This window comes from Schistocerca nitens, chromosome 6 (assembly GCF_023898315.1).
Source record: "Schistocerca nitens isolate TAMUIC-IGC-003100 chromosome 6, iqSchNite1.1, whole genome shotgun sequence".
Classification (NCBI taxonomy): Eukaryota; Metazoa; Arthropoda; class Insecta; order Orthoptera; family Acrididae; genus Schistocerca; species Schistocerca nitens.
In genome coordinates, this window is record NC_064619.1 from 301,233,754 (window position 1) to 302,364,687 (window position 1,130,934).

General features: G+C 41.8%; 2 protein-coding genes and 2 non-coding genes across 8 annotated transcripts; 2 read left to right on the forward strand and 2 right to left on the reverse strand.

The window, feature by feature from the left end:
• Positions 1-181,337: 181,337 nt before the first annotated feature.
• On the reverse strand, positions 181,338-801,730 carry LOC126262573 (S phase cyclin A-associated protein in the endoplasmic reticulum). 5 transcript variants are annotated; one of them, XM_049959285.1, is made up of 30 exons: positions 801,658-801,730; positions 801,270-801,377; positions 781,360-781,512; positions 781,075-781,178; positions 753,251-753,397; positions 752,739-753,095; positions 752,197-752,638; positions 736,970-737,562; positions 734,854-734,925; positions 723,544-723,727; positions 706,694-706,872; positions 691,356-691,693; positions 681,189-681,351; positions 670,013-670,148; positions 661,186-661,412; positions 658,773-658,985; positions 655,215-655,331; positions 654,998-655,107; positions 645,599-645,833; positions 640,671-640,903; positions 631,704-631,893; positions 623,701-623,813; positions 623,467-623,590; positions 551,865-551,946; positions 503,597-503,696; positions 320,924-321,058; positions 291,057-291,273; positions 241,570-241,719; positions 209,093-209,263; positions 181,338-183,080 (listed from the first exon to the last, which is right to left on the reverse strand). In XM_049959285.1, the coding sequence occupies exons 2-30, from the start codon at positions 801,364-801,366 to the stop codon at positions 183,000-183,002; spliced, it is 5,463 nt and encodes a 1,820-aa protein (XP_049815242.1). In that variant the 5' UTR covers positions 801,367-801,377; positions 801,658-801,730; the 3' UTR covers positions 181,338-182,999. The 5 variants fall into 5 exon arrangements, with proteins under 5 accessions (XP_049815242.1, XP_049815243.1, XP_049815241.1 ...); XM_049959286.1 differs by having other exon boundaries at positions 801,669-801,712; XM_049959284.1 differs by lacking the exon at positions 801,658-801,730 and having other exon boundaries at positions 801,270-801,614.
• On the reverse strand, positions 346,929-347,003 carry Trnal-caa (transfer RNA leucine (anticodon CAA)). Its single transcript has one exon. It is a non-coding gene; the product is annotated as a tRNA-Leu (tRNA).
• Positions 801,731-846,249: 44,519 nt separating the features above from the next.
• Positions 846,250-1,118,452, forward strand: LOC126262497 (nuclear pore membrane glycoprotein 210). The gene is made up of 15 exons (XM_049959163.1): positions 846,250-846,469; positions 866,011-866,282; positions 881,739-881,959; positions 901,401-901,541; positions 923,921-924,219; positions 942,214-942,504; positions 961,629-964,449; positions 989,449-989,787; positions 993,829-994,047; positions 1,022,003-1,022,258; positions 1,046,060-1,046,289; positions 1,056,840-1,057,007; positions 1,073,914-1,074,076; positions 1,112,431-1,112,493; positions 1,118,074-1,118,452. The coding sequence occupies exons 1-15, from the start codon at positions 846,294-846,296 to the stop codon at positions 1,118,247-1,118,249; spliced, it is 5,835 nt and encodes a 1,944-aa protein (XP_049815120.1). The 5' UTR covers positions 846,250-846,293; the 3' UTR covers positions 1,118,250-1,118,452.
• Trnat-agu (transfer RNA threonine (anticodon AGU)) lies at positions 1,001,946-1,002,018 on the forward strand. The gene has a single exon. It is a non-coding gene; the product is annotated as a tRNA-Thr (tRNA).
• Positions 1,118,453-1,130,934: the final 12,482 nt, after the last annotated feature.

A 1,130,934-nucleotide genomic window follows, 5' to 3' on the forward strand; every position in this document is an offset into this window, starting at 1 on the left:
GGACAACCAGACCAGGATAATTAGTTTCGGGCTATACTCGCGACATTATCATCACCACGACGGGACGTCGAAGCAACCAGCCATCGCCTCCAGTACGCCAGATCGTGTCCTTGCAGTTAAGAAGACAGTTTGGTAATGTATGTCCGCAGCACCGGCAGATAGGGATTTTCCTAGGTGATAATCAGAGCTAAGCAGAGCGCGCTTGTTCATCTATCTCTAACTTTGTTCTGTCTTGGGTGTTCATTGTCTGAATTCTCACTACTGTAGCAGCAATTAATGTTGGGTTGGCTGTGTGTCTCTCTTAAGACTTGAGTTGCAAGGAATTGGCTCCACATACCACTTCGTCATAAATGTCACAATCTAGTTTAGGGACAACTTCACCTTCACAGCATTTATTTGAGTATCCAATTTGAGCCAATTTGATGTATTGTAAATGTTTCATGTGTTATTGTTTATTATTTTGAGTTATAATAAATCATATTGTTATTTTGGACAGAACTTTCATTCTGTTAATCAGTAGAGCAACCCTATCATTTCTCACTCCGTTAATGAAACTTTCCTTTATTTAACTTATTTATCAAATGAAATTATTGCCGGTGCCAAACTCTTTTCTACTCCACTTGCAGGGTCGATTACAGTCAGTTCGCATTTCATTTTAACCCATGTGCAACAGCAAAACTCGGAGTTACAATAGGGGGGGCTTAGAGCATCATTTACATATGTAGATTCTAGAAGAATTTAATATTAAATACACTGCCAGCCCCGGCACCTCGCAAGTTACGTTGAAGTCGAAACTTCAGCAACTTCGTCAAACAGTTACAATTAAATAAAAGTATATTAGACAGCCTACGGAAGGCAGGCTGTCCAGAGCAGCTGAGCTCAGTCTTGTAACCTACCCCGACCGAAAGGCGAGAGCCGACTCCTCAAGAGCACCCGTACAGGCCGAACACAGAACATTCCCGCCCCCACGACAGTGGCCGTGGTTAAACGTTCCAATCAGCAACTCGAAAACCGGCGGAAAATTCCACTCTAATGCTGGAGCACTACCATTCCACCAATGGAGATTCTTGGCGCCAATTTCTGCGCCAATTTTGCTACGTCACGGAGCTATGCCCTGAGCAAGCCAATCACAGTTACAATTTTGCGGAAAGCGCGGGAATTTGCCCGCCAAAACTGCCCGGGTACACAAGTCATTCCCACGCCTCGCTGGTAGCCCGCCAGAAAGTGTTTTCGCTAAGTTTCTGCGAAGTAACGGAACCTCTAGCCCAGCCGCTACTTCAGGACCCTGCGGGCGTGTCTTTTGACCATGTCGGCGTCAGGAAAGCATTCACTCGACTCCCTCACACCCGTCGGCTTACCCTTTGAAGATCAGCATCGCCCGCCTGTCACCGGACCACCTGGGTGACGAGAGACGCTGCGTGGGAAGTCCGCGTGTGAAGGAATAACGACTTTTCACAGCATGCAATTAGAGAGGAAAATCGTAAGATAGAAATATGAGAGGGGGCTCATGCCACCTCTCATCTTGTTATTATTGCTTACTGATTTACTTAACCTTACTAACTATCTATTTCTGACCAACTTCGATATGGAATAAAATACAAACGAAAAAACCGCGCAGTGCCTTTGGGAATCGATCACAGGTTCTCAGTTCCTAAGCCAGATGCCTTGTCGCTACATAGCGGCACTTTTGATGAACTTCGTTTACCTTATGGTTACATAAGCGGCAGTCGCAACGGTTTCTTTCCTCAATTTTTAGAAAAAATATGCATTTGCGGACTCCATACATGTGCCACTCAGAAGTCAAACCGATTAACTCCACTTTTTTATAGTTTTTCTACTTTTGTTTGCAAAAACCTTACAAACATGTATATTCTCAATGGCCAAAATATTTAAGTTCATTTATTAATTCTTGCACCAGCAGGTGTCAGTACTTTCTACGGCAGCTGAACATTTCATTACAGTTCTGGTAGCCAAAGTCACTAACTCTGTTTTTCTTATCTGTGTTTTCACAGCGTTTGCGCCTTCATATTTAATCTAAGTATTACATTCGCCCTCCTTAATACTGATTTTACTTGATCGTCTCACTTCATATCGCCACCGTTGGGTGTCTTGCGGAGTATAAATGTAGATGTAGATGTAGATGTAGACTCCTAAATACCCATACATAAAGTTAACAACATCAAATGCGTATTATAAACAAATCTTGTACATAGACAGCTCTGGTTGTCAGGATTTCAACAACATCAAAGGGTTTTGTATGTATGGCCGGAAGCAGGAAGTTCTCGGGGTCACAAAAAAGTAACTATTGGCCTGAAACAGCGAATAACAAACAACGAAAAAGACCAAAAGCATATGCTGATTTTTTCATGCAAGGTTCATAACAAACATAACAACTGCATCAGCGACATGAAGGTTCTACAACTCTCTGCAGTCAAGGCAGATATTATTGATTTACAATTTTAATACGTGGACATAGCTATTTGGCAGATGACTATCTTAAGGGTTGAATCTACAGCAAGACTTTAAGTGTAATGAGTACAAAAAACAAATAGTAGGAAAAGTAGATGCCAGACAGATTCATAGGAAGAATCTTAAGAAAATGTAACTCATCGACAGAGGAAATTACTTACAAGACACTTGTTAGACCGAATCTAGAGTATTGTTTGTCAATATGGGATCCTGACCAGGTATGACTGTTGGAGGAGATAGAGAAGATACAACGAAGAGCGGCGCGTTTCGTCATGGGACCATTTAGTCGGCGCGATAGCGTTGCCAGGATTATCAACAAACTTCCGTGACAGACGTTACGAGAGAGGCGTTGTGCATCACAGAGATGTTTACTATTTGTATTTGGAGATATTACTTCCAGGGTTGAGTCGGACAACGTGTTACTTCCTCCCACATACATCTCGCGAAATGGCCACAACAAGATAATTCTATGGATTGGAGTGATAGAGTGGTTTATCGATAATTATTCTTCCCACGTACTATTCTGAAGTGTAACAGGGAAGCGGGATCAGTTAATGATATCAGAAGAACCCTCTGCCATACACCGTTAAATAGCTTGCAGAATATGGTGTAGATGTAGAAGGAACGAAACATTTTCTCAGCAGAAGAGTGGTACATTGTAATTCGTTAATGCAATACAAAGAACCCCTTTGTAGTAGCTGAAATGAATCATAATGGTTTTCGTCTAGAAAGACTCTTGAAGACACCGTTAAAAACTCCAAGAAGACAGTCGATGTTACACCAGTAAATTGGCTTGACATATTATGGAATCAGCTGGAGAGGTTACTATCTTACACTGTACAGTACAAGGCAACTTTTTGTGAAGATTTCCACTCCTTATGGTGAATTTGAAGAAAACTACAGCAGTGGCCAACCTAAACTTGCGAATATAAATCAGGTTTCCCTACACTAAAGTATTCATCGCAACTGCAAGAAAAAGAGGGCAGATCTCAGGTCCCCCCGAAAGTCTATGCCTCCTGTGAACCATGACTGCTACAAGAAGCTAGTGTCCACTCGTGAGAAACCCCAACGATCAAGCATCAGAGAACTGTGATATTTTTTATTGTGATGATTGGCTACATTGGAAGTTAATCTGAAATAAATAGTGAACATTTTCAGTTGACAATGTGATTAACCCCTCAAAAAAATACAAATGTTAATGTTCTCTGTTTCGGTGATTATTTGTGCTATGTTTTCATCAAACTTTTACATTGATCACAGTTATAGATCTTCCCCCCCCCCCCTCCATGAACCATGAACCTTGCTGCTGGTGGGGAGGCTTGCGTGCCTCAGCGATACAATGGCCGTACCGTAGGTGCAACCACAACGGAGGGGTATCTGTTGAGAGGCCAGACAAATGTGTGGTTCCTGAAGAGGGGCAGCAGCCTTTTCAGTAGTTGCAGGGGCAACAGTCTGGATGATTGACTGATCTGCCCTTGTAACACTAACCAAAACAGCCTTGCTGTGCTCGTACTGCGAACGGCTGAAAGCTAGGGGAAACTACAACCGTAATTTTTACTGAGGGCATGCAGCTTTACTGTATGATTAAATGATGATGGCGTCTTCTTGGGTAAAATATTCCTGAGGTAAAATTGTCCCCCATTCCGATCTCCGAGCGGGGACTACTCAAGAGGACGTCGGTATCAGGAGAACAAAAACTGGCGTTCTACGGATCGGAGCGTGGAATGTCAGATCCCTTAATCGGGTAGGTAGGTTAGAAAATTTAAAAAGGGAAATGGATACGTTAAAGTCAGATATAGTGGGAATTAGTGAAGTTCGGTGGCAGGAGGAACAAGACTTTTGGTCAGGTGAATACAGGGTTATAAATACAAAATCAGATAGGGGTAATGCAGGAGTAGGTTTAATAATAAATAAAAAAATAGGAGTGCGGGTTAGCTACTACAAACAGCATAGTGAATGCATTATTGTGGCCAAGATAGACACAAAGCCCACACCAACTACAGTAGTACAAGTTTATATGCCAAGTAGCTCTGCAGATGATGAAGAAATTGATGAAATGTATGATGAGATAAAAGAAATTATTCAGATAGTGAAGGGAGACGAAAATTTAATAGTCATGGGTGAATGGAATTCGACAGTAGGAAAAGGAAGAGAAGGAAACGTAGTAGGTGAATATGGATTGGGGCTAAGAAATGAAAGAGGAAGCCGGCTGGTAGAATTTTGCACAGAGCATAACTTAATCATAGCTAACACTTGATTCAAGGATAATGAAAGAAGGTTGTATATATGGGAGAAACCTGGAGATACTAGAAGGTAAGACAGAGATTTAGGAACCAGATTTTTAATTGTAAGACATTTCCAGGGGCAGATGTGGATTCTGACTACAATCTATTGCTTATGAACTGTAGATTAAACCTGAAGAAACTGCAAAAAGATGGGAATTTAAGGATATGGGACCTGGATAAACTGAAAGAACCAGAGGTTGTACAGAAAAGCTTCGGGGAGAGCATAAGGTAACAATTGACAGGAATGGGGGAAATAAATACAGTAGAAGAAGAATGGGTAGCTCTGAGCGAAGAAGTAGTGAAGGCAGCAGGGTATGAAGTAGGTAAAAAGACGAGGGCTAATAGAAATCCTTGGGTAACAGAAAAAATATTGAATTTAATTGATGAAAGGAGAAAATATAAAAATGCAGTAAATGAAGCAGGCAAAAGGAATACAAACGTCTCAAAAATGATATCGACAGGAAGTGCAAAATGGCTAAGCAGGGATGACTAGGGGACAAATGTAAGGATGTAGAGGCTTATTTCACTTGGGGTAAGATATATACTGCCTACAGGAAAATTAAAGAGACCTTTGGAGGGAAGAGAGCCACTTGTATGAATAGCAAGAGCTCAGATGGAAATCCAGTTCTAAGCAAAGAAGGGAAAGGAGAAAGGTGGAAGCAGTATATAGAGGGTCTACACAAGGGCGATGTACTTGAGGACAATATTATGGAAATGGAAGAGGATGTAGATGAAGATGAAATGGAAGATACGATCCTGCGTGAAGAGTTTGACAGAGCACTGAAAGACCTGAGTCAAAACAAGGCCCCGGGAGTAGACAACATTCCTTTGGAACTACTGACGGCCTTGGGAGAGCCAGTCCTGACAAAACTCTACCACTTGGTGAACAAGATATATGAGACAGGTGAAATACCATCAGACTTCAAGAAGAAAATAATAATTCCAATCCCAAAGAAAGCAGGCGTTGACAGATGTGAAAATTACCGAACCATCAGTTTAATGAGTCACAGTTGCAAAATACTAACACGAATTGTTTACTGACGAATGGAAATACTAATAGAAGCCGACCTCGGGGAACATCAGTTTGGATTCCGTAGAAATGTTGGAACACGTGAGGCAATACTGACTTTACGACTTATCTTAGAAGAAAGATTAATAAGGAAAGGCAAACCTACGTTTCTAGGATTTGTAGACTTAGAGAAAACGTTTGACAATGTTGACTGGAATACTCTTTTTCAAATTCTAAAGGTGGCAGGGGTAAAATACAGGGAGTGAAAGGCTATTTAAAATTTGTACAGAAACCATATGGCAGATATAAGAGTCGAGGGGCATGAGAGGGAAGCAGTGGTTGGGAAGGGAGTGAGACAGGGTTGTGGCCTCTCCCCGATGTTATTCAATCTGTATATTGAGCAAGCAGTAAAGGAAACAAAAGAAAAATTCGGAGTAGGTATTAAAATCCGTGGAGAAGAAATAAAAACTTTGAGGTTCGCCGATGACATTGTAATTCTGTCAGAGACTGCAAAGGACATGGAAGAGCAGTTGAACGGAATGGACAGTGTCTTGAAGGGAGGATATAAGATGAACATCAACAAAAGCAAAATGAGGATAATGGAAGGTAGTCGAATGAAGTCGGGTGATGCTGAGGGAATTAGATTAGGAAATGAGACACTTAAAGTAATAAAGGAGTTTTGCTATCTGGGGAGCAAAATAACTGATGATGGTCGATGTAGAGAGGATATAAAATGTAGACTGGCAATGGCAAGGAAAGCGTTTCTGAAGAAGAGAAATTCGTTAACATCGAGTATAGATTTAAGTGTCAGGAAGTCGTTTCTGAAAGTATTTGTATGGAGTGTAGCCATGTATGGAAGTGAAACATGGACGATTAATAGTTTGGACAAGAAGAGAATAGAAGCTTTCGAAATGTGGTGCTACAGAAGAATGCTGAATATTAGATGGGTAGATCACATAACTAATGAGGAGGTATTGAATAGAATTGGGGAGAAGAGAAGTTTGTGGCACAACTTGACAAGAAGAAAGGACCGGTTGGTAGGACATGTTCTGAGGCATCAAGGGATCACCAATTTAGCATTGGAGGGCAGCGTGGAGGGTAAAAATCCTAGAGGGAGACCAAGAGATGAATACACTAAGCAGATTCAGAAGGATGTATGTTGCAGTAAGTACTGGGAGATGAAGAAGCTTGCACAGGATAGAGTAGCATGGATAGCTGCATCAAACAAGTCTCAGGACTGAAGACCACAACAACAACAACAACAACAGTAACAGTATAATGAATATAAATTTGAGTTGCTATTTAAGCCGAGTTTTCAATATGAGTTTAACTTTAATCTCAGTTTTCTCAGTTTCTGTTGCATTGGAATTTGTCGGTTTGTCCTTTGAATGGCATATACGATCAAAAATGCTCAATTTTCAGCTATTTATGGGTCTCGTCTTTTTTGAGTCGACCGTGCGTCAAGAACTTTTAGAGCCGATTTTCTAAAAGACAAGATTGTGTTAAGCCGAAGAACTTAGTTTCTCATTTTAGGTTGTACACAATCGACGTGACAAATAAAAGTCGAATGGGTCTGAGGTCTCCCGTTTGTGAGTGGTGTAGGCTGCCTTCCTGTTGGCGACCATTGCTCCTTTCTTATTGGTTGTGTATGCCTCTGTACTTAGTCCTCGCGCCGTAATGGTACTGTCAGTGACAGCACTTACAAGAATCGTTGTAATGTTATTTTTACTTGCTTCATAAGTCATAAAATTGTTTAAAGAAAACCAGACTTTATTTTGATGTGTTTAAAATCCGTGATCTGTTGCTCTGAAAACGCTCAGATGTCATTTTTCATCAACTTATATATATTCGACGTGGTCCATCAGTTTAGAGCGGCATCCAAATATACGCATGTCATAGGGAAGTGAGTATTACACTATCATTAATTACGTCAAAAAGTACTAAATTACAGTTCAATCGTAAAACAGATATCGGAGTACTTGTTAATGAAATACGCTCTAAAAAGACAGCCTTTGAAGCATACGAAATTGGTGAAGACTTGTAAAATATAAAAAGAAAAATGGAGCAAGGTGCGATGAAATTTCATCAGGCCCAAAATGAATGTAGGCCTAAAAAATATTGATAACCTCTGCTCTGCCAAAGTACGTAGATGAATCGACGGCCGTTTCGAGTAGCTCGTCCACAGCACATTCGATTTGTCAATGATACAGTTCTTACTAGTTCCCTGGACGTGGGAAATCAATAATGTTCCGATGACTTTCTTCAAAACACTGTATCTGCACTAACTAGAGCTGCTACTTCGACCCATAGCAAGCACTCCCGTTATTCTCGTCAGAACTTCATTTGAGGTTAGTTCCTGTAGCCAGTAAAAAACTAGACATCATTGCTCTTCACAGCTGAGCAATAGTAACAAAGATGCTTTATTTGCACACAATTCATGCTTCTACATATGAAACCTATAACGACCGAACTAAAGTGCGAACTTTAAAATACATGTCTGCAAATTTAAACATTTATATTAATTCCATAGCACAGAGTTTTGTGGTGTTCATTAATAGACCTTACAAGATCTCTTAGTTTTCCTTACAGAGTCTGACAACAAGTATATTCAGTTTTTACTTCCTAATATTCCATGTCCTATAAAATTCTATTTTGTTTTTCTTACACTGGAGTTTTTCTCCATCTGAATCCAAATTTTCATTCGTTCTGTCTAAAATACATTCGTTCTCATTCCGCTAAGTCAGAAATTTTCTCCACTACGTATGTAAACTGAGGTAGTTCTACTTTACATTTTGTATTGAGGTATTGTCTGGGACACAGTTTCTTGCATATCAATTTTTAATGATATGTCTTCAACAGTTAAAACTTTGTCTACAAGAAATTTGATGCACTGAAGACCCAGTAACCTGTTACAAGCTCAGTGACTGACAGCGCTTTTCCAGTTACGAATGGTGTTATATCTTTTCTAAACATGCTGTGGTTGAGAAATCGATGGAAGAGGAGGAAGTGTGGGTTACCGAAATGTCGAGGGCGTGGAAGAGCATTCAGGGGACGGGCTTGCGGGAAAGCAGCTCTGCTCTGAGCTCACTTAATGGGATCGGCGACAAGTGAGGATTAAGCGTGTTTGTTCAATCTTCTGCGGGGACCTTCTTAATTACAGCTGTCGTGCAGGGACGGAGGGTTAACTGACCACAGCCTGAAGTGGAGATTGTGTGGGGAGCCGTCTTTGACACATTCGCAAGCCAATGAATACATCCGGAACTTGTTTTAAGTTCCATAAAAATAAAATAAGTGAAGTGTGTAATTACATTCGTCATAAGCCGTGACGCGCTAAATTAATTTACACACTTCTGAGATAAAAAAGTACGCACCACGAACGAATTATCCGAATGCGGAGGGAATCGGTAAATTTAACGTACATGTACAGATAAAAGAAAACGATTACAATCTCAGAGACATTGGATGATTTATTCAAGAGAAATAATTTCAAAGACTCAGCAAGTGAATAACGCATCGGTCTACCTCTGGCCCTTACGTAAGCTGCTATTCGGCGTGGTGTTGATGGGAAGAGTTGTTAGATGTCCTCCTGAGGGCTATCGAACCAAATTCAGTCCTACCTGGGTGCTTGTTGGAGGGCCCTGCCCATAATGCTCCAAGCGTTCTCAACTGGGGAGAGATCTTGCCATCTTGCTGGTCAAGGTAGGGTTTGGCAAGCACGAAAACAAGCGCTAGAAACTCGCTGTATGCGGCTAGGCTTTATGTTGCCGAAATGTGAGTCCAGGACGGCTTTCCATAAAGGGCAACAAAACTGGGCGTAGAATATCGTTGATGTAATGCTGTGTTGCGCGGGCTTTCTGATAATGATGAAATATGGTGGTGGCCCTCAACTATGTACCCTCTGACACAGAGGTGAAATATTAAAAGTTTTGGCTGATTTCGTTGACTAAGGGCTCGGATATGTAGTTGCCGCATTACAAGCCAAATACTGCTGAGTCTACAGTATACAATATGGATATACACATGAATAGAATAGTCGAAGGTTCCTATCACTCGGCAATTGCGAATTTCTAATGTAACATAGTAGTTTATTAATCAAAGTTTGCAATTAAGTAAGATCTGCAGGTACTATCTTAACGACTTTGAATGATGAGTACGATAGTAGAAGTACTTTTGAGAATGCGATATATTTCTGCAAAACAGTTATTGGTGTCATGGTCCTGCAGTTAAATGAAATACGAGGCCTGTTCAGAAAGTAAGCTCCGATTGATTGCCAAATTGAAACCACAGTGAACATCAAAAATGTTTTACTTGTAACAATTAGCTACACCTTTCAGCTACTTCTCTACGTAGTCGCCGTTCTGACTTAGACTTTTGTCATAGCGTTGTACCAACTTTTCAATAGCCTCATCATAGAAGTCAGCCGCCAGTGCTTTCCGCCAATTCTCCACGCTGGCCTACACCTCGTTGTCTGTGTCAAAATGTTGTCTTCAAAGACAGCGGTTCATGTGACCAGAGATGAAACTCAGGGGGAGACAATTGCGGACTGTATTGTGGGTAATCTCACATTTCCATTTGAAAACGATGCAGGAGCATCTTCATTGCCCCTGCAGAATGCGGCTGAGAATTGTCTTGAAGAAGAAACAGCACGACAGTTATGTAATGTTAGCTGCATAGCTTCAGGCGAAATTTCTCACCAGGCCCTCGTACTTGGCGGCAGACACTATTTTCTAGACATCTTTACGCACTCACTGCGAGTTCAGAAATGAGAAGAGCGACGTGATGCTAACTGGGGTTATACTAGAGACACTACCCAACACATCTGTGCAAAGCTTTATCGGATTTTCATAGTCGTTTCCATTTCGCGACCGATCGGAGCTTACTTTCTGAACGCCCCTCGTATAAGTCGAATAACAGGGAAACAATAGATTCCTACTACACGTAATTAGTTATGAACAACTACATAGCTCGCGAGATATTCACTTCTAAACACATACTACCTCCTCACCGTAGAAACCACGGAAATCTCACACGTTCACAAGTCGGTACTCTGACGTATTTCTATCTCCCTCGATCACGCGCAAACCACTCCACACTCTCCAAGTCTTTCCTGCGACCGTACGTCCATCGCGCCGTCGCATCCAGCATCTCTCGTGTCCTCTCCCGTACTGTCCACAACTCTTCTCTCCCTTTCATCCAGTCTCCCCATTCAAGAGCGGTGTGATTGGCTAGAGCGCTCGCGCCATATCTTCAAGCCAACGCAACCACACAAACATAATGAAACACATTCGAAATACTAGATTTACATTTATATAACTTGAAATTAAATAAATATTCCTATGGCTGGACCGTAAACACGCTCTAACACACATTATTAAATACATAAACAAATTAAATATACATATATCGAAGGAATAGCTAGCAAAGGTAGGCCAGTAGCCTAATGGCTTTGTGCTTTCTAAAACACGGTAAATATTTAACCAATTTCTTCATGAATAGGATATATCGGATATAAACAATGACTTTTCCAGTTAAGGTTTACACTAATAGCTTTCTAAAGTCACGTCGATCGACGTAATCAGATGAACCGTTTAGATTGTGGAAATTCGTTGCTGGGTGTTACTTGTATAATTTACCATCAGATACTAAACTTTAAACGAATAAAGATACTGAAAATCTGATTACACCATCAGAATCGTCGTGCAAATAATAGTAATTTACATGTTTCATTTTGAGATATCTACTATTAATTTCTATACAAACTGTGAAATGTCTGCCACGATGATTTCACAGAGTCCGCCCTCTTTGGCACTCTCGGCATACAAGTCTCTTTCAGCGACACAGCATCACCATGGAATTCCCAGCCGCACGCTCGGGCTGGACCCCTGTTGCTTCGGCCAACGTCCGGCACCACGTGGTCGGCCTGCCGAGCTGCCCACGCCCGTCGAGCAGTCCATACGGCCACGCCAACTCCAAACTTAGAATATTTTCGGGGCGCCACAATTCGCCTGTTACCTCACAGCTGTAAGGGTGCCTTGGATCAAACCAAGGGGGTCCTGCTGTGGAATGGAATGGTGCCCCAGACCATCACTCCTCGTTTCGGGCCGTATGACGGGTGACAGTCAGATTGGTATCCCACTGCTGTCCGGGGTGACTCTAGACATATCCTCGCTGGTCATCTGTGCTCAGTTCGAAGTGGGACTTATCACTGAAGACAATCCTGTTCTAAGCGATGAGATTCCATGCCGAATGTGCCTGAGCTTCTTGGTGTACAGAGAACAACGGTAGTCGGCGCAAGTGGCACTGTGGCCTCAGCCCTCCTTCTGTGGACCTTGTGGTCACTGAAGCACCAGTAGCAAGTCCTACCGATAATAACGATGAATCAGGGACTCTTGGTGCGTCTCTAACGACCGCTGTGCTTCCTTATTGACACATTTTCGGCCACGGTTCACCCACTCCTGCCAACATCGTCGAATAGTGGCATAGCTCCCAGTAAAATGTCGAGCGATTCGCCGATTAATCCAACCGAATTCCTTGCGCCCAAATATTCGTCCTCTCTCAAATGTTGATATCTGCGTTGTTCACACACCTGTTTCGAGACATAGTTACTGTCCAATGAGTAGTCCAGTTGAGTACACGGAACGAAATTCGCACTTTTTTATTGCCGGCCGCTGTGGCCGAGCAGTTCTAGGCGCTTCAGTCCGGAACCGCCCTGCCGCTACGGTCGCAGGTTCGAATCCTGCCTCGGGCATGGATGCGTGTGATGTCCTTAGGTTAGTTAAGTTTAAGCAGTTCTAAGTCTAGGGCACTGATGACCTCAGATGTTAATTTCCATAGTGCTTAGACCTTTTTTTTTTATTATTTCAGTTTATTGGCTTTCGGGTCGTGCCAATTCAGCCATCTCAGTAATGGAAAGACGTTCGATAACGTATTGGCGACGATTTTCTTGTCAGTTTTGACAGTACGAACGTAAGGGACCAAACTGCTGAGGTCATCGGTTCCTAGACTTACACACTACTTAAACTAACTTATGCTAAGAACAAAACACACACCCATGCTTGAGTGAAGACTCTAACCTCCGGCGGGAGTGGCCACGTAATCCGTGACATGGCGCCTGCAACCACGCGGCCGTTCCGCGCGGCGCAGCCGTTTTCCATTGCCCGGCTTTCGGTTTGTCGGTGACAAGGCCAGTATTATGGAATTTCGTTGTAAGTTGCACCACCTCACTGTGGTAAGTCCGCCCCCGGTAGCGGAGTGGTCAGCGCGACAGACTGTCAATCCAAAGGGTCCGGGTTCGATTCCCGGCTGGGTCGGAGATTTTCTCCGCTCAGGGACTGGGTGTTGTTTGTCCTAATCGTCATCATTTCATCCCCATCGACGCGCAAGTCGCCGAAGTGACGTCAAATCGAAAGACTTGCACCAGGCGAACGGTCTACCAGACGGGAGGCCCTCGTCACACGACGTTTCATTTCATTTACTGTGGTAATGCACAGTCTATCTCGGTGACCTAGGTTGAAATCATCTGCTACAACACGGGTATTTCTCTCTCTTGATACAAAGACGATGTAGATGCGTTCGACTTGTAAGCTCGCCGTCTGCTTTCACGGTAAGTGTGAGAATGGAACATTGGTCATAAATCGACAATTAATAAACCGATATTCAAATGAAAGGTACCATAGGCTACGAACACTTGATGGTAAAGAAGCTCCTTCCATCATTGGTTATTTTGCTGCCTTAACTTCATCTACTTTGTGAGCATCAATCCTGATAAGCTTCTCGCTGTTCTCATTTCTACTACTTATTACTTTTCTCTTTCTTCTCTATTCTGTACTCATTAGACTGTTCATGCCATTCAGCAGATCACGTAATTCTCAAAAAAAAATGGTTCAAATGGCTCTGAAAACTATGGGACTTAACAGCTATGGTCATCAGTCCCCTAGAACTTAGAACTACTTAAACCTAACTAACCTAAGGACATCACACAACACCCAGTCATCACGAGGCAGAGAAAATCCCTGACCCCGCCGGGTATCGAACCCGGAAACCCGGGCGTGGGAAGCGAGAACGCTACCGCACGACCACGAGCTGCGGACACGTAATTCTTCTTCACTTCCATTCAGGATAACCATGTAGTGCCCGCATCTCGTGGTCGTGCGGTAGCGTTCTCGCTTCCCACGCCCGGGTTCCCGGGTTCGATTCCCGGCGGGGTCAGGAATTTTCTCTGCCTCGTGATGGCTGGGTGTTGTGTGCTGTCCTTAGGTTAGTTAGGTTTAACTAGTTCTAAGTTCTAGGGGACTTATGACCACGGCAGTTGAGTCCCATAGTGCTCAGAGCCATAACCATGTAGTCAGCGAATCTTATAATTGATATCCTTTCACCTTGCTTTTTTATACCAGTTCCGAACCATTCTTTTATTTCCATTATTGCTTCTCTGATGTACAGATGGAACAGTATGGGTGAAAGACTACATCCCCGCCTCACACCCTTATTAACACGAGAGCTTCGTTCTTGGTCGTCCACTCTTATTATTCCCTCTTCGCTCTTGTACATATTGTATATTAGCTATCTCTCGCTGTAGCTTACCCCTGTTTTTCTCAAAATTTCGAACATCTTGTACCATTTTACGTTAGCAAACGTTTTTTCCAGGTCAACAAATACTATGAACGTGTCGTTAGTTTTCTTTAGTCTTGCCTCCATTATCAACTGTTGTTTTGTTGTTGTGGTCTTCAGTCCTGAGACTGGTTTGCTGCAGCTATCCATGCTACTCTATCCTGTGCAAGCTTCTTCATCTCCCAGTACCTACTGCAACCTATTCTGAATCTGCTTAGTATATTGATCTCTTGGTCTCCCTCTACGATTTTTACCCTCCACGCTGCCCTCCAATGCTAAATTTGTGATCCCTTGATGCCTCAAAACATGTCCTACCAACCGATCCCTTCTTCTAGTCAAGTTGTGCCACAAACTTCTCTTCTCCCCAATCCTATTCAATACCTCCTCATTAGTTACATGATCTACCCACCTTATCTTCAGCATTCTTCTGTAGCACCACATTTCAAAAGCTTCTATTCTCTTCTTGTCCAAACTGGTTATCGTCCATGTTTCACTTCCATACATGGCTACACTCCATACAAATACTTTCAGAAACGACTTCCTGACACTTAAATCTATACTCGATGTTAACAAATTTCTCTTCTTTAGAAACGATTTCCTTGCCATTGCCAGTCTACATTTTATATCCTCTCTACTTCGACCATCATCAGTTATTTTGCTCCCTAAATAGCAAAACTCCTTTACTACTTTAAGTGTCTCATTTCCTAATCTAATCCCCTCAGCATCACTCGATTTAATTTGACTACATTCCATTATCCTCGTTTTGCTTTTGTTGATGTTCATCTTATATCCTCCTTTCAAGACACTGTCCATTCCGTTCAACTGCTCTTCCAAGTCTTTTGCTGTCTCTGACAGAATTACAATGTCATCGGCGAACCTCAAAGTTTTTACTTCTTCTCCATGAATTTTAATACCTACTCCGAATTTTTCTTTTGTTTCCTTTACTGCTTGCTCAATATACAGATTGAATAACATCGGGGAGAGGCTACAACCCTGTCTCACTCCTTTCCCAACCACTGCTTCCCTTTCATGCCCCTCGACTCTTATAACTACCATCTGGTTTCTGTACAAGTTGTAAATAGCCTTTCGCTCCCTGTATTTTACCCCTGCCACCTTCAGAATTTGAAAGAGAGTATTCCAGTTAACATTGTCAAAAGTTTTCTCTAAGTCTACAAATGCTAGAAACGTAGGTTTGCCGTTTCTTAATCTTTCTTCTAAGATAAGTCGTAAGGTTAGTATTGCCTCACGTGTTCCAACATTTCTACGGAATCCAAACTGATCTTCCCCGAGGTCCGCTTCTACCAGTTTTTCCATTCGTCTGTAAAGAATTCGCGTTAGTATTTTGCAGTCGTGACTTATTAAACTGATAGTTCGGTAATTTTCACATCTGTCAACACCTGCTTTCTTTGGGATTGGAATTATTATATTCTTCTTGAAGTCTGTGGGTATTTCGCCTGTCTCATACATCTTGCTCACCAGATGGTACAGTTTTGTCATGACTGGCTCTCCCAAGGCCATCAGTAGTTCTAATGGAATGTTGTCTACTCCCGGGGCCTTGTTTCGACTCAGGTCTTTCAGTGCTCTGTCAAACTCTTCACGCAGTATCTTATCTCCCATTTCATCTTCATCTACATCCTCTTCCATTTCCATAATATTGTCCTCAAGTACATCGCCCTTGTATAAACCCTCTATATACTCCTTCCACCTTTCTGCCTTCCGTTCTTTGCTTAGAACTGGGTTGCCATCTGAGCTCTTGATATTCATACAAGTGGTTCTCTTCTCTCCAAAGGTCTCTTTAATTTTCCTGTAGGCAGTATCTATCTTACCCCTAGTGAGACAAGCCTCTACATCCTTACATTTGTCCTCTAGCCATCCCTGCTTAGCCATTTTGCACTTCCTGTCGATCTCATTTTTGAGACGTTTGTATTCCTTTTTGCCTGCTTCATTTACTGCATTTTTATATTTTCTCCTTTCATCAATTAAATTCAATATTTCTTCTGTTACCCAAGGATTTCTATTAGCCCTCGTCTTTTTACCTACTTGATCCTCTGCTGCCTTCACTACTTCATCCCTCAGAGCTACCCATTCTTCTTCTACTGTATTTCTTTCCCCCATTCCTGTCAATTGTTCCCTTATGCTCTCCCTGAAACTCTCTACAACATCTGGTTCTTTCAGTTTATCCAGGTCCCATCTCCTTAAATTCCCACCTTTTTGCAGTTTCTTCAGTTTCAATCTGCAGTTCATAACCAATAGATTGTGGTCAGAATCCACATCTGCCCCTGGAAATGTCTTACAATTTAAAACCTGGTTCCTAAATCTCTGTCTTACCATTATATAATCTATCTGATACCTTTTAGTATCTCCAGGATTCTTCCTGTCAGAATTGCCACTATGGTGCCTTTACCTTCCCTAAAGCCAAACTGCTCGTCGCCTAACACAGTCTCAATCTTCTTTTCCATTCTTCTGTATGTTATTCTTGTCAGCAACTCGGATGCATGAGCTACTAAGCTCATTGTGCGATAATTCTTGCACTTATCAGTCCTTGCAGTCATCGGAATTGTGTGGACGATATTTTTACGAAAGTCAGATGGTATGTCGCCAGACTCATACATTCCACAGACCGACGTGAATAGTCGTTTTGTTGCCACTTTCTCAATGATTTTAGAAAGTCTGATGGAATGTTACCTATCCCTTCTGCCTTATTTGATCTTCTATCACATCAGACAAATCTTCCCCTTCATACAGGCCTTCTGTGTAGTCTTCCCATCTATCCGCTCTCTCTTCTGCATTTAACAGCGGAGTTCCTCTTGCAGTCTTAATTTTACAACCCTTGACTTTCCTAGAAGCTGAGTCAGTCAAAACAACAGTCATTTCTTTTCCGATTTCTTCACGTTTTCCTGCAGCCATTTCGTCTTATCTTCCCTGCACTTCCTATTTATTCCACTCCTCAGCGACTTGTATTTCTGTATTCCTCAGCTTCCCGGAACATTTCTGTACTTACTCTTTCATCCATCAACTGAAATATTTCTTCTGTTACCCATGGTTTCTTCGCAGTTACCTTCTTTGTACCTACGTTTTTCTTTCCGACTTCTGTGATGGCCCTGCTGTATCGACAGCCTTATAGAGAACTTCAATCGTATCTCGTTATTCCTTAGTACTTCCGTATCCCACTTCTTTCCGTATCGATTCTTCTTGACTAATCTCTTAAACTTCAGTCTGCTCTTCATCGCTACTAAATTGTGATCTGAATCTACACTCCTGGAAATGGAAAAAAGAACACATTGACACCGGTGTGTCAGACCCACCATACTTGCTCCGGACACTGCGAGAGGGCTGTACAAGCAATGATCACACGCACGGCACAGTGGACACACCAGGAACCGCGGTGTTGGCCGTCGAATGGCGCTAGCTGCGCAGCATTTGTGCACCGCCGCCGTCAGTGTCAGCCAGTTTGCCGTGGCATACGGAGCTCCATCGCAGTCATGAACACTGGTAGCATGCCGCGACAGCGTGGACGTGAACCGCATGTGCAGTTGACGGACTTTGAGCGAGGGCGTATAGTGGGCATGCGGGAGGCCGGGTGGACGTACCGCCGAATTGCTCAACACGTGGGGCGTGAGGTCTCCACAGCACATCGATGTTGTCGCCAGTGGTCGGCGGAAGGTGCACGTGCCCGTCGACCTGGGACCGGACCGCAGCGACGCACGGATGCACGCCAAGACCGTAGGATCCTACGCAGTGCCGTAGGGGACCGCACCGCCACTTCCCAGCAAATTAGGGACACTGTTGCTCCTGGGGTATCGGCGAGGACCATTCGCAACCGTCTCCATGAAGCTGGGCTACGGTCCCGCACACCGTTAGGCCGTCTTCCGCTCACGCCCCAACTTCGTGCAGCCCGCCTCCAGTGGTGTCGCGACAGGCGTGAATGGAGGGACGAATGGAGACGTGTCGTCTTCAGCGATGAGAGTCGCTTCTGCCTTGGTGCCAATGATGGTCGTATGCGTGTTTGGCGCCGTGCAGGTGAGCGCCAGAATCAAGACTGCATACGACCGAGGCACACAGGGCCAACACCCGGCATCATGGTGTGGGGAGCGATCTCCTACGCTGGCCGTACACCACTGGTGATCGTCGAGGGGACACTGAATAGTGCACGGTACATCCAAACCGTCATCGAACCCATCGTTCTACCATTCCTAGACCGGCAAGGGAACTTGCTGTTCCAACAGGACAATGCACGTCCGCATGTATCCCGTGCCACCCAACGTGCTCTAGAAGGTGTAAGTCAACTACCCTGGCCAGCACGATCCTCGGATCTGTCCCCCATTGAGCACGTTTGGGACTGGATGAAGCGTCGTCTCACGCGGTCTGCACGTCCAGCACGAACGCTGGTCCAACTGAGGCGCCAGGTGGAAATGGCATGGCAAGCCGTTCCACAGGACTACATCCAGCATCTCTACGATCGTCTCCATGGGAGAATAGCAGCCTGCATTGCTGCGAAAGGTGGATATACACTGTACTAGTGCCGACATTGCGCATGCTCTGTTGCCTGTGTCTATGTGCCTGTGGTTCTGTCAGTGTGATCATGTGATGTATCTGACCCCAGGAATGTGTCAATAAAGTTTCCCCTTCCTGGGACAATGAATTCACGGTGTTCTTATTTCAATTTCCAGGAGTGTATATCTGCTTCTGGGTACGCCTTACAATCCAGTATCTGATTTCGGAATCTCTGCCTGACCATGATGTTACCTAACAAATCTTCCCGCATCGTCCGGTGTTTTTCAAGTATACCTCCTCCTCTTGTGATTCTTGAACTGAGTATTCACTATTACTAGCTGAAATTTAACACAGAATTCAGTTGGTCTTTCTATGACTTGTAGAGCATGAGAAGTGCGAATAATGTGCTGCCTTCGGAGGAATGACCATAATTAGGATCGGCGTACCCTTAGATATGAACATATGATAAATATGGCGAAGTACTTAAGGAGATACTTCACCTAAACATGTGACTTTTCTTGTACTTTGCCGATAGCAAACAAATTTTAAAATCGCGTCTATTATATAAAGATGAACCAATACCCAAGGTGTGAAGTCCATAACCTCTCTGGTTTTCGAGTTTTGAATTTTTAATGTGATTTTAATGGTATTGTTGAAAACCAACTTTTGGTAGTCATAGCATAATTTTCACATGCCAGATTTTGCAGATACATTCACAAGATATAGTTAAACGATTATGTGCATTCATTCTATGTAAAAACTACTAATTTGATTTCACTGTTTATTTGAAATTTTAGCCTTAAATTTTGTTTAATTATTAGTACATAAATCTGATGATAAAGTAAATTATTTACATTTTCGTTAATATTAATGTATCGAAGTACGCGAACATATCAAGACTATTTCCTGCAAAAACTACATTCAGATTAATTAATAGTTACGATAAAAAGTTGGCACTGAGTTTAGAAAAGCAAATTTATGGTAAAATGGATTTCAATATTTTATCAAAAAATCATTGTCGCTACAAGACACATACTCATTAAAATTCGCCAGCACCATAACGTTTTCCCTTCCTGCTTATGTGAGACTGCTTTTTGTAATTTCAGAATCAAGACAGCCTTTTTCTTGAATTTTCTGAATAAAACTTTAATCTTAGTTTTCTTAAGGAGGTGCAGTGATAGGAATATCTGATTGTAACCGAGTACCTGTTTCCTTGGAGCTTGTTGATTATAATGAACAAGATATCAGTGTATTCCTTAAATTGATATTTACAGTCAACAGGCAAAGCAATTTATTTCCAAGGACTGGCTGTCAAGTGTTTCGCTTCAGTTTTCCTGGAAATTTAGCATCTTGTTTTTCCCAGTTTGAGTTTATACCAAGGTCGGAGTAAAGTTAGCTCTGTTTGAAGGTGACAGAAATCAGAAATTATCTTTGGCATCTTTCGGTGTGCCACAGCCCCTTACGCAGTCCGTATTTCAAACATTTCTCAAGAAGTACTTGTAATTCAAACACCGCCAGACCGTTTTGGGGTCTATGAGTAAATACTCCAGAGATGAGAAATAGCCAAAAAAAATTATTGAAAAACTTGAAGTTCCAGGGGAGAGCCTCCCTTTCAAACGGCGAGTAACTGTGTTTAAAGTGGTGGAAAGAGCATGATGGATTAGGAAATTCAAAGCGGTCAGACAAATCAACAATAACGTATCGGTGCAGGACGCCTACTTTATATGTTTATTGTTTGCAATGGTGTCTTGATACGCTTAGTGTCCTATTAGTGTGATTCAAAACTTTGAACAAAACAAAGAAAACTCAGTTTGCAATAACATTAAAATAGATTCCATGCAAAAGATTACGGAAATTTTGAAGGCGAACAGCGAGAAGCCGATATGCAAAAGTTAAAAAAAAATTTTAAAAAGCTTTTAAGCGATGTGACTGAAGAAAGTATCTTCATATTTCAGCAGAGAAATAAACCTCTCAATTTTCGCGACATTTTCATTATAAAAATCATTTTTGTTTTCAGGAGGAACACTCAAAGAATGAATCTGCAGTTAGATCAAGTTACCATACTGGTTTTCAGCTTGCAAAGGGTTGCCCTGTTTCACTGATTTTCGGGTTATGTTCACAGAGTAGAAACTCGGCTACAAATAGAACTAATGCGCCTACAGTGTGAGGTTTGCGTGTTTAGTTTCATAGCAAAATTAATCTCGTAGACTGTTTCCTCAATGTAAATGTTCACGACTTTACAAGTCTGCAGCTATGATAATGTCGATGTTTAGACTTACGTATCCATGCTGCTTTTTTTACGCGATGATGAGAGTGAAATCCACAAGCTCACTGGCAGGCTTCAACTTCAGAGCTTGTCTTCGAATTAGCATTACTCAAAAGGTCGTACCAGACATTGATCCCTTTTCTTTCTGGAAGTTTTTCGTAAGATCCTATGGGACCAAACTGCTGAGATCATCGGTCCCTAATCTTACACACTACTTAATCTAACTTAAACTAACTTACACTGAGGACAACACACACACACACACACACACACACACACACACACACACATGCCCGAGGGAGGACTCGAACCTCCGACAGGGCCAGCCACGCGGATTGTGACAAGGCGGGCCTTTGATCCTTTAGTGAAAAGCAAAATAAGGCATATTCATTGTTGATATTCTGTATTTTTATTTGTAATATTTAAATAAAACGGCAAGGAAATAGAAATTTATGAAGATGGTGACCGTGCAGCCCTCTAGAATGAAATTAATTAAATCAAGACCTTAAGCTGTCGACAGGCGTTGAAATACATCAACGGGGACACTTGGAAATGTGTGCCCTGACTGGAACTCGAACCCGGGATCTCCTGCTTACATGGCAGACGCTATATCCTTTTCTTTTTTTTTTTTGTTCGTTGATTTGTTTGTTGCAGACGTCCGATGACAGCCGTTCACTCAGTTTTTTTTATTACAGAGGGTAGCTTACCCTCTGACCGAACACGCTGAGCTACCGTGCCGGCAAACCGTCTGAGCCACCGAGGGCACAGAAGATAGAGCGACTGCAGGGACTTATCCCTTGCTCGCTCCCCGAGAGACCCAAATCCCCAACTTCATGTCCACACACTACATTCATAGTGCCCCTGCCCTTTACACTCATTATTCGCGGCAGACAATCTTACCGAGTCCGAAAGAACAGATACCATCTTCATATAGTTAAGGCTAACCGGCCATTGACCATCTTCTGTGCGGATGCACACGCATTGCCCAACTCTTACGGGACTCTGTGCCCGCGGTGGCTCAGATGGATAGAGTGTCTGCCACGATAGCAGGAGATCCAGGGTTCGAGTCCTGGTCGGGGCACATTTCCAACTGTCCCCGTTCATGTATATCATCGCCTGTCGACAGCTTAAGGTGTAACACCCCACCCGTCACTTATCTGGTTTTGGCGTGTGTTCACCCCAACTAATTGACTAACAGATCAACAGAGAGTGCAAAACTGCCGCAATATCGGATAACGCAAAAAAGTAATATGGCCCTGTGACTCCTGATTGAACTGCGGTGGCAGTGTTGACATTAATTTATTCAGAATTGATCACTTTTAATTAAAAAGGGGTGCACATTGATGTTATATTCAGCTATTGAACACAGATGCAAATGTAATGTTGAACATAAAATTAATTAAGAAAGTGACTTGGGATTTCAACTACTTGATTGAAAACAGATGCAGTCGATTAGCACAGATTTATTTTTACTCACAACCTTCAATCATCACATTACATGACTCTCCTATCAGGCAGTGGTAATAAATTGCGTTTGCGTGGAGTAAAGCGCGATAACTCAAAAGTAATTCCTATCGACTGACCCAGGCGTAATGCGAAGTGCAAGAAGAATTCTACAATACACGGCCCATGAAACCCTCGTGGAAACTTTGCCGACGTGATCCAACAAATTAATCAGTGGCTGGAGCGGGCGCAATATCACCAAATACAGCGTGGCGGAGCGGCGGCGTTGTGTGGACGTCAGCCGACCTCGTGGTGCTGCAAGGCTGCGCTCGTTTATTCACTCCTAGCTATCTTGCTCAGTACATAGCTGAACCAAAACTTTCTATCTCCAAGCTCAATCGTCCCGTTTGCTAAGTCCTAAACTGCAGAGATGCTCACTCTTTCTCAGGAAAGCTGAGTAAAGAACGCCACGTCCGCACTCTAGGCAAGCTGGGAACGGAAGACCTCTACTGAGACTTCTGCCAGTCCGCTCTTCGCTTCGGTTTCCCCTCCAGAAAAATCACTTACGCCAATTGCAGCGCAAGTCGCGTTAATTATGCGTCGCTTACCAGCGCCGACCAATGCCTGCTCTGGGAAGTGAACAAATTCCCACAAAATTTCCCTTCCTCTCAACTTCTTCTATTTAGCTCCCCCCAGGCCACCCATCAAGGTTAGCGTCTGCACAAACACCAAGTTTTCCAGAATTCTGACTCCCAAGAGAGTACTTCAAATTCCTTGGTCCTACGTTCCCATTTATCAACAGGCGTACAAGTTCTCCGTCTGCTTCCCGGTACATCAGCATGGAGTCGGGGTCAACCATCCATTCACTGTCACTCATCTTAAGGCGGCTGGAGGCCACACACCGTTACCGCTTTCTCAGAGCTTGAGCCGCCCTAAGCTGCCTATTGTCGCTTCCCTTAGCCGCTCCCCCGGTGGCCATGGTCAATTCTGAGTACTTCCCTGAGGTAAACTGGCCTCCAGTAAATCGATGCGTTTCCACAAAGTTTCATGTCGTGTGAATTACTTTAAAACCATCACCCGACATTAATTATTCCAATACGTCCATACTGTTCTAACATTCTGCGTGGAGTCTGTTTGTTCTATATCGTGTCTCCCTACCACTTTTGCGCAACGACACTCTGAGTGTGTTTTTTAGGGAATTGACTAGTTTGAACCTGGGACCTGTTGCTGGTAAGAAGACGCCAGACCACACATGACATGTAGAATTCAGTAGAGTTCAGTGAGACTGGCGATGATATAACCAAAGCAGCTCCACTGCACTCCCTGTAAAAGAATCTTAATACTAACTTAATTTAGTGGAAGGGGTTCAAGGCTTTCCTATTTTTAGTTAGCTGGTAAAATAACGTCGAAAAAGCAGTTAAATTTACCATTGGAAATTTTATTCTACTCACAAAACATTGTTTATAAATTGCACTATTGATAAAAGGAAATGTTTTAATACAGGATGGTAAAAACCAACTGCGTTCAACAAAAATGTGAACATATATACCCTGAGTGGGTTTCCAAGTTCTACAGTGGATCGAAGGATGACCTATGCCAAATCACATCTATAATCTAGGTTTAAATTAAGTTTCACAAGAGAGAAAACTATCAAAATGGTCTACAGTGACCCTCAATTATCTTTAATTACTTATCTAACTTGTCGTAAATTACAGTGGCTGATGTGGCTTCTCAATAACTATATAACAGAAAAATCATCGCGTTTCAGATTTTTACTTCAAGTGGCAAATGTGAACACCATTTTTCGTCGATTTCTTTATCAACTTCTAACATGAGTTGAGGCGATTCCCCCTTTTGTGCATACCATTCTAAATCCTCATCCTCTTTATCTCGCGTCATTCTTAATTGTTTGTTTATAACTGGTATTTCTCCTAATTTTAGCTTTTGCTCAAAGAGAAGTGTAACATTCCCGAATGTTACGCTACCTTTCCTCATATCTATTATCGCTCGTCTCTCATTTAAAAAATCTGCACCTATAATCAAATCTACAGTTAGTTTAGGTATAATTACGAAGTTGGCTTCGATCTTTTGACCTTGACACGAAAGAGTTAACCTTGTTTGTCTCGTAACTTCCACAGCATTGTTTCTAATAGGACTTCTTACTTTAATCTTACGTGTTTTCAGAACTGGTGATTCCTCATTGGCATTACACTGCATGAATAAATTTTCTGAGATCGCAGTAAGTTCACTTCCGCTATCAATTACAATATTGACTGGGATATGCTTTACCATGGCTTTCACAATTGGTTGAATTTGTAACGGTTGGTTCTGTTCTTCTTCTTCTTGCATCAACGAATCCTCCACTGAATCATACATGAGTCTTTTTAGGAATTTCCCTTGTGAATTCGAACTTTCTGTAGGATAAGCTTCGACTGCTACTTCTCTCTCTTTTATTTCCTCTTCTCTATTTCTTCCTTCATTTACGCTTTCTTCAACGTCCTCTACTTTTTCCTCATCCTCGTCTATCTTCTCCTTCTTCGTCGCTACTTCCACATAATCGCATCTAAATGCTCTAATTATCGCTTCATAACTTCCTTCATTATATACGTTGGGTTGTGTGCCCACTCGTAACTTATTTTCAACTTCTGTCGACTGCACATTATCCTCATTGAATTCGCTTTCCCTAGTGTCCATCTCAAATAGCTCTGCAATACTCATTACTTCGTCCTTTCCTCCTACATTCGTTGTGCATGCCTCTGGTAATTCATCTTCCTCGTCAGTATTCTCCAAATTAATTTCGTCCCAACACGATATTGTTATTTTCTTGTCTTCGTTTTCATCTGGTCCCTGCGGATTTGTTTCTTCCTTCTTCTCTTCTCGTGATAAGATTTTTACTTCTCTGTTCAAGGTGCTGCAATTGTCCTGGGTCGGTGCGTCATTCTCTTTGGCATGGGCGCTTATATGTCAATTCGAACGTTTATCGGGGTTTGGTGGTCTTACCTCCACCTCTTCTCTCTGTATTCTCTTTTCTTGTTCAGCCTGTTGATAGTGGTTTCTTTGTTGATAATTTGTCGGTCTATTGGTTCTCCAGTACCCGTTCCGGTTGTCGTTATTCCCTCTGTAATAGTTGTTGCCGTTCCTGGGTGAATTATAGTTATTGACATATTCTCTTCTAAATCCATAACCGGTTCTTTGTTGAAATCTATTGTCGTTTCTTGATGCGAAGTTATCACATGGTTCGTAATTATTGTTTCTTCGTACTGTGTCTTGTGGATTCCACTGCTTTTTGCTTTCGTTTTCACGTGCGCTTCGTCTTTTTCTTGCGTCATCTTCCGAAAATATGAACTCTAGTTCCCTTAGAATACCTTTAAATGCTTCGACGTCATTGCCTCCGCGACCTACTAATGATTGCTGGTATTTCAATGGTAGCTTCATCGCGCGTAATTTAATCGACTCTCCGTCACTGTATGGTACATCTAAGCATTGATTTTTCTTTGCCATTAATCCGAAAAATTTCACGGGACTCTTCTCTCCTGAATTTTCAAAATATGGGTTCTGTAATAATTCGTACTTCACTCTGTTCTATGCTTCGCTGGACCAATATCGTGAGAGAAACTTCTCTCTGAAATCTTCGTACGATCGGCATGTCGCTACAACATTCTGCATGGTTTCTGCGACTGTTCCTGACATGTGTGCATATATAAAGTCTAATTTGTGTGCTAGCGTCCAGTGTTCTGGTAATCCTACTCGGAATTGATCAATAAAAGATCGTGGATGTAATGAGTCTCCTTCTTGAAAGTCTTGAAATTTTCTGGCTGTGAGGAAATGATCGTTGTCGTACTTCGTCATAGTTCCATATGAAATTCGCGATTCTTCGCCACTTTTGTTTCTGATCATTTCTCCCGTCGTTCTTTCCGGTTGTGGTAGATCCATTGGATATTGTCCACTGTAACTTTCGCCTACCCTTGCGCAGTATCGTTGGAGTGGTACGCAATAATTTTCTTCCATCGGTTGTGAACGTGTAGCTGAATGCATTGCACTGTACTCTTCGCGACCTGGCTTTCCATTGTCACGTATGTTACTTTCCGCCTGTGATTGGAATCGCAAATGCATGATATCTTCGTTAATTGCTTGTTTTTTCCGGTGCTGTTACAGATACGGATGTGGTTGCAGACTCTGTGCTTGTTCGATCCTGTTCACTAGGCTCTTCAATAGTTTGCAACAACTCTATTCGCAATTTCTGAAATTGTCGCTTCGTTTGCGCTTCTATTATGACTATGCGGTTATCATATCTTTTCAGCGCTGCTTTTGTGATACGTTTGTGTAACACACTGTTTTCAACAACTTCACGCGCTGTACCTGCTGCTTGTCTAGTAATTTCGTTTCTCTGTTACTCTAGTTTCTTGACTTCTCCCTGGGTGTTGTTACGTAATGTTTTGATCTCGTCCTGAGTGTCATTACGCATTGTTTGTACGTCCGCTTGTACCTTGTCAATGTCTGTTCTCAATTGATTGTGACCTGTTATTAAGTTTCCTATCATTTCTCCAGATTCTTTTGCCTCGTCTTCAATATGACTTAGGTGTAACAGAATTTTTTTGTTTTGTTCTTTAATCTCACGCATTTGTCTCGTGGTTTATGCATTCTGAATTTGAATTTGTTTCGCTATGTCTTTATTTTGCCTTGTCATGGTTTCCGTAATTTGTTGTAATAATTCTGCCAGATTGGTGGGTCCTATTGCGTTTTCTTCCGACGTCCTACGCTCTGTGTTTTCGCCCAACTGTTGGTTCGCAGCCGATTGCATTGAACTGTGCTGTGACACGTTTCTGCTCGCGTTCCTTGTACTCTGTGGTGAGGGAGCTGTGATTACTTGTACTATGGGTTCTACGCATTCAAGACGCAAGTTAGAATCCTCTCTACTTTCCTGCTCCTCTGTCGTATGCTGACTTATGTTTTCTATGCCTTGGCGTACATTATCCTCGTTATGGTGCGTTATATGTCATATTTCTCGCGATACTGCATCGTCTGTTGTACTGTCCTCTATTCTCTGTCCATTTTCATGCTGGGTCTCTACCTCAATTCCGTCAAGGTCTCGATCTGCCATTCCTAATCTTTCCGAATCCCTTATTTTCTGTTTTAAAAGCAATTCACGCGCCCTACTTCGAGTCAACATGCGCTCATACGATCTCACGCGTTTCATAAACTTTTTGCACACACGACTTGACAATCAATTCACTTACTTGTTGGGTCAGAACCAACTTGTCAACGATGTATCCGCCACCTGTGTGCTTGCATTGGAGAGAAAACTTAATTCTAACAATATTAAAAATCATAACTTAATTATGCTATTGTCTCTGCCAGAATGTCTCACTTTTATTCAATACTTTCTTACTATCTATCGCAGCAGCTACTGTTTTCGACTATTTATAACGTCCAAAAAAAATTTTTTTTTTACGAAAATTTTTAAATAGGATGTTTTTCTGACCTAGTTAGGCATGTGGTCGACCTTCAATCATGGTATTTTACCTTCCTGGCAGGGTCGCCATTTTCTAACATTCTGCATGGTGTCTGTTTGTTCTATATCGTGTCTCCCTACCGCTTTCGCGCAACGACGCTCTGAGCGTGTTTTTTAGGGAATTGACTACTCTGAACCTGGGACCTGTTGCTGGTAAGGAGACGCCAGACCACACATGACATGTAGAATTCAGAAAAGTTCAGTGAGACTAGCGATGATATAACCAAATACTTAATGATTTCAGCGTCAGCTCCACTGCACTCCCTGTAAAAGAATCTTAATACTAACTAAATTTAGTGGAAGGGTTTAGTTAGCTGGTAAAATAACGTCGAAAAAGCAGTTAAGTTTACCATTGGAAATTTTATTCTACTCACAAAACATTGTTTATAAATTGCACTATTGATAAAAGGAAATGTTTTAATACAGGATGGTAAAAACCAACTGCGTTCAACAAAAATGTGAACATATATACCCTGAGTGGGTTTCCAAGTTCTACAATGGATCGAAGGATGACCTATGCCATATCACATCTATAATCTAGGTTTAAATTAGGTTTCACAAGAGAGAAAACTATCAAAATGGTCTACAGTGACCCTCAATTATCTTTAATTACTTATCTAACTTGTCGTAAATTACAGTGGCTGATGTGGCTTCTCAATAACTATATAACAGAAAAATCATCACATTTCAGATTTTTACTTCAAGTGGCAAATGTGAACACCATGAGCTTTAATTGACGATCGACACTAGTATTACGCAAAAAGGGGGTGTAACAGATGAGACTTCTGCGGCTCTGATTGAAGCTTTATGCACTGTTATGCGGCATCGCGTGCGTTCATTACCTTGTCGGTGTTCGTCAGGGGGCGGCGGGCAGCACAGCTCCGCTCACCTCGCCGTCTCGGAAGCAACTCTCTCCTAACTTCTCCTTACTACAATTTACCGAAGTTGGTTTAAAAAAACTATCTGGCTTTTTCATCTGACCAATCAGGGTCTCAATGTTAACCTTAAGCTCCGCCTACGAAAATTCTGTCCATCCAATGAGAAACATTATACTTTTCGTGGTGGGGCAATGCTTTTAAAGTTTGCAAAGTAACAGAGACGCGAAAAAGTCTCATGCTAAAACTTGCAGCTGGTGTGGTCCTTTTAGTGTAATCGTAAGATCTATATTGTTCTTCTGGAGGGCTCTATCTTTTAACATGGGCTGGGGGGTGGTCCTGACGTAACAGAGACGCGAAAAAGTCTCACGCTAAAACTTGCAGCTGGTGTGGTCCTTTTAGTGTAATCGTAAGATCTATACTGTTCTTCTGGAGGGCTCTAGCTTTTAACATGGGCTGGGGGGTGGTCCTAGCGGTTAGCTGGCGACGTGGGTGTCCGTCCCTTATCGTAGGGCCTTCCAACTTAACACGGTTTTGCTCTCGGCTTCTGTTCTCGTTTCTCCCCTCGGAACTGCGTCTGTTTCACGGTGGGAAGGTATGACATGCATTTAGGCATTCTTTTGTTAGTCTGTGGTATTCCATTTGCTCATTCGTTACTCGTATTACTTTGGTTAATTTAATGTCACGATTTATTCGGAGCTATGTGACATACTACTGGATTTGCTTATCATGTTAGGGTTTTCATGGAAGGTGTTGGATTTGCCTGACACCTTACTCTGTACCCTCTACAAGATGCATTGTGCCTTGTCAGTCATTTTTGTTCAGCCCTACTGTTCGCTCAACGTGAGTTAGGTGATGTTGAATGACTTCATGTAAGGAGCATAGTTATTGCGATCTTACAAAGGTCTTGATTTAATTATCATTCAAAGATAAATTTGTCGATTTCAATTTCGTCTTAAAATGCCATTCAGTATAAGGCTCCAACAGTCGTAAGAAATACCATGTTTCTTTTCCTACTCAGTTGCTCCCATTCTTCGCATCATTAAAATATTAAGAGACATACTGAATTCGGCTGTCAGTTCTCATTATGTTGTATTTCATTGTCAGTTCTCATTAATACAACTGTCTAAAATTAAGTTGCCACGAAACGCAATAATGAGCCATTCTGAAGTGATACACAGTTGATCACTACTATGGTGCGAGCGCGAGCCAGCTCGCACGAGCAGCAGTGCTGAACTGCTAGACTTCTCAGTGTGCCTGCACCTGTGAGAACGCCGGCCGGGGTGGCCGTGCGGTTCTAGGTGCTACTGTCTGGAACCGCGTGACCGCTACGGTCGCAGATTCGGGTGTAGATGTGTGTGATGTCCTTAGGTTAGTTACGGTTAAGTAGGGGGACTGATGACCTCAGAAGGTAAGTCCCATAGTGCTCAGAGCCATTTGAACCATTTTTGAACCTGTGAGAAGCTGGTTAGCCAGGCGAGAGCCCAGGCTCCGTGGAAGTGTACCAACCCCGGTACACCGTCTGTCGTCGTTAATCCTCGAGGTGGACTCGATGCGGGGAAGATTCACCAGCCCGAGTTCTGGACGTGGCGCATTAACGCGCGCGGCTAATTGGTTGCATTGGTGATGAAATAAGAAAAATCGCACCGTGGGGTTTATTCAAAAGCGAAGATAAATCAGTATAAAAAGGAAAAGGGCAGTTACAACGAGAAAGCAGCCTAGTCGCTACAGACGAGCCTCTCCGTACCACTTTGTATGGAACGTATTTGACTCTGCTCGTCGGCGCTGCACCTCTTGCTGATGTTGCGACTACGCACTGTAGTGGCTCAGCTCTGGCGCAACAGCCGGCGATGACGAGGGAAATGTGCGCGCTTTGGTTGACTCACAGCGGGGCCGCCACGTCAGCGCGCCCTGATTAGCGACCGGCGCGTCCCGACGCCCGGCGCCGGCGAGTGCGGAGCGGCGGCGGCGCTACGCAGCGGCGCCGCCGTGCGTGTCTGTGCGTACGCCGCGAGGAGGAGGGAACGCGGCTCCTGAGCCGGCAATTACTTTCGCGCTATCATCTCGGGACTTTAGCGTCCGAATTAATTCAGCCGCTGCCGCCGTCGCCGCCGCCGCACTCCGCCCCTCCGCCCTCGGACCGCGAAGGCCCGCCCCGGCAAACAAGTAATCCGACAGCTGTAGGGCGGGACGATTGTCGCCCTCCAGAATAAACTACACGTAAAGACTCGGTCGGGAAGGCTCATGAATACACAGATTTAATCTGCGCGTTCACGGCGCGCGGTTCACCGGCACGGAAAACGAGCGCCGCGATTGCTCGGCGCCGGGTGACGCTCTGGCGGGGGAGCGGAGGCGGGGCCGGCTCGTTTCGGTGCTAGAGGGGTCCAGATGTCGCCAGGTGGCAGTCGGCGGGTCGCCGGTCGCGGGTCACCTACTGAGCCGCTTGTCCCTGTCCTCTGTACAGGTGAGTGAGGTAGCTGTGGCCCATAAATAGGTGACATGAGTCAGGCACTGTTTCACTGAAGGCCTACATACACACCCCAGCCCGACAGTCCGACCGTGCGGGCTATCGCAGTGGTTAGCACATTGGACCCGCCTTTGGGAGGACGATGGTGCAACCCCGCGTCCGGCCATCCAGATTTAGGTTTGCCTTGATTTCCCTAAATCGCTTAAGGCATCTACATCTACATCTACATTTATACTCCGCAAACCACCCAACGGTGTGTGGCGGAGGGCACTTTACGTGTCACTGTCATTACCTCCTTTTTCTGTTCCAGTCGCGTATGGTTCGCGGGAAGAACGACTGTCTGAAAGCCTCCGTGCGCGCTCGAATCTCTCTAATTTTACATTCGTGATCTGCTCGGGAGGTATAAGTAGGGGGAAGCAATATATTCGATACCTCATCCAGAAACGCACCCTCTCGAAACCTGGACAGCAAGCTACAACGCGATGCACAGCGCCTCTCTTGCAGAGTCTGCCACATGAGTTTGCTAAACACCTCAGTAACGCTATCACGGTTACCAAATAACCCTCTGACGAAACGCGCCGCTCTTCTTTGGATCTTCTCTATCTCCTCCGTCAACCCGATCTGGTACGGATCCCACACTGATGAGCAATACTCAAGTATAAGTCGAACGAGTGCTTTGTAAGCCACCTCCTTTATTGATGGACTACATTTTCTAAGGACTCTCCCAATGAATCTCAACCTGGTACCCGCCTTACCAACAATTAATTTTATATGATCATTCCACTTCAAATCGTTCCGCACGCATACTCCCAGATATTTTACAGAAGGAACTGCTACCAGTGTTTGTTCCGCTATCATATAATCATACAATAAGGTATGCCGGGACGGTTCCCTTGAAAGGACACGGCTCCTTCTCTAATGACCTCGTTGTGTATGGGACGTTAAACACCATTCTCGTTCTCCGAACAGCCCCCAGGGAGACCGGCAGCCAGACCATGTGTGTGGTTCGGCTGGCCTGTACAATCTGGTGGCCAGAAAATGAACGCAATCTCGTTGGTCTTCAGGTCGGATTGATAAATGTACGGAAGCTGTTAAGTATGCACTATCTTTTTGGTGTCACCGCCAGACACCACACTTTCTAGGTGGTAGCCTTTTAAATCGGCCGCGGTCCGTTAGTATACGTCGGAGCCGCGTGTCGCCGCTATTAGTGATTGCAGACCGAGCGCCGCCACACGGCAGATCGTCTAGAGAGACTCCCTAGCACTCACCCCAGTTGTACAGCCGACTTTGCTAGCGATGGTTCACTGTCTACATACGCTCTCATTTGCAGAGACGACAGTTTAGCATAGCCTTCAGCTACGTCATTTGCTACGACCTAGCAAGGCGCCCTACTCAGTTACTATAATTACTATCTTCAAGAATGTATTCTGAACAGATAATATTGTGAATCATGTACAGTCAAAAGCGACGTTCATCATTAATGGAAGTATCAAACTAATTACGTCCGCTTTCTGAATTCTCATTCCTTGTCATGTTCCAGACCTCACGTCTGTATAGTTCTTCCCTCCTCACGCCAGCCTGCGTGAGCTAAAACGCGTGCATTTCAGCCCCCACTCGTAACACGGTGTTGGCTCTTCTGCTAAGACAAAAATCTGATGAAAGATATCGGGACACTCATTTCTGTTCATTAAGATGGGGCCGGCCGCGGTGGCCGAGAGGTTCTAGGCACGCACTGGACCTGACGGGATACCAATTCGATTCTACACAGAGTACGCGAAAGAACTTGCCCCCATTCTAACAGGGCTGCAGATTCCTCGACTTGCGCCATAGGGCGGTGGGGTTTCGGGTTCCGCGGATAGGTCAGGAGTCCACTACACACAGCAAGCAGCTACACGGGTAGCAGGGGTTGTGTGGCGTGGACTGGGCGGTTTTTCAGGTTAGATGGCCTCGGGCAAGTACAGAAAGGGCAACAGCCTCAAAGGGTGCGGAGCAAAGTCAGGACATGCGGGGACCAAGCAGCAATCGGTATTGTAATTGTAAACTGTCGAAGCTGCATTGGTAAAGTACCATAACTTCAAGCTTTGATAGAAAGCACCGAAGCTGAAATCGTTATAGGTACAGAAAGCTGGCTGAAGCCAGAGATAAATTCTGCCGAAATTTTTACAAAGTCACAGACGGTGCTTAGAAAGGATAGACTGCATGCAACCGGTGGCGGCGTGTTTGTCGCTGTTAGTAGTAGTTTATCCTGTAGTGAAGTAGAAGTGGATAATTCCTGTGAATTATTACGGGTGGAGGTTACACTCAACAACCGAGCTAGGTTAATAATTGGCTCCTTTTACCGACCTCCCGACTCAGCAGCATTAATGGCAGAACAACTGAGAGAAAATTTTGAATACATTTCACATAAATTTTCTCAGCATGTTATAGTCTTAGGTGGAGATTTCAATTTACCAGATATAGAATGGGACACTCAGATGTTGAGGACGGGTGGTAGGGACTGAGCAATCGAGTGACATTATACTGAGTGCACTATCCGAAAATTACCTCGAGCAATTAAACAGAGAACCGACTCGTGGAGATAACATCTTGGACCTACTGATAACAAACAGAACCGAACTTTTCGATTCTGTAAGTGCAGAACAGAGAATCAGTGATCATAAGGCCGTTGCAGCATCCCTGAATATGGAAGTTAATAGGAATATAAAAAAAGGGAGGAAGGTTTATCTGTTTAGCAAGAGTAATAGAAGTCAGATTTCAGACTACCTAACAGATCAAAACGAAAATTTCTCTCCCGACACTGACAATGTTGAGTGTTATGGAAAAAGTTCAAGGCAATCGTAAAATGCGTTTTAAACAGGTACGTGCCGAGTAAAACCGTGAGGGACGGGAAAAACCCACCGTGGTTCAACAACAAAGTTAGGAAACTACTGCGAAAGCAAAGAGAGCTTCACTCCAAGTTTAAACGCAGCCAAAACCTCTCAGAAAAACAGAAGTTAAACGATGTCAAAGTTAGCGTAAGGATGGCTATGCGTGAAGCGTTCAGTGAATTCGAAAGTAAAATTCTATGTACCGACTTGACAGAAAATCCTAGGAAGTTCTGGTCTTATGTTAAATCAGTAAGTGGCTCGAGACAGCATATCCAGACACTCCAGGATGATGATGGCATTGAAACAGAGGATGACACGCGTAAAGCTGAATTACTAAACACCTTTTTCCAAAGCTGTTTGACAGAGGAAGACCGCACTGCAGTTCCTTCTCTAAATCCTCGCACAAACGAAAAAACGGCTGACATCGAAATAAGTGTCAAAGGAATAGAAAAGCAACTGGAATCACTCAACAGAGGAAAGTCCACTGGACCTGACGGGATACCAATTCGATTCTACAAAGAGTACGCGAAAGAACTTGCCCCCCTTCTAACAGCCGTGTACCGCAAGTCTCTAGAGGAACGGAAGGTTCCAAATGATTGGAAAAGAGCACAGGTAGTACCAGTCTTCAAGAAGGGTCGTCGAGCAGATGCGCAAAACTATAGACCTATATCTCTGACGTCGATCTGTTGTAAAATTTTAGAACATGTTTTTTGCACGCGTATCATGTCGTTTTTGGAAACCCAGAATCTACTCTGTAGGAGTCAACATGGATTCCGGAAACAGCGATCGTGTGAGACTCAACTCGCTTTATTTGTTCATGAGACCCAGAAAATATTAGGTACAGGCTCCCAGGTAGATGCTATTTTCTTTGAGTTCCGGAAGGCGTTCGATACAGTTCCGCACTGTCGCCTGATAAACAAAGGAAGAGCCTACGGAATATCAGACCAGCTGTGTGGCTGGATTGAAGAGTTTTTAGCAAACAGAACACAGCATGCTGTTATCAATGGAGAGACGTCTACAGACGTTAAAGTAACCTGTGGCGTGCCACAGGGGAGTGTTATGGGACCATTGCTTTTCACAATATATATAAATGACCTAGTAGATAGTGTCGTAAGTTCCATGCGGCTTTTCGCGGATGATGCTGTAGTATACAGAGAAGTTGCAGCATTAGAAAATTGTAGCGAAATGCAGGAAGATCTGCAGCGGATAGGCACTTGGTGCAGGGAGTGGCAACTGACCCTTAACATAGACAAATGTAATGTATTGCGAATACATAGAAAGAAGGATCCTTTATTGTATGATTATATGATAGCGGAACAAACACTGGTAGCAGTTATGCGGAACGATTTGAAGTGGAATGATCATATAAAATTAATTGTTGGTAAGGCGGGTGCCTGGTTGAGATTCATTGGGAGAGTCCTTCGAAAATGTAGTCCATCAACAAAGGAGGTGGCTTACAAAACACTCGTTCGACCTATACTTGAGTATTGCTCATCAGTGTGGGATCCGTACCAGATCGGGTTGACGGAGGAGATAGAGAAGAGCGGCGCGTTTCGTCACAGGGTTATTTGGTAACTGTGTAAGAGGTATGCGCTGCCTGCGATATGCAAGGTATAAGAGAATCGCTGACCGGAGAGCAGTGTTGACAGTAGGAACTGTGTAGCTGTAGCAGTTAGTTGTTGCTAGTCACTAGTCTGCGCTTGTCTGCAGTCTGCTCTGGTCGGGAATTTGGAGGCGGACTATTATTGTATAAGGTAAAAAGCAGCCTCGCGCATATCTAGTAATGTATGTGAACTGTCATCCAAATGTTTTAAAAATACCCTAATAATAATTTTTGTAATATAAAGTAATTTTTTTTAAAGCATCCATTTCGATTTAAAGAATTTATCCAATCCATGATCATTCCTTTCACGAATCACAAATGTATAGGCCAGCATTGCACGGAGCGGTGCCGAAATTTTTTTAGGTAAGAGCAGATATATTCGCCGTTTTTATTGAGGTAAGAATTTTTGCTTTTTTATTCAGAATGATCTTACAGGGCCATGACGCAGCACTGCTGTCGTCCTAAAATTTACCAGGTTACTGAATTTATTTATTTTTTTATTTCGGGGTTTAGGAATTTTTCTGTTTCGAGCTTACATTAAATGAGAAAAGATTTTTCGTGTGTACATTAAATGTGAATGCATTTCTGCACGGAGATTATAAATGGGAACCAATTTTGTTCTGAGGTTACACTAAATTAGAATCACATTCATTATTAATATTAAATTCATTTAATTATTTCGTGTGGGAAGGTTACACTTGGCGACCCTGCCAGGATCGTATTTCTTTGTGAATCTCTGAGAAGTAGTCATATATCTGCTCTTATTTACTTAAACGTAGTTTGCATCTGCGCAACGCATTTACTAATTTGTCACTCTTGCTTTCACAGATCATCGGCAATTTATTGCTCTTTGTTGTAATTGTGTTTGTTCCATTTTTTGCTTCGTCTTTGTTTCATTTTGTGCTTAATTTTGATTTGTGTAAAAATGCCGCAAAAAACTGTTAACAGTACTTCGCGTTGTGCAATGAGTGAAATAGCTGACTCGAATAATTTGACCGATAACACTTGCGACACTCAGTGTCTTAATGATAGTCCTCCATTTACAGACAATCAGTGCGTACCGACCACTAATAATGATTTTAATGCTAATTATGAGCAAACAAATTCAATTGTGTCCTCTGTTAATTTAACGACAATCGATGACGCAGCACGTTCTGATACAATGAATGCTGCCCAGTTTGACATGCCTAATTTGCGAAATTTACGTAGTGAACAGATAATTGTTTCTAACGAAGGTGAACAATATTCACAAAACACGTCAGATTTATTTGATTCCGGTGTAGTGACCAACAGTGCACATCCGATTGGCAAACCTTTTTGTGAATTGGAGAATGACCTAATGGTTACTCAAAGCGTGACAAGTGCACATACACCATCACACAGTACAGAGAATAGAGTCCGTAATTTTAACTTGGATCAAGTTGTAGCATTATTGCTACAATTGTATGAAAAACAGGACAACAATCACAAACAACTTAGTGAAAATCTGAAACAGCAAATTAATGAATCGAACAAACTACTTAGTGAACAGATTGCAGACGTTGCCGTGCAATGTCATGATACTAAAGAACAATTACGTGAGGAAATTAAGGCTTGTGCTAGGAACAGTAGTGAAGAAATTAGATCTGTGGCTCAAGAATTAAGGAATACACATGCAGCCACAACGAAATTACTTAGAGATGAAATTAGTGCAGTCGCTAAACAATGCTCTGAAAACGCAACACAGTTACGTGACAAGTTTAAATTAATGTCAGCAGAACTTTCACGCACGCTGGATGCGAAAGTAGACGCGAAGTTTGACCAACAGAACAGCCAAATTGACGAACGTTTTAATCACCACCTACAAAACAGTGAAACGCGTTACCGTAAATTTATACAGGAACAGAATAAAGTAAAGCGACAAGTCATGGAAACAATTACTGCACAGAGACAGGAAGATAAGCGTAAATTGTTTACGAAAGCAAAAACATACGTAGACAACAATATTGCTACAGTATCAGACGAAATTAATACTATCAAACAGTTGAACACCGAATTGCATGATGAAATCTCCGATCTTAAAGCAAAAACAGACACACACACAGTAGACTTTCAGACAGTGACCGACAGACTTGAACAATTAGAACTAATTCAGGATCCCGATGCCATCAAAGCAGACGTTAAAAAGTTGAACGAAACCACACGTAAAATACAAAAACAAATTAATGCTTGTAATAATAAAAACGATGATCAGGTAAAAATACTGACTGAAAAATATGATGAATTGGCCAGTCGTATTGACGTTATCGAAAGTAATAATGACACCATATCAGACGATACGTCACCAGTTTCGTTTAATCAAACACCCGAATTTCAAAATTTACAGCAGACGATCAGTGAGATAGATTCGTCCAATAATACATTACGTAGAAAATTGTCAACTTTACAGCAAGAAGTGACAGAGATGAAAAATGTTTCAGTCACTAACACGTCACAGCATACGCCACTTTGTGAACATTTGTCAGACTCACACAGCCAGCATCATTTAGGTAATTTAGAGAGAATACGTGAGTTAGATTCCGAACAGTCACAGACAAATAGATTCTCTTACAATCCTGAACCTGTTCAGACATACAGAGACGATAATTTTGATTACAAGCACTTTCTATCAGTGAGAAAATTTAAAGTATTTAAAAATGACAGAACACAAATTTACCCATTGGATTGGATACAACAATTTAGCTTTGCTTTTCCACCGACTTGGCCTGTAACACACAAACTTGAATTTATTTGCAGTTTTTTGGAAGGCGAACCGGCAACTCGTATGAGACCGATCGCGAGACATGCTATTCGGTAGAAGAATTTCAGAATGCTTTTCTGTCAGCGTATTGGTCGAAGACGACACAGCGCGGAATCAAGGATCAATTAATTAGTTTACCGAATTATGAGAACTGTTATACAATTTTTTGAACACATGGTCCAACAAAACCAATACTTAAGTGAACCATACAAGGAATCTGCACTTATCCAATTATGTATTTCTAAATTACCACGATCATTAAGAGTATCACTTTTAACAGGACAGCAGAAAGAAAATATTTCGGCATTCAGAGATCTGTTACAGCTTTTGGAAGTTCAGCAATCAGATTATTCCTTTATAAACAAAAATTTTTCACATAATAACCAGGGTCAACAAGCATACAGCAATTACGATCAGCCACGCTATTTCAATAGCAAAGGTAATAAACGCTTCAGGAACGACAACCACCAGAACTTTAATAACAGACAAAATTTTAATTATCAGTATCGTCAAAATTATCAGCAACAGCAAACGCATTTTGGTAACAATAGAGGTTTTTCCCCACAACAGCATCAAAGCCAGCCGGTTAGCATACCTAACCAACAATGTAATGTGCAAGGTCAACCAAGCTTTAATGTTTCGCCGCCTACACGTATAGCGTCAGCTCCAACAAATAGTAACGCACAGCAACAAGGAAATCAGTACGTACAGAAAACACACCATTTCCATTCATATCGCAATGCACCGTATAGAAATGACTATCATGACAGACGTAAAAGTAATGAGCACAATTTTCAGCGTACGTTTAATAACAGTCGGTTTACCAACAACAAAATCATCCGCAACAACAAATTATCATGAATCAACCAGACAGTAGATATCATCCCGAACGTAATACGTCAGGACGAAATAACAACAGTACGAATAGTGGAAATGCCACAGCATCCTCCCGAAAATAATAGCACATCAGATAGAATTTGACAAGATAAAGTACAGGTTGAATCTTCCAGTAACGCAAGCAATACTTTTGACACGCAGAATCATGTTCACGAAAATGTTATTACTTTTGACGACATCCGAGACACTCTTTTGCAGGAAAAACCAGTTATTCAAAACACCATTTTACACCCTGTCATTGAAGTAAAGATTGGATCATCCAAATTTTCAGCAGTAATCGATTCTGGATCATCTATGTCAGTTATAAATGAGGGAACTTTCAACGAATGTAATAAAGGGAATACCTATCCTACGTTACCATTAGGCAAAACTAAAGTAAAAGGAGCAGTATCTGGTAAAGGAGTAGATGTAAAATTACAGACACATTTATCATTTTGTATTGCAGGTCATACATTTCACTCAAAATTTTGGGTTGTTCCCTTATTGACAACAGACATTATTTTAGGTACGAATTTTCTGGTACAACATGACGCAATTATTGACTTTCAAAACTCCTATTTCATGTTAAAGGATGAAAATGTACAACTGGCTTTAGAATTTCAGCGCTCTTTATCTGCAGAAGAACAAACAATTAATCGTACAGAGGTCATTTCCGCATCACGTGACATAGACTGTCATTCCACATTGTTCACAGATACGTACGTACACAATTATAATACGCCAGACGAAGCCGACTATGACGTTATACAGATGATTTCTGATAAAGTTAAACAGAGCAGTGCAAATACAGACGACGAACGCACGCAACTACGCAGAATTCTTTTACAGCAAGCTCCAGTTTTTGACAACGTTCCTGGTACTACGTCCGGGTTTTATGTATGAATTTCAAGTTAAACAGCACGACACATTTAAAGCCAAACATTATCCCATTCCGTATATTCACAGAGAATAAGTTAAGAAAGAATTGCAAGCTATGCTTGACCAAGGAAATATTGAACCGGCAGTTAGTCCGTACATAAATCCGCTCCATATTGTTAAGAAAAAGGATGGTTCACTTCGCCTCGTACTTGATTCGCGTCACATCAACGACATTATTATTAATGAAACAGATCGCCCACAGACACTAGAAGAACTTCTACAGAAATGTCATGGTATTGCTATTTATTCTACATTAGATTTGAAATCGGGATTTTGGCAAATTCAACTCCATCCGGACTGCAGAAAGTACACGGCTTTTCTCTGTTTTGGTGACTGTTATCAATTTTGTAAATTACCGTTCGGTTTAACTGTTTCTTCAGCAGCATTTATTCGCGGTTTGAATACTATACTTCCGACAAAACTTAAAGACAGAATCACAACGTATGTCGACGACATTCTTATTGCAGAAGCTAACTGGTCTGAACACAATCTGATTCTTGAACAACTGTTACGAACTTTTCGTGCACAAGGACTCACAGTTAATCTTAGTAAATCGCACTTTGGCAAAACTTCTATAAAATTTCTTGGACATGTAATTTCAGCAGAAGGCATTGCGCCTGACCCGGAAAAACTTCAAGCTTTACGTCACATTACTGTTCCTACGACGAAGAAACAACTACGCAGCTTTTTGGGTTTAATTAACTTTTTTCGTAAATTTATTCATTACTCTGCTTTAGACACCCCTAGATTATGTCAATTGACAGGTAAAAACACTATTTGGTCCTGGGATAGGCAAGCACATTCTGAATTTGTGATCCTGAAACAAGCTTTGTTGAATGCACCACTTTTATCACATCCAGATCTTACTAGAAATTTTTCCATTGCCACCGACAGTTCTAACACCGCTTTAGGCGTACACATTTTTCAGGAAATTGAGCAAGATGGCACTACAGTAATTAAAAACATCGCCTTTGCGAGTCGCATTGTCACCTGCTGAACGCAATTATTCTGTTACAGAACTTGAAACATTATGTGTTGTATGGGCATTTACGAGATTTAGGCATTTTCTTTATGGAAGACATACGACCGTTTACACAGATCATAGAGCTATACAGTTTTTACTTTCCACTAAATTTACACACGACAGGTTAAGCAGATGGAAACTTTATTTACAGGAATTTAATTTTACAATTGTTCATATTCCCGGTACACAAAATATTGTAGCAGACGCACTATCTCGTTCTCTCAGCGACAATCAGCAAGACATCGCAACCAACTTCTGCCAAGCAAATTTCAGCGTCATGTACATTCAACAAGTTGCATTTGAAATTTTCATTTCGTCGTCATTACGAGACATAACACAAGAGCAGAGTAAAGACAACGTATGGAAAGAAATTAAACACCTTTGGCAAGATAGGAATAATGTTACCATTAGAAACCATTACACTGTACGGAATAATATTCTGTTTCGCCAGTCTCAACCTGACAGCAAGAATTGGTTATTATGTATTCCTGACGAGCTTGTTAACAAATTAATTTGGTATACTCATTTAAGTTACGCACATTATGGAGCCAGAAAATGTTTTCTTATACTGAGACAGAACTGTTATTTTGCCAACATGGAGAAACGTATTCGACGAGTTTTAGCGTCATGTAAAATCTGCCAGAAAGCTAAGTCAGACACGATTTCACATATTCCTCCATTACATCCCATTGTACCTGTTAAATTGAGACACATGGCCGCTGTAGACATTTTTGGTCTGATTCCCAGAACTAATAGAGGTTTTTGCTACATCTTTGTCGCTGTTGAACTCACTTCAAAATTTGTTACCTTCACTCCGTTACGCAAAGCTACTGCTAAAACTGTTTCGAAAGCATTTGTAAAACATTTTCTATTCCGTGTAGGGCATATATTGAAAGTAATTTCCGACAATGGACCACAATTTCGATCTGCTATATGGACACGTATGTTACGAACAAGAAACATTTCTCCGATCTATATATCCAAGTATCATGCTTCTTCGAACCATTGTGATGAAAGAAATTGGTAAACTATGTAGAATATACTGCCATAAAAACATATTGATTGGGACACACACATACTCTCATTCCAAGATGTAATTAATTCCATACCAAATGAATCTACTATGCTACCTCCGACTGTTATACTGAAAAATGTTGAACCACCTAACAAAATTAAAGAATTAGTAACCTTTCCTACATCTCGTCGACTACGACACCATGAAATAATTGACATTGCGCTGAACAACATCAAACGTGCCGCAGAGCGCCGGAGAAGACAGCAAAAGCAGGTTCGTACACGCCGTGACTTTCACATTGGACAGAAGATATTAGTACGCACACATTATTTATCTAACAGAAGAAAGAGTAGATGCAGTAAATTTGAGCTTCTATACGCAGGTACATATCGAATTCGCAGCATTCCTCACTCCAATGTAGTACACGTCGAAACTCTGAGAACCAGAAAAAGTAAGGGCAATCACCATGTCTCCAATATTAAACCCTTTATTGAATGAACATACTTCATGATTTATCACACTGTAATGCTATTTTCTGATTTTTATATGACCAATGATGCAATTATATTTATGTGACTACTTACTGATGATTATCATATTTTTTCCTGGCAAGTGCCCGGCAAGGTAAGGCTAGCAGGTCGCTTTCCTAGTCGTTACACATCAGACCGTGCACATTTTTCCAGATAAACTTACATATTTTATGACCACTTATGCAATTATATTTATATGAACACTTACTGATGATTATCGTATTTTTTCTTGGCAAGTGCCCAGCAAGGTAAGGTTAGTAGGTCGCTTTTCTTGTCGTTACACATCAGACCGCGCACATTTTTCCAGATAAACTTACATATTTTATGACCACTTATGTAATTATATTTATATGAACACTTACTGATGATTATCGTATTTTTTCTTGGCAAGTGCCCGGCAAGGTAAGGTTAGCAGGTCGCTTTTCTTGTCGTTATATATCAGACTGTGCACATTTTCCATTTTTCATGTATGTATGATTGTTTTCCTGTTTTGTTTGTATGCACTATGAAATGTTTAAGATGTAACAAACACCAGTTGATTTTGACATTTTGCCTTATGATATCTCAACATCGTGACTATTTTACATTTTTTTTTTTTTTGCTACTACATTATGATATTTTGTGTACATTTTTGCACCTGAACACTGTCTATGTTTTTGACATAATATGTTTTCTGTCATGCTATGCTGTATGCTCAATTATATCACTAGAAACCAGTTTTTATTTAATGGGTATATGATTTAAATGCAAGACATTAATCATTGTTCATCATTTTCAGAAAGTAATAACGTGTAAAAGAAATAAATTAAACAAACCACAGTGGATTACTATGAAATGGGAATTTCACGTTCGGAATGAACGAAAGAAGATGCAATACCTCGTCACGAAGAGTAAATGGATCAGAATTAACAAGCATTAACAAGAATATACTATACACATCATATGATAGCGGTCTTAACTAATTTTTTCTTTCAGAATACGAGGCGACTGATGCAGGCTGTCAGAACTACACATCTTAGTTTTAGTGATGAAATATGCTAGAAATAAGAAACTCTATACTATGAATAGTTGTATGAAGTAAATGGTACTTTGAATAATGAATACTGAAGTGTCTTTTTTTCAGATGATAATGAATGATGATGAATAGTGATGAAGAATATGGTACTATGAATAATGACGTTTTTCTTTGCAGGTGATGATAGTGATGAATTTTATATGGCCACTTAACGCACCACTTTTAAGTTTTTCTTTGCAGATGAGAATAATGATGAACTTTATATATTTACTGTTATTTAAGAAATGCTATGTAGTTAGTTAAGTATTTGTTGCAGTTCGTTTTGGCAGTATGTCTTATGTCGCATGGTATAATGACTGAATGTTTTGGAAAGGACAGGTACAGTACATAGATATTGAATACACATTACATTACCTGTTAATTCGAAGTTCACTACTTTTCAGCATAATATGCGCTCCTTCTTTCAGCTTAATAGTCCATTTTGTATTTTTTCCAGGAGAAGCTATTCATGAAATTAATGTGCTATAAGCAGTTGGTCATTAAATCTGTTCTAGTACTTGCATTTTTTACCCATTTGTGTGTGTCATTCGTGAATGTGATCACATATACTCTACTTGTTTCATAACCTTGCTACAGCTGACTCATGACGACTGACGTTACCTATCCTCATTTTCAGCAATAAGTCAAAAGCAAATATTGTTATCCCCCAGCAATTAACTATCGATCCCAACGCAATGCATTGCTAGCACAAAAAAAATGTATTACCAGTCCCAAATAATGCTACCAGTTTAAGATAGTTCTGAGTAATACTGAATGATGTTTTCTAATCACAGACCTTGAGAAATAGTTACAGAGTGTTACATTTTATATATGTCAAATGTCACTTGAATGATGAGTTCTGAGTAATAGTGAATGATATTTTGTAATAATGCATACATGCTATGCCAATAATTTCTGTAAATAATATTTTTGTTATACTCTATAAATGCTATGCTAATAATTAACTCTCTTTTTGAATGATGACTTCTGATGGTTTGTAACTGGCCAATGAGTGCCAATAATTATTTTTAAATATGTCGTATGTCACTTGAATGATGAAAAATGTTTTGTAATATTCAATACTTGCTATATGTTTAGTAACTGGCCAATGAATGCCACTGTTTCTTATATTTTAAATTTGTATTATGTCATTTACATGCTATTATATATGAATACCAGTAGCTTGTTGCTACACTCATTGGCCTCCCGTTTGAATGATTACTTCTGATGATTTGGAACTGGCCAATGAATGCCAATAATTATTTTAAATATGTTGTATGTCACTTGAATGATGAAAAATGTTTTGTAATATTCAATACTTGCTATATGTTTAGTAATTGGCCAATGAATGCCACTGTTTCTTATATTTTAAATTTGTATTATGTCACTTACATGCTATTATATATGAATACCAGTAGCTTGATGCTATACTCATTAGCTCCCGTTTGAATGGTAACTTCTGATGATTTGTAACTGGCCAATGAGTGCCAATAATTATTTTAAATATGTCGTATGTCACGTGAATGATGAAAAATGTTTTGTAATATTCAATACTTGCTATATGTTTGGTAACTGGCCAATGCATGCCACTGTTTCTTATATTTGTATTATGTCACTTAAATGCTATATATATAAATACTAGTAGCTTCATGCTACACACATTAGCTCCTGTTTTGAAGGATGACTTCTAATGGTTTGTAACTGGCCAATGAGTGCCAATGATTACTATAACTAGCTGAATTATGTAAATAGTATGCCATTAATTAACTCTTGTTTTGAATGATCACTTTTGAATAATGCATAAAAATGGTTTGTAACTGGCCAATGAGTGCCAATGTTCACTATAATCAGATGACTTACGAACATTATTCTGTAATACTTCATACATAGTACAGAAATGTTCAGTGACTAGGCGATGAGTGCCACCAATTACTCAAACCAGTTGATAGACTAGTGTAATTCTCAATGATGACTGGCATAAGACTTAATATCCTTCACCTTCTGACCTAATTACCAGAAATTACTGCAATATCCGTTTTTCCTGTCTATCCTCACGATCATGGAGCACTATATTTGGTTTTTGCACTAATTCTACGTTGATGTACCTTACAAGAACGTGGTGTTGACACGACATGCTGTCCATCACCTTGAACGATGGAGATGTTATTATGGTCCCACTGTTTGGTGTACCTAATTTACTACAAACATGATAACATTGAATATTAATACGACATTTCAGTGTGTTGGCTACACTGATAAATACTTCAGGAAGAGAACTTCAGATTGTCTCACTAGGTGTTGTGCTTCTGTAAAAAGATATGGACTTTCAGTGCAGCTATGTGCAACCTACTGTGCTACAACCATGATGCAATCCTTCCCTTTCCTATCCTAGTTCTTGTAAAATGGTAAATATATATATATATATATATATATATATATATATATAGTGCGTGTGCACTTTATGTCATTTGTTAATATGATTTGTACTCATTGCGTATACATTTTGTCATTGCTTGATATGTTCTGTACTACAGTGCATGTGCACTATATTTCATTCCATGTTCTGCACTTATATATATGTATATATTCTGTGACTGTAAACTTAGTTAATTAAGAAAAATTTGTTGCTCATGGCAAGTCCAATTGACTCACCATCGCTGCCAAATTTTTCCCCCCCAGTGGAGGGTTATGTAAGAGGTATGCGCTGCCTGCGATATACAAGGTATAAGAGAATCGCTGACCAGAGAGCAGTGTTGACAGTAGGAACTGTGTAGCTGTAGCAGTTAGTTGTTGCTAGTCACTAGTCTGCGCTTGTCTGCAGTCTGCTCTGGTCGGGAATCTGGAGGCGGACTATTATTGTATAAGGTAAAAAGCAGCCTCGCGCATATCTAGTAATGTATATGAACTGTCATCCAAATGTTTTAAAAATACCCTAATAATAATTTTTGTAATATAAAGTAATTTTTTTAAAGCATCCATTTCAGTTTAAAGAATTTATCCAATCCATGATCATTCCTTTCACGAATCACAAACGTATAGGCCAGCATTGCACGGAGCGGTGCCGAAAATCTTTTAGGTAAGAGCAGATATATTCGCCGTTTTTATTGAGGTAAGAATTTTTGCTTTTTTATTCAGAATAATGTTACAGGGCCATGACGCAGCACTGCTGTCGTCCTAAAATTTACCAGGTTACTGAATTTATTTTTTTTTTTTATTTCGGGGTTTAGGAATTTTTCTGTTTCGAGCTTACATTAAATGAGAAAAGAATTTTTGTGGGTACATTAAATGTGAATGCATTTCTGCACGGAGATTATAAATGGGAACCAATTTTGTTCTGAGGTTACACTAAATTAGAATCACATTCATTATTAATATTAAATTCATTTAATTATTTCGTGTGGGGAGGTTACAACCGTGATAGCGTTACGGAGATGTTTAGCAAACCCAAGTGGCAGACTCTGCAAGAGAGGCGCTCTGCATCGCGGTGTAGCTTGCTCGCCAGGTGTCGAGAGGGTGTGTTTCTGGATGAGGTATCGAATATATTGCTTCCCCCTACTTATACCTCCCGAGGAGATCACGAATGTAAAATTAGAGAGATTCGAGCGCGCACGGAGGCTTTCAGACAGTCGTTCTTCCCGCGAACCATACGCGACTGGAACAGAAAAGGGAGGTAATGACAGTGGCACGTAAAGTGCCCTCCGCCACACACCGTTGGGTGGCTTGTGGAGTATAAATGTAGATGTAGACTGCTACGGTCGCAGGTTCGAATCCTGACTCGGGCATTGATGTGTGTGATGTCCTTAGATTAGTTAGGTTTAAGTAGTTCTAAGTTCTAGGGGACTGATGAGCTCAGATCTTAAGTCCCATAGTGCTCAGAGCCATTTGAACCATTAAGATGGGGTGTGCACATTTTCCGCCTTTATGACAGGCTTGAACTCTACTACGAACAGTTTCAGTGAAGAGTTTCAATGACTGTAGAGGAAGGGCAGTCCATTCTTCATCAAGACCAGGAACCAAAGAACGTAGTGATGTTGGACAGTGGGGTGTAGAGCGAAGTCGACGTTCTAAGCCATCCCAAAAGGTTCCACTGAGTTCAGATCGGGACTATGGGATGACAGTCCATTTCACGAACGCTTCTTTCCACAAACCATTGCCTCAAACCTAGTATTTTATGACTGGGTGCGCTGTTATCCTCATACAAACAACCATAGACCCCATACTGTGCCTCCACAGTAAACAGTACACATTGCAGCAAAATGTTTTCGTAGCCTTACGATTTCCCTTTTTATTAAGCGCAGTAAATGGACCAGCTGTAATTACAGTAAACACTCCCATAAAGTAACATTACTTCCTCTGTACGTTCCTGTTGGCACTACACATGACGGCAGCTAACATTCTCCAGGTATTTGCCATGCCCAAACCCTTCCACCGGATTGCAACAGGGTACAACGTGATTCATCTCTCCAAATTCATCGTTTCTAGTCATCCACTATCCAGTGGCGTCGCTCTTCTATCATCTGAAGCCTCGCTTACCACTCAATACAACCATGTGTGGCCTATATGGAGTTGGCAGAGCGAGAGCGGAATAACATATATTGGTGAGACTGTCGTCCAATTACCACGTACCTAAAGGAAAGTTGAAGGTCCCGGTAGGTTATAATTAGTGGGAAGCTCCTCACGGAGGCCCAGCGTGGGCTGTAATCATATGGCAGAGAAACTTGGTAGATATTCTAATGCGCTAATGCCAAACCAATTTACGCTGGAAAAAAATTGTTACAGTTTTGGCCTCCAGGTGCAAAATTGGCGCTGTAAATGCAATAAAGATGTATAGAAATATTTCCATATGTAAAGCATTAGGAGCGGGACATGGGCAGACAAGTGAGTAAAGCATAATGTTGATTTTATTATTAACCGTCGCTTACACTTTGTTCAATATGAACACCGGAGACGTCGAGGAGATGCTGTACAGTGACAGATTTGCTCCTGGTGGCTAAAACTGACATACTTTTTTTTTTCAGCGTAATCAGTTCTGTGTTAATGCTTTAGCATTTCTACCGAGATTCATTGCCATATGATGATTACAGCTCGCACAGGACCGCGTGAGTAGCTGCACTTTAGTTATATCCATACGGTGCGTACGACTTAGACCACACAGCAAATTAGCGGTGACGGAAATATAAAAACAAGTGTGGCGAAACAATGCAGTTGCTGGAAGTCCGCGTAATAGCTACAAGATATTTACCTTCAAAAGGAAGAAACGCAAGGAGATTAAAATTGTGAACAGCCTGTCAAGATGAACTGCGATGGCTGATACAAACGCTCAATGTCTTGGCAGCCAGGAGTAGCCGTCCTAAGGGCCCACAGCGATCTTCAGGCTGCTTCATCTGGCGCGGAAGTAAATACAGAGCGTTGATAAGAACTCTAACTCTTGTTTCACGTAAACGGCGGCTCTGTCGTGGCCTCATGGTACTGATAAGAACTGTCCCATACTCCTGCTAGGGGTACTATTGCTCAAAATTAGAAGACAAATTCCTATAATCATATGTCCGGAAAACAATATCTGTTGAGATACGGTTCAGAGTGTCCTCTTATTCCCAGCTGTCTTGCATGGGCACAATAGACAGTGCTGAATGTGGTTACCACGCATCCTGATACACCCTTCAACCCCTCTTCGCGGAGAATCGAGTACTGTTTCAAACACACCTGTCTCCATTCGGACTGTGTCGAATGCTTTTGTCACAAACTCCTGATACACACATTGTCGATGGACAGGTGCAGTGTATTACCGATATTTGCACGATGAATTACCATGATCATTGGAGAATGCTATCCTTGCAGACAGACACCGGCTGTGGTTTATGTACTACGGGACAGCACGCCATTGTTTACTGATCGTGCGGCGGTACCTCACAGCAACGAGTCAGGGGTGGTGAGTTGGTCGAGAAGGTCTGTGCCCGTTCACCGGCCCTGAATCCTTTCCGTTGAGGGTGCCATAGAGGATGCACCGACTACGTTACGCTTATGTGTTATGTTACGCAAATACACTCCTGGAAATTGAAATAAGAACACCGTGAACTCATTGTCCCAGGAAGGGGAAACTTTATTGACACATTCCTGGGGTCAGATACATCACATGATCACACTGACAGAACCACAGGCACATAGACACAGGCAACAGAGCATGCACAATGTCGGCACTAGTACAGTGTATATCCACCTTTCGCAGCAATGCAGGCTGCTATTCTCCCATGGAGACGATCGTAGAGATGCTGGATGTAGTCCTGTGGAACGGCTTGCCATGCCATTTCCACCTGGCGCCTCAGTTGGACCAGCGTTCGTGCTGGACGTGCAGACCGCGTGAGACGACGCTTCATCCAGTCCCAAACATGCTCAATGGGGGACATATCCGGAGATCTTGCTGGCCCGGGTAGTTGACTTACACCTTCTAGAGCACGTTGGGTGGCACGGGATACATGCGGACGTGCATTGTCCTGTTGGAACAGCAAGTTCCCTTGCCGGTCTAGGAATGGTAGAACGATGGGTTCGATGACGGTTTGGATGTACCGTGCACTATTCAGTGTCCCCTCGACGATCACCAGTGGTGTACGGCCAGTGTAGGAGATCGCTCCCCACACCATGATGCCGGGTGTTGGCCCTGTGTGCCTCGGTCGTATGCAGTCCTGATTGTGGCGCTCACCTGCACGGCGCCAAACACGCATACGACCATCATTGGCACCAAGGCAGAAGCGACTCTCATCGCTGAAGACGACACGTCTCCATTCGTCCCTCCATTCACGCCTGTCGCGACACCACTGGAGGCGGGCTGCACGATGTTGGGGCGTGAGCGGAAGACGGCCTAACGGTGTGCGGGACCGTAGCCCAGCTTCATGGAGACGTTTGCGAATGGTCCTCGCCGATACCCCAGGAGCAACAGTGTCCCTAATTTGCTGGGAAGTGGCGGTGCAGTCCCCTACGGCACTGCGTAGGATCCTACGGTCTTGGCGTGCATCCGTGCGTCGCTGCGGTCCGGTCCCAGGTCGACGGGCACGTGCACCTTCCGCCGACCACTGGCGGCAACATCGATGTACTGTGGAGATCTCACGCCCCACGTGTTGAGCAATTCGGCGGTACGTCCACCCGGCCTCCCGCATGCCCACTATACGCCCTCGCTCAATGTCCGTCAACTGCACATACGGTTCACGTCCACGCTGTCGCGGCATGCTACCAGTGTTAAAGACTGCGATGGAGCTCCGTATGCCACGGCAAACTGGCTGACACTGACGGCGGCGGTGCACAAATGCTGCGCAGCTAGCGCCATTCGACGGCCAACACCGCGGTTCCTGGTGTGTCCGCTGTGCCGCGCGTGTGATCATTGCTTGTACAGCCCTCTCGCAGTGTCCGGAGCAAGTATGGTGGGTCTGACACACCGGTGTCAATGTGTTCTTTTTTCCATTTCCAGGAGTGTAGTTCCCAAGTGAACATCTATCCGCGAAACCCGGATGTAAGCGACCGCACTGCTGCTGTCACATACGGCCGCGCCTACTCGTCAGTTCATGGTATATGTAGGGCTTGACCAAAAACGAAACCGACAGGAGTGGGAACTCCAGATGGCCTAGCGTCTACAAAAAATAGAATTTGAAGAGCTGCTTGAGCGAGGCATGAGCTGTTTACGAGGGCTGTTCATAAAGTAAAGTCCGATCGGGCGCAAAAGGAAACCACAGTGAAAACCCGATAAAGCTTTGCACGGATGTGTCTTTAGTATGCTCGTCGATCGCATCACGTCGCTCTTTTCAGTTCTGAGAGCACAGTGAGCACATAAAGATGCCTGGCTAAACTATGTCTTCCGCGAAGTATGAGGGCCGAGTGAGAGATTTAGCCTGGTGTCATGCAGCCCACGAAACAGCTGTCATGGTGTTCCTCCTTCATGACAATTCTCGGCCGCACTCTGCAGGGGGAATGAAGACACTCCTGTAGCGTTTTCGATGGGAAGTGTTTGATCACCCACAATACAGCTTGTAACTAGATGCTCCTGTTTCATTTCTGCTCATATGAACCGCTGGCTTTCAAGACAAATTTCTGGCGCACTCAACGAGCTATGGACAAGCGTACAGTATTGGCGTAAAGCACAGGCGGCTGCTTTCTATGACGAGGGTATTGGAAATGTGGCACAATGCTAGGACTGATGTTCAAAAATGGCTCTGAGCACTATGGGACTTAACTTCTGAGGTCATCAGTCCCCTAGAACCTAGAACTACTTAAAACTAACTAACCTAAAGACATTACACACATCCATACCCGAGGCAGGATTCGAACCTGCGACCGTAGCGGTCGCGCGGTTCCAGACTGTAGCGCCTAGAACCGCTCGGCCACTCCGGCCAGCTAGGACTGATGTGTAAGTCGGATCGGCGACTCTGTAGAGATTTAGCTGGAAGGTGTAGGTAGATGTAGCAAATAAAACATTTTTGATTCTTGCAGTGGCCTCCAGTTCGCGTCAGATCGAACCTTACTTTCAAAATAGTCCTCTATGTTAGCGTGGCTTCCAGGCTGCGGTCAGCACAGCGTAAAATGTATATCGGAGGGTCGTGAAGTCCAGGAACTTCTTTTTGAAAATTTTTCTTTATGTACACTGCAAGTAAAACTAAATAATTGTCGATATATTATGTTCATTAATTTTTTCATACAAGGCATGAAAACGGAGGCACAGGAAAATTTGAGTCTGCAGATAACTTTTCAAGAAGGGATTAATTAAAGCGTACACGACTTTATTTTCAATTAGTTTCAAGTTCATCTCCTAGCAGCCATCGTTTATTGGCTTTCGGTACGCGTCCATACAGTCACATCAACAGTGGATAAACGACGATTCAGACTATTCATTGGGGTCAAGTCGTACCCTGGTACGAAGGTGCATACGGTTAGACATGACATGTGAGGCCATGCGGGCGATTTTTGTGTCAGCTATGCCGATACGAAGATAAGGACAACACACCATACAGTCACAGAGCAGACAAAATCTCCGATCCGGCGCATCGGTCGTTGGGGACAACGCTAGCTACGAGAGCGGAATTCATTTGCTTGCTAGCTCTATACGTAACAACGTGAATTTTTCAAGAATATTGTGAGAAACAGCGACAGTATCATGAAAAATAAAGAATCAACCGAAAATGACTAATAGCCCAAGAGAAAATAGTGATATATCTGGAGCCACACCATGATAGCATCGTCAGTGAAGTGTCTAAGCAACAACTGAAAACGGTGCTGGATTACAGTTCGCATCTTTTGCCCGAAATCCATCTGATGACATCAGAATGTTCTATGGGAATAACCGAAGAACACATTTAAATTGGAAGTAAAATATATGAGAAAATACGGAAGTTTTATCGGAGTATACATTTGTGGGCGGTAATCAATTGATTTGGTACGAAGAAGTTGACGTGCGCGGTTAATGTGAGGCAGCAGGGACTGACTCTTCGTCAAACGATGACTACGAACCAGATGAAAGAAAAAAATCAACCAATATCCAGAAACACATCCACAGCGGAATTTGAAGAGTCTGTAAACGAAAGGAGCATCTCGTTTGAAACATATACGAGATTTGAAAATTAGGGATTACACACAAAAATCTGTGGAAGCCGGAAGCATAAATACAACACATACATGGACATGCGATCGTTTCGTACAAGCGTGGACTTGTAACCAATAAGTTACTACAAGCAACTTGGAAAAACGGGTACTTGGTAATATTAATCAGTTCCAGAATTTGGAATTCAGGTCCTCGCAACATGCGTCAGAGAAGAAAGACAAACTGCCACTAATCATTGCTCTGCCAGAGAAGTTTCGAGTCAACATTCGGGCTCTTATCGCCAATTACGACAAGTATTTTGTTGTCACTCTTTTTAAAGTCACATATAGTAAAATATTTACAATTGTATATTCTCTTTCCAAGTTGCCAGAATCGAACCCAGGAACATCATGAGGCAAAACTAGTTCTCGTGAAACAAAAGGATATGAACAAAGTATCCCGCTCGTATACAGCGCAGTAAGCTATAATCCTTCCTCGAAAATTATTTTCAGTAGTCTACGTAATAAGCGAGCGCCTGCTCTTTCAGACCGAGGATTCAAAAAACGGTGGAATTTCGTCATTCTTCATTAAAATCTCGGAAACTTCCAACAGTCTTGCACAAAAAATTTTGACCGATGTGATGAGACCCTACGAGCTGGAGAACAAATATTTTCGTTAATTGACTCATGAGGAAGATAAACTAATCCACAATTATACGATGATATTTCTCCAGATGAAGGATTGCTACCGTGCAGTATTAAGGTAGTTCCCCCGACTATACTCTGCTAGTGTAATCCTGCGATGTCTATTTTTATCACCAGGTAAGGAATTTGATCAGAAATGCTATCATCAATGGCAATATTTGGCGAAATGATTCGTTATGCGTAGTTTGTTGCCAAACTGTCCGATCGGAGATAGCCTTTTATGACCCTTACATTACCTTTCTATATACTCTGTCCGCTGCATCAACCGATGTCTTGAAACTACGCTAGCATAAATGAAATGGCTCGCACCTTGCCCGACACACCGAAAGTGCTATTTTTCTCTAACAGCTTGGCAGTCTGGAGCTTCCATTTTTCTCTCTTTCGTTTCTGGCCAAGTCCCGCATATATCATAAATTTGGACGAAATTGGTGATGCCGAATAGGTGCTGTCGTCTTGTTAGAGAGTATCAGTGAGTTAGTTCAATAGTATAAACACCGTGCCTAAAGACCTCATCAGGACTTAGCCACTGTAGCCGCTCAGGAGAGACCACTAGTTATATGTCATCATTCACTGGATTCACGACTAGATCAGTATTCAATTACTGACCAGTGCAAATGAACATTTCAGTGCATCGCCACGAATCCTGTTCACACTCGCGACAGGTAATGTATAATTTCTTTTGATAAACTATCGTTAATTGTTGCTAATCTGTGTTGCTTTCAGTTTTTCCGTAGTTTGCTTGGCCCTATGGTGAGCCAATAAGGCTTCTGCATGCATGCAGTCCACCACAATAACATTATGTAGTAACGGTGTTAAGGGGTTCTCTTTCTACCAAATTTAAGTTTGACCCTAAAGATATTTGGTGCATACAACATTACCAAAATCAGAATTCAGTGAAGTTGTTGACAAACTACCTCCACACCAGAATGAAATTACACTATATAACACTTGAGTGCCCTGACCCAATACTAAATACACTATCTGACGAGGGACACTTGAAAAATTTGCCGAACAAACACAAAGGGCCGGTCACATGTTCAGGTAAGTCTTATCAAAGATAACATGGGCCATCAAAGCCGATTCTCTAACTAAGAGATACTTGTGGCTTAGACCGAGAAAATCAGTTACCAATGCTTTATACAACTTCTCTGGTTTCTTTTGTAAGTGTTGGATACGCAATCAAGAAGCCACTGGATATGATGTTTAAGAAGGTACGTCGTAAGTTAGTTAGATGTTCCATGGATTATTTGAACGATTCTTTTACAAAAGGTTGTGGTGCTAGTCAGGTTACAGGCTATATACACGTGATTGGTGTTCACATTACTGAACATATTACTTTTTAGTCCTATTCATACTAGTACACTTAAAAACAATTTTTTACAGGCTGTTAGTGTTTAAATAAAAATTCATACATGAAATAGGAGTTGTCCAGAAGAAATGGTTTTAGGTTAGATTTAAAACTTGCTTTGCTATCTGTCACACACTTTGGGGGTTACCGGACAAATGATCTCCTTCCTGAGTCGATGTCAGTTTAAATAATGGGTAATTAACGCTGTTTTTTCCTCTAGTGTTGTGGTTTTGGACATCAGTATTCTCAAATCGTGAAGCTTTATTTATGACTTACTTCATTAGCGAATATATATATACAGGGTGGTCCATTGATCGTGACCGGGCCAAATATCTCACGAAATAAGTGTCAAACGAAAAAACTACAAAAAACGAAACTTATACAGCTTGAAGGGGGAAACCAGATGGCTCTATGGTCGGACCGCTTGATGGCGCTGCCATAGGTCAAACGGACATCAACTGCGTTTTTTTAAATAGGAACCCCCATTTTTATTACATATTCGTATAGTACGTAAAGAAATATGAATGTTATAGTTGGACCACGTTTTTCGCTTTGTGATAGGTGGCGCTGTAATAGTCACAAACATATGGCTCACAATTTTATACTAACAGTTGGTAACAGGTAGGATTTTTAAATTAAAATACAGTACGTAGGTACGTTTGAACATTTTATTTCGGTTGTTCCAATGTGATAAATGTACCTTTGTGACCGTATCATTTCTGAGAACGCATGCTGTTACAGCGTGATTGCCTGTAAATACCACATTAATGCAATAAATGCTCAAAATGTTGTCCGCCAACCTCAATGCATTTGGCTATACGTATAACGACATTTCTCTCAACAGCGAGTAGCTCGCCTTCCGCAATGTTCGCACATGCATTGACAATACGCTGACACATGTTGTCAGGCGTTGTCGGTGGATCACGATAGCAAATATCCTTCAACTTTCCCCACAGAAAGAAATCCGGGGACGTCAGATCCGGTGAACGTGCGGGCCATGCTATGGTCCTTCGACGACCAATCCACCTGTCATGAAATATGCTACTCAATACCGCTACAACCGCACGCGAGCTATGTGCCGGACATCCATCATGTTGGAAGTACATCGCCATTCTGTCATGCAGTGAAACATCTGGTAATAACATCGGTAGAGCATTACGTAGGAAATCAGCATACATTGCACCATTTAGATTGCCATCGATAAAATGGGGGCCAATTATCCTTCCTCCAATAATGCCGCAACATACATTAATCGGCCAAGTTCGCTGATGTTCCACTTGTCGCAGCCATCGTGGATTTTCCGTTGACCAATAGTGCATATTATGCCGGTTCACGTTGCCGCTTTTGGTGAATGACGCTTCCTCGCTAAACAGAACGCGTGCAAAAAATCTGTCATCGTCCCGTAATTTCTCTGTACACGACGATCAATGTCGTCGCCATGCAATTCCTGGTGCATAGAAATATGGTACGGGTGCAATCGATGTTGATGTAGCATTCTCAACACCGACGAGTTTTGAGATTCCCGATTCTCGCGCAATTTGTCTGCTACTGATGTGCGGATTAGCAGCGACAACAGCTAAAATATCTACTTGGGCATCATCATTTGTTGCAGGTCGTGGTTGACGTTTCACATGTGGCTGAACACTTCCTGTTTCCTTAAATAACGTAACTATCCGGCGAACAGTCCGGACACTTGGATGATGTCGTCCAGGATACCGAGCAGCATACATGGCACAAGCCCTTTGGGAATTTTGATCACAATAGCCATACATCAACACGATATCGACATTTCTGCAATTGGTAAACGATCCATTTTAACACGGGTAATGTATCACGAAGCAAATACCGTCCGTACTGGCGGAACGTTATGTGATACCACGTACTTATACGTTTGTGACTATTACAGCGCCATCTATCACAAAGCGAAAAACGTGGTCCAACTAAAACATTCATATTTCCTTACGTACTACACGAATATGTAATAAAAGTGGGGGTTCCTATTTTAAAAAAACGCAGTTGATACCGTTTGACCTATGGCAGCGCCATCTAGCGGGGAACCATAGTGCCATCTGGTTTCCCCCTTCAGGCTAGACAAGTTTCGTTCTTTGTAGTTTTTTCGTTTGATGCTTATTTCGTGAGACATTTGGCCCAGTCACTATCAATGGACCACCATGTATACTGTGAACGTGGCCACATGACGACCGCCGGTGAACCCCCATACTTTTCTTATCGGTCGCTTTTGTGTAATCAGTGCTTTCCTTCTAAATAATGAGCTACCCCAGAAAATTATTCCATAAGACATTACTGAGTGGGAATACGCAGAATTTGTCACCTGGTTGATTCGTTTGTTTGCAATACTAACAGTTATGCGAAGAGCAAAAGTAGCTGGACTTGTCTGAGCAGCTCAGTAATATGTTTCTTCCACTTCAAGTTTTTGTCAGGACCTACACGCAAAATTGTGGAGCATTCTACCCCGCTTACTGACTTCTGCTTATGTACTACATAAGTTGTTGGAATGATCCCATTTGTTGCACAGAACTGAATTTAATGTGTTTTCTCTATATTAAAGGTGAGTACATTTTCAGAAACCCACTTAATAATTCTGTAAATAACATAATTAACACACTCTTTTTGTCGCTTTCTCTAATGGGATTTATTATGTATCGTCTGCATAGGTACCAATTCTGCTGGATGGAAGTTAAATATAAGATCATTCATTTATACAGTATAGAAGTGGACCCAAAACTGAATCTTGTGGGACTCCCCGATTTCTCTCTAGTCACTAATGCATGTCACATATTTCTGGGAAAGTGAAAGTCAGTGCCTGCTCACGAGCAAGGTTTCGTGACAAAATAAAAACCCCACATGTGACTTCCTAATTAGGAATCGCAATTACCTTTCTGGTGATCCGACTACCCGAGAGCATGTTACTTGTCATTATATTCACGTTGCCGATCCGCTAACTTATGACACCGAATAACCATTAAAGAATTTAATTTTACAATATGACCGTTGCTTAATTAAATGGGGCCGGCCGCTGGTGGCCGAGCGGTTCTGGCGCTACAGTCTGGAACCGCGCGACCGCTACGGTCGCAGGTTCGAATCCTGCCTCGGGCATGGATGTGTGTGTTGTCCTTAGGTTAGTTAGGTTTAGGTAGTTCTAAGTTCTAGGGGACTTATGACCTCAGCAGTTGAGTCCCATAGTACTCAGAGCCATTTGAACCATTTTAATTAAATGGGAAAAGTGAAGTACTAATTTTATGAGAGATAGTGAAATACACTCCTGGAAATTGAAATAAGAACACCGTGAATTCATTGTCCCAGGAAGGGGAAACTTTATTGACACATTCCTGGGGTCAGATACATCACATGATCACACTGACAGAACCACAGGCACATAGACACAGGCAACAGAGCATGCACAATGTCGGCACTAGTACAGTGTATATCCACCTTTCGCAGCAATGCAGGCTGCTATTCTCCCATGGAGACGATCGTAGAGATGCTGGATGTAGTCCTGTGGAACGGCTTGCCATGCCATTTCCACCTGGCGCCTCAGTTGGACCAGCGTTCGTGCTGGACGTGCAGACCGCGTGAGACGACGCTTCATCCAGTCCCAAACATGCTCAATGGGGGACAGATCCGGAGATCTTGCTGGCCAGGGTAGTTGACTTACACCTTCTAGAGCACGTTGGGTGGCACGGGATACATGCGCACGTGCATTGTCCTGTTGGAACAGCAAGTTCCCTTGCCGGTCTAGGAATGGTAGAACGATGGGTTCGATGACGGTTTGGATGTACCGTGCACTATTCAGTGTCCCCTCGACGATCACCAGTGGTGTACGGCCAGTGTAGGAGATCGCTCCCCACACCATGATGCCGGGTGTTGGCCCTGTGTGCCTCGGTCGTATGCAGTCCTGATTGTGGCGCTCACCTGCACGGCGCCAAACACGCATACGACCATCATTGGCACCAAGGCAGAAGCGACTCTCATCGCTGAAGACGACACGTCTCCATTCGTCCCTCCATTCACGCCTGTCGCGACACCACTGGAGGCGGGCTGCACGATGTTGGGGCGTGAGCGGAAGACGGCCTAACGGTGTGCGGGACTGTAGCCCAGCTTCATGGAGACGGTTGCGAATGGTCCTCGCCGATACCCCAGGAGCAACAGTGTCCCTAATTTGCTGGGAAGTGGCGGTGCGGTCCCCTACAGCACTGCGTAGGATCCTACGGTCTTGGCGTGCATCCGTGCGTCGCTGCGGTCCGGTCCCAGGTCGACGGGCACGTGCACCTTCCGCCGACCACTGGCGACAACATCGATGTACTGTGGAGACCTCACGCCCAACGTGTTGAGCAATTCGGCGGTACGTCCACCCGGCCTCCCGCATGCCCACTATACGCCCTCGCTCAACGTCCGTCAACTGCACATACGGTTCACGTCCACGCTGTCGCGGCATGCTACCAGTGTTAAAGACTGCGATGGAGCTCCGTATGCCACGGCAAACTGGCTGACACTGACGGCGGCGGTGCACAAATGCTGCGCAGCTAGCGCCATTCGATGGCCAACACCGCGGTTCCTGGTGTGTCCGCTGTGCCGTGCGTGTGATCATTGCTTGTACAGCCCTCTCGCAGTGTCCGGAGCAAGTATGGTGGGTCTGACACACCGGTGTCAATGTGTTCTTTTTTCCATTTCCAGGAGTGTATATTGAGGAAGTGTCTTTACGACAAAGGAGTGTAGTGGTAATGGATTGAGGACATTTGCAATAACGTTGGCACACTCAGTACATTACTCTAAATATAATAAACAGAAGAAATAATAGCACAAAACTCTTACGAAATAATGATTTCATATAAGTCCTGTCGTAGCCTATAAGTGACGTGTGCTTAAGCGCTGTTTCTGTAATGAGTGGAGCCTTGAGCTATATCCAGATGGCTAAAAGAGACACACTCAACTGGAAATGCTATCTGACATTAAAATCAAAGTAAAAGACTGGGTCGCCACCAACTGTAATCACACGACAAACAAGAGGTTCGACTGAGTTGGAAAATTAATTAATTTAGTAATAAGAAAAAACTCATAAAAGAACATTCATTGAAATGTCACTCATATAACATGGGATGTAATTACTAATATCATCCAGGGATTGTACACACGAATCAAACGTTAAAATAAAGTAAAGATTGTGTGAACACTGAATAAAAGTAGCTTGCAGTAACATTCCTGAAAACAACGTCTATTCTAAAGAATTTGTTTTAAATAAAAAGGGGACACTAATTATTGGACCTGTGAGCATGGAAACGCTATGGATGGGCTAACAAGGAAACTATAAGGTAAATGGCGTAGGTAAAGGAGACGTAACATCGGTGCACTGGATAAGACTTGAAACAAAATTATTTATTTCTTAAGACATTGATATAAGACATCTATGTAACTTCTGTAGCCTGGTAACTACGTACGATTGCTTGTGAGACGATTCACAACAGAATCTCTTAATTTAGAATCGCTGTCGTAATTAGAGGGGGACGAGAAAGTTTTAATACGCGCATTCAGACCCACATTCACTCAGAGAACACCAAGGATGGCCCCAACACCAAAATGCAACGAAGGTAGGAGGTCTGTTCCGCTGTGTTGAGAAATGATTAAATAATAGAGTAAATCTGAATATCACGGTTGCATTTAAAGTTGAGCCTCGGTTTGGAGAAACTGCCTCAACGAGGGCCACACATACACGCTTACGCGCTTAACATGGAATCACAAACCACACATACAATTGAATAATCCGGACAGGATACATTTAATATTCCAAAATCAGACCATCAAGTAAACTCTAGGACAGAGACAGGGGGCCACAGGAAAGTTAGGTTCACAGTTAGCTCGTGTTGCAACGTGGTTCGCGGAGACACAATTTCTACGTACCATGGCCAAATGTTAGCAACATTAAACCACGCAACCCCGAACAATTAACATTTTACATAGGACACATTTGAATAGACAAAGGGTAACGGCAGAGGGCCAACAAACTCTAATATTAACCCACGTGGATGGTTTCCAACGGACGTACAGGAATGAAACAAAGAAAATTCGCAAAGAAGCAAAATTTACCAAGATTCGGAAAAGATTAAAATGTATACACACGCAGTGGCAGGCACGCAAACATTCACACTGAACCGAGGGCGCACTTCCTACGTATGATCGCTTCAACGTATGCAACACCTTTGTGCTAAGTTCTTCTTACGGACCAAAGTCGGCTTTAGGAATCAAACTGAAAGTCTGCAAAAGTCTTGCATTCCTTGATGCGACCCAGCAAAATAACCTTCAAAAGACAAAGCGCGAGGCCGAAAGCTGCACAAAGTGCAAGTTTAGTGATACTGAATTACAAAAAGCTCCCCTCTCACTAAAAGTGCCACGCGGTTAAATCAACTCACCCTTCTCCGAAAAGACCTCGGCTGCAGACCATCGGAGAGCTGGAAGCAGACTGCCCATCTTACACTAAAACTTCTCCCACACAATCCCGTGGTCAGGAAAACCCACAGATAAGGCTTTCGCCACCAGACTAACACCGGTAACTTTCACACAAAGGGAACAAACCTCTTTGCCTACCTGAAAACTACAAGGGTAAGACTACCGCTGATTCTCTGCAGCAGACTAAACCACCGTACAGCAAGATGAAACACACCCACATTCATTCACTCACGCATGCCAGAGAGTTTTGGGATAGGAGAACAAGGGATAAATATTTTATGGAATCATAGTCGTGAGTTGGGTTGCACATACAAACATGGAAGACTTATAATGGCTTTACAGGCGCATTTGCAAGTCTGAAAACCAACATAACAGCCATATGATGGTTGAAAATCGTAGAAAGAAATAGACTACAGCTAGATTCAATCATAGCTCCGTCATCTCTGGTACGAAATTTAGCAACGTAAACACCCGAGTGTTTCTGTAGTAAGCAAAGTGCACTGGAAAGCAAATAAAGTGATAATGAAAGGGGACTATAGGACCCTTTCAAGCTTTAGGGAATGTATATGCCTATTTTTTTCGAAAAGACTTCATTTGAAATATTCATTCAATAGAAATTTATTGTGCATTAGCAGTCAATGAGAAAAATAATTACTGCCTGGCAACAGACTGTTCATTAAGCATAGTACGGACACAGGATAAAATCTTTGATGGTTTTAAAAATAATCACGTAACTGACAATTTGAAAGCCTATCAGTTTGAATCGCATCACATCAAATGCAAGTATATTCAGTTACTGCTGCTAATACTGCTCGAAGAGCAGCATTTTCAGAAAAGGATTACTTAACCTTGCTGTCCAATAACACAGCACTTTTTAGTTTTCTGATCCGGAATTGTACTTTGACAGGACATATTTCAGTAAGCATTTTAACTAGAGCGAAATTACAATGAAATCCAGACCATTAGTCGCTTATAGGAGTTGATGAATATCAACGGGGATAGTTGAAAATGTGTGCACCGACCGGGACACGAACCCGGGATCTCCTTTTTACATGGCAGACGCACTATCTGACTGACCCTTCGAGGTCACAGAGGATAGTGCGACTACAGGGACTTATCTCTGGCACGCTCCCTGTGAGACCCACATTTCCAACTTAACTGTCCACACACTACATTTGTAGTGCCCCTGCCCACTATACTCATTGATGTGTCAGCACAGCATGGAATTCAACCTTTTACACAACGACACAGGCTCAGCACAATAGGCTGTGGGGTGGTAGAGCTGCACCAAGTGACACATCAGGCAATCACCATCGACAGTTGCACTGAACATTTATTTGGCACATTTAAACAAGACAAATAACAAATAAAACCATCAACACATTTTTAAAATTGCCACACATCCTTAAATTTACCATTTAGATGAGAGCAAGTTACTTCAAAATTTAAACATTCATAAACCACGGCACTTATGGCCTATTACACATTTAGTGAAATGAGTTAAAAATTTTTTACTCAAAACTATGGTCAACCTGAAGAAAATTCACTAAAATTTAAAGAGAAAATGTAGTCTTTCGTTAGTGCAGTGATTGGTATTACCAATGTAATTCAGAGTACAGGCAACAACAAATCGGATACCATGGCATTCAACGACTGTTACTTAAATGGCAGGCACCCTACAGTGTAGGATATAAAACATAAAATTTCATGTGACCAAGCACCCTCGTGGGATTCAACAAACTACGCCCGCTCACTCAGCTGTTTCCAATACACGCTGGGCATTGACCCCACAACGGGAGCAGGAACGGTCACGAATAGGCACGAAAAATCCCAGAAGTAGTTGGTGCCTACAACAGACTGACATCTCCCTTAAGTAACTAGAAACAATAATTCATTGCAGCACATCGTCTGTAGAATTAATCAACCTATTAATGAACATCAGCTAAGCAGTACAAATCTATCTTATGCGCGTAAGGCCAACTATAGATGAAGCCGCCGGCGAACTAGATACACGCCCAGGCGGCACGCGCGGACAAAGGGGGCGGAAAATACACAACAGCACAAGAAGGACACAACCCAGGACCCCGCACCCGCTACCAAGACAAACAGCAGAAGATAAGACGAAATCAAAATGCAAGTAACTAGCGTGCAGGCTAACGGTATATCGGTTGCCCCCCTCCCCGACGCAAAACACAAAGCGACTTACAGCAAATAGCCACACTTCAAATGGCTCTAAGCACTATGGCACTTAACATCTGAGGTCATCAGTCCCCCAGACGTAGAACTACTTAAACCTAACCAACCCAAGGACATCACACACATCCATGCCCGAAGCAGGATTCGAACCTGCGACCGCAGCAGCAACGCGGTTCCCGACTGAAGCGCCTAGAACCGCTCTGTCACAGCGGCCGGCTACAGCCACACTTAAATTTGTGATTAAATCAGAATTAAGGCGGCACTTAGACAAGGACCAGCCACTCTGTTTTCAATGACGGTTAAATACTGACAGTAGCAAACTACAAACAGAATGTATCAGCACTCCAGGCCCTCGTAAATGTTAATCATCATATCACATACAGCTCTCACTATAACATTGCGTACTAAGCAAGTTGAAATTAACTCATTCGAGGACAGACTCAGTAGGAGTAGCAACGGCCGGTCAAGAAAATGAAGTCAACAGCACTGCACCCAGTAGTCGATTCCAACCACAAATTAGAGCACAGGCAAGGCCCTTACCCTCTTGCTTGTTCGACGAAGCCAGATCCCGATGCCAGGAGATATATAGCAAGCGAAATACACGAACGGCTTCCCAGTAACGTGACTGCTTAGACGCCGGCGATATTTGCCACGGCGCCGTCACCCGGGAAACAGCCCCTTTTAGATGTGCGCTTCCTGCTGCCTCGCTCCGCACCTGTACTGTCTGCCAGACTTGGCAAACGACGTTACTGCTAGGTGTCCCAAAGCAAAATTTTCCCTGCTTCCTAGAGCTTACCCTTCGCTCCCCGATCGGCCCGGTAGGTACGATCTGATCAGTATATGTTTCTTTACGAAAAATATTGAATGAGATATTATTATCTTCTAATGTATGCGTCAAGTCAAGAAAGTTTAATTGGCGGGCCTCGTTTTCAAGTACGATGGTGAAAGATATTTTCTCATGAAGATCAAACTGTAATTCTAAACTCTGATGGAGACAAAATGTTACTTTATTTGACGCTGTTAAGCAAAATATTGCTTTTGACATTATGCACTGAACAATATTCATTATAATTTTCGTCTGTGTACACTTGAATGTTAAGTAGCAAAGTTCAACTTGGGACTACTAGATGTTTCAAAATGGTTCAAATGGCTCTGAGCACTATGGGACTTAACATCTGAGGTCATCAGTCCCCTAGAACTTAGAACTACTTAAACCTAACTAACCTAAGGACATCACACACCGTAGCGGTCGCGCGGTTCCAGACTGAAGCGCCTAGAACCGCACGGCCACAACGGCCGGTTCTACTAGATGGCACTCTCGATGCAATGTCATGTTCACCTGCCCGCGCTCGGTAACGCGGGCGCCTCTGTCCGTTGCAACCTGTGGATGTGCAGGTGCGAGCATTCCATAGCGGCTCTCCTTCACGCATTCCTTTTTATATATTTCGTGACTAAAGCCCTTCTGGCCTGTTAATTATTTTATATGTGACATGTAAGTACTGCCTCTGTCTTTTATTGTTAGTCAATAATTACACTTTTTTATAAAACTGTCTTTTCCTATAAATTTGTAACTACACTCCTGGAAATTGAAATAAGAACACCGTGAATTCATTGTCCCAGGAAGGGGAAACTTTATTGACACATTCCTGGGGTCAGATACATCACATGATCACACTGTCAGAACCACAGGCACATAGACACAGGCAACAGAGCATGCACAATGTCGGCACTAGTACAGTGTATATCCACCTTTCGCAGCAATGCAGGCTGCTATTCTCCCATGGAGACGATCGTAGAGATGCTGGATGTAGTCCTGTGGAACGGCTTGCCATGCCTTTTCCACCTGGCGCCTCGGTTGGACCAGCGTTCGTGCTGGATGCTGGACGTGCAGACCGCGTGAGACGACGCTTCATCCAGTCCCAAACATGCTCAATGGGGGACAGATCCGGAGATCGTGCTGGCCAGGGTAGTTGACTTACACCTTCTAGAGCACGTTGGGTGGCACGGGATACATGCGGACGTGCATTGTCCTGTTGGAACAGCAAGTTCCCTTGCCGGTCTAGGAATGGTAGAACGATGGGTTCGATGACGGTTTGGATGTACCGTGCACTATTCAGTGTCCCCTCGACGATCACCAGTGGTGTACGGCCAGCGTAGGAGATCGCTCCCCACACCATGATGCCGGTTGTTGGCCCTGTGTGCCTCGGTCGTATGCAGTCCTGATTGTGGCGCTCACCTGCACGGCGCCAAACACGCATACGACCATCATTGGCACCAAGGCAGAAGCGACTCTCATCGCTGAAGACGACACGTCTCCATTCGTCCCTCCATTCACGCCTGTCGCGACACCACTGGAGGCGGGCTGCACGATGTTGGGGCGTGAGCGGAAGACGGCCTAACGGTGTGCGGGACCGTAGCCCAGCTTCATGGAGACGGTTGCGAATGGTCCTCGCCGATACCCCAGGAGCAACAGTGTCCCTAATTTGCTGGGAAGTGGCGGTGCGGTCCCCTACGGCACTGCGTAGGATCCTACGGTCTTGGCGTGCATCCGTGCGTCGCTGCGGTCCGGTCCCAGGTCGACGGGCACGTGCACCTTCCGCCGACCACTGGCGACAACATCGATGTACTGTGGAGACCTCACGCCCCACGTGTTGAGCAATTCGGCGGTACGTCCACTCGGCCTCCCGCATGCCCACTATACGCCCTCGCTCAAAGTCCGTCAACTGCACATACGGTTCACGTCCACGCTGTCGCGGCATGCTACCAGTGTTAAAGACTGCGATGGAGCTCCGTATGCCACGGCAAACTGGCTGACACTGACGGCGGCGGTGCACAAATGCTGCGCAGCTAGCGCCATTCGACGGCCAACACCGCGGTTCCTGGTGTGTCCGCTGTGCCGTGCGTGTGATCATTGCTTGTACAGCCCTCTCGCAGTGTCCGGAGCAAGTATGGTGGGTCTGACACACCGGTGTCAATGTGTTCTTTTTTCCATTTCCAGGAGTGTATGTTATAGGCCACTTACATTGTTTTAATTCTGATGAAGGCACACTTAGAAGTGTTGAAACCTGGCCAATAAGACTAAAAATAATAGTGACCGAGGGCTCATTTCTTTCCATTTTAAATAATTTACATAATTTATAAATGTCATGAACTGCCCTGTAGCACTTCAGTTTGATTTCACTAGACTAATTCCCGTCAAGTACTACAACTGTGACCTTTATGACAGCAAATCACGAATCTAGTCGCACAACTGAGAGTTCGTAAGCACACAATCTGAGTAGGAGCCACGGTGTCAAGATCCGGATGGAATCTAGGCATATGGAATCAACACGAGCTCTCCTGCTGCTAGCACTCATTACTTCGTGTGAATAAATAGCCAGCTGTATTTCACAAGAAGGATATTTTCTGAATCCGTGCTGGTTATGTGGCAATAAATCGTTTTCTCCTCGCTATTCCACAATTTTGGAATAGAGCACATGTTCCAAAGTCCTACTATAAATCGATGTCAGTGGTATGGGTCCCCAATTCAGTGAGTTACTTCTACTACCTTTTTTATGTACTGATGTGATCTGTGCAGCTTCCGGCTCTTTACGTACAGGTCTTTTGTCGAGCGAGCGGTTGCATGTAGTTGCTGAGTACCGAGCTATTGTATCGGCGTACTCTGAAAGGGACCTTATTGGTATACAATCTGGACTGACAGACATGCCTTCTTAGGCTTCTTCGCAATTCAAGGAGCATCTAGATGTGGGCAAAAAAAAGTGACCTGGAAATATTTCACGCACCTTCAGGTAGCCAACCCAACTGACATCATCTTTAACCAGTACTGGTGATGTAAGCCGAGTTGCCTACCTTTACATTCATGAAACATTTTGCAGGTCAGTTTTCTTTTGCCCATCCGCCACTTCCAAATAACTTGAGAATGCAGGTGTTCTTAATTCAGAATCTGCAATGTTAACTGCATCTTCTTTGGTGAGGGAGCTCGGACACAATAACTATCACTGTCACACCTTAGCAAAAGATCTGGCAGAGAACCCGAGAAAATTATGGTTGTATGTAAAATCGTTTAGCGGGTCTAAGGCTTCCATTCAGTCCTTTGTTGGTCCCAGTCTGATATATCGGTTGAAAACAGCAAAACGAAAGCTGAAGTATTAAATTTCACATTCAAGAAATCGTTCACACACGAGAACCATACAAACATACCGTCATTTGACCATCGGGCAGAGTCCCGTATGGACGATATAGAAATAAGAATACCTGGCGCAGAGAAACGACTGAAAGATTTGAAAACAAATAAATCACCAGGTCCGGATGGAATTCCAATTCGGATTTACAAAGGATGCTTTACGGTATTGACCACTTACCCAACTTGAATTTATTGTGAATCTCTAGCCCAGCACATAGTCCCAAACCACTGGAAAAAAAAAAAAACGCAGATGACTCCAGTATATAAGAAGGGTAAAAGAACAGACGAGCAAAATTACAGATCAATATCCCTAACTCCTGTTGGCTGCAGAATCTTTGAACATATTCACAGTTCGAACATAATAGATTTTCTTGATGCTAAGAAGCTTATGACCATGAAAGCATCGCTCATGCGAAACTCGGCTTGCCCTATTCTCATATGATATACTGAGAACCATGGATGAAGGGCAACAGACAGATTCCATATTTCTAAATTTCCGGAAAGCATTTAACGTGGTGCCCCACTGCAGTATATTAACGAAGGTACGAGTACAAGGAATAAGTTCACAGATATGATAGTGGCTCGAAGACTTCTTAAATAATACAACCCAGCATGTTGTCGTCGACGGTGAGTGTTCATCAGAGACGAGGATATCATGAGGAGTGCCCCAGGTAAGTGTGGTAGGACCGCTGTTGTTCTCTATATCCATAAATGATTTGGCTGACAGGAAGGCCAGCAATCTGCGGTTGTCTGCTGATGATGCCGTGGTGTTCGGTGAGGTGTCGAAGTTGAGTGACTGTAGGAAGATACAAGACGACTCAGACAAAATTTCAAGTTGGTGCGATGAATGGCACCTAGCTCTAGATGTGGAAAAACGTAAGTTAATGCGGATGAGAAGGAAGAACAAACCTATAATGTTCGGATACATATCACTTGTGTCCTGCTTGACAGAAAATGGTTCAAATGTCTTTGAGCACTATGGGACTTAACTTCTGAGGTCATCAGTCCCCTAGAACTTAGAACTACTTAAACCTAACTAACCTAAGGACATCACTCACATCCATGCCCGAGGCAGGATTCGAACCTGCAACCGTCGTTCCGGACTGAAGCGCCTAGAACCGCTCGGCCACCGCAGCCGGCTGCTTGACACAGTCAAGTCGTTTAAATATCTGGGCGGAACGCTGCAACGAGATAAGATTCAGAACAAGGATGTGAGAAGTGTGGTACGGAAGGCGAATGTTCGACTCAGGTTTATTGAGAGAATTTTAGGAAAGAGTGGTTCAATGTAAAGGAGACCGCATACAGGACGCTGGTGCGACCTATTCTTGAGCACTACTCGAGTGTTTGGGATCCGTACCAGGTCGGACGAAGCAATCCAGAGGTGGGCTGCTAGCTTTGTTACTGGTAGATTCAAACAACATGGAGGTTTTACGGAGATGGTTCGGGAACTCAAACGGGAATCCCTGGAAGGAGAAACACTATTGAGAAAATTTAGAGAACCGGCATTTGAAGCTGACTGCCGAAAGATTCTACTGCCACCAACATACAACGTGCGTAGGGACCACGAAGACGAGAAATTAGGGTTTAAACGGAGGCGTAAAGGCAGTGGTTTTTCCCTCCTCTATTTCTGTCTGGAACAGGAGGAGAAATGACAAGCAGTGGGTACCCTCCGTCACGCACCGTACGGTGGTTTGCGGAGTATCTGTGTAGATGAAGATCAGTTGTAGTGCCGCTTATGGAAGTCGTTAGATCCACAGGGTTTTCACATTATCGTCAGTGAGTATAGCATTGCGTTGTGTTTGCATGCACCTGTGCCTGCCTTTCCCACGGCCACCAGCAGTCGGTGGACTTGGGAGAAACGTACGACGCCCGCATGCGGCCAGGTGCGTCGCCGCAGGTGCTGGCGCGGTCGCTGCCAAGAACAACTCCTGTGCACGTCCCGTACTTCCTCGGCGACGTGACCGAGTTCCGTATTACGCCGTGGGAACCGAAAGACACGCGTCGAGTTGTAGAAGCAATTTATGGCTGGTTGTTCCTTATTACGGTTCACTTTCTTTAAAAAGTTCAACACCCGTGACAGCTACCTCTCAAGAAAAGTGTGATGGACGCCTGAGGGACGCGTGTGCAGCAAACAGTTTTAGGACTTTCTAAGTAAGGTCCTATGTTTCGTACGGTCATTCAGCTCAGAACTTTTATTCTATTTTTCCCCAAAGTAGTGCTTTTCCTTTACTTAATCTTTTATTTAACTGTCTTGATTGCAAAGTTTTTTGAACAGAATTACCGGTTTAGGCTACGCGATAGCCATCAACAGAATCTCATTGTTCTACACTGCAACGAGTCACAGGCCGGCCGTTGTGGCCGAGTGGTTCTAGGCACTTCAGTCCGGAACCATACTGCTGCTATGGTCGCAGGTTCGAATCCTGCCGCGCCAGTGACTGTTAAACGTTTTATATCCACTATTGCATTTTCGGCCTGAGTCCATTATCAAGTGCAGATGTTTTGCCTTTAAGCCATGTCAACGTTATACACGCTGACACATTTATATGTCGTTGTCATTTGCTGTTGTATACATTCGTAACGCTGCTAAGTGGTGCGAGCACACTTGTCCATATATCGTAAAACAGCACAGTAACTTAGCAGCGTTACGAAAGTATATAACAGCAAATGACAACGACATATAAATATGTCAACGTGTATAAAGTTGAGAAGGCTTAAAGGCAAAACATCTGCACTTGATAATGGCCTAAGGCCGAAATTTAGTGGAAATAAAAACTTTAACAGTCACTGGCGTAAACACGATGTCTTTCAAAATGTTACGTGACTGTGAATCCCAGGTATGAAAAGTTAAATAATATCGTTTGATTTTAATGTCAGTGATTCATAAGTAGAATAAATGAAATCATACATATGCCTGACTGTAAGAATTCGTGAGTATATTAAAAGGGAACTATCGCAAGGTCAGTCGTAGGTAAGGCAGGTGGCAGACTTCGGATCATTAGTAGCATTCTGGGAAAATGCTGTCAAGCTACAAAGGAGACGACTTACAAACTACTTATGTGCCCCATGTTATAATATTGGTCAAGTGTGTGAGATATTTACCAGGTAGCACTGACAGGGGATATTGAACGTACATATAGAAGGGCAGCACGAATGGTCGTAGGTTTGACCCACGGGATAGTGGCGTGGGAATGCTCAAAAACCTGAATTGGTAGACTCTATAAGACAGACTCAAGTTACCCCGCGAATGTTAGTACACTTGACCGTCATCTGCTGGAATATTGCTGCGCGGTGTGGGATCTTTACTATGTAGGATTGACGGAGGACATCGAGAAAGTGCAAAGAAGGGCAGCTCGTTTCGTGTTACCGCGCAGTAAGGGTGAAAGTGTGAATGATATGATACGCGAGTTGGGGTGGCAGTCACTAAAACAAAAGCGGTTTTCTTTGCGGCGAAATCTATTTACGAAATTTCAGTCACCATCTTTCTCTTCCGAATGCGAAAATATTTTGTTGACACCCACCTACGTAGGGAGAAATGATCATCATAATAAAATAAGAGAAATCAGTGCTCGAACGGAAAGATTTAGGTGTTTCCTTTTTCCCACGCGCCATTCGAGAGTGTAATGGTAGAGAAGTAGTGTAAAAATGGTTCTATGAACCCTCTGCCAGGCAATTAAGTGTGAATTGCAGAGTAACCATGTAGATGTAGATGTAGAATGTCTACTTGGAAAACTTCGAGAACCAATATCAAGTGAAAATCTACAGGTATCCTCCATACCTCTACTTAACGCTCTCTTAGATACCGTCAAGGCAAAATTATACTACACTGGTGTGCAATACATAAGGACGAAAGTACGTTGCACATGATGTGTGACTGCCAAGTAACGCAGCTCGATGAAATTCAGGCCGTACTACAGCGATATAGCACAGAAGGAAGCTGAAATACATACTCAATGAGACGAACAGATATGACACTTTTATTCAAAGATAATAATTACACTGAAGTCATCGCGATTTTTGATGGGCCAGTGGACATTACAAAAGGCGAGACATGTTTCTTAATAAAATGTGTGATCACCAAGGACGGCAGCGCATGCTCTGCAAAGAGCTGCCACGCTGGCCACAATGTTGGTACGGAGTTTTTGCGATAGGGCGTTCCGTTCCTCCACCACCGTGGTTGACAATTGCAAGATGGTCGCTGGTGCATGTTCACGCCCTGCAATGCGTCTCCCCAACGCATCCCACAAGTGCTCTACGGGATTTCACGTATAACCAATCCTAGAGTGTAGAGACGGTGTTTGTGACGAGAAGAACCAAGACAACCTTGGACTACTGGAGAAATATTAGACCTCATACAACAAGGAAATCAGTATAAGAAGGTAAATACAGAGGAAAGCCAAAACAATACAGAATAAAAGAGAACGTCATTGTGAAAAATGTACAGATCCCAAAGAAGAAAGGATGAAGGAAGTTACGGGAAGTACAGAGAATGATATAGTACGAGAAAGCACAGATAAATCATATAGAACGATGACATTACTATAATACAAACCTAAAACAAGAATTGTATTGTATTGTATTGTATGTTAACCGGAGACCTAGAAACGACGGAGAAGCTCCGTCCCCGCCGCAGCCGTAGTGGTCCACAACCCCACGACGACTACCGCAGTCCCCTTCACCCTTCCGCCGTCCCACATCGAACCCAGGGGTATTGTGCGGTTCGGTCCCCGGTGGAACCCCCAGGGAACGTCTCACACCAGACGAGTGTAACCCCTATGTTTGCGTGGTAGAGTAATGGTGGTGTACGCGTACGTGGAGAACTTGTTTGGGCAGCAGTCGCCGACATAGCGTAACTGAGGCTGAATAAGGGGAAACAGCCCGCATTCGCCGAGGCAGATGGAAAACCGCCTAAAAACAATCCACATACTGGCCGGTTACTGTGATAAAAGGTAAGAATGGACAACTGCTTATTGAGAATGAAGATATCATATAACCCTGGAAGGAGGATCTTGAAGACTTGTACTATAATGAGACTGTCTTCAACCTGAGCAGGTGCGGGAAGAAGATAATAAACGGCTAATAATCAAACGAGAAGAATTTTTCTAGCACTTCAGTAGCTGACGGAGGAGAAGGTGGCAGGTGCAGACAACATACTAGTAACACATCTGAAGCGAATAAGAGAGAAATTGAAATAAGAACTGTACAGTATGATTGCAGAAACCTTTTACAATGATGAGATTCCGGAATACTTTACTAAAAGCAGGGTAGTCACTTTACCAAAGAAAGGAAATGTCAGTGAGTGTCGTAACTATAGAATAATAACAGTGCAGTCGCATACATCGACAGTATTGCCCAATGTAATTAAGAACAGGATTAAAAAGATGACTAAATAACATATGTCTCAGGATCAGTTTGGCTTCACATCAGGAATAGAAAGTATGGTAGAGAAGCTTTCCTGATAGTAAGAAGTATTCTGGAAGGAAGACCGAATGTGAACAAGAAGACATATCGGGAATAAAACGTTCTCGGTTTTCAAACCACGTCAATCCGAATAAAATCCTCGAGCTTTCGATGACCATCTCCGCCATCGTTGTCAGGAGTTGTCTGGCTGCCGGGGTTGCTACGGTTTGTCGCTTATATAGGCATGATGACACCATCAGCAGCCAATCAGATCGATCCAATGTGGCGCGCGCGCGCGCGCGCGTAAAGTCAACCCGGGCAGCTACCGGAGCTATTGCCCGTGGCGGCACCGGTGACGTCAGGTGGCAGGCCCCACGTTTGAAACTGCCGCTCCCGCGTCGCGCATCTGTCTTTGCTTTCTTTCGATGTCCAATGCCCACCCCCACGCCCTGATGAGTCTGTACCCGTGGTCTCTGTTGAAACTGTTGTTGTTTAAACGAATCTCGGCCGCTTTCTTTATAACGGAGTCCCAATATGTAGATGCATCAGCCAACAGTTTTGTATTTTCGAACTGTATTTTATGTCCATTTTCTAGGCAATGCTCCCCTATGGCCGACTTGTCAAGCTCCCTTTGTTTAATATGGCGCTTGTGCTCAGTAAAACGCTCCGCAACCGTGCGAATTGTTTGTCGGATGTACACTTGACAGCAAAAAAAGTGGGTCACCCCTGAATTCCAACGTGTAGGCTGCACCTGAATGTATGCAACCAACATAGCATATTTGTGTTGCACATAGTCGCAACCCTCCACAGTACAGTCGTTGTAAGATACACAATGGGTACCGCTAGAGACTACTAGAGAACACCAGTCCTTATGACAGTCCGTCCAGATGTAAAGTAACACCACGATAGTACAGAAGAGATCAGACAGTCCTTAACGTTTGTAAACTAAACTTAATTACAATAAGTGACATTTCAAATGTTATGGGACAACTAGTTTTGTCACATAAATCGTTCAGTAATCCTTAGGCACAATTAAATATTTGAGACAGTATATGGAAAACAAGTTCTTTGCTGTCTAAAAGGTTTACCCAACACATGCGGAACGTCGTTCAACGTTCAACGGGGAGTGGTATCGCATCAACTTTATGTAATATTAAGCAGTTAAAAGATAACGTGATTAACGGCAGCAACCACTCTACAGAAATCCCAACATTAACAGCGAATCACAAGTAATATCATTGCTCACATTACCCATCAACAGTTACTTGTACACGAAGTTGTACTTTAAATGACATGACCAACGTCTTCGTTCTGGATCCGGATGCAAACCCAGAACGTAAAGCCATTGTTAACCAAGCAAAGCTTTGTGCCTTATCGAGACTCGATCACTAAGCAGAAAGAGACGTCAAATATTGACGTTTGCACCAGTATCAGATATCAGTTCTCAACTTGAACGTAAATGACGATAATGTTTGTACGAAAGCAGGAACCCTAACATGACAATTACCTTCTTGGTAATTAACCTCGAAAGACGTTGTATAGTGTTGCACTGTCAAGGAATAAAGGATGCACATGTTTAAAATTGAAATGCCATCATGTAATGCTGGGGACAAGGATGCGAACCCAGCACCAAATCGGATTGTTGAATAAGTACGTAAAATCAGAATGTAGATATCACAGTTTGTCACCAGTAGTGGGGTTGGAACCTTAAATGACGACTGAAGTTGCATTGCCTGACTGGGATTCGAACCCGGCGCCTACCACCGTCGTTGTCTAACCAGGAACAGACGAGAAATGTCCAATGTTGGTCCACCATCAGCGAGATGTGCACACGTTTAACTAGAAGTAAGGTGACGAAAACGTCTATGCTGACTGAGAGTCGAACGCCGCACACATGGTTATGAAGACACGTTAATAATCAACTTCATATTGAGTAGTAGCTAGGAGTAACATGTTTAGTTGCAAACCTTAAGGCCTTACTCATCCCTAGTAACGTGTTCCCTAATTTCTGCGATATCATGATGTTAATTTACAAGTGGACTGACTACCGTAAAGAGCAATGTTCTCTAGTAGTCGTGTGTCATTGAGATGTAAATGAAGTGCCTCAGCAGAAAGTAATTTCCGTCATGCAGCACGTATTGTTTCAAAGACACTCAGTACATGTTATAAGTGCACAAAACGTGTTTTATATACTACGTACATACTATTATTTGGAGAAGCTGCCGCCAAACCTGTTTACTTTTACATTCCGCTTAGTTGTCGTGGTTGAATACAGGTTTTCTTAAGAAACTTCCTGGCGGATTAAAACTGTGTGCCTGACCGAGACTCGAACTCGGGACCCTGGCCTTTCGCGGGCAAGTGCTCTACCATCTGAGCGACCGAAGCACGACTCACGCCCGGTACTCAAAGCTTTACTTCTGCCAGTTGGTAGAGCACTTGCCCGCGAAAGACAAAGGTCCCGAGTCCGAGTCTCGGTCGGGCACACAGTTTTAATCTGCCAGGAAGTTTCATATCAGCGCACACTCCGCTGCAGAGTGAAAATCTCATTCTGGAAACATCCCCCAGGCTGTGGCTAAGCCATGTCTCCGCTATATCCTTTCTTTCAGGAGTGCTAGTTCTGCAGGGTCGCAGAAGAGCTTCTGTAAAGTTTGGAAGGTAGGAGACGAGATACTGGCAGGAGTAAAGCTGTGAGGACCGGGCGTGAGTCGTGCTTCGGTAGCTCAGATGGTAGAGCACTTGCCCGCGAAAGGCAAAGGTACCGAGTTCGAGTCTCGGTCGGGCACGCAGTTTTAATCTGCCAGGAAGTTTCATATCAGCGCACACTCCGCTGCAGAGTGAAAATCTCATTCAGGTTTTCTTAAGGCTACATCTAATGCACAGCGCTTACAAGAAAGTATAGTTTCCTGCGTCATGCTATTGCTAGCTACATGAAATATTTTGTGGTAGCTATGTTTAAAATGAATGTATTTTTGAAAGTATTGTTCGTCAAATATTTGAATAAATCGTCAACTGTAGGTGTGCCTGCACATGTTATAGCATAATAGCTGTAGCTGCGTTAGTTTGAACTACAGACTTGGGTAGGTTAGGTGTAACTTTTGATCCTTCATGGGGTGATCGTGGCCTTGAGGCCCCGGTCTGTACTAGCCGCGGCTCGCGAGCTACTGGCCAGCCAGGTCGGCCGAGGCGAGACGCAAGTGAGCGAGCTGGCGGTGGTGTTGGTGGGCCAAAAGCCCGGGACGAGCCAGCACGGCTGCGCCGCATGCCTCTGCCTCTGCCGCTCAGTTTGACGTAAATATGTTTACCTCCTCTCCTGGAATCAGTATAAGAGCGGCAAGCAGAAATACACATCAGGCTGTCTGCCGTAATGGTTCATTGGGAGAGGTCTATTCGAGGTAGACTCAAAAATGGTTCAAATGGCTCTATGGGACTTAACATCTGAGGTAATCAGTCCCCTAGAACTTAGAACTACTTAAACCTAACTAACCTAAGGACATCACACACATCCATGCAGGAGGTATGATTCGAACCAGCGACCGTAGCGGTCGCGCGGTTCCAGACTGAAGCTCCTAGAACCGCTCGGCCACTCCGGCCGGCCGAGGTAGAGTCGTCGCTCTCATTGAGGAAGGAGGATGTTCCATCAGAGAAGCTGGCGTACCACATACCACTGCAACGAGATGATCTGCCTTTAAAGAGGCACCACCAACAGGGCTCCTGGCTCAAGCAGGAAGAGAGTGATCTCACAGCAGGAAGACAGGGACCTAGTGTCTAGGAGCAGAGAAAATCCCTTTCTGAACGCGAAGCAGTTGCGGCGGGAGACCAACTTCCCCGGCTCGAGTGACACGATTCGCCGAAGGCTGAGGGACGCTGGACTGCATGCACGACGATCCGCCGTGAAACAAGAGCTCAGCGAAGACAACGTTTTATACCGGCTAGCATTTGCGGAGCTCCATCTGAGGGCGTCGTGGGACAACGTCATTTTCACTGATGAGAGGGTGTTTTCCACCAATAACGACGGTCCACGAATCGTTTACAGGCCGCAAGGGACTCGCCATCGACGTGAATATGTAACCACGACGAGAAGAAGTGGCCGGCTATCTGTTACCTGCTGGGGTTGGAATTCTGCGAGAGGGGCGGGAATTCTTCACAGGATAGAAGGAACTCTGGACAGCGCAGTATGCCCACTTATTGGAAAATGTGATGCTTCTGTCAGTGCGAATGCTGTACGCAGAAGGGGACGTCACATTGGAAGAGGACCGTTCTCCCAATCACAAGTCTGCATTTGTACAGCAGCGGCTCTCCACGATTGGCGTCAACGTCATTGACTGGCCGCCACGGGCGGCTGATATGAACTCCATGGAAAACATGTGGGCTGAGGTCGCCAGAACATTAACAGAGAACTGGCCACGAAACCAACCAACTACTGCGGACGCTCTTTGCGTCCTGGAAGCCTGTGAGGAAGTTGCTTCTTCAGGCTGTTACGTCCGACGGCTTATACATTCTATGCCAAGACGCGTGATAGAAGTAAAAAATAATGAACGATTCTGGATAAAATGTTAGAGTTCTTAAAATGTTTTGTTATCTCTTCGTTTTCGTCATTTTTCCTCATTGGGAGCTAGTGGAAGATCGCGTGGCAGCAGAAAAGATACAATATGGGTTAGCTTTCCTTTGAGTTGCCCTTTTAATTCAAGTGGGTTTCTTTTGAATATACAGTTTGTGAAGTATTCTATTTTGATTTCATTTATACCCTGTCTACATACTTACAAACCAATCAGCGTAGATGGACTCTGTCACAATAGTTTTTGTTATTTCAAATACGTCTCTCTCTTCCCCTCCATCCATGAATACACCCTCCGTCCTCCACACAATACGCCAACGATTTGAAATTATGTTTACTCGCCGCCCGGGATTAGCCGAGCGGTCTTGGGCGCTGCAGTCATGGACTGTGAGGCTGGTCCCGGCGGAGGTTCGAGACCTCCCTCGGACATGGGTGTGTATGTTTGTCCTTAGGATAATTTAGGTTAAGTAGTGTGTAAGATTATGGACTGATGACCTTAGCAGTTAAGTCCCATAAGATTTCACACACATTTGAACATTTATGTTTACTCGTTGTTAATATCTCTTCTATTCTCTCTCTCTCTCTCTCTCTCTCTCTCTCTCTCTCTCTCTGACACTATCGCCGCAAGTGCCCTTCTATTACACTCCCCCAAAACTTTGTAAACAAATCTAGCGGTTTCCAATGACGCTACATTTTCTCTTTTAATTGCTGCTGTCTTTACTCTCTATCATTCCTCTCACCACCTATGAAACCGTATTCTTAGATCTCCCCTTCCCTATAACCCATTCTTCGTTCTGAGAACAGTCCTTCCTTATCACTCGGTCCTAAGATAAAACGAACTGTGGCACACATCTACGTAAGCAATACTTTGCAAGCATTTCACGCTTATAGTTGGCAGTTCTGCACTTCTATCCATTCCCAGATGCCGCCCTCCTTCCTGTTACGCGTCCCTTGACATCTACATCTAAATGAATACTCTGCAAATCATAATTATGTGCTTGGCAGGGGGTTCTGTGGTCTGGTGGATTAATCTTGTATTGATGTGTAAGACGTGTAGGTTCACATCTCACGTCAGGCGTAGATTTTTAACACACACAAGTAGCTCTCCTTCACTCCTAGTAACGCCAAGTGCAGAACGCCAGTAAGCTCCGTAGTTCAATATTCGCAGTAAATATAACATTCCTTCGCTGCCGACTGGGCATTCGTTTGAGCTGTGACAGATGGAGAAACCCCGTAAGGCAAAGACTCTGTCACCAGCAAACCGTCGTAAACTAGAAAACGTATTTCATTTAATGAACCAATGACCATGTAAGTTCACAAGGCTCTTACTTTATTTGAAACTGAGACGTTGAAAATTGTGGTGCTGGACTGGGATTAGAATTCGATATCACTGTGTTCCCGAAGACTGCAAACTCTTCTAGGCGTCCTCGGAAGGCACCTATCTGGTTTCGAAACCTGATCAACACGAAATATTCAAATTTCATTTCAAGCCCTAGCATGTGCACTCCGAACTACTGGTGAAAAATAGTTGCATTTTCAACGTCTCTTCGTGCGTTGTCAGCTATAACGTGTTCGTTTCAACTCACAGCCACATGATGAGCTTTTTATCACAACATTACAAGATCAAACGTTTCCTTACATCTTTTGAAGTTCAAACACCCCTCTCCATCCTACTGGTGGAAACGGATTTGGGTTTGACGTTGTTTTCGTTGTGATCACCAACGACGACATGTTGTGGATTCAACTTCTAGCCAACAGAGTATTTTCCATCACATCATTGAAAGTACAAACATGTCAATCCTAGCTATTATTGGAAAAGAATTTGATAGTTACAGTTTCTTCACGACCACGTGTGAGGGGTATGAATTCCATTCAGCACAGACCGTTTCGTCGCCTGATGTCTAGCTAAAAATGTGCCCAACTCGCTACTGGTGACCAAACAATAGCTATTTATCGTCTGTTCCTGGCTAGGAAACGACGGTGCTAGATGCTGGGTTCGAATCCCAGTCAGGCAAAAACAATTATATCGTCAATTAAGGATCCAGCATTTCGCTATTGGTGAAAACATTTGATATTTAACTTCTGATTTTATGTACAGTCGTGCTCAAAAGTATCCGAACAACCTTAATTGCATTTCACCTGATTCCCATGCGACCTACATAACGCAGCAGTCTAGCAGGTCCTCTAATCGCTCCCTGGTACAGTCGTTTGACTATTGAAAATAGTTCCAACAAATCACCACTAGAAAACACTGCTCTGTATCGCAATAACTCAAGATGTAAAGTAATACCACGATACTACAAATATCAGGGAACACCTCAGCACAGATAAGACTGTACTTAAGGCTTGTAAGTTCAAATTTATTGCAATAAATGACATACCTGAAATGTTAGCACTCTCATTATTACGTCAGATAGGTAATGCACGTAGTTCGTCGTATTTCCTCTTCAAAGTAGCATACCATACTTGTTATTTAACGCAAAATGTCATTAAAAATGTACGTCAATCACGAGTAGCTAGTTGAGAATATGTATGAACTTCAAATGACACGACGAACCGCCTCGTTCTGCATATGGATTCAAACACCAGTCATGCAGGCTAGGCCGCGGTGGCCGTGCGGTTCTAGGCACTTCAGTCCGGAACCGCGTGACTGCTACGGTCGCAGGTTCGAATCCTGCATCGGGCATGGATGTGTGTGATGTCCTTAGGTTAGTTAGGTTTAAGTAGTTCTTGGTTCTACGGGAACTGATGACCTCAGATGTTGAGTTCCATAGTGCTAAGAGCCATTTGAACCAATCATGCAGGCTAAGATTTCGTGGATGACGGAAATTAACAGTCATTCCTGACTAGGCATAAAGAGTGATATACCTAAATTTTGGACAGTATCAGTTAGCAAATATCAACTTTAAATTACATACCGTAACAATTTTAACGGACGCGAATTTCTACCCAGCATCTATTGTCCCTGTTAACGAACTACGAGAGATGTTAAATACTACTTCTTCACAAGTAACTTACTTGAAATGCAGTGAGGTAAAGCTTTGTGTTGGACAGGGATTCGAACCCAGAACCTAATCGGATTGTTATCGAAGCACAATCAACTTTGACATATCGGATTTTCTCGGCAGTAACTAGATGTATTAAATGAAATGACGGGACGAAAATTAATTTTTCCTTCCCAGGACACCAACCCGGCACGTATTGCTGTTATATTCTAGAGAAAAGTAACGTTAAGTATGGATTTGTTACACCAACAGCGACATGTGAGCATGTTTGAACTAGAAATAATATGACGAAGTGTTCATTGCTGACTGAGAATCGAACCCCAAACATATCGTTATTGACTACACACAAAGAGACGACACTTACGAATTTTTCTCCACCAGCAGCTCGGAATAACATCCTTGAAAATACAGTGATCTCGCAAATAGTTCTGTGTCTCACTGGGAGTCAAAAACGTCAGATATCGTTAGTGTTGACAACGAATGAAAATGCATTAAAAATAAAAATTATTATCCACCAGCAATTAGATGTTCTCATGCTACAGCTTGATAATACATAGTGAAAAGTTTAGTGCTTGGCCAGGATTCCAACCCATTTATGCGCAATATGTGGAGATGTTGAGGAATCTGCAGTTTTGAACAAACAACAAGGTGTAGTCGAGCTGTATTGTCACGAAGGGATCAAATTCCGCGTTAAGGGCGGTCTGAGTTGCATTCCCAGTTCAGAACCAATGTTATCGACATACAGAAGCTCAAATGAAAGACGGAATAAGTGTCCTGTGACCATACACAGGGTTTGTTTCGTCACCAGAAATAAATAACTAGTATAAGAAAGGTTACTGGTGACAGAGTTTCTACATGTCGCCACTCCTTACTGTTGTGTCTAGACCATACAGCCTAGACACAATGCTGTAGCCGATAGGGCACGCAAGGCTAACGCAGACGGGCGTGAAGTCTGGAACATGAGACTTATAAATGCACTAAAGAAAAATACGTAGCTTTTTTAATACTTAACTTTATTCTCTTGTTGGAATACATCTCTCCTGCATACTCGTAAGCTATTGGCACTGATACAAATGGCGCCTTGCTAGGTGGTCGCCATTTAACTTAGCAGAGGGCTATTCTACTGTCTATCTCTCGGCAAATGAGAGCAAGGCTTAGCACGTCCAATCGCTAGCTATGTTGTCCGTACAACTGGGGGCGAGGTCTCCTCGGTCTCTCGAGACCTGCCTTGTGGTGGCGCTAGGTTTGCGATCCCACAGTGGCGACACGCGGGTCCGACATGTACTACAGGACCGCGGTCGATTTAAGTTACCACCTAGCAAGTGTGGTGTCTAGCGGTGACACCACACTTACTTTATTGTGGTTCCACCTAACGTCTACTTAGTAGAGAAGGAATATCATGTTTAATGTGATCTTCAGACCAAAATGCCATTACACCTTCTTCCCTTGGCGTAGCCAAAAAACAACGGCAGAAGTTGGAATCGAACCAAGACCATCATCATATGAAACTATCATCAGTCCAACAGACCACCAAACCTTCTTCTCTGCGACTCATTTCTCTATCATAAGACCGTTGCGGCACACAAGATGAGAATTCTGACACACAGGCTCCCTGTAGTGGTTTATAGGATGTTCAGTACTTTCATTTACTTGGTTGACCGAATCGACATGAACTAGCTGCCTTGGCTACCCAATGCATACATTCGACTCTACTTTGTAATCACCGAAATAAAATAACGTAACTGCCACCTACGCAGAACTGCCAACAGTGTAGGATGCAGAAATTTAAATAGGAAGTGTTCCTTTCCATTTGAGCTACTCTATTGCGCTATCTGTTTGTTGAAACCATCGTGCAGGGCAAAAGAAATGCTGTAACTGTCTGTCTCTCAGAAGTCTAGATCCGGCCATATGCATTATCTCACAGCACTGTGGAATGCCGATGTTCTGGAGGAACTGTTGTTTACCTCCAGATGTGTTGTAGCTACGTCACAGCTAGTAGCGTAACGGTAAGCGTCGCGTGTTGTATTACATTCGCCTCTACATTTTTTTTAACGCAATTCTGCTGTCTGCTGAAGTTATCAATTTAATGGAAATTTGAACATAATTCTCTTCACTTCTCAACCCAAACTAGTCGCATGTGGAAAAAAGGCTAACTTCTGCGTCATTTTGTTCTTTTCAGGTTTAATAGACGGCTAGGCAGCAGATGCGCTCGAAGCTTTTGTATTATGTATGAGGAGAGCGCATCGTGCCAAAATAGAAATTTAGCTACCTTGACAGCTTTAACTCAGAACAAGTTTTCTACATGCATATAATCAATAAACTGCATGTGCATTGTCAGGCTGTTAATGATAACATCAGACAATTCGCATATATCGTTGATGATTAATTTCTCTCTCATGTTTAGTATTGTTTTAACAACACTAAAAGAAACCTTACGACAACTGTGCACTGTATTGTAAGAAATGAAATAAAACTACCCACGATAACCTTACGACGGAAGTACGTCTGTTTTAACAAAACAGAGTATCTGTACACAGGCGTGCCTCTATCTGAACGAATTATCAAAGCACTATTCACTTAGATTGGGTCTGTGTTTAAATGGTATGCTGTGTCACACTCTACAGGTATGCCAACGTGGCATTTCATAAATAAAGTTACGTATTCCTAGAAATCCAAAATTTGCTTGTCAGCAGTGGAAAGAGGCCTTACCTGTTGTGCAGCATTGTAAGTTTTTCACCATTGCACGTTGAGCTGAAAGTATTTTCTTGCTATTTGCTAATCCATTTATTTCCTTCATACTTATCACCCTGGCATGGGAGTCTTAAGTTAAGAACATTATGGAATTTTGTATCGTTGGCGGTCGATTCGAATTTCTTCAGAGACGCTTGTATTGTATAGCAGCTTGGCAGTCAGAAAGCCGAGATCTACGACCATTAACACAACTTACTGAGTCGAGCTACCAAGAGAATTTGATGTGTAAAAGTTTTCTTCTGATTTTGTTGCAGAATTTTTTCTGGGAATTCGCAGCACCATGAAATAATACACAAAAAAAGCTCCCACGCGCTGCCCCTACCACAGGTAGAACTGACGATTTCCTAACCGTTGGAACACGAGAAACGTGCAGTACCACGGGGCTACGGACACACTGCTGACAGCACGCCACTCTCGTCATGGTATTGGTCGCTCAGCCTCATAACGCATCGTGAAAGATATTAAAAGTTGTCACTTATGTGAAGAATAGCATTTCTTTAGCCAAAAAATTGAAATTTCTGTCTCAGTGTCTTAGTTTACGTGAGGATTATATACCACGAGTCATTCAAATGGAAAGGGAATATCAAGTGAATTTAGCGAGTCAGTTCAGTACCATCGCGGAAGTGATTGCACTGTCACAGTGTTGCCAAATGTTTGTGACGATGTTGCCAAATGTTTGTGACGATGTTGCCAATTCTCAGCTGTGCTAGGAGCAGCTCTGTAGCGTTATAGGAGGAGAATCCTGTGCTCGTGTCACAGGAGGGTACGGAGAGGAGGCGCGGGGTTTGGTTAATATGCAGCGTTTTCTCCTACCAGCTGTGTCAAACATTCAGGTGTGTAATCTTCCATCACGATTACAGTTTCCCACAAAATACATACGAATAAAGCACTTACCTGGTTACTTTCTTACAAAAGATTATTTCAGTACAATAAAAAGTCATTGGAAATCAACTTTGCCAACCTGTCACGAAAAGTAAGATACCAAACACTTTGCACCTCGAAATCGATTGCATCCATGTGCAGTCTTGTGATCATACAGGTAGAATTTCATGAATTGCACGAGAATGTAGAAAAATGTTGGTGCGAATGGAAGCTGTAAGAAACACAGTTACCTAATTATTCCGTACCACGTCATAATCAATTCATTTGATAATTCAGAAGAGCAGAAACTAAAAATTTCTACATTTACATCTACATCCATACTCCGCAAGCCACCTGACGGTATGTGGCGGAGGGTACCCTGAGTACCTCTATGGGTTCTCCCTTCTATTCCAGTCTCGTATTGTTCGTGGAAAGAAGGATTGTCGGTATGCTTCTGTGTGGGCTGTAATCTCTCTGATTTTATCCTCATGCTCTCTTCGCGAGATATACGTAGGAGGGAGCAATATACTGCTTGACTCTTCGGTGAAGGTATGTTCTCGAAACTTTAACAAAAGCCCATACCGAGCTACTGAGCGTCTCTCCTGCAGAGTCTTCCACTGGAGTTTATCTATCATCTCCGTAACGCTTTCGCGATTACTAAATGATCCTGTAACGAAGCGCGCTGCTCTCCGTTGGATCATCTCTATCTCTTCTATCAACCCTATCTGGTACGGATCCCACACTTCTGAGCAGTATTCAAGCAGTGGGCGAACAAGTGTACTGTAACCTACTTCCTTTGTTTTCGGATTGCATTTCCTTAGGGTTCTTCCAATGAATCTCAGTCTGGCATCTGCTTTACCGACGATCAACTTTATATGATCATTCCATTTTAAATCAGTCCTAATGCGTACTCCCAGATAATTTATGGAATTAACTGCTTCCAGTTGCTGACCTGCTATTTTGTAGCTAAATGATAAGGGATCTATCTTTCTATGTATTCGCAGCACATTACACTTGTCTACATTGAGATTGAATTGCCATTCCCTGCACCATGCGTCAATCGCTGCAGATCTTCCTGCATTTCAGTACAATTTTCCATTGTTACAACCTCTCGATACACCACAGCATCATCTGCAAAAAGCCTCAGTGAACTTCCGATGTTATCCACAAGGTTATTTATGTATACTGTGAATAGCAGCGGTCCTACGACACTCCCCTGCGGCACACCTGAAGTCACTCTTACTTCGGAAGACTTCTCTCCATTGAGAATGACATGCTGTGTTCTGTCATCTAGGAGCTCTTCAATCCAATCACACAATTGGTCTGATAGTCCATGTGCTCTTACTTTGTTCATTAAACGACTGTGGGGAACTGTATAGAACGCCTTGCCCATTAAGACAGAAACAAAAGTGCAGATGCGGGTACTGTGCAGATCTGCGCTTTTTCATCTTCAGATCTATACAGAGAATGTATACTAACCAGCGTATTCATTGCTTTCGTAATGTTTCCCTCTTGTTTTGTCTTCTTATGATTAACTGGATCCACACCCATGAGTCTGATTTTTTCTTTGTATCCTTCCATCTATTATCTTTGTGTGTTATTGTTCGGTGTTCAAAAAGCAAAATATGATGCCTGCTCACACGGGGTATTAAAATGAGGTCGCAAAAAGGCTAACGAATTATAATCAAAATAGAGTGAGACGCCAATTTGTCTGTCGTTATGGTGTTAAGTGGACAGAAATAGTTGGGTGTTACTGCCGTCTTTTCTTATTGAGATTTTCATGGTTCAAATGGCTCTGAGCACTATGCGACTTAACTTCTGAGGTCATCAGTCGCCTAGAACTTAGAACTAATTAAACCTAACTAATCTAAGGACATCACACACATCCATGCCCGAGGCAGGATTCGAACCTGCGACCGTAGAGGTCGCTCGGTTCCAGACTGTAGCGCCTAGAACCGCAGGGCCACTCGAGCCGGCTGAGATTTTCATATTACCCTGACACAAGACGCCGATATAAATGTGTATAGTCTCCGTGACGAAACATTCCATTCATCGTGATCCATTCGTTACAATAACAATGGTAGTAATTACAAATCAATAATCAAGGATGTTTACTGCATTACAGACGATTAACAAAATAACCAAGAATGGCTGAGTGTTTAATTGGCGCACTGAAACTGGCGCACTGAATAGGTGTTCTTACCACTTTGTTACTGAATTCTGTTCTAGTTGTTTGCAGAGAGAAAACAAAGAACCCTGTAGCCATACATATCGCTAGTACAACGAGATATTAGCTATCAACTATCCTTGCTTTACATCATGAGACGAACAAGGCGTCACTGAGCTGATATTTGAAATACATTTCTGTTTTCTCTCTCTGTCTCTCTCTCTCTCTTTTTATTTTTATTTTTATTTTTTGAGGAAAAGCATTGAGAAGCGCGATAATAAGCAAGTAGGCATATAACCTGTTTACAGTTATTTTCATCGGGATACATAATGCAAAAATACAACTTTTAAGTGTGTTATTGCGTAATTCCAGTTATTGACAGTCTATTCGTGAGCTTGCTCGCATTCAGTGGGGTGAAACCTATCACAGAAGCAAGCAAAACACAAATATTTCTTGCACCATGCGCAACACATAAACGAAATCTCGCTGCACTGACGTGTTGTCCGCTATATTGCACGGAAAACATATCTGATTCATGTTGCTAAATTCAGCTCTATCAGATATCAATTTGGAAGCGTACCAAGTGTAGAAAAGTATATCTTGAAATAAGCAGAAAGGCCCATAGAGGTATTCGACTGAAACATAGCTGTAGTAGCCACCAGAAAGATCGCGGGAGGCGCACATTGGCACGGCGCGTCACGGTCGGTAGTTGCCGCAAGTAGAGTCCCGTCCACCAGAGGGCACGCGAGAATTCGGACGCGACCTCTGCCGGCGTAACAACAAGAACAACAACAACAACTCCAGCAGCACGGGCCGTGCCCAGTCAGTCAACATCGGGCATGCCTAGGACACAGTCCCGGTCTACGCTAAGTGAAGTGCGACGTAAGCGTGAACAGTGTTACTACAATAGCCATGACCAAAATTGTAACTGGGGTCGACACCATCGTCGTCTACCACCTTGACAACTCGAACGGTGACAGTGCTCGGCCGGTTACTTACGTTTACTAGTATCAAAGCTACAGCATGAAAACACAAAAATGTTAATAACCCGAAGATCGTTAGTTTTGGAACCCATAGAAAGTAAAGCGTCATCAGTCGCAGGAGTGGTTTGAACACCACAGTGCTTTAATAGACACGGACTTGTTGGAGGTGGTATGCTGTTGCTTTCATCCGACCTTTGAGTTGACTTACTTAGTTAATAGGGGAACCTACAGTTTTACGTGGCTTTCGGACCACAGTGCAACTCGGCATTTTTCACATCAACAAACACTGCCCCAAGGGAAATATGTGTAAAACGGCACATGAAAATCGTGGGACTGGTGAGGAATCGAACCTGAGACCTTCGTATCCATAGTCTTGCTCTTTATCACCTTGCCACCATGCAGCCAACACTGTGCTTGCCATTAAAATTAAGGATCTTTCGTTTGTGCCTGCGTTGGCACTTGCGTGTCCCTTAGGAGACCTTACCTTTGGGATTACCCTCGTATAGGTGTGTGTAAACGCCTTCCAATGCCCACTCAAGGAAGACAAGGATACCTAGTCTAGCTTCAATATTACAAATACGCCTCTGTTTGTGGATGAACGCAGACTTAGGTTGATAATCATTTTGAATATTTATCAGTACTGTACCCATTGGTGTGAAACTCGTTTTCTACCAATGATTCCCACAGCTACAGGAACACTACTTTAATACCTCTTGCACAAAATACTTACGCAGTGCTATCAGACGAAAAGATCAACCTGACACAAACTGTGGGAAGTTTGTTTTACAACCTTCGTACCTGGATAAACAGCTTTTCCTATTTAAGATATCTGTGAATGTTGTTGCATAAGACGATTTAAGAAGAAACTAAATTCCTTCAGCTACGAAAATGTTTAAAGAAATCATGTTAACGGCACTAAATCATGGTTTGTAAATCGTTTACCAGCCGTACTCTGCCGCATTCCGCTGGTTCGAAGGCAAAAAGCTTACCGACAAATTTCACCGAAGGAAAAGGGGGACGAAATGTCTCCCACTCGAAGGTCATGTTGTTTTACTTAAATGATTACAAAATCGGGAAAAACGAACAATGAGGTTGTCAGTGTAAGCACATTACTGTTGTCAATATGATGCTGCACCGCCCAGGGCCTGTAATGATAAAGGGCCTGTTTAGGTGAGGCATATTGCGCACAAGTGGAAGAGCGAGCACCACTAAATTCTACAATCCGTATGCATTGCATACACACAGAAATTACTGTTACAGTGTACTTATGGAGCCCAATGAGTGAATTGCATATTTTCCGGTGAGAAAGAGCACTGGCAAACTGTCTTCGCTACATTAGGTTACTTAAACTGGCGTCACTTTGAGCTAGAATTTATGGCCAGCGACTAAGTGTAAGGACAGTGAGTCGGATGCGGGTTTTGCAACTGTGAAATACTTTCCTTACATTATGGAAGCGAATATTAAATTTGAACAAATATTTCGAAAATTTTGGACTTGGATAGCTTAGAATGAAAATTTTTCTGTTTATTGCAAAGGAAAACAATTGATTTTCTAAAACATTCTGTGTCATACAGAACTTGGAACTGGTCACGTCGACCAAATCATATGGAAGAATCGACAGCGACGTATATTGGAAGGCAGTAAGATCCCTTGGCTTTTGGTTTGGCAGTATTCGACAGCCATTTCTAGGCCCAAGTAAATGAAGAAAGGCAGCGCGTTTTCGTTATCAAGTAACGTCTTCATCAATTACTTTAGTTTTAATGTGATCTACGAGTAATTACTGATGATTGATATTAACATGAAAAGGATTCCGTAGACAGGGAAAGAACTTTTTCTTGGGCAACTACTTCTATAATGACCAAAAGGACTTAAATGATGTTCAAGCACATGTGTTCCAGCAGCGGTATGAAGAAAATGATAATAATGACGGTGATAATCGAATTATCCGGTAACTTCACACTTCACAGTGGATTTTCTGGAACTAAGAAATTTCCTGAATTAGTGAAAATTTCAAAATGGCTTCAAATCGAGGCTATGACGCCTATACAGTCTTTACATCCTGTTGACATGAGAATAGCATAATCTCCACGTCAGAAGCTTGCTTCTACTTAACCATTTAATAGACTCGCATTTTTTTCCACCGTGACTAGTTTAGTAAGCTAAGCACATCATCCGTTACAGCACACTCCTGGGGCTGGGAAATGTGGCCTCAGTGGTCTGGTGGAACGAACTATCACAAGTGCAATGCGTGGGTACAGGCATTTACTTTTAAGGGGCACAAACACATTTACTTTACCTCTGGTAACCTCAAGAGAAAGATGTTATAATCCAGAATCCGCATTAAACGTCACGTTCCTTCATTCCAAACTGGGCAGAGCCGGTTTGCGTTGGAAAATGACATAGGTGGAGGTCAGGGTAAACAGAAATACTGTCGGCAGTAAACTTACTTACATTAGAAAATTTTATTTTATTTGATGAACTGATAGCCGTCTAGAGGAACAGGGCTCTTATTTTACTTGTACTTGATTGAACTAGAGACGTTGAAAAATTTGGTGCTGGACTGTGATTCGAATTCGTATCTCCTCTTTCGAGTATCTGAATCTCTCGGAACAGTATAGTACAATCATTTTATTCCTTTTCCCAAGACTGCAGTCTTCTCTAGGTCTCCTCCAAAGGTAAATATGTGGGTCCGAATCCTGATCCAGTACAAAAATATTCATAATTTCATTTCAAACCCTATCACGTGCACTCCGGCCTGCTAGTGAAAATTAACGTGCATTTTTAATGTCTGCTCATGTTGCCAACAATTTCTAGACAAACACGCACACATCTTACTGTTGGTGAGTAAGCAATTGATACTTAAGCAATATTCGTGGACAATAAAGAAGAACGATAGGAGTGTGGTTCGATTGCCGCTCAGGCACAAAAATTTGTGTCCTTATTTTAGATTAAACACCTAGCAGCTGGCAAGAAAAACCGATACGTAACATTTGATTTTACTGTTAACAATCCGATTACGTCTTGGGTTCGTATCTCCATCGTAGAACTTCACATCATGCGCTTCATCTTTAAATTCATACACACTTCGTTACTTTTGAATTGAGGTATATCAGACATTTTTCATGATTCGTTAACAGGGATGAAAGGGTCTTGATAGGAGTCCCGGTTTATTACAAAAACTGTCGTCTTTTATTTTCAAGTTTAGATTTGGTTACTGATATAGGCGGAAAATTTCGGTACGTCATGACTCTTCATGGATAGTCAGCAATATGATATGATTACATTAGATTAGATTAATACTTGTTCCATAGATCATGAATACGACATTTCGTAATGATGTGGAACGAGTCATTGTAATGAAAGATTTCTGTACATACCAGTATTCAATTTCTTTACAACAGTTTTTTACCCTCTCTTTCTCTTTCTCTCTCTCTCTCTCTCTCTCTCTCTCACACACACACACACACACACACACACACATACACACACACACACACACATTCTCTTTTTATTTTTATTTGTTTGTTGTGCTCGACTATCGGCGAGGCACGAAAACGTCCGTGAATGAATTTCTTAGTTTTGAGTACAGTTACGAAAGAAATATAAAAACAACTATGAGAGTTACTGATTTATGATGCTTAGTAGCAGTACGTTCTGAGTATTATTAGCAACTAAGCTCCAGTCCCTAAACCTAGTTACAGAAATGCGAATCAGACGCATTACGTATTCCAGGCCGTAGCAGCCGCGACTTGGAGACACCAGCTATGGTCACTTCCCAGCCCGCTGTAGGATCACATCGGTTCGTCTTCTTCCTGCTGGTAATGTAACTGAGATTTGGCAACAACGCAAGGTATGTTTGGCAACTCGTGATCTACGACTTACTTCCTGTTGTGCACGGGGTTAAGCCTCAAAGTTCACTTGATTTCTCGTGTCGTTTCCATTGAATAACCTGAGTTGTTATCGATTGAGGTGTAACAGAAGATTGTAGATTTACGGTTTTCAGCCCAGCAAAGACATTGAACGAGGCAATCTCAACTATTCTCGTCCTGTAAATAGCGGTTTACGCGTTCTAGCCACTATTGGCCTCGTAAGAGGAAGGCGCAAGCCATATCTATCCGCTAGCTCTGTGTTGACGTGCTGACGTGTGGAAACGCGACTGTTATGGTTGGCGGTTCCAGCCTCGCCGAATGTAACGTTTTCATCCCTTCTGTGTAAGAGCTGCAAGCAGTCATATCAAACATCGATAAGCAAATCGTAAGAAAATACTTTCAGCTCATAGTGCAATGGTGAAAAACTTACAATGCTGCACAACAGGTAACGCTTCTTTCCGCTGCTGACAAGCAAATTTTGGGTTACTAGGAATACGTAACTTTATTTATGAAATGCCACGTTTGCATACCTGTTGAGTATGATACAGCATACCATTTAAACACAGACCCAATCTAAGTGAATAGTGCTTTACTAATTCGTGCAGATAGACGCACGCTTGTGTACAGATACTCAGTTTTGTTAAAACAGACTTACTTCCGTCGTAAGGTTATCGTGGGTAGTTTTATTTCATTTCTTACAATACAGTGCACAGTTGTCGTAAGGTTTCTTTTAGTGTTGTTAAAACAATACTAAACATGAGAGAGAAATTAATCATCAACGATATATGCGATTTGTCTGATGTTATCTTTAACAGTCTGACAATGCACATGCAGTTTATGGATTACATGCACGTAGAAAACTTGTTCTGAGTTAAAGCTGTCAAGCAAGGTTTGAAGAAGAATAAAACGCCACTACCAGACGACAGCTAATGTAGAAAATACTTTTCTGACTATTTTGGCACGATGCGCTCTCCTCATACATAATACAAAAGTTTCGCGCGCATCTGCTGCCTAGCCGTCTATTAAACCTGAAAAGAACAAAATGACGCAGAAGTTAGCCTTTTTTCCACATGCGACTAGTTTGGGTTGAGAAGTGAAGAGAATTATGTTCAAAGTTCCATTAAATTGATAACTTCAGCAGACAGCAGAATTGCGTTAAAAAAAATGTAGAGGCGAATGTAATACAACACGCGACGCTTACCGTTACGCTACTAGCTGTGACGTAGCTACAACACATCTGGAGGTAAACAACAGTTCCTCCAGAACATCGGCATTCCACAGTGCTGTGAGATAATGCATATGGCCGGATCTAGACTTCTGAGAGACAGACAGTTACAGCATTTCTTTCGCCCTGCACGATGGTTTCAACAAACAGATAGCGCAATGGAGTAGCTCAAATGGAAAGGAACACTTCCTATTTAAATTTCTGCATCCTACACTGTTGGCAGTTCTGCGTAGGTGGCAGTTACGTTATTTTATTTCGGTGATTACAAAATAGAGTCGAATGTATGCACGGGGTAGCCAAGGCAGCTAGTTCATATCGATTCGGTCAATCAAGTAAATGAATGTACTGAACATCCTGCAAACCACTACAGGGAGCCCGTGTGTCAGAATTCTCATCTTGTGTGCCGCAACGGTGTTATGGTAGAGAAATGAGTCGCAGAGAAGAAGGTTTGGTGGTCTGTTGGACTGATGATAGTTTCATATGATGATGGTCTCGGTTCGATTCCAACTTCTGCCGATGTTTCTTGATAGGGAGACGCAGATTCTATTCTCTTCTGGCTACGGTAGAAGGTGTAATGGCATTTTGGTCTGAAAATCACATTAAACACGATATTCCTTCTCTACCAAGTAGACGTTAGGTGGAACCACAATAAAGTAAGGAGTGGCGACATGTAGAAACTCTATCACCAGTAACCTTTCTTATACTAGTTATTTATTTCTGGTGACGAAACAAACCCTGTGTATGGTCACAGGACACTTATTCCGTCTTTTATTTTAGCTTCTGTGTGTCGATAACATTGGTTCTGAACTGGGAATGCAACTCAGACCGCCCTTAACGCGGAATTTGATCCCTTCGTGACAATACAGCTCGACTACACCTTGTTGTTTGTTCAAAAATGCAGATTCCTCAACATCTCCATATATTGCGCGTGAATGGGTTGGAATCCTGGCCAAGCACTAAACTTTTCACTATGTATTATCAAGCTGTACCATGAGAACACCTAATAGCTGGTGTATAATAATTTTTATTTTTAATGCATTTTCATTCGTTGTCAACACTAACGATATCTGACGTTTTTGACTCCCAGTGAGACACAGAGCAATTTGCGAGATCACTGGATCAAGGATGTTATTCCGAGCTGCTGGTGGAGAAAAATTCGGTAAGTGTCGTCTCTTTGTGTGTAGTCAACAACGATATGTTTGGGGTTCGATTCTCAGTCAGCACTGAACACTTCGTCATATTATTTCTAGTTCAAACATGCTCACATGTCGCTGCTGGTGTAACAAACACATACTTAACGTTCCTTTTCTCTAGAATATAACAGCGATACGTGCCGGGTTGGTGTCCTGGGAAGGAAAAATTAATGTTTCGTCTCGTCATTTCATTTTTACATCTAGCTACTGCCAAGAAAATCCGATATGTCAAAGTTGATTGTGCTTCGATAACAATCCGATTAGGTTCTGGGTTCGAATCCCTGTCCAACACAAAGCTTTACCTCACTGCATTTCAAGTAAGTTACTTGTGAAGAAGTAGTATTTAACATCTCTCGTAGTTCGTTAACAGGGACAATAGATGCTGGGTAGGAATTCGCGACCATTAAAAATGTTTACGTTATGTAATTTAAAGCTGATATTTGTTAACTGACACTGTCTAAAATCGAGGGATATCACTCTCTTTATGCCTAGTCAGGAATGACTGTTAATTTCCCTCAGTCACGAAATCTTAGTTTGCATGACCTGGGTTTGAATCCATATGCAGAACGAGTCGGTTCGTCGTGTCATTTGAGGTTCATACATGTTCTCAACTAGCTGCTCGTGAATAACATAAATTTTTAATGACATTTTGTGTTAAATAATAATTATGGTATGTTACTTTGGAGAGGAAATCATGAATACGACGAACTTACTACGTGCATTATCTATCTGACGTAATAATGAGAGTGCTAACATTTCAGGTATGTCAGTTATTGCAATAAATGCGAGCTTACCTGCCTTAAGGACAATCTGTGATGAGGTGTTTCCTGATATTTTTAGTATCGTAGTATTACTTTACATCCTGAGTTATTGCGATACAGAGAAGTGTTTTCTAGTGGAGACATGTTGGAACCATTTTCAGTATTCAAACGACTGTATCAAAGAGCGATTAGAGGACCTGCTAGACAGCTGCGTTATGTGGGTTGCATGGGAATCAGGCGAAATGCAATCCAGGTCGTTCGGATACTTTTGAGCATGATTGTACTTCGTTAACAATCCGATTAGGTGCTGGGTTCGCATCCCTGTCACAAGCTTTATATGATTGCATTTCAATTTTAAACATGAGCATACCTTGTTCCTTGTGAATGACACCATATTAAACGTCGTTGGCGGTAGTTCCCAGGACGGTAAATGTTATGACAGGATTCCCAGTTCAGCACAAACATTTTCGTCATTTATTTTCAGGATCTGAATTGATAACTGATACTGGTGCAAACGTCTATACTTCATGTCTCCTTATGCCTAGCGATCCGGTCTCAGTAAATCACAAACAAAGCTTAGCTTAGTTAGCAATGGCTATAGGTGCTGGGTTTGAATCCAGGTCCAGAACAACGGCATTGGTCATGTCATTTAAAGTTCAAATTTGTATACACGTAGCAGTTGATGTGTTACGAGAACAATGATATTACTGGTGATTCGCTGTTAATGTTGAGATTTCCTTAGAGTGCTTGTTGCCGTTAATCGAGTTTTTCTACTGGTTCGTCCAATATCCAGTTTCCAGAGCCACTCCCCATTGAGCGACCTGCAGCACGTGGATGGAAAACCTTTCAGAGAGCGAAAAACTTTTTTCCAATTGCTGTACAGCTTTGTAACTCCATATATTGTCTCAAGTATTTAATTTTGACTAAGGATTACTGTACGATATATGTAAAATAATCCGTTTTCTCAGAACTTTTGAATGTCACTTGTTGTAATTAAGGTTAGTTTATGAGTGTTATGGGGTGTCTCAGCGCTAAGAACGTGTTTTCTAATATGTTTTGTATGACGATATTAGTTGACGCTTAGACCGACTGCCATAAAGACCTTTGGTCTCTTAGTACTCTCTTGCGGTACCCATTGTGTGTAGCCAACGACTGTACCGTACGGGGTTTTGGTGTTTAGAGGACCTGCAACACAGCTACGATATGTTGGTTGTATTCGGCAGTGACCCACTTTTTGTGCTGTCAAGTGTACATACTGCCGAATTCACAGGGTACACCATACACGCCGGACACTTGAAGAACAATATCGTCTTTAACAGGGGGGCAACATGTCTCGTATCGACTTAGGCGCGCGTGCCACATTGGGTCTATCTGATTGGCTACTGATGATGTCATCGTGCCTGTATAAGCGAGAAACCGTAGCAGCCCCGGCAGTCAGTGAACTCCTGACGACGATGGCGGAGATGGTCATCGAAAGCTCGAGGATTTTATTCGAATTGACGCGGCTTGAAAACCGAGAACGTTTTATTCATGTATGCCGTCGCGAAAGACTCCGAGGACACAAGACATATAAGGGCAGCCAAATGAAAACGAAATAGACGAAAACAAGGAAGTAAACTGTTTATTGTATCAAAAGTAATCTCCATGGCTGTAATACATTGATCCCATTGTCAGACAAGGAGGTCATTGCCTTTGTGAAAAAACGTTAGCAGTTGCCTACGGAACCTTAATTGTAGTCAGGCGTGCACCAGTACGTCCGAAGTAAATCTACCGCCACGAATGTCTTTCTTGAGGGCTCCAAAAGTATGGAAATCGTATGGGGAGAGATCGGGACTGTTTGGAAGATGTGTAAGGACTTCTCAGCGAAGCTTTTGCAGCGTGGTAGAAACAACCTTGGCAACATGTGGGCGCGCCCATGAAGAAGTGCATGCCTGGGTTGAGTCATGGCACCATAGGCAACCGGAAACAAATTTCCATGGACGCATTGATCGTTTTGTTTCAGAGAGGGTTAAATGTATTAGCAGTTATGGTGATTACTTTTGCGATAATAAATTTTTCCATGTCTCTTTCTCATTTGACTGCCCCTTACACATTGCATTCGTAGATAAAGAGAAAGACTTCGATAATGTAAACTGGAAGCAGCTCTTTCAGATCTGAAGAACGTGGGATTGGACTGGAAGGACAGAAGACTCATTTTACCCTTGTACAAAGGTCAAAGCATGGAGATGGACGTCACCTGAAATGTGAAGACAGCGTCCATTAGAAGAAGAGTGAGAAATGTTTTCGAAGTATCGCCGAGAAGGCTGTATCCAAATTTAAGCATACAACCAAAGGCACCAAAATCAACGGACAAGAAATTCACTGTGTAATGTTTGAAGATGACATTGCATTAATGCTAATTCGGAGAAGCAACTAAGTAAAATTCTGCAAGTTGGATCATCAACATTAAAGTAAGCAAAATTGAAAATGAACACTTCGGAAAACATTAATTATTGTCAAACCATCCAATGAAGAAACACAAGCAAACAGCAAGACAGATGATAAAAACATACAATAACGATTTCAGTTCTGCTACTTGGGAAGTAGTGTCACTCATGACAATAGCTGCACATCGGAAATCGGAAAAAGAATTGCTCTCACTAAGCAGGCCTCCAGCAACAACAAACAACTTCTGACAAGCAGAAGTGTAAGTATTAAAAGTAAGAAACAATTCATCAAAACATTTCTCTGGAGTGCTTTATTATATGGCATGAAACGTGGTTCAAATGGCTCTGAGCACTATGGGACTCAACTGCTGTGGTCATAAGTCCCCTAGAACTTAGAACTACTTAAACCTAACTAACCTAAGGACAGCACACAACACCCAGCCATCACGAGGCAGAGAAAATCCCTGACCCCGCCGGGAATCGAACCCGGGAACCCGGGCGTGGGAAGCGAGAACGCTACCGCACGACCACGAGATGCGGGCCATGAAACGTGGGTCCCAAAGAACCGAATATACAACTCCTGGAAGCACTGGATAATGAGGATGTGGAGAAGACTGATGAGCATAAGCTAGTAAGATATAAAGTCCAACGAGAGGGTCCTCAATGAAGTAGATAAAACAAGGGAGGTGATCACCAACATAGAGAAGAGTAAAACACAATTCACTGGTGACACAATACTTCATAACAAATTCTTGACCACCAGAATGGAAGGCATGGTCTTAGGGAATAGAGGAAGAGGAAGACTGCAGAGGAATCACCTGAATTCTTTGATGAATGGATCTAAATTCAAACTGTACGCTGTCTTGAAACGCTCAGCAGAGGAGAGATAAATATGGCTGTAGCGCCAAGACCTTGCCTTCAGAAGATGATGATGGTGATCATCGGTGCCCGCAGAAAATTTTCCAGTTTGCCAACTTTTATACAACTGGTTCGGTGACTTTGAAAACGTGTCGTACCACAAGTACTAAATTTGACAAGAAGTTTAATTAAAGTATTGTATGTCATACGACTGATAGTTTCAAATTGGTAATATTTTTTGAACGGAGATTACTTTGATACACAAAAGGTATGCATACTTCGTTAATACCTGCAATTTTTCGTGTCGTCAGTACGAATATAGGTTCACCTTTTCGATTTAACGGTATGAAACTACACGCCACTTATGATTAAATTCAGCCCATCTAACGAGATAGAAAATGCACTGGGAAATATACACAAATGGGAATTTTATTTATACAGGATGGTCCATTGATCGTGACCGGGCCAAATATCTCACGAAATAAGCATCAAACGAAAAACTACAAAGAACGAAACTCGTCTAGCTTGAAGGGGTAAACCAGATGGCGCTATGGTTGGCCCGCTAGATGGCGCTGCCATAGGTCAAACGGATATCAACTGGGTTTTTTTGAAATAGGAACCCCCATTTTTATTACATATTCGTGTAGTACGTAAGGAAATATGAAAGTTTTAGTTGGACCACTTTTTTCGCTTTGTGATAGATGGCGCTGTAATAGTCACAAACATATGGCTCACAATTTTATACTAACAGTTGGTAACACGTAGGTTTTTTAAATTAAAATACAACACGTAGGTACGTTTGAACATTTTATTTCAGTTGCTCCAATGTGATACATATGCCTTTGTGAACGTATAATTTCTGAGAATACATGCTGTTACAGCGTGATTACCTGTAAATACCATGTTAATGCAATAAATGCTCAAAATGATGTCCGTCAACCTGAATGCATTTGGCAATACGTGTAACGACATTCCGCTCAACAGCGGGTAGTTCGCCTTCCGTAATGTTCGCACATGCATTGACAATGCTCTGACGCATGTTTTCAGGTGTTGTCGGTGGATGACGATAGTAAATATCCTTCAACTTTCCCCACAGAAAGAAATCCGGGGACGTCAGATCCGGTGAACGTGCGGGCCATGGTATGGTGCTTCGACGACCAATCCATCTGTCATGAAATATGCTATTCAGTACCGCTTCAACCGCACGCGAGCTATGTGCCGGACATCCATCATGTTGGAAGTACATCGCCATTCTGTCATGCAGTGAAACGTCTTGTAGTAACATAGGTAGAACATTACCTAGGAAATCAGCATACATTGCACCGTTTAGATTGCCATCGATAAAATGGTGCCAGTTATCCTTCCTCCCATAATGCCGCACCGTACATTAATCCGCCAAGGTCGTTGATGTTCCACTTGTCGCAGCCATCGTGGATTTTCCGTTGACCAATAGTGCATATTATGCCGGTTTACGTTACCGCTTTTGGTGAATGACGCTTCTTCGCTAAATACAACGCGTGCAAAAAATCTGCCATCGTCCCGTAATTTCTCTTGTGTCCAGTCGCAGAACTGTACACGACATTCAAAGTCGACCCCATGCAGTACCTGATGCATAGAAATATGGTACGGGTGCAATCAATATTGATGTAGCATTCTCAACACCGACGTTTTTGAGATTCCCGATTCTCGCGCAATTTATCTGCTACTGATGTACGGATTAGCCACGACAGCAGCTAAAACATCTGCTTGGGCATCATCATTTGTTGCAGGTCGTGGTTGACATTTCACATATGGCTGAACACTTCCTGTTTCCTTAAATAACGTAACTATCCGGACGGTCCGGACACTTGGATGATGCCGTCCAGGATACCGAGCAGCATACATAGCATACGCCCGTTGGGCATTTTGATCACAATAGCCATACATCAACGCGATCGACCTTTTCCGCAATTGGTAAACGGTCCATTTTAACACGGGTAATGTATCACGAAGCAAATACCGTCCGCAATGGTGGAATGTAACGTGATACCACGTACTTATACGTTTGTGACTATTACAGCGCCATCTATCACAAAGCAAAAAAAAGTGGTCCAACTAAAACATTCATATTTGTTTACGTACTACACGAATATGTAATAGATATGGGGGTTCCTATTTTAAAAAAACGCAGTTGATATCCGTTTGACCTATAGCAGCGCCATCTAGCGGGCCAACCATAGCGCCATCTGGTTTACCCCTTCAAGCTAGACGAGTTTCGTTCTTTGTAGTTTTTTCGTTTGATGCTTATTTCGTGAGATATTTGGCCCGGTCACGATCAATGGACCATCCTGTATAAATAAAATTCCCATTTGTGTATATTTCCCACAGCATTTTCTATCTCGTTAGATGGGCTGAATTTAATCATAAGTGGCGTGTAGTTTCATACCGTTAAATCGAAAAGGTGAATACTGAAAGTGTTGGAGTTAAAAAAGGTTTGTGCCAGATGGGTTCCCAGGATGCTGACAGTGGCTCACAAACAAACAAGAAAACCGGTATGCAGCGAACTTTTGGAACAGTACGAGAATGGTGGAGATGAATTCCTTGGAAGAATTGTGACAGGTGATGAAACATGGCTCCATCATTTTTCATCAGAGACGAAGAGGCCATCAATGGAGTGGCATCATGCAAATTTACCCAAGAAAAAAAAATTCAAAACCACACCTTCTGCTGGAAAAGTTATGGCTCCGGTGTTTTTCGATTCCGAAGGACTCTTGCTTGTGGACATCATGCCAAGTAGAACCACCATAAATTCTGATGCATATGTGACGACACTGAAGAAACTTCAAGCCGACTGAGTAGTGTTTGACCACACCGGCAAAAGCAGGATGTTTTGCTGTTGCACGACAATGCACGGCCATATGTCAGTCAAAAAACCATTGGAGCGATCACAAAACTCGGATGGACAACACACTATCATCGCTTTGGGAAACTGAAAGACACTCTCCGTGGAACAAAGTTTGAAGATGATGACTCTCTTGTGAACGCTGCCAAACAGTGGCTACAACAAGCTAGTCCAGAATTTTACCGTTCGGGTATACAGGCGCTGGTTCCGAGATAGCGTAAGGCAGTTGAGAGGGATGGAAATTCCATAATGAGATTTTCACCCTGCAGCGGAGTGTGCGCTGATATGAAACTTCCTGGCAGATTAAAACTGTGTGCCGGACCGAGACTCGATCTCGGGACCTTTGCCTTTCGCGGGAAAGTGCTCTACCAACTGAGCTACCCCAGCACGACTCACGCCGCGTCCTCACAACATTACTTCTGCCACTACCTCGTCTCCTACCTTCCAAACTTTACAGAAGCTGTCCTGCGAACCTTGCAGAAATAGCACTGCTGAAAGAAAGGATATTTACTTCTGCCAGTACCTCGTCTCCTACCTTCCAAACTTAACAGAAGCTCTCCTGCGAACCTTGCAGAACTAGCACTCCTGAAAGAAAGGATATTGCTGAGACATGGCTTAGCCACAGCCTGGGGGATGTTTCCAGAATGAGATTTTCACTCTGCAGCGGAGTGTGCGCTGATATGAAACTTCCTGGCAGATTAAAACTGTGTGCCTGACCGAGACTCGAACTCGGGTCCTTTGCCTTTCGCATGCAAATGCTCCACAGTTTTAATCTGCCAGTAAGTTTCATATCAGCGCACACTCCGCTGCAGAGTGAAAGTCTCATTCTGGAAACATCCCCCAGGCTGTGGCTAAGCCATGTCTGCGCAATATCCTTTCTTTCAGGAGTGCTGCGCCGGCACGGCGGCTCAGCGTGTTCGGTCAGAGGGTTAGCAGCCCTCTGTAAAAAAAAAAAAAAACTGGGCTAATCGATCAACAACGAACTTAAACGAATGTCTTACGCCCCGAGCAGATGCAACGATCAAAAGCGAACAAAATAAGATTAAAAAAATGAAAAAACGTATGTTTGCCGGCACGGTAGCTCAGCGTGTTCGGTCAGAGAGCCGGTTGGCCTCTGTAATAAAAAACTGAGTGGAACGATCAACCACCGAACTTGAACAGGCTGTCTTGCGACGTCCGCAACGACCAAACACAACGATTAATAACGAACAAAATGAAAAAAAAAGTTGGTAGAACACTTGCCCGCGAAAGGGAAAGGTCCCGAGTTCGAGTCTCGGTCCGGCACATAGTTTTAATCTGCCAGGAAGTTTCAGGATGGAAATTATGTGGAGAAATGAAAATATTGTTATCAAAGTATCTATCTACACACTGTAAAACTTTCAAACATATAGAATAGAAGTTGGCTTTTTTAAAAAAAATAGTGTGCATTTCTTTTGGAGTGACCCTCGTAAATGAAAAATGATTACCCCCCCTTGCGGACGCCTAAGTTGATGATTAAAGTGTTACAGATTCAAATGACAAAACTTCAGTGTCGACAGAACAGTGCGAAAGCACGGGGAAGCGGAGTGAAGCTCTGAACGCCAGCTGCGGAACTGGAATCTGTGCAGGGAGGCCGAGCCGGCGGATGTGACCGGAGGCGGCGTGCAGCAGGCGCGTGCGTTCCCACACACAGTGCCGGCGCCCGGCGCCACCTCCGCGTCGATCCATCAGCCCCCGCTGGCCCGCCGGCTTCCCCTCCATTAGACACACTCGCATTAAAACCGGGGGTGCCAACCCCGCACTCAGCACCGCCGCCCGAGGGGGAAAATTTACGAATCGTTCCGTCCCCCCTCCCCCTTTTTTCCCAATTTTTTTTTTTCTCTTTCGGTCCTTTCTTCCCTCGCCCCCTTTTTGCATCTCCTACCCCGTCCTCTCTCCCTGTCCGCTTGCGCTCCGTTTCTTTCCCTTTCTTCACAGTGAAAATTCTTTAGAACGCTCGCGCCGGCAGGAAGAATCGCGGCCTCCGTACGACGCCCCTCGCAATCACGCCGACGCCGCCCCCGCAGCAGCAGCAGTGGTCCGCCGCTCCCGCGTAATGACAAATTAGCGCCTCGCTCTGCATGCGCTGGCCGCGTGCGCGCGCTCGCTCGGTCTGTGTTCGGTGACTGACGTCCTGAAAGCGACTTGCTAGGGCTGAGGGGAGGGGGTTGCGAGGGTTGCTAGCGTGGCCAGAGACCGTGGAGCTGCGAGGGCGCGCACCCCCACCGACCGTGGACGCGGATACGGGAAATCTCCGCAGCCCCCCGCACTGTGCCACTTCGCGTTGCCGCTTGCCAGCGTCATCGGTACAGAACTAATAGCAAATCACACCCAGCATTTTCGGCTTCTCTTCGACTGAGAGCTGCATTGCGTCTAATATCAAATAAAGACGCGTTCGAATAACTGTTTCTTCAATATCTTTATAAACCTTGTAAGTAGGCTGTTTAGGTTTTTATGTTGGTAACGCCATGTAGAGCTATATATGAAAATCACTGACTGTGCTGTGAGCAGTCTGTGGCTGGTTTGCATTGTTGGAATTTGCTGTTGTAGTGTTGGGCAGTTAGCTGTTAACCCTAGGACACCCAAGCCTTTTTTTCTAACTTGGATGCCTAAGAGGGGGAGGGGGGGGAGGGGTTCGGCGAGCCCACAGGTATTAAATCTACATGACTACTCTGCAATTCACATTTAAGTGCTTGGCAGAGGGTTCATCGAACCACAATCATACTATCTCTCTACCATTCCACTCCCGAACAGCGCGCGGGAAAAACGAACACCTAAACCTTTCTGTTTGAGCTCTGATTTCTCTAATTTTATTTTGATGATCATTCCTACCTATGTAGGTTGGGCTCAACAAAATATTTTCGCATTCGGAAGAGAAAGTTGGTAACTGAAATTTCGTAAGTAGATCTCGCCGCGACGAAAAATGTCTTTGCCTTAATGACTTCCATCCAAAATCGCGTATCATATCTGCCACACTCTCTCCCCTATTACGTGATAATACAAAACGAGCTGCCCTTTTTTGCACCCTTTCGATGTCCTCCGTCAATCCCACCTGGTAAGGATCCCACACCACCCAGCAATATTCTAACAGAGGACGAACGACTGTAGTGTAAGCTGTCTCTTTAGTGGACTTGTTGCATCTTCTAAGTGTCCTGCCAATGAAACGCAACCTTTGGCTCGCCTTCCCCACAATATTATCTATGTGGTCTTTCCAACTGAAGTTGTTCGTAATTTTAACACCCAGGTACTTAGCTGAATTGACGGCCTTGAGAATTGTACTATTTATCGAGTAATCGAATTCCAACGGATTTCTTTTGGAACTCATGTGGATCACCTCACACTTCTCGTTATTTAGCGTCAACTGCCACCTGCCACACCATACAGCAATCTTTTCTAAATCGCTTTGCAACTGATACTGGTCTTCGGATGACCTTACTAGACGGTAAATTACAGCATCATCTGCGAACAACCTAAGAGAACTGCTCAGATTGTCACCCAGGTCATTTATATAGATCAGGAACAGCAGAGGTCCCAGGACGCTTCCCTGGGGAACACCTGATATCACTTCAGTTTTACTCGATGATTTGCCGTCTATTACTACGAACTGCGACCTTCCTGACAGGAAATCACGAATCCAGTCGCACAACTGAGACGATATCCCATAGGCCCGCAGCTTGATTAGAAGTCGCTTGTGAGGAACGGTGTCAAAAGCTTTCCGGAAATCTATAAAATAAGTTTACTGACGAAAAATTGCAACTTTCAAAATGGCTTACGTATTTTAACTAAGGCATCGGTTTATAAATTTTGTTAATTGTTATAAATATTGGATTGAGTGAATAAAAAATTGACATATTACAATACAAAATACAGATGTGTTCATATACAATAGACGACTCTGAGTCCTCAACTTCAAGGCAAGAGACACACTTCACAATTTTTTCTGAATGTGTGTTACACACATGTTTATGACACTGTCCACAATACTGTTTTGGTTTATTTAGATTGTTGTACTTCTGCTTCTCTGTTTTAGCGTGTCTTACACAAACATGGCAACGACCTTTCCCTGCAGGAGGCTGACGTGCTTCTGTTGTCACTTCTATGATTTTCTTTTGTAGAATAGTCTCCATTGATTGAACAATTTGGTTAGATAACCCTCTTGCATTGGCACTTCTTTCTTCTACCTCTAATTTCACTAGTTTCATCCCAGCTTGCAGAAGATAAAGTTTCCGTTTGTTGTGTCTCTCTTCATTCCATCTTGGATGTTGCTGGATGAATGCGGTGGTTCCATTGATAGCATAAATGTCGATGAGAGAGTAAAATACAGATAGAGGCCATCTATTTGTTCCCCTCTTGTAGGTGTACATACGCGCCATTTGATCAATGGTATCAATTCCACAAATCATAAACACAAAATCAAATAGGGGTAATGCAGGAGTAGGTTTAATAATGAATAAAAAAATAGGAGTGCGGGTTACCTACTACAAGCAGCATAGTGAACGCATTATTGTGGCCAAGATAGACACAAAGCCCATGCCTACTACAGTAGTACAAGTTTATATGCCAACTAGCTCTGCAGATGGTGAAGAAATTGAAGAAATGTATGACGAGATAAAAGAAATTATTCAGGTGGTGAAGGGAGACGAAAATTTAATAGTCATGGGTGACTGGAATTCGTCAGTAGGAAAAGGGAGAGAAGGAAACATAGTAGGTGAATATGGATTGGGGGGAAGAAATGGAAGAGGAAGCCGCCTTGTAGAATTTTGCACAGAGCATAACTTAATCATAGCTAACACTTGGTTCAAGAATCATAAAAGAAGTTTGTATACCTGGAAGAATCCTGGAGATACTAAAAGGTATCAAATAGATTATATAATGGTAAGACAGAGACATAGGAACCAGGTTTTAAATTGGAAGACATTTCCAGGGGCAGATGTGGATTCTGACCACAATCTATTGGTTATGAACTGCAGATTGAAACTGAAGAAACCGCAAAAAGGTGGGAATTTAAGGAGATGGGACCTGGATAAACTGAAAGAACCAGAGGTTGTAGAGAGTTTCAGGGAGAGCATAAGGGAACAATTGACGGGAATGGGGGAAAGAAATACAGTAGAAGAAGAATGGGTAGCTCTGAGGGATGAAGTAGTGAAGGCAGCAGACGATCAAGTAGGTAAAAAGGCGAGGGCTAATAGAAATCCTTGGGTAACAGAAGAAATATTGAATTTAATTGATGAAAGGAGAAAATATAAAAATGCAGTGAATGAAGCAGGCAAAAAGGAATACAAACGTCTCAAAAATGAGATCGACAGGAAGTGCAAAATGGCTAAGCAGGGATGGCTAGAGGACAAATGTAAGGATATAGAGGCTTGTCTCACTAGGGGTAAGATAGATACTGCCTACAGGAAAATTAAAGAGACCTTTGGAGAGAAGAGAACCACTTGTATGAATATCAAGAGCTCAGATGGCAACCCAGTTCTAAGCAAAGAAGGGAAGGCAGAAAGGTGGAAGGAGTATATAGAGGGTTTATACAAGGGCGATATACTTGAGGACAATATTATGGAAATGGAAGAGGATGTAGACGAAGACGAAATGGGAGATAAGATACTGCGTGAAGAGACTGGCAATGGCAAGGAACTCGTCTGAAGAAGAGAAATTTGTTAACATCGGGTATAGATTTAAGTGTCAGGAAGTCGTTTCTGAAAGTATTTGTATGCAGTGTAGCCTTGTATGGAAGTGAAACATGGACGATAACTAGTTTGGACAAGAAGAGAATAGAAGCTTTCGAAATGTGGTGCTACAGAAGAATGCTGAAGATAAGGTGGGTAGATCACGTAACTAATGAGGAGGTATTGAATAGGATTGGGGAGAAGAGAAGTTTGTGGCACAACTTGACTAGAAGAAGGGATCGGTTGGTAGGACATGTTTTGAGGCATCAAGGGATCACAAATTTAGGATTGGAGGGCAGTGTGGAGGGTAAAAATCGTAGAGGTAGACCAAGAGATGAATACACTAAGCGGATTCAGAAGGATGTAGGCTGCAGTAGGTACTGGGAGATGAAGAAGATTGCACAGGATAGAGTAACATGGAGAGCTGCATCAAACCAGTCTCAGCACTGAAGACCACAACAACATCAATTCCACCTTTAGTGGAATTATAATATGTATTTATCTCGGTTTTATTCTTCTCTCCTCCAACATTGCCTTTATCTTGGTGCACTGTTGACAACATCAGTAAGTTCTTACTTAGTTTCGTTTTTGCTGTGTAGGACACCAAAGTTACTGGAGGCCTACGTGTTGGGAACTGCACTAACTCACTACAAGTTAACAAGATAAATAACAGCTGACTTGACACCAATAATCACTTCCTCTGAAAGTAAACCGATTGTTGTGAATATCAAAAATACCAACCAACAAGAAACGAACTTGCATTGTTGTGGAGATGAGAAATACGAAATCCTACTAAGGGAAATTTTCTATAGCATGGAAGCCTAATGGGGGGGGGGTTGTGGGACCCATAATCAGTTTATTTATTTTCTCTCTCAAAGCAGGAATTTTCTATAAAATATATTGACACTACCATTTCATAAAATAGCCAACAAACAATAACTCAAAGGGAATATGTAGTATGAAAGTTACTTGGGCAAAAGCAGGGGACATGAAAAAATTGTGGGTTCAACGGACCCCCCCCCCCCCCCCCCTTAGGCGTCCTAGGGTCAGCGCGTAGGGTTGCGCAGTTGGAGGTGAGCCTCCAGCAGTGGTGGATGTGGGGAGTGAGATGACGGAGTTTTGAGAGCGGATGATCTGGACGTGTGTCCATCAGAGAGAGTAAATTTGTAAGACTGGATGTCATTGACTGATATATATATATATATATATATATATATATATATATATATATATATATATATATATATTATGACTTTTGAACACTATTAAGGTGAATACATTGTTTGTTCTCTATCAAAATCGTTTATTTGCTAACTATGCCTGTCAGTAGTTAGTGCCTTCAGTAGTTAGAATCTTTTATTTAGCTGGGAGTATTGGCGCTAGCTGTATTGCAGTAGTTCGTATAACGAAGATTTTTGTGAGGTAAGTGATTCATGAAAGGTATAGGTTATTGTTAGTCAGGGCCATTCTTTTGTAGGGATTTTTGAAAGTCACACGGCGTTGCGCTAAAAATATTGTGTGTCAGTTTAGTGTTGATCAGAATAGGTAAAGAGCGAAATGTCTGAGTACGTTCAGTTCTGCTCAGCTGTTTGAAAATCAAATAATGTAACAGGTTTATCAGCACAGTCATTCATAAATCTTTCCAATGGGACGTTAATTTTTCTAAGGGGACGTTTCATAACCTTTAGAACTCAGCTGCATTCCTTTATACGTGCAGAAAACGATGCAGGATTTGTATCTCATATCTTTTCTTCTCTTCATAGGAGGGTGAGTAAGTAAGTAAGTTGCAAACTTGGATAGAGAGACCAGAACCGCGTGTACCAGCCTGAATTTCCTTTTTCGAAATACTCCTCTTACAAACCTAAATACTTACTCCATCGTTCGACAAAGTGTTAAAAGCCTGCACATAGGATTATTGTGGCAGCATTCGCCTCTAACGAGTGACCCCTCGTGATAAACAAGGTCTTTGGTTTCCTTAAATTGCTGCAGCCTATAGGACTGACGTGTTCTGTAGGTAACGAAATACAATGTGCCATCACTGGATAATCAAAGAGGCTAGCACGCTTCTTGTTCTGCATCTACATCTATATCCATACTCCGCAAGCCACCTGACGGTGTGTGGCGGAGGGTACCTTGAGTACCTCTATCGGTTCTCCCTTCTATTCCAGTCTCGTATTGTTCTTGGAAAGAAAGATTTTCGGTATGCCTCTGTGTGGCTCTAATCTCTCTGATTTTATCCTCATGGTCTCTTCGCGAGATATACGTAGCAGGGAGCAATTTGCTGCTTGACTCATCGGTGAAGGTATGTTCTCGAAACTTCAACAAAAGCCCGTACCGAGCTACTGAGCGTCTCTCTTGCAGAGCCTTCCACTGGAGTTTATCTATCCGTAACGCTCCCGTGATTACTAAATGATCCTGTAACGAAGCGCGCTGCTCTCCGTTGGATCATCTCCATCTCTTCTATCAACGCTATCTGGTACGGATCCCACACTGGTGAGAAATATTCAAGCAGTGGGCGAACAAGTGTACTTAACCTACTTCCTTTGTTTTCGGATTGCATTTCCTTAGGATTCTTCCAATGAATCTCAGTCTGGCATCTGCTTTACCGACGATCAACTTTATATGATCATTCCATTCTAAATCACTCCTAACGCCTATTGCCAGATAATTTATAGAATTAACTGCTTCCGGCTGCTGACCTGCTATATTGTAGCTAAATGATAAAGGATCTTTCTTTCTATGTATTCGCAGCACATTACACTTGTCTACATTGAGATTCAGTTGCCATTCCCTGCACCATGCGTCAATTCGTTGCAGATCCTCCTGCATTTCCGTACAATTTTCCATTGTTACAACCCTACGATATACTACAGCATCATCCGCAAAAAGCCTCAGTGAACTTCCGATGTTATCCACAAGGTCATTTATGTACATTGTGAATAGCAACGGTCCTACGACACTCCTCTGCGGCACACCTGAAATCATTCTTACTTCGGAAGACTTCTCTCCATTGAGAATGACATGCTGCGTTGTGTTATCTAGGAACCCTTCAATCCAGTCACACAATTGGTCCGATAGTCCATATGCTCTTATTTTGCTCATTAAACGACTGTGGGGAACTGTATAAAACGCTTTGCGGAAGTCCAGAAACACGGCATCTACCTGGGAACCCTTGTCTATGGCCCTCTGAGTCTCGTAGACGAATTGCGCGAGCTGGGTTTCACACTTTCTTATCCTTCGCTGAATTCCTTTATCCTGTTGAACACGAATTCCGATGAAATAAAGTTCTAACCATATCTGGGACGAATTTCGCTATGGACGTGCTCTGCGGAAAGTTCGTCGGCTCATAAAAATCGCGTTGTTCTACTCGGGTACACACTTATAGTACATATGCCACCTTCGTCTGATTGCATTGACCATCGAATTCTGCGTATCAGCTACCTTCCAAGCGACGTGTGCTGCCATCTTCTAGATACGTATAGGCGCTAAATTTGAAACGACAAGTGTATTCTGGCGTTTGCGACTTATTTATTCACTCACCCTAGTATACAATCTGACGCCGCCAGCTCGCTTCTACTTGTATGTACACGTTAATCTCAGGAACTGGCTGGTTCAAATGGCTCTGAGCACTACGGGACTTAACATCTCAGGTCATCAGTCCCCTAGAACTTAGAACTACTTAAACCTAACTAACGTAAGGACATCACACACATCCATGCCCGAGGCAAGATTCGAACCTGCGACCATAGCGGTCGCGCGGTTCCAGGCTGAAGCGCCTAGAACCGCTCGGCCAGCAGCGGCCGGCTTAATCTCAGGAACTATTTGTGGGATTTTGATACGGTTTTTACTAATATAATTATTCACGATGAAGGTTAGAGTATACAACTTACAAATATTCTATGGACATTGACTGAACTATGATGAATTAAAGTCTTCCTCCGCTGCGGAAACGGCATTTCCATCTAGCGATACAGCTGCCGCAACTCCTGAGAGCAGTGAAACTGAAGTGGAATCCGAGTCGAATGTGGTGCTCGACCGCTAAAAAGTGTTTCTTGAAACCGAGAGGCCACAGGGTCGAATCCCGGCCGGACACGGATTTTCAATCTCCCTGGAATTCACCTTTCACTGAAGCGAAACATGATTCGGATTCGACTATTAAAATTCTCCTGAGTGTTGTACCGTGTCATTGTGTAAAATGACTTATTTATAAGGTATAAAACCAACGATCTGACCGTATTACAACGGCCTTCCTCAGAGCAACTGTCTTGTCCTGAGACCGGCCGCGGAAGCCGACATAGATATGAGGTTCGAATTCCACGTAAGCTAGAGGGCTCCTTTTCCCAGAGATGAATCCCAGTCAAGCCTGGTACTCTAGCTGGCAGAGCTCAGCGGTAGCTGGCTGCCCTCTGTAATAAAAAAGACTGAGTGAAATATTCAAAGATCAACTAGAACAGGTGTCATATGACGTCCGCCACGACTACCTGCAAAGAAAAAAAAAAGGCTTGGAAGTTCGTGTGATCGAATGTCCGTAGATGTCTCGATTTTTATCTGTGTCTCCCAACACAGCATTCACCTCGCTATGATGGGTGGACATTCGCCAGATGAAACGTCGTTCGGATTCCACTTTTCGCTGTTTAAAACTGGCTAGACCCAAGTCGCCGAAGTGACATCCAATTCAAAGACTCGTACCAGGTCACTGAGCCACACAAAATTATTATTATTATTGTTACCAGAGTCTATACATACCAGGTGGTTATAATTAATGAGCAGCCACTCATGGAGGTCCAATGTGGCCTACAACCGACGTATGGCAGCGAAATTTGGTACATTTGTCAGTTTTAGTTTAGTTTTAGTTATGTCATGTTCCGTAGATCATTTTCCCGATAATTTTATCGTAATGATGTGGAACAAGTCAGATTACAAGATATATATATATATATATATATATATATATATATATATATATATATATATATGAATAGTGCTAATATTAATATTACTGAAAATTTTAGTTCTACACATGCAACTACATTTATAGGTACAATTTTTTTTTACCAGTTCTGAAACAGAAACTCGTCCACGGAATAGAAGGAGTTGTCCAAAATAATTGATTTTAAGCTAGATTTAAAACTTGATCTGCTACCTGCCAGACACTTTATGTTGTTGGGCAAATGATCAAAGATTTTTGTTCCTGAATAATGTACTCCTTTTTGAGCAACTGACAGCTTCAATAACGGATAGGAAAGGTCATTTTTCCCTCTAGTGTTGTACGTACGAACATCACTGTTCTCGAATTGAGATGGATTATTTGTATTTCATTAGAGAATATATGTACTCTGATGATGCAGTTAAAGTACCTAACTCCTTGAAAAGGTGCCTACATGACGTCCTTGGGTGAACGCCACTAATTATTCTCACTTCTCTTTTTTATACAATCAATACTTTATGTCTCAGTGGTGAGTTACCCCAGAAAACTATTCCATAAGACATTATTGAGCGGAATTATGCAAAATATGTTAGGAGGCTGATCTGTTTATTACCAGGACTAGCGATAATAGCAAAGAGCGATCAATGAGAACATCCAAAAATTTGAAGAAATCTACCCTGTTAACTGAGCCCTGTTCATATGCTGCATCAATTGTCGGTATGACTCTGTTCGGTGTACAGAACTGGATATAGTGAGTTTTTTTCAAAATTAAGGGATAGTAAATTTTCTGAGAACCACTTAATAATTTTTTGAAAGACATCCTTGACAATATCTTCTGCTGCTTTAATGCGTTAACCGATTAACGCTGGAACAAAACTAGTTCTAATTTTGGCCATCAGGTGTAAATCTGACGCTGTACACTGTCTGTATGACGATATGCCATGCACGCTGTCATTTAACAAGCCATAATGTCAGTGAACAGTATGGCTACCAAGAAAAGAGGCCGTGTGATGTTAATGAAACTGTTTTATGTGAACTACAACAATTACAGTGCTACATTGAGTGAGTGTCGCTGACTGAAAGGGCTGAGGAGAGGTCCGATGTCATTAAATGGTTTGATGAAGATGATAATGAACTTGGAAAACTGAGGTGAGCTTGGTGGGGCACCTGGAAGGGGAAGGCGTCCTATCGCGTTGGAAATTATTGACGACCTTGCTGTTGGTGTAGCTGAGCATGCAACACGAGACCCGGATAGCGCTAGAATATTCTAACCCCTGGTCAACAGTACGGAAACTTTTGCGGTCTATTTTACACTGATATCAGTACAAGATCCAGACGGTGCTGCAACTAAAACCTCATGATATGCAGAAATCTTCTGAATTTGCTCTTCGGTCTCTGGCACGATTCGAAGTTGATGACGTGGCAGGGCATTTTACACTAAATAGTGCAATGAATAGACAGACCCACCATTAAATCATGTGTCGTGCAAGAAGAGCCATTGCAGTCGCCGTATGTGACTGTGTGGTGTGGATTCTCAAGCAACTTCATTCTCGGTCCGTTCTGGCTCTGAGCACTGTGGGACTTGACTTCTGAGGTCATCAGTCCCCTAGAACTTAGAACTACTTAAACCTAACTAACCTAAGGACATGACACACATCCATGCCCGAGGCAGCGCGGTTCCAGACTGTAGCGCCGAGAACCGCTCGGCCACTTCGGCCGGCTCGATCCGTTCTTCGTGGAAGAGAGTCCACCCAGTGAGCATCGTAGGTGAACCGCGATGTCTGCACTTTATCGAGACCTCCTTGTACAGCACGTGATTCCTGCTTTTGAAGAGCGCAACTGTATGGAAACAACTGTTTTCGAGCAAGATGGGAAACACATCATGTCGCTCGCTCAGGGAAAGATTTTCTTAATGCAACCTTCGAAGAACGTGTTATCTCCAGGAGTTTTCCAGATGCATGGCCTGCAGGATCATCTCATCTGAAACCATGTCACTTTTGGCTCATGAAATATCAGAAAGAACGTCTTTACCAGTGACACTTTGGGTCTCTATCTGATCTGAAGGTCAGTATGCAGGAGCACGTTGCTCAGATTCCACCAGAACTGCTGCGAGCAACGGTTGATCATGTCGTTTTACGGATGCAGCATCTCGTCGATGTCTCCGATGCTCATACTGAACATATTGTGTAAGCAGCGGTTGATAATAAAATCAACAATATGCCTTTCTCACTTGTTTGACCTTTTATGGCCACATCCCGTCCCTAATCCGGAAATCTTTCTATTTCTGCGTTCATAGCGCCTGATTTGCACCTAGTGGCTAAAAATGGAACTAATTTTTTTTCCAGTGTAAATCTGTTCTGCATTAACGTACTAGCACATCTGCCAAGTTTCGCTGCTATACGATAATTACAGTCCACAACGGATCTCCGTGAGAAGCTGCACTTTAAGCATAATCACCTACTAAATACAGCCTCACCGAGCGAGGTGGCGCAGCGGTTAGCATGCTGGACTCGCATTCGGGAGGACGAAGTTTCAAATCCGCGTCCGGCCATCCTGATTTAGGTTTTCTGTGATTTCCCTAAATCATTTCAGGCAAATGCCGGGATGGTTCCTTTTAAAGGGCATGGCCGATTTCCTTCCATCCTTCCGTAATCCGATGGGGACCGATAACCTCGCTGTTTGGTCCCCTTCCTCCAAATCAACGAACCAACCAATATATCCGCCTTTTATACAAGTTACAAATTAAAGTCCCTCGCCACCTTTTTCTGGCTGTATTTGAAAGTTAATGCCAGTAACTGCTGTAGGGATTTTGATACGCTTTTCACTAATTGATACACTAATTCATGAGAAATGTTCGCTTGTATAATTAGTAAATATTTGGTGCAAATTGGATGAATTACGATGAATTACAGTTCCCCGCCGCGTCTTTCTGTCTGTATGTGAAAGACACTGCCGCGACGGCTCCGCCGTGACTAGCCGCTTTGCTGCACGACTCGCATCGTTTACGGTCTGCTGGGCGCTGCAGTATGCCGACAAGTGGCGCCGGCAGCTCAAATTGTTTAATTTATATGAAATTGATGATACGCAGGGGCCCGTAAATATATTATCCCTGCGCCAGACAATTAGTCCGGCCACAGGTACATCTGCGCTTTCGAAGCCGAGACGGCTCGCTAGTAATTGCTAAAGTAAAAGAAATACTGGATGAATACAACGAAATTAGAACTGTAAACACTAAAAAAACATTAGAAACTGCTGTTCGTAATCAAAGCTGGCCTCTTCCGGCTGACAGAGGCTTTCTTAAATAAAAGGAATAACAGGAGGCAGTACTTGAGAGAGGCATTCATTGACAGGTGTAAAACTGAATAAGGAACAGGATCAGTCATAGCAGTAAACCTTCCTGACGAACTGTAAGCTGGGAAATGAAAGCTTAAACAATCAAGCAGAGCGCCTCATCTTTGTAAAGGCTCTCGAATAGCTAAACACGTTAGACTGCTTAAAAGACGCCAGTAATACACACCGACGATAAAACAGCATTACGTTCTTTAAGGCATCCAAACCATCACAACAGCGTAATTGAAGAAACAAGAAGTAACATAAGAATGTTGCAAGAAAAGAACTAAATTATAGATACTGCACGGGTTAAAGTTCACACAGCCATAGCCCTACACGGAAATGAACTTGCAGGCTAAACGGCAAAAGAGCCATCCAGATCACAGGAGGAAATTTTAGCTGTTCTTGACACAAATGTCACGAAATGTGGTTCTGGAAGAATTGGAGAAAAAAAAGTTCAAATGTGTGTGAAATCTTATGGGACTTAACTGCTAAGGTCATCAGTCGCTAAGCTTACACACTACTTAACCTAAATTGTCCTGAGGACAAACACACACACCTATGCCCGAGGGAGGACTCGAACCTCCGCCGGCACCAGCCACACAGTCCATGACTGCAGCGCCTCACACCGCTCGGCTAATCCCGCGCGGTAATTGGATAAAGAATGGAAACAGACTACCAAAGAAATTTTCCAACGGGGACCAAAGACCTGGCCGGACGGTGTGGCCGAGCTGTTCTAGGCGCTTCAGTCTAGAACCGCGCGACCGCTACGGTCGCAGATTCTAATCCTGCCTCGGGCATGGATGTGTGTGATGTCCTTAGGTTAGTTAGGTTTAAGTAGTTATAAGTTCTAGGGGACTGATGACCTCAGATGTTAAGTCCCATAGTGCTCAGAGCCATTTGAACCAAAGACCAGCGATCAGGTTATCGAGCTCTGCTCTAATTTTACAGCGACGTTAACTGGACACACAAAACTGAAACCTTACTACAATCAACTTAGAATTACTAACAAAGCCATGCGTCCACGGAACAACCCAGAAGGCCGAAACTGGCCAACTGTCGGGAATGAACTGGCAAAATACTTTCTAAAAGACTTCTGTAATTTACGTAATTCAAAACAAATTCAAATTTTTAAATTTCAGTCCCTCCCTCAAAACAAACTCTGTAGCAATTTTAAGGCAGCAACTATTCGTCTAGAGGCAGTATCTTTGATTAATAATCAAAACGTTCTCGGTCCCGTGTTCGAACTCTGCCGTTGCTTAAATTATGAATAAAATTCATCAGCAAAGGCGGCCGAATATTTCCTACATAAGAAGGCACCCTCATTCACCCAACGGCCTTGCCAAAGAGGGCGGATGAGGAGCGAAGGGCTCAAGGCACCCCCATGGCCTTGGGGTGCGAAACTGCCCCTAAGGGAGGCAGACTCAGCAACGAACAACGGCACGACGATGTAAAAGGCAATGGAAACCACTGCATTAAAGACAGATAATGTGAATCCACAGGACATGTGGCCTGAAACTGAAAAAGTGTCATGTTGATATCTCCAATGGCAAAAGATTCGCACTTTCGGGAAGTGACTGTCAAGGGGGAGTTGACCATAAGGAAAAGACTGAATAACCAGCGAAAAGATAACATTCTGGGAGTCGGGGCATGGAATGTCAGAAGTTTAAATGATGCGGGAAGCTAGAAAATCTTAAAAGGGAAATACTAAGGTTCAGTATAACCTGGATATGGTGAGGGTGAGTGAAGTGAAATGAAAAGAAGACAAGAGTTTCTGGTCAGATGAGTATAAGGTAACAGCAGCAGAAAATAGTACACCAAGAGTAAGATTCGTTTTTAGTAGGAAGGTAAGACAGAGAATGAGTTACTGGAACAGTTCAGCGATAGGATCGTTCTCATAAAAATCGACAGTAAACCGACACCGGCAATGATACTTCAGGTATACATTTTGACGCCGCAAGCAGAAGATGAAGAGCTAAAGAAAGTATATGGGGATACTGAACGGGTAATTCAGTAAAGGGGGATGAAAAGTCTGATAGTTGTGGCGGGATTGGAATGCGGTTGTAGGGGAAGCAGCAGAAGAAAAGATTAGAGGAGAATATGAACTTCGTAGTAGTAATGAGAGAGGAGAAAGACTAATTGAATTCTGCAATACATTCCAGATAGTAATAGCGAATACTCTATTCAAGAATCACAAGAGGAGGAGGAGGTATACTTGGACAAAGCCGGGAATACGGAAAGATTTCAGTTAGATTACATCATGACAGAGCAGAAATTCCGAAATCAGATACTGGAATGTAAGGCGTACCCAGAAGCGGATATAGACTCAGATCACAATTTAGCAGTGATGAAGAGTAGGCTGAAATTTAAGACACTCGTCAGGGAGAAACAGTACTCAAAGAAGTGTTATACGGAAGTACTTAAAAATGAAGAAGTATGCTTGAAGTCCTCTGAGGCTATACATGCAACAATAAGGAATTTGCTGAGTAGGCACTTCAGGTAAAGACAAATGGGCATCTATAAAAAAGGGAAGTCACAGAAGTTGGAAAAAAACAGAGGTACAAATAAGGTAATTGCGAAGAAACCATGGGTGACAGAAGAAATACTTCAGTTGATCGGTGGAAGACGGAAGTACAAAAATGTTCAGAGGAATTCAGAAACAGAGAAATACAAGTTACTTAAGGGCATAAATAGGAACTGCAGGGAAGTTAAGACGAAATGGCTACATGAGAAACGCGAAGAAATCGAAAAAGAAACGACTGATCCAGCATATAGGAAAGACAAAACAACTTACGAAGAAATTATAAGCAAGTATGGTATCATCCAGAGTGCAATGAGAATCACACTGATAAATTCAGAGGAGAGAGTGGATACGTGGAGAGAATACACTAAAGGCCTCTATGAGGGGTAAGACTGATGATGTGATACAAGAAGAAACAGTAGTCGGTACAGAAGAGATAGCGGAACCAGTATTAGAATCAGAATTTAAATGTGCTTTGGAAAAGATCGAACAAGGCAGAAGGCATGGATAACATTCCACCAGACTTCTTAAAATGAAAAAGTGGCAACAAAACAACTATTCACGTTGGTGTGTCGTATATATGAATCTGGCGGATTACCATCTGACGTTCGGAAAAAGTCATCCACAGAATTCTGAAGATTACAAAAGCCGACAACTGCGAGAATTATCGCACAATCAGCTTAACAGCTCATGTATCCAAATAGCTGACAATAGTAATATAGACAAGAATGGAAAGGAAAATTGAAGATGTGTTACATAACGATCAGTTTGGCTATAGGCAAGGTATAAGCACCAGAGAGGCAATTCTGACGTTGCAATTGATAACGGAAGCAAGAGTAAAGAAATATCAAGGCACATTCATAGGGTTTGCCGACCTAGAAAAAGCTTTCAACAATTTAAAAAATTGTGCAAGATGTTCGAAGTTTTGAGAAAAGTAGGGGTATGCTATAGGGGAAGACGGGTAATATAGTCGGCCGCTGTAGCTGAGCGGTTCTAGGCGCTTCAGTCTGGAACCACGCGACCGCTACGGTCGCAGGTTCGAATCCTGCCTCGGGCATGGATGTGCGTGATGTACTTAGGTTAGTTAGGTTTAAGTAGTTCTACGTTCTAGGGGACTCATGACCTAAGATGTTAAGTCCCATAGAGCTCAGAGCCATTTGAACCATTTGAACGGGTAATATATAAAAATACAAGAGCTAAGAAGAAAGAATAAGACTGGAAGAACAAGAATGAAGTGCCCAGGTTAAAAAGGGAGTAAGACAGGGATGTAGTGTTCTGCCCCTACTGTTCAGTTTATACGTCGAGGCAGCAATGACGGAAATAAAAGAAAGATTCAACAATGGAATTAAAATTCAAGCTGAAAGGATAGCAATGATGACATTTCTATTCGCAAGGAAAGTGAAGAAGAATTACAGGAGCCTCCAAGTGGAATGAACAGACTAATGAGTACAGAATATGAACTGAGAGTAAATCGACGAAAGATGAAAGTAATCAGAAGTATCATAAATGAGAACAGTGACAAACTTGACATCAAGGATGGTGATCAGACACTAGATTAAGTTAAGGAATTCTGCTACCTAGGCTACAAAATAACCCTTAACGGAAGAAGCAAGGAGGACACAAAAAGCAGACTGGCACTGGCAAAATGGGCATTTCTAAACAAGAGAAGTCTGTTAGTATCAAACATAGGCCTCAATATATGGGAGAAATTTCTAAGAACGTACATTTGGAGCACAGCGATGTATGGTAGTGAAACATGGACTGTGGGAAAAGCGGAACAGAAGGGAACCGAAGGATTTGAGATGTGGTGTTACAGAAGAATATCGAAAATTAGGTGAACTGATAAGGTAAGGAATGAAGAGGTTCCCTAGAGAATCGGCAAGGAAAGAAATATATGGAAAACATTGAAAGGAAGAAGGGATAGGAAGGTAGGAAATCTGTTAAGACATCACGGAATAGCTTCCGTGGTACTAGAGGGAGCTGTAAATGGTAAAAACTGTAGAGGAAAACAAAGGTTGAAATACACCCAGCAAATAATTGAGGACGTAGGTTGCAAGTGCTACTCTTAAATGAAGAGGCTGGCACACGAGAGGAACTCGTCTTGGGCCGCATCAAACCAGTCAGAAGACTGATGACTCTAAAAAAAGACTGTAAAAAAATTATGCGTTATTTAAATTTCTTTTGCACGTCTGCAACAAAAGTTGGAGTTAAGTAAACCAATACGTGTACTGTTAGTCTACGTAAAGGAGTATGTAAATAATAGTAATAAATTGTCGTCCTCCATGCAATACACTGACTGACTCTGTTTCCTAGCATCCATCCTCTCGTGCGGGTTTCACTGTTATCGGCAAATTTATTTTTAATTTTACGAGCCGAGGCCTTTCCTACCGCCACAATAATCAGTTAACCTAGAGCGATCCATTCTACCTGAAACTTCAGTTTTGAACCACAACTGTGATGTGCCCGTCTGATTGTGCTAGAAAATTGCAGAGCGGAAAGTATTTAGAAAGGGAAGGCCTTGTAATGGTAATATTGCTACAAAATGAGAGAGTTTATTATGCAAACGCCTACAGGTTTTATAGGCCATGAAAAAATTTCAACCAGGTTAGTCGACATATTTTGTCGAGGATTTTAGAAAGACGTTGCGCCATTTCGCAGCTAGCGCTGCACATTGGTGTGTCGGTAACGTCGGATCTGCTTACAGCGGCGTGCAGAAAATGAGACTGCAACCTTACAAAGTAGCGACTGTGCATCGACTGACCAATTGAGATGCACTGCTCGACGTGAGTACTGCGACTGGAAATGGCGGTCTGTGCTTGATGGGGGCTGCACGTGCGCATTACATGCAATGCGCAATCTGCAACATGATGTTAAAGATCGCCGTCCTTTCAGAAGTTTGCGAGTCGGATGGCTTAATTAGCGTAATTTCTTTTTGTACTGAACGGAATTTGGCCAGTGTGCGAACATTGCAGAATCCTATTTTTGCTGTTCATGATGAGGCGAGGAGCGGGGATGAAGGTTGAAACGTGCTGTCGGCGGCTCGCGTACTGCACTCTAAATCACGTCACTACGACCACCGAGCATAAAGGTGGGGTTCCTATGCAGCGCCTGACGCACTTGTCTGCCGTTATGCGTCTGCCGCGCTGTACTGCTGCTGATGATATTACATTGAAGAGCCAAAGAAACTGGTTCAAAATGGTTCAAATGGCTCTGAGCACTATGGGACTTAACTTCTCAGGTCATCAGTCAAATGGCTCTGAGCACTATGCGACTTAACTTCTAAGGTCATCAGTCGCCTAGAACTTAGAACTAATTAAACCTAAGGACATCACACACATCCATGCCCGAGGCAGGATTCGAACCTGCGACCGTAGCGGTCGCTCGGCTCCAGACTGTAGCGCCTAGAACCGCACGGCCACTACGGCCGGCAGGTCATCAGTCCCCTAGAACTTAGAACTACTTCAACCTAACTAACCTAGGGACATCACACACATCCATGCCCGAGGCAGGATTCGAACCTGCGACCGTAGCGGTCGCGCGGTTCCAGACTGTAGCGCCTAGAACCGCTCGGTCACTCCGGCCGGCAAAAAGAAACTGGTACACATGCCTAGTATTGTGTACGGCCCCTGCGAGCATGCTTAAGTGTTGCAACACGACCTGGCATGGACTCGAGTAATGTCAGAAGTAGTGCTGGAGGCAACTGACACCATGAATCCTACAGGGCTGTCCATAAATCTGTGAGAATACGATGGGCTGGAGACCTCTTTTGAACAGCATGTTACAAGGCATCCCAGATATGCTCATAATATTCACGCCTGGAGAGTTTGGTGGCCAGCGGTAGTGTTTAAACTCAGAAGGGTATTCATGGAGCTACTCTGCAGTAATGGCCAGAATATTTACGTACGTGTCACCTGTCAGAGTCTTTTCTAGACGTATCAGGGACCCCATATCATACCAACTGCACACGGCCCACACTATTACAGATCCTCCACAACAGCTTGAACAGTCCCCTGCTGACATGCAGGGCCCATGGATCCATGAGATTGTCTCGATACCCGTATACGCCCATCCGCTCGATAGAAATTGAAACTAGACTCGTCCGACCAGGCAACATGTTTCCAGTAATCGACAGTCCAATGTCGGTGTTTACGGGCCCAAGCGAGGCGTAAAGCTTTGTACGTGAAGTCATCAAGGGTACAAGAGAGTTTCTTCCGTTCCGAAAGCCCATATCGATGACGTTTCTTTGAATGGTTCGCACGCTGAGACTTGTTGACGGCCCAGCATTGAAATCTGCAGCAATTTGTGGAAGGGTTGCACTTCTGTCACGTTGAACGATTCTCATCAGTCGTCGTTGGTCCCGTTCTTGCAGGATCTCTTTCTGGCTGCAGCTATGTCGGAGATTTGATGTTTTACCGGATTCCTGATATTCACGGTACATTCGTGAAATGGTCGTACGCGAATGTCCCGACTTCATCGCTACCTAGGTGATGCTGTGTCCCATCGCTCGTGCGCCGACTATTACACTACGTTCAAACTCATTTAAATCTTGATAACCTGCGATTGTAGCAGCAGTAATCGATCTAACAACTGTGCCAGACACGTGTTGTGTTATATAGACGCTGCCAATCGCAACGCCGTATTCTGCATGTTTACACATCTCTGTATTTGAATACGCATGCCTATACCAGTTTCTTTGGCGCTTCAGTGTATATAGGACTCTGTCCCATGGTGGGTCAGCTGCCTACGGCTGACTCTAGGGCAGCGTGGTGCTGCGGCCGATTCGATTGGAGAACGGTACAGACGCAGCCGCAAAGGAGAACGACTGAGCATGTCCGAGAGAAAAGTACTCTTTATGATGGTGGAAGGTGAGAAACTGGTGGAATTTCCTTGCATCTGCAATGTATTGTTAGCACTATTCACCGTGTTATCCCTACACCTTCACGAGTGCTGAAGTATCCTATAAGTGAATCTCGCACAGAAAATCCATCAGCATGTGCGTAACTGACACTCCTTGCTACATTCCTGCGTAATTCAAAATGAGATTCGTTATTTTTCCCTAAGCATGCATCTCTAAGTAAACAGTGTAAACAGAAAGCAGCAATAGCAAAATTATCAGTCGTTTCTTGCTTTAGACTTTTCGATGAATAAAATATCCGAAATATTTGACTTAACAGAGCGAGGTCATTTTCAGAAACTCTACGAGCTTTTGAAGGCGGTATTTGAATATATCTTTTTCTTTTTGTTTGTTTGTGCGAGCAGTTCGGCGAGAGAAAGGTTTCACCATCTTTGGATGTAATCAAAATGCCTAGTCGCCTACAAAAACATGTGGGACTATGGAATGCTCCAAACGCCTTCAGATCGAAAAAGGGCATCACTTGTTAATATCCCGTCATCTTCTTATCGACTTTAACGTTCTAGGAGAATGAAGTGTTTGCTAAGTTTTATGTATAGTTTACTTATATTTTTGAGTTAAAAATATTTTAGATATGTGACGCTTGATGGGCGAGAAAACCTGTGTCCTGTAAAGGCAGCGAGTTTGCTACACCGAGCCGACTGCTAAATCGCGGCGTGCGGCATTGATAATAAATACGATGCAGCTGGCCACTACGAACATTTTCCGGTGTCTGCTAAGAAGAATGATATGTTTGTTCGCAGAGAATGGTTCTTGGTTTGTCGCTTTAGAATTTCAGTAGGGTTACCCGAGTATTGTTCGAGTAGCGAGCCTCGAGAAAGATAGTTTCACACGTACGATGCGTGAATTAGTCTGTAACGGGGGAAATCAAATGTGTTCAAAGCAGTTCTAAGTCGTTTAGAAAGATATTTTGAGAAGATTATCGTCTTGTGTAGAAAGTGATTACATCACCGATTTTGGTGAAGTGTAGACTCGGCAGGTATAGTAAAAGCTCCGACTTATTGAAGTGTGACATTAGTTTCTCCTAGTTGTGATTACTGTTGCGTTGTGCTGTTTAATAGCTAAGCGATGTTAGGCAAACCGTATTTCAATATTTTTGTGAGATTTTCCGTTGGATGGTGAATGTGAAGCGACTGGTTCGCGCGAAGTCGTTTAGATATTTTGTGATCGAGGACTAAAGCACGCACTGTGGGATAGTAGCGTTTCATTGCATTATTGTGGTTGCATAGGTGTACGCAAGCACTGAGAAATAGTGACTTAGCGTGATTTGGTTAGAGTTTATTGTGTAACTTCGACGTGAGCGTCATGATATGGTAAATTCCGGAAATCTTGTTGAATGCCCTGAATGTGTAGTCTACGGGGTGAGTCACTATTTCCTCCAAGAATAACTCCGAAAGTATGATAGGAGCTGAAAAGTTTGTGGTACAAAAGTTGCATGGGACAAAGGGGGCCGTAATATGACGTAGGTTTTTTGTTGCTAGGTTGGGTCGCTTCAGAGATATGAAGGTCAACTTTGTTTTTTTAAATCGGATGCTACAATTTGGTACTTATTTTCTGATAACGGCTATTGAGACGAATCCAGTGATGTGTAACAGTAAGGTCTTCGAAGATCAACGAAGGTCAAAAAGGTGGCATGATAGTCCATTTACATAAGATGTTCGAAGTGATGACCATTGGTCATTTGTGCCACAAACTTTTCAGCTCCTATCATACTTTCGGAGTTATTCTAGGTGGTAATAGTTAGTGACTCATCTGTATATTAAAGAGAACGGTCGTCCTAGGTAGTAGTTATTTACTGAGAAACAATGGGAAGTTTATTGAGGATTTGATAGCTTTCCCCCACGTCCCAAAACGACAAATCAAGAACTATTTATTAGACAACAAGCTAATTCTCTCTAAAAGAGATTAGCGAGTGCTGTGTTCTGAGTTTTAAATATTAATGGTTCGCGGAAGTCAATACCTGAAGCGGTTAACCTTTGTTTGATTATCTGAAGTTCATATAGCTGAAAATTGGCGGTGACACTAGGGATTTTTGTTTTAGTTTTATTATTACATTTCCGCTTAGTGGGGGTTTTATTAGAGAACCAGCACTCTTAAAGTAATACGCTGACTTGTACCTGCAAACAAATTAATTGCATGAAATAAGGAATCAGCTGATTTTAAACTGAAAAAGTCAGTACCCGACTTGTCCTTTACCCCCAAACCATTACACAAAATATTCAGGAGCTTATCTCAAAGCAGACTAATATCTCGAATATATCTTTTCATATCAAAGTAAATCCAAAGCCTATTTTGGTAAAAGGAAAGTTCAAAGAAATTAAAACCCTAGAGAGAAGAAATAGTATTTTTCAGCGAATAACCTGCAACGAAAAGAAAGATAACTAATCTTTATTTAGAAAGGGAAAACAAGTTTACTTTTTATTGAAAAGAAATTAATTATAAATGAAAAGTTATACCATGTCATTCTGAAAGATTGAGATTGACGAAATAGTTCATAAAATTTCTACAGAGTCAAGGATATTGTAGCAAGGCGCTACTTATAGAGATTATCTTTGATGACAACGAAAGATAAACAATATTAAATTATATTTTTGCCTTGTGAACGTATTCCACAATTTACCTAAAATTTTGTAGCGTTCATACTGATTGCTTGTATGGTCGATTATCGGATCCATATGAATTATTCATCATTTATACACGAAAACTGTCTACCTACGTTGTTGAGAAAGTGCTTAGTTGTGTTGTCAGAATACACAGAGGAAGCTGCGCTATTGGCTGCTGTTATGGCTAAAGTAAATACATCATTTCTACTTCCCGTAGACTTTCTCATTTAGTGTTTTTCTGGTGACTGACACTAGCTTTGGTGATAGTTTATCTTTTGAACCTAGTGAAACTTGCCAGTGAGATGCATTGTTGTAACTAATATCCAGATAGCTACCAATGGCCCCATTATTGTGTCCATTCTTTTGTACATAGTGATGTCGTAGATAGCTATAGTGTAATTTATAGCGTGAGAAACTGAATATCAGATCTTACGTGACGTCGTCGTGTTAGTACAGACGATTGTTTCAAGTCTCACAGACTACGTTGTCGAGTGTAAGCAAGGTCTTGTCAGTGCAAATGGCTCTGAGCACTATGGGACTTAACATCTGTGGTCATCAGTCCGCTAGAACTTAGAACTACTTAAACCTAACTAACCTAAGGACATCACACACATCCATGCCCGAGGCAGGATTCGAACCTGCGACCGTAGCGGTCGCGCGGTTCCAGACTGAAGCGCCTAGAACCGCTCGGTCACAGCGGCCGGCGTTATGGTCTTACTGGTTCAAATGGCTCTGAGCACTATGGGACTCAACTGCTGAGGTCATTAGTCCCCTAGAACTTAGAACTAGTTAAACCTAACTAACCTAAGGACATCACAAACATCCATGCCCGAGGCAGGATTCGAACCTGCGACCGTAGCGGTCTCGCGGTCCCAGACTGCAGCGCCTTTAACCGCACGGCCACTTCGGCCGGCTATGGTCTTACTGTACCTCTTGTAGTTTCCTTGAAAATGAATGGGAGGTATTCATTTCGGGAAACGCTGCAAGCCACGTGGAATTCCAGGAGAAGGACCTGCGCGCAAAGACAATGGAACGCAGAGGGCGGACGCTGAAGAACGCCGCGAGTGCGGCAAGGGCGCGTGGCAAAAGCGCCGGTGCGTTGCGTTACGCAGCGCTGCTCGGCTGTGCGCGGCGCGGCGCTGGGTAGAGGGTAGCCCCACGCTCTAATCGATATCTCATCGGTGTAAGAGGCGGCGCGGAGCGGCGACCGCCAGACGCCAATATGTGTAATGGACGCTACAGCAGGCCGTAGCGCGGGGCTGCTGCTGCTGTCCCCGTGACCAACACGCAACACTCGCAGCCGGCGGTGGGCATTCCGCGCGTGTAACGCACGGCACCGCGCCTTCTCTCATTATCGATTTTTCATTCAACCTGTGTCTTTCAGTCTATGCAGGAACAATCCCAAATATTGATTACTGTTTCGTGGCTGCGGTTCACGAACATGTAAGGCATCATTATCAACTTTGAGTGTAAAGTTTGTTTATTCATAAAATCCTCTACTCCAGTTTGGGCTGCGTAACATTTTTCAAGAGAAGAACTGCGGAAATTGATATCGAGCACGTTAAACTTGGGAAAAAAATTTTGATTCTTGTATACAGGATGTTTCAAAAGGAATAGTAAATACACTGCCTGACAAAAATAGTGAAGCACCCGGAAACTATGAAGAAAATTAAACTTCGTGGTTGAGAAGGTATGTGATGTTATGTCGGTGATTACAAAACCGAGTTAAATTTACAAAGAACTTGGCAGTATGTGACCAGTTTAACGTTACATTCCGTCTATCGTGCATGCACTGATTCGATTGGGAAGGGTATCGTAAAGCCGCTGTGACCCCTTCTAAGGCAACTGGTCGTTGATATACTGGATACTGACACTTCGACAGAGCTGATTTCCGAGGTGGTTACACGTGTGTTCTATTGCATACAGCGCTGTAGATCTTGCTGGCCATGGGCTTACCCAACATCATGCAGGTAGTTCATAGAGACGTGTATCATGTGTGGACGAGCATTGTCCTGTTGAAAAATGGCGCCACGATACTGTCGCATGAGAGAAAACACATGAGGATGCAGGATGTTCGGGACATACCGTCGTATTTGTCAGAATTCCCTTCATTACTACCAGCCTTGACCTAATGTCTCCCTAATAGGTTCTCACATCCTGTTGCCAGGGGTACAACACCGTGCTTCTCGCAAACATTGTAAGAATGATACCTACATCTACAACTACATCCAGTTACACACCGCGAAAACCACGGCATGGTGCGAACCGAGAGTATGTTGTACCATTACTAGTCATTTCCTTTCCTCTTCCATTCGCAAATAAAGCGTGGCGAAAACCACTATCGCTGGCCAGAGTGTCCGAGTGGTTCTAGGCGCTACAGTCTGGAACCGAGCGATCGCTACTGTCGCAGGTGCGAATCCTGCCTCGGGCATGTATGTGTGTAATGTCCTTAGGTTAGTTAGGTTTGAGTAGTTCTAAGTTCTACGGGAATAATGAAATCAGCACTTAAGTCCCATAGTGCTCAGAGTCATTTAAACCATTTTGAAACCACTATCCACAAGTCTCCATACAAACCTTAACTTTCCTTATCTTATTTTCGTGGTCCTTTGGCGGCAGTATAATTATTCTGCAGTCAGCTTCAAATGCCGATTCTTTGAATTTTCTCAATAATGTTCCACGAAAAGAAGGTCGCCATCCTTCCAGGGATTCCCGTTTCAGTTCCCGAAGCTTCTCTGCAATACTCATGTGTTATTCGAACCTACCGGTAATAATGTAGCAGCTCACTTCTGAATTGTTTCGATGCCTTCCTTCGGTCCGACCTGATGGGAATCACAAACACTCTATCAGTATTCAAGAGTGGGTCACACCAGAGTGCTATACGCACTCTCCATAATAGATGAACCATACTTTCCTAAAATTCTTCCAAAAAACCGAAGCCGATCATTCGCCTTCCCTACTACCGTCCTTATGTGCACGTTCCATTTCTTATTTATTTACAATGTTATGCTTAGATATATAGTGAGTAACGGGTACAATTGCAGGTATTTGTTATATGTGGTATCATAAAATGTACACTCTTTGACATAAAACTCGACCGGCGGCCGGCCGCTTCAGAGGCTAAGTCCGCGCCGATCGCGACATGGGACAAAAAAACTGGCCAACTCGCTAATTTTCTAAGTCCGGTTATCTGCACAATCTGGCAACACTGTAAACTGCGGCACTTCCTGGAGGAAAACTTGTCCCAATATAGAGAAACTCTAGGCTGATTACGATTGTGGTCTAGCGGTAGCATGCGTTGTTTCTGTTCATAATGTCAGTGGATCGAGAGCAGCTGGCATAAAATATTTTTATAGCCTCTTCTGTCTGAATGCTGAAGACGTGAATGTAATGGTAGCGCAGATTCAATCTATTTCGCTTTGTGACACACCGATATCAAAATTTTATCCAGTAACGATTTTGCGGCAGATTTCCTGCAGACTGTCCTACTCTGGACGCCGTATGCGGCAAAGCTCCGGGATCCATTTGCTGGCTACTGGCAGCGGCCGTGGCGACAGCAGCGGCACTGCACTCCCCCGTTCTTTATCGAAAGCGCCTGCTACCGCTCATCGCTTTTGATGATTTAAAACGCTTTATTATTAAATGTTGCTCCACAGAAAATTTCTACAATTTCCATTCACGCTCAAAAGCAACGGAGACAGACGCCCTGATTAGCAGGCGGGTAATCGGCAAGAGCTGAGTATGGCCCGAAATTAATTTTATAGACTGGGACGAAATTAAACCACCTCACTACATTCGATGAATTTATAAATGCTTCATACCTCGTTTCTTTTCCTTTCAAACTTAATTATTTGTGCAACTTTTGGTCAATGTTTGGATGTTTTCGTCAAGCCAGAGTGAGCGTTTGTGGTGTAAAGTGTATTACAGTTCTTGTTTCATTCCTTATGGTAAGTCTATGCGATAAACTGTGTGAATACCTTGCAATGCATGCTCTGTAGCAGTGCAGGCACACTGCACATTTGGAGTTCCATGTATGGGTTCATGAAGTATTTATTGTTGATCGGAAGTGATAGTTAAGGTCATCAGATTTAAACCAGAAAAAATTGTCGTTTTGAAGGTTTCAGAGAACGGAAAGGAATTGCTAACGCCGGTGTTAGAAAACGTCTACAGTTAAATGGTATTGCAAAAATTTAGAAGAAGGGAACTATATTAATGAACATGTGCACTTCATAAACAACCTTCTGACATGTTAGACCTATATGACGAACAAAGCTCAAATTTATATCGTTGACAGTCGTTTGAATCTTTTCAGGACCTATTTTACAGTGAAGCACCTTGGAATTTGCAAAGCAGAAATCCATGATATTAACTTAATTTACTAAGTCGAAATCGGACGAAGATTGATGTTTAAAGGCATTCTTCAGATTTTGCATAAGAAATTTTTACTAGCAGTTTGCAACTCCATTAATTAAAATGGAAAATAAAAGGTTGTAGTCAGCGGCTTCTACCGTGATTCGAACTTACAGTACAAGCACTGCAACGCACAAGGGAACCTCTGAGCTAACGACACACTGGCGGCCAGAGGCGGACTATAGTCACTGCGATGTTGCCTGAGCCTCAAAACGCAACCTTAAACACACAAACAGAGGAGGTGGAGATTACTGTTTTAACGTCCCGTCGACAACGATGTCATTAGAGACGGAGCACAAGCTCGGATTAGGGAAGGATGGGGAAGGAAATCGGCCGTGCCCTTCCTAAGGAACCATCCCGGCATTTGCCTGAAGCGATTTAGGGAAATCATTGAAAACCTAAATCAGGATGGCCGGGCGCGGGATTGCACCGTCGTCCTCCCGAATGCACACACAAACAGGTGTTACTTATGTGAAGAACGCCGTTCTTGGAGTCCAGAAATTAAATATACTTTCTAATTGTGTCATCTTGCAGTGGATTATATCGTACGAGTCTTCGATGTGGAAAACGAATGTCAAGTGAATTTAGCGAGGTAACGCCGACCTACAACCGGAAGTAAATGCACTATCAGAGTGTTGACAAATACTTGCTACGACGCTGCCACTTCTCGGCTCTCTGACGAGGCAGCTCTTCAGCGAAATGCTTGCCGTGATTCTCCGATACGGTTCTTCAGAGTGGAGACGCGCGCGCGCGCACGTTTGGTTTTTATGCGGCGTTCTCCCCTGATGGTTTCTGACGTCGCCTTGTGGGCTATGTATACATATGAGACATTCAATTATCATTAATCCAGAATGATACAAGTTTCAGCTTCCGGCGTGGAAGAAGGCTGTTGACGCCGACATTATATCATTTCAACGTAGGGAAAGCAAAACGGATCATTCAATGTTTCTCATTCAACATAAATCATGTGAGATAAATTTCCGTAACGTTCATAATCATCTAAAAATACAAACGAAGTAAAAATACACCGGAAGCTTATTCGAATTGAATATAATGTAAGATACCAAATGCTTTGCACCTCGATGTCGAATTTGTCCACTTGCAATCGTTTGCAGCATGCACATACACTCCTGGAAATTGAAATAAGAACACCGTGAATTCATTGTCCCAGGAAGGGGAAACTTTATTGACACATTCCTGGGGTCAGATACATCACATGATCACACTGACAGAACCACAGGCACATAGACACAGGCAACAGAGCATGCACAATGTCGGCACTAGTACAGTGTATATCAACCTTTCGCAGCAATGCAGGCTGCTATTCTCCCATGGAGACGATCGTAGAGATGCTGGATGTAGTCCTGTGGAACGGCTTGCCATGCCTTTTCCACCTGGCGCCTCGGTTGGACCAGCGTTCGTGCTGGATGCTGGACGTGCAGACCGCGTGAGACGACGCTTCATCCAGTCCCAAACATGCTCAATGGGGGACAGATCCGGAGATCTTGCTGGCCAGGGTAGTTGACTTACACCTTCTAGAGCACGTTGGGTGGCACGGGATACATGCGGACGTGCATTGTCCTGTTGGAACAGCAAGTTCCCTTGCCCGTCTAGGAATGGTAGAACGATGGGTTCGATGACGGTTTGGATGTACCGTGCACTATTCAGTGTCCCCTCGACGATCACCAGTGGTGTACGGCCAGTGTAGGAGATCGCTCCCCACACCATGATGCCGGGTGTTGGCCCTGTGTGCCTCGGTCGTATGCAGTCCTGATTGTGGCGCTCACCTGCACGGCGCCAAACACGCATACGACCATCATTGGCACCAAGGCAGAAGCGACTCTCATCGCTGAAGACGACACGTCTCCATTCGTCCCTCCATTCACGCCTGTCGCGACACCACTGGAGGCGGGCTGCACGATGTTGGGGCGTGAGCGGAAGACGGCCTAACGGTGTGCGGGACCGTAGCCCAGCTTCATGGAGACGGTTGCGAATGGTCCTCGCCGATACCCCAGGAGCAACAGTGTCCCTAATTTGCTGGGAAGTGGCGGTGCGGTCCCCTACGGCACTGCGTAGGATCCTACGGTCTTGGCGTGCATCCGTGCGTCGCTGCGGTCCGGTCCCAGGTCGACGGGCACGTGCACCTTCAGCCGACCACTGGCGACAACATCGATGTACTGTGGAGACCTCACGCCCCACGTGTTGAGCAATTCGGCGGTACGTCCACCCGGCCTCCCGCATGCCCACTATACGCCCTCGCTCAAAGTCCGTCAACTGCACATACGGTTCACGTCCACGCTGTCGCGGCATGCTACCAGTGTTAAAGACTGCGATGGAGCTCCGTATGCCACGGCAAACTGGCTGACACTGACGGCGGCGGTGCACAAATGCTGCGCAGCTAGCGCCATTCGACGGCCAACACCGCGGTTCCTGGTGTGTCCGCTGTGCCGTGCGTGTGATCATTGCTTGTACAGCCCTCTCGCAGTGTCCGGAGCAAGTATGGTGGGTCTGACACACCGGTGTCAATGTGTTCTTTTTTCCATTTCCAGTAGTGTAGAATGTCATGATTACCACGAGAATGAAGAAATATGTTGGTAAGGATGGAAGCAAGAAGAGACGCAGTCAACAAATATTCTATTCCTCATGGCATTCATTTCATTTGACACGTAAGAAGAGGTAAAACGGGAATTTACTTTCGTTAACACGAAAGATATGCCGCACATATTGATAACGAGGAAGTCTGCGTCTTCATACGTTTCCTCCTTGAAATCTGTATGCTCTATTATATACTAAGTAGCCCGATCATTGTTTCAGTAATGTTACCCTCTTGTTTGACCCCGTAACGATGAACAGATTCCAAATGCATGTCTCTGCGTGAAAGTAGCTGTTCGAACCCTTCCTGGGTTGTTTTTTGTGTCTTATTGCTTGGAATTCCTGAAGCAGACCACTGTGCCTTCCCCCCTCGTGGGTTAGGTCTCAAAACTAAACCGCTTTGTATCCAATGGCATAATTTATTCATACAGCATCAGCATAAGACTCTTGCGAGTGAGAGAATGACAATAACAATCGTAACAAGACCAAGCAAATAATGAATGATGTTTATTCCAACGCAGAACGAGAATGGCTTTAAATATAAAAATCTATATCCATATCTATTGATCTTTGAGTTGGCACAATGCAAATATATTCTTCGCATTTAGTTACTGAATTTAGTTCTGGATGTTTGCAGAGAAAAGGAAAAGTCGGTACTTCTCGCTAGTGTAATATAATGTGAACCAGCAACTACCCTTTCCTTAGAACACGACTCAAGCAGGTCCTCAAGTAGGCACTGCTGCATTCTGTTCCCTGACATTGCTCTGATGACGGTTAATGCAGATAGTTCCGATTATGAAATACAAAACGTATTGCAGGTTAGTTCCTAGGATAGTAACATTAAATTTGCGTTGTAGACGGCACATGAACGTGACGACTATCCATATTACTCATCAATATAAAAAGACAATATTTTGGGAATTTAGCAGGATTACTCAAAATGAATTCTGAAATTGGGTGACTGACCGCACAGGTGCTAAACGTCGTCAAGAGTATACGATGTCCTAATCGCATTAGGAATATGAAGATCGTCTTCGACAGCTCGCAACTTTCACATTGCTATCTCCACCCTACTCCAGACAGCTCTCGATGGAGTTGCACTACGTTGCCGATGTTATGGAAGGCCTTCAAACCGACAACAGACCACATATTGAAAAATACAAGCGAATTCTCTTGCATACAGATTTCAAGGAGGAAACGTATGAAGACGCAGACTTCCTCGTTATCAATATGTGCGGCATATCTTTCGTGTTAACGAAAGTAAATTCCCGTTTTACCTCTTCTTACGTGTCAAATGAAATGAATGCCATGAGGAATAGAATATTTGTTGACTGCGTCTCTTCTTGCTTCCATCCTTACCAACATATTTCTTCATTCTCGTGGTAATCATGACATTCTACACTCCTGGAAATGGAAAAAAGAACACATTGACACCGGTGTGTCAGACCCACCATACTTGCTCCGGACACTGCGAGAGGGCTGTACAAGCAATGATCACACGCACGGCACAGCGGACACACCAGGAACCGCGGTGTTGGCCGTCGAATGGCGCTAGCTGCGCAGCATTTGTGCACCGCCGCCGTCAGTGTCAGCCAGTTTGCCGTGGCATACGGAGCTCCATCGCAGTCTTTAACACTGGTAGCATGCCGCGACAGCGTGGACGTGAACCGTATGTGCAGTTGACGGACTTTGAGCGAGGGCGTATAGTGGGCATGCGGGAGGCCGGGTGGACGTACCGCCGAATTGCTCAACACGTGGGGCGTGAGGTCTCCACAGTACATCGATGTTGTCGCCAGTGGTCGGCGGAAGGTGCACGTGCCCGTCGACCTGGGACCGGACCGCAGCGACGCACGGATGCACGCCAAGACCGTAGGATCCTACGCAGTGCCGTAGGGGACCGCACCGCCACTTCCCAGCAAATTAGGGACACTGTTGCTCCTGGGGTATCGGCGAGGACCATTCGCAACCGTCTCCATGAAGCTGGGCTACGGTCCCGCACACCGTTAGGCCGTCTTCCGCTCACGCCCCAACATCGTGCAGCCCGCCTCCAGTGGTGTCGCGACAGACGTGAATGGAGGGACGAATGGAGACGTGTCGTCTTCAGCGATGAGAGTCGCTTCTGCCTTGGTGCCAATGATGGTCGTATGCGTGTTTGGCGCCGTGCAGGTGAGCGCCACAATCAGGACTGCATACGACCGAGGCACACAGGGCCAACATCCGGCATCATGGTGTGGGGAGCGATCTCCTTCACTGGCCGTACACCACTGGTGATCGTCGAGGGGACACTGAATAGTGCACGGTACATCCAAACCGTCATCGAACCCATCGTTCTACCCCATTCCTAGACCGGCAAGGGAACTTGCTGTTCCAACAGGACAATGCACGTCCGCATGTATCCCGTTCCACCCAACGTGCTCTAGAAGGTGTAAGTCAACTACCCTGGCCAGCAAGATCTCCGGATCTGTCCCCCATTGAGCATGTTTGGGACTGGATGAAGCGTCGTCTCACGCGGTCTGCACGTCCAGCATCCAGCACGAACGCTGGTCCAACTGAGGCGCCAGGTGGAAAAGGCATGGCAAGCCGTTCCACAGGACTACATCCAGCATCTCTACGATCGTCTCCATGGGAGAATAGCAGCCTGCATTGCTGCGAAAGGTTGATATACACTGTACTAGTGCCGACATTGTGCATGCTCTGTTGCCTGTGTCTATGTGCCTGTGGTTCTGTCAGTGTGATCATGTGATGTATCTGACCCCAGGAATGTGTAAATAAAGTTTCCCCTTCCTGGGACAATGAATTCACGGTGTTCTTATTTCAATTTCCAGGAGTGTATGTGCATGCTGCAAACGATTGCAAGTGGACAAATTCGACATCGAGGTGCAAAGCATTTGGTATCTTACATTATATTCAATTCGAATAAGCTTCCGGTGTATTTTTACTTCGTTTGTATTTTTAGATGATTATGAACGTTACGGAAATTTATCTCACATGCTTTATGTTGAATGAGAAACATTGAATGATCCGTTTTGCTTTCCCTTCGTTGAAATGATATAATGTCGGCGTCAACAGCCTTCTTCCACGCCGGAAGCTGAAACTTGTATCATTCTGGATTAATGATAATTGAATGTCTCATATGTATACATAGCCCACAAGGCGACGTCAGAAACCATCAGGGGAGAACGCCGCATAAAAACCAAACGTGCGCGCGCGCGCGTCTCCACTCTGAAGAACCGTATCGGAGAATCACGGCAAGCATTTCGCTGAAGAGCTGCCTCGTCAGAGAGCCGAGAAGTGGCAGCGTCGTAGCAAGTATTTGTCAACACTCTGATAGTGCATTTACTTCCGGTTGTAGGTCGGCGTTACCTCGCTAAATTCACTTGACATTCGTTTTCCACATCGAAGACTCGTACGATATAATCCACTGCAAGATGACACAATTAGAAAGTATATTTAATTTCTGGACTCCAAGAACGGCGTTCTTCACATAAGTAACACCTGTTTGTGTGTGCATTCGGGAGGACGACGGTGCAATCCCGCGCCCGGCCATCCTGATTTAGGTTTTCAATGATTTCCCTAAATCGCTTCAGGCAAATGCCGGGATGGTTCCTTAGGAAGGGCACGGCCGATTTCCTTCCCCATCCTTCCCTAATCCGAGCTTGTGCTCCGTCTCTAATGACATCGTTGTCGACGGGACGTTAAAACAGTAATCTCCACCTCCTCTGTTTGTGTGTTTAAGGTTGCGTTTTGAGGCTCAGGCAACATCGCAGTGACTATAGTCCGCCTCTGGCCGCCAGTGTGTCGTTAGCTCAGAGGTTCCCTTGTGCGTTGCAGTGCTTGTACTGTAAGTTCGAATCACGGTAGAAGCCGCTGACTACAACCTTTTATTTTCCATTTTAATTAATGGAGTTTCAAACTGCTAGTAAAAATTTCTTATGCAAAATCTGAAGAATGCCTTTAAACATCAATCTTCGTCCGATTTCGACTTAGTAAATTAAGTTAATATCATGGATTTCTGCTTTGCAAATTCCAAGGTGCTTCACTGTAAAATAGGTCCTGAAAAGATTCAAACCGACTGTCAACGATATAAATTTGAGCTTTGTTCGTCATATAGGTCTAACATGTCAGAAGGTTGTTTATGAAGTGCACATGTTCATTAATATAGTTCCCTTCTTCTAAATTTTTGCAATAGCATTTAACTGTAGACGTTTTCTAACACCGGCGTTAGCAATTCCTTTCCGTTCTCTGAAACCTTCAAAACGACAATTTTTTCTGGTTTAAATCTGATGACCTTAACTATCACTTCCGATCAACAATAAATACTTCATGAATTCATACATGGAACTCCAAATGTGCAGTGTGCCTGCACTGCTACAGAGCATGCATTGCAAGGTATTCACACAGTTTATCGCATAGACTTACCATAAGGAATGAAACAAGAACTGTAATACACTTTACACCACAAACGCTCACTCTGGCTTGACGAAAACATCCAAACATTGACCAAAAGTTGCACAAATAATTAAGTTTGAAAGGAAAAGAAACGAGGTATGAAGCATTTATAAATTCATCGAATGTAGTGAGGTGGTTTAATTTCGTCCCAGTCTATAAAATTAATTTCGGGCCACACTCAGCTCTTGCCGATTACCCGCCTACTAATCAGGGCGTCTGTCTCCGTTGCTTTTGAGCGTGAATGGAAATTGTAGAAATTTTCTGTGGAGCAACATTTAATAATAAAGCGTTTTAAATCATCAAAAGCGATGAGCGGTAGCAGGCGCTTTCGATAAAGAACGGGGGAGTGCAGTGCCGCTGCTGTCGCCACGGCCGCTGCCAGTAGCCAGCAAATGGATCCCGGAGCTTTGCCGCATACGGCGTCCAGAGGAGGACAGTCTGCAGGAAATCTGCCGCAAAATCGTTACTGGATAAAATTTTGATATCGGTGTGTCACAAAGCGAAATAGATTGAATCTGCGCTACCATTACATTCACGTCTTCAGCATTCAGACAGAAGAGGCTATAAAAATATTTTATGCCAGCTGCTCTCGATCCACTGACATTATGAACAGAAACAACGCATGCTGCCGCTAGACCACAATCGTAATCAGCCTAGAGTTTCTCTATCTTGGGACAAGTTTTCCTCCAGGAAGTGCCGCAGTCTACAGTGTTGCCAGATTGTGCAGATAACCGGACTTAGAGAATTAGCGAGTTGGCCAGTTTTTTTGTCCCATGTCGCGATCGGCGCGGACTTAGCCTCTGAAGCGGCCGGCCGCCGGTCGAGTTTTATGTCAAAGAGTGTACATACATCAGTGTGTTAGTTGTTTTTCGTATATATCTAACAGTTTTCCCACAAACTTTACGACAAGACGTTTTCTCCATGGCCTAATGTACCACTAAGTGGACTACGCCTGACAGTATAAGCTAACGGTTTTGCGTGCACGCGTCCAAACTTCATCACATGACTTGCTGCCAGGGGAAAATAAGCATTAATGGTTTGCTATTGCCAAAAGTACTTGGAGGTACAACCTAATCTAGAAACATACGACTTCTAATAGGTGCCGGCCGATGTGTCCGAGCGGTTCTAGGCGCTTCAGTCCGGAACCGCGCGACCACTACGGTCGCAGGTTCGAATCTTGCCTCGGGCATGGATGTTTGTGATGTCCTTAGGTTAGTTAGGTTTAAGTAGTTCTAAGTTCTAGGGGACTGATGACCTCAGATGTTAAGTCCCATAGTGCTCAGAGACATTTGAACCAATTTCTAATAGGTATAATTATTAGTCTGCAGATGACGTAAATACTGGTGTAATGTTGTTAGTACACTGTCCTCAGTCATCAACAGATATATCCCCACTTATTCCCATTACATCCTGCATAATCGACGTGACTGTGTCAAACAGCGCATTACTAATGCTGTATTCGAACATTAGGATATTTTTTCCCTACTCTTCTACATTAACTACATTTTTCTACTAGCTGCCATTCATAACGCCACTACAAACTTTGTCTAAGTCATTTTGTGGTTAAAGTTTTAAAGTTCTGTGACTTGTCCAATGTTTTTACCAAGATATTAGGGAGAGAGTCTTAATTTGTTCACAGGATGACAGGCTCGCCCATATTTTACGCAAATGGCCAGCCAGTGACAATTTCCTGTGGCATCCTTGACGCTCCTTTCTCGTTTTCCTTACGTTTCATTTCCTTATACAGCATTCTGCATCTTTTCCCTCTTTCTTTGCATGTATTCTTCCATTTTACTAAATTTGTCCACATTCGTTTCTTTTAATGTGTGTCAGGGTGCTGATGACCTTGACGTTGAGCGCCCGTAAGCCTCAAAACACACACACACACACACACACACACACACACACACACACACACACACACACACACACACCCTCTTTGTAGTTAGTCCCACGTCACCGATATACTCAATGGCGAGGCCATCCAGAGTAGTGAAGAACAGCGATTCATTGCTGAACACAGTGCAACGCCATTTACCATTTTACAGCACCACTCCAAATGCAGCCGATTACGTTGTAGTGTTAACGGCAACCTACGCCTATTATGGTAATTCCCCAGTCCGGCAACTCGATTAATGATTCGGGATGACACAGAATGTTGCACAGAAGTCCATTACTTGTTCTCAGATGGCAGGCGCAGATATGAAGCAGCTATGGTGTGTTGCTACGCAATACGGCGACCGTCCCTTGTAGTGATCAGACATCGTCGACTGGGCCAGTGTCGCATTAGAATGCCCTGCCAGTCTGGATATTGCACGATTCGACCAACTGGCCAAATGGAGACCCGCAGGAAGGCCCGTTTCAAACTCTATCAGATCTTGATAAAGCTGTCATAGTGATCACTCATTATCTGACGCTGTTCACGCCCCTTATGTTCTATACCATTGCTTGTAACGACACTAAACATGGACAACACTAATGCACTCTGGTCGCCGTTCTATCTGTCACAGAGAACTGCTGTTCTAATCATTTACATACCCGCCGATGGTGTGAACGAGTTCGAAGTTACACTGGCATCCGGCCCTGTCTTCTGAGTGATTCAGTTTTTTTTGTCAGGCAACGTCTTCAAAGAGGTACTAGCATAGACTTATAAAAGTAAAATATTCTACACAACTTGAGTCCAACTTTTTCTGGTAACTGTGCCACATCTGTTAGGTTGCAACCCAGATAAATTCTCATAGAAGGTGTGAAGCTGAGACAAATGCGTAAGTTTAAAGTCGATTTTAAGAAATTCCGCTCCCGACGTCAATGTACTTTTGAATTATGTTAACAACGCCATGTGTAACTCTTGTGAAGACGTTTTGGCCTTCTTTTATAAAAGCAGCACTAATCACAAACTGAACTCTCGCGCTTTTTTAAAAAAAAAAACTTTCAACCATCACCACAGGCAAAAACCAAAAGGAATAATGTATGGGATCATGGTGGACAAGAAACCTGATCATTTCTGCCGATGCATCTTCCAAAGAACATTAAGTACAGACGACATGTTACTTGACAACTAGAACGTGCAGGGGCGCCGTCAGTTTGAATGAGCACACCCATCCTGACAGCCTGAGGAACATCTACCAATAACGCTGGAACCTTGTTTTCATGAAAGTCTAGATAACGGTGTCCTATAAGACGATGCGTTAACACAACCGTCGCAGTCAACTGATCATCTAGCCTATCGCAGTACTCGTTTATAGGGCACCATTCTTGAAAACGTGTCTCCACAAAGACATGTGGATTTTGTAGGACCTCACATTTTATTTACAAGTGAGAGTGGTTTCATAACTGAACAGTATTACTGGGATTATTCGGCGATTTGCTACAAACCAGCGACAAAATTCCAATCCTCCTCCTCCATATCCACCTTGAAGGTGTTGATTCCGGCTGAAATGATTATTCAGAGTCCATAAATACCTAAAGTCCGCCATATTATTGTACGTAGAAAATAGTACATGTAGAAATTCTGTGTGTGTAGTTGAACAGGCTAGCAAATCATAATCGCGATCACAGTTGAAACGTTCAGTTGCATAAACTCTAGCACAACTTGAAAACTTGAAAATAAAAATGACAGTTGGTAAATAAACCCATGGAATCTCTAGTACCAACACGCTAAATGAAAACTCTCTGCGTCGAGTTGTATCTCTATAATAATCAACAAAAATTGGACAAATCATACATAAAACGATCTATTGGAATGAACTTCTATTACCAACTAATAAAATATTTACTATTTGTTCCGTATATGTCATCGCTGTGTCCATAGAAAGGGCCCGCATCTCGTGGTCGTGCGGTAGCGTTCTCGCTTCCCACGCCCGGATTCCCGGGTTCGATTCCCGGCGGGGTCAGGGATTTTCTCTGCCTCGTGATGGCTGGGTGTTGTGTGATGTCCTTAGGTTAGTTAGGTTTAAGTAGTTCTAAGTTCTAGGGGACTGATGACCATAGATGTTAAGTCCCATAGTGCTCAGAGCCATTTGAACCATTTTCCATAGAAAGGGGAGAACGGAACTGTTCTAGCACGTTCCCATTCAATGTAGGCACAATCTTTCAATTAAGTACTCAGCCTATGGACTGGATGGTCGTATACAGGGTGAACTTTTTATATTGAGGTAACGAAACATCTCGAAAACTACATATCGGATTAAAAAATGGAAATATACATCATATTCAGTATTTTTAAAAATGCTGTCTGGTGATACCAAAGTGTGCCCCCCCCCCCCCCCCCTGCTCACGGCCAGAGGCAGAGGCTGGGGTGGGGGCCAACTTTGGAATCTCAAATAATAACATCCTATTTTTCTTATAGAATCGGATTCTACAGGATAAAATATGTAACTTTTGTATGTAACAAGGCGCTGTAATCCACAAAAATAGAAAATTGAGTTCCATGACGGCATCATCTCGAGAAAAATGTTCTGGATCAAAAAAGAAAATCATACTTTTCAAGTTATCGTGAAAAAAAACTTGTTAGTCGTGTGTCCCCTCTCGTCTCTCACCAACGGGGTACCCTTTTGAGGTGTGACCTTTCACCAGCTGAGTGCTTGTTTGTAAGAATTATTTCACAGTCAGTGCTCAAAAGCGTCACCGCCTACTCCTATGCACTTATTTATCTGAACGTGGAATGATTCGACACAACTGAAAGGTATTTCCAGTTGAAAGGTCTCTGTTGGATTCCTTTCATGTTAATTTCTTAAAACTGTTGTCATTTGCGGCATAAATTCCACTTCTAAATTTACTGTGGTGTTTCTAACTCTATCTGGGAAGAGATTGAGCAGTGGAACGTGTTACTTTTACACATAAACAACAAAGATCTGTCACACTACTACACTTTAAAACACAGTTTATATGTAATTCATGTCACACAGTCTCATATGGAATCTACATGCGCTTTCTTTTATATAGTGTATATGATAAGATACTGTCATCCCCCTTCCCTTCTGTGTGAAAGGATGAATGAGCAAATGTATTTCTAGTTGCATGCTTGATGGTAGCAGACAAGCCTGTCTGCTAGACAACAGTAGGACCAACGTCGGAACACGTAGCTACGCTTTCTAAAAGCAAAGAAGTTTCTATTCTTGGTATGGTCCTGTCCATCCCTTGTCATGTTGGTATAGGAAGCTGCCTCTCTGGTCACTTCCGTTTGTATCTGTGAAGCACCCTCGGTAGGGGCCCACGGCAGTCTGTCTGCGGCGAGCGTCTGAAGTGGTAAGATCTCCGGCTAAGCGCGTCTCTGCTAACTCCGTAGGACAATGAATTTCTTAAGTTCAGCCTAACTGAAAATTTAATCACCTTTATTTCAGGTTTAGATCTAAAATATCTTATGTTATCTTAAATTGCAACGCAGTGTAATTCGAGTGTGAAGTTCAGAATATCTTCCAGTAGTTGCTTTGTCACTACTTTGTGAGTAAAGTGGAATCACGTGTTGAAGATCAGGAACTCTAACTAAGATCATCAATCGTAAATGCGAATGTGCGTGAGATTATAACGTCTCGTCTTGACAATAATTTTCAATATAGCAACTTTTCCTTACGTTCAACCCACGTGGGGTGTCCTTTGTGAGACCAATACCACGTGCTTATACAATTCTTTGACCCATCAGGTTAATAGTAAGACAATAATAACCAGTTCGAGGTTTTTCTTTTGTAAATTGCGTTTCGATGTAATTTATTTTAATTATCAAAATTATTGTGGAGTTACGCTCTTTGTGTAAACCAAGTTGACCACGTGAAGCATGTGGTGTAATCATCAAAGTAGCCCTCAGCTATTCTTTTCAGGAAGATTTCACAGATAGTTAGTATGAATTTAGTATACCACTGTGTGGTAATTTCATGACGGACAGGATTGCGCTACGAACGTAACTTCTTTGGGTGAAAATTGAATCGGTTGGTTGTGGTTAATTTCCTCTTCCATATGTTTCAACGTTCTTCGTGTGTTATTTTATGAATGCAGTTTTGTATGTAGTCTCCCAATCTTGGCTCCCTATTTGATGTGTTCCGTAAGATTACAAACTCACATTTTCACAGTCCTAAATAAGGCACCAGTTTAGTTATGAATCAAGTTTAATATGCTGAAATTTTAAACGGAACAATGATCAAAATGGTTCAAATGGCTCTGAGCACTATGGGACTCAACTTCTGAGGTCATTAGTCCCCTAGAACTTAGAACTAGTTAAACCTAACTAACCTAAGGACATCACACACATCCATGCCCGAGGCAGGATTCGAACCTGCGACCGTAGCGGTCTCGCGGTTCCAGACTGCAGCTCCTAGAACCGCACGGCCACTTCGGCCGGCAACAATGATCAATGTTAAAATAAATGTCCAAATATAAACTGATTTATTTCTTTTTATTTAAATTCTCTTTTTATATATATATCACCGGTTGTCGTAAGATTGCTATTAAAAGATTATGATTAATGTTAGTCTGGTTGGGAATTTGGTAAGCTAGACTGGATAGCTGGTGAAACAGTTGCTCAGTAATGCAAGGTTAACTTCCCCAGATAGTTCACAGCTTTTAACCCGCTTTTATTGTCTTGAATATCAGCACCACTTTCAGAACAACTTAATGCATCAACATTACACAGTGTAATCTTCTAACATGTTCTGGTGATACGCTGAATCATGTTGTCCCTCATTGTTGGCACTTCAGTTTAAATTTCGCTCTTCACGTGACAATACAAACGAAAGTCAGGTGAAGTAAGATCTGGTGATCTCGCAGGTCAAGACACTGGACCACCTCTTCCAATCCACCGACCATTATAGAAGCAACCTAATTCTTCCCGTCCTGCTACAGAATAATGTGCTGGATAACCATCATGTTGAAACCATATTGTTTGTCGCAAGTCCAAGGGGAGATCTGCAAGCAGTATTGGAAAATCTTCCGCCAAGAATGATCCACATTTATCACCATTTAGGGTGCCATCGATAAAGAATTAACCAATAAGTTTGTCACCAATTATTGCACACCAAACATTCACATTCCACTGATGCGGACGTTCAACTTTGCATAACAAATGTGGTTTCCACATTCCTGTAATCTATGTAGTGTCGTTTAATCGTACCACGGTTTGTGAAGGTCGACTCGTCAGAGAAAAATACTCGAGCAAAGAAGTTTGGGTGTCTCTGTATTTGCTGAAGCGACCACCGCCAAAACGTTACTCGGTTCATTAGCCAACATAACATTATCAGCTTGAGCTCAGCCCACGCATCTCACAGCTGCTTGATTCAGCTCAGACTCTAAAACACACACAGTATGTACATTAAAATCATATAACAGAAATAAATTACTGATTGCACACGGGTCTCTGACTTAAGCATAGTAAACTTAAAGCAAATTATTTAACGCATAAGTGTTTTAAAGTAAACAGAGAACTGTAAACACAAATGCTTCAAAACAAATTCACCATCTACGCATGCAGGATCTAAGACGCACAGAATTTTACAGAATCAATATTTACACATAATAACGTAATGATGGAATTAGAACTGGGTAAAATACACCGAAGGAAGAAAAAATAGCAACAACAGTTGTGCGAATAAACGAAAGCCAGTAGGCGTGTTTCTACATCTGAAACATGATGTCTATTCAAATTTCGCAGCAGTTGCATAAGAACAGCACTAGTAGCGCCACTATGAGGATGCAGACCAAGTCTGCTTTAAGTACACGCAGTAATGGTCGTTAGCGTTGGTTAGTTTTGAAACTGGAGTGGTGAGTTGGTGTTAGTCAAGAATGCCTTTAAGGTGACAAAGACACTACTACCAACGCCTCAAAGAGTTTGAGCGAGGTCGTGTAGTAAGGCTACGAGAAGCTGGATGTTTCTTCTGCGATACTGCAGAAAGACTTGGTGGGATGTAGCCACTGTAATCATTTCTGGCAGCGCTGATCACGGGGATGTACGGCCGCAAGAAGGCCGGGCTCCCGATGGCTACGTGGCACTACCGCCGTGTTCGACGTGTGGCTAAGGCGCATCGTACTGGATCCTCAGCAGCAATTTGAGCAGCACTTGGAACCAGAGTCACACAACGAACTGCTGCAAATGGGTTACTTCAAGAACAGCTTCGAGTCAGGAGCCCTGTAGCGTGCATTTCACTGACACCAAACCACCACCAAACCACCGCCATTTGCGACTTCAGTGGTGTCAATCGAGAGCTCATTGGATGGCAGGATGTAGATCTGTTGAGTTTTCTGATGAAAGCTGGTTCTGCCTCGGTGTAAGGTATGTTTGTGTGTTGGTTAGAAAAAGACCATTTACGGGGCCTGCAACCAACCAGTATGTGCGCTAGAAATACTTGACCTACACCTGGAGGTATCGTCTGGGGTGCAATTTCGTACGACACCATGTGTACTCTCATACCTATCCCACGCACCCTGGCTGCAAATTTGTACGTCAGTCTCGTGATTCGACCTGTTCTGCTGCCATTCATGAACAGCATTCAGGAGGTGTTTTCCAATTGGATAACGATCGCTCACATTCCGCTGTTGTAACCCAGGAAGCTCTACAGCGTTTCGAGATGTTGCCTTTGCCTGTCCGATCAACAAAAAATGGCTCTGAGCACTATGGGACTTAACATCTATGATCATCAGTCCCCTAGAACTTAGAACTTAACTAACCTAAGGACATCACACAACACCCATCCATCACGAGGCAGAGAAAATCCCTGACCCCGCCGGGAATCGAACCCGGGAACGCGGGCGTGGGAAGCGAGAACGCTACCGCACGACCACGAGCTGCGGGCTTCCGATCAACAGATCCGTCTCCAATCGAGCACTTATGGACATCATCGGACGAAAACTACAGCGTCATCCACAACCAGCATTTACCATCGCTGTATTGTCCGACCAAGTGCAACACGCATGGAACTCTATGTCATAAGGTGACGCCCGGCAGCAGTACGGCACAATTCGCGCATGTTTGCATGCTTGCATTCAACACTCTTGGTTATGTTATGTTATGTTAACCGGGGACCTAGAAACGACGGAGAGACTCCGTCCCCGCCGCATCCGCAGTGGTCCGCAACTCCACGACGACTACTGCAGTCCACTTCACACCTCCGCCGTCCCACACCGAACTCAGGGTTATTGTGCGGTTCGGCCCCCGGTGGACCCCCCAGGGAACGTCTCACACCAGACGAGGGTAACCCCTATGTTTGCGTGGTAGAGTAATGATGGTGTACACGTACGCGAAGAACTTGTTTGCGCAGCAATCGCCGACATCTTGTAGCTGAGGCGAAATAAGGGGAACCAGCCCGCATTTGCCGAGGCAGATGGAAAACCGCCTAAAGACTATCCACAGACTGGCCGGCTCACCGGGCATCGACACAAATCCGCCGGGCGGATTCGTGGCGGGGACCAGGCGCTCCTTCCCGCCCGGAAAGCCGTGCGTTAGACCGCACGGCCAACCGGGCGGGCACACTCTTGGTTATTAATGTACCGGTATTTCACATTTGCAGCGGCGTATCTCGCGCCTATGTTAACCTATGATCTTGCGTCGTCAATCACTTACATATGTTACCTAGACAAACATGTTCCCGAAATTTCATTCCTCTACACTAATTATTTTTTGGTGGCGCAATTTTTTTGTCAGTGTATGAGTCCTATTACAACAATCCTAAGAATAAATCGGGCATGTACTGATTACCAGGAAATGCTGATCCAATTAAGATCACAGGTCAAAATAACGGCCACTAGCGGAAGCTACTGGCGAGAAGCCAACACCGATTTCAATGACGAGAGTCCAGTACAGGAAAAGGGGTTTTTCACAAATCGCATCAAACACTTATTAACACATAAGGCAAGGATCTCACCACTTATTCCCGCGCTAAACCTTGGTGAAATAATGAATGCTGTCAGGAACACATTCACCAACTAAGACAGCAGAAAAGGGAACTGTATCGAATTAGATGCAACCTGTCACCACGACGGGAGATTGTGATTCTTCAAAAGGCGTTGCCACACTCATCACAATAAACCATCTCTAACCACAACACGGCGACCAGGCCTCATACTTGGCGAGCAACCCTTGTTAGCATCCGGAACAGCCAACAAAGCAAGACCCCGCAGAGAGCTGCGCGTGCGTTTAAATCCCCTGAAAGAGTTGCAAGACTCCCACATCACTGAACACCAGGGAAGAAACGAAGACCAGAGAATTTCTCCGAGCAGCCGTAATCGATATGAGTGCAGGCTCGAAAATAATGCCAGTTACAATATTATGCTGTTTCACTGCTGGAACTGGAATCTTTCAAATTCGATTCAGCAGCTGCCTCGTGATGACTGGGTGTTGTGTGATGTCCTTAGGTTAGTTAGGTTTAAGTAGTTCTAAGTTGTAGGGGACTGATGACCATAGATTTAAAGTCCCATAGTGCTCAGAGCCATTTGAACCATTTGAACGATTCAGCAGGGTCACTTAATCTCACTTATGTCGATTTTCGGGAGTAGCTAAAATGTAGACATCATAGTAGACACGATGTAGCAGAAAGTCTTGTACTGTATGGTGTGCTTATTCTTAACAGACCGATGTCCATCTGCATTACGAAAATATAACCATTGTGAGTGCTTGTCATTGTTTTTTGCAGAATGCCAGCATAATCTATGGTTCCGCACTTCTACCATTTCATAAAATTTCACACAGTGATTTGTATTCTTGGCAGATAAACCTGGAGATGCACCTATGCTTACGTGAAACCGGTAGTCGCGAATAAAGCATCTTCATACACCTATGAGGTTTTAGGAAATACCACGTCATTCTTGACTTTTTTAATTGTTATACTTTTATGTCAATTTTAATGGAGTTGAGTGTTTTTATTATTTTTTATTGTTATTCACAATATCTCTGAGCTGTGGTTGCCGTCCCCAAAAAGTTGTTGTTGTTGTGGTCTTCAGTCCTGAGACTGGTTTGATGCAGCTTTCCATGCTACTCTATCCTGTGCAAGCTTCTTCATCTCCCAGTACCTACTGCAACCTACATCCTTCTGAATCTGCTTAGTGTATTCATCTCTTGGTCTCCCTCTACGATTTTTACCCTCCACGCTGCCCTCCAATGCTAAATTTGTGATCCCTTGATGCCTCAAAACATGTCCTACCAATCGATCCCTTCTTCTACTCAAGTTGTGCCACAAACTTCTCTTCTCCCCAATCCTATTCAGTACCTCCTCATTAGTTACATGATCTACCCACCTTATCTTCAGCATTCTTCTGTAGCACCACATTTAGAAAGCTTCTATTCTCTTCTTGTCAAAACTAGTTATCGTCCATGTCTCACTTCCATACATGGCTACACTCCATACAAATACTTTCAGAAACGACTTCCTGACACCTAAATCTATACTCGATGTTAACAAATTTCTCTTCTTCAGAAACGCTTTCCTTGCCATTGCCAGTCTACATTTTATATCCTCTCTACTTCGACCATCATCGGTTATTTTACTCCCTAAATAGCAAAACTCCTTTACTACTTTAAGTGTCTCATTTCCTAATCTAATTCCCTCAGCATCACCTGACTTAATTCGACCACATTCCATTATTCTTGTCTTGCTTTTGTTGATGTTCATCTTATATCCTCCTTTCAAGACACTGTCCATTCCGTTCAACTGCTCTTCCAAGTCCTTTGCTGTCTCTGACAGAATTACAATGTCATCGGCGAACCTTAAAGTTTTTACTTCTTCTCCATGAATTTTAATACCTACTCCAAATTTGTCTTTTGTTTCCTTTACTGCTTGCTCAATATACAGATTGAATAACATCGGGGAGAGGCTACAACCCTGTCTCACTCCTTTCCCAACCACTGCTTCCCTTTCATGCCCCTCGACTCTTATAACTGCCATCTGGTTTCTGTACAAATTGTAAATAGCCTTTCGCTCCCTGTATTTTACCCCTGTCACCTTCAGAATTTGAAAGAGTGTATTCCAGTCAACATTGTCAAAAGCTTTCTCTAAGTCTACAAATGCTAGAAACGTAGGTTTGCCTTTTCTTAATCTTTCTTCCAAGATAAGTCGTAAGGTCAGTATTGCCTCACGTGTTCCAACATTTCTACGGAATCCAAACTGATCTTCCCCGAGGTCGGCTTCTACCAGTTTTTCCATTCGTCTGTAAAGAATTCGCGTTAGTATTTTGCAGCAGTGACTTATTAAACTGATAGTTCGGTAATTTTCACATCTGTCAACACCTGCTTTCTTTGGGATTGGAATTATTATATTCTTCTTGAAGTCTGAGGGTATTTCGCCTGTCTCATACATCGCGCTCACCAGATGGTAGAGTTTTGATATGACTGGCTCTCCCGAGGCCATCAGTAGTTCTAATGGAATGTTGTCTACTCCCGGGGCCTTGTTTCGACTCAGGTCTTTCAGTGCTCTGTCAAACTCTTCACGCAGTATCTTATCTCCCATTTCGTCTTCATCTACATCCTCTTCCATTTCCATAATATTGTCCTCAAGTACATCGCCCTTGTATAAACCCTCTATATACTCCTTCCACCTTTCTGCCTTCCCTTCTTTGCTTAGAACTGGGTTGTCATCTGAGCTCTTGATATTCATACAAGTGGTTCTCTTCTCTGCAAAGGTCTCTTTAATTTTCCTGTAGGCAGTATCTATCTTACCCCTAGTGAGACAAGCCTCTACATCCTTACATTTGTCCTCTAGCCATCCCTGCTTAGCCCTTTTGCACTTCCTGTCGATTTCATTTTTGAGACGTTTGTATTCCTTTTTGCCTGCTTCATTTACTGCATTTTTATATTTTCTCCTTTCATCAATTAAATTCAATATTTCTCCTGTTACCCAAGGATTTCTATTAGCCCTCGTCTTTTTACCTACTTGATCGTCTGCTGCCTTCACCACTTCATCCCTCAGAGCTACCCATTCTTCTTCTACTGTGTTTCTTTCCCCCATTCCTGTCAATTGTTCCCTTATGCTCTCCCTGAAACTCTCTACAACCTCTGGTTCTTTCAATTTATCCAGGTCCCATCTCCTTAAATTCCCACCTTTTTGCAGTTTCTTCAGTTTCAATCTGCAGTTCATAACCAATAGATTGTGGTCAGAATCCACATCTGCCCCAGGAAATGTCTTACAATTTAAAACCTGGTTCCTAAACTCTGTCTTACCATTACATAATCTATCTGAATCCTGTCAGTATCTCCAGGCTTCTTCCATGTATACAGCCTCCTTTCATGATTCTTGAACCAAGTGTTAGCTATGATTAAGTTATGCTCTGTGCAAAATTCTACAAGGCGGCTTCCTCTTTCATTCCTTCCCCCCAATCCATATTCACCTACTATGTTTCCTTCTCTTCCTTTTCCTACTGACGAATTCCAGTCACCCATGACTATTAAATTTTCGTCTCCCTTCACTACCTGAATAATTTCTTTTATCTCGTCATACATTTCATCTATTTCTTCATCATCTGCAGAGCTAGTTGGCATATAAACTTGTACTACTGTAGTAGGCATGGGCTTTGTGTCTATCTTGGCCACAATAATGCGTTCACTATGCTGTTTGTAGTAGCTAACCCGCACTCCTATTTTTTTATTCATTATTAAACCTACTCCTGCATTACTCCTATTTGATTTTGTATTTATAACCCTGTAATCACCTGACCAAAAGTCTTGTTCCTCCTGCCACCGAACTTCACTAATTCCCACTATATCTAACTTTAACCTATCCATTTCCCTTTTCAAATTTTCTAACCTACCTGCCCGATTAAGTGATCTGACATTCCACGCTCCGATCCGTAGAACGCCAGTTTTCTTTCTCCTGATAACGACGTCCTCTTAAGTAGTCCCCGCCCGGAGATCCGAATGGGGGACTATTTTACCTCCGGAATATTTTACCCAAGAGGACGCCATCATCATTTAATCATACAGTAGAGCTGCATGTCCTTGGGAAAAATTACTGCTGTAGTTTCCCCTTGCTTTCAGCCGTTAGCAGTACCAGCACAGCAAGGCCGTTTTGGTTAATGTTACAAGGCCAGATCAGTCAATCATCCAGACTGTTGCCCCTGCAACTACTGAAAAGGCTGCTGCCCCTCTTCAGGAACCACATGTTTGTCTGGCCTCTCAACAGATACCACTCCGTTGTGGTTGCACCTACGGTACGGCCATCTGTATCGCTGAGGCACGCAAGCCTTCCCACCAACGGCAAGGTCCATGGTTCATGGGGGGGAAAAAGTTGTTTGTAGGTTAATAAGTCGTATTCCCAAGTTATTGCCGTCTCTACCCAACTGTTCGTTTCTAAATCTCAAAAATATTCATTTCACAGCATTTTTGGTAGAGTGTCGTCTTTGTTAACTGTTTAACTTCATGGTCAATATTAGGGCAATCATTCCATGTCATTTTATTTCGAAATACTTGTTGTCTTAAGTAAATGTAAATTTGTGGTGCACGTTACGTGTAATTGTCGAGTCATATTTTGAATTTTAATGTTATCATGGTAGTCTTCCTGTCCTTCGTTTTCGCCGACATCCCCAAGATAAAGCCGGCCGTTGTGGCCGAGCGGTTCTAGGAGCATCAGCCCGGAGCCGCTGCTGCTACGCTCGCAGGTTCGAATCCTGCCTTGGGCATGGATGTGTGATGCCCTTAGGTTAGTTAGGTTTAAGTAGTTCTAAGTCTAGGGATCTGATGACCTCAGATGTTAAGTCCCGTAGTGCTTGGAGCCATTTGAACCCAAGATAAACCTATATTAATCAGTGCGACAACTTACTGCTTGATCTAGGCTTGTGTAGAACCGAATACAATGTGCCGAAAGCTACGTGGAACGGAGTATCCTCCGTGTTACACTTTTTAGTGAAGCCGTAGGAAACAGATGTACCGTTAACCAGTATTCAGTTCCGTACCCAAGACAAAGTGCACTCTGCCGAAAGACAGATAAAATTAAGTGATCAGGAAGATTGCTGCATCAAAAATGTAACGTATTACGATTCCTAGGTATTCCAAACTGATTTTGTTCATTTCAAACGGAATTTACCTACAACCCGTTTCAACTTAGCTATTGTATTAAACAGTGCACCTTCGTACGAATTAGGTACAAGCACAGCGTAAGAATTGAGGAAAACTTAATTCCCTTTCGTAATCCAGCTTGTCGGACGACAGACAGAGCCCCTCAAGTGGCTAACACATTATGTGGCCATCAGTGTCATGTTACAGAGTCAGCCCGATAGGGCAGCAATCATAATAATGGAAAACGGCGCCCGGCATTATCGGATTGCATTTCCTCCGCTTCCTTCAGAGTGTTTATAGAGATAGCTTACTACATCCAGTGTCTAAAAACGAGGTAGGTTCGATAAATATCCGGAACTAGCCTGATATTTCGTATCTAGACGTAAGTACAGACTACATAGAAATATCGTGCACTAGTGCCATTTATAACAAGAGTTCACAAATTCTTTAACTTCGTTGTCCAATTGATAGAAACATAACTTATCTTATACCGACTGCTGCGACATCACAGCCAGTAACTGACCGCCAGGAGGCAGATCGTTTGTCATACATGAAACATTTGTGGGTATGCAACATTACATAATATGCAATGCCCCAGATCAGTTATTAACGCAAGAAAAAAATTCCATGGGGCGTTAAGTTAACTGCTCTCGGAATTCTACACTACTGGCCATTAAAATTGCTACACCAAGAAGAAATGCAGATGATAAACGGGTATTCATTGGACAAATATATTATACTAGAACTGACATGTGATTACATTTTCACGCAATTTGGGTGCATAGATCCTGAGAAATCAGTACCCAGAACAACCACCTCTGGCCGTAATAACGGCCTTGATACGTCTGGACATTGAGTCAAACAGAGCTTGGATGGCGTGTACAGGTACAGCTGCCCATGCAGCTTCAACACGATACCACAGTTCATCAAGAGTAGTGACTGGCGTATTGTGGTGAGCCAGTTGCTCGGCCACCATTGACCAGGCGTTTTCAGTTGGTGAGATATCTGGAAAACGTGCTGGCCAGGGCAGCAGTCGAACATTTTCTGTATCCAGAAGGCCCGTACAGGACCTGTAACATGCGGTCGTGCATTATCCTGCTGAAATGAAGGGTTTCGCAGGGATCGAATGAAGGGTAGAGCCACGGGTCGTAACACATCTGTAACGTAACGTCCACTGTTCAAAGTGCCGTCAATGCGAACAAGAGGTGACCGAGACGTGTAACCAATGGCACCCCATACCATCACGCCGGGTGATACGCCAGTATGGCGATGACGAATACACGCTTCAATGTGCGTTCACCGCGATGTCGCCAAACACGGATGCGACCATCACGATGCTCTAAACAGAACCTGGATTCATCCGAAAATACGACGTTTTGCCATTCGGGCACCCAGGTTCGTCGTTGAGTACACCATGGCACGCGCTCCTGTCTGTGATGCAGCGTCAGGGGTAACCACAGCCATGGTCTCCGAGCTGATAGTTCATGCTGCTGCAAACGTCGTCGAACTGTTTTTGCAGATGGTTGTTGTCTTGCAAACGTCCCCATCTGTTGACTCAGGGACCGAGACGTGGCTGCACGATCCCTTACAGACATGCGGATAAGATGCCTGTCATCTTGACTGCTAGTGATACGAGGCCATTGGGATCCAGCTCGGCGTTCCGTATTACCCTCCTGAACCCACCGATTCCATATTCTGCTAACAGTCATTGGATCTCGACCAAGGCGAGTGGCAATGTGGCAATACGATAAACCGCAATCGTGATAGGCTACAATCCGACCTTTATCAAAGACGGAAATGTGATGGTACGCGTTTCTCCTCCTTACACGAGGCATCACAACAACGTTTCACCAGGCAACGCCGGTCAACTGCTACTCTGTATGAGAAATCAGTTGGAAATTTTCCTCATGTCAGCACGTTGCAGGTGTCACCACTGGCGCCAAGCTTGTGTGAATGCTCTGAAAAGCTAATCATTTGCATATCACAGCATCTTCTTCATTTCGGTTAAATTTTGCGTCTGTAGCACTTCATCTTCGTGGTGTAGCAATTTTAATGGCCAGTAGTGTATTTCTTGAGGCTTGTCGATAGTATGGTGTACATGACTAAAATTGTACATGGTGCTAAGCAATAGCTCAAATCAATACTGCGATTCACCATACAGCATAGAATCGTGGCAAAGGTACCGTGATCGACACACATTGGTGAGCCAAAACATTGTGACCAATGGCCACCGTTGTGGTATTGCGGGCACGTGACGCTGTAAGGAAAGAATGTAAGCACAAGAGAAACTGATTGGCAGTAATTATAGAGGAGATTTGGGCCGCAAATGCGGAAATCCACTGTTGTTAGTGGGTATGACAGAGACCACATTTTTGTGGCGCTGTGGTTGGAAACGAGAATCTCTGAAACGGCGCAGCTGAGCTGGTCACCTGTTGATGCACTACTGTCGTGAGCAACTATGGAAAGTGGTTGAAGGCTGGTGAAATAACGAGTAGGCGGTATGGTATTGGACGACCACGTCTCATCACAAAACGGAGAAGTTGGGGAATCCCCCACTGTGTAATTTAGGATAGGCAGCGATCTGTGGCAGATCTGACGACAGAGTACAACGATGGTGCAATCGCAGTTGTTTCGTAGCACACCGTTCTAAGGCCAACGTTGAGCATGGAGCTCAACATTACACGACCCATATGTGTTCCTGTGTTGACCCAACTAAATCGTCGTTATGATTCCAGTGGGCACAGCATTACTGAGTCTTCACCGTGGATCAATAGAAACATGTGGCCTGTCGAATGAATTGCATTTCTTGTTACACCATGGACATAGCCGTCCAGGCGAATGGCTGTCCGAAACACGTATCGCGCCTTAGATGCAGGCCAGTAAGGGCAGAATTATGCTATAGGGTACATTGACTTGGACTTCAAAAAAAAGGGGATGTATGGTGGTCATCGAAAGCATCATGACAACAGTAATCTATGTGAATATTATTGCGGACCACCTGCATCCCTTCATGGTTTAAGTCTTCTCTCATGGCGATGATATCTTCGAGCAGGATAACTCTCCGCTACACAAGGCCAGAATCGTGCTACAGTGGTTTGAGAGGTATTTAGTGACCTCACATTGATGTCTTGGTCTTCAAACGTGCCTGATCTGTATCCACTGGAACACATATCGGGCACCACTTGCTTGCCCGTAAACCACAACCTCGTAATTTATGGGAATTGCTTGACCTGTGCGTAGACATCTGGTACCACATTCTTCTGGAATCTTGTTAAGGACTTGTAGCACCACCCAAGCAGATTCTCTGTTGTTCTATGTTTGAAAAGTGGAACAACACGCTATTAACACAGACGGCCATAATGTTTTTGTATTCAAATGGCTCTGAGCACTATGGGACTTAACATCTGTGGTCATCAGTCCCCTAGAACTTAGAACTACGTAAACCTAACTAACCTAAGGACATCACACACATCCATGCCCGAGGCAGGATTCGAACCTGCGACCGTAGCAGTCGCGCGGTTCCGGACTGAGCGCCTAGAACCGCTAGACCACCGCGGCCGGCAATGTTTTTGTATCATCGGTGTAGTTTGACGTTCACTGGTTGCAAGGGCTGAAGCAGTTGTGAGGTTGAGGAAAGACAGCCTTGCACGCCTGTTCTAAATTTATTCGTACATACCCTTAATGAAATATAATTTGCGTACAACTCGTTCTCAAAATGTTAATGAGTCACAAAAATGACGGGTTAAAAAGAATATATTTCTTAAAAAATATTACCCTCTGCGTCAGCCCAATATCGAGCTGATCCAATTCATAACAGTGAAAGACGTATTCGGGGTGTTTCGTGGTGGCATGCATTCTAACGACGATCGTCTAGATCCTGGATTTCAGCACTTAAAACGCGTATTCAGAGAAAATGTTTACAGCAAGGGAGAAATTACTGAAGTTTTCAAGTACCACCGACGAAAGACGTCTCGTGAATAGGCGGAAGGGGCCAAGCCTGTTGTATTCCTACCATAGTGTGGAGCAACTACTAGCAACATGGGACACATGTTCAAGCGTTATGAGCTGATTGATATCAGTGTTCCGGCCCGCTTCCAGGATAAGAAATATGTTACGCCCCGTTAAAGACAACATAGGTCTTAGAGTTCCTGGTGTGTGTGAGGTCCTCTGTGAATGTGGTAGCATTTAGATAGGTCAAACGATTCGCACTGTTGCTGAGAGTTGTGCGCCAGCCCCTGGCGCCGTGTGATGTCATTCCCGAGCAAGGCCCACGAGAAAGACAGGTTGTGGCGCGCACAACACAGCACGTGACACTGCAGGTATCAAGTGTGCAAGTAGCCGTCTCCGGCGGGGAGTGGGTCGCTATTTCGGACGAGTTTAATAATTCTTGACTGTATGTTTGAATGCACGCGAGTTCTCAAAGCACACGACAAAATTAAGACCTTTAGTGGGTACATTTTCATTTACATATTGATTTCTCGTGCATCTACTCGGAGCCGAGCGCTCGCGGAGTGCGGTGAACAAGTCGACGAAAGTGACGTCACAAGTTCGTTGCATGGCCGTATATCCCCTTCGTCCCGGTCTCACAGCGAGACGTAGCCTCTACGTGCTGCCCTAAATGCTTTCCGCGACTGGAAGATTCCAGACGCTGCCATTACATCTATATAACCAGAACTCTGTGGCAGCCCCGATAGTCAGTGATTTTAACTCTTGATGACGATGGCGGGGACAGCTATCGAAAGCTCGAGTGAATTGTAAACCGCAGGGCAGTGTCGGAACACGACGCGAACTATTGGAACAGTTTGCGTCACAGTTCCGGAGATCTCAAGTTCCGTTCGATCTTTTGAATGGCCTCCGACCTAGTGACGTTTGTTGGTACTACCACAATGACCAGTCTTAGCCTGGACTACGGATTTTAATAATAAAAACAACAGTGAAACGCGGATTGAAATATCTTCTAAGGTGCAAGTCATGCTTGAAAATGGCAACTAATGAATAAATAAAAGATTTCAAGTTTTAAACTAATTAAAATATGGTGTCTTTTGATGTTATTCTAGACTGAAGAGCAAAACAAACTGGTACACCTGCCTAATATCGTGTAGGGCCCCCGCGAACACGCAGAAATGCCGCAAAACGACGTGGCATGGGCTAGACTAATGTCTGAAGTAGCGCTGGAGGGAATGGACGCCATGAATCCTGCAGGGCTGTGCATTAATCCGTAAGAGTACGAGGGGGTGCAAATCCCTTCTGAACAGCACGTTGCAAGGCATCCTAGAGATGCTCAATAAAATTCATGTCTGGGGAGTTTGATGACCAGCGGAAGTGTTTAAACTCAGAAGAGTGTTCCTGGAGCCACTCTGTAGCAATTATGGACGTGCGGGCTGCCGCGTAGTTCTGATGGAATTGCCAAAGTCCGTCGAAATGCACAATGGACATGAATGGGTGCAGGTGATCAGACAGCATGCTTAAGAACGTGTCCCCTGCAGGAGTCGTATCTAGACGTATGAGGAGTTCAATATCACTCCAACTGCACACGTTCCACACCATTACAGAGCCTCCACAAGCTTGAACAGTCCCCTGCTGACATGCTGGGTCCATGGACTCATGAGGTTGTCTCCATACCCGAACGCTTCCATCCGCTCGATATAATGCGAAACGAGACTCGTCGCACCAAGCAAAATGTTTCTAGTCATCCAATGTCGGTACTGACAGGCCCAGGCGGGGCGTAAATCTTTGTGTCGTGAAGTCAACAAGGGTACACGAGTGGGCCTTCGGCTCCGAAAGCCCATGTCGATGATGTTTCGTTGAATGGTTCGTACGCTAGTTGATGGCCCAGCACTGAAATCAGCAGAAATTTGCGGAAGGGATGCACTTCTGTCGCGTTGAACGATTCTCTTCAATCATCGTTGGTTCCGTTCTTGCAGGACCATTTTCCGGTCGCAGCGATGTCGGAGATTTGATGTTTTACCGTATTCCTGATATTCACGGTACAATCGTGAAACGGTCTTACGGGAAAATCCCCACTTCACCGCTATCTCGGAGATGCTGTGTCCCATTGCTTGTGCACCGACTGTAACGTTCAGACTCACTTAAATCTTGATAACCTACCGTTCTAGCAGCAGTAACCGATCTAACAATTGCGCCAGACACTTTTTGTCTTATCAGGATGAGTCACCTAACGTTACCGCTGGATATATTTAGTAAGCCACATCAAATACTGACGAACCGATTCCACAGACCGAACATGAGGAGAGGGGCTAGTGTAATTGTTTAATACAAACCATACAAAAATGCACGGCAGTATGTTTTTTAACACAAACCTAGGTTTTTTTAAATGGAACAAAGTTTTGTTAGCACATATGAACATTTAAACAAATACGTAATCAGTGCCGTTTGTTGCATTGTAAAATGTTAATTACATCCGCAGATATTGTAACCTAAAGTTGACGCTTGAAACCTCCGACGTTCAGTTGCGTGTTGTAACAAACACGGGCCACGGTCGGCAAGCAGCATCTGCAGGGACATGTTTACGATGACGACCGTGTTTACGAGTGTGGGTGTAGTGCACTGTTGTGGTTTGGTCTAGCTGTCGCAGTGTCCGCATGTAGCGCTTGCTGCTATTGTTATTCTGCATTCGTCTCCGCACGCAGACCAACTGTAGTACACCGTGTTACCAGACGTCTGTGATAGTGTAGTGTTGTAGGAACTGTGACCATGGTGTATTCGAACTCTGAAAAGGCGGAGATGACACTCATCTATGGCGAGTGTCGACGAAATGCAGCTGAAGCCTGCAGGGTGTATGCAGAACGGTACCCGGACAGAGAGCATCCAACGTGCCGCAGATTGCAAAACATCTACCGCCAACTGTATGCAACAGGTATGGTCGTAGCACGCAAACGGGTCCGTCACAGGAGAAGCGGGTGCAGTTGGTGTGTTAGCTGCTGTTGCCATCAACGCACACATGAGTACACGGGACATTGCGAGAGCCGGTGGACTGAGTCAAAGTAGTGTCATGCGCATACTGCATCGTCACCGCTTTCACCCGTTTCATGTGTCGCTACAGCAGCAATTACATGGTGATGACTTTAATCATCGAGTGCAATTCTGTCAATGGGCATTAACAGAGAACGCGTTGCAGTTCTACCTGTTTACCGATGAAGCGGGTTTCACAAACCACTGGGCAGTGAATCTACGGAACATGCATTACTGGTCCGTGGACAATCCTCGCTGACTCAGACGGGTAGAGCGACAGCGACCGTGGACTGTAAATGTATGGTGCGGAATCATTGGCGACCACCTCATTGGTCCTCACTTCATTGCAGGGGCCCAAACAGCTGCAACATACATCGCGTTTCTACAGAATGATCTGCCAACGTTGCTCGAAAATGTCCCACTGGAAACACGTCGACTTATGTGGTATCAGCATGATGGTGCACTTGCACATTCCGCAATTAACACTAGGCTGACCCTTGACAGGATGTTCGACGGGCGTTTCATAGGACGTGGAGGACGCATAAATTGGCCAGCCCGTTCTCCTGATCTTACACCTCTGGACTTCTTTCTGTGGGGTACGTTAAAGGAGAATGTGTACCGTGATGCCGGCCGCGGTGGTCTAGCGGTTCTAGGCGCTCAGTCCGGAGCCGCGCGACTCCTACGGTCGCAGGTTCGAATCCTGCCTCGGGCATGGATGTGTGTGATGTCCTTAGGTTAGTTAGGTTTAAGTAGTTCTAAGTTCTAGGGGACTTATGACCTCAGCAGTTGAGTCCCATAGTGCTCAGAGCCATTTGAACCATTTTTTTTTGTACCGTGATGTGCCTACAACCCCAGAGGATATGAAACAACGTATTGTGGCAGCCTGCGGCGACATTACACCAGATGTACTGCGGCGTGTACGACATTCATTACGCCAGAGATTGCAATTGTGTGCAGCAAATGATGGCCACCACATTGAACATCTATTGGCCTGACATGTCGGGACACACTCTATTCCACTCCGTAATTGAAAACGGAAACCACGTGTGTACGTGTACCTCAACCCTCATGGTAATGTACATGTGCGTCAGTGAAAAAGACCAATAAAAAAGTATTAGCATGTGGACGTAATGTGCTGTTCCAGTCTCTTCTGTACCTAAGGTCCATCACCGTTCCCTTTGGACCCCTACGTAATTCGGTGCTCTCCGATACACACGATCGAACAGCGGAGGAGTGGTACTCAAGCGTCAACTTTAGGTTACAATATCTCCGGATGTAATTAACATTTTACAATGCAACAAACGGCACTGATTACGTTTTTGTTTATATGTTCAGATGTGCTAACAAAACTAACGGGGTTCCACTTAAAAAAACGTAGGTTTGTGTTAAAAAACATACTTCCGTGCATTTTTTTATGGTTTGTATTAACCAATTACACTAGCCCCTCTCCTCACGTTCGGTCTGTCGAATCGATTCGTCAGTATTTGATGTGGTTTACGAAATATATCCAGCGGTAATGTTAGGTGACTCACCCTGTATAGTCGATGCCGAGCGCAGCACCGTATTCTGCCCGTTTACATACCTCTGTATTTGAATACGCATGCCTACACCAGTTTCTTTGGCGCTTCAGTGTAATACGTGAACTGGGATGGAATTGCCCATTGGGAGCCTACTAGGTAAATCATTACCTCATTACCCCTTCTCATAAACAAATAAAATATAGTATTGTACTCAGTGAAGTAATATTTTTGGAAAGACAACATTTTAGTTTCTGTCTGTTACCTTTACTTAAAAATGAATATAAATGTTTACACTTACATGTCCATACATTTTCATGAATTTGCGAAATTGTAAGGATAGCCATAGCTTATTGTTCGGCTAGTTCGTAGTTTCTCGTGTCTTCCTTGCAATCGCGCAACACCCACGCGATGTGTTCCTTCAGACCCATGCGAGAGAGATGCGTTTGTTCAAATTTTCAATATAGAACAGATGCAAAATTTTGAGGCCGACGAAACAGATGTCGTCTCTCCTGTCTTATGACTGCAGGAGGTGTCTGGCACCAATGAAAGATTCGTCTTGTTGATTGGTCCTTTCGCCCCCTTCAAGTTCTTCCGGTCTCTGGGCGCGGAGGCGATGCAGGTTGGATTTCGTACAGAGTTAGTCAGTCGTAGAAGAGTTGCTGAGCTGGTGTGCACTGAGTATGACGTGTCTCTTCTGGGCGGACTTAGACGGCGATTTTGGACGGAATTAGTTCAGATTTCTCGATTTAACTTTCGGTAATTTCAAAGTCAACTATCAGAAGTATTACACGGTTCTCCCGATCGATAATTTTGCTAGAATTTAACTAGATTCACATAGGGTATAACTTGTTCCTCAACCGGTCACCGCCGGCCGCGGTGGTCTAGCGGTTCTGGCGCTGCAGTCCGGAACCGCGGGACTGCTACGGTCGCAGGTTCGAATCCTGCCTCGGGCATGGGTGTGTGTGATGTCCTTAGGTTGGTTAGGTTTAAGTAGTTCTAAGTTCTAGGGGACTTATGACCTAAGATGTTGAGTCGCATAGTGCTCAGAGCCATTTTTTGAACCGGTCACGATTCACGTCATGCATCGAGATCGTGACTGAGTTTCGTATCTTTTTTTGCTGTGAGACTTAGGTCAGCTTTGACGACTCTTGACAGATAATAGCGTCCATTATCTTTGATTATTCTGTAACTGTGAGTCATTGCATTCAACACACGAGGGTCCATCTTGCGTCCCTGAGTCAACCCACTAATGTGCTGCGCTCCTTGGATCGCCTTAGTTCCTCTATTCGTACTACCTTTGTGTCCAGGAATTCCACGTCCCACCATGGCCCTGGGAATCTTCTTAGCACAACTACAGCATTCCCTCTTCCTCAAGGAGCTTTCAGAAGTTAACTGGAAGTAGTTATCGTCAGTGAAACAGAGCTCGACTCCATTTGTTTTAGTGGGAACCCTCATTTCCATCTCCATACTCGAGTTATACGAGAAAAAGATTAATTACTTTGTGCTCAAACATTTTTTTCGACTCACACTCAGAGCTGAAGTTACAAAGCTGATCGCACGTACAGATGCTAAGTGATACATTGTTTAATTTCGTAAGGTAAAGCGAAGAGCTTGGAAATTCAAAGAAGCGCAAGGGGGTCGCAACCTGTTGATCAGGAACGATACGCCGCTACATCTCTTGCACATCCCGATCAAGTTCCAACATAAAAATGTTATGCGACAAGAGATATCGAGTCCATTCCTCTAGGGAGAGAACCGCCGCTGCCATTTATCGTCCTCGGATAGAGGAATACGTTGAGGCGTATTAATCGTTTTTGTTTTCCTGCCTGTTTCACTTTATTAACATCAGGGATTTAATGTACGAACATTTATCTCCAGTTCCTCTTATTTCAGAAATTGCGTTCTGCAGTGTTTTATTAGCCAATGGAACTCATCTACAGAGGATCATAATTAATCTGCTTTTAGTCTGTACTATGGGGACTGTACAATAAATTTCTATTCAAATAACGTTCATCAGCGTTACGTTCCGAAAAAAAAAAAAAACATATTGGAAGCAGTGACGAAAAGGAAGTCATGTAGAGGAAAAGAGAAATAGTAGCTTTCTCCCATGTTCCAGTCGTAGTTAATTTCAATTTACTGCCTACCGCCACAGTCGATTCGGGAAACAAGCGAATTTACGACTGTAATTCCAAACCAGACGCCAGACTGCAAAAAATTCCTGTACTGTCCTCAAATGCTTTGCTTCAAAACAAATACGCAGCAGAAAGAGAGAGAAACAATAAATTTTAAATACAGAATAATCACACAGTATTAATATTTAAGTCTCATTTCACTGACATTAAACTAAACAATGTCCGCTTTGAGATGAGTTTCTAAATCAAAGCGGTACACTAAATTGTACAACAAATATTAAGTAGGCTTCATCGAAACTATCGAACAAAGCATTTGACAGACTTCAGTTCCCGTACTTCCTCACAACTTTGGAACGTTCAAGTCCAATTTTCATTCTAAATCTTTCTTCAGCAAAAGTTGTGTGCATGTTAAATAGACCACATTCCACAGAATGTTGATAGATATGCGATTTTCAACACCTTTTTCTTGCAATTACTTCAAGAAATATGATTAATGGCAAAACTCCTTGCTAGATTTAATTTGCTGCTATAAAAAAATCTATGCACACGTTAAAAAATCTGAACTGTCTCGAAAAATTTATAATAGTTTGTTTATTCAGAGATGTGGAAATAATTGGAAGCACCTTTTGCGAAACTGATGATGAAATACTTACCACACCTTCGACTTGAGGATGTAAGAGACAGTATACGATCGCGTTAAGAACTGATACATTAGAATGCAAGAATTAAGATGTGCGTGCATATTACTACCCATTGTTTGGTTCGTTTGATTTAAAAGTCATAAGACTACCGGTAGAAATACGAGGTGCATTCAAGTTCTAAGGCCGATTTTTTTTCTAATTAACTACTCACCCGAAATCGATGAAACTGGCGTTACTTCTAGACGTAATCGCCCTGCAGACGTACACATTTTTCACAACGCTGACGCCATGATTCCATAGCAGCGGCGAAGGCTTCTTTAGGAGTCTGTTTAGACCACTGGAAAATCGCTGAGGCAATAGCAGCACGGCTGGTTAATGTGCGGCCACGGAGAGTGTCTTTCATTGTTGGAAAAAGCCAAAAGTCACTAGGAGCCAGGTCAGGTGAGTAGGGAGCATGAGGAATCACTTCAAAGTTGTTATCACGAAGAAACTGTTGCGTAACGCTAGCTCCATGTGTGGGTGCGTGATCTTGGTGAAACAGCACACGCGCAGCCCTTCCCGGACGTTTTTGTTGCAGTGCAGGAAGGAATTTGTTCTTCAAAACATTTTCGTAGGATGCACCTGTTACCGTAGTGCCCTTTGGAACGCAATTGGTAAGGAATACGCCCTCGCTGCACCAGAACATGGGCACCACCATTTTTTCATCACTGGCGGTTACCCGAAATTTTTTTGGTGGCGGTGAATCTGTGTGCTTCCAATGAGCTGATTGGCGCTTTGTTTCTGGATTGAAAAATGGCATCCATGTCTCATCCATTGTCACAACCGACGAAAAGAAAGTCCCATTCATGCTGTCGTTGCGCGTCAACATTGCTTGGCAACATGCCACACGGCAGCCATGTGGTCGTCCGTCAGCATTCGTGGCACCCAGCTGGATGACACTTTTCGCATTTTCAGGTCGTCATGCAGGATTGTGTGCACAGAACCCACAGAAATGCCAACTCTGGAGGCGATCTGTTCAACAGTCATTCGGCGATCCCCCAAAACAATTCTCTCCACTTTCTCGATCATATCGTCAGACCGGCTTGTGCGAGCCCGAGGTTGTTTCGGTTTGTTGTCACACAATGTTCTGCCTTCATTAAACTGCCGCACCCACGAACGCACTTTCGACACATCCATAACTCCATCACCACATGTCTCCTTCAACTGTCGATGAATGTCAATTGGTTTCACACCACGAAAATTCAGAAAACGAATGATTGCACGCTGTTCAAGTAAGGAAAACGTCGCCATTTTAAGTATTTAAAATAGTTCTCATTCTCGCCGCTGGCGGTAAAATTCCATCTGCCGTAAGGTGCTGCCATCTCTGGGACGTATTGACAATGAACGCGGCCTCATTTTAAAACAATGCGCATGTTTCTATCTCTTTCCAGTCCGGAGAAAAACAATCGGAGGCCTTAGAACTTGAATGCACCTCGTACATACATACCTTACTACATCCAAGCTGTGATCATTTCGTCATCTACGAGGAAACTGTGTCATGGCAGCTCAGTACAGACTAAACTATGGCGGAAGAATGTGTAAACACAACACCTACGTGACACTTGTCTATGAAACTGCTTATAGCACCTTTGGTTGTTCACACACAGCCGGCATGGATTCAGAAAATACCGTTCTTGTGAAATATAAATATCTCTCTATTTATGCGAATTAATGAGTGCTGTCCGCAGGGGATCTCAAGCTGATTCCATATTTCTGGATTTCTAGAAGGCGTTCAACATCATTCCATGTTGTTGGAGGAAAAAACAGGCAATGCAAACAACACCAAATGTAATATAAACGTGAAAAGCTGCCGAAAGATGGATGCGTCGGTTCTGAACCGTTATCTGAGTAAATGACTATCATTAGTAACAGTAGCTGGTTTCTCTTTTCTTCTTTGCAAGATTGAAAGTGTAAAAACTTTATTGGCACTCAGAGAATAAATACTCTACTGCCCTAATTAGCCTCTTTTTGTGGTGACGCAGTGAGCAGCATAATTCAGTGGATATCAGAATACCTTCTCATTTTTGGATACATCAGTTACGTGCACACAGAGGTAACTTGCTTTTTCTTTCGTCTGGAACGTGTCAGGTTTGGCACTTAGAATGTTGCCAGTTCCACTCTTCCGTTGATTTTAATGAAAGTGAAACGTAGGTGGATGGGCCACATGAATGAATGGTAGATGAACCTACCAACTTTGCTGCTAGATTCCAAGAGACAAGTTAGAACCGAAATGCCAATCGAATAGGAAGAGGGTACATGACACTTCAAAACTTACAGTAGCAACATCGACGCATACAGCTCACTTCTAGAATGGGTGTAAAAGTCTTGAGGTGGACCTTACCCAGTTGCGGATGGCAAACTGCTGATAATGGCGAACGGTAGACCACGATGGGATTATTTAATGTAGCATCCATGAAGTATTGTGTTTGGTTTTTAATCTGTCCATTACGCCACATCTGTCTTCTTCTCTTTTAGTACTTACATGTAAGTTTCGTACTTTCCTGAAGACGTTAGTCTATTATGTAGTAAACAGATAGTGTGATTTAATATCAGCTGTTTTGGTAGTCAAACAATAATGATAAATAATATTAGGTAGTAGTTAATCTCAATTCGTGTGTAAACATTAAGCTTACATGTACCTATTCTAGCCATGGAGACGAATGCATTGTGAATGCGTCTGAATAATTATTTTTCTGCTCACCTATATCCCTCAAAACCCTGGTACTTTCTATTTATCTTCTTTGATGGTCTCACTGTAGCAGTCTCTACGTGCTTTCTTTTCTGCCGCTGTCACACTTCTGTTGCAGGCAACTCTAATGTAGCCTAATTTAAAGAACAGATTTTACGTAAGTTCATTACATCCAAAATTAGTATTGCTTTCTGTTGATTTCTCCCCTTTTTTGGTAAATTTTCTCCATTTCTTCTCGTATGTTATTTGTTGTTGACTTCTCCTTGTTCTATGGTTATTCTCCTTCTGTTCTTCTCACATATCATTAACTGATTAACTGTGTTAAGTCTTTGTTATACTGTAGTTAACCACTTCTGCTACTAGTTAACTACTCTAATTTCAAGAGGGTTAAGTAATTTTTCCCCAATATTGCTTAGCCTCAAGTCAAATCAAATAAAACCATCGGTTTCGTGACTGCAGAAGGTAACAGTACCAACAATCTTAACGAGCAAAGTAAAAATACCGGACGAAAGCAGATATGCCCGACTCGTTGAACATGACGGATATGGTTTAATTGAGCGATGAGCTGTCACGTTCTCCCTTACGATCTATAATGACATTTGCATGACATGAACACTGGTGTGTGACAGCCTACAGTGATCGAACAGGTGAACTTTGCGTTGCAATCACTGTTTTGCAGATCATAACCAGATGACAGGAATCTACCTTTGAGCAATTTTTCCCAAAGCTTAATTTTCGCTGCAGGTGAAGATGAAGTGTAATTTGGACCGTCTCGAAATTTATTCTTTGCTAATGTGGGAAAATTTTGGCAGAGTGTAAAGAAGAAATACACTTGGTTCTCACAGATTTTGTGGATGCGTTTAATGAATTTAAGAAAAGCTTTGGAACATGATCAAACACAGGTAATAATTAATGTGATAGATATTAATGGAATATTAACAAGTTTACCATCAGTAAATAAAGGCATCGTAGCCCTTCTATCATTTTTCAATGATAATATTCACGATGCTCTTTCTTCCTCTGATTTTTCCAATGATAATATTCACGATGCTATGTACAGATGTTACTTTATAATTTTCACAGGATTTCAAGAACTTAATAACTCATTACTCTTTAACCCACACTACGCTGAAAACCTCTTACTGTGTTTTAGAAGATAAAAGTACCGTATGTTTAGGGTTTAACATCCTGACAAGAATGTGTTCATTAAAGACGGGGAAAACACTCACCATCGACAAGGATGGTGATCAAAGTCAACAGTGTCCTTTTCAAAGGAACTATCCCAGCATTTGCTTTGTGCGATGAACGGAAACTACGGACCATATATTCAGGTACTCAAACGGGGATCTGAACCGCGGTCCTCCAGATTGTCAGTCAACTGTCTTATTTCAAAGCACTCGGGAAAGGGCTCCATCTATCTATCTAATTATGACCCTAGTGACGCGGGCCCCATGTAGTATACATGCGGTAGCATAGTGAAATCGGTTATCTAACTGAGATCAGTATGAGCCCAATGTTTACCATATGTAAAATGCGCTTGAAAAAAATGGTTCAGATGGCTCTGTGCACTATGGGACTTAACATCTGAGGTCATCAGTCCCCTAGGACTTAGAACTATTTAAACCTAACTAACCTAAGGACATCACACACATCCACGTCCGCGGCAGGATTCGAACCTGCGACCGTAGTGGTCGCGCGGTGCCACACTGAAGCGCCTAGAACCGCTCGGCCACAATGGCCGGCATAAAAATGTGGTTGCATGTCAAGCATACCTGTAGGTGCAGAGTGTGAGCATATCATACTCGCAACAGCATGTCTCACTATTTATTTCTTGAACAATGTACGTCTCTTAATGTTGCACATATATAATGTTGCATAACGGCATTGCACCAGCGAAATCTATCACCGCTGACAACTGTACAAATTAAAGTAACTGATGACCCTAAATATGCAATGGACTACTGTGAAGCGAGAATATTGACACTATAAGGCTTCAGCAAAGCTTTTGATACTGTCCACTTTGACATATTGCTGAGAAGAATGCTACCACAAAGTTTTTCGCGTAGTAAACTGGAGTGGTTTGAAAGCTTGCTATTTGAAAAACAGTCAGCAGAGTGTTTTCTGCAGGAATACAAAGACCTCGTTGGAGCATTTTCTCTCAGGAGTTCCAGAGGGGTCACTCTTAGGTCCACTTTTCTTTTCCTTGTATTTCAACGATATTTCGTCGGTTCGCTCCTCCTCTAAATATAATTTCCATGCCGACAATCCTTAGCTCTACGGAAACGTCACACCTGAAGATATCAATACTGCGATCTTCCGGATGAATGATGATCTGTCTTCAATGATAACACGGGCTCAAAACCTGAGACTTAAACTAAACGCAAAAAAGTCACAGGTAAGGTTAGCAAACCATCAGAAATTATAGAGTTCAGAAGTTCGCAAACAACTGTTCCCATTCTGACTGACATCAGAAAACAGTGAAGAACTTGGTTGTAATTTTGGATGAACATCTAAACTGGGCAGACTTTCACTTACCACTACGCCCCCAGAAAGATTCGGGAGATATTTCAACTGGATGCGAAGCGTAAACTCGTGCAATCACTCGTTCTACAGAGCCTCCACTATTATGAGGTGATTCGGCACGTCACGAAAGCACCTCACTATATCGCATCAGAGTTTACATACGTTTCATCCGATTACAATCGAAATATGACGTCCAATTTATTTAGTGTCCCAGCTGATCCCATTCACAAAACAACAATGTTCGCAAACTTCTTCGCTGTTGCTGCTGTCCGCCTGTGGATCAAGCTGTCCTGTACTTTGTTAATTCGATACCTTCTTGCATTTAAGAAGGAGACGCTCTTTCTTCTCTCACCCTCATATCGTTTCCCCAAAAATTAACGTACATGGTCAACTGTTCCTCCGCTAAATAGTGAAGCCAATGCTCTTACCTTCTTCCAGTTAAGCTTCTTTCTCCTTTTCTTTCTCTATGAGTCTCGCCAATTTATCTTCTCTTATACTAATTAACTGTGTTATCAGACACCTCTTTTTCTCCGCTTTCCACCCATTTCTCTCATGCCGAATGCTACAAGCGCTCTTAATTGAAATCTACCTTCCCGCAATTTTAATTAATGTTGTACTTATCATGTACGAACATAAACAGTGTTCTGTGATTTTTTTCAATTTTTAATTTCTAAATGTATTACATGCTTTTCTTAATATATGTAACGTAATGGAGATGCTTTGTTAGATGTAAGATATGGCCTGATGGCCCAAATTACGACAGGTTAAATAAATCAAATATAAAAAATATGAATTATCTTTACAGCTTGTGTGTGTTATTGTCCAGTGTCCCTCTTCTCCGCGGATTAATTATTCGTTCTTTGGTAAGTACCGTATCATTCAGTATTGACAATCATCAAATATTTACCAATAACAGTAAAAACTATCAGTTAGCGGCATTTTCTCTGACATTTAGCAGCTTTTGTCAACTTCTTATATTGTCGACATTGCACTTAATTGTAAACTTTGATGGCCATTCAGTACGTGGAATTATTGATATGATGCGTGGATGTTCTTGTATGGTTGTGCTGATGTGAAACTGTCTGTCGTTGCCGAATTTACTGGAGCAACCTTGTTCTGTGGTGTTCATTTGCCTCGTTTCTAGTTGCATTACAAGACATAGTGTTGGTATGACCTATGTATGACCTGTTAATTTATTTATTTTCAAACTTTTATTCAACAGTACGCAGATTCATTAAATCATAAGACAACAAAAATACAAATAATACAAATGGAGGGTTATTACATTGTTAACACAAAAAAAATGTTGTTGTGACAGTCTTTCCACGACAAAGATACATAATTTCTGTTAAATTATCCTGACGGGGAAGTTGTTGCACCACTTCCCGTATTTTCGTTTATTGCTTAATATTCTGCGTTGTTCAGTGACGCAATACTTATATTCTTGGTGTGTAGTAGGCACATTTGCCGATGAGCCAAATGTAACTTGTTTCTCGCCTCTGCGAATAGTCTCCAATTCGGTTTTCTAATTTGTTGCACAGTTATGGCGTTCTCACTAGTTCTATCAATGATCGCAAATGTTTGTCTAGTCCACGTCCAAATCCTCGTCTGATCCCGGCAACTAAAGGTACGTGGTAGTGTTTCGATTAGTTGGCGTTTCATGTGCTGCCCCAAAGTCGTAAGTTTTACTTCGTGTGGCCTTTCTCCTGTAGATACGACCTCATTTACTGAGTCATACCACACTGCTCTAACACCGATATTTAGATTTTCATTATTTATTCTGTGCCAGACATTCTTCCAATTTATGTATGGATACTTGCGATCAATTGGGTTCCGTGTGAATTCCAGTGTGAGCATAGTGTATAGTTCGGCCGTAGTGATAGGACATGGTGGGAGTTCATCGCTTGCACATAACTTAATTGTTAGTAGTATTCGCTTACATGGTGCAGTTCTGAAAAGATAGTGGCAAGATTTATTGGAATGATGTAGCGGCTCAAGAAAGGTAAACATTTGGCTCATCAATGCCGTTGGATTGCTGTGCATAATTTTGGGAGTCAAAGGAATTATTACATATCGATTTGTCGTTAAGCGTACACCACTGGTCATTAAAATTGCTACATCAAGAAGAAATGCAGATGATAAACGGGTATTCATTGGACAAATATATTATACTAAAACTGACATGTGATTACATTTTCACACAATTTGGGTTCATAGATCCTGAGAAATCAGTACCCAGAACAACCACCTCTGGCCGTAATAGCCGGCCGCGGTGGCCGAGCGGTTCTAGGCGCTCCAGTCCGGAGCCGCGCTGCTGCTACGGTTGCAGGTTCGAATCCTGCCTCGGGCATGGGTGTGTGTGATGTCCTTAGGTTAGTTAGGTTTAAGTAGTTCTAAGTTCTAGGGGACTGACGACCACAGCCGTTAAGTCCCATAGTGCTCAGAGCCATTTTGGCCGTAATAACGGCCTTGATACGCCTGGGCATTGAATCAAACAGAGCTTGGGTGGCGTGTACAGGTCCAGCTGCCCATGCAGCTTCAACACGATACCACAGTTCATCAAGAGTAGTGACTGGCATATTGTGACGAGCCAGTTGCTCGGCCACCATTGACCAGACGTTTTCAGTTGGTGAGATATCTGGGGAATGTGCTGGTCAGGGCAGCAGTCGAACCCAGAAAGACCCGTACAGGATGTGCAACATGCGGTCGTGCATTATCCTGCTGAAATGTAGGGTTTCGCAGGGATCGAATGAAGGGTAGAGCCATGGGTTGTAACACATCTGTCCGATGGCCGATATTAACTAAGCCTTTAACCGTGGCGGGATTAAATATTACGCGTCTCAGGATATTTGATAAAATTTTAAACTGACATGTAATGAGACTTCGGCGCTTCATAAGTGACACAGTGAAGAGACACTTCGCACTGGCAGCCACACTGTATAGAGTGTCGAAAAGAAAAGCCTGTTTACAGGGGCAGATGAAGCCGGCGGATAAACTGCCGGCAGGGGTACTTGTCCCGGCGACCCGGCCGCCGCCCTGTGCAACGCGCCGTCCCGCTGGATAATGGCGCAGCCATTAACGGCGCATTAGTCAGAGCGCCACCTGCGCCACACTAATCCAATCCCCATGGGCACTATGGCGCAGCCAGCGGCCGCCTGATGGATTGCCGCCTCACTACTAACACACTTAGGCCCGCTGAACTGCGCCTACTTAAATATTCACGCGCCGTGGCGGCCACCGCCGGCTGCGTCTTGACGCCCAGCGCCCCGAGCTCTTGCGCATGCGCAGGTGCTGCCTGCTGGAGCCGCAGGTGCGCTCCCAACTATTTAACGCACGACGCTGTGCCCTGTCACTGCAGCAGTGTAGTGTCTTGTGACTGGTTCACTCCACGCCAGTGATTGAGAAAACTACGGTTTCGCCTTCGGTTCCCTGAGAAATCGGTGGTGGCAGAGCATGCTCCAGTAAATGCAGCGCAGCTACACGGTGTTAATCACATAAAACTTGCACCGTAAAATACTGCAGAAACAGAAAGTGTTATTGATATGCGGGTTTCACAGAATCGATTGACAGTCAGGGCGTCGTATCGTTAGCCCATCAACAGATGGTAATAATACTCAAAGTGTATTTTTTTGTGGAAACATACACTGTTTTAAGTGGAACAAGGCTTATTGACATTACTAAACTAAAAGTAGGGTAAATCAGAATGTCAGTTGTGTTTGTTACAGGATTCTAGTGCGAGTCGTTTACGAGTTATCGTATTTTGAAAGGTTCCCCCGCCGACAGTTGTACAATATCTGTGGTAGCACAGACTAAACAACAACACAAGTACATACACTAGCTACCTGGATTCTGACCAGTAACGAGACAACTGAACGATCGCAGGTTGTGTCCGAAATGATCATCGGCAGCGGCAATATGCTCTTCCAGTCTGGTGTGGAACGACTGCTGCACAAGTGCCAGCATTTCAGCGGAGATGTCCGAGCACGCTGTAGTAATATGTCGTTGCACATCATCGGGTGTAGCTGGTATGTCCTTCTAGGCGGCGTCCTTCATCTTTCCCCACAGAAAAAAGTATACAGGTGACAAATCCGGGGAATGGGCCGGCCGAGGTACTGGTCCTCTGCGTCCAAACCAACGATTTGAAAAAAATTCGTGAAGACATGCTGCATTACTTCGTGCACTATGGGCTGGACGGCCATAATTTTCCCACATTCCTTCTAGTCTGCAGAGGAACGTCTTTAATAATCCGTGGAAGATGGTCCATTAGGAGGCTGCGATACTTGTGCGCGTTCAGCGTTCCGTCTATGAAAAATGGACCTACGAGTTGATGGCTTACTGCACCGTAACACACGTTTACATTCCATGGACGCAGACCTTCCACCTGACGAAGCCAACGGGGATCGTCGACAGACCAATTGTGCATGTTTCGGCGGTTTACCTGGTCATGATTGGTAAACGTGACTTCACCACTAAACAACAAACATCATGCATCCCTAGTGTTCTATCTTAATGCCCCCGCACCCAAGTTAAAACGATTCCCAGAATCGTTTCCAAGCAGCTCTTCATGGAGAGAGATGTGATTTGAGTGGAACCTACGTCGATGGAAAATGTGTAGGACTCTTACCTGACTCGTGTCGCTTCCTCATGTGATTCTAGGGGATCTAGCGTGCCGATCAACTGCAACAATAGCAAGAACATTAATTTCTCCCTCTTCTGTCGTCACTTGTTTCCTTCTGTTACGTTGTCTAGGTGTTACACTACCATTTTCACGTAACTGGTTAGAGAGGCTTATAAATACACTCCTGGAAATGGAAAAAAGAACACATTGACACCAGTGTGTCAGACCCACCATACTTGCTCCGGACACTGCGAGAGGGCTGTACAAGCAATGATCACACGCACGGCACAGCGGACACACCAGGAACCGCGGTGTTGGCCGTCGAATGGCGCTAGCTGCGCAGCATTTGTGCACCGCCGCCGTCAGTGTCAGCCAGTTTGCCGTGGCATACGGAGCTCCATCGCAGTCTTTAACACTGGTAGCATGCCGCGACAGCGTGGACGTGAACCGTATGTGCAGCTGACGGACTTTGAGCGAGGGCGTATAGTGGGCATGCGGGAGGCCGGGTGGACGTACCGCCGAATTGCTCAACACGTGGGGCGTGAGGTCTCCACAGTACATCGATGTTGTCGCCAGTGGTCGGCGGAAGGTGCACGTGCCCATCGACCTGGGACCGGACCGCAGCGACGCACGGATGCACGCCAAGACCGTAGGATCCTACGCAGTGCCGTAGGGGACCGCACCGCCACTTCCCAGCAAATTAGGGACACTGTTGCTCCTGGGGTATCGGCGAGGACCATTCGCAACCGTCTCCATGAAGCTGGGCTACGGTCCCGCACACCGTTAGGCCGTCTTCCGCTCACGCCCCAACATCGTGCAGCCCGCCTCCAGTGGTGTCGCGACAGGCGTGAATGGAGGGACGAATGGAGACGTGTCGTCTTCAGCGATGAGAGTCGCTTCTGCCTTGGTGCCAATGATGGTCGTATGCGTGTTTGGCGCCGTGCAGGTGAGCGCCACAATCAGGACTGCATACGACCGAGGCACACAGGGCCAACACCCGGCATCATGGTGTGGGGAGCAATCTCCTACACTGGCCGTACACCACTGGTGATCGTCGAGGGGACACTGAATAGTGCACGGTACATCCAAACCGCCATCGAACCCATCGTTCTTTCCTAGACCGGCAAGGGAACTTGCTGTTCCAACAGGACAATGCACGTCCGCATGTATCCCGTGCCACCCAACGTGCTCTAGAAGGTGTAAGTCAACTACCCTGGCCAGCAAGATCTCCGGATCTGTCCCCCATTGAGCATGTTTGGGACTGGATGAAGCGTCGTCTCACGCGGTCTGCACGTCCAGCACGAACGCTGGTCCAACTGAGGCGCCAGGTGGAAATGGCATGGCAAGCCGTTCCACAGGACTACATCCAGCATCTCTACGATCGTCTCCATGGGAGAATAGCAGCCTGCATTGCTGCGAAAGGTGGATATACACTGTACTAGTGCCGACATTGTGCATGCTCTGTTGCCTGTGTCTATGTGCCTGTGGTTCTGTCAGTGTGATCATGTGATGTATCTGGCCCCAGGAATGTGTCAATAAAGTTTCCCCTTCCTGGGACAATGAATTCACGGTGTTCTTATTTCAATTTCCAGGAGTGTAATTGCCCAAATGGTCGGGATTTATTGGGATATCTTGCCACATACACAGTAGAAGAACGAACGGCATTCTTCATACACTCTTCATCACCACTAGCATGTCGGCTTCTTCTGCATTGGTATATCCCACCGTCCACTCACGACCTACCGCTTGGTCTCTCGCACATTAACTGACTAGCAAGTCGCGATGCACTCGAAGGAACACACAAGCACACTCTAAGCAAACTCAACAACATCGTACCTAGCAACTGTGAAGGTTGAATGGCACAAACAAGTGTCGGTGTGGAAACATCACAAAACACGGTATCTCTTAAACGATTCGCACTAGAGTCCTCCAAGAAACACCTTACTTCTAGTTTGTTGATGTCAATAGGATTGTTCCATTTAAGGACGTGTATGCTTGCACATAAAATACACTTTCTGGGTATTATTACAACCTATTTGTTGGCTACCGATTGAGCCCCTAATTACCAGTCCATACTGTTAAAATTATACATCAATAGTACTTTCCATTTCCGCAGTATTTTCGGTGCAAGTTTTGGGTGACACAGTATAATGACGGTAGCAGCAACCAAAAGATAGTCACCACTTGACAATAGTTGAGAAGTAGTCGGCTGAATGCTCGTGAAGATAAACCACCTGACGCGGATGGAAGCTCGAGAGAATTTTATCAAGAGAAAATGCTATGTTGTGCTAATAAAATAATAGTTTTTGTACATCCAGAATGCGACTAGTATTTAATCACTGTCGAACGTTTTATTTATTCCCTTTTAGCTTATGAAAAATTTGGAACAGAAGTGAGAAGAAAAAACTCCCAGCTAGTGAAGTCGGGGTTTATGACGAAACCAGTTTAGCGCCAGCTCACTTCGCAACAAACAATGCAGACGAGTCTCCGCATTCAAGCGTCAGAAAGTAAAATTATGAATACATGGTACTTAAAAATGGTGGAAAAATCGAAATTTTTATGACTATTAAATTCTATAGTCATTCCTGATAACATTGATATATACATTACAGGGTTTCAAGTGAAAAATGACCTATATATACCAAATTTTAAAGTTATGGTCATGTATGCCGCCACGCCCCCTTTATTTCTGTTACAGAATTTAGCATTATTTAGAAAAGAACTGTGAACTTTCTGTTTACAGCGATTATGCGTATGATATATTGTATATGTTGGTAACAGCGGATGTTTCTAGTGTCTGTAAATTATTATCTTTGATAGTATTTACTTTTGTTTTATTGAAGCAGTTTGTTCACGTGTTACTGAATGTTTGTTGCCCCGGGTGCTACATACACTCCTGGAAATTGAAATAAGAACACCATGAATTCATTGTCCCAGGAAGGGGAAACTTTATTGACACATTCCTGGGGCCAGATACATCACATGATCACACTGACAGAACCACAGGCACATAGACACAGGCAACAGAGCATGCACAATGTCGGCACTAGTACAGTGTATATCCACCTTTCGCAGCAATGCAGGCTGCTATTCTCCCATGGAGACGATCGTAGAGATGCTGGATGTAGTCCTGTGGAACGGCTTGCCATGCCATTTCCACCTGGCGCCTCAGTTGGACCAGCGTTCGTGCTGGACGTGCAGACCGCGTGAGACGACGCTTCATCCAGTCCCAAACATGCTCAATGGGGGACAGATCCGGAGATCTTGCTGGCCAGGGTAGTTGACTTACACCTTCTAGAGCACGTTGGGTGGCACGGGATACATGCGGACGTGCATTGTCCTCTTGGAACAGCAAGTTCCCATGCCCGTCTAGGAATGGTAGAACGATGGGTTCGATGACGGTTTGGATGTACCGTGCACTATTCAGTGTCCCCTCGACGATCACCAGTGGTGTACGGCCAGTGTAGGAGATTGCTCCCCACACCATGATGCCGGGTGTTGGCCCTGTGTGCCTCGGTCGTATGCAGTCCTGATTGTGGCGCTCACCTGCACGGCGCCAAACACGCATACGACCATCATTGGCACCAAGGCAGAAGCGACTCTCATCGCTGAAGACGACACGTCTCCATTCGTCCCTCCATTCACGCCTGTCGCGACACCACTGGAGGCGGGCTGCACGATGTTGGGGCGTGAGCGGAAGACGGCCTAACGGTGTGCGGGACCGTAGCCCAGCTTCATGGAGACGGTTGCGAATGGTCCTCGCCGATACCCCAGGAGCAACAGTGTCCCTAATTTGCTGGGAAGTGGCGGTGCGGTCCCCTACGGCACTGCGTAGGATCCTACGGTCTTGGCGTGCATCCGTGCGTCGCTGCGGTCCGGTACCAGATCGACGGGCACGTGCACCTTCCGCCGACCACTGGCGACAACATCGATGTACTGTGGAGACCTCACGCCCCACGTGTTGAGCAATTCGGCGGTACGTCCACCCGGCCTCCCGCATGCCCACTATACGCCCTCGCTCAAAGTCCGTCAACTGCACATACGGTTCACGTCCACGCTGTCGCGGCATGCTACCTGTGTTAAAGACTGCGATGGAGCTCCGTATGCCACGGCAAACTGGCTGACACTGACGGCGGCGGTGCACAAATGCTGCGCAGCTAGCGCCATTCGACGGCCAACACCGCGGTTCCTGGTGTGTCCGCTGTGCCGTGCGTGTGATCATTGCTTGTACAGCCCTCTCGCAGTGTCCGGAGCAAGTATGGTGGGTCTGACACACCGGTGTCAATGTGTTCTTTTTTCCATTTCCAGGAGCGTATATTTGTCGAAGTAGCCTTCAGTGTGCAATAAATACGAACTATGCCACGCATCAAGACACTCAATAAAAGAAAATTCCGTGGAAAACAGTTAACAAACAAAGCAAGCCACACTGTTGAAAGTAACGTATGTATCAGTTCTTCAGGGAAGAAACTCGCATATGGCACACCTCCTGGTGATTCAAATTTTTGTGTTAACAATGACGCTGTTTGTAGTGGATTTGCTGTTGATGATGTGGGCATCTTATCTTCTTTGATAAAGGAAGTGACGAAATGTAAACAATGTGATGGTGTAGGCTGTCTGGAAGTAACTGAACAACAAAGTAGCAGAAAGGGTTTAGCGTCAAAATTAGTTGTTTTGTGTAGATCCTGCAATAAATCCACCTCGAAAATGACTTCGAACATTGTGCATAATTCATATGAGGTGAATTTGAAGTTAGTGTATGCAATGCGTACAACAGGAAAAGGAAAAGGAAAATAGTCTGCTCAAACGTTTTGTGATTTGATGGACTGTCCTCCTCCACCTCCTCCCAGTAGGTTCAGCAAGTACATAAAAATATTTTTAGGTGCCTTGACAGTTGTGTCTAAAGCAGCTACGAAACGTGCAGAAGAAGAAACTGTAAATATTAGTGGAACGAGGGACATTGCTGTTGCACTTGATGGGACATGGCAACGTCTAGGACATTGTTCCTTGAATAGTGTTGTAAGTGCTACTTCTCTGGAGATCTCTGGAGAATGGAAAAGCTGTTGATGTTGAGTGCTTATCTGAGTACTGCCACACCTGCCATGGTAACACTGAAGGACATAATGAACATCAGTGTTCTAAGAATTATGACGGTTACAACAGTGAAAGTATGGAGTGTGATGGAGCTCTACAAACATTTCAGAGGTCAGTGCCCGTTTATGACGGTAGATATATGAAGTACCTACGTCATGGGGACTCTAAAGCTTTCAATAAAATTAATGAGTTGAATGTTCATGGTGATACCTTGGTAACATAACTGGAGTGTTGTGGACATGTGCAAAAAGAGGATAGGTGCTATATTTAGGAAGCTATGACGAGAAATGAAAGGAAAATCTGGCCAAGGCAGATTGACAGAAACTGAAATAGACCCGCTTTAGAGTTATTATGGACTGGCTATTAGACGAACTGCATCTCTGAATGATGTTACAGCAATGAGAAAAGCCGTATGGGTGCCCTACTTTCATAAGTTGTCCACAGATGACCAGCCAGTTAACGGTCTTTGCCCTAAAGGAGCAGATTCTTCATGTGGTTACCAAAAAGCAAACGAAAGTGGTCAAACATACCATCATAAACATTCTCTTCCTGAGCCTGTTATCAATGAAATAAAACCAATTTTTAGAGACCTGAGTGACCCTGTTTTGCTTAGTAAATGTCTTCATGGGGGCACTCAGAATACTAATGAAAGTTTCAACCATTGCATATGGGAAAGATTACCCAAGAATGTTTTTGTAGGACTAAATACATTGAAAGTTGGTGTACTAGATGCAGTGATATGTTTCAGTGATGGAGAGATAGGAAGGTTGGAAGTCCTGAGAAATTTAGGTATAAAATGTGGCTCCAAGATGAAAGATCAATTGCTCGCATGTGACAAACAACGGGTGCATGAAGCTGAAAGATTCGCTCTTCAAGTTACCAAAGATGCAAAAAGCGCTAAAATGACTGCCAATAGGAAGCTTGAAGATGAAGAAATGCTGCAGAATGAACACTATGCTTCAGGAATGTTCTGAGGCACAGTTTAATTGGACTCATATCTTCATTCCTAATTTCCCACAAGTTGTATTTTTCAGAATTCAGGTACAAATATTTCCTAAAGTTTATGAAGTATTGCTCTAATTTTTTTTTCTGTAGCTTGCAATAGTCCATACTTATGCAGCAGACCTAAGTTTTATTGCAGAATCAACTAAATTATAGAAAAATATTATTAGGAAAAAAATTATAAAAATTAAAATGCAACATGTGATACTTTTTACCCTTGTAATATACAGAATAGGTGGAATTAAATAGGTCTAGAACCTCAGCGATCATGTCATGCGTATCTAGCAAAATTTAGGTCTCCTTCCACAGTGCCTGGCGTCCTGAAAATCGGTCGCCAAATTGTCATATTTCGCGGAATAGAGTTGAAGTTGCTTCAACGTTGAAGGCTTGGCTGACAGTAGCGACTGAAGGATGGTACAATAATCCTCATTTAAATCTGTTTACCATAACTTAATTTCTTATCACTTCATGCAGATACGTAAACATGTACTACCAGGATGTTTCACTACATAACATACTTTTACTACGCGTTTATGCTTCCAACCGGCCTAGTCTGAGGTCTATGTAGGAGTGGTGGCTCCAGCTCGCAACAATAGTCACAAGTTCATTTTTGAAACTCTTAATGAGAATCACTACTGAGAATGTAACATTAACAACATAAATTAAAATTAAAAGCACAAAAGTCACGTGAAGTGGGTGTTACGCGAACTGCACGTCATTTCGTCGTAATTAAGCCTGTGAGACAGAAGATCAAATGGCGTATCCTGTGCCTGGAGAGCCACTAGAGCGGGAAGCTCTGAGGATACAATCCAAGAGACGGCACTGCGTACACTGTCCTCAGTTATTGCTCTTAGCGAAAGAATTTGTTAATATTGTTAGGATTGGTTTGTTTTTCTGTATCAACTATTGGACGGAATGAGTTCAAAAAAATCATGTCAAATTTCACAAACGTCTTGCGAATATGTATGTGACAAGTTCATTATGGCTGGAAAAGTAAAAAGTATTGTTTAACGTCCCGTAGTTCTTCAGAGGTGGAGCAAAGCACAGACAAGAAAGAAAATTCAACTTTTGATCAAGTCGATAGTAATAAAAATATGTGAACATAAGACTGTTAATTAATAAATGGTAATATCTAGATAATCTAATTCTTATGCACTGCGAACGACGCTAAAAATGACATAACCGTAGAAAAGCCCTTTTTTATTTCCTCAATCCAAGGACTAGTTTGCTGTTCATCTCCTTTTCTTTCCGCCCTAAGTTCCGTTTCATCATCTCATTAGTCTGAACAGAAACCACATTCTTTATGATCTCTACACAATTTTCCCCATCTACGGATGCCGAGTAAGTAAACAAGAAATACTGCTGTATTATCTTGTAGTAACGATTTCGGCAAGACTTCTTTCCCCAGTTACTTTATCTTGCAACTGTTAATGTTTTAATATATTCCAACGAATGAGTTCCACTATCAGGTAGGATATCTTTGTGCATACAACCCAGTTCTTCTCTGCATTATTTCCGAATTTTTCTTAAAGAAGTAATGTATGAAATTTATTTCGGTTCTTATGGGACTTTTTCTTAACCCTAGACAGTATTCGGAACAGAAGCACTACACAGATAAATTACAAACATAAATTTTCTCTGCGCCCTTTTAAAATAGTATAAACACTGTCGCAACATTCCACACTAGCATTACACAGATACATGACGGAACTACGTTTTCTTTGTCACTTTTACGTCAGTGTACCACTACTCCAACATTCCTTTAATTAGTAATGGAATGCAAGCGACTTCCATATCAGAACATTCACATGATGCTGGAAACTGTCTCAGATTCAAAACCGACCTGTATACTGCAGTTTCTCCGAAACTACCAAATACATTTCGAAGAGCGATAAGGCATTAAATTACTCTGCTTAAGAACGATCTAAATTATTGTACCTTTACTTGCAAATAAGCGACGCTAAAAATGAACATTATTATGACAAGCAACGATTTGTCGTTTAATGAAAACTATTTATGTACATGAAAACCAAATTATTATTCTTTTCACTGGCACTTAATGTTACTCACCTTTCGGTTGCTTCACAGCAAATATATTTAAGGTAGATGAAGCTGTCACTTGACCTACAAGTCAAACAACATTTTTTAAAAAAAAAATCATCAGAATTAAATAATTATATCTGGGTATCAGACGTTAGAAAAACTATTCTGTTTTATATGAGTGCTGTTACAATTTTATTAGGAGTATATATACGCTAAACAAGGTTACATTTCACTTTTGAGAAATGCTAAAATATATAATACTGAAAACATTCTTGTGCTTCTCAAGCTAACTAAATACTTGCTAAATGTGTCAATAATTAATTGATACTATTATTTTCCACACATTAGGTAAGGACACTACGAGGATGAAATAAAAGGTTACATGTGATTAGAAACTTATTACTTGCTGGCAACACAATACTCATAACACAAATTCTTATTTTACTGAATTCTTGTATAACAGTATACTGTCTACCTTCATGATTCTTTGCATCGTTTTCACATACCCTATGTTACGCCAAAATCTGTGGTAAGTAATGAAGACAATCTTATGCTTCGTAACAGTTTTCTGTTACACTAATTGACCTTTACCGATTTCAACTATGATGCTCACAGCAAATTTCTACAAGACGGACTGACAAGATTGCCACATGTGGGGGACCGGAAGGATTATAATACTTACAAAACATTTCAAAAATACAAATATGCTACATAAAGCTCTGAAGTTTCGATGTAAAAAGAGGTCATTAGTTGCATGTAAATTACGCTAAATCTGCTTCATTCGAGAAATACTTGAGGACCATCTGTGAATGCGAAGTCCCTCGTAGATTCATGATTAACAGAGACTGATTATTTCATCTCAGTATGCAAAAATCTGCAATTAAGCGACCATTAAATTCTTTCCTGGATGGTAATAGTTATAGAGATGCAAGCAAAGTGAAATTACGTAAATTTAGTACATCGCTCACTTATATTACACCTGAAAGTCACATTACACTTTCATACCTCCAGCCTTAGTTGTATTGCTTATTTCAACATACCGCTGCGAGTTATTTTATCCAGGCACTTCATGTATGCTTTTAAGTGTAGGTTACTGTTACAGGTACTACTTCGGAACCTAAAGAAAAATACTGCTCCATAGAATAGGAAGCACATATGTTGCCATTAATCACATACTTTGAGTGGTTAAACCACATAAAATTCCTATGTCTCAGGGGGAAAAAATGCTTAGTGTGGTTATATCATCACGCGAAAATATTAATGAGGGTGAATTATAAAGTAAATTAATATACATATATTTACACATACTACATAGTTTTTTAGATATACTTTATATACCGAATAGTATTAATGACTTTCATTAAATTCTTATAATGTTCCTAACAACTAAGTACAGTTTTTGGCGTTACTGATCTAGAATCGTTCCATCAGAGCACTTCAAGGAATGAAAATTAGTCACAAAACCGAGTAGGAAGAAGTACCGTAGACAAATTCCAGAACAGGATACTCCTAAAAGGACGCAGCATCAATGCGTCACAAACAGGTCTATTGCTTATAAACTGTTGTTGGTAAGGAAACAATTTTCACATCAGCGAAAAGTTCAGTCTTTGTATTCAACGTTCGACAGCTGAAAAAAAGCCCTCAGTATGTAAGTAGACAATTAAAGCCCAATTAAAGCCCACACACAGATTATCTAGCTTTAACAATGGTTACTACGTTTCGGCGAAATGGAGGAGTAATGAGAAAATATGAGCCGACTGAGGAAATGCATCCCCACTTAGTGTTGAGCTGCCTTAGCCAGTACAGAAGTAATCAATCCGTCGGTCGTCTGCAGGCTGCACCCAGGTTCAGGCGTCGCTGTTGGCATCCAGTAGTGCTACCAGGCGGCTCTTCTTGGCGGCCTCCGACTGCCGGAACTCCTCCAGCAGCTGCGAGCACCAGACAGACAACACGTGCAATTAGAGGTACCAAACACACATACATCATACACACAAATTACAAACAGGAGTGTCCCTGAACTGTTTCCAGTCGGCTAGAACCATGGAAAACTTTACGATATTTCGATAGCGCACCTTGGCGATACCAAAAGATAGCAAACTAAAACGTGGCGCTTCTCTGAGGTCGAGAAGGACATCAGTTGAGATGAGAGTTTACAGATCATTAAGGAGGCAAAATATTTTACACCGATATGCTCTGTTTACAGACGAATGGAAAAACTGGTAGAAGCCGACCTCGGGGAAGATCAGTTTGGATTCCGTAGAAATGTTGGAACACGTGAGGCAATACTGACCCTACGACTCATCTTAGAAGCTAGATTAAGAAAAGGCAAACCTATGTTTCTAGCATTTGTAGACTTAGAGAAAGCTTTTGACAATGTTAACTGGAATACTCTCTTTCAAATTCTGAAGGCGCCAAGGGTAAAATACAGGGAGCGAAAGGCTATTTACAATTAGTACAGAAACCAGATTGCAGTTATAAGAATCGAGAGGCATGAAAGGGAAGCAGTGGTTGGGAAAGGAGTGAGACAGGGTTGTAGCCTCTCCCCGATGTTATTCAATCTGTATATTGAGCAAGCAGTAAAGGAAACAAAAGAAAAATTCGGAGTAGGTATTAAAATTCATGGAGAAGAAATAAAAACTTTGAGGTTTGCCGATGACATTGTAATTCTGTCAGAGACAGCAAACGACTTGGAAGAGCAGTTGAACGGAATGGACAGTGTCTTGAAAGGAGGATATAAGATGAACATCAACAAAAGCAAAACGAGGATAATGGAATGTAGTCAAATTAAATAGGGTGATGCTGAGGGGATTAGATTAGGAAATGAGACACTTAAAGTAGTAAAGGGGTTTTTCTACTTGGGGAGCATAATAACTGATGATGGTCGAAGTAGAGAGGATATAAAATGTAGACTGGCAATGGCAAGGAAATCGTTTCTGAAGAAGAGAAATTTGTTAACATCTAGTATAGATTTAAGTGTCAGGAAGTCGTTTCTGAAAGTATTTGTATGGAGTGTAGCCATGTATGGAAGTGCAACATGGACGATTACCAGTTTGGACAAGAAGAGAATAGAAGCTTTCCAAATGTGGTGCTACAGAAGAATGCTGAAGATTAGATGGGTAGATCACATAACTAATGAGGAGGTATTGAATAGGATTGGGGAGAAGAGGAGTTCGTGGCACAACTTGACCAGAAGAAGGGATCGATTGGTAGGACATGTTCTGAGGCATCAAGGGATGACCAATTTAGTACTGGAGGGCAGCGTGGAGGGTATAAATCGTAGACGGAGACCAAGAGATGAATACACTAAGCAGATTCAGAAGGATGTAGGCATGAAAAGTATGTGGGAAGAAATAGTGTGTGGTGCAACTCTTGCTAGTAATTGCTCTCTCTGTGTTGAAATAGTAAACCACTCAGTGATGCACATCTATCTTGTAACGTCTGCCATTGCAGTTTAAGCAATTCTGTAACGCTCTCGCGCCAACTAATCAATCCCGTGGCGAAACGCGCCGCTCTTCGTGGGATCTTCTCTACCTATTGTGTTAGTCCTACATGGTAAATACCCCAGACTGATGAACAATAGTCAAGAATCTGCCGAACAAGCGTCTTGTAAGCCACTTCCTTCGTGGATGTGTTACATTTCCTAAATATTCTTCCTACGAATCTCAGTCTCCCATCAGCTTTTCCTACTATTTGTTTTATGTGGTCATTCCACTTAAAGTCGCTCTGGATAGTTGCTTCTCGATATTTTACGCTGAATACTGGTTCCAGAAATTTGTAATCAATAGTGGAGTGAAATTTTCTGGTAGAGCACTTGCCCACGCAAGGCAAAAGTTCGGGGTTCGAGTCTCGGTCCGGCACACAGTTTTAATCTGCCAGGAAGTTTCATATCAGCGCACATTCCGCTGCGGAGTGAAAATTTCATTCTGGAATAGTGTAGTTGTACAATAGTGGATTTCTTTTACTACGTATGCGTAATATTTTACATTTTTATTTACATTTAGGATCAACCGCTAGTGTCTGCAGTATTCATCTATCTTCTGTAGGTCATTCTACAAATCGATACTGTCTGTTGGCGTTGCTACTTTCTTATGAACAAGCGCATCATCTGCGAACAGACTTAAATGACTTCAGAAGCTTTCTACTACGTCATTTGTAGACGAGTACATTGTTAACAGTAAAGGTCCAATCCTACTTTCTTGGGATACTTCGGAAATTACCTTTACATCGGTCGATTTTGTTCCGTTAAGAGTCACGTGTTAAGTTCTGTCTGCAACCAAGTCTTGAATACAGTCGCAAGTCGGGCCCGATACTCGGGAACTTCGTACTTTTTTTACCACGCGACAGTTAGGGATGCTGCCAAATGCCTTCCTGAAGTCGAGGAACACCCTACCAACCTGAGGGCCATTGTCTACAGTTCCCTGGATCTCATGGAGGAACGGAGCAAGCTGAGTTTCGCAAGATTTCTGTTCGCGAGATCCATTTTGGTACCTTTCCACTTCTAAGCGATTTGGTTTACTAATCCATCATTGGTTCTCTCAATATCTGCCATTTCGACGTTCGTAAGATGGTCGACAGGAGGGACCATGTTACGATCTTCCACGGTTCTAGATCTACATCTGCATCTATGTGATTACTCTGCTACTCACAATTAAGTGCATGGCAGAGCGTTCAACGAACCACCTTCAAGCTGTCTCTCTACCGTTCCACTCTCGAACGGCGAGCGGGAGAAACGAGCACTTAAATTTTTCTGTGCGAGCCCTGATTTCTCTTATTTTATCGTGATGATCATTTCTCCCTATGTAGGTGGGTGCCAACAGAATGGTTTTGCAATTGGAGGAGAAAACTGGTGATTGAATGTTCATGAGAAGATCCCGGCGAACCGAAAAACGCCTTTGTTTTAATGATTGTCACTCCAATTCACGTATCATGTCTGTGGCACTATCTCCCCCATTTCGCGATAAACCATTTCGGAAGACCGAATTCAGTATTTCGCCCATTTCTCTGCAATCTTCCGTTTCGGTGGCAGTTGTAGCTCTTGTAAAAAGGACACAGTACATTATAATCTCTGTGCAATGCCACAGGCAATAAAATGGTGGAGGAAGGTCGGTAGTCTGGGTGGTTGTGCAACCGCCAGACTGTGACTGATTCAACACAATGGACAGAGATCATACAATTCTGTCCCACTGGTCATATGCACACACTCCATTCTCTTGTCAGCGCACTGCTGGTAAGTGTTTCACCACGAACACCTCGTCCGAACGCTATCGAACTGTTACTCCAGTCCTCATCCTTAAACGAGCTTATTTTCAGGAACTTCAGTACAGAAAACAGCCATTCCCACAGAGGAAGGATGGTGTGCCAATATTCGATGGCTAGTGAGTGTGTCTCAAGTTACTGGAACATTCACGACATAGGACGCCCAGAGGACGTACACATACCAACATTCGGACTTTGAGAAACGTAGAATCATTGGCATGAGGGACATTGGAGCATCTTACCAACAGACAGCGCAGACATATAATGTCTGCAGAACAGTGAAGACGAGATGGAGTCAAGATAGTGCGGCAAGAAGAGTAGAAACTTGTAGACGACATGCTGAAAGGTCACAGGAAGCAGCGGTTCTCGAGAACCGTGCCCCATACCTCTCCAGCTCCTGGAATCATAGTATGAGGAATTATTGGATATGACAAAAGAACTGATTTGTAATTATTGAAGGAATGTTGTATTCTCGCAAGTTATGTGGCAAGAATGGTAAATCCTTAACGACCCGGGTACCAAATGGTGATTCCAGTAGGAAGTTGCAAGATCTCTCTGTACAATTCACACCCCAGACGCCTTGAGGAATTTACGGGTCCTTCATTGGCCTGCCTGGTCTTCTACTCTGTCACACGTAGAGCGTGTCTGGTATGTGATAGGAAGACATATATTTTCATAACAGTATCTTCACATACTTAGACAGCCTGTGTTTAGTGTATGGGAAGAAATTCATCAAGATGACATTCGCAGGCTCTTTGCTCCCATCTCACAACTGAGATAAAAGTGTAACCGTGTCCGTGAGTGTCAAACCGCATACTGATGCAGGTTTGTCACAGTGACATTTCTTCGTATGAAACGTCGTCAACACTGTTGACGATTTCACGCGTTGGCAATAATTTCGCCGCAGACCATGCAAAGCGGATCACTTTTCGAAAACTGGCGCTTGCAACTAACTGATCACTGTTCGACATGGGTTCTATTTCTGATATTAAAGTATGTGCTTCTAGACCATTTTACCGTGGGAAATTCAAATATGTAAACAAAATATCTTTGTCAGGGATACTTTTTATGTAATACGTATATATATGTATATTCACAATTCATGGCAAACACAGAGACGTTATAGAGAAATACGGTTATGTTGCTGCATCCAGTAGTGATAGAACGTGATAATTTCTTGTGCAACAGCAGGTGGGAAGAATCAGACATCATTAGGTTACCGCTGCCACACCTATGTCATTAAGACCACCTGAAACATCTTATTAACTCGAACGGCGACAGCCGGTCGCTGCCTCGGCAGTAAAGCTTCACGCCTCCTAGGGGCAGTTGCATCGAGTTTACAACAGTGGTGTTAGCCGCAATTTGTGTCAGTCTTAACAAGTGGGTGTTTTGGCTGACAAGTGACTGTCTGTCATATTTCTGAGCACGTTGAATTTTTTAGTTCCTGTGTGTAAACTGATTGAGCCTGGTGCTGAAGGTAAAACGACTGCTTGTTTTTACACATCAGCGTTCCTCTAGTTCCCTACTATTAATTTAATACTGGTGTATTACCAAAGTGGTATTTTTAAATTTGCAGAAATGCCACGTCATCGTGGATGTCGATATAAGCCGGAAAACTTCTGCCACATCTGTGGGAAGTTCACTTTTGCCAGAAATAGGAAGAAAATTTCTTCAGTCATAAAGAAAGCATACAAACATTACTTTGGAGTAGAAGTAGGAGACCACGATAAAGAATGGGCACCACATTTCTGTTGTGCTACATGTTACTGCAAACTAATTCAGTGGTGGAAAGGTAAAGAGAATGTGGCGTTGTTTGCTGTTCCCATGGTGTGGAGGGAGCCTAAGGACCATGTTACTGATTGTTATTTCTGTCTAACAAAAATTTAGGGTTTTACAAGCAAAAAGTCGACAACCTTCCAGTACCTTCAAGAGCTCGAGGTCAAATTCTGAGTGACGGTGAAATAAGTAGTATTGAAAAAAACACAGATGATGATTCTTTATATCACTGCACAAATGAGTCATCGCCACATTTGTTAACACAGGCAGATTTAAATGATTTAGTACGTGATCTAGGACTAAGTAAACAAAAGGCGCAGCTGCTTAGTTCAAGATTACAAGAGTATAATCTACTGCACCAAAGTACTAAAATCAGTGTGTTCAGGCACAGAGAACGTGCCTTTATTTCTTATTTTTCAACTGACGAATCACTGACATTTTGCAACGACGTTGCTGGCCTGATGAAAGTGCTGAACTTCACTTATATTTCACAGGAGAGGAGACTTTTCATAGATCCATCGAAAACAAGTCTGAAGGGTGTTTTGCTCCATAACGGAAATAAAATACCATCTGTTCCAGTATCTTACGCTAGTTTGACAAAAGAGAATTACGAATTCGTACAAAGGATGCTAAATTCATTAAAATACAATGAACACAAATGGAAAATATGTGCAGATTTCAAGGTAATTGCTATGGAACTGGGAATGCAACAAGGCTACACAAAGTATGCCTGTTTTCTTTGCGAGTGGGATAGTCGAGACCAAAATTCTCACTACGTGAAAAAGAAATGGCCTAGGCGAAGAGGGAAAGTTGGCGAAAAGAATGTACAACGTGAAAGTCTGGTAGCTCCTGAATATATACTACTTCCACCGCTTCACATCAAACTTGGCCTGATGAAACAATTCGTTAAGGCCATGGATCCAACAGGCTGTGGGTTTGTATATCTAGCTACCAAATTACCCCGTCTTTCAGCTGCAAAAATAAAGGAAGGTGTATTTGTGGACCCACAAATCAGAGAGACGCAGAAAGATGCAAATTTTGAAGCATGTTTAACTGATAAAAAACCCCATGGGACTGTTTCAAGATGATGTCGGAAAACTTCCTCGGAAGAAGAGGAGCTACTAACTACAAAGCAGTGGTGAAGGATATGATCAAAGCATATCAGGATTTGGGGTGCAATATGTCTTTGAAAGGTACATATGATGGACTCTCATCTGGACTACTTCACAGAGAGTTGTAGTGACGTATCGGATGAACATGCGGAAAGATTCCATAAAGACATTTCTATCATAGAAAGGCACTATGAAGGGAAGTGGGTACCTTCTATGTTAGCAGATTATTGCTGGAATATCATTCGAGAGAAGAAAGATTCACAATACAAGAGAAAAAAGTGATGTGCATTACAAGGCAGTGGCTCATTGTTTGTCAATTTTCTGTAATTTCTCATGTCAAATAAATGCTTCAAAGTGTATACACAAAGGTTACTGTGTTATATGTTAGATCCCACCCTCCATTAATGTGATGAACTTATAACATCATAAAGATGTGCATTTGTTTGTCGAATTTCACCTCACGTTTGCTGCACTATATCAGAAACTGAAAAGAGAAATAAAATTGCGATTACTCATAAACTATCCCTGACAGAAAAAAACCAAAAACAGTTTTCAATTCAGCACTCAAATTACAACTAGGATCACAGTACTTTTCATCAGAAATAGAAAAAAAGGTTTTTTTTTGTAGAACAGTGTTATGAATCAAAATATGCTACAGTTATTTCTCCGAAAACAATTTCAAATAATTTCTCATTTTTTAAATTCATTCATCTGGCATACAATTAGTAGACGAATAAGGAAAACGTTGTATCAATATCCACTGGGAAACATTCGTGTGCAATCTTGTACAGACATGGGTACATAAATGAAAAACAAAATTACAAGTAATAATCGGTTTCCTGAAGTGAGCATACAGACGACATAAAAAATTACAGGGCATTCAAATCATGACTTGGGATATAAATGCCATTGAATCCTTCAAGACTTTCAGAAACTTTATAACATAAGTCACGTCTTTTTACGTTGGAAACGAATTCACCTCTAATGAAGCTGAAGCAACCCAAATTTAATCTTCGAGTGGCTGCAGTTCTTGAACTACGATTAGCAGTAGGTGAGAGCACTAGTGATAAATTTTACGGAGACGATACATACATCTATGCGCTCGGTGTTGTCTATCGATTTAAAAAGAAAAACTCACTGGTTGTCAAAACCAACATATTATCTTTTTTTTTTGTTTCTTTTCTATTTTTTTATCCAAGCGGGTAAGGCGGCTCTTTGTGAAATTCTAGGTTCTTTTCAGCCGTGAGCCAAAGATATTTGCTTGGAGTAAGATGGGTTCCCAATTGTGGATAGCGAGGAAGGGATTTCGAATACTGGTATTTGCCTTTCAACCGAAAGTTACCTTACTTGCAGAAAGTCTGTAACAGTTCACCTGTTGTAGCTTAATACTGAGCCGTAATTTTTGCAGTTAAAAATGCATGCCTAGTGTGTGTATTGTTGTTTACGAAAAGAGGAAACTCGGGAACTTGCTCGAACTGTCCTGTAGTATACCAGTGCGCGAGGTATAGTGTGATGCTAATGCAGAATACGATATATTTGTTCGCGCACAGGTAGGAAGCCTTAAAAAAGTTTCTTCCTGGGAAAATACAACACGAATATGAATTCCTCTTTTACATTAGCGATTTTATTAATGTGAATATACTAATGTGGAGATGCGTGTAATTTTTAATTTGTGTACTGTGGACCTGTCAGCACGTGTCATCCAGTAAATAGTAGATGCAATGACCGATACTTTCGCATAGTATTCATATCTCTCCCGGATGCAGTGTAACATTTTTTAACTTCATCTCGTATTAACTAGTAATAAACGATGCACATTTCAAACATGCAGCGCAAATTGCTCGCCGATAGGAACTGAATTAAAAAGTGCTCCTCATAAATGCGACAAATGTGGGCATCAGCCGGTAATGACTGTAATATTAAGTGAATAACACCACGTGATGGACGACACCCAGTGCAGTAAATGCACTGTGTAGTATGCTGTAGTAAATACGTAACTGAAAGTGAAAATCAAGTGCATCCCACTGGCTATGGAACCTGCAATTCCGCTGGCAAGTTTAACGCTAACAACGACGCTACATATGGGCACTGAAGTCTGTTATGTGATCGTTTCCTCGCACCTTTAGCCCGTTCAGTCTCGGCCACTCACTAGCCTTCCTCGCCCTGGTCAGTATAATAGTTGTACGCCTGAGAAAAATGCTCGGAATAAAAATGCGCATTCTCGGCACAACAGCTGCTATAAACCTGTAAATATACTCTGGTGTCATGACTGATTATAACAATAATGTTGGGCACTTTTTGGGGACAACTGGAAGAACTGTGTCGACCCGGAGTGCACAACCCTCTTTCAACGACCAAACTGGTCTCTAGGAGACCATTACGAACAACAGAACAACCCCCCAGTGAGGCGCAAAGACAATGATCAAGAAAACATCTGCAGTAGTTCTCTTCACCTACAAGAATAGGATTTGCCTCATCCCCGATGGTCGTCCAAGAAGATTGTAGAGGCGTCTAGACATGGTAATCCCACTGGTTCAGCAGGATTTTGGTCCGGCATCACGTGCGCCTGTCGGATGCCTCTAAGTGCTATCTAGCGTAATTTGAAGGACACGCAGTATCGGAAGAAGATCCTCCAACTCACTGCCCATCTCTACAGTCAGTTAGTCAGTCAGTCAGTCAGTCAGTACTTTGGCGTTGTGCTCGTTTTGCAAGGCGGTAATGCACATGCGCCCATCTCGTGCACATCTTCATCCAGGAAGAAGGAGTCAATGGAACAGCCTGCGTTAACTGCTGACGTGACATGACAGAGAATGCTTGGCATCATTTGAAACTTGCAGTACGTCGTCGAACACTGGTTGACCTCGAAAAGGCCGCCGTCATAGGGTGTAACAAGCGTTAACAGCAATATCTACACCACATCGTGGATATCAAGCATAAAACGATCCAAGGAGCATACAATGGACGAGGTACAACGGCGTGGTGTTTATTATTGCCCACCTCCAGATTTTGTGTTCAGAGATCAACAAAGATGTGTCCTTTCCAAAAGACTGTCATTTTGTTTGGTAACTATTTCGCACGCGCCGTGAACTGAAGTCATAGCCGATGGTTCCCCACATCATGATGCCAGGAGTAACACCATGCCTCTCCAAAACAATGGAAAAATGCGACCTCTGCCCAGGCCGGCGCTGGACTCGCCAACGATGGTCATCTCAGGAAATGCTGAACCGTGATTCATCGCTGAACACTGACGCCACACATCAGTAGCCCAGGCTTCCCGATCACGGCACCAACACAAACGTAAGCGCTTGTATTGCAGTGATAACGGCAGCCTGTGCATCGGATAGTAATACGACTGCTGCTAGTCTTCAAGCACTGGTGCAGGACAGTACAGAATGTTGCAGGGGGTTAATTACTTGTTCTCAAATAGCAGGCGCAGATATGAAGGAGTCAGAATGTGCTTGGTGCATAATACGACGATTATCCGTTGTGGTGGTCAGACGTAGTCCAATGGAAGCCTCACGAATATGCCTGACCGCACGTTCCGAAGCAGTCCAACATCGAGCCACTATCACATCCGAATGACCCGCAAAACTGGGTATTCCACGAATCGAACTGCCAGACAAATGAGACCCACAACGAGGCCCCTTTCAAATTCTGTCAGGTGCTGATAACGCTGTCTCACACTGGTAAGCACTATCTCCACAACGCTCGCAGCGATCACTCAACATCCCCTTAAATACAGTACCAGGTCTGGTAACAACAACAAACAGGAGCAACACAAATCCACTTTGGTAGCTTCTGTCACAAAGAAATGGACAGAGCGAGGTGGTGCAGTGGTTAGCACACTGGACTCTCTTTCGGGAGGACGACGGTTCAAACCCTCGTCCGATCATCCTGATTTAGGTCTTCCGCAATTTCCTTAAATCGCTTCAGGCAAATGCCGGGATAGTTCCTTTGAAAGGCGCACGGCAGACTTCTTTCCCATCCTTCGCTGATGCGATGGGACCGATGACCTCGCTGTTTGGTCCACAGCCCCGAATCAACCAAACCCCAAAAATTGGAACTATAATCATTTACATACCCACTGATGGTGTATACATGTACGAAGCTGCACTGACATCCGTCCATGTCTTCTGTGTGTTTCTGGGCGCAATATATTTTAAGAGCTTAGCACACTTTTATTCGGATATTTTACAATTACGAGCGTGTTTCTCAAATTGCGCCCATTACATACGACTGCTACTACCCAGTGTGGACTGTAATTATCGTACGGGAGCGAAACGTGGTACATATTCTAATGTGTTAATGCAGAAACGATGTATGTTGTGAAAAAAAATTCAATTTTGTCCACTAGGCACAAATTTGGCGCTGTAAATGCGAGAAAGACGTCTGGAAATGTTTCCATACATTACGAACTAGGAAAGGTCGAACAAGTGAGAAAGGCATAATTCTGTTAGTACGAGGTTTGCCCAGAATGTAATGCACCACATTTTTTTTTCTCAGCCGAAAACAATACTACGAATGCGAAACGTTGCGTATGTATTTTCTGAAGTCTCCTATGTGAGCGCACCAAGTTCCGACAGATAGCGTAGCTGCAGGACAGTTTCAAAATGTCGCCTGTAGGTGATGTACGTTACAAGCAACGTGCTATCGTTGAATTTCTCACTGCTGATAAAGAAACCGGCGAATATTCACAAACGCTTGTGTAAAGTCTATGGAGCATCTGCTGACGACAGAAGTACACTTAGTCGCTGGGCACGGAGGGTGAGGTCATCAGAAGGCGGTTCGGCGGAGCTCCACGATTTGCAGCGGTCAGGGGGACCATCCACGGGTGTCACACCTGACCTACCCTCCTCGGACTTTCACTTGTATGGACCATTAAAGGATGGATGGAGATTAAGTGGAAAAATAGGCTGTGCAGATAAAACACCACACTTTCGTATGTGAAATTCTCATTATGTTCAATAAAGAATTGTTGAAAAAAATAAATGCGGTGCATGTCTTTATGGACAACCGTCGTATTAACTCCAATTTACGCAATTTGTTCAAGATCAGCACCGGAGACATCGACGGAATGCTATACAGTACAAGATTTGAACCTGGTTGCCAAAATTGCAACAAATTTTTTTTCACCATAAATCGGTTCTGCATTAATGAATTAGAGTATCTAGCAAATTTCACTACCACAGGATAATTACAGCCCACACTTGACCTCTGTAAGTAGCTGCACTTTAATATAACCACGCGGTATGAACTGACGGAGGATTTTTTTTAAGACAACGAAACTAAATGGACTGCGTTATGTCGCAGCCGAAGGTGGTGTGATATTTCAGAGCAAAAATCATTTACTCATAACGCTTGTTCGATGTACAGTGAATACGTCCAAGCACTACAGACGGGAAAATGTCCCGTAATGAACCACGTTGCTAGGCCCACCCTGGAAACTGTTAACCTCGGCAGACGACAGGTGGCGGAGCTAAGCCTCCCTCCTCCTCCCCTCCTCGGTGGGTCGGTCATATTTCTCGCCCCTCGGCCGTCACGCCACGACGTCGCAGCTTCTGGCGGCGCGGCGCGACACCTCCTAACGAAATTACGACGCATGACGCGCGACGCTAAATAACGACCGTGACTCAGAGGCGCATCTGCGGGACCTGCCAGGGGCGGCGCGCGGCCGGCGACATTTTTGCGTTAGGCGGGCCGGGCCGGGGCCTGACCACGGCGCTGCTGCCACTGCTGCCGTCCTGATGCAATTACCCCGCGCCGAGCTATTACGGGCTTTTAGGGCGGCGGCGCGCAGAAAGGGGTTAGGCCGTAGAGTGACCCGCGTGCCGGCACGCCGGAGAGGCGAGCTTCTGCAGGCACCGAAAGCGTCACAACTAACGCCATGTGCGGCCGCCCCACCTGCACGCCTCTACGCTCTTAATGGGCGTTTCGCCGTGAGGTTTCCGTGGGTCTAGTTTCTAGCCTACAGGGTAGCGCACGAACAACCGGCACCGAAAACAGACTGCTCGCCATTACGCACGAACTGTTCCCCGCCATGAGCAAATACAACAACAAATAGATAAACATGTAGTAATTACATAATTGTCGCACAGATGACAAAATGGTAGATATCGAAATAGACGACAGAGGGATAAAAAAAAACAATTAAAATCGCTCAAAAGAGGAAAGGCCGCTGGACCTGATGGGATACCAGTTCGATTCTACACAGAGTACGCGAAGGAACTTGCCCCCCTTCTTGCAGCGGTGTACCGTAAGTCTCTAGAAGAGCGTAGCGTTCCAAAGGATTGGAAAAGGGAGCACAGATCATCCGCATTTTCAAGAAGGGACGTCGAACAGATGTGTAGAACTATAGACCTATATCTCTAACGTCGATCAGTTGTAGAGTTTTGGAACACGTATTATGTTCGAGTATAATGACTTTTCTGGAAACTAGAAATCTACTCTGTAGGAATCAGCATGGGTTTCGAAAAAGACGATCGTGTGCAACCCAGCTCGCGCTATTCGTCCACGAGACTCAGAGGGCCATAGACACGGGTTCCCAGGTAGATGGCGTGTTTCTTGACTTCCGCAAGGCGTTCGATACAGTTCCCCTCAGTCATTTAATGACAAAAGTAAGTGCATGTGGACTATCAGACAAATTGTGTGATTGGATTGAAGAGTTCCTAGATATGATGTCGTTGTTGTTGTTGTTATTATAGGTGGTCTTCAGTCCTCAGACAGGTTTGATGCAGCTCTCCATGCTACTATATCCTGTGCAAGCTTCATCATCTCCCAGTACTTACTGCAACCTACATCCTTCTGAATCTGTTTAGTGTATTCATCTCTAGGTCTCCCCCTACGATTTTTACCCTCTACGCTGCCCTCCAATGCTAAATTTGTGATCCCTTGATGCCTTAGAACATGTCCTACCAACCGATCCCTTCTTCTTGTCAAGTCGTGCCACAAACTCCTCCCCAATTCTATTCAATACCTCCTCATTACTTATGTGATCTACCCATCTAATCTTCAGCATTCTTCTATAGCACCACATTTCGAAAGCTTCTTTTCTCTTCTTGTCCAAAATATTTATCGTCCATGTTTCACTTCCATACATGGCTACACTCCATACATATACTTTCAGAAACGACTTCCTGACAAATCTATACTCGATGTTAACAAATTTCTCTTCTTCAGAAACGCATCCCCTGCCATTGCCAGTCTACATTTTATATCCTCTCTACTTCGACCATCATCAGTTATTTTGCTCCCCAAATAGCAAAACTCCTTTACTACTTTAAGTCTCTCATTTCCTAATCTAATTCCCTCAGCATCACCTGACTTAATTCGACTACATTCCATTATCCTCGTTTTGATTTTGTTGTTGTTCATCTTATACCCTTCTTTCAAGACACTGTCCATTCCGTTCAATTGCTCTTCCAAGTCCTTTGCTGTCTCTGACAGAATTACAATGTCATCGGCGAACCTCAAAGTTTTTATTTCTTCTCCTTGGATTTTAATACCTACTCCGAACTTTTCTTTTGTTTCCTTTACTGCTTGCTCAATATACAGATTGAAAAACATCGGGGAGATAACAGAACGTCATTCTCAATGGAGAGAAGTCTTCCGAAGTAAGAGTGATTTCAGGTGTGCCGCAGGTGAGTGTAGTAGGACCGTTGCTATTCACAATGTACATAAATGACCTTGTGGATAACATCGGAAGTTCACTGAGGCTTTTTGCGGACGATGCTGTAGTATATCGAGAGGTTGTAACAATGGAAAATGGTACTGAAATGCAGGAGGATCTGAAACGAATTGACGCATGGTACAGGGATTGGCAAATGAATCTCAATGTAGAATGTGCTGAGAATACATAGAAAGAAAGATCCTTTATCATTTAACCAAAATATAGCAAGTAAGCAACTGGAAGCAGTTAATTCCATAAATTATCTGGGAGTAGACAGTAGGAGCGATTTAAAATGGAATGGCTCAAAAATGGTTCAAATGGCTCTGAGCACTATGGGACACAACGTCTGAGGTCATTAGTCCCCTAGAACTTAGAACTAGTTAAACCTAACCAACCTAAGGACATCACAAACATCCATGCCCGAGGCAGGATTCGAACCTGCGACCGTAGCGGTCTTGCGGTTCGAGACTGCAGCGCCTTTAACCGCACGGCCACTTCGGCCGGCAAAATGGAATGATCATATAAAGTTGATCGTCGGTAAAGCAGATGCCACACTGAGATTCACTGAAAGAATCCTAAGGAAATGCAATCCGAAAACAAAGGGTGTAGGTTACAGTACACTTGTTCGCCCACTGCTTGAATATTGCTCACCTGTGTGGGATCCGTACCAGATAGGGTTGATAGAAGAGATAGAGAAGCTCCAACGGAGAGCAGTGCGCTTCGTTATAGGATCATTTAGAAATCGCGAAAGCGTTACGGAGATGACATAAACTCCAGTGGAAGACTCTGCAGGAGAGACGCTCAGTAGCTCGGTACGGGCTTTTGTTGAAGTTTCGAGAACATACCTTCACCGAGGAGTCAAGCAGCATATTCCTCCCTCCTACATATATCTCGTGAAGAGACCATGAGGATAAAATCAGAGAGATTAGAGCCCACACAGAGGCATACCGCCAAATTTCTTTCCACGAACAATACAAGACTGGAATAGAAGGGAGAACCAACAGAGGTACTCGAAGTACCCTTCGCCACACACCGTCAGGTGGCTTGCGGAGTATGGATGTAGTTGTAGATGTATATAAAGAAATAACAAATAAGCTAATGCAACGGTCTATATTTACTGAATTGATCTTGTGTTTTAGATTACATTACGTCACGTGCTGAAAATGACGTTGTGCTTCAAGGCACTTTTTGCGTGCGCCCTAACACGATAATATCATTTTGCGCAACTCTGCCGCATAGATTCTCAAAATTTGAAGACGAATATAGTCCTTCAATCTTCTAATGCTGTTGGGTTATTTGCGTACACTTTTCCCTTTAGAATGCCCCACTGATAAAAGTCGCTAGTGGTTAGGTCCGGTGAACGCGGCGGCCACAATCCTATGCTGACAGTCTCTTCTTCTGTGAATATTTTGTGAATTCGTCAGACTGATTTGCCTGAAGTGTGACAGATGGCCAATTCTATTGAAAGACAGCAAACGTACCTTCATAAGGGTCGGTTGTGCGCAAAATTCCTCAAAAATTCGCATATACACAGCAGTGTTCACTGTTGTTTAAAAAAATATCGGGCCCACAATCCGGCTTCCTGACACGGCATACCACACTCCAATTTTTTCATCGTGAAGAGGTTCTTCATTCATCGTACAGAGATTTAGAAAATTGGACACCTTTTTTATTTCGTCCATCTCAGCTGCACTGATATAAAATTCAGCTGTAGTGATTAACGCTTTCGGGCTGACACGCCCATTATCAAACCAGACACCTTGCTATTTACAGTAATTATTCATACAATATGGTGCCAAAAGGCACGAACAGCAAAGTGTGTGGTATGAGAAATGGGCGTGTCAGCCCGAAACCAGTAACCATTACAGTGAATCTGTGCAACTGAGACGGAAGAAATAAAAATTTATCCAATTTCCTCAGTACTGAACAGTTGCGGACCTATCATCCCGTGGCAGCATGCATCGAATAAGCAAAATACACAGATTGTTTGTAAACCAGTGTGTGGTGTTCTCGGAGTTCACATATCCTGTGCATCCAGGCTTCATCACTTATGAAATACAGCACTGGATCCAACATACCAGTCTCAAATGTTTTACATAGACACGTACTGTAATTCACACGTTTCGCCGTATCTTCCTCCTTCAGTTCTTGGACACATTTCGCTTTGTAGGGCTTCCCTCCATGGTTCACGAGATCTACGCGAAAGGTTCACTTGTTGCGACAACTTACGTGTCGAATTCTTTGAACTCTGGATAATTCGTGCTCGAATTTCAACGATCTCAGCAGATGTACGAACAGACGGGGCTCAACTCTTTCTTGCGTTTGCGACTGACTGTGTAGTACGTCACTTTGTCACCAAATTTTCGATACTGCTCTTTGCTAGTATGGAAACGCCAGGAAACGTCTTTGCAAAAATGTCCCATGATTTCCTAAATGGACAGGTAGACTCGTACACTCCACTACTGGTATTCTTTCTTGAAGAGGATCATCTCCCTTACATATTTACTTCACATGTCGTAACCAAGTCGCAACGGCTTTCGTACTGATAATACAGAAAGTAGTCGCAACAGTTTCGAAACAACAGATGACAACTGGCTTGTGACAATGAGCAGTCTAACACTGCCGGCCGGTGTGGCCGAGCGGTTCTAGGGGCTTCAGTCTGGAACCGCGCGACCGCTACGATCGCAGATTCGAATCCTGCCTCATGTATGGATGTGTGTGATGTCCTTAGGATAGTTAGGTTTAAGTAGTTCTAAGTTGTAGGGGACTGATGACCTCAGATGTTAAGTCCCATAGAGCTCAGAGCCATTTGAACCATTTGAAGTCTAACACACGGGTACGGTTTTTCGACCGCCATCCGGTAGTAATACTCCGTCTTTGGTCAGAAAATTTATTTTCTTATTTAACAACAGGGACCTTACGGACTGGCCCTCTTCTATCTGAAGCTCACTGCTCGGACGTCAATTTCCCACTTAATACAAAGCAATTCTCTAAAATAAAATTTAAAAAAATAATTAAAAATTTAAAAATCACCACTGAGGATCAGATGTCTGAGCACGGTTCAATAAAAAACATTTGCAACTTATAACGAGGTTTGTCGGAAGCTGAGCGTGGAAGTCTGGCAATTCTACAGCTGCTGATTCATAACCGGCTAAAAGGAACATTCTTGTACTTCCATTTGAACTTTGCACATATTTAAAATATAAATGTTAATTAACAAATATCGAATCATAATTTTCAACATAAATAACATTTTTATATTTGATTACTATTTATGTAAAATGCTAGCATCCATAATAAATTAAAATTTGGTTCAATGATACGAAACGTAAGACAGAAAATATTATCGATGATGTATATGCAGACTGAAGCGAAAAATAATAATTTGTACCAAGGCCGGGATTCCAGCCTGGGTCTCGTGCTAACTAGGCAGATGCGCTGACCGCTAGGCCACCCTGGCACAGTGGCTTCACACAACTGTACCGACTACACTAGCATGTCTCCCTCCTCAATCCAAATTCCCATTCACCCCCCCAGCCAATTTTGCATTCAGCCTAAACTGTAACAGCATTGCAGGGGCCCTCCAACTGCACTGGAATAAAACCCTAGCTTCGAACGAAACAAGAGATCCTGCCTGAAACCCATGCGTAGGTACTTCAATCAAATGAGACTATATAGTTCCAGAGATTTTTGAAGTATCAGAAATATATGATGTATATATGCAGACTGAAACGACGAATGAAAGTTTGTACAAAGACCGGGATTTGAACCTGGGTCTCATACAGTCTCATTTGATTGAAGTACCTACGCATAGACAGGCTCTCCTATTTCGTTCAATGCTAATGTGCTATTCCAACACAGTTGGAGAGCACCTGCAGTGTTGTTCGAGTTTAGGGGGAATACCAAGTGGACTGAGACGTGAATTGGTATTCGGATTGTGGAGGGAGGCGAGCTAGGATAGATAGTTCGTGCAGTTGTGCAGTGTCACTGTGCAAGAGTTGCGTAGTGGTTAGCATAGCTGCCTAGCGAGCAAGAGGCCCGGGTTCAAATCTGGGCCTTGGTACAAATTTTCAATGGTCACTTCAGTCCGCAAAAACACATCACAGAAGTTTGAGACTTAACAAGGTCTCTGGAACGATATAGTTTCATCTGACATTTTTTCTCTCTTGGTCTGAACAGTACTATTGATGTGTATACAAAGGTTGGCCAAAGAGAAAGTGGCTTGGAAAATATTTACAAGGCTGACACAAAACTGACCCTTATTAACGAACAGCAGAACTGTCCATCACAGAGTTTGCCGGGAACCGTGTTTTCGGTGCGCTTATCTCTCATATGATCTGTCGCGAGTACTTTCCTGTGGCATTAGGTATGAGTGAGCGGAGTGGACGTGTTTAGCGACAACTTGGATGCAACAGAAGTTGGTGATCATGATAAAAAACACATGTTCATTGTCGAGAGTTATGCGAAGCACAATTCTTTGAAAACTGTTTGTACACAAGTTTAGCACAGGAAGCGTTTTGGCAAAAAGTTCAGTAAAATCAGCAATACAAAACTTGGTGACTAAATGGCGCGAAAATGGCTCTATTGTAAATAAAATACCTAACTATCCGGAAAGAGTTCGAACACGAGGAAACTGATCCACTGAAGGAAAGCCTGAAAAAAAAAAGTCCGGCGAAATCTTAACGGTGTTTATCTTTGCTAGTAGGAATTAAGAAAGCGTCGTATCGAAATATTATGAAACAGAAAGTGTCCAGACGAATTTTAGCGTGTCGACTTCTGCCGGTGGTTTATGAGTGATCGTCAGTTTTTTTTATTTCTTCAGATGAGCCCCGATTTGGACTAGGGAATTTGTAGGTAAAAGAACATACGCTACTGTGCATCATAAAAACGCGACCAGTACCTTTAACCGTTGCATAATCTCAAGATTGGTGTTTGGTGCGTATTATTTGGTGCCCGATTACCAAACTGTTAATGCAAACCGGCACAAACTGTTATATCCGTATGTGGACCAACCCACAGAAGATGAAAGACTATATGAATATTTTCAGCGACGCGGAGCTTCAGCAAACACCATCTCGACAACGTTGTCACGAGAACATGAAGTTTTCAGTTATGAGGAGTATCAGCACAGTCAGTGCACATCTCCCGACCTTTTCTACTGCCTCATCACTCTCCTTCAAACTGTAGAGTCAGGTATACTCAAATAATCTTCGCATACTGGAAGATCTACAGCATAACACTGGAAACCCTACTGCTGAAGCTGTCTCTCAGGCAGAGGTGTTACGCGTGTCTCACAGTTTGATAAATCGAGCACAGCGCTGCATCGACGTCAACGATAGCCCTTTCCATCATCTTCTGCGATTAACTTGCTCATACTGAGTAATAAGGGTCGATCTGTAACTATTAGATAAGCCTGCATTCGTTAGTAAAAAGGGAATTTAAGTAAGAGTAAAAATAATGCAATTAACAAGATTTGAATCATCGACTGATGTTTACAAGATCTTTACGCTAGACACCCAGCTATTGCAGCGCGTCGCTTTAGGAAATTGATGTCGGGGCACTGACCTTCAAATTCCCTAAGTATGAAGAAAATCAGAGACGTCCAGACCGCAAAGTCAATTTGTAAGTCCATCGGATTCCGAAGACACAACTCCATTTCCAACAGTTACATTATCATCATCGTCATCGTCATGATCATTTAACAGTCGCTGTTTCTCAGATGACGTGAGCAAACGTCTTCCATATTTTCCTATCAGCATCAATCCTGCTGTTCACTACACGGTCCACCATTGTATCGTCCATCCTGAATGTTCCTGGTCTGTCCACCTGCCGGCTTCCTTTAACTTTTCTATCCTAGATTTAATCCAGCTGTCCTCGATTCCAAAGACTACAGAGACGTTGTTCGGGCGTTATATCTGCATCAAATCATCCCCAAGTAGTAAATGAACGACACAGTCATTACATTTACGAGAAAAGCGTCACAGACTAAATTAACAGATGACGTATTATTATTAGTGGTTACCTTTATTTGGCAAAAAATGTCTGTTTTCTATATGCGTAACTGCCACTACTTTCGGTAATTTAATTTTATTTGGACTTTTATGGTTCAAAAAATGGCTCTGAGCACTATGGGACTCAACTACTGAGGTCATTAGTCCCCTAGAACTTAGAACTAGTTAAACCTAACTAACCTAAGGACATCACAAACATCCATGCCCGAGGCAGGATTCGAACCTGCGACCGTAACGGTCTTGCGGTTCCAGACTGCAGCGCCTTTAACCGCACGGCCACTTCGGCCGGCTGGACTTTTATGTATGTGAAGGAAAACAATAGCACTGTCTTCTTTTTTTTTTTGCCTCTTTTTCCGCAGTTTCAGATATACAAGTAGCACAGATAACTGCCGTCTTCAGCAACTGTAATAAAAGTCTTATTCCGACCAGACGCATTTCGCTTTATTTTAAAACATCATTGTGACAATATGATTTTTTTCTTACACTATATTCTTTTCGTAACGAACAGTTTAACGTTTCGCATGCTTTACTTATAACCATAAACAGTTTCTATTCATTTCGTCACAAAAAGAATAAAAACTTTTTATAGTGATAAGTAAAGCATGCTAACTGTTAATGATCATAACAAACAAAATTATAAGAAAGAAACTATTGTTACAGTGACCACTGAAGAAGCTTTAAAATAAAGCGAAGCGCGTGTCTGGTCTGAATAAGACTTATTAGTTTCTAAAGACGACAATTAACCTATACAACTTGAAAACAATACTAATTTCACTACTTTAGCACCCTTGAACCACGATGTAGGTTCATTTGAGTCCTGTAGTACAGACATGAACATGTTAAATCATTTGAAGTGCGCACGGATGTGAAAGTTTATCATCAATGCACAAACAATTTTGGTCTTATGAAGGCAAACATTACTAATACTTTATTTGATCGTTTATATCGTGCAGGACGCTACTATCGCATAACTAGCAGGTGTGTCATTCATTCACCAAAAAATGGAAGCATATGTAACGCAAAAGGTCAATGTCGTCCTTGTAACTGAAGCTGTAGTTCCGAAACGCGTTGGCAGTAATCGTACACAGAACATTGAGATACTGTGGGAACGAAGACGTATTGATTGTAAAAATATCTTCAAGCCACACACCTCTTTTTTTTTAATTCTTCTAATCCGTTGATAACCGTAGGGAAAACATGGGCAATTGCAAATAAAAGGGTGGAGGGGGAACAGTAGGCGGCAGTATACGCAATGACGCAAACCGCCGTGCTTCGACAAACTAAGAATCAAATAATGAGGATGACAAATGAAGCCCTTGTTTCGAGGTTCGTACCGAGTTCGTAGCCATTGCTGTCATGTGAAGGCACATCGACGAACACGATTCGTGGTAATAGTTCAGTTTCAGTTAGGTCCTACCGTGGCTCTCCGAGAGATTGAATGGCTCTTCTGAAGAATTGGTTAAACCACAAACAAGTGTCAGTTGTACATTAACGCTGCAGCCGGAAGTCCATGGGCGATCCACACCCTGTCGTCCTGGTTCAAGAATAAGCAGAATACGCTTCGACAGACGAGTACCCTTTACTGACTGCCTCGCGATCTGATTAGAAATTAAACCGATTGTGCACGGAATGTACGAGCCAAAAGTGTAAGGAACCATTTGCTCTAAGCTGTGTAACGAGTAACAGTGCCGCCACTCGCACCTCACCAACGAGAAGACTGCCTACAATGGCATAGCGAATGACTGGAATGATGAATGGTGCAAAGTTATGTTTACTGAAGAGATGTAATACAGCCTTGGCATCAGTGCCGGTCACTGGCAGATGCGCTGGCTATGACAGGAGTGGCAGCTACTAGAGGGCATCAGATAGTCATATAGAGTTACGGGCTGCCATGGTGCGGAAAGCCGTAAAATGTAACGGCTGCACATTTGTGGTTTTTGTTGAGCCAGGGTAACCTAAGGATTCATCCAGCCCATTCGGTTGCCGTTAAAACCCCGTATGAGGGCTGTAACATTTCAATAAGTGAATCATCACGAAGCTGTTCTCGGCCCATATATAAATAAACTACACTGATGAGCCGAAACATTATGACCTAATGTTTAGCAATATGTTGGTCCACATTTGCAACGAAATACAGCAGCGACTCGACACAGCACCGATTCGACAAGATCTGGTACGTTTTCGGAGGCATGTAGCGTCAGATATCTATGCACATGTCACTATTTCCGTACGTTACGGGCCGGTGGTTTGCAGACGTGGAGCTGGCGCCCCATAACTCACAGATGTGCTCCACCGAGTTCAGATTACGGGAATTTGGTGGACATGACATCAACGTGAGTTCACTATCAAGTTTCTTAAACCACTGTAGAACGATTTTGCCCTTGTGTCACGGACAGTTGTTCTGCGAGAACATGCCATCGCCGTAGGAAAGAGAGAAAACAAAAGTATGATTAGAGAACGTCCCGTTGACATCTACATTGTTAGAGGTGGAATCGAAATTGGAGAAGACATCAAGCATGAAGGGATGCAGATGGTTGACAATGTCCACGTAGCCAAAGCTATCTTATTTGACTAGCATACTACCACAAGTACCGTGGAAGCCCAGGTTAATTTCCTTTATAGCGTAATACTGCTTCCACCAGCCTGGGTGCGTAGCTCAGTGAATCTTTCGAGCAGCTGTCCGCCTGGATGGTAGCGTATTTGAACACGACTGCCGACCTGATGTAAAACGTGATTCATCTGACCCGAACTGACAAAGGCTTTGGGTAAACATAAAAACACGCAAGGGTCGTCTGCTGCGGTGTCCAATGTTCAACGATTTGCTCTGAACGGAAATGCTCTGAGACATTTGTGCCCGACCCCGCGATCTGTGGTGAGACGCCTACTCGTGGTTTCGCCGTCATTCAACCATTTTCTACAGACGCTGATGATAGTAAGAACAGTTGACCACGTTCGCTGTTTCCGAGATGCCCATTTCCAGGTGCCGAACCATAACAATCTGCCATTTATCAAAGTCGCCTATGTTAGTGGACTTGCGCATTTGTGGGCCACAACGTCGCTAGAATGATTCGCCATTCGTCTCTGCTCCGCTTGTATACTTATCGCGTCGCGTGTCCACAACGCCACCTAATGGCTTTCAGTATAGCGGTTGGCAGTGGTCATAATGTTCTGGTTCTTTTATGTATTTACGAATGTAAACAATATCTACACGGGGCAATCAAATGAAAACGAGACAGATGGAAAAATTAAGTAAGCTATTTGTTATTTCAAACGTAATCGACCTATCATTACACTTACCCCACTTTGGCCCCGCCTACATGTTATCAAGGCTGTTTCGACTGCGCTGTGGAAGATTCCCTGGAAAGCCTTAACACATATTCCATACAGTCCCAATCTCTCCCCATGCAATTTTCACATATTTGGAGCCCTAAATAAAGACATTCGTTGTCGTCGATTTGCTTCGGACGAAGACTTGCACGCCTGGGAACAATCAAGGTTCCACCAGCAACCGCAAACATTTTTTCATGAAGGCATTGACCATCTTGTCTCACCTTGGGTTAACAGTATTTACTGTAATGACAACTACTTTTGAAATAATAACTAATTTTGCCGGCCGCGGTGGCCGAGCGGTTCTAGGCGCTCAGACCGGAACCGCGGAACTGCTACGGTCACAGGTTCGAATCCTGCCTCGGGCATGGATATGTGTGCTGTCCTTAGGTTAGTTAGGTTTAAGTTGTTGTAAGTTCTAGGGGACTGATGACCTCAGATGGTAAGTCCCATAGTGCTCAGAGCCATGTGAACCAATAACCAGTTTACTTACTATTTTTCCGTCTGTCCCGTTTTCATTTGACTGCTACTTGTGCATAATGGAAACCTAGTCAACACACAGATCAGGCCTGAAGTGTTTTATAAGAAGAGCTACTGCTAGATAACATCGATCAGCTAGATACCAAGATTAAACAATTCTAAAATAGATACACAGGATCAACATCAACTTACATAGTCTGCGGTGCACTACAGAGTGACGCGCGGAGTACACTTTACCCCAATTTTAGCAATTCTCAGTCGTTTTCTATTCAATTATGCAGTTAGGGAAGAATACAGCCCATATATTCTATCAGGTTAAAAACATCCGTCCACCTATTAGCGGACAGTAGTATGGGGTGTGTACAACATATTTTGGCCGCTTGAACTCTGCTGGCGACACTTCCAACGACGTGTCTGAATGTCTGTGCAGGAATGACAGCCCATTCTATTTCAAAGGCCGAAACCGGGGAAGATAGTAATGATGGACGCTGGGACCTGGAGCGAAAGCCTCTGGCAGGTCAGTCCAATGCAAGAATGTTATTTTCCACAAACTAGCCTCACAGATACTGCTTCATTACAGGCTGAATTGCCCTGCTGAGATAGTCATCACCTCCGAAATGTTCCTCTCCCGTACGCAGTGAACATTCCTTCAAAACGCGTTCATCCTGTTTCCCAACTTGCGTTTTTTTATGCGCTATAAGTGGACCAAACGATAAGCACGGAAACATGCGATCACCGTAACACAACCTCCTCCGTACTTCACTGCTGGCACTGAACATTATGACACGTAACGTTCTCCAGGTATTTACCAAACCAAGATCCTTCCATCGGATTGCCACAGGATATAGCGTGATTCTTTACTCCAAATCACCACTGTCAATTTGCTTCGCTCTTTACGTCACCCCAAGCGTCGCTTAGCAATGACTGCAGAAACATGTGGCTTATAAGGAACTGTTCGACCAGTGCGTTAGATCAGGCTAGTCTTTCTTTAGCTGTGGCTGTTCTTCGTGTTTACACTTCGCAATCACATCCCCAACAGCCGACATGGGCAGCTTTAGAAGGGCTGAAAAGTCTTTCATGCATTTTTTTACGCAGGTGACGTCCAATGGCTCGCCCACGCTCAAAGTCATTGAGGTCTCTCGGATCGACCCATTTTTCTCTTTACTGACAACGCAATACTCCCTGACTCTTAAATAGCAGGTCTTCCTCTCGTGGCTTCAGTGGTCAATTCCTGATTACTTAGGGGTGTCCGGATATTTTTGGTCACATAGTGTATCTCCGTATGCAACAAGATTTCTGTTAATGAGATTTTCACTCTGCAGCGGAGTGTGCGCTGATATGAAACTTCCTGGCAGATTAACACTGTGTGCCGGACCGAGACTCGAACTCGGGACCTTTGACTTTCGCGGGCAAGTGCTCTACCAACTGAGCTACCCAAGCACGACTCACGCCGCGTCCTCACAGCTTTACTTCTGCCAGTACCTCGTCTCCTACCTTCCAAACTTTACGGAAGCTCTCCTGCGAACCTTGCAGAACTAGCACTCCGGAAAGGCAGAGGTCCCGAGTTCGAGTCTCGGTCCGGCACGCAGTTTTAATCTGCCAGGAAGTTTCAAGATTTCTGTTGGCTTAATCATGATCTCTAAACAAGTTATACACTGGATGCAGCAGAACTATCACCCGTCTTCCTCGAGTGGTGGTTTCCTAAATTTAACTACCAGGGTTTCGTGATAAAACCATCGTCTTCCTTCAAAAGATTCTCATTTATGTTTCCTGAGCCCCCCTGTTACACTTTCTTATGGTTCACACTATCTTGTTAGGATCGTAGCAGTGCGTGCGTCATTTCGTTCGACATCTGCTGCCTTTTGAATTCGAAAACAATTCCATGCGCACAGTGGCGGTACTCTCGATGTGGTCGCACTAGCGCCTTGCATGCGGTTAACAAATGCACTTTAACGTAATGAGTTCCATCTGCAAGGAAGTCCTGAATCCAATCACGAATCTAGTTCAATACTCGGTAGGCGAGAGTGCGGAACTGTAACTAATGCCTCTTTGAAGTCAAGAAACGCGACATGAACCATGGCGCCGTTGTCTAAGGCGATATGGATCTCGTCAACGAACAGAGAGCGAGTTGAGTTTTGCAACACTCTATTTGCGGAATAGATTTTAGTAGGCTGTTAGTGACTGTCTATCGGTATACTACAACTTATTGCATGAGGGCGCCGAAGAAATCTGACTTCGGGCCAGCTATTAACTGCCTAGTGGTGATGAGACGTAGAGAGTAGGTGAACAGAGCGGCGAGAGGCGGTGCTCACCTGGTAGCTGACCTCCTGCTCGAGGATGGCCCTGTTCTGCTGGTTGCCGGAGCAGCAGGCGAGCAGCGTGGGGAAGAGCAGCGCAGACAGCTCCGGCCTGCTGAAGTAGGCGAGCGGCAGCCCGCACAGCTGCTGCAGCACCGTCGGCGTATTGCCCGACTGCAACATCATCTGCAGCACCACACGCCGGGTCAGCGATTATTTAAAAATTAAAAACAGATCTAAAGGCATGGGTTTCTATGGCCAGTGTCAATTTGAATAAAATCCTTTGAGTGCTCGGCAAGGTCATTATGAAACACCAAAGTAAACCGCTCTTGAGACGCCCGGGATAGGACCGCAGGAAAAATGGCAGAAACGTCAGCTTTCTAGTTACTTCAGTATATCATATGAAGCGGCCAAACACTAAAAAGGATTTCACTCATAATAAAAGCACTTACCGCACAGCCACACGGCCACCTCAGCGGCTGTGGTGTGGACATACACAGGGTGTCCATAATTAAAGTTGCAGTTTCAAACGGAAAGAGAACCACTGCTCTGTGTGATTTCAGATTGAAACAGCATATTATTGACGTGGGGGGGGGGGGGGAGGGGAGACGTCAGAACATGCACACTAAAAGACGAGCGGCACACGGCTGTTCCTCAGTTTGCGTCCGAGATGCCCAAATGACTGCCACCATGACGGATCGCGCTCTGTTCGTAAAAGCTCTTTTACAAGAAAGTTGACTGTGTGGCAATAGCTATGCAAAAGTTCCGGAGACTCAAGATGTGAAAAACGGTGTTAATTCGATATCTGCTAAGGGTCTCGAGAAAATGATTACAAAATTCGAACAACACGGTTTTATTTATTTATTTAGTCTATTTTAAGTGAAATGTGGCAGAGGGAGGAAAACACCTGGTCCGGTATCTGTCGAAGGTGGACCACAGCATTGCAGGAGAGGTCGAGCGGTGGTATGCAAACATGCAGTACATGGGGAACTGCCCGAACACTGGACATACCTGACAGCACGGTGCATTAAATCCTACGAAACATCCTGCATTGCTATCCATAAAAAATCACCTATTGTCAGGAGCTGCTTCCTGCTCACCTGCCAGCAAGACAAATGTTCGCTCTAGAATTTCCTTCTCGCAAGGAAGTGGACAATGAAAAACCATGGAGCATTCTGTCGACAGACGAAGCCCATTTCCATCTCCAAGAACGTGTAAATACGCCGAATTGTAGAATACGGGCATAGAAAAATCCGCACGTACATCAACTGACAAAATTTCATTCTGTAAAAGTGACTGTGTGCTGCAGGTTGAAGGTTTCATTTATCGTAAGGCCGCATTTGTTCGACGTGGTTAGTCCTGGGGGTCGTATTACCTGCACCGTCAGTGATAAACGCAATGAGAGTCTTGGGCGCAACAACGTCATTCCAACACTTCAACAGCGATGTATGTGTCGGTAGGATAATTTTTATTATGCAAGATGGAGCTACTCCGCACATGGAACAGCTGGTGAAGCGGCTGCTGCAGAGGCATTTCGGAAATGCTAGAATTATCAGCCGTTATTTCCCTACAGACTGGAGGAGGAGACCAAACTGCGAAGGTCATCGGTCTGTTCGGATTAGGGAAGGATGGGGAAGGAAGTCGGCCGTGCCCTTTCAAAGGGACCACCCCGGCATTTGCCTGAAGCCATTTAGGAAAACCATGGAAAACCTAAATTAGGATGGCCGGACGCGGGATTGAACCGTCGACCTCCCGAATGCGAGTCCAGTGTGCTAACCACTGCGCCACCTCGCTCGGTCCTACAGCCTGGCTGTCCAGATCGCGTGATCTTAATCCGTGTGACTTCTGGCTGTGGGGTTACCTGAAAGAAGCTGTATTTAGTGCCCAAATTACAACGGTAGCTGAACTGAAGGCACGCATTGTGCAACGCATTCTAAAAGTGATCACTGAGACACTTCGATCTGTTGTGGAACATGCTGTTTCTCATGTAACTTGTTGCAGAAAACGGTAGACAGCATGTTGAACGTATCTTGCACCCGTCCCCCGATAATTAGAAACGATGTCATTTTCCTTTTTCTAATGTTTTTCGTCCCAGGATAATTAAAAACCGCGGTCATTTTTCTTTTTATGTGTTTTTTGACCTCAGGACAATTAAATCCGATTTACCCATCCGATGTAGTACGACTTTACCGTGGTGGATGGGCTCACTTAATTAAAAGTGAGACAACTGTTCACTGCCGAACTTGTGCAGTAATGCGCTTTGAACAGTACGGATAATGTAACAAGTAAATCAAACCGTAGGCGCCGTACTGTGATTCATCTGCCATTTGTAGTCGACCCAATTTACGTTAAGACGTTTACAGCGCCAAGTATCTGTAATTATTTTATGACATTTCCCCCGCGTCAATATATGCTGTTCAAATTTTACGTCACACGGAGCAGTGGTATTGTTTCTACAGCGTTTCTAAACTGGAACTTCAGTTATGGACACACTGTATATTTCAGAACCTCACTACACCGGTTTATAATCGTCACAAGCCGACAACAGCGCAGTGAGAAAAAAACAAAAAACAGAAATAAGTGTCAACATTAAATTTATCACATATTTCGTCGATACCTGGAGGAACACATACATCCTAAAAACTGAAATACACAGTGTAATAAATGTTACACATAAATATTTACACTGACCCAAAACAAAATAATCGCACCATTAAGAAGGAGTTGTGCGACATAAAAGAAGGTTGGTAGACGTCTTTCTACATAGGAGAGGTGAAATCTATTCAGATTTCACACCAGTCGCGAAAGAATCGCGATAGTAGCACCACTATGAGAACGCAAATCACGTTTTCTTTAAATACACGCTGCAACGGTCGTGAGTGTTAGTTGCCTTTGAGACTGGACGTGCTGAGTTGATGTTAGTTAAGACTACCTATAAGGCGACAAAGACGCCATTATCAACAACTCACTGAGTCTGAACGAAGCGGTGTAATAGAGCTATGAGATGCTGGATTTTCCTTCTGCAATACTTCAGAAACACTTGGCAGGAATCTAGCCACTACAATGGCGCATCGTACTGCATCTGCAGCAGAAATCTGAGCAACAGTTGGCACCAAAGTGACAGGATGAACTATCACAATTCGGATACTTCAAGGACAGCTCCACTGACTCCAAATCATCACCATTTGCGACTACTTCACTGGTGTCAAGAGAGACCTCGTTGGAGGGCGAAGTGAAGGCCTGTTGTGTTTTCTGATGAAAGCTGGTTCTGTCTCGGTGCCAGTGATGGTCATATGTTGGTTGAGAGGAGGCAAATTAAGAGCCTGCAACCAACCTGTCTGCGAGCTAGGCACCCTGGACCCACACCTGGTGTTATGGTCTCGGGTGCTCTCGTAGTTATCCCACGCACACTGAATGCAAATTTGTACCTCAGTCCGGTGGTTCGACCTGCTGTGCTGCCATTCATGAACAGCATTCCAGGCTGTGTTTTCCAACAAAATAACGCTGTTGTAACCCAGGATGCCTTGGCTGCCCGATCAACAGATCTATCTCCAGTCGACCACGTATGCGATATCATCGAACGACAATTTCAGTGTCATCCACAACCAGCAAAAACCATCCCACTATTGTCCGACCTAGTGCAACGGGCATGGAATTCCATACCACAAGCTGACACCCGGCACCAGCACGATACAATTCATGCATGTTTGCATGCCTGTATTCAACATTCTGGCTGTTACACCAGTTATGAATGTACCATAAGTGCATATCTCCAATCGCTTTTCTCGCGATTACATTAACCTGTGATCTTGCTACGTTCATGACTTGAATATGTTACCTAGACAAATGCATTCCCTTAATTTCTTTATTCTTCATTAATTATTTTTTGGTGTCGTGATTTTTTTCCGTCAGATTATGCATCTACAAGAAAAACACAAAATTGTAATGCTTCAATTTGACGTAGGTACCAAACAAGAAATATTATTCGTTGAGTTTCGGGATTGCATACATCTGACGTCGATATCTTACCTCCGTATTTCGGCTGGCCACTACTATAACATCTTTACGTTAGTTTTCTAAAATTCGTATGCATAAACAATGAAGACACATTTAATTCATGGTTTTCTTGTTTAGGACTGTTGAAGACAGGAAAAGGAATTAACAGAAGGGTAAATATGGCCTGCTGCACTTTTTGTAAACTGAAGAAACTGCATATTATAAGTTTTAACATAAAGGCGGCATCACAAGGACTTCTAATGCGAAAAGCATTAAAAAACTAAGGATTTCACAGGGAAAAATTGGGTAATGCTTGTTTGGTGTTACTAGGAGAGACATAAAAACAACCAAAAGGATCATAAAACTGGAGATGAAGACATGATTATGATTCCAATACCAATGAAATTGAAGTGGGTGACACATATAGCCAATGGAATGAATGTTACATGGACAAAATTAGTGCTTTGCCCGATTCCGATAGATAAGATGCAGCGGCTCTATGGAACGTGGATAGCAAATAGAAAATATGCAGTAATATCGTGGATGGCTACAGGTAATAACTGTAATGCAGAAAGTGCTTTGAAGGCGGCTTTTATTCACAAATGCATGCCCTAAGACATAACGATTATATTTCTGATAATCACATGCTCTCAGAATTTTTAAAAGTTACACAGTTTATAAATCTGCTGCTATATGTGGATAACGATGCAGACGTGTGTTTCCATGCGAGCCACTAACATTCATGCAACACTATTTTCGGGTTCAGTTTATCATATCTTGATAAACAAGCCTTTTTTATATCATACAAGCTTGTATAAATATCATTTAATGAAAATTCAGAAATGCTGATATACCGTAACCCTTAAAAGACAACCAGGAATGAATAAAACACACATCAGAAAAAGTTTTCCATCACCTCGGTACCGAGAGATCCGTAACCTGGAGAGAAAATTGGAACTGAGATCAACATAAACACCATTTCCGCCCTTTTTATTGCTCATGAAAACCACACATTGCATGTTGTACCACCACACAGCGAGACCTTCAGTGGTGGTGATACAGACTGCTGTACACGCCGTTACCTCTAATACCCAGCAGCACGTCCTCTTGCATTGATGCATGCCTGTATTCGTCGTGGCATACTATCCACAAGTCCATCAAGGCACTGTTAGTCCAGATTGTCCCACTCCTCAACGGCGGTTCGGCGTAGATCCCTCAGAGTGGTCGGTGGGTCACGTCGTCCATAAACAGCCCTTTTCAGTCTATCCCAGGCATGTTCGATAGGGTTCATGTCTGGAGAACATTTTAGCCACTCTAGTCGAGCGACATCGTTATCCTGAAGGAAGTTATTCACAAGATGTGCACGATGGGGCCACGAATTGTCGTCCATGAAGACGAATGCCACGCCAATATGCTGCCGATCTGGTTGCACTCTCGGTCGAAGAGTGGCATTCACGTATCGTACAGCCGTTACGGCGCCTTCCATGACCACCAGCGGCGTACGTCGCCCCACATAATGCCATCCAAAACAGCAGGGAACCTCCACCTTGCTGCACTCACTGGACATTGTGTCTAAGGCGTTCAGCCTGATCGGGTTGCCTGTAAACATGTCTCTGACGATTGTCCGGTTGAAAGCATTAGGCTACTCTCATGGGTGAAAAGAACGTGATGCTAATCCGGAGGGGTCCATTCGGCATGTTTTTGGGCCCGTCTGGTGTCGTGGTTGCAAAGATGGACCTCGCCATGGACGTCGGAAGTGAAGTGTCACATCATGCAGCCTATTGCGCACAGTTTGATTCGTAACACGACGTTCCTGTGGCTGTACGAAACACTTTATTCAACATGGTGGCGTTGCTGTCAGGGTTCCTCAGAGCCATAATCCGTAGGTAGCGGTCATCCACTGCCCTTGGGCGGCATGGGCGAGGCATATCATCTATAGTTCCTGTCTCTCTTTATCTCCTCCATGTCCTAACAATATCGGCTGTCGGACTCCCTCCGTCTAATAGGCGCTGCTCATGCATAGTTGTTTACATCTTAGGGCAGGTTTTGTGACATCTCTGAACAGTCAAAGGGACTGTGTCTGTGATACAATATCCACAGGCAAATTATATTTTCTGGAGTTCTGTGAACCGGGTTGATGCAAAACCTTTTTTGATGTGTGTATATTAATAACAAAAACACTAAGAATAAAATCATACTACACATCGAAGATTTCACGCCTACGCCTGTCTTCCGGTGGGACTGTGCGAAATGTACGAAATGTATAGCACAATTTGACAACCAGTTCAGTCTAAAACGAGTTTTTGTTAATTGGAATAGTCCTTCGATAAAACTACAGCTCATTGTAGCGTTTCTTTTGAGTGTTATCTAAAATTTTGTGACAAAAGCATCAACTTTAAGGACTCAGGCTTTTGTTAGCGATAATGCAGACAATATTTCACGGAGCTGCTATAGCGATGTGACATTTTTTATAGTTAGATGTTGAAAACTACAAACCGTGTGATTGATTAGACATTTAATTCTTGAAACTGGAGAATACATGCCTCAACATGAACATGCACTACCATTTTGAAAATTACAACATCCAGACGTAATGGTCTGAATCAGTCCAAAATCGGAAGATGTACAGAACAGTAGAACCATTGTAAGTGATAAAGAGTGCAGAGATGGCGTGCACGTACGTCCAGCAGTGCCTTTTTTGTTTGTCTGGAGAGGTAAACTTCATGCAGAGCCCAGTTGGTGCATAGCTCTCAAAGTGGTAACGTGCAAGCAACTGCCAATACGCCTTATCGATGTCAATGGGGTTTAATATCGGCGTATTAGTAAGTTCGAAAGGGGCCTAATGATTGGTCTCTGAGGAACGAATTTATCGTACTGAGACTCGTTTAGGGCCTGCTACGACGACAAAGGTGTGTGTGTGTGTGTGTGTGTGTGTGTGTGTGAGAGAGAGAGAGAGAGAGAGAGAGAGAGAGAGAGGGAGAGAGAGAGAAGAGAGAATGGGTGAGACCAGTTGACAGAAGACGTTCGTTCACAGTGACGAGGGGCTACTGAACTGCACAATTTGACTACAACGCGAGATGACCGCCATCTTGTCCAAATGGCTCTAACCGACGGAACAGGTTTGTCAGCAGTGCTTGCTCAATGGTGGAGTACTGCAACGTGTGTAGACATGCCTGCGTCGACGGATCGATGTCGTCTGCTGAGGGTTGGACTGGTGGCATGCAAGCCATTGCATAGGGTTCCAGTGATTAGAAACCATCATTGCCCCAGGCTGCGACGAACACGTGAATGCCGTCACTGGCATACTGAGAAACAGAATGTAGAGTTTCTGGAAGACTCCCCCTTCAACTTTTACTACAATGATGGCCGCGCACGTGTGGCATGCTACCGTGGTGAACACAGTGGGGGAAACTGCAATGTTAAGCGGCATAGCGGCCAATCGCATCATGTGACGATTTTGGGGCGCCTTTAGCTATAACATGCAGTCTTGCCTCAGTCGTACTGATGGCAATCTGAACAGCAACCACTAGAGAAGTTTCAGACGCTAGGGCATTGCCCCCTTGCAGGAAGCTCCACATATCATATTCCAACAGGACAAAGCCTGGCCACATGTCGCGAGAATGTGCAAGACTTCTTCGAAGAATGCCGTGTACGACCGTTTCCCTGGACTGAACGACAACCTGACAATTTGGCCATCAGATATGTGAGGGATACAGTCGTTCGGCAACTTTTCCATTCCGGTTCTACTGCAATCATTGTCGAAGCTTAGTAGACGCGCCTACAAACCACGTGGCAGTCCGTTCCCCAGCAGTGTATCCAGGACCTCTTTGATTTCATGCCACGACATCCAGAGGCTATGATTGCAGCACGTGACAGCTTCACACCATACTGAAATCTGACAGTCAAACTGCATATCTGGTGCCGTAATTTCAGTCATCTGTGTATTGTCATGTCCCTAAACTATGAAATAAATGTAACTGTAATAACATCTCCCCTTCTTGGTGTAGCACTTTACACAAACAGTAGCGTTGATGTTCAAAGGAGCGTAAAAATGGGTCACATGATATCTCAACAACATTAAGATGTGTGGTTTATAAATACTGACTATTAAAACGGAAGCTATTTGTAAAAAGAAAATATCACCGACTAACTGCCAGTGCACTTTACGGTGAAAAAACGGAATCTGTGTGTGGTGCGTTCTCGCTGGTTATCGTATCACAGACATCTCTCTCAGGCTCCCTTAAGTGTTGCTCATACGATTTGAAAATTTCTACAAACCAATAGCTGATTGCAGGCTTTCTCGACGTCTTTCAGCTATGAAATCTTCTCGGGTTATCAGACAACATTTCATGGAGTTGCAATAGCATATGAAATTTGTTATAACTTCGCCTGGAGATGACGGATATGGAATCCACTGAAACACTGCGGCAAGACGACGACGTCTCTCGGCTGATAACCCGAGAAGATTTGATAAATCAATAGCTGTTCACGAAGACGTACAACCACAACCAACCAGTACTAGTACTACCACAACTAGGCAACAGATGACGTGACACGGACCTTAGTTTAGTACCTACAAATAGAAAAAATTACGTGGGAGAGTGGTATATAAACAGATTTGTGTATCTACTTATCTTACTGCAAGAGGGACAAATTTGATTTTAAAAAAATCAGCTCTGCTTACGATCTGTCTCATTCCGTCTCTAACAATCTCCGGTTCAACAAGATTTTGAACTATAATCTTTATAGCGGGGCTCGAAATGTAATTGCGCAGAAGACATTCCTTGTAAGAAAGAGCGCGCGTTTAGAGAGGTAAAATATTGATTATGCAATTTGTCTTTGTTTGATTAATGTTAGGTTTTGCAGTTTCACTACAATATGTAGTGAAAATCGACAGTTTTACCGTGTTGACACAGTATCAGTTGGAGAGATGATATAGCTCAGTTGTAATGTTCCCGCGTATGGATTTAGATGTACAGTTAGCAATAATGACGGGCGTAATATCGAAAGCCAGTAGTCTGACGTACACTATGTGACCAAAAGCATCCGGACACCCCAAGAAACCTACAAGTGCATTTTTCTGCCACCTACTGCCAGGCAATCCATACCAGCGATCTCAGTAGTAATTAGACATCGTGAGAGAGCAGAATGGAGCGCTCCGCGGAACTCACCGACTACGAACGTGGTCAGTTGAATGGGTGTCACTTGTGTCATAGGTCGGTATGCGAGATTTCCACACTCCTAAAAATCCCTAGGTCCACAGTCTCCGATGTGATAGTAAAGGGGAAAATGAAGGGACACGTAAAGCAACAAAAGCGTACAGGCCGACCTCGTCTGTTGACTGACAGGGATCGCCGAGTGTTGAAGAGGGTCGTAATGTGTAATAGGCAGACATCCATCCAGACCATCACACAGGAATTCCAAACTGCATCAGGATCCACTGCAAGTACTATGACAGTTAGGCGGGAGGTAAGAAAACTTGGATTTCACGGTCGATTGACTGCTCATAAGCCACACATCACTCCGGTAAATGCCAAATGACTCCTCGCTTCGATTAAGGAGCGTAAACATTGGACGACTGAACAGTGGAAAAACGTTGTGTGGAGTGACTAATCACGGTGCAAAATGTGGCGATCCGGTGGCAGGGTGTGGGTGAGGCGAATGCCCGATGAACGTCGTCTGCCAACTTCTGTAGTGCCAATAAAAAATGCGTAGGCGGTGGTGGTATGGTGTGGTCGTGTTTTTCATGGTGGGGGCTTGCACCCCTTGTTGTTTTGCGTGGCACTAACACAGCACAGGCTCACACTGATGTTTTAAGCACCTTCTTGTTTCTGGCTCTTAAAGAGCAATTCGGGGATGGCGACTGCATCTTTCGACACGATCGTGCACCTGTTCACAACGCACGGCCTGTGGCGGTGTGGTTACACGACAGTAACATCTCTGTAATTGACTGGCCAGCACAGAGTCCTGACCTGAATCCTACAGAAAACCTTTGGGACGTTTTCACACTCCGTGAAGTATGGGCTGCTATTCCCCAAGAAACCTTCCAGCTCCAGATTGAACGTATGCCTGCGAGAGTGGAAGCTGCCATCAAGGCTAAGGGGAGCTGTCATCAAGGCTAAGGGTGGGCAATACCACATTGAATTTCAGCATTACCAATGACTTGTCAGTCATTTTCAGCCAGGTGTCCGGACACTTTTGATCACATAGTGTACATATGCTTTCGGCGTCAAAAAATACAATCTAGTTCCAAATTACTACAGAAACTAAAACTGTCATTTTACTCGTAGCGCTAAGTGTATATGATGATTTTTAAGCTCTGGTAGTGAAAGAAATATACAAAGAGTAAGTATATGGCTTTCATTCTAACCAGAGATGCCTGTTTCCTCCATACCTTTTCGTAAAAGGCTATTTTGTACAGAAATGCTTACACAGGGAACACTGGGCTAATGCCTGAAGTGGCGGTAGTAGAATTATTGTTTCAAATAATATTACGATTCCTTTTTTTGAAACACTGGGAGTTAATCATCCAAATTTGCATTATGGTGAGTGCTGTAGTGAATTTCAGCCTTCCCAAAAAATCACATTACTCAGCATTAAAAATGCGTGACCAGAAGGCTGCACCTCTCATTTTACTGAAATGAGATTAACGGCTAATTATGGGAGTTAATAACGGCGCGCTGGAGATTCGGGTCCATTGTAAACTCATATAATACATTTTGTACCGTTCATGATGTTACAGGAAAAGCATGATATAATTGTATGCGCATAATAATTCGCCAAAAATTGGCATTATTATCCAGATTTATTATTTCTGGTAGCGAAGAGAATATCGCACGCGCGTGTTACACGTACAGGAGCGATAGCTGTCTAAGAAGGGCCTCTTCACGCAACGTGACTCTATTTTGAGTAAGAACATGTTACATGTTCACAACAACAACAAAAAGAATAGTATCGCGTGCAGAGAAATTTAAGTTTTCATAGTTCGTGCGCACAGCCGGCATACCTCTGCATAATTGTAACTAAAGGTACGAAGAAAGACGCTGATGTGGAAAATGGTTCAAATGGCTCTGAGCACTATGGGACTCAACTGCTGAGGTCATTAGTCCCCTAGAACTTAGAACTAGTTAAACCTAACTAACCTAAGGGCATCACAAACATCCATGCCCGAGGCAGGATTCGAACCTGCGACCGTAGCGGTCTGATGTGGAAAAGGAGCAACCTGTTTTAGCTAAATCTCAACATCAATTCTGCTACTGAACGACTTGGGTTCAGTATGGTCTTGCAGTAGCTATTACGTTCTGTCTGAGAAACCTCGTACGTGAACGTTCGTCATCGACTAATAACTATCGTTCGTCACGAGACCGTAGAGAACGACTGTTTGCTATATTTGGAAGGCACAGCAGAGCCTTAAAATCAGCAGTAGACAACAATTTGTACGAAAGACGCCATCCCTTCAAGGGAAGAAAAGACGATTTAGAAATCTTACAAGTGGAAAAGACAGGAAGAAAGCTACACTTGCTGCAAAATTTCGAAAGACCCGTTTACGAACAGAAATACTACAGTGCTCTTAATGTGCAAATGAAAGACAACAAAACAAGATTCCTTTAACCGCTTTTCGGATTTAATTTAATGCATATGTTTAGTTTTTAAGTATTTAGTACATTGTTGGTGTAATAGCTAGAGACTGACGACCGTATAAGATAGCACGAGTTCATTAACTTTGGAGAAGTGCGAAGAGTAGATGAGCAATGAAATGGCATTGTGATGCACTCAGAAGCTACGCATACATCGTGGTATCTCGGGCTCAGCAGCTCACAGATACGTCAGAAGCCAGAGGAAGCAGTTGTTCCCCGTATGTCTCAGAAAGACCATGTTAACTTATGCAAAAGTAATGAAGTTTCGTAAATGTAATAACTAAGACCGGAAGCAGCTACTAGGGTAGCAGAGTACGTGTGGCGTGCGCACGGGGGTTTTTTAGGTTAGAGGGACCCCCCATTGGGCGAAACGATAAAATACCTGACGGCTTACCAGAGAGAACATTATCATCGTTGATAAAGAACGTCCGTCCTCAGAGACCAAAAACAGGAAAAGTTAACGTAATATTGGTAAACTGCAGGAGTATCCAGGGCAAGGTTCCTGAATTAGTATCTCTTATTGAAGGAAATAGTGCGCATATAGTATTAGGAACGGAAAGTTGGTTAAAACCGGAAGTGAACAGTAACGAAATCCTAGACACAGAATGGAATATATACCGCAAGGATAGGATAAACGCCAATGGTGGAGGAGTATTTATAGCAGTAAAGAATTCAATAATATCCAGTGAAGTTATTAGCGAATGCGAATGTGAAATAATCTGGGTTAAGTTAAGTATCAAAGGTGGGTCAGATATGATAGTCGGATGCTTCTATAGACCACCTGCATCAGCAACCGTAGTAGTTGAGCGCCTCAGAGAGAACCTGCAGAACGTCGTGAAGAAGTTTCGTGATCATACTATTGTAATAGGGGGAGACTTCAATCTACCAGGTATAGAATGGGATAGTCACACAATCAGAACTGGAGCCAGGGACAGAGACTCTTGTGACATTATCCTGACTGCCTTGTCCGAGAATTACTTCGAGCAGATAGTTAGAGAACCAACTCGTGAAGCTAACGTTTTAGACCTCATAGCAACAAATAGACCGGGACTTTTCGACTCCGTGAATGTAGAAGAGGGTATCAGTGATCATAAGTCAGTGGTTGCATCAATGACTACAAGTGTAATAAGAAATGCCAAGAAAGGAAGGAAAATATATTTGCTTAACAAGAGTGATAGGGCACAAATCGCAGAATATCTGAGTGACCACCATCAAACGTTCATTTCTGAGGAAGAGGATGTGGAACAAAAATGGAAAAAATTCAGAAACATCGTCCAGTACGCCTTAGATAAGTTCGTACCGACTAAGGTCCAAAGCGAGGGGAAAGATCCACCGTGGTATAACAATCATGTACGAAAGGTACTACGGAAACAAAGAAAGCTTCATCATAGGTTTAAGAGTAGTCGAATCATAGCTGATAAGGAAAAGCTGAACGAAGCGAAAAAGAGCGTAAAAAGAGCAATGAGAAAAGCATTCAACGAATTCGAACATAAAACATTGGCAAACAATCTAAACAAGAACCCTAAAAAGTTTTGGTCATATGTAAAATCGGTAAGCGGATCTAAATCCCCTATTCAGTCACTCGTTGACCACAATGGCACCGAAACAGAGGACGACCGAAGAAAGGCAGAAATACTGAATTCAGTGTTCCGAAACTGTTTCACTGCGGAAAATCGTAACACGGTCCCTGACTTCAGCAATCGCACGGACGCCAAAATGGAAAATATTGAAATAAACGATATCGGAATTGAAAAACAACTGCTATCACTTAGTAGCGGAAAAGCATCCGGACCAGACGAGATACCCATAAGATTCTACAGTGATTATGCTAAAGAACTTGCCCCCTTTCTATCAGCAATTTATCGTAGATCTCTGGAAGAACGTAAAGTACCTAGCGACTGGAAGAAAGCGCAGGTCGTTCCCATTTTCAAGAAGGGTCATAAATCAGATGCGAATAATTATAGGCCTATTTCGCTTACGTCAATCTGTTGTAGAATAATGGAACATGTTTTGTGTTCTCGTATTATGACGTTCTTAGATAATACAAATCTCCTTCATCATAACCAACATGGATTCCGCAAACAGAGATCGTGTGAAACTCAGCTCGCCCTATTTGCCCAAGAAATTCACAGTGCCGTAGACACTGGCGAGCAGATTGATGCCGTATTCCTGGACTTCAGGAAGGCATTTGATACGGTTCCGCACTTACGTTTAGTGAAAAAAATACGAGCTTACGGAATATCGGACCAGGTTTGTGATTGGATTCAGGATTTCCTAGAAGAAAGAACACAACATGTCATTCTTAACGGTTCAAAATCTGCAGATGTAGAGGTAATTTCGGGAGTACCGCAAGGAAGCGTGATAGGACCTTTATTGTTTACAATATACATAAATGACTTAGTTGAAAACATCGGTAGCTCCGTGAGGCTATTTGCAGATGACACGGTTGTCTACAAGAAAGTAGCAACATCAGAAGACTCGTACGTACTCCAGGAAGACCTGCAGAGGATTAATGAATGGTGCGACAGCTGGCAGCTTTCCCTAAACGTAGATAAATGTAATATAATGCGCATACATAGGGGCAGAAATCCATTCCAGTACGATTATGCCATAGGTGGTAAATCATTGGAAGCGGTAACGACCGTAAAATACTTAAGAGTTACTATCCGGAGCGATCTGAAGTGGAATGATCACATAAAACAAATAGTGGGAAAAGCAGGCGCCAGGTTGAGATTCATAGGAAGAATTCTAAGAAAATGTGACTCATCGACGAAAGAAGTAGCTTACAAAACGCTTGTTCGTGCGATTCTTGAGTATTGCTCATCAGTATGGGACCCTTACCAGGTTGGATTAATAGAAGAGATAGACATGATCCAGCGAAAAGCAGCGCGATTCGTCATGGGGACATTTAGTCAGAGCGAGAGCGTTACGGAGATGCTGAACAAGCTCCAGTGGCGGACACTTCAAGAAAGGCGTTACGCAATACGGAGAGGTTTATTATCGAAATTACGAGAGAGCACATTCCGGGAAGAGATGGGCAACATATTACTACCGCCCACATATATCTCGCGTAATGATCACAACGAAAAGATCCGAGAAATTAGAGCAAATACGGAGACTTACAAGCAGTCGTTCTTCCCACGCACAATTCGTGAATGGAACAGGGAAGGGGGGATCAGATAGTGGTACAATAAGTACCCTCCGCCACACACCGTAAGGTGGCTCGCGGAGTATAGATGTAGATGTAGATATCTCAGCATTTTTTTACAATAATAGCTGCTTATATAAAATTATAAAATAAAAAAGACGAATGCAAATACAAATCGCAATGTGTCATATGTTACACAAATTTCTTCAAGTCAGTTACTTTGAATGCGTCGTGTGTTCTTTGTCCGAGTAGTTCTTTCAGAAAGCGTTTTTAACCCACAAATGAAGCTTGGAGTTGCACTGAGGTGGTGAGGCAGACAGGAAAGGCGAAAGTCAGAAGAGAGGTTTATTCCATTTGAAGATGGGACGCGCCGGCCGCGGTGGTCTCGCGGTTCTAGGCGCGCAGTCCGGAACCGTGCAACTGCTACGGTCGCAGGTTCGAATCCTGCCTCGGGCATGGATGTGTGTGATGTCCTTAGGTTAGTTAGGTTTAATTAGTTCTAAGTTCTAGGGGACTTATGACCACAGCAGTTGAGTCCCATAGTGCTCAGAGCCATTTTGAAGATGGGACGCCTATGACGCCCGAATGCTGCAGCTACATGCGGCGTGTGGCGTGAGTGTAGACACGACGTATGAACAGTCTGTTAACAGCTATGGTCACGCTCAAATATTGTCACCGATTTGTTCGTACAGTGTTTGCACAGTCGAACTGTTGCGTGTGAATGTATCTCCGACTGATCAATTTGTCTGTGTTACTCTCTGTCTTCAATCTGAGCGAAGTCTGGCGCCGCTTGAATTGAGGCAAACCAGATGAAGTACCTTAGTACTTCGTATATGGCACGACGATACTTCGGAATGATGATGTTCAGTGATAAAGGTGATAAAACGTCAGAAAATTTCATATCAACATAGTTTCCGCCAGTTGCAACGTACCTCAATGTTCCTATAAGTCCTTCATAAGCTCTTACCGATTTGGTGTTTACGGTGTGATTTCTTCTTGTATACGGTGTAATACACTGCAGGAACACAAAGAATGTCATTTCATCCTATGTAGTTCAATCAGTCCTACTTTTCGAAATTTAACTCCTTCAAAATATTAACATGCGAAAGCTTTACACATTTCAGTAGCTACTCTTTTGTCCATCTTCTCCGTAATGATATTTTTCCCTTTTACAACCCCCGAAATTATAGTATTAGAGAGAATTGTTATCTTATAAGCAAATTTAATAAATTTTCCTACGGCCAGGAAATATTCTGCACTCTCGAACTACTGATTCAGAATTGTGCATAAGCTACAGTGGTTGGAAGATGTAAACGGTAACTGAATACCGCACACCAGTTGTGTGCAGACGGTAGTTGCAAATACGGTCATCTCGAACAAACCTTGAGCGTGTAAACCGCCTTTTACATGGCTGCACGTCACGATTTTGAACTTGCGGTGATAATCGGTGGAGTACGCATGGGCCACATCAATATGAGATTATACAAGAATTCCATGGTCAGCTGTGTCTAGTGCGACGCATCATCATCGCAGAGACTATGTTTCCACATAAGCAAACCGCCGCACAGGATGGCCTCGGCCTCCGCAGTCACACGGAGCGACCGACGGAGCACTGTAACAGAAATGCACTGGATAGACTTCAGCAGCCGACGACTGACGTCACATCCAGTGCCTTTCCATGACTTCTTGCAAATCAGTGTATTACAAAGAGGTTAGAAACTTGCCACTGACATGATCATGTGAGTTATTTGCAAAGTAAGCGACTCTTTCACACACTTAAAACTCGCTATTTCAGTTGAAATTGGAGTTTGTGGAGTATTTTACGCACAGTGGTAGTTTGTGCAGTGCAATGTTCGCCACTGAAAAACTGCACTGCAACTGTGGAAAGGAAATCCGCTTAGAGTAAAACAATGCTTTGCGACTAGCTTCTACTTTCCACGCGCTTCATTTATGCCAGCCGACCGTAGCGGTCATGCAATCGGTGCCGCAGACGGAAGGGCAAAGCCTCTTGCAGTGGGACCCGGTAAATGAAGGTTGGCGAGCAGACACAGGTGTAGCGATGGGGGCTTCCGGAGAACTGCCCGCAGGTGCTTGAGGCGCCTCTCTCTGTCTTGCAACGGTCGCAAACACCTGCTACCGCCCGCTCCGTGACACCGAGGCGACCTTCAGCAAGTGCAACCGGGCCGCAGCAGCGAGTTACGGTTGCTCCACATTACACCTACGACGCGCAATGTAATTAACTACCGTATCCTTTGGGTATTTCTGATAATTTTAAAAAGGTGTGTCAGACCAGGATTCTACATTTACATCAATGCTCCGCAAGTATTCTTATGGTGTGTGGCCTGCGGTACTTTATCATGAACAAGTCGTCGAAGTCACATCAAATAAAACGGCTAGGCGGCCGAACAATCCCCAGTGCCGTCTCTCGGTCAAAACTGCCATACGTTAATTTTCTGATCCAGTTGCGAACCCGAGCGGTTCTAGGCGCTTCAGTCCGGAACAGAGCGACTACTACGGTCGCAGGTTCGAATCCTGCCTCAGGTATGCATGTGTGTGATGTCCTTAGGTTAGTTAGGTTTAATTAGTTCAAAGTTCTAGGCGACTGATGACCTCAGATGTTAAGTCGCATAGTGCTCAGAGGCATTTGAACCATTTGAATGCACTGGTTGAGTCTAGGGCTGTTGATGAAACAATAATATAGCGATGTTTTTTCTACAAAATATCGGTATACAACGGATGTGTATTGTTCCTCGATGCACCAACGTATTAATATCGAAATGGCAATATCGGGGGTCGATATTTTAATTTTATATAATATTTCTTTCGCTATTTTTGGTATATAATTGAAATTTTTCTTTTGAAACTGTATTTTTCAGCTTTCATCACGTTCAGTCTTTCTCTTTGACTGTGTGAATCAAGTGTCGATACTGTAAAGAACTAGTCCGACTGCACTGGGGCGTGGCGCTGTGAATGGAATAATATATTTTCCGGTATGAAGAAATAGCACAGCAATGACGTTAAAAAAACAATTTTTAATGCCACTAGTGTGCTATTTCTTCACTTCGGCATTCTTAAAAAACAACGGCTGGAAATGGTGAACGAAAACCTCAATGACACGATCGGTCTTTGCGGTGGGCGGAGGCGTGTCGGGGGAAATGCTGGCGTAATCGGCGCTCGGCGCTGTCGACATAAACTATAACGTTTAACCTCAACTCGCAATTTTTACACTACAACTGCTAAGTCGCTGGAGTTGTCGGAAATGAAAAAACGGGGAAGTTGACGTGAACTGTTTCTGACAAATCCGATATATGACGAAACCGCGCGACGGACCCAACGGACACCTGCTATCGTGCCATTTACATGCAGTTAGCATGGTTAGCTAAGTGGTTACCGCCACGCCTGAACGTGCATCGTTTTCGTTTTAATTCTTGCTCTAAGGCTGGCTGCTAGCTTGTTGAAGTACAGAATATCTAATAATAAATCAATACTTAAATATACAGCTCTAAAACTGGCAGTATGTTTACTATGTGCAGCCTATATGTTTATAGACCGGTACGTCGACATTTTCTCCGTCGATATATAGATATAACGATACGTTTCCTTGATATATCATCGGTCGATAATGATTTTTTTTTAAATATCGCTATATCGGATTTCCGATATTTTTAAAAATATCAACAGTCCTAGGTGACTCTTCTACGAAGGTACGCCCTCGGAGTTTTAACAGTAAACCAAAGCGCACAACGCCTCTCTTGTAACGTCTGCAACTGCTGTGCGCTGAGTATCTCCTTGTCGCTTGTGACTAAGTATCGGTCTAAGGAGGTCTCTGTAAGGTATGTCCCCCCCGATAGCTGAGTGGTCAGCGTGACTGATTGCCGTCCTACGGGCCCGGGTTCGATTCCAGGCTGGGTCGGGGATTTTCTCCGCTCAGAACTGGGTGTTGTGCTGTCTTCATCATCATTTCATCCCCATCCGGCGTGCAGATCGCCCGATGTGGCGTCGAATGTGATAAGACCTGCACCAAGGCGGCCAGCCCTGCCCCGCAAGGGGCCTCCCGGCCAATGACGCCAAACGCTCATTTCCATATTTTGTAAGGCATTTCTTACGGGGGTGGACTACATTTCCTGGGGATTCTTCCAATGAATCTCAGGTTCACGCCTGCCTTTCTTGCTATCAGGTTTTGTGGTCTTTTCCACTTTAATTATCATTCTGTACGCTTAAACCCACCCCCCCCCCCCCCCCCGTACGTGCGTACTTACGAGTATGTGAATGTTCAGCAATCGTGTAAACATACAATAACGGATCTTTCTGCGTACGTATGCCCAACATGTTACGGTTTATGTTGAGTGTCAACTGCCAGTCCCTTCACGAGGCTTCGATCCTCTGTAGGTCTTCCAGCATTTCCGGACAACTCTCTAGCGTTTCTCCTTCTCTGTATACAATAGCATTACCTCTGAACAACCTCTTGGAGCCTCCTACGTTACCCTCTAGTTTATCTATACATGTAGTGAATAGTGATGGTTCAATACTCCCTAGAGTGTACGCCCAAAGTTACTTTTACATCTAAAGGTCCTCTCCGTTAAGAATAAACATTTGAATCGCGACTCGAACCCAACAGCGGTACTGACTCAAGGCGTCAACATGTAATTAGCTCGTGTCCATTTTAAATCCCATTTTAATCTGACAAACTGACAAACACATATACTCTCCACTAAAAAGTAAACAAATAAGAGTTGTGTGGCTCCAGCCTGGGCAGCCTTTCTATTTGACCCTGCTCTGATGGTTTTCGAGTTAGTTTCGCTGCTTACTTGATCAAGCCGCTTCTCAAAACATATTTTACGAGGTGACTTCAAAAAGTAAGTCACACATGACAGGCCAAGTAATTTTTATTGAATGTTGCACTGCACTTCAAAGTGATATATCTATATGACTTCTCAGCATGTCGCCAACTCTCTGTAAAAAACGATCACATTGTTCAACCAATCGTTCAATTCCTCGACGACAGAAATCCACTCCATGGTCACGAAGCCATACGAGAAGCACTGTGTCAACGTCCTAATCGATAATGTGTGACTGCTGCCAATCAGTTCTTCGATTGCCTGGACATAGTCGTCTGTTGTCGATATCGATTGTCTTCCTTCCCGATCAGCATCACATGCGTCTCTGCGATCTTGGTCGATTTTATTGGTACCATTTCACTACATAGCATTTGGCCCACATATTGTTAGAATTTCTGTGTGAATCTGTACGCAGTTTAGACGTTTCTCCCACAAGAATTATATTTTGCCCACAAGAATTATACTAGCCCCCGTACTTCAACGTTGGAATAAGTTTTCGTTTGCCGCAACATTCCAATCACACACTGCGATGCAGCTGTTGTCCTTGCAGCAGCGGATGTCTCTGTAGGAAGCCCGTACATGTACTCACTTCCGTCAATGTGCCCATCTTGCTGCGCAATTGTCTTACTGTGAGACGACATGTGTAACTTACTTTCTCATATCCCTACCTAATTTTTAAGTCAAAGTGCTTTTTTTTTTCATAGAGCTCCTGCCCCTGCACTTTCAACTACTTTACACTGCTCTCGAACATCACTCTCTTTTACAATAGTTTTCGCGCACAGGATATATCAGATATTGTTCAAATGGCTCTGAGCACTATGGGACTCAACATCTGTGGTCGTAAGTCCCCTACAACTTAGAACTACTTAAACCTAACTAACCTAAGGACATCACTCACATCCATGCCCGAAACAGGATTCGAACCTGCGACCGTAGGGTTCGCGCGTGGTTCCAGACTGTAGCGCCTAGAGTCGCTCGGCCACTCCGGCCGGCCAATATATCAGATATAAATGGAATTCGCCCGATGCGAGACCTAACCTGTACGAAAGATGCAGAAAATGTACGTGGATAATTCCAGATAAACACGGTCAGCTACGCATGCGCGTCTGGTAGTGTAACCCGCCGTTTGTTTAGGATAGCACATTGCGGTTTTTGTTAGATCTTTGAGTACGTGCTTTACTTCCTCATGGCAGAAGTTAGACGAGAGTCAGTATCGCTTAGTCTCAAAGAATGCCTCCCTGATCCTTCTGAGCGAAGTTTGTGTTTATTTGATAGTGTAATTTCTTGTGGAGACATGTAATTACGTAAGTGATTTATTCTTGTTTGAGTGTCGGGGGGGGGGGGGGGGCAGCGGGTGGTTGGATGGGGGTGGGCGTGGCGGGGTTGAGGCGGACATCCAAAATTTATGTTCGAAAGGCGAAACAACTTATGAGAAACAGTTCTTTACATTCCTGAGCACTGTTCACGAAGTTCTCCGGTGGTCAAACGCTTACCGGTTAAATATGGCTTTTAAAAAAATGGTTCAAATGGCTCTGAGCACTATGGGACTAAACATCTATGGTCATCAGTCCCCTAGAACTTAGAACTACTTAAACCTAACTAACCTAAGGACATCACACAACACCCAGCCATCACGAGGCAGAGAAAATCCCTGACCCCGCCGGGAATCGAACCCGGGAACCCGAGCGTGGGAAGCGAGAACGCTACCGCACGACCACGAGATGCGGGCAAATATGGCTTTTACATTTACATCATACACATCATATTTTCCCTTCTCATCACCATTTTTTTGCATTTTGCCTAATACTAATCTTAACACAGTAATCAGAAATAAGCCAGAGATCAGTTATATTACTTGTTATTGTCTTGGTAGGAAATAAAGTCCATGGACTTCGCTTCTAATAGAATGGTAACTGACATCCTCATTCATAAGTAACTTCATGAGAACAAAACGGCACATAGTACAGGCAACAATTAAGAGGGCAGTGTCGTTTACTGGAAAAATGTAGCTATTCTTTACATAATTAATAAGTTTGGGTCTTTGCGTTATTCAGTTTCATTTCGATTAAGGAAATCAGCCTGGTGCAAAAACTTGCTACTTCCTCTTAATGCAGAGGAAGGAAAGTTTCTGCACGAAACGTGAAATCGTGGTACCCTTTGGCTAGTAATACATAGCCATCTATTGGATGTTGTTGCTCCTTTTACTCTGCGTGCTTGGTTTTGTTTTATACAGTGTTTTAAATCGTCTTAACGAGGGAGGCAAGGTCACAGCAACATAATAAGGAAATCATGACAAACTGTAGAACGCATGGTAGATATAGAACTACCAATATACACTATAGCGTTATGCAATAAAGAAAACCCTGTTGAAGGTAACACAGAAATTGCTGAAACATGTTCAGGTAAACTAATTAAATGAAGTTTCACGTAAGATGGAATTTGGTTTTTTTTTTTTTTTAGATGAGCTATAACATCCAAAAAATTATTGTTTCATCGCCACGCTAGAAAGAAAATAAATAAAATTCCAGTGAACATAACAGTCAAAGTGCTGAAACATATTTGCATAAAACAAAACTAATCAAACGGTGACTTGCATTACGCGGACATTCTCCCATTTTACTGCTGAATCCATGAATCACAACCGGAGACAGTCTTAATAAATAAATGTTTAGGAGTAACAATTGTAGTAATATGAAGTGTAACGAGCACTTACGCTCAGCTGGAAGTAAAGCAAACGGCAAGCTTCACCCCGTCAGGATGCTGGGATACTGAAAGTCTGGCTACAAGAGAGACTGCATACAGAACACTTTAACTCCTAACACACGAATACTGCTACAAGTCGTGGGACCCATATCAGGTTCGGCTAACATGGGACAACGACACCAAAAACAAATAAAATAAAATAAGAGCGTTGTGAATGGTCATATTTTTGTTTGTCTGGCGAGAGATAGTAAGAGAAATGTTGAAATACAGTAATTGCAGCCTTTCGAAGAAAGTCTCCGTTGTCCCTTGCAAGTGGAAACACCCTTAGAAAAAATCCAAGAACCCGCTTGCAGGGAAGGAACTACGAATATTCTTCAGGCCCACGCGTATCGACCCTACAGAGACGTGAAGATGAAATACAGCTCGCATAGAGGAGTACACGTTCCATTGGTGGTCTGGGAAGAAACCATGATGTATGGCACAATAAAACGTATCCTCAGCCATGCGCTTCACTGTGAATCCCAGAGTACAGATGCAGATATACCTTCCCGATGCCACTCATATTAGCACTGTGGTAACTCCGAATCTTACGAACCATCTATTAGCACTTAACAGACTGCTACTTATTTACCTCCTTAATTTAGTCTCATATTAGTTAATAACGAAATGAGAGTAAAATTAGTACTGAATCGGCAGGGGCGTGTCCTACAATTACTGACAAGATGAAGTGACGTAAGGAGCCTCCAGTTTATAGTGGTGTATTTCTGAGTAATTCGTTATGTTTGTCACGTTACTGCCATCATAGTTTTTGCCTTGAAACAACTAGAAACCTCATCTGTGACACTATTTCTAAAGCGGACGCATCTCCCCTGAAGTTTCGCTGTCTAAAGCTACGTTTGCAAAGACAACGGAAACCTGCATCTGCTTCTCCCATCATCGCACTGGTTAATCAGCTAGCCTATGAAAACCTCTTGTTGACTCGTCATCATGCAATATGGCCTTGGCCTGAAAGTAAGAAAATTTAAAAACAGCCTAACTTACTGGCCACATGAACCTCGTCCCCCACCCCCACCACCACCACCACCACCACCATCGTTCAAGATATTCAGCGATTGCTGCCAAGTGGATCTGCTCTGATTCTCCTTTCTTTGATTCGACATTATAAGTCCTGAATCGCTTATTTGTGTACGTGAATAGTTAGTGTCACATAAGAATGAGCTTCGCCTTCAACCAAGTAAACAAATATTTTTATAAAATTGGAAAATGTTCTTAAATCTTTTGATAGGAATCTAATTCTAGTATTGAGGAACTTCTTACGAGTATTTATTTATATCGAAGTAACGTAGCATGATTTGAATGAAGGTGAAGTGTTCCGAAAGTATTTTAACTGAGTCATGTTACTGGAGAACAGTTTGTAGTGTAAATGCTTATAATTTAACTGGTCTGTAGAAACACCCTACTGACTAATTATTGCTTTAATCAGTAGTGTAAATATCAGAATGAAGTGGAATAAAAGAAATTTATTTCTGCCTTCCTTGTGTTTTTATTGGCTCAATCACTGAATGATGGCTGTTCTGCACAGTAATACAAAGTCTGGTTTCAAAATTAATTAAAGAAATATTATATAAGCTGTTTATAATTTAGTTATAAAAAAGTAGTCTTTAACTGTGAAAAAGATAAATAACTTACAGAAATATTCGGTATAACACTGAATACAGTATATCTTCAAGTTTTATTTACAAATGTTAAATGTGGCTGCCTTTTGTAACACGATAAATGTCCCGTCTGAAATCAATTTTCTGCCAAATCCTATGAAGCAAGTCTTCATGTTGCGGTGATCGTAGTGGCAAGGATATTGTTCTATCAAGTTCAATCCAAGGCGTCACATTCCTACGGAGGTACTCGACTTCATGATGGCGGGTATCTTGCTGGAAAATAAATTGTGTGTCCAAATCCTGTTGTAACTAAGGCATTACACAATGATCAAGCATGTCCAGTTACGATAGGCCAATTGCAGTTGACTCGGTAAAGGAGAAGGGACCATAAATGTCGTTACATCTGACTCGCTGTCCTATGAGGTACACAGCCAGTTTCGGTTAAACGATTGTGCCAATTAGTAACTGTTTTTCCCTGATGTGGTAGCTTGCGATATTTAGTCCTGAATTGTCTCTGGACTGTGGTAGCGAATTTCGATTCATGAAACCGTGAACAACACTGAGCACGCTTTTCACCGTAATACGCCTACATGAAAAATGTTTGAATAACTCAGCCAGCCGCGGTGCCCAAGCGGTTCTTCTAGGCGCTTCAGTCCGGAACAGCGCGACTGCTACGGTCGCAGGTTCGAATCCTGCCTCGGGCATGGATGTGTGTGATGTCCTTAGGTTAGTTAGGTTTAAGTAGTTCTAAGTTCTAGGGGTCTGATGACCTCAGATGTTAAGTCCCATAGTGCTCAGAGCCATTTGAACCATTTTCTGAATAACTCATTCGTGTCTGCCGACTAGCGGGAACGTCGGGGATGGTAGAGTGTTAAGCGGGAATATAACTCGAAGATATACTGCATTCAGTGCTGTACCAAACATTTCTTTAAGTTACTCACCCTTTTCAAATGGTTCAAATGGCTCTGAGCACTATGGGACTTAACATCTTAGGTCATCAGTCCCCTAGAACTTAGAACTACTTAAACCTAACTAACCTAAGGACATCACGCACATCCATGCCCGAGGCAGGATTCGAACCTGCGACCGTAGCAGTCCCGCGGTTCCGGACTGCAGCGCCTAGAACCGCACGGCCACCGCGACCGGCGTCACCCTTTTCAAAATTAAATGTTATCTATGTGTAACTAATTTATAAACACCCTGTATTCGCTGCATCTGTGACCCACTATAATCCTGATTTACTGTATAAATAAAAATCAATCAGAACTGCTGAGATAAATGCCTTATTTTCGGATTTAACTTCGCTGTATCGTAAATAGCTGCAATGATTTGACATGAAAATTTAGAAGTTATGAGTTTAGCAATGCAGTACGCATACTACAGCGATACTGAAGAGTTCTTCAGTTGCCAGTTATCTCGGACTTACAAGTAATTTAAATCGAGCTGCCACACTTTGTATACTTGTATTCTGACTTCTGCAGAGAACAAGAAATGCAGCTCAAAAGGAATTCAAACGTAGTTTTACTCTTACATTTATTTTTTAGACCGCCTTCAACAACACTTTTATTAGTGCATTTGAGGCCCCCTAAACGATTACTGCGAGTTACAAATCTTAGAGTGCATATTTTATGATACCGGGAACCCTTTAGTTAACGTTTCTGTGAGCTCTTGAGCTACAATTTGCACAATTACATTTACGCCTGCGCGACTTATTTCAGTTGGCTCCCAGAGCACACAGTGCCAGCTTAGAGTCATGTTGCGCGTGTCGGGACACACTGGGCGCGCGTGCGAGCTTTCGTTGTCCCCAGCCTCTTGGCATCCCCGCCGCGCCGCCGCCGCCGCCGCCTCCCAGCCGGGCCGTTGCCGCTTCCGCCGCGGCGGCGCCAGCGCTATCGGCCTGCATTCCCGGCAAACCACCTGCCGTCAGGCGTATCGGCTTTTATACGAGCCAGCCCTCGCGACTTTCCCCGATATGATTAGCCCTACTCGGAGTATCTCGGACACAATACGTCAAGTCCCTTATCTTTACCCCCACCCTTACTGCCCTCCTCCCTTCGCCTAACCCTCTCTTATCTGGTCACCCTGCCAGTTGGTGTCCCAGTCGGAATGTCTGGAATTCGTACGATGTCTACTACGGCTCCTGCGACCCCGAGACGGCGTAATGCCAATTACAGATTCTTTTACTATCAGCATAGTTGGATAGGCCAGTAACCCAGGTTGTCACATCCTTTAACAGAGTTACATCGGGCAGGGTTGTGTAGAGGTAAAGCACATGCCCAAAAACTGGAGGTCACGGGATCGAATTCCGGTCGGACAACGAAATTTTTAGTCCACCTTTAACTTAACTTTTACCTCCCGACTATGTGACGACTCGCCAGAAAAAAACACGTAATTCGGTTTCCACGTTAAATGTTCAAATGCGTGTGAAATCTTATGGGACTTACCTGCTAAGGTCATCAGTCCCTAAGCTTACACACTACTTAACCTAAATTATCCTAAGGACAAACACACACACACACACACACACCCATGCCCGAGGGAGGACTCGAACCTCCGCCGGGACCAGCCGCACAGTCCACGACTGCAGCGCCTGAGACCGCTCGGCTAATCCTGCGCGACTCCACGTTAAATAATAGGTCCCCTTCGCAGCAGGATTGCTGGAGGATGTTTACGGACATGCAAAACGACGAAGTATCGTTCAATTGAAAGGCTTGAAGCAGTCCGTTATTACTATAACAGAATTATGATTTGCGGTATATTTTCACGTGTTTGGCTGGACGTTCGTCAAGCGGACTGGAGACAAGAAAACATTTCGTCCATCAACGAGGTTTGTAAAATCTCGTAAATCACAGTAGTGGAATATCTCCTTATAATCAATTATTGCAACATTCTCGCACATTACTATTTGCTAAAACTGCAACATCATGGCGAAAGTATACAAATAACATTAAACTTTATACTGTACTACATTACAGCGCAGCAACTAAGGATCCACTGCATACGAAGGAAATCAGTTTATATCCGATGTCTAGCGAGATGTGTCACTTCAAGGATTCCGTAGTGCTTATTTGCACGTTCCTTAAAGCGTGCGACAAGCACGTGCTGCAGCGCACGAGGAAAAGTCCTGTGTGGTCAAGCGCAGCAACAAGCGCACTTCAGTACTGCACACACAGATATCAAGCTACCATGGTGTCCACTGCTACAAGGCAACCAGCAGTGCTTGCCTTTTCAGCGGACGCTACATTATACGCTGTCGAAGTGGGCAACTCGAAAAGAAGAATACGGTCTTATTGGTGAGAAACTTGGTTAGCAGATAGAAGGAGAGGGGGAGCTTGACATTTCTTCGAAAATAACTTGTTTTAGAGGACGATTTTTTTTCTACGTTCATTCAGGATAACTGTGACTGGACTTTATGTAGCAAAAAGTAAGGAAGCACAGCACTGTTGTGACAAAAACAATTAATTATTTCTAGATTTACATAAACATTCTCACTGCGAACACCATTTCTATTTTGGCACACTGTGAACGAAGAGTTTTCTTTTCCATTTCTACTGTTCCCTCCGGCCTATACTCTTATTATGCAGCACATTTCGTTTAATGCTGTATCACGTTTGTTCCTATTGCGATAACCTTTATTCTGAAGTCCAAAAGACACTGTTTCAGTTCATACTGTTCAATTAAAACAGTTTCGTGTTCTTTGGACCAACTTGACACATTAAATTTTCTTTCTTCTCGAAGTCAGTTTCTAAAAGCGCAGCAGGAACTGAAGTGCACAGCCTTAGGGATCTTCACAGTGTCAAAGCGCACTCTTGAGTTAACATCTCGGCATAAATCAGCAGCATTCCTTGTAACAAACAGATACATAGACTTACAGCAGTAAGTTGGAAGTAGCGAGGGTAGGCAGTCTGCGCAGCTTTGCGGACTCTTATTATGCGCTAAAAGGAACGTGTCAACAGGCACTTACAGGTAGAACCCCAATGTTTGATAGAAGCGACTTTTTTTTTCTTTTATGGTCCTATGGACTACTACCACGTTGCTGTCACATCTTTGATAAATGACAATACACTGTCACCAACACGATTTACTTGCACAAATTGGCTATTTTCTAAAGGTAAAGCTGTCATCAAACCGCAGATTGCTTTAACAACCACAGTGATTTACTACGTCAAGGCCTTCCTCCGACCTATGAAATGACTCAGGCAGTTATAAAGGAGCATACAATTTAACGCGGACTCGAGCCACGGTGCAACTCGGCTTTTTTCCCCCGCCAACAAACATTGCCATATGTGAAAGAAGTGGCAAGTGAGAGAGAAAAGTCCGCAGCTCGTGGTCGTGCGGTAGCGTTCTCGCTTCTAGCGCCCGGGTTCCCGGGTACGATTCCCGGCGGGGTCAGGGATTTTCTCTGCCTCGTGATGACTGGGTGTTGTGTGATGCCCTTAGGTTAGTTAGGTTTAACTAGTTCTAAGTTCTAGGGGACTGATGACCATAGATGTTAAGTCCCATAGTGCTCAGAGCCATTTGAACCATTTTTGAGAGAGAAAAATTCTACTACTGACTGGATATTGAGTCCAAGACCTTTTAGTGAATAGATTTTGTATGTAAACTTTCCGAACTTCACCAGGAAGCTTATCGGCACGCGAGCATGACATTTCGCATTACCCAGTATCCATGATTATTTCTGTAATCTCCATTCATCACGGCATCAACCGGCGCACTTTAACAGAAAGTGTTCCCGCGTATCCCACTGAGCACCATAGTTGCAATAAGACCTTTGCCTTTTCGCAATCCCATTTAAATAAAGCGGACAAGAGTCATGACGCATAATGAAATGTACGAATTTTTCGGTTGGACTAAAATGTACCACTACGGTCGCAGGTTCGAATCCTGCCTCGGGCATGGATGTGTGTGATGTCCTTAGGTTAGTTAGGTTTAACTAGTTCTAAGTTCTAGGGGACTAATGACCTCAGCAGTTGAGTCCCATAGTGCTCAGAGCCATTTGAACCATTTGACTAAAATGTTGCATCGACATTGTGTTTTCAGAGTTGGCTGGAGTAATATTGGTAGTTCTGTGGAAAAGGTATCCCACTGATTTTGACATATTTACATACCATAATTCTCGTTTCCAAATATATTTCCTAAGTGCTGTCCCACAATTTGGTGGACTTTGTCCAGTCTGTGCTTTCTAAACATGCTAAGTCTTCAGTACGTAGGAGTGTTACCGATGAGGCAACGGTTGTGGAGGTACGAAAGCAAATGCACCAACGTATCTCCATATAACATTTCTTTTGTTTCTTCCTCACAGCCATGCCTATTGTGACTGAACAAACAACGTTTAAACTCTATCCATATAGTTCAACTGACATTAATAAGGAATTATGGTACACGTGGATTGTGTGAGGAAGAATATTACATTTCTCTGCAGGTTCCAATTAAATAGCAGATACTTAGATTTTTTTCATACTAATTTTTAAATTTTTCCTACAGCTCTAACTCATTGGCTATGCTCGTCTTACTCATTACCATGACACCACTTTCACCGCGAACTAATTCAGAGGCAATAGCAGACGTGACAACGTTAAGTGTCACAGGATCATTAATCTAGACTTAGCTATACTAATGCCTTAAGGGATAAGGCCCAGAAGATTGTACAGGACTGAATACTTTCCTCTTCGTTTCTTACAAAAATACCTTTGTCGTCATAATTTGTCCAACATGAATCGGTTTTTATTACTCAAGTTTGTCAAAAGAAAATCGCAGCAAAAATTAAGTGCCATAAATTTCAATAATAGTTTTAAAACTGTTGACAAGAATAACGATTCAATCTATTCTGGAACAACACAGAGTCAATCTATAGAACATTAAAAGTGAAGGAAATCAGTTGACTTTGAAGATATGGTTTTCGACACAGAACACCGAACAAGAGAAGTAATGAATGTAACATTAACTTAACAAGGCCAGTCCATTCGTACTTTCAAGGCATTTACGGCTAATCAGTAAATTTCACGCTCGTTATTGCAGATGAAACGCTGTATATAAAACAAGAAAATATGTATAATTTATCAAGTTGGAATAATGGAAGGGAGCAAATATTCAAGGAATATCTGTTCGTTCGTCACGGTTTTGTTAAGGCGGCGATACTCAATACACTGCAGCATGAGACGCAATAATAAAGGCGTTGTGCATTGCGGAGGCTGCTATTCACGAGATTCCTAGAGCCCACTTTACAAAATGAATTAGGAAATATATAATTTTCTTCAGCGTGGATCTCGCGTAACGATCACATCGCTGGAAATGAGAGAAATGCACTAGCATCCACACGTATATCCTGCGTATCATCTGAGAACAGAACAGGAAAGGGGGGATTACTGCACTATTCAATACTGACCCATGCAATGCACAGTGGCACGCGAAACACAAATGTATATTCATCCACCGTGTACTTCATTCACAAAATTTCAAACATAAAGCCTAATTAACGATGGAAAACGTGCCAAAACATGTCTGAATAATAATCAAACGCAGCAGTTGCGTTAAAGTGAAATCAAAATTGAATATAATCGGCGAAAGTGTTGGACAATGGCAGCTGGTTGTATGCGGTATCTTCTATTTCAGTTGGTCCAAGGGATGCCCTTCCTCAGTCGTTCACTTGTAAAGTATCTTCTTGATTTCCTTCCTTAGACGTTGTCCACATAGACATTCGAGGGGATTTCGTCTCTTCCTAACTACATCCGCGGTAACTTTTTATATTGCAACCGATGCTAGCTAACAAATCAACGGCAACGAGTGAGCAGTAAGGCACAGTTGGTTTCGGAGCATTTAGTAATGGACGATTATAAAAAGGTAATTTGTTATGAATATACATTCGCACGTGCCTTGCACGAGTTGACGCGTCCCATACTGGAGCGGCATAGTGCTAATATTCTGCGACATCAAAAGGAATTCCCAGTTTTCCTACTTAACATTTCGACGAGGAACTCCAATTATTTAACTTGCTTTTTATGTCACAATAGTGTTGCATGAATCGCAGAGATCTACTCATCGCCGGCCGAAGTGGCCGTGCGGTTAAAGGCGCTGCAGTCTGGAACCGCAAGACCGCTACGGTCGCAGGTTCGAATCCTGCCTCGGGCATGGATGTTTGTGATGTCCTTAGGTTAGTTAGGTTTAACTAGTTCTAAGTTCTAGGGGACTAATGACCTCAGCAGTTGAGTCCCATAGTGCTCAGAGCCATTTGAACCATCTACTCATCGGACCCTCAAAACGTTACTGATATAATCAACGATGTTTGTTTTGTTTCTAAGGTCATATGCGCCCACGTCAGAACCTTAGAACACTAATACGAAAGAGAAGTTGAAAACGACTACACGTTAAGCCCAACGGATGGCAGGGAAGAGAGCTATCAATAAGGTCTTCGTCTTGGAGAAAGGTACATAAAACACGCCTTAGAAACAACTGAGGTTCCGAAGTAAAAATTAAATGCCCTTCGCCATATTGCTACGACGGATAAAGAATAAAACGCGGTAGACAGCCCGCGCGTCGATCGTTAAAACGGCCGATACAGGAAAAACTTTCCTCTTTTAAATGACATTTTCGCACCGACTACACCGCTTATTATGATTTTCAAAATTGCCAGTTCCACTTCTGAATCATTTTAAGTGGTTCATCTGCAGAAAAGTTACTGAACTTAAACAACCCAGAATAAGTGTGCATGAATCTGGATTGATAACCGACAACAATTACACACGTGCTCAAAACACAGCATTTTTCAACATTAGCAAAATAACTAAAACGGATGTGAGGTTATATGGCTCATGTCAGCATTCGTCATACACACCATCTGTACAAAGTATCACAATACACCATCTCGTCATGAAAATGTGTAATAAAACAGCCAGATAAATAAAGCACTCCTAAGTAACTTTACCGGTGTGCGCTGGAAAGACATAGATCTTGTAAAACTGTTGTTTCTATACGTACCAGGAACATACACCACACTGGTCAAAAACAAACGGGAGACAGCTTAGACGTATTTACTCGTACATCATTCCCAAGGACTTTATTTTATGTGCATGCACGCGTTTTGATACAAAACCTTCGGCAGCACGAACTGTACTCTTAGGTGTGAAGCTTCAAGGTAATGAAAACAATTAGTGATGTAACATTTTATTAAGTGCGGTAAAAAACACAAATCAATACATCAGAAAATAAGTTATAACGCTACGTAGTCATAAGGATATGTGTAATATCATGGTATAACTGCAAAGTACCCACTATTGGTTTCAGCTTAACCATTTGAAAACGGTTTAAAAGTCGAAACTGGAATCGTGGAAACTGTAAAAAATAATGCACTCCAGGGCGAAAATGTTGTCAAAAAAAAAATTCAACGAGACTGCGAACCGAAGACAAGCGCAATTATGTGAAGTCATCTCTTTGGTGGATATGCAAGTGCCATGAGCACACTTGGGTCTTCAACAGAGACAAAGTAAAACGAAGCAGACAGCAGAGAACGTTCTCTTACCTGGTTGTCCGGATTGCGAACTGCGAAAAAGCCGACGACTCTTACAACCTCGTGCAGCAGGTCGTTCTCGCTCGCGTGCGAGCAGTACCATAGCAGGTAGGACGCTATGTGCCGGAACTGCAGCGAGATTCCCTCAGCGCCGAGCACGCTCTGTGAAAGAACGGGGAAATAGTTACAGCATCGCTTCACAACAATGAAATCAAGTCATCAGCAATTACGATGGTTTGTGAAGCTCTCTCAAAGTAAGTACCGATACTGCACGAAAGACGATCTCAACGAGAACCTTTGAGTAAACAGCACAGCATATTTCCGGGCGCAAAAGGCAGTAACTGTCAACTGCGTAATTCATGATCCTGGTACAGTACGAACGAATGTCAATAACAATGAAAAAAATCATCCCACATCCTTTTATAATATTTTTAACATGTGTTGTTATTAATTGTACGCGCTACTGGATTTAGATTTATCACTAACTAATGCTAGATCATTCATCAAAGAATTTGTATTACAAATTACTAAGTAGATTCAGAAGTATGTAGGTTGCAGTAGGTACTGGGAGATGAAGAAGCTTGCACAGGATAGAGTAGCATGGAGAGCTGCATCAAACCAGTCTCAGGACTGAAGACCACAACAACAACAACAACAACAACAACAACAACAACAACATTTTTTTTATTTACGAGTAAGTGCACAGCCCATGGAAATAATGACTTCACTATGTAAGTGTGTGTATCTATTGTATTCAATCTAGCGTTTCTCCTTCATCAGTCCCCGAGCCAATGGAACCAGTAGTCCAACATACATATCATCATGCAACAGACAATCCTCTACGCTCTAAAATTCCACAGCAATGGAGTAAATATACACTAATAACCAAAAATTTTAAAAAATTAAACGGAAAGTGTAATTTAGTACTGAAAGCTAACATTGTCATCGTTGTTTGATTAATAAATACACTATGGCGAAATCGGCGCAGATTAAATACATCAAGAAAGCAGTTACACGCTTGCAAGTATTTACAACCCTTAGAACGTATTTGACTTCAGTGACGTTCCCAACACGTTCGTTGCTGTGGCCATTTAACGCAGGAAGTGTATAAATACTATCTTATAAGTTTAAACGTCTTTCTCTTGCTGGAGTCTAATATTTATTAATGTTCAAGACGTTTTTCGCTCTTTATATGAAATGAATTTTCAGTTAACTTAATCTGGAGTAACACAGTTTTGTTTTTACGCGTACTACTTATAAATTTTGTCGTGAACTGTTTCGAAATTTATAAGTACCCCACGTAAAAACGAAACTGCTTCACTCCAGATTAAATCCACTGAAGATGCCTTTAATACAAACACAGAAACGCAATACTGATGTGGCTGTATGGAAGATTATACTTCCAGGCGGCACATATAGTATATTAGGAAATAACACAACATCAATGGAGAAAGACACTATTGGCACAGATAATAAATATTTTTACACGTAGTGTAAAGTGGGCAACACGTTTTTAAAATGCTTTTAAGTAACAAAGCTCTTCTTTCACCCCGTAATACGCAGACGAATTTTCAATCAACTGTTGATCAGAACACGATATATTCGTAGTGAGCTTCGTAGTGAACCCTCGATCAACAGCAAAATATAATATTATGTTGCTACTTTAACCATAAGTTAACTATGATCTGAGAACCAGAAAATCCCGAATCAACTGCCGTCAATGGCTGCTCTCGCTTTGGCGCGAAAGGGGTGCAGTAATAATTCGCCGACAGCTTAACAACTGCAATATTTAATTGCATGCTTTTAATACACGGAAGAACTGAAAGACTGCTCACAGTTTTGTTGCTTTTGGCTCATTAGGCACTATGAATTTTTTAAATGACAACCACTGGCTGAAATTTGTAATCTTTGTGTTATTCCAGCTACGGCTGTTACTTCACTTTCATACACCTGGACTTGCACACAAGAATCACGAGTAGTTCAAAAGTTACAAGGTTAAAATAAAAAATAAGAAATTAGAAACTTAAGACGAACTAATGTTAAATGATAATTGTCACAGTATGGGCAAACTTGTTAGCTTACCATATAGTTTTGAGAACCCATGGCTAGTCAGAAGAAATATCAAATACACAAAAACTTCTCCGACATACAGTCGTGTACCGACATAGATTTATGAAATGACCCATAATACTACGTAAGGGAAATTAACTGATTTGCATTGGCGCATGTTAGTCAATTATTGAACGTATGGATAACCCCAGAGTGGTCACCGTGGTGATAATTTAAGCAACGATTTGACGATATAATATACCATAACATCTCAGAAGATTAATATGGTTAAATTGAACTGTGAAACTAAGTCATCTGGGAAGCTGCAGTTTATATCACATCATACATTTGGTAATAAAATTACCATGCACTAAAACAATCACAAATTCAAATTCCACAGTGAAACAAAAAAGCACGAGACAGAAGCGTTTATACTGAGTTAGCTGGAAACCACGACGTTGTCCGGGTCAGAGCGTACGGCATGGGAGAAGGCACGAGTACCGTTCCAGATACGAGATGCATACAGCCGTATATCCCATTAAGGCTATTACGAATGCAGTTGTCCTGTTACTGAGATAGTTTTGTCGCGGTGCGTGACAGTGGAGATCGTTTTGTCGCGGTGCGTGGCAGTGGGTGAGTGTCGTGAGCGAAAATCCGCGACATATGGAGCAATAAATACTCTTAGGTAAATATACACTACCGCTCGTGGAAATTGCAAAAGCGAGAAGGAAACGCATGAATTCAATTTATTTAATACCACAGACTACGTACATAACAAGTAACAAATGATTACCTTTTCAAATCTATACATGTCTTTTGAGCCCTACTATTGAGTATGCCGTGTGGCCACCATGCCCTGCAGTTAGAGCTGCTATACGCTGTGGCACTGAATCAATAAGGTTCTGAATACGTTCCTGAGAAATTTCCCTCCACGCAGTTTGTATCCGAACCCACAAATCCGAGACACCAGTTACTGTAGGACCGAGACGCACCAGGTGCCGACCAACCACATCCCAGACATGATCGATGGGCGACATGTCTGGCGAACGTGCAGGACAGGGAAGCGATGCTACCCGTCGCTCTTCGAAGAAGGCCTGTACATTCCTCGCAATATGTGGATAGGCATTGTGCTATTGAAATGTGGCCTGTGGAGATGCCTGAAGCACGAGGAGTACCTCTGGCTCCACAACCTCCGTTAGGTACCGGTTGCTGTTCACAGAGCCCGCAATACGTACGAGGCGAGATCGGCTGTTGTAACCAATGACGCCACAAACTATTACACCCGGTGTTTGTCCGCTATGCCGCTCCACAATGCAGCCCTCAAGGTTGCGCTCACCATGGTAACGCCGGATACGTACGCGGCCATCACTGTAGGACACGTTGAAGCGGGACTCATCCGAAAAGTTTCCATGTTGCCACTCAGCATCCCACTGACGGTGTTCACGCGCCCATTTCAGTCGGAGGAGCTTGGGGTTTCTGCACAATGGAAGCCGACTTAATGGCATGAGTGCCACCAGTCCAACCTGTAGCAGACGCCGACGAACCGTTGATGCAGACAAGTTCACAACTGTTGCAGTGCTCCAGCGACGAGTCAACACTGTGGATGACGCTGTACGGTCCGTACTGGCCATGCAGACAAGACGACGGTCATCCCGTGCTGTGGTCATGTTCCGTGGTCCAGTTCCTGGTCGTCGCTGCGTACGACCTTCCTCTATCCACTGCTTCCACACGCGCATCACTGTCAAAGCATCATGCCCTGTGCGAGCCGAAATGTCATGGTATGACAACCCCGTTTCCCGGAGACCAATCATTCTGCCACGTTCGAACTCTCTCACACGCCGATATGTCCCCCTTTGACGTCGACGAGGCATACTGGCACTCACTGTATTGTTTCCACCTTGTGTGACAGCTCTGCACGATTACACTAGGCACAACACCGATCCTGTCGGACCTACACGAGAGCGCTCGGCCTACGTGTACCCCATCTCGCTGCAAAACGTATCACGTATTGTTTGCACATCCATCGCCACTTCCACCGAGTTTGGCGCTATTCGGGTAATTCCTTCTCGGTGTTGCACTTTTCAAGCCGGCCGTTGTCGCCGAGCGGTTCTAAGCGCTTCAGTCCGGAAAAGCGCTACAGTCGCAGGTTCGAATCCTGCCTCGGGAATGGATGTGTGTGATGTCCTTAGGTTAGTTAGGTTTAAGTAGTTCTAAGTTCTAGGGGACTGATGACCTCAGACCTCGAGTCTTCAGAGCCATTTGAACCATTTTGCACTTTTCAGAAACGGCAGTGCGTGACTTACAAACTTTACTGTATATGTAAACATGTTTTTATTGTTTCAGTCCCAATACACGATAGAGTCCTCGACGTGTTTAATCCATACTGTGGTCGGTGGAAGTGGTTAATCGTGATTGGCAGAGATCTCAATAAAATGCGCGATGTGGATCACTTAGTTCTCTTAGAAAAAGCTATATTCTCTACGACTTTTGATTATTTCCGTATTAGAGAAGATTCTCGCCTACACAATCCTTACTCTGTTCCATCCAAACTGGCGTTAACATTACATTACGAAGACACATTTCAGCGCGGGTAACACCACGGGGCGTGTGCTATGTTAGTGACAAAATCTTGACATAATAGAATTTAAATGAGGATGGAAAGAAATGGAAAGTACGTTATTTAATTAGGCATTTACTTTCCTTTGCATGTACATAAGCATAATATCTTGTTTCCACAATACTTGCTTAAGACTATATTTGCAGTTTCCTTGTTAGGACTGTGAAGGAACTGTGATAGGACATCCGACTCGTGAGCACGCTACATAGGCTACAAATGTCCGTGAGAGAAACATGATTCAACTACATTAGCGCCGCAGTATATGAATGTTTGCCCCCGGAGCTTTGTTGATCGTCATGCTGTATGCTAATGTAACTGTAAATTGCAGCCGTCTTAAAGTGAAGGGCAACCCAGATCATAAGAAGGTGCTTGTTGTTGTTGTTGTTGTTGTTGTTGTTGTTGTTGTTTTATTCAGTCCAGAGACTGGTTTGATGCACCTCTCCATGCTACTCTATCCTATGCAAGCTTCTTCATCTACTGCAACCTACAACCTTCTGAATCTGCTTAGTGTATTCATCTCTTGATCTCCCTCTACGATTTTTACCCACCACGCTGCCCTCCAATGCTAAATTGCTGATCCCTTGATGCCTCAGAACATGTCCTACAAACCAGACCCTTCTTCTAGTCAAGTTGGGCCACAAATTTCTCTTCTCCCCAATTCTATTCAATACCTCCTCATTAATTATGTGATCTAACCATCCAATCTTCAGCATTCTTCTATAGCACCATATTTAGAAAGCTTCTATTCTCTTCTTGACCAAACTATTTATCGTCCATGTTTCACTTCCATACATGGCTCCACTCCACACAAATACTTTCAGAAACAACTTCGTGACACTTAAATCTATACTCGATGTTAGCAAATTTCTCTTCCTCAGAAACGTTTTCCTTCCCATTGCCACTCTGGCTTTTATATCCTCTCTACTTCGACCATCATCAGTTATTTTGCTCCCCAAATATCAAAACTCCTTTATTACTTTAAGTGTCTCATTTCCTAATCTAATTCCCGCAGCATCACCCGATTTAATTCGACTACATTCCATTATCCTCGTTTTGCTTTTGTTGATATTCATCTTTTACCTTCCTTTCAAGACACTGTCCATTCCGTTCAACTGCTCTTCCAGGTCCTTTGCTGTTTCTGACAGAATTACAATGTCATAAGCGAACCTCAAAGTTTTTATTTCTTCTCCATGGATTTCAATTCCTACTCAGAATTTTTCTTGTGCTTCCTTTACTGCTTACTCAATATACAGATTGAACAACACCGAGGATAGGCTGCAACCCTTCCTAACCACTGCTTCTCTTTCATGCCCCTCGACTCTTATACCTACCATCTTGTCTCTGTACAAATTGTACACTACTGGCCATTAAAATTGCTACACCAAGAAGAAATGCAGATGATAAACGGGTATTCATTGGACAAATGTATTATATTAGAACTAACATGTGGTTACATTTTCACGCAATTTGGGTGCATAGATCCTGAGAAATCAGTACCCAGAATAACCACCTCTGGCCGTATTAACGGCCTTGATACGCCTGGGCATTGAGTCAAACAGAGCTTGGATGGCGAATACATGTACAGCTGCCCATGCAGCTTCAACACGATACCACAGTTCATCAAGAGTAGTGACTGGCGTATTGTGACGAGCCAGTTGTTCGGCCACCATTGACCAGACGTTTTCAATTGGTGAGAGATCTGGAGAATGTGCTGTCCAGGGCAGCAGTCGAACATTTTCTATATCCAGAAAGGCCCGTACAGTACCTGCAACATGCGGTCGTGCATTATCCTGCTGAAATGTAGGGTTTCGCAGGGATCGAATGATGGGTAGAGCCACGGGTCGTAACACATCTGAAATGTAACGTCCACTGTTCAAAGTGCCGTCAATGCGAACAAGAGGTGACCGAGACGTGTAACCAAATGCACCCCATACCATCAAGCCGGGTGATACGCCAGTACGGCGATGACGAATACACGCGTCCAATGTGCGTTCACCGCGATGTCGCCAAACACGGATGCGACCATCATGATGCTGTAAACAGAACCTGGATTCATCCGAAAAAAATGACGTTTTGCCATTCGTACACCAAGGTTCGTCGTTGAGTACACCATCGCAGGCGCTCCTGTCTGAGATGCGGCGTCAAGGGTAACCGCAGCCATGGTCTCCGAGCTGATAGTCCATGCTACTGCAAACGTCGTCGAACTGCTCGTGCAGATGGTTGTCATCTTGCAAACGTCCCCATCTGCTGACTCAGGGATCGAAACGTGGCTGCACGATCTGTTACAGCCATGCGGATAAGATGCCTGTCATCTCGACTGCTAGTGATACGAGGCCGTTGGGATCCAGCGCGGCATTCCGTATTACCCTCCAGAACCCACCGATTCCATATACTGCTAACAATCATTGGATCTCGACCAAACGCGAGCAGCAGTGTCGCCATACGATAAACCGCAATCACGATAGGCTACAATCCGACCTTTACCAAAGTCGGAAACGTAATGGTACGCATTTCTCCTCCTCATACGAGGCATCACAACAGCGTTTCACCAGGCAACGCCGGTCAACTGCTGTTTGTGTATGAGAAATCGGTTGGAAACTTTCGTCATGTCAGAACGTTGTAGGTGTCGCCACCGGTACCAACCTTGTGTGAATGCTCTGAAAAGCTAATCATTTGCATATCACAGCCTCTTCTTCCTGTCGGTTAAATTTTGCGTCTGTAGCACGTCATCTTCGTGGTGTATCAATTTTAATGGCCAGTAGTGTAAATAGCCTTTCCCTCCGTGTATTTTACCCCTGCCACCTTCAGAATTTGAAAGAGAGTATTCCAGTGAACATTGTCAAAAGCTTTCTCTAAGTCTACAAATGCTAAGGTTTCTACTTGCCCTCATCCTTTTACCTACTTGATCCTCTGCCGCCCTCACTATTTCATCCCTCAAAGCTACCCATTCTCCTTCTACTGTATTTCTTTTCCCCATTCCTGTCAATCGTTCCCTAATGCTCTCCCTGAAACACTCTACAACCTCTGGTTCTGTTGGTTTATCCAGATCCCATCTCCTTAAATTCCAATCTTTTTGCAGTTTCTTCAGTTTTAATCTACAGTTCATAACCAATAGATTGTGGTCGGAGACCACATCTGCACCTGGAAATGTCTTACAATTTAAAACCTGGTTCCTAAATCTCTGTCTTACCATTATATAACCTATCTGAAACATTCCTGTATCTCCAGGCCTCTTCCATGTATACAACCTTCTTTCATGATTCAAACCAAGTGACTAAGTTCTGCTCTGTGCAAAATTCTACCAGGCGGTTTCCTCTTTCATTTCTTTCCTCATTCCACATTCACCTTCTCTTCGTTTTCCTAATACCGAATTCCCGTCACCCATGACTATTAAATTTTCGTCTCCCTTCACTATCTGAATAATTTCTTTTATCTCATCATACGTTTCATCAATCTCTTCGTCATCTCCGGGGCTAGTTGGCATATAAACTAGTACTACTGGGCTTCCTATCTTTCTTGGCCACAATAATGCGTTCACTATGCTGTTTGTAGCAGCTTACCCGCACTCCTATTTTTTTTATTCATTATTAAACCTATTCCTGCATTACGCCTATCTGATTTTGTATTTATAACAATGTATTCACCTGACCAGAAGTCTTGTTCCTCCTGCCACCGAACATCACTAATTCTCCCTATATCTAACTTTAACCTATCCAATCCCCTTTTTAAATTTTCTAACCTACCTGCCCGATTAACCGATCTGACATTCCACGCTACGATTCGTAGAAAGCCAGTTTTCTTTCTCCTGATAACGACGTTCTCCTGAGTAGTTCCCGCCCGGAGTTCCGAATGGGGGACTATTTTACCTCTGGAATAAAACCTGCATGCCCTCGGGAAAAAATTACGGCTGTAGTTTCCCCTTGCTTTCAGCCGTTCGCAGTACCAGCACAGCAAGGCCGTTTTGGTTAGTGTTACAAGGCCAGATCAGTCAATCATCCAGACTGTTGCCCCTGCAACTACTGAAGAGGCTGCTGCACCTCTTCAGGAACCACACGTTTGTCTGGCTTCTAAACAGATACCCTTCGTTGTGGTTGTATCTACGGCATACGGCACGGCTATCTGTATCGCTGAGGCACGCAAGCCCCACCAACGGCAAGGTCCATGGTTCATGGGGGGGGGGGGGGGGGGATAATAAGGGTATTCGTGATATAATAACCGTTTGCCTCTTTTGTTTGCCAGTCATTATACTCGCTCCGATTACGGTGTGTAATGCAGAGTCTTGTCGCATTCCATAGTTTTGGCGAATTTAGATTACGCAGTAAAATGACTGAAGAATGGAAAAAGAAGAGGAAGTGATCAATATGCAGAAGAAGAATAAGCGGAGTGATCGACGAAAACGCGCAAAGTTATTAAAAGGATTATACTCAAGAAGAATAAGCAAAATGTTTATCAGAAATCAATGTAGTGTACCGTTTGATTATTCATTTGTTCTGTGTGTGTGTGTGTGTGTGTGTGTGTGTGTGTGTGTGTGTGTCGATCGCCGGTAAAGTATGATTGACGAAAACGCGCTGAGAGATCAATAACCGATCGATTTAATATTACCCACAGTTATTTAAATCTGAATGGCGAAACCGAGCAATCTTCGTATTATGTCGTGCGAATGAAACAACATACGCTTTTTCAGACGTAAAGTAAAGATCGTCACAGAGTATATAAATTTTCCTAAGAGTATTTATTGGTCCACAGTTGGCGGATTTTTGCTCGCCACACTCACCCATAATCACGCACCGCAATCTAACTCCCTTACTAACAGCATGAGACCAAGGGCTATCTACTACCACAACCACGAGTGGATGGCAGTGGGTGGTCATGGAGAAAAATCTAGAGGCCTTTTATATATCTATGGATATGGAAGACTGTTGGAATTACACACAAATCGGGTGGCGTTCTGTCTAAGTATGATGCCATAAATCCAAAAATATAAGAAATAAGTGAAAGTAATATAAATAACGGGATCCTAAACACTATAGGAATCAATATTACCGCCGCCCATTATTAATAGCCAGTGACACCAGCACCCCCGATTCTTTCAGGAATCGATACACCATGTACGAACAGCTTCAGACGTCTGATTACTTTACAAATAAACTAATGTGTTAACAATTTGACGTAAAAGGATGTAAACCATTTATGGTTGAAGACACAAACAACTAATTATATTGGTTTTATTAGTTTCTGACAATTCACTCATAGATAAGGTCAATTTTTTGTTGCCCCTGGAAGCCGTTAGTTAGGCAACATGCAATAGAATGTGATACCGTTCTACCCGATTAGTAATACAGATGATGATAGTTCACTGGAGCGAATCATATATTTATTTATACAAGGGTTGGAACTTAAATAGTGGCAACTATTTATTCACATCCGATACGAAAGAGTTACATTTTTGCACCTGTTACTGTCCTTCAAAGTAGTCACCAGCGTTGTGTAGAACCCGTTGCCAGCGATGTGGAAGGCGTAGTATACCGTTATCAGAGCCTGTTCTGTTGATGGTGCGAATGGAGCGGTCTACTGCCTGTCGAACCTCTCTGGAACAGTTCTCCAAAATGGTTCAAATGGCTCTGAGCACTATGGGACTTAACATCTGATGTCATCAGTGCCCTAGAACTTAGAACTACTTAAACTTAACTAACCTAAGGACATCACACACATCCATGCCCGAGACAGGATTCGAACCTGCGACAGTAGCGGTCGCGCGGTTCCAGACTGTAGCGCCTAGAACCGCACGGCCACATAGGCCGGCGAACAGTTCTGAAGGTAATACCACGATGTGGTTCCTTCATCTTCGGAATCAAATCAAAGTCACTAGGACTTAAATCCTCGGAGTACGGTGGATGGTACAGTATACCCCAGTCCCATCGACCGAACAGAGAAGCAACAACTTGCGCTGTACGCGCCCGCGCTTTGTTGTGCATAATGATGTGTGGGTTGCGCAGAAAGTGTCGCTGCTTCTTTCGCAAAGTTAGTCGCAGGTGATGCTCCAAAAACGAACAGTAATACTGTGCATTGACGGTCTGCCGTGGCGGAACGTAATGAGTTAGGATAACACCATCACAATCGTACACGAGATTCACCGTAACTTTAGACCGCTCCATTCGCACCATCAACAGAACAGGCTCTGATAACGGTATACTACGCCTTCCACGTCGCTGGCAACGGGTTCTACACAACGCTTGTGACAACTTTGAAGAACAGTAACAGATGCAAACATTAAGACATTATGTAAACAGTCACAGATAGAAAGAAACACAGATCATTCGCAGTAAGCAACATTACGTAAACGTTGTGTAAAGTCGCTAAAATGACTGTTTCCAGGATGAAATTTTCTCTCTGCGGCGGAGTGTGCGTTGACATGAAATTTCCTGACAGATTAAAACTGTGTGCCGGATCGAGACTCGAACTCGGGATCTTTGCCTTTCGCGGACAAGTGCAACTGAGCTACCCAAGCACGACTCACGACCTGTCCTCACAGCCTTAGTTCTGCCAGTACCTGGTCTTAACTTCCAAATTTCACAGAATACGTATATTTTGACGTGTACATATGAACCTAATTGTTAATAATAAGTGAGTATCTCAACTGTCGTCAATCTTTACAATCCGAATGGATTCGGACCATTACACGGTCTTCCTAACATTGGGGAATATTATGGTGTAACGGAATCCTGGATAAAATCAACTTCTTTTCAGAAAAAAAGTGTTGCCGCTCTTCTATCCGTTAAGTCAACAATACAGAACATACGTAGCAACGGCGCTATTACACACTACTGGGGCACATCAGTTGTTACATAAATGCCTGTAGATGGGTCTTCATCCAGGACAACATGCTGGATCCTCTCAGTCAATCTGGTCAGATATCATATAAGATCGTATTTTTATTAGCAGATTATCTATGACGTACTACATCAATAATAGTTATTAGACACTCAGCGACAGTGTTATTTTTCAAACGGTTTCTTGTTTCCAGAATGAGATTTTCACTCTGCAGCGGGGTGTGCACTGATATGAAACTTCCTGGCAGATTAAAACTGTGTGCCTGACCGAGACACGAACTCGGGACCATTGCCTTTCGCGGGCAAGTCCGCTACCAATTGAGCTACCCAAGCACAGCTTCACAGAAGTTAGGGGACGAGGTACGGGCGGAACCGAAGCTGTGACGGCGGGTCGTGAGTCGTGCTTGGGCAGCTCAGTGGTAGAGGACTTCCCCACGAAAGGCAAAGGTCCCGAGTTCGCGTCTTGGTCCGGCACACAGTTTAAATCTGCCAGGAAGTTTCATATTACCGCACATTCCGCTGCAGACTGAAAATTTCATTCTGGAAACATCCGCCAGACTGTGACAAAGCCATGTCTCTGCAATATCCTTTCTTCCAGGAGCGCTAGTTCTGCAAGTTTCGCAGGAGAGCCTCTGCGAAGCTTGGAAGGTAGGAGACGAGGAGTTCATTCTGAAGTGCTACTGGAAGACTGGGAACGCAAGTGAAGTGCAAAGGCGATTTACTGTGAAGTTTCAACGAGACGCACCAGCGCGACTCACTATTCTGTGGGGCAAAAAGCTCGTGAGACAAGAATTCTAAAAACGAAGAGTTCCAAACACGAGCGTCCATCGTATTTTGAAACGTGTCCTTGGAGAAGGATTATTTCTAGATTGCTCCACGCTCTGAATGAGGATGATCATGACCGGAGAATTGAATTTTGTGAGTGAAAAAAAAAAAAAAAAAGAAAGAAAGAAAGCGCACAGCACATACAGCTCCCATACACGATTGTTTGGAGTGATGCATGAAACCACTTTTAAGTTAAATGGTTCAATTAATCGTCACAATTGTACCAACTGGGCAACTGAGAATCTCCACATGACAGTTGAACACCATGTGAACCTATGAACCTACCATGAGTTACAGTGTGGGGTGGTTTATCAGCATTTGGTTCTCTTCCTTTTTTTGAGCAGAGTGATTGGTGAAAATTACCTAAACTTCTTACAGGAATACGCCATGCCATGCATCGAAGAGATATTTCGGGATGGAGAATGGTACTTCCTGCAGGGTGAAGCACCTCCCCAATAGCCGGCCTGGGTGGCCGAGCGGTTCTAGGCGCTACAGTCTGGAACCGCGCGACCGCTACGGTCGCAGGTTCGAATCCTGCCTCGAGCATGGATGTGTGTGATGTCCTTAGGTTAGTTAGGTTTAAGTAGTTCTAAGTTCTAGGGGACTGATGACCTCAGCAGTTGAGTCCCATAGTGCTCAGAGCCATTTGAACAATTTTGAACCTCCCCAATACCGTCGCGATGTAAGGACCTACCTTGACGAACACCTACCGGACAGATGGATAAGATGAAGAGCACAGGACATACAGCTTCCCTACACGATTGTTTGGAGTGATGCATAAGACCACTTTTAATTAAATGGTTCAATTAAGAAATGGACAAGATGAAGAGGCAGTGCCGATTACCCTCCACGCTCACCAGATATGAACCCCATGGACTTTTTTTTAGGGAGGCATGTGAAACACAATGTTTATAGCACAAGATTAGCTACATGCAATGAGTTGAAACCAGCCACCACGACGAGGAACATGTTGGATTCTATCGGTAAGCGTTACCAGCTCTGTCTGGGCCTCAACGTCCAGCAATTTGAACACTTTCGATAACTGCCTGGTTTCAACATTTGTGCACATTATTTCGAAATTCTGAAATTTTTCCATATGTTACAATGATAAAAAGTGTGTACACATTTTTGTGATTACCATGTACATATGAAACCATACTGTTGATCACACTCATAAGCTTTTCCTTGTCTGTTGGCGAATACTTTTTCAGTTCACGTTTTTTTAGGTTTGGTAGCTACTCCCCCGCCCCCTTCCCACCCCAAATCCGATTCCATTTTATGTAAATATGATCTGTGTGAAATCTGGGCTGAGTAGGTTAATGGGGAAGGGTGCCCTAGGAGCACAAAAATAGGAAAATCCAGAGGAAACAGAGAACCATCAACTGCATTAAAGTCTCAGGATAAATTTATTGATTACCTAATGTAGTCATTTTGTTTCCCCTCAGCCTCCTTAAACGAACGCGTTTTCATGTCACACATGATACAAGACAGGTAGAGAACAGAGTGACCTCATCCCTGCAGACTTTCACTTTCAAGGGAAGGTAGCAGTCGTGGCGTCTACCATGTTTTCTTCTATGGTTCATTTACAGAACAGAATTGAATGAAATAAGTGAAAGTCAGCTGCTGTTCTGCACAAAATCGTTAATGGTTTCATTTTACAAAGTGCAGGTATGAAAATTAACTTTACATCAAATTTCCCTACAAGATGTGCGAGAAATGATAATTTACTGGGCAAAAGCATGCATTGGGACACAGGAGCTGAGAAACTGCATACAAAAACTGAAGATTCGTATCGACAATGAAGGCAATTAAAACAAAAAGAAGTTACTGTAATGGTATCATACAGTGTTTGGATATATTTATCGCACCTGTCTCTTATTCTGTCACCGTTGCCACCTTTCGTCCCAATTCGCCTTCTGAATGCAAAATGAAAATGCTCAATGTGAAACAGAACCTTGCGACGAAAATGTTAAAAAGAGTCAAGCGAGATTCGATGAATCCCAGAAACGATAAATAATGGTTACACGTTCCGTTCGTCCGTCATCTAAGCTCCGCTCGGACCACAATCGCGTTCGCGGCCAGAATCTACGCAGTCTTGGCGACTTGCGGCGCGTGAAACAAATCACGCGACATACTGCCCCGTGGATTTACTTGGAAACATTGAGAGGTGGCATGAGCCCCCTCTCATATTTCTATCTTACGATTCTCCTCTTTAGTTGCATGCGGTGGAGGGTTGCTTTTCCTTAACACGCGTACTTCCCACGCAGCGTCTCTCGTCACCCGGGTGGGCCGGTGACAGGCGGGCTCGGTGGAACTGGAGAGAGTTAAGCCGACGTGTGTGAGGCAGTCGAGTGAATGCTTTTCAGACGCCGACATTGTCAAGAGACACGCCCGCTGGGGTGTGAAGTAGCGGCTGGGCTAGAGGTTCCGTTACTTCAGAGAAACTTTGCGAAAACACTTTCTGGCGGGCTACCAGCGAGGCGTGGGAATGACTTGTGTACCCACGCAGTTGTGGCGGGAAAATTCCCGCACTTTCTGCAAAATCAGCACAGAAATTGGCGCCAAGAATCTCCATTGGTGGAATGGTAGTGCTCCGGCAATGGAGTGGAATTTCCGCCGGTTTTCGAGTTGCTGATTGGAACGTAACCACGGCCACTGTCGTGGGGGCGGGAATGTTCGGTGTTCGGCCTGTGCGGGTGCTCTGGGTAGTCGGGAGTCGCCTTTCGGTCGAGGACGTCTGAGCAACCAGCCCTCGCCTGCGGTACGCCAGATCGTGTTCTGGGAGATAAGAAGACTGTTGGTAATGTACGTCCGCAGCACCGGCAGATAGGGATTTTCCTAGGTGATAATCAGAGCTCAGCAGAGCGCGCCTGTTCATCCTTTTCTAACTTTGTTCAGTTTCGAGTGGCAGCAATTACTATTGGGTTAGCTGTGTGTCTCTCTTGAGATTTGAGTGGAAAGGAATTGGCTCCACATACCACTTCGTCCTAAACCTCACGATCTAAGTTAGGGACAACTTCACCTTTACTGTGTTTGTATGAATCTCCAATTTTAGCCGATTTGATGTTTTATATTTCCTGTGTCTCTTTTACTATTCTGCGTTTAATCTTAATAAATCATATTGTTATTTTGGACAGAACTTTCTTTCTGTTAATCAATAGAGCAACCCTATCATTCCTCACTATGCTAATGAAACCTTTGTTTATTTAACTTATTTATCAAATTAAATTATTGCAGGTGCCAAACTCTCTTCTACTCCACTAGCAGGGTTGATTAGAGTCAGTTCGCGTATTTGTTTTATCCTTGTGCAACAGCAAAAGTCGGAGTTAGAATAGGGGGGGCTTAGAGCATGATTTACACATGTGGATTCTAGTAGAATTTAGTGATAAATACACTACTAGCCCCGGCACCTCGCATAATATGGCGACCCTTGGCCTCGGATCTTTCCTGTGAATCTCTGATAAACAAACAGGATTCTTAGTAGGAACATTCAATTTTTTTTCTCTCTATTTTTTTTAATGATTAATACCCAAGTTTTTTTTGGTAGTTCCGCGTTTAGTTTTAAGTAGCGGCGCATGACTACAGTTTTTGTTTTCAGTGTATATATTTTTTGTTCATTGTTTTTTTTGTGTTTCGCTGATGTGGTGTCTGTACCGCATCGCACTTTGTCGGATTTGTGTGCGGTTTCTGTACCACATCAAATTGTGTTTGTGATTACAGCGTTGGAACAGCGTTGTTGAAATTTTATGTTTATGTGAAAAAATATATGGAGTAGATTAATTTTATTGTGCATTTTAGATGAATTTGTTTTTATGAAAGATAACGAGAAGTAAGGCACGACTATTATCGGGCGAAGCTAAAACAAAAGAGGATAGCATAATGGATAAGGGGCAGTTTACTGACGGGAATAGGTTCGGAGATGAGATGGGCACATTTTTAGCAGGACAGGACGCCAGGGTCATTGATGAGGAAGGTGATTTGGACGCGATCTTAGAGCAACGTCGCCGCCGTGATTATGAGAGTGAGGTAGAGAATGAAACAGAGACGGGCACACAGGTCGAGACGGTAGCAGAAGTTTATAGTCAAACGAACGAGTGCAGACAGAGGCCAGCTCGGTCACGTCAGAGCTCTAGCGCCCAGGTGTCCAGAGTTACATCGCCCATGTTTGAAGAGGATCAAGAAGATGACGTAAACCCAATACTGAGCTTCCTACGATCAATGAAAGAAGAAGCTGACGAACAGCGTAAGAGGGAGAAGGAAGAAGAGGAGAAACAACGTAAGAAGGAGAAGGAAGAAGCTGACGAACAGCGTAAGAGGGACACTGAGGCAATAATCTCGCATATAGGGGCAATTCGTGGGGAATTATTAACAATAAAGAAAGAATGTGGAGAAGCAAAACAAATGTCAATGGTAGCACAAAAAGTAGCAGGCCTAGCCAAAACTGCAGCAACAGGGGCAATGAAAATCGCAAGAGTAACTCTTAAACTCGCAGGGCGCTTGCGACGTGCGACACAAGTCCACTCGAAATCCCTAGCGGCCTTAAAGACTCAAGGTAATATTGCGGTTACGAACATCACGAAACGAATGAAAGAAGTAGAGAGTCGGATAGCAAAACTAGAGCGAAATGGGCACACGAGCACTGCGCGTTCGGATACCAATGATGGAGCACACAGGATTGTGTCTCCGAGGAAAAGCCCGCCGTGCTCTAGCCCAGTGACAGCGTGCGGAACAAACAATGCACACGCAGAAACAGCGAGTAATAGCCCCAATAATTGCAGCCCACTTAGAAGAGTGAATGCTGAATGCCACTTCCACTGTGATACAGACGTAGCACATCACAGTTATCAGCAAGATAGATCAGGACACTCCGCAGACGTGCAAGTATCGGAAACGTCTGACAACACCAGTGCGAGGATCGGACAGAATTTTGATCACAATCACTTCCTGTCGATACTCAAATTCCAGAAGTTCAAAGATAATGGAGGGTCGATGCATCCGAAGAGCTGGGTGATGCAATTTACTAATTCATTACCGTCGTCATGGCCAACCCAGGCCAAATTAGAATTCATGTGTGGACACATCGAAGGCCAAGCCGCGGAAAAGATGCGGGGCGTGGCAGCGACGTGTCGGACTTATCAGGAATTTGTTGGTGCATTCCTGCGGACCTACTGGTCAAAGGAAACGCAAGACAGGATTAAAGAGGAAATAATATTTTGTCCTGAACTGGAAGTGTCCGGGCATAAGAGCGCAACCAAATTTTTTGATGACTTACTCAAGAAGAATCAGTTTTTAGATAGTCCATACAGCAACGGAGAAATTATTAAATTTTGCTTTTCGAAATTGCCAGTTAGGTATCAACAGACACTTGTCGGGAAGTGTGGATCTGACATAGATGCATTCAAGAGTCTACTGCGCGAACTCGAAGTAGTCTTCGATAAACAAGACGCAAAGGACAGGAAGAAGGCGCAAAATAACAAATACCACGGGCCAGCAAGGGAAGACGACAACAGATCGCATAATCGCACTGGTCAGTTAGGAAACCAGGGTTACCGAGATCAAGGTTACGCTATTCAAGGTTATGGAAACCAGAGACACGGAAACCAGAACGTCAGGGAACAGGGTCAATCCAGACAAGCAATCTGGGACAGGAGGAATGACGAACGGCAAAGCGACCGTAATTGGAGGGAGCGAAATCAAGGACAACAGGAGAACCAGGAGATTGAAATTAGACCTCCAAATCCTAATGCACGTCAGAGGAGGGGGAGTCTAAGAAGGGATTGACGCTAGTCCATAGGACTCCACCACTTCTCTCACATAAAGGAGTTCGTAGAATAGTAGTAGTGTAAGAAATGTACATAGTAGAATAGGCAAATATATGAACCTTTGTTCGGGGAACAATAATCGTTACATTAATAGATTAAGATTGCTAAAGTATTAACACGCTGCGTTGTCTTGCATAAGAATTTACTGCTGCTATCCTCTTTTTGTTTATGTTGGCGATCTCCAATGTCGATGGAGTAGGAGACACTACCTTTTCATGAGCAATGTTTTTGTCCTTTCCTATCTGGTGTCCATGTTAAGGGATAAGGATGAGTGACGAGACGTCGCACAAACGGGCGCATACAAGAACGTGCTCTTAGAGGCGTTCTGAGAGGTCGTGATACGCTCCATAGCGGCCACAACCAGTTCGTGAGACGTTCATACCAATGCTTGCAGGCACGCGTCAGTGCACTGCACGATTGTGGTATATTGCGCGATTTCGAGGGTGAATATGGGCAGTATAGTTTTTGCAGAGCTGCGCCGGTATCGTTGTCTTGCAAGTCGGGGTGAACCTGTGAGCATTTGACTCTAATGGTGCCCTAGACGAGAGAAATGAGGGCATAAAAGCCTACCATGCTAATGTGCTGGTTGGGGATTTAGCGTGCTGCTCGTTTTTGTCACAGATGAATCACCAAGGAATTGTACTTGGATATTCGTGACATACTGTGTAGCTGGCGTGTGTTGGGTGTCTGAATCCTCAACAGGAACCAGTCCTGGCTTGGTCATATTACATTGCTTCTGGAAAGGTGTACTTCGATCGCGAAAACCGCTTCACATAGAGAAGGAAGTGCAACTATAAATTTATTGTCGTGTATAGCCATGGCTAACCCAGTCTCTGGAGTTTCAGTGAGGCGTAATGAAAACTCGGAGGTCATGTCGTACGGCGCGCACATCACTGTCGTCAATAGCGGCGAGCAGCAAGACATCTCAGCGTAACAGGAACTATGTAAGGGTATTGTATAAGGTAAATAAAAAAAAATAAATAAATAAATAAATAAATAAATAAATAAATAAATAAATAAAATAAATAAATAAATAAAAGGGAAAGTACGATACTAGGATAAGTTAAACTGTAGGATTTAACAATAACTAGATTAGTATTGTGGGGGTTTGCTACCACAAGTGTGGCGCGCGCCTGTTGAGTTGCTATTTTTCAGGTCACCAAACCACAGACCCGAGATGGAGGGACGACGGGCGAGCGAAAGTAGCGTAGTTGCATGTTCTTTATAGCACAGTAAAACTTAGACCTGCATAACAACATAATTTAATTAAAAGACGTAGAATGTAGATCGTTGGGATATGGTAGTTAATTCTTGAAGCATGTCTACTGTCGATCTATATAATTAATAGTAATATTAGTGCGGGCCCGCACATTTAGTTGTTCATCCATTACAAAGCATCAGTTATCACACACCATGTACTTACTGAGATCGGTCTCTACACGTATATCAAAATAAATTATTTCCATGTCTAGATTAGATGTTATAATGATTGCCATAGATTAATAACTATAAAAGTAAAATAAGAGTGTCTGAAATGACAGACCATCAATGTTTCATTAGGTAAATTTATTATAACATAGAAGGTCATGGGAAAAAGTTAGGCATAAGACTTTTGTAAGAATTGTACAGATGACGAGGAACGTGGCAATGCAGAGGCCAGCCAGCGCAAGAACAAGAGGTCTTCGGCTACCTGCTAGAGGGCGAGCGTCCCGTCCTACACGCTGACAGTCACCCGGCTGCTTACCTGAGGGATTACACGGGACCCTCGCCCCGCCACAAGCGAAAGTGGGGCTGGCCGTTGACCCTGACACGCGACAGCCTGCTAGCTCTCCGGACGCGGCAGCCGCTTGGAGGGATTCCCTGCGGCAGACCACGTTGTCGTGAGTACACGAAGAACATCACATATCGTGTCAGAACCTGCGCCTCATGTGCCTCAGGACAGAAAGGGACGCTCTATACTCACCTGTTTGGGTTTTTACAACTCACTAGCATTGGCCGATCTGCATACACAAAGCAGTATCGTGCCACACTAACAAATGTATGGTCTCATGTCTTACTTCTCCTCTCTATTAGAGAGCAGTTTTTAACAATAGTCGCTCCTAGTTCGATCCTGTATGGATGACCTCACACACTTGTGGAGTCACTCCACGTGCCATCATCCCTCGTCGAACTGCAATATTGGGAAACATAAAGTTCTGTCCAGCGAGAGAAGAGACCTAGACTAGTGATGTATCCCAACGAGTAGACCTCAGAGACAATTAATCGACGTGAGGAGAGCCTATCACTGTGTCTTCCTACCATACGGCCGTGATCATATGCGTGGGTCTGACTACAATCTCAACAGCGTACTGCAGACACTCCAGAACTCCCTATTGCTGTTGCCACAACGTAGCAACTACAACCGACGTTTAGCCTTATGTGATGTCAGTACAGTGGAATCAGTGAAGTGCCACGGATATTTCTAACAATGTGATTTAGTGCCTCATTCTCAGCACAGTCGTGAACTTTGTGCAATGTGCACGCACAATTTGATGCCCCATGAACCTTGTTTTTTTTTGTTTTTCTTAAATTTCTTTCTCTTATGTTGTTTCTGTAATGTATGTTATACCTTGTATGCGTTTGTGTTTTACACTGTAATTCTTATTACAGATTACTGTATTGTTCTCCACATCATGTTTTTTTTTGTATTTTGTGTTTATTGTTGTGTGTATGCTAACAGTGTGCCTGAAGTCCCCATAAACTGAAGCAGATACCACCACTGTCATTGTGAATGGACCATCAGTTCAGGGAACATTTTGTAAAGGTTATTCTTGCTGCAGGGAGACAGAATGAATCGGAGGTTGTAACTAGATTCTGAAAACTCACAAAGAGATTGTTAACTTAAATATTATCATGTGTGAGTGAGGTCAGGTTAGTTTAATGATTAAAATTGTTGTAACATCTTGGGCATTTAATTGCGGAGCACTCCAACTCTGATTGTAAAGAATAAACTGCTCCATATTTGGCTCAGATGCCCGGGCCATATTTAGAGAGTGAATGTCTGCGTGAATCGGTGTTTGGAAGGGGCTCCCTGGGTATGGATGTGTGATGCGAGTGTTAGTGTTCCATATTAAGAAGGTGAAGTTGGCTACATCATAAATAATCCTCCCTCTATGAGTTGCATTTTTCAGTTGCAATGATCTTTTTTATAGAGTGCGGTATGTGGAGTCACTTTGTAAGATTGTTCTTGGGCGATTGACTCACTACCTTGCTCCTAAGTGAGCCAACCGCTCACCAATTACAATCTAAAATGGCGTAGGGGCAATGAGAGGTGGCATGAGCCCCCTCTCATATTTCTATCTTACGATTCTCCTCTTTAGTTGCATGCGGTGGAGGGTTGCTTTTCCTTAACACGCGTACTTCCCACGCAGCGTCTCTCGTCACCCGGGTGGGCCGGTGACAGGCGGGCTCGGTGGAACTGGAGAGAGTTAAGCCGACGTGTGTGAGGCAGTCGAGTGAATGCTTTTCAGACGCCGACATTGTCAAGAGACACGCCCGCTGGGGTGTGAAGTAGCGGCTGGGCTAGAGGTTCTGTTACTTCAGAGAAACTTTGCGAAAACACTTTCTGGCGGGCTACCAGCGAGGCGTGGGAATGACTTGTGTACCCACGCAGTTGTGGCGGGAAAATTCCCGCACTTTCTGCAAAATCAGCACAGAAATTGGCGCCAAGAATCTCCATTGGTGGAATGGTAGTGCTCCGGCAATGGAGTGGAATTTCCGCCGGTTTTCGAGTTGCTGATTGGAACGTAACCACGGCCACTGTCGTGGGGGCGGGAATGTTCGGTGTTCGGCCTGTGCGGGTGCTCTGGGTAGTCGGGAGTCGCCTTTCGGTCGAGGACGTCTGAGCAACCAGCCCTCGCCTGCGGTACGCCAGATCGTGTTCTGGGAGATAAGAAGACTGTTGGTAATGTACGTCCGCAGCACCGGCAGATAGGGATTTTCCTAGGTGATAATCAGAGCTCAGCAGAGCGCGCCTGTTCATCCTTTTCTAACTTTGTTCAGTTTCGAGTGGCAGCAATTACTATTGGGTTAGCTGTGTGTCTCTCTTGAGATTTGAGTGGAAAGGAATTGGCTCCACATACCACTTCGTCCTAAACCTCACGATCTAAGTTAGGGACAACTTCACCTTTACTGTGTTTGTATGAATCTCCAATTTTAGCCGATTTGATGTTTTATATTTCCTGTGTCTCTTTTACTATTCTGCGTTTAATCTTAATAAATCATATTGTTATTTTGGACAGAACTTTCTTTCTGTTAATCAATAGAGCAACCCTATCATTCCTCACTATGCTAATGAAACCTTTGTTTATTTAACTTATTTATCAAATTAAATTATTGCAGGTGCCAAACTCTCTTCTACTCCACTAGCAGGGTTGATTAGAGTCAGTTCGCGTATTTGTTTTATCCTTGTGCAACAGCAAAAGTCGGAGTTAGAATAGGGGGGGCTTAGAGCATGATTTACACATGTGGATTCTAGTAGAATTTAGTGATAAATACACTACTAGCCCCGGCACCTCGCAACATTTATCGGTAGCCCCAGATAAATTATCAGCTCTGCTATACTACCATTCAGTTTAAAAAAGGAAAGCCGGAGTCGCTTTGATTGCGGGACACAGTTAAGCTTTTCACATCTTCAAAGTCAATAATTCTTAATATTCCTGTAACTACCTGAGTGCTTTCAGGTAAGATTCCGACCATTGTAGTGGAAAATGTCCACTGTTGACACTTCAACACATCGCATCCAACTAGTTAATTCCAACTCCCGCCGATAACCACAACAATAAAAAACAATATAAAGCTAAAAGTCAATAGGGAAAGAAGCACATGAAACCTATGCGTAGAAATCTTGTGCCACATACGGCTACATGGGCTTTCCGACCGTCGTGTTTCCGACCCTTTTGTAAGTGACGCAGTTACGGTGAGTTTTCCGACCAGTCCTTTTCACTTTTCCGACCAGAGCCTCCCCCACTCCTCATTTACGCGTCATTCACCAGTCAGGCAGTGTCCTCGCCGACAGATTTTCTGTATAGTTACGTAGGCTAAAGCTACTTGAACTCAGTACACTGTGAGTAATGGCAATAATTACAACGAAATGGAAGCCGTGTCTTCTCAAGGAATGTTATTGGTACCGGGTGCACACAAAATGTATGCCTGATTTCCACCTGGAGTAAGTGCCGAGGCCTTTCAAAAACTGCAAATGGATAAATCATGTCTGAACAGGAACATCCTTGCTCAGCTGACGAAGCTAAGCGGATCAAGAAACGAATGCATAGTTGCAAGACGAGAGTCCACAAAGAAAAGGCAGTGCCTGTTTTCCAAACATTTAAAGTGAAATATCAAGATGTGAAAGATGAAGGTTTACATTCCGTCGCAAATATTGTGTAACGCGAGTTGGAAGCTATTGGGGCGACCCAGAACACTGGTGCTAGTTCGGAGATTCAGCTGAGCGAAGACATTTTGACATTAACAGAAGGCAATGGTTTTTTTGAAAACTGACGATGCGTCTATTCGTGATAAGAGAAACCTGGTGTTCAGTTGTGAAGAAGCGGAGAAAATCCTGAGAGAAAATGGAACTGTTATTGTGGACAACACATTTGACAGTTATTCGAAACCATGAATAACTATGCACATACACGTTTACATCAGAAGTACGGTAAACAGACAAAGGTATTTCCTGTTTTATTTGTTTTGCTACGAGATAAAAGTCAAAATACATATGAAAGGATTTTTTCTGGAGTGAAAAATATGATGCCTCTTTGGTCACAGAAATCTGCAATGCTAGACTTCCAAATAGCTGCAATTAAAGATGTGAAAACAGTGTTGCACTAGACATTCCTTTCCGGCTGCAATTTTCACTTCAACCAATGATTGTGGAAGAAAAAACAAGGACTGGGACTAACGGAGGAATAGAAGGATAAAGAAGAGGTCCGACTGTTTTGCCGCATGTGTGGCGCAGTGGAAGATATTCAAGCGTGGATGCCTAGTGTAGAAAAGGTCACGAAATTCCCAGAGTATATTGTCAATCAATAGATGGAAAATCACGGTATATCGACTAAAATATGGAATGTTTTCAACATGGACACCGGACCACAAACGCTATCGAATGCTGGCATAGGGAACTACATTTACATGGACACTCTGCAAATCACATTTAAGTGCCTGGCAGAGGGTTCATCGAACCACCTTCACATTTCTCTATTATTCATATCTCGTATAGCGTGCAGAAAGAATGAACACTTGTATCTTTCGGTACGAGCTCTGATTTCCTTATTTTATCTTGGTGGTCGTTCCTCCCTATGTATGTCGGTGTCAACAAAATATTTTCGCATTCGGAGGAGAAAGTTGGTGATTGGAATTTCGTGAGAAGATTCCGTCGCAACTAAAAACGCCTTTCTTTTAATGATGTCCAGCCGAAATCCTGTATCATTTCTGTGACACTCTCTCCCATATTTCGCGATAGCTCCTTAATAAAAGATGACGGACAAGCGTAGTGTAGGCAGTCTCCTTAGTAGGTCTGTAACATTTTATAAGTGTCCTGCTAACAAAACGCAGTCTTTGGAAAGCCTTCCTCACAACATTTTCTCCTTCCAATTTAAGTTGTTCGTAATTGTAACACCTTGTTATTTAGTTGAATTTACGGCTTTTAGATTAGACGGATTTATCGTGTAACCGAAGTTTAACGAGTTCCTTTTAGCACTCATGTGGATGACCTCACACTTTTCGTTATTCAGGGTCAACTGCCACTTTTCGCACCATTCAGATATCTTTTCTAAATCGTTTTGCAGTTTGGTTTGGTCTTCTGATGACTTTATTAGTCGATAAACGACAGCGTCATCTGCAAACAACCAAAGACGGCTGCTCAGATCGTCTCCATAATCGTTTATATAGATAAGGAACAGCAAAGGTCCTATAACACTACCTTGGGGAACGCCAGAAATCACTTCCGTTTTACTCGATGACTTTCCGTCAGTTACTACGAACTGTGACGCCTCTGACAGGAATTCACAAATCCAGTCACATAACTGAGACGATATTCCATAAGCACGCAATTTCGCAACGAGCCGCTTATGTGGTACAATGTCCTAAGCCTTCCGGAAATCCAGAAATACGGAATCGATCTGAAATCCCTTGTCAATAGCACTCAACACTTCATGTGTTTCACAGGAACGATGTTTTCTAAACCCATGTTGACTGTGTGTTAATAGACCGTTTTCTCCGAGGTAATTCATAATGTTCGAACACAATACATGTTCTAAAATCCTGCTGCATATCGACGTTAATGATATTGGCCTGTAATTTAATGAATAACTCCTACTTCCTTTCTTGAATATTGGTGTGACCTGTGCAACTTTCCAGTCTTTGAGTACGGATCTTTCGTCGAGCGAACGATTGTATATGATTGTTAAGTATGGAGCTAACGCATCAGCATACTCCAAAAGGAACCTAATTGGTATACAGTTTGGACCAGAAGACTTGCTTTTATTAAGTGATTTGAGTTGCTTCACTACTCCGAGGGTATTTACTTCTATGTTACTCGTGTTGGCAGCTGTTTTGATGCTTGTTATAACTCAGGATTGTTTGTTGCTACGAGGTCAAGTGTGTTTTCACAACCGTTTACTATTCGCGTGGGCTCATGAACTAACTACTCGAAATAATTTTCAGAGAATGCGTTTAGCACAATTTCGGATGATTTTTATGCGTACCTCCGGAATTAAACATGTATTTTCGTCAACATATCGAGGGTAAATTAAAGTCACCACCAACTATTATCGTATGAGTCGGGTACGTGTTTGAAATCAAACTCAAGTTTTCTTTTAACCTTTCAGCAACTGTATGATCTGTATTGGGAGGTTGGTAAAAGGATCCAATTATTATTTTATTCCGGTTTCCAACAATGACCTCTGCTCATACTAACTCACAGAAAGTATCTACTTCAATTTCGCGACAAGTTGAACTACTGTTAACAGCAACTAACACGCCACCGTCAACCGTGTTTAGCCTATCCTTTTGGAACACCGTTAGGTTCTTCGCAAAAATTTCGGCTGAGCTTGTATCCGGCTTTAGACAGCTTTCAGTGCCTATAACGATTTGAGGATCAGTGCTTTCTATTAGCGCTTGGAGCTCTGGTACTTTCCCAACACAGCTACGACAATTTACAACTGTTATACCGCTGGTTCCTGTATCTACGTTCTTCCTGTGTTCGGCCCGCACCCTTTGTGACTGAAGCCCTTCTTGTGTTCTCCCGAGACCCTCTAACCTGAAAAAAACCGCTCAGTCCACGCCACACAGCCCCTGCTACCGGTGTAGCCGCCTCCTGCGTGTAGTGGACACCTGACCTATTCAGCGGAACCCGAAACCCAACCACCTTAGCTCCTTAATAAACCAAAATCATCCGAACGTATACTTTCTGGTAAAATACCTGAAGGAGGAAGCAGTAAATGTTATATTTGAAATAAAGATGTCACTGGCCTGCCTCATCGAAGAAGAAGAGCAGAGTTCATTGATCCTTACAAAGCGTTTAAAGACGTAATAAGAATGCATAACAAATCGGAGGATTTACGATGTTTAAAACCTCACCTTTTCTTACGAAAAATTGAGTGAGAAAATACGGAGTTTAATAATTTGCTGCAGTAAGGTTATAGAGACAAAGGATGGTACAAATAAATGGAAAAAAAATTTTAAAAATATCTATGTACTATATGCATAGCCAGTCTTAAGCATGAATAAAATGTGACGGTCGGCAATGCCTGCCACACTGTTGCGGCCTCATCTGACGGTCGCAAAACCCACGGTTAAAATATCTGTGGTCGAAAACACTACTTTGAAGTCACGCTCCGCAGAGCTCATGGTCGGAAGCCCATGATACCTGGTGAAGATGGCTAGTACACATTGGCGACCTGGAAATGGTATGTTACACAGAACTGATCAGTTTGTTTCTAGTACAAGGTAACCATTTTTATCACTTGTCATTTGAGTGACAGTATCCTTAAAAATAGATTCACAAAAGTGTGAAGCTTTCGTCAGCGCTAGTAATTAAATTGAAAGTAGTAAGTGATGCATCTGAGACGGCAGTCAATCTCATAGAAGACTACAACAAATAATCTACAAAGAGCGAAGACAGGAATCAGTATGCTGGGATACTAGCTAACAAGGGAACCTCCCCATCGCACCCCCCTCAGATTTAGTTATAAGTTGGCACAGTGGATAGGCCTTGAAAAACTGAACACAGATCAATCGAGAAAACCGGAAGAAGTTGTGTGGAACTATGAAAAAAAAGCAAAATGTACAAACTGAGTAGTTCATGAGCAATATAAGCAACATCAAGGATACTTTTAGCTCAGGAGCGCAGTGGTCATGTGGTTAGCGTGAGCACCTGCGGAACGAGAGGTCTTTGGTTCATGTCTTCCCTCAAGTGAAAATTTTAATTTCTCTATTTTAGCAAACTTATGATCTGTCCGTTCGTTCATTGACATCTCTGTTCACAGTAATAAGTTTAGTGTCTGTGTTTTGCGACCACACCGCAAAACCGTGCGATTAGTAGACGAAAGGACGTGCCTCTCCAATGGGAACCGAAAACATTTGATCGCAAGGTCATAGGTCAACCGATTCCTCCACAGGAAAACACGTCTGATATATTCTATACGACACTGGTGACGGCATGTGCTTCACATGACAGGAATATGTTGTCGACCCACCTAACTTGCACACTTAGCGAATGGGTAAAAAGATTCTTCTACCTTGCCCGATTTAGGTTTTCTTGTGGATGAGATAATAACTCCCAAAAAAGTGATGAAAACATAAGAGTTTGTCACATAAACTGCAACAAATGAATGCAACAGTTTCACAGTCGCACAGTCTTCCCTGTGCTCTGTCAAAACATATGTTTTTAACGTTTTCAAATTTTTCCGTGTGTAGACCGTCAAATCCTGCATATGTCCAAGCAAATCTGAACATGTCCTGGAATTTTGGAGAGCGCAGTTGATTATGTGTGAGTGCATGAACTTTGATAATCGTCTGAAAACAAAAAATTAAAATTTTCACTCGAAGGTAGACTTGAACCCAGGACATTTCGTTCCACAGGTGCTCACGCTAACCACGGGACCACGGCGCTCCTAAGCTTGTATTTTCCTAGATGTTGCCTATCCTGCGCATGGACTACTGAGTTTGTATATTTTGCTTATTTGTTTCATAGTTCCACACAACTTCTTCCTGTTTTCTCGATTGATCTGTGTTCAGTTTTTCAAAGTCTATCCACTTTGCCAACTTATAACTAAATCTGAGGGGGGTGCGATGGGGAGGTTCCCTTGTAAGTATTGAACTGATGCGTAAGTTCGTAGAGTTTAATAAACACAACAGCTACACATAACAGAGTCTTTAGTCATTAATAATATATTATCCTTCACTATTTACAACGGGCCGCAACGCTGGAGTAACTTTCCGATTCCGCGATTGTAGAGATCCGGAAAAGATGTTCGATAGAGAGTCGAAAATCTGAGGTTGCAGGATCAGGTAAATAGGGTGTGTACGGAATGACTTCCGAACCCAACTCCTTTACAGTGTTCCTTGTCAGAATGCAGGTGGGTATTATGTTGGAGTAGCATCCCTTCACGCAGTCTTCCTGACCGTTGTTCTTGAACTGTGTCTGCAAGACGTCTCAGTTGTTAACAATAAACGTCGACAGTGATGGATACACCTCGGGGAAGCAATTCGCAGTACACCACACCGTCGCTGTTCCGGCAGATGCATAACGTTATCTATTGTGGATGCACGCAGGTCTTTGCATGGAGAGTTCCTGCTTCGTTTGGGCTCAACAATTCCTTTCTTTTCCTTACGTTAACACAAAGATAGAATGCTCTGAACCTTCCCCATTGCACGCAAATGTCACACTACGGTGGAGAGATCACAGTTCATCACATCAGGCAGTTCTCGAGCATACTGACGTGACTCATCGTGGATTAATGCGTTTCAACGATCCTCATCAAACACCGAAGGTCTTCCTGAACGTGGAGGGTCACTAATGTCAAAACGATCCTTCTTAAAACGAGAAAATAATTTTCTTGCCAGGCACTGGACAGTGGCATTATCCCCATGCATGACACAAATGTTTCTGACTGCCTCCGCTACTGTCACCCCTCTGCTAAACTCAAACAGAAAAATTTTTTCTAACACGTTTTGATTTCTCCAATTGGCATTCCATTTTCTAGCGTTCACAGCTCCACTCACTATCTGCAAATGACGAAATGAGAAAATGTAAACTCAAATAGCAACAATGAACCACGAATGAAAAATGACGATCGACAAATCACCCCATAGCAATCGGAATACCAACATTCAAAATAAAAACGCTACGAACCTACGCACCAACCTTACATTTCCACAGCACAAAAAGAGATGTTATTAAAGGCTAAGTTGTTTTTTATTTTATTTTTAAGAAAATGTGATTTTCTCGTCATAATTGCCTTAGATACGTTGTACATAATAGCTTTACACAAGGTAAAAAGTATTTAAACCGACAAAATCTGGGAGGTTGTAGGGGACATCAAAACAAATATTTTTCCCAAATGTCATTTTTTCCCTATGAGGATTATTTAAACCGGTGGAGGCCGTCTTACGCTCTTGAGTTGTTAGAGGCCTTATTACGGTCCTCAGTTGTTAGAGAGCGTATTACGATCTTCAGTTGTAGGCAACTGCTGTCCACCAGTGTAGTAGTGCATTGTCTCTGTTTACTAATGGAGCGATACACCTGGAGTGAGTACACTGGGTTGGTGCGTACTACGTAGCGCACCACAACGGACGAGCTGTACAGCCGGTTTATCAACAACAATATCCTAGTCGCCGTATCCCGCATCATACTACCGTTGCAGCTGTGTACCAACGTCTGCCTGAGACCGGGTCATTTAGCAGATTACCTAGACAGGGACGCCGCCGCACGGTAAGAACGGTGCAATTTGAGGAAGCTGACTTGCAGCATGTGGAGCGGGATCCTTCAATCAGCACTCGTGCAACTGCACGTAACATGGGGACGAATAAGACGAATGTAAGAACAGTCCTTAGAGAGCAACTGTTACGTCCATTTCACTTACAGCGTGTCCGCAACCTGGAACCAGTTGATTATCCATCCAGAGCACAGTTTTCGCAGTGGTACCTGGAACAGCGTGAAATGCATCCTACATTTCCATCCTCTGTGTTGTTTACCGATGAAGCAACGTTCGGGCGTGATGGAGTATTCAACATGCACAATTCGCATGTTTGGAGTGAGGATAACCCACATTCCACAGTTACTAACGCTCATCAAGTGCGTTTCTTCGTTAATGTGTTGGTCGGTGTTTCTGGGGACTGTTTAATTGGGCCGTATCTGCTACCTAGACCATTAAATGGCAAGCACTATTACAATTTTCTCGCCAGAGCATTCCCAGAATTGCTGGAAGACGTCCAACTCCTTACAAGACAACGCATGTGATTCCAACACGACGGGGCGCCGGCACATTTCAGTCGTCGTGTGCGTCGATTCCTGGACCGACGGTTCGCAGAAACGTGGATTGGCAGAGGTGGTCCTGTACCATGGCCTTCTCGATCCCCAGATATGTCCCCTCTGGACTTTTTTGTGTGGGGAAAGATGCGTAACCTTGTTCACGCAACTCCTGTTGCATCAGAAGAGGATCTGGTTGCCCGGATAGTAGCAGCTGCACGAACAGTTCAGCATACTCCTGGGGTTTTTGCCTGTGTCAGATAGAACATGATCCGACGGTGTAACTTTTGTTTACGAGTCAATGGAGGCATTTTTGAAAATCTACTGTAATTGAAATTGGGTTGTGATAATGTGTTGTCTCTTGGTCATAAAAAATGGAAAAGTGTTTGTTGGTTTAAATAATTTTCCGCCAGAGAAATCTTCCTCTAAGGTTTAAATATTCCTCATAGGAAAAAATGACATCAGGGAAAAATATTTGTTTTGATGTCCCCTACAACCTCCAAGAGTTTGTCGGTTTAAATACTTTTCACCCTGTAGATTGTATTATTAAATTTAATATAGCAATATTAATAATAAAATTTTAAACTAAGGAAGTTATTATTTAACTGCCTGGTTCTAAACAAATGTTTTAAATAAAACGTAAATATGATTAATTACGCAGTTTTTCGTTTTTGTTTCTGATGTAATGGACGAGAGGCAGCCTTGCCCTTTCTATATGGACGACAAGTTACACACAAATGGTTTCAAAGCTTGGGGGACGGGGAGGAACACAGACTTGAAAAACAAGAGCCAACCGAATGGAGACTACTTCATGCCAGTTTGAGGAGTGTTGCGTGCCGCCTTCGTGAAGTCGCAGTTTTAATGTCTAGCAGTGTATCTGGCTTACGAGACTCACGCTAAGCTGCAGCAATGAGCAACCGCGGCGGCGGGGCGTCATCAGTGATAACGAGGGGGGCGGGGCCGGACAAGGAGGCCGGAGAGCGGCTTGCGGTCTCCTCTGGGCAAACAGCATCAGCGGCGAATCAGTGCCCGCCGATATGGACACAGGGGCTAATTCAGGCGGCTGTGGGGTCGTTCAATTACGGCCGTCCAAACAGGCGGCAAGGGGCAGGAGGCAGCGGCGCAGCAGCCAGCGCAAACACGCCGGCTAGAGCAGCCCAGTCCGGCCCTGTCCCTGTTTGCAGAGGTCCTGCCTGCCTGCTCCTCCGCGGGGGCGAACCGCCGCCGCTGCCAACGCGACACGCCGTCCGCCCTGAAACGCCGATGCAGGTGTTTCGCAGCACCGCGTGAACATCGCAGGGTACGCCACAGAACGGCACAAGGAACCCGTGCATGGGCTGCAGTTCAGCCAGCAGGACCTTGCAACATCGCTCGGCGTACCGACAACACGTAGATCAATAGAACGGTAACAACTTTTCGTAGCCACTTGTTTACGGTGGAACCGTGCCACGGCGAATTCGGTAGAGTATGTTTCATATCTTACATTAGGATCATGTTGTGTCTTGAGTAACAGAACCCAGTAAGTACTCCTGGCGGCGACTGCTCTTCCGCAAGTGCTCTTGTTCTCTAAACAGATAAATGATTCGGCTAAAACGATGAATAGCAATCTGCTACTGTTGAAGCTGTAGTGTACGGGAAAATGTCGTCGTTGAGTGATTTTTGGAGAATAGAGGACAACTCAGACAAAATTTCTAGTTGTGATGAATGGTAGCTTGCTCTACACGTAGTGCCACTTGACACAGTCACTTCGATTAAATTTCAAGGCGTAACGTTACAGAGCCAAGTTAAATAGAACGAACATGTAAGATCGGTTCTAAAGAAGGGGAATCATCGACTTCGCTTTATTAGAAGACTTTTAGGAAAGTGTGGTTCATCTACAAAGCAGACCACGTATAGAACACTAGGTGATCCATTCTTGAGTACTGCTCGAGTGCCTGTGATTTCCGTCAGGTCGGATTAACATCGAAATAATTTAGAGACGTCCTGCTACAAACGGAGATGCTCTGCGAACTCAAACAGCAATCCCTGGAGGGAAGACGAGGTTCGTTTCGTGAAATACTATTGATGAAATTTAGAGAACCGGCAACTGAAGTTGATTACAGAACGATTATACTGTCAACAACGTCAATTTCCAGCAAGAACGACGAAGAAAAGATAACACGAATTCTCACACCCAATCGTCTGCCCCTCGTTTCATTTGCGATAGAAACACGAAATGGAATAAGTACTACGTCTACAAGGTACCCTCCGCCATGCACCATACGGTAACTTGCGCAGTACGACTAAAGCAACTCGAATGACATTAGATATGCTCACAAATATAGTCTTAACCGCGAGACTCGATGTAGAGTAACCGCGAGCGACCAGAAAGCGAGCAGAACCGTATCGCTCAGGCGTATAGAGAGAATATAATTTTCCATGCGACAGGTGTAGAAAGAAGTTTAGAAACATGATATCTGCGCGCAACTCGATGTTCCAAAGTGCCAAGAGCCACCGCGCGCGAGCCCATTGTATGCTGAGTTTCGTCAGATTTGAAGTCTTGCGTTCCGCGTGCGCGGCGATTTCGTTATCTGCAGACATTTTCAGCGGGAGAAGAATCTAAAAGCTATTATTATTGCTACTACAGGACTACCTATGACAGCTATCAACGTCACCATAAATTAAGGAAAACGTGGTACTATGTTTAAGGAGTACACGTACCATCACAATCACACTACTTTGATTACACAGAGTGAAACTATTAAACATACGAAGCAATTTTGTCAGTAGTTGACAGCGTTAGGGATTCGTAGTTGTGCTGTAAGATACCTTGTTAAAACAGCTACCATGTAACTATCGAAACTATACCCTAGACAGAAAAATCGACAAACCATGCAGGAATTATCCGAATGGGATGGAAATTGGTCTTCGCTGGTTATCAGTGCTCAATTCGAAGCAAGGCATTCATCATTCAAGGCATTTCTATTCCAGTCAATGAGATTCCAGGCTGAAGACGTGCCTGCAGACGTCCGGACGGCGATGGGATACCAACTTTACCTGTCGCCCGCCATACGGCTCGACAACCAGGAGGCCATTTCATTGCATAGCATGAACTCTTTGACTGTCATCCGCGGCACCCTTGTAGCACAGCGGTATATCAACGACATTCATTCAACGCCCCCTTTTGTTGTCCTTCATGGTAACCCGAATTTTCGAATAATTCGTGGTATTTTCTTGTCACCCAGATTTAGAACCCTTTTTTGTGTACCCATATTTACGAACTCTGAGATAATTATTTTTTCGTCGTAAGTATTTCAGATGAGTACATGTCTTTGTTAAATTCAGATGTTCGCTCTTTCTTTGTTTCACAATTTAATCCACAGGATAGGTGATTTATATAAGTATCTTCATTTTGGTACTATAACTATTTCGCTGGTTTGAATTACAACATGCTGGGGCCAAGGATATATCGTGAAGATCTTTCAAAGTATTGTTTTTTTTTTCCACTGCAGTTTGGGAAGTTTTTCAGTTGGATCGCTGCTTGTCTGTTGTTATGAGAGATTGATAAATCTTCTGTGAAGCCAAAACACGAACAGGAGTTTCGTTGCACACAACTTGCTAATGGTTATTCTTCTTACTTCTTATTCGTCGCTTGGGAATTTTACTGTTGAAGTGGTGAATAGTTGGTTGAGGAATTTCTCTTATTTTTCTGGGTAATCCGATTTACAGGTTAATCCTTAAAATAAAGCAAAAACAGCAACAAGCCACTATTAATAACGCTATTTACTTACAATTATCCTTGTGTCCGTAATATTTAAGTTTTTGTGTGGTGCTCTATACTATCTCTTGTCTTCGAAGATAGAGTAAGCGTCGAATATTGCCTACCTATCAGCGAAACATGCACTTCTTCAAAAGCAATCAATGGTTCAATAAAACAATGCAGGATTTTCGATGGCACCCCCACTCCAAAGAACTTTAACCCTAATCAAAATAAGCAAACTGCCAATGTAAGCATATGTTACAAGGCATTTTAAAAGTGAATAGCAGTCTGATGACAAACATGTCGGTTCGAAATCGGTAACGGCGGCATTTGTTCTGAATGAGTAGTACTGTTAGTAAGGGCTGGTTTCTGCTTTTACTTTCTTAAAACAATGTAACCTTTACTTTCTCAAAGCCTCGGTCTCACCACGCCGATTTTCTATAAAACGCTAAACGGCACCACCACTCATGGATTAGGCCTAAAGACTGTTAAGTGTGGTTGCGTGCTGCCTGCTAGATAGTAGCCTACAAGGAGTGGAGTATGATTATGGGGCCTGTGATCAGCATATCGCCAATACTTCCAGCCGTTATTACCAGTCGATGATCCAGATGCTGCCGCTACTCCTTTATTTGTTATTTTTTAGTGTTCCGTGCCTCATTCGGTAAAAACGGAACCTTTATAGGATCACTTCGTTATCCGTCCGTCCGTCTGTCCCCAGGAACGGGTAGAGGTATAAAGTTGAAATTTACGAGGATGAGCCAAATGAAAATCTTAATTTTTTTTAAATATTATTTATTGTGCATAAGTGGTACAAAGCTGTATCACTTTTTCATGATAATCTCCCCACGCTCAATGCAAGTTCTCCAGCGCTGACTGATGACCATAGATGTTAAGTCCCATAGTGCTCAGAGCCATTTGAATCTCCAGCGCTTACAAAGTGCATAAATTCCTTTAGAAAAAAATTCTTTTGGTAGTCCGCGCAAACACTCATGCACCGCGTGGCGTACCTCTTCATCAGAACGGAACTTCTTTGCTCCCATTGCGTCTTTGAGTGGTCCAAATATATGGGAATCACTTGGGGCACGGTCTGGTGAGTATGGTGGATGAGGAAGACACTCAAAATGCAGGTCTGTGATTGTTGCAACTGTTGTACGGGCAGTGTGGGGCCTTGCACTGTCATGCTACAAAAGGACACCTGCTGAAAGCAATCCACGTCGCTTTGATTTGATTGCAGGCCGCAGATGATTTTTTAGGAGATCTGTGGTCCCTCTAGGCATGTAATGCTCCAAAATGACGCCTTTTTCGTCCCAAAAGAGAGTCAGCATAATCTTCCCTGCTGATGGTTCTTTTCGAAACGTCTCTGGTTTTAGTGATGAGGAATGGCGCCATTCCTTGCTCGCTCTCTTCGTTTCCGGTTGGCGGAAGTGAACCCAGGTTTCGTCCCCAGTAATGATTCTTGCAAGAAAGCCATCACCTTCTCGTTCAAAGCGCCGAAGAAGTTCTTCACAAGCATCAACACGTCGTTCTTTCATTTCAGGAGTCAGCTGCCGTGGCACCCATCTTGCAGACACTTTGTGAAACTGGAGCACATCATGCACAATGTGGTGTGCTGATCCACGACTAATCTGTAAACATGCTACAATGTCATTCAGTGTCACTCGGTGGTTTTCCTTCACTATGGCTTCAACTGCTGCAATGTTCTGTAGAATCACAACTCGTTGTGCCTGACCTGGACGAGGAGCATTTTCCACTGAAGTCACACCATTTGCGAACTTCCTACTCCATTCGTAGACTTGCTGCTGTGCCAAACATGCATCACCGTACAGAACCTTCATCCGTCGATGAATTTTAATAGGTTTCACACCTTCATTACGCAAAAACAGAATAACAGAACGCTGTTCTTCCCTGGTGCAAGTTGCAAGTGGGGCGGCCATCTTTATACTGATACTGCGACGGTATGTGTGCATCTGCACTATGCCTCCACCTACAGGCCATTCTGCACGCTGTTTGTAGCACGCTTACCAAATTACAGGATAACGACGCCAAGTTTCGATCTGTTATTACAAATTTAAGGTTTTCATTTGACTCACCCTCGTATGTCGCATACCGAGGTCTATGGTGCGTTGGCTGTGTAAAACGCTGAAGCTTCTAAGTCAGTGCAATCAGAAGATATGGTCATTTATGCCACGTATTTTGATACTCGCAAACTCAATCATCACAACGTACAGAGTACCTCCAATTGACCGAGAAGCATCAAATTTGGAAAACAGCAAGGTTTCAAAGTACAACCAAAGGAGAAGATACGGAAAGTGTACATTTGTATTTATATCACACACAAAAAATTGTCATTCCTTATCTGACACTTGCTAGTTCGTCCGTCTGTTACGACCCCTTGGCGGTTTGATAAACGTTAGTTTCTAAAATGCAGTCAAAAGCTACAGCCATTTATGTCACATATTTTGATACTCGCAAAGTCACTCATCAAAACTTATAGGGTACTTCCGGTTGACCTAGAATCATGAAATGTGGCAAGAAGGAGAGTTTCACAGTAGACGGAAAGAAGAAAATCGAAAATTGTTAATTTGTAATTACAACACGTGAAAATAATTTCTTTTGTCCTTCGTTATGCGAGCTCAAACTTGAAATTAAAACAATCTGGAGTTCTACATTGGGATGACTGGGTCGCAATGGTAAACGTAAAATATCAGGCAAGGAATGACTTTCAGAATTTATGTATAATCGGATATCCAGGAGCGATTTGCACGTAGATTTGTAGTTTCAAGGTGTAGGTCACACAAAAATTCGCAGACTCGATTACAGCCTATCTCCTGCATGACTTTATATCACATTTGTATTATTGACATAAAAACATTCTAGAAAATCTTGCACTTCCTGGGACCGATATCTTGCCAGTACTAATAACAGGCAAAAATAGTCGGGATTCTCGATTCCTATAATGGGTGAACTATCTATGCACATAATTAAGTTTGTACCGAACACTCAGTGCGAGAATCCTACTCGCACCTGGCCAATTTTTTTTTTAATTTTTAGAATTTTTACCAGCGAAATTTTATTTTGGCTTTCTATTATTGAACCTGCTCGCCATTTGGTCTAACAAGGCTGAGTTCATCCCGTTCCATGCCTCCCCAACTCAGAAAAAACGTAAGGAGGTACCGGAAATCGAACCCGGATCCTTCCGCACCGAATGCACGATGCAAACAATTTTGTTAAAGAGATGGTTTTGAGAAAATAGTATTCTGATTTATTCCAATGCATCATCATAACCGAAACACTTCCTTTCATACTTATAAACTGCGCAGACGTAACCGCTGTGTAAACAGCGTGTTTTCAATGGCTAATTTTTATTCTAATCGCTTTTAAATCATCGTATCACATGTTTCGACAATTACCTGAAGATCTGTCCATCACAGAAATGGTAAGATTTTGATTTGACGACTTTAATGGCGGAGATCAGAGAAGAGGATACGCTTGCATCTTGCAAGCCACGTTGTTCACTAGGGACGGCCTGTCGGAGGTACCGTGGCAAAAAGCGACAAGAGAGCTGATACAAATCAGCTCGTCAGGTAGCACTCCGGCGAGTGCCGGAAGCGGCGAGCGCGATTTGAGTCGTGATCACCCGTCGTGAAGACGCGCAGCAGAGAAAGATAGGCGGAGTCACGACCGCTGCCCGAAAAAGAAACGAGCGTGCGGGGACACGAGGGCCGGCCAGCGTTTTAAGGAGCAAACAGCACTCACAAGAGAAACGGTGTTTTAAAAGGCCGATTCATCACGGGCGCGGATGATAAATCGCGGCGCGGCGGGAAAAGAATCGCCGCTGCCGGGTGTCGAACGCGGCGTGACAAATGCGGCGTCGGCGGAGGCGGCGCGCCGCATGGCTCATCCTTTGAGAGGAGAGCGGCTGAGCACACTGCCTGCACGTGGTCGCTCCCACAGGCTCTCCAGCGAGCGGCCGCGGGGGAGGGTGAGGGGGAGGGAAGCGCCGCGCCGGCCGAGGGTGCGAGCGGCCGCCTCCGCCCCACACCGTCTTGCCAGCGACTCACAAAATTTCACCAACCTGAAAATCTTCTGCAGTCCGTCCACTCGTTCTACAGTGCCCTCCGCTGATTCGTCTCTCGTGTTAATGCCTTCACTTTAAGTCTGAATGTTTTAGGTTAGGATAACCGTAACTTATTATGTCGATTCAAATTACAAATTCACTGTAAGCAGCTACAGTTTATTTTATTTCCTCATCGTCATGTATGTGTTGTGAGTAAGACTTCCGGGTTACCTGTAGCACTGTCTGAAAGTAGTAACAGAACACTATTTTTGTACATGTCTCCATGTGTTATAGAGATCTGTGACTGAAAAGGTGGACAAAAATATAAATGTAAACATATCTCCAGTGGTTACAAGCTCTTTTATAGAGTTCCGTGCCTCAAACGGTAATAACGGTACTCCTTTTTGTTTATCTGTCTGTCTGTCTGCCAAGACCCCTTTTCTCAGGAACGGGTAGAGGTATAAAATTGAAATTTCTGTCGAATACCAAGGTCTACGGTCTCTTGGAAGAGTACAACCCCTACGTCAATGCAGTCACTCGATACAGCAAATTATGTCATATATTTTGATACTCGCAAACTCACTTATCAGACTGGATGGAGCAGTGGTAGTCAACTTGGTCCCTACCTCCCACTAGTGGGCGTTCAAGCTCACATGGTGGGCACCAGGGGATGGGGGGTTTTAAAAACCCTCTCTTTAGATTTTAATAAAATTCTGAATTTGGCAAGTAATTATTAGTATTGGCTTTAACTTCTTTTAACTTTACTTTCTCTTACGTACATAATAAATGCGGAAGTGTGTGTGTGTGTGTGTGTGTGTGTGTGTGTGTGTGTTATTCCTTAAAGCTGAATATGAAATTTGGAATGGAGGTAGCTTATATGCTGAATTAACGCATAGGTTACCTCACATATACCTACCTACCAAAGGGGCGGGGGTGAAAAAGAACTGTAGCCCACAAACTGCTTATACCTATATTTGATTTATTCAATGTTTGAGAATGAGAGTATTTACCAACTTCCAACAAATTTTACATGTAACTAAATATGCCTCTGAATGTACCACCAAAATTGTGTATACGTCCGACACATAGTTCAGGAGGTTTGACTCATAAACACTGAGATGCGTGAAAAATTGCCGCATTATGGATCACGTTTTAATTTATTACTTTTTTTGCTACGCACTCTATTCACGACACATTTTACAGACAGTAAGCACACATACCACGGGACGTATCTGCAGAATTATAACGTTATACCAACACAGATCAGGTAGTTCAGGAGATACGGCGTCAATAACATTGAGCTGCGTGAAAATAAAACTGTAAGACCACATTAGCTAGAGATACAGGTGAAATGTGTGTACGAATACGTGGGAAATATGTTAAATATATGTGGCATGTGCGAATGTTGGCAAAGCCAATGGCAAATAGCTCATTCTAAACCCCAGGAACGATTTCGACCAATCTGGATACACACACAAGTTGGGGGGGGGGGGGGGGGGGGGAGGACGAGGAGATGGACAGGGAGAAGGAAGAGACGGAGGTCGACAGAGCGTGGGGGTTGGAGGAAGTTGATAGAGAGAGGTGGGAGGCTGGAGGAGATAGAGAGGGTGGAAGGTGGGAATGGAGACGGACTAATAGAAGACTGGAACAAATACATACCTCGGAATTTGGTTTAGAAATAACTGTTTACCTCGGGTAACACAGTGTGTCGCAGCTAGCAAATTTTATAGTTACCTCCCTACTTTATAAATGACCATTAATATGGAACCGTTGGGTCGTTAGACAGATTTTACTTCTAACAGAGATACAAAAGTGTGTGGTAGGTGAAAAAGGTTGACTTCCCCTGCTATAGATGAATATCTATAGACGTAATTACGTTTGTACGGAACCCTCAGAGCGCGAGACCTACACACACTTGTCCCATTTCCTTTTTTTTTGCCTATTGTGTTTACATCACACATACTTTGCAAACACTGAAGTAACCAGAAATCGCGCCTACAATTTAATAAGTATTTGCATATTATGACGCTTCTCGATACCGAGAACTTCCACTGTATGAATCGAAACGGCTTCGGAAAACAACCATCGTGTGAAACGCATCTCGCTCTGTTCACCCGCGAGAAACAAAAGGCGGTAGATATAGGCGCCCAGGTAGCTACAGTCTTCCTTGATTTCTGGAACCTATCTGATACAGTTCCGCACAGCCACCTCATCAACCATTCGACACAGTTCCGCACTGCCCGCTAATGAACAAAATACGAGCGTACGGAATATCAGACTAGCTGTGTGATTGGACAGAAACGTTTCTAGCAAAGAGAACGCAGGATGGTATTCTCAACGCCGAGAAATCTTCAGACCTAAAAGCAGCTGCGGCTATATTCCAAGGGAGTGTCATAGGACCATGACTTTTCACAGTATATGTAAATGATAGCGTCGGGAGTTCCGCGAGACTTTTCGCGGACGATTCTGTTGTATACGGAAAAGTCGCAACGCTGGAATATTGTAGTGAAATGCAGGGAGACCTGCAGAGGATCGACACTTCGTGCAGCGCTTGGCATCAAACCCTCACCGTAAACAAATGTTACGAATTACGCATAAATAGGCAGAAATATCCATTACGCATGAGAATGTGATCGCTGAACAAACACCGAAAGTAATCTCATCCACAGAATATGTAAGTTTAGGTGTACGAAGCGCGTTAAGAGTGGAAAGACCACATAAAACTAAACAAAGATAAGGTAGATGCGAGAATCCCCACGAAATAGAATCCACTCACAAAGAGGGTAGCTAACAAAACCCTCATTCGATCAATATTTGAGTAGTGCTCGTCAATCTGGATCTGTTCCCGAGAGGACTGATAGAGCAAGTAGAGAAGATACATAGAAGAGTAGCCCGTTTCCTTGCAGGATCATTTAGTAAAAGCGACAGCGACACGGAGATGCTCAGCCAACTCCAGTCGCACACACTGCAAAAGACGTGTTCTCTATCCCGGTGAGGTTTACTGCCGAAGTTTCAAGACCGCAACTTCCTAGAAGGGTCAACCAACACAGTGGGATCCAGCAGGAATGGACAGTATTCAGGGACAGGTCTGCAACGATAATTCGAAGTAAAAAACGCCAAATAAACATGGGCTCTAAGATGCATACCTTAAAAGATCTGAGTACTGCTTCATCGTTGGTAATATGAAACTAATCCCTTCTACTGCAAGGTATGACCACTTATTCATCTTCAATACTGTGAAGCAAATCTCTTCAAGTTCTTTGCGTTCCATATTCTGAAAGATGGTAGTATGTCATACGATACCACTAACTGACGTGATGGTATGTCGTGCCATTGGGTATACATCACGATGATCTCTTGTTCCCATAGGCAGTAACTGAAAAGCAAGCGTTCCATTTCCAATGTCATAATGTCGGTGGTCGGTGGCTGAGCCCTGTCTTCGTGGTCTCTGTGATGTTACTTTTCAAGAAGACAACGCAAGACAGCATGCTGCATTTGCTGCCCTGACATATCTCGACAGAAAGTGTGTTCGCCTGTTGCCATAGCCAGCATGTTTTTCAGAACCATCTCCCACTTTAGGTTTGGGGTACACGGAAGGAGCATCCCCGAAAAATAGTGATGACTTGTGATCAGGACGGTAAAAGTAAACGTTTGTACCCTGGAAAGTGACAGAGAATGACGGATAATCCTTTTACACCAAGAAGATTCACATCTGAACCCTTCTCAGGGTCAAAGTTAACTTTTAATCTATAAATATAGACGGTGTAGCACCAGCCAAAGAAAAACAGCTGCAAGAATTATGCAGTCAACACCAGTGCCATATACTGTGTACACAACTGTCACATACAAGTTGTGATATGCGCAGACCAAAAATAAATGGAATGCGTTTCCCCATTGAATGACGACATGATATATATGGAAGTGCTATCTCTGTTCACACAGATATCCAGATTGTATCCACAGCTGTGCCGGAGGGAAACAACATTGAAATCTTCATTGCAGAAACAGCTAATGGCATCATTTCCTCTCTTTATAAAACACCTGATGCTGAATTCACTGTTAACAAATCATCCAGTTTTCAAAATAAACACTTACAGATTGTGATCGACAATTTCAACAGACGTATTACTGTCTGCGGCTATGACCATGACGACGAGACTAGGATAGTTTTTAACAGCGGCAGATGGAGGCGAGCCTACAATTATTGAACTACATGAAATAAAATCGCCATACCATCTGAACGGTTTGCGTTAGGACGTTCAAACTGCACGGTTGGCAGCGGGGCATAATGGGAAATAGTATGGACATCCATCATTTGCTTTAGCGACGAATACCGCTTTCATTTGGATGGGTTCGTCAATAAGCAAAATTGGCGCGTTTGGGGGACTGAGAATCCACATCTCGTGATCGAGAAGTCTCTTCACCGTCAATAGGTGACTGTATGGTGTGCAATGTACAGTCATGGAAAAATCAGTGCGATATTCCTTGATGGCACAGTGACTACCGAACGGTACGTGAAGGTTTTGTGAGATGATTTCATCCCTACTATCCAAAGTGACTCTGATTTCGACCAGATGTGGTCCATACAAGACGGAACACGACGATATCGAAGCAGGACAGTGTTTTATCTCCTGGAGGAGCACTTTGGTGACCGCATTCTGCCTCTGGGATATCCACAGGCCACTGGCATGGACCTCGATTGGCCGCCATATTCTCCGGATCTGAACACATGCGACTCCTTTTTGTGGGGCTATATTAAAGACAAGGTGTACAGCAATAACGCTAAAACAATTGCTGAGCTGAAAACCGCCATTCAGGAGGTCATCGACAGCATCGATGTTTCGACGCTTCAGCGGGCCATGCAGAACTCCGCTATCCCTCTGCGCCACGTCATCGCTAACGATGTCAGGCATATCGAACATGTCATAACCTAAACCCGAAAATCTGTAGTTACGATTACATCTTGAATAACGTGTGTGCACGCCGTAGTTTGTAGCTAATTTACTTTTTTTTATATAGTTCAATAATTGTTACCCTGTATTTGGCAGCAGCAATATCAGACAACAATGTGCAAAACCTTTATGTTCCCCAATACCCAACTCACAGCACAGACGAATAACGTGCCAATTATCCGCTGCCATAAGACCTCAAAAGGTATCTTTTCGGAGGTGGTTTAATTCTAAGAAGCCATACTGGCCTAGATTTCCAGAACTGCTCGACGCCGAAGTATCTTCTGCAGAACGAATGCCCGGATGCTATGACACCTTTACGACCTCTTTAAAGAGACGCTCGAGAATGTCTATCCCCAGCGGCTGTCGAACATCTTATATTCCTGGGCTTTCATTTGACCAAGCGACCCTACTCGCTGTGTACAGTAATTTATTTGAAGAAAATCATTTCAGTGAAGCAACAGTGGAAGACGGAAACACTCTCCTTTTCTTATAAGGGTGATATCAAGGGATAAAAACTACAGAAAACATGGATTCGAAGGCAGACAGTCCTAAAGCTTGGAGACTTCTGAGACGCCTAAACAATGATCCGACTAAGACCACTGTACATCACTGTTCCATTGCCAACAAAACAGCACATCAGTTACTACTGAACGAGAAGGCAATCCACAAATCACAAATACAGGAACTGCAAAGGGAAGAACAAGAGGTGAGCAGAGGCCTTACATCATCATTCAGGATGGAAGAATTAGAGAAAAACCAGCTGGTTTGGACAGGATACGAATTGAGCAAATAAAACACTTTAGCTTAACAACAAAGAAATGGATTCTCCAATTTTTCAACAGCTGTGTGAGCAGAGGCCATATCCCAAATATATGGTGCAAGAGCCAAGTGATTGCTCTCCTGAAACACGGAAAGAAGGAAATAATTCAAAGACTTTTAGATCAGTTGCACTACTAAGTCACCTTTACAAATTGCTGGAAAGACTCATTTTAAATTGCCTGTCACCTGTAGTTGACCCCTTACTTATATCTCCGCAATCTGGACCTCGACCTGACAAAAACTGTAACGGGCAGCTGCGAAATCTTACACAGTTTAAAGAAGATGAGTCTGAAGCTTGTAAGGTGACAGGAGTGGTATTTATCGACTTAGCATCGTATGACACCGTCAATCACTAGCTACTGCTAGCCAAAATCTACAACATGACAATGGATTTTAGCCTTAACAAGGGTCATCGCCACTCTTTTGCAGAATCTCAGGTTTTTCGTCGACTTCAAAGGACAGCGTAGGCGATGGAGGCTACAGAAAAGCACGGAAATAAGCTGGCTCCAATTCTGTTCAATATATACACGAATGACGAACCCATATCACTCAACAGCAGGAGCTTCTTGTATGCCGATTACCTTGTTCTAGCCACCCAGAGCACTGATTTTGAACAGAACAGCCTTATGAATGTCGTTAAAGGACTTTTCAGATACTAAAACACAAACCAACTTAAACCAAATCCCATAAAGACACAAGTGTGTGTTTTTCATTTCAGAAACAGGGAAGCTAGTCGTAAATTAAAGATAGTATGGTCAGGTGTCCAACTGGAACACTGTGAGACCCCAAGTATCGAGGAGTTACACTTGACAGAAATCTTACTTTCAAGAAACACTGCATGATCTGCAAGTAAAAAGTTACCGCCGCGGAAACTGACGAGACACAGTGGGACAGTCTAACTGCACAAACCTCTGCAATCACGCGACGCTATTCTGCAGCAGGTGGACATATGTCTCAATGGCACCTGCAGAATCAACAGGCTACTTAAAATACTCCAAGCGGATGGCTTTGCACCTTGCAGGAATAGCACCACCTCCTGTTCGAAGATAAACAGCTTTGAATAAGGAAAGAAAGTGGAGCAGGAGATAACGTATCCTCTGTATGGACAAGAACCGCACCAGCAACGACTGAGGAGTTCCCTTAGAACATCGACGGCACTTAGAAACACTTCTAAAAAATGTAGGTTGCAACTATGGAGGACTACGACCTACGTTCCCCCTGGCCGAAAAAGAGTTTCAGAAACTCTATCTTCTGGTTGTAATGAGAAATGGGCGGTTTGGAAGTCCCAGAATAGAATGAGATCTGGAGTTGGTGGATCAATGGTTAATTTGACAACTAGGGCTACACTGATTAAAATTATATTCAATGTGACTGCGAGAAGACCCGACAGTTCATCATATGCTTCAATGCCGACTGTATCCAACCTCCTACACGGAAGATCAGCTTCATCAAGGAACAGAAAATGCATTGGAGGTGGCCACGTTATGGGAAAAATTAATATAGTCGTAATTGTGCACAATGTGTGTGTGTTTCAGATACGAGAATAAGCAAATAAAATTTCAGTTTTAATGGCCATCAAGTGTATGTTATGTACGAAGTACGTGAAATGTATATACTTTTTTTTCTACCCCTAAATTTAAATCGGAGCGAAAGATCCATCACCAGGATTTACAAGACTTACTTGAGGCTTTGTGTCATTACCTCGTCAAGCAGTCGTGCCTGAGCCACATTATGTTGATATATAAACGGAAAAACACGTGAGCTCTAGTAAAAAAGACAGTATTGCGCTATAAAACAGCTGCAAATTGCGAAAATCAGTATCACTGTTGGCCAACAGTGAAAAACGTCAAAAACAATGAAAATATAACAACATGTGTGTGGGGGGGGATGGGGGGGAGGGGAGGGTTATCTACACCACCTCCTAAACCACTGGACCGATTTCTATCGAATTTGGTGCAAATATATCTTACTGTCAGGCAATTATCGCTGTGGGGAGTAAGAACCACCTACTTATCAAAGATGTGGGGCTGAAAGCGAAGCGTACCCCGCTAGCATGAATTCCCAGACTTCATTCATCCAGTATTTGAGAATGAGAGCACTTTGCGACTTGCAACGAACTTTATACGTAATTTCAAACCTTTACGATTTTTTTGTCTCGCTGAGAACCCGCACAAAACCATCGAACGAAAAACTTTTATCGGTTACTGCTATTCCGCTGTTCATGTAGTAGAAGTACCGCATGAGGCATCACGTTATAATTTATAGTTTTCTACTAATAACTGTACTTGCGAAGCATTTTAGAAACACATGCCAGACATATGCCACAGAGTGTAAGTGCACAATTACATCATTGCACGACAAATAGTTTAGGGGATGTGACGTCATAAACATTAAGCACAAGGCCAGACGCTGCGTGGTACAAGCGTGGACGCACGGATATAAAGGAATATGTGGACAACGCCGGGTTTCTCCGTGTGTGTGTGTGTGTGTGTGTGTGTGTGTGTGTGTGTCTGTCTGTCAAGACGCGTTTTCGTTGACATGTCGTGTTATTTGATTCACAATAATTACAGCAAAAAGTTACAGTACCAGCCTTTTTAAAATTAAGCAGAAAATGTGTTTCTTTGAACCAAAGTAACTTACTTTTTAGTTGGATAGGAAAATTTTCAACTTGTACTCATGACGCATAAATGGGTGAGTACTTCTAAACTAAGTGAACCAGTGTTGGTATAACCAATTAGTCATGCAGTGGCATTGTCCATAGTACTTTGGCAATCGACAATAATGTTCTGTAGTATATATTCTTGTTTTACTGATTTTTGGCAAACTGAGCAGTTCTGTCGTTTCTGACGCATGGTGAATTGCTCTTCATACTATCAAAATTTGCACGTATTGTTTTTATTTGTTGCTACTAGAGGAGATACCCAATTTTGCGATAGATTTATGTTACATTAAGATTTCCTATATGAGCCCGCGATCACTGCGAATAATTTTGTGAATGTAGCCTTCTAGATTGCTTGATATATTCCTGTAGTACGCTGTTTGGGCTACTGCTGTGATCATATAAAAATACTTATTACTAGCCAAACAAAGTTCAGCGCCATTATTAAAAACTTATACCTGTTCGGGGCGTCAAGTCCAACTGAGCTGGCGCCGTGAGTTGGTGTAGGTTTTTAATACTGACACTGAACCGAAGCTGACGCCCCAAGCAGGTGTAGGTTTCTAACACTGACATCGAACCTTATTTCCTACGTGCTAAGGTTTCTTATCTGATGATGAGAGTAGCGGACACGGCAAAATGAAAAAAATTATTAAGCTATCTAGACTGTTTCATTCACTAAAAATGAAATTTCCCCATATCGTTTCGGCTGTGTCAATTACCTCATTTCCAAACAATTACGCTTAAGATCGTACGGTCACTGCAGTTTAAGCTGTTAGGCGTGGGGGTGTTGCCTTATCACGTGCTACATTTCTGATCAACGATGTCAGACCCAGTCGGTCCCAAATTATGCCAGATATAAATATTTTGATAGGCAATTGCGAACATCTGTAATATATTTTAGGAAGTCCCAGACGCGCAGCTTTCTATATGTATTTGATTACTACAATCGGTTTTCGTTATTAACCATCTGTATGGCATCAAATATAAATTTGTCGCGTACGAACTGCCAGTTGGACACCTAGCTCACCCCCCCCCCCTTCTCACTCCATCATCCTCTCTCTCTCTCTCTCTCTCTCTCTCTCTCTCTCTCTCTCTCTCTCTCCCCCTTTCTTTATTAATCGAATTTGGTATGTCGAGGGTTGACATAAGGCATAGTTAATATATGTTTTTTTGTAATATCTTGAATGTTGTTATTGACCGAAGGTGGTTGTAATAAAAAATAAATATAGATGGTTGAGTGTCACAGATTTTCTAAAAAATATTCAGATTTGTTTGTGGAATATTATACGTATATGAAGTTGGCTGTGTGGTATCCAGGTCAACTTATATCAGTCCAGGTGTCTCTTCTTTTCATTTGCTCATGAGAGGTGGAACCTTTTTGTTCTAATTCGTCTCATCGCACGAACCATTCTGAATTACAAAGTTTCTCGTGTTTTGGTATGCGGTGCAGGATATCTGTATTAAGTCCTGTGGTACAAAGTTGTGCGTAGTGAGTTATTGTGCCCGGCAGAGGCATTTTCCACAAACTTACACCCCCGTGTCTGTTGCTTTTTACGAGAGTAATCCCAAAAGTAAGGTCTCCTATTTTTTATAAGTACATAGGCCTGTTTATTTCTACAATGGTTTACACCAGTTTACAGCTTGAACATTTAGCTATTCATCGACATAATCACGATTTCTGTCAATGCATTTTTGTAGACGCTGTGGCACTTTTTGTATGCCCATGTCATACCAGCTCGCCACCATGCTGTTCAGAAAGTTACGAACCTCTTCCTTCACCTTGTCGTCGGAGCTGAATCGCTTCCAAATGCGTGTGTGAAATCTTATGGGACTTAACTGCTAAGGTTATCAGTCCCTAAGCTTACACAGTACTTAACCTAAATTATCATAAGGACAAACACAAACACCCATGCCCGAGGGAGGACTCGAACCTCCGCCGGGACCAGCCGCACAGTCCATGACTGCAGCGCCTGAGACCGCTCTGCTAATCCCGCGCGGCTGTCCAAATGTTCTTTTCACCTAGGGAACAGTGATAGTCACTGGGCGCCAAGTCAGGACTATAGGATGGGTGAGTGATTGTGTTCCACTGAAACTGTTGCAGGAGAGCAACGGTTTGCCGAGCGATGTGCGGGCGAGCGCTGTCATGGAGAATGTGTACGCCCTTGCTCAACATTACTCTTCTCCTGTTCTGAATTGCCCGTTTGAGTTTTTTCAGTCTCACAGTACCTGTCAGCGTTAACTGTGGTCCCAGCGATTCAGCTCTGACGACGAGGTGAAAGAAGAGGTTCATAACTTTCTGAACAGCATGGCGGCGAGCTGGTATGACATGGGCATACAAAAACTGCAACAGCGTTTACAAAAATGCATTGACAGAAATCGTGATTATGTCGAAAAATAGCTAAATGTTCAAGCTGTAAACTGATGTAAACAATTGTAGATATAAGCAGGTCTATGTACTTGTAATAAAATTGGAGACCTTACTTTTGGGATTACCGTCGTAAATGTATGTAAATGAGTAGGATATGGGACGTGTCCCGATAACAGGCGACGCGTTTAACACTTACAGGCCGCTGCGCTTACAGTACAGCAGAGTACAGTAGCGTGTCAGTGGGCCACACGTACCTGGAACATGGGCAGGTGCAGCTCGGCGACGTGACCGAGCAGGCGGAAGGTGGCGAGCGCGACGCTGACGGTGTGGGGCGGCAGCGGCGGGGGCGGCTTGGCGGCGGGCGCGCCCTGGCGCAGCAGCGCGCCGTACAGCATCGACACGGCGCCCACCAGCTCCGTCACCTGCAGCGCGCCAGACAGCTGCGTGCCGCCGTCCGCCGCGCCGCTGCACCTGCCGCACACACACAGCACGCGCTGCAGTCCTCGCGACGTCGCCGCTCTCGTCCGCGCTTCCAGGGGAGGTACCGGCCACATTTCAACCCGATTGAAAAAAACAGAGTCGCAGGGGGCTGAAAATTTGTCTCGTAACTCCTCTGGCATGCTGAATTCAGCGGATAAATACAATTTATTACAAAATATATTTTTCATCACTTCTGAATTTTTGAGTTTTGGAAAAAAACTTTTCTTTTTTTTCAATCATCATTTTTTAAAACCCATACGTCGAGTTGTTGGGTATCACGGAACGTATTCATTAAAAAATCGAGCCAAAAATGTTTAAAACTGCCAGAATAGTAGCACTTTTTACTGTAGTCATATTGATTTTTTTTTTTTTTAATGTTGAAGTGTAGTTAGTATTCCAGCACTAGATAGATACACTGTGGCCATTAAAATTGCTATACCAAAAACAAATGCAGATGATAAACGGATATTCATTGGACAAATATATTACACTAGAACTGACATGTGATTACATTTTCACGCAATTTCGGTGCACAGATCCTGAGAAATCAGTACCCAGAACAACCACCTCTGGCCGTAATAACGGCCTTGATACGCCTGGGCATTGAGTCAAACAGAGCTTGGATGGCGTGTACAGGTTCAGCTGCCCATGCAGCTTCAACACGATACCATAGTTGATCAAGAGTAGTAACTGGCGTATTGTGACGAGCCAGTTGCTCGGCCACCATTGACCAGACGTTTTCAATTGGTGAGAGATCAGGAGAATGCGCTGCCCAGGGCAGCAGTCGAACATTCTCTGCATCCAGAAAGGCCCGTACACGACCTGCAACATGCGGTCGTGCATTGTCCTGCTGAAATGCAGGGTTTCGCAGGGATCGAATGAAGGGTAGAGCCACGGGTCAAATGGTTCAAATGGGTCTGAGCACTATGGGACTCAACTTCTGAAGTCATTAGTCCCCTAGAACTTATAACTAGTTAAACTTAACTAACCTAAGGACATCACACACATCCATGCCCGAGGCAGGATTCGAACCTGCGACCGTAGCGGTCTCGCGGTTCCAGACTGCTGCGCCTAGAACCACACGGCCACTTCGGCCGGCAGCCACGGGTCGTAACACATCTGAAATGTAACGTCCACTGTTCAAAGTGCCGTCAATGCGAACAAGAGGTGACCAATGGCACCCCATACCATCACGCCGGGTGATACGCCAGTATGGCGATGACGAATACACGCTTCCAATGTGCGTTCACCGCGATGTCGCCAAACACGGATGCGACCATCATGAGCCTGTAAACAGAACCTGGATTCACCCGAAAAAAATGACGTTTTTCCATTCGTGCACCTGTCTGTGATGCAGCGTCAAGGGTAACCGCAGCCATGGTCTCCGAGCAGATAGTCCATGCTCATGCAAACGTCGTCCAACTGTTCGTGCAGATGGTTGTTGTCTTGCAAACGTCCCCTTCTGTTGACTCAGGGATCGAGACGTGGCTGCACGATCCGTTACAGCCATGCGGATAAGATGCCTATCATCTCGACTGCCAGTGATACGAGGCCGTTGGGATCCAGCACGGCGTTCCATATTACCCTCCTGAACCCACCGACTCCATATTCTGCTAACAGTCATTGGATCTCGACCAACGCGAACAGCAATATCGCGAAACGATAAACCGCAATCGCGATAGGCTACAATCCGACCTTTATCAAAGTCGGAAACGTGATGGTACGCATTTCTCCTCTTTACACGAGGCATCACAACAACGTTTCACCAGGCAGCGCTAGTCAACTGCTGTTTGTGTATGAGAAATCGGTTGGAAACTTTCCTCATGTCACCACGTTGTAGGTGTCGCCACCGGCGCCAACGTTGTGTGAATCCTCTGAAAAGCTAATCATTTGCATATCACAGCATCTTCTTCCTGTCGGTTAAATTTCGCGTCTGCAGCATGTCATTTTCGTGGCGTTGCAATTTTAATGGCCAGTAGTGTATGTACATCGCAGAAACTTAATTGAAACATTAATTGCGTCTGTATATGTGCATAAACTGTACGTACATCTGAAATCGTGTATGTATGTGTGTCTACTATGTTCATCCGAAATTAACGTAAATAAATAAGCGTAACTATAGTTTACGTTCTTTTATTTTTGCAAATTTCCTAACATGCGGATTTACATTCGCGGCTGACTCAGTTGTGAACTGGAAAGTGAATATTTATGAAGGTTTCCGGTCCAGGATGGGTGGCCGCGCTCGAGCGGGTAATCAATATTCGAACACATTCATACCACAGGATATACATGCACTCTAGCGGTAACGCCCCTGCAGTCTACGAACTCTAACGTAACGCCGAAGACGGGTGACTGATCAGGACGAAGACTGGCGACCTCTTACTTTCATTCCGCGTGGCCAGCGACACACGCAACCGGCGTCTGGCCCATGCCGACGCAGCGAATACGGGAATGAGTGATGTAATACGTAAAACTAAAAGCAAAGAATACAGGTTTAAAATTATGAAGTCGTCTTTAATTTATTTTTCTTTTATACTAGGCCAAACATTGTATAATGTCATAGTAACTCCATTTTATATAAATTCTTGTCACATTTTATAAATACAAAGTTTTTGTAACCGATTTACACTTTACTATTAAACAGGTAACTGTATTTCAATTTCTTTGAAAAAATCAAAACGGTCGAAACGAAAATTTGCTACTGCTTGTCAATTTTAAAAATTTTTGGCCCAAACATTTTTGTGAATATATTCCGTGACCATCAACAACTCCACGTATGGGTCTGAAAAAATAATAATTTTTAAAAACTCAAAAATGATGAAAAAGATGAAAAATTTTGTTTGGCAAATTGTATTTACCCACTGAACTCAGCACGTCAGTATATGTTATGAAACAAATTTTCAGCCCCCTGCTATTTTTTTGAAACCGGGATGAAATGTCACCGGTACCTCCCCTTAAAGCTCGCGTCCACATTCTATATAAACTGCCTGCTATACAGGGATCGCTGCGAGCATCAGAAACAGCAGGTTTATATAAATCGGTCATTAGAGTAACAGAGATCTTACTAAATATACTACCCGATATGAAGCACCAGAAGACAAGGGCGAGTGCCAATGTAGCTCGTACACGTACGCACAATCGGCAGATATTTACATGGTTAGACTTCTAATTACATGGGACAGGCAGAAAGGCCACAAGGCTGCGTTAGTGTTATACCACATCTGATAGGGTACATAAGCGGCGCACAAAGCGTAAGATATTGAGTGATCGCTGAAAGGACACGAAGCTGCCGCATGCTCTTATGAGACGGCGTTATCAGCACCTCACAGAGTTTTGCAGCGGGCCTCACTGCGAGTCTCCAGTACACCAACAGGCTGAATCGTGCAACATCCAGATATCTGGGGCACTCGGATAGGACAGTTTCTCCGTATTAGACTGCATGGGAACGCGAGGGCAGGCAGAGTCGCTGCCAAGTTGCCGTCCACCCTGACCACCACAAGGGGGCATTGCCGTATTGCGCACCAACCACACTGCAAGCCCTGCACATTTGCTCCTGCCATCAGAGAGCAAGTTATGGGACTCCATGCAATATTCTGTGTCATCCTGTACCACTGCTCGGAGACTACCAGCAGCCAGACTAGAGAATTATCGTCCCATGCTTTGGTTGCCGTTAACGTAACACAAGCGGTTGCGTTTGGAGTGGTGCTGCGACCCACCGAGAAGCGTGGATCGCTGCAGAATGGCGTCGCACTGCGTTCCGCGACGATCATCGTCGGAGAGTATGACGAGAGGTCCCATTCTTCCACAGACTTCATGTCACGGCTCGTAGTGACGGAGACAGCTTTGCTGCCACAACGGTACGTCACGAAAATACTGTATCTTCGTGTGTTAACTCTCCTAATACAGTATCGTCGTGTTATTCCTCAACATGACATGCTCGTCCACAAATGGAACATGTCCCTATCAACGTGTGCAGAATGTTGAGGTACTAAATGTGCTCAGGAAGAACCACAGCTCTGTCCTCGATAGATGTGTTGGTGCAGCTCGGATATCATCCCAGTTTTATTTATTTATCGCATGTCAAAACATACACAAAGATTACAAAACTACTACATGTCAACAAAATGACACAAATGACAACAACTGTATGCAGGTATCAGGATCTTTTATGAATTTAACTACACCACGCGTTGCTGTCAGGAAATCTTCGAAAGGGGACTTGCAGAGATGTGCGAAACAAGTTCATACAACATGAGCAACTGACTCTCGTTCCGCACCACATTCACACGACGGTGAAGAAGATTCGACCCACTTGTGGAGAGCGTCTGCAGATCTTCCAGGGCCCGTTCGGATGTGGTTCAGGGTAGACCAAATTACCCGAGGCTTGTCAAATCCAGAGAGTTTCTTCTGGATTCAGGACAGTTTCTAGCATTGTGGAGGACAGATTTGTTGCCATCAGCCGGCCGAAGTGGCCGCGCGGTTCTGGCGCTGCAGTCTGGAGCCGCGAGACCGCTACGGTCGCAGGTTCGAATCCTGCCTCGGGCATGGATGTGTGTGATGTCCTTAGGTTAGTTAGGTTTAACTAGTTCTAAGTTATAGGGGACTAATGACCTCAGCAGTTGAGTCCCATAGTGCTCAGAGCCATTTTTTTGTTGCCATCAGCGTTTCCGTTCATCGATGGAACTGGATTCAATTTCCGTGAGAGTCCTGCATGTGATAAGAGCGTGATGTCTTGATCTTGGTCTTTTTCGCTCCGCAGGAAATACATCGCTTAATACTGGACGGTCGGTGTTATCAGCAATGTTCTCGTATTCACATAGAGCAGAGGGCAATGACTGTCCCTGTCCGTGACGTTCATTAAGTCACGCGTGTCCTCTGGGTGATGGTAAAGAACGGTCACTTCAAGGCAAATATCCCAAGCTAAGATGAACAGATAGCTAGGAAATCTCCAAAATCATCCAGAAGTTCAACGATGGGGCACAACAGCTGCGGACCAGCTTTCCTCAGAAGAAGACACAACAGTTTTATGACACCATTCGCAACCGAATTAGTGCATGCATCCAGTATAGAGGGGGTGCAACGTCATACTCATAAGCAGGCTCATACAGCCAAGTTGTTTATAAATGTGAGTCGATTTTATAATCACTACAATAGCATCACTTATCCTCTTCATCCGTGAAGTTTCATTTCTCCTTCTGCTCCCTCTTTCCTTGAAAGAATCCTGCTCCGTCTTTAATGAACATGTTCTCGGCAAGAGTTAAAACCTAATCTACCTTCCCATTTGCTTTTATTTTTGTCAGGAAGTGTCTACTCAGCTTCATTAATCACTCACACTCTCGTTCAACACTGAAGCGCCAAAGAAACTCGTATATGCATGCGTATTCAAATACAGAGAGTTGTAAACAGGCATAACAGCGCGCTGCTGTCGACAACGCCTTTATAAGACAACAAGTGTCTCGCGCAGTTGTCAGATTGGTTACTGCTGCTACAATGGCAGGTTATCAAGATTTAAATGAGTTTGAACGTGGTGTTATAGTCGGCGCACGAGCGATGGGACACAGCATCTCCGAGGTAGCGATGCAATGGGGATTTTCCGGTACGACCATTTAACAAGTGTACAGTGAATATCAGGAATCCGGTAAAACATCAAAACTCCGACATCACTCCGGCCGGGAAAAGGTACTGCAAGAACGGGACCAAAGACGACTGAAGAGAATCGCTCAACGTGGTAGAAGTGCAATCCTTCCGCAAATTGCTGCAGATTTCAATGCTGGGCCATCAACAAGTGTCAGCTTGCGAACCATTCAACGAAACATCATCGATATCGGCCTTCGGAGCCGAAGGCCCGATCGTGTACGCTTGATGACTGCACGACACTCCTCGCCTCGGCCCGTAAACAATGACACTGGACTGTTGATGGCTGGAAACATCTTGCCTGGTCAGACGAATCTTGTTTCAAATTGTATCGAGCGAATGGACGTGTACAGCTATGAAGACAACCTCACTAATCCATGGACCCTGCATATCGGCAGGGGACTGTTCAAGCCGGTGGAGGCTCTGTAATGGTGTGGGGCGTGTGCAGTAGGAATGATATGGGACCCCTGGTACGTCTAGATACGACTCTGACAGATGACACGTACGTAAGCATCCTGTCTGATCATCTGGAACCATTCATGTCCGTTGTGCATTCCGACGGATTTGGGCAATTGCAGCAGGACAATGCGGTGCCCCAAACGTTCAGAATTGCCCCAGAGTGGCTCTTCTGAGTTTAAATACTGCCACTGGCCACCAAACTCCCCAGACATTATCATTTTTGAGACTAACTGGAATGCCTTGCAACGTGCTGTTCAGAAGAGATCTCCACCCCCTCTTAATGTTATCTATTTATGGACAGCTCTGCAGGATTCATGGTGTCATTTCCCTCCAGAACTACTTCAGACATTAGTCGAGTCCATATCACGTCGTGTTGTGGCACTTCTGCGTCCTCGCGGGGGCCCTATAAGAAATAGTTCCTTTGGCTCTACGGCGTATATTAACACTGCCACTTACGGTTTAGACATTTACTCACCAACAGATGTTCTACAACAAGAATAATAATAAGTAGATTTGAAACGTTCCTTTTGCCCACGCCCCGAGTCGCACTCACGGCCTCCCCCCCCCCCCCCCCCCCCCCCCAGTAGCCACGCTCTCTTCGGGCGCGCAAGACAAATTACGCGACTTACTGCTCCCCAGAATTATGAGGAAGTGTATACTAGCTGACCGGAATTAATTCTGTGAAGTACCACACCCACTAAACCAGTTTATATAAGAGCCGTCAGCATCACTTTGACCCGCCAGAAAGGGTTACACTTTTTACAGCTCTGATATCAATAATTAAAAGTACTGTAGCTCCCTAATTACTATCAGCCCGACTGGAATGTAGACACTGTGAAATAGTTCATCCACCGTCGCCAACTACTTACTAGCAATAAAAATTTACAAGTAAATCTGCAATCTTTGTGATAACTTCACCCCGGCAAATTCTTTTTGGTGTGTGTGTGTGTGTGTGTGTGTGTGTGTGTGTGTGGTGCTTTGCACAATATGGTGATGGATATATTTTGGAATATTCGAAAAAATACAATCCTGCAACTTCGCAACAAAATCGCGCGGAATTTTCGACGGCAACAACACACCCCAAAAATACTTCGCCACAGTGGAAGAATAAAAATCGAAAACGGACGCTAATGTAAAGTGTATCTTGAAAATCATGTGAACAGCCGTCCGATGATGAACTTGCCAGTTCGAAACCGGTAACGGCGCAATTTACCTAAATAAACAGCAGTATTAATAGTGGCTCGTTGCTGTTCTTCTTTGTAAGAATTAACCTACATTACAAATTCAGGAGGTACGACGTCATCAACAATGAGCTGCGTGAAAATGAAAATGCAGGGAGAAATTCACCAGAGACACAGGTGGACTATGTGTACAAATACGGGTGAAATATGTTAAATATACGTGACATCTGCGTACACGGCTGATACCGCGCATAAGAAGCTCCTCCGAAATACCTGGACCGATTTCAACCAATCTGCGTACATATTACTCACTGTTTGCAAAGAAATATTGAGAGGGTGAAAACCAGCAAACTTCTGTTGGGGTGGGGGTGATGCACAGAGAAGGGTGGGGAAGGAGGGTGTGGGCAGAGGGGGCAGAGGGGGGGGGGGGAGGAGGAGGAGGAGGAGGAGGAGGAAGCAGATGGGAAGAGGGAAGAGACAGGCAGGACACGACGAGGAGGAGATGGATTAAAAGAAGATTGGAATAAATACATACTCGAGCAACGCTGGGTATTGAGTTACTATTCTATAAAGAAGAACAGGATGTATGCGGCTACACTCCAAATCACACCTAAGTGCCCGGCAGTGTTCATCGAACCACCTCCACAATAATTCTCTATTATTACACTCGCGAACAGCGCGGAAAACGAACTCCTATATCCTACCGTGCAAGCTCTGACTGCCCTTATTTGATTATTATGATCGTTTCGCTCTGTGTAGGGTCGCGTCAACAAAGTATTTTCTCATTCGGAGGAGAAAGTTGGTGATGGAAATTTCGTGAGCAGATCCCACCGCAACGAAAAACGTCTTTGTTTAAATGATGCCCAACCCAAATCCTGTTATCATGTCCGTTACATTCTCCCGAACTTTCTCGAGGTACTCCGTTAATCCTATCCGGTAAGGATCCCACACCGCGCAGGATTTTTCCAAAACAGGACGGACAAGCGTACTGTATGCAGCCTCTTTAGTAGACCTGTTGCATCTTCTAAGTGTTCTGCTAATAAAATGCAGGCTTTGGATCGCCTTCCCCATAACATTTTCTACCTGTTCTTTCCCATTTCAGTTGTTCGTAATTGTAATTCCTAGGTATTTAGCTGAATTTATAATCTTTAGATTTGATTGACTTACAGTGTAAGTGACGTTTAAAGGAGTACTTTTAGCACTCATGTAGATGATCTCACACTTTCCATTATTTAGGGTCAGCCGTCAATTTTCGCACCATATAGATATCTTTTCTTCAACGATTTGCAATTTGTTTTGAAATTCTGATGATTTTACTTCACGATAAAAGACAGCATCATCTGCTAACAATGCAAGACGGCTGCTCAGATTGTCTCCTAAATCGTTAATATAAATAAAGGAATAGCATATGGCTTATAACACTACTCTGGGCAACGTTTGAAATCACTTCTGTTTTAACTCGATAACTTTCCGTCAGTTACTAAGAACTGCGACCTCTCTGACAGGAAATCACGAATCCAGTTGCATAACTGAGGCGATATTTCATAGGCACCCAGTATGATTACAAGCCATTGTGAGGTACAGCGTCAAATGCCTTCTGGAAATCTACGAATGCAATTTGAAATCCCTTGTCGATAGCACTCAACACTTCATAAATCCGTGTTGACTGTCTGTTAATAGACTGTTCTCTTCAAGGTAATTCATAGTGTTCGAACTCCACTGACCTATGCAATTTCCAGTCTCTGGGTATGGATCTTTCGTCGAGCGAGCAGTTGTATATGATTGTTAATGGTTGGTTGGTTGGTTTTGGGGAAGGAGACCAGACAGCGTGGTCATCGGTCTCATCGGATTAGGGAAGGATGGGGAAGGAAGTCGGCCGTGCCCTTTCAGAGGAACCATCCCGGCATTTACCTGGAGTGATTTAGGGAAATCACGGAAAACCCAAATCAGGATGGCCGGACGCGGGATTGAACCGTCGTCCTCCCGAATGCGAGTCCAGTGTGATAACCACTGCGCCACTATGATTGTTAAGTATGGAGCTATTGCGTCAACATATTCTGAATGGAACCTAATTGTTATTCAGTCTGGACCGGAAGACTTGCTTTTATTAAATGATTTGAGTTGCTTCACTGTTCCGAGGATATCTGCTCCTTAGTTATTCATGTTGGCAGCTGTTCCTGTTTCGAACGCTGGAATATTTACTTCATCTTCTTTGCTGAAGGTATTTTGGACGGCTATGTTTAGTAACTCTGCTTTAGCAGAGGTGTCATCGATAATCTTCCCATTGATATCGCGTATAGAAGCCATTGATAGTGTCTCGCCGCTAGCGTACTTTACAAAAGACCAGACTCCTGACTTATTTAGCGGGTCCAGAAACCCCACTACCCCATTGCGCAAGTCGAGGAATCTACAGCCTACACGGTTGCACAGCCGTCTGAGCTTCTGATTCAGATCTTCCATTTGGCTCTCTACCACAGGTCCGCAATCAGTCCTGTCGATTACGTAGCAAATGGTGAGTTCAGCTTCCATCTCGCAAGCAAGATTAGCTGCATTTACCACGTCAGACAGTCGCTCGAAACCAGAGAGATCCAAAGAGACACACACCATTGGTCCCGACGTGAGCCACGACCTGAAGCTGGCTGCACCATGCGGTCTTCATGGCACCCGGATGGTCCTGTTCCACGTCTGGAAGGACTCCACGCGGTGTGCACACGGAGTGCACACTGCTTTCTTCCCCTCCTTGGCAGCCATGTCCCTAATGGGCCCCAAAACGAGCTTAATGTTTCAGCTCCCAACTACCAATAACTCTACCCCATTTGACTGCCCAGATCTTGCAGAATGACACGTTTCCTCTGTAACAGGAAAAGCGACTGCATCCAGCTGAGGGACAGTGTCAGCCACAGACAGCACCTGGAGCCTGTTTGTAAGATTAACCAGGGAGACATTACGTTCGGCCCTCTGGGAAGTCTTTCGCAGCTTGCCATGCCCCTAGGTGACACCCCATTTGACGATGGGTCAGGACTGAACCTCAATGCAAGCAGTAACTGGGCTGGCCACTGGTGCAGACCGACTGGTGGACGCCCACTGGATCTCCACAGCCGGCCCACAACAGTGATGCCCATCCACTGCAGACTCAACCTGTGTAACCGATGTCAATACACGCTGGAGATGAGCGCGAAGTGTCACCAATTCAGCCCGCATCTGCACACAGAAATCACAGTCGCTATCCATACTGAAAGCGGTGGAAAACTACGCTACACAAAGAAACAAACGGCTACCAACACGAGCTGCGGAACTGTACTGTAAACACTGACGAAAACGCAATCACCGTGTCTATTAAATATTAAACTAACACGGAGAAATTCAAAAATTAAACAACCAAAGCACACAGATGAAACTCTGTAATTCAGTTCCTGTTAGGAACTCGTAAAATGTCACAAAAACGGGTTCTTCCCTATTGCTGATGTTTCTCGGCCGGCGGCTGCTGCCTGCCTGACTCACTGACTAATGCCAACGAGCGACCTCTAGCTTTCAAAACAAACGAACAAACGGCCATCGACACACGGAACGAAACTCTACTGTAGACACTGACGAAAACGCAAGAGCTGTCTAATAAAATAGATTAGCATGCAGAGATTCAAAAGCTTAACTACCAAAGCACACGTGTGAAACTAGATTATTCGCTCTTGGTTAGGAACTTGCAAAATGTCACGGTTTATTTTCCGACACAAACGGAAACGCGAGCACTGTGTCCATTAAATTAACACGCAGGAATTCAACTACCGAACCAAAGCACACAGATGAAACAATATAGCTAGCTGCAGGTTAGGAACTGGTAAGGTGTTACATGCTGCTTCTTCTTGCCCTGCGGCTGCTGCTTATAGCTATGACCGAAAGTAACGGTTTTAAAGAAAAAAAAATTCTGAATGCTTTACACATCCAATTTTCAATTTTTTTTATATTGTTGGCACACATATTCCTGATTTATGTTTCAATTTTCAGCTGTTGCGAATGCTTAGTATACTCTTGACAGTCGAAAAGGTCGTGTTTGTTTTCGAGTGCTCGGCGACTTTTACTTTCGAAAATATGGAACAGAATTTGCTTTAAATTTTGCTTCAAAAATTGAATGAAGTGCAGCACCGATTTCGAAAAGTAGACTTCAGCTTTTGGCGACTCTACTATGAGTAAGAAAAGAGCTTAAGGGTGATATATAGGTTTCAAAGAGGGTAGAGAAGAAGTACAAGACGACGACCGTACTGGACGCCCTAGCACGTCCATTACCGACGACAATGTGGAAGAAGTAAAGAAAATGGCTCTGGAAAATCACCGAATCACCATCAGAGAGGTTCCTGATGATGGTGGAATGTCCTTTGGCGCAAGCCAAGCCCTTTTTTTCGGACGTTTTGATCACGAAATGTGTAGCAGAAAAGTTTATTCCGAAATTGTTGAATTTCGATCAGAAACGACGTCGCGTAGACATCGCTCAAGAATTGCTGAATGAAGTCGACAACGATCCAGAATATAATTACGTAGGCTTCCGCGGTCAGAGACAGTTGAAATAAAAGTTTTCTGTACATCGTACCGCGTCATAACGTAAAAAAAAAAAAAAAATTCGACTGGAGAAACCAGAGTTTCGGAAATGGTTACAGTGGCTCTCTTCCGGCTTCTCAGTAGACGCAGAAAAAGGCCACTGCAACCGTGGCCGAAACGCTGGTTTCTCCAGTAAAGTTCCTTACGTTATGACGCGGTACGATACTCATAAAACTTTTATATCAACGACCCAGAACAGATGACGAAACATGTATCTACGGATATGACGTCTATACCAAAACCCAACTGTCCCACTGAAAACTGGCTGAACAGCCAAGTCCGAAAAAAGTTCGACAAGGTCGATCACAGGTGAATGTTCGTCAAAACAAAGCCGTTATGTTGCCTCAGCCAACGTATTCGCCGGACGTGGCTCCCTGCGACTTCTTTCTATTTTTGAGGCTGAAGCGAAGCATGAAAGAACGACGTTTTGCCACCATTCATGAGACAAAAAAGAGTCGCTGAAGGAGCTGCAAGCCTTAGCAAAAGTGAGCTCCACAAGTGCTTCCGAGACCGAAAAAAAAAAAAAAAAAAAAAAAAAAAAAAAAAAAAAAACGCTGGCACAAGTGCACTAGATTTGAGGGGGATTACTTTGAATGGGAGAAAGCAAAAAACGGAATGAATGCCCAACATCAAGGACAATATAATATAGTTAAACACCGGAAATAGAACAATGAACCGCATGTACAGCTTTAAATATCTTGGGGAGTAGATCACAATCAATGGGCCAGATAAAAAAGCTATGAAAGCAAGAGCTAGGAAAATCAAAATATCTTTCCAAACCATAAGAAATGTTTACAACAGAGAGTATGTTTTTCGGCAGTACAAAACTTTATGATAACATCCCAAAACCTGTATGTATGAAGGGCTTTCAATAAGCAATGCAACACATTTATTTTCTCAAAGTACGTTCACTTCATTCAGGATTCCAACAACGGTATTATTCCCCAGTCTTTTGGCTACGAAACCCTATTTTTCAACATAATTTCCGTTCAATGTGACGGCCTTTCGCCACCTTAATGGGAGGCCCTGTGGACCCGCATGGTGCCCTCTACTGGTCAACCTCGGAGCCAAAGTCTTGCTGCATCAATAATCTCACCGTCATCCACGTACTGGTGTAAATCCTTCATTGGGCCAAACAGACGGAATTCAGGAAGGTGCGACATCCTGCAACATACGTTCGAGTGCCCCAACTGGTGGATGAATGTGTCAGCGCTACCAAGAGAGACGTCCAGTTCAACAGCGAGGTCTTTGACTGTGATCCGTCGACAACTTCGAATAAGAGTGTCCGCACGTTCCAACACTGCAGGAGTCATAGCTGTGTGCAGCCAGCACGCGGGAGATCAGACAGGTTTGCGTGACATTGTTGCGATGACGAAAGACGCCTCGCCCGATGACTTACCGTGCTTTTGTTCATTTCCGAGTCTCAGTTGAGATTCTACAAAGGCCTATGAATATCTGCGAAGCTCTTATTTTACGCCAAAAGAAACTCTACGACAGCTCTCTGTTTGGAACACACCTCCTTTACAGACGCCATTTTGAAGGGTACGCACAGCGCCGCCAGCAATCGGAAATTCATGAGACTGTAGGGGCTGAAGCGGCAAGATTCCACGAAGTCCCACATCCGCATTTTTTCAACCGAAATTGGCTGAGAAAAAAAAATGTTGCGTTACTTACCGAACGCTTCTCGTATATGCATCTGAGTGCGTGTTTACTAATGGAATTAGAATGAAGAGAAAGAAAGATCTTACATAAAATAGTTATTCCAAATTATAAAAACTGGATTACATTATGTATAGGTCTATACGGGCGCGCCTGGTAAGCGAGTCTGAGATGGTGAGTCCTGCAGACAACCAGTGACAGAGTTGTCATTGAGGTTGACGCAGGTAACAGCTTTGTGGCCACCGCCGAGGAGGAGAGCGAATCTGAATGGAGGTCGCCAGAATTCCAATCTACCTGCCACAGTGCGGATTCACACTGGCCGATTAGAGTGAACGGCCAAAGACGGAGAAATATCGTCACGAATATGTATGAATATGACTGATACACACATAGCAAATAGCCTAGTACAAAATTCAGACTCACCTTTCCACAGAGAATCTCACGGCGGAATTACGAATAATACGACCTCAACTTTTTATACAGTACTTCACACTTAAAGCAAGTTCAAGTTGTATAAATACGATAGTTATATGAAAATTAGAAACTGCGATACCAAAATAGATATAAGACCTAGGGAGGTGTCGTTCGACAGCTCATACCATTAGCTACCGGAAGTCACCATGATCAGTAGTGTACACAAATTTATTTAGCTGACAGGCACGAAGGCGTGCTGATGAATTTAATTACTTAACTGATTATAGAAAACAATCAATTGCTCAGACAGATACAACAATGTATCTTCGGATAAGACAGTAACTTAAGAAATTGGCTTAGATACAGACATTTCATTACATAAGGACCAATTAATTAACATGATTAAATGGAGGAAGTAATATTCTTGATAGCGGAGAACTGTATAGAACGGAGTAATTTTGTGAGCAACAACAAAAAAAGGAGGAGAAATTCTGTAAGACAGATATCATAAACGTAATCTCATCATTATAAATAAGCAGTATCCTATGTTTTGTTTCCAAAGATCGCAACGTGCGATTCAGTCAATGAACTATATCTCCAATAATATTAGTCATAGAAATAAGATCGAGGCATGAAAATCAATTTTAGATTGAAGTTAGTTTCCACTAAATTTCCATTATTCCCGAGCAGTATCCAGTGCGGAACGAGACGGCGCTATGTATGAGCGTTTGCAAGAACAGTTCGAACGTTGAACAACGCTGAACCACTAACGGTTTGGGGTGTGTATTTCCAGGTTGCATCAAGGTCGTTTCAATTTTCGAGTAGCTACCGTTTTTGAACTTCTTTTCGCTGTATAGAGTACTTGGAACTTAGAAGTATTCCGTGAGTATTTGGAAGACTCTTTACTTTAAACGACAAGAGCAGCTGTAATCAATAATTTTCGTATTTAATAGCTGCTGAATGCTCTATCATTTTATCATTAGAATGAGGCTCGAGCTAATGTTATAAATTATTTGCAAGTGCGAAGATTGTTACGAAAGACTATTGAATTCCAATGAACTTACGCGAATTCATAACTCTGAATAATTTTGAATTTAGTGAACTGACTGATATGAATAGCTGCTTGGTTTGCTCCCTCCTTCAGCACTTGTTGTGGAGGCCTATCGTCTACACAGTGACCAAACAGATATTAGTGGTAATCTGAAGTTGCATCTCATATGAATAAACTTTGTTTTAAAACCGTTGTGTGTCGCCAATCTCCACTTAGATTTCGACTCTACAGCCCTGTATTCGTAAGTTTCAGACAGTAGCAGGTCAACGCTCACTGAATCACAAGGACGTAATATGGCCGTGTATAGTCACCCCCTAAGACAGACCGCGACAAGAATTTTAAGTCACATTGTCCCGCCATACGAACAGCACAGAAATCTGATTACAGAGGCAGCGCGCAGGCTCTACAGAAAAAAAATTCATGGAAGAAATATATTCTAAAATAGAAAAAGTTACGGACACAATACGGAAACGCAATTTTCGGTATTGTGGGCACGTGCAAGAATAAATGATTCCAAGTGGACGACACTCATTTTCAACATTTTATACTTGAAACCGAAAACAAGACTACCATTACACGTAAAAAAAAGAAAGAAAAACAAAGATGAAATCAATGTATTCCCGGAAGACGCGCTAAACAGATTTATCTTCATAACAGCTGTAGTGACCTAAACGACTTTCCGAGCTTAGAAATTAACGACTTGTGGCTAATGGTCCTATAAACGCCGTACTACACACAGAGAATCCAGATAAAATGGAAAAGAAAAACTGAAATCAAATACCATAATGTCTGTGAGCGTATCGTGATCCTCAGATGGCGGATTAAAGGAAAAATAGTTCAATAAAAATAATGAAAACTGCTACTACTGAGGTTTCGCAATACATGAATTAACACACAATGTTTTTTTTTTCTTTTTGAAACAATAAAAATAAAACCCGGAATATACCAGTACTGAAGAAAAAACTCAATGACGTGTGCATTACAATATAAGACAACTGAAATGTCTTTTGTGAAAGACTTTCCTACGGTACTACTTTTTATGGCACCTTTTACAAATACTGGAGCGCGGTCCAAGCTTTTATATAATATCTGTCAAAGAGCTTTGGCATCGTATACGGGCCTCACCTCTTCTCCGCCACGGTTATCCTATAATTAATCCAGAGACGTTGAGATTCATATGTGAAACACAAAGAAGAATAACAGTTGCTGCTCATGAACTGATCCCGTGGAAATGCATACCCTCTTACGAAGTTGGACTCGTTCAAGCGAGTGAAACGTACACTTATTTATTATTGGTATAATACATTACTGTGACGATTTAATAGTCAATTAACACTTTGAACCAATGAAACTGGTGATGAAAAAAGTGCAGTTCGTGTACGAGGGCTATCCACAAAGTACATTACGTTTTAGAATTAAAAATAAATAAAGAATTGGAAATTTTTTTAATTATATACAGATGAAAGCCACACTTAAATACTACTTTTCTACATAGTTGCCATTTAAATTAAGGCACTTATCGTAGCGATGGACGAGCTTGGAAATTCCTTCGTCGTAAAATTCGGCCGCCTGCGCCCTCAACCACGTGGCGTAGTCATCAAAACGCTTCGTTGCTGGGAATAAGTGGAAGTCGCTCGGTGCAAGGTCGGGGCTGTACGGCGGATGAGGAAACAACTCCCACTTAAAAGATTCGAGAACTTCACGAGTGGCATTTGCCGTGTGGACCCGGGCGTTGTCGTGAATCAGCAAGATCTTTGAGCCCAACTTTACCCTGCGCTTGTTTTGTATTGCTCTTCTGAGGTTGTGCAGAGTTTGGCAATACCTTTGAGAGTTTATTGTAGTGCCTCTTTCCAGGAAATCCACAAAAATCACACCTTTTCTGTCCCAAAAGACAGTCGCCATCACCTTCCTTGCCGACATTTTCTGTATGCATTTCTTGGGTTTTGGGGGGGGGGGGAATTTGTGTGCCCCCACTGCATGGACTGCAATTTTGTCTCGCAGTTCACATGCTTAACCCATGTTCCGTCACCAGTAATGATGCGATCGAGTAATGAGCCGCCATCTTTCTCGTAAGCGTCCAAAAACGTTAACGCTGCAGCTATTCGCTGATTTTTGTGAATCTCTGTCAAAATTTTTGGTATCCATCTTGCACAAAACTTGTGGTAACCAAGCTTTTTCGGTAATGATTTCATGCAACAAACTTCGTGAAATTTGTGGAAAACTCATAGAGAGTTCCGTTATTGTGAAATTACGGTTTTCACGGACCGCGGCATCGACTTTTTCGACAAGTTCGGCAGTCACTATGCTGGGTCTTCCACTTCGCTCTTCGTCGTGAACGTTAGTTCGGCCATTTTTAAATTTTATGACCCATTGACGCACTCCACCTTCAGTAATTACGTTGTCCCCATACACTTCAGAAAGCTGCCGATAGATTTCTATCGGTGTACAGTTTTTTGCAGTCAGAAACATTATTTCAGCACGCACTTCACACTTCGCGGCATTTTCAATTAACGCTGACATTTCAAACTGTCACAGTAACTCAACGGAGTACAGCACGAACCTCTCACTAGCACGGCAGGATGCCGTCTGAGCCGCGGAATGCCATGACACCAAGATGGCCCCTAACGGACACAAACGAAAACGTAATGTACTTTGTGGATAGCCCTCGTATTTAAAATACACCTACAGGCTGCTTATGGTGTCGTATTGCATGGCAATATGCGTTCGATACCGACAAGCTACCCGGCGTTACCTGGTTATTTATCCAGTCCAATCTGACAGTAGGCAGGAAAAGTAATGAAATCTGTCTACAGGATTAAAGTTGTGCCGCACATTCCACAGTTACACGTAGCAAATCCGGACGCTACGAATTCGACACTAATGTCAGTTGTATTCGATTATCTGCAAATTACACTTCCTTCCCACCCTATCAACCCTCCTAGCGGCGCTTGGAATTTATTTCCTCCACAGTATTTTTACCTAGATACCAACCAATATGTGTTACATATATCCAATCCAATCCCTAAGTGCTTCGGGGAGCTCTGTGTCACGGCATATTTTTTTTTTTTTTTTTTTTTTTTTTTTACCAAATGGTTCAAATGGCTCTGAGCACTATGGGACTTAACATCTGTGGTCATCAGTCCCCTAGAACATAGAATTACTTAAAACTAACTAACCTAAATACATCACACACATCCATGCCCGGGGCAGGATTCGAACCTGTGACCGTAGCGGTCACGCGGTTCCAGACTGAAGCGCCTAGAACCGCATGGCCACACCGGCCGGTTTTTTTTACCAGATAGTATGTCATACTTGTAGGAAATTTGGTTTAAATTGCTACAAGCATTATACAGTTATAATTTAGATGTCACCCCTTCTTAATGCGACTTCACCCTCAGAGAATAAAATTCATCAGAACTCTTACAATTTAGAAGGCCCCGAAAACTATAGAACTGACACGTTTTCTACACGTCTTTCCCTTCACTAACTCATTCTCTTCTCTAAGAGTGCTAGGAGTGTCTCATTTAAACAGTATATGTTTCCGAATAGTAACTCATACATGTACCAAGTTGGGATGAAATTGCTGCAGCGGTTTCAGATTTTTAATTAGGTATCTCTACTTCCCTACCCCAAAAATAGGCGTAACTAAATCATCAGAGTATCAGTTTTGGTTGAAACTGCTCGTTAATACTTGGAGTGAGTTATTTGGGGGAAAAAACGGGATCCAGCTTCATTTTTGTACATGGTTTCGGCATTACATTTTTCAGACTTCAAATTAGTCAGTAACAGTCTAACTGTGCATCTCAAATGTATTTTCGTGTAGCAAAGTACAAAAGAAGTTGTGCTTCTTTGCATACTTATTGTTTTGTTCGAGAGCTACGCCTGGAACTTCTATACGAAAGAAAGTCAGAAGCTACCTCTAACGACAGATGGAGCACACGCCGACTGGTTCAGTCAGTATCATAATGTAAGAACCGACAAAGGTCAAAGAGAATAAGTGGCAAATACACAACTGTGGTTTCTGATTTTCCTTTTTACTTGATATTCAGTTCATACACTCCAACTAAATTCCAAGCTTGTACTACTATAGACAGACTTTCGAGTACAATTAGGCATCCATGTGCTCTAACAGTCTAGGCTGTGACGATATAACTCTATGCATCCGCATTTTGCAAGCCACTTTACGGTGTGCCGTGGAAGTGACTTCTTGCGCCAAAATAATTTCCATCCTTTTTCTCGTCCATTCGCGTATGATGGCGTGGGAAAAACAGCTGTCGGTATACCTCTCTGAGATCACGTATCCTCTCGAAATTTTAGTAATAATCCTCCACACGATGCGTAATGTCGGTTTTTTAAGCACCTGTCATTGGAATTTGATAAGAATATCAGGAAGACTCTCGTGCTTTCTAAAAGAACCCAAGACTAAATGCTTCACTCTTCACTGGATCATCTTTGTATCATCTATTCATTCCACCAGATGTAAATAGGAGACTTTTCTATCACCAACGCGCATCCACGTGGAGAGATGCAAACGACCGTTTCATTCAGCCTTACAATGAAAGGGATAGAGAATATTTAATTAATTTAAAATCCAAATCTGGATCGGTCCTGGAGACGTGCACAAATTTCCAATTACCACCAAGTAGTACACAATCCTTATGCTTGCACATTTTATGATTCCTTCACAGGAGAGAGAAATATCATATCACCATTTTAGCCCGTCGAGGCATGGAAGTATCATTTACGGTTACAAGTGTCTGTGTCTATACAGTGTGTGTATGTTCACGCTGTGGACTCCGCGATAATTAGAACTTCGGGTCGTACCTGTAACGTGTCGGATACCGAAGGGGATCACACGCGATAAGCGAGAAATCCGGGTTCGGGTGCAGGTCTGGCACAAATTTTCACCTGTCGCTAACAGCTGACGTCAATACAGATTCGAAAATGCGAATCAAAATCGTAATATTTCTTCAAGCCGTTAATAATGCGTGAGCTTAAAACGTGTTCCACAATTGTGTAACAGATTGACTTCAGCTATACAGGCCTGTAATCAGGCTCATTGTACTCAGTGGTAAAGTACTAGAATACCCATACAAATGTCTTGGGTCCGATCACCTAACAGCCCTAGGATTTAGTTACAACTACGCACATAAAAAAATATTTTTATTACATGCCCTTTTTCGGTGTTATCTTCTGACAGTTTATTTTCCATGTGCTGCATGTTCTTTCCTTTTGTCTTATTTCATGTTTTTTCAGTGTTCTGTTGAATGTAAGAACATATCTATGAATTTCATTACATTTATCGACGTCACATATCCTGTAGTGTGATTGGCTGTTAGAAGCAAACCAAAGAAGCGCCATGGTATTTACGAGCTTGCAAAGGTAACACGCTATACTTGTTGGTTGTCGTATTTATATTTGCGCACTACAAAAAGATCCAGTTTAATGCTTACACCGTATTTAAGATTATTAAGAACGCGTCCCTTTTTTTACGATTTGCTGCGCGAAAGTTTCGGAAAATGTGACGTCAACGAATAAAACAGTTACCGGAATAGACTTCCTTCGAAGTAAGGTATTTTCGTTTCACGTCGCATCTAGAGCATCAGGTGTTTACGAGGGAAATGGTTATACGCGAACCTCAGCCTTGAGAAATAAGTCAAGATCCAATTTCAACATGTAATCAATATCAGTTAATGAACTAGTGGCCGTAGATTTACATTTTCTCTCGGAAATAAGGAAGAAGCCAAATTACGTGTTGTTTCGAAGAAACCACCGATTTCGCGTTATCGTTAATGGCGAATTTTCCTGTCGCTACTTACAACTTCTTTCACTTCTGGCTATGTTTTTTAATGTGAAAAACGCAGGGTTTAGCCGTGTTTCGGAGCCCATATTCAACTAGGTTCTCCTATAACTGGCCGTGCAAGTCAGTTCAAAAGCCGAAGAATCACTAACAGGACCATTCCTAGTGCAGCACAGAGGAGTTGAAACCAAACTTGGCGTTGATGACGGCATTACTGGACTTCTCCAGCGCACAAGTACCGACAGAAGAAAGAGGAAAATTCTCGATGGGCTCTGTAAGCACTGACACACACCAGCTGAGAACGACCGCACGCCGTGTTATCGGTGCGGGGCGCCAGGACGGGCCGTCGCCATCCGCGTGCCTCCCCTACCATTAGCCCGCGCAGCATGCGCCACTATCTGGGATTATACATTTCGGGAGAAAGCCGGGGGTGGTGCATGCAGGGGGCGACTCGAGGGGGCGGCGAAAGGGACAGTCCGTCCACACTGCAACCGGCGGAGATTGCGCGTTACTTCGTGAACAATGCAGGCCCGCTCTCTGAACAGCATTGTAATCTATGGTTTGGCTGTCAGACACTCAAGAGGGGTGACTGCTGCAACCTCGGCGGGATGTTCTTTCCACAACTCCACACTGCGGAGGCATTTAAGACTGTGCATATAGCCGTATACAACACGAAAGTCAATTAATCACGCATCAGTGTCGGCGAAAAGCGGACCCATGAAGCCAGTCAACCCAGTGACTATACAGCAATTTCACATCAGCCGGCCAGCAGTCAAGTAGCCATGACAATAGAAGTTTCGAATCGTCATAGCTATGAAATCCGTGGCTTTACAAACAACGTGTCTGAACCAAACTAAACAAACACAGACAAAAAAGTTGTGCTGAATAATTCAAACAATGTTGGAGGGGGAGACAATTTAAATGACTGGGGAGTAATAGCGAAGTGAGTCCGACAGGTTTCAATTTTGGGTCCATTCCTACTTTTTATATGCGTGAATGACAGTCCGTTTAAAAGTTGTCAAGCAGCATTGAGATTTTGCAGACGAAACACTGTTATAACAAATCCCACTGGAGAGAAAGAAACAGAATGGCGTTTTTCATAAAATTACTAAGTGGTTTTCTGAAAATGGACTCTCCCCAAACTTTGTAAAACACACTCTACTCATGAAACTTCCTGGCAGATTAAAACTGTGTGCCGGACCGAGACTCGAACTCGGGACATTTTCCTTTCGCGGGAAAGTGCTCTTGCCCGCGAATGGCAAAGGTCCCAAGTTCCAGTCGCGGTCCGGCACACAGTTTTAATCTGCCAGGAAGTTTCATATCAGCGCACACTCCGCTGCAGAGTCAAAATCTCATTCTGGACACTATACTCAGTTCTGCGCAACAGAGTTGTAGCAATAACTGACGTAGCACACGGACAGAAATCAGTAAGAAGGGTAAAATGTTCCACCGTGTTGGATGTACATATAGCTTAAAACTTGGAATGACAGAAGCATACTACTGAGTCTCCTCACATATTTTGCATACCTCCACTCAATAATGTCTTATGGAATAATTTTCTGAAAACTGAGTAGTAAGAACAATATGAAGTGTGTCACCGTTAGAAAGAAAATAATGATTGCTAAAAACAGAGTATTGTTGTGGTCTTCAGTCCTGAGAATGGTTTGATGCAGCTCTCCATGCTACTCTATCCTGTGCAAGCTTCTTCATCTCCCAGTACCTACTGCAACCTACATCCTCCTGAATCTGTTTAATGTATTGATCTCTTGGTCTCCCTCTACGATTTTTACCCTCCACGCTGCCCTCCAATGCTAAATTTGTGATCCCTTGATGCCTCAAAACATTTCCTACCAACCGATCGCTTCTTCTAGTCAAGTTGTGCCACAAACTTCTATTCTCCCCAATCCTATTCAATACCTCCTCATTAGTTACGTGATCTACCCACCTTATCTTCAGCATTCTTCTGTAGCACCACATTTCGAAAGCTTCTATTCTCTTCTTGTCCAAACTGGTTATCGCCCATGTTTCACTTCCATACATGGCTACACTCCATACAAATACTTTCAGAAATGACTTCCTGACACTTAAATCTATACTCGATGTTAACAAATTTCTCTTCTTCAGAAACGATTTCCTTGCCATTGCCAGTCTACATTTTATATCCTCTCTACTTCGACCATCATCAGATATTTTACTCCCTAAATAGCAAAACTCCTTTACTACTTTAAGGGTCTCATTTCCTAATCTAATCCCCTCAGCATCACCCGATTTAATTTGACTACATTCCATTATCCTCGTTTTGCTTTTGTTGATGTTCATCTTATATCCTCCTTTCAAGACACTGTCCATTCCATTCAACTGCTCTTCCAAGTCCTTTGCTGTCTCTGACAGAATTACAATGTCATCGGCGAACCTCAAAGTTTTTACTTCTTCTCCATGATTTTGAATACCTACTCCGAATTTTTCTTTTGTTTCCTTTACTGCTTGCTCAATATACAGATTGAATAACATCGGGGAGAGGCTACAACCCTGTCTCACTCCTTTCCCAACCACTGCTTCCCTTTCATGCCCCTCGACTCTTATAACTGCCATCTGGTTTCTGTACAAATTGTAAATAGCCTTTCGCTCCCTGTATTTTACCCCTGCCACCTTCAGAATTTGAAAGAGAGTATTCCAGTTAACGTTGTCAAAAGCTTTCTCTAAGTCTACAAATGCTAGAAACGTAGGTTTGCCTTTTCTTAATCTTTCTTCTAAGGTAAGTCGTAAGGTTAGTATTGCCTCACGTGTTCCAACATTTCTACGGAATCCAAACTGATCTTCCCCGAGGTCCGCTTCTACCAGTTTTTCCATTCGTCTGTAAAGAATTCGCGTTAGTATTTTGCAGCTGTGACTTATTAAACTGATAGTTCGGTAATTTTCACATCTGTCAACACCTGATTTCTTTGGGATTGGAATTATTATATTCTTCTTGAAGTCTGTGGGTATTTCGCCTGTCTCATACATCTTGCTCACCAGATGGTAGAGTTTGGTCATGACTGGTTCTCCCAAGGCCATCAGTAGTTCTAATGGAATGTTGTCCACTCCCGGGGCCTTGTTTCGACTCAGGTCTTTCAGTGCTCTGTCAAAATCTTCACGCAGTATCTTATCTCCCATTTCATTTTCATCTACATCCTCTTCCATTTCCATAATATTGTCCTCAAGTACACCGCCCTTGTATAAACTCTCTATATACTCCTTCCACCTTTCTGCCTTCCCTTCTTTGCTTAGAACTGGGTTGCCATCTGAGCTCTTGATATTCATACAAGTGGTTCTCTTCTCTCCAAAGGTCTCTTTAATTTTCCTGTAGGCAGCATCTATCTTACCCCTAGTGAGACAAACCTCTACATCCTTACATTTGTCCTCTAGTCATCCCTGCTTAGCCATTTTGCACATTCTGTCGATCTCATTTTTGAGACGTTTGTATTCCCTTTTGCCTGCTTCATTTACTGCATTTTTATATTTTCTCCTTTCATCAATTAAATCCAATATTTCTTCTGTTACCCAAGGATTTCTATTAGACCTCGTCTTTTTACCTACTTGATCCTCTGCTGCCTTCACTACTTCATCCCTCAGAGCTACCCATTCTTCTTCTACTGTATTTCTTTCCCCCATTCCTGTCAATTGTTCCCTTATGCTCTCCCTGAAACTCTCTACAACCTCTCGTTCTTTCAGTTTATCCAGGTCCCATCTCCTTAAATTCCCACCTTTTTGCAGTTTCTTCAGTTTCAATCTGCAGTTCATAACCAATAGATTGTGGTCAGAATCCACATCTGCCCCTGGAAATGTCTTACAATTTAAAACCTGGTTCCTAAATCTCTGTCTTACCATTATATAATCTATCTGATACCTATTAGTATCTCCAGGATTCTTCCAGGTACACAACCTTCTTTTATGATTCTTGAACCAAGTGTTAGCGATGATTAAGTTATGCTCTGTGCAAAATTCTACAAGGCGGCTTCCTCTTTCATTTCTTCCCCCCAATCCATATTCACCTACTATGTTTCCTTCTCTCCCTTTTCCTACTGACGAATTCCAGTCACCCATGACTATTAAATTTTCGTCTCCCTTCACTACCTGAATAATTTCTTTTATCTCGTCATACATTTCATCAATTTCTTCGTCATCTGCAGAGCTAGTTGGCATATAAACTTGTACTACTGTAGTAGGCATGGGCTTTGTGTCTATCTTGGCCACAATAATGCGTTCACTATGCTGTCTGTAGTAGCTAACCCGCACTCCTATTTTTTTATTCATTATTAAACCTACTCCTACATTACCCCTATTTGATTTTGTATTTATAACCCTGTAATCACCCGACCAAAAGTCTTGTTCCTCCTGCCACCGAACTTCACTAATTCCCACTATATCTAACTTTAACCTATCCATTTCCCTTTTTAAATTTTCTAACCTACCTGCCCGATTAAGGGATCTGATATTCCACGCTCCGATCCGTAGAATGCCAGTTTTCTTTCTCCTGATAACGACGTCCTCTTGAGTAGTCCCCGCCCGGAGATCCGAATGGGGGACTATTTTACCTCCGGAATATTTTACCCTAGAGGACGCCATCATCATTTAATCATACAGTAAAGCTGCATGCCCTCGGGTAAAATTACGGCTGTAGTTTCCCCTTGCTTTCAGCCGTTCGCAGTACCAGCACAGCAAGGCCGTTTTGGTTAATGTTACAAGGCCAGACCAGTTAATCATCCAGACTGTTGCCCCTGCAACTACTGAAAAGGCTGCAGCCCCTCTTCAGGAACCACATGTTTGTCTGGCCTCTCAACAGATACCCCTCCGTTGTAGTTGCACCTACGGTACGGCCATCTGTATCGCTGAGGCACGCAAGCCTCCCCACCAACGGCAAGGTCCATGGTTCATGGGGGAAGAAAAACAGAGTAATAAGAACAATAAAACGTGTTTAATGCAATCATCTTGTAAGTATCTCTTCAAGAGCTTACGCTATTAAGTTTCACCATAAAGAACCCATCGCAATTTGAGAAAAGTAATGGGGTCCACTCTAAAACACTAAAAGGAAACTGACATTCATCACACATAACTAAAGATGCACTGCCTCAGAACTGAGTTCAATATGCAGTAACAAAAATTTTGCATCATTTTCTCAATAACAAAACGCTTTATACATAGTAAATCAAGTTTTAAGTCTAACCAAAATTAATATCTTGTGGATGAATCCTTCTATTCCATAGAGGAATCTTTAGTTGTAAACTGGCGGCCTGTAGAAGATTTGCATGAATGTGACAAAAATATTGTGTTCATGAATGTTAACACTAATCATGTACATAGAGCGTCTAAGATGATTCGTTCCACATCATTCGCTTAAAGGGATTACTTACCATGCAACATTTACGTGATTTTCTTTTTTCCTTCTTTTATTTCGCTTCACAAATTTCAGTCACGGCTAGCTTTGGATTACGCCTTCACCACAACATTTCAAAATTAACAAGTTCAGTGTTTGAGTTGGCGATTGTTAGCTTCATTCACTCTACCTCTTGAACGGTCCCTCCTCTTTTGAGCGACTGGTTCATCTCCGGGGATGGCGCAAAAGCGATACGATGAAACTACATGGGTTGGGAAAAAATATGGAAGCCCCAAAGACAATACATTACCATGCCTAATACGGTGCACCGAAGCAGTTGGACTAAAAACAACTTCCAGTCGTCTCGGAATGTATAAATTCAGATTCTGTATGGTTTTCAGGGGAATCACATACCATTCTTCCTGCAAAATAGTGGCAGGTTCAGGTAACAATGATGGAGGTGCTTAGCAATAACGCACCCTTCAAAGCAGACCACAAATGCTCAATAATATTGAGATCTGGTAATAATTATGGTTACCAGTAGAGATGCAACAATTTATCCTTGCGCTCACAAAAGCAGTCCTGCACGATGCGACCTGTGTGAACAGGCGTCCTGCCGACTTGAACACATTATCACCACTGGGGAGTGAACACTGCATCACCGGGTGGACCTGATCAGCCAAAATATTTACATAATCCTTGGAAGTAATGCAACCTTCAGGAGTAACCATGAGGCCTGTGGAATACCACAATATGGCTGCCCAAATTACCACCGAACCCCCGCCATGTTTCACTCTTGGCACCTAAACTCCGCCAGAAGATGGAAACCGGGTTAAACATGACACATCCGACCAAATGACATTCTTCCATTGCTCCATAGTCCACGTTTTACAGCTTTGGTACCATGTCTTCCTGTTACAGACATTTGCAGACTGAGGAGCGTTTTGGAATTCCAGCTCCCCCTGCAATTCCCTGCCTATGGAGCTCCCTTCACGTAGTTTTGATCCTGACAGGGTTCGCGATTACGATTCAGCTCTACAGTGACTTTTGGAGCAGTCGTCCTATTATTTTTCGTCACCATCCCGTTCAATGAGCGTCTGTCATGATCACTCAGCACAAATTGCCGAATGCGATGCGACTTTGCAGATGTTGTTTTTCCACTTTACCTGTATGCGGTATAAATCTTGGATACGGGGCCTCTTGACACACCGAACACTTCGGCTGTCTTGGTTATAAAAGCATCCACCATACGAGCAGAAACAGTTTGCCCACTTTCGGGTTCATTTAGCTCCGACATATGGCAACCGTGACTACAAAGAACACTGGCACTTGCAATGTAATGACGATACTGCATATGGGTCGTTGTGGTCAAATGCAACAGCGCAACTTGCAAGCACGGTTAGCATCAGCATTTACACTGAGGTGACAGAAGTCCTACGATACCTCTTAATATCATGTCGGACCAATTTTTACCCGGCGTACTGCAGCAACTCGATGTGACATTAACTCAACAAGTCGTTGGAAGCCCTTGCAGAAATGCTGAGCCATGCTGCCTCTATAGCTGTTCATAACTGCGAAAGTGTCGGCGGTGCAGGATTCTGTGCACGGTCTGACCTCTCGATTACGTCTCATGAATGTTCGATGGGATTCATGTCAGGCGATCTGGATGGCGAAATCATTCGCTCGAACTGTCCAGAATGTTCTTCAAACCAATCGCGAACGATTATGGCCTAGTGACATGGTCCATTTTCATTCGTACAAACTCCATCGTTGTTTAGGAACATGAACTCCATGAATAGCTGCAAATGGTGTAAAAGTAGTCGAGCATAACCAATTCCAGTCAATGACCGGTTCAGTTGGACCAGAGGACCCAGTCCATTCCCTATAAACACAGCCCATACCATAATGGTGCCACCACCAAAGCTTGTTGACAACTTGGGTCAACGGTTTCGCGGGATCTGTGCCACACTTGAACCCTACTATCAGCCCTTACCAACTGAAATTGGGACTCATATGACGAGGCCACGATTTTCCAGTCGTCTAGGGTCCTACCGATACGGTCACGAGCCAATGAGAGGCGCCGCAAGCGATGTCGAGTTGTTAACAAAGGTACTCGCGTCGGTCCTCTGCTGCTGCCAAATTTCATAACACTGTCCTAACGGATACTTTCGTCGTATTCCCACATTGATCTCTGCGGTTGTTTCACCCAGTGTTGCTTCTCCGTTATCTCTGACAGCTCTACGCAAACCTCGCTGCTCTCTTTCGTTAAGTGAAGGCCGTCCGCCACTGCCTTGTCCGTGGTGAGAGATAATGCCTGAAATTTTGTATTCTCGGCGCACTCTTGGCTCTGTGGATCTCGGAATAATGAATTCCCTACCAGTTTCCGAAATGAAATTCCCAGGCGTCTAGCTCCAACTACCTTTTCGCTTCAATGTCTGTGAATTCCCGCCGTGCGGCCATAATCACGTCGGAAACCTTTTCGCGTCAATCTCTTGAGTACAAACGACAGCTCCGACAATGCACTGCCCTTTTATACCTTGTGCACGCGATCCTGCGACCATATTTATATGTGCATATCGCTATACCACAACTTTTATCACCTCACTGTAGATTCAAGCATGCACTTCTCGCCGTGTTTCCTTGTTTCTGTTCAACCCTTGTAAATGTTTTTCCTACATCTCATTAACCATGGTAATGTGTTGTACTTCTGGCGTTTCCATTATTTCTGTTCACCTCCTGTACGTATTATACGAATACAATACGGTGTTGAAAGATGATGATAAATTCATTAATTTATATCCATATTCGATAACATACTAATATGAGTAAAAATAAGAATGAAAATAAAATGGCAAATAAAATGCAGCGCATCACACAGAAAGGGAAATACTGCAAATTATGTGTCCAATTATAGTTCATTTTCTGTATTATTTACTAATTAATTAATTTCCATTATTATTGATTTTATTGAACATCTGAAGATGACTTAAGTTGGTGAAACCGGTTTTTTGCTAAATATTATAAAAAACTGCGATTGTGATAAAGATTTCCTTATAAATAAACCTCTCGATCACGTGATATTGATTAACGACAGAAATAGGACTTCAGAATTTACCATATCTTTTGGTTAACTTACAGACATAAAAAAGGAATAATCAACAAGTCTAGCGAAACTAACTTTCTGAAGCACGTCGTGTACAATGTTTTCAAAGTGATATGTTTTGGATACCTCAGCTCCCCTCGATATTAACCAATGAATTAAATATCAAGGAATGGTATAACGTGCGCTTGCAAATAACTGCGAAACGTACAACGATTAAAATATTTCCAATGTTGAGATCCGTAGCCGGGGACACAATAAGTAAACCTCAGGTGTCGACAGGACTACGAAGCATATACTTACAATGGAAAGTATTTCTACAACATTTTATGATACAGTAATGTTCCACCTCCGTTGCACACCGCGTCAGAAATGCCATGCGATTAATAAATTTACTTACCTAGCCGCAAGCGTCGACAGAAGCTCGAGACCAGCTAGTAGGAAGTTGGCTCCGTTGGGGTCGTTGTCGATAGGGTCCCTGACGCCCCCGCAGTAGGCTGCCAGACGGTCCACAACGCCCAAGCTCACAGTGTAGCTGCAACAAGCGGAACACCATCGACGATAGTAAATACGGTTCGAAAAGCACCAACACAAACACAGTTAATTCCCTTTTCATCTACTACGGCCGTAAGTTAATCACATTGCTTCCATGCTGACTTGAAAATAAGCAGTTTCGTAAAATATCGACAGACTCATTTAATAAAAGTACGTCACTGGCGGGTGAGCGACAACGGTGTACTGTTTTAACGTTCTGAGGAATTTTAAAACTGCGTTAGTCATCGTCTTAAAATCAAGAGTTATATTTTTAATCACATCGTGGGATTTTTTATTACAATGACTCAGAGATAGCGTTGGTACATGTACCTATACAACATCAAACAGCGACAAAATTTCTGCTGTGTGTAGCCCGAGTGGTTAGCGTGCAGAAACAAAGAAGAGCAGTGCGTTCCATGAATAAATACTTACATAACTACATTCTTCCAGATGATGATGTTGCTCCTCTCATATCTCAAGTATAAGACGTACTATTATACTCTTACATAGCTGCCGCGATAAGCCGCTTCTCCTGAATGGACCTAGAGTAACCCTTCCCTCATTCCAAAATTAGAAAACGAGCAAAACACAAAATACAACAAAGTGGAGTTCACATAGCATTCGGTAATGACAACGAGGTTGACAGTGCCATAAAAGAGATAGAACTCATCCGACTACTGCCGGTATCGTCCATAGTGCAAACGAGCATTCTCGCTGCACTTCGTAACGTTTATCTTTACATCGCTATCCCAGTGCTCTCACTGCACACAACTACGCCGTCCACGATCAGTCTGCCGGCCACTGTGGCTGAGCGGTTGTAGGCGCTAAAGTCCGGAAAGGCGCGATTGCTACGGTCGCAGGTTCGAATCCTGCCTCGGGCATAGATGTGTGTGATTTCCTTAGGTTAGTTAGGTTTAAGTAGTTCTAAGTTATAGGGCACTGATGGCCTCAGATGTTAAGTCCCATAGTGGTCAGAGCCATTTTTTTGGAAATGCAAAAACATATCGTTAACATTGACTGCCGAGTCTACACAGGTTTAGGGTATCGTGAACGAACAGATCTAGCTGTGTGTTACACGATCGTTGCCTTTGAAAATACAGTTAATCTGATGTGCTGCTCTAAGGTGGAAAAAAAAATGTTCAAATGTGTGTGTTATCTTATTGGACTTGACTGCTAAGGTCATCAGTCCCTAAGCTTAAACACTACTTAACCTTAATTATCCTAATGACAAACACACACCCATACCCGAGGGAGGACTCGAACCTCCACCGGTACCAGCCGCACAGCTCTAAGATGAGACACAACATACTGTATCTGAATGCAAGCTACTGCTCTCTGGTATTGAATGACGAGAATGTTGACACAAAAACTACATTTTATACGAAAGAGTACGGTGGAACCACCGTACGACAAAAAAAAAAGACAGGAGAGGGAAAAAAAACATCGTGCCGGTCCGAACATCCCCCAGTTTTCCGGTCTCCCCCTTTTAGGTTGCATCCCCCGCGTCCCTCGGTGCGCGGGCAGTAACCGGGAAGTTTCCGGGCGACCAGCTGTCGCGAGAGGGGTTGAGGGACGGGCTCCTAAAAAGCTTCTTTAGCCAATATGGTTATTAATGGGCGGGGCACGCGGGCCGGTCTCCGGAATCACTTTGCGCCGGCCGCGCCGCCAGCGCCCCCGCCCCCGCTACGCCCCCACAGCTCCCACGTCAGCGAGTGCGCGACCCGCACCCCCAGCCACCCCAATTTGCGCCGGCTGCGCGCGCGGCTCCGAGCTAGCGGCCCGCCTATGAATTTTAATGAAGTCTCCCAGAATGATATTCATAATAACGACGCGGCTGCGTTACACAGCCGCCCCACGGGCCGCCCGCCGCTGTGTACATTCAATTACACGCGACCGCCGCGCCGAGACGGCGAAGGCTCACGTATGTGCACAAGCTCGGGATGACGAGACACGTGCTAGAGAGGATCCCGCGACTTACAGTTACTCAACCGAGGAATACCACGACTTCCCTCCAGTAGAAACTAACTTCCAGCTATCCTAAAGCGACCGAAGATAAAAATAAACTAATATCAAGAACAGGCGATGATTACAAAATATGGTTGACTGTTGCTTGCCATCTCTTCTATATATGTCATTTACAGCTCATTATACACAACGTAGTTAAGAGTGCTGCATCACCATCAACGATTAGGCGTTTTGTCCAGTGCCGCTTGAGAATTGTTCCCGCCGTCTCTTTAACCCTAGAGTGGGCGCGCCGGTATATTTTATACACCAGAGTCACCTTTTACCCTCTACAGGAGAAATGGCAAGTTTTACAGCCACCTAATTGTGGATAGCCTGCTAGTCACTGTTTACCTTATGTTTAGTTCTGTCAGAATGGTTTCAGCATCAAAAGTTAACAGCAGCAGCGCTGTACTTTATACACCACGCGCCTTGTCGTGTGAGTACTATTTCGTATTTTCAGCGTTATCTCTTGTGCTACAAACTGGTAGGCGTATATTTTAGAGCCTTCCGTTATTATAGATAATTCTGAAACCGGGGCAACCACAGCTAAAATAGATATACATCACTAACTGACATTTCAAACAGTAAACAGTTTTTTTTTAATACAGGTGTTAAAATTATAAAACATAAAACTGTATTAAAGTCCAATAGTCCGCCGTAGCTGTATTTACTCAAGCCAGTTATAGACCCACAAAACCGATTTCACAACTTTTAACTTGCATCTTCTTGTGTATACAAATGCTATGTCACAGGGTGTGGGGTGTAGTTACAGAATGCCGCATAGTAACTGTTGGAGTGGCTATGCAAAGTTCTAAGCCCTCCTCAATTGATAAAAAAACCGTCATCAATTTATAAAAAAACATCATCCATGATTAATGTCATGTCTGTGTTAAAAATCACGAACAGTCATCAACTTACTGATTAAAATATATTCTTGTTGGCCAATGTCAAGCAACAAAGCCCCTATAGATGTTATCCAGGGAAGTACTGGGCCCTACAGTGGCAAAAGCCGATAAGCTCATGTGTGTTTGTCACCGAAATAGCAGCTGACAAAAAAAAATGGTTCAAATGGCTCTGAGCACTATGGGACTTAACATCTGTGGTCATCAGTCCCCTAGAACTTAGAACTACTTAAACCAAACTAATCTAAGGACATCAGACACATCCATGCCCGGGGCAGGATTCGAACCTGCGACCGTAGCAGTCGCGCGGTTCCGGACTGAGCGCCTAGAACCGCTAGACCACCGCGAGCAGCTGACAACATAAGCTACGACCGCCCCGTGTGTTGTCGAAGCGTGTGCTATGGCTGCTGTCTGGCATTTCAATAATTCTGAGCGAATATCGTCTATTCCAGGGTTCTCGCTTCGGATTACTTCTTTCAGTGTTCTATCAAATTCTCTTTCCAGTATCATATCTGCCTACCGTTCTTCATTTACTTTCTCTACCCTTTCTATAATATTACCCTGAAGGTCTTTTCTCTTCAAAATATTCTCTACACCTTTCAGTTTTCACTTTTCAGCTTGGTACTTGGCCTTGCCATCTGAGCTCTTGATAGACTTACAGATGCTTCTCTTTTCTCCACAGGTCTCTTTAATTTCCCTGTGGGAGATATCTATCTTCCACCTTGTTACGCTTCCTTCTATAACCTTGCATTTCACATCTAATCATATCAGCTTTGCAATTTTGCCCTTCCTGTTTCTCATTTTTTAGCGTCTGTATTCTCTTTTGACTGCTTCATATGCAACAGTTTTATGTTTTCCCCTTTCGTCGATTATACTTAATGTCTCGTGGTTCATCACAGGATTTCTGCTGGCCTTTGTTACGTATTTCGTCCTCTGTTACCTTCACCATTTCATCTTTCAAGACTACCCCTATCCGTCTTCTATTGTGATATTAATCCTTGTTTCAGTCAGTTGTTGTCTAATGCTACCTTTCAAACTCTCAGCAACCTCTGGTTCTGTCTACCTATTCAAGTCCCATCTCTACAATTTTCTATCTTTCTGTAATTTTCAGTTTTAACCTGAAGCTCATAAATTACGGACAGAGTCCATATATCCCCCTGGAAATGTCTCGCATTATCTATCTTATCATTACATAATAAATCTGAAACCTTCCAGTGTCTCCAGCTCTCTTCCATGTACACAACTATCATGATACTTCAACCGAGTGTTGAATTATGACTGTTGTTGTATGATGATTAACTAAAATGAATGACGATTAAACTATGTTGTGTGTGAAAATTCTACGAGTCGGCGTACTTTTTATTCCTTTCCCTCAGTGTATATTCTCCTACCAATTTTCCATCTCTTCCTTTTCCTACTACCGAATTCCAGTCGCCCATGACAAAGTTTCGTCTCTCTTAACTATGTCAATAATTTCTTGTATCTCATCAAACATTCTTTCAATCTCATCATCATCTGCAGAGATAGTTGGCATTTAAACTTTTACTACAGTAGTAGGTGTTGGCTTCGTGTCTGTCTATCTTAGCTGCGATAAAGCGTTCATCATCATGCTGGTAACAGAAGCTTACCGTATTTTTGTTTTCTTATTCATTATTAGGCCCACTCCTGCACTGTAATTATATTAGTCTTTATTTATAATTGAAGATAATTTGATTAGTAATAGCGTTTTTTAGCATAACAGCTATTGGCTGGGATAGGATGGTTCAAATGCAAACATCTACATGTGCTCATCGCTTATTGGCTGTCGTTTTGTGGCCGTAGCTCCACAACAATTCATTTAGGACCTATTTTTATTTCGAAAATTTGGTTGGATTCGACGTACGCTAACCTTCTCTGACTCCGTAATATCAGGATGTTTCTCTGCACACCGTATATTAAAGTCTTTTCTTTTTCCTTCAGTTCACGTAGTGGCAGGATTATGACTGGCTTATGCTTCTGTGGAACTATTATTTATTCTTACTTTTTGGAACCTAACAAAGTAATATGAAGAAGCCTGAAAAATATTCCTACAGTTCGGCATTAAAAAATGTTCTTAAATATTTATACGTGCATTTTCGCGAAATATTGTGCCTCTATCAACTGAATGACACGTTACAGGTCTTACAGATGCGCGGAAGACAAGCAACTCTGCTATTATTGGCGTGTCCTTTCTTTGTACACGCAAGATCTGCCCAGGATCTTCACCCTAATATGGATTCAAGCACCTAAGCGGTATTACGGAAAAGATCGTACAACTATTTAATAAACAAGAACTGGAACCTGCCCCTTTATTTACGTGCGGCTGAGCCCCCTCTCAGATCTTTACGCCATATTCCCACGAACTATTTTAAGGTAAAATAAGAGACTGCTCGTATTACACACCGCGCTGGACTCGCATTCAGGAGAACCAGGCTTCACTTCCCCGCCCAGGGTTACGTTTTCCGTGGTTTCCTCATACCGCACAAGCAATGTCAGGAATAGTGAACAGCACAATTACATCAGCATGGCTAAGTGCAGTGACCAGAAATGCAATTCACTGAAAATCTATCAAAGATATTTCGGTCCGGAAGTATAGCCAATGGACACACAAGTGTAGAAAGCATAAAAAGTATTGAAGATGACCAGCAATTAGGAGAAACATTTATGACTAAAAACAATAATAAGAATTCAGTTGCAAAAAAACAAGGAACAGTTATTCTTTTCCACACAATAAACACTATAAATGTGGCAGCTAGTTATGCATGGCTGCAATTACTAGCAATGCATCATTCTTAAAGTATACAGCTCGACCGCTGCCCAAAAGTTGATCGATTTTTATGAAACTTCTCGCAACGTAAGAACACAGCTTCAGGTCGAAATTCTTAGGAACCGTAAATCTAGGGTCCAATTTCTGAAAAATTATATTAGTATCTGCACACAGAAAAAAATGTATTTGTGTTTGAATATCGAAAAGTTATTTGTTGCTATCGAAGTATTTACGTTAGCTGGTAATTGTTGTCCATCATTCACTAGACACAATCCATTTCACACCACTTTATCTTCTAAGCTCCTTGCCGTTTCTGACAGAATTACAATATCATCGACAAACCGAAAAAATCTTTTTTTTTAATATTAATTCGAACTTATTCTTTAGTTCCCTTCGCAGCAAACTCTATATACAGATTGAAGAACGTCCCTTCTCTAAGAGATGTTATCAATTACCTATGATATTAGTTTCACCGAGAAACAATATAAACAAAACTTAAAATTTCTACTGTGAGGCGCAGTGCCCAATCGTGTCGCGCACAAAACGATCTAAAAAGTCTACAGTTTTTTCCTAACAACATAGCAAGTGACAGAAGACTGTTGTTTTGTGGAACAGGACTACGATATTACAAGTCTTTATCCGCAAGATGGACAATTGGTGGTGATGACATAAAACGAGAAAAATCCACGCCCTTTCTTCGTATGGAACGTTTAGTTGTTGTACACTGTAATGTCAGACGGGAAATGAATACGACAATACCTGGAATGTCTAGTTATTTTAAGTGGTACGGTAGTAAAAGTAACGGCGATTTATACAGGTTAAAAGATATCTAAATAACAGTTCAATTACATTATGCGGTGAATTCTAAAATTCATGTTTATTTTCGTTCCTTTCGTATAATCAGCTTATCCACCAGTGTAAGGCACCAGGTGAGGTAGTTTCCACTTTTTTAGATGAGTCGTCGGCGTACGCCCATGTGTCCAACAGGTGATAGTCGCATGACAATAAATGCTCACATATTGCACAGAAAACTGTTCAAATTCTCCGCCGACTCTAGTATAAAATTTTGCCCGTCCAGATAATTCTCTAGCCTTATCTCCCACAGATTATCTTATATTCCACCAAGATGACAGAGTCCTTCCTTTTTTTTTCTGTGACACAGGCTTTGTGCATACGCTGAACTATTTTTTCAATTCCTCGATTACCTTATTCCACTATTGAAGACATTCACATTTTAACTGTAGATCTAGAAAAAAGTGTAACTCACGACAAAACACTGCTAACGTCGTTGCAAATAACGGAGAAATACAACAATGTTTAATAAATGCGTACACTGAAGAATGGCGCGTATTTTATCCACAACGTGGTACGTAGTTGCCGGTTGTGTGACAACGCACGGGAGTAAGCTAGGGATGTGTATTGTGGTTTCTGATGAAGAGCAGTGGATATACAACCTGTATATCGTGCAATCCGGCGAACGGGAAACACGGATTACAATCACAAATCTTCCTTCATTAGCATGGCGAACGTAGTTCTGCTAATAGTGGTACACTCAGGAGAATGGAATCATCCCACGTCCCGTTTTTCCTTCCCCTTCCCCCCCCCCCCTCTCTCTCTCTCTCTCTCTCTCTCTCTCTCTCTCACACACACACACACACACACACACACACACAAGCGCGCGCGCGCATTCTTTCTCTTTGTCTTTCTCTCTCTACAGTGAACTGTGCTTCACGAACCAATGCGTATATACAATCTCCTCCTTGTAGCTGCGACGTCATATCCGGCTATGTACTCGAAAAGTACTGCCGAGGTGTCAGCGGCGAGCGTTCCCGAGAGGGGATGAGGTGGGTTGGGGTTGCGTGGGAGGCAGCAGGGTTTCGACACGGAATTTTATTCATGGAATCTTTATATCAGTGGGGCGCGGCGGCCAAACAAACTGCTCATTCGTAATACAATCTCGCTAATGCAGGCGGCCGCTTGCAGGTAGTTTTGCCGGGAGGGCAGGATATTGAAAAACCTCAGCGCCCGCTATTGCCACTTGTGCAGCACAGAGTCACTCTCAGCCTCGACTATTGGTTTTAATTTCGCCCACAGCCGACCAACTCTGTCCTTCCGCCTCTTCCAGCAAACGTAGTTTCGCACGAATGTAATAACGGAGGCTCTTACAGCCCCAGCATGCTCCAGGAAAACAGTTACTGTCGCAGTGAGACATAACGTATTGCGTACGCATTCATCTTTCTTTTGCTACTTGGTAAAAATATTACAACTAGCGATATCTTTAAAATAACCAACTAACGTGAACCTGGCAATGAACATACTTGGAAAATCCAGGCTGTCTAATGAGCATCACAAATATTTGTTTGTCACGAATTTAATATTCTATGCTTTTGGTTTTGTAACTTTTTTAATGTAAGTCTCAGCTACGCAATATTCGCAAGAGTTTTCTGAATGGTATAATTTGCTTTCCATAAGTCAAACACATAACTCTTTCTTTTAAATTAATCATATGTGTTGTTTCCTACAAGCAAGCCGTTATTATTTGTTCACTGAGGATGTTCTGCTGTGTCTGCGCCAGACCCGATACACAATGATACTCTTGAGAGGGCGCCACACCACAGGCAGTCTCAGAAGGGAAAGGCCTCAGACACGGCCGCCCGATACGGCTCATATTTGGCAGGTAGCTTGTGTACAACATAAAGCGAAGGACTAAGATAATTCAGCTCAACAGCCCTTTGTTTTTGAGAGAACCACCCCTAAATTCAACACGCACAATCGTCTCAAAATTGACTGGATCGATAGATAACTGAAAATTGAGCATTCTTCATCATCATACAGGGAGTCAGAAAATGCAGATTTTTCCTATAAGTCGAGGAAAAAAATTATTGCGATTGTCCCTTACGTTTCAGCCGGCTGGAGTGGCCGTGCGGTTCTGGGCGCTACAGTCTGGAACCGAGCGACCGCTACGGTCGCAGGTTCGAATCCTGCCTCGGGCATGGATGTGTGTGATGTCCTTAGGTTAGTTAGGTTTAATTAGTTCTAAGTTCTAGGCGACTGATGACCTCAGATGTTAAGTCCCATAGTGCTCAGAGCCATTTGAACCATTTGAACCTTACGTTTCCATAAGGTACACCCTGGTGAATGAAAGCACCGCTGGCATCGAGACCAAGGCATTCTACATCTAAATCTACATCCATACTCCGCAAGCCACCTGAGGGTGTGTGGCGGAAGGTACCTTGAGTACCTCTATCGGTTCTCCCTTCTATTCCAGTCTCGTATTCTTCGTGGAAAGAAGGATTGTCGGTATGCCTCTGTGTGGGCTCTAATCTCTCATATTTTATAATGGGGGCTGGGGGAGTGGAAAAACGTCACCGATTCCCAAACTAATTCTGCAGTTTTGTTTATTTGCACTTTTTTGCATATCGAAATTGGTGGGAATAGGACGGTTAATAATGTAAGTAGACCAATACGGAATAATAACAAGGTAGGCAAATAAATATCTCACAGGGCTATGATTAGTACAGAATTAAGATTTTATCGTTGTATGGAAAAAATTCCTGGGAGTTTGTCACAATGGACCATAGACAGTCAACCTAGGCGATGCTTGTTTACAGTCAGGCGCGGAATGGAATTTCATTTTGGGGCTTTAAATTGGAAAAACCCAGAGAGAATTGCACAACTGCGGGGTGCAATAACGATTTACAGCATAATTCATGATAAACTGTTATCACCGATTTTAAACGATGTTGTCTTATGTCTGGTACGCACAAAAATTAATTTAAAAAAATATTCTGAACATAAACCAAGTCTGTTTTTCGCCGAAGCTTCGCAAGGAAGCAATGTGCACTAATGGGGAAAAAATCGCAACGTCAAGAAGGAGTTGTGCGACAGAAAAGTTGGTAGGCGTACTTCTACATCTGAAAGATGATGTCTATTCAAATTTCGCGCCAGCTGCATAAGATCGTGCTAGTAGCGCCAATAAGAGGACGCAAATCAGGTTTGCTTTAAATACACGATGTAGCGGTCGTGAGCTTTTTAAGTTGGACGTGGTGAGTTCATGTTAGTCAAGAATGTCATTAAGGTGACCAACACGCCGTTATCAATAGCACACTGAGTTAGAACGATATTGTGCGGTAACGCTTCGATAAACTGGATGTTCCTTCTTCGATATTGCAGAAAGACTTAGCACGAACGTAGCCACTGTACATGATTGCTGGCACGGTCGTCACGAGAATGTGTGGTCGGAAGAAAAACATGTTCCAGACGGCCACGTGGCACCACCGCGAGGGAAGACCATCGTGTTCGGCGTATGGCTCTGGCGCGTCGTACTGCATATGCAGCAGCAACCTGAGCAGCAGTTGGAACCGCAGTGACACAACGAACTGTTACAAATCGGTTACTTCACGGTCAGCTCTGAGCCAGACGCCCTGTCGCGTCCATTCCACTGACACGCTCACTCCAGTGACCCCAAACCACCGCCATTTGCGACTTCAGTCGTGTCCCTGGTTCTTTCTAGGTGCCACTGATGGCAGTGAGTTGGGTAGGAGGAGGCCAGTTGAGGGCTTGCACCCAACCTGTCTGCGTGCTAGACACACTGAATCTACAGCTGCAGTTATGGTCTGGGGTGCGATTTCGTACGACAGTAGGAGCACTCTTGTGGTTATACCATGCACCCTGACTGCAAATCTGTACGTCAATCTGGTGACTGGACCCGTTGTGCTGCCGTTCATGAAAAGAATTTCTGGAGGTATTTTCCAATATGATAACGCTCGCCAACATGCCATTGTTGTAACCCAACATGCTCTACAGTGTCTACTTGTTGCCTTAGCCTGCTCGATCACGAGAACTGTCGCCAATTGAGCACATATGGGGCATCACTGGACAACTCCAGCGTCACCCCCGACCAGTATTATCCAACCGACCAAGCGCAATTGGCATGGGACTTCATCCAACAAACTGTCATCCGGCACCTGTACAATACAATACATGCAAATCTGCGTGCTTCAACTCAACCTTCTGGCGTTTACATCTGTTATTGATGTACCAGCACCTCACATCTGTAATGCGTATCTCGCGCTTACATTAACCTGTGACCTTGCAACGTTAATCACATTAAGGTTCTTCCTGCAGAGCTACTCGCTGTCTTGGAAGTGGATGCTAATGTGATTCAACCCTTCCCCTAGTGCGCCCCAGATATGCTCTAAGGGATTCAAATCGGGAGAGCGACCAGGCCATGTCATGCCATACCATGCGTACAATATCTTCCGTGTCCAAGAAAACATCAACCACCCGTGCTCTATAAGGTCGAGCATCATCGTCCATCAATACGACGTTTGGGCCCGTAGCACATCGCAACAACCGCAGATGAGAGCCCAAGATCTCGTCACGATGCCTGACAGCAGTTAAACATTCCCGATTCACCCGCACAATTTCATGAAGAGGGGTTCGAGTGGTAATTATAATCCCTGCCCACACCATTAGGGATCCCCCTCGATATCGGTCTCTTTCAACAGTGTTTGGTTCCAGATATCTTGTTCCCCGTTCCCTCCAGATGCGAACCTATCGAGAATCACTCTCTAGACTAAATGGGGACTCATCTGTGAAAACAATATTGGCCCACTGTTCGACTGTCCAGGTGGTATGTTGATGACTCCACTACAGACGTTCCCTTCTGTCAAGAGTGTGCTGTGTAAAATGGCACGGGTTACGTTCGCCCTTACCAGTGCTGAGCATCCTACCCGATAACTTAATAATAACACCTGATGAAAAATGGTTCAAATGGCTCTGAGCACTATGGGACTTAACATCTGTGGTCATCAGTCCCCTAGAACTTAGAACTACTTAAACCAAACTAATCTAAGGACATCAGACACATCCATGCCCGAAGCAGGATTCGAACCTGCAACCGTAGCGGTCGCACGGTTCCGGACTGAGCGCCTAGAACCGCTAGACCACCGCGGCCAGCAACACCTGGTGATTACTGTAAATACACGTGTACGATGTATTAAGAAGAAAAAATATGTTGTAGATGAGCCGCGAACGTCGACGAAAAAAACAGGTGGTGAGCCCACGCGACAACTCGCCTTCGCTGGGTCCAGAGATGCGCAACAGCCGGCCGCTGTCGTAGAGAACCGACAGCAGCAACTAATAATTAATTAATTGTCAAAGGTTGGTGTGGCGCTGCGTGTTTGTTCGTTTTAAACGGTTCCTATGGTATGACAAAGAGTTAGTTAGTTCCCATGTAGACCTCTCACCGACTAAGTGGATATATCGTTGTGCGTACAGGTCCGATAGTAGAGCGACCCACTGCGTGGAGCAGTGAGGCACCGCAGCTGGCTGTTAAGGCTTGGGAGAGGGAAAGGAGTTTTGATTGGTAGTACCAGTATTTTAATTTCGGTTCAGTTCGCGGAGTCAGCGTGGCTATTTAGTCTGTTAGGCCCCTGCTCATATACGTGGCTGTGACGGTTGTTTCCTCCCAACGCTGAGCAACGGAATATATAGTGATTCTGAGGGATTTTCTGAACAGCCGCTGGCGATACATTGGTTTTGGTGAGTTTACGTGCACGCGCTATGAATTGATTATCGTCTTGTGGACAGTTTCTGTCGTAAAGTTTGCTGTGGTAAATCCAGCGTGAGCCTGGTTAGAGAGAGTAGTAGATTTGTAGGTGCTGAGTTTTTGGGAATCGGTGGAACCGATATCCTGCCCGTGTTGTACGATTAGAGGTCGCGGCTCGCCCAGAGGTAATTGGGTTGTTAGCCGTAGTGTTGAAGTGGTTTGGTAGTGGTGTGTGTGTGTGTGTGTGTGTGTGTGTGTGTGTGTGTGTGTGTGTGTGTGTGTATGTGTGTGTTTTACGAGAAAAGAAAAGGGTGAATTCCAGAGATCTTAATACCGCGTTGCAGGACACAAGTATACACTGGTATTTGTAAGTTTGCCTAATCAAAAGTTCATTGATTGAGTGGAACCACGATAAACCTACAGAGGGTAGATATTCTAAAAAGTTAAAACGATTTCATTGATGGAAAGATTGTCTAAGTAAATGCAAGTAGAATTGAAGTTGTAATTTATTACAGAAAGGTCAACGATTACACCAACGACAAAGATTATTAAATCTGTGAAGTACGTGACTTCGTATTATTTACATTGTAGCGCTGGGCTAAGTGAAAAGAGATTTAGTGGTAGCATGAACTATTTCAATTCTTATCGGTATTGGTGGAAGCGTCTTAATACAAACTGGTCATAACACGACGGTATATGGAATAGAAATTTTGTAGGTAATTAAAAAGTTACGAGTCTTTTCCAGACATAATGTACTGCGTTGTGAGAACTTCGTTGTGTGGAGAACAATTGCAAGCTAGATGGGGCATTTATCTCGACATAATATAAACAGGTACTGTATTTAAAGAGATTTGATGTTTGGATTCGACCAGTAGCTTAGATAACAAGAGTTGTTATCTAAATCGACCTATCTCGTAATTACTGCTTGATATTGGTGATCATTGTCATTAGAATGTTTGGATATGTCTATTCATAGTGTAATTGTGTCATTGTTCGATCTCGACGTTGTGTAAAGTAAGTATGCTGTCTTTCATTATTCGATATTCGAGCCGGCTGCATATTCAGTGGTTGAGGTTGCCGCATTAGTAATTATCTTCAATTTGTTCCTTGAGAGTGCGATTACGGTACGAGTTAGACATCGAGCAGTCGCCAGGCGCTCCACTACGACTTGAATCTTCTAAAATCATATAGCGATCCACAGTCATAACATCTACTGTGAAATTAAAAACTTTACCTAATTACAGCTGTAGTGGTAGATTGGTTTGCCCAAGTATTTTGGGCGGCAGGAAGTCATACATTAACGGCATAGCGACGCTGGTACAGTACGATCCATTGTCGTTGTAAGTTCGACCTTGGGTACCGCCAGGCGGCGCGTTACAAGAGGGGGCGTAAAGCATGTCTCCGACAATAAAGGCCACTCTGCCGAAGCATTCTGTACACCTCTTGCCTCGCTACAAAACGTCCAGTTTATGCTGCGAAGTTACATGCCAGTTGCAGTGCAGTATTAGGGAGGTACCATCGTGCCCTTCACGCGGGTTCAATTTACGATATCTACAGAATATTTACACACAACATAATTTTAGAAACAATAAAGCACTGAAGTACGAGGGGCAGGGTGAGAGGCCCGCATCTCGTGGTCGTGCGGTAGCGTTCTCGCTTCCCACGCCAGGGTTCCCGGGTTCGATTCCCGGCGGGGTCAGGGATTTTCTCTGCCTCGTGATGGCTGGGTGTTGTGTGCTGTCCTTAGGTTAGTTAGGTTTAAGTAGTTCTAAGTTCTAGGGGACTGATGACCATAGATGTTAAGTCCCATAGTGCTCAGAGCCAGCCAGGGTGAGAGACAGGCTGCGTGTACCATGCACACTGACAAACAGGAACTTAGAGTGCACAGTTTCAGTACACACCATCCATCTACAAAGTATGTATAAACCGCCCATTACAGAATATTAAAGCATTGAGATATATTCACAACAGCAATACAATGAAGATATTATATAGCACACTGGTGAAAGTAAAAATAAGTGCAATTCAACATGACAAGTGTAAGTCTACCTTTTCCATGGACAGACTTGAATTCATAAAAAACTGCAGTAGTTAGTTACAAGTCATTCTCTGCTGTCCGTACAAAGATTTGAACCAAGCTGTACCTCATCATACAAAAATATATAGGTATGCACATGAGAGTTGCTGCCAAATAAGAAGGACTATGCGACCTACAACAAAACATGGAGTACATATTATTGTGTAATGTAGGTGGCGACAGTGCTGCTTTCTAAAATAAGGTCATACAGGAGAAAAAAATTTAAGAATAAGGTTCTCAGCAAAGTGACAACTTCGAGTGCATATTACTTTTGCAACAGGTAACTGTAAGTGTGCAATTAAAATTACAACATACAAGTGTCATCATTTAAGAGAAAAAAAGTCTCAAGAAATTAAAATTTCCTGTATCGAGAGCTGCTGCCTGCTTGTTTCATAGCCTTGCAATTGGTATCCGCGACTGTCCACGTGGAAACTGGAGCGTTGGCTACGCGAAAAGACCTAGCAAGTCGATGAGACTAAAGGAAACTAATTCAGGTCATTCCCGTTTGTTGGAAATAATTACTGTAACAAAATTCTTCATTCAAGTCTTCCTGTAAATTTTTCAGATGACAGTTTATCCAAATCAGCAAAGAGTACTGGAAGAAACGATGAATGTGCATACAAAATAATTTCAGCTACATCCCTCCAGATGTAATAAACGTACGAACCGCATGTGATCTTGTTTAAATTATCGCTCACCATTCAATGACAAAACCCGTGTGAAGTTTGGTAATCTATACTTTAATATTCTTGAAAATCCCCGCTAGTGGGTTGGTGGTTTTTTTTTTTTTCTTTTTCTAAAAAAAAAATCTTGTGGGACTTAACTGCTAAGGTCATCAGTCCCTAAGCTTGCACACTACTTAATCTAAATCACCCTAAGGATAAACACACACACACACACACACACACACACACACACACACACACACACATTACCCATGCCCGAGGGAGGACTCGAATCTCCGCCGGGACCAGCCGCTCAGTCCACGACTGTAGCGCCCTAGACCACTCGGCTAATCCCGCGCGGCGGTTGGTCTTTCATTTTCATAAATATGTGAGCACAGTAAAAGAAAATCGAATAACACTAAGACCTTTAATCACTGTATCTTTGTATTTTGATAGTAACTCTCCGACTCCTCGTGATGTTTGAATGATGGTTTCTGTTGAAGGTGCGTCATTTCAAAGATATCTTCCAGAGTACTCATCCGATCGTCAGCTGTCTCGTGAAGCCATCAACTTTAATTTAAATTAGGAAGCGTATGTAAGTGAAAACAAACTGCTAACCGCCGACAAGCTCCGCAACATCGGGAAATACACTTATGGCGTATGACAAACATGGGTCATACACGAAATAAGTTTTAGCCACTTCTTACGCAGGTTGTTTAGTGTGCAACTGCACATGATCATGGTCACAAGGTCATAAGGGGAAAAACTGGTCTGTACACGTTCTATACTTCGCATAGCATCCGGTAAGATCTATAAGTAAATACAATCATATATACAGGCTATCATAGAGGAGTGAGACATTATCTTGGGTGTCAGTGTTCCACGTAGCTACAGTATGGCGGAATAAATCTGACTGCGCGCATTTCTCTATTGAAAAAGCACATGTGCCTTACGTCGTTTTAACGGCAACAGAATGGGCTGCATGACGTTCTGGATGTGTTCTGCTCTGTTAAATATTCCCTCAACAGGGGAACAGAGGGGCACGGTCCTAGTTTACGTGTCCGCACATCATGATTTCGCAAGTGGGCCCTGAATTCGGCTGCCTGGTGTACTCCCGTAAATGCTACTCTCCTGATCCACGTTGTACTCCCGAGCGACCGAAACTGCTCCCAATATTTAATACAACTTCACCTATCAGTCCTAGAGAGGTGACGCAGCGCCAATACACTGGTCTCATATTCGGGAGAACGGCAGTTCAGATCCGCATCCAGCTATTCCTATTTTAGGTATTCCATGATTTCGCTAGATCCCTGAGACAAATGCCAGAATGGTTTATTTGAAAAGGAGATGAACGATTTCTTTCCCCATCGTTTCCCAATCAGAGTTTGTATTCTACCTATGAAACTCAGATTAATGTACGAGTAGTGCTCAAGGACGGTGTCTCGACATCATGACTACAACGTTCACTAAAGCAGTACGCAGTTCGAAACAGCAGAACACTCAAACAGCAAATTAGATGCGAGGACGCAGTTCATCAAGTTTACACTCGAGGAACAGCGCAGTGCTTCAAATAATCGCCTTTACTGCTTGCAATCATAGTTAATTGAATTTTTTTACGTGAAGTGCTTCAGTGCCAACCAAACATTAGACAATATAATGCCCACATAGAAATCTAAAAAATTAGACAAAATTATATGAGTTTAAGAGATGTTAGATGTTCGTCAAAACCTGTACAGTTTAGTCAGTTTTCCCAATTATGAGACCTGTTTGCCCTGACACAGTGAAATTTAAATTCTTATGCAGAATACTTTCTTCTCTGCTTAGAAAAGGGTTTCGGTGACATTGTAATGAAATGAACTGAACACCAGCTCATTAGCATTTAGTGTAGTGTACGGGGAGGGGGGTTACACTCTTATTGCTTCGAATGTACTTTACTGTTTAACCGTCTCCTGAATTCTCATCGCATGTCACAAACTATTTTCAAAAAGGCAGTTCGTGCGAATTAATTCTTTTCTGCCACCGACTATCAAGACTCGCATCACACTTTCAGTGTGGTCGATTTTCATCTGCGACTATGTCAATACTGTGAGCGATATTAATCAGCTGCCGTCTTGCTTGGCGTGTGATCTCCATAGCGCCTCCCCCCCCCCCCCCACATCCCCACTCATCCCACTTCATAGACAGAGATACATTCGTTTGAACTGGAGCGTTCACAATGGAACACTACACTGCCTCACCGAGCCACTGTGACCCAGCAGTGACTCACCCTCGCCACATATAACGGACAAGATCACTGCGTTCACAGCAGTCACCGCCGCACATTGATTACTTTGAATTGGAGTGTTCACACTGGAACACTGATCACAGATACAGTGCTGCAGATTTGCCAACCGACAGGTAGTCATTTCTGAGAAAGTGACGCGAAATATTCATTGTACACTACAGGCCATTAAAATTGCTACACCACGAAGATGACGTGTTACAGACGCGAGATTTAACCGGCAGGAAGAAGATGCTGTGACATGCAAATGATTAGCTTTTCAGAGCATTCACACAAGGTTGGCGCCGGTGGCGACACCTACAACGTGCTGACATGAGGAAAGTTTCCAACCGATTTCTCGTACACAAACAGCAGTTGACCGGCGTTGCCTGGTGAAACATTGTTGTGATGCCTCGTGTAAGGAGGAGAAATGCGTACCATCACGTTTCCGACTTTGATAAAGGTCGGATTGTAGCCTATCGCGATTGCGGTTTATCGTATCGCGACATTGCTGCTCGCGTTGGTCGAGATCCAATGACTGTTAGCAAAATATGGAATTGGTGGGATCAGGAGGGTAATACGGAACGCCGTGCTGGATCCCAACAGCCTCGTATCACTAGCAGTCGAGATGACAGGCACCTTATCCGCATGGCTGTAACAGATCGTGCAGCCACGTCTCCATCTCTGAGTCAACAGATAGGGACATTAGCAAGACAACAACCATCTGCACGAACACTTCGACGACGTTTGCAGCAGCATGGACTATCAGCTCGGAGACCATGGCTGCGGTTACCCTTGACGCTGCATCACAGACAGGAGCGCCTGCGATTGTGTACTCAACGACGAACCTGGGTGCACGAATGGCAAAACTTCATTTTTTTCGGATGAATCCAGTTTCTGCTTACAGCATCATGATGGTCGCATCCGTGTTTGGAGACACAGCGGTGAACGCACATTGGAAGCGCGTATTCGTCATCGCCATACTGCCGTATCACCTGGCGTGATGGTATGGGGTGCCACTGGTTACACGTCTCAGTCACCTCTTGTTCGCACTGACGGCACTTTGAACAGTGGACGTTACATTTCAGATGCATCACGACCCGTGGCTCTACCCTTCATTCGATCCCTGCGAAACCCTACATTTCAGCAGGATAATTCACGACCGCATGTTGCACGTCTTGTATGGGCCTTTCTGGATACAGAAAATGTTCGACTGCTCCCCTGGCCAGCACATTCTCCAGATCTCTCACCAACTGCAAACGTCTGGTCAATGGTGGCCGAGCAACTGGTTCGTCACAATACGCCAGTCACAACTCTTGATGAACTGTGGTATCGCGTTGAAGCTGCATGGGCAGATGTACCTGTACACGCCATCCAAGCTCTGTTTGACTCAATGTTCAGGCCTATCAAGGCCGTTATTACGGCCAGAGGTGGTTGTTATGGGTACTGATTTCTCAGGATCTATGCACCCAAATTACGTGAAAATGTAACCACATGTCAGTTCTAGTATAATATATCTGTCCAATGAATACCCGTTTATTATCTGCATTTCTTCTTGGTGCAGCAATTTCAACGGCCAGTAGTGTACATTATGCTGTACACATTGTACCCTTGAGTTTAGATTTTATTAACACGGACCGGCCGCTGTGGCCGAGCAGTTCTAGTCGCTTCAGTACGGAACCACGCTGCTGCTACGGTCGCAGGTTCGAATCCTTCCTTAGCATGGGTGTGTGTGATGTTCTTAGATTAGTTAGGTTTAAGTAGTTCTAAGTCTAGGGGACTGATGACCTCAGATATTAAGTCCCATAATGCTTAGAGCCATTTGAACCATTTTGATTAACACGGAAAATTTTGTAAGTGAAGTAGAAAGCCGTCCTGCTATTTGGGACGTGAAAAGCGATGACTATAGCAACAAACTGATGAAAACGAATGTGTGGCAAGAAATTATAACGAAGTTTGTGACTGATTTCAATGAGAAGAGCATGGATAGGAAAAACAAAAGTGCTAAGTTGTATGTTCTTTTTTCAAATTTAATACCTCATTTTTCAAACCATTAAAGGTTAGCGAAATTTAGTTGCTACCCCTGTACGAGTCCATTTCACTAACTAATTAGTTGGCAATACCTGCGGTGTTGGACACCAGTGATCCGAGAGTGTTCACCACAGTCACCAGTGACCATCACTGGCGACCGTCACCAGTGTCCCAGTGTGAAACTGGGCTGACATGTTTTCTTATGACACGTATTGTTTTTATCATCATCAAGTATTTACTTCGCAGCTTATCCATCGCCCGCCCCTTCCCCTCAAGGACTTTCATGTTGTCAACTCAATTTGCGAACTTCTTATTCTAGTTCTCTTTCGTGCAATAGCAGATATTGTATTCTGTGAAGAAAATAATACAAATAGCATTTCACGTAATGAAGACACACCTTCTTTCAAAGTCTAACTTTTTTACAAAATATTACGGGTAGTGAAGTTACCCAGACTGACGATGGCACTTGGGGCGCACCACTATACTTTACACAAACGAAACAGTAACGGATTTTAGAGAATCTTCTTCTCTGGGCAGTTTATACGTCTGTTAGGTTCCTATTCCTTCTATGCTAACGTGCAATCCTTTTCTTCACTGGTACTTTAAGGGTTATTTCACACTTGTTCGACAGCCATCTAAGTAACACCGTGTACAAGGATTGCCGCCACGGCAGTTTCACACTTATCCGGTTGTCGTTGTGCACGGCACGACATGGTAACTCCATTTTTCTCTCAGCACAGTCCTAGGCAAATGGAACGTGAACAGACGACAGCATGGGTTTTAGTGCAGAAAGTTCATCAAATAATGTGAGGGACATAGTGATGGATTACTTTTTGATTTCAGCTAGGTCTGTAAACTGGCAGTTTTCTCAAATATAATTTCTGGAAAGATTGTTTTTATTCCGTTCAGTACAAAACACATTTCTGAAAGTGGTATAACAAAACTTCTTAAAGTGACTGAATCATTACATATCGTATGCATTTCTTTCATCGTCCTCATGTTTTGAAATGATCCACTCAATTCCTCGAGTAAATGATCGATCGAACACTCTCTCTCTCTCTCTCTCTCTCTCTCTCTCTCTCTCTCTCTCGTGTGTGTGTGTGTGTGTGTGTGTGTGTGTGTGTGTGTGTGTCCTGTCTTTCCATTTTTCTATAGTTCTGTCCCACAAAACTGACTGTACTTCCACTACAGACATCAATCGCTCGGTGCCTATATCCCGAGTCATGTGTAGGGCTTGGAGAAGAATTTACGAAAATAAAAAGAAAGGCAAATAACGGTAGAACCAGTAACCTAATCTACGCGCTGTTGTTGCTGTGGTTTGAAAGATGTGAATACGCCAATTTCACTACCGCACAGTTCATCCTGTCAATCGCTCGACAGCTGTCCTCTTCTGTAGCAGTGCCCGGCAGCTCAGTAGCTGCTGTGTGGCATATGGACGGCACTGGTCCGTGCTGCGAACATGTCAAAGTCGCCGTGTGATTTTCCATATCACAACCGTCTACACGGTGCCGTGTGTACGGCGGTCGCACAAATGTGACACGCGCCTTACTCTTGATGCATTACGTCAGTGCTTAAGTTTGTAGCGTTTTCCCATAAGTTCAATAAACACAACAGATGTACATAATAGACACTTTACTCATCAATAATATAGTCTCCAACACTGTTTAGAACGGTCTGCCAACGCTGGGGTGACTTTTCGATTCTGCGACTGTATAAATCACGTGCTTTTGAAGCAAAGAACTCGTAGGGCCAATTCCGGAGAGCATTTTCATCAGAAAAGGAAGATCCTTGAAGGTTATTCAGTAGAGAGTGGAGAAGGTGAAAATCTGAGGGCGCAAGACCTGTTGAGTAAGGTAGGTGCGGAATGACTTCCCAATCGAACTCCTATACAGTGTTTTTCGTCAGTCTATCTCTTTGCGGGCGGGAGTTACCGTACAGGAGCATCACTCCACGCAGTCCTTCTGGTCGTTGTTCTCGGACTGCATCTGCAAGACGTCTCAGTTGTTGACTATAATTGTCAGCATTGATGGTTAGACCTCGGGGAAGTAACTCTTCATTGTTCCACCAGATGCATAACACTATCTTTCGTTATGTGCACAGGTCTTTTTAGGAGAGTTGCTGCTTTATTTGGGCTCAAACATTCCTATCTTTTCCTTATGTTAGCATAACGAACCATCTCTGGCTCTGAGCACTATGGGACTTAACATCTGTGGTCATCAGTCCCCCAGCACTTAGAACTACTTAACCTAACTAACCTAAGGACATCACACACATCCATGCCCGAGGCAGGATTCGAACTTGCGACCGTAGCGGTCACGCGGTTCCAGACTGAAGCGCCTAGAACCGCACGGCCACAACGGCCGGCCGAACCATCTCTCGTCACCAGTAACGATAGAGGGCAGGAATGATCGGTGTTGTTCAGGAGCCAATCGATGAGTAAATAGAGATGCCCATACGACCATCCGCTGATTTTTACGATTTTGGCTTAGAGCATGCGGCGCTCATACACTCGATTTTTGAACCTTCCGGATTGTATGCAAATGTCGCACGAAGGTGGAACGCTCACAGGTCGTCGCATCTGCCAGTTCTCTAGTACACTGGCGTGGATCATTGAGATCTAATGCGTTCACACGCTCTTCATCAAATCTCGAAGGTGGCATGGAGGGTCATTAATATCAAAACAATCCTCCTTAAAACGACGAGATCATTTTCTTGCCGTGCTCTGTGCCATGGAATTATCCCTATACAGGGCGCAAATGTTTCTGTCTCCGCTGCTGTCGGACCTCTACTGATGAACTCAAACAGAAGAATATGTCGGAAGTGTTCCGATATCTCCACTTCGCACTCCATTTTCTAGCGCCCACAGTGCCACTCACTATCTCCAAATGACAAAATTACAATATGTTAACTCATACAGCAACAGTGAATACAAATAAAAGATGACAATCGATAAATAAACCCACAGCAACCGATCTATCGACAGGCATGACAAAAACGCTAGCAACTTATGCACCAACCTAATAATACGGGCTTGTCTATTTCCTTAAGAACCGCAAATCCGTTTCTCCGAAATTAACCCTGGTACACGGCCTGCAGCATACAGTTTATTACGTATTTCCTGGCGTGAAAAGAAAACAAGAACGTTCGAGAGCATAACGAGAACCGAAAGCCAAGTCCCACTGCACGGTGTCAGCGTTCCAAGCACAGCGATGTCGCCGTCTTCCCCCGAAGTGCAGGCGTCAAGTCACTTTTCTGAGTCGCTGCGGGAAGCACTCGATCGTCCCCCTGCTCTTTGTCTACAGCAGGAACGTCGAGCGACACAGCCAATTTGCAGCCGCGCCGTCTCCAAGAGGACGCGAATCGAGCCTGCAAGATTTTTCTCTGTTCCACAAAAACCAATTTATGCCCTTTTGAGTCACTACGTAGTATAGAGGTTGGTGTGTGTGTGTGTGTGTGTGTGTGTGTGTGTGTGTGTGTGTGTGTGTGTGTGTGGTAGATACGTGCTCGTCCCTTTGTGAGCCGCTTCCCGGCTCGCTTACATGTGTCTTCTTGGGTCGCCGCAGGCGGCCACGGCATAATATCCGTGATCACACGGCCCGTCCATGCCGGCTGTTTGCATTCGGCAAACTAATTCTGCTGATTAAGAAGGTCAGCGCTGTGTGTTGACTCAATTACCGCGGAGCCGACCGAGCCGGCCGGATCCGATTGTTTGCAGAGGGCCCTGCCGCTGCCCGCCAATACCCGTAATGTGTCTGCTGCTGTCTGCCGCTGCCGCTGCCGCCGGCCAACGCAGCAGAGCATCCCGCTGCCGCGCTCCGGCCACTGCGCTTCTGGCTCTCTCAGCGACAATACCACAGCTGCGATAGTATAATATACCTCGAAAGTCACTATACGGTGGTTTATTAGCTTTCCCCTCCCTTTCATTCACAGAAAAATTATTATAGCTGGTAGGCTCTCATATGACTACTAACCAAATTTTTTTCACTCACTCACATCGCTGAGGACATTAACAGCTTTTAAACAGCGGATGATCAATGTGGATATTCCGGCCAATCCGTTCATAATTTTTTAAAAACATTACATATAGCCAGCTTCCTGCTCGTGGCAGAGACACGGTGGATATTCACGTGAAAATAGCTGCTGGTAAACCTTTCGGGATGTGAGCTCGTGGTCCAAGAAACTCTTCTGTTCCTGACGTTCCATCCAGGACTGCGCTGGACATCCTCAGAGGCTGAGTCTTCCGTCAAAGTAACACAGGTTGAGCCAGAGATAAAGGATTATCTCTGCTCATCATGTATTATTTTGACCACGCCCCCTTTCCCACAGTATTTATGTCGCTCTCGGACGTCCGACCAGCCAGTCGCAAGACTCAGCGGAGGAGAGCCTCTGAGGAAGCCCAGCGCAGTTCTGGAAGAATCGTCAGGAACAGAAGAGTTTCTTGGACCACGACCTCACATCCTGAAAGGGTTACCAGCAAGTACGTCATCCGGTTGTGAAAGCCTTCATTCTACGATCACAGGAAAATGTTGTGTACAATGAGCGGCTAGTAGTTTGGACTGTCGTGACGTATAATCCAGAAGGTTGGCACTTTAAAAGGATCCATTATACACCAGCTTGGAAACACTGCACTTAGACGCTAGTCATTTAACATTCAGCTTAAAAAGAAAATGGTTCAAATGGCTTTGAGCACTATGGGACTTAACATCTTAGTTCATCAGTCCCCTAGAACTTAGAACTACTTAAACCTAACTAACCTAAAGACATCACACACATCCATGCCCGAGGCAGGATTCGAACCTGCGACCGTAGCGGTCCCGCGGTCGGCTAAACTGACAAAACCAGAGCATTAGGGAACGATGGACAGGAATGGGGAAAAGAAATACAGCTTTCAAACATTCAGGCAAATAACCAAAATTTGAAGAGTTTTACGTAGCCTGAAATCTGGCTAATGGGTTAGTAAAAAGTTTTATAAAGTTACAGTCTGCAGTTTTGTCAATCGTGCCTGTTGTTGTTATTGCGGTCTTCAGTCCCAGTCCTGGTTTGATGCAGCTCTCCACCCATTTTCTATTCCGTGCAATCCTGTTCATCTCCATATAGCTACGGCAACCTACATCCATTTGAAGCTGCTTACTATACTCAAGTTTAGATCTTCCTACATAATTTTAGTCTCTTCCCCCCACGCTTCCTTCCATTATCAAATTGACGATTTCTTAATCTCTTAAGATGTGCTCTCTGAACCGATCCGTATTTTAGTCAAGTTGCACCATAAATTTCTTTTTGCCCAATTCAGTTCAATACCTATTTGTAACTATCACGATTTACCCATCTAATATTCAGCATTTTTCTACAGCATCACATTTCAAAAGCCGCCCGGGGTGACCGAGAGGTTCTAGGCGTTACAGTCTGGAACCGCGCGACCCTTACGATCGCAGGTTCGAATCCTGTCTCGGGCATGGATGTGTGTGATGTCCTTAGGTTAGTTAGGTTTAAGTAGTTCTAAGTTCTAGGGACTGATGACCTTAGAAGTTAAGTCCCATAGTGCTCAGAGCCATTTTCGAAAATTTCAAAAGTTTCTATTCTCTTCTTGCAGAACTGCTTATAAACAAACAATGCGGTCCGTTTCCCCTTTGCAGGCGACTTTCAAATTATTTTCCAGTGTTCTGCCAGCACGATCGACTGGTATTCTGAAACAACCCTCCTCCAAATATATTTGAAGTCAACTAGGACGACACTTCATACAAAGGTCAATGGCAACTAGTAATCGCATTTTCACAATCGGACTGTAAGCGAACGCTTGTTTACTGCTGACACGTCTTCAATCGTATGCTTCACTCGTGTCATTTTTCACTATTATCTCTGAGCACCATGGGACTTAACATCTGAGGTTATCAGTCCCCTAGAATTTAGAGCTACTCAAACCTAACTAACCTGAGAACATCACATACATCCATGCCCGAGGCAGAATTCGAACCTGCGACTGTTGCGATCGCACTGTTCCAGACTGAAGCGCCTAGAACCGCTCGGCCACAATGGCCGGTTTTTCGCAATTAATTAGGCAATTAATTACGATAAATCTTACACAGGGTTTCCACAGGGGAATGATCAATATTCAGGGATATGACAGGAACAACCATTCTTAGCAAAAATGTCTAGTAAACATGGGCTCTAAGATTTATACCTTAAGAACAATGGGCTCTTGTTCATTAGAACAGAAGTTTTTAACAGTAGCGAAGATGAACAAATAATCATAGCTGTTAAGGTACGTATTTTAAGAGCCCAAATTTACCAGACGTTTTTGCTTCGAATCGTTGTTCATGTCATATCCGTGAATACTCACCATTTCTCCGAAGACACCCTGTATATTCCGAAAGTCACCATACACTGAGCGGCAATAGGTATTTCAAACCGTTATTAGCTGTCCCATCCTTAAGACCTCATTAACAAAACACTTCGTAGGCTTCATTGATATTATTTACTAAATTTGTCTTATTTTCTGAACGGTGAACACTGCTAACGTCGTTAAACAACTTAGATTTTGTATAGGAATTGTAAACAGTCTCCTTATAATGAAACTTCCTGACAGATTAAAACTGTATGCCGGACCGAGACTCGAACTCGGGACCTTTGCCTTTTGCGGGCAAGTGCTCTACCAACTGAGCTACCCAAGCACAACTCACGATCCGTCCTCATAGCTTCAGTTCTGCCAGTACCTCGTCTCCTACCTTCCAAACTTAAAAGAAGCCCTTCTGCGAAACTTGCAGAACTAGCACTCGTGAAAGAAAGGATATTGCGGAGACTTTGCTTAGCCACAACCTAGGGGATGTTTCCAGAACGAGATTTTTCACTCTGCAGCGTAGGGTGCGCTGATATGCAAGGTTCGCAGGAGAGCTTCTGTAAAGTTTGGAAGGCAGGAGACGAGGTACTGGCAGAAGTAAAGCTGTGAGGACGGGCCGTGAGTCGTACTGGGGTAGTTCAGATGGCAGAACACTTGCCCGCGAAAGGCAAAGGCCCCGAGTTCGAGTCTCGGTCCGGCACACAGTTTTAATCTGTCAGGAAGTCTCATAGCAGCGCACACTCCACTGCAGAGCGAAAATCTCATTCTGGGGTCTCCTTATAATGTTTAAAGTCATTTGTTGTTACGTTACTCACTTTTCGCCCCTGTACAGGTTCATAATCAGATGGTGGATACCTACACGAACTTTACATTGTGCATTACAGGCAGGTAGTCGCAAGAACTGCAGTAACGTGAGATAATTCGGTAGGGTCTGAGTACAGTCTGAAAACAGAATACACTATGAAGTGCGTAGTGTATCATACAGCGTTCAGACATTCCTGTAAATATCCACCATCTCATGAGGAGTCTGAAGTGGCTCAAAAGATCGCTAATGAGGCGACAGAAACATTTGGGAATTATTAAAGCAACTGGTAGTAATTTCCACACAAATCGTATGTGATCACCAACTTCTTTCAAATTTTCCTTATCGTTCTTGATAACACGCGTGTAAAGCCACTAGTTGTAAGTTGACGTTTGTGTGGCCGACAGTTGTTTAGATGATTTTGTAACGGATTGGGCGGTATTCTAAAATAGCTGTTACCGTTTTATCAAATGTTCACTGCTGATAGCACGAAAACTTTTGAACAGTTCATAGAGCCAGTAGGCGTGCTTGGATAGGCTACTGCTTAGGCGACTGTTGGCGAAGACCAAGCAATTAACTTTCGAGTACTGGTCGTGTCACAAATTTTCAGTTGTCACTTCTGAGGCTTAACAAAATCATTACTGCGAAAGCAATGATTGTCACGTAAATCATTACTTTCGTATTTCACACAGGTATGATAGCTGTAGCTACAAATAAAAACGACAATTTCTTCACGGAATTTAAGTTATATACAGCTGCTGTGTCCCCTGTAACAGAATATATTAAGTGCCGTCCGTTAATTCATCGCAACTCCCGCGAATTCTCGATATGTTGCATGATCCAGCTTTCACCGGAGTATTTCGCTTTCACCAGCTTTCGGCTAAGCCACAATATCAAGTGAAAGTATATTTGCATGTATAATGGCTCTGAAGTCCTACTCCAACCTTCCAGTCACAATCAACTGCAGAAAGCGGAGTTCACCAATAGTTCGAGTCGTCAGCCAACTGACGGAGCAGTGTAGTGGATACAGTAAAGGACATGTAGCTAAATGAATGTTCTTGTTTTTTTCCCTAAATATCGTAAACAGTTACAATAATTTTAATCTGATCTACAATAAGTAACAGTAAACAATAAGCAAAACATTGCAATAAATAATCTGTACACGTAGAGCGAATTAAGACAGAGGGGGGGATACGATGCCGTAACACATACTTGTGTCGGTGATTATATTTCTGTGATAATCAGATTTACTGACAAAATCCTTTCTTCTTGGGGGGGGGGGGGGGGGGGACACAAACGATCTGCTATCACTACGCCATTAATAGTGCTTTAATTCGGAATTGTGGTAAGTAAATACGTAGCACAGACAATATGTGTCCGCCAAAATCCCAAATGATTGCACAGTAGACTCAAGCAACCAAGAAGGCATTCCATTTCGGCAAAATAACCTCCATGTGACCATTTCCGACACCGTTGTCCGTCAGCACAGGGAACAACTATTAAATGATGAACATGAGAACATCTAGCAGAACCTAGCAAACTGACAGATGACCGGCACATCTCATCTATTTATCACATATACATCATGTATACACTGATGAACCAAAACATTGTAATCACCTGCTTAGTAAAACCTTTGGAACGCAATACAGGAGCGATTCCGCGTCGCTGGAAGTCGTTAGGTTTCTGGAGATAGGTGCCACCACGTGTCAATGCACAAGTCACGTAATTCCCGCAAATTATGAGCCAGTAGATTGTGGGTGCGATTCTGACAGCCCGAGAGCATTTCATCAGGCTCATACCAAATAATTCTTACTGTGATGTAGTGCAAACGAATCCATTTCTGCTATGTGAATGGGAGCGAAACGCAAAACATTGAGAAGGTGCTCCGGAAGTACTATCAGGTAATGCACTTTCTAATAGACACGGAACCGTTGCCTGAGTCTACAGTGTGTCCCAGGAGGAATGGTAAATATTCAGGGATCTGACAGGAACCTTCATTCGAAGCAAAGAAGTCAAGTAAACAAGTGGTCCAATACATGTACGGTACCTTAAGGTATAGCCTGTGGCTTACCTGCCACTGCTCTGTAAAGCAGAATAGGTGGCGACCTGTAGCAGATGGTAGATATGACGACAGAGTAGAATGATGGGTTTCGGAGTACACCGTTCATGAACATGGTTGAACATAGATCTCTGCAGCAGATAACTACTACTGTTCTCATACTGACCCGATGACATCATCAATTACAACTGCAAAGAGCAAGGGATCTTCTATATAGGAATGTGGATCCGTGGAACTGTGACACCTGGTCAGATGAATCATGTTTATTGTTACACATGTCTGGATATACCATCACCCAGGCAAAATGCTGTTCAAAACATGCACCATACCATGGAGGGAAACGTAAGGCTAGTATAGTGTTATGGATGCATTCACTGGGCTTCCATGGGGGCTGTGGTAGTAGTCAAACTACCATGTCACAAGGCCAGAATTTTGGTAGAGTGATTTTAGGAGCGTGAGAGTGAACTCTTGGCCAATTTATTTCCCTAACCTGAAGTATTTTGTATGTACAGGTCCATACATACAAGGTGTTCACAAGGAATGGTCATTATTCAGGTGTATGACGGTATAACCTCACTGCCAAATGTAGATGTTGGGATGCAGTGGAGGAATGTTGGACGTGGATGGAAACTGTCAGGATGCGCCGTACTGAAACTCGGCCGTGATCTTCAAGTGTTTTATTATCCCCAGCTACAGTGCAGCGCTGCTCTGCTCTGTCTGCGTCACAGAGTCCCGCGATGCCGAGGACGTCACTTCGCTGTCTGCAAAACAGCTTGGTGCGGAAGGGCTACCTCAGCAACCCATGCAAAGTACTGCGGCGAGCTGGCCGAGTACAGCCGCGGTGTTTTGACGACATCAGGATGCGCCAGTGGCTGACTCAGTGGCCTTGACCTCGTGATGTCTCCGACGTGTGTTGGGAGCCAACAAGACTGCCCGCGTTAGGTAGCCGTCGAGTGGCCCGCCGCTGGCTGGCTACGGACTCCGCGTTGGCCTCAGAGGGTAGAACCAGCGACCCACCTTGGACTGGAATGCTGGCACCCCATCTGCTGCTGCATGTAGCTGGTTGTGTGACACAGCCCGCCGTCTAGGAGAGCTGCCACACTTGACTCCGCCTCGTTAGGAAACTGGCAACTATTTATACACGGCTGCGTGCCTCTGTTTTGCTAACGCAATGCTCCGTGTCACATACTCATAACACCTAGGTTGCGCCAATGGGCCCCTTCTACCTGTAACCTGCACCATGCAAACTGCTGTGTTTACTCTTTTCAGCGGTTGGACAGGCCTGTGGCCTCCATTCTATTTCGCAACCGCTGGTAAGCGTAACTGTCAACAGGCCCGCGCCTGGCTGTAACTTGTGTGCTCAGAAATATTGCACCGAATATAACTTTCCTATCTTAAACAGTGGTGCCGCTGCAACGGGAACGATCGTTCAAAGCAAATAAGTGTAGTAAAACTGGCTCACCTGCATACCCAAAAAGCTATGAGCACTTGTTCAGTAGAAGAGATGTGTTTCACAATAGTGAAGATGGAGTGCCCGTAGTCCTTAGGGCATGCATTTTACACCCAATGTTTACCGGATTTCTTTTTCTTGTTTTGGTCCACATTACCACCTCTCAAAATGTGGACAGTAAAGAGCTTGCAGTAGAAGAGAATTATTTCAGAGTATCAAAGCTGAAGATATGTGTCACGTGTATATTTTGGCGTATCTTGATTCCCGAGACTTTTCTATTCAACCATATACCTTTTTTATTCCTTGTTATCTTGGATTCCGATACGAGAGAAGGGCACCTTCATCCTTATAAAAATACCGGCAAAAGTAGCATGGCATTTACAACAAAGATACGAACTGCCTAAAAGAAGTAGTCCGAGAAAAGTTTCATGACATTGCAATGGTTCTTTCATGATATCTAATCTTTTTGTAAATATGTGGAACGCCGAAGCATAATTACGAAGGTGAATGATTCTGTATTATCACCAGAAATTTGCAACAGTACGCAGATTTTTGCGCGTATTGGCACATTCATGCTGGTTGGAAGTACAGCATGCCTTCTCGTCGATAGGCAAAAGTCGCAGGGAATACGCTACCAACACTTGTCGGATTATCGGCGGCCAAACCCGCACAATACAAGCCTGAATGTATGAAAAGCAAACGGATACGATTCCGAAATGGTCTGTTTGCATTCGCCCTGCCGCGGCAATACCCGTCGCACAAGCGTACCCTCCCCGTCCTCCGACCACCACACAATACTTGAAGCGTTTTACGACCGCCTTATTGTCTTCCTCTCCCTAGCTGCTCGCAGGAGCAGCGCGGATAGCGTTTCTGTAACAAGAGCCCGCGCTCGCGGTGCTGGCACAGGAGCAGCGGGCATTGGGGGAGCTGCTGCTCAAATCCCCCGCCGAAGCCGGTGATGTATGTTTCCAGGCCCCAAGACGGAGGACGGAGGGCGGGACCGGCCCGGCAGGGGTGAACGGACGCCGACTTGGGAATTGGGTTGTCATAGCGGCGGGGCCGCGCCGCAGACGGCTGGTTATGGCTTTTATTAGCATCCACTCTGGCGTATTGTGCGGACAATGGATTAGACCGCAGTTAGTCATGCGTTCGTGTGTGAGCGAGCGAGCGAACGCGCAAACGCCCGCGCCACGCCGCCGCTCTGTGCTGTGCTGTGCAGCTGATCGGCCGGCGAGGCCGTAATGAGGAGCGGCCCGGCCGCCCTATGGCGTCTCCTTGGGATCAATAACACTTAGGCAGGAGGGCGGCTAAGGCCATTGTACGTGCCGGAGCGAGGCGGGCGCGGTTTACGGCCGTCGGCGGCGGCGGCGGCGGCGGCGGCGGCGGCGGCGGCGGCGGCTGGGTGACGCCAGCCACCGAAACACTTCTGCCGATCCGCCCAGCGCTTGAAGCCAACCATTCCGTACGCCCAGGTCTTGAACCGCGGTTGTTCAACGATTACTGTCCCCCAACCAGCGGAGCAAACAAAATCTTTTGTTTATACAAGAAGGTAACTGAAAAAACTTCCACAAGCCAAGATCGCTAAGAAAGCAATTCATCGGACTTCCAGTTTCGACAGAGCTTTGCTGTCATCGTCGGAGCTTTAAAATTTTTACAACATATTCTTCATCAGCGTTGTAAGTCCCTTCACACTGCATATGGACTTCCCGCTACCACGACCATTACCACACATCGACATGTCAAATATCAAAGTACTAACAGAGAAGTCAGGCGTTGCTCAGACATTTTATTTACAGCTGCGCGTCCACGACCGTACCATGCCGCGTCCGCCATTGTGCTTAATGTTTATGAAGGCATTTTGAATGTATTCCAGCACGTGTCTCGGACTTTCTATGTATGATGAATGTAAGATTAACATTGTTCCATTGTCGTTAATATTTCCGTCGTTTCTGTTTGCGTCTCGAGGGCGGATGTATCTTCCCTGCGTAGTTTCTTCTGATCCAGTCTTACGTAAATCATCCGTTCCGCTTCTATTTTTGCATACATATCTACCACGAATTGTTGGAATAAACGACGAGTGTTGAGAATGTGACCGTATGTTTCTTTGGCTCTGGTCATTATGCGCTAAGCATATAACTCCCTGGAAGTGACTTTTTTGTTTTTTTCTACGCCTGTTTCCTGGTTGGATTTGTTTCACATTAAAATGAATCCGTCCTCTCCGTGCAGAAGTATTAGTGGATATTGGAGGGCATCAAAAAATGGTTCAAAAAAAAAATGGTTCAAATGGCTCTGAGCACTATGGGACTTAACAGCTATGGTCATCAGTCCCCTAGAACTTAGAACTACTTAAACCTAACTAACCTAAGGACATCACACAACACCCAGCCATCACGAGGCAGAGAAAATCCCTGACCCCGCCGGGAATCGAACCCGGGAACCCGGGCGTGGGAAGCGAGAACGCTACCACGACCACGAGATGCGGGCTCAAAAAATGGTTCAAATGGCTCTGATCACAATGGGACTTAACATCTGAGGTCATCAGTCCCCTAGACTAAGAACTACTTACACCTAGCTAACCTAAGGACATAACACACATCCATGCCCGAGGCAGGATCCGAACCTGCGACCGTAGTGGTCGCGCGGTTCCAGACTATAGCGCCTAGAACCGCTCGGCCATCCCGGCCGGCTTGGAGGGCATCACATGAACGGTGTGTCTCTGCAATGTGGCGAAGCCGCCACTCACTTTGTGGCATCCAATCAAACTGGCTTTGAATGTGTCGCGCAGCGATGGAATGCCAGGTAGACTGATGATGATTTGTGGGTAGTTGAACTACGCGGTCATCAGTGCCCGTGCAAAGTCCCAATTTTTACACTCCAGTTTCTTAAACACTCCAGTTTCTTAAACACTCCAGTTTCTTAAACACTCCAGTTTCTTAAACACTCCAGTTTCTTAAACACTCCAGTTTCTTAAACACTCCAGTTTCTTAAACACTCCAGTTTCTTAAACACTCCAGTTTCTTAAACACTCCAGTTTCTTAAACACTCCAGTTTCTTAAACAGTCCAATTTTTTAAAACAGTCCAATTTTTTAAAACTGGACAGTCTAGACACTGTCACGAATGATGATGATGTCCTCGGGCAGAGAAAATCCCCAACCCGACCGGGAATCGGGGATCCCGGGATTCAGAGGCAGCAACGCTAGCCACCAGACCACGAGCTACGGACAGGTAGACTGAAACTGTATTATACTGGCTAATGGAGCAGTGTCACACGAGCAACCAATGAAATTTGATTGGCGACATGTTACGTGAATGCGTGTCAGGAAAGGCGGGATGTATGACATTCATAAAAGTAGTCTCCAAAATTCTAAAAATAGGCGGCAGGCGATTCTATTGTTGAGATACTTCTCTAGTAATGCAAATAAGGAAGTGTTTACTGCGCGCTATACAACTTCCACAACGGAATGTCAGCTGTTGTGAATTGTTGCAGTCTGAAGCAGGTTGGATCGCCCCTGATATCCAGCGACGCCCCAGACCATCACTCGGCGCTGTCATCGGATATGACACTGTTATAATGCACTCTCGAAAATAGTGTTATCCCTGAAGTATACGACATGCACACGCCGTCACTGCAGTCAAAACTTAAAACACATATAGGAAAACACGATTAGTTGCCCATCAGCATTCCACACAATGCGCCGGCCGTTGTGGACGAGCGGTTCTAGGCGCTTCAGTCTGGAACCGCGCGACCGCTACGGTCGCAGGTTTGAATCCTGCCTCGGGCATGGATGTGTGTTATGTCCTTAGGTTAGTTAGGTTTAAGTAGTTCTAAGTCTAGGGGACTGACGACCTCAGATGTTAAGTCCCATAGTGTTTAGAGCCATTTGAACCACGCACTGCATTTGCCAGTCTGTTATACAGGTTATCTTGTTCTAAGGATTATTTACGCGCAGCCCATGGATCAACATGCACCTGCGATCTCTGAAGTCAGAATATCACACATCTGTAAAAGTACTCCAACGAAGTTCCAACATCGGATATGTTACGTGGATTCCCTGAGAACTGTATGTTTCATTCCATGCTGAAGTAAAGCCTTACCTTACATTTTCTTCTTTGGGCCACTACAATTACTTCAAGATTTGAAAAAAAATCAGTCATCACGCAATTCGTAGCCATCTGACACCCACGGTACAGTTAGTTAACTCATTCATTGTACTGGGGCCGCATTTCTTTTAAATGTGTATAACATCTAGTCGGATGAAAGCTAATACCAGACGTAGAAAAATCTTTGAATAAAACACGTAGCTTCTGTCTTACTGCATTCCTCTGGCATAATTTTATGAATACTAAGAAGACTGCTCGGATAATTATTCCGTGAACATAAACATTTCTGCTGGAGGTTGTAGAGTACATCGGAAGCGTATTCTGATAGTCATTTCTCCGCTGTTTTGTAAAATATTCGAGATAATAATTTAACTTATTTTACTGATAATTTACTTCTTTGTAAAGAAGGGAAAAAAAGAAATCAAATTCTTTGCAAGTGAGGAGGGACGTTGCAAAACAACCTGTCTCGTCGATACACGAAAGTCGTGAGCTGTATGCTACCATCACTTACCGTATTATCGGTGGTCACACCCTCGCACCATAAAACTGAATGTATCGAACAAAAACGGATATGATACTTCCTGGCAGATTAAAACTGTGTGCCAGACCGAGACTCGAACTCGGGACCTTTGCCTTTCGCTCAAGTGCTCCACAGATTTAATCTGCCAGGTAGTATCATATCAGCGCACACTCCGCTGCAGAGTGAAAATCTCATTCTAAAAACGGATATGACGCCGAAATAATTTGTTTCCCCTCCAATAATCGGTGTCTGAAGTGAGAAATTCAAACGTAATCCTCAAATGGTTCAAATGGCTCTGAGCACTATGGGACTCAACTGCTGAGGTCATTAGTCCCCTAGAACTTAGAACTAGTTAAACCTAACTAACCTAAGGACATCACAAACATCCATGCCCGAGGCAGGATTCGAACCTGCGACCGTAGCGGTCTTGCGGTTCCAGACTGCAGCGCCTTTAACCGCACGGCCACTTCGGCCGGCCGTAATCCTCATACGCACACCTTACATTTGGCAAATGCTTTGGATACCCGTTGAATAACGAAAGGTTTTACTCAAAAGGACACATTCAGTGATCGAGTAAGAAATGTTAGCAAAAAAATACCTAAGATGAAGCAAGTTAAGTGACTCATTGGGCTCAGTCGATAAAGTAGCTCAGAGCACGCCAAAGAAGCAGCAAAATTTATTTCCGTTGATGAGATCTGTTTGCAAGGTAGAATTTTCTAGTTAGGATCATTATCTACAGAACGAAACCAAACTAGAACTCATGGAAATGAAAAGCTACACTGTCAAGTATGTTTCAAGTGCTGCCTTTCTGAAGAAACCCTCAATATCCATCAACACCTTCGTTGCGTTAGGAAACTAGAAATTAATGATGTGGAACGATTCATAGTATAATAATTACTGGTACTCCAAGATCTTATGAAATATCAGTGAAGAATGAGAATAGCAGTTGACATTCGGTGCGAGGGCGCTGAACAGTAGACGCCATTGCGGAATATCTTATAAAAAGTGCTACGATTTTTACGCCACTGAATGGTGTAACTGAGATTTTAGTTCATTCACAAAATACAGCAGAAGTTAGGAAGCATCTCGTTATTCACAAAGAAACAAACACAGAGGGTCCTTTAGGCATTCCGAAGCATTACACCTTGATTAGCAGTGTATTACAAGAATGTGTGAAGCGGCATAACGTCAACTGCCCCTAAAATTTTCTGTATCTGGTCTACAGATAAACAGGAAGTGTGTCGGTGCTATATCTCTCCTGTCTTCCACACATCACCTTCTTCTGCACATCTTGAGGGTCTAGCATCCCTGTAGGAAAGCATATGGGGGAGAAATGGCTTGGTGGGAATATAAGAGAGGTACTGACAGAAGTAATGTCATGGCCTGTATTTTATGATGTGACATGACCATGACATTATTGTTGTCGTGATCTTCAGTCCGAAGACTGGTTTGATTCGGCTCTCCACGCTAATCTATCCTGTGCAAGCCCCTTCATATTCGAATAACTACTCCAAGCTACATCCTTCTGAATTTGCTTACTGTATTCATCTCTTGGCCTCCCTCTACGATTTTTACCCCCACCCCGAATACTAAACTGGTGATCCCTTGACGTCCCGTAATGTTTCCTACCAACCGATCCCTTCTTCTAGTCAGGTTTTGCCACAAATTTCTCTTCTTCCCAATTCTATTCAGCACTTGCTCCTTAGTTACGTGATCTACCAATGAATCTTTAGAATTCTTCCACAGCAACATACTTCAAAATCTTCTGTTCCCTTCTTGTCGAAACTGCTAAGCGTCCACGTTTCACTTCCGTACATGGCTACACTCCAGACAATTACCTTCAGAAAAGACTTCCTAACACTGAAGTCTATTTTGAGGTTAACAAATTTCTCTTCTTCAGAAACGCTTTTCTTGCCATTGCCAGTCTACATTTTACACCCTCTCTACTCTGGCCGCCATCACGTATTTTGCTGCCCAAATAGCAAAACTCATCTACTGCAAGTGTCCCGTTCCCTAATCTAATTCTCTCAGCATCATTTGATTTAATGCGACTACATTCCATTACCTTTGTTTCGCTTTTGTCGATGTTTATTTTATTTTGTCGTTTCAAGACAGTGTCCATTCCATTTAACTGCTCTTCCACGTCGTTTGTTGTCTCTGTCGGAATTAGCATGTCTACGGCAAACTTACAAGTCTTTATTTCTTCTCCCTGAATTTTACCGTATTTTACAGACGATATGGGCTTAATTTTTAAGCAATTTTTTAAATAACATTTTTACCATTTTTATTATTAGAGTGCAAAGCCAGACTAAAACAATTCTTAGTTTATAAAACCGAACTGGTCTTTAAAATCCTTAAAAATTGTCATCTGAACTACTTCTTCTTTTTCCTCTTTATCGTCATTGTTGTCCTCTTCATGAGTAAGACGGTCTTCACTGTCATCGAGAGCGTTACTTACGCCGCACTTCTTGAATCATTTAACAATAATGTCTTTTCTCAGTCTAGACCAAGAATCTTTTACTCAGTGACACACCTGTTTGATTGCAGGTCGTTTTAAAGCTCCCTTCGGCGTGAATACATACATCCATCATCCATTTGTTCAATTCCTCCCTCATACACACTTTAAATGGTTTATTTATCGAGACATCAAGAGGCTGCAATTGTGAAGGAAGTCCGCCTGGAATAACAGCAAGCTCTGTGTTTCCCTGCCTCAGTTCCTCTGTCACAGAATTGTTCAAATGACTATTAAACAGATCTACCACAAGAAGAGAAATCTTCTTCAATAAAGCGCCTTTACTTCTCTCCCACACTCTGATAATCCATAATTTCATACCAGCCTCGTCCATCCAACCCTTGTCGTGTTCGTGAACAACACCATCTGGCATATTTCAGAAGGTTCTAGCATTGTTTTGCACTTGAAAATGATCACTAGATAAAGTTTAGTACCGTCAGCACAACATGAAAGGACAACACTGTAGTGGACTTTTTCATGTCCACTTGTTTTTATAATTACATTTCTAGCACCTTTCATGACAGCAGTTCTGTTACTCGATACATCAAATGACAGAGGAGTTTCGTTCATATTCGCTATTTCGCTTAGTTCCACACGGATTTTCTTTCCTTGTTGAATAATAAAGCGATGGACATACAATTTTTCTCTTCAAACTCTTGTGGCACTTTTTGAGATATTTTGGTTTTGGTTCGCATGCTTAGTCCATTACGCTTTATAAAACTGTAGCGCCAATCAAATCCATCCTTAAAGTCTGTTAAGCTGCACTGTAGCGGTAGCTTACGAGCGTGTATTTAATTGATTTTTGTATTGATTCCAGTGGCATTCTGACGGTGTCCTTGAATCCATTTCAGTACGCCATCTTCTAGTTTTGGCCATTCTGCATTCTGTCCTCTATTTGCACTTTTAGTCTTCCTCTTTTTTTCGGTACTTCTTTAGTAGCTCGCCAATCGTGAACGGTTCTTTCTGTTGGCGGAGAGCCGAAATGACGCTCACCTGCTCTGTTCCCATACTCTTATGCATATGCTATTACTTACAATTTATAGCCAGGATTATATCAACACCTTTAATGTTTGTTCCATTACGAAACTAGCTACTAACAAATATATAGTACTGCTACCGATAACACAAATCACTTCAGCTCAAGTTCATTGGCACCGTAGACTGCAATGACGCATCATAGGCTAGATAATGTTCTGGGTTTGTGATGGCGGGGCGAGAGGAATACAGTGTCAGCAAGCTTGTGAATCCCCGCAACTCACATTCGTTACATCGGTGCACTGCTGCTGCCAGTTGAGCCCAATGTTGCCAGACAGATGTAGGTTTCCGGCGGCATCGAATATAAGGACCGTCTTAAGACTGGTGGAAATTTTATATCAGGCCCTAAACATTTTTATATCAATTTCGAGTATAAGAATGACCGGGATTTGGAGGCAAAAAAGTGTATCTTATAGTTCTTAAAATACGATAATTTCTACTCCAAATGTTTGTTTGGCTTTCTTTACTGCTTGCTCAATGTACAGATTGAATAACATCGGGGACAGACTACAATCCTGCTTCCCTTTTATGCCCCTCAACTCTTTTGATTGCTGTCTGGTTGCTGTACAGGTTGTAAATAGCCTTTCGCTCCCTGTATTTTACGCCAGCTACCGTCAGAATTTCAACGAGAGTATTCCCCTCAACATGTCAAAAGCTTTCTTTAAGTCTGCTAATGCTATAAATGTAAGTTTGCCTTTCCCTAACCTATTTTCTACGATAAGGCGTAGGGTCAAGTACTGCCTCGTTTGTTCCTACATTTCTCCGAAATCCAAACTGATCTTCACTTCATATATTTTAATTCTGGTGTGACCTGCGTAACATCTATTTTAATTTTTTTATACTTACCTAAGTTGTAGATCTGGATACGTCCGAAGTAGCCAAAATCGATTATTGCGCTAGAAATAAATGTGGTTGTGCCAGGTGGTTAAAATAATCTAAAAATAATAAATCACTGTGGTCTCCTTTCGATACAAATGTAGTTCTTTCCAAATTGGACGTAAAGATCTGAGGAGAGATTGTGAGTCGTACTTGAGTAGCTTGGTTGGTTGCGCAAACTGACAGCGCAAGGCAATGGTACGGAGCTCGAGTCCCGGTCCGCCACATATTTTTACTCTGTCATAAGTTTCAAATCGACACACTCTCTGCTGCAAAGTGACAATTCATTCTATACACACGCAAATAGTTACATGAGTTAACACACTGTTGCACACATGAACACTGCATTTTGTCACCAGCCTTAATAAGAATGACTGCAAGTAAATGTACTCAAACTATGAAACTGCTATTATCCACACAGCAAAGTATGCAATAACTTTATACAGTAACGTTTGAGATTAATATTTCGATACCACATAAACCGTTACAACGTAACCCAGTGAAGGAAGATTTTGTAAACCTGCGTGATTTGTAAGTGCAGTGAGCTTGATCATAAATGGCGCCTAGCTGACCAGTTCGACGGATCTTTCGTGGTCAGCCCACGTTCGGCGTTTCCCCCCTGCAGACAGCCGGGGGTGACATGCGGCGCGACCTCATCTGTGTCCACACGCGCTATCTGCACTCCGGCTCCATCGAGCGTCACCTGTCGCGCCTGATAACACTGGCTTCGACCATGAGTACTTCCACTACAGTCCCATGAGCGAGAGAGTCTGGGCAACACAGTACCAGGTTGTGTTTTCGGGGAATCAGAAGGCGTTATTTGTGTTACTGAAAATCAAAAATGATATTACTTTCGTTTGGATTCGTTCCACAGTCGTACTAAATTTACGGAAAGACAACAGTTTTCTGTCATTACTGTATTTCACGTTTGTTCACTATGGTAAAATTTAAGCACTGGAGCCATTATCAACTGGGAGCTAAAGTTCGTGGACACAAATACAAAAGTTCCGGCCACGAATATGGCAAACAAATGTAAAAAAATTCAAATTGCTCTGAGCACTATGGGACTTAATTTCTGAGGTCATCAGTCCCCTAGAACTTAGAACTACTTAAACCTAACTAACCTAAGGACATCACACACATCCATGCCCGAGGCAGGATTCGAACCTGCGACCGTAGCAGTCGGGCGGTTCCGGACTGCGCGCCTAGAACCGCTAGACCACCGCGGCCGGCTAAACAAATGTAAACATCGATTGCACCTGTATCCTCGTGTCCTGGTAGTTCTTTACTTCTGCTCGCGCACTACACCTTTTACTTGATTATGGCCACAGGACAGAAATTTACCAACAATGGACTAAAAAATACTATTTACAGTTGGGGACGGAACGATGTTATCATTTCGGAAAATAATTTAATACATTACACGGAAAAATGAAAGAAATGTAAAGATTTCAGGTCCCGTCGACGATGCGGTCGTTAGATGCGGAGCACAGGCATGGCTAGGGCGTCTACTGGAAAGGAAATCCGCCGTGTTTTTTTTCACACTAACCGTTCCAGTATTCGCTCTGAACGATTTAGGAACTAGCGTAAAACGTCTTTCTGGAGGGCAAGACGTATATTTGAGACCTATTGTTCTGCCTAAGAACCTTGTGCCTTTAACCACATCAGCAGCAAAATTCAAAAATGCTTTGTGAGATGTTGTGGCCATTTTTAACGCACTCAGAAACTAAAATTAGGCTTGACCACCGTGTTTATTAATCCTGCACTGCCTTACTCGTTTCGCCCGTAAGCCATTATCAATTGTTCTACAAGAGAAACACAAGAAAGAGTATCAGTGAAAATATGTTGGCACATAGAACGTTCTTCGTAAAAACGGAAGAATCAAGCATTCATTGGAAAACATTGATAAAATATACGAAATTCACACAGATAAAATGGAGAGGTAGAACTCACCAAAATATTCCATAACGCGTAAGTGGAACTTCGTTCCACAAGATCGCCAGATTTTTAATGGTACGCTCATAGTGCACTACAGCTCACAACCTCTGAATACTAGGTTGCACATTGTACAAGATCACAGCAATTGGAAGAAGCTCATTTTACTATTTACCTTGAGCTGTACATTAAGAACACACTCATCCGGTGTATTCCTATGCGTGGATATATCAAAGTTTGTGCTAAATTTTATACACTGATGCTTATGTCCGCAAAATTTTTAGGTACCACATATACTTCCTATCATTTTGCGTGTAACTTCGTAAATTTTTTTATCTTATGGGTGGAGTATCAATAGACCGTTTTAATTTTTTATGTATGCATTAATGGATACTAAATAACGCATTTGTTGTAATATATTATTTTAGAGCTAGATGTCCACTTACTTTAATAAAAATTTTATACATCGACGCCATCTTCCGGTGTTAATTTTCGCCAGTCTCCTTCAAATGGCAAATGGCTCTGAGCACTATGGGACTTAACATCTATGGTCATCAGTCCCCTAGACTTAGAACTACTTAAACCTAGCTAACCTAAGGACATCACACACACCATGCCCGAGGCAGGATTCGAACCTGCGACCGTAGCGGTCGCGCGGTTCCAGATTGAAGCGCCTAGAACCACTCGGCCACAACGGCCGGCCACACTCGTGAAATGGTCGTACAGGAAAAACCCCACTTCATCGATACCTCGGAGATGCTGTGACCCATCACTCGTGCGCCGAAATTTACAGAACAAGCTGACTAAAAGAAGGGATCGGTTGATAGGAAGCATCAAGGAATAGTGTATTTGGTAATGGAGGAAATTATGGGGAAGGAGAGTACAATAATTGCAGATGGGGTCCTAGGCATGACTACAGTAAGCAGATTCAAATGGATGTAGTTTGCAGTAGTTATGTAGATATGTGAAGCGTCCCGGCTGATTTCGCCGCGGGTGCAATCGACTCTAGCGACATAGCTGGTGGGATTCTGGAAGGAGCATGCTCCGTGGCGAGGAAAAGGCTCTTAGGCTGCACGCTGGATGAAAAGCGGTAGGGGACAGAGCATAAGGTTGGCAAGCGTGCCGCAAGGTGGCGTGGAAGGCTCTGGTGCGGCAGTAACTCCGTGTGGCAGACAGGGGAGACAGTACGGAGGACGGGAGTGAGCGAGTACCGCGGGCTGCGTTAGACACCTTGTTTTGATGAGATGCAATGTGCGACCGTCCTTTGACATGTGAGGCGTTCGGTAGCGAAGTTGAACGCCTGTTTCTATGTGTGAGCTGTAACTTTGAGCTTTGGGAGGCTGTGTTGGTGTCACGGCTATTTAGACATGTTGTACAGTGCCTTCGCTGTAGTCGCTGGATTCTGAATTTATGCACTTGTGGGTATTCCAAAGCTTTAATTCCTAGTGTGAATCTCACTTCACGCTCTTTTAAAGTGGCGCTTTGCACATTTCTTCTGCGAAATAAGCTACTTGAGGAGGGTTGACATATTTCGCCGCCAACTGTGACTGTTGGGAAAGAACCGTTTTGGATTGCTGTGTTTTGTCTGTTGTCCACGTTGATACTGCTAATTAGGCGCAAGTTTTGAAGTGTATGTTATATGACTTAAATAATTTGATTTCTCTCTTTGTTGTAGAAGCCTGATAATACTTTGTGCATTAGTTTTCCGTGCGACCACGAGAGTGTTTTACGAGGGTAATCCCAAAAGTAAGGTCTCCTTTTTTTTGTAAGTACAGAACTCTGTTTGTGTGGCAGTTGGTCACACTGTTATGAAGAGTGCATCCCTCGCTGCATGTGAACATGCGCACGCCGCGCTGAGGCGCTCAGTCTTGGCTTGGCATCCGTTGAGAATGGGGCTCCCGTTGGATGTTACAGCCAAGTGCGAATTGCGCGCAGTTATTCGGTTTTTGAACGCAAAGGGCACTGCGCCGATTGAAATCCATCGCCAATTGACGGAAGTGTAGTGGTGAGTCGTACATGGATGTCAAAAATCTTTGTAAGTGGTGTAGAGAGTTTGTAGCTGGTCGGATCGAAATTCACGACGAACAAAGGAGCGGGAGGCCATCAATTTCTGAGGAGACAGTGTTGAAGGTTCAGCAATGACGATAGGCGGGTCACCCTGGATGGTCTCTGCACGTTGGTTCATGAGGTTTCCCGAAGCACCGCTCACACAATGTTAACGGAAACATTGAACTACCGGAAGGTGTGCGCAAGGTGGGTGCCACGCATGCTGACTGAGGACCACATGCGGCAACGAGTTGATGCTTCCCGCGCATTTCTTCGCCGTCTTGCAGCCGAACAGGACAATTTTCTGGACTCAATTGTCACGGATGACGAAATCTGGACATACCACTTTACACCTGAGACCAAGCAACAATCACGCCAGTGGCGGCATCCTTCTTCGCCAAAGCAGCGGAGCTGGCGGCGAGCTGGTATGACATGGGCATACAAAAACTTCCACAGCGTCTAAAAAAATGCATCGACACAAATGGTGATCATGTCGCAAAACAGCTAAATGTTCATGTTGTAAACTGATGTAAACCATTGTAGAAATAAACAGGTCTATGTACTTATAAAAAATAGGAGACCTTACTTTTGGGATTACCCTCATATAATTGCAAGCAGCCTGCAGCGGGTGTCCGCTCATGACCAGCCAACGAGATGGCGCATATTGTGGCTCTGGTCCTGTGAAGTTTCACTGGTGGTACACGAATTTTCCGAGCTTCAGTTTCGAGGGTAATTTACTGTTCTTACTTAGTATCACTGTAATTAATTTCCCATAATCAGTAGTTGTTTGTTGAGAACAGTATATTATTCTACGATTTGAGGTTATGTGACGTTGTTACCCACTGTAAGGTACTACTAAATAGATGATTAAAGCGAACCTTACGCGGTCACCTATCGGTATTTGTTCAAAAAATTTCTGGTGAACTTTAGAATTTTCTTTCGTAACTACATATTATGGACAACGACCCGTCGAGATTTGTTTTAGTGTTTTAATGTCTTATACTGTTTGATGTACAATGAGTTGAAAGAAATTGTTCTCTCTTAAAACATAACTGTGGGTTAAGAGTTCCTGTTTGACTGTATCATTCAGTTTTACACTAATGTTAACTCTGCTGCGACATGGTCCTGTGTGTTCTGATTTTTAAAGCAGCTATACACCGATCAGCCGGAACATTATGACCACCGCCCTACTGTCCATAGCAGCGACGCCTGGCGAGGAATGACTGCTAGTCAGAGACAGGCATTGTGCTTGTATTATCAGTGAGCGTGCTGTCCGTATGTAGAATAAGGAAGGCGCGCGATTTATCTGAGTCTGACAGAGGGTACATTGTGATGTCCCGCAGGCTCTGTGCGAGCATTTCGGAAACTACACGACTTGCCGCGTGTTCAAGGAGTGCTGTGGTGAATTTCTCCTGCATATGGCGAAACCAAAGTGAGGCCACGTCCAGACGTCATGGGGCTGCGCGGCCACGCATCATTACAGATGTCGGACGTCGTAGTATGGGTAGACTGGTAAAACAGGCCAGGCGGCGAGGTGTTTGGGAACAAACATCACACTTTCACGTTGGGCAGAGCACAAGTGTGTCTGAACACACAGTGCACCGAAAACTAACGATGGGCCATGTATGTGCCAATGATAACACCACGACATCACCAACTACGACTGAAATGGGCAAGGAGTAATGTACAGTGGTTGCAGACCACGTAACCCCTTCATGACAATCATGTTTCCTGGCGGCAGTAGCATTTTTCTATAAGATAATGTGCCATGTCACAAGGCCATGAGTGTGGTGGTATGTTTCGAGTAACACAGCGGCGAGTGATTGGACATAACGTCAGAGGTCATAGCCCACAGACCCCCTTCCCTCCCCGGAATTTATGGGAAGTAGGTGACATGAGTGTGCAGATGTGGTGCCAACTCGCTTCAGCGACCTACCAACGTGTCATTGCTCCCATTCACGATGCTTCGCTGCTGTTATCCATGCCAAAGGTGGACATACAGGCTACTACGTAGGTAGTCATAATGTTATGGCTGATCAGTATATTTACCGATTAACTGAGGCCGGCCGCTGTGGTCGAGCGGTCAGTCCGGCACCGTGCGGCTGCTAAGGTCGCAGGTGCGAATCCTGCCTCGGGTCACGGATGTGTGTGCTGTCCGTAAGTTAGTTAGGATTACGTAGTTCTAATTCTAAGGGACTGATGAACTCAGATGTTAAGTCCCATAGTGCTTAGAGCCATTTGAATCATTTTTTGATTAACTAAGTTGAAATTTTACCGCCGGCCGGTGTGACGGAGCGGTTCTAGGCGCTTCAGTCTGGAACCGCGCGACCGCTACGGTCGCAGGTTCGAATCCTGCCACTGGCATGGATGTGTGTGATGTCCTTAGGTTAGGTGATCCACATGAGTTAAAAAAGAAATCCGTTGGAATTCGATTACTCGATAAATAGTACAATTCTCAAGGCTGTCAATTCAACTAAGTACCAGGGTGTTAAAATTACGAACAACTTCAGTTGGAAAGACCACATAGATAATATTGTGGGGAAGGCGAAAGAAAGGTTGCGTTTGATTGGCAGGACACTTAGAAGATGCAACAAGTCCACTAAAGAGACAGCTTACACTACACTCGTTCGTCCTCTGTTAGAATATTGCTGCGTGGTGTGGGATCCTTACCAGGTGGGATTGACGGCGGACATCGAAAGGGAGCAAAAAAGGGCAGCTCGTTTTGTATTATCACGTAATAGGGGAGAGAGTGTGGCAGATATGATACGCGAGTTGGGATGGAAGTCATTAAAGCAAAAACGTTTTTCGTCGCGGCGAGATCTATTTACGATATTTCAGTCACCAACTTTCTCTTCCGAATGCGAAAATATTTTGTTGAGCCCAACCTACATAGGTAGGAATGACCATCAAAATAAAATAAGAGAAATCAGAGCTCGAACAGAACGGTTTAGGTGTTCGTTTTTCCCGCGCGCTGTTCGGGAGTGGAATCGTAGAGAGATAGTATGATTGTGGTTCGATGAACTCTCTGCCAAGCACTTGAATGTGAATTGCAGAGTAATCATGTAGACGTGGATGTAGTTACGTTTAAGTAGTTCTAAGTTCTAGGGGACTGATGACCTCAGATGTTAAGTCCCATAGTGCTCAGAGCTATTTGAACCATTTTGAAGTTTCACCAATGTATATCTTTTAAGTACCAAGGCATCAAAGCTTTTACTTTCATGAGTTTGCGTTAATAAATCCAAATTCTTGAGTGAAGATTCAAGCAGCTTTCCACTGAAGGAACCCTGTTTCCTAGCCAACCTGCTGAAGTGATTAAAATCTTAATAGAGAGAGCAATTGCAGAACGAAGAGACTTGCACCAGAGACAGTGGCGTGGAGCGACATCAAACTAGTCTTCGGACCGAGGACCGGAGCAGCTTTAACAACAGAACTTTGAAATTCCTCGTTGGCTCCGGCGGTTCGTGGCGTGTTCGTGGCGCGGCTGCGAGTGTCCTCCGTAGTGAGGCGACACAGACACAGGACGGGACGGGCCGCGCGCGCTGCGTTCCGCCGCAGCTGGGACGCGCGGCCGGGCGGCTGCGGCCGTATCAGATCGCATCATGTGCATCGCCTGCCGCAATTCCCAGGCGGCGCTAGTGGCTGCACGGGGAGGCGGCGCGGCCCGCATGAGCGCCAATGATTGAATTAGGCCCCGTCCCTCTGCACAAACATCGGCTGACAACCGAATAATGCGCACGCACACGCAGGACGCTCCCTGCGCCCGCCCCTGCGCGAAGTATGTTTTATTTAAGAGGATTCCGCCCGCTCCGTCCCCCTGCGGAGCGCCGGGCCGGGCCTCGGTGCACTTGCTGTATTATTCAGAGGGTGGAGGATGCCGCGCTCTCCTTCCCCGGTTGCGCCACTGCATCTTGTCCGGGGCAGGGCAGGGCCGAGCGTTGCAGCTGCGTGGGGACCGTAGCCGGCCTCGGCTTCGGAAGCAGTGTCAACAACACTATGCGGCCAGTGGACGATAACACCCGGGTTCAGCCGCCTTCTCGAGACACATCCCGGCCCGCTTAGAGTGACGCCAAAAATATTGAGCCTGTTTTTCACTCCATACGGTTCACTTAGGGCATCGCCGAAGTGTCTCAAAGACATAACATTTCGGTACGCAGATTCCTGGTAAGACCTATACAGCATAACGAGGGAACGTAACATTTGAAGTGCCACAAACATCGCTACTGGATCCACTCCTGCTTCTAGTCTACGTAAATGATCTTTCGGTTACCGTGTGAATCAAAAAGAAGGAAGAGATTTTAATTGTTTATTAAAGACAAATATAAAAGATAGAAACGCATAGCGCATGTCACTTGATAGAACTTTGAGTATTGCTCATCCGTGTGGGATCCGTACCAGTTGGGTTGGCAGAGGAAACAGAGAAGATCCAAAGAAGAGCGGCGCCTTTCGTCAGAGGGTTATTTGGTAACTGTGATAGCGTTACGGAGGTGTTTAGCAAACTCAAGTGGCAGACTCTGCAAGAGAGGCGCTCTGCATCGCGGTGTAGCTTGCTGTCCAGGTTTCGAGAGGGTGCGTTTCTGGATGAGGTATCGAATATATTGCTTCTCCCTACTTATACCTCCCGAGGAGATCCCGAATGTAAAATCAGAGAGATTCGAGCGCGCACGGAGGCTTTCCGGCAGTCGTTCTTCCCGCGAGCCATACGCGACTGGAACAGGAAAGGGAGGTAATGACAGTGGCACGTAAAGTGCCCTCCGCCACACACCGTTGGGTGGCTTGTGGAGTATAAATGTAGATGTCGATGTAGAACAAGGTTCAAATTTTGAACACAGCTGCGCTGTTATTTGTTTGCAGAAAATTGGCGGTTGCACAAGAGAAATCATTTTGCGTGTTGGAATTTGCGCAAAGCCAATCCATTGTTCCAGTGCAACGTACTTTCCTCCTGCTACTGAGCAAAATGCCGCCTCTGCACAGCCGGTCGGTGTGGCCGAGCGGTTCAAGGCGCTTCACAGTCTGGAACCGCGAACCGCTACGGTCGCAGGTTCGAATCCTGCCTCGGGCATGGATGTTTGTGATGTCCTTGAGTTAGTTAGGTTTAAGTAGTTCTAAGTCCTAGGGGACTTACGACCTCAGATGCTGAGTCCCATAGTGGTCAGAGCCATTTGAACCGCCTCTGCACAAGCTGATTTATGAGTGGCACGAAAAAGTTCTTGGAGATTGGTTGCATATGGAAAGGGAAGAGCTCTGTTCGGCCACGCGCGTCTAATGAAGTTGTCGAGCGTATCCGGGATGCGTTCACACGGAGTCCCCGGAAGTCCACAAGACTGGAAGGCCAGGCACTTTCAACTTCCTCAAACAACGGTGTGGCGAGTTCTGAAGCGACCCCTGTATATGCAGCCTTACAAGTTGAAGTTACTGCGGCAATTGCGTCCCGGCGACCATAAGAGAAGGTAGGAATTTTGCATTTCAGTTCTCCAGGAAATGGCAGAGTAAACTTTTTTCCGAACGACTCATATTTTCGGATGAATCGACGTATCATTCATCGGGTAAAGTAAACCGCCACAATGTAATAATTTAAACGTCACAAAATCTGGCGTCGTCGTGGAAGATGACAGAAATTCACGGAAACCGAACGTGTTTCGTGCCGTTTCTGTTCATGAACTTTATGGACCTTTCTTTTGCGGAGCGAACTGTAACAGAAGTGTCGTGGCTGGACATGCTGCAAAATTGGTTGGCTCCTCAGCTTCACGAAGACTCCAACGATTTCATTTTTATGCGTGACACCGCCCAGCCTCATTTTCACCTTGAGGTGCGGCGTTATGTTAACACCACCATCCCACAACGTTGCACTGGAAGAGGTGAACAACAAGATCTTGTTCATTGCTTCTAGCCTCCCAGGTCACCAGACCTCGCACGCTCCTATTTTTTTCTGTGGGGGCAAGACAGCGTCTTTGTCCCGGCAGTTACCCATCAAGACCTGAGAAATCTAATTGTTGAAGCTGTCGATTCAGTAAACAAGGACCTGTTGATACTGGACTGGAATGGTTCAAATGGCTCTGAGAACTATGGGACTTAACATCTGAGGTCATCAGTCCCCTAGACCTTAGAACTACTTAAACCTAACTGCCCGAGGCAGGATTCGAACCTGCGACCGTAGCAGTAGCGCGGTTCCGGACTGAAGCGCCTAGAACCGCTCGGCCACTGCGGCCGGCTGGAGTGGAATGAAATGGACTACCGTTTCGATGTCTCTCAGTAACGCAGGTGCTCATGTTGAGTGTACGGTATAGTGTCTGTGCGAATATAAAATTTCGACTCTTCCTCTCTGCAGTGACATGCGCAATGTGTTTCTTGTATATCTCATAGTTTTTCTCTAATAAACAACTGACATCTGTTCGTTTCTTTTGAATCACCATGTACTTTCAAGGGCACTGTAAAAGGTGTAATGGTTGTTGATGATACAAGCACATTAATCAAGGATTCCAACAGTCGTAGCAAGACACGGATCAGATCACAGATGAATACATCTACAAGAGGTTAACAGCCAACAGGGTAAGCCATAATCTCACATGGGTTCATATTAGCCTATTTAACAGAAGCAATAATTATCTGTTAGCACCAGATGTTGACAACGGTCGTATGTTAAAAGAAACAAACTGTGTAAAATTCAATGGGGTCTAGTTGGACAGTCAACACATAGATAAAGCATTAAAACAGACGAGGAAGAAAGGCATATTCAGGCGGCTATACCTACCAAATGAATGAAGACAGAAACTTGGAATATATTTCAGCTTTTGCATAGGGTCGTTTATTTCCAAAAGAACCATCACATTTCACAGGATTGTATCTTTTACAAGAATGAGTTGCAACGGAGGGGATATTTTACAATTACTTTATGATCAAGGGTTTCATTTACTTTTCACAAATGGCCTACGTGCCATCCACTGGGCGCACGTCAAACCTCCAGCCGACTGTCAAATTAGTTCCATGCATTTGCATCCACTGGTGTTGATTTCGGGGCGACGCAGTTCAGCCAGAGTTGTTGATAGGGAGACATACAGAGATCAAGCGACCTTGGAAGCCATGAGCGCAATGCAGTATCTAAACGGCCCCATAGGGACGATGAGTCGTTGCGGCAGCTACTTGTTAATAAGTGCTCTTGCATGCCGGCGGCAGTTCGGTGGTGCTTCGTGCCCTTGAAAAACGAAATTTTTCGGCATATTCACGCCACTGTGCAAAACCACGTCTTCAATGTATCCACGTACTACACTCCTCTAACTGCCTTTTCTGCAATAACTAGCAGTCCCTGAATCTTTTCACGGGAAACAGCGAAGAACACACGAAGTTTGCATAGCATGTCTCGTGTCGACTATGGCATGTGGCTGTTAACTTTCCCCATATTTTTTGCCGTTACGATTCGTTTGCGTTCTACAAGACCCTGTCGAACTGCATTATACACAGAATTTAGCTCTTGGCAGTAAGGTATTCGGCCTACGCGACGGTCAGCTGTAGATCACATCTTCGTTCTCCGCCAGCTCACTGAAAAGTTGAGAGAACACACTAAAGAACTGCACATTTTGTTTATTGATTTCAAGGAGGCCTACGACTTCTTACACATCAAGATCGTGTTTAATAGTCGAAGAAAGTTCTGGATGCCACAGAAACTCCACAGCCAGGTAAAGATCGGCCAGAGTAAAATGCGTGATAAAATGGAGATGGAAAACCGAGTAACAGACGACTTTGAAAAGATCGTACGTGACACTTTTAAAGCCGGCCGAAGTGGCCGTGCGGTTAAAGGCGCTGCAGTCTGGAACCGCAAGACCGCTACGGTCGCAGGTTCGAATCCTGCCTCGGGCATGGATGTTTGTGATGTCCTTAGGTTAGTTAGGTTTAACTAGTTCTAAGTCCTAGGGGACTTACGACCTCAGATGCTGAGTCCCATAGTGGTCAGAGCCATTTGAACCGCCTCTGCACAAGCTGATTTATGAGTGGCACGAAAAAGTTCTTGGAGATTGGTTGCATATGGAAAGGGAAGAGCTCTGTTCGGCCACGCGCGTCTAATGAAGTTGTCGAGCGTATCCGGGATGCGTTCACACGGAGTCCCCGGAAGTCCACAAGACTGGAAGGCCAGGCACTTTCAACTTCCTCAAACAACGGTGTGGCGAGTTCTGAAGCGACCCCTGTATATGCAGCCTTACAAGTTGAAGTTACTGCGGCAATTGCGTCCCGGCGACCATAAGAGAAGGTAGGAATTTTGCATTTCAGTTCTCCAGGAAATGGCAGAGTAAACTTTTTTCCGAACGACTCATATTTTCGGATGAATCGACGTATCATTCATCGGGTAAAGTAAACCGCCACAATGTAATAATTTAAACGTCACAAAATCTGGCGTCGTCGTGGAAGATGACAGAAATTCACGGAAACCGAACGTGTTTCGTGCCGTTTCTGTTCATGAACTTTATGGACCTTTCTTTTGCGGAGCGAACTGTAACAGAAGTGTCGTGGCTGGACATGCTGCAAAATTGGTTGGCTCCTCAGCTTCACGAAGACTCCAACGATTTCATTTTTATGCGTGACACCGCCCAGCCTCATTTTCACCTTGAGGTGCGGCGTTATGTTAACACCACCATCCCACAACGTTGCACTGGAAGAGGTGAACAACAAGATCTTGTTCATTGCTTCTAGCCTCCCAGGTCACCAGACCTCGCACGCTCCTATTTTTTTCTGTGGGGGCAAGACAGCGTCTTTGTCCCGGCAGTTACCCATCAAGACCTGAGAAATCTAATTGTTGAAGCTGTCGATTCAGTAAACAAGGACCTGTTGATACTGGACTGGAATGGTTCAAATGGCTCTGAGAACTATGGGACTTAACATCTGAGGTCATCAGTCCCCTAGACCTTAGAACTACTTAAACCTAACTGCCCGAGGCAGGATTCGAACCTGCGACCGTAGCAGTAGCGCGGTTCCGGACTGAAGCGCCTAGAACCGCTCGGCCACTGCGGCCGGCTGGAGTGGAATGAAATGGACTACCGTTTCGATGTCTCTCAGTAACGCAGGTGCTCATGTTGAGTGTACGGTATAGTGTCTGTGCGAATATAAAATTTCGACTCTTCCTCTCTGCAGTGACATGCGCAATGTGTTTCTTGTATATCTCATAGTTTTTCTCTAATAAACAACTGACATCTGTTCGTTTCTTTTGAATCACCATGTACTTTCAAGGGCACTGTAAAAGGTGTAATGGTTGTTGATGATACAAGCACATTAATCAAGGATTCCAACAGTCGTAGCAAGACACGGATCAGATCACAGATGAATACATCTACAAGAGGTTAACAGCCAACAGGGTAAGCCATAATCTCACATGGGTTCATATTAGCCTATTTAACAGAAGCAATAATTATCTGTTAGCACCAGATGTTGACAACGGTCGTATGTTAAAAGAAACAAACTGTGTAAAATTCAATGGGGTCTAGTTGGACAGTCAACACATAGATAAAGCATTAAAACAGACGAGGAAGAAAGGCATATTCAGGCGGCTATACCTACCAAATGAATGAAGACAGAAACTTGGAATATATTTCAGCTTTTGCATAGGGTCGTTTATTTCCAAAAGAACCATCACATTTCACAGGATTGTATCTTTTACAAGAATGAGTTGCAACGGAGGGGATATTTTACAATTACTTTATGATCAAGGGTTTCATTTACTTTTCACAAATGGCCTACGTGCCATCCACTGGGCGCACGTCAAACCTCCAGCCGACTGTCAAATTAGTTCCATGCATTTGCATCCACTGGTGTTGATTTCGGGGCGACGCAGTTCAGCCAGAGTTGTTGATAGGGAGACATACAGAGATCAAGCGACCTTGGAAGCCATGAGCGCAATGCAGTATCTAAACGGCCCCATAGGGACGATGAGTCGTTGCGGCAGCTACTTGTTAATAAGTGCTCTTGCATGCCGGCGGCAGTTCGGTGGTGCTTCGTGCCCTTGAAAAACGAAATTTTTCGGCATATTCACGCCACTGTGCAAAACCACGTCTTCAATGTATCCACGTACTACACTCCTCTAACTGCCTTTTCTGCAATAACTAGCAGTCCCTGAATCTTTTCACGGGAAACAGCGAAGAACACACGAAGTTTGCATAGCATGTCTCGTGTCGACTATGGCATGTGGCTGTTAACTTTCCCCATATTTTTTGCCGTTACGATTCGTTTGCGTTCTACAAGACCCTGTCGAACTGCATTATACACAGAATTTAGCTCTTGGCAGTAAGGTATTCGGCCTACGCGACGGTCAGCTGTAGATCACATCTTCGTTCTCCGCCAGCTCACTGAAAAGTTGAGAGAACACACTAAAGAACTGCACATTTTGTTTATTGATTTCAAGGAGGCCTACGACTTCTTACACATCAAGATCGTGTTTAATAGTCGAAGAAAGTTCTGGATGCCACAGAAACTCCACAGCCAGGTAAAGATCGGCCAGAGTAAAATGCGTGATAAAATGGAGATGGAAAACCGAGTAACAGACGACTTTGAAAAGATCGTACGTGACACTTTTAAAGAGAACATCGAAGTAATTCCAGTCAAAGAGAAAGAATCTGACTTATCTACACAGATGGTATCTGCTTACTTAGCAGCTCTACAGAGAAATTGAAACAAATGACTAGCGCATTAGAGGTGGCCGCCAACGTATTCGGGCTACTCATAAACGAAGCCAAGACGGATTACCTCGTTATCGTTGTCCGAAAGGTCAAGACACTGGACATCTAACGACACTGTGGACGGGAGACCGGTCCTGTAAGAGAGTCTGTGAATTCAAATACCAGGTAGCGCTTTTTATGGAGAACTCGGCATGCGAAGTAAAGATCAACGCCAAGATCCAGAGAGGAAACCGATCTTTCTATAGCCTAACACAACTGCTTAGATTCAGGTGTGTCTCGGTATGATTCAAGATTCAGCTATATAAAACCCAGTTCCAGCCCGTGGTACTATATGGTTGTGAGACGTGCAGTATCCGGAAGCAGACTTTCATAAACTTCTCGTAATTGAGGGATAAGTGCTGCAGAAAATCTTTGGTCAGATGTTGGACTAAAACACTGGTTAATGGAGAATCAGATACAATCATCAGATAGATGAACTGTGCCGAGATGCCAATATGTCAGGAATCATCAAAAGCATGCGACTGAAGTACTCTGGACTTGTGGCCAAGAGGATGAAGACGTGTGGCCAAGGCAGCTCATGAATTTCATCGCCATAGGTAGGAGACCCCCCACGAATGCCAACGAAGAGATGGAGAGACGGCCTGCATGAAGATCTCCAACAGCCAGCGATAGATGTGGACGGATGGCATTCGGCATCAAGGATACTTGCTGATGTAAGCGGTCCGTTGGACGTGATCGCGTGGAAGGAAAGGACGGTTCACTTTTCCACTTAAATCGAACATCAATAACACTAACGCGAAAGAAAATTGTTGTCTTCTATCTTCACGGCCAGAATGAATGAACAAAATACTACATGTTGTTTTTCACCACCACTGAGGGCTCGTCGCAACTGAATCGTCTTCTGTTTGAAACACAAACATGACTTTTGTTACTGTGTTACCGCCATCTCGACTCGACGAGCGAGATGTAATGCGTAGTGTTTTAATCTGGAATAATTAAATGGAAACAGGGACGTAAACTTTTGTGATTTTTTCCACTTCCGAAGAACACTACAGTTAACGGCTGCTGGGAAGTTCCTCAGGTGTTCGTAACAGATATTGTATTTCCTTTTATGAAATATGGACGTACATTCCCAAGATATAGCAGCCTTGTGGACTATTTTTACAATACTGTACCATCAAAACTTACGCGTCTGTAGCGCCATCGACCAACTGCGCACCGGGTGAGTGATGGAAATACACAGGTGGCGCCAAAGTCTGTGGCCTTTTTGCCTTATGCAGGGAGCATTTCTAACAGTACTGTCAATATTTCGTAACTATGATGTGAAATGTGCTTGTTTTTCGACCACCACCTAAGATCGGGGTCCTTTTTTTATGTTTCGTAAAGGATGAGCTTGGTTTGCTTAAGGAACATGAATATAACAACATAGAGATTCTGACATGCACTTCCAGCTACTGGGATAGTGTTATTAAGGACGCAGTTGCAATTAAATTAGCAACAAAACTTATAAATAGAGATTGTGTTTTTTGTTTAATTTCTGCTTGGAATCCTGCTCTCTCCCATGTCAAAAAACAGATTGGCAGTGCTAATGCTAACTCGCGTGTTGGTTACTGCAAAACCAAGGATTTAAACTCCCCCGCAGAGCGCTTACTTGCTGCCCTTTTGCTTCGAAATGACAGGGTGTACACCTGCTGAAATATCGACGGTTGTCGCCATCACCCGGTTGCATCTCCGTAAATTATCTTAACATTGTATACGCCGAGAGGAACTCAGATCTCATAAAAGTGACATTTTAAATCCCCTTTCCTGAATCAAGTCTTTAGTAATGACAAATGGTCGCCCACTCCGTATTTCATCATCTTTAAACGTTGTACGTAATTGCTTTTACCGTTCCATTGCTTATATAGTTTTCTTTACAAGATACCCTAATTTGCAGACGAATTTCTATTGTTCTCAGGTATTTTGCGTACTGAGAACGAATCACAGCACATATTTCACACTCGTCATTATTTTGAATTTACTGAGGCAGTTCAAATAAGCACAAACAATTAATATACATATGGACGTATGCTTCTGTTGTGGCGTCTATGTGTACCGAACAGAAGCCTGTACTCAGCGCGCGTGGGCGGTACGCCAATTTCAGTGGCCATAATTACGAACGTTATTTTAAAAACACGTCTCATATTATTTTGCAAAGTTATTCATTAAAACGTTCCGTCGGCGACGAGATCACTGGAGACGTAGCACAGGGACGCATCGGGGAAGGACATCGGCCACGTCCTCTACCCTGGCATTTGCCTTAAACGATTAAGAGGAAAGAAAACTTTAGTCTTGATAGCTGGACGCGAATTTCCTGCCGAACGTGAGTCCAGTGCGTCACACACCTACCCCTCCCCCTGTACCTTACGAATCATTTTTAAATCTTGATGCGTTATACGATATTTTTATCATTTTCGATAAGCTAATTTTAACTTTTGTTCTGCCCTGAGTCAAACAACTGTGCATCAGGTGTGATACTGTCCAAATCTTCGCTGTATCACTTCTCCCAAAGACGGTAGTACCTCAGTACGGTAGGAAACCCTGTACGGCGTCCGAAAGGAGTGAAAAAAAGCCAAAATTCAGGCGACGATTAGAATCGCTCCGTGACTTGTCTCAGATTCGCTCTGTTAGCACAGTTATTCCTCGCGAAAGGTTGGTATCGTCGTTCGAGTTCCTGCCTGGCATCCATTATTAACTGGTCGCACAAATTTACAAGAAATTTGTTTCAATTTTCTCTACCAAAGGTAATGTGTTAGCTTACTGCTAAACATCACTCGTAACAACATTCAATACCCACTGAAAATTGCCGCACGTAAGAATCCCTGCTGGCGTTAAGAGGGCACCTTGGCCAGCAGCTACCAGAAGAAACGTTATCGCAACCCACCGGCCCGGCTGTCCGCGGCCACGTCGTCACAGCTGGTGCCGCGGCCCTCCCGCTCTATGCGTGTTTGGTCACCCGCGATAAGCTTTATGGCCACACCGCAAAGGAGCGGATGTCAGCTACAGATAATATTTATGCGCCACATGTCAAATTTCAAGAGCAAAGCAGATGAGCTAGAGGGCGAGTGCCTTCCCGCGGTCGCGCCACGCGCGGTACGGCGTGGACAGGCCATCAAAAATAAATCCACCGTCCGAAACACGAGCTCACTTAGTGCTGTGACAATCAGTCCCCTTTATTACTTGGTGTTTTTTCATTTCAATTCATTTTCTCTTTCATGTATGAAATTGCGCAATTCGGCTGACAAAGCAACTGGTTCAAACCTCCCAACGGACCCAAAATTATGGTTGCTCTGTCCAACCACGAACAATTGTTAAAAAAAAAAGAAACGTAGAATATAACATATAATTATGAAAACATGGTTCTAAATTACTTCTTTAACACCCGTATATGTTTCGGTGAAGTTTCACCATCATCGGAGGGTTCATTTTACTTCCTGTCGAATAAAAAGTATAAATATTTACAAGGTAATAGGTACAGTATTGGGATTTTCGCAACTCTATTCATAATGCAGGAGTAGGTTTAATAATGAATAGGAAAATAGGAATGCGGGTAAGCTACTACAAACAGCATAGTGAACGCATTATTGTGGCCAAGATAGATACGAAGCCCATGCCTACTACAGTAGTACAAGTTTATATGCCAACTAGCTCTGCAGATGACGAAGAAATTGAAGAAATGTATGACGAAATAAAAGAAATTATTCAGATAGTGAAGGGAGACGAGAATTTAATAGTCATGGGTGACTGGAATTCGAGTGTAGGAAAAGGGAGAGAAGGAAACGTAGTAGGTGAATATGGATCGGGGCTAAGAAATGAAAGAGGAAGCCGCTTGGTAGAATTTTGCACAGAGCACAACTTAATTATAGCTAACACTTGGTTCAAGAATCATGAAAGAAGGTTGTATACCTGGAAGAATCCTGGAGATACTAAAAGGTATCAGATAGATTATATAATGGTAAGACAGAGATTTAGGAACCAGGTTTTAAATTGTAAGACATTTCCAGGGGCAGATGTGGATTCTGACCACAATCTATTGGTTATGAACTGCAGATTGAAACTGAAGAAACTGCAAAAAGGTGTGAATTTAAGGAGATGGGACCTGGATAAACTGAAAGAACCAGAGGTTGTAGAGAGTTTCAGGGAGAGCATAAGGGAACAATTGACAGGAATGGGGGAAAGAAATACAGTAGAAGAAGAATGGGTAGCTCTGAGGGATGAAGTAGTGAAGGCAGCAGACGATCAAGTAGGTAAAAAGGCGAGGGCTAATAGAAATCCTTGGGTAACAGAAGAAATATTGAATTTAATTGATGAAAGGAGAACATATAAAAATGCAGTGAATGAAGCAGGCAAAAAGGAATACAAACGTCTCAAAAATGAGATCGACAGGAAGTGCAAAATGGCTAAGCAGGGATGGCTAGAGGACAAATGTAAGGATGTAGAGGCTTGTCTCACTAGGGGTAAGATAGATACTGCCTACAGGAAAATTAAAGAGACCTTTGGAGATAAGAGAACCACTTGTATGAACATCAAGAGCTCAGATGGAAACCCAGTTCTAAGCAAAGAAGGGAAAGAAGAAAGGTGGAAGGAGTATATAGAGGGTCTATACAAGGGCGATGTACTTCAGAACAATATTATGGAAATGGAAGAGGATGTAGATGAAGATGAAATGGGAGATACGATACTGCGTGAAGAGTTTGACAGAGCATTGAAAGACCTGAGTCGAAACAAGGCCCCGGGAGTAGACAACATTCCATTAGAACTACTGATGGCCTTGGGAGAGCCAGTCATGACAAAACTCTACCATCTGGTGAGCAAGATGTATGAGACAGGCGAAATACCCTCAGACTTCAAGAAGAATATAATAATTCCAATCCCAAAGAAAGCAGGTGTTGACAGATGTGAAAATTACCGAACAATCAGTTTAATAAGCCACAGCTGCAAAATACTAACACGAATTCTTTACAGACGAATGGAAAAACTAGTAGAAGCCGACCTCGGGGAAGATCAGTTTGGATTCCGTAGAAATACTGGAACACGTGAGGCAATACTGACCTTACGACTTATCTTAGAAGAAAGATTAAGGAAAGGCAAACCTACGTTTCTAGCATTTGTAGACTTAGAGAAAGCCTTTGACAATGTTGACTGGAATACTCTCTTTCAAATTCTAAAGGTGGCAGGGGTAAAATACAGGGAGCGAAAGGCTATTTACAATTTGTACAGAAACCAGATGGTAGTTATAAGAGTCGAGGGACATGAAAGGGAAGCAGTGGTTGGGAAGGGAGTAAGACAGGGTTGTAGCCTGTCCACGATGTTATTCAATCTGTATATTGAGCAAGCACTAAAGGAAACAAAAGAAAAATTTGGAGTAGGTATTAAAATTCATGGAGAAGAAGTAAAAACTTTGAGGTTCGCCGATGACATTGTAATTCTGTCAGAGACAGCAAAGGACTTAGAAGAGCAGTTGAACGGAATGGATGGTGTCTTGAAGAGAGGATATAAGATGAACATCAACAAAAGCAAAACGAGGATAATGGAATGTAGTCGAATTAAGTCGGGTGATGTTGAGGGTATTAGATTAGGAAATGAGACACTTAAAGTAGTAAAGGAGTTTTGCTATTTAGGGAGTAAAATAACTGATGATGGTGGAAGTAGAGAGGATATAAAATGTAGACTGGCAATGGCAAGGAAAGCGTTTCTGAAGAAGAGAAATTTGTTAACATCGAGTATAGGTTTAAATATCAGGAAGTTGTTTCTGAAAGTATTTGTGTGGAGTGTAGCCATGTATGGAAGTGAAACATGGACGGTAAATAATTTGGACAGGAGGAGAATAGAAGCTTTTGAAATGTGGTGCTACAGAAGAATGCTGAAGATTAGATGGGTAGATCACATAACTAATGAGGAGGTACTGAATAGGATTGGGGAGAAGAGGAGTTTGTGGCACAACTTGACCAGAAGAAGGGATCGGTTGGTAGGACATGTTCTGAGGCATCAAGGGATCACCAATTTAGTATTGGAGGGCAGCGTGGACGGTAAAAATCGTAGGGGGAGACCAAGAGATGAATACACTAAGCAGGTTCAGAAGGATGTAGGTTGCAGTGGGTACTGGGAGATGAAGAAGCTTGCACAGGATAGAGTAGCATGGAGAGCTGCATCAAACCAGTCTCAGGACTGAAGACCACAACAACAACAACATATTCATAACGTTATTGACAATCGCATACTGATGTTCATGCAGCTGTATGTCGTCTACAACTAATCTGCATTTCTAAATACTGTGTTACATATCTTTATTTTAGGTATAAAAAAGAACTAACATTTTTCTTGCGATTTGTTAATGTTACGTTATATTACTGCAGTTATTTACGTTATATTCTGCTATCAATACTGATATGTTAATTATCTTTTTACTGTAAGTTGCTGCTTTAATGCAATATTATTCGAGAATGTTGAGAGGACATGTTTCTTGTGATGGGCTTTGTCAATTGATGAGCGCGTGCGCATTTGTGTGTGTGTGTGTGTGTGTGTGTGTGTGTGTGTGTGTGTGTGGACTGTATTTGCTGGCACGCACTGCGTCTCCCAAATCCGCCATACTGTTTTGCGTGTCCTGGGCGCTGGACCGATGCAACAGCGCACAGTATGTGTTAAAGTACACAGCTTGAACAAAACAACAAAAAGTAAGTAGAAACAAATCACATACACCCTTCCCCCCCCCCACCCCCTTCCCACACTCAGCAATTTAGAAAACCCATAAAGAGACATGTCCTCACAACATTTTCGAAACCTACGTAGTACATTAACATAGTAAACAATAGTAAAAACTTAACTAACAAATCAGTGTTGACAGCAGAATGCAGTTAAATAACTGGAGTCATATAATCTAACATTAACAAATGGCTAAAACACTAGTTTCATTTTGGGTCTCTCACGTGGGTTAATATATGTAATATACTACTGAGAAATCGTGATTAGTTGTAGATGGCAAACCAGATCAAAATATCAGCTGAACTGCAGACGACAGACAGCTACAACGACATTAGAATGTGATATTAACATATACATTTGCTTACTAATGCTATGAATACAAATACCACAAACCAAAATCTGTAAGTATGTATCATCACGCAAAAATAAAAATTGCTCTGAGCACTATGGGACTCAACTACTGAGGTCATTAGTCCCCTAGAACTTAGAACTAGTTAAACCTAACTAACCTAAGGACATCACAAACATCCACGCCCGAGGCAGGATTCGAACCTGCGACCGTAGCGGTCTTGCGGTTTCAGACTGCAGCACCTTTAACCGCACGGCCACTTCGGCCGGCTATCATCACGCAAATATTTTTCTGTTATTCGACATAAAACAAAATGTACCCACTGGCGATAGTGAAACTTCACCGAAACACGTATGGTTGTTAAATATGAAAACTGTATTTGATCAAGGACAACCTAATTTCCATAATCACAAATCTGAAAGCCAACGCAGATAAAAAGTGAGCCTTACCACAAGATGACGTATTATATAATCATAACTACTTTCATTATTTTAAAAATGGTGAACGAACGGCGCAAGTTCATCAAAATTTATGAAGTGAAGGAACATAAATATGAAATTTATGCCGAATGTAAATTCCCAAATTTCACGCAGGATTTAGTAGTGTGGCATCCGAGAAGGAAAGTTTCCACCTGTTGTCTTGATATCATCCATGAACATGCGAAATACAATCATGGGCGCACTTGACATTTACCACATAAGCGTGGAAAACACCGTTCTCCTCGCGATACGATTGCCGATTCACTGGTCGGTCGCCACTATAATCACCGACGAACGTGTACTCAATGACCATACGCAACAAAAGCCAAGAACGCGAAACATCCATGAGGTTAATGATGATGCAAATGACAAAAACAAAAGCAAAAGTAGCTCTTCCCCCTATAAAGAATATTCGGTGCCTCTCAACTACTGCGAACGATCTCTGAAATTTTACATCAGAATAGCGAATACAGAGTGGCTAGAATAATTATGCATTCTATATGACTGCAGATTAGCTAGAATTAAAAACATGCAGCAATTCAAAAGTTTCCACATTATTTCAGAAAGGAGTAATTCTTATTCTGTCGCTACTGAAGCCGCTCACCCTCTCTAGTAATGACTGGTGAAGGACACTTTTAGTTATGGTGGCTGAGATACTTTGTCTCGTCATCTCTATTCGCCACATTTGGAATATTAGCTTCACTATTCACGCCAATAGTTTCACACTTCTCTAACTTTATTTGTTTTATACGCGGAATATTAACATCTACATAGCATGAAACTGTCTATTTATAAACTTTATATGTTTTAAGGAGGTAGTTAATGCGAATCGTAAAAGTTGGCAAGAAATCAACATAAAACTGGTTAGTATAAATTTTACATCTAAATCAACTCTGTGTTACGCTATACAAGCAGAACCATTAAATTTACGGGAAAATAGTACTTCTTCTGGCTAATGGAAGATTAATTTGTGATGGGAAACTCAGAATTGAAGGAGATCCCTCATCACCAAAGCTATTCTCAGCAGCCGCAGAGGAAGTTATCAGATTATTGAGTTGTGTTAATGAAGAGGAAACAAGCAGCATATCTACAACACCTATGTTTTGATGTAATAACATTTTATTAGTTTCCTCTAGTGCAACTCAACTTGTAAGAGCACAGCCTCTCTGACATCGTTTGACTTAGTATGCGATGGTCGGTGAGCTTTACTGTCTAGTTATTTTACTCCATCTTTCTTGAAGGCTGGGACATTATAGTGTCGTGCCAACAATGCTTGCAACGTGAAATGAAATAATCATATGGCACTATTAGCAGGGAGACCCCGTTCGGGTTCTTTGGTCACCATGTGCAACTATGTAGGTTCAAAGCAGCTGCAAGCGGGCTCAGGCGCATGTGCAGAGATGGAATAGCGCGCTAACTGCGCCTTCTCCCGCTTCTTGCTACTTAGAGTGTGACTGTTTGCTGTATAAGCAGAGAACAACCAGCCTGACTACCCGGAAGAATTTTTCTGGCGATCCCGAGCTGCCAGACTGGCTGTCTGAGTTTGAGTGGTGTAGACTCCACGTGACTCGTGTTTTGTTTGTGGTGGAGTCTTCAATCTTTTGGAAGCTGTTGGCATTCCCGTGTTCGACTAATTCTTATTTACGTTTCATCATTAACTGTAAGGTAAGCATTTTACTTATTCCTATAAATTCACCTTTACTTGTACAAGTGCAAAAGAATTGCAATTGGTTGAAACATAAAACTTCCAACTGACATTTATTCCACATGTCTAGCGAATCGGTTATTCTGTCGACTGACGAGTAGGTGGAAGTGTTATAATTTACCAAACACAAAAAAATTCGAGAATGTATTGCCACAGTAAACACCACTGAATTTATGGAACTTTTTCGTATGCGGTGTCATGTGGCAGAGGAGTTAAGTGAAAAATTCAGGAACTCTAGCCATTATAAGAATCATGCAGGGGGAATTGGAAGCTGCTTGCACCAAAGCGTAGTCTGGTGTTTTTGTGGTTCACTGGCCACGAAGAGTCAAGCAGAAAAGGGACAAACAGATTTAATCTGTATTGGTTCTCTGCACCATGTCACTGAAAGAGTGACTTACATTGTTAGGGCTTTAGGAGTCGGCCGTCTGCCGAAGAAAGATCACAAATTGACGCCTACTTCCGGGAAATAGGATGGCTGGTGCGACTGGGGGCAAACGAAGGAACACACTTCAGAATAGACAGTCCTCCAAAGTATCCACAGTCGTATTTGAATCGGAAAAACTGTTTTTCCATACAACTGCAAATACTCTGTGATCACATGCGACGGATTCGGGAGTTACTCGTCGATTATCCGCGTTCTGTCCATGCGTTCAGAACGTCAACATTTTACCTAACCATCCAAAAAAAGGTGTGAGCATTTTTGGTAACAGTGCCTACCTTTGCATTAGGAATTTATTAACCCCGTTTAAAAACACAGAGCATTTATCTAAAATTGAAATTACTTTAACACGACACACTCGAAAGCAGGTGTGCTGTAGAGCACGGCTCATAGGTATACACGCTTGGTGTTCACAAATTTTTAACTTCAGATAAATATGAGAGTGAGAAATTTATAGCATCTGCTGCATAACAGTTATGCTCATCAACATATTTACACAATTTCAGCCGCTGTCAATAATAATACGCATAACTTGTCTGAAAAAAGAAGAATTGTTCTTGTGGAATTTTGTTGTTTTCTACATAATTAAGCACAGTTTCTGGCAAGAACGAAATAATGTTTAAGCGGAAGTCTCTTTTTTTTTTTTTTGTCACATGTACAAGATCCCTAATTCATGTATTGGCTGAAGATTAACTTAAGGGCTGAAAATCTGGCATTCTTACGTTGTATCCACAGCAAAAACTTACGCTTATTATACTCTTCCTTTTTAAACGTTCGCTTGTAGTCACGCTTATTTGATTTCCTCATTTCCTCAGACAACGGATCTGGTCTGGAATGCCCTAGTTTCTTTGCCGCTAACTTTTCCTGGTATCGTCTTTTCTGTTAGCGTTTAGTACAGGTTCAAAAGAGTTCATGTTGACACTCCACAGGAGAGCCGATTCGTGCACAGTAGACAACCAACTCCAAACACAAACTGCCGTTTGCGGAAATGATTAAATTCAAATATTAGTATCTACCAATAAGGTCACTTGAGTAGAATACAAATGAGGTGCTGAGAACCATAAAGGCCAAAAGGACACCGTCTTCGACCCCCATATTTAAATGAGTATCAGAGAAACAAGTGACACAGCTTTTCGTGAATGTTCAGATATACATACAATGTGGGGCTGGTACAGATAAACCGACCCAACATAAAATCAACTGATCTCAGAAGCATGAGTAAACGTTACAGTCTCGCAAACGACGATGATGTGCTTTATGGCTCTCACCGCCTCAAATGGATTACTCTAGGATAAAACGCAAAACTTAGTGTACTATATCTCATTCAGAATCCAACAAAATAGGTTTTTTTATCAATATAAATACAACATATACTGATGTCCGATCTAATTTGACAATACAGTGAGTGAATTCGCATATCTATTGAGTCTGCTACCACCTAGCGAGATTTATGTAAGCGAACGTAGATAAAAGTCTGCTGCAGTGTGCTACCATCTACTGACGTAAATTTGTAGGTGATTGGTATGGGCTAGCAGTGCACGCAGCGAACCGTGCACGTTGTGTATCAAATTCCTATGTCTTTGGCCGGTAAGGCAATTACGGCATGCCAGTTGCGCATGCGCAGAAGCTCCTTAAAACATGCACAAGCGAAGGTGTGCTCGCGAACCTGATGCCAAATTTCACCGAATCTAGAGGAGCAACATGGAGCACAGCGCGGTAGATTTAGTGCCACGTATTTCAGATTACTACATCTACCTTCAACAGCATTCAAAGAAAAATAACCAATAAATCCTCAATGTGTCAAAAGTTAGGGTGTTCACATGCCCTTGTGCTCTTTCTCAGCAGCCGCCACTGTTGTAGATCACTGTTTTGGATTATTAAGGCAGCGTTTAGAAAGCTGTACCATCTGAAATTGAGGAAAGCTGAAGACACTTCATTGCAGCCAGCTGTGTTCTGCACAATTTCGCCGTGAAATTTAACTCAGTATTCGAAGAAAACGTAAGTATACGTATCAATACCTATATTACTATTTCGCAGATTGTTTTACAACATTTAAGAGTTGCTGCAACACATATCAGCTGCTGATTCATCACTAAGCGCAGGAACCCATCCAGAAATGGGACGACAGGTGTTTAAGCAGAGCAAACGGCAAACACGGATTTCTACGTCGTCGTAGCTGCGCATGCGTAGTAACGCCTGCTTTTTAACGCTTGAAAGTATCCCTTTGGTAGCTGCTTGAACTAACCTTTTGACGCCACTGCGACGACTTGCGCGTCGTTAAGGATGTTATGAAATCGTGAGGCTATCACAAACATCCATTTTCCCAAGCTAAGACAATCTCCAACCCGGGCGGGAATCGAAACCGGGCCCCGTGATCTATAGGCTGCGATGCTAACCAATCTTTTTTTTTTTTCTTTTTCTTTTGGTTGATGTCATTTCGTTCGTCATTTTTCGTTGCATTTCTTCGGCACGGACGTCCCAAGACATCTGTTCAAGTTCATCAGTGATCTATTCACTCAGGTTTTTTTCTTTTTTTATTACAGAAGGCAATTATCCCTCTGACCGAACACGCTGAGGTACCGTGCTGGCTACCACTAGGCCATGAGCTGCGAGTAATGGTTGCAGTAGCGAGCACGCCGTCAATACTGGTTTTAGAGTTAGAAACAGAGGTGAATATCTGGGGATAGAGTCGCGGGAAATGGGCACGTGAATGTTAAGATGGGGAGTGTTTTAAGCAGTTATATAGAAGAGTATATTATTCGATATATAAAGGTTGAATACAAAATGTGGATTGGAGAAACTTCCGTGTTGAGTAGAAACAGATTTATGGAACCAGACGGCAACTTAGTCGATTCGTTTGAACACCCATTGTTAACTTTGACACCGGCATGCAGAACAATATATGGGCGACCTTACCACACTTACAAAAAAACCTTACTGAACTAAAGTGAACGAAATGTGGTTTGTCTGGAATAAATGGATTTTGATTTGTGAATCATATGAGAGTGGACATGCCATTTCTCTCGTTTTTATCAGCACTTAAACACTGCAGCACAAAGTACATTTGTGTGCTTATATGTAGTGCAATAAATTAATAACAAAGGTCTGTTTACCTATGTTTCATTTATTATTTATGCATATGTGTACGTGTGGATCTATTGTAGAATATTTAACTGCTCAAATTGTAATTTACAACGTGGCTGTAAGTATTAATTCATGTATACTATATAGCTTTAAACAATGTTCAAAAGAGGCATGAATGAATGAATAAATACATAAAGTTTTCCACGTCGTCTGAAACTAGAATTATTGGCAATAAGGGAGGACATTTGACTATGGGTAACACGTGAAAATTATCAACAGTAATTTTCTTATGTTACTGTTAATACTGCATTATGCGACAAATGAAGCTATTAAAAGCTGTGATGAAAGGAAGAGAAAATAGGACGAGGCACTGCGAAATAGGGAGCATCCATTCATTTTCAAGAATTCTGTTTTGCAGGATGGTACACCACAATGTAATGCATCCGCAGATGACAGGTGCTATATCTGGGTGGTCACGTAGTCAGAAAAAGAAGAAAGTGTCTTACATGCTAATATCGGCAATTGATGTGCAATGATACTAGTTGCTGTATCGCCCGCTTTACAAATGAATTTACAGTGATTCTGAAAGCCCAAGATCGTCACAATACCAAGAAGCATATTTTCGAAGAAGATGAGAAGATGAATAAATTAGAAATGATAATGGAACTACGCAGCAGACTACGTAGCATCTTGCATGCTGAAGCACTTGCACATAAAGAAAGTGAAGACGCAAAATTTCTACGGTTAGGAAGCAAAGAATGACAAGGGGCAGCGAACGACGTGAGTCGAGCTATCGATTGCGCTAATGGGTGTCCACGCAGACTACACACGCTCGCCGCTGGACTCACAATGTCGACTGTCAGGCCAGGCCGGAATTAATGACTCCGGGGGCCGATGAAGGAAAGAGGGCGGTGCGCCCATCCGCGATTAAAGGGCGCGGGGACACTTGTCAATCACCGACCCGAGCGCCATCTGCCGCGCGCTGCCGTCAGGGCTGCCACCCTCCATCACCCAAAAACAGAGCATGAATAAGCAAACAACGGAGTCGCCAGTGCCGCTCCGTCCGCGTCTCGTCTCTATGAACACCAGCCTGCGGAACATCAAATAACCTGTTACGCCGTCCTTGTTCCCTTTCAGCGGCTGTCACTGCCCGAAAGTGAAAGGGGTGCTGTGGCGTTGCATACGGTTTCATAGTCACAAGTTTTGTGTACGGACATTTGTAGCGTAAGACGCGATCAGAAAATAAAAGAAACTGTTAGAACGCGAATGAGACGCAAAAGAAAGGCAATACACATCTGCAGACAACACTGTGATCTTGTCAAAGTCGTTAGAAGAGACGACTAACCGAACAAGCCACTTCCAAGACATGGAGGAAGGACTGAAGATTTTTAGCTAAAGGAGGCAGTATATCAAGACAGCTCCTACTTGGACGACATTAAAAGGAAGAAACATTTAAAGAGTCGGCAGAAGAATGTGCTAAACCACGAGAGCGTCATTTTGACATACTGCATTTTATGCAGTGTGAATCAGGTACGTCATTTACGGGGTGATATTATTGGTAATTATGAACAAAACACTTCGTAAAGACATATGTCCTATTTAGAATGGTTCCAGAGACGGAAAAAAATTTGTATTGTACGTTTTTCTAGAATAACTAGAAAACCACAGGCAGAGTGAAAACTTGTTGCAGTATAAAATTCAACTACATTAAATTTCCTACAAAAAGATTCTATTCATTTTTTTCTCTAAGGATAATAGTTTGCGTGAAGAAAGCAAAAGAGTACTGAAAATCTAGAACGACGCACATGCGCTGTAGTTCAGGCAGTTCATGTAGGTCAATTTGAGTTACTTTCCCAACTTGATAGACCACACGTGCTCAGTACCAAATTGCGCGTCTCTACACTACTGTGGTACGTTGTAAACAATGACAATATGTTGAAGAATACAGAGAATAGATAAGAACCTACCCTAAATGTGGTCTCTCTCGAAATAGGGCATATGCCCATATGAAGTTTTTTTGTTCAAATTTACCGATACTATCACCCCTCAAAGCATGTACCTTCCCTCTTGACTCATACTGTATGTTGGTTAATTTCAAGGTCAGGAAGAATATGCAATGAGACAAACAATTTATATGGTAGACATTTCTTCCTAGAGGTAAAAACGCAACTACTCGTTAGAAAAATGAATTGCTTTTGAAAATACGATAGATAATGTATTACAGTAAGACTTGCAAAATTGAGAGTTACATATCTAGGAAAATGGACAGAAACTGGTCTTGCAGAAAAACAAACTCACTACGAACATCTACAAAATGAATATTTCGTTAAATGTGATCCGATCTGAAGCCTTGTACACAGTAGAAAGAGTGAACCTTGAAATCAACTGCATTACTTAGGAGCTACAACCTTCGACATGGCAGATTCGTAGACAAACATTGGAATCACGAAGAACAGAATTCAGTAAATTGTGAGAGTAACAGAATACAGGACAAGAATAAACACTAAAGGAAAATACGATGATCCGATTTAATGTCGTCCACAGGTAGTCAAAACGGAAAGAAAGAGTACAAGGAGGTTATAGGGAGCTCTGGAATGGAGAAGGATGCTTGTAAATCTAAACACCAGAATTAACTATATCAAAAAATAGCAGATTGAAGCTTCAGTGGCTGCTAAATTATTAACGTTGCAAACAGAAATAAACATAGCTACTTGAAAAACTACGTGTAATGCGAATATGATACAGAGATAGCACCTAAATTTTAGTGCAGTATGTCTTAGTACAATAATTATTTAATTTTTCGTGTGAATAAAAAGTCTGCTATGGTGACGTTAATTTCGGAGGCACTCCAATAACCATAGGATTGTGAGGAGTGGAGCTGTAAATGCGGTCGTTAGTCGTGCTTCAATTGCTAGGGTCAGGCAAACAGTTTTAATCTGTCGAGACGCTTCACAACAGCGCACACCCCACTGCAGCGTGAAACGTTCATTTTGGAAACATTGGGTCGGTAAAGTTAATAGAAATTGTACATCCTAACACATTCCCCAATAAAGCAAGTTCCAATATAGAAGTCATTTGCTTGGGCTTGGAACTTATGGTACCGCAATTTAGAACACAAATTAATACAATTTTCTTTGTTAATCGCTTTTATTTTCTTCCAAGGGCTTACACTCTCAACTACAAGTGGATCCCTTGGCCCCTTACTTAGCTTGCATTTATCGCGAATCTCCCGCCCAGCGCAAAGTCACAAGCGACTGCAAACAAGCGCAGGTGACTCATGTATAAAAGAAGAGTAAAAGAACGGACCCGGAAAATTACAGTCCACTATTCTTAATACTGGTTTGCTGCAGATTTCTAGAACACATTCTGAGTAATAAATTTCCTTGAGACTAAAAAGTTATGTCCACGAATCAGCTTGGTTTGAAGAGGAGGAGGAGGAGGAGGAGGAGGAGGAGAGTTTAACGTCCCGTCGACAATGGTGTCATTAGAGACGGACGTGGTTTTAGAAAGCATCGTTCGTGTGAAACTCAGCTTGCCCTTTTCTCACATGATGCACTGTGAACTATGCATGAAGGGCAACAGGCAGATTCCCTAGTTCTGGATTTGCTAAAAAACATTTGAAATCACCGCAGACTATTAACAAAGGTACAAGGATACGGAATAGGCTCCCAGCTATGTGAGTAGCTCGAAGACTTCTTAAGTAACAGAACCCTGTACATCCTCCTCCATGGCGAGTGTTAGACACATCAATATTGTGATGAGTCCCCTAGGAGGAGATAGGACCACCGTTATTCTCTATATACGTAAATGATCTAACGGACAGGGTGAATAGAAATTTACGCTTATTTGCTGATGATGCTATGGCGCACGCTGGTTGGGGAAGGTGTCTAAGATGGGTGACTGTAGGATGATACACGGTAAGTGAGACGTTAATTTCTAGTTCGTGTGATGACTGGGAGCTACCTCTACATGTAGAAAAATGTAAGCTAATGCCGATGAGTAGGAAAGACAAAAGCGACATGTTCGGATACAACATAAGTAGCGTTCTGCTTGACACAGTCAGATCGTTTAAATATATGGACGTAACGTTGCAAAGCTATCTGAAACGCAACGACCATCTAAGTATCGTGGTAGGGGAAGCGAATTGTCGACTTCGGTTTATTGGGAGAATTTTAGGAAAGTGTAGTTGTTCATCTGTAAAGGAGACCGCATATACGATCATCATCATCATCATCATCGTCATTTAAGACTGATTATGCCTTTCAGCGTTCAGTCTGAAGCATAGCCCCTTATAAAATTCCTCCATGATCCCCTATTCAGTGCTAACATTGGTGCCTCTTCTGATGTTAAACCTATTACTTCAAAATCATTCTTAACCGGATCCAGGTACCTTCTCCTTGGTCTGCCCCGGCTCCTCCTACCCTCTACTGCTGAACCCATGAGTCTCTTGGGTAACCTTGCTTCTCCCATGCGTTTAACATGACCCCACCATCTAAGCCTGTTCGCCCTGACTGCTACATCTATAGAGTTCATTCCCAGTTTTTCTTTGATTTCCTCATTGTGGACACCCTCCTGCCATTGTTCCCATCTACTAGTACCAGCAATCATCCTAGCTACTTTCATATCCGTAACCTCAACCTTGTTGATAAGGTAACCTGAATCCACCCAGCTTTCGCTCCCATACAACAAAGTTGGTCGAAAGATTGAACGGTGCACAGATAACTTAGTCTTGGTACTGACTTCCTTCTTGCAGAAGAGAGTAGATCGTAGCTGAGCGCTCACTGCATTAGTTTTGCTGCACCTCGCTTCCAGTTCTTTCACCATGTTGCCATCCTGTGAGAATATGCATCCTAAGTACTTGAAACCGTCCACCTGTTCTAACTTTGTTCCTCCTATTTGGCACTCAATCCGTTTATATTTCTTTCCCACTGACATTACTTTCGTTTTGGAGATGCTAATCTTCATACCATAGTCCTTACATTTCTGATCTAGCTCTGAAATATTACTTTGCAAACTTTCAATCGAATCTGCCTTCACAAGTAAGTCATCCGCATATGCAAGACTGCTTATTTTGTGTTCACATATCTTAATCTCACCCAGCCAGTCTATTGTTTTCAACATATGATCCATAAATAATATTAACAACAGTGGAGACAGGTTGCAGCCTTGTCTTACCCCTGAAACTGCTCTGAACCATGAACTCAATTTACCGTCAACTCTAACTGCTGTAAAGACCTTTAATTGCTTGCAAAAGTTTGCCTCCTATTCCATAATCTCGTAGAACAGACAATAACTTCCTCCTAGGAACCCGGTCATATGCCTTTTCTAGATCTATAAAGCATAGATACAATTCCCTGTTCCACTCGTAACACTTCTCCATTATTTGCCGTAAGCTAAAGATCTGGTCCTGACAACCTCTAAGAGGCCTAAACCCACACTGATTTTCATCCAATTTGTCCTCAACTAATACTCGCACTTTCCTTTCAACAATACCTGAGAAGATTTTACCCACAACGCTGATTAAAGAGATACCTCTGTAGTTGTTACAATCTTTTCTGTTTCCATGTTTAAAGATTGGTGTGATTACTGCTTTTGTCCAGTCTGATGGAACCTGTCCCGACTCCCAGGCCATTTCAATTATCCTGTGTAGCCATTTAACACCTGACATTCCACTGTATTTGATGAGTTCCGACTTAATTTCATCCACCCCAGCTGCTTTATTGCACTGCAATCTATTGACCATTTTCTCCACTTCCTCAAATGTGATCCTATTTCCATCATCATTCCTATCCCATTCTACCTCGAAATCTGAAACATTACTGATCGTATTTTCACCTACATTGAGCAACTCTTCAAAATATTCCCTCCACCTGCCCAAGGCATCGACAGGATTCACCAGCAGTTTTCCTGACCTGTCCAAAATACTTGTCATTTCCTTCTTACCTCCCTTTCGAAGACTGCTAATTACACTCTTGAGTACTGCTGGAGTCTCTGGTATACCCACCAGGTCGGATTAAAGAAAGAAATCGAAGCAATTTAGTGACGGGCTACTAGATTTGTTACCAGTATGTTCGAACAACACGTAATGAGAACTCAAATGTGAGTCTTTGGAGAAAGGGGACATTTTTCTCGAGGAAAACTATTGAGAAAATTTAGAAACCCAGAATCTGAAGCCGACTGCAGAACGATCCCGCTGCCGCCAACACACATTTCGCACATGGACCAAGAAGATATACGAGAGATTATGGCTCATACAGAGGCATACAGACACTCATTTTTCCCTCGCTCTATCTACGAGTGTAACAGGAAAGATGACGACCTATAGTGGTACAGTGTACCCTTCGTTACACTCCGTACGATGGCTTGCAGAGTATATCTGTAGATGTAGATCTGTGAACTACGCCAGTACGATCTCTGGACTATTTTGTTTTGTGTTTGTATGCTATTCAGCGATACAAATGTCTATGTACAGTCCTCAGTGTCCTTTTGCTGGAACATCTTCGAGATGCAGCGTAAGGTAGGCAGCTGGCTGTATCCAGGAATAAAAATTATGGAATATGTTCAAGAGATTCTAAAAAAAATACAATGTTCTTTTTTAAAAAGGATACTTTCTAATTGATTTCCAAAGGTCTATTCCATGAGTGGCAGAAGAAAACATTCCAGTCAGCAAAATGTTTTACTCACAGGCTGGCCTTACCTACTGCCAACAAGAATTCAGATATGGCTCGTGGGTCTACAGGCAGAATCCGCAAAACGACAGGAAGTTGATTAAGGGGCTCCGGAACGCCCTATACTTGCAATGTTAAAATAACGCTTATAAATGGCTCTGAGCACTATGGGACTCAACTGCTGAGGTCATTAGTCCCCTAGAACTTAGAACTAGTTAAACCTAACTAACCTAAGGACATCACAAACATCCATGCCCGAGGCAGGATTCGAACCTGCGACCGTAGCGGTCTTGCGGTTCCAGACTGTAGCGCCTTTAACCGCACGGCCACTTCGGCCGGCTAACGCTTATAAATTACATCTTTCCTCACAAAGTATTTGAGGTAGGAAGTTGAACTTTTTACAGATTATTTATTGGAATATGGGCTACAACTTAACACAGGGATTTTACAAAATTTTAGTTCAGTTATTAAAGATGATTTTTTTTCAATTGTAATGAAAATTCAAAACATTTTTTTGCAATTTTTTATTTATATATTCCAAAATATACAGTTTTTTGGAAAAAGGCTGTGTTAAACTATGCAGAAGGTACTGTGTAACATTTACTGAAAGTTTGATACAAATATGTTTGGACGATCCTTAGAAAACATGTAATTAGAACCTATCTTCATTCCCATATTTCTAAATACCTTGCACCTTACAATGTTGCCATCATTGAAAGTCACAACAGCATCATACACACCAAAGTGAAGTGTTTCTATTCCAACAAATACAGTCTTGCGGATTCTCGACCATATAACACTATTTACACTTTCATTGGGGTTTTGAGTTTTTCCGTGAATACACTTTTTCAACAGTTCAGGTGCTGCTAAGTCTCTGAAAATAGGTTTTATCACCTCCATTATTGCATGAGGCAGACTATGCTTATGATGGTACACTTCACCAGTTAGCAATCCTTTGTTATATTTACACCAACTGTCTTCTTCTTTGGGACACAAGCTATGTTGGGGATTTTCATCGGTTGAAGAAGTATGAAAAAAAAAAGAGCCCAAACAGCCTTCTTCATTTCGTCGACACTTTGTGTATTTTGCCTAATAGCCATTCCATAATAGTTCTGTATTTTGTCAATTACACTGTCAGTTAACCTTCCCTTCCCATCCAACCCTTTACCATCACTGAGTTTTTGTTTTTTGTACGAAGCTTTCAGTCGCCGAAGTCTTGTTCCCATTCGTTTCTGTACGTGTCCAATACACTCACATTTCTGCACTACTACATCATCACCATAGGGCTTCAGTCCTTGAACATGTTTGAAACTTTTAGAATCACCGTCACCAAGGTAATTAACATATCGCACTTTATCACACGCCTCAGAACGCTGGAATATACTGGCAAAACCAGCCACTTCCATTCCTCCACTACTGCCACTATAGTTAGCTTTGCAATTATTTTCATGTGTACCTTTATATTTTTGTGGACATCTACAATACTTTGATATTACTGCTACATCTAAAACTTTCCCTGTATACATACTGGTGGCAGATACTACACCATGAAGAGATGTGTGTCCCCGTTTATGCCAGGTACCATCGAACGCTGCAGTCAAATCTCTGTTACCATTATTTTCCATTACTGCCTCTTCCACAGCGTTCTTCATAGATTCTATACAGACATCTTCTACTTTAGACCCTATTGATTTATTATAGGTCGTAAACTTGGTTGGGGGATTTGGAAGATTCATGATGCCACAGAAAATTGCACCTGCAGTAGCACCCTTACCAACTGAACGCAAGGAATAAACAAATCTAATGTTGTGTTCGTAGATTTTGCTACCATTTTCTTCAGTTGCAGTTACTGCAACACTGTTCCAAAAGGTGGTCATGTATGAACACTTATCACATTTCAGTTGTATTTCACTAGCAAGTCCTACGTGCTTTATTATGGAGAGTTCCAGACCAACTTCACTACAATGAATACATCTTACACAGTTTGAGAAAATTCCTTTGAGAACCGACATATCAAATATTTCATTCACATCAGATTCGGCCATAAAACATTCATAGTTTTCACTCATTGAACCAAGCTTCTTCTGTGAAGTATTTTCTTTCCCACTTTGACTGCTATGGGCAGGTGTGCTTGAGAGGTTAGGTTCACTCACTTGGTTATCGTCTTCATTGTTTACAGTAATAACACATACCTTTGGCTTTCCAACATTTCTCCTTTTCTTAAAAGCCTTCAGAGGATTTCTAATAACTTTACTTTTACTCATTATTATACTTCAACAAAACAGAGACTCAAGAAACAGAATTAATTACGAATATTTTCGAGATAACGACAGAGTAAATAAACATGAAACAATCGACAATCACACCAGCGATATACAGGGTGATTCAAAAAGAATACCACAACTTTAGGAATTTAAAACTCTGCAACGACAAAAGGCAGAGCTAAGCACTATCTGTCGGCGAATTAAGAGAGCTATAAAGTTTCATTTAGTTGTACATTTGTTCGCTTGAGGCGCTGTTGACTAGGCTCAAATGGAAACAGATGAATCTTTCTTTTCAAAGATTGTGTTTAGTGATGAAGCAACTTTCCACACTAACGAGAAAGTCAACCGTCACAATGTCTGTATATGGGGCACTGAGAATCCGCGGGAAACAACTCAGTATGAACGTGCCATTTCAGCCAATAAAGTTTTTGGTCCCTTTTTCTTCGAAGGTGCTACTGTAACTGGACTACAGTATCTGGAGATGTTAGAGAATTGGCTGTTCCCTCAGCTCGAACAAGAAGCACAACAATTCATATTTCAGCAGGATGGAGCGCCACCACATTGGCACTTATCTGTCCGTAACTACCTGAACGTCAACTACCCGAGGCGATGGATCGGCAGCCAGGCAGCCCGTGACAGAGCACTTCATCACTGGCCTCCAAGAAGCCCTGATCTTAACCCATGCGATTTTTTCTTATTGGGGTATGTTAAGGCTATGGTGTTTCGGCCACCTCTCCCGGCCACCATTGATGATTTGAAACGGGAAATAACAGCAGCTATCCAAACTGTTACGCCTGATATGCTACAGAGAGTGTGGAACGAGTTGGAGTATCGGGTTGATATTGCTCGAGTGTCTGGAGGGGGCCATATTGAACATTTCTGAACTTGTTTTTGAGTGAAAAAAAACCTTTTTAAATACTCTTTGTAATGATGTATAACAGAAGGTTATATTATGTTTCTTTCATTAAATACACATTTTTAAAATTGTGGTATTCTTTTTGAATCACCCTGTATATTGAACCATCACAGGTTAGCCACAACACATACTTTATCTCACATCACTAAAACGTACCTGATGAACACGGACGTTAATAATAACACCATTTGACAGCAGTTTAACAGCGCCACAGTGGGTCACGCCCATGTAGAACACATTTCAAAAAAAATTTAAAAATAGTTGTAGTCTTCGGAATTGAATAAATTATATATGTATTAAAAGGTAATAGTCTGCAGATTCAGAAAACGCAAAAAAGTAAAAATTGAACTTTTCATGATTTTGAGCCTTTCCGGAGCCCCTTAAGGCGAGACGAAACGGTGAAAGATGCTGAACAAGAAAAAAAGAAGAATGACCTTACTTAATGGCGGCGAAAATGACTGAACGAGTGCAGCACTCGACACATCCTCACCCATTACATGCTCACACATTGTCTTCAGCCATATGTCCTCGATCTTAGTATTATGTGAAATATTATTATTATCATCATCATCATCATCATCATCATCATCATCATTATATTATTTGGGCCCTACCAGACCATCAATGTACAACAAAGGGCATTTCCAGTGTTCTGTTCAGCTTTCCTTTGTGGCCCTATTACTTCCTTTCTCTCAGAAAGATCTCTTTTCCGCTCGACAGACCACGCTGTTACGGTCTTCTTGGGCTTTTTCCGCCACCCCAACTGTTCAATCGCGAATTTTCGGATCGCATATTTTCTATCCGGTATATCTTGTTCTGTCATCCTCGCTTGGTTGCTTGCTTGCTTCACGTCGTCTTTTACTGTACCAATCCACTTTATTTTAAATTTCAGATCGACAACGGGTTTCGTCGGATTCCACAACCTGCCTAGTTAATGTGGCAGGCTCCTTTCTTGTAATCCGTCAGAAAAATTTTAGCGTGCATTTTTCATATCCGAATAAATATTGGAATATTTTTCAATTTCTTCATTTGCTATTCGTATACGTTCCTTCATCAGTAGAATTTTGACCTAAAATCTCCCTAATTACTTTTCATTCTCTCTTTTGGATTTCTCTGGTGCCTTTTTTTCTTTTTAAAATGAGAGGTTGAGTCCCATGAAGATATATTGGTTTGATGACTACGTTTTAATGTGTCAGTTTAGGGTATTTTTACATTTTTTGTTGTAGATATCTTTTGCAAGTCTGAAGGTTGTTCACATTTTCTGGCAATGAATTTCTAACTAGTCTTTTGCAGGCGATTCTCTTCTATGGTTTCGTCTGAATACCTGAACTAAGAAACTTCCGTAATTAGTGTTTAGAATGTTTGGTGCCACATCGGTGCTACACATGCACTTTTTTTCCAAGTGGTACTTGAATAGCCACTATTTCTGTTGTTCGTCTAAAAATTTCCGTATGTTTTTGTGCTGACTGGACGTCATGACATAGAACCGGCAGATCGTCCTCAAAAGCTAAGCAGTCTAGCATAACACTGGTTCTTTCTAATTTGATTGGTTCGTCAATTTTGAGATCTGACTTCAGTTTTCGCTGTTCTTGGATGATTTTTTCCTAAGACGCAGCTGAAAAGCAATAGAGATAGTACATCATTGTCACACTCCTATCCGAAATTTGTCTCCCAAATTTGACCTTGGATTTTATATTAATTAGTGTTTCACTACTAATTTCCGTGATAATACATTTGATTGTTACTGAAATGTTAGGCGCCTGTGGCTCATTAAATGTGGGGCTGCCCCACCCTAACAGAAATGAACACTCGATCTACGTCTGTTCCAACATGGACGACCTAAGGTTACGGAGAAATCTGATTGACACTGGAATATCGCACGAGGGCAATTGCCAAACGGTAGAGTAGAAGATGCTATTCGCAGCGACAAGAAAAAGAACGTGAAGCAGCAGCGGTGGCAGTAGGCAAGAAGAAGAGTAGAGCCTGGAGCAGACGGCAGTGGGTGGGTTTAGGGGCGGGGGGGGGGGGGGGGGGAGGGAGGGAGGGGGGCGTCGACTGGCCCGTAGCGCACGGCCCGGGGCCATCGCGCCGCCATGAATGCCAGATGAGCACGTAATACGGCGTCCGCGTGTTCCAGTCAATCATCCAATCAATCGCCGGATTAATGAAGCAAACACGCACAAGCTCCGGCGCAGGATGCCACGGTGTGCTCCACGGCTCTGTACCGGACCGGCGTATTGTCAGCTCCCGTGCAGCTTCCGATGAGCATAAACAGAAAACACGTGTTTCCTATTAATGGCTTCTCGTCCTCCTTGTACCACACAGCAACACAGCGGACAGCTACCGCTACTCTGTGATTCTCGTTGTAATGTCGTCCTCGAGGAGCACTCATCTAGCGACAAGTATTCATTTGGCACTCACAACACAACAAGTATATTGAATTCTATTCACTTTGATTTGTTATTTTACTTTTCTGTAGGTTTCCGCGTCCCGTTGTTGTCGATAATTATAAACAGTAGTTTGATCCGACTATATTCTATAAATTTCTGAATAAATTTGGAAGTTAATAAGGACGTCGCATAGATTTCAGGAGTGAACTGTTTTTCAGCTTTAGTAGACGTTCTTAAATATTTTAATCATGTAGTTACTGGTTTGACGAATGATTTCTGTATAATAATAAGCTTCCACCCACAATTTCCATCTTATAAAATTCAATTACAATTGTCGTGGCACCTGCCGGGCTACATGTCCACCATCTGGAGTTAATTCAAAATCTAGCGCTTATTATTAAACGCTGGATGTGTTCATATTTTTGTAGTAATTACTTTTCATAGGAAAAATAAATTACAGATCGTGGTATTTGGTTATGAACATTTTTAGTATCGAATCCAAAGCCAACGTTTTTTTCAATAAGTCATCAGTAATGAAGTTAGCCATTCGAGTACCCAGCTGAGCATGGGCCTCCCAAACGTGTATCTAGATTTTCCTGCAAGACATTTTCAGTTAATCGTATTGAGATGTACATCTATCCCGTCTGTGGTCTTACTGACTTCAGCTCATCTTACCACGGTCGCCGTACTCGTACCTCACTTTCATCCATACATGCAAAATGTATACCGATAGAGTCCGTACACAATAACGCTCTTTATGAAGTTATACATTCGCACTTCTGACGTAACAGTTTGTTTCCAAGTCTCTCTCTCTCTCTCTCTCTCTCTCTCTCTCTCTCTCTCTCTCTCTCTCTCTCACACACACACACACACACACCGTCCCATATTCTCTCACCATTTCACAACAGACTAAAAGGCGATTAGAAGTTCACAACAGCATTTTTGAAGAATCCATCATTTTGATTTGCAGCTTCTTATACTGGCCGTGTTTGCAGTTAAAATTGTTGGATCTGAGGTCCGCCAGTTATGCAAAACATCGTTTTTCTCAGTACCCAAAAAGTAAAAACGAATATAGGCGGGAAAACATCGCGAAAAACTAAATTACATTCTAGAAGATAGCTTAATTCCCAGCAAAATTTCTCATCAACATCGTGTGGTTGCAGATGACAAGCTACCTGTCGTAATTAACACACAAGTGATCCAGAAAATTCATGCACACTAAATGTAAAGGTATTTACAAAAAGAAACGATCTGTTGTTTGAACTAAAATGCACATAATTTTATAATCATTTAACAAAAATGTTCACATTGCAGAATAAACAAAAACGAAAACCCACTGATGATGTGCACAGTGGTGCTGAAACATGTTTGGGTACTGAGAAAAACGGTGTTTTGCATAACTGGCGGACCTCACATCCAACAATTTTTAAAGAAATATGTTTGCCTACTCCGTTCTTTGACAACTCTGTTTTTCCGAGACTACGATGTACGAGAGTCGATAGATCACTGACTTGCTTAAAGTCGTAAGATTATCTATCTTTCAAGAGTGTTCTAAATTTTGGCACAGTTTCCTTCACTTTTCACAGTATTACATGACAAGTACTTATTTACAATGCGAGATGCTGCTCAATATTCATATGATTGTACCACGCTGAATGTGCTAGGACTACTTATAAGTATTTACTATTAACTGGTATTCATTTTTCAATTAAGAAAGAGACATATAAAGTAATGTAGAAGAATTACCTAGTCATTAACATGGCTCCTATATTAACGATTAATTAGATAAAACAGAGTAGGTGTTGGTAAAAAAAAGTTATACAGTTAAATAATAATAATGATTATCAAACATCCAACATTCCACATAACACCTTCACACTATGTTTTTCCCCTTCTTTTTCCATTTCCAGAAAAACTTAGCCCCATAGCACAATACTAGCACCTCTTCCTCTTTCTGAGTTCAACATCTCACTCATTAGAGAGGGATGCTGACTCAGTTTTTCAGGATAGCAAATGGGAAGTTGCGGTACAGAAAATGGCACAGAGATCACTAGTGTGTGTGTGTGTGTGTGTGTGTGTGTGTGTGTGTGTGTGTGTGTGGTGAGTAAAGTGTTATGGAACAATGTGCGTATAGTGTGTGCAGTGACTGACAGTGAGATATGAGTGAACATTGTGGCATCACATTATTTAATGCGTTATTTGTAAGAGAAGTATTGTATACCAGGAGTAAATATAATGATTGTCTCTAACTAGAAGTCTGTAAATGTATGTGCATACAAATTGGTCGAAACTTGTAAATACTTTGACGTGTCCTATATCCTTGTAAAAAGAGATCTACGGATGAATAAAGCTACTAACACTACAACTACTTCATTTGTTTTATCACAATGAAACGTGCGTAGATAATTCTCGAGTATGACGAATGTGTCAGCATTCGGTAAACCACCGCGGGTTTCCTTCCGTGGAACATAAACTTGAAATAACTGTGCCAAGACAAAAATTTACAGCATAAACAGCGGTCGTGTCCCGTCACGCACGACTTTTCAGCGGTTTTCGCACTCGATAGCTATCACACGCTACAAGAACGATTAAGAAGTCACGCTGCGCTGCGCCGTGTCGCTGCAGAAGTCCATATCAGAGAACGCTCCAGCGCTGAATATTCCGCTGCACTGATAAATATTTACAGTACAGTCCGCTGACGAATCAAAAGATACAGCGCAGAAACATGACTGTTACCACGAAAGAGAACAAAAAGCTCATGCACCTTCAATTTCCTTTAGAGCAAGTGTGACCTTAAGGTACGTCCTGCGTGGATTATATCGAGAAAGAATTGGCTCCTACTATACGAAAATGACGCATGCAACGTTTCCTCGCCAGCTCGTGGTAGTTCTCATGTAAGGCAACAACTCTGAGACACGCAAATTTCACCTCACAAATACAAAGGCAGTTGGTTAGTGCTGCATGCTGACGATAAAAACTTTTTTGGAGAATAACACAAAACACGAAATTTAACAAAGGGTGTACTCATATGTTACTAACATTCCCCCGTACTCTACGCGGCATGCGATTTATTGAGTGAAATAATATACAAACTACCTAAATAAGAATTTGCATCTTTTGTGATCCTCAAAGCAGCTAACTGCCATTCGTACGACATTATGTCATAATTATAACGATAATGAGAAATAAAATTTCCACCTGTGATGTGCCACATAACAAAACTTACAAATGAAAATACAATATGCAGACATTTGCCTGCAGCCAGGCTTTATGGTGGAGAGCATAACTTCGAAATCTTTTGTAACCGCTGTTAAGAATTTAGGTCACTGTAAGAAGGCAGAGGGCTTTAAAGACTTTACAAGAGCCGCGTGACGAATTTGGTCGCCTCTGTACTTGCGACAGGGAGGGCATTGTTCGTGTTGGGGGTCGCTGTCTCCCGTGATAGTATGAATTATCTCCTTGATATAAACAAGAATTTTCGCAGCATTGCGAGCTTCAGACACTTCCTGTTGATTGTCCTGTTGTACTACCTAGATGCGAGAAACAGTGAAGAGCAGAATACTGGGTGGTTTCATGGAGTTCACAAGGGAAATGGAGGGGGGAGGCACTTCCCCCTCCTGGTACCTGGGATTTAACATTGCCCACCGCGATGGGAAATACTGCAGTTTCAGTAACGACTATGCATTTTGGGTTTTCTTAGTTACCACACTGTTCACGATAAGTTATGCCGATTCCTTGCCGTGGCTACGGTTTCTGCGCTTTTCTGCAATTAAGATGGATGCGAACCTTTACGGAACAGTGCTGAAATAACATCGATCTTTCTCTATCGCTTCCTCGTTCACCCCTTGCAGAAAGCAGCAGGTCCAGCAGCCTGGCACGTGGCACGCGGATTCCGTCGCCAGTTGGAGACACATCACAAACATGTGAGCTGCATACGTGCCACTCACGCATCCCCTTCTAAAGATATTCTGGCTGCACAAAGGAACCACGACAGTGGTTTGCCACTTGTTTGTGGACAAGGAAAACACAGGGTGGCCTGCTGATTCTACATGGTTTTATATGACACAGCTACACTCTGCAGTACAATCTCAAGAACACAGTTTTGCTATACTGTAGGCGTGTGCATCAATAATTAATGTATACACCATAACGCATCAGACGAAAGACATAAATACCATTTTCTGAACTCAGCGCCACGTACCATCAAAGAGCTCCGAAATATGCAGTCCGGCTGACAAGCTGGAGAATTATGTGACAAACTGGAGATGCGAGGATTGCCTTACTGCAGTACTAGGCTGCTGTTTGAGTGTGATTTTGGAAGAGTTCCTGCAATGATGAGCCAGTAGTTGTACATTGGCCCTGGGTTACACTTTACCTAACCAGCAAAAAAAAAAGTAGCTTTCAAAACACTTGTTCAACTTCATCTATGCCAATCGACACTAAAAACAGAAATCGTGAAAGTAATGCAGTACATCCATTAGAGTGAACAGCTGTGAAGTCATAATCAACAGCAAACACAAAGCAGGCATCAAAGTTGAAATCTTTAAGTTTATTCCCTGTTTCTCCACTACGAGTGGTGTTAATGTGGCATTTCTGTTCATGCCCAGCAGGATCATCTTAGTCATTCTGATTATTTTTCCTATTTCACATTTTTAATTTCAGTTTGAACTTAATATTATGAGAGTATGAATACGTTATTTTTGTGATTATTTTCTAAATTTACTTCGTAGCTAATTGCGTGCCCTTGAGAAAAATAGAAGGATATAATTTCAGAGTGCTGAATGAAAAAGATACCGTCCATATTCGAATTAAAACATAAAAAGACTTACTTTGCATATATTATTGAAAGATGCTTACAGTTATTTATCAAAGGATTCTACATTAAAAATACTATATTACTATTTCGAGATACAATAAGTTTTGCGAAATTCTTGAAAATTTAATTCTCGAGGCACCACATGTCTTCAAATTTGCCGAATTAGTTATACCAAAATTGGCAGTTTTGAATCTTGCCGTTTCTTGGTAAAATTTCTGTGGACGCCATTGATGGATTTGAAAATATTTATTTTCCTGTTACTATTGTAGCATATTATAAAACAATGTGTAACGTAGAATGTAAACTATTTATAATGTGAAAGCCTCTGCTACTGGTGAGTACTCCATAGCGTTGTCGTGAAAATCATTTTCTGTTAGTTGATTGCTGAATTCTGCCCTGCACTTGACGAGAAAGATACACATTGTTACTATTATTCAGCCTATTTGAGATTAAAACACATCCCGTGTTAACCAAGGATCAATTAATTATTTCGGCCATAACCTAATATTTTTATTTTCTTATTATTTTCAAAAAAGGAAACAATTCATTCGAGCACGGGAAACTAAAATCCTCACGGTCCGACGATCTACAGAGAAAATAGTGTCGCCGCTGTCATGTAAATTACATCTAATTCTCTCACTGAATGCTACTGCAAAATTGTGCTTAGGCATTATTTAATATGAGGCTATGTAGTAGTTTAGATAGCAAACAGAGATACGTAGAGAAGGAGAAATTGCTGTGCTACATAGTTTGGGCTCAACGAGCTGCGTGTTTAACATTTAGTACAAGTATCGGTGTTTGTATTTTCAATGCGTGTGTACTTTAATATGCTTCTTGTGAGTCCTGAGCACGTTGTTCAATCAATACCTCCTACGCCGGTGTCCACCTCACTCCGGATTCTCGTTCCATTCTGAAACTTTAGTATCTTCCGTAATCTTCTCTGCATGGTTTCTTGTCACTGATTGCATACGAATTTGTCTGAGAACTTTTTTCCTTTCTTACACCCAAACCCGCAGATGTCAGACACTCAGATCGGTACCAAACGTTGTGTATCGATAGAGTATAAGCCAAACACCGATTTAGTTCGTTCTATGTACTGTCATCCAGTAGACCAAGCGGAAACGGTAATTAAATGTAACACCAGAACTACGGAGCACAGGAAAAGCGTATCTGTGAATTAATCTTTTGTAGATCTCGCGTGGGTAAGTTGGTAGAGCGTCAGGTCGTCGTACCGAAGGTCCCTCGTTCAAACCCCACAGATGATTTTTTTTTTAGCTACTTACGCGTGAAACTGTTAGATGAGAGAACATTTTCCTGCAATGTAAATGGAATTTTCAGAGCTTCTACCAATGTTCCTTTGGCCGTCTGCTTTCGCTTCTTTAGTTGAAAGTAGCAAACCCATTTGCATATATAGGTGTGGTGTTCTGTCGGACATGTGCAACAGAAAAGGCACCACTCGTGATTAAGCAGCTAGTGGATTTGTAGTTTCAAAGAATAAACATAAACAACCAGAACAGTAGAATAAAGAAACAATTGCATCACACTTGCGGAAGTATTAATAGTAATAATAATATTAATAGACTGCAGATGGGAGCGCTGCCGTACATCAGATGTGCGTGTTGTGGTTAGAGTATCGTGTTTGTGCACACAAAGGCATATGGGTCTGCAGCTGCTATCCACTCATCACGTCATAGGTACTGCTGTTGTGCAACATCGATCCGTGGAAAGTTACTGACATTCTCTTCGAACTGTTGGATAGTGACTGTGTTCGTATAACAACGGAAATAACCGAGGATGAGAAAATATGTGTAGCATTCCTACTGAACATAGCTGAGCAGTGGAATGCATCGAACGTCACCAAACAGGAAACGACGAGCGCACGCCAGATGGAGCGGAATCGTTCGTGACCAACTGAATGGACTAGAGTCGACGTATTCGATATCGTCACCAGAAGGGTCCTCAAGTGATGGTAACGATGAAGTACCACAGAAGGAGAAAAGGGTAGTGCCTTACTCATAAAATGAGAAAATCTAAATGCTCAAATATTGGCTTAGCGTCAAACAGAAGCCAAAACTGACCCAAACATTTGCACATCACACGATGTCTGCAGTGAAAAACAGATTTCGCACTAGATGTCCTGCACGGTGTATGTTGTATGAAAGGAAACGGTAGTGGAAGAGTGGAGAGTTAATGTGAGAGAAGGATAAGTACAAACATATTACAATGCATGTGATGGAGATCTTCGCCTGTGTTCACGATGAAGACACAAAATTGTGGGCGAAAACAGAAACATGACAGTTAAATTTTCCAACATTTGACGCCAGTGAAAGTTGGGTCCTGCGCTGAAAACGTAAGAACAATATTGTAAGCCTTGAAGTCAAATCTTTTGTTACAGTGAAAATGTACCGCAACAGAAACGACATTCAGAAAACGGTAGAGGATTGGCAACAAGCTCATGGCAGCCTACACAGACGCAAACACCTACAACGCCGACGAAAGTGGATTCAACAAGGAGATGACTGTGGGCCGCACTCTTGCAACTAGAGGTTCTAGAGATAGAGGGGCTGTACAGTCCGTTCACGTGACAACCCATACATGCACAATTATTCCCCTGATGTCATAGACGGGCAGACTAGCTCCAGAGCTATTTGTTGTCCTTCAAGAGCCTCGTTCGTTGAGTATTCATACACGTCAGTCCACGATTCCAACACCAAATTTGATCGTTCACCCTGACTTCTCCGGCAAATGACCAAAGAACTGTTCAGGGCATTTCTACAGAAAGAGGTAATGGAACAAATCAGTGGAGGCAAACGTCTGTTAATTGTGGATTCTTACCGTTCCCACAAAGACGCTACTGTTCTTCGTTACATGCACCTACCGTAGGACAAAATCACAGTTCATATAATTCCAGCAAAACAAACCTCCATTTCTCAACCGGTTTTTCGTTTGTTCAGAATGTACAAGCATATTATTCGTAAAATGTCCGATGTTGCTCGAGATTCTTCGGAAAAGATTAGTCTGCAACAACGGAATAATCTTCTCAATCTGCAGTCCCTCACATAGAATAAACTGTGTTCTCCACGTTTCTACAGATCTCACAGTCACGGGTAGGTAATGGCTAAATTGGTGAAATTTCAACGAAGTTCTGTTTCAGACAAAAGCTTTTATTCTGAAATCTACAATGTGGATGCGCTTATGTGGGACTAATCAAATGTGCTTTGTGTACGAAAGTAATTTGGTTCACACACTTCTTCGTATGCAACCATTATTGTGAATTCATGGTCCCTGAATGAATGAAGGTGTGTGTGTGTGTGTGTGTGTGTGTGTGTGTGTGTGTGTGTGTGTGTGTGTGTGTGTGTGTGTGTGTGTGTGTGTGTTTGCATTGATTTTTGAACGCTATGTACTTGTTACTGATATTATTTTATTATTTACTACTATTACTTTGTTATGTGTGTTATTTTTATTACTACTACTAGTTCCGCACGTGTGCTGTAATTGTTTCTTTATTTTTCTGTTCTGATTGCATATTCTGTTAAACTACAAATGTACTCCATAGCTGTACTACTTTCAAAGAAACGAAGAGAAATGAGACTGCCAAGAGAACATTGCTGTAAACTCCAAATAGCCCCTTTACATGTCATAAACATATAGTCCCATATAACATTTTCACGCATAATACAGTAAACAATATTGACATCAAAGGGATTTGCACTCAGGACCCTTGGTGCGATGATCTAACGCTCTACCAACTTCCCCACGGAATCTATACGTATTAGTTACGGTTCTATTTCTCCTGTGCTCCATAGTTCTGGTGTTACTTTTAATTAACATTTACGCCCGTTCTGCTGGACGACAACACGTAGTACGAACTAAATGGGAGTTCTGGTTGATACCTCTACCGACGTACAGCGTTTGGTGCTGATATGAATTCCTGACATCTGGAGGTTTGGGTGTTAGAACCATCTCGACTGAGAGCTTTAAATTATAAAATTCTGAGACTCCAATTCTTATGTTACACACCGAACTGATAGAGCCGAACATTCATTCGGGAGGGCCAAATGTTCATATACCTGTCAGTCCATCCGGTTTCATATTTTCCGTAATTTCGCTAAATAGATCAAAGAAAATATCAAGACGGTTCTTCCAGAATAAGGGAAAAAATACACATTAGATTTAGGTTATCCGTGATTTCCCCGAATCTATCAAGGTAAATATTGGGCTGGTTGTTTTGAAAAGAAAACGAAAGATTTCCTTCCTATTTTGTGATGCACCTCTAATACCCTATTAACCGACGGGAACTGAAACCCTAAGCTCCCTTCTGCTTGTACTGTTTGAACCTACTTAAAACGTTCTCAGGCGTTGCGATGGATGGTATTATCAATATTGCCCAACCTTTCCACGAGACAGTTGCTCGTCATTTTCAGGTGCGACTGTGGCTACTTGCTGTGGCTTGCCACTCTATACGGTGCTTCGCCAGAAAACTGCTGGCGCCAATATGCGGGACTGTAACGTTATCGCAGGGGACGTTGACGTCCAGAGCCCCCTGCAGGAGAAAGGAGGCGCAGACTCCGCATGCGCGACACGGAAATGCCCGGCCCGATGTCGTTGATTCCAGGTAATGCGTGCGGGTAAGGTTTTGGGCCCGGCTTGGCTGCCCCTGCTTCGATTTTCCTACCGTTGTTATCTTGCGGATTCGTTTGCCTGCAGCTAACGATTCCTTAGTGCCGCCAAAAGTGGTTCCCAAGCTCTGCTGAGCTGAAACTCTGTGTTTCTATTAATTAACCGTAAACTACACGTATTTCATCTGCTTCTTCGATGATGTGATGTTTGGTTTGTGGGGCGCTCAACTGTGCGGTTATCAGCGCCCGTACAAATTCCCAAACTTTGCTCAGTCCATACTCGCCACTTTCATAAATGATGATGAAATAAAGAGGACAACACAAACACCCAGTCATCTCGAGGCAGGTGATGCTTCTTCGATGACAGGCGATCCAGTACCTGGAGGCGGAAAAGAGGATACTGGTCTCTCCTAGTTCATGACGTATCCTTGTTCAGCAACAGCATATTTTCCCAGATGACCTAGTCCGATGAGACAGCTTTGTTCGTAGCACCTGTCTTTAGCAGTGCGACATTTCTGGCCAATTTATCTGATCTAGTAGGGCGGCCTCCTAAGGGCCCCAACATCGTATACACACGCATACAAAACGCACTTTCTTGGGTATTTTAAGACTGCCGGTCTTGAAAAACACGCCGCCACCATAAGGCAGGAATACCATTCTACCTGATATTTCCGATTCTTCTGGCTGCTCCTGAGGTTTAATGCGTGCTGGGTGAAAGCCTTAGCGGATGCGCTTGTCGGAGTACTCGTTCTGCACAAACACAGAGAGAAGACGGCTAACCTCTACTGACAAGCAGACCTGAGATAGCTCGAGTAATACAGCACTGCGTTGGGATGAGCGATGACAGCTCGTAGCTGCCGGCCGCGGTGCCCGAGCGGTTCTAGGCGCTTCAGTCAGGAACCGCGCGACATCTACGGTCACAGGTTCGAATCCTGCCTCGGGCATGGATGTGTGTGATGCCCTTAGGTTAGTTAGGTTTCAGTAGTTCTAAGTTCTAGGGGACTGATATCCTCAGATGTTAAGTCCCATAGTGCTCAGAACCATTTCAACCATTTGTAAGCTCGTAGCTCGTATATACAACTCGATGCGTGTTGTTTTACGAACATACTGTGACCCAATGAGTGGTCTTCTTTTCTACGAACCACGACACTCAAAAACGGGCGGTCTCCATTTCTCCCCGATTCCTGTGCAACACAGTGAATACACGGTTGAGATCGAGTAGTCTCTCTCAGTGCATTTCTAATTCCTTCTTTCCTCTACCTCGCCCCTGTTCAGCAGGAGACAGTCTACCATCGACTGGTCGCTGTGAGCGCAGCGAGAGCGCGCCTGCTCTCACACAATTAACGGCACCCCGCCCAGACGCGCAGCAGCCCGGTAGCCGGCGCGTTATTACGTTATTACGATTCAAAGGCGCTCTGTCGCGGCACGTAACAAGGGGCGATGCGCCGCTAACAGCACTCGACAGCAGGCCATTTGGCGGACGCGCGGGCTGAGAGGGACGCCGGCCGGCCTCCAACAAAGCTCCCGCCCCGGGCGCAAACAACGCCGCCGACCGCGAACCGACGCCCCCCGACAAAGGGCGAGATACGCAACAGATGTGCCTGTCAACCGATACACCGACGTCTGCGCGATGCTCTGCTCCTGTTCGCGACGGGTGCAGCCAGTCTGACGGGCAGGCCTGCGTTTGAAACCCATTCTCAATAACTCCTTTGGCAGCCCTCCACTTCAACCAAACCGTGAACAACGCAGTGTCCATAGAAAGACATTTTACTGCACTCTTGAGTCGAATCACTGACGGCAGCAGAATACAGGACGCTATAAAACTACACGGTCCAGTCACATTACTGTGACCGCTGTCTATGTTCGACGTCAACGTTCAGTAACCACTCACAGACGGCAGCTGGCAGAACTAGCAGTGGATGCTATATAAAGAGTGTCGGCGGAGAGCGGAAAACAGTGCAGTCGTTGACGTAATGGGAAAACTGACCGGTATATCTGATGTCCAGAAGGGCATGATCATTCGCTTTCAGACCAAAGATGGACGCATTTCAGAAATTCTTTGCGTGCGGCAGTGGTTAAGGTGTAAGCTTATTTGTCCGTCGCTGACAAAGAAGACTGCAAACCTTCTTTCCTTCCCGTCTGGGCAAGCCGTGCAGTGACTAGAGTACATGTAAAGCTTACTGGGACAGGATAAGTGCTAACTACAATGAAGTCGATAATTCGATTGTAATATTGGAATTTTAATTTCATATTCTCCACAACTGACAAAGTTTACAAAAAAATGTGAATTTCTTTGTCCACCCACACACTTCTGAGAACAGCACATTAACAGTTTGCAATTACGCGCCCCTATTACCGGCAGCTGCGTTGATAGATACTCGGCACCTCGCAAGGATAACTACCAGATCAAGAATATTAGGTAAGTTGTTGGAAGTGGTTAAGCGTTGGTAAAAATCTCACTTTTGAGCACACAAAGAGCTCTAACCGCAGAACTCTGCACGGAACACGCGTTGGTGCAGTGCTGCTATACAGACCGTATATCTCCCTTCGAAGACGATGGCCAAGACACCGTCTGCAAGTCCGTACCGCTCGATGGCTGAAGGCGAAGTCCTCTCTCTCCACAATTCTCCCGTCTCACGCGCGTACGAAACGCGGCGGAAGAATACTCAGTTTCGGCCAATGTCGAACGCTCTATCATCGCCGAAATCCCGCCAACGGCATTTCTGAGATCTACCCAGTGATCGAGTAGGTCATAACGCCCTAGACACACGAAATTCCCGTCTTCTCCATGTGTGGCCCAGCACAGGTGGCTCCGGATGCCGGGCTATCCCCAAAAGCGCCGTATTGTCCCGCGTTTCCGGTGACCGCTACCTGCCGCCCACGGCGGCCCGGCGAGCTACGGCCAGCTGCAAACTTTATATTCCACGATTCTCAGCTTCCGACACTTTTCACCAGCGCTTTAAGTTAGTGACTTAATCATGCAGACATGCATGGAATACTGCTCGAGAGTGCCTCATATTTATCATAATTCAATAGAGTCATGATCTGATGCCCCCACCCCATGAACCATGGACCTTGCCGTTGGTGGGGAGGCTTGCGTGCCTCAGCGATACAGATGGCCGTACCGTAGGTGCAACCACAACGGAGGGGTATCTGTTGAGAGGCCAGACAAACATGTGGTTCCTGAAGAGGGGCAGCAGCCTTTTCAGTAGTTGCAGGGGCAACAGTCTGGATGATTGACTGATCTGGCCTTGTAACATTAACCAAAACGGCCTTGCTGTGCTGGTACTGCGAACGGCTGAAAGCAAGGGGAAACTACAGCCGTAATTTTTCCCGAGGACATGCAGCTCTACTGTATGATTAAATGATGATGGCGTCCTCTAGGGTAAAATATTCCGGAGGTAAAATAGTCCCCCATTCGGATCTCCGGGCGGGGACTACTCAAGAGGACGTCGTTATCAGGAGAAAGAAAACTGGCGTTCTACGGATCGGAGCGTGGAATGTCAGATCACTTAATCGGGCAGGTAGGTTAGAAAATTTGAAAAGAGAAATGGATAGGTTAAAGTTAGATATAGTGGGAATTAGTGAAGTTCGGTGGCAGGAGGAACAAGACTTTTGGTCAGGTGATTACAGGGTAATAAATACAAAATCAAATAGGGGTACTGCAGGAGTAGGTTTAATAATGAATAAAAAAATAGGAGTGCGGGTTAGCTACTACAAACAGCATAGTGAACGCATTATTGTGGCCAAGATAGACACAAAGCCCATGCCTACTACAGTAGTACAAGTTTATATGCCAACTAGCTCTGCAGATGATGAAGAAATAGATGAAATGTATGACGAGATAAAAGAAATTATTCAGGTAGTGAAAGGAGACGAAAATTTAATAGTCATGGGTGACTGGAATTCGTCAGTAGGAAAAGGGAGAGAAGGAAACATAGTAGGTGAATATGGATTGGGGGGAAGGAATGAAAGAGGAAGCCGCCTTGTAGAATTTTGCACAGAGCATAACTTAATCATAGCTAACACTTGGTTCAAGAATCATGAAAGGAGGCTGTATACATGGAAGAAGCCAGGAGATACTGACAGGTTTCAGATAGATTATATAATGGTAAGACAGAGATTTAGGAACCAGGTTTTAAATTGTAAGACATTTCCTGGGGCAGATGTGGATTCTGACCACAATCTATTGGTTATGAACTGCAGATTGAAACTGAAGAAACTGCAAAAAGGTGGGAATTTAAGGAGATGGGACCTGGATAAACTGAAAGAACCAGAGGTTGTAGAGAGTTTCAGGGAGAGCATAAGGGGACAATTGACAGGAATGGGGGAAAGAAATACAGTAGAAGAAGAATGGGTAGCTCTGAGGGATGAAGTGGTGAAGGCAGCAGACGATCAAGTAGGTAAAAAGACGAGGGCTAATAGAAATCCTTGGGTAACAGAAGAAATATTGAATTTAATTGATGAAAGGAGAAAATATAAAAATGCAGTAAATGAAGCAGGCAAAAAGGAATACAAACGTCTCAAAAATGAAATCGACAGGAAGTGCAAAATGGCTAAGCAGGGATGGCTAGAGGACAAATGTAAGGATGTAGAGACTTGTCTCACTAGGGGTAAGATAGATACTGCCTACAGGAAAATTAAAGAGACCTTTGGAGAGAAGAGAACCACTTGTATGAATATCAAGAGCGCAGATGGAAACCCAGTTCTAAGCAAAGAAGGGAAGGCAGAAAGGTGGAAGGAGTATATAGAGGGTTTATACAAGGGAGATGTACTCGAGGACAATATTATGGAAATGGAAGAGGATGTAGATGAAGACGAAATGGGAGATAAGATACTGCGTGAAGAGTTTGACAGAGCACTGAAAGACCTGAGTCGAAACAAGGCCCCGGGAGTAGACAACATTCCACTAGAACTACTGATGGCCTCGGGAGAGCCAGTCATGACAAAACTCTACCATCTAGTGAGCACGATGTATGAGACAGGCGAAATACCCTCAGACTTCAAGAAGAATATAATAATTCCAATCCCAAAGAAAGCAGGTGTTGACAGATGTGAAAATTACCGAACTATCAGTTTAATAAGTCACAGCTGCAAAATACTAACGCGAATTCTTTACAGACGAATGGAAAAACTGGTAGAAGTCGACCTCGGGGAAGATCAGTTTGGATTCCGTAGAAATGTTGGAACACGTGAGGCAATACTGACCTTACGACTTATCTTGGAAGAAAGATTAAGAAAAGGCAAACCTACGTTTCTAGCATTTGTAGACTTAGAGAAAGCTTTTGACAATGTTGACTGGAATACTCTCTTTCAAATTCTGAAGGTGGCAGGGGTAAAATACAGGGAGCGAAAGGCTATTTACAATTTGTACAGAAACCAGATGGCAGTTATAAGAGTCGAGGGGCATGAAAGGGAAGCAGTGGTTGGGAAAGGAGTGAGACAGGGCTGTAGCCTCTCCCCGATGTTATTCAATCTGTATATTGAGCAAGCAGTAAAGGAAACAAAAGAAAAATTCGGAGTAGGTATTAAAATTCATGGAGAAGAAGTAAAAACTTTGAGGTTCGCCGATGACATTGTAATTCTGTCAGAGACAGCAAAGGACTTGGAAGAGCAGTTGAACGGAATGGACAGTGTCTTGAAAGGAGGATATAAGATGAACATCAACAAAAGCAAAACGAGGATAATGGAATGTAGTCAAATTAAGTCGGGTGATGCTGAGGGAATTAGATTAGGAAATGAGACACTTAAAGTAGTAAAGGAGTTTTGCTATTTAGGGAGTAAAATAACCGATGATGGTCGAAGTAGAGAGGATATAAAATGTAGACTGGCAATGGCAAGGAAAGCGTTTCTCAAGAAGAGAAATTTGTTAACATCGAGTATAGATTTAGGTGTCAGGAAGTCGTTTCTGAAAGTATTTGTATGGAGTGTAGCCATGTATGGAAGTGAGACATGGACGATAACTAGTTTGGACAAGAAGAGAATAGAAGCTTTCGAAATGTGGTGCTACAGAAGAATGCTGAAGATAAGGTGGGTAGATCACGTAACTAATGAGGAGGTATTGAATAGGATTGGGGAGAAGAGAAGTTTGTGGCCCAACTTGACTAAAAGAAGGGATCGGTTGGTAGGACATGTTTTGAGGCATCAAGGGATCACAAATTTAGCATTGGAGGGCAGCGTGGAGGGTAAAAATCGTAGAGGGAGACCAAGAGATCAATACACTAAGCAGATTCAGAAGGATGTAGGTTGCAGTAGGTACTGGGAGATGAAGAAGCTTGCACAGGATAGAGTAGCATGGAGAGCTGCATCAAACCAGTCTCAGGACTGAAGACCACAACAACAACAACAACATGATCTGATGCACTTGCCAGTCCCTTTATTATTAATACTAAAGTTGGTAAGCTAACGTGTAAGTGCCTATGCCCTGGCACCTTACGAAGGTATACCATGTGTGACAAAATGGCGCTCTCCAAACCGGCGCCGAAGCAGCTGTGGTGTATCACGGGCCACAGATGACAGGCGTTAACGACGGCTGCGGAAATGGGTATGGGCGAACAGACGTGCAACTGTTCAGCATCTGACCGCGCAGATGAACGAAGGGGGCTACCAACAGTGTCTCCTCAACGACCGTTCAGCGAACGTTGCTGCTGTATGGGCCTCCGCAGAAGGCGCATGGTTCATGCGCCCATGTTGACTGCTGTTCTTCGGTGAACAACGCTGGAATTTGCACGCCAGTACCGCAGCTGGGCGTGCACCGAGTGGCGTCAATAGCCTTTTCAGATGAATCACGTTTAATGCTCCATCGGGCAGATGGCCGGTGGCGCCCACGGTGTGAAACGTCTGAAAGCAAACAGCCTGCAAATCGGCGGGAGCGGTACGGTCTGGAGATGTTTTCGTGGCATTCCTTGGGTGACCTCGTGGTTCTAGAAGTTTGAATCTATGCTTGGGGACCAGGTCTACCCATACATGTACACTACTGGCCATTAAAATTGCTACACCACGAAGATGACGTGCTACAGACGCGAAATTTAACCGACAGGAAGAAGATGCTGTGACATGCAAATGATTAGCTTTTCAGAGCATTCACACAAGGTTGGCTCCGCTGGCGACACCTATAACGTCCTGACATGAAGAAAGTTTCAAACCGATTTCTCATACACAAACAGCAGTTGACCGGCGTTGCCTGATGAAAAGTTGTTGTGATGCCTCGTGTAAGGAGGAGAAATGCGTACCATCTCGTTTCCGATTTTGATAAAGGTCGGATTGTAGCCTATCGCGATTGCGGTTTATCGTATCGCGACATTGCTGCTCTCCTTGGTCGAGATCCAATGACTGTTAGCAGAATGTGGAATCGGTGGGTTCTGGAGTGTAATACAGAACGCCGTGCAAGGTCCCAGCGGCCTCGTATCACTAGCAGTCGAGATGACAGGCATCTTATCCGCATGGCTGTAACGGATCGTGCAGCCACGTCTCGATCCCTGAGTCAACAGATGGGGACGTTTGCAAGACAACAACCATCTGCACGAACAGTTTGACGACGTTTGCAGCAGCATGGACTATCAGCTCGGAGACCATGGCTGCGGTTACCGTTGACGCTGCATCACAAACAGGAGCGCGTGCGATGGTGTACTCAACGACGAACCTGGGTGCACGAATGGCAAAAGTCATTTTTTCGGATGAATCCAGGTTCTGTTTACAGCATCATGATGGTCGCATCCGTGTTTGACGACATCGCGGTGAATGCACATTGGCAGCGTGTATTCGTCATCGCCATACTGGCGTATCACCCGGAGTGATGGTATGGGGTGCCATTGGTTACACGTCTCGGTCACCTCTTGTTCGCATTGACGGCACTTTGAACACTGGACGTTACATTTCAGATGTGTTACGACTCGTGGCTCTACCCTTCATTCCATCTCTGCGAAACCCTACATTTCAGCACCACAGTGCACGGCCGCATGTTGCCGGTCCTGTACGGGCCTTTCTGGATACAGAAAATGTTCGACTGCTGCCCTGGCCAGCACATTCTCCAGATCTCTCACCAATTGAAAACGTCAGGTTAATGGTGGCCGAGCAACTGGCTCGTCACAATACGCCAGTCACTACTGTTGATGAACTGTGGTATCGTGTTGAAGCTGCATGGACAGCTGCACCTGTACACGCCATCCGAGCTCTGTTTGACTCAATTCCCAGGCGTATCAAGGCCGTTGATACGGCCAGAGGTGGTTGTTCTGGGTACTGATTTCTCAGGATGTATGCATCCAAATTGAGTGAAAATGTAATCACTTGTCAGTTCTAGTATAATATATTTGTCCAATGAACACCCGTTTTTCATCTGCATTTCTTCTTGGTGTAGCAATTTTAATAGCCAGTAGTGTAGTTTGTTTCCCTTCGGCACGATGGCATCTACCAGCAAGACAATGCAACGTGTCACACAGCACGCACTGTACGTGCATAATAATTCTAACAGCACCAGGATGAGTGCTATCGAACTTCCTGATTTAAACCCAATCGAGAATATGTAAGACCATCTCGATCGGGCTCGCGAAATGGTTTCTCAACTAAGAAATCTAAAAGCTGCTTGCATGACAATAGAACCGGCATGGCTCCACATCCTGTCTGTACATTTCAGAGCCTCACTGACTGTCTTCTTGCACGTCTCGCAGCAGTACGCACTGCACAAGGTGTTTATTCAGGCTTCTGACATGTGGTAACATTAACGTGACTAGACAGTGTAGCCGCAGCATTTCTACGTGGAATGGTGAACGAGGTCGTGACGTTTCCTTCAGAATCGACAGGTTCCTCTGCGATCATTTCCTTTAAGTTGTTATACTGGGCCAAGTCACCGTCTGCGCAAGAAAGCAGGTCGTCTAGAAATCGGGTGTAGGGCTAGCTACCGTTTCTCGTGTATACGTGGGCAGCAGTGGCTCGGGTAACACATGACCAGTCATGGAATGTAAGTTTACAGATCCAAGCTCTAATGGTAATTTATGCAGTAGTATCATACGTCATACTTCGAGCACCTAATATAATCATATTTAAAAACGTCAACAATTTAGAAACACAAAATGGACGGAAGAACTCAATATGGTAAAAAGACGCCACAATGAAACAGAAATTCATAATAAATAAAGTGCAGTGATAGTAAACTTAGTTTCTTAAAATCCTACTGTAGGGGCAACTGTGGTCGAGCACTCTGTGGCTGGAACGATCCTGTTCCTCGGAAGTCGTATCCAAGGCGATAATTTTTGGTTCCAGGTACGATAACATCTACTGTGACTTTTCACTGTACTTCAGTTCGGCTCTGTCATTTGCTGTTGCAACATTACATTAAAATGCAAGTGTTCAAAATCATGCAAAGAGTACTGTGTCTTCTACGAGGTGTAGTCAAAATTTTGATCATTATCTCGAAAAAATAAAGTTATATAATTAATTTTTTGTTTGTTTGCAGGTACATGTCTACAGTGTTGGTCCACACTGGAATCTCTGCGCCTCAGCTCTGTAGCACGTCGCTACAGAAGTTAAAACAAAATGGCGAAGCACATCGATAATCTGTAGCAACCTACGGAAATTAGTTTTTAGTATCTGAAAGGGAACAACGCTGCAGTAATCTGTGCTGAGTTAGCGGAGGCTACGGGAACAGTGATAGGTGGTGCAGACGCTTCCAGAGCGGTCAAACATATCTCACAAGGAGAGGTCCCCAGCAGTGGGATAGACATTCTGGAATCTTTTCTATGGTGATGTAGGTTAAGGTTACAGATATCATACCCTGCTGCCACTCACTGTGGTGGTTCCTCACTTCTGAGTAAATGACGAAAAATAATTTCGGACTTTCGCGTGATGCTCTACGGTTTTTTAAGGAATGGCTAAGAGAGGGGCTGTGCTGCGTAACGGTTAGTTGTGGATTCGAATCTCGTCATATTTTAAAATTTTTTCATTTTAAATATTTATCAAAATGACTTTGGTTATTATTTTTATTCAATCAATTGGGTTAAACGTAAATATTTTATTTCTGTTCCTTTGCACGTCATTTCAACCCCTGCGTAACTACTCTCATTTTTTCTTGCCGTCATTCTTCTTCCACTTGAAATCTTTGTGTATGTGAATTTTTGTCTTTTTATTTATCTGTCATAATATTCAAACAACTAAAACTGCCAATGTAACGGTTACAAAACAAAAGATTAAATAATCTATTTGTATTCACTGTGGAATGGTGTCAAAAATGTATTTTTGTTACAAGATGTACATTTTCTTTATAGTAACCGTCATACAAACATTTAAGACATATTATTATTCCACTCTGGACAAAGTAACGCAAATGAATATTTAAACGAAAGAAGAAATTACAAATAAAACGAAATTCAAGGAAAATGTGGAATGGAAATAATGAATTCAATAACGTGGACCAAAATATAGGATGATAAAACGGAAGAAATTAATTCAAAGTTACTAAATAAAAATAATTAAAATCACGTGAAAAAAAATCCCAACTGGGAACAGAAAGAACGAAGAAAAATGAGAGCAAAAAAAAAGTTAATAACATAATTCAAATGACATGACAAAGCAATAGAATTAAAAACTCACATTTAAGACAATTCAATAAAAATGACCAAAGTCATTTTGATAAAGATTCAAAAATAAAGAATGTCAAAGCACATGACGAGATTCGAAACCACTATCTTCTCGAAGTGGGGCCTGTATCTTAACCATCATGCTGAACAATCTTTCAGTTAAACACCGCTTTTTAAACAAGGCACCCGAAAATCCGAAAATTATTTCCGTCGATAACTCATTAATGAGGGCCCACCAAGGTGAATGGTTTCCGGGTGTGAGACCCGTGACCTTAACATAGAACACCGTATACATGACTTCAAAAAGTTGATCCAACCACTGGGAACCTATCGTTGCCAATGATGACGAACGAAGTGAAAGACGACCTCTCTGTGACGAACTGGAAGTCGCATGAGAAGTGGTAGCCCTGTTGCTCGAACGCCGGCATATCAAATTCAAAGCGACAGTGGAAAAAGTGGAAATCTGTTATGGATCAGTTTTCATCATACACGACATTTTGAACATGACAAAGGTCGCGACTCGTTGGGTTCCGTGACTGCTGATATTCATTCAAAAAGCCCGTCGAGCCGAGATGGCTCAAATGGCTCTGAGCACTATGGGACTCAACTGCTGAGGTCATAAGTCCCCTAGAACTTAGAACTACTTAAACCTAACTAACCTAAGGACAACACTCACATCCATGCCCGAGGCAGGATTCGAACCTGCGACCGTAGCGGTCGCGCGGTTCCAGACTGTAGCGCCAGAAACGCTCGGCCACCAGCGGCCGGCCGAGCCGAGATGGCATAAGAAAAGTTGCACGTATATCAGGACAACCCAATGACTTCTTTCGCTGCATTATCACCGTGCACGAGTTTTGGGTGTAGCACTATGGCCTAAGACAGCATCCCCGAGAAAGGCAGAGATGCAATAACCATTGGGCTAAGTGATGCTGAGTGTTTCTTGGCACTGCTGTGATATCTTGAGCTGGTGCGTAAGTTCATAACGTTTTTCCTAAGTTTAATAAACACAACAGACACAACTCATCAATAATATATTCTCCTTCACTATTTACTACAGCCTGCCAACGGTGAGGTAACTTTTAGATTCCGCGACTGTAGAAATCAAGCGGGTTTGAGACGAAGAAACCGTCGAGCCATGTTCGGACGGCATTTTCATCCGGAAAGTGTGTTCCTTGAAGGTTGCTCGACAGAGAGCGGAAAAGGTGAAAATCTGAGGGCACAAGAAAATGTGAATAAAGTGGGTGCGGAATGACTTCCCAACCCAGCTCCCGTACAGCGTTTTCTGTCAGTCTAGCACAGGGGTGAACACGATTTTGGCTCGCGGGCCATGCCCAGACCCGAGTGCCACCCCCCCCCCCCCCAAAGCACTGTCTGAGTGCAGGCGTGGGAAGAGAGAAAAACAGTGAACGAAATGGCCGTACAGTCGTACTAAATTTGACTTGGGCTTGAATTTAATATTTCTCAACTATAACATACAAAACAAGTTTTCAGTATTAATTGTTTTTGCCGTGCTGAACACGTAATATAATACAAACTGAAGACATAATATAATAAAAACTCTTGGCATACGACAGACACAGACGATTTCACAGTTTTGCACTCAAACTGACACGTAACTGTGACTTACTTACTTTCATTACCGAAAGCAAGGCCAGAATGAATTCTTTGAACCTCGCACTTTCTGTAACGCCAGTGAGCCGAGGGAACTGCATTGCCTTCCTCAGAATGCGTCCTTTCTACAATGTGATTTCCTTTTTAAATGCATCCCCTTCACATCAGAAAGAAGTTACCTTGCAATGTCTTACTGTGAGCAGTGTGCACCCAATTCCACTTAAAATATGAAGTTGCAGTCCATTTTGGATGTTCTAATTTTCGTTCCTACACTCCTTTTTCCTTCATAAATTCAACAATAACGAGATTTAAATTGAAAAATCATTCCAGACATGGACCTTGACTTAACCAACGCATTTTGCGATAGTATATAGCGTCCCCATACTCTTCGTTCATTTCCACTGAAAAATGTTGTAACTAACGATGGAACAATGGGGGCGACTTCAGAAATTTTCCTATTCATACGACGAATTTCTTCAAGTGCGTCATGCCTGCAAATTTAGCATAAAGTGCTTCTTGATGTACAGAATAATAAATCCCTACTGTCGATCGTTACAATTGTTTGCTCTTTTATTGTCATCTAAAAGTTTAAATTCTTTCTGCATGGTAATGTAGTGTCGTTTTGTAGCAAATAAGCTCTACTCATCGCTTATGCGAATTGAGAGTTCTCAGGCCTCTCCTCTGTCATTCCCACTCATTTTCAAGGATTGTGACGATAGATTGTTACACTGCCTCATTTTGTCCAAACAGCCACTGGATCTGTGAACGTCCTTTATACAACGAACGAACAGTGGAAGGTCAACAGCGCTGACACCACGATTCTGCCGAACTCAGAGAGTTGTGTAGGCCGCAAAATGCTATACAGCAATGTTAAATGAAATTTCGCGTTGTTCCGGTACTTCCGAGAAGGAGCGAGCAAAGCCGAGTAACAACCCGAGCCGCGGCCCGCTCACGAAAGTGTTGTCGGTGCATGATTTTGTGCACGAACTGACCTCTCCATTACATCGTATAAATAATCGGCGGGGTTCACGACGTGCGATCTGGATGGCCAAATCACTCACTCGGATTGTACAGAATGTTCTGACATGACGCAGTCTCATCCACAAAATGTCCATCGTTGTTTGGGAACGTGAAGTACAAGAATGGCTGAAAATGGTCTCCAAGTAGCCGAACATAACCACTTCCAGTCAATGATCGATTCAGTTGGACCAGAGGACCCAGTCCATTCCATGTTAATACAGCCCACTCCATTATGGTGCAGCTACCAGTTTGCACAGTGCCTTGTTGTCAACTAGGGTCCATGGCTTCGTGCAGTCTGGGCCACACTCGAACCTTACCATCAGCTCTGACCAAGTGACACAAGGACGCATTTCACCGGGCCCCGGTTTTACAGTCGTCTCAGGTCCAACCGATCGGTCACGAGCACATAGGAGAGGCGCTGCATACGAGGTCGAGCTGTTAGCAGATACACTCTCATCGGTCGTCTGCTGCAGTAGTCCATTAACGCCAGATTTCGCCGCACTGTGCTGACGGTTACGTTCATCGTACGTTCCACATTGATTTCTGCGGTTATTTCATGCACCGTTGCTTGTCTGTTAACACTGACAACTCTACGCAACCGCCGCTGCTCTCGGTCGTTAAGTGAAAGCCATCGGCCCTGCGTTATCCATTGTGAGAGTTAATGTCTGAAATCTGGTATTCTACTCGCACTCTCCGAACTCTTCACACTGTGGATCTCGGAATGCTGAATTTCCCCAGGATTTCCGAAATGGAATGTTCCATGGGTCTCGCTCCAACTACTATTCCGCGTTCAAAAATCTCTTAATTCCCGTTGTGCGGCCGGAAACCTTTTGACACGAATCTCTTGAGTACAAATGACAGTTGCGCCAATGCACTGCCCTTTTATACCCTGTGTACGCGATACTACCGCCATCTGTATATGTGTACATCGCTATCCCACGGCTTCTGTCACCTCAGTGTAATTACCCTATACCTTTGGGACAAGCTGTACATTAAGACGTGTCAGAGTTTTCTTAACGACTTTGCGAGTAATCCTTGGAAGTGGCACGTTTTTGGGGTTGAATGCTGTCTGCGCTCTACGGCAGAGGGAGGCAGCGAGTCACTTGAGCGTTCTCGGGGCGGTGTTTAGGTGCGCCTGGCGGCCCGCCCCCACGTGTCGTGCCAAGCAGGTGGCGGCCCGTGGCGGCGCTGCTGGGTGTGGCCACGGCAGCCGAGAGCAGCAGCAGCGGTCGATACGCTACGCCACGCTACACCACGCCGCCCGCCATGTCCGACAGCTACGCCTGGCCATCGCCGCCGCCGCCGCTAGAACACGCGCCAACGTCCGCCACCAGTTCGCGACCCACACTTGCATCTACATAAATACCCCGCAAGTCTCAGTGCACGGAGGGTGGTACTTCGCACCATTGTTATCAGCTACTGACCATGGGAAAAATAACTGTGTATACAAATCTATACGTGTCGTAATCTCTCTTATCTATTTCTCATGATCGCCACTGGGGATATATGGGACTTACTGACCTGTTGCGATCCTAGCAGCACATCTCTCAATTCGTTCGATGTCTGTTTTGTCTATGAGGGCTGTTCCAGAAGTGCCACACCCGCCGCGCAGATAGCGGTTGTTGTTTCGAACAAATGCCTTTGGTAGAAAGTATCAGTCTTATAAAGCTTAAGTTTGAAGTTCGACGATGCTACATTTGTTTGTTTGGTTCAAATGGTTCAAATGGCTCTGAGCACTATGGGACTTAACATCTGAGGTCATCAGTCCCCTAGAACTTAGAACTACTTAAACCTAACTAACGTAACGACATCACACACATCCATGCCCGAGGCAGGATTCGAACCTGCGACCGTAGCGGCCGCGCGATTCCAGACTGTAGCGCCTAGAACCGCTCGGCCACTCCGTTGTTGGCAGCCAACAACAGAGAACGCCGTCAGTTAATTTGTAAAGATGGATAAAACTGGTCATCCTTAGGTAATAGAATACTTTCAGTTAAAAACTCTTAGAACAACGAATATTAAAGTTGAACAAGATTATATTCTGGGGGAGTAGGAGACGTCTGCTCCTTCGTCTACAACAGTAAAATATTGCGTAGCACAATTTAAGCGAGGCTGTGCCGAGATGAACACAGCGGTGGTCGACCAAATGAGGTGACCACATCAGAAATTGTGCGGAAAATCCACGAAATTTTGCTGGATGACCGTCGACAAAGTGAGCGAGCTAGTAAACATAGCACGCCTAGAGTAGCAGAAGTATTCAGCAACCAGATTGCAGCCAAAGACGTGAGAATACAGTGCTTGCAAGACTCTCTCGTAACAGCATATGGGTTTACGTATTGGATGATAAAATCTGGCAGTTGTAAAGTTTACATTTACATTGCAGTCACAGTTCTTTGCTTCATCAAAAGCACCATCGGTACTATTTGAAGCAGAATGAAGACACAGGGAATAGACGACAAGGGGCCGCAAAATCACACGCGACTTTGCACCAGTACCGTAAAGCTAATTCTTCTGGTGCCACCGTCATCCCATCATAACACGTAGATTCTGAGCCATTTATTGTGCAGCTTGAGGCTGCATCGTATAGTTGCCTGTGTGTCGACCGGCACGCAGGAGCGAAGCAAGTTGGAATCGCTGGGACAAAGCGCGGTGGCAGCTCTACTTGCCAACTCCGGCCCACAAAGTGCTTAACACGAGGAGGCAGTAGGCCGCGGGCTACCGCTCGGCGACAGAGTATGGCGGGATACTAATCACAGCTCCGCGCCGACGGCTGGGGGAGCGAGCCCAGTGGACGGCCAGCGCCGGGGCGGCTGGCGGCGGCGTCGGCGTCGGAGCGCCCGCGTCCATTAGCAAATTACTGGAGGGGCCGGGCGCGCAGCTCACACAACTCCACGCCTTTCATCCGGCAAGCGGACGGCGCGGCGGCACTCCGCCCGCGCACAGCACGCCGTCTAGCGCTGCCGGAGCCACGCTCACAAATCAGTAGCCAACTCCGTCAGTTAGGCTCCCCACGGCAGTCATTTCTGCCTATCATCATCACCTGTCGTTACTGTGCACGTGATGGGGCAAACACCCATCCCTATTCGACATCCACCACGAACAAAGCAGCTATACGTGAGGTTCACGAAATCTGAGCTTCCTAAACTCACACTTTGAAAACATTAAGAACTATAGTTCAATTCTTTTATCTTGGCGGCTCTCGCATGCCCGCACAGACGCGGGAGACTGCTGCGTTGCCAGCTGTACGCGCCAAGAGAACCAGCGCCATAGTATAGTATAGTTGGCAAACTTAACGTTTCGGGGGGAGCGCGCAGTTTATGAAGTAAAGCCACCTCGGTCGCATTAACCCTTTCGCTGCTACAGAGACGTGCTCTCCGCATTCCGCGCTGTGCGCGATTTTGTCATTGCTGCACCGTTCGCCTGTGCAGACACATGGTGTTCAGACTGCTTTGACACACTTATCATTCGATTTCACAAAAACGATTTGGCCCAAAAATTTGATTTTTATATCATGCTTGACAGATACCTAACCCCCATAAATGACTTAATTTTGTTTCGATGTTCAACGCATTTATTGTGCAGCATTAAATGTAGTAAACCATTGCACGAAATTTTGAAGAGTTTTCAGAGGTAAAAGTCCACAGCGTATGCTTTCGGTATGGTCGATTTTAGTTGCCACTAGAAATTTCAAAAAATTACATTCAAACGAATAAAATTCAGAAAGTAAGACACTTCGATATTGTTTCTTAATAAATAAAATATTTAGTATCGAACAAGGTTTGAACTCAGAACCTTCTGCTTAGTAGCCAAACACCTTAACCATGACGCTAACACAGCTTGTCGTTCAATGGAAGTCCTGGAGGCCTTTAAAGAATCACGCAAAAACCGACAAACACTGTTGGTATGACTATGAATTACTCACCTTTCGTCGAAGTACAATAGGAAATAAGCAATTACCGCTGTTCTTTATTGCGACAAAGCGGTTAGTGAAAATGAATTTCCTTGCTAGCACCTGAATTAGGAGGCTTACTGCTGGTTTGGTTTAATTAATTAATAGAATATGAAGCAATTGGTATAAAGAATGCTTTTTCCAAGTTTTCTTTTATAGAAAGTCTGCTATCAAGACATTACTTTTGTTCAATTATTTTATTTATGACTGAACGTTTCTAAAACTGAAGACACTCGTCCGTACTCTGTACTGCAGTCGAACTCTGGCAACGCCGTTCTCTGTTCGTTGGCTGACTGTGTTTTGTGACGTCAGATGCGCAGAACGAACCTAAACTGGGCCGCCATCGTAAATGACGCGCACTTTAGCTGTAGAGCCTATTATCTTCACCTGTCGTTACTGTGCACGTGGCGGGGCAAACACCCATCCCTATTCTACATCTACGAAGAACAAACCAGCTATACCTGAGGTTGACAGGAATCTCAGATTCCTAACTCACACTTCGAAAATATTAAGAACTAGCTGCAGTGCCCAGCGTTGCCAAGGATGTTTAATATCTGCCATACAAAATTGCGCCACCTACTGTTACATTTTGCTATACGTATCTCATTGCGTTTTTGGAGTCTTCATCTCCTATTGTTTCAGCTCAGTTATCACTCTTTCAAGTTGGGCTGTGTTTCAGCACGACTCGAACTGCTTGAATAGTTTACGCCACTGCTCGGCAAATCTCGGGTTCTGTTCGATCTTTCGCTCGTTCCGCGAGATACTTACTTTTGTTGATACTATATCTACGACTTGGCACTGTGAATTTTAATAATAAAAATAACTGTCAAACAAGGACTACAACAGCTGCTAAGGTATATGTCATACGTAATAAAAGCAAAAAGTCAATAAGCAGCAGTCTGCAACCATATGAGAATGCAGGCTTTCTCGGCGAATATCGATGGTAAAATCTTTTCGGGTTTATAGCCGAGTCAATCTGTTGTTCTCCACCAACGTTTCAGCAAGTTTCTTACATTGCCATCTTCAGCCAAGTAAGAAACTTGCTGAAACGTTGCTGGATAACAACACATTGAGTCGGCTTTCAATCCGAGAAGATTTTATCAGTCTGCAATCATGTTTCTGTCAAACTCTCGAGCTTCCGCTCGTCCCGCGATTTCGTGACGTCTGATGGCACAATCTCCAAGACGGGTATTGCTGCTGTAATTTATTCTCGCGTTAGTAATTACAGTCAGTTTACCACGATATATTTCGCTGGTAAGCCATTTAATTTTTCATTAATTTTCTTCAAGTTCCATCCGAACGTAAAAATCTGAAGTTAATCGGCCGAGAACTGTTCAGTAAATCGTTCGAGTACTTTTCGAGATTTTTGGTAACAATCTTTTCCCTTTAGATATCACATACAAATAGATTACGAATTCGACACTCTCAACTGGAATAAACTAACGGAAATACTACAAATCATTAAACTAGATTACAGAGATAGAATAATAATGGAAGAACTATACAAAGTAAGAATGATAGAACAAGAAAAAAAATACACGGAAAGAACGCAGTCTTCTGAAGGGCGTAAGACAAGAATGCAATCTGTCCATCACTATTCAACATCTACCCAGATCATGCAATAAATGAGTGAAAAGAATACCGTAAAGGTATCAGAATGAGCTGAGAAAGAATACAGATTTTCCGGTTTGCGGATGAGGTAGCAGTGATAGCTCCAGATGGAAGAAATTTCGAAAGGATCTTAGAAGATATGGATACACTACTAAGGGATGAGTACAAATCGGAAATTAACTCAAGGCAGAAATACTCATGTCCCACAAAAAACAGAAGTAAACATTAAAATACAGGAAACAAAATAAAACGAACAAGATCAAACATTCCTGAAGTAAGGTAACTGAAGAGGGGAGAAACGAACGAGACATAAAATAGAAGAATTACAAACGCAAAATCTATATCCTTTAGTAAAATAAAAATTCTTTCAACTAAAAACACAGATCCTAAAGTCAAGAAATAGTGGCTACGAGTAGCAGTTAAAGCGTAGTACTTTATGAATGCGTAGCACACATAGAAGGCAAAAATGAAATGCAATTTCCTGAAGCACCAGAGGTATGGTACCGGTCACGCCTGTTAAATATAAAATCGATAGATAAAACTACCAACCAGAAAGTGCTGCAAAGAACTGATGAAGACAGGTCACTTAGGAGAACAACAGACTGAAGAAGACACGAATGGATTGGTCACAAAATATGTCACAACAGCCTCCCTGAAACTGTTCTAGAACGAAGACCACGGCTGGCATATGGATGGTCAAAAAATGTCTGAAACGCTTGTAAGGATGCTGGAGGAAAAGTTGTACTGAGACACATATGTTAAGAAAAAATTCGATATGTTGCGCTGTTTCCGAGTTATTTAGCACTGAAGTTAGCCAATCGGTGCGTCGTTCGCTCTTATTGAAGCGACCTGCCAGGGGCGTTGATTCCCGATTGCTTTGTTTGGTTAACTGAAACTTGAATTTGCGTGCGCGACGACCTGATTGGCTAATTTCAGTGCTAAGTTACTCGGAAACGGCGTAACGATCTAATTATTTCTTAACATTTATATCTCAGTACAATTTGCCCTGCAGCATCCCTACAAGCGTTTCAGGCATTATCTGACCACCATACAACAAGAAAGCTTTAACTAATGCAGGATTCTGTAATACTGCAGAAATGAAGTTAGTTTCTAATAGATGCAGATGGAGAGAGAGTAATCAATCGAACTGCAATAGACAATGCTTTTTCTCCAAATGATATTACGAACCCGTATACAAAAAGTAAACAGAAGGCAAACTCAAACTCACCTAGCAAAATAAAAAATGGAATTTCACGGTAACACGCCCCAGAACACAGAGAAATATTTTAGAAATTCCATTTTTGGTTATGTCAGAAGTAAACGACACACGAAAACTTCGTGTAAAACATAGGTTGAGAAGCGCATATGACAAATTTTATGGCTCTGGGGTGTATAGGTTTGACTGTAATAATTGTGATAAGTATCGTATCTGTCAACCGGCCGCTCTTTTACTGTTAAGATTTAAGGAGCATTTACAATCATGTGACAAAACTACCTTGGGGTTGCATTTAGCAGAGACCGAGCATTGAGAAGAGTTTGCGAATTCCCCACAGAGCGCAAAAAAAGTCGTGCTGCATGCTCTCAGATTGCTGTAGGAGCGTCAGATTTCTTAAAGCAAGAAGCAAGGGATAGGAAGAGCGCTGAATGGACTAATCTATTTTGTATCCAATGCCTAATATGCTTTGTTCGATAATTCTAGACTGATCATCTCACGCCTCTGTTATGTGTCACTTATGACAGATTCCGTTACTTTGCTCGTGTCACCCTCTTATTTGATTCTCTCTTCTCTGTTTGTATAATGTATTTCATGGGCTATGTGATCGGATTACTTGACTGGCACAACGGTTTGAGATCTTTTTCCTTGACGCGACGTATCGGAAGGACTCGTAGGTCCTCTAGGTGTTTTGTTCCTCTGTCAGCATTCCAGCGGCTACGTCTACAGAGTGCGTTGATTAATTATTGCAGTCCCAAGTTTTATACGTTTAGCTTCTTTTCAAGAGTTATTTTCTTATTTTATTTTTTTTTTCATCCAATTTTGTTAGCTTCTTATGCTTGTACTTGAGTACGTTATTACTGGTTATCTAAAATAACCGTAATAGTTAATTGCGTTTTTAATGTATTTCATTTCGTTTCATTATTGTAAAAAGTTTATAATACCTTGTAATCCCCAAAAAAGTTTTTACCCTATTGAACTCTTTTACTTAATCGCATTTTCTGTAATTTTATACTTGCTAAATATTATATAGTAGCGACAACTAACAAGTCCAAGATATAAATATATTTTTTGTGGCAACTGCATCCTAGTTTGTTATGAAGTAGTGTCGTTCACATGATGACTCTGCCGACACTATGATCTACTTCACAATATTTTTAGTTATGTTCGACGATGCCTAGCTGATTTTGTTTGTATCTCTTGACGATGTCCCTCCAGCTTTATTGTATTAGGATACTTGTTAATGAGGTATTCTTTGCCACACTTTTAAGCGCGTGTGTTCTGTATGTACGAAAGTAATACTATTCATTATGTCATAAATTATTGTTTACAAGCTGTAAACTGCCCATTAGTTATATTTGGTTCCCCCTTTTTCTGCGCATCTGAAGATGGCCACCACTGATCGAAAACGATAGTCTGAGGAATTTTATTGGTGTAATCATCGAATGGAATAAAAGACATTCTACACTTCCTAGATCATTGTTTCTGTTCGTGACTATGTCGCAGCTTGCGTTAATCGTTTTCTTTTCTCCCATTCCCCGAAGGATAGTGCTCGCTGCCTGAGTTCCGGTGGTTGCAGAGCACAATTTCTCTCTAGGGTTGCGCCCGACGGGTTCGAAATTGAGAGTCTCTGGGAGCAGTTGCAGCACTGACTTACAACCACGACAAACCTCCACGTAACCTTGGTCAGTTGGGAGACTGGCTTTTTCTATTTTGCTTCTATGACGATACGTCCCAGACAAATACGTGTACGCGTACGGCATGTATGCGTATCTGATAGAACGCGGAGCAAAGTCGACTTGCTCGACATGTGTCGCTGTGAATTTCACAGTCGTGGCGTGCAGCACGCAACAAGACCGTTTAACGCACGACAGTCGACTTTTTTTATGGCTAATATCTAGTTTGACTGCGAATATGAAATTCATGTAATAACAGTTCGGAGACACAGGGCTGCCTCGGTTCGCAGAAAAGTTATCATCATGCGTGCCCGCATCCTTGACGGTACTGTTAATCTACATAGTCATCCTTCTCGAATTTTTTTGTGTACCTTGATGTTCTTCAATATCAACGCCCGCTTTAAGTAAACATGAATCGGCAAAATAAACTTTAAGCAGCTAAAAATGGACGTCGAAAGAATATTTGTCATACATGGTAATTCCCGCCTATGACTGTCAAAATTTTTATTAAAAGTGACGCCTGTTTCGATTATTTCTGATTTTCAAGTAAATATTCAAAATGCAAATCTACTTACAGGCATGAAATACAGCCGCTAAAACAGATACACAAAAAAACTAGGACAAAATGACTACAGGAACTTGCCTATATTCCATCAGACGTAATGGTCCATTCGACAGTCGGATTACAAGCATGTAGTTTTGTGTATAGCAGTTTTCTGCGTGGTTTTCACCACAGTTTGGGCTTGTTTGAAGATCGTATAGTGGCTACGTATAACTTGCCTTTATTAGTCTTGAAAATTACGAACTACCGAAACATGATCATGATAAATAAAAATGTTGACAACTACAAGCTGTTATGAGCACTTTTAACAATCATATGAAGGATGTGGGCCCGTCGCTCATCAAACTGTAATATACTTTCTCCAGTCAATAAATGTCCGGAAACAGACATGTATCTCAAAATAATGTCCAAATAAACGAAATATCGTTACTGATAAAGTGACAACCGTTAATAACACGTTCCAAAATTACTACGTTCGCAGTTTTAGCAAGGAGTTCTCTATCTTAGGAGACTGCTCGCTCAGTGCCAACATACACGCAACCGCACTTCCAACTTATTGAAAATGGTTCAAATGGCTCTGAGCACTATGGGTCTTAACATCTATGGTCATCAGTCCCCTAGAACTTGGAACTACTTAAACCTAACTAACCTAAGGACAGCACACAACACCCAGTCATCACGAGGCAGAGAAAATCCCTGACCCCGCCGGGAATCGAACCCGGGAACCCGGGCGCGGGAAGCGAGAACGCTATCGCACGACCACGAGCTGCGGACTCATTATTATTACTATTATTATTATTATTATTATTATTCCAGAATGAGATATCGCAGGAGAGCTTCTGTAAAGTTTGGAAGGTAGGAGACGAGATACTGGCAGAAGTAAAGCTGTGAGGGCGGGCCGTGAGTCGTGCTTCGGTAGCTCAGATGGTAGAGCACTTGCCCGCGAAAGGCAAAGGTCCCGAGTTCGAGTCTCGGTCGGGCACACAGTTTTAATCTGCCAGGAAGTTTCATTATTATTATTATTATTATTATTATTATTATGAGTTTAGGCAACACTGTCCACATAGCCAACAACAGTTACAAAAGTAGACGGTTAACATAAAAACTTTAAGTAAATTGACAGAGTAACTAAGCTTATTTGGAAATGACCAATATATCAAGGAAATTACTTGACATACAAGTCTATTCGTATAAGGTTTTCATATGGAGTACCTTATTCAAGATAATTTCAGTCCATATACACACATATCAAACAGTTTCGTGTACAGTACTTCTTGTGCTTCCTTGTACTAAGTGCACTCCAGTATGACATGATTCAGATCTGCCACGTCAGTTTTATCCTCATCAAAATGTTCAGAAACTAGAACTGGACAACATCCGTGTCCCAGCCTCATTCGAATGATGGGCGTCACATGACGTTTACTTAGCTCCACATAGTCGAACCAAGGTCGATGAAAGGTGCCCCATCTCCTAGACACTCTCCTATTTCATTATATAGAATTCCATCATAGCCTTTTATCCATAGTCAGTGGACATCTATGTTATTTTCTGTTGCTTCTGTGGTGGTCTCCAACATATCCAAAACACATAAGTTAGTCTGCTTACAGAATTTAGGACTTTGCAATGTCTGCATAAAGCTTTGGGAGATAATCAGCATATAGTCCCAAGCGAACAATGCTCGGCTGCTAGTTACAGCAGATTTAACTCCAATCACAGTATCAATTTTGTGCGTGACTATTCAACGGCGAATTACATTTGGACCAACAGTGGCAAACAGATGAAGTGTAATCAGTTATTTTAGTAACTCAAAGATAATGTGTCACATACAAACGTGCCATACCGTAGTGTCAAAATTATACGGATTGTGGAGGCCCCTAAATTGAGTACAATGGGATAACAAAGTAATGGCTGGAAAACAAAGTTTAGTTTTTAACGAAATAAATAACTTATACCTTCTAGCTGAAGCTCATATCAACTGTTTAAAGTAACGACTGCCAGTCTCAATTCATCCTTTATTACAGCGCATAAAATTGTTCCACACACTCTCAAACATCTCTCTTGTCTGTTATACGACGTGTCAGGCAGCAAGGACAAAAGCAACCACCTCTGCTTCATTTTCTAATCGGTTTCATACACAGCATACTTCATACAAAACTGTAGGAAAAATCCGTACAACTAAGTTCGGGCGAATACACTGACCATGAACAGGAAGTCTACTTGCAATTAAATCACAAGGGTGCCTGTTGTTCAGATGCGAAAGGACGCTAATATTGAAGTGGGATGACCTAACGCCATGCTGATATTACCCCTCTCGCACACAAGACGTAGTTGTAGTTTCGCATGCACACGAAGTAAGGTGCTTCATTCGAATTAGATGGTAGCAAGTAAGGTCCTATTACACCACTGTTTGTTGAAATTGCAACACTCAGAAGGAATGGCCCGAATCACTCCGAAATAGGAGGTCGTGTGGAACGATGGAACCGTTGTAAGTGATTAAGACTGGAAACAGATGGTGTGCAGGTAAGCCCAGCGTTGTCCTCCTTTGTGTGACCGGACAGGTCAGTGTCACAACACACTAAGACGGTATAGAGTCGTCAAACGAAGTGGAAACGTGCAATCTAATGCCGGTATGCCTCGCCAACGTCAAAGGGCGCAATATCAGCCTGTGACTGAATTTGAACGGGGCGTAGTCAATGGTCCAAGGGAAACATGTTTGTCATACCGTGACATTGAGGCTCGTACAGGGCACGCTCCTACTACAGTGATGTACACTATGTGATCAAAAGTATCTGGACACCTGGCTGGAAATGATTTACAAGTTCGTGGCGCCCCCAACGGTAATGCTGGAATTCAATACCGTGTTGGCCCACCCTTGTCCTTGATGACAGCTTCCACTCTCGCCGGCATATATTCAATCAGGTGCTGGTAGGTTTCTTCGGGAATGGCAGTCCATTCTTCACGGAATGCTGCACTGAGGAAAGTATCGATGTCGGTCGGTGAGGCCTGGCACGAAGTTGGCGTTCCAAAACATCCCAAAGGTGTTCTATAGGATTCAGGTCAGCATTTTGTGCAGGCCAGTCCATTACAGGGATGTTATTGTTGTGCAACCACTCCGCCACAGGCTGTGCGTTATGAATTGGTGCTCGATCGTATTGAAAGATGCAATCGCCATCCCTGAATGCAACAGCGGGAAGCAAGAAGGTGCTCAAAACATCAATGTAGGCCTGTGCTGTGACAGTGCCACGCAAAACAACAACGGGTGCAAGCCCTCACCATGAAAAACACGACCACACCATCACACCGCCGTCTCCGAATTTTACTGTTGGCACTACACACACTGGCACATGACGTTCACTGGGTATTGGCCATACCGACACCTTTCCATCGGATCGCCACGTTGTGTACCATCATTCGTCACTCCACACAACGTTTTTCCACGGTTCAATCGTCCAATGTTTACGCTCCTTACACCAAGCGAGGCGTCGTTTGGTATTTACTGGCGTGATGTGTGGCTTATGAGCAGCCGCTTGACCACGAAATCCAAGTTTTCTCATCCCCCGCCTAACTGCCATAGTACTTGCAGTGGATCCTGATGCAGTTTCGAATTCCTGTGTGATGGTCTGGATAGATGTCTGCCTAGTACACATTACGACCGTCTTCAACTGTCGGTGGTCTCTGCCAGTCAACAGACGAGTTCGGCCTATACGCTTTTATGCTGCACGTCGCTTGATGTTTCCACTTCACTATCACATCGTAAACAGTGGACCTAGGGATGTTTAGGAGTGTGTAAATCTCGCGAACAGACGTATAACACAAGTGAGACCCAATCACCTGACCACGTTCGAAGTCTGTGAGTTCCGCGGAGCGCCTCATTCTGCTCTCTGACGATGCCTAATGACTACTGAGGTCGCTGATATGGCAGTAGGTGGCAGCACAATGCACCTAATGTGAAAAACGTATGTTTTTGGGGTGTCCGGGTACTTTTGATCACATAGTGCATGTGTGGAACCAGCGGATAGAATAGGTTCGTACACAGCGACGCGCGGGTACTGGACCACACAGGGTCACATCAGCGTGGGGTGACCGAAATGCTGTCCGTATGGTCGTAGGGTCGTAACCTATAGAACAGCTTCGTCCATACTGTTGGCTTGATGTTGGAGCACTGAAACGGGTGAGGACAAGTCTGTGTCGACGGTTCGACGCCAACTACTGAGGGTTGGTCAGGTGGCACGCATGCCGTTGTGCCGCCTTCCACTGACCACATACTAACCATGCCGCAGACTGCAATTGGCACTTAAACGTCACTGACGTGACGAGTGATAAAATGTGGTCCTACACTGATGACCGTGTACGAGTTAGACGCTGCCGCGTGAACGCTATCGGGCAGATTGCGTTGTTGAGCAGCATAATGGATAACAGTCGAGTGAGATGGTTTGAGGCACCATTAGTTATAACATGTGATCTCGCCACCTGCATACTGAGGGAAATCTGAACAGCAGCCTGTTCACCTAGGGTATATTTGAGCCCAAGGCTCTACTGCCCACCCTGCAAGCAGCTCCACTTGCCATATTTCAACACGACAATGTCCAGCAACAAGTAGTGACAAATGTGCAAATTTTTCTCTACGGACTGTGGGCACCGCACGTTGGACTGACATGCTGCCCATCGAATATGTCTGTGATTTGAACGGTCAGCAATTTGTTCGTTCTTGTCCTCCTGCAATCACACTGTGTGTTCTGTGGAGCCGCCTACAAAACTTCGTGTCCGGTTCTGACTGCAGCACGTGACGGCTTCACGCCGTACTGAAATCCCACAGTCAAAGTATGTGTACGGTTCTGTAATCCTTATTCTTGCATTGTCATGTCCTTAAGTGTGGAATAATTTTCACTGGAGAAACATGTCTCCTACTTAGTACTGCAATATTCATAAACACTAGTATAGTTCATCTAGAGCAACTGCAGCGCGCACGTTAATAAACAATCGTTGCTGGTTATATGAGACGAGCGCGACGCAAGAGTTTTCATCAGTCCACACATGTCTATTGCAGTAGTCAAAAACACTATCACGACTGAAAGGGACACTGCCCATGAATAATAGAAACTGTACGTGGTTTGGCTCTGCAACAATGTGCTGAAAATCCACTGGCATAATCGAATCCGGGGCTCAAAATAATTTGCTCCATTGCTTACACACGTTGCCTGTGATAGGGCGCAATTGCTGGCCTTCCGTTATTCTCCACATTGAATTTCTTAATGTGTGCATTTACGACCAAGCTGACGTGTGCTTACTAATAAATCTTTTCCCACGAACCAAAACCAGCTCCTCAGTTCTACTGTGCAAAGAGTTCTTTTCTGACAACTTTGGCCAGTTCTCTATGGCTTGAACGACCTTGTATCTCGTACGTTTCTAACCATGTCGATGAATTTCTTAGAATTAGTATGATGCCTGCTGTAAAACTCTTCTCCTTGCGTGTTCGGCTTTCCCGGTTCTACATCCTCACGCATGATACATTAAAAAGCACGTCTGCAAGTTTCTGTAACGCACAATGCTCCGTCTTCGATCACTAGTCATGAAATGTAACGAAAAATGGTTCAAATGGCTCTGAGCACTATGAGACTCAACTGCTGAGGTCATTAGTCCCCTAGAACTTAGAACTAGTTAAACCTAACTAACCTAAGGACATCACAAACATCCATGCCCGAGGCAGGATTCGAACCTGCGACCGAAGCGGTCTTGCGGTTCCAGACTGCAGCGCCTTTAACCGCACGGCCACTTCGGCCGGCGAAATGTAACGGAGGGGAAATCAATCGCGAACACGTCCACCAAATATTGTGTGTGTGTGTGTGTGTGTGTGTGTGTGTGTGTGTGTGTGTGTGTGTTTTTTTCCGAGGCAGCTCCAGCAACGTCAATGCGATAAAGAATACTTCATTATTCACCGGAAGTCGTTTACGAACTCATGTTTCACATGCAATACTCATACGATATCTTGTACTGCCTGAAATATTCATTTACGACCGTTGGATTCTTAAAGTACACTGTTTGTTAATCTATACTATTTGCGTAAATTTCATCAGAAAGTTTTGTGGTACCATGTACGAAGGTAATGTGCATAACGAACAAATCTACATGAATATTGCTCGTCAGGACTTGTACTACGTAGGATTGATAAAGGGAACAGAGAAGATCGAAAGAAGGGTAGCACGTTCCGCCACAGGTTCATTTTGCAAATGTGAAAGTGTTGTGACGGCTTCTGTGGGAATCAGCACCGACACAAACAAGGAGTGAGAGAAGTTGCGATGGCCGGTGGCAAGACTCCAAAATGATCTGTACTTAATACTTGCAGATTAAGAGAACGCTTCATTTCTATAAAGGAAAGGGGCATAAATTCTCGTTATGAGGTGCCTTGACGTGTTTCCTGTGCCTCCTAACTGCAATTTCTTTTACACTCTATTTCTGCTCGCAGAACGCTGGCTGTTTCGTCTTCCTACTACTCAGTACTGATGCTCTCGAAGTCTGCCACCGAACTGGGGCCGACCAGCGATGGGCGGTGGTTAAGCCAGCGATAACAGAGGGCGCTGAACTCTATCCTCCTGGAGATGTGGCGCTGCCCCCTCTTTCCATTGCCGCACTGGTCAGAACCCTCTTGATGCAGTTTCGCGGCGCTGAGCTGGTCGGAATACAGTCAATGCTTTAGGACTGCACAGACAGTATCTCGGAGACGCTCATCTAATTCCAGTGGCACACGCTATAAGAGAGGCTTTGTGCATGGCGGTGTGGTTTACTGTTAAAGTTCCAAGAGCCTAAGTTCCTAGAACAGTCAACTACACTACTGGCCATTAAAATTGCTACACCAAGAAGAAATGCAGACGATAAACGGGTATTCATTGGACAAATATATTACACTACAACTGACATGTGATTATATTTTCAGGCAGTTTGGGTGCATAGATCGTGAGAAATCAGTGCCCAGAACAACCACCTCTGGTCGTAATAATGGATTGATACGCCTGGACATTGAGTCAAACAGAGCTTGGATGGCGTGTACAGGTACAGCTGCCCATGCAGCTTCAACACGATACCACAGTTCATCAACAGTAGTGACTGGCGTACTGTGACGGGCCAGTTGCTCGGCCACCATTGACCAGACGTTTTCAATTGGAGAGAGATCTGCAGAATGTGCTGGCAAGGGCAGAAGTCGAACATTTTCTGTATCCAGAAAGGCCCGTACAGGACCGGCAACATGCGGTCGTGCACTGTGCTGCTGAAATGTAGGGTTTCGCAGAGATGGAATGAAGGGTAGAGCCACGAGTCGTAACACATCTGAAATGTAACGTCCAGTGTTCAAAGTGCCGTCAATGCGAACAAGAGGTGACCGAGACGTGTAACCAATGGCACCCCATACCATCACTCCGGGTGATACGCCAGTATGGCGATGACGAATACACGCTGCCAATGTGCATTCACCGCGATGTCGCCAAACACGGATGCGACCATCATGATGCTGTAAACAGAACCTGGATTCATCCGAAAAAATGACTTTTGCCATTCGTGCACCCAGGTTCGTCGTTGAGTACACCATCGCACGCGCTCCTGTTTGTGATGCAGCGTCAACGGTAACCGCAGCCAAGGTCTCCGAGCTGATAGACCATGCTGCTGCAAATGTCGTCGAACTGTTCGTGCAGATGGTTGTCGTCTTGCAAACGTCCCCACCTGTTGACTCACGGATCGAGACGTGGCTGCACGATCCGTTACAGCCATGCGGATAAGATGCCTGTCATCTCGACTGCTAGCGAGACGACGCCGTTGGGATCCAGCACGGCGTTCCGTATTATCTTCCTGAACCACCGATTCCATATTCTGCTAATAGTCATTGGAGATCGACCAAAGCGAGCAGCAATGTCGCGATACAATAAACCGCAATCGCGATAGGCTACAGTCAGACCTTTTTCAAAGTCGGAAACGTGATGGTACGCTTTCTCCTCCTTACACGAGGCATCACACAACGGTTCACCAGGCAACGCCGGTCAACTGCTGTTTGTGTATGAGAAATCGGTTGGAAACTTTCCTCACGTCAGCACGTTGTAGGTATCGCAACCGGCGCCAACCTTGTGTGAATGCTCTGAAAAGCTAATCATTTGCATATCACAGTGTCTTCTTCCTGTCGGTTAAATTTCGTGTCTGTAGCACGTCATATTCGTGGTGTAGAAATTTCAATGTCCCGTAATGGAATTTGTTTTCTCCTCCTACGTATATTTCGCGCAAAGACGTTGGCGGTAATGTTAGAAAGATTCGGGCTACTCTAACGCTTGCCAACCATCACTCTCCCTGTGGACTAGGCTATTCGCAACTGGAATCGGGAAGTGGAGAAATGACAGAGCTGCCCAAACTATTCACGAGCCGGCGCTACAACTTCACTTCCGCCAGTACCTCGTCTCCTACCTTCCAAACTTTTCTACTATTCTGTTTTTTTCACATTAATTGCAATATTTTCATTATTTCATATGAGTTAATTTTAAAAGGAGATGACGATGCTCTAGCGTGTTCAAACTGCGATATAACATTTGCAGTGCGATGCCGAAATAGCGAAAATAATTGGCACAGCTTTATTTCGGCACAATCTGTCTGCGATTACAGAAACGCAACGGCAACAAAGGTCGCAGGTAAGTAAAACTGGCGGTGTGCTGTGAATACCGCGTCATTTTGTTCCTAATTGCGATGTCACACGCGATCAACAGCACCGCTATTTACGGACCCAACAAGATCAGGCAAATTGCGAAGCACATAAAAAATAAACCGTCAACTCGGCATCAGCATGCGGCACGCGAGGAAAGGATTAGCGGACATTATGTGGCTGTAAGCAACGCGGCCAACGGCAGCGTTCCGGCGCGATAAACGGGCGTAGCAGCGCCGGCCAGATTGCGGTCGCGACACGGCGGCGACTGCCGCCGTCTCCGATACTGCGCCCAGGCACGCCACGGCTGGCGCCGCTGCGTTGGGTTGCTCCCATCTCCGCACTGCCGACTGCGGCTAATGCTCCGAGGTGACTGCTCCGCCAACACGGGCAAAGAAGACCTTAGCGTCTTCTAAGGTCCCGTCCGAGACAGGGCTGTTAGAGCACATGCTCGAATTAGGGTAACAATTCCGCCGTGTTCCTTCCACAGGGACCCTCTCAGAATTTGCCTTATCGGTTTCATTAAGCCACAACATGTATGAGAGGGAGTCAAATTAAAACCTTAGAAGTGTAATTGAAAACTGACATTTCGCGTGATTGTTCTGTAACTTGGCAGTACTGTTGCCAATGATGTAAGGAGTGCCCTAAAGGCGGTAGTATACTGCAGACAAGCGAAACGCTGCCACAATACCAGTTCAAACCGGCTGCCCCTCCTGCGGCTTGCACCAAGCAAGAACAGCATCCTGACAAATGTTTTCTTAACAATGAAGATACGAAACCTACCGAAATTCAACGGCGAATGAAGGTCCAAGACGATGACGCGCGTCTACCACTGCAGCAAGTGAATGAGTGAAGTAGATAGTTCGGAAATGGTGTGACTTTTGTAACAGAATCTCAGCGTCCAAGTCAGGCACACCACGATGTGAAATCAGCGTTTACTGGAGCCACTATGATGGAAAATCGCCAAGTGATCGTAGATTAAATAGATGCAAATCTGAACAGCACCCGTGGCTCAGAACATCACATCATTCAAAAAGTGTTTTAGTTTCGCAATGTGTCTGCAAGATCGGTGCCACGAGAGCTTAATCCAGAACTCTCTGCCACATCCGCCATGTTTGGACCACTCAAAGAAGCGACTGGGGTTGGGGGTGGGGTGGGGCGGGAGGGGGGTGCAGGGGGGGGGGGCAGGAGCAATTTCGTTCCGGTGAAGAAGTGCAGCAGGAGGTGTACGAGTGGCAGCGCGCACAACCAGAAGAATTTTTGCAGAGGAATCCGTGCACTTGCTACGCCCTTTAGAAACTGTTGAACGGCAGGGAGACTGTGTCGAAAACGGACGCAACTACATTTCACATTTGTTCAATAACAAAAAAATTTAAGGTTTTCATTTGATTCCCCCTCGTACTGTACACTGATGAGCACAAATTTTATAGCCACCTGCGTGTTGGAACACCTTTGGAACGCGATACTGCAACGGTTCTGCGTGGCAAGCATTCGACAAGCGCCTGCTAATACGAGGAGTCGGCGGCACAAGATGTCTGCGCACAGGTCACTCAACTCCCGTAAATTACGGGCCGGTGGTTTGTGAGGGCAGAGCTGGCATCCCAGATGTATGCGATCGGGTTCAGATCAGGTGAATTTGGTGGCCAATATATCAACAGAAGTTCACTATCGCGTTCCTCAAACGATGTGGCACATTTGTGACCTTGTGACAAGTGCAGCTATCGCGAAGGAAGATGCCATCGCCGTCAGGGAATACTTCAAGCAAGAGGGGATGAAAGTGGTCTGCAGTAATATTCCCGTTGTTCACTGTTGTCATTATGATGGCTTCGATTACCACCACAGGTCCCATGGAAGTCCATATGAGTGTGTCTCATAGTATAATACTGCCCCAACGACCTGTGTTCGTGGAGTTGTGTATGTACAAATAGCAAGTTCGTGGAAGGGAAATTTGTGGTAACGTCGTATGGGACCAAACTGTTGATGTCATCGGTACCTAGGCTTACACACTACTTAGTCTAACTTAAACTAACTTACGCTAAGGACAACACACACACATCCATGGCCGAGGGAGGACTCGAACCTCCGACGGGGAGAGCCGCAAGAACCGTGGCAAGGCGCCTTAGACCACGCGGCTATAAAACGCGGCGAATGGTGCCTGTTTCAACTGTCGTTCGTCTAGTTGACGGCGTATTCCAGACACGAACATCAACTTGGTGTAAGACGTTATTCATCCCAGCACGTAATACCTTAACATTTACCCACGGTCCAGCCTCGCAAAAAAAAAAAAAAAAAAAAAAAAAAAAAAAAAAAAAAAAATCACGTGCACACTACAGTCGTAATTGATGATACCGTTGAGTCAATACAGCTCCCTAACCCCATGTTCAACAACGTGTGCTGAATAGTCTGCTCGGAAACACTTGTGCCTGGACCAGCTTCGTGCTCTGGCGTCAGATCCCCCACAGATCGCCGACTACCTTTCTTATAAAGAGGGAAGGCCTTCAGTCTTTACTTCTGTAATGAGGTTCAGACATCCGACGTCTTGTCGCCTAGTCGCAGTTTCACCAACCTTTGACTGCTTTCCAAAGACGCTCACAACTGTAACGCGCGAACAGCCGACCAGTTTCGCCGTTTTCGAGATGCTCGTTCCCAAACACCGGACCATAACAATCTGGCCTTTGTCAAAGGCGATTATTTCAGTGGATTTCCCCATATTCAGTCCGTATCGTCACCAGAATGCAGATCTACTGCGCTTATAAACTTTTCTTGCCGCGCCAAGAGCCTCAGGTGGCAGAACTCATAACGTTTTGGCCCATCGCACCAATCTGGCTTGCCGGATGGAGGATTTAGTTGTCGTCCCTGTCCCCTCACTCGCCACGCCTAAGTAGTTTAACATTATTGTACCTTGCTCCGATGTAAACGCACGGAGGAAGCTGGAGTTTACACGGAAAAGTCAGAAATAACAAAGTTTTCACAGCAGGTTAACCGTAACCAGCTGCAGCAGAGGACGTACCCGTTTTAACTGTTGCGAGAGTGTGAAACGCTAGACGTGGACACTACACAGCAGGATAATTACGAGAGTGATCAGGAAAGTACTCGACCTCGCTCATAGATCGTAGCGCTAGGTGCCTGATGTGCAAGCTGGTGTTACTGTGTTCATAATGGAGCTCACTATGCGAAACACACGACGACGACAACCCATAATCGGCTCCTCACAGTAAAAGGTAGCAATCATCACAACTATGATACAATTCTGACAAGCGTATCTGGACTCCAGACTACACTCCATATACCAATAAAAAATAGCCTACTGACGAAGACAAATTTTTGTCTAATAATCCTTTTGAGAGAGAGATGAAAGGTAGACTATAGTTCAGAGCTAAACAGAATTGACGCTAACGAACCTCAAGTCAAATTCTGATTTTTCATGGTCACAAACTTACAAAAGGTAAATAACTGAAAGAAAAAGTAGATACATAACACTTAAGCGCTGCTACGATTGTGAACCGGTTTGCATCTGTTATGGGAATTTAGACTTCTACAACCGCTGATGAATCACGAATTTCCGGCTAACATCACAACCATCATCTTCTGGCAAAGTGTCGGAATTGTGTGTCCACCGTCCTATTATAAGCCTCACGTCTTCCACAATATGTAGACGAACTCCGACATTTCAACAAAAGGTGCTGGATACGATAAACGCCCTAACGTGAGGGGTAACGCTGTTGTTTTCCTATAATATGTGGCCTAAACATTAAACAAAGTAGTCACCCTATAGCTGGAACTCATGCAGGCTACTGCTATCCGTAATATTTTATTTATTACTCGAGTCCCTGAATGACACTTTAGCGCAGCACGGAATCAATCAAAGAATCTGTTAGATAAATCTGCGAAGATCACGTCGTTCTGTTCTTCATCTTCTGTGAGCTAAGGAAACCAAATTCTTATCAAGCTCTTGATGGAACAAATACGAGTGCCAGGAAACAGATTAGTTCGTGGAACAGTCAAAGACCCGTGTAATCATGTGAACCCGTTTTTACATACCATTTTAAGACGTACAAAAAGCTCAACTAACTTAATCATAATGACAGACACGCAAACGGCACTATTAGCAGAAGTCGAGAGATAGTGCTGCTCCTCTACAAAGGAAGTGGCTTATGAGACACCCATGCGAACCATCTTCGAGAATTACTCATCTGTTATTGTTGTTGTCGTCGACGACGACGACGACGACGACGACGTCGTCGTTTTCAGTCGGAAGGATCACTATACATGCTACCTTATCCATGGGAAATCTCTTCATATCTGTATGACTACTATAGCCTACATCAGTTATTAACCTGTTACTGTATTCAAGCCTTCATCTTCCTCTAGAATTTTTATCCCGTATACTACCCACCATTGTCAAATTATTGCAACTTCAGGATGTTTGCAATAAATCAACCCCTTGTATTAGTCAAGCGGAGCCACAAATTTCTGCCCTTTCCAATTTGATTCCATATCCCTCACTTATCCAATCTACCCATCTCCTGTACCACCAAACGGCAAAACCATCTATTTTCTTCTTTTCCATTATCACGTTTCTGTTCAACATAAGATTAAACTTAAACACAAATATTTTCAAAAAAGACGACAAAAACTTAAATTTATATTCGATGTTAAAATATTTTCTCCTTTTCAGTGGAGCTCTTCTCCCTATTATCGATCTGGACTTCATATCCTCTATACTTCTTCCGCCGTCATAACCTTAACCATATTTTGCTTTTACTTGTGTTCATCTTGTAAATCTTTTTCAAGATTCTATTTATTCGGTTCAACTTACCTTCGAGGTCCGTTGCCACCCATGAAAGAATTACAACGCTCTCTGTAAATCTTAAAGCCTTTATTTCTTTTTTTCTGAACCTCAATTCCTTTTCTACATTCATCCACAGTTTTCTTTACTGCTTGCTCTGTAAACAATTTGAGAAACAAGGGGGTATGCTACAACGCTTATCCATATTTGACGCATACGAGGTCGGACAGACAGAAAAAGCTGTAAAAGTTGAAAAATCTCCGAGACTTGTGGCTAGATTGTTTGGCTAATACGAGAAGATTGTAGAGATGATTGAATGGATCAGTTATTTGGTTATTTACAAGTTTCATGGACAATGTGACTGACTAAAAATGAATTATAGCACAACGACAAACGGATAGGTGGCATCAGCTCCCTCAGACCCTTTTTTTCAGTTTGGCAATACGTTACTAAGAAGTTGTTGTAAAACTGATGAATGTTATGGTAACTTTTACATTAGAGCTAAATAGTCTTTAACATTTTTAATCCCATTGCTTTCTCTTTAGTACAGACTAGTATATAAGCCGACATTGCAGCGATTCCCTGTTTTCTTTTCTTCCTTTTATGTGACGCGGAATCACACATGTGCCACTTTTAAAATTGGTTGTAGAAATATGGAACAGAGAAAAATAACGTAGTTAAGCAACGTTAATTCTGCACGTAGTCAACATATGGCTCCAATATTTCTGTCCAGATCAAAATTTTAACTGAACCGCGCTTGTCCAAACTAAAATATATGGAGAAATAACATGTTTCAATTATTGTAAGGAATTGTTTTACTAAAAAACAATTACATTTGTTATTTCCAATAGTTACGATAACTATGACAATTGTTTTTTGAAACTGTAGCAAGGACCTGTAGCTCGCGCTCTTCACTTGTTATGAGACGAGCTAGAGCTAATGCGATGACAATCTCTGTACGAAAGTATATTAGTGTTATGTTAAATCAATACATCGATATGAGGAAGACTTTTCGTGTAGTAACGAGAAACAAAGATGGTTACAAAGAGCGAGAATATTTTCTAATTTATCCGCGTCGAACATGTGTGCACTCGCAGCGCAGCTTATGTGCATAGTTTGCTTTTTCAGTTTATACTAAAGTTCAATTGAAATTGTGAGTTTTTTAATTTTTCGTTATTTTGAAAAAGTTAAAGAATAAACTGTCATAATGTATGTCATTCGAACTGAGAAAGTTAGTTTTAAAAGAGCAGGATCCTTTTTTCAGTCATACAACGTACAAAAAGATAAAGGGAAGAAATTTTTCCGTCTGTTAAAAGTACGTGTCCTTTGAAGAAAGGAATGACGTGTTTGTTTGGCCATGGGATCTTCCGGCGCGAAATAGCGCCTTATTTTAACAGGGCGATGGTAATAAACAATTGGAAACAGTTCCATCTGATAACTCAGTCATTGCAGCGATTAATTTATTATCGTGGGATTTCTTATGACTTTGTTAAACAAACGATGTGGTACATTCTAATTTGTACAAATTTACAACCTCCCCGCCCCCTCCCTGCATACTCTGTGTCACTATGCTACAACTTCAACTTCGCAATATGTGGAGATTTCTGGAGCAATCCTTCAAGCAGAATTTGAGGAAAAGTAATTGATAGTGATGACGCAATATATATTTACTCTTAAAGGCAGATATGTTCTTAATCTATATTTAGCTCTGATAATACTATAGCAGACACCCACATCAAAGGCAGGTGCTGTTTCCAGCCAACCTCACAAACCCCAGAATGCTAACAAAATGTATAAAAGTTGCACGAAATCAATAACGGTAAGTGTACGCTTCTAAAACAGAAAATACCATTGTGCCCTGCCTTAGATCAGTTGCGTAATAGTCACATCGCTGAGAATCAAGATATTAAAGCGAGAGCTTCCCAAAATGGAGTCAGAAGGACGACAGCGCTGTGGAGGGCACATTCAGTTCGCAAGCCAGCTGCTCCCCCCACCGCCGGCCCCTTAAACTCTTTCACCGTCGGCAAATTTTTATTTTAAATCGCTGAGATGGAAGAGCGAAGCCTTCCTTTTGGGGGAAAATAGAATTACTACTCCTGTCTCTCATTTTAAAATCAAAACTTTTTTATTTTTTGTAGGGCGGAGTGGGCGAAAGAAGCGGTGAACAACGTTGGTAGGGAGGGAGAAAGAGAGAGAGAGAGCAGACGGGGTTGGCAGAATAGCGCTCAGCTCTCGTAGTTTCTTCGCGGACGCAGTAGCTCTTTCCCTTCCCTTATATAACACCGAGAAATGGTGGAAGAAATAGACTAGGGGAGGAATTACGGCAAGGCGGGAAAGAAGCGGCGCAGAGGACACAGGCAAAAAAAAAAAAAAAAAAAAAGGCGGGACTCAGGAGCCGGCGAGGCACGTTCCCTTTGTGCAAATACCGAAGTTGAAATTCCCATCCCACCGGCCAGACAACACGGCGCGGACGCAAAGACTCCGGCTTTGGAGAGGTAATTTGTATCGGTGTAGTGGAAAAGCCAGTTCGGACATGGAAAAAATTGGAACAGAATCCCCTATCAAACAGGGCAGGCTGTCTGTTTGCACAGGGGTCCGCGGAGCTAATTGTATTTGAGCAGCGATTGCAATAACTGCGCAGAGCCGGAAGAGATGCGCGGGCAGGCGGACAGGTAGCGACGAAGCCGTGTCAATACGGCAGCCGTGGCAAATTTCCACTGGCAGTCGGCGCGCGCGCGCGCGCGCGCGCTTAAAGCACATTCTGAGGCCAACTCAGGGGTAAAGAGAGGCGTCGGCCAGAGACGGTGCAAAGCAAATGTCGGCAGAATTCAGCCCTTGCTTAAGCCGTGTATGCTAGCCAGACAAGTTACTGCAAAGGCAAATTGACCTACCGTATATAATACGATACGCCTCGTCTCTTATTACAGTCATCGCCAATCCTCGCGTTTAAATAAACGGCTGAACGTGAACACTATGTTTCGATAATGTCAGATAAAACGCACCAAAGCATATGTGGTAACATAAAAGATAGCAAGAGTAAAACTGCAGACACATTCTGTAGAACAAAAAAGATGTCATTAACAAGGTGATGTCTTTCGAAATTACAGTGTAAAAATTTCTTTTGTTCGTTTGAGCACCTATCAGCTCACTATCAGATTTTTCAAGACACAAAGGAATTAAAGACATTAGCTGCCAGAGGACAGGAGCAAGTTGAAAATTTGTGCCAGACTGCGATTCGAATACCCGCTATTCTCCTTACTAGGCAGATGAGCTGACCATTATACCATCCGGACATGGCGGTCATCGCAGCCGCACGGACTACCCTAGCATGTCTCCTGTCAGACCCAAATTCTCAACCCAGCCTACACTCTTTATTACTCAAGCATCTCGCCAATTCCCACTAAGAGTTCGAACATAGCCATCACCACCTTCATTGTATGCACGTGGTGGCTGTTCTTTCAGACAATTCTGAAACAACAGACACCATTTCGATAGTGCAGTTACTATGAATCAAGGAAAAAAGGAATTAAAGACATTAGCTGCCAGTGGCAGTTGATGTATATGAATGGGGCAAGATGAAAGGTTTTGTGCTAGGGTAGTCCCTGAGGTTGTGATGATCACCGCGTCCGGATGGCGTACTGATCAGCTCTTCTGCCTAGTAAGGAGACTTGGCTTCGAATCTCGATACGGCAGAAATATGCAGCTTGCCCGGATGATATACATCAGTGCACACCGGCAGTTAATGTCTTTACTTCCCTTGTGTGTTGACTCGTAGTGGCTACAGGATCAAAATGGTCAACATATATCTCAGATTTCAGTTTTCAGTTAAATGAAAATAAGAAAACTTTGAAAACCAACTTTTCTTCCATTTCTTATTTACCTTTACATCACTGATAAGCATTGCACAGTTCAAAACGGACTGTACGCTAGTGTGCAGGCGGTCATCTGCTTGAACGGGTTCGAGAATATTTAATTGCAAACGTTGGATTGGAAAGTTCTCTCTCTCTCTCTCTCTCTCTCTCTCTCTCTCTCTCTCTAGCCAAGTGTTGTTGACTGGCCGAGTCGCCGCTCCCGCTGCTTATGCTCCGTAACTGAACCATGTCGCAGGGCAAGCATAGCTCACACATTGAGGACTGCTGAGGAAGGGCGCCTTGCGAACGTGGCCTAGAGCGCTCGAGCAATAGAAAGTGTGAGAGAACGGTCACGTGGGATCCCGGTAGACGGGAGCAGAGCGGCTGGCCCGGAAAAGACGCGCTGTCTGCGACCGTCTACGGATCTGACAACAACCCTTCTCTTTGCACTCTCCCAGTCCACTACGCACCATAGCCGTGACGGCCCCTTCAATTAATTGATGGCGTCTCCGCTTGCCTCAGATGCGCCCTGTGTATCCCCAGCCATGAAATATACATCGTCTTGTATTTAATACTCCTTTTCTTTACCCCTCAGTTCCTGTTCACTAGCGTCCTTCACAGCAACAAAAACATTGGTACCAACTGAATGAAGATATGGTCTTCTATAATTTAGGCGGGCGCTGATGACCTCATCGCTGAGCGCCCATAAGCCCCAACACATAATTTAGGCGCTTCAACTATAAGAAAATACGTTTTGGTGGGCCATCTAGACACGTTCGCGTTTGGAGTAAGAACTTTTGACAGGCAAACCGCAGCACATTGTGTTGGGTCAAGAGTCCTTTACAGATGCAGAAATAACATTCGAATACAATGGAGCAGTCACTGTTCATGTACTGTCAGATAGTACGAAGGTCATTCGGAGACTATTCCCTCCAACTCTTTTTTTCCTTTTTTGTATTATCCTCGAGTGTCAGACCCATGCTATGTTGGTGCAGCACTGATTTTTTTAATGTTCTACAACAGGTATCAGGTACAGGAGAACGTTCCAGAATGGTGGCTAACACCGAAGTACGTATAAAACAGAGATGAATCACTGAATTGCTCACTGTAGAAAAAATTGTGCCGATTGAAATCTATGGAAGCTTGCTAAAGGCGTACTAATACGATTCATTAGGCATGACTTGAATGAGGTGGTAGGTACTGCGTTTCAGTAGCCCTGAAAAGCATGTGCACAAATCACGATCCGGTCGACCAAGCTGAGCTAACAGCCCTCATTAAGAACAAAGTCATTCACCAGTGATAATTGACGGATTACGACCAAGGAATTATTTGCACATCTGAATGGCCTCACAACCGTTTTGCGACCATGGAACTCATTGCCAAATATCGCTGAATTGTCATGCGATATCCAAGTGCGTACCTGTTGTAGCCCCTACAGACTTACATCTTTTTTAGGTCTTTGAAATGGCCAACGTTTTTAAGACTCGGATGATGTCATCAAAGCTGTACGATAATTGATACCATCAGTTGCTTCAAATTTTTACGAGCGCGGCATGCAAGCTCTTGTTCATCGTTGGTACAACTGCACAACGAATGGTGATGACAGTATAGATGAATATCATTATGTAGTTGAAATCTTGCTCCCTGTTAATGGAAGGCATTAATTTCAGTATTACCCCCGTATTACAACCTTTTCTCGCATTCCACACATTATCTATAAGGAAGTAATACCTGTCACAAACTGTAGCAACATGAGGCCAACTTCGATACATTATCGACCTAGAGAAAATATTGCAATCAGTTTCTTAATATACAGAAGTACTAAGTTCTGCACATCAAGAAATATTAAATATCAGTTTACTTCATCCACTTAATTATTGGTATCACAAATGGAGTCCGCCACGAAACGCGAATATTTCGAACTAATCATGGATGAGTAGTGTTAAGACCCACTTCAAGGCAAAGTAAATGTGAGCTTCGATTCATGATAAGATGCTGCAAAGCTATGGTATGTCTATGAAACAAACTGCTCTTTATAAGACACATATGGCCCTACTTGGAGAGTTTAGGGTCCATATCAGGGTGGACTAAACTCTAATGTCAAGCGTATACAAAGGAGGACTGTATATGCTTGCACGCTAAATAAGCAGAAAAATTGCTACACGGATTTTCAGCATAAAGGGACATTGGAACATTTTGTAGTAATTAAAGTTGGGATTAAGTTGTTAACTTACAGCTCTCCGATTGTATTTTTCATTTTCTGGATATACGTAACCAACAGTCGGGTATCTAGGCATGACGTTTCCCATGGCTAGTTACTGCCATTCATTAAACAACTATTTTTCTTTGAACGCGAGTCCACGGATGCTAGAAATATCTGAAACGGCTCTATCGTCTTCTGCATCTATCAAGTTCTTCGTTTAGACTCAGTGCAACTGCACAGTTTCCGCCTTAAGTTATTTTGAAGTACACTAAATGTAAATTATGCTACGGAATCACCAAATATGTGACGAAAAACACTGCCATGAAGATGTCTTGCACTGCGCTTCCTAAGCCTTGTACTTTCGAAACCAACTTAATCTATACAGTTACAACTCTTAAATAGCATAGTTCATTACGGCAATAAATCGCAATAGTAAATTCACGCTTATCTGTAAGTAACATACAGTCACGCTCACCGTATAGATTGAGTCGACAGGATTTATGATCCTGCATCATAATTCACATCTAGCGTACTTAAAAATGGCTTAACGCTGAAACTGTAAAGGTGCATCGAGAATAAACCAGGAAGGTGACGGCGGAAGGCAGTCATGGAGTCATTTAAAAAGTTGCTATTTCATTAAAATCGCTGTCGACTTTTACGTTCCTATGTCGTCCAAATGGTCTCCTCCTCCGTTATCGTGGACAATTGCCAGAACTAAAGACGTTTTTGGCAAAAGAAGCAGATCAAGGTCAGCCGGCCGCGGTGGTCTAGCGGTTCTGGCGCTGCAGTCCGGAACCGCGGGACTGCTACGGTCGCAGGTTCGAATCCTGCCTCGGGCATGGATGTGTGTGATGTCCTTAGGTTAGTTAGGTTTAAGTAGTTCTAAGTTCTAGGGGACTTATGACCTAAGATGTTGAGTCCCATAGTGCTCAGAGCCATTTGAACCATTTGAACAGATCAAGGTCAGGCAATTGTAAAGCCACTGGTTGAATCTCACTAACAGTAGCTTATTTTTACTATTATTTAAAATTCATATTTATTAACAAATGGAAATGTTAATTTTAAATATTGAATGATATTTCAAGAAAATAACATTTTTAATTTTAATTACTAATCACAGGCAAAATGCGAGTACTCACAATGAATTAAAATGCAAAACATCAAGTAAAAAATGCACTTTTTTTAATTTTTGGAGACTGGACAGAATTGCTGATGTATATAATTTTTTAAATTTAAGAATAATATATATTGCATGTCTGCAGCAAATATTAACATTTTTCTATACGACCATTAATCAATGATAAGGAGGTATTTTATTACTATTATGATTCATTATTTAGTAATTAAAGTATTCTTTTGATAATAAATCAAATACGTAAATATACGTAGAAAGAAGTTTTACCTATCCGGGGTTGATTCAGTGGCTTTACGATTACAACACTTTTACGCTACGTACTCAGTTACAGGCGGCTGCGTCAATGAATTTAGTAGTAGCTTTCGCAAATTTTCTAATCTTCAAAACAGATTTTTTTTATTAAATTTGTGATACTAGTTTCGGGAAACTGACGTCCAGGCACCGATTTTAAGTCTGGTAACTATGAAAAAAATTGAAGACTGCTGCCCGCAAGATCCCCTTTTATGTACCATTAACTCAGAAACAAATGTATGTTGCTCTCCTAATAGAGTAGCCTTTGTCATTGTTGAAACAATTTTGTTAACAAAACCTCTTTTCATAAATTAAGTTCTTCTTTACGCACATTGTATGCCTTTCCTTTGTAAAAACTTAATCGCTATTCTGTTTCAGACAATTGGCTTCCTTTGTTTAGTAATGTTGTTGTTGTTGTTGTTGTCTTCAGTCCTGAGACTGGTTTGATGCAGCTCTCCATGCTACTCTATTCTGTGCAAGCTTCTTCATCTCCCAGTACCTACTGCAACCTACATCCTTCTGAATCTGCTTAGTGTATTCATCTCTTGGTCTCCCTCTACGATTTTTACCCTCCACGCTGCCCTCCAATGCTAAATTTGTGATCCCTTGATGCCTCAAAACATGTCCTACCAACCGATTCCTTCTTCTAGTCAAGTTGTGCCACAAACTTCTCTTCTCCCCAATCCTATTCAATACCTCCTCATTAGTTACGTGATCTACCCACCTTATCTTCAGCATTCTTCTGTAGCACCACATTTCGAAAGCTTCTATTCTCTTCTTGTCCAAACTGGTTATCGTCCATGTTTCACTTCCATACATGGCTACACTCCATACAAATACTTTCAGAAACGACTTCCTGACACTTAAATCTATACTCGATGTTAACAAATTTCTCTTCTTCAGAAACGCTTTCCTTGCCATTGCCAGTCTACATTTTATATCCTCTCTACTTCGACCATCATCAGTTATTTTGCTCCCCAAATAGCAAAAGTCCTTTACTACTTTAAGTGTCTCATTTCCTAATCTAATCCCCTCAGCATCACTCGATTTAGTTTGACTACATTCCATTATCCTCGTTTTGCTTTTGTTGATGTTCATCTTATATCCTCCTTTCAAGACACTGTCCATTCCGTTCAACTGCTCTTCCAAGTCCTTTGCTGTCTCTGACAGAATTACAATGTCATCGGCGAACCTCAAAGTTTTTACTTCTTCTCCATGATTTTGAATACCTACTCCGAATTTTTCTTTTGTTTCCTTTACTGCTTGCTAAATATACAGATTGAATAACATCGGGGAGAGGCTACAACCCTGTCTCACTCCCTTCCTAACCACTGCTTCCCTTTCATGCCCCTCGACTCTTATAACTGCCATCTGGTTTCTGTACAAATTGTAAATAGCCTTTCGCTCCCTGTATTTTACCCCTGCCACCTTCAGAATTTGAAAGAGAGTATTCCAGTTAACGTTGTCAAAAGCTTTCTCTAAGTCTACAAATGCTAGAAACGTAGGTTTGCCTTTTCTTAATCTTTCTTCTAAGATAAGTCGTAAGGTTAGTATTGCCTCACGTGTTCCAACATTTCTACGGAATCCAAACTGATCTTCCCCGCATAATCATATAAAAATATCCGCGACCCATTCAATGCCTACAGTATGTCACGACCAAAAAGACAATAACAAAAATAAAGACTAAGAAGAAACAAAAAGCCCTACAACAAAATGAGTGACTACGGAGAGAATAGGTTAACTTCCGATGTTAGCAGACGATACCGCTGTCTCCCAAACCCACCCTTGACCCTCCCGCCAACGTAAATGCTGTAACTTTCTTTCTGAGAAATCCTGCCAATGAGGCTCCGTCTCGTCCCGTTCCTTTGACGGTCTGCGTGAATACCGCTGTTTGAAAGGCATAGTAAAATTGTTTTTACGTGTCGTCCCGTTCCGCCTAGATCTAGAGTGTTTCGACATCTACACACTCCAGGCGACAAGGCGTCACAAGGGCTGGTCATGTAGAGAGATGGCGGCCAAGGCTGCTACATCAGGCTGAAGTGAGAAGTGTGGGGCGCGTGTTGCCGCCCTGGTAGGCGTAGCTCAAGCCGCCGTGCCGCAGCACTGCGGGGAGTGAGGGGCCGGCAGGGCAGGGCACGCCAGGTCGGCGATCCACGGCGCCAATCTGCAGCGGCGGCTGCTGTGGCGGCGGCCGTAATGTAATTACCGCTGTTGGCGCGCCGAGCGCGCGCGCGCGCGCACGCACGCGCGACCATCAAATTAGTGTAAAAGCCAGCCGCCACTGCACAGATTTACAGGCCAGCAACGACAATATAATATGGACACACACACAGGCACACGAGCGTGCGTGCCCCCTGAAATATTTTAACCGGGAGCTCGTACGTACAACAGCGGAACACTGTAAACAAAAACAACCAATACTCGCTCTACCGCGGGCAACATCGTTTTCGCTTGGACATCATCATGCATGCACTGTGTTGTATGCGGCAGAGCCTGTTTGAAGCTCTCGGGAGGGAATACGGCATAGTGACGACGCACGTGAAACCAGGAAGTGCGACAGCACTTACGAAACGGTTCAGTTTGCGCGTTAGGTGTTAGGGAACGGCTGCAAAATTTGAGGAGCGTCCACATTTAGGATTCCAATCCACCATATTATTGCCCACTCTTTTGGCTACAATACCCTATTTTTCAACATGATTCCATTCAATTAGACGGCCTTACGCTACCTTACTGGAAGGGTCTGGTGGTCCGCATGGTACCACTCTACTCATCAACGACGAAGCCAACTTCTTGCTGAATGAGAATTTCACTCTGCAGCGGAGTAAGTGCTGATATGAAACTTTGTGGCAGATTAAAACTGTGTGCCGGATCGAGACTCGAACCCGGGAGTACTGGCAGAAGCGGCCGCGGTGGTCTAGCGGTTCTGGCGCTGCAGTCCGGAACCGCGGGACTGCTACGGTCGCAGGTTCGAATCCTGCCTCGGGCATGGGTGTGTGTGATGTCCTTAGGTTAGTTAGGTTTAAGTAGTTCTAAGTTCTGGGGGACTTATGACCTAAGATGTTGAGTCCCATAGTGCTCAGAGCCATTTGAACCATTTTTACTGGCAGAAGTAAAGCTGTAGGACGGGGCGTGAGTCGTGCTTGGGTAGCTCAGATGGTAGAGCAATTGCCCGTGAAAGGCAAAGTCCCGAGTTCGAGTCTCGCTCCGGCACGCAGTTTTAATCTGCCAGAAAGATTAACTGCTTGCTGCATCAATAACATCCCCATCATCCGAGTAGGCCTGCTGCTTTCCGCGGAGTGCATCCTTCATTGGGCCAAATGGATGGAAGTTGGAAGGTGCGAGATCCGGGCTGTACGGTCGATGAGGAAGAACCGTACAGTGATGTTTTGTGATCTCCTCTCGGGTGCGCAGCCTTGTGTGAGGCCCTACGTTATCAAGGAGGAGACGTTCGTTTGCATTTTTGTGGCAACCAACAAGCTGAGTAGCTTCTTCAATTTCCTGAAAGTAGCGCAGTACACTTCAGCGTTAGTCGTTGCGCCATGAGGGAGAACATCAAACAGAATAACCCCTTCAGAGTCGCAGAGAACCGTCGCCATGACCATACCGGCTGACTGTGCCACTTTGAACTTTTTCGAGAGATGGTGTAGCGCAACTCCACTGATTGTTCTTTTGTTTCCGGTTCGAAGCTACTAATCCATGTCTCATCGCCTGTGACAATGTTCGACAAAAAAGTGTAACTATCAGCCCAGTAACGCGCAAGCAATTCCGCACAGATGGTCGGTCATTCGTCGCTCTTTATGATCTTTCGTTACGAGGCGAGGAACACAGCAGGTAGACACCTATGAGAACCCAGCACTACCAACAGAGAGGACCAGTCGAGCAGCGAGGTGTTTCATTGTGATCTCTCGATCACCTCGAATGAGAGTGTCCGCACGTTCCAACATGGCACGAACCAAAGCTGTGTGCGGCCGACCAGCACGGGGGAGGCGAGGATCAGACAGGCTTGCGCGACATTAATGCGATGATGACAGACACCAGGCCCAACGACTCACCGTGCTTTTGTTCAGTGCCACATCTCCGTAGACGTTCTGCAAGAGCCTATGAATATCCGTGATGCCCTGGTTTTCCACCAAACGAAATTCAACGGCAGCTCTCCGCTTGGAACCCACCTCCGTTACAGACGTTGTTTCAAAGGCTACGTATAGCGCCGCCACCAATCGGAACTTCATGAAACGACAGGGGCTGAAACAGGAATATTCCACAATGTCCCACAACAAATTCCGCATCTTCTCAACAGAAATCAGCCGAGAAAAAAAGGTGTTGTTCTCCTGTTAAAAAAGCAGATGCATTGTTTCAACTATTAGCGCTCGATTAAACACAAACAGTACTTCCTGCTATGTAACTTACCAATATCAAACTAGACAAGAGTTTGAAGGTTCAGATATATTGACACTACGCAGTCCTCTTCGAACACACTTTCTCCGTGTTTTAGCAAAATATTTGCCACTACAGTGGCATGATTAACATATCGCCAATCCTATAACAGTTCCGGCGGCCGTTTCTCAACCGCTGTGTCGTGACACATTGGTCTGTCGCGAATACATGTCGGATGTTTCGCTAGATCTTTATGTTCTGCTTAAGAATGAAAAGCCTCTTCTACTGCATGTTTTATTTTTATGTTCATATGTTCCTATTCAAGAGTCAAATTTGCAAAATACATATGTCATAGTTATTCCATAATAAAATGTATTGCATGTACCTTGGGTGTTCCCGATTTTGCATCTAGGAAAAAAAAATCACATCTATTGGTGTAGCGAAAGTTTGAAACGTACTTTCGGAAAATGTTGAGAAATGCACTTCTAGGGCGCCTATCCACCAGACAGCGTACTCGCTGAACCAAAGACTACCGTGTCAACGCCCAACAACATCGCCCTCGTGCCTGGAGCAATCTTTTAAATGATAAGTACAAGCCCGAAGGCGGATTTGTTCACATGTAGTAGCACAATCTGTCTTGCTGATTTCAATTGGGGCGCTATTCAGAATCCGTGCTAGTTGATGTTAAATTTCCTTATGACACAACCACGGTCCATTTCACAGATTGTTACTGGTATAGTGCTCACAAAATAACTTGGCCCCTGCTTGTGCTAATGGCGCGGTAGGGGGTAGGGAACAGGACAATACCAGCGGTGGTGGTTTTCTTGCGAACGTCCACCGCGTGGTGAGGGGGCGGGTAGGCGCAGATGCGACAGCTGAAGCCTTCACACAAACGCTTATCTCGCATATCCTGTAAACTGCAGTTAGCGTATCTGCAAATGATCGTATTAACAAGTTATGTCCGAACGACCAATAATTTGATAAGTACAAAAGTTCAAAATCGCACAATAACAGAATGATTCGGGAAGATGGGTGTTAATTTCTGTTCCAGTCACCTGATGCAAAAAGATAGTACTTCAGTCGAATTGATACACTGCTTTATGCAGGAATTTGAAGTGATCCGTAACTGTTCAAATAATTACCTTGAAAAATTTACAGCATTCGTCTCTTCATGATAATTTTACTACCTGACTGGAACGTTAAAAGTAAATTTCGAACAAAAGCATATTTTCCCCCCCTTGGGGAAACTATTTACTTATTTTCAAGGAACGAAAAAAACTCCTTGTGTTCTGCACAACCGTACATTCTGTGACATACATTTGTCATCTATGTGCACTACAGTAAGACATTTTCCTCCCAGATGAAGCGCCTTTATTACTTGCTCTGCTGCATCTGACCACCGATAGATTAGTTTGGGGCTATGAATGTACAGGGGTGGACAAAAGTATGGAAACACCACAAAACACAATACGTTACTATGCGCAGTACTGTACACCAAAACCACTGGCATTCAAAACAGCTTCCCGTCGTCTCGGAATGGACAAAAACGGTACTGTATGGTTTTCAAGGAAATCTTTTATCATTCTTTCTGCAAAATAGAGCCAAGTTCAGGCAACGATGATGTAAGTGGCTAGTCACACACATCCTTCTCTCGGAAGTTGACCAAAAAGGCTCAAATAATGTTGAGATCGATGACAATGGTAGCCAGGGGCGATGCGACAATTCATCTTGACGCTCACAAAACCAGTCCTGGACGATGTGAGCTGTGTGAACAGTGGTGTTGTAATTTCAGGCCGCCCTGCAGTTCCCTGTTTACGGAGCTCCCTTCGTGTTCTTTTGGTGCTGACAGCGTTCGCGACTGAGACATTCAGTTCTGCGGTGACTTTTGCAGCTATCGTCCTCTTATTTTTTGCCGTAATCCTCTTCAATAACCGTTCGTCACGATCACGCACCACACACATTCGTCCGCGTTGTGACTTAGCGGATGATGTATCTCCGCTGTATCTGTATGCAGTATAAACTTCGATTCGGTGCTTCTTGCAACACCAAAGACTTCGGCTACCCTGTTCCGCAATCATCCACCATACGAGCACCAGTAAGTTGCCTACGTTCGAATCCATTGAGCTCCGATATAATGCACTCACAACTACACAGAACATTTTTCTGATCACAACTGGCACTTGCAACGTATTGAGGACATTGCACAGGTGCTATTCGTGGTCAAATACAATAGCGCCACCTGCAGCCTTGGCTTGCGTCTGCATTTGCGTTGAAGTACTCATTTTTCGCGATGTTAACATATTTTTGTGCAATCCCTGTATACCTGTCTTGTCAGTTGACCAATAGTGAACAAAGTTTTAGAGTAATCTATGTTCTTATTGATCAACTGACATGACAGGTATACACAGATTCAGTCTACTCGATGTTGTACTCGTTTATATGCCGCAGAAAAAGGGCTTCAGTGACGTATCGCGCAAAAACGCTTGGGCGGGGAGGGGGTATGAAGAGCTGTAGAGCGCCGTTCCAATCGGCGACTAAGAAGTGTGAGCAAAACAATATGATCACTTGCGAAATAACGTATTGGCTCACTTTTCGAACCTATTACACTTCTGCTTGGCACGATAATTCACAAGTCCTTGCTAGTTTTTCAGAGGAATGTGGCACCAGATGTATACGCACAGATCACGCTATTCCCGTATATCATCCGACAACGTTTTGTGGCCACGAAGCTGGCTCCCGATTGCGTTCCAGATTCATTCGGTCCATATCAGCCGAATTTGGTGGCCAGGACTTCAATGTGAATTCAACTATCATGCTTCTCAAACCCAACGATTCTAGTCTTGTGGCATGGTCAGTAATCCTGCTCGAAGTTGGCACCGCCGCTGGGGAAAAAAATCATGCATGAAGGGATGCTGGTGATTCGCATTAATGTTTACATACGCAGCTGCTGTCATGGTGCTTTCGATTACCAGGTAGCATGGAAGCGCATGAGACTGTTCTTCACAGCCTACTTCCCCCCCCCCCTCCCCCCCCGCCGACGTCCATCCGTGGCACAGTGCATGTTTCGACCAGTCATTCGGACACGACTATCGACCTGGTGTAATAAGAAACGTTTCCATCCATCCGCAGTCGAATCTTTTAAATCTCGTGCCTACTGCAATTTTAACTGACGAAGTCGTTGGGTCAAAATGGGAAGATCTGCCGTGTGACCGAATGTTAAACAACGTGTGTTGATCTGTGTCCTCTGATACATTTATGCCTTCACTAGGTTTGTGCTCAGCCGTCTGTCTTGCTTTATAGAGCGGGAAAGCTCCGACCTCCACGTTCTCTTGTCGCCTACTTGTGGTTTCACCATTCTTCGGTCACTTTCCATACATGCTCATATCAGCAGCACGCGAACAGTGGATCATTTCGCTGTTGCCGAGATGGTCGTTCCCAGCCATCGGGCTCTAAAAAATCGCCCTTTGTCAAAGTCGTTTATGTCAGTGGATTGGACCGCTTGGGTTTTGGGTGGTTTGAGTTTTAACCCTGCATTTTGTGCCCATTTTGATAGTGGCCGTAGATCAGCATGAAATTCTTGATAGCTGTTTTCAAGTCTGTTGGTGTTGCACATATATACACATGTAGAATATCAGCATACACGCGATATTTACAACAGAGAAATGATGACATGTGCTTTACATACAAAGAAAAAAATATGGGACCTAATACTGAACTGTGGGGGATGCTTCATAACACGTCTCAATTGCGACTACGCGGCCAGGCGGAAAACCTCTTGGATATCCGTCGAGTGCCTGTGCGGGGGAATAGTAAGATTCGTCAAAAATTTAAAAGGGTAAAATAACAAGCAAAAATCCTTTCATTTATATTATTTATAGTTCGCTTGATGATCCAGATTGCTCTGAAAAAGAAATTCCAAGTTTCTGATGGTCCTTTACGAGTTCATTTCAAAGTTGATTGTTTACGTGAAGAATTTCAATTGGTGGCTGTTCGTTGCAAATCGTGGGCGGTCAGGCCGGCGTGGGCGAATAATTAACCGCGAACTCTAGCCCCAATTAATGTCGCGGCGGGCGCGCGGCGCTGTTTTGCGGGCTGCCTAAGTGCTCGTTGATCCGGGCGCACGCTCTGCTCCTGGTGTCTCACTGGCGGCACGCAAACAGCAGAGCATCCTCCCTCCCATTCTCTCTCTCCTCGGTAATCCTGCAACTTTTAATAGGCTCTCCGGGCTGGATCACGGCGCCTTAATTGAAAATTAGCTTGAGCAAGCATGTGCCGCTCCTCTTGATGTATTAAATCTTAAGTTCGCGGGCGGGCGCTCACTCGGGCGACCCATCTACCAGAGTAAACTGCAGACAGAGGAGCGAGCCGGGATGAAGGGCCCGGATTTTTGCGTACAGCTTGTTTGGCTTGCCGCTCTCTGGCCTTTTTTGAGAGGCCTGTCCTTTCCTTTGATCGCGAAACTTTTCGATGGTCTCGCCTCCTCGATCCCGGCAACTAAGGCTTTAACTTTTTTTTCTGTGCTCACGGTCGTGTGGGCTGAAGTCGGCTTTCGGTTAAAACGTGATGCGCCAAAGTCTGTACACTTTATCATAAGGCTAAACACAAAAGTGTGGTCAACGCCCGTGAGTTACTCTCGCAGTGTGTTATGTTAAATTGTTCGACGTTAATAACCGAATTTCTTCTGTGATACCTTCACTCACGTTCTCTCCCACAGGAAACCGTTCATATAATTTTGTGTACTTTGAAGGTCTGAAATACTCTTGATGTTAGAAGAATAAGCAGAATGCTACTATTTTGTTTCTGCTGCCAATTCTTCAGTCGCTAAAAGCTATTACAATAATAGTTTTTTGTGAATGGTTTCTTGGCGAGTGAGAGTGCTACTTATAAATAGTAACCAAGCGATACAATATCTGTGTTAAGCGTATTAGTGAAACACGTTTTTAATTTAATTCATTTTTTTCCGTCGAGGTGCTGCAGTGGTTAAGACACTGAAATTACGTTCGTCTCGATAGGGCTTCCTATCCCAGTCCCACAATAGATATTTGAATATTTAACGCGATTTTTTATGTTGCCGACTAAACCGCCAAAAATCGAAGGCTTCAGCCGAGAACATATTGTAAAGGCATTACTCAAAATTATAATGACTTAAGTACGTATTGGAATTTTATTACAAGCCGCTAAGGATGCTTCGTAAATAAATGCAGCGAAACTCATCTGACTAATATTTAAAAGTCTTCCACTCAGTCGTCAATTACTCCTTACTTAAACGAAAACTCTATTAATAGATCTAAGCCAACAGTTTCACACTGCACGTACTAAATCCCATTTTTGCTCGTCCTGTGCTTGATACATGAAAGGTTGCAGTGGGTCAGAATTCTCTGTCACCGCTTTTACGACTTTTCTTCTTTACCCGAAGATACGCTCCGTGGCTCGTTAATTTTTCTGTAATTTGTGCTCCTCCTGGTTGCCTGCGCATAGACCCTACCTAAAACAATGAATACACGTGCATATTATCTTATTCCTGCCACTGTTGAACCGAAAGGGAACCAATTGGTTCATCTTTGTGTCTGGAGTCTCTGTTACAGGGGTATCACATGGGTGTCCTGTTGGATTTAACTTAATTTGCGCCAATACCTTATTTATTATTTTAATTTCCTCTTATATACGAAACTTCTTTTGTACGGGATTGCAACATTTGCGATTGTATGGTGCATCTGTACTAGCATCAACGCTCGAATCTCCAAGTCGATGCTTCCCAATCTCTCTTGAGTTCTGTTTTTATATCCTATTTGGTTCATAATGATATGCAAACATTACTTAGCCATAAGTCTTGGAACTACGTGGAAATTATAAAAGAATTTGAAATCGCTGTTGAAGCTATAGATATTGTGGTTTATCTGTATACATGATTTTATAATTGTACCAAGCTGTTAACAGTATTGTTCGCTAAACCCAAGTCAAAATGAAAAGTGAAGTTCCCGTTACTGTATAAATTATAGAGTGCTGACTACCGTCTACAACTGAATGAAACTGCCTCCGATTATTATTAGAAGACATAGCGATCGCTATTCAGTTCAGAATCTATTCATTCACATTCGCATTCTTCAGGTACAAAAACAAAAATTCGAAGAAAAAAAAAGAATTTCAAGCGTAGGGTATTGTCGGTTAGAGAAAAATCTATGCGTATATTAGCATATTTACAGGTCAGGTTTGCTACCTAGATGTGGCGTAGACAATTGCATATTTACAGGTCAGGTTTGCTACCTAGATGTGGCGTAGACAATCATTAACTTTTTTATTTTCCTCTTGTAAAACGGCGTTTTGTGTGCAGAAGTAATATAGCACACGATACATGCCTTGTAGCGCTGCTTTGGGGTCGGGAATATGAAAGAACATTTTAACATGAACGACAACATTTTTACAATTGCTTTCGCAGTTCGTGATACATCCCTTGTAACTAGTGCCACAGGATGTACCGAATTGCTGATTTTCATATTAATGAATTCTAACCAACTTCGAGATACCGGCCAGAACCGCCTTTGAGTGCCAGCCTCCACTGTGACTTTACGTACTGAAATACTGTCGCTAGCATCGCAGTTATACGCGGATGTTGTTGCCAAGTTCCTCACGTCAACGCTCACAGCACTGCGATAACAGTGATCTTCACTTGAACAGTTGAATAACACAGCGCATGTTCCCCCTCCTTTCTCTGCAAGTAATACCGAAACCTTCTACCGTCACAGTAAAAGCCAAGGAATAATCGCAAATTTCTCTACTCACTGCGTTTGGGAAACACTCCGAAAAAATAAGAAAATGCAATTGTTTTATTGTTTTAGTAGCTCGTTGCCAAACGCGTCGAATGCGTAGACTGAAACGATATCTACTCCCATTATTTGTATGAAACAGAGGATGGGGAAAGAAAGGGGAAATGTGGATGGGAATTCGTGACTTCCAGCCGCACGCGTCGTTGTGGTAATGCAGTGTCGAAAGTGAAAAATTTATTTCGGATCGTGACTCGAATGCGGATGTCCAACGGAACAGACACCACTCAAGAGCGCGTCGGCTCCTTGACATTTGATTCAGTGCGGACACAGTAGTATCGTCCGAAATCCTACGGGAATCCAATTTGCCAATATGAGGTTAATGGACGAGGGATAAGTTGAGAATTTGAGTTGGATGGAAAGCGTGTCTGGATGCCCGAGGCTGATAAGGCAACCGTTTTAGAGAAACGAAGCATCCTGGTTCGGTTCCCGATCCGGCATAAATTTTCAACTTTCGCCATTGCATTCAGACAGTCCCCTGTGCGGCTGGAAGTCACGAATTCTCACCCATTCTTTCCCTGTTTTTCATCATCCTCTAGTTTACACAAATGTAAGTACCAGCCGCGTCATCACGAGTGGTGTCTACTCTGTCGGATGTGTCCGACGGAACAGATACCACTCATTTATATATAGATATCTGTCGCAACAAATATCGTTTCTATTATTACTATACAGGATGTGTGAATTAAACATTTCTGCACTTTTGCTCACTGATTGTCGTCGTCGTGAGCCTATTCAGACTGTCAATACAGTGATGAGCCAAAACCTTAGCACCACACAAAAACAGATATAAGACATTTTGCTGGAAACAATGCAGTATCAGCTACCAGAATAGGTCACGATCGATGCTGTAAACTAATTTCTTTAGCCAGCAGACACACAGACACACACAACAGTATGACATAGGATAAGACATAATCAATTAAGTAATAAGTGCAGACTTTAGCTAAGGCTTAATTACGTAATCCGATTAAATTTGGTATCTAATATAACCAGCAAACTATACAGAGCGACGAACACGATCGGTGAAAGCAGGAAAATTTCTGGAACACAGATCGCAATTTGCGATTCTATCACTAAGCTATGTTTTCAGTAACGTTAATCACAGAAGTAAGCTCCAAGGTTGATCGTGGGAGGCACAAAATGATATGCATTTTGATATATGAGTGACCACAGTTGATCGATAATTTTACTTTGTTCAAATTCTCGATTATATGTACGTTTTCCGAAAGCGTGGAATGGGATGGAGCGCTTTACAGTTGACGATTTGTAGTGTGTGTTTGCGCGTTGGTTTTTGGGCTCTGTTTCTGGGCATCTAGGCCGCGTGAATTGTCGATGCTGTCGCTTTAAGATAAACATTTTCGCTGAACAACGTACTGGCAACAGAATTGGGCAATTTCTTATGCCCAAATCAATAGTTTGCCACTAGAGTGCCGAAAAAGAAACAATCGTTTAAACGTACAATAGATCAAAGCAAAACAAGATCGATTACGTGCTGCCAAGAGCCAGTATCACAAAACAAAAAAAGAAGGTGAAAATGTTGCACAGAGGACAACGTCACTTACCACGATACCGAGAATATAAAATAACCTGTTCAGCTATATTATCTAAAAATAAAATTTTATTAACCTTCTTTCGTGTCTTTCCAAAGTTGTGCGGCCCTTGGAAGTAACTTATTTGTAGCTATGATTTGTTCTCTTTATTTAGCGATTCAAACAGTTACTTGCTGATACAACACTCTCAAGCGTACTTCTTAATATATATATACGAGGGCGGTTCAGAAAGTAACCTCCGATTGGTCACAGTGCGGGTTGTGGGGGGAGTAGCGACGCCATCTGTGCGTTCACGCACTCAACAGGTCAGTCGGCATCAAGCCGTGGTCGAGTGAACGTCGTACCTGCGCTAGTTTAGTTTTTGTGGCAGTTTGAAACGTGTGCTGCAATAGAAAACCCCGCCAAATGTGAAGTGCGTGCTGTCATAAGGTTTTTCACAGCCAAAGGATATTCTGCAGCAGCTATTCATCGTGAGCTTTGTGCCGTGTACAGACCAAGAGTTATGAGTGAAGGAGTTGTCCGTGAATGGGTACGTTTATTTAAAAGTGGACGAGAAAACGTTCATGATGAAGAGAGGAGTGGTAGACCATCATTGGTGACTGACGAGCTCGTTCAGACAGTTGATGAAAATCGACGTTTCTCAATGTCGGAGTTGTCTACTGGTTTTCCACAGATTTCTAAGACTCTCTTGTACGAGATAGTGACAGCAAGATTGGGTTACCGTAAGTTCTGTGCACGATGGGTGCCCAAAATTCTTACCGACCACCACAAAACTCAAAGAATGGCCTCTGCATTAGACTTTCTGTCACGTTATGAGAACGAAGGAGAACCATTGTTAAACAGAATCGTGACCGGTGACGAAACCTGGATTAAGTACGTGAACCCTGAGACAAAAGAACAATCAAAGATGTGGGCACATTCAAATTCGCCTACCAAACCAAGAAAAGCCTCGCAAGATTTTTCTGCCAGAAAACTGATGGCAACGGTGTTTTGGGATGCCAAAGGGGTGTTGTTGGTTGAATTCATGGAACGTGGTACGACCATTAATCAAGACGTGTACTGTGAAACAATAAAAAAGTTACGACGGGCTATACAGAACAAACGCCGTGGTATGCTGACTTCCGGTATCGTTTTTTTGCACGATAACGCCCGTCCTCACTCTGCTCGCAGAACAACGGCCCTTCTTGAGTCCTTCAAGTGGGACGTTATCAACCATCCACCTTACAGCCCAGACCTGGCGCCAAGTGATTATCACCTCTTCATGCACTTGAAGAAATGGCTCGGGTCACAGCGGTTTGATGACGACGAAGAGCTCAAAGATGTGGTCACAGGCTGGCTCCAAGCACAAGCGGGTGATTTTTATGCAGAAGGAATTTCAAAGCTTGTGAAGAGATACGATAAGTGCCTCAATCGCTATGGAGACTATGTAGAAAAATAGTGCAAAGATGTAGTTGTAAGATGTATATATTAAAATATTTTTATTTAACTTGGTGTATTTTTTTTAAATCAACCGGAGGTTACTTTCTGAACGGCCCTCGTGTATATATGGTGACGACGACCAATGATCTTGTCTTCCAGTATGTATGCACACCACACCCGATCTCTTATGGGAATCCGTGAGTGAGAGTAAGAAGTTCATGAATAGGTGTCGCTACGCATATAATCACAAGTGATCGATTGCATAACTTTCCCTGCATCCATGGAACGCAGACTGCTGTGCCATGCTATGTAGTAAAGGGACAGACAGGAGAACCATCGAAGTTTGCAGGTCAGCAGGCGACAGTCAGTTGCCACGGCTGCCATTTCGGAACTTATGGGTGGAATCGCACAGCGCTCCGACGACGAGAAAGCGTCTCTTCGTTGTATTTTGCGCGAGCTCTACATTACATACATGTCTCTAGAAACCATACGGTGATTATGTAAGCTGTACTTGTAGACACAATAAAATCTACAAAATGAACATATTTTGAAAGTGTTTATTTAGCATGTGGCATAGCAAACCACTTGTATTTATGAGTACAGATGGAAACAAAAGTTTAACAACAAAACAAGGTACAACATCTGAGTTTAGGATCTGAGTGCCTCTTGGGCCAAAGTTGAGAAGCCGAACTGCTGATCACAGCAGATAATAATGGGCATCATTTCTAATGTGATAGATGGTTTATCTATTTGTGCCACATACACACATTTCAGTCAACCAGTCTTTGCCCATCGTTCTTCTGTTCTGTGATCGCTGAATATACGCCGTAGATAATGTCTGACGAGTCCATACTATTAAGTACCAATCATGCCCTCGCAAGATCATCTTAGAATTTCTAATGGGCCTAACAGTGTCCTCTATGAACTTCGTATACCAACATCACAATGCATACTCACTGGTTAATACATATATACATATTAGAGTCTCTTGTCGACGTAATGCGATCCCGCATACAGTAGTAAGAAAGCGTAAAGAACAGCTGCCTCACAAGCAGACAAAAGTCTCACAGAAAAAAATAAACACGAAAAACTAACACAGTCCAAAGAAACCGCCTTTCTTTCATTTTCATTCTTCATGGCCGTTATAAATCTCGTCTATACTAGTAAGTAAAAGAGGAGCAAACGGAATACCGGATTTAGCATCTGAGAGCGAATGTAAACCACATCAAACTTAAGTTCTCGGCTCCAACCGTAAAGGATAGGAATGGTTGGGAAGGTGGCATAGGCTATACATGATTTCTCAGACACAACAGTAATCCTCGGGCTTGCAAAACTATTTAGTTACGAATCTACTGTTCACAAAAGGCATTTTCCAATTATATATAGGATTTTATGGCATTTAACGTGACATCCATACCTGTAAGAAAGTTCTCTGTTTGTGAATGTATTAAGTTGCACTGCGGTTTGAATTCCACATAAAAGGAAAGCTCCTCATACACCTATCTGTCTCAGTTCGGTCTAAGTTCAAAAAAGGCAAATGCACACCACCTACAACAGGACGATTCCTAGCAAAGCACTGCAGTGCACAAACCACATTCGGCAGTTAACTGCTTTGTTATCATGTGCAAATACGACCTGCTATAAAATGATATTCCCAATTGACCTTTTCACTGTGGTTGGCTCCCAACGCACCTGCATGCCGACGCGCTCGTACTGCATTCGCCTGATAAGGATTATAGGAAAGAAAGAAGACTGAGGTTCAATTTCTCACCGACGCCGAGATCATCAGAGCTTTACACTATACATGCATTTACATTAACCTTTTTAGGGAAGCCAATGAAAGGCAAAATCAGGATGGCTGGTCGGGGAATTGAACCGTCATTGTCTCGAAAACGAATCCAGAGTGGTAATCACTATGGCTTCTCAGTTTGGCCTTTCGAGTAGGTGTGTACTGTAAAGAATGAAATAACATTTTCCTTTTCTATACTTCGGAATGTATCACAAAAATCTAAACAAACGTAAATAATCTCACTTACGCTTGTATTTAAAATTTTTATGTCTGTCCAAGTAAAACTAATCAATGTAATCAGTGCAAACAAATACTCCAACCCTTCTTGATTTTCGGTAAGCTTACATTTTGTTCATAGGTGGCACTGCAGAACTGCAATGAACGACTTCCAGAAGTCAATTAAAACACCACTTACCTGGACGTCACTATCTACTGCCTTCTTCATCTCAAGGGCGAACAGAGTGAGCTTGGTTTCACATGGTTGCAGTTGGGAAAATCCACGTATATTCCCACGCAGGAAATTTTTGGTCTCCAAAACAGTAAACGCGTAAGCATAAAACGTGTTTCATAATTCTGCAGAAGAATAACGTCAGCTGTCTTACATGGCCGGACAAAAAATTATGCAGCCCCAGGATACATCATCCGAATATTGCTAAAAATCGCCTTCTGACATGTTAATGACCTCAACTGGGTGAGGAAGAGAGTCCACAAGTATCTTCAGTTTTGTCGTATCCAGCTGAAAAAACTCACTGATGAGTTGATCCCATACAGCTACCAAAGCAAGAAGATGTCGATTTCCATGTTTCACGCGATGTTCCAAATACTACCATAAAATTTCTAAGGAACTAAGACTGGGTGATTTAGTGGGCTCATCCATATGCGATAGGCTGGCTAACTGTTTGTCGAACCAGGAACGTATGTGTGCAGCTTTGGGACTGTGTTTGTCATCATCTTGGAAGACAGAAGTGTCACAAGCACCAAAACAACACAGGAACACCTCTCACTGGAAATACACCATTGCACACTGAGGGTTAAACGCCATATTGGGCTGTTTAGTTGGAAACTGCTTGAGATGGTCCTCCATTCACTGACATCGTTACTGTGCATTTGAAACTGACTGTCACTGGCAACATGTGACACTTATCTCCAGTCCCACTGGTCAGGATATTTTCGTGGGCACAATGCAGTGTTAATATGACTACGTGTTTAGTACACCATTCCTTGCAGACATGCTGGACAGTATGGATTAATTTCAAGTAAATTTGGCATTGCAACAGCAGGTCTCATCATAATCAGCCCTGAGGCATATATAATCTCCTAGCTCTAATAGGAGCAGAGATACAGACAAAAACTACACTACTGGCCATTAAAATTGCTAGACCAAGAAGAAATGAAGATGATAAACGTGTATTCATTGGACAAATATATTATACTAGAACTGACATGTGATTACATTTTCATGCAATTTGGATGAATAAATCCTGAGAAATCAGTACCCAGAACAACCACCTCTGGTCGTAATAACGGCCTTGATACGCCTGGGCACTGAGTCAAACAGAGCTTGGATGGCGCGTACAGGTACAGCTGCCTATGCAGCTTGAACGATACCACAGTTCATCAAGATTAGTGAGTGGCGTATTGTGATGAGCCAGTTGCTCGGCCACCATTTACCAGACGTTTTCAATTGGTGAGAGATCTGGAGAATGTGCTGGCCAGGGCAGCAGTCGAACATTTTCTGTATCCAGAAAGGCCCATACAGGACCTTCAACATGCGATCGTGCATTATCCTGCTAAAATGTAGGGTTTCGAATGAAGGGTAGAGCCACGGGTCGTAACACATCTGAAATGTAACGTCCACTGTTCAAAGTGCCGACAATGCGAACAAGAGGTGACCGAGACGTGTAACCAATGGCAGCCCATACTATCACGCCGGGTGATACGACAGTATGGCGATGACAAATACACGCTTCCAATGTGCGTTCACCGCGATGTCGCCAAACACGGATGCGACCATCATGATGCTGTAAACAGAACCTGGATTCATCCGAAAAAATGACGTTTTGCCATTCGTGCACCCAGGTTCGTCGTTGAGTACCACCGCAGGCGCTCCTGTCTGTGATGCAGCGTCAAGGGTAACCGCAGCCATGGTCTCCGAGCTGATAGTCCATGCTGCTGCAAACGTCGTCGAATTTTTCGTGCAGATGGTAAACCTGTTGACTCGGGGATCGAGACGTGGCTGCACGATCCGTTACAGCCATGCGGATAAGATGCCTGTCATCTCGACTACTAGCGATACGATGCCGTTGGGATCCAGCACGGCGTTCTGTATTACCCTCCTGAACCCACCAGTTCCATATTCTGTTAACAGTCATTGGATCTCGACCAACGCGAGCGGCAATGTCGCGATACGATAAACCGCAATCGCGAGAGACTACAATCCGACCTTTATCAAAGTCAGAAACGTGATGGTACGCATTTCTCCTCCTTACACGAGGCATCACAACAACGTTTCACCAGGCAACGCCGGTCAGCTGCTGTTTATGTATGAGAAATCGGTTGGAAACTTTCCTCATGTCAGAACGTTGTAGGTGTCGCCACCGGCGCCAACCTAGTGTGAATGCTCTGAAAAGCTAATCATTTGCATATCACAGCCTCTTCTTCCTGTCGGTTAAATTTTGCGTCTGTAGCACGTCATCTTCGTGGTGTAGCAATTTTAATGGCCAGTAGTGTACTATTTCAGCCGTTGGTGTATAGTATAGGCTGCCCTGCGTTACAGCCATGTTGTTTGGGAACTGTATCAGCCTGTCAGATCAACCTGCTTTGCAGGGCAGCCTACAGATCAGGGGCAAGAAACGGTGTTTTAGGACCTGACATTTTGACTGCTCTGCATGACGGGTATGTTGTGGTAGTAGTATCGGCCTGCCTTACTGGACGCTATTGCAATGGCTACACGTGCATGGGGTGGTGGAAATGGACAGAGATAGGGGAGGTGGGGGAGATGCACGAGGCACATAAAATGTATGGGAGATGGTGAGCAGGTGGAAAGAAGGTGGGGAGGTAGAGATAGAAAGAGAGAGGAAGAGGATATGGTCAGAGGAAAGTGGGCCAAAGAGAGAGATGGAGTAAGTGGACAAAGAGAAGGGGAGGAGGTGGTGAAAGGACAGAGACAGTGGGGAGGAAGAGATGGACAGATAGAGATGGGAGGACGAGGTGGATGGACAGGAGCAGGAAGCGGCAGACACAAAGAATAGGAGCTGGTGGTGTGTTCAGTAAACTGTATGCACCGAATGCATACACAGGTGAAGCCATGGGAAAAATCTAGTTATACCAATAAACCATGTCACTTCATTCACAATGTTGTCATTCTCACCTCCTAACAGTGCAGTTCGTTTCTGTCATTCTATCACGGCTCTTCATCGACAATTAGTCAGCAGGGAGTATAAAATTTACTGTCTTACTGTATGATCTATCAGGTCCCATTGAACCTTTCCAATAAAACTAGGTCTTCGCTAAAATGTTTGTACAAAGCCGCCCCAACACACAGTTTGTGGTGTACGAAGTTCATTTGGTCATTAGTGTGGAGTGTCCAGCCTCTGTCAACTCTGGGTGAAAATCGACAAACACCAATGGTATATGATAGTAGCAGTATAATGTGCGCGCAGTGTTCTTCAAGTACAGCTTATCTGAATTTACCTGACAGAGCGGAAGAGAACTTTATTTTCTGCTTTCCAAGGATTTTCATTTAAGTTCCCCAGTCATTTGTGTTATAGTTTTGTATGGACTATAGAAAACTTTTACTATCCTTGCAGCGCCTCTCTGAATTCGTTTGATGTCTTCTGTTACGTCTTAGTAGTATGTACTCCTGACGCTGAAATAGTGCTGGAGAATCGGTTGCATTAGCTCCTTGTATACCATTTTCAATACAGATCTAGTAATTGTATGATATCACGTTCTTTTTCTGTGTTACAGACATTGTATTGTATTTACTCCAATTTAACGAGAAATACATTCACTGAATTTTCAGTCAGTCTCGGCAGAACATGGTAACAATATTAAACAGAAAAATACTTCCTAATGTTTTGAAAATTCATTACACCAAGCTGAAATTTTATCCAAATTATTTTTGTACTTACTTAAGGTAGTCTTTGAACGATCTGTTACTGATGCTGACACAATCCAAGTAATCTTTTGTACAGGGTGCGGCAGCGTTCATAGTAGGATATTAAAAACACACCATCAGACAATAACTGTAATTTATTTATTACCTCTTATGTCAGTATTTAAAGGTGTGCCATTTACTAATGTGTAAGTCATTGTCTATAGCGTGGATTACTTTTTGAATATGGCTCCTGTCAAGTGATGCCCCCTCTGCACTACACATTCATATAAGCGGCGTTGGAAGCTTTCCGTAACTCTGAGTAACGCATTCCCAGGGACACTGCTGACGACAGTTCTGATGCGATCCTTCAACTCAGGAATGGTGGCACACAGTGTTCGGAACTGTTCTTGCTTCAGGTAGCCCCAAAGGAAAAAGTTTGCACATGAAAGGTCAGGTGAGCGAGGCTGCCAGGAAATGTCACCAAAACGGGAAATTACTCTACCGGAAAATGTCTGTCGAAAGAAATCCATGCAAATTCTGGCCACCATTCCTGGTTTGAAGGATCGCATCAGAACTACCGTCGGCAATGTCCCATGGAATACGTTACGCCGGCTTATGGAAAGCTTCCAACGCCACCTAGATGAATGTGTTGTGCAGAGGGGGCATCATTTGACAAAAGTCATATTCAAAAAGTAATCCACGCAATGGACAATGACTTACACATTAGTAAATGGCATACCTTTAACTATTAATTGACATAAGAGGTAATAAATAAATTACAGTTACTGTCTGATGGTGTGTTTTTAATATCCCACTATGAACGCTGCCGCACCCTGTATTTTTGAAAACAAGGAAAACTCTTTCGTCAATCCTGGTGCAAATGAATTACTGTTCTGCCTCGAATGGTACTGATTTTGGTCGTAACTTAAGGTAGCGCCATTCCATTCCACTGAAGTGGTTCCGAGGATCATGATAATTTGTCGATAGTGGTGGCACTGGCAGTATTTTAAACCTTGTTGTACCTGCATCTGCGTCTACACCTACACTCTGCAAACCACTGTGAACTGCATGGCAGAAAGTACTTCCTATTTTATCAGTTACTAGGGCTTCTCCCAGCTTGATTCGCATTGGGGCGCGGTAAGAGTGACTGATTAATGGCTTCTGTGCTCGCTGCAATTAGTCTAACCTTGTCTGCATGATCCCGACGCGAATGATACAAAAGGGAGCTTTGGTATATCCTAGGTTCTTCACTTATGGCTAGTTCTTGAAATTTAGCAAGCAGACCTTCATAGGATAGATTGCGTCTATCTTGAAGGGTCTCTCAATTCAGTTTTTTCAGCACCTCCGCGTCACTCTCCTATGGGGCAAACAATTTCCTAACGATTCGTACTGCCTCTCACTGTAAATATGAAGCAAGTTAGCGATCTTTGCACCACTTTGAACTCTTATTAAAATCTTTCTGAATATTCGTATACCTCCAGAATGAGTTTTCACTCTGCAGCCAAGTGTGCGCTGATCTGAAACTTCATGGCAGATTACAATTGTCTGGCGCACCGGGATACGAAGTTGCGACCATTGCCTTTCACAGGCATGTGCTTTACCGACTGAGCTATTCAAGCACAACTCACGATCCGCTCTAAGTGCTTTACTTCCGCTAGTACCTCATCATCTTCCTTCCAAACTTCACAGAAGTTGTCCTGAATATCTTGCAGGAATAGCAACTCCTGGGAGAAGGAAGAGTGCTAGTCCAACAAGTTATTCAGGAGGACTTCTGTGAAGTTTGGAAGGTAGAAAATGGTGGTACTGGCGGAAGTAAAGGTGTGAGGGCGGGTCGTGAATCACGCTTGGATAGCTCAGTCGGTAGATCACTTGTTCGCGAAGGGCAAAGGTCCCCAGGTTCGGGTCCCGGTCCGACACCACAGCTCACAGCTTCAATCTGCCAGGAAGTTTCAAATTTGTGCCGCTGTTTTCAGACAACGTTTCATGAGAGGTACCTGCATCATCAGCCTGAGGTTATACACTCATGCTCATAAATTAAGGATTATTGCAGAATGTGGTGCCAAACAACGTGGCACTACACAAAACTGGCGCTAATAGCATAGGCACATAGGGAACACACACGACATAGATCTGTAAGTCCGCAGTATTGGTGATAAGTTGAGAAAACCGTCCCGAAACACATGCGCTACAAAACGCCACTGTTTCCTACGCATGTACCCCGACATCAACTTGGGATATGATCACCACGCACACGTACACAGGCCGCAGAACGGGTTGGCATACTCTGGATCAGGTGGTCGAGCAGCTGCTGAGGTATAGCCTCTCATTCTTGTACCAGTGCCTGTCGGAGGTCCTGAAGTGTCGTACGGGTTTGAAGACGTGCAGCGATACGTCGATCGAGAGCATCCCACACGTGCTCGATGGGGTTTTAGGTCCGGAGAATAGAAAGGCCACTCCATTCGCCTGACATCTTCTGTTTCAAGGTACTCCTCCACGATGGCAGTTCGGTGGGGCCGCGCGTTATCATCCATCAGGAGGAAGGTGGGACCCACTGCATCCCTGAAAAGGCGGACGTACTGGTGCCAAATGATGTCCCGATACACCTTAACTGTTACAGTTACTCTGTCAAATAAATGCAGGGGCGTATGTGCACCAATCATAATTCCACCCTACACCATCAAACCACGACCTCCATACAGGTCCCTTTCAAGGACAATAAGGGGTTGGTATCTGGTTCCTGGTTCACGCCAGATGAAAACCCAGCGAGAGTCACTGTTCAGACTATACCTGGACTCGCCCGTGAACATAAGCTGGGACCACTGTTCCAATGACCATGTACTGAGTTCCTGACACGGGGCTTTCCAGGCTCTCCTGTGACCAGGGGTCAGTGGAATGCACCTTGCAGGTCTCCGGGCGAATAAACCATGTCTGTTCAGTCGTCTGTAGACTGTGTGTCTGGAGACAACTGTTCCAGTGGCTGCTGTAAGGTCCCGAGCAAGGCTACCTGCAGTACTCCGTGGCCGTCTGCGGGCACTGATGGTGAGATATCGGTCTTCTTGTGGTGTTGTACACTGTGGACGTCCCGTACACGTTTCCTGTCTGCTGGAATCGTTGCCATAATCTTGAGATCACACTTTGTTTCACCTGGAGAGCCCGTGCTACGACCTGCTGTGTTTGACCAGCCTGCAGTCGCCGTAGTATTCTAACCCTCATAACGTCATCAATATGTGTTCTTTGAGCCATTTTCAACACACAGTCGCCATTAGCACGTCTGAAAACGTCTGCACACTTACTCGCTGCACCATACTCTGACATGCACCAACACACCTCTGCGAATGTGGGCCGCTGCCAGCGCCACCGTGCGAGAGGTGATTTAAGCCCACAAACCGCCCACCAGAGGGTTTTTTCACCATGTATCAGCATTATCCTTAATTTATGAGCATGAGTGTAGTTAATGTTGCTAGCCAGATCATTAATATGTAACAAGAGCAGCAAAGGGGTCCCAATACAATACCCTGGGCCGCGCCGTTAGTCACTTCTACACCAGTCCATGCCTCTGCACCCAAGCTCGCTCTGGATGCTAGCGCAGCAGCTCCTCGCCGTCAAAGCGGGGCAGCAGCGGCCTCCTGACGTGAGATGGGGAAGAGGATCTGCCGCCGGCGGCCGTCCATCACGCGCCGCTGTCGCAGCCTGTTAGCGGCAGATGCTGGGCTTACAGATGTACCGCGCTGACCCGGCGCTATGTAAACACGCCGCCAGCTGAGGCCGCACACTAAGTGGGCCTTTCATCAGCCCGCCCCGCGACACTTAAAGGCGTGCGGGGGACGCAGCTTCCGCCTCGCCTCGCCGCTGGCGCCCACCACCCTTCCTCCTCGCCTGGCCTTTTTCCGTCACCTCCGAAACATCCCACCTCCACCTAACAAACAACGCTATTTTCGCTGCAAAAACTCAAACTTTCTTCTGGAGCGTCGAGTCTCCGAATCCAGACGCTTCCCTCTTCTTACTAGTGAGGTCAGCACATTGGTCACTGATATGAACAGTTTACACCCGAAAATTCGTGGGCGCCAGCTGAACTTAGATTTTATAGACTTTGAGAAATCGTTTGAAGATAAGAAATATTGTGTAACATTATAAAACATAGAGGAGACCCCTTAAACATTACGAAAAATGGAAACAGGGTACACACGCGATGACACAAGCACGTCGATAATATATCTAGCAGCACAGCAAGGTGAAGTGGAACGAGCACGTAAGGTCAGTTGCAAGGAAAGCGAATGGTCGAGTTAGGTTTATTGGAAGAATTTTACGAAAATGTAGCTCGTCTATAAAGGAGACTGCGTATAGAATACTCGTGCAACCCATTATCGAGTACTGATATAGTGTTTGGATCCCTACCCGGAAGCATTAGAGGCAGACATCGAAGCAATTCAATGGCGGGCTGCCAGATTTACTGCCGGCAGGCTCAATAAACACGCGAATATTACGGAGATGCTTCGTCAACTCAAATGGGAATCCCTGGACGGAAGACGATGATCTTTTCGCAAAACAATATTTAGAAAATTTAGAGAATCTGCATCTGCGGCCGACTGTAGAACGATTCTACTGCCGTCAAGGTACATTTCGCGTAAGGCCATCGGAAACTAGAGAAATGAAATTAGATATATTGCATTGCCTGTGTTGTTAAGAAGAAAGATGCAATGTTTCTTCGGTCATACATGTACGAACAACCACCAGCTGCTTTGGCAAATGACGATACTAAAAATTTGTGCCGGACGGAGACACGAACCCGGATTTCCGGCTTTACGTAAGCTACCGCCTTAACCACTTTGGCTGTCCATGCACGACTCACGGCCAGACCCAAACTTCTATTTGTCGTCATCCCTGCGTCACAGCCTGTAATCGTACACGTATTATGTAATTCCCGTGCACGGGAGGGCATTTTCATTTAAAGGGCTGCCTGGTATCGGCGGATAAATACGCTATTGCAGTGCCTGTGTTGTTAAGAAAAACGATGTAATGTTCGGATATGCATGTACAAACAACCATCATCAGCTACTTAGGGAAATGACGATAGTAAAAATTTGTGCCAGAACGGGACTCTAACACGGATTTCCCACTTAACGCGAGTGGTCGCCATTGCCGCTTTGGCTATCCGTGCACGATTCATGGCCATACCCAAACTTCCATATGTCGTCGTCGCTCCTGTGTCACAACCTGGACGTGTACACACATTACATAATTCCCGTACAGTGGAGGACATTTTAATCGAAAGTCGCTGCCTGGTACAGGCGCGTAAGTACGATATGGCAGTGCCTTTGTTGTTAAGATGAACGATGCATTGTACCTTCGGACATGCGCACTGCAGTGACTACCGTCGTTATGAAATACACGAAATGTACATGAAATGCACTCTCAGTTGCGAATACGGACAACCGTTAGGTGTGTACGGGAATGGTGACGGTGAAAATTTGTGATGGACCGGGACTGGAACCTGGATTTCCCACTTTACGCGAGCGGTAGCCGTGTATGTATGCATGCATGTCCAAAAGAACATTGCATTTTTTTTTCTTAGCAACAGAGGCACTGCAATATCATATTTATCCGCTCATACCAGGCAGCGACTTGCGATTAAGAAATGTGCTCCTCTGTACGGAATTACATAACGCGTATATGAGTACAGGTTGCGACGCAGAAACGACTCAACGGAAGTTTGGGTTAGGCCGTGAGTCGTCCGCGGATAGCCACAGTGATCATATCGATCACTCGCGTACAGAGGGAAATACGCTTTCTAGTCCCTGTCCGGCACAAATTTTCATTGTCATCATTTCCTTCCACAGCTGATAATTGTTAGTATTCTCAACTGTGAATACGTCCCGTGTTAAGAGAAATTAGGGCTCGTACGGAGGTATGTGAGCATACACAGTCGTTTTTCACCTCGCTCCATTTGCAAGTAGATGTAGATTATAATTGGACGGGTTACTCCTGTAACTGAAATATCAGATCTGAAGATGGTTCTGAATGAACCGAAACCAGTCATATGAATAATAAAAAAATTTGCAATCAAGACGGAATTTAAGTAACATTATAAAATCACTGATTGCTGTTGTCCGATAAGACATTATGTCTGTTTTTGCATAGATGTAGATTGTTCTCCTGGCAGTGGTGCACAGTAAGTGGCTCCGAATAACGACAGACCCTTCCGGTAACTGAACACTGACGTAACAGCCTGATAAAGGAATTAAAAATTACTTTTGGGGGATTGAGTATACCCTTGTGTTTGAAAGAAATTTCTGGATTGCCGATTGTTGTCGTTAAATATACTCCACCATATTTCCACTGGACACCATCGAACACTGACGAAGACTTAGACCGTACCGCAGTTTACTGAAGCGCGGTGTTTATTCAGTGCATGCGATAAGATCGTGATGGCAGATTGCCCACATTACCCGGCGGGCAACCCACACGTATCTTTAAGGCAGCGCCTGTGTAGTCGTAATTGCAGAACTCAGCTGTCCTCGGAGCTGCCGCTCCCCGCGGCCATCGGCATGTTACGTCGTCTTCGAATACAGCAAATCGTGGAAATGCTGGTGTTCCGCGCGTTATACAAGTGGTAGCGCTATCGCAGCTCATCGGATTATCCACCATGCGCAAATCCAGAAGTTATTAAATAACTGAGACCCAAAAAGATATTGCTGCAGCCGAAATTATTGTATTATCATATTCAACGGAATGTTCGGTGGATATACGATGATCAGCAACAGCAAATTTGTATGGTTGCAAAAGCGGGTGTAGTGTTCATGTTCGGTGCAGCGTGCTTCCACAGTGTGCGTAGTCTGGCCTATGTAATCCACGCCACACTAGCAACGTATTTTGTAAATTCTAGTCTTCACCAATCCAAGTAGATCTGCCGTCTTATATGATGGGCGGCAAGCCACTTTTACCTAAATTTACGTAGAATTCTTGCTTCCTTAAGCGCAATATTGCCAACAAAGGGAACAAATGAATGGGCTTGCGATAAACTGAATGCCCCAGAGAACCATCTTTCTTCCGTCTAAGAAAAACATCCAGAAAAGGCAGAGAACTATCTTTCTCTGTTTCCATAATGAATTGGATGTTCTTATGAACTGAGTAAGGTGATGTAAAAGCTCCGCTCTTTACTCAAAGTCTTACACCATTAATAGTATATTCCAACATCAGAGGATTGTAATCTTTTATATCGTTCATGTGTTTAGAGACCAAGAGCGCTGATATGACACTTCAATGGGGCACTCCAAGCGATCCCTGGTCTCTGTTGAACATTCGTCGTCTGTTACAAATTAAGTCATCTACACTCTCACATATCTATGAACCTAACCTGAATGCTCAGACTTCCGTTAACCGGTTGCAGTGGGGCACTGTGTCAAACACTTTCTGGATATCTAGGAACATGGAAACTGCCCGTAGCCCTTCATCCATGGTCCGCAAGATATCGTGTGAAAAAACTTCTAGCTGAGTTCCCCACAAGCGTGCTTCCTCAATCCAGAACAGAAGCTTTTCTGCCTTCAGGAAATTTATTATATTCAAACTTAGAGTACGCTCAATAATTCTGTAGAAAATTGATGTAAAGGATATTGACACGAAATTCTGCAAGTCCGTTCTTAAAATTGGAAATTTGTGGTAAGGTCTTATGGGACCAAACTGCTAAGGTCATTGGTCCCTAAGCTTTCACACTATTTAATCTAACTTACACACACACACACACACACACACACACACACACACACACACACATGCCGGAGGGAGGACTCGAAACTCCGACGGGGGCAGCCGCGCGGACCGTGAAAAGACGCCCAAGACCGCGCGGCTATCCCGCGCGGCAGTCCGTTCTTACATCCTTCTTGTAGACAGTTGTTACCTCTGCTTTTTTCCAATCGCTTGAGAAACTGCGCTGCGCGAGAGATTCGTAAGGGGCCAATGCCGTAGCGTATTCTTTGTAAAACCGAATTGCGATTCCATCCGGACCTAGCGACTTATTTCAACTCTTTCAGTTGCTGCTCTTCGCCAGAGATGCCTATTACTATATCGAAAATGCAAACTTTCACGGACGGAAATGTCCCAACTAATAAAATGTTGGGTCGTTAGGTTGTTTTTGGGGGAGGAGACCAAACAGCGAGGTCATCGGTCTCGTCGGATTAGGGAAGGAAGTTGGCCGTCTCTTTCAAAGGAACCATCCCGGCAGGAACGATTTAGGAAAATCACGGAAAACCTAAATCAGGATGGCGGGACGCGAGATTGAACCGTCGTCCTCCCGAATGCGGGTCCAGTGTGCTAATCACTGCGCCATCTTGCTCGGTTAATAAAATGTTCTGGGCTATTATGCCGTGGTCGAATGAATGGATTTCACCTGAAAACCCGACGTTTCATCCCCATCTGCGGAGGACATTTTCAAGGGGGACCGTAGCTTTCGTTTAATGTCCGATTCACACCCTGGCCCGTTATTGACTACAGCAAAAAGGTGAAATCCACTTGACCACGGCATAACAGCCCGGAATATTTTATTAATTGCGACATTTCCGGCCGTGAAAGTTTACAATTAGACGCCTCTACGGGGAGGAGATGTCACAAACTGTGCGACGCATTGAAGGCCTGCAGAAAAGAGAGTGCCAGCTTTTGTGTTCCCTCAACTTTCTGTCTCGTTACAGAGCGGTCAATGTTGTTCCGAGGAGGCTTTACTGTCAGAACGGATTCAACAGACCCGGCGGAACCTGGCAAGAACAGACTGTAAGTTAATGTTCTCCACATTACTGTCAGCAACAAGTTGTGTTGTGGTGACTGGGATAGTTGAACGATATTATTAGGAAGCGTATGTTGACAACGCCTAATAGACACAAGAAAGAATTTGATGATTTGCAACCTAATAAGTAGATCCACCGTTTAGACGAATCCCGCACTGTTATCAATTTATCCGGAACTTCGTTATCTGACGATGAGAGATCTATGCTTGCCAAGGGTGGAAATTTTGCCATTAGCCCGCGATTTGTGCGTGGAATAAATAACAGCCAGTGCAGAAGCAGGCATTCGTAGTGTGGACAAGGTTAGGGCTGAAGAAATCCGTATAAAAGCTATACGAGTATTGTCTCGCTCAAAGACTCCAAAAGTAATTTAGCTGTGGGTGAGAGAAATGCTATAAAACGCCTGAATGAGGACGACAGTGTTATCATTCTCCCCGCTGACAAGGGAAATGCAAGGGCTGCTTCGAATGTGAACGACTATTATAGTAAGATTAACGACTTATTAGATCCGCAAACATTTAGGAAACTAAGTAAAGTAAGAACTGTTACGCGGCTGCCGACCGTAGTGGCCGAGCGGCTCTAGGCGCTACAGTCTGTAACGGCGCGGCCGCTGCGGTTGCAGGTTCGAATCCTGCCTCGGGCATGGATGTGTGTGATGTCCTTAGGTTAGTTAGGTTTAAGTAGTTCTAAGTTCTAGGGAACTGATGACCTCAGAAGTTAAGTCCCATAGTGCTCAGAGCCATTTGAACCATTTGTTACGCGGTAGACAAAGAAATCCTCTATCGAACAGAGCGTTCAGAAAAGTGTGTTCAGTTCAGTTGCGCTAGTACCAACACTTTATGGGTTGCCGAAGCTGCACAAATATGTTCCCTCTAAGGCCTATAGTGAGTGCTATTGGTTCGCCCACCTATTCGATTGCAAAGTTCTTGACAACATTACTACCACCGTATGTGGGCCGATCGGATTCGTATATCAAGAATTCGGCACATTTTATCAGTAAATTAAATGTCATAGTGGCACAGCTGGACTTTTGATATGGTGTTGCTAGATTAGATTAGATGTGTACTTGTTCCATAGGTCATGAATACGACACTTCGTAATGATGTGGAATGTGTCAGGTTAATAAAAGGTGTCTATACAAGATATTACATTACACAAAATATTACGACACTTAATATTTTTAATTTTTTTTGTGGGGGTTGGGGAAATTACCCACTTACTATATCCAAAAATTCATCTAATGAGTAGAAGGAGTTGCCATAAAGAAATTCTTTTAATTTCCTTTTAAATGCTATATGGCTATCTGTTAGACTTTTGATGCTATTAGGTAAGTGACCAAAGACTTTTGTGGCAGCATAATTTACCCCCTTCTGAGCCAAAGTTATATTTAATCTTGAGTAGTGAAGATCATCCTTTCTCCTAGTGTTGTAGCCATGTACACTGCTATTACTTTTGAATTCGTTCGGATTGTTAATAACAAATTTCATAAGTGAATATATATATTGTGAAGCTACAGTGAAGATCTCTAGCTCTTTAAATAAGTGTCTGCAGGATGATCTTGGATGAGCTCCAGCAATTATTCTGATTGCACGCTTTTGTGCAATGAACACTCTTTCATTCAATGGTGAGTTACCCCAGAATATGATGCCATACGAAAGCAGAGAATGAAAATAGGCGTGGTAAGCTAATTTAATGAGATGTATATCGCCAAAATTTGCAATGACCCTAATAGCATGAGTAGCTGAACTCAAACGTTTCAGCAGATCCTCAGTGTGTTTTTTCCAGCTCAACCCCTCATCAATGCATGCACCTAGAAATTTCGAATATTCTACCTTAACTACAGATTTCTGATCGAAGTCTATATTTATTAATGGAGTCATTGCATTTACTGTGTGGAACTGTATATACTGTGTTTTGTCAAAGGTTAATGAGAGCCCATTTGCAGAGAACCATTTAATGATTTTCTGAAAAACATCGTTTACAATTTCACCAGTTAATTCTTGTCTGTTGGGTGTGATAGCTATACTTGTATCATCGGCAAAAAGTACCAGCTTTGCATCTTCGTGAATACAGAATGGCAAGTCATTAATATATATTAAAAACAGCAGAGGACCCAAGACCGAACCTTGCGGCACCCATTCTTGATTGTTCCCCAGTTTGAGAAATCATCAGTATTTGCATATTATGTGAACAGCTTATTTCAACTTTCTGCACTCTTCCAGTTATGTATGATTTAAACCATATGAGCGCTGTCCCATTCATACCACAGTACTTGAGCTTATCTAGAAGTATTCCATGATTTACACAGTCAAAAGCCATTGATAGATCACAAAAAATCCCAACGGGTGACTTCCGGTTACTCAGAGCATTTAATATTTCATTAGTTCAAAAATGGTTCAAATGGCTCTGAGCACTATGGGACTCAACTGCTGAGGTCATTAGTCCCCTAGAACTTAGAACTAGTTAAACCTAACTAACCTAAGGACATCACAAACACCCATGCCCGAGGCAGGATTCGAACCTGCGACCGTAGCGGTCTTGCGGTTCCAGACTGCAGCGCCTTTAACCGCACGGCCACTTCGGCCGGCTATTTCATTAGTGAAAGTGTATATAGCATTTTCCGTTGAAAAACCCTTCTGGAGACAAAACTGACATTTTGTTACAAGAATTTTGGATAAGGCAGTCAGAAGAGAGATTGGGAGGTAGTTGTTGACATCAGACGTATCCCCTTTTTTATGCAGTGGCTTAACAATGACATACTTCAGTCTATCTGGGAGTGGCTCAGAACCCCACTAATTTCTTGGGAACAAGCTTTTATTATCCTGCTGGAAATGCCATCAATTCCATGTGAGCTTTTATTCTTGAGAGTGTTTATTATCTTCCTAATTTCAGAAGGAGAGGTGGGTGGAATTACAATTCTATCAAATGATGTGGGTAAGGCCTCTTCCATTAACTGCCTTGCTTCTTCTAATGAACATTTAGATCCTATTTTCTCTACAACATTTAAAAAATGATTATTCAGAATGTTTTCGACTTCCGGCTTGTTGTTTATCAAGTTTCCATTCGCTTTTATGGTGATGCTGTCATCCTGTACTCTTGGTTGCCCTGTCTCCCTTGTAATAATATTCCAAATTGTTTTGATTTTGTTATCAGAGGTATTAATTTCAGACATGATGCACATGCTTCTGGACTTTTTAATAACCTTTCTTAATGTAGCACAGTAGTTTTTAAAATATTTGGTTGTTTCTGGGTCATTACTCTTTCTGTTCACTATGGTTCCACTCAATGAAGTGTTGCAACAGCTGAATCGGATTTTTCTTCTCGATGCCGCAGAACTGTTTAAATATTGACTCACACCTACGTATTTCAAATGGAACGAAGAGTTCTATGAACAGACGGATCGTGTCGCTTTGGGGAGCCCCTTAAGCCCGGCTACAGCAAACTTCTTTATGGAAAAATTCGAGGAACAGGCATTGGAAACTGCGAACAATAAACCGACTACCTGGTTCCGTTACGTGGATGATACATTTGTTCTACGGCGGCATGGCAGGGAGGAACTGGATCGTCTTCACAAACATCTGAACGGGATCAATCCGAAGATTCAGTTCACCAAGGAGGAGGAGGAGGAGGCAGGTGGAAGATTGAATTTTCTTGATGTGCTAGTTTTCAAGGAAGAAGATGGTAGCATGAGCCATACGGTTTACAGGAAATCCTCGCACCCAGACCGTTATCTACACCGGGATTCGAACCACCATCCACAACAAAGCGAGGCATCATAAAAACGTTGAGGGATAGAGCAAGGAAAATCTGCGAACCAGAGCTGCTTGACGCTGAATTAACCCTTTCGTGGTTGATGGTTCATATATGTCCCACTAACTTTGAGCGCCAGTTCGAGTGTCGGGATATATGTTACCCAGCTTTGCACGGTGCTGCCATCTAAGGACGACTGTACTGAACCTAAAAAAAAAATCGGGACTGCACTGCAAAGGCAATAGAGAAGCGGTGACTACTTTTGTTGACTGGCGTGTATATATGGTCGCTGCAACGCCACTTATTGGTCTCATTCTTCAGTTTTCATCATTTCTCACTTTCCAGCGATGCCTGAAGTAAGTAATTCATCTTATTATTAACTTAATAATCATTTTTTAGTACAAATACAGTGTGGAATGTACTTCTCAGCGACTGTACTATCTTATAATCGAAATAAAATTAGTGGGACACATGTGTCCCAGCAGACATTATTTGTAAAGACTAGCAAGACAATTGATTAACGGGTATTCATCCAGGAAAAAGAGGGGATCAATGCCCACTTTCTTCCCAGCAAAGAGAGGAGTCTCTAGTGTGCCAGATGACGTACGGCTCGTGAACGTAGGCAAACATGTACCGAAAGACAGTGGCACTAGGAAGCGATGCAGATTCTGCAACACAAACTCTAAAGAGAAGAGAACAAAAGTTGTTTGCACTGCTTGTGGTGTAGCACTCTGTGCCACACCATGTTTTTCCAAGTTTCATGGCATGTAAAGTTTTGTAAGTATTGACCATGTATCATGAAAACTGAAATGCAATGAATATTTTTTACACTGGCTCTACACAAATAAAAAGATTGCATGCAAGTATAATTTGTAGTTATTTTATTCTCTGCAAAATCCTGTTTATGGCTAAAAAAATAAAATTACAAAATCAGTCAGTCAGCAGAAAAGGTATCTTGCGTTGTTTCATGGGACATGTGTGTCCCACTTCCTGTTGTGAAAAAATGGAGAACTTAAAAAATATTTTGGTGGTGCAAAGACTGAAAAGAAACTGTTATCACCTTAATATTTTAAAAATCTGTAAAAAAAGAATTTTATCCATGAAAGGGTTAAAACATCTCACCAATGAATTGCTCAAGAATGGTTATTCGTTCACTCAAATGAAAAGAACATTAAGACAACCGCGTAGAAATTATAGCAATGCTCAGACTCCGGTGAAACAAAGTTTTCCTGCCATTCATTAAGGGCGTGACTGATCGCATAGAAAAAACATCCTGAATAAGCGGTACATAGCGGTAATCTGGTGGGACCAAACTGCTGAGGTCATCGGTCCGTGGTAATCTGCCCACTTACACGGAAGATACATCATCACCTAAAATCGGCCTAGGATGCTCGCCAGCCGCTGGAAAAAGCTGGAATTTATAGGATTCCGTGTTGTTGTGGGGAGGTGTACGTGGGTGTCAAAAAACCACTCGGAGAGCACAAGGGCAACTGCAGATGAGGGGAGACTGACAGATCAGCTGTTGCGAAACATTCCTTACAGCCAGGAGACCACCATATTCACTATCCCCGCTGGAAATGTCCTCCGCAGATAGGGACGAAATGTCGCGTTTTAAGGTGAAATCCATTCGACCATGGCATAATAGCCCGGAACCTTTTATTAATTGTGAATTATTACTGTATCGTCCATACGGGAGAGCCTGTGACGCTTGAATTATTTTTGAACGTGAAATTTAAAACTTCGGGTCTGCTTTTGCTGTCCTCTACTGCCGCACGAAACTTGTCGATCAGTGACTGGAATAAAAGCTTTCGACCCGTTTAAATATTTTACGTTAGAAACAGAATTTTTCACTGGCTCTCTGCAAAAGATTTTGCTAAAACATGACGATGGAAGCTATATGCCTCGTGTATCGATGTTTTTATAGACGCACGAATTTCTACTTACTTTTGTCTATCGACATTTCCGTGCGCTGTTGAAACGAGAGCCTGCCAATCTCTGCTTCCTCGGCGTTTTCCAAATTTTGTTATTAAACCATGGCGGTTAATTTTGTGTTAGCAGAAGAGCCAACACCGTGTTACGAGTGGAGGCCGAAATGCACGCGTTTTAGCTCAAGCAGGCTAGCGTGAGGAGGGAAGAACTATACTGACGTGAGGTCTTGAACATGACAAGGAATGAGAATTCAGAAATCGGACGAAATTAGTTTGATACTTAACTTTAATCCATTAATGATGAACGTCGCTCTTGACGGTACATGAGTCACAATATTATCTGTTCAGAATACATTCTTGAAGATAGTACTTATAGTAACTGAATATGGCGCCTTGCTAGGTCGTAGCAAATGACTTAGTTGAAGGCTATGCTAAACTGTCGTCTCTGCAAATGAGAGCGTATGTAGACAGTGAACCATCGCTAGCAAAATCGGCTGTACAACTGGGGCGAGTGCTAGGGAGTCTCTAGACTAGACCTGCCGTGTGGCGGCGCTCGGACTGCAATCACTGATAGTGGTGACACGCGGGTCCGACGTATACTAACGGACCGCGGCCGATTTAAATGCTATCACCTAGCAAGTGTGGTGTCTGGCGGTGACACCACAGTTAATTTCCTCCTTAATCCACTTACTCGGTACATGTAGAGCCTTGCTCATAAATTCTCTGCGTCCGTCGTACTGGAACTAAATGACGTACTTTCACTGTCTAAATAGGATGCTAACAACTACTTATCTGTTCTTTACAGCGTAAATACCCTCATAGCCTTCTTGTTGGATTTATTAACTTCAGAAACTATCGTCGCTAAGATGACGTCATTATGTCTGTCAATGAACGACAGTGGACAATTCAAAGTTCGGACTGACGTCTAACTGACGTTACTTTCCTACAGGTTGTATAAGTAGCAGCCCGAGAACAAAGAAAAGTGAATTCGCGACAGTGCACGTGTGAAGTTGAGCGAGGCGGTCAGGCCCGGGCAGCCTCCAGAGGCTCCTTGGACACGGACGCTGACGCTGACGCTGCCTCCGACCCCTGCGCGACCGCGCGCTCCAGATCTGGAGCGGCGTGTTTCCACAGCGGCTACGCAAACCGCGCGGCCGCTGGTTAAATATTTTCCTTAATTTCCGGGGCCGCAGGTTGGGCGGCAGCGGCCGCGGCCGTGGCGGCTCCTCGGGGTTTCGTTTAAGCCGCGCCCTGCCTCAGCCGCCTGCGCCGGCGGCCGCTTTAAATACACACTCCCGCCGGATTTGCGGCCACAGACGGACGGGCTGCGCGCCACTGCCAGTTTGCTTCGAGGACTGCGATCCCAATTCTACTCCTCCTCCTCCTCCTCCTCCTCCTACTCCTACTCTTCCTCCCCTTCTCACAGCCTTCTGACGGCCCCCGCTATTACAGTGTTGCACTGAACTACCACTGGGCTCTGGACTGCAAGAGGTCAGCTAACGTACATGTCGCCGAGAAGATACTTTCCAAAAGACAAATAGTTTGCTGATGAACCATCACAGGGCAGATAATGTGAACTTGGTAGGACAGCACTTTTGTTGAAGTATACAGTGAGGTTCCAAAAGTCATGGCACTTCTTCTAATATCGTGCCTGACCTCCGATCGCCTAGCGTAGCACAGCAACTCGACGTGGCATGGACTCAACAAGTCGCTTTAAGTCCCCTACAGAAATACTGACTCACGCTGCCTCTGTAGCCGTCCACAGTTGCGAAAGGGTTGACAGTGAAGGATTTTGTGCACGAACTGATGTCTCGATCAAGTCGCATAAATATTCAATGGGATTCATGTCGGACGATCTGTGTGGCCGATCATTCGATCGAATTCTCCACAACGTTCTTCAAATCGACTGTGGACCAGTCACAGTTCCACCGTTATTTGGGAACTTGAAGTCAACAAATGGCTGCAAATGATCTGCAAGTAGCATGGCCAGTCAAAGGTCGGTTCAGTTGGACCAGAGGACATAGTCCATTCCATGTAAACACAGCCCACACCATTAGGGAGCTACCACCGGCCTGCACAGTGCCTTGTTGACAACTTGAGTCCATGGCTTCGTGGGGCCTGCGCTACATTCGAGCCATATCATTAGCTCTTACCAGTTGAAATAGCGACTCATCTGACAAGGCCACGGTTTTCCAGAGAAGGCGCTGTAGGCGATGTCGTTCTGTTAGCAAAGACAATCTCGTCGATCGCCTGCTACCACAGCCCATTAACACTAAATTGCACCGCACTGTCATAGCGGAGACGTTGGTCGTACGCGCCACAATTATTTTTGCGGTTATTTCACGTAGCGTTGCTTCTCTGTTACCACTCTACCCAAACTCCGCTGCTCTCGGTCGTCAAGTGATGGCCGTCGGCCACTGCGTTGTCCGTGGTGAGAGGTAATGCCTCAGATTTGGTATTCTAGGCACACTCTTGTCACTGTAGATCTCGGAATGTCGAGTTTCCTAACTTTCCGAAATGGAATGTCCCATGCGTCTAGCTCCAACTACCATTCCGCGTTCAAAGTCTGTTAATTCCCGTCGTGCGGCCATAATCACGTCGAAAACCTTTTCACATGAATGTACAAACGAAGTAAAAACGACAGTTTCAATGCACTGCCCTTTTACACCTTGAGTGGCGATACTAGCGCCATCTGTATATGTGCATCGCTATCCCACGACTTTCGTCTATTTAGAGTGCACCTCTGGTGCAGTGATGAGTAAACCTTCGTCTTAGCTACCCGACGAATGGTGGTCGCAATAGGTGAAACCATTTATTAGTTAAGAGCAGATGACGGTTTGGAGGTTTTTGTAATTTGTTCTTGCATGTGACGTGATACAGATGGATGCCGCACGTCTTCGGGTGGGACAGCGTTTGCAGTTTTATCGCGAGCGTCGGTACGTGCGGAGTTTTGCATCTCAGAGTCACGATTTGGAGCAGCGAGGCGCACCATCCAGTAAGAAGCGTGCACGTGACAACGTGACGACGTCACAGCGAACTAGCGAGGTCGACGGAACTGTCAGTTCACTAGTTCGTTTGTGTAATGTCTGACATCGAACTTAACAGACAAGCAATGTTTCCCGTTACTAAAGGCTCTAATATTGAAAGCTGGAATACAACATAACCATCTGTTAAAAGAGGAAGTCTTATGTATTACTCTGTAGCAAAAGTGAAAATGGAACACTACACACGCGTAGTGCCACAGGTACCAGAACACTGTCGACTGCGCAGCAGCACATTAAAGATTCTGTTACGATGCAACGGTAACACTTCTCGGTATGTGTCAACACTATATTAAGATTTAGATTAATGTCGCGTGGAGCTATAATTTTACACACCTGTGGGCTACCTAATTGAAACGTGACATTGAGCCGATGGAGACCATTCGGACCTATCAAATATGCAGATCGAGAACTGTTCGTGAGCACATCTAATTGAATTTGTCCAGTATGTGTTAATCCAACCATTCGTAACAGACTGTAAAACAACAAACGCACTTTCGATTAGAGGATACGAGTGCTCTGAGGAACAGTAGTGGTAGGCAGACTTCAAACACCGCTGTTTTCTTAATGCCTCCCCCCTCCTCCTCCTCCTCCTCCTCCTCCTCCTCCTCCTCCTCCTCCTCCAGCGATTGGATATCTGAATCTTTATGATGATGGTTAGATTGCTACAGAGCCTTTAATTACTGACTTTGGGGTTATCAGAATTTTAACCCTATCTCGTGGGTCAATGCGAGATGGCGACTCTTATACAAACTGATTTTACATTTCTAGCAGAGCAGAGAATCGCCACGGAAGCTTCAAGGACAGACGAAAGCAAAGTTTCAATCTATGAAATTACTAGTACTTGCTCCAGCTTCCCACGCTTACCAATATGTATCTGCGGTCAGTCGACTTGTCTGGCGGTGGTAATTTTATGACGATCCATTGCGTAAAGTTATAAAACAGAATACCATCATTTTCATCTGACTTAAATGGTTCAAGTAGCACACGCCAGGAAAGTTATTTGTTCGTTGGAGTGCAGCAGCACACGCCAGGAAAGTTCTCACGAGGCACGAACTTTATTTACACTCGAGTGAAATCTAGTCTGCAAGCTACTACATACCTGGGCCGCCCGCCTGAAGCGCCAATACGGCACGGTATGCCTAACCGCAACAGATTCGCCACGAGCTATAGTCACCTGCCAGCCCGCGAACTCCAGCACCATTCCGGTACGAGCTACATTTTCTGAGAGTTTTTTCCTGCTTTTTCCAATGTAACATCGCTAAGGAGCACCCTCTACCACGCAACATAGGTACGAAGCACCCTCTATAAAATAATATTAGTACGAAGCACCCTCTGAAGCGCAACACTTGTAGTGAAGTATATGAAGCATAGTTTATACAGTGGCAGGAGACTTCATCACAGTTCAGCCAATTTGACGAAAAATTTACAAATTATATACACAAGCCTTCCTCATACATTAGTCTATCCATTAGTAAAACCCATATCAACATCCCTACAGTAGTTCCTGTGATTAGCCTGAACATGAAGACAGAACTACGGCAAGGGACTTCAATCCATATATTTATAGACGGATACGTAGGTCGGTAGACAGATAGGGAGACGGTAGAAGATAGATGGAAGAAGACGATGAACAGATCGACAGGCACGCAGACATCCCCTAATAACTGGACGGATCTTTTTTATACATTACGTTCTGAAGCCTGAAAAACAAAACAAAAATACATTTTTATTGCCATGTATTAAAGTATCTTATGTACATATTAGTGATCTCGACTCGCTCTACCGGGCGGACGACCATTCCGGCAGTGTGTGTGTGTGTGTGTGTGTGTGTGTGTGTGTGTGTGTGTGTGTGTGTTAGACCTACTTCTTCTATAAGCTAACTCAACGATATAAAGCGTGCCAGGGGGACGTGAAAAACCAGTGCAATCGTTGTCGTAATCAGGAAACAGAGCAGTTTCTCTGACGTCCAAGAGGGCATGATCAACGGCTTTCGGGCCAAGGGTGGAAGCATTTCCGAAACAGCTAAGTTTGTAAACTGTTCGTGTGCCAACGTGGTTAAAGTATACTGTGCATGGGAAAACGGCGCTATCCAAAACCAGCGCCGAGTCAACTGTGACGCGCCAATGGTCATAGATGATGTGGGTGAACGACGGCTGTGGAGATGTGTACAGGTGAATCGATGTGCAACAGCTGTGCAACTGACCGCCCAGATGAACCAAGGGGCTACCAACAGTGTATCCTCATCGAGCGTTCAGCAAACATTGATGTGTATGGGCCTCCACACCAAGCGCCTGGTTCATGCAACCTGCTGACTGCTGTACATCGGTGACGAAGGCTGGAATTTGCACGGCAATACCCCGACTGGACTTCCAATGAGTGGCGAAAGGTGGTATTTCCAGATGAATCGTTTCTTACACTTAATCGGACAGACAGCTGTTGATGTGTACAGTGTGAAACGTCTGAAAGCAAATTAGGAGGGAGCGTTATCGACTGGGGAATGGTTTATGTCAACACAACTATGCATCTATCCTTGTGGACCATGGTCAACCCTACATGCGGTTTGTTTCTCCTCGGCACGATGATATCTACCAACAGGATAATGCAATGTGTTACACAGCTCGCAGTGTACGTGTATGGTTCGAAGTGCACCAGGATGTGTTTGCGGTACACCCCTGGCCACCAAACTCCCCGGATTTAAACCCAATCGAGAATCTGTGTAGCCATCTCAATCGGGCAGTGTGCACCATGGATCCACAACAGAGAAATCTAGCGTAGCTGGTCACGGCACTAGAGTTAGCATAGCTCCACATCCCTGTCGGCATCTTCCAGAACCTTATTGTGTGGTATCGCATATCAGTACCATCCCCTCAGTGTCCTACAGTTGGTAACGGAATGGCAAATTCCTGTCTGACACCGACAGCAGCTGCGCAGGATCTGGCGGACCCAATGGTGTGTGCCCACTGAGCTGCACGTCCAGTGGCTCTGTACTACGAGAGTCCTCTGCTGAACAATGTAAGATGGCAGGCAGCAGCCGCTCAGTCCATTTGCCCTAGGAGTCATTTTGCTAGGGGTGCCTATTCTGACACCGCCAATCATGGCACCAACTTCATCGTTCGTGCTTCAGTACAGAGTATCTCTTCCTATTGCATTATTTGTAATGTGTCTTCGTTCGCTTGGTAAAATACAAGATAAGTAAATCTTCTGAGTACTGTGTTGTCTCATTCGCTAATCATATCTGCTCCTGTCCAGCTTTCCTACGACGACAGTAGCCGCACCACTCTGCAGCCCACCTCTTCATATAATTGTGTACAAAGTCGTACAAAACACATTGATTCTCTTCATGCACGTCTCACGCTGGAAAACGTGGTGATTCAGCCTTTTGACAGGTAAAGTAAAAATGTCGTGTGACCAGGGCCCCCTATCGGGTAGACCGTTCGCTGGGTGCAAGTCTTTCGATTTGACACTACTTCGGCGACTTGAGCGCCGATTGGGATGAAATGATGATGAGTAGAACAACACAACACCCAGTCCTTGAGCGGAGAAAATCTACGACCCTACCGGGAATCGAACTCGTGCCCTTAGGAATGACATTTTGTCGTACTGACCATACTTTTTTCCCAAATAGTTCGTTGCGTTTGGTCTGGGCGGACGTCACAAGACATCCGTTCAAGTTGATCGTTGGTTCCTTGACTCAGTTTTTTTTATTACAGAGAGCACGCAGCCCTCTGACCGAACACGCTGAGCTACCGTGCCGGCAACCACTCCGCCACCAGGGGCGGACATTTGACAGGTACTCACATTCATGTGACTGGAGAGTGAATTACATATTTATCCATCAGAACTACCCTTTTAAAACTAAGCTCCACCGAACATTATAGAAAAGAAACTAATGACAGTAACTAAGAACTTGTAACAATAAAAACCGTGAGAAACAGAACAGAAAGAAGAACAAAAATGAAAAATAAAAATGTTTTGCGCTATTACATAAATATATCGAGGAGACAAGTACTATCGAGTTTCTTTTCTTTTTTTTTTCTTTTATGTGAAGTAACTGCAGTTGCTCGAATAGACCCTTTTCAGACTGTACTTAGAAGCGTTGTGTATCTAAAAGCAATTTGTCAGTGTACAGGAGAAGTCTTCCTTCTATACTCGACTTCGAAGACAACTCTGCATTGGAAACGAAAAAAGGCTAACGGTCTACTGTGCAACTTTTCCTCTTTCATTCTCACTCCTCCGCGGAATGTCGCATCATTGGTCTACATGTTCTTTTTCGACTGCCTGAGGGAAGATTGAAGGCATTTCACTCAAGATGTGAAATCTGTTTATTATGCTCTCTCTCTCTCTCTCTCTCTCTCTCTCTCTCTCTCTCTCTCTCTCACCGCGCCTTGCATTTCTGACCGGCCCTAACGGTGCGGTCGCGCCTCGTGGAAGGCGCAGAAAAACCGCTGCAGCCGCTAACTCTTGTGTGAAGCAAGCGGAAAGGCAGGGAGGCAGGCAAGCAAGCAAGCAATCTGAGCAGAGCAGGGCAGCGCGGCGTGCTGCGGTGAGGTTCGGCTGTGCGCGCCGCGCTCGCGGCCTACCTCGAGAGCTGTGCAAACGTTTTAAGGCGCCCGGCCGCCATGCCGTGCCAGTGAAAGGAGGATCAACAAGCGGCGGACGCCCGCGCCGCAGCGACCGAGGCCGCCTCGCGACGGCAGCCGGCGGCGCGGCTGTGCCCGGATCGCGTTACCGGCCGACAGACGCGGCCGCCCGTGTTGTCAAATACGCGCCAGAGGCCGCCCAGGTATGTCCAGGGAACACACGCGCGCACCAGCCTGACACGCTCCGCTCGGCTTCACTTTGCTTAGCGTCTGCCGGTAGCGTTGTTTGGCCGCCGCAGTTCTTGGACCTTATACGTCGCTGCCAGCGCACACCCAGTACCTCCTCAGCAGTCGTCTGCTGGCCTAGTCTTTTATCAATTGTCTAAGTGGTTTGATGCGTTCGGCCGAATTCCTCTCCTGTTCCAACCGCATCATTTCAGAGCAGCACTGGCACCCGTCGCCACCAGTTACACTTTGAAGATCCAAAGAAACTGGTACACCAGAATAATTTCGTGCAGGGCCGAGCACGCAGAAGTGCTACAACACGACGTGGCATGGACACGACCAATGTCTGAAGTAGTGCTGGAAGGAATTAACACCATGAATCCTGCAGGGCTGTCTATAAATCTGCAAGACTACCAGGGCTGGCTCCCCCCACGAACCATGGCCCTTGCCGTTGGTGAGGAGGCTTGCGTGCCTCAGCGATACCGCACGTGCAGCCACAACGGCTGGGGTATCTGTTGAGAGGCCAGACAAACGTGTGGTTCCCGAAGAGGGGCAGCAGCCTTTTCAGTAGTTGCAGGCACAACAGTCTGGATGATTGACTGATCAGGCCTTGTAACATTAACCAAAACGACATTGCTGTGCTGGTACTACGAACAGCCGTAAATTTTTCCCGAGGGCATGCAGCTTCGATTCCGGAGGGAAAATAGTCCCCCATTCGGATCTCCGGGCGGGGACTACTCAGGAGAACTTCGTGATCAGGAGAAACAAAACTGACATTCGTCAGGTCCCTTAATTGGGCAGGTAGGTTACAAAATTTAAAAAGGGAAATGGATAGGTTAAAGGTAGAGATAGTGGCGATTTGTAAAGTTCGGTGGCAGGAGGAACAAGATTTCTGGTCAGGTGAATACAGCGTTATAAATACAAAAACAGGGGTAATGCTGGAGTAGGTTTAATAATGAATAAAAAATAGGAGCCTGGATAAGCTACTACGAACAGCATAGTGAACGCATTATTGTAACAAAGATCGACACGAAGCCCACGCCCACCACAGTAGTACAAGTTTATATGCCAACTAGCACCGCGGACGACGAAGAGATTGAGGTAATGTATGATGAGATAGAAGAAATTATTCAGATAGTGAAGGAAGACCAAAATTTTATAGTCTGGGGGACTGGAATTCCATAGTAGGAAAAGGAAGAGAAGGAAAAGTAGTAGGTAAATATGGAAAGCGGATAAGGAATGAAAGAGGATGCCGTCTGGTAGAATTTTGCATAGAGCATAACTTAATCATAGCTAACACTTGGTTTAAAAATCATGAAAGAAGGATGTATACGTGGAAGAGGCCTGGAGACACTGGACGATTTAGATAGATTATATAATGGTAAGACTGAGATTTAGGAACCAGGTTTTAAATTGTAAGACATTTCCATTGGCAGATGAGAATTCTGAGCACAATCTATTGGTTATAAACTGTAGATTAAAACTGAAGAAACTGCACAAAGGAGGGAATTTAAGGAGATCGGACCTGGATAACTGAAAGAACCGGAGCTTGTAGAGAGTTTCAGAGAGCGCATTTGGGAACGATTGACAGAACATGGGAAAGAAATACAGTAGAAGAAGAGTGGGTAGATTTGAGAGATGAAATATTGAAGGCAGCAGGAGATCAAGTAGGTTAAGAGACGAGGGCTAGTAGAAATCCTTTGGTAACAGAATAGATATTAAATTTTACTGATGATAGGAGAAAAAATAAAAATCCAGTAAATGAAGCAGGTAGAAAGGAATACAAACGACTCAAAAATGATATCGACAAGAAATGCAAAATGGCTAAGCAGGGATGGCTAAAGGACAAATGTAACGATTTAGAGGTATGTATCACTAGGGGTAAGATAGATACTGCCTACAGGAAAATTTAAGAGACCTTTGGAGAAAAGAGAAGAACCTGTATATGGAAAATCAGTTCTAAGCAAAGAAGGGAAAGCAGAAAGGTGGAAGGAGTATATAGAGGGTCTATACAAGGGCGATGTACTTAAGGGCAATAGAGGACGTAGATGAAGATGAAATGGGAGACATGATACTGCGTGAAGAATTTGACAGAGCACTGAAAGATCTAAGTCAAAACAAGGCCCCAGGAGGGGACAACATTCCTTTAGAACTACTGATAGCCTTAGGAGAGCCAGCCCTAATAAAACTCTACCTTCTGGTGAGCAAGATGTATGAGACAGGCGAAACACTCTCAGACTTCAATAAGACTATAATAATACCAATCCTAAACAAAGAAGGCGTTGACAGGTGTGAAAATTACCGAACTATCAGTTTAAGAAGTCACGGCTGCAAAATACTGACACGAATTCTTTACAGACGAATGGAAAAACTAGTAGAAGGAGACCTTGGAGAAGCTCAGTTTGGATTCCGTAGAAATGTTGGAACACGTGAGGCAATACTGACCCTATGACTTGTCATAGAAGATTAAAGAAAGGCAAACCTATGTTTCTAGCATTTGTAGACTTAGAGAAAGCTTTTGACAATGTTGACTGGAATACTCTTTTTCAAATTCTGAAGGTGGCAGGGGTCAAATACAGGAAGCGAAGGGCTATTTACAATTTGTACAGAAACCAGATGGCAGTTATAAGAGTCGAGGAGCATGAAAGGGAAGCAGTGGTTGGGAAGGGAGTGAGACAGGGTTGTAGCCTATCCCCGATGTTATTCAATCTATACATTGAGCAAGCAGTAAAGGAAACAAAAGAAAAATTTGGAGTAGGAATTAAAATTGATTGAGAAGAAATAAAAACTTTGAAGTTCGCCGATGAAATTTTAATTCTATCAGAGACAGCAAAGGACCTGTAAGGGCAGTTGAACGAAATGGACAGTGTCTTGAAATAAGGCTTTAAGATGAACATCAACAAAAGCAAAACGAGGATAATGGAATGTAGGTGAATTAAGTCAGGTGATACCGGGGGCATTAGATAAGGGAATGAGACACTTAAAGTAGTAGATGAGTTTTGCTATTTGGGGAGCAAAGTAACTGATGATGGTCGAAGTTGGGAGGATATAAAATGCAGACTGCCAATAGCAAGGAAAGCGTTTCTGAAAAAGAGAAATCTGTTAACATCGAGTATAGATTTAAGTGTCAGGAAGTCTTTTCTCAATGTATTTGTATGGAGTGTAGCCATATATGGATGTGAAACGTGGACGATAAATAGTTTAGACAAGAAGAGAATAGAAGCTTTCGAAATGTGATACTACAGAAGAATGTTGAAGCTTAGATGGGTAGATCATGTAACTAATGAGGAGGTACTGAACAGAATTGGGGAGAAGAATAATTTGTGGAACAATTTGTCTAGAAGAAGCGATCGGTTGGTTCGACATGTTCTGAGGCATCAAGGGATCACAAATTTAGCATTGGAGGGCAGCGTGGAGGGTAAAAACGTAGAGGGAGACCAAGAGATGATTACACTACGCAGATTCAGAAGGATGTCGGATGCAGAAGTTACTTGGAAATGAAGAAGCTTGAACAGGATAGAGTAGCATGGAGAGCTGCATCAAACCAGTCTCTCGACTGAAGACCACCACCACCACCACAACAACAACAACAACAACGAGGGGTGGAGATCTCTTCTGAAGAACACGTTGGAAGGCATCCCAGATATGCTCCATAATGTTCATATCTAGGGAGTTGGTGGCCAGTGGAAGTGTTTAAACTCAGACGTGTGTTCCTGGAGGCACTCTGTAGCAATTCTGGAAGTGTGGGGTGTCGCGTTGTCCTGCTGGAACTGCCCCAGTTCCTCTGAATGCACAGTGGACATGAATGGATGCAGGTGATCAGACACGATGCTTACGTACGTGGCATCTGTCATAGTGGTATCTAGACTTATCACGGGTCCCATATCACTCCAAACGCACTCACCCCACACTATTATAGAGCCTCCACCAGCTTGAACAATCCCCTGGTAACATGCAGGGTGAATGGATTCATGAGGATGTCTCCACATCAGTACACGTCCATCTACAACTTGGAACGAGACTCATCCGACCAGGCAACATGTTTCCAGTCATCAACAGTCCAATGTCGGTGTCGATGGGCTCAGGCGAGGGGTAAAGCTTTATGTCGTGCAATCACCAAGGGTACACGAGTGGGCCTTTGGCTCCGAAAGCCCATATCGATTATGTTTCGTTGAATGGTTCGCTCGCTGACACTTGTTGATCACCCAGCACTGAAGTAAGCAGCAATTTGAGGAAGGGTTGCACTTCTGTCACGTTGAACGCTTCTCTTCCGTCGTCGTTGGTCTTGTTCTTGCAGGATCTTTCTCCGGCCGCAGCGAGGTCGGACATTTGATGTTTTACCAGATTCCTGATATTCAAGGTACGCCGTACGGGGAAAATCCCCATTCCATCGCTACCTCGGAGACTGTTTCCCATCGCTCGTGCGCCGACTATAACACCACGTTCAAACTCACTTAAGTCTTAATAACCTGCCGATCTAACAACTGCGCCAGACACTTGTTTTCTTATATACGCATTGCCGACCGCAGCGCTGTATTCTGCCTGGTTACATATTTCTCTGTATTTGAATACGCGTGCCTACACCAGTTTATTTGGCGCGTAAAAACGGATGAAGACCTGCTTGCTAGGATCGAAGCAGCCTGTATCCTGGTACAAGAGACATCAGGGATCTTCGAGAGAGTGCGGCAGAACTTCATGCGCCGTTGCTATACCTGCATTCAGACTGGCGGTTGTCACTTTGAACAATTGCTATTAGCTACGTGGTTGTTTGCGCTATATGCTGTGTATGTCTCTAACATAATATACATTTACGACCATTGGTTCCCATCTCAATATAATTCGTTGTGGACCCACTATCGCCTGTTTCAACTTGACCCAAAAGGTTTGAAACACCCTTTATTCCGATTTCTGGCTTCCCCTACAGTTCTGCTCTCTACAGTTCCCTCCTTTACCACAGTAGTTATTCCCTAACATCTTGCCGCATACCGTACCATCCTGTCCGTTCTTTTTCCCAATCTTTTCCACATGTTCATCTCCTCGCTGAATCTGCACAGAACCATTTCAGTTCTTATCAGTCGTCGTACTTTTCACCATCATCCTATAGCACATATCTAAAACGCCTCAATTTTTATGGTAGGTTTTCGTAAATCTCATTTCTGATACTCCTTATTACTTTCGTCTCTCGGTTTACTCTTCAATCTATTTAACCTATCACGTGGTTCTTCCTCAGTTGCACTGATGACAGCAATGTAATCTGCACATCTTATCACTGATAGCCTTTCACCTTGAATTTTAATCCCACTCTCGCACCTTTCTTTTACTTCAGCCATTGATTCTTGATACAGAAATTGAACAGTAGACGCAAAAGTCTGAATCCCTGTCTTACACCACTTGTAATTCGAATGCTTCATTCTTGGTATTCCATCATTTTTGTTCCCTCGTGGTTTTTGTATACACTGCACACTACCCGTCTCTCTCGATAGGCCTAGCTTACTCTATTCCCGAAAATTTCTATAACTTGCACTATTTTACATTGTCGAACCCTTTTTTTAAGTCGACAAATCCTATGAAGGTGTGCTTATTATGCTTGTCACAATCAATTACAACCTGTGCATTGTAAACTTCGGCAGTGTGGCACGAATTTTGGAAGACTTGCAATCAAACTAGGCGGATGGGAGGTACAACATTCCTTCGGAATTTCGAAAATTCTTGGAGGAAGCGTCAAACAAACAATTTTTCAAGTTAGTATGCATAATCTGTGAGACTTTCTAAAGAAAATGGTCCACACAACTCAAAAGTAGAAAGGGCAGTTAAATGTGAGGTCTGTCGTACAATCAGGTTGACAGGTTCGTGCATCCAATCTGCAGATCAGAATCTAGCTAGATGACGGAACTGGATGAAAAGATAGGTTTTGAGACATCAGGGAATAACTTGTACAGTACTACAGGGAGGCATAAAGCGTAAAATTTTACATGAAAACTGAGACAGAGTATGTACAATAAATAATTGAGGACTTTGGAACAGGTGCCATTCTGAGATGAAGAGATTCGCGCAGAAGAAAAACATCGTGGCTGGCCGCATCAAACTAGCCAGAGGATTGATGACAAATTTACTATTTTCAATCTGGCAAGGGCAGACTTTGGCTCTGAGCACTATGGGACTCAACTGCTGTGGTCATCAGTCCCCTAGAACTTAGAACTACTTAAACCTAACTAACCTAAGGACATCACACACATCCATGCCCGAGGCAGGATTCGAACCTGCGACCGTAGCAGTCGCACGGTTCCGGACTGCGCGCCTAGAACCGCGAGACAGACTTTCAAAGCAATAAATTATACAATCCGTATTCTCATTCTGACTGGTTCTGCAACCAGTAATCATGACATCTGAGGTCACCTATGATGGATCACGACTCTTCCTGTCAGATAGACGGACCACAGACGTTTTGGGTGGAGTTCCCGTGCTAGATGCAGTCACTGACACGTCGACAGGGATATCACCCTTTGTAATTCTTTCCAAACGTGCTAATCCGGGCAGAGATCAGAGCGTTGGAGTGTTCATTCAAGGTGAGTTCCATTTTATAACACCAATACGTTACTATTTTACTTTATACACAGAAACACTGTAGGCTGAAGATTAAATGGTTTGCAAACTGCACCTGTAAAATGTACACGTAACTGTTAACCATCACCTGACGGGTTTCGGCAGTTGCAGTTCGAGGTGAAAAACCAGAGGATCACAAGATGGAAGGAATATTTGGGTCTCCGTCTCTTCGACAACGAGGTGAGCTGTAGCACGGATTCGGGAAAGACGGGGAAGGGAATAGCCGTGTCCTTTTGAATACAGCCATCTCAGCACTCAGCTTAATCAATTTAGGGATATCACAGAAAACCTAAATTTGGATGACCGCACGGGATTTGAACTGCCGTCCTCCCCGATACGAGTCCAGTGTCTCACCATTGCGCCACCTCCCTCGCACGGTGAGCGAAGACCAAGGTTTCACACTGCTGCACTGGCAACAAGCATATACTTGGTGTACGTGCTGGAAACAACTCTCAGTGAATGGTACGCTTATTCTCTCTCTCTCTCTCTCTCTCTCTCTCTCTCTCTCTCTCTCTCTCTCTCTCCAAACTGTTATGGAGGGAATTACAGACTCAAATGGTTCAAATGGCTCTAAGCACTATGGGACTTAACAGCTGAAATCATCAGTCCCCTAGACTTTGAACTACTTAAACCTAATTAACCTAAGGACGTCACACACATTCATGCACGAGGCAGGATTCGAACCTGCGGCCGTAGCAGTAGTGCGGTTCCCGACTGAAGCGCCTAGAACCGCTCGGCCACAGCGGCCGGCAATCACAGACTCAACCAACCACCCCAGCTCTCACTGTACTTCTTTTACGAATGCTTTACCTACTTATGCACCAATTAGAGACTCGTGGCACAGAGGAGTGACAAGAAAAAAGCAAGTTCTATTTGAAAGACGTATTACAAAGTTGCTAAATCTAATGATTAAAATCATTAAGGTATATCTTTCAAGAATAGATTCGCCAAAGCCTTCGTTGGTAAAATCTAGGGATTCGCCTGAAGTCTGCTGTGATTCGATGAAAGAAGTTAAACTAATAAAAAGATTTAACCACTACTTAAAAACGTGCTTCCATGCTCTGGGAATTAAAATACTAAACGTCAACCAATCATTGCATAGTATAATTATTGTAAGTGTATATTATACACACAAAATTCATGGCGCCGTTACGATGTTGCATACAAATTAATTTGCTCAATTAATTATGACCATCCCCAAAACACTTTAACTTGCTACTGGTCTATTCAATACTGCAATTTCTGGATAACAGAGTATTACGCTCGCATGCTTAAGGAATGCTTATGAAGTAACACCAGTGAAGTGACACCAGTGATAGTCGCCGAATAATATCTGTCTTTTTCCACTGATGTCCTGTAGGTATGGCACGACATGAATGACATATTGAACTTTGACAGTCTTAGAGTTCAAATTATTCAACATGGAGGAAGAGATGTAAACAAGCAGAAACCGCAGGCCTTGTAATGCCCATTTATTCATTCCTAAATGCCTCAGCTCTCCCATTACACGTGCTTAAATTGTTTAAGTAGCCACGTACGACTTGGCACCTCACCAAAAGGAGATACTTCAAGAACTAAGCCACAATAATAACTGTACATATAATGTGTTTCAATTTGACAGGTGTACTGATAGCGACAGACCACAGGAAACATAAGTACTTATTAGTTTTCTACATGATCACCGTGCTTGTCCAAACATTCGTTCCATCCGGTTCACCAGTACATAGGACCTCTCTGCAGAACAAAACTTCTAGCCCATGTAGCACGTCATGACGCCGTGTTGAACATACATACCTCCTGTCAGTCACCTTCCACTTGAATTCTTCAGTGGTGGAAGAAAAAGAAGATAACCAGTGGTGTAAGAGAATGATTGGGTGGCATCGGTTCGTCTTCGCGATGGTCCTAGCACCTCTCATCTGAAGCATCGCAACGTACTGGCCTTCATGGAGCTCCCTAGCTGGCACTCACTCATTTTCATCTCCTCGGGTCTTTGAGAAATAAGTTGGGCAGCATGCAATTCATAAGCGATACGTAAGTATATTCAATATATCAACGATAAAATAGGTGTGGTCTGGTCATAGATGTTTTGTAAGTAGGAACCAGTGTTTGATGTACAAAAGTAACAAATGTTTGTACTGTTATGCTGACTACATTGAATGGAACGTTGCCTGGTATCGGTGCCATATCTATATGTTATAAGCGGAATAAGGTTCGTCCGTGGGAGCTAATCTTTCTTTCTGAATAATTCTGCAAGTACAGTATATGATTCATGTAATAAGGGAAACTGCTTCTCTACGTATCGGAAGAATCTCGTAGCACTCTATCGCGAACCAACGTGATTTGTAGAAACTCACCTGATCACATCTTGTATTCGGACTGTGACGTCATCTTTAGGGCCGTCCTCAGGTGACGCTGCGTGGGTAAGGACGAGCGCCAAGAGCTTCATCAACGCTCCTGTAAAGCAAAAAGAAACACATCAAACGTAACACAAGTGTGTCAGATTCTATAACATATGCGGAAGCAAACGACTATGTCGGGAGGACTGATTTAAGAGCGGATACGACTGCCTAATCAAGATAATAGTTTCATTCCCAATGTGTATTTCGATTCCTTGACTGTGTAATATCCATTTGATTGTAATTAGTAGCGAATCTACGCAATTTACATTTTCGACATACATGTATAACTTTCAACATAATAGGGTAGTTCAACAAATAATGTCCCAAATTTCGTTTCAACGCCCGCTGTTACAAAGGACAGCACTCGGTGCTTCAAATGCGATGTTTCTTCAGTAAATATGTAATTTGAACAATTCCGACAGACGGCATGCGGCGGAGCGAGGTCGGTCGTCTTCGTTCTCTCTCTGAATTATCGAAAGTCCACCTACCTCGATATTCCTTCCTTCCGACTTCCCTTCACTCTGTAGTAGCAGATACGTGCTAGGCAGTGTAAAGCAGCGTTGATGAAACCACTACCTAATACCTACCAAACAGAGGCCGCGTTAACTCGAGTTGAAAGTCAGTTCCTCAAAGTTCATATTTAAAAAATCGGGCGTTCGGAGGATGCAGTCTACTTGCAGAAAGCATTTAAAATTTAGATTTAATCTGCTTTTTATTCGTACGGAAACACATGAAATGGCTATCAAGTCCTTATTTAATATGGTAAACATTATCCTTCAAAATTCACTGTCTGTACAACACATTTCCACCCGAAAAGCAGTCAGAATTTTTGCAAGTACTACGACCCGACTAATTTTCACGATTTAATAGTCACAGATACACCACTATTCGCCAGTTAAACATTCGGTCGTTTCAGTGGACTTCTTAGTAAGAAGTGCTCGCCAAAGTATTCCGTACACAGCACGAACTATGCCACACGGAATTGTTACTACGACCAGAAAGTTCAAACACTCATAAATCTCCAACTATTTAATTCAGAAACACTAAACTTTCATTAAAGGGTTCGTAGCTCCAGTCACTTCGATCACGACACGTTCTAACCGAAAGGAACTCACTAGTTCTTCATATTACAGACTATTTTTACGGAGCTATCTAATATGGTGTTATCCGTAGGCCGGTTAGCAAGCGACTATCTCGAGCTCCTCTACGCTCTACCAACTCCACTATATTCGCGCAGGAACAGCTTAATTCTGATTAGCTGTTGATCTAAACGACCAATAAGAATGTTCCTTCCAGATCATTCTCGCGGCAAAACTTGCCTTATCCAATCACAAATCTGATAGTAATTAATGTCATTAAAATTTGAATTTCTGGTATATTGTTTAATCAAAATAAGCGAAGTTAAAAATATTCTCCAAATTGATAAATAAACTTATTTCGCCTCTAACTTTCATTCTAGCTGCTTTTATACAAAAGCAAGCTCTCACCGACATACGTCATCTGAATCGTGGTTGCACCATAACTTTCGTTTGTACGAGGTCTTACATAAAATGACATATTAAGTTTTAACGTATGTTCCACATCCACTCTCTCATTCTCATGTTCTCACATAGCAAAATTATAAGCAAATAATAATTATGAGCGATTTTTGTATTACGTAATATAAAGTAACTACAGTTTTGAAAAGAAATTTCTAATTAATTGATTTTATGCACTGATGACTTTGTAATGGCTTCAAATGATAATGAAAGTCAATATGTTATTGTTCCTAACTGCGTTTTAAAACATAAGCGTCAGTTTTAGGACTTTTAGGTAATTTTCGTTATCTCCGGAACTATAATAAATAAAAATCTGAAATTTTGACAGCGCCATTCCATTAATAACAAAGAGCTGTGTTCCAAATTTGAACAAAATCGAATAATAACTAATATGGATTATTTAGATTCGTAGAGGGTATGAATTTTCATACCGACTAAATGTTATTCTATGCAGTTCTCACGGCATGCAGCGTCAGCTGCGCTGTGAGCAAAGCGGAAAAAATAAACGTAGCCATCTTGCAGGCATCATACCAAACGGCCGCGTGCCTTACTGCAACGAATGTCATCTCGTAATTACTTGCTACGTTACAGGCAGAGCCCTAACGTACCACGTAAATCGCGGCCAAGCAAAACACACGTTACAAACAACATGCTGCAGTTGTATTCTTCGTTGTGGAAAAAGAAAGCGTGGTGAACGTCCGTAAACGTTATGTGCAGTGTTTGGTAATGATGTAATTGATAGAAGTGCTGTAAGGCGATTGGTAATGGGAGTTACAGTGTCAAGAAGTGCAAAAAACTAAGCTCCGTTGTCGACCTCTTCCGAGACGCCCAGTCGCATCCACTGCTAACGACGTGGTGATTCGCGAGGATGTCATTATTAGTTCAGACCAGCGCCTCACATCCCGATAATTGGCTCTACGGCTGTCGATGATTATCGTGCAGTGAATGTGATTCTTGGATATTTACAAGTGTGCTCAACATTAGTTCCAAGAATGTACACAACAGATCGCAAGACTGAAAGAAAAACCATTTCAACTGAACTTTTCGAGCAGTTTGAGACCGATAAAGACGCCTTTCTGAAACGAATCGTTACAGGTGATGAAACCTAGGTGCATCACTTTGATTCAGAAAAAAAAGGGCAGTCACTGGCGTGACACCAACCACAATTACCAAAAGACAATAAATTTTTTGCAGTTCCATCCGTTGACAAAGTCTTGATGACAGTCTTCTGTGATGGTAAATGCGTCATTCTCGCAAATGAACTGTTTCCGACATGTTCGGTTGGTTGATTTTTCACGAGGGGGCCAAACAGCAAGGTCATTAGTCCCATTGAATTAGGAAAGGATTGGCAAGGAAGTCGGCTGTGCCCTTTCAAAGGAACTGTCCCGGCATTTGCCTGAAGCGATTTAGGCAAATCACGGAAAACCTACATCAGGATGGGCGGATGCGGGTTTGAACCGTCGTCCTCCCGAATGCGAGTCCAGTGTGCTAACCACTGCGCTACTTCGCTCGCCAACATGTTCGGTCTAACAAGAATCCACAAGAAATCTTGCTCCGACACGACAGTGCACGCCGTCTCAGAACCCGAGAACCCATCGCCAAATTATACTGGACATCACTGCTTCATCCACGCTACAAACGGAACTTGGCGGCCTCGTTCTCCCATATGTTCATGGCACTTAAGGATTCTCTAGCGGGGCACTCTTTGAAAATAAAGAATGCCTAATTCATGCAGTGAAAACATGCCTACAATAACACGATAGGAACTTTCACCAACAGGAAATACATGCTCTTACACAACGCTGGTGTAAGGCCACAGAAAGCGATGCAAACTATGTAGAAAAATAATACACGTAAAGGGAATGTTGATATTGTCGCCAAATTCTATTAACTATAGATATGTTTCGAGAAAAAATTGGGGTGCATTATTTATTGAACAATACTCGTGCATTAAAGCAAAATATCCAGTCGCTTGAGTACTACTCCTTGGTATTCACGCCTAATTATCTATCATAACTGTAGCAAAAGGTGGACCCAACTCCCTTCAAATTTGAGCTTTGTGTCGTAACACCCACCCCAACTCGTTAGACACATCCTTTGAATTAATGAATTCGTGGGCGAGGCATGAGAGATGGAGAAGAAACCTACCAAAGTAGCGAAAGAAGACGGAGATCTTGATTGGGAAGATATCGGTGATACAAATTCGGCGGAAGAGTTACCTTCTTGCAATTCGCACAGTTTCTGCAAAGACTTGCCAAGCGACATGAATACACCACATGCACTGCATACCCGAAATTTAACTATTGGTGTCTTTCGTAGTAAAGGGGCAATATAAATGAGTTATTTTATCATGCAGTATATTCCCAACTATTACACATACACAAACAATGGTAAGTTGAAAAAGGCGCTCGAATCCCTCTGACTTCTTTTGTGGCGTAATATCTCAGGACTCTCTGAGATCAAATAATTAATTTACAATAGCTCAATAGAACAGGTCAGAACACAGATCAGCCGAAGCAATATGGGAAAAATCACACCTATAGAAGTTCGCCAGCAGGTCGTACAAGTTTAGGGGACCAGCACACTCGCTCTCTATTAACAATTCTTTAGTGCCGAATAAATCACATTTCATAGCCAGACCAGTAGCCAAAATTTGTGAGCGTGAAAGATGACTATTCCGATTTAATCTGCATTAACTCTACCTTGCACAAAAAAAGCTGTGAGTTTATTTATGTGCTGTGAGATTCAAAGCAACATTTGGGGAGATTGTTAAAAAATACGATAGCCATATGAGATTTATAGCAGCATGCTGGAATTCAGTAGATACGGTACCAAAAAGTATTAGCATGACAATTATTGGAACAGTAACAATGAAGTTTTTGAGTAGGAGGGCTAGGGACATTCAGAGGTTGTTGAGGCTCTATAGTTCGCGCGATCCACTCATAGCTCAATGGCAGAACGGCAGAATGATTCCTCCGACTATTCGCTTCCTACTGAGGTGCTGTGATTACGTAGGAAATTTAATGTGTTTAAATTTTGTACTGGGATACGTTTCCGCTGGAGGCCACGGTTTTCGAGTTATTAAACAAAAAAAGCACGAAAGAGGCTTCAAACACACCTCTACCCCCACATTCATCCCTCACCAGTCAGGTTTCTAGTATGTTATTCGTGGCACTCCATCGTACCACTGTACAACAATTTCCGACAACACGAACTACTCTCGATATTCAACCATTTTTGCTCTCTACTGACTGCACTGTTACGCCACCAACGTAGTCGGATACTTCTTGAACATTATTACTTTAAATGTGCCCTTGAGGTTAATGAAAGGAAATTTGGAAATTTGTGTTATGTTCTTATGGGACCAAACTGCTGAGGTCATCGGGTCCCTAGGCTTACACATTACTTTAACTTACGCTAAGAACAAGACACACACCCGAAAACGAGTTTGTAAACTTTAAGCTAAAGCTAATTACTTCGAGAATTCGAGCTAAACTTCACCCTTACATGGGCAGTAGTTCGTAGCCTGAAGGTTTGACGAATGCAACGGTGTAATTGTTTACTTTATGCTGTTAAAATTCACAAAACTGTTACGTACATTTTACACAAACATCAGTTTTACAATTTTTAAGTGCTCGACTATGCCGGCGGTGTAATAAGATCTGTCAATGACGACTACAAATGTCGAATGTGGAAAATAATTCGTGCAATCGCAAATTTTTGTGCAGTGCTAGGAGGAACTGCCTGAGCAACATATTAGAAATCCCGACCGATGGAAGCTTAGTGTGGGAGTGGCGGGGGGGTTTGAAGGTCACTTTTGTATGTTTCCCTTGAATAACTAGAAAATTACGGCCTCTACCGAAAACATATCCCAGTACAAAATTTAAGTATGTTAAATTTCATACAAAATGGCGCTGTTCATTTATTTTTATGATTAACAGTCAGCGCTTAGCGAGCGAGAGAATATGAAAATCTTCGCGTGAGATTTCTGAAGGCCAGATACAACATTGCTGGTTACATAAAACGACATCGGTACAGGCGGCTGAATCACCATGTAGTGTCCACAAAAAAGAGAAAGATCTGGTAACAGCCGATTAACAGTTATTTAGTTTCATAAACGAAGGAGACACTACAAAGAGTAGACGCGTTTTGCTATTTGGGCAATAAGATAACGGATTATGAGGATATAAAACACACATTGGAGTGACGGTACCGGCTGATATGATGCATCAACGAATATTACTGGAGGAAAGCGTCTGCATGGAGGGTAGCATCAAATCAGCCTCCGCACTGAAAACCACAACAGCAAACAGGCTAGTATTTAACATTTAAATTTGGAACAACTGTAACTTCATTTCTGCACAATTTACGAAATGACATCCAAACTGACGATTCCTTTTCTTTATACTCTTAAGTGTGAGGTTTCCCGGCGAAGTTCTGCACAGAAAAAGGCCCTCGCCAACCCAGCAGCTCCGTTGTCTTTCCGCCCACTTTGTCTCGTAACGTTTTGCCTTCAGAGTCCGCTGACGGCACAGCACGCGGCCGTGACCGACAGAGTAGGACGGTTGGGCGACCGGGCCCTATCTGGCGACAACATCGGCAGCCGCGCATCCCCTCTGCGGCGCAGTATGCGCACTTGGACGCCGCAGATTATCGCAACGACATCCCCGGCACAAACGATCAGCCCACTATTCTATTGGTAATGGTAGCGGGCCATTAGGGGGGCGGCAGGAAGCGCCGGCAAGAAGTCTGCAGGGGTGGGGGACATTAGCAGATAATGTTTCAGATACACAACACGCGATACGGCCGGGGTGGCCCTCCCTCCGCTGCCGCCCGGCTTATTTGCGTCCATCTGTGCTGGATAAAGAGGGACGCCCTCTGGCCGCCAGCTGTTTGCCGAGGCCGCCAGTGCCCTCGCTGCCAGCTTACTACCTGTGACTCAATGTGCGGGCGTCAACACAGCGACGAGTGCGACAACAGATGACGTGCGCGTAGTCTCACTAAGACTTACCTTTTTTCTAATGTCGAATTAGAACAACTGGCGCGTCTAAAGCCATATACTTACGAAAACGTCACGCATTAAGACCGAAAGTATATACGAACCGCTGCCTCTTTCCTATAGTTGGACAGAGCGAGCTGGCGCAGTGGTTAGTACACTGGACTCTCATTCGGGAGGACGACGGTTCAAACCCGCGTCCGACCATCCTGATTTAGGTTTTCCGTGATCTCCCTAAATCGCTTCAGGCAAATGCCGGAATGATTCCTTCGAAAGGGCAAGGCCAGTTTCCTTCCCCATCCTTTCCTAATCAGATGGGACCAATGACCTCGCTGTTTCGTCCCCTTCCCAGAAGGAAGGAAGGAAGGAAGCAAGCAAGCAACCAACCAACCAACCTACATTTGGGTTGATTCAGCACGCTTCACGCTAACATCTAACAATGTGAGGCCGCGGGACGGGTCTAACCGACTTGGCTCACACTGTGTGTCTAGAAGCAACTACACTCATCAGCCAGAACATTATGATCTACATCTACATATATACTATGCTATGTGTGTGCCGGAGGGCACAATTCGCGCCAAAGTCATATCATTCCCCCCCCCCCCCCCCCCCTTTGTTCCACTCGCGGATCGCGCGAGGGAAAAACGACTGCCTGAGTGCCTCAGTACGAGCTCTTATTTCCTTTATATTTGAATGATGATCATTACGCGATTTGAAAGTTGGTGGTAATAATATATGCTCTACATCCTCGGCGAAGGTTGGATTTCGGAATTTAGTGAGCAGCCCCTTCTGTTTAGCGCGTCGTCTATCTGCAAGTGTGTCCCACTTCAAATTTTCTATGAGATTTGTAACGCTCTCGCGATGGCTAAATGTACCAGTCACGAATCTTGCCGCTCGTCTTTGGACCTTCTCAATCTCTTGAATCAGACCCAACTGCTAAGGGTTCCATACAGACGAACAGTACCCTAAGACAGGACGAACTAACGTATTGTAAGCTATTTCCTTTGTTGAAGGACTGCATCGCTTCAGGATTCTACCAATAAACCGCAATCTAGAGTTCGCCTTACCCGTTACTTGTGTAATCTTGTAGGGAAGCAGCCTACCGTTACTTGTGTAATCTTGTAGGGAAGCAGCCTACTCACGCCATAGTAAATTCACAGCAGTCTTTCCATTGTGTGCCAGCCAGTCCGCTGTAACTAGCTCTGACGTCATCAACATTGCGCAATACTTTAAAAATTAAGCAAATAACCTAAAACAATTCTAGCATGTCACGAGTAATACTAAATTAATGTGTGTTGAATATCAGTTTGATAACTTTAACCATTTTCGAAATTTGGACGTTTTTCTGTAAAAATCATTGGCGCAACAGAAAAGAGCTAGAGAATTAAAAATTGATAATTAGATTCCTCTTTCATAATTCTTTAATAGAAACAGTCTTCTGGATCGCACAAATTAAGATTTTAGTTGAAATTCAATATTTTCTGGTTTTCGTCTCAAAACTTAAGGAAGCAAGATAGATTAAGTAGGCTAATAAATAAGGCTAGGATGTTTATATTTAAGTAGGTTGGAGATCCGCTATAACTATGAAGATGTGAGAAGTTTCATTTGAATACCTATAAAACTATAGCGATAGCGTATCTCCAAAGGGCCAGTTCAGAGCTCGTCTACTGCGTGCAGTGTAATTAAATTAATTCTCTCGCCCAAAATATTTAACTTAGCCACGTCAAAATTTTATTATCAATACTTACCTGTGTGCTGAATGCACATTTAAATTAAGAGCTTCATCGGCCATCAGCAAGAGAAGCTATGATTTATTAGGTAACTTAAAGTGGTGCATTACTAGCCCAGCGGCTAGTCGGGAGAGCCGATTTGATCAGGCGTTCCCTTAGCCGTCCGCACCGCGGCTTTATATATAAGAACGCTGCGAGAGGAATAAAGGCCCCAGTTCTCTCCAGACGCTGAATAGCACGCCATCTGTGTCGGGAATCGCGTCGCGTCGGTATCATTGCTACAAACAGCCTCGCATGCCGTATTAAGTTACTCGCGATACGCGTAACTATGAAATCATTTTCGAGTGAAGTGTTAATTCTGGGTTGACTTTAATTATCGATCTTCAGTTTGCGTATTGTCGTATTTTCACGTATTGTCGTATTTTCACGTGCCGCCGCGGGACAAACATTCTACCATTAGTTAGCGTGGCGTTTGATGAACCTTATCATCAAATTAGGGCGAGCATTCATTTAAATATTTAACTTGGACAGTTATAGTGGCATCAGCGCATTAGACTCTGAACTGCTCTGTTAATTAGATTTTTTTTAATTATCTGTGACTTTCAGAATACAGAACCTTTTTTTTTTTTTTTTTTTTCCCCAAGACCGTTTTTGATTATAAATCCCGGACAATCTCCTAATTCCTCAGAGCTATAAGCTGTAACTATAAGTGTATTCTCAGATGAAGTGGGCACTAGGAATTCTAATTACAGGCTTCACATTTTGCTAATCACTTTCTGGTTGCCAATATTGTAGTTAGAGAGCCAGTGTTGAGAACGGCGAAAGACAGCATAAATAACATTCTAAATAATAGGAACATTTTTCAACAACATTATTCCACCTGCCGTCCCACTTATGGATAATCGGCCGGGCAGTGTTTCTACATTCAAACATATTTATATAACAGTAAATTTACAAACCGCCGCCCCACAATCTGATCATTCCATTTGAGATCATTTCGAATAGTCACACCCAGATACTTGACTGACGTTACCGCTTCCAAAGACTGATCATTTATTTTGTACTCATACATGAATGGGGATTTTCGCCGTGTTATACGTAGTAGGTTACACTTACTAATATTGAGAGGTAACTGCCAGTAATTACAACACACATTTATTTTCTGCAAATCCTCATTGATTTGTTCACAACTTTCGTGTGATGCCACTTTCCTGTAGACTACAGCATCATCGGCAAACAGTCTAAGGCCGCTGTCAATACCATCAACCAGATCGTTTATGTAAATCGTAAAAAGCAGAGGACCTATTACGCTGCCCTGGGGCACACCTGAAGTTACTCTTGTTTCAGTTGAAGTTACCCCGTTCAGGACGACATGCTGCTCCCTGTCTATTAGAAAACTTTCTATCCAGCCGCATATGTCATTGGATAGACCGTAAGCGCGCACTTTTTGTAGCAAGCGACAGTACGGAACTGAGTACAACGCCTTTCGAAAGTCGAGAAATATGGCATCAACCTGGGAGCCGGTATCTAGAGCCTGTTGTATTCATGCACAAAGAGGGCCAGCTGTGTCTCGCATGACCGCTGTTTCCTAAAACCGTTTCTGCAGATGAGCTTCTCAGAGTCTAGAAAGGTCATTATGTCTGAACACAAAATATGTTCCATGATTCTACAACAAATCGATGTCAGTGAAATTGGCCGGTAATTATGTGCATCCGATTTTCTACCCTTCTTATAGATTGCTATGACCTGGGCCTTCTTCCAGTCCCGTGGAACTTTCCGCCGTTCCAATGATCTCTGATAGATGACGGATAAGAATGGTGCTATATTTGTAGCATAGTCAACATAAAATCTTACGGGGATACCGTCTGGGCCAGATGCCTTTCTGGCGTCTAAGGATCTTAACTGTTTTACAATCCCGGATACACTAAACACTATGTCAGACATCCTTTCGTTTGTTCGATAATTGAAAGGGGGAATGGTGCTGCAGTCCTCTATCGTAAACGAGTTTTTGAAAACTAAGTTTAGAATTTCGGCCTTCTGTTTATCATCATAAGTTACATCACCGACCTACTGTCGATATAAACCTATCCAGGTCACAGCAATATCACCTTGCGAGGAATAACTGCTAGTCAGACACCTGCACGACAGCCGCTGTGGCCGAGCAGCATGGATGTGTGTGATGTCCTTAGGTTAGTTAGGTTTAAGTAGTTCTAAGTTCTACGGAACTGATGACGTCAGATGATAAGTCCCACAGTGCTCAGAGCCATTAAAATTAATTAAAAATATTTCCTGTTTTAGTTCAAGTGTATCAGTACAATGCTTGCAGAAAGTTTAGCGACACATCTAAATTTCGTTGAATTCCCACGTGCCACCTAAGTAACCATATTTCAGTCAATATTTTACATGATGTTATTAGAGATTTGAATTACGAGTTTATATTTAAAATTTCATTGTTGTATTTCTAATACTTTTAGAGATTTAACGTTTTGTAAACACAGCTAAAAAATCATGTTTTCCCGACTAAAATGTTTTCTCTTTCTAAAACCGCTAGTTCTATTGCTATTAAAATTTAAATACCGCTTCGTTACACCATAGCACAATAATAATAATAAAACATAGGAAAAAAATTCTTACTGATTGGGTTACGTCTTAAACAAGATTATTTTTAAATTACACTGTGGGAAATACTGTAACTAGCCACAAGTTTTCTTGAAATGATTTTACACTGAAGAGCCAAACAAACTGGTACACCTGTCTAATATCGTGTAGGGCCACCGCGAGCACACAGGAGTGCCGTAATACGACTTGGCACGGACTCGACTAATGTCTGAAGTAGTGCTGTAGGGAACTGACACCATGCATCCTGCGAGGCTGTCCATAAATCCGTCAGAATACGAGGGGTGGAGATCTCTTGTGAACCGCACGTTGCAAGGCATCCCAGATATGCTCAATAATGTTCATATCTACGGAGTTAGTGACCAGCAGAAGTGTTTAAGCTCAAAAGAGTGTTCCTCGAGGCACTCTGGAGCAATTCTGGACGTGTGTGCTGCCGCATTGTCCGGCTGGAAACTGCCCAAGTTCGTCGGAATTCACAGTGGACATGACTGGATGAAGGTGATCAGACACGAAGCTTACGATCGTGTCATCTATCAGAGTCATATCTAGACCTATCATGGGTCCCATTCCACACCAAAAAAAATGGTTCAAATGGCTCTGAGCACTATGGGACTTAACATCTATGGTCATCAGTCCCCTAGAACTTAGAACTACTTAAACCTAACTAACCTAAGGACAGCACACAACACCCAGTCATCACGAGGCAGAGAAAATCCCTGACCCCGCCGGGAATCGAACCCGGGACCCCGGGCGTGGGAAGCGAGAACGCTACCGCACGACCACGAGCTGCGGACTCATTCCACTCCAACCGCACACACCCCACACCATTACGGAGTTCAAATATGGTTCAAATGGCTCTGAGCACTATGGGACTCAACTGCTGAGGTCATTAGTCCCCTAGAACTTAGAACTAGTTAAACCTAACTAACCTAAGGACATCACAAACATCCATGCCCGAGGCAGGATTCGAACCTGCGACCGTAGCGGTCTTGCGGTTCCAGACTGCAGCGCCTTTAACCGCACGGCCACTTCGGCCGGCCATTACGGAGTCTCCACCAGTTTGAACAGTCCCCTGCTGACATGCAGGGTGCATGGATTCATGAGGTTGTCTCCATATCCGTACACGTCCATGCGCTCGATACAATTTGAAACGAGACTCGTCCGACTTGGCAAAATGTTTCCAGTCATCAACGGTCCAATGTGGGTGTTGACGGGCTCAGGCGAGGGGTAAAGCTTTGTGTCGTGCAATCATCAAGGGTACACGAGTGGGCCTTTGGCTCCGAAAGGCCACATCGATGATGTTTCGTTGAATGGTTCGCACGCTGACACTTGTTGATAGGCTGACACTGAAACCTACAGCAATTTGAGGAAGAGCTGCACTTCTCTCACGTTGAACGCTTCTCTTCAGTCGTCGTTGGTCCCGTTCTTGCGGGATCTTTTTCCGGCCGCAGCGATGTCGGATACTTCACGTGTTACCGAATTCGTGATATTCACGGTACACTCGTGAAATGGTCGTAGCAGTAAACGATCTAACAACTGCGCCAGACACTTGCCTTATATAGGTGTTGCCGACCGCAGCGCCGTGTTCTACCTCTTCACATATCTCTGTATTTTAATATGCATGAGGGTACTAGTTTCTTTGGCGCTTCAGTGTCTTATACCATTATTAGTTTCGGGCCTGAGCCCATTGCCAGGTACAGGACGGCTTTGCCAGATAACATAATGTGAGAGAAATCAACGCTACCATTTGACGATGGTCTCAAGCCCGAAACTGGTAACGGCATAAAAAAATCATTTCAAGAAACCTTGTGGCTGGTTGCACTATTTCCTGCAGTGTAATTTAAGAAAAGAGCTGCCTTGTTCTCCAACCAAAATGGATAAAATAGTAAGACTATTTTTTCCCCTGTGATTTCGGTGGCAAAATTGGACAGTTTAGTTCCACGATTACTACCGATTGCCAATACTTACACGAATAATGACCACGCATTTGTTTTTTCCGTGTCTTGTTTGAACTGGAACGGCAATCAAAATGGATCGAACTGTTACCAATTGGGAGTTATCGCAGAACAAAACCAATAGATTCTGCCACTGAATTATAGAGGAAAAATTTTGTTTTAGAGGCATCGAAATGAGTAGTTAGAAAATGTATGATTTCTATGTTACAATAAAAAAGCAGTAAAGATTTCATTGGTGTAGGAGTAGCGGTTTTCTAGGAAGGTAACATGACGAATTTTTTAGTGTTAGTATTTGTATGATTTCTTTCCTGCAATAAAATAACAGTTAAAATTTCATAGCTGTAGGTGTAGCAGTATTAAAGAAAAGAAACACCTTAGTCAGAAAAACAGATTTTTAGCTCTATTTACAAAACGGTAAAACATTCTATTATTGGAGCTACAGAAGCGAAATTTAAACTGAAAACCCGCAATTAAGGTGTCTAATAACATCAAGTAAAACACTGATTGAAATGCCGTTACTATAGGGACACGTGCGGGTTCAACGAAATTTAGGCCTGCCCTCAAATTTCCTGCAAGCGTTTTAACAGGCAAAGTTTTGTATGGAACGCAAAATTGTATGCTTAAAATCAAAGAATTTACTTATTGTCTTTCGTGTTGAACTGTACCAAGGAAAACCTAGTGATCATTCAGAAACCATTTCTCTGGTTTCACTGGGACATTTGGTCCTGTTCCAAGCATTCTTTCTCTTCTGTTTCTAGGACATGACTTCCTTATGTTTCTCCGAATTTTCTTGAAAATACCATTTAAATGCCATGAATTATACACCTATTAAAAATAAAAGCTTACTAGTTAAATTATCTTTTTTTCAGGTTTTTAGCAGCAGGACAACCTTCCCATCTCCAGTATTTCCCTTCCAAATCTCTACAGAATGCGTCAGCAGAATTGTGGAAGTTTTACTGTCCGCATTTGTCTGCAAACTCTCTTATTTACTTCCAGTCCCTTGAATAGAAAAGCTTTTGGAACAAGCAAAGGAATTTTCGACCAAATGGCTGTTTTCCAACCGTGACGGTGCTGGAACAAAGCGCCCTTGTATTTATGATGTTTTAAATCTAAAGACACTGATGTTGAGAGACTAATTCAAAGAGTATTACCTTCTGTGAGTGTCTCATTGCAGTTTTCTTTGCGAAGACATCAAGCGACAACACTAGGTAAAACACCTTCAGTCGCACGGCTTCCGTCGCAGCGCGTCGCAGCCCAAACTCAATCTGCGCATGCGCCAGGAGGCAGCACCTTTCGTCCCGGAGTTTCCTGTCGCTGTCGCACCTTGGACAACGCACCTTAAGCGGCGAGCTTCCCCAATTTTTATTCGATATCGAACATACCTTCAAGAGCTACAATAGTTTCCTATACCTTTACTCTCATCATAAGGTTAGGTTAGCTCATCTAAAAAAAAACTATCCATGATGAAGTCAGTCAAAACATAATGGAAGGAAACATTTCAGTATCCGGCAGAAATTTCTCAGAAAAGTAACGAGAAGTCAAAATGATCAAATCGGCATTTGCGGAAGGCTCCTACAATCTAGATTTTTGGATCTGCCCTGCGTACAGAAATCTTCATTCGGTTTCTAAACACAAATCGAAACTCCAGTGAAGGTTTGGAAAACTTCTGTCTACTGCTTCTTTGTCAGTTTATCTACTCCGTGAGTCGCAGGCAGAAAGTCATAATATCGAACGTTATCACATTAAATATCTACAAGACCAACTAGGCAGCTTGAGGTAACCTTACATTAACTAGCAACACTATCACTTCCTGCAAATGTATAACGAGAAACGTGATGATTACTACACGCAACACATTGACAATTCTGAGCTACAGGTACTTTTCTAAAACTAACGTCTTCGACACACGGCAACATTAAATCAAGTAGCTACTTATTTCTTGAAGCTAAACGTGTAAAATCTTTTGGCCTTGTTAGGTGGGAAAATGTAGCGGTAATTCAGCCGCTGTAGCTGGAAGAGTTTTCTTTCTTTGCAGGTATTAGCACTTTCGCTATGTGGAGGGAACTAAGATGAATGTTTGTTTTTGACTAATGTAACTGATGACAGGAGTAAGACGAGAGTGATACGTGCCAGCATGTTTTCTATTCTTTTCTTTTTTTCCACGATTAATATCAAGGAAGCACGACACTTCGATGTCCCTATTCGAAGGGTGGCCCAAAATTCAATGTATTCTCATGCCACATTACATGACACAATGTTTGTATTTTAATCGAGTACACTGTCGCACAATCTGGTTATTATGAGCTTCTCTTAACCACCTGATCAACTCTGACCGACCATATTCCGACATGTACTCCTCTCACAAACAGCGTGAGCTACAAACTTCGGCTGCGGAGACGGAAAGAGTTTGAAACTGCTAATCATTCTGATGTTGCAATACTGGAAACTGCAACAGGTGGCAGTTGCTAAACAACCACTGGCTGCTGTATGTTAACAGGTCTGGTCAGAAGACCCACCTCCCGGTGGAAGGTACACACTTACGGTGAAACGGACGTGATCGCTCACTCCGCCAGGGTGTATTTCACTTGCAAATGCCGGTTCTGGACCTAGATGGCAGCTGGTAGCAACTCGTGATGTTCGCCTGCAGAGGTGACGCCACAGGTAGCAGGAGTCAGTGGCCACCAAACACTACACCCAACACAAGGAACTTTGGATTGATGATTTCATCTAAAATCGCTAGCTGGTGGAGGTAAACTTTAATAATCATATAGTCGTAATTATGCGTAGAATAAAACTGACACACTAAATTTAAGTTTTTGGCAGAGACACTCAAAATCGATAGGAGGTATCGAAACGTTATTGTAAATTGTTAGTCACACACAACAACAACAAAATTCTGGACATAACATGGCATTATCCTTCTATGAAGAAGATATTGACTGTCAGGTAAACTAAGCTTCTGAAGATGACAAATTAATTTACGAAACTGGTAAAGATAATAAAATTTATTTGTAACTGATGACTGAAATTTATGCTGAAAAAAGTGACAACTGTACATAAAAGATAAATAAATGAAATTGTCTTTCTGTTAATAATTAAGAGGTCACATTGCCTTCTTATCTAACTTAACCACGTTATACACACTGGGGTTCTGCAATCTTACAGGAGAAGGAAATAGTAAAATTATCTTCACAACGTTTGCGAATTACACGAGGTGGTATCTCAACCTCATTCACAGAGCGGGCGAGGGAGGGGGGTCTACATTTTAAAGTGGAATCCGTTGCTGCTGTTGTGGTCTTCAGTCAGAAGTCCCTGCAGTAGAAAACTGACAATTCCTTCATGTCTCGGAATGTGCCCTATCAACCGATCCTTTCTTTTAGTCAATTTGTGCCATAAATCTCTTTTCTCTCCAAATCGATTTAGTACCTCATTAATCGTGTTCGCAGCATACCCTAAGTTGTACGTGTCCTCTAGGTGGTTATAAAGGAATAACAACATTGGCGCCAGGGACAATCAAAGTGAGTTCTTAGCAAACATCATATCACCACCCAAAAAGTTGATATGACAAAGCAGAGCATCATCTGTACAGAAAATTTGGTCTCAGTGTTAAAAAGTGCCAATCAACTTATAATCATGACTTCCTTTCCTGTGTGTTAAACTTCTGTATATGTCTTGTTGAAGAAAAAGTGTTTCGCGTGTGATGTGATGCTAGCCATACGCTTAATAAACGTATATTCGATGTTAACAAATTCCTTTTTTTCAGCAATGCTTTCCTTCCTATAGCCATTCTGTGCTTTATATATTAAATGGCTCTGAGCACTATGGGACTTAACATCTAAGGTCATCAGTACCCTAGAACTTAGAACCACTTAAACCTAACTAACCTAAAGACATCACACACATCCACGCCCGAGGCAGGATTCGAACCTGCGACCGTAGCGGTCGCGCGGTTCCAGACTGAAGCGCCTAGAACAGCTCGGCCACACTGGCCGGCACACACGCAAATAGTTATCCTCTTTACTTCGGTCGTCATCACTTATTTTACTGCTCAAATAGGAAACCTCATCTGCTGCCTTCAGTTTCTCATTTCCTAGTCTAAATCCTTCAGAATTACATCATTTAACTCGACTACATTCCATTACTCTTGCTTTAATTTTGTTGATATTCATCTTGTAACATCTTTTCAGAACACTACACATTCCGTTCAATTGCTCTTCCAAGTCCTTTGCCGTCTCTGACAGGAAGCACTTTATAGTTTTTATTTCTTCCTCCTGAACTTTAACTCGTTTCAAAGTTCTACTGGTTTCAATTCCTGTTTGCTACATGTAAAGATTGAATAACAATGTAGATAGGCTACAATCCTACCTCGCTCGATTCTCAATTACTGTTTCCATTTCATGTCCGACTCCTATAAATGCACTCTAGTTCCTTCAAAAGTCATAAATGGCTTTCCCATACCCGTATTTTATTCCTGCTACCTTCAGACTTTCAAAGCGTGTATTCCACTCAACATGGTCGAAAGCTTTCTCTCAATCTATAAATGCTATAAATGTAAGTTTGGCTTTTTTCAATCTGCCTTCTAAGCTAAGGCATAAGTTCACAGTATTGCCTTGCGTGTTCCTAAATTTCTCCGACTCCAAACTTATCTTTCCCGAGGTCGTCTTCTACAAGTTTCTGCTTTCTTCTGTAAATAATTCGTGTCAGTTTTTTGTAAACATCACTTATTAAACAGATAGGTCGGCAATGTTCACATCTATCAGCACCCGCCCTCTTTAGAATTGGAATTACTATATTCTTCTTGTAATCTTAGGGTATTCCGATTATCTTGTATTTCTTGTAGATCAGGATAGTTTTGATACGGCTGGCTCTTCCAAAGATGTCAGTAGTTCTAAGGGAATATCGCCTACTCCAGCGCCCTCGTTTCTTCCAGTGCTCTGTCAAATTCTTCTCGCGGCATCATACCTCCCACCTCACCTTCACCTACATCCTCTTCCTTTTCTGTAATTCTGTCTTCAAGTGCATTTCTCTTGTAGAGCCACTTCATACATTTCTCCTAGATTTCAGCTTCTCTTTCTTTGCTTTGTACTGGCTCTCCATTTCAGCTCTTCATATTCATACAGTTGTTTCTCTTTTCTGCAAAGGTGTCTAATCTTCTTAGAGGCCATATCTATCTTTCCCCTGGTTAAAAGTGTTTCTACAGCATCGCATTTCGTCCACGAGACTCAGAGGGCCATAGATACGGGTTCCCAGGTAGATGCCATGTTTCTTGACTTCCGCAAGGCGTTTGATACAGTTCCCCACAGTCGTTTAATGAACAAAGTAAGAGCATATGGACTATCAGACCAATTGTGTGATTGGATTGAAGAGTTCCTAGGTAACAGAACGCAGAATGTCTTTCTCAATGGAGAGAAGTCTTCCGAAGTAGGAGTGATTTCAGGTGTGCTGCAGGGGAGTGTCATAGGACCGTTGCTATTCACAATATACATAAATGACCTTGTGGATAACATCGGAAGTTCACTGAGGCTTTTTGCGGATGATGCTGTGGTATATCGAGAGGTTGTAACAATGGAAAATTGACTGAAATGTAAGAGCATCAGCAACGAATTTACGCATGGTGCAGGGAATGGCAATTGAATCTCAATGTAGACAAGTGTAATGTGCTACGAATACATAGAAAGAAAGATCCTTTATCATTTAGCTACAATATAGCAGGTCAGCAGCTGGAAGCAGTTAATTACATAAATTATCTGGGAGTAGGCATTAGGAGTGATTTAAAATGGAATGATCATATAAAGTTGATCGTCGGTAAAGCAGATGACACACTGAGATTCATTGGAAGAATCCTAAGGAAATGCAATCCGAAAACAAAGGAAGTAGGTTACAGTACACTTGTTCGTCCACTGCTTGAATACTGCTCACCGGTGTGCGATCCGTACCAGATAGGGTCGATAAAAGAGATAGAGAAGATCCAACGGAGAGCAGCGAGCTTCGTTACAGGATCATTTAGTAATTGCAAAAGCGTCACGGAGAAGATAGATAAACTCCAATGGAAGACTCTGCAAGAGAGACGCTCTGTAGCTAAGTACGGCCTTTTGTTGAAGTTTCGAGAACATACCTTCACTGAGGATCAAACAGTATATTGCTCCCTCCTACGTATATCTCGCGTAGAAATCATGAGGATAAAATCGGAGAGATTAGAGCCCACACAGAGGCATACCGACAATCTTTCTTTCCACGAACAATACGAGACTGGAATAGAAGGGAAAACCGATAGAGGTACTCAAAGTACCCTCCGCCACACACCGTCAGGTGGCTTGCGGAGTATGGATGTAGATGTAGATGTAGCCATGCCTCATTAGCGGTTTTGCACTTTCTGTCAATCTCATTTTTTAGAAATCTGCATTTCCTTTCGCCTACTACACCTGCATTTTATGTTTTCCCCTTTCAACAATTAAATTCACTATTACCTACATTAGCCAAGAATTTCTATTAGACCTAGTCTTTTAACGTATTCGATCCTCTACTACTCTCTACTGTATTCTTTTCCTCTGTGACAGTCAATCTTTGCGTAATGTTCCCTTTGAAACTCAACTCTTGGTTCTTTCAACTTATCCTAGTCCCATTTCCTTAATTTCTGCCTTTTGCCATTTCTTCAGTTCACAATCAAACGTTATTGTCGAGTCCACATAAGCCCCTGTAAATGTGTTACAGTTTCAGATCTAAATCTCTGCTTTCCCATTATATAAGGGGCGTTCAAAAAGAAACGAGCCTGAGGCATAATTTCAGAAACCAGTACCTGTATGTTAGAAGTATTGACCCTGGCTATTGAGACACTTGTCCCACTGTGACACAAGGCGGTGGATGGCTGTCTCATAAAATGCCCGGGGCTGCGATGTTAACCAGTTCCGCACGTACAGCTGGACGCCGTCGTCCGAGGTGAATCGTTTGATCCTCAGAGCCTCTTCAAGGGGACCAAACACGGCGTAATCACAGGGAGAGAGGTCCGGGCCATATGGAGGGTGGCCGAGAACCTCCCATTTGAATTTCTGCAGAAGTGTCGCGACTGTGCTGGCCGTATGAGGCTTTGCATTGCCGTGGAGCAGTGAGATTAGCTGGTCGCTTTGATTTGATCGCTTGGCGAAGGGTGGTCAAGGTTTGCGAGTAACGCTGGGCATTCACTATTGTCCCGTGTTGCACGAAGTGAATCATAAGGGGGCCATCTTGGTCAAACGATGTGAGGGGGTAATTATACCTCCGGCTCGTTTCTTTTTGAACGCCCCTTATATAACATATCTGATACCTTCCAAAGTCTCCAGGTCTCTTCCACGTACACAACCTTACATTTTTGGACCAAATGTTACCAACGATTAAATTAAGTTCTGTGCAAAATTCTGCCAAGTGGTATACTCTTTCATTCCTTTCTTCCAGTTCCTATTCTCCTACTATTTTTCCTTCTCTGACTTTTCCTACCATCGAAATCCAGTTCCCTGTCACAATTAAATTTTCCTCTAACTTAAATAACTGAATAATTTGTTTTATCTCGTCATACATTCTTCCTATCACTTCATCACCTGCGTATCTAGTTGGCATACGAACTTGTACTATTGGCGTGGGTGTTGGTTTCGTGTCTATACTAGCTACGATAGTGCGATCATCATGCTTCCCACAGAAGATTACCTGCATCATTATTGTCTAATTTATTATCAGATCATCCTGATTTACCGCTATCTGATTTTGTTTTTATAACCCCGCATGAACTGATCAGAAGTCTTGTTCTCCCCGCCATCAAACTTCACTGATTCCCACTATACCTAACTTCAATCATTCTATTTCCTTGGATACACTGATAACACAATAAAATCAGCACAAAAATACCTAACCATACCATATTTGGGTGCTATCTCGCAAAACATTACCCTTCCTTAGAAAAGAAAAAAATATATTAAAAACTCTGACGCAAATAAAAAACTTGGCCGTTCCCCACCACACAATGTAGACCCCCCCCTCCCCAATACCTATAACTGAAAGCAGTATGATCTACAAACTAAGCTGCATTCACTGTAGTTCGCTTTATATTGTAAAGACTGGGCATGACAAGATTTCTCGAACACGAAGGTGCATTCAGACATAACTACGAACAGTCAACAATAGCAAGGCACATGCACAATGACAAATGTGCAGTAAGAGACTTAGCAAACCATGTCACCATCCTACATACTGAAAACTAAGAAATAAATTTAGCTTTGGCAGAACAACAAGAAATATTTCTTCATAAGATGAAATTCAGAGACCGTATATTCAACAAACGAAAAAGCTTTCACAGCCACAACAAGTTCAGCAATTCTTACAAGGTATGTCATCTAAACACGTAAACAACCAGTTCTACCAGTCAGTTCCTCTGAGTTTTTCAGAAAGTACAAACAATAATTCACATACATCCAAAGTGGTTACTACGAAAATTGTGAATAATTTATCTAAGAGGTATGAAGCATTATTTTTGATTTATTAGATACTGACGTGTATTACAAGTGTGCCAACGATAAAACGTACGTTATGTGGCCAGAGAACCGTGACACAGATGAAAATAGTTAATGAAATTTAACGATACAACGCACAGAATTGCAAGTAATATACGAACGTTTAACTTCTAAAAACTGATACAAAATTTCTTTGTACGTAGCATCTTGTTCCCTATTATATGAAAAAAACACCTAATAGTGAGGTAATTAATTCGTTCTTTTGCGAAACGAACACGTGACTTCCACTAAAATGCACATGAGGAGACTACAGAGTTCAAATGCACTGTGCAGTACACAATATACTGGAGTGACAGAGAGGATTTTTTACCCGTAATATTCGTGGTAGTAAATGAGCTCAAAAAAGTGCATCTTTAACTCTGATTATGAACTGAGGTTTATTTTCTTAAAATTTTTTCTTCAAACAAACTCTACTCGCTTGAGAGTAAGAGTTCAGAATGGAAATACATAAGACACATAGATTCTGTTAAGCCCCCTCTTTGTGATATCTGCGACGGCCCATAAATTACGAACAGAAACTCAAGTATTCAGATACGGAAGACAGGGGTCAGCAGGTGGGAAAGAGTGAGCGGAATGACACTTCTGAGAAGAACAGTTATATGCTCTTCGGAAGCACAGATAAGTACTCCGTATAAATCGAGAATAATCAGTATGAACGGACACATGCTCGTCCAAGTGACGGGTAAGTTTCATAGAATTAGTGTAATAGTTGAACAGGCAGACTGTAAGCCTCTTGAGGCAGAGGACTTGCGCATAGTTGTGCTAGTGTTGAGAGTGGATTGTAGCTTCGGTTCATAAAGATGGTTGCAGTTTTAGGATGGACAACAAGGTCAGCAACTACTGCAGTACTGAGTACACGCAGCGAGTACAAAAGCAACTCCCGAAGTCATCGCGTGAAGTATACTACTGGAAGTTTGTATCTAAGTAAGTTGTTTTTTTCCATCCGTGAAGATTTGAAACAAAACAGCGTTCGCTTGTACGTAATGCGAGACAGTATGTGGGATGAACGTTGGGGGTTTCTGGCAGATGAATATGTAATGTGCAACTTAAAAGGAAGGAATGAAGATGGCGAGATTGTACACTGCCTGTGCTGTCATGTTTGTCTGTGTTACTTGAGGGAAGGAGAAGACCCGTGTTTTTCGCACGGTAAGGAGGTTAAAACATACAAAGCTAACGAATGCTTAATTGTTCATAATCAAAGCTGAAATAGCTTTACAACGTAACAAATAAGCAGTATTGATGTATTTGGCATTTTTACACCTTCTAAATTACACGGGAATGCATTAATATGGAGAGGTTGCTGTTTCACTACAGTATTTTCCAAGCATTTTTTTTGTGGTTTCGTAGCTATAGTAAACAGTTTAAAGTAAGTCACGGTCAATTCCACTGTATCGTTTATGTATTTACAAATGCTGAGTCTGCAGATGTTGAGTCTGGGTACGGGTTTTGTAATGGAAACTCAGATGCTGCTTAAAGGAAATGCGGTGCAAGATTTCCTATAAATAGAGTGCCAGATTAAAGAGTCAAACTTTTAGAATAAACATATCAATGTAGTCTTGTCTTTGACAAAGTCTGTGTTTATCTTTGTACGTATTTTGTAGGTAGCTGCCAATTCAGTCGCACAGTTAAGTTCACTGATATGCAATATTACTGTGACCAAAGTATCAGATGTGTGTAATTTTTTTTAATACAGTATGTGTATTTTGACGGTGTCAATAACACACGTAAGTCACATCGCTGCTCGGACCGAAAACCGACATGCCCTTGTGAAGAGGCATTTGCAAGAACGCTTCTCTATACAGGGTGTTATAAAAAGGTACGGCCAAACTTTCCTCACACACAAATAAACAAAAGATATTATGTGGACATGTGTCCGGAAACGCTTAATTTCCATGTTAGAGCTCATTTTAGTTTCGTCAGTATGTACTGTACTTCCTAGATCCACCGCCAATTGGCCCAATTGAAGGAAGGTAATGTTGACTTCGGTGCTTGTGTTGACATGCGACTCATTGCTCTACAGTACTAGCATCAAGCAAGGTTAGAGGGACCCCCCCTTGGGCGAAACGATAAAATACCTGACGGCTTACCAGAGAGAACATCAGCATCGTTGATAAAGAACGTCCGTCCTCAGAGACCAAAAACAGGAAAAGTTAACGTAATATTGGTAAACTGCAGGAGTATCCAGGGCAAGGTTCCTGAATTAGTATCGCTTATTGAAGGAAATAGTGCGCATATAGTATTAGGAACGGAAAGCTGGTTAAAACCGGAAGTGAACAGTAACGAAATCCTAGACACAGAATGGAATATATACCGCAAGGATAGGATAAACGCCAATGGTGGAGGAGTATTTATAGCAGTAAAGAATTCAATAATATCCAGTGAAGTTATTAGCGAATGCGAATGTGAAATAATCTGGGTTAAGTTAAGTATCAAAGGTGGGTCAGATATGATAGTCGGATGCTTCTATAGACCACCTGCATCAGCAACCGTAGTAGTTGAGCGCCTCAGAGAGAACCTGCAGAACGTCGTGAAGAAGTTTCGTGATCATACTATTGTAATAGGGGGAGACTTCAATCTACCAGGTATAGAATGGGATAGTCACACAATCAGAACTGGAGCCAGGGACAGAGACTCTTGTGACATTATCCTGACTGCCTTGTCCGAGAATTACTTCGAGCAGATAGTTAGAGAACCAACTCGTGAAGCTAACGTTTTAGACCTCATAGCAACAAATAGACCGGAACTTTTCGACTCCGTGAATGTAGAATAGGGTATCAGTGATCATAAGTCAGTGGTTGCATCAATGACTACAAGTGTAATAAGAAATGCCAAGAAAGGAAGGAAAATATATTTGCTTAACAAGAGTGATAGGGCACAAATCGCAGAATATCTGAGTGACCACCATCAAACGTTCATTTCTGAGGAAGAGGATGTGGAACAAAAATGGAAAAAATTCAGAAACATCGTCCAGTACGCCTTAGATAAGTTCGTACCGACTAAGGTCCAAAGCGAGGGGAAAGATCCACCGTGGTATAACAATCATGTACGAAAGGTACTACGGAAACAAAGAAAGCTTCATCATAGGTTTAAGAGTAGTCGAATCATAGCTGATAAGGAAAAGCTGAACGAAGCGAAAAAGAGCGTAAAGAGAGCAATGAGAGAAGCATTCAACGAATTCGAACATAAAACATTGGCAAACAATCTAAACAAGAACCCTAAAAAGTTTTGGTCATATGTAAAATCGGTAAGCGGATCTAAATCCCCTATTCAGTCACTCGTTGACCACGATGGCACCGAAACAGAGGACGACCGAAGAAAGGCAGAAATACTGAATTCAGTGTTCCGAAACTGTTTCACTGCGGAAAATCGTAACACGGTCCCTGACTTCAGCCGTCGCACGGACGCCAAAATGGAAAATATTGAAATAAACGATATCGGAATTGAAAAACAACTGCTATCACTTAGTAGCGGAAAAGCATCCGGACCAGACGAGATACCCGTAAGATTCTACAGTGATTATGCTAAAGAACTTGCCCGCTTTCTATCAGCAATTTATCGTAGATCTCTGGAAGAACGTAAAGTACCTAGCGACTGGAAGAAAGCGCAGGTCGTTCCCATTTTCAAGAAGGGTCATAAATCAGATGCGAATAATTATAGGCCTATTTCGCTTACGTCAATCTGTTGTAGAATAATGGAACATGTTTTATGTTCTCGTATTATGACGTTCTTAGATAATACAAATCTCCTTCATCATAACCAACATGGATTCCGCAAACAGAGATCATGTGAAACTCAGCTCGCCCTATTTGTCCAAGAAATTCACAGTGCCGTAGACACTGGCGAGCAGATTGCTTCCGTATTCCTGGACTTCAGGAAGGCATTTGATACGGTTCCGCACTTACGTTTAGTGAAAAAAATACGAGCTTACGGAATATCGGACCAGGTTTGTGATTGGATTCAGGATTTCCTAGAAGAAAGAACACAACATGTCATTCTTAACGGTTCAAAATCTGCAGATGTAGAGGTAATTTCGGGAGTACCGCAAGGAAGCGTGATAGGACCTTTATTGTTTACAATATACATAAATGACTTAGTTGACAACATCGGTAGCTCCGTGAGGCTATTTGCAGATGACACGGTTGTCTACAAGAAAGTAGCAACATCAGAAGACTCGTACGTACTCCAGGAAGACCTGCAGAGGATTAATGAATGGTGCGACAGCTGGCAGCTTTCCCTAAACGTAGATAAATGTAATATAATGCGCATACATAGGGGCAGAAATCCATTCCAGTACGATTATGCCATAGGTGGTAAATCATTGGAAGCGGTAACGACCGTAAAATACTTAGGAGTTACTATCCGGAGCGATCTGAAGTGGAATGATCACATAAAACAAATAGTGGGAAAAGCAGGCGCCAGGTTGAGATTCATAGGAAGAATTCTAAGAAAATGTGACTCATCGACGAAAGAAGTAGCTTACAAAACGCTTGTTCGTCCGATTCTTGAGTATTGCTCATCAGTATGGGACCCTTACCAGGTTGGATTAATAGAAGAGATAGACATGATCCAGCGAAAAGCAGCGCGATTCGTCATGGGGACATTTAGTCAGCGCGAGAGCGTTACGGAGATGCTGAACAAGCTCCAGTGGCGGACACTTCAAGAAAGGCGTTACGCAATACGGAGAGGTTTATTATCGAAATTACGAGAGAGCACATTCCTGGAAGAGATGGGCAACATATTACTACCGCCCACATATATCTCGCGTAATGATCACAACGAAAAGATCCGAGAAATTAGAGCAAATACGGAGACTTACAAGCAGTCGTTCTTCCCACGCACAATTCGTGAATGGAACAGGGAAGGGGGGATCAGATAGTGGTACAATAAGTACCCTCCGCCACACACCGTAAGGTGGCTCGCGGAGTATAGATGTAGATGTAGATGTAGATCAAGCACATCGGTACGTAGCATCAACAGGTTAGTGTTCATCACGAACGTGGTTTTGCAGTCACTGCAATGTTTACAAATGCGGAGTTGGCAGATGCCCATTTGATGTATGGATTAGCACGGGGCAATAGCCGTTGCGCGCTACATTTGTATCGAGACAGATTTCCAGAACGAAGGTGTCCCGACAGGAAGACGTTCTAAGCAAATGATCGGCGTCTTAGGGAGCACGGAACATTCCAGCCTATGACTCGCGACTGGGGAAGACCTAGAACGACGAGGACACCTGCAATGGACGAGGCAATTATTCGTGCAGTTGACGATAATCCTAATATCAGCGTCAGAGAAGTTGCTGCTGTACAAGGTAACGTTGACCACGTCACTGTATGAAGAGTGCTACGGGAGAACCAGTTGTTTCCGTACCACGTACAGCGCGTGCAGGCACTATTAGCAGCTGATTGGCCTCCACGGGTACACTTCTGCGAATGGTTCATCCAACAATGTGTCAATCCTCATTTCAGTGCAGATGTTATCTTTACGGATGAGGCTTCATTCAAACGTGATCAAATTGTAAATTTTCACAATCAACATGTGTGGGCTGACGAGAATCCTCACGCAATTGTGCAATCACGTCATCAACACAGATTTTCTGTGAACGTTTGGGCAGGCATTGTTGGTGATGTCTTGATTGGGACCCATGTTCTTCCACCTACGCCCAATGGAGCACGTTATCATGATTTCATACGGGACACTCTACCTGTGCTGCTAGAACATGTGCCTTTACAAGTACGACACAACATGTGGTTCATGCACGATGGAGCTCCTGCACATTTCAGTCGAAGTCTTCGTACGCTTCTCAACAACAGATTCGGTGACCGATGGATTGGTAGAGGCGGATCAATTCCATGGCCTCCACGCTCTCCTGACCTCAACCCTCTTGACTTTCATTTATGGGGGCATTTGGAAGCTCTTGTCTACGCAACCCCCGTACCAAATGTAGAGACTCTTCGTCCTCGTATTGTGGACGGCTGTGATACAATACGCCATTCTCCAGTGCTGCATCAGCGCATCAGGGATTCCGTGCGACGGAGGGTGGATGCATGTATCCTCGCTAACGGAGGACATTTTGAACATTTCCTGTAACAAAGTGTTTGAAGTCACGCTGGTACATTCTGTTGCTGTGTGTTTCCATTCCATGATTAATGTGATTTGAAGAGAAGTAATAAAATCAGCTCTAACATGGAAAGTAACCGTTTCCGGACACACGTCCACATAACATATTTTCTTTCTTCTTTCTTCGTTCTACGAAGCCCCGTTATCCACTTTCTTGAAAACTAGATTGCTTTGGCTACAAGGATGGGCATCTTCTGCCCATTCTAGACGTCAGGTACCATGTTATCTATATAAAAGGTTCCCTGGAAGATGGATAGGTATTACGATGGTGCGTAAGTTGTAGCGTTTTGCCTTATGTTTAATCAACACAACATATACACATAACAGAGGCTGCAGTCATCAATAATATACTCTCCTTCACTATTTACAACAGCCTGCCAAAGCTGGGGTAACTTTTCGATTCTGCGACTGTAGAAATCACCTAGTTCTGAGACGAAGAAATCGTCGAGCCATGTTCGGAACGCATTCTCATCCGGAATGGACGTTCCTAGAAGGCTGTTCGATTGAGAGCAGAAAAGATGAAAATCTGAGGGCGAAACATCAGGAGAATAGGGTGGGTATGGAATGATTTCCCAACGCAACCCTTGGCTAGTGTTTTTTGTCAGCAGCAGAATGCGGGCGGGCGTTATCGCTGAGTAGCATCACTTCACGCTGTCTCTTGGTCGTTGTTCTTGGATTGTGTCTGCAAGATGTCTCAGTTATTGACAATAAATGTTGGCACCGATGGTTACACCTCGGGGAAGCAATTCGTTGTACGGTGTCGGTGTTGTTCACAAGCCAATTGACGATAAGCAAGCAGATCTTCACATATGGCAATTGATTTTTGTGATTTTGGCTTGGAGCATGCAGTACCCGTACATCCTCCCCATTGAATGCAACTGTTGCAAGATAGTGGAATGATCACAGTTCCACACACTTGCCAGTTACAGAGAAAACTGATGTGGATGGTTGTGGATTAATGCGTTTAAACGATCTTCATCAAACCCCGAAGATCTACAAGTGGAGGGTGACTAATGTCAGAGATAAAGACCTGAAACTTTTACAGTATACAGATGAAATATCATCTGCAAATCACATAAAGATTTGTTACCGTATTTAATACATGTTATGAGTAATGATTTTTTTCGTTCTAGAAGATAAAATGTAACTTTTATAAATACCTCGGAGCTTGTAAATTTGTTCTTGTTGACATTACACAGTCTTAATTTCTGAGGAAAGTGTACCAGAAAATCCAAAAATGTAGTCTGAGAAAAATTTTATTGAAGTTTTACATACAAGAAACTATTGTACAATACTATACACACACACACTATAACAACGTCCCAAGACTATAGTAAGGCTCAGCTTCTTCCTCTTTATCTTCCTTTCTTCGATATTCTGGTTATCCTGTCCTCCTTCGTAGTATTTCCTGCAGAAATTTCAGCATAACAGATACGGTCCATGCCAATGCTTTTCAGTCCATTATAGTACTGATGCCATCCTGTGCTTCCAAGAGTCTTATCACTTTAGTCTTCTTTGACACACCAGCATTGAAGCACATCACTGCATCACGACTACTAACAGAAACAGTTATTGGCACCCTTGTCCGAATGTAAGAATTCAAATTTTTATTCAGATTCTGAGTTTTACCGTGGAAGCTCTTTTTTAAGAGATCTTTTTGACTAAGGTCTCTGGAAATTGGTGTCATAACAAATAGGATATTTTTGGAACTGAATGTTTGCGCGTATAACTAGAGTAGCTGGGCTGTTGAATTTGCACCAACTGACAGGTCCTCGTGAGCAAAGCCGATGATGTGGTTCCTCATCTATTGAAATTTTCTGAAAGAATATGGCCCCGATATCGCTGGTCATTGTTTCTCCATTGTTGCAGTTATTCATAATTCCCATACCATAATAATTCTTGATCCTGGCAACCTTTTTTCTTTACGTATCTTCAGAAGTCGTGATCCCATTCTTTTTGTCCATGTCCAATACTCTAAGTTTATTATTTTGACTGTAGGTCCGTAAGGTTTACCTTCTACCACTCCCTGATAAGCCTTACTGTCCCGGTCCCCAAGATAGTCTGTATACAGGGCACCTGTTGATTGCACAGGACTTTTGAAAATGTTACGAACACCAGCCACTTCCATGCCTCTACTAGAGACATAATAGTACTTTTTGCGCACATGCTGTGTAGTGGGATTTTTGCTACAGGTGTCGCATAACTGTTAAATTATTTCAATATCCAGAATCTTTCCTGTATCAAAATCAGTGGCTTGCACAATGCCATTTAGGGATGTATACTCAACATTTCTGCCACATGTCATCAAAACCACCAGCAATATGCCTTGGGTCAGGTTTCGTATCATTCTGGTTAACTACATCTTTTGCAGGTGTCCGCATTGAAGAAGATCCACTCACCTCAGCTACAACTGCGCCAATAGTCTTGTTGCAAATATCAAACTTTCTGAGAGATGGGACATTGTTCTTCATTGTACAAAGAACTGCACTTTAATATCGCCCTTTCCGAATACACCTAAGTGCATACACTAATTTTACATTGTTTTCACAGTCTGCTTCAGGTTACGTAAGATGACACTGTATTGGCAGTACATTTACATGCCAAACATTTTAAAACTGAATTACATACAATTTCCTTGGTTTTCCCCATCTTCGTGCAAAGTGACGTTTTTCCATAAGTTCACGTAATAACCTCATGGAAATCAGAATGTTTGCGTCAGTGGAAGCAGAAACACACTGTTCACACCATGTATTTAACTGCCACACATTTGAGTGGCACTTGGAAAACCGGAAGCACCTACAAACTTTTTACTTGAAGCACTGACACTCGCGCTGGCATCACTACCAACCTTATTTTCTTCTCTCTGTTCGTAATTAGCAGTTTCGTTGTTTATTTTCACATATTAATATTTTCCGTTTGTGACTGTCCCCCATTACAAGGACAGGGCCGTAGGGGTGCGATCGACTTTTTGAAACTATCTACACTCCTGGAAATTGAAATAAGAACACCGTGAATTCATTGTCCCAGGAAGGGGAAACTTTATTGACACATTCCTGGGGTCAGATACATCACATGATCACACTGACAGAACCACAGGCACATAGACACAGGCAACAGAGCATGCACAATGTCGGCACTAGTACAGTGTATATCCACCTTTCGCAGCAATGCAGGCTGCTATTCTCCCATGGAGACGATCGTAGAGATGCTGGATGTAGTCCTGTGGAACGGCTTGCCATGCCATTTCCACCTGGCGCCTCAGTTGGACCAGCGTTCGTGCTGGACGTGCAGACCGCGTGAGACGACGCTTCATCCAGTCCCAAACATGCTCAATGGGGGACAGATCCGGAGATCTTGCTGGCCAGGGTAGTTGACTTACACCTTCTAGAGCACGTTGGGTGGCACGGGATACATGCGGACGTGCATTGTCCTGTTGGAACAGCAAGTTCCCTTGCCGGTCTAGGAATGGTAGAACGATGGGTTCGATGACGGTTTGGATGTACCGTGCACTATTCAGTGTCCCCTCGACGATCACCAGTGGTGTACGGCCAGTGTAGGAGATCGCTCCCCACACCATGATGCCGGGTGTTGGCCCTGTGTGCCTCGGTCGTATGCAGTCCTGATTGTGGCGCTCACCTGCACGGCGCCAAACACGCATACGACCATCATTGGCACCAAGGCAGAAGCGACTCTCATCGCTGAAGACGACACGTCTCCATTCGTCCCTCCATTCACGCCTGTCGCGACACCACTGGAGGCGGGCTGCACGATGTTGGGGCGTGAGCGGAAGACGGCCTAACGGTGTGCGGGACCGTAGCCCAGCTTCATGGAGACGGTTGCGAATGGTCCTCGCCGATACCCCAGGAGCAACAGTGTCCCTAATTTGCTGGGAAGTGGCGGTGCGGTCCCCTACGGCACTGCGTAGGATCCTACGGTCTTGGCGTGCATCCGTGCGTCGCTGCGGTCCGGTTCCAGGTCGACGGGCACGTGCACCTTCCGCCGACCACTGGCGACAACATCGATGTACTGTGGAGACCTCACGCCCCACGTGTTGAGCAATTCGGCGGTACGTCCACCCGGCTTCCCGCATGCCCACTATACGCCCTCGCTCAAAGTCCGTCAACTGCACATACGGTTCACGTCCACGCTGTCGCGGCATGCTACCAGTGTTAAAGACTGCGATGGAGCTCCGTATGCCACGGCAAACTGGCTGACACTGACGGCGGCGGTGCACAAATGCTGCGCAGCTAGCGCCATTCGACGGCCAACACCGCGGTTCCTGGTGTGTCCGCTATGCCGTGCGTGTGATCATTGCTTGTACAGCCCTCTCGCAGTGTCCGGAGCAAGTATGGTGGGTCTGACACACCGGTGTCAATGTGTTCTTTTTTCCATTTCCAGGAGTGTATATAGTGACGTAGGTTAAGATCCCATGTATCGCGCACTGCAGTCCTTCGTCCTGGTGGGCCCTCGTCTGCGAGTAAAAGACGAAAAAAATTCGTAATTTTGTGTGACAATAGCGTTACAAAAGCTCCATCATAGAGTATGGTTCCGTGGTGTAGTGGATAAGAAAACCCCCTTGCATGCAGGAGATTGCGGATTCAAATCTCGTCGGATGCGTTTTTTATCTTTGTGAAAATGATTTTGATCATCATTTTTATTCAATTAATTGATTTAAATGTAATTTTTTAATTCCATTCCTCTGTGACATAATTTTAATCACAATAACTTGCTCATTTGCTCTCACTATTCGTCCTATCATTCTTTCTCCACTTGAAATCTTTGTTCATGTATTTTTAATTGATTTTATGTATTAATTTCGGTTTAATTTCTTTCAATCTATCACACTGTTTTTTGTCCGTATTATTGCGTTCATTATATGTTTCTTCTTGTTTGGATGTCGTTTTACTTATAAACCCGTCTTTCATTTAAATTTTCATCTCCGTTATTTTGTGCATAGAACTATACGTATTTATGTCATGTTTTACACGTTTGTATAAAAATTACCGAGCAAAAAAAAAAAAAATACACAACTTGCACCAAAAATACGTTTTTCACACCATGGCACAAATATAAATAGATTATTTCGTCTTTAGTTTTTTTAATAGATGGATCGGAATTTTCAAATAATTTAATATTATAATAGATCAATATAATTAAATTAATGTTTACAAGAATTCCATTTGGAGGAAGAATAAATGAAAAAGTTCATAGGGTGATTAAAATGATGTGACAAAGGAATAGAAATAAAAAATACATTTAAACCAATCAACTGAGTAAAAATAATGATCGAAGTAGTTTCGATAAAGATCTAAAAATAAAAAAATTCGTGTACCTCATGAGGTCCGAACCGACAACCTCCTGCATGTGAAACTGTTATCCTGTGGATAAGATATGACAATAAGATATGATTTTTTAACGCTATTATCACACAAAATTCTGAATTCTTTTTTCGTCACACGCAAACGAGGGCCCACTAGGGTGAATGGGTGCAGTGTGTGATAACTGGGATCTTAACCTACATCACCGTATAGATAGACTCAAAACGTCGATCGCACCGTTGGGAACCTCTCCTTGTTAGAAAGAAAAAAACATTTTCTTGTCATGCTCTGTCCAACGGATTATCCCCGTACACGGCGCAAATGTTTCTGGCTGCCTCCGCTGCTGTCACTCCCCCTTCCATTGAACTCAGGCAGAAGAATGTTGGATATGTCCCAATTTGTCCTCTTGGAATTCCATGTTCTACCGTCCACAGCTCTACTCACTATCTCTAAATGACAGAATGAAAATATATAAACTCAACAGTGAACTACAATTTAAAAATGAAAATCTATAGATATACCCGTAGCAATCGGAATACGAATATGCAAAACAAAGACATTACGAACTTGTACACCAACCTAATATATATGAATTTCACATCTGTATGTGTTTACTCCCTTCAGAGATGTACGTTTCGAAGGAATCCCGAGTTAGTTCAGTTTATAAGTGCCGAGTTCGCAAAAAAACACCTCTGCCTAGGGAAAATCCAGCCATTGCTGAATTGCGGCAGTTGAGTAGCTGTGTCAATACGAGAAAAGAATGCAGCAAGGCTGCGTGTATATGCAATTTTCTCAAATTGTATCTGCGCCCTGGAAACGGACGGGAAGGCAGGAAGGAGCGGCCTGTCAGAGGGACCGCCCTGAGAAAGAGACGCCGCCCCTCTCCCGCAGTAATTGCAGGCGCTACGCAAATTTGCATAAGAAATTAAAAGCTGCTACCACCGCGTCTTCTTCGCCGTTTCTAACTCCTGAAACTTAACTTCTCCTGCAAAAAATTATAATGGAATATTTTAGAATCTGTAAGATTTTTTCAAATTAAGTCCGACCGAGAAGTCACTAGAGAAAGTAAAATTATAATAAATGCAAGAGACGACGACCGAAGAAGCCGCCTTTGACCAGCGCTCTGCAGCAATTACCGGTCGCCTTAAGCGACTCCATTCAGAAGTAGAAACACGAACAGCACACTGGTTCATCTCATCAAAGTTAATCAGTCATAAGACAAAACATAAATTCGACTGAAAACATGTTTACAACTTGCAGGAAAATATGAGAAACTTCTAAAATTTATTACAAAAATACAAAAAACCTTCCCTTTTGATACGAAAAAGAAACTTGAAGAAATGGTTGTTCTTTCAACTGATGGGAACAGCGAAGCTGCGCTGCTGGACATCGTCACGGAACGTCACGGAACGTCACGTCGACTGGTCATGAGCAAATGCGTGCTGTATATATGTGACGTTCGTCATTTTCATCGTCTTACGTCCAGCTATCCTCGCTAATTGCTGACTAAGGCACAGATAACCATACACTCTACCACGAACGTCGTCTGATCAGTGTGAAACGACCCTTCTCTAATTTCTCAATGACAGCTATTTGAACATCACAGTAGAAAAGAAACACTCGTCTCTTGCAGAACAAAATCCTTTCCGTTCTACTCTATCACACAACCACTTACTCTAATTGCATATACAGGGACAGAACCAGCGACGAATGATTGTCATCGCAACATCAACACTGAATCATATAGCTCGTGTCAAGAGAAAGTTAACGATCTAAGTTGTTTAACAAAACCATTGGTCTTACTTCTGAATGCATCCTTTATACCATCAAAAATGGTTACCCTACTTTTCCATCAGACCTTTCCTCACGTCTCTGCCCACCTTTCGATTTCTAGTAACTCACAAGGCCATAATAGCTCACTACTGTACTTACGTTTACATTAGCAAATACTGTAAATAAAGCAAAGAAGGGAAAGCAGAAAGGTGGAAGGAGTATATAGAGGGTCCATACAACGGCGATGTACTTGAGGACAATATTAAGGAAATGGAAGAGGATGTAGATGAAGATGAAATGGGAGATATGATACTGCGTGAAGAGTTTGACAGAGCATTGAAAGACCTAAGTCGAAAAAAGTCCCCGGGAGTAGACAACATTCCATCAGAACTAAGACTTGAAAGAGCCAGTCCTGACAAAACTCTACTACCTGGTGAGCAACATGTACGAGACAGGCGAAATACCCTCAGACTTCAAGAAGAACATAATAATTCCAATCCCAAAGAAAGCAGGTGTTGACAGATGTGAAAATTACCGAAATATCAGCTTAATAAGTCGCAGCTGCAAAATACTAACGCGAATTCTTTACAGACGAATGGAAAAACTGGTAGAAGCCGACCTCGGGGAAGATCAGTTTGGATTCCGTAGAAATATTGGAACATGTGAGGCAATACTGACCCTACGACTTATCTTAGAAGATAGATTAAGAAAAGGCAAACCTATGTTTATAGCATTTGTAGACTTAGAGAAAGCTTTTGACAATGTTGACTGGAATACTCTCTTTCAAATTCTGAAGGTGGCAGGGGTAAAATACAGGGAGCGAAGGGCTATTTACAATTTGTACAGAAACCAGATGGCAGTTATAAGAGTTGAGGACCATGAAAGGGAAGCAGTGGTTGGGAAGAAAGTGTGATAGGGTTGTAGCCTATCCCCGATGCTATTCAATCTGTATACTGAGCAAGCAGTAAAGGAAACAAAAGAAAAATTTGGAGTAGGTATTAAAATCCAGGGAGAAGAAATGAAAACTTGAGGTTTGCTGATGACATTGTAATTCTGCCAGAGACAGCAAAGGAATTGGAAGAGCAGTTGAACGGAATGGACAGTGTCTTGAAAGGAGTGTATAAGATGAACATCAACAAAAGCAAAACGAGGATAATGGAATGTAGTCGAATGAAGTCAGGTGATGCTGAGGGAATTAGATTACGAAATGAGACACTTAAAGTAGTAAAGGAGTTTTGCTATTTGGGAAGCAAAATAGCTGATGATGGTCAAAGTAGAGAGGATGTAAAATGTAGACTGGCAATGGCAAGGAAAGCAAGAGAAATTTGTTAACTCGATTATAGATTTAAGTGTCAGGAAGTCGTTTCTGAAAGTATTTGTATGGAGCGTAGCCATGTATGGAAGTGAAACATGGACGATAAATAGTTTGGACCAGAAGAGAATAGAAGCTTTCGAAATGTGGTGCTACAGAAGAATGCTGAACATTAGATGGGTAGATCACATAACTAATGAGGAGGTATTGAATAGAATTGGGGAGGAGTTTGTGGCACAACTTAACTAGAAGAAGGGATCGGTTGGTAGGACATGTTCTGAGGCATCAAGGGATCACCAGTTTAGCATTGGAGGGCAGCTTGGAGGGTAAAAATCGTAGAGGGAGACCAAGAGATGAATACACTAAGCAGATTCAGAAGGATGTACGTTGCAGTAGGTACTGGGAGATGAAGAAGCTTGCACAGGATAGAGTAGCATGGAGAGGTGCATCAAACCAGTCTCAGGGCTGACGACCACAACAACAGCAATAATAATAATAAACAGTTCCTAAACATAGTAATGAAAAATTGGAAAACCACACTTAATATCCAAACAAATTCAAATAATATCACATCACAGCCAATACAGATTAAGCGTGGTATATACCAAGGAGACTCATTAAGTCCTTTCTGGTTCTGCCTTGCTCTGAACCCACTATCCAACATGCTAAATAATACAAATTATGGATACAATATTACTGGAACATACTCACACAAAATCACACATTTGCTATACATGGATGACCTAAAACTACTGGCAGCAACAAATCAACAACTCAACCAATTACTAAAGATAACAGAAGTATTCAGCAATGATATAAATATGGCTTTTGGAACAGACAAATGTAAGAAAAATAGCATAGTCAAGGGAAAACACACTCAACAAGAAGATTACATACTGGATAACCACAGCGACTGCCTACAAGCAATGGAAAAAACAGATGCCTATAAATATCTAGGATACAGACAAAAAATAGGAATAGATAATACAAATATTAAAGAAGAACTAAAAGAAAAATATAGACAAAGACTAACAAAAATACTGAAAACCGAATTGACAGCAAGAAACAAGACAAAAGCTATGAATACTTATGCTATACCAATATTGACCTACTCATTTGGAGTAGTGAAATGGAGTAACACAGACCTAGAACCACTCAATACACTTACACGATCACAATGCCACAAATACAGAATACATCACATACATTCAGCAACAGAAAGATTCACATTAAGCAGCGAGGAAGGAGGAAGGGGATTTATCGACATAAAAAACCTACATTATGGACAGGTAGACAATTTAAGAAAATTCTTTATACAACGAGCAGAAACTAGCAAAATACACAAAGCAATCACTCATATAAATACATCGGCTACACCATTACAATTTCATAACCACTTCTACAGCCCTTTAGATCACATAACATCAACAGATACGAAGAAAGCAAATTGGAAAAAGAAAACACTACATGGCAAGCACCCGTATCATCTAACACAGCCACACATCAATCAAGATGCATCCAACACATGGCTAAGAAAAGGCAATATATACAGTGAGACAGAAGGATTCATGATTGCAATACAGGATCAAACAATAAACACCAGGTATTACAGCAAGCATATTATTAAAGATCCCAATACCACAACAGATAAATGCAGACTTTGCAAACAACAAATAGAAACAGTAGATCACATCACAAGCAGATGTACAATACTAGCAAATACAGAATACACCAGAAGACATGACAATGTAGCAAAAATAATACATCAACAACTTGCCATAGAACATAAACTAATAAAACAACATGTTCCCACATACAAGTATGCACCACAAAATGTACTGGAGAATGATGAATACAAGTTATACTGGAACAGAACCATTAAAACTGATAAAACAACACCACATAACAAACCTGATATCATACTCACCAATAAAAAGAAGAAATTAACACAACTAATCGAAATATCCATACCCAATACTACAAATATACAGAAGAAAACAGGAGAAAAAATTGAAAAATACATCCAACTGGCTGAGGAAGTCAAGGACATGTGGCATCAGGATAAAGTTAACATTATACCAATTGTACTATCCACTACAGGAGTCATACCCCACAATATCCACCAGTACATCAACGCAATACAGCTACATCCAAACGTATATATACAACTACAGAAATCTGTAATTATTGATACATGTTCAATTACCCGAAAGTTCCTAAATGCAATGTAACATATTCCATACAGTTAAAAGTTAGTCACGCTTGATCAAGGTCCGCATCACTTTCCATTTCTAACCAGACATAACGTCTGAGAAAGGAAAGAAATATTAATAATAATAATAATAATAATAATAATAATAATAATAGTAGTATTTGTTGTTGTGGCTGTTGTATCGTTATTACTATTAGTTCTTAGTCTCTTACTCCGCAGATGACACAGCGGTGCGTGGCGGAGAGTACTTCGTATACTACCTCCCCCCCCCCCCCTTTACTGTCAGAGTTGCGAATGGTTCACGGGTGGACCTCTGTGTAAGTTAGAATCTCTCTTAATTTTACGTTCGTGGTCTTCTCGCGCGATATGCGTAGGAGGAAGCAATATATTGGTTGACTGTATTCGTCCCTTGCAAAGCAAAGTCCTTTCTGTCCTACTCTATCACACTACCACACTCATATCAATGATTCGCCTAGATGGGCAATGGGTCCCTCTGTGGGAATTTCAGAGCCGCGAACATGGAGGAAATGTACAGGGAATGCGGTTAGGAGGCGCTCGATGTCGACCGTGAGACATGCCGAGATAGTCCGGGCAGTTGCAATGAACACTACGTACCGGGTGGCGCAGTAGTTAACGCACCTGCCTGGGTTGCAGGAGATCGGGCGGGTTCGAATCCCGGTTCGGTACACATCTGACCTCGTCGCTGCTGATTCCGCGTAATAGCCCGATATAGATGATATCAGTAATCTCTTCCCTTTTCTTTTCTTTTCTTTTATCCTCCCCCCCCCCCCGCCTCCACATTTAATTTACTTCTCAGATCTTCCTGCAGTTCGCAAAAATTTTCTAGCGTTGAGGCTTTCTGTATACCAGGGGTGCCCAAACTTTCAGCGTACCCAGGCAACATGGGAAGAATACGAATATATTTGGGCCACACGTAATACACGTAACACTAAAAATAAGCGCAGAGAGAGAGAGAGAGAGAGGGGGGGGGGGAGGGGGGGTTACGACCAGTGAAAGAATAGCATGATATGACCAATGACAGAATAGCATCGTGTGGCTGGATTTTCAGAGTGAAAGTATTCAATTTATTATTACTTTACATAAATGGATTTTTTAACCAATATTGTAATAGATGCTCACTTCTTAGGCTGCAATGATACTTGCTTTGGGCCGCAAGTGGCCCGAGAGCCGCGGCTTGGACACCGCTGCTGTATAAGACAGCATCACCAATGATAAGCCATACTGAACGTCCATATTATGTACTACATCAGTTATGTATTTATTGTAAACAGTAATGGTCCTATAACATTCCCTTGGAGTACCTGTACGCCTGAAGTTACTTTTACTTCTGAAGATTTATCTCCGTTGAGAATGACATGTTTTATTATTTTCTGTTTGCTACGAACACTTCACTCCAGTCACACGGCTGGTCTGCTATTTCATACACTCATATGTTGTCCATTACACGGGAATGCGAAACTGCGTCGAACGCCTTCCAGAAGAAATGAATACGACATCCTCCTAGTCGCCGCTGCCGGCTGGGGTGGCCGAGCGGTTCTAGGCGCTATAGTCTGGAACCGCGCGACCGCTACGGTCGCAGGTTCGAATCCTGCCTCGGGCATGGATGTGTGTGATGTCCTTAGGTTAGTTAGGTTTAAGTAGTGCTAAGTTCTAGGGGACTGATGACCTCAGAAGTTAAGTCCCAAAGTGCTCAGAGCCATTTCAACCATGTAGTCGCCGCTATTTACTGCTTTCTGGTTCTCGTGGACGAACAAAGCAAGCTGTGTTTCATACGATCGTTGTTTTTGGAATGCATTATGATTCCTACAGGACATTTTCGTTCTCCAGGAATCTCATAATATCCTAGCGGAAAACATGTTCCAAAATTCTACAACAATACAAAGTCACAGCAAATTGCATATTGCACTGACAGTGGCATTACTACAACTGTTTCCACCTTCTGAAATAATGATTTGGTGCACCTTACGTAATCTTATTTAAAACGTTGTCTATTATCACTATCGTTATTATAAGTGAAAATAATATATATTTATTTTACTTTATGGTAACTCAAAAAGTCTTGTACGTATAAAAACCCCGTCCGATGTATAAAGGGCGTGTTCTTTCTAATCTGATACGATTAAATAAATTTTAAAAAGTTGCTATTTGGCTACCATACTTGCTAAGTGAACCCAAATTTCATCCTCAAAACCTGGTATCTGAAAGACTATAAACAGTTAAATACGTGTTGTATGCAAAGACATTGTACTAGAAGATTAATCGAAATATTCCCCTATGACTACACTACTCAGCTCGACAATAATTCTTACATAATGCATTTGCTCGCCAAGACCAGCCTCGTAAAGCTGTAACACGGCAAACAGAAATTTAATTGATTTGTGCAAGTAATAACTGGTCTCTTATTGATAGTCCGAAAGATTTTTAATGGTACGAGGTACTGACAGTCACTTTAGATCCTAAATACTCTCTGCTTGGTTGCCAAAATGTTGAAAACGCCTTCCGAGGAACAGATATGTTCGTCTATCAAACACTGTCGATGGCACTCGATAGTGTTTCAGTGTCAGCATTATTTATTTATACTTAGCTGAACCTATGGACTGGCATAAGCCATTTGAAGCTGACTAATGTTTCGAATGAGGACTGCACACCTTTCAGAGACCTTTGATAAGTGTATAATGTTCTTGTTTGATGAAAAAATTAGATATCTGATGGAAGGGTGTAGAGTGGAGGAAGAAGAGGAGGAGGATGAGGAGGAGAGAATGTCGGCACCCCCAAATAAACTTGCAGCTTTTCCATCTGTCATCAATACCTGCCATATATATTTGCTGCGGTACCTCGGATTATGTACCTTAAAAGAACTACTGTCAACGACACAAAGTCTGCACTGACTTGTTACGTCTGAAACCTTATGCTTCTATTGTTAACTCCAATGTCGTCTAATTATTTTCAAGTAAAGTTTTGTGAGAAACTGAAACAATTAGCATCGTTTCCCTTAAAAATGGAAACTAAATATTTTCCACAATGGATATTTGTTATTAGGAAAATTGTATATGAAGTAATATAGTACTTTCTCGAGAGTATGGAATGTGCAGAGTGGTCTTTTCATAAAGTAAGAAAACTAAAACAAGAATGTTGACGAGATGACACTGAAGAAAAGGTGGGTTGCAATTCTGGGATCCCAGCTCCATTGCATACAACTGTCTGGAAGTTCACTATGTTCTACTGCGATGTTGGTGATTTTTTAATTTGTATCAGGCCCTGGTTCAGGCCACATTTCTCTGCCTAAAGTTTCATCTTCCAATGCTGGAAACATCTTCAGAGGCTATAACGACTCAAAAAGAAGTTACAGTCAAACAAGCTCAGTAAGCTGAGATGTTTATACTTATCTACGCTACGGTCCGTTTGTGACGTAATCAGACTGCTGCTTAGATCGCGGAGTCGCCCCTATGTACGTTATGGGGCTTGTTGTGGGAAAGAGTTGGTGCAGTTAGTTTCATTTAGCAGTAGGCCCACACCTTTCTAATTTCAGTCCTTTTCTGTTAAAGAGGTTCCGTGGTTTCGAATTTCTATGGTCTCTCTGTCACCCAAATATAGTAATGACTGGATTACGGCAAAATCATAGCGTCGTAGAAACTATTTGCGACTGCGATTTATCCGTGTTACTCAGACGACAACTGCTCTTGTGTTCCTTAACGTGGGCGTTAATGCATCTATTTGAAGTTCCTACGTACACCTGACTGCATCTGCAAAGGGATTTTACACATTCCTGCTGCAACAAGCGGTGAACGTAAGACCTTTGCAGTGTTCAAACATGGCGCACCTTTCTTGTTGATTTAAACACTGTGTTAATAAAGTGTCTTCTGAGTACTCCTGCGAAGCGATCTTTTGAAGTTTTTACAAATGGAAGGAAAACTTTCATTGTAATTGGTTCTTTCTGATTAGAAGCTCCAGACTTTTTAGGGTGTAGCGTCGTATTTATCTCTTTGTCAGGGCAGCCGTTTTTCCTGATGGCAGTTCTTAGGTGATTAAGCTCGTCCATCAAGTACTGTGGTTCACAGATCCTTTCTGCCGAGTCCATCAATGGTTTGATCAGTCCTCTTTTCTGCTTGTGATGGTGATTGGAATTTCGGTGAGTGGCATAATGTAGACTTTGTGCCCTGAAGTTCCCTCGTATTTTCTAAGTACCTGTACATCCAAAAATGAAATTTGTCGGTCCATCATATTTCGGACTTGCAGCCGGATCACGTTGACATCTTGGCACGATATTTCGGCTAACGAACATGCAGCCATCTTCAGGTGAGTACGAGACTGAAGATTACTGGTGCGCGTCGTTCTATATATACCGAAAATTGGAGCGGTAGCGCCTGCGCAGTGGAGAAGGCTAATACCGCGCCCCCTATCTAATTTGGCGCGCTCTGCAGCAGAAGCGGGCCGCGCATGGCCTTCTCCACTGCGCAGGCGCCACCGCGCCAATTTTCGGTATATATAGAACGAAGCGCACCAGTAATCTTCCCCTCCTTGCCACCCTCTACAATGTCATCCTTGCCACTGGCTTCTATCCCGACCTGTGGAAAACCTCCCGTATCCTGATGTTCTCCAAACCCAATAAGCCTCCATCTGATGCCTCCTCCTATCATCCTATCTGTCTCACATCGGTGTTCAGCAAGCTCTTGGAATCCATCCTTTCCCGGCGCATCCATCTCCACCTCCACCAAAACCACCTCCTCCCAAACACCCAATGTGGCTTTCGACCTTCCTTCTCTGCTGATGACCAACTCCTCCGCCTCACTCATCTCCTCTCCCTCCAGCTTAACTCCCGTCGCTCCGCCATTTTTGTCTCACTTGACCTCGAAAAGGCCTACGACCGTGTCTGGCATCCCGGTCTCCTGTTTAAACTCCAAACCTACGCCCTTCCTATCAACTACGTCCGTCTGGTGGCCTCCTTCCTCTCCCACCGCCCCTCCTATGTTACCATCCATCATGCCAATTCCCACACCTTCTACCCCTCTGCCGGTGTGCCCCAGGGCTCTGTCCTCTCCCCTCTCCTCTACCTCCTGTACACGGCAGATATGCCCCAACCCCCCCCCCTCCAGTACACCTCTTGCAATATGCTGATGACACCGCATTCCTCGCCCTCGCTCCTACCCTCCAACGGTCCAAACGCCTTCTCCAGAATCACCTTGACCTTTTTGCTGCATGGTGTAACCAATGGCTCCTGAAACTCAATCCTTCCAAGACCCAGGCAATCATCGTAGGTCGTACCACTCGCTCCTTCCGGCTCCTGGATTTCTCCCTTACTGTCTGCGCACGTCCTGTCCGCCTCACCCCCACCCTCACCTACCTTGGCCTCACCATTGACCGTCACCTCACCTGGATACCTCATCTCCGCTCCATCCAATCCAAAGCCCGCAACCGCCTCCGACTCCTCAAACTCCTCTCTGGCCAGACATGGGGTTTGCACCCCTCTACCATCCTCCACACCTACAAATCCATAATCCGTCCCATCCTCTGTTATGCCAGTCCCGCCTGGATATCTGCTCCCACCAAATTCTATAATTCCCTCCAGATCCTTGAGCGTCATGCACTCCGCCTCGCCTTCCGTATCCGCCTCCCGTCCCCCACGCGGATCCTCTATGATCTCATTTCTTTCCCCCATCTGCTCCTATTCCTCGAACATATCCGCATCCTCTACACCTCCCGCCGTCTTGAACCCCCTCACCCCCTGGTTGCTCCTCTCCTCTCCCATCCCCGCCCGCTGCCACGTCTTCACCGTTGTGTCCCCCCTACCCTCCATCTCTACACCCTCCATCTCCTTTCCCAAGGTGGCTTCCGTCAACTCCCCCTCCCGGATGATGCCCTCTCTCCCTCCATTTATCCTTCCTATCAACTCTGATCCTCACTCCCCCTCCTTTCCTCTGTCCTTTCCCTGGGCTCCCTCTTCCCCCCCCCCTTCCGTCCTGTTTTCTCCCCACTAAACCTCTCCCTACCTCCCTTCTCCCCCCCCCAGTCCTTTTGTATTCCCCTCCTCTGCCTACCCCACTCCCTGTCGCGTCTGCCCCCCACCCCTCTTCTGGGTCCTCATCCTCCATCAGCTCCTTTCCCGGTTCCCCCCCTTCGCTTTTACTCTCCTTTCCCCCCTTTCTTTTGTTTTCCCATCTTCTGTCCAGTTTCCCCCCACCTGCTCTCGACTGTGGTGTCACATTTGCCAACTTTTTAGTGCAGTGTTCCAGTGACTATTCAGTGTTGTTTGTCTTTCTCGTGTTGCGAACAGAAACCATGCTGTCGCTAGGTGTGAATTTTATGTCTTTTGCGAACAGAATCCAGACTGTCGCCGTGTTTTTTAATTGTCTATTGTTTTCCCTGTCTGCTTCGTATGTATTTTTATTAGCATCATCATCCCTCTGTTGTTGTTTTAAGTTCCACGATTTCTTTTCGCCTTGTTACTCTCTAAGTCTCCGATTTTATCGCCTGTTTTGTTATTATTTGTTCTCTTGATCTTTGTCACAAAATCTGTCGGCTGAAGAGCGGCATACTAAGCTGCTGCCAGCCCGCCCCCTTCGGGGGGAATTGAAATTCAATAAAGAAAAAAAAAAAAGTAATCTTCAGTCTCGTACTCACCTGAAGATGGCTGCATGTTTGTTAGCCGAAATATCGTGCCAAGATGTCAACGTGATCCGGCTGCAAGCCCGAAATATGATGGACCAATCAATACGCCAGGAGAACTTCAAGATACACATGAAATTTGTCCTTTTTTCTTTTCTCTTAGTGAACTTTATTTTAGAATTAGAATCATTCATAAAATTTAAAAGTTCTGAAAATTCTTTTTCTCAGTGAGAACATGTAACAGGAGTATCATCAACGCGCCGAAACCAACATGAAGGTTCCATCTTCACTATCTGAATGTCTACTACTTCACATTTTTTCATACAAAAATTTGCTACAACTGCGATGAGAGGGTTCCCCATAGCCATGCCATTAGCCTGATCATAGAATTAGTTGTCCCATTGAAAGTAATTTGGCGTGAGATAATGTTTAAACAGATCCTCCATACCCCTTGTGAAAATACTTTTCAATAGTACACACCAAGATGAACCACTGCAAGCAGTGATACAACATCAAATCTGACCATAACATCACTTGGACTCAACCTGAAGCTTTTTAATTTTTCGATAAAATGACTATAAACTTTAATGGAAGTGTCAGTTTTTCTTACAAATGTCTGTAGGAGAGTGGACAAGTGTTTGGCTATCCCGTAACTCAGTAAGTGTTAATGGAATGCCAAATTTGTGGCTTTTTGGTAAACTATACAATGGGGGCAGCAACGATTCTGATTTGATGAGATCCTAAAGATCAGGTGCTTCTAGTGAAAAAATAATGAAAATATTGTAATTATATATACAGGGCAGATTACATTAGAGAAAACTGGCAAGTTTGAAGTATAAGGTAGCCTATATGTATTTGTCATATGGCATTGTTGGCTGGTATATCCCGCGGGACAGGTTCAGCTGCCTGTTGGATGTGAAGGTTTTATCGTGAGTATAATGCATGGGTCTGTAGTGGAACATCATGTTTGCGTTGGACGACGACGACGGCGGCGGCGGCGGCGGCGGCGGCGGCGGCGGCGGCGGTGGTGGTGGTGGTGAAGAGAAAAGGTAGAGGTGAAAATCGATGCTGACACACAGCCTACTCCTCGCGAGGAGTACAATATTGTCAATATCTACGAGAGGACCCGGTGGTGTTTGAATGAATTCGTACTCACTACAGATACGAGCGCAACATTGCCTACAAATATGAGGACGACATGTCGAACACCACCTTCAACAGGTACGACAGTACGTACATTATAAAATGTAAACTGCGGAAATAGTTTTGTATTTCTTGTTATGCCAAGCTTTGAGTGAAGTTTACGCCTAAACAGACAGAGGCTCTATCGAAAAGTTGACATTTCGAACACATCTGTACTAATAAGGCCAATATTTAATACACATTCCTATTATCTAGCAAACGGCTCATTTGCGGATACATGTTTATTGGAATTTTTTCGCTTCCACCAGTATTTACGATACATCGCGAACATAATTTTTTCACATGGGGCCTCTATGAATTTCGTATTTGGACACCAAACGGCTGCTTGTGTCGCTTGGGCTTTAAACCAGCCCTGTTTCTCACAGTGACTAAATGAGAGTAGCGGTTTAAAGGTGTCTAATGACTCCTGCAGATAAACTGCATGAGCAGTTAGAACAGAAGGAAATGTTTCCCACGGTGAAGACGTACTGAATTCAGAGTAACTTTGCTGGATCTATGATAAAGTGTCACCCATTTACATTTAAATTACGAACAAGACCGTTAAGATCCCTCGATAAAGAAAATGTGGATCATTTGTTTCACAGTCGCTTTGAAATGTAGGGTCGGCATGCATATCTCCTTTGCTGTCTTCTGCGTGTTCATCACTATATCTGTCTTCACTCACTGACACATTCTCAGTACAGAATGGTATTGGCAATTTTTCACTGTGACGTATGGTCTTACAGCAGATAGTAAATTGAGATATTGCACAGATTTCCTTGTTTCTCGATTTTGATTCCATATGATTTGTCAGACAGAGGTAAGTCCATTGTGTGGCCAGTTTGTTCTTCTAAGTCATGATAATGGCAATGGACACGTAATTTGATGATTTTGACCACCCTGTCAGATGTGTAACACACCACATCATGGGTGGCCCAATACCTGTCCTGACGCCAACATTACAGGCGAAATACACAGTTCGTTGCATTTTTTACGTGAGGATTAAGTTTCCGTTTTTGCAGTTTCAGAGCTAACTCTCCACTAATATAAGAATAAGAATTTGCTCTATCTGTACAGGTACGAAGCATTTCTTGCTCTTAATTAACACAAAAGGTAATCCACAAACCTCCACGAACTTTGAACAACAAGTTGTCACTTCCAACCGTTGTGTAACTCTCAATGGTGTGCATGGATATGGACTTTCTGGAAGCAGGTGAGTCCTCGAGCTGTAGGGATCAGGCCAGACTTACTTCCATCTGCAGTCATTGTCCGAAAGTGCCTTGCGAGATCTGACGTCACTTCGTCTACAACACTCGAGTCGGGAAGTATTTGTACATTTTTGGTTAGAAGGTGTTAGCATGTGTATAACATATGAAGACATGCAGATCGAAGAGGTTGACAGTGTTAAATTACTGGGATTGCAACTCGATAGTAAATTCAGTTGGGAAGGGCATACCACAGAATTGCTTAAGCGCCTAAACAAGTCTAAATGTGCAGTGAGAATGATGTCAGACGTAGGAGATATAAATATAAAAAAACTTGCAAACTTGGCTTACTTTCATTCTATTACGCCATACGGGATCATTTTCTGGGGTAACTCATGAAACCGAGCAAAAGTTTTTAGCATGCAAAGTGTATAACAAGAATCACTTGTGGTATAAATTCAAGAACATCATGTAGAAACCTGTTAAAGAAACTCTGTACTCCATCCACTGCTTCTCATTATATTTATTCCTTAATGAAATTTGTTGCAAGTAATATATCTCTATTTCCAATCAATAGTTCAATACATAGTATCAATACTAGGAAAAAGAACAATCTACATAAAGACCTAAAATCACTTACCTTGGTCCAAAAGGGGTCCAATATTCAAGAACAAACATTTTCAATCAATTGCCAGCAACCATTAAAAACATGGTTTCAGATAAAACTCGGTTCAAACAGAGTTCGAAAGAGTTATTGATATGCAACTCCTTCTACTCTCAAGATTCTACACTCAAGATTAGGTATTTTGTGTATGATAAATCTATTAATAGTGCCTAACAACGCTTCATTCTGACAGCGTATTAATTCTGTAAATATCAGCTGTTCTAGTTTACTGTATTGTATTCTCCTCTTTTCACAATCTCCTGACAAATGATCAGGGTAGTGGTTATTATATTCAAATTTTTTATGTTTTTTATGTTTTTATGTTATACTTTATGACATGTTCCACACCCACGAGACTCATTTCGTTTTTTGGGTCTATGGAAAGAAACTGAATCTAATCTAATCTTAGAAATGGTGCTTGAGAGAATGGTTCTTTATACTCACCGGCCAAGTTGTCCACAGGAAGCGTCGCATTTCCACTGGCACTGATTACCGCCAGACCTCGGCCGCGGTCTGGGATCAGCTCCTGTAAACAGACACAATCATATGAACGGTCAGATCAACAACGCTAATAACATCGCTGAAGACTAAAGTTTACTGTTTACGACGAATGGACCGGAAAGAAGTCCTACCAACCATCTCTGAATAAGAAACACAATCGGTCATCTGGAACATATCAGAGCTGCACCTCTCGAATTTAACTCACTTAAAAGTTAAACTTTCTTCAACTCAAGCGTCGATTTCAGCACCACATAACTTTACTAGGCATGGTCCTACTGGACGTGTTGTGCCTTTCCTATCCTCCGATCCTTCATTCGACTTACCAGCCAGTTAAAATGGGACCTACTTGGAATTTTTCAAGTTAACAAGTCATTTTCAGAGGCGAAAGCTTCAAATAATGGAAGAAAAAATCCTAGATACAAACAGAGGATTGAAACCTATCCCTTTGGATTTATGACACCCACTCATCCAGTAGTTATTGCTCCTGTTGGCTGTTCGAAAGGCATCATCAGATTTCCTAAACACAGTTTCTATCTGGACTGCAGTTAATACTTTTTATGAGAATGTTCTATCAATGCAGGATGTTCGCCCCTAGCATTTCTACGAAATGTGCGAGGCTTACCACGTCAGAAAACTGCTATCAAACAACTAAGTGTTGCCCTTGTATGAAAGTTGGAACAATACCGTACGACACGGTCGGCCAAATGCTGCACACTGTGCAAGGGTGCGGCACAGGTGCATACATCTCACAAGGGAACCACTCCATCGCACCCCCTTCGGATTTAGTGGTAAGAGAGGCCAGTGGAAAGCCTATCCAAAACTGAAAACAGAACAAGCATGAAAACAGGAAGAAAGTGTACTGGACTGTGAAAAAAAGCAGACTAGAAACAGTGAACTATTCAAGAACACTGCAATATAGAGCAGTCGGGAAGAGAAATGGCGACGGGGTTAAGTGGTTACGGTGCTGGAGTGCCATGCGGGCGAGCTGCGTTCAAACCTCCTCCTACCTAATCTTTTCTTTCCTTTTTTTGTTTTTGTTTTTCGCTGTTGGCTTTATTCAAATTTGTGTCTGTGTCGTGGTATAACGCCCGTTTTCAACAGCGAGGTGCAAGGTAGAGACCTATAACGACAGTTGATTTTGCACAGGAAGTAGCTTTCCAATGGGACCCGCAAACGTTTGACAAGGCGAGAAGTCAACCGAATCCTCCACGGGAAAACGCGTTTGGTGAGTCGTACAAGGCATTAGTGACAGTACGTGTGCCATATGATAGCAATCTCTTATCGATGCACCTAACTTGTACGACTAGTGAGTGAGTGAAATATGCCCTCTTGCCCGATATAGGTGTTCGTATCAATGTCAAGGTGATCATTCCCAAGGAAATGAAAACATAATAGCTTACCACATAGGCTGCAATAAATGAACGCAACAGTTTCACAGTCACACAGTTTCTCTGTACTCTGCCAAAACGTATGTTTTTAACGTTTTTGAAGTTGCGTTCCACTTTGGAGGTCTTGATTCTTGAATTCCTTTGTTGTAACATCCATTTATTTGTTGTTTCTGTGAGACGTCTATATGGTATCTCCCCTGCTCTCACTATTCATCACATTTACTTGCGACGGTAAAGTATTCTTACCACATGACAGAATAACCAATTAAATAAATATTGGTACGAGGGAGGGAGGCTCGCCTGCGTGGCAATCCATCACCATAACCACGACGCCATATCTCTTCCCCACTGCTCCATTTTGTACTTCTTGTTCTTCGACCGTTCACTGTTTCTATTTTGCTTTTTTTTTTCACAGTGCAGTACACTTTCCTCCTGTTTTCATGCTTGATCTGTTTTTGTCAGCCTGTCCACTGGGCCTTCTCACCACTAAATGTGAGGAGCGTGCGATGAGGAGTTTCCCTTGTCACAAGTAGGCAAAGCTGAACAGCGACATCTGTGACTAGAAACGTATACCAAATGAGCGGCTACGGTTCCGCATCCTTGTTTACGCAGTACCAGGGAGACCGAAGCACACGCAATCTGTCTTCCCTCTGACGACTGTCTTTCTGGAACTACATTATTAAAGAATCCGTAGAAATACGACTGGCGGAAAATCTGTTAAACCGTGACAGCGGCTACCAGCTGGACAGTGCATGGAATCCCATCATCTCCACGATTTGCTCAAATCGAAGACGACAGAGTGCAACGACGGCCGTGGCAAACAGCAACGCAGAGGGCGACTGAGTTCCGCTATTCCACCAGCGAGGGCGCTGCCGGCGGGCAGTGTGGTTCAACTATCAAGTTTTCGACGCATGCGCAGAATACTTACAGTACGCTATATATTGCGGAACGGAGGACGTTTTCGCCAGTCTGCGACGGCTCACCTGAAGATGGCTGGCAGGTGCCCAGTTGAAATATCGTGCGAAGTATTGAACGACGACCGGCTGCAAGCCCGAAATTTGTTTGAACAGTCAATTCGCCGGGAAAATTTTAAAATTCACATTAGACGCCTTTACGGGGAGGAGATGGCCTCACATATCCGAAGTTTCGAGAAGCTACGTGGTAAAAGAGCAAAGCTTTTGAGTTCATTAACCTTTTTATTGAGATGTCGGGATCATGGCATTATACCAAACTTTGCTAGAGTGACTCATTTCATTAAGACCGCTACTGCACGGAAGATTACTGAGAAGGCTAGTCATGCTATTGTCAAGGAGAGGATCTGCTATACAAGACGAAGGTTAGATGCTATTTCAGCAGAGCTTTACCAGTTACATCTGAAGGTTGCGAGGTACCTTTCTCCTGTATCATGGGACTGGGTTGATGGAGTGACTTCGGCCAAGTTCGAGTGGATCCACAATGATGCTAATTGTCGGCAGATATCAAAATTTGATCGACTGTTGCCACAGAAGCCGTCGCCAGAAGGGATAGTGGTACGACGTTCCGTTGTCAATCTCACGGAGAAGAATTTGGACGACGCTATGCTGGCTGTATTAAGCAAGGGACTCAATTTTGCACCTACACCTACAGCACCGCCATTAATAAGTATTTTTAGTGGTGTTGAAGAAGCTGTACGACGTCTTCCTTTGGATGCTGCAGACGAAATAAGAAGGGAAACTTGCCGTGCTCTGTTGAAGGCTCCTACTCAACGCAGTAATTTAACCTCTGCAGAAAGGGCTGCATTACGAAATCTGAGAGAGGACCCTGACGTAGTGGTATTGAAAGCTGACAAAGGTAATGCAACTGTTTTGTTACCTCGTGGTGTGTATAAAGATAAGATGTATGGTCTGCTAAGTGACGCTACCTATAGGAGGATTGATTACGATCCTACAGGACGTGTGCAACGAAAAACTTCAGCACTATTAAATTCCTCCTCCTTACCGCAAGAGACCATCAAGAGGTTAAGACCACATGGTTGTGTACATCCAAGACTGTATGGCCTTCCAAAGATTCATAAAGAGGGTCTTCCTCTGCGTCCAATAGTGAGCAACATTGGAGCTCCTACATATGATTTAGCTGAACATCTCGCTTCCTTACTGAGACCTTTCGTACGCAAGTGCTCACATCACATACGAAACTCAGCTGATTTTATCAATAGACTGGGGGCTCTTCGTCTTAGCAGTGTAGACCTTCTAGTAAGTTTCGATGTGGTCTCACTTTTTACAAACGTTCCTCTTGCAGATTCTTTGACACTGATTGGTAACATGTTTCCTGTTTATATCACTGCTTTGTTCAGGCACGCTCTTTCCTCAACTTATTTTATGTTTAATCAAGAATATTTTGAACAGACTGACGGTGTCGCCATGGGTAGTCCCCTGTCTCCTTTGGTGGCCAACCTTTTTATGGAGGATTTTGAAGAGAGAGAGAGAGAGAGAGAGAGAGAGAGAGAGAGAGAGAGAGAGAGAGAGAGAGAGAGAGAGAGAGCTTGAATCAACTGCCCTGAAGCCAACAGTTTTTTGGCGGTATGTGGATGACACTTTCATAGTGTGGCCTCATGGAGAAGATAAATTAATGGAGTTTCTACATCACCTCAACTCCATTCATAGCAACATCCTGTTCACCATGGAAATAGAGAAAGATGGTTGTTTGCCTTTCTTGGATGTCTGGTTCGAAGGAAGAATGCTGGTTCTCTAGGGCATTCAGTTTACCGGAAACCCACTCATACTGATTTGTACCTGCAAGCATCCAGTTGCCATCACCCATCGCAAACCATGAGTTTGCTTAAAACACTTGTTCATAGAGCTCATACTGTTTCAGATCTAGATAGCTTACCTCAAGAACTCGCCTATCTAAAGACAGTATTCAGCGAAAATGGGTATTCCATCCGGCAGATTAACAGGGCACTAACAGTTAAAGGAAGTGAATGAAGAGGACAACATGCCGGAACAATCTTTAGCATTTCTTCCTTTCGTTGGAAACACTTCGTTTAAAATAGCAAGAATCCTAGGAAAATTTCAGGTAAAAGTGGTTTTCCGCCCACCATCGAAGATTGTGGACCTTGTGGGATCAGTTAAGGACAATCTGTTACTACGAAAGGCCGGAATTTACAAGATACCGTGCCAATGTGGTATGGCTTACATAGGTCAAACCACACGCACCGTGAAGGACGCTGCACTGAACATCAACGTTACACCCGCCTTTTGCAGCCAAGCAAGTCCGCTATTGCTGAACATTGTATTTCTACTGGACATTCAATGGAGTATGAGAAAACAATGATTTTGTCCACAGCACCGTCTTTCTGGGACTCCATTATTAAAGAATCCGTAGAAATACGACTGGCGGAAAATCTGTTAAACCGTGACAGCGGCTACCAGCTGGACAGTGCATGGAATCCCATCATCTCCACGATTTGCTCAAATCGAAGACGACAGAGTGCGACGACGGCCGTGGCAAACAGTAACGCAGAGGGCGACTGAGTTCCGCTATTCCACCAGCGAGGGCGCTGCCGGCGGGCAGTGTGGTTCAACTATAAAGTTTTCGACGCATGCGCAGAATACTTAAGTACACTATATACTGCGGAACGGAGGATGTTTTCGCCAGTCTGCGACGGCTCACCTGAAGGTGACTGGCAGGTGCCCAGTTGAAATATCGTGCGAAGTATTGAACGACAACCGGCTGCAAGCCCGAAATTTGTTTGAACAACAGTCGTGGAGCTCAATAAAACCTCGCACTATTTCGCAGAAATTTACCACACTTCTAAGTTAGAGGCTGTCGTTTAACGAACGGGAAATACAGAATCTGCCAATAATCACCCGTCTGCTTTGGCCCATGACACCAAAAAATTACAGGCATAAACCACTTACCGATATCCAATATATATAAAACATGTGCCATAACGAGAAATACAGTTATTCTCCTAACACCACATTCGTTGCCTTTAACAACTCACAACCAAAATGCCACTTTTCAACCTAACCTAGACATCGGTCTACGCTACATATCAGTCTGTCAACACAACTTCCGATCATAGAATTAAGGCTTTCACGAACGGATGACATAGCTGCTGGTAAACCTTTTGGGATGTAATATCCTGGTCCAAAAATATATTAAATCAAATATCGCCAATGTTCTCTTACATTTCTGTTTGCGGCGTATTACGTTAAGGCCACATCATTACGTATTTAATGCACGACATGACGTTTTGAGAACTGAAAGTAATTTTGACACAGCCTGTCTTCTTTTTTATTAGTTTTTTTCTGGTAACTTGTTTCAGCTGTGGCATCTTCAGACCGACTACAGAAGAATAAAATGGATCACAAAATACATATAAATAAAACAACGAATGTGTGGATATAGGTACGCCATAAAATGTTATTTTAATGGCATCCTACGCAGCAACAAAGTAGTGGTATCATTACTAGACACCAATCAGCTGACATCGACTTTGAACGGTGACGTCGTCCGCCTTAGTAGCTGTAAGGCCAGCTCGGCGGACTGCTAAGCAAAGGTGCCCGGGTTCGACTCCCGGCCGAGTCGGAGATTTCCTCTGATCGGGGACTGGGTATTGTTTTGTTCTTAAGCTCGCATCGTCATAATTTACGTTATACTCTTGAGATGTCTGTATGGTCTAGAACCGAAAGCCACTAAATTCAAAAATCCGTGGCGTAATGTTGTGATTACTCTGGACACAGTCCATGTCAGCTGAATGGCGCCCAGTACTGATACTACTCCGTTTATGCCTGTCATTCCGTCGAAGTACCACTGTAAGGCTGACCCATACTGTCCCATCCTTTATTGTATTTTATTTGTAAATTTTATCCATTTTCTCTTGTACACCGTAAATTTTGTGAAGCTGGCATAGCCGAAACCTGCAAATAAAATAATTAGAAAGCGACTTGGACTGTGTCAAAATTAGATCATATGTCGTTGGTCAAAGCCGATATCCGGTATCGAAGGGTTCAGGCGAATGCTTACGACCTATTAAGCTACGCCCAGCAGACTTTTGTACAGAAATATGTGCACCAGGCTTTAAAGAATTCCTACCGGAGACGTCGGGGAATCTACGCTTCTACACATTATCACCCATGTGTAACTGAGTTCGAATCGCGGACACGATATACCACGAGCGTAAGATCATTCGTGGAATAAAAATTCGTTGGTCGCATAGCAAGAAAAAAGAGGCAGCTCGCCACTAGTCTGCAAGTTTGACAACAATGGTGCAACAGCCGCGGGGAGATAACGATGCTGGCCTTCTGCGAGGCAAACACTGTCGCGCCCGAGCGGAAGGCCACGTACATAAACAATGTCCAATCGCTGGCAGGCGGTCCTCTCCACTCCGGATGGCCCGCAGCGGCACGGCCGAAAATACGGAGCGACACACACAAAGCAGCGTCGCAGCCGGCCATTAACATTTCAGCGCGTCAGTAATGGAAGCTAATGTTGTGCGCAGACTCCGCGGCCGATGCCGTATTCATCCGCAGGAGCGCCGCTTCCCGCCGTTATTATCTCGGCTGAAATATGCAACCTCGAAGCGCGGAGGGCAAGGCGGCCGCGAAATTTTGTCATCTGCCCGACCGCACACACGGTGCAAATTGCCACCGGCAAATGGAAATGTATGAACAATGCGAGCCGCACGTGCGGCGGGGAACGCCTCTTGGTCAGCAACGCAGGAGCCACCTGGGCGCCGGCGCTGCTGCATCACCTCGCCGGTTACGTGGACCGCAGAAAGTCTGTGCTGCTTCATTATGACTGGCAAGCACTTCTGTTTACATTCGAAAACAGACTCTCTCTGCATCCAACTTTATTCTGCATCATAAATTAGGAACTGTGACACAGACGTCGGATGGTCCGGCCACGACGGCATCGGTCAATCATGTCAAGTCTCTTAAACCAGTATGCAGAGGTAGTTTACCCACATTGCGTATGTACCTCATACTATGGACTCAGAGCTGTCAGAGGTCCCACTGTCACACTATCTAGTTTTATGGAGAAAAATTAGCCTTTAGAAGTTGCGAATTAACGTACCCAAGGCCATTCTAAGAGTAGTGGCGAGCTGTGCAAAATTTAGCCAACGGCCTTGCCGCAGTGGTAACACCGGTTCCCGTCAGATCGCCGAAGTAGTGCGCTGTCGGGCTGGGCTAGCACTTGGATGGGTGACCATCCAGACTGTTGAAAGCTGTTGGCAAGCGGGATGCACTCAGCCCATGTGAGGCAAAATGAGGAGCTACTTCATTGAGAAGTAGCGGCTCCGGTCTCGGATACTGAAATACGGCCGGGAGAGCGGTGTGCTGACCACATGCCCCTCCATATCCGCATCCACTGACGCCTATGGGCTGAGGATGACACGGCAGTCGGTTGGTACCGTTAGGCCTTCATGGCCTGTTCGGGAGTAGTTTTTCTAGAACGTGGTGGCCTATAGTCTGTTTATTTACATGGGTAGTAATCGTAACTAAATTGTATATTTTGATTTTACATAATTATAGAATCGAAACTCTTTAAACATATTTAAATTTTATAATTTAGTTTAACATTGTGAGGAATAAAATGAAATGAAAAGAGTGTCAGCAGTGGGAATCGAGCCAGAGCCGCCAAACTGCACTTAACTACTGGACTTTTGCGCCGCTAAGTGACCTACTAGTCATAAGTCCCCCATAATTCATGCGTAAATCTTAAGAGAGCGTTTTACCTTTTCTTGAAGACGAAATTTTCTAGGTATTTGCAAGGGGCATTAACCTGCTTCTACTCGCATACTTTTATTATATCTATAGTTTCTGTCAATGAAATGAATGGCCTTTTCAAACCAACAAAAGTTTTTGAATTCATTAATCTGTGGCAAGTAATTGACTTCGGATTAAATATTAGTTCCAAACACGATATGCCCTTCCTAGATCCACCTTGATTTTTTCCTAAATTACTCCCCGACGTTGTTTCTACGAAGTGTAGTATAATCTTCGAAAATGTGGTTCATGTAACTAACTGGTTGCAAAGAAATTCTTCTAAAGTTGTTAATATCAAGTTTCAAACAATGGAAAATCCAGGATCGATTGTAACAATATTATGAAAAGGAAAGTTGCTACTCACTCATACAGCGGAGATGCTGAATCACAGACAGGCACAACAAAAAGACTGTTACAAATAACGTGTGTGTGTGTGTGTGTGTGTGTGTGTGTGTGTGTCTCATCTATTGTCGAAGGCCTTAATGGCCGAAAGTTTTATATGTGACAGTCTTTTTTTGTGCCTATCTGTGAATCATTATCTCTGCTGTATAACATCTTACTTACGTGGTGTAAGTATCAAGGCCACCTTCCACTCTTCTGGGAGTTATCCCGTTTTCCAGATTTTCTCCAAGGTTAATTTTCGCTCTTTTTTTTAATTTTTGGTAGACATCATTTTAAAATTTCTGCTTCATTGGAGTCTTCTCCGCTATCTTTACAATGTTGTAATAACTTCTTGAATTTCTTTGCAGTTGGGGGGCATCCTATAGACTTTCGTGAGTGTTTCAGTACTTGAGCTTATGGATTGGTTCTGGACAATTAAAAAGCTGATCAAAATATTTTGCAATTATTTCGAAATTTTCAGTGTTATGTAAGCCAAATCGACAAGCCTTCTCCCATGGTCCTCTGTTGTGAGATTTACATTTGAAGTAGATCTACCTGACTCTTTAAATGTCACTTTCTCCATCAGAAATCTACTGGAAAAGGGCCTCTGCAGCAGATCAACTACAGAAAACACTTCTAAATTTCCTTGTATACTCGCTTTTTTTTACCATCTAACCTACAGCCATTTCACTTTTAAGGGTAGTAATAGCAAATATATCAATTTTACATACACAAACTGAACAGTTTAAATATATTTAAATTCTATAATTAATGGTTTAACACTGTGAGAAATACAATTAAATAAAAAAACGTGTTGGCAACCGTGGGAATCAAACGAGAGTCGACGAATTTCCAGTCACTGCACTAGACCACTATGCCACAGCGCCGTTACGACAACGGCTCGCATTCAGAGAGAGATGGCACAGTTTCAGTGCGATATTTAGCGTTTGCTGTAGCACATTAGCACTTGATAATCGGCCGCCGCTGTCTAAAAGCAAGGAATGTTTGTTTCTTCAAACGTTTTGAAATTATGGAAGAAAACTTATATCACCACATAATTTTGCTATCTATTTTTCTTCCTAGTTGTCGTTCAAATTCAAACATTTGTTACACCGCTCCAAAACCTTCCCCATGCCTTATGCATACTCACCCGCCGACAAGTTGTTGAACCAGTCACGAACGTCCTCTCTCTGTTCGCTGTCATTTCCATTCTGCTTTCTGTCCAAAAAATTCTTCAGTTTTGGAAAAACTCAGAGCCAATTCCAGGCTACAGTACTAATGTTCAAAGACTTCCCACTTAAATTCCGAAGCAAATCGTTCGTCGACGCAGTAGAACGCGGGGAAGCGTTATCATTAAGAAGCCCAATCCATGGAATTTGTTTCGAATGCCGCGGTAAAGTCGGTGATGGCTTTTGACAATAGGCCACTGCAATTGATCTCCCCTCCTAAGTAGGTGCGCCTTAGCTATAAACTTTTTGGTGCTCAGAATTTTTTGGCTTTTTTGTTGGGAATCATGAATGATGTCATTTCACTAACAGCCACTTTGTTTCCATACTTTTATGCGAACCCAAGTCTCGTCACTCCTCGTTGTTCCTGTCACACCGAGAGAGAAATGTCCCGTCCACAGAATGGAGGCTTTAACGGCCAATATTTGCGTGATCGCTGATATCTGTTTTATACGCATACGGCTGTGGTCAAAGGCACAGCACCTAAAGTTTCGTGTTCCAATGCTGAAGACATCATCGGCAGCCAGAACGACTAAGAAACCGGTTACAGACTCGAACAAGCTCAGCAAGATGAACTGTTTATGCGTATCCACTCAAAGGTGGGTTCGAGACGTCGTAAGACCGAACCTGGGACCAACGTAATATACAGGCCCATGGTGTACGTCACAGCACATGACATTACAGATCTTGCGAGTTGCAGCGACCATCTCCAACGGGGAACGAGTTACTACTGTATTTGAGACCACTTAAATACCTCGTAGCTGCACGTTTAAGGGGAGTTGGAACGCCCTATCCCGACAATGTTAAATTTAGTGACTTGGCTTTCCTGTATTTCAGGAACCGCTGTAGCCATTGACATGAAACTGTTACAGGACATTAAACTGTATGTTCTGAGTCTACTGAACTACAATAATTGCAATTCAGCCACTGCTTTCGGAAATAGAGTTTTTTAACTACACGGTTAAAAATATGTGTACTTTTTTGTACGTTATCCTAAATAATTTTAATTATACACAACATTATAGTAGTAGAGGGGTTTTGTGGGCGCACGACAGCAAGGTCTCCAGCGCCCGTTCAGTATCATAGTGAGACGGGTGTCAAGAAAAAAAAAAAAAAAAACTCAGAACATTTACATAAAACGGAACATAAAACACGGGGAACAATCATTGAAAAATATGTGCTCACCCACACCGAAGCGTGGGATGAAGCAGGGCGTCAGCAGTAAAACATGGACAACACAGGAAGAAAATGGTAGAGGGAGCTAAATCAATGTAGCAGATGGAAGTGGCTGGCTGACCGCAAGGAAAAAAGGGAGGAGTCAGCCACTCTGCAATACACTAAAACCTCCAGCCTAAAAGTTTAGGCCAGAGTCCAGACACATCACAAAACTTAAAAACCCTAGACACACACGTCTCATCGTTAGCTAAAACATAAGGCAGATCCCCATCAACTTGTGCTTCTGTCCTTGCATCACGGTATAAAATGCAGTCTGTTAAAATGTGCTGGACAGAGATGTGCACACCACAAGCATCACAAAACGGAGGATCCTTCCGCCGTAATAAATAGCTATGCGTCAGAGGACAGTGCCCGATCCGAAGGCGTGTGAGGGCCACCTCTTCCCGCCTGAGCAACCGGCAGGAGGAACGCCACGGCCGAGTGGTTGACTTTACCGACCGCAGTTTATTGGCCGTCACCGCCAGCCATTCGTCCTCCCACAACTCCATGCACTTCCTGTGGAGCGCAGCGATGACTGACTGCAAGGGGATAGGACACTGGACCACATCCTGCTCTCTGCAGGCCTCCTTGGCAGCCCGATCAGCCTGTTCATTGCCCCATATGCCGACATGACCAGGCACCCAGCAGAAGGATACCTCTTTACCCCGCTGTTGGAGCAAGTACAGTTGGTCATGTATCAGCTGGACCATCTCCCCAGTCGGGTATAGGTTCTGCAGTGATTGTAAGGCACTAAGAGAATCGGAGCAGAGAAGAAATCGATCGCCCCGAACACGATTCATCTGCTCCAGTGCCTTCAGGATCGCGTGGAGCTCCGCTGCGAAAACGGTATATTCAGCAGGGAGGCCAATCCGGGTAACATGATCAGGGAACACCACAGAACAGCCAAGGAAAGTCTCCTGTTTGGAGCCATCAGTATAAACGACAGTGAAACCGTGATGCACATCTAAAATGTTAAAAAACAGAGATTGAAACGTAAAATCTGGTGTGCCATCTTTCTTAAAATTAGTCAAATCTAAAATAAGTTTGGGTCTCCGGAGGAGCCAAGGTGGAGATCTGCTCCAACCGCGACGTAAAACACGAAGACCAGCCATAGACATCGCACCGAGGCAATCCTGTGCGCGGATCCCATAGGGCTGCGTCGCACGTTGCCGGTTATGAAACAATCGTGCCAGAGGAGGCTGAGCAAATGTATGGTATGCAGGGGTGTATGGTGTGGACAAAGTTTTATACGCCTGGCGCACTGTAAGTAGCCGTCGCCGCATATGAAGTGGCGGTTCACCAGCCTCTGCACAGAGGCTTGGTATGGGGCTAGTTCGGAATGCCCCAGTGACCAACCGAAGCCCTTCATGGTGCACAACGTCCAACAACTTTAAGTAAGAAGGCCTCGCAGACCCATACACCGTGCACCCATAATCGAGCCGAGATCGCACAAACGCCCTGTAAAACTGGAGCAGACCAGTCCTGTCAGCTCCCCATGTACTGTGGCTAAGACATTTTAAAATACTTAAAGCCTTAAGTGACCGCCGTTTCAGGTCTTTAAGATGAGGTAACCACGTGAGCTTCGAGTCAAAAATGAGCCCCAGAAATCTCACCGTGTCTTTAAAAGTAAGAATAGTGTCCCTCATCCTCAACTCAGGAAAGGTTAAAATCGAACGAGGACGGTTAAAAAGAACACATACAGACTTCTCGGTGGAAAACTTAAAACCACTCTTCTGCGCCCAGTCATCCAAACGCCTAATCGTAAGTTGCAACTGACGAGTTGTCGTTGCAAGGCTTGAAGAAGAGCAAAACAAAGAGAAATCATCCACAAACAAAGAACACTGGACAGGACTTTTCACTACGGACGTAATGCTATTAATAGCGATGGCAAAGAGAGTCACACTTAAAACGCTACCCTGAGGGACACCGTTCTCCTGCGCAAAGCGATCAGACAGGACATCACCAATTCGGTATCTAAAATATCGTGGCGAGAGGAAAGACTGAATAAAAAGAGGAAGACAACCACGAAAACCCCATTCGTGAAGCTGCTCCAGGATGAGACGCCTCCAAGTGGTATCGTAGGCCTTCTCGATGTCGAAAAATACACCTAGAAGGTGATGACGGCGTAGGAAAGCTTGTTGTATAGCCGCCTCCAGGAGGGCTAGGTTATCGAAGGTGGAACGAAACCTCCTGAACCCACACTGAAAGCGACTAAGGAGTTGCCGGGATTCTAACATCCAGACAAGGCGGCGGTTGACCATCCGCTCCAAGGTCTTCCCTATGCAACTAGTGAGGGCAATACTACGGTAGCTACTTGGGCTCGTGCGGTCTTCCCCAGGTTATAAAAAAGGGATTAAAACTGCCTCACGCCACGCGTCAGGAAAGTGACCCGACGCCCAAATGCCATTAAAAAGTGCGAGGAGGAGTTCTCTGTTGCGCATTGTGAGGTGCCATAGCATACTGTAATGGATCCTGTCGTGACCAGGGGATTTGTCACGAGCTCCAGACAATGCAGAATCCAGCTCTCACATAGAAAATTGGCAGTTGTAAACTTCATGAGAGGTGGACTGGAAGTTCAGACTACATCTCTCAGCAACCGCTCTATGGCGCTGGAAACCTGGATCCTGACTGGTTGTTGCAGTAACTGTGGCAAAATACGCTGCCATAGTCTGGGCAATGTCTCGCGGATGCGTGTGGAGAGTGCCGTTAGTCATTACAGCAGCTATGGGGCACCTCCCTCCTCTGCCAGAAATTCTCCTGATGGTCTCCCAGACAATGGAACTTTTGGTGGAACGATTAATGGTGTTCAGGAACGTTTGCCACGACCTCTTCTTGCTCTCACGAATAATGCGGCGACATCTTGCCCTCGCCACCCGAAAGGCTGCAAGATTCTCAGCAGTCGGCCGACACTTGAACCGACGCAGAGCCGCACGCCTGGTCCTGAATGCAGAGCGGCATTCGGCACTCCACCAAGGCACAGGTGGCCTCTTCCGGTGGCCTGTGGACTGTGGAATGGATGCTGCAGCGGCGTGGTGGACCGTTTTGGTAATATGATCCACCCACACCTCAACATTCGCACAGTGTTCGAATTGGGCCAACTGACTATAAAGTGTCCAGTCGGCTCCACTGAGCACCCACCGTGGTGGTCTCCTTTCGGGGCCCACGCCATCTGGCAGGTGAATCCAGATTGGGAAATGATCACTGCCGAGCAAGTCAGCAACCACTTCCCAGTGAGCACTGGCGGCAAGAGCTGGAGAGCAAAGCGAGAGATCAATGGCAGAGAACGACCCAGTCGCCGTGCAGAAATGAGTACTCCGTCCTCCATTGAGCAAGTAGGCACAGGATGACAGGAGAAGCCTCTCAATTGCTCTACCCCTGGGGCAGGTAATTGCAGAGACCCAAAGCACACTGTGGGCATTAAAATCACCACAAATAATGAATGGCTGGGGGAGCTGTGTAAGAAGGTCGGTGAGGGCCGCTTCATCAAGAGCATCATGTGGGGGCAAGTAAAGTGAACATACAGTCAATGGATGACGCACGTGCACGGACACAGCGACGGCCTGTAAAGTCGTCGTAAGTGAGAGAGGCGAGGAGTGGTAGTCCGTCCTGACGAAAATACCTACGCCGCCTCTAGCTCTCTCTCCACGCAGGTCGTCCTTTTTGTGGAGTGAATAGCCTCGTATCTCAGGGGAGTATGATGGATGGAAATACGTCTCCTGGAGACAGAGACACAGTGGTCTACCCTGAGAGAGTAGACGAAGTTCCTCCACATGCGTCCTGAACCCTTGCAAGTTCCACTGGAGTATGGGAGCCATCTATGTTGGGGGTAGCACCTTCATCCTGTCTCTCCGACGGGGCGGGGAGACCGCAGCAGGTGGAGGGGCAGGCGTGGGACGAGATGATTGCCCCACACATACATCGTACTCCATCAACTCTGGGGAAGAGTCAGATGAAGCCTCACGTAAAACAACATCTGCATGGTCAGATGGTTTACCACGGGATTTGACCCGCTGTTGCTGCTGTACAGTAGCTTTCTGTGGTTTGCTGGACTTTGGGGGAGCTGATGTGGGAGTGGTAATTGGCGCACTGGGCTTGGGAACAACCTCAGCTGTTGGAGGCGCGAGGGGCTGGACCAAGTTCGCCACTGTACCTTTGTCTGCCGTTCGAGTAGGGGCTACTGGCTCTGAAACACTGGCTGCGTTGCAAGTGCACTGACAGCTGCAGGTGTTAGTGCCAACACTCACCACCTCAGTCTGCATTGAGGCATCGACTTTTGGAGTAGGCTTCTGTACCAGGGATGCAAAAGATGTAGCAAATGTGGGAGGTTGCATCGACTTATAAATCTTCTTGGCCTCACCATAGGGGATACGCTTGGTTGTTTTTATTTCCTGGACCTTGCGTTCCTCTAAAAATATTCGGCAGCCCCCACTCCAAACAGGGTGGTTCCCAGAGCAATTAATACATTTAGCCGGAGACGAGCAACCAACTCCTTCATGAGCAGCCTGACCACAGTTTCCACAAGTCGCTTCGCCTTTACAGCCTAAGGTGGTATGCCCAAAACGCTGGCATTTAGAACAGCGCATTGGGGTCGGGAAATAAGGCCTCACACTAAGGCGAAGGAAGCCAGCTTTAACATGTTCAGGAAGTTTTGTGCTACTGAAGGTCAGAATAAAGGAGTCGGATTTGACAAGAGTGCCATCAACCCTCTTCATGATGTGTTGGACATCAACGATACCTTCTGGAGCCCACTCACGTTGCAGTTCTTCCTTGGGAATATCAACTAGATCCCGGCATGTCATAACACCTTTGCTGTAGTTCAAGGTGCTGTGCAGTTCAGTGTCTATGGCATACTCTCCAAGGCATTTAGCAGATTGGAGGTTAGTTGCTTGCTGGGAAGTGGAAGTTTCCACTAGCAAGGTCCTATTACGTAAGCGCTTCACCGATTTTAAGGAGCCACAGATTCCCTCCAAACCCTTTTGTATATAGAAGGGCTAAACCTTCTCAAAACTACCCTCCTTCCGTTTCACAATGAGAAACACATTCGGATTACCAGAATGCATTCTGTTACCTAAGACTGGACTTTTTAAAGAAGCGCCGGAGTCAGGGGGACTGACTGCACGGGCCCTCTTAAGAGACTGGGTGTTAGAACCTTCCAGCGGCCCACCCTTTCCGCTGGGAGGAAGAAAAGAGGATTTCGAAGGATCCATCGCGGTCCCACGAGCAGCTAGGGAACTAGAAGTCCACCTAGACAGAGCCCCGCGTGCCTAGGTAAGCCTTATACAACTGAGGTGCGGCAGGTTCCCCAGAGGTTGCCCGCTACCGACTGTTCCACCTCAACAGCCATGCATCTCATCAGCGCGCAGCACACCTTGAGATTGAGGGTTTTTTTATAGAGGTTTATTCCATCCTCGCGATCCGGGCGGTCAAGCCAAGATCCCCATTCCCTGAGACACAACGTTCCACCGCCGCGCCGCACGGTGGTCGCTGAAGTATGCTCAGAGCTTACGGTGACAGGGGACTGGCGGCGCTTACCAGTCCCCAGCTCGGGAACCCCGGGGTCGCCAAGCCCGTACCCAGCAAATGAATGCTGAGCCCCTGGGGGCACACAACATGATGTTCTTCTCTTAGTTCAGTAGATTCAGAATATCTATGTTATTACTCCCTGAAATTTTGAATACTGTACTCGAAGTGGTTTCTGAGATTTATGGAAAAATGCAACAGAAAATGTAAATTTTCAGGAACGGCGTCTAAAGTTTCAAAAGACTATAACTAACTCAATATATGCTTAATTTTTTTTATTCTAAGTCACTCAGAAGCACCTTGTACCATATTGTGTATCATCCTCTTGATCATATTCCAAGTTTTTTCTTCTTTCTGGGCTCCTTGTGGCCTACTGTACTGCGTACTCTGCTTTATCAATGCGAACATTGTCCATTCGTTAAGGTTCTCTGATGCAGTTTGCTCCAGGATTAATTCCCATATGCTGTAGCACTTTCACCGTACCAATGTTACCATAATTAACAATAACAGCATCACTGCCCCCCCCCCTTCCACTTTAGTGTCTTCATTCCAACAAAAATATTTTTTGGTGAGTAAATATAAGATTATTGAACGACTCATTGGATTTTGACTCTAACCATGCAGACACTTCTTCAGGATGTGCCAGGTCTCTGTAAATAGGTTTTATGATATCCATGAATGCTGCTGGGATGGAATGTTTATGGCTATATGAACTGGGTACTGGGCATTGCGGTAACTGCACAATGAATCAGGTCCAGGATGCCAAAGGTGATGTACTGGTTTTTCATCAGTTGACAGTCTGTGGAAGGAGGTAGCCCATACTGCCTACTTCATTTTCAACAAATTCTCAGTATTATTTCTAATGGGCATCCCATATTACTGCTGTACTTCATCAATCATTTTGCCTGTCAGCCTGCCTCTTATAGTTTTACAATCAGAAAGTTTCTTGTCTCTCAAACTTTGTTTCAACTTCCTCAGCCTGGTGCTCATCCTTTTCTGGACATGACCAATATAGACACGTAATTTAACCTTTATAACACAGCAATCCACAGCATTCTACACTCCTGGAAATGGAAAAAAGAACACATTGACACCGGTGTGTCAGACCCACCATACTTGCTCCGGACACTGCGAGAGGGCTGTACAAGCAATGATCACACGCACGGCACAGCGGACACACCAGGAACCGCGGTGTTGGCCGTCGAATGGCGCTAGCTGCGCAGCATTTGTGCACCGCCGCCGTCAGTGTCAGCCAGTTTGCCGTGGCATACGGAGCTCCATCGCAGTCTTTAACACTGGTAGCATGCCGCGACAGCGTGGACGTGAACCGTATGTGCAGTTGACGGACTTTGAGCGAGGGCGTATAGTGGGCATGCGGGAGGCCGGGTGGACGTACCGCCGAATTGCTCAACACGTGGGGCGTGAGGTCTCCACAGTACATCGATGTTGTCGCCAGTGGTCGGCGGAAGGTGCACGTGCCCGTCGACCTGGGACCGGACCGCAGCGACGCACGGATGCACGCCAAGACCGTAGGATCCTACGCAGTGCCGTAGGGGACCGCACCGCCACTTCCCAGCAAATTAGGGACACTGTTGCTCCTGGGGTATCGGCGAGGACCATTCGCAACCGTCTCCATGAAGCTGGGCTACGGTCCCGCACACCGTTATGCCGTCTTCCGCTCACGCCCCAACATCGTGCAGCCCGCCTCCAGTGGTGTCGCGACAGGCGTGAATGGAGGGACGAATGGAGACGTGTCGTCTTCAGCGATGAGAGTCGCTTCTGCCTTGGTGCCAATGATGGTCGTATGCGTGTTTGGCGCCGTGCAGGTGAGCGCCACAATCAGGACTGCATACGACCGAGGCACACAGGGCCAACACCCGGCATCATGGTGTGGGGAGCGATCTCCTACACTGGCCGTACACCACTGGTGATCGTCGAGGGGACACTGAATAGTGCACGGTACATCCAAACCGTCATCGAACCCATCGTTCTACCATTCCTAGACCGGCAAGGGAACTTGCTGTTCCAACAGGACAATGCACGTCCGCATGTATCCCGTGCCACCCAACGTGCTCTAGAAGGTGTAAGTCAACTACCCTGGCCAGCAAGATCTCCGGATCTGTCCCCCATTGAGCATGTTTGGGACTGGATGAAGCGTCGTCTCACGCGGTCTGCACGTCCAGCACGAACGCTGGTCCAACTGAGGCGCCAGGTGGAAATGGCATGGCAAGCCGTTCCACAGGACTACATCCAGCATCTCTACGATCGTCTCCATGGGAGAATAGCAGCCTGCATTGCTGCGAAAGGTGGATATACACTGTACTAGTGCCGACATTGTGCATGCTCTGTTGCCTGTTGACTATGTGCCTGTGGTTCTGTCAGTGTGATCATGTGATGTATCTGACCCCAGGAATGTGTCAATAAAGTTTCCCCTTCCTGGGACAATGAATTCACGGTGTTCTTATTTCAATTTCCAGGAGTGTATATAAAAAATTACCAATTTTTTTTTAATCTTTAAGTAATGCACGTAAAAATTTTAACATTTTCAACCGATGTAGATCATACTCAAAAATAAAATAAAATACTTCCCATGTGAGTTTATAAGTGATATATATGTCATTTTATTCGGAAAACTGCAAATTTTATAATGAGATAAAAATCCGAAAATGTGAAAAAAAATATTTTCCGTTCCAACTCTCCTTAAATAGACTCATGCTCTCTAAAACATGTGAGAAAGTTAAGGACTTTATTGGCTATCTTTTCAATGACATACTGATTACCCGCCTGATTCCGTACGCAGCCGAGCATTTTCTGTGTGTGGGGGGGGGGGGGGAGGTAATTTTTTTTATTTAAAGAGAGAGATATACTTTCACTTTAAGGCTGATTATTTGGAAACGTATTGTTTTTGAGTGATACAAAATTTGCTTGGTTGTTATATTCTCTTTGTTATCTTGCATTTGCCTAACAAACATGTTTTCTCACAGTTACAATATTTTTTAAACTGAAATAGTGATTTCGCATGGCCATGAATTCCAATTTTTTGGAGATTAACAGTTTATAAATAAAAACTTTGAGGTTCGCCGATGACATTGTTAGTTCTGTCAGAGACAGCAAAGGACTTGGAAGAGCAGTTGAACGGAATGGACAGTGTCTTGAAAGGAAGATATAAGATGAACATCAACAAAATCAAAACGAGGATAATGGAATGTAGTCGAATTAAATCGGATGATGCTGAGGGAATTAGATTAGGAAATGAGACACTTAAAGTAGTAAAGGAGTTTTGCTATTTGGGGAGCAAAATAACTCATGATGGTCGAAGTAGAGAGGATATAAAATGTAGACTGGCAATGGCAAGGAAAGCGTTTGTGAAGAATAGGAATTTGTTAACATCCGAGTATAGATTTAAGTGTCAGGAAGTCGTTTCTGAAAGTATTTGTATGGAGTGTAGCCATGTATGGAAGTGAAATATGGACGATAAATAGTTTGGACAAGAAGAGAATAGAAGCTTTCGAAATGTGGTGCTGCAGAAGAATGCTGAACATTAGATGGGTAGATCACATAACTAATGAGGAGGTATTGAATAGAATTGGGGAGAAGAGGAGTTTGTGGCACAACTTCACAAGAAGGGACCGGTTGGTATGACATGTTCTGAGGCATCAAGGGATCACGAATTTAGCATTGAAGGGCAGCGTGGAGGGTAAAAATCGTAGAGGGAGACCAAGAGATGAATACACTAAGCAGATTCAGAAGGATGTAGGTTGCAGTAAGTACTGGGAGATGAAGAAGCTTGCACAGGATAGAGTAGTCTGGAGAGCTGCATCAAACCAGTCTAGGACTGAAGACCACAACAACAACAACAACAACAACAACAGCAACAACAATAGTTTATCATAGCTATACTGATAAATCAAGTTTTAATACATTAATGACTTCAATTATATTCACCTTCTATGTCATTAATTAATTCAATTGTAAATTTTATAGTAAAAATCTCACACAGTTAAATTAATAAACCTTGGCTCTGCATTTCAGGTTTTTAATACGTAAACTGCTCTAAAAGTACCATTTTTGTGGGTTAATTATCACATACTTTCCCCAGCATCCGGACAATAAGTTCAGCGTAGTAGTCTATAGATTCTAAACATGGTCCTTTTCAGGAGACATTCGATACTATTCCACACCGTCGCGTAGTGAACAAAAAACGAGCTACGAACTATCGTGTCGAAATGTGATTAGATTCAGGAATACACAGCACATAGAACTCAACACGTCGTTCTTAACGGGACGAAATCATCAGGTATGACTTCTGGGTAGAGCTGTTACTCATGACGGTCTACATACAGTATCCGCCGGAAAACGTCGGAAGCCGGCCGAAGTGGCCGTGCGGTTAAAAGCGCTGCAGTCTGGAACCGCAAGACCGCTACGGTCGCAGGTTCGAATCCTGCCTCGGGCATGGATGTTTGTGATGTCCTTAGGTTAGTTAGGTTTAAGTAGTTCTAAGTTCTAGGGGACTAATGACCTCAGCAGTTGAGTCCCATAGTGCTCAGAGCCATTTGAACCAAAACGTCGGAAGCTACATGAGGCTGTTCGCAGACGGTTCTCTTCCCTTTACGACGATACGTCAGAAGATTGCTGCGAAGTACATGAAGACCAGCAAAGGATCAATTTTTGATGGAGTGATCGGCATCACTACTGCTTGATTATACATCATATTGGCAACAAATAACTGGAAACAGTAACAACCGTAAGGTATGTAGAAGTAACCTTGAGCGAGAGCTTCTCTGGTATGCTCAACAAACTCCAGTGGCAGACACTGTAAACTGTATCACGGAGAGGCTCAGTGACAAAACACAGATAGCTTGCGTTCCGAGAAATGTCAGGCAAGCAACATATAAAGTCCACCCAAACACATCTCGTGAAATTATCACGACAGGAAAAATCAGAGAATTAGACCTATTAGGGAGGCTTACTTACGTTCCTTTTTCACACGCACCATTCGTAAATGAAAGAATGGGGGGTGGGGGGGATGATAGTGGTAGCAGAAGTACTCTCCACCTCACACTGAACGGTGACCTTTGGAGTACTAGCATCGATACTGTCGGCATCAATATTTCTGTTCCGATGGTATCGACGGTCATAAACCCAAAACACGGACAGTCCCGGGCGGCTGGTGACCAGTTTCGCGGCGAGGGCGGCAGATGTCCTTCCCAGTAGGCTCTCCCCGGCCGCGGCGCGTGCAGCGCAGCGCGTCCATCCGTCTTGTTCCCCTCGACCGCACCCAATGCGGCAGCTGATTGACTCGCATTCAAATCCGACGGGCACGGCTGCAGACTCTATTCGATTACTCCAGGTCCCCCGAAACAGACGCCAGTCGGCCAGCCGTTCCAGTGGACGATCCCCGTCTTTTCCGGATGGGCAAAATTCAATCCCGCAAAAGTGATGGATGCTAGAGACTGTTCCTCTAACTCTCGCCGACAGCACAGACCATATTTACAGGATTTCTCAGTTCCAATCGCAAAAACTGATCCCTTCCTACATCGTAACAAGAAAACACTGTCCAATGTGATCGACACGAGCGACGCAATCCCACAACATCTGTCGTGTCAGCATACTGTGCTGTACCAGAAGCTTACACAGCCGCCCTGGGAATTTATCAGTGGACAATGAAATTAATACAATAATTGGGTGATAGTGGTAAATGACTAATGTTACTGGCAATACAACACTGCTGCACCATTACAACAATTTTCTTAATCTATTGATGGCTGAAAGAAGAGACGTAACTCGCTTATTCTTTGCAAGTGATAAACATGAAAGCCTTGCAAAAGAATTAACCACTCAACTGAATGACTCAGGAAAGCAATTAGCTTACGGTATGTCCACATTATTACGAAATAGCGTACAGATTTAAGACATTTACACTGTTTGTTACGTCTCAATTCAGACTCTAGGCGTTTTTCTCCTCTCAGTATACTATATCAATTAGCACTGTAGCAAAAAGTCAAGGAATGCTTCGTTGAAATTATCAATGGATGTAGGTTATAATAAAATGTGAACTGTGCGGATAAACACATGGCATTATTCCATGCATATTTTCCGTAAATATGGGGTATTTCCTCAGTAAAAAGAACGTATTTTAAAAAGGAATTTTTAGAAACCATTTTTTGTTGCCATGAAACATGGAACACGGGTTCATTTAAAAACGTTTAATTCGTGATGCACACATAAATGAAACGCACAATCTTGCGTATGTTCTATAGTATTAATTTATTTTGTTGACCGGTTTTCGGGTCATTAGGCCATCATTAGACTAAGTAACTATAGTCGTCAAGAGGGTACAATATTCGTGAACAACTTTGAAAACTCTGTTACACATCGGCAGTGAGATACAAACTTACAATTACATTTGTCTTTGATTTGCGTTATCCCTGCCTCGTCAGTGATGACTTTTATTCTATGTTCGTGTCTCACTCACGGTTTTTAACATCATTTTACATCTTCTTTGACGACGATAGCCAGTTAAAGTCTGATGATCGCCTTGTACGTCGAAAATGGGCTAAGAATTTAAATTAACGTTGTAGAACATACGTAATATAGAGCTTTTCATTTATAATTATGAAGTTGTTCTACCAAGGAGCGACGGAAGAAACAATTAACCCATGAACACTGCCTCGAACGTGACACGATATTACATTTCTGCCCATAGTAATATCCATTAGAACTGAAATGCAATGTTGACTGTGGAAGAAAGGGACATAGTTCGAATCCACGTCCAGCACACGCTTTTAGCTTGGTCTTAGAAAAGCAATGTGGCATATTTTCTGCACAGAGTAACAGATTTGTTTCTCAGTATTTCGTATAGTGCTAAATTGTGTAGAAGGTATTGTTGTAATGTACACTACATAAAAATGACAAATACAAAAATAGATAAAACACCAAATTTGACCTACGTGTAATGACGAGAGACGTGTCACGTATAACTACGATTTTTGTTCCCAGACAGATCCGATCTAAGATCACAGTTCACTGATATTCAGAGCCAGAGAAGTGTTGTCTTCCTGGGATGTAAGATCACGAGTGTGCCTGGGAAATGGAGGATAGGGGGGGGGGGGGGGGGGGGAACTCTTATTTTGACAGCAACCCACAAATAACCCTACAAGAGCAACGATACAATCATACCCAGCCAGGTTTCAAGGGTCATTAAGAAACACAGCTCATGACTAGTATCAAGAAATATCAGCCCAACAGTCAAACATTTTAGTAACTGAAAGAAGTAATGAATGCAGAGTGGCAAAATATACTATCGCTAATAGCTCCTGTAGTTTGTATGGCGGCATAAATTTGGAAAGGTTCCACGGAATTGACAGTGGCTTAGAAACCGAGATCATGTAGCACCACACGAACCCAGTGCCAATTAAATCACGGCAACGACTGTCCCAACAAATTTGGGCTCTAGTTTGATGGCCCACTCGTGGCACTAACGGCCGCAGGCAGACAACCGCAGTTACGTGTACTCACAGTAACTGGACAACAAGTAAAGACTGAAAAATCCTTGGCCGCTGCTGGTGTCTCGCAGAACTGTCATTTCACTTCACCCGACCTGTTGCGGTTGATAAGCACGGTTATCATATTTCCCGACCTCTGCGTAGTTGGATTACCACCGGCTCCGCTGACCACTGACCAGTGACCAGAGAATCATATGTGGGGCACACAACCGAATGATCACTCACGGCTAAAGGCTTCCCACAGAAATGTATCCAGGAGGGGGCAAAATTCTAAAACTGCCACTTTTTATGCAAATCATTTTGTGGGTGAAAACATGTGCTTCAAGAATTACTGTTGACAGGAAGTGCAAAAAACTAATTTATCTCAAACGATTAATAACTGTCCGTTTTGCACTTTTACGGTAGATTACTTTGATACATAAATGATAAGCTTATTTCAATAGTGTATCTTCTGATATTCAACAGTCTGAAGTGATATCATCTTATGATTTCGTCCAGAGTAACTAATGGCTTATGAAATATAGGCGGAAAACATTCCCAAAAGATATTACTTTCCAATGGTGTTAGATTGACACTTGTAAAATACGAAATATAATAATTCAGACTGGTTCCGAAGATCCTGTTGAATATCAACGACAGTTGAAGCGATTTAAAGAATCCGGGAATAATATTTATAAAGTAACTTATTCAACTTTGCTGAAATCTCAAGAAGTTTGTTTGCTTACGTAACTTGACATCTGCATTACTTCCATGCTTTCAGTTTTTAATGTTGAGTGGCATAAGTAACGTTGCGTACCTAAAGTTGGAAGTTACTTTTTTTGATTGATTGGAACAAGCGTAATCCAAAGACAGGATTTGATTAAATGGATGTGGGAAATCTCCCAAAACCACCCTCAAATTGGCTGGTAGAACCGATTTTTAACAGTTTAGGACTGAATCAAGGCAGTTCTCGTATTTTCAGTTTGTCACTTTATTGTGGAATTTAGGGCAACTGCTCCACAAAATTCTTTGCTCTATAAGTGCATTTGGCGCTGTGTTGTACCGCAAAGAGTTTAGTATGGCCCTAATCCTGGAGAGGACGTTTAGGAATAGGCCTAATTTCCCGTGAACTGTAAAATAACCAAAAACTCAAATGTACAGGATAGTCAGAAACAGTCCGAAAATTTTGTAAGAGAGTTGCAGTATAGGCTATGCTGAGAAATAATTGTTAAAAGAAATCGATACGCTGCGCCGTTTCCGAGCTAATTAGCGTTGAAGTTGACCGATCGGGCCGCTACGCGCTCAAATTCAAGCGGCTCTCTAGAGATGGTGTTGTCAAACATGTTCTTCGTTCTGTTTTCTAAAACCGAATAAGAGAGCGATGCAAAAAATAGGACACAGGACGGCAGTAAGAATAGAACCCGGATCTAAGGCTGAGCAGCCTCGTGCGCTATCATTTACACTATGAAAACAACTGACACTAACTGTGTCTGGCAGGTCGCTTGAATTCGCGCACGCAATGCGCTGATAGGCCAATTTCAATGCTAAGTAATTCGGAAATGGCGCAACGTGTTGAATTATTTTTCTTAATAATTATTTATCAACACAACCTACCCTGCAACACCATTACAAGCTTTTCAGACTGTTTCTGACCACACTCTTCAGTGATTACTTAAGTCACAGTATTTCCCGCCGGGCTCAGCAGTGTAAAACCTGCAGTTAATCACAGTCACTGATACTTGTTGCTAGAAATGTGTAAGAATTCCGTAATGAATGAAAAGCCCGTACGCAGATTCCACGAGGTGGCAACTGCCCCCTTTCTTCCCCTGCCCCCTCTTGCGGATGCACATGCTCGCACGATAACTTCTATGGTTCATGTCCACAGTCCTGTGAGAGTCAGGCAACTCCAACTTATTACGCTCTCTGCTCCTGATCTTCGAGTGATGTTTTGCATTCTGTCATTCCTCTAATTTACAGCTGTAGAAATACAGCACAAAGTCTATGAACAGATAATGAGGTAAGCATCTAAGGATAACATCTACCGCTCTCCTAAATCCAGCTTTTAAAAATGTGCTTGAAACAAGATTGTCTGCTGAACAGCCGAGGCATTCAAGGAATTGTCATTAGAACCCGAAGAACAGGCTCCTCATGAGGAAGGTACTCGGCCATGCCTTTTCAAAGGAACCAATCCGCCACTCGCCTTAAGCGATTTTCGGAAGTCATGATCAGAGTGAGATCTGAACTGCGTTTCTTCCATATACGCGTCCAATATCTTACCACTATGTTATTTCGCTCGATACTCTCTCATTCAAGATCCTAAGGTCTATCTTAATTAGTCACTGCACCAGAGTTCAAATATGATTTACATTACCAAACAGGACAAAGAACGTAGTAAATGTATACAAAATACTCAGTCTACAGGCCTCTCATCGCCGCCTCCTGTCACACAGTGTAGCAAGCACACGACTGCCAGTAATCATAGAATGTGACCGTAACCTCTGAGTGATGGAGACTGCAACCTCCCGTGTCCCCGACCTGAAAGGGAATCGCAATCACGGCTAAGGACAATGGCTTCCCCGTCACACACAGTTCCCGGGTATTATTTGACCTCCGGTGCGCATTTTTCATTCCGACGAATGGCTCCCTCAATGGATGCAAGTTCATTCGGATCGCAAGGAGAGAAAAGAAATAGGAGCTGCCTGACGACGCAAGCGAGTCGTGGCAGCGCTGCAGAAATAACTACAACCATCGATTTTCAAGTGGATAATAATGCGAAAGTACGGCAAGTGAGCGAGAAAAGCGCATGCACAGCAGAAACAAAAGGCAAGCGAGCCCGTCGTAGGATGAAGGCGGAGGCTAGGGCGACTTAATGGGTGCGCTCCACTGGTGCAGTACGTAAGTACGCAGTACCTCCGTCCTGTCCCCCTCTATTCCATCATTCCCTCCTCTACCCCTCTCATTCCCCGGCAAGCTTGTTAACAAGTGCGTACTGGCGCCACCGTTACTCAGGCTTGCAAATGTAGAGAAGCAGAATTAATAGCACGAGTTAAGAGTCACATTACAAAACTTTACAATATTTGTGGAAACTAATATCATGGGGCAAAACGTTAAATTTGAATTATGGCAACCACCTTTAACTACAATACGCTGTTAAAGATTGTGTTAATCATGGAACGGTTCCTAAAATGACGAGCTACGTGAGATTCCTAATACAGTGTGCTGTCAGCCCTGAAGCACACCAACAACAACAAGATTACAATAAAAGCTACAATGCTAGTAACGTGGAATTGTAGAAATTTTGTCTGTATCAACAGGAATACAAAACCAAAACTATAACGGTTCAAATGGTTCTAAGCAGTATGGAACTCAACATCTGAGGTCATCAGTCCCCTAGAACTTAGAACTACTTAAACCTAACTAACCTAACGACATCACACACATCCATGCCCGAGGCAGGATTCGAACCTGTGACCGTAGCAGTAGCGCGGTTCCGGACTGAAGCGCCTAGAACCGCTCGGTCACAGCGGCCGGCTCCAAAACTATACATTACACACACTATTCACAGTGCCCTCTTATACAAATGTACTTTATATCGTATGCTTTGTATTTAAATTTCGATTAGCCTCTTTGTAATGCCTTTTAAGACAATTTTATTACTGCATTAGCTAGCTTTCGAGTCACAGCAGTTTCAACCTCAGACAATGGGCATTTACAGGCACTTTATACCATGTGTAGATAGTTGCTGCGATCGTGGTGACTATGAACTTACAATGCACTTAGTTGCACGTGTAATAATTTATTACATCGACGATCGCTTAGATATACGAGGTCTGTTTAAAAAATTCCGGAACATTCGCAATTTCGCGCCAATTCGAGCGAAATTCGGTTGGCATTCTTGAACACAGTTGTGTTTAATGTGTAGCTGCCGAAGTTTCATTATTGTATATCTGTTAGTTATTTTACAATGCTGTATTGAGTAGAACGTTGCGTGGCGCAGTTTGCGAATGCCGAATGGCAGAATTAGAGGAGCAACGCGCCTCCATTAAATTTGGCTTTAAACTCAAGAAAGCCGCTACAGGGACACACCAAATGGTGCAGATAGCCTACGGTGATGAGTGCATAAGCCGTACCCTGTGTTACGAATGGCTCACACGGTTTAAAAATGGCCGAATGGAAGTTAAAGATGACCCTCGTTCAGGACGCCTTTCGACGTCTACCGGCAACGCTCATGTCAGGAATGTCAACGAAATCGAAGACAGCCTGTGCGAGAGATTGCAGAAGAATGTAATATTTAAGTTGGAACATGTCATGAAACGCTGACACAGCATCTTCTTGAAATCCCATCGTGTTGCCGTCAAGCTCGTCCCACCGCTCATGAGTCAAGACCAGAAAGACCTTCGCCTCGCAACCTGTGAAGAGCTTTTGGATCGTGCAAATGAGAACGCGATGTTCCTTATGAGAATCATAACTGGCGATAAGAGGCAGGTCCACGGTTACGATGTTGAGACCAAGGTTCAGTCTTCACAATGGGTCGGAAAAGTTCTCTCAGACCAAGAAAAGCTCGTCGGGTCAGGTCAAATGTGAAAACCATGCTGACAAATCCCTTTGACTCTGAAGGATTAGTTCATCATCATTAATTCGTGCCACAGGGACAAATTGTTAATCGATGGTACTATCGGGACGTGTTGTGACGCCTGCGAGAAAATGTGAGAAAGAAACGGCATGAAGTGTGGCGAGACAATTCATGGCTCTTGAATCACAATAACGCACCCGTAAGTTCAACCCTGTTGGTGCATGACAACTGCACAAAAAACGAAAACACTGTGCTGGTTCATCCTTCGCACTTTCTAGCACTGAGTACAGCAACAGTTGTTGCAGTTTTAAATTTCTGGGGGATTTTTTTCAGTATGTCATATTAAAATTGTAGTGTCCACTGCCTTGCTATCCTTCAAAGTTGTTCGATGAACTTGGGAAATATACCAGCCAGTCTGGCATCTTTCCCGTTTTTGATTACTGTGATTACTACGTCAAGTTCCACCACTATGAAGGGTAAGGGGGAGATCAGAGGCTTGTATAGTCAGTCTCTCTCTCTCTCTCTCTCTCTCTCTCTCTCTCTCTCTCTCTCTCTCTCTCTTCCCTGAGTTATTTCTTTACTACTTCTGCGAAAACTGGACCAACTAGTATGTTTCCTACGCAGTTTTTTTACGTGTAACGTTGTTTGTGAAAGTGTTACGTCAGGTTCCTGATTCTGCTTGACTGATGCTAAACCTTGTTTCAATTAAAACTACCAAATATGCAGCAACCAGTCGCAAAATCATGTTTTATTTATTCACTTTGGCATATCGATTTCCCTGATTAACAGCCATCATCGGTGCTTTCAACCATTATGTGCCCTGAGTAGTAACACTGTCTTAAGCAGAGGTCAAACATAAAAAAAAACATACTTTATGTTTGACCACTGCTTAAGACAGTATTACCTCTCAGGGCACATATTGGTTGAAAGCACCGATGATGGCTGTTAATCAGTTGAAATCGAATTGCAAAAGTGAATAAATAAAACATGATTTTGCGACTGGTTGCTGCATATTTGGTAATTTTATGGTTTACGGTCGCTGCACGACTTGAGAACCACATGGAGCCCACCATTCAAAACCTTGTTTCCTTAGTACGGACCATGCTTTGCTACTGCCGTAAGTGAAATCTAGATTTTCTGCAGTTTCCGGCCACCTTTCCCTGCGCGATTCATTAATAGGTTGTGAGATCCTGTCTGTCAGGGATGGTTTGCCCGTCCTTTGATATTATATATCTCGGTATTCTATCTCCTTGTTCCAACAGGACGTTTGTTCTTTTACGTAACCTAGCGGAATGTGTCGTATTGCTGCTGGCTATAACCATTCCAATAAATATGTTATACTTGGCCATTCAAAGTGTTATCAAGTATGTGTTTGAATCAATTTCTTTCCGGCACGATTCCCATTTTCCTTTCCTCAAATTTCAATGTGATTTCTGGGCTGTTCTTATCAAGCGAATTTATAATCTTCAGGAAGTAAGTAGTTGCTAGGCAGACATCTGGGTTCTTCCCGTTATGCAATCGTTCAGACAGGAACGTTTTTAAATTGTTAGCGTCGCAGACAACGTTTAGGCCGTTTTCGTCTATCCAGTTTATTAATATCTGGCCTTCTTTTGCGTTTGAGGCATATCCCCAGTTGGCTTTTCGGCAGATGATGTTTCCAATGTACATAGCTTCGCGATTTCAAGTTGACAATAACGGATTTGAGCAATTAAGTGTTAGGTGGTTTGTAAATGTACATTACTCTTAGCCCTTATAATTCAAGGGAGGCAGACTATGTGGTGTTCCTGTTAATGGCAATAACGTTATTTTGTTTAATATTATTGCGAAGGTACATTACTGAGCCGTGAGCTTTTGAGGCTACGCTTCCCACAATTTTATATTCAGGTGCTTTCGCCCTGGAAGACTATTCTTCCTCCAGTATGTGGATTTGCTGGAGCCTGATCATGTCAGTCTTGTTTTCTTCAGCAACCCCGCTCAGTTACTATCCTACTATCCTTTGTTTCGGCTTAGGAGTTCAATGTTGACTTGCAGGGTTCGGATTTGTGGTCGTATTTCGTTTGTCAATGCGTTTTTACAATAATTACACTGAAGAACCAAAGAAACTGGTTCACCTACCTAATATCGTGTAGGGGCACCGAGAGCACGCAACACGACGTGGCATGGACACGATTAATCTCTGAAGTAGTGCTGGAAGGAACTGAAACCATGAATCCTGAATCCGCAAGAGACCAGGGGTTGCAGATCTTATGTAAACAGCACGTTGCAAGTCATTCCAAATATGCTCAATAATATTAATGTCTTGAGAGTTTGGTGGCCAGCGGAAGTGTTGAAACTCAGAACAGCCACTCTGTAGCAATTCTGGACGTGAGAGGTGTCGCACTGTCCTGCTGGATTCGCCAAAATCCATCGTAATGTACAATGGACATGAACTGATGCAGGTGATCAGACACGATGCTTACGTACGTGTCACCTGTCGGAGTCCTATCTAGACGTATCAGGGGTCCCATACCACTCCAACTGCACGCGCCCCACACCATTACAGGGCCTCCCCCACCTTGAACAGTCCCCTGCTGACCTGCAGGGTCCATGGATTCATAAGGTTGTCTCCATACCCGTACGCGTTCATCCGCTCGATACAATTTGAAACGTGACTCGTCCGACCAGGCAATATGTTTCCAGTCATCAACAGTCCAACGTCGGTGTTGACGGGCCCAGGCGAGACTTACAGATTTGTCATGCAGTCATCAAGAGTACAGGAGTGGGTCTTCAGCTCCGAAAGCCCATATCGATGATGTTTCGTTGAATGGTTCGCACGCTGACACTTGATGGCCGAGCACTGAAGTCTGCAGCAATTTGCGGAAGAGTTGCACTTCTGTCACGTTGAATGATTCTCTTCAGTCGTCTTCGTCCCGTTCTTGCAGGATATTTTTCCGGCCGTAGCCATGTCGGACATTTGATGTTTTACCGGATCCCTGATATTCACGGTACACTCGCGAAATGGTCGTACGGAAAATCCCCATTCCATCGCTACCTCGTAGATGCTGTGTCCCATCGTTCCTGCGCCGACTACAACACCACGTTCAAACTCAGTTAAATCTTAATAACCTACCAGTGTAGCAGCAGTAACCGATCTAACAACTGCGCCGGGCTTCTGCTTGTTTATGTATCTCTGTACTTGAATACGCATGCCTATACCAGTTGCTTTTGCTCTTGAGTATCTTTTTTTGTTGTTTGTGTAATTCAGATTCTTACGGCCATGGTCACATTGTAAGAGGTCCATGATTAAGGAATTTGTTGCTAGCGCACTTGAGCAGATGTAATTTCGATGGATTGCTCACGCGCTGCCTGCGATATGTAAGCTATAAGAGAATCTCAGACCAAGGAGCAGTGTTGACTGCAGTACGAACTGTGTAGCAGTAGGAGTAAGTAGTAGCGAGAAGTCGTGTGTGTGGAGTTGGCTGGGCCGGTCGTGTGGAACGATGGCGGTGCCTGAGCATTGTAGTATAAGGTAAAAGCAGCCTCGCGCATATGTAGATTGTTATATCAAGTCCCATGTAAATGCTTTTAAAAAGAAATCTCTTAATAATAATCTTTCTTATAAAATTAACTTTTGACAATCATTCAACTCAATTTAAAGATTTTACTAATTTCTCCAATCCATGGTCATCCTGATTATTGTAAAGAAAAATCAGTTGTTTCTTTTTATACATGACAAATCTATCGGCCAGCATTGCACTGACCTGTGCCAAAAACATTTCTTATGGGAGCAGATATATACGCGTTATCCGGCGACCTTATTGAGGTAAGAATTTTCAATTTATTCAGAATGATCTTTCGGGGCCATGATGCAGCGCTGCTGACGTCCAAAATTTATCAGTTTAAATTCACAGTCATTATTGAAAGGTTGTAGGTGAGCGACAATTTTATTGAGAGGTTAGTCACATTGTATTATTGGTAGGTTACGGAATTCATTTATTGGGAGGTTACGCTGAATGTGAATTATATAATTATTTTTTTTACTGTTGGGAGGTTCTTATTTAATTTATCTGTTGGGAGGTTACACTTGTCGACAACCGGCCAGGATCGTATTTTTGTGAATTTCTGAGTAGTCAGTTATATATCTGCTCCTATATGAATTTTTTTTGGCACAGCTCAGTGCAATGCTGGCCGATAGATTTGTCATGTATAAAAAGAAACAACTGATTTTTCTTTACAATAATCAGGATGACCATGGATTGGAGGAATTAGTAAAATCTTTAAATTGAGTTGAATTATTGTCAAAAGTTAATTTTTGTAAGAAAGATTATTATTAAGAGATTTCTTTTTAAAAGCATTTACATGGGACTTGATATAACAATCTACATACGCGCGAGGCTGCTTTTACCTTATACTACAATGCTCAGGCACCGCCATCGTTCCACACGACCGGCCCAGCCAACTCCACACACACGACTTCTCGCTACTACTTACTCCTGCTGCTACACAGTTCGTACTGCAGCCAACACTGCTCTTTGGTCTGAGATTCTCTATTGTAGCTTACACATCGCAGGCAGCGCGTGAGCAGTCCATCGAAATTACGTCTGCTCAAGTGCGCTAGCAACAACTTCCTTAATCATGGACCTCTTACAACATTTTATTCGACTGTCATGTGTACAGACTTTATGTCACTTTGAACAAACTCTGTGTTCCATTCCCTCCCCGGGGAGCAAGATCGTGCTGTGGTGCTAGCAAGACTAGAGATGTACAACTCACGTACCACATGTTTCTTGCGCTTCTTTACTGCGCTCTCACCCCCTCCCTTTTGTAACACAGGCAGGCGCACGCACGCACGCGAAATGAGAAGAGTCAGACACAGGCTGCAAAATAAATACGGCCGGGTCGGGGTTGCGAGGCGAGTTCGCGGGCCACGTGCAGACATCGCGACAGGCGGGGCGAGGCGGTTGTGGGCAGCAGCGAGGCCGTTCCTAGCAGGAGGAAATATCATTTGCGTTATTTATGAGCAGCGTATCGGGGAAGCGCTTTCGCCGCAGGTGCATTAGCGGAGGCAAGCCCGTAGGGAGTCCGGGAGCTGCTCTGTCACCGAAGGGGCCGGGCTCGCCAGCGGAAACGACTACTATACGCCGGCTGCCACGGCCCTGCTTCTCTATAATATGTACGTGGGTCGTCTGGCACCCTGTGCGTCTCATCACCTAGCTGGCTGAGCAGGAACGAGCACAGCCTCGAATAATGATAAGGAGGGCCAAGTAATGACATACATTACAGGGGGTATCGAAAAGAACCGTCCGATTTGGCACGTCTATATTTCTGAAACTAATAAACATGTACAATGAATTTTGTCTTTTGATTAACAGGAAACTCTAAAAGTTTTTTTTTTTTTTATACCTTTTCATAGGTGTTCAATATGCACCCCTTGCGATGCACGGCATATGTCATTGCATATTCAAATTGTTCCCACACTGCAGCCAGCATTTCTTGAGTTACAGCTTCCCAGCTTCCGCAGCTGCTGTTATGCGATATCTCAGGTCAAGTATTTGTATGGAGTGTAGCCATGTATGGAAGTGAAACATGGACGATAAATTGTTTGGACAAGAAGAGAACAGAAGCTTTCGAAATGTGGTTCTACAGAAGAAAGCTGACGATTAGATGGGTAGATTACATAACTAATGAGGAGGTATTGAATAGGATTAGATTAGATTAGATTAGATTAGATTAATACTAGTTCCATGGATCATGAATACGATATTTCGTAATGATGTGGAACGAGTCGAATTTTCCAATACATGACATAATTAGGTTAATTTAACAACATACTTAAGTTAATATAACAACTTTATTTTATTGTGTTTTTTGTTTTTCTTTATTTTTTATTTTTATTTTTTTAAATATTTTTTTGTTTTTTTTCTTAATTTATATCTAAAAATTCCTCTATGGAGTAGAAGGAGTTGTCATTCAGAAATTATTTTAATTTCTTCTTAAATACTTGTTGGTTATCTGTCAGACTTTTGATACTATTTGGTAAGTGACCAAAGACTTTAGTGCCAGTATAATTCACCCCTTTCTGTGCCAAAGTTAGATTTAATCTTGAATAGTGAAGATCATCCTTTCTCCTAGTATTGTAGTTATGCACACTGCTATTACTTTTGAATTGGGTTTGGTTGTTAATAACAAATTTCATAAGAGAGTATATATACTGACAAGCTACTGTGAATATCCCTAGATCCTTAAATAAATGTCTGCAGGATGATCTTGGGTGGACTCCAGCTATTATTTTGATTACACGCTTTTGTGCAATAAATACTTTATTCCTCAGTGATGAATTACCCCAAAATATGATGCCATATGAAAGCAATGAGTGAAAATAGGCGTAGTAAGCTAATTTACTAAGATGTTTATCACCAAAATTTGCAATGACCCTTATTGCATAAGTAGCTGAACTCAAACGTTTCAGCAGATCATCAATGTGTTTCTTCCAATTTAATCTCTCATCAATTGACACACCTAAAAATTTGCAATATTCTACCTTAGCTACATGCTTCTGATTAAGGTCTATATTTATTAATGGCGTCATACCATTCACTGTACGGAACTGTATGTACTGTGTCTTATCAAAATTCAGTGAGAGTCCGTTTACAAGGAACCACTTAGTAATTTTCTGAAAGACAGTATTGACAATTTCATCAGTTAATTCCTGTTTGTCAGGTGTGATTACTATACTTGTATCATCAGCAAAGAGAACTAACTTTGCCTCTTCATGAATATAGAATGGCAAGTCATTAACATATATTAAGAACAACAAAGGACCCAAGACTGACCCTTGTGGAACCCCATTCTTGATAGTTCCCCAGTTTGAGGAATGTGCTGATCTTTGCATGTTACGAGAACTACTTATTTCAACTTTCTGCACTCTTCCAGTTAGGTACGAATTCAACAATTTGTGCACTGTCCCACTCATGCCACAATACTTGAGCTTGTCTAGCAGAATTTCATGATTTACACAATCAAAAGCCTTTGAGAGATCACAAAAAATCCCAATGGGTGGTGTTCGGTTATTCAGATCATTCAAAATTTGACTGGTGAAAGCATATATGGCATTTTCTGTTGAAAAACCTTTCTGGAAACCAAACTGACATTTTGTTAGTACTTCATTTTTACAGATATGTGAAGCTACTCTTGAATACATTACTTTCTCAAAAATTTTGGATAAAGCTGTTAGAAGGGAGATTGGACGGTAATTGTTGACATCAGATCTATCCCTCTTTTTATGCCAAGGTATAACAATAGCATATTTCAGTCTATCATGGAAAATGCCCTGTTCCAGAGAGCTATTACACAGGTGGCTGAGAATCTTACTTATCTGTTGAGAACAAGCTTTTAGTATTTTGCTGGAAATGCCATCAATTCCATGTGAGTTTTTGCTTTTAAGCAAGTTTATTATTTTCCTAATAAGATTGGAGAGAAGAGGAGTTTGTGGCACAACTTGACAAGAAGAAGGGACCGGTTGGTAGGACATGTTCTGAGGCATCAAGGGATCACAAATGTAGCATTGGAGGGCAGCGTGGAGGGTAAAAATCGTAGAGGGAGACCAAGAGATGAATACACTGAGCAGATTCAGAAGGATGTAGGATGCAGTAAGTACTGGAAGATGAAGAAGCTTGCACAGGATAGGCTAGCATGGAGAGCTGCATCAAACCAGTCTCAGGACTGAAGACAACAACAACAACCACAACAACAGTTCAGTCATTGATGTTGGTAACGGAGCCACATAAACAGGGTCTTTTATAAACCCCCACAACCATGAACCATGGACCTTGCCGTTGGTGGGCAGGCTTGCGTGCCTCAGCGATACAGATGGCCGTACCGTAGGTGCAACCACAACGGAGGGGTATCTGTTGAGAGGCCAGACAAACGTATGGTTCCTGAAGAGGGGCAGCAGCCTTTTCAGTAGTTGCAGGGGCAACAGTCTGGATGATTGACTGATCTGGCTTTGTAACAATAACCAAAACGGCCTTGCTGTGCTGGTACTGCGAAAGGCTGAAAGCAAGGGGAAACTACAGCCGTAATTTTTCCCGAGGGCATGCAGCTTTACTGTATGGTTAAATGATGATGGCGTCCTCTTGGGTGAAATATTCCGGAGGTAAAATAGTCCCCCATTCGGATCTCCGGGCGGGGACTACTCAAGAGGACGTTGTTATCAGCAGAAAGAAAACTGGCGTTCTACGGATAGGAGAGTGGAATGTCAGATCCCTTAATCGAGCAGGTAGGTTAGAAAATTTAAAAAGGGAAACGGATAGGTTAAAGTTAGATATAGTGGGAATTAGTGACGTTCGGTGGCAGGAGGAACAAGACTTTTGGTCAGGTGATTACAGGGTTATAAATACAAAATCGAATAGAGGTAATGCAGTAGTAGGTATAATAATGAATAAAAAAATAGGCGTGCGGGTAAGCTACTACAAACAACATAGTGAACGCATTATTGTGGCCAAGATAGACACGAAGCCCACGCCTACTACAGTAGTACAAGTTTATATGCCAACTAGCTCCGCAGATGATGAAGAAATTGATGAAATGTATGATGAGATAAAAGAAATTATTCAGAAGGGAGACGAAAATTTAATAGACATGGGTGACTAGAATTCGAGTGTAGGAAAAGGGAGAGAAGGAAACATCGTAGGTGAATATGGATTGGGGCTAAGAAATGAAAGAGGAAGCCGTCTGTTAGAATTTTGCACAGAGCACAACTTAATCATAGCTAACACTTGGTTCAAGAATCATAAAAGAAGGTTGTATACATGGAAGAATCCCGGAGATACTAAAAGGTATCAGATTATATAATGGTAAGACACGAGATTTAGGAACCAGGTTTTAAATTGTAAGACATTTCCAGGGGCAGATGTGGACTCTAACCACAATCTATTGGTTATGAACTGCAGACTAAAATTGAAGAAACTGCAAAAAGGTGGGAATTTAAGGAGATGGGACCTGGATAAGCTGACTAAACCAGAGGTTGTACAGAGTTTCAGGGAAAGCATAAGGGAACAATTGACAGTAGTGGGGGAAAGAAGTACAGTAGAAGAAGAATGGGTAGCTCTGAGGGATGAAGTAGTGAAGGCAGCAGAGGATCATGTAGGTAAAAAGACGAGGGCTAGTAGAAATCCTTGGGTAACAGGAGAGATATTGAATTTAATTGATGAAAGGAGAAAATATAAAATGCAGTAAATGAAGCAGGCAAAAAGGAATACAAACGTCTCAAAAATGAGATCGACAGGAAGTGCAAAATGGCTAAGCAGGGATGGCTAGAGGACAAATGTAAGGATGTAGAGGCTTGTCTCACTAGGGGTAAGATAGATACTGCTTACAGGAAAATTAGAGTGAGAGACCTTTGGAGAAAAGAGAACCACTTGTATGAATATCATGACCTCAGATGGAAACCCAGTTCTAACCAAAGAAGGGAAAGCAGAAAGATGGAAGGAGTATATAGAGGGTCTATACAAGGGCGATGTACTTGAGGACAATATTATAGAAATGGAAGAGCATGTAAATGAAGATGAAATGGAAGATGCGATACTGTGTGAAGAGTTTGACAGAGCATTGAAAGACCTGAGCCGAAACAAGGCCCCGGGAGTAGACAACATTCCACTAGAACTACTGACTGCCTTGGGAGAGCCAGTCCTGACAAAACCCTACCATCTGGTGAGCAAGATGTATGAGACAGGTGAAATACCCTCAGACTTCAAGAAGAATATAATAATTCCAATCCCAAAGAAAGCAGGTGTTGACAGATGTGAAAATTACCGAACTATCAGTTTAATAAGTCACAGCTGCAAAATACTAATACGAATTCTTTACAGACGAATGGAAAAACTGGTAGAAGCCGACCTCGGGGAAGATCAGTTTGGATTCCGTAGAAATGTTGGAACACGTGAGGCATACTAACCTTAAGACTTATCTTAGAAGAAAGATTAAGGAAAGGCATACCTACGTTTCTAGCATTTGTAAACTTAGAGAAAGCTTTTGACAATGTTGACTGGAATACTCTCTTCCAAATTCTAAAGGTGGCAGGGGTAAAATACAGGGAGCGAAAGGCTATTTACAATTTGTACAGAAACCAGATGGCACTTATAAGAGTCGAGGGGCATGAAAGGGAAGCAGTGGTTGGGAAGGGAGTGAGACAGGGTTGTAGCCTCTCCCCGATGTTATTCAATCTGTATATTGAGCAAGCAGTAAAGGAAACAAAAGAAAATTTCGGAGTAGGTATTAAAATCCATGGAGAAGAAATAAAAACTTTGCGGTTCGCCGATGACTTTGTAATTCTGTCAGAGACAGCAAAGGACTTGGAAGAGCAGTTGAACGGAATGGACATTGTCTTGAAAGGAGAATATAAGATGAACATCAACAAAAGCAAAACGAGGATCATGGAATGTAGTCGAATTAAGTCGGGTGTTGCTGAGGGAATTAGATTAGGAAATGAGACACTTAAAGTAGTAAAGGAGTTTTGCTATTTGGGGAGCAAAACAACTGATGATGGTCGAAGTAGAGACGATATAAAATGTAGACTGGCAATGGCAAGGAAAGCGTTTCTGAAGAAGAGAAATTTGTTAACATCGAGTATAGATTTAAGTGTCAGGAAGCCGTTTCTGAAAGTATTTGTATGGAGTGTAGCCATGTATGGAAGTAAAACATGGACGACAAATAGTTTGGACAAGAAGAGAATAGAAGCTTTCGAAATGTGGTGTTACAGAAGAATGCTGAAGATTAGATGGGTAGATCACATAACTAATGAGGAGGTATTGAATAGAATTGGGGAGAAGAGGAGTTTGTGGCACAACTTGACGAGAAGAAGGGATCGGTTGGTAGGACATGTTCTGAGGCATCAAGGGATCACAAATTTAGCATTGGAGGGCAGCGTGGAGGGTAAAAATCGTAGAGGGAGACCAAGAGATGAATACACTAAGCAGATTCAGAAGGATGTACGTTGCAGTAGGTACTGGGAGATGAAGAAACTTGTACAGGATAGGGTAGCATGGAGAGCTGTATCAAACCAGTCTCAGGACTGAAGACCACAACAACAACAACAACAACAACAAGAAATAATCACGTACAGTCAGGTCCGGTGACCTTGGAGACCAGTAATGTAAGGCTGAATCATCTGCTCCAGTGTCACCGATCCATTGTTCAGCAATCCTTTGATTTAAAAATCCCCACACTTCCCGATGGTGGTGCCCCATCCTGCTTGTAAATGAAGTCGTTCGAATCAGTCTCCAACTGTGGGAGAAGTAAGTTCTCAAGCATATTGAGATATGTGCTTCCTGTAACAGTGTTCTCGGCAAATAAAAATGGACCATACACATTTCCCCGTGAAACTGCACAACACACATTAAATTTTGGAGAGTCCCACTCATGTTGTACAACTTCATGTGGTTGTTCCGTACCCCACGTTCTCACATATGACGGCTCACTTTTCCATTTAAATGAAATTTTGCATCGTCACTAAACACTAAGCATGGAAGAAAACTGTCATCCTCCACCCTGTCAAGAACGAAATTACAGAACTCCACACGTTATTGTTTGTCATCTTCACGAAAATCTTGCAGCAGTTGAATTTTGTATGCTTTCATGTGTAAAAGTCGACACAACACACGCCAGACGAACATCGGAGGCATGGTGAGCCGTCCAGCTGCACGGCGAACGGATTTCCGCGGACTCCTTGTGGAACAATGGCGGATAGCCGGCCGAAGTGGCCGTGCGGTTAAAGGCGCTGCAGACTGGAACCGCAAGACCGCTACGGTCGCAGGTTCGAATCCTGCCTCGGGCATGGATGTTTGTGCTGTCCTTAGGTTAGTTAGGTTTAACTAGTTCTAAGTTCTAGGGGACTAATGACCTCAGCAGTTGAGTCCCATAGTGCTCAGAGCCATTTGAACCATTTTGAACCAATGGCGGATGCGTTCGAAGTCTATGTCAGACATTCGGTGACGGCCCGGCGTTTTGCCTTTACATAAACAACCTATTCCGGCGAACTGCTCATGCCATCGTCTAATGTTCTGTGCTGTAGGTTAATCCACACCATAACTAGTACGAAAATCACGGTGAACAGTTACTACTGATCCGTACTGCGCAAAACGTAGAACACAAAACGCTTTCTGTTGTCCCGACACCATTTTTACTAGAAGTGGGCGCACACTGCTGCTACCTAGCGGGAACCATGTAAATCTCGAGAGTTTGCTCTTTCCAACACTAGGTTGTTTACGCACAAATCTGAAATTACATAATAGTTATTATTTTTTAATCGGATGATTCATTTTGATACACCCTGTATAATAATTGTATGTAACAAGTCCAAACCGTACACCGAGACGAGATTCGCGCGCAACCCCCAGAGTCTCTGGCGAACAGCACCATGTCAGCTGCACCATCTGAGTACGGTTCAATGCTCCCTTTAAACTCACCACGGGCTCCTTACTTATATAACTGTGCAGTGAATCCAACGGCTGTGGGAATATAGGTGCGTTTACACCTGTGCGCCTTGCCCCAAGCCGTGCGACTGTGCTTTCCCCACACACGAATAGAGCCACGCGTGTAGATGCATGCCTCTTCCTCAATGGGCGTGCGAGTGGATTCCATTCACACCCTTGTTCGCATTGGGCGTCTTACGTCCGCCTAGGGCTAGCTACAGCCCCACAGCGACTAGCCGCAAGCCGCACAGGTGTAAACGCACCTAAGACTTGCACAGAGTGTAGTATGGAAGACGTAGTAATGAGCATCCCTGGCGTAGAAAAACAACTGAAAGAGTTTAAAACAAACTAGTCGCCAGATTCGGATGAAATCCCAGTTCAGTTTTAAAGATTTTATAGCGGGTACTCTAAGGCATCGGCCCGTTGCTTAGCTGGCATTTATCGCGAATCTCTCTCCCAGCACAAAGTCCCAAACGATTGGAGAAAAACGCAGGTGACTCCTGTATATAAGGGGGGTAAAAGAACGGACCTGCAAAATTACAGACAAATATCCTTAACATCGATTTGCTTCAGAATTCTAAAACATATTCTGAGTTCCAAAATAACACAAATCACCGCAGTTTTGAAAAGCATCGCTTGTGCGAAACTCAGCTTGACCTTTTCTCACACGGTATATTGCGAACTATGAATGAAGGCAGACACGCCGATTCCATATTTCTAGATTTCTGAAAATCATTTGACACGGTGTCACACTGGAGACTGTGAACGAAGCTACGAGCATATGAAATAAGGTCCCAGATAAGTGAGTGCTTGAAGATTTCTTAAGTAATAAACCCCAGTATGTTGTCCTCGGTGGCGAGTGTCCACCAGAGACAAGGGTACTGTCAGGAGTGCCCCAGGGAACTGTGCTAAGACCGTTGTCATTTTCTGTAAACATAAATGATCTGGCGGAAAGGGTACGCAGCAATCTACGGTTGTTCGCTGATGATGCTGTGATATACGGGAAGGTGTCGAAAATGAATAACTGTAGGAAATTACAAGACTACTTAAACATAATTTCTAGTTAGTGTGATGAATGGCAGATAGCTCTTAATGTAGAAAAATGTAAGTTAATGCGGACGAGTAGGGAAAACAAACCCGTTATGTTCACATATAGCATTAGTAGTGTCCTGCTTGACACAGTCACGTCATTTAAATGTCTGGGCGTAACGTTGCGATGTATTTCTAGCATAACCTTTAACTAAAGATCCAGTTTCCACACTTATGCCTTCATCACTTTGATCACTTATTTCATTCAAGGAACTCACAGGTGGCAGAAAAAATCGTCTTCATTTTCGCACTGTTCCTAAAATGAATTACATTCACTTTCAGTTTCGTTCTCACTATCTGATCCAACAAAGCTTCCTAAACAGTCCTCAGATCATTTTAAAACAATATTCCCCAAGCCAGGAACTGTAACATGAACAGTAGACGTAGACCTGGCTACTGAATCCATAAAGTAAAGTTCCAGGTGCCGTCTCAGAGACCGCTAGCACAAGAGAAGCAGTAATAGTGTAGATCCATGGCATATTCAAGCCGCTACTGACAAAGGAAAACACGGCAGCTTCGGGAAAGAACACTGCATTTCCTACAGAATAAACGCTAGCTGTCTGCGAAGCCGCACGTGGGACGTTAAGGATCAAAGGTAGACATCGAAGCGATTTGTTACCGGTAGGTTTAAACAACATGAAATACTTAAAAAAAAATGTTCAAATGTGTGTGAAATCTTATGGGACTTAACTGCTAAGGTCATCAGTCCCTAAGCTTACACACTACTTAATCTAAATTATCCTAAGGACAAACACACACACCCATGCCCGAGGGAGGACTCGAACCTCCGCCAGGACCAGCCGCACAGGACATGACTGCAGCGCCCAAGACCGCTCGGCTAACCCCGCGCGGCGTGAAATATTAAAATTGAAACAAACGAGCCCTCGGTCACTATTATTTTTAGTAGTATTGACCAGGTTTCAATACTTCGAAGAGTGCCTTCATCAGAATTAAAACAATTAAAATACCCTATAACATAGTTACAAATTTATAGGAAAAGACATTTTTATATAAAAAAAGTGTAAGTACTGACTAACAATAAGAAACAGAGGCAGTACTTACGTGTCACATATAAAATAATTAACAGGCAAGAAGGGCTTTAGAGACAAAATATATAAAAAGGAATGCGTGAAGGCGAACCACTATGGGATGCTCGTAACTGTACAGCCAAGTGCGGGCAAGTGAACATGACATCACATCGAGAGTGCCATCTAGTAACCGCAGGTACAACTTGGCTACTAAGTAGGCTTTTCTGTCTGTTTCCTTGTGAAAAATGTCCTCAGAGTACGTTTAAAAAAAAAGCAGTCATGTTTTTTAGAAAAGAATTCTAAACAAAACTAACATTACTTTTACACAGAATCAAACTGTCTTGCTGGGAAAATGGCTGAAGTACAATGTCATGATCAACTTGTAAGATAAAAATGTGCTGGAAAAAATGCTTGTCGACTTAAAAATTCGTCTTGATTGTAAAAAAATAGATAATGCATGTCAAACTAGAATTGTTTATGATGTAGCCAACATTCTCAGCAAAAATACAGCCCCTCTTCATAATGTTACGCATAACGATAGAAAATGGGTTAATTCCATAATAAGCAGATGCTCTAATAACTAAGTCTTATAAAGGTAGCTCTTTAGTTATTGCCTATAATTCTGAATATATTTCCAAAAGCTTAGATTTTTTTAGCGAAAATAATATTTCGGAACTGCGTGAGCATCCGACTCCAGAATTACAAAAAGAAGTCATGTCAGCCATCAATAACGCAAAATTTCTAATCAAACCTTTTCAGAAGAAAATACTCATTAACAGGAACCCTCAGTCCCCAAAACTTAGGTCTCAATTTAAAATCGACAAACCTAACCATCCGATATGCCCGATATCTAATAGTATGAATAGCGCGTACCATGATTTGGCCAAATTTCTACATGAAATTCTGAAAAAATCATTCGTTTTCGAGAACAATTATTTCGTCCGCAATAGTCATGCCTTAGTTCAAAAAATAAAAGATTTAGAATGCAGTTCAGACACAAAGCAGTTGACATCAAAAATCTTTATACTAATGTCCCTGTACAGGAAACGCTTATAATCGTAGCAAATAATTTACGTCATTTTAAAAAAGATTTTTCAGATGAACAAGTCACTGACTTCATGAATCTCATCACAGTCGTAGTCAAGTACAACAATTTTGAATTTAATGAACAACTGTACCAGCAATCCGACGGTCTCGCTATGGGAAATCCCTTAGCTGGTATCCTTGCCGATATTTTCGTCAACTATCTAGAGGAAAGGTTTTTTGTTTTTCAGCTACATCACTAGGCATTCTCTCCTATTTCAGATACGTTGATGATAATTTAATCATCTACAAGGGACCTGCTGATGGCATTGACCGTATTTTTAATCTTTTCAATGATCTTCATGAGAAAATATCTTACACCATCGAACTTGAAAACGAGGCCCACCAATTAAACTTTCTTGACTTGTCGCTTACAATAAAAGATAATAAAATATCATGCGACAGTTTTCGTAAAGAAACATATACTGATCAGATCGTACCTGCGTCTTCCATTTGTCAGTCTCATAAAAACGCCTTCTTTCATTCTGCTATTCACCGAGCTACTCCCATTCCACTTTCGAAAGAAATGTTCAACGACGAAATCAATTTACTCAAAACTATAGCAGTGAATAACGAGTATAAACCTAGCATAGTAGATGACATCCTTAAAAAGAAAACTACTAAAAAAGTTACTATGCTCGGCACCTCTATCATTGAATCCAACCCAAAAAGTATTTCTCTATTCCTTTCGTGGGACCCATCTCTCAGATCCAACGCCTTCTTCGTAATAAATACAACTGCAACGTTGCATTTTCTACCAATAATAATTTGCAAATATATATATATATATATATATATATATATATATATATATATATACTTCATCCATAATTTAAAATCGATTCGTTCCGCTTTAGAAAGTTCTGGCGTCTATTTGATTGTCTGCGATACCTGCTCATCTTGCTACATACGACAAACAGGACGTACCTTTACAACTAGATATAAAGAACACCTTTTAAGAAAAAATGGCACAAGCATCCAAAATTCGTCTTTTGCCGACCATATTCTGCTTACAGGTCACGCGCCTAAAGCTATTTGCGATATCAACGTTTTGCACACCGAGAAGAAAGGATGTAAATGAGATATTCTGGAAGAATTAGAAATTTTTAAACATATTTCTCGAAATGATAGTCTCATTCTCAATGAACAGCTACAATTGCGCAATAAAAAATCCAACGGTATAAAGCCGTTACTTGGCATTTAATTTCGGGTCTCCTTTTGCAGTTTACCGAAATGTTTTTTTCCATCTAAGTTAACTGATAATTTTTCATTTATTAAATGGTTTATTGGCTGTATTTCATGTTATATCGCTTTCTACAAGCTGTGTCATTCAGCCCTTCCTGTATTTTCTATAATGACGTTTTTATGCTTCAAACCGTACTTCTAAGCTCTGATGCAGAGAAAATGTTACTTTATCTGTCACTGTTAAACAAAATATTGCTTTTTACATTATGCACTGAACCATATTCATTATAATTTTCGTCTGTCTACACTTAAATGTTAAGTAGCCAAGTTGTACCTGCGGCTACTAGATGGCACTCTCGATGCAATGTCATGTTCAAGTGCCCGCACTTGTTAACACGGGCGCCTTAGTCCGTTGCAACCTGTGGCTGTACCGCTACGAGCAGCCCATAGTGGCTCCCTTCACGCATTCCTTTTTATATATTTTGTGACTGAAGCCCTTCTTGCCTGTTAATTATTTTATACGTGACATGTAAGTACTGCCTCTGTCTTTTACTGTTAGTCAGTACTTACACTTTCTTTATACAAAAAATTTCTTTTCCTATAAATTTGTAACTACAGGGTGTTTCAAAAATGACCGGTACATTTGAAACGGTAATAAAAACTAAACGAGCAGCGATAGAAATACACCGTTTGTTGCAATATGCTTGGGACAACAGTACATTTTCAGGCAGACAAACTTTCGAAATTTCAGTAGTTACAATTGTCAACAACAGATGGCGCTGCGGTCTGGGAAACTCTATAGTACGATATTTTCCACATATCCACCATGCGTAGCAATAATATGGCGTAGTCTCTGAATGAAATTACCCGAAACCTTTGACAACGTGTCTGGCGGAATGGCTTCACATGCAGATGAGATGTACTGCTTCAGCTGTTCAATTGTTTCTGGATTCTGGCGGTACACCTGGTCTTTCAAGTGTCCCCACAGAAAGAAGTCACAGGGGTTCATGTCTGGCGAATAGGGAGGCCAATCCACGCCGCCTCCTGTATGTTTCGGATAGCCCAAAGCAATCACACGATCATCGAAATATTCATTCAGGAAATTAAAGACGTCGGCCGTGCGATGTGGCCGGGCACCATCTTGCATAAACCACGAGGTGTTCGCAGTGTCGTCTAAGGCAGTTTGTACCGCCACAAATTCACGAAGAATGTCCAGATAGCGTGATGCAGTAATCGTTTCGGATCTGAAAAATGGGCCAACGATTCCTTTGGAAGAAATGGCGGCCCAGACCAGTACTTTTTGAGGATTCAGGGACGATGGGACTGCAACATGAGGCTTTTCGGTTCCCCATATGCGCCAGTTCTGTTTATTGACGAAGCCGTCCAGGTAAAAATAAGCTTCGTCAGTAAACCAAATGCTGCCCACATGCATATCGCCGTCATCAATCCTGTGCACTATATCGTTAGCGGATGTCTCTCGTGCAGCAATGGTAGCGGCGCTGAGGGGTTGCCGCGTTTGAATTTTGTATGGATAGAGGTGTAAACTCTGGCGCATGAGACGATACGTGGACGTTGGCGTCATTTGGACCGCAGCTGCAACACGGCGAACGGAAACCCGAGGCCGCTGTTGGATCACCTACTGCACTAGCTGCGCGTTGCCCTCTGTGGTTGCCGTACGCGGTCGCCCTACCTTTCCAGCACGTTCATCCGTCACGTTCCCAGTCCGTTGAAATTTTTCAAACAGATCCTTTATTGTATCGCTTTTCAGTCCTTTGGTTACATTAAACCTCCGTTGAAAACTTCGTCTTGTTGCAACAACACTGTGTTCTAGGCGGTGGAATTCCAACACCAGAAAAATCCTCTGTTCTAAGGAATAAACCATGTTGTCCACAGCACACTTGCACGTTGTGAACAGCACACGCTTACAGCAGAAAGACGACGTACAGAATGGCGCACCCACAGACTGCGTTGTCTTCTATATCTTTCACATCACTTGCAGCGCCATCTGTTGTTGAAAATTGTAACTACTGTAATTTCGAAAGTTTGTCCGCCTGAAAATGTACTGTTGTTCCAAGCATATTGCAACAAACGGTGTATTTCTATCGCTGCTCGTTTAGTTTTTATTGCCGTTTCAAATATACCGGTCATTTTTGAAACACCCTGTATGTTATAGGCCATTTTAATTGATTTAATTCTGATGAAGGCACTCTTAGAAGTGTTGAAACCTGGTCAATAAGACTAAAAATAAGAGTTATCGAGGGTTCATTTGTTTCAATTTTAATTTAGAAACGGTCACTGAACCAAGCAGCCATGTTTAAAACTTAAACATGAAGTATTACGGAGATGCTTCATGAATTCAAATGGGAATCTCTCGAGGTAAGACGGCGTTCACTTTTAGGAAGACTTAAGAAAATTTAGAGAAACGGCATTCGAGGCTGAGTGCCGAATGATGTTGCTAATAGGGAGGCATATAGATAGTTGTTTTTCCCTCGCTCTATTTGCGAGACCTCAATAGGCGTCCTTTGACAATGGATAGGAAGTCTCGTTGAGGCAAAAACCGAATTGCAAAGCTGCATATTGTTCATCGACCTTCAGTGTTGCAGTATGTGGTACTGAACATGTTTCAGCTTGCCCGCCTCAGCGTTGCCAACCATACGATACATTATCGCGATATACGATAATTACAACGTGAACACGATATACGATAGTACATTGCTGGTAACTGCGGATTCTACGATAATTTTTGTGAAGATTTAAAATAAATATAAATTGATACTTGTAGTAGTTTCATACGTTAATAATCTGTTTGCATATATTTAAGTCCATACTCCATTCAATATAAGCAATTTCCTCTTTTTCTCTCGTCCACTCCCCGCAACAGTCCAACGACTCTTAACACTGTATATTCGCTTCCGGGGAATACCCTTACAGCCTAACAAATATTGTTTCACAACAATATGGGCTATTAGGGCTAGGCCATCGTCATCAGTTGCTGGTGAAATTGGGACTTGAATGCACGGGTAGTTGTCTTTGTGCTCTTAAACGAATATTGATTTTTTGTTCTTAAGGGAAGTTAAAGTGTGGTGTTCTTTAAATAAATACTGTAGTAGTGTATTCAAATATAAATAATGAAAAGTGACAACAGTGATGTAGATTCTCCGCGGACCCCACAGAAGAAATTGAGGCTGTGTGGTGAGTTGAAATTAAAACGTTTGAAACAAAAGTTCAGAAAGGAATGGTTGACTGATTTATCTTTCAAGGATTGGCTACAACCTGAGTGATGATGCATATAAAGCTCGGTGTAAAGTTTGTAGATGTGAATTCAGTGCTGAGTTGACTGTAGTGAAAAATCACGCTAAAGGGAAAAAACACGTAAGTGCCGTAAAATGTGTCGGGCCTCTACAAAAGAAACTTGACTTTTCATCACAATCAAAATCGTCTGATACATTTGATAAGCAGGGCAAGAGGGCTGAAATATTGCTATGTGGATTTTTGGCAGAACATAACATCTCTATTAATACAGGCAATCACTTAACAGATGTAATTAAAAGTGCCTTTCCCGATTCTAAAATAGTTGAGAACTTGCAGTTGGGTAGAACAAAAGCCACAGGGGTGATAAAGAACGTCATAGGTAAATGTCATTTGTATGAACTGAATGAAGTTTTACGGAGACAAAAGTTCAGTTTCTTAATTGATGAATCTACCTACATTTCCGTTACGAAAAATTTGTGTATTTGTGTGCGGTATTTTCATGAAGATAGCTCCAAAATACATACTAAATTTTGGCAGTTATTACAGCTGTGTGACGAGAAAAATGCAGAGGCCGCTCAAGAAGGTGCCACTGCTAATCATTTGTACGATTTCGTACGTAAAGCCTTGTCAGTACATAATATTCCTCCTGAAAATTTAGTAAGATTCGCTTCGGATGGGTGCGACACAATGATGGGGCAAGATAATTCTGTTGCTAGTCGAATAATTAGAGATTTTCCTGGTATTTTTATACAGAAATTTATATGTCATTCGTTGCACCTATGTGCAAGTGAGGCTTGCAAATAATTACCAAGACTATGTGAAGGCATAGCAAGGGATACATATTCGTTCTTTAAGCATAGTTCAAAAAGAACAGCCCAGTTTGTGGAATTCCAACAGTTTTGTAATGTCGAACCTCACAAGATACTGCATCCGTCTCAAACAAGATGGTTATCTTTGTTAACTGTTGTTTCACGTATTCTAGAACAATGAAATTCATTGTAATTATTTTTCACTTACAAGTGGAAAGAAGAAAGACTGTATGCAGCTGAACAGTTAGCAAAGGCATTCAGGGACAACTTTGTACGTGTATTTTTTATATTTCTCGAGTGGATTCTACCGAAATTTGTGTCTCTGAATCAATATTTTCAAAGCGAGAAATTAGTAATTTGCTCTTTGCATGATAGAATGTGCAAAACGTACAAAGAAATCCTTCTCTGCTATATGTCTCCTGATTATATCAATAAAACTGATTTGACAGACATAGATCCAGCAAACCCAGCCCAACTTGTGCCTTATACACAAATGTATTTAGGTGTAGGTGTGATGGATTTCATGAGCCAATCTGAAAACATCTCACAAAAATCTAAAGTGACTGATTTCTACTACAGAGTGCAACAGTTTCTTATAGTATCTTGTTGTGAGATAAAAAAGCGGTATGATTTCAACAATTCTGTTCTAAAAATGTTGAGTTGGTTAACACCAGAAATAGCATTGTCAAAAAGTGCTGCAAGGCCGTCAACGCTTGTTCCACTTATAAAGTCGGTTCAGAGGATTTCTCCAAAAGACAGAAGGCTTATGCAAATGATTGATGATCAGTGGAGAGCATTGCGAGTTGCAGAATTTCCCGAAAATATACAGTCTAAAGAGGTGAACGAATTTTGGGTGAAAGAACGCTAGGGACCTTCATGGTAACCAAGAGTTCCTCCAAATAGGAATCTTTGTGCTAGATATATTAGTTTTACCACATGCTAGTGCTGATTGTGAGCGGGTCTTTTCAAAAATGTATCTAGTGAAGACACCATTGAGAAATAAGTTACATTCGGGTACAGTCAGCGCAGTAATGCTCACTTCCCAGCGTGTGAAGAATTGTGTACAGTTCGAACCAACCAGTGCAATGATTGCATCAATGAACACGTCGAATATTTATGCTAAGAAGAAGGAATCTGATTGGTATAGTGACGCCGATTTCACCGATGTGGAGTTCGACAACGATGCTTATTAGGGCGAGTTTAATTATATTATTATTTTTAATTATATTACGTACACAGTGCTACTTTTCGATCGGGGTTAGCGAATTTTCCTTACATAAAATCTGTGATGCTTTTGGCACTTCCGAGTTTATCTGGTTCTGAACGTATTTTAGCACTTAACATCGCGATTAGAGACGTTTTGGTTCGTAATTAGGAGGTTTTATGGATAAAAATTTTAAAAAATGAGAAGACTTTGCCATTTGCGATTGAAAACAAATATTGTGTACATCATATTATCAGCAATATTGTTTTTGTTTTCTTAAGATTATCAATATACGATAATTTTAGATAACAAAACGATAATTTTAAATACAAAATATCATAATTTTATCTTCTGGGGTTGGCAACGCTGGCCCGCCTGTCCTAGACAGGAACCAGGATTGCCAACAATGAAACTAGTACGACGCGGTTGTTACACATTAAGCTACTAAAATTTCGTAAGATTAAATTTTAGCGGGAGAAATTATGACCGTAAAACATTATGATCGTTCTTTATTAAATTCCCAGCTGACAACACCAGTGCTTAAAACTTTCTAATAGATTAGAACTGGGTGCTGGACCGTCACTCGACCCCGGAATCTGCCTGTCGTGGACAACGCTCTAACAGAGCAGCACACACTCCATTGCATAGTAAAAGATTCATTCTGAGAATACCAGCTCTTATTCCGCTATCGATGGAATGAAGAAAAAAAATTGTGAAAAAGGGGGGGGGGGGGAGGTTCAGGCCGTGTTAATTTCAACGAAATAATTCTGGTAATTCTGGCATTCACCTCAAGTGATTTAGAGAAACGCGGGAAACTGAAATATGAAGAGCTAGCCTGTGATCTGCGCCCTGTTCCTCCAAATTTCTTCTAGTCAAGTTCTTTATAGCTATTGCGCCACCTCTTTCGGCGCAGCGGTTAACATTGCAACATAGATTGCTACGCCTCGTTGTCAAAAGGGCGCTTTATAAATTTTGAAAGGGGGCGAACTGTCGACAATTGCTAATACTGAACACAAGATACTACAATGAAACATATGTAAAGAAAAGGTTTTTTATAAAATGTGCGTGTCCTAAACGCTTACAACCAAAAACTATCCCGCAAGCCACTAAAGATTGCGTTTTATATGCTTTTATTTATCGTCGCAAAAAACGAGCCTCTTATGCAAGCTAGTGGGCTGCCTCAACTGGGCAGTTGTACCCGACGTTCATACAGTTTATCGCCCAGACAATGTTATTTCTGATAGACTGGACAATTAAACAATGGCTATGTAAATCCCTTAACAGAATATATTCTCAACTGCAAAAAGAATAAGGAAAGAAGGAAGGATGATTGAGTTTAACGTCTCGTCGTCATTGAGGCCATTAGAGGCGGAGTACAAGCTCGGATTGTGCCAAGGACGAGGAAGGAAACCGGCCGTACCCCCTGAAAGGAACCATCCTGGCATTTGCCTGGATCGATTTAGGGAAATCACGGAAAACCTAAATCTGAATGACCGAATGCGGATTAACTGAAGGAGAAATATAAAAATGTTTGAGGAGGCATGAACAGAAAGTGGAAAAACGAAGAGATTATTGTACATTAATGACCTTACAGACAATATTCGTAGTAACCTCTGACTTATCGCAGATATAGCAGTTACCTACAACGAATTACTGTCCAAAAAACGCTGCACAATATTCTCTCAGGTCTAATAATATTTCAAAGTGGTACAAATATTAGCAACTTGGTTTAAATGTTCAGAAATGTAAAACATAGTATGCTATGACTACAATATCAGTGAGTCATGGCTGGAATTGGTCAACTCATATAAATAACTGGGTGTAACAATTTGTAGGGATATGAAGTGGGGACAATCACATACGCTCAGTCAGAGGTAACGCAAGTGGCAGATTGTCGTTCATTGGTAGTATTCTAGAGAAACACAATCAGTCTCCAAAGTAGCTTGCTTACAAGTCACTTATGCAATCCATCCTAGAAAACTGCCCAAGTGTGTGGGACCCCTAACAAATATGACTAATAGGTGATATGAACACATACAGGTATTTTACTCACAGGAGAGCACGACAGAAATGTCGACAAACCTGAATTAGCAGACTCTTGAAGATAGATGTAAACTATCCCACGAAAGTCTGCCTAGTAAGTTTCAAGAAACAATTTTAAGTGATTAATCTAGAGATATACTACAACCTCCAACAAGTAGCTGTCATAGAATCATAAAGACAAGATAGGCTAATTTCAACATGGAAGAAGAATTTCAGTAATCGTTCTTCAAATGCTCCATACACCAATGGAACAGGAAAAAATCACAAATAACAGGTACTCTGTTATGCACTTCACAGTGGTTTGCAGAGAATGGATATCGATGTGGAAAACTTTCCAAAATGTGAATATACCTGATAAAGCAAAATGTTTGGATTTACAGTACTGAGGAAAGTTACAAACTGAAATTAAGAACACACGACATTGTCGTCTTCAACACCCCAAGCGCGCAAGAAAATTGAGTGTAGTGTAATACGTTTAATTGTTGAAAAGAGGTAGAATGTTTAGAATTTTAGTGTTTTATTTGTTTTTTGATAACAGAGAGAAATAAGGGAGTGTAAAATCCATAGCCAGAATGTGGAACAGTACTTATTAGTGTTACGTGAATAAAACTTTTCAGATGCACTGTCTTTGTAGTACAGGTAGCTTGAAAAATTGTAGCTAGTGTAATTGGCACCCAGTGCTGGACTGGGCTGGGCTCCACACCTTCTACGGGCAACATAATTTTTTTTTTTTATTTTTTTGTTTAATCCTGATCACTCCACTTTATTACTTCTGGAGACAAACACAAATTTACTATGAAGTAAATGGTGCACGTTTAAATAACCTTTTTTGTGTGATGCAAATTCCGAACACAGAAAACACACTGTTCAAAGTCAAATTGTTTGCAACAATAACGCATTACCTTCAACATTGTTTCACTGCTACATCAACGCAAAGTCGTAATAAACCAAACAATCGCAAAATATACTCTTTACAGCTTCATTTTGTTGCCTCACTTGGCATAATTAGAGTTGATTCTTCTTCTTCCTCTTCCTCCTACTTCATTCTACTTTTTCTCCTTTTCTTTTGCCCTTCACAAAATTGTGCCTACAAAAAAGTGGCGGCAAGGATACTCGTCCCGTTTGCCATATCCTAGTTATACCACTACAGTGAGCACGAATGGCCAGCTTCAACAAGTAACAAAAGTTTGCATATAAAGAAGTGCCGCAAGACACTGGGTGACCAGGTGTACATGCAGTGTGTACTTGGTACAAGGCAATGTGAGAATTTTATGAGTTATAACTGTATAAGCAATATTTAACAGAACTGAAATGTGAAAGTTAAACTGTGCACTGCATTAACGTGATAACTCAATGTGAATGTATTTACTGATAATAGAAACCTGTAATTCTGTTGCTATTAATCGATCTGTAAAATATAAATACGGGAGAGTCAGGCACTGCGTTTGTTGACGTCATTTTCTGTTTATCGTTCGTATTCAGAATCATGCGATGTGGGGAGAGGGAGACTGAACATGACCAAGGAATTTGTAATGCACTACTACTCAACCTACCCGTGAAGTGAAGACAAAGGAAGCAGGGATGTGCTAATTACCTCTTAACAGAAAATCGGACGACTCATTACGCAAAACCAAGATGATTGTATTTCATCTCTCTTAGATCCGTTCCTTAAGTTGGACTTCTATGGTTCTGCATGCAAGAAACTATTGATTTTCAATATATTATGTCTGTAAACTGAATCAGCTAGAGCTGTGTTCACTGATCACATTCTTTCTAAGGAACCTGTCATTGAGAAGTAACTGCAACAGATAATCATTTGTTATTTCAAAAGGTGCAACTGTCAGTTCTGACAGTTTCTAAACTAAATTCAATTATCATTTACCAAGATTCATTTGCTCCACTTTGCATTGCACTGAAGTAGTGAATTATAAATTTGTGACTGACATATTAACTGTCTGTACTTGTTAATGAACGAGGCTCACTACAATACTGTGGCGTATTGTAATGGAAGCGTGGCTAATAGCACGTGCATATTCAAGTGTGAGTATGGTTTGTACAGTTGTTTATGTGAATGATATACAAAACTACTTACATAAATGGGAGTGGGTGTGTGAGTTTATTTCCGTCAGTTGTTCTTGAGTGCTTATAAGTTCATTTGGTGGGAACAATGTCAGTTTTATTCAAACACTGTCAAACTATTTTGCGTTGTTGCAAAGATGACATCCAAGTGACCTGATCAGTAGTCCGCTCATCTTTTATAACACTGCTGACTCCTACCAGGAACGGTCACAGTGCGCTAGTACATACTACGACTTTACATAATTTGTACGGGCAGTGTATGATATAAGAGGCAACCCCATACGACCTATGGTGTACAAGTCAATATACACATTAACTGTGGTATTTTAGATTTTTAATAGTGGATCGCTGTTCAACTATAAATGGTACTTTCGATATATGTATGGTTGTCATATGCTCTGATCCCTGCAGATTTGTCTTAGTTCTTTGGTCGTCCTGGGGGAGGGTTTATGCACCTGTCTGAGGTAAGAACAGAGAACCTTTTTATATGTAGAGTAATTCTATTGATTGGAAATAAATATATAATAATACATCTTAGTTGAAATTCACTAAACAAGGCCTCACACATCATTTCATTCATTTTATATTAAAAAACTAGTACTTTGTTAGTACATGTTGCCATTCAAGGTAGCAATATGTTCCACTTCCTTTCTACTGTGCGGATGAAAAATGGTCATGAAGGAACCTTGATTTGTGGCAGTAGTGCGCACATGTTATTTTATTATTTTTGCCAGGGATGAAACGTAAATGTAAGCACTATACTGCCACATGATGTGATGGAGGGCAAGTGTTTTAATAATGGGAAGGAGCTGTTTACACTTTGACATCACGACTTTGCGCTACCGTGAACACCAAAGAAGAAGAGGTCGAGACGATAATGGCTGTTGTTCCCAAAGAAAAAAAGAAAAAGAAGGTTGTATAGGATTACTTAATAAATTTCTTGCTTACTTCTTTACTTTGGAATACTAACGATCTATCAACAAGTTTGGTTATTGAGAGCTTAAATGTGAATGTTTAAATGATACGTTGAAGGTGTTATGGGAACTACTAAATACGTACGGATTTTGAAATGGAGTGGTTACAGGATTTCGTAGTTAGTTGGTAGCAAACATAAGTCGTCCATATCACAATGCTTTCCTGCAGACGGTGGAGAAATATAGCTACGGGTAGCGATCCATAGCAGGAGCACAAGTGCAGAAAGAGAAGATTTAAAGGTAAATGTGATTAAGAACATACGACTGACAGATCACATTCACGGAATTGGTATCCTGGTTAAGTACTCTCCAGCAGCGAACACCAGTAGTAACATTCCAGCACGCTTACAAGCTCTCCTATAGACATATTTGGCATACTTCTTTATTGGGAACAATGAAAAGCTGAAGGCAATTGACGTTCACACGCACTGTACCTTGAAGGTGTAAAATTGACGTCCCACACTTTTGCCCGCCATACTGAATCGCGAGCTGTGATGTCATCTGGCAGCTACAGCTGGTTCGTTACAACAGTGTCACTCAGTTTTTCTATTAAGGCGTGCATGTGAATTCGTCTTGTTTATGTATTACTTACAATAGTATATATGTCATCATCTAACAAAAGAGAGGCACTAACACAAGTACCTATTACAGTGAGTATGTAATTTTTCACTGTATGAAGGAATATAATAAAGCACGGTGGTAATGTGGTGTTTTGACTAAAGTGCTTTAGAGCACCCTAGCAAATTAAGGAAAGATTATCAAAAGGAGAAGTACTTAACCATACAAAAGATTTTTGAAAAACAGGAATAATATTTAACCCTATTTGTGAACATTTTTCGATAATTTTAATATTTTTGTTGTTGACAAGTCAAAAGAATATTAAAAATATGATGCATGAGGGAGAAATGTTTGGATTACTAATGACTTGTTTGCAAAAATTTTCTTCCCGGCAAGTGAACATGACATACAAATAATATCACGAGTTCTATCAAGTATCATAATGGAATTTAAGCTCCATTCCGATGCTAGCAGAAAACAACTCATTCAGCAGCCAAATACTAATTAAGTACAGCTCAGAACAAATCAGTTGTAGGAATTACAACATGCTTCATTTCATATGATAGCCATGAAACACATGTAATGTACCAAAAGAAGCAATAAACAGAAAAAATTATGCACGTGTCACAACTGAGGTGAAAAATATTTGGGACATAAAATAAAATTGTGTAGTCACAAGAATGGAGAGCGTTTTAATTTATTGTTCCGTAATTTAGTTTCAAAACTTGGGTGAGAAATGTCATGATGATATGCACCACTGATGATAATGTCTTTTTCAGATTCTTAGTTATCAGCAAATAAAGCAAACACTGGTTATTCGGGCTGCCAATTATCTGTGTACACTTCAGTGATTTTTGATAACGTAAAGTGTAATGTGAGGTATTGTATCATCATTAAAATGTGTATATTTGTTTAGGACACTGATTTCTGGTTGTGGAGACATAGATAACAAAAACATCCATGAATGATTAAACAGCAGTACCCATGAACTGGGATTTAATTAGCTAAGTAATGCAAATGAAGTAAATAAGTGTGTTCCATTGAAGAAGAGTGTGACAGCAATGCAACTGAAGAACCCTTTATCCACACCAAAGTCAATGAAGCGAACTGACCTGTTGTTAGAGAATTCATTTAGGTGGAACAATGTTTTAACACCCTGGGAAATGATCAGAATCACGAGGAAAAGAGTTAAGTAGTTCTGGTCACCAGGGTGATGCAAAACTTGTTTGATGTGTGTAGTTGATGACAGCTAGCTTCGTATACAGATTAATGACAAAATATGAAGGAAAAAGTTTTCAGTTACAGTGTTAGCAACAAACATCAAAACACAGTAACACATATTAAATACCTCCATGTAACGAACTTAAAATTTACCACCACTTCTGCACCTACACCTACACTTTCTGAACTAACATGAGGTGCATGACAGAGGGCATGTCCTTCTGTACAGTTATTAGGTTTCATTCCAATTCCGCTCACATATGGAGCATCAGAAGAATGATTGATTGAATGCCTCTATGCGTGCAGTAATTATTCTAATCTTATCCTCAAGAGCCCTATGTGAGCAATATATAGGAGACTGTATTATATTCCTAGAGTCTCCATTTAAAGCCAGTCCTTTAAACTTTGCTGACAGACTTTCTTGGGAAAGTTTACATCTATCTTCAAGAGTGTTCCTGCTTGGTTCCTTCAGTATCTCTGTAACACTCTCCCATGGATTGAAAAGACCTGTGCTGCTCTTCATTGTATATGTTCAATATCCCCTGTTAGTCCTATCTGGTACAGGTCCCACACACTTGAGCAATATTCTAGAACTGGTCACACTAGTGATTTGTAAGCAATCTCCTTTGTAGACTGATTGCACTTCCCCAGTATTCTACCAATAAACCAAAGTCTACCACCTGCTGCACCCACGGCTAAACGTATGTAATCATTCCATTTCATATCCCTACAAAGTGTTACACCCAGATATTTGTTTGAGTTGGCTGATTCCAGCAGTGACTATTGATATTATAGTCATAAGATACTATGTTTTTTTGTTTTGTGAAGTGCACAATTTTACACTTCCGAACATTTAAAACAAGTTGCCAATCTTTGCACCACTTTGAAATCTTATAAAGATCTGACTGAATAATTTTGCAGAGCTTCTTTCATGTAGTATTTCATTAAAGAGAACTGCATCAACTGCAAAAAGCCTGATGTTACTGTTAATATAGTCTGCAAGATCATCTACATACAGCATGAAAAGTAAGGGTGCCAACACACTTCTGTGTGGCACACCGGAAGTTACTGATGATGACTCCATCCAAGACAGTATGCTGCGTCCCCCCTACCAAAAAGTCCTCAGTCCAGTCACAATCACTTGATACATCATATACAATAAGCTTAGGTGTGGTACTGAGTCAATTGCTTTTGGGAAATCAAGAAATACTGCATTTACCAAATTCACTTGATCCAAAGCTTAAGTTGGGTTTCACATGATCGATGTTTCAGGAATCCATGCTGGTTGGCATTAAGGAGGTCATTCTGTTCAAGATTCCTCATTATGTTTGAGCTCAAAATATGTTCAAAGATTCTACAACAAATCAATGTCAAGGATACTGGATTGTAATTTTGTAGATCACTTCGACCACCCTTCTTGTAGACAGGTGTGACCTCTGCCTTTTTCCAAGAATTGGGCAGAGTTTTTTTGTTCAAGGGATGTACAACAGATTATAGTTAGAAGAGGGGCTAACTCAGCCAAAACTTCATTATAGAATCTGACAGAGATTCCACTGGGCCCGGGAGCTTTTGTTCAATTTTAACAATTTTGGCCGTTTCTCCTTACCACTGACACTAATACTTATTTCACTCTTTTCAGTGATATGATGATTAAATTGGGGGTGATTCTCCTGGGTTTTCCTTTGTAAAGGAACATCTGAAAATGGAGGTAAACATTTTAGCTTTTGTTTTGCTACCCTCAATTTCAGTTTTTGTTTCACTCACTAGGGACTGGACACTACCTTTGATGCCACTAACAGCCTTTACATACGACCAGAATTTCTTTGGGTTTTCTGAAATACCATTTGGCAATATTCTGCTGTGGTAGTCACTGAAGCCATCACACATTGTTCTCTTGACATCCAAACCTATTTCATTCAGCGTCTCTTTATCTACAGCCCTATGCTTTGTTTCACACCTATTATGCAGTAATCTCTGTTTCTTTAGAAGTTTCTTTATGAACTGTTCTACTGGGTACATACCTATCCAGTGCATGGTCTACTATTCTCTTAAATTTCAGACATAGTTCCTCTACATGCTCCAGCCCTGTGCTGAAAGTTTGTAGTTCCTAATTGAGATATGACACTACTGATTTTTCATCTAGCTTATTGAACATAAGAATCTTTCTGCTTGTTTTAGTTGCCCTTTGTACTTTGTAATCAGTGCTGCTGCAACTACATCATGGTCACTGGTGCCACTTTTGATGCAGACCGCCTCAAAGAGCTCAGGTCTATTTGTTGCCATTAGATCCAATGTTTCACAGAATGTCTTATCATGACCACCAGTGGCAAAACTGTAATTTTCTCAGTTAATTTTTGTATGACTTAAGTCTCCACCAATGATTACAGTATGATTAGGGAACTTATGTACAAGTGATCTGAGATTTTCTCGAAAGTTTTCAGTTACATCAGACTATTAGTCAGGTAGGCGACAGATGAATCCAATTATCATTTTGTGCCAACTCCTGATACTGAGTCTTGCCCAAGCAATTTCACATGTAGCTTCAGTTTCTGTCTCCAGGGATTTGGGTTTCTTGATTACTGTAACAAATACACCACTTCCATTTCCCATTTGCCCATACTTACAAAGTAAATTTAAATTTTTTCCAAAACATCTCACTGCTATCAACTTCAGGTTTTAACCAGCTTTCTGTTCCTAGTATTATGTGAGTTGCACAGTTTTCAAACTCTGGCACTTTGTTGTGACTGCTTCGGCAGTGTACCATTAGTGTTTTAATACTCTCACCTGTGGGAGGCATTTCTTTCCATCATACACCAATACTTCTGGGTTTCCTACAGCTATCGTTATATGGATTGGGTGGAAAGTCTCCTAATCTAAAAAGTCCTTGTGTGCACTCTACACACAGTCAACTACGTGAGTAGCAGCCTCTGATGTGTAGCATATACCTGACCCATTTAGGGAGCCCTACAGTTCTCAACCCTATAGTCGCAGTAGCTTGTTACAGAATGTTTGAAGTCTCTGGTTCAGCCCTTTCACTCATTTCAAAACTAAAGTGCCACAATCAGTCCTGGGGATGATGCTGCAAATTGTGAGCTTCATTGAAACTCCATGCACAAGCCTGGTCTTCTCAATCTCCTCTTCCAGTTGCTGGAATTACCCAAGTATGACCTCAGAGTTCATATGAAAGGCACCATTTGTTCCAATGTGTGCCACAGTCTGCAGTTGGCTGTACAGTGTTCTCTCAATGGCTGCTGAAATAGCCTCTTCAACATGTTGAATGAAGTGCAATTGGAAATTTGTGGTAGGTCTTATGGGACCAAACTGCTGAGGTCATTGGTCCCTAAGCTTACACACTACTTAAGCTAACTTATGCTAAGGATGACACATACACCCATGCCTGAGGGAGGCCTCAAACCTCTGAATGAGGTGCTCAGGCATACGTACGGAGTGCACATTTTTGGTTTCAGTGAAAGACAGCATTCAGACTTGTAGATTAGGGAGACTTAACAATACCCTGAGTCCTCCCTGGTGCCCATCCACCCTGTACAGGCCAGCTAGATCTACCATTGAAATGCCACTTACAATCAAGTGGATGAGTAATGACAGAACCTGTACTTTCTGCAGACGAGACATGACCCACAGGGCAGGATAGTACTTGAGGTACACCTGGCATCGGTGTCACAGGTACATGACTCTCAGGAGCTCTTCTAACACACCGATTCACAGCAGCTGCCAATTGTTTGACAGTGGGCAGCGCGATTTCCAGCTGCTTACAAATGTCAACCAACTCATCCCATGTTCAAGAACAGCATTCACAGTGGGGCTGTGTTTTGGCTGGTGCAATGTATAAAAAGGCATCAAACAAAAAACTTTAATTTAAGCTTGTTGATTATCTTTTAATCTGTTGAGCTAGAAGGTTGCTAATTTCATACAAGAACTGAAGCAAATACACAAAAGGAGATTTCTATTAAAGTAACACAAAATCTGTGGTAAAAATTACCAGTTTCCTAAGACATTTTGATGTTAATTATATGAGGATTGTCCAGAAAGTAATGCATCATAGTTTTTTTCCTTCAACAATTCTTTGTTGAACATAATGAGAATTACACACAGGAAAGAATGGTGCTTTATCTACACACCCTATTTTTCCATGTAATCTCCATCCCGTTCTATGGGCTTCCTCCAGTGCAAAACAAGGGCATGTATACCCTCTGTCAGTACCAGTCCATGTCCTGGTGGTGAAGCCAGTGCATAAATGTGTGAATTACCTCCTCATCGTCCTCAAAATGTCTTCCACAAATTGTATCCTTTAATGGCCCAAACAAGTGGAAGTCCGAGGGGGCTAGGTCAGGTGTGACAGCCGTGGATGGTCTCCCTTACTGCTGTAAATTGTGGAGCTCTGCTGAACCGCCTTCTGATTACCTCACCCTCTGTGCCCAGTGACTAATTGTGCTTCTGTCGACAGCAGATGCTCCGAAGACTTTGCACAAGCATTTGTGAATATTCCCCACAGTTTCTTTCTCTGCAGTGAGAAACTATCCTACAGCTACGCTATCTAACGTAGCATTCATAGCATTGTTTTCGGCTGAGAAAAAAAACGCAGTGCATTACTTTCTGGACAATCCTCAAGGTTGTTGGAAAAGTCAAAAGCAGAGTTAATGAATGATAAATGCAGATAATATATACAGTTACTCCTTTTTACGGGAAAACTAGATCCTACATAACATGTTTGTTAGAAAATCTGCTACAGTAACTAAATCAAAAACACCAGTTCACTACAAATTCTCATAGTTTTTACTAAGGACAATGGTAGCTTCCAAAAATTCTCAAAAACACATGTGTATGTGCATTGATATACAATGAAATTGAGAGGTGATGCATTCTTTGGCACAACTGCAAACCACAAACACTGATTTGCAACAAAAATAAATTACATATCCAAAACACTTGTACTGGTAACTTATGAAAATATGGTTTTGTAAGCATAACATTTTTTCACATAATTTACAATGAAATTAGAGAATAATTGTTTTGAACAAGGATAGGCCTGATGTTCTCAAAAATTTTAAAAAAGATTTATGCAGAAGACAAATAGAAGATTTGGCATTATGAGATAATAGCGGGGAAATGTAGCACATAATTATAAAATCTACAAGAAACCTACTTTTGAAGTAGTGGCTGAGGATTTCGGATCAATGTAAAGTCATTTTGATGGGATACATTTTAAGCAAATGAAAATGTTCAAGTAAGTTTATACAAGTTTCTTATGAAGATGGCTTGGAAACTGGAAATCATAATCATTGGAAAAGTGAAAAAATAGTTTCACAAATTCAAAGAACCAGTATTTGTTACAGATGTGTAATGAAACTTGGTTCCACAACAGGGTGTGCAAAGTGTGGTTTACTGGTTCTGGTACAAGCAAGAGCCCGTATGCCAAAAAGAGGAGCTGCCACCTGATGCCAAGTGACAACCAAAACAGTCACAGTACAAAAGCTGTGCATGCAACTGGGCCTGTGAGAGCTTGCGGCCAGCCTAATGCCATCACGACTGATTGCACTGAGGATGTTGAGCAAGTAGATCCCACAGATCTGTGTGCTCAGCACCCACATGCCATCTACAATCTCACTAAACCTTGAATAGTAGAGTATGTGCACCCTGTCTGCTCCCCAAGACCTATGGCTGCTGTACTTACAGATGATAAGTGTTAACATGAACCTTGCCTTCACCTTCAAAAAGCCTGCTTTCAGGGTGCTCATGCAACAAAGTTAAGAGCCAGAAACCATGTTGAATCTTGGTGTGACATCCCTCATTTGTTAAATAGGTAAATGAAGATCATGATGATGAGAGCAGATAAAAATAAAACAAACAAACAAACATGTGCACACCAGTTTGCAAAAAATTTAAAACTAGTTTGTGTAGCCCCTTCCTCTAGCTTGATTACCGTTAGTTTGAAATGACACAGGTTGAAGGAGGGTACAAACATCCAGAATTGTCCATGAATATGGAACTGACTGATGGCAATAGTGGAAAGGGTTGCACTTAAAATAATTTCTTAAGGGAATTCATTCTGCTACTCAAATATGTAAAGCACGACTTCACCATCTTATGACCGAATACAGCTTTATATTAGGAAAGACAATAGGAACACAGACAGCCTATCATGAAAAACAAATTGATGAAGCCTAAATGTATAATTTATCTAAATCAATGCATGTGCCAATTTAATGCTCTTTTCATAGGAACCCATAACCGTGGGTTCAGGAAGTATCGATCTACCATCAACAACCTGATGCTGCTGCACTTATGCAAGTGACTTTTCTATGAAGACAGCATTGAACTGGTACATTCTTTGACTAAGGAAAGTCATCATCTTTAGGATCCAGGTAAGGCAACAGTTGCCTTTTGCTTCATGGCCTGCACTACAAAGTTATTTAACCACCTGCCTATGTAACATAACAAAATGTCAGTTTGGTTTCCAGAAAGGTTTTTCAACAGAAAATGCCATATATGCTTTCACCAATCAAATTTTGCATGATCTGAATAACCGAACACCACCCATTGGGATTTTTTGTGATCTCTCAAAGGCTTTTGATTGTGTAAATCATGAAATTCTGCTAGACAAGCTCAAGTATTGTGGCATGAGTGGGATAGTGCACAAATGGTTTAATTCGTACCTAACTGGAAGAGTGCAGAAAGTTGAAATATGTAGTTCTCATAACATGCAAAGATCAGCACATTCCTCAAACTGGGGAACTATCAAGAATGGGGTTCCACAAGGGTCAGTCTTGGGTCCTTTGTTGTTCTTAATATATATTAATGACTTGCCATTCTATATTCATGAAGAGGCAAAGTTAGTTCTCTTTGCTGATGATACAAGTGTAGTAATCACACCTGACAAACAAGAATTCACTGATGAAATTGTCAATACTGTCTTTCAGAAAATTACTAAGTGGTTCCTTATAAATGGACTCTCACTGAATTTTGATAAGACACAGTACATACAGTTCCGTACAGTGAATGGTATGACGCCCTTAATAAATATAGACCTTAATCAGAGGCATATAGCTAAGGTAGAATATTCCAAATTTTTAGGTGTGTCCATTGATGAGAGATTAAATTGGAAGAAACACATTGATGATCTGCTGAAACGTTTGAGTTCAGCTACTTATGCAATAAGGGTCATTGCAAATTTTGGTGATAAACATCTTAGTAAATTAGCTTACTACGCCTATTTTCACTCATTGCTTTCATATGGCATCATATTTTGGGGTAATTCATCACTGAGGAATAAATTATTTATTGCACAAAAGCGTGTAATCAGAATAATAGCTGGAGTCCACCCAAGATCATCCTGCAGACATTTATTTAAGGATCTAGGGATATTCACAGTAGCTTCTCAGTATATATACTCTCTTGTGAAATTTGTTATTAACAACCAAACCCAATTTAAAAGTAATAGCAGTGTGCATAACTACAATACTAGGAGAAAGGATGATCTTCACTATTCAAGATTAAATCTAGCTTTGGCACAGAAAGGGGTGAATTATACTGGCACTAAAGTCTTTGGTCACTTACCAAATAGTATCAAAAGTCTGACAGATAACCAACAAGTATTTAATAAGAAATTAAAAGAATTTCTGAATGACAACTCCTTCTACTCCATAGAGGAATTTTTAGATATAAATTAAGAAAAAAAATATATTAAAAAAATAAAAATAAAAAATAAATAAATAAAAAAGCACAAAAAAATAAAAAACGTTGTTATATTAACTTAAGTATGTTGTTAAATTAACTTAATTATGTCATGTATTGAAAAATTTGACTCGTTCCACATCATTACGAAATATCATATTCATGATCCATGGAACTAGTATTAATCTAATCTAATCTAATCTAACATCCAACTTTTATTATTCTTTTGACTCAAGGAGTAAACTAAACTGTGTGTACCTGATTGCATCATACACTTTATGTAACATGTTTTCTGTGCATCACTTGTTTTCATTTCTGCATGTACCCATTAGGTGGTAGTATCTTCTTGAAGAAAGCTGTTTATCACACATTCCGCATTTCTATGAGAAATAAAGATAATTTCTCTGTTTTTAGCAATTTTAAGTAAATGTATTTAGAATATCCTGCAATATGCTAACAGAACACTACTGAATGACTGACTGTTTATTTCACCACAAGAATACAGCAAGATACTTTTTTCTGTGTAGCACTGGGTCTACAATTCAGCAATGACCTACGCTTTCACAGTCCAGTGCCACTGTTTCATACCATTTAGATGTTTAATACTGAGTTTTCTGGGTATTGCATGTATTCCAGTTATATTCTAACATAAACAGTATTCACTATGAACATGTCCTAAAATTTTGCTGAGTCACACCGACTTTTTAATCTAAGGAAAAGATAAAGTGCTACTCACCATAAGGTTGACACACTGATTTGTAGACAGGCACAACAAAAGGACATTTAAGACAAAAGCTTTCTGCCAAAAAGCCTTCATCAGAAAATGAAAAAAACACACACACAAGCAAGCAAGCACACTTCATGCACACAACAGCCATCTCCAGCAACTCAGACCGGAATTCTGGTCCTAGCAGCTGAAGATAGTGGTAATGTGTGCGTGAGGTGTGCTTGCTTGTATGAACAAATGTGTGTCTGTGTGTTTCCTTTTCTTATGAAGGCTTTGGCCGAAAGGTGATGTGTACATGTGTTTTCATTGTGCCTACCTGCAGCTCAACGTGTTATCTTTATGGTGAGCAGCAATCTATCTTTTTCTTACATTGTTGATACTCCAATCTGGAGTTTCCAGTGTTTCAATTTTTTAATTTAGTACGGCATTTTAGTTTTCTTTTTGTCACAGAACAATGCACTGATAACCAATATAAAACTTCCTGGCAGATTAAAACTGTGTGTCCGACCGAGACTCGAACTCGGGACCTTTGCCTTTTGCGGGCAAGTGCTCTACCAACTGAGCTACCGTAGCACGGCCGGTACTCACAGCTTTACTTCTGCCAGTAGAGCACTTGCCCGCGAAAGGCAAAGGTCCTGAGTTCGAGTCTCGGTCGGGCACACAGTTTTAATCTGCCAGGAAGTTTCATATCAGCGCACACTCCGCTGCAGAGTGAAAATCTCATTCTGGAACCAATATAAACTTTGTATTCATAAAATATAAGCTCAGAACTGAGGATGTTATGCCAATACCTTTGTAATTACTTAGATATTTGTTCCATCTGTGGTTTTGAGGATGGTGGCCATACTGCCTCCCTCCATAAGCTGGGAGTATGTGAAGTCTTCCACAGTTAAAAACTTCTATAATAGTTTCCTTTAACTTTCTGTCAGTGTGCCACAGAATGCTACACTTGATTCAGTATTATCTTCTTCTTCTTCTTCTTCTTCTTCTTCCTCTCTCTCTCTCTCTCTCTCTCTCTCTCTCTCTCTCTCTCTCTCTCCCTCCCCCCCCCCTCTAATAAAAGGGGGTTCAGATATAAACACTACACTCAACTAAATTCCATCCGAACAGGCCTCGCAAGACCGTAATGGTACTGGCCGACTGCCATGTTATCCTCAGCCCTTAGGCATCACTGGATGCAAATATGGAGGGGCGTGTGATCAGTAGACCATTCTCCTGGCCATTGTCAGTTTTTGGACCAGAGCTGCTACTTCACCATCAAGCAGCTTCTCAATTTGTCTCACAAGAGCTGAGTGCACCCCACTTGCCAGCAACACTTGGCAGTGGGCAGTTACCCATCCAGATGCCAGCCAAGCCCGACAGCATTTAACTTCGGTGATCTGATGGGAACTGTTATTACCACTGCAGCAAGTCCATTGGCGGGAGTTCAGAAATGTTGTATTGAAAGTCCAATGTAACACTCTCTATAGGACACCTGATCCAGGCAGGTGATGGTTGTAGCCTTGGTTGAATGTCCTACCAATCTCTGGGTTGCCTGCAGTTACTGTTCGGAAAGACATCCTTCCTTCAGCACAGCTGTTACAGGTGGCTGACTGCTCTATCTGGAAATCATTATGATAGATTTCCATATTTGTTTTGAGATAGTGGAACAGCTGACTTGATGCAGCAACATTTGTCACGTTTCATCCTGCTACTTTTAATAGTTCATTAGTTCCTTGTCCTTGACCCAAACAGCTGCGTAGCTCTATGTATTTGGACTTCCACAGAGTGCATAGCAATCCTCAGTTGCACTATTTATGCACCAAGAGAACAGAATATATAAATAGCTAGCCTGAAAACCGTGGAACAGATAAATCAGTGAATTATGATGAGATATACACATTTTTGGAAATTGTTGCATTGTTCAAATACAGCTTGCTGGCTGTACAATATCCATTTTGACAGTTCCCTTTTAGGCACTACCCAGTCTGAAAAGTGTACCTAACTGTGAAGTAGTCACTAGTGTAAATCGTCATCCCTTTCTCACTGAGCTGTATGAGAGCTGAAGAACTTATTGAGATGTCTTGAACAATCTGAACTGAGAAGGGCTGAACATTCCACCAACAATGAGGCTATTAGAGATACAGCACACATTCAGATTGTGGAAGGAAATCAGCTGTGTTCTTTTCAAAGAAATGATCTCAACATTATAGCTAAGCAATTTTATGGAAATAATGGAAAACCTAAATCTGCATTGTCAGATGGGATTTGAACAGCCAACCTCCTCTACATGAGACCAGTATTTTATCGCTGCACCATCTGAAACAATACTAGGAACAAACAGGGAACCTGTGCTCCAAGGACTGTCAGAGCCCCATCTTCTACAGTGTTATTAGAGTATATGTGTGATAAACATACAGTTACCGTAACATCACATAAACTATTACAGAGACTGCTTGCAAGTTGGTGTTGAGGGTGAGAGGCGAGGTAACATATGTTTCATTAACAAGATGGGAACACCTTCTTTAGCTCCTTCCTCACTTATGTCCTCCTTTTGGTGGAGACCGTAATCTCCTAGCAAACAGGTTTCAACAAATTTATAATGCGATGCTAGGAGCCTCAAATACTATCAACTTCTGTGAGCTATTAGTTTCAGCTCCTCTACATGTTCACTGTCCCATTCAGGATTTGTTACAGTACCAGAGTAATTTTATAGGTGAGGTTTCATCATTTTCATGCTGCCCAGACTGTGTACACATGGGAGCTGATGGTTCAGAGTATGAACTGATGATTCCCTTTGACAGACTTTATATATGTTTACTTTTATTTAAAGATTCTTTTCAGACTCATCAGTAAACACGACTATGGAATGAGCTGACAGTTTTAGATCTGTTCTTATACGTTTCCATTTTTTCACTTTTTTTTTATCAGTAGCAATGTTGATGGGAATGAGCATTTTGAGATGTTGCTTACTGAATTTTGTGATGCTCGTTATTATGACGCAGTTTGCAGTATTTGTATGGTCTCAGCACTTTGTGCGATTGGTCTGCACATGTTATTAAAGTGGGGACAGCGACTGCCTTGCAGTTCCACTTGTAGGAGCACTTATTCATGATAAATGCTGTTGGGTTGTGCCTGAGTCGATATATCCACTTAACGTGGCAGCTTTTAACTACTGATACAAAATATGTGGTAAACATTGAAGGTTGTAGCGCTATATGTATCTTCTCTCTGCAGTATAGGTCACTCAGTGGGTAACCATTATCTCTTGAAAAACTGAATGGCTTCAGTTTCATGCTGAGACTCCTGTTTCATGGGCTGTCTTGGCACATCTGCCATGTATTGCCTGCCCATTACTTGCAACAATTTGGTTTTCATCACTTCACAACAAAACTATCTATGCACAAACATGTGTTGGCCAACTAGTGAAATCAAGACAAAATCTGAAACAGAATCTAGCTACAATTCACCCAGGGGGATCATCTGCCAGTTAATATATGAAGTGGAAAGTCCACCTGACATTTCAGAGTATAATTAATACCTGACAATAACTATAACCCACACTGCTGAAGTATTGCAGCTCTTAATCATTTCCACACCACTACATTCTCACTCTCAAGAAATATTTGGAAGAAACAATGTTCTGTCTACAGAGAAAGATGACTGATGTATCATACCATTTTTTTTTTAGATGCAATCATATTATATATTGACAGTCATAACAAATTTCAGCTGTAAATTTGATATCTTCACAGTCTACAGTATATAAAAATATAAAAGATGCACATAAAACTTAATAGAATAAAAACAATAATACTTGGCAGTTCATACCTGTCTATAACATTATGGCTCTTGTTAATAAATAGTTCAAACTCACTTTAAAGTGACAACTAGAATGTAAGCTGGTACTTACAAAATTGTGCGGTTTTTTAGATAGTCATAATACATATGCACAAATCATGATTTACCATTCTGTGTGAAATAGTGTTAGTGGTGAAAATCTACTGACTTGCAGATTTGTCCCAATATTTTTTATCCGGAATAGCTTACTAGCTCTTGAGGTAATATGGGATACACTATCACTTTGACATCATTTAAGAAATAGGATACCTTGTGTATTCATCTAAGCTCAAAAACTAATGCTTTAAGAGATTTTAAGGGTGCCTGCACAGCACCTACCATTCATTTACTCATGGTGCATTTATCACTAGGTTTATCGGCCTCTACAACAATTACCACTTTTGTTATTTTGTAAGAAGAGTGACAGCCCTAAAAGTTGTAATGTCTCTTGCAGCGGTCTCTCTGCGTTATTTTCAGAAATTTTATAAATTATATAACTCAGTACATATCTCGAAATATCTCTTCTTATCATACCAATTATCAATGCAAAGTAGTTTCAATCCCAATTATTCCTTGGAGCGTCCATTTACTCCATGGAATAGCTTCTCTGCTATCTATGTTTTCTCTTATGAAAAGAATGAAGGACTTCTTGCCGATTAGTCGTAAAAGAAGGAGGATGTATATGTATGTATTGTTGAGCTAGTCGCCATCTTGATGAGATTCTGTATGAGAAGGAATTTAATACATGAACTAAACTAAAGTAAGTGTGTTCGCGTATTATTTAACTGATTATTATTGTCAGTGTCTGCTTACTACGCTGTGTTGCACGGGATCAGTGGGAAACGTCTGATTTACACTGGACGAACCTGCCGTTTTGTATGCTCAAGATATCCAGTTACTTCAAATAAATAGGCTAATACGGTCTTACCAGCAGATCTCCGGTCTTCCCCATGTGATCACCGAAAGTTAATAATTATTAAAAATGTTTCCAGGAGATCGACTGACAATTTTCGTCGCACCGAGACTTCGAAATTGCTTCACTGCCTTATGGAATTTTAAGTTAAGCTCAATTTAATCAGGATAGAACATTATTGAACTGTGTGAATGTGATAAGCCTGCTTTGTGAATGAAAATTCCCTTAACATACGCATGTTTTTACTATCCTGATCAGTGAAGCTAAATCAGGCCGGTGTGAGAGAGGTTTTTAAATTTTAGATTCCACAAAAAAATATTAAAAAAGTCATCTGAACAATAATTTTTATCATACTGGCTTCCATTGGATGAAGTAAAACTTTTCATTACTTTGATTCTGTTACTGTACATTTCAGCTAAGAAGTATAATACCCAAGTTCACTTCTATTACATGCTGGACCAATCTCCTACGATTTCACTACTATATGTGTGGAGTTCTTGGACTTTGCCCCATGTACAACCATTCAGTTGGGTTACACTTACGTTTGGTACTCTTTTGTACATTGTTTCAACAATATATCTGTAGTTATTTTATCTTCAAATAAGTTCAAGTTATATTTATTCTAAGATTACATTTAAAAATATCAGTTGTCTGTAGCTGAAACTGTACAGCAATAGAAACACAATTCGAGGAAGTTTTACTACATCCAATGGCAGTTGGTGTGGTAAAATGCTACATAACAAATAACTGAAACAGCAAACATAACAAATAACTAAAACAGCAATAAATGTGAAAAAATTACTGCATTATATGCCACTAAACCTTCATTTGGTAAAGTGATAGAAAATTATTTTCCCAAAAGTACAGCAACAATAACTTACTGTTAATCTGTGGTGAAGAAGGTCCAATACTGTGCTTACTTTATTGCTAAACAAAACATATTTGCAGTTTACTTCATTTGCTTGACAAGCAAGAGTATATGATGTGCAAACTGTTACATAGCATCTGAAAAAGACATAGTTAATATTAGAAACTACACCATTTAATTCAAATTGGTAAAAAGAATTAATATGTGTATTTAAAGACTGATTGCTATGATTTTGATTTTATCTTACTTGGAAGACAAGTATGGAGCCATGTTTGGAGGTACATCCATAGCCAAATTAAGCATGTTTGAAAGCACAGTAAAACCATTCAGTGCCTGGAAAGCCAACTGATCAAGCGTATTCTGTAAAGAGAACACACAAACAAAATAATGTGAAAGGTGCATACCTAACAATGTAGGGAAAGAAAAACACTGAACACACACACAAACACAATAATTATGTTCAGTTTGAATTCTGACAATAACTTGGCATATGGACAGCAACAAGAAGGCAGGCAAAACAATGACAGAATCAGCAAAAATACATGTAAGAAACGAAATTATCCAAATACAAAACTAGCAGTCCTTGTCATCAGAGACGGAAAAAGGATTTTAAAAAGGTATGTATAGTAAAAATCACAACATTTTTTTTTTATTTTTTGAAGAAAAAAAGAGTACAACAAGAGTACTTCCATTAGGAATGTGGGTGCACTCAATGACTGTGATATGACTTTCAAGCAATCAGCTGACTTTTTCTTTCAATTTTTATTAGGCAAATCTAGATTTTGGCTAGCACTTAGCCATTATCAATGCACTGTTTCATAGTATCAATGCATGTCCTAGTACATCAGTTTCCTATTGTTTGGGCTTCTGTCACAGTTTGTTCAAGACTACTGTGACAGAAGCCTGAACAATAGGAGACTGACGTACTAGGGAATGAATTGATACTATGAAATAGTGTGTGATGATGGCTAGGCACTAGCCAAAATCTAGATTTTGCCTGATAAAATCTGAAAGAAAAGGATGAATGATTGCTGTGCTTTATCATTTGCAAAAGGAGTATAGGATGGGGGAAACCTGTGGATGTTAGGGAATATAAGCTGCTTTAAAATGATTCTTCATTTAATTGTTTGAAGTTACAAATTATGTTGACTAGAAAAATAAAAACATTTTATCATTTTTTGAACTGAAAATGTTAAATATGAGATAGCTGGTCGAAAGTATGATGAACACATGATATTCTTAATGCATGTTTACACCTGTGCAGTTTTTTGGGTGCACTATCTGCATCCAGTCATTGCGCGAAGAGGAAGGAGGTGCACGCACCAGTGCAAAGTCACTCATGCCTCTGATTCATGCACATGGGCCACCGTCTGCAGACACAGGAGTCTCTTTAGCATAGATGGGGAGAAATGTGTAACAGTTGTACACTTGTGCATTGTCCTCTGCATTTGGTGCTTTGTTTCACTACATTTCATAGTTAAAAGATTCAATTTTTAACATGCCTTCAAATTTGTCTTTGCATTAGCACTTTGGATTAGTGGTCCAACAAGAAACATGAAGAATTTAAATAGTATTATCATGCATTTCCTGTTTTCTGGCTGTTTAATTCTGTGGACTATAAAAACAGAGTTTCCAGCTCCTCACAAATAAGAACAACCTGGAAACAAAATTGTCCAACCTTCTGATGAATACACATTGAAGAAGAGCACTGATTCTGGGGCTCTTGATGTGCCACAGCCATCCTGGTTCCATTCCAAGCCACTCTGATTCTTAAATAGTTTGCAGGAAGGAGAGAGAACAACACAGAAATTTCTAGCAGTAATGCACATCCATAAACTACTTTTTGATTTGCAAATGGAATTGGAAATGCATCATCTAATGTCTGGTTATCTCTTCATTAGCCACCAGTCAATCCCTGTATGTTTGTAGATCCATATACGAAACTACTTCCTTCTGTGCTTCACAAATTTCAACACATCTGGCTTACAAAGGGATAATCAGACCTAATCAAGGATTTTGACAAATCTGGGTCCATGACTAGCGACTTTTCATGCAACAGCACCTAGTTTCTGAGAAAATCGATGTTCTCAATTTATGCGTTCCCCCTATAACTGTAATGTTTATTGCGTTTTGGCCAAGTGGGTAAGGTTTGTGGCTACCATGATGGTAATAATGGTTCAAATCCCGCCTCTGTAGTTATGGTTTTTTTCCTCCTTCCTTTTCTCTTTTTCTTTCTTTCTTATTGTACAGAATATCATTAAGTCGTACATGTTAGGCAAAATTATTCAAAAATTACCATTTTTGCGATGGTAATTTTATTAATAAATCAATCAAATTTTCTTCAGATATGTATTCTGTTTGTTATAGCATACAATACAGAATCATCTTACTCACTATTGCTTGCCTGGCTTGACATGCTAGAACAGAAGTTTGGATGGCATTTGTTTGCAAGCAACTGAAACAGTGATTTGTAGAGCACTAAGCATATTTAATGAAAAGTACTGCCCTGTAGGCACACTGATTTTTCAGAAGTGATACCAGAAAACACAGTTCTTTCAAATTCAAATAAACCATTCTTTCTTCAGTCGACTTTGATGTGAACCATACTGTAAAAGCAGGCACACTAAATTTATGCTGAATCAAAGAATGAATTTTTTATGGAATCTTGTCTCTAAACAATTTCTCTATTAGGCTTTAGCAAGGTGGAAGCATTTTGAATTTTTTTCATGAAAATTTTAACCTGCTTGTAAAAACAAAAATCACAGGGTTGACAAAGTGGAGTGCCCTTTTGTGGGATAATTTTTACGGTGCAGGTGCAAGCTTTTGTTTAGCTTATAGTTTGACTGTAAAGTGTCTAATCAGTCTGCCTTCCCTACAGATGTAAAACATACGGAAACATATCTTGTCCCATGAACAGAAGACTGACAGATATTAAAAACTCTTCATACAGCACAATCATGAACTCCCCTGGTTTCGTGCAGGTCACAAGTAAATTTTTTAATTTATCAGTCCATTTATCCACTTTTTTTTAACAATCCAACCAAATTTCCTGAACGGTTCTTGCATACATAGGAAAACATAAGGGAATACCTTTCCCATCAGCATTGTAATATACTTTTCTGTAAAAGAATGACTAACCTTGTACAATTTTTTTTTTTTTTCTGCACATGGGACAGTTTTCACTCCTTGTTCTGCATAGGACCAATTGTATGTGGATTGGTACTGGCAGCCATTTTGATTGGTATTAATTAAATAATCAAGATCACAATTGGTTATGAGTAATTTCTCTGCATCCAGAAATATTAAAAAAAAGTGCAGTGTCAGTATTCAAACCTGTACTGTTAGCGAGGTAGCCATAAACTCTAGCTGCTGTCTTGCACTTGCTTGATCTAAACTTAACTAACGTTTCAGGTATACAAGATATGCATAAAACTTGAATATCTATTTTCTCAAAACTAGGGGATGTCACATGAAAACCTGCGATCCATGTAGTCATAACAGATCCCTCTACAACATAACCGAAATTCATCAAAATCTATAATTAACAAGTCTGATAGTCCCCTTGTTAGACACTGAATCAAATTCACCAAAGCAACAATAAAATATCCAGACATTTCAGATACTTTGTAACGCTGCAATCTATGGGCCCTCTCAGTGTAGCAAAAATATGTATTCATAATATAAACTGAAGGACTTTACTAGCATGTTGATTTGGTGATGGTACTTTCTCTTTGCAATATAAAGTTTTCTCGTGTTTAGAATTCATCATTATGATTACACACTTTGTGAAATAAATAAGATTCACATACTTATGTTCTTGACCTATTCATTATAAATGTTAATAATTATCAAGTATCCACACAAATCTGGAGACCTAACTTCTAGGTCATTTTCCAGATCTTTTCATATGGTGCAGACATATTAGTAGCTGTATGAATTGCTCTTTCTTCCTTGACATTTAGCCAAGATATAATCTCCTACATCTACATGTGCTAGTGATTCTCCAACAGAAAGAGGTTCCTACTCAATGGTCTAAAGATGACCACAGTAGTGGTCGAAACTGGTCACCTTGTTAAATAAATCGAGATCAAGACTGTTTTTAATAGTAATTATTTATAAGACATTGATCACTGCTGTTCCCGTAATGCATTCAAAAGTTCTCCAAAGAGACTTGAGAATCACAGTCCGTCTCCTCAGTTTCCAGTCAGTCTCCTCAGTTTCCTCTCTCTTTCATGCACTTGCCACAACTTTGGTCAGAGCTGTAGTTTCCTTGCTCTTCAGTGTTTGGCCTTTTTTTGTTTTGAGGCTTTTCTCTTTCAGCAATGAGCTTACTGTGTCATTCTGAGATTATTAAAGGTGAGAATGGGTCTATCGGATTACACTTGGTCACAGGTTTGTAAGGGTTACATCCTCCTCCGCCACTTCTCTCTTTCTCTCTCTCTCTCTCTCTCTCTCTCTCTCTCTCTCTCTCTCTCTCTCTCTCTCTCTCCCCCCCCCCCCCCCCCTGTCACAGTGGCATTTATGGTTTCATTAAACTTTCTTGCTTTTGTATGTTACAACTCTGACTTATTTCAGGATCCAGTTGATACACAACATACTGTGATCTTCTATCTGGACAAATTCCAGTGTTCTTGAAGCCTGAAACCCTGTTTTTAGGCATCAAAGCATCTGGTCATATTTTGGAAACAAGATCCACAAATTCTGATTTTGATGATGTTCTCTGATTGCTTCTTTCCATTGAATCAACTGTCGTTGAATGGCTTGACCCAACAATTATCTAAAGGTTGCAGCTGGTCAGTTATGTGTGGCAGTAATTTCATGATTGCAACTTCCTCTTACTTTGCTTTTTCAATTAGTGTGAAATCCAAATAATTAAGGTGTCCATCCAACAGTAAAGGCCTATCTTTTACTGTATCACAGAAATTACTAAAATAACTTGAAACGATTGATGCCGTCATGAAATCATGAACTGAATTTGAATATAACGTGTCAGGTAAATAATTTATGCCCTCCCAGGGTCTCTGTAATGCATCCCATCACAGAGAACTAACAACTTGCAACTGTAGCACAGTCTACATTCTCTAGCACACTGTCAACAATAACATAAAACACGGTACGACAACAGCTGCATTATTGCCAACAGCAGCAAGAAAAACATATTTCAGTGTGTAGAACTGCATGATGAAGAAATTTAGTGTATCAGTTTTAGGAAACAACTATATCATATTTTGGACCACAATGTATCATACATAAGAATTACACGGACTGCATAATAACTATCTACATGAAATAAATTAAACAATAATGAATAATCCAGCAGATGGAACAAAATTTTCTGTTCATGCAACAAAATTTGGTAGCTACAAAGTCCATGTTTTCATACATGTGGAAAATATTCTATAACTGCATGCATATTTATTTTCAGTCTGCAAAGCTCTTTGTCAAAATTATTTTTTATCTAAAAAGAGAAGTTTATAATGGAAAAACAAATTGTGACTAACTACTTCTAAACAAAGACACTATATGTAACATCATTGGCTGGGTGCATCCTTCATTCTTTAATTTTTTTTTTTTTTTTTTAATTTTAGGTGCCTCAGTTTCGGGACACCTTACTTTGCAAAATGCAGTGATACAATTGTGTAGAATAGAACCTTTGATTGAAGAGCCAGATAAGTAATCCATAAGTCTGGTATTTGGTTTGGTCCCTAGATAGCTCTGGGATGCCTGTTACAAACATAAACTGACTATCACATTTTGTAATATTAAGTCAGAAGGAACTGAGGGCGGGAAAAAACTTTCAGCACGGTTTGTGTTAGATATTAAATTATATGTTACTCACAATTTGCTTAGTTAATTGTTTCTTATACTAAGGGAAGCCAAAAGCATATCAGTAAAATTACTGTAATGGCGATAAGAAACTTTTGAATTTGTGAGCATCTGGCTTTTCAAATAGTTCAAGACTGAGCCTCAATCAAACACAATTTTGAACGAATGGTAATGTGACATGTGGGTAAGATACAGGCAATCATCCTGATTATATGAAACTTCGTGTTATTTATTTATTTATTTATTTAATTTATTTATTTATTTATTCATCTTTAAGCATTTACATGCAATCAATGTCGTCATGAGTAATGTACAATTTACATATTAAGAAATATAACTATTGTGAAGTATCACACAAAGCTAAAGTATATATTTTAAAAGAACTTACATAATAAAGGAATACATTTGATACATAAAGATATCCCACATAACTAAAGTGTGCATTTTAAAGAACATGCATAATAAAAGAATACATAAGATACGTAAGGATTTCTCTACATGTTTAACAGTTAAATGTGGAACTACAGAGATAAAAAAAGCTTAGGAAGAGGTACAAACAGAGTTGCAAGTTGTTTTGTAAGACAGGTCTATTTTTGAAGAGTTTTCAAATTCTTTAACACTGTAAAAAGCTTTGTCTTTCAGCCATTTTTTTAGTCTTACTTTTAAATATATTAAGAGAGACACAATGTGCCTGCACAGGTAATGTGTTGAAAAGCCTTATTCCCATGTATTCATAACTGTCTTGTGTTTTCTTGAGTCGAGTTGTTGGTATGTCTATGTTAAATGTTTGACGAGTGTTATGATTATGAACGGACTGCCTAAGGTTGTAACTGTTAAAGTTTTCTTTTATGTACAAAAGGCAGCTGTATATAAAAAGAGAAGGGACTGTCATAATCTGTAATTCTTTGAAGTATGACCTACATGATATGTTATTTTTGGTATCCCAGAGATGCTCCTGATGGCTTTCTTCTGCCAAATAAAAATTTTCCTGGACCGTGGAGAATTACCCCATAGAAGAATACCATAGCTAAAGAGAGAGAGAGAGACAGAGAGAGAGAGAAACAAAGTAACCCCACAAAAAATATGATAATCACTCTGAACAAACATCAACTGTCTAAATTTACAATGTTTACTTTTATCTAACTTGACCGTACATTCTTCATAAAACATTCTGAATATGAGACAAGAAAACACATTTCTGCCAGTAATTTGCAAGATCTAGGTTTTAAGTTCCAAGCCCATTTTCTAAAAATGTAACTAAGAAGTTCTGAAACAAGGGCAAAAGTATTTATCCACACTTAAAATGATTATGTTAATTAAAAATTACAACTGAGAACCATGAAAGCAGTTAGTTTTTATGGAGTGGGGTTGGGGCCGCAAGCAGCCTCCAGCACTCATTATTATTAAAGTATCATTTCTCATCATCCGTTCTTCAATACTTTTTTTTCATTAGTGTGACAGATGTTTACTACCGATCTTTGAAGTGCAATTAACAACTTGGAATTTGTCATCATTTCCAGAAGAAACTGGGAATATCTTTTGCAAACTTAGTCAGTTTTTAATTATGACAACTCCTCATGTGAAGTAAAGAGAAATGCAGCAACAGCACACTGAAAACATAAGTGCTGGAAGTTTGAAATACATATCCGTCATTGCACAGAATGTAGTAACAAAAATTCTCTCACAATAAAGAACATCGTAAGTGTCAAAATTTATTTAAGCATTTTTAAAGAGTTCTGCAGTCTGACTAATATAAAATAACATAAAAAGCATGCTAACTTTTATAAATGCATAATCTGCCACCAGTCAGGTGGAAATGAGTGTGCAACAGGCATAAGAAAGAACCAGTATTTTCATAAGTCACCCATTCGCAGACTGTAATACTTCTTTAGACAGCAGCCTTACACAGAGGCTGGGTGGATTTCTCGTCTTCAGATTTTAACTGGCTTTAGTAAAGATACTAAGCGTACACACTCAGTGCTTTCATAATGCACATATTACATTATGTGCCCTCTATGGATCATATACCTACAGCAAACACTTTTAATACTTTGGCTTTGAACCATTTTCAGACAACATACCCCACTGCCTAGCAACATGTACCAGGTTATAGATGGGTTATCAAAATGACAATCTCACATGATAATAATTATTAATGTATAGTGTCAGATTTCATCTTGTCATAACAAGGCAATGCGTGAATTTCTGACCTTTGTGTTCATTAGTACTGGAAACAAAATGAAAGTCTTACCAGAAGCAGCATATAAAGTTCACAGTATACATTTTTCACTCATTACCATTGGACGTTAACTGTCATACTTTTTATAGTGGTGGCAAAACCAAAGTTTCTGGCAACCATGGACTCTAAGCAAAGCAACCTTATTCAAAAAGGAATTTTCGAAAAATATACATAACAATTGTCACCTGTTTGGACAGGATGCGGTTCACTTCACCCAAGGCTCGTTCAAGAGCTGTTACAGAATTATTTGGCCACTGCCCTTTCCCTTGTGTGTTGTGTAACTTCTCAACATCACGGAGACATTTCTGGAGGCGAACTTTATTTGGAGACTCTATTTTTTGTGGAATCTCCCTCTTGGATTCATATTCCTGCCCTCTAAAAAGCAAGAATATTATGATTAAATATTTTCAGAACTGCTTCAATTGAAAATGTTAGTACATCATAATGCATTTTAAGATATAATAAACTTACAAGGCATAAAAGTAAAACTTGAATACATAGCCACAACTGAAATTTTGTACCAGACCAAAACTTAAACCCTGCTCATTTTAAGCAGTCAACTCAACTGTGCATGGCTCCATGTCTGACTCAGAATTTCATTGTTACTAGTGATGTAATCAGTGCATTCAATTCATTTTGTAGACAGTGAAATACACTATTAAAAACCAGATATATAATACGGAGAGCGAAGAGGGGAGGGGTGGAGGGGAGGAGGGTTTACTTCACATGATGTGTGTGTATATATATATATATATATATCTAAAAAGAAAGATGATGAGACTTACCAAACAAAAGCGCTGGCAGGTCGATAGACACACAAACAAACACAAATATACACACAAAATTCAAGCTTTCGCAACAAACTGTTGCCTCATCAGGAAAGAGGGAAGGAGAGGGAAAGACGAAAGGATGTGGGTTTTAAGGGAGAGGGTAAGGAGTCATTCCAATCCCGGGAGCGGAAAGACTTACCTTAGGGGGAAAAAAGGACAGGTATACACTCGCACACACACACATATCCATCCACACATACAGACACAAGCAGACATATTTTGTCTGCTTGTGTCTGTATGTGTGGATGGATATGTGTGTGTGTGCGAGTGTATACCTGTCCTTTTTTCCCCCTAAGGTAAGTCTTTCCGCTCCCGGGATTGGAATGACTCCTTACCCTCTCCCTTAAAACCCACATCCTTTCGTCTTTCCCTCTCCTTCCCTCTTTCCTGATGAGGCAACAGTTTGTTGCGAAAGCTTGAATTTTGTGTGTATATTTGTGTTTGTTTGTGTGTCTATCGACCTGCCAGCGCTTTTGTTTGGTAAGTCTCATCATCTTTCTTTTTAGATATATTTTTTCCACGTGGAATGTTTCCCTCTGTTATATATATATATATATATATATATATATATATATATATATATATATATATATATATATATAAAGAAAGTGATGAGACTTACCAAACAAAAGCGCTGGCAGGTCGATAGACACACAAACACAAACATACACACAAAATTCTAGCTTTCGCAACAAACGGTTGCTTCGTCAGGAAAGAGGGAAGGAGAGGGAAAGATGAAAGGAAGTGGGTTTTAAGGGAGAGGGTAAGGAGTCATTCCAATCCCGGGAGCGGAAAGACTTACCTTAGGGGGAAAAAAGGATGGGTATACACTCGCACACACACACACACACACACACACACACACACACACACACACACACACGTGTGTGTGTGTGCGCGCGCGAGTGTATACCCGTCCTTTTTTCCCCCTAAGGTAAGTCTTTCCGCTCCCGGGATTGGAATGACTCCTTACCCTCTCCCTTAAAACCCACTTCCTTTCATCTTTCCCTCTCCTTCCCTCTTTCCTGACGAAGCAACCGTTTGTTGCGAAAGCTAGAATTTTGTGTGTATGTTTGTGTTTGTTTGTGTGTCTATCGACCTGCCAGCGCTTTTGTTTGGTAAGTCTCATCACTTTCTTTCTTTTTAGATATATTTTTTCCATGTGGAATGTTTCCCTCTGTTTTATATATATTAGAGGGAAACATTCCACGTGGGAAAAATATATCTAAAAACAAAGATGATGTGACTTACCGAACGAAAGCGCTGGCAGGTCGATAGACACACAAACAAACACAAACATACACACAAAATTCTAGCTTTCGCAACAAACGGTTGCTTCGTCAGGAAAGAGGGAAGGAGAGGGAAAGATGAAAGGAAGTGGGTTTTAAGGGAGAGGGTAAGGAGTCATTCCAATCCCGGGAGCGGAAAGACTTACCTTAGGGGGAAAAAAGGACAGGTATACACTCGCACACTTACACATATCCATCCACACATATACAGACACAAGCAGACATATTTTATCACAGAATGTAACACTGTAATATTAGAAACAAATTGAAAATTAATGCAAACACAAACCAATCGTAGGAAAAAAGAAGTGCTTCTGCAAAGATTCTATTAACTTGAACTTCAGAAGAGATACTACTAGCAACTTCATTTAATTATCTGTCATGCATATCATAAATATAAGTACTGCAATGTCATTGCACAGGACATGATTATGCTTGGTTGTGGTGGTGGTGGTGGTGGTGGTGGTGGTGGAGCAGGGGGCAATAAAAACAATTTTTGTTACATAAATTATGATGTAGTGAAATGCATAAGGAACTATATATTGGCAGGAGTCAAAGAGAAATCATACTGAGGGAAAAGCTAATACCTGGCATTTCCACACATCTCACGCCGGTCACCTCACATTGGCCCCTCTCTGAATATAAATTGTAGTAACCTTCCTAAACATCTGTTTACCCATGGTCTTCTTCCCAATTATTTTATCCTGCGTCATCCCCACCCTGAAGGGCACCTAATGTTGCCAAACCCCTGTCTACCATCAAAACTTCTGTCCCTCATATCTCCATATGCAACACACCACCAACTCTTTGTTGGATGAGCTCTCCATGACTTACTTCTGTCCCCTTCTACTGATGGTGTGCGCTGCTCCCAAACCATCACTCTTCTCTCACTATGACTACCTTTTGCTTTGCCTCTTCCATGTTCATCTTGTCTGCTCCTCCCAAATCATGCCCAATCCCAGTCAGGCCATAGAACTGGGAATGAAAAGTAAAACAGTCTGTCAACAGCAATATTATTAGAGACAGAACACAAGCTACAATAGGAAGAGGGTAGAGAAGGAAACCACCTGTTTCCTTTTCAAAGTAACAATTCCCAACATTCACCTTAATCAATTTAGGGTAATCTGAGTCATGACAGCTAAATGAAAAATGGCCCTCCCAATGTGGGACTGCTCTCACACCTCACCTGGTCTCAAAACACTGGGGCTATAGCACTTCATGCTCTGAAAAACTGTGCAAGTTCTAAGCTAGACCAACAGTTGTCAGTTCTTGTTTATGTGCTTATACCACAAGCAGATATAGATACAGTGGTCTTCCCAATCTTTCAGTTGAATTCTAAGGTAATGAAAAGTACTTGGAAGAGAAGAATGTCAAGAGGTATCTTATACAGTGGATTGTCAGACGGTTTGTCACCTAAAATGGGGCATTTTCATTATGGTTAAAAGACACTCTTGTTTATTTGGCATAATCAAGTGGCCATGTCCAGGTAAGTTAGAGGTGCCGGAATATTATGTGAATGCTCCAAACTTCTGTACTGTAAATGAATGAAGCTTAAAATTCATTAATCTGTAAAGTCATCAAAATTGTCAACAGTTGCCTAATATTTTACTGCATCTATGGCAAATACATTTGTGCACAAAAAGCAGAAATATATTGATGACTAATTCTCTTCTTCATGTATTACCATATCTGAACAGAGTCAAATTATTGACTAGTTAACTAATTTAGAGGCAACAAATGTCACTGTTTGTCTAAAATAGGAACAGTGTTGACTTAGGCATTGGCTGGAAATGTTATGTAGCTAAACTCACAGTCTTACATGAAGAAGCTGCTAGTTGTGGCAGGTTATCGTCTGTGTGGAGGCCGACCGTATATGGGCACATGAGAAGTTGTCAATGGGCATTGGGTAACCATATATGGACTCAAGATGGCACATGGCATGGCAAGAAGGGCAGGTCTGATGTGAGGGTTATAAGGAAACAGTGGGCCACCTGTGATTGAAGTCAAGTCCTCAGCAATTAGATAGTAGCAGTCATCCCGAAAGGGAACCCAGCCTAGACTTTTGAGAGTCATTCTGGGAACTCAGGTGAAGTAATCAGTATTCCATGTAGGCCGAGCCCAGGGGTAGACACTTAGAACTTTGCTCTGGCTCTGCTTGTGTTTAACACGTAGCTGTGTACATTCTTCCATGGAAACTTTGCTGTTTGTACTAATAGGAATGCAATAAGACTACTCTAAATGAGTTGGTCGACAATTTCATAACAGCATTTCAACTCAAATCGAGATGAGGATGATTCTTTGTTAAAATTTATAAAAACTAAAATACCTGGCCCAGCACATAAAATTGTTAGTCTGAGACCTAAGTGCCAGTTGGCGAGATGTGTGTGCCATACTAGTAGAAAATTAGGCAATGCAGCATTGCTTTAAAGAGGCTATCAAACACACAGTGCAAGAGACGAAATTATAAGATACCCTTGAAGTCATTTGGAATTTAAGCAGAACAGTATTCATCGAAGTGATTTACAATGACAGGATGATGACCTTAGTGTGTATGTACAGTGAACAATTAATATTAGCAGAGGCTTTAGAGGTTGCTCCCATGGAGGAGAGTACAATAGCCTTGGCCAGAGAATAGGGAACACTTTAAGTGGTAGTGCAGCACTATGAAACAAAAAGAAAGCCACAAAGTCTTTTGTATGTGGTAATACAGGTCATGTAATGCAAGGCTGCCATACCGACAAGAGTCAGAAAAGAAGGGCCAGTCGTATCAGGAAACAGAGGAGAGAGTACAAAAGTGCCAGTGACAAAGGCCAAGTTTTACCGCCCATGTTCCATGGAAATTGCAAGGAACTAGACAGGTTCTGCATAATAAGATGTTCACAGTGCAACACGTCTGGGCACAGTGGCCAGTATGCGGCTGAAGCCTGTAACATGTTTTACATGCAAACAAACTGGTCATTACTTGAGAGACTGCATGGACCTGTGCTTGCCATGCACAGAGGAAGAGTCAAATGCAGAAGAAAAGTAAAGCATAGGGAATGAAGAAAGAGTTTATAGAATTGAGATGCCAAGAAGGCACAGAAAATCAAATGAGGTTTCTTGTGGATAGTGGGGCACAGATAATCCTAGTTCAACGTAGCTTGAAAGATAGTGCATGGTACAATCTGGCCGAAGGTATTAGGATTCAGGGAATTGTTAATGTGGTGGCAAAGATAGAAGTAACTACAACCCTCAGTTTGAAAACAAGAAGCAGAATGCAACTGAGACACTGCTTCCATGGGGAAGATGTGGATCTTCTTAATGATGGGATGATGTGCAGAGCCTCCTTTAGGGAAAATGGATTTGTAGCCACCACCACACTGCCTGCGGAGCCTCAAGGAACAAATCTAAATGAAGACAGAGCAAGAGTGAGAGCTACACATAGTGCATGTATGAGAAAAAGGATGCTCTTTCAGAACAGGCTCAGACATGGAGCAAAAGGTGCACAGTAGAATGAAGACAGAGAAAGGGGAGTCAGCTGTACCAATAGCGTGTACAGGAAAGAGAAGTCTCTTTTGAGAAAGGCTCTAATGCAGAGTGAAACACACATAGAAAGGCAAAGGTCAGGTGGGATAGAACCAACTGCCAACCTATAGTAGAAGCAGACAGTCAATATTAACACAGAAAATCTAGAGAGAGATGTGCAATCTGAAACAATGTTAATAGTTGGGCCTGGAGAGGAACGAGTGTGCCGGATAAGAATAGAGACCTATGGAATGAAAGAGGTTATCATTATGAAAAAGGAGGTCACAAACGGTGTGTATCTACCTGAGGCACTGGTGAAAGTGCAATCAGGGGAATGCATAATGAGTGTATTAAACAATATAGGTGAGGGTGTGTCAAAAGAATTTCCATGGGTGGTAGCAGAAGCAATACTGTAGTGGGAATGATCCAGAATGAGTCACATCACTGGAGAAAAGCCACTGTTGAAAGTGTGAATAATTACTCTAAAAGAGAATATTTGTGTGAGTCATCTGGACATGGAAAAGAAAGCCATCATAGCAAAGCTGTGCACAATGTATACCGACATTGCCCATGTACCAGGAGACAAGTTGTCTTACACAGATAGCATCGGGCATGAAATCTAGCTAGCTGCTACAGAATGTAGATGGTATGGTAACATGTTTGTGACCCTGAAGTGTGCCATTTGGGCTGTATTCTATTGGCCAAATGTTTGAAGCCAGACCCACAGAAGATCAAAGTGATAAAGGAATATCCACAGAGGCAACTGAAGAAACTCTTAGGTAGTGTGACATACTGTATGCATTTAATAAACAACTTCTGCAAAATCACACATCCACTACACTAATTATTAAAGAAGGAAGAATGCTCCATATGTGGTGTCAAGCAAGAAAACAATTTTCAGGATTTAAAAGAGAAACTGCTCAGTCCACTGATGCTGCAGTATCTGGACTTTGAAAAGGACTTCAGAATCACTATGGATGTAAGTCAGAATTTTGTTGAGGCTACCTGTAAGTCAAAGAAAAAACAGAAGTAAGTAACTTGTCGCTTATGCCTCAAGGACATGAAATAAAGTGAAAACATTGAGCAGGAGATGTTAGCCAGTTGTTGAGCTGTCAAATACTTTGGACCGTGCATGTCTGGCAGAACTGACCATAAACCCCCAACATGGATAGGTAGCAGATCAGATCTGCATCCAGATTAATAAGTTCAGATTAAAGCTGCAGAAATATGATTACTATACACTGTACAAAAGGCCAAACCATATCAAGTCTCCAAGGCACTTTCGCAAATGAAAGAGGTCAGGGCAGCTGGCACACAACAAGAAGTCGATGGTAGCCTGGGTCAGAAGGCAGCACAAAAGGAAGCCCTTGCACGAGTCAAGAATCGCTCAGGCAGGCAACGACAGCATGGCTGTTGCAAATCAGTATCACAGTTCTCCAGAGGGAGGATAACAAGGCATAAGGAGAACCTATGGATGAATAAAAAAAGTACTGAATATGGAGTGGTATGGAGGAGGATATAGAAGAGTATATCCAGAAATGCGAAAAGCTGTCAGAAGAATAAATTCACTAGGAAACACACAAATATATCTTTAGAGATGACAAAGACTCCCAAACACATTTTCAAGAGGTGACACTGATTTGGTATGTCCTTTGAAGACAGACCAAGGTAACAAGTATATCCTCACATTTCAGTATGAACTGACTAAGTTTATACTAGCTGAACAGCAAGATGCTGATATTGTGGCACCAGTGTTAGCTGAGAAAGTTATACTGAAGTACAGAAACCGACAGTGACATGGGAAGCAATTTCATGAGAAACTGTAGAATGCAAAATGCTGTGAATTGAGATGATGCAGACTATTAGTTACTATCCTTATACAAATGGAGAATCAGAGAACTCGCATCAGACTTGAACAGAGATATTGCAACATTATGTAAACAGATTGCAGACAGACTGAGACAGTTGGATTCCATTTGCAGTTTTTGTGTACAGTACAGTACAGTACAGTACCAAACAGTGCAATGGGATACAGGCCACAGAAACTATTCTTTGCACAGAGTGCGTACATTCCAGGGATATTACATAGTGATCCGGCCAGGTTGTGGTATAATTTTGACAATTATGTGGCAGAGCTAATTCAAGAGAACAAAATGTGCAATGTACGATAAAGAACAAGGAATATTATGATAAGACACAGAATAAAAAACAATTCTGTTGTGGCAATAAGGTTCTGTTGTTTGATAATTGTGTGTACGATGAGGGAGATCAAGTAAATTAGATGCACAATAGCTAGATCTTACTCTACTTTACTCCTTGGCACCACATCGCTTATGGGGCCTTTGGCTTCCCGGACAATCTCCACCCACTCTTCTCTGCTGGCTGCCTCAGCTCTCCATCTTATAACTCCCATCCTTCTCAAGTCCTCCTCCACGTTGTCTAGCCATCTGGTCCTTGGTCTGCCCCTTATATGATGCCCACCGGGATTTCCTTTGGAAACTTTCTTGACTGTGCTGTTCTCCACCATTCTTTCTACATGTCCCAACCAACGTAGTCTATTACTCTTTATTTCTGTCATGATATCTGGTTTGTTGTAAAACTCTGTGATCTCCATATTATTTCTGATTCTCCAAAAAACCCTATCATTCATTGGCCCATAGATTTTCCTAAGTATCGTCCTTTCCCATCTCAGCAACAACCCCTCATCATTTTGTGTCATAGTCCAGGTCTCTGAATCATACATCAATACACATCTAACTACTATATGATACACAATCAGCTTCAGATTCCTACTAAGACTCCTTGCTTTAAACACTTTAACCAGTACAAAGTAGCACCTGTTACCAGCTGCAATCCTTGCATGTATTTCTTCTCTCACATCATTATTCTCAGTTACCAGTGACCCAAGATATTTAAAGCAGTATTCATATTCTTTTCTGTTCAAAGTCATGCTTCTTTCTCCTTCACTATATCTTTTCCTAGATATTAATCTAGCTAGATCAGTACACAATAATACCAGTGAAGGGACCTAACATCTGTCTGGGCTCTGAGAGCAGATATTGAGGACAGAACTTGAATTTATTACTGCATACACAGCTTCTGTGAAGGACTTTATCACTGCAAATGTAATTAAAGCAGTTCTCAGAACATATCTGGTGGTCTACAGTGTGCTTTTTCTTTATGCAGTTACCACATCACTAAAGGTTTTTCAGTTGCTGAGCTACAATGGAGAAGTAGTTTGTCAGGCAATGCACTTGAAAGAGCCTGGAGGTGGGTAGACAGTCAGGTTCACTTCTTTTTCCAGTCTTTTTCAAGTGACAATACCATTCATCTGAGCTGTTCTTCTATGTGGGATGGAGAGTTCACATTCTCATAACTGGCCTAATACTATCAAATCACATGTGCCCTCACAGAGCTCCAGTCAGGCACACAGTTTTAATCCGTCATGAATTTTCAAATCACCACACTCCTGTGCGGAGTGAAAATTCATTCTTGAAAAATACAGCTACCCTAAAAACAATAACCTCACCTCGAAGCCATTCGCAGACGGATCTTTTTGCACCGCTTCTTGAGTGCTTTCTGACGTTCCTTATCAAGTGCAATTCGAGGATCTATCTTGTCAGCTGGCGCATCAACAATGTGTGTTATGCTGAATGACAGCAGTTCCTCTCTTGAAAGTGCTGTAACGTCTTGCTTCTGTTGCAACGCTTCCTGGTGTTGTCGTCCACGGAGATGGCTCAGTAAGTATACTTCTGAACCAATCTGGAAGCAAATAAAAATGTATGAAATATTTCCTACCACCAATGAGAATTAGTATATCAATTACAAGCTCCTGTGCACCTATATGCTGCCAGCTAGACTGACAGTGCCAGTACTATTTTGCAGCAGGTGGGCTGATTGTGGAGGGAGTAGTGTTGGGGTGGGTAGGTAAAGAGAGGTGGGAGATAAGAAGAGGCTAGTGGCTCAGAGGGAGGTCAGTTTGCCAGTTAGGCATGCGGAAGGCAGTGGTGGTATAGTTGTAGCGGCCGATGATTGTGGGGACATGAATTAGGAAGGGGTGACAGGACAGTGGAAGGGGAAACTGTTCAGTGTTGGGACAGTTGGTTTCCTGAGAGTGAAGCCAGGATGATTATAAAGAGCAGAGAATGTGTCATAAGGATAACTCCCATCTGTGTATTTCAGAGAAGCTGGTGGTGCAGGGAAAAGTGCAGATAGTTTGGGTTGTGAAGCAGCCACTGAAACTGAGCATGTTATTCTCAGCAGCATGCTGTGTCACTGGGTGGTCTACTCTGTCCTTGACAATAGTTTGGTGGGGTCATTCATCCTGGTGGGCAGCTGGTTGGTATTCATATCAACATAAAAGGCTTTGCAGTGTTTGCAGCAGAGTTGGTGTATGACATGTTAGATTTCACAGGTGGCTCAGCCTCTAATGGGGTAGGATAAGCCTGTGACAGGACTGGAGTAAGAGGTCCTGGGATAGGTGGAGTGGGAAAGTCTTGCACCTTGGTCTGCCATGGGAATATGATCCCTGTGGCAAGAGGTTGGGAGTGGGTGTGGCATATGTATAGACCAGGACGTTGCATAGGTTGGCTGAGTGACAGAACAACACTTTAGGAGGAGTGGGAAGGATCTTGAGTAGGATATTCCTAATTTCAGGACAGGGTGAGACATAATCAAAGCCCTGGTGAGGGGTGCTCCTTTGTAGCTTATTTTTGGTGTGGAGGGAGTACTGGGGCTGTGTGAGGATATGGCATGGGACATCTGTTTGTGGTCTAGGTCTGGAGGGTATTGCCTGAGTACGTAGGCCTTTGTGAGGCCTTCATTGTACTGGGCAAAGGAGTTCTTGTCACTGCAGACAGGTTGTGCATGGGTGGCTAGGCTGTATGGAAGGGATTTTTTTTGGTGTGGAAGAGATGGCAGCTGTCAAAATGCAGGAAATGTTGGTGATTGGTAGGTTTAATGTGGACAGAGGTGTGGACGGAGCCATCAGTGAGGTGGAAGTCACTGTTCAGGAAGGTGGTACATTGGGCAGAGTAGGAGTGGGTGAAGTAAATGGAAGAAAAGATGCTGAGGTTCTAAAGGAATACAGACAGGGTGTCTTGGCCCTGAGCCCAGACCATTAATAAATTGTCGGACTAGGGGTTGACTGGGGGGTTGAGAGTTTTGGGGGGCTAGGGATGTTTCCTCTAGATGGTCCATAACACTTTGGCATAGGAGGGTGCCATGCAGGTGCCCATGGGCATGTCGTGGATTTGTTTGTAAGCATTCCCTGCAAGGAAAAAGTAGCTATGGATCAGGATATAATCAGTAAGGTGTATAAGGAATGATCTGGAGGGTTTGAAGCCTGAACAACTTTGGGAGAGGTAACGTTAGATAGTGCCAAAGCCATGGGAGACAAGGGATGCTGATGTATAGGGAGGTGGAATCAACTGTGATGAGTAGGGAGGTGGACTCAACTGTGATGAGTAGGGATCTGGGACATAAAGGTGTGGGGTGGCAGAAAGTTGGTGAAGGAGGTAGTTAGTATCTTTGATGTGAGAGGCTAGGTTTTGGTCAATTGGTTGGAGATGTTGGTCAGTGGGGTGGTCTGGATTGTTGAGTTTGCGGATTTTGGGGAACATGTAGAAGGTGGGTGTGGGTGTTGGGATGAGGAAGGAGATGGACTCAGGTGAGAGGTTCTGGGAAGTGCCTGTGGATTTCAGTAGGGATTGGAGATTATATTGGATTTGGGACAGGATCACACAGACACTTAGCACAAGCCTTCTATCAGGTGGTCACTGTGACTCACCACAACAGTGGTGGAGCCTTTGTCTGCAAGGAGGATGATTAAGTCTGGAGCCATTGTCAGGTTGTGTATAGCTGTCCTTTCTTCTGCTGAAAGGTTAATGTTCTTAGAAATGGACATGGGGAAGGATGGCAAGGCTAAGTTGGTAGTAAGCAGTTCCTGGAAGCTGACTAGGGGATTGTTAGGTATGAGGGGGGAGGGTCACAGTTAGATGGTGGTATGAACTGGCAGAGGTAAGGTTCAATGTTGGGATTAGGTTGGCCTTCGTGGGAACGAGTGGTGACAAAGAAGTGTTTCCACTGTAAGGATCAGGAAAAGGAGAGTAGGTCTTCGACAAGCCCAGTGTCATTGAACTTGGGCACAGGGATGAAGGTTAGGTCTTTAAATAGGACTGAAACTTCTGTGGGACTGAGGTTTTTGATGGTGAGCTTAACAACAGTGTTTCAGGTTTGCTTGGGTTCAGGGTTCTGTGGGGTGTTGGTAAGGAGTTTGGAAGATGTGGCAAATTGGTTGCTATGAGGGGTTGATGACAGGGTTCACTGTGAGAAGAATGGGTGTTGATGGATATTAGTGCCCCAAGGGCGTAGCAAGATGTCAACGTTTGTGCAATTTATGGAGGTAGTGTCTGGAATGCGTCTCCAGGTGTTGCGAGTGCAAGGGTTTATATTTCAGAGATATTATATGTGATGGTGACTAAACAGTGACGGTATCTTGTGGAGGGAATTGAGATGGTTCAGAGATATCTGTGCCATGGAGAGGTGTTTTCGCAAAACCAGGTTCATGAGTGATACAGACTGGCGGAAACTGAAAAGGTGAATGTTGTTGTGAAAGGAAGGGTGAGGTCCAGAGAAGGTGGCCATTGGAGGGGATTCAATGGTTCAGGAAGCACTTAAGGAACAGGATATGGGACTGGGTTTTAACAAGTGAAAGGGGCACCTTTCTGAACTGGTATAGAAAGGTGGAGCATGGTACCTTCCTAAGCCAAACTGTTTATGGGTCATCTAGAAGAAACAGTCCTAGCCTCCTGAAGTTCCCAACACCTAGTTTGTTTCAGGTTCATTGACAATATCTTCATGATCTGGACTCAGGGCCATGACACACTATCCACATTCCTTCATAATTTCAACAACTTTTCTGCCATCTGCTTCATCTGTCCTCTTCTATCCAATTTATCACCATCTTGGACGTTGACCTCTACCTCACTGATGGCTCCATTCACATCTCTGTCCACATCAAACCCACTACCCACCAACAGTATCCACATTTCGACAGCTGCCATCCCTCCCACACCGAAATTTCCCTCCCTTTCCACCCTTGAATGACATATTTGCAATGGAACATGCTGTATCTACACACACGCACGCGCACACACACAAAAATCCTCCCACCACCACCAAGAATAAGCTACACACGAGTGCCCCACTTATCACCTAATATCACCCTGGCTTGGAACAACTGAACCATGTCCTTCATCAGGACTTTGATTATGTCTTATCCTGCCCTGAAATTAGAAACATCTTATCCAAGATCCTTTTCAACCCTCCTGAAGTGGTGTTCCACTGCCCACCCAATCTTCACAACATCCTAATCCATCCCTACACCACTCCCACTCTCAACTCCTTGGCAAAGTCCCTGAGGTGGCCCAAGGTGCAGGACCTAACCAGTCTGCCCATCCAGCAACTCCTATTCAAGTCCTGTCACTGGCTTATACCACCCCATCAGAGACCTTGCCACCTTCAAAAGCAGCCATGCCATATACCAACTCTGCTACAAACACTGCACAGCCTTTTATGTTGGTATGACTACCACCCAGCTGTCCACCAGGATGAATGGCCAGCACCAAACTGTTGTCAAGAACAAATCTGACCACCTGGTGGCACAACATGCCCAATTTAAATGGCTGCTTCACAATCTGTGCCATCTGGATTCTTCCCTACACCACTAGTTTCTTCAAACTACTCAGGTGGAAGTTATCCTTACAACACATCCTCCACTCCCATTATCATCTTGGTATCAATCTCAGGTAACCCACTGTCCCCACACCCTCAAACCAACAGTTTCCCCTTCCATTATCCTGTCACCCTCTTCCAATTCACATCCTCACATAGCCTTCAGTGTATGTCACTTCCCATCAGCTACTACAACTATACCTGCTGTCCCTTCAGCTCCTCTTTTACTTCACCTAAGAGTAACCTCACCATAACCTGTCACAAAATCACAAAATAGCATTGGTACTATCAGTCTAGCCGGCACAATGTAGGGGCATAGGTGTGTGTGTGTGTGTGTGTGTGTGTGTGTGTGTGTGTGTGTGTGTGTGTGTGTGTGTGTGTGTGTGTGTGTGTGTGTGTGTGTGTGCGCGCGCGCGCGCGCGCGCGCGCGCGCGCGGCACATGTGTGTACTCTAGTTCATCAAAAGATAAATCCAAAAGTTAGAAAGTTTTCCTCCTCCTGCGTATGCCTATCGACAACTGAAGGCTTCTGCTTTTTGGTGAATGGTCTCCTTTAACCCTAAAGTAAATTTAAATTTGAGTGAGGTAGATCATCACTCAACCTAATATACATGCCATCTAAATATATTAAATATAGTTACATGAACTCTACTTAGTTATATTATCTTTTTCTACGTAATTTTTATTAACACAGACTTCATTTGGCAGAAACACACATACATACCAAAACATTACAGATTTCACATAATTTTAGTGTTTCATATGGTGCCAGCCTTGGCGGTAAATCATCAGTTGAGTATCGGAGGATGCTGGATTCTAAGGCTTTCTGTCGAATCTGCTCAATATTTTCTTCATGGCGACGTGCTGAATCTTCCTGCTTCTGCTGTATCTTTTTTTGCAGCTCTTCTTGATTGGCTAACTGAGCTGCATGCAAAGCTGAAAGACGTTCTTCTCGGTCTCTGGAAGAGGTGACCATCATTCAAAACAAAATATTGAAATAAAAGTGCGGCTTTACACGAGTCTACTGGAGTGTATCATCATCTTGCCTCCAGAATAGTTTTGTCATCAAATTTATAATATTCTCCATTCTTTTTATTATTTTTATTTCAGCTTATCGTGAATCAATCATAGTTAATGAAAGGCAGGTTAACTAAGGAAAAGCCAGTCCTCATCTGTGTAAGTCAGAAGCTTGGTGGAGGTTCTATATGACCTAACTGGCAACACATTTCCAAACTCTAGTTATTATAGTCTACAGCAGTCCACTACAATCACTGTAAATAGGTTTCCTATGTTATTTCACTTTGATCGATATTATGTTGAACAGAACATGATGAGTAAAATTCAACTCGGCTCTTACTGTTGAAAAGTTTCATATTTTTAAAAAAAACATCATACATGTATACTGGGTCTCTCCCTCGAGAGCTGTCAGCCTCACATTCTGTAGTATTTTAGCAGGTATTTGCAGTTTTGTTTTTTCCTACATGTAGATGGAGTCAGCCCAAACAAATACTGATCATGATGTGTTTCATGTGACACCCGTATACAACAGAAAATGTCAGTTTGTCAATTAGGACAGTAAAACAAAAAGTACATCCAGTAGTGAAGAAGAAACTGAGTAACACTGCTGCTTGGCAACAGGAGACTGACAGTGCAGCATGGGCAAGAACTCAAAATGTGGCAGGCTGGGGAAGAAAGACGTGATGAACAAATGTTTACCAATAGTAGTGCTAGAAGACACTGGAGCTGTCAGTTCTTTAAATCATAAAGGATAGTAAAATAGATATTATTGGTTTAGGGATCTGAAAACCAAAACTCCAGGCCACTTTACCAAATACTGACACTTTAGGCCTATGTTTACCAATAGTAGTGCTAGAAGACACTGGAGCTGTCAGTTCTTTAAATCATAAAGGATAGTAAAATAGATATTATTGGTTTAGGGATCTGAAAACCAAAACTCCAGGCCACTCTACCAAATACTGACACTTTATGGCCTGTATTAGAACTGAGGCTACATTACTTGCTGTGAATCAAATACAGTTGATAGTATGAGGCGTCCAAAGGTAGATAAGCATTGTTTGCCACATCATCTTGACCTACTTATGCCATTTCTTGTACCGACCGATATCGGGCTATTTCTCTACTACTGCCTTGCAGTATTTCTCAGTCACTACTAAACTTGTTCATGTTTTTTTTTTTTTTATGTTTTGCTATCCCTGCAAGCAGATACTGATAGCACAGTAACTGCAGTAGGCTAAACTTGGACTGCTCTACCAAATGCCCACATTAAATGCTGGAAAAGCTACTGAGAGTCGTGTACCTGAGATACCAAAGGTATCTCAGCTATTATCGTCTCCTGGGAATGCTGCCTCTTCTACAGGAAATACAGGTCTGTCACTACTCTTCCACTTGACTGTGAGTGGTATGACAGTGGTAGGTCCAGGCATTCTGTACGGGGAAGATGGGGCTCAGGGAGAATTCCAGATGTCCCCTAACAAACAACTTCAAGATGTTGTCTTCCACCGAGACCAGTGGAGCTCACTTTACTGTTGAGAAATGTGCTGTGTCCCATGTCAGGGAGAAGAAAAAACAATGGAGTAAGGTACATTAACCACCAGCAGTCCAAACAACAGCAAATAATGGTATCCCTTAGAGAAATTGCAGCAAGGGATGAGGACACTGTGTATGCCTGGGGGCCTCATTCAACATGTTGAAGATGCTATTCTTGCTGCCACTGAGGGAACAGTGTGCAACCAACTGAAGACTGTGGGGCATGCTGGAACAAACAATGACTGCTATCTGGGTTCCAAAGTCATACTTGGATCATTCCAACAACAGAGAAGGTTGAGAATACCAGCCTTGCTCACAGAGAGTCAAGGAAGCTCGCAAACAGGAGTATTCTCCTCAGAACATGCTTTTTACAGATGATTCAGCCATCTATAATGCAGTGCTGCCTGGAAGATGCTGTACAAATATTCAGTCAGATCTTGAAAAGATTTCAAAGTGGTGCACAGACTGACAATTTCATTCAGAAATGTAAAACTGTGTTCTTCACAAAAGGAAAAAATGTAGTATCTTATGATTACAGTATCGGTGAATCACAGCTGGAATTGGTCAAATCATACAAATACCTGGATGTAACACTGTGTAGAGATATGAAATGGAATAACAACACAGGTTGCTGCTGGTAATGCAGGTGGTTGACTTATAGGAAGAATACTGACAAAATGTAATCAGTCTACAAAGAAGACTGCTTACAAATCATTCATTAAATCCATCCTAGAATATTGCTCAAGTGCGTGCGACTTGTATCAAATGTGACCAACAGGAGCCATTGAATCTGTATAGAGAAGGGCAACATGAATGGCCGCAGGTTTGTCTGGCCTGTGGGAATGTCACAGAGATGCCGAAAGAACTGAACAGGCAGATCTTGGAGATAGACATGAATTATTATCCTGAGAAAGCCTACTTCTAAAATTTCAAGAATTGGCCTTAAATCTACAGCTACACCTGTACTCTGCAAAGCACAGTGAAGTCCATGACAGAGGTAACATCCCATTGTACCACTTATTAGAGTTTCTTCCCATTCCACTCATATGTGGAGGGGCACAAAAAGAATGATTATTTAAATGCCTCTGCGTGCTGTAATTAATCTAATCCTGTACTCAAGAACCTGATGTGCACAATACATAGGGCTTTGTAGTATATTCCTAGAGTCATCAATCAAAGCCAGTTCTTGTAACTATGTAAGCAGGCTTTCTCGGATAGTTTACGTCTACCTACATCTACATCTACATCTACATTTATACTCTGCAAGCCACCCAACGGTGTGTGGCGGAGGGCACTTTACGTGCCACTGTCATTACCTCCCTTTCCTGTTCCAGTCGCGTATGGTTCGCGGGAAGAACGACTGTCTGAAAGCCTCCGTGCGCGCTCTAATCTCTCTAATTTTACATTCGTGATCTCCTCGGGAGGTATAAGTAGGGGGAAGCAATATATTCGATACCTCATCCAGAAACGCACCCTCTCGAAACCTGGCGAGCAAGGTACACCGCGATGCAGAGCGCCTCTCTTGCAGAGTCTGCCACTTGAGTTTATTAACCATCTCCGTAACGCTATCACGGTTACCAAATAACCCTGTGACGAAACACGCCGCTCTTCTTTGGATCTTCTCTATCTCCTCCGTCAACCCGATCTGGTACGGATCCCACACTGATGAGCAATACTCAAGTATAGGTCGAACGAACGTAAGACCAGAACTTCCTAGGATTTTCTTTCAAGTCGGTACATAGAATTTTACTTTCGAATTCACTGAACGTTTCACGCATAGCCCTCCTTACGCTAACTTTGACATCGTTTAGCTTCTGTTTGTCTGAGAGATTTTGGCTGCGTTTAAACTTGCAGTGAAGCTCTCTTTGCTTTCGCAGTAGTTTCCTATCTTTGTTGTTGTACCACGGTGGGTTTTTCCCGTCCCTCACAGTTTTACTCAGCACGTACCTGTCTAAAACGCATTTTACAATTGCCTTGAACTTTTTCCATAAACACTCAACGTTGTCAGTGTCAGAACAGAAATTTTCGTTTTGATCTGTTAGGTAGTCTGAAATCTGCCTTCTATTACTCTTGCTAAACGGATAAACCTTCCTTCCTTTTTTATATTCCTATTAACTTCCATATTCAGGGATGCTGCAACGGCCTTATGATCACTGATTCCCTGTTCTGCACATACAGAGTCGAAAAGTTCGGGTCTGTTTGTTATCAGTACGTCCAAGATGTTATCTCCACGAGTCGGTTCTCTGTTTAATTGCTCGAGGTAATTTTCGGCTAGTGCACTCAGTATAATGTCACTCGATGCTCTGTCCCTACCACCCGTCCTAAACATCTGAGTGTCCCAGTCTATATCTGGTAAATTGAAATCCCCACCTAAGACTATAACATGCTGAGAAAATTTATGTGAAATGTATTCCAAATTTTCTCTCAGTTGTTCTGCCACTAATGCTGCTGAGTCGGGAAGTTGGTAAAAGGAGCCAATTATTAACCTAGCTTGGTTGTTGAGTATAACCTCCACCCATAATAATTCACAGGAACTATCCACTTCTACTTCACTACAGGATAAACTACTACTAACAGCGACGAACACTCCACCACCGGTTGCATGCAATCTATCCTTTCTAAACACCGTCTGTACCTTTGTAAAAATTTCGCCAGAATTTATCTCTGGCTTCAGCCAGCTTTCTGTACCTATAACGATTTCAGCTTCGGTGCTTTCTATCAGCGCTTGAAGTTCCGGTACTTTACCAACGCAGCTTCGACAGTTTACAATTACAATACCGATTGCTGCTTGGTCCCCGCATGTCCTGACTTTGCCCCGCACCCGTTGAGGCTGTTACCCTTTCTGTACTTGCCCAAGGCCATCTAACCTAAAAAACCGCCCAGCCCACGCCACACAACCCCTGCTACTCATGTAGCCGCTTGTTGCATGTAGTGGACTCCTGACCTATCCAGCGGAACCCGAAACCCCACCACCCTATGGCTCAAGTCGAGGAATCTGCAGCCCACACGGTCGCAGAACCCTCTCAGTCTCTGATTCAGACCCTCCACTCAGCTCTGTACCAAAGGTCCGCAGTCAGTCCTGTTGACGATGCTGCAGATGGTGAGCTCTGCTTTCATCCCGCTAGCGAGACTGGCAGTCTTCACCAAATCAGATAGCCGCCGGGAGCCAGAAAGGATTTCCTCAGAAAGGATTTCCTCTGATCCATAGCGACACACATCATTGGTGCCGACATGAGCGACCACCTGCAGATGGGTGCACCCTGTACCCTTCATGGCATCCGGAAGGACCCTTTCCACATCTGGAATGACTCCCCCGGTATGCACACTGAGTGCACATTGGTTTTCTTCCCCTCTCTTGCTGCCATTTCCCCAAGGGGCCCCATTACGCGCCTGACTTTGGAGCTCCCAACTACCAGTAAGCCCACCCTCTGCAACCGCCCGGATCTTGCAGACTGAGGGGCAACCTCTGGAACAGGACAAGCAGCCATGTCAGGCCGTAGGTCAGTATCAGCCTGAAACAAGAGCCTGAAAGCGGTTCGTCAGACAAACTGGAGAGGCCTTCCGTTCAGCCCTCCGGAATGTCTTTCGCCCCCTGCCGCACCTTGAGACGACCTCCCACTCTACCACAGGTGAGGGATCAGCCTCAATGCGGGCAGTATCCCGGGCAACCACAGTCGTAGTCCGATCGGGGGATGCGTGGGACGAGCTGGCCGTCCCCGACAAACCCCCATCCGGACCCCCACAGTGATGCCCATTGGCAACAGCCTCAAGCTGTGTGACCGAAGCCAACACTGCCTGAAGCTGGAAGCGAAGGGATGCCAACTCAGCCTGCATCCGAACACAGCAGTTGCAGTCCCTATCCATGCTAAAAACTGTTGTGCAAAGAACGTCTGAACTAATCTACAGAGAGCGCAAACAAATCGACAAAATTTAAACGGTTATTAAAATACAAGATTGCCTAGTAAATGCAGTAATGCTGCTACTTGCTCACTGCTGACACACTGCTCGGCGGCGGAAGGAGACTACGCGATTTTACACTATTCAGGTACTAAAACGCGATGCTACAACTCTCAAATACTATAATACGCCCGAAATTTATGAATTAAACAATGCAAGTACCAAAAACACGCAAAGAAATTAAGAATTAAACTATGTAACAAATGAGTGAGCTAGGAGTATACGACTTGCTGCTGCAGCCGCTTATCCAACGGCGGCAGGGAGCATCTTCAAAAGACTGTCAGTTCAGTTTCTTCACCATCTCTATGGCACTCTTACACAGGTCAGACAAACCTGTGACTATTAGTGCTGTTTAAATGATCAATCACAGAATATACTACAAACTCCCACTTATTTCTCTCATAGGGATTGGAGGACACGATTCGATTAACTTCCGAAGGCATTCGATTAACTTCCGAAGGCATTCAAATAGCCATTCTTCCCATGCTCAGTACATGGATGGAATAGGAAAAAGCTCTTCTATCTGGCACAATGGGATGCTCTGCCATGCACTTCACACTGGTCTGTAGGTTATACATGCATATGTAGATAAACTACAACTTAAAAACAAAAAATGAAATGAGTTTTTCTGCTGACACTGGGTATCACATGAAATACATGACTAATAGTATTTATTTGGGCGGACTCCCTCTCCACTTTGCAAAACCAAAATTGAAAATGTTTGCTCCAATACCAGATAAAATTTGTCTGGCAACTCTCAGGAGGCACACCTGGTGCACAAATCTGAGGCATTTATGAGGGGACTTCGAGAAAGTAAGTTATTCATTATTATGGCAGACCAAGCAACTTTTATTGAATGCCCAACATCTTTGCTCTAAGATGATCTTGAAATACAACCATTTTCTCAAACATGGAAATTCCATAAGGAGGGGCCTAAGGCAGCAGAACGAGGGTGACACATTTGGCAAACAGGTCTGTTGTGTCCACCAGTTACTCTGCGTCTTAACTGACTGCTAGTATGCACTTCAGAGTAACAGATTCATGACACTATTTTTCAACACAGTGACCAAGTCTGGGCACACAATTCCACCAATCATTCTTTTCCTCAATGAAAGAAATCCGCTACTTGGTCATGGACCCATTCAAGCACTGCTGTGTGAACATCCTCATCTTCAGAAAATCTACAATTCCTATAAATCAGTTCCTAGATTGCCTGGACATTGTCATACGTGGTCAATGTCGATGGCATTCCTTCCGAATCAGCATCACCCTCTTTTTTGCAGCTTTGATCAAATTGTTGGCACCATTTCACTATGTCAGGACACAACATCGCATCTGGTCCATATACGGCCAGAATTGGTGAATCTTTGTGCAATTTAGACTTTTTTCCACAAGAATTGTACTGTCCCTCAATACTTCAACTTCGCAGTACATTTCCAGTTGCCACTCCCACAATGCAATGTACCTGTTCTTATCACAGCAGAACTGTGTCTGCAGAAAACACAGAACATGTACTCTCTTCTGAAAATGTGCCACTCTCGTTGTGTGATGGTCTTAATGTAGGACGACAAGTGTAACTTACTTTTTGAAGTTCCCTCATTGTAATTGGACTTTTATGGGTATAGTCAATTACATATACTGGTAATATTTAAAAGGGAGACTTATATACATTTGCAGCCAAGTTAATGTCATTTTACACAAAATTTCAACACCTTTCTCAGCTTTCTACTTCAGGTTAGTTGAGCACAGAACTCCTCACCATTCCAGTTTCATCCACACTCAAGTCCAGATACTGAGTAACTGCTTGACATGCCTGAAAAAGGTAGACAAAATACCGTGTCAAGGTGGTATGGCCTATATAGGACAGACAACAGTGGTATGGCCTATATAGGACAGACAACACATACAGTGGAAGAGCGTTGTATGGAACATCGACGCTGCACTTGCCCACTGCAACCCAGTAAGTCTGCAGTTGCGGAACATTGTATTTCCAATGGACATTCAATAGAGTACGACAAAACTTCGATTTTGGCCACAGCAACAAGCTTTTGGGACTCCATTATCAAAGAATCTGTTGAAATACGCATTGTGGGAAATCTGATGAACCGTGACAGTGGTTACCAATTGAATAACGCATGGAATCCCATCATCTCCAAAATTTGCTTGAAACGAAGACACCAGAAGGCTTCGACAGCTGCAGCCAGTGACAATACCGATGGCAGCTGAGTCTTGCAGTTCCACCAGCGAGGGCGCTGTCACTGGGCAGTGTGGTCGTTCTGTCTCCGCGACTGCAATGCATGTGTGGCAGTACCATCAGCACACTATAAAAGACAGAGACAGATCTCGTTCGGCTCACCTGATGATGGCTGGCAGTTGTCCAAATGAAATATTGTGCAATGAAGTTTACGACGACCGGCAGCAAGCCCGAAATCTTTTTGAACAGTTGATTCGCCAGGATAATTTCAAATTTTACAATAAAAAATTATGTCCCTCTAGAAACACCTGAAAAGCTCAGACATGGCAGTACATGTCAGAAGCATTGGCAGCTTCATGTAGAATCTGCACCTACTGGCACTGGCATTCATAAACATTAAATCTTACACTTATTAGAGTCACACTGGTATGATGTGAATTCACAACACCCAAAGTTAAGAATTTAATCTATCATCACTTTGAATCTACTTCCATGTGATCATGTAGATGAAGTCAAACGACACCTGTTGCAGGAAGTGAACCTGATGCTTTAAGCTTGGTCAGGAAAGGAAGTAGGGTAGTAGTTGCTTGTTTGCTATCCATACATATGGGAACACCAACCAGAAGAATTTCAAATATTGTAGAAAATAATAAAAGTGACTTAGCTGGAGTCTTCAAAATTTGGAAATGCTCAATTTCATCAGCAAAATCTGAAAGACCACATATATAAATTTGCTTGTTGATGTATTCTCTTTAAAGTCTCATATTAAAGAAGGATATTTTGACAATTTCAGTGAAGCTGTAACTGAACTTTCTTTAAAACAAGAAAAAGAACTGTGCCAAGCTTAAGCTGGCCTGGACACTGCCAGATGACAATGGTGCATATAAGCATGCAACATCGGCTTAGAACGAAAACCTTAAATCTCAAAAATAAAACAAAAATATTTTAACTACTTTTTTAGGTAGAAAGCCCTGTATAGTGGTGGTTGTTAGAGTTTTAACGTCCCGTCGACAACGAGGTCATTAGAGACGGAGCGCAAGCTCGGGTTAGGGAAGGATTGGGAAGGAAATCGGCCATGCCCTTTCAAAGGAACCATCCCGGCATTTGCCTGAAACGATTTAGGGAAATCACGGAAAACCTAAATCAGGATGGCCGGAGACGGGATTGAACCGTCGTCCTCCCGAATGCGAGTCCAGTGTGCTAACCACTGCGAGAAAGCCCTGTATATCAGCTATTAGTAAGCCAATGACAGGTAATGATGAATGTGCTGTGCATTTATTGTTAGGCAATCACATCAACTGAGAAAACCTCACATAGCTTTTCTGAGATATGTTTTCCTAATGAACCAACAATATTTTTTTTTTAAATATAAAGTGCTGGAAAACAAAAGAACACACTTACAGCTAAGGAATTGTTGATAATTACCTTGCCCTTTCTCTTGCATGTTCTTGCCTTTCTTTTTCCTTTTCTTGCTGTTTTCGTCCAACTCTTTCCTCTCTCTTTCTCCTAAGTTCTTGCATTTTTTCTAATCTTTCCTGCATCAGTTATTCAAATGTATTATCACACAGCACAATAAAAAATTACCAGACAGCACAATAAAAAATTACCACACCATAAAACATACTCTTTATGAATGACTTACCTGCCTCTCTGCCTCCAGAAGTCTTCGCCTCTCTTCTGCAGCTGCCTCTTTAGCTGCTTTCTCTTCCTGTTTTCTCTGTCGTTCTTCATGTATGCCTTGGAGTCGTTCCTCTTGTTCCTTCCACAGTGAAATTTACACTTAGTCACTTTCTGGTTAAAGGAGTTGTGTTTTACAGGAACTATACAGATAACAACTACTGAAAATATGTTAACCTGTAACTCAGTATTACTTAAAAAGCTACAAAATAAAAGCACAGTAATAGGTATTATCAATAAGTTAATATCAGCTGCTTTTACTTATGATTCTGTGCCCATGTTCCTAATGAAATGTCAATGTTATTGTTGTCATCGTTGTCATCTTCAGTATAAGAATTGTTTTGATGCAGGCTCAGTGCAAGTTTCATCATCTCTGCATGACTATTGCAACCTGCATCCATTTGGAATCTAGTAACTATAGTCAGGTCTTTGGTTTCCTCTACAATTTTCACCCCTCACACTTCCTCCAATACTAAATTAACTATTTCTTAATGCCCCAGGAAGTCTTTCTTCCTGAAATTGATTCAGTTCCTCTTCCTTAAGTACCTCATCTTCAGCATTCTTCTGTAGCAACACATTTCAAAAGCTTCTATTCTGTTTCTGACTGTACTGTTTGTCATTGATTTTTCACTTTCGTATAAGACTACATCCAAGCGAATTAACCCAGGAAAGGCTTCGTATCACTAAAATTTATATTCAATGTTGACAAAACTCTCTTTTACAGTAGCAACCTTATTTCCAGTCTGCATTTTATATTGTGACTACTTTGGCCAATGCCACTCATTTTGCTGTCCAAACAGAAAAACTCATCTACTACTTTTTGGTCTCATTTTCTAATGTAATTCTTTCAGCTTTTACCAATTTGATTTGACTACATCCCATTGCCCTTGTGTTACTTTTGTTGGTGTTCATCTTATGATATGTTTTCACAACAGTGTCCATTTCATTCATCTTATGTTCCAAGTCCTTTGCCTTCTTCTGACAGGATTACAGTGTCACTGGCAAACTTTATAGTTATTAATTTTTCTGCCTCAACTTTTAATTAATTTTCCAATTTTCTCTTCTGTTTCCTTTAATGCCTGCTCAGTGTATATATTGAATAATATGTGGGTTAGACAGTAATAAATATCACAGCAGGCAGTTCAGCTGAAGCGGAATCAACTTCTCTAAATAGGGACAATCACAGAAGTTGGACAGACAGTTGTAATACAAGGAAGGTAACTGAAGAAACCTTGGGTTAGAGAAGAAATACTCCAAGAAATCAATAAAAGAATAAAACACAAAAATTCTGATGACGAAAACAAGAATAGAGCAGTGTAGGTCACTTAAGAATGAAATAAATAGGAAAGGTAGGGAAGTTAAGGTGAAACAGCTGCAAGAAAAGTGTGAAGAAATCAAACAAGATACGATCATTGGAAGAACAGATTCTCATACAGTAAAGTCAAAACAGCCTTATAAACAATTGAAAGTAAAGCTGTCAGCATTAAAAGGCAAGAGGAATTATGTTGTTAAACATAGACAAAAGAGTGGACAGATGAAAAGAATACCCTGAAGATCTCTATGAGGGGGAGGAACTGCCTACTGATGTGATGGGAGAAGAAATGGAAGTGTATCTGGATTTCACAAGGGACCCAGTATTACCATTCAGAGTTTGACGAAGCTTTGCAAGACTTGCAATTAAATAAGACAGAAAGCATAGATAACATTACTTCACAATTTCTGAAATAAGTGGGGAAGGAATGGCAACCCAACAAATAGTTCAAGTTGGCATGTAGAATACATCAAACTGGAGACATACCATCAGACTTTCGGAAATGTATCATCCACATAAGCCCAAAGATAGTAACGACAGATATGTTTGACAACTATTGCAGAATCAGCCTAACAGTTCATGTGTCCAAGTTGCTGACAAGAATAATATACAGAATAATCTATAACAAAATAGAAGATCTCTTAGGTGATGAGCAGTTTGGCTTTAGAAAAAAATAAAGGTAACAGAGAGGTAGTTGTGTTTGGTAATAGAAGTGTGACTTCAGACAAATTACGACACACTCATAGGTTTTATAGACTTAGAAAAAGTGTGAAATAATGGAAAATGGTCGAAGATGTTTGAAAGTCTCATAAATATAGGTGTAAGCTATATGAAAAGAATGTAATATATAATATGTACAAGAACGAAGAAAAAACCAAGGATGGAAGACCAAGAATGAAATGCTCAAATTAAAATGATTGGAATTCAGAGAAGCGGTCTCTTACCACTACTGTTCAATCGGTACAGTGAAGAAGCAGTTATGGAAATGAAAGACAGGTTCAGGAGTAGGATTAAAATTCAGAGTGAAAGAATATCACTGATAGCATTTGGTGATGATGCTGCTATCCTCAGTGAAAGCGAGGAAGTTTGCAAGACATACCAAATGGAATAAATAGTCTACTGGGCAGTTTATTAAGATCTTGCTTCCTTACGCAAGGGTTTCCAAACTTACAAGATGGTAACAAAGTATCTAACATAAATATGATTCTCAGGTATCTAACTGGTACTATCACGTGTGGCACTTTTCTCCTATTGCTAATGCCAGATTTTCTTCCATGTCTTTGTTCCATTCTTCTTTTGTCCTTGCATTCGCGTTCCACCTCTGTGTTCCTATTAATTTGTGTCTCACTTAAAGATATTTCTTCATTGTTTCATTTGTTCTTAGCCCTCTTTCTCCCCCATTCCTTTTTAAAATTTTGTTTGTCCTTTCATTAGTATTTTAATCTTAATATGTAGCTAGAGATATATTTTCAATATAATGTAAATGGATATATAAAAAATCTACTCACCAAATTGTAGCATGAGAACACACACACACACACACACACACACACACACACACACACACACACACACACACACACACACAAAGATTTAATTTTTACAGGCTTTCTGAGGCAGTGGTTCCTTCTTCTGGCAGAAGAGTTGAAGGGAAGGAAGAGGGGTGAAGGGAATGGACTGGAGAGGTTTAGGAAAAGGGGTACAGCTCAGAGAAGGAACCCAGAACCCTACATCAGGGGAGACTTACCATATGGGTTGAGAAGGAAAGAAAGAAAGGGATATATTTTGAATTGTAATATTTCCAACTTGAACTATAGGTTGCCTATAGCTCGTTATTAATGCACTAGTAGATTAGCCTTCTCTATCATAGTTCCCCGTTCATTCTATTTGTTTTCTTGATACCAAGACTCTGAATTAGTTTTTCTTCTCTTTCCTGGTAAGCCTCTTTTCTACATCTATTAACTTTCCCAGACAGCTTTACACCTAAATGTGACAACTATAGTAGTTATCCAAATCTCAGATTTCACATTTGATTTGATATAATATAACAAAACCACTGATGATAATGTAATGACAATTCCACATGCACATCTCATTCTTAAATCAGTCAACATACAACAGAATTTTCTCCCCTCTGCATCTTTCATACCTGCAGAAAGGTTAATAATTATTAGAAAATTAAATCTTCAAGATTTTCTTAGATAACTGTACCTGGCATTGAGCCATAAAATCGTGTCTCTTGTTTTGTGCTGACAGTTCAGTGATGAATGCAATCTCCTTCAGTTTCTCCTCTTCATCGTGAGCCTTACGTACAATGCCTTGAAGGTGCAGCTTACGGTTGACTTCAGCACGTTTCAGCTTCATTTCAAGGCGGTTTCTTTTATCCTCTATGAGTTGGGCCTGGGCAGCCTTTACCTCTTCCACCTGTTAGATGGGTTAACAATATCCAATATCAAAGTAACTGCATTTATGTTACATTTTTACAGTTATTCATCATTTTCATGATACAATGATGCAGAGAAGCAGTATCACACTACTTTATACTTAAAAATTTATTTATTTACTTGCTTATTCATTTATTTCATATTGGCACTTGCTGTCGACACAAGCTGCCAGCACCTATTACATATGTGGAAGATCTAATTACTTGAAAATGAATTCTGTTTTAAGATAAAGTGCTATCACCTTTAACAATTGTTTAATGCACTATGTCCTTTCAAAACATTTACTCTATGGTTCTCAGTGGTGAGAGTAGTCATGGTGGGAGAGGGAATCAGTAGGTTGATACTCTTAAATGCACTTTCATGGGGGCATTTCCTTCATATGCATTCAAATAAAATAATAAAATGTAGGAGAATAAAGGAGTGCATAACAATAATGATAGAAGAATAATTATTACTATCCTTCAAATGTTTGTTGCAAAATGATAATTCTTTATTTTCTACTTTTTGAAGATTGATATTAGAATATGGCTGTGTAAAGATACAGGTTAATTCTTACACAAAATAGCAACCAGCCACTTTAAATAATGTTATTTATTAAACATATGTACCTCTTTTAGGAATTTATACCAAAAAGGCCAACATCGGATGGATGTTTACAGTTATAATTTCATTTAGCATTTGTTCAGTATAAGCTAAATTAAATTATAAATGTGATCACTCTGATGTTGAACCTGTTGGATAAAAATCAGTAACAGTACAATCTGTTTTGGATAAATGGCAATATTAACAGTCGCTGGCTGCAGTTTTTTACTTTCTCTAAGAGCTAACTTGTATCTTTACTTACTACTAAATAGTCTTTCCTAGTGTAACTCCAATTTCTGCACTTTTGTGCCCACACTATTATTTGTGTTTGTCTGCAGCACAGAAACAAACATAAAAAGATACCACCAACCACTTATATACAGGCTCATACCCTTCTCTAGTTATTTGTGTAGTAGTCTCCTCTACTCCAAAGTATCTATTTGCGCAATGAATACTGCATTGTACCAACTCACCGAAGAGTTGAAACACTGAGTGTTAAATAACGACATAAACAAAACAGAACTTTGCTAGCTTTTGGATAAGTTCTTCTTCAAAACTATAGATTGCATATACACCTGTACCTGCAAGACTATGTTGTCCTACTACACTGACTGTATGAGTGTGTGTTTGTGTGTGTAGGTGGGTAGGTAGTTAGGACGGGGAGGGGGAGGGGGGCCACATGCATGCATGCGCGTACGTGGGTCTGAAGAAGGATTTGTCACAAAGCTAGCAAACCTGTCAGTTGTCTTTATGTGGTTACAGATGACTCTGTTTGCTGAGTTGTTACATTTGCTCCTTCCATTATTTATATTCGACCAAGGACCACCATTACCACATTTATACATTTAATGTCATCCACACATTACTGGATTTCTGCAACAAGCAATAACTAACCATACAACTGAAATACAATCTGCAATCTACAGCGATGTCAATACTAAACAGTTCCTTATTTCAACTTTTTCATTTCCCTTGTTCTTAATCACTTCATGGCATCCCTCCTCTCCCCTTCCTCTCACAACACTTCAACCAACCCTTCTCTGACACTAAAAGAAAAAGCTTATAATAAAAGCTAATAAGAAGTAGCACCCTTTTTTCACATCTCTAATCATATGACGTAAAAAAGAAGAATTGACTCTGAAACACAACAAATGTAGATAGAAGTGTCCGCTTGGATAGTTAGCAAAACTATTGGACTGAAAATAATAAGAAATAGATTTTTTAAGAGCAAGGTGTGACAAAATGGTCAGTATTGTTTGTTTGCAAATGTTGCATCAGACTAGAGAATTGCCCTTCCATGCCCAGTGTAGCACAGTACAACTAAGTAAGAACCACCATCACAATTATTACACCTTGCAGCTATGCCCAAAACATAACAACTACAAGAGGACAACAGAAATTTTACTTCAGCAGGTCCGCTACATGTCACATATTGCACAAAAATATCAGTTTCTCTTAATATCCTAAGGAGAGTTTGGTAGCTGGTCCAAACTTAGTACACTCTGTGCTGATTTTAATGCACAACCTGAAGGAGGACAGTGAATCATAGCTTTAGAAGCTATGGAAAGTTCACACTAAATAAAGTAAAGCATCCATGCCTTGTTTAGAAGTTCCCGAAGACGTTGACTACGTTCCAGTTTCAGTTTCTCACGTTTTTCTTCGGCCTGTGCCTGTTTTGCTTGGAAGCGACGCAAAGTTTCAGGAACAGTGCGACGACGTGATGGAGATGACAGTTTCTGGTGAAGCTCAAGAGCTCGTCCAGGGTGCCTTGCAACAAGTTCTTGCAGCTGCTCTAACGCATCCATTCGTTCAGACCAAGACATTCCTAAATCAGGTAAAAAATTAATACTGTTATAAAAAGTAATAACAACACTGTATTTCAATTGTGAATTTTCCATATACTACAAAAAATATCTGGACAAAGACTATATCAGGCTACTATGTTGGTCACATTTCACTGTGTGTAGGGTTATGAGTAACACAAGACAGTTCATTACTAATCTATTGTTGTATGTGTACTCTGTGTGTTGACTATTTACATGACAGTAAAATACATGCACACAGTGTTTACTGTTGCATAATATAACTGAAAACACCACAGCTGAACTTGCACATGAGATTCTGAATAAAAATGAAAACTTCTTTGAACTCTCCTATTTCTTCTACAGTATTATTATTTCTTTCCTTTCTCAGACGTTATGTCTGGTTAAAATTGGAAAGTGACGCAGACCTTGATCAAGCGTCACTTCCTTTTAACTGTATGGTATATGTTACATTGCATTTAGGAACTTTCGGGTAATTGAACATGTATCAATAATTACAGATTTCTGTAGTTGTATATATACGTTTGGATGTAGCTGTATTGCGTTGATGTACTGGTGGATATTGTGGGGTATGACTCCTGTAGTTGATAGTACAATTGGTATAATGTCAACTTTATTGTGATGCCACATGTCCTTGACTTCCTCAGCCAGTTGGATGTATTTTTCAATTTTTTCTCCTGTTTTCTTCTGTATATTTGTAGTATTGGGTATGGATATTTCGATTAGTTGTGTTAATTTCTTCTTTTTATTGGTGAGTATGATGTCAGGTTTGTTATGTGGTGGTGTTTTATCTGTTATAATGATTATGTTCCAGTCTAATTTGTATTCATCATTCTCCAGTACATTTTGTGGTGCATACTTGTATGTGGGAACGTGTTGTTTTATTAGTTTATGTTCTATGGCGAGTTGTTGATGTATTATTTTTGCTACATTGTCATGTCTTCTGGGGTATTCTGTATTTGCTAGTATTGTACATCCGCTTGTGATGTGATCTACTGTTTCTATTTGTTGTTTGCAAAGTCTGCATTTATCTGTTGTGGTATTGGGATCTTTAATAATATGCTTGCTGTAATACCTGGTGTTTATTGTTTGACCCTGTATTGCAATCATGAATCCTTCCGTCTCACTGTATATATTGCCTTTTCTTAGCCAAGTGTTGGATGCATCTTTATTATTATTATTATTATTATTATTATTATTATTATTGGGAAGCACAAATAGCTTTTGAATTAGTATGAATATCATGTCAAAAGTCACGCAATATTATGACCAGACAGACGGAACACCGATTAAATACAATGATGATGGGAGAAAAAAGCTGACTAATCAGAATGTCAAATTGAGACCATTTACAGGCAGTCTCCAAATTCTGTTTCCATTATTGACAAAGTTGATGATGCTTCTTATTTAACACAATCCTTTTTAATGCTATGAAGGCAAATTGGTTAATGCGATTTTTTTAACTGTATCTGTGTGGATCTTTCATTTTGATGTTTTATTTGGTTATTCTGTGTTTGGATAAAGTATGAGAAAACGATGAAAAGTTAGGCTGGCAGTGAAAGACTGTTGTTTATGTAAAATACGCACTTAGTTGTTTTGACCCCACATCTCTTAAGTAAATGTACTTTTTCCAAGTTATTTCAGTGAGTAGATTCCATCCCTGAAGTAACATTCTGTTCCCTGAAGTAACATTCTGTAAGTTTGCAAAACACTCATTAATTGCTGCTGTAATTTTTTATTTGGGCACAGTATACTCAGTCATAAATTTCTTGAGATGTATGTAGGTGGAAGTGAGAAAATGCCAAATTCAGTGAAAAGGATGACTCATACTTCAAATTTTTCAGCTTCCCCATTGCCAAAGCATCTTTGTGGGCAAATAAATGGGAAAATGAATTACCTTGTTGAAAGGTACTACTTTGCTTTTGCCATCTAGGCCTATTCTCATACCTTTTTCATCCATTGCATCTGGAATACTGGTACATGGCTCAACATAAGCGGTCACCTGGTTGGCTATCAACTGGAAACTTCTTGTGGCGTACATGGCCACAAATATTTTGCAGGAGGGAACATTACAATTTTCACAAATCATCATCTCCTCACGGGCACTATTCACAATCCTGCTGTTGACCTTCCCCACACAGGTTTGGCATATGGATCCCATCCATCAGTACACAACAGACATCCAGAAAATGTGGTGGCTGATTGTCTGTCACATGTCAGTGCTATCTCATCTCCTATTAATTTCAATGAACTGGCCCACTTACAGGACAATGATGTCGAACTTCAGAACCCTGTCAGGCCTCTTCCACTTACCTACAGATAGTTTCTTGCAACCTACTGGGTTTGGTCAGGCCGTGATGGTGTGATATGTCCATGGACGTCACTCAACCTATCTTCCCAGCTGCTTTACTTCACCAAATTTTTGTTGCTTTGCATACTCTTTCGCACCCTGTTACTAAGGCTACTGGGTGACCCGCCATGGAACGCTTTGTGTGGCCATGCATGAAGAAGCACTGCCGTGTGTGGACTCATGCCTGCGTGCCATGTCAGCACAGAAAAATCAGCAGACATACGCAGCCACCCCCTGGCAAATCTGACATCCCATGATGCTGTTTCCGAGATGTGGACCTAGAACTCATTGCGCCGTCACCTGCATCTGATGGTTTAAGATATATCTTGTCCATCATTGATCGTGTTACAAGATGAGTGGAGGCGATCCCTCTTGCGGCCATTACGGTTGATTCTGTTGCTTGAGCATTTGTGTTTTCCTGGATAGCTAGATTCAGGTGCGCTACATCCATCACCATCAATCAGGGTAGGCAGTTCAAACCACTGTTATTTAACAAACTCTGCATGGTCTGTGGCATGGATAAATTTCACATTATAGCATACTACCTTCATAGTAATGGGCTTGTCAAGTGCTGGCACAGGACTCCAAAACCACCATCATGTGCCACAGTGTTGAGTGGCTTGAAGCCTTGTTCTGGGTTATGTTAGCAATCCACGTGATTGATAAGGCAGACCTCCAAGTGTCACTTGCTAAAGTCCTGTATGGTGAGAAATTAGTCCTCCCAGCTGTAATCATCAATTATCCTGCAACCATCGCCCTATCTGACCTCCCCACTTTTGTCGAGTGTGCCCAGTTGCACATAGCTGCTACCCGTATATCTTCTCCATGGCTAATACTATCGACATCCTCATGAACATCCGACTCGAAAGTTTCACTTCAGCAGGTTAAACAAGCTTGGAACACTGAGGAATTCATCCCACAACCTCTCGACTCGAGTTCTCCACAATCGGGCAATGGCCCCGAACCCGCACATACCACCCCTCTGCCTGTGCACCAACCAGAGTGCATTGAGCCTATAGCTGTCACTCAGTGGTAGTGTGTGATGCTCCCACTCCCTTGCCTCACTCAGACACTGTGTGGGACAATCCGCTGCCTCAGGCCCTGTAACTTAGGTACGAGGCACACACTGCCACAAAATACAGGGTGAACATTAATAAATTCGACAAACTGCAAGGACGGATTCCTAAAAGGTAATGAAGGAAAAATGGTCCTATGAATATGTGTGCAGAAATGGATGGTGTGTGTACAGTGACAACAATGACTGAATACAGAACAGAGCTGCATCGCATTCAAGTCGCAACAGATGTTTAAAGTGGCCTCCATGGGATACATTACATGTGTCTGCCATGCAGGATACACATAATCACACTTTGGCTTCCAGCATCTTGGCGGTCCACTTTCCTGGAGCTCGTGTTGAGGTCCGTCTCAATATCCCCCTGAACTTGGTCCTCCAAATCTGGTGTATGCACAGTTCACTGACTCCAAGCCCATTGTTCTGTCTGAAAGGACTCATGATCATACAAATGCACAAAAAGGGCTTGAAATGTTGTGTGATGTAGCTGTTGTCTGTGAGGGTACCTGTTTCAGTATAGTTGTGCTATCTTGTGACCATTTCCATCTGCTTGGTCATACACAAACGCCACCTCAGTTTGTTCCCAACATGAATACTGGACCGTTCTGCTGCTTACAGTATGCTGTATCAATCGTACAGGCTGCACCACACAAGGAACACACGGCACACAGTCAGAGGAACTTTCATTCTTCAGCACCTTCTACCATAGCAGTGATGCATTTCCAGACACATATTCAAAGGACCTTTGCTTCTCCATTTCCAGTCAGGAACCTATCCTTGGTTTGTCAGTTTTATTAATGTTCACCTTTTGTAATTACAAAACACACACTGCCATGTAAAATTGATAAGAAGCACTTCTGCAATGTAACATTGCTACAAAGCACCCTGTGCCACAAAACACTGGGAAAGAGCACCACCAGCCAGGCAACATCAGTATGCTGCACCCTTTGCTACACAACAGTGGTTCAAAGCACATTCTATCACAAAACATCCTTACAAAACACCCTCTGCCACATAAAATTGGTAAGAAGCACCCTTCAACAAGCAACAATGGTATGAAGCACACTCTGCATCATAACATCGCTACAAAACACCCTCTGCATTGTAACATTGCTGCGAAGTACCTTTTGCATCATAACATCACCATAGAGCACATTCTGCACCATAAAATCACTACAGAGCAACTTCTGCATCATAACACTGCTATGAAGCACACACTGCCACAAAAAATTGGCATGAAATCCCACATCACAAAGCACTGGTACAAAGTTTCCTCTGCACAAAACATTGGTACAAAGTACCCCCTGGCACAAATCAATGGTACTGAACTCTCTGTCATGAAACATCAGTACACATTCTACCATGCAATAATGGTACAAAGCGTAACACTGGAATAGAGCACCACAGCAGCAATAGGTGATGCAAGGTATCACGATTCCATGGAGCTCTGCTTTTCACCATGAGATGAAAAGGACATCAGTTTCACAGCAATAGGGGACTTTAATTAATCACAGCTTAACCAATTTGCTTGATACTTATAAATTATACATACAAACACTACTTGCAAATCAAAATCCATACAAGTCAACAAACAGAAAGAACCATGATGCGGGACATCAATTTATATGTGTACAGCTAGACAGAAGATAAAAGAAGACATATGACTGATGCAGATTGCCAGTTGGAAAAAAATTAAATAAATAAATAAAAAATTACACTTGATTCTAACATCTGCCTGTCATTCTAATTTAAAGTATACATATAAAAAAGGTGGATCAAAATGAAGAAACTGTATTAACATGGATGATATCTATAAGTGGGAATTTTTCATTTTTTTAAACAAAGTTTCACTCAAGTTCTGTCTTCCACTATCCATGCATTGTTGAATGTGACTTCAAAAATTCTGCATCACTTTAATGAGCACGTATTACGGAATAAGCCCAATTTTTCCCGTACTGCATTTCTTAGGGCTGGCAAAGGCCTCTGCTGATGTGAACACCTCAACCTTAAGGTGGCCCCACCGAAAAAAAATCGTAGTATGTAAGATCTGGTGATCATGCTGGCCAAGGGACATCACAATGTGAAGAATTTAAGTGTCTGGGAAACATCTGCCTTAATGCTTTGAGAAATATCTGTGAAGTGTGAGCAGTAGCTCTGTCTGCTAAAACCATAGCTGGTCAATCTGCAGCACACTGAATCCTGGCCCAAAAAAAGCGTTAATCATGTGAGTGTATCATTGAGAATTTACTGTCACACTAGTACCATCATCTTCAAAAAAGTAAGGAACAAGTATCCCGAATCTTCCAACTACACACTATACAGTAGCTTGGTCATTGTGTAGCGGTTTTTAATGAAGGGCATGGGGATTCTCTCCACTCCAGTATCAAAAATTTTGATGATGAATGCATCCTGGTAAGTAATAATGTGCTTCACCTCTGCAAAAGGTTAAAGCACGTTCAGGTATATTTTCAAGTATGTTTGCACATGATCACACGCCAAAGTCATGTTCATACAACTGTTGAATAACAACCATCTCGTATGAATGAAATTGCATGTCCTGTTGCAAAATCCAAAACCCACACTGATCAGATAACTGAAGAGTTCTAACAAGTTTTTGAGTAGATCTCTTTGGAGACTGCTAAAATAAAGCCTTATTGCATTATTGTTCTCTAGAATTTGAATGCTGTGTAGCTCTTCTCCTCTTTCTTTTAACCATGTCACCATTTTCTTTAAATCTTGATACCCACAAGCTAATGGTTTTCCAATCTGGAGCTGCCCCATATGTGGGAATCTGGAAGTGGGTCCAGAAAGCACATTGGGCAGTACCATCAGAACAACTTCTTACCAGAAATGATTCCATAGCACAAGGACATTCTTACCCATCCACTGCAAGGTTGGAATCTGTTACAAATCACAATTTCCACTAATTGAATGTCAGTTCTGTGTATTCAATGTCCTATTCAGTCCATCTTGTTGTTTTGATATTGTTATGTCGACCATAGCTGTGGCAATGCATTGAAACAAAACTTTCCATGCCGTAGATGTAATTCATGTTATCAGTTCCTTTATTTTGATCCATTTGTTTCTGTAAATTAGGGGGGATGTTTTGCTACACGCTTATGTCCTGAAGGCATGCAGATATAGAATTTCAATTTCTGCGCTTGTGCCCTATATCCAGTTATGTTCACTGAAGGCTAGGCACTATTTCAAAACTGGTTTTCTCTCTTAACTTTTCTGTGTTCTGGTCGGAAAGTTGAAGACATTGTCAATGGAATTTTTTTGGGGAGCAGGGGACGGGACGACGACAACTACAATGATGACGATGGCAACAGAACACAAATGACAGACAGTGGGTGAATGAGTCGGGGGTTGACAAATTTGTCAGATTCTCTGTACATATTTCTAATGATATCACAGAATTTTTGCTGTGAGATGTCATTACAGCCTTGAGATCAGCAGATTTAATCTCAAACTTGGTGGGTCCTTATTTTTGCCTAAATCTATCTCCTGTGGAGATGATATGGATAGAGGTATCAAACATCAGTCTTTGATCTGAATCCATGAGCTTAACATTTATGCTCGCTGCTGATTTCATGGCACATTTACAAGTGCACACAGATTTTCTAATACCCATATGTGGCGTATGGGTTGAGGGGTCTGACTTTGTGCCTGGTTTCTTTGGATTGTAGGGAACAAGGTTGACTCCACTGAAAGTAGCATATATACAGCCTGAGATCTTTCTTGCCTCAATGTAAGATGGCAGTCTTATGATCTGAACCTCCAGAACCTTCTGCCCTCGCAAGCTGACTGATCACTCTTTAACCGTATCAGTTGTTCACCTCCACTGACAAACTGATGAATTTGCCCACAAGCAGATAAATGCACCAGAAGAGCCTAAAAAAACTCTTCTACCAATAGCAAAGAATATTTTACTGATGTGGTAAACATAAGCTTACTGTATATATGCCTCTTTTAGCATGACAATGAAAAAGATGCATGCATGGGTCTTAAAAAAAAAAAAAAAAAAAAAAAAAAAAAAAAAAAAAAAAAAACTGATCAGCCAGAACATTATGACCACTGACCTAGTATGGATATAAACCCCTCCACATGATAGCAGCATCACCAATCAGACACACGCATGGTGCATGTAGCATCAGGGAGCATGCTGTACGTATGTAGAATGGGGAAGGTGTGCGCTCTCTCTGAGTTTGACTGAGGGCATATTGTGATGGCCCGGAAGCTCGGCACAAGCATTTCGGAAACTGTACAACATGTGGAGTGTTCAAGGAGTGTTGTTGTGTGGTGTGTGTATCTTCAACACAAGGTGAAGCTATGTCCAGGTTTTGTGGGGTCAGGTAGCCACATGTCATTACAGATGTCTGACGTCATAGGCTGGACAGACTGGTAAACTACTACTGAAATGGGCACTGGACATTGATGCAGTGACAAAGTATTGCATGATATGATGAATCCCAACACCTTTTTCATCACTCTGATGGGAGGGTACAAATCCGTCGTCTTCCAGGGGGAACAGCTCGTTGACACCTGTACTGCAGGACAGAGACAAGCAGCCCCATTATGCTCTGAGGAACATTCAAGAGGGTATCCATTGGTCCAATGGAGCTCATGCAAGGCACCCTGACGACCAAGGAGTATTGTACACTGGTTGCAGACTGCATATACCCCTTCATGATGATCATGTTTCCTGACAGCAGTGGCAGTTTTCAACAAGATAATGCGGCATGTCGCAAAGCAAGCTCCAGTTGATGTGCTGACCCGCAAACTCATCAGATCTGAATCCTATCCAACACATCTGGGATGCGATTGAATGTGGCGTCAGAGCTCATCGCTCCCTTCCTCATAATTTACAGGAATTAGGTGACGTGTGTGCAGATGTGGTGCCAACTCTGTCCAATGACATACGAAGGCCTCATTGCTTCCATGCTATGATGCATTGCTGCTGTTATCCATGCTAAAGGTGAACATACGGGCTATTAGGTAGGTGACTGTAAGTTCTGGCTGATCACTGTATGTACTATCTTGTGTAAAGATTCAAAGTTTCTCATGGTACTTTTAGTAACAGAAATTTGTAACAAATTTATTTACTGGCTGCTGATGCCAACAGATATGACTAAACTTATTCAACAAGTTATGAAAATGAAAATGAGTAGTTACCACACCTTCCAGTATATTTTCATATCTGGCTTCCAGTGACATGCTGTCAACTCCAATTTCTTCATCTATTCTACCATTTTCATCTTCGGGACAAGTTGTGGCCTCACCATCTGTTTCAGTTTCATCAGTCTCAGTATCTACCTGTTTAAATACAAATTTAAAGATAGAAATTCCCTTAACAAAAAATACAAAATTCACAGCAGAAAACATATGCAATTGAGGAATACACTACTACCTATTTCAAGGTGCAGCCAAAGCCCCCCCCCCACCCACACACACACACACACACACACACACACACACACACACACACACAGTATTATAGTCCCCCCTCCCGGCTACAAAATACTAACGCGAATTCTTTACAGATGAATGGAAAAACTGGTAGAAGCTGACCTCGGGGAAGATCAGTTTGGATTCCGTGGAAATGTTGGGGACACGTGAGGCAATACTAACTCTACGACTTATCTTAGAAGATAAAGGAAAGGCAAACCTACATTTCTAGCATTTGTAGACTTAGAGAAAGCTTTTGACAATGTTGACCGGAATACTCTCTTTCAAATTCTGAAGGTGGCAGGAGTCAAATACAGGGAGCGAAAGACTATTTACAATTTGTACAGAAACCAGATGGCAGTTATAAGAGTCGAGGGGCATGAGAGGGAAGCAGTGGTTGGGAAGGGAGTGAGACAGGGTTGTGGCCTCTCCCTGATGTTATTCAATCTGTATATTGAGCAAGCAGTGAAGGAAAGAAAAGAAAAATTTGGAGTAGGAATTAAAATCCATGGAGAAGAAATAAAAACTTTGGGTTTGCTGATGGCATTGTAATTCTGTCAGACATAGCAAAGGACTTGGAAGAGCAGTTGAGCGGAATGGACAGTGTCTGGAAAGGATGATGTAAGACGAACATCAACAAGAATAAAACGAGGATAATGGAATGTAGTTGAATTAAATCATGTGATGCGGAGGGAATTAGATTAGGAAATGAGATACTTAAAGCAGTAGATGGGTTTTGCTATTTGGGGAGCAAAATAACGGATGATAGTCGAAGTAGAGGGGATATAAAATGTAGACTGGTTACGGCAAGGAAAGTGTTTCTGAAGAAAAATTTGTTAATATCGAGTATAGATTTAAGTGTCAGGAAGCCCTTTCTGAAAGTATTTGTATGGACGATAAATCATGTAGACAAGAAGAGAATATAAGCTTTCGAAATGTGGTGCTACAGAAGTATGCTGAAGATTAGATGGGTAGATCACGTAACAAATGAGGAGATACTGAACAGAATTGAGGAGAAGAGGAATTTGTGGCATAACTTGACTAAAGAAGGGATCGGTTGATAGGACATATTCTGAGGCATCAAGGGATTAATAATTTAGTACTGGAGGGTAAAAATAGTAGAGCGAGACCAAGAGATGAAATATGCTAAACAGATTCAGAAGGATGTAGGTTGCAGTAGTTACTCAGAGATGAAGAACCCTGCATAGGATAGAGTAGCCTGGAGAGCTGCATCAAACCAGTCTCTGAACTGAAGACAACAACAACAACAACATAACGGAAGGATAGATGTGATGTTGCATGATTGATATGCATATAAACAAGATGGAAATCCTAACAAGCCTTTGGACAAACCCTTCTTCAGAGCTACAAAATTAACACACACACACACAGATACATCTGCACAATTACATTCTCCCAGGCAATTACATGGTACTGCCGCTGCAGTCTGACAAGCGTGAGGATGCTATAAGGTGGAGTGGCTGAGACTTGTAAGGAAGTAGGGAGTGGGAGGGAGGATGTAAGGGAAGGGTGACTGTTGGTCACAAGAGGGAGTGTTCACTCATGAGACTGCTACGGTGCAGGTGCAGATGGGGGAGTGGCAGGAGATGCACAATGATTTGGAGGAGTGGACTGGGGGACTAGAAGGAACAGAAGGAGAGGGAGACTACAGAAATGTGTTAAGTGTGTATAATGAGTGAAATTGGGAAGAGGTGTATGGCGAAAGGAGTGGATGTGGGTGTAGATGAAGGGTTACTACAACAAGTATTGTGTGTGTGTGTGTGTGTGTGTGTGTGTGTGTGTGTGTGTGTGTGTGTGTGTGTGCGCGCGCGCGTGCGTGCGTGCCTGTGCGTGCGCGCGCGCGTGTGCCTGTGCGTGCGCGTGAGGGAGGGATATCCAGAGACTATTGTTTGTGAAGCAGTCACTAAAGTCAAGCAAGTTCTGTTTGGCAACATTTTTCACCACTGGGAGGACACTGTTTTTAGGCACAGCCTGGCAGACACCCATTCATTCAGGTTGACAGCTGGTTAGTTGCAGGGTAAAGAAGAGAAACTGATTAAACTGGAAGTACAATTTGAAACTTCACAGCTCTGATACAGGTAATATATCACTCACTGATTGTATAAAAAAAGACAATGCAATTCAAAATAATATTAAATTCATAAGAAGAGAGGTCACTGCTTACGAAGTACTTACCTCCAAGAGCTGTTCACTCCTAATACTGCCAATGAAAAGTAGATATCTCCACTGGGGCCTATCAGCCAGAATTTTGAGTGACATGACACCCCTCCCCCCTGTCCCTCCCCAAACAAACTTCCACAACTATTTCAGTCCCTTCGTGAAAGGGAATACATGGTTCCAATACCTAGGAATACTACTACCAAGTTTCGGTGTTTTCACTGGCTATACTGAGAGTTGTGCCTTCTGAAGACAAGTAAATGGCAGCTGTTCTGTCTCTCTGTATAATATCTACTCTTTTAATGTTAGCCATTTCTACTAGTATAAACAAAACACAAAATCTCTTCAAAGAATAAGCAAAGAAAGAGTGCAAATAAATAATGAAATAGACATCAGCAGAATGTGGGAGCAGAGAATATATCATCCAGATTTCCTGATAGTGAAACTTCCTGGCAGATTAAAACTGTGTGCCAGACGGAGACTCGAACTCGGGATCTTTGCCTTTCGCGAGCAAGTGCTCTACCAAAGCTGTGAGGACGGGGCGTGAGTCGTGCTGTAGAGTGAAAATTTCATTCTAGAAACTTCCTGATAGTGAGCTAAAAGTAATACAAAATATATGATACTAAAGCCATCATTTTCACCTTTAGCATCTGGCAGCAAAAAAGAGAAAGTGAATGGAGTGGAAAGTATAAGGACCAAAAATCTAGTCAAAAGAGTTCACCTGCCCTTCTTCATACTCCCTCAGCAAAACTTCATGTGTACACCTCCTTTTTCAGACATATGTAACAACAGACAGCCTGAAAATATATATATAATTTAATTAATTCATTCAAAAGAAAATAAAAAAAAGGTAAAATTAATCATGATGTGAGAAAAGGCCGATTTATTTGTTGTGCGTCCTAATTTTTACATTTCACATTTTCATTTTAAACTGAAGAAAAATTTTCTGAACTGTGTAATTACTGGGACATTTGTTTGGAAGTTCCGTTTACCTTTTTTTGTATAAATCATACAGAAGTTAGTGGGAAGTCACATTTTTCTTGAAAGTTCTGGAATATTTAACTGGTGTACAATACATTTTATGTATGGAACCTAGCTGCCTTTTTTTTTTTTTTTTTTTTTTTTTTTGCAAACCCTAGTTTAATTCAGATAATGGTAGGGAGTCAGCAGTTCAGTTCAGTCAGCTAGACACAGTCATTTTTATTTAGTTGGTTGGTTGATTTAGCAGGAGGGGACTAAACAGCGAGGTCATCGGTCCCTTCGAACCATCGGTCCCATTGAATAAGGGAAGGATGGAGGAGGAATTCAGCCGTGCCCTTTCAAAGGAACTATCTTAGCATTTGCCTGAATCGATTTTAGGAAATTACGGAAAATCTAAATCAGGATGGCCGGTGCGGGTTTGAACTGTCATCCATCGAAATGCGAGTCCTGTGTGCTAACCACTGTGCCACCTTGCTTGATCATTTTCATTGGACATATCATATAAGATGGACTTGTAAAAAAATGTGATCTTTAATGCAAGGCAGGTCCAAATTGCAACTGTAATAGTATGCTAATTTGGGGGGGGGGGGGGGGGGGAACACTATTTATTTATAGTATTTATGTGGGAAGAACCTGCCCTTAGAATATCACTAGCCAAAGACAGAAGCTCTAAAACTGTAATGAGCAATGATAATACTTATTTTTTTGGACGTAATTCTACATTATTTACACAATTTTTCACATTTTTTTCCACTAAAATTGATCCTTGCTCCTTCCATCTGTGTCAATACAGAAAAGTTTCCTTATCCCTAGCTAGAACCCAGTCCCACATACTGCTCCTGCATTGTTGCTTGGCTCATGGAATCCCCCCAAATAGTCTTACCATCAAATTACCCATCTCTGGCTGCCACCCCTCCCTCCACAATGACCTCCACCTGTTCAGATACCATGCCAATCCTTATCCCTCGCCAACATAGTCCTGCCAACCAAGCCCAAACCTCCTTGCAGTAACTTCTCTCCATCCGCAAATTCTCCTTCTATGCAATCCCCAATTCCTGGAACCCATAACACACATTGAAACTCTTGCACTCCAGGAACTAGAGCAACATGCACAATGCCACCTCAAGAAGCTCTCCACCCTACTCACTTCCTACTCCCACCTTTGAGTACCACTGTCCGCCACCTCTACAACAACAGACCTACTACACTTACGCCACCCTCCAAAACTCCCTCCCATCACCACACAGAAACCACAGCCTAAACAGACCCGTAACATGGTCATGAACCTTTCCTTCAGAAGCCTTAGCCCCAAAGAAATATCAGTCCTTTCGAATGGCCTCATCTTTTGCCCCACTCTCAAATTCAACCAAGCAGAACTTGTTGAAGACCTTCTCTTCTTCTCCCGGTCCCTACAGTGGAAACACTTTTTTGTCGCCAACCCTACCAATCAGACTCAACCAAAGACCAATATTGAACTCTGCCTAACTCAGTTCACTCCTCAATCCAACCACGATCCAACCCCACTGCCTGCCAAATCACCCCCTGTTAACTTTCCAGAATTTCTTAACCTTGAACCTTGCTTCACTATCATTCCCCAAATCACTCAACATGCAAACTAACCTTACATCTGCAGAAAGAACCGCAGTCCACCATCTAAAAACTGATCCTGACCTTAATCCTACCAGCAAACATAGGGTCCACCACTGTTTTGAGCCTCAAGGATTACCTGGCAGAAGGACTCCACCAGCTGTAAGATACTTCCACCTACAAACCTAGTCACAGTGGCCCCATTCCAGAAATCCAGCAGGATCTCCAGACACTACTCAAATCCTTAGGCCCATCCCAGAACCTCTCCCCGGAGTCCATTCCTCTGCTCACTCCTACCACTCCCCACACTCCTACCTTCTATATGCTTCCTAAAGTCCATAAACCCAACCATCAAAGACACCCCATTGTGGGTGGTTACTGTGCCCCCACTGAGGGAATCTCTGCTCTCATAGACCAACACCTTCAACCTATTACCCAGAACCTACCCTCCTATAAAAAAGATACCAACCATTTCCGCAACCAACTATCCACAGTTCCTGTCCCTTTACCACACGGTGCCCTCCTCATCACTATTGTCGCCACCTCCCTTTACACTAAAATCCCTAATGCTCATGGACTTACTGCTATTGAACACTACTTTTCCCAATGCCTGACAGATTCCAAACCAACAACCTTTGTCCTAGACGCCACGGCCAACTATATCCTCACCCACAGTTGCTTCTCCTTTGAAGGCATTACCTACAAACAAATCTGCCATATGGCTATGGGTGCCCACTTGGCATCGTGCTATGCCAACATGTTCATGGCCCATCTAGAGGAATCCTTCCTAAATACCCATAATCCTATACTCCTCACCTGGTTCAGATTCACTGATGACATCTTTGAGATCTGGATTGAGGCTGAGGACACCCTATCCACATTCCTCCAGAGCCTTAACAACTTCTCCCCCATTTGCTTCACCTGGTCCTACTTAACCCAACAAACCACCTTCCTAGATGCTGACCTCCATCTCAAAGATGGTTACATCAGCACCTCCGTCCATATCAAACCTACTAAACACCAACAATACCTCCACTTCGGCAGCTGCCACCCATTCCATACCAAGAACTCCCTTCTATACAGCCTAGCCACCCGTGGTTGTAACATCTGCAGTGATGAGCAGTCCCTCTCGAAATACACCGAGGGTCTCACTGAAGCCTTTACAGACCGTAATTATCTTCCAAACCTTGTACAAAAACAAATCTCCCATGCCTTATCTTTCCAGTCTCCCACCACCTCCCAAAGTCTCACTCTCTGGCCACAGAGGAGCATTCTCCTTGTAACTCAGTACCACCAAGCACTGGAGCAACTGAATTACATTCTCCACCAGGGTTTCGACTACCTCATCATGCCCTGAAATAAGAAATGTCCTGTGCAATATCCTTCTCACCTCTTCCACAGTGGTATTCTGCCGTCCACTGAACCTACACAATATACATGTCCATCTCTACACAACCCCTTCTCCCAATCCCTTACCTTACCCCTGTAATAAACCTAGATGCCAGACCTGTCCCATACATCCTTCCACACCACATACTCCAGTCTGGTCACAACCATCATCTATCCAACCAAAGGCAGGGCTACCTGTGAAACCAGTCATGTGATCTACAAGCTAATCTGCAACCACTGTGCTGCATTCTACATGGGCATGACAACCAACAAGCTCTCTGCCTGCAGGAATGGCCATTGACAAACTGTGGCCAAGAAACAAGTGGACCACCCTGTTGCTGAGCACACTGCCAAACATGACATCCTTCATTTCAATGACGGCTTCACAGCCTGTGCCATACGGATCCTTCACACCAACACTAGCTTTTCTAAATTGCACTGATGGGAACTTTCCCTACAATACATCCTACGTTCCCATAACCCTCCTGGCCTCGACCTTCGTTAGTCACTGTCCTCACCCATCCAGCCTCTTCCCTGTTTTGATTCCAGCACTATACAGCCATCATTCTACCATCACACCCAGTCTTTTTACTTCTCTCCTTTTCCGCTACCCTCCCCCCCCCCCCTCCCCTGCCTGCCCACATCTCCCCTGCCCCCATCTAACCAGCAGCACTTCACTTTCCGCCATCCTTACCCCACTATCCCTCCCCCTCCCCGTCCCTGCCTCCTCCTTACACCCACCCAGACGCCACTCCCATCATGCATGGGTGCTGCTGCTCGCAGTGTAGTTTCAGTTGCCTGACACTGCAGTCGTGTGTGAGTTGCATTTGTGTGTGTGTGTGTGTGTGTGTGTGTGTGTGTGTGTCAAAGGCCTTGTTGGCCGAAAGCTTATTTTGCGACAGTCTTTTTGTTGTGCCTATCCGCGACCCAGTATCTCCACTATATGGTGAGTAGTAATTTTTGTTTTCATAATACTGTTACATTCCATCCTGGATTTTCCATTGTTTGACAGGGAAAACTGAGCATTGTAGTAAACTGTCAGTTAAAGTGACTTCTATATACCCTCTAATGAGGGTGGGCATGGTCAAAACCAGCTGTTCACCTAAATAAATGACCACGGCCAAATTACGGCCAAGGAAAAAGCAATGTGTCCTCGGAGCTCTTCGCAGTGACGTATTGTCACTTTTACAAGGGTTCCATTATAAGGTGCACTGGGCCTTTAAGTCCAACAGCTTCCACCTGGGGTAATAGAGCTGTTCCACCATGTCTTCACAACAATGGGACTTTCTGTACCAAAATGAATATTATGACATGACAGATGGCACAGTCTGAGATCCCCACTGTCTCCAGCTGTCGTGAACTTCTTCATGGGGCACTCTGCAGAGTAAGCTCTGAACTCTGCGATCTTTCAGCCGTCTTGCTTCTTACAGTACATCGATAACACCTTCCAGATATGCCTTCATGGTGAAAATGTACTGCAGCAGTTTGTTGATCTCATGAACAGTGTCCATCCCAACATTAGATTTACTGTTGAGATGGAGAGGGAAGGTAAGCTTCTGCTCTTGGATGTTTTAGTTGAGGGGAAGGCAGGAGATTGCCTTTGTCATTCAGTGCACAGGAAACCAATGCATATTGACCAATACATGGACGTAAATAGTTTTCACCATCCCGTATGCAAGAAAGTGGTCCTGAAGATGTTAGTACACAGGCAGAGTTTAAACAGACTGTAAATCACTCTGGAGAAGTATGTGTTGAGTAATCGGTTTAAGGACGGAAAAGACCCACTGTGGATTAATAACAAAATTCTGAAAACACTGAGGAAGCAAAGAGTGTTGCACTCTTGGTTTTAAAGAGAACATGCAAATTATGACCGGCAGCTGGTAGAGATTTACGTGTCTGTAAGAAGATTGATTCACAAAGCGTACCACTACCACAGCCATACATTAGCAAATGATCTTGCCAAGAACCTAAGAAAATTATGGACCTACATAAAATTGCAAAGCATGTCGAAGGCTTCAATCCAGTTACTTATTGAAAGTTACGGTATGGCAATACGTGACAGCAAAAGGAAGCTGAATTTTCAAATTTTGCATTTAAGAAATCATTCGTGCAGGAGGATCGTACAAACATACCGTCATTTGAACACCGCATAGACTCCTGTATGGAGGACATATTAATATGAGCTCCTGAGAAGCAACTGAAACAGCTGAAAACAAATAAGTCACCAGGTCCAGATAGAATCCCAGTTTGATTTTACATGATGCACTGGCCCATACTTACTTTGAATTTGTTATGAACCTCACTCAGTGCAAAGTCCCAAGTGACGAGAAAGAAACTGTATACACAAAGAGTAAATGAACTGACCCAGAAATTACAGAACAAATCCTTAACATTGATTTGCTGCAGAATTCTTGAACATATTCTCACTTCGAATATAATAAAGTTCCTCAAGATGGGAAAGGTTCTGCTCACAATTCAGTAAAATTTTAGGAAACATCACTTGTGCAAAGCTCAGCTGCCCTTTACTCACATGATATCCTGTGAACTATGAATGAATGGCGACAGGAAGATCCAAATTCTTAGATCCCCTAAAATCGATTGACATGGTGCCCCATTGCAGGCTGTTACCAAAGGTATAAGCATACAGAATAGGTTCCCAGATATGTGAGTGGCTCGAAGACTTCTTAAGTAACAGAATCCAGTATACTGTCTTCAACAATGGGTGTTCATCAGATGTAAGGGTATCATCAGAAGTGCCCCCCAGGAAGTGTGATAATGACCACCATTATTCTCTATATACATAAACGATCTTAGGGAAAGAGAGAGCAGCAATCTGCTGCTGTTTGCTGATGATACTGTGGTGGGAAGATGATGTCTGAGTGACTGTTGGAGGATACATTATGACTTAGACAAAGTTCCAAGCTGGTGTGATGAATGGCAGCTAGGGCCTAGCTCCAAATGTAGAAATGTTAATGCAGATGAGTAAGAAAAACAATCCCATAATGTTTTAATACAGCAGTGGGAATTCCTGGAGGGAAGGCGACTTTTTTTTTTGGGTAACATACACAGAAAATTCAGATAACTGACATCTGAAGTTGACTACAGGATGATCCTACTGCTGGCAACATACATTTCGCATTAGAATCACAAAAATAAGGTAAGAGAAACTGGGGCTAATGCAGATGCATATAGATAGTCGTTTTCCCCTCACTCCATTTGCGAGTGGAACAGGAAGTGAAATGACTAGTGATGGTACAACGTACCCTCTGCCATGGACTATGTGGTGGCTTGCAGAGTATGTATGTAGATGTAGAGGGCAAAGATTATTTTTGACGAGAACCACCTGCAGTCTGAATTTCGTCATTTGAGATGTGTGTTCAGGGATAAACAGTAAAGCAATGTCTTCAATGAAGGACACCTCATGAATAGGCAGTAGAGGCCAAGCTGGTTATATTTCTCCCGATCAGCAGTGTAAGATGCATGTTGCACAGACACAGACTGAAACCAGAAAACTTCCAAGATACGAGGTACGTTATGCCCCATAAAAAAAAAGTGTAGGTCTTTGAGGTCACAGTGTGTATGGTGTCCTCTGTGAACATGGTAGCATATAAATAGGACAAATTATTTGCATTGTTGCTGGGAATTATACTGAGCGCTTATGACATTTTTAAACAAAGGGAACTTTGAGAAGTTGGCTATGGATGGAAATCACCCTGAAAACAAACATGAAATAATTTTAACAGAAACCGTTGGTACACACAGGGGACGGGCCTCGAATATGGAGAAAAAGCAAAGATGGATACTTGATGGTTTCAGGGATGTTGGAGTGATGGCTTCAAACATTGAGCCAGTCCCATGCGCACCTGATGTTACTGGTCTTGTGGTAGTATGGAGCTTCTATGGGTTGCCAAACTTGCCTTCCCACTTATCCATCCTTTGAGCCCTCTATGGAATGTTCCAGACACTGGTGTCACACCTATATAAGCGAGAGATCATGCCAGCCCCACCACTGCTCTTTATGATTGATGACAACTATGGAGTCTGCTATTGAAAGCTCGAGTGTTCTATTTGAAATGATAAGGTTTCTAAGCTGAGAATATATTAATTTATGAGCAATGTTGACCACTTGGCAGCAGGGTAAGCCACTGAGCTGAACATTTCATATTTCAAAGGTTGCTTTCCAGCCCTGCTATCTGGATACCCTCTTGAATAGTAGGTTTTCTGAACCACACAGATGGGAATTATTCTCAAAACATGTCCTCCAATCTCACAATCCTTCTGACCTCAATCTTTGCTAGCCCGTCTCACTCCCAACCCCAATTGTGTCACCATTTCTCCCCCTCCCCCCCCCCCTCTCCCCCCAAATACACACACCATTTCACTCTAGCTCTATCCATCTTTCCATTAATCTAGAACTGCACTGTTGTCTCTGTGGTCTTGTTGCTCTCCCTTTCCCTTTTTTCCATTCTATCTTGTCCTCATCCTCTTCCCAAATCACTTGTCCACTTTACTGTGTGCCACATTCAACGTTCTCTACCAGGATTAGGAGGGACTCACTGGTGTCACATTCATATTATATTCTCCTCCTTCCTGTCCCTCCCAACCCAACACGCTTCCTTCCCTTTGACCCTCCCTCTCTCCTTGTTGTTCTTGACCACTCCAACAAACAAAACTGCTTTTGTTAGTTTACTATGAGATAATTCAAAATTTAAAAATTGCCAAGCTCAAGGGCAAGTGCTGCATAAAATACTGTAAAAAACAAATGCAACTCACTTCAATCTCAGTAGACTGAAGTTCATGTATTTTTTTACGAAGCATTTCCTCTTCTGCACATAACTCTTTGCTTTTGCGAAGTTCTTCTTCATTGAATAAATGTTTCTCTTCCAGAATGTCCTCAAATTTTGATTCCAAAATCATTTTTCCATTCTCTATATTTCTGCAAAAGAGTGTAAACATTATTAAAAAACAAGTAAATTTGATGCTGAAACAATTTCATTTTAAGTAATAAGGAGAAATGTATTACTGTTCATCAACATAAAATAGTCTTCACAACATTTATAGTGATTATAGTGTCATATTCTGTGCTTGTGGTGCAGTTAGACATAAACATCACACTAAAATTTATCAGGGCACCACATTCATCATAGTTTTATCACATACAGAAGACAGGAAAGAACTATAGAACATACATAATTTTGCTATTAAACTGAATATTGTTTACTTATTTATTAAAAATCCATAGTGAAATATAATATGGATGAGGGCAGATCATAACTCAACAAACAGAAAAGGCTCTGAGAAGAGGACAGGGTACTCTAACTTACACGTATCAAAAGATGGTTTTCAACAATGTAGGAAAAGACAGATTGATACTTACTGTAAAGATGACAAATTAAGTTGCAGACAGGCACAACTAAAAGACACTTACATATACATTTTTGGCCACAGCCCTTGTAAGAAAAAGAGAAAAAAAAAACACCATTCGTTCACCTCATGCACATATAACACATAGCTTGGGCTAGAATGCATTTTGGCTGGGTCTGCCGAAGTTGGCTGTCATTTGTGCATGAGGTATGCTTGCTTGTGTGAATGAACAGTGTGTTATCTTTTTCTGATGAAGGTTGGTGGCTAAAAACTTGTGTAAGTGTCTTTTAATTGTGCCCGTCTCCAACATAACGCATCATCTTTATAGTAAGTAGCAATTTTCTACACTGTTTATATTCCCACCTGGTGTTTCCATTGTTTGAAAAATTGGTTTTGATGTAACAAACACTTTTTGCTACAGTGTAAACTTGCATGAAACTATGCAGTTCTTTTCACAAAAATTATTTTATTTATATTATGCCAATTAGTGCCAATGCACGATTGAAGTGTTTACCTTCGATTTTCTTTATAGAAATTATGCCTACCATTGCTAATATATACGGCTGAAAGCAAGGGGAAACTACAGCCGTATTTTTTCCCGAGGACATGCAGCTTTACTGTATGATTAAATGATGATGGCGTCCTCTTGGGTAAAATATTCCGGAGGTAAAATAGTCCCCCATTCGGATCTCCGGGCGAGGACTACTCAGGAGGGCGTCGTTATCAGGAGAAAGAAAACTGGCGTTCTACGGATCGGAGCGTGGAATGTCAGATCCCTTAATCGGGCAGGTAGGTTAGAAAATTTAAAAAGGGAAATGGATAGGTTAAAGTTAGATATAGTGGGAATTAGTGAATTTCGGTGGCAGGAGGAACAAGACTGTTGGTCAGGTGAATACAGGGTTATAAATACAAAATCAAATAGGGGTAATGCAGGAGTAGGTTTAACAATGAATAAAAAAATAGGAGTGCGGGTTAGCTACTACAAACAGCATAGTGAACGCATTATTGTAACCAAGGTAGACACAAAGCCCATGCCTACTACAGTAGTACAAGTTTATATGACAACTAGCTCTGCAGATGATGAAGAAATTGATGAAATGTATGACGAGATAAAAGAAATTATTCAGGTAGTGAAGGGAGACGAAAATTTAATAGTCATGGGTGACTGGAATTCGTCAGTAGGAAAAGGGAGAGAAGGAAACATAGTAGGTGAATATGGATTGGGGGGAAGAAATGAAAGAGAAAGCCGCCTTGTAGAATTTTGCACAGGGCCTAACTTAATCATAACTAACACTTGGTTCAAGAATCATAAAAGAAGGTTGTATACCTGGAAGAATCCTGGAGATACTAAAAGGTATCAGATAGATTATATAATGGTAAGACAGAGATTTAGGACCACAATCTATTGGTTATGAACTGCAGATTGAAACTGAAGAAACTGCAATAAGGTGGGAATTTAAGGAGATGGGACCTGGATAAACCGACTAAACCAGAGGTTGTAGAGAGTTTCAGGGAGAGCATAAGGGAACAATTGACAGGAATGGGGGAAAGAAATACAGTAGAAAAAGAATGGGTAGCTCTGAGGGATGAAGTAGTGAAGGCAGCAGATGATCAAGTAGGTAAAAAGACGAGGGCTAATAGAAATCCTTGGGTAACAGAAGAAATATTGAATTTAATTGATGAAAGGAGAAAATATAAAAATGCAGTAAATGAAGCAGGCAAAAAGGAATACAAACGTCTCGAAAATGAGATCGACAGGAAGTGCAAAATGGCTAAGCAGGGATGGCTAGAGGACAAATGTAAGGATGTAGAGGCTTGTCTCACTAGGGGTAAGATAGTTACTGCCTACAGGAAAATTAAAGAGACCTTTGGAGAGAAGAGAACCACTTGTATGAATATCAAGAGCTCAGATGGAAACCCAGTTCTAAGCAAAGAAGGGAAGGCAGAAAGGTGGAAGGAGTATATAGAGGGTTTATACAAGGGCAATGTACTTGAGGACAATATTATAGAAATGGAAGAGGATGTAGATGAAAACGAAATGGGAGATACGATACTGCGTGAAGAGTTTGACAGAGCACTGAAAGACCTGAGTCGAAACAAGGCCCCGGGAGTAGACAACATTCCATTAGAACTACTGATGGCCTTGGGAGAGCCAGTCATGACAAAACTCTACCATCTGGTGAGCAAGATGTATGAGACAGGCGAAATACCCTCAGACTTCAAGAAGAATATAATAATTCCAATCCCAAAGAAAGCAGGTGTTGACAGATGTGAAAATTACCGAACTATCAGTTTAATAAGTCACAGCTGCAAAATACTAACGCGAATTCTTTACAGATGGATGGAAAAACTGGTAGAAGCGGACCTTGGGGAAGATCAGTTTGGATTCCGTAGAAATGTTGGAACACGTGAGGCAATACTAACCTTACGACTTATCTTAGAAGAAAGATTAAGAAAAGGCATACCTACGTTTCTAGCATTTGTAGACTTAGAGAAAGCTTTTGACAATGTTAACTGGAATACTCTCTTTCAAATTCTGAAGGTGGCAGGGGTAAAATACAGGGAGCGAAAGGCTATTTACAATTTATACAGAAACCAGATCGCAGTTATAAGAGTCGAGGGGCATGAAAGGGAAGCAGTGGTTGGGAAAGGAGTGAGACAGGGTTGTAGCCTCTCCCTGATGTTATTCAATCTGTATATTGAGCAAGCAGTAAAGGAAACAAAAGAAAAATTCGGAGTAGGTATTAAAATTCATGGAGAAGAAGTAAAAACTTTGAGGTTCGCCGATGACATTGTAATTCTGTCACAGACAGCAAAGGACTTGGAAGAGCTGTTGAACGGAATGGACAGTGTCTTGAAAGGAGGATATAAGATGAACATCAACAAAAGCAAAACGAGGATAATGGAATGTAGTCAAATTAAATCGGGTGATGCTGAGGGAATTAGATTAGGAAATGAGACACTTAAGTAGTAAAGGAATTTTGCTATTTAGGGAGTAAAATAACTGATGATGGTCGAAGTAGAGAGGATATAAAATGTAGACTGGCAATGGCAAGGAAATCGTTTCTGAAGAAGAAAAATTTGTTAACATCGAGTATAGATTTAAGTGTCAGGAAGTCGTTTCTGAAAGTATTTGTATGGAGTGTAGCCATGTATGGAAGTAAAACATGGACGACAAATAGTTTGGACAAGAAGAGAATAGAAGCTTTCGAAATGTGGTGTTACAGAAGAATGCTGAAGATTAGATGGGTAGATCACATAACTAATGAGGAAGTATTGAGTAGGATTGGGGAGAAGAGAAGTTTGTGACACAACTTGACTAGAAGAAGGGATCGGTTGGTAGGACATGTTTTGAGGCATCAAGGAATCACAAATTTAGCATTGGAGGGCAGCGTGGAGGGTAAAAATCGTAGAGGGAGACCAAGAGATGAAAACACTAAGTAGATTCAGAAGGATGTAGGTTGCAGTAAGTACTGGGAGATGAAGAAGCTTGCACAGGATAGAGTAGCATGGAGAGCTGCATCAAACCAGTCTCAGGACTGAAGACCACAACAACAACATTGCTAATATGTTTTTGAAATGTCAGAACCAACTTTTATTCACATTGAAATAATAAATTTTGTCAGGGACAGCTTCCATGAGGCAATCCTCCCCCCCCCCCCCCCAAAAAAAAAAAAACCTGATGTAAGAGAATTTCTTCCAGACTTTTAAAAATAGCTTTTGAAACAAATGAGCTATCTTAATTTGATGCAAAACCCACATCCCCTCGGCCCCCCCCCTCCCACTCCCCCCCGCCCCCAACGAAGCAACCTTCCGCCGCGAAAGCCAGAATTCCGTGTGCATGCCTGTGCCCGTCCGTGCGTCCATCGCCCCACCAGCGCCCCCGCTTGGCAAGCCTCATCATATTTGTTCCCAGATATATTTTTTTGGGGGAGGGGGTGGGGGGTCATTCTGGTCCTGGGGGTGGAGGGACTTGCCTTGGGGGGTAGGAAGGATGGGTGTACGCCCGCACGCGCACGTGTCCGTCTGCGCATGTATATATAGGGAAACATTCCACGTGGGAAAAATATATCTAAAAACAAAGATGATGTGACTTATCAAACGAAAGCGCTGGCATGTCGATAGACACACAAACAAACACAAACATACACACAAAATTCAAGCTTTCGCAACAAACTGTTGCCTCATCAGGAAAGAGAGAAGGAGAGGGAAAGACGAAAGGATGTGGGTTTTAAGGGAGAGGGTAAGGAGTCATTCCAGTCCCGGGAGTGGAAAGACTTACCCTAGGGGGAAAAAAAGGACGGGTATACACTCGCGCGCACACACACACACACACACACACACACACATGTATCCATCCACACATATACAGCTAATATGTGGCTGTATAAATATTACCAAATCGTGAATACGCCCGAACTAAAAATTTATCACCACAATGTGCAATCCCTGCGTAATAAGATCGATGAAATTAACGTTCTATTGACACATGAACTTAATGATATCTCAGTGTTATGCATTTCTGAGCACTGGCTTAACCCAGAATTAATCCAGAATACGAAAATAAACAAATTTGTCTTGGCTGCTTACTACTGCAGGAAAAACAGCAAGCAGGGTGGGGTTGCAATTTACACAAAGGATAATGTAGATTTTATTACACTACCTGACTTAACTAGGGCAAATGTCGAAAAGGATTATGAAATTGCAGCTATAAAAATTACTCAGTTCAACCTGGTTATTGCTACAGTTTACCGATCACCGTCCGGGAATTTTGAACTTTTCTTAAACAAAATGGAGTCATTGCTAAATAAAGTAAATAAAATGGATTGTGAATTGATAATCTGTGGTGACTTCAATATTGACTTCCTCACGAATAGTGGAAATAGGGAGACCATTTTGAACCTTGCAACGTCCTACAATTTAAAGGCTGAAGTAAAAGCAGCTACCCGAGTATCAGATACTTGTCAAACAGCTCTTGATCAGTTTCTAGTAAAGAAGAGTTTACACAACACCTCACTAAAAATTTTCAATGCATGTTTTAGTGATCATTTTGCTCAAATATTAAGCATAAAAGTACAAGGCAGTATTATTAACAACATGTCTTTTAGAACAGCATATCGAAGCTATAATCAGCAAAATGTGAACTACTTCAACAACTTATTACAGAAAGAAAAATGGCTAGGAGTGTACAAAATGAACGATATAAATGAAAAATTCAACACTTTCATTGATACATTAACCCATTTCTTTGAACTTGCATTCCCACTGAAAACATTAACCATACGGGGAAACTCTAGAACAAACAGCTGGATCACAAAGGGAATAAGGGTCTCATGCCAGAAGAACAGACTACTTCATGAAATATGTAACTCAAAAAATTCCTCACCTGTAGTACGCGCATAATATAAAAAATACTCCAAAATATTAAGAAAAGTAATAAAAGCAGCAAAAATAATGCATAATGATGAAATCATTTATAATTCAGCTAATAAATCAAAGGCTATGTGGAGTGTTATAAAAAAAGAATGTGGAGAATACAGACAACCTTGGAAAAATATAACACTATCACATAAAAATAAAAAAGTAACAAACCCCTTAGAAGTAGCCAACACATTTAACAACTTTTTCACAGGTGTTGCTGAAAATATGTTACAATCAAACTTTAAGAGCATCCAGGCAAAAGAATATAAAATAAGTGCATGTAGAGGATCAATGTACATCAGTTCTGTTTCACACGATGAAGTAGCTAAAGCAATAAAAGGACTAAAAAATTCCAAATCGGCAGGTATTGATGGTATACCTGCAACAATGTTAAAGAAGAGCGCATCAAACCTAATTGAAGTACTCACACATTTATGCGACTGCTCACTTCAGGCAGGCACTTTCCCTGATGTGTTAAAAACATCAAAAGTTATTCCTGTATATAAAAAAGGGGATAAAGACAATGTAAATAACTACAGACCCATCACAATTTCCTCCTGCATCTCTAAAGTACTGGAAAAAGTTATGTATGAGAAACTTATGAAATTTATAAATAAAAACAGCATCCTATGTAATGAACAACATGGATTCAGAAATAAGAGGTCAACGACAACTGCTGTCTATGAGTGCATCAATTCCATCCTAAACCTGATGGACAAAAAACAGGAAACAATAGGAGTCTTTATTGACTTGTCAAGCACACAAATATTGAACTAAAAACTGTATCTAATCATTTATCTGACTATAAACAAATAAAATGTGGTGCACCCCAAGGATCCGTATTGGGACCCCTTCTGTTTCTCCTGTACATAAATGATCTAAGCTTAAATATTGATGCACACAAATCAATCATATTTGCAGATGACACCACGATTCTATTAAAAGGAGACTACGATGAACAGTTACAGCAGACAGTAAACACGGTCACGAAACAACTTAGCAGCTGGGCACAGAGTAATCAGCTTGTAATAAACAGTAAGAAAACCATTGCTCTAAAATTCCACAGTGTTCCTAACAAGGACATGTTTATCCCATCAGTCTCTATCAATGACGAACCAGTTGGTAACAGTACTGAAACCAAATTCTTAGGACTTTGGCCGCAGAGTAACATCAGATGGAATAAGCATATTGAATATCTCAATGCAGAACTGAGCAAAACATGTTATCTTCTTTGTTCATTAAAATCATGCTGTAGTGAGAAAACAGTATTGAATGCATATCATGCGTACTTTCATTCTCGTCTTAGATATGGGGTCACCTTCTGGGGAAACTCTAAAATAGCTAATAGCACTTTTAAACTACAAAAAAGGGCCATTAGAATCTTGTTTGGGTGCAAGCCTAGAGACTCTTGTAAACCCCTGTTTAAGAAATCTGGTATTCCCCCATTACCGTGTGTATACATTATGGAAACCCTTTTGTTCTTTAAATTAAATGTAATAGGCAAGGACCAGAGACTACAAAAAAACTGATATACATGAGCACTTTACCAGACAAAACAGAAACTTACATATGACTCAAATCAGCACAGCACTGTGCCAAAAAGGTACTTTTCACATGGGAGTTAAGCTTTATAACAAACTTCCTGAAAACATAAAAGCTATCACTGAAGTCAATACATTTGGAAAATCTCTAAAGTCATATTTACATCATCACTGCTTTTACTCCATTGAAGAATATTTAAATTTATGAAATGTGTTATATAAATACTTACGTGTAAAGTGTATTACTGTAAGCTTAAATATGTGAGCCTTGAAATTACTTTCAGCCTGTATATTTATAACTTGACTTGTCCAATGTCTTATGCATAAGCTGCTATGTAGACAACAGGACCAATAAAATACAATCTACAATCCTTCCTACCTATTTTTTGTTTACATCTTAGACCACTTTTTGCTGCCTGCCCTATAGATAAGATTTTAAACAGTTATCGTTCATCATCTGATTCCATTGCGACTTGCTTTCTCAAATAGTATCCTATGACTGACACAGCTGAATTCTTTTGAAAGACCACAGAAAATATCAAATGGCAATGAGGTTGAAGTGTCAAGGTGCCTCACAGTCCTGACATATAGCAATTTTTCAATGACTCAGATAATTCTGTCAAAAGGGAGGTAGTACAATAATAATCACTTTTTTTTAAACTGGCTTTACAATTGCTAATTTCAATCTATATCAGCTACAGAATTTTTTGGTTCTCTTTTCTGACTCTGACTCTTGTTCTGTGTCTGTATCAAAAACTGGTAGAACTGAAGCTGTGAGGATGGGTCGTGTGTCTTGCTTGGCTAGCTCAGTCGGTAGAGCACTTGCCCGTGAAAAGCAAAGGTCCCGAGTTCGAGCGTCAGTCCAGCACAGAGTTTTAACCTGCCAGGAAGTTTTGTATCAGCGCAAACTCCGCTGCAGAGTGAAAATTTCATTCTGGAATTAAATTTTACATACATGTTTGTGGGAATATACTTATTGCCAACCTAGTTCAAGTAGCAAACTTGGATGACACTTTCTTTGACAAATTATTTGCATTTCTTCTTCCATGTCTTCTATGCAAAAGGAAACATAAACAACCATCAATTAGTACTAGTTAAAGACACACTTCTCGTAACACAAGCATTAGAGAGGTCCTTTTGCAATAAAAATTTTCATTGTTTCTTAAAATGATGCATACTATGTCAATGATGTTGCAAATGCAGGAGATGAATTCAGGCAAAACTTGTTTTTTTGTTGACTGTTGGCAACATTCCTTTCATAGGGTACAAATGGGGAAGAGTGATGCAATAATGTGTGTGTGTTTGGCAGGAATGAAGCATCTGTGCAACAGGAAGACCTATGTTTAGACTTGTTGACCTTCATATTAATAGAAGATAGCCAACACAAGTCATAAAATAAACTATTCAACTTCACAACTGTTGACAATTTTCATTCTGAACACTATTTACAAACATTCTACATCAATCTATCATCACTGCTAGTTCAATAATCAACCATAGTTGTATGTCCCAAAGCATCCACAGCAAGTAATTGATTCTGCATAACTCAAAATATAAACTGTTACCACCAGTAGTCTTATATCCAGCACAAAAACTACCATTTTCTTCTTACACCATGTCAGCATTGTACTTTTATCACCACTGCTAGTTCAATAATCAACCATGGTTGTATGTCCCAAAGCATCCACAACAAGTAATTGATTCTGCATAACTCAAAATATAAACTGTTACCACCAGTAGTCTTATATCCAGCACAAAAACTACCATTTTCTTCTTACACCATGTCAGCATTGTACTTTTATCACCTCTGCTTGAAAGCTGAACAGCTGTTTCAATAGCACATTGCTATTCAACAAAGTATCCCACAGTGGCAGCCTCATTGCTATGGACATATCCCTGCACAACTTCCTACCCCCAATATAAACTTGCAGTGCTTCATCTTATGATTTAGGCTAAAGTCACACTTACACAACAGTTACTCATTTGTGAATTGGACACAACAAACCATTCATGGTTATGAATTCTATCAAATTGCCAATAGCAGATTTCATTGCAAACTTTGTTTTTTTAGGCTGGTCAGAAAAAAAATCAAAATGAAAGTTTAACATGTTATTTATCTGATCAGAACTACTCCATTATCTAAAATAATATCTTGTCTGCAAAGGCTTAGCTTGGGCACACTCCTGTAATGGAAATGGACATTACGAGTTAACAAAATCAGTTTTCATCAATCTAATCTCTACCATAAAATACTAATTATACACGCAACTTTTTTTTTTTTGTGTAAACATCCTACATGCAAGTCCTTTATTATGCATTCAGTGGCAAAAAATTGCTCTACACAAACAACTGGCAACATTTTATGTATTTTTGATCCATCAGTGATACTTAAAAACAAATCTAACATATCTTCAGTAATTATATGGCAACTGTGGAAACCAAGGCCAAATGAAGAATTGATAATGCAATTATTTTGCTTAACTCCTGAGTATTTCCTAGGCAAACCCACCTTTCATGTGGCTAGCTGGAAAACACTATCTTACCTCATAATACTGTGTACGAATAAGGTGTATAAAGTGCACATAAATCAATCAGTAGTTTCAAAACACTGTACCTTAAGTTCTTAATGGCTTCTGTTGTGTGGTTATTGTCATCCTCATTTGAAAGTGACAGCTCACAATCAGTATTTTTTGATTCAATTGTAATTTCAACTGAAACAGGGCCATCGATCACTGGTTTTTCAGAATTTAACTTCTTCTGAGAGCCTGAAGATTTGCTTTTCTCTTGTACATGATTACTGTTCTTTCCATTATGAGATTTCTGCTGGGTATTCACATCCCGCTCTTTCGTTTTGGTAAAGTTTTTTGTCTCAGATGCAGTTCGGAAACTGCTCACATTGTTTGTCTTCTTCCGTTGCTCCTTAACAGGTGTCAGTTCAGTGCTGGATTCAACCTATAAAATATTTATTGGGGAAACATTAGATAACTACATAGAATCAAAAACCAGACCTTCCTCAGCAATTGCTGATATAGAAGTGGCCAGAAAAGGATTGATACAGCTGCAAGAAAAAGGAGTGATGAGGAGAAGAAATATAAGTGGTACCTCAATTACCTTTTTAACACTCCTGCCTTGGGAGAAAAGGCTTCAGGCAACAGGGAACAATAAGTAAAATAAGTTCAGCTACTGGATGGAAGGAAATGTCATTTTATCATAAGCAGTGAACAAGAGGGTAATCACAAGAAACAAAATTTTATATACATAATTTAATTTACAAATTAGTAACAAGTACACTCATGCTCATAAATTAAGGATAATGCTGATACATGGTGAAACAACACTCTGGTGGGCAGTTTGCTGGTTTAAATCACCTCAGGGTGGGACCATGCATTGCTTGCAGTCATCGCAAGGTGGCACTGGCAGCAGTCCATATAAGCAGAGGTGTGTTTCCGTATGTCAGAGGACGGTGCAGTGAGTAAGTGTGCAGACATTTTCAGACATACTAATGGTGACTGTGTGTTGAAAATGGCTCAAAGAACACATATTGAAGACGTTATGAGAGGTAGAATACTAGGGCGACTGGAGGCTGGTCAAACACAGCAGGCCGTAGCACGGGCCCTCCGTGTGCCACAAAGTGTGATCTCAAGATTATGGCAACAATTCCAGCAGACAGGAAATGTGTCCAGGTGCTACAGTACGGGACGTCCACAGTGTACAACAGCACAAGAAACCAATATTTCACCATCAGTGCCCACAGACGACCACGGTGTAATGCAGGTAGCCTTGCTCGGGACCTTACCACAGCCACTGGAACAGTTGTCTCCAGAAACACAGTCTACAGATGACTGAACAGACATGGTTTACTTGCCCGGAGACCTGCAAGGTGCATTCCACTGACCCCTAGCCACAGGAGAGCCTGGAAAGCCTGGTATCAAGAACAAGTACATGGTCATTCGTTGGTTGGTTTGGGGGATTTAAGGGACCAGACTGCAACGGTCATCGGTCACTTTTTCCAAAAAATTAAAACCACCCAAAGTGAAGAAAAACGAACAGCAGGAAAAACGTCAGACGACACAGGACAAGAAATACTCCTACAGAGATCAGACAAGACAAATTCAAATCACACAGAGTGTGACGGTGGTTGGCCGACCATAGATATAAAAAGGAAAAGCCAACCACCGAGAACACATTAAAAACTCAGCGTAAAATCGTAGGCCAATGGCCAGAATCAGCACAAAAGAACAGAACAAACACTCAGAGTAAACGATAAAAACCCCCTGCCCGAATAAAACGTAAAACTAAGCCAGCCATAAGAGGGTCATCAGATAAAAGGGCAGGGAGCATATCAGGCAGCGCAAATGTCTGCCTGACCACAGCTAAAAGGTGGCAGGCCAACAAAATGTGGGCCACTGTCAAAGCCGCCCCGCAGCGACATAGAGGAGGGGCCTCCTGGCGCAGTAAATAAATGTGTGTCAGCCGGGAGTGGCCAATGCGGAGCCGACAAAGGACGACTGAGTCCCTGCGGTTGGCTCGCATGGATGACCGCCACACAGTCGTCGTCTCCTTAATGGCACGGAGTTTATTGGGCGTGATCCGATCGCGCCATTCAGCGTCCCAAAGTGCAAAAACTTTTCGGCAGAGGACTGCCCGCAAATCAGTCTCTGGGAGGCCAACATCCAGAGATGGTTTACTCGTGGCCTCTTTCGCCAGGCGGTCAACATGTTCATTGCCCGGGATACCGACATGACCGGGGGTCCACACAAAGACCACAGAGCGGCCGCAACGGGCAAGAGTATGCAGGGACTCTTGGAAAGCCATCACCAGACGAGAACGAGGGAAACACTGGTCGAGAGCTCGTAAACCGCTCAGGGAATCGCTACAGATAACGAAGGACACACCTGAGCAGGAGCGGATATACTCTAGGGCACGAAAGATGGCAACCAGCTCAGCAATGTAAACGCTGCAGCCATCCTGCAAGGAACGTTGTTCGGAATGGTCCCCTAGAGTGAGCGCATACTCGACACGACCAGCAACCATCGAACCGTCAGTGTAAACAATGCCAGAGCCCTGATACGTGGCCAGGATGGAATAAAAGCGGCGGCGGAAGGCCTCTGGAGGGACTGAGTCCTTCGGGCCCTGTGCCAAGTCGAGCCGAAGGCAAGGGCGAGGAACACACCATGGGGGTGTATGCAAAGTGGCCCGGAAAGGAGGTGGAACAGTGAAAACCCGAAGCCCGGAGAGAAGCTCTTTGACGCGGACCATGATTGTAGAACCAGACCGGGGCCGACGTTCTGGCAGATGGACGACCGATCGCGGGAACAGGAGACGATAGTTTGGATGCCCGGGAGAGCTTAGAACATGGGCAGCATAAGCGGCCAGCAAATGTTGGCGTCGTAACCGCAGTGGAGGGACACCTGCCTCCACTAGGACGCTGTCCACAGGGCTGGTGCGGAAAGCACCAGTGGCAAGGCATATCCCGCTGTGGAGAATTGGGTCCAGCACCCGCAACGCAGATGGGGATGCTGAGCCATAAGCCAGGCTCCCATAATCCAGACGGGACTGGATTAACGCCTGGTAGAGCCGCAACAGGGTAGATCGGTCGGCGCCCCAGCGGGTGTGGCTCAAGCATCTCAGAGCGTTTAGATGCTGCCAACAATTCTGTTTAAGCTGCCGGATATGAGGCAGCCAAGTCAACCGGGCATCGAAAGCCACCCCCAAAAACCGGTGGGTCTCCACCACAGCAAGAAGTTCGTTGTCAAGAGAAGGCCGCGGCTCAGGATGGACCATTCGGCGCCGGCTGAAATGCATAACGCGGGTCTTGGCAGCCGAAAACTGAAAACCATGCACTACAGCCCAAGACTGCGCCTTGCGGATTGCGCCCTGTAGCTGACGTTCAGCAGCTGCAATGCCAATAGAGCTGTAGTAAAGGCAGAAGTCGTCAGCATACAGGGAAGCGGAGACAGAAGTTCCCACGGCCGCAGCGAGCCCGTTAATGACTATTAAAAACAGGCAGACACTTAAAACAGAACCCTGCGGCATGCCGTTCTCCTGGACATGGGAGGAACTATATGAGGCTGCGACTTGCACGCGGAAGGTACGATACGACAGGAAATTGCAGATAAAGATCGGCAGAGGGCCCCGAAGACCCCATCCATGAAGCGTAGAAAGGACGTGATGACGCCATGTTTTATCGTACGCCTTCCGCATGTCGAAAAAGACAGCGACCAGGTGCTGACGGCGGGCAAAGGCAGTACGGATGGCCGACTCCAGGCTCACCAGATTGTCGGCGGCAGAGCGGCCTTTACGGAACCCATCCTGAGATGGAGCCAGAAGGCCCCGAGACTCCAGTACCCAATTCAAGCGCCGGCTCACCATCCGTTCGAGAAGCTTGCAAAGAACGTTGGTGAGGCTAATGGGGCGATAGCTGTCCACCTCCAAAGGGCTCTTGCCCGGTTTCAAAACGGGGATGACAATGCTTTCCCGCCATTGCGACGGAAACTCACCCTCGAGCCAGAGACGGTTGTAAAGGTCGAGGAGGCGTCGCTTGCAGTCCACCGAAAGGTGTTTCAGCATCTGACAGTGGATGCGATCGGGCCCGGGAGCGGTATCAGGGCAAGCGGCAAGGGCACTGTGAAATTCCCACTCACTGAATGGAGCATTGTAGGATTCAGAAGTGTGGGTGCGAAAAGAAAGGCTCCGACGTTCCATCCGCTCTTTAATGGAGCGGAAGGCCTGGGGGTAAGTCGCAGAAGCGGAACTCATAGCAAAATGCTCTGCTAAGCGGTTTGCAATGACGTCGGAGTCAGTACAAACTGCTCCATTCAGTGAGAGCGCAGGGACGCTGACAGGGGTCCGATAGCCGTAGACGCGTCGAATCTTGGCCCAGACCTGCGATGGAGTGACATAGAGGCCAATGGTGGACACATACCGCTCCCAGCACTCCTTCTTGCCTTGGCGGATAAGGAGGCGGGCCCGCGCACGCAGCCGTTTGAACGCGATAAAGTGGTCTATGGAGGGATGTCGCTTGTGACGCTGGAGCGCCCGCCGGCGATCTTTAATCGCTTCAGCGATCTCAGGCGACCACCAAGGCACAGCCCTCCGCTGAGGGGACCCAGAAGAACGGGGAATGGCAGATTCGGCGGCAGTAACGATGCCGGTGGTGACCGATTGAACCACCGCATCAATGTCATCGGTAGAGAGAGGCTCAAGAGCGGCAGTGGAGGAGAACAGGTCCCAGTCAGCCTCATTCATAGCCCATCTACTAGGGCACCCAGAAGAGTGATGCATGGTCATTCGAACAGTAGTCCCAGGTTATGCTCACGGACGAGTCCAGGTATAGTCTGAACAGTGATTCTCACAGGGTTTTCATCTGGTGTAAACCAGGAACCAGATACCAACCCCTTAATGTCCTGGAAAAGGACCTGGATGAAGGTCGTGGTTAGATGGTGTGGTGTGGGATTATGATTGGTGCACGTACACCCCTGCATCTCTTTGAAAGACGAACTGTAACAGGTCAGGTGTATCGGGACGTCATTTTGCACCAGTGTGTCCGCCTTTTCAGGGGTGCAGTGCGTCCCACCTTCCTCCAGATGGATGATAACGCACGGCCCCACCGAGCTGCCATCGTGGAGGAGTACCTTGAAACAGGAGATATCAGACGAATGGAGTGGTCTGCCTTTCTCCAGAGCTAAACCCCAGTGAGCACGTCTGGGATGCTCTCGGTCGACGTATTGCTGCACGTCTTCAAACCGTTATGACACTTCAGTAGCTCCGACAGACACTGGGGCAAGAACGAGAGGCTATACCCCAGCAGCTGCTCGACCACCTGATCCAGAGTATGCCAACCCGTTGAGCGGCCTGTGTACGTGTGTACAGTGATCATATCCCATATTGATGTCGGGGTACATGTGCAGGAAACAGTGGCGCTTTGTAGCACATGTGTTTCGGGACGGTTTTATCAATGAATACTGTGGACTTACAGATATGTGTCGTGTGTGTTCCCTATGTGCCTATGCTGTTAATGCTAGTTTTGTGTAGTGCCACACTGTGTGGCACCACATTCTGCAATTATCCTTAATTTATGAGCATGAGTGTAGATACAAGTAGATAACACCCACAACACTGTTGCTCTTCTGTTTCTAGTATCTCTCCTGTTCAAGCCCAAAGGTGTTAATACTACATATACACATCCCGACTGAAAGTATTCAGACACCCCCATGCAGTGCAGAATTGACCACTAGATGTCACAAGAGGTGGATCTGTCAGTATAAATGATGATGGGGAGCTTTGTGTAGTCAGTCAAAAAGAAGTAACAGCAGGAATGGTTGGTTAGAAGCGCTCAGTGAGTTTGAACGTGGGCTGGTCATTGGATGTCACTTGAGTAACAAATCCATCAGGGTCTTTTCAAACATTTTAAAGCTGCCCCAGTTGACTGTTGGTAAGGTGACTGTGAAGTGAAAATTTGAAGGATCAAACACATCTAAAACCAAGACCAGTTAGACCTCATATACTGATGAAAAAGGGTCATTCAGCATTGCAGAGGGTAGTTGTAAAAAGTTGCATGAAATCAGGAGATGGAATCACTTTAATTCCAAAGTGCTACAAGCAGTCTGGCTAGCACAATGACTGTGGGCAGGGAGTTAAAGAGAATGAGCAGTTCCTCATATGAGACTTTTTGTAGTCATTGCTTACATTACTTTAAGTGGTGTAACGAGCAATGCCAGTGGACATGAGATGACTGGAAATGAATAATCTGATGTGACAAATCGTGTTATACCCTCTGGCAATCTGATGAAAAGGTTTGGATTTGACAGATGCCTGGAAAATGTTACCTACCATCATACATAAATGAATGCACTTCACAGTACTGTGTACTATGTACAGCAGAGGAAGAGTTCAGAAATGATGAATGACTGTAACATATATTTTGGAAGATAAAAAAAATCTACTCACCAAGCTGTGACAGGACCGGGGAAAAAGAAAAGTTATAAAAGTTCAGGAAATGTGCTTGCTTTCAGAGCCAGTGGCTAAGTGTTCTGGCAGAATGATTGGAGGGGAAGGAAGAGAGATGAACGAAAAGAACGGGAGGTTTAGAAAATTGGGAGATTTGTATAAAAGTTGTCCATAACCCCAGGCCAGAAGACTCTTACCAGACAGGATGAGAAGGAAAGACCGATTGCTGGGGACTGCACAGGATGAGATTTGAAAACCAGAGTGTTTAAAGATGGAAGATAGGGTAATAAGCAAAAACAGAGATTACTGACAAAACATGCTGCAAGAGTTTATAAGGGCGAAAAGCTAAGAGCATTATATGTAGCAGTGGTGAGGGGGGGTGGGGTAAGACAAGTCAGAAAATAAAAGGTACTGAAAACTAAAAGGAAATGAAGAAAGGAATAGTCGACATAAAAGTTTTCTGGGCACAGTACCGCATCATAATGTATAAAACTATTGCTGCTACTGGTACCAGTAGACCCAGAAGAAGGCCGCTGCAACCGTGGCCGAAATGTTGCTCTTTCTCCAGCAGCAGTAGTTTCACACATTATGACACAGTACCATACCCAGAAAACTTTTATGTCGACTGACTCTGGCTGTGGAAGCCTACGCAGTTATAAGAGAGGAATAGTTTGACAAGAAATGCTGCGCCCAAAGAAATTAATGTAAACTAACACCAGGTAGGTGGCGAGAACCAAGGGCATGTTACACAAGTTCCCACCTGCAGAGTTCTAAGAAACTGGTGTCAGGGCAAAGAGTCCTCATGGCACATGTGCTGAAACAGGCACCAAGGTCACAACTGACATGTTGTAGAGTATTTTGGTTACCAGTATACAACCTTTGCCTAGGCCCATTTATCCTAATTGATAATTTGGTGGTAGTTATACCAATGTAGAACAGCAATCAGTGTTTATGTAATAACTGATACATGCCGTGGCATTTCTCAGGTGGCTCTCTCTTTGATACTGTATGTTTTACCAGCTATAGTACTCTTGTAAGTGGTGGTGGGAGAGAGCATAGAGCATGTCTTAGAGTGTGGATGTCACAAAGGAGGAGCCATAGGGTAGGAAATGGTTACAGAACTTGTATAGGGTCTGGCGAGGATACTGTGGACGTCAAGGGAGCGATGAAAAACTATTCCAGGTGTGATGATCAAAATGTCATACAGAATGGACCTCACTTCAGTGCATGATTTTAGAAAGTCATAGTCTTGTCGAAGCAGCTGGTAAATACATTAAAGACCTAGATAGTACTGAGTGACAGGAGGTGTGCTCCTAAGTTTCTCTCTCTCTCTCTCTCTCTCTCTCTCTCTCCCACCCCCCCCCCCTCCACCCCTTTTTTTTTTTGAGAGATCAGCAATATTATAGTGGTGGGATAATTACATCCAGAGGCTGAAGTGAGAATGGTGTTGTACTGCTGTAACAAATACCTTTGCCATGAATGCTAAGGCTGTATAGGTGGAAACATTTGACATGGAAAGGTTGACAACTGTAAAAATACAAATACTGTTGCTTCTTAGTAGTTTTAAAGTGTGCAGATTGTGTAACCGACTCTTGGTGAGGATGAGGTCAACATCAAGGAAAGTGGTATGGGATTTGGAACAGGACCATGAGAAATTTAGTTGGGAATATGCTCTTCAAACAATATTACTTACATGGTGTTGTACTGCTGCAAAGAATCTGCATCACAACAAGTATGATTGCCTTGAATGCCACGACTGTGCGGGAGAGAATGTTTGATATGGAAGGGATAGCAACTGTCAAAATCTAAGTACTGTTGTTTGTAAAGCATACTGCAAACTAAATTTCACAGGGCCCTGTTCCAAATACCATACCAGTTTCCTTGATGTTGACCTCATCCTCACCGAGAGTCAGTTACACACGTCTGCACACATTGAAACTGCTAAGAAGCAACAGTACTTGCATTCTGCATTTGCCACCTTTCCATGTCAAATGTTTAGTCCCATACAGCCTTGGCATTCACAACAAACGTATTTGTTTCAGCACTACACAACCATTCTCACATCAGCCTTCATTGGACATAATTATCAGACTAGTTTAGTTCAAAAATAGGTTTCCTGGGTCATCACATCCAATCCTGGTACTGCTGATCATTCCAAAACAATAACTCAGGAGTACACCTCTTGTCACTAAGTACTATCCTGGTCTTGAATGTATTTACTAGCTACTTTCACAAGAGCATCACTTCCTAAACTCATGGCCGAAAATGAGGTCCACTCTGTCTGCCATTTTGCCCATCACACCTATAATAGTTTTCATCATTCCTTCAATCTCCACAATATCCTTGTCAGATCCTATGTTCCCTCTGCACCCATTTCCCTACCATACGGCTCCTCCCCTATGACTGCCCCTCTCTAAGGCAAGCTCTATGCATCCTCCCATCACCACCTATACCAGCCCTGTAACTGGTAAAACATATAGTATCAAAGGGACAGCAATCTGTGAAATGACCCATCATACACCAGTTGTTATGTAAACACTGACTGGCCTTCTACACTGGTACAACTACCACCAGGTTGGCAGGATGAATGGGCATAGACCAAGTGTGTGTACTGGCAACACACAATATCCTGTTGCAGAGTATGCTCTACAACATGACTGTTTTGACCTCAGTGCCCGAGTCACCACATGTGCCATATGGATTTTCTCCCCGACACTAGTTTCTCAGAACTCTGCCAGTGGGAACTGGTGTAACACATCTTCAGTTCTCGGCATCTGCCTGGACTTAACTTGATTAATTTCTTCAGTCTCATAATTCCTACCCACTTCCTTTTAGTTTTCTACTACGTATTTCATTTTCTGACCTATCTATTGCCCCTCCCACCTTGCCACTCTTATAAACTCTTGCACCATGTTTTGTCAGTAATCTCTGTCTTGCCTATCACCCTACCTTCACCTTTAAGCTCTCAGGTTTTCGAATCATCCAATCCAGTCCCCAACAACCAGTTCTTCCTTCTGGTACCATTCATTAAGTCTCCCCTTTCTCTGGGTTCTGGGCACCTTTTCCGTAACTCTCCCAATTTCCTAAAATGCATCAGTCCTTTTCCTTCATCACCCTTCCTTCCCCTCCAACTCTTCTGCCAGAAGAAGGAGCCAACAGCTTTGAAAGGTTGTGTATTTCCTTAACTTTTATGTGTATTTTCTCCTGCTGGCACTCGGTGAGTTGATGTTTTATCCATACAATTGGATTATATTTCCAAAAACTGATTACTTTTATCAATTGTTTGTATCAGCATGGCAATGCTTCCTGTTCATAAAGCAGCATCTGTGAGGCATTGGTTTGTGGACAGTAACATTCTTGAAATGAATTTGCCTGCCCAGAGTCCCAACCTGAACCCAACGGAGAAACTTTTGGATGAGTTAGACCATCAACTTTGCTCCAGATCAGTGTCCATCATCATTACCTTCTCTGGTTTTGGCTCTTGACGAAGAATGGACTGACACCCCCCACAGACATTCAGTTTCCAGAATTGTTCAAGCCGTCATAAAGGTAAAGGGTGGTCACGTCACACATTAATGTCCACTAACATGACCCTGGATACTTTATATTTATTATATGCTATTTACTTGTGAAAAAATCCTTCAGAACACTGCAAAAGTTAGTGTGTCTGCATATGAAACACAGTGAATGGTCAAATGGCAATTGAGATAGTCTGGTAGGGAGAACATAAAAAGGACTTTAAAGGAGACAGAATAACACTGCAGTCAGTTCAGTCACAGGTACATATTGTTTATATGTGAAGGCAAAGTGAATATTTCTCAGATTGGCAGTGAAAGATTTGTTTTGTAGTTCAATAACTTTTATTCTTGTATTTACCTACATTTTTATCCCCATTTTTACAGTGATTAGTTTCCAGTGATTTACGAGAAAGAAATCTGGCACCCTACAGATCAGAGTGTGGAATGTCAGATCCCTTAATTGAACAGGTAGGTTAGAAAATTTAAAAACGGAAATGGATAGGTTAAAGTTGGATATAGTGGGAATTAGTGAAGTTCGGTGGCAGGAGGAACAAGACTTCTGGTCAGATGAATACACGGTTATAAATACAAAAGCAAATAGCGGTAATGCAGGAGTAGGTTTAATATGACGTTGTTGTTGTTGTTGTTGTTGTTGTCTTCAGTCGTGAGACTGGTTTGATACAGCTCTCCATGCTGCCCTATCCTGTGCAAGCTTCTTCATCTCCCAGTACTTACTGAAACCTACATCCTTCTGAATCTGCTTAGTTGTATTCATCTCTTGGTCTCCCTCTATGATTTTTACCATCCACGCTGCCCTCCAATGCTAAATTTGTGATCCCCTGATGCCTCAGAACATGTCCTACCAACCGGTCCCTTCTTCTAGTCAAGTTGTGCCACAAACTTCTCTTCTCCCCAATCCTATTCAATACCTCCTCATTAGTTACGTGATTTACCCTTGCCACCTTTAGAATTTGAAAGAGAGTATTCCAGTCAACATTGTCAAAAGCTTTCTCTAAGTCTACAAATGCTAGACACGTAGGTTTGCCTTTCCTTAATCTTTCTTCTAAGATAAGTCGTAAGGTCAGTCAGTATTGCCTTAAGTGTTCCAACATTTCTACGGAATCCAAACTGATCTTCCCCAAGGTCAGCTTCTACCAGTTTTATAATTCATCTGTAAATAATTCGTATTAGTATTTTGCAGCTGTGACTTATTAAACTGATAGTTCGGTAATTTTCACATCTGTCAACACCTGCTTTCTTTGGGATTGGAATTATTATACTCTTCTTGAAGTCTGAGGGTACTTCACCTGTCTCGTACATCTTGCTCACCAGATGGTAGAGTTTTGTCAGGACTGGCTTTCCCAAGGCCGTCAGTAGTTTTAATGGAATGTTGTCTACACCCGGGGCCTTGTTCCGACTCAGGTGTTTCAGTTCTCTGTCCAACTCTTCACGCAGTATCCTATCTCCCATTTCATCTTCATCTACATCCACTTCCATTTCCATAATATTGTCCTTGTATAGACCCTCTATATACTCCTTCCACCTTTCTGCTTTCCCTTCTTTGCTTAGAACTGGGTTTCCATCTGAGCTCTTGATAGTCATACAAGTGGCTCTCTTTTCTCCAAAGGTCTCTTCAATTTTCCTGTAGGCTGTATCTACCTTACCCCTAGTGAGATAAGCCTCTACATCCTTACACTTTTCCTCTAGCCATCCCTGCTTAGCCATTTTGCACTTCCTGTCGATATCATTTTTGAGACGTTTGTATTCCTTTTTGCCTGCTTCATTTACCGCATTTTTATATTTTCTCCTTTCATCAATTAAATTCAATATTTCTTCTGTTACCCAAGGATTTCTAATAGTCCTCGTCTTTTTACCTACTTGATCCTCTGCTGCCTTGACTACTTCATCCCTCAGAGCTACCCATTCGTCTTCTACTGTATTTCTTTCCCCCATTCCTGTCAATTGTTCCCTTATGCTGTACCTGAAACGCTGTACAACCTCTGGTTTAGTCAGTTTATCCAGGTCCCATCTCCTTAAATTCCCACCTTTTTGCAATTTCTTCCGTTTTAATCTACAGTTCATAACCAATAGATTGTGGTCAGAGTCCACATCTGCCCCTGGAAATGTCCTACAATTTAAAACCTGGTTCCTAAATCTCTGTCTTACCATTATATAATCTATCTGATACCTTTTAGTATCTCCAGGATTCTTCCATGTATACAACCTTCTTTTATGATTCTTGAACCAAGTGTTAGCTATGATTAATTTATGCTCTGTGCAAAATTCTAACAGACGGCTTCCTCTTTCATTTCTTAGCCCCAATCCATATTCACCTACTATGTTTCCTTCTCTCCATTTTCCTACTGTCGAATTCCAGTCACCTATGACTATTAAATTTTCATCTCCCTTCACTACCTGAATAATTTCTTTTATCTCATCATACATTTCTTCAATTTCTTCGTCATCTGCAGAGCTAGTTGGCATATATACTCGTACTAATGTAGTAGGCATGGGCTTCGTGTCTGTCTTGGCCACTATAATACGTTTACTATGCTGTTTGTAGTAGCTTACCCACATTTCTATTTGTTTATTCATTATTAAACCTACTCCTGCATTACCGCTGTTTGATTTTGTATTTATAACCCTGTATTCACCTGACCAAAAGTCTTGTTCCTCCTGCCACCGAACTTCACTAATTCCCACTATATCTAACTTTAACCTATCCATTTCCCTTTTTAAATTTTCTAACCTACCTGCCCGATTAAGTGTCTGACATTCCACGCTCCGATCCGTAGAATGCCAGTTTTCTTTCTCCTGATAACGTCGTCCTCTTGAGTAGTCCCCGCCCGGAGATCCAAATGGGGGACTATTTTACCTCCGGAATATTTTACCCAAGAAGACGCCATCATCATTTAACCATACAGTAAAGCTGCATGCCCTCGGGAAAAATTATGGCTGTAGTTTCCCCTTGCTTTCAGGCGTTCGCAGTACCACAACAGCATGGCCGTTATGGTTAATGTTACAAGGCCAGATCAGTCAATCATCCAGACTGTTGCCCCTGCAACTACTGAAAAGGCTGCTGCCCCTCTTCAGGAACCACACGTTTGTCTGGCTTCTCAACAGATACTCCTCCGTTGTGGTTGCACCTACGGTACGGCTATCTGTATCGTTGAGGCACGCAAGCCTCCCCACCAACGGCAAGGTCCATGGTTCATGGGGGGAGAAAAAAATTATCAGATATGAACTTAGAAAGCCAGCTTCAGCATTTGCTAATGTCTAATGAACTTGGATAAACACTACAAACTTTTTTTTGGTACAGGCGTTATGTTACTGCCCTTGTGGCTGTTACGTAACAACGCTTGTGAATCTCTAAAAGCATACAATACTGGATATGCACCTCTTCTGATATTTCGCTGGTCATTTCACCATAACTTGGGGAGAAAAATCAAAATTTAATTATTTATGAATAAACATGTCATTCTAACATTAAAAAGTCTTTGGCATGACTTTGAAGTACACAATGAGCTGATATATGATAAATGAATATCAACATGCACAGAAACAACTTTACTTTCTGCTCCCCTTAATAGGAAATTTAGTTTCATATGTGGATGTAATTCATGTAAAGTATTTTATGAACAAATATTGTAATTGTTATGAACTTGAAGTGTGTTATTTGTGACACTGTAGGTGGTACTTTATTGTATCGCTAGTTAGCAATTTTATAGCTCTTACTGCTGCGAAAATCATTTACAAGAGCTACTGACATCCGTATCAAAAATTTAAAAGTTGACTGCCTATGTAGTAGCACCAAGAGCCTTAGTCTACTCGCTAGTAAGTCTCTTACAGCCTCATATCAAGAAACACAAACTTATGACCTGAGTACTGCTTCTACACAGGTGAACAATTAGAAACTGTGTGTTCTGTTTTAATGTGTGTGTAAGAGGGCAACTATGACCCCTTGCTTGTTCTTTATTTCAGTATAAATGTGGAGAGGTACATGTAGGAATATTTAGCAAGAACAGTGAACAGGTGTAGCTGCAAAAGTAAAATGTGACCAAACCATATTTGTACATGTAGATAGTATTTTAACTGCATGAACTGGTGCAGCAAATGATTAATTATTACCTCATCACGAGTGCTGAGCATGAACCAAGGCTAACATTTCAAGTTTAAATTAGGCTATCAACTATGTCAAATTAGTACTCATGTGCACAGTCCTCAGATTATGTGAGTGGTATCACTATGAAGATTTCATTATACAACTCGGCCTAGCATTGCAGAAGGCAAGAAGGGCGAGCAGGGTGCAGTGAACGAGACACTGTAATGCCATACAGGGTGCACAAGCATATCAGCACTGGATGTCATGTCAGCCCCATGCATACATACTTAAGCCCTGCTGATATATCCACTTTCCCCATGCTGATGGAGGAATTTTTTTTTGTCTTTTCTATGTACATGCCTGATGCTCAGCATTACTACTGGTACTGCTACCACCACCAACACCACCACCACCACCACTTGGAGAGTACTTCAGCAGTGGTTACATATAACTCATTTGCACACCACAAAACTGCAGAAATGCCTTAACAAATATGTATTTGCAATTCGAGTGTTAGCAGACATAGGCGACATAAAAATGAAAAAGCTTGCATACCTTGCCTACTTTCATTCCATAATGCCATATGGTATAATATTTTGGGGTAACTCTTCAAGTCAAACAAAAGTTTTCAGAGTCCAAAAGTGTGTAACACGTATTATTTGTGGAGTAAATTCATGGACGTCATGTAGAAACCTCTTCAAAGAACTGGGTATACTAACCACTGCCTCTCAGTATATTTACTCCTTAACGTAATTTGTCCTAAATAATATATCTCTTTTTTCCAACAAACAGCTCAGTTTGTACATACAATACCAGGAACAAAAATGATCTGCACAAAGACTTAAAAGCACTTACTTTAGTTCAAAAATGGGTCCACTACTCAGGAACACTCATCTCCAATAATTTGCCAGCAAACATAAAAAATTTAGTTACAAATAAAGATCAATTTAAAAGGAGCCTGAAAGACTTACTAGTGGCCAACTCCTTCTACTCCATTGACGAATTTTTTAATAGAAACAAATGATGTATTGTATATCCACAAGGATCTCCTCAGCATGGATCTATGGAGCAAAAAACTAATCCAATCTAATCTGCACTATGCTCTTGATTTCTCTAGTACTCAGTGCTTTGCCCATCCTCACTTTCTGTAGCTCTTCTTTCCACCTCTTGCCTCTTTTGATGAGAAGGAAGAAACCATTAAGTTTGATACCTTGCTATATACAAAATTTCAAAGAATTCTGTCTTGTATATTGTAGATATGTTTCAGTACGAACAACTGTTCCATTCACCCTCAATATCATCAATAACCTTAACACCAAAATCTGCACATGGTAAGTATTTGTTTCATATATTATAAGTAAAGGAGAGGAAAATTACACTCACCACTGAAAGTGCCAATGCTGGAAGCGACGACGCAGCAGTTGGCTGGTTAAAACGCAGCTGTGCTCGGTACCTCATACCGCTGAGCCGTGAGAGTCCTTGCCCTGCAGCAACCTTACTCGTTGGAGATACACGTGATGAGCGGGAACGGCCTTTCACTGTTTCCCAGCCTTGAGTATCATCTGTATTGAATGAAGTAACATGCTAATAAAACAAAAGTCACTAAACTCTTTCATCACATTCCATAGATGTCCCTTATAAGAAAACCACACACACACACACACACACACACACACACACACACACACAAAATAAAATAAAATTTAAAAAAACTGTTACAATTGCACCAATAATTAACTATCATTCTAAGACCTACTTTTCAGGTCATTAAACAAGTTTGTACAGCAGAAAGACAACTTCTATTTTTTATTGTTAAAATTAGTGTTTCATTTGCCATAAATCAACATTTCAAAGCATTGCCGTTTCATAAATAGTGGATGATAGATCTGCATGGTAGTGACCACTAGAAAACTTTAACTTTTGAAAGGACTTTAACTTTGGCACTGTCTGGATCAGGGTGTATATATGGACAAAAAAAAATACAGTTTTCCCACTTAGAAATACACTTTTTCCCTGGTGAAAATACACTATACCCAGGTGATCCCAGGTGAAAATAGACTATACCCTGAGCGAAAGTACATTTGTTCCATGTTAAGTGACAATATACTTTCCATTGGACCTGTGAGACTTATCAATCCATTGACTGGTAAAAGTTTTATACACTTTAGGGGTTGGAAACAAACAAAAAACAATGCACTTTGGAAAGATTTTTGAAGTGCAGCAATATGTACACTGCATAGCTTTGTGTTATGAAAGTATAAATATGAATTCCACCAAATACAAAACAGTAGCTTCCCAAGCAATGAAATCGAGATTGGGGTGCACTTTTGTCAGCCAATCATAGCTTATGTCATGTGATCACACGTGCCAATGACAGCAGATATTTAGAGCATAGGACACGTTAAGTAGCATGAAAACACAAATATCAACAGTTAAGAGTTCAAATTAATATAAATATAGAATAGCACATACAATAACTGTCATCAAAATTTGTTGCTTCCCCCTCCTAAGGGTGTTACTACACAGTGTCCCAAGAGCACAGCTTAAATTGCAGCAGCTGAATAATTCTGACAAACAAGACTTAAGATTATAGATTTCATTACTGAGTACCGAACATTTTGTAGGTTACCTGGCTGTATACATGTTCCGATGAGCACTTCAACTTTTCCACAGAAAAGCTATTTAGTGTGAAATTGCTCAAGGTCTCACTTCACACTTTTTTTGAAGGATAATTGCACTTTTTGTCATTGTTATTTTATAATCTGTAATCTATCAAAGAACTAAAATAAATATGAAAAACAAACCTTGAAGCTTTGTCTTTTTTAGCATGTGTTACCCTGCAAGACATATTATAACAGAAATTTGCCAGTAAAATTTTAAATAATGGCATAAATAGGTGTTTCTGGGCCTGAAAATTTTCAAGTGGCTGGTTTTCCCGTTGCTGTAACTCATAAGAACTACTATGCCTTGTAAACTTTCTAAATGCACTTCATATCTCTCCAAAACACCAATTATTGGATACCAAGCAGCATGTAAGCCAATTCTTAATTGTGTTATGGTCAATGATACAGTTTTGATAGGCTCCTACAACGGCCAGCAGGAGAACTGTCGAATTCATTGTGTGGACCAGTGTAAACATTTTGCTTAATAACTACTGTAAAATGGAAAATGACAAGTTACAGAGATTATTAAACATTAAGAAAAGCTGAAATCTGCTTCAGAAGTACAGGTTTGAAACAGAGAAATTAAAAAGAAGTATACATAGATTTTGCCACTCGAGTTTTACTGCTTCCTGCAAGAAGTTTAAAAGTTATTTGCCCACATTTTTGCCTGTACTTGTTGATTTATTTGATCAGAAATATATTCAGTGCATTTATGAATCTGTTGAGTGATTCTTCTTTTGGTTCTGTGCTACTGTTGCATGTATGTAGGGATTTTTCAGAAGAGTGAAAAGTCTGCTATTATCAGCTCTGTTTATTCTGATTTATTTTTATTGTTGGTGAGTGGTGTATTTGCTTTACAAGTTCCACTAGAGTCAAATGCCACGTTTTGTACTTAGACACACCTATGTATTTTTTGTAGATTTTGTCAGGTTTCTGCTTGTCATTCCCAGAGACATCTCAGAGTTCTGACAGCTTAATTGGTAGACACCTGACGTCTGAATTTCAATCCCAATTTCTGTACCAAATTTCGAATGTTTTAAGCTGTCTCAGTACCTAACATTCTCACTACATATCCCACTTTGTCTATACTTCTAATATAGTGAAGTGCATCTAGTTTGCAGTTTCATTTTCGGTTTCCAGCTTCTGACTGTGATGTATTGTCAGGGTGTAAGCACAGTTGTTAGCTTTCTGAGGTTACTGTTTGTTGATGGTCCCGCTACTTCCTTTTTCTCCTTAATACTGAGAACATGTATATTAACCTTCTCCTCGTTAACGGTATTCATGTACAAAACTACTCTTTAAAATTGGCACCTTCTGCTAACAGCATTATTTTCCCAATTGGCTGTGTATTCTCAATTTGTTGTTCAAGGACTGTGGTTCAAATGGCTCTGAGCACTATGGGACTTAACTTCTGAGGTCATCAGTCACCTGGAACTTAGAACTACTTAAACCTAACTAACCTAAGGACATCACACACATCCATGCCCGAGGCAGGATTCGAACCTGCGACCGTAGCGGTCGCGCGGTTCCAGACTGTAGTGCCTAGAACCGCTCAGCCACACCGGCCGGCTGTTCAAGGACTGTATTTTGTCTCAAACATAGATATAATACATTTGCTTTCAACAGCAAATCTTAATCTTATAATTAGTGTTGTCACTGGGTTTTTCTGTAACAGTTAATTTGAATAGCAAATCTTTGCCATTTTGTTGTCGAGTTGTGTTAGGTGAGACGTGTTAGTATATTTTTGGTCATTTAGCTTGAGTCAGTTATTTTATTCTTACAAGTATGCCATGTATATATTTCTTTTGAAAAGTCACAGCTTAGGAGTTATTATTATTATTATTTACTATTATTATTACTGTTCTGTCTTCTTTTTCCTGAACGTATCACCTGTCTTCGTGTGTTTGACATGTTGTTATGGATCTGACGACATTAGTGGTAGAAGGTGGCCCAATGCCCTTCCTGTCACCACTTCCAACCTGAACTACATCTCCTGTGGATTAAATGTCTCGTTGGGCCACCAATTTGGCATCATCTGAAGAGAGAGAAAATTGTGATTCGGCAGATCACACTACACACCTTCAGTCAGCTACCGTCAAGTTTCTGTGTTGTTTGGCTCATGACTATGTGCAGATTTGTGTGTTACTGTGAACAAACGTTTTCTGCGATGTACCCGGCTCCTTCAAGTTCCCTTTCCAATGTTTGCTCAGAAACTGGTTGAGATAGCTTGCTTTCACTGAAACGAGCAATTCCTGTTGGGCTTGAAACTAGTTCTCATTAAGGTGTTTGACATCACAACTGGTTTCAGACAGTGAACTCTACCAATTACTTTTTTTGTTGTTAGAGTGCCCATTGTCAAGTGAGTTTTACAGTAACAGATGCTTATAGTCACTGATACTTATCAGAGAATATGAAGAGACATGAACAGTTAAACTCCCACACGACTGCGGAGACAGAGCTCAACTTTTTAGGGGAAACGGAATATTTAAAAACATGGAATATCACCAAACCCATTTCTTCTCCCCCCCCCCCCCCCTCCCCCGAGGCAAAATATTGCTTTACTATTACTAATTGCCACAAATGAAACATTTTCAAGAAAACTGCTAGGAACCTCTTTCCCCTCAGCACTTTTGTTAGATTTTTTTTTTAACTTTTTTATTTTAGATTCAGTGCATTAGTATTTGTAAAATGACTCTCTCAAATAGTGTTCATTAAAAAATGACGATCATTCCACTTGGAACCTGTGGAATGGTACATTAGCTTATTTGTTTTAGCTGTAAATATTTGTCATGTATTGTTTTTCTGACATGTTCTACATCCTGGAGGACCTCCTCACTACGGATAAATTGGAATGAAAGTAAATCTAATGTAATCTAATCTTTAGTAATGTCATCAATGCTAGCAGCAGAGAGAGATTTTCGTATTTAATAATCGCAACTGGCCCAAATGAACTACAAACACAGACAAAATTCTATGGAATTGTTTTGCGTTGCTATATCACTTACCAATAATGATTCCAAGTTTCTCTAGAATTTAAAACAAAATATACTAATACTTTTGTTTGTTTTAATAAAGATTTGCAACAGTGAGACTGCAAATAATTTAAAACCTTTTATGTTCTCACTGGAACCGACTACAGCACTATGGATCTAGATCCTGTCTAAGGTCCTCTGTATGGGAGTATTGGTGGATCCTCAAATTCTGGTCATGAACCACCCATCATCCATCTGAGCCTCTAGCCTGTAGTGAGGCTTCACAAAAAAGACATGGACGACGTGTATGCACTTTTGTCTTCGTGATTAATGTGTCTGGCAAGCAACAAAGGATATTACAGAGCCCAAAGTACCGCTTTTTCCAATAGCCCAACTTTCTGCACAGATGTAAAAATCCATAGTGAGTTTCCCAGACTGTGTCCCACTGACCAGTGCTTGGCGTTATAGTGCTTTCAGTGTTTCTTCTGGATGTCCAGGGCTCCTGTATCAGCCAACTGTGTTGCTTCTTTGATCATGGTGATGAGGTGTTTCATGTAGTCTCCTGAGTATCATCTAGTTGAAATCAGAACAGTGCATCCATTTTCTTCATCTTGGGGTATATGGAATGTTGTGAAGCCTGTAGTTTCTTGCTTCATCATGCTATATGAAAATGTCACAACTGGTAAGCACTCACAGATCAATTTACATTAAGAGCAGATGTGTCAATGTCTTATTAAAGCATTCTGTGAGATCATACATCTGTGAATGGTAGGCACTTGTCATCCTGCTGATGATGATGATGTCACACTGTGAAATTACCTCAGATACTATTCTTGACTGTAAAACATTTCCACGATCAAAGATCAAAACACTGAAGGCTCCATGTTTTCTATAAGGAATTTTATGATTTCTGGGATTTCAGCCGTTGACACAGCTTCAGTGACAGTGTAAGGATGAGATTGACCCTATTATCCATCAATTCCCATTTGCTGGCTCCAGGATCCTGTCCATGACGTCAATCCCAATTTGGTGGAATGGTGCTGCTGCAGGCAGGTTTGGTACCACATGCCCTACATGTTTATTGTGGCACATGCTTCCATCATTGGTGTTCCTTAAAACTAAGGTCTTCATGAATGCCAGGTTCCCAGATGTTGGAACGTTACAGAACCATTTCAAGAAGCTGGCTGTGACTAAGCTGGGATGATGAGCAACCATTTCCATCCCACTGTATCACAGGTCCTCTTATAAAATGCTCTGAATATTAATTGGATGTAACCTATGGTCAGTTCCTCTTCCTGCAAGGTTTCTGTGTTTTCTACAGTGCTGGATCTTCCCTTTCTTCAGCTGCAGTATCAGCTAATGTTGTGACAACTGGTATTTCAACCACACTGCTGTGCTCTAGCAAAGGATTTCTTGAAAACTAGTTGGCAGCCTTGTGTTTGTGTCCACTTTTGTATATTACAGTGAAATTGTATTCTTGAAGCCTCAGTGTCCATCTGACCAGTCAACCCAATGGATCCTTCATGCTAGTCCGCCACCACTGTCTTGACTGTGAACAGTTTACCAAATAAATACAGCCACCAGTACTTGTTGACAGTCCATAAACTGCAAGGCACTCTTTCTCGGTTGTAGAGTAGTTTCTCTCAGACTTGGAGAGTACTCTGGAAGCATAAGTTATCTCCTTTTCAGCATCTTCCAGGATTTGTGCTAGAACAGCACCTATCTCATAACCACTAGCATCGGAGTGAAGTTCTATTTTGGCATTCTCATCATATGCTGCTAGGACTGGGGAAGACCATAGTGTCTCCTTAAGGACAAGGAAAGATCTTTCTTACAACTCATTCCAGGACAATCTGATGTCTCCTTGAAGTAGTTCTTGCAAGGGATGTGCCTTGGTACAGAATTCCTTTATGAATCACTGTTTGTACGAGTTCATTCTGAGAAAACTTCTCACATCATGAATGTGCCATGTGCTGAGGAGTTATAAAACCTGTAAGTGCTCTTATTTTTTCTAGATCAGGCCACACTCCATAACCATTGACTAGATGCTTGAAGATTTTCTTTCCTCTGGCGGCACGGAGGTGCTTTTCCAGATGTCTTTGAAAAATGGTAATGTCATCTAGATAGCGAAGACAAGTTGTTCATCATACATTCCAAGGCAGCTGAAGTCTTACGAGGTGCATTCAAGTTCTAAGGCCTCCGATTTTTTTTCTCCGGACTGGAAAGAGATAAAAACATGTGCATTGTTTTAAAATGAGGCCGCATTCATTGTCAATATGTCCCAGAGATGGCAGCACTGTACGGCAGATGGAATTTTTCCGCCAGCGGCAAGAATGAGAACTGTTTTAAATACTTAAAATGGCGACGTTTTCCTTACTTGAACAGCGTGCAATCTATCGTTTTCTGAATTTGCGTGGTGTGAAATCAATTGAAATTCATTGACAGTTGAAGAAGACATGTGGTGATGGAGTTATGGATGTGTCGAAAGTGCGTTCGTGGGTGCGACAGTTTAATGAAGGCAGAACATCGTGTGACAACAAACCGAAACAACCTCGGGCTCACACAAGCCGGTCTGACGACATGATCGAGAAAGTGGAGAGAATTGTTTTGGGGGATCGCTGAATGACTGTTGAACAGATCGCCTCCAGAGTTGGCATTTCTGTGGGTTCTGTGCACACAATCCTGCATGACAACCTGAAAATGTGAAAAGTGTCATCCAGGTGGGTGCCACGAATGCTGACGGACAACCACATGGCTGCCCATGTGGCATGTTGCCAAGCAATGTTGACGCGCAATGACAGCATGAATGGGACTTTCTTTTCGTCGGTTGTGACAATGGATGAGACGTGGATGCCATTTTTCAATCCAGAAACAAAGCGCCAGTCAGCTCAATGGAAGCACACAGATTCACCGCCACCAAAAAAATTTCGGGTAACCGCCAGTGCTGAAAAAATGATGGTGTCCATGTTCTGGGACAGCGAGGGCGTAATCCTTACCCATTGCGTTCCAAAGGGCACTACGGTAATAGGTGCATCCTACAAAAATGTTTTGAAGAACAAATTCCTTCCTGCACTGCAACAAAAATGTCCGGGAAGGGCTGCGCGTGTGCTGTTTCACCAAGACAAGGCACCCGCACATCGAGCTAACGTTACGCAACAGTTTCTTCGTGATAACAACTTTGAAGTGATTCCTCATGCTCCCTACTAACCTGACCTGGCTCCTAGTGACTTTTGGCTTTTTCCAACAATGAAAGACACACTCCGTGGCCGCACATTCACCAGCCGTGCTGCTATTGCCTCAGCGATTTTCCAGTGGTCAAAACAGACTCCTAAAGAAGCCTTCGCCGCTGCCATGGAATCATAGCGTCAGCGTTGTGAAAAATGTGTACGTCTGCAGGGCGATTACGTCGAGAAGTAACGCCAGTTTCATCGATTTCAGGTGAGTAGTTAATTAGAAAAAAAATCGGAGGCCTTAGAACTTGAATGCACCTCGTACACAGTGACTTTGAACTCATAGAGGCCATCAGAAATTGTGAAAACAATCTTTTCCTGGTCAGCCTTGTTAATCTCTCGTAACACTGTCAGTCTTAAGGAATGGATGAAGTGGTTGTAAAGGTAATCATTATGAATACCTTTTATATTACAACCACCATTATTAGGCACATAATCCACAGCAATGCACTTTGGGAGTCAAGCTACCATCATCTGGCTGTCTAAGGTAAACCTAAACAAAACATACTTCAATTACAATTGAGGTCACAATAAAAAATAAAATAAAATTTAAAAAATAGCAACTTATTTGGACATGATTTCCTCACCTCAGTTTAAAGATGGCAATACAAGATTCTTTGCTTTGCTTGTACATGTTACCGCACACCCACGAAAGCATTCCTTCTGTAAGGTGGTCAGCAGCAGGTGGATTATGTTCCTAATTTGTATGCTAAAATATTTGTACCACCTGTCAATTTTGATTTTGCAGTAGTCTTTCTGCATACCCATTGTTGAGAAATACTTTGCTGCTTTCAAGCAGTCTAAAGTATCACCAATACATGTCAATGGATAGACATTTTTCTTTGTGATTTTGTTCAGTTGTGAGTACTTGATGCTCAAACATCATGTTCTTCTTCACAGGAAGCACAGGAGTGGACCAAGGATTCTCTAAAGGTTCATGATATCCTGCAGCACCTTCTCCACTTCCTCCTAGATTACTGTCATTCAGTGGGCAACAACCTTTACGATGCTACCTAATTGGTGGATGATCCTTGTAATGATTCTGTATTTGCCATGGGCCATTTGGTCTGTGTTTTCTCCACTCTGAATTTGAAAGCATCCAAAAACTGACACAAAATTGTTACCACTAGCCAATGTTGTTCTTCAGTCAACCAGATCCCATTGGCAGTTCGATAGTACCTTCCTCCCCTGTTTTTTCTGCAATGGTCACAGATCATGATTATTCGTTGATGACATTGAGCTGCCCTTCCTAGACTTGTTTGACTGTCCCTATGCATATAGTTTTAGTGATGAGTAGTGGCTACTCATGACAACTAGTGATTAAAAGTTTTCCCTGTACGCCTACAAGGCTTATGATCACTGCTGACATGTAGATCTGTTCTGTGTGATTTAGTAGCTTTCTACAGTTGACAAAAGCTTCACAGTTTAACTGAAAATCTCAACTGATAATAAGAACTCATCTTGCTGATGAAGGTGGAACAACAACATCTTTAAAGGCCAAAAACCACACAGAGCAATCTTTGTTATGTGTTCTTGTTGGAACACAGTTTTGTCAGTCTGGAGCTCTAATCTTCCACAGTCTATAAATGCCTGTGAAGCCTGCAAAAACCCCATCTGAGAGCAATGTCATGGCTACATTCTCTTAAAAGGGAGAAATTTGAAGGGCTATGTTCTGTAATAGATATTCTTGCAATAAATTTTCCCCTCTCAGCTGTTCATATTTCCCATTTTTGACTTAGCACAATCACTTTCATATCGTGGAGCATAGTCTCCTCTAGTTGGTGACAATTTGCATTCAATACTAAAGTAAGCGAAGCCCCTGAGCTGACTAGCACCCAGAAAGAGGTTTCCTGTCATCTAGGTAACTGTTGTCCATGGTGGATATTCATCTGTGACAATGTCACCTATACAAATGACTTGTCTTGCTTAGTTCTCCTGATTTCAGTGGCTAGATGCGTGGCTGGTACCTTTACACAGTGAAGGAGAATGTCTGCAGCATGTTGGGGAGAGACTTCATCCACAATACTTCAATGAGATTCATCTCATAGGTCAACAATAAACAACTGCAGTGTACAGCAGGACTAGGACTGTCACAATGGTTGACAACTTGTGGTGCAAGAGTCACCAAATATTCAGTGTCTTCCTCTGCAGTAGAATATAAGTCCAGAGCACCCAGAGTGAAAACTGACCAGCATGTTGTCCTCTGTGCTGCAAATGTCTTTTCTTCTGTGGAGTGTTACGTTAGGTGGAGGAGTTGCTTGTACCTGTGTTGGTCAGATGTTGGATTGGAACAGATTGTTTGAGGAAAGAGACCAAACAGAGAGGTCTTTGGTCTCATCGGATTAGGGAAGGATGGGGAAGGAAGTCAGCCGTGCCCTATCAAAGGAACCATCCCGGCATTTGCCTGGAGCGATTTAGGGAAATCACGGAAAACCTAAATCAGGATTGCCGGACACAGGATTGAACCGTCATCCTCCCCAATGTGAGTCCAGTGTGCTAACCACTGTGCCACCTCGCACAGTATAGTCAGATGTTGGATTGTTGTTTGACAGTGGTGGCGTAATTCCATGTTGGCTGTATCCATTCTTCATGGCATGTTCCACTTGTAGTGGAGATTGGTGTTAAGGATCAATACATCTCTTCTCTAGCATTCACTATAACTTCCTGATGTATGGGATCTATGTTAATGGCTGCTATGTCTTATGCACTGGGTGCAATAGTTCTCGCTGCCATAAAATGTTTTATCTCTGCTTTTATAACCTGGTGTGTGAGAGGCGTGAAATCATGATGTTCCTCCAAAACTGCTATAGGTACCACATTCGGAAATAAATCATAACTCTTTCGTCCAACTCTGTTCCTTGGATTTCCTTGATATGCTGGCACCACTTGATGAATTCTTTTGCTGTTGTGACATCGCTTACCAGAAGAGGTGCATGCCTTCTGCAACTCCTGCCATCAAATGTGAAATTAGCTTCCGTTACACGCAGATTCACAATGTTGCAAAGGAACAAAACATTCTGCATGTAAGACTGTTGTTTTCCCATGACATTGGGCCCTGTTCTTTAACTGTTCTGCTAAGAAAACTTTCTGTTGATTGTCACCAAATGTTTGCTTCAGTTTGGTCTGGAATTTGCTGCAGTTATTGAGCTTCTCTTCATTGTTCTCCAGCCACCAATGGGCTGTGGTGCCCAAATAAAAGTATACGTGTGCCAAACACACCTTATAATCACACAGGTTGTATTTGGCGACTTGGTCAAATCTTTTTGGACATTTCTTCAGGTGCTGACCAGAATCCTCTGGAAAACACAAATGGATTCCTGATGTGTAGCTGACTTATTTTTGGCTTGGAATCTATTGGTCTACTGAATATAGCCTTTGGAATGATGTCCTACTTGTATTTCAGTTCCTCTCCCTGCAGGCGACAGACAATTTTTACGTTGCCTAATTGAAGCCACAGTGATGTACATGTTTTGCAATACCTGGCATCTCAAACAAACAATGTCACATTGTACTCACACTTAAATGCAAATCCAAGAGCAGGGTTGTCAATGCAATACAGAACTTATCATTGAAAGTATGTCTATTATGTACACAACATTACAGCCAGTTCCTGAATAGACAGTGCAGCTATTTATACAAACATCAAATATTCCAGAAAACTGATATTTATACATACATTGAATATTTAAGAATATATGAACATTATGAACCCAGATATTTCAACCGCCTACTGAAGTGTACTAAATAACAAATAATTGCTGGTGGTCAGGTTTGGGACAGCAACCAGCAGCATACCAGACAGTGACAATAATGACTATACCACACTGTGCGCAGTATCATTTCCACTGAAAAATCTCACACCAGGTGATACAGTGTCACAGACTTGGCAGCAGCAATAGTTAGGCCAAGCCTCTAACACAACCTTTCTCTCTGGGATGCTAGCCCAGCAAGATATGCAGAAGTAATGAGAAGTTTGCATTACAGGAGTGAGGTACTGACAAAATTGACACTGTGAGGGCACGTTGTCACTCTGGATAGCTCAGCCAGGAAGAGCGTTACTTAATGCTGAGCCACAATATGTTTGTTTCAATGTATGTACATGAAAAAAATTGCTTTTGTGTGAAAGAGTAAATCATAGATAAATTACAAATCCTGATATGCATGTTGCAACAGCAATGAAAAATGGTCCCAGAAGAGAAAGACAGACAGACAATCGATGAAGGACCAGAAAGTTCAGTGCATTATAACAAAGCAACAAACATTGTAACAACTCAATGCATTCCAGCAGGGGTATTTCACCCTACAGCAAAAAGTCCACTATTTTGAAACTTCCTAACAGATTAAAACTGTATGTCAGATCAAACTTCTTCCCATGGCAGTGGCTGGAATAAGGAGCACTGTAACTGAGATGCGAGTCTGACATAACACCTGAGTTTTGATCTGGCATAAACTTTTAACTTATACACTGCTTCCTCTTCCTTTATGTGACAAGTAGACATAACTGTTGCAAAAGAGAATGTCAAAGTGATTTGTAACAATCTATTTTGATGTATGAGGAATTGAAATTTACACCAGACCCTTCAATACTCCCCAAGTAATTTAGAACCCTCAAATATTTCTGTGATTTATCCAGGTAAGCTAAAATTTAGCTAAGAATTCAAAGCAAAGAATTTGCAGCATGTTCCTGTAATAGCTATGGTAGTGTTCTCTGCCTAGAAAGACTTCACATAAAGTGTCAAAAACTTTAATGAATGTGTCATGGAAAAATTCTATGTAATTAACAAAGAAATCTTTTTTGTATGTGCATTTCGTATAAGGCAAGTTTACTTGTGCACAGTTATATGTTATTCTTCTGGCGTTCTGTATTCATTATTTGTAATCTCCCAGTCATTTCTCTTGAAATTCTGTGAAAAGGCCCATGAACCACCAATGGCATCAGTGACCTCTTTCCATAAGAGTGGCTGGGACAAGGAGCATTTTAACTGAGAGGTAAGTTTCACAATTTGTTGTTTACAACCTCCTGCTTAATGGACATGCATTATTCCCATAACATGGAAATGAACCGCAAGGAGATTACATATTAAGGCACAATTTGTGTCAACTGTGACATGTAGATCTGTTCTGTGTGATTTAGTAGCTTTCTACAGTTGACAAAAGCTTCACAGTTTAACTGAAAATCTCAACTGATAATAAGAACTCATCTTGCTGATGAAGGTGGAACAACAACATCTTTAAAGGCCAAAAACCACACAGAGCAATCTTTGTTATGTGTTCTTGTTGGAACACAGTTTTGTCAGTCTGGAGCTCTAATCTTCCACAGTCTATAAATGCCTGTGAAGCCTGCAAAAACCCCATCTGAGAGCAATGTCATGGCTACATTCTCTTAAAAGGGAGAAATTTGAAGGGCTATGTTCTGTAATAGATATTCTTGCAATAAATTTTCCCCTCTCAGCTGTTCATATTTCCCATTTTTGACTTAGCACAATCACTTTCATATCGTGGAGCATAGTCTCCTCTAGTTGGTGACAATTTGCATTCAATACTAAAGTAAGCGAAGCCCCTGAGCTGACTAGCACCCAGAAAGAGGTTTCCTGTCATCTAGGTAACTGTTGTCCATGGTGGATATTCATCTGTGACAATGTCACCTATACAAATGACTTGTCTTGCTTAGTTCTCCTGATTTCAGTGGCTAGATGCGTGGCTGGTACCTTTACACAGTGAAGGAGAATGTCTGCAGCATGTTGGGGAGAGACTTCATCCACAATACATCAATGAGATTCATCTCATAGGTCAACAATAAACAACTGCAGTGTACAGCAGGACTAGGACTGTCACAATGGTTGACAACTTGTGGTGCAAGAGTCACCAAATATTCAGTGTCTTCCTCTGCAGTAGAATATAAGTCCAGAGCACCCAGAGTGAAAACTGACCAGCATGTTGTCCTCTGTGCTGCAAATGTCTTTTCTTCTGTGGAGTGTTACGTTAGGTGGAGGAGTTGCTTGTACCTGTGTTGGTCAGATGTTGGATTGGAACAGATTGTTTGAGGAAAGAGACCAAACAGAGAGGTCTTTGGTCTCATCGGATTAGGGAAGGATGGGGAAGGAAGTCAGCCGTGCCCTATCAAAGGAACCATCCCGGCATTTGCCTGGAGCGATTTAGGGAAATCACGGAAAACCTAAATCAGGATTGCCGGACACAGGATTGAACCGTCATCCTCCCCAATGTGAGTCCAGTGTGCTAACCACTGTGCCACCTCGCACAGTATAGTCAGATGTTGGATTGTTGTTTGACAGTGGTGGCGTAATTCCATGTTGGCTGTATCCATTCTTCATGGCATGTTCCACTTGTAGTGGAGATTGGTGTTAAGGATCAATACATCTCTTCTCTAGCATTCACTATAACTTCCTGATGTATGGGATCTATGTTAATGGCTGCTATGTCTTATGCACTGGGTGCAATAGTTCTCGCTGCCATAAAATGTTTTATCTCTGCTTTTATAACCTGGTGTGTGAGAGGCATGAAATCATGATGTTCCTCCAAAACTGCTATAGGTACCACATTCGGAAATAAATCATAACTCTTTCGTCCAACTCTGTTCCTTGGATTTCCTTGATATGCTGGCACCACTTGATGAATTCTTTTGCTGTTGTGACATCGCTTACCAGAAGAGGTGCATGCCTTCTGCAACTCCTGCCATCAAATGTGAAATTAGCTTCCGTTACACGCAGATTCACAATGTTGCAAAGGAACAAAACATTCTGCATGTAAGACTGTTGTTTTCCCATGACATTGGGCCCTGTTCTTTAACTGTTCTGCTAAGAAAACTTTCTGTTGATTGTCACCAAATGTTTGCTTCAGTTTGGTCTGGAATTTGCTGCAGTTATTGAGCTTCTCTTCATTGTTCTCCAGCCACCAATGGGCTGTGGTGCCCAAATAAAAGTATACGTGTGCCAAACACACCTTATAATCACACAGGTTGTATTTGGCGACTTGGTCAAATCTTTTTGGACATTTCTTCAGGTGCTGACCAGAATCCTCTGGAAAACACAAATGGATTCCTGATGTGTAGCTGACTTATTTTTGGCTTGGAATCTATTGGTCTACTGAATATAGCCTTTGGAATGATGTCCTACTTGTATTTCAGTTCCTCTCCCTGCAGGCGACAGACAATTTTTACGTTGCCTAATTGAAGCCACAGTGATGTACATGTTTTGCAATACCTGGCATCTCAAACAAACAATGTCACATTGTACTCACACTTAAATGCAAATCCAAGAGCAGGGTTGTCAATGCAATACAGAACTTATCATTGAAAGTATGTCTATTATGTACACAACATTACAGCCAGTTCCTGAATAGACAGTGCAGCTATTTATACAAACATCAAATATTCCAGAAAACTGATATTTATACATACATTGAATATTTAAGAATATATGAACATTATGAACCCAGATATTTCAACCGCCTACTGAAGTGTACTAAATAACAAATAATTGCTGGTGGTCAGGTTTGGGACAGCAACCAGCAGCATACCAGACAGTGACAATAATGACTATACCACACTGTGCGCAGTATCATTTCCACTGAAAAATCTCACACCAGGTGATACAGTGTCACAGACTTGGCAGCAGCAATAGTTAGGCCAAGCCTCTAACACAACCTTTCTCTCTGGGATGCTAGCCCAGCAAGATATGCAGAAGTAATGAGAAGTTTGCATTACAGGAGTGAGGTACTGACAAAATTGACACTGTGAGGGCACGTTGTCACTCTGGATAGCTCAGCCAGGAAGAGCGTTACTTAATGCTGAGCCACAATATGTTTGTTTCAATGTATGTACATGAAAAAAATTGCTTTTGTGTGAAAGAGTAAATCATAGATAAATTACAAATCCTGATATGCATGTTGCAACAGCAATGAAAAATGGTCCCAGAAGAGAAAGACAGACAGACAATCGATGAAGGACCAGAAAGTTCAGTGCATTATAACAAAGCAACAAACATTGTAACAACTCAATGCATTCCAGCAGGGGTATTTCACCCTACAGCAAAAAGTCCACTATTTTGAAACTTCCTAACAGATTAAAACTGTATGTCAGATCAAACTTCTTCCCATGGCAGTGGCTGGAATAAGGAGCACTGTAACTGAGATGCGAGTCTGACATAACACCTGAGTTTTGATCTGGCATAAACTTTTAACTTATACACTGCTTCCTCTTCCTTTATGTGACAAGTAGACATAACTGTTGCAAAAGAGAATGTCAAAGTGATTTGTAACAATCTATTTTGATGTATGAGGAATTGAAATTTACACCAGACCCTTCAATACTCCCCAAGTAATTTAGAACCCTCAAATATTTCTGTGATTTATCCAGGTAAGCTAAAATTTAGCTAAGAATTCAAAGCAAAGAATTTGCAGCATGTTCCTGTAATAGCTATGGTAGTGTTCTCTGCCTAGAAAGACTTCACATAAAGTGTCAAAAACTTTAATGAATGTGTCATGGAAAAATTCTATGTAATTAACAAAGAAATCTTTTTTGTATGTGCATTTCGTATAAGGCAAGTTTACTTGTGCACAGTTATATGTTATTCTTCTGGCGTTCTGTATTCATTATTTGTAATCTCCCAGTCATTTCTCTTGAAATTCTGTGAAAAGGCCCATGAACCACCAATGGCATCAGTGACCTCTTTCCATAAGAGTGGCTGGGACAAGGAGCATTTTAACTGAGAGGTAAGTTTCACAATTTGTTGTTTACAACCTCCTGCTTAATGGACATGCATTATTCCCATAACATGGAAATGAACCGCAAGGAGATTACATATTAAGGCACAATTTGTGTCAACTGTGCACTTCTGATGCCGTATTAGCTTGAGAATTTTCATAGGCTCCCACACAACCTGGCATCAAGAAGATTAAGAATTTTTCCCTTTCAAAATGTGAGCAGATGAATGTGTCTAGTAGTTCTGGACTATTTTCTCTGTTAGGGCATGTCAGTTTAACTGCTTGAATAATATACAGTGTATCAGATCAGATGATAAAACTCTCACTGACTGGAATTTCATCTGGAATTCATAGCCCTAAGTCACATCACAAAAATAGGTTGAGTATCCAATGGACTGACCCCTCTTACACATTACTGTTGTAAATGAACAAAAAATTATACTTTTCCATTACACGAACACATGCTTACTTTAAATACATGATAAACGGGCAGAGGAAACTAAATTCCAACAAATCAAAAAAAAAGGAAAAGAATACACCAAGTGGGCTGTAAAAATGTGTATGACCACAAGTACAGTGAAATATTGACTAGCATGAAATGTGGAGATTACTGTCACTAAAGTAATAAAGCAATTTTTGAAGCTTACCATCATCAGCAGTGCGTGGCAAAACCTCAACAGAGACTGTGGTAGGTTGCTTCACCTTGTCAGAAGATGTTGAGCTGTTTAATGAAGAACTTGACCCTACAGGGCTATTCTTCTGTGTCCTGACTAAGTTTTCCTTTCCAGGAATACCACATGCCTGCCGACTCTGCTGATTTGGTGTTCTAACCTGCTTTATGTAAGACATCAAGGTCACTGTCATTGCTAGAGTACAGGTACAAAGGAAATGTGTACAAATAGATAAAGTGTCAAAATTACTATGCAGTCTTGCTAGTAATATAGGTGCTGACACTGAGAATAGCAGTTAATTGATATATACAATGGAAGATGAAAATTACATCTTAACTTAAAATTTTTTCAATGTTATGCCTACCAACCAATACAAAATTTTAGGATGGAGTATTGTTGATCTTAATAGCTGCACAGTAATACCTGTATATTTCACCTATAAACATGTTTCAGGCTTAGAACACCGTCAACACATCAGACAAGACACAGTACACAGTAATGTAGTTTTATAGACGTCATGTAACTAAAGCGCTACCTCAAGTGGATAACAGACTTTACTACTTGGCCATACTGGCATATGATATTTCAGAACAAATGTGATGTGTGATCTCTATGCCATTGCTTTTGATTTTTTTAGTGATCACTTACTTGTGGACTTTGTTTACAGTTAATGTTATGTTTGAGACATTCTCTAAATTGAAACTAAGAAGAATGAGATACTGGTGTGGATGAAACATACTTTCTTATGTGAAAACAATGGAGCCTTTTTGTTGTACCTATCTGCAACTCAACATTTCCGCTATATAGTGAGTAGCAATCTATCCTTTTCATAATACTGAAAAAATATGTGTCATATTAAGAAAGTACATATCAAAATCATTGTTAAGTTAATGTTATTAAAATTTTTGTATTTGTTATGTTGTCCAGATATGAAACTGCATTTGTAAAAATATTTCACCTTATTCCAATGTGGGGCTATTTTCTGGAACTGAAGAGTATTTTCAATGCTTTAGTGGTAAATATAGATTGAAATATAATGCATAAGAGGATTCTTGTTATTTTTGGTATGTGCAGCTGATCACTGTCATCTCTATTACTCAAAATACTTTTTAACTTATTACCTGACTCCTGCATCATTCTCGTATCACCACTTATATACAAGTCACACATTTGGCAATCAATAAATGCTAATTCAACCAATTAATTTTTTTGAACAATTTAAAAGCACAAACAATATTATGACAATCTGACATTCTCCTAACAGTCAGTGATTTACTAATAGAAAAAAGTTAAATCGCAATTTACACAAGGCCAGTATCACAGTGACACAGTGCCATTACTCGAAATTTTACATACTCCTGCATACAAACAACATTACCAGCCCCAATCTGTTGGCAAAACCAGCTGCCCAGACCATACTTCATCTTCTGCACTTCTACAAGCACATTAAATATTTTTATATTTTAGTACAAACAAATAATCTTCATTACTGAAGGCATTGTAAATCCATATTCGCAACTACAATAATTATAAAGCAATTATGGACATTGTTGTTGTTGTGGTCTTCAGTCCTGAGACTGGTTTGATGCAGCTCTCCATGCTACTCTATCCTGTGCAAGCTTCTTCATCTTCCAGTACCTACTGCAACATATATCCTTCTGAATTTGCTTGGTGTATTCCTCTCTTGGTCTCCCTCTATGATTTTTACCCTCAACGCTTCCCTCCAATGCTAAATTGGCGATTCCTTGATAACTCAGAACATGTCCTACCAACCGGTCCCTTCTTCTTGTCAAGTTGTGCCACAAATTCGTCTTCTCCCCAATTCTATTCAACACCTCCTCATTAGTTATGTGATCTACCCATCTAATCTTCAGCATTCTTCTGTAGCACCACATTTCAAAAGCTTCTATTCTCTTCTTGTCCAAACTATACACTGTCCATGTTTCATTCAATTCCATACATGGCTACACTCCATGCAAATACTTTCAGAAACGACTTCCTGACACTTAAATCTATACTCGATGTTAACAAATTTCTCTTGCTTTCCTGGCCACTGCCAGTCTACATTTCACATCCTCTCTACGTCGACCATCATCAGTTATTTTGCTCCTCAAATAGCAAAACTCCTTTACTACTTTAAGTGTCTCATTTCCTAATCAATTCCCTCAGCATCACCCGACTTAATTCGAGTACATCCCATAATCCTCATTTGGCTTTTGTTGATGTTCATCTTATATCCTCCTTTCAAGGCACTGTCCATTCCGTTCAACAGCTCTTCCAAGTCCTTTGCAGTATCTGACAGAATTACAATGTCATCGGTGAACCTCAAAGTTTTTATTTCTTTTCCATGAATTTTAATACCTACTCCGAATTTTTCTTTTGTTTCCTTTACTGCCTGTTCAATATACAGATTGAATAACATCGGGGAGAGGCTACAACCCTGTCTCACTCCCTTCCCAACCACTGCTTCCCTTTCATGTCCCTCGGCTCATATAACTGCCATCTGGTTTTTGTACAGATTGTAAATAGCCTTTTGCTCCCTGTATTTAACCCAGAGAGTATTCCACTCAACATTGTCAAAAGCTTTCTCTAAGTCTACAAATGCTACAAACATAGATTTGCCTTTCCTTAATCTATCTTCTAAGATACGTCATAGGGTCAGTATTACCTCACGTGTTCCAATATTTCTACAGAATTCAAACTGATCTTCCGAGAGGTCGGCTTCTACCAGTTTTTCCACTCGTCTGTAAAGAATTCGTGTTAGTATTTTGCAGCTGTGACTTATTAAACTGATAGTTCAGTAATTTTCACACCTGTCAACACCTGCTTTCTTTGGGATTGGAATTATTATATTCTTCTTTAAGTCTGAGGGTATTTCGCCTGTCTCATACATTTTGCTCACCAGATGGTAGAGTTTTGTCAGGACTGGCTCTCCGAAGGCTGTCAGTAGTTCTAATGGAATGTTGTCTACTCCCGGGGCCTTGTTTCGACTTAGGTCTTTCAGTGCTCTATCAAACTCTTCACGCAGTATCATATCTCCCATTTCATCTTCATCTACATCCTCTTCCACTTCTATAACATTGCCCTCAAGTAAATCTCCCTTGTATAGACCCTCTATATATTCCTTCCACCTTTCTGCTTTCCCTTCTTTGCTTAGAACTGGGTTTCCATCTGAGCTCTTGATAGTCATACAAGTGGCTCTCTTTTCTCCAAAGGTCTCTTCAATTTTCCTGTAGGCTGTATCTACCTTACCCCTAGTGAGATAAGCCTCTACATCCTTACACTTTTCCTCTAGCCATCCCTGCTTAGCCATTTTGCACTTCCTGTCGATATCATTTTTGAGACGTTTGTATTCCTTTTTGCCTGCTTCATTTACCGCATTTTTATATTTTCTCCTTTCATCAATTAAATTCAATATTTCTTCTGTTACCCAAGGATTTCTAATAGTCCTCGTCTTTTTACCTACTTGATCCTCTGCTGCCTTGACTACTTCATCCCTCAGAGCTACCCATTCGTCTTCTACTGTATTTCTTTCCCCCATTCCTGTCAATTGTTCCCTTATGCTCTCCCTGAAACGCTGTACAACCTCTGGTTTAGTCAGTTTATCCAGGTCCCATCTCCTTAAATTCCCACCTTTTTGAAGTTTCTTCAGTTTTAATCTACAGTTCATAACTAATAGATTGTGGTCAGAGTCCACATCTACACCTGAAAATGTCTTACAATTTAAAACTTGGTTCCTAAATCTCTGTCTTACCATTATATAATCTATCTGATACCTTTTAGTATCTCCAAGATTCTTCCACGTATACAACCTCCTTTTATGATTCTTGAACCAAGTGTTAGCTATGATTCAGTTATACTCCGTGCAAAATCCTACCAGGCGGCTTCCTCTTTCATTTCTTATTCCCAATCCATATTCACCTACGATGTTTCCTTCTCTTCCTTTTCCTACTATCGAATTCCAGTCACGTATGACTATTAAATTTTCGTCTTCCTTCACTATCTGAATAATTTCTTTTATCTCATCATACATCTTTGTCATCTGCAGAGCTAGTTGGCATATAAAATTGTACTACTGTAGCAGGTGCGAGCTTCGTGTCTATCTTGGCCACAATAATGTGTTCACTATGCTGTTTGTAGTAGCTTACCCGCACTCCTGTTTTTTTATTCATTATTAAACCTACTCCTGCATTACCACTATTTGACTTTGTATTTATAACCCTGTATTCCCCTGACCAAAAGTCTTGTTCCTCCTGCCACCAAACTTAACTAATTCCCACTATATGCAACTTTAATGTATCCATTTCCCTTTTTAAGTTTTCTAACCTACCTGCCCGATTAAGGGATCGGGCATTCCACGTTCCGACCCGCAGAACATCAATTTTCTTTCTCCTGATAACAACGTCGTCCTGAGTAGTCCCCACCCGGAGATCCGAATGGGGGACTATTTTACCTCTGGAATATTTTATCCAGGAGGACACCATCATCATTTAACCGTAACGTAAAGCTGCATGCCCTCAGGAAAAATTATGGCTGTAGTTTCCTCTTGCTTTCAGCCGTTCGCAGTACCAGCACAGCAAGGCCATTTTGGTTAGTGTTACAAGGCCAGATCAGTCAATCATCCAGACTGTTGCCCCTGCAACTACTGAAAAGGCTGCTACCCCTCTTCTGGAACCACACGTTTGTCTGGCCTCTCAACAGATACCTCTCCGTTGTGGTTGCACCTACAGTACAGCTATCTGTATTGCTGAGGCACACAAGCCTCCCACCAATGGCAAGGTCCATGGTTCATGGACATTATCACCATACAAATGAAGAAATTACGTTCAACTGAGGTAAGTTTTTGCATAAACATCATGCAAATTAATTTCAATTGGTATGGCAGTCTAATCCTTCTAAAAAATTTTAGTAACAGCACAAAACTCATTTTTCTCAAACTACTACAATATGTGCTGCACTGTCCACTTCAGACAGCTGCCAGCAAACAACTGTACATTACCTCTACCTGAAACACTTAATGGCAATATTATGAAAAGGATAGATTGCTACCCCTCACATAGAGGAGGTGGTGAGTCACAGACAGGCACAAGGAAAAAACTACATAATATTTAAGCTTTGGCAAAAAGGCCTTCTTCAAAAATAAAAGAAGCACACACACATTCACCTCTGTAGAAGGCCTCCTGGCCAGAAGGTTAAATGTTTAATACTCTTTTCACTGTGCCAGTCAGTGACACCACCACCTCTAATGTGGTGAGCAGCAGTCTATCCTTTTCATAATATTGTCGTTATTCCATTCTGGAACTCTTCATGAAAGTGCTATAATAGTCCCATGTAAAGACACCACCATGAATTAACGAAGTTCTTGCTCTTTCATAGATGTTCAACTAACTTATGATCCAGATATGTTTTATGAAATAAACAACATAATATGTCTAATATGGAGTAAAAAACTGTGCCTGTATGTTTTACAGCAAAAGAAACATGCATAAAACACAATACATGCTCTCTATCACACTACATAAAAACCAGCCACATGATGTGCACATTTAATGCAGCTAGAATATAAAACAGAAAAAAAGAGTACAATTGGACAACATGGAGTATATCATGTTCATTTAGGCTAACAGGCTTCTGACAGACAATGCACTTTAGCAAAATAATACACCATCTAAAGTTACTTCAATATGGAGCTATGTAGGCAACAGGATACTAAAAAACTGGAACTGTACATAACCTAATTTAAATTATGTTCTGGGAATTACAGTAGAACCACATACTGTCAAAGCATGCCTCATAGCCCAAAGCATGGTATACTGAAACTTAACTCGACTATGAAACAAGGCTTACTTATGTTTGCATAGGATTTGTCATTACAGCCAGAAAATTTCATACCTTGTCACATGATTACTCATTAGGTGAACAAAAAATTACACAGTAACAAACAAAAAATTATTTCATATCTATCAAATAATTTTTTTTTAAATTCTTTCATTGTTAGTTTCTAATGCCCCTGCCGTAATGAAGTAATGTATTCCTAGTTGAACTGGCAAGCAGCTACTAAAGGTTTTATCACGGAAGCCACTCTTACATTCTGTATAGATTGAAGTAAAGGAAATCAAAAACACAGATTTGGATCTCAGCTTTACAGTTCAAAATGGGATCTTCTGAAATATTAGCACAGTCTTTTGCTGCTGAGCTAATCTGCACCGTTTAAAAAACGTATTTACCTTCTAATCTACCACCAACTCAAGCTTCAGGCTACAGAATGAATATTCTGTCTGCATGTGGTAACAATTTATTGTCAAACACCTTCTCCATTTGTTACATGCAATTTCCCCCCATTTATACAAAATACATAACATTTACTTACTGTGAAGGCATGTTGTCAGACTTCCGTATAATTATAGGGATGTCTGTGATTTTGAAGAACATTTTCAAGACTCAAAGGATTACAGGTATTATTCACCGAGTTATTCACATACATATTATGAACAGTAATTTTCTATCACACTTCAAGAAGATACATAAGACAGTATCCTCAGCTAATGTCTTCCCACTGAGCTCAACATACTGTTTCCCAGTTTTATCATGTACCTGATCCAGTTTATCTCTGGCATGTATTTTGTTCAGCAAACAACTATATCAAACTGTACTGATGCCTTTCTTAGCATATGAAGCATTATTCTGAACACCAAGTTAAAAAGAATTCCAGATCTTGTGGACAAATTACTTATCCACGACACACACAATTAATGCTTCCACAAACAATTGTTATTATCGCAGAACTGTTTAGTTTCCTGAAAAGTAATCATAAACGATTACAAAATGCGGTGCAGGCGCAGGCGGCCGAATTTTACGACGAAGGAATTTCCAAGCTCGTCCATCGCTACGTTAAGTGCCTTAATTTAAATGGCAACTATGTAGAAAAGTAGTATTGAAGTGTGGCTTTCATCTGTATATAATAAAAAAAATTTCCAATACTTTATTTATTTTTAATTCCAAAACGTAATGTACTTTGTGGATAGCCCTCATATCATATAATTCTAGGGCTGCACCTTGAAGTGTAAATCTAGTAACTCTTTCTAAAACTAAAACAACCTGTGACCTACTACAATCACAGGGGGCACATTGTTAATCTAGCAATTCCTCTAAACAAAGCATGCAGACAATTTTTCTAAACAGCTATCTTGTTTTATCGTGCAAGCTGTACGCTACATTTTACAACAGAAATAAAGTTTCCACATAAAGAAATTTTAAAGCTACAAAAGAATTATATTCACAGAAACTAAATGAATGGACTGATGTGCTGAAATCAATGAAGATGCAGTTGTATGAAACATTAACATTGAAAAAAGTCAGAAATGCCGAATACAGAAGTTGCAAATATGTCACGAAAATGTAAATTTGTACCAGGCTGCAATTTGAAAGGTATTCCCACATACCCCACTGGAAACCTCTGGTAGTAGTTTTCAGAAAAGAAACATAGAAACATCTGTGCAAACTGGAGTTCGTCAGACCTGGAGGTGTGTACAGTCAGCCAAATGCTTAAGGTGACAGCTTGTGAAAAGCAGGTAATCCAGATACGAGTCATCATTTAGCAAAAGTTTTCACTGTAACAAACTGCAAAAATGTGATAAAACAGACATGGTGCAGAAAGCCGTTTGGTCTTTTCAGTTGCGAAGAACATGCAAAGAATGGTGGCATGTTGTATACAAATACTGCGTTCTTTGTTTAGGAACCAGAAGCAGCATAAAAACATAAAAGGAAGGGAATGAATCAGAATATTATTCGATGAAGAAAGACGCTGTAGAAATGTAATGATAAAAACACTTCTTTACAACACGCCAAATTTTGATTAGACTTATACTAGCCAAAACCAAAAAACAACATGGATAACGAAATAGCTAAAATCAAACAAATGAGTGGGACTGAGACCAGAAGCTATATGTTAAATACAATGGATTGAAGCACTTCTGTCCCAAGGTAGCATGTGAGCACTACATAAAATGGAACAATTAATCAAACTGTGCAGTGCGACTGTGTTTCTATGGGAAGAGTGGTTTGTTACCATGAATACAATATGGCTGGCTATCCGTAAGTTATCACAGTTCACAACAATCATTTTATGAAGATGATATCAATATCGACTGTTGCATCACAATCACACACACCAACTTATGAGGGATAGCCAAAGAATGTTAATTATCACCTTGAAAAATTAGTCCATTTGCAAGCATATGTCTGCAGTCCTAGTATATACAGAAAGCCCTGTGCCACTGTACTATTAGTATGCCAATAGACGGGTCAAAATAAAGAGGTACAGTTTACTGATAAAGTAAAGTGTCAAGAGGTAATTTGATTTCTGCATCTGAAGAACAACAATGCTGCAATAATCCAAGATAATTTGGTGGAAGTGTAAGGCATCAGTAAACCATCATATGACACAGTGATTAGGTGGCATAGTGTCTTCCGTTGTGGTCAAACAGATTTGAATGATGATGAACAAAGTGGTAGAACATCTCTTTCAGAATAAATGCAAATTACAGAAGAAGTGGGGGTCCTGGTGCTTGAAGATGAGTTCATTAATATCAAGGTGACAGTGAAGAAAGTGAAAATCAGTAACTGTTAAGTTTCAATACCTTGCACAAGATATTGCACATGAGAAAAGTAGCTGCCTGCTGGGTTCTGCAACTGCTCAAATGCATTCGAAAAGTATGCCAAGGCAGCAGCGTAAACACGGCAGCTGTGTGAGGCCAATACAAATGGCTTCTTTAGCCATCAATCACCATGGATGAGTACTGGGTGTATCATTCCATGACAAAGCGCCTGAACAAACAGTGGAAACATGGATTCACCTCCGACAAGAAAAGGTGAAAGCCCAACCACCATTAGTCAAGGTTGGTCGAGTGCTGTTTGTAACTGCTATGGTGTGGTGCTAACAGATTATGCTTGTAAGAGGCAAATCGTCACAGCAGCATACTACCAAAAATTCCAGACAGGGTTGCAGGAGTTTGCCCAATACAGTGTTTTATTAGCTGTACAATAATGCCACAGCTCATTCATTACAATATATGGTGATACGTACGGCATCTTTCAGCTATCAAATTTTCTCTCACCCGATATTCTCGTCAGACAGCACCCCATGACTTCTTTCTCTTGCCTCAGATGAAGCAGTCATTGTGTAGTAGGCGTTTGCAGATGACAATGAGGTGATTTTTTAGGTGGAACATTTACTGAACAACCAAAATGCAAAGTCTGACAAAGTCATCCATCTACATGAAAAATGTGTTACACTAAAGAGCGGATATGTAAGCACGAAGTTAAGACCTTCACCATGTTTCATGATCACAGCTTGTTTTTTTGAGGTGATGTTGAAAAATTCATGACTACCCCTCAATAATGACTGCTTGTGCCATACGGCACTGTCCTCTAAATTGGTGTGAACAAGTAAGTTAATGATTGCAGTGAATGAAGCAATCAAGCATGAAGTCAAGATGCAAATATGAGTCTGATGGCAACACAGCAGATGTTGCACAGATCCAGGAAACTACGGTCAGTATCAAAAGTAAAGCATTGATCTTATTCAAAATAATTCATTGTAACCAGAAAAATTATGACCCTGGAAAAGGATATTGTTCACTTGGTTCCACATCATGCCAACAGGATGTTCTCAAGAGAAATTTGCCTCAGCCATTCGAATAAGCGTTGGGAGTTACTTTGCTTTGGATGTTAGTTGGTGCAAATCATTCACGTTAATATCACTTAAGTGTATTGCATGTCTGATTGGCCGAGATGTATGATGCACAGTGTTGGTGTTTGTTTTGGGTAACTCATTCCTATTTCAGAAGCAACACAAGTAGCTTTCATTGTTACTTGGTGAAGGAATGTTATATATAAAAAAAACTGCAAACTAAATTAAATTTTAATAAAAATTATTCCATCTTGTAAACGTGGCTAATGTGCACACACCAACTTCTGAGAGATGATAATCAATCTTGGACAGTAATGCAGAACGTACAAAGAAGAGACAGATTATCACAAATGAAACGAGATCACACAACTGTAACATTGAAGGACAAGCTAGGGAAAAGAGAAAAACTGTAGAAACTGGGTATGGCAAAGGACAGCTGGTGTAGCAAAATGGAACAAAACTTAGAAAGTACAAAGGAAAAGTTGGAGGGCAAGGAAAAAAAACTTTTAAAGATGTAAATGGAGGAACTGAAGGGGGAAAGAAATAAACAGAAGAAAGGGAACCAATCTGGAAGTCAAGTCATGCCTGTAACACTGTTAAATGTTCTAAAACATAACTTTGTTCCACAACTAATAGCTTTTATAGTGTCCTTTTATTTTCCATTATTTGCAGTTATCAAAGATTTAAACCACATATCAGAAAACAAAAGAAATTTATTTACAATGCAAACAAAATACTAAGGTAGCAAACAGTAGTGTGGGAATGAATATCACTTCCATGGATTATAAGGAAACATGTTCTATTATGGCAAAGCTAATTTAAGTAAGTAATATCCATCCCCACACTAATGTCTGGTAAAAATGTAGATTTTTTGTAATTTGTAAGAGTTTACTTTTGTTTCCTGGTATGTTTTTTATGTGTCTGATACTGGCTTAACAGCAGAAACTTCTTAAGAATGACTAGAAGAGTGTTATGAAATCGGCCAGCTGTGGAACACTATTGTCTTTCAGAAAATTCTATGTTGGTTGAGGATGCACAAGCAACAAATCTGACTATCAAATGGGTTCAGTGTACTACATACAGAGAGCACTGATGCATCAATCTTCAGATGTTTGAAAAACAGCGTGTTCATGGACAATTCAGTCTAGCAAGAGGAACAACCGTCCTCCTTAAGTAACTTTGTTCCATCTTTATAGTGCTTTTCTGTGCCTATTTCAGTTCCAACACCAGAAAAAAAGAATACTGAATCAAAAAAATAAAGAGTTTGTGAAAGGATCTTCTTTCTCTTTTTGAAAAATAAGACAATATGAAGGACATCTATGAGCATTAAAAATCATTAATGTCACAGATCACCTTCCATAAACACAAGCAGCAAACTATTCCTAACCACTTTCTAACAACGTATTTAAGCTACTGTAACTGACAATGAAACATAAAGGTGTGAATCTGATGAAGCATTTATGAAGTTCTATAAGTTCAAAACACAGAAATTACAATTTTGTACTGTACAGGAGCAGAACATAAAATTGAAGCTTGGAACTGCAGGGACTACAGGCAACAAAGCCACAACACAGAAACACATCAAGTGACAATACCTGCGGGCGATCAGAACTGAGCTGCCTTGTTGCTCTTACAGTCCCAAGGGAGGTACTCTGCCCTGAATGTGCCTGTTAAATTAATTTAATTAATAAAGAGGACTGCATCAACTCATTTAAATGCTGTAAAATATCCCTGAGACAATACCCACAAAAGAAAGATGAGAATAGACTAACTTTGATAAGAAAAGCACAGAACACATATTTGTATTATATTTATTTGATTTTTTTTAAGTGTCTTCATTTATGTCTGACACAGTGAATGGTGTAAACCACACTTTCTACATAAGTGTTAACACTGTTTTGTTTACATCTGCACACTAAATAATTCTGAGACAAGTGAAAATATTATAAACAGCACCAATATCTAATGATTCTGTCATAAATACTTACAAAGTGAAAAATGATTACAATCTTCATACTAAGATTGACATTTTTGCTTTTGCTTAACCCCCCCTCCCACCAACACACACACACACACACACACACACACACACACACACACACACACACAGATCAAAAGAAAGATAAGATGCAGAAGAAGAAAAGATGATTAAAGTTTAACATCCAAATCACAAACAACCTAAACCTGAATCGCTGTCTGAGCTGAAATACTCTCAAATACTACTTCACCATCTCACTTGGACAAATACACAAAAGCTCCCTCATAGCTCAAATACAGTTAGTGTTTACTTTGCCCACACTCTTATATAAGGGAATGTGATCAGACCCAATAATCAAAATGGAGTGATAAGCAACGAAACGAGTAACCTGCAATGATGAATGCTACTCTGAAGCCAGTTGAGAACAGCAGCAATGACTACAGTATCTAGCGACTGGACACTTATGTTGATACAGTTCACTCCATATAGACACTAAATGTTTCTTAGTTTGCAGGAAGTACACCAAATCTTATTTCTCATTTCAGGCAAATGTGATTGAACTAAAAATGATTTTCCCCTGTTGCTTCTTGTTTCATTCATCCCTCACAACAATTAGTACACATGAAAAATACCGAGTTGAAATGTGTTTTGTTGTTCATGTTAGCCAGTAATTCTCTTTATAGCTGCCTGTAGTCAGTTGGTCCACAGGCAATGGAATATTGCATCCAATAGTAACAAGTGTACCAAAGCAATATAGTGTTCAAAGCAGTTTTCAGGTTGAAGACATGTTTCATTTTTCTGTACCAGAAAAAATAATTTCTTTTTTTTTTCTAACAAAAAGTGCTTGTTATGCCCTTACAGCCAGTTTTAAGCATTACTCTTCAATGAAATAGTGGAAGTACCATTCTCTTTGATTCTGAAACATCACATGACAGGAATTTCTCATTAACTTACGACCGACTGCAACACATTCATTGCAAATTAAAGTATCATAAAAATATTTTGAAACTGAGTTTTTATCTGCACATCCTGCAGACAGAAATGTGCAGTTTCATCAGGGGTGATATACAAGAAGTTGTACTTATTTTTATTTTATTCATATATTCTACAAGATGTAGGGTTTTACATTAATGAATGTCTCTCTCACAACGCAACTGGACCGGCAGTACACTACCAAAAAAAAAACTGTCATGATTAAATGAGGGATAATTATAAAAAATTGAAGAACAGCTACAGGACTGAAACAATAATTGTATGATTGAAATACTCATTTCTTCCTGTTGAGACTCCTGATGTACCAATTAATGGAGTTGTATTAAACAAAGGTAACTTACAAAGTGTTGCTACACATACTTTTAGAATCTGATTACAGAACTGGCTTCATGTAACGAGAATCCTTGAAGAGGACACTGGAGCGTTCTCAGTTTACTGATCAATACATCACATGAAAAACTATCCCAACATTAAATTATTAATATGTCATAGTGATGCACAGGAACCGAGGAGAACTTAAATCAGAATGGAGAAGATCATATAGCCAAGCATGAGATTCTATTATAATCAAATAATGTCAAACATTCATTAAGTAATGTTTTCCAAGTACATAAATTACTTCCAACAATATTACCCCTGGGTAAAGTATTTATCTTGTGGCTTTCTGAAAGCTGTTTAACTTCTAGCGTTATGCTGATGCAGGCAGTTAACAATAAAATAATAATAATAATAACACTAACTTGTCTTGGAGCTAGAGGGCTTCTGTTAACTTTGGAAGATGCATCCATAACTGGTCGTTGGAGACTGGTGCCTCTGCCAAATCTGACATCTGTAGAGGTCCTGCTTCGGACAAGGTGTGGACTTGGTAAGCCTCTGGGAAGAGGTTGTGGAGACATTCCAGGCCTGGAAATTCCTCTTGTCCCAGCCACTACAGCTGCGGTAGTGCCTCTGCCAGGAGCTACTGCTCTTGCAGAGAGAGGTGCAATACGAGGGGTAGCACTCCTCGACACTGCAGAGTAAGGTGGTCTTGTGGATGACACAGATTGAGAACGTGGGAGAGGTGCACTCGAAGTCCTCGCAGAGGGTTTCGATAGCTGTAATAGAGTTCTCCCAGAAACCACAGATGTTTTGTCTGTACTTGGAGGCACTAACTGAGTTGCCACTGCTGGTTGTTGTGCTGGCACAATAGTTGAAGCTGCTGCAGGAGGAGCTGATACAGATGAAAGTGCTGGTCCTGGTACTGTTGAAGACGTACTGGCAGTAGGAACAGCTGCTACACTCACATGTGGTACAGAAGTACTGACTTGTACTACTGTTGATTCTGCTGCATTTGCTAAAATAAAAAAAGTTAAATAGCATGAAAGTGAAACCATCACTTTTAAAGTTAAATCAAATTATGCACTACTGACTTTTCTATATTACACACCTATTTAAAAAAGGAGCTGGTTGAAAATTGAATGTTACATGTTACTCATTACCATCCTAGTGTCTTACAAGCATAAAAGGATTAATGGAACATTTGTATCAATTTACAAAAAGAAATGGTGATCTGCAACTCATGAACAGATATACTATTGAGTTAGTAAATGAATGTAGCTAAAGTTGCACCAAATTTTAAAACAAAATAAGTTGCAGAAACCAACTGCTTACAACATATACCTTCTTTTAGCGATAAATGAGCACTAGGAAGAGTAGAACAAGAAGCTCTAAAGAAGTTTCTGAGACAATGTCCTTTTTCACAATGATTAAAATATTTAATACTTCTTCATCAAGTGTGTTACTGCTGAATAAGGAAATAATTAATCAAAAGTGGTTTCATTAAATGGACTAAGCCTTAACATAAAAATAACAATGAAATGTTTTCAGCAGAGTTGGTGATTCTAGTTTTGCACACAATATTTTGACTGTTCCAGTGGTCTTGTTCAGATGTTTTGAAGTGGTCTTATGTCACTCCTTGTGTAAATTCTAACCTGACTGCAAGACATTGCTGGTCTAACACCCCTATATGTAGCCAAGAGCAACTCCTAGGGCCCACTATCCTCTATGGAACCCGTAAATTTGTTCTCCATCACGTGTGTCATCAGTTCTGGAAACAGATACGTCTTTATAGTTTACCAGCTCTGAATCTTTGATGAAATCTCAATAAATTGAAAGCCTGACTGCAAGCCTTTCTTAAATTTAAATGTTTGCCCTCCTTCTAAAGTTTATTAATATCATTTTATGGACAGACTAATTACGCTGTTCCAGAAGTTTGGATTCTTGATTATGACACTGGTCTTCTTCATTTCACAATGATTCACTAAGCAGTACACAACAACAGGTTTACATTTTCACATTTTCCGAAGCAGCAAAAGAGGTTCAGTGGAAAAATCTGTAAAAATTTTGCCAATGTGCTAACAATGACCCCTATTGCCTCCAAGAAAGAATGAGCAGTACTTACGTTGGGTGTATACTAGGAAGCAAGACAACAGAGAATAGGGCCGGCACGTGGGCCAGAGCAAGAAGAGGCAGAGTAGCACAGGCCAGGGGCTTATACTTGGACACAGGCAGCTGATGCACACACTCATAACCATCATACTGCACTAGTTCGGAGTTTGTGATTGCTAGGAATTTACTGTCAAAGGAAGACTCACTGTAATTAAATGTCTTACAGCTCTGAATGCGATTTTTGCACTGATGATCTGCTGTTGCTACTTTTGACTTAACAGAAAACAGTATGATGAAATTCAACAATGTGTGTGCGCACACGCTGGTCATCTAGTTCTGACTAAGGCCTTGTTGGCCGCAAGCTTATTTTGTGACAGTCTTTCTGTTGTGACTATCTGCAACTCAGCATTTCCGCTATATGGTGAGTGTGACAAAATTGTAACAATGGTAAACAACAGTACTTGCACAGAAGTTTGTAAATTTTCATGATGAACTTAATTAAACATTGCACTGTTTTTTCTCTCTTCACTGTGTGCAAATAGTACCCATAGAACCAGCAGAATTGTTGAAAATCATTGGAAAGAATGCAGTGAAACTGCTGCATTTAATGTGTCAGAAAGTATGCCAGAAAATTTGAAGATGCCAATAATAGCCAAAAGAATGTAAATACTCTGTATTCATCCCAATTACAAAGACGGGAAATTCTAGGATCTGTTCAAATCACCAAACAATCACACTTATCTCACATGATAGCACTGTCATGCTCATTATTTTACAAAACAGGCTTTGCCAGTATATAGACTGAGAAATAACTGAAGGAGAAGCTGGATTTTGTGAAGGAAGAGGGACCCAAGATTAAATTGCCAATACTCAATATATTATGGAGAAGGCAAGAGAATTCTAGAAAGATGTGCATTTCTGCTTCACCAATGATGCTGAAGTATTTGACTATGTCAAGCACAATAAATTATGGAAAGTACTCAAAAACATGAGCGTACCAGACCAACTCATTCACTTCATACGGAATTTATTTTCTGACCAAGAACCCACAGTGAGAACCATGCATGGTGCAGCTAAATGGGTCAAGATTCAGAAAGGAGTACACCATGGCTACATCTTATCAACTTATTTATTTAATATGTGTGCAGAGCACATTATGAGTGATGCCACAATAAATGAAGAAGAAACCGAATTAAAGTAACTGGAATAAATATAAATAACCTTTTATGCAGGAGATACCATACTGATGGCAGAAAGTGCGGAAGAGTTAAAGAACCTCTTACTGATGCTGAAGAGAGAGAGTGCAAAGGCTGGTCTAATGCTGATCTCTAAGAAAATTAAAATTATGCCAAATACACCTATCACTTCATGGCATATAGGAGGACAAACAATGAAGGTAGTTTTTAAGTTCAGTTATCTGCTAGTGGGTGATAGCAGGTATGAAATCAAGAGAGACTTGTTACTCTGCAGAAAGGCAATGCCCAACCTTGACAATGTTAATAAAAAGTAGAGACAACTTGAACCACAAATATCTGTATAGTAAGGGCTACAGGCCTTCCAGTTGTGATCTACGGATATGAGACCTGGACCATAAGAAAGGTCAGACAGTGTAGAATAGACAACTTTGAATTGTGGTGCTGGAGTAAAGTCCTTAATGTTCCACAGACTGCAAAGAGAATGAGGTGGTCAGTATTACAGCAAATAAAACCAGACTGCTCCTTGAAAGGTCTGACACTGAAACAAAAACTGATCTACTATTTGCATATTATGAGAAAACATGATTTGTTAGAAAGACATTAATGCAGGGGAAGATCAAGGAGAAGAGGGTGGCAAAGGATAATATGAACTGATGGCATTGCAGAAAAAATGGATTCCAACCTGGAAAGTCTGCAAGAGAAAATCCAGGACAGAAGAATGCAGGACAGATTAATTTTTTCCAGGTACTTTGATTCCAAAGAGTCTTAAATAAAGTATTGGCTGTAACTATGAAATGAATTAAAGAATTGTTAGTGAATAACATGTGCAATATGGAAAATATCCAACCTATTTTTCCTGCCAGAGCCAACTCAAAATATGGGGAAAAGATTGTTTCCATGTTCAAAACTAAGCAGATTTTGTACATTGCTGTGGTGCAATTAATGGCAAACACATACAAGTAGCAAAATCAGCTAAGTTTGGGTCTTCCTGTTAGAAATACCGAAAATTTTACTTACAGCAGAGGTAGATGAGAATTATATGTTTATTACACTTGATGTAGGCTCTATGGGTCAAGTTTTGTGATTAAACTATATTTGAAAAAGTTTGTTAGAGGCAAAAATTAGAAATGGAACAGCTGAATGATCTGTACCAGATCAAATATCCAATCAAAGGGAAGTTTCTATATTTATCATATGGCTCCACCAAAAAAAATAATATTACAATTATCTCAAACTACAAATTAATATCCAAGCCACAAATATTAGTCTATTGATCCCTCCATCATCACCAGGAACTCTGTTGCATCATCAGGGTAAGCTCTCAGAGAACATTCTAGAATTACTTGGTGAACAGTCTGAGTTTCAGCACCAGTCACAACTTGGAGATTATTTTCTTCCACTTGTGCAAAGAATTGTCACACCTTCCAGTATTGGTTCATGTTGGTTAAGAACCAAGCAGATCTCGTGTGCCAATTCAAAGCCAGGTGGTCCAGTCGATATGCATGGTGTTGTTCCTTCTTAGCATTAATCTGTCACGTGTCTCTCCAGCAATTATCAATATTAATGCCTTTTCCAACTAACATTCTTGCAGTTTCCAGTGGTGAGTGAGGAGAGCGAAGTCTATCTTTGCTGATGCTTGGAATGTCTGGTGGACGGTGGGGGGGTTGGGTGTTTTCCGTAATGTTCTGTACTCCAAAACAAGTGCACTTTCCTGCTGCTGAGCTGGAGGTACAGGTGGCCAGAAAGTAGGTGAGAGCTTGATGGTACCAGATGCAAGGCACATGGTCTGGTTGAGTAGTGCATCAACAGGTTTTGTGTGGAACTATTCATCCAGGCTGGTTAGCAATATTCTGCAACAGGATAACCCGGTCCCAGGACTGAAGCATGGAGTGTTGATACAGCTGATACCGTTAATATGCTACAGAGTTTCCAGGGATGTTATTTCAAGTTTTGATTTTGGCAGCTGTTCTTAACTGATGATGTTTTAACTGAGTCTTCTATCTAGCATCTCCCTTAGGTATTGTGTGTTACTATTACGTCTGAGTAATCTGCCTTCAGGGTGAACTGTAAGTTCTTTGTTGGCCATCATCTTGTTTAGGTGAAACAGAGACTTCTGTCTTAGTGGCAACCGATGTTAACCACCATTTCTATATCTACAGCTACATCCATACTCCACAAGCTACCTGACGGTGTGTGGCAGAGGGTACCTTGAGTACCTCTATCGGTTCTCCCTTCTATTCCAGTCTCGTATTTTTTGTGAAAAGAAAGATTGTCAGTATGCCTCTGTGTGGGCTCTAATCTCTCTGATTTTATCCTCATGGTCTCTTCGCGAGATATACACAGGAGGGAGCAATACATTGCTTGACTCCTCGGTGAAGGTATGTTCTTGAAACCGCAACAAAAGCCTGTACCGAGCTACTGAGCATCTCTCTTGCAGAGTCTTCCACTGGAGTTTATCTATCATCTCCGTAATGCTTTCGCGATTACTAAATGATCCTGTAACGAAGCACGATGCTCTCCGTTGGATCTTCTCTATCTCTTCTATCAACCCTACATCTACATCTACATGACTACTCTGCAATTCACATTTAAGTGCTTGGCAGAGGGTTCGTCGAACCACCATCATACTATCTCTCTACCATTCCACTCCCAAACAGCGCGCGGGAAAAACGAACACCTAAACCTTTCTGTTCAAGCTCTGATTTCTCTTCTTTTATTTTGATGATCATTCCTACCTATGTAGGCTGGGCTCAACAAAATATTTTCGCATTCGGAAGAGAAAGTTGGTGACTGAAATTTCGTAAATAGATCTCGCCGCGACAAAAACCGTATTTGCTGTAATTACTTCCATCCCAATTCGCGTATCATATCTGCCACACTCTCTCCCCTACTATGTGATAATACAAAATGAGCTGCCCTTTTTTGCACCCTTTCGATGTCCTCCGTCAACCCCAGCTGGTAAGGATCCCACACCGCGCAGCAATATTCTAACAGAGGACGAACGAGTGTAGTGTAAGCTGTCTCTTTAGTGGACTTGTTGCATCTTCTAAGTATCCTGCCAATGAAACGCAACCTTTGGCTCGCCTTCACCACAATATTATCTATGTGGTCTTTCCAACTGAAGTTGTTCGTAATTTTAACACCCAGGTACTTAGTTGAATTGACAGCCTTGAGAATTGTACTATTTATCGAGTAATCGAATTCCAACGGATTTCTTTTAGAACTCATGTGGATCACCTCACACTTTTCGTTATTTAGTGTCAACTGCCACCTGCCACACCATACAGCAATCTTTTCTATATCACTTTGCAACTGATACTGGTCTTCGGATGACCTTACTAGACGGTAAATTACAGCATCATCTGCGAACAACCTAAGAGAACTGCTCAGATGGTCACCCAGGTCATTTATATAGAACAGGAACAGCAGAGGTCCCAGGACGCTTCCCTGGGGAACACCTGATATCACTTCAGTTTTACTCGATGATTTGCCGTCTATTACTATGAACTGCGACCTTCCTGAAAGGAAATCACGAATCCAGTCGCACAACTGAGACGATACCCCATAGGCCCGCAGCTTGATTAGAAGTCGCTTGTGAGGAACTGTGTCAAAAGCTTTCCGGAAATCTAGAAATACGGAATCAACTTGAGATCCCCTGTCGATAGCGGCCATTATTTCGTGCGAATAAAGAGCTAGCTGCGTTGCACAAGAACGATGTTTTCTGAAACCATGCTGATTATGTATCAATAGATCGTTCCCTTCGAGGTGATTCATAATGTTTGAATACAGTATATGCTCCAAAACCCTACTGCAAACCGACGTCAATGATATAGGTCTGTAGTTCGATGGATTACTCCTACTACCCTTCTTAAACACTGGTGCGACCTGCGCAATTTTCCAATCTGTAGGTACAGATCTATCGGTGAGCGAGCGGTTGTATATGATTGCTAAGTAGGGAGCTATTGTATCAGCGTAATCTGAAAGGAACCTAATCGGTATACAATCTGGACCTGAAGACTTGCCCGTACCAAGCGATTTGAGTTGCTTCGCAACCCCTAAGGTATCTACTTCTAAGAAACTCATGCTAGCAGCTGTTCGTGGTTCAAATTCTGGAAAATTCCATTCATCTTCCCTGGTGAAGGAATTTCGGAAAACTGCGTTCAATAACTCCGCTTTAGCGGCACAGTCGTCGGTAACAGTACCATCGGCACTGCGCAGCGAAGGTATTGACTGCGTCTTGCCGCTTGTGTACTTTACATATGACCAGAATTTCTTCGGATTTTCTACCAAATTTCGAGACAATGTTTCGTTGTGGAACCTATTAAAGGCATCTCGCATTGAAGTCCGTGCCAAATTTCGTGCATCTGTAAATTTTAGCCCATCTTCGGGATTTCGCATTCTTCTGAACTTTTCCGTTGCCTCTGCAACAGAGTTCGGACCTGTTTTGTGTACCACGGGGGATCAGTTCCATCTCTTACCAATTTATGAGGTATGAATCTCTCAATTGCTGTTGCTACTATAGCTTTGAATTTGAGCCACATCTCGTCTACATTTGCATAGTCAGTTCGGAAGGAATCGAAATTGCCTCTTAGGAAGGCTTCTAGTGACACTTTATCCGCTTTTTTAAATAAAATTATTTTGCGTTTGTTTCTGGTGGATTTGGGAGAAACGGTATTGAGCCTAGCTACAATGACCTTGTGATCACTAATCCCTGTATCAGTCATGATGCTCTCTATCAGCTCTGGATTGTTTGTGGCTAAGAGGTCAAGTGTGTTTTCACAACCATTTACAATTTGCGTGGGTTCATGGACTAACTGCTCGAAATAATTTTCGGAGAAAGCATTTAAGACAATCTCGGAAGATGTTTTCTGCCTACCACCAGTTTTGAACAAGTATTTTTGCCAACATATCGAGGGAAGGTTGAAGTCACCACCAACTATAATCGTATGAGTGGTGTATTTATTTGTTACGAGACTCAAATTTTCTCTGAACTGTTCAGCAACTATATCATCGGAGTCTGGGGGTCGGTAGAAGGAGCCAATTATTAACTTAGTTCGGCTGTTGAGTATAACCTCCACCCATACCAATTCGCACGGAGTATCTACTTCGACTTCACTACAAGATAAACCACTACTGACAGACAAAAACACTCCACCACCAATTCTGCGTAATCTATCTTTCCTGAACACCGTCTGAGACTTCGTAAAAATTTCTGCAGAACTTATTTCAGGCTTTAGCCAGCTTTCTGTACCTATAACGATTTCAGCTTCTGTGCTTTCTATTAGCACTTGAAGCTCAGGGACTTTCCCAGCACAACTACAACAATTTACAACTACAATTCCGACTGTTCCTTGATCCAAGCACGTCCTGTATTTGCCATGCACCCTTTGAGATTGCAGCCCACCCCGTACTTTCCCGAGGCCTTCTAACCTAAAAAACCGCCCAGTCCACACCACACAGCCTCCGCTACCCATGTAGCCGCCAGCTGAGTGTAGTGAACTCCTGACCTATTCAGCGGAACCCGAAACCCCACCACCCTATGGTGCAAATCAAGGAATCTGCAGCCAACACGGTCGCAAAACCGTCTGAGCCTCTGATTCAGACCCTCCACCCGGCTCTGCACCAAAAATCTGCAGTCGGTTCTGTCAACGATGCTGCAGATGGTGAGCTCTGCCTTCATCTCGTAAGTAAGACCGGCAGCCTTCACCAAATCAGATAGCCGCTGGAATCCAGAGAGAATTTCCTCAGATCCAAAGCAACACACGTCATTAGTGCCGACATGTGCCACCACCTGCAGCTGGCTGCACCCTGTGCTCCTCATGGCATCCGGAAGGACCCTTTCCACATCAGGAATGACTCCACCCGCGATGCACACGGAGTGCACACTGGATTTCTTCCCCTCCTTAGCCGCCATATCCCTAAGGGGCCCCATTACGCGCCTAACATTGGAGCTCCCAACTACCAGTAAGCTCACCCTCTGTGATTGCCCGGACCTTGAAGACTGAGAATCATCCTCTGAAACAGGGCAGGCAGCTGCATCTGGCTCAGCCAGAGACAGTGCCTGAAACCTGTTTGTCAGACGCACCGGGGAGGCTTTCTGATCAGCCTTTGGGGACGTCTTTCGCTGCCTGCCACACCTTGGAACGACCTCCCAATCAACCACAGGCGAGGGCTCAGCCCCACTGCAGGCAGCAACCGGGGCAACCACAGCGGCAGACCGATCTGGGGACAGACAGGGTGAGGTTGATATCCCCGTGATACCCAAGTCCGGCTCCCCACAGTGGTGCCCATTTGCAACAGCCTCAAGCTGCGTGACCGAAGTCAGCGCTGCTTGCAGCTGTGAGTGAAGGGATGCCAACTCAGCCCTCATCCGAACACAGCAATCACAGTCCCTGTCCATTCTAATCGATGTTGAACAACAGTTACTGAAACACGAGTCAGTGCCTAGATAACGCAAGGGAAACACGCAAAGAATGTATTAACTAACCTGTACAAATGCCTAACAACTGCGCCTCAATCTGCCTGAATTTACCATTACAGTAACTAAAACTCGAAATTACACCTCCTATACGAAACTCACACGCAATTTAAGTAATAATGTACGAAGTAAACACTAAAGCGCGATGCTACAATTCTGAAATACTATAATACGCCCGAAATTTATGAATTAAACAATGCAAGTACCCAAAAACACGCAAAGAAATTAAGAATTAAACTATGTAACAAATAAGTAAGCTAGGGATATACGACTTGCTGCTGCAGCTGCTTATCCACCGGCGGCAGGGAGCACTATCTGGTACAGATCCCACACCGGTGAGCAGTATTCAAGCAGTGGGCAAACAAGTGTACTGTAACCTACTTCCTTTGTTTTCGGACTGCATTTCCTTAGGATTCTTCCAATGAATCTCAGTCTGGCGTCTGCTTTACCAACAATCAACTTTATATGATCATTCCATTTTAAATCACTCCTAATGCCTACTCCCAGATAATTTATGGAATTAACTGCTTCCAGTTGCTGACCTGCTATATTATAGCTAAATGATAAAGGATCTTTCTTTCTATGTATTCGCAGCACATTACACTTGTCTACATTGAGATTCAGTTGCCATTCCCTGCACCATGCGTCAATTCGTTGCAGATCCTCCTGCATTTCAGTACTATTTTCCATTGTTACAACCTCTCGATATACTACAGTATCATCCGCAAAAAGGCTCAGTGAACTTCCAATGTTATCCACAAGGTCATTTATATATACTGCGGAAATATTCACTGGTCATTGATGGATTATTTTTCAATATGGACTCAGTAACTTCAAGATCTCTATGCTTCACAGTCAGTTCCCAGTCATCAGCATACACAAACCTCTTATGATGTGGTTCCAGAAATATCTGACGTCTACAAACTGAACACAGTAAGTGTCAGGACACATTCTAGTGGTAGCCCACTTCTTAGCTTTGTCTTTGACCTCAGCTCTTTGCCCATTAGTAACTGGACACATTAATTATTGGGCATATCGTTTATTAGATTACCAGTTTTTACACTTGGGATTACTTTTCGAGGTTTCAATATGACACCCTAACTCCAAACAATATCATATGCAGCTGTCACACCAATGGATGCAATGGATTATTTCTATCAATTCTGAGAGTCAGATTCTATGAAGGTTGTTAATAACAGGACTATCTGCACACCTGTGGTTAGGAGTGAGTACTTGCCTGTTCAACCAGTACACTTTCGAAGCTCTTGGGACAGAATACTGAGTAAAGCTATGGGTTGATTATTTTCTGGCTTTTCATTTGCTATACCTTGTTTCAGCAAGGCTGCATCTTTTACTTGTTTCATTTCATGCAGTAAGTTGCTCATTTGCAGAATGTTTGTAAAGAACTGACACACTTTTCCACATACTTGCTCCAGTGCAGAAGGAATTCTGTGTAAATTCCATCAAAGCCTGAGACTTTCCCTGGCTTCATTTCTTTTATGACAGTTACTATTAAAATGCTGAATGGCAGAGAGTATTCAGTTTCAGCTTTCTGATCTGTTTTGAGTGCCTTTAATTTCTTTTTAGGAGTCCTGGGAGTGGACACAATCTTAGCTGCAAAGGGGTCAGGGGTAGCAGCGTTACATGTGCAATCCTGTGGGGTGCTATGATCTAGTTTTCTGAGCAAATACCAAGCTTTCCTGCTTGATGCGTGGAAGTCCAACAATTAAATGACCTGAGTCCATTTTATGTGTCTAGCTGTGTCAGTGACAGCCATCAACTCATCTGGTATTTCACGATTGTTGCTTTCACAAAATTCTTTGTATAGATTTTTCACACTCTTCTGTCCAGCCATGAAACATCTTGGAATACACTTCTTTACTGCCATAATTACAGCTTCAATGAACCACTTGTAGTTTGAACTTGCTGGTGGTATCCATCCTACACATTTATTAATATTTTCAGAGACATTGTTCCAATCAGCCTTTTGAAAATTCCATCTGGGCCTAGGAAATACTCTTATGAAAGTGATTGTAATCCCAAATTCAGGAAAAACTGAGTGGTTTTGGCTGTGTGGGAAGTCTCCACGGACTTTTCTTGATATTGGCAGTGGTCGACTTTTACTATCATATGAGACAAAGGCGATCAGGAATGTGATACATGTTCCAATCACCAGGTCTGAAAGTGTCCTGAACCTTATCATAAAAGATAAGATGAATATCATGCTCTTCAGTTCCATTTTCATCGCAGTATAGCAGAATGATGCATTTCCATTCCTTGAGAATACAATGTGATTTCTCTATAGCACTTTCTATGATTTGTATGCCAACAGTGTTGAATTACAGATTGTGAAGAGTAATCAATTGTTGATAATTTGACAAATGGTTAGATAAGAAAGCTACTCACAAACTGGCGGCAGTGCAACACACTCACAAAAGAACTTGTACAAGCTTTTGGAGCCAGTGGCTCCTTCTTCTGGCACAAAAGTTGAAGGTGAAGGAAGAGGGATGAAGGAAAAGAACTGGAGAGATTTAGGAACAGGGATACAGTTCAGAAAAGTCACCCAGAACCCTGGTTCAGGAGAGATTTATCAGATGGTATGAGAAGGAAAGACTTTCCTTCTGAATCCATCTGGTAAGTATCGCCTGAAATTTTATGGAACAATCTGTATGCTGGGAAAGTTTTAATCTCACAACATGAGTGTGTGCTAACTTGCTGTAACTACTTATTCATGATCACTTCAACATAACAAAGGCATGACAGTAGTTGTAGGAAAGAACAGCAGCAGCTTAGGCAGACAAAACTGCATTGGGGGAACGCCCAACCCAATCCCTTCCACACAAACTTCAAAACGCTCATCAATTATTGGCTGCTGTTATATGGCCACAGTACCACTATAAGCATTAACAGCATGTTATTATTTGACAAATTTTGATCAATTTAAGACCTTATATGTTGCTCTAAATTTGAGATCAATTTAATTTTTGCACCATGTATAACATGTAAAAGGTACTTGCTGACAATCATTTTGCAGTTGATCAGTATAGTACTGACTTACATACAGATCTAGATGTACAAGGCTTGGGATCAAATGACTTCAACTCTCAATTTCAGTTAGTTTGGTCATATCTGTGATGTAGAATTACCTGTTCAGCCTTTCCAACAAAGCTGTTCAGAATTACTTCTTGTATGGAAATGACTGCTATAATTGACAATCAATGTGACTGTGAGTTCTTGATGGAACAGGTAACTCTTACAAGCAAACACAATGCCATCTAGATTTCACAACCTTTCATGTCACACAACATAACACGTAGATTAAAACCCAAGAAACTGCAAAAAAAGGTATGAATTTAATGAGATGGGACCCAGATAAAATGCAAGAACCAGAGGATGCAGAGAGATAAAAAGGGAGCATTACGGAACAACTGACAAAACGGGGGAAAGAAATACAGTAGAAGAGAATGGTTAGCTCTGAGAGATGAAATAGTGAAGGCAGCAGAAGATCAAGAAGATAAAAAGACAAGGGATAGTAGAAATCCTTGGGTAACAGAAGAGATATTGAATTTAATTGATAAAAGGAGAAAATGTAAAAATGCACTCAATGAAGCAGGCAAAAAGGAATAAAAATGTCTCAAAAATGAGATCGACAGGAAGTGCAAAATGACTAAGCAGGGAAGGCTTGGTGGACATACGTAAGGATGTAGAAACATGTATCACTAGGGGTAAGATAGATACTGCCTAAAGGAAAACTAGAGAGACCTTTGGAGAAAAGAGAACCACCTGTATGAATATGAGCTAAGATGAAAAGCCAGTTCTACGCAAAGAAGGGAAAGCAGGAAGGTGGAAGGAGTATATTGAGGGTCTGTACAAGGGCGATGTGCTCGTGGGCAGTATTATGAAAATGGAAGAGGACATAGATGAAGATGGGAGATATGGGAGATATGATACAGCATGAAGAATTTGACAGAGCACTGAAAGACCTGAGTTGAAACAAGGCCCCAGGAGTAGACAACATTCCATTAGAACTACTGATAGCCTTGGGACAGCCAGCCATGACAGAACTGTACTATGTGGTGGTCAGGATGTATAAGACAGGCGAAATACCCTCAGACTTCAACAAAAACCGGTGTTGAGAGGTGTGAAAATTACTATCAGTTTAATAAGTCATGGCTGCAAAATATTAACACTAATTCTTTACAGACGAGTGGAAAAACTGGTAAAAGATCAGTTTGGATTCTGTGGAAATGTTGGAACACGTGAGGCAATACTGATCGTAGTATTTGTAGACTTAGAGAAAGCTTTCGACAATGTGGACTGGAATACTTTCAAATTCTGAAGGTGGCGAGGACAAAACAAAGGGAGCAAAAGGCTATTTACAATTTGTACAGAAGCCAGATGGCAGTTACAAGAGTCGAGGGGAACGAAAGGAAGTAGTGATTGAGAAGGGAGTGAGACAGGGTTGTAGGCTATCGGCGATGTTATTCAATCTGTACATTGAGCATGCAGTAAAGGAAAGAAAAGAAAAATTTGGAGTAGGAATCAAAATCCATGGAGAAGAAATAAAAACCTAGAGGTTTGCCGATGACAATGTAATTCTGTCAGAGACAGCAAAGGACTTGGAAGAGCTGTTGAATGGAATGGACAAGGTCTTGAAAGGAGGATATAAGTTGAATACCAACAAAAGCAAAATGAGGATAAAAGCAAAATGAGGATAATGGAACGTAGTTTAATTAAATCAAGCAATGCTGAGGGAATTAGATTAGGAAATGGGACACTTAAAGTAGTAGATGAGTTTTGCGCTACTTGGGGAGCAAAATAACTGACGATCGTTGAAGTAGAGAGGATATAAAATGTAGACTGGCTATGGCAAGGAAATCTTTTCTGAAGGAGAGAGATTTGTTAACATCAAGTATAGATTTAAGTGTCAGGAAGTCTTTTCTGAAAGTATTTGTATGGAGTGAAACAAGGGCGATAAATAGTTTAGACAAGGAGAGAATAGAAACTTTTGAAGTGTGGTGTTAAAGAAGAAGGCTGAAGATTAGATGGGTGTATCACGTAACTAATGGTGAGGTACTGAATAGAATGTGAGACAAGAGGAATTTGTGGCAAGGCTTGACTAGAAGAAGCAATCGTTTGGTAGGACACATTCTGAGATATCAAGAATCGCCAATTTAGTATTGGAGGGAAGTGTGGAGGGTAAAAAACAGAGGGAGACCAAGAGATGAATACACTAAGCAGATTCGGAAGGGTGTACGTTGCAGTAGTTACTCAGAGATGAAGAAGCTTGCACAGGATAGAGTAGCATGGAGAGTTGCATCAAAACAGTCTTTGGACTGAAGACCATAACAACAACAACAACAGATGTACCACTAGAAAAATACTTTGAATACCAAAGATACTGAAACCTGGTCATGGGAAATGAAAAGTTGTGCAACAGACGTGAAAATGAGTTTTCCTGCAACAAGGTCATTTCATTACAAAAAAAGGAGTTGTACAAGCAGGTTAATTCATACTATGACTATTAAAGCATATTTAATTTTAAAGTTGCTTTATCTGAATGAACAATTGTCTGTCAAAACCACTTCTCTTTTACTGTATGTAACATGTGGCAGTGTAGATCCAGTTAGCTTCCCCCCCCCCCCCCCCCCCTTGTTTTCTTCTTCTTTTGTTTAGGGAAATAACATTGGGTAAGATGACTTCGTTACATTGTGTAGGTTCTTTAAGGATATTTTCACCAGATATCTTGTTCCTTAAATTAGTATGAAATTTTCCAAATTATTTCATAATGTTAAGACATTGATGGCTTAGTTAAACTTTCAGAAAGAAACAAATCTGATATTAATCCAAGAACTAGTATGCTTACCTGGATCAACAGCATTGTTTTCTGCACACTGTGAATGAGAAGTGTCACATTCATGTGCTGGCTGTTCCACGATGGACACAAACCGGATGCCATCAGAATCCTCTACACATTGTTCCATATCTGTCTGTGAAGCCTGATGGACCATCACAACTTCACTTTCACTGGGCACAAGACCTCCTGGCTCATCCTGCAGTGAACATGTGCTTGTGCCCTTATCCTCTCTGAAATTGCTTCCTTCTGTTGCTTGAGAAGTATGCCTCATGGAACTAACACCATTGCTACTTTTAAGATCTGAACAGATTTTTTCACATTTTGGCACATCTGAATTGTCAACTGGAGTTTCAGAACATCTCTCAACCTCATCATATTTTCTGATGTGTGTTTCTTTTTGCGTACTCTTTACAGTTTCAGCAGAAGTGTCTCTTTGTCTAGCTAACACATCCTAAAAAAAAAGTCAAGTAGTATCACAATCATGTACAAGTAGGAACAATATTTATTCCTATTTTATTCAAATGACTATTAAGAATGTACAAAGTACTTACACCTAAATCACTAATGCCTTTGTCATCAGCTTCAGTTCTTAATGTATCTGTCTGAGGTCCACTGCTTGAAATCACCTCTACACCTTCAACAACTGATCCGGCCAATTTTGAGTCATTTTGTTTGACTGGATCATTTTTTGCCTGATGGGCATCTTCGTTATCTGCTGTATGCACTTCAGCAATATCTGTCGACAATGCTGGTACAGTGGTGCTGTTTACATTAGATGATGTTTCTTGAGTGCCCACAGGTGATACCTTCACAGAGACAGTCTCTTCCTGCTTTACAGCTTCCACAGAGGATGAACTTGTTCCTTGCACTGTTCGTTCAAATTTGTTTACTACAGGAATATTACGAGCCTACATGGAAAAAAAAGAAAAACACAAATAGTGACTTGAAGTCAATACTGTGACACACTGGTTCAACAAAGGACTTTCAGACAGTGTAATACACATATAGTAACAAACAAATGGGCACCATGAGCTATTTTAAATGGTAGCTTTGAAAATTTTACCTTTCCTGGAGAGGACTTCCGTACTTCCCATGCATAAGATGTTGGCCGTTGAGGAGGTGGTGTGTTTTCATATTCCCACTTCAGTTTGAACCATTCAATTAAGTTATGGAAATCACGTGTGTAGTTATCAAGGACAAGAATAACCTCCTGAAAATTTTCAGAGCATGCAGATACTGCAATAATCTATACAACATTAAGAGTGATGTAAGATAACAGACAAAAGCATTTTCAGAACCGAAAATTTTCACATGTACTGATGCTTATCAATTTGAAATTCTCTGTTGTTTTCTTCAGGTAGAATACGCCATTTAAAGCAAATAATAAATTACGTGTAACATGAGCGAAAATAAATGACTTCTAGACTGATCAATAGTTATATCTAGCTACAGTATCATGAAGATTATTTGTAATATTACATAACAGGTGTGATGTTTACAACCTTCATTGTATTCTGCCGTCCAGTTGAATAACTACACATAATTTGTAAAATGTAAAATATTACCACAAAAAATTCATATAATTGGGTGGTCCTATATGCTGAAAACATCGAAGAACAAATCTCAAGTAAAAGCAGTGAATAATGCCCCTACTTTGAGTAATGGTGTGGTATTCAGCATTAATGTAGCAAAAAACTTCAGAGAGTCATTTTGCACTATACAGTGAAAGATTCACGCTGGAAACTAAAACACTTTCTTCTGTGAGGAAATAAAAGTACTTTTCACCAAATTCATGAGTAGCATCAGTACTAATATGTTAATTTCCATTATTTTTGAGGTTCATTGAGGTCAGGCCCTTAGCATTTGCTGCTAGATCAAGTTGTTTCCTATGTTTTCGGATGTGTTACAATCTTCACATACACACACCTACGTTGCTCCTCCAAGTTGTTCAATAACAACATTTACACACCTCCCATTAAACATTCTTATCTCTTGGAATCCAGATAAGAACTTCCTCAGTCTATATACCAACCACTTGTTTCATTACTAGTCTTTTCATTACTAGTCAATCCCCTCCCTCATTTTCAATTCAGACACTGTACAAATGACCTACATGTAACAACTTGTCATTTTACACTCAAATCACACATTCATAAATGTCATACAAAGTTGTTCTCTTTGTTGTTGAAGTTTATCTACAATATAGGCAAACATTACCATGACATGAAAGTCATTCAGATGTTTACCACTAATACTTCTTTATTTTCCCAGTTAAGTAACATGAAAACTTCCTCTAGGATTGCTAAAACATCTGTTCCAGTATCAACAACAAGTTTTTCAGAACAGCCAACATCATCGTCAATAGCACACAGAACGCAAGTTACATTCCCATAAATTAAAGAAGGAACTCTTTGCGTACAGTACTGAAAGCTAAGGAACCGGAAACAAATGAGTATTAGTCCAAAGTCACACACCACCTTCTGACAGCTATCGAAACAGCTCCTCCCATCAGCCATCATGATGAAAGTCTTCTTAAAGTAACAGTTAATACCAAAAACAAACAATGGGAAGTCTAGGTTAGAGTATCAGCAATATTATGAAAAGGATAGAGTGCTACTCACAGTAAAGACAAGTTGAGTTGCACACAGGCACAATGAAATAGAATGATACACATTCAGCTTTCGGCAAAGCCTTCTTCAGAAAGGAGGACACACACACACACACACACACACACACACACACACACACACACACAAAAGCAAGCAAGCACGCACGCACGCACGCACACCTTACGCACGCATGACCACTGTCTCTAGCTCCTCTAGTTAGACTGCAACTGTCACGTTGAATGAAAGCATGTTATATTCAGTTGTAAGTTGTGCCACACGTTGGTCCACTTTACTTTTGGTCACAGTTTGGCAGTGGCCATTCATTCTGGTGTACAGCTGGTTGGTAGTCATACCAGTATAGTGTTGTGCAATGATTGCATCACAGCCGGTATATCACACGTCTGCTTTCACAGGTGACCCAGCCTTTGATGAGGTAGGATAAGCCTATGACAGGACTGGAATAGGAAGAGCAGGGCAATTGGATTGGGTAGGACTTGCACCTGATCTCTGTGGAAAGGGAAGGGTGGTGTTACAGTGATGAACTACAGTCCTGTGGAAGTTGGATTGGTAAACCACTTTAGTAGGGTGGGAAGGATCTTAGGTTAGATTTCCCTCGTTTCAGGGTAAAATCATAGATACTCACTGCCCTGAAGGGGGATGTGGTTCAGTTGTTCCATTGCAGTATGGTATTGGGTGATGAAGGGGGCACCTCCTTGTATCTGGTTCTTGAGGATGGTGGGAAGATTCGAGGTGTATGGTGGTTGGTGGATTTAATGAGGACAGATGTGTGAATGAGACCAGAGGAGGAGGTGGTCAACATCCATAAAGTTGGTACGCTGGGTTGAGGATGACCAGGTGAAGTGGATGGGAGAAAAGGTGCTGAGAATGTGTAGGAGTGCAAATAGGATGTCTTGCTCCTAAGCTGGTTGGCACAGGAGGATGGAATTGGGTGTCCATAGCTGTGCTGGAGATTTATTTGTATATCTTCCCTTGAAAGGAGAAGTAGTTATTTGCTAGGCTTAAGTTAGTAAGAGGTATGAGTTATGGAGGTAGTGGGTTTGGAGCCTGAAGGATATTGGGAATGGTAGTGTTCCATAATGCCAATACCATGGGCATGAAGGATGCTGGTGTACAGGGATGTGGCATCAACAATGATGAGTAGGGATCCAGGAGGTAAATGGACTGGGATGGTGGAATGTTGGTGAAGGAAGTGGTTGGTGTCTTTGACATGGGAGGCTAGATCAGGTAACTGGTTGGAAATGTTGGGCAATGAGGGCTGAAATTCTTCAATGGGGGCAGAATAAACAGCTGTGATGCACCCAGGACGGTTGGGTTTGTGGATTTCAGTGAGCATGTAGAAGTGGTTGTGTGGGGTGTCAATGGTGAGAGGAGGGAAGTGGGTTCGGAGAGAGGTGCTAGCTAGGGCCTAGGGCCTTAAGCAGGGATTGGAGGTTTTGTTGGATTTCTGGGATGAGATCACTCTGAAGGAAGATTAGGGTTTAATGTCCCATTGACTTCAAGGTCATTAGAGATGGCGCAAATGCTTGGAAAGTTTCAAAGATAGGGAAGGATATCGGCCATTTTTTCCAAAAGAATCATCCCATCACCTGCCTAGAGTGATTTAGGAAATCACAGAAAACCAAAATCTAGATGACCGAATGTGGATTTGAACAGTCATCCTCTTGAACACAAGTCCAATGTGCTAACCATTGTGCCACCTCACTCGGTGAGGTCACTCTGGTAGAGTTTACAGTTGGAGGAGTCGGACAGTTGGCAGAGGCCCTGCCCAATCCACCACTTCCTATTCCCACCCTGTCACAGGCTTATCCTACCCCATTAGAAGCTGGGCCACCCTGAAGGCAGCATGCCATTTACCAGCTCCACTGCTATTACCTATAAACTCTGCCAGAAAGATACCATCCCCAAAGTCCAACATAACCTCCAATCCCTGCTTACAGCCTTAGGCCTCAGCTAGAGCCTCTCTCCGAACCCACTTCCCTCCTCTCACTTATGACACCCCACAGACCCACTTCTACATGCTGCCCAAAATCGACAAACCCAACAATCCTGGATGCCTCATTGTACATGGTTATTATGCCCTCACTTAAAGAATTTCAGCCCTCACTGACCAACGCCTCCAACCAACAGCCAGAGATCTAGCGTCCCACTTCAAAGATAGCATCCACTTCCTTCACTGATTCTCCACTGTCCCCATCCCTTTATCTGCTGAATCCTTAATCATCACTGTTGATTCTACTTCCCTAAACACAAATATCCATAATGCCCATTGTCTTGCTGCCACTGAACACAACCTCTTCCAACATTCATCAGGTTCCAAATCCACAACCTCATTCCTCTTACACTTTACTAACTTCATCCTAACACACGTCTACTTCTCCTCTGAAGGGAAGGTATACAAACAAATCTGCAGCACAGCCAAGGGTATCTGCATGGCAACCTCCTATGGCAACCAGTTTATGGACCATCTAAAGAAAACCTTCCTAGCCTCCCATAACCTCAAACCTCTAATGTAGTTCAAGTTGATTATAATACCTTCATGATTTGGACTCGGGCCCCAAGACATCCTGTCCTCATTCTTTCACAACTTTTCTACTACCCTCTTCATCTGGTTCTCAACCCAGTGTGGTACACTCCTGGATATTAACCACCTCCTCTCAGATGGCTCCAACCATTCCGCATGAAACCAACCAACCACCAACAGTACCTGCATTTTGACAGCTGCCATCTCTGCCACACTATAAATACCCTCCCATGCAGCCTCGCCATCTGGGTAAAGTGTATCTGCAGCGACAAGAACTCTGTTGCCCAGTATGCTGAAAGTCTCACACAGGCATTCACAGACAAGCATTACCCCCAGACCTAGTCCGAAAACAGATTTCCTGTGCCATATCCCCAAACAACTCCAATCTTCCCACCAGCATCCCAAGAACCAGCTACAAGGATGCACCTCCTTCAGCCAATATCAGCCTGGTTTGGAACAACAGAACCAAATCCTCTGCCATCCCTATGGCCCTGCCCAATCCACCACTTCCTATTCCCGCCCTGTCACAGGCTTATCCTACCCCATTAGAAGCTGGGCCACCCTGAAGGCAGCATGCCATTTACCAGCTCCACTGCTATTACCGCACCTCCTTATATACAGGCATGACTACCAACCAGCTGTCCACGAGGATTAATGCCACCGCCAAATTGGGGAAAAGAGCAGAGTGGGCCGCCCTGTAACACAACATGCAATCAAACGTAACATGTTCAATTTCAATGCTGCTTCACAACTCAGAACATCTGGATATTGCCCTCCACCACAAGCTTTTCTGAAGTTCACAGATGGGAGTTATCCTGACAATTCTTCATTCTCAAAATCATCCCATCCTCAACCTATCCTACAGTAACCTACTGCCCACACCCTCCACCGAACAGTTTCCACCCTCTCTATCCTATCGTCTCCTCCCAATTCACATACCCCCTCCCGCTGTTCTCTGCAAATGCACCCACTGGTCTTCTCCCCTTCTCTACTCCTCTCCTTTTCCACTCGCCCTTCCCTCCCCCATGGCCCCCCACCCCCTGCCCAAATTCCGCCCCTTTGTCTCCTGATGCTGCATCTGGCAGCCTTGTCCAGCTGCTGTTGAGTCCATATACACTGTGTCACACAGCAATCTTCTCTACCCCTATCCATACCCTGCTATTGTTCCCCCTTCCCCAACTCACTCTGGATTACTGCTCATTCAAGGCAACAGTTGCAGTCTGGCCAGAGCAGCTGGAGCTAGCAGTCATGTATGTATAAGGTGTACTTTGTGTGTGTGTGTGTGTGTGTGTGTGTGTGTGTGTGTGTGTGTGTGTGTGTGTGTGTACCTTTGTGCCTGTCTGCAACTCAACATGTCATCTTTATGGTGAGTAGCACTCTACCCTTTTCATAATATTGTCGATTAATACCAATCATGTCTGAAAAATTAAGTGGGATAAGGTCCACAACCCTCTGTCCAGAGCAGAACACTTGGAAGATATTAGGTTCTTGCTGACTGTGAGCTCATGATGTGTGGAACACATGGTACAAAGAATTTGACACTCTGGATTACTTTCTCTAGTCATTGACCTGTTCTGCAAGAATATTTGTGATTCTCATGGCACTTGATTTTGGATTTGTGTTTGGTATCTGATAATGAGACCACACTCTTAAAATCAGTTACACATAAAGTGAACATCTAAATAAATTGTGAGATACAGCTATATGAAGACATTGCTATTGTTAATGGAATAAATCAGACAACTGCTTGCCTATACAGGTGATCTACCACAGTGGTGTGTAGAAATGCAGGTAATGTACAATCTCCTTGCCTGAAATATGTCAATTTTAAATTTATCAGTTTCTTGAAGGAGTTTAACAACCACTATACACATTTAAGGCAGACTTGACATGTTTGTCTCCTCTCAGGTATGAATGCTCAAGGAGTCAAATTGGTATCTGTGGATGACAAAACTGCACATGTGAGATTACCAGGGAAGGTGACTGGAGGAAATACAGAAACTCATTCAATGTACTTGAGCAGATCTTAACTGTACAGGCAAACTGGTGCATGACTGTTGAGGTAGGTCAAAACCTATACACAGGTAAACAATGGGATGACATCACAAAATTAAAAAGTGTGCATCAACAATTTTATCGAAATCTACTCCAGTAAGCTGTTAACTGTGAAGATTATAATGTTTGTAACATGAAACAAGAGCTGTATTCAAAACTGAAGAACCCTGAAAGAAACAGAACATTCTGCCAACAGATTGTGATTCCAAAATAAACAACATTAGAAACAATTATTAGATGCTTTTCTCATAACAGTACTTTGTTTCTCAAAAAGTGTAAAAATGGGTGAAAAGAGCTTCAAATACATTGCACCAATCTACCATACATAATATGCCTATTTTGGAACATCTTATAGTTCTTGCACCAAGCTGATATGTAAAAGCATTTGCTTTTTCTTCCATTGTAATTTGCACCTCATGACAATTTTTTCTTCATTTAAAACAGTCTTAGTATCTTTAAGGTATCATCTGTTAAGGCCATGGCAAACTAATAAACTGACCGGTTAAATGGTTCAAATGGCTCTGAGCACTATGGGACTTCACTTCTGAGGTCATCAGTCTCCTACAACTTAGAACTACTTAAACCTAACTAAACTAAGGACATCACACACATCCATGCCCGAGGCAGGATTCGAACCTGCGACCATAGCGGTCGCGCGGTTCCAGACTGTAGCGCCTAGAACCGCTCAGCCACTCCGGCCGGCAAACTGACTGGTTACCTGAAAGGTTTATCTATATGGTTCTAACTGCCTATCTGTAGCTGGCTTAATGAAAGCTGCAGCATTAACATGCATATTCTTCAGTACAATGACCCACAGAATCAATGGACTGTTTCTCCAAGACTATTCGCACATATGTAATTGAAACATCGTCAAAAGCTTTCTCAAAATCTATGAATACCAGATACAACAGTAATTGCTCTGTTCAATTTAATTCATAACCTACAAATGACAGACTCAGCTGTAATCAGTTCTGAAGTCATCTGGTTTCTTTGAAATGTTAAAATCTATTATTTTCTGTCAAGATGTTGGTAATGATTTCAGTGAAAATCCTGTACATTACAGAAAGGAGGCTGATGTGTGTATTAAAGTTTTGCACGTCTGCCCATTTTTGTGTGAAGAGGGGTAGAATAGCTTCAGTTTTGGGAAACTTTCTTCTTTCACAAATATTCTTTTAACAATTTTGCAAGTGTATTTTCTTCTTCTTCACGGATGGATCACTTAGGACCACGCGTAATCAGCATTTGTTGGCCTTCCTTTTCGCCCAGTATTACTTCATAAACAACGAATGGGCTAGCTTTCGTTGCGTAGACCATGTATGTCGGTTAGTTTTTCTCTCTTCTTCCTCAAAACCCCGTGTGTTTGTGATTTTTCTGATTTCATTTCTATCATGTAGATTTGGAGACCCTAATTCTCTCAGGTCTTTTTCCGTCTGTTTGTACCAGTTCGGTCTTGTAGTTTTGTTCTTTAAAAATGTATGGATTTTGTACGTTAACCTGTTTGAGTCCGTTCTTTCTAAGTGCCCCATGAATTGGATTCTTCTCATGCGCATTGTGTCTGTTATTTTGGAGATATTTTTATATATTTCTGCATTGGGTTTTGGATAATGTACCCCATCTTTAGTTCTTGGTCCTAGGATTTTCCTCATTATCTTACGTTCTTTCACTTCTAATTCCTCTTTTAGTGTTCTGTGTTGAAGGTTTAGTGTCTCAGATGCGTAGAGAGCTTCGGGTCTAATTACTGTTGTATAGCGTCGTATTTTGAAGTTCCACGAGAGACTCTTTTTGTTGTAAATGTTTTTTGTTAACTGAAACGCCATCTCCATTTTCTGGACTCTTGATCTGACAGATTTCTTTTCATTACAATTTTCTGCAATCCATTCACCTAAATATTTAAATTCTTTTACTCGCGAGATGTAGTTATTACCAATTTTGAGATGAGAAGGTGCATCTTTGATGTCAGTCATAAATTTTGTTTTTTCAAATGAAATTTGTAATCCTATTTTAGCTGTCTGTTCTTGTAATAATTCTAGCTGTTTCTGTGCATCGGTAATGTCTTGTGCGATCAGTGCCATGTCATCAGCAAATGCTAAACAGTCTAATTCTATGCCCTTATGTCTTGGTCCCAGTCTGTGTGCTGGTGCACCTGCTTTTCTCCATTCTCTAACAACTTTTTCAAAGAGCACGATTGAAGAGCACTGGGGACAGTACATCCCCTTATCGTACTCCTGTGTCTATTTCAAATTCTGTGCTCAATTCTCCCATAAATTTTACTTTGGATTTGGTCTCCGTGAGTGTTTCTTTTATGATGTTTGTTGTCTTTTGATCTAGTCCAAATTCTGCTAATACTTCAAAAAGGGATTCTCGGTCTATACTGTCATATGCTTTTTTAAAGTCGACAAACATGATGACATAACTTTTGTTTGAAGTACTATGTAAATATTTCATTGAGTTTTTCAAGTTAAGGATTTGTTCTACGCATGATCGACCTTTTCTGAACCCACCTTGGTATTCGCCTAGTTTTGAATCCAGCTGAGGTTCTGCGCGGTTTGGTAGGGCTTTAGACAGAATTTTGTATGTTATTGACAATAAAGAGATTCCACGATAGTTGTTGGGGTCTGTTTTACTTCCTTTTTTGTACAGAGGATGTATGATTGCAGTCTTCCAATCTGTGGGGATTTTTCCAGTTTTCCAGATTTCATGTATAATTTCTTTGAGTTTTGCAATAAGATTTTCTCCTGCATTTTTCCATAATTCTGCGATGATTTGGTCTTCTCCTGATGCTTTGTTATTTTTCAGTGACTGAATTATCTCCTTAATCTCTTGTAAACTTGGTGGCTTTGAGTTTGGGTTTCGTTGTGTACGATGGAACTCAAATTTTTCTGCAGGCTTTTCACAATTCAGTAATTTAGAAAAGTATTTTGCAAGAATTTCACAGTTTTTGGTGTTGGTATGAGCAATTTCCCCATGGTCATTTTTGAACTGGAGTGATGGAGGAGAGTACTTTGTTAATTTTTGTTTGAATACTCTGTAGAAATTTCGGGAATTGTTTTTCTTGAAATCATTCTCTATGTCTTGCAATTTTTTGTCTTTGTGTTGTTTACGGACTGTTCGTATTGCTTTTGTGACTGTTTTCCTAGTATCTTTGAGATCTTCCAGGGTCTTTTGATTTTTGTTGCGCAACAAATTTTGCCACGCCTGTTGTCTGAGATTTATCAGTTGGTCACACTCATCTGTCCACCATGGGTGTTTACGTGTTCTTGTTTGCGGTGCTACAGTCTCAGCTGCATTTAAAAGTCCTGCTTGCAGTTGTAGCCAATTTTGTGGTTTTAGATTTTGCGTTTCTTTTGTAAATTGTTCATTGCCATTTATCTTTTGTACATCATATTTACGGTGTGGAGATTTCTTAGTGAATTTTCTTTTTTCTGGGATGACATCTAGGGAGAATTTTGTTGGGTAATGGTCGGAATCTAGGTCTAGTCCATTAAGGACTTTAAGTTTCATGATTTCTACTGTATTTACGCGGGAGATCATTACATGATCCAACTGATATTCACCTAGTAATGGATTAGGTGAGATCCAAGTTTTCGTTTTCGAGGCTCTTGTCTTGAAAAATGTTGATTTGAAAAATAGGTCATGGTTTTTGCAGATTTCAATGAGTCTGCATGCCATTCCGGTTGGTCTGTGTATGCCCTGACCATTTACTTACCCAATATCGATATTTCTTTTCGTTACCTATTTGTGCATTGAAATCGCCCGTAAGGATTTTGACATGGTTATTTGGGATTTTTTGGAGAATATTATCTAATTGGTTCCAGAATTCTTCTACTTCTTCTATTTTGTTTTTGTTAGTGATGTTAGTTGGTGCATGTCCGTTGATTAGGGTGTATATCTTATTAGCTGATTTTATTGTCATCGTGGAGAGCCGACCCGAGTAAGATTTGAAAGTTGCGACTGAATCAAGTATTGATGTATCTACTATAAATCCAGTTCCAAATTGTGGACAATTTGCCATGACTCGTTTTCCAGGTTTTCCTTTGTATATCTTGTATCCTTCTGAATCAAAAGGATTTTCATCTGTGTATCATGATTCCTGAAATGCAATAATTTTGATTTTACGTTCTCTGGATTTGTCCACGATATTTTTTAGTTTTCCCATTTTTAAGAGAGAATTTACATTAAATGTCATTAGCCAAATTCTAGATTTTGGTTTGATTTTGTTATTACGGGGTTTTGAGGTACTCCGATTTACCTCCATGCACACTTCTGTGGTCTCCCCAGAATCCGAATAGACCACTTGCGGTTTTTCAACCGTGGGATTTGACCCACTGGGGTAATTTGTCTTTGAAGGTGCTGTATCCATGTTGATTTAATTGGACTGGGTTTGTGACTGAAATTGAGATTTCAGTCTGGTTAAGCTCAGAGTTCCACTTCTGAGTTTTATAGATCAGCCGCCACTAACATGTGGAACAGACGCTGTAGGGTTACCGCCACTAACCTGTGGAACCGTCGTGCCCTTTGTCCAAATAACCTTGGACGATAGCTTTTATAGTATCCCAAAAAGCAAGGTTGCCTCCTCCGCCAGTTCAACCGTACCGATGATCTTCATCTCCGCCTTCACTGCCGTTGAGGTTTTCACCGTGTCCCTGGCAAGGGGCCCTCACGAGGTACTATCACCCGGGCCAGGTGAACCAAGGTTTTTTTATGAGGTGTTACTCCTCCCCCTCCTCCTTTTTCAACCGGGCTTGGGACCGGCTATGTATTTTATATTACTATTTCTTCAGATTCAGGCACTTCTACTGAAACACCATCATCTTTGGACACTTTTCCTTTTTTCATACCTCAAAAGACATTATAACATCTCATTTGACTTGGCTTCCAGATTCTCATTATTTTCATTATCAAAAATTTGTGTTTTTGAAGGATTCCTGAGCCATACAAATATTTAAAGTAACCTTGGAATGCCTGTTAGTTACTGTACCATCTGCCATCTTAACTGTTGAAATGTGGTGTCTACATACCGTAAGTTTGTGTTTTGTTTTCTCCATACTTTTCAAAAATACTGTTTCTGTTGTTTCTTTGGCATCTTTGTACATGATGCAATGCTGATGTATGACTGCAAGTATTATGCAAGGAGCAACTGTTATTTATTGATACCAATATAATTAGTAGGTAATGGTCCTAAAATGGTAAATATAGGAATAAATAAGTGAACTAGGCTATTAGGTTCTGCGACATCTTTATTTGTCGTACTTGTCACTATTCACTGTTTTGTCAAACTCATTGGCATTAAATTTATTTGTTGTTTTATTTATTTATTTTCTCAAGGAATAAGTTACATGATTTAGTGCCTGTGAGTTCAGGATTCCAAAAAGTCTTCAGATTTAAATCCGATGGAAACCAGTACTCCCATGGTAGACAAACTGAAAGGCATGGATGATTACAACATACAAAGTTTGGGACGAAACTAATGTGAACGCTTAAAAATTATGGGTTCTGCTGTGAGTGCATAGAAAGATACAGATATGTGGATACTTATTCTTTTACATGTATATGAAACTCTGTATCAACACGTGGAAAGCTCAACAATGGATAACCTGGACAAACTGCCTAGTACTGGTAAGAAAGAAACTAGGTAGATGAAGCTCTGGGCTGGTCTGTTGGGCATTATATTATCCAAATAAAAATGAATGTTCAAAATTATGTAACTCATATTCTGGGGGTATCCAGCAAACTTAAGATCATGGGCAAACCAGTTGATGACCGACTAAATGCAATCATCACGCTGAGATATTTACCCAAGATTTGTGTGTATTAGTGGTTGGGTAGAGTCCAGAACAATGGTTGAAAATTTCAAATTGGAAAATATCAAAGCAAAGTTACTAAATGGAAGTGTGGAAGAATACCTGAAGTTGGACAAAGGTGAAAGTGATAGTGCTTTACTCACAAAGTATTGTGAGGAAACACAGAAGGGTTTTCCAAATACAAACATGAAAAGAAGAACTGCTGCTCTTCAAGTCCAACTGTATCAAGAAGCAAGAATCATTAAAGAAGGACTCCAAGGAACGAGACAAGTCATTGTTCCGTGCACTTGGTGTATAAGATTTCAACAAGAATGAGTGTATATTTATTCTGGATCATCGTCACATATGACTTCAATAAAGGGATGGCTTCAAGATTTTGCACCAGAAAATTGCAAACAAAAAACTGTGAAGTGAGATGGCCATGTTGGATTAAAAAGTGAAGAGAAAGGAACTGTTATTGGCAGTTCATAAGATATATCTTCAATCAGATAATATAACAATGAAAATAATCAATTTTTGACAATACGAGGACAGTCCAAAAAATTCCAGAACATTCATAATTTTGTGCCAATTTAATTTTGGAGCAATATGCTGTTGGCATCCCTGCACACACCTGTGTAACTGCAGGAAGTTTCATTGTTATATGTTTGTTGGGTATTGTTCAGTGCTGTATGGAGTGGAATGTTGTGTCACACAGTTTGCGAATATTGAGATGCCAGAGAGGAGCACCGTCTCTGCATTAAATTTTGTGTGAAACTGAAGAAAACTGAGAAAATCATTACAGAGACACACCAAATGATGCAGGAAGCCCATGGTGATGAGTGCTTAAACATCAACAAAATTGTATGTGCCAATCAAAGACTGACTGTCCGAGTGATTGCAGAAGAATGTAACATTTCTGTTGGATCATGTCATGAAATCCTGACACACTATCTTGGAATGCATCATGTTGCCGCCAGGTTCGTCCCACACCTCATGAGTCAAGACCAGAAAGAGCTGTGCCTCGCAATCAGTGAAGAGCTTCTGGATCGCACAAATGAGAACAAGATGTTCCTTAACAGAATCTTAACTGGTGATGAGACATGGGTCTACGGATACAATATTGAGACCAAGGATCAATCTTCCCAATTGGTTTGGAAAGGTTCTCGAAGGCCAAAGAAAGCTCATCAGGTCAGGTGAAATGTCAAAGACATATTGATAGTTTTCTTTGACTTTGAAGGATTAGTTCATCATGAATTCATGGCACAGTGACAAACTATTAATCAATGGTACTATCAAGACATGTTGCGATGCCTGCAAGAAAATGTGAGAAGGAAACAGCTTGAAATGTGGCAAGACAATTCATGGCTCTTTCATCATGATAACGCACTTGCCCATTCATCCCTGTTGGTGCACGAGTGTTTCACAGAAAACAAAATCACTGTGCTGTCTTGACCTCTCCAGAACTGACCCGTGTAGACACATTTTTTATTTCAGAAGTTGAAAACCCCATAGAAAGGACAAAGATTTTTAATGATAGAAAAACTAAAAGAAAATTCGTAGACAGCGCTTCACACAATCCAGCAAGAGGCATACCAAGGCTGTTTCTGGGAGTGGAAACAGCACTGGGAGCAGTATATCAATTGTGGATGAGAGTATTTCAAAGGAGATGACACACAATAAGTAAACATTGCTCATAGAAAAGCTTTGTGGACAAAGCTGCAGAATTTTTTGAACAGACCTCTTATAATGTAATTGAACAGATAAAAAACATCTCCAGAATGAGATTTTCACTCTGCAGCGGAGTGTGCGCTGATATGAAACTTCCTGGCAGATTAAAACTGTGTGCCCGACCGAGACTCGAACTCTGGACCTTTGCCTTTCGCGGGCAAGTGCTCTACCAACTGAGCTACCGAAGCATGACTCACGGCCGGTACTCACAGCAGGAGAGCTTCTGTAAAGTTTGGAAGGTAGGAGACGAGGTACTGGCAGAAGTAAAGCTGTGAGTACCGGACGTGAGTCGTGCTTCGGTAGCTCAGTGGTAGAGCACTTGCCCGCGAAAGGCAAAGGTCCCGAGTTCGAGTCTCGGTCGGGCACACAGTTTTAATTCTACCAGGAAGTTTCAAAAAACATCTGCTCACCAAGTAGCAGCAGGAGAACACACATATAAAAAAAGAAGTTTGCTGGCAGTCTGGCTTCAGCTGCTAGAGGCTGCACTCGTGTGTGTGAGTTGCATCTGTGTGTGTGTGTGGGGGGGGGGGGGGGGGGAGGGGTCTATTTTCAATTAAGGCCTTGTTGGCTGATAGCTCACTTTCTGACAGTCTTTTTGCTGTGCCTATCGGTAACTCAGCATCTATGTTATATGGTGAGTAGCAACTATCCTTTTCATAATACTTTTACATTCTGTTCTGGAGTTTCCATTATTTCATATAAAGAAACAGTTTTATAAATGCAAGCTTTCAGAGCCTTTTGGTTCTCACGTTTTCAAATCTCATCCGGTGCAGTCCCGAACAATCAGTCTTTGTGTCTTATCCCATCCTGTAAGTCTCCCCTGACCTGGGATTAAAACTAAGCTCCACACAAACAGGCCATGAAGGCCCAATGGTACTGACTGGTTACCATGTCATCCTCTGCCCACAGGAGTCACTGGATGTGGGTATGGAGCCCAGCCATATGTCAGTTTACAAGACCATGACCTGGTGTTCTGGGTGATTTTTCCGAACTCTACACCTTTTCCTAAACCTCTCTAGTCCTTTTCCTTCACCCCTCTTCCTTTCCCTTAAACCCTTTTGCAAGAAGAAGGAGCCATTGGCTCCAAAAGCTTACTTAAAACCTTTTTTTTAAATATGTGTACTCCTGCCACCACCTGGTGAGTAGATTTTTTATCTATCCAATTCAATCAGATAATGTTATTCTTGCCTGTGGCTTAGCCATCAATTTGTTGTCAATTTTTGCTCTGCTTATGTAATGCATAAAGTCTGTGTTCAACAAAGATTGATGTAAGATGTTCAAACAGAATGATCTACTTTATTTTGGATCATAGTCAAAATATTCATCCTATGTCTGTTCAGCATACTATAGATGTGTGTACTGGTGAGTGATAATGCCAAAAAGACATTTTTATTTTCTCAAGGATAAATATCAAATATTTGATTTTTTTTCTGTACTTTTAGAACTTTGGCAGAAAATAATGTTGGTGCAGACATCAAAACTGTTACATCAGACAATGGCACTGAGTTTATGAATTCTTAAGTTTGTTTCATTTTGCAAAAAAACAATGGGGTAGAGCTCAGAATAGTGTGCCCTACAGCCCAGAAAAGAATTGTGTTGTGGAAATAATTAACAGATTAATCTGTGAGCTGCCATAGGATACGTTATTTGATCCTGTTTTGCCTAAGCAATATTGAGCAGAGGCGTGCAATACAGCTGTTTACATACAGAACCATGTTTCTCGCAGAGTGCTTAAAGGTAAGACTCCACAGGAGTTACAGAAGGGTAGAGTATCTTCTTTGAACTCCTTAAAAGTATTTGGTTGCCGAGCCCTTTTCCATATACCAGATCAAAATAGAACAAAACAGAATGCCACGGCTAAGGAAAACATTTTTGTACATTATGATAAAATGCTTAAAGGTTACAGGCTAACTGATTCACCAAGAAAATTGTAAAAGGTAGGAGTGTTATTTTTCTGGAGAATGGCTGCATGACTGACAGTATCAGGTCACCAGCTGTAAGTGAAAATTACTGTGTGTTCTGCCCAAATGAGCAACACGCCGACGAAGGCAAGGCAGAGGAAGTATCGGAAGACAGCAGTGTTGGGAGTGACAATGCAGACACCTATCATAATCCAGACTACATGTCAGATACCCCGTTAGTCACATACAGAGGAGACTGGTATGCTGCCAATCTACCCTGATGCTCCAAAAGATTACAAGTCAGAATGTCAGCCCATGTACCCAAAAACAAGGAGTACCAACATTTTGTCAAATATTTGGTGAATGGTTTTCCCAGTTTAGGAGAAGATTCTTTGAACCTGCGAGATACCATGTCAAGGTGTTAGAGGAGAGACTGTATAAGGATCGTGAAAGACGATGGAAAAAACCATGAAAGAGAAACTAAAATGTTTCAAGAACAATGATGTTTGGGAACTTGTGGACCCACGAAAGAGTAAAAGTATCATAGACAAGTGGGTATTTAAGCTGAAAAGGAATGCAAACTGGGCAGCTATCGAGCTAGACATTTTGCTAAGTGATTAACCCAAACATTTGGTATATATTATGATGAAACCTTTCCGTCACATGCAGATTGTAGTACTCTATCATTATTTTTGTTGTTAATATCAATCTTAGGGTTAATCATTTTGATACCAAAACTGCTTCTGTCAAAGGATAAAGTATACAAACCCAAGTCCATTTATGGTTTAAAAACTTCAGCCAAACAGTGGAGTGAAGAGACAAAAGGTGTACTTTTATCCAAGGTTATGTTGTGAGTACTGATGCACACCATGCATTCATTACAAGGCCAGATAAACATTTGTAACTGTTGCTTTGTATGTTGATTTTTATGTCTTTTGTAACAATGTGATGGAAGACAAGCAGTATTAGAGATTATCTAAGCATTTTGAAGTTTAAGCTCTAGGAGAAACAAAGTCCTGTCTAGGTATGCATATCATTAGAAACTGGAAGGAAAGTAATTTAAAACTTGTGCAGAAGAGTTATACTTCAAATGCGCTGAAATGCTTTATGTTCGATTGTAGCCCCATAGGAACAAAAATGGACGCTGAACTAAAGCTTTGAGATGTGAAAGATGATGAAATTCAAGTGTCATACCAGGAATTTGTGGGATGTTTGTTGCATATCAATACAATAAAAGATCTAACATATCTTATGCAGCAAGTATTTTAAGTGTAATTGTTAAGTTCACTAGTGTGCATTCGCAGGCAGAAAAAAGAGCAATCTGGTATCTCAAGGATACTATTAACTATGGTACTGTATTTAGCAAAGGGGATTTTAAATATCTGAAAATAACTGGTTCTGTTGACTCAAATTTGTAGATGATTTATTACCGAGTTACCACAATAAGTGAATGGTTCTCTCTTAGGAAAAAATATAACTTCCTCAGAGAACAAGACACGGGGGAATGATGCCATGCCAACTACTGAAAATGAATATGCAGCTTTAAATTCTTCAGCCAAACAGGCAGTATATATGAGATGGCTGATAAGGTAACTGTTTTAAACAATAAGCTTCAAAATCCTATAATCACTTTCCATGATAATCAGAGTTACATTAGGCTGGCAGCAAATCTTGTGCTTTATTCTAGATTGAAACACGTTTGTCTGATAAAATATTCTTTCACACAATGTGTTAAAGAAGTCAGATGTCATTAGGTATTTGCAACCAAAGAAAATTCTTGCTGATGTATTAACTATAACACTCACTAGGGATGATGAAATTGTCGTAAGATTAATTGGTAGCGTTGTTAAGTTTGTAATCTGGTACCTTATTTTACATCTGTCATAACCATCTACTATATTTGTGCTGTTTCTTTTTCGTCTGTATATATGATATAATGCTGATTTGCGAATACTAGTATTATGATTGATGTAATTGTTATTTACACATACTATCATAATCATAAGCACTTTCTACATTACCCATTAAAAATCTTTCTATCTTCTCACACCCTATCAAATGCATTTACAAACACTTTTTTTTTTTTAATGTAATGTATTCCATCAAGTTCCTACTATAATTTGGTTGTAATTTTTGCCTTTTCTCAAACAGCTGCATTGTTCTGTGAGAGATCGACTTTTCTTTTGCTTTCTTTACATTCTCAACAACTGCTGCTATTTGCATAAGTACCTTTGTTAAATAACTACTCCATCTGCCTATTTCTGTAGGATTTTTCCAAGGCACTGAACTTATTGCTTACGGTAGTTTAAACTCCTCCCTTTTCTTGTATAAATTCCTGTAGTCTACCTTTCTGACCTCCTAGCTGACAAGCCTGTTATTTCTAGCTTTGTATCTATTTTTATTCTGCTTCTTGCAAGTCTATAATAACTTTTAATTTGAAAGTGTGCTGCCAAATCCCATAAAACTGAGGGGTTTGGTGGGAGATAGTTCAGTAAGGAATGGTGGTGGTTGTGGTGGTGGTGGCCTTCAGTCCAGAGACTGATTTGACATGGCTCTCCATGATAGTCTATCCTGTGCAATTTCCTTCATCTCTGAGTAGCTACTACATCTAAAACCTTTTGAATCTGCTTAGTGTATTCATCTCTTGGTCTCCCTCTACGATTTTAACCTCGACACGTCCATCCAATACAAAATTGGTGATTCCTTGATACCTCAGAATGTGTCCTACCAACCGATCCATTCTTCTAGTCAAATTATGACACAAATTCCTCTTCTCCCCAATTCTATTCAGTATCACCTCATTAGTTACGTAACCTACCCATCTAATCTTCAGTATTCTTCTATAGCAACACGTTTCAAAAGCTTCTATTCTTTTCTTGCCTGAACTATTTATTGTCCTTGTTTCACTTCCATACATAGCTACACTCCATACAAATATTTTCAAGAAAGGTCTTCCTGAACTTAAATTTATACTCAATGTTAACGAATCTCTCTTCTTCCATAACGCTTTCCTTGCCATACCCAGTCTACATTTTATACCCTCTCTGCTTCAACCATCATCAGTTACTTTGCTTCCCAAATAGCAAAACTCATCTACTACTTTAAGTGCCTCATTTTCCATCTAATTCCCTCAGCATCACCTGATATAATTCGACTATCTTCCACAAACCTCACGTTGCTTTTGTTGATGTTTATCTTATACGCTTCTTTCAAGACACTGTCCCTTCCATTCAACTGCTCTTCTAAGTCCTTTGCTGTGTCTGACAGAATTACAATGTCATTGGTAAACCTCAAAGTTTTTATTTCTTCTCCATGGATTTTGATTCCTACTCCAATTTTTTTCTTTTGTTTTCTTGACGGCTTGGTCAATATTGAGATTGAATAACATCAGGGATAGGCTACAATCCTGTCTTACTTCCTTCTCAACACTGCTTCCCTTTTGTGCCCCCTCGAATCTTACAACTGTTATCTGGCTTCTGTACAAATTGTAGATAGCCTTTTGTTCCATGTATTTTATCCCTGCCACCTTCAGAATCTGAAAGAAAGTATGCCAGTCAACATTGTCAAAAGCTTTCTCTAAGTCTTCAAATGATGTATTCCAAAATTTCTACAGAATCCAAACTGATCTTCCCTGAGGTCAGCTTCTACTAGTTTTTCCATTCGTCTGTAAAGAATTCGTGTTAGTATTTTGCAGCCGTGACTTATTAAACTGATAGTTCGGTAATTTTCACACCTGTCAACACTTGCTTTTTTTTGGGATTGGAATTATTATACTCTTCTTGAAGTCTGGGGGTGTTTCGCCTGTCTCATACATCTTGCTCACCAAATGGAAGAGTTTTGTCATGGCTGGTTCACCCAAGGATACGACCAACTGTAATGGAACTATCAACTTAGGTCTTTCAGTGCTCTGTCAAATTCTTCACGCAGCATTGCACATCCCATTTCATCTTCATCTATGTCCTCTTCCATTTCCATAGTATTGCCCTCAAGTACCTCGCCCTTTCCCGTCTCAGCTCTTGACATTCATACAAGTGATTCTCTTTTCTCCAAAGGTCTCTTTAATTCTCCTGTAGGCAGTATCTACCTTACCCGTAGTTATATATGCTTCTACATCCTTCATTTACCCTCTAGTCATTCCTGTTTAGCCATTCTGCACTTCCTGTCGATCTCATTTTTGTGAAGTTTGTATTCCTTTTCACCTGCTTCATTTACTGCATTCTTATACTTTCTCCTTTCATCAATTAAATTTGATATCTCTTCTATTGCCGAAGAATTTCCACTAGCCCTTGTCTTTTTACCTACATAATCCTCTGCAGCCTTCACTATTTCATCTCTCAGAGCTACCCATTCTTCTTCTACTGCATTTCCTTCCCCTGTTCTTGTCAATTGTTCCCTGATGTTCCCTTTGAAACTCTCTACAACCTCCAGTTCTTTCAGTTTATCCAGGTCCCATCTCCTTAAATTTCCACCTTTTTGCTGTTTCTTCAGTTTTAATCTGCAGTTTGTAACAAATAAATCGTGGTCAGAGTCCAGATCTGCTCCTGAAAATGTCTTTTGACTTAAAATCTGGTCCCTAAACCTCTGTCTTACCATTATATAATGTCTGAAAACTTCCAGTGTCTCCAGGCCTCTTCCACATATACAACCTTTCATGATTCTTAAACCAAATGTTAGCTATGATTAAGTCGTGCTCTGTGCAAAATTCTACCAGGCAGCCTCTTTCATTCTTTACCCCAGTCCAAATTCACCTACTATATTAAATTTTCATCTCCTTTAACTACTTCAATAATTTTTTTATCGCTTCGCAGCATGGAGGGTAAACATCATAAGGGAGACCAATAGATGAATACACTAAACAGATACAGAAGGATGTAGGTTGCAGTAGGTACTGGGAGATGAAGAAGCTTGCACAGGATAGAGTAGCATAGAGAGCTGCATCAAACCAGTCTCAGGACTGAAGACCACCACCACAACAACAACAACAACAACAACAACAACAACAACAACAAATTCCTTCAGTCTCTTCATCATCTGCGGATATAGTTGGCATATAAAGTTGTACTTCCATGGTACTGTGGTTTGTCTGGCCTCTTAACAGACACCCTTCCATTGTGGTTGCACCCATGGGACGGCTATCTCTATTGCCAAGGCATGCAAGCTTCTCCACCAATGGCGAGGTCCATGGCTCATGGAGGGCAGGGGGAAGGAAGGAATGGTATGATCACAAAATCTTTTCTGTTTTTTGAATGCACCACATGCTGGTAAGAAGTAGTTTCCTATGTACTACTGGAAAGCACTGTCTACTATATAAATTGCTTTGCTTTACTGTACTTGTGTTCTTGCTCTTGAATGTAACCAAAATATAATGTGCAATAATTCAAAATACGCTGCAGTGGATAAGCTGACCCCTTGAATTTATTTGTACATGGTTAGGATGTGTACAGAAACACATATATTTAGGCTCATCTCATTCCACATGAATCAAAATCAATTGCGTGAAACATCTGTAGAATATTAAATTAACTAACTCAATAAAGTGTCAAACCAATATTGTGAATGATCTGTAATGATCATGGTGCTATAATATTGTCACATTGCAACCAGAAAAAAAGTTTAATCCAAAAGCCGAGTAGACAATTGATACAAAACAGAGCTGAAAGCATGTCTATTACGAATATTGACATACATGCAGAACAGAACAGAACAAAACCCCTGGATGGAGAATGCCGCTGTTCACAAAAACATTGAATATTCCACAATATACAAACATTACAAAAATAAGAAATTTTTGTAATCTTCTAGAACTGATAAAAACAAAACAGCAAATAATTGCCGGTGGTCAGCTTTGAAATGACAACCCGCACACATCACCCAGCGACACTAACCCTTACAACCTACTGCAAGCAAGACAGCAAGTGGCATTACTTCCTCTCCTTGGGAAATATCAACATGCTGTTGCAGAGGTTTTCATTAGAGCTAACTGCAATACCCTGGGTCTAGGCCTTGTCAATGGCCTTCTGTATGACAGCACTGGCAGATCCTTGCATTCTGGTCATATGGTCACATCCTCTTCACTATGACAAGCATCGAAGGTAAAATTGAAGCTTCGTGAGTATTGAGCATGTCTTCAGTTTGCTTGGACGTAAAGCCCTAACCTTTGTTCTTCACTTCAGAACTGTAGTAGGCCTTCATACAGAAAAATCTCTGTGCTTTTGTTTTCTTGATGACAGGTCATAATCCTCGACTTCATTTGTGATGTCCAGCAAGTGACAAAGGATACGATATGGCTCAAAGTAGAGCCTTAGTAACTTTCCCAACAGTTTCACTTTCCACACAGGCATAAAAATTCATACATCTCCCAGGCTGTGTCTCATTGCTCTATGCTTGGTGTTAGTCTCTTGGTCATACTCCTGGCCGGCCATGACCTATATGCAAACGAACTGTCTTGCTTCTTTGGTTCTGGTGATGAGATGTTTCTTGTAGTCATCCTGCTGAATGGCCTCACAACTATGAATGGACTGTTGGGTCTTTCTCTGCTGTGTTGCATTCAAATGTCACAATGGGCAATATTGTATCCCATTTTCTCTGCTCAAACAACTTATAGTACATTGAGAGCATATCTGACAATGTCATATCAAAGTGTTCAATGAGGCCATTCATCTGTGGGTGGCAGGCAACTGTCATCTTGTGACTGGATGTTGCAACGTAAAATCACCTCTGATTTTAGTTTCAATTAGAACACTTTTCCACAATCAGGGATCATCACATGGGGTCCCCTGTGCTTAAAAATAGTGTCTTCTTCAAGGAATCTTGCTATTTCCAAAGCTTCAGCAGTCCGCACTGCTTTGGTGACAGCACTGCAGGTGAGGTGGTTGGGGCTGACTCTTATCCATTGATTCTCATTTGTTAACTTTGAGAACCTTCCCAAGAGGACAACTCCAACTCTGTGGAATGGTGCTCCTGCAGACAGAATTGCTACCTGGTACCCTGGAGGCAACTGTGGCACATGCTGGCTTTCCTTACAGTATCTAATGGATCAGTAGAGGCCTGGTGAGAGATACATCTGATTCTGTCTAGGGGCTTCACAAATCCCAGGTGACCAGATGTTGAATGCTAAAAAAAAAAAAAAAAAACCTTTAGGATAGCTGGCTGTAGGTGATGGGGGATGATGAGCAACCATCACAGTTCATTTCATACAATGTTCCATTTATTAATTGTAATCTTCCTACGGTTGGTGCCTCATTCTTCAAGACTTCTATGGTCTTCAGCTACACTGAATCGCTTTATTCAGCAGCAATGCATTTAATGCTGCAATGATTAAGTTTCTGTCCAAGCTGTTGTTTTCTATTACAGGATTCCCTGAAACTGCTAGGCACTCTTCAGTTGTACAGTAGTCCCTCTCAGACTTGGAGAGCACTCTGGAAGCATAGCCACTTTCCTGGATTTGTATGATCACATTCCAAGATAACTGGACATATCATGAATGTGCCGAGGAGTACAAAAATATGTGTGTGTTCTTATCATGGACAGGGATGGACTCCATCACCATTTACAAGGTGCTCCGAGGTATTAATATCTGGGCTGCAAAAAGGTATTGTTTGGATTCAGGGAGAGGCCCACAGTATCAACACAATCCAACACAGTTGTGAGGCACCTTATATGTTCCTCAAATATCTTTGAAAAATTATGCCATCTAGACAGCAAAGATATGTTGTCCATTTAAGGCAGCAAATCAGGCTGTCCATCATACACTTGAAAGTACACAGTCCAAACGGCATAATTTTGAAATCACAGAAGCTATAAGGAGTTATGAAGGCAGTCTTCACAATTCTGCTCAGTCATTGGTAGATGATGCAGAAATGCCATGTACCATTCTTCTTCTACACCACAAAAACACGAGAGGACCAACAACTCTCTGAAGGCTCAATGTCATCTTGCAGTATCTTGTACATTTCCTCCCCGATAATCTGTCATTAAGCTAGTGACACCCTACACAAGCACAGGCTAATTTGTGGTAAAGCCACAGTGTCGATACAGTGTTTCACTATGAGCCGTTTGGCCTGTCTTTTCTCCACTGCAGGTTTGAAAGCCTCTGAAAATCAGCACAGAATGACAAACACTAACTGACATCGTTCCTCAGTCAACCAGATCCTATTGGCAATTTGATAGTAGCTTACTCCCCTACGTCGTCTTTAGCGGTACTGGAGCACCGTCTTTAGCGGTACTGGAGCACAATTCTTCATCAGTATCATTAAGGTGCTCTTCCTCGACCGGTATTGCTGTCCTTATGTATATGTCTTTAAAGATGAGTTGGTTGTGGCTGCTGATGACTATTAGAGATCCAAAGTTCTCCTGGACCGCCTATAATGCATATGATCATCGCTGACATGAGATTTCTTTTGTGAGCCTGATAGCTTTTTTCGATTGACAAAGTCTTCACAGTTTAACTTAGCATCTAAGAGTGATGCCTGGAAATTGTCTTATTGATTATTGGGGGTGGTGGGCAGAGCGGGAGGTTTGGGAGTTCACAGTGTCTTCAACAGCTGCCAAACAACTGCCCACAGCAATCTTATTTACACCTGCCAGTTGAAATAGCATTGACAATCTACAGCTGTGATCTTCCATAGTCTATTGTTATTTTGTGATGCCTGCAAGAAGTTTCATCCAAAATAACATAATGACTACATCCCAATAAAATGACAAATTCAAAGGACTCTATCAGACGTGTTTCTTTTGGCTCGATATATTTTCCATTTGCAACTTTCAGCTTCAGCACTTTTGTACCGTGGAACAAAGTCTTCTTTTAGCTGGTGACAACAAGCATTCGATTTTACAGAAAAGGTAGCCCCTGATTCGACTACTACCCAAATAGACTAGTCATTGCTTATTACATCAATGAGATATCCTGACATCTTGTTGACTGTCATCCATGGAAGATTTTCATGTGTGGTGGCTTCAACTCCATAGCTGTTTATTTCATTTAGTTTTCCTGAATTCAGTGGGTAGGCGAGTGGCTGATGCTTCTGTATGGAGATAGGGAATGGCTGGGACAGGTTGGGGAGCAACCTCGTCCTACAGGTGGACTATAATTGTCTGCAGTTAACTGGCATGAACAAAACTGCTGTGATTATTGATATCTGGCAACACAGTAGTTGTCGAAGACTAATGTTATTTCTCTACAGTAATGTAGAGAACATCCACAGTGGAAACATACCAGCATTTTTTCCTCTGCCCTTCAAATGTCTGTTCTTCTGTGGGATATTATACTTTGTGGAGGATTTGGTTGTATCTGTTTTGATTGGAGGCTGGATTGTCATTTGACAGCTGTTGCAGAACACCAAGTTGGCTGAGTCCATTCTTACTGGAGCGTTCGACTGTTGGAGGAGATTGGTACTGAAGATCAGTGTACCTCCTCTTCAACATTCTCTATTACCTCCTGATAATTCATGGCTGCTTTCTCTTGCCTATTCAGTTTGACATTTCTGGATGCTGTATCTCATCTTACAACCTGGTGTACAAGGGAGGTGGTGTCATTGTAGTCTTCCACAACTGCCATAGGGACTACATTCGGGAGTCTGTCATACCTCTTTTGTCAAACTCTTTTTCGCTCAATGTTTTATCATACCAACAAACAATAAAACTGTAATTTTTCCAGTTAATTGTTGGTTGATTAAAGTCTCTACCAATGATTACATTTCCTTGGTACACTGGCACCACTTGATGAATTCTTCTGTTGTTATGACATCCCTTACACAAATCCCAAAGACATCACGTGATCCCAACTGTTGCATTTGGAGACTTGGTTGAATCCTTTCAGCCATTTCATCGTGTCCTAAATAGTGTCTCTGGAAGACAATGACAGATGCCTGATGTGCAGATGACTTACTGTTGTTTTGGAGTCCATTGCTCTCCTGCATATACGGACCATGGAATCCATGCTTGTATTCCACCTGCTGTCCATAAAGGTGACAGCTTTTATGTTGCCTATTAGGAGCCATGGTGATGTAGATGTTTAAAGTATGTGGTGCCTCCACCAAAAATGCCATGTCAGAACCAAAATCAGGTCCAAACCCAAAAGAAGGATCATCGCTGAAGTACGACATTTATCACTGAAAGCAAATTTATTATGATCACTAACAAAGCCGCAACAGAACTGAACTACTGGACAGAGAGTGTAGCTACTTATAGAAACACTGAATATTCCAGAATATATTAACATCAACAATTTCAAGAACCTTCCAGCAATGATAAATATTAAATGACAAAATAACTGTGCATGATCGGGTTGGAACTGGCAACCCAAAACGCATCAGCCAGGATTGCTAACCACTATAACACATTACATACAGCATGGCTCGCAGCTGTATGAATAATGTGATGAATCAAAAGCTGTAGTTGGACAGGACGAACTTTCAAGAATTAGACTCAATCTTCTGGGATTACAAACTGGTGAAAGTAATGGTTGATTGTTGTTGTTTGCAGTCTTTTTGTCTCAACAAACTTCTACCTCCTATCTCTAAATTTACCTCATATTTCAAAAACTACCATCATCTTTTTGTCATCTTTGATTCCACTAGCCTAAACACAGTATTCATCCGTATATATTACTCTCTTCATGCTTACAAAGCTTCTAGGACCTCTGACATTGTGATCCAATCAGTTTATTCTATTGGTTCTGTATGTACTTGTTAATATATGAAAAAAAAGTTCAGTCACGAAAACAAACTATGAGGCAGAATTGTTGGCCAGTACTAACCTTCAGGAGATGAAATGTGTATTACTGTCATGTGACACATATAAAAGACACTATAACACACTACCTAGCTTTCAGAAATGTTAGTTCCTTTATTGGAGAGGAAAGAGGAATAAGTAGGGGATGGTTAAAAAGGAAGGGCAGGTTATATCCCAGGATGAGGTAGACCCACATATAGAGATCTACCCTTCCTTTTGCACAACCTAAAGCCTTTCCCTTTGCCCTCCATGATAAAGGAACTAATAGTTCTAAAAACTAGGCAACACGTAATTTCTATATGGTGCTGATTACAGTGTTACACATTTCACCTCCTGAAGTACGTCCTAGTCAGAAATTCTCTCTCAATTTTTAATTGTTAAGCTGTCAGCACGTGGGGCGAGGCAGCTAATGTTGACGTGCACACATCACGAGAGAGAGAGTGCCATTGGCACGCAGCATGAGCTGGTTGACGTGATTTTGCACCCTCAGCGCTCTCATCAGTGGTTGTCAGATTTATGTGGCTCACAAACCACACAGTTTGTTCATAAAAATGGATGCATGTAGAATTCCTATCTTAGCTCTATTAAAATGAACATTACCTTTCCTGGCTGTATGCTAGTCATGTTGTTCTCTCTGTGGTATACATAAATAAAAATTTTGATATCCATGAACATGTAATAAGGCAAGAATGGAAGATGCATGATCACTCAGGAAAGACATCAGCTAATAAAACCTCACCAAATCAAACACACTCACTTTTGACAGAGCACACTCATATTTACATAACATCAAATATTACAGAAATTATTTCTATTAATTTCGTATGAAACTCCCACGACCTTTTGGAAAATGCAAAGGTGAAAAATACATTTGGATAAAGCGGGACACAAACCCATGTCCAATCTACTGCTGGTTCTCTGACATAGTGCCAACAACGCTAAGCTGAAATGCATATTCCGTGTCTTTTTTTATTCTGCGAAATGTTATTGATTCTTAGTTATATAATGAATCATAATGACATATTTTCATGAATCTTAAATGAGTCATTGCTTTAAAATGGCTTACTCTCACTATACACAAGTTAGGATGTGAAACTAACTAAAAACGAAAATTCTTTAAGCAGCAATATGACTTTTCCAGTCATTTTATTATAACAACTCGTAACAATAATGATTCATCTTGAGACATTCAACATGCTGGTGCTTACAAACAGCATATATTCACAGGGTGTAACATATAACATAAAACCCATCAAATATGGGGTTCTACTGAATACAAGTACGGTATGGCATCTTGCTTTCTGCTTGTGATGTAGGGAGTGGTCTTGCTTCCCACTGGTTCAACTTTACATGGCACGTTGCCAAAATATTGTAGAACTTACTTTGTGTTTCACAAGACGAAATGGCTTCTCAACGAGAAATAGCACGAAATGATGTCAAAAAACTAGTTGAGCGCCACACCAACATTAGCTAACTCACCCTATGTGCCAACGGCATAAGTATGTTTATTACTTTTTTAACACACAAATGTACTCTACCTTACACTCAGAAACACTCTCATCAGTTTCACATGTCTGATATATCTCATCAACAGCTCTCTGAAGATTTCCAAATAAAAATGCCCAATATCTTGCTTGAAGTTCTGCAACAAAATATCAAAAGCAACATGTTAAAAATTCCTATTAGTGAGTACTGCCAAAGAAAGACATTTGGGTTATATCACAAGCAATACAGAATCATTGAAAAGAACATGACAGTGGCTTGATTCGGAAGGCTATCAGCTGTGACTGAAAAACAGAAGAAACTTCGACTTCTAACATTACCAGATTTCTTGTCCCTGCCTGTTGACGCCGATCGTACACGGGGGCCAGGTTTTAAATTCTCTTGGGCTCTTTTGCAGATTTGCAAAGGATCTTCTTTTTTTGAATCTGTTGTCGGTCTAGGTGATGATGGAGGTTTGCGTACTAGTACTTTCCCTGTAACAAAGCATAGCAACAGCACTGTCACATATTGGTAACATTTGCTGCATATCTTCTTCATCTTCATCTACATATACTTCTACATCTATACACCAGAAGTCATATTATGGTGTGTGGCATAGTGTACTTTGTATACCGATGCTTGTTATTTAACCAAATACACATCACAAGGACACACATCTTCCCATGCTCTGCCACTAAGTGCTTCTCTGTAAAATGCATTTGCATTACAGAGTGAACATACTGTCCAACGGGACCTGGTTGGTTAACAATACTGTCATGCATATACAATATTAGCATGCTGTTTTAGTACATACAATGTAATGATCTTCCTTCAATATGCTATTATAGCACTATTTTAGCAGTGAGAGAGGATGTTTAATTTAGTTGTGATGAAATCCGATTCTCCTAGCATAAATGGGAGTTATCCACCAACTATTATAAAGAATGCATTTTTAAAAACTATTGAAAAGAACATAAGTAGTGCTACATGATGCACATAACGTTATGTCAATCTGTATAAGGAATGGTGTTTCTGCATAACTTCTCTTTTACAGGATCACCTTTCTTACCACTGACAGCCTGTATTTTATATCCCTCCTATTTCAGCCAATGTCACTCCTTTTGCTGCAAAATAGCAAAACTTATCTATTATTTTCAGTGTGTCATTTCCTAATCCGATTCCCTAAGCACAGAACCACTTTATTTGATTACATCCAATTACCCTTGTTTACTATTCATCCTACAATCTCTTTTCAAGATGCCATACGTTCTGTTCAACTGATGGTCCAAGTTCTTTGCAATGTCTGACAGAATTGCAATATCTTTAGCAAAGCTCGAAGTTTTTATTTCTTCGGCCCTCAACTTTAATTCCCTCTGCAGATTTTCCTTGATTCTTTGTATTGCTTGCTGAATATGTGGACTGAACAACATTAGGGATGGGCTACAACTCTGTCTCACCTCCTCCTCAACCACTGCTTTCCTTTCATTTCTTTTGACTCGTATAGCGAGGTGGCACAGTGATTAGTACACTGGACGTGCATTCAGGAGAATAACTGTTCAAAACCCTGTACAGCTGTCTAGATTTAGGTTTTCCATGATTTTCTTAAATCACTTAACTTAAATGCTGGGATGGTTTGTACTAATGCTATAAATGGCATATAAATTTATAGTACTGTTGGTGGCTATCTACTTTGTGTCTATCTTGGCTATGATACTGAATTCACTTTGCTATTGTTATTAGCTCACCTGCATTCCTATTCTCTTATTCATACCTAGACCTACTGCATTACCCATATTTGATTTTGTGCTGGTAAATGCTGCATTCATCTAACCAGAATGTGTTTTAAGACAATTCACTGTGTCAATGTTGCCTCAAGTTTTCTTACATTGTTATGTCATGGTACCTTCTCCGAGGATCTTGTTACTTATGAAGGAATGTCTTCTTCTGCTCCAGGTGGATTCTAGATCTTTCATTGTGCAGTCAAATTCTTCTCATAACAGTTGTATCACACCCCCAATCCCACATTAGGGATTCCCCTTCCTTTTCTACAAGTTCATTTCCTTTGAACAGCCCTTCTAAATATTTCTTCCACCTTGCAGACTTTTCTTTTGCTTGATACTAGATTGCTACCTGAGCTTTTGACATTTACACAACTACTGCCTTTTTCTCCCAAGCTTTCTTTAACTTTCCAATAGGTGACATTTAGCTTTCCAATAACTATACATCTTCATCTTCAATAGCTTTGCATCTCTCCTCTAGCCACTTTTGCTTCACCATTCTTCTTATTTTATAGGCATCAGTAATCTCTTTTTTCCTCGTTCACTTGTTTCTTTTTTCCCCCTCTTCATCAATTAAATTCAGTCTCTTGTATCCTATGATTTCTACTGGACCTTGACTTTTTGCCTAGTTGTTTCACGGCAAACTTCACTGTACTATCTCTAGAGCTACCCATTCATTTCCTATTGTGCTCTCTTCCTCTGTTTCAGTCAGTAGTTGCCTAATGCTCCCTCTGAAATTCTCGAGAACCTCTGATTGTTTCAACATGTTCAGACCCATCTCCTGCATTTCTTATCTTCTTGCAATTTCTTCAGTGCAGTTCATCAGCACCAAAGCATGTTCAGAGTCATGTGTGCCCCTGGAAATGTACAACTTAAAATCTAGTCTTACCATTACATAATTTATATAAACACTTGGGGTAGATGTCATCGAGTTTCTTCCATGTACATAACCACCTTTATGATTCTTAAGCCAAGTGTTCACTATGATTAAATTGTTCTTTCATCTCTATGCAAAATACTACCAGGAGGCTCCCCTTTGCATTACTTTCCCCTGGTCCACATTCTCCTACAGGCCATCATACAGTAGTTTAATCTTTTAATTACCTGCATAGATAGTAGGCATATAAATTTATAGTACTGTTGGTGGCTATCTACTTTGTGTCTATCTTGGCTATGATACTGAATTCACTTTGCTATTCTTATTAGCTCACCTGCATTCCTATTCTCTTATTCATACCTAGACCTACTGCATTACCCATATTTGATTTTGTGCTGGTAAATGCTGCATTCATCTAACCGGAAATTGTGTTCTTTCTACCACTAAACTTCATTAATTTGCACTCTAATTTTAACCTATCAATTTCTATTTATAAATTTTCAACCCTACCTACCTGATTACAGTTTCTGACAGTCCCTCACCCCACAAAAATCCGCGTCCCCACACCAGATGACAGAATCTTCATGAGTAGTCCTCCCCTGGATATCTGAATGGAGGACTACGTTACTAGATTCCCCTTGCTTTCAGTCATTCACAGTTCCAACATAGCAAATGCATCAGTTGATGTTATGAGGCTGAACCAGTTTATCATCAAAACTGTTTCACCTGCAAATACTGAAAAGACCGTTGTTCCTCTTCAGGAACCATATACGGCCTGTCTAAAAAGTATCCGACCTTTGGCCAGAAAAAATATTTCGAATACATGATGGGGTTGGGACCTTAATCCCCTTCAGAGTAGGCCCCTTGTGCTTGCACACACTTAGCCCACCAATCCTTCCACTGCTGGAAACACCTCTGGAAGTCTTCTTTTGGAATGGTGTTCAGCCCTGTCATCATCTTCTGCATTATCTCTTCTCTACTCTTAAAATGGGATCCTTTCAGTGGTGTCTTCAATTTTGGAAACAACCCGAAGTCGGAAGGAGCCATGTCTGGAAAGTAGAGAGGCTGGCAAACGGCTGTAATTCCATGTTTGGCCAAGAAATTTTGGATCAACTCGGATGAATGTGCGGGGGCATTGTCGTGATGCAGTTGCCAGTTTTTCACTGTCCACATGCCTGGTCTTTTGCACAGAACTGAGTCACAGAGTCACCGGAGAACATCTTGATAGTACTCCTTTGTCACTATTTGTCCTTCCGGTGTGTATTCATGATGCACAATTCCAGAGACATCAAAGAAGACAGTCAGCATCACCTTGAATTTGCTCTGCACCTGCTGCACTTTCTTTTTTGTTCAACACGTTCAGTCATCATGAGAGAATCGGTAATCCGACGAACACACTGTGTAGAACCTCACTCAGTAACCGACAGGCAGCGACTGATATGCTGGAAGGCAGGGACAAAATTCATGCATGCGCATAAAGGTCTCTTCCGTTACTGTGTACAGTGGCGCTACACTATCGTCTCTATTTCGCCCGGGAAAATCAAAGGTCGCATACTTTTTAGACAGACCTTGTATGTAGTCTAATTCCGTCACACAGACAACCCCCTGAACGGTGTTCAAAATTTGACAAATGATATAAAGAAATATCATTTGAGCAAAGAAACAAGGAGCACTTTTGGAATGCTCCAAGACTTGAGAGAGTGAATCACTTCTTCAATAACAACGGGAAGTGTAACTATTATGTATGCCAACTCTGGGACATGATGGGAGTTTGAATCTGGATTCTGCATTCATCACTAAGTGAAAGATACATTAACTAAAGAATATACTACATTGCAATAAAAGCATAACAGCAGGATGACATATTTTTAAATGCACATGACCACAAGGATAACAAAGACAAGAATATAAAACCTAGAACAGACATGTAACTGTATGAAAGAATACAAACTAACATTGAATTAGCAAATATTAACGTAAAATTTGGAAAAGAGAAAATTCACAAATCAACTGAAGGAAATTTTAGCTTACGTGACATGAGTTTAAATGATGGGATGCATTTAATAATCTTCATCATAACAAATGATCTACAAATTTGTAACGCCAAGTTCAGTTACAAAATAATATTGACGATAACATGGCTCTCACTGGATGGAGGAGGAAGAAATCAAACTGACATTACAATGATGCAGAAAGTAGTCGCAAATAGTGTTAAACATGTGGGAATTTAACACTAGAACTGCAGTGGGGTCACACACGATCTGTTCCCTAATTCTTTCATTGGTCACTATTTTGTGTTATGTGTATACTGCTGAATTTCTATGACTTTGTATCAAATAAGTTAGTTAACGATCACAATTTACATTTTTTGGGAAAACCTTAAAAGAGAAAAATCCAAATTCACTTAGAAAAGCAGATGGGTCAGTTCTGACCCACTGCTGTAGCTGTTATAGTAATCTCATCTCTCTTCTCACTACATGTTTATTTTTAAATTGTGTTTGCTCAGCAATCTCAAAACTCACTTTTATGTCTCTTCCTGATGGTATTACGTTCCTCCAACAGTGGAGGGGAGGGAAATCAGGTTGAAACATGTTTCAATGTACTACACAGTCAGTGCTTTCTTCCATAAAATATGGTGTTAGTAGATAGCGATTCTAACTGTATAAAAAATGCTTGCAACATACACAGTGATTATGGACAAACGTCTAAGAACAGAAGAGGACATTGTAAGTGCCATAGATGAAAATTTGGTTCACGAAGCAGAGGGTGAGCCACTGGAGTTTTTATCTGCAGAAGAATTGCCACAACCTGTAGTTTCAGATTCTTCATCAGGAGATTATGTTATACCAAATGATTTACTGAATACTGATGAAGAAGGTATGCACACTTAAATTTTTATTTTGTAATTGTTTACTTATGTGCTACACAGACACACTTTTCAATTGCAACAATTATGCTGGTGCAATCTTATATAAGTAAGGGAAGAAATGTCACTTATGACAATTTTTTCACCCCCTTGGCTGTGTCTGAAACCTTGAAAGCAGATGTTACAAGTATTGTGGGCTCCATAAATTGATCTTGCAGGAAAATATCAATCTCTGTCAAGAAGGCAAAAGAAGAGTTATATAGTAAGGTGTTACTGAAGAAGAATGATACTACATTGACTGTTTACCAGGGAAAGAGCAGCAAGAATGTCCCGATTCACAGCACTAATGCATCCTTATGTGAAAATTGAGGCTGGTTTGAAAAAGAAGCTAGATACAGTTACACTTTATAATGGGTCTAAATATGGAGTGGACATGATCGGCCAAATGGCTTATAATACTCAGTGAAATCATCATCCAGACATTGGCCGTTCACACATTTTACAACATGCGGGATTTGCCTGGGATAAATATCTGGGTATTGCACAATGCTCTAAATGAAAAAATTTAAACACAGGGACTTCATACTGCAATTAGTAGAGGAGCTTGCAGAGAAATGCACAGCAACCAGGAAGTCTAGTGCCTTTGTCACCGCTGAAGATATTACTGAGAGACAAGAAAAGCGAACATGTCGCCTGGTAAAGCCTGACAGCACTGTAAACATATCATTTTTGAAGTGCCACATGTGTCAGAAAACTGTCTGCATTAAATGCACATCAGAAGACCATTACTTGTGCTCATTAGAAAGATAAGAAACATGAATCAGAAGCACCTCAGTCAATATTTTAGTCATAGTATCCAGTCACATATGTAAGAAGGCCTTGTAACTATAAGAAATGAAATGGTACAGAAATAGATGCATGCGTAACAGTTAATAACTGGGCAGCCTACATCTTATCTCTTTATCACTCTACTTATGCTTCTAACAAAGGCTCTACTTGTCACTCATTGTGTTTGTCTTCCTGTATGGTTATGGAATTATAAACTTTATAAATAACTATGAGTAAGCTACATTGGCCTGGTTGTGTAGTTATTACAATGAAGAACTGGCTACCTGTTATGTAATTCTCCTACAATCCTCCCCACTCCAACCCCTTTTTCCTGCTATTTAAAAAAAGATCACCCCATGTAGCACAATGTTGGATGTATAATGTCGCCACTACTTTTTGGGCATTACCGCAGAAATTAGCTGTTATACTGCAGCAGTGGAAGCCAGATGGAGGGCACTAAAGTGCCAGCATGCCGTTTGCAGCATTGGGACTGCTTGGATAGCATGAGGAGGATTAGGCCGAGCACCACAAGAATGCAACACAGCAGCATAACTGAGCACTTGCAGGACAAGATAAGCTGTTTTCACACCATTTGCCACAGATTTGTTATTCCGAGTGTAGATTGAAACAGCACATCAGCACAATAAGTAGACTGTGAACCTATATAAATAATGATTAGTTTTTGCACAAACATCAGCAGTCCAGCATTGCCTACAGCTATGAGTGGGCCACACTGGACGGCCGGGTGATATGGGACAGCACACAGTCACTACCAGATCAAGATTTGATCTTCGCACCTTCTGCTAGTGGCATATCCCAAATCCACCACCTCAGATTCAGTACTTCTCCACTAGCAAGATGCCTACTGACCCTCTCCGTAAGTGACCAAATACCTGCCCTGGAGATTAGGAGGATGAGACTGGAATGATATAGCTGTCCACACTTTCATGCTGGTGAGGACATCTAGGCACCAGACATCATCAGTCACAGGGATGAGATCAAGTTGGAAGCAGGCATTCCCTGCAAGTAACCTGGCTGTCTTCATTGCTGCTTGCTTTGTTCACAAGTGGCCATATTCTGCTCGCTGGGAAGCACGCCAGGGTATAAGCTTGTAATGAGCATACCTAAGCAACATCATGGCTTGGTAGCCATCAGCTCACACTGCCACCAACAGCCATCCTTGTAACGTGCAGTGAGGGAGTGTGGCAACTGCCTTCACTGAGACATTATGAGTGTAGTCACAAGAATATTAATAAAATATTTGAACTTTTGATGTTTGTCTAAGCTACCAATGGTCTGCTCCCACAGCCTCACCACACCACCATGATGTAACCCCCCACAAAAGTAGTCCTACATGTCAAAAACTTCAGCTGGCATCAGGAGTAGGATCAACACCCCATCACCATTTCATTTGGTGTCAGAAGTGGGAATGTCTAATGCCTACAACAGTCTTCAGTGGGTGAAGAAGATGACTTTACTATTACCAGTTGGAGTTTCGTCCACATATAGTGACATGAGTGTAGTCTCCTTTTTTCTTGTCCCCCTCCCCATATTTATAAGTATCATGGATAGACAGTGGGTCTCTTATCAAATGTTTAATTGTATTAGTATCTTCAATATGTGTAGGGTAATCACACACAATGTTCTGTTGATGTGTAAATAAGAATGTTATATTTTGCAACATGTGTTATCAAAAGCAAGGGATATGGCCCATTGGCTAAGAGTACTTAAGTTGTTATCCAGGTCTAGCAATTCAGGAGGTGTAGCTGAGTGCTGTCAAGGAGTATTAATTGTTTGTGTTGCAAAAATTATGAGCAGCTACTCAGGTGTAGTAGTTAAGTTACAGTAAGAAGTACTATGGTAGTGTTATGGTTAAGTGTCCTTTCATTAATGTGTTTTGTTGCATTTACTGTATAGTTGGCAAGACACCAGAATCTGAGAATTGTAGGAAATGTGTTTCAGTTTTGTAGTACACAGAACAGTGTACTTGGTGCAGACAGAAAAACCTCAAAGACCTCCAACTCCCTTGGCAACCCAAGAGTCAGAGTAAAATGGCTCAATAGCCAGCTGGAATTCAAGTGAGAAAGAACTGCTGATGGTGCAGCAGCAACCACAGAAGCAACTGTGTCACAGTGAATGAGCTAGGTACCTGAGCCAGAATTGCTGCGGACAAAGGGCACACGAGGCCATCCTGTATACATACTGTTCTGGTGGAGTTCTATTCAGTTTTCAGCAATCCAGCTCTGAGGAGAAGCCTATGCCAGTCCACCCTCTGCTTGTCTTGTCACCTTTAATCTTCTACGGAGCAGCAAGTCCTGTCAGAAGGAATGCTGCGAGCTGCAGTTCCGACTACTGAGTCAAAACTGATGGGGAGCTCTGGCCACCACCATCTGACATGCCTTATGGAGGCTAAACTAGCAGGGCATCTGAGCAGATCCTCATCTATCATCGTACGGACAGGCTGTTGCTGCCACCCGCCTCCAATTCTGTGACAGACTACAACGCTGCCCATCTAGCTCCTGTTGGGAAGCCATATCACTTCTCCGCATGACTTCAAGTACTCTGAGCAGAGCTAGTAGATGCCTTCACTATGCACAGTCTATGAGGGGGTCACAAGAGCCCTGGCCAATCTCCCAGAAGCTGTGTGAAGCTTCACTTGGTGCAGGCAATGCTGTATGCTAACATAGGCAAGGTTGTCAACTTTGTGTCATCGTTGTAGCTGATTCAATGCACTACCTGACTGCGTGTGGTGTGCTGACCAGCACATTCCATGGCAGAGTGCCACTGCCAGCCCCACTAGTGCTGGCTACCTGAACATTGATAACTCAACTGCTGTATTTTGTTGACAATAAATGTTTGATGTTTTAATACTGTTTTAATAACATTTTCAGGCAACAGACAAACATCTACCCCCAACATCACCTTGATTGATGCCCTCAGGTGGTCAACCACCTACCTCCTGACTTCGGTACATGAACCGCTGATGCATCCCATCCCTAGTGCACTACAGTTTTCTCCACCTATAATGGGCAAAAAGGTTGAGAAGGAATATGACTCGGTACGCAAACATGTAAAACAGTGCAAAGTGTGTGAGTAGTATTATGTTTAGGAACCTTTGTCACTTATGTTTGTGTAATAGATAAAGGGCAATCATGTCACGGTCAATACCCTTTGAGTGAGGTTTTCAATACCACAGGAGTTACTAGAGAGGAGGTACTGGAAATCGTAAAAGATAAAGTAATTAAGACACGATTGCACAATGTAAAGTTGTCTAAGAGACTGGAAGCACTTCAGATTAGGGAAAAGGAAATAGCTTTTCACATTTCCCCAATTATGAGGAAATTTACAGTCGAGATTTGAGGAAACGTAGAAGGTGATAGAGAGGGAAAGTTTGAGAAGAAAGGATGCAGAGAGGATGGAGAAAGAGAAAGTTGAAAGGGTGGAGAACAGGCCAGTGTCTACTTTACCTGTTCCTGCAGTATGTCCAACTGCTGTTAATGTAATTAAACTTGCCAATACTTTGGATAGTAAGCCAGAATTTGATGCCTCGTGGGAAAGTCTTACGAATGGTGACGTTAAAATGATTAATGAAGAGGGCAATGACATTGTGTTTAGTTGTTCACTGTGTAGGGTACTAATGTTGTAGACATTACGGGACCTAGCAGAGTAGATCAGCAATGATATCATGTGGAATTGTGGAGTCTGAAGGAGCTGTAGTGGCAGTTGAAGTGAGTGCAGGTTGTGTAAAAAGAAAGAAGTGTATGGATAGCAACATGTGTAATTTAAGTGCAGTAGTATCTGCTACACTCAGTGGTAATATGTGGAGCATGGGCCAGATGTAAAGGGGAGTATGTGTGCCACAGACTTTTGTGTTGTGTACAGTGGAACTGCAGACAATGATGTTATTGTAGATACTACGTGGAAGGCACAGGAAGATGTTGGTGTTTATAGTCGTGTTGCAGATGTTGAGGGAGAAATGATACAAATGCATGTATTACCTCATGAGCAGTCTGAACATATGAGAAGCAAGCAGACACACGTTCGAACAGTTAGCAATCAGATCGAGAAGGTGGAATCCGTTAAGGAGTTTGACATGTGCTGCAAATTGTTTACAATGCAGTTGTGGACAGATGTGATGTGCATGAGGGTGTAAAATAGATGAAGGGTAAAAAGTAAACTTCACAGTAAATTTTCTGTCCAAACATCAAGCTAAAATTTACCTTTGGGAACACGTAGTGAAGCTTAGAATTCCAACTGTGGGAAACTGTTGCCAGTGGACTGCTATCACAAGGTTCTACAATGGAGTCACTAATTTTGGGTGTTACTGGGTGAGGAGCAGGTCCACTGCGACTGTATGCGAGACAAGCAGGGAGGCGAATGGGTGTGGAGGATTTATTTCACGTGTGAGCCTGTTTGCACACAAGGTAGCTGGGCATAGCCACACAATTGTGGTGACATTGCAGAAAGGCTACGAAACTACAAAGCAGCCAACCACTGAGACGCAACGATGTTGATTTGTATGTGCCTGGAGGCAATGTACCACCACAAAACGAGTGCTATTAATCACAAAAATCCCCTGAGATTCTGACACAGTTATGCACAGTCTGGCAATATCCTTTGCAGACTCCATCATGTTACGGGCCAGCCAGTTACCGAAGCTGGTCTGGGCAGCCATCTCCACCAGACGAGTCCACGGTCGTAAGTCCACACCTGTGGGCTTGGAATGACACTGCGGATGAGCTGTCCCCAGGCTCCATGGTATTAACTGAACTCTTGCCTTGGAGGCAGGGCTGTACTACCGCCATCCATTTGCACCAACGTGATCTTCTAACCTGGTAGCAGTGGACACCTATGAGACTACAGCAGATGTTCACATCATTGGCTCTGCTTACTTAGGGCCACACAGCGCTAACTGGGGCATGCCCTACTGAGTGGGGTAAACAAGTCTGCTTATGCCCTGCTGAGTGGGGTAAACAAGTCAACAAAGCAGGGCACAGATGTAAAACAAAGCAGGGCACAGATGTAAAACAGCCATCGCACCAGCCGAGGGCGTATGTGGGGTGTCACAGCGCTTCAACATTGTATATCAAGGTTATATAAAAAATGTTATTCAGTTTATTCAGTCTATGATCAGCACTAGAGTAAGAGAGAGGTAAGTGAGAGTACCTGTTGACTGTTGTGAGTGGTAGTACTGCATGTAGTTCATGTGGGGATAGGTTTGGTAACATGTTTTCTGGGAATGCTTAAGTGGGACTGTTGTCACAGGGACATAAGAGTTCTGAATGATGTTCCAAAACAATGGGTTAAAGAAACCAGGTCAGACAGATGAGATGCCAAGCATAAGAGTTTAATAGAGTCTGAGCACGTACTGTTAAATGTTACTTGGTAAGGATAATTTACTGAGAGAGAATGAGTTTGTAAGTGAGAAATAAGAAAACTATTGTGTGCTTGGGCATTACAACGCGAATACTGATAAGAAATAATGTGTTTCCTAGTATTTAAAATGATACAGAGCACAATTGTGCAGGGCATAGGGCTCCTGGTTAAGCAACATGATGAGGAATACCATGGTGGCAAGACCAAATGTTAAGTTGGGTTGTACAAATTTGATAAGGAACTGTCTGTCTGAGATTGAGAGCAGAAATGGAAACCACTAGTTGTAAGGGAAGGCATAGGATAATTGTGGAGTATTAATAGAACACTGGAAAAATGCTGCTATTGGAGGAAAAAGACCATGAACATGATGCTCCTTAAAGACTCTGATAGAAGAAAAGTGGGGAACCAGTTGCACCAGTTCTCACTCCATGTTGCTCGCCAAAAATTTTGGCATGTGAACTTATTCACTGCCTTTTATACAGAACATTCTAAATCCTTTTACCCAGTCTCTCTTTGTAGTAAAGCCTTCACACTCAGCATCTCCCTCTCACTAGTACTTTCTATTCTCTCTCTCTCTCCCCCCCCCCCCCCCCCTCTCCCTCTCTTCTGACTTCTCCTCTTTCTCCCACTGATTCACAGTATATCCCAAACCACTGTCTCCTTCCTCATTTACACTATCACCTTTTCTCTTTCTTTCCTACTGCCAAAGACTTTACCTCAGTAGCACAAATATTCGGGGGGGGGGGGGGGGGGGGGAGGGGGGGGAGGATCCAACTTTTTTCCTCCCCTACTCATATATTTAAAATTTTGGTCCAAAATGTACCTTCCCCTATACCTACATGTCTGGGAGTGTCCAAACCCCAAAGGGCTCTCCATTGTCTCCACTCATCTGTATTTTTCATTTCCACTGTCTCCACTGTCTTTTACTACCACTGCTTCTGTCTCCATCAGTTTCTCTTTCTCTTTTACTGCCAGTGGCTCTCAGTGACCATTAATATATCACCCCTCTTTTGGTCCCACTACTTCTGTCTTCAAGCAACACCCCCCCCCCCTCTCGCTCTCTCTCTCTCTCTCTGCCACTTTCTCTCTCCCACAATCAGTCACTGTTTCCTCTCACATGCCAATTTTTGGCAAAGAAGTCAGAATGAGGATTGAGGCAGCTGGTTCCCCAGTTTTCCATTAGAGTCTTTAAAGAGGAACTTATCTGCCTTTTTCATGCTCTGGCAGGAGCATTTTCCCGCTGGTTCCTTTCTTCTTCCTGCCACAGCAGGGTGTGCTGCTTACATAAAACAAATTGTGTAGGTCAATTAAGTTTTTACAGTTTATTTAGATACTTTGACATGTATAAACAACTTAAGCATGCATAATAAAGGTTAACAGAAAATCTGACTATTTTTTTTTTCCTTTAACAGAAAATCTAACTTTTTATTTTTTTTCCTCTCTCTCTCTCTCTCTCTCTCTCTCTCTCTCTCTCTCTCTCTCTCTCTCTCTCTCTCTCACTCTCTCTCCCCTTTTTTCCTTTAACAGAAAACCTAACTTTTTACATAATTTTTAGCAGACATTTTAAGCTCTTTTCAAGCGTGTTATTCCTGTTTTAGCACGTTTCTTGTCACTGCTGTACCAGTTGGGGCTTATTTGTATGGTGTGAAGTGCATGTATACAGACACAGCATGGCAAAGTTTTATTGGTGAAAAGATGCTAAATAAAAAGATAGTTTAGTGACCTCGGAGCCCTTGTGGTGACCCTAGAACCCTTGCCATGGGTTCACTACACCAATTAAAAGAGACTTTATGTCTCAGACCAGGTATTGTGCGCATCTCAGTAACAGATACTGATCCCGAAAATTTTTTTAAGTTCCACCAGCAGTGTACTGTAGGTCACGGGAGGAGTGAAGTATTCCCAATTATTGGAAAAAGGCTCAGTCCATTCCCAATTTCAAGTAGGGTCATCAAACAGATGCACAGAACTGTAAGCCCATATCTCTTTAGAATTTTGGAATATTTTGCACTTGCATATTATGACGTTTCTGGAGACTGAAAATTATTCTTTAGGGATCAGTACAGTTTCTGAAACAAAAACCATGTGAAAGCCTGCTCGCTCTGTTCATCCACAAGACCCAGAAAGTACAGACATCAGCACCCAAGTTAATATCTTCCTTCCCTTGTTGTAGGTATTTGATACAGCTTCGTACTGCCACCTAGTGAACAACATATGAGTGTATGGAATATTAGACCAACTGTAAAACTGGACCGAAGGGTTTCTAACAAAGACAACACAGCAAGGCATTCTCAACAAAGAGAAATCTTCACACACAAAAGTAACTTCTGGCATATCCATAGGGAGTGTTATACTGCCATTACTTTTCATAGTATACATAAATGTCCTAGTGGATAATATCAGAAACTGCATAAGGCTTTTTGCAGGTGATGCTATTGTATACACAGAAGTTGTAACGCTAGAAAATTATAGTAAAATGCAGAAAGACATGTGGAGGAATGATGGTTGGTGTAGAGACTGGGAGTTGATCCTCAGGATAAACAAGTGTGACATATTGCACATATATAGGCAGAGAGAACCACATGTATATTTTGTAAATAACTCTTAAAACAGTAGAGAACAAAAGAATATATAAAACTAAGAAAACAAAAGTACTGGAGACCTAGCAGATGTTTTGCATTAAAGCTCCATCTTGGTGTGTTGAAATTTTGTTGACACCCACACACTTATGGGCTTCCTTTAACTTAAAAATTTAAAATAAAAATATAAAATTTGAGTTAATTTTTGCACCTTTTTTTCTAATTTGGAAACTCACAGAAGGCTACCTTTTCTTTCATATTACCAGATACTATTGATGTAATTATAACCAGTGTCTTCTCTGCTCCAGCTATCAGTATTATGTAAATATTTATTACTAAAAATGTAAAAAGTTGCATTTTTAAGAATTATTCACTCAAAAACCACCATCCAAAAACTTTTGAGAATTACACAAAATATTGTTTGGTTAGTATGTTAGTAGTCGGTGCAGACACAGTGGGCAATATTTTTCTGTGTAAAGTGTTAAAAATTTTTCAACATTCTGCATCACTGAATTTCTAGTGTGAAATATGCATTTTGGCAACACTGTTTCCATTGCTCTTCTGTCCCTAACAAATGAGTGAGAACTCGCAAGTAAGCCATTCTTCATTGAGTTTTGTGTAGGGTTTGAACTTTTTATTAGATGCAATGTCTGTGAGGAAATACAGCAGTGAAAGAGTGAGGTGTGTGGATTATGAAAAAAAGACACAAGAAAGTGGTGTTTAACAAAAGTGACAAACACTTCACAGTTGTTGGAAATCTGTCACAGGTAATACAGAAATATCTTGGTCATCAAGTTCTAGCATCACATCCATTGTACAGAAATTGGTACACTCACTACAAAAATAAATTTAGTGACAACCAAACTGAATGATCAAATCACCAAAATGTGGAACTGAAGAAGACAGTGCAAATGTTTATATTCTTGAATGTGATGTTGTTGATGCAATGAGTGTTAGCATTTCTGCTGTAGTCCCCACTATATCCCCTCTTGAACGCCCAGGAAATGAAAAAAGCACAAGAAGAAAACAGTATGCAAATGTTTATATTCTTGGATGTGATGTTGTTGATGCAATGAGTGTTAGCATTTCTGCTGTAGTTCCTACTATATACCCTCTTGAACGCCCAGGAAACGAAAAAAGCACAAGAAAAAAACAGTATGAAGAAAGAAAAGTGGAAGAAATTGAAACAAGTTTTACACAAGCAACATCTTCAAAACTTTGTGAAGTGTGTAATGTAGACACACTTGATGCAGAACATGAAGATAGTGATATGTGCATGAAATGTGGTGTGGTTTCAAAACCTAAATACTACTAACTCAGCAGCCACCTATATTAAGAAGGTACAGTGACTGACACTGATACCAGGTAGCTAGTCTAAGCAGCAGATACAGAAATACAAATCCACTTAACTCACATTATTTGATTTCAAAAGCTTGTAAAATAAAGAACGAGAAAGATATTTGGGCATGTCCAGATTCTTACTGTGGGCATCCATTGCAAGATGACACACTTATTGCTGTCCTGTAACATTACCTAAGTGATGACAAAGATTGCAGCAGGCAAAATCCTAGCCAGGCTGATGTTATTTCTGTTAATGAAAATGGTGATAAAGGTAAAAAGTTATATGATAATATCAATAAGACAAGCATATCTCCTAATGAAACAGGAGAATCCATATTTAAGAACTGGTCTCTCAGAATCTATTCATTACAGCCAAAATGGGTAAAATGCCAGCCAGTAAAGGAAGTATGCACATGTATTTACTGCACTAATTTGAAACTTGTTTGTTTCACCATAAACAGTGTCACAAGCAACGAGTACACAAAGATAACCTGATGTTTTTGTGTACATGCCAAGAGCTGCAAGATAAATGTTGGTTGCAGGAGTGTGCAATGTGTCCTGGTGTTGAAGCATTACACCTTCAGGATACCAACAATGGCGTGACCTGTGCATTGTGGAAGGGAGGAAAGTTGCTGAAAAAGTAGAGCCAGAGAAGTTTGCTACAGAGATTAGGCATTGGGTCACCAAAGGAATAGCTCACCACCATATCTGGAGGATTCAGAGACAGGCCGTAGCAGAAGTACAATCAGTCACATCACAGAATACTGGCATATTAGTTTTTTATTTCGACTTTGCTGAGAACTGGTCTGTTGCTTTGCAGAATGAAATTCGAAGATGCCACAGGCACACATCACGGGTATCAGTACTCACATATGTTGCTCACTTCCTTGGAACATCAAACTATTTTGATATTGTCAGTGATGATCTCATTCATGACAGTGCACATCCATGCTATTATGTCAGCATGATAATTGATGACACAGCTTCTAGAGACCATGCATTTCCTAAACATGTGCATTTGACATGGTGCAGCATCTCATTTCAAAAACTGCTTTCAGCTTTATGAGCTTGGTCAACACTGTAGTACAGGAATACAGGCAAAAAACATGTTTTCAGCAACAGGTCATGGAAAAAGTGCATGTGACAGAGCAGGAGGTCTCTGTAAACATCTAGCAACAAGATTTAATCTCCAGCATGACGCTGTTGATGCTATAAGAGCTGCTACTGGATTTATCACATCATATCAACATTAGTAGCAAACATGAAACTCTTACTTATAAATGAGAGTGCATTACAGGAATTCTGTTTAAAAAAAAAAAAAAAAAAAAAAAGAAAGAAAGGAGAGAGAGAAGAGGGGTCAGCTATGCAGCTTGTGGTAGGGATTCAATCAAGTCACTACTGGGTTGCAGCCCACAGTGGCACATACATTGCAACAACAGTTCTCCACAAAATGCAGCCTGTTACTGTGTGTGAACTACAGAGACCACGGCATACATTAGAAGACTTTGTAGTGAGCCACTTCATTTCTTATGTGTATGACAATCAGTAGTGGGCGGAAGAGAAAATAAGTGTCTCTCATTAGCTGTAAGATATAGCCATCTCCTTTATGACACCTGATAGTCCTGCTGATGCTTTCAAGTGGCCATCATCAAAAGATCAGGGTGCAGCTCCCATTTCCAAAGTACTGCTCTTGTTGGATCACCTTTGACTGTGTGCAAATTCTCACTTATAACATTGTAAACTAATTATTTTGATTCAGAAATATCAGTTTTGCATGACATTTACTTAAAATCAGCAAACAATTTAAATATTTAAGTGTCCATGATTTTTTGACCTTGAGAGGAGAGTTAGGTTTACCTAAAAAATTTCTCACACTTTGTATAGATAAGTACTGCCCACTCTGGTTGTACAGTCTGTAAGTACAATGGCCAACTAATGTACCATGAAACTTTTAAAACATTTAGGAGAGAGGTTTTGGAGAAAATAATTTCTAAATAACCAAAATATTTCAGATTCTTTCATCTTTATGTACAAATGTTTTGACAGTTTAAGAATTTCATGCATTAATGTCATAGCTGACAGTTAGCAGTCCTTCCACTTTATTATTTCTTAACACAGTTAACATCCTGTGATCATTCATATCTTCAAAACGTAACCTCAAAATGTGCAAAAAGTTACAAATTTTCAAAGTTTATTTAAAATAAAGTCAGATCTTTATCACTTTTGGCTTCTTTATTACAATTCTCTCTTTCGTTAAGAAATTTTACAAATACTCTCATTTAGAGAGGTCTGTAGCATTTCAGCAAATCATCAGAAAATCAAAATATTGTAGTTTTGGAGGTATCATGTGGAACTTCAATATACATAATTTTTTCAGCAAACTTTGAAATAATGATGTGACACATTCACTCTTGACCTGTACGATTTGCAATGAAATTGCCCTCATTCTCAATGTGCTCATGACACTCAACATATTATTTGTACCAAGCAAACATCTGAGACCTTTCTTGAATTGTTCAGTCAATCTCCTTGTTTTACACATTTACAGCAAGCAACTTGGTAGTATGACACTGTGTAACTGAATCAGGTACCTCGTGCTCAAATATTGTGATAATGACTAATGGTGGAAGCTAGCAACCCCAATCCCCTGCTTCCGCCACACCTCACGTCCCCACTTAACACTCACAGGAACAGGAACTGCCACATGTCAATAATATGTGCACCAGACTAACAGATTAATTTATATTTGATTCAATTATATATTAACCACCTGACTCACCCCCATATGTAACCAAAACCTTTAGAGCTAATCTGAGCTCGATAGCACATATGATTCCAAATGGTATTATCCCTGGAGGTGACTGTAATCATATAATAAAGCACAATACTATATGCATTCTCTGAAACAATAGACAAAATCGTGGTGGTGGTGGTGGTGGTGGTGGTGGAGGAGGAGGAGGAGGAGGAGGATTTGGGGAATATGACCTATCAAAGAGGTCATTAGTCCCATAGGATTACGGAGAGATGGGGAAGGAAGACGGCTGTGTCCTTTCAAAGGAAGCATTCCCAGCATATGCCCGAAGCGATTTAGGGAAACCATCGAAAAACTAAATTAGGATGACCAGACACAGGTTTGAACCATCGTCCTCCTGAATGCGAGCCCAGTGTGCTAATCGCTACGCCACCTCACCCGTTACCCATCAAAATCTAAAGTAGTAGTTATAGACTGTTCTGCAGCATAGCTGGAATCTACGTGGCAACAGTCTGATTATGAGTTGGAAAAAGCAACAAATCTGAATGCAAAATAAAGACTTTTGTAATAGATTGGTATATAGTGATGTAGCTGTCCATTTCAGAGTGAATCATTTATCATTAGCAATACCTAAAACTACAAGGCAAATTCAGAAATGCTGTACTACATAATAGACAAACCCCCAAGGTGTATTTTAGTGCATATTGTGTACATATATTGTATATCATGCAAAATACAACAGAGGAAGGTGGGGGTAAGAGGACCCTGCATTGTTATTACACATGAATGGCAAATTTTTAGTTGAAGGTTCAATTTTATAAATTGAGCAAGCATGCTATGAACATATGCTAAAAGACAAAGTTTGGGCATCAGTCAGTCGTCGTCTTATTCCTACAACGATATTTTGACAGGGCATATATTGTGGAAGAAATTAATCTATGACCAGCAGCAAGCCCCAAATTTGTTTGAACATTCAATTTCACCAGAAAAATTTTAAAATTAACTTATGCTAACAAAGTTTATTCATTTATTTGTCATGCTCTGTAGATCCCACCAAGGAGGAGAGATTTCTGTGATATGGAATGAGCTAGAGTACACATTAGTACAAGACAAAAACATCACAGAAATGTAATGTACAGGTTGTATTAACAGAAAACTTTCACTATACAGCCTCATGGACTTCAAACTTCCGTCGCGTAAATTAAATGGAGTAAATTAATACGAAAGCTGCTACTCTGGAAATAGCTGCTGCTGTCTGCTGTTTATAAATCTGCTATTAGTTGTTTGCTGTTTCCTCGATTGCAAAATAGTTTCAAGGAAAATATTTTTATATAGGCCTACTGAGTCCTATGTACAAAACGTTATTATTCTTCATACTGTATTAGCGTAAAAAACAGTGCCAACTGCCATGTAGCTAACAGAAATTTTCAAACACTGAATCTATGTTAATGTAGCATAAAATTATAACTAATTCTTAATACATATATTATTATAATATTTAAAAATTTTGAAGTTTTTTTCAAGAATTTTAAAAGTTATGTGTATAACTGTCTCATGGTTCTTCTTGACATAAAAAAAATCTGTGAAGCTAGAAAGGCAGCAACAGTATCAAAAATGAACCAGATAAAAGTATTAATTAAGTTCATAAACAAACCAAACATTAAGGAAGAAGTCGGATAAATCTGGATTACAATATCACTGAAGGCATATTGAGGCAGATTAATAAAATTTAACTGGACATATTGACAGCGCAGTTCATCGGCAGCTGTCAAATGTTTATCAACACCGTCGTAACTAGGCTCCATTATTACTACACCTTCAACATACGCTTAGCATATGGAACCATACAGAACATACCTGAGTCTAGCTGTGTCTGGTTAAGAGGTACGTGAAAGGCAATCGAATGTTTCGCCGATTTTCCTTCGTCTTGAACGACCATCCGTAGTTCTTCCATTTCGCCCTACCCTGTTCATTTACCGTAAATTGTCAGTTTACAAACTACACTCGCAGAGTATTTAGGTTCCTATACAGCATGCAGAACTACAATTACACCACTCTGTACGACGTTACATCTAAACTATAGCCATACAATTCAAAATGACAGTTGAACAAAAATTTTGACATTTGATTAAACCATTGCAAACGTTATTAACAGAATAATCTCAAGCTTGACAACTGTACTCTGATAAACAAAATTTTATTTATTGTCATCTTTATTGGTTTTGGTTTATCAAAAAGTGATTACATTCGAATTACTTCCTAAAATATCAGTTTTCCAATGTAAACAGCTTCTTCCCCCTCTAAACACATGGTGTCATACAGCCAACTATTGAAAGCAAAAGCAGGAAACTAAATGTCAAAACGGTGTGAAGCAATCAACGAAACAAAAAGTTCCTTAACCTAAGAAGAACACAGAAATACATTAAATTAAAAATCTTATAAAAAGAGCGATGAAAAATTCCACAGATCGTTTTCTTTTATTATTTCATTTTCCTGACTATGGGATATTTACTTGATGAGAGGCTCTTCAACCACACAGCTGTATGCAAAAATGAAAATTTTAAATAATGATGGCAAAGTAAGTCAGCTGAATAAAATTCAATCAGTGCACAGTGATTTATTTCTTAGCGAGTATGCAGAAACTGACAAAACGATAAAATTGTATCCTATGACTAGAGTATCAACGATTCACAATAGGAATCGGTCAACTCATATACGTGGCAGTAACGCTTTGTAGGGATATGAAATAGAATGATCACATATCTCAGTTGTAGGTAAAGTAGGTGGCAGGCTTTCGTCCACTGATAGAATATTGGGGAAATGAAATCAGTCTACATATGACGATTGCTTATAAATCACTCATGTGACCCAACCTAGCATATAGCTCCAGTGTATGGGACCCGCACTGTAGCAGATAGGAGTAATAGCTGACACTGAACGCACACAGAGAAGGGCAGCACGAATGGTCACAGGTTTGTTTGACTCATAGTAGAGTTTTACAGAGATGCAGAAGAAACTAATTGGCAGCACTTGAAAATAGACGCAAACTTTCCCTAATAAGCCTACTTAAGAAAGTTTCAAAAGCCATCGAGAATCTAGGAATACACCGGTACTACAACTCCCTATGTAACAGTGCCGTAGGGATCATTAGAACAAGATTACATTAAAATTACATTCTACGTTTATTCCTCTTGGGATCTGTGGAAGGTACATTAGCATACTCGTTTTGATTTTCATTGTAAATATTTATTATGTATTCTTGCTCTTTGACATGTTCCACATCATAGTGGATCTCCTCGCTATGGATCAATTGGCGCGAAAAGTAATTTTAGTAGTGGTTTTGATACATAATCGTTAATATATAACGCTATCTATCTGGCCATGGCCAGTGGACGATTTTGACTTAGTAATAGTAACTTTAACATGTTTTAGTATTGATTGTCTTATTACGTTTGTTTTACAGTATCTATTGTAGTATGATAGTTCAAATTGCAATATTGCATTCATTTTATATATTTTACATTATTGTCAATTTACGCTGTCTGTCCAGCCATGGATGGTAAATGACAGAGAATTGGTAATAAAGGTAATGTAATATAATCGAAACAGCACTTATATAGGCATTGCAACTGTCATTTTTCCTGTGCTCCACATTTGAAAGGAACGAGAAGAAGCTAATAACTAGCACAGTGGGAAATTCTGTCTGTCATGCTCTACATAGAGGTTTGCAGAGAATGCATATGGATATATATTGTTACTGTGGTGAAGTTGGCAACGTGTATATTGTTGTCAAAGAGATAGATTGTTACCATTGATGGTGCTGCTGTCTCTGTTCTCATATAGCATTGTTGTGTAGGTTGCGTTGTTGTTATTTAACACAGGACTGGTTCATTCAGGTAAAAGATTCCAAGATATGTGGAGAGAAAAGAACTGTTTAAACTGGAGTGGTGAGTTGGGTGAAGTCAAAATGTGCTGCATCCGTGAAAGAAGTACAATTTTCACATGAATGTAAAATTAAACGGTAATAGGTAGCTACTCAATGTGGGATATAAACTTGCTGAAATAGAGAAAGATTTTCACAGGTCTAACAATATTTTATGCCAAGATTGAAAAACAGAAGAAGTATTCAGGGCAAGGAACACCGAATGAATTAATTGAGGTAGTAACTTCTGTTCTGGTTGGAGTGCATTTCAACTGGCATTATGGGGACAAAGAGGGATGATGGCAGTTGGATTATTACAAATTTGTATAAGAGGAGTGATAAGGCATAGCTGATGTGGAATTAAGCTTCCTTGTCATGATGAAGAGTGAGCACCTAAAGCTAAAGTAAAGTTCTGCCTTCTGATCTTGTCATGCCATTCATTACTCACCATGTCATCCTCTGCCAATGCCGTCCTTTGGTTGTGGTATGGAGGTACGGGGTCAACACAGTCTCCCACCTGATATCAGCTTCTCACTTGAGTTTGAGTAGTTGCTCAGTTGGCTTCATGAGGCTGAGTGTACTCCATTTCAGTCCTCTCTCTTACGAAAAATCCCTGGCATTACTCGGGATCGAACATGTCTCCTGCACGTAGCAGGAGACACTGAGCTACAGAGTTGATGAGTGTCAAGCTCATCAAAAAAATCGACAAACATTGATAGTGTTAGGTTTTGGAATATACCTTAGATGTTTTAACTCTGTTCCAGTGGTATAAATTAAGTACAATTTTGAATAAGAAAATCAGTTATAGATTATGATGCTATAATTGAGATTAACAGAATAGTATAAGTAGACCTACTGGTTGATTTTTAGATGACATGAAGGTTGTATGTAGGCCAAACGTAACTCAAGACTTGGGAATGAATGTCAAGGAGCAAGGTGCAAGGACTTATGAAAATCGAAATACTAAATGAAAAATGAATTATTGTCAAAGTAGTTCATAATATAACCCTATCAAAAGATGTAGAGATGAATGAATCCTTATCATAAGTAATTTGAGATATGAGAAGATTGAGAATATGGGTTTGGATTTAAATGGAGAGAGATTTGACCATGTGAATTTTTGTTCTGGATGGATATGGAAGATGAACTGCAGCTTGGATGATCCAGGTGGGTCTGTTTTTGAAATATAGTCCAAATACCCGATTTCATAAGTTGGTATTGTTGATTTTGAAGATTAATAGTGAGTATTTGTCCATGTTGATGAATTTGCAATTCTTCTTTAAAGGCAAAGTGAAGGAAATTGTGATATAAACAATATAGGATTCCTGGAGTTGGAATGACATCCCATCCTGTTGCAAATACTGAATTAAGTGTTTTAGTTGACAGTGCTGATCTTTGCATGGGACATGACCTGGTCATGCAGCTGCTGCTGGTCTTACTGTTGCCTATCCTGGTGTGGAAATATAAATTGTTCCTGCCATGGCACACTGTAAGATGACATTGTTAACTGGGAGAAATGGGAGAGAAGGATATTCTTAGTGATATTTGGGGAAATTTCAAATGTTACTGTAAGACCTGAGAAGGGAGAGTTATAAGTAAAAAATGCACATTAATTGCTAAAGATTTCTTAACAGACGATATATGACACATAAAGTGTTACTAATGTCAAATCAATGGAAGATGTGTTTTAAAGTGGGTATGGCACCTTGATGGTGAACAGAGGGGCACTTAATAGCAACCGATGTTAAACAGAAGTACCAGTTTGGTGCAGACAATTACAATTATCCACAAATAGGCAGATGGAAGTACGGAACAGAAATTAGTTCTATGTGCCAATGAGAACGTTCCCAGTATGTACAGAACACAAGCTCAGATTAAGGAAGGATGTTGGCTGTGCCATTTCAAAGGAGTCATCCCTAATTCACCTTAAGCAATTTAGATCCAATCACAGAAAACCTAAATCAGGACTGCTTAATGTGGATTTAAACATCTGTCCTCAATATGAGTCCCGTGTTTTACCATTATGGCACCGCACTTGGTAGCAAGCAGTAGTGACGAAGAAACAATTAAATTATGTTGACAACTGATTGCAACAGACTGTCCACAGCTGTTGCTAATGACATCTGACTGGCAGATGATTGGTAACACAGACTGCCCAGCATCAGTTTTTAAAACTAGAAGGTGATATTGTTACAAATTGCAATTCTTCATAATAGTTGAGAAGGCTCAAGTTTTTATGCTAAGCAAAATTGTAAGTGCACTCGCCATCAGTTATGCATTCTCTCATTTAATAACTTGTTTAATATTTAAATTTCCTTAAGAGAAAATAATAAGTCACTCTAGCACCTCACTCTTCTAACTAATCGAACCAAAATATGCAGAAAGCAACAATTATGTAATTTTCTCACATAACAAAGCCCTGTACTTATTCATTCATCATCCTTTTCATCAAATAATATATGTAGCACTATTGTTAAATCAGTGAGGTAACAGTGAGACAACTATCACATGTGCACTTAAAAAGGACAAAGAATAATTTAAAATTGAGTTACATCACTGTTACTAAACAAAGGAAAAATAAAGAAAAGACATTGATAGCACAGTACATCTCAGTGCAATGTACCTCTGCCAGATGTTTCAATTTGACATGGTGCCACTAAACTTGTTGCTGTAGAAAAAGAATTCTTTCTCTAGATGGCAAACAAGTAGAAAAAATATCTACAGGTAGTGTAATGCATAGCACAATTAAAGATTTGATGTAGTTTAAAAATAGTTATAGTGAAATGACACATAACTGTTCTTTTATCATTTTTCCTGTGTCTGCAAAATGTTTCAGTGTGTAATAAAAATCATACTTCTTGCGTATCTTTGTGACATGAGAACCTGTATGCCAGTCAGTAATTCCCAGAATTGGTTGGAGATTCAGTATTTCATGCCATTGCTGTGTTTTTGTCATAAAATCATATGATGAACACAGGTCAAGAGTACTATATGTTTCTCTTATGAAGTTGTTATATGGAAATCATTTTGCTTTCTGGATTCAAGAAATAAATTGTTCAAGATAATAAACTAATTATTTTTCAGTTTCTTTGAAAAGTGGTTATTGTAATATCTTCAGCAAAATATTGGACCTAACCTTATGATTTATTTGCGAATGTCATTAGTTAAAAGGAACTATGAAAATGCATTAATGTCTTAGTGACTTAGATGATATTGCACATAAAAATTTTAATGACCTTATAAAGGTTTGTTTGACCTAAGTTTATTTTAGATTTGTATCTGCACTTCGAAAACCACTATAAAGCTTCTAGTTTATGGTAATAGGAAACTTCATTGTTGGCAAACATCCTGCTATATGCGTTATAAAAAATAAAAATATTGTTACTATGCTTTGTAATACCAACGTGTTTAATATGTTGACCCTGAATGTTTCGCCAAACGGTTAAATGGAGGACTAATAGATTCTTATACTTGTATGCAATTGTAATCCTTAGACATTTAAGAACAGTAATTATTCATGCCTTTTTGTCCTTGGTGTACTGCAAATTGAAAACTTCTTACATCAACCACGTACTTTTATTAGCCAAGCATCCTCATTGTTTATGGTGTAAACATTGCAAGTACATAATAATTTTTCTACTTATGATTATTATAAATTTATAATACTGAGAACAAAAAGCTTTAATTTTATATTATAATGAATAAAAATAATTTGTTTTTAAAGTTAAATACAGTAATGAAACATTTTATCAGTTTGCTTTAAGCTTAAGATGTCAAAGAAGGGTTAGTTATAACAACTGTGTGAAGAACGGTTATATAATTGAACTCAGTAATAAAAGTTTACATTCTATGCACTGTGCATTTCTTCTGTAAGATTACATTATCTTTTACCTTTATCTCACAGCAAGTGCACTTTTTAAGGCAAATTTTGAGGAATTAATACAATACACAAAATGCTCCTGAAATCATAAACTTTTGCTTAACGAGTGCAATGAGTCAGAGTTCAACTTGGGAAAACTTTTTTAGATTTGTTTAAAATCAGTAAATTTTGTATTAATGTGCATCAGTAAATCTTTATGGAATGTGATGATTCTCAAAACACCCAGGAATTACAAAGAAGTTGTAGAGATATTTATTTCTTTATTGTTCATCTGTAAGAAGATAAATACAACAAATATCAGAATATCATGTTTTCCTGTACACACTTGAATTTATATATAAGCTCACAGTTTGAAAAAAAAGAAAAGATGTGGTAACATATAATTGGATGTTACTGTTACCAATCAAAATACAATTTGTTCACCAAACAATAAATGGTACATTCATTACATATTAATGTCACCTTCAGTGTTTAAGATCGTCATTAGGACAACTTTTGAATTTTTATACTGAATAAAATGCCTTTTCGCTCCAAGCTATTTTCATGTGGTGTTTCTGAATGCACTAAGTGACACATCACATGCCTGTGCTGGTAACACGTTAAGTAATTGTAAACATATATATGTGTGTAACTGCCTTGAGTTGATTTAAAAGGAAGGTCTGCATTGGCCATAATTTTGATGATTTATTAACAGCAAAATCGATTTTCGATCACATAATGATCATCTTCAATGCTGGAAGTTAAACATTTCACATAGAGATCAGTGAATAAGAAACAAAAGACCACAAAAACACCTGAGTATAAACCAGCTGTTGGTAAAAACATACCTTTAGTGCGCAAATTAAAGCTCGTAGTCACTGGTGTCTAGTTATTAGCAGTAACAGAAGCTATTAAACGATCACATTAACTGAAGCCGCTGTTTACATTCACCTATACAGCAGACCTCAGTGTCACAGGGGCTTGGAACGCCCTCTATGTGACATGTCATATGAAGACTTAACGTTACTTTATTTGGCAAGAGATTACCACAAAATACCAAATGTGCAGTTGCAAATCATTAATTGAATACATCAAATTTAAAATTGAACAATAAAAACACATAGCAAAAAAGAAGTGGAAATGCACATCTTGCCAACATACACAGGTGTGTTTTTTTTCGAAAAAACTTAAAAAACATCCAAGAATAAAAATCAACAGCTAAATTGTAAGGTGTCAGATTACAGGACTAATAAAAAAGAAAAATATACAAATAACATGACGTCAATTATAACAGAAGTTGTTATAGCACGGTAACCACCATGTGGTGTGGAAAGTCAGAGGTGCAAAGTTCATAATTTATGTAAAATATTACCTTAAAACCAAGAAGTCAAATACATAAATAGTGGCGATTGTGCAATATGCTGTGATTTAACAGGTCAAAATATCATGAAACACAATATTCTTTATAAAAAAATTTTAGGCTGCAGACTAACAATTTTTTATCATATTTGATGACATGATGATACACACATCTCATTCGTCCTGTTTTGATATGTTAACACATTATGAGGCTTAATTACGAAAAATCATCGTAATTATGAAATATAGAATGATATAAAAGCACATTGCAGATGCAGAGATCATTTAGCGCACTCATCAGTAAGAACTACTGTTACAAATGGCAAAGAATTGGTGATATGTCGGCTAGAGACACAAGTGTATGAAATACTCTAGCCTAACAGGAACCTCCACTATTACACCTATTATTTATAGAAAAAAATTTCCTCATATAATGCAAACAGACCTTGGGTATGAAACGGTGTTCTGATTAAGGTGTAAAAGCTTTGTCTTAAGTTGATTTTAAGTCTTCCGACTGTGACGTGAATCTAGTGTTTTCAGCGTGCTGCAGTTTATTATGAATACTTCATTAACAGTATTTATAGCATAGAGCAACAATTTGAACCATTTGAGAACAAAGTAATAGAACATCAAAAGCCAATTGATAAAAACGAAATCAAAGAATAAACAGGTGTCAGAAACATACATTCCAACATTTAATAGCATTTCGTTTTTATCACGCCTCATCACTCCCCCTCCCACCCCCTTCCAAGTACTAACAGGACTTTATATTAAACTGGATGTGGATTCCAGAGTCCATAATCCATGAGAATGAACGGAGGTGTATGTGGTTCTGCCAAGTCTGTCGTAGATACATCAGACATTTTGTCCATGGTTTACTGTGGCTTGTCCGGTTTGCATGTACTGGCATAAGAGGTGCAGAAAGCAGGTTTAAGGCGTTACTGAAAACCATAGTTGAGGCACCCATTAGCATTATCTTTGAATGTCTTGTCTCAACTACAAACTGTATATGGGCTGCCACATGGTAGCTGAAAATGCTTGTGCACAGTGTCATGTCTAACGAAAACCTGTTTACACTTCCAAAGATCGGCGAAAATGATAGAGCAGAGAGTATACTGCTCACCCAGTGCCCCTGGACATAGTCGGTAAATGTGCGAACATAATGTTTGGACAAAGTGAGTTGCCTCAGTAACGTTCTGAGGCATGTTGCTGAAGAACTCACTGAGGAATCAAACTGGTTAATCATAGACCAGTTCTGCTGAGAAGGCGATAAGATCTTCCTTGATGGAAGCCAAGAGACCCAGGACAATTGGCAAAGTTTTTGTGTAACATTGTGGTTTGTGGCATCGTAGAATTGCTTTTAATGGGCAGTGAAAACACTCAGCTACATAGACCAGTTCTGCTCATACAGCGATAAGATCTTTCTTGACGGAAGCCAGGAGACCCAGGAAATTGGCAAAGTTTTTGTCCAAAACTGTGATTTGTGGCATTGTAGAATTTCTTTTAATGGGCTGTGCACACACTCAGCTACATTTGCCGCTGGATGATAGGCTGCAGTTCCAATATACTTCATGCCTAATAAAATAGAGAGTGATTTGAGTAGACATGACTCAAATGGCCTGTCATGGCCAGTGGTGGTACAGAGAGACACCTCGAAATGAGCGATCCATCTGCAAAAAAAGGTGATTGCAATAGTTTCAGTTGGTATTGTCAACCAGCGCAAAAACTTCAGCCCCACAGATTAAGCAGTCAATGGCAGTTAAACAGTAGGTGTGTCCTTCATATAGTGGAAACAGTCCAATAATGTCTATGTGGACATATTTAAACAATGGGTGGCTGGTAAAAAGGGCAAACAGGTGCACTGACATGGCAGATGATTTTATTACATTGACAGGCCACACACTGGTGTACAAAAGCTTTGTTGTCTCTGTCCATATACAATCACACAAAAACTCTCTTAACCAACCTCTGCTCCAGGCCCCATGGTGGGACAATGCATACATGGCAAATTGCCTGTTGATGAGAGTGCTTTCTCAGAAACGGGCATGTATTTGATGTAGAAACATTAAAATACCACATTGTGTCCAAATGAGGTATTGGGATGTGATAGACAAAGCTGTAAATCAGATTGGCGTACGAGTAAGTTTTGCAGTTTGCTGATGCTTCAAGCTAACTTCGCCGTTAACAGCATCTATACAGGAAAGGGCGAATATCAGTGCATTAAATTCCCTATAAACATCGATAAAACATGTTAGGAATTGCACAATGTGGGCCAAGTGTTACTACTGACTTGCCGATACTTTGTCTGGCCTGTAATGAAAACATAGATTAGCAGCCTGCAATCAGTGACCAGCATAAGCTGTCAGCTTTGCCAAGTATATGATGGAATTTCATTATAGAAGCAGTAGCTGTTATTTGCACCTATACTAGTATATCAGTAACTTTGTTATGATGAGCGATGGCGAGTAAGCTATTCTACAAGCAACAACTTCAACTGCCCTCAAGGGTTTGTCTGTTCGGGTAAACATAGCTCATGATGTGTGCTCACACACACACACCCCTACTACTCCAACACATGATGCAGTGGCACATGCAACATCAGTGCTGAGCAGTGCAATTGGAGGGGTATGAGCTGGAGCACACATCTGTGCATCATACTACTGAAGTAACAATTTCGATAATTTTTTAAAATAGCCTACATTCTTCCTCAGGGTTTAACCAATGTCCGTATCAAAGTTCATCGAAATTGGTTCTGTGGGTTAGTTGTGAAAATGTAACAGAGTGACTTTTGAATTTATTAATATCAATGTATCACTATGGGTTAAAAACACTGAGCATTGTATTCATTATGTTGAACTGTATTACCACAGTCTGACACATTCAGTCATGACACTACTACTCATTTTTGTTATATGCTGCAAGAGCATTGCTCCAAGTGGATGTAACCTACAGTTTTGAATACAGTATCAGATGGGTGCAAATAATATCGTTTATACTCATTTGTAACACAGTTTTGTGGTAGCTTTCCCAATTCTGTGCAGGGACTAATGGACACAATACATTGACACAACAATCTTGCTTTATTGCTCGTCACCCAACATATAAGACATCCAACAAGTAAACGTTTCTGTGCCAAACTCCCTTCTTTTGAGTCCACCCAGATGTTGCACTCAGCCATGTGTGTTCTCTGATCAGAGGCATTACTCATGTTGGTGTCTGCCACAGTACCTCCCCATCCCCCCTCCCCAAACCATTCAGAGTGCAGAACACTTTGGGGAGCGATGGTTGGTGGGCGTCATCAAATTGGTGACACATGCACATAAGCACTTGACCAGCCGTGTCATGGCCAGCTGCCAAGCAGAACATGGCTGGACTGTTTCTCGGTATCAGTCCAACTTGTTGGAAGTGATCAGTAGCATTGTGATTGGTTGCCAAGCAGCAGGGCATGATTGGACCATTTCTCATCATCAACCGTAGTGTTTGTGCTGTGTAGATGATAAGGTGCCAACTGTTCAGGAGGCTGATGAGGGAAACTATATAGAGATTCACTTTGTGCACGCAGCTGTGGAGGCTGAGGTAGCTGGGACAGTGCATTCGTAGGAGAATCTGAAGCTATCTGTAACGTGGTGTGCAGAAGCTGTCGTTCTGGTTCCCTCAGGACTGTAATAATAACTAGGCCGTCTGCTCACAAATGTGAGGGTATAGTGGCATAATCGACATTCAAAGGTAACTGATACATGTTGGTGCATTACAGAACTGTTATGGCTGGTGTCCACTATCAGATCATTGTCTACAAGTTACAGACAGATGTTCTCTGGATCAAAGTCTCTTATGTCAAGATTGATAATGATTGGCTCCTCAAAGTCCAAATTAGGTGTCTGCATGTCGAGGAGTAAATGACCACATGGGTCACTGTCCCTAATTTCTGGTTCTGTGTCACATATAGCTAGGTATTTGCACAGAATCCACGTTGATTTTAAGTGCCTTAACGAGACCATCGTTGCTTTTACATTGAGCAAAATTTTGTGTTTGAGTGTCCTAATTTAAAACTTTACACGGGCATGAGTTCGGTGGCTGTAAAGCTGGTCAGATCATTTCTTTCCATAGCATTACAAATCCGCATTTATTCAGTGCCTTGTGTGAACACTTTTGGAATGGTATGGGTGTTAGGCGGTGATGCTCACATATGGCTGAGATGGTCCTTCATCGTCGGGATCAAAACTGGTAAGCATGCTGGTTCAGTAGCCAGGGTCGGTAGAACGAAATCTACTGGGAGTGTGAGTCAGTCTCTATACAAGATTTCTGCTCGTGAACGGCGAAGGTCTTCCTTGATTGTGATATCATCACCTAATAGCACCCATGGCAAGGCTTCTGTTCACAGTCCTGTGTGGCACGTGAGTGCAGCGCTTTTAGAGTTCTATACCACCACAAGCTCAACACTCTGAGGGTGGTATGCACTTGTACAGTTACACATAAAGTGCAGAGGTTGCAGAGCACCTCGAATAAAGCAGACTGAAATTGTGTTGCCTAGTCTGTCATTATCGTTCCAGGGCAGCCAAAACGAGCTATCCAAGCAGCAATGAATGCACGAGCTATTGATTCTGCTGTAATACCTTTAGCTGAGACTGATTCCATCCAACAAGAAACTCTGTCAGTAATTGATAATAAGTATCTGTAACCTTTTGCGAAAAAGTACTTGTGGTATATCAGATTGACCTAGTTGAGGTTGTGTACAGTGTCCAAATTTGCTATACTGGAATGCCAAACAAGCTTATGCTCAGGCATGACTGTCATGGTTAATGTTCAGCCAAATGAAGCATTCAGTGCTGAGTGCTACTTCTGTCATAAATCTCCAGGTGCACCAGCATGCGTAATCGTTCGAAAATCGTGCGCCCCTTGAATGTGGGAACTAGTGGTTGACTTTTGTTCTCAGATACATTGCACAGTATTTGGATGTTATTCCCAGGGACTGGCCACTGTTCTATGAGGAGACTAGTGGAATCACAATTAAGTCCATTATGTTCATGACACTATTTTTCCATCAGGTTGTCATAATCTAGTTGCAGAGAAATAACACTGATCCGTGACAGTAGTCTGTGATTACACTGTTGGTGCCATGTAGCCGACGAACATCTATCGTATATTGTGCAATAATAATAACATAACGGAAGAGATGCATACTATCTTCATTGGAGGGGCTTGTATGAGCCGGCCGATGTGACCGACCGGTTCTAGGCGCTTCAGTGCGGAACCGCGCTGCTGCTACAGTCGCAGGTTCGAATCCTGCCTCAGGCATGGATGTGCGTCATGTTCTTAGGTTAGTTAGGTTTAATTAGTTCTAAGTCTAGGGAACTGATGACCTCAGAAGTTAAGTCCCATAGTGCTTAGAGCCATTTGAACCATTTCGAGCTTCGCATGACTTTTGCAAGTGGCTTGTGATCTGTATAGATAACAACGTGTCTTCTTTCAGCATATTCTCTAAAATATCTGACTGCTTCGTGGACGGCGAGTAATTCATGATTGAACATGTACCATTTTGATTGTGAGGCTGTGACTAATTTGAGAAGAAGTGAAGCCGCTGTGCTTCACCCATCACCTCTTGTAAGACTGCTCCAACAACTGAATCGCTAGTGTCATTTATGACGATGAGCTGTGCATTAGATATGGAGTGGACCAAAGTTGTTGCTTTTGTGAGGCAGTCTTTGGCTGGTTTGAACACTTCTTGCATTTAGAAATCTTCAGTTTGATGTACAGGATACTTGTCGGGAATTGTTCTGGATTAAAGTTGCCGGTAATCGCGACGTTGGCGCCATGTATTGGTCTTCTTTGCAACTAAGTGGAGAGGCGAGGCCCAGCTGCTTTATGACAATAACAGATCCCTGCAGCGGGCACAGACGACAATTCCTGCTGCGCGAACTTCAATTTCTTACTTGGTAACCGACGAGGTCGAGCATGAATTGGCGATCCTAGCGTTGTTAGAATATAGTGCATTGTTGACTGCTGCATAGCTGCTGAGTGGTCTCTGGGAAGTAGTTATAGGTCTGGAGAATCACCAGTTATCATGCGTACAGCAGTGTTGTCTATGTAGTGCAAACGCCCATGGCTACGTTAACAGTAGTATAAAGAAGGCGGCGGTGGTCAGGTTATGTTGGCAGGCCGTAAAATGATAAAAAAAAATCTGCTCCAAGGATAGAGCATACTACGTCTGAAACTGTGAATTGCCATAAAAAGCTCACGACCAAGGTTGAGGTTTAGTAAGAGTGTCACACGACTGTATGTCGTGTTGTGGAACCACTGGCAGTATTGAGGCGACAGTCATCAATCGTGCAGTGACGTAACCGAAAAGATGGGTAGAATGATAAGTTGTCACCCGTGTTCACTAGAAACTGCAGCTTTGTACAATGTTCAGCGACAAATAATCGACTGCTGTCTCCTGGGAAGCCAGTTGCCAACATTACCGACTTCCAGGTACATTTTCCATTTCACACAGGGAGCAGCACTTTCGAGATACTGCGTCAAATCGTCTGTGGTATTAGCATACTTTTTTATCTGAAGGCGATTGGTGACGTTTCGTCAGTGAGCGTTCACACTGATGCAGGTGACTGGAATGTTGTGTTTGACGAGCGGCGACTTGTGTGGTAAGCTTAGCGATTTGTGCTTGTAACGAGGTTAGGGAATTGCCTGACTGTGGGAATGTAGTTGTAACACGTGTGGACTGATACATCTTGGAAATAAGCTCCACCGTTGTTTGCTAGGGCTTCGAGGTCGCCAAACGCTTACCGTGAATGTTTCCTGAGCACCAGGCGATAAGTACGACAGGAAGGTGTTTTGGAGAATGTTGTCATTAACAGCACTGCTATCCAGGGTCCATAGAGTTATGTAGGAGTGCAATCAGGTAACTCCTCTGTTGCGAGCATAGAGTAAATATCTCTGGAGTGAGCATTGCGTTCTGCGCATGTTGTCAACATTAAACCAGGATTGTCACGTGTTTTCGGGACTTCGCTGTGCGTGTGTGCTCTCTGCAGCGTTTGAATTTTATAATATCAAGAATTTTTGTTATGTTTCACCGTTTGTTGATAGTGTAATAGCGATGGTGAATTACTGTTGTTGCTACGGATGCAAAGAAAAATATGTGAAAGGAGGGATAGTAACTTTTCATGGGTACATACCATGTAGCTCTAATTATAGTTATATTAGTAAGAGACTCTGTATATGTTTAAAAATTTCGAGACGCATTATAATTAAGGCTTGATTCTGTAGACCTATTTTTCTACGATTTTATGACTGTAAAACAGATATTACAGCTCGTACAAAAGCTTACAAACAGTCGCTTCCTCTCGTAAATTTGCTAGTGGAACAGGAAAGGGAATGGTTAGTTGTTTCAGTAAATACTATCCGCCATGCATTTATCAGTGACTTGTCGATTATGTATATAGATTACTCAGTCTACTATTTATTTAATAAACTCGGAGCAAGTGCGTAAAATACGTTAAATAAATATTTCAAAGTGCCACCCGTAAGAAAAATTGTGCTTTAGGTCGCAAAAACGAGAAAATAAATACGCAGAAATAGCAGAAAAAAGGACGAATTAGCAGGGACATAATCGCTAATGTGTGGCAAATTCGGTGTTTTTCGGACACTTGCAAAAGTACTAGCGTACTGTCAAGTCGTTTTGCAAGACTATCACTGCAAAAATGTACGTCACCCTCTGTAATACTATAAAGTGCCGTATCATACCGAAAACTACCAAAAATCTAGTGCATCTGAACTGTGACACCTATCGCAAAGAAGCAGAATGTAATATCACTTGCCCTTAAAAGTTACGTAGCTGGTTTATTCCCAGTATCAAATGGATACTGTTAAAATGTCTGCGCAACATATATAAATAATCCACGACACGTACGAAAAGAATCCCTCTGTACTAGGGATGTAGTGACATTATAATATACAGGGCGCTATACGTACAGACACGCGACGTCCCGAGAACACGTGACCAGGCCGGCAATGTATGTTGACAACACAAAATCTGTTCTGCGCATGTGAATGCTCACTCCAGAGATATTTACTCTATGGTTGGGAGTAACAGTTACAATAGTTGGGCTTCAGACTGAGACAAGCGCCTGATTAGAGTGGTTTTAGTGGCTGCGTTTTTGTCAGCACTTGTTGGTGAGGCCGAACTATTCTGAATTTCCTTGCCTATGTCTTCGTTGAGAAGCGTGACTACGTAATTTTAGTTGGTTTCGTCACTGTCATGCAGAAGGAGAAATTCACTTGCATTTTTGTGGTGATGAACAAGCTGAAGTCTTTCTTCAGTTCCATGAGGGTAGTACGATACACTTCCGAGTCGACGGTTGTGCCGTGAAGCAGGACATTAAACAGAAAAACTCCTTTGGAGTCCCAGAAAACCGCCATCGTGACTGTACTAGCTGAGGTGCGGCTTTAAACTTTTTCTTTGGAGGGGAAGTGTTCTGGCGCCACATCACATATTGCTGTTTTGTTTCTGGTTCGAAGTGATGAACCCATGTTTCATCACCTGTCATGATGTTTGACAAAAAATTGTCACGAACGGCGTAGTAACATGCAAGCAGTTTCGCACAAACAATCTTTTGTTTATCTTTATGGTCTTCTGTTAGACGGTAAGGAATCCAGTGGGCACTCTCCTTTGAGTACTCCAACTGGCAGCACTGGTGGGCTAACACAAAGTGGCTTTCGAGCTGTGGATCAGGCAGTAAGCGCAACAGCCATATTAACTATTACTATTACAGTGCCAGGCGTCACCCAAGTCTCCACATTCTAGAGGAGCTCAAAGATCTTCATTGGACTTCTTCCTCATCCACCCTATGGTCTGGATCTCGCACATTCCACTTGCCGTTGATCTTGTTCCATGAAGGATGCACTCCAATGGAAGCGGTACTGATGCAGGAAGACGTTGTCTCCGGCGTCGACTAATACAGTGGTACCATGTGTGCATACTGGCCCTCCTGGCCGGCCGAAGTGGCCGTGCGGTGCTAGGCGCTGCAGTCTGGAACCGCGAGACCGCTACGGTCGCAGGTTCGAATCCTGCCTCGGGCATGGATGTGTGTGATGTCCTTAGGTTAGTTAGGATTAACTAGTTCTAAGTTCTAGGGGACTAATGACCTGAGAAGTTGAGTCCCATAGTGCTCAGAGCCATTTGAGCCATTTTTTTGGCCCTCCAGTGACGTGGCACTGAAAGCAGATTATGTTGAAAAATAGGATTTTGTAACCAAAAGAGTGGAGAATAATGTAGTGTAATGGGATCCAGAATAAAACCAAGTTGCTTTCACAAAAGAATAATGTGTTGAATTGCTTATTGGATAGCTCTCATAGTCTGCAATATGGCATGTCTTTAATCATCGGTTTACCACCAAAAATACTGTTTTTTAGTATGAGTTAAAAAACATTTATAACATACGTGTGGGAATGTAAATAATTCGAAAACAGAACAACAGAACATCGAAAGTCAATGAATAGAAACAAAATCAAAGAATAAAGCAGAAGTCAGTAATATACATTGCAGCACATAATGACATCGCCTTTTCTCATCACGTTTCAGGAGACTGTCATACTGATGAACAAGCTGTAGATATGTTCGTTTCCCTTCGTGTATATTAAGCAATTTTGACTGAAAAGAGATGTAGAAAAAGAAGAGTGTGCAGCATAACGTGGTTCCATAGGTGAGCAGTTCGTTGGGCAAACGTGGCGAGAGCAGTAACACTGCTGGTTGTGGATGGACCATAAATGAGCTGTGGGGGGAATGGCGAGCGCTTGAGCGGAAGTGCCATTCTAAACTGAAGCTACGCTCATATTTTTTGTAAATATTATGTACTGTGACTCCACGCCTGCACTTACATGGTGACCATCCAAAAACATCTACTAAAACCTTTGCTTTGTTTAATATACACTCCTGGAAATGGAAAAAAGAACACATTGACACCGGTGTGTCAGACCCACCATACTTGCTCCGGACACTGCGAGAGGGCTGTACAAGCAATGATCACACGCACGGCACAGCGGACACATCAGGAACCGCGGTGTTGGCCGTCGAATGGCGCTAGCTGCGCAGCATTTGTGCACCGCCGCCGTCAGTGTCAGCCAGTTTGCCGTGGCATACGGAGCTCCATCGCAGTCTTTAACACTGGTAGCATGCCGCGACAGCGTGGACGTGAACCGTATGTGCAGTTGACGGACTTTGAGCGAGGGCGTATAGTGGGCATGCGGGAGGCCGGGTGGACGTACCGCCGAATTGCTCAACACGTGGGGCGTGAGGTCTCCACAGTACATCGATGTTGTCGCCAGTGGTCGGCGGAAGGTGCACGTGCCCGTCGACCTGGGACCGGACCGCAGCGACGCACGGATGCACACCAAGACCGTAGGATCCTACGCAGTGCCGTAGGGGACCGCACCGCCACTTCCCAGCAAATTAGGGACACTGTTGCTCCTGGGGTATCGGCGAGGACCATTCGCAACCGTCTCCATGAAGCTGGGCTACGGTCCCGCACACCGTTAGGCCGTCTTCCGCTCACGCCCCAACATCGTGCAGCCCGCCTCCAGTGGTGTCGCGACAGGCGTGAATGGAGGGACGAATGGAGACGTGTCGTCTTCAGCGATGAGAGTCGCTTCTGCCTTGGTGCCAATGATGATCGTATGCGTGTTTGGCGCCGTGCAGGTGAGCGCCACAATCAGGACTGCATACGACCGAGGCACACAGGGCCAACACCCGGCATCATGGTGTGGGGAGCGATCTCCTACACTGGCCGTACACCACTGGTGATCGTCGAGGGGACACTGAATAGTGCACGGTACATCCAAACCGTCATCGAACCCATCGTTCTACCATTCCTAGACCGGCAAGGGAACTTGCTGTTCCAACAGGACAATGCACGTCCGCATGTATCCCGTGCCACCCAACGTGCTCTAGAAGGTGTAAGTCAACTACCCTGGCCAGCAAGATCTCCGGATCTGTCCCCCATTGAGCATGTTTGGGACTGGATGAAGCGTCGTCTCACGTGGTCTGCACGTCCAGCACGAACGCTGGTCCAACTGAGGCTCCAGGTGGAAATGGCATGGCAAGCCGTTCCACAGGACTACATCCAGCATCTCTACGATCGTCTCCATGGGAGAATAGCAGCCTGCATTGCTGCGAAAGGTGGATATACACTGTACTAGTGCCGACATTGTGCATGCTCTGTTGCCTGTGTCTATGTGCCTGTGGTTCTGTCAGTGTGATCATGTGATGTATCTCACCCCAGGAATGTGTCAATAAAGTTTCCCCTTCCTGGGACAATGAATTCACGGTGTTCTTATTTCAATTTCCAGGAGTGTATAAAAAAATTCTTCATAAAATGCAACAAAAGCAGTGACTTATTTCCGATTAGCATGTTAACTTTTGTAAGTTTCAGGGAAGTATTATCAGTGGCGAATTTTGAGTAAAACCTACGTTTCACCTGTTGACATGTTAAAATTTGCTTCTTTTGTCAAAATGCAGCGGAGTTTACATAATGTCACCTTGTAAGCGTGGGATTGATCTGAGGTGTACCCTTTACCCTGTGGCTCCTGCAAGATGCAATTTCCACCCCCATACTACTACAGAAGTCAGACAGACGCTCCTAACGTTCTAAAGAGAAATGCCTGAAAAGCTTTCAGCAATAAATATCTTCTAGAGTTGTCCGTTGTAAGGAAATGACACAAAAATTCACAAAATTTCTTACGTAACTAGTGGGATACTTGGGTACTGGAGTAGTGCTAGTTAGTGTAAGAAAAACATGAAACTAACGAAAATTATTATTTATTTTTGCAAAAATTCTGAGGAATAACATTGGCACTTATAGTTATGAACTTAACACGTTATTTCCAGGTTCTTTTCGGAATGTGAAGCTACCTCTTAAGGATAGGATTCGCTAATGAAATTTCTATACAAAGTTTAAGATTGTTATTGACTTGGCAGAATGGCTGAGAGCCGCGCCGGCTGGAGTGGCCATGCGGTTCTGGGCGCTACAGTCTGGAACCGAGCGACCGCTACAGTCGCAGGTTCGAATCCTGCCTCGGCCATGGATGTGTGTGATGTCCTTAGGTTAGTTAGGTTTAATTTGTTCTAAGTTCTAGGCGACTAATGACCTCAGAAGTTGAGTCGCATAGTGCTCAGAGCCATTTGCACCATTTTTGAGAGCCGCGCCTACTCAACTTGAAAATTATCCATTAGAATGTTGCTAGGTACGGTCGAGGCTGTCGCGTGTGAAATGCAGTGAAGTGTACTGTTGTGGAGAAAATATGGGGCTCGCAAGAGCTGTAGTGCACAATACTGTAAGCTGTGATGACTGCTGTCTGCACCGCTCGCTGCTGACAAATAAGATTGTTGTGGCGTAACAAGACAGCCACGCCACTCGGAAGTAGCCGAAAGGCACGCGTTAACTCACGCAGGCTAGTAGATAGGTCTGAAACAGAATACGTAATGAATGCTATAAAGAAAAGTACGTAGCTCCTGGAATACTTAACTTTAATCCATCCTTGTAGTACATCGCTCTTGAAGATACAAGTGAGACTCTTTAGATACAAGCTATGTAATGCTAATGGCGCCTTGCTAGGTCGTAGCCATTGACTTAGCTGAAGGCTATTCTAACTATCGGCTCTGCAAATGAGCGAGGCTTCGTCAGTGTGCATCGCTAGCTACTCGTCTGTACAACTGGGGCGAGTGCTAGTAAGTCTCTCGAGACCTGCCGTGTGGTGGCGCTCGGTCTGCGATCACTGTCAGTGGCGACATGCGGGTCCGACATGTACTAATGGACCGCGGCCGATTTAAAGCTACCACCTAGCAAGTGTGGTGTCTGGCGGTGACACCACAAAGATTACTCTTGTTCTATCTGGATTGAGCTTCGCCAATCAAACTCTCCCTAAGCCTTGATGAAGTCAAGGACTCCTATTCGCCCCTAGTCTAACTATTGGCGTGGTACACCGGTCAGATAACCAGTCCACCGCGATCCCACTCAAAAATTCGCTCGCAGGCGTTTAACTATAACTCTGTCCCTTCATACCGCACAATAAGTGTGGCAGCCAACACAGTGAACAACGCTCAATCGCAAGGACTCAATATAGAGTCGCACTTCGATTCGCTCTCGACAGAGGTGCTCTCCCAGTGAAGTACTGAGGAGAGACTTGTTCCTCGCTCTTTGAGTACACGTACGAGCGCGCACGCTCTCGTTTCGTGTTCTTGCTCCAAGAGCGTCAATGGAACGGCCCCTCTCCATGCCAGACATACAGGGGTATATCTTTCGGTCTCTTCCATTACTCCTTCAGCTCAAGGCGTCCGAAATATTGTCTGCCAATCAGCATTGCTCTTCTAAAACGGGAGAATGACGTTTCGTTTAAGGTGACCAATCCGGAAATCTGGATTATCGGCGTTTGGCGTTTGCTGTCTCCATGTGAAAATCTCTGAAACTGAGTGTTATGTGTAAAGAATGCGTAGGCTGGCCGCTCCCACACAATGTAGCGGAATTTGCTTTTAAGCCAAACATGGGGTCGTCCTTTCACTTGGGCAAACGCTGTCTGCTCTACGGGTGGTCACCAGCCGACGTAGATGGGTTCGGACCGGCTTCCTGGCGAGCGGTTGCCTTTCCCAAACTAAAAGCTCCTGTGACCGTCATGTCTGGAATGTATGTGTGTACGCCAGCCTCGAGTATTTCAACCAGGGTGTGCTTACTTGTTATTTGCATATCGTTTACATGAATTCATACAACATTGACTTTATCTTATCGAGCTTGGGTTTGAATGAAGCATCTTGATGTGCGGAATATGATTGTGAGGGCGGAATATGTAAGCAATGAAGGTCAGGAGACCACGACGTCTTACATACCTCTCTCCTTCTGACAAAAAGTTTGTCTGGGGTTTGTCAATACCGAGTAAAACATTGACAAAGTCTGGCAAAAATTGTTCTTTTAGATTTTCCAATAAACCTTTCTCAGCCATTCTTAACCATTTTTTCTAATGATTTCTTTAGAGCTATTGTTTCTTTTATTTCAATTATACAATTCATGTTTTGTTGTTAGGTAAATATAGACTTTACAAAGGTTGTTATTCTTTGTCATTGCCAGTACATGTCTCTGTTTTTCTTTTTCATTTTCAAAAATTGTTTTTACAATATTAATTTTTCTAAACTCGTTAGTGTACATTGTCTCATGTTTTAGTGTGGTTATATCTCTTCTTTAGTTAAGCTTTGCGTGAATGTTTCACAAAAGCTCTGTTGTGTTACTTTGTTTTATTTATTTAGGCAATATCTTTTTCTTTATGTGTCACTGTTTTTTTTTTGTAAGAATGAAGAAGCGTTTTCTCTTAATTCTCTCCTTGGTATTAATATTATTACACCAAAAAGGTGTTTTTGAATGTTACTTAAAGAAAAAAATTTCTGCATAAATCCTTTTCTAATTTTGCATATAAAAGAAATAAATAGACTTTCCATGAGTTTGTTAGATTATACAACTATACGAACTAAGTTTCTTTACAAAATGTTTTAAGGTATCTATAAATTATGGACTTTACATACATAATAAAAATAATTACTTTTACAAAAAAGGAAAAAATTATTTTTACAAATATATCATTTTCTTAACTCTACATTTTTATTTTATTAGTTTTTTTTGTTTTTGTTTTGTGCTGCGTCAGTTTCTGTGCTCGACAATCCCCACTGAAATCCTGGAAGGCGTCGACTCATTTGTATGGGTGTCACAAATCATGTGAGAAGCACTATAGCATGCGATGCTGGATCTTACTGTTTGACATTGTCCTCATGGAGTGGTACTCTTAACCGATGGTGGTGACTGTGGTTTATTGCATAAATAGTGATGTCTTGGTTCTCCTTTGCTGTCACACCTGGGATGGTATGGCAGTTTGATGATTGTAGTTGACCACCGACGGTCGTCACCCAATATTGTGCTGTGATGTCTTGGTACTTCACACCTGGTTCGGTATAGAAATTTGATGATGTGGTAGGGAGAATACTGTTCATTTTGCTGAATTTACTTCTAGATAATGTTGGTTGTTACTACTTAATATTCCGTTTGCCGTTCGCTTGTATTTGTTTGACGATTCAAGGTTTATTCTTGGAGAGGTGATTGCAGTAGTTGCCATGCCTCAAAGTTCATGGAAAGACGTTTGTAGAAATTTGCTTTGTAGGATAGGAGAGAAAGGTATCTTGCTGTCTTCTGCCCTTCTTCATCTTGCATCTTCTGTTCTTCTCTTCTTTCTTGCATTCTTCTGTTCTTCTTGGGCTAGGAATATGTGAATTTTAGTGCAGGAGTGATATAGGATTTTGTAGGATCTGACTGCCTTTCCAAATGTTACTTGAGGAGTTTGTAGATCTTAGTAATTTTTTGTACCGTCATTGTCATCTTGTCATATTATGATTCTCCCCATGCTCTTCCGTTGTGTAGCATTGTCGTGACATATGAAATGTCCGTGCTGCGTGTTGTCCTCCTGAAGTCCGATCTGGTTGCAACCTGCATTTCCAGTGTGGCGTTGGTCTTCATGTTGTTGTTATTGCCCTAAGTGCTTTCTCAACATGTCTGTACCCTCTCCATCGCTGTCTCGAAGGATCTGGTGTTAAGGGAGCTGGTGATTGGTGTTGGTGGCGATGTCCCTCTGATGCATAGAAATATTTACAATTTTTTGTTTTACATATATTTTTTATTTACAAAAAACTCTGATTTTATATAATGCTAGAATTTTCTGATAATGGCAAAAATTATTGTATATATATGATTTCTTTTCTTTATTCTAATTATGTCCTACAATTTCTTCATTCTTTTAATTGTTGTGTACCATTTATTGTTTGTGTGCATGTTGTAGTGTACTTGATACTACAAGAGATTGTTAGTGTGTATTGTGTCTCTTTTTCTTTTAATTAATGTGTTATTTTGTTGATCTATTAATTTAACTTTTATTTGGTGGTTAGTATAAGATAGGGTGGACGTTAGTTTGCCTAACCTCTCCCGCGTCTTTCACGTAAATCTTTACGTTTTGCAGTATTCGGTGGCCTAACTTCTACGTCTGGTTTCTCTTTGCTGTGTTGTTCTTCTCTCTGTGGACCATAATTTCCTCGGTAATTATTCGCGCCCTGGTCTCGCTAGTTGCTGTTTCTAACATCGTGACCTCTTTCAAAGTAACCTTGACCGTTGGTATTTTGATTCCTAAACCCATATCCGCCACTGTATGATTGTGATTGTCCATTACCATTCCTATTTCGTGACCAATTATTCTGGTTAACTTTTCTATGCCAATTATCTCCATTGTGCCACTGTCCTTGTCTGTTAAATTGCCTGAAATTATTGGTGTTAGGATTACGATTATTATTATTATTGGAATATTTGTTCCTAGTCCTCTCCTTTTGCTGTTCCCTTTCCTTTCTTTTTTTTTCACCTCGTCTTCTTTAAACATAAATTCAAGTTCCCTTAGGACCTCTTTGAATTCTTCGTTATTTTCATTTTTTCCTACTGTCGCCTGTTGATACTTTACGGGTAATTTCATTCTACACAGACGTATCAGCTCTCCGTTACTGTATGGTTTGTCTAGGCATTGATTCTTTTTGTCCATTGTATCAAAGAATTTTACCACGCTTTTCTCTCCTGAGTTTTCATATGGTGTCATCTGAAGTAACTCGTATTTAAGTTTAATTTGCACCTCTTTAGACCAATATCTTTCGAGAAATGCTGTTCTGAACTGTAGGTAAGACGTACAGGTAGCCGCGATCTTTTGCATCACCTCTGCTACTGTCTCTGACATGTGTGCACAAATGAAGTCATGTTTGTGAGCTACGCTCCAGTGGCTTGGTAAGCCTACTTGAAACTGATCGATGAATGTGCGTGCATGCAAGCTACCGGCTTCTTCCTTGAAATGTTGAAATTTTCTAACTGTAAGTAAGTGGTCTGTATTGTATCTAATCATAAATCCGGTTTGTGGCTGATTCATGGACTCAAATAATCTGTCACTGCTTGTGTCGTCGTGTTTATTCTCTGGTAATCTACTGCCTGTCTGCCTATTCTCAATTTCCTTACTCATATCCACCTCATATCGTACCATTGGTGAACAAAAGTGTTGTTCGTGTGTTTCTACTCTCGTCGTTCGCGGTATAGTACCTGTGCTGCTATTATGTCGTGTCGTTGGATTTACTGGTTCAGTTGCCCGTCTTTCGATTGGTATCGGCTGAATGTATGTGTTCCGTTTTTCTAGATACTGTGCCTGGTCCTGTGGCATGTCATATATTACTTTAATCGGGGTTTTCTGTTTCGATTTCTGCGTGAGTGTTACGTCTAGCCTTGGTTCTACTTTATTAGGCGGCGCGTGTTCGTGTACTGAATTAATGCTTGACGTGTCAGTGGCTTCGCTGCAGGTGTAATCGGTCTCGATCTTTTCTTCGATAGTTTGTATCAACTCTGTTGGAAGCTTTTCAAACTGATCTTTGTTTTTAAGTTCTATTTTATTGATCAGCTGATAATATTTTTTCAGTGCAACCTTTGCGACCTTGCTTTGAATTGCTTGTTCTTCCGAAATTTGTATTGCTGTTCGAGTGGCTTTTTTCGTAAAACGTTCCATCTTTTTGTCAACGTTTACGATGTACAATTGGACCTTGTCCACGTCAGTGCGTAATTGCTGCTGAGCTTGTGTTAGTACCTGAATTCTTTCTCTAGATTCTTTCGCGTCTGTGTTTATCTGAGTGATCTGACTATCAATTCTGGCGATCCCTTCTTCCATCTGGATTTTAACCTGTTGGATCTGTGTCTTAATCTCTCGTCTCAAGTTCTGATTGTTCTGTTTCAATTCCTGATTATCCTGTTTCATTTCCTGATGCTGTTTTGTCATCTGTGTATTCTGTTTCGTTATCTGTGTATTAATATCCTGATTCTGTTTCGTCATACTAGCGTTCATTTTTTGTAACATCTCCATGAACGCGTCCTGCCCTGTAACACTACCTTCTGCTGAACTATGTATTCTCGATATATTGTTTTCTACTCGGTCAGTTACATTGTTGACTGGGCTCTGCTGTGGCGTTTCTAAGTTTGATAACTGCAATAACCCGTGCTATCTGTGTTGAGGACTAGTTGCGTTTGTCAATTGAACCATTACGTGGCGCAAACAACTCCACATTCTGCCCTCTCTGTTGTGTATGTCTTGTGTTTGCAGGTACATTTCCGTCTGTTACGGAACCTTTTCGTGGCGCTCGTAACTCCGCAAAATTTTGTGTCTGCTGTTGGCGCATGTTTAGAATGTGTACGATAGGTTCGACGTATTCTAAATGTTCCCCCTCTTCCTCAATGTCTACTTCTCTTTGAACGTTAGCTAACTGCCGGTTCATTGACTGTATTGACACGCATTCTGTCCCTGAATATGCGGTCGCAGGTTCGATTCCTGCCTTGGGCATGGATGTGTGTGATGTCCTTAGGTTAGTTAGGTTTAAGTAGTTCTAAGTTCTAGGGGACTGATGACCACAGATGTTAAGTCCCATAGTGCTCAGAGCCAGCCCTGAATATGCGGCAAACAAACGCGTTTCCTGTGCTCGTTTCGCTTCTAATCTTTGCAATTTCCTACGTGGGCTGTCTATTTCTGCCTCAGAATGTGCCCTACCTGGAATTTCATATTCTGGAAATTCGATGTTCTCGTCCCTTCGATTCCCATCTGTCTCAATTTTATCTCAGTCTAACTGAGCCTGCTGATTCTGCAGTTCCCCGACTGTCCTATTCTCTGATTCACCGTCTGCCCTATTCTCAGGTTCACCTTCTGTCCTATTCTCAATAAGCTCGACTTCTCGGCTAATGTTCTGTCTGCTCTGCTACAGTCTCCAATCTCCACCTGTGCGCTTGCAAAGGGAGAAAAATGTTATTTCTTAATTCTAACTTACATGATGCTGCATCACAGTGCGTCTCTGTATCACTCTGCATCTGTACCTATCACCTGAAATTCCTATGCCCTAACAGCTACAAAAAAATCGTAAAAAGATGCAAAATTTTCCAACACAATAACACACGCCCTTTTCCCTACAATTCTGCTTTCTTTACTACTTGTATCTATTCTGATCTCAATCTTTGCAAATTGCTATTTAACACATAAAGAAAGTTCTTCAAAGTGCTACTGCTGCGACCTGCCGTACCTAACTATCCTGACACTTTCCTATCCTGGTAGCTTGCCTATTTTACCTATCCTGGCAGGGTCGCCATTTTCTGTGAGTGTGGGATTGATCTGAGATGTACCCTTTACCCTGTGGCTCCTGCAAGATGCAATTTCCACCCCCACTACTACAGAAGTCAGACAGACGCTCTCTGTCTCCCCTGTGAAAATCTCTGAAACTGAGTGTTATGTGTAAAGAATGCGTAGGCTGGCCGCTCCCACACAATGTGGCGGAATTTGCTTTTAAGCCAAACATGGGGTCGTCCTTTCACTCGGCCAAACGCTGTCTGCTCTACGGGCGGTCACCGGCTGACGTAGATGGGTTGGGACCGGCTTCCTGGCGAGCGGTTGCCTCTCTCAAACTAAAAGCTCCTGTGACCGTCGTGTCTGGAATGTATGTGTGTACGCCAGCCTCGAGTATATCAACCATTGTGTGCTTACTTGTTATTTGCATATCGTTTACATGAATTCATACAACATTGACTTTATCTTATCGAGCTTGGGTTTGAATGAAGCATCTTGATGTGCGGAATATGATTGTGAGGGCGGAATATGTAAGCAATGAAGGTCAGGTGACCACGACGTCTTACAACCTCACTAAGAAGTCATGCAGACGTGATTGCGACAGAATCTTGAAACAGTGGGTTATTAAGTTTATTAAATGAGGAATTGAGGACAAGTAAGGTCAATAGAGTATGAAAAAGCACATCTCTGCTACTAAAATAATAGTATAATGTCTTCATTTAAGTTATTCCAAACCACAATAATTGTCGTTCCACCAACTACTGATAGTCCTTGTAAATTACATTTTTTCATCGAACTGTCAGACATTCTCTGTTTCAGCTATAACTTCAAAGCCAACACCAGGTGCTAAATCAACATTAACATGCTTCGATCCATTGGTAGTCAACTGATCTACATCTACATTTACATATATACTCCGCTAGCCACCAGGCGATGTGTGGTGGAGGGCACAATTCGCAAATAAGTCATATTCTCCCTCCCCCACTCTGTTGCAATCCCGGATCGCGCGAGGGAAAAACGACTGTCTGAACGCCTCAGTACGAGCTCTTATTTCCCTTATCTTTGAATGATGATCAATCCGCGATGTGAAAGTTGGTGGTAATAATATATTCTCTACATCCTCGGTGAAGACTGGTTTTCGGAGTTTAGTGAGCAGCCCCTTCTGTTTAGCGCGTCGTCTATCTGCAAGTGTGTCCCACTTCAAACTTTCTATGACATTTGTCACGCTCTCGCGATGGCTAAATGTACCAGTCACGAATCTCCGCTCTTCTTTGGACCTTCTCAATTTGAATTAGACCCAACTAGTAAGGGTCCCATACAGACGAACAATATTCTAAGACTGGATGAACTAACGTATTGTAAGCTATTTCCTTTGTTGAAGGGCTGCATCGCTTCAGGATTCTACCAATAAACCGCAATCTAGAGTTCGCCTTACCCATTACTTGTGTAACCTGATCATTCCATTTGAGATCATTTCGAATAGTCACACCCAGATACTTGACGGATGTTACCGCTTACAAAGACTGATCATTTATTTTGTACTCATACATAAATGGGGATTTTCGCCTTGTTACACGCAGTAGGTTACACTTACTAATATTGAGAGATAACTGCCAGTCATTACACCACGCGTTTATTTTCTGCAAATCCTCATTGATTTGTTCACAACTTTCGTGTGATACTACTTTCCCATAATTAGTGTTGAACAACAGTAGCGATTTCGCTGAGGCTTGATTAGTGGTGCAGATGTTGGACATAGTGGGAATCCAAAGTCTGAGAACAATTCCGTGTCCTCCTCTTAAACGTCAGGTGCTGCATCAGAGATCTTACCTGCTTGCTGACTTAGTAGTGGTCGCAATGGATATAGCGCATACAGTTCTCTATGGTGACTTGATTTCCACTCCAGTGTGTCGGGATGTGCATCAGGGACTTTGCCAATACATTGACTTGATTTCTGCTCCTGCCGTTGCTCAAATTTACTTGAATTACAATCGAATGTGTTGGGAGCTGCATCATGGCGTGTGTCAAAAAAATGGTTCAAATGGCTCTGAGCACTATGGGACTTAACATCTCAGGTCATCAGTCCCCTAGAACTTAGAACTACTTAAACATAACTAATCTAAGGACATCACACACATCCATGCCTGAGGCAGGATTCGAACCTGCGACCGCAGCGGTCTCGCGGTTCCAGACTGGAGCGCCTAGAACTGCTCGGCCACATAGGCCGGCAGCGTGTGTCAGCATGCCAACTTGATATCTGCTGCTGCTAATAATGCTGTTCAGTTGTGAATCATCTACATCATGGAGCTGATGAGAACTAAGGGAGAAAAATAAGAAAATCGTGAAAAACACATACATACTCATACGCAAATAACAAGTCGTAATCACTAAGCGAGAGGAGTGGTTTAATACCTACAGTCGAGTGCGCGAACCAGTCTTTTGTGCCTCCATGTGATAGATCTCTGATAACACTTCATGATGATGTACAACCTTTCACTATGAAGTACAGGGATTTGTGGTGTACCCACTTGATAATTAGTAATTCTGGGCACTCAGAAATGAGTGGTAGAGGTAGATGATCACAGTGTCACGGGAATTGGAACAACTATTTTATATTGTGCTCACATGCTCAGGCCAGATGGATTCTAACATCATTGAAAATGTCACGATTTCTATACTTAAAAACATGCAGGCTAACATCTGCAGGGTGAAATCATAGAAATACCAGTACCCTCTTCAGTGGTTTACTGTGCTGCAATGTCACATGTGAATATACAGTCTGGAACCGCGTGACCGCTGCGGTCGCAGGTTCGAATCCTGCCTCGGGCATGGATGTGTGTGATGTCCTTAGGTTAGTTAGGTTTAAGTAGTTCTAATTTCTAGGGGACTGATGACCTTAGAAGTAATGTCGCATAGTGCTCAGAGCCATTTGAACCACATGTGAATAACATGCTAGTAATTAAGAGCAGAGGCCTTCTTTCTGAAGTATCCTGATAAATCTAAAATATTTCAGACGAAGTGTAGATTTTGAGGAACTTAAATGAAGCAGGTAACTGGTCAGTAGAGATTAAATAACACTTCATCCCATACATATTACAACAAAAAACGATGTCTAAAGATGTCTCCAAACTGTGCCAAAATGTCCAACAAAATACACCCCAACTGTACCAAAATGTTTTCCACACTAATAATGGTTCAAATGGCTCTGAGCACTATGCGACTTAACTTCTGAGGTCATCAGTCGCCTAGAACTTAGAACTAATTAAACCTAACTAACCCAAGGACATCACACACATTCAAGCCGGAGGCAGGATTCGAACCTGCGACCGTAGCGGTCGCTCGCTTCCAGACTGCAGCACCTAGAACCGAATGGCCACTCCGGCCGGCTCCACACTACAGCTTCCATCGTGATCATCAACACGCTATACAGTGCTAGTTAGCAGTCTATGAGTTCCACCAGCGCAATGGGGTCCTATATCAAAGTGGTCAAGTTCGCAATTATATTTTTGGTGAGTAAGTAAGCCTGGATACTATGGATGACTGGAAATGTTAGAGGCTCTATATACAGCGTAAAACACCTATAATTAGTGTGAGGAATCACTTAAAGATTTAGTGCTAGCCAGACATTAGACCACAACTGCTTTTGGGAAAGACGATTGATTTTAACGTTTCGTCCACGTAGATACCGAACACAGGGTGCGCTATGGTCTGGTATCTGAGACCGGTCGTCGTTATTCGTGCTGAAGTGTCGTGGATGAGAAGGGAACGGACTATTACTCTTGTAACATTTTACTGTTTCGTTGTGCACTGTAAGTAGCGTTAATCAGAGAAGTATTGCTGAAAATAGCTCTCACAACAGCTACTTCTTATTCCTTCCAGCACAGAGAATCGCTGCCCAGCTCTATGTTTGTGTAGAGACCTGATTTCAGCCTAGGCGGGCATGGTTTATAGATCTTTTTTAAAGTACTGTAACTAATTAATGTAGTCTGAAGGTGCTGTCTGAAACTCCACTGTGCTGCTCTGTATTTGTCACACTATGAACCGGAATTTATTTTGCATCCTATGTCATATGATTCTATGTGATGTAGACAGTATTCTGTGGGGTTTCCACTAGGTTGAAAGAAGCTCACATCGTCCATATAGAAGCTGGAAAGCAGTTTTCTAAGTTTTTAAAACTAGTGTAATAGCTGTATTTAACAACAGTTCGTTTGCTATAGTGATTAACTTACATGTAGCCTGCGTGGAATTCGATTACACAGACTCCAACACTATTTATTGCTCGATAGTCAACTTAAATAATGTATAAAGTGTCAGACTAAAGAATGTGATGGCATTACGATACGATTTATAACTACAGTGTTCGCCTCTACACAAGCAAACATTAACAGAGTCTTAAGAAATGGTAAAAGTCACTTACAATTCCTATGACTGACTATCGAGACAACAAATACCAAGGGTTTGTGATCCGTGGAGTGGTTAGAGTTGAGTAATTCTTTGGCTTTTAAAGTAGAGGAGAAGCGTATGGAAGGACTTAGATTTCTTGGAAACATTAACAAGGCATTATACCACCAGCACCGCTATTCATCAAAAGTGTGTATTTAGGGTGATACATTGCTTTCTCCCGTCCTGGATATAGCAGCGCAACTTCCTTTTACATTTCTGACTACACTCTCAAGGTATACCGTTCATATTCCTCCCATCACAGGGTGGTACTGAGCTGTGCTGTGACGCTAGCAATAGCTACACTCATCTGCCATCGGTTGGTGAAGTACTCTGTTCTGAAGGTATTTCAATTTTCGTCTTGAAATATAGTATGTTACGACAATATAGACCTCCATTTTCGCAAAAAAGTCATACTTTCCCATCATACATATTTGTCGCGTTTTTTACGGCTACGAATTACTTGTAAATAAGTATATGCGTGTTTCATTCTCAAATGTCGTTGCTACACAGTTGCTGTCCGTAAGTACGATGCGTTTATAGCAGTAGTGGCCTCCCACGACTTTGTCTTAGCGTTTATGAACGTTCAATCCAGTCAGCTAACACTTGATCACCGACTAACATTGAAGCCCTATCTACTAACCATTAAATAGAAAGCCCATAACAGGCTAAAATTACTAAAGCTACCAACTAGCCGAACATAGAGATTGCACCCTTCCACAATCCCCCAAATGTATAAATCTCTGACCTAACCCATCCTCTGCTATGTCACTGTGTCATGGACACCCCTTGCTGCTTTTATGCACTACACATATGCGGATACCATGCACTCCACCTAGCCTACCAGATCTGCTTTCCCTCCCCTATCTGCATCCTCTACCAACATACAAAATTTCCCATCCCACTCTTCCACCTGGAACACCTTCACATATCGTATGTTGTCCACAAACTCAACACTACCCACCTCTAGTTTCCCCCTTGCTCACTGATTGTGGTACTCTGGCATGTCTCTATCACCACACCCTCCACATCCTCTCTCAGTGAAACTTTAATCGCCTTCTGTTACCTAACCATGAAATCCACACTAATATAATGCCCACCCTACATGATGTAGGTGATTCCTACTACCCTCGCCATGTCAGGGTTCCCTACCCCTCCAATACTCTCCATCTGCTACCTATGTCTTGGTTCGCAACTGCATCCCAATCCATCATTTCCCCGTCCGTACTCCAAACATGCATCCACACAAACCCCTTCCTATGCACTACCTTTAAATGCTATGTTGCCATGACACCCTTATCCGTGGCAGTCTCTACTTACTTATCTATTCACACATCTACATATCTATTTTAATCGTTCTACATCACAGTCTTTCCATTTTACCTTATACAAGTGTCTATCTGTTTTATACTTTTGTGAGTGACTCTCATTTTCCACTCAGCTGTATCTATATTTCAATTAATCATCAAATCAATCTTTTATATTTTAACTTATGTATCTGACAGTCTGTCTTTCCATTGTACAAAACATTTATTTTTGTCAACCACGATGTCCAGCTTTTATACTATCCTTTTAAAGTTGACCTAAATAAAGAAAAGTGTGAGGTCTTCCACATGAGTGCTAAAAGGAATTCGTTAAACTTCGGTTACATGATAAATCAGTCTAGTCTAAAGGCGATAAATTCAACTAAATACCTAGGAATTACAATTATGAACAACTTTAATTGGAAGGAACACATAGAAAATGTTGTGGGGAAGGCTAACCAAAGATTGCATTTTATTGGCAGGACACTTAGAAAATGTAACAGGTATACTAAAGAGACTACCTACATTACACTTGTTCATCCTCTGCACAGTGTGGGGTCCTTACCAGTTAGGACTGACCGAGTACATCGAAAAAGTTCGAAGGAGGCAACACTGAGAGGTTCCATGCCCTCTTTTGCATGTCGCCTCTCATTTTTATCAAATTTATTGATGTTTTATGTCACTGCACGGTATAACAGGCCGAATTAGGTTATTTTAATGAGAGTATTCGTACTGAGAGTTCAAAATACTTTTCACTTGATTCCTATGCATGCTGGGTTACTTCTCTGGGTGGCCTGTATGAGGCGAGCACTGGAGGAAGTGGCACCCTGTGTTTGCGGTTGGGGACTGCACTTCTGCGAATACTGAGAGGGTCGTACATCAATGGGCCTAAGCGCCTGGTGGAACGACTGACGTCGGTCGAGTTTTGCCTATTTTATGCAGGGTGAAACGACCTGCGAGTCATCTGAGTGTCGCCGCAGTTTATGTGTTTACCGTTCCAGCACATGTGGAACGAAAACTGCTGGTACCGACTGGCTGCATTGTCCTCATGATTCTGAGAATACTTGTGGACCATGCCTGGCTGGGTGCGACTGTCTGGCGCCGGATGGCTAGTGGTCTAGGCATGTTGTTTTCGTAGCTTGTCAAACGACAAGTTCAGTGCTCAGGCGTCATAAAGCCCTGTTCGAAACTGGAGGGAACGGAGCTATTGGTGTGAATGATGTTCTGAGACAGTATGGGGATATTTTTGAATCAGCACATAATGCTGATTCGAGGTTTTCGAGGATAGTAGTGAGTTGAGCAATGTTGGCTTCGCTCTTGCATTGCGCGGGCGCAGGGGATTCGCGATCTGATCTTCGTCGGAGTCGGACGGTCTTGCGACTTAGTCGCACTTTTTAGGCAGAACTTAGAATTCTCGGACAGCCTGCGAGGCCAGGGGTTGAAACAGAGTTGCTGCACAGCAGAAGTCGGCGCCTGCATCATCTGAACGCTTCCTACCGACGACACGCTGCAGATTTCAGGTCTGGTACAGTATTTTGCGGCTCCAGTAGTGTAGGACCTATCAGTTTTATACTAAAGTCCTCAACAGCACGCGCGCTCGCTTTGCTGCAAATCCACGTTGCCTGTTTCTCCGTCTGATCCCATTTGAGCTCTCACTACTAATCGCGATACTGCAATATAGTCGGGAGAGTAATATTTGATTAATTAGAACTTCCAGTCATTATCGTCAATCTATCGCATCACAGAGAGTAGCAGCCCCTTGTTCTCGAGCCAACTCTTATTCTCATAATAGTTCAGTATACCCTATCCCACTGTTTGTGTCGATAATCATGTGCCTTTATGTTCTGATGTATAATAAATCTCATTTTAATATTTAATTCGCATATCATTTCGTAGATATATGCAGAATCCCACAGCCTGTTGTTTTTTATGATAAAGTTCTCCTTTTTTTTTCTCTGAGTAGATTACGATTTTTATTAAATTATTGTGAGTGTGCACTCCTCATTTTACCAACTAGCAGGGCCCACCATCATGTCCTTTCGTTACCGTTGAGCGCATAATTAATTAGATGGTAGGTAAGGAGGGGTTCGAGTGTCTCGTCCTTATGCAAAATTCGTCAGAATTAAAGTGGTACAAACTCTACTCCACCCCGGCACATCGCAGCACGTATTGTATTATCGCGAAATATGGAAGAGAGTGTCACTGACATGATACTGGATTTGGGCTGGACATCATTAAAAGAAAGGCATTTTTGAAACTTCCTGGCAGATTAAAACTGTGTGCCCGACCGAGACTCGAACTCGGGACCTTTGCCTTTCGCGGGCAAGTGTTCTACCATCTGAGCTACCGAAGCACGACTCACGCCCGGTACTCACAGCTTTACTTCTGCCAGTATCTCGTCTCCTACCTTCCAAACTTTACAGAAGCTCTTCTGCGAACCTTGCAGAACTAGCACTCCTGAAAGAAAGGATATAGCGGAGACATAGGTTAGCCACAGCCTGGGGGATGTTTCCAGAATGAGATTTTCACTCTGCAGCGGAGTGTGTGCTGATATGAAACTTCGAAGGTAGGAGACGAGATACTGGCAGAAGTAAAGTTGTGAGTAGCGGGCGTCAGTCGTGCTTCGGTAGCTCAGATGGTTGAACACTTGCCCGCGAAAGGCAAAGATCCCGAGTTCGAGTCTCGGTCGGGCACACAGTTTTAATCTGCCAGGAAGTTTCATATCAGCGCACACTCCGCTGCAGAGTGAAAATCTCATTCTGGAAAGGCATTTTTGACATGATGGAATCTTCTCACGAAATTCCAATCACTAACTTTCTCCTCCAAATGCGAAAATATTTTGCTAACACGAATCTACATAGGGAGAAACGATCACCACGATAAAATAAGGGAAATCAGAGCTCGTACGGAAAGATATAGGTGTTTGTTCTTTCTGTGCGCTATACAGGATTGGAATAATAGAGAAGTGCGAAGGTGGCTCGATGAACCCTCTGCTAAGCACATAAATGTGATTTGCAGAGTATCCATGTAGATGTAGATGTAGAAGTCTTACTCTCATGTTGCGGAAGAGCAGCAAATTGTAGCTTCTGACAGTGTGGCAGTGCACCCCCTGCCCATACTGGATGGAAGGAATGAAACAACAATAAAGGAAAGAACTGCAGCACTAGGGGGCAGCCTGTGTCACTGTTGGCAAACAGCCACCATTCATTCCAAAACAGCTCTTTTTCTGGTGAATTTTACAAGTGTAGTTTGTATGGGTTATAGGTTACTTTTAACTTATGTGAATTTTGACTCCCTGTTATTTGGGTTAAAGTACAAATGCCCTTCCCGCATTTTTCTAGTTTCCTGTCATTTTAACTCAGGTCATACAGGCTGTTTCTGCAGTGTGATCACAACAGCACGCCATCACTGGGAATTTGAACTTCTGCACTTCATTCGCGTTAGGTTAGTGAATTGAAAATATGCATGCAGTGTTTCTCAGCAAGGAGCTGTTACCAACAGACAGAGGCGCGACTCTGAGGCGAGTGGGACTCCAGTTGTTGACAGTTCTGCCCAGCCTTCCAGAGGCGGCAGTGGTGCATGGTGACTTGGCTCGTAGCAGGCCAATGCATATGTGGCGCTGGCAGACTTCTCAGCAGGTCTGGCGATCATGAACTCTGTGACAGCAGGAAGGGAGCTCTCCCTGGAAAGATATTTGGTTAAATAAAGACAGGATTATTCCTACTACATAGTATATAGTGAGGACATTAACTTAAGGGAATAGGTTAGGACAGTGGCATAGGTGTCCTTTCCATACCTCAGTGTTTGTTTAAGTAAGGATGGAAATGGGGAGATTCACACTTAGAGTTGAAAGAAACAGTATGTAGTGACATACGCCTCTCAGTGAATAGCCCCTGGGAGGGGGAGGGGAGGGGGGTGAAACATGTCAGGTAGGACATGATTTGTCCCGCAGACAGGCCTGGACCTGCACAAAACAATTTTGTCTCAGGAGATCTGATGTCATAGTGTCAGTATTCCAGAATTTGGGTTCTAAGATTGTAGAGTCAGCGCCAGTATTCCAGATCTTGGATCCTGATGTCATAGAACCATTTCCAGTATTCCAGGTCAGCCATCTTACGTCACCATCTCGGATTCTGACGTCATACAGCCTGTACCAGTAATCCAGGAATTGGATTCTGACGCCATAGAGCCAGGACCAGTGTTCCTAGTTCTGCCAGTATGCCCTGGTCGCCATGCTGGATCTCCATCTTGTATTCCAAGTAAGTTATCTTCGATTGTGATGACACAGAGCATGGTCCAGTATTCCAAGTCTTGGATTCTGGTCTCATACAGCCTGTCTCAGTATTCCAAGTCAGCTAGCGTGACAGTACGCCATCTTGGATTTTCCGCCAATTAATTCTTACGACAACAGTCCGACATCCACAAGAGAGAGAAAGCACACTAGCATAACCGTGATATTTTTTTAATTTCCCGCCATGTTTGAATTTCGCGCCAAATTTCAATGTCCCATCTCGTTATACATAGGGAAATTGACTTTTGTCGGGCGAGGGAAGGGGATGGGGATGTCAAGCTCCAGTCTCAAGTTCAACTTGAGATGTTTTCGCAAGAACATGAATTACTGGATTGCATGCTGAAATTGGCGGACAGAATCTTAACAGTTTTACAACGTGGACAATTAAAAATACTTCAGACAACAGTGCCTGCAAACATAGTTCACAGTAGTCTCATTGCACCCCCCCACTCCACTACAACCAAGTTAGACCGAGCTCACGCAACTACCACCAAACATGACGTCAATCTGGCAGGGGGACGGCGACCTTCACATGAAGACAACAAACATTCCCAAAACCAGCAGCCGTACCCTGGGTGGCTGGCGCAGGGATGGTTTCTCTAGTTCCAAAAGCAACTTGGCGACACTGCACTAAACTGTCAGCAGCCATGTGACTACCCAAAAGTGACGTCTGGTCACTTGACAATTATCTTATACAAAAGATACAAGACTTCACTTGCTCCAGTCTTTGGCATCTCAAAGCGTAAGAAGGCATAACTCCAGATGCTGATGAGTGCAGAGAAATTCACAAAACTACTACTTTTCGGTTTATCCGAATTTTTGTATATGTCACATGCCTGAAGAACATGGCTGAAACCTGGCAGAGCTTTATTGACAGTATTCTGTTCAGTCTCCCTTTTTGTTAAACCTACCTGGACAACATTCTCATTTTCTCCCTTATCCAGCAAATGTATGAACTGCATCTTGAAGAAGTTCTCGATGCGCTCGCTGCTAACGGTGTAGTGATTAACGTTGATAAATGCCAACTTCGGCAACCTGAGGTCATTTTCCTCAGACACAACATCAACACACCCGGTATTCGCCCTACATCACAGTGAACTGATCTCATCATCCACATGCCGCCACCATACGACTTCCACGAGTTATGTCGTTTCCTTGAGACGATTAATTTCTATTGTTGCCATCTCTTTAATGCAGCCACCATTCAGGCACCACTCACAGAAGTTCTTGCGGGCAAGAATATTATCTGCAAACATTAGCTGGAGTGGACTCCTCACATGCAACACGCCTTCGAGCAAATAAAACACTGTCTTGCGCAGGCCATGGTGTTAGCACACACATTTCTGCATGGTCAGCTCACGATTACTATTGACACGAATGACTTTGGTATTTGAACAATTCTGCAACAAGAAGTGACACCACACGGCAGCCGCTCTTGTTTTATTTGTGTAAACTGACTGCTTCGCTGGTGCAAGTGGTTGGCCTATGACTGTGAAGTGTGAACTACTGGGAGTGTACAAAGGCATTTGTCAGTTCAAAGACGACGCTGAAGGCAGTCCACTCCTCATCTACAGACCACTGGCATTTAGCAGACTCGATCCGTAACTTCAAACGAACGAAGGCACATGTATGAACTCCTGGATATGAGCTGGCAGAAATGCTTGCCAAACAAACAGCTTGAGAAACCACAACAGAAAGCTACAATAGGATCCCTTTGTCTGTGATCAGAAAAAAGTTAAGATGCACTTCGAAAGAAAAATGGGATAGGGAATGGGCTGAAACTACAAAGGGATGATAACGAAAGATTTTTTTCCTGGTGTTCAACGTCACCTTTCAATAAAGTTACTGCAGTCATCTAATCTTACAACAATGTTACTGGCCATAGAAAATTGATGTCTTACCACAACAGGCTAGTCCCAAGTGCAGCCTGTAAGTGAAGGAAGGGTGATCAAACAGTAGACCACCTGTTGTGGTTGTGACACGAACTTAATAAAGAGAGAGATACCCTAAGCAAGAGTATTACAGAAAAGGATGGCAGCTGGTTTGCCGAAAAATCAGTTTTAATAAAACGAATTTCACAAATCTTGCAATTTAATAACTTTTGCCATTACATTTATATTTATGTTACTACATTTTTTTTAAAAAAGAAATGATGTTCTAGTTGAAATTCTTATATCGATCACACAGAAATTTTCCATTGTGAATATTTTTCATCCACACTATTGTAACTCTTTAAAATTATATTTCTTCTTTCTGTATCTTTGTATCTAAACATGTAGTATTACAAATATTATAATGGAATGAAACGAAATGATTCATAATCCTTTGAAGGACACATGCCCTGGACGTTTCTGCCATTTTCATTATATAGCATATTTCACGACAATGATGGACATCTGCACGGCATGGAAAACATTGTCACGGATTACCTATCACCCATATACATCATCTCTGCACTACAGCACGTTTGCAGAGGCACAGCTGAAAGATCAACAACATATTGCCTGAATGTTGCCCAGTTCTATACATAGATAAACACCTTTTGTGTGATGTTTCACAAAATCGCTCTTTCTCCCTTGTGCCCAGGCCCCTGCAGAAGTTCATCTTCAAATAGCTTCACAAATTGTCATGCCCTGGCACCCACCTGAAGACACGACTCATTACGGAATGCTGTAGTCTAACATAAAAAACGATTACAAAGTGTGGCTGCGTGTATGCATAGTCAGTCACTGGAGTAAAGTGGGATGTCATCCAGCTGTCACATGATCGATTTGAGATACTAAAAGGGCGTTTCCAACATGTACACCTCGACCTGGCAGGGCCACTGCCAAACTCTTGAAGTCTATCGATACGTGCGCAGTGGTTAGCACACTGGACTCGCATTCGGGAGGACGACGGTTCAATCCCGTCTCCGGCCATCTTGATTTAGGTTTTCCGAGATTTCCCTAAATCGCTTCAGGCAAATGCAAGGATGGTTCCTTTGAAAGGGCACGGCCGATTTCCTTCCCCATCCTTCCCTCACCTAAGCTTGCGCTCTGTCTTTAATGACCTCGTTGTCGATGGGACGTTAAACACTAATCTCCTCCTCTATCGATACATACTGTCGGTCATCGACCACAACGCATGGTGGATGAGGCCATACCCCTTAAAGACATCGCAATAGATTCGGCGGCCAGGGCTTTTGTGGATACGTGGATCTACCGATTTGGTTGCCCACCCACTATAACCACCGATCAAGGTTGGCAGTTTGAATCAGCGTTGTTCAACGAATATCAAACCTCTGAGGAGTTCGTCAATATCATACCTCTGCATACCATCCACAAAACGATAGCCTCATCGAACGCTGGCATCATATTTTGGAATCTGCCCTTATGTGCCTCAGGGGCCTTCCCTGGGTATTGTCGGCCATTTGTTCCACATACCTTGGTGCCTCCCTGTCAGAGATACTATACAGAGAAGTATTAGTTCTAAACAGCATGGCAAGGAGAGAATGGGTGAAGAATTTGATGACACAGGACTTTTTTGTACAGCTGAGGCAACTGTGCATGTTATATTTTGCTGTCATGCACTTACTTAACCCCAAGGTCATTCCAGAAATCATGAAATCCTGTCACATACCAAGGTCAAGGAGGGAGGGAGGAGTGAAGAGCCTCCCCCCCCCCCCCCGCCCGTTCTTCAAATTTTTCCTGAAGCCCTTCCCAAGCCAAGGGCCCCCGTACTCTGAATTTCTGGGAGTGAGACTTGACTGCATCTCATATGTGTGTCATATTTTGCTGATTTCAGCATCAGCATCCAGCCACAAGGATCCTCACCACCCCATTCCCTGCATCCCAGTGACTTGCACGAAGCATCGTCCATCCCCTGTCTTGTGTACCCTGTGACCCATGTGCCTCATGCCTCCACACGCGTGATGTTGCGATGCTATAACTAATATAATGAAGTGTTGCACATGTCGGAATTTTTTAAAATGTCTGCCTAAGGGTCTAAGTATTGATGTACCTATTATCATCACTTTGCTTTGTTACTATCATAGCAGCAGCATTTTGATCTTTTTTTTAATATCTATGCGTCACACATTCTTACTCATTGCATCTTGATAATGACAACAACTGATGAAGGCATCGACTGTGATAGGAGCACTGATCATGAAGACACTGGTGCTACTTACTAGAAGGTCTAATGAGAATATTGTAGGTTATTATTTAAATGGCAAATGGCGTGTGACCTCTGACATGCCACCTAATGTCCTAAGCATATGAGCATTGATGTAAGTAAGATGATAATAATAATAATAATAATAATAATAATAATCGTAGTAGAGGTCTCGTAAATACATTTACAACGATCGATGAAATCACTTGTGAGAGAAATGTGAAAGGGTAAGTATGTCAAGACTTACATCAACAAAAAAATAGTTCGAATGGCTCTGAGAACTATGGGACGTAATATCTGAGGTCATCAGTCCCCTAGAACTTAGAACTACTTAAATCTAACTAACCTAAGGACACCACACACATCCATGCCCGTGGCAGGATTCGAACCTGCGACCGTAGCGGTCGCGCGGTTCCAGACTGTAGTGCCTAGAACTGCTCGGCTACTCTGGCCAGCCCTACATCTACACTACCTGTTGAGAGGCGGTTTTAGTACTGACACCGATGGAGATAAATAGGGTTCAAAATGGTTCAAATGGCTCTGAGCACTATGGGACTCAACTGCTGTGGTCATAAGTCCCCTAGAACTTAGAACTACTTAAACCTAACTAACCTAAGGACAGCACACAACACCCAGCCATCACGAGGCAGAGAAAATCCCTGACCCCGCCGGGAATCGAACCCGGGAACCCGGGCGTGGGAAGCGAGAACGCTACCGCACGACCACGAGATGCGGGCGATAAATAGGGAAAACACAAACAAGCTTAACTAATAATAACATGATATTAACTTATAATGTGTGTTTTCCTTGTAGGCAAGGTGAAGTTGTTGTAGTAGCAACATAATGCTATTCCACAAAAATCTACTGTCTGAACACCAGCGGGAATAAGCGTGTCAGTGTCGATGTGGTACTGAACAGGGAGTTCTATCCACCGATGGTATTTGAAAACCCTCAATTTAGTGATGCCAAAGTATGATTATCCATGTGTGAATGGCGTCGATTGTGCTGTGTGTCAGTGCAGATTTTTGCCTTGTTCCAAGGAAAGGTTTACTTTACCTCAATGATACTGTGTGAACATACAATCTCTGTAGGGGTCTTCCCTGGTAAAGTTAAAATTTTTAACAACAGAGAGTACATACATTTGCAGTAGCAGACTTTTAAGACTTTAATGAATGCCAGCTATGCAATACAGCATGGGCTAGAGTGTCGACAGAGGTTGCAGTTATATGTCTACCGATTCTATGAGACACTGTGAAGTAATATTCTGGAGGTAGCTCACAAAATTCTCGCCCATTGGAAGAAACGAAAGCTCAACCCTATGATACATGTTGTGCATGAATGGAAGTGGAAGCGATGATTCAACATTACCAATGTAGACAATTAACTGTGATATTATTTCAGTTTGTTTATAGACCCAGCTATACACAAGAGTTTATAAAAGGCTTTGCATTCCAATGTAAACGAACAGTTACCACCATGACCGAGTGGATGAAACAACTTCACAACAAGGGTCTTGTGCTGAGCGACTGGCCCTGCAAAGGTGAGGCTGGAAAACAGAAGAACAAGATGAATGGATCATTGTTTCCCGGTATCAGACGTGCTTTGGTTACTGGGTCTGTGGGTTGTGAAATAATTAATGTTCTTCTAACACTGTTAACAAGGAGGATATAAGATGAACATCAACAAAAGCAAAACGAGGATAATGGAATGTAGTCGAATTGAGTCAGTAGATGCTGAGGGAATTAGATTAGGAAATGAGACACTTAAAGTAGTAAAGGAGTTTTGCTATTTGGGGAGCAAAATAACTGATGGTCGAAATATAGAGGATATAAAATATAGACTGGCAATGGCAAGGAAAGCGTTTCTGAAGAAGAGAAATTTGTTAACATTGAGTATAGATTTAAGTGTCAGGAAGTCGTTTCTGAAAGTATTTGTATGGAGTGTAGCCATGTATGGAAGTGAAACATTGACGATAAATAGTTCGGACAAAAAGAGAATAGGAGATTTCGAAATGTGGTGCTACAGAAGAATGCTGAAGATTAGATGGGTAGATCACATAACTAATGAGGAGGTATTGAATAGAATTGGGGAGAAGAGGAGTTTGTGGCGCAGCTTGACAAGAAGAAGGGACCGTTTGGTAGGACACGTTCTGAGGCATCAAGGGATCACAAATTTAGCATTGGAGGGCAGTGTGGAGGGTAAAAATCGTAGAGGGAGGCCAAGAGATGAATACACTAAGCTGATTCAGAAGGATGTTGGTTGCAGCAGGTACTGGGAGATGAAGAAGCTTGCACAGGATAGAGTAGCATGGAGAGATGGATCAAACCAGTCTCTGGACTGAAGACCACAACAACAACAACACTGTTAACAGTTCCTGAGAGAATCCACTTCGAGCATGTACATATTTTTTCAAAAATTCTGTTTCTGCCCAAATATCACCTATTACAGGAAATTTTGTATGGCATTTAGGGAGTAACATACCAGATATTCACCGAAAGCACTGTCTGTAAAAAAAGCTAAATGGCGTATTCATATTTGACGATGTCGCTGTGAAAAAACGAGATGAGATCCGCAGATATTTCTGCTTTAGTCGTCATATGAACGTCAGTATATTTTATTTGAGCCATACATAACCAAGGATCCTGAAGCAGTTGGTCCAGGATAATGCGAACCTTATCATCACTTTCAAACAGGACAACCTAAATTTAAAACATATTTACCAAGCGCGTGTGGGAACTGAAACGTCATTGATTGAATTCATTACCGCATATGGGGACTGCTGGAATAATTCACATTATGGCTTTCCGCTTATAGATAAAAACTAAGAAATTGAATGAGGACCGATATAGCCGATACTTCAACGGGGATCTCCATAAAAGGCTGTGTATCAAAACGTAACTGTATCAGCATTCTGTAGACTAAGGACAAATTTGTGCATGTGTCACACACTCGTTCAGAGGAGACAGAGCACATGCACCCGGGCAATCGACGGTACATTACTGGAACTGGAAAGTGTAATGGAGACAAGAGCTACAAATGTCGAGGTACTGAATGCTAGATTGTGAACTATATGTCAGTTAAAAAACTGAAGGAGTCAACGCAAAACTAAAAGATATGTGTGGTCATAGCAAGGCAATAGCTAATGCACCAGTAGCCTCGAGGTATATATAAGTTGTAAACCATTTCAAAAACAGCTTAGTATACAGCAGCATATCATCTATAAAGCGTGAAGTTATTGAAGTGTGCAAGGTTATTCACCGGAAGTTAAGATTCTTAAAGTTAGGGCAGTTGCAACGAGATTAGCATCTCTCGAAAATGTTTAAGCTTCTAATCGACAGTCTGAAAGAGCTGTCATGCACTTTACATGCAGTTTCGCTTCCTTCCACGGTGATAAGGGGCACACCAACTGAAAATTTCCCAGTATCCTAGAAATGAATACAAACATTCATTTAAATTACCTACAATTGTGCCTTTTTGAACATTTCATTTCGTATCACTACACAATGCTAATACAAAGTGTTTGAATAGCACAACTGACACAACGTAGCATGTTTTCCCCTTTTGCTACTACTAAATACTGATGCAATATGTGGGACCCACGTCAGAAAAGACTACCACTACGTAGAAAGGAGTGAGGTTGAATTATAACAGGTTTGTTCGAATGGCGACAGAGGTTAATGACAACGCTGCAACTGTTAGATAATCGAAGCTAGAGGCCACATATCTCGTGCAAACTACAAGACACAGCTTGTAGGGCAGGATCTATGAATATTACCTATTTATTCTATAAAGGCTGGCATATAAAGTACGGCTAACAATACTTCGCACAAAGGTGTACTATATAAGCCGGTTTTATTCCCACGTACCATTCTTAAATGGACTGGGAACAAATCTAAATATATATGAGAATAAAAAGTACCCTCACACCATATTGTGATCGGCAGGATATAGTTGTGGGTGGGTGAACATAATGAATAAACATACGGACTTCTGCACCTATCTACGGACAATTGTTTTTTATGATTATTATGCAAAAAGAAAAATTTATCTCAGGTTTGTTGGAGTTTGAAATTTCTTTTTCCAGGGCAATAAGCTGAAACGGGGCGATATTCACCTGTTTTATTTCAAAAAGGTTGCCCATAGACTTTACAATCACTTACCAGACCCAGATTTATAGGTAAAATGAACGATAATTACAAAAGAATAAATGCGACAAAAGCTTCATGTCATCCCATATTGCTCTATTCATTGTATCTGCGAGAACATTCCCTTGCTTATGTCGTATACATACTGTGGAATCACAACACGTGTTTCCATCTTTGGCTATGGGAGGGCTGTTTGGTTTGGTTTGAAAGACAAAATTATGGCGGGTGTTCGTATATGGATTGTGTGTTTGTTTTTGTTATTGTTTTGCTTTAAAAATGGAGTTCTTGGATCAAAATTAAACGTGCCACGAGTTCTTCTACCATTGTTCAATAACTTCAACACTAATTTTACCTTGGAGGTGGTGGATGCCGCAAGTGGAGGCTGTTATAAATGGTAATCCATTTTCAGGATTAATTTAGTGATATAAGTTGTTGGCAAAACAATTTTCCTCCCTACTTCAAGTTGATGTAGGTATTTAGTAATATGAGGTCCATAGACAAATCATGAATCATAATGTTATCTTATCGCGAGTTGCACATTGACTAATCTTGGGTTTCTGGAGCCGGTACATATGATGATGAAAAAGACCGAAATAAATGTGATGTGCATATAGAAGTATTGGCAACTGGTTTGTCGTCAAGATAGGAAAATAATGTTTCATCTCGTTTTCTAGGTTTATGTGTAAACCAGAGGTTAACCGAGAAACACAGCAGCATTTCTTCACTGACAGCTATTTTCTGAGAAGAGCTTGCGTGAACAAGATTTGTTTTTTTAATTATTCCGTGCGAAGCCCTTCCGGTTCTGGAGAGTGTAAATAATGGTCGAGATTGAAAGATAACAAGACTTGATCATGGAATTTCAACAACGCTCACAATCTGCATGATTGTTCCTAAAACAGATCTTGGTTTCTTGGTTGTCAGTCGAGTAGAAGGATCGAAGCAGAGACTTTGAAACTTCTGTATGAATCTAGGTTGACTTACTATACTTCTGTTGGTTGAGAACTGAAGGTTCCCTCAGTGGGTCAGGGGTGCAAAACACATCAGAGATGGTTACCCAAGTAGCTGATTGTATGTATGGTGTTGACTGTCCATCCAGTCCGGATGTTCATAGGTGTAGAAGACACTGAAGTACCAGTGTAAGACATGAGGGAGGCCATTCCCAGAGATGAGACTATTAAAAACCTAATGGTAAACAGCTGAAGCATTCATAAGGAAGTGCTAGAATGTGAAGCGTTCTTCAAAAGCAGTATAAAAAAACTGGCTAAGATCTGAAATTGACAGACTGAGATTTTGTGGGTAAACATAAGTGTATATTGAAAGGATAGGCTAATGGGAAACATGTAGAGGTGCTGCAAACCAATCTCTGTACAGAAGACAACAATAACAAGAACAAGGCTAATTGGGATTGGAGGTGGTGTATTCATCACAGTAGACAAGAAACTGAACTCTAAAGGCATGAAGATAGAAATTGAAACTGCATGTATGATTGATTGAATGAGACTCAATAGTGAGGGTGCATACCAGCTAGTAACTGGGTCCACTCAACTTCCAGACGCACTCCAAGATTTACCTAAAACTTTTAAAAAAGTCTCAGCTGGTTAATATGTTTGTTCCCCAATCATAGCATCGTTATTTGAGGAGACATTGTTCATCCAACAATTGATTAGGATAACTTTTGTAGTTGATGAGTGCCACAAGACATCCAGCAAAACAATAGGCCTAATTAAAAGCAGGCTCTGACAACTACTTAAAGTAGATAGTTACGGGATGAAATTTAAATGTATTAGATTTTTGGGAAGGACCACGTAGAGGAACAGTGGCTCAAGTTTAGGAGAAAGTCAACCAATTACTGGATAAGTAGCTATGTACCTAGTAGAACAGTATGCCCTTCTTTAGACGAAGGAAAGTGCACTCAGAAGAAGGACAAAAAATAGATAATATTTTGAAAAGGATGGACTGCTACTCACTAGCCTATATGGAGGAGATGTTGAGTCAGACAGGCACAATGAACGATGCCTTGGGCCAAAAGATCGTCTTAAGAAGTAGAACACACACATTCACATAAGCACAACTTGAACACTTAGGACCACTCATGAGTGGAATATCCTTGGTGTACAGTAAATTGTATTTAAAGCAAAGCTGTGCAGAGAAGCAATCTGTTTTTTCAACTTCAGCTGTTCTCTGGGAACAGATTTTGTGAAAGAGAGTGTATAGTAGTGTGTAGTACTACTATTGTGCATACTTTTAATGTGTCATATGGCTAGACAGTTGGTCAATCCAGCATAATTATGGCACATGACAATGTTGATCATTTGTTGTTTGAATGGGCATGTTAAACTCTATGGCCCCCATGGTGCTTCTCAGTAGAAGTAGGTTCTGTTTCATCACCAGGTAAACTTATGCACCGTTTTGTCTCTGTCATCAACACCAAAGTCCATCTGCATGCTCTCTTAATTAGTCACCCAACCTTAACTGATACCTGGCACAACTTGCTCACTTGTTTAAGTTGTGAAAACAAAAAAAGCCTTTCCGGTTGGGCAGCTGAACTTGACCCTTTGAGGCCATATGACTGTATCTAATGTTCAAATTTATCAGCTGCCGTGCTAATGCTGTATAGTAAATCACAGTTGTAGACCAGTTGTAGTTTCCCAATATCTGATCTGTGAATGGAAACGTCCCACTTCCTTTACTGCAGTTTAACCTCTGTGACTAACTAATTTCCTTAATCAGATGACAAATACCTCACTAAGTGTTGCGTATCAGCACGGGGTCAGTGCAGGTGGAACAGAGGTAATTGTAAGAACAACAGGGGGGGGGGGTCTCTCAAATCTTCATCCAACTATAGTGCTAATTATTACAGGAAAGTGTTAAGTTATGCATCAAAACGGTTTAGCATTAAAATTATGAAAATGTGTGTTGCAAGATGAGTCAAGCAACATATTAACTTCCTACTTCATACAGTGCTTGAAATTATCCTGACAGCTAAGTCAGAGACTTTTGGGCTCATTTGGAGGCTTGCTGAGAGTTGTTCTGTTTGCAAAAGTGGTAATTGTAGTGGTATGAGGAATACCCTCTTCTAGAACTTTAGGTAGCTTGCAGAGTATGAGTGTTGACATTGCTGGACTAGGTTCCAAATCTCAAATACAGTAAAGGAATTAAGAGTATATTACCCTTGCAGGAAGTTGGAAGTTTTTCGGAATAAAGTAAAACTTCATCACATTTGTCATACAAAAGTGTCAAAGCAATTTACTATAAAGTTATCAGACTGAAGATACTTTTTTTTTCTTTTTTTCCTTTTTCTTTCTTTTTTTTAAGAAACATAACCAGGAAGTCTTGCATATAACAACAAATGGTTAATAGGGGACTGCTTTACCCCCAGCCACATCATGTCCAGGCAGTGACTTGAACATTTCTCTGTGGTGCGATTCAAGATCTGTGTTGGCAGTGCATAACATTCTTGAGAAAGAACTGATCAGGGATCTATAAGATTCAATGGTGGGATCTCATAAGCTGAAATTTGCCTCTTCAGTGAATCCAAGTCATACCCCATAGAATTCAGTTTCACAGACATTCCTGGCTTGTCCGTGCTGTGGATCTCTTCACCTGTGAGAAATCATCTGCTGTTAACAGCTCACTGTGGACTGACATTACCAGCCTGAAATAGAGAATATGGAACAACTGCACACCCCTTACGTCAAACGTGAGGCACCATATTGTTACTTCATGTCTGCAGCTCATTGTATAGTGGTTAGCATTACTTCTTCTTGATCACTGAGTCTTGGGCTTGAGTCCCAGCTGTGTTTGTGATTTTCTTTGCTTCGAGACTGGGTGTCGGGGTTGTCCTCAACATTTTATCTCATTTTCTTTGATGCACAAGTTTCTGAAGTCATGTCAGATAGAAAGACTTGCACCGAGTGGCTGAACAACCCCAGGACGTTCTCCCAGCCAGTAATGCAATAGGCCCCTACAGTCATTTCATTTTTTTCACGAATTCATCTGTGTCCATTAACAATGTTTCTTTGGTGGTCAGTGGATATTTGAATATCTCTATGCACATCAGATATGATGGATGTCTAGACTAGTACCCTACCAGAGCAAAACTGTTCTTTTTTTCCTAATATTCCTGTGATTATACAAGCATGAGCTCGGGAAGGTGTTGTCTGTCTGTAAACTGAAAATCAAGCAGTGGAGGAAGTTGCCTTTCCCAGAGGAACACTACAGCTGTCGTATGTGATGACTACGGCTCAGTTTCCCCTCTAGCAATATAGAACAGTGTGCAAGGATTTCTGTACATTCTGTCCTTTTGCATTTCTTGCCTTAGTATTCTTAATAACTCATATCTGCATTCCATGTAGTATCAACGCAATCTGTGGAAAATAAACATCCTGGGGCATCTCTCTGTAGTGCATTGCCAGTGGTTCATATGACATGCTGCAGAGTATTGTCATAACTTTGTGAGATACTCTGTAGCCCCTTCTTGTGACATAGTGGTATATATAGAGTGAGGAATCATCTGTTCCATCTTCAGTCTACAGACCTGTGATTGAGGGAAGTGCATGAACACAATCTGGTGACCTACCTTCCCTTCTACTGTGTGACATCTTCCACAATACAATTATGCTTTAATATGGCTCTGCTGTACTTAAATTGTACACGTGTTTAATATCTGTTGTTAACCCACTTCATTTAAAGATAAACATTAATATTATACTGTTAAAACAATATTTGTACTATTCTGCAATTTTTCCATTCCCTACAGTGCAGAAGCTATTAGTCCTAGAGAAAAGGAAAAGAATAGGACCTTTTTTTGTAGAAAATTTGATTTAGTTTAATTGTGTACTGGGAAACATTTTTGCTTGATGTCGTGGTTGTCAAGTTGTTATAGAAAATGTAAAAAGTGACCTTTAAGCTTCCCTCCTCCCTTCCCCTTCATTTCAAAACCTCACAACCCACCAACCAGGATTTTAGTGTGTTGTACAGAACACCCCTTCCCAGCACTGTGTAGGAATTTGCAACTACATGACTTATCCCCCAATTAATCCTCTTTGGTGTTCGTTCACTGTGTTATATGCTTCAAGGTGTCACCCCAATAATGCAGAACAAATGATGTTCCTGTAGCATTATGTTGCCAACTTCACTAAGATAGTACAGTCTTCTCACAGTGTTGGTGCAAATGGCATCCCAAGGGGGGGGGGGGGGGGAGAGGCGGAGGGGACTGCATAAAAAAAATTAAATTCAAATAATTGTGAAAATATCCTTAACAACAGTAAGTCTAGATCGGAGCCAGTGATGTACTTAAAAGCGGTTGGGTGAAAATATGGAAAAACAGTGAGAAATACGTGCTTGAACATAAATGCAGATGCCAGCCAAGCCCACAGATGGCGCTGTTGCATTTTACCACAGATGACAGCTGTAAAGTGCTCTCAGTACAATGCAGTTGTGAGTTGTAGTCATAACAGTGTTTTGTTTAGTTCTGAGTGTATTATGTCAGAGCTAAGTGAACTCGAACGCAGGCAAATTGTTCGTGATTGTATAGTGGGTGCTTACATAACCAAGGTAGCCGAAGTATGTGGTGTTTCAAGAGGCACTGCATCAAAGATTTATACTGTGTGAGTCATTCCACGTCAAGTCAACATAGTAATTTTATTTCCCCTCTCAGATTTTTATAGAACTTGGCACAGAGGTAGGCTACATTTACATTAAGAAAATACCCAGTTTTATTAAAATATGTCAGCCCATTTTCACAGTACAGCAATGTGAAGTTGTTAAAAAACTGCCATAATTTCAAATTGCTGTAAAACCTTTCCCAGTTAAGCTAAAATGATGGTACATATGTGATTTTATGGAAATTTCTGGGAGCTTTCCACTGATGTACAACACAATGTGAGTTTGAGATGAAAATTGTCTTTCAGATTTAAATGAAAATTTAAATTTTTAATTTATCAAAAAGTGCATCTTCAGAATTTTTCAAAAAGTGATATACAGCTCTCCACATTATCGGTAACTAATTCCCAAAGTATGAAAGAGAGACTCTCATGGGTTCACACTTTTATTATATTTGAAAAAATACATAAGCCTATTTCACTTTTACTAGAAAGATGACTTTTTTTATAAAATTTGTAGAGTTTCAATGCCAAAATCTTCTCTTTGGAAACATAAGTTTACAAAATTCTTTTTATTCTTGTACTGGGTTGCACTGCCATCTGAAAAGTGGCACGTCTTCTATATCCCAGATTGAAATTTGCTTTTTAAAAATTGAATTAGCTTCTTTTGAAAACAGGTGATGCTGCAATCACATGGATGGGTTTATATCTATAGTAGGTTGGTGGTCATAATGTTCTGGCTGATCATTGTATGAGTGATCTGTCTGGGCAGGAAGTAGCCTATATGGCCATATTCACAGGATGGAACAACTGAGAAAGACAAAGGAGAAACTGCTCAATTATCTTAAGAGATGCCGGTTCATGACATCGTACCAAAATTCTTTTTGTTTCAACCACAGTTTGGTACCAGGAAAGCAAGTAACATCTTCAAACGTGCTAGCCATTCATTAGCGAGAGAAAGAATCCATCCTCTCTGTTCCTTCTTGGAATTTAACAACAGGCCGCTATTCGAGAAACAACTGTGGGTGGCACCCAAATTATCGGCAACTGATTGCGACAGCATCAACAAACTGAGCTCACACAAAATAAATATCTCGCACTGTGGTGAGCCTGTCAACACATATCTTCAATAAGGCAGCTACAGATGTGTTGTCTAAGGGTGTAAACTTCGTCCCAGTGCTTACCAGCAGAGGACATTATACAGGCTTTTGAAGTGTTACTCCAAAAACTGGCTCAAGTAGAAGCAGGGAAGATGTGACGACAAAAAGAGAGAGTCACCCAAAGTGTACTGAGGTACAACAAAGATGATGTAATTTTATAGGCAGACAAAGGCAATGGTGCAGTGTTGGACACTACATCATATGTAGCCAAATGAGCAATTAGCTGATTGATCCCAAGCACAAATAACTGAGAAACGAACCCACAGCAAAGGTTGTGAGACAGAGCTCTAGAATCGATGTTGACACAGCTATGGGGCTCATGTCGGAAGTTCCAGTGCCACCAAGAATTTATGGAGTACCAAAGGATCACAAGGAAAGCTGTCCTTTTAGACCAATTGTCAGTGAGATCGCATTGCCCAAATATTATCTGGCAGAATATCTGACCCAGAAATAATACTGAGTTTTGTGTTAAGAATTCTACACATCTCATCCAGCTGATAATGGAACAGCAAGTACTTGTTGTGGTTAGTTGTGACAAAATCTTTGTTTACCAGTGTGCTTATATCTGAAAACATCAACATCCTACAGGAGCAAATACTGCCAGCCATCTGTAACCTGGTGCTGTTGTACTTGTGTTCAACTCATTTTAGTTGGCATGGCAGATTTTGTGAGCAGACAGATGAGATGGCAGTGGGATCTCCCTTTCACGTACAGCAACTGAAGCTTTTGAACAGATCACACTAAATCCTGTGCCACTGCACCCATGCTGCTGGCAAGGTGGATGACAAGTTCGTCATATGGTCGCATTGGGAAGCAGAAGTCCACAGATTTCATGAGCCTCTTGACAGCTTACATAACAACATTCAGTTGGTGGTATAAATAGAAAACCTGGAGTGATTCCTTTTCTGTATTTGGAGGTGTATAGAACATCTAGTGGGAAACTAGGATGTAAAGTCTATAGGAAACTGACACACACGAGCAGATACCTGCACGCAGATTTGCAGCAGAGTTCAGCATTTAAGAATGCTGTGCTATGTATGCTGACAGCCCAGGCTCACTGCATTGATTATGCTAACCACATAGAACATGAACTGAATGAGCTCGAGACAACATTCCGTGCAAATGGATACAACAACACAGATGTACAATGAACTGTTAGGCACAACAAAGACAAAACAGTTAAAGGTACAGAAGAAACTTCCTGTAGCTCGCTACCATATGAGAGAGGCGTCACCGACTGTGTGGATAAGATTCTGCATCACGGACTGTTCAGTCCCATAGTTCTGAGTGGCTTCAGAATCAGAGATTTGTTGACGCCTACAGAGGGAGGAGTTTATAATGTGTTTCAGGTTTTCCAGATTGTCCATACTATTTGTAAGTGATTATTCAGCCGTATATTCCTGTGAATCAATTGTAGTTCCCCTGTTGTCTGACTTGAGGTATAATTGAGCATTTGAACATCTGTCAGTTTTAACTGTTTTACAGGTTGTGAGCTAGTGTGATTGTACAAGTGACCTTGGATGAGACAGGGAGAGAGAGTGATAGCAGTTTTATATGAGATTGCTACTTACTTCTTACATTTTCAACTTTTAACCACATTCGTTTCTACTAATTTTCATAAGCATGATGATAACCTTGTGCCGCTGAGCACCCCTAAACCAGAAAAAAAAGACCAAACACACACACACACACACACACACACACACACACACACACACACACACACACACACACAAAAAATGATGTTACTCGTATGATGCTGTAAACAAATTTTGGGATTCCAGCTTCCATGCCAAGCTTTAATTAAATCTCTCAAGGGTATTTCCAACATGAGATGAGAGATATCGGCCATGATGTACTGTCTTTGGAAAGATATGAGGATGAAATGATTGAAATTTCTGATGTTGAAAAATGAGAAGGATCAACTTCTTTTACTTGTTAAAACAGTTTTTATAACCAAGATCGCATTAATGCTTATTCATTTTTGCCACGAGGTTTTTACAGTCTTTGCTGTCATCTTCTGGTCTTCAAAAATTATTTTGACAGAACATGTTCATTGTGAGTTGGAACCTCATCCAGGTTGTCATATTAGTGAATAAAACATAGCACATTATTCACAGGTTTGTCAGAAATAAAAGGTTGAAGACGAAGATGACAGCAAAGCCTGTCGATACCAGCTGTTGAAAATAGTAAATATTTATGTGATCTTGGCTATAAAAAGTTTTATAGCGAGGAGGATGATTTGAGTTCTTCAATCTTTGGCACATCTTCTTCACACCACAAACTGTTAAAAAACTGAATCAAAATGTGTAAAGCAGATACGACAAATTACTCATCATTTTATAATAGATATTGTGAGTTTCTGGTGCACTGTTTGTAGTATTGTTATGGTCATCCATTTAGAATTGTAAAGCAAGAAGTGCATATGTTTTCTACAGTCTTCAAATGCCCCATTAATTACAACTGGAGGCATAATTTAACTATCATGTCATTTAATTATGAGGTTCCTTTGTTTGTGGCCATGTAGAAAGTCATGTGCAACTTCTTAATTTTGTTCCAGATCAATCTAGTGAATATCTCCTTTCACAGAATTAACAAAATTATTTCCACTTTTTTTTCTCACTTCATTATTTTGTTTACTAGTGCACAAGACATTTGGTTCCATGAAAGTGGGTGATCATGCTGTTTACAGTAACTGTCTTTCCTTTGAGGCACTGAGTTCAATAGTGTCAAGAAGCGGGATCACAGTGTTGTACCACATCTTTCATTACTTTATAATTTGTTGGCCAAGAGGCTTCTTCCACTTTCCATTTGCAGTTACAGTATATTTGTAACATTTTAAGTAAGATACTTCAGTAAAAAAGCAATATGTGATGGTTTGCATTCTGCGTTGGTGGAAAATTTTCAGGCTGTAACTATAAAAATTACACTTTAATGCTTGGTTGTCCTGAAAACGTATTTGGATGTGAATATCCTGTAAGTAAATAGTGCTGTGAGCTGTGCAACATGGAGTGTGGTGAAGTGGTTGGCATCACTAGCTCATGTGCTGCAGGTTCCCAGTTCAAGAGGGACCACTAGAAATTATTTATTATTTTGTTTTTATTGTTTCCAGAAGGTTATTGAAAATGTAATGTTCACATATTCTGGAATATTTGATCTATATATAAATACCAGCAGTGTGGAAATTCAAAATTTGTTTAAATAACTGCACTCTTTGTCCAGGAGGTCATTTCTGTTCTGGCTGTACGTTGATATCAATAGTAAAAAACATGCTTTCAGTTCTAAGTATTGTGCTTCATTGACGACACTAATTTCAAATTTGGATTTGAGTGTGGTTTCGATGTGACCAATATTAGACTGAATCAAAAGCGTTGCGTCATCCTTTTCCTGTTGTTTGTGAAGCTGAATTAGTTCTACATCTATGCACATATTCCACAAGCTACCATATAATGAATGGCAGAGGGTAACTTGTACCATGGCTAGTCATTCCTTACCTGTTCAACTCACAAATGGACAAAGATATTTATCTAAATGCGTAAAGCCGAAGTATATGTGCCATTGATATCAGAACCACATTTCTTATGCTCCTATAATGTAAGTCTTTCTTACCACGTAATCTTTCTGGAAGTTTTTCCTAGAAACACTACACGAAATAAGATTTTCTTCAGTTACAGCTGTGATCAAAGATAGGTTCAAAGTACCTTGTTTGTTTGTTCTTTTAATGCTTTGGAATGATAATTACCTCATTCAAAATGATCCTGCAAAAGATGCATTATGAGGAATACTAGTGTCACAACAGCGGAATAATAATTGAAACCAGTAGTGTTCCATCTAAGGTGTTGCAACTGAATATTCTACTCATGTCTGCTACCAGAGTTGTTGGAGTGAAGAACAGAAAATTGATACTGTGTTGTATTAAACTGAGGTTCTTTTGAAATTGCTGGGGAATGACAATCTTATGAGGACACACTTTGCTTGAGAATTTGAGAGTAAGAGCAGCTAGACATAACCCCCTTCAGTTTCTTTGACGAACAAATTGTCTTTTGCCCCTTCTTAAAAGTAAATTCCTTGCAGATTCTGTTACTTTTTTTTGTGGACTATTACCAGTAACCGCCCCAATCTCAAATGATATAGTAGTATGTTGTCCCTTGCATGCCCCACAGTGCACTTGGCTACATCATTGTTCACTTCACTTGGTCAAATTGCAGACAATTGAGGATGTGGCTGCTGGTGCATATATCACTACCTGACATCTAGTTTCATATATACACACCTAATTTTATTTTATTTGGACATTGTAGCTCAAAATGAGTACTTATAATACAGGTTATTTATAATTCTGAATTACTTTTTAGTTAGCCGTTCAGCGACTAATTGTTTAATATTGGAGGCAACTTGATCTAGGTTTTTTTTCCTGTGTTAGTTCAGTGCACACATTGTGTATAAACCATTGCTAAAATAAGAAGTGAGATGGAATTAAAACACCCAATATTTACTTATTAATGACTCCAGTTATATAGGACAATGTAAACTCCAGGGAGGAATATCAACAATGTAGAAAAAGTCAATTGCTACTTATCATAAAGAAGACACATTAAGTTACAGACAAGTGCAATTAAAAGACACTTACATAAAGCTTTCGGCCACAGCCTTCTTCAGCAAAAGAGAAACACACACCATTCATACACACAAGCAAGCACACCTCATGCACACTTGGCCAGAATGCATTCTGGTGTGCGATGCTGGAGTTCGCGGTCATGTGTGCAAGAGGTGTGCCTGCTTGTGTATATGAATGGTGTGTGTTTCTCTTTTTCTGATGAAGGCTGTGGCCGAAAGCTTTATGTTAGTGTCTTTTAATTTTGCCTGTATGCAACTTAGTGTGTTTCTTTACAGTAAGTAGCAATCTATCTTTTACTGCATTGTCATTTGTATAAGAAAATTTCCTACTGGAAGATTATTCCTACTTTCAACCTGTTGTGGCCAGCTGTAGTTACTACATTTACAATGTTGCTGTGTTTTCTGGAATTTTCATATGAAATTGTTGCTCTACAGATATTGGGTGCAGGCCAGTACAAGGGATGGTAAGATGGTTCAAAGAATTTTAACATGCAGAGTAGTACAGGATGATTCGAAAGTGATGTCTCATAGGGCAAATAGGGTGAACCAGAACTCAACCAACAGTCTTTCAGAACTAATAGAAGGGACAAAAAATATGAAAGGCCTATTAAACATGGGCTCTTAAGATGCATACCGTATGAGCTGTGGGCACCTGTTCATCTTTGCTACTGTGAAGCACATCTCATATACTGAACAAGTGCTTATAGCTCTTTCGGTATTCACTTTAGAGCCATTGTTTACTGAAAAATATTTTCTTTGTTGAATCTGTACTAGGCATAATCCGTATCACTTCAGGCAGTGGGTTACCTTAATAGTCCTGGATGTTACTGAATTTAGCATATGTTAAAATTCAGAAGTAAGTAAGAAACACGTTTTGAAGATACAAATTTTGGAAATTTTTTTAAAATGCTGTATCTCTAAAACAGTTCTTGATATTTTGTTAGAGTGTTTTTTTTATTTGAAAGATAATTTCTTTATGGTTACAATGGTATCCTCCGTTTGGACATATCTGTCGAAGTTCTTTTGCTGTCACCTTTTGAATTTTGTTTTGTAATTTACAGATTTTTTTTTGTTTTTTTGTCAAAAATGCCAATCAAGAAAAATTAGATTTTTTTTCTGTGGATCAGTACCACAGAGTACTATATTCGCTGTGAAGGAGAACGTCCACTTTTTAGTTGGACAGGTTTTATCAGATTTTTTTTTAACTTTCTAGGGTAATGTATGTCTTCACTGAAGTTGTTTCTTACTAATTTCTTTGTTACAATGTTTATTTATGTTGTCTTTGTTGCAGTTATTTCTTTTCACTTTCATTGTTTGCAGATATTTCTTACACTTTGTTGTTGTTTCTTTGTTGTGGTTGTTCAATGCAGGTTTCTGTATTGTAGTTGTTCAGTGCTAATTTGTTTACTGTCAGTTGACACAGTTGCAGTGTGTTTTGTGAGGAGGACTGTTTGAAATGTCTTCTGAGAGTGAAGTGTGCTGACTGTTTGCATATCCATAAAAGAGTGATACATAAAACAAACAAAAACAAACAGACTTTGTTCAGGTTGGGAATAAGTGATCTCATTTGAAGACTCTGTTTCAAAGTGAAGATAGATCTGATGTCAACAATTTACCGTCCAATCTCCCTTCTAACAGCTTTATCCAAAATTTTTGAGAAAGTAATGTATTCAAGAGTAGCTTCACATAAAAATGAACTACTAACAAAATGTCAGTTTGGTTTCCAGAAAGGTTTTTCAACAGAAAATGCCATATATGCTTTCACCAATCAAATTTTGAATGATCTGAATAACCGAACACCACTCATTGGGATATTTTGTTATCTCTCAAAGGCTTTTGATTGTGTAAATCATGAAATTCTGCTAGACAAGCTCAAATATTGTGGCATGAGTGGGACAGCACACAAATGGTTCAATTCGTACCTAACTGGACGAGTGCAGAAAGTTGAAATAAGCAGTTCTCATAATATGCAAAGATCAGCACATTCCTCAAACTGGGGAACTATCAAGAATGGGGTTCCACAAGGGTCAGTCTTGGGTCCTTTGTTGTTCTTAATATATGTTAATGACTTGCCATTCTATATTCATGAAGAGGCAAAGTTAGTTCTCTTTGCTGATGATACAAGTATAGTAATCACACCTGACAAACAAGAATTCACTGATGAAATTGTCAATACTGTCTTTCAGAAAATTACTAAGTGGTTCCTTGTAAACGGACTCTCACTGAATTTTGATAAGACACAGTACATACAGTTCTGTACAGTGAATGGTATGACACCATTAATAAGTATATACCTTAATCAGAAGCATATAGCTAAGGTAGAATATTCCAAATTTTTAGCTGTGTCCATTGATGAGAGATTAAATTGGAAGAAACACATTGATGATCTGCTGAAACGTTTGAGTTCAGCTACTTATGCAATAAGGGTAATTGCAAATTTTGGTGATAAACATCTTAGTAAATTAGCTTACTACGCCTATTTTCACTCATTGCTTTCATATGGCATCATATTTTGGGGTAATTCATCACTGAGGAATGAAGTATTTATTGCACAAAAGCGTGTAATCAGAATAATAGCTGGAGTCCACCAAAGATCATCCTGCAGACATTTATTTAAGGATCTAGGGATATTCACAGTAGCTTCTCAGTATATATACTCTCTTATGAAATTTGTTATTAACAACCAAACCCAATTCAAAAGTAATAGCAGTGTGCATAACTACAATACTAGGAGAAAGGATGATCTTCACTATTCAAGATTAAACCTAACTTTGGCACAGAAAGGGGTGAATTATACTGCCACTAAAGTCTTTGGTCACTTACCAAACAGTATCAAAAGTCTGACAGATAACCAACAAGTATTTAAGAAGAAATTAAAAGAATTTCTGAATGACAACTCCTCCTACTCCATAGAGGAATTTTTAGATATAAATTAAGAAGAAAAAAAATTATTAAAAAAAACCACAAAAAAAAATAAAAAAAGTTGTTATATTAACTTAAGTATGTTGTTAAATTAACTTAATTATGTCATGTATTGGAAAATTTGACTCGTTCCACATCATTACGAAATATTGTATTCATGATCCATGGAACTAGTATTAATCTAATCCAATCTAATCTGATCTGAAGATGTTTCCAGCGATGACTTTTTGTGTTCTAAATGTTTTGACAGAATAACAACAATGATAGTATCTGAACAGGGTGAAGCCTCCCATGGTGCAAATGATACAGATTTTGCATCAATAGAGGAAGAATTAAATACTCTGAATCAGTCAACAACAGGGGTAGGTGTGTTAGTCCTGTTAAGAAACTGTGATCAGTGAAGTTTAGTCATAAGTTCTACACATCAAGAAAGCACAGAGAAATTACTGAAGCTATGGATGAATACACTACAGCAAAACTGACCACACTCTTCAAAGCAGAGATTCCATCTTCAGAAGAAAACGAACCAAAGAACTCGAGTATCTCTTGCCAAGAATTTTTCACATATATCAATTCAGCTGTTGAATATTGTGCATCCTACAGTGAGAAGGTGCAAGTTTTAACTATTATTCCAGAGATGTTTTCTTTCAAAGAAAACAATTTTGAACCACATTCCATCAGTATCAAAATACATGGTAGACAAATCAAGAAATGTGAGGTCCCTATTATGCTCATCCTGTAGAAGCAGCTCAAGTTCAAATAGTGCAGTCATTTTATTTGGAAGATAAATGGGACTGTTCTCACCAGAGTGGAAAAAAAAGTAGCTGTAACAGTTGAAGGTCAAAAAGTTGTGAAAGTGAAGAGATACATGACTCACAGTATTTAAGAAATTTTTGCAATTTATGAGAGCCACTATACAACTTCACATATTGGAAGATCAAAATTTTATGCACTTCAGTCTAAGTGGGTAGTTCCACACCCACCTAGAGATGTCTGTTTATGTGTGTACTGTGCGAATTTTGAACATTGTGTGGTAACTTTGAAGAACTTAATGGAGCATGTGACATATGACACCTTGTGTGGGCGTGTGAAGTCATTAGTAGTCTGTGACATAAAGTGAGAGACTTGTTTGTTTCTAGAATGTGGTGACTGCCCTGGAAAGGGAGGACTGTCTTTACAGACATTTGGCCAGGAAGACGTAGCAGATAACTCTGCAAAAATTACATATGGGACATGGGAGGAAAATAAACTAGGCCTACTTAAGAAAACTGTTGCCTTTGACAGTTTCATTGATGAACATGGTAAATGGTCAGTGAAAGTAGTAGCACACCAGCATCTGAAGAAATTGCAACAACAGCACATTGCAGAAGTGAAAGGGTGTGTACAGGCTGAATAACTATGTTTAATGCTTCACTGTGATTTTGCTGAGAACTGGTCTGGGATTCTCTCACAAGAAGTACAAGAGTATCATTGGGGTAATGACCAGGTTTCAATTTTTACAGGTGTGACACATTTTCAAAACAAGACCACAAGTTTTGCAGTTATAAGTGATGGCATGGGACATGACTCAGCACATGCTTTGGTAGCAATGCGCAAAATTCTTCAACTGCAAACAGGGCAGAGAAGATCGTCATTATTTCTGATGGTGCTCCTAATCACTTTAAGAATCGTTACCAGCTGTTTGAATAGAGTAAGTCGCTTATGCCAACTGACTGGGTATACAGTACTACTGGTCATGGGAAGGGTCCTTGTGATGCTACAAAAAATAATCTTTCCAGACCAAATACAGATGTGAGTCAGAATGCTGGAAGGATTTTACGAGAGTCATGAAATTTTACACATCCTAAGCCCTCATTCTTTTGTCCAAAGAGGAAATCGAAGAATTCTGTGAGCACAAAAAATAAGAATGATTCAAACAAACTACTTCTGTGAAAGGACTTCAGAAGACACATGTTTGGACTTAAAGTGATGGGGGAAATCATATTGCATGCACTTTAAAGAGTGAGAAAGAAGAAATTTCATTTGTTCGGCCAACACTTCAAAAACAGCAGGATGATAATCAGATTCACAACCTGAGAAGCGGGATGTTTGTGACGTATGTATGACTGTGAGTGGTGGATTGCAGAGATTATAGACACCAGTTATGAGTTAAACAAAATTATAGTAAACTTCATGTTACCACATGAACCAGTTGCTGGATACAGGTTTCCAGCTGAAGGACAACAACAACGCCATCAGTGCATCTTCCTGTTCACAATGTTTTGAAGATTGTAAGTGCTCCAGTTCCTATTGGTTCAACAGTTAGATACTGAAGCAGTGGAACACATTTTTAGTTTACTGACTGGCTAATTTCAGAAAAAAAAAAAAAAAAAAAACACTATAAGTCTTTGGACCTTTCACGTACATCTTGGAACCGTTTAAAATGCTTGAAAAATGAGTATCTTACTCAACTTTTAAAACTAAACATATGTTAAATAAGGCTAGGTTTTGATTTTTATGAGGTTTTTATGTGATAAAGTGGTAATAAAACAGGTTTTATGTGTGGCAAACATTTCAATTGTTTATAAACCTGGTTCAACCTAAAAGTGAAAGCTCTCCTTTTCAGGGAATGTAGAACTATGCGGTATTAATCAATAGAAAAAGAAAATCAAAATTTTATGGATTGGCATTTTTGAATAAAAAAAATTTTTCCGTAAATTATAAAAAAAAGGTTGAGAATTCTATAGTAAAAGAACTTTGACAGATAAGTCCAAATGGAGGATTTCTTTGTAATCATACAGCAATTATCTTTCAAATAATAATTTCAAAAAACTACAAAATATCTAGAACTGTTCCAGAGATACAGCATTTTAAAATGTTTTCCAAAATTCGCATCCTCAAAATGGTAAGGGCAGTGTCATCTTTCGAGGGCTGTATCTCAGAGCAGAAATTTTTTTGGAGAAAACAAAATAAAAATAAAAAATATGATTCCGTACTTAGTACTTAATTTTAACATATGCTAAATTCAATAACATCTGAGACTATGAAGGTAAGATTTTTTCCTAGCCTGCCAGAATTGATATGAACTATGCCACTAACACCTCTCAAAATATCGAAAGTGAAGAGTTCGCTGTAGAAATAGAGAATCATTTTACAGTATTGAAGATGAAATAGTGCTCATAGGTATGCAGTTAAGAGCTCATGTTTACTACACACTTTTTTCTTGTTTCGCACCATACTAATACCACTGGAAGTTCATTGGTTTGAGGGTAAATCACTTAAAACTTGCACCACAAATATTGTGGAAATGGAAAGTGCTATTGATGTGCAGTTTCACAGAATGGATTGGTAGGCAGGGGCTCGTATTGTTAGCCAATAAACAGATTATACTAATACTTAGAAAGCCTATTTTTTGTGCATACAGACAATTTTTAAATGGAACAAATGTAGAGAAATGGAACTAAATGGAACTAAATCTAGAGAAAAATTAGAACGCCAGTGGTGTTTGCTGCAGGATTCTAGTGGGACTTGCTTACAAGTTATCGTATTTTCAAAAGTTTGCACACTAACACTCATTTGTGTCATTCAAGCTGCGTAGTTGCTACGTATGATGTTGTTATGTTTGCTTATAGTGTGCTTGTATGTTTCTTGAGTGCATTATGACATGCTAGTGTGTTAACGAGTGACAGACTGAGCAGTCAGTTGTGAGTGGATGATGGGATTTATCAATGCAGGGAAAGCCAACATGCTCATTTTCTATGGAAAGAGTAGGAAGAATGCAGTTCGTTCTTGTACTGTGTAATAGTAATAATGGCACAAGGACGTGGCATAAGTCAGACAAGTGTCCAATGCATTCTCTTTCAACATAGGTTCCATCTCTATCACATATCTCTCCATCAAGAGCTTCATGAAGACAATTATGAGAATTGTGTTAACTTTTGTACATTGGCATCAAGACAGGCTACTCCAGATATATCATACATCTTGTTTTGTGATTAAGCCGAATTTACCAACCGTAGACAGATAAACGACTGAAACATGCACTACTGATCTGCTGACAATCCCCAGTGGCTTCATTAGGTGGCATGTCAGCATCCATGAGGTGTAAATGTGTGATGTGGGATAGTGAATTATCAGCTCATAGGCCCATTTTTCATAGATGGAACACTGAATACGCACAAGTATCGCAGCCTCATAACAGACCATCTTCCACAGATGATAGAATACGTTCTTCTGCAGGCTAGGAGGAACCTGTGGTAGCAACATGATGGCTGTGCGGCCCATAGTACACAAAGTATTACAGCATGTTTTCACCAATTGTTTCCAAATCATTGGTTCTGACGCAGAGGACCTGTACCTTGACTGGCTCATTCCCCGGATTTGAAGCCTGTAGACTTTTTTTCTGTGGGGAAAGCTGAAACACTCTGTCTACAAGGACATACCAACTACAACCAATGATACACAATGATATATTAGTGCAGCATGCTTGGACATCTCCGCTGAAATGCTAGCACATGTGCAGTAGTCATTCCATTCCAGACTGGAAGTGTGTATGGCTGCTGCCAGTGGTAATTTTGAATACATCCTGTGATTGTCAGTTGTCTCGTTACTGGTCAGAATCCACATAACTAGCGTACGCACATGTGTTGTACTTTACTGCTCCCACGGATATTTTACAAGTGTCAGTGTGCCAGTGTGGAAACTGTTGTGGTGTAACCACAAGTACCAGAACGAAGATGAAGAACGTGAGAGAAGGCGGTGAGACGACGTTGGCCAATGGTGCGCTGATTAGGACCGCACCATGGGAGGAGCGGCCTCTGCAAGAAGAGAAAATATGTGCCGCTCCTGCCAGCCTTGGCCACTCATTATTAGGACAGTGTTAGGAGCATTTGCACGCGGCCTAGCAGAGAATGCTACGATAACAGTTATTAGTGATCCACAAACTGTGTGACGAACTTGCATGAACACTGTATTTAACAAAGGACTCTGACTGTTATTGCATGTCCCATTACTTGTGACAACACGTTGTAAATACAAGTTAAGTATTTTTTCTTTTTATATGTAATACAAACTACTAATATTATTTGCTTGAATTGTTGTATAGCATTCCAAGAACACAGCATCCTTTAGGCACAGTGTATGGAATGAGTGGGCAGGGCCCCACAGAAACTTTTCAAAATACAATATCCTGTAAACGACTCACACTAGAATCCTGCAACAAACAGTACTGACATTCTGATTTACTCTACTATTAGTTTGTTAATGTCAGTAGGTATAGTTTCATTTAAAAAGTGTATGTTTGCATAGAAATACACTTCCTAAGTACTATTACACTTCATTTATTGGCTAACTGTATGAGGCCCTGACTACCAATCCATTCTATGAAAACTGAACATCAGTAGCACTTTCCATTTTTGCAATATTTGTGGTGCAAATTTTAGAAGATTCACCTCGTATAATTAAGTATGAGACAGTAACAGAGTTCTGAGTATCGTTGCATGCAACAAAATTCTGAGTGCTTTGTGTACGCCATGTGTAGTGTTTGACACTTAAAATGTTATTCATTAATCAGTAATTTATGTAAACCATGGTTTGTTCACATTTTGGGGAAAATGAACAGAAAAGAGTGGTCTTCATAAGCATTTCTTTTCCAGGACTACATCCAGACCAAATATAGTGCAACTGCTGCCTGTTGAAGGAGAATTACTGACAGACTGCATGGGTAAAGTCGTAGTGACAGCAGTAACGAAAGAGAGAGTACGAAGTACTGCAATAGTATTTGCAGAAGAAACAAATTCAGGACAAGTACTGAGATGTGATGTTATTGTTGATGTTATTTCTTCACTGGCGATTGTAACAACAACAAGAGAGCTGTTCCGAGAGGAAGCACCAGAAGCATTTGAAGCCAGAGCATACGATGACCAGGGTTTGTGTTTTGAAAAGTAATTGAAGAGGTTTTAACTATAGAATAATTTGTAAGAAATATTATTGGAGTTACTTGCAGTAATGTCAGGGGCATGCAACTATAGTAAATTACATTTTAAAATGTTTCTAATTTACACAGCAATCATCAGTGATCATTGTACAAAACACGTTATTGTTCAGAAAGTTGATCTTGGAAAGTTTATCCCTCAAAGCAAAACGAACAGGCCATGTGCAGATTTTATGATGTAGTTTCTCTTTAAAGCAGAACTTTCATTGGAATGGTGGCTGAAAAAGGAAGTAGTATTTGTTTTTCCACTGGAAAAAATTATGCACAGAATTTATTTCAAAAACGATAAATGAAACTATTAATTAAGTGTGCTGTTACTCTCAAACTCTTATCACATCCCAGTTGTTTATCTGTTATTCTAGCCCTGAAAAAATAAGTTAGCAGCCAAAATCTAAAGCTTATTGAGTGTTGTTGGTGAGTAATAACTTTTGCTCTTTCCAGAAGGATTTTTGTACTTCACAGTACTATGAAGCAAGTAAGTAAATGTTACTAATCATACAGTACATTCAGTTACTGCTACAGCAAAAATATGTGACATCATCAGATGTGCGACTCAAGTGTAATCTCTTAAATGGTTGTGTTAGTGGAGATCAGAAGGTCATCTCTATAGATCTGTTTTGCTTCTTCCATTGTTCACATATCACTTCACCTCTATAGACCTATTTTGCTTCTTCCCTTGTTCAAAAAACATGTCTGGGAACATAGCCTACACTGGAAATTCCGGTAGAACTAAACAAGAAAAGTTACACTGTTGGCATTTTTGGAGATCTGTCAAAGCTTTTGAATGGGTATATCATAAAGTTTTACTAGGGAAACTAAAATGATGTGTTCAAAGGCATCATCTTTGCATGAATCTGATTGTTATCTTGACAATAGAAAACACTGTGTCACTTTAACAAATCAGGAATTAGGTTTAATTCAGAGTGGGGAAACATTAAATACAGTTTGCCACAGCCATTTAATACAGTTAGCTTCAGTCTTTCCTGTTCTTGGCCTCCAATTTTATACATATATTTCGTGGGGCACCGGCGTTCTTCAAAAATTGTAATGTATACTGATGAAACAGATACATTGATAAAGGGCTTGCACACATTTCGTGGTAGGTTCACTTTTTGGTTTGGAACAAGGTTTATAACCCGAGCAAAAATTTGAAAATTTGAAGTACTTATGTAGTTTGACTCAGGTGAGCTGCTACTAATAAAGGCTAAACCCAAAAATATCCTGGAAATTTAACTTAGCAGCACAAAAATCATGACAGGGTCCTAGAGTGTGCATCTGACTCACCCATTGCTTCGGGTATGACTAAACTCCAAAGAACACTAACTGATAAAACTAAGAATAAGCAATGGTCCCAGCTCAACACAGCAGTCACTAACAAAAAGAAAGTGCACAATCTGCAATTAATTGAAAACAAAATAATCTCACTTTATTCCATTTAGTTTGTAAATTAAAATGACAGCCTACTGAGAGCAAATAAAATGATACATTCTTTGAAACAAATTACAGGCACTGCACCTTGTAATATTAAATTTTCTGTCTTTTAAACCATGAATCAATTAATTTCAGTAGCCCTAGATTGGAATACCAGTAAACAAAAACACTTCTGTCCAAAATGGATACAAAACTACGACTGATGGGTGCTTTTATCGTGTGTTGGAGGGGGGGGGGGGGCTGTTTGGTGCATCTTCCATATACTACATTCTCTTTAACTCAAAGCTAGGTGGTGCCCTTGTAAGTTCTTTGTTGATGAAGTGAAACAGATTTTTTCCAAAAATATTAAGAAATTGATTTTTCATACACTTTCTCATCACTTAGCAGCAATTTGAGATTCGCCTGAAGATGGCAAGTAAGAAACAGCCAAGTCAATGCATTGTTCTCCAGCAACGTTTTAGCAAGTTTCTTACTTGCCATCTTCAGGCGACTTCACCTGAAGATAGCAAGTAAGAAACTTGCTAAAATGTTGCTGGAGAACAATGCATTGACTCGGCTGTCAAACCAAGAAGATTTTATCATCGAGATTCGCCGAGAAAGCCTGGATTCTCATATAGGCTAACAGCTGGTTCACAGTTAACAGCTTAACCCTTAATGTTACAAAACTGATGTTATCTAGTTCAAATGAAATAAAAATTACTTACATGTAACAGAAGTAGAGATAAATGGACATAGATTGAATGAGACTTTATGTGGGAAGTATGTAGGCATCCATACAGATAATTAAAGGTGCGCTATCACATGGATAAGTTCATCAAAAAGCTCAGTTTTGTCTGTTGTGCACTTTTAATCTCCCTCTCTGTATTGATACAGTAAGTAATTTGGGATTAAAGGAGACCACTCACCAAGCAGAAGTGACTAGGATTGCAACTCAGCAGGCCAGCTTGGTTGGGGTGGGGGTGTGTCGAGTGGTGTGGGTAGAGGAGGGGAGAGATGCAGGAAGCAGGAAGAGTGTTTTTGGATGGATAGCTAATGTCTTGGAGGGCGGCAGCAGGTGTGCGGGCTAGGAATGCAGGAGTGAGGAGGAGGACAGGTAGGTGGAGTAGCGTGTGATGCAGATACCACAGCCGGAGAGGTGCAGCGGACTTTGATGATGACTTGGAGGCATGGATTGGGAGAGAGTGACAGGACTCATACCCAAGACCATTCCCACTCCTCATAAAGTGGTATTTTGTCACTCACCCAAACTACACAACATCCTGGTCCATGAGTATGCTACTCCTGCTACCAACCCCTTTGCCTGTGGTAGACCCAGGTGCAAGACCTGCCCGATTCTGGGGCATCCATAAAAACAACCATGTCATATATCAACTCTGCCAGCTTTTTATATCAGCGTGGCAGTCAACCAGCTGTCCATCAGAGTGGATGGCATTGTCTAACTGTGGCCAAGAACAAATTTGACCACCCAGCGGCACAACATACGACATGCTTGAGTTCAACAGCTGCTCCAAGGTCCTTGCCATCTGGATTCCAGCACCAGCTTTTCTGAGCTATGTAGATGGGAGCTATCCTTGTAACACATCCTTCAGGCCCATAATCCTCACACATTTCGGCCTTTTTGTGATGGTCCCCTGTAGGGTTTGACCTCCATTCTTCAAAACTTTTCCGAAGAGCGAGCCAATTGGGTAAGGGCACCTTACATCGTGCATCGTGTCCATTGTGCTTTGAGATCTGTAGCCTGCTTTCTCGTCGTCACATTGCAGTCCCGCTCATTCTCCATCTCTTTGGCAAGGACTCCTTCCTGGGTGCATTTTCCACCATGCACTATGCAGTGTCGCTTTCTGTGCCAACGATGACCATTGACTTGTTTGCACCTGATATCCAGCACAGTAGTCAGTCCATTGTGGGCAGGGGGAGGGGGGGGGGGCGCACCATGTACCCTGTTGGTTGTAGCCCCCTGACAACATAGTGATCGCTCTGCTGATGCCTGTGCTATTAACTCCCCACGTATGCCAAGGAGTAAATGCTTGTCACCCTGGGCATCGGGACTCCCGGAAGTGGCCATCCTGTCAGGTGGCCTTTGCTGCGGCTGGGTGGTGCCCATGGGGAGTGGGTGGCATCTGGGCGCATGACGCGCGATGAAGTGTACCACGTCATCACTTGCTGGTGATCAAACACCGGCAATCTCTAAGCGATCTAAATCTCAGTACAATGCTTGATAAAACAGCATCCTCTGCCCGGTCATGGGCATTACTCGCTTGTGGCAAGCTGATGGATGTTTCTGTTACACCACACCCCATAAGAGCTTAAATATGGTCCAGGGTATTATATTATATAGGGACCTTCTTTTGCAGTCTGACGACAAGCTGCACGCCATCTTTGAGTGACGAGGTGTTCATTTTGTCCGGCACATCCATCGAGGTCTGAGGGATAATCAGGTTGCCACCGGTGCCTTCATCTTGGTTTCCGAGGGTGACACATTGCCAGAGAAGGTCAAGGTGATGGTCCACCGCTGTGATGTAAAGCCATATATCCCTCCCCCTGTGCGGCACTTTAAGTGCTGGACGTTCAGCCATACGTATTCCCGCTGTACTTCCAGCGTCACATGTCGAGATTTTGGATGCCCACCATATCCCAATACTCCATGTGCCCCACCTCCCATGTGTGTCAACTGCGGAGAGCATCATTCCCCTTGTTCACCAGACTGCAGGGCTTTACAGCGCGAAAGGAAAATCGTGGAGCACAAGACCCTGGACCGACTGACCTACACTGAGGCTAAGAGGAAATTTGAGCGTCTGCATCCTGTGGCTATTACCTCCTCTTATGCCGCCGCTTCATGAACAGTTGTAGCCCCATCCGTTTCGCGAATTCCAGTCAGCTCTCCGAGCCAGAAGACTACATCTGCCCCCTTGATGGTGGGGGGCACTTTCCTTCCCGTTGCTCCCACACCACCTACCTTGGGAGCACTGCCCCCCCCCCCCCCCCCCCCCTACTCCCCTACTCCCAACCATCAGGGCACCAGTCCCCACTCCCCACCCAGAGAAGCGTAAGTCTTCTTTGGCACCTCTCGCTAGGAAGGGTTCTCTTGGGTTACTCCCTACCCAGGTTTTTGCTAGTGAGAAAGATGACTCCCGCCAGTGGCTGAAGTTCCCAAAAGTAGCTGGTTGTAGGGCTTCACGATCATCCTCAGTCCCGGCCAGAGAAACCCAAGGAGCAGGGAGAGAAATCCAAAACAAAGACCCCCAAGACCAAGGGACTTGCGGTGGCACCCACACCACTGCTACCTAGAAGCTCTGTCTCTGAGGATGAGGTAGAGATTCTGGTGTCCGCTGAGGACCAAGATCTTGCCTGACCCTCAGACATCAAGGATACAGACTTCTCATGAAATAAGTCGGTGCAGTAGGTGATTCTGAGGTGTAAACTGCCTAATTGAATGTTCTATGCCTTTCCAGCCTCACAATCAAGTCATGCTCCAGTGGAATTGTGGCAGTCTTTTCCACCATCTGGCTGAGCTGTGGCAACTATTAAGCTTTACACTTGCTTTCTGCATTGCCCTGCAGGAAACCTGGTTCCCGGCCATTGCGGAATCGTGCCCTCCGCGGCTATTCGGGATATTACAGGAACTGTAGTGACTATAATCGAGTGTCAGGTGGAGTTTGCATCTATGTCCTGAACTCAGTATGCGGTGAACCTGTGCCCCTTCAAACCCCTCTTGAAGCTGTGGCGGTCAGGATATGGATGACACGGGAAATAACTGTCTGCTACGTATATCTTCCTCCAGATGGTGCAGTACCCCTGAATGCATTGGTTGCACTGATTGATCAACTCCCAAAACCTTTCCTACTTTTGGGAGATTTTAACTCTCATAACCCTTTGTGGGGTGGCACCATGCTAACTGGCTGAGGCAGAGATTTCGAAAATTTGCTGTCACTATTCGACCTCTGCCTCTTAAATACAGGTGGCCCCACACATTTCAGTGTGGCAATGGCACACATTCGGCCATTGATCTCTCGGTTTGCAGTCCTGGCCTTCTCCCATCTATCCACTAGAGGGCGCATGACGACCTGTGTGGTAGTGACCACTTCCCCATCTTCCTGTCACTACCCTGGCGTCAGGCCCATGGACGCCTGCCCAAATGGGCTTTAAACAAGGCGGACTGGGAAACTTTCACATCTGGGCTGTCACCGTTGAATCTCCCCCACATGGTAACATCGATGTGATGGTTGAACATCTTACTGCAACTAATGTTCCTGCTGCAGAAAATGCGATCCCTCGCTCTTTAGGGTGCCTGCGGCAAAAGGCAGTCCCTAGGTTGTTGCCAGAAGTCGCTGAAGCAATTAAGGAGCGTTAGCGAGCTCTACAGCGGCATAAGCTTCCCTGAAGCACCTCATAGCCTTTAAATGGCTCCGTGCCTGCATTCGCCATCTTATTAAACAACGGAAGCAGGAGTGTTGGGAGAGATATGTCTCGACCATTGGCTGCCATACGTCACCTTCCCAAGTTTGGGCAAAGATCAAACATGTTTTCGGGTACCAGACCCCAACAGGTGTTCCCAGTGTTAACGTAAATGGCGTGTTATCTACTGACAGAAACGCGATTGCTGAGCACTTTGCTGAGCGCTATGCTCAAGCCTCTGCGTCAGAGAATTACCTCCCAGTCTTTCGCACTCGTAAACGGCGGCTGGAAGGGAAAGTGATTTCGTTCACTACATGCCACAGTGAATCCTATAACACCCCATTTACAGAGTGGGAGCTCCTCAGTGCCCTGACTCATTTCCCTGACACAGCTCCTGGGCCAGATCGGATCCACAGTCAGATGATTAAACCTCTCTCATCTGACTACAAGCGACATCTCCTCGTCATCTTCAACCGGATCTGGTGCGATGGTGTCTTTCCATCGCAGTGGTGAGAGCACCATAATTTCTGTGCTCAAACTGGTAAAAACACGCTTGATGTGGGTAGCTAGTGGCCCATCAGCCTCACCAACATTCTTCGTAAGCTGCTGGAACGTTAGTGTGTCGGCAGTTGGGTTGGGTCCTGGAGTCACATGGCCTACTGGCTCCATGTCAGGGCAGCTTCTGCCAGGTTTGCTCTACCACTGAGAATCTTGTGTCCCTCGGGTCTGCCATCCGAACAGCCTTTTCCAGGCACCAACACCAGGTTGTCATCTTTTTTGATTTACGAAAAGCGTATGACACGGCCTGGTGGCATCATATCCTTGCCACATTATAAGAGTGGGGACTCCGAGGCTCGCTCTCGATTTTTATCCAAAATTTCCTGTTGCTTCGTACTTTCCATATCCAAGTTGATGCCTCCCATAATTCCATCCATATCCAGGAGAATGGAGTCCTGCAGGGCTCCGTATTGAGTGTCTCCCTATTGCTAGTGGCCATTAACAGTCTAGTGGCAGCTGTAGGGCTATCCATCTTGCCTACTCTGTATGCGGATGACTTCTGCATTTCTTACTGCTCCTCCAGTACTGGTGTTGCTGAGCAGCGCCTACAGGGAGCCATTCACAAGGCGGAGTCATGGGCTCTAGCCCACGGCTTCCAGTTTTCATCAGCGAAGTCGTGTGTTGTGCACTTCTGTTGGCATCATATCATTCATGTGGAACCAGAACTTTATCTTACTGGCTATCCGCTCACTGTAGTGGAGGCATATCGATTCTTAGGACTGACTTTCGATGCCCAATTGACTTGGCTATCTCACCTTCGTCAGCTTAAGTGGAAATGCTGGCAGCACCTCAATGCCCTCCACTGCCTGAGCAACACCAACTGGGGTGCAGATCATTCTACACTGCTGCAGCTCTTCAGAGACCTTGTTTAATCCTGCCTTGATTATAAGAGTGTGGTTTATGGTTTGACAGTGCCCTCGGCATTGTGTTTACTTGACGCAGTGCACCATTGTGGCGTTCGCCTAGCGGCAGGTTTAGAACGAGTCCGGTGACCAGTGTCGTGGTGGAGGCCGGAGTCCCTCCATTGAAGGTTAGGCGTGCACAACTGCTCGCCAGTTACATTGTACATGTTCGTAGTTCTCCTGCGGATCCAAATTACCGTCTCCTTTTTTCCACCCACAACAGCCCGTCTGCTGCATCGGTGGGCCAGGTCAGGAGTAACGATGGTGGTTCACGTACGATCCTTTCTGTCTAAGATGGAGTCATTCCCTTTACCACCTATACTTGAGGTCCATTCATGTACACCTCCATGGTGTACACCTAGGCCACAGCTTTATCTGGACCTTTCACATGACTATACACACTCAGTTAACCCTGTGACTCTACACTGTCACTTCCTCTCGATTCTCGATGTGTATTGGGGCCATGAAGTAGTTTACACTGATGGCTCGATGGCCAATGGTCACTCTGGCGTTGCCTACGTTCATGGAGGACATACAGAACAGCACTCCTTACCCGATGGCTTCAGTGTTTTCAGTGCAGAGCTGGTGGCCATATTTGGTGCTCTTGAACACATCCGCTCATGCCCAGGTGAGTCATTTCTCTTGTGTACTGACTCCTTGAGCAGTCTACAAGCTATCGACTGGTGCTACAGTTCTCATCCTTCGGTAGCGACCATCCAGGAGTCCATCTATGCCCTGGAACGGCCCAGTCATTCAGTGGTGTTTGTCTGGACCCCAGGTCTGGTCGGAAACCCAGGCAACGAACTTGCTGACAGGCTGGCCAAACGGGCTACACCGAAACCGCTTTTGGAGATGGACATCTCTGAATCTGACCTGCGTTCTGACTTACACTGCATGGTTTTTCAGCTTTGGGAGATGGAATGACATAACAGTACGCACAACAAACTGCATGTCATTAAGGAGACTACAAATATATGGAAGTAATCCATGCGGGCTTCTTGCAGGGGAATCAGTTGTTGTCTGTCGGCTCCGCATTGACCACGCTTGGGTGACCCACGGTTACTTCCTGCACCGTGAAGACCTGCCTCAGTGTTGGTGTGGTGCCCGGTTAACAGTGGCCCAACTTCTGGTGCACAGTCCCACTGTGACTGCCCAGCGACGGAATCATTGCCACTAATTGTATCTGACAACGCCTCATTGGCTGATTTAGTTTTACATTTTATTGGTGAGGGTGGGTTTTATCATTTGATCTAAGTTTTAGCGCATGTCCTTTGTCCCTCTCTCTCTTCCACCCTAATGCTTTTAGGGTGGAGGTTTCAATGTGTTGCAGAGTGGCTGACTTCTCCATTTTATTCTCATGGTCAGCCAGCCATGGTAATCTGCTTTGTTGTTTTACTTTCTTCATCCCGTTTCTTGCGTTTCTGTGGTTTTCTTGTCCCCCTTTTGTCCATTTACACGTTTGTTGCCCTTCATTGTTCTTGTGATTTTTCCTTTTGTTCCGTTTTGTGTAGTCAGTCTTGTATGTATTATTCTCACACTTATGGCATTGTTTTATTCGGAACAAGGGACTGATGGCCTTGTAGTTTGGTCCCTTCCCCCCTCTTTTAATCCAACCGACCAACCAACCAAAAGGATATTGTATGAAGTAGCCCTCCAGGGTGATTCTTATATTTACATTTCTCTACAAATATTCTGTTATGGTATTTGTTCTTATTAACAACAATCAATTTAAGATGAGCTTTGCTATTCAGAGCCACAGTATTAGAAGTAAAAATAATTTCAGTTTTATGTATCCCCATGTAGGGTTAAAGTTGCTTGTAGTCATCAGAAAGGAAATTGCAAATCCTCTCTCTCTCTCTCTCTCTCTCTCTCTCTCTCTCTCTCTCTCTCTCTCTCTCTCTCTCTCTCTCTCTCTCTCTCTCCCCCCCTCATTTGCCACTCCTAAAATCTTTCATAAAATGTTGACTCAGGGCTGTAGATTCCATCACTTTAACATTTGTATTAAACGGATCTTCACGTTGTCAGTGAAGCCAAAATCCATTGACAAAATTTTAGAGGTTGTTCGGAGATATACAGGGTGTCCCATTTATCTTGACCGCCCTAAATAACTGTTTGTCCAGATGCAAATTACAAAATGTTTCAAGCAAATGTTCTTTAGCCTTCTTTAGCCATCAAGGGGAGCATCAATCAGCATTATTACCTTCGTTGTAGCTTTGTTTTTTACGAAGATATGAACAGGAGTATGCCTTTTTTAAATGGCACCCTGTATTTTTTATTCGGTAATTCATTTCCTCTCCTTAAGACCTATTCAAAAATGTATCACAGTGTACCATTCAATGAAACACAATGTTATTTATTACATAACACAACATTGACTTTGAGCCCGGGATCACAAACTCATCCACTTGGTGGAGTTGTTAGAAAACAAATGAAAACCAAGTAAAAACATAACACAAAATTGACTTTGACTGTCCTGTTCCATTGCCCAGGAGTAGAACATTCAAGGTGCTTAATGTGTTGACCATGGATGCCGATACACTGGTGCACTCATTGAATGAAAGAATTATTTACTGCTTCCAGTGTTACCTGCTGAAGAGAATTACAAGCAAGCACAAAATGTTCCTGCATGTCCTCTGGAGTTGTTGTAATATTGCGATAGACAATGTTTTTAACGCATCCCCAAAGAAAAAAGTCCAGAGGATTTAAATCAGGAGACCTAGCAGGCAAATTAACTGTTCCTCCTCGACCAATCCATCTGCCAGGATATCTTCGGTTCAAAACATGACGTGCACGCAAAGCGTTATGCACTGGACATCAATCTTGTTGATACCACATAAGCATTTTGGTTCTTAGCGGCACTTCATCCAGAAAAGGAGAAGAATTCATCTTAGGAAGTTGGCATATGCTGTGCCGCTTAGAGTACCATTAATGAAATAAGGGCCAATAATTGTACTATCAAGCATCCCACACCAGATGTTAACTCTCCATTGATGCTGATGTTCCACCTGTTGAAGCCATTGTGGGTTGTCGCTGGACCAATAATGCACATTCCTTGTATTTACCTGTCCTTTGTTTGAGAAGCAACATTCATTGGTAAATAGTACATTGGAGAAAAAGTTCAGGTTGGCGAGGATTTGCTGCTGTGCCCACCTACAGAACTGTACACGATTCTGGAACTCATTCCCATGCAATTCTTGATGTAGGTGTACATGGTAAGGATGGAACCGGTGACGTGTAAGAATGCGATATACACTGGTTTTAGAAATAGCAATCTTGTGTTCAAGCTGTCCCGTGCTCATATGTGGATTCATAGCAACGGAAATGAGAACAGTAACTTCGGCAGCTTCGTCTGTGCGAGTGCTATGACGATTGCGTTGTTGTGGGTGGAAACTTCCTGTTTCCTGAAGCGTTGCAACAAGACGAGAAAACATCCCTCAGGAAGGTGGGTTCATGTCAGGATATCGCTCTCTGTACAGTTCCGCTGCCACCTTGACTACATTTACCAAATAAAAAACATATGCTTCAACCCAGGATTGAACCATTGACCTCCTACATGCTAACCCAAAACTCTATCCACTGCACCAATTATACAGCACAACTAATCTATGCTGACAGAGGTACCTATCGTACATGTGGTTACAGTGTTGCCAGATTGCCACTCTTTAACGTCCTTTTTCTGCCAGATGTACTCGCCAAATGAAATTTTGTGAGACACATTTTTTTATTGCTGGCATGTGAGGAGTCGCGCTGCGAAGCCCGAGTGCATGAATTTCGCTTCACCCTGTATAATAACTCTTTTTTTTTTTTTAAGCAAGGAAATATGCATATTGGTCATTGTATGAAAGCTTGAAGAATCTGTTACACAAGACAATTTAGTCAAAATTCACGCACTAGGAAAGAAATCTTCATGCAGTTCTCAAACACCATAATAGCCAAAATATGGTGTTTGATAAATAAAATTAACAGTTTAACACAGGCCTTCCATTCTCTTTAAGTTTATATTGATAAATTGTGAACTACATTCAGATTACTTGTAACTAATAAGTGCAGTTAGTGGAAATGTCTTCAGACAAATCTATTACGGTACATTTTTCCTGAATACATGAGAGCTTCTTGGTCAAACACACCTTGAATGTTGCTTTTCAGTCCATACTCAGTATGCTCCATTTTGCCTACTATTCCCTCACAGACCATGTCCATCATTTCAGTAGCCTGAAACAACAGAACATTCACTTAATTCCTAGAGTAATTTCAAACTCCCCAGCCAGTTTAATTCCTGAAGTCTCTGACCACTTAATAAAATGAAATAACTCCCAACACATACTACTGACAAAGAAACAGCAAAGCCAACATATTGAAACCAGCCCTTAATTTTTGTGTGTAGGAAGAATACCACCAAACTAATGCACTGTCAGAATTTTAGCCACTAAGATGCACTGCAAGTATTTATTTCTAATTTTTGGAAATTGCCTGAACCATAGCTCACCAGGGCCTTGCGAAATGTACACCCATAGCAGATCGAAAGCTGACTGCACATGTGCTGTGCGGTTAAGCACGTCTTTGGTTGATGATACATCAGTGAACAGACCCATCACAACCTGGCAGTAATTTGTAAAATGAATGTTGGTTTCCATTGATAATTTCTCTGACACAATTGTTGATAATTACAGTTGTCTCAAATTTGCATCTTATTTGCTATTCAGAAACAGTAATAGTTACCAGTTCGTTTTGTAGTTTTGTTAAGTGTTAACAGTGGAGATAAAACTGAATTAATATTTATCATGTTCCAATATTATGAGAAGGAAAGTTGCTACTCACCATATAGCAGAGATGCTGAGTTGCAGATAGGCACAACAAAAAGATTTTCACACGTAAAGCTTTTGGCCAATGGCCTTTGTGAACAATTATCACATATGTGTGATCTGCTGGCCTTATGTCTTGCACTTGTATTCAGGTGATGTTGGCCTTTTGATAGAAACTGTGGAAACATTAGAAAAAAATAAGGAAAAACTTGGACAATTCAGGCAATTGGTGTGTAGTTGTGGCAATTGACAATCCAGAACGAGAATACTTTCTCAGTTCAAAGAAAACAATATTCAACAGTTTTCAGTGACAAGGAAAAGGCCATGAATTTTTGGTTAAACAAAGAAGGGGAAACACGCTAAATCAAGCACTGTTCAGAGCTGTTTTCGTTTTGTAAAATCTGAACATGAACTCTGCAAATGGCAGAAAGAATTACATGAAAAAGAAATGTTTGCCAAAATGAAAGTTGGTAAACTGTGAAAGAAAACTATTTGAAAGATTTATACCTGCACATGAGATACAACAAATTGATGCTCAAATTGCACTCCCTGGAATGCAAATGAAATGAAAATTGATGATTGCACATTTTCTTTGAGCTGGCTAACCATGTACAAGAAATCATTGAGTACAAGAAGTTGTAACATTACAAAATTTAAAAAAGAAGAGATGCTATTAATCACTAATCCTATAGATAAATTCATAGCTGACATGTAGACAGTACTTGCTGTTCTCCTTGCAGTTGCTTTTTTTAAAGCTGATCAGTCAGATTACAGAAAAAAAACTGAATGCAGACTGCATTTTATCATTTTGCAATGAAATAAAAAAGGTCAGTTGTTAAATTGATGATGGTTATGGTACATAGGTATACCACAAAGCCAGTGATTAATGTGTGTGGTTTACTATGTCCACAGATTTATATTTGTTTTTATGAACATCAGGGCAAATTTGGAAAAAAAATTTGAAAAGGACTGTTTATTTGTAAAAAATCTTGTAATTCACGTATCAAACTCTGCAATAAAAGGGAAAGATAATTTTCAACATTTCAGTCGAAACATCTTTTAACCAGTTGCAGAAATTTATTCATTACTTTTTTCCGATCATGGCATTGTCATTATGACACCTCCATCTTCCAGCAGCATGACAAAAATAGTGTTGATATCGTGTGGAGAACTCTCACCCACCCCCTACCACACATCCCCCATCCATGTGTAACTACAAATGTGATTCAGCCTGTCAATAAAGATTTCCTTTGGCTGTGGAAAATATTTTCAAGGGAGTCATTATGTACATAATTTTTGATAGCTCTTAGTCACTTCAGTTCCATCAGCAGAGCAGTGTCCTTAAACTCCAGTTGTTTGTTCGTTATCAATCACATTTTGCAAACTTGATCAAGTATGGCTGACATGTGTCATAATATGCAGAACAAAGGGCAATACCATTTCTTACTCCATCCAGATTCTGTCCAAATAAAACAGTAATCACTATGAAATGCCCAAATGGATTCACTTTTCTTTTGTCAGGTGTGCCTGGTGTAAGCAAACTATTTGTTTTCGACACTCAATAAACAGTTCATGTTTTTGTGATGACTATAAGGAATATACAAGGAACAGTTTCATTGTGAGTAAAATGAACAAAATTCAAAAATTGTCATAAAAACTGTGCACAAGTATTATTATAAAATGATTATATATGTATTTTATATTCCATTTCAACAAATTAAATTTCCAGTTGAAGTGTTGGATAACATCTACTTGACTGTGGTCCACATTCTGTTGGCCTGCCCAATTTTATCCAACCTGAGGTGAACTTTTACCTTCCCACCACACTGTTGATGGTGTTAGGAGAAAGTGCCTCAACGGCTGATCTAGTTTTATGCTTTCTTCGGGAGGGGGTGGGGGTTATCACTAAACCTAAGGGTGGGCATCTGGCCTTCTCTCCCAGGCCTTCACCCTCCCTCCAATTCAAATCTTCCTCTTGCTCTCTTTGCTGTTTGTTTGCCTTGGTGTTCATCTTTTCCGTATCTGTGTTTCTCTAGCCTTGCCTTTTTAGGCTGGAGATTTTAGTGTGTTGCAGGGTGACTAGCTCATCCATTCTTCTTCTATTTTTGCGATCAGTCAGCCCAGGCCATCTGCTATAATATTTTCATAACTTCAACTGCTTTTTTTTTTCCTTTTCATGCATGTTTTCCCCTTTTGATTTGCTTTTTTTCGTTTTCTCTTTCTGTGTGGTTCCCAGTTAGCTTTAAGCCTTTTTACTTTCCGTGACTCCCTTTGGGGATGGTTTTAATCTGAAACATGTTTGCATAAGAAAAAAGGGGCTGATGACACTGTAGTTTGGTCCCTTTACTCTCCAAATCACCCAACAAACATCTGTAATGTGATGTCAAAACTTGCCATAATTTTTTACCTCTGCTAGTCGTCTTAGTAAGAATGACATCTGCAACAATGTAGGCTGTTGATATGAAGCAGAAGGTATCCAAAGAATTAATGATGCACAGTTTTTTAGTATGGTTTAAGTGATTGAAACTGCTGTGCGGTTCCTGCACTACACTACAATACGTATAAGCTGCTGTTGTAAGCAGTTCTGCACATGACAAAAATAAAATCCTTGCAGTCTGTCCTAACAGATGAAATTTCGACACTGCATTTCTTACAGTGAATTCTTTTGATGCATGGGATTGGACCAGTCCCTTGTGAATAGTTGTCACATGACAAGCACATAGTGGAAGCCCCCTGTTGTAATGTATCACATGAGTTGAGGGAGGTAGGATGCTCAGCTGATTTTATTTTTATCGTCACGACTATCACCGGCAAATTAATTAGGTACCACATCCATTGGATTGCATTGACTGCACACTTTATGGCTGCTGGAAAAAGACCATTTCTACAGTGAGCTATGTTATGCCAAAAATTGTAATTTAAATAATGCAGTTGCCAATTTTCAGTAATGCCTCCAGGTAAGTGAAAGGATAAGAAAAAGAGGAAATGTAACAGTAAGAAATTAACACAAATTGTGTGTCATTTGTTGAAACCAGTGAAACATGTTACTTCTGATTGGAAGAATCATTTGTTTTACATTATTATACAAGCTAAGAAGAAAATTAAAGGATTAAATAATTTTTTTGAATCTCTTTCTTCTTTATTAAAGGTGCTGCTCCTGTCAAGAACATATCTTTGAGTGTATGCGGCTACAGCTAGTAAAATTTAAAGATACCAGTTATCAATGAATTTAGTTTGGAAATGATATAAGAATGCATTAAAGAAAAGCATTCAGTCTTGAGTGCCCTTTATCTATGTTACAGGTAATGAGTTCACAACATTGGAAGGAGTTGAATTTGAATGGTCTGTTATAAATTGGAATCAACAGCCGGGTAGTCATGAAACAACCCAGAATACTGTGTTAAGGTTCATTACTTTCAAAGACTCTCCATATGAGACACCAGGCACTGTAATGGCACTTGATAACCGTGGTCTTCAGGGACATATTGTACTAATGGAAGGACTGAAAACAGGTTCAGCAAAGGTAATGCAACAAACATATATCACCTCTCTACTTTTGTATGAAAAAAAGATTCAGTTTGGAAAAAAATCATGCTATAATTGCCTAGTTATTGAATTGGAGGGAGTAATTTAGGCACATATTGCTTTATCTATTTTGAAAAGGCTTTGATTGTATAGCAAGGAAGAATCTATGGCTATAAATCGAACAGAAGATTTTCCAAAGCCTCAGTTAAACACTTTCATCATATTTATAGACACACCAACATTAAAATATACTTGCACGCCAGTTCCATGCACTACCAACCCCTAACCCAATGTCTGAATGAAGACTGGCACTTTTCTTCAAACTCTTTATATAAAAGTAAACTCACAGACAAACAAATGAGACTGCAAACAAGAATCAACAAACAGACAATAGGAAGGGCAATTTCTGATGAAGAAAGAAGGATGAGATTAGAGAGACTGAAGAAGTACTGGGCTGACAGGAAACAGGAAAATTCTGTGTATGAAGTTGGCTAGAGTGGTCCAATGAAGGCCATAAAATGTAAATAAATAAGTAAATATAAAAGGCTTTATTCTGACTGACTGACCCCTCACTGACCTTATGATCACCCAGCTCAAACCTCTGAGGATAGAAAATTGAAAGTTGAAGAGGTGTTGATCTGTACTGTAGGCATTCTTTTAGAAGGAATTTTTTGAAATTTCACCTCTAAAGAGGTGAAATAGGGGACGAAATTTTCTTGAAAATGTGTCACTGTTACGGGAGTTTTGAAACCAGACCTTATAAATTATACGTGTCCTTTCGAAGTCAGTTCTGGAAGCTGGAGAGATCTGTAGAGATTGAATAAGAGTCCCTAACCGTTCTTTCTACCAACTTGTCATTTTCTAAAGTTGTGTCCCCAGCGCAGAAGACAGCTCGTCGTTTGTGGGATCTTCTTTGATGTAGGCTGCTATTCCGACGTCTGGAACCTGTGATTCTGCTTTTTATGGGATGCCGCTTGCCCAGGTCAGTCTCCGTATTTACAAAGGGAAGATCTGTAGTACTGACAATGATGGTAGGCGACGCTTCTCATTACTGTATCCTGTTTTGTTATATTTAATAACCAAACGTTGTAGACTATCTTTTACAACACTTGACATAGATTTCTTAATGATACGGTAACTTTTTCTGACAACTTCAGATATAGAGTATAACATGTCCACCCCGAAACAGAGATACATGTCCGGTTCTGAAGAATGCCCGAAACAGTCTCTCACATCCTGCCTTCCAAACGACCATAACAAAGTTGCGTGACCGGACCTTCAGAACACCCGAAACAGTCTTATGCATCCGACGCGGAAGAATGCCCGAAACAGTCTGACTAGTGCAGCCGAAGTACTTCGTCTCCCAGGCGCACCGGAGCGACCCGAAGGTGTACGAAACACTTTGGTTGCAATACCGTTACTCTTACGTTTCTCATAACTAGTGAAATTTAATAAACAAAAACGATAAACTCATAGGGTAACCATGAGAGATTGTCATATTGAAAACTGGGTTAAATACAATGAAAAGTATATAAATAATTAATAAGAGAAGTTAGGGGGTTTTGGCACCTAACACCCGAATGTGTCGTCCAATCAGAAGCAAGTTCAGTACAATTGGCGGACTCTCTCACAGAAGTGGTACATACTGTACCATCTGTCGCTTGTACCTCACTCCACTTTTGTACCATAAGCTACTTCACGTGTATGAAGCTGCATCAAGGTGACCTTCTAGTAAGTTAAAATACTTGGGGGCACAGCCAGGACTATCAAACGTCCCCCTCGTTCTTTGATTTCCAAAATTGGCGTGTTCTCGAAGACAACTAACAAGTTTGGAAATGAGAAAATTTTGTCTCAAATTTGGAAAAAAGTTAGTTTCCAATCTCCCAGTAGCTCCCCTACTCTCTCATTCATGGATTTTTTTTTTAAACTAGGAAATTGTTGTTTCTAAAATATCATACCAATTAATCAAAACCATTGACTTATTAATGCTAAACATATACTTTCGCACCTTAATTCTATAAAAACACCTTAACTAAGCACACATTACCTCATGAACTACTTCTTGCTACAAAATATCATTTATGATTTTTAGCACATAGCTGTCCTTTAAATTTTCTGTAGTCTTGGTGTTCGACAATAAACATTGGCATCTGGGCCATTAAATCTCCTCATAAACACTCACTACACTTATTGATGTTTATATACCATAGGAACCAAACAATATGTGTTATCGGCACAATGCCATCCATCTTTACACAACACATATTTTTCACCTAATATCAGCGCAGTGCCGTCCACTTTTTACCAAATAACACATTTTTTTTATCTAACAACGGCACAGTGCCATCCACCTTTACCTAATAACGTTCACTTTTTTTTTTTTACTTATGTCAGCACTAGGCCGTCCATATATGTTGTTTATTATCGTGTAGCTCAGAAATACTCTAAATTATATTAGCATATAAGTGTCCTTACGTAATATTCATACATAGATGTTACATAGTTTTACAATATACACAATGTTGCATTGAATACAATACAGTAATATTTACAAAGTCTTTGTCACTGCTGTGGTGACTACAGGTCTTTCATTTGAATTGTCTCCCCACGCGGCTAATGTTCCTAACCTTGACTCATCGGTCAGTGCACTCTCGCACCACCTGTTAATACTTAGCTGTTACCCATCTCGCGTGACTCATCCCAGTCACCACTCACTGTCATTCAAATTAATAACAGCGCTGGAAGCACTGCTATCTTATGTCTGTGTATTGAAAATGGAGATGATATGAGAATAGCTCTCATTTTATACTATAGGTTTTATTTTAATTTCATTCGATAACTTAACTAGGCATTCAAACCAGATTCACAGGTGTTTTGAGAGGACTGAAGATATCCTAGATCATGATAACAGAGAAAAATAACAAAACAATCCTGTTGCTTTAATTTGCTTGTAACGTATTATGGACTTTGCGCTCAAACATGTAAACACTGTGAATATAACGAACATTCCTCATGTGCTTTAGGTATTTGTACCTCGGTATTTATTATTGTCTGTGTCCTATGTGAGATTCATGTCTTGTGTTCATTAGCTGTGTGGGTGACATTTCTGCGTCGTGATACAATTAATAATAATGCTTCGGTGGAAATACCTCACCTACTAATCCCTAAGTGTGTGTGTGGCCGACTTTTACGTCGCACATATATAAAGTTTAATCTAATAAATATAGATTGTTTTCTCTGTATGTATATGTAATGTCTTTGCGTTTCATAACTAGATTGTTTTCTCTGTATGCATATGTAATGTCTTTGCGTTTCATAACATGCATAAAAAGTTTCTGTATATAGTTTATAGGGTGTTCTCCTGCCTGTGTGAATGATGGATGTTGATTTAAGGTCTTATAGCCTAGGTTCTGTACTTGTTTTGCAAACTTTATGCTGCATGTTATCTATTGTTATACTTAAGTATAGTCTATAATCGGTTGCTTAACTATTCAATTAGCATGTGTTTTGTTTCAATTATCCCTTTTTTCTCTCTCTTTTTTTTGTATCTTTTTATCTTGAATAGAGAAGAAGTATAGATGACAGATTTTAATTCAGAATGATGAAGAGGGAAGAACTAACAGTGTGAAAAGAAAGAAAGTAGACTGTTAGTTAACTCAGGTATGGCATCAGCTACTTAGCAATACAAAGAGTGCTATAGGTTTTTGCTGTGGCAGTCTGCATGCCTCCTGTTTTTACGCCAGCCTGGTGGCACTTGTCTGTTGCCTGAAAGTGTGTCCAGCTGTTCTAATACATACAGGAGGTCGTTAACCTCTCTTGTTGACATGAATTAGTTTCTTCTGTACAGACACTGGAAACAGCTTCAAATATTTCTCTTTTTATACTGTTTTGTGTACTTGTGGACCATTATTGGTTTAAGAATGCCCTAACAAATTTAAGTTTGTTTTACATGTATTACTGGCTTTTATTTGCCCAATATTGGTCCCCTTCGAAACGACTGGCTACAAATTTGATTTTCTGCTGTTCTGTCATGTTGTCAGGTATGATGGCCTCAAACTGATGAATGAAAGCTACAGGATGTATACTACCTATGCTAGAAAAGTTACGAAATTTGTAAGCATTGGCAATATGAACAACAGCCTACATTTTTCCTGTTCAACCCAAGTTTCGAGTTTCTGTTTTAATGCAACTCCTATATTATCTTTATTTTTACTCACATTACTTAGTTGAGGTATGTTTTCTACCTTCTGTTCTGTATTTCTCTCAAACGACCCTGAATCACATTTGTATTACCATTACAAACAGATTATATTCGTTATACTTTACAGCTAAGGACTGCATTTTCGTCCTTTGAGTCGACTGATTTGATTTGATTTTATCAGGGAAGCAAAAACAGCATTGGTCAAGCTTGCTGCTGCCCGCACTCAAACAGAATTTATAGTGCGGTATCATTCCCTGTTTCTGTAGTATAGCCAACCAATACCCTTGAACAGTGCTTTGCTAGACACAGTTTCTTCAGGTCTGGTTGATCTGAATAGTTTGTGTCTTTTAATATCCAATGCCTCGCATTTGAAGATTAAATGGGTTGAAGTTTCCTCTCCTGCACCACACATCCTGAATTTGGTGTCTTCTTTTATTATCCTTGTTGTATGTACGTGTTTTTTGAAGGTCCCGTGGCCTGTCAATAGTCCAACGATGAGTTTCATTTCTCTCCTTTTCAATCCCAGGATTGAGAGACTTCTCTTAGAACATGGCTTCGGCGTCAATACCATGCCATGTTTTTGCTTTTGGACCTTAGCCCAATATTCTACATGCTGTCTGCTTGTCCAGTCTTGTAGTTTTATTTTTATCATCGCCTTGGTGATTGTCAGGACAAGTTCCGGTCCAGTAAATGGTGTCATCGCCCTTATCCTGGCCAACCTATCGGCTTGCTCCTTACAACTAATCCCTGAGTGACCAGGGACTCACAATTGGTTTACCCTATTGCTTTTCCCTAACTCCACAAGGACTTTGTGGCATTCTGCCTCGATCTTTGATCTTGTTGCAGAGGCTGCCAGTTCTTTCAGGGCTGCTTGGCTGTGTGAATAAATGAAAATGCTACGACCTCTGTAGCACCTCTGCAAATTCCCCTCCACGCACAGCCTGATGGCAGATATTTTTGCTTGAAACACAGTTGCCATCTTCCCTAGAGAGCTTGCCCTCTTCAGCTTTGGCTGCACTCGGTATACCCCAGCACCAACATCTTGGTCTGTTTTCAAACTGTCAGTGAACCAGACTATGTCCCCAGTATGGTGTCGAAATTTGTTCTCCCAGAGCTCTCTACTTCCAATTACTTCATTGAAAGGCTTGTTGAAGCAGGTGGGAGTTATTATATAGTCAGTCAGCATTTCCCCAACCATACTTATGTCTACCTCACTCAGTATTTTCTGTGAGATCCTGGATACCCCAGTAAGTTCCAGTTTTTGCCAGTCTTTAACCTCTGTGCTCCAGCTGCTGCCTCCATCTTTACCCACAGGTGTAATGGGGGCATTTCCAGCATGGTTTCCATCCCAGCAGCAGATGTGCTGCTAATTCCACCTGTAATGGCTAAGTAGGCCAATCTCTGCACCTTAGCAAGCTCCTCAGCAGCTACCTGTTGTTCTACTTTTTCCACCACACTGTTGCCCCATAAGTGATCATAGATCTTACTACCGTGGTGTGTATCCAGTACATACTCTTGGGGCCTAAGCCCCAATTTTTATCACAAGCTCTCCTGGTAGTCATTAGAGTACCTTTCGCCTTGGAACAGGTGCTCCTTATGTGAGGGTCCACGATAGTTTCTTGTTCGGGGTTACCCCTAGATATTTCACTATCTCGTTCATTGGTAGAGTTCCATCGAGAAGCTTGAGATTCCAGTATGTGTGTCGGATCTACTTCCTTGTAAATGGTACTGCAGACTAATACTGCAACAATAAAATGTGAACGAGAAAAAAACGAAAATAAAACATAAACTGCAAAGGAAATGTGCCATGTACAACAACAAAACACATTGCTCATACAAACGTTTGCCAGCAGCAAAATGTGTCAAAGGCTTTAGGAAGACTATGCAATGCTTCATAACAACAAATTGCCTCCGATGGGCGTGACGTCACAAATGTTTACATTAGATTCGTTTTAGCAGTTACGAGCGGGCTCATGCGCATGCGCAGTTGAGTGGCGTATTAGTAGTACCTTCTCCCGTTTCTGTCTACAGAAATGTGGCTGTTGACTGTGTAAGCAGTCGCAGCAAGCTGCTATATGCAACCGGGAAAAATTTTACTGCCGCGCCCAAGCTGCCAGAGTCATGCATGTGCAGCGGACCCGGACCTATTAGGGAGTGGGGAGGGTGGCGTGACGCCAAATTCATATTCTTGAGGAGAAAAAAACCTTGTTCCACAAAGCGCCTAGCATCCAGGGCACATTGGTCTATTGATTACTCATATGATTTTGATGCACATCCCTGTTGGTTTTTGAACACCCTCTGTAAGTTGATTCCTGAATGAATCATAAGCCGCACGTGACAGCCGTGCAGTCTGAGGCGACTTGTCACGGTTCGCGCGGCTCTCCCCGTCGAAGTTCGAATCCTCCGTCGGGCATGGGTGTATGTGTTGTCCTTAGCGTAAGTTAGTTTAAGTTAGATTAAGTAGTGTGTAAGCCTAGGGACCGATGACATCAGCAGTTTGGTCCCATAGGTTTAAAAAAAAAATAAAATCGTAAGTTGATTGTTGAATGCGTGCATAGTGTACGTGATGTCTCTGTCAGGGGAATCCTCGTCGCATCTAGAAATAAACTTTCCTGCCGGCAAAAGGGGACCAGGCTATACAAGCTGAGTGGAGTAAAGCCGAACGAGTGAATGCCAGTCGCTGTCTGATTATGTTGTTGTTTGGGTTTGCGAATGATCAGCGGTGTTAAAATTACTAGGGAAATCCATAGATTCAGACAACCAGAGTGGAAATAAATGGCTAACAGGAATAACAGGTAAGAAAGATTACATATTATCTTCTCGGTGTATCCAGGAAAATGAAATTTTTTCAGAAAATTTTGGCCAGATTGCTACACTAGTAAGGGCCAATTGTATAGTCCCCGTCTAGCAGCCAATTAAGTTCTATTCTGGAAGTAGCGCGGAAAATGGTTTGTACGAGTATAACAACGCCAAACCGGAGAATAATCAGGGATAACTAATCCGGTGATTCTGGCAGGGTTAGTGAAGTTAACCAGTGAATAAGTCTTGACAAAGGCAGGAATAGTTCCAGAGTTAATCATAACAAGATTGTTTGTTAGAACGAGGAAGGAGAAGAAACGGGGACCTCACACAAATTAGGGAAGAATGTAGCGATTCCAAATTTATATAAAAATCTCTTACTACTACTTTTCGATCTCATGCTTGAGAAACTGGAGCGCACGAATGAAATGTGAAACATAAAGCATTTTGCTTGCTGTAGGCGTAATAGGCATTTTATGTTGGTCTTCGTGAATTATGTTCTGTCGTGTTATAAAAATGACATTTGTGCCAAAACAGTCTCATTTATTTGGTGTTCGTTACAATTTCTGCCGTGTTAGAAAGGCCCATTTTCTTTTATCTAGCAGACAGTGACAAAATAGACGTAATCAGATCGAGAAACCACAGCAGTCTTGGGTACTATTTGTATTAACAGCTTACGCAGTATTAGACAGTGATATTTCAATTTTTCATGTAGCAAAACGTTTGACGAACTTTGATGAGGTAATAGATTCTGTCGCGGAAAGGAAAGCACACCATGTAAAGCTGTAGCAAGATAAGAGAGAAAGAATGCTAGGAGCTAAGGATTGAAGAAATGTGTACTGTATTGCTTGTCTCTTGTCTTTACTGGTTTTGTGTATCCTATATTTAATTTTATGTCACCCAAAACAGAAAGTTATTAGCTAACAGGCAATAAAGTGTGCAAATTTTCTGAAGAGTTCTGGTTCTCCCAATTACAAATAATCCCATCCAGTATTAACTACGAGGGTGGTTTTTTTTTTTTTTTTTAAAAAAAGAGGGGCAGGATGTTAAACTGGGAGCAGGAGAGGCACCACTGGACATTTTAATTTCCACTGTCCTGAATATTGTTTGATGGCATCCAGTACAAAATATACACGTTTCAATTCCACGGAGCGAAATACAGTGATGTGCGGTAGAAGAATGCTGTGTGAAAGACCAAATAACATGTCTTACATTTCCTTGAACATATATGTTTTATGTATCAGCCTCTTCAGAAAGATGTGCACTACAAAATGAACATATTTTTGAAAATTCAATTTTTAAAAATTTTTGATGTTGTATCTCAAACGCTTGAGGGAGGGGGGGCACTATCTTAGTATTGCCCCGGTTTGGAAATATCGTAGATCTGAAGCTGATGCACAGAGCAGTCTGAGTTATAGAAGTGAAGTGTGTAGTCTCCACTTGACCTGTGTTTACATTTAGTGATTTTGCTGTTTCCTCTTCGTTTTCTGCTCTCACGTCAAATGAAAACAAAACGGATTTCTGAGGCTGGGAGCTATCTAATGACTTAAAATACATTCACATAATTATGGAAGGCTAATACGTTATTAGTTTCAGATTTTATTTTATTTCCACTTTTCTGACAGCCATGCATTAATCGCCTTGTAGAACAATGAAGTTATTTTTGTCGGTTTGATAAAGAATTTTGGTTTTTATTAATCTTTTACACTGAGGCAATCAATGTGTTTGAAACTTAAGTGTTTGGTTCCACACTATTGGCTAATTTCAACTGCTCGCTGCATTTCAAGTGCACGGTTTCATCCTCTAGCAAGTAAGGCGTTATGCCATAATAAAGAATCAAAAACGAGTTAATACATTACTGGTACTCCAAGAAAATTTACATCCCGAAACCCACACTGAAAAGCTTAATATCAGGTTGAGGCCTACTTCATTGGGAATCTCGACATACGAAAGTGCTTTTTAAGTATACACTTTAAATGTGCCGTTTTAGTATGTTGTTGTTGTGGTCCTCAGTCCTGAGACTGGTTTGATGCAGCTCTCCATGCTACTCTATCCTGTGCAAGCTTCTTCATCTCCCAGTACCTACTGCAACCTACTTCCTTCTGAATCTGCTTAGTGTATTGATCTCTTGGTCTCCCTCTACGATTTTTACCCTCCACGCTGCCCTCCAATGCTAAATTTGTGATCCCTTGATGCCTCAAAACATGTCCTACCAACCGATCCCTTCTTCTAGTCAAGTTGTGCCACAAACTTCTCTTCTCCCCAATCCTATTCAATACTTCCTCATTAGTTACGTGATCTACCCACCTTATCTTCAGCATTCTTCTGTAGCACCACATTTCGAAAGCTTCTATTCTCTTCTTGTCCAAACTAGTTATCGTCCATGTTTCACTTCCATACATGGCTACACTCCATACAAATACTTTCAGAAACGACTTCCTGACACTTAAATCTATACTAGATGTTAACAAATTTCTCTTCTTCAGAAACGATTTCCTTGCCATTGCCAGTCTACATTTTATACCCTCTCTACTTCGACCATCATCAGTTATTTTACTCCCTAAATAGCAAAACTCCTTTACTACTTTAAGTGTCTCATTTCCTAATCTAATCCCCTCAGCATCACCCGATTTAATTTGACTACATTCCATTATCCTCGTTTTGCTTTTGTTGATGTTCATCTTATATCCTCCTTTCAAGACACTGTCCATTCCATTCAACTGCTCTTCCAAGTCCTTTGCTGTCTCTGACAGAATTACAATGTCATCGGCGAACCTCAAAGTATTTACTTCTTCTCCATGAATTTTAATACCTACTCCGAATTTTTCTTTTGTTTCCTTTACTGCTTGCTCAATATACAGATTGAATAACATCGGGGAGAGGCTACATCCCTGTCTCACTCCTTTCCCAACCACTGCTTCCCTTTCATGCCCCTCGACTCTTATAACTGCCATCTGGTTTCTGTACAAATTGTAAATAGCCTTTCGCTCCTTGTATTTTACCCCTGCCACCTTCAGAATTTGAAAGAGAGTTTTCCAGTTAACGTTGTCAAAAGCTTTCTCTAAGTCTACAAATGCTAGAAACGTAGGTTTGCCTTTTCTTAATCTTTCTTCTAAGATAAGTCGTAAGGTTAATATTGCCTCTCGTGTTCCAACATTTCTACGGAATCCAAACTGATCTTCCCCGAGGTCCGCTTCTACCAGTTTTTCCATTCGTCTGTAAAGAATTCGTGTTAGTATTTTGCAGCTGTGACTTATTAAACTGATAGTTCGGTAATTTTCACATCTGTCAACACCTGCTTTCTTTGGGATTGGAATTATTATATTCTTCTTGAAGTCTGTGGGTATTTCGCCTGTCTCATACATCTTGCTCACCAGATGGTAGAGTTTTGTCTTGACTGGCTCTCCCAAGGCCATCAGTAGTTCTAATGGAATGTTGTCTACTCCCGGGGCCTTGTTTCGACTCAGGTCTTTCAGTGCTCTGTCAAACTCTTCACGCAGTATCTTATCTCCCATTTCATCTTCATCTACATCCTCTTCCATTTCCATAAAATTGTCCTCAAGTACATCGCCCTTGTATAAACCCTCTATATACTCCTTCCACCTTTCTGCCTTCCCTTCTTTGCTTAGAACTGGGTTGCCATCTGAGCTCTTGATATTCATACAAGTGGTTCTCTTCTCTCCAAAGGTCTCTTTAATTTTCCTGTAGGCAGTATCTATCTTACCCCAAGTGAGACAAGCCTCTACATCCTTACATTTGTCCTCTAGCCATGCCTGCTTAGCCATTTTGCACTTCCTGTCGATCTCATTTTTGAGACGTTTGTATTCCTTTTTGCCTGCTTCATTTACTGCATTTTTATATTTTCTCCTTTCATCAATTAAATTCAATATTTCTTCTGTTACCCAAGGATTTCTATTAGCCCTCGTCTTTTTACCTACTTGATCCTCTGCTGCCTTCACTACTTCATCCCTCAGAGCTACCCATTCTTCTTCTACTGTGGCTCATGAAATCCCGATGCTCTTGGAGTATCCTCTGATGTCTTTTTACTTTTATGACATAATGTAAGATCTTTTAATGTTTTACACATATGGACTTCCTGCGTCATAGCAGCTGCCAAAGCTCGGTGGTGCCTGTTATATGGCGCTCTCTAACGACTACTGAAACGAACCTATTTATAACAGGTCACGGGAAAATATTGCGAATGGTGGTTTGAAAAGCATTACTTTCAAAATAAATTTCCTTTTACGCAAGTTGAACTATGTGCGGGAGTGTACGGTGAGTTTATTAAATCACAGAGCGTTTGATGACGAGCTATTTAGAAGTATTTTGAGCCCAGTAGATCAGACAACCTTAGAGACCAATATTATATGTGAAATCTTTGCTTTTCTTGTAGCAACACTATGTATATTAATTGAAAACATCAACTTTTCCTGTTTGCATATCCGCTCTACTTAACAGTGATGTTGCTATTAGCTGACTACACCACGTGTCCTGTGGTCTGAATATCTGCTGTCATCGGCTGGCGGGATCACGGGACATGAGCTATGACTGGCTTACAAAAGCGCATTGCAATCTTGATTACAATGGTTCGGAAAGTAACATACGGTGTTTGGTGGAATTCGGATTTATACTTCCATAATACGAAAATATGCAGCACACATGTTGCTGCACATCAAAAATCTTTCCAAAAGGAGTTTTCTTCCCTGAGTTTCGTTTTCTAAAGTGTCAGGAAATTCTACGCCCGTGTATAAAAACTTAACCATTCAAAGGATTGATAAGTTTTACAGTTCCTTGGGAAAATATACAGTCACTTAATAACACGGATAAAGTGTGTACTCATTCGGGAGAAAGTGAATTTTTAACCGGGAAATCCAGGATTTTTTCTCCATTTGTCCGCGTGTACACCTTGTGATTACCATTTTTTCTTGCATCATTGTGGCTGCTATGTTTCTACCACTAAGCATACCACTAACCATGGCTCTAATCCACCTGCAAATGGTGGTTTCCAAGTCATGCAGTCCTGTTGCTTTAATCGTGGATTCGGAGGTCGTGTTGCTAAAAGCCCCTTCGATGTTCAAGAAGATGCAGAGGGCTATTTCCTGAAAGTGTAGTGCTTTCTCCACCTTCCCAACAACTTAGTGGAGTGCAGTTTCACATGATTTTTGGGATTGTCATGCTTATTGGTTGATGTGTAGAGGGACCGTAATTAACCTCCTCTCCCTAACATGCACATTGACCAGTTTTACTAACGTTTTAAGAAGAAAGGAGGACAGAGTGAATGGTCTCACATCCTTGGCCTTCTTGGTATGATAAATTCTCCCTGGCTTTGGAATGAAGACAACCTTCACTGCCCTCCAGATATTATGAATGATTCCTCCTGCTAGACTAACCCTAAATAACCTGCATAGGAATCTTATTAAGTTCACTCCTGCTTGTTGCAGGAGTGCTTGAAAAATTCCATCTGGGCCAGGTGACTTGAACAGTTGGAATGTTCCCATCACCTATTGGATTTTACTAAGGTCAACACGTTCTCCCTTTGAATACCTGAAAACTGATATCTCACAGGAATCTCGTCTTGGTCTATGTTGTCTGTCAGAGTACATTGAGGAAAATGAGTCTTGAGTAGTAGTTCCAGCGTTTCATGTGCTGTCCTTGTAAACTCCCCATCCTCTTTCCTTAAAGTTTCTCCTGGATTAATTGGTATCCAAGTGAGGATTTTGTGAAGTCTGGCCGGAACAGCTGTATCCTCTACCTCCTCACAGAATACCTTCCAGTACGACTGCTTTTCTTGCTTAATTGCTAGATTGTATTTGACAAGAGCCTTCCGATATTCTGCCCATTGTCCTTTCCTTCTCATAAGGTGTCTTCGTACCTGTTTCCTCTGTGATTACAAGTTGTTGTTTCACTAAGATATATTCCTATTCATGCATTTCTTGGTGATTAAGCACTGGTCATAGAATGAGGTCATGATGGCAGAAGTCACTGCCTCTGGTACCTCCTCAAACTCTACTGGATTCCTTATCGAAGTACTGAGTTCCGATAGGCTTAAGTCGAGATCCCTCCTATAAGCCTCCCAGTTCATTCCCCTGGGGTTCCTATTGAACATGGTCTGTCTAATGCCCATTTCAACATTGAACTTAATATAAATGTGGTCTGACGAGAATGGCTCTAAAGCCACATGCCATTTTTTGACATAACTACCCGACAAAGTGGAATCGAAGGTTATGTCAATTACCTCTTCCCTTCTTATATTCCTAAGTGTAGGTTCCTTGTCCCTATTGAGGATCTCTTAAGTTATTAGCTAGAAGAAATTCTAGAAGGTTCTCACCTCTACTGTTTGTGTCGGTGCCGCCCCACACCAAGTTGTGGGCATTGGCATCGCATCCAACCAATAGTTGGTTGCCCAGTTGTGCACAGGCTTCTGTCAGTTTCCTCACCTCCTGAGGTGGAGGAGCACTGTCCTTATAAAGAAGTTATGCTGAGGCCATTACAAACTCCCTCGTGATACCTTCTTCATGTTGCTGCATCCTGAAGGTCACTAAGACCCTAGAACAAAAGTCTGCCATCAGCAGGAAGGGGATTCCATTTTTTACATAAATGCACATTTCGGAGTTTCGTATATTTCTAGCATAAACCAGCTTACCTCCAGTGCTGCTGAGGCCTGATATGGCCCCTTTATATAAATAGGGCTCCTGAATCATGGCCATGTCCACTTTGTGTCTTCCCAGGAGGTGGCTTAGGGCAGCAGTGGCCCCTTTACTGTGTTGCTGATTGATCTGCAGCACATTCGGTCTCCATCTATCTGCCATTGTCGCTTCTGATGTCTTTGATTACCCTGACAGCAACCTGTGAGAACCCCAAGAATAGTCTCAGGTCCTGTTCCTGCATTGCCCTCAGGGACTTCTCTCTGACATCCACCACAAGGGTTTGGTCTTTTGGTCCAACCTCCTGGTTGATTACCTTCCAATCCTCTGTCGAGACTTTTGGGTTTTGAAAACCTATTTTCTCAATCAGAGTCTCTTGAGAGACTTTTGGCACCGAGATTAATATCTTTGTGGTGTTGAAGAGCTCAGCCGCTGTCTTTACCAGCAGCTTCACATCCTTCCACGGTGATATTAGGGGCACGTTTTCCTTAGCCAGTCCACTGTACCCACCCCTTCACAGACAAAGAAAAGAGCACAGTGATCCAGATAGACTCTCCTGAATATGGGTCCTGGACTAGCATCCCCCCCCCCACCCCCCGCCCCCTGCCCAATCTTCTCAAAGAGAGTCATCTGCACGAGTTGCTCCTGCTGCTAGGTGTGATCTTGACCAGTGGATAGCCTTGCTAGATAACTGCCATCCTAAAAACCAAGACTGTAGTACTATAGGTCAGTTTCCCTAGGGAGTCTTAGATTCCTCCCTTGTTCTCTTACTGCCTGCCCTCGATGTGGAGAGGGTTTGTGCACCCCCTTCACCCTGGGATTGTCTTTTCTTGGAGATCTTTGGCTCAAGCCCTTTTAGTTCCCTCCACATTTGTTGAACAGGTCTGTCCCCCTGTTCAGCTGAGGGGATGATGTCCATCGGTTCCAGCCTCGATGTTTGGGTGTCTGATGTCTAAACTTGCCCCTCAGTATTACTATCTTCTTTCATGTCCATTTTGGTCCCACAAGAGTTGGGGATCTAAGTGGTCCACACCACTGAAACCCCATGTGGTGCAAGGCTAATTACCCAGGGAGTTGCCCGGTATCCCTGAGTCTCTGTTCATGACACATCTTCTCATGTGCCATGTGCCCCTTGGCACGGATCGCATCACATCTTGGGTGGGGTATTGAGGAGTTGGGAAAGCTCAAGGAATGGATGTGGGATGACAGGTTGTTGTGGGACACATTTAGTCTGGTCCATCAGCTAAGACCTTACTGACCATAGGTTCCCACAGCCGCCATAGCCCTCAGCTTCCCGCAAACAAACAAGCCTTCCCGCCCTCACAGGCAATACTAGTTCAAGGTGGTGTTCCCTGGGGAGGAAGTCTACAACTTGTTTGTTTTGCGTTTCATGGGTGTCTTTGCAAGTTTTGTTTATTTTGTTCTGATCATTACTTAATTTAATGACTTCATCCCTAACTAACAATACAAAAGTATATTGAGCTTGCATGGGATCATTTATTTTCACTACTTCATTATCAGTCTTAGATTAACCTCTTTCTTACACTTACCTAATTTTTGATCCCATTCTTCACCCTTTTCTCACAATCCCCTATTCTCGTTTCATGAGACTCAACTCTGTTCTCTAAATGTTTAGACTCACAATTAATTTTTGCTAAGTCCTCATTTGTTGCTTCTATTTTATCAGCAAGTAATGTTTGCCCTTGTTCTATCTTCTCTTCCAGCCATATTTTTAGTTCTTTTTGCCCAGATACTAACTCCATTAATAATTCAAACATAATTTGATTATTATCGTATGTAGGCAATGTATCAGCTGATGCTGTTTTACTCTTTTTACCAATTTCATCTGGCATTCCCTGCCTCTTCCATTTCATTACCCTGAGGCTGCACTACCTCTTTACTTCTCAGATTGTACCATGTTTCACTTTCCCCTGACATTTTCTTATTAAATAAATTATTACGAAGCAATTTAAGAATATTCTAAAACAATCCCTATGGTTTCAATACTAGCTTCCTCTCGCTAGCTGTAAGGTGATTAGCGTACATGCTACCTCCTTCTCCGACGCAGTGCTGCTGCTCACCGCATATTTTTTTTTTTTTGTCATGTTGGGTGTCTTTGGCTGCCATAGTCGACCACAGACGCCAATCCCTGCTGTTTGCCGCTCCCTGACGTTGGACTGCAGCTGGTGGAGGCGACAGGTGTTGCTTCCAAATCATTTGCGTCACCTGCTGTACACTGCTCTGCTAACTGCTTCCTGAAGCATTGTTTCTAATAGCGGTGAAATGAAGCGTAATCCCTTTGGACCATGCACACACATTGTAATCCCTTTGGACCGTGCCACCTGCTGTACGCTGCTCTGCTAACTGCTTCCTGAAGCATTGTTTCTCGTAGCGGTGAAATAAAGCGTAATCCCTCTGGACCGTGCACACACATTGTAATCCCTTTGGACCGGACCACACACTTATAACTTTGCACTTTCATTTGCGCTTTCGCTTTCAACCACGCAACACTGATTAATTGGAAGCATTTGTAAATTTTGTTGCCCAACAGTTCAAAGAAACTTGCAGAAGTTCAAACAGATTATAATATCACAGTTCACATGGTGTCGCTTTTTATCTTTTTCACTGTTTATTCACTACTGATTCGAGGGGTTTGCGATAATTATTACAGTTCACTGTTCTCACTATGATTTTCACATCTCACCCAGTTCAAGTTCTCGTTAACGGATAGTAACCTTTTCTTTAAATATACATTCCTCTGCCAGGAGATGCCATTGGAAATCGAAGAACGAGGGGGATGTGTAATAGTCCTGGCTGTGTCCCCGAGTATTTTATCTTGCAGCAGAAGGGACACGGTGATTCTGTCATATATTACTGAGGAAGGAATTGCTGGAAGCTCACCTTAATGCAGCTTGATACACATGAAGTAGCATATGGTACCAAAATGGGGTGAGGTACAAGTGACAGATGATACGGTATGTACCTGTCCTGTGGGAGAGTCCGCCAATTGTACTGAACTTACTTATGATTGGTCGGCACATTCGGGTGTTTGGCTTGTTCGCGAAGACAACTACCAAGTTTGGAAATGATGGGATGCTTCTTGCCCAGATCAGTCGTGAAAAAAATCATTTCAGATGAATGTAGCAAGTAAAAAATACAGAGAGGAAATATCAAATCCAAAAGTAAAAGTAATGGCATTCTAAGGACTGCTTGCAATGATAGCAAAGATCTGGGTTAATGACAACCAAAAGAACAGGTTCAAATGCTTTTAAACTGTTCTTGACTTCTAAATATATTCTAAATAATTTTCAGTTCTGTTAGTTACATATTTCTCCAGAACAATTGGTTTGTTACAATGTTTTAAAAGTAATTTGAGAGCGAGAAGTACAACATAATGATTACTTATAACTTACATCAAAAATTCATTGTGAACATTTCATTATAAACCTGGAGTCTTCTTTATTTTTGTATGATGCAAGTGAAGTTTTTGAATTCTGGTTTTCTTGAAAATTAAATTCTTCAGGTTTTTTTGTTATTGGCATTAGTTTATTTATAATGATATACAAAATATTATTTTTGACCACACCAGATGAATATTGCAACTATACTGTCACAATTATTTATTGGAACTGTCTTGTGTTTATGAAATAGGATTTTTAGAGCTTTCAGAGTTTATACATTGAGTGCCATAAATGTTAATCTTTAATTAATATATTTACAGTCCTAAATTTTAGATTGTATCAGTTGGTGCTCAGATCTATAAAAATAGAAATAGAATAAATAGAATAAAAATAGAAATAATTATTTAAAACATTTGTAATTTTATATTGTGATTAGAAACATTAAAGAAAAAATTTAACAGCTGTTTCAGATGGGACAGAAAGGTATTCTATAATCATTTAACCGAACTCTATGTATGGAAATATGAAAAAATGAACTGGTCAGTACTGTCTCATGATAACAAATGAAGAGACTAATACCCACCAAAACAAACTCTTGTACATTAAAAAATGTTACAAGGTGTCACACTGCAATTATCTAACATCTGAAATTAGCTGTAACCAAAACTACAACATAAAAAATAAAATACATAAATTTCAATATACAGGATGTTAAAAAATGTATTCCAATATTTTGAGAGACAGCAGGATGAGCAAAACAAGAAAAAAAAGGTCCAGTAAGCATGGGCTATATAAAATGCATACCTTAAGAGCTATGAGCACTTGTTCATCTTTGATTCTGTAAAACACATATCTTTTACTGCAAGCTCTTTGATTTTCATGGTTTGAAAGGTGGTAGTGTGGATAAAAAAAGGAACAGAAATCACCATTAAACAAGGGCCCTGAAATGCATTCCTTAACAGCTATTAGCACTTTTTTTAACAAGAAAATGTGTGTTTCACTGTAGCAAAGATGAACACTTGTTTATACTCCTAAAGGTACACATTTTATAGCCCATATTTACTACATTTTTTTCTTGTTTTGATGTACACTACCACCTCTCAAAATTTGGAATACTTTTTTTAACATCATGTATATGCGATACAATATGTTAAAGAGTGAAGAATAAGACCAAAAGGATACATTGCTAAAGTCTTGCAAGACAGTTGTGGTGCCTGTATTATTGCATGGATGTGGGATCTTATATTGAGATATGTTAACTTTCATTGTATCTTCGCTACACTTTTGTAATTCATTGGGGAAATTTTGTATCCCTTGATCAAAGAAACACACTACTAGGTGTGATTGGCTTAATTTTATGAAACTGCTTCTCATGTTCACATTTAATACCCAATACAGATTGGAATCATCCTACCTTCGAAATTAACTGTAACATTTGTTTTGTCAAACTTGCACAGTGTTTATAACATGAGCACAACCTCTTGATGTTCTGAATCCATTTGTTAACAATTAGAAAATTACGTTTTCTGGCACTATAGGTCTAATCTAACCAAGCCAAATGTAGGATTGGGAAGGGGGCTTCTTTTACACCTAGTTACAGGGTTACAGCAATAATGCCATTTTAAGTAGTAAATAATTTGAATTGAAGCTACAGTTCATCATTTATGCTGTAATTCAAATATATTTTACCTGTAGCAGTCTTTGATAAATCAGTTTTCATGCCAACACTGGCCGTGCACCTCTGCCAGCTTTGTTTTCGACATTTACCAGTAGATGGCTAAAGTGTCTGTACCTCTATCCTTAACCACCATCAGCTCATTTTTGCATTTTGTTCTCTTCTTTCTCTCCCCTTTTACAGTGCATACTATTCAAATCAGAAAATAACTGTCAGTACTCAAGGAAAGTTGCTACTCCACTATATGATGAGTAGCAACTACACAAAATATTGTTATTCCTGTTTAGAATATTAATCAAGAGATTCAGAGCTTCACAGGAGATAAAACTCCTTACTAAAAAAACTTATTAGAAGTAAAATTAATGCTGTCGAACTCCATCTTGCAGAAATATTCAATAAATGGACATTCCAATGAATGGACATCTATCTTTTTTTGTTACAGGAACATAAATACAAGTAGAATGTAAAAGGTTTGAACATTGAAGTGAGCAGCAAGATTTTATGCAGTAGTGTTTTTCTGTTGATTTTATTACAGCTTAGCTATTAAATTGTTCGTTTTGGAATGGAATAAGTGTTTTTTTCTCTTCTTGTGCATATGTTAAGTTTTTTACACATTTTTAATGTAGTTAGATGCTGCCATAAATTTACCTGCAAGAGGTACAAAAAATTATATCTGGTGTCCATTACCTTAATACTCGCTCGTTTATTTTCTTTTGCAGATATCTGTACGTCTGCCACAGGAAGAGTATAGCAATATACCACCTATTCAAGTAGAACTTATGATTGTGGCTAATTTATTAATAATGCCTTCCGATGCGTACATACTGACTGGAGATTCTGTGAAATTCCACATTTACCAGGTAAAATATAATTTTGTATTGCAGTAAAATTGTTAAAGTCATTTGTGAAAATTTAGATGTAGTGGTAATCCACATTTATCCTAGAAATTATAATGGATGTTACAATTTAGTCTGTAGAGTCAGAATGTAATGACATACCTCTGTTAAAGTAGGGATTTGTTCAAGACCAAATACTGTGTGGTGAAGTAAACCCACTTAAAAAGTGTTTTAGTAAGTTTTTGTTATTGTACATTATGCTTCATAAGGATTACATTTTAACTCTACTTGGTTTTTAAAACAAATAACAAAAGAAATGTTCCTCCTCCTGGTCTCCATTGTAACAAAAGACTGTGCATGTTAATGACTGAATCAATCTTTGCTACATCACTCTCCTCTGTATCCTCTCATCAAGTATGTATAATCTGTGTTTTCTGCTGTATCCTAACCCACATTTTCAGTCAGCTTTGTGTCTTGCATGTTTATTCTGCAGCCTAGCTTTTCCCGTGGCGAAGCTTAAATACATAAATTGATGAGGAGCAGATGACATTGGGATTAATAACAGTCATAATTTGGTTTAGTCAGAATTACAATCCTGAAACAAGAGGGAGCTGTATAATACTGTTAGGTTGTGACTGCAATCAAGCCCAAATACAAAAGTAGGGTCATTACTGAAGTAAACCACCTGGCACTGAAAGCACTTTACACTGAGGTGACAAAAGTCATGGGATACCTCCCAATATCTTGTCGGGCCTCTTTTTGTCTGGTGTAGTGCAGTAACTTGCCATGAGATGGACACAGGAAGTCGTTGGAAGTCTCCTGCAGAAATATTCAGCAATGCTGTCTCTATAGCTGCCCATAATTACAAAAATATTGCTGGTGCAGGATTTTTTGCATGAAGTGACCGCACCATTATGTCGCATAAATGTTCAATGGGATTCTGTCGGGCTCTCTGGGTAGCCAGATCATTCGCTCAAACTGCCCAGGATGTTCTTCAAACCAGTCACGAACATTTGTGGCCTGGTGACATGGCGCATTGTCATCCATAAAATATCCATCATTTTTTTGGGAACATGGAAGTCTTGAATGGCTGCAGATGGTGTCCAAGTAGCTGAATGTAACCATTTCCAGTCAGTGGTCAGTTCATTTGTACCAGTGGCCTCAGTACACGCCCCAGTAAATGCACCATTACGGAGCCACCACCAGCTTGCACAGTGCCTTGTAGACAGCTGGGTCCTTGACTTTGTGTGGCTGCCCTACCATCAGATCTTACCAATTGAAATTAGGACTCATCTGACCAGGCCACTGTTTTCTAGTCATGTAGGGTCCAACCAATATGGTCACAAGCCCAGGAAAAGTGCTGCAGGAGACATCGTCTCATTAGCAAAGGCACTTGTGTTGGTTGTCTGCTGCTATAGCCCATTAACACCAAATTTCACTGCACTTTTCTAACAGATACATTTGTCATATGTCCCACCATGATTTCTGTGATTATTTGTCTGTTAGCACTGATAACTCTACACAAACACCGCTACTTGGTTGTCTAGTAAAGGCTTTCAGCCACTGTGTTGTCCATGCCTGAAAGTTAGTATTCTTGGCACACTTGACATTGTGTAGGTCTCAGAATATTAAATTCCCTAACAATCTCTGAAATGGAATGTTCCATGTGTCTTGTGCTGACTATCGTTCCAAGTACAGAGTCTGTTAATTCTTGTTGTGCAGCCATAATCACTTCGAAAACCTTTTCACATGAATCACCTGAGTACAAATGACAGCTCCGCAAATGCACTTCCCTTTTAGACCTTGTGTACGTAATACTACCACTATCTGTATATGTGGATATTGGTACCATGACTTTTGTCACTTCAGCGTATTACAGGCATTAACATACAGAAGGAACAGAAGTGCCTCCTAAGTGCTGCTGTTTATATAGACATAAAATATTCTAGAATATGCAAATACTATGGACATAAGGAATTTCTAGAAACTTTTAGAAATGGTAAATACTATATGACAGATATTAGCTGCTGAACAGATTTGAAACGACAAACCGCAACATGCCAGCCATCAATGCTAACTGTTAGTCCACACTGCATGTAACACAGTAACCTGCTATTTCAAAATTTCTCATTGGAGTACGGTGACCCACTGTGTCAGAAGTTCACATTGGATCCAAGTCCAGCATCCTAGATCTAGATCTTCCCAGTGGTCCTCTTAATGGCAGTACTAGAGATTCCGTGGTTTGTTTCATGTTACCACACCCTCTGCGCCATGATATTTACTGTATAGAGGCAACATTGATTCACAGACAGGCACAACAAAAATGTTGATATACATTTAGCTTGTGTCCAAAAGGCCGACTTCACACACACACACACACACACACACACACACACACACACACACACAGCACTACTCGTACACACCCACCTCTGTCTGTAGCCACTGTTGTTATTCCATCTTGGACTTTATATTGTGTGATATTGCATTTTTACTGTGATAACTCTGCTGTTCTAGCTACACAATCATTGAGCAATCCTTCAGTTATCTTGAATGAGAAACCGTCATTGTTGATCTGTGGCTCAGGACAATATTAAAGCTTTATACGAAATGGAAGACATGGATGAAGTCTCTGTGGTTGCAGTGATGCAGTGTCATAATCCTTCAGTTCGTATGTGACGTCCACCAATCAGTCAAGAATACAATATGAGCCAAAGCAGCATTTTAGTAACTTTTCTGATAGCCTCCCTTTCCGAACAGGCACAAAAATCCATACTACATCTGCTGGGCCGTATCTCACTGGCGTATGCTTGGTGTTGTAGTGCTCTCGGTCCTTCTCCTTAGCTTCCAGGCACTATATGCATACCAGCTGTCTTGTTTAATTGGTCCTTCTGATGAAATGTTTCACAGTCATCCTAAACATCATCCTGTTGAACCAAGAACGTTATTGTTTCGGGCTTGCGGCCATGGAGCAGAAAGAATGATGCAAATCCTGTAGTATCTTGCTTCGTTGTGTTATGTGCTGTGTTACGATGACCAGTATTTATCACAATCTCGTTGTTCGACATGAAGGTACATCGAGGGAATATTTGCCAACATCTTATTAGAGCGTTCTGTGAAGCCATTCATCTGTGGGTTGTAGGAAGTTGTTATCCTGTGGATGATGTTACAGTGTGAAATTACCTCTGATACTAGTCTCAACTGGAGATCTTTTCTGCAACCATGGATTGTCACATATGGTGCTGCATGCTTCAAAATGGTGTGTTTTACAAGAAACCTTGCAATTTCTGGAGCCTTAGTAGTAGGTACAGATTTAATGACAGCGCAGCGGGTTAGTCAAACAGTGCAGACTGTAGTCCATCGATTAGTTTGAATCGAGTGGAATGGTGCTGCTGTAGTCGTAATTGATATTAGGCGCCCCAAGGCACATGCTTCTGTCATTGGCATTCCTTACAGTGGCTCACATAGTGTCTAACGGATCGGCACAGATCGAGCCATTGTTACCTGCATCTGATTCAGTCTAGAATCTTCATGAATTCCAGATGACCAGAAATTGGAGCATCTTGGAAATAATTAACAATAGCTGGCTGTAGATGAACTGGGATGATGAACAACTATTTTTGCTCCATTGGATTGTAGGTCTTCTTAAACTATGTTCAGTTTTTTAACTGGAGTTCTCCTTTTGTTAGTTTCTCCTTCTTCAAGACTTTTATGGTTATCAGCAGTGCTGGACATTCACTCAGTTCAGCATCTGTGACATTTAATGTAGTAATGACTGAGATTTCATCCATATAGCTTTGTTCCACCAAAGGATTCCTTGAAAGGCAGTTGGTGGCCTTGTCCACTTTTGTATACCACTGTGACTCCTGAAGCCTTGTTGTCAATCTCACCAGTCAAGCTAATGGATCCTTCAGACTAGTCAACCAGCATAGAGAATGGTGATCCATCACAATTATTAACAGTTTCCCAAATAAATACACCTGGAACATGTTGATTGCCCAAACAACTGCAAGGCACTCATTTTCAGATGTGGGGTAATCCATCTTAGACTTGGAGAGTATAAGCTGTAGCCTTTTCAGCACCTTCCTGAGTTTACACTAGAGCTGCACTATGCCACAACCACTAGCATGAGTGTGAAGTTCTCTCTCAGCATTGACAACATACAGAGAAGGTACTGGAGATGATGTTTGTGCTGCCTTCTTAAGGACAAGGAAAGAACTTTCTTGTGCCCCGTTCCAGAAAATTTGCCATCTCTTTACAGTAGTTCTTGCTAGGCATGTGGCTTGTTATTGAAGTGCTGTTTGAATCATTGGTAGTACGAGTACATTCTCTAAGAAAATTCCATCACAAATGTGCCAAGGAGTTGGAAGATCTATGGCCTTATTTTCTCTGGGTCAGGCCACGTTCCATCACCTGTAACTAGGTGGCCCAAGATTTTTATTTCTTGGGTGGCAGAAGAGGCACTCTTTCAGATTCAGGTGGAGGTGACATTGTTGCCAGGTGGCTTAGATGTTCTCCAATTTTTTTTAAAAAAATGTCAGTGTCATCCAGGTCACATGAATGTTGTCCATTTAAGGTATTGAAGCTAGTTGTCCATCATATACTCTAATGTTACAAAGCCTAAATGACATAATTTTGATTCCATAGAGGCCATCAGGTCTTATTAAGGCACTCTTTCCCTGTCAGCTTTGTCAATCTTGATTTGCCAGTAAGCTGTCTACATGTCAGTAGTTGAGAAATACTGCTTTCAAGCATCAGTGTATAGATATCTTTTTTTTTTTTTTTTAATATTGTTCCATTGTCAATAATCGGTGCACAAATGCCATGTGCTGCCCTTATTCTTCAAAAGGAATGGAGGAGAGGAGCAAGGACTCTGAAGGTTCAGTGGTGTCATCCTGCAGCCTCTTCTCCATTTCCTCCTGAATTATGCCTCATTTAGCTGGTGAAACCCTATGTGAAACTGACTAATTGGTGGATTATCCCCAGTTTTGATGCAGTTTTTTACCATGGCCCACTTGGTCTGTCTTTACTCAACTCAAGATTTGAAAGGTACTGAAAATTGACACAAAATAGCCAACATTCACCATTGATGCTCCTTGGTCAGACCAGAGCATATTGACAATTCAGTAGAAGTTGGCTCCACTTTGTTGTCTGTAATGGTGATAGAGCATGGTTCTTCATTGCCAGCACTGAGCTTTCCATACTGGACAGGTTCAGCTCTTCCTGTGCACAGACCTTTAGGGATGAGTTGTGGTTGCTCAATGCCAATTAGTGATCCAAAGTTCTCTTTGACAATCTTCAGTGCTTATGATCATCACCTGTATGGAGATTTTTGTTGTGTACTTTATCAACTTTTGGTTGTTTACAAAAGCTTCATAGTTAACTGAGAATCTGTATTGATGTCGGGGGCTCTCATGTCAGTAGTTGAGAAATACTGCTTTCAAGCATCAGTGTGTGGATATCTTTTTTTTTGTGATATTTTCCATTGTCAGTAATCGGTGTACAAATGCCATGTGCTTCCCTTATTCTTCAAAAGGAATGGAGGAGAGGAGCAAGGACTCTGAAGGTTCACTGATGTCATCCTGCAGCCTCTTCTCCATTTGATGACCACAGGATAACATAGTCTTCAACCAGGCAGTTGCCCAGAGCGATCTTTGTTATGTGCGCTATGTGGAATAGGTTCCTCGATATTGAGCTCTGATCTTCCACAGTCTGTGACTGCTCATGATGCCTGCCTGAAGTCCCATCTAGGAATAACATTTTGAGTGCATTGTGCTAAACAACAAACTAAATGACGATTCTGTCATTGACAGCTATCCTTACAATACATATTCCTGATGGCTAGGTGTGTTTCCCATTTGTGATTTTCAGTACAATCACTTTCATGTCACTGAAGATAACCTTCGTTAGCATGTGACATTACAGAAAAAGAAGTGCCAGAGTTGACTAATGTCCGGACCGGTTGGCCATCTATGATGACTTTGGTGAGATTTCCTGATGTCTTGGTAACTGGTGATTACCTTTCCTGAAGTTGGCAGCTAGGTGAGTGGCTGGTACCATTGTCCAGTGCAGGGGAAAGGTTATGGTGTGTTGGGGAGTGACCTTGTCCAGGTTACTTGATGAGCTGCTTCCTACACGTTGACCATAATCGTCTAAACTAGGCTGGCCTGAATAGGACTGTTGTGATGATTGATGTCTTGTGGCGTAATAGTTGTTGAACACTCATCTTCTTCCTCTGCAGTTTCATACAAAGTGTTCAGTACACCAACAGTGGAAACATACTGGTGTGTTGTCCTCTTTTTTCTGAATGTTTGTTCTTCTGCTGGACATTATAAGTGGTCGAAGATTTGGTTGTACCTGTACTTGCCTTGGTCAGATGCTGGGTTGTTGCTTGATAGCTGCGACAAAGTCAAAGCTCGCGTAGAACATTCTTCACAATGATTTGACTGGTGGCGAATATTTATGCTAAGGCTCAATATATCTTTTCTTCAACATTCTCCATTACCTCAAGATGTAGAGGATTGACATTCAAAGTTTCTCTCTCTCTCTCTCTCTCTCTCTCTCTCTCTCTCTCTCTCTCATGTGTACTTGCCCCCACATTTTTGGCTGCCATAAACTGACGTATCTCTTCACTTACTATCTAATGTATGAGATAAATGAGGTCGTGGTGGTCTTCCACAAGTATCATTGGGACCGCATTTGGAAGTCAAGTCATATGTCTTTCGTCCAACTCTTTCTTGATGCACTGGCGCCACTTGATGAATTCCTCTGTCACCGTGACATTCTTTACGGGAAAGGCTCGGTAGATTTCATACGCAACTCCCTTTATCTAATTTGAGATCATTTTGGTGTGTCTATTATTCGGATTCAGTATGGCATAAGGACAAACTGTATGTAAGACTGTGTTGTTAACCATGATGTTGCACCCTGTTCTTCAGTTGTTTTTCTGCTAAGCAACTTGCTTTTCTTCAAGTTCGCATGCACTTTTTCCCAGCTATTGAGGTTTCTCTTGTTGTTCTCAAACCACTGCTGGGTCGTGATGTCCAAACAGAAGCTCTCAGTTGCCAAACACATGACATTCCACCTATTTTGTGTGGCAACTTGTCCGAGTCCTTTGACCCATTTCTTTGGGTCCTGACCAGCATCTCCCGAAAACACTGACAGATGCTTGATGTAAAGCTGACCTACTGCTTGTATCTAATCCAGTTGAATCAAAATCCGAAACAGAGTCATCAGTGAAGTGCAACACTTAGCACGGAAAGCACATTTATTATGGACACGAACATGGAGACCAAACAGAACTGCATCGTGGACAGAGAGTGCTTTGTTTATACAAATATTGAAATTCCAAACACAAGACATCTTGAGAGACTTCTAGAAGTGATAAATATTAAATCCATATTATAAATTTGAAAATAACACTGTCTGTTACATTTTCATGACTAAACCGCTGAACTGATTTCAATGAAATTTGGTGTTGTAATCTTGATTGGAAACATAGGCTTCTTTAGAAAGTAAGAACAATTCTTTTTACATCAGTTAACATAAACCATGTTAAAAAATTATTAAATTTGTTGATTAATGTGTTGTAGTTTTCAGTCTAAAGACTGTTTTGATGCAGCTCTTTATCCAACTTTATCTTGTGCAAATCTCTTCATCTCTGAGTAACTACTGCAACCTACATCTTTTTGCTTATTGTATTCATATCTTGGTCTGCCTCTACATTCCCCCCGCCCCCTCCCCCCTCCTGCCCATGCCCCACTTCCCTTCAACACTATGTTGGTGATCCCTTGATCTCTCAGAATGTGCCCTGTCAACTGATCTCTATTTCTAGTCAGGTTGAGCCCTCAAATTTGATTTCTCCCCAAGTCTATTCAATACCTCCTCATAAGTTACATGATCTACGCATCTAATTCTCGGTTCTTTTTTGTAGAATCACATTTCAAAAGCTTCTGCTTGTCATACATATTTCGCTTCTATACAAGGCTACACTGTGGACAAATATTTTCAGAAAAGACTTCTTAACACTTAAATCTATATTCAATGTTAACAAATTATTCTTCTTCAGAAACTCTTTTCTTGCCATTGCCAGTCTACATTCTGTATCCTCTCTACTTTGGCCATCAACAGTTATTTTGTTGCCCAAATAGGAAGACTCATGTACTACTTTAAGTGTCTTGTTTCCTAATCTAATTCCCTCCACTTCACTGGATTTAGTGTGACTAAATTCCATTATCCTTGTTTCACTTTTGTTGATGTTCATCTTATATCCATCTTTCAGGATGCTGTCCATTTTGTTCAGCTGCTCTTCCAAGCCATTTGCCGTCTCTGACAGAATTACAATTCCATCAACAAACCTCAAAGTGTTTATTTCTTCTCCATGAACTTTAATTTGTACTCCAAATTTTTCTTTGGTTTCCTTTACTGCTTGCTCAATGAACAGATTGAATAACATAGGGGAAAGGCCACAGCCTAGTCTCACTACTTTCTCAACCACATCTTCCCTTGCCTGCCTCTCGTCTCTTAGAGCTGCTGTATGTTTTCTGTACAATGTACAAATTATATAATGTGTAGCTACTGCAATAACACGATGCATAGAGGTGCATACCTGCTCATGACCCACCGTACACATCACTTAGTAGCGACACACCGTGTGCTGTGCCATCGTGCATTGTGGCAGTAGGGAAGGGGTGGTGGGCGTGCGCATCATGAGCTGTGCTTACCTGAGAGGCAGACATGTCAGGGCAGCTGAAATTATTGTAGACACAGCAGCTCACTCATCATAATAAAATGGTTAATATGCGAGTATCAGCTAGTAGCAAATACTTGCTGGCGATAGGATTTGAAATGACTACCTGCAGCACACTAGCCAGCACTGCTAACTGGCACAGCTTGTGGCAATATCATAGGTGCTAAAGAAACTAAGAATTACTTTAGATTTATCTGGGCACGGACAGAACTGCACTGCTGACTATATTTTGTAATCCACATTTTGTAACATTATTGTTCGACACTGCAAGTGTGTTGTAGAAACTGTTGGTTCTACATAGAGCAGTTTCTAGATTGCTGCATCTTTCTTCCAAGATTTGTTTATTGGGTAGGTTCATCAATTTTGTACAACACTACATATAATCTTCGAGGACATTGGAGTAGCAGATGAAATCTGTGTGGAATGCAAAACTGCTAAATAACATTTGTATCTCCCTACAGTGGAGGTCCAAGTCCTCCCTCGGGCATGGGTGTGAGTATTGTCCTTAGCGTTAAGTTAGTTTAAGTAGTGTGTAAGTCTGGGAACTGATGACCTCAGCAGTTCGGTCCCTTAGGAATTCACATACATTAGAACATTCCCCTACAGTGGCAGAGCATGAACTTGCCATCCTACTGAACATTAGGTCACATAGTACTCAGACAAAGGTGCAATGGAGGGAGCAGAAAATGATTTCAAGTGAAAAACATAGAGATGAAACAGTTGATGACACCAGTATGGGATACACCGGGGCACATACATCTAACAAAATATAGTTACAGAAGTTTGGCTCTTACACAGAATAAATCTTGTCTATATACACTGCCCAGTCATATTAATGTGACCACCACCTATGTTCGACGTCACCATGCACTAACCACTCACAAGTGGCAGATTGGAACACTAGCAGTAGAAGGTATATAAATCATGTCATGGAGACACAGAAAACAGTGCAGTTGTAATATGGAAACGTAGTGATTTACGTGATTCCCAAAAGGGCACGATCATTAGCTTTTGGGCCAAGGATGGAAGTATTTCTGAAATGGCTGAGTTTGTTAACTGTTTGTGTGCCGCTGTGGTTAAAGTACACTGTGCATCACAAAATGGCACTATCCAAAATCAACGCTGAGGCAGCTCTTGTGCACCATGGGCCATAGATGATGGGTGAAAAATATATGAGAAGAAGTACCACTACGGCTGTATCTTGAGAATGTCTGTATTCTGTCACACGACTGGTTTTGGCAGCACTTGACCACCATCGTCAGGCCCAACCACTGCCAAAAGAGTATTTGATTTCCTTGGCGCATTTACTGTGGGATCCTTGTTACTAGGACACGTGGGCTAGCTTTCATCAGGAGTCTATACTCGACACCGAGTTGTCTCTAATGCAATCACATGTACCTAATCAAGGGCTGTGGAGATGTGGTCGAACATAGATATGCATCTGTTGAGTAACTGACGACCCAGGTGAACCAAGGGGCTACCAGCAGTCTCCTCATTGAGCATTCAGTAAACGTTGCTGTGTGTGAGCTTCTGCAGCAGGTGCCTGGTTTATGCACTCATGCTAAATACTTTTAATTGGGGATGAAGACTGGAATTTTCATGCCAATACCGCAACTGGATTCCCGCTGATTGCAATAGGTGACCTTTTCAGATGAATCACATTTCATGCTCCATCGAACAGATGGCCGTTGGCATGTTCAACGTGTTTTGGGGGATGTTTTTATGGCATACTCTAGATGGTCTTGTCCTTGTCATTCTGGAAGGCACTGTGGATCAACCCAAGTATGCATCTGTCCTTAGGGGCCATGTCCATCCCTACATGCAGTTTGTTTTTCTTTGGAGCGATGGCATCTACCAGCAGGAGAATAAAATGCGTCACACAGCTCACAGTGTAAGTGCTTGGTTTGAAGAGCATTAGGATGAGTTTACCATAGTACTCTGGCAACCAGACTCCCCACATTTAACTCTTTAATGCACAGGGATAGGAGATAAATTGTAACACTTCAAGCAGCATGGTAGTCTTGGAAGCAAGACTTACTTTTCCCTTAGTAGAGAGGTACCAGCCACACACAACACACCCATTCGGTCCTTTCTGCCCCCTTTCTTTTCTTTTCTTTTTTTTCCCCTGCAATTTGCACATCTTTGTCATGTAGTTCTTTGTGGCTGATGTGCTGAACTTTTTGTTGTCACACTTTTAGGTATGCATGGTTTGTCATTGTGAGCTGCACTGGATGGTTCAGTTGCCTGCCTTTCTTCCTTAAAGCAACCAATGTATTGCTTACAAGACTTCTGAACACTTCCTTCTGAAATTTCTTATTTTCGTTGTTACATCCTTCAGTTCCTTATGAAGCACAAAGGCGTTCACGATACTTTCATTAGTATAGCAAAAGAAGATGCAAGGCCACCATGTCCAATGCTTTCTGTCAGTTTTGTATATTGATTTCCTGTGATCTAATTTATCCACAGAGTTGATATTTCTATTGTAATCAACAACCAGTAGAGGGCAAGGCAACTTCATTACAGTTACATCCTTTTCTTTCCGAAATACTTCTGTTGTGGTTTTCAGATCATGAATGCTTGAGAACAAAAGCACAGTTCTTTTGTACTTCCATTTTACAATACACAACACAGTGTCATTTGTAGCCCAGTCATATTCATCACTTTTTTGTTCTTTATCATGTTTCAGCAGTTCCATGAGAACAGTAACATGAGATGGCCATTGTTTGATTGTGTATTTTCTCTCATGAATCACCTTCGTTTGAAGAGCTTGTTTCAGAAATAATAATTCCTGAACAAGGTGCTCAGTAATCTGGGTCATCACTAAAATCTGCATCATCGTCTGATGAAGTCTGACTTGAAAGTATTTCAGTGCTTCCATATAGTGATTCATTATAAACTGAGATGGAAGATAACATCTTGAATTAAGTGTATGCAGTTTTACTGCACAAACAATGCACAAAATCTGCAACAGTACCTGATGTTTCACCCAGTTTCTAATGCAGTGCAGGAACATTGATGGTGGTATACAAGGTGTGTTCCATAAGTAATGAGACCAAATTCATAAAAAATCATTTATTGAATATGTTCATACAAATAATAAAAAATTTTCAATATAGCACCCTCTTGTGTCGATACACTTCTGGAGCCGGTGTTTCCATGCCTGGAAGGCAGCCTGGAATGCCTTTTCCAGAATGCCCTTTCCGGAATGCCCTTTAGAGCTGATGTAACATGCACCTGGATGCTTTCAATCATGTCCCAATGTTTTCCTTTCATGACTCCTTTTAACCGAGGAAACAAAAAACAGTCAGTGGGAGCCAGGTCAGGCCTGTAGGGAGGCTGGGGAACCAGTGGGGTCTTGGTCCTGGCCAGGAAGTCGTTGAGGATGAAGGTTCTGTGACTCGGCGCGTTGTCGTGGTGAACTTTCCACGTGTCCTTGATGTCGCTTCGGCAGCGCGAGACCCACCTTTTCAGTCTTTTGAGCACTTCCAAGTAGAAAGCTGAGTTCACTGTAGTCCCGGTAGGTACAAATTCATGGTGGACAATGCGTCTGACGTCAAAGAAGACAATGAGCATGGTTTTGATCCTCGACTTGCTCATGTGTGCCTTCTGGGGATGGAGCGACGATGGGGTGTGCCACTCTGAACTGTGCCTTTTTGTCTCAGGGTCGTACTCAAAAATCCACGACTCATCACCAGTGATCAACTGAGTTTAAAAAATGAGGATAATTTTCACGAATTTCCAACATTTCTCGGCACCGAAGCACTTGCATGTGCTTGTGTTCGTCGTTCAACACTTTTGGGACGAGTTTGGCACACACCTTTCTCATGTGCAAATCTTCGGTCACAATGCGGAGAACGGTTGTGTTTGACATGTTTAGAGTTTGTGCTATCAATTGAAGGCTCAACCGTCTGTCAGAGTTCAAACAATCGTGCACACGCATCACATTTTCATTGACTCGTGCGGTTGATGGTCGTCTACTGCGAGATTCTTCGGTGATCTCCTCTCGGCCCTCCATGAACGACGTGTGCCATTGGAAAACTTGTGATTTGGACAAGCAATCAGTCCCAAAGGCATGCTGAAGTAATGGAAACATTTCTGTGGCAGACTTCCCAAGTTTAATGCAAAATTTGATAGTGTACCGTTGCTCTACAGAATGATCCATTGTGCTGTGTTACATAAACTCAAAATGGCGTTGACGGAAATGCACGTCCTGACTCTTTGGAAGCTTGCAGCCGAATGAGGCAAAGAGCGTTTTGAAGCTAGAACCCCCCTCCACTTAGCCCAGCCGGTTACAACACGCTGTGGTGTACCGTTGCGTCAGAAAAAAATTGGTCGCATTACGTATGGAACGCACGCTGTGTATTGTGAACTCTGAGTTATTCTTGAAACAGTCATCTTCCATGAAATATATCTAAATACCATGAATTCTACAGTGATTCTGAGTATATATTAGGCAGTATCTTACCTGTTATAAAAAGGTGTGTCACCACTATATCACATAAGGACGGGAGCAATTAAGCACTCGGTTGCAGTGGACAAAAACGTGTAGCAGTGTGCTCTTGATGGCAAAGAACAATCACTACAGATGCATCATATGGAGCAATGCAACTTGTGATCTCTTTTGGCCGTGTTTGGAACTACCACATTATGTACAATGGGTGCTTCATCAAACACATCTTCATGATGGATGCATCAGGATTTCACAATTAATTGATATGCTTTTAATACCACAATGCATGTAAGCAGCAGTGGAGTTGACATGGCTCTGCATCCCTGTAGGTATCTTGCAGAACCCCATTGTCACTTTTCCTGCATGTCTTGTAGCGGTCTGCGCAACAAAAGGTGGTCACGTTAAGACTTTCACGGGCTGTGGGGAATATACTTCCCACTAAATGTATTTGTTTACAGTGTTTAAGGGAATGTGTGTTACCCCTTCTGTACGCTCCTGGCATTTAGTGCTGGTCTGTTGCACCATCTGTAGTTTCTGTTTGTTGTGAAATATAGCCTTCAGGACTGTGGGAAGTATATATTCCACCAAACAACGGTGTTTTAATGATTATTGGAGTGTATGGTTACCACCAAAGTAGTTTGTGGAAGGGCTTTGGAAGTATACTTACCACAAAATTAATCTGTCATTTGTGGTCCTTGGGAAGCATACTTACCCTAACTTAGGGGTATCCCAAAGCTTTTGGGAATACGTCTTACCACCTCTGTCAGTGCCTGACATCTTGTCAGTGTCTAGTACATTGGACCAGGTGTATGAAAACTGCTACAATAATCAGTTTTTGTTTGTCATGGGATCGCTACTGTTGTCGCAACACATTGCTTCACTCCTGCAATACACATTAGTGTGACCTGTATCAGCTCTTACCTTTTTTGCTTGATAAGGTTTTGAGGACTTTTTTCACATTGCAATAAGTAAACTTTAATATCGTTAACAATTATTTTTAAATAAAGTAAAAGAAAACATAAAATAAAAACAGAAAACACTGTTCATTATTTTTTGTCATGTAGTGGCAACATGTAATAGCTCACATAAGGGAAATGGGAAATCCATTTACCACTAGTTTTAATACCTCACAAAGGTGCCATGGTGATATAAGTACCACCATAGTTTTTGGTTCTAACTCATAAAAATTATTAAAAAAAAAATATAGTCAGTTGATCACGATTCTAATACGTTAGCAAAAAAAATAATCTTTGCTACAAAAAATGTGCCAGCAAAAGGGTTAATGTGATCTTTTGAACTGCTGTAGGGATTCTGATCTGGTTTTGACTAATAGATACACTGATTAACAAGGAAGGATTTTATATATAATCTTTGTATATATAAAATGAAAAATGCTTGTGTCTGTATATGCAGGTTAATCTCTCTAACTGCTGAGGAAGATTTTTGTATATAACTTATTAATACTGTGTATAAATTGTCTGAATTATGATGATATAAGGAGAAGATGTGAAAACGTGCCATTACTGCCTAGTGAACAGCTGCTGTAACTCAAGGCAGCAGCAGTGCCTCGAGAATACAGTAAGCGGGATCTAATTGATGTCTCGCATGGTGGTCTAACAGTAGAGTGAGTGGTGGAAACCTTAAGGTCATGAGATCGAATCCCGAATGGATCACTCTTTTTCACTCTGCCTTCTAACCTAGCATTCACCATTCAGTGATATGGAAATAGGCACTCTGAATTATGATGTCAACTTCAGGCTGCCAGTTTCTGCTCACCCGAGAATAGCAGTTCCAATTCACACTCTTAATTCACTGCAGATTCTTCAAACAGCCATTGTAAATCATGAGATGCCTTTGTGATAAGGAATTATTCGGTCGAAAATAATGGTCTCATGAGACAGTTAAGGGGGCATTGCTGTTTGTTTTCTGTGAGAAATTTCATTTCCCATACCCTAGATATGCAAGAAACTGCAGTCACAATAAATACTCATACAAAGATAACAATATGCACTCTAAACCTTATACCAAGTGAATGCTGGAACGGAGACTGAAGACTAAATCACCTCTCCCATTCGTTCTTCTGAGTTACTTTAACGCACAAAATGTTCTTAGGGCTCCTTCTCTTCCAGCCGGAGGGTAAGAATCATTGAGAGTCTTATTCATTCTGAAGACACATCCGTATTCAGTATCAGGCACATCACTCATTTAAGCACATACTTTAGGATTGTTCTACACTTTTGTTACTTGGGACTGTTCCACACTTTTGACCATCATTATGCTCTACATCTGTTTGAATTAGATTCTGCTCTTCACACACACAATTATTTCCCCATGTGGATTCACACTCGCCATTCTCAGAAAGTAAGCTTCTGAAATTAATGCTGGACAGAGCTAACTGGTTGTACTATGTCTGGGTTACTAAGATGTGACCCATCCAGGGCTGGATGGGTCACTTCTTCAGCATGATTGTAGTACTCTAGTACATTTATACCAAAGTTGTCAGGGTGATTTGGTTGGCACCATGTGCTTTGTAGAACAATGATTGACACTGAATGATCACAGGCAGGCAGGTGGCACTCCTAAGGCACAAGTGCAGACCAGTGACAGAAACCTGCACAGTGTTTCAGTTTTCAAAGAGAAAAATGAGATGAATTAATAAGAAGACCAAACAACAGTGATGGTAGGAGTTCCTGAACTCATGAAGCGGATAAAATTTTTCTGAAAAGTTTGGAAAGTTGTCAAGAGAATCCCAGCTCACTATCTGGGTTTCCAATATGAGCTTCACTTCACTTGAACAGGGGAATCTTAACACAAGCACTACAGACATTTCTAAACAATATTAGAACATTATGCTAATGTAACCATCATAATTAGCATGGCTCCTGCCTTTTGCCTCAGCATTGAGGCCAGGGGAAGAGCAGTTGACATTTAATTTCCAATAATGACATAGAATACAATCACCCTTTCTCCATGTGAGAGCTAGAGCCCACCCTGTCTAGTGCTCTGGCCACGGGAACTACTACTCCACATACTTTTCTTATTAGATTGTGTATACAGTAAAAATTCAATTTTTATGGAGGGAGGCAATCTCCATCTACCCAATGAAAACTTTTAAGGGCCTTATATGTCTAATAATAAGCATATGTAAGATCACATGGTGAACCACCTGTTAACCTACCATGTAGAAACCAAGAAGCTCATTATGTTTCGAAAGTGGAGGACTATCGATACCCTCAGCCTGATGGAGGCAATTTTATAGCTGGCTATCCTACATGGGTAACAGTTAGTAGGTGTTTCCTTTGACAGAGAGAAAGTGTGGGACATGAAAGTGTTTGATACACTGGTGTGTGGTATGAAAGTGTGTGATACTACTTTCATGCTTAATATCTTACAAGAGCGCATGTGGGCGCTATATATTAAATTTCTCATATTTATACTGTTCATCATTTCTAAACATTTTTTTTTCCAATACCTCATTGGTTATGATATGTTTCAAGCAGCAGAACGGTGCTCCTAGAAGTTCTGTATTAAGTGTCACTTTATTTGCAGTGGAATAACATTCACAGTTATTAACCTCGTATTGTGCTCACTATTCATTAATGCTGACTCCAATTTTCTGCTCCATGTCTAAAAATACATCAATCACACACCAGTAACAGCACACTACTAGGAGGGTGGAGGAGTGAGCTCATTGGGTAGTGGTTTTAAGTTATGTTAGGAGAAAAGAGATTTAATCTACCTAGACTCCAAATGAGGGAAACTCCTGTGAATATTAAACGTTTTAGGCAGTGGATTAACAGTTTATGCTGCACTTGAAGGCAAGAGGGCTAACCTCATGGTGCATCATTCATTCAACCTACTGGGTGTCCACTACTGCTTACTTCCCAGTGTTGCTCTCTGCATAAAGTATATAATGGAACACACTTTCACAAAGTTATCGAAGAGGTCTGTAGTAAAATTATTGAACTGAGAGATCCACATATTTTGGGTATGGTACTAAGAAGGGAGACTAAATCGGCTGTTGCATGGATTTCCTAAATCTACACCATACCATCATGTGGCAATGAGTGGATAATACTTGTTTTGCTTCTAAAGCATCTATTCAAAAGTATTTGCCATATCAGAAGCCCTGAATCTCTCTCAATAAAGTTCAGAGAGACTTTTAAGTGGTGTTATGAAAGATTAACAATGGAACATTTGGAGAAAACCTTGGTGCTATGGAAAAGGGCAGACAGCATTAACAAAAAAGAAATCCCAAATTGTCTATACCACCTTCGCAAGCAGGGAACTCATTGAAGGCATACTCTGCCTAATCTGTGATACATGATGTTGCTGTAGAAGTAGCTCTGTTTCATACATTGTGCTGCAGTCATTATGTTGTCAGCCCAAAGCTGTTCCACCAATGAAGGGATAATGATACTTAACATACTAAGACTGCTGTGATGCATCCCTCCCACAAGACGAAGTACGTTGTGCTGTTATTGATGGATTGTGGAATCTGCTCATCAATGAATGATGAACCTTAATTTCAATCATCGCTCATGACTTTACAAGCTCTATGTCGTAAAGTGGTGTATAATGCATCATGTGAATAACAATGTTGCACCTATTCCATGATTTTTATTCATGGCTCGTTGTGTGTCATTTTATACCAACACTGTTGAAATGAAGTTTCAAGTATGGAAATGAATTTAACACAAATGCTGATCACTTGCAAACATCACCTTTTTATGATACTAGTGATGAACTGGCTTTTCAGAAATGAGTATGATAATGTGATTATAAATAAGGTGAGTGATGTCACTATAACATTCTACTTGCTAGCTGTGTGGGGAGTCTTAGAAATCGAGTTTGTCATTCCCAGTATATGTCAAAAAACGCAATTTTAAACTTAACAGAAAATTGCAGAAGGTGGCAAACATACTCTTCTTAAAGAGGCATATGATATTACTTATATTACCTGCAGATGCAGCACCTGCACCAAATGTGTGCATATTGCTTAACTTCATGTACTGTCTCAGGAGTGTGAAATGGAATATTATCTGTTTTTTCATGTTTTCCTTGAAGAAATGTTAAAGTACTTTTTCTATTAGATAATATGTAAACAAATTGCTGTAGGACTATTTTTGTGGCACATGTAATGTTTTTTATTCATCTTTTCTAATGTTTGCGCTGTGCTTCGCATTTTTTGTGGCATTTTGTCGAACTGTTCTTTTTGAATGTGAGAAAATCAACAATATGTGTCTTGACCACTACCATTAATTCAGAGGTAATGAAAGAAAGGTATGGGATCTATTGAATAACATGCATGGTGTGAGTTGCACTGTGAAAAATGGACAGCTACAAATTGTTACCAAAAATCTTGAAAAGTTTTTGACCAATTAACTTCAGATTTTTACAGGATACTCTAATAAATGTTTGGACAGACATAGGCTACGCATTTTTAAAAATGTATGTGGTTTATAAGTATATACAAATTAAAAAAATGCAAAAGGTTGCTGACAAAAATCTCAGAAAGTTCTTGATCAAATTGCCAAAAAGTTTTACGTGATACTCTAACAAATGTACAATGGACGGACACACACACACACACACACACACACACACACACACACACACACACCATCTAAAAGAGGAGCATTGTTAACAAAATTCTCCAAAAGTTCTTGACTGAATTACTTCAGATTTTGGGCTTTTCATGATACTCTAATAAATATTCAGGCAGACATATCCTGCATATTTTTAATATATATGGTCTATAAATATATACTACATAAAAGGGAAACATAGTTAGAAAAAAATTCGAAATGTTCCTGACCCATTTACTTCAAATTTTTACTGTACCCTAATATACATTCGGATGACATAGATGACTTATTTTTAAATATGGTGTATGAAAACACATAAAAATGAAATTCTGTTCAACATTTTTAACAAACGTCTCAAATAGCTCATGACCAATTTACTTGAAATTTTTACACAATTCCCTAATAGATGTTTGAATGGACATAGGCTAACATTTTATATAAAGGGGAAAGATTTTTAAGAAAAATCTCTCTAAGTTCTTGGTTGATGGACTTCAGATTTTTACATGATACTCTAATAAACATTTGGACAGACATAGGCTACATATTTTTAAATATATGTATTGTTGTTGTTGTTGTTGTGGTCTTCAGTCCAGAGACTGGTTTGATGCAGCTCTCCATGCTAATATATCCTGTGCAAGCTTCATCATCTCCCAGTACCTACTGCAACCTTGGTCTCCCTCTATGATATTTATCCTCCACGTTGCCCTCCAATACTAAATTGGTGATCCCTTGATGCCTCAGAATATGTCCTGCCAACCGATCCCTTCTTCTAGTCAAGTTGTACCACAAATTTCTCTTCTCCCCAATTCTATTCAATACCTCCTCATTAGTTATGTGATCTACCCATCTAATCTTCAGCATTCTTCTGTAGCACCACATTTCAAAAGCTTCTGTTCTCTTCTTATCTAAACTATATGTATTATATAAAACATATATCTATATAAATATGAGTTAAACAGTGAAAAATCCAGGATGGAATGTAACAATATTATGAAAAAGATAGTTGCTGTTCACCATACAGCAGAGGTGCTGAGTCTCAAATAGGCACAACAAAAAGACTGTCAGAAAATGAGCTGACAAGGTCTTTGTCGAAAATAGACCCCCCCCCCCCCTGCCCCACACACACACACACATGACCACAGCCTCTGGCTGCTGAAGGGTGATGGGAGAGGCAACCGGGTGGTGAGTGTAAGGAGGAGGCCAGGATGGGGAGGGGGAGGGATAGCAGGGTAGGGGTAGGGGACGGTAAAGTGATGTGTGTGGGAGCATACAGGGACAATGTGGAGAGAGGGTAGGGCAGCTATGTGCAGGGAGGTTAGACGGAGGGCAAGGGAGGGTGGGTTGCGGAAAAGGAAGAGAGAAGTAAAAGGACTGAGGGTGCATTGTTGGAATATAGGGCTATGTACTACTGTTCCCATTCCATTGCTACACAGCCCTGTATTCCACCAACACAGCCTCAGTCTTTTTACTTCTCTCCTTTACGGTTACGACCCACTCCCCCCCCTCCCCCTCTGCCCTCTGTCTAACCATCCAACTGCACCTAGCTGCCCTACCCTCCCTCCACATCGTTCCTGTTTGCTCCCAGAAGCAGCACTTTCCCGTCCCCCATCCCTACCCTGCTTTCCCTACTGCTCCCCACCCCAGCCTCCTCCTTATCCCCACCACCCAGCTGCATCACCCATACATGCTGCTGCTCACAGTCTGGCCCCAGCAGCCAGAGACTAAGGTCTTTGTGTGTGTGTGTGTGTGTGTGTGTGTGTGTGTGTGTGTGTGTGAGAGAGAGAGAGAGAGAGAGAGAGAGAGAGAGAGAGAATGCACGCACGTGCGTGTGTGCATGATGACTATTTTTGATGAAGACCCTGTTGGCCGAAAGCTCATTTTCTGACAGTCTTTTTGTTGTGCCTGTCTGTAACTCAGCATCTCCACTATATGGTGAGTAGCAACTATCCTTTCACAATAGTGTTATAAAAATAAGTTGTTGTTTAACATCATTACCAAAAATCTTGAAAAGTTCTCAATCAATTTACTTCACTTTTTCACCTGATGCTCTAATAAACATTTGGACAGATACAGGCTGTATGTGTTTTTAAATTATATAGGTAGACACACACTCACTGTATAAAGACAATGTTGTTAACAAAAATTTTGAGAAGTGTTAGAGCAATTTACTTCAAATTTTTCACAATACTCTAATAAACTTTCAGATGGTCAAAGACCATACATTTTTTTCATTATATATGTGGTATACAAATATGTATGTAATACATAAAGGGGAAACGTTGTTACTAAAAATCTTAGAAAGTTTTTCATTGTTTTACTTCAAATTGTTACACGATACTCTACTAACATTCAGATGGACATAGGCTAGGCTATATATATTTTTTTAAACAACAGTGTGTAGACTTTCTGTTAAAACTGACTGCAGAAAGAAATTTCTGTGATGTGAAAATGTGCAGTTTCACTTTCTTTCTCACTGTCAGTTTTAACTTGGATAGCAGGTCATTTAGACCATTATACGAATTGGTTCTTGCACGTACCTTCGTTCTCCTTGTATATAATTTTAAACAAAATTATATACACATCAATGTTCTGGTTTATTTTTTTTCGTCAGAGTCAGTTAAGAGGAAAGAGGCATATTTTATTTGTTACTTTTTGACTCATAATAATAATACCGCTATAGAATGTGAATCATCCGAAACTTTGCAGTTCTAACTGTTCATAAATTAAACAAAGAAACACTGTAATTGAAGTTACTACCCTCGAAGTTACAGCAGAAGGGGGGGGTCTCTCCTGTACCCCTTATATTAATGATCTGAACTGATCTATCCTTTAATTTAAAGTGACTTCATTTCCCAGTTGAGATCTGGCTTTAAATTACAATAAACAAGGTAGAATGTTGGCGAGAAAGGGCGAGAGGATATGGACAGAGAGGGGGAGGGGAGAAAATAGATGGAGAGAGGGTGAAGGAGAAGATACATAGAGAGGGGTGTAGAGGAGATGGAGAAAGGCTTGTTTTTTGTGGGAGGGAGGAAGAAATGGATAATGTTTGAGGGAAGGGGGGAGGAGATGGAGAATGACAAAGGGGGGGGGGGGGAGATGGACTATGGGAGAGGGGATGAGGAGATTATGACCTATATACAAGTCTCTTACACATTTTGTAGTTGCGAAGCATTGTCAGGTTTGCTAGTAACTATTATAAACGTATGTAATACCATTCAAGATGAGTCTTGTTTACATGGTGAGTAAAAAATCTGTAGTAAGAGCCACGTCACAGGTCTTATGTAGTACCAAATTATTGCATACATTTGTTAGATATGTTATATACTATTACAACATACATTAAGGACAACAGATTATTCATTGTGTGAAATTTGTTGTTATGGTGTACATAGCATTACAGGTGATCTCTGCTGATGAATATAATTGTAAATCTGGTTTATAGCTTTGCTTGTCTTTTGTATTTTGTTCAGTTGTTTCCATAGAGATTCAATGATCTTCTGTGTGTAGGTAGACAGGTGAATGCTCTCTTGATCAAGAACATATTTTTAGTTTTATGAAGCATTATTGCACATTGCAAAAATGGAGTAAACATAGAATAACTGCATTTTTTCCGTAGATTCAGCATGGTAAACTTGAAGAAATAATAAATTCACAGCAGTATTATTTGGAGATGGAGGAACATAGCATCGCTTCATTAGATAAGAGGACAAATATTGTGACAGGACAAAAACTAGGAAAGACTAAAGTGTTGCTACATGACCGCAATGTGAATGAGAAAGAGACTGGTATAAAGATACCAAGTGCAAGTTTGACCGTAGCAAGTCCTGCTTACATCAAGCTGGACATTTTACCTCATCACAACTGGGCAGTTATAGTAGAGGATTACTATGAAATTGTAGTTGAGGTGTATGACAAGTAAGTTAATTTCTCACTCTCATATATCATTTATTTTCATAATATTTTCTTTAATATATGAATGGAGGAAAGGGGCTTACAGGCACTAAATGGCGAGGTTATCAGTGCTAATATGAAAGTTGCCTAATTTGATGCCTTTCAAGCTTTTTTACTTTATTATGTGATAAAATAAGAACAGAATCGGAATGGTTGCTATGTATGTTTTTTTTTTTTTTGAAAATGCGGAACATGATAACAGAAAGTCACTGTTAACTCTGTGGACTTATGGTTCAGTCTGAAACAAACAACAGACTTAAATAAATGGATATTCTCATTTCCAATAATGCTGATTACAATGTAATGACTATGACTTTAGGCAGATAGCTGTAATCAGGGTGCTAGTGGTTTTCACATATTTCTACAACTTTAGTTATTCCTTGCTGATTGCAGTTCCAGTATAATGTGAAAGAAAGTGTCACCAGCTGGTTATAAGTACAAAAGTGGTGCCAGAAACTGCTTCTGTGCTACTGTGAGTGAGCAGTAGAGGGAGTTTTTATATTCTGGTGAAAGGGCCATTAATAAAAGCTCATAATATGTGAGGGAAGAAATTACAATACCTATAAATATGAAAGAAAATTAAAATTTTGCCTTAATAGCAACTTCTTGTGCAAAATGTATTTTTATGTAGCTTCAGGAAATCCCTTCAACTTTCATAGTTCATATGACAAGCTCAAGCCCACTTCTGATGATGCTGGTAGGTGGGCCTTCAGCCAGCGGTGAAGTGCTGTAGTAGGTCACCAGCAGCTGCTTTATGGTGAGTAGCAGACAGGCACAACAGAAAGACTGTTGTTACACATTGAGCTTTCGGTCAAAACCTTCTGCAGAAAGGAAACGATAAACACAGACACATGGACACAAGCAAGCACACCTCACACACACGGCTGCTATTTCCAGCTGCTCTGTCCAGAATGTGATACTTATTGCATTGACTGGAAGCAGCAGTCCAGAGTGAGGAGGGGAAGTAGGAGGGATACCAGGAAACGGATGGGAGGAGAGGAGTCAGTGCTGCCTGGCAGAGTGGGCAGGGATTAGGTGGCAGGACAAGGCTGCCAGGCACAGCATCAGGTGGCTGGAGGGGGAAGGGAAGGAGAGGGGGGAATAAATGGAAAAGGAGTGGGGCATGAAGGGGAAAAGACTGGTGGGTGTGTTGGCAGAGAGCTGCACTCAGTGAGGATGAGGGGATGTGTGTGATAGGACTGCTGTTGTTTACTATATACATTAATGATTTGGCAGACAGGGTGGGCAGCAGTCTGCGGTTGTTTGCTGATGATGCTGTGGTGTATGGTAATGTGTCGAAGTTGAATAGCTGTAGGAAGATACAAGACGACTTAGGCAAAATTTCCTGTTGGTGTGATGAATGGCAGCTAGCTCTAAATGTGGAAAAATGGAACTTAATGCAGATGAGTAGGAACAACAGAGCTGTAGTTTTCAGATACAGTATTACTAGTGTCTGGTGTGACACAGTTTAAGTATTGAAATATCTGGGTGTTTTTTCCCTGAGTCTTCTGACTGGTTTGATGCGGCCCGCTATGAATTCCTCTCCTGTGCTGACCTTTTCATCTCAGAGTTGCAAGCTACTTCCTCAATTATTTGCTGGATGTATTCCAAGCTCTGGCTTCCTCTACAGTTTTTGTCCTCTACAGCTCCCTCTAGTACCATGGAAATCATTCCCTCATGTCTTAACAGATATCCTATCATCCTGTCCCTTCTCCTTATCAGTGTTTTCCACATATTCCTTTCCTCTCCGATTCTGTCCAGAACCTTCTCGTTCCTTACCTTATCAGTTCACCTAATTTTCAACATTTGTCTGTAGCACCACATCTCAAATGCTTAGATTCTCTTCTGTTCCGGTTTTCCCAGTCCACGTTTCACTACCATACAATTCTGTGCTCCAGATGTACATTATCAGAAATTTCTTTCTCAAATTAAGGCCGATATTTGATATTAGTAGATTTGTCTTGGTCAGGAATGCCCTTTTTGCCATTACTAGTCTGCTTTTGACGTCCTTCTTGCTCCATCCGTCATTGGGTATTTTACTGCCTAGGCAGCAGAATTCCTTAACTTCATCTACTTCGTGACCATCAATCCTGATGTTAAGTTGCTCGCTGTTGTCATTTCTGCTACTTATCATTACCTTTGCCTTCCTTCAATTTACTCTCAATCCATCCTCTGTACTCATTAGACTGTTCATTCCGTTCAGCAGATTATGTAATTCTTCTTTACTTTCACTCGAGATAGCAATGTCATCAGCGAATCATATCGTTGATATCCTTTCACCTTGAATTTTAATTCCACTCCTGAACCCTTCTTTTATTTCCATCATTGCTTTCTCGATGTACAGATTGAACAGTAAGAGCAAAAGGCTGCGTCCTTGTCTTACAGCCTTTTTAATATGAGCACTTTGTTCTTGGTTGTCCACTCTTATTATTCTCTCTTGGCTGTTGCACATATTGTATATGATCCTTCTTTCCCTATAGCTTACCCCTACTTTTTTCAGAATTTCGAAACATTTTGCACCATTTTACATTGTCGAACACTTTTTCCAGGCTGACAAGTTCTATGAAAATGTCTTGATTTTACTTTTGTCTTGCTTCCATTATTAACCACAATGTCAGAATTGCCTCTCTCGTGCCTTTAATTTTCCTATATCCAAACTGATCGTCATCTAGTGCATCCTCAATTTTCTTTTCCATTATTCTGTATATTATTCTTGTAAGCGACTCAGCTGCATGAGCCATTAAGTTGATTATGCGATAATTCTTGCACTTGTCAGCTCTTGCTGTCTTCGGAATTGTGTGGATGATGCTTTTCCGAAAGTCAGATTGTATGTGTCCAAACTCATACATTCCACACACCGACATGAATAGTCGTCTTGTTGCCACTTCCCCCAATGATAAATCCTCCAAAGCTCTCTTAACTTCTGATTCTAATACTGGATCTCCTCTCTCTTCTAGATCAACTCCTGTTTCTTCTTCTATCATCTCAGACAAATCTTCTCCGTCATAGGCTTTCAGTGTATTATTTCCACCTATCTGCTCTCTCCTCTGCATTTAACAATGGAATTTCCATTGCACTCTTAATGTTATCACCCTTGCTTTTAATGTCACAGAAGGGACAATCATTTCTTTTTCGATGTCTTCACATTTTTCCTGCAGCCATTTCGTCTTAGCTTCCCTGCACTTCCTGTTTATTTCATTCCTCAGCGACTTGTATTTCTGTATTCCTGAGTTTCCTGGAACATTGTTGTACTTCCTCCTTTCATCGATGAATTGAAGTATTTCTTCTGTTATCCATGGTTTCTTCGCAGTTACCTTCTTTGTACCTATGTTTTCCTTCCCAACTTTTGTGCTGGCCTTTTTCAGAGATGTCCATTCCTCTTCAACTGTACTTCTTACTGAGCTATTCCTCATTGCTGTATCTATAGCTTTAGAGAATTTCATCCGTATCTTGTCATTCCTTAGTACTTTCGTATCCCACTTCTTTGCGTATTGATTCTTCCTGACTAATGTCTTAAACTTCAGCCTACTCTTCAACACTACTATATTGTGATCTGAGTCTATATCTGATCCTGGGTATGCCTTACAATCCAGTATCTGATTTCGGAATCTCTGTCTGACCATGATATAATTTAACTGAAATCTTCCCACATCACCCGGGCTTTTCCAAGGGTACCTCCTCCTCCTGTGATTCTTGAACAGAGTATTCGCTGTTACTTGCTGAAACTTGTTACAGAACTCAATTAGTCTTCTCCTTTCTCATTCCTTGTCCCAAGCCAATATTCTCCTGTAATCTTTTCTTCTACTCCCCCCTACAACTGCATTCCAGTCTCCCACGACTATTAGATTTTCATCCCCCTTTACATACTGTATTACTCATCCAATATCCTCATACACTTTCTCTGTCTCTTCATCTTCAGCTTGTCACATCGCCATGTATACCTGAACTATTGTTGTCGGTGTTGGTTTGCTGTTGATTCTGATAAGAACAACCCTGTCACTAAACTGTTCACAGTAACACACTCTCTGCCCTCCCTTCCTATTCATAATGAATCCTACTCCTGTTATACCTTTTTCCGCTGCTGTTGATATTACCCTATACTCATCTGACCAGAAATCCTTGTCTTCTTTCCACTTCACTGACCCCTACTATATCTAGATTGAGCCTTTGCATTTCTCTTTTAAGATTTTCTAATTTCCCTACCACGTTCAAGCTTCAGACATTCCACATCCCAACTCGTAGAATGTTATCCTTTCGTTGATTATTTAATCTTTTTCTCATGGTAACCTCCCCCTTGGCAGTCCCCTCCTGGAGATCTGAATGGGGGCTATTCTGGAATCTTTTGCCAATGGAGAGATCATCATGACGTTTCTTCAATTACAGGCCACATGTTCTGTGGATACACATTACGTGTCATTAATGCACTGGTGTCCATTGCCTTCTGCATCCTTGTGCCATTGATCATTGCTGATTCCTTCGCCTTTAGGGCCAATTTCCCACCCCTAGGACAAGAGAGTGCCCTGAACCTCTGTCTGCTCCTCCACCCTCTTTTACAAGGCCTTTGGCAGAATGGGGTGACTTCTTATGTCGAAAGTCTAAAAACTGTCAATGCTAAAACTGTGGTAGGGAAGGCAAATGGTTGACTGTGGTTTATTGGGAGAATTTTAGGATTTGTTCACCTGTAAAGGAGACCACAAATAGGACGCAGGCGTGACCTATTCTTGAGTACTGCTTGAGTGTTTGGGCTCTGTACCAGGATGAATTGAAGGAAGACATTGTTGCAATTGAGAGGAGGGCTGCTGGATTTGTTACCAGTAGGTACCAGTAGGTTTGAACAAAATGTGTTTTATGGAGATGCTCCGGGAACTCAAATGGGTATCCCTGCCGGGAAGGCTGTGTTCTTTTAGGGAAACACTATTAAGAAAATTTAGAGAACTGGCATTTGAAACTGACTGCCAAATAATTTAGCACCCGCCAACTTACATCACATGTAAGGACCTCAAAGATAAGATACAAGAAATTAGGGCTCATACAGATGGTCTTTTTTCCCTCGCTCTATTTTGCAAGGGGAACAGGAGGGGAAGTGACGAGTAGTGGCACAGGGTATACCCCGCTGCGCACCTTATGGTGGCTTGTGGAGTATCGTGTAGATGTAGATGAGGTGATAGGACAGGAGGTGGAAACTGTTGGTTGGAGAGTGTGGAGATAGTAGGTTACCCTAGGTTGAGGCTGGGGTAATTTTAGGAGCAGAGAATGTGTTGTAAGGATAATAAGATGGGAGTTGCAACACATTCTCTGCTCCTGAAATCATCCCGGCCTCAACTTTCTGCACACCCTCCACCCAACTGGTTCCACCACCTCTGTCCTGTAACCTCCTCCCAGTCCATGTTCCCTCAGCCGCATTGTGTGCCACTCTTTGCAAGTGCACCCACAAGTCTTTACTCCTTCTCTGCCCCCCCCCCCCCTCCCCGCAATCCCTCCGCCCCCTCCTCCACAGCCTCCCAATGCTGGGCCTGGTGGAATTGTCCTGCCACTTAGTCTCTGCACAGCCCGCCAGGCAGCGCTGGCTCCTCTCTCCACATGCTAGCCCTTCCACTTTCCCACCCCATTCCAGAGTGCTGCTTTCGTTCAATGTAAAAGTTGCATTCTGGCCATTGCGACCAGAGGTAGTCGTCATGTGTGCATGAGATGTGCTTGTTTGTGTGAATGTGTGAGTTTTCATTTTCTTTGTGAAGAAGACTTTGGCCAAAAGCTCAATGTATAATAATCTTTTCATTGTGCCTGTCTACATTATCGTTGTGGCGAGTAGCTAATTGCAAACTAGCTGTGGAAGAACTAAGGAAACAGTTCAGTCCTCTGCTATCATGCTGACTGAACTTCGAGGGCCAAGGACTTGTATAAAGATGACATCATGGCCAATGACCCATTTACATCCATGGTTGTTTTATATCAGTTTCACATTATGGAAAGACAAAATTAATAAGAGACATAAAACAAGACAGAAGCAACAAAAAAACTGTGCCAAATTTAAAAGAACTCAAAATCCCCAAGATTGACAAAATTTCACAAAGCTCGAAATTTGACATGAACTTCAATTTGAGATGCTTTTACCAGCTCCATGATCCAAAAAGATTCGGGTTAAATGCAAAGAACAAGATACAAGTAGTACCATCACTGGGAGATAGCAGTTGTAATGTCACTGATGACAGTGCAATTAAAGCAGGTTTACTAAACACGGAAGATGAAGTAAATATTCCAGAATATGAATCAAGAACAACTGCCTCTGTGAATGACTTAAATGTAGATAGCCTCAGTGCTGCGAAACAGCTTAAATCACTTAATAAAGGCAAGGTCTCTGGTCCAAATTGTATGCCAGTTAGGTTCCTTTCAGAGTGCACTTGCACAATATTTTCATACTTGGCCATCATTTACAACCACTCACTCATTGAAAGATGTATACCTAAAGCCTGAAAAGTTGCAGAGGTCACACCAATATTCAAGAAAGGAAATTAGAGCAATCTGCTAAATTATAGACCCATATCACTATTGTCAAATTGCAATAGGATTTTGGAACATATACGAGGGTTGGAACTTAAATAGTGGCAACTATTTATTCACAATCGATATAAAAGAGTTACATGTTTGCACCTGTTACTGTTCTTCGAAGTAGTCAGCAGCGTTGTGTAGAATCTGTTACCAGCAATGTGGAAGGCGTAGTATACCATTAGCAGAACCTGTTCTGTTGATGGTGCGAATGGAGCAGTCTACTGCCTGTTGAATCTCTGGAACAGTTCTGAAGCGAATGGCACAAAGTGGTTCCTTCATCTTCGGAATCAAATCAAAGTCACAAGGACTTAAGTCTGGGGAGTATAGTGGATGGTACGTTACTTCCCAGTCCCATCAGCTGAACAGAGCAGCCACAGCTTGTGCAGTATGCGCCCGCGCGTTGTTGTGCAACATGATGGGTGGGTTGCGCAGAAAGTGTCGCCACTTCTTTCACAAAGTTGGTCGCAGGTGATGCTCCAAAAATGAACAGTAATACTGTGCATTGACGGTCTGCCATGGAGTAACGTAATGCGTTAGGATAACACCAACACAGTGTCGTACACGAGAATCACCATACTTGGGCTGTGACGCACTATCAACTATCAACCCATAATGATGCCATTCGTTGGATTGGCGTTTCAGTTTTGGCTCATACAACGTGGCCCATGTCTCATCCAGTGTTACAGCAGGGTGTATACGACCCGGGACAACCGAAAAACCCGGGAATTTTTCCATCTGGGAGAAAACCAGGAAAAACCCGGGAATTGTTTAGAATTCCGGGAATTTTTCATTGTTTTAGTTTTCAGTTAAATTTTTCTGATTTTGACTGGTAAGAACCAATACTCTAACAAAGGATATTATTGTATCCCGCTACTGCAGAATGATACTGTAGCAACAAAACATGAACGGGGGGGAAAAAATGCAAATAAAACTTAAGTTGCAAAGGAAATGCACCATATACAACAACAAAACAGTGCTCATACAAGCGTCTGCCAACAGTAAAGTGTGTCAAAGGCTTTAGGAACACTATGCAATGCTTTATAACAGCAAATTGCCTCTGATGAGTGTGATGTGACAACTGTTTAAATTAGATTTGTTTGAGCAGCTGCGGGTGGGCTCTTGCACATGTGCAGTTGAGTCGTGTATGAGTAGTACCTCCTTCCGCTTTTGGTTACGGAAGTGTGGGTGGGCGCCACTACTTAACATTGTCCCCGTTCGGAAATATCATAGATCCGGGGCTGATGCACAGAGCAGTCAGTGGGGAGGTGGGTCGCCCGTTCGGAAATATCATAGATCCGGGGCTGATGCACAGAGCAGTCAGTGGGGAGGTGGGTCGTCTCCACGTGACCTGAGTTTACGTTCAGTGATTTTGTTGTTTCCTCTTCGTTTATTGCTCTCACGTTAAGTGATAACAAAATGGATTTTTGTGGCCGGGAGCTATCAAATGAATTAAAATACGTTCGCATAATTACGGCAGGCTAAAATATGTTAATAGTTTTAGATTTTATTTCCACCTTTGACAGTCAAGCATTCATCGCCTTACAGAACAATGAAGTTATTTTTGCTGGTTTGCTAAAGAGATTTGGCTTTTATTAATCCTTTCTCCTGAGACAGTCAATTTATTTGAAAGGAAGTGTTTAATTTCACACTATTGGCTAGTTTCAACTGTTCGCTGCATTTCAAGTACATGCATGGCATTAAGCTATAATAAAGAACCAAACATGAGTACTGGTACTCCAAGAAAATTTACATACGGATGTGCATTTTAAGCCGAATTATGCACTTTAGTATGGTGCGCAAAATCCCGACCCTCTTGAAGTATCCTTTGATGTCTTGTTTCTTTTATGACATAATGTAAGATCTTTTAATGTACGAACATATGGGCTTCCTGCGTCATTGTAGTTGCGCAAGCGCGGTGACGCCAGTTATCTAGCAACTGCTGAAACGAACCTATTTCTAACAGGTTGCGGGAAAATATTGTGAATGGTAGTTTGAAAAGCGTTACATTGAAAGCAGATTTCCTTTTACGCAAGTTGAATTATGTGCGATAATGTACGATGAATTTCTTAAGTCACAAAGCGTTTGACTCTCATTTAAAAATCAACTCTTTGAGGATGACCATTTAGAAGTATTTCAAGCCCAGAAGATGAGACATTTGCATTGTTATTAACAATTTTACTGGCACATTTGTGTGTGTATTAAAGTGCAACACCTGCAAAAAAGATCAACATTATATGTGAAAGCCTAGCTTCTCTTCCAACTTACTAATCTTAGAGACCAATATTATATGTGAATGCTATGTATATTAATTTAAGCCATTAACTTTTCTTATTTGTGTACTTACTTAAGAGTGGTCTTGCTATTGGCTGACTATATCACGTGTCCTATTGCTGTCATCAGCTGGCGAGATCACGTGAATGAGCTATGACGCTTACAAAAGCGCATCGCAATCTCAATTTCAATGCTTCGGAAAGTGACAAGCTTTATTTGGTGGAATTCAAATTTATAGCTTCGTAATACGAAAATATGCAGCGTACATGTTGCTGCACATCAAAGGTCTTTCAAAACGTGTTTTTCCCCCTGAGTTTCGTTTTCTAAAGTGCCAGGAAATTCTACGTTGGTATATAAAACCATAAACATTCAAAGGATTGATGACTTTTACAGTGCCGAGGAAGAGTATACTGTCACTTAACATGGAAAAAGTGTATTTTCATCCGGGAGAAAGTGTATTTTTAACCGGGAAATCCGGTAAAAATCCAGGAATTTTTTTTCCTTGTCAACGTATACACCCTGTACAATACGCTGCAAGAAAGCCTCTCCTTCGCGCTCCAAGTGCATCTGAGCAGCATCGTAACTCATCCATTTCTCCATTTTCATCAAGTCATGTGGATTCCATCGTGATGCAATTTTTCGCATGCCCAGGCATTCCTTTAGGATGGAAAGCACAGTTGTATGTGCTAATCCGGTTTCGTGGGCGAGCTCACGAATCGTATGGCGTCGATCACTGTCCACTAATGTGGCAACAGCATGCACTTCTTCTTCAGAGATGCTAGGACGACCTGCCCGATGCATGTCTGCCACAGTTTGCCGACCTTCATTGAAGGCTTTTACCCAACATGCCACTGTTCTGTAGGGTGATGTTGATTCCCTGCACGCCTCTTGAAGACCTTGATGACACTGTCGTGCTGTACGATCTCTGGCAGATTCAATCTTGATCCAACTCCGTTGTTCCTGTTTTGAAAACATAGTGACACCGTTACGTTAGAGCCTCACTCACAAGTGACTGAGTTTCCCCTGATTGTGCGCACGCCGATGATGTGGGACGGGTGAAGCCATTTGCTCGGAGGTAAGGTAGATATGTCAACAACGTGTGTTATCAGTGACAATAGTAGATTCCATTGTATAGTGTCTCCACAGCAGTGTTGCCACTATTTAAGTTCCAACTTCTGTACTTTGTTACAACATTATGAATTATCTTGAAGAAAACGATTTATTGACAAATAGCTAACACATATTCAGAAAATATCTTTCTCTTGAAACTCGTTCTTTATTGTCATGAAGTAAGGAGTGCTATCGACAGAGGTTGATTACCTACTTTTATATTTGCAGGCAGTTTTTGACACCATTCCTCAAACACGACTTTAAATCAAATTGCATGCTTATTGAGTATCGTTTCAGTTATATGGATGGATTTTGTAAAAGTATTATGTGGCATACCACAAGAAATTGTTATAGGCCCTCTGCTGTACCTCATCTGTGTAAATGATGTAGAAGACAGTCTGAGCAGCTCTCTTAGTTTGTTTGCATTTGATGCTGTCATTTACCATCTTGTAAAGTTATCAGATCAGAATCAGTTGCGAAGTGCTTTAGGCAAGAGTGCGAAAAGGGGCAATTGACTCTAAATAACAAAAAGTGTGAAGTAATCAACATAAGCACTAAAAGGACTCCACTAAATTTCGGTTACCGGTACATGATAAATCACACAAATTTGAAGGTTGTGAATTCAAATGAATACTTAGGGATTTAAATTATGTATAACATAACTTCAAACGACCACATAGATAATATTGTGGGGAAAGCAAACCAAAGACAGTGATATATTAACAGAACTCTTAGAAAATGCAACAAATCTACTAAAGATGTTGTCTACACTAATGTTCTCTGTCTTCTTCTGGAGTATTGCTGAGTGGTGTGGGATCAGCATCACATAGGATCCTTGGAGGACATCTAAAAAGTTCAAAGAAGGGCAGCTGGTTTCATGTTATTGTGAAATAGGGGAGAGAGTGGCTCAGATATGATACGAGTATTGGAGGGGCAATTATTAAAACAAAGACTTCTTCTTCTGCTTCTTCTTTTTCTTTTTTCTTTTTTGCGCTGCAGGTTCTTCTCATGAAATTTCAGTCATTAACTTTATCCTACAAATGTGAAAGTATTTTATTGGTGCCCATTTATGTAGGGAAAAATGATCATCATAATAAAAAAAAGAGATGCCGGAGTAAGCACAGAAAGATTTAAGTGTTCATTTTTCCTGCTCACTGTCCAATAGTGGAACAATAGAGAAATAGCTTGAAGGTGGTTCTTGAACCCTCTGCCATGCACTTGGTTATGAATTGCAGTGTAATCATATTGATGAAGATGATGGTAGAAGCTTCACACACGACTAGGGCACTCTGTGGATGTCAAAACACATATCTCCCAATGTGCACCCCTGGAAGACAGCTAAATTCATGATTCACATAACAACACTATTTCCAACAAACTATGCCTTCAGTTGCCTAATACCTATATTTGCCTTAACTTCCCCGATCCCCATGGCATAAAGCCCTCATTATCTACATACTCAACATACAGTATCATGTGATATTCAAAGGTGGTACAATTCGTTTATTTCTCGAGTAGTTGGTATGACTAGCTCAAGCCTCCATCTCGTGGTGCTGAAAGTGGGTCTCGTCCCTGGGACCAGTGGCAGATCGGTGTAGTAGGTCATCGGCAGCTGCTACCCACAGTGCTGCCTAGGTGTGGTGCGTTCTCATGTAGTCAGCATCCCATTCTGGGGGTGATCTCTGTCATGGCTGATGTGGCAAGCTGAAATGGTCCGCTGAGTACAAGACGGCCTGCTGGCAGTGACTCGTATATGCACAAGTGGATTGGTGGCTAGGAGGGTCTCAGTTAAAACTTTGGCTCATAAGGTAAGGTTGGACCCTCTACCAAGTGGCCCTTTCAAGATGACTGTGGAATGAAGTGACACCACGCTGGAAGCCGACTCTGTGACGGACGCATGCATGATGATGACTTGGTGATTTGATGATGACGGTGTGGCACCTCTTTTGTTAGTTTAAGAATTTTTACGTGGTTTTTATGGCTTTTTAGTTACATATAAGAGATAATAGTCAATTTTCAAGCACAGTAACTAAGATTATGTAAGAGAAAGGAGAAATTAAATCGTAGAAATGTAATACAAACTAGGTCATAATGTGATGAGAATGTTTTTTCACAGCTGATATATAAGTGATGAAACAATGTAGACTATTTTGTTAGCATTCGCATTCTCATTCACATTCAAATTCACATTGCTTTCCTTATAATTTGAAAGCAAAGTGTAATTCAAAGTCATCTGTATTGTTTATGCATTCCCAGTCACAACTTAATTCAAAAATATAGTGAGACAAGTGGCATATTTTAAAGAGGTTTTTGTGAAAGAGTATTGAGTTGGCTTCACTGATATTTAACTATACTGTATATCTGAAAAAGCAATTTGCAATTTTTTACATTATGTTAAAGAAGTTCAGTGATTTTCCTGATAGGTGGTATGGTTCAGTGAGCTTATTTAAATCCCAAAAACCAAAATCACAGAGAAAAAAAAATTTTTTTTTATTATTTAGTTAGAACAACCACTATTTATACATTTCATAGCAGATTTGTTGTGGTGTTGCTACCACAATTGTGACGTATACTACCTGCTGAAGTGTCCGTGGTTTTGGTAATTACCTGGGCACTGGCCAGCAGGCAGGCAGCAGTGACCATTGAGTGCATGGTGCAGTATTATGCTAGTGATTTGCTGGAAATGGCCCTCTTGAGAGATTCATGATAAATGCAAACTAAGTAAGGGGCCAGTGCCACAGAATACTCTGTAAAATGAAATTGGGATTTCATCTGAATCTGGTGACATATTTGTTTTCAACTCCTTCAGTTGCTTCTCTATGCCAGGGATTCTTATTTCTGTGTCCTCCGTGCGGGAGTCCACGTGACAATCAAATGATGGCAAGTTTGTATGATCCTGTGTCACTTCCATATAAGATCTTATGATGACTGTAAAACTGAATCTAGTTATCTGTAAAAATAAAATAAAATGTGATCAAGACTGTGAATTTTACTATTTATACAATATTGATAGTCAAATACAGTTTTGTAAGTGTTATGTCTATATTTGATGTCTTTCTTGTCAGTCCACAGTTGTCCAGCAGCTGAACTAGTATGAGTTGAGTTTTTTCACTAGGCGTGAATTACAGAAGAATAGATTCAAATGCCTGTTCACATAACCAGACTGAATTATTATTTGGTTTCCGTAAATCATATAAAGTGAATGCTCGGGTGATTTCTTTGAAAAGATCATCACCAATGTCCTAATTTATTTGAGCTCTTGATCTATCTGTAATAACCTTATTGTCAGTGAGATATTATATGCTAATCTTCCTTCTAGCATCAGAGATTAGATTGCACACACTTTACTGTCAGAATGGACATTTGACTACATTAATGATTTTATCTTCTTTCTAATAAGGATATAAAAGCTTCTGTCCCAGCTGGAAATGAGTGTGACTGCAAATAGCGATGTAGCTCTTGCAGATACAGTTAAATCATGGTGTGAAGTAATGTGCACACCAGTAAAGAATTGCAGTGGTAACAAACCCGTTAGCTTTTTTGGGAATAAGCAGTGTCCTTAGGACTTCCACCCTTCATGTAGAAGACAGGAAAGCTCTCTGAATAAAGTTTGTGCACCAGTACATCTGTTGGGTCTAGATACTAATGTGAAGCAGAAGATGATTCCCATGCTTACCAAATGCACAGACAAAGCAACTGCACTCGGACTGATGAACATACAGTGAAATTATTCATCAAAACTTTATGTTTTGTAGATTAAAAATAAGAATGTCCTTTATTGTTGGATGGACAAAGGGGGATATAGTGTCTCAGAGGGTAAATGTGTAAGGAAGGATGAAAAAGATAGTCGATGCCTACATCAGTACATCATATGATTATAGTAACAATGGATATTGAGATCTCTCTATAAATATACCAGTAGTCCCATTCAAGTTTCAGTTCCTGAAATTACCTCAGGGAGGCTGAGTGCAAGTAGATCTTTTGGACTGTGTTAGCATAACCTGAACATATTTAAGTTCCTGAAGTTGTGCTGCGAAATTAGGTTAACCCTTCTAGAACTCCACTGAACCTTTGCGGCAGTCATTACACTCTTTCACAGCCTCGAATTGCGTTCCTTAATCCATGCACAGTCTTTTGGTAAAACCCGTGAGTTACATTTATCATCACATATTACCATCCCATTAGAACTTTGTTATCAACAGGGTGTTGATATGTGAGAATAAACATTGTCTTCTGAAAAGACTGCAAATATTGGTTAGCAATTTTACTTGATAAGGCCACCAGAGAACTATGTTACAGGCAAACTGTTCAAAATATGAGATTTTTTCTTAGTTTCATGAATTAGTTCAGATTGGCCTATTATCTCTAAGATTGCAAACAGTCCCTTAGTACCTGTGTCATCAGAGCCAAATGCTAAATTTGACTTGGAGGTTCTTCAACTTCCTATTGGAACTCTATATCAGAGAAACAGAGCAAATTAGTCTGCTTCCAAACACTGCCTCACAGTCCTTTGGCAACAAAAGTCATAGAAAATATGCATGAACTATAACATTAATCAAAATGAAAGAGGAATGTCGCCTTTGCAGTTGCTGCAACAGAAAAATTACAGAAGTATGGCAGAGAGACAGGGCTACTATAAATGGTTCATTCATTTTCAGAGCTCTACAGGGTGGTCCATTGATAGTGACTGGGCCAAATATCTCACGAAATAAGCATCAAACGAAAAAACTACAAAGATTGAAACTTGTCACGCTTGAAGGGGGAAACCAGATGGCACTATGGTTGGCCCACTAGATGGTGCTGCCATAGGTCAAATGGATATCAATTATGTTTCTTTAAATAGGAACCCCTCTACAGGGTGGTCCATTGATAGTGACTGGGCCAAATATCTCACGAAATAAGCATCAAATGAAAAAACTACAAAGATTGAAACTTGTCACGTTTGAAGGGGGAAACCAGATGGCACTATGGTTGGCCCACTAGATGGTGCTGCCATAGGTCAAATGGATATCAATTATGTTTCTTTAAATAGGAACCCCCATTTTTTATTACATATTCGTGTAGTACGTAAAGAAATACGAATGTTTTAGATGGACAACTTTTTTCCCTTTGTGATAGATGGCGCTGTAATAGCCACAAACATATAAGTATGTGGTATCACATAACATTCCGCCAGTGCGGACAGTATTTGCTTTGTGATACATTACCCGTGTTAAAATGGACCGTTTACCAATTGCGGAAAAGGTCAATATCATGTTGATGTATGGCTATTGTGATCAAAATGCCCAACGGGCGTGTCCTATGTATGCTGCTCGGTATCCTGGATGACATCATCCAAGTGTCCGGACCGTTCACCGGGTAGTTACGTTATTTAAGGAAACAGGAAGTGTTCAGCCACATGTGGAACATCAACCACGACCTGCAACAAATGATGATGCCCAAGTAGGTGTTGTGGCTGCTGTCGCGGCTAATCCGCACATCAGTAGCAGACAATTTGCGCGGGAATCGGGAATCTCAAAAATGTTGGTGTTGAGAAAGCTACATCAACATTGATTGCACCTGTACCATATTTCTATGCACCAGGAATTGCATGGCGACGGCTTTGAACATCGTGTACAGTTCTGCCACTGGGCACAAGAGAAATTACGGGAGGACGATGACAGATTTTTTGCACACGTTCTATGTAGCGACGAAGCGTCATTCACCAATGGCGATAACATAAACCGGCATAATATGCACTATTGGGCGACGGGAAATCCACGATGGCTGCGACAAGTGGTACACCTGCGACCTTGGCGGTTTAATGTATGGTGCGGCATTATTTTATCAATGGCAATCTAAATGGTGCAATGTATGCTGATTTCCTATGTAATGTTCTACCGATGTTACTACAGATGTTTCACTGCATGACAGAATGGCGATGTACTTCCAACATGATGGATGTCCGGCACATAGCTCGTGTGCGGTTGAAGCAGTATTGAAAAGCATATTTCGTGACAGGTGGATTGGTTCACCGGATCTGATGTCCCCGGATTTCTTTCTGTGGGGAAAGTTTAAGGATATTTGCTATCGCATCCACCTACAATGCCTGACAACATGTGTCAGCGCATTGTCAATGCATGTGCGAACATTACGGAAGGCGAACTACTCACTGTTGAGAGGAATGTCGTTACACGTATTGCCAAATGCATTGAGGTTGACGGACATCATTTTGAGCATTTATTGCATTACTGTGGTATTTACAGGTAATCACGCTGTAACAGCATGCGTTCTCAGAAATGATAAGTTCACAAAGGTACATGTATCACATTGGAACAACCGAAATAAAATGTTCAAATGTACCTACGTTCTATATTTTAATTTAAAAAACCTACCTGTTACCGACTGTTCGTCTAAAATTGTGAGCCATATGTTTGTGACTATTACAGTGCCATCTATCACAAAACGAAAAAAGTGGTCCAACTAAAACATTCACATTTCTTTATGTACTACACGAATATGTAATAAAAAATGGGGGATCCTATTTTAAAAAACGCAGTTGATATCTGTTGGACCTAGCGGGCCAACCATAACGCCATCTGGTTTCCCCCTTTAGACAAGTTTCGTTCTTGGCAGTTTTTTCGTTTGACGCTTATTTCGTGAGATATTTGGCCCGGTCATGATCAATGGACCACCCTGTATATTTTCCAAAGTATTACCTGTACAGATATGACTGGTACATACATAAAATCATGAACTCACCAAGTTTGCATTTTCCACTCTGTAGATGTTCTATGAGTGAGCCTCAGGGGCCACATGTCTGAGCAGTAGTCAAGTTTGTTCCATAACTGATGTAGCAACTTCCTGTCAGTGGTTGTTGCAGCGGCATTGATATGCTCTCTGAGCTGTTCCAGTGTTCTTGGTAGTGAGAGTATGTAAACACGGTCCTAATGGTACCCCCAAAGGCAAAAGCCATGAGGCCTTAGATCATGTGAGCTGTGAGGCCAAGGGAACAGAGCCACATCATCTTCACCACTATGTTAAGTCTAGCAGTGTGGAAGTTCATTGTTAAGCTAGCAATGTACATTGATGTTGCCCTGTTTTGTTGGAAGATGAAATTCTCAGAATTAGAAATCACTTGTGGAAGCAACCACAACTGCAACATACCATGGTAAGAGTTACTCGTCACAGTCTTCTTGCAGAAGAAAAGCGGCCCATACAGCTTCATCTGTGACATTGCACAGAAAACGTTAACCTGTGACCAATCGCTTTCATGTGTCACAATTTCATGAAGATTTTGCGTGCCGAATTTTATCAAATTGTGGTGACTAACCTTTCCATAGAAATGGAAGGTTGCTTTTCCACTGAATATCAGGTTGGAGGCGAAATGTTCACCTTCATGCTTTGCCACCATTGTATTAAGGCACTGCACCCATACCACCAGCTGGTGAGCACAATGCTTACTTTGTGAGTTTACAGTTCTATTCATGTATCAATGATATTTGTACATACTTGGAAAATACAGAACTTTGAAAATGAATGAATCATTTGTAGTAGCCCTGTACTTCTGTAGCTAACTATTCATCCTTTTACATGCGAAATTGAGTAGACCCATGAAGCAAGAATCTCTTAAGAAGGAAATAAGAGCAACCTACAGAATGAAAGTTCATGTTGGGAACTGTTCTAGTACCATCAAATGAGGTGAAGTTGACCAATTTTGCATTTTAAAATTAAATGTTTCTGAAACTAATAAAATTAATATATTGGTTTTTCTTTCAGAGCATGGTTATTGAGCTGCAGGAGAAAAAGAAAAAAAAAAGAGTCTATTAAATTTGCTCTAGCAAATTGTTAAAAAAACTGTGTTGCTTAATATCACCTTACTTGAGGCTGAAGTTAAATAATTATCCATTATGTGATAACTGTGACTAGTTTATGACTCTAGGGTAACCTAGACTTCTTAAAGTTATTGTTTTACAACCTGACTTACTGAATAGATCTATACCAGGAAATATTTTACAAATAATTTACCCTGTGTTTTATTTTCTTATCTAGAGAGAACCACAAACTGAGCATTGGTGATGGTGTAGAAGTGGCTACTTTGATACCTGAAGCATATTTTGAAATACAAACAAAATCTAATAATGGAACATATGTTTATGGTTCACCATCTGAAGTAGGAACAGCTCAAGTGCGCTCAACTCTCTTATCTGTGACTGATGTAGAGGGCCGCATACATGCAATTTCACCAAAGATTTCTGCTCAGGCAAATCTTATGATTTATAAGCGAATAGCCATCACACCCTCAGAGGTATTACTTCCATGGCATCCCTTGAAGAGACCAAAGTAAGTAATTTGGAACAAAATCTTGATTCTGCATTGTGATTTTTAAATATAATCCATTGAAGAGAAAAGGTCAGAATATTTCCATTTTTGCTGTAAGGTCTAGAACAGTTATGTTTTAATATTATGCAACGGATAGTTGCTACTCTACATATAGCAGAGATGCTGAGTTGTAGGTAGGCACAACAGAAAGACTGTCAGGAAGTAAGCTTTCAGCCGACAAGGCCTTAGTGTGTGTGTGTGTGTGTGTGTGTGTGTGTGTGCACGCGCGTGTGCGTGTGTGCGTGTGCGTGTGCGTGTGTACTTCCAATGAAGGCCTCATTGGCTGAAAGCTTACTTCCCGACAGTCTTTTTGCTGTGCCTACGTGCGTCTCAGCATCTCGGCTATATGGTGAGTAGCACCTATCATTTTTGTAGTATTGTCAGATTCCATCCTGGATTTTCCATTGTTATATTTTATTTGATTAATGCAAAAGTATTTGAAATAAATTGTGGGGCTGCAAGAAAGTGAAAGTATGTTGTTCTTGCATATATAACATGATGTTTCCTTGTAATTCAATGACTTATTTGTGAAGAGCAAAGATTTCACCACTTCTGTTCACATTCTCAAAAGATGCATGGCTATAGCTTAAATAAAATAACTTTGTGATTGACAGATAGCTGTAGGAGGGAACAGTCTTTCTGGCATGTTGCCGTCCACTCTTCACAAAACTGTACATGTTCCTAAGAAAGCAGGCAATGAAATGAAATGATCATAGGGCATTTATTGGCTGGGGTATCCCCTTCGGGTTTCAGCCGCCTTATTGGAAGTCTTTTTAGTTGATACCACTTCGACGACTTGTATGTCAATGATGATGAAATTGGTGATGAAGGACACACAACACCCAGTCCCCTGCCGGGAATCAAACCTGGGCCCCCTTGCGTGGTAGGCAGTAAAGCTGCCATTGCACTATGGAGGCAGACAAGCAGGCAATAATTAAACTGTAATGTTGAGCAGCAGAAGAAAAAAAAATGACATTATAGATACTATTAATCTTTGTTGCAAATTCTGGATGTAATTGAGCCTACGAATGAAAGACAACCACAGACCATCCAGAAATTGAGTGACAATATTAAATGGCAGGAATACTTGTGTGTGTGTGTGTGGGGGGGGGGGGACACCTTGTGGCTCAACTTTGCGTTTATATGTGACTTGATCATCTTCTCTGTGTCACAAATGACCCTCCTTTATAAATTTTTATTTCCTTTGAATGCTTCTCTGCTATTCACTTTTACCTATCTGCCACTTCTGACTTCTCAAGACTTTTTAAAATGTTACATGCTGCTGTATTTTTATTACAGTCCTGCTTTCTTTGTTTTTCCTGGATCCTGAATGATCATATTGAATCCTTGAAGAGTCTCATTTCTGCAGATCTTTCCCCCTTTTGGTACATGAGGAAACACTGCTGTCTTGTTTGTGCCTTTGCCTGTCGTAGTCTTACTGCTCTTTCTGGTTCCTTTTGTTGAGTGCAATTGGACAGGAATAGTTATTTATATTCTAGTTTTTTCTTTATACTTGTAGTCACCTCTCATGTCACTTACATGCAAATGTATGTCTTTGGGATACAGCAACATAGTTGCCTGTGATTATTTTACTTAATTTCTCCATTGTTCGTTGCTACACAGAGATTCCCTGGTCACATTGATTGACACTGGATATCACACCAAAACATTTCCCAGCGCATTTCAAATGGTGTCCCATTCACACCAGTTCTCACCACAACCAAATGGTACACTTACTCAATATCAAAGTGATTCTAAATGTCACTTTATGTAGATTAATCCAAACCTTATTTTTCTTCCTGTATCTATGATGACTATGCGGCTTTTGTCTGCCTGCTTTCTTTCACTTTTGCTTACCACTGTTGTATATTGGGTTCCACCTACATTTTGTATAACAACTAGGACAGTTAGTCTAAGCTGGTTTATTTCAATAAATGGATGTAAGCTTTCTAGTATATCAGCACACTACTACTGCTGCAGGTTACCTTTAAAATGAGCAGGGATAAACTCAACGTTTCTCTGTGCTGGATTTTATTTATTTTTTTCCTTCTGATTTTCTTGATAGTCATTATATGTAATAGATTGTATATTTGTTAAAAACCAGAGATTTTCTGGCGAGCAGACTAAAATATTGAGCTATCTGCCAACAAAACTACGGCACACTGTTATTGTTTCATAATACTAAACTGATCTAAATTTCATTTTCCTTGTTACATAAACTGCCCCCCCCCCCCCTCTCATAACTCCCCACTTCCCTCTCCTGCCCCCATTTACAAACTGAACATCTCAACATTTAACTGATACGCTTTTTATTATGTAATTTATGCATTAATTATTACAATTCTCTTAGTTTATTTTACAACTCAGGCTCTCAGTCTGGCCCTTTTTCTGTACCAGTCGTTATTGTGGAAAACCACTTTCCTTGAGTCAAATACCTAGCTTATCAGTAGTGTTATAACAAAACCATGACATTTGCTGATAGCCACTGGCTTCTGAAGGTGATCTCCAGTACTTGGCATTGAATAGCAAATATTTCCTGCCTTCCCTGGCTTCAAGATTGCTGGTATAGGTCATGCTTTCTATGTGCTCTGCTGTTTGTAAGTTGTTTCTTTTTTTCTGACCATGTTGTTCAGAAAACTTCAGTTTTGTTTTTGGTAAATGTTGACATGTCTTTAAAGATACGTTATGGAACATATCAGCCACAAGTCATTACAGTGAATCATCTTTTTTACCAAACAAGATAATAAATTAATGTGTGGGTCAGTTTGTAACTACTGATAAATAAAGGTCAAGTCTCTTCTTAGCAGTGGAATCATGGAATCTGGGTGGTGCTGACCTGATCAGCGGCATGATCAGATACTGGATGAATTACCAGTCAGAAGTCAGTAACCTTTGAAAATGACAGTGACATTTTCTTAGTGTGTCCATTTTTGTGTCTAATATAATCATTTACAAAATTACTGTAGAAGACATAATGAATTTGGAATTCCTGTCATTGCGCGACTTGTGGCACCATCTTTGTGTAAACCTACAACAACATCAAAGAAAGTTCTACACATCAGCTGTTACAAACCAGCTATTCCACATGCTAAACAAATAAGTGAAGTAACACGTATGTCTACAAAGGGAACATCGAGATGACATGCATTGCGTAGCACAGTGACACACCTCCATTGTACCAAATGGATGAGACGGAGACATAGTGTTGGACTCCGCTTGAGTAATAATAAGAACTATGTAATGGAGACTTTCACAACTGGATATCTTAGCTGTTGATGAATCTTCTGGGTTACATGGTTGTGGTTCATGGAACTTTTTCTTTCCTGGCACACCGAGCGAGGTGGCGCAGTGGTAAGACACTGGACTCGCATTCGGGAGGACGACGGTTCAATCCCGCGTCCGGCCATCCTGATTTAGGTTTTCCGTGATTTCCCTAAATCACTCCAGGCAAATGCCGGGATGGTTCCTCTGAAAGGGCACGGCCGACTTCCTTCCCCATCCTTCCCTAATCCGATGAGACCGATGACCACGCTGTCTGGTCTCCTTCCCCAAAACCAACCAATCTTTCCTGGCATTTCACCCAGAGTTGCTCGTGGTTCAGCTGAGTCTTGCTGACTGACAGGTCTGAGAATGGAGAGCGACATAAATACTGTGAAAAAAGGGAATTGTAGAAGTTTACATTAGTGCACCTTTGGGAACTCTCTCTCCAACACATCCTCCTTCCTAAGCTTCCTTGTGGCAAAAACCTACAGCTAGCACCTATTCTCAGCTGCCCCTTACCATTCCTTTGTGCTCCCCCTTTTCTCCTTTCATTTTCCATCCCCATTCCTCCTTGTTTTAACCATACACACCTGACCCCTCCCTCCTCCATATCTCTCTCTCTCTCTCTCTCTCTCTCTCTCTCTCTCTCTCTGTCGTGTGCCACAGTCTAAGTTATTTGATTACTACAATATGTTGTTGTTGTGGTCTTCAGTCCTGAGACTGGTTTGATGTAGCTCTCCATGCTACTCTATCCTGTGCAAGCCTCTTCATCTCCCAGTACCTACTGCAGCCTACATCCTTCTGAATCAGCTTAGTGTATTCATCTCTTGGTCTCCCTCTATGATTTTTACCCTCCACATTGCCCTCCAGTACTAAATTTGTGATCCCTTGATGCTTCAGAACATGTCCTACTGTGGGGAGGCTGGTGGAATTTAAATGTTGTATAATTTTGTAGAACCACTTCCCGGCCGATGCACCATTTGTGGGGCGGCTGGTGAAGTTTATGTTGTTTTTAGAATTGTAATGTAGAAAAGATGCATTTCCCTGCCGTTTAACCATATGTGGGGTGGCGGGTGGAATTAATTGTTATATTAAATGTTCCTATTATTTATGCTGTTGTTTTGCCTTTCTCAACACTGGCTCTCTAACTACAATTTTGGCAACCAGAAAGTGATTAGCAAAACGTGAAGCCTGTAATTAGAATTCCTAGTGCCCACTTTGTCTGAGAAATACACTTATAGCTACAGCTTATAGCTCTGAGGAATTAGGAGATTGTCTGGGATTCATAATCAAAAACGACTGTGGGGGGGGGGGGGGGGGGGGGGAAAGGTTCTCTGTATTCTGAAAGTCACAGATGAAAAAAAAAAAAAAAAAAAAAAGCATCCACACAACCTGACTAACAGAGCAGTTCTGAGTCTAATGTGCTGATGCAACTATAACTGTCCAAATTAAATGTTTAAATGAATGCTCGCCATAATTTGATGATAATGTTCATCAAACGCCACGCTAAAATAATGGTAGAATGTCTGTCCGGCGACGGCACGTGAAAATACGACATACACAAACTGAAGATAGATAATTAAAGTCATACCAGAATTAACACTTCACTTGAAAATGATTTCATGGTTGCGCGTAACCCGAGTAACTTAATACAACATCCAAGGCTGTTATAGCAATGATACTGCCGCGACGCGACTCCCGACACAGATGGTGTGCTATTCAGCGTCTGGAGAGAACTGGGGCCTCACTGCCTCGTGCAGCGTTCTTATATATAAAGCCGCGGTGCGGACGGCTAAGGGAACGCCTGATCAAATCGGCTCTCCCAACTAGCCGCTGGGCTAGTAAAGCACCACTTTAAGTTACCGAATAAATTATAGCTTCTTTTGCTGATGGCCGATGAAGCTCTCAATTTAAATGTGCATTCAGCACACAGGTAAGTAATCATAATAAATGTCTGACGTGGCTAAGTAAAATATTTTGGGCGAGAATTAATTTAATTACACTACACGCAGTAGACGAGCTCTGAACCTGCCCTTTGGAGATACGCTATCGCTATAGTTTTATAGTCATTGAGTTGAAACTTCTCACATCTTTATGATTATAGCGGTTCTCCATTCTACTTAAATATAAACATCCTAGCCTTATTTATTAGCCTACTTAATCTATCTTGCTTCTTTAATTTTTAAGACAAAAACCAGAAAATTATGAATTTCCACTAAAAATTTAGTTTGTGAGATCCAATGTACTGTTTCTATTAAATAATTATGAAAAAGGAATCTAAATATAAATTTTTAAGTCTCTAGCTCTTTTCTGTTGCGCCAATGATTTTTACAGAAAAACGTCCAAATTTCGAAAATGGTTAAAGTTATTGAACTGACATTCAACACATATTGATTTAGTATTACTCCTGACATACTAGAACCGTTTCAGGCTATTTACTTGATTTTTAAAGTATTGCGCAACATTTATGATGTCAGAGCTAGTTACAGCGGACTTGGCTGGCACACAATGGAAAGACTGATGTGAATTTATTACAGCGTGAGTAGGCTGCTTCCCTACATCACCCTCTACTTAAATTTTTTGTTTTTGAATGTTAATGAACAAAAAAAAAATTTAATTACAAAAAGGGAAGCAAGAGTACAGCTTAACTCCCTATGAAAATTTAAAATTGATATGTAAACATATAGAAATATTAAAAAGAAAAACTGATTACCTACTTAAATTATTTAAATTACTGGCATGTTCACTGCCTCTTAAGCAATATTATCCCTCAAAATTTAAGCAAAATCAATGAAACACTTTGGCATACATATTGCCTTAGACAAACAAACACATAAAAATATGTAAAATTATGAAAATCTTAAATCCCTTAAATACATTTTTATATACACAAATTCAAAGAAAATAACACAGTTATTCATAATATATAAACAGACGATTATATCTTAGCAGTCTTTTTTAAACCTGAAAGAAAATTTCACAAATCATTTTTACACACGTGGTTGTAGCCGCTTTGGCTGGCGTTCTACACTTCCATTCACAAGGGTAGAGGAGGGGAAGTTGCTATGGTGTGCGTCCTTCACGTTCACTCTAAATTACATGGGAAAGGGGAGGGGTCACTGTGGGTTGTGTCAAAGTCACTCCACGCTTTCATGCAGCTACCAGGCTGCCACTATCTGGTTTGTCCTGTAGAACAAACAAAAAGAGTGCCTCAGACTCTGTTCACTTATTATCTAAGGGTGGGTCACAATGAAATGGGGATATACACATTTTATCTTTCAATATTTTGCTGGATCAAAGTTAACAGAAGTTTTTCAATTTTACTCTCGCGGTTACTTGACTGTCATGAAATCGGTAAACAAATGGCTCAAAACGCCGTTAGTCACGTACTAGAGAAAATTTATGCTCAAGGCATACAATCATAAATTCTATTCAATTTCAATTTATTATTTCTGGGAGGAACACTAAACCAATGCTCGGTACTTTCCTGATAAATCTGTATTTTATTTACTTAGCTGACTCATCTTCAATTACCTTATTCTTAGAGATAGTATTAGTATATTTGATTAGTAGTTGTCTTCTCAGCTTCTTTGTACATGTGAGTAACTTGTGGTAATAGTACAGTTCTGAGTGTTTAAAACACACTACGTTTAGTTGACTACTAAATCCACTTATTGGTCCTCTGCTGCTGTGTCAGTTCCACATCTGCAATTATGTACTTACTTCATCGAAGTGTATTTATGCTGAGCTATAAATAGTGTTTCACGTCTGCCATTATGTTATTCAATTATGTTGCTAGTGTATGTACTTATTTAACACTCACTCTATTAACATTTAAAGCATAGGATAGCACATGTATTTCATATCTATAGTGTATTGCGGCTGATCAGTTTGCTCACGTGGCAATCCATTTCCACTCGATCGGACGCTGAAACCACAGGTAGTCTCTCTCGACCTACCACTAAAGTGCATCAAGTAATTATGGACGAGTGTAATGCTAAATTCCTTAAACCTATAGGACACCATGAGCTGCTCTGTCTCATCTAACATAAGGGTACCTATGGTCGCATTCATGCCTCCAACTCATAACCTCAATACGTGTAGGTGTTTCCTGTCACACACTACACCAAAATAACGGCCAGCTCCAACCTTATAAATATTTCAAAGATGTGTCCTTCACGTCTCAACCACAAACACTGTTCAATTCTATAACACTGCCATTCCTTGCTACACAAGGTGAGTTCATTTTTTTACAACTTATCTGCATATTTTTCATAACACTGAGCAATCTCTTTTACTATTAATTAGTTAGCTCTACAGCATACAATAGGTTTCACTGCCACTTCAGATCCTGCTTGTACACGAATTTGTATATCTTTTTTAAATATTATTGCTGGACCATTTCCAATAAAACAACAACTTTGTACTTATAATATTACCAGGGTTCTATACATACTTGTTACTCAAATACATTTGTATCTTAATTACGTCATACTTCTCTGTTGTTTGTCACTATTAGGTTTGTCACATTAGGTATTTTTTTTCACTAATCGGTAGATAGAATAGTTACAGAATTCATGGCTTGATAGCCATGACGGAAAATTTTTGTATTGCAAAGAAGGGGTCGAAATTTTGGTGGATAGGAAAGATGAAGAATGAGTGAGACCTGAAATGGAAAGAAGATCTCACACAGCTGGGACTGCACAGCAGCCACACTGTGTAGAGGTTACAGAACAACCTCCTCCCTACAGAATTCATTGGTTTCAGAAAATTTTCATATTGGAAAGAAGGGGTCGACATTTTTGTAGATAGTAAAGATGAAGAATGAGTGAGACCTGAAATGGAAAGAAGATCTCACACATCTGGGACTGCACAGCTGCCACACTGTGTAGAGGTTATAGAACAACCTCCTCCCTACAGAATTCATTAGCTTATTATTGGCTTGATAACCATAACAGAAAATTTAATGTGTTGGAAAGAAGAGGTCAAAATTTTTTGTGGATAGGAAAGATGAAGAATGAGTGAGACCTGAAATGGGAAAGAAGATCTCACACAGCTGGGACTGCACAGCTGCCACACTGTGTAGAGGTTACAGACCAACCTCCTCCCTACAGAATTCATTAGTTTATAATTGGCTTGATAACCATAACGGAAAATTTAATGTGCTGTAAAGAAGAGGTAGAAATTTTAGCTGGATAGAAAAGATGAAGAGTGAGTGAGGTCTGAAATGTGAAAGAAGATCTCACACAGCTGGGACTGCACAGCTGCCACACTGTGTAGAGGTTATAGAACAACCTCCTCCCTACAGAATTCATTCACTACCTATGAACTTCTTTAGGTCGATCATGTTCCTGAGACCTAATAGTTTTTTACTCTTAGGGTACTCTAGCCTATATGCATTGGTATGTGGTTTTCCTATGATCCTGAAAGGTCCTTGGTATACGAACATGAATTTCTTTGTTTCTGCATTTATTTTCTTCGATTTTTCCTTGGTTTTGACAAGGACTAACTGACCTATTTCAAAACTGGTGGGTACAGCTTTTGCGTCATGACGCTTCTTCCTTTCTTTCTCTGTGTTTAGCTTACTTTTACTAAGATTATCACCTTCGTCCCAATATCTCCTATTTTTCAGAACTCGTATAGGCAGCTCCCAAGTACCATCATTAGTTACTACATGTTTATCACTAAAAGGTACTGTAATTACTCTGGTTATCGGCAAGACCATTTTTAACTGGCTTCTTTCAAAGTCAACAACACTCTGATATTTCGACAAGAAATCTATGCCAATTAAAACCTCAATACTGAGATTGTTTACAGTTAAGCATGGATGATCAATTAAATTACCATTAATGTTAAAGGGCAGCAAAGCTTCTTGTTTTACCGTTTTTGACACCTTCCCAGTAACACCAATTATTCTTAGTCCTGATACCCTCATTACTGTAAGCTTGTCTTTGCCAGGTAATGCATCAAAGAAGGACTGAGATATCACACTCACCTCACTTCCACTGTCTAAGAGACAACGTACATTGATACCCAACATATTCACTATTATTATAGGGTGGCTTATTCTAGGTTGTACAGGTGGTTCCTCAAACTCATCCAATAGTTCCTTTTGGATTTGTCTCCAACTAAAGTGATCGACAACTGTCTTCATTACATTTAGGTTAAAGTGTGTAGGGGTTTCCTGAATTACATTTTCAGCTGCATTTTCCAGTCGGTCTATTAATTTCAAATCAAAACACCGCACGACTTCATTACATTTAGTTTGCTGAACATGACCCAAATTACTGTAGTCTGAGCGATTCTGCGTCTCCAGACCGGGCATAATATTAGTTACAGCTAAACCACTTTCACTATTGTCGTCGGGTTCCTTTTCAAGTGACAACTGGTCACAGCTACTGGCTTCATCGACCCCCAACAGGCTACCCTCTACATTCTCACTTACCTCCTGTCCTAAATCTATTAGTACAGTATCAACATCCTGCACAGGCACTTTAGATAAGAGCACATCATCCTCATCGTAAATATAAGCATGAATTTCTTCTGCTTCTTCACCTGACAAGACAGTATTTTGTAGCTCTTCCCTACTGTTACACTGCTGCGCCTTCTCTTTCTCTTCCCACTTAGAAAGCGTCTCTAACACGGTATCTATCAAATACTGTGAGTGATCTAATATTTCTGCTGTATTCTTAGATGCTACCGACCCCTCATCCACATGTTCAGTTTGAGTATTCTGATCTGTCTTATCAATTACCGTAACTACTGGCTTAGGAAAAGTAACCGCCTGGTGAGCGCCAGTGTCCTCATAGACGGGAACTAGTTTTCCTGCCTCGGCCTACTACTGTTTCCTTTATTTCCATTATAGTTAACTGGCACAGCATTGCTTTCCACACTGTTGTTTACCTGCATAATTTTGTTTGGAACAAAATTACTATCATTTGGATGCCATTGTTGGTTCTGATAATTATTTCTCCAATTCCTACCTCTCTTAGGATGGCGAACACCTACTGTTCTGATGTTTACATTGCCATTCTGCTCGTTCTTAAAATTACTACTAGTGTTATTACCATTTCTGTTATTACGTGCTTGCTCCTCATTGGCAGCCACACACTCTACACGTTCCAAATATTCAATGAAATGATCCAGATTGTCTCTAGGGGCAGATATAATTCTAGTTTGCCAATACCATGGCAGTTTGGCTTCAAGACCTAGTATTATCATTTCAGGTTTCAGCTTTTCGGCCAAATGTGACAAACGTGAGATCCATGACCTAGCAAATTCTCTAATAGATTCCTTGCCTACGTTGAAGCGTTTTCCACTCCAAAATTCTCTCAACACTTCATTTTGCTTATTACTAGACCAATACTCATTAATGAAAGCTGTTTTAAATTCCGCTAATGTTTTACACTTCAACATAACATCGGCTGACCAACGCAAGGCGTCACTTGCTAAATGGCTTCTAATAAATGAGATTTTATCTCGTTCAGACCAAGTTGGTGGAATCAGATCTTCAAAATCGTTTCAGAAATCTAGCGGGTGGATATTTTTATCTGGATCGAATCGCAAGAACTGCCGACACCCGATAAAAGCGGCATTTGCAGCTACAATTTGTTGCATACTACCATTACCAGAAGTTACTGAAGCTACTTTATTCTCAATGTTAGCAATGTTAGTACTAATATTTTCTACTCTCATTTCAACATTATCTACTCTTGCACAATATGAGTAGTATCAGTTTTGATTGCATTTACTTCTGCTTGACATATGTTTACTTTTATATTAACATCTTTAAACCTATCTGAGCACAGTTCAGATTCCGCCTCCATCTTTTCTGTTAAATTGTGCTCCAGCTTCGCATCTTCCATTTGGAAGTCTTTGCGAACTTCAGCAACTTCGGATTTTACTGTTTTATACATTTCAGAAAATTGTTGAGCAACCTTTTTCTTAATATCCTCATGATTGTAATCATTTTTATAATTCAAACTGTCCAGATCCTCTTTCAACTTATTGCAACCAGCCTTGAAGGTATCGTCCATTACCTCCAATCGTTTATTAAAATTGGTTTGACTGGCCATAATCCTGTTATTTACCTCAATTATATTAGATTTTAATTCAGCATTACTGATAGCTATTGCTTGTAATATAACATTTAAATCAATAGCCCCAGTATCTTTGGGTTGCTCACTAGCTGGTTTCTTTTCCACTCAGGTGACGAAAAACTAGCTCCAACACCAGAATCATCAAAACTAAATGAAACTTCTGATTGATCAGTCAAATCTAACTCATCCTTTTTAAACTCTACCACCTCTGTTGACTGTTTCGTTTTGAACTCATTAGGTAAACTATCATCCAATAAATTAACAATTTCTGATTTCTGTTTTACTACAGGGGTCTCTATTATTGAATCATTGCCCCTTTTTACACTACTGTCAGGAGACAATACTTCATATTTCACTTTAACATTACTACTTCCATGCATATTTACACTTGAACCGTTGTCTGGATTTACAGTTCCTTCAACAGACATAAGTTCTGATTTAAGTTTAACTTCGGTTTCTTCTGGCTGTTCCATTGCCGACAGTCTTTTAGTGCAGGTTAGTAAAATTTTTAACAGCTTTTCACTTAACTTAGTTCCTTCTGCACGACGTATGGCATTGCCGGCGTGGCGTACCAGGATTACTGATGCAACGCGTTGAACTGCAGACGGCACTCCGACGGCTGCTGTGTGTTTGTGTGGCCCGCAACTGCAGGTGCGGCTCCGGTGGCTCCGGCGGATGACTGCAGTGAGGCGAAACTGGCTTCTCGCGATGCCGGCAGCGCCGCTAGACTCAGTGCCAGCTCCGTCAATCCAGATGCGTTGTTAATCCAATTGCGTTGTCCACATGTACACATAACACTTTCACTGTTCTATTACTCAGTTGCGTGTCGCATTTCACTCGCGAATCCAAATATTTAAAATCACTTTCACTTTTACTCAGTTTCATTCCCGGCCGATGCACCAATTGTGGGGCGGCTGGTGAAGTTTATGTTGTTTTTAGAATTGTAATGTAGAAAAGATGCATTTCCCTGCCGTTTAACCATATGTGGGGCGGCGGGTGGGATTAATCGTTATATTAAATTTTCCTATTATTTATGCTGTTGTTTTGCCGTTCTCAACACTGGCTCTCTAACAACAATTTTGGCAACCAGAAAGCGGTTAGCAAAACGTGAAGCCTGTAATTAGAATTCCTAGTGCCCACTTTGTCTGAGAAATACACTTATAGCTACAGCTTATAGCTCTGAGGAATTAGGAGATTGTCTGGGATTCATAATCAAAAATGATCGTGAAAAAAAAAAAAGGTTCTCTGTATTCTGAAAGTCACAGATAAAAAAAAAAAAGCATCCACACAACCTGACTAACAGAGCAGTTCAGAGTCTAATGCGCTGATGCAACTATAACTGTCCAAATTAAATGTTTAAATGAATGGTCGCCATAATTTGATAAAAATGTTCATCAAACGCCACGCTAAAATAATGGTAGAATGTCTGTCCCGCGACGGCACGTGAAAATACGACATACGTAAACTGAAGATAGATAATTAAAGTCGTCCCAGAATTAACACTTCACTTGAAAATGATTTCATGGTTGCGCGTGACCCGAGTAACTTAATACGGCATCCGAAGCTGTTTATAGCAATGATACCGACGCGACGCGACTCCTGACACAGATGGTGTGCTATTCAGCGTCTGGAGAGAACTGGGGCCTCACTTCCTCGTGCAGCGTTCTTATATATAAAGCCGCGGTGCGGACGGCTAAGGGAACGCCTGATCAAATCGGCTCTCCCAACTAGCCGCTGGGCTAGTAAAGCACCACTTTAAGTTACCGAGTAAATTATAGCTTCTTTTGCTGATGGCTGATGAAGCTCCCAATTTAAATGTGCATTCAGCACACAGGTAAGTAATCATAATAAAAGTCTGACGTGGCTAAGTAAAATATTTTGGGCGAGAGAATTAATTTAATTACACTACACGCAGTAGACAAGCTCTGAACCTGCCATTTGGAGATACACTATCGCTATAGTTTTATAGTCATTGAGTTGAAACTTCTCACATCTTTATGATTATAGTGGATCTCCATTCTACTTAAATATAAACATCCTAGCCTTATTTATTAGCCTACTTAATCTATCTTGCTTCCTTAATTTTTAAGACAAAAACCAGAAAATTATGAATTTCCACTAAAATTTTAATTTGTGAGATCCAAAGTACTGTTTCTATTAAATAATTATGAAAAAGGAATCTAAATATAAATTTTTAAGTCTCTAGCTCTTTTCTGTTGCGCCAATGATTTTTACAGAAAAACGTCCAAATTTCGAAAATGGTTAAAGTTATTGAACTGACATTCAACACATATTGATTTAGTATTGCTCCTGACATACTAGAACCGTTTCAGGCTATTTACTTGATTTTTAAAGTATTGCGCAACATTTATGACGTCAGAGCTAGTTACAGCGGACTCGGCTGCACACAATGGAAAGACTGATGTGAATTTATTACAGCGTGAGTAGGCTGCTTCCCTACACTACCAACCGGTCCCTTCTTCTAGTCAAGTTGTGCCACAAACTCCTCCCCAATTATATTCAATACCTCCTCTTTAGTTATGTGATCTACCCATCTAATCTTCAGCATTCTTCTGTAGCACCACATTTTGAAAGCTTCTATTCTCTTCTTGTCCAAACTATTTATTGTCCATGTTTCACTTCCATACATGGCTACACTCCATACAAATACTTTCAGAAATGGCTTCCTGAAACTTAAATCTATACTCGATGTTAACAAATTTCTCTTCTTCAGAAATGATTTCCTTGCCATTGCTAGTCTATATTTTATATCCTCTCTACTTCGACCATCATGAGTTATTTTGCTCCCCAAATAGCAAAACTCCTTTACTACTTTAAGTGTCTCATTTCCTAATCTAATTCCCTCAGCATCACCCGACTTAATTTGACTACATTCCGTTATCCTCATTTTGCTTTTGTTGATGTTCATCTTATACCCTCCTTTCAAGACACGGTCCATTCCGATCAACTGCTCTTCCAAGTCCTTTGCTGTCTCTGACAGAATTACAATGTCATCGGTGAACCTCAAAGTTTTTATTTCTTCTCCATGGATTTTAATACCTACTCCGAACTTTTCTTTTGTTTCCTTTACTGCTTGCTCAATATACAGATTGAATAGCATTGGGGAGAGGTTACAACTTTGTCTCACTCCCTTCCCAACCACTGCTTCCCTTTCATGCCTCTCGATTCTTATAACTGCCATCTGGTTTCTGTACAAATTGTAAATAGCCTTTCGCTCCCTGTATTTTACCCCTGCCACCTTCAAAATTTGAAAGAGAGTATTCCAGTCAACATTGTCAAAAGCTTTCTCTAAGTCTACAAATGCTAGAAACGTAAGTTTGCCTTTCCTTAATCTTTCTTCTAAGATAAGTCGTAGGGTCAGTATTGTCTCACGTGTTCCAACATTTCTACGGAATCCAAACTGATCTTCTCCGAGGTCGGCTTCTACTAGTTTTTCCATTTGTCTGTAAAGAATTCGCGTTAGTATTTTGCAGCTTGTGACTTATTAAACTGATAGTTCAGTAATTTTCACATCTGTCAACACCTGCTTTCTTTGGGATTGGGATTATTATATTCTTCTTGAAGACTGACGGAATTTCGCCTGTCTCATACATCTTGCTCACCAGATGGTGGAGTTTTGTCAGTACTGGCTCTCCCAAGGCTATCAGTAGTTCTAATGGAAAGTTGTCTACTCCCAGGGCCTTGTTTCGACTCAGGTCTTTCAGTGCTCTGTCAAACTCTTCACGCAGTATCATACCTTCCATCTAGACGACCTAATGATTGAGCAAATTAAACATTTTGGTCCCATCACGGAAAGATGGCTTCTACAATTCTATAATGGTTGCCTGAAGCGGAAACAGATCCCTGCCATCTGGAGGAAAACTAAAGTTATTCCCTTACTAAAACCTGGAAAGGGTGCAGCTGATCCCAAGAACTACCGACCGATTTCGCTCCTTTGCCATTTGTATAAAATCTATGAAAGAATGTTACTAAATAGACTCACTCCCATTGTTGAAAAACAACTCATACCTCAACAAGCAGGTTTCCGACCTGGAAAGAATTGTACAGCACAAGTCCTTAATCTGACTGAACATATTGAAGAGGGATATGAAAAAGGATACATTTCCGGGGCTGTCTTCGTGGATCTCACAGCAGCATATGACACCATTCAACATCGACAATTATTGCACAAAGTCTACTACATCACTAGAGACATTAATTTCACCAGAACTGTGCAGACACTTTTGGAAAACCGGCGATTCTATGTGGAGTTCCAAGGAAGAAGGAGTAGATGGAGAAGTCAAAGGAATGGCTTGCCTCAGGGTAGTGTCCTTTCCCCCATATTGTTCAACATATTTACAAATGACCAGCCTCAACCTTCTCTTACAAAGAGTTTCATCTATGCAGATGATCTTGCCTTAGTCACACAAGCCAGAGATTTTGACACAGTAGAAAACCAGCTTACTGTTGCTCTCAAGGACCTATCTGAGTACTACAGAGTCAATAACTTAAGACCGAACCCTACTAAAACTCAAGTTTGTGCTTTCCACCTACGCAATCGAGAGGCCTACAGAAAACTTACAGTGTGTTGGGAAGATCAAGAGCTTGAACATTGTTTCTACCCCAAATATCTGGGTGTCACCTTAGATCGAACGTTGACCTACAGAAAACACTGCACTAACACTAAGCAGAAAGTTGCTGCTCGTAACAACATCCTGCGGAAGCTCACTGGCAGCGTTTGGGGTGCAGATCCCAAACTACTAAGAACATCAGCCTTGGCCTTGTGCTATTCCGCAGCTGAATACGCATGTCCTGTATGGTACAAGTCATCTCATGCAAAGCAGGTTGATGTGGCACTGAACGAAACCTGCAGGACAGTAACGGGATGCCTCAAAGCTACACCTATTGATAAACTCCATAAACTAGCAGGTATTGCCCCTCCAGACATAAGGCGTGAAGTCGCAGCCAAACTTGAGAGACATAAAGCAGATCATAACACCGATCACCTGCTACATGGATACCAGCCACCAATTAGTAGACTCAAATCTAGGAGGAGCTTTATGAGAACTACTACACCCCTCACCGGTCGGACTGGAGCAGCCAGACTATCTCAGTGGACAGCAAAATCTGACAGCAATGATTGGATGACTCCTTCTGAGACCCTTCCTCCTGGTGGAAATCAAGTCTGGACAGTGTGGAAGTCTCTAAATCGGCTCAGGAGTGGCGTCGGACGAACTAAGGACAACCTGTTTAAATGGGGCTTCATGAAGGAATCTTCCACCTTGTGTGACTGCGGAGAAGAACAGACAACCAAACATTTAATTAACTGTCCTAGATGTCCTGTATCATGTTCCACACAAGAGCTTGTTGATGTTTCAGATAATGCTGCTGCCGTTGCACAATTTTGGGCTAATACCGTTTAGTTTGTTCTTTTATGATTTGACCTGATTTGTTATATTGTATATATTGTAAATATTGTTGTAATGTTTTTGACTCGAAATAAAAATAAATACCTTCCATTTCATCTTCATCTACCTCCTCTTCCATTTCCATAATATTTTCCTCAAGAACATTGCCCCTGTATAGACCCTCTGTATACTCCTTCCACCTTTCTGCTTTCCCTTCTTTGCTTAGAACTGTGTTTCCATCTGAGCTCATGATATTCATGCAAGTGGTTCTCTTTTCTCCAAGGGTCTCTTTAATTTTCCTGTAGGCAGTATCTCTTCTGTTACCCAAGGATTTTTACTAGCCCTCGTCTTTTTACCTATTTGATCATTTGCTGCCTTCACTATTTCATTCCTCAAACCTACCCATTCTTCTTCTACTGTATTTCTTTCCCCCATTCCTGTCAATTGTTCCCTTATGCTCTCCCTGAAACTCTGTACAACCTCTGGTTCTTTCAGTTTATCCAGGTCCCATCTCCTTAAATTCCCACCTTTTTGCAGTTTCTTCAGTTTTAATCTACAGGTCATAACCAATAGATTGTGGTCAGAGTCCACATCTGCCCCTGGAAATGTCTTACAATTTAAAACCTGGTTCCTAAATCTCTGTCTTACCATTATATAATTTATCTGAAACCTTTTAGTATCTCCAGGGGTCTTCCATGTATACAACCTTCTTTCATGATTCTTGAACCAAGTGTTAGCTATGATTAAGTTATGCTCTGTGCAAAATTCTACCAGGCGGCTTCCTCTTTCATTTCTTAGCCCCAATACATATTCACCTACTATGTTTCCTTCTCTTCCTTTTCACACAGTCGAATTACAGTCACCCATGACTATTAAATTTTCGTCTCCATTCACTGCCTGAATAATTTCTTTTATCTCATCATTCATTTCATCAACTGCTTTATCATCTGCAGAGCTAGGTGGCATATAAACTTGTACTACTGTAGTAGGTGTGGGCTTTGTGTCTATCTTGGCCACAATAATGTGTTCACTATGATGTTTGTAGTAGCTTACCCGCACACCTACTTTTTTATTCATTATTAAACCTACTCCTGCATTGCCCCTATTTGATTTTGTATTTATAACCCTGTATTCACCTGACCAAAAGTCTTGTTCCTCTTGCCACCGAACTTCACTAATTCCCACTATATCTAACTTTAACCTATCCATTTCCCTCTTTAAATTTTCTAACCTACCTGCCTGATTAAGGGATCTGACATTCCACACTCCGATCCTTAGAATGCCAGTTTTCATAATTAATCCTTATTTACTGAGCAAGGTGGCACAGTGCTTAGAGCACTGGACTCACATTCAGAAGAACAACAGTTCAAATCTAAGTCCAGCCATTCGGAGTTAGGTTTTCCTTTACGTCCCTAAATTGCTCCAGGCAAATGCTGGGCTGGTTCCCTTAGAAAGGGCATGGCTGATTTCCTTCCCCATCTGTGAAATAACTCAGCTTTTGCTCTGTCTCTGATGACCTAACTGTCAATGGAACAGTAATCCCTAATTTTCCTTCCCTCCTTTATTCCTTATTTTGTAACTGGTGCTAAGAACCACTGTCTGTCCCTGTCCTGCCTCACAGTACTTCCATATATCCTCTCTGCCTTGCATATCTTCCTGCTTTCCAGTTGCCCATTTGTTTCACCCCCCCCCCCCCACTCCCTCTTCCATGATCCTGTTCCCCTCCACAAACTTTTTCGTTTCATCTCCCCCCCCCCCCCCCCCCCATCCCACTCTCTCTTCCCTGTTCCTGTCCTCCTCCACAAACTTTTGTCTGTCTGGGCAACCAATCGTAAACAAGACAGCAAGTGGTGCCACTTTGTGTATGTGAGGGTGTTAATTAGAGCAGCAAAAGAGTAAAAATTCAAAAAGGTGAAGGTTCCAAAAATTGATCATTTGTGGTGATAAGTTTTCTTTGTGCAATTCTTCAATGTACCATGGCTTTTCATAAGAATGCGATTATTTGCTGTAATCTAAAGAATTACATTTTTTATTTGTGTTGGACTTATCCCTGTGAACTTGTATACTGCTTGCTTCATTTTGTAACAAATTTCAGTGTGTATATTGAATCTTAATGTATTTACAGATATGTTATTGCAAAGACTTTTTTTGATTTTAAATAACTTGATCTTATGCAAAGTGAGTTTTTAAATGCAGCTTTAGTCCTTTGTTCTCTTAGAGGAAATGGAGCCAGCTGCTTATTACATCTTTTATAGCTATGAACTTTCAATAACACGTGTAACAAGTACCACTAAATAGTTCCTTTTTTGCCTTCTAGGTATGAAGTAAAACTCCAAGTATCAGGTGGTGATGGAAATTTTGTATGGCAAAGCAAAGACACCTCTATTGCTGTTGTTACTCAGGCTGGAGTAGTAAGAACTGTCAATCAAGGGCATGTTGAGATAACTGCTGCAATGGACATTAATCGGAACAACTATGCAGTGTCAAATTTTCATATTTTGCCACCGCGCCAGCTGCAAATAGTAGAATATTTGGCAGAAACAGAAGTGGGAAACTCTATTTTTTTACATGTTGCAATGTTTGCTGAGAGGCCAGCAGAAAGTGATAAAGCAAAAAAGATATCACTTGCTGCTTTCACACAATGTGCAGACATCCCATTTCAGGTCCAGATATGGGACGAAATTTTTTCATTTAACGAGTCTCTTAAAACAGCACCCATTGGCACGGCTTGTTCGTCTTTGGGTATCACAGCTACAGAGTTGGGTACTACAAAAGTGACAGTGTCATATACGCAAGAAGAAATAACACTTGAAGATAGTGTTACATTAGCAAGTTACTGGCCATTAAAGCCTGTCAATCCAGCCAGTGGTGTTGTAGTTTTAGCTGTTGGATCAGCAAGGACAGTAGTATTTACTGGTGGACCAAGACCTTGGATTGGACATGCATCTGAGCATTTTCATCACTTGGAGCCGACTCCCAGTGAAAATGATATTATAGAAGTAATGGAACTCAGTAACATTGTTTCAGATCAGCCAGATGTTTACACTTACCGTATTTTATGTAAGCAGCTTGGTGAAGCAGAAGTTACCTTGACAGTCACAAACAAACCAATGGCTAGGTACAGAAAGCGCTCAGAATCTGTTGCAACAGTGACTGTATATTGTGCAAAACCCCGTTACATTTCACTATTTCCAGAAATTAAACTGACAGAGAAAGAACGTTGTCCAATCAATTACCAGAATGAAAGAATGGTGGTGCAGAATTATAAAGATATTGAAGTGGCTGTTATTGTTACAGATGAAGAAGGTCATGTATTTGACAATGTATCAAGTTTGGACATTGACTGGATGGTTTCTGACGAATCTCTTGGTATTTTGCCTAATCCAGACGAGATGGTTTTTGAGAATTTAGAAGAAAATGGTCGCGTCTTCCCCTCACGCCAATATCAAGTGATACAACCAAAAAGCAAGACTGGTGTCCTTGAAATAACAGCACGTGTTGTCGGTTATAATACTCTATTGCTGAGAGAATTGGAAATCATTCCAGAATATCCCCCATTTCCTGTCACTGATAAAAAAGGCTATGAGTCAACACCAGAAATAGTGTCAACATTGAGCCTTCTGTTAGTCAGTGATACTATTGTAACACCCAATGTTGCTTATGTTTTCAACCATCCTGATAATATGATTAAACTCCAAGTAAGCCAAGGTTCAGGTTATTATGAACTTGTCCTCAGTTCTGAAGACGTGGCTGATGTTACTTACGTGGAAGGCTCCAGAATTATAGAAATTGTTCCAAAAACAGATGGTCATTTAAAATTGGCTATGGTAGACCTATGTCTTCCATCAAAACCAGCACTAGCAGAAGTTCAGGTTTCAAGTGTAGGCAGCATCAAAGTAGAGGTTGCTGAACATGTAGAGAAGGGTCGATGCATTCCAGCTGTTGTTCATTTATATGATACAACAGGAAATGTTTTGCCCATTTCAGATATTTCTTTGTTGAATCTTCGACCATTAGCGGATACAGCAGTCATTGGAATAAAACTTTTGCCTGACAAGGAGACCCTCATGAAAGTAGGTTCCTTGGGAGAAGTCCATTATGTTATTACTGGCTTGCAACTTGGCGATATAAACTTAATTTTTGCCAGTGGTTTTGAAGGGAATGAAGTGCTCAGTCACCCTGTTCCAATTCAGGTTTTCCCACCTTTAAAACTCCTACCCCGAAATGTCACACTGGTGGTAGGATCTGTGTACCAGATTAACAGTCATGGTGGTCCACGACCAGCATCACATATTGATTATTCTGTTAGCTCTACCTCAATTGCAACAGTGAATTCAGTTGGCCTTGTTGAAGGATTTGGCCAAGGGAAAACAGTACTTGTTGGAAAAGCTGTGGGCATAAACAAGGCAACAGGACAGAGGGTCGTCTATTCAAAGGATAGTGTTGAAATAAATGTCATTCCTCTTGCTGCCATTAAAATTAATGCACCATTAAATAGAATAATTGTTGGTGCTACAATGCCACTTTGGGCTCATGGTATTCCTGAAGAGTTGACGCCCTTGATTATTGGTTGTGCAAGGCCATCTCTGCTGTTTGATTGGGCTGTTTCAGCACCTAATGTAGTTCAATTGAATAATGTTTACCATGAAACTGGTATTGTACTGAAAGATGAAGATAAAATTTCCATGCGATTGACTGCTCTAAGGGCGGGCATCTCAACTATTTATTTAAATGTTACTGTACCTCCTAGAATGTCTGCTTTTCCTCAAGAGCAGACAGTGAAATTTGAAACTAGCTTAGAAATTGAAGTGTTTGAAGAGCTGCGTCTTGCATCACCACCCAGTGTAGGAGATGTTCAGTCACCATATATTTTGATGGCTCCTGACACTGAAATACAGCTAAAAACAAACCATGAAGGAGATCTCATGTACTCAGTGCTGGGTTCAATTGATCCTGCAGAGAAAGCAGAATCATCAGACGTTGAAAGTATCGACCGTGCAGTTAGTAATGTGACTCCATTGCTAACAGTGAATGAACGTGGATTAATAAGATCACAGAGTGCCACCGGAAGAACTGTTGTCACTGTATCAGTGAAAGAAGGTTTTGGCTTGAAACAAGTACTTGGTGTAACAGTTGAGGTAAGTCAGTCTTCATGGTAAAATATTCCCTCATTGTATTTGTGTTGTTACTTGAACTTTATGATCACACCAAACATTGCATCCATAATTATGTCAGTTTTTAGTGTGGAGTTTTTTCATGTATTTTTCTTCTTCTTTTTCTTCCATCAATTATTGCAATTTGTAGCCCATTGTGATTTCTCATTTGTTTGACATTGTTAGTCTATCCATTTCATTTTGATCATTACTGTGGTCTTCATGTGTTAGATAATAAGTGTGCCACCTTCTGGGAATGCAGGTGTGGCAGTGGGATCTACATTCTGAAATCATTTATACAGTGATAAAGGTTAAAGATCAATGTATTACACCTTGCAGCTATTCACCCTTGTGCACCATGAAAGCTGGATGTCCACTCATGGGTGGTAGGGACTAGGTTGACCACCACTGCTTTACAGCTTAAAAATTGGAAAGGGCTGTTTAACAGTCTGGTTGTGTAGTGTAATGCTTAAGATAAAGGCCTCCCCATGCTGAAGGATGTGGATTTGAATCTTGTTAGGTACTTCAAAAGTTTTTATTTTTAAATCCTTATTGAAATGACTTGGTAGTTAGTTTTACTTAATTAATTGGGTTAAGTGTAATTTTTTATTTCTGTTATTATGTTACATTGTAGATTAGAACTGAAGAAACTGCAAAAAGGTGGGAATTTAAGGAGATGGGACCTGGATAAACCGACTAAACCAGAGGTTGTACAGAGTTTCAGGGAGAGCATAAGGGAACAATTGACAGGAATGGGGGAAAGAAATACAGTAGAAGAAGAATGGGTAGCTTTGAGGGATGAAGTAGTGAAGGCAGCAGAGGATCAAGTAAGTAAAAAGACGAGGGCTAGTAGAAATCCTTGGGTGACAGAAGAAATATTGAACTTAATTGACAAAAAGAGAAAATATAAAAATGCAGTAAATGAAGCAGGCAAGAAGGAATACAAACGTCTCAAAAATGAGATCGACAGGAAGTGCAAAATGGCTAAGCAGGCATGGCTAGAGGACAATTCTAAGGATGTAGAGGCGTATATCACTAGGGGTAAGATAGATACTGCCTACAGGAAAATTAAAGAGACCTTTGGAGAGAAGAGAACCACTTGTATAAATATCTAGAGCTCAGATGGAAACCCAGTTCTAAGCAAAGAAGGGAAAGCAGAGAGGTGGAAGGAATATATAGAGGGTCTATACAAGGGAGATGTACTTGAGCGCAATGTTATAGAAATGGAAGAGGATGTAGATGAAGATGAAATGGGAGATATGATACTGCGTGAAGAGTTTGATAGAGCACTGAAAGACCTAATTCGAAACAAGGCCCCGGGAGTAGACAACATTCCATTAGAACTACTGACAGCCTTCGGAGAGCCAGCCCTGACAAAACTCTACCATCTGGTGAGCAAAATGTATGAGACAGGCGAAATACCCTCAGACTTCAAGAAGAATATAATAATTCCAATCTCAAAGAAAGCAGGCGTTGACAGATGTGAAAATTACCGAACTATCAGTTTAATAAGTCACGGCTGCAAAATACTAACGCGAATTCTTTACAGAAGAATGGAAAAACTGGTAGAAGCTGACCTCGGGGAAGATCAGTTTGGATTCCGTAGAAATGTTGGAACACGTGAGGCAATACTGACCCTATGACTCATCCTAGAAGCTAGATTAAGAAAAGGCAAACCTACGTTTCTAGCATTTGTAGACTTAGAGAAAGCTTTTGGCAATGTTGACTGGAATACTCTCTTTCAAATTCTGAAGGCGGCAGGGGTAAAATACAGGCAGCGAAAGGCTATTTACAATTAGTACAGAAACCAGATTGCAGTTATAAGAATCGAGAGGCATGAAAGGGAAGCAGTGGTTAGGAAGGGAGTGAGACAGGGTTGTAGCCTCTCCCCGATGTTGTTCAATCTGTATATTGAGCAAGCAGTAAAGGAAACAAAAGCAAAATTCGGAGTAGGGGTTAAAATCCATGGAGAAGAAATAAAAACTTTGAGGTTCGCCGATCACATTGTAATTCTGTCAGAGACAGCAACGGACTTGGAAGAGCAGTTGAACGGAATGGACAGTGTCTTGAAAGGAGGATATAAGATGAACATCAACACAAAAGGAAAACGAGGATAATGGAATGTAGTCAAATTTAATCGTGTGATGCTGAGGGGATTAGATTAGGAAATGAGACACTTAAAGTAGTAAAGGAGTTTTGCTATTTAGGGAGTAAAATAACTGATGATGGTCGAAGTAGAGAGGATATAAAATGTAGACTGGCAATGGCAAGGAAATGGTTTCTGAAGAAGAGAAATTTGTTGACATCGAGTATAGATTTAAGTGTCAGGAAGTCGTTTCTGAAAGTATTTGTATGGAGTGTAGCCATGTATGGTAGTGAAACATGGACGATAACCAGTTTGGACAAGAAGAGAATAGAAGCTTTCGAAATGTGGTGCTACAGTAGAATGCTGAAGATAAGGTGGGTAGATCACGTAACTAATGAGGAGGTATTGAATAGGATTGGGGAGAAGAGAAGTTTGTGGCACAACTTGACTAGAAGAAGGGATCGGTTGGTAGGACATGTTTTGAGGCATCAAGGGATCACAAAGTTAGCATTGGAGGGCAGCGTGGAGGGTAAAAATCGTAGAGGGAGACCAAGAGATCAATACACTAAGCAGATTCAGAAGGATGTAGGTTGCAGTAGGTACTGGGAGATGAAGAAGCTTGCACAGGATAGAGTAGCATGGAGAGCTGCATCAAACCAGTCTCAGGACTGAAGACCACAACAACAACAACAACAAAGTAGTAAAGGAATTATGCTATTTGGGGAGCAAAATAACTGATTATGTTCGAAGTAGAGAGGATATAAAATGTAGACTGGCAATGGCAAGGAAAGCGTTTCTGAAGAAGAGAAATTTGTTAACATCGAGTATAGATTTAAGTTTCAGGAAGCTGTTTCTGAAAGTATTTGTATGGAGTGTAGCCATGTATGGAAGTGAAACATGGACGATAACTAGTTTGGACAAGAAGAAAATAGAAGCTTTCGAAATGTGGTGCTACAGAAGAATGCTGAAGATTAGATGGGTAGATGACATAACTAATGAGGAGGTACTGAATAGGATTGGGGAGAAGAGGAGTTTGTGACACAACTTGACTAGAAGAAGGGATCGGTTGGTAGGACATGTTCTGAGGCATCAAGGGATCACAAATTTAGTATTGGAGGCAGCGTGGAGGGTAAAAATTGTAGAGGGAGACCAAGAGATGAATACACTAAGCAGATTCAGAGGGATGTAGGCTGCAGTAGGTACTGGGAGATGAAGAAGCTTGCACAGGATAGAGTAGCATGGAGAGCTGCATCAAACCAGTCTCAGGACTGAAGACCACAACAACAACAACAACAACAACATGTTACACCGAGCGAGGTGGCGCAGTGATTAGCACATTGGACTCGCATTCGGGAGGATGACGGTTCAATCCCGTCTCCGGCCATCCTGATTTAGGTTTTCCATGATTTCCCTAAATCGCTTCAGGCAAATGCCAGGATGGTTCCTTTGAAAGGGCACGGCCGATTTCCTTCCCTATCCTTCCCTCACCCGAGCTTGCGCTCTGTCTCTAATGACCTCGTTGTCGACGGGACGTTAAACACAAATTACTCCTCCTCCTCCTCCTCTAACAACATGTTACATTATTTTAATCATTTTAATACTTTTTTCATTTGCTCTCGTTTTTCTTCCTATCATTCCTTTTCCACTTGGAATGTTTGTTCATGTTATTTTACAATTTTTTTTGTAGCAATTTTGCTTTAAATTTCTTCCATTTAATCAGCCCATATTTTTATCCATGTTATTATCTTCGTTACCTCTGTTCCTAATTTTCCTTGAATTTTGTTTTATTTATAACCATTCTTTCATGAAAATCCTTCTTGTCCATAGTTCAATAACAATATTTGTTTTAAATGTTTGTATGACAATTAGTGTCCAGAAAAATGTGCATCTTGTAAAAAAAATACATTTTTAGCACCATTGCACATAAATGTAAACAGATTATTTCTTTTTTTTGTGTTGTTTTTTAACTGATAAATCGGCAGTCACAAATGTTTTTATGACATATAAATAAAAACAATTAAATTCACATGCACAGAGATTCCAGGTGGAAAAAGTGTGACAGGAACAAAAAATGAGAACTGTCGAAAAAGTTAATATGCTGATTAAAATGATGTGGCAATGGAACAAAAATAAAAAGATTACGTTTAACCCAATTAAATTAATAAGCATCACATGAAATTCCTCTTTTCTCCCCTCCCAGTTACGGGCTAACTAGGGGCTGCCATCCACAGAAGATGCTTACTTTGGTCATTACATAAAACAAATAGCAGGTCAAAAATTTGTTTTTAACGCTCATATTTTGTTCTTCTTTTGTGTAAGTGTGGCAACCAAAATACAACTTTCAGATATGTGTATTATGCTGTAACCTCGCTTATAAAACACATGCAAATTATATTTATGATGTATTTTGCTTAGAGACACACTTATGAAAAGGAAGAAGAAAAAGCAATCGATAACAACAGATTTTAGGCATAATATTCCAGTGGGATCCATAATATCAGGAACATCCACAAAGATTTCATCAACCACATAGAAAACACAATCTTTGATAGAGTCATCATAAAGAAAGGATACAAAATTGTTTACTGGTACAGGTATGTGGATGACATAATATGTATGGTAGATGAAGAAACAGAAAAATGCATAAACTTCATACAGACATCAACAGTATACATATAAATATTCAATTCACAATGGAAAAAGAAATGTGAAAGCAAGTAAATTTCTTGGATATAACAATGAGCACACATTTGACGTCTTCAGAAATTCAGCAGCCAAAGAGACAGTTATACTTGCCGCATCTGACCACCCACAAAATCAAAAACTGGTGACCCTGCAACATATTTTACACAGACTAAATAATACACTACTCAGCAAATAATATTATGAAAAGGAATTACAAACAAAAGAACCCATAGCCACAAACAATGTTTATAATACCCATGTAGTACAAAGACTCAACCACAAAGTCAAACCACAACCAAAGAAAAATGAAAACAAGCAGAGAACACAAACACCACAGAACTTCACAAAAAATACAGACACAACAGCACACACAGAAACACAAAACATTGACATCCATGAAATGACTAACAGGGAGAAATGGCACTCTTTAACATACGGACACAAATTAACACACATAATAGCAAACATATTAAATAAACTAGGATTACATCTTGCTTACAGAACGAGAAACATACTCCATTAACATTTACAAACAACAATAGAGAAACCAGGTAAATACCAAGGAGCAGGCATATACCAGGTAGAATGTCAAGAATGTGAATCAGTATATCTGGCGATGACAGGCAGGATTTCAAAACTAGATATAAAAGCAATATGAAAATAGCTGTTCTACCTTTGCTGAAAATCTGATAAAACATGGACATGAACCAGCCAACAAGGAACATGATGTGAAAATTGTTAGAGTGAATAATTACAACAAAAAATATCTAACATTACTGGACAACTTTCATGTACAAAGTGCCCTTTCGATGAAAAGTAAAGTACGCTACTGGCCATTAAAATTGCCACACCACGAAGATGACGTGCTACAGATGCGAAATTTAATCCACAGGAAGAAGATGCTGTGATATGCAAATGATTAGCTTTTCAGAGCATTCACACCTACAACATGCTGACATGAGGAAAGTTTCCAACCGATTTGTCATACACAAACAGCAGGTGACTGGCATTGCCTGGTGAAACGTTGTGATGCCTCGTGTAAGGAGGTTTCCGACTTTGGTAAAGGTCAGATTGTAGCCTATCGTGATTGTGGTTTATCATATCGCGACATTGATGCTCGTGTTGGTCGAGATCCAGTGACTGTTAGCAGAATATGGAATCGGTGGGTTCAGGAGGGTAATACGGAACACCGTGCTGGATCCCAACGGCCTCGTATCACTAGCAGTTGAGATGACAGGAATCTTATCCGCATGGCTGTAATGGATCTTGCAGCCATGTCTCGATCCCTGAGTCAACAGACGGGGACGTTTGCAAGACGACAACCATCTTCACGAACAGTTCGACGACGTTTGCAGCAGCATGGACTATCAGCTCGGAGACCATGGCTGCTGTTACCCTTGACACTGCATCACAGACAGGAGCGCGTGCGATGGTGTACTCAACGATGAACCTGGGTGCACGAATGACAAAACGTCATTTTTTCCGATGAATGCAGGTTCTGTTTACAGCATCATGATGGTCGCATCTGTGTTTGGTGATATCGTGGTGAACGCACATTGGAAGTGTGTGTTCGTCATCGCCATACTGGTGTATCACCCAGCGTGATGGTATGGGGTGCCATTGGTTACACGTCTCGGTCACCTCTTGTTCGCATTGTTGGCACTTTGAACAGTGGACGTTACATTTCAGATATGTTACGACCTGTGGCTGTACCCTTCATTTGATCCCTGCGAAACCCTACATTTCAGCAGGATAATGCACGACCGCATGTTGCAGGTCCTGTACGGGCCTTTCTGGATACAGAAAATGTTTGACTGCTGCCATGGCCAGCACATTCTCCAGATCTCTCACCAATTGAAAATGTCTGGTCAACGGTGGCTGAGCAACTGGCTTGTCACAATACGCCAGTCACTACTCTTGATGAACTGTGGTATCGTGTTGAAGCTGCATGGACAGCTGTACCTGTACACGCCATCCAAGCTCTGTTTGACTCAATGCCCTGGTGTATGAAGGCCGTTATTACGGCCAGAGGTGGTTGTTCTGGGTACTGATTGCTCAAGATCTATGCACCCATGCTGCGTAAAAATGTAATCACATGTCAGTTCTAGTATAATATATTTGTCTAATGAATACCCGATTATCATCTGGATTTCTTCTTGGTGGAGCAATTTCAATGGCCAGTAGTGTAATTAGTGAGCAAATCAACACAGGCAATAACTCACAGATCATGTTAGCCACTAAAACAATAACAAGCAAAAATGGAAACATAATTGGAATAAATAAGTAAAGAAGTAATGAACGCCTCCCCCCTCTTTTTTTCGAGAATTTTGTCAAAAGGTGTTCTGTAGCATGCAAATTCTGTTCCTTCACTAGAACTCTAGAATTAGAAATATGAATAAGTAATGTGTCAACCAAGTACACACACACACACACACACACACACACACACACACACAGGGTGATTCAAAAAATTGTGCACGACTTGAATTAGCTGGTAGAAGAGTTGAAATATATAGCACAATTAGACAGAGCGCGTGCACACTTTTCTATGCTAGTTCGTGATGTACTCAGTGCCACATACCACAGGCACCGGCTTGGAAGGGGTGGTGCAATTGAATGGCCCACTCACTCCCCTGATCTGGCACCTCTTTATTGATTAGTTTATTGATTTTATTTTTATTTTTGGTATGTTCAAGTTGAAAGCTTCATGCATTTGGCACCAGTTCCCAGTGAAGGAATATTTCTTATCAGCATACTTGCAGCATCTGATAAGGTTCACATGATGCCTGATGTACTTTGTAGTGTGTACCAGAATTTTCTCTGAAAATTATTTGCCTATATTGAATGTGTTGATAGCCATTTTGAACACCTTCTGTAATGTACAACATCGTTCAGTAAACATTATACTCTCTTTGCCAAACTTAAGGCACCTGTTCATTGATTGTCCTTGTGGTTCCTGACAGTCCGAAGCTTTTACTGGTGTAGGACTAGTGCCAAGCCTGTAAGTCCCTATTCCCAAGTTGTTTCATTTTGACTCTTTATCAGCTTCTTCAGTTTGTGATAAAAAACCGCAAGCAAACAGTACTCTTTTCAGTGCAGAAAATTACTACACATAGTCAAAGTGTGCGATGGAGGCAAAAGTATACATGCATTCTCGGTGCAGCTCAGTAGAGTGTACTGTGTCTCCAGTTGTGTATGGCACTGGCAACACAGCTTGCCTGTACTGCTCAGTCTGCCAACATGTCTCAAAGTTATATCTCAGGCTTAGACTCTAGATGCATCATCACTTTATGACTAGGTGGGTTGTGAGCTCAGGAAGCTGTAGTCTCTCTAGCAGCACGTGTACCCGCTGGTGAGCCGGCCTAAGTGGGTTGCATCAACATCCTCGCAGGCGTTCAGCGGCCAACGCGGAACTATGTTTTAGATTTTTTTCAAATTGTTGCATCGTTGAGCCCCCGTTCACCAGATGTTCGTCTAACGATTGGCGGCTGACGCTACAGATCAGACTTTATTAATAATTATAGTACAGGGTTGCATCACCAGTTACAGTTACATTCTCAGCAAGTACACCAAGTCCTTTCATCCATACATGTATTTTTTCATCATTACTAACTTTACGACAAGAGCGGGTATACAGTGTAAAAGCCATATCACTATACAGGGTGTTACAAAGAGGTACGGCCAAACTTTCAGGAAACATTCCTCACACACAAATAAAGAAAAGATGTTATGTGGACATGTGTCCGGAAACGCTTAGTTTCCATGTTAGAGCTCATTTGAGTTTCATCAGTATGTACTGTACTTCCTCGATTCACCGCCAGTTGGCCCAATTGAAGGAAGGTAATGTTGACTTCGGTGCTTGTGTTGACATGCGACTCATTGCTCTACAGTACTAGCATCAAGCACATCAGTACATAGCATTAACAGGTTAGTGCTCATCACGAACGTGGTTTTGCAGTCAGTGCAATGTTTATAAATGCGGAGTTGGCAGATTTCCATTTGATGTATGGATTAACACGGGGCAATAGCCGTGGCGTGATACGTTTGTATCGAGACAGATTTCCAGAACGAAGGTGTCCCGACAGGAAGACGTTCGAAGCAATTGATGGGCGTCTTAGGGAGCACGGAACATTCCAGCCTATGACTCGCGACTGGGGAAGACCTAGAACGACGAGGACACCTGCAATGGATGAGGCAATTCTTCGTGAAGTTGACGATAACCCTAATGTCAGCGTCAGAGAAGTTGCTGCTGTACAAGGTAATGTTGACCACGTCACTGTATGAAGATTGCTACGGGAGAACCAGTTGTTTCCGTACCGTGTACAGCGTGTGCAGACACTATCAGCAGCTCATTGGCCTCCACGGGTACACTTCTGCGAATGTTTCATCCAACAATGTGTCAATCCTCATTTCAGTGCAAATTTTCTCTTTACGGATGAGGCTTCATTCCAACATGATCAAATTGTAAATTTTCACAATCAACATGTGTGGGCTGACGAGAATCCGCACGCAATTGTGCCATCACGTCATCAACACAGATTTTCTGTGAACGTTTGGGCAGGCATTGTTGGTGATGCCTTGATTGGGCCCCATGTTCTTCCACCTACGCTCAATGGAGCACGTTATCATGATTTCATACGGGATACTCTACCTGTGCTGCTAGAACATGTGCCTTTACAAGTACGACACAACATGTGGTTCATGCACGATGGAGCTCCTGCACATTTCAGTCGAAGTCTTCGTACGCTTCTCAACAACAGATTCGGTGACCGATGGATTGGTAGAGGCAGACCAATTCCATGGCCTCCACGCTCTCCTGACCTCAACCCTCTTGACTTTCATTTATGGGGGCATTTGGAAGCTCTTGTCTACGCAACCCCCGTACCAAATGTAGAGACTCTTCATGCTCGTATTGTGGACGGCTGTGATACAATACGCCATTCTCCAGGGCTGCATCAGCGCATCAGGGATTCCATGCGACGGAGGGTGGATGCATGTATCCTCGCTAACGGAGGACATTTTGAACATTTCCCTCTAACAAAGTTTTTGAAGTCACTCTGGTACGTTCTGTTGATGTGTGTTTCCATTCCATGATTAATGTGATTTGAAGATAAGTAATAAAATGAGCTCTAATATGGAAAGTAAGCGTTTACTGACACATGTCCACACAACATATTTTCTTTCTTTGTGTGTGAGGAATGTTTCCTGAAAGTTTGGCCGTACCTTTTTGTAACACCCTGTATAGATAACTAGGTCTAGATTGCGTCTTAGCATCTATTCCACAATGCCAGGTCTTGTAAGCGATGACATCTCGGTCGGCGAAAGATTCCAATCCAGGTAGAGAGGCATTCTCACATTGGATGATAGCGAGAGTAAACCATCCACTTCCAGTACTCCCTGTGGCAACATCAAGACCGAAATTAACTTGACACCCACGGACAAAAATCGGTCCATTCAATATGACACTTTGTGCAGTTCCATTTGTGCCAAGTTTATTCTCCAGGCTTATTATGTGTTTGTAGACTGGCATGCGATGGCGACGTTGACGATACACAGGTCGACGAGGCATAGTGCTTCAATGCTGTTGCAGATATAGCTCACAGTGGAATGATTCCGCTGGTCTGCGTTGGCTGCTTTTATACTGAGCGCATGACCTTCATTACATAAGAGCGCTGGTAACAGGCTTAGACGCTGCGAGGGCTGGCGCGGGAGCGTTATCCCGTACGTGTGCTGTAGTCTCTCTAGCAGCACGCGTACCCGCTGGCGAGCCGGCCCAAGTGGGTTGCATCATGCAGCCTCGCAGGCGCTCAGCGGCCAATGCGGCACTATGTTTTAGATTTTTTTCAAATTGTTGCTTCCTGCCAAATTAACAACATTTTTCAAGCAGTCAGCTGCTATTTTGAGACACAAAACACTGAATATTTGCCTCTTATGGTCACCCACAGTTGACAACACCAGTTGGTGACCATTACAGTGCATGACAGGTAGGAAGGAGGTCAAGTTTCAGCCATTCTGTGCATCCTCCTCCATTAACTGCCACCAGCCAATAAGATTCATTCTCTCTCTGAGCAGCTAGCCTTGAGGTACAACTGGACTGTGAGAGTCTCTCTCCTTCATGCTGCACTGTTGCTGTAATTCGCGACAATGTTGTTTCAGTCACACAGCGACTGAATTATTCATTCAGATGTTGTTTTGTGAATGTGTATCTGAAATGTTTTAGTATGACTTTCAGATGAATATGTTAGGTGATGACAGTAAACATGATGTGCTTTACAAGCAAGCAAGGTGGTTTATTTACTGCAGTTATAATTCTTTCAAATGGGAATCTGAAAGTGGGACTTCCGTTTTTGACATTTTGAAGACACAAGAATGAACTGTAGAAGGATGTGTTGGCAAGAGAACTCTGCAGAGAATAGTAAACAAAAGTGTCAGAACTGTAGAAATCTCAGCAAAATTTGGTTTTGTGTCACCTGGGAAGCATCAAAATCATAAGAAACCTGTAACAAAAAATATTTTAAAATGTTTAAAATTTAGATAAGTAGTGAATACTCTACATCAAAAATACATGTTACAATTATGCAAGAGAAAATTGGCTTCAACGGTAGTGCTTTGTCAATGCAAGTATGCTGAGAATTGAAAGAAGTGATGTATATGCAGCATGAACCACACCCCTTATAAAGGAGTATGATACAAGAAAAGGAGGCAATTCAGTAGTATATTACGTTGATGAAACTGGGGTGAACCAAAATCATTCCATGAATATGTGATGGAAAATGAGTGATGGTTTTAAAGTTCCTATAGGAAGAGGTTCTCGGATGATTTTGTGCATGATGACTCTTCATCTGGTTTTGTTTCTGAGAATAAACTTGTATTTAGGTAAAAGGGGGGGGGGGGCAGTTACTACCATACAGAAATGAATGCTGTCAGTTTGAAGACGTGGTTCACTGAACAATTCTTGCCTTATCTTGCTTTGAAGTCAGTCATTGTGATTACCATTACAGAGCAAACACCAAGTACAAACAGCAAGAAAGTGGATATTGTACTCTGGCTTAAAAATGAAAAAAATTCCACATAGTATAAACCAGGCTTGTGCCAAACTCCTGCAGCTCATTAATTTATACAGGTCTTATGACAGAACGTACATGTTTTACTTTCTTGCACGTGAATGTGGTCTCTCAGTTATGCGTTTACCCACATATAATGTCAGTATAATCAGATTGAACTAATGTGGGCACAGAGAACTAGTGTCGGCCCCCTTTAGCCTCGGCACACTGTGTGCAGCACATTGAGAAAGTTCAAAAAGAAGACTTTGATAGAGAGGCGAAGATGAATATAAGCCTTGAACCTATCATCCCAAATTTATAATCAGATGGTTCGGACATGGACTCAGATAGCAGTGGTGACAGTGTTATGTTCTTGATTTTAAAGACTCATGGTTTAAAAAATGTTTATGTCAACTGCATACATGGTTGGTTGGTGTGGTCTTCAGTCCTGAGACTGGTTTGATGCAGCTCTCCATGCTACTCTATCCTGTGCAAGCTTCTTCATCTCCCAGTACCTACTGCAACCTACATCCTTCTGAATCTGCTTAGTGCATTCATCTCTTGGTCTCCCTCTACGATTTTTACCCTCCACGGGGCCCTCCAATGCTAAATTTGTGATCCCTTGATTCCTCAAAACATGTCCTACCAACCGATCCCTTCTTCTAGTCAAGTTGTGCCACAAACTTCTCTTCTCCCCAATCCTATTCAATACCTCCTCATTAGTTACGTGATCTACCCACCTTATCTTCAGCATTCTTCTGTAGCACCACATTTCGAAAGCTTCTATTCTCTTCTTGTCCAAACTAGTTATCGTCCATGTTTCACTTCCATACATGGCTACACTCCATACAAATACTTTCAGAAACGACTTCCTGACACTTAAATCTATACTCGATGTCAACAAATTTCTCTTCCTCAGAAACGATTTCCTTGCCATTGCCAGTCTACATTTTATATCCTCTCTACTTCGACCATCATCGGTTATTTTACTCCCTAAATAGCAAAACTCCTTTACTACTTTAAGTGTCTAATTTCCTAATCTAATTCCCTCAGCATCACCCGACTTAATTTGACTACATTCCATTATCCTCGTTTTGCTTTTGTTGATGTTCATCTTATACCCTTCTTTCAAGACACTGTCCATTCCGTTCAACTGCTCTTCCAAGTCCTTTGCTGTCTCTGACAGAATTACAATGTCATCGGTGAACCTCAAAGTTTTTACTTCTTCTCCATGAATTTTAATACCTACTCCAAATTTTTCTTTTGTTTCCTTTACTGCTTGCTCAATATACAGATTGAATAACATCGGGGAGAGGCTACAACCCTGTCTCACTCCTTTCCCAACCACTGCTTCCCTTTCATGCCCCTTGACTCTTATAACTGCCACCTGGTTTCTGTACAAATTGTAAATAGCCTTTCGCTCCCTGTATTTTACCCCTGCCACCTTCAGAATTTGAAAGAGAGTATTCCAGTTAACATTGTCAAAAGCTATCTCTAAGTCTACAAATGCTAGAAATGTAGGTTTGCCTTTTCTTAATCTTTCTTCTAAGATAAGTCGTAAGGTCAGTATTGCCTCACGTGTTCCAACATTTCTACGGAATCCAAACTGATCTTCCCCGAGGTCGGCTTCTACCAGTTTTTCCATTCGTCTGTAAAGAATTCGCGTTAGTATTTTGCAGCTGTGACTTATTAAACTGATAGTTCGGTAATTTTCACATCTGTCAACACCTGCTTTCTTTGGGATTGGAATTATTATATTCTTCTTGAAGTCTGAGGGTATTTCGCCTGTCTCATACATCGTGCTCACCAGATGGTAGAGTTTTGTCAGGACTGGCTCTCTCGAGGCCATCAGTAGTTCTAATGGAATGTTGTCTACTCCCAGGGCCTTGTTTCGACTCAGGTCTTTCAGTGCTCTGTCAAACTCTTCACGCAGTATCTTATCTCCCATTTCGTCTTCGTCTACATCCTCTTCCATTTCCATAATATTGTCCTCAAGTACATCGCCCTTGTATAAACCGTCTATATACTCCTTCCACCTTTCTGCCTTCCCTTCTTTGCTTAGAACTGGGTTGCCATCTGAGCTCTTGATATTCATACAAGTGGTTCTCTTCTCTCCAAAGGTCTCTTTAATTTTCCTGTAGGCAGTATCTATCTTACCCCTAGTGATATACGCCTCTACATCCTTAGAATTGTCCTGTAGCCATGCCTGCTTAGCCATTTTGCACTTCCTGTCGATCTCATTTTTGAGACGTTTGTATTCCTTCTTTCCTGCTTCATTTACTGCATTTTTATATTTTCTCCTTTTGTCAATTAAGTTCAATATTTCTTCTGTCACCCAAGGATTTCTATTAGCCCTCGTCTTTTTACCTACTTGATTGTCTGCTGCCTTCACTACTTCATCCCTCAGAGCTACCCATTCCTCTTCTACTGTATTTCTTTCCCCCATTCCTGTCAATTGTTCCCTTATGCTCTCCCTGAAACTGTCTACAACCTCTGGTTCTTTCAGTTTATCCAGGTCCCATCTCCTTAAATTCCCACCTTTTTGCAGTTTCTTCAGTTTCAATCTGCGGTTCATAACAAATAGACTGTGGTCAGAATCCACATCTGCCCCAGGAAATGTCTTACAGTTTAAAACCTGGTTCCTAAATCTCTGTCTTACCGTTATATAATCTATCTGATACCTTTTAGTATCTCCAGGATTCTTCCAGGTATACAACCTTCTTTTATAATTCTTGAACCAAGTGTTAGCTATGATTAAGTTATGCTCTGTGCAAAATTCTGCCAGGCGGCTTCCTCTTCCATTCCTTCCCCCCAATCCATATTCACCTACTATGTTTCCTTCTATCCCTTTCCCTACTGACAAATTCCAGTCACCCATGACTATTAAATTTTCGTCTCCCTTCACTACCTGAATAATTTCTTTTATCTCGTCATACATTTCATCTTTCTTCATCATCTGCAGAGCTAGTTGGCATATAAACTTGTACTACTGTAGTAGGCATGGGCTTTGTGTCTATCTTGGCCACAATAATGCGTTCACTATGCTGTTTGTAGTAGCTAACCCGCACTCCTGCATACATAGTATACGGGAACTTCCTTATCTTTTCTGAATAGGAATTTGTATCCTGTTAAGTATGCAAACTATAATGTTCAAAACATTGCCCAAGGAGATGTTAAGGTTTCCAAGTGTGTTGTATGATCTTAATTACTCGTGAGAATGTGGTCAGATAAATTCATCAAAAACTCTGATATTTGGCAAGTCCCTTGCCATTTTCAAGGCACAAATTGGAAAATGCCTTGAAATGACAGGGAGTGTTACCTGTAGAGATATTGGTGGTTTTTAATGTTATCGGTAAGCATTCTCTCGTTCTTCACAGAAGATGGTTAATTCTTTGCTTGCTCAACGGAGAATAAATGCAGTCTCTTAAGGTAATGCCAAATGAGGTAGTTTACACTTATAATGTCCCTAGACAGAGAAAAAAGTGGTGACATACTGACAATTTTTGTGACAGTCTTTTGCATTAGTCTTTGCTGCCAGTAATTCTTTATTACACACAGTGATTTACATTTAACAACAGTAAAACACACCCAGAAACTTGCATTATACGCATTAAAAAAAGAAAAAGTGGAGTAGAAATAGTCAACAAGCAAAAATAATAATTTTGGTCTGAAGTTAATTTTGTTGTGTATTACATTTTTACTTGTAATAAACTTCAAATTAAGTAAATGATGATTATTCCAATCAGTTTTGATGATCTTGTCATTAGACAATCATCCATTTTTAGATCAGTTGTGTGTCTTCACAAAACTGTGTCATCTGTTTTCACCTTCTGAAGTTACATAGACTATTGCTGTAGAGCATTGGATGCAAAGCAAGGCATAAAGTAAGATTTCTCTCATATAACCAATTGATTAAAATCACATTTAAGATGTGTTATTCTTCTCATAGATCTGAAGATATAATACATTGTACCGTTGACAAATGAACCTTACTGCTGTCTGCAGCAACACAGTTCGGCGATGCTGACTTTTGAGTGCATGCTCTCTACTGCCATGCATTTCGCAGACCTCATCCCCTCCATGCTTCCCTATCACTCCACCTCTGTGTCCAGAAATGCTTCTTCTGTGACGCAGGTTTTACCTACAAATTATGGCTTCTGTGTATTCCAAGGAGAATGCTGCGTAGCTTTACATTGCCTTTTTGGTAGCAAATGGAAAGTCTGGTTCAACCTCGACAGCACACAACCATCTCCACACAATCAATTAGGCCTTCAAGTGTCCATTATGAATAACATTACAAAATGCCCAGTGCTGTGGTCCACAATGACAGTGGACAACGGAACACCTGGAATAGAAATGTAAATGCCAGCAGATTTTGTTCACTGAACAGTTGAAGATTTGTCAGACATTCGATATTTTTCACTGAAGAGTTTGGAGACAAGCAGGCACACATGTCTCAGGCAAGCAATCCTAAATGTGCGACAGGGAGGTGAGTCCTCAGTCACTATTATGTATGGATATGTTACACATCTTGTTTGTGTGTAAGGCTATGTGGGAGCTGTATAGCATCAGGACCAGATCCTCCACTGTATTGTCTAGCCACACAGTCTACATTTCTGTGATGGGTTTGTCTTCGAAGACAATAATACTCCATCACATTGCACGTAGCTCTTGAACATCTTTCTTCCAGGAAGAAGGAATCAACCCAATGGAATACCCTGCGGTGTCCACTGACATTAATCTGATTAAGTGTGCTTGCAACCCATTTAAATTTGCAGTTCATTGCCTCAGAAACCCCTGCACACACTGGATGACCTCGGAAGGGTTGAGCAGCAGTGTCGCACTGTACCTGTAGAATTGTGGATAGAATACAAAGTAGTGTCCATATGTGTTTCAGTGTATGGGAAGGAGCAGCTTGGTGTTTAATTTTACTGAGCAGCAGATCTCAGTTTCACAGATGAGCACCTTCAAAATGACTTCCTTTATTTTGATTATTGTTTCGTTTTTGTATATACAAGAAAACATTAATTTTTTATAATGCTTAATCTTTCTTTGCTTTTTTTGGGTAAGCTACTGTGCTTTTCTCATAGAAAGAGATGCTCTGTCTTTCTTCCCTTTTCTGGATTCCGTCATGAAATCACTATGTAATCAATTAACATTGATACCATGAAGCTACTTTGGAGATTAGAACAGTTTATTGTAACAAAAGTTATTGTCTTGTGTGGCTCTAGCTCCTAGTTTAATTTTGACCAGCTACAGTCTTTTAAAAATTCTTATCAACTGTATACTCAGACATGTTGATGTCTCACTGACCAATTGTAGGTAACTCATTACCAATCACAGGTAGACAGTCCAATATGAAACTGCCCCCTCACATAGAGGAATCCAGTAACTATTCCCGTAAAGCAAACTATTAAACTGATATGGAAAATTAACTTAGTACCCGGGGGGGGGGGGGGGGGTGTAGTTACTTTATAAGATCAGATTATCAAGTGAAGCAAACCAAAGGAATTCTTTGCATAAAAGTACAGTTGAAATATACCTACAAGATTTCACATGAACGGGTCCTAGGACAGTGCTGCTACCCTGACTAGCTTGTGAACACAGGGTTTACATGTAACAAAGAGGAAGCAATGGAGCGTATGAAGGGGAGTGAGAGACAGATAGAATATTAGTCCAGAAGAGAAATAAGAAAGGGAAAGGAAGCTCAGGAATCTTGAAACTGAAAAAAGAAATGAGGCAGCCTGATAGGCAAGTACCCATCCTACCATCAATCCTAGAATCCCTTCTGTGGAAGGGCAAATCCCCATATCCGTAGAGGGTAGTGATATTTTTCACTCTTGCAAAATGAAAACCATGGACCCTCTGCTCCATGGTATTGAAAGTTGATTGCAACTCACTGCTATGATAAAACCCTATATTGAGTTCAGCCTTGACTGTGTTATTTCCCGTGTCCTCTCACTCTTAATACTGGGTTTAATGACTAAAAACAATGTGACATAGCCTGAGAGCTTGACTTACTTGACTTATTTCCTGTTGCTCTTATGTAGAGCATGGGGCTTCAAAGGAGCTCTGCCAGCATACTCAATTTCGGGTGAGGATCTTCAGATGTTTTCCACTCCTTGTTGGCTTCAAGTTGCACTGTCCTCATCCATGTTGTCTTTGGTCTTCCTCATTTCCTTTTACCCTGTGGGTTCCAACAGAGGGATTGTCTCTCTACAGCATCATGGCTTTATCGGAGGGTGTGTTTGACCCAGCTCCATTTCCTCCGCCTGACTTGGATGGCGATAGGTTCATCTACAATTCTGTCCCAAAGGTCTTTGTTGGATATCACATTTTGCCTTCAAGAATTTCATAAGGCATCTAATGAGTAAGACTTGCACATTCTTGATGATTGCAGAAGTAACCTTCCAAGTTTTACATCCATATTGCAGCACTGCTTTCATGTTTGTTCAGCCAGAGAGCTTAAACAGCAACAGTGACCATTAGTCAGGCCAGTTAGCTAACACACTCTTAAGGCTGATGTATCTTCTCACAAAGGCTATCTTTTAAATCATCAAATCGTGCAGGCATCTATTCAAGCAGATGGGAATGTTAACAATAACTGCACAACAGATTTGTTCACTGAAGAAAGTTTTTGTCACCCTTACATTTTAGTTTTTGGAGTAACAGAGGTATTCACAAATGCAGTGCTAGAAGGCAAAAATGATATGCCCTACCTAACATTGGCACAGAAAGGAGTGAAGTACACAACCATACGATCCCTGACAATCTAACTGAGCGAGTAAAACGTCTGATTGACAGTAGAATTATTTTCTGGGTACAAATTGAAATTATTTCTATTGCAATTATTTCTTTTAATCAACTCCTTCTTTGTTGCAGAGAAATTATTAATAATCAGTTAACTGATCATCATCAGCCATTTAAGAGCCATTGTTGCATAGAGCTGCCCTTTAGTCTTTTACAGGTGTTATAGTTTTTGGTTATACATACCCATCTCACTCCTGTATGTTTTGTATTGTCTTCTACCCAGCTCCATTAAGTTGTCGTCTTGATCCTTTCCTGTCTCTCAGAATCCAGCAAAGAACTCCATTGATCCATTTACAATTCATTTCCATGGTTGTGTATCGCACGGACCTCTGTTTCATTTTGATTATGTGTCCTGTTCCACTGTGGCATGCATCTCTTCGCTGCTTTTAAGGCAATCACATATTTTGATGGTTTTCACATGCAAAGTCTTTGTTTCATTGCCATAAGCTGTAACTGCTAATTTCTTCTTCCTTTTTTACACACACACACATAAGATATTTTGTTTAGAAAACCTTATATAATTTACCAACAGCACTCAAGGCCATAGACAAAGTGGGCTGTTGTGTAACAAAGATACTTACTCAAACAGAGAAATATATTACAGGCACGAAGAAAGTAAAACAAAAGAAAATTTCTGTTTGAACAAGACATCTGTTATTGAAAAGACAAGAGTTTCAACCAAACAATTGAAGGTATATGGTAAAAGATGTTGAATCAAATAAATGTTTTTGTTAATGTGTTCTAGAAGATGTGAGAAGATACAGTGAAATTTTGATGAGAGATACATATGAAATAGCACGGTAGCTAACAACAGTGAGTTCCATGGGTTGCAAAACTTCTTTAAAGTTTTGTATAGTTCAAGGGATCAAGCATTGCAAAACTTCTTTAAATGTTTGTATAGTTCAAGGAATCAAGCAGGAAAAGAGATAGCTGAGAATCAAAATGGTGACGTTCCAGAAATAATTCCAGGTGAAGTGTACAAATCCGTTCAAGGCAAGAAGGAAGGAAAGGCACCTGCAGAAAATGGTGATTCACTAGAAATGACGAAAGCTGGAGAAATCGTTTAAATAGTGTTTTTTAAAAAACACAATATCCCAAACTAGAAACAATGCTGTAGTTATGCTGCTTCACAAGGGAGCTGACAGACAAAGCCCTAAAAACTATGAATCCATCATCAGTCTCCTTTTTCTATGTAAAAGATATTCACAAAAATGGTCACTAACCAAACAGATATGGCAAGATTTTACTTATGCAAAGAAATAAGTGTCTTGTTGAGTGGGTGTGGCAAAATGGGTCACTTGCAAGCTCAGAATAAAATTATAAGATGGACTAGTGAATAAGAATTAGAACTTAGGGTTTCATCACTTTTGAAAAGGAGCTTTGGTATAGTTTGGGTGAGACCTGTACTAACAGCCCTTTAGAAAAAGTGCATTAAGTATACTGAAGAATATTACACATAAATACAATACTGAGACTTCCATACAGTTTCATTAGGATTATTCCCCCAAATCGAAAGAAAAGTTACTCAAGGAAATTCCATATTGTCAGAATTATTCATTCTTCAGGACAGTCATTATAACTTCATTTTACAAACAACTTGTATTTCATGTTTTTAAAATATGGAAACAAAAGTCAATGGAACATATTTGAGCCACATTTTTTGTTTATGACATTGTACTCTTAGTTTCTAACATTATATGCAATGAATAAAGTGAAAAGAAAATTGCACAAGTTAACATTGAAGGCATAAAAATCATTCATGAGTTTTCCTTTTAAGAGAATTTGAATATGATGACTAGATGGACAACAAATGAAATAAACAGAAGAGTATATTTAAATCAGCATCTTCTATCATTCTTATTCAATAACACCTATCATAGCAAGAGCTGGTACTGCCTGCAGGGAGACTGTTAAACCTATGTTTTTGAAAACTTTCATAAGTCACACTTAGTATTTTTTATTTACCAGTTTCACTCTCCAAATTCACAAGAGTATCATCAGAAGATACAGTTTAAAGCTGGCTGAAAGCACTACAGATTGCATTTAAAGTTAGCTGACAGCATAAAAGATTAAACTGGCTGTACTATGGCACTTAAACTTGCATTTAAATTACATTTAAAGTACTTTAAATGTAATTTTAAGTGCTGTAGTACACAGAGTTTAATCTTTTTAAATGTTTTTGGAAGGTGACTATTAACAGCCATCAAGTGCTGTATAAAATGCATGTTTGACCATCAGCTAATTTTATTTTAAACCCAAATATTGACCGGTTTCAGCCATGGACCATCTTCATGGATAAGGGAGAAAATGGTTTAAGCCACAACATTACATTTCTCATTACTTAAATAATGTGTGGAGTGTATCATGAGTATCAATATACAACACAGGACTTTTAGAAGCAAACATACTAATACCAAGTGTACATAGAGCAGTACTGAAGAGAAGATCAGGACTCTAAGTATTACAATTAAAGTGACTGAAACCGATCGATATTTGGGTTTAAAATAAAAGCAGCTGATGGTAAAACATGCATTTTATACAGTTTAATCTTTAGTGCTGTCAGCCAACTTTAAACTGTATTATAATGATGCACTTGTTCATTTGAAGAGCGAAACCCATAAATAAAAAATATATGAAGTGCAACTTCTGGCTGTTTTCAAGAACTTATCTTTCATCATTCTTGTTTAATTCAGCATGTTCTATCATGTTCCTATAATTGTTTGCTAGTATTTCTTGCCTTCTCTGTATCAATTGTCTTGTTCCATTAGAAATTTTCATTTGTTTTACTTTCTACATGCCTGTAATACCTTTTGCTGTTTGACTAAGTATCTTTGTTAAACAACGGATCATTTAATCTAGGTCTGTATAACCTTCATTTTACAAACAACTTGTTGCTTAATTTCATTTGTACATCTAATGATTCTTGGATAAATGCTCATAATTTACATTTTAACTTGTTGTCTGATGAGTGAGTTTATTTGAAGCTACGTACCTACTTTTACTCTTCGTCTTATGAGTTTATTGTGACTTAGGATTGGAACATGGTGTAGAATTAGTTTGTGCTGTAGATTTTTTTTTTTTTTGATAAAAATAGTCTGTTTAATTTTTATAAAAATAATGGAAATTCCTGGATGGAACAGTATGTAAAATGAAGGAAAGGCAACCAGTCACCATTAGCAGACTGGTGCATGGCTTACAGACACATGTAGCAGAACACCCTATTAACTGGAGTTTGAGTCATGACTTTTCTTCTGGTAGAAAATACATGCGCACAACCACAGAGACACTCAAATGTACATTTCTATGGCAGCAACAACACTGATTATTAGATTGCAGTTGGCTGGACAGATGGTTGTAGAAAGTGCTTAGGGAAGGATGTAAGAACCAAGGAAGGTTTAATGGGATAATGTGGGGTAAGAGAGAGAAAGACAAATAACTCAGTGGCTGCACAACAAAATGAAAGGTGTTCTATCTAATAATCAGTGTTTCCATGGCCACTGTAGTATACATTTGGGTGTTACGCGGTTGTCTCTGAGAATGTGTGTTCTTTCTGCCAGAAGAAGAGGCAGGTCTTGAAAGCTAGTTGATACTGTGCCCTGTTATATGTATCTATGCACCACACTTCAGTGTGCTACAGGTGAGTGGTTGCCTTCCTTTATTTTACAATTTAATTTTTAGTTCCATTTAGTTCTTGCCAAGTCCATTTTATAATTGTTTTCATTTGCAAAATATATGTTCAGGACAAACATACTTTTGTCTGTGGCTAATTCTGCTAACATATGACTTCTGTCATTTACATGGGGAGGACAAAAATATGGAAACGCCACAAACATAACACATTACCATGCCTAATATGGTATAGGAAAACCGTTGGCATTCAAAACAGCTATCTGTTGTCTCAGAATAGACAAATACAGGTCCTGTATGGTTTTCACTGGACTTTTAGAGCATTCTTCGTATGAAATCATGGCATGTTCAACTGATAATGATAGAGGTGGAGAGGATCACTCTCCCTTCTTTCCAAAGTCAACCACAAAGGCTCAATAACATCGAGATCTAGTGACTATGATACTGGGGAAGATCTGACACTTCATCCTCATGTTCACAAAATCAGTCCTGGACAATGCAAGCTGTGTGAACAGGGCTCCTGTCATCTTGGAGCACATCATCATCATTGGGGAACAAACATTCCACCACGGAGTGGACCTGCTCAGTGAAAATGGTCACATTATCCTTGGCAGTAATGCAACCTTGCACATTAAACTTGGGCTCATGGAAATCCATGATATGACAGCCCCAATCATCACCGAAGCCCCTCCATGTTTCATTCTTGGGACACAAATGAGTCCAGAAGTTGGAAACAGTGTGAAACAAGACTCACCTGACCAAATGATATTTTTCCATTGCTCTAAAGTCCAAGGTTTATGGCTTTGGCACCATGTTTTCCTGTTGCGAACATTTGCTCCACCGATGAGTGTTCTGGGGTTCCAGCTCTTCCAGCAATTCCCTGCTTCTGGAGCTCCCTTTTGAATTGTTTACGTGCTGAAAGGGTTTTCGAGTATTACAGTCAGTTCTACTGTGACTTTTGTGGTTGTTGTGTTTTTATTTTTTAACACAATCTTCTTCTCTGATCACCTATCACAGTCACTCAACACACATTTTTGCTCAGTTTTGCTTTTACGGAGGATGTTTTTCTGCTTTCTGTGTATGCAGTATAAATATTTAGACAACAAACATTTTGGCTACCTTGGTTACAGAAGCACCTACCTATGAACACCAACAATTTGCCCACGTTCACTTACTCCAACATAATGCACTCACAACTACACAGAACACTGTTCTGATCATGACTGACACTTGTAACATGTTGAGGACATTGCAGAGGTGTAGCTTGCAGTCAAATACAAGAGCATAACCTGCAATCCTGGCTGGGATCTCCAGTTCATGCATGCATCTCTTGCAATGTTTCAATATTTTTATCCAACATCTGAAATTTCCCCATCAAAGAATCATTCTTTACTTTTTGTCCGATTTTATCATTAAAATTTGCGTTTATGATGCTGTAGTGGGATTTGCTTTCATATATCAGTTTCAGTAACTCTTCTACCTTGCTTTCAGGATGTGAGCATGTTGCTGTGTAGGTCTGAATGATTTCCAGTATCTTTTGTTTATTTTGAAAACAATTTTTGATTTTCTGTATTGACTGAGAACTTGTGCTATCTGTATTTTTCTTTTTTTTGTTACTTTTATATTTTAACATATGGCATATTGTATATATCCTATCATGTGTTATTTTTAGTGCATGACATTAGGAATCCTGCTGGATAAATTATTTAATGAAAATCCACACTGGATTTTTGCAAGCTTCATACCAAAATCTGTTTTGCTGTTCTTTTTTTTTAGAAATTTATTGATAAGATTTATTGGTACTATTTTGCAACTAATAGTTCTTTTCTATGAATGTGGTGCCCTTCACAAAGAAGATGTCCTTTTGATTTTGTCTTCTGTCAGTTTCCGTGACGAGCTAAACCTGAAACTAGATGAACAATTAAGTTTTTAATTTTGAGAGGTGTATCTTGAAATAGGATGTCATTTCTGAACCTGCAATGAGTGGCTTGTAGCTATTTAACATAATTTTATTGCAACACATCCCATGTGACCCTTTGCAAACAACCTGTGGCTCCTCACAATGGGTAATTAGTTCATTTAATGGTCAAATTAACCTTGTCCACATTTTAAAATGTGATAAATAGTCATCATTCACTGAACATGATGTGGTGTTCCTTATTTGGAAAACAATATATTTGCTGATTTTTTGGTTGTAAAGTACAGTCATTTGCAACCTGACAGTACATGACTTGTTTGTATGTAAGATATCATAGCTCACTGTTTGCTGTACAAGGTTCTACAGATGACCAATGGTCAAAACTGGTCAGTCAGGAAAATAAGAAGGTGATTGCATTTGATAGTAAAAATCACACCGTTTGCTATCAGTCATTGACTTCCATTGAAAATGTCAGTTTTTGCAAAATATTTCTTGCTGTTTTATTCAAGCATGTGTTGTTGTTTAATTTTTTTGTGATATTACTTCATTAATTTGCATTCATGTAAGTGGCCAATTGTTAATAAAAGGGCCAACTGTTAAACAGGTTGTACACATATATTTTTAAGGAATAAAAATATTCTGCAATAACTTCAATTAAATGACTTCAATTAATTGTTGTGTTTAGCTGTCACAACAACACAAGTGTAACTGACACAATCATGTGGTACTCATAGTTTGGTATGCCTAATATATGAGCCATGTTACCGGTGACCTATGAAATGTGCTTAGGTACAGTAATTTTATTTATTTTTCAGGTTAAACCAATTCATTACATGATGATAAATTTCAATCCAATTTTTCATGTTGCTGAAGATGAAACAGTCTCAGTGCTTCCAAAAGGCATTACAGCAGATTTTTCCATCACTTACCATGATAACACAGGAATCACATTTACTACAGTTGAGTCAGATATCAAACTCAGAACAAATAGATTTGATCTTGTTCAACTTAGCAAAAAACCAAAGGATGGATCGGTTCATGCAACTTTTGAACAAGAGAGCTCAACGATGCTGAAAATCTGGGATGACATTGTGTTTCAGCATTCTGCTGACTATATTAAACTTACAGTTGGAGAAATTATATTGCCTTCAGTGGTAAGTTTGTCTACAGTAATTTTTATTGCTTCATATTTACCACAGTCATTATGCTAGGAGTTTGTTATCCTTTTTCTTGTATAACTTATGATTGAAATTATATTTTAGTGTTTTTGGAATTTTGCATGGTAGGAGGTAGCTTAATGTGATGGTGCTATAATCCTCACATAATTTTTCACACTTTGCTTCTTTGTGTTCCCTTCTCCTTCTTCTTCTTTGACCACTGTTTTTCCCGTGGTAGAGGTGGAACCACATCTCATCTGCAGGCACATAATGAAGTAAGAAGTCCTTTCCGTTGTGCTTTCATACCTGTTTTTGCAATCTTCTTGTTGAGGGTTTCTGGTGAGAAGACAATGAACAAACAACCCTTCAAGATCTCTCTTCATATGCAAAACGTAATTCGAGGTGTTATCTTCCTGTTGGTATGATATGCTCAGTGATCATGCAAATCTTAGTATGATAATCTTCTATCACAATACATGTATTTGATCAATTAGTTCTTCAGAAGGAACCCCAATCAGGTAATGAAAATGTGGCAGATCTCCACTACTTCAATCATATTTAATTTCATTTATCCAGTAATAAAAAGTCTTCATTGTTGTTGCAACTTCCCTCAATTCCATTTGTGTATGGACTGCAGACCACATTTTAAAATAAATTTGATTTACAAGTGGTTGGTTCCCATATTTATCCATTTCAGTGAAATCTGTAAAAGCATTCACTTAAGGCTGCCACCATCAAACAACTGCAAGTCACATTTGTTTGAACAGTTTGAACAAAACTGTTACAGGAATTGTGCTTCCAAAAGCTATGCTATTTAATAAAATCTATCGCTGTTGTGTACAAAGTTTACCAAACTTATCAGTCCCACCTCATATGACTGAACACTCAACATTTCCTTCCCTTGTCACTGAATTTTGTTGCTGTGCCATCAGTACTAGTAGTAATCTCACTACTCATATGCAATAAACCAAAGTAACTGTAGAAACACTGCCTTGTTGTTTATTCTTATGTTAGGCTGAATTTATGTTGCCTGTGATGCTATGCGAATTGAGCCAAGTGAAGGGATGCATGAACAGTGCCCTCCCCCCCCCCCCCCTTTTTTTTAAAGGGAATAGCATGATGCCCATTTAGAACGCAGGAAGAGGTGAGTGGTGCTGTAGGATGACGCCAATGCAGTTGCATGCGTTTTTGTGTGTTGTTCCCTCGTTTGGAGCAGTTTCTTGTGATGGAGATCAAAACGCTCTTTAATAATGCACATGAATGTTCTGTGTTTTGGGATCACAAAAACAAATACTACCACAGTAGTGATCCATTATGCCAAGTTTGGAATGGAGTAGCTGAAGATTGTTGAGCAAAAAGTTACTATGAAAAAGTAAAAATAACTAACTACAGAAATACTACACATATGTAACACAGAAGTTTGGTACATTATTACACCTGAATAATGTACAAATTTTATCATTTTGATAATGAAATGATAGCCACAATAGTTACAGTATTAGATAAATTCTTCCTCAGAAAAGTTTGCATTAATGGCTGTGGACAGTATTTGAATGCCACTCTGACTCTCATTGCTTATTTCAAAAGTATGCTGTCAAAGCATTGTTTTCGATTTTATCATGGTGATTGAAGAAGATGCCACTTTGTGGACATAATTCTCAATGTTTGTTCCATCACCATTCTAGACCTCTGTAATCTCTTGTTAAGTGAGTCTTCTTCACTTGGTGACCCTCCAGGAAACAAATGCGTTAAATTTTCCAAGAGGGCAAAGGCTTCGTCCCCAGTGAACATTTATGTGGCTTTTACTGAAGTATCAAGTACTTCTTTCAATGGTGGCCAGTTTTATGGAGGTTCAATGTATTTTTGAAAAAATCGCTAACCCTAAATGTCCCACCATCTTATTGCTTGCCATAACTCCCAATGTCAGTTTTATTAATTTGCTGTTATCATCAGTTCCAGTACCTTGTATCAGAATGAGAAGGAACAGTGAACCCAAATGTGCTGCCATCAATGGCCCTATAGCATTTGGTAAATTGTGGTTGGCATACATGTGTTGTGCACCTATTTGAAGCTACGGTATAGTAAGGGAAGCCAGATTTGCAGGGCCCAGAATTTTCTATATTGTTGCAAGCGTTACATGTACACATTGTGAGGCATTAGTTAGACCCATCCGAAATGAGTTTGATGGAGCATGGAGAGAGAGCCTGACCAACAAATGTCTGGAAAAAATGAAATTAACAGAATTAACAATGCAAAGGATCTTCACAGGATTTGCAGTTAATGCACTAAGAAAAGAAATTGTACTCCATACAAAGTGTACTTAATTATGCATGTATTCGCATCTTACATTTCGCAGTGAGATAGTGAAGACAAAGTGGAAAAACCCACCATGTTCCATTCAGAACTGAAAATGATTCACATAGACTGTTCTGGAAACAACGGCAGCTTGCCAACCAAATTGGCCATGGTAAGAAGTACTGGTGTTCCTGAAAGACAATATTACACCATGCAAGATAAAAAATAATATTACCTTCAGAAACATAACCTCTCTGTACATGGCAATGCTACATTGTCAATGGCTGCCATTATAGATGTACAGATTTTTTCAGGTGACAAAAACAGCATATGTTCGTTGGAAGCCAGCTCTTCAAGGCTGTTGGAAAATTCAGAGGTCATCATTTCAATGCCTTCTTCCCCACTCTTTCCTTTGCCAGGCAGACAGAAGAGAAAAAGGAAATGTACAAATACAGAACTGCTAAACATAGAAAAACAAAAGCTGAAACTTATTCAGAAACAACTCTCAAATTCAGAGACACAAGATGACAGCTATCACTTTGTACTGACTTTACTGCATATAATGAGGAAACTGTAGCACATCAGAGGAAACTGTAGTATTAAAATGTAGCAGATTCTTTTGGAAGAATTACAGTAGTCTACAGTGACTTCTAACAGTCATGAAAATCCTCATGCTAAAAGCGTTTCTCCAAACCCCCGAGCTAATGGAAACTTTGATAATTTCAGTGAACTATCATGAACAGTATTACAACTCACTTACAGCTATTTTCTAAATTGTGAACTGTGGTTAAAATGCTAATAGTAAAAAGTGTTGTCTACTTAATAATGTGTAATTATCGAACAGTGGTAATAATCTTTCTGAAACATTTGGTTTTCTTCTGTAATCTACTTGAAGCAGATGGCACTATACAATCAAATGTTCGGCACTATACAATCAAATGTTCCTGTACTCAGTTTGAAGTAATTTCAGAGTTTGTCATGATCTTTTCTCTCAAGGTGCTGTACGAATGATGGAATTCCCCTACAGTCTTCCTCTCCTGGTTGATTTTATGCATCCATTAATGACAGCCTTGAATTCTGAGAACACTGTTTTGTACTAAAAACACATTTACTGGGCCAAGAAAAAATGATATTATTTGAAGACTTCTCAACAACTGCGCTTCTTGTTGTCCGGGTCACATTGGGTTGCATACAGTGTGAACACACCATTGGATAACGCCACTTTGGGGGAATCTGCTTCCTAATCTGTTGCGTGGATTGCATCACAGACCATGTAAATTCTGGCTGAAACTGCTTTTCCAATTTTTTTTTCTTTCACAAACACATGTAGTTCTCCAGCGTTAATGTAGCTGATAAATGTGGAATACTGTTCTTGACATTAGTAACATTTACTTCATTTCAATCAGTATTACCAAAGCAATAATTTTTCATCTAGTTAAAAGTCAACTCCACTGTGTATTCTACTTAATGCTTAGAAGATTCAAGTGCGTGGCTCCATCTGCAAACACACATTAACATGTATTTATGTAAGCATGGCATTTAATATAGTTACTAAGCAAATATTTGCAAAACATCCTCCATAACACTGTTTCCAGTTTGAATGGAGGGGTTCTTTTCATCTGTTTTTTCTGTTTACTTTTTCTCAGTTTCAGGGAGTGAGTTCTTCTTCTTCTTCTTCTTCTTCTTCTTCAGTTTATGGTTTCATACACGCTATAAAATCATGTGTATTATTTATGCTTGCAGAGGACCCTTACACTGGGGGATGTAATCTGTTTTTCAATGCCTTTGGTCTCGCCAGATGGCAAAACTGGTCACTGGAGTACTGACAGTGAAAATATACTGAGTGTGCATCCACATCTAGGCATTGGTCGTGCACGACTAGTGGGCAGTGTGACAGTGCGTCATCACTTGCCTAATAATATAGTCACTAATATTCAACTAAGAATTCTGCCTGTATTTAAGGTAAGTCTTTATTGTGAATTTTGAATAATTCCAAGGCTTGTCCGGTTGGGAAGCAGTGGTGACACAAAAACAGAAAAAAATTTGCAATGATATTAGTGTCTTATTCACGGGAAATAGTTTCGATAAGGCAACATTGTTGTAAAATTTGAGAACTAGTGAAGTGTATGAATGGGAATCTTGATTGGCATTATTGGTAAAAAGAATGGTAACCATTGCATTTACATGAATTTATGCTCAGTTTGGACTATGCTTCTGACCGGAGTTTCTCACTGTGTTCAGCACCTGCAATATTTGACCCATTTCTTACTTAGGCAATTTTTGTCGTAAGCTTTTGTTATAAACATATTCTCTTGATTGCAATAATGTTCTATGTATATAATTATCTCTGAAATAGAGCTTGGGAGAAATAAAGATGAAAACAAACTCTTTTTCTCTAAGAAATGACAAAATTCATATAGATATCCATGTATGTGATTGAATTTAACAGTTTCTGAAAATATAAACAATTAATTAATTATCACAGATGTAATTGACTGTGTATGAGCTCATTCTTTGCTGTATGTCTGGATCATGTAAAGGCAGAACAGCAAGTAATTTATGGTGTACAGAATGTTGAGTTCACGAGACATTAATTTTCTTTAAGCCATAATCGTATAATTACAGTACAGCATGTTAATAATGGATCAAGATGTTATTTGTGCCCTGCTGTTGATACACAAAGTTTTCTAGGATCACAGCTGGTGCATAATAACAGCACCCCTGATGACCCATATAGTTCATTGGTTTGCTTCACATTCTTGTCTGGCCAAATCCCATGTGTTGCAGATGTGGACTGCTTGAAAACAAACAGAAATAAAACTACATAAAACACACACATGTTTAGACTCATCCTCAATGTGCGAAAATTCCTGGCCGATTGATACTTTGTGCCAGACTGGGAAGCTGTGATGGTGGATCATGAGTCATGCATGTCTGGATAGTTCAGTTAGTGGAGCACTGCTCAAAAGAGGCCAAGTTCTGTGTTTGCGCCCTGGTGCAGCATGCAGTTTTAATTTACCAGGAAGTTTCAGAATAGTACACATGCCATGGCAGTCCTCTGGAGTCCCAGTATGTTTTTTCAGCTAGTCAGTACAAAGCTTTTTGTGACTAGTTCCTGCTGCAATTGCAGTATTAGCCTTTATCTGGTTGGCCGCACTTTCAGTTATGCATGCCACCAGTTACGCGACTGTTTCGTGCAGCCGCCACCGTGGCACAAGGGCGCTGCCACGAATGATTATACTGCTGCCAATGAGATCCAAGTATCCCCTCTCCAGAACTACGACGACATGTTTATTTAAGTTTGAATATTCATGCACTCATTTTATTTGTTTGCCAGTTGAATAACATTTACGGACTTTCATTAGCGGCCAGGGCATGACATCTTCTGAATAGACATTGTTTCGAAGAGTGACAGATTTATAAATTTTTTATATCTGTATATATTTCTACGCTCAAATCTATTGTTAGCAACTGGTGCTGCAAACACAGCAACAAAGTTATGTATTATTTGTACTATTTGAAATTAGATGTAGAATAAATTAATATCTGAATACTCTGTTCATGAACATCATCTGTGCCTCGCTCCTGTTTCCAAAAGAACCACACAGCATACAAAGTAAGACGTAACACCTGTCAACTTACATAGTATGTGCACATCTTTTACATAAAGACTACTGAACCATCATTCCTACACGAAAATGATATCTGTTAAATTTTTGTTTGTGTAGCTGGGCCGGAATAAATCTTCTGTTGTAGAGCTGTATGTACGTGGTAATGGAATATCCTGACAGATCAAATCTGCAACAGTTTCCAGAGCAATCCTGCAGCAGCTGAACTATCTGCAAACATCTCTTTATATGATTCATAGCTTGATTTTGCCTCTACCTTTCTCCAAAAGAGAGGTACTAGGACAATTAAGTGCTGAGTTAGGTTGTGAAGCATGCTTGACTGGCACAGTTGACAAGGTGTTGCCGCAGAAGGCAAAAATTCAGGTTTAAGTCCCACTATTGCAGGTACCCATTAAGATATTTCAATTTTAATGGTTTTCATTACTATTATGTTGACGAATTGTGTTTACACAGGGGTGTATTTTGTGTTCCAAATGGAGATCTCACAGGTAGTTAATGTAAAATGCATGTATCTAAACTAAACAAACTGATAATGAGTCCATCTGCTGTGGACTCTGAAGAAAAGTTTACACAATTCAGCCTATGGCATGGAGTTTGCATCAAAGCACATCAATCCTTAGAGAATCCAAAGAGAGAAGCATTCTAGTAGAAGTTGCCAAACAGATTTGATTTCAGTTTATATTTGAAGTTAATGTTGTTTTCTATTAAATTCATTACATCACCAGGTGCATGGTGAAAGGCTTTTATGGCTTAATACCTCACCTCTTCCTGTGCAACACTAAGGGTGAGTGATGGATAATGTAATAATATACTATTATGTTTATGACTTTGACTGTTGTGTTTGAACTGTTATTGACAACAGCCTTCATAAGGGATTAAATTTAACTGTGAGACTGTTGTCAGTATGCCCAATTGTTTGAAGAGTTTTCTGTAAGAGTTACCAGTGATTGTAAGTGCTCTCATCTGTAACAGTGCCCTTTAGCACAAAGAAAATAAGATAGGCACAGCAAAATTTTTGGACCACTGTGTAGAAATTATTGGCATATTCTTATTCAGTATGTAAGCAGACACAAATATTTGACACAATTTATCAAGAGTCTCATAAGGGATAATGTACCTGAAACATAAGTGTTAACTTGAAACTCGGCACACTGCGCAGAAAATAAGAGATCACCACTGATGACTATATAACACTACCTCTAGTTTTAGTGAGGAAGTGTTCATCAAGTTCCTTAACGTATGCCATATCCAGCTGAAAGCACTCATCGATGATTGAATCGTGTAGAGCTACTAGATTGTGGGCATGTGGACTGATGTCTTTCTTCCATTGTTACAAATAGTTACAGACAATTTGTCTGGTGTAAAGATCGTCTGATTTAGTGAGCCAGTTGGGGCATGATAGGATTTTGGAGAGTTTGTCAAACTCAGAACATGTGTGCAGCACTGTAAACGCTGCTGTCGTCATCTTGGAAGACAAAAGTGTCAATAGCATATCATCATGCAGATGTAGCAGAAACAGTGACACGTGATCTCCAAGAAAGTTGAAATAAATTGTACTGATTAGTGCTTATGGTAATACAAATGACTGGGCACAAGTCCAGCCTGAATTACACCCTCCACACTCTGTAGGTGAAATGTCTGATTGGGTTGTCGCAGCACTTGATGCCTTGCCTCATTTAAAAAGATGTTATGACTTGTCAGATCACACCATATCGCCTAGCCAGCTACTGTCCACTTTCTGTATGTAGTCACCTCACACTGTCCATGTAGAGACAGCGATCTGTTATTTCAGTGAATGCTGATTCTTGTAAAATCATAATTAACTAAAACTGCATATAGGAAAATAGATAAATGGTTTTGACAGTTTCCATTCATCTTCAGATCTGAAGGACATTGAAATGTAGCGTTGCAAGGCAGAAATTGCCTTCAACATTAATGGTGTTTAAAAAGATTTTTACAAAATTATTTAATGCTACGTATCAGAATTAAAAAAAAAAGTGTGTCTAAGATAGGGGGACACATTGTCAGTTGGCTGTTAACAACAGAAGGATGCAAAATATATACGAGGTGTGTTTTTTAAGTAAGTGCTGTTTTGAAATTAAAAAAAAAAAAAAAAAAAAAAAAAAAAAAAAAAAGACATGCTAAGATATCTCAATAATTTTATTTTCACATGAAAGCCTGTACCTTAATGTACGCACTGATGCCATTACAGTCCCATTCTTCCTCGTTTACATTGTGTACTGAGTGTTTAAGATGCCTCTGATAATTGTGAATCCCGCCGACTGTGAAGTACGGGCTGTTATAAGATTTCTTAGTGCTAAAGGCCTAAAAGCGATCAATATTCATTGTGAGATCTGTGCAGTTTATGAAGAACACATTATGAGTGATGGAATGGTAAGAAATTGGGTGAGAGCATTTAAAGATGGCCGCACAAATGTGCATGATGAACAACGCAGTGGACGTCCTTCAGTTGTAAATGAAAGTTTGTTGCAGGAAGTGGACAATAAGGTGAGAGAAAAACGGACACTTTACGATTTTCTCCTTGCGGGATGACTTTCCTAATGTTTCTCATAGTGTTTTGTACGGCATTGTGACTGAGCACTTGAATTACTGAAAATTGTGCGCACATTGTGTACCGAAAATGTTGACGGATGTGCACAAAACCAAATGTTTAAGACAGTGCATTGACTTTCCTTTGAGCAGTACCACGACGACGGTGATGATTTCTTAAGCTAAATTGTTACGGGTGATGAAACATGGGTGGCCTGCATCACACCAGAATCAAAGCAACAGTCCTTGGAAGTTGAGCATGGGCATCGTTTTGCTGCAAGACAATGCCCGTCTGCATGTGGTGAATCAGACCAAAGATCTCATCACACCTTTTCGATGGGGAACTCTAGATCATCCTCCGTACAGCCCCATCTTGCACCCAGTGACTACCATCTGTTCCTGCACTTGAAGAAACACCTGGGCGGTCAGCGTCTTCAAGACGATGAGGAAGTCAAAACAGTGGTGATGCAGTGGTTAACAAGTTAGGCGCAGACTCCTATGAGGAGGGTATTCGAAAACTGGTACAACATTATGACAATTGCCCCAATATTGATGGAAATTATGTAGAAAAGTAGATTAAGGTACAGGCTTTCATGTAAAAATAAAATTATTGAGATATCTTAGAGCGTCTTTTTATAATTTCAATACGGTACTTACTTATAAAACATGCCTCGTACATTAGCTGTTAAACAGTGACATAAAAATCGACTTACTAGCATCATAATGTAACTATAAATGCCATAAATGACCATACAGTAGCTCAGAAGTGACCAGATAATAGCTCAAAAGATACATAAAAACTTTACAGTATTGCACATTGTCACATGTTCTGGAACACAGGGAATATCAGGGAATTTCAAATGTGTCAGGAAAATCAGGGAAATATCATGGATATTTGGGGAAAAAAATACTGGAAAAATCTTGTTTTTGCTTCAGTAGATGAAATGGTTTGTTTACTGATACGTCATGTATTGTCACTGGCTGGGCGCTGCTTTCATGCTCCCTCATTCTTACTTCTTCTCCCCTTCCTACCACTCCCCTCAGCTTGCTGTCAGTGCTGCCACCACTTCTTGCCACTAGCCTAGCAGCTGCCAATGAGAGGCAGGGATGCATGAGGAATGGTTTGCTTGGATGTAATTCTCAGAGACTGTAGACGCAGTGGTCGGAGATGGCAGTCATGTGTGCATGAGTTGCGTCTGAGTGATTCTGTGAATGTGGGGTGTTTGCTCTCTCGTTTTCTGACAAAAACTGTGGCTGAAAATGTAGTTGAGAATGTGATTGTCTTTTCTATGTGCCTGTCTGCGGCTCAGCAATCATCTTTAGGGTAAGTTGCTACCTATCCTCATTATCATTGATTCTCAGAGTATTTGAACAAGTTACCTGTTGTACGGATTGATCACTGCTGTCTCATTTTATCAGTGTGGTGTCTGTGATATGTGAGTAGCTGGCTAACGAGTGGACTTCCATGACTGCTCAGAATTGCAGGCCATTGCTATGGGTATCTCTAATGGATCAGGCCTGCTGATCTGAAGCCCATAATGTCCCACTAATGTGCAAGCCCTGCCCGTTGGATCTAGTCTCATCGATCTACCTGCAGTATGGGTCTGTTTGTGCGTGGCATAATCCAATGGATTTTTGTGGTTAATCCATAGACCTGGGACTGTGGTGCTCCTCGGCAGGCCAAAGATCACGGGCAGTGGATTTCAGGAATTTCGACTATCACAAGTACATTGTACAGTTCAGCTTTTTATAGACATTTTATTTATTCTAGTACATTTTAGCACCTCGAAAGTAGTTTTATATTAGGAAGTGTGGATGTAAAGAAGAAGAAAATTGTGGAAGTCGGTGGTGGTTTCTACACTATGTACTCAGATATATTGTGAAAGGAAATCATACAATACCTGTAAAGTAATAAACATAACACAATGGGTAATCACCAACAATAATGATTGTAGTAGAATCAACATTTTATTGGCGGCCACCTGTAGTGTTGGTGTACACAATCCTTCCCCACCTTATACACTTCTTTCAAGAGGCCTACATTTTTCTGAGGTTATTTCTGAAACAAGTGCAGGTGTTTTAAATCTGTGTTACGACTCCAAGGAAATGCTTATTTTTGTCGCCAAACATGTTTTGTTTTATTGAAATAAAATAACATCAGTGGTCTTAATGAAACACGCATACCATTTGGCTTGCTTTCTCCATCTAAAAACTGTTCATGTTAGTACTTAAGATTTTTACTCACATGGGGGAGATATACAGAAGTCCTTTTATTTTTTGTCAACTTATGTCTTTACTTGAGATCTCAAAACTTGTCAGGGAAAAATGCTAAAACTTCTCTGGAAAACAGGGAAATATCAGGGAATTTCTGTTGGGGAAACTTGTGGCAACCCTGTAAAGGCATGCCTTTGAACTGCTTGTAACATGAGTATGTAGTAAGTATTAGGTGTTGCCCCTGCTGCTTTGCTCACACATCAGAGTTTTTTTTTTTTTAAAAAAAAGATGAGTGATGGTGAGTATGCAAGCTAATAATTTTATGATATCTGTGGGTATAGTGGTGTGGAGGTATATGTGTATAAAATTGTATACAGTACCGGTACATAGGTACATTATGAACGTGTTTAATTGTTTTGCTGTATGTCAAATCTGAAAGCCTGCACTATATTTGCTAATTATATATAAATAAAACCCCGATTTGTTTACGATTGTGCTGAAGTACTATTTTCTAGGAATTTCTCTGGTCCATTGGGTACTGGATGTTAGATTTTTCCACCAGAATGACACATACCAACTGTTTCTCCCTTCCATTGTAATGCATTATGGCACCTACATAAAAAAAAAAAAAAAAAAAAAAAAAAAAAAAAAAAAAAAAAAAAAAAAAAAAAAACACCGCATCCGCCCATGAACTGTTATGCTAACTGCATGACCATAGCTATTAGTGCAAGTGAATGTGCTGCAAAGAAGTTAAAAGCAGCACGTGATGCTCAGCGGCTAAAATGTGATGGGGTTGTGAGTGACAAGAGTGTGGTAGTATGGATTAAACATGTAGAGAATTATATAAGCATTGTATTCATTAAGTTGAATTGTATTATGTTGAACGTACCAAATAATAAAAGCATTTTCATGAATATTATAGAAGTTCAAAAGTCAAATAGTAAAAATGAGTATGATAAAAGTTCAAAAGTCAAAGAGTAAATAACTTTTTCAAACAGTAATTATTGTTCCATATTTCATGTTACATTCTTCAAATAAGTAAATATGTTGTACTACACACTTACTAAAGTAGCCTATGCTCTTCCTCAATGTTCAGGCTGTCTCTTTGCTAAGTTTTACCAAAATGTGTTCAGTGGTTTGGATGTGAGCTGGTCATAAATGGACTGACCATTTTTAATGTCTCCTGTGAGACCCAAATTCTCATATTATCCACGCACTACTAATGCAGTGCCCCTTGCCTATTATCCTCATTACTCACAGCATTTCATCGATTCCCATAAGAGTTCGATCCTGTTGTGCATCTGCACTGAAGAGAACATTGGTCGTCTCGTCTCAGTTTTTTTTATAGTGTCTGTTCTTTTGTGCAGGCAGCATTTTGATCTAGCAGCCATTATAAATTAAGACACAAAGGAATTACAGACACTGGCTGTGAGCGGGAATTGATTTAAAACAGTGGAGGACCTCTGTGTCTGGATGGCTTAGTGGTCAGAGCATCTGCCTAGTAAGCAGGAGACCTGGGTTCGAATCCTGATCCAGCACAAATTTTCAACTTCCCCTGTTGATTTTAGTCAATGCCTACTCGCAGCCAGAGTCAGTAACTCCTGTGTGTTAATGCATAATGGTTGCTGGATCAAAATCGTGCCTGTTCTTTCGGATATGTGTGATGGGAGGCATGCTAGCATAGTTGGTGCAGTTGTAGTGACCACTGTGTCCAGATGGCGTAGTGGTAAGAGCTTCTGCATAGTAAGCATGAGACCTGGGTTCAGATCCCAGTCTGGCACAAATTTTCAACTTTCCCCATTGATTCCAATCGAAGCCTCAATGCCCGCTCACAGCCAGTGTCCTTTGTGCTGTAATATTATAAAATTTTTATTTAGGTAGAAGGACAAATGGTGTACTGAATATATATACAAATAATCTGCACCATCAAATAATTTGTGCACACTAAATGTGTGGGGAGAAAGGAACAAAAGAAAAGAAATATTGGCTTTAAAAAAAATTATTCTAACATAATGATTGTATTCATCATCACTCTGATCATCAGCACTAGCAGAAGAAACATTGCTGTCATTGCCATCTTCCTGTAGAGCATTGATACCACATTTTTTGAAGGATCTTTCCACCAGTGGTAGTGGAATGGAGTCCAATGCACGTTTCACACACTCACAAATCTGGCCACTTGATCTTTCCACTCAGCATGAGCTTTTTGTTTTCATCGGCCACCTCACTACATATTTGATTCTCGTTGTCGCCAGTTAGTGTGATGACACTTTATTCCCATTTCCAGTTCACAGTATTGTCGAGCAGCATCTCAGAGTAGACTGTCATTTGATCTGTATTACCAATTTGCGATTATATATAGGAATGTTGCCTGAACAAATTTATCAAGTAGTGATAAAAATTCACTACTTTTTCCTCATAATCGCCTGGAAGCCATTGAGGGATGATAGTTTTCCTCCAGAAGCCTGATGTATTTCAAATGAAAAATCTTGATAGCCAGCCCTGCCTAGCTTTGAAACTACTGATGCCCAGTTCTTTGGCTAAAGCCAATCTTTGTCACGTTTCACCAGTCACCATACATCTGTGTTTTTGCTTTTCATCTACTTAATTGTAGAGCCTTTTTTGAGGACCAGATGCTTTGTTTTTTAGCCACAAAATGCCCAGCAATTATTGTTCATTTCTTGAAGTCGCATTTAGTTTTTTCACCAGTTGCAAATACAACCTTCGCTCAAGTCGTACTTTGTTCCTGCTACACGCTTTCCAATGTTCTCTGCTACTTCAATATTTTTTTCTTTAGGAGTGAACGAGCAATAACAAGAACTTGTAACCATAATTAACAAGTTAACACGGTGTTAACACTTCACTGCTAACATGCTACCGACATGTCACAAGCTGAGGCCACAACAGGACTATAGTATAAAAGGATCTATTGTTGGAGGCAAAGCAGTACCAATCTTATTACAGTTAATCTGTGCACTCCAGTTTTTCTTTCTTAAATTTGCAAATAAAATTTGCACGGATTATTCGCGTAAATATGGTAATAAAAAAGAACTCAAGATAGCACAGATTGGCTAAAATTATAATGATATAAAAATGACAAATTCATGGGGCAGTTATGGAGAGACAATATCAGAGTACATTGTAATGATGTCACTGACATAAAAATGACAAATGGAAATAGGTAGTGGCAGTTACCATGATGCAGCTAATAGCTGAAATCTAAAATAAAAATGAATGACACAAAAATTCTGTACAGTAGTGAAAATTTGCATAGTATGAGGCTCTGATTTAGAAAGTCATTGTAGCAGATGAAACCTATCCATAAACATAGATTTTAAAAGCGTTTGACACAGTACCCCACTATAAAATGTTAATGAAGGGCGACCTTATGAAATAGATATCTAGATAATAGTAATAGGACCCAGTACATTGTGCTCATTGGCAGTATTCATCAGAGACAGGAGTGCACCAGGGAAGTGTAATAGAACTGCTGTTATTTTGTTTATACAGAAATGATCTGATGGACAGGGTGAGCAGCAATCTGCAGCTTTTTGATGATGATGCTGTGATGTAGTGGAAGGTGTCATCATCGAGTGACTATAACAGGATTCAAGATGGCTTAGACAAAATGTCTAGGTGTTGGGATTAATGGCAGCTAGCTCTAAATGTAGAAAAATGTAAGTTAAAGCAGATGAGTGGGAAAAGCAATCCTGATGTCGGAATACAGCATTAGTTGTGTGCTATGTGACACAGTCAGCTCAATTAAATATCTAGGTGTAACTTTGCAAAGTGATATTAAATGGAATGAGCATGTAAGGATTATCACTGGCCTGCTTCTATGGCACAGTGCCTTTTCCATGCAGCTATGTACCTGGACGATAGTGCCTGTTCCATGCAGCCATTTGCCTGTATGACAGTGCAGCTGACACAACCTTTGACCTGATGCAACAATAAATGTTATTCATCGGACAACGTTGATATACAGTCCAATCTTGATGATATTGTGGCATCTTCACAGCAGACAGCTTTGAATCTGCATGTTCTGTGATGAGGTGTGGATGACCAACACCTTGTCACCTACTCGTGGTTTCACCATTTTCAACAACTTTCCCTAGACGTTCATTATAGTTGGATGTGAACAGCTGCCCAGCTTCACATTATGCTAGAGACTCGTTCCCAGGCACCAGACAATAATAACCTGCCCTTTGTTAAAGTTGCACATGTTAATGGATTTCCCCTTTTACAGCCTGAATCCTCGTTTGAATTATTACTCATTTGTCTGTGCTCCATTTATATACTTATTTAACGAGTTATGCAGCCGCAACTACAGCAGGCCCATTCAGTCTCACTGTGGTCATTGATGGTAATGTTTTGGCTTATTAGTGCAAATGATAGAGGATTCCTTTCTATATATTACTGAGCCAGCTGACACAGTAGTGAGACACTGAACAAAAGAGTCAGGTTTTGAACAACAGTCTTGCCATTATTTGTATACAGTTTTACTTAAGATGACTGCAGAGTGGTTTGTTTAACAAACCTTCAGGGCTAGAGCCGTATCTCTAATAACCTGGATGTTCATAAGATGTGTAACACTCACCATCCTCAATTTTATTCTGTTAGTCTCTAAAGATGGGCAAGGATCAGTCTGTGTCCCACGTGATGGCAGATGAAAGTCCCCCCCCCCCCCCCCCCCTTCCCGACTGTTTATCACAGGTTTCTAAAAACAGTGGTCAGCAACTGATGGTTTGTGCTTAGGAAACAATTACTCCTATCTCTAGTTTTATTGGGTATGGGAGTATTGTGCATTGACATTGAATTCAGGAAACAGTTTACTGGCTCAAATGAATCACACCACCTATTTTGTGTTGATGACCATTGTAGGCTACGCTGTTTTCCGGGATAGTGGCATATTCATCAATCCGGCATTGGGCATGCACAAGCCAGTGAAATCTGTGCATTTCATCTCCGAATAACTATGCAACCCACAGCCATTTGAAACTGCTTACTGTACTTGTCTTTGGGTCCACCTCTGCAAGTTTTACTGCCCACGTTTCGTTCCAGTACTAAACTGATGATTCCCTAATGTCTCAGAATGTGTCCTATCGACCAATCCCATTCTTTTGTCAAGTTATGCCGCAAGTGTCATTCTGCACAAGGCTAAACTCTAGACAAATGCCTTCAGAAAGGACTTCCTGACACATTAATTTATACTTGAAATTAACAAATTTCTCTTTTTCAGAAACATTTTTGTTCCCATTGCAGTCTGCATTTTATAACGTCTCTACTTCGACCCTGAAATTATTTTACTGGCCAAATAGCAAAACTAATCTACTACTTGTAGTGTCTCTTTTGTAATCTAATTCCTTTAGTATCATTTGATTTAATTCAACTACAGTCCATTACCTTTATTTTGATTTTGTTCATGTGTAAATTATATCGTCCTTTCAAGATACTGTCCATTCTGTTCAACTGCACTTCAAAGTCCTTTGATGTCTCTGACAGAATTACAGTATCGTCAGCAAACCGCAAGGTTTTTATTTCTTCTCCCTGAACTTTAATTCCCTTTCCAAATTTCTCCTTGCTTTCCTTCATAACTTGCTCAATGTACAGATTGAATGACATTGTGGATAGACTACAACACTGTCTCCATTCCATTCTCAACCACTGCTTCCCTTTCATGCCCTTCAACTGTTGTAACTGCCGTCTGGTTTCTGTACAAGTTGTAAATATCCTTTTGCTCCCTGTATTGTGTCCTTGCTACCATCAGAAATTTAAAAAAGTAGACTCCAATCAACATTGTCAAAAGCTTTGTCTGAATCTATAAATTCTGTAAACATAGGTTTGCTTTTCCTCAACCTATTTTCTACAATAAGTTGTAGGGTCAGTATTGCCTTGTGTATTCCAATCTTTCTCTGGAACCCAACTGATCTTCCCTGAGGTCAGCTTGTACCAGTTTTTCCATTGTTCTGAAAATGATTAGTGTCAATATTTTGCAACCATGACTTATTAAACTGATAGTTTGGCAATATTCACAGTTGCCAGCTCCTGCTTTCTTTGGAACTAGAATTATTACATTCTTCTTGAAGCCTGAGCATTTCGACCCTGTCTCGTGTATCTTGCACACCTGATGGAATAGCTTAGTCAGGCCTGGCCCTCCCGAGGGTACCAGCAGTTCTGAGGGAATGTCATATACTCCAGGGGCCTTAGGTCTTTCAATGCTTCGTCAAATTCTCACGTCTCCCATCTCATCTTTTATCTGTCTCCTCTTACCTTTCTGAAATATTGCCTTTAACTTCATTTCCCTTGTAAAGCCCCTCGAAATACTCCTTCCATCTTTCAGCTTTCCCTTCTGTACTTAGTTGTGGTTTTCCATCTGATCTCTTGATATTCGTACAGCTGCCTCTCCTTTCTCCAAAGGTCTCTTTAACTTTCCTGTTGGTGGTATCTATCTTTCCTCTAGTTATGCATGATGCTGTATACTTACATTTGACAACAATATAATAGTCTGGTTGAATGAGTTTTATTTAGCCGATAACACATGAAATACATATGTGAATGACTAGCTTTTGCAAACTTTAATTGTCATCTTCACATACTTAACATACATTAATTTAGTGTCACTGTATGTGGTGCTTTAGTGTCACTGTATATGGTGCACTGTTACATAGTCCTGAACACGTAGGAACTTAACTCACAGGAGCAGACACATCAGTGTCGCGTCATACATCAGATGATAAAACCGTGCATGTGGTACACATTTGTAAGAACTGGTGTTAAAATAAACTAGTTTACGAAATGTTACTAGCACTGTATGTGCTGACAGTTGATGGCACACATTTGTACTCTAGCCCCTTGTGCTTAGCCACTTTGCATATTCTGTTAGTATCATTTCATAGAGGTTTGTATTTCCTTTCGCCTGCTTCAATTTCTGCACTTTTATATTTTGTCCTTTCATCTGTTAAATTCAGTATCTCGTGTGATATTCAAGGGTTTTTATTAGGCTCTGTTTGTTTACCTATTTGATCGTCTGCAGCCTTCTCTATTTCATCTCTCAAAGCCACCCATTTTTTTCCTTCCATATTACTTTTCTCTATTTCAGTCAGTTGTTGCGCAAAGCTCCCTTTGAAACTCTCAACAATCTCTGGTTCTTTCAAATTAGCTTGGTCCAATCTCCTTAATTTCCTACCTTTTTGCAAGTTCTTCATTTTTAACTTACAGTTCATAATCAATAAATTATGGTCAGAGTGTACATGTGCCCTGGGAAATCTCTTACAGTTTATGACATGGTTCCAAAATCTCTGCCTAACCATTATATAGTGAATCTGAAACCTTTCAGGTCTCTTCCATGAACACACAGTTCTTTCATAATTCTTAAACCAAGTGCTAGTGATGATTAAATTACGTTCTGTGCAAAATTCAACAAGGTGGCTTCCCCCTGTATTCCTTTCCTCTCAGTCCACATTCTCCCACTATTTTTCCTTCCCATCCTCATCCTGCTAATGAATTTCAGTCACTCTCTCACAATTGTTTTTCTTGCCCTTGCCTATCTCAATAATTTAATTTGGCTCTTCCTACATTCTTTCAATTTCTTTATCATCTGCAGAGTTAGTTGCCATATAAACTTCTAGTGCTATGGTGATTGTTGGCTTTGAATTTATCTTGGCTACAATAATATGTTCACAATGCTGCTAATAGTAGCTTATCCCCAATCCTATTTTCTTATTCATTATTGGACCTACTGCTGTGTTACCTCTCTTATATTTTGTTTTTATGATCCTGTACTCGCCTGACCAGAAGTCCTGTTTATTCTGCCACCGAACTTCAGTAATTGCCCCTATATTTATGTCAACCTATCCATTTCTCGTTTCAAATTGTGTAACCTACGTACCCAATTAAGGGATCTTACATTCTATGGTCCGATGTGTAAGTGTCAGTTTTGTTTTTCCTGATAACGACTTCCTTCTGAATAGTTCCCACCTGGAGACCCAAACAGGAGGCTATTTAACTCCCAGAATATTTTACTCGAGAGGGCACCATCATCATTTAACTATGCACTAGAGTTGCATGTCATCAGGAGGAGTAACAGCTGTAGTTTCCCCCTTGCTTTCAGCAGTTTGCACTATTAGTGCAGCAAGGCCATGTGGTCAAAGATTTTGTTACTGGGATTATTTGTCCATTTCTGAGCTAAAGTAATTTTTTTATGAGGAGTAATGAAGTAATTTCCTTCTTCAGGGCAACTGGGAAATCTCGGAAAAACCCAGGAATATTTTCATCCAGGAAAAACCCAGGATTTTTTTAGAATTCTGGGAATTTTTCATTGTTTTAGTTTTTAGTTAAATTTTTGTAATTTTAACTTATAAGAACTGATACTCTAACAAAGAATTTTACTTTAGCAGGCTACTGCAGAATAATACTGCAGCAATAAAACAAACGAGAGAATAACACCAAAATAAAACTTCAGTTGCAAAGAAAATGTGCCATTTACAACAGCAAAACACATTGCACACACAAACGTCTGCTGACAGCAAAATGTATCAAAGGCTTTACGAAAAAGACAAAGCAATACTTCCTAACAACAAACTGCTTTCGATGACTGTGATGTCACAACTGTTTACATTGCTACTAGGTCCCAGGAAAATATTGTGAATCGTTGTTTGAGAACTGTTACTGTGAAAGTAAATTTCCTTTCATGTAAGATGAATAATGTTACGTGTGAGAATGTGTGATAAATATCTTAAATCACAGAGTATTTGAATCAAACTCAAAACATTTCGTAAATCACGGAGCATTTGAATCTGATTCTAAACTTAACCCTTTTGAGGACCAACTACTTAGAAAAAATTGGGGGCCAGAAGACAAGCCATTTATGTCATTATGTAAAATTTTACGGACAAAACTGTTTAATATGTCTTAAAGGGTAACACATGTTAAAAGAGACCAAGCTCAAGGTTAGTTTTGCATATTTATTTTAGTTTTCTCGTAGATCAAAAATTATGCAATAATGGTGGCAGAAAGTATAATTATCCTTAAAAAAGTGTGAGGTGATTTCTTGAGCAATTTCTCACGTAATTGGGTTTTCTGTGGAAAAGTTGAAGTGCTCCAAGAAACATTTATTCTGCCAGGGAATCTACAAAGTGTTCGGGACACAGCAGAGTAAGTATTAATTGTGCTTGACAGAAATATTCAGCTGCTGCAACTTAAGTTGTGCTCTTAGGATCCTGCCTCGTCCAATCATTGGAAAAAAATTTTATGACCAGTATTGTATGTGAAAGTTTGGCTTTTCTTGTAGCTATCCTGTATGTATGTTAATTCAAAACATTGTCTTTCCCTATTTGTGTGTTCGCACTATGTAACAGTGATGTTGCTATTGGCTGACTACATCACGTGTCCTATGTTCTGAATATCTGCTGTCATGTGAAATGAGCTATGACTGGCTGATAAAATCACATCACAATCTCGATTTCAGTGCTTCGGAAGCTACCACGCTCTCTTCAGTGGAATTCATATTTATAGTTTTGTACTACAAAACTATGCAGTGTCTGTGTTGATGCACATTGAAGATCTTTCCATGATGCGTTGTTATTTGCTCGGTTTCGTTTCTTAGTGTTGGGAAGTTCTATCCCAGTGAGTAAAACCTTTACCATTCAGAGAATTGATAAGCTTTACACCTCCATGGGAAAGTATATTTTCACCTAATGTGGAAACACCGTACTTTCACCAGGGATACACTGAATTTTCATCTGGGAAAGAGTGTATTTTCACCTGGATAAAGTATATTTTTAACCAAGAAATGTGGGAAAAATTCATAATTATTTTTCTGGTCTGCATATACACTGTGTTCTTATAATATTGTAATTATTCCCTCTGAAATCTAATACTCTCTGTATAACAAATTTCATGAGAGAAAATATGTATTCGTAAGGCTTCACACCATTGCCTGTAAGACTTTCATTTTCTGTTGAACATTTTTATGCAATTAAAACTTTATTTCTTTAATATGAGGTATCCTAAACGCAAATTCACTTGACATTTTTAACGAAAATAACCAAAGTCATCTGTGGCTCAGTGAGTGTAAGACTAAAAATTCGAAGGTAGAGGGTTTGATCCCTAGTTCATAGCAGGATTTTTTCTTTCCTCTCTGGCTTCTTTCACCACTGGCAGTGATATGCTAAGCTGGAAAGTCCAAAATTACTCTTTGATTTAGAGTCCACATGAAACTATAGGACTCAATATAAGTTCCTTCAAAGATTGGAACTCCTGTGAGTGCTGTGTGTCTGGTGAAAATGATTCGGAAATTTGAAAATCACCTTTCATGTTGAGAACAGTTTTAGTTCTCTTTTATGTTAACTTGCTGATTTATTTCTGTTCAAGACTTGCAATGACATAAAGTCCAAGATTGGTGGGATTATTTAAAACCTCAAAATTATTTTTTCTTGGCTTGAATTCTCATCAGTATGTGCCTCCAAGATTTTGAAAATTATACTTTACCTCATTAACACTTGCTCAGGCTGGAAAATTGGTCTTTAATGTCCAGAACTGTATGTAGAAACAACTAACAGAAAACCAATCAATAATTCTGTGAAATAAAAAACAGCGTGATTATAATTGAAGTTAAACTTTCAAAATGCTGTAGAAACAACACCACCAGTCAGAATGACATCAAATTGCAATGGAATATTATCAGAGAGAGGGGGGAAAACGTATGGCAGAAGAAAAAAAAACTAGTGTGAAAATTGATCAATAGATGGCGCTGTATGTGTCAGAATATGTAAATGAAAACACTTGTCATGTGCACGACACATTGAAGTTGGTATAAATAAGCTGGGTACACGGCGTTCGTCATCACTGTCTCAAATCAGGATTGCGCTCTGCTTTAAAGCTGTATTACAAGAATGATGACTGTGCACACGTTGCTCTGCAGAAGTTTTGGACACTGAAGGGTTTGAAAAAAGGCTTTAGTCCGATAACTGCTGTGGGTTTTTAGAAAATGATTCGGAAATTTGAAAAGACAGGTTCTTTTGGTGCGCAACCTGGTAGAGGGAGGAAACGAATTGATTCGACGTCAGTGGAAGCAGTGGCCACACCAGTGCAGGAGGAGACAAGTGGTGGTGTGCAAACGTGTAGTGCATGGAGAATTGCCCGAACATTGGACATACCCGTGAGCACAGTGCGTAAAATCCTACGAAACATCCTTCTTTGCTATCCATTCAAAATTATCCATGTGCACGAGTTGTTTGCTGTTGACCTGCCAGCAAGAGAGACTTTTGCTTTAGAATTTCTTTCTCGCATGGAAGTGGAAGATTTTGTGGACAGACGAAGCCCACTTCCATCTGATAGATATGTCAATACACAGAAATTTAAAATATGGGCAATGGAAAATCCACACTCAAATCAACCAGTACCACTTCATCCTGAAAAGATCACTGTGTGGTGCCGTTTTATGGCATCATTTATCATAGGGCCATATTTTTTTGAAGAGAGAGGTGCTTCCGTTCCTGCTACTTGTACCATCAGTGGTAAGCGCTACAAATTTCTTTTGCACAACCATGTCATACCAGCTCTCCAGCAATGTGGATGCGATGATGGGATCATTTGTATGCAATATGACGCAGCTCGTCAAATTGCAAATCCAGTTAAGCAGCTGCTGAAACACAATTTTGGAAATGTTAGAATTATCAGCTGCCATTTCCTTACAGCCTGACCGTCTCGATCACCTGATCTTAATCCATGTGACTTCTGGCTGTGTTCAGTGTTGTGATTGCAAACTAACTGCATTAAAGGCACATGTTGCGCAACACATTCTGAACGTGACCCCGGAAACACTTCGATCAGTTGTGGAACATGCTGTTTCTCGATTTTAACTAGGTGCGGAAAACGGTGGACAGCATATTGAACATGTTTTGTGCCAGTCACACAGAAATTAATAATCCAATTTGATTTTGATTGATGCTTTTTATGTGGTTTTTGGTCTCAGGACAATTGAAAAACAATGTGATTGATGCTTTTTATGTGGTTTTTGGCCTCAGGACAATTAAAACCGATTTTTACCATCTGATGTGATATGCCCTTGCTGTGGTGGAGGGGCTTAAGTAATTAACAGTATCACACCTGTACACCCATGCACACTGAGTAGTACAGTTTGTTTAACATCAGATGTACACCTTAGGCATTGTTGTATGATTCATTTGTCATTTGTTGCTGACCGCCATTAAATTAAGATTCTTACAGCACCATCTATTGCTACATTTTGTAACTATTTATTTTTCTTCTGCCATATGTTTTCCCCCCTACTCCGATAATATTCCATTGCAATTTGCCGTCATTCTGACCAGTGGTGTTATTTCTATAGCGGTTTGAATGTTTAACTTTAATTATAATCATCCTGTACATTATTTACAGTTTTGTCTATTGCTACATCTCTAAAGGAATTGAATACCGAACTTATGACATTTGTAAAAAGAAATGAGTCTGCTTGATGTGTATCAAGGGAACGGTTATTTGAATATTTTAGAAACAGCAATGAACATAATATTGAACCTTGCAAAAACTTCATTAATAATTTTTCCTCTGTCCTACAGTTTTGAATGATGTAAACATAACTTTGTGCATTTCTTTGATTAAGTATGACTTGATTAATTTTTTTACTATACAATTAATTGCATAAAACCTCATTTTTTAAAATAGAGTGTTGTGATTTACGCAACCTTGCTTAAATCACTGGTACTGTTTTGTAAATTGATCATTGTTAAATAGCATTATGAGTTATGTAACCTTTCTTAAATCCAGATTATCATTTACTAAGTATATTATTATTGCGAAGGTAGAACAACAGTGCAGACTACTTATGTTCTCAAAAATTCAGGAAAATAATTCAAAAATGAAAAAAGTATACTAATTATTGTCATCACTCTCATCACACTTATTCTAAAGGCAGTAAACAGCAGTATATATAAACCTCACTGGAAAAATACCCTTACTTATGTTGTGGCGACTTCTACCACCGAATGTATCAGGATGACCAAATGTAGTGGGAAGACACCAAATGTAGTGGGTGGGGTGCCAGGCGGTGCCGTATTAAAACTCTGCGAGAACTTTCCAAATGATTTATTTTCTTCCACTACAGTGATCCGTTCACCTCAATCTGCATCACAGGGTCCCGCAATGCTGAGGAAGCACCCCAGCGACCTGTGCAATGCAACCCTCTGACATGCCAGCCTTGTACACCAGCTGCAGAGTTCCGATTAAGTCTGGATGGCTTCGCCAGCAGCCAACTCAGCAGCCACCGTCCCCGTTGACTCTGCGCTGCTCCGCAGCGCTGCTGCTTCACTAATGCACTGCTTTGTGTCACGTACGGATAACACTTAGGTTAGCCAGTGGCCCTCTTCTGCCTGTGACTTGCGCCATGGAAACTGCTGTGTGCGCCCTCTCCAGCAGTTCTATGCCCCTGTGGCCTCTATTTACCTTCACAGCTGCTGGTTTGCGTAACTTTCTGCAATCCGGCCTGGCTGTAACTCGTGCTCCGAATATCGCACAAAACTAACTTTCCCTATCCTAAACGGTGGTACCGCTACACTTAGACTACATATTTAAAAAAGGATGATACCTACTATATGACAACAACTCTAAGTATTTTATTGGAAATATTAGGTTGGTGCATAACTTCGTTGTGTTTTAGTTTTGCATTTTGATATTCCAAATGCTATTGGTTTATTAATTGATTGTCCTTTTTTATTTTTAGTTCACTGTTACTAATTAAGTATAAATATTGTCATTTTGTCATTTGGAGATAGTGAGTGAAGCTGTAAATGCTAGAAAATGGAGTGCCAAGTGGAAAAATCGGAATATTTCCGATATATTCTTATGTCTGAGTTCAGTAAAGGGGTGACAGCGGCGGTGGCAGCCAGAAACATTTGCACTGTGTGTGAGGATAATGTCACAGGATATAACGCAGCACGAAAATGTTTTTCTCATTTTAAGATGGATTGTTTTGACATTAGTGACACTTCACATTCAGGAAGACCTTTGGGGTTTGATGAAGATCATTTAAATGCATTAATCCACAATGATCCATATCAGTATACTTAAGAATGGACAAATGTGATGAAATGTAATTGTTCCATTGTCATGTGACATCAGCATGCAGTGCTTCAAAAATGTGGTGTATGGCTACCGGATGCAGTAGGCCAAAATCACAAAAATCAGAGCTGGTGGCCTTAAGTGCATCTCTGCTTGCTCGTCGTCAATTGGTTGATGAATGACACCAACCATTCCTATCCTGTATTGTTACTGGTGACGATAAATGAAGTCTTTATGCTAATATAAGGAAAAGAAATGAATGATTGAGCCCAAACAAAGCAATTCCCCATACATGGTCATGCGTGCATCCACAAAATATAATCTTATGCATCTGGTGGAACAGCAATGGTGTGGTATACTACAAATTGCTTGCTCAAGGTGTAACCATCACTACTCACATTTACTGTCAACAACTGAGAAATCTTACAGAAACAGTCCAAGAAACAACAACCAGGAAGGGTGCATGAAGAGCTGCACTATGTGATAACACTGCCTCCCTCCCCCTCCCCCCTCCCCCAAATTCTGATAGATTGATAGAAAACAGTCTACAGGAGCTTAAGTTATTCTGCACCAACCTTACTCGCCTGATCTTGTGTTCCCACTCTCTATTGAACAAACTTCAAGGAACTTCCTTTTTGGATAAAAATGCATTCGAAACATGGCTCAACGAGTTCTTTGCTTAAAAACTGTGTGATTTCTACAGTTGCGAAATCAAAAAGTTACCCCTGTGTTTGGAGATGGTTGTAAATAGTGAAAGAGAATATATCACTGATGACTAAAATCTCTGTTATGTATGTCTGTTGTGTTTGTTAAACTTATAGGAAACGCTATGAACTTATACACCAACCCAATCAAGTCCATGTGAGCTTCTGTCATTGAGACTGTATATTATTTTCTTAAGGGGAGATAGAATGGAATTTTTTTCCTCACATTTTCATATTTTTATTTCATCATAAAATTTGCAGTTTTCCGAATAATATATATATATATATATATATATATATATATATATATATATATATATAGTTATAATAGAGGGAAACATTCCACGTAGGAAAAATATATCTAAAAACAAAGATGATGTGACTTACCAAATGAAAGTGCTGGCAGGTCGACAGACACACAAACGAACACAAACATACACACAAAATTCAAGCTTTCGCAACAAACTGTTGCCTCATCAGGAAAGAGGGAAGGAGAGGGAAAGACGAAAGGATGTGGGTTTTAAGGGAGAAGGTAAGGAGTCATTCCAATCCCGGGAGCGGAAAGACTTACCTTAGGGGGAAAAAAGGACGGGTATACACTCGCACACACACACATATCCATCCACACATATACAGACACAAGCAGACATCTCACAAGCAGACATATTTAAAGACCATGTCTGCTTGTGAGATGTCTGCTTGTGTCTGTATATGTGTGGATGGATATGTGTGTGTGTGTGAGAGTGTATACCCATCCTTTTTTCCCCCTAAGGTAAGTCTTTCCGCTCCCGGGATTGGAATGACTTCTTACCTTCTCCCTTAAAACCCACATCCTTTCGTCTTTCCCTCTCCTTCCCTCTTTCCTGATGAGGCGACAGTTTGTTGCGAAAGCTTGAATTTTGTGTGTATGTTTGTGTTCGTTTGTGTGTCTGTCGACCTGCCAGCACTTTCATTTGGTAAGTCACATCATCTTTGTTTATATATATATATATATAAGTTCACATGGGAAGTATTTTAATTTATTTTTTAAATATAATCTACAACGGTTGTTCTGTGAACTGTATCGTGCTTGTTACTATTTTCCATACATAAAACACTATATATATATATAGACTTTTTAACTACTTTTGTTAATAAGCCTGAGTAATTTTTGTATTATGTAGGTAAAGCACGATCTTTATTTGTTCTTGTTAAAATACAAATTTTCCTTTTCATTTTTGCCATCAGTGGGATTTTCTAGTCCTACTATATGCTGCTCAGAATTAATGTAAGATTTACAATTGCAAAGGACGCAGGGGCACGTTGAGCCAATCTGGTGAAACTGTTGCCCGTAGTTTATCGTCTGCTATTGCCAAACCTTCATTCTCATTACTGTAATGTTCCCTGCATGTACTATGCCTCAGTTTCAGATTGTTGTGTGATAGTTTGTTGTGTGCTGTGATTTTGTTCATCTTCATTATGTATGACTTACAAAGTTATTTTTTATCTGTTGTTACACATTCCCCATGTGCTTCTTCCGGAGTTTCAGTCGTGCCCAAATGTTCCCAATGAATTTAGAAATTAATTGTGGCAACAGTGAAAATGCTCTACACGGTTTAACTGTTAAAAGCAGTTGTTGTTGTTTTCAGTCCAGAGACTGGTTTGATGCTGCACTCCATGCTACTCCATCCAGAGCGAGCTGCTTCATCTCTGAGTAACTACTGCAACCTACATCATTCTGAACCTGTTTATTGTATTCATTTAGTGTATTCATTCCCCCACCCCCCCCACCCCAAAATTTTTACTCTCTGCGCTTCCCTCCAATATTAAATTGATGATCCCTTGATGCCTCAGAACATTTTCTACCAACCGACCCCTTCTTGTAGTCGAGCCATGCCACAAATTCCTCTTCTCCCCAATTCTACTCAGTACCTCTTCATTAGTTATGTGATCTACCCATCTCATCTTCTGCATTCTTCTGTAGCACCACATTTCGAAAGCTTCTATTCGCTTCTTATCTAAACTAGTTATCGGCCATTTTTCACTTCCATACATGGCTACACTCCATACAAATACTTTCAGAACTTCCTGACACTTAAATCTGAACTTGATGTTAACAAATTTCTCTTCTTCAGAAAATTTTTCCTTGCCATTGCCAGTCTACATTTTATATCCTCTCAACTTCTACCATCATCAGTTATTTTGCTCCTCAAATAGCAAAACTCATCTAGTACTTTAAGTGTCTCATTTCGTAATCTAATGCCCCAGCATCACCTGATTTAATTCGACTACATTCCATTATCCTCGTTTTGCTTTTGTTGATGTCCGTCTTATACCCTACTTTCAAGACAGGGTCCATTCCATTCAACTGCTCTTCCAGGTCTTTTGCTGTCTCTGACAGAATTATTTCTTCTCCATCGATTTTAATTCCTACTCCAAATTTATCTTTGTTTCCTTTAATGCTTGTTCAATGTGCAGATTGAACAACATCGGGGATAGGCTACAGTCCTGTCTCACTCCATTCTCAACCACTGTTTCCTTTTCATGCTCCTCGACTTTTATAACGACCATCTAGTTTCTGCACAAATTGTAAATAGCCTTTCGCTCCCTGTATTTTACCCCTGCCATCTTCAGAATTTGAAAGAGAGTATTCCAGTCAACATTGTCAAAAGCTTTCTCTAAGTTTACAAATGCTAGAAACGTAGGTTTGCCTTTCTTTAATCTTCTAAGACAAGTTGTAGGGTCAGTATTGCATCACATATTCCAACATTTCTATGGAATCTAAACTGATCTTCCCTAAGGATGGCCTCTACTTGTTTTTCCATTCGTTTGTAAAGAATTCGTCTTAGTATTTTGCAGCCGTGACTTATTAAATTGATAGTTCGATAATTTTCACACCTGTCGACACTTGCTTTCCTTGGGATTGGAATTATTATATTCTTCTTGAAGTCTGAGGGTATTTTGCCTGTCTCATACATCTTGCTCACCAGATGGTAGAGTTTTGTCAGTACTGGCTCTCCCAAGGCCGTCAGTAGTTCTAATGGAATGTTGTCTACTCCCGGGGCCTTGTTTCAACTCAGGTCTTTCAGTGCTCTGTCAAACTCTTCACGCAGTATCTTATCTCCCATTTAATCTTCATCTACTTCCTCTTCCATTTCCATAATATTGTCCTCAAGAACATAGCACTTGTATAGACCCTCTATATACTCCGTCCACCTTTCTGCTCTCCCTTCTTTGCTTAGAACTGGGTTTCCATCTGAGCTCTTGATATTCATGCAAGTGGTTCTCTTTTTTCCAAAGGTCTCTTTAATTATCCTGTAGGCAGTATCTATCTTACCCCTAGTTATATATGCCTTTACATTCTTACATTTGTCCTGTAGCCATCCCTGCTTAGCCATTTTGCACTTCCTGTGGATCTCATTTTTGAGACATTTGTACTCCTTTTGTTACCCAACGGTTTCTATTAGCCCTTGCCTATTTACGTACTTGATCCTCTGCTGCCTTCGCTATTTTATCTCTCAGGTTTACCAATTTTTCTTCTACTGTATATCTTTCCCCCGTTCTTGTCAATCATCCCCTAATGCTCTCTTTTAAATGCTCTACAACCTTTGGTTCTTTCAGTTTATTCAGGTCCCATCTTCTTAAATTCCCACCTTTTTGCAGTTTCTTCCATTTTAATCTACAGTTCATAACCAGTAGATTGTGGTTAGAGTCCACATCTGCTCCTGGAAATCTCTTACAATTTAAAACCTTGTTCCTAAATCTGTCTCACCATTATGTAATGTATCTGAAACCTTCCACTGTCTCCAGGCCTCTTCCACGTATACAACCTTCTTTCGTGATTCGTAAACCAAGTATTAGCCAAGTTACGCTACACTAAGTTACGGTGTATGCAAAATTCTACCAGGTGGCTTCCTGTTTCATTCCTTACCCCCATCCCATATTCACCTACTGCTTTTCCTCCTCTTCCTTTTCCTGCTTATCCCCCATGACTATTCAGTTTTGGCTCCCTTCATTATCTGAATAATTTCTTTTATCTCATCATACATTTCTTCAGTCTCTTCATCATCTGTGGAGCTAGTTGGCATATAAACTTGTACTCTGTGGTAGGTGTGTGCTTCGTGCCTATATTCGCGACAATAATGCGTTCACTATGCTATTCGTAGTGGTGTACCCACACTCCTATTTTTTTCATTCGTTATTAAACCTACTCCTGCATTATCTCTATTTGATTTTATATTTATAGCCCTGCTCCTGGAAATCTCTTACAATTTAAAACCTTGTTCCTAAATCTGTAATGTATCTGAAACCTTCCACTGTCTCCAGGCCTCTTCCACGTATACAATCTCTTACAATTTAAAACCTTGTTCCTAAATCTGTATCACCATTATGTAATGTATCTGAAACCTTCCACTGTCTCCAGGCCTCTTCCACGTATACACCTAACCAAATGTCTTGTTTCTCCTGCCACTGAACTTACTAATTCCCACTACATCTAGTTCAACCTATCCATTTTCCTTTTTAAATTTTCTAACCTACTTGCCCAAAGCAGTTATGGACACTTTTCTTTGTTGTTTAAATTTGAAGTATCACTATTCATCAGTCTATTGTTGTTGCTTATTAATGTTAAATCTGTTGGTGTGTATGAGTGTTAATAACTGCTTCAACAAAAAATGTAAATACGGTACAATATATGAGTATTTGAAGTAAATTTTCTTTGCTGCCTTGTATTAAATAGTCTAAATTATATGCAGGATTTATTTTTGGAATTTGTTTTTAGCATGATTTATGTTGGGGAAAATATGTCTGGCACCTTTAATTGCCATTGGGCACTTGTGTTGTCTTTCAGCTGTGACAGTAATTTGTTGTCTGTGGACAAAATAATAAATTTTCTTGAAGCAGATCAAAACAGAACAATATGATTAGTTTTTATCATCCCTTTGTATGGAGCTCAAGGTATAGATACTGATGAAGATTCCAGTTTATCAGATGAAATTCAAGGAAAACCATGTTGTCTCCCTGCATGTATACAATGGGCTCAGGCAATAGGCTCAAGCTCATTTTGAGGAAAATGAACATGTTGTAAATACAAAGAGAAAGAATAAGGGCATGTCAAGGCAAAATTTGCAGTGGGTGACAGAAGTGGACAAGAAGAAGAAACTGAGAACTGTGCAAGCATTCAAAATACGCTTCCTGCTGCAGATACGGAAGGAAATAGGAAGTGCGCGTCAACTCAGAATTTTGTGATGAGTGGAGAAAGTCGAGTGCTAAAAGAGGTAGAAGCTGAGGTTTGCGCTGATACTCCAACCACATCAGCTGTATTAAATACGAAGGGAAAGAAGAATGGGACGATAAGTGAAAATTTTGCAGTGAGGGGAGTAAGCCAAGAACAAGAAGCAGTAGAAGATATTGATGATTCTGCAGAACCTGCAGCCCCACCCAAACACTCAAGAATCAGTGTTCATGATGGTATAAGTGAAAATTATACTGAAATTATATTTTTCTTGTAAACCTGTAACAAAATAATAACTTACAACCATTTTTAAGCAGAATAACCAGTCTTAATAATTCTGGGCACTAATGGGTTAATTTTGAACAGAGTATTTAATGTCCTGTTTGATTAGTTTCTGGGAAGGATATTTTGAAATAATAACACAAACCTATAATGGAATATGTTAAACTTGATATTGGCATTTGGTTCCCTGTAAATATTGTCCCTGTCCATCTTTTCCAAATTATTTACACATATCTTTTGTTCCACAATAAGGCACAACAAAAGGATTGCTGTACATTTCAGCTTTCAGCTAAAAGGCCTTCTTCTAAATTAGAAGACACACACACACACACACACACACACACACACACACACACACACACACACACACACATGACCACTATCTTTGGCTGCAGGGGCCGTCATTATTCCATCCTGGATTTTTTGTTTGATTTTGCTTAGTGACTTTCCTTACATCCAGCAACCCAGTGCAGTTTTTCTTTGTTACTGTTCTTTAACACATTACTTTACTTGATGTCCATCCATTTCTTTATCTTCTGTCCTGTGTTTTACAAGTCCGGCCTCCGCAGCCAGAGGCAGTGGTCGTGTGTGTGTGTGTGTGTGTGTGTGTGTGTGTGTGTTTTTTTTTTTTTTCTACTTTAAAAAAAGGACTTTTGGATGAAAGTTTAAATATATAACAATTTTTTTGTTGTGCCTGTCCACTGCTCATCGGCTCCTATATATGGTGAGTAGCAATCCATCTTTTTCATAACATAGTCACTATTTCATCCTAGATGTGACTTTTAAGGGAGAGTGGTTTGATTTTTAAATATTTTTGACACTGGCTGAAATATCAGCATGAGTGTTGTTTGCTTCTAAGTCTTTAGTAGCAGATGCTTACTGACCAGTAACCCTTCTGATTGAACACATTTTAAAATTCTGCAATAACATTCAATTTGTGGATTAGGTAGTAGCACTGTTGTTCTACACCAGCCACTGCAAATTACATAGAGATTGTATCCATCACTTCAAGCATGTGGCCTTCTTCTTTTTCCCAAAGGAAGGTAGGTTAGGGTTTAACATGCCATTGACAGCAAGGTAGTTACAGACATATACCATTTGCAACTCATGCTATTATTTCATGTGAGGCTACCAATAAAGATGAATCAAAATAGTTACAGTAGTTATTTATAATGTTTGTTGTGATGCTGTAGATCTTCTTTTATTGTAAACTGTCATCAAAACAATTTTAATTTCTGTTTTATTTCCAGGTAAAACTGTTGCCAACAAAACAACATGTACTGACAAATGCCTACTTGGGTCAATCGTACCGGGTACCTGTCGTGTTGTGCAGTGAACTTGACAAAACAAAAACTGTAAGCATGCGCAGTCGAAATGGAACATGTCCGGAGGGTTACTTTGTCACTGCATTTCCTTTTTATTGCGCTATTCGTTTCTCTGATCCTGATGCAGAATTTGATGTCGATGATGTCTTTGCTGTCCATCAAAGATTTGACTTGGAAAAAGGTGGGTAAATTTATTTAACAGTCAGTTGTGTCACTTTTTCCTCAAGTTTTGTAGATATAATTTTTACTGACCATGAAATATTTTCAGTGATAAATCTTTCACACTGAAGTGGATTGTATGATCTTGGAAAATTTTATGAAATGTTACAATTGTACTTCAGTCCAGGACTCACATGCATACCTTTGCCATTATGAGCAATGCTCTTATTGGCTGAGTTATCGAGACATATATATATTCACCTTTTATTTATCTATCTAACAGTATCTCTCTCCTACATCCCAAATTACACAGAAGCTGTTCCACATGATTTGCTGAACTAGCAGGCGAAGGAGAAGGATATGTCGGGGTTTGGTTTAGCCAGAATCAGAGATTGCTTTCTTTCCTCTTAAGATCAATCTTCCATTCTGCAGCCAAGTGTAATCTTGTAGAGAACTTTGTCAGGTGAAAAACGTGAGCTGAATCAGGAATAAAACATTGACCCATCCCTACATTGACCTGGCTATTATGCTACCATCATGGACTCTGTGACAGATTTGATATGCCAGAGGAGTTTAATGTAGGGGAGAGATAGTGGCATACTGGCATTTTTAGGTGTCAGTATTTACTCATTTAGAATGCACTGCAACATGCATTTGGTAAACACAAAAAAGGACACACACTTCTGTAACACTCCTTTAAGCATTGTACACAGAGGTTTCATTTTCAATAGGATTCTAGCAAAGTGACAAAATTAAGGATAAACCCCATGTAACTAAATCCAAGTTGAAAGGTTTCTTTGTGGTGATATTCCTATTCTGTACAGGAGTTCCCCTGCAATGTGTTATTTGTTTCTATTCCCTCTCACAATTTTTGTTTATTTTTTTTAGTTCTTTTGTTTATAGATTTGCTAAACAGTATTCTCTAATATGTGTCAGACAATTTATGGAAACACTGCAAGAAATGCATACTTCACCATAAAAGTAGATGCTAGCCAGGCCTGCACGTTGTGCTGTCGTGTTTGAACACGAGCAGCACCTGTGCAGTGTCCTCAACATGTAGCAGCTATCAATCATGGTGAGAACAGTGTTCTGTGTAGTTGCTAGTGTATTGTGTTGAAGCTAAGTGAATTCAGATGTGAGCAAATTGTTGGTATCCGTGTGGTGGGTGCCTTTGTAACAGAAGTAGTCCAAGTGTTTGGGTGTTTCAAGAAGCATCATATTGAAGATTTATACTGCATACAGGGAAGGAAACAAAAGAAAAATTTGTAGTAGGTATTAAAATCCATGGAGAAGAAATAAAAACTTTTGAGGTTCACCAATGACATTGTAATTCTGTCAGAGACAGCAAAGGACTTGGAAGAGCAGTTGAAGGGAATGGACAGTGTCATGAAAGGAGGGTATATGATGAACATCAACAAAAGCAAAATGAGGATAATGGAATGTAGTCGAATTAAGTCGGGCGATGCTGAGGGGATTAGATAAGGAAACGAGACACTTAAAGTAGTAAAGGAGTTTTGCTATTTGGGGAGCAAAATAACTGATGATGGTCAATGTAGAGAGGATATCAAATGAAGACTGGCAATGGCAAGGAAAGCGTTTCTGAAGAAGAGATATTTGTTAACATCAAGTACAGATTTAAGTGTCAGGAAGTCGTTTCTGAAAGTATTTGTATGGAGTGTAGCCATGTATGGAAGTGAAACATGGACGATAAGTAGTTTGGACAAGAAGAGAATAGAAGCTTTTGAAATGTGGTGCTACAGAAGAAAGCTGAAGATTACATGGGTAGATCATATAACTAATGAGGAGGTATTGAATAGGATTGGGGGAGACTAGAAGTTTATGGCACACTTGACTAGAAGAAAGGATCGGTTTGTAGGAAATGTTCTGAGGCATCAAGGGGTCACCAATTTAGTATTGAAGGGCAGCGTGGAGGGTAAAAGTCGTAGAGGGAGACCAAGAGATGAATACACTAAACAGATTCAGAGGGATGTAGGTTGCAGTAGGTACTGGGAGACGAAGCAGCTTGCAGAGGACAGAGTAGCATGGAGAGCTGCATCAAACCAGTCTCAAGACTGAAGACCACAGCAGCAGCAGCAACAACAACAACAACAACAACAACATGGAAGGTGGTAAAACTGAGTCACAACGTGGATGAAAGTAAATGTCGAGTGACATGACAGATGCGCATTGATGAGGATTGTGTCGAAAATAAGAAAACCACTCATCCTTGATGCAGTTGTTTGTAATATGACAACATGGCACTGAAGCCACAGAATGTGAAGTATGGTGAAATGGAAGAAAATCATCTGGTTGAATGAGTTTTGTTTCACACTGTTTCCAACTTATGGCTGAGTTTAGGTCCCAAGATTGAAACATGGTGCAGATTCAATGATGATACCCTGTTCACAAAGCTTTTGTCATCCGGGTCAGAATGAATTGCATCTTCCTTATCCACCAGAGTCACCAGACCTCAATATTACTGAGCCTTTGTGGTCTACATTGGAGAGAAGGGTGTGTGATCACTACCACCTCCATCATCATTACTTGAACTTGCCTCTATTTTGCAGGAAGAATGGTATAAGTTTCCCTTGGATACAAAGTGGGGACTACTCAGGAGGAGAAAGAAAACTGGCGTTCTACGGATCGGAGGGTGGAATGTCAGATCCCTTAATCGGGCAGGTAGGTTAGAAAATTTAAAAAGGGAAATGGATAGGTTAAAGTTGGATATGGTGGGAATTAGTGAAGTTCGGTGGCAGGAGGAACAAGACTTTTGGTCAGGTGAATACAGGGTCATAAATACAAAATCAAATAGGGGTATTGCAGGAGTAGGTTTAATAATGAATAAAACAATAGGAATGCGGGTAAGCTACTACAAACAGCACAGCGAACACATTGTTGTGGCCAAGATAGACACGAAACCCACGCCTACGACAGTAGTACAAGTCTATATGCCAACTAGCTCTGCAGATGATGAAGAAATTGAAGAAATGTATGATGAAATAAAAGAAATTATTCAGATAGTGAAGGGAGACGAAAATTTAATAGTCATTGGTGACTGGAATTCGATAGCAGGAAAGGAAGAGAAGGAAATATAGTAGGTGAATATGGATTGGGGATAAGAAATGAAAGAGGAAGCCGCCTGGTAGAATTTTACGCAGAGCATAACTTAATCATAGCTAACACTTGGTTCAAGAATCATCAAAGGAGGTTGTATACATGGAAGAACCCTGGAGATACTAATAAGTATCAGATATATTTTATAATGGTAAGACAGAGATTGAGGAACCAGGTTTTAAATTGTAATACATTTCAAGGGGCAGATGTGGACTCTGACCACACTCTATTGGTTATGAACTGTAGATTAAAACTGAAGAAACTGCAAAAAGGTGGGAATTTAAGGAGATGGGACCTGGATAAACTGAAAGAACCAGAGGTTGTAGACAGTTTCAGGGAGAGCATAAGGGAACAATTGACAAGAATGGGGGTAAGAAATACAGTAGAAGAAGAATGGGTAGCTTTGAGGGATGATGTGGTGATGGCAGCAGAAGATCAAGTAGGTTAAAAGACGAGGTCTAATAGAAATCCTTGGGCGACAGAAGAAATATTGAATTTAATTGACGAACGGAGAAAATATAAAAATGCAGTAAATGAAGCAGGCAAAAAGGAATACAAACGTCTCAAAAATGAGATCGACAGGAAGTGCAAAATGGCTAAGCAGGCATGGCTAGAGGACAAATGTAAGGATATAGAGGCTTATCTCACTAGAGGTAAGATAGATACTGCCTACAGGAAAATTAAAGAGACCTTTGGAGAAAAGGGAACCACTTGCATGAATATCAAGAGCTCTGATGGAAACCCAGTTCTAAGCAAAGAAGGAAAAGCAGAAAGGTGGAAGGAGTATATAGAGGGTCTATACAGGGGCGATCTTCTTGAGGACAATATTATGGAAATGGAAGAGGATGTAGATTGAAGATGAAATGGGAGATATGATACTGCGTGAAGAGTTTGACAGAGCACTGAAAGTCCTGAGTTGGAACAAGGCCCTGGGAGTAGACAACATTCCATTAGAACTTCTGACAGCCTTCGGGGAGCCAGTCCTGACGAAACTCTACCATCTGGTGAGCAAAATGTATGAGACAGGCGAAATACCCTCAGACTTCAAGAAGAATATACTAATTCCAATCCCAAAGAAAGCAGGCGTTGCCAGATGTGAAAATTACCGAACTGTCAGTTTAATAAGTCACAGCTGCAAAATACTAACGCGAATTCTTTACAGACGAATGGAAAAACTGGTAGAAGCCGACCTTGGGGAAGATCAGTTTGGATTCCGTAGAAATATGGGGACACGTGAGGCAATACTGACCCTACGACTTATCTTAGAAGCTAGATTAAGGAAAGGCAAACCTACGTTTCTAGAATTTGTAGACTTAGAGAAAGCTTTTGACAATGTTGACTGGAATACTCTCTTTCAAATTCTGAAGGTGGCAGGAGTAAAATACAGGGAGCGAAAGGCTATTTACAATTTGTACAGAAACCAGATGGCAGTTATAAGAATCGAGAAGCATGAAAGGGAAGCAGTGGTTAGGAAGGGAGTGAGACAGGGTTGTAGCCTCTCCCCGATGTTATTCAATGTGTATATTGAGCAAGCAGTAAAGGAAACAAAAGAAAAATTTTGAGTAGGTATTAAAATCCATTGAGAAGAAATAAAAACTTTGAGGTTCGTCGATGACATTGTAATTCTGTCAGAGACAGCAAAGGACTTGGAAGAGCAGTTGAACGGAATGGACAGTGTCTTAAAACGAGGATATAAGATGAACATCAACAAAAGCAAAACGAGGATAATGGAATGTAGTCGAATTAAATCAGGTGATGCTGAGGGCATTAGATTACGAAATGAGACACTTAAAGTACTAGATGAGTTTTGCTATTTGAGGAGCAAAATAACTGATGATGGTAGAAGTAGAGAGGATATAAAATGTAGACTAGCAATGGCAAGGAAATCGTTTCTGAAGAAGAGAAATTTTTGAACATCGGGTATAGATTTAAGTGTCAGGAAGTCGTTTCTGAAAGTATGGAGTGTAGCCATGTATGGAATTGAAACATGGACGATAACTAGTTTGGACAAGAAGAGAATAGAAGCTTTCGAAATGTGGTGCTACAGAAGAATGCTGAAGATAAGATGGGTAGATCACATAGCTAATGAAGAGGTACTGAATAGGATTGGGGGAGAAGAGAAGTTTGTGACACAACTTGACTAGAAGAAGGGATCGGTTGGTAGGACATGTTCTGAGGCATCAAGGGATCACAATTTTAGTATTGGAGGGCAGTGTGGAGGGTAAAAATCGTAGAGGGAGACCAAGAGATGAATACACTAAGCAGATTCAGAAGGATGTAGGTTGCAGTAGGTACTGGGAGATGAAGGAGCTTGCACAGGATAGGGTAGCATGGAGAGCTGCATCAAACCAGTCTCAGGACTGAACACCACAACAACAACAACACCAAGCATGACCTCTATTTATCCATTCCAAGGTGACTGGAAGCTGTTTTGAATTCCAACAGGTTTTGTACACTGTGTTAGGCACAGTAATGTGTTGTGTTTTGGATATTTCCATATTTTTGTCCTCCCCCTCGCATGATCGCACACAACCTCATAAATAAGTAACTGAAATGACAAGGATGGGCTTGAAAGGCAGGGGTTACAGTTCGCGACCTATTCTAGCACAGTTTTAATCACTCAGTAAATTTAATTAGATGCTAAATGGTTTGTATGATAATAATCCAACCATAAATTCTTTACTCAGAACTTTCTTGCATATTGCGAAAATAAAGGGAATGTTTTTTATTGCAAAAATGGGTGTATTTTAAGTGCTTAGCTTTTAGAATAAAGCATTGATTTAAGTCAGATCTGAACATACTATTTAGAAAAACATTGTAGGTCAAGCCTGTTTATCACCTTAGCTGTGATCTTACACACATTAGGACCACTTCTTTGAAAATCCACATAAACAAGTTTAATGGCAACGTAATTTTTATTTACAGCCATTTACAATGAATGAACTGAATAATGCTGTAGATAAGAGCAACAGAAAACCCACCTGGATAGTTGTGCACATTAGCACACAGCTTCTGGCATTTAGGGAGGTGCGTCTACTCCAGATCAAATCTGCCTGCCAGATTAATGATGAGGGCTGGTGCGCCGGCCTGCCTGGAAGTGCTTTATAGACCGTTTCCCACCTCTGACTAGGTCAATATTGAGCTAGTACTCACATCCTGTCTCAGTTACATGATTGAAAAACTTTTTGAAAACATTCTAACACTTTCGCATAGGGTAACGCTAGTCACAGACAGAAAGGGTGCACAAATTCCATCCTGAGGAGTGAGGAGGTGGTGGCAGGAAGGGTATCTGTTGCCTTCTAGCACTAACAGTACCAAATCCAAATAGACATGCTGACCCCATGAAGACATAGATAAAGGCCAGGAAAAAAAGAAGCGAAAAGGTAAAGGCAAGAACAGAAAATCAGTGTGCCTGGATGACAACATTTGGTCTCTGGCCATGAAGAGTAAAAATTGTTTTTCAGTTGGATTTGTTCTTGTAATATACCTAAAATATGAAAAAAACAGATCTTAGTAATTCTTAAACATTGAATAAATATATAGGTGTAATATTGGAAAGTAATACGAAATGGAACGAGCTCATAAGGGTGATTGTAGAGAGGGCAAATGGCCGACTTCGGTTCATTGGGAGAATTTTAGGAAATTGTGATTCATCTTTTAAGGAGATTATATATGCAACACTTCTGAAGCCTATTTTTGAGTATTGCTCGAGTGTGTGGGCTCCCACCAGGTCATATTGATGGAAGACATCAAAGCAATCAGAGATGGGCTATTAGGTTTGTTACTGGTAGATTTGATCAACACACGAGTATTATGGAGAATCCCTGAAGGGAAGACAGCATTTTTTTCGTGAAACACTGTTGAGGAAATTTACAAAACCAGCATTTGAAGCTGATGGTAGAATGATTCTACTGCTGCCAATGTACATTTCACATGGGGTCCTGAAGATAAGATAAGAAAATTAGGAATTTTATTTCTTTTTCCCTTGATTTATTTGCAAGTGGAACAGTAAAGGAAATGAGCAGTAGTGGTACAATGTACCCTTTACCATACACCATATGGTGGCTTGTGGAGTATGTGTGTAGGTGTAGATACAGCATCCTTAATTCAAAGGTGTTTTTTTTTTCTGAAGTGAAAGCATTAGTTTTGTTATCATTAGGGCTCATTGGCTTAGGCGTGCAGTCAGAGTAGTCAAATGGGGATGCTGTGAAACTACACTCTTTGAAGTACCTGATAACCAAACTTCTGAACTGTTGAAGTAGTAAACAAAAATAGTGGAAGGGATGTCATAAGATGACAACAGATTGAAAGCTGTCTAAACTGGTCTGGCACATTCTTTGTAACAGAAAATTCCTTGTTGATTTTAAAGCTGGTGTAGCTGTTGGAGAAACTGAAGAAATGAGCCTCTCAGAGGTATGCTGTTCTTAATCTTTTCCTGTCTATATACATGTGATGAACCTTCTTCATATTACACAAGAAGCATCCTATATCATCACATTGCTACTCTGAGAAATAAATTTGAAAATATAGGAAGAAAACTGTGAAACATTTTTAATAAAGTTGTAGATACTGTAATGCAAATGAGTGGAAGGCTAATCATTTAAAAACAGAAGTCTGTCCCTTCCTCTTAAATGAGGAGCAAGCAACAAGAAAACTGTAAGTGAAATGGGATTTAGTTTACGTATGACGAATGTAGTTAGCCATTATAGATGGTATAAAGGCAGAAAACGAGAAGTATTACATTAAGAAGTGACAATGATAGTTTTCTGAGCATATAGATTTTTCTGAAAAGAGTCAGGAGTAGAAACAGTGGTCCGATATGGTGCTTACACCAGTGTTGCAAGCTCAGAGAAGGCAGTGACTGGAATGTGTAGTGTGGGACAAAGACAGAGAGCACACTGATGCTGCTACAAAATACACTTTGTACCTTGCTTCATAGAAGGTACCAGATGCTTGTCTTCTTGCTTGCACATCGCTATAGCAGTATGCTTGTCCAATTTGGTAATGCTGTGCTGAACTACATGACATAGCCTTAAATGAAATATTTAGACATTAGAGATTGCTTAAGTCCAAGTCTGTTGTCTGGAACGTATTGCATCCTTGGACAGTAGCTGAGATGTTGCAGCCAGAGGTCTGCGAGCTATGCCAAATAAGTCACAAACAATCTCACTACATAAATGTACTCACCTATGTAGCTGATGTTGCTAGTTTGTATATATCCATTGGTGCTTAACTCTTGGGGAATCTATTAAAATCCTTGTAGTTTAAGAAACTTTCACCTCCAGTATTTGGATAGATAGGTGACAGGTGGTAGCTTGAAGTTCCTGAACACCAATTTTTGTGACAATGGGCTGGCTTAAATGCCAGGTCTTTCTAGTGTCTCATGGAAGTCACAAGCCTTCCAAATTGAACTAGGTTTCACACTTTCCCTCTCTCTCTCGGCATCAATAACACTATAAACATGGCACTTAAACACCACATGCACTCATTGCAGTTACTTACACTGAACAGATTCTCTTAAGACACAGCTCTAGCACTTTGTAGATGAAAGTTGTCATTGTACTTGAAGAAAGAAAACCTTTCCATTATGGTCACTGAACATATATTTTGTGGCCTGTGAACCAACAGTGACGTATGACTTTTCATTTTGTTTCTTCTACTACTCGGATATGATCTTATCCATTTACAACTGAAACCAGAGTTTCTTGCATGACAAAAAGCTTGCAAACTCCCCCACCATTTCAGAGATTCCTGTCTGGAAGATAAACTCCTATGTGCTTAATGGATTGGTAGCTGTCATCTAAAAATCTTCTACCAGGATTTGAAGTGTCAGTAAAAGATGGAAACTTTGAGCTCTGATGTATGGATGTGAAACTCAAAGATAAACATAAAGAAACATAGGTTTCCTTGTGAGCCACTGTGGTTGTGAAGAGAAACTGTAGATCACATTTTGAAGTGAGGCTGTTGCTCTTTATAGTGACCCCAATGGGAAGCTGTTTAAGGCAGCAAAAGATTGTCCCGACTATGTTAAACATTGAAATAATGTACTATAAACGTGCTTTTCTTTTTTATATGTTACTCGAGTTTCAAAGTACTTACTTTGTACTAGCTGAGTACTTGGTGGTGTTGCTCTGGTATGTATTTATTTCAGTTCTCTTAGTCTCTCCCCCACCCCCACCCCCACCTCTCCACCTGCTCCACCCCACTCCTTGCTCATCTCATCTTGCCCTTCTCTTTGTCCATCTGCTACTTCCCCCTCTCCCTGCCTGTCTCCACCTCCCCCTCTTCCTGTCAATCTCCTCCTTTTCCCTTTCTCTGTCCAACTTCTCCTCCCCCTCTCTATGTCCATCTCCTCCTCCTCTCATATCTCCAGAACCGTGTGTCGTTCAGTGATATAACTGTGTAGGTACATTCAGCAGTATATGTGGATACTGTCTGTTAAATGTAAGTTAGAAGTAAGAAAAACCAATAACTATAAACATCATGACATCATGGCTGATGTGTTAGTTTTACTGCATGAACAGCCAAAACGTAGTATGTGATAAACTTTTTTCCTTTCATCATTTTTGGCATGTAGTCAGTGAGAAAAAGGTTTGTAAAGTTTTGAAATTAAGTGTGAAGTTTGTTGCAAGTCACCAAGTTCTCTGTCAATGGATATTGCGCGTAGTAGCTCTACATTATGCAGTGTGTACATTAGGCAATAAATATGCAATATTATGAAGTGGATGATGCTGAGCGCAGATAGGCACAACAAAAAGACTGTCAAACAATGCTTTTGGACAAACAGGTCTTCATCAGAATGGATAACACACACACACACACACACACACACACACACACACACACAGTCTGGCCAACCTTTGATAGGTAAGTGGTTCTTACCCCACAACAATTCATTGCTGACATTAAGTGATATATGTACCGAGCTTGGTTGAAATCAGTTCTGTTGTTTTGGAGGAGATGTGGAACATATATACATACATTTTTATAATATATTATTATTATATATAATATATTATTACTATTTCTCAGACGTTAAGTCTGGTTAAAAATGGAAAGTGACGCGGACCTTGATCAAGCGTCACTTCCTTTTAACTGTACAGTATATGTTACATTGCATTTAGGAACTTTCGGGTAATTGAACATGTATCAATAATTACAGATTTCTGTAGTTGTATATATACGTTTGGATGTAGCTGTATTGCGTTGATGTACTGATGGATATTGCTTGGTATGACTCCTGTAGTTGATAGTACAATTGGTATAATGTCAACTTTATCCTGATGCCACATGTCCTTGACTTCCTCAGCCAGTTGGATGTATTTTTCAATTTTTTCTCCTGTTTTCTTCTGTATATTTGTTGTATTGGGTATGGATATTTTGATTAGTTGTGTTAATTTCTTCTTTTTATTGGTGAGTATGATGTCAGGTTTGTTATGTGTTGTTGTTTTATCTGTTATAATGGTTCTGTTCCAGTATAATTTGTATTCATCATTCTCCAGTACATTTTGTGGTGCATACTTGTATGTGGGAACGTGTTGTTTTATTAGTTTATGTTCTATGGCAAGTTGTTGATGTATTATTTTTGCTACATTGTCATGTCTTCTGGTGTATTCTGTATTTGCTAGTATTGTACATCCGCTTGTGATGTGATCTACTGTTTCTATTTGTTGTTTGCAAAGTCTGCATTTATCTGTTGTGGTATTGGGATCTTTAATAATATGCTTGCTGTAATATCTGGTGTTTATTGTTTGATCCTGTATTGCAATCATGAATCCTTCCATCTCACTGTGTATATTGCCTTTTCTTAGCCATGTGTTGGATGCGTCTTGATCGATGTGTGGCTGTGTTAGATGATACGGGTGCTTGGCATGTAGTGTTTTCTTTTTCCAATTTACTTTCTTTGTATCTGTTGATGTTATGTGATCTAAAGGGTTGTAGAAGTGGTTATGAACTTGCAATGGTGTAGCCGATGTATTTATATGAGTGATTGCTTTGTGTACCTGTCCATAATGTAGGTTTTTTATGTCGATAAATCCTCTTCCTCCTTCCTTTCTGCTTAATGTGAATCTTTCTGTTGCTGAATGTATGTGATGTATTCTATATTTGTGGCATTGTGATCGTGTAAGTGTATTGAGTGCTTCTAGGTCTGTGTTACTCCATTTCACTACTCCAAATGAGTAGGTCAATATTGGTATAGCATAAGTATTCATAGCTTTTGTCTTGTTTCTTGCTGTCAATTCTGTTTTCAGTATTTTTGTTAGTCTTTGTCCATATTTTTCTTTTAGTTCTTCTTTAATATTTGTATGGTCTATTCCTATTTTTTGTCTGTATCCTAGATATTTATAGGCATCTGTTTTTTCCATCGCTTCTGTGCAGTCGCTGTGGTTATCCAATATGTAATCTTCTTGTTTAGTGTGTTTTCCCTTGACTATGCTATTTTTCTTACATTTGTCTGTTCCAAAAGCCATATTTATATCATTGCTGAATACTTCTGTTATCTTTAGTAATTGGTTGAGTTGTTGATTTGTTGCTGCCAGTAGTTTTAGATCATCCGGTATAGCAAATGTGTGATTTTGTGTTGGTATGTTCCAGTAATATTGTATCCATAATTTGTATTATTTAGCATGTTGGATAGTGGGTTCAGAGCAAGGCAGAACCAGAAAGGACTTAATGAGTCTCCTTGGTATATACCTCGCTTAATCTGTATTGGCTGTGATGTGATATTATTTTAACTTGTTTGGATATTGAGTGTGGTTTTCCAATTTTTCATTACTATGTTTAGGAACTGTATCAATTTAGGATCTACTTTGTATATTTCCAATATTTGTAGTAACCATGAGTGGGGTACACTATCAAAAGCTTTTTGGTAATCAATGTATGCGTAGTGTAGTGACCTTTGTTTAGTTTTAGCTTGATATGTCACCTCTGCATCTATTATCAGTTGCTCTTTACATCCTCGTGCTCCTTTGCAACAGCCCTTTTGTTCTTCATTTATAATTTTGTTCTGTGTTGTATGTGTTATTAATTTCTGTGTAATTACTGAAGTTAATATTTTGTATCTTGTTGGTAGGCATGTTATGGGGCGATATTTAGCTGGGTTTGCTGTGTCTGCTTGATTTTTAGGTTTCAGATAATTTATTCCATGTGTGAGTGTATCAGGGAATGTGTATGGGTCTGCAATGTAACTGTTAAATAATTTATATCTAAAAACACAGATGATGTGACTTACCGAACAAAAGTGCTGGCAGGTCGATAGACACACAAACAAACACAAATATACACACGAAATTCAAGCTTTCGCAACAAACTGTTGCCTCATCAGGAAAGAGGGAAGGAGAGGGAAAGACGAAAGGATGTGGGTTTTAAGGGAGAGGGTAAGGAGTCATTCCAATCCCTGGAGTGGAAAGACTTAACCTTAGGGGGAAATTAGGACAGGTATACACTCGCGCACACACACACACACACACATATCCATCCGCACATACACAGACATAAGCAGACATTTGTAAAGGCAAAGAGTTTGGGGCCATTGTTAAATAATTTAGTTAGATGTGAATGTGTTGAGGTGAACTTCTTTAGCCAGAAATTTGCTATTTTATCTTTCCCAGGGGTTTCCAATTGTGCGTAGAATTAATTGCTCGGGTGACTTCATGTTGCCCCCCTGCGGGTTCGGGGGTAAGAATAGGCCCGCGGTATTCCTGCCTGTCGTAAGAGGCGACTAAAAGGAGTCTCAAATGTTTCGGCCTTATGTGATGGTCCCCTCTCGGGTTTGACCTCCCTCTTTCTAAATTATTCCGAAGAGCGAGCCAATTGGGGAAGGGCGCCTTACATGGTGCACTGTATCCGTCGTGCGTTTAGACCTTTAGCCAGCTTTTTCGTCGTTGCACTGGTGTCCCGCTCGTTTTCCATCTCTTGGGCGAGGATACGTCCCTGGGTGCGATTCCCACGCTGCACTCTGCAGTGTTTCTTTTAACTGCGACGACGACCTTGGACAGTTTTGCACCTAAGATCCAGCACGGTAGCCAGCCCGTTGTGGTGGGGCCGCCATGTACCCTCTTGGTTGTAGCCCCCTGACAACACAGGGATCGCTCTACTGATGCCTGCGCCGTTAACTCCCCACGTATGCCAAGGAGTAGATGCCCATCTCCTTGGGGCATCAGGACTCCCGGCAATGGCCGTCCTGCCAGGTGGCTATTGCTGCGGCTGGGTGGCGCCCGTGGGGAGGGCCCTTGGTCGGAGTAGGTGGCATCAGGGCGGATGACCCGCAATGAAGCGTGGTACATCATCTCTCGCTGGTGGGCCTCCACCAGCAGTCTCTAAGCGATCGAGGTCTAACCTCAATGGCAGGAAATACGAACCACGATCATTTCCCTCCCTGGCCACTCCATGGGAGGAACGTATGGCAAAAGAAGGCAGTGGAGAATATTCACCCCGGTTCCTTGTGTGTACACGAGTTGATGGGGAATCGTTTATGTCAACCAAGCCCCAGTTTTTTGTGGAGCATTTAGAGGACAAGTTCGGGGAGGTGGAGGGCTTGTCCAAGATGCGCTCTGGTTCTGTGCTCATCAAAACGGCATCCTCTGCTCAGTCACGGAGGTTGCTCAATTGTGACAAGTTGGGGGATGTTTCCGTTAGCATCACGCCGCATAAGAGTCTCAACATGGTCCAGGGTATTATATTCCACAGGGATCTTCTTCTGCAGTCCGACGATGAATTACGCGCCAACCTCGAACGACGAGGTGTTCACTTCGTCCGGCGCGTCCATCGGGGTCCGAGGGATAATCAGGTAGCCACCGGTGCCTTCATCTTGGCCTTTGAGGGTGATGTATTACCCGAAAAGGTTAAGGTGATGGTTTACCGTTGTGATGTGAAGCCATATATCCCTCCTCCGATGCGGTGTTTTAAATGCTGGAAGTTCGGGCACATGTCATCTCGCTGTACTTCCAGCATCATGTGTCGGGATTGTGGACATCCTTCGCATCCTGATACTCCATGTGCCCCGCCTCCTATCTGTGTTAACTGCGGAGAACACCATTCCCCCTGCTCGCCGGACTGTCAGATCTTCCAGAAGGAAAGGAAGGTGTTTTAAATGCTGGAAGTTCGGGCACATGTCATCTCGCTGTACTTCCAGCATCACGTGTCGGGATTGTGGACATCCTTCGCATCCTGATACTCCATGTGCCCCGCCTCCTATCTGTGTTAACTGCGGAGAACACCATTCCCCCTGCTCGCCGGACTGTCGGATCTTCCAGAAGGAAAGGAAGATAATGGAATATAAGACCCTGGACCGCCTGAGCTACACCGAGGCAAGGCGGAAATATGAGCGGCTACATCCTGTGCCCATGACATCCTCCTATGCCGCTCCTGCAACAGCGATCCGATCCTCTCCCGTGTCGTCACGTACTGTTGCCTCTCGGCTATGTCACAATGAACCGGCTCCCTTGGTTGTGGGGGGCACTTCCCCCTCTGTTGCTCCATCTACTCCAGGAGCAACACCACCCGAACCATCGGGGACATTCGTCCCCCCTTCCCAGCCGGAGAAGCGTGGGGCTTCTTCGGCTACTCTAGCCAGGAAGGGGTCCCTTGGGGCCCTCCCTTCCCAGGCTTCGCCCAGTGTCAAAGCGGAAACCCGCAAAGGTTTGAAACAACAACCGATCGCTGGTCATAGGGCTTCGCGGTCATCGTCCGTCCCTGAGACTGACCCAGTGGGGCCCTCCCAGCCAGACCCTCCAAAGGCACAGCGTGCGAAGCAGTTGAAGAAAAAGGCTCCCAAGCATCCTGACATTGCGGTGGCACCTGTCCCACCGCAACCTTCAAACTCTGCGTCTGAGGACGAGGTGGAGATCCTGGTGTCCGCTGAGGACCTCGATCTCGCCAGTCCCTCCGACGCCATGGAAAGCACTGGCACAGGTGCTCACTTGGAGGCAGCAAGTGACCCAGCGGCGTAATCTGCCTTCCCCGTCCCGTCACGCCTTTCCCAGCCATGGCCAATACCATCCTCCAGTGGAACTGCAGCGGTTTCTTCCACCATCTAGCTGAGCTCCGCCAACTTATCAGCCTTCACCCTTTCTTCTGCATTGCTCTCCAGGAAACTTGGTTTCCAGCAATGCGAACCCCCGCCCTCCGTGGCTATCGGGGTTATTATAAGAACCAAGCAGCTTATGAAAGGGTGTCTGGTGGCGTCTGCATATATGTCCTTCACACTCTGCACAGCGAGTCTGTCCCTCTCCAGACGCCTTTAGAGGCTGTCGCTGTACGCGTGTGGACGCCACAGGCTGTTACCGTCTGCAGTCTTTACATTCCACCGGATGGTGATGTCTCGCAGCATGTCCTGGCTGCACTGGTCGCCCAATTGCCGCCACCTTTCTTGCTATTGGGCGACTTCAACGCCCATAACCCTCTGTGGGGTGGGTCAGTGGCAACAGGTCCAGGCGCCATCGTTGAGCATTTATTGTCGCAGCTCGATCTCTCGCTGTTAAATGATGGTGCCTTCACACACTTCAGTGTGGCGCATGGCACCTACTCCGCCATTGACCTTTCCATCTGTAGCCATGGCCTCTTACCGTCTGTCCAATGGAGTGTGCATGACGACCTGTGTGGTAGTGACCACTTTCCGCTCTTTTTGTCACTACCACAGTGTCACTCTTCTGAGCGCCCTAGCAGATGGGCTATGAATGAGGCTGACTGGGACTTGTTCTCCTCCACTGCCGCTTTTGAGCCTCTCTCTACTGATGACATTGATGCGGTGGTTCAATCGGTCACCACCGGCATCGTTACTGCCGCCGAATCTGCCATTCCCCGTTCTTCTGGGTCCGCTCAGCGGAAGGCTGTGCCTTGGTGGTCGCCTGAGATCGCTGAAGCGATTAAAGATCGCCGGCGGGTGCTCCAGCGTCACAAGCGACATCCCTCCATAGACCACCTTATCGCCTACAAACGGCTGCGTGCGCGGGCCCGCCTCCTTATCTGCCAAGGCAAGAAGGAGTGCTGGGAGCGGTATGTGTCCACCATTGGCCTCCATGTCACTCCATCGCAGGTCTGGGCCAAGATTCGACGCGTCTACGGCTATCGGCCACCTGTCAGCGTCCCTGCGCTCTCACTGAATGGAGCAGTTTGTACTGACTCCGACGTCATTGCAAATCGATTAGCAGAGCATTTTGCTATGAGTTCCGCTTCTGCGAATTACCCCCAGGCCTTCCGCTCCATTAAAGAGCGGATGGAACGTCGGAGCCTTTCGTTTTGCACCAACCACCCAGAATCTTACAATGCTCCATTTAGTGAGTGGGAATTTCGCAGTGCCCTAGCTGCTTGCCCTGATACCGCTCCTGGGCCAGATGGCATCCACTGTCAGATGCTGAAACATCTTTCCGTGGACTGCCAGCGGCGCCTCCTCGATCATTACAACCGTCTTTGGGTCGAGGGGGAGTTTCCGTCGCAATGGCGGGAAGGCATTGTCGTCCCCGTTTTGAAACCTGGAAAGAACCCTCTGGAGGTGGACAGCTACCGTCCCATTAGCCTCACCAACGTTCTTTGCAAGTTGCTTGAACGGATGGTGAGCCGGCGCTTAAATTGGGTACTGGAGTCTCGGGGCCTTCTGGCTCCGTCTCAGGGTGGGTTCCGTAAAGGCCGCTCCGCCACCGACAATCTGGTGAGCCTGGAGTCGGCCATCCGTACTGCCTTTGCCCGCCGTCAGCACCTGGTCACTGTCTTTTTCGACATGCAAAAGGCGTACGATACAACATGGCGTCATCACATCCTTTCTACGCTTCATGGATGGGGTCTTCGGGGTCCTCTGCCGATTTTTATCCGCAATTTTCTGTCGCATCGTACCTTCCGCGTGCAAGTCGCGGCCTCGTATAGTTCCTCCCACGTCCAGGAGCACGGTGTGCCACAGGGTTCTGTTTTAAGCGTCTGCCTGTTTTTAATAGCCATTAACGGGCTCGCTGCGGCCGTGGGAAATTGTGTCTCCGCTTCCCTGTATGCTGACGACTTTTGCCTTTACTACAGCTCTACTGGCATTGCAGCTGTTGAACGTCAGCTACAGGGCGCTATCCGTAAGGCGCAGTCTTGGGCTGTAGCGCATGGGTTTCAGTTTTCGGCAGCCAAGACCCGCGTTATGCATTTCTGCCGGCGCCGAACAGTCCATCCTGAGCCGCGGCTTTATCTTGCCGACGAACTCCTTGCTGTGGTGGAGACCCACAGGTTTTTGGGGGTGGTTTTCGATGCCCGGTTGACTTGGCTGCCTCATATCCGGCAGCTTAAACAGACATGTTGGCGGCATCTAAACGCTCTGCGATGCTTGAGCCACACCCGCTGGGGCGCCGACCGCTCTACCCTGTTGCGGCTCTACCAGGCGTTAATCCAGTCCCGTCTGGATTATGGGAGCCTGGCTTATGGCTCAGCATCCCCATCTGCGTTGCGGGTGCTGGGACCCCATTCTCCACAGCGGGATACGCCTTGCCACTGGTGCTTTCCGCACCAGCCCTGTGGACAGCGTCCTAGTGGAGGCAGGTGTCCCTCCACTGCGGTTCCGACGCCAACAATTACTGGCTGCTTATGCTGCCCATGTTTTTAGCTCGCCCGGGCATCCAAATTACCGTGTCCTGTTCCCGCAGTCAGTCGTCCATCTGCCAGAACGTCGGCCCCGGTCGGGATGTCCGATCGCCGTACGCGTCAAGGAGCTTCTCTCCGGGCTTGGGCTTGTCCCTATTCCACCTCCTTTCCGGGCACCTCTGCGTACACCCCCGTGGTGCGTTCCTCGCCCTTGCCTTCGGCTAGACTTGGCACAGGGCTCGAAGGACTCAGTCCCTCCAGAGGCCTTCCGCCGCCACTTTTATTCCATCCTGGCCACGTATCAGGGCTCTGGCATTGTTTACACCGACGGCTCGATGGTTGCTGGTCGAGTCGGTTATGCGCTCACTCTAGGGGACCATTCCGAACAACGTTCCTTGCCGGCTGGCTGCAGCGTTTACACTGCTGAGCTGGTCGCCATCTTTCGAGCCCTAGAGTATATCCGCTCCTGCTCAGGTGAGTCCTTCGTTATCTGTAGCGATTCCCTGAGCAGTTTACGAGCCTTCGACCAGTGTTTTCCTCGTTCCCGTCTGGTGATGGCTATCCAGGAGTCCCTGTCTACTCTTGACCGTTGCGGCCGCTCTGTGGTCTTTGTTTGGACCCCAGGCCATGTTGGGATCCCCGGGAATGAGAATGTTGACCGTCTGGCGAAAGAGGCCACGAGTACATCATCTCTTGATGTTGGCCTCCCAGAGACTGATTTGCGGGCAGTCTTCCGCCGCAAAATTTTGGCGCTATGGGCCGATGAATGGCGCGAACTGACGATGCGCAATAAACTCCGTGCTGTCAAGGAGACGACGGCTGTGTGGCGGTCATCCCTGCGAGCCACTCGCAGGGACTCAGTAGTTCTTTGCCGGCTCCGCATTGGCCACTCCCGGCTGACACACAGTTATTTACTGCGCCGGGAGGACCCTCCTCTATGTCGCTGTGGGGCGGCTTTGACGGTGGCCCACATTTTGATGGCCTGCCCCCTTTTAGCTGTGGTCAGGCAGACATTTAGGCTGCCTGATACGCTCCCTGCCCTTTTAACAGACGACTCCGCAATGGCTGACTTAGTTTTACGTTTTATTCGGGCAGGGGGCTTTTATCATTTAATCTGAGTGTTTCTATTTTATGTTATTGTTTTGTGTTGATTCTGGCCTTTGGCCTATGCTTTTAAACTGATTTTTTAACGTTTTTCTAAGTGGTTGGCTTTTCCTTTTTTTATTTCTATGGTCGGCCAACCACTCTGTGTGGTTTTAGTTCGTTTTGTCTTGTCTTTGTCTCAGTTTCTCTTGTTCTGTATCGTCTGTGTTCTATTCTGTTCCTCGTTTTTATTCTCTGTGGGTGTTCTTTGTCTTTGGAAAAAGGGACCGATGACCGTAGCAGTCTGGTCCCTTTGATCCCCCAAACCAACCAACCAACCAACCAACCAACTTCATGTTGCAAAATTATCACTTCAGGCATTTGTGGTATCATCTTGTATGTGTCTGTTTCTGCTTGTATCCACTGTGCATGCCTGTTATGTTGTACCGGGTTTGACCATATGTTGCTCCAGAAGTGTTCCATGTCTGTTATGTTTGGTGGATTGTCTATTTTAATGTGTGTGTTATCTATTGTCTGGTAAAATTTCTTTTGGTTTGTGTTGAATGTTTGGTTTTGTTTCCTTTTATTGTATCTCCTATGTCGTTTGGCCAGTGCTTGTAATTTCTGCTTCTTTTCATCTAATTGCTCTATCACTTCTTGTTGTGAGATTTTACGTAACCTTTTTCGTTTTTTGTCTGATATTTCATTTCTTATAAATTGTGTTAGCTGTCCGATGTCTTTTCTCAGTTTTTCTATTCTGATCTGTAGCCTGTGTTGCCATGCTGGTTTTGTGAGTTTCTTCTGTGTGTTGGTTGGTTCTGATCTCTGCCTAGTGTGTATATTTAGTGTAGTGAGTGCTCCTATATAAATCAGTAGTTGTAACTCTTCCATAGTTGTATTTTCATTTATTTTGTTGTGTATGATTGTGTTGATAGTTGTTATTGTTGTTTCGACTTGTGGGTTATTTGGTGGTCTATGCAAGAATGGTCTAATGCATGTATTTGTGTCTTTGTATTCTATATATGTCAGCTGAAATTTTTCTTCTATATCTAACATGTGTGTCACTTCGTGTTCTATTTGTGCTTGTTCTGGTGGCTGTCTTAAGATTTCGTTTTCCTCTGATTGTTTAATTGATGCGTGTTGTTCTTTGTTTGTTTGCTCTGGGATGTTTGAGTCCATTACTGTATTTTCTTCTTCTTCTGAATATTATTACTATTATTATTATTATTATTATTATTATTGATCCAATTTTGATGAAAACATAGCCTATACATAGCCTTGTTGAAGGTAACAGTGAAATCCCCATAAAAATCTGACTAGTAACTTTGGTGACCAGTATGTTTTGACAGACAATGTTTTAGCAAAGTGTTAAATCATGATACCTTCTTTTTCCATGATCTGATTTTGATCAACGAAGGCCTGTACAGAGCCCCAAACTATGCTCAAATTACCCACGAAAACCCCAGGAAAAGTCATCTAGTAGGTTTGAGTATTGGCATGTTCTAAGACAGACAGGCAGACATGACAGTTTTACGCATTTATTATTAGTAAAGATAATTTATGCACATGTGCAGTTCTCAACACAATTCTGTTCGAGTCTTGATAAACTCGGATACCGTCAATTGTATATAGCTCGCACCAGTGATAGCATGACACACAGTGACAACAGCAGCAGCAGTACATGTAACACTCCTTTAGCGATGTGTTTGTTCCCGTCTTATTATAACAATTTTGCCTGTAGACATTTTTAAATTTCTGTGATTGGTGCATATAATCACAACATATTGTTTTAGATATATGTTGTAACACTTACTTTTATCTACTTGAAAAGCCAAGATGTTTCTGGCTCTAATAGAAAAAAAAAAGAAAAAAAAAGAAAAAAAATCCCTCAGAAGTAAGTAGGGTTTGCATCCTCTCAGTACCAAGTGTTTTTTTTAACGGTGTTGCAAGCATAACAAAAATATAGCCAATGTACGGCATATGTAACAACACACTGTTCCACAGACGGGCATATGACAGAAAGTCATTGACTGCCAGGACATCTCAGCAGATGCAGGCCAAGAGAGAGTGTCCTGGCTCTTGTTCTATACAGTAGTTTCAGTGCTCGTGAAGCGACAGCCAGGTGCAGCATTCAGTCTCGCTTTGACCAGAAGTGGAGAAGATGGTGTGTGAGAGAGGGGTAATAGGCCGGCTTTGAGAGTTGGGCTTAGTAAAAGTGACACTTCAGCTAGACAACTTGTTAATTTACACTAGTATGGAAGGTCAGTTTTTAAACACTGTCCGATTCAAGAATGAGACCAGTTTCCCTGATGTTTGCAAACCTTTCACATCTACTCCCATGATGCTGCTCATAAAGAGGTTCTCTGTGATTATCACAAACTTTATATGCTTACTTTCGCTGAAGTGAATGTAGACCATAACTGGCACCACATCATCTTTTCAGATGAGTTTATAAAGTGATGGAGGATAGTCTTGTGCTGGAGGTAATGTCGTCAGATGGGGCAGGGATAGTTCATCAAATTAATCGTCATTTCGCTGCCTATTAGAATGTGTACATCATAAAATGTGCTGCAGTGACGAGAGCGAGGAAGCGTTATCCCAATGGAGTGATCCATTTCTGTTAGGACACTCACTGGTTCACAGGAATTGAATCGTGCAGCAATAGCTTCCCCAACATGCTTTGTCGACCTGATCAACTGGCCTGTTTTAGTGACAAACTTGAATCCCATTGAAAATTTGTGTGTCAAAACGAAGTATCAGCCCCCCCCCCCCCTCCAAATACACACCTGACCAACTATTGGACCTAATGTTAGATACATTGGAGAGTCTTGCGGGTGATGAGACATATTTTCTGAGGCTAACCGCCTTGATGCCTCATTGAATGAGGCTGATAATTCATTTCAAGGTTGGATGGATCTCATACTAGCCTCATCCCTGATGTGAAACTTTTCTTGGCTCACATGACTCCACTTTATGCTACATCACTTGATATGAATGAATATTTATTAATTGGAAATTATGTGAAATCAATATACTTTAATTTATATTTACTATGCGCTTCTTGAAACTTAATACTTGTAAATTTTAGTAAAGCACAAACAAGTCACTTTTAATTGATATAGAAATGATGTCCTAATATGAGACAGTGAGATCAAATACTTAATATACCCAATTATAAGAACAGGTAGATCCTGAAATAATAATGTTCTCTTCCTTACTGCCTCTTCCAACATTTTCTACATTTATTGTGCAAGAGAATTGCAGTCAAGGAAACAAAAGCTCTTTTTAAAGTTAACATTCTTCGGGAGTGTAAGGATAACAGCCCATATGCTGTGCCCATTTATCTATGTTAGTCTTCAGAGAAATGGATTGATGTTTTTAAAATTGTTGGGCTCTAAAAAGCATTGTCATCAGAGACCTTTCACAAGATCATGCTACTGGTGAATGAGTAGTTACTCTTCGTAAAAGGAACGGCAAAGGCCGTATAACTACAGCCACAGTAAAGAAAAATTTCACATTTAATCTCCAGTAGATATATCTGTACTGTTGTCACACATTAAATGACTTAATAGAACTGTGGTAGGCAGTAAGATGGGTGGTTGACAGCAGAACTTACAGGAGCAGCCAGCCAATCAAAAACACTTTAAAACCTCAATCCAGTTAAATTGGGCAGGATTCCTGACGCCACACAAAATATCAACTTACTTTTTTGCTATTGTCATTACATAAATTGAGGGTCTGTCCCTAGTTATTCCAAAGGTGTTTCTCCTGTGCTCTAAGGGTGGTGGCTTGTCAGGTATGGTGCAGTTGTGCAAAAACAGTAAACTTTTGTTTTTCTCCTTTTTCATATCACTATTAACCAGGATCAGCCATTCATTTAACAGTTTTGTTGATTCAAGAGATAAGTTGTGGGAAGTCGTATTATTCCTTTGAAACAGTTTAGTTTCACAGGTTTCCCTACTACGAGTGGTCTTAACTTCCAATATGTATCCAAGTTACAGGTTACGAGAACAATTAATTCTATCCTTGCTCAATTTTCCACCCTGACACTTTTTTCTTTGAATGCTAGGATGAGATTAGGGAGATATTTATAAAAAAAAGGAGAGTTTTGTCTGTGTTGAGTATGTTGCATGGATCATAGGCATTCAGAAGTTTTCAGCTCATAAATCTATCAATACAATGGAAACTGTTGACAGTGGCACCTTCTCCACAGATTTTTATTTAGCATTATGGCATGAAATTTTTTTTTAAAATGTGAGAACCGCCATTAGTTGCTGCAAACCCTTCAACGCTGAGATACTGAGCAAAGGACTTGTCCTTTTTCTTCAGCATGACACCACCCATGGGAATTTTTTGTCATCTACACTGATTTATCCACTTGAGCAAACACTTCTTAAGACAGGGAAATTCACCCTATCATGATCTTTTTCTTCTTGTGCCTGAGATTCTTCCAGTAACAGAATTTTTATTTTTTTTAAATCGTTGATAATGTAGATGGTAAACAGCGAACTATTTTGTGACATCTGTTTTCAAAATTCCACTTCCCACAGCTTCAATAAGAAGCTTATTTTATTAATTGATAGGCACTCGTGACATTTCCCAGTTTCAAGAGAAATGGATTGACAGCAACACAATAAGAAAGCAGACTGCAAACTGAATGCTATCTAGGTTGGAGAATCAGACAACAGGGATCTGAGCCTGTCCTGGGAATCACAGGAGTAGCGGGACATCAGTGGGAATCAGAGAAGTAGGGGACTTAAAATTATAGTGTGTGTGGGATTCCTGATTTCAAATTATGAAGTACTGGCAAGATGCTCTCACTGATGCAATTTCCAGTTATTGGAGGGATCAAATCACATTGATTTCTTTCGTTCTTTTTTCCTCCCTTCGAATTATTGAGTGTCAAATTATCAAGAGTCAGCTGTATTTGTAGAGAGTGAGTGAGTGAGTGGTGTGTGTGTGTGTGTGTGTGTGAGAGAGAGAGAGAGAGAGAGAGAGAGAGAGAGAGAGAGAGAGAGAGAGTGCACTGATTCACCCTATTGTTTTCTTATTTCGATTCTTCTGTTTCTCCAGGTGAATATTCTTGTGAGATCCTTGCTGCCGACGATCCACCTCCGAGTTTAAGCACATTTGAAGGCGATGTTATTTTAACTGTTGAAAGTGGTGGAGTTATGTCTGAACCAATGACAATACCATTCATGCCTGCCATTTATGTGAGCACACCTGAAATTTACTTGTCAGATGCAGAGATGGCTGGAACATTAATTATTAATGGAATACCTGAAGTTCTTAAGCAAGTAGAGGTATGTTCATCAATAAGTAAACTCTTTTTAGTACTTATCCCTAGTGTAATGGTCATTTACTATTCATGTAAGGGTTCTTTGAACACTTCTATTTGTGGCGGTGTGGATGGGAAACTATTTGTGTGGGTGTGGATGGGAAAGTAGTGACAGATAAACATAGCTCTCTGAAGTGTGTAAGACACCCCTAGAACCCATGTGAGTGAGATGAAACTTTGAAGGGAATGACATATAAAAATAACAGAAAATTAATGTATTAGTATAATAGATTTTGGGGTTGCTGGACCAACTGGCTTTTTATCAGATCACCAATTTAATTTAAAAATCTTATTCCAGTAGAGCTGCACAACACTGCAGATTGTAGGAAGGCCACTGCAAGAGGCAGGGACTCCAGTAATATGACAGCTACAGTGTTGATGAGAATTTGGACAGAAATATAAATATGAGAATTCTGAAACATTATGTAGAGAGTTTGTTTAGAAGATAATTTTTGAGTTGATATTCAGTACACCAACATCACCTCTGCAAATTAATACCTATAACCATGCATACGAGTGCTCCTCTCATGATGGAAAATGAAATGGTTCAGCATGTCACAGGACTGTGGTTTTGTCAGACCTTGAACTAACATCTGAGTGCAAGATCGGTAAGATACAACATCAGCCTCTTTGATCGAGATCATATTGTAGGCTGTGGTGTTCTTCATATTTTTAGGTTGATGATGATGAAGTCCCATGCTCCGAGGAGTGTAGGGGATGATGCGGGAGACCTGCACCGCTGTACTAGGCAAGGTCCTAGTGGAGGTGGTTTGCCATTGCCTTTCTCTGACCGTAATGGGGATGAATGATTGATGATGAAGACGACACAACACCCAGTCATCTCGAGGCAGGAAAAATCCTTGACCCCGCCGGGAATCTAACCCGGGACTCCGTGTACGGGAACGAGAACACTACCGCAAGACCACTGTTATGTTATAGGATTGTATACCGTAACATTATCTAACTTAATTCTGGGTGGAAACTCCACAAATATGAATATTATATTTCTTTCTTACAGCACTGGTATAAAATAACACATAGTAATATTATTTATCTTTTTTAAAATTATATTCTCGTTTTAGGTAAGCAGGTTTGTTTAGAATTAATTACAGAAGTCGGTGATGATAGAACTGGGGATTTGTTTGACTCCCCTTGATAGATCATCGGTGCACTAACAAAGGAAGCAGCTACTTGGGTAGCAGAGTACTTGTGGAGTGCACATGAGGTTTTTTAGGCTAGGCAGTAGTTTGAGGTGCTCCGATGAACACTTCACCAGTTGATATGCAGCAGGGGAAGTCAAACGGCATTCAGAATAAAGACACTTGAACTGTCACAATTTTATCAGTGAACTGGCAAAGTATTCATTATAAAGTTCCCAAATTTACTGCCTTCCAGGAAATTTCTTTTGTTCAGATTATTCTTGGGACCGAGAGCTGGCGGAAACCCAAAGTGGAAAGCTCTGAGATATTTAGCGAGTCATGGAATGTATATCGAAAAGACAGATTAGAGGCCATAGGAGGGGGAGAGTTCATTTGCAGTTGATAAAAATGTTCTCTCTAGTGAGGTCGAAGTTGAGTGTGACAGTGAAGTCATCTGGTCCCGTATAACAGGTGTAGATGGAATCAAGTTAATTGTTGCACATTTTTACTGGCGACCTGATTCTGCTGTGACAGCTCTAGCGTCATTCAAAGAAAGTCTACTGTCAAGAGCACATAAATGCCCAGATCGTGAGATACCAGTTGGAGCGACTTTAAGCTGCTGAGTATAGATTGGGATGTCTATGGATTCATTGCGGGGGATGCAGGCGGACAGTTGTGCCAAATACTTTTAAACACGTTTTCTGATAATTGTACTGAGCAGTTAACCGTGGCAGCCCACGTGCAGTGGAAATATTTTAGATGTTGTAACTAAAAATAGGCTGGACCTTATCGACAATGTCAGTATAGAATGAGAAATTAACGATCAGGATGCCATTATAGCAAATATGATTGCGAAAGTTAATAAATCAGTCAAGAAGGCTAGGAGTATGTTTCTGCTAGATAGAGCAAATAAGTAATTATTAGCATCTTACTTAGACAGTGAATTGGCATCACTTAGTTTCATTGAGATGGATGTAGAGGAATTATGGGCAAAGTTTAAGCGGACTGCAAATAGTGGTCTGGAGAGTTACATACTTAGTGAGTGGATAAAAGATGGAGGAGACCCACCATGGTGTAATAATGAAATATGTCAGATGTTGAGGAAGAAGCAGAGACTGTTGCACTCTCAGTTCAAAAGTGAATGCATAAGTGATGACATGCGAAGATTAGTAGAGATTCATGCGCCTGTTAAAAGATCTTTGTGCGAAGCATACAACAACTACCACTGTCACACCTTAGCAAATAATCTGGGAGAGAACCCAAGAAAATTCTGGTCTTATGTAAAATCGTTGTGCGGGCTAAGGCTTCCATTCAGATCCTTGTTGACCAGTCGGGGGTGTCAGTTGAAGATAGCAAAATGAATGCCACAGTTTTAAATTTCATGTTTAAGAAATCGTTCATGCAGGAGAATCCTACAAACACAATGTCATTTGACTACCTGACAGACTCCCATGTGGATGACACAGTAATAAGCATACCTGGCATAAAGAAACAGCTAAAAGATTTGAAAGCAAATAAATTACTAGGTCCAGATGGAATCCCAGTTTGATTTTACAAAGAGTACTCTGTGGCATTGGACCCTTACCTAGCTTGCATTTATCATGAATCTCTCACACAGCAGAAAGCCCCAAGTGAATGGAAACAAGCGCAGGTGACTCCAGCATATAAGAAGGGTAAAAGAATGGACCCGCAAAACTAAGTTCAGTTTGCTGCAGAATCCTTGAACATATCCTCAGTTCAAATGTAATAAAATTTCTTGAGACTGAGAAACTTGTGTCCACGAATCAGCATGGTTTTAGAAAGCATCGCTCATGCAAAACTCAGCTTGCTCTTTTCTCACATAATGTACTGTATACTAAGAACTATGGATGAAGAGCAGCAGGCAGATTCCATATTTCTAGATTCCCAGGAAGCATTTGACACAGTACTCCATTGCAGGCTGTTAATGAAGATATGAGCGTATGGAATAAGTTCACAGATATGTGAGTGGCTCGAAGACTTCGTAAATAATAGAACCCAGTATGTTCATCAGAGACAGGGGTATCATCAGGAGTGCCCCAGGGAAGTGTGATAAGGACCGCTGTTGTTCTGTATACACATAAATGATTTGGTGGACAGGGTGGGCAGCAAGCTGCGGTTGTTTGCTGATGATGCCGTGTATGGTAGGGTATCGAAGTTGAGTGACTGTAGGAACATACAAGACAACATAGACAAAATTTCCAGGAATGGCAGCTGGTTCTAAATGAGAAAAAATGCAGGTTGATGCAGGTTAGTAGGAAGATCAAACTCATAATGTTCGGATACAGTATTACTAATGTCCTGATTGAACAGTCAAGTCGTTTAAATATCTGGATGTAACTTTGTGAAGCAATATGAAGTGCAATAGTTTACTGGGAGAATTTTAGGAAAGAACAGTTCACCTGTAATGGAGACAGCCTGTGGGACAGTGTGTGACATATTCTTGAGTACTGCTTGGGATACATACCAGGTCGGATTGAAGGAAGACGTTGAACTAGTTCAGAGGTGGGCTGCTAGATTTGTTACAGATAGGTTCAAATGACACATAAGTGTTACGGAGATGCTTCGGGAACTCATGGGATGGTGACATTCTTTTGAGAAACACTATTGAGAAAATTTAGAGAACTGGCATTTGAAGATGACTGCTGAACTATTCCACTGCTGCCAACATACATTGTGCGTAAGTACCATGAAGATAAGATACGAGAAATTAGGACTCATATGGAAACATATACATATTCGTTTTTCCCTCGCTCTGTTTGGCAAGTAGTGGTACAGTGCACTCTCCACTGCACAACATACTATGGCTTGCAGATTATTTATGTAGATATAGATCCCACTTGCAAAGAGGGCATATTTCAGATAGGTGGTGTGTGTGTGTGTGTGTGTGTGTGTGTGTGTGTGTGTGTGTGTGTGTGTGTGGTTTTATGTGAGGGTATCCTTACATGAGTTATCTGATACATGTAATCTATCATTGGTAAACAGAAAAAGAACATACTGCCAAATGCTATTCAACCATTGGTTCACTTACAATACCCCATAGATGCCCCGTTCATTCAGCAAGGCAAAGCTGTACTCACATTGCCCCTGAGTTATATGTCAAAATGATTGAGGAACACAGCTTGAACATCAGAGTGGCAGTAGACCCATTCTGCCCCCCCCCCCCCCCTCCCCTCCATCCATGGTTATCCTTGACCTAAACTGATCAGTCTCAGTGATGTGGGAGAAGCAATTGTGCATGTGCATGCAATTATGTTGAACCATTGTGAAAGATAGAAGTTTGGTTTGGATATTCTGCTGCTAAGGAGGGGGTGGGGATATACCAACCTCATCACTAAAAGTAAGGCATTTGATAGGGCGACCATTTGTCTAGGAATGTAGTCGGCTCAATGTTCAGAGAGAAACATAAAATTCAGGAAGTTAATGTTACCTGTGTCCTCCAGTACACGCATAAAATGGTATTTATCTTGTAATATGAAAAGTTTGCTGCTCACGATATAGAGGAGATGTTGAGTCAGAGACTGATACAGGAACAACAGAAAGACTGCCATACATGTTGAGCTTTCAGCCAAAAGGCCTTTTTCTATAGCAGACAACACACACACACACACACACACACACACACACACACACAAGCACAACTCACATATGTGACCATTGTCTCTGGCCACTGAGCCTGACTGTGAGCAACATCACTTGGTGGGAGATGCAAACTGGGTCTTGGGGGTAAAGAAGTGGCTGGGGTGAGGAGGCGGAGGAGGGGGAGGGGTAGCAGGGTAGGAGTGGTGGAAAGTAAATTGCTGCTTGTGGGAGCACAGACGCGGTGGGGGCAGGATAGGGTAGGGCAGCTAAGTGCAGTCAAGGGCCTGAGGTGGGATGGTGGAGGATGGTGGGAGAGAGGGGAGGGGGGATCAGAGAAGCAGAGTACAGAAAAAAAGACTAGTGGGTACGTTGGTGGATTAGAAAGTGCGTAGTGTTGGAATGAGAGCAGGGAAGGGGAGAGGGGGTGAAAGAAATGTGTCTTGGATTTTCCATTGTTTGTTTATCTTGTAAGTAATAATAACTACTGCTTGTTTTTAGTAACTGAATTTTCTTTTTCTTTTTAATCAAACTTGTTTCATCTGTTTTGGAGATCTTCAATAGTCTGCAAGGCAAGTGTGTCTTATAATTATCTTCTTAACTATAAATGTTTTGTTTTTGAGTCACTTGGATTTAGATATTGCAGCATTACACATATAAAACAAAATGACTGAGAACAAAATATTTTCAGGAAATGTCTTGACTATTTCTTTTGTTTCATATTCTGGAGCCTTAACAATTTTTATGGAATGTGTGCTGGTGTAATAAGATCCACCAGAGTTGTTGGTTGTAATACTTTTTACCTGTTATATTTATTAGCAGTTTTGAATGGTGCCTCATGGGTGAGTGATATTTTGTAAGAACTTAAAATATGAAAAAAAGCAGCTATGGTGGATCTTATTACAACAGTATGCATTTCATAGAAAATATTTTTGATTATGCAAAGAATTACTACCATACTCATTTCTATTGTAGACCACTGAAGCTTTCATGGCCACATTTCAATTACTTAATCCCTCTGCTGCTAGAATTTTTTTCTCTCAGTAAGTACCACTGGGATCATACAGAGGCCAAGTAATTTACAGTGGATATATTGCCAGTATTGTAATGAAGTAACATAAAAACATACATTCCAGTTGATCAGTGTAACAGTAATGATTTGTATTTTTTTAAATATTACGTTCAAGAAACAAAAAGAAATTTAGATTGGGATCATATTGACTCAGTGCAAAAACCCTTGAATAAATTTTGAAAAGCTTAGAAAACAAGGGAGATATGATTTTTCCAGTATGCTTATGGGGGCTTAAGGTTTAATTTGCTGATGACTCTAGAAGATGTAATCAAGGTGTGTAACTCAGGTTTCATACAAGTACTCCACTTAAAATAACATCTCGGTCCAAGTTACACATGTCAGGCAATTTAAAAAAGAGAGAGAGAGAGAGAGAGAGAGAGAGAGAGAGAGAGAGAGAGAGCATCAGTAACAATGTCTTAATTATATCTATTAATTACTTTACCAATACAGTGTAACTTTTGTTCCTTACATAAATCTTGTTGTGTCTTTATGGAGGCTTGCGTCATAGATACTATCACTCTTCTGATTATAAATTCCACAAATAATATATTGGGCTTTTGTTCACATTACATTTGACATATTTTTAGTTTGTAGTGCAATATCTCTATAAATTAGAATTTGTTTAATTGAGCACATTTAATCTTAAGTCTACTTATTCTCATCAATATGGTAATTCAACAACATTACAATTCACGCTTTTGCACCTGTGTAATGTAAACATTGTGTGTTTGCATCACATTCTCTGACAAGTTTGGAATCATAATATTCACTAAATATTGTCCCATTCTGCTACATTACGCAGTGAAGGTTGTGGTCAGGGGGAGGGAGGGGGGCATGGGAACAAAGGGTATGTCATAGGGAGAATTCCCACATGTGTGATTCAGAAAAGCTGGTGGTGTTAGTAAGAGTACAGAAGGTGCAGACTATGAAGCAATCATTGAAGTGAAGCACATCATGTTCAGCAACAAGATGGTCGTGCTGTCTCTTGAACACAGTTTGCAGAAGCCGTTCATATGGACAGAGAGCTTATTGTCATGCCTCATTAGAAACTGGCACAGTGGTTGCAGCCTAGTTTGCAGAGCACGATTGCTTTCACGGGTAGCCTAACTTTTGGTGTTGTAGGAGATGGTTGTGACAGAACTTGAGTAGATGGTAGAGTGATGATGTATTGGATAGGTCTTGCTTCTAGGTCTGTTGCAGGCATATGAAACATGAGACAGGGGGGTTGGGACTAGGGGTGGAGTAGGGATAGACAAGGTTGTTGCATAGGTTGGTGGAATACAAATGTAGGAGGGCTGGGGAGGATAGTGGGGAGGATATTCCTCATTTCATGGCATGTTGAGCGGAAGTCGAAACCCTGGTGGAGAGTGTGGTTCAGTTTTGCCAGTCCTGATTAGTACTGAGTCACAAGGAGTGCTGCTTTGTGATGGTAGGTGACTTGGAGAGACAAAGCATGGGAGATCTTTCTGGACAAGGTTAGCAGGGTCCCTTTATTCTGTGAATGCCCCAGTGAGACCTTTGGCATATTTGAAGAGGGACTACGCATCACTACAGATGTGATGTTCTTGGTTGGGTAAGCTGTATGAAAGGGATTTCTTGGTTTGGGATGGGTGGCAGCTGTCAAAGTGGAGGATGTCGATAAGTGTGATGTGGGTGGAGGTACATTGAGCCATGTTCAGCAACAAGGTGGTCACGCTGCCTCTTGACCAGAGTTTGCAGTAGCTGTTTGTGTGGACAGACAGCTTTTTGTCATGCCCTATTAGAAAGTGGCACAGCAGTTGCAGCCTAGTTTGCAGAGGTCAACACTGAGGAATGTTGCTTACTGGTTTGAGGAGAGTCAGGTGAAATGAATAGGGAAGAAAGTGTTGGGATTCTGTTGGTATGTTCTCTCATCCTTAGCCCAGATTGTGAAGATGTTGCCATTGAATCTGAACCACATGGTTTGGAATTCTGGATCGTTAGCAGGGATTTCTCTAGGTGACCCATGAATAGGTTGGCATAAGATGGTGCCATGGTGCCTATTGCTGTACCATGGATTTGTTTGTAGGTGATGCCTTCAAAGGGGAAGTAATTGTGGATGAGGATATAGTTGGTCTTGGTAGTGAGGAAGGAGACAATAGGTTTGGAGTCAATCGGGTGTTGGGAAATGTAATGTTCAGTAGCAACAAGACCACCATGAGCATTGGGAATATTAACATATGACGGGAGAGCTCCGGATGGTAAGGCACAGGAACTGTGAAGAATCTGTGGAGAAAATGGTTAGCAAATTTTCTACAGGAGAGTAAGTTACGGTGTTAGTCGTAACCTACCTTCTATGTAAAAGACATCACCCGTTTCGTCCTGGTCCTCAAACCAACGAGCCTCTTAACTCGATATTGAACTCCACCTTAAGAATGGCATCAGTACCTCTGTCCACATCAGACCTACCGGCCACCAAAAATATCTTTACTTCAACAGCTGCCATCCATTCCATACTAGGAAGTCCCTTCCATACAGCCTAGCCGCCAGAGGTCGTCACATCTGTAGTGACTGGCAATCACTTTCCAAAAATGCCAAGGGCTCTACTGAGGCATTCACAGACCAGAATTGTCCTGCCAGTGTTAATGATCAATCCTCCCCACTATCATCCTCACCCATCACTCAGAGGTATTCCGTCATCCACCGAGTCCACACAATATCCTCATCCTTCCTTACAAACTCCTAATCCCAGTCCCTTGCCTTGTGGCTGATATCCCTGTAATAGACCTAAATGCAAGACCTATTCTCCCACTGTTGCCTACTCCAGTCCTGTTGCAAGCATCTCCTACCCCAGCAAAGGCAGAGCTACTTGTGAATGCAGCCATGTGATCTACAAACTAAGCTACAACCACTATGCCGCTTTTTACATGGACATGACAACCAACAAGCTGTCTGTCCGCATGAATGGCTTCTGCAAACTGTAGCCAAAAGAAAGCTGGACAACTCTGTTGCTAAACTGCTGCCCAATACGATGTGCTTCACTTCAATGATTGCTTCACAGCTGGTACCATCTATATCCTTCCTACCAATACCAGCTATTCTGAAATGCGCAGGTGAGACCTGTCTCTACAACATATGCTTCATTCCTGGAACCCCCCCCCCCCCCCCACCTCAATCTTCACTAGTCCCTGTCCTCCATCTGCATGTCCCCTTCCCTCCTCCCATTCCACCACAACACATGCTTTCTATCTCACCAACACACCTCCAAGTCCCCCACCCCTCCCCCCTCCCCTCCCAAACCACAACCACCTGACTCTGCACATAGCAGCCTATCCTGTCCCCTCTTGTCTCTGCATGCTCCCACAGTCAGCACAATATCTTCGCCCACCCTTACCCTGGTATCCATCTCCCTCCATGCCTCATGCCTCCTCTTTAGCCCCACCACCCACTGTAGAAGACCACTGTCAACATCAGAAACAGTCACAGTCTGTAGTCAAATCCCAGCGTCTGGAGTCAGGGGCCATGTGTGTGTGAGTTCTGCTTGTGCGAATGTGTGTGTTTTCTATTTCAGGAGAAGGACTTTTTTTTATTTGAAAGCTTAAACATTTAGCAGTCGTTTTCATAGTGCCTGTGTGCAACTCAATGTCTCCTCTGTGTGCTGGATAGCAATATATCCTTATCGTATTGCAGTCATTCCTATCCATCAGGCAAACAGCAATGTATTATCAAATGAACAAAAAAGGCTGTAATGTTAATAGGATGCTCAAAAGCCTATAGGCAATCAAAATCTGTAACAACAGTGCTCAGTGATGGGAGCTCTCCATTGAAGATTAAAGAACAAAAAGAGTTTCAGTGCAAATATTATCACCTTCTCCTAGATGTAAATCCAGTACAAAGTGCATTTATGATTGCCATGAGTCTTGTATCAGCTATTGTTGTTTCTTCTTCTTTGTCTTACTCTTGTTAACCAAGAAAGGGAAAAATGAAGAAACATCAGTGCTCAGATGAATAATTTTGAAGCAAACTGGAAAATCCTGCCAGCTTGCTTGCTGTATTTTAACATCACAGTGGGGTTGGTAGCCTGTGAAGGGGTGAATCATACCCATAGTGATGTCTTTATCCCTCTAGTAATTAAATGGAGAAGGAAATTAAGGTGCTAAAGAAACAGGTATCTCAATTGTGCCATATGTCATGGAGAGACTACAGTAATTTCTCTTCAGAGCATGTCATTTGTGTGAATTGAGAATTTTTGAATGTATTTAATAAATGAAAGAAGACCCCTTGTGAAATAATGTGAGAGTCTGTACGTAGATTTTTTGACAGTTTGTTCACATCATGGTGATTCTATATTGGCATTTTCGAGTTTTTCAACAAACTGTAAATTTTTTTCTAACTTTCAGGCAGCAGAAGTGTCTATTATTCTCAAAGAGTCAGTTTTCAGTTCTAATAGTAGACTGGTATCTAATCTGTGTCAGTAATGGTTGATGTTTGTATGCTATTGTCAACTACTTCTGCTCGAGGGCAAGGGAGAGAGGGTGAGGGGGTGGCAGTAGTTCCCACCTAAAGGTACTAATGGGAACATCAACAGGCAGAAAATGTCTGTAGTAATTCATCATTGTTATAATTTAACAAAGGAATTGATTGTTAATGCTACTGTTAACAGTTAAAAATAAAATTACTATTTAAGAAACGTACATCTTTTGTTGGAATTTATATTAACTCATTGTCTTATCTGCTTATTCTTTTCAGGTGGAGTCAGAAAACACACTTCTTACTGTGGTAAAACAGGATTCTGCTGTCCGCCTATCATCATCATCTTACAGGATAATTTTGAGTGACGAGTTCTGGAAACTTGGAGAATTAAGCTTAAAAATGAATGTCAGCGTTATTTCTGATCTTACCTGTCAGAATTTGCAGGTAATGGTGCCCTTTTTGTGCCAAATTCTGTGAATTTGTTATTTTGCATTCTGTATTAGTTTTAATTGCACTCTGATACAGTATGATTTTATTGGGATCAGACAAAAAAATTAAATATTCAAAAAAAATTTTACTTTGAGGAAATATGCTAAGCAGATGCTGCCAAATAAGTGTCAGGATTGTATTTGAAGCAGATGCTGGGGAACTGGCATCCATTCAGCTTTGTTCTGAAAGTTTTGTAAAAATGTCCTTGTATTATGTTTTTTGAAAATCATTTTCAATTTTGTGGACTAGACTGTTCTTGGATTGTCATTTTGTTTGTCTAATCACTGATTAACGTTCTTTTGTAGTTGCCACAAACATGTCTTGCATTTTCTGAATTGTTTTTATTCCATATTTTGAATTCTGTGTGTTGAGATTTTACTGCTCGATCACAATCTACATTCCAACAAGGAATTTGGTTTTGAGCACTTAAGTTGTTATAAATTTTAGTTTTAAGACACTGGTTATCCAGTCAGTCATATTTTTTTTCTTTTTAGAGAAGAATAGGCTTCTTTGCTATTAATTTTCATTTCCAACCTGTGGCTGACTGGCACTTGAAAATGGACGATTGCTTGAAACCATTTGTGATATAAAGAAACAGAAAATTTAGAATCCTTCCATAGTGGTGCAAGCTACTTCTACATTTCAATTACAGTTTCCAGACTCCAAGTGTGTGGAGGAATTATATTAATTTGTGCCATTAATATTGTTCATCTGATACAGACTAAGTCAACTTCTACTCACAGATGTCAAGTTATTAGTTTTGTAGAAATTGCTGTATTTAGAATGTCTAATTTCTTCTTTTAAATGATTTAAGAGTAAATGTCACAACTCAACGAATAGTAGAGTTGCTGAAAAACACACAAACAAGACAGAGAACTATGTTAGCTTTGGGACCTGTATGACTACATCAACACTGTGCTAAAACTGCCATTCACTAACTTGACTGGGGTGGAGGTTTTGTGTCGGATGGAGTGGGTGAAGGGCAAAAGGAGGTGGGAAGTGGGAGGGAAGTTTGGGGATGGGTGGCTGAGGGTGGGATGGAGGCAGCAGATGCGCAGGATAGAGGTGCAGGAGGGAGAGGCAACAGGTGTGTGGAATAGGAATGTAACACAAGCATAGTAGGGTTTGTGTGGCTCGTGATGACAGTGATATTGGGAAGTGGGTTGGAAGAGGGCGGCACAACAGAGGAAGGGAGACCTCAATGGGAAATGGGTGTGGCTGCAGGACGTGTAAAGTTAGGGGCCTGGGGCAGGATGGGGGTGGATGTGGGGTAAGGGGCTACAGGTATTGGAAACCAGGAGGATTACAGAAATGAAGGATGTGCTGCATGGACGACTCCCATCCACATAGTTAAGAGAAGTTGTTGTTGAGGGTAAGGATTTAGATGTTACAAGTTGCGAAGCAGCCATTGAAATGCAACATGTTGTGCTCAGCAGGGTGTTCGGTCACTGGGTGGCAACTCTGCCCTTGGGCATTACATACAGCTATGAGCCAACAGAAAGGAGCTTTTGAATGTTTCTGTGCAGCTGCATCAGATAGGAGGAAAGAGTGGCAACACTGTACAACTGTACATCAGTTTGGCATGGTAAAAGAGAATCAAAAAGGAACTATATTGATGTGTATGCTTTTTTATGTGGTTTTATTTTTTATATATCAGCTAGGTGTAAGGAACAGAAACATATTAAGAATAGTAAGAAGTTAAGTCTCAGTTAAAATTTTACATCTACATCTACATCATTACTCTGCAATTCACATTTAAGTGCTTGGCAGAGGGTTCATTCAAGCACAGTCATACTATCTCTCTACCATTCCACTCCCGAACAGCACGCGGGAAAAACGAACACCTAAACCTTTCTGTTTGAGCTCTGATTTCTCTTATTTTATTTTGATGATCATTCCTACCTATGTAGGTTGGGCTCAACAAAATATTTTCGCATTCGGAAGAGAAAGTTGGTGACTGAAATTTCGTAAATAGATCTCGCCGCGACGAAAAACGTCTTTGCTTTAATGACTTCCATCCCAAGTCGCGTATCATGTATGCCACACTCTCTCCCCTATTACGTGATAATACAAAACGAGCTGCCCTTTTTTGCACCCTTTCGATGTCCTCCGTCAATCCCACCTGGTAAGGATCCCACACTACGCAGCAATATTCTAACAGAGGACGAACAAGTCTAGTGTAAGCTGTCTCTTTAGTGGACTTGTTGCATCTTCTAAGTGTCCTGCCAATGAAACGCAACCTTTGGCTCGCCTTCCTCACAATCTTATCTATGCGGTCTTTCCAACTGAAGTTGTTCGTAATTTTAACAACCAGGAACTTAGTTGAATTGACAGCCTTGAGAATTGTACTATTTATCGAGTAATCGAATTCCAACGGATTTCTTTTGGAACTCATGTGGATCACCTCACACTTTTCGTTATTTAGTGGCAACTGCCTCCTGCCACACCATACAGCAATCTTTTCTAAATCGCTTAGCAACTGATACAGGTCTTCGGATGACCTTACTAGACGGTAAATTACATCATCATCTGCGAACAACCTAAGAGAACTGCTCAGATTGTCACCCAGGTCATTTATATAGATCAGGAACAGCAGAGGTCCCAGCACGCTTCCCTGGGGAACACCTGATATCACTTCAGTTTTACTCAATGGTTTGCCGTCTATTACTACGAACTGCAACCTTCCTGACAGGAAATCACGAATCCAGTCGCACAACTGAGACGATACCCCATAGGCCCGCGGCTTGATTAGAAGTTGCTTGTGAGGAACGGTGTCAAAAGCTTTCCGGAAATGTAGAAATGGGGAATCAACTTGAGATCCCCTGTCGATAGCGGCCATTACTTCGTGCGAATAAAGAGCTAGCTGCGTTGCACAAGAACGATGTTTTCTGAAACCATGCTGATTACGTACAATAGATCGTTCCCTTCGAGGTGATTCATAATGTTTGAATACAGTATATGCTCCAAAACCCTACTACAAACCGACGTCAATGATATAGGTCTGTAGTTCGATGGATTACTCCTACTACCCTTCTTAAACACTGGTGTGACCTGCGCAATTTTCCAGTCTGTAGGTACAGATCTATCGGTGAGCGAGCGGTTGTATATGATTGCTAAGTAGGGAGCTATTGTATCAGCATAATCTGAAAGGAACCTAATCGGTATACAATCTGGACCTGAATACTTGCCCATATCAAGCAATTTGAGTTGCTTCGCAACCCCTAAGGTATCTACTTCTAAGAAACTCATGCTAGCAGCTGTTCGTGTTTCAAATTCTGGAATGTTCCATTCATCTTCGCTGGTGAAGGAATTTCGGAAAACTGCGTTCAATAACTCCGCTTTAGCGGCACAGTCGTCGGCAACAGTACCATCGGCACTGCGCAGCAAAGGTATTTACTGCGTCTTGCCGCTTGTGTACCTTACATATGACCAGAATTTCTTCGGATTTTCTACCAAATTTTGAGACAATGTTTTGTTGTGGAACCTATTAAAGGCATCTCACATTGAAGTCCGTGCCAAATTTCGTGCATCTGTAAATTTTAGCCAATCTTCGGGATTTCGCATTCTTCTGAACTTTGCACACTTTTTCCGTTGCCTATGCAACTGCGTTCGGACCTGTTTTGTGTACCATGGGGGATCAGTTCCATCTCTTACCAATTTATGAGGTATGAATCTTTCAATTGCTGCTGCTACTATATCTTTGAATTTGAGCCACATCTCGTCTACATTTGCATAGTCAGTTTGGAAGGAATGGAGATTGTCTGTTAGGAAGGCTTCTAGTGACACTTTATCCGCTTTTTTAAATAAAATTATTTTGCATTTGTTTCTGGTGGATTTGGAAGAAACAGTATTGAGCCTAGCTACAACAACCTTGTGATCACTAATCCCTGTATCAGTCATGATGCTCTCTATTAGCTCTGGATTGTTTGTGGCTAAGAGGTCGAGTGTGTTTTCGCAACCATTTACAATTTGCGTGGGTTTGTGGACTAACTGCTCGAAATAATTTTCGGAGAAAGCATTTAGGACAATCTCGGAAGATGTTTGCTGCCTACCACCGGTTTTGAACAAGTATTTTTGCCAACATATCGAGGGAAGGTTGAAGTCCCCACCAACTATAACCATATGAGTGGTGTATTTATTTGTTACGAGACTCTAATTTTCTCTGAACTGTTCAGCAACTATATCATCGGAGTCTGGGGGTCGGTAGAAGGAGCCAATTATTAACTTAGTTCGGCTGTTAAGTATAACCTCCACCCATACCAATTCGCACGGAGTATCTACTTCGACTTCACCACCAATTCTGTGTAATCTATCTTTCCTGAACACCGTCTGAGACTTCGTAAAAATTTCTGCAGAAATTATTTCAGGCTTTAGCCAGCGTTCTGTACCTATAACGATTTCAGCTTCTGTGCTTTCTATTAGCGCTTGAAGCTCAGGGACTTTCCCAGCACAACTACAGCAATTTACAACTACAATTCCGACTGTTCCTTGATCCAAGCACATCCTGTATTTGCCATGCACCCTTTGAGATTGCAGCCCACCCTGTACTTTCCCGAGGCCTTCTAACCTAAAAAACCGCCCAGTCCACGCCACCCAGCCTCCACCACAGCTTGACTAATTTAATGTAATTGCAAAAACTGAAAATAATACACTCCTGGAAATTGAAATAAGAACACCGTAAATTCATTGTCCCAGGAAGGGGAAACTTTATTGACACATTCCTGGGGTCAGATACATCACATGATCACACTGACAGAACCACAGGCACATAGACACAGGCAACAGAGCATGCACAATGTCGGCACTAGTACAGTGTATATCCACCTTTCGCAGCAATGCAGGCTGCTATTCTCCCATGGAGACGATCGTAGAGATGGTGGATGTAGTCCTGTGGAACGGCTTGCCATGCCATTTCCACCTGGCGCCTCAGTTGGACCAGCGTTCGTGCTGGACGTGCAGACCGAGTGAGACGACGCTTCATCCAGTCCCAAACATGCTCAATGGGGGACAGATCCGGAGATCTTGCTGGCCAGGGTAGTTGACTTACACCTTCTAGAGCACGTTGGGTGGCACGGGATACATGCGGACGTGCATTGTCCTGTTGGAACAGCACGTTCCCTTGCCGGTCTAGGAATGGTAGAACGATGGGTTCGATGACGGTTTGGATGTACCGTGCACTATTCAGTGTCCCCTCGACGATCACCAGTGATGTACGGCCAGTGTAGGAGATCGCTCCCCACACCATGATGCCGGGTGTTGGCCCTGTGTGCCTCGGTCGTATGCAGTCCTGATTGTGGCGCTCACCTGCACGGCGCCAAACACGCATACGACCATCATTGGCACCAAGGCAGAAGCGACTCTCATCGCTGAAGACGACACGTCTCCATTCGTCCCTCCATTCACGCCTGTCGCGACACCACTGGAGGCGGGCTGCACGATGTTGGGGCGTGAGCGGAAGACGGCCTAACGGTGTGCGGGACTGTAGCCCAGCTTCATGGAGACGGTTGCGAATGGTCCTCGCCGATACCCCAGGAGCAACAGTATCCCTAATTTGCTGGGAAGTGGCGGTGCGGTCCCCTACGGCACTGCGTAGGATCCTACGGTCTTGGCGTGCATCCGTGCGTCGCTGCGGTCCGGTCCCAGGTCGACGGGCACGTGCACCTTCCGCTGACCACTGGCGACAACATCGATGTACTGTGGAGACCTCACGCCCCACGTGTTGAGCAATTCGGCGGTACGTCCACCCGGCCTCCCGCATGCCCACTATACGCCCTCGCTCAAAGTCCGTCAACTGCACATACGGTTCACGTCCACGCTGTCGCGGCATGCTACCAGTGTTAAAGACTGCGATGGAGCTCCGTATGCCACGGCAAACTGGCTGACACTGACGGCGGCGGTGCACAAATGCTGCGCAGCTAGCGCCATTCGATGGCCAACACCGCGGTTCCTGGTGTGTCCGCTGTGCCGTGTGTGTGATCATTGCTTGTACAGCCCTCTCGCAGTGTCCGGAGCAAGTATGGTGGGTCTGACACACCGGTGTCAATGTGTTCTTTTTTCCATTTCCAGGAGTGTATAAAAACAAAAGACAACGTCCCATAAAGAGATATCGAGTGGATTTAAGTCTGGCAACTAACTGGCCATTCACAGGGCCTCCACAATCAGACCATCGTGAAGGAAAGGAATTGTCTTGGTGGCATCACACTGCGAAGCAGAAATGAGCAGGAATTGTGCACGAACCATGTCTTCAGTCCATGGAGCAGACTATCTTCTCTATTAATTCTTGTTAACTTGACATTCAGGAAATGCAAAGGTTACTTTCCTATTAGCCTTCATGGTTGCACATATTGAGACAATGATTGGTAATGTGATACCAAATATTGACCACTACTTCTGTTGATATCCTCATATTTTCATCTGTAGGGTGTTTTCTTAGCTATTCACTCAGTGAGTAGCAATCTACAACAGACTTTACACATTATTTCAAACCTCTTTGAAACTTTCTCTTGCTGGCACCCCGTATAAAGTAATGAAAGGCAAAACGTGTATTACTTACTGCATTTTCGCTATTCATACAATAAAACTTCTGTATAAGGCATGACGTTTTAATATACTACTTCATTGCTACTGACTCTGTTAGAACAGATGTGCAGATAGTGTCCACATCTACCACTGAATGTACTTGCAGAATTACTTAATTGGATGATGCACAGCTCAGGGGTATGATGTCATAAACACTGAGATATGCTTTATAAGTACGTATTTGCTTCTTTAAAGCGTTGTGATGGGTAGGAAACTGAGTCTTCACTAAATCATTTAATGATTCATTTTAAATCTTCTGATGAATTTTCAGCAGTAAATGATAGCAAAATCTGCAAACAGTCCTTCCTCGGATTATCTCCTAAATAGTAAGAAGAGTAGAGGGACTATAGCACTTCCTTGGGAAACCCCAGGTATCACTACTATTTCATTAGGTGACTTCCCTTAATTTATTATAAACTGTGACTTTTCTGACAACTTCATTATTCTTTTTTTCATTGTTGAAAAGGATTGGTTTTGTAAGATGCGTGTATCTGATGACTTTTTATAAAGTTGCTGAAGTCCTACCTCTGCTCGTTGCCTCCTGGCAACTGTGTTTGCACCTTCTATGATGGTCGTCCGTGCAAAAATAAAAAATACTTATGTGTTTGGGGTAAACCTTTTTTATTTTTCGACGTAATCTCCTTTTAGACTTGTACACTTCGTCCAATGCTGTTCTAATTTGTTGATCCCTTCCGAATAATAGGAATTGTCCAAGTCTGCAAAACAGCTATTAGTTGCTGCAATCACCTCCTCGTTTGAATAAAGTCTTTGTCCCGCCAGCCATTTCTTCAAATTGGGGAACAAATATTAGTCTGAGGGAGCCTATTCTGGAGAATAGGGGTGATGTGAAACGAGTTGGAATTTTATTTTCATTAATTTTGCGACCGCAAATGCTGAGGTGTGTGCTGATGCATTGTTGTGATGGAAAAGGACTTTTTTGCAGTCCAATCGCCGGTGTCTTTCTTGCAGCTCGGTTTCCAAACGGTCCAATAACAATTAATAATATGCACCTGTAGTAGTTTTACCCTTTTACAGATGGTCGATGAGGATTACCCCTTGCGAATCCCAGAAGACAGTCGCCATAACCTTTCCGGTCGAAGGAATGGTTTTTGCCTTTTTTGGGACAGATTCTCCCTTGGTAACCCATTGTTCAAATTGTTCTTTGGTCTCAGGAGTATAGTAATGTATCCATGTTTCATCCACAGTGACGAAATGACGCTTTAAGTCCTGCGGATTCTTCCTGAACAGCTGCAAACCATCCTTGCCACACTTCACACGATTCCATTTTTGGCCAAGCTTGAGCAATCGCAGAACCCATCTTGTGGATAGTTTTCTCATGTCCAAATGTTTATGCAAAATATTATGTACTCATTCATTCGATATGCCCACATCACTAGCAATCTCACGCATCTTAACTCTTCTGTCATCCATCACCACATCATGGATTTTACCAATGATTTCTGGAGTCGTAACCTCCACAGGACGTCCAGAACGTTCAGCATCACTTGCGCCCATATGGCCGCTCCTAAAATTTTGAAACCACTTATAAACTGTTCTAATCGAAGGTGCAGAGTCACTGTAATGTTTATCAAGCTTCTTTTTAGTCTCCTGGGGTGTTTTGCCTTTCCTAAAGTAATATTTAATCACCATACGAAATTCATTTTTGTCCATTTTTTGACAATCACTTGACTTCCTTGACTCGCACAAATGCCAAACACAAAGAAATAGACTAATATGGCTGAGACTTGGTATGCATTCTTTCCAAAGATGCTACTAACGAAACATGAACTTGATATGTGTTGGTGGTGCCATATCTCAGACTTTGCACAGACTTTTCAAATGCCCCTTGTACATGTGGATATGTTTCTGTGCTGTACTTGCAAAATGAGATTTTGTGACATTCATAATGAAGAACTAAAGGCCAGTTATTCTTCAGTTCTCCTCAACAGTTTGTATTGAAGTCTCTTTCTTTTGTGCTGTTCTTTGCCAATCCTACTCAACAACTAATTTCTAGAGGCATCACAAATGGACTATAACCATTCAAGCATCTACCCATTGAGTAAAACATGTTAGTTGATGGGAGGCTTGCGTTGGAAAATTTTCCTTAACCCGTTATAGATGTGCTCCCTATGTTCCGTGCTGAGTGCAGCTTTGTTGTGGCTACACTGTTCGCCAGATGCTGCTACTCGTGTTGAGAGACGGCGTTGCGCCCACTGTGAAATACTTATCATCCAATTTTAAGAAAACTAATCTCTGAAAAAATTTGATTTGTTCCCATCTTAAAGTCTGATTTTTTGCTTGATAAAGGACTGAATTCCTTTACATTATTCATCAGAGTTACTATTCTCCTCCAAATTAAGTAAAACATTGCACGAAATTTTAAAGGGTTTGCAGAAGTAAAAACGCATTACGTAAACTTTGGATGTGGGTGATTTTAGTGTGTAGGTCTGAAAGGTAGGAAAGACATCAAAATTTTATTTAAAATTGAGAGTGGAACAACATCTCATTTTGTTCTCAAGTTATATGTTTATATCTGAGGGATTTTCAGGTGTGACTCGCCCTTTTCCATCCCTGCGAATAGTATCATAACAATTGTCATATTTCACAAACGGTTCAAGATATCAGACTGAAGTTTTTTTAAAATGATAGCACTCAAAGAGGTATATATGTTGTATGATAAATACTAGAAACTTTTTCTTCGCCAAGATGTGGAAGTAACACGTCCAAAGCCGTGAGATGTTGGCAGCTCGGGATGCTTAGAGACATCACTAGCGCTGTAGGAAAGCACAAATGGCGCACATATACACATCCGCAGCAGGTGGGAAGCTAAAGAGCAGAACATGTATTCACGTCCACAGCAGTGAAAAGGTTAAGAGAATTGTCTTGCAACTTGTGGTCTTCCATTTACAAAGATGATATGCATATCGGCATGTTATTGGCTTTTCATAGTTGTCATGAAAGTAACACTGTGAAATTCCTGTTAATAGTAGTTCGCACAACAAGTATCAGCTGGAGCAAACAGTGCAGCACTGTTGTAAGTAACATTCCTCCTTGAGCATCAGCAACTTCCTTTTTATAGCTGAAACTTTGCACGACACGAGATTCATGCTGTCAATATTAATAAAACCATACACAGTGATATATAAAAAAATGAGTTCATTGTATAGGTTAGTCAGTATCTTTTATAATTTTCGGAGTTATAGGAATTTCCCTAGAACTCAGAGTTTTCCCTAGTTAAAAACAGATTTAGAGTTTGCAGATTGGAATGCTTCTGGAGTGAATGGGGAGTGCATGTGAAGAATGGATTTGTAGTTGTGAGCAGTTAAGAGTGTGTGAGCATGTGAAATAATGTTATGCAATGGGACAATGGGTCACGTCCACTGACTGGAAGGAAAAGGATGAAAACAGCCAGTAGTTACGTTGAAGAAGCCATATCCTAATGCTAGTCTGTATGATAAGTAATCAACTTCAGTTGTCTTTTGAGACAGAGACCAGAGAGGAACCGTGAAGGCTACAGTAGGAAGCTGTGATCTAGTCACTTGTGTGTAAGGTTTGGTATCCTGGGACTCCCGTGATTTTGTTGAGGTATTTTAAACACATTTCGTTGAGAACAAAGAGATCACAGGTTGTCAAAAGTGGACATGTACAATGATATCTGATTTGGATGCCTGTTCTGATATGTTGTTTTGATGAAGTGAATCAGCCCTTTCTCACTGCACATGATAACTGCATGGCATGTTACACAGAAATTGCTTAAAACCTAAGTAATGAACTGTGTAGTAATTGGTGTGAAGGGGGGGGGGGGCTTTGCAAGATTGTGGTTCTTGCATAGCACTTAGCCTAGCTGACACTTCCCCCACTGCCATGCCGGCAACAGTGTCTGAGTACAAAGAGGGTGGAGAGGGGAAACTGTAAACATGCCACATTTAAATGGTAGTGCAGTCGCACTGCATACGACTTGGTTTTGCATCTCACATTACCGAACGACATAGATCACAAACACAAATTTTCATTATTATTTAATTATTTTTGGATCACAGAAGACATACTACAATTTTTATTTGGCAAAAACTGTCGGCATACCGACAGAAGCAGGTTTTCACATTCAGTTTGCCACATAATCACGACAGACTTACTTTAATAATTGAAAAAAGGTCTTTCATATGACTAGGTATGTTAGTAGGTATATTGTAACAGCTCTGCAACCTTATTGTGGAGACACGGAAATTCTATTTGAGGAAAGTAAGGTAGATGTCCACGACAGTTTTAATGAAAAGGATTTGTTATTAAAATGGGAATTACCTTGCATGTCTCGAAAACAGCTGTAAGATTGTCAGAGTACTCGAAACATTGAGAAAACTATCCTTGTAATTCTTTCAAGGCCACACTGAAACTTCAAATCATTTGTTTTCTCTAAAGGCAGTGAGCTTAGAGGACTGGACTTTGTTTGTCAGAATGTGTCCCTTATGTAACAGGACTTTATTTTAAATGCATCCCCATCAAATAGGAAACAAGTTATTTCTAACCTTGCAATGTCTTACTGTGAGCAGTGGGCAGTCAAGTCTGCTTAAACTGTGAAGCCTCCGTTCTGGATGTTCTAATGTTCATTCCTGCACCCCTTTTTCCTTCATAAATTCAACAGTGATGAGTTTTAAATTGAAAAATCTCTCAAGGCATGTCTCTTGACCAATGTACCTTGCTAATATATAAAGTCTCCATACTCTGCGTACAATTCCATCGAAAACTGTTGCAACTGACATTGGAAAAATGCATGCGACTTCAGGTATTTGACTATCCATACCACCAATTTCTTCATATGCTGCACACCCACAAAGTTAGCACTAAGTGCTTCTTAATGTACAGAACAGTGACACACCACAGTACTTCATGAAATGTGACACAGGCTGGACTACGGCCCGTACACATTGCCTGTGTGAAATTTGCCTGCCGTGGCTGGCCCTAGTGTAGTACTTTCGGTGAGTGTAACAACATATTGAACATCGAGTGAAATTTAAAGTGATAATAAACAGATTATGTTGAGATTTAGTAGCAGAAGACCGTGAGTAAGATATAGCTGCAGCCTACCAGTTTGAAACAGTGGGAACTTCAGGTTGTAATATCAACAGTCTAGGAAAAGATAGAGTGCTACTTGCTGTAAAGATGACATGTTAAGCTGCAGACAGGCACAATTGAAAGACACTTGGACATAAGCTTTTGGCCACAACCTTCATCAGAAAAGAAAGAGAAATGCACACCATTCATTCACTTAAGCAAGCACACCCCACAAACATGACTTCCAATTGCAGCAGCTCAGATCGGAATGCAACTGCCACATCGAATAGAAGCAGCAGTCTCTAAGGGGTGTGGAAGGGGAAGGGATTGCAGTGTATGAGTGGGGGGAGAGAGAAGCACCCACCATCTGGTAGAGTGTGCAAGGACTTGACAGCTATAAGGTGCAGTGTCAAGAGGTCTTGGGGCAGGGAGATGGAGAAATGGAACAAAGAAGGAGAGAAGGGATGAACAAGGGGCGGGTGTGCTGACAGAAGGCAACACACAAAGAGGGTGGGAGACGAGAGTGTGGTGGAGATGGCACGACAGAGGGGTGGAAACTGTTGGGTGGAGGCTATGGGACAGTATGTTACTATAGGTTGAGACCAGGATAATTACGGGAGTGGACAATGTAACTCCCATCTGCACAGTTGAGAAAAGCTGGTGGTGGAAAGGAGGACCCATTTGACTCAGGTAGTGAAGCAGCCATTGAAGTCAAGCATGTTAAGTTCAGCTGCATGATGTGCTACATGGTGGTCTACTTTTCTTGTGGCCACAGTTTGGCAGTGGCCATTCATCCTATTGGAGAGCTGGTTCGTAATCATACGAAAATGAAAAGCTGTGCAGTGATTGCAGCAGAACTGGTATGTGACATGGCTACTTTCGCAGGTGACCTGGCCCCTGATGGTGTAGTAGGATAATCTTTTGACAGAACAGGAAGTCCTGAGTGGGTGGATTGGGAAGGTCCTGCACATGAGTCCTCCACAGGTATGTGATCCTCGTGGAAAGGGGTTGGGATTGGGAGTGGCATAGGAATGGACTAGGATGTTGTGGAATTTGGATGGATGATGGAAAAGTGTTCATTAGTGGTAAAATCCTGGGGCATAAGGGATCTTGATGTATAGGGTGTTGATGTCAACAATGACGAGTAGAGATCCAGGAGATAAAGGAGTGGGGATGGTGGAGAGTCAGTGAAAGAAGTGATTGGTATCTTTGGCGTGGGAGGCTAGATTATGGGCAAGTGGTGGGAGGTGTTATCAGTGAGAGTTGAAGCTCTTTCAATGGGGGCAATAACCAACCACAATGTGGTGTCCAGGGTTGTTGGATTTGTGGATTTTTGGGGAGCATGCATATGGTCACTGTGCAGGTTGTCAGAGGGGTGAGGAGGGAAATGGGTTCAGGGGAGACATTTTGGAAAGGGCCTAAAGCTTTAAACGGGGATTGGATGTTATGTTGGACCTGTGGGATGGTATCATTCTGGCAAAGTTCGTAGGTGGAGGAGAAAGGTAATTGCCAGAGGCCTTGCACCAGGTAGTGACTGTAGTTCATAACAACTGTTGGAACCTTTGTCTGGAGGTAGGATGATTAGGACAGGATTTGTTTTGAGGTTGTATATAGCTATTCGTTCTTCTGCTGAAAGGTTGGTGTTCTGAGGAAGGGACCTGGGGAAGTATGGTGAGGCCAAGTTGGAGTTAAGGAATTCCTGGAAGGAGACCAGCAGTTGGTTAGGAGAGAGAAGGGAAGGATCATGGTTGGATGGTGGTACAAACTGGGAGAGGCAGGATTTGATGCTGGGATCAGGTTGTCTTTAGAATGTCAAATTAAAATATCTTCAGCTGTCTAAATTTCCAGTTGTTTTATGTGAGCAACCACTTTCACTGCTACATTATACCATCTTCAGGCCCCCTGACCAATGTGTAAGGAGAACTCCACCTCTAGTCCAGTCAGAATAGGGGCCAGCATCCGTAGATCTTTGACATAGCGATCCCTTGATGATCCAGCCCCTTGGTGATTGAAGGGATCGCTGTGTCAGAAATCTGTGAATCCGAGTCAGTGAATGCTGGCATCTGTTCTGACTGGTTCAGGGGTGGGATTCTCCCTACACATCAGTCACAGAACCTGAAGATGGTGTAAGATAGCACTGAAACTGGTTGCTCAAATAATATAAGTGGAAATTTAGACTGCTGAAAGGTGTATTGATTTGAATTTTATATTGATCAGTTAAGGTCTAGCAACTGTCTGTATAAAGATGGATTTACAGAGACTTTAGGTTGGCTTTGGTTGGAGAGATTGGCAGCAAAGAAGTGTTTCTATTGTAGTGATCGGGAGGAGGACAATAGGTCTTTGTCAAGTCCAAAATGGTTAAATTTGGCTGTAGGGCTAAAGGTGAGGCCTTTGGACGGGACTGAATTCACTTCTGTGGAACTGAGGGTGTTGATGGAAAGTTTAACACCAGTGTCATGGGAATATTTTGACTCTGTATTTGGTGGGGTGTTTCTAGGACATATGGGGAGATGTGACTATTTGAAAGGATCAGCTAGGCGGCGTTTACATGTGGTGAGAGGTGGACAAGGAGCAACAGTGTGATTAGGATAGGCATTCCGATAGTGGTGCCACCGAACCTCCACAACATCCTTGTCCAACCCTATGCCACTCCCAGTCCCAACCCTTTGCCACCAAATCATATCCATGTGAAGACCCAGGTGCAAGACCTGTCCAATTCATCCACCCAGCACTTCCTACTCTAGTCCTGTCACAGGTTTGTCCTACCTCATCAGGGCCAGGCTACCTGTGAAAACAGCCATGTCATATACAAGTTCTGCTGCAATCGTTGCACAGCTTTTTATATTGGTATGACTACCAACCAGTTGTCCACCAGGATGAATGACCACTGCCAAACTGTGGGCAAGAGCAAAGCAGAGCAACCTGTGACACAACATGCAGCTGAACATAATGCACTTGATTTCAATGGCTGCTTCACTACTCGAGCCATCTGGATTCTTCCCTCCACCACCAGCTTGTCTGAAATGCGCAGGTGGAAGTTATCCTTACATCACATTTCTCACACTCGTAATTATCCTGGCATCAACCTACAGTAACATACTGTCCCCACATCCTCCACCAAACAGTTGCCGCCATCCCTCTGTCCCGTCACCTCCTCCCTATTCTCGTGTACTGCCCTCTTTGTTTGCTGCCATCTGCCTATGCATGTGCCCGTCTTTCACCTCTCCTCTCCTTCTTCACTCTGTTTTCCCCTTCTCTCTGCCCCATGATCTCCTGACACTGCACCTGTTGGAGTCTAGTCTCTAGTCCCTGCACACTCCTCCAGACAGTGCTCCCCCACCCCAACCTTACATTACTATTCTTTCTCCTTCTCCTTCCCCATCTCCTCCCCTCTGGAATTCTGCTTCCATTCCATGTACCAGTTGCATTCTGGTTTGAGCTGCCAGCATTGGCAGTCGTATGCATGAGGCATGCTTCCTTCTGTGAATGAATGGCGTGTGTTTCTCTTTCTTTTTCTGATGAAGGCTGCGGCCGAAAGTTGATGTGTAAGTGTCTTTTAATTGTGCCTGTCTGCAACTTAATGTGTCATCTTTACAGTAAGTAGCTATCTGTGTTTTCTTATATTGCTGATGCTTTTAGTGTGAATGTCACAAGTGAAATTACAGTGGAAGTAAAGTAGTAATTCTTGAACAGTGGAATGTAATATGTGCAGTTACAGCTGAACTCTAAATAGTAGTTTTTGACGAGTTCACCAGAGATGTGTTGTTGCGATTAGAGTATGGATGTGGAAGCAGTTTTTATTTCAAGTAGTAGACAATCTAATCCCAACCTAATTGCAAGAGTATAACAAACTTTCAACTTTTTAAGAGTGTATGGTGAATTCTAGTTAAACATGCCATGCAGTCATAGTTTTTCGCAGCTTTTCTTGGCTAGGGAAATTAGTGTGTTGCTCTAGATCAGACAATGGAATGCATGGAGCCTACTGAGTTGAGTGAGACCGTGTCAACTAGTATTACAGTAACTGAACCACTGCATTGCAAAGAAACCAGCCATATCTGGGTGCTATGTGTGCTACTTATATAGCATATGGTTTGATTTTACTTGCACTAAGAGCATCTCATATTATCATTTCAATTTTAGAGAAGTCATAGATTAGATGAAACCATGGGCTGATAGTGATAGTCAAGTATGTTCGCCAATTTGAAAAGTAAACAAAGTGTTAGGCCATGATATTGAACATTATACACAATTTTGTTAATGAAGTTCCTGGTGATGGATTTTTGTTCAGAGTTCTGCTAAGGTCATACCATATTTTGAAAATAATTTTATTTTATTTTGTAAAAATATTTTCGAGCAATAGGCCATGAAGTACTATAAAATGAAATAAGAATTACAAAATGTCTCCCATTACTTGCAACAGTTCCCTTCACCACTCCGAAGAGGACTGCTGCAAGTTAGTTAAAATGTTGGCTTTCCTTATTGTCTTATTTAGTTTAACATAATGACATGATCTAACACCCAAAAGAATTTTATTCAGATTTACACTTGTCAAATATGTATATGCCCTTAAAAAAATAAAAAAATTAAAAAAACGTAATTAGAGGTAAGAAGGTAGGAGACAAAGTACTGGCAGAAGTAAAGCTACGAGGATGGGTCGTGAGTTGTGCTTGGGTAGCTCTGTTTGCAGAGCACTTACCTGTGAAAGACAAAGGTCTCGAGTTCAAATCTTGGTCTGGCATGCACTTCTGATCTGTCAATAAGTTTCTTACTTAATTTGACTTTTGAAATAAATACTTGCTATAAAAGTCTGAACTTTTTTTCATATGACATACAGTTTTTATGCAGAGGAATAAATGATAATTTTTAAAAAATCAGATTTACACGACTCAGTGCAGAATACTTCCTTTCCTTAAGCAGAAAATCTTTCTTTGACCACAACCAGCATTCAGATAGAATGGTGCTGGAATTTGAGCCGTGTGTCTGATTCAGGCATCATTGTTTTGTACAGGATTTGCTTTAATGTATTACATGCACTGCCACACACCAAGCTACCACATCTTTCTGACTGGTGTTTGTTTCATTTTGTTCTCTAATTTTTATGAAACAGTTCTGGATTTATAGTTTTAACTAACCATTTATCTTATGAAGTGTGATCAAAATGGATAGTATGAAATGATATTTAAAACTTAATTACTTGGAGAAATAAAATTAGTTTGCCTCTTTTTAACAGGTTCCTGTCAAGATGCGTCTAAAGGCTGACAAAGTTCATTTACCATCTCCTTGTTTAGTGACGCATTTGACTTCATGGGGAACATACATCAGTGATGGCCTATATAACTACAGATATCTTATTGTGATCACCTTGATTGTTATTCTTATGGGAACTATATACAGTAAGTATTAATCGCTTAAAAGAGAAATCTATGCCAGCAAAAATTATATTCTCTTTTACCATACTTGTTCTAAGTAGCAAATTCACTTTAGTTGATTACTTTTGGATAAGGATTTTGGTTTTTGCTGATGTAATCACCCATAATAACAGTATTTGAACTTCCAGGATGGCAACTGGCTATAGAGCATGTACTTTTCTCATGCATCTGAATGATCTTAATTTTATAACTATGCTTTTGTCTTTATGCTTCATAGATCAGTTTGGATTCCGTAGAAATGTTGGAACACGCTAGGCAATACTGACCCTACACCTTATCTTATAAACTAGATTAAGGGAAGACTAACCTACGTTTACAGCATTTTTGGACTTAGAGAAAGCTTTTGACAATGTTGACTGGAATATTCTTTTTCAAATTCTGAAGGTGGCAGGAGTAAAATACAGGGAGTGGAAGGCTATGTACAATTTGTGCAGAAACCAGAAGGCACTGATAAGAATCGAGGGGCACGAAAGGGGAGCAATGGTTGAGATGGGAGTGAGACAGGGTTGTAGCCTATCCCCAATGTTTTTCAATCTGTACATTGGACAGGCAGAAAAGAAAACTAAAGAAAAATTTGGAGTAAGAATTAAAACCCAGGGAGAAGAGAGATAACCTTGAGATTTGCCGAAGACATTGTAATTCTGTCACAGACAGAAAAGGACTCAGAAGAAAAGTTGAACAGAATGGACAGTGTCTTGGAAGGAAAATGTAAGATGAACACCAACAAAAGCAAAAGGTGGTAACAGAATGCAGTCAAATTAAATCAGGTGATGCTGAGGGAATTAGACTAGGAAATGAGACACTTAAAGTAGTAGATGAGTTTTGCTATTTGAGCAGCAAAATAACTGATGATGATCAAAGTAGAGAGGATATAAAATGCAGACAGGTGATGGCAAGGAAAGTGTTTCTGAAGAAGCGAAATTTGTTGACATTGAGTATAGATTTAAGTGTCAGGAAGTCTTTTCTGAAAGTATTTGTATGGTGTGTAGCCATGTATGGATGTGAAACATGGAATGATAAACAGTTTAGACAAGAAGAGAATTGAAGCTTTTGAAATGTGGTGCTACAGAAGAATCCTGAAGATTAGATGAAAATCAAACAATGGCAAATCCAAGATGGAATGTAACAATATTATGAAAAGGAAAGTTGCCACTCACTAAATACTGGAGATACTGAGTTACGCTTTTGGCCAGTAAGGCCTTTGTCAAAAACAGATGACAGGTGCACGCACTTACACACACACACACACACACACACACACACACACACACACACACACACACACACAAAACTGCAATCTCTGGCAATTGAGGCCACTGAAGATTAGATGGGTAGAACATGTAACTAATGAGGAAGTACTGAATAGAATTGGGGAGAAGGGGAATTTGTGGCACAACTTGACTAGGAGAAGGGATCGCTTGGTAGGACACATTCTGAAGCATCAAGGGATCACCAATTTAGTACTGGAGGGAAGTGTGGAGGGTAAAAATCATAGAGGGAGACCAAGAGATGAGTGCACTAAGCAGGTTCAGAAGGATGTAGGTTGCAGTAGTTACTTGCAGATGAAGAGGCTTGTACAGGATAGAGTAGCATGGAGAGGTGCATCAAACCAGTCTTTGGACTGAAGACCACAACAGTGACATCGTAACTTTCATATTTATCTGTTCTTCTATAACAAAATTTTATCTTCTCGCCTTCTTCTAATTATGTTAGAACGTGGACAAGGAGTCAGGATTTTTAATGTTTCTTCGCATAGCTCATTTTGAAATGGAAGAAGTCAACATTGTCAGTTGGATAGTTTCCGAGAAGAAATAATAAACAGAAAAAACTGCTGATGTGACAATTTGGTCCCATTGAATATATGAAGTGCTGCCAATTGTGACACTTAATTGACAGCCTTTATTGTGTTGCTGCAACGTGGATGTAAAACTGTGTATCTTTTTTGGCCAGAGAAATGGGGAATAGAGTTATATAAGTTTATGATTTCACATAATCGGTTCAGGGAAGTCATGAGATTTCTCACGTTTGATTTGAGGTCGACATGGTCAGAGCAAATAAAGAATGAAAATTTGCTCTTATGTCAGGTGTATGAGAGAGGGTCATAGCAAACTTTCAAAACTTGTACATTCCTGGTCCGTATACTTGTGCCGAGCAGGTGTTCCTTGTTCTAATGTGCTCTCATAATACAAAAAATCATTAAAAATTCAAAATCTCTTTCCAGATCTCATTTTTACTATGAATTGGTTCTGTGGAAATACTCTTCAATTCCTTAAATAATTGCAGAACAGAGGTGACACATTAGAAATGTTGTATAATTACCAATATGGGAATTGAAAATAATCAACTTTCGTTGTTTTTCTTTCTAATTACGGACACAATAGTCTTGAGGTACCTATGATTCCTGATGACTCCAGAAAGATATTGGCTTCATTAACTGTAGAATTTCTAAGTAGCAGTAGTAAAATTCATAGGTGTTCATGTTCACAATTATCACATTTATTCTACACTTTCAAATGATTATCCTTCAAATAAAATAATTTCAGATGCAACTCTACATATATGTAATACAAAACCAAATTTCACTTTGTACTTTCCCACCAACCACATACAACAATAACCTCACACAACACACTAACAAGAACAAAGACTGTATACATATCAAAGTGATTCTCTTGTGTAACAAATGGCTTTCTTACCTATAAGTTAGGCAGTAGCTTGTATCCCTGCACAGCTGGCCAATGCACAACGTTTCATTTTCGAGTTGAAATGAACAACTAGTAAGAAAAGACTTATTTGGATTTACTTGTGTACTTTTTAGTTTCAGTGCTTAAATTTCTTGTGTGTCAGTGCAATTACCAGACATAGTGGAGGGCTGGAAATGTGGATTCAGGGAGTGTCCAGCAAGTCCCACATATGTCCCTGATTGCCTGACTGATCCACTACTGTGGCTGCCCTGGTTACTGCCCACTTTGAGAGTGACCCCTCCACGTTGGTTGAGAGGGAGGTTGTTTCAAGGTATGACATGCAGAGAGAGAAAAAAAAAAGAATTAAAAAAGGTTAAAAAAATTTGAGTTAGATGCAGTCACTTGCCCTGTGTCAGAGGAAGCCTCTTGGCCTGCAAGATTGTGGCAGTCACAGAGGGTGGATTAATGGTAGTTAGGAGCTCCAATGTTAGGTGCATAATGGGGCCTCTTGGGGGGGTAGGGCTGCCAAGAAGGGGGAGAAGTCCAGTGTGACCTCTACATACGTACTGGGGGGAGTCATTTCAGATGCAGAATGTGTGCTTCCGGATGGCATGAAGAGCACAGGGTGTAACCAACGGCAGGTGGTTGCTTATGTCAGTACTAACGATGTGTGTCGCTTTCTATTGGAGGAGATTCGGTTGGCTGTCTGAATTGGTAAACACTGCTAGTCTTGCTTGTGAGGTAAAGGGAGAGCTCACTATTTGTAACCGGACCAATTGCGAAACTTTGGTATGGTGAGGTTCTGGGTTCTGCTTAATAGGTCAGAGGCCATTAGGCATGCAAAGCAAAGCAACTACATTGATAGCGGGGGTTGTATGTAGTGGACTGTGCAGTGTTTTTGGTTAGATCATCTTGGAGAAATTACAGAAAGGGCTTCAGTCTCAAAGGGTACAGGGCAAAAAGGCATGAAGGTTGACCTAGCAATGTATGGTACTGTAGTTGTAAATGGGTACTGAAAGGTGCTAAAGCTGATGATAAGTGTAGCTGAAATTTTTACAAAGGACACATAGGTGTTCAGAAATGATAGAGTAAATATAGATGGTGGGGTGATTATTGCTGTCAGACGTAATTTATCTGGTACTGAAATTGAAATGATAGTTTACGTTAGTATGGGAGACCTTATACTTGACTACCAGAATAAGTTCCTTTGCCAACCACCAACTCACATTATATATTTGCTGAACAGTATAAAGAAAACTTGAGTGTCATTTCGCAAAGGTACTCCACTCATACAATTACTGTTGGTGGTGACTCAATCTACTGTTGATATTTGGACAAAAATACGTGTTTGAAGTCAGTGGTAAGCATTAAATGTCATCTGATATTATACTGAATGCTTCCTCTGAAAATTATTTTGAACAATTATTTCAGTAGTACACTTGAAGTATAAATGGTTGCAAAAACGTAATTGATCCTTAGCAACAAATTAAATAAGTCAGAACACTATTACAGAAGCAATGAAAAAAGCACGGCAAATTTAAGAGAATGCAAAATCTCATGTTTTACTGAAGCTCAAATTTTAGTTTGGGCTTCAATACAAGATGCTTTTAATAGTTTCTACAGCAAAACTCTGTCTCGAAATCTGGCAGAAAATCCAAAGAAATTCTGGTTGTCTGTAAAGTACATCATCGATAAGACACATACAATCAAACCTTCACAATGCAATGTTACAGATGACAGTATCACTAAAGCGCAGTTACTAAATGTGGTTTTCCAGAGTTCCTTCACCAGAGAAAACTAAGTAAATGTTCCAGAATTCGAATCAAGACTAGTTGTCTACATGAATAACTTAGAAGTAGATAATGTCTGTGTAGAGAAGTAGCTTAAGTTACATAACAAAGGCAAGTCCTCCGATCCAGATTGTATACGAATTTGCTTCCTTTCAGAGTTGCTGATACCGTAATACTATACTTAGAAATAATTGCTCACTTGATGAAAGATAGGTAGCTAAATACTGGGAAGTTGCACAGGCCACACCAATACTCAAGAGAGGAAAGAAGAGTAATTTGCTGGATTACAGACCCATATCACTGGTGATGATTTACAGTAGTATTATGTTCGAACATTATGAATTACCTCAAAGAAAATGATCTATTGTCAAATAGTCAGCATGGATTTAGAAAATATTGTTCTTGTGTGACACTCTGATCTCTTTATTCACATGAAGTAATGAGTGCTATTGATTGGGGCCTCTAATTGTTTCTGGAAGGCTTTTCTTCACAAATGACTTCAAATCAAATTGCTTGCCTATGTAGCATCATCTTAGTTGTGAGGTTTTATTGAAGATATCCTCTCACAAAGGTCACAGTTTACTGTAATTGATGGAAAATCTTTGTGTAAAACAGAAGTGATATCTGACATCCCCCAAGGAAGTATTATATGCCATTTGCTGTTCCTAATGTACGTAAATGCTGTAGAAGACCATCTTAAGAAGATCAAAACCTATTGATGTAGACAAGATATCCGTATGGTGTGAAAAGTGGCAATTGACTCTAAATAATGAAAAATATGAAGTCATCCATATGAGTACTAAAAGTAATCCACTAAATTTCGGTTACAAGATAAGTCGCACAGGTCTAAAGTCTACCAGTTCAACTATACACTTAGGGATTATAGTTACGAATAACTTAAATTGCAATGATTGCACAGATAATGTGGAGAAAGCGAACCCAAGACTGTATTTTACATTGGAACTTCGATTCTACATTTTCCGATTTTATGTTTTTTTTCACGATTCTACACCATAAATTTATAGCTCCTGTGAAAAGTCCATAAGATTAATGCTAAAAATTCTCTGTTTTTATGTTTCTTCCTAGTAAGATTTACTCAATTTTACATTCGTACTTGATGTCTCACTTAAACTTCATCCTGTTTTTTTCCTATTGACATTTGATGTGACTAAACAAGTTGTAAGTGGCACAAAAGACAGACTGTTCGCACCGTGGGTGATGGCAGAGTTAAGGGAATATTTTAGGCCATTGCGGAGAGGGGAGACATGAGAGAGGAAATGTTGATGTAATCCACTACCAGCATAGCCAACACAACTTGCAACATTTAGCTTCACCATGCAATGCTGATGGGTCAGGTATGTTTCACACTACTTTTTACAGGAACTGACAATCATAACATGTTGGTGCTGTGAAGGAGACCAGAAATGAGGCTATCGCTTTGTCAATCACTATATTGTCAAGTTGATGTTTATGAATGTGTTAGTGACAGGACAATGTCAGTTGTAGCAAGAACTCTTTAGGGGAATATGTGGTGCAACGTGCAAAATGCTTGTGACAAGGAAGAATATGAATGTTATTGCTCATCGTTTCATTTGCAGCTATTTGTGCTGTCCTCTTATGTTCATGCCTAACCACACACTCGACAGTGCAGAACATATTGTATTATGATCGTAATGAATGTGATAATGTTAAGTTAAATATTGCAGCGAGTTGCAAACGTATAACCTCTAAGCCAGCTAACCATGACGTTATCCATTATGCTACAGTCTTCTCATCTTAATTTAGTATTGTGCATTAGTTATCATAAAATCTCTTGAAGCATTATCATTGATGCTTTATTAATTGACATTTAATGATAAGTGTGATGTATTTGTGATACACTTTCAATGCACTGTTGCTTTGAAACAGCATACTGTGCACAAAGTCATACACTACAAAGGAAATGAATAATCAAAATGAACACAGTTCGCACAGGAGTCGTTCACAAGTGTTTGCAAAAGTAAAAAGCTTACTAATGATGTCACAACTGCAGAAAGTAATGTGAAGCTGCATCCTCACTGCCACTGGAAACTTATTTCTGCTGGACCGAGCGAGGTGGCGCAGTGGTTAGCACACTGGACTCGCATTCGGGAGGACGACAGTTCAATCCCACGTCCGGCTATCCTGATTTAGGTTTTCCGTCATTTCCCTACATCACTTCAGGCAAATGCCGGGATGGTTCCTTTGATAGGGCACGGCCGATTTCCTTCCCCATCCTTCCCTAATCCGAGCTTGTGCTCCGTCTCTAATGACCTCGTTGTCGACGGGACGTTAAACACTAATTTACTCCTCCTCCTATTTCTGCTGGGAGCATTATTTCCTACAGTGTATCGCATCTGTTTCTGACTTTGTTTCTTGTCCCTGTTTCTGTCCAGGTTGGATTTATCAAAGAATTTCTATAACTGATTTAAAAACTACGATATTAATTTGATTGAGACTTTGTGGAGTAGTTGGTAATGGTTAATAAAATCAGATTAGTTGTTGTAAGAAATTGATTTGTTGGTTTGCATACAGTTGCCATCTTTGGTTGGGGTGGGGGGGACCACAGAACAACTCTTGGGAAAACCTTGCTATGTAGGGAAATGATTATCGAAGACTTTCACTTTATTATCTAATGATTCTGAATTTCTGGCATATATGGTATCACCATTTCTTAAAAAAAGATAGAAATTTCAGGAAAGCAATTACAACAAGACATGCTGTTAGTTTTAGTTTTTTGTCAATGGGAGATTCATCCCAGAGCCTTGAATATTTATTTCACATTTCAAAGCAAGCTGTGACAGACGATCTTATTTTGGTTTCTACACAGTCTTTCTCAGTATGCTAAAAATATAGCAGCAGTTTTCTGCTGAGAATCTTGTTTTATTGCTGTTCTTGTACTACTTGCTTCGTGTATACCACGAGCAACTGTCAGCCTAGTGCAATGATAACAATTTGACAGTCTGCTGCCTCGTTCAGTGCAATTTTTTTTCCCCACTGGAAAAACTTAATACAGCAAGACAAAGCAAAACAGTTAACAGCTCTATACAATGGACGACGCAGTGCAACATATAAACATACACTTGCGCCATGCAGCAGTGACATGCGGTAGCTGGCCTGAAATACTCACGTGCGACACATCTTCCGAAAGATGAAAACAGAATTCTGAAAACTTTCTCGCTGTTGTGGTTTACATTTTAGGCTGCAGTCACAGTGGCTCAGATATCAGGGGGTTCCACTAATGACCAACATCGGCCAGAGATGGCCAATCATTTCAAATCAGTACACCACTGCGTGCGCAGTCACACTACAGTCAGTCTTATCTCCTGAATGTACAGGCTTTGGCTGACAATGGTTGAAATTCAGATCAGTTCGTTTTCTTCGGTCAAATCGACTGAGTTTGTCACACATGAAATATGGAGCATGAGAAACTGATAAGTGCACTCCTAGAAAGAGCGAGTTTGTGGCATCCTGAAGATGAAAATAACATAATTGGGATATAGTTCAGAATCTATGGACTGAAATCACAGGTTTATTCGAAACCTCAAACAGGCATAGTCTTTATTGGAAATTTTAGTCATATATTGTAACATTAAAAAATAATTTGTTCAAGTGAATCTTATATGCTTATTTGCTTATAGCTACTGTAGTGTATTTTTGTTGTTGTAGGTTGTCATTAGTTGTTTACAAATTATTATTACTCCTTACTGGCATTTTATGCCAGTAGGGTAGTGATTCCGTTAATATGAAGTGTATGAAAATGTGGTGTGTGCTATGTATTCGAACATTTGTGTTCTGTAGGTTATCAGAGTGTCTTATGCTACACTTTATACTTGTCTTTCACTTGTGTGCTAAATTATAATCATTGAAGATTAGTTGATGTACATCTGCATGACTTTAAACAAATACAGAGAAACAGAGTATTTATAACTAGCTTTTCAATGTCACCACAAATTATCTCAAGTATGTAACAGAACATTTCTCACGTTATCCCATATATTCGTAAAACTTGTCTGGTTATTCCAATAACTGAGGACAGAGTGTATAATACTCGCCATGTTATTTACGAGACAGGAAAGCTCATTCACATGCAGTCGGCAACTCTTTAATAGCGGAAGCCGCTATGCAGACTCCTATCCATACACAGAGACGTCGTGGTATCCACCCCCCACCCCCCACCCCCCCAAGAGGTTAAAACCTAACCTACATCCTGCATAGAATAGATTCTAACCTAACATAACCCAACCTCCTTTGACCCTGCCAAAAAGTGATGGAGGAGACTGCATTGCAACTAAATAAAAAATATTACCTTCATTCTTCTTCTACATCTCATTTCATTCTAAATTGCTATTCAATTCTGTCTCCTCTGTTTCACAATATTCAGTCACAAATCATTTTACTTAAACACAGGTATAACTTTACTTTTCATTGCCAAGCGTCCTTTGCTCAGTGTCTGTCTCACTACTGTGATGACGGGGTGTTGTGTGATGTCCTTAGGTTAGTTAGGTTTAAGTAGTTCTAAGTTCTAGGGGACTGATGACCATAGATGTTAAGTCCCATAGTGCTCAGAGCCAGTGAAGCCAGTGTCTCACTACTCTTCTCTAACGATGGAACTCCAGCATCCTAAAGAAGTCCTCAAAGTTCTTATTTTACAGTACAATTTGATGTCTTTTTAAGTCTCATCTCTATTATACTAACTGTTATAAAATTCCTCATAAACAAACTACAATAATTTCTCAAAAATGTTCAAATTAATATATTAATATTTTCAATATAATAGAGGGAAACATTCCACGTGGGAAAAATATATCTAAAAACAAAGATTCTGTAACTTCCAAACGAAAGCGTTGGTACGTTGGTAGAAACAATAACAAACACAAACACACACACAAATTTCAAGCTTTGTCAACCCACAGTCGCTTCATCAGGAAAGAGGGAAGGAGAGGGAAAGACGAAAGGATGTGGGTTTTAAGGGAGAGGGTAAGGAGTCATTCCAATCCCGGGAGCGGAAAGACTTACCTTTGGGGGGGGGGGGGGGGGACAGGTATACACTTGCACAAACACACACATATATCCATCCGCACATAACAGACACAAGCAGACATATGTAAAGGCAAAGAGTTTTGCCTTTTTGTTATTGTGGGTAGTTTGATAACGTATAATCAAAATTGAATTAAATTGTCATAGTATATAACAGTTGTAAATTGCCAGGGGAAATTTAAGTACTTCTCACTTTGGCACCTAACACATTATTTTACATTCTTCATCCATTTTTGTTTTTGCTAACAAATATTAGTTCATCAAATGTTAGTGACCCAAAAATTATAATATTAATCACACACAGAAAGATGAAAATTTACACCAAAAAGCAAAACACTCAAATACTAATAAGACTGAAATATGCGAAGTGCAATTTCTCAAAATTCATGTATGGAAAGAAAGATAGAAAATCCAATACTCTTGGAGCAATTCTGCTGAAATTACCCCTCTTCAATAGAAGAAGAAATAAAGGATAGCCTCAGCGATAAGGCAAGAGTATAAAAGAGGCGGACTAAAAATATAACTGAATAGCATCCAACAACAACTGACTGCCATTATAAATTCACAACACAGATTGGCAGAATGGACAATTGTAGTCATGACCCTTTAACAGTGTAAGGAAGCCTGTCTCTGAGAAATTGTTCAAAACTATACTCTGGGTGCTGGGAAGATGCACAATTAAACATGTGAATCTGTGTGCACATACAGAAAAAAATATGAATATCAGGACTCGACATAAAAATACAAATAGTAAATGAACAGTTAATGATTATGTGTCTATATTGAAGGTTGGTTCAAAAGACAACATATTGCGGTTATTGATAAGGTTAATGAACAACAAAATATTCACACAAGAAAAATTCATTAATTGGTTATACCTAACAATGGAAAGTCGAGGTTCGATTAACAACAATATTATGAAAAGGATAGAATGTTACTCACTGAGCTGCAGACACGCACAGCGGCCAGTGACAGTGGTCATGTGAATTGTACTTGTGTGAATGTGTGTGTGTGTTTTCTACTTTTGGAAGAATGCTGTTTAGCTCAAAGCTGAAATACATAGCAGTCTTTTCATTGTGCATATCTTCTTACTTAACGTCTGCTCTATATGGTGAGCAGCATTCAAATCCTTTTTATTGGTAATACAATTTTTTAAATACTAGAGGTGTACTATGAATAGAAAGAGGTAATATTGATAGATTTGTAGGTAAAAGAAGAATATGTGGCACTGAAAACAAAGATGGAAACTGCTACAATGACTCGAGGTCCTATGCACACTGTGCACACAAGATACAAAGTGACTACCTCCCTGAGGGTTCCATGTTCATTTTCAAATAAAGTTCACATATTCCAGACAAATAATACAAATGAGGTTATTTTTACATATGTCTGACAGTGTATAAATTTATATTTTAATATTTATATCTAAAATCAAAGATGATGTGACTTACCGGACGAAAGCGCTGGCAGGTCGATAGACACACAAACAAACACAAACACACACACAAAATTCAAGCTTTCGCAACAAACTGTTGCCTCATCAGGAAAGAGGGAAGGAGAGGGAAAGACGAAAGGATGTGGGTTTTAAGGGAGAGGGTAAGGAGTCATTCCAATCCCGGGAGCGGAAAGACTTACCTTAGGGGGAAAAAAGGACAGGTATACACTCGCGCGCACACACACACATATCCATCCACACATATAGACATGTCTGTATATGTGTGGATGGATATGTGTGTGTGTGCGCGAGTGTATACCTGTCCTTTTTCCCCCCTAAGGTAAGTATTTCCGCCCCCGGGATTGGAATGACTCCTTACCCTCTCCCTTAAAACCCACATCCTTTCGTCTTTCCCTCTCCTTCCCTCTTTCCTGATGAGGCAACAGTTTGTTGCGAAAGCTTGAATTTTGTGTGTGTGTTTGTGTGTCTATCGACCTGCCAGCGCTTTCGTCCGGTAAGTCACATCATCTTTGATTTTAGATAGATTTTTCCCACGTGGAATGTTTCCCTCTATTATATTGATATTTTAATATTTAATTACTTAAGACATATTCAACTCATTTTCAACTTTTTTTATAAATAATGTCTATCCATCTGCTTATACGGGTTCAAAGAAGTATATTTCTAAGCTCAGAAGTTTTCTAGATTTTGGATAAATCTAATGATATGTATTCAGATTTGAACTTTCTAGAATTTCAAATGTACTGATGTATGTATTGCAATACTTTTTCAACTCTGCAGTTAGTAGTTAAGGCTTCTTGTGTGCTTCTTGTGTGTTTTGACTAGCACATAATCTCTGGTTTAATTTTTTTTAACTTAGCATTGTGTCTTCTTTTTTATCATTTTTTAAATCTTTTTCATTGGTTTCTCGTTTCTTTTACGATTGCATCACATTCTTGTGTACGAAAGGACCAATTTCCCGCGTTTACTTTCCTGCAGGATGCTGGAATGTAAATAGGAATTAAAATATGTTTAATTTCAGATCTTTCTTCAATTGATTTCTGATTGTCAGGCTGAATCAGTGAATCATTGTCTCATAGGATAAGCTTTGGTTTCATAACATGTCTAAAATAGGCTTTTTCAATATTTGAGATAATTGTTTTTGCTTGTAGCTTTTCTAACTGGATACAGTTTAATAAATTTAGAGAAAACGTGTACCATTACAAATATGTAACAGTGTTCACCTTTACTTTTTGGCAGGGGTCCTTAAAAATCAATGGCAAATAAATTCAAAGGTTTTTGTTGGGTAATATTTTGCATTTCAGCTTAACATATCCTGTTACTTACCTCAACTCGCTGACACTTACCAGAGCTTGACATATCTTCCCTTACCTTTTTAGCCATATTATAAAAAATGAGGTTTTCATCTAATTTTTGTATACATTTTTAGTAACACAATGACCATAGCTTTCATGTATTTATTTAATTAATCTTTCTGCTTTTTCCTCTGGCCAATATAAATTTCTAGTCATCAGAATCAGCATCTGTTCTAAATACAGCCCCCCTAAATACATTGTAATACTTATACAAATTCTCATACCTTGTAACTCCAGTCGTGTGTGAAATCTTCATAATTCCATTAACCAGTAACTCCAGTATCAAAGAGAGATTCGGAAGTTCATGGATTTCTCTAATCTGTCAATAACTAAACTTCTACTATTTGGCAATAGTTACACATGTAGCAACTTCATCACTTTATATTATTTTTCGTAAGAAACCATTTTACTTCTCCTGTAAACTTCAACAAAATGGAGTTACGAGGTTTTCATTGCCTACCGTCAATACTTCTTTTTACTTAAACAGCTTTTTGCTAGCCTCCATTTGTGATCATGGTTCTGACTTCTGGTAATCCTGTTGCATATAGATATTTTTTACACACACACACACACACACACACACACACACACACACACACACTCACACTCTTTGTGACCTGAATTCACTTTTACCCTGTGTCCAAGCAAATAAGTCCTAAATTTTGTGAATGTCCAGTGTATTCCTAACAGTTCGTTTGCATTGACTGTATAAGATTTTTTCACGTTTTAAAAGAATTCTGCTCACAGATGCAGTTGTACTATGTTTAATTTCTCCATATGCTTTCTTTTCGTGAAATAATTCTGAATCCAGTCCAAATTTACTACTGCCAGTGAGTAAACAGAATGGTAAGCTAAAATAAGGTCTGTGTAAGAAGTTTGGTTATTTAATTGTTCCTTGATTCTCTCAGGTCTCTTTGACATTCTTTATACTTTATCAAAGGGTGCTCTTTTTAAGCAGATTGCTTAGAGAAGGTGTGTTTAACTTTGTGCATTTATGAATTTTCTTTAAAAGCCACATAAGCCATAAAAAGACTTCAGTTGTTTCCTGTTACGAGGGACGGAGAACTCTGAAATAGCTTTAATTTTCTATTGTTTTGCCAGAATTTCTTTTTCAGCAATAACATGCCCTAAAAGTTTTCTATTCAGATATTGCAAATTTACATTTTTCTAATTTCAGACCATTCCTTCTTGTGTAAATTTTTCAGACACTAAAACTGTAATATGTTCATCCCAATTTTGTTCTGTCACTGAAATATCATCTGATTAAACTGCTAATTAAGATATATGTTCCTGCCCGAGTAAATGATCTAAAGCTCCAAAGAATTCTGCCACTGACTAGTTCAAACCAAAAGGTACCACACACTATTGTTAATCTCTTCCACCATAAAGAAAATCATTATACTTTCTGGACCCTGATGCCTATGGAACCTCATGAAAACCTGATGTTAAATCTAAACTTGACATAGGCTGCATGCTTTTGAATTTATGTAATAGTTCATCAGTCTTCTCAGGTGATTTGTTTCTCTCTACAAAATTTATTCAAATGTCTAATTTCCAAAACTAACCTCACTCCTCCACCGTTCTTTGACATAACCGTAAGTGGATTATTGTATGGACTGACACTTCTTTTGTCACACATTTTTCTAACTCCTCCGCAATAGCAGGTTGTTTAGCTACAGGTATCCCATATATGAAAAAATGGTTACTATGGCTTTACTATGGCTCTGCCTGCACTGTTGCTAAAGTTTCACTATATTTCAAACAATAAAGACTTCAACTTATATTTTGTCTGTCTGAAAGTGCTGTTTCAAAGATTTTTCCATCTACATGTTTCTTAAATTCTGCATCATCTCTTTCTAATCCTGGTATATATTTATCTACAGGTTCTAACAATATTATGAAAACGATAGTTGCTGCTCACCTTATAGTGGAGATGCTGGGTCGCAGATCACATTAAAAAGACTGTTGGAAAGTGAGCTTTCAGCCAACATAAACACACACACACACACACACACACACACACACACACACGAGACTACAGTCTCTGGTAGCTGGTGCCAGACTGTGAGCAGCAGCGCATGATGGGAGGGACAAATGGGTGGTGGTAGGGAAGAGGCTGGCACAGGGTGGGGGTAAGGAGGAGGCAGGAGCAGGGTGGGGGAAGGATAGCAGGGAAAGGGTGGGGGATGGTAAAGCACTGCTGTGGGAGCGTGCAGGGACGAAATGGAGAGTCGGGCAGCTAGGTGCAGATGGGAGGTTAGGTGGAGGGCGGGAGAGAGACAGAGGGTAGTAGAAAAGGAGAGAGGCAAAGAGACTGGGTGCACTGGTGGAATAGAGGGCTGTGTAGTGATGGAATGGGAACAAGAAAGGGACTAGATGGGTAAGGACAATGACTAACAAAGGTTGAGGCCAGGAGGGTTACAGGAACATATGACATATTACAGGGTGACTTTCCACCTGTGCAGTTCAGGAAAGCTGGAGTTGATGGGAAGGATCCAGATGACACAGGCTGTGTTTGTTGGTTGTTGTGCCCAGGTAGAACTCAGCTCAGTGGTTGCAGCTTAGCTTATAGATCACATGACTGGTTTCACAGGTACCCCTGCCTTTGATGGGATAGGTGATGTTTGCGACTGGACTGGAGTAGTTGGTAGTGGGAGGATGTATGGGACAGGTCTTGCATCTACGTCTATTACAGGGACATGAGTAGGGACCGGAAAAATTCGCATTGTGCGATAAATGTGAAACATTCAAATTTTCCCTCAAAATGCAAAATAATGTAACAGATGCTATTTCATAGCGAATTTTATCCAGAAGAGCTAGTTATCAGAGGTAATTTGAAACAGATTTATTTTCTGCATACAGTATCAAATGTGTAAACAGTTACCGGCATTGTTTATCATCAGGTGAAGCTGAATTTGGAAAGATAATGTGCACAAGAACCTGCTTGCAAAATATAGTGTGTGAACCCAACGATGTATCAATGTGCTCAATGATCTGGTGCTATGCCAATGTGGACTGTTGAATGTTCAATCTAAAGCAACATAGTACTCAGCCTTGGGACACAGCATTTTATAAGAAAGAAATGTATATGTTAATTTGTTAGCTAAAGACCAAAAGATAGTATAATGCAGGGAGTTTTAACATGGAAAATTAGGTGGTGGATGTTTTCAACTGCAGTTGCATCAAATACCACCAGAGGTTGTGCCTGAACTATGTCGTTAACAATGCTCAGCGAATTTCAACAAGCAATTGCGCGGTAGCCATCCCCAAATGCTTTGTGTTGTGCACTGCTCATTGGTTTCTCTTCTTCTTTTGAGACAAGTGAAGTGACTAATCCTGGCCCATCTTGGATTTGGGTTTGGCAAAAGGACTCTACCAGCTGTCAGATTCGTACACCTACAAACGGTGCCACAGTGACCCCATTCCAGAAATTCAGCAGGATCACCAGTCTCTTCTCAAATCCTTAGGCCCATCCCAGAACCTCTCCCTGGAGTCCATCTTTCTCCTCACCCCTACCACTCCCTGCATTCCTACCTTCTGCAAGTTTCCTAAAGTCCATAACCCAACAACCCAGAAAGCCCCATAGTGGCTGGTTCCTGTGCCCCCACTGAGAGAATCTCTGCTCTCACAGACCCAACACCTTCAGCCTATTACCCGCAACCTACACTCCTATATAACAGTTACTAACCATTTCCTCCACCAATCTCCACAGTTTTTGTTTTTTTACCACATGCTGCCCTGTTCATTGCTATTGATGCCACTTACAACATCCCTGACACCCATGGCCCTACTGCTATTGAACACTACCTTTCCCAGTGCCCGATGGATTCCAAACCAATAACCTTTTTCCTAGTTGCCATGACCAACTGTATCCTTACACACAGTTACTTCTCCTTTGAAGGCATTACGTAGAAACAACTGTGCTTGTGTGTGTGTGTTTTTTGTATTTTCGACAAAGGCCTTGTTGGCCAAAAGCTCACTTTCCGACAGATTCCATCCCAGTGTTAATTGTTATTACCTCTATCTTTCAACTGAATTGATTTTTCTTTTTCAACAGACATTACATTAATGGGATAGTACACAATTTTAAAATAATTACTGATTATGTCACTTGAATCTTTGTGTTGTAAATTGTTACTGCTGTTCAATTTATTACACTGTTCATTCATCCCTAAATTGTGGACAGTCAGGAGAGGGACTACTATTTCCTTGACTCCTCAACTCATTGTGTCCATGCCAATTTCTGTTTCTGTTGTCGAAATCTCTATTCCCATTTTTATTACATTAATAAAATAGTAAACATTTTTAAAATAATTACTGATTGTCTCACTTGAATCCTTGTGTTCTAAATTGTGTCTGTTGATCCATTTATTACTCTGTTCATTCACCCCTAAATTGTGGATCATTAGTAGAGGGGCCACTAGTTTCCTGCTATCTGGTTTATCGATTGTTCTTGTCTCTTCATGATATTGTGTCCATGCCAATTTCTGTTTCTGTCATCAGAAATCTCAATTCCTGATTCTATTACAGTGATTTGTTTGCTGTCCACTAGACTGAAAGTTACTACCATTATGGTAATTATATTCTCTTCCTTCATTATTAACATTTCCCCAACTTTTTGCCTCTGCTCTGTTGATAGTTGTGAGTGTTGTAATGTCTACCAGTTTTACTCGTAATTATTTCTAATTTGTCTACATACTTTTAAAACTGATTCCTTGTGTGAATTTCAGTTTGCCAAACTTTTTTTAGAGCATTTATCTGTGTCATTTCATCAAGTAGTTAGTCTAAATGAGCTAATTTCTTTGACTGCAAAATTGTTCCATTCTACAAAGACATTCCATGTAATTTGGTCCATTCAAAAATTCACTTTTTATCCTAGCTTGTTCAGTTTCAGGCCAGAACTTACTTAAGAAACTGCATATGACATATCTACAGAAAAATTTTGATTTGCTGTTGACAGAGCTTCCCTTCTAAAAAATTTACAATGACCTGTCACTCATGTTAGGTATAGACAACTGGATGTAAACTAATCTCATCTGAAAAGTTTTCTACTGGAGTATTAGACAACACGGTAGATGAGCTATTGAAAATATTTCTGCTAACTGCATCATTATGTAAATCTTCCAGTTCTTTGTTATCACAGAAATAGAATGTTCCAAATTTGATACATTGCTGTTGCTATTTCATTTGAGTTTACTGTGTGACAAACTACTGTAATCTTCACATCAGATTTGCTTTCAACAGTAGATGACTGTGTTTCAACGTTAGTTTCTACATTTGACATACAAGTATTTATGTTTTCATCAACATTTTTGATTTCACTATTAATATTTTCAAAAGCAGCTTTATTTTTTCTCCCTTTCAGTATCTAACTCATCTTTGACTTGTTTGAGTTTATTACTCATTTTAGATTCTACTTCCCCTACTATTGTTTCCAAACCCTCTATTTTTTGTCCAAGGCTGTTCAATACTTGCAAATTTCTGGTCCATAGACTTTTCAAGCTCAACTGACTGATCAACACTTATAAGTGATTATTCCATGTATTGGAATTGTTCCCGATTTACGATTTGACTCTAATCATAAACTGAACTATTCTTGCTTACATATTATTTAGATCATCGTCCCCCTCTTCTACTGCCTCCAATAATTTGTCCTCTCATTTAAGTGTTTTGTTTAAGTCTCCCATGTCAGCTAAATCTCCACCCCCATCGGCTACAACTTCAGCTTTGACTCTGTAATGGTAATTGTTCCTACATTCAGTTCTGAGAGTGTTGTACACTGGTTGTCAGTTGTGTGGTATATGTTCTACATCAACTTTTGGGACTATGTTATCCTATTATCAATTGCGATCACAATCAAAAATCGATGCATCACAATACTACACTTAGTTATAACTATGTAAATATTCATTGTCCCATTGTATAACATACCTTAAAGCTTTTATGCCATAGGCACCATCAAAAGTGAAAAACCAGGCTTGTCAAACAAAACTCTTCCTTCAGCCTCATGCTGGCACATCTTACATTCACAATGCTCAATTGTAAACTAAAGGCAGCTGCCTTCACTTACCAAAGATAGTATTATCTTACAACATATGTATCACAATTCCAACAAAGCTACTGTGTATTGTAACTCTTTGAGTATTAAATTTCAAGTACAAGCAAATTCTAAAAGAGCAATACTACAACCATGTTATAATATGTGGTTATACAATGACCAACAGAAAGTTTTAAAAATAGCACCGCTAATTAGAATAAGTTATTGGCTGCTTCCCAAGGAGTACATTGTCAAAGTGGGTCCAGAAATGCCCATTGGACACTCCTATCTTCTCATTTAACATGCTGACTCATTCCTCTCTTAAAGCGCAAAAAACTCATTCCTCTCTTAAAGCGCAAAAAACTCAACTTCTTCTAAATTTGACAGCAACCACACTTCATTCTCAAAGTGCAATTCCCTCATGCTGTTATGATGTCGCCCAACAAAAGCTGCTTATTCTTGGGTGCTTCACTGCTGCAGATGAGCCATTCTCTTGATTAATGTTATTGTTGTCATTGTTCACTTTAAATGTTCCTTTAAAATGTCTTTCTGTTTGCCCTATGTACTTTGTTTCACAATCCTGCCACTTTATTTCTTAAACTCCACCACTTTCCCCTTCCCAGTTCTCCCCTGTGCCAGTCTTATGCTTCAGCCTCTGCTTGAGTTTGTTGTCCAGACAGAACTTCAATTTTAACCCCTTTGTTTTTAAATAACCCCACCAGTTTATATGAGATAATTCCGTAATATGTATTCACTATAATTTCTATGGGCATGCCCTACTGCTGCATCAGTCCTATCTGTTAAATGCACATCAAAACCATTTTCTGTCCCATTTGTCTAGTTCTTAGGACTCAGTCGGATGGAATTAGCCATGTGCATAGCTTTTTGAAGAATGCCGATTTATTTTTATGGAGGGTGACAAGAGGTCACTGCGCATGTGAAAGTGGGTTTTCTAATGCATCAGCATGTCAAATGAGAAGACAAAAGTGTCTGAGGGGTGTTTCTGGGCCCACTGTAGTGATGACCTCCTTGAGAAGCAGCTACCAACATATTCTAATTAGTGGCATTACATTTAATACTGTCTGCTGGTGATTCTATATGGATGCACACATTGCAACACTGGTGTACTATAGCAGTTTAGAATTTCCTTGGACTTGACATTTAACATTCAAAGATTTTATGATAGACAGTAGCATCATAGGGCGGCTGTGATACGTGTGTTATAGGATAGTATTATCTTTGGTAGATGAAGGCAGCTGCCTATAATTAATGTTTGAGGAAGAATTTTGTTTGTCAGTGCACATTTGCTGCTCGCTTTTTACTTTTGATGGTGCCTAATGGCAGAGAAGCTTTAAGCTTGTTATACTACAGAATAATATAAACAATTATTTCATTGTCAGTAGGTGTAGTATTGCAATGTATTGGTTTTCTTCCTTGTTTCATAGTGCTTGATAATGGGATAAAGTAGTCCTGAAACGTGGTAAATATATCACACATTTGACAGCTTGTGCGTAATGTTCTAAGTTCTGACTCATGAGACAATTGTATGATAATTATGTAACAGATAAGTAAAACATTGCACTGAAAGAAAAAGAAAAAAAGATTGGTTGCTTTTACTTACTTCACCTGTCCATATACTGTGAGTTGTTGCTGTCACCAGTTCGATCCCAGTTCCTTTAGTGTCCTCCAGAAGACATGTCCTTTATTAAGAGGTATTTTTTGGCTTTTCCAGTCCCAAGCACACTGTTACTTTTAATGATCCTGTTCCTGCAACATTTCATTGTATTAATACATTCGGTATCAACATACCCGCTGATGCATCCGCATTCTAATACAAGCAACATACCGAAACGCAAAAGGCACCAAAAAGTGAAAATGTCTTTCCAAACCTCATTTCTCACAATGGACTGGTTTGCATGAAATACTAGATTAGATTAGATTAGTTTTTCGTTCCGTAGATCCGTGCTGAGGAGATCCTCGTGGATGTGGAACATGTCTTCTTTTTTTTTAGCTGAAATAACAGTACTAATAGTATGAATATATACAATACATCATTTGTCTCTATTAAAAAATTCGTCAATGGAGTAGAAGGAGTTGGCCACTAGTAAGTCTTTCAGGCTCCTTTTAAACTGATCTTTATTTGTAACTAAATTTTTTATGTTTACTGGCAAATTATTGAAGATGAGTGTTCCTGAGTAGTGGACCCCTTTTTGAACTAAAGTAAGTGCTTTTAAGTCCTTGTGCAGATCATTTTTGTTCCTGGTATTGTATGTATGAACTGAGCTGTTTGTTGGAAAAAGAGATACATTATTTAGGGCAAATTTCATTAATGAGTAAATATACTGAGAGGCAGTAGTTAGTATACCCAGTTCTTTGAAGAGGTTTCTACAGGACGTCCGTGAATTTACTCCACAAATAATACGTATTACACACTTTTGGACTCTGAAAACTTTTGTTTGACTTGAAGAGTTACCCCAAAATATTATACCATATGACATTATGGAATGAAAGTAGGCAAAGTATGCAAGCTTTTTCATTTTTATGTTGCCTATGTCTGCTAACACTCGAATTGCAAATACAGATTTGTTAAGGCGTTTCTGCAGTTCTGTGGTGTGCTCTTCCCAACTGAATTTATTATCAAGTTGTAATCCCAGGAATTTAAGACTGTCACCTCTTCTATCTGCTCTTCTTCGTATTTTATGCATATGCTGGGTGGAAACCTCTTACAGGTTCTGAATTGCATATAGTGAGTCTTATCGAAGTTTAATGTCAGTGAGTTGGCTTTAAACCATTCATTAATATCCATGAAAATATCATTAGCAGATCTTTCTAGAACTACACTTGACATACTATTTATTGCAATACTTGTGTCATCTGCAAACAAAACGATCTCTGCTTCTGGCAGTGTAACTGATGAGAGATCATTAATGTACACAAGAAAAAGCAATGGCCCTAAGATGGATCCTTGTGGGACACCACATGTAATTTCTTCCCATTCTGATGATGACTGATGACTTAATTCACTAGTCCCTTGCACTGACACCCTTTGTTTCCTGTTAGTGAGGGGTGACTTGAACCATTTTGCAGCGCTGCCCGTGACACCATAGAATTCTAATTTACTTAAAAGGATGTTGTGGTTCACACAATCAAATGCCTTTGACAAATCACAGAAAATACCTGCTGCTTGTAATTTGTTATTTAATGAATTAAGTACATTTTCACTATAGGTGTAAATAGCCTTCTCAATATCAGAACCCTTCAGAAATCCAAACTGTGTTCTTGATAATATGTTATTTGTGGTCAGATGGTTGAGCAGCTGCCTGTACATTACTTTTTCTAAAATTTTTGAGAATGCTGGCAAAAGTGAAATCGGTCTGTAGTTTGATGGTATATCTTTATCCCCTTTCTTGAATAGAGGCTTAACATCTGCATATTTTAGCCAGTCAGGAAATGTCCCAGTTATAATTGACTGGTTACACAAGTAACTTAGAATTGTACTAAACTCACAAGAACATGCCTTAATTAACTTTGTTGATATTTCATCGTACCCACTAGAATGCTTTGTTTTTAAAGATTTTATTATGGAAGTTATTTCTTTTGGTGAAGTGAATGATATATTCATGTACTTGAAGCTATTTGTGAAGTTTCAGATATTCAAGGGCATTATTTATTGATCCTGAAAGTCCCATTCTATCAGTAACGGATATAAAGTACTTGTTAAATAGATTTGCCACACTATGCCCATCAGTTACTAATGTGTCATCTACCCTTAGTGCTATTTGCTCCTGTTCCTTTCTGGTTCTACCAGTCTGCTCTTTCACTATATCCCATATTGTTTTTATTTTGTTCTCTGACATTGCTATCTTCTTCTCGTAGTGCATTTGTTTAGACGTCTGAATTACTTTTTTTAAACGTTTTACAGTATTCCTTGTATTTAGCTAAATCATCAGCATTGGAGCTATTCTTGGTCGACAGAAACATTTTCCTTTTTGTCTTACAGGAAATCTTTATTCCTTGTGTAATCCATGGTTTTATTATAGACTTCTGTTTAATTTGAGTAACTTTTAGAGGAAAACAGTTTTCAAACATGGTACTGACATTGTTCATGAATGTGTTATATTTTTCATTAATGTCATGAGCACTATAAACATCTTTCCACTTCATATCTTTGAGCAGTTTTCTAAAACATTCAATTTTTGGTTGATTGACTACTCTCCTGTACTCAGATTTAGCAGTCTTGATAATCTGCTTAGAATTTACATCTAAAACAAGGAGCTGCATGTCATGATCTGATAGTCCATCTATAACAGGTTTTATGATATGATTTTGTTCCTTTGATTTGTCTATAAAAATGTTATCAATGGCTGTCCTTGAGGATTTAGTGATCCTAGTTGGAAAGTTTACAGTGTGAGTTAGATTGAAAGACAACATTACTAACTGCAGTGAATGTTTACTGGAAGATTGCATTAGAAAATCTGTATTAAAGTCACCAGCAATCAAAATTTCTTTGTTTCTTTCTGTTAAATAACCCAAAAGAGCTTCTAGATGATCTAAGAATAGATTATAATTTCCTGCAGGTGCTCGGTAAATAGTTATTATTATATAGGATCTGTTATGGAACTCTACTTCTGTTGCACATGCTTCTAGATGCTGCTCTAAACAGAATTTATTAATGTCAATGTTCTTGAATTTATGGCAGTTTTTGATAAATGTGGCAACTCCTCCTCCATCCATATCTACTCTGCAGAAGTAGGAAGCTAGCTTAAATCCTGAATTGTCTAACATATCTATATCAGTGGTCACTTGATGTTCAGAGAGGCAGATTATATCAATTTGGTTAGATGAATTCATTTCATTGATACAAATGAGTAGTTCATCAACTTTATTTCTAAGTCCCGGAATGTTCTGGTGTAATAAAGATAACTGATACTGCATACTAATGGGATTGTAACTGCTTTGGCGAAGATGAACTGGCAGTTTCTGATTACTTTCTGTTAAACACTGTTTAAATGGAGGCTGTATGATAAAATCTCACTCCTGTTCATCTGTTTTCTCAAACTGAGTGTGTCTGCCAATCTCTCTTAAAACTCGTTTTCTTTCCCCCTTCCCTATCCTAAAAAAGGCATCCCTCTGACACCTGTGACCACTGGTATTTTACCACTTGTGCCAGTGTCCCCCCTTAAGTTTTCTGCAATCAACCCAGACAGTTTTCCCTTCCCCTTCCTATTGAGGTGAAGGCCATGCCTAGTGTAGTCCCACCTATCGATAGCATCCACAAGAATCAAACCAATATGGGACCCTATATCCGTCCTAAGCAGCCACTCCAACTCCAAGTTCACCCTCCCTACGGAAAATACTCCTCAGGTCCTTAAACAATCAAGAAACAAAGATGAAACATTTGAATTTTTATTTCATTACTAGTATCAGAATTGAAAATAATTAGTTTAATTTATGTTGTTTTAAAAATATGTGTTGTTCTCATTTCGAAACAGTAGTCTTAAGGTACATAAAATTCCTAATGGATGCAGTATTATATTGGGTTCTTTATGTAGAATTTCTTAATACCAGCAACAAAAGTCACAGGAATTCATGTTCACAATTATTCCACATCTTCAAATGATTGTCCTTCCATTGAAATAGTTACAGTTGGATATCTAACAGTCACAAGCCCTGCATATCATGCACTACTTCCACAGACTGCCTCATAGTGGCAAAGGTGCGAATAAAGTTGTATAAGTAAATTTCAAAATAAGTCCAGTATATGAAAAATAATTAAGTCATTTGAAAAATAATAAAACTAATATTATTGAGATTATAAAAACTTGTAGTAAATCAGCGAAGTGCATTGTGTAATCCTTTTCTTAAGTGTATCGACAAGTACTCTACGTAGCGAAAGGTGAGCCGTTGATCATTTCCATTACACCATCTGAGTGTAGAGATTGGTTCACTCACTTCTTGCCTTTAAAACCTGTCAAATATGCGCAGAGATACTTGACTGTTGTTGATAAGGATTCCAGATATGTGGTAAATGCTTTCCAATAGCTTGGTATAGATGATACTCATCCTGCTGGTGAAAGTCTTAGTGGCTTTCTAGTGAAGAAACTTGTTGGCCCGTATCTAAATAAAGGAAGGAATGTTATGTGTAACAGTTCCTTTGTATGGCTTTCACAAACACATCTGAAAACAATCCAAAGAGCTTGCCTGGGACTATAAAGGCAATTAGAAGGGAAGTGCCAGAGTATATCAAGAAAGTTCATGAGGATCTACACAAAACAGTAGCTTTCAAAATGATGATATGATCCTCAAGGAAAGCCAGGAAAGAAATAATAATTCTCAGTTTCTTATACTCAGATTTACAAATTGGAACTGACAGAGTTACAACTTGACACAGTGACACATTACAAAGAAACTAAGTACAGAGTAGATGTTGACCATATGGTCAGCAAGCACTCAGTGAAAGCTGGTGGGAAAAGTTGGCATGTTCATACTTTTAATAATATTCTAGATTTAGCAGGCATCAATGCTTGGATGATCTACAGAAGAGTAGCAACTTTCAGAAATGAGATAGCTATTCAAGCTAGCAGAGGAATTTGCCAAAGATTATACAAGTTAAAGTGGAATCATCAGACATAGGTGGAACATTTAATGTTGATTTTATGTATAGCATTTAGTGCGCACAGTGTGACAACGGGTCTGCCATTACAGTTTAAAGTAGGAATTGTGTAAAGTGAATGTGTCAAATGTTAAAAGAATAATAAGAATAAATAACATTATGTATATATCAGCAAAACAATGTCCTCCAGGTAGAGTTGCACCAGCAACTGTGAGGAGAGACATCAGCTAGAGCAGATAATGTAGAATAAAGCCAAATAGCAAATCTTAAACACCACAAAATACTCTCAGTTTCTGCACAAAACACATCACATACCAGCCCATCACTGTTGCACTTGCAATCTGACTTTGAAGGATACAGTGGCACAGTACAGGTTAAGTTTTGGACCAGCTGAAATTATTAGAAAACTAAAGATTTTACTTGTACATAACTGTCCTGCAGGTTGATAGTTTCTGAGCAATCAGATAACTGGTGATTTCAGTCAGTTGCTGACATACTTGGAAAGGAAAGCTATTACTAAATGATAAAATGCTTGCTTAGTGCAAGATTTGTGAATTATTGTTTAAAATATTTCATTGTGAACAAGGAAATGAAAGTTACGTGATGTTGCATGTTTTATCATTGGATAATCTATGCAGATTGTTCCTTTTTCTCTCTCGGAATATATATTTCCCTTTTCTGGGCAATGAGGAAATGGAAAATCGTTATGGAAGTATTTGTCTCTCTCTGTCTCTCTCTCTGTCTCTCTCTCTCTCTCTCTCTCTCTCTCTCTCTCTCTCTCTCTCTCTCACTGCAAGAAACTTTTCCTAAGCTGCCCTCAATAGAACAGATGAATTCACAATATTTAACAGAATTCAGTTAATGACCCATATCAGATAAACGCACTGTAATTATTAGCACAAATTTACAGAAATAATCGAAACTGCGACATACTTCTTGAATATTATATTAGTCAAGTTTAACAGAGATGTGACTTCATGCTATTCTTCTTTTATTTTATGTATAGTATTCACTGTAAAGCTTATATGAATACAGTATATACAGCAGTATGTCATGTACTCAACAAACTGATTTACTTAGGAGTGAAGGAATCAGTCATTTTATTCTGTTGTCTATTTGCAGAATACATGCTTTCTAAATTACAGTGTGTATTCATTATTTAATTTGGAATTCCACTACTCCCTCCCCTAGCTTAGAATCTGTTCACAATGCTAGTGGCTTCTAGTGTGTCACTCACAGTAGGGATAGGCACTTTATTTCTTTCTTCTTCCTTTTGTTCTTCATCTCCCTCACTCACTTCAAGGTCGCTGTGGCCCTGATTTTTCGTTTCATTTGCAATTTCATTTTCAGCGTGTGTTTTGGTTGTAATGAGGTCATTATCTATTGTAGCATACATTTCGTAGTTACACTTATTGAGAATATCACAGTTGATTTCTGGCAGCAGTGCAGATAGCATCAAATCATCAATGTCATCGAATGTGTCTCCAGTTTCAATGACATTTATTCCTTCAGTTCTGATTCCTGCGTGACGGAAACAGTTCTTGATGGAAGTTATGCAAACACATCTGATCGCAGCCATCAGTCTAATAGAATAATCCTGCTTTTCCTCAATGCATTGTATCATTTTCAGTAGTATGAGCTTAGATATGGCATTTCATACTTCTGATTACCCCTTGGTCCATGGACTGCAATAAGCTTGTCTTATTTCCAGGAAGAAAAAGTTTAATATTCTCCAGACCAGAGGGTTCAGGATGTGGTGGACAGTTGTCAATACGAACCAGTATCTTCCTTTTCTGATTTCTAAGCTCCTGACCCCAGCACCTTATTTCAGCTTCAAAGAATTAGGAGGTCACCTAGGACTTTTTATTGGCATTTTAGTGTACTGGCAGGTTCTTTTACATGGTTAAAAAATTAGGATTGTTTAAATTTACCTGTTACAAACAATCTTTCCTTCTCAGTTCCATCTGTGTTAGTACAAACCAGGACTGTTATTCATTCTTTAGACAACTTGCCACCAACAGATATTTCACACTTGTCTTTCAGAGTTCTGTCATGTGTCAATTTAAAGAAAATGACAGTCTCGTCTGCATTAAAGATATCACAGTCTGCATATCCTTCATGAATTATAGGCCACACAGAAGTGAGCCTTTTGGATTGTTACAATATTCACACAGTTGGCTGCACTGCTCACTTTGTCAAAAGTAATGCCATGACATTGCTTGAATCTGTCAATCCAGCCACTGCTGCACACAAATTCCTCATCTTTTAATTTCTTGGTGAATTCTTCTGCTTTCACCTTAAGGAGAGGTGTGCTAATGGGTAGATTGATGCTTCTCTGTTGCTTAAACCACTTAAGCAGCACTTGATCCATGTTGCTCTGTTCAGTCTTTTGTAACCACTTAATCTTAGATCCATTTTGTTCAAATGCAATAACAGTTTTACCCTTGCTGTTCTAAAATACGTGCACTTTGTAACAAATTGTTATGGGAACTGACATGTGCACTGTTGATGAGTTCTTTTATTGTCACCATTATTGTAGTATGAATGTGCTAGGGTAACAGTGAGGTGAGAGCTACACCCAGTGTTGACTGAAGGGCAGAGAGAAGAATATGCCAGGTTGCCATATTACAACAACAAATTTCCCTGTACAGTACATTGATTCTCCCCCCTGCGGGTCCGGGGTAAGAATAGGTCCGAGGTATTCCTGCCTGTCGTAAGAGGCGGCTAAAAGGAGTTTCAACCATTTCGGCCTTCAATGTGATGGTCCCCATTGGGGTTTGACCTCCTTTTATCAAAATTTTACAGAAGTACGAGCCTTTTGGGGAAGGACACCTTACGTGGTCCTCAGTGCACTGAGACCTTGGCACTCATCATCGTAACGGCGTCGTAACTGCACCCACTGTTTATCAATTTGGGCCTAAACACCTGATGGGTTGCACAAGTTACGCCCATAGTGCATCCCCATCTGCACCTACGATCGTGATGGACTTAACATGGCACCCGAAATCCAGCATGGTAGCCAGCCCGTTGTAGTGGGGTCGTCATGTATGCTCTAGGTTGTAGCCCCTGACAATACAGGGATCGAACTGCCGATACCTGAGCTGCACCCTCCCCACGCAAGCCAAGGAGTAGATGCCCATCTACCTGGGGCATCAGGACTCCCGGCAACGGTCATCCTGCCAGGTGGCCCTTGCTGAGGCTGGGTGGCGCCCGTGGGGAGAGCCCCTGGTCGGAGTGGGTGGTATCAGGGCGGACGTTTCGCAGATGAAACGTCAACATGCATCAGGTTGCTCTGTGGTTGCGTCTTCTAAGACGAAAGGTTCTGTCTCTGTCTCTGGTTGTGGTACTTCTGACTTTCCCCCCTTGGCCACTCCCTGGGAGGAAGGACAGGCCCGCCGGCTTGGGGCGAAATTCTTCCCCCGCTATTTAGTCTGTTCTTGGACTGATGGGGGGACGTTCGCCACCTCCAAGCCCATGTTCTTTGTACAGCATATCGAGGATATCTTCGGAGAAATTGAGGCTCTTAGTAAAATGCGTTCAGGGTCCATTCTCATAAAGACCAACCCCGCTACACAGTCGGCGGCGCTCCAGGCATGCGACCGACTAGGGGACATCCCAATGTCCATTGTCCCACATCTGGCGCTCAATAGAATGCAGGGGATTATTTTCCATCGGGACCTCCTGCTGCAATCTGATGAGGAGCTCAGGGCCAACCTGGAGCGCCATGGCGTGCATTTCGTCTGGCGAGTCCAGCGCGGCCCCAAAGATCGTCACGTCGACACTGGGGCCTTTATCCTCACCTTCGAGGGGGATGTTCTCCCGGAGACGGTAAAGGTGATGTGCTACCGGTGCAACGTGTGACCTTACGTTCTGCCTCCTATTCGATGCTTTTGATGTTTGCGCTTCGGGCACATGTTGTCACGGTGTGAAGCTGAGCCCCTTTGTTGCGATTGTGGACATCCTCTTCGTGAGGGACATACGTGCACCCCACCACCTTGGTGTGTCAATTGTCCTGGCCTCCACTCACCTAGATCTTTCGACTGCCCCGTATATCAGAAGGAGAAAAAGATACAAGAATTGAAAACCTTGGACCGTCTGTCTTATTCTGGGGCCAGGAAGAAATATGACCACCTCCATCCCGTGATGTTGACAACATCCTTTGCTTCGGTTGTGTCCAATCCTTCCGCAGTATCCTCACCCCCATTCTGTCCGCCCTCCACCTGCTCACCCCATCCGGGGTCTATGCCTCCGCCTCCCAAATCCCTCCCTTTCAAATCCTCCTCCCTCGCGGCCCCTGCCCTCTCTGCCCCAGGGGCCACCCTCCCTCCTCCTCCTCCTCCTCCTCCTCCTCCTCCTCCTCCTGAGAAGCGATCCTCTTCTCAGGCGTCCATCAGGGAAACGTTAAGGACCCCGGCTTCTGAGGTCCAGCGTTCAAAAAAGGACCCCGAGCGTGAGGACTTCCTTTGGGTCCAGCCCCCACAGCCCACCATCCCTGTGACTTATCGGTCTTTCAAGAAGGCCTCAAAGAAGAAGTCTTTATCCCCCTCTCCACCCCAGCGCGTTTCGTCTGATGCTCCATCCGACAGTCGCTGCTCCCGGCCGTCCTCAGTTTCGCCGGGACGCTCTGCTGCCAGGTGCTCAGCTGGCCTGTTGTCGGCGGACGCTGCTGCCCCTCCTGTGCAACCCAGAAATGTGGCCGCAGCTGGCGACGACTCGATGGAACAGGATCCGCCTCCCGACGGTTGTAGCGATGTTACCTCGAAACCTGGCCCTCCGCAGTCGTCGAGGTGACCAGCTCTTCACCCGTTTCGTTCCCCCTTTCTCTGGTTCACGATGGCTCTGTTACATTGGAACATAAGAGGTATTCGATCTAATTGGGAGGAATTACAACTGATCCTCCGCCTACACTGTCTGTTTGTCATTGGTCTCCAGGAAACGAAGTTACGCCCAACTAAGCGTATTGCCTTTACCCACTATACCTCCGAGCGATCTGACCTAACCTATGTGGACGGCATTCCAGCTCATGGTGGGGTCATGTTGCTCGTTCGGGACGATGTCAATTACCATCCCATCCCATTGACCACCCCACTCCAAGCAATAGCTGTCTGTATTACTCTTTCTGCCTTTACTTTTTCTGTTTGTACTGTCTACACTCCATCGTCATCCACAGTTAGTCGGGCTGACATGATGCACCTGATTGTTCAGCTTCCTCCGCCGTTTTTATTGTTTGGCGACTTCATTGCCCATCATCCCCTTTGGGGTTCTCCTGCATCCTGTCAGAGAGGCTCCCTCTTGGTGGATGTTTTCAACCATCTCAATCTTGTCTGCCTCAATACTGGTGCCCCGACTTTCCTCTCAGACTCTACTCATACCTACTCCCACTTGGACCTCTCGATCTGTTCTACCACTCTTGCCCATCGGTTCGTGTGATATGTCCTTTCTGACACCTATTCGAGCGACCATTTCCCCTGTGTCATTCGTCTCCTGCACCACACCCCATTCCCATGTCCCTCGAGCTGGAACATACCGAAAGCTGACTGGGGACTTTACTCCTCCCTGGTGATCTTTCCGGACCAAGTTTTTCTCAGCTGTGACAGTCAGGTCGAATACCTCATGGCTGTTATCATCAATGCGGCCGAACGTTCTATTCCTCGTACTGCCTCTTCTTTACATCACGTTTCAGTCCCCTGGTGGAATGAAGGTTGCAGAGACACTATCCGTGCTCGACGACGTGCTTTACACACCTTTCGCTGCCATCCTACGCTGGCGAATTGTATTCATTACAAATGACTCCGAGCGCAATGTCATTGAGTCATCAAAGACAGCAAAAAAACTTGTTGCGCCTCTTTCACAAGCTCCTTTAACAGTTTTACTCCCTCTTCTGTCGTCTGGGGTGGCCTGCGCCGGCTGTCGGGCATTAAGGCCCACTCCTCGATACCTGGCCTGCCTTCCGGTAATGAGGTACTTGTCGACCCTGTGGATGTCTCCAACGCCTTCGGCCACTTTTTCGTGGAGGTTTCAAGCTCCGCTCATTACCACCCTGCCTTCCGTCCCAGAAAAGAGGCAGAAGAGGCTCGGTGACCTTCCTTCCACTCGCTGAATCTGGAAGATTATAATGCCCCTTTACCATGCAGGAACTCGAACGTGCACTTGCACTGTCCCGGTCCTCTGCTCCGGGGCCAGATGCCATTCACGTTCAGATGCTGACACACCTTTCTCCGGCAGGCAATAGTTTTCTTCTTCGTACCTATAATCGCGTCTGGACCGAAGGTCAGGTCCCCATGCGTTGGCGTGAGGCCGTCGTTGTTCCCATACCCAAACCCGGGAAGGATAGACACCTTCCTTCTAGTTACCGCCCCATTTCTCTTACAAGGTGTGTCGGTAAGGTGATGGAGCGCAGGGTTAACGCTCGGTTGGTTTGGATTCTTGAATCTCGATGGCTAATTACCAATGTTCAATGTGGCTTTCGTTGACACCGCTCCGCTGTTGACCACCTTGTGACCTGTCGACGTTCATCATGAACAACTTTTTGCAAAAGTGCCAAACGGTAGCTGTGTTCTTTGATTTGGAGAAAGCTTATGATACATGTTGGAGAGAAGGTATCCTCCACACTATGCACAGGTGGGGCCTACCTGGCCACCTGCCCCTTGTTATTGATTCATTTTTAACAGATCGAATGTTTAGGGTACGTGTGGCTTCCGTATTGTCCGACGTCTTCCTCCAGGAGAACGGAGTGCCTCAGAGCTCCGTTTTGAGCGTAGCCCTTTTTGCCATAGCGATCAATCCAATTATGGATTGCATTCCACCTAACGTCTGCGGCTCTCTTTTCGTCGATGACTTCGCGATCTACTGCAGTGCCCAGAGAACATGCCTCCTGGAGCGCTGCCTTCAGCGTTGTCTTGACAGCCTATACTCATGGAGTATGGCTAACGGCTTCCGGTTCTCTGAAGAGAAGACGGTTTGCATCAACTTTTGGCGATATAAAGCATTCCTTCCACCATCCTTACATCTGGGTCCCGTTGTTTTCCCATTCGTGGAGACAACAAAGTTTCAGGAAACTTTGTTGGTCTCCGCACGTCTCTTATTTGGCGGCCTGTTGTACACGTTCCCTTAATATCCTCAGAGTTCTTAGTGGTTCATCTTGGGGAGCGGATCGCAGTGTCCTGCTTTGCTTGTATCGGTCCATAGCCCGATCGAATCTGGATTATGGGAGCCTCGTATACTCGTCTGCTCGGCCATCCCTCTTACGCCGTCTCAACTCCATCCATCATCGGGGGTTACGTTTTGCGACCGGAGCATTCTATACTAGTCCCGTCGAGAGTCTTTATGCTGAAACTGCCGAATTACCATTGACCTACCGGCGCGATGTACTGCTTTGTTGGTATGCCTGCCGGCTGTTGTCAATGCCCGACCACCCCTCTTATCAGTCCTCCTTCGATGATTCTCTCAACCGTCAGTATGGTTTGTATGTGTCTGCCCTGCTGCCCCCTGGAGTCCGCTTTCGTCGCCTGCTTCGACAATTGGATTTTGCCCTCCCTACCACCTTCAGAGAGGGTGAGAGCCTGACACCACCTTGGCTCCAGTCTCCGGTTCACATTCATCTTGACCTCAGCTCGCTCCCAAAGGAGAGTACTCTGGATGCACTGTATTGCTCATGGTTTGTCGAACTTCGTGTGCGACTCGCTAGTAACACCTTTATTTACACTGATGGCCCCAAAACTGACGATGGTGTCGGCTGTGCCTTTGTCTTTGGGGACGTCACCTTTAAATACCGGCTCCTCGACCAGTGTTCCAGTTTTACGGCCGAGCTTTTTGCTCTCTCTCAGGCCGTTCAGTATGTCTGCTGCCACCGCCATTCTCCGTATGTCCTCTGCTCTGATTCACTCAGTGCTCTTCAGAGCCTTGGAGCTCCATATCCGGTCCATCCCTTAGTGCAACAGATCCAGCAATCCCTCCATTCTTTTGCTGCTGATGGCTCTCCTGTTAGCTTTATGTGGGTTCCAGGCCATGTAGGAGTGCCTGGGAATGAGGCTGCTGATGCTGCGGTCAAGGCTGCAGTCCTTCTGCCTCGGCCAGCCTCCCTTTGTGTCCCATCGTCTGACATTAGTGGGGTTGTTTGTAAGAGGTTTGTGTCATTATGGTGGGATACTTGGTCGTCACTTCAAGAAAATAAGCTCTGGGCCATAAAACCTTTACCAATAGCTTGGACAACCTCTTCCTGACCCTCTCGGCGAGAGGAGGTCATTTTGGCCAGGTTGCGGATTGGGCATTGATGGTTTAGCCACCGCTACCTGCTATCCGGTGACCCAGCCCCGCAGTGCCCATATGGTCATGCATTGACAGTGCGCCATGTTTTATTGTCGTGTCCCCGTTTTAATGAATCTCGTGTTGTCCTGTCACTGCCATCTACCCTCCAGGAAATTTTAGCTGATGACGCTCGAGCAGCTGTCCGTGTTCTTCGTTTTATTACTTTGACGGACTTGTCCAAAGACATCTAACTCTTTGTATTAAACAAGGATGAGAAGTATATTCCTTATGAGGAATATGGCTGTATCACAGAAATCACAATATTGTATTAAGCAAGGATGAGAAGTATGTTCCTTACGAGAAATACGGCTGTGCCACAGAAATCACAACATTATAGCCGAGTTGCCATGGTAAGTGGTGGTGTTACAAGAAAGTACAGCTGTAGTTCCTTTTGATATTTGGACATCTTTGTTAACTATCATCAACATATGGCTAGGAAACAGACTTGCCTGTTTGCCAAATGTGGTACTGCCTGCCTTTGCTCACTGTTCAACTGACAGTTGTATTTTCAGTGAATAAACTGATGAGACTTGGTTGCACTGAGAGCGTGGTTCATAGTAGGTAGAACTAATAGGAGAGGTGAGGGTGGGGGGAGATAGAGATAGATAGATAGATAGATAGAGAGAGAGAGAGAGAGAGAGAGAGAGAGAGAGAGAGAGAGAGAGACAACAAAGAGCAGCACATTTTGTCACAGGATCATTTATTCGGTGTGAGAAAGTGGCAGAGATGCTCAACAAACTGCAGTAACAGATGCTACAAGAGAGGTTTACTGTTGAAATTTCAATTGAGTACCTTCCAAGAAGTCAGACAACATATTACTTCTCTGACAGACATCTCTCAAAATGACCATGATGAGAAAATTTGAAAAATTAGAGTTACACAGAGGCTTATTGACAATCATTCTGCCCACAAGCCATTTCTGAGTGGAACAGAGAAAGAGGATAAGGGGGGGGGGGGGATGAGTTACTGGTACCACAAGTGCCATCCACCGTACACTGTTAGGTGCCTTGCTGAGTTTTGATGTAGATATAGATACACTGAATGGAAAATTTCATGTAAAATTTCCTGGGTTTCAACTGGATAGCACGTAAGACACATGGAACAATTAATTAGTTCAGTGGGTTGTGCTTTAAGAGGCATCTCTCATTTTGTTGACTTAAAGACAAGAGTGTTGTCTTATTTTGCATATTTTAACTCCTTGTTGTGTTACGAAATTGTCTTCTGGGGCAGTGTACCTAAAGTAAATAAAATGTTCGTTCAGCAGAAGTGAGCAATAAGAATATTGTCTAAATTAGAGAAGCATACATCTTGCAGAGGCCTTTTTAAGTATCTTGGAATTCTTGCACCTGCTTCCAAATGCATTTACTCTTTGATGGTTTTTTGTTGTTTATAATAAAAATAAGTTTCAATTGAACTGTGATTTACACAGTCACAACACAAGACACAAAAATAATTTTTATGTAGAGTTTGCCTCATTGCCTGACTTTTATAATGAAGTTATGTACTCTGGTGGTAAGATATTCAGTAAGCTCCCATCTCACATTAAACAAGAAACTGGGAACCCCTACCGGTTTGAAAAATAAATAAATATTGCAAACACACTTCATTGATTGCTGTGCCAACAAATTGTTTGAATATCTCAATTCAGAGACTGAAAAGTTCTGCTGGCCAAATGGTAAGCAACAGTATTTAATATACAGGGCTATTACAAATGATTGAAGCGATTTCATAAATTCACTGTAGCTCCTTCATTGACATATGGTCACGACACACTACAGATACATAGAAAAACTCATAAAGTTTTGTTCGGCTGAAGCCGTACTTCAGGTTTCTGCCGCCAGAGCGCAGTGAGACAAAATGGCGACAGGAGCCGAGAAAGCGTATGTCGTGCTTGAAATGCACTCACATCAGTCAGTCATAACAGTGCAACGACACTTCAGGACGAAGTTCAACAAAGATCCACCAACTGCTAACTCCATTTGGCGATGGTATGCACAGTTTAAAGCTTCTGGATGCCTCTGTAAGGGAAAATCAACGGGTCGGCCTGCAGTGAGCGAAGAAACGGTTGAACGCGTGCGGGCAAGTTTCACGCGTAGCGCACGGAAGTCGACGAATAAAGCGAGCAGGGAGCTAAACGTACCACAGCTGACGGTTTGGAAAATCTTACGGAAAAGGCTAAAGCAGAAGCCTTGCCGTTTACAATTGCTACAAGCCCTGACACCCGATGACAAAGTCAAACGCTTCGAATTTTCGGCGTGGTTGCAACAGCTCATGGAAGAGGATGCGTTCAGTGCGAAACTTGTTTTCAGTGATGAAGCAACATTTTTTCTTAATGGTGAAGTGAACAGACACAGTGTGCGAATCTGGGCGGTAGAGAATCCTCAAGCATTCGTGCAGCAAATTCGCAATTCACCAAAAGTTAACGTGTTTAGTGCAATCTCACGGTTTAAAGTTTACAGCCCCTTTTTCTTCTGCGAAAAAAACGTTACAGGACACGTGTATCTGGACATGCTGGAAAATTGGCTCATGCCACAACTGGAGACCGACAGCGCCGACTTCATCTTTCAACAGGATGGTGCTCCACTGCACTTCCATCATGATGTTCGGCATTTCTTAAACAGGAGATTGGAAAACCGATGGATCGGTCGTGGTGGAGATCGTGATCAGCAGTTCATGTCATGGCCTCCACGCTCTCCCGACTTAACCCCATGCGATTTCTTTCTGTGGGGTTATGTGAAAGATTCAGTGTTTAAACCTCCTCTACCCAGAAACGTGCCAGAACTGCGAGCTCGCATCAACGATGCTTTCGAACTCATTGATGGGGAAATGCTGAGCCGAGTGTGGGAGGAACTTGATTATCAGCTTGATGTCTGCCGAATCACTAAAGGGGCACATATCGAACATTTGTGAATGCCTAAAAAAACTTTTTGAGTTTTTGTATGTGTGTGCAAAGCATTGTGAAAATATCTCAAATAATAAAGTTATTGTAGAGCTGTGAAATCTCTTCAATCATTTGTAGTAACCCTGTAAAGGTGAACAATAAGTAATAATCTACAATAAATAGGACTCAGTAATTATAGAGGTAAAAAATATTTTCTTTGAAAAATATAATTTTTAATCAAATAAATATTAAGCTAATAAGAGTATTTGTGGTATTGTTCCCATCGTAATTTAGCCACATCAAATTTTATGTTATTTCTACATAAATTTACAGCTTTTCATCTACATAGTTTGAGTTGTTCCTTATTAGCATCTTCGTTATACAATGACAGGAGAAAAGTTACAACACCAAGAAATAATTAATATAGAGTAATGAAATTTCAGGAATGTCTGGGTAACATATTAACTGATTAATGTTGCAAGATGACAGGTTAATGTAAGTGCGAGATAAGCTATTGTAAATGTGAAATGCCGGCCAGAGTGGCCAAGCGATTCTAGACGCTACAGTCCAGAACCGCGCGACCGCTACGGTCGCAGGTTCGAATCCTGCCTCGGGCATGGATGTGTGTGATGTCCTTAGGTTAGTTAGGTTTAAGTAGTTCTAAGTTCTAGGGGACTGATGACCTCAGAAGTTAAGTCCCATAGTGCTCAGAGCCATTTGAACCATTAAATGTGAAATGCTAGTACATTAATAACCAGAGTATCTGCCAAAATGTTGAATGCAGGCATGCAAATGTGCATGCATTGTGGGATGGAGTTCCATGCCTATTGCACTGTGTCAGTCAATACAGAACAGTTAATGCTGGTTGTGGATGACAATGGAGATGTCATCATCTGGTGATGTCCCATACAGACAGATCTGGTGATGAACCAGGCCAATGCACTATGTTGACTCTCTGTAGAGCATGTTGGGTAACACAGTGGTATGTGAGCGAACATTATCCTGTTGGAAAACACTCCCTGGAATGCTGCTCATGAATGGCAGCACAACAGGTCGAATCACCAGACTGACTTACAATTTTGCAGTCATGGTGCATGGAATAACCGCAAGATTACTCCTGCTGTCATACAAAATTGCACCCCAGACCATAAACCCAGTTGTAGGTCCAGTGTGTCTAGACGGCAGACAGGTTGGTTTGTAGGTGCTCACATGGCTGCCTCATAACCAACACACGGCTACCACTAGTACTGAGGCACAACCGGCTTTCATCAGAAAACACAACAGACCTCCAATCCACCCTCCAATGAGTTCGCACTTGACACCACTGAAATCACAAAAATCGGTGGTTTGGGGTAAGTGGAAATCAGGCTACAGGGTGTCTAGCTCACAGCTGTCCTTGGAAATATCTGATTTGTAACAGTGTCTTTGTGTCACTGTGGTGCCAACTGCTTCTTGAATTGCTGCTTTAGATGCAGTACAATTTGCCACAGCCTTACGCCATACACGGCAGTCTTTGCCATCGGTAGTGCCACATGGCCATCTGCAGAATGGTCTTCTTGTGACCGTACCTTCCTATGACCACTGCTGCTAGCAGTCATGTTTGATGACTACACTCCTCTCAAGTCTTTCTGTATCCAGCTATCCGTAGCCCTGTTATATGACCTCTTTCAAACTCTGTGAACTGTTGATAGTGGCGTCTTCATCGTCCTAAAGGCATTCTTGGCTAACATCAACTCACTACGTCCAATCTGAAAGGTAATTAATGTTCATGGCCTTTACAGCAGTTGTTTGAAGCAAACCTGATTTTCATGCTCTTAGTCTGCTACTAGCGATTTCAATAGGTATCATCTTTCAGGTATAGAAAAATGCTTACTAAATTTCATTTATCTCGCATAGCTTCTTCTTGGCGTTGGGATTGTTTTTCTGTCAGCATATGTACAGACTTCAGACAGTTTGTGGCTTTCACCTTGCAACTTAGGTTCAAGTTGTCTGAGTCAGATAATTGTGGAACTGGTTCTTTTGTTAGTGCTCCACATTCTTACCTTTATTCAGGCATGTTTGGTTAGATGTTTAATATTAACATTACTCTAACATAGAGGAATAAAAAGGATTTTCATAATTGTTTCTTGTGTTTTAGGTTACAGGTATATTGCTGTTCCTATGGCAACCAGGAGAGGAGAGTCAATGATATTGGGACCATGTAAGTATAATGGAAATGTAAAATATGTCTTCTCAGAAAATATGTGTTTTCTTATCATAATACAAAAGCTGATTTCTCTTTCAATAAATTCCAACTAGTTTGTCTCATGTTTGACTCTTGTTCTTCATTGAGTTAGCTCTAATCCTGTTTCATATGCTTCTAATGTTTGAGAATTTGTTTGATTTTAATAATCCCTTTTAAATTAGGAGCTGATTAGTAGAACACTTTCGGAACTCTCAGTAGTAGTTTCTTTAGGCTTTATATGCTGCTAATAGTTGATTACATGTTACACTTCAGGTCTACCCATTTTTTTCTATCATTTAATCAGTCTCCCAATAGTAGATACCCAAATCTACAACTCCCATGGACCGATATTTTGGCAGGAACCCACCCTGCCATTTTCAAGACAAAACTGCAACACACACTTTAAACACTGACACCATCAAAACCAAAGATGACTGACATCAGAAGTTATCAGTAGTGAAATTGATAGTTAACAGGTGAGGTAGCATTAACAGACCAATTTTATTCAAAATGCTCCCTGCGTAAAGCCGTAAACTTTGGTGCCATCTCGTTATTATCATCACTCACCCAGTGCACAGTGGTTTGATGGCGCAACACACGTCTGATCTGTCTTTCGCTATAGCCATTCTGATGAAAGGAGATTTTGAGATGGGATAAGTCAGCAAACAAACTCTCAAGGTCTGAGATGACATGGGCCCTGTGAACCAAGATGAGATGTACCCCTTCACATTGAGCAGGAGGGTGACAACTATCAGCTACAGATACAAGTCAGTGTGAGAAGGATTCCTATAAATGGCATTTCTCAATGCACCATCAACCTTCTTCCCAACCAACACATCAAGGAAGGGAAGACAGCTATTCTTTTCCATCTCTATTGTGAAACAAGTACTCGGATGGTTCGAATTCAAAGTGTTCTAAACAGTCATTCATATTCTCAGCACCATGATGCCAAACAACAAAAGTATTGTCTACATATCGAAATAAACATGTAAGTTTTAATTTCGCCAACTCCAAGACATGTTCCTTGAAATCTTTCAACAAATTAGCAATAATAGGTGACAATGGGCTTCCCATTGCCTTATAAATAGCGATGGTGGTTTTTGTTTAAATTCTGCATGGAATCGTGCTCTCTCCCTTGTCAAAAAATAGAATGACAGGGTTAATTTCACTGTCAGTAACTTCTGATGTTGGCCATCTTTGGTTTGTGATGGTGCTAGTGTGTGTGTGTGTGTGTGTGTGTGTGTGTGTGTGTGTTTGTTTGTGTGTTTCCAGAGTTCCTCTGCAAACCAAGATTTTAAATTTCCATCCACAGTGCTTACTTAAAGCAGTTTTGCCTTGAAAACGGCAGAGTGTGCTCCTGTTGAAATATTGGCGATGGTTGAAGACATCACCGGTTGCATTCTCGTAAGTTACTTGAACATTGTATATGCCAGGAGACGTTCACATTGTTTATTTCTACAAGGATAAGGAGTGTATCATTACTTGTGGAGGTTGGATAAACTTCACAGCAGTAGAGTAAGATTGCAATAAGTGATTCTTGTTTTTACTAAGGTGTCTGGATCAAAATATTTTTCCAACATTTGCCAAAGTTGTCCATCGTATTAATTCTCCTGCTGCCAGCCGCATAAAGCAATGAGCTATCCAAGCTCTAGTTTGTGAAACCGAACACCACAGAAATTAAGTCATGAGAATTCTGCCAGATAACATGCCTAGCATATAGTCGTCGTAAGTAAAAGGTAAACTGTGATGGGAAGTGCTGTTGATTATCACAATACAATAGATTTTATATTGGAAAAAAGTACTCAGAGCCCAAAATTGACTTGATTCCACATGTACAAGGCTAAAAGAAGCACAAGTCTTCTGTTTAAAGGACCCTTTTCTTAATTTTACTCTTACTTTCTAATAAGATTAATGCTAGCATGTGGATGTTTCTGTAAAAATTAATAGATTTAGCTGTCACATTTTGTGTAATTAATAAGGCATCAGTTGTTCAAAAGCAGTTCTAGAGGAAAGCAAATGCACAAGTTGAATTTCATTAGGGGGATTATGATTGTTTCTGGCCTCATACCAGTGAATAAAGGTCCAGAAACAATGTAACACAAAGACCTATCCTCAAAGTCTGCTCAGTTCTAAGGTTCTATATTCTCTGCATGAGATGGCATGACCTCTTGCTTTTTCTGCTCACAATTATCTTACTAGCTGTTGCTGTAACAATCTGTACAACATGTAGAGTATTATTTGTTATGACAGCCATCCTTGGAAAGCATTATGTAATGCAACTAATTTTATTTTACCAAACCAGAAAAAATCAGAATAGTTATGTGAGCTTATCTCCTTAGTTTTCTAGTATTTGTAAGCCTCATAGAAATAATTGTGATGTAATAATATTGCTGTTCAAGTATTAGTTTTGCAAACTCATTATGGAAAGCAATGACATCTCATCTTGAAATTATTACATCAATAATGGAGTAATCCATTAGCAAAACTCTTAACACAACAGCTTTAGAAGGTTTTGAATGATATAAAATTATAATTTATATGAAATGTTGTACATTGTGACCATAGCGTACTGAACACTATTGATTAAAGGGGGGGGGGGGGGGAGGACCTATGTACTATACCTCCCTAGTTATATTTTAATATTCAAACAAGAAGGTTTCCCTGTGCACCACCATAATTTTTTTAAAACATTATTACACATTTGAAGTATGACTAAAGTTACGTATTAGACATCCCCATCCCCCAGTACCACAGCTGCATATAACATTTCTTTGAGTCAAACACAAGGTATGTATACTCCTGTTTATTAGAAATTAAGCCTTAAAAAAGTTTTCCTGCTCTCCAGAAATACATACAGTTGTTAATTATTCAGTAGCTAGCCAAATGTAACAGTGTGGAAAACAATCCAAAATGCTTGTGCACTGGCCATTGCCCTATCATAGACGCAGGAAAAAAGGGGGGGGGGGGCAAATCTGTTGAGAATATAAACACCCTGGCTGTGGGAACAAGGAGATAAAATACAACTGCCAGTGATTCCAGTACAACTGATCATGGGCATTCGCTGGGCAGCAACTTCTCAAGACCCATGTGCAAAGGAATCAAGAGAACCATCCCTGGGTGCAAAGTTGCTGATCACTATTGCCTGCCGGTTACCTATTGGATTAGCACTAGACTCACATGAAACCTCTTTTCTAGAGGTGATATTCCAGAACACTGATGTTGTCACGCGATGGACTGGAAAATGATATAATATATGGGGTGGCATAAAAATCACGACACACACAGGGAATTTTTATATGCAGGTGGGTACTGTGTATTTTGATATGTAACGTAGTAAGGCCTTTATGATGTCAATATTCATTGAATGCAGCTTTCATAGATTGATCACAGCATATGTCTCAAGAAGGCAAATGCTACAAAATGTGAAAATTATAGGACGCTCAGCCTAGTTACTCACGCCTCTAAAATAGTAACCTCAGGTATCCTAAAACGCATAGAACAAAAAGTCGAAGCTACACTCTCCTAAGACCAGTTTGGATTCCGGAAAGATAGAGGAACCAGAGTAGCAATATTTGCTCTAAAACTAATAATAGTGAAATGACTAGATAAGAACCTGACAACATACATAGCTTTCGTAGATGTAGAGAAAGCCTTTGATAATGTTAAATGGGATAAGATGTTTGAGGTACTAAAAAAGTAGGAATAGACTATAAAGATAGAAAAATGATATGGAACCTGTACAAAAACAAGACGGCAGTTATCCGTGGATGGACAAAACAAGAAGTGGTGCAGATATGGAAAGGTATTCGACAAGGTTGCGCACTATCCTGTTATCTTTAACCTATACATTGAAGAGGTGCTGAAAAAAGTAAGGGAAAATTCACAGACAAGTGTAGTAATTCATGGCCAACGAATAGATATGATAAGATATGCCGATGATATAGCTGTCCTAGCTGAAAGTGAAGAAGATCTTGCAGCCCTACTGAATAGAATGAATAAAGTTATGGGGGAAGAATATAATATGAGAATTAATAAAGCAAAAACAAAAGTAATGGCATGCGACAAAAAAGATCAAGTGAAAGTCCAAGTTCATGTAGGCAATGAACTGCTTCAACAAGTTGATAAATTTACTTATCTGGGCAGTAATATTACCAGGGATGGAAGGAGCAAGGCGGAAGTGAGAAGTAGAATTGCTCAAGCAAAGGCTGCTTTTAACAAGAACAAAAACATCAGCCTTGAAATCAGGAAAAGATTTTTGAAATCAAATGTGTGGAGTGTGGCATGCTATGGGTGTGAAACATGGACTCTTGGGACAGAGGAAGACCAGAAGCTAAGTTCTTTTGAAATGTGGTGCTATAGACGCATGCTCGAAATAAAATGTATCGACATGGTCACAAATGAAGTGGTTCTGGAAAGAGCAGGTGAGAAGAGAAGCTTCTGGAGTTTCATTGTTAAAAGAAGAGTGCAATTTACAGGCCATCTGTTAAGACATAAAGGAATCCTGAACACAATCATAGAGGTGATATGTGGAGGGATAAAGACCAAGAGGAAAACCACGGCTGAGGTACATGGATCAAATCGTGAAAGATGTGGGATGTAACACCTATAAAGAAATGAATAGGAAAGCTGAAAGACGCACAGAATGGAGACAAGTTGCCATTGTAGCTGTTGCAAACCAATCCTTGGATTGACCACTACTGAAGAAGAAGAAGAAGAAGAAGAAGAAGACATAATAAAGTGTCAGCAGTGTCAATGATTGTTGGTGTTGCAGATAGGCAAGTGATAGGTTGTGGACAAGTCTAGCATTGGTTCCTGTGCAGCTGCCATTGCATTGGATTGCAGAGCGTTGCTGGGCAACAACAGTATGTGAAATGTTAATGTGGTAGGAAAATAATTTCCGATAGTGTTTGAAGAATGTTTGATGCATACGGTAGTTGCCAGCAGACATATTTAAATATGTCTGCTTGTGTCTGTATATGTGTGGATGGATATGTGTGTGTGTGCGAGTGTATACCCGTCCTTTTTTCCCCCTAAGGTAAGTCTTTCCGCTCCCGGGATTGGAATGACTCCTTACCCTCTCCCTTAAAACCCACATCCTTTCGTCTTTCCCTCTCCTTCCCTCTTTCCTGATGAGGCAACAGTTTGTTGCGAAAGCTTGAATTCTGTGTGTATGTTTGTGTTTGTTTGTGTGTCTATCGACCTGCCAGCACTTTCATTTGGTAAGTCACATCATCTTTGTTTTTAGATATATTTTTCCTACGTGGAATGTTTCCCTCTATTATAACCATATATATATATATATATATATATATATATATATATATATATATATATATGCACTTCATTTTGGGAGTCTACTTTCCAATTATATGTTTCTACATGTATTATTCGGTTTGCTGATAGAATTATTAATGAAAATACCCTTCAGTTTGTCTTGGTTATCACATTTATGACAGGCTACCATGAAATACGTAAAAATAAGACAACACTTGTCACATGAACTCTTTATGTAATCTGAAGTAGTTTATCACTCATCTTTTGATTTCTTTCTTTCAGCTTCACTTCAGCTAACAAAAAGACAATCGATTTATGATGGAGCAGGTAGTGGCAGTATCAGCAGGCCTAGTAATTTAATGATTCGTGCACCATTTTCTACAACTGAAGCTGTATATGGAGACCCAAGGACACCATTCCAAAATATTGATGCACATCGAAGGAGAACTTTTCTGTGATGAAGCCAGTGTGGACACTGGCATGTTGTAATTTATTGTTTAGTAGATGTGTTGGTTCTGGAAACTGTGGTTTACAAGTGGGTCAGATGACGTGTTCCTGTGATACAACATTTAATGTAGTGTTGCTTCTTCTGGTGTTCTCTCCACCTGAAGTGTTCAAATTGTGAAGTCCTGTAAATAAAGGAAAGTTTTTACTTTGTTCATTTGATACTACCTCATTCTCTGTTGAGTGAATGAAATTTTAATCCCACAGTTTTTATTGGAGTTTTTATTTTTTTACAGTAGCATTATCAAGATAAGTGTCTTGTAATTCTACACAAGAATAGTATGGAAGTTAAGTGGAAATGTTTGCCGGCTTTTAATATTACTTGTGTGAGAGAGACATCCCCCCAATTTTCTCCTTAATTTAAGAAGTAAGATTTTGTTAAGTTCAGTATAATTCTCATAGTTGAGAAATATGCTGCTGAGACAGATAGTCAACTGTAGAAGATAAGATCCATTACAGTGTCCTTATTATGAACTGGCTGCATTTGTTGTGTATTGACCAATACTACTCAGTTAAGTTCCTGACACTGTTTAAAAATAGTTCTCCAAGGAATGAAACACAGGTACTGTACAAGGCCTTGATGTTTCTGGAAAGACATATTGTAGTTTAAGAAAAAAATATACAAAAAAGCTGAGCTGAGGGTTTATGCAGAAGCCACATTATATGTCTCCTACCAGGGCAGCCAAAGTGATAATTAAATAATGCACCGCTGGCGGGGGGGGGGGGGGGGGGGGGGAATGCTTACAGCAGCAGACAAAGTAAAACTTAAATGAAAGTTAAACTGAGAAGTCTGTCTCATCCATGTGAGTAAAAGGAAAATATGGAGTGTGTATTGGAAGCAAAGTTTTTAAAAATGGCTGTTATAACATTTATGTTAAAATCATCTGTGTTTCACTTCTTTTGTTCTGCTAATCTCGTTGACCTGGACTGCAGATTTAAAATTTCTGCTCCAAACAATTCATTCAGCAAGTAGAATGAATATACAGGTGGTGGATGTACAGACATATAGGCTGTATTCAAGAGAAGGCATTTGTAAAATAGATAACTTCTCTGTCTTTGTGATTTGTACTCCCTCCCTCCCTCCTTTCCTGTCATATTCCCCCCCCCCCCCCCTTCCTTTCTTATTTGTGTGTTGTTATACTGTGCAGTCCTTTCCTTTGGTAACTGGCAATACCTGTTATTCCAAAAGTTAGCATTTCTGATTGCTGTTGTCTGTTTTTAAAATGTTGCCTTGTTTAGTTTCATGTATAATGTTCATAAGTTACAGTCTTGGCTGTGTGAATGAGTCATTGTAATCTCTCTAATTTCGTTTGTACATTTGTTCTTATTTGAAATTAAAGTGTGTGTGAATCTACTTTTTTTTTTTTTGGCTTCCATTTCACTCCTACTCCAATATGCAATGTTTTAGTCATGAGTGGGTGGAAAGAGTAGCCAGGTCGTGATGAAATCCCAATTCAGTTTTACAAAGAGTTAACTTAACTCGATGGCATTGGCCTCTTACCTAAATTGCATTTGTCATGAAGCTCACACCTGCGAAATGTCCCAAGCGACCGGGAAAAAGCTCAGGTGACATTGGTATATAAGGAGGGCAACTTTGCACATTATGTAGAGGGAGCAGCAGGCAGGAAAAGTGCCAACTTAATGAACGTTGCAAATAGGCAATTTCTGCTTCCCTTGAAGGCAATTATACTATAACACCAATCTATATTAGCATCAGTCGTAGGATATGGCACAAGCGTCTGGTAGTGGAGAAACTGTAGAATGTACTTTGTGCAGATCAAAATTTGCTATTGGTCATGGTGGGCGGTCTGACATTGTGAATCACATTAAGACGAAGAAACATTGCATGAGTGATCAAACGAAAAGAGCAAATTAATGTGTGAGTGACTATGTAAACTTAAAACCAGTAACAGAAATGGATAGGCAGTTGGCAGCACAAGAAGCTACCACAGTGCAATGCATAACCATAGCTTTAAGTCAATGGGATGTACTACAGCAGTTGTTAAAAAACTTTTCAATCCTAAATTCACATGTGGACACACAAAATGTAATGCAGTCATTTCAAATGTTATCGCTCCATAAGCAGCTAAGCAGGTTTTAAGTGAACTGAAAAGTGCTCGATTCATTTCTGTAATGATTGATACATCGAATCATCTGGATTTGAAGTTGCTTCCTCTCCTCATCAGGTATTTTCATGCTGAAAATGGCATCACATTGAAAGTGCTCAAATTGGTTTATTTAGATTTACTTCAGAATTATGTGCTGGAAGTTTTAAAGAAATATGATCTTGAGGGAAAAGTGATTGCAGTTTCTGCAGACAATACTAACACCAATTTTGGTGGTAAGCAGAGGAAAGGAGAAAACAATTTGTTCTATAAACTACAACAGAACACAGTGAATAATATAGTAGGTGTTGGCTGTCCAGCACATGTGGTGCACAATTCCTTACAAACTGGCTCAGATTGCCTACCCATCGACTGCCAGATAATTGTAAACAAAATCTACCAGCATTTACACATATATACAGTAAGGGTTGAATCTCTGAAGTCATTCTGTAAGTTTACTGAAACTGAATACAAAACTGTACTTGGGCACAGCAAGACAAGGTGGCTATCTCTGCAACCAGCATTGGAAAGAATTGTAGAGATATTTCCTGCTTTGAAATCATATTTCATTTCCCTTGATAAGTGTCCTGTTATCCTTAAACAATTCTTTGATAACCCTGTGTCTATTGTTCTTCTACGTTTTCTTGTTAGCCAGCTAAAACCTTTCTCCACAACAATTAAATGTATTGAGAAACAAGAAATCACAATAGTGGAAGTTTATCAAGAAATAAACAAATTATTGGGCAAATTACAATGTAGAAAATCTGAAAGATTTCTCACAACCTTTGTACATGAGACTCTAAGAAAGCTGGAAGAAGAGGGTGAAATTACTGTAGAACAATTTCATATTTATGCTGACATCTTCTATGACTCTTGCATTGAGTATATTAAAGAATGGTGTTTACCATTTCCCACACCTTTTAAAGCACCTGACTGGCTTAATAGTGAAAAGGAGCAGCTACAGAGGAAGGATATTCAGGACTGTTGTGTTTTTGTTAAAAGTATTGTACCAAATTTTCATGTCATGTGCACAGAACTTCATAAAAAATGAAGAAGGAGACAAAGAAAGTGTTAGTGCTACGTGGTGTAAAATATTTGCTTATTTCAAAAGTAAAAACATTAACATGAAAAACATGATTCACTTGGTGGAGTTTTTTCTGGCAATTCCTGGGTCAAATGCTGCTGTGGAACGTGTGTCTTCGTTAGTGAACTCTTTGTGGTCAGATGAAAAAAACAGAATGAAAGTTGAAACAGTGAGGCCTTGCTCATTGTCAAAACACACTTTAATGGTGTATCGTGTACTGACTTTTTTGATACAATTTCAAATGAAAATGCACTTCTTGATAAAGTACATAAAAGTGAAAAGTACGGTGATAGTGTGGCAGAATAATTGTAAAAAGTGATTTGGGATCATCTGAGTGCACGTTGTAAAGATAAACTTGTATGTGTATTAAATTTAGTCAATACGATATTTATGTCCCGTGTTGTTTTCTTCATTGTCCCAGATTTTTCTCTAATTTATTTTAAATGTCCCCTTTTTCAGTGAAAATGAAATGGACACCCTACCTTAGCAACAACTAGCAGCACTGAAATAGGATGTTAATTTCCCATGTCATCTGGTGAGCCTTTCTTGAACAACAGTCTTATTTGAGCATATTTTAACACATCTGGGAAATAGAAATGTCCTTCCTGAAATGACTCATTAATAATTTTAGCCACTGGATGAGAATTGATGTTATAAACAGCCTTGACTACAGTGGTCAGAATTTCGTCCCACCCAGCTAATTTCTTGCTTTTTATAGACACTATAGCATTTTCAACATCTTTTGGGATAATTCGTTTGAATGTTTTAAGGCTTGCATTTGTTTCATATTTAAAAGGTTGACATCTACCTTGTCCTTGTGGGCTGTGATATCTACTTCTGATTTTGCCATGTTTATGAAAAAAATCATTGAAACTGTATGACATTTAAAAAGTATCTATAATTATATCATTTTTAATTTTTATTTGGACAATTTCTTGGCACTTGTTCTTCACTCCCAACGCAGATTTGACGACACCCCAAATTGCCTTTGATTTATTTTCATGTTTACTAATATACAGGTTGTTAGCCAATTTTTTCCTGCTTGTACATCTTTTTTGAATGTATTCTTATATCTCTTTACATACCTCACAAAGTCAGCATTTTTATAACTTTTTAACTCTTTGTGAAGCTGTCTTTTCCTGGCACTAGAAACTTTTATTCCTGGTGTAATCTAGTTTATTTTGTTGGCCACTCTCTGTTGCCAGGCCTTAGGGGGGAAAGTTTCGTTGAAAACATCTAGGAAACAGTTTAGGAATGTTTAGAAATTTTTTTCACTTGACACACTATTATTTAGAGGCCAGTTTATAGTTCTCAGTTGGTTAGAAAGTATATTTACATTCTCTTTACTAAAGTTCCTTTTAAAACATGTTTTCTTATAATCTGGTTTCCCTATTTTTGGAAGCTCTATGAGCAGTGCTGAATGATCTGATATGCCTAAATCTAAACAGAATTTGCTTCCATCCTCAAACTGATGATTTGTCAGAATATTGTCAATACATGTTTCAGATTGGCTATTCCTTCTAGTACATTCAGTGAAATTTATATTAAAAGCATCTTTCTGAATTAAGTCACAAAAATTTACAGTGTAATTATTATCATTTATTACATTTATATTAAAGTCTAATGCAATTAAAAATTTTTTCTGTAGTCTTTCTAATTAACAGTGAAATTTGGATAAAAAGAATTTTGTAACAGCACTTCCAGGAATTTTGTACAGAGATACAATTAGCGCCACAGCCCAACTTTCAAAATTACCTTCCCCATTCAAATAATGAAACAAAGTTCTATCTTTAAAATTTAACGAGTCATTTAGAAGGATGCAGCAGCCCCCACGAGATCTGTTACCTCTACAAAAGCCACTGGCAACTGTAAAATATTCAATTTTGTTTACAATCCCTATAATGCATTTTGTCAGCCACTGTTTGTTTAAACATACAATTTTTAAATTTGAACATTCTGAAAGTAAAATTTGAAGTTCATCAATTTTTGAAGAACGTGAGTTACAAAAATCTGAGAAGGTACCATTTATATTCCAATGCATTAGAAAATGTTTATTGCTGTTTTGAATGCTTTTAAGTAAATCATTTGTTGGAATATATATATTTTTTTATTTTCTGTTGATTCTTTTGTTTTAACATCCTTTCCACACTTTGTCAGTTTCCCTGATTATTGATGATTTTGCAAATGTCCAAAAACATTTTACTCAGAGTCACTAGGCCTGGCCTATTTAGATGTTCACCATCAATACCCAGACATTTGTTACTTATAAATTTGTTTGGGTTTATAAATACCATGCCAAGCTTATCACACTGGTCTGTAATTCCATTGTTTATTTTATTTATGTTTAAGTGTCACTAACCAATCTCCTGTGCAAAATAGCACTTATTACCAGTCTTGAGTTACTATACAAAGACTTTGCAGTACGAATCAAGTTTCGAGATTCAATAATGACTTAGACCTCACTGCTCTGTCGAACAGAGTTTGTCCCAACATGTAGGAATACGCCCTTGAAATTTGATTTCAGTTTGACAAGTTTTGGTTAGTAGCAATGTTTTCTAAATGGTTGTTTAGTTGCTCCGGCCTGGCCACATGTCAACTTTTGAATTTGGCAAAACGATATTTTTAAGTAAGGAGTCTCCTATGAAGAGAAATTCTTCTTTCCAATTTACAGAAACCTTACTTTGCGGCTTAATTTTCTTTTTCTTGTAAGGAACACTGCAACTCTGGTATTTATTTTCCGAGTTTGTGTTGTTTAACTGCTGGCCTATATCATTACGAACTGATTTAGATGCTTTTGTGGAATCTTGTGAAATATCGCTACGTTTGCCAAAATTTTTGTTTTCACATTGGACTTGCTCTAAAGCCGATATAGCTGCATTTGTTACTTCGTCTATTTGTGAATTGGACTGATTCGAATTGTTTATAGACCTATCACTACACGTGGTCTTGAGGTTATGTTTTTCACTCTCACGATTCACGCTACTGCATATTTTGCGATTCTTCACATCAGTATTTTCTTTCGTGAGTAATAATAGTTCAGATTTTAGAGTGTTAATTTTGTTTTGCAGTCCTTTGTGACGACATCTTTTGTTTTCACTTCCGGAGTGATGTATTTTCATCATGTAAATAGTCCAGACATGACCACTGAACATCGTCATCGATGAATTTTAACGATTTTTCGCGCACGTTTTGTGCAACCAATAGTTGCATTTCACGCTCAGAATACCTTTTACCACACTTTTAAACATATTTTACACAATGAGCCATTAATCTCGCCGTTTTTCACGAGGTATGTGCCACTGCACTGTTCTGCAGGCGCAATGTTAGATATCTTAAGCTTTCAGAATAAAGTTAAGTTCAGATCGGTGGCTGATAGGAGCTGCAGTACAGGCATTGACATGTACGGTCGTTTCCTTGAGCAACAGCCTTGGTGGCTGATAGGAGCTGCAGTACAGGCATTGACATGTACGGTCGTTTCCTTGAGCCACAGCCTTATACGTCAATTTGGTTTGGGCGGATGGTGAAAATAGAGTTACCATGAGGAATTCGAGCGACTATGTAAATAACTGTCGGTATTTTTCTCTGGCAGTTATCGTTATTCGCTCACAGTTTTAGTTCTCTTGCAGTTAACGGGCTACCACTACAGGCAACCTGGAAGTTTGCAACTGTGTTCCTGACTCCAGTTAGAGGTCGTAGACCCCGGTGATATTTCCAGAGACGATGATTACTGGAGTGAACAAATATTTTCGTACTGCTTCGGAAATAGCCGCTGGCCACCAGGGAGGAGGAGGAGGGGGGGATAACAAGTAACATAAAACATTTGAATATAATACTTATTATCCTCATTATTTGTCAGGAGATTGTCAAAATATGTGAATACTTATTATCCTCATTATTTGTCAGGAGATTGTCAAAATACGTGAATATATTACAGTAAAGTGGAGCTGCTAATATCTGCAGGTTAATACACTGCCAGAATAAAACATAGTTATGCAGATTTAATAAATTTATCATTCACAGAATACCTGATCTTGACTGTTGTAACTAATTCTATTAAAACTCAAATATAGCAGAATTTTTACTCAAGCTGGTCTAACAGTCCTTGTTAAGATATTCACCTATAGAATATAAGGAGTTGCCTATAAAAAAAGTATTTCAAACTCATTCTAAACTGCGATTTATCTGAAAGCAAGTTTTTAATGGTTGCTGAGTTGCTGGCTATTTATTCAAAATGTGTATTCATGAATATTGGACGCCTTTTTGGACCAAGGTAATTGATTTTAGGTCTTAATGTAGATTGTTGTTCTTATTCCTAGTATGATGTTCTTATTCCTAGTATTGATATTATGTATTGAGAAATTGGTTGGAAATACTTGCAACAAATTTCATTTAGGAATAAATGTACTAGGAAGCAGTGGTTACAATATGAAGTTCCTTGAACAGGTTTCTACACGATGTTCGTGAATTTACACTGCAAATGATTCTTATTACACGCTTTTGCACAGTAAAAACTTTTGCTCGGTTTGATGAGTTACCTCAGAATATGATTCCATATGAGAAAAATAGAATGAAAGCAAGCAAAGTATGTAATTTTTTTTATATTTGTATCTCCTACATCTGAAATAATTTTCACGCAAATGAAGACTTGTTTAGGTGCTTCAGATATTCTGTGGTATGCTCTTCCCAAATGAATTTATTATTATTGTTGTTGTTGTTGTTGTGCTCTTCAGTCCAGAGCCTGGTTTGATGCAGCTCTCCATGCTACTCTATCCTGTGCAAGCTTCTTCATCGCCCAGAAGTGTGCGATTTGCAGGGGGGGATGGGGGGGATTTCCCCCCCTCTGCATCAGACCATCCCCTCCTCTGGTTTTACTTTATGCATCCCAACCTGGGATGTTTATTTCCCACGCACTGGAGTAAACCTTTACATATAATTTAAATTTGTGGAGCCGAATACTGAAAGTTTTTAATAAGTCTTACTATTAATACTATTAATATGTTTCAGTTTTCTATCATCAGAATAAGTACAACTTTCCACAAATGTGCCTCTACTTTTTGAATTCCCCTCGTATATCTGTACCCGTATGTAGATGTTTTTGTAAATGAGCTTTACCTATAATGTGCTTTTAAAGATATAACAAGGAATGGCTTTTCTGATAGTGCATACACGTCAATAGTGAGTTTCAGCATTAACATATATTTATAAATAGCTGTTTAACCATGCGTAACGTCACGGTCCAAGCTAGTCACATATGTAATTCTACTAACCCCCTAAGACATCTCTCCCACTGGTAAAAGCACAAATCGCACCCTGTCTCCCAGTACCTACTGCAACCTACGTCCTTCTGAATCTATTTAGTGTATTCATCTCTTGGTCTCCTTCTACGATTTTTACCCTTCACGCTGTCCTCCAATACTAAATTGATGATCCCTTGATGCCTCAGAATATTTTCTACCAACCAGTCCCTTCTTGTAGTCAAATTGTGCAACAAATTTCTCTTCTCCCCAATTCTATTCAGTACCTCCTCATTAGTTATGTGATCTACCCATCTAATTTTCAGCATTCTTCTGTAGCACCACATTTCGAAAGCTTCTATTCTCTTCTTGTCTAAACTATTTATCGTCCACATTTCACATCCATATATGGCTACACTCCATACAAATACATTCAGAAAGGACTTGCTGACACTTAAATCTATACCACAAAAAAAAAACTTAAATCTATACTTGATGTTAACAATTTCTCTTCTTTAGAAACGCTTTCCTTGACGTTACCATCCTACATTTTATATCCTCTCTACTTCGACCATCATCAGTTATTTTGCTCCCCAAATAGCAAACTCATCTACTACTTTACGTGTCTCATTTCCTAATCTAATTCCCTCAGCATCACCTGACTTAATTCGACTACATTCCATTATCCTCGTTTTGCTTTTGTTGTTGTTCATCTTATATCCTCCTTTCAAGGCACTGTCCATTATGTTCAACTGCTCTTCCCGGTCCTTTGCTGTCTCTGACAGAATTACAATGTCATAGACAAACCTCGAAGTTTTTATTTCTTCTCCATGGATTTTAATTCCTACTCCAAATTTTTCTTTTGTTTCCTTTACTGCTTGCTGAATATACAGATTGAATAACATCGGGGAGAGGCTACAACCCTGTCTCACTCCCTTCCCAACCGCTGCTCCCCTTTCGTGCCCCTCAACTCTTATAACAGACATCTGGTTTCTGGAAATCTTTGAAATTTGTGGTAAGGTCTGATGGGACCAAACTGTTGACGTTATCGGTCCCTAAGCTTACATACTACTTAATCTAACTTAAATTAACCTACACTAAGGACAACACACACACCCATGTCTGAGGGAGGACTCTAACCTCCAATGTGGGAAGTGGCGCAGACTGGGACAAGGCGCCTCGGACCGCTCGGTTACCCTGCGCGGCATCTGGTTTCTGTACAAATTGTAAATAACCTTTTGCTCCCTGTTTATGACCCCAGCCACCTTCAGAATTTGAAAGAGATTATTCCAGTCAACATAGCCAAAAGCTTTCTCTAAGTCTACTAATGCCGGAAGTGTAGGTTTTGCCATTCCTTAATCTATCTTCTAAGATAAGTTGTTGGGTCAGTATTGCCTCACGTGTTCTAACATTTCTATGGAATCCAAAATGATCTTCCCTGAGGTCGGCTTCTACCAGTTTTTCCATTCGTCTGTACAAAATTCATGTTAGTATTTTGCACCCGTGACTTATTAAACTGATAGTTCGGTAATTTTCACCTCTTTCAACACCTGCTTTATTTGGGGTTGAAATTATTATATTCTTCTTGAAGTCTGAGGGTATTTCACCTGTCTCATACATCTTGCTTACCAAATGGTAGAGTTTTGTCAGGGCTGACTCTCGCAAGGCTATCAGTAGTTCTAATGGACTGTTGTCTACTCCTGGGGCCTTGTTCGACTTAGGTCGTTCAAGCTATGAATGAAGTGGGGAGATAACTGTGGTTCAATTGCGGATCGGCCGTTTCGTGAGATCAGAAGCGTTCGCGATGCTTTCGTCGACCTGTGGACTCAACCAAGATGGCAGTGCAGAGACTTTCAGTGAATCATTCATTCAGGTTACACAAGATGCAGCTTACATATGCTCGGGAAACCGCAGCGACCACATGAATTTATTATCGAGTTGTAATCCCAGAAATTTAACACTGTCAACCTTTTCGATCTGCATGTCTTCATATGTTATACACATTATTTAGCTGGAGACATCGAGCAGTTTTCCAAGTCTCAAATAAAACTTGCATTCGCGTACTCAGGCTTTCTCCAATAGGACTATCTTCTACAGGAGTAAACGAATCTGTCACATTACGTATATTTTTGTGTTGTACTACAAGGCCGTACACTCATTCTATTAAATGAACAGCACCCGAAATTAATCTTAGAATTTAGTCTACGGTATTCAGCTTACATATTACTTCATACTTAAAAAACGCACGTTGTTAACATTTTACTTAAAACAGTGCTGTGGCGAAGTTACGCGTACTTTCTGTTGCAGCTGAGAAGATATTTCTAATAGCGACAGATAACCTACATATATATAATATGAAACACTAATAATCATTCAAACATCAACTGAAATGTACCCGCAGTTAATTAGCTAAGGTTATGGCACGATTCATACGACGTTCCTGCCATTTTGCAGTACTCACAGTTACACTGATAAATAAACTGATGGATTCCACCTACGTCGTTATTTAACTAAAACCGTTAAAAATAACGGTTATAAAAAAAACTGGAACCGTGATAACAGTTACTCTAGAATAATCGTTTGACCCATCTCTAGTATGGATGTTTGGTGTATAAGTAGTGAGAGCCAGCTGCCAGAATCCATTCGGAAACATTTATGTGGTACTGCCAGATTCGCGCAGATAGCTGTATGAGGGGCGGGGGGCTACGCTTCATGTGACTTGTGTTTTGTGTGTGGCGCGTCTTTTTTCGAGGCTATTGGAGTTCCCTCATTCGGCTATTTCACGTTTACACTTCATTGTTAATAGTAAGGCAAGTATTTCAGATGTTTATCCACCACTATGCGAAGGAATCTAAGCAGAAACTGTACGAGAAACGTTCAAACAGTGCGAAGACCAAACACGGGTTTCTGGGTCATCGCAGCTGCGCATGCGCACCAACGCCGGCTTTTTTTTAGTGCTTGAAAGTAGCTGGCTGCTTCTTAAAAGAACCCATTGTTACATCTCTTCCGAGACTATAATCCGTTTATCGTAAGAATAAACCTGATACAAACGCAAACGCGATGATTGCTTAGAAGTCGTAACACACGTACACTGGAAGTACACACGTACTCTCGGAAGTAGGTCCTACTCATGTAATAGATATATTATAAATAAGTTACATTAAATGAAACTTTAAGATATTCAAATGCATTAACAGTCATCAACGTTTTCTTAATCACGCTTTAGCTGCGTGGTTTTTATTTCAAAAATGGTGTACAGTCATAGCTTCTGCAGCATTGTGCTTTGATTGTTGCGCTATTAATGCGCAGTATGAAAATGGCTAAGGTCGCTTTCTGTTCCGTAGTGAAACGCGCGTGTGGAATACAGTTAAAAAGCGCCGAGAAATAGGTTGTTCTGAGTGTTTTTCATAAATTTACGGAGATAATCGGCTTTGAATTTTTCCCAGTGTCTGTATGTACTACAGTTGATAAATAAATCCTCAACGTACGTGTAGCGCAGTCGGTAGCGAGTTGCCGGCACGGTAGCTCAGTGTGTTTGCCCAGAGGGTTAGCTGCCCTCTGTAATAAAAGAACTGAGTTAATGGATCAACGACGGATTTGAACAAGCGTCGTTAGACGTCCGCCCCGAACAAATACAATGATAAAATGACCAATAACGAAAAAATGAGATAAAAAGATAGCGTAACGAAATGGTAATTATAAAGCTCATCATCATTTTTTATGAATAATACACGTCATCTTGTTTCTAATTACACACTGGACGCGAAATTCCTGTTTTAATTTTAAATACAAATACTTAATTATCATGTTTTATGAGACAGTTCATAAAAGTTGCTTAAATTAAGAAAAGATGACAATTTAATTTTTAAGGCAAAAATCGAAAACCAAATCCTCTTCATTTGGAATATTTCCATCGTTTTACACCACAGAGGTAGATAAGTATCGTAGAGACATGAAAAACAATCATTTTCATAGCATCCAGCACATCATACAAATGCTGTATTTTCACATTTGCTACTGTACCGTTAGAATATGAACCCAACAGAATTTATCTGGAGCCAAGTTGCGGGATTTGACCCGAGAAGTAACAAGACTGTGTAGCTGCCAGACGTACTGGAACAAACGCACGCATCTTTCTCACATGTCACTGCCGAACGCTGGCGGAATATAGAACGGCTCGTCATAAAAGAAGAAGAGAAAATGCTGCGCCTGGTTG

Coding starts and splice junctions, on each gene's coding strand:
- LOC126262573 (XM_049959285.1), bottom strand. CDS start 801,366: ATGGAAGAACTACGGATGGTCGTTCAAGACGAAGGAAAATCGGCGAAA. Junction 645,834..654,997: donor CATGCAAGAGAAAGGGCAAG/GTAATTATCAAC, acceptor CACCTCTTCCAG/AGACCGAGAAGAACGTCTTT. Junction 623,591..623,700: donor GCTCCATACTTGTCTTCCAA/GTAAGATAAAAT, acceptor TGTCTTTTTCAG/ATGCTATGTAACAGTTTGCA.
- LOC126262497 (XM_049959163.1), top strand. CDS start 846,294: ATGGCGGGTGTTCGTATATGGATTGTGTGTTTGTTTTTGTTATTGTTT. Junction 881,960..901,400: donor TGAAAACAGGTTCAGCAAAG/GTAATGCAACAA, acceptor TTTCTTTTGCAG/ATATCTGTACGTCTGCCACA. Junction 994,048..1,022,002: donor GAATTCTGCCTGTATTTAAG/GTAAGTCTTTAT, acceptor TTTTATTTCCAG/GTAAAACTGTTGCCAACAAA.